The sequence below is a fragment of the Lethenteron reissneri genome, chromosome 40 (assembly GCF_015708825.2).
Source record: "Lethenteron reissneri isolate LAM-NWPU_2019-01 chromosome 40, ASM1570882v1, whole genome shotgun sequence".
Taxonomy (NCBI): Eukaryota; Metazoa; Chordata; class Hyperoartia; order Petromyzontiformes; family Petromyzontidae; genus Lethenteron; species Lethenteron reissneri.
This window is the reverse complement of record NC_083818.1, coordinates 5,692,197-6,843,652: the sequence shown is the minus strand read 5'-3', so window position 1 is coordinate 6,843,652 and position 1,151,456 is coordinate 5,692,197. Positions and strand designations below refer to the sequence as shown.

Genomic DNA, 1,151,456 nt, shown 5'->3' with positions numbered 1-1,151,456 from the left:
ACGTCGTGATGTTTATTTTATTTTTTATTTTACTTTAAAAAATTTTATTTTTCATTTTTTACCTACGTGACTTTACCGAAAAAACCTAAGAATATCTACAAAGAGCGCTGGAAGCATCGGGGAGCAGTGAATACGGCCCAGCGGTTAGCGCATTTTTGCCCCCCCCCCCACCCACCTCCCCACCCACCACCGCCCCCATTTTTTCTGCAGAGATTTACGGTTCGAATTCAGCAAGCGCTCTTGAGTTAAGACTGCGACGTTAAAGAACCCCCCGTGATGTAATTCGCAAGGGTTAGGCCTCGATGTAAAGCTTTCGTGACTGCAGGGATTCATCTTCTTGGTTCTTTCGGTAAAGTCACGTAGAAGGGAAATAATAAAATAAAAAATATAAAAACTAATAAAATAATGGCCGAAACGTCGTGAGAATTATTTTATTATGTTTTATTTTCATTACTTTATTATTTCGTGACTTTACCGAAAGAACCAAGAAGAAGGGTCAGGCCATTGCGTGATAGCGCCGGGATTTTCACATTTGAAAAATGACTCGCACGCCACTCAATTGGAATCTACACAGCAACCATCACCGCCCCCCCACCCCCGCCACCCCCGTCTCCCAAGACACCCATTCGCCACTGCGAAAACCTGGCAGGACCCTCCTGACAAAAAATCATAAGGCTCCTGGGTAAACAAGCATAATAATTCAAGAATGCAATATTTTACTCTATCAATTACACTGATCAACAAACAAACTTTTTTTTTGGCCTGGACTTTTGCAGCTGTTTTAGACTAATTTCAGGGTGCTAATTCCAAATCTGATCTCAGATTTGCTCTATCACATCTCATTTTTATGCTATCGGCATACCCCCTCTTGCCAACAAGGGTTTTGCCACAAAGTACGAAGTCATGTTTTGCAGAGGGGTCAAATACTTATTTCCCTCATTAAAATGCAAATCAATTTATAACATTTTTGACATGCGTTTTTCTGGATTGTTGTTATTCTGTCTCTCACTGTTCAAATAAACCTACCATTAAAATTATAGACTGATCATTTCTTTGTCAGTGGGCAAACGTACAAAATCAACAGGGGATCAAATACATTTTTCCCTCACTGTATATGTTTTTCATCATTTTTTTCTGTTTTCAGTCTTTGGTACTGCAAGAAAATTTGAAAAAAGTAGATTTCACACCTGATGATGATTGCTTGTGTAGCAGTCGAAACGTCGTGAGGATTTTTATTGTTTTATATTTTTATTATTTTATTATTTCCCTTCTACGTGACTTTACCGAAAGAACCAAGAAGATGAATCCCTGCAGTCACGAAAGTTTTAAATCAAAACTTAATTAGAGATTTTTCGATTTAAAGCTTTCGTGACTGCAGGGATTCATCTTCTTGGTTCTTTCGGTAAAGTCACGTAGAAGGGAAATAATAAAACATAATAAAATAATTCTCACGACGTTTCGGCTACAACGTAATTCTCATGTCGTGAGAATTTTTTTATTGTTTTATTTTTATAATTTTACTATTTCCCTTCTACGTGACTTTACCGAAAGAACCAAGAAGATTAATGAGAGATGTTTAAAAATCCAAGCGGATTATTCCTCACCGACCATCCATCCCGCGTGCGGCGTTGTTGCGATTGGGGGGGGGGGGCGACATTTAAGTGGGGTCGGAGCGTGGATGGCTGGAATTCTTGTGGTCGGCTAAATGAATGGTTCGAGTGCCACCTCTCACCACAACCGCCTCCGCCAGCCGTCGCAATCTCCCCGACTCCCAATTCCACCGTCTCTCGGTCTTTTGGCTGTCGTGCGTAACAGGGGAATGAACACGACTCGTACGTATTTATTCCAGATTTGAAGCTTTAGTGACTGCAAGGATTCATATTCTTCGGTTTTTTCGGTAAAGTCACGTAGGTGAAAAATTAAAATTAATAAAAGTAAAATAAAAATAAAATAAAAATCACGACGTTTCGGAGGCAACACAAGCTTCCGTCTTCAGGTGGAACCGTCACAGCACGATAGCTGTATCAAGTGAGAGAAATACCAAGAAAACAGTATTTGTATAAATATACTGGTTGAGGGTGGGAGGAGCCAAGGTAGGCCCTGAATATTATTTTTGTGAGGTTCGGTGCGGCTGAAGCACGCTGTTAGGAATGAGCCTTTGTTGTGGATGATGTAAAGATGCATGTACCTAAGAATACGACTCGTACGCCTTCTGAACATCGGGGTGGAGGGGGGGGCGAAGCAATAGCGGGCCGGGAAAGCGAATGGTTTGAAAATTATTCCTACTCAGACGCTCTGTCAACACCCAGCAAACATGCAAACGTTGGGGCCAACGTTGGATCGACGTTGAGCCAACGTTGGTTGACGTTGGGCCAAGATTGCTTGACGTTTTTTGCCAACGTTAGCCCAACGTTGCCCGTGTAGCCGGTCCGTCCTGTCCCTCTGCTGTAAATCGATGACAATAAAGGCAAGACAATATATTTTGTACAAATATAAAGTTCGGAGACGATGAGTTAGGGAGATCACGTGGGCTACATCTGTTGTTTTACACGCAGGTCGCTCTTGCAAGCAACCACAGCCACGCGGTCACACCGCAGCATTCGACGTTTTGTCATCGGGGGCGTCTCCAGGCGATGTCGCGCCGTCTATTCGTGAGGACAGATCCCTTGACTTGAAGCTTTCGTGACTTGAGGAATTCATATTCTTTGTGTCTTTCGGTAAAGTCACGTAGATATGTTCAAAGATAGGTTGTTGTTCTTTTCTTTGAACCTATCTACGTGACTTTACCGAAAGACCCCAAAGAATAAGACAAATCCCCTCGAATATTTTGTATTATTATTTTTCAATCTACGTGGCTTTACCTAAAGACCCAAAGATTACAAAAACCCTTTGTTATGGATACAACTACTACTGTTAGAAATAATGTTCACGATAATACAACCCCACCGAGTCTCAACATTATTCATAGCACTGGGATGTTTGGCCAAATCTATGAAGCCAGAATGGTCTGGTTTCAGAGAAACACCCACCAACATATCCAAGGAGTTCAAACCCTCAACTCTCCACCAAGATTCAACAATCCCATTGTCTTATTTGCTGTACCGCCATCTCCCGCGCGTAGCACACACGCCTCTACAACACCTTCGGTCTCCAGTCGGGGTTGCCACCTCTTGAGGTACACATAACGGGGACGTATCACAGGGAAGGAACATCGCTCACGACGTGAGTAAGAGGGGAGAACTTACTCTACTGTAGATGTATTTTGAGTTAAAGCTTTCGTGACTGCAGGGATCCATATTCTTGGTTCTTTCGGTAAAGTCACGTAGAAGGGAAACAATAAAATGAGAATAAATATTAAACAATACAATTCTCACGACGTTTCGATTGCAACACAAGCAATCATCATCAGGTGTAAAAACCACAGCCATACATTTTTATTTTGTTTCCCTTCTACGTGACCTTACTGAAAGAACCAAGAATATTGAACCCACGACCTCCTGCATACCAGGCGAGGGAGTTAACATCTCCTAGCCACCGTGGCGCCCTTGAGTGGTGAGTTGTTATCATCACTACACTACTGACAAACACAACCTGGACGTTTAGATGTCCTGGGAAGACTCACAGATTGGACAGGGCATCAGCGGCTGACTCGACAAGAGGGCACAACCGTAAGAAAACCCGTGGCAGGTGGCACACTTGGATTCTCATTGGGTGGCGGTGAAGATGACACTGGGGGAGAGGAGGGTGGTTGAGTGAAGATCGAGATAAAGTGTCGGAAGAGTTTTGAAGGAAAACAACTGTGGACGGCGAAGGAAGACGAGATGGGCTTGAGAAGGAGGAGAGACATTGAGAGGACGGCGGCGGCGGTGGGGGAGAGACAGAGAGAGAGCGAGCGAGCGAGAGCTGCTCTTGGGATGTGGGGAGATGTTGCGCGTGTTTTCAATAAACTTTGTGTGCGTGGGGGGGGGTCTCTCTCTTTTAGGAAAGGGGTGGGGGGCGATTTTACAGTTTTGTAACCTCAAGGTGAAATCTGCGGCTCGGGAATCTTAGTTGTTGTTACGGGGGTTTATTGGTGAGGACGTAAATAAATAAATAAACATTTACACCGCTTCAAAGGGTTGGAGAGAGAGAGAGAGAGAGTAAGGAGACTGCTAGACGAACATGCCCCAGGCATTTTGTTGCAATCAACCCGTTTCAGCTTGGAACGTTCCTGCGTTGTGCGGTTAAACTCCCACATAGTACGTTGTGTGCTTTGAGTGGAGGCTTTAAGCATTTTCATATTTTGACTTTTGAGTATAAACGTTTCAGCCCCCGCGTCAATGATCCACTGTTGTATGGAAGCTTCCTAATGTCGTGTCGGTCAGATCCAAATATGTTCACCCTGTCTTTGCAATTCGATAAATCCACGTTTACGGTGACTTTCAGACCGCGTTCCACTCACTGGCATGGTGCAGTGTGCAGAGTAATGTATGGTGTCGTAATTGTATAGTAAACATATAGCAGTGTGATACACATTAGGATGGGTAGAATAATACATAGTGTTATATTAAAATGGATAAGGCAGCAACTGCAGCAGCAGCAGCAAGTGCAGCAGCAGCAGTAACAGCAGTAACAGCAGCAACTGCAGCAGCAGCAGCAACTGCAGCAGCAGCAGAAACTGCAGCAGCAGCAACTGCAGCAGCAGCAGTAACTGCAGCTCCCTTTGAGGCTGTTAATCCTGCATAATGCACATGCATATGCAGTACTAATCACATTCCTGCATTTCCCATAAATATGCTAAATTCCTTTTGATATGCAAATTCCTTTGTCAATGCGCCCAGCTTATATATATGCTCCAAGCTCGTGTGCTGTTTCATTCAGACTCTGTCGCCTCGACGGACCTGGTTTTCACCTGAGGACGGCTGCTTGCGTTGTGGCCGAAACGTCGTGAGAATTGTTTTATTATGTTTTATTTTTATTATTTTATTACTTCCCTTCTACGTGACTTTACCGAAAGAACCAAGAAGATGAATTCCTGCAGTCACGAAAGCTTTAAATCGAAAAATGAAAACGTAATTTTTTTTATGTCGAGTGACGAATATTGTGAGACGTATCGTCTGTCTTTGTATATATATATTTTAAAAGGAACTGTGCTTCTTGGCACGAGTGTGACACTGAAGCCAAGAGAAGGCGAGGCTGAAGCCAGCCACCAGTTACACCGCACATTTGTGGCTTTGTAGCTCATCGGATTCCTCCAGCATCAACACTCGCATTTTGAAAGTTCGTATGTAGATCGTAAGAGCCGAGTCAAAATGTATTGCACGCGGCATGAGCTCGGTGTAAACACGGAGACGTTCTACGCAACGAGGAAGCCAGCCCTGACCAAATTCTATGATTAACATCCCAGGGAGACAGTGAGAGGGAGAGAGAGTGGGAGACAGAGAAGATGATTGATGGATTCTGTTTGGCCAGGTCACATGGGGCTGTTGGAGCAAGCAAGGACGCTGGGAGAACGAGAGGGGTGGGTGGCTGCCTGACCCCGATTCGCGATCCGTTCGGCAAGACTCACGTCGATGCGAGTTAAAGGGAACGTCTCGCCTCGGACGATGTTGTGGAGGCTCTCTCTCTCTCTCTTTAAATCCTTTATATTAAGTTCGCTTGCTTGCTTGCGTGCTTGCGTGCTTGCTTGATTACGACCGTGCAAATCTTTCGGCCGTTTTTTAACCCACTTCCCGTGATCCAATCGAGCTGACATTTTGCACACAGACTCGTTGTGCGTGACAATTAATGTTCGTGAAATTTTTTTCCCAAAATTTTACACTGTTTAGGGAAAACAAATTAAATATTTAATTACCAATTGCTTAATACTGGCAGACAATCATCTGACCCATAGGTGGCAGCCATCTCAAGCCAGAGGACGAGAGGACTCTAGCCGCCACGCATATAAAGGATTTATAGTGAAAAACTTTGTTTTTACGGGTTATACTTATTCTCTCTCTTTGTCCCATCCCGGTCCTGCGCCTCGCATAGGTCGACTCAACCTTGAATCAATTATAAAACTATTTTTCCCCCAGGTAAGGCCCACTGGGCGATACAGCTCCATTCTGAGAAGCGCTCTGGCTATCGCAAGCGAGTGCTCAACGAAATGGTTTACCACGTGGACATCTATAGCAGCCACACGATGTTGATCCTAAATGTGGAGGGAAAAACCGGAGGACCTGGAGAAAAATGCACGCGACCACGAGAAGAGAGACACCGCAAACTACACATATACAGCAGCAGGCGTCAGGGTCTGGATCGAACCCACGGCCTTCTGTATACCAGACGAGGTAGTTGACATCTCCTAGCCACAGTGGCACCCTGTGAGTGCCTGGTGCGATGTGTTTAAAGCATCAACATTGAAGAGACAATAGGCGGCCGGGCGTGGTGCTGGCCACCAACCCCCTCGTGTGCCGTGCCGGCCTTCAGAGGTGCTCGCTAACAACAGCACTTGCCCCAACAGTTGTTTTCAGGTTATACGGGGGATCTTTGTCTTTATACCTGTGTCTGTGTCAATGTATCCCTGTATCGGTGTGTCTGTGTGGCGTGTGTGTGAGCAAGTGAGTGCTTGTCTGTATGTGGAGAACGGTGGCGCAGTGGTTAAGCGCACTGCACGATTAACCCACCCACCCGAGTTCGATTCCTGAACACGACCGATAACGGTGGCGAATATGTGAACCGGCCTCCCCAAGATCGACTCAAACTGCAATGAGCACCAGTAAACATCATCAGCACTGGGGAGACAAAGGCGGGCGGGAGGGCGTGGTGCTGGCGACACCGTGACGACCTTAATAGGTGCTCGCTAACAGCACTTGCCCCAACGGTCTGTGAAAGGCTACCGGGGGATCTTTGTCTTTGCGTGTGTTTATGCCAAGAGGCACGTGCCAGATTTACCAAAATCCAGATGTTAGCACATGGCGTGCGGACACAGACACACGTGCACATGATCACACAGACACACGCACAGAGACACGTGTATGCGGTTACACAGACACGCACTGGCACAGTTATATACACAGATGGACAGACACGCTCATCGTCACGAAGACAAAGACAGTGAGCGCGAATTAACAACAAAAAAGACTTAAAGACAAAGATCACCCGTATAGCCTTTAACATGTAGGGCAAGTGCTGTGAGCAAGCACCTCTAAAGGCCGGTACGGTACACGAGGGGGTGGGTTGCCAGCACCAAGTAGCCATGTTCACACTCCGCACCAGGTACTTATTTGAGGCTGAGTGGACCTAGGGGAGGCCGGAGGCCGGTTCAGACAATTGTCACTGGTGTTGGCCGTGAACAGGAATCGAACTCTGGTTCGTAGTGCAAAGCGTCATCTGCTACGACCCCCCCCCCCCACACACACTTTCATCTTAGCAGTCCAATCATCTGCCCCCCCCCCCCACACACACACCGCCCCCCACTCCAAAACCTTGACCCAAATCTCCATCCTCTACCCCCCCCCCCCGACCCTCTCATCCCCACGTTCCTCCCACGTGGTGCCGTGCCACCCGCGTCGCCACGGTGGCGAGATGTCGACCACCTCGCCTGGTGTGCAAGGAGCACGTGGCGTTCGATCCCCGACCCTGACGCCTGCTGCTGTATATTTGATGTTTGCATCTCTGGCTCTCTCTCTCTCCATCCCCGTGGTCGCGTGGATTTCCCCCAGGGTCCTCCGGCTTTTCCCTCCACATGTAGACTCGACATCACGCGTTTAGAGTGTTTGGCTGCTTTAAACTTCGAAATGACAGGCCACTTCATCGAGCTCTCGTTTGTGACCGCAGCTCTCTTCTGAACAAGAGCTATATAGCTCAGTGGGGCCTTCCCTGGTAAAATCAACACATTCCTGCGGAGGGAGCTGGTAGGAACGTTGGGTTGCTCGGTCAATGGCCAGGGTCAACGGCGGCGTGGTGTATTCCGCAAATATGCCCGACTGTGAGGGCGGGCACAAGCCGGCGTGAGTAGGTTAAACGTTGAGTTTTATAAGGGCACCACGGGGTGACCAGCCCCTCCCCACCCTCACCTCCCAGCCCCTCCCCACCCTCCCCTCTCCACCCAGCCCCACCCCTCCCATTTTTGGATGCACGACGGACGGACAGACACAATAATCCCCTGTGGGCTGGTGTAACCAGGAAGTTCCTACCAGTAAAACAATCTTTAGTTTCAGTGGGCTCAGCGATCCTACGGTAAACAGGTAGCCCATCGTATATACGGTAACCCGGCGGCATTTGTTCTAGCACAGCTGATGAGACACAGCAAATCTAAACCGGGCACATAATGCGCCACCATCAAGATAAACCGCGTGCTGCTGGATAATATTGGTCTGAAACAGTCAATAGGCCGATGGACTAACACACATTTGTATTCAATCCGCTTACGTGCGACTTTACCCATAATGCTCACGGGAGAGATTCATGAGTTTGTATACAACTACAATATTGAGACAGCGTCTCCAAGCCACCGTGACACCCATCTCACTACATCCTCTCCTTGTCTAGCCTTAACAGACTGTTGGGGCAAGTGCTGTCACACACGAAGGGGTGGGTGGCCATCGCCACGCCCGGCCGCCTTTGTCTCCCGAGTGGCAATGTTTACACAACGCACCGGGTACTCATTTGAGGCCGAGTCGACCTGGGGGAGGCCCAGGACCGGTTCAGATCATTTTCACTGGGTGTTGGCCGTGAGCGGGAATCGAACCCTGGTCGCCGGGTTCATAGCGCAGCGTGCTAACCGCTACACCACCGCTCCCCACACCCCCACCACCACCCCCCACCACCCCCCCCCCACCACCACCACTCCCCACCACCACCACTCCCCACCACCACCACTCCCCACCACCACCACCCCCCACCACCACCCCCCACCACCACCCCCGTCTGGGCTAACAGCGGCACCACCGCTGAGAGCGAATAAGGGGTCAATGGACGGACGAGCTGTTTGGCCGGGCTATTGTGTCCCACGTACACTGTGTATGGATGAGTGGATTTCTTCTATTTTGGCAGTAAATTTTGATTTAAGAATTGTTTTCTTTTGTTTGCTTTGTTATTGTTCGCCGTAGTTCGCTGAGAAACTGTTGGACAAATTGGCCGCGGACAAATTGGGAGCCGGATTTGTTGGTGCTGGCGGCGGTGATCGCGGATTGACCAGAGAGAGAGCGGGGGGGGGGGGGGTGCGGCTGGGTGAAGACTGATCCGAGGTGAAGTGTGGAGGGGCTTGTGTTTGTGCGCGGTAGAGTGTGAAGGACGCCCAGTGAGTGTGCGTGAGTGAGCGAGTGTGTGTGAGTGAAGGGGGACCGCACAGACTGTAACAACTACAGGGGCATCTCACTCCTCAGTGTGCCGGGAAAGGTCCTGGCAAGGATTATTCAACTTCGCCTTGCTAGGCACGCTGAGGAGAGGCTTGCGGAACCCAAATGCGGTTTCAGGAAAGGGCGGTCCAACAAGACCTACATCTCTGCTTTATTGACCTGGTCAAGGCCTATGATACCATCAGTAGGCCTGGGCTCTGGGTTGTTCTTCGTGCTTTCGGAGTCCCTGACCCTCTGCTCACGATCATTAAGGACCTTCATGATGGTGAGCGGGCCCGGGTAAAATTACGTGGCCGGGAGTCGGAGCCTTTCCCTGTAAACCTTGGGGTGCGACAGGGATGTCTTCTGGCTCCCACATTATTTAACATCTATTTTGACCGTGTAGTTCGTGAAGCCGTCAATAGCTGTACTGGGGGAATTTCCATTTGGTACAGATAGAATGGGAGGTTGATCGACGCCCGGGTTCGATCAAGGGATGGCTCCCTATTGGTTAACCACGTTATGTATGCTGATGATTTGGTAATAGCTGCTCATTCAGAAGAGGAGTTGGAGACGCTGCTGCTGAGACTGGAGCGTGCCACTAAGAGGTGGGGCCTTACCATCAGCCCCACCAAAACTAAGCACCTGCCTGGGTATTTTGTACCATCGGACACTCCACCCCACAACTCCCAATCGGTGATGGGGCAGTAGTGGAGAGAGTGGAGAGTTTCCCATACCTGGGCAGTGTGCTTATGACCGGCTCCAGTTTAACAGCAGAGGTCTCACTCCGAATCAGTCGAGCGGCAATATCTTTTCATCGGTTGCGTAACGCTGTGTGGAAGCTACCTGGTCTGTCGCTCCGCATGAAGCTTCAGGTCTTCTCGGCCACGGTAATTCCTTCCCTTCTCAACGCTTGCGAAACGTGGACCCCCCTAATGGAACATCTTTGCCGGTTAGAAACATGTAGGCTGGCCTGCCTACGATCCATCCTGGGTTTAACCAGGCTGGATTGTGTGAGGAGCTCACAAGTCCTTGAAAGATCTGGACAAAGTCCCATCGGTGAGCTCCTCCGGCAGGCAAGGCTGCGTTGGCTGGGTCATGTAGCCCGCATGCCCAGCCACCGCATGCCGAAACAGCTTTTGTTCAGCCGGATCGAGGGGGCTAAACGGGCGCGGCACGGGCTAGAGAAGAGATGGAGTTATGTGGACTTGCCGATGACTGGTACCAGCGGTGTCAAGATCGGCCTCTGTGGAGGAGGCTCGTGAAGGACGCTACTGGGCAGTTGGAGGCAGTCGCCCTCCAACAACAAAGGAGTGCGGAGAAGCGACGCTCACAACAACGAGCGGAGCGCCGGGTGGCTAAAGCACAGCAAGTTGGCACAGTAGGGGGCATAGGTGGCGCATCAACCAGTCGTCTCAGTCAATCGACCCGTGGCACCTGCTGGGTCTGCCCCGTGACCTCCTGCCAGCGGGCGTTCGACAACTTCACGTGGCCTCAACGTGCACCTAGCCTGGCACAAGCGTCGTGGTGACGTCACCGCCACTTAGTGGCGAATGGCGCTTGTTGTTGTTGTGTGAGTGTGTGGGGAGCGGTAGTGTAGCGGTTCGCGCGCTGCACAACGAACCCAGCGGCCAGGTCGAACCCGGGCCGCCAGGTTTGTGACACAGCGCGCTAACCACTACACTACCGCTCCCCACACTAGCGTCCGTAAGACAAAGATAAAGACAAAGATCCCCCGTATAGCCTAACAGACTGGAGGAGCAAGTGCTGTTAGCGAGCACCTATGAAGGCCAGAACGGTACACGAGGGGGTGGGTGGCCAGCACCACGCCCGACCCCAGTGGCGATGTTTACACACCACACCAGGTACTCATTTGAGGCTGAGTCGACCTAGGGGATGCCCAGGAGCGGTTCAGATAATCGTCACTGGTGTTGGCCGTGAGCGGGAATCGAACTCGGGTCGCCGGGTTCATAGCGCAGCGCGCTAACCGCTACACTACCGCTCCCCACTTGGGTCTGCCCCGTAAGATACACACACACTGACACACACTGACACGCACACACACACACACGTACACACACACGGACACACACACACTCACACACACAGACTCACACACACACTCACACACACAGACACACACTCACACACACAGACTCACACACTCACACACACACAGACACACACTCACACACTCATACACACAGACACACACACACAGACACTCACACACACACAGACACACAGACACTCACACACACACAGACACACACACAGACAGGTGCAGACAGCAGCATCAGCAGCAGCCTCTTGGCTCGCGAGCCGAGAGCGAGATCTCTACCAGCGCCGTATGGTGTCTCTGCCTCTCCCTCCGTGTCTCTGCATCTCCCTCCGTGTCTCTGCATCTCCCTCCGTGTCTCTGCATCTCCCTCCGTGTCTCTGCATCTCCCTCCGTGTCTCTGCGTCTCCCTCCGTGTCTCTGCGTCTCCCTCCGTGTCTCTGCGTCTCCCTCCGTGTCTCTGCATCTCCCTCCGTGTCTCTGCATCTCCCTCCGTGTCTCTGCGTCTCCCTCCGTGTTTCTGCATCTCCCTCCGTGTCTCTGCATCTCCCTCCCCGTGTCTCTGCATCTCCCTCCGTGTCTCTGCATCTCCCTCCCCGTGTCTCTGCATCTCCCCCCGTGTCTCTGCATCTCCCCCCGTGTCTCTGCATCTCCCTCCGTATCTCTGCATCTCCCTCCGTGTCTCTGCATCTCCCTCCGTGTCTCTGCGTCTCCCTCCGTGTCTCTGCGTCTCCCTCCGTGTCTCTGCGTCTCCCTCCCCGTGTCTCTGCGTCTCCCTCCGTGTCTCTGCGTCTCCCTCCGTGTCTCTGCATCTCCCTCCGTGTCTCTGCGCCTCCCTCCCCGTGTCTCTGCGTCTCCCTCCGTGTCTCTGCGTCTCCCTCCGTGTCTCTGCATCTCCCTCCCCGTGTCTCTGCATCTCCCTCCGTGTCTCTGCATCTCCCTCCCCGTGTCTCTGCATCTCCCTCCGTGTCTCTGCATCTCCCTCCCCGTGTCTCTGCATCTCCCTCCGTGTCTCTGCATCTCCCTCCGTGTCTCTGCATCTCCCTCCGTGTCTCTGCATCTCCCTCCGTGTCTCTGCGTCTCCCTCCGTGTCTCTGCGTCTCCCTCCGTGTCTCTGCGTCTCCCTCCGTGTCTCTGCATCTCCCTCCGTGTCTCTGCATCTCCCTCCGTGTCTCTGCGTCTCCCTCCGTGTTTCTGCATCTCCCTCCCCGTGTCTCTGCATCTCCCTCCGTGTCTCTGCATCTCCCTCCCCGTGTCTCTGCATCTCCCCCCGTGTCTCTGCATCTCCCCCCGTGTCTCTGCATCTCCCTCCGTATCTCTGCATCTCCCTCCGTGTCTCTGCATCTCCCTCCGTGTCTCTGCGTCTCCCTCCGTGTCTCTGCGTCTCCCTCCCCGTGTCTCTGCGTCACCCTCCGTGTCTCTGCGTCTCCCTCCGTGTCTCTGCATCTCCCTCCGTGTCTCTGCGCCTCCCTCCCCGTGTCTCTGCGTCTCCCTCCGTGTCTCTGCGTCTCCCTCCGTGTCTTTGCATCTCCCTCCGTGTCTTTGCGTCTCCCTCCGTGTCTCTGCATCTCCCTCCGTGTCTCTGCATCTCCCTCCCCGTGTCTCTGCATCTCCCCCCGTGTCTCTGCATCTCCCCCCGTGTCTCTGCATCTCCCTCCGTGTCTCTGCATCTCCCTCCGTGTCTCTGCATCTCCCTCCCCGTGTCTCTGCATCTCCCTCCGTGTCTCTGCATCTCCCTCCGTGTCTCTGCATCTCCCTCCCCGTGTCTCTGCATCTCCTCCGTGTCTCTGCCTCTCCCTCCGTGTCTCTGCATCTCCCTCCGTGTCTCTGCATCTCCCTCCCCGTGTCTCTGCATCTCCCTCCGTGTCTCTGCATCTCCCTCTGTGTCTCTGCCTCTCCCTCCGTGTCTCTGCATCTCCCTCCCCGTGTCTCTGCATCTCCTCCGTGTCTCTGCATCTCCCTCCGTGTCTCTGCATCTCCCTCCGTGTCTCTGCATCTCCCTCCCCGTGTCTCTGCATCTCCCTCCGTGTCTCTGCATCTCCCTCCCCGTGTCTCTGCATCTCCCTCCGTGTCTCTGCATCTCCCTCCCCGTGTCTCTGCATCTCCCTCCGTGTCTCTGCATCTCCCTCCCCGTGTCTCTGCATCTCCCTCCGTGTCTCTGTCTCTCCCTCCCCGTGTCTCTGCATCTCCCTCCCCGTGCCTGTGGGAGGGGCCGTCACAGCTGAATTTCAGATGAGTCTCACTCATAGGGAGACTCACCACCCATAACCAACTCCTCCTCCTCCCTCCTACAGCTCCTCCGCGTTACGAGTTACATAAGGCGAGGAGCTGGCCTTTTCCTCCATATACCCAGCCGCTCTGTGCCTGCCCGAGTCTCAGAGCCGTGCGCGTGTGTGAGTGTGCGCGCGTGCCAAATCAATAGAAAGCTCACGACATACATCTGAGGACATCTCAAGAAATACATCTCAACACATCTCCACTACGAACAACTCCGGGGGTAACCATCAGCCCATCAAAAATGTAAGTTTGCACACGCCGCGTACAAAGATAATGATTCCCACCCCCCCCCCCCCCCCCGTGTAGCCTTAGCAGGCTGTTGGGGCAAGTGTTGTTGTTAGCGAGCACCTATTAAGGCCGGCAAGGCATGCTAGGGGGCGTGGCGGTGCGGGGTGACGAAACACCACGCTCGGCCACCTTTGTCTCCCCAGTGCCGATGATTTCAATACACTCCGCACCAGCTACTTGTTTAAGGCCGAGTAGACCTAAGGGCGGCCCAGGAGGGGTTTAGATAAAATCGCCGTTGACCGTGAGCGGGAATCGAACTCGGGTCACCGATGAAAGAGAGAGAGCAGGATAGTTGATCTCAGGATCGATGTTTTGTGAATAAAAGAAGTAATATTTAAAAAACACTTTAAAAAAACTCGCTTTAATGAAATGTACCGTACTAGTAATGGCAGAACTCCACGACTCCAGGAATTGGCCCCGAAGATTGCCATAATGTAAAGGGCCGTGGTGATTTACAGCCAACGTCAGTTGAGTGTGGACAATTACACCCAAGCCGAAACATAACATATTAAAAAAAAAATGTTTAAAAATACTTTTTTTTATTTTTTTTATAGAATGTAGTATTGTCATGAGTATGACATAAGTATACCAAGTTTGCAGTCAATACCACATTGCGAAGTGGGTTAAAATTGAGTTACAAGATTTGAGAATACGACAACAACAACAGACAGAGTGAGTTCAATAAAAGCGTGTAATAATAAAAGGTTTTGTTCCAGATTGTTCGCTAAATAACTGGGAGATATTGACCGGGGGGACACACAAAACTTGGGAACGCGTGATAATGTGTTTTATTTTATTTTCATTCAGTACTAGAGCCAGCAGAAGTGTATTTGCCGAGTGAAACCCGTAGAGCTAGCAAGCTCTTTAATCAAGGCGGCGACTCGGCCGGCAGACAACATCACCTCCGATTAGCACGGTGGGCCACGTACGGTGCGAAAGAAGTTCGACGTACGTACACACATCAAAGCGTTTCACAATTACAGCATGAAAACAAAAAACTGAAACTTTAGTGAGTTTAATGCGGTAACACCCCCCGATTTACGTTTGCCACTTTTACGTCGTTCCGCAAATACGTCGTGACCTCGCCAATGCCACAATTGCGACTTGCGCCAACTCAACCCCACGCACACTTCACGTCGCTGACGGCATCTTCGTCGTCACATCCTTTCTCGGTATCCGTTGCCGCTCAGCCTTCGTCTCCACCACCACCCACCACCACCACCCACCACCCACTCATCCACCACCACCCACTCACCACCACCACCCACTCACCCACCAGCACCCACCCACCACCACCACCCACCTCCACCACCCATCCACCCACCCAACACCACCACCACCCAACCCACCACCACCCACTACCACACACCCACCACCCACCACCACCCACCACCACCCACACACTCACCCACCACCACCCACCACCACCACCACCACCCACTACCACCACCCACTCACCCACCACCACCCACTCACCCACCACCACCCACCACCACCCACTCACCCACTCACCACCACCCACCCACCCACCACCACCACCCACCACCACCCACTCACCACCACCCACCACCACCCACCCACTCATCCACCACCAACCACCACCACCCACTCACCCACCACCACCACCCACTCACCCACCACCACCCACTCACCCACCACCACCCACTCACCCACTCACCCACTACCACCCACCACCACCACCACCCACCCACCACCACCCACCACCACCCACCCACCGGTTATGTCGAGGATATTCGTCGACGTCACCGGGCTGTCGCTGTGATCGAGTCAGTTCTAAAACGAGTGACAGAGTTGGCAGAATTTTGAAACAAAATTTAGACATTTAACTCATTTCTTTAGAACTGTTTTTTGTGCTTCGCTTGCTGCCCTTCCTCCGCACCTCCAATTAGCGCGGTTGGCTACGTACGCTGCGAATTAAGTTCAACACACGTAAGTACAACATACATACAACATGCATACGTACAACATACAAACAACATGCATACATACAACCACGGTACATAAAGCATGGAGATGTCCAGAGACGAAACTTTGGTGGTGGTTCCAAACACTTTGGGCGCAGCCACTTAAATCGGCGCCACGGTGGCTAGGAGATGTTAACTCCCTCGCCTGGTACACAGGAGGTCGTGGGCTCGATCCCGACCTTGATGACGCCTGCTCCTGTATATTTGGAGTTTGCGTGTCTCTCTCTCTCTCATCATCATCACGGTGGCTAGGAGATGTTAACTCCCTCGCCTGGTCTACATGAGGTCGTGGGTTCGATCCCTACCTTGATGACGCCTGCTGCTGTATATTTGGAGTTTGCGTCTCTCTCTCATCATCATCATCACGGTGGCTAGGAGATGTTAACTACATCGCCTGGTCTACAGGAGGTCGTGGGTTCCATCCCGACCCTGACGCCTGCTGCTGTATATTTTGAGTTTGCGTGTCTCTCTCATCATCATCATCACGGTGGCTAGGAGATGTTAACTACATCGCCTGGTCTACAGGAGGTCGTGGGTTCCATCCCGACCCTGACGCCTGCTGCTGTATATTTTGAGTTTGCGTGTCTCTCTCATCATCATCATCACGGTGGCTATGAGCTGTTAACTACCTCGCCTGGTTTACAGGAGGTCGTGGGTTCCATCCTGACCTTGACGCCTGCTGCTGTATATTTTGAGTTTGCGTGTCTCTCTCTCTCATCATCATCACCACCACAGTGGCTATGAGCTGTTAACTACCTCGCCTGGTTTACAGGAGGTCGTGGGTTCCATCCCGACCTTGACGCCTGCTGCTGTATATTTGAAGTTTGCGTGTCTCTCTCATCATCACCACCACGGTGGCTATGAGACGTTAACTACCCCGCCTGTTTTCCCCCAGGTGGCCGTCTCGCTCCGTCCCACGGCCTTTCATCTCCCCACCCGCGCTGCTCGTCTCCCTCCTCTCCATCGCCGTCGCGCCCTTTGGCGGCGGCGTCGGCGTCGTGCGAGCGGCGAGCGCCTCGCCGAGGGTCCCGCGGGAGGCGCGCCCCGGGGACGCCGTGGGGGGGGAGGCGGCCCCCGTCAGCAAGCTCGCACTCTTCCCCGACCGGCCCGCGTGGTGCGAGACGCGCAACATCACCCAGATCGTCAGCCACGCCGGCTGCGCCAGCCGCGAGATCGACAATCGGTGAGGGAGGCGGGGGGGGGATGGAGAGATGGAGAGGGGGGGATGGAGAAGGGGGGGGATGGAGAGGGGGAGAGGGGGGGATGGAGAGGGGGAGAGAGGGGGATGGAGAGGGGGGGGGTGGAGAGGGGGGGGATGGAGAGGGGGGGGGATGGAGAGGGGGAGAGGGGGGGATGGAGAGGGGGGGGATGGAGAGGGGGGGGATGGAGAAGGGGGGGGTGGAGAGGGGGGGGATGGAGAGGGGGGGGTGGAGAGAGGGGGGGATGGAGAGAGGGGGGGATGGAGAGGGGGGGGGGTGGAGAGGGGGGGATGGAGAGGGGGGGGGATGGAGAGGGGGAGAGGGGGGGATGGAGAGGGGGGGGGTGGAGAGGGGGGGGGATGGAGAGGGGGGGGGATGGAGAGGGGGGGGAGATGGGGAGGGGGGGGGAGATGGGGAGGGGGGGGATGGAGAGGGGGGGGAGATGGGGAGGGGGGGGAGATGGGGAGGGGGGGAGATGGAGAGGGGGGGGGGGATGGAGAGGGGGGGGGGAGATGGGGAGGGGGGGGATGGAGAGGGGGGGGGAGAAGGGGAGGGGGGGGGAGATGGGGAGGGGGGGGAGATGGGGAGGGGGGGGATGGAAAGGGGGGGGGGAGATGGGGAGGGGGGGAGATGGAGAGGGGGGGGAGATGGGGAGGGGGGGGGGAGATGGGGAGGGGGGGGGGATTGAGGGGGGGGGATGGAGAGGGGGGGGGATGGAGAGGGGGGGGGGATGGAGAGAGAGGGGGGGGGGGCTGTGGTGGCCGTTGTTGTTGTTTTGCTGCCTTGCCCGAGCTTGCATGTAGTGTTGACAAATCGGCAGGATTGGATGTGCACTGATCCGTCTACTTCGTATTCTTGTCTATTTTTAGTGAACTTGTTTACCTCCCCTGTCGTTGCACTCCTATCGATGTTTGCTGTTGCAACTTTCTGCCCCACACTTGCAAAGAAGAGCTTCATAGCTCATCGGATTCCCCCGGTACAAATACATATTCTGATTCTGAGCCGTCATCTGTCTGGCAGAGCGAGCGAGCGAGCGCCATCCGGCTATTGGCACGCTCCAAGTTGAAATGATGATGATGATCTGAATAAGAAACTTTATTTATCCTGGAGAAAATCCGATGAGCTATGAAGCTCTTGTTCGCAGACGTCCAGTGGGGCGAGTCAGAAAGTTACAACACACACAACAAAACACAATAGGCGTGCAAGAGCGTAGGACGGGTAAATAAATCACTAAAAAATAAATACGTAAAAAAGTATATAAGTTAAAATTGCATACGCACACCAATTCCCAAGCTTGGGCAAGGCAGCAAAACACAGTCCCAGACCACAGCAAGACAACAAAATTGCACGTTAAAATAATGACGCGTTATTACTGACCGTCCATCTCTCTTTCTCTCTCGATGAAACGGACGCGACCCGCTATTTCTGCAGCGGCATCTTGAGATTGCATCGAGACTCCGCATGAAGAACCCGCACTTGCCGCGTCTTCTGCTTAATTCTATCCAATTATCATTCTTGGCTCCTCCGTCGAAAGCAAAGCGACAATGACAAAACAAAACACTATGAGACATCTCCTTTACCAGTGGCAAAATATAGTAGTAGGTTTTTACCCTTTCAACTGGTACAAAAACTTCAAGGACAGTGCATATCATTATCATCATCAGAGTTGTTTCTTTTTGTTTGCATTTTGACTGCTTGTGTTGTGGTTATTGCAAACATGATGCCTTGTATAAAGGTGTCAGTTTTTGTACCAGCTGAAAGGGTAAAAACCTACTACGACAAAACAGAAGTCGCATCACGTGGCTCGTAGCGGTGGTGGACGTACGCTGGGCCGACGGGCTCCGATCCCGGGGCTCGGTGCGGTCACGGTGGTGGCAAGGCGCTGCTGCTCCCCGCTCAATCTCTGTGCGATCGCACCAGTTGAACACGTCGTGGGCTTTCGATTGTCTCGACGCGTGCGACCGTGCCGTTAGTATACTGATGATACTATGTAGTTTATACTTTAGTTTTTTACGTGGTTGTTTAGTTTCTGCAGCTACATACTATTAACATTCCTTCCCTTTATTAATGCTACCCCTATCCCCTCCCTTTGATGCTGCTAATCCTGCATAATGCACGGGCATAATATGACTTTGAAACCCCCCGCCCACCTCCTGCTCATTTCACAAGTAGTACTAATCACATATCTGCATTTCCCATAAATATGCTAAATTCCTCTTGATATACAAATTCTTTTGTCAAGGCGCCCTTCGCCCCTTCCAACTCAGCTTAAATATACGCTCCAAGCGTGGTGGTGTTTCATTCAGACGCTGTCTCCCCGACAGACCTGGTCTTCACCTGAGGACGGCTGCTTGCGTTGTGGCCGAAACGTCGTGAGAATTATTTTATGTTTTATTTTTATTATTTTATTATTTCCCTCCTACGTGACTTTACCGAAAGAACCAAGAAGATGAATCCCTGCAGTCACGAAAGCTTTAAATCGAAATTTGACCGTGCCGTTGTTTTGCTCTTCCCCGATCCCGGACTCGGTGCGACCGCGGCTCCTAATCTCTACGGAATTGCCTCGGCGCGGGCGGCCGTGCCCCTGTGTCTGCTGTCATCCCCTCCCCGCTCCCCCCCCCTCCCCGCCCCCCTCCCCGCTCCCCCCCCTCCCCCGCCCCCCTCCCCCGCTCCTCCCCCTCCCCTGCCCCCCTCCCCCGCTCCCCCCCTCCCCTGCTCCCCCCCCTCCCCTGCTCCCCCCTCCCCTGCTCCCCCCTCCCCTGCTCCCCCCCCTGCCCCCCCCCCTGTCGCGCAGCGTGTGCCTGGGCCAGTGCTACAGCTACAGCGTGCCCGACACGCTGCCCCAGACCTCCGAGTCGCTGCTGCACTGCGACTCGTGCACCCCGTCCGACACCACGTGGGACGTGGTGAGTGGCGGCCCCACAAACAACTCACAACTCCCCCCACCCACCCACCCGCTGCACGAGCACAGGCTTTTTCCAAACGTGAAACAATAAAGAAGGGGTGTTTACTCGTATGCAAAGTATGATCTGTGTTTTAATTTAGTGCGCTGATCTTAAAGGCGCATTGAAAAATGTTGATACTCCGACTGATACTCCTACTGTTGTGGAGTGACTCATGCAGCCAGCTATGGCTGCAGAGTTTGGTAGTACATGTTTTTTACGTCGTTTATTGTGAAAATTCGGTCACAGTTCCTATGACCACTGTTTCATTGCTTTTATGGCTTTATTTTGGTGCTTTTCGAAAAGTTTTTTGGTTTGGCCATGTTTTTTTTGTTGTAGTACAGAGCTAGACTGATGGCCTTAATCTAAGTTGTCTTGTGGTTGTTGTTGTTTGACTTGCATCCCACTGGGATATTTGCACAGGGTTGGTGTACGGTGATTTTTTCTGCAATATTTTGCTGTCTTTTCTTGGATTTTCTGTTTGCACTTAGTCACTTTAAGATTTTTCGATTTAAAGCTTTCGTGACTGCAGGGATTCATCTTCTTGGTTCTTTCGGTAAAGTCACGTAGAAGGGAAGTAATAAAATAATACAAATATAACATAATAAAATAATTCTCACGACGTTTCGGCCACAACGCAAGCAGCCGTCCTCAGGTGAAGAAACAGGTCTGTCGAGAAGACGGCAAATCCCCCAACCGGGTACCCGATACCCGTACCCTACCCGATACCCGGCTATCCGTACCCGGCCAGGTACGGGTACCCGTTTGCGACCCTGGTGCGGCCGGGTACGGGTACAGGTAGGCCGTGAGTCACTGGTGAGTAACCGTTTGTCACTCATTTCGGGTAGGGTACGGGTAGGGAACGGGTACCCATACCCGGCCAGGTACGGGTACGGGTACCCATTTGCGACCCTGGTGCGGCCGGGTACGGGTACGGGTAAGGAATCAAAACCCGTTTGCGACCTCTGCCCCCCCCCCCCCCCCCCCCAAGGTGACGCTGCAGTGCGGCGACGACTACAGCGACGGTGGCGTCGACGCGGACGACGACGGCGCGGAGGGATCACCAGAGGTCACGAAGCTCGTGGAGAAAATCCTGCGCTGCGAGTGCCAGGCGTGCGGAGCCCAGCAGCACCTGCTGCTCGCGGCCACCGCAGGCGGCGGGGGCGAGGCCCACGGGGCCGACACGCTCCTCGCCTCCATGGCCGGATCAGCGGCTCAGCCGGAGCCGGAGCCGGAGGAGGAGGCAGTCGCCGGCCCCCGTCGCGGTTTGCCGCATGACCCGGAGCCGGCTCACGGCGACGACTCGGAAGCCGGGCCGAGGCAGCCGGCTCCGCAGGGCGAGCGGTCCGAGCCGCCGGCTTTTCCCGCGGAGGCCGAACGACGGCACCGGGCGGCCGCGTCCGTGGGCGGTGCAGGCGGAGCGGGGGACTCCTCCGGGAGGGGGTGGGAGCATCCGCACAACAGGCGGCACGGGCAGCACCACGCGCGCGGCCACCACCACCGGCACGGTGGCGGTGGCGGTGGCGCGGAAAACCCCGATCGGCTGGCGGCCGGATTGTGGGGTGGGGAGAATTACCGCGGAGGTTTGTAAAAAAAAAACAATCAAATAAGTTAAGCAGCATTGGTAAGAACCGGGGCTTAATTTCACCTGGGTCTGTTTGGGTTTGCCGACCCGGAAAACTAAATATTTCCAACGTCCCAAACACCACATCCAGTATACCGATGGCTACGTGGCCACGGCTGGGGTCGTTACTCACGTGGGGACCACCTACTCCAGTCGAGCAGCGACCAGAAAGCACAGTTCACACTCCCGGCACATCACTGAGTAGCAGACACCTCCTGCTGTTATGGCGGTGGCTAGGAGATGTTAACTACCTCGCCTGGTATGCAGGAGGTCGTGGGCTCGATCCCGACCCTGACGCCTGCTGCTGTATATTTGCAGTTTGCATGTTCTCTCTCCCCGTAGTCGTATGGATTTTTCTCCGGGCCCCCCTGTTTACCTCCACATTTAGAATTAAAAGCACCTCTTTTAGAGTATCTGGCTGCTATACATTTCCACATGATGACAAGCCACTTCGTTGAGCTATCATCTGTGGCAGCTAGGTCGCTTCTGATAAAGAGTTACACGGGGTCAGTGGGCCTTACCTGGTAGAACAAGTTTTTAGTTGAAGCTAGAGTTGGGTGGAATGGGCTGTTTCATGAAGCGTCGATTCGGCGATCAGTTTGCGATAACGACCGCCAAAAATCAATTATCCGCGTGAGAGGGGCTCATTTGCAATTGCAATTTATTTGCAGACGATAATGTGTCTAATTTTTTTTGGGGGGGGGGGGGTGGGGGGTGGGAGCAGTGGCGCAGTGGTTAGCACACTGAACCCGGAGCTCTTGAGTTTGATTCGCAGCCCCACGGCTAACGTCAGCGGTGAGTGGGTATCCGCAACGGTCCGATGCCCTCCGCTGACTTTCCCTAGTCTCCCCCCGCCCCCACCAACCCCGTTCCACTAACTCACACTGACCAGCATGGTCAAGTATGGTCATAGGGAGGCTTTCATCCATCAGTGGATCTTAAAATAAATGTTCATCTGTACGGGAAGAGAGTGTTTCTCACGCTGCCACGCTCGTGGCTTTTCGGTTTACTCCCACGCGGAATAAACAACTCCCCATTGATTGGCCTGAAAACATCTTAAACATAAAACACCCAAATGTAGCAGCCAGGACCCTTATGGCGACAACAAAAATAATCTTTGGACTCAATGTGGCTTTGCTGGATAAGTAAGTAAGTATTCTAGTGACGTGTACTGACCAGACCCAAGTCCAATGGGACCACTGACGTGCCCCCCCAATGATCCGATCGAAATCCCTCATTTTGATCGGATCATTGGGGTTTGTTAGTAATAAATCGGCATTTTGCGACCCCCACTGCCACTGTGTAGCATTATATGACATGCCAGGGACTCTATGAGATGATAGGACAATAGTGTGAGTCTATAACTGGCAACAAGTAACGGCAAAGCGGTTATAAGTGACTCACAGAATTGTGCGCAGTTGCGTCTACAGTCCACGAGTTCCCTGAAGTCGTGCCGATCACACAACGCGGTTCGATTTCGACCCTCGATCGATGGCTGCGCCATCGCCGCACACGCGTCGAATAAAAAGCAAGGGACAAGTCCTTACTTACTAACAACTCCTCTATCATTTTTCATTGCTGGAGGGGTTGCCCCCCTACCTGAAAATCCTGGCTCCGCCATTGAATAGGACGAGGTTTTACCACACGTACATGTGTGTGTGCGTACATGTGACCTGTGACCCCGATTTTCCCGCGTGACAGTGGCGAGAACTTTGCTCAAGAGTTGTAGATTTGTGTTGATAACACGCGGATGCATATTGATCGGCTTGTGCACTTACGGTTTTAGAGATATAAAGTTTTTTTTTACGTGTTAGCTATTTTTGTTTCTGTTCACGAACTCTCGATATCTCTGTGATCGGAGAAATTGAGAATGCGTGGAGGGGAGTAGAGTGAGATGAGAGGGGAGGGGTAGGAGAGTGTGTGGAGGGGAGTAGAGTGAGATGAGAGGGGAGGGGTAGGAGAGTGTGTGGAGGGGAGTAGAGTGAGATGAGAGGGGAGAGGTAGGAGAGTGCGTGGAGGGGAGTAGAGTAAGATGAGAGGGGAGAGGTAGGAGAGTGCATGGAAGGGAGTAGAGTGAGATGAGAGGGGAGAGGTAGGAGAGTGCGTGGGGAGGAGTAGAGTGAGATGAGAGGTAGGAGAGTGTGTGGAGGGGAGTAGAGTGAGATGAGAGGGGAGAGGTAGGAGAGTGCGTGGAGGGGAGTAGAGTAAGATGAGAGGGGAGAGGTAGGAGAGTGCATGGAAGGGAGTAGAGTGAGATGAGAGGGGAGAGGTAGGAGAGTGCGTGGGGAGGAGTAGAGTGAGATGAGAGGTAGGAGAGTGTGTGGAGGGGAGTAGAGTGAGATGAGAGGGGAGAGGTAGGAGAGTGCGTGGAGGGGAGTAGAGTGAGATGAGAGGGGAGAGGTAGGAGAGTGCATGGAGGGGAGTAGAGTGAGATGAGAGGGGAGAGGTAGGAGAGTGCGTGGAGAGGAGTAGAGTGAGATGAGAGGTAGGAAAGTGTGTGGAGAGGAGTAGAGTGACATGAGAGGGGAGAGGTAGGAGAGTGCGTGGAGGGGAGTAGAGTGAGATGAGAGGTGAGAGGCAGGAGAGTGCGTGGAGGGGAGTAGAGTGAGATGAGAGGGGAGTGGTGGGAGAGTGCATGGAGGGGAGTAGAGTGGGATGAGAGGTAGGAGAGTGCGTGGAGGGGAGTAGAGTGAGATGAGAGGTAGGAGAGTGCGTGGAGGGGAGTAGAGTGAGATGGGAGGGGTAGGAGAGTGCGTGGAGGGGAGTAGAGAGATGAGAGGTGAGAGGCAGGAGAGTGAGTGGAGGAGAGTAGAGTGAGATGAGAGGGGAGAGGTAGGAGAGTGTACGCAATTGCAGTCCGAACTTCTCATATGTCTGTGTGGATTCACGCCGTATATGCAACCCCCTCTGGTAAAGATATTAAACTGATCTTTTTACCCGCTGATTGATGTACTCATGCGGCGGGCTACGTTGCGAGTAGCAGAGGAGCCGTGCAAACGCAATTGAATCAATTGTTGTACCGTACGTCTATGCTCCCACGCCGTCACCAACCGGTACTGTGCGGCGAGGCATGATCAGAGATACGGGACCCGCATGGCATGAGGGGGGGGCCCTCATCCAGCAGTGGATTGACAGAGGCTAGGGCTCAGAGGTCGCAAACGGGTTTTGATTCCTTACCCGTACCCGGCCACACCAGGGTCGCAAATGGGTACCTGTACCGGGCCGGGTACGGGTACCCGTTCCCTACCCGTACCCTACCCGAAATGAGTGACAAACGGTGACTCACCAGTGACTCACGGCCTACCCGTACCCGGCCGCACCGGGGTCGCAAACGGCTACTCGTACCCGTACCTGGCCGGGTACGGGTAGCCGGGTATCGGGTAGGGTACGGGTATCGGGTACCCGGTTGCGACCTCTGCTCGGGCTTAACGTGTCGACTTGTTACTGATCAATGGGAGAAGTGCTTACGGCAGTGGTGTATGGACTGTGTTGAACTTCTTTCGCACCGTACACAGCCAACCGTGCCGCATCATACCGGCACGTTTTCGCGTCGCCACTTTCGCGTGAAAAAGACTGTGCCGTTGATTCTGACGGAGGTGACGGTGGCAACATCGCTATTGTGGAAAATAAAATGTGTGAGTGTTTTAAAAAAAAAAAGACGAATCCTCCTCGCGAACAGGATCAACATTTCCTTGGTTCATTCGGTAAAGTCACGTAGAAGGGAAGTAATAAAATAATAAAAATAAAACATAATAAAATAATTCTCACGACGTTTCGGCCACAACGCAAGTAGCCGTCCTCAGGTGAAAACCAGGTCTGTCGTGGCGACAGCGTCTGAATGAAACAGCACACGTGCTTGGAGCATATATATAAGCTGGGTTGGAAGGGGGGAAGAAAGGGGGCGCCTTTACAAAAGAATATGCATATCAAGAAGAGTTTAGCATATTTATGGGAAATGCAGGTATGTGATTAGGATGTGATTAGGATCAACATGTCACGCACAGTGCCGTCTGCATCGTGTCGTCCACAAAACGAGCTGTTTCCAACACCAAACACACACTCCCAGTTCTTGGTTCTTTCGGTTTCAAGTTTCATGTATTAGGTATAGCCCTGTGAGCCATTCGGCTCTTGAATCGGGTGCAACCGCAACAAACAAAAAAACAAAAAACATGAACAAGAAAACATCTTAAAGTGACTATGTGCAAACAGAAAATCCAAGAAAAGACAGCAAAATATTGCAGAAAAAGCACTGTACACCAACACTGTGTGCAAAAATCCCAGTGGGATGCAAGTCAAACAACAACAACCACAAGACAACGGTAAAGTCACGGAGAAGGGAAATAATAACATACGAAAAATAAAACAATTAAATTATCACGACGTTTCAATGGCAACACAAGCAATCATCATCAGGTGTGAAAACCACCGCCACTTTTTTTTTATCTTGCTGTGGTCTTCACACCTAATGATGATTGCTTGTGTTGCAATCGAAACGTCGTGAGAATTTTATTGTTTTATTTTTATTATTTTATTATTTCCCTTCTACGTGACTTTACCGAAAGAACCAAGAATATGAATCCCTGCAGTCACGAAAGCTTTAAAACGAAATTTACACTTCCAGTTGTTCTTCACTAATTTCCACAGCGACGGCCGCGGCGGGGTGAAGGGCCTCACTTTCGCAGATCAGACATCGCCAGTGTGAGAGGCCGCCACACATTTGACACCATTGGGGCTTTGACAGCAGCATGCTGATGATGATGGGGGCGGTGTTGTCACTCGTTGTGCATTGTCGGGGTGCCGCACGTCAGGGGGCCGCACTAGAGGCCACCGGAGGCCCGCCAGTGGCCCGCTGGACCTTGCCATGAAGAACGCTGACGCAGGGCATCCAGACATGCTGTGCATGCCAAGATAGACATCACCATCCCCTCGTACACAGAGCCGCGATGGACATCAGCTGGAACAGGGCCCGAGATGGGGGCTGTTCATTGTTTTAACTGAACTATTTTATTTTAAACATAATTTGGAGCTTTCATGACTGCAGGGATTCATCTTCTTGGTTCTTTCGGTAAAGTCACGTAGAAGGGAAATGATAAAATAATAAAAATAAAACATAATAAAATAATTCTCACGACGTTTCGGCCACAACGCAAGCACCTGAGGACGGCTGCTTGCGTTGTGGCCGAAACGTCGTGAGAATTATTTTATTATGTTTTATTTTTATTACTTTATTACTTCCCTTCTACGTGAGTTTACCGAAAGAACCAAGAAGAATTTTATTTTAGTTTACGAGTTAAGGCCCACTGAGATATATAGGTCGTTTTTAAAAGCGAGCTGGCCACAAATGGTAGCTCAACAAAGTGGCTTATCACGTGCAAATTCATAGCAGCAGCAACATGCTGTAAACGCAGATTGCTGCTAAATGTGGAGGTAAAAACCGGAGGACCCGGAGAAAAATCCAAGCGACCACGGGGAGACAAGCACACTCCAAATATACAGCAGCAGGCGTCAGCATGGGGATCGAACCCACGACCTCCTGCGTACCAGGCGAGGTAATTAACATCCCCTAGCCACCGTGGCGCCCATTTCTTCGGCAACACAAGGTAGCCAAGACGGCATCTGGGCAGTACACCGGTTTTTTCTCCGCATGACTCATCAGCACCGTGTAGCCATCATTCTTCCTAGCGCTTGCTGTTGGTGTCCTGGAATTGCGGGATATTTTTGTTGTTGTCGGAGCTAGAGGTGAAACAAGAAAGTTGAGACCAGGTGAGTGGTGAGTGATGGGTTTTGGATGGCCGCACAAATACATGTGTAGAGGATGTTCGAGACATCCACGCACACAAACGCCACACAACCACGGGGTTAAGGGTCACGGGAGTGCTGCCGTGTACGACGCGGAGAAACCCTGGGAATGTGAAACAGGGCGGGAGACGGGCTACACAGGGGAGAGAAGTTGGAGGGGTTGGAGGTTGGTTTTCGATGATTAGTGGAAGTACGGTGAGTTGCCGTGGAAATAAAGATCCTGCTTAACCATCTCGAGTCTCCTCTACACTTGTAATAATATTAACTACAACAGCAATCGAATAACCGGGGCCAGATGTACATTGAATGAGGGCCCACGGCTGCCGGTTTAAAAGTGCGCAACGAAGCGTGGAGAGAGAGAGAAAAAAAAGAGAGAGGGAGAGACTTTTGACTTTTAAACAACTTTTATTGCCGCCAGCAGCAAAAGCACTGGAGGCGATTTCAATATGAAATACAGTCACCAGCAAAGGGAGAGAGCGAGGGAGGAAAGGGGGGGGGCACATAAAGCAAAGCATTGAAAAAATAAACGAAATGGCTGGGGAGGGAGTGGCTGGGTGGGGAGGGGAAGGTTGGGAGGGGCTGGGTGGGGAGAGTGGGGAGGGGCTGGGTGGGGTAGGGCTGGGTGGGGCTGGGTGGGGAGGGTGGGGCTGGGTGGGGGGGGCTGGGTGGGGGGTGGGAGGGGTGGGGCTGGGTGGGGAGGGGCTGGTCACCCCGTGGTGCCCTTATAAAACTCAATGTTTAACCTACTCACGCCGGCTTGTGCCCGCCCTCACAGTCGGCCATATTTGCGGAATACACCACGCCGCCGTTGACCCTGGCCATTGACCGAGCAATCCAACGTTCCTACCAGCTCCCTCCGCAGGAATGTGTTACGCGATCTCACCCAGAGAAACCTGCACCATGGAGATTGGTTGCGAAATACTACCTGGGTGAAAAAAAGAGTTAATGATATTATTGGGCACCAGAAAGTTGACATTTTAGTGATATTTACCAGAGAAAATAAGTACATTTATTTAGTTCAACTATGATTTCTATGATTGCTGTGGGGCCCGATTTAAAAAGCTTGGAGTTTTCCGACGGTTCCCCCCCCCCCATTACCCGCTGCGTAGACGTTTCACTTCTTTCGCACCGTACGTGACCAGCCGTGCTCATCGGAGGTGTGGGAAGTTTTGAGATCGGCCTCTGAACATCGGAGGGGCCGCCACAATCAGCAACGTTGAGAACCAACCCACCACTTACACCATTGGAACCTCATTTGCCAGTATATATTATCAGAGTTATGTTTTTGTTTGCATTATGGCTGCAGGTATTGTGGTCTATGCAAACATGACTCCTTGTTAAAAAGGTGTCAGTTTTGTTGCCAGATAGAAGGGTAAAAACCAATTATCATATTTGTTACTGGCAAATGAGGTTCCAATGGTGTAAATGCTTACCCCGAGCTCTCATACTCTGATGGTGCATTGTCTTTGAGTTGTGCGCCTTTTGGCGTCATCTGGTCCAACCCATGTGAGACTAGGCTCTAAGGAAAGCTGTCTCGGGTGTGGACCAATCAACTTCAAGGACAGTGCATATATTATCAGAGTTATGTTTTTTGTTTGCATTATGGCTGCAGGTATTGTGGTCTATGCAAACATGACTCCTTGTAAAAAAAGGTGTAAGTTTTGTTGCCAGATAGAAGGGTAAAAAAACAATTATCAACCCAACACTGCCGATAGACAGAGCCCGTCGAGGAAGATGAAAAGGACACGCGAAGGTCGCTCTGAAGGACCACGTGCCTCGGGTCACGTGGTCGATGCCGCCACCTCGTGGCAATCCGTGAGAATTAAATCTGGTTGGGAAGATCGCGTGAGTATGTGTCGTTAAACCCGCCACCACCCAACTACTACTGTGGCACACCGGTGTGCTGAAGAGTAAATACACAACATTTGCAATTTGAGTACGATGTTCCGCTGGTAATTCGATCGCCGCTCACGGCCAACAACCAGTGACGATTATATGAACCGGTCCTGGTCGTCCCCTAGGTCGACTCATCCTCAAATGAGGACCTGGTGCGGTGCGTAAAATCATCGCCACTGGGGAAACAAAGGCGGCCGGGCGTGGTGATGGCCACCCACACCCTCGTGTGCCGTACCAGCCTTCATAGGTGCTCACTAACAGCACTTGCCCCAGCAGTCTGTTAAGGCTATACAGGGGATCTTCGTCTTTGTATGTTGAACTTCTTTCGCACCGTACGTATCCAACTGTGCGAAGCGGAGGTGCGGAGGGAAGGACAACAAACCAAACACATTAAATAAATTCTAAAGAACTGCGTTTTAAATCTAGATGATTTAAAAGTGCATATAGCTTCTGTGGTATTCCTATCCAAAGAGCTTTCCAGACGGCTGCAGAAGCGCATCTGATCCTTGACGACAGATGACGTTTTTTTATTGGCGAGGATAAGTGTGTTTTCTCCCTGCAACTATCTCACGCCAGCAAGCAAGCTCTCAACAACTTGTAATAAACGTGCACCTTTTTTAAAATCCTTTATATTAAGTTCACTTGCTTGCTTGCTTGCGCGCTTACGACCGTGCAAATCTTTCGGTCGTTTTTTAACCCACTTCCCGTGATCCAATCGAGCTGACATTTTGCACACAGACTCGTTGTGCGTGACAATTTATTTTCGTGAAAACATTTTTCCAAAATTTTCCATTTTTTAGGAAAAAAGAAATTTCATATTTAATTTAAAATACTAATGTGATAAAAATGAAACTCTTACTCAAGAAAAACAGAAATGAATAATAAAATAAAACCGATGCCACGCATATAAAGGATTTATAGTGAAAAACTTTGTTTTTACGGGTTAATTTTTATTGGTAATTTTTGTTGTTGTTGCCGTTCCGCATTTGTAGCAGCGACCAGATGGCACGGCGTGCATTACTCTCTCGCTCCGTCTTTGGACGCAGGCTGACAACCGGCAAGGTGCGCGCAGACATCCAGGGAGATCGTCACGGGTGATGGGGGGTGGTCACCGATAAGTGGATTTGACGAACAAGACGACGGGTCGTGCCACGGTGGCTAGGAGATGTTAACTACCTCGCCTGGTATGCAGGAGATCGTGGATTTGATCCCGACCCCTGCTGCTGTATATTTGGAGTTTGCGTGCCTCTCTCTCTCTCATCATCATCACGGTGGCGAGATGTTAACTACCTCGCCTGGTATGCAGGAGATCGTGGATTCGATCCCGACCCCTGCTGCTGTATATTTTGAGTTTGCGTGTCTCTCTCTCATCATCATCACGGTGGCGAGATGTTAACTACCTCGCCTGGTATGCAGGAGATCGTGGATTCGATCTCGACCCTGACACCTGCTGCTGTATATTTGGAGTTTGCATGTCTCTCTCCCCGTGGTCGCATGGATTTTTTGTTTAATTCGGGTCCTCCGGGCTTTCCCTCCACTTAGAATCAACATCACGCGTTGAGAGTATTTGGCTGCAATAAATGTCCACAGTGATAAGCCCCTTCTCGTTGAGCCATCAATCCAGGGCAGGTGGCTTCCGAAAAAGAGCCACGTAGCTCAGTGGAGCCTTACCCTGGTAAAATACAAAAACATCTGCCGAGTTAAATTTCGATTTAAAGCTTTCGTTACTGCAGGGATTCATCTTCTTGGTTCTTTCGGTAAAGGCACGTAGAATGCAAATAATAAGAAAAAAATATTTTTATTATTTATTTTGTTTTATTTTAATTATTTTATTATTTCCATTCTACGTGACTTTACCGAAAGAACCAAAAACAGTTTTCTATTGTTAAGTTTAGTGCCGGCGGAGTTGCGACCGCCGACGACGAAAGCTTCGTGTCGGTGCCACGGCTGCCCGTGGCGCTCCACCCGGTTCGCAGCGCGGTGACGTCGTCGGGACGGCGATCGTCCCGGGCGTTTCGCTTCCGTCTGGACGACGCAACTCTAGGAAAAACCGACGCAGGAGGATTTACGTAAAGAGTTTTACTGGTAGGAACCTCCTGGTTACAGCAGCCCACAGGGGATTATTGTATCCGTCTGTCGTGCAGGGAGGGGCTGGGTTGGGAGGGGAGGGGCTGGGAGGGGTGGGGCTGGGTGGGGAGGGGCTGGTCACCCCGTGGTGCCCTTATAAAACTCAACGTTTAACATACTCACGCCGGCTTGTGCCCGCCCTCGCAGTCGGCCATATTTGCGGAATACACCACGCCGCCGTTGACCCTGGCCATTGACCGAGCAACCCAACGTTCCTACCAGCTCCCTCCGCAGGAGGAATGTGTTTAAATACATTCCCCTCCACCCCATTTCAAACCGCGACTTATTGCAAAACCTACACGCAGCACAAACAAGTTGGACCGCAACCCGCCCACTGTTGCTGGCTACTGAACGGTATCTATATGAAACGAACAAGCCAACCGTTTTGAAATGCGAGTGGCTTTACAAGTACAACTTTATACTTGTCTGTGTTTTTTTTAAGGACAAGGATTGCGTGGCATCACACCTCAACCGCGTTCGCATTTGTGCTCCGGCAAGTCCGGTTATCCGGGGGCACCCCCGGTGGCAACCATCCCTGCGCAGCACGAGGTTACCGCAGCCCACACCGACCCGGTGGGGCAGTCCACATCGGTACACCGAGCCGGTACAAGCCAACCCAGTAAACATGACAACGTTGGACCAGCGTTGGCCCAACGTTCCGCGTTTACTGGGCAAGCACCGTGGGTTGCAATCCAGGTTCCTATCACGGTCGGGGTGCGTTCACCCACGACACACGAGGCCTCGGCAAGGTAATGTAATTTACCATTTTTACCGGGTAAAAGGGTAAAGATAGGCTCGTTGCTTTTGACCTTTTACCTTACCTTGGTAAAGGGTACAAGGTAAGGGTAGAGTGATTGTATTGTGGTAAGGTAAAAGGTAGGGTAAAGGTAGGCTCGTTGCTTTAACCTTTTACATTACCGAGGCCTACGACACACACACACAAAACTAAAACAAATTTGGTTTTCACTGAATTTTGGCAAGAATTCCAGTTGGATCGGCACGCGACAAAATCATCTCTCCACAGCGCAGAGTCTCGTGGAGGAAAAAAAAAGTGCTCAGCATCCTGAGTGCAGCAGAGATAAAAGAGGGTCGCTTGACAAAAGATCTCAGAAGCAGTTCTGAGTAATCTTCTTCCACAGGCCTTTCTCCCAACGCACTGGGCGGTGCGTCGTTGCGCCGCGAGACACCTCGAAGGCACCGCTTGGCCTGGCGACACGACGCCAATGCGACGATCGTAATACATCTTCTTGGTTCTTTCGGTAAAGTCACGTAGAAGGGAAATATTAAATAATAAAAATAAAACATAATAAAAAGACAGCGTCTTTTCGACAGACCTGTTCTTCACCTGAGGACGGCTGCTTGCGTTGTGGCCGAAACGTCGTGAGAATCGTATTTTATTTTTATTATTTTACTTCTACGTGACTTTACCGAAAGAACCGAGAAGATGAATCGCTGCAGTCACGAAAGCTTCAAATCGAAAGATCGTAATACAATAAAAAAACACGCAAACGCATCCTCGCGAATATACCCAAGCTGTCATGCACTATATTGATACCGCTATCCCAGCAAGCACGCCAACGTTGGGCCAACGTTGGGCCAACGATGCAGCAACGACGCAATCGTCATTTGAACGGCCGTCCCCGTTGCGACCGGGCCCGGCGTCGCCGGTACGCGGGGGGGGGGCGACACAGCCGGGTTTGGATTCCTACGGTTACCACGCCGATGCAGTCGGGGCCGACGCTGGCGTGCGGTTGGAATCTCTATCATGGTTGGAATCTGTTGGCCGAACGAATGCGATGCACGTCAACTGGGCAGCGTGGTGTTTTGAACGTCGCCGGATGAAAGTCTCGCGCGGCATCGCTCTGCCACAGTTGCGTAGCCGTGGTTGGCATGGGCCCTGACGCCGCGGTTGCGAGATGTTGACTACCTCGCCTGTGATACGGGAGGTCGTGGGTTAGATCCTGACCCCGACGTCTGTATATTTGGAAGTTAGCATGTTCTCCCCGTGGTCGCGTGGATTTGATCTCCGGGTCTTTCTCACCACATTTAGAATCAACGTCACGCGTTTAGAGCATTTGGGCTGCTATAAATGTCCACGTTTGTGACAGCCAGGACCCTTCTGAAAAAGAGCCATATCGCTCAGTGGGCCTTACCTGCTAAAACACAAGGCTTCAATCTTGACTTAAAGCTTTCGTGAATGCAGGAATGAATATTCTTTGGGTCTCTCGGTAAAGCCACGTAGATAGAAAAAAATTATCAAAACAATATCACGACGTTTCGATCGCAACACAAGCAATCGTCTTCACCTGAAGATACAAGGCTCAGTTTATAGTTTTAGTTTAAATGCACCATCCTCCCCATCCTCCCCATCCTCCCCATCCTCCCCATCCTCCCCACCCTCCCCACCCCCGGGCCGATTTCCTGCCCTCTTCGTGGCCGGGGTGCCTGGGCCCCTCCTGCCTGTGCCACCGGTCCTTGCCTGTGGACACCGGTGCAGTTTAACCGCCTGCGCACTCTACACCTAAACACCACTACCTCATACTCTTAGTTCTTTCGGTAAAGTCACATAGGTAAAAAATGAAATTAAAATTAATAAAAAATAAAATAATAAAAATAACATTTTATTTTTTTATTAATTTTACCAAAAGAACTAAGAGTATGAATCCTTGCAGTCTCCAAAGCTTCAAATCTAGAACCACTACCTCGCCGAATGGCACGTGCCCTCTTCTGTCGGAGCACATTTACATTCCAACTCCCAAGAGGTGCCCACTCCCGGTTTGCCATCCCACTATTCTGCAGCATCTTCTTGGTTCTTTCGGTAAAGTCACGTAGAATGGAAATAATAAAATAATAAAAGTAAAACATAATAAAAAATATTATTTTATTATTACTATACTATATTACTTTATTTCGTTTTATTTTTATTATTTTATTACTTCCATTCTACGTGACTTTACCGAAAGAAGCAACAAGATGAATCCCCGCAGTCACGAAAGCTTTAAATCGAAATTTATTCTGCAGCTGCAATTTACGTCGGCGGTCTCGCGGTGAATGAAAGTTCCCCGCGAATCGGTGATTGCGCATTGCAACGCCGGCTGCACGCGGAAAACTTTTATTCTGCGGTCGAACAATACGGTGGGGTAGCGGTGACGCCGTGGTTAGTACACCGCACAAAGAACCTGGCGACCCGAGTTCGATTCTTGGCGATGGCTGCTCATCGGCGGCGGGCAATATCCGAACCGATTCCAGGTCACCGCCCCACCTTTCACGAACCCCCACACTCACAGTTGTGAAGTATGGTAAAAACCACCATGACTGACTTTCCCTTCTACGTGACTTTACCGAAAGAACCAAGAAGATGACTGACTTTGTCTCGGATTGACTATAGGCTGTACGTTATATTTTTATAAAAAAAATAATGCTTACAATTATGCCTTTAAAATCATGCATAATACTATAGATAAAACATGTGCTTATATCCAGTAGGCTGATCTAAAAAGTTACCCTTTGCTTTCCCCCCCCCCCCATGCCACCAGTGTAAGGTAAGGGATACATTGCTTATAAGAGGATTGTGACTACAGGTGTGCTCATGCCATCCTGCGCCTACAGCGATTATAGGTGCTAGTCCTTGAAGAATCAGCCTTGCCACAATCGAGTTCAAATCCTAGTTGGGAGCCTATAATTCCTTCAGGGTCGATAAAACGAGTACCACTTTGTGGGGGAAGTCGACAGTGATTGTTCAATGGAAATACTCACCACCGTCATAGGAATGTGGAATTACCACCCCTGGCTCAGGGCTATAAAAACAGGGCATGCGCACCGCCTTAATGCTCATTTCAGTAACAAATCACAGATTTTTGATAAATGTGACATATGATTAACATCAACAATCATATAAAATGTGTAAATCTGATAAAAGCTTGCGAAGACAACACGGATAAGTTTGAGCACCGATGACAACCATTTCTTTTTCAGTTCCGTCTTCTCTCTTGTCATCCATTTTTTTTCCCATCGCACCATGTGACGTGGCTCAGCCAATCAGCGGCTCCCGCTCGTCGTGTCGTGTGGCATGCTGTGGCTTGCTGTACTTGATGAACTGGATGGTTATCTGAGGGTCGAAGGTCAAGGATCAGAGTTCACAAGGTCATTGCGCCCATCAACCCTCCACCGGTGAGGGCTCAATGCATCTGTGGAACAATTATTATATTGATAGGGGAGTAGGGATAAGGCGGGGGGGGGGTAATGGGGAGAAAGGGAAGGTCGAGGGCAGGACGAGTGGTACTCTATTTGTTTCAACGCACGGTCGCAATTATTACAGAGATAAAATGACGCTCGATTATGCTAAATAATTATTAACGAATGGGCAGCGGGCTGGAGTACCGCTCACGGCTGTCAACACCACTCTGCAGCGTCGCACAAATCGCTCATCCAGCAGTGGCCACCGCAGCTTCACCGCCCTTGCTTCATTGGACTGGGTTGCCAAAATTAAATTTAACCGGCGGACAGAATTACAGTTCTGGCATCAAAAGTACCACAGAGAGCCTTCTGCGGAGATCGCGTCGCGTCTCCGCTCCGCGTCTATGTTCGTATGTACGATGAACTTCTTTCGCACCGTACTTAGCCAACCGTGCTAATCGGAGGTGCGAGGGAAGCACAACAAACTCAACACAAAAAGCAGTTCTAAACAAAGTGGCTTCCCACTAGCTATCGGAAGCAAGAGTGTCCCAGACGGCCGCAGAAGCGCATCTGAACGCGGTGTGACCGTCATTGTTCGATGCCCAGCCAAAAGCCGCCGCCGCCGCGAGTACGACCGAAGTTCGCGCAACGGTTTACGCTCCTCGATGAGATCGGTGAGGTAAGGGGGGTGAGGGCGGGGGCGGGTGGGGGGTGCCTGAAGAATCACAAGGCAACGGTTTTCCCCGTGCTCGATCGCAGGCGAGGATACGCAAGTGTCGAGGCTGAGCGTGCCCAGGCTGCCCACGAGCCAGGGCAGGTGGCGCAGGAAGTAGCAGCCCTGCGTGTCGCCCTCGTCCGGGTTCTTGAGCAGCACGCTGAGCCCGTACGTCAGGTTGCCCAACACGGTTAGCGCGAACAGCATGTACGACACGCCCTGCGTGGAGTGCCGCTTGTACTGCACGCACAGGGGGTGTGGGGGTGGGGCAGTGGGGGGGGGGGCAGTGGGGGGGGGTGGGGGGCATGGAGGGCGACGAACCGATCGCCGGGGATGAATTTTGCCGGGTGGCGGCGGTGGTGGTGGCTACGTAATCCAGCATGGCGGAGACAGAAACGAAGGTTGGCGGATCACGCGGATGTTGTGAAACGCCCTTCCCATGCGCATCGAGGTGGTGCTGTAACCTTAGCTTGTCAGGACAAGGTAGAATGGCAAGTGTGGACTCCATCCGTGTGTGTGTATGTTGAATTTATTTCGCACTGTGCAGAGCCACCCATGCTAATCGGAGGAAAGGGGAAAGGGCAAAAAAACTAAACACAAAAAGCAGTTTTAAAGAAATGAGTTTGTCAATCTAGATTATTTAAAAGTGCATAGCTCCAGTGGCTTTCTAATATCGGAAGGAAGAGCGCTCCAGACGGCCGCAGAAGCGCATCTGAAAGCGCGCGATGCGGTGACCGTTTCCGTTCAATGGCCAGCCAAAAGTCGCTGCTGCGAGGATGGCCGCAGTTTGCGTGGTGGTTTATCAGCAAGGTACGGGATAGGGTTAACCCCCTCGCGTGTGTGGGTTTTCTCTGGGTGCTCGGGTTTCCTCCCGCACGTATGAACGCTCGGTGAGGACCACAGAGCCTGGGGAGACATTTGGCGGCGGCGTAACCGTGTCCGGCTGTCTTTCCCGTACAATGTGTGCGGTGGCGCGTTACAAGTTGAATTTTAAAAATAAATATATATAATTTCTCACTGAAGATTTTCCTGGCCGCTGGTAGACTGGAGTAGGTGGGTACGCAACTCCGATTTGCACGGTATCGTGCGAAAGAACCTCAACACACATACACATGTAGTGTAATAGCGCCGGCTGGTGACCAGCAGCGGCAACTGCGGTGGACAAAAAGTACACACGTCGGTGAGCGTATACACGGTTGTGTCGGCAGGGCGGATGAACTGGGGCAAGGGTCATAGAGGGCCCCATCTGGAAGCCCCTGTAACCTGCTAGTGGTATTCTTAGGTTTTTTCGGTAAAGTCACGTAGGTAAAAAATACAAATTAATTAAAGTGTTGGCCGTGAATAAAAAAAATGCAAAGATTCATATTCTTAGGTTTTTTCGGTAAAGTCACGTAGGTAAAAACATTAAAAAGCAAAATAAAATAAAAATCACGACGTTTCGGAGGCAACACAAGCCTCCGTCTTCAGGTGGAACCGTCACAGCACGATAGCTGTATCAAGTATTTTATTTTAATTTTACTTTTATTGATTTTAATTTTATTACCTACGTGACTTTACCGAAAAAACCTAAGAATATGAATCCTTGCAGTCACGAAAGCTTCAAATCTACCTGCTCGTGGGTTCGAGAAAGGAGGCGCGGCCAGGGTGGAGCCAGGCCACGCTGGGAGGATAAAAGGGGCCGAAAGCGGGAGCTCGGGGCTGCCGGTTTGGGGATTGGATCGTCTCGTCGCCATCGTCGCTGCGGTCTTCGCTCGACATTGCTAGATAGCCCGTTAGCTGTCTCGGTCAGCGCCGCCGATGTTAGCCGGCTAGTGTTGTGTCATAGGCTAGCGAGTACAGAGTGTGTGCAGGCGAGATCGTGCGTGTTCAATCAAGAAGGTGCCTCTATACACCTCGTCTCCGACTCGCTGACACTACACATACATGACGAGCATAGCCACAGTCTGCCTGGCGGAGTGCGGATCAACCCCACTACCGGGTTTCTAGCCCTAGACTGCGGGTCGACTCCGGAGCCGCATGCGGCTCTTGAAAGTCGAAAGAAAAAGGCTCTTCTTGTTACTTTGGCTGCCGACCCCTGACCATGGAAGTGCAGTTCACCATGGGCAGGGGTTGGCAAACTGCGGCTCTGGAGCTGCACGTGGCTGGCTCAAATGAGGACTGTTTCGTGACGTTATTTATTAAGAACCGCGGTCTCGTATTCACGTGCATTGTGGCCCTTTAAATATTTGCGTTTTTTTTTTACAGAATTCGAAAATAAAACATTGCCCTTCTCGTTGTGTTGTTTGCCGATCCCCGCTCTAGAAAAGCGCCGTGGTGGCATGCGTGGTGTCATGCGTGGTGGTGTCACGTGGTGGTGTGCGTGGTGGCGTGCGTGGTGGCGTCGCGTGGTGGCGTGCATGGTGGTGTCGCGTGGTGCTGTCGCGTGGTGGTGTGCGTGGTGGTGGTGTGCGTGGTGGCGTGTGTGGTGGTGTGCGTGATGGTGGTGTGCGTGGTGGTGTGCGTGGTGGCGTGTGTGGTAGCGTGGGTGGTAGCGTGTGTGGTAGCGTGTGTGGTAGCGTGCGCGGAACTCCGAAGCACACAGCTCGCTTACGTTTTTGTGGATCTGTGGCAGGCGAGATCCCAGGTAGAAGAGGCAGGAGATGGAACCCGATGCGTATCCGATGGCGATCTCGGGCTGCTCACGCACGCACACAAAGACGACGATTCCCCCCCCACCGAGTAGGCTCGCACAGACAGTAGGGGGCGAGCGCCGTTTCGGCGAGTAGCAACACCTATGAAGGCCGACATGGCACACGTGGGGGGTGGGTGGCCAGCGCCACGCCCGGCCGCCTTTGTCTCGCCAGTGCCGATGTTTACACACCGCACCGGGTGCTCATTTAAGGCTACGTTCACGCACGCGCATCTGTGTGTGTGTGTAGTGTAGCGGTTAGCGCGCTGCGCTATGAACCTGGCGACCTGGGTTCGATTCCCGCTCACGGCCAACACCAGTGACGATTATCTGAACCGGTCCTGGGCCTCCCCTAGGTCGACTCAGCCTCAAATGAGTACCTGGTGCGGTGTGTAAACATCACCACTAGGGAGACAAAGGCGGTCGGGCGTGGTGCTGGCCACCCACCCCGTCGTGTACCGTTCCGGCCTTCATAGGTGCTCGCTAACAGCACTTGCCCCTACAGTCTGTTAAGGCTATACGGGGGATCTTTGTGTTAACACGCATGTGCGTGCTGGCACATGCATGCATGTTGGCACGTGCGTGCGTGCGTGGGTACGTACGTCCACGTACGACTTTGACGACAGCAGGCTTCTCCCCAAGCGGCCCGTCGCCAGCGCCTGACTGGGCGAACGTCCGAGCAGACCGACCAATCCCGTGCCTCCCAGGACGCAGGCCACGCCCATCGCATTCACGCTCAGGGAAGCTGGCGGATGACATCGACGGGGAAAAACACACCCACGACATTAATCGGACAGCCAAAAACAAATAATATCCATCTGGGCTCTTGGGCGGCTTAAAGATATGTGGGCCCCCCCAATTCCAGTGCATGTGGTACTTACTACTCGGACATCTGTGAAAAAGAGCTTTCAAGCTCATTGGATTCCTCCAGTATAAATATTCTGACTTAATGATGTTAGTTTTTATACCTAGCGTCGTCCGTTCGCGTAAATTGCACCTCGCAATCGCCGAGGAACCAACGAATGCCTGAGCTCTGCGGTCCTATGTTTATTAGAATGTATTTAGCCAATTTTATTCTTGTGCATGGCAAATACGTTCAATTAATGAGCGTTTAAACATGTGGGTGGAACCCGAAGGACCCGGAGACAACTCACGCACGCGATAGGGCAACTCTTTCCCCGAACGGAAAGGACATGACATGAGAGTCTGTACTTTACCGCCTTCTCCTGGCAATGTACGTTGCACTTCTTTTGCACCGTACGTAGCCAACCGTGCTAATCGGCAAGCCAGGGTCTGGTACCTCTCTGACGCCCACAGCAAGGGGGTTTCGCAACATTTGTGCGATCCACCAACACCCGTTTACTGTGGGTTAACATTAACCAGGGCGGCCGCTCGGGTTCCAACTGAGAACCTCTGCCACAAGCTGCAAGACGCATTACCGCTTGGGCATGTCGTCGCTTGGTATCGTCGCGCGTATATGCTGCGGCTGGATCGTTCCGCGCGTGAACTCGGCTGCATCGTCGCGTGCGCTGCGGCTGCATCGTCGAGCGAGCCGTGGCTCCATCGCCGAGCCGCGTCGCGTTCACTTACTCAGGCCTTGGTTGCGTCGCTTGTAGTAGAGGTACTGGAGGATCATCACCATGTCCATGCAGACGTAGTAGATGGCGGTGTACTTCTGTTAAACACGAAGGGAAACACCACGGGCTCGTCAGACTGGACCCACCGCTACGACAGAGGGCCTTCCCCACGCCTGCGTTGGCTTTAGTGGGCGGGGGGTTATTTGACCATACTTCGCAACGCTGGTCAGTGCGAGTTGGTGAAGGCGGGGGGGGGGGGGGGGGTGAGAGGCATGGTGTACGTCTGTAAACACAGTCCACGTTGGTCCGGACGTTGACCCAACGGTTCCAACCACACACCGACGTTGCCCCAACATTTGGATGTTTACTGGGAACTTCCTTATAACCTCGATGGTGGGAACTGGGACGCCCCAACTTTTGAATTAATTTCACATCATCATCATCACTAGCCATGGTCAATCCACTGCTGGATGACAGCCTCCCCAATCCACCGGCACATCTCAAGATCCACCGGTGGATTATGATAATCCACTTAAGCACCTGCATATGGGCTTTCGCGACCAATATCATCCATAAGAGGCTTTTTGGGTTAGATTGTGTTCAGCAGTAGCAGAACACGCGTGCCAACAAGGACACTCAATTCATTTTGATAATGTTGAAGTTCTGTGCAAAACTAGCTACGACTGGCCAAGACTAATTAGAGAATCTATCGAAATTGAAAGTAAAGAAAATTTTAACCGTTCGGATAGCTACCGCCTTAGTGCTGCATTATTTAAATGCATGCCTATAAAGGGCACCATACTTCAAAGGATTACTGTTGGTACGGCTATTTTAATACACAAAATAGACAGCAAGGACAAGATCATAGGGCTCGCATAATGCACATGCATCATGTACGTTGACTCACTAACCCCCCCCCCCTACTTTGCGCAAGAGCGCAGAAGCGTGGTCACCACATCTACGCCTCTATATAAAGAACGACACAAATCTGGCTGTCGCCTGATGAAGCTAGTTGTAATTACCGGCGAAACCTCTATTACACTGGTCAACAAAACAAAAAACATTTTTTTCTGGCCTGGACTTTTGCAGCTGTTTTAGACTAATTTCAGGGTGCTGATTCCAAATCTGATCTCATATTTGCTCTATCACATCTCATTTTATGCTATCGGCATACCCCATTTTCATTGATTTTACCCGAAATTAACTCTGTCACTTATGATTGCAAGTTGTTGCGAGTCAGTGACTGCTTTAGTGTTAAAATACGGTGCTGTATTTTTAGGATAGTGTGTTTATAATATAATGTTATGTAGATATCCACATTCATTTAATATTTTTATTCTGCAGCTTTTATTGAAAATGCAATATTTGATATCTCAAAAACCTGATGTGATAGACAAAAACTGATGCTAGATTTGGAATCAGCACCCCAAAATTACCTTGTAACCGTTGGAATACCTTATGCCAGAAAAAGTGTGTTGACCAGTGTAGTTAATGTATTGATAACTGTCACATCCTTCGTTCACACGGGAAGGACTCAAAGGAGACTCCAGATTATGTTACAGAAGCTTTGGGGGATGTGTGGCCAATTCCACGTGCTCGTGTTTGGCTTCATGTGGCGTGAACTCTGCGGACCCAGAGACAAACCCACGTAAACAAATGAAAATAAATTAATAGCCACAAATCACCACGTAGTTACGAGCCTAGATTTTAACACTTTGCAAGGCAGATATCATTAATGCATTGGTTTCTCTCCATCTGTACGTAATGAGGGCACGCGGTAATGGACAGCCATTGTAATTTATATTCTTCATTCATCCCCCCCCCCACTTCGCACGTGAAGGACTCACAAGTGACGTCATCACATCTGCCCCTCTATTTAAAGAATGAAACAGGAGGATTTCTCTACAAACCAAAACGTTGTCCTCAGATTGTAAATGTTGTGGCTTTGTTCTCCAACACACCGGTGTGCTGTACTAGTAGCGAATTGGCACGTTCTGTTTACGTGACAACCCTTACTAGTTGGCTGTGTCGGGTGGTGTCGGGTTTAACGACGCATTTATATTTACGCGATCCAACCCAAAAAACCTCTTATGGAAGCGCTAACTGGTCAAGATGATCCAATACTAATTAAATTTTTGTTTAAAATGTTGTGTTACTTTTCGCGAAAAACTGAACAAATTGATCGATGGATTGTCCAAAACTTGGCGATAAATAATGTGCTAAATTGGATTTTTAAAAAATTGCCTAAATTCCAGGCGTATGCATGCTTTTTATTCCTTACTCTACCGTAGTTATATTTTTGTGTGTTAATGCGCTGACCTGCAGCGAGAGCTGATTGGCCAGGAAGCAGCCAATGAGATTGGAGGTGTCGCCAAAGAGCCAACACAGGAGGAACCAGATGGAGAGGGCCTCGTCGGCTCGTCCCGTCCGATACGACTCGTACAGCTGCCTGTAAACACGCATTCGCACCAAACAACAACAGCAGCAGCAGCAGCCATTCGCCACTAAGCGGCGGTGACGCCACCACGGCACTTGTGCCAGGCCAGGTGCACTCCCGAGGCCGCGTGAAGTATCAAAGGCTCGCTGTTGGCAGTAGGTCACGGGACAGACCCTGCAGGTGCCATGGGTTGACTGACTGAGATGACTGGCATCACCCATGCCCCCCCTACTGTGCCGTGCGCACGCACACACACCCACGCGGACACAGTGGAACTCCGCCGGGCGGATCCTCTTATCCGTGTTCGTAGATGATACACTGGTAGGCACTTTGTTAGACGAGAGCCTACCCCACGCACATGTGGATTGAGTGAGAGTGGGTTATTTGAACAAACTATGCCACGCCGTCTCACCCCAGGGTGTGCAGATGTGGGAGCGTAGGAGTACGGCACAACAATATATTTTTTTTTTCCCGCGCCGTCTTTTGCTGCCCACACGGCACAGACGGCTACTTTTTTCTGCGTGGTAGAGCGCTGACAGGTTCAGAGGATGGGTTTGTCAACACTTCTGGGTAAATTATTTTATTTCGCCCAAAAGGCTTACGATGGGGCCACACTGGATTTTCGACTTGAGTTAAGTGGGCAGACGTGCACGCACGACAGACAGCTGGGGCAAGTGCTGTGAGCGAATACCTAATAAGGCCGGCACGGCGCACGAGCGGGGTGGGTGGCCAGCACCGCGCCCGGCCGCCTTTGTCTCCCCAGTGGCGACGTTTACACAGCCGCACCGGGTACTCAATTTGAGTCGACACGTACGTACACACGCAGCGCGCGCAACTCACGGCATGGAGGCGAAGAGGAAGCAGAGCAGGGAGAGCAGCCCGAGCACGACGCTGGCGACGTCGCGCCCGTTGCTGGCGCACTCCCCGAACACGGTGGAGATCCACGCGATGGAGCCGTTGGCGCACACCACCTTGAGCGCCTGCGCCAGGTGGCACTCGCTGGCGTTGGGCCCCGCGGTGCCCAGCGCCGCCGCCGGCGCCGCCCACCAGGAGGCCCCGGCGTCAGGGTCCCACGCTCGCCCCGGCACCTCGCCGCCACCGGCCATCGCGGTCGACGATCGCTGGGTTGGTCGGGGTTAACGAGGGCGGGCGGGCGGGCGGGCGCCGCGTAGGAGGATGTGACGCGGTGTTAGCGGCGCTACCTTGAGGGGTCAAGTGCAGCGGCGCTGGGTTTAGGGTCACGTCGGTTGTTTTTTTTTTCTTGTTTCGAGCCTCAAAGTGCACCTAGCCTGGCGTGGGCGTTGATGCGATGTTGCCGCCTCGCCTTGTTGTTTGTGGATTTTTTTGTCGTTGACGGCGCGTTGTATGAATGCCTTCCCGGGCGACTTTCAATCCCACGATTGTAAATCTACTCCCCAACAACGAACAAACCCCTCTGTTATTTAACTCCTCGCCTCTAGACGGCCGCTCTATTTGAATTGGGTTACCAGCGGTGGCTTTGGCAGCAGCGGTTGGTTGTCAATTTGAGTAAGTGGATAATTAAGGCGCCATCGACGGCACCGCGTTGACAACAGTAGCGATTAAAAATATACATATATATATTTACGTTATATATAAATAACAGAAGCCACTCTAGGACCTCCCCCTAATGAAGCACAAATTTGCTTTGCGAGCCGAACGCTTTTCAAACGATGCCTCTTAAGTTGGGTTGCAGAGAAGCGCAACGGAAATCACCGTCCTTCGGCTGTGGCGCGTGGATTCCGTACGGCGCGTACCGTCACTGCCCGCTGCGTGCGCCCAGCCTCATCAACGTCGACTTTGCTTCAACAACTGGTGTAACCTTATCGACGCTATTTAAGCGTGGAAGAGTAGGCCAAAATACCTCCTTGGAGAGTTTTTTTCTCTAGCGCTCACTCTCGCAGTGCGAGGTATTTTCTGCCGGCGGTGGCGCACCCTCCGATTAGCACGGTTGCATACGTACGGTGCGAAAGAAGTTCTACGTACGTACGTACGTAATAGACGAACAACGAATTGACCTTTGGTTTCAACATAAAGCAACGGGCCCAGTGCAGGCTGCGGTCGTGTGTTGAGCTTTGGGTCGTGGACGAGAGGAGCGCGAGCGGAGGAGGGTACGCCGACGTGCCGAACGTGACACGCGGAGGACTCTGGAAGACGAGACGGGCCGGGCGAACAGGAGGCAGCGGCGGTCGGCGGAGGACAGTGGACGGTCGCCGTGAGAGACGAGACGCCACGGAGTCGCGCTTGCCCGGTACAGGGGCCTGCAAAAGAAAATGTCAATGTTGCCACGAGGGCACAAAATTTTGTCACGCGAGCCCCAGGTTCCGTTTCGTTATCGCCGCTCGCCGTGACGCTTGAGTCGACGACTGTGGCAAGAGCAAAGTGTTGAAGAGACCAATTAGTTTCAAGGACAATGCATTTATTATCATAGTGTGTTTTTTGTTTGCATTTGACTGCAGGTATTGTGGTTAATGCAGACATGAATCCTTGTAAAAAGGTTTCAGTTTTGTTGCCAGAAAAAAGGGGAAAACACCTATTATTATATTTTGGTACTGGCAAAGGAGGTCTAATGATGATTCACGGGAGTTGTTTGACCATACTTCACCGCACTCGTCAGTGTGGGCTGGTGAAGTGGGCGGATGGTTTTTTAATGAATCGGCGGGGGGGGGGAGGGGTATGTTAATTTGTGTCGACGCAACGCACGGCTGACAAATGCTTCAACAAAGCGGAATCGTTCCAAGTGTGGTGAATACGGTGATAACGAGTGGCACTGGGTTGTACAAGTTCACACGCAGACCCGGCCATTGCTGAATCGCACAAATCGCGCACGCCAGACATTTGTCACGGGCGAGCGAATTCGCGGCCGCGAGACCGTGGCGAGACAATTTGGCGCACCGATGTGAAACGCTCTCGCGCACTCGCACTCCTCGTCCCGCTACTTTCCTCACTCTAACATTTGGCGCAGAGGCGTTTTTGCGACCAATATTATTCGTAATTATAAAGGTTTTTTTTTTGTAAATGTTGTGGGGTTATTCTCCAACACTCCGGTGTGCTCAAGTCGTAACGAATTGGCACATTTCGTTTTACGTGACAAACCTTACTAATTGGCCGTGTGGCTTAACCCATTTGTCTTTACGCGCTCCAACCAAAAAAAATCCTTTATCTACTCCATCATTTGCGAATTCCCTCTCCCATCATCTCTTTCCCACACCCCCCCCCCCCCACCGAAGTTTTCATAACCTTGCCCAATTCAAAGAGATGTTGTTGTTTTCTCAAGAGACGTGTCATTAACACTTACCTAGATTACAAGTTTGATGGTGCCGTTTGTTCGCTGGCCCGCTTAACGGTTTTGGGCCTTTCGGCCAGTATTTGGTTACGAAAGCTAGAAAGATTCCCCATGAAGCATTCACAGGCCGTTGGGGCAAGTGCTGCGAGCGAGCACCTACGAAGGCCGGCACGGCACTAGGGAGTGTGGCCAGCACCAACACGCCTTTGTCTCCCCCAGTGTCGATGGTCACACCGCCCCAGGCACCACTCATTTATGGCTGAGTCGACCTAGAGAAAGAAGCCCAGGCCCAATTCAGATAATAACCATTTAAGATGGTCATGGTCGTGGGAATTTTGACTCGGGGCGCCAGGTTCATAGTGCAGTGCGCTAACCACTACCCTACCACCACCCCAAGACAAAGATCCCCCAAATAGCCTCAACAGACTGTTGAGGCAAGTGCTGTTAGCGAGCACCTATGAAGGCCGGTAGGGCACACGAGGGGGTGGGTGGCCAGCACCACGCCCGACCGCCTTTGTCTCCCCAGTGGCGATGTTCACACATCGCACCAGGTACTCATTTGAGGCTGAGTCGACCTAGGGGAGGCCTAGGACCGTTTCAGATAATCGTTAACTGGTGTTGGTGGCCGTGAGCGGGACTCAAACTCGGGCCCCTGGGTTCGTAGTGCAGCACGCTAACCGCTACACTACCACTCCCCACACACAAAGATAAAGATCCCCTGTATAGCCTTAACAGACTGTAGGGGCAAGTGCTGTTAGCGAGCACCTATAAAGGCCGGCACGGCACACACGAGGGGGTGGGTGGCCAACCCCACGCCCGGCCGCCTTTGTCTCCCTAGCCGCGATGTTTACACATCGCACCAGGTACTTATTTGAGGCTGAGTCGACCTAGGGGAGGCCCAGGACCGGTTCAGATAATCGTCACTGGTGTTTGCCGTGAGCGGGAATCACACACACGACAACACACACATGCAGCACACAGCACACACCCAGAACCCCCGGAGAAAACACACCACACACATACACCACACACACACACACCTGCAACACACAAAGATAAATCACACGCACACACATACAGCACACCAAGGGGACAAACACAAAACACAGAGAAACGCCGACTCAGTCCAGTGGAGGGGTGGTGGGTGGTGGGGCAGGGGGGGGGCTGCAGCTGAGAACAAATGCCACCGCCGCCGCGATTATATCATCACCATCATCATCACCACCAGCATCACCACCAGCTTCGAGCAGCCGTCACGTGCTGTTTGCGCGCTCGTGTCTAACCGGCCCTGGCACTCACACGGCCAACGTCAGTGGTGTTAATCATCTAAACTTGTCTTAGGAAGATCACGCCCCCCATTCCCCATTGGTAGAATCAGACTTAAATGGGGTCCCGGTGCGGTGTAAGTAAAACAAATAAGAATCAGTGTTCATTTGAAGCTTTCGTGACTGCAGGAATCCATACTCTTTGGTTCTTTCGGTAAAGTCAAGCAGCCCCCCCCCCTCTCTCTCTCCCCTTACCCCCCCCTCTCTCCTCTTACCCCCCCCCCTCTCTCTCCCCTTGCCCCTCCCCTCTCTCTATCTCCCCTTGCCCCCCCTCTCTCTCTCCCCCCTTGCCCCTCCCCTCTTTCTGACCTATATAACCTCTTGCCACGGCAGCTCTCTCGCCTACTTCAGCATGTGTCTTGCTGTGTTTGTTCCACCTGATGAAGGTTGCTTGTGTTGCGATCGAAACGTCGCAATTTGTTTGATTTTATTTCTACCCACGTGACTTTACCGAAATAACCAAAGAGGATAAAAAAAAATCAGCTTTAGGGAGACAAAGGTGACACCCCCCCCCACCCCCTCGTGTTTAGCGTAGCTGCCCGCCTGAATGGGCGCTACTAACTACAACACTTGCCCCACCAACCTGTGTAGGCTGCATGGTAAGAGGGGGGGGGGGGGGTCTCTGTTGTTTTCTAGAATCGCATTTATTCAGCTTTATATTAATAATGAAACTATCAATGTTTCAGTTTAAGTGCTGTACAGTACATTTCAAAAGTTAAGGTTACAAAAAAAAGAATAAAATAATCAGCTCCTTTGTGAATCCCCTCCTGGATGAAGGCCCAACTCCCCCAGGCAGATGCCGGTCATGCGGGGGGGGGGGGGGGGGTGTTTTGACCATACTTCACCACGCCGGTGAGTAGAACCCCACAAACCGCATTTCAAACACCGCGCAGATAGATTCAGTAATCCGCTGCTTTGCCGCCGTATTTGGTCATGTATCGCTACTTATGCCATCAGTAGAGTACATAAACACACGCACTGTCTATGTGTGTGCGTATGAACTCGCTAACTGGACTGAAATCGCTGAAACCAGTTGTAAAACAACGCGGTCGTGGGCTGTTACGACCGTCAACCCAAATTATGTTGCCATAAAAGCCGATCGTCAAATCGCTCAAAATGTGTCCGACCTCGTCACTTCTCAGAAGCTCAAGCAGTGATCGAGGCAGCTTGGAAGGGTACCACCACCACGCACTTACTAGAGTCGTGTTGTTGTTGGTACAGTCGTAGTAGTACTAGGCTGCTGACGGACAGCAACATCATTCGTATGCTCCTACGTCCATTCAAACTATGACACTATTTTACTGGTAGGAACCTCCTGGTTACACCAGCCCACAGGGGATTATTGTGTCCGTCCGTCGTGCAGGGAGGGGCTGGGTGGGGAGTGAGGGGCTGGGTGGGGAGGGTGGGGTGGGGCTGGGTGGAGGGTGGGGCTGGGTGGAGGGTGGGAGGGGTGGGGCTGGGTGGGGAGGGGCTGGTCACCCCGTGGTGCCCTTATAAAACTCAACGTTTAACCTACTCACGCCAGCTTGTGCCCGCCCTCACAGTCGGGCATATTTGCGGAATACACCACGCCGCCGTTGACCCTGCAGGCCATTGACCGAGCAACCCAATGTTCCTACCAGCTCCCTCCGCAGGAATGTGTTGATTTACCAGGTAACGCCCCACCGAGCTATACAGCTCTTTTCTCACAAGCGACCTGGGCCGTAAATGATGGCTCAACAAAGTGGCTCATCATCACGTGGAAATGTATAGCAGCCAAATACTCTGAATGCGTGATGATGATTCTAAATATGGAAGGAAAAACCGGAAGACCCGGATAAAAATCCCCAAGACCGCGGGGAGAGAGAGAGACACGCAAACTCCAGGATTGAACCCACGAGCTCCTGTACACCAGGTAAGGTAGTTAACATCTCGTCACATCAGCGCCCTACGCTTGCTCGCACGGACCAGCGTGGTGAAGTATGGTTTGATAATTAACCCCCAAGACCTGCAACGAAGCGGGGTGGGGGGTAAGGGACCCTCATCTAGCAGGGGAACGGACACGGTGTGCCGTGCGAGGGTTGGGGAGCGGTGGTGTTGCGGTTAGCGCGCTGCACTACGAACTTGGTGACCAGAGTTCGATTCCCGCTCATGGCCAACACAAATGACGATTATCTGAATCGGTCCTGGGCCTCACCTAGGTCGACTCAGCCCCAAATGAGTACCTGGTGTGGTGTGTAAAACATCACCACTGGTGAGATAAAGGCGGCCGGGCGTGGTGTTGGCCATTCACCCCCTCGTGAGCCATACCGGCCTTCGTAGGTGCTCGCTAACAGCACTTGTCCCAATAGTCTGTTAAGGCTATACGGGAAATATTGGTCTTTGTGTGTGGGTGGGTGGAGGGGGGCAAAGGTGGGGAGGAGGTGATGACCGACAGAGTCATCATAGCTGAAGTTCTCACTCTGGTTTCGTTCCTGTACAAAGAGAAAATCTATTTCCGTTTAGTAAATGACGGAACGCATTGCTAGACGGATGAAGGAACACCATTCGTGAGTGCAGCAGCAGATAGAGCATGTACCGTTACACGTTCAGGCGCTAACTGTGGATGAGGGATGATGATGATGATCTCCATATCGACCCCGTGGTCAGTTCCACATTTAATTTTCCGAACTTCTTATTTCGTACCTCAGACGTACTGTATAAAACAAACAGCCACACCTGTTGTCGAAGTATTTGGTTGTGCTTGTGAGTTGCATTATTGGTTGTGCTTGTGGCACCACTGCTGGCTCAACAGCATCATCCACAATAGAGTTTTTTTTGGGTTAGATCGTGTAAATATAACTGTGTCGTTAAACCCGCCACCACCCGACACAGCCAATTAGTAAGGGTTGTCACGTAAACAGAACGTGGCCAATTCGTTACTAATACAGCACACCGGTTTGTTGGAGAGCCAAGCCACAATATTTACAATTTGAGTAATTGTTGTGTATTTGATCTCCAACACACCGGTGTGCTGTACTAGTGACGAATTGCCCACGTTCTGTTTACGTGACAAACTTTACTAATTGGCTGTGTCGGGTGGTGGCGGGTTTAACGACACATTCATATTTACGCGATTTAACCCAAAACAACCTCTATTATGGATAATATTGGTCACGAAAGCCTACTTACGTGTTAAACTCAACAGCATTACCAAGCAGTTTGCCTCCGAAAAAATCATGGCAAGTTAAATTCTTTCTCTGTATATTGTGGCGATTGTGCCCGCGTCGATCCAACGTCACCAGCCACGCGCTAACGTTGGCCTGACTTTGGCAAGACGTTAGCATGACGTTGGCATGATTACTGGGGGGTGAGGGGGGGGTGAGGGGGGGGGGTTGCGGGAGGTTTGAACCCTGTTTTTGTCGTCACAGGAACAAAATTTCCCACAAACCTGAACATTGTGCCAGCAACATTTTAATAATGTTATGTTTGATATAAATACGTTTGTTTCGTAACAACTTTTCATTATTGAAGGATTTGTCTGGTACGGTACCTCAATTGTAACTAAACGTTTAACGACGTTTACGGTATTCAAATGGAAATTTAAAAACAAGTGGTCATCTTACAATTAAATGATCGAGCCCCACGGTTGCTATTACGTTCAGTCAACCTACATGGGTGAGAGGGGGGGGGGCCGGGTCAACCTACATGGGTGGGTGGGGGGTGGTTTCGGGTCAACCTACATGGGTGGGTGGGGGGGGGGGTCAATATACATGGGTGGGGGTGGTTTCGGGTCAACCTACATGGGTGGGTGGGGTGGTTTCGGGTCAACCTACATGGGTGGGTGGGTGGGGGGTCAACCTACATGGGTGGGTGGGGGGGTTCGGGTCAACCTACATGGGTGGGTGGGGGGGGGTCAACCTACATGGGTGGGTGGGGGGGTTTCGGGTCAACCTAAATGGGTGGGTGGGGGGGGGTCAACCTACATGGGTGGGTGGGGGGTGGTTTCGGGTCAACCTACATGGGTGGGTGGGGGGGGTCAACCTACATGGGTGGGTGGGGGGTGGTTTCGGGTCAACCTACATGGGTGGGTGGGGGGGGGTCAACCTACATGGGTGGGTGGGGGGTGGTTTCGGGTCAACCTACATGGGTGGGTGGGGGGTGGTCAACCTACATGGGTGGGTGGGGGGGTTTCGGGTCAACCTACGTGGGTGGGTGGGGGGGTTTCGGGTCAACCTACATGGGTGGGTGGGTGGGGGGGTTTCGGGTCAACCTACATGGGTGGGTGGGGGGGGGTTTCGGGTCAACCTACATGGGTGGGTGGGGGGGGGTCAACCTACATGGGTGGGTGGGGGGTGGTTTCGGGTCAACCTACGTGGGTGGGTGGGGGGGGGTCAACCTACATGGGTGGGTGGGGGGTGGTTTCGGGTCAACCTATATGGGTGGGTGGGGGGAGGTCAACCTACATGGGTGGGTGGGGGGGTTTCGGGTCAACCTACGTGGGTGGGTGGGGGGGTTTTGGGTCAACCTACGTGGGTGGGTGGGGGGGTTTCGGGTCAACCTACATGGGTGGGTGGGGGGGTTTCGGGTCAACCTACGTGGGTGGGTGGGGGGGTTTCGGGTCAACCTACATGGGTGGGTGGGTGGGGGGGTTTCGGGTCAACCTACGTGGGTGGGTGGGTGGGGGGGTTTCGGGTCAACCTACATGGGTGGGTGGGTGGGGGGGTTTCGGGTCAACCTACATGGGTGGGTGGGGTGGTTTCGGGTCAACCTACATGGGTGGGTGGGGGGGTCAACAGCCGCTTCAGATATTCGCCACTGATGTTGGCCGTGGTAGGTGTTGTAGTGCAGTAGCCACTACATATTTACACACCGCACCAGATACTCATTTGAGGCTGAGTCAACCTAGGGTAGGCCCTGAACCGGTTCAAATAATCGTCACCGGTGTTAGCCGTGAGCGGGAATCGAACTCGGGTAGCCGGGTTCACAGCGCAGCGCGCTAACCACTACACTACCGCTCCCCACACGGACACACACGCACACACACACACCGACACACACACACGCACTGACACACACACACAACAACAACCGCCATTCGCCACTAAGTGGCGGTGACATCACCACGGCGTTCGTGGCAGGCGAGGTGAACTTTAAAGCCACGTGCTGTATCGAACGTCCGCTGTTAGGTCACGGGTCAGACCCAGGTGCCATGGGTCGATTAACTGAGATGACTGGCCGATGCACCAGCTGTGCCCCATACTTTGCCAACTTGCTTCGATTTATCGCCCGGAATTACGCTCGTTGTTGTGAGCGTCGCTCCTCTGCTCTCCGTTATTGCTGGAAAGCGACTGCCTCCAACAGCCCAGTAGCAGCGTCCTTCACGAGCCTCCTCCTCCTCCACAGAGGCCGATCTTGACACCGCTGCTACTAATTATTGGCAAGTCCACTCAGCTCCATATCCTCTCGTACCACATTCCATCTCTTCTCGAGCCCGTGCCACACACACGCACGCCTTAATGTAATTGAAGGGTAGTTGGAAAATACTAATGAACAAACTGGCAAGTCGCACGCGTGCCCCAACAGTGGTGACCCCTGCACTGCTACACACCCCACAATCAGCACGTGTTAAGTCAATCATCTAGTTAGTACATTACCACAGTACACGATTCTCGTCTTTGTATCAGCACAATGGGGAACGGTGGCGCAGTGGTTAGCGCAACTGCGCTACGAAGCCGGCGAGCTGAGTTACATTCCCGCTCAGGATCAAGGATAACTGTGACACGAGTATTTGAACTGGTCCCGGGCAACCCCTAGGTCGGCTAAGCCTAAAAAAAAGTCTGGTGCGGTGTGTAAAACATCACCACTGGTGTTACGCAAAGTCGACCAGGCGTGGTGTTGACCACCCACCCCCCTCGTGTGCCGTGCCGGCCTTCACAGGTGTTACTGCTTAACAACACTTGCCCCAACAGTCTGATAAGGCTATATTGGGGGGGGGGAGGGGGGGGGTCTTTGTTGGCCTTTCAGCAAATACATATATTCTCCCGCCTGTAGCATCAGCTTTAATCTTTTTCACACAAACTCGACGATCCTTACACACACACACCCACCCAGGCGAGTGTAGTACACACACAGGGGTGAGCGCGTGCCAGAGTTGGTACGTACCAAGAAGATTGTCGCTGTGGAAGCCAGCGGCGACGACGAAGACGACGACTTCTCACGCCGGCACGCAAGAACCCTGGCTCCTTCTGATGCGGAAATCATCGAGATCAGCTGGGGGGTGGAGTTAGGGGCGTGACCAGAGCAAGGGGGCGTGGTTAGGGGCGTGGTTAGGGGCATGGCTAGAACAAGGGGCGTGGTTAGGGGCGTGGTTAGGGGCGTGGCTAGAACAAGGGGCGTGGTTAGGGGCGTGGTTAGGGGCATGGCTAGAACAAGGGGCGTGGTTAGGGGCGTGGTTAGGGGCGTGGCTAGAACAAGGGGCGTGGTTAGGGGCGTAGCTAGAACAAGGGGCGTGCTTAGGGGCGTGGTTAGGGGCGTGGCTAGAACAAGGGGCGTGGTTAGGGGCGTGGCTAGAACAAGGGGCGTGGTTAGGGGCGTGGCTAAAGCAAGGGGGCGGCGTCAGGGCCGGGGTAGTCACACCCACAAAGCTCCAGCGACCAATCAGGAAGCCTCCCAGGAGGAGAAAAAAAAACACGCGTCATTTACAAGATGATGTGTGGGTGAGTGACATCGTTATTCACGTGATCACGATTATTATTCACACAATGACGTGCTAGATTTGAAGCTTTCGTGACTGCAAGGATTCATATTCTTAGGTTTTTTTCGGTAAAGTTACGTAGGTAAAAAATTATAATTAATAAAAGTAAAATAAAAATTAAATCACGACGTTTTGGAGGCAACACAAGCTACGTGCTGTGACTATTCCACCTGAAGACGGAAGCTTGTGTTGCCTCCGAAACGTCGTGATTTTTATTTTATTTTTATTTTACTTTTATTAATTTAAATTTTTTACCTACGTGACTTTACCGAAAAAACCTAAGAATATGAATACTTGCAGTCACGAAAGCTTCAAATCTAGAGTCACGTCGTTATTCACGTGATCACGATTATTATTCACACAAGGACGTGCTATCAAGAAGGGACATGTCGCCTACTATAATATATATTATTTATGCTAAGGCTCCACACCGGGTGTTGTCATTGACGAATGCATTGTTGTTGACGTGCACCACTGCCAACGCAGCAGCGTCAGCAATACAACTTGTTCAAGTTGCATAATGAGTCGTTTGCTGCGTGTTGTTTTGTCATGAATACATTTAAAACGATGAGTCACCTGCCAAGATGCTAAGCAGTCCTCTTGAGGCCACTTCCTCCAGCTGTGGTTTGAGCGAGCTATTGCAGGGTCTGTGCCTTTATCTCCGATGCAGTGTCCCTTCTCGGCCAGTGTTCTTTTCAGAGGAGGGGATCCCCACTTTCGCCGATAAGACATCGTCAGTGCGAGTGGCCGCCACAACATTTGAAACCGTTGAGGGTTTAACATGAGCGGCACGCTGATGATGATGATGGGGGTGGTGTTCTCACGCGTTGTGTATTAATTCTAGATTTGAAGCTTTCGTGACTGCAAGGATTCATACTCTTAGGTTTTTTCGGTAAAGTCACGTAGGTAAAAAAATAATAAAAATAAAATAATAATAAATTAGAATAATTGATTTATTTTCGTTCTCTATTGTCGGGGGCCGCACTAAAGGCCACCAGAGGACCGCTAGTGGCCCGCTGGGCCTTGCAATGAAGAAAACTGCTTCTAGATTTGAAGCTTTCGTGACTGCAAGGATTCATACTCTTAGGTTTTTTCGGTAAAGTCACGTAGGTAAAAAATTAAAATTAATAAAAGTAAAATAAAAAATAAAATAAAAATCACGACGTTTCGGAGGCAACACAAGCTTCCGTCTTCAGGTGGAAGCTTGTGTTGCCTCCGAAACGTCGTGATTTTTATTTTATTTTTTATTTTACTTTTATTAATTTTCATTTTTTACCTACGTGACTTTACCGAAAAAAACCTAAGAATAAGAACACTGCTCCAAGGTGACAACTTTGACGAGTGACAGTCGTATAGGGGAGGCGTGGAGGCGCTTCGGTTAGCGCACTGGCGCTCACTCTCTACGTGTTACCAATTTAACGGAGCTCTATTGAATGATTGTGATGATTTCGATTTAAAGCTTTCGTGACTGCAGGGATTCATCTTCTTGGTTCTTTTGGTGAAGTCACGTAGAAGGGAAATAATACAATAAAAATTTTTTTTATATTAAATAATTATTTTTTTATGCTTTGTTTTTTATTATATAAAATAATTATTTTATTATGCTTTATTTTTATTATTTTATTACTTCCCTTCTACGTGACTTTACCGAAAGAAACAAAAAGATGATTGTGATGATGTTGATGATGTGTGTTGCAAAGGAGCTGTCCTGCCAGTGGCCCATGACCTCAGCCTAAATTAAGTTTAACGCGTAACAGTAAATGAACGGTATGTTTGTCAATCCGCTGCGGGTCAAGGCGGTTATTTCGAACATACTTCATGAACCACGCTCGCCAGCGCGGTTTGGCGAAAGCAAGGAACACATTAACGTGGGAGCATCGGCGTACAGTACAACAATGGATGTAGCTGCACTGCCCTCTGTTATACCCACCACGTAGCCTCGCAGCAGCCGATCAATAGTTCCTTGTTTAACTATTGATAGTCTTGTGCTGTAGAACACGCAGTGCCAAATACATGTGTGTGATGTTGAATTAGTGACCTATCATGTGTGGGGCATGTACAGCATCAACATTGCACACCATCTATTGATAAACACGAGGTTTAAATTCGCCATGCCACCTCAGTTCGATTCCAGCTCATGGCCATCACCAGTGACAATTAACTGAACCGTTCCTGGGCCTCCCCTCGGTCAACTCAGTCTTAAATGAGTACCTGGTGCAGTGTGGTAAACATCGTCACTCAGGAAGACAAAGGCGACCGGGTGTGGTGCTCGAGACACGAACCCCTCGCTAACAACACTTGCCCCAAATTGCTGTCAAGGATACAGGGGGGATCTTTGTTACATAAGGAGTAGGTGGCAACTTAGCATGAAGGCGTTTTCAGAATGGACTCTGACCCCGGCTGGTAACATACTGATCTATCTTCTTGGTTCTTTCGGTAAAGTCACGTGGAATGGAAATAATAAAATAATATAAATAAAACATAATAAAATAATTCTCACTTTATTTTATTATGTTTTTTTTATTTCCATACGTGACTTTACCGAAAGAACCAAGAAGATGAATCCCTGCAGTCACGAAAGCTTTAAATAGAAATACTGATCTATGCCAAACATTGCCACCCAGTAAATCCTCACCGAGGCTCAAGACTCTTTTTCACGAGGGTCCTGCCAAGTCTTCGCAGCAAGGGAATGATGTTGCTACTGCGTGCGTGTAATCCCATTTGAGCAATGTGGAGGGAATTTTTGCATAATTGGGATGTTTGGCCAATCTTGATTCCATTGTATGGGTGGGGGTGTTTTTTTAAAATCCTTTATATTAAGTTCACTTGCTTGCTTGCTTGCGCGCTTACGACCGTGCAAAATTTTCGGTCGTTTTTTAACCCACTTCCCGTGATCCAATCGAGCTGACATTTTGCACACAGATTCGTTGTGCGTGACAATGTATTTTCGTGAAAAAAATTTTCCCAAAATGTTACACTTTTTAGGATTTTTTTTTATATTTAATTACCAATTGCTTAATGGTGGCAGGCAATCATCTGACCCATAGGTGGCAGCCAACTCAAGCCAGAGGACGAGAGGACTCTAGCCGCCACGCATATAAAGGATTTATAGTGAAAAACTTTGTTTTTACGGGTTAATTTTTCTCTTTTAGCTTTGGGAGGGAATCGGAGAAGCCAGATGAAACAGGGAGTTAGAATGCTGAACGGGGGGAGAGAGAGTACAAGCACCACGTACAAAGGCGCCACAGCTGGGAATCGAACCCAGGTGCTTCTTACTGTGAGCGCACAAGGAGCCGTCCATAAATGACGTCAGGCGATTTTGGACGATTTTTGACTCCCCCCCCCCCATCGTCACACGACGTCACAAAAAGTCAGACATGACGTCACAAAGCTCTGCCGCCCCCTCCAAAAAATAAAATATGCTTCAAATCGCTTTAAACTATTGTCATTGTAGTGCGTATTTAATGTGGCGCTGCACTCTGATGTTGTAGGAGAAAAATTTATCAAAAAGTCTATTTAATTAAGTAGAACGTGTTGTCTATATTTATTTAAAGTTGCGCATTTTGATGTGACGTCACATTTCTCAAACCCCCCCATCCCCTCGTCACACATCGTCACAAATGTCTGACCCCCCCCCCTAGGTGCGTGACGTCATTTATGGAGCTGAAGGAGAGAGCAAGAGCCGAAGGAGAGAGGAGCCGGAGAGGAGGAGGTGGAGGGGGGAGGAGGAGGTGGAGGAGAGAGGAGGAGCTGGAGGGGGGAGGAGGAGGTGGAGGGGAAGGGCTGGAGGGGAGAGGAGGAGCCGGAGGAGAGAGGAGGAGGTGGGGAGGAGGAGGAGGCGGGGGAGGAGGAGGTGGAGGGGAGGAGGTGGAGGGGAGAGGAGGAGCCGGAGGAGAGAGGAGGACGTGGAGGGGAGGAGAAGGTGGAGGGGGGAGGAGGAGGTGAGAGGAGGAGCTGGAGGGGAGAGGAGGAGGTGGGGAGGAGGAGGAGCTGGAGAGGAGGAGGTGGAAGGGAGGGGAGGAGGAGCCGGAGGAGGAGGAGCCGGAGAGGAGGAGGTGGAGGGGAGGAGCCGGAGGAGAGGGGAGGAGGTGGGGAGGAGGAGGAGGCGGGGGAGGAGGAGGCGCCGGAGGAGGAGCCAGAGGAGGAGGTGGAGAAGAGGGGAGGAGCTGGAGGGGAGGAGGAAGAGGAGGTGGAGCCGGAGGAGAGGAGGAGGTTGTGGAAGAACGAAACGTTGAGAGCAGACGGAGGGAGAGAGGATCTGGAGGAGAGAGGAGGAGGAGGAGGCGGATCTGGAGGAGGAGGGGGAGGCGGGGGAGTCGGTCCCCTCCGCTCGTCGCGCGGCCTCCTCCCCGGCACCTCGCCGCAGCCCGCACTCGCAGCTCGCGGCCATCAGCAGCATGTCTTCGGGCTTCTCCTCCGGTGCGTACCCCTCTCTCGATCCTCCTCCTCCAGCGTGTCTGTCTGTGTGTGAGCCGTCGTAAAGTCCCACAGAGAGAGAGAGAGGGGTGGTGAGTGGGGCTCGCCGAAGTGGGCACCGAGGCTGCTGCTGCTGCTGCTGCGTCTCTCGGGTGATCCCGGGGGTTCGACAACAACAACAACATCATCGTGGCTATCACAGGGGGAGGGAGGAAAGGGAGAGGTTTCATCCCCTCGGCTGAACCCTCGACGTGGGTCTCCTGGCTTGTCGGCTCTGGAGGCTGGAGAGGCTCCCAGACTCATCATGGCTCCCGACTCGTGGGCCCCGTGTCTGTGTGTAGGCCGCGGCTCACGGTGGTCGCCGATGGCTTCTGGCTCTTGGGGGAGGAAGGGGGTTGGTTCTCGGTGTTGTTGTTGGTGTTGTTGTTGTTGTGGGGGGTGAGGAGGAGGAGGTCGCGACTGTGAGGGGGGCATCGGCCTCACGGGGCCCCCCGCACCTCCGGGGAAGTCGCGGCCTCCTGGCGGTGCCGTGCGGATTGGGGGGGGGGTCCTGGCTCTTCTTGGCTCCTTTATCCGCCCCCATCGATCTCGACGACCAGAGCCCCCTTCCACCATGTACAGCAGCAGCAACAGCAGCAGCTATAGCAGTAGCAGCAACAGCAGCAGCTATAGCAGTAGCAGCAACAGCAGCAGCTATAGCAGCAGCAGCAGCTATAGCAGTAGCAGCAGCTATAGCAGTAGCAGCAGCTATAGCAGTAGCAGCAGCTATAGCAGTAGCAGCAGCTATAGCAACAGCAGCTATAGCAGCAGCTATAGCAGTAGCAATAGCAGTAGCAACAGCAGCTATAGCAGTAGCAGCAGCAGCTATAGCAGTAGCAGCAGCAGCTATAGCAGTAGCAGCAGCAGCTATAGCAGTAGCAGCAGCAACAGCAGCAGCTATAGCAGTAGCAGCAGCTATAGCAGTAGCAGCAACAACAGCAGCAGCTATAGCAGTAGCAATAGCAGTAGCAACAGCAGCAGCTATAGCAGTAGCAACAGCAGCAGCAGCTATAGCAGTAGCAATAGCAGTAGCAACAGCAGCAGCTATAGCAGTAGCAACAGCAGCAGCAGCTATAGCAGTAGCAATAGCAGTAGCAACAGCAGCAGCAATAGCAGTAGCAACAGCAGCAGCAGCTATAGCAGTAGCAATAGCAGTAGCAACAGCAGCAGCTATAGCAGCAACAGCAACAACAGCAGCAGCTATAGCAGTAGCAATAGCAGTAGCAATAGCAGCAGCAGCTATAGCAGTAGCAATAGCAGTAGCAGCAGCAGCAGCTATAGCAGCAACAGCAACAACAGCAGCAGCTATAGCAGTAGCAATAGCAGTAGCAACAGCAGCAGCAGCTATAGCAGCAGCAGCTACAGCAACAGCAGCAGGTTCTCAGAGCTCCACCTGGTCCATCCTAAGGTGGCTATCAAGGGTCCCGACTCCTCGAGAGGGAGACGGGGGGGGGGGGTTCAGGCCCCTACTACGCCCAGGCTACTCAGGGGACCCCGACCTCTTGATTCCGTCTCCTCAGCCGCGGCCCATCGACCGCCGTGCGTGGCGCTTCTCCGACCGCTGCTCTCCTCCCCGCGTCTCGTTCGTCGTGCCCCCCTCTCCTTCTCCTCCTCCTATCTCCTCCTACCTCCGCCGTTGCCGACAGGGCGGCTAAATGCCCGTGCGAGATAAAACAACAACAATAATCCAGAGTCGTCGTTTGCGCGACTCCATTCCGAATCGTCACCCGCGCGCGGCCTTGACGGGGAGCCGCGACCTCGGCCTCGCCTGGAACGCCCGCCCGGGGAACGTCGCCTCGGCCCCGGGGGGTGGTGGAGTCGTCGGGGGTCGGTGTCGGTGTCGGGGTGGCGAGCGTGGTTATCGAGCCCCTTGGATCTGTTTGAGGCAGGGCATGGCGATGGAGCTTAACTCGTGTCTCACCGCGTGTGTTTCTCTCTCTGTCTCTCTCTCCCCCCCCCGTCCCGTCTCCTACTCTCTCCGTGTCTCCTGCAGGATCGGACACATGTTCTGCCATGGACGGCGAGGTGAGTGTCGTGGCGTATTCTGTGTTTTGTTTGTTCTCCTCGTATTCAGTCGAGGTGGGGTGGGTTGGTAGTTAAAGGTGCGTTGGCGACTGACGCCACTGTCGTTTTGCGCATCGTAGTAGAACTGCGAGCGGTAAGGGCGGCTTTGGTGAGGCTTTCTTTATCCAGCAGTGGATTATTGATCGAGACCGACGGACGGGGTGGTTAGTGGTGGTGGTCGTGTTGGATCCAGACCTACTTCCTCACCGCCACCAACCACCACCACCACCAACATCGGCAACTCGGTTAACGCATCTCGTTTGCTGCGGTTGATTCGGATGTCGGATTGAAAACGAGTGCCTGAAAGATATCGGTGTGCGAGTTGTTTGAAACGTGCTTTGGTTGTGCGGTGGTGGTGGTGGTAGCGGTGGTGTGGCGGTGAGTGATGATGGTGGTGATAAGAGGTGCAGGAAGTCATGGCGGTGCTGATGGTGGAGGTTGGTGGTTGGTGGTGGTGGCCATGATGGTGTGAGCGGGAGACGTATCGTGGTGGTAATAATCAAGGTGGAGGAGGAGGTGGTAATGGTAGTAGTGGTGGTCATTACGGTGATGAGGTTGGTAGAGTTGGAGGTCGTGGTGGTGAAGGCAGTGATGGTAGGTTAGTGGTCGTGAGCATGGTGATGTTGCTGGTGATGGAGGTATTGGTCGTGGAAGTGATCATGGTGGCAATGACGTTGATCATGGTGATGAAGGCAGTGATGGTGGTGATGATGGAGGTAGTGGTGGTGATCGTGGTGGTGATAATGTTGACCATGGTGATGGAGAGATAGTGATGTAGATGGCGGTGGTGGTGGCAGAGGCGGTCATGGTGGTGATAATGGTGATGGAATTAATGGTGGTGATGTAACGAGTGATGGTTAATGGAGCTAAATGTTATGGTGGTGATGGAAGTGGTGGTGGTGGTGTAATTGCTGATGGAGGTGTTCATTAAGTCGTGGTTCTGATGGAGATGGTGGTCATTGAGGTGGTGGAGGTGTTGACGATGAAGGTAGTAGTCGTAAAGTTAATGATGGATGGAGTCATGTTAATGGTGGTCAAGATGGTGACGATAATAGATGGATGTGTTGGAAGTATTAGTGATGAAGGTTGTGTCTAGCAGTTAGCACGCTGCGCTACGAACCCAGCGATCCGAGTTCGATGCCCGCACACGGCCAACACCAGTGAGGATTATCTGAACCGGTCCTGGGCCTCCCTTAGGTTGACTCATCCTGAAATGAGTACATGGTGTGTAAAATATCACCACTGGGGAGACAAAGCCGGCTGGGCGTGGTGTTGACCACCCACCCCCTCGTGAGCCGTGCCGGCCTTCATAGGTGCTCACTAACAGCACTTGCCCCAACAGTCCGTTCAGGCTATACGGGGTATCTTTGTCTTTGATGATGAAGGTGGTCATCAAATTGGTGGTGTCTGTAATGCACGTGGTGGGGATGAAGGCCGTGGTGTTTGGAGGTAGTGGTAGTGGATGTGTTGGTTGTTATAATTATATGGTGGTGGTATGTGTTGTTCGTGATAATGGTGGAGATTATCATTTGTGATGATGGAAGGTATGATGTTGGTAGTGAGGATGATTGATGTAGTAATTGTGGTGATGTTGATACTGTCATGGTTATTGTAGTGGTGGTAGAGGTGATCGTGGTGGTTAAGAGTTGTGAATGTGGTGTTGATGGGAGGTGATTATGAATCTAGTGGTGATGGTGGCAATGGTGGTGATAATAAGGTGATGATGGTTAAATTGGTGGTTGGCAATTAAGATAATGAATGTGTTGGTGGTGATAAGGATGGAATAGCTATTGTGTTCGTGGAAAAGATGGAAGTGATGAAGGTGGTGGCCATGGTAGTTAAAATGGATGTGACAGCTATTTTGGTGGAGGTGTCGGATGAGTTGGGTGATATGAAGGCTACCGTTGTCATCGAGGTGGCGATGAGGGGAAAGTTGTGGGCGGTGTTTAAAGTGGTCAAGTTAGTGGTGTTGGTGACGACTGTATGTTGAACTTCTTTCGCGCAAGTATGTAACCAACCGTGCTCATCGGAGATGTGGAGGTGGCTGTGGTGTAAGTGATGGTCGTTGATCGATGAGAGTTGAAAATTGCGCTGGCTATATTGGAAGATTTTTATTTTATTCTTTGGAATGTGGGCATCGACAGTAATCCATCATTTGTTGCCCATCCCGAGTTGTCCTGAGAAGGTGGTGGTGCTGGGCCGTCCCCTTGAACTGCTGCTTTAGCCCGTGAGATAGTATCCCCCTCGCCTGGTATATAGGAGGTCGTGGGTTCCATCCTGACCCTAACGCCTGTATACTTGGAGTTTTCATGTTCTCCCCGTGGTCGCGTGGATTTCTCTCCAGGTACTCCCGTTTTTCCCTCCACATTTAGAATCAACATGTGTTTAGAGTGTTTGGCTGCTATACATTTTCACATGATAAGCCACTTCGTTGAGCTGTCATATGTGGCTAGGTTGCTTCTGAAAAAGAGCGAAACAGCTCAGTGGGCCTTACTTGGTAAAATTAAGATAGTTTAGTTTAGTTTCAGTTTCCCCTTCCCACAATGCTGCTTACTAGGGAGTTGCAGGATTATGAACCAGCGTATTTGCATTGGTGATAATGGATGTGATGGTTATTGTGGTGATATTATTTGGTGGAGGTAGTTGTGATGAAAATGGGGATAGTCATGGAGATTCTGTTGCGGAGGTAATGGAGGTAGTGGTCATGGTGGTCGTGATGATACAAATGGTCGTGGTTGGTGTTGCCTTTCATTGTGGAGGCGATGGGATATATGTCCAGGGGTCGGTGGTGGCCACATGCATTGGTGAAGGTGATGAAGGAGATGGTCACGATGTGGTAGTGGTGTTGTAGATGGGGATATAGGGTGGTGGTCTTGTGATTGTCATGGTTACAGTGGTGATGGTGCTGATGATTAAGATGGAGGTAGATCCCATGATAGTGAAGTATGTTTTGTTTGAGAGAATGATGGTGGTGCTGAATTGATCTGGTGATGGCAGTCTCAGTGGTGCTGATGCTGTAAATCAGATTCAATTGGATTTGAAATCGTATATTCATCATCATCAGCAGCCATAATCAGTCTACTGCTGAATGAAGGCCTCCCCAAGATGTTATCATCTCCTGGTTCTGCAATATAACAACACATTACATTACAGTTCTTTAAATGATCACAGCCTGGCAACGTGTTTTAATTTAATGAGCATCGCACTTTCAATTTAATAAAAAAAAAACATTTTGCTGTTTTCAACGTATGACAGAATATAGCTTTAATCATATTCTATATTAATTATAAGATGCATGAAAGGTAAATGTGCAGCCCTGCAAATGCTTGCGCACAGCACTGCCGGCAGGAGAGCCTCCACCGCAGAGAGATCTTAGATCATCAGTGTCGGGGGTATTTTTGGTCCGCTGTTCCACGTCGGCCAGACCCTTTTTGGAAGGGGGTGGGAATACCCACACTTTTCCCCACCACGCGTGACTTGCCGATCAACTAACTGCGGGTTCAACCAATGTATACTTCTGGATGGACAAAGGCGGGAAGATTTAAGAAACTTGCACCATTATTACAACCGCCACGCCTTGAGATTGAATCAATGATCTCTGGATTGCAAATCAAGGTGTGGTAACAATTTTGCCACTGCAAATTACTGCGTACGATGTATCTCAATACACTTTTGTAGAAATAGTTGTACATCATATGTAAATGAATAAAATGACTCGAATAGAATAAAAATAAATGTTAACGTGATTTTGTAAGTTATGTTGGAGGTGATGTAAGAGATTAAGGCAATCTGGAGGGTAGTGTTTGTATAGCGATACAAGGCTTCCTACTTAACCGAGCCACCCGTGTTTATTCACAGCAATGTCTCAAGGCCAAACGGATCTTCAGTCCCATTACGTGTCCATTCGATATATTTATATTTTTGATTCTGTCCATGCGGTTCATCGTACATCTCCCCCAAGGCAAAGGGCACAGTACAGTACTTGCAGCTGAGCTTCTGGTGGTAATGCGAAGCTCCTTATTACGAGGTACGAGGCAGCAGCAGTGACGGTCTCATCGTCATGTTATCGTCATCATCTTCATCATCCTCAGGAATAATAATTAATTGTCATTCCTGGTGATAATGAAGTGCCATTACGGACAGTGCAGATGTGTAGCTTTTAAACATGGGCCTTGGAAAGTCTCGCAAACTTAATATAATGACTTGGGCAATTAAAATATGAAATGGAAAATTGAGATTCGGAACTTAATTTTCATCTTGCAATCCAATTTGCATAGGAATATGTTATATCTCGCATGTAATTGGTGCAAAAGTAGAGACACTGGAATAATATTTTATATCTGGCCTCCATTCTTTAGGAAACCTGGTGATTTGCGAAAGAGTTTAATATCGTGGCCAAATCCATAGGTTTGGAGTGGGTGGAGTTCGCGGCGAAGTGGATTATCTCGCTGCACTTTAAAAACAAGCTACCCAAGTCCGATTCCCGGGCCACGGCTAACATCAGTGGCAGATGATCTCTGAAATCAGTCGTGGGAGCCCGCCCACTTGACCCAACCCACAACTGACGACTCTACCCTTTGCAGTCCCTTCCCCAACCGCGGGCCTATGCTGGCCACGTGCCAAAAATTGTATATTTGGCTTCACTTTTATTTTCAAACTTCTGTTTGGTCGAACACAAACTACAAAAAAAAGCAAGCGGCCACTATTCGGCCAAATCAGAACCCAAAGCGAATATTCTCTGCGTGTGTACTGTGGTCTTACAATAAACGACACTCGGATAAAAAAAAAACGTGGATTGGAAGCTGGAGTCATTTGCCGATTTGTGTTTACGTGTTTTGTTGTTGTTCGCAGACTTCCATTAAGACCAAGCGTCATCGCACAGTGGAGGACTTCAACCAGTTCTGCACGTTTGTGTTGGCTTACGCTGGCTACATCCCACACTCCGACGAAGTGAGCATCCGCCAGCACCTCCCAGAATGACTGCAAGCGATGCAATGATTCGGAAATTTAACATCGATTCTTGCACCAGTGATATGTCTCGTTGAATTGTGTGTGTGTGTTTAAGAATCAATTGTCTATACGTATTTCAAAGCACTGCGCATGCAAATTATATGACGTAGCTTTAGGCTGATGAATAAATGACGTGGACTATACAGAACAAATGACACGGGCTATATAGATATATATCAAACGGAAGACTATGTACTTTCCAAACAATACAGACATTACAAATGAAAAAGACGCAACGAGATGAAGAGGACAAAAATGACACCACGAGATAGGACAGAATACAAATGACAGACTTTTCTTCTGTGACGGGCATTACGAACAAGAGAGAGACTTTACAAAGGATACCGACGAAACTGAGCCATTCGTTCTCGTCGCCTGAAAAGGGGGAGGCCTTTGTGAGTGGACCGAGGGAACGAGCGGCGCGTTTTTTTGTCTCCCCAGGGCGGGAGCGTGAACGCGACCCTGAGCGTCGGCACCACGGACAGCTCTCTGGACGGGGACAGCTGGACGTCGGCCCGCTCCCCCCGCCCCCAAACCCACGAGGGCAGTGCCCCCAAGAAGCCCAAGCTGTCCGCGGGCAAAGGGCAGGGCCAGGGGCACGGCCCCGGGCCACTCGCGACGCAGCCCTCGAGCAACGGGGCCGGCAGCGGCGGAAAGGGCAGCGGTGGCATCCGTCGCGCAAAGGCGGACGGCTCGCTCGCTCACCGCAGGCACCACCATCATCACAACCGCCACCGCCACCACCGCAACCACCGCAACCACCATCACAACCACCGCAATGGAGGAGGAGGAGGAGGAGGAGGGGGTGGAGGAGCTGGTGTTGGTGGAGGAGGTGGGTTGGGAGGCGGTGGAGGCAACAACAACAACGGCAGCAACAGCAGCAGCGGCAGCAATGCCCGCCACTTCCCGGCGGTCAAGAAGCACAAGTCGCAGGCGCGACTGTCCATGTCGCCCGTCAAGCAGAAGGTGAAGAAGAGCAAGAAGAAGAAGAAGGCCGAGAAGGCCGAGAAGGCGAAGTTGTTGAAGGCGGCGGCAGCGGCGGCAGCGGCGACGCAAGCGGCGGCCGCCACCGCAACCGCCACCGCAACGACAACGACGCCGGCCAAGGACGAGAAGAAGATGGCCGCGGCCAAAGCGTTTGCGTCGGCGGCGGCCGCCGCGCTGGCTCGGGCCATCAAGACGGAGCCGGTCGCCGACGACGACGATGCCGGCGAAGACGGCGACGTCGCCGGCGGCGGAGATGGAGGCGCTGGCGCCGGATCGACCTCGGAACTCGACACGGACGAAGAGATCGAGGCCATCCTGGCGCGCGAGCGATCCTGCGGGCTCCGGCTGCCGCGAGTCGCCGGACGAGAGGACGCCGACGAAGACGGCGGCGACGAGGACTTTGACGAGAACGACGAGGACTTTGACGACGACGACGATCTCGACGACGTCGATTACGACGACGTGAGGGTGGCGCCCAAGAGGACAGAGGCGGCGGCAACGAGGACGTCGTTGGCGAGGAAAATGCCGGGGCTGAGGGCGTGCGGCAAGAAGTCGAAGGTGAAGGCTTACCGGGACCAGGACGACGAAGACATTATGGTGGACTCCGGTAAGAACCGAGGGCTCCGTGCGTGACATGTCGAGGAGGAGGGCCGTGGGGCTTCGCGATGCTCATTAATGACGGCAATCGCGTGACGGCAGCATCGAGGTGCTGGGGCTGTTTGCAGAGGTCGCAACCGGGTACCCGATACCCGTACCCTACCCGATACCCGGCTACCCGTACCCGGCCGGGTACGGGTAGCCGTTTGCGACCCTGGTGCGGCCGGGTACGGGTAGGCCGTGAGTCACTGGTGAGTCACCGTTTGTCACTCATTTCCCAACGTCTTGTCTCTTCTCACAATTCAAGTCCCTAGAATCAACCCACCCGCGCCTGCAACATGGCTTCATCCCAGAGGTCGCAATCAGGTACCCGATACCCGTACCCTACCCGTACCCGGCCGGGTACGGGTAGGGTACGGTTACGGCCGGGTACGGGTACGGGTACCAATTTGCGACCCTGGTGCGGCCGGGTACGGGTACGGGTAAGGAATCAAAACCCGTTTGCGACCTCTGGCCGTTTGTGAAAAACAAAATCCAGCAGTGGATTGGTAAACGATTGTGAGAGTTAATATTCGTTTGTGTGTGTGGGGGAGCGGTAGTGGTAGCGCAGCGGGTTAGCGCGTTGCACTACGAACCCGGCGACCTGAGTTCGATTCCCGCTCACGGCCAGCACCGGTGACAATTATCTGAACCGGCCCTGGGCTAGGTCGACTCGACCTCAAATGAGTACCTGGTACAGTGTGTAAGCATCGCCACGAGGGAGACAAAGGTGACCGGGCGGGGTGTTGGCCACCCACCCCCCTCGCGTGCCCTGCCTGCCTTCATAGGTGCTCGCTAACAGCACTTGCTCCACAGTCTGTTAAGGCTATACGGGGGGGCGGGGACCTTTGTCATTGTTGTGTGTGTGTGTGCGTGAAAGTGAGTCTGTGCGTGTGCATGCACGTGCGCGCGTGTGTGTGGTGAGCGGTAGTGCAATGGTTATCATGCTGTGCTACCAACCTGGTGTCCCGAGTTTGATTCCCGCTCACGACCTGCTCGTCATACTGCTATTGATGTATTGAGTTATATTTGTCCGTCGTTAAAATTTTTACTTGAGAACCTTGAGCAGGGTAAACATGAGCCCCCTGCGCACACGGCCAACCCTTGCCGTGCGCGTGGCGACAGAGTGACCGTGGTGGAGGTGACGGTGGCAGTGATGGCGGCGGTGATGGCGGCTGTGACGGCGGCGGTGACAGTGACTGTAGCAGTGATGGCGGCGGTGACGGCAGTGGTGACAGTGACCGTGGTGGAGGTGACGGTGGCAGTGACGGCAGTGGTGACAGAGTGACCGTGGTGGTGGTGACGGTGGCAGTGATGGCGACGGTGATGGCGGCGGTGACGGTGACCGTAGCTGTGATGGTGACGGTGATAGCGGCGGTGGCGGTGACGGTGACTAGCTGTGATGGTGATGGCGGCGGTGACTGTAGCAGTGATGGCGACGGTGACGGCGGCGGTGACGGTGACTGTAGCTGTGATGGTGACGGTGATGGCGGCGGTGATGGTGACGGTGACTGTAGCTGTGATGGTGACGGTGATGGCGGCGGTGACGGTGACTGTAGCTGTGATGGTGACGGTGATGGCGGCCACGGTGGCGACGGCCACGCTGGCGGTGACGGCCGCACTGACGCTGGCGCTGGCGGCCACGGTGTTTAAACAGCGCCGGGCTCGCCGCCGATGCTTTCCGTCAGCTGTCCGTCTGACATTTCCCCACGCTTAAGTTTCAGCCGCGTCAAATGTTGCTTTTCCTTTGTCGACCGGCGTAGTAAAGTACGGTCGTACAACCCCTTCCCCCGTGATCGACCCGGCACGGCGCGAGGCCTTTTTGTCCGCAGTGGATTCATAGACAGCCTTGCATCTGTGCATGCTGTGGCACAGTTCCCGTGTGGAGGAATTAAATCTGAATCAGAATATTTATTAATACTGGAACAATCCGATGAGCTCCAGAGCTCTTTTTCACACATCCAGTATTCCAGAGATATTCAGTAAAATGTGTTCCAGGCGCCTGTGGTGGGTGGGGGGGGGGGAACTTGCTGTGCTTGAGTGGATTAACATTAAATCCCACTTACGCAGAGGACAAGCGTCTCTACGCATAGCCACCCCCAGTCTATCGACCGCCTCAAAACAAATGTGGAAAGCGCGGCCTCTCTGAACTTGGTGGCGTATAATGGGGCATTTCTCTCAGCTGGCGGGTATGTCGGCTGGTCTGTTTGTTTTGATCGCCGTTGCTGAACGCAATGCCAAGGGTCTGTAATGTACAAGCGGGGCAGCGACTGAGAGCGCTGCTGGTACCGTCGGCTTCTCCTGTAAACGCGTGTGATTTTCTCAACGCGAGTTGGATACAGCACGATTAATGTTTTTGGGGTGGGGGTGGATACAATTTTTTATAACGCCGATGTGAATTGGATATAACATGATCGAGCGAACGGAACTACGTTGCGCTGGTAGGAATAAGCGGTCGTACGGCTGCCTCGGCATGGCATCGCACAAGGCGGGATGCTGCTGGATGCTTGTCGATAGCCACCCACGCGCGCGCCTCAGTTTTTGTTCGACCTGCGTATGCATCTCGCGTGCGATCGTGGACTGTGCTTTAGTCTGCATCGTCGTGTATTATCATAACGCGATCTTTCCTTAACGCGGCGTTCGTCAGGAACGCAACTACTTGCTGCCGCGTTGTAGGAGAACAGGCTGCAGAACTGCGTGATGGGGAATTCGCGCTCTTCTCGGACGTAGCGAGGCTGTGGGGTAAGGGACGACGACAGGGGGGGGGGGGGGGTGCTTCGTAAGGACGAGCAGTTGCGGGGGAAAGTCGGAAGTTGGGGTGGTCGTCTTGTGGCGGCGGTAGACGACTCGGTGTGGCCGTGGAGGGGTATGACGAGCTCTCGACGTTGGCGGAGTTTGGACAAGGCGCGATGCTCGTGGGAGGAACGGGTGACCGTGGAAATTGCCGATTAGAAGAGTGACGAGAAAGCGGCTGATAGGCGGTGTGGTGCTGGCACAAGCCGAAGGCAAGTCGGCGAGCCATGAACAGCACAACCGCAAAAACCTTCGCAGCTGTAATCATCGTTGGTGTGATGACTAATCTTATTTACTTTTTTTCTCTCCCACACTCCTCTCCCCAATTCTCTCCCATCGCCGCTGCCGCCACCGCTCATCTGCCGCACGACCCCTTACCGTCCACCCGCCCACGATTCATCGCCTGCCCCGCTCTCCCTCCCACCCGGTCACCCGCTCGCCGCCTCTTCAACCCCCCGGGCCGCCACTGTCAACAACGGCGCCGGCGTCGTAAAGCAGACGACGCGTCGTGGAAGCTCATCACGTGCTACTGCATGAAGCCGTTTGCCGGGCGGCCGATGATCGAGTGTGACGAGTGCGGTACTTGGGTGCACCTCTACTGCGCCAAGATCCGCAAGTCCAACGTGCCGGACGTGTTCGTGTGCCAGCCGTGCCGGGAGGCCAAGCACGACATTCGCCGCTCGAGCCGAGCCCACAGGAGCCCGCGCAAGCACCTCCCGGACTGACGTACCCCACGTGCGGCTCCACCATTGTGTCGAGCTGCGGCCAAAACTCAGCGCTTCTCCAGGACTGACGTACCACCAGCCCGCCGTGTCCCCTTGCACGCGTCAACCCCCCCCCCTCCCCATGCATCTCCACCACTATCAAAGCGTTCCCGGACTGACGTACCGCCAGTCACGGATCCTCCTGCCCCTCTTCCCCTACCTCGTTGTGTCTTCCCTGTCCTGTGCCTCCACTATCCCTGTGTCTTTTCATGCATCTTGTCTTCACTACCAGAGCTGATAGGAAAACTCACCACCTGACCGATGGTACCACTAGACTGATGGTACCACTACAATACCAGAGCTGCTATTTAAAGTTATTAAAGTACTGGACACCCCCAAGACTGACACACCACACCACCAACCCCCCCCCCCCCCCGTCTCCCCCCCTCCCCGTGTCCCCAGATTTAACGGCACACACGCAAATGTGTGCAGCATCGGACTCAGCCTTATCCAGACCACCAGGTCAAAATAACTGAATGTGTGGCCATTTTGTTGTTTAGACCACCAATTGAAAGAGTTGAGGATATGTGGCCCTTCCCATAGGCAGCATTTAAACATGAAGAAGAACGTAGACCGGCTTTTGTCACGTCAGTCATCAGTGTCTCTGGAAGCCTCGTATATGAAGAGGACTCGCCTTTACAATATGGGGGACACCCATTGGCATTTGCCCAAAGGCAACAATCATTTGAGTCTGTAAATTACGAGACAACAGAAGATAAACATTACTGCAGGAAACATTTTAAAACACGCAGGTGTGCGACAATGCACGTACAAAAAGCCGTCAGTCTTGAAAAGAAAGCAAAAAAACTGAACCTCCCAGTCACTTCCCCACCTCCCTGCCCTCCCCTGGTGTCTATCCATTGCCAGATATATGAGATAACTATAATAAAAACAATTATAATAATCATAACAAAAACATCAGAGCAGCTCCTGGACTGACGTACCACTGAACCAACTCCTCTGTTTGTCTCCATTTTCCAGAGCTGTTGAAAAAAAATAATAACAACAAAGATTCTGCACGTACCACTGGACTCTCCTTCCCTCTCGCCGTGTCTCTTCACTGCTCCCAGAGTTACGAAACATTTCATCAAGCAGAGACTTAATTCTATTTGGACGAGCCTTTTGTGTTTTAGGTGAAATTCTTTGTTAGTATTTTGAATGCGATTTTTTTTGTTGTTGAATAGATTTTTTATTTACATTCAAAAATGTACCTAAATCATATCCTGAGTACAGCAAGTAAGTATCGATTACTTGATGCTGCCAATATTACTATTGGAATCAAGTAATTGGATGAATAATTCGTTTGGAAATCTGGCAGAGTTGTCTCTAGGGCTCGGCGTATCTGAAAACGGGCTGCGGACGAGATCTGAAAAATCCTCCGAGTGGCTGATTTAACTTCTACAAAGGAGAGGGGGCTCTCTCCCATGCACTCTGATTTAAGCTTATCTGTCAAAATGATCGTCACACTTTGCATGTGATGTGTTATATTTGGCAGTTATTGGTTACCTGGCTGACCATCAATTCACGAAGCTTGTGTTTAAACCACGGTCGGTTGAAAACCCAGCTTTGAACCTCTGATTTCAGTGGCACCCTCTAGGGTTATTGTCATCTGTATGCCCTTTAGCTTTACACATTTGTCAGTTATTCGTATTTTCTCTGTTTAACTTATTAATTTGAAAACATTGTAAAAAAAAATTAGTTGAAAACTGCCCTTCATTTTTTTCAAATTTTCGTATCAAAAATGCAAGTCGTTTCCGTTACCTTTTCTGTTCTCTCTCTCGTGACATTTCATAGTTTTTTTTATCTTCAATTTGTACATTTCCCGTTGATATTGTTTATTACTTATGTTTGTATATTTTTCCTTTGCACTGACGCCTTGTATACAGTGGTTCCCTCGTTAATTGTGAATAAGCTATTAAATACTTTAGATTTATCTCATCACTTTCTCTCATGACATACTCTGTCATCACTTTATCTCACCACTTTATCTCGTTTTTTTCCCTCTCGATGCAGTGGTCGTGTAGGGTTCCAGATGTGATTCGCGGATAGCCAAAATCACGGCTAGGAAGTTCGTGAATAACGGGGAAATGCTGCACTTTTGCTGTGATTGTTGCACGCATGCGAGTGCACAGACACGGTGATACATTTCCCCCGCCCCATCCCGCTGTTCCTCTCCTCTACCCTCTGCGACTTGACGCCTCCTCTCTCTACAACGAAAACGACATGACGACGCCCCACCCACATCGACGATTGATTTCTGTAGTATCGTAAAAAAAAAAATAGTTGTCAAGACTATTTCAAGCAAGTTTGCTGCACGTCCATTGCTTTTTTTTTTATAAATCCCTGCAACACAAAAGAAAGGATTTGGAGGAAGCGTTCTGCAGGGACAAACGAAAGCCACCGCCCGTAGTTTTTTGAACAAACGAAAAAACTTGGCGAAAAGGGGTTTCGCCGTTTTTCAATCTTGTTTTGTAAGATGCCGTTACAAGCCTCGTCCGGACAAAAAATGTCACGTGGGGTAAGTGGTGGCAGCGCAGCTGAAAGAAGGTCCGCGAAGCCACCACCACCACCAACGCCGCCACCACCACCACGTGGGTTGTTCAGGCAGCCCAGAGGAGGGCCTGGGTGCCCACGACGGTGCTTGCAGGGCGGCGGGGCCCGTGCTCTCACCTGGCGAATTCCGGTTTGCGTATCACGTGGCCGGACTAGAAGAGCCCGCCGCCTTGTCCGTGCGCCGGGGTTCTCGGTGAACGTGAATGCGCCAGGGTTGCCGGTGGGCAGGAATGAGGTTGGCACGATGCGTGTTTGATCGTCGGCACTGTTTGCGCGAATTTGTTGCGCCGTGTCGCGGGGCCGAGCTAAAGATACAATTTAGCTGAGAGGACTGCTTCGGTGTACACCAGGGGTGAACAGCCTATGGCCCGTGGGCCGGAAATCATATCGGTCCACTGTTTCTTTAAAAATGTCTTTGCGTCATTTCATCCGATGCTGCTGCTGCTGCTGCTGCAAGTTGGTTCTGATTTTGTGGAATAGTTGAGCAGTATGTTTGCCCCGCAATTATTTCTCAACAACTGCACCCGTTGCCCTTGCAACGGAGTCGGCGTTCTGTTTCCTTTGTTTTTACCCGCTATCAGACGGACCCACGGCACGCAGCAACGTGTGCGTTGATTCATATATGGGATGTTAAAACCCCATTCCGATGCTTAACATTCTTGAGGCGGAAGTTTCCTCTCGCATTAAAATAAAATTGAGCGCTAAACTTTTTTGTAAAATGGTTTGGATGGAGACCATGCCACTCTGACTATTGACATTGGTCTGCTAATCGTTCAGTGGTGGGCTGGATCGTTTTCACCGCCAGCTCTTGAGTCACCATCCTTTACCCCCTGGCTCCTTGGCTCCTCAGCATCCCATAGACAAGGACTTAACAAAATCCTGGTGCTAAAAATAATGATTAAAAAGTCCCTTTGTTACCCGACGATGGGTTTGGGAGTGCAAACACCAACGTCGCTCCCACCTGCCATTTTACGCCATCCTTCATGCAGCTTCATGTTTTTTTTTCTCCCTCTTAGATGTCGTACGCTTAGAAGGGGCCCTCAAAACACGGCCTGTTGGGACCGAAGCCATGGGACTCGCGTGCCGGATTTTGTCTGTGGGTCTGGGGGGGGGCACCGTGTGGCGTCTTTCTTTGCGCCAGGATATCCGCAGTGGGAACCGAATTGACTCGGGATTCGTGAAACCTTTGGCGGCACCTTGGACGAGTGTCGTCGTCGTCGTTGTAGTTTTTACACCGACGAGTCTCGGAGGAAGGAAGTGATGCTCACGTTTGTGAACGCGGGAGGGGGGGGACCAGGCGCGCTCCACCTGGCGGCGGCGGCGGCGTCGTGGATCGTGTCGGGTGGGTTCGCGTTTTACGAATCCACCTGCCGTTGATTTTTTTGCGTGTTTTGTTTTTTAAATCGTCGTTTGTGTTTTTTTTTTTAAGCGAACCTGTAAAACGGTGCGAAAGCGAGTGCCTATTTGCATGTGTGGGGAGGGAGGCAGCGCTCCTCCTCGTCCTCCCGAAGACGAAACGGAGAGAAATGTGCGCGCAAAGGGAGGATGCGCTATCTAATGATGCTTCTGAGAAGCTGAGCACGTGTTTGTGTGTGTGTGTGTGCGCGCGCGCGATGAGACTTCAAGGCACGACTGTGGTCTGTCTCGATTTTTTTCCCGTCCCTTTTTTTTTATTGGGCCCCCCCCACCCCCACTCCCCGAAAATAACGATGAGCGCACAGTGTATTGTAGACAAAGCCAAGGATAATGATCCGTTATGTCAGCTCATCTGATGTGGTGTTTGAAGCGGCGTTACAGAAGTGCACTTTGAAGGTTTCGGGCTGTCTGTTCGGAACTAATGTCGACGACATCTGTGAAGTGCAATCGAGTTTGGTGACGGTCGATCGATCGATGGGGCGTTGGGTGGCGCACGTGGAAATTATTGGGAAGCCCCACAACTCAATCCAAAAATGTTCGAAAATCTTAGTGTCCGGCATGCCGTCGGCTGACCTCGTACAACGTTACCGTTAATCCGTCGTTCGCGACAGCTTTTCAAAATTAACGTCGGATTTTTTTGTTGTGGAAAACTGTAGAGGTCGTGGTACAGCAGACGCCATGAAACGGTGGTGTATGGTGGGATTTCCTAACGCGCACTGTGATTACACTGGAAATCGGCCGTGGTGGCGGCAGCAGCGCCGGCGAATGACATGCAAGTCTGTAACCCCGAGTTTTCCTTTTTGTCAGTTGAGTTAAACGGATGTCTGGACAACACATTGTGCGCTGACATTTGATCTTGTCCTGTTCAAATGTTAAGCCGTAATTGGGGGGTGGGGGCCAGGGTGGTTGGATTTTCAGAGGGCTTGCAGAAACGAGACTGTCACTAAGAATTCAAAAGTGAATGCGACTTGAGCTTACAGGATGGAAGACATAGGAGTGATGAGGATGATGATGATGGTAGTGATAATGTCTCGTACATGGACCTTATCTAACAGCTGAGTTTTTTACAAAAAACTTAGGACACTGGTGAAAAAAAGGAACCCTGGTTTACACTCAATGTGATGATTTCCAGTTGATTCGAGTCATCGTTAAGGCCACGATCTATTGAAAATTGTCGGGGCAATCGTTGGCGGAAACTGTCACCAGCAACGCATTAACCGCGATCGACTCTGGCAACTTGGCGAGCAAGTTACAGACCTGAAGAGTCATTCCTTAATGCAGCCCACTATTACCAGTCGTTGAGTCGGTCACTCGGGGAAAACAGTACTTTTCGATATATAACAGGTAAAGTCACGTAGAAGGGAATAATAAAATAATAAAAATAAAACATAAAATACAATTCTCACGACGTTTCGGCCACAATGCAAGCAGCCATCCTCAGGTGAAGAATAGGTCTGTCGGAAAGACAGCGTCTGAATGAACACCACCAAGCTTGGCAGCGTATATTTAAGCTGGGTTAGCGGAGGAAGGGCTGCTTGCATTGTGGCCGAAACATCGTGAGAATTGTATTATTTTATTATGTTTTATTTTTATTATTTTATTATTTCCCTTCTACTTGACTTTACCGAAAGAACCAAGAAGATGAATCCCTGCAGTCACGAAAGCTTTAAATCGAAAGCTATATAACAGTTCACTTACCGAAAAGGCAATCGGTCAGAAGGCTTTTTTTTCTCTCTCATCCGTCCACGGCTCGCTCGTGCGCTGACCCTTTGAGGTCGGTGTATTGAGTGGGATATTTGGGCATACTTGCGTGACCTCTGAAGTGGCTGCCTCCCTAGTTGACCGCTTGGGAGGAGCTGTGATCAGATTTGAGATTTTATTCGGAAATCTGCCGTTTTGTACAATCGAAAAAAATTCTGCTGCGGGGGTCTTCTGCCGGTGACTTTGCCCCTAATTTCCCCAGTGGGATCGTGGCCGTGACAGAAGCAAGAAAAGCCCATTGTTTGTGAGCTCTTGTGGCTCTGTAAGCATTTTCATTTTTTGTGAGGTTGATGAAAAATGCTTTCTCTGCAGCCCACATTGAAATTTAGTGGGTAGATCACTACCACTCTGCCACATTTCTGTAAGCAATGGCTAAAAAGCACCGTCTTACACACGCAAATGACTTAACGTTTACTTTACTGCAGCAAGATAAAAATCCATGTTTTTGCAATTTGTTTTTTTTAAGGTGACATTGTGCAATTGCAGTAATAAACACAACTAGTTGGCCTGTGGCTGCATCTCCAGCACTAAAGCCAAGCTGCTGCCTCGTGCACATATTTGATTCTATGCTTTTTATTACCTTAAAAATATACATTTGTAGCCTGTTACTTTTTTTGTATTGTTCAAACGCCAATACGAATGAAGAAAGATTACCGAAATCAACATAGGTCGTTCAACCTCTGTGGCCACCGCCCCTTCCTCGTTATGCCCCGCCCTCTTCCTCGTTATGCCCCGCCCTCTTCCTCGTTATGCCCCGCCCTCTTCCTCATTATGCCCCGCCCTCTTCCTCGTTATGCCCCGCCCTCTTCCTCGTTATGCCCCGCCCTCTTCCTCGTTATGCCCCGCCCTCTTTCTCATTATGCCCCGCCCCCTTTCTAATGCCCCGCCCCTATTGCTTAAGCCCCACCCCTTTCCATGTCGGCTCCCTCTGCCTCCTTTCGGCTCTGTGCCTTTCCTTTTAGGCTTCGCCTCTTTTTGTGTTTGTATGTTGCCCTGCCCCATCCCCCCAGACACAGGCTGGGGATGGTCTGGGTAGTGGTGGGGGTTGTGGAAGTAGTGGGGGGGGGGGGGGGCACGCACAACAGTGGTAGTGGTGGGTGGGGGGGTAGTTAGTAGTTTGGGGTTGGGACAGATTCACTAGGCTGACCAAAATCCCTCTTTATGCGTAAAAATATAATAATAGATGCCGGTTGTTTACCCAGGAAAATCCAGTCTCGTCTCACAACTGATTTGGGGCGGGGGGGGGGGGTCCTACTTAATCGGGGAAAAACATTTGACCAATTTCATTCGTGTGTAAATTATTTTGCGATGCTGCTGATGCTATGTTGGCAGTGGTGCACAAGCACAAATAACAAAAAAACCAACTCAACATATTAATCAATAACACTGTGGCCTTAAAAGAATATATAATTGACAACCTTTCGGGTAATGGCCCTTGCTAGCATGTAATAAGAGAGGCCTGAGAAAGATCGAGAGGTAAGAATTGAAGGTTGCACTATGCTAAACTTCTTTCGCACCGTACGTAGCCAACCGCGCTATTTCGAGGTGCGGGGGAAGGACATGAAGCCTGATTAAATGTGTATAAATGTTCCCTGATGAACAGTTCTAAATTGGCATGTGAATAGTTACACTCACGGTAGCTATTTGAGTCGGACAAACCATTCAACAATGAACGTTTTCATCGGGCCCCATGGTCTAAACTCCTCAACCCTTATCTTCCACTCTGTCTCCCCGGCCTCTCTATTTACGTTCTCCGGAGAAGTGCCAATGCCCGAAATGTCGCCTATGACATATCCTTTAAAGACCACAGTGGCGTTCTTGACGACTGTGTTGACTTATTCCGGAGAAAACTCAAAACTCAGTTGACCTTCCAGACAACCGCACGAGCAGAGCCAAGCCCTCCGATTGTCCAAAGAATCGATTACCCAAACGTTTGTCAGTTCGTTGAGCCGACTTACGGAAAAGAACAGGTCTCAACTCTCTTCCCACATGTGCCGCTGGACGGGAGGTGATGGGCAGGGCGTGGTGACGTCATCAGTCTCATTACACAGGGCGTGGCGTAGGCGGGCCTCTGTTATCGACCAAAAATGAGTCGATAAACAAGTATAACCCGTAAAAACAAAGTTTTTCACTATAAATCCTTGATATGCGTGGCGGCTAGAGTCCTCTCGTCCTCTGGCTTGAGATGGCTGCCACCTATGGGTCAGATGATTGCATGGCAGCATTAAGCAATTGGTAATTAAATATAATATTTTTGTCCTAAAAAGTGTAAAATTTTGGAAAAAAAATTTCACGAACATTAATTGTCACGCACAACGAGTCTGTGTGGAAAATGTCAGCTCGATTGGATCACGGGAAGTGGGTTAAAAAACGACCGAAAGATTTGCACGGTCCTAAGCAAACAAGCAAGCGAACTTAATATAAAGGATTTAAAAAACATCTAGTCAATCCAATTGGCGTCTTCCCAGTGGCCTAATTCACAAAAGCCCAATAGACTTCAAGTTTGTATGCAGAGATACAGAGAGGAGGTCGATATATTTACTTATTCTGGTAGCTCACTACGATCTATTCTGCATTGTTTGTTAATGACAGTGGCGGTCAAGTCTTTTCAGCCTGCGCTTAAACGCCCCCCCCCCTCTCCCCGCTTGCGTCAGGCACCGGAAACCTTCGTAGTTTGGCGGTTTCTGTTTGCAGGAAAACAAACAAAATTGGCTCGATCTTTGAAGTCCAAGCTGTAGCACGAGTGCATCGGGTGTGACTTCTGCCATTGATGGTGGCTTCTCTCGATGGCAATGCCCCCCCTCACCTCGAGAGCCACTGAGTTCAGGTGGGTTGGACATCTCCCGATATGTCAATCCAGGGTGGCTTTTCCATTCACAAAAGCTGCCTGCGCGCTTACAATCGTGCATAGAGTTGTAACGCGGCGCACATTATTCGCTCACTCTCGACGAGAGAGGGAACGATTCGGATGGCGCGAGGAGGAATCGCAGACGAGCGAGAAGGGCAGCAGCAGCAGCGTGGCGATTAGCCGGCACTACCAACAGTTGCCCAAGCTCTGTGCTCCTCTGTATATGAAGATGTCGGCCACGAGTGCGTGCGGGAGGAAACTCACATAAAACGCACACGTGCGAGGGGAAACGTTATCTGGGTACAGATGGAAACAGATGGCGATTAGCCAACTTGCTGTACTGTCTTAGCGGGCCAGGGTTATGGCACCTAGACGCGCACACATGAAGCGAGTTTCACAACGTCGGTGCGTTGATCCGCCATCCCTCGCCTCCACGTTGCTGGATTACAGGCCAGGTGCACAGCTATCACCCTCTGAGAGAGCAAGAGACCCGCTATGGAATAACAGTGGCTCCGTCAACTGTAACATCTGTTGGGTTTTTGCAAGAAAACCAAAACCTACTCAGCCTTGTAAGAATTCGCCTCTTGCGTATAAAGTAATTTAATATTGGATGGGTAAATTGAAAGATCTCTTTTGGGCCGGAACTATTCACCCCGTAGACACGTGATACATTTCCGTGGTTCAGTGTCACAATTTGATTCCAGAATAGATTAATTATTTTTTCCCACGATGTACGTTGGTACGTTGAATTGTAGCGCCTCTAGTGGTCGCAGAGCTGGTGTGAACCCTTTGCAAGTGAAGCGTCGATGTCACATTTGAGTTTTTGGGGGAAATTATAAAAATTCATCAAATCCCCGGGAAGTTAAATATTCACTGCTGCAGCTGTTTTGGGCATCACGGCGGTCAGACTCGCTCCTCCCCGCCTCGAGCAATCGAGGGAACCTTGTGGCATCTGCTGAGATGACTCTAAACTTGAACCTTGGTCCAATTTGTTCTACTGCTTTTAATAAACATTTGTCAGTCGGTTTATATCGGTTTAAAGCCCCATTGAGCTCTTTGTCAATGTGACACTTGCCACTGAGAAACCCAACAGTCCAATTTCTGTAATGAAACTTTTTATGAAAATAAAAAAAAGAAACTTTCATCGTAATTGCTAAAACGGCAAGAATAACCTTCTTTTCTACATGGAAGAAATGCAGGAGGAAAGACGAAGCTTTTGCGTAAGAAATGTGCGTTGGAATCATTCAAATGAGAACTTTATTAAATCTTGATTTGAAGCTTTCGTGACTGCAGGAATTACTCTGCTTCTTTCGTTAAAGCCGCGTATAAAGAAACAATCGAATAAATAATAGAACTCGACGTTTCGATTGCAACACAAGCAACCGTCATCAGGTGAGAACTGAGAGAGAGTGTGTGTGTCTCTCTCCGAACTTGCATTTACAGTTCTTGCTTGTGTTGCAATCAAAACGTCGCGTTCTATTATTTATTTTATTTATACGTGACTTTGCCGACAGAGCCAAGAGAAACTTTTTAAAAGTTTTGGTCAAGAAAAAAAATTGTGGTTTTCTTTTTAAAACCCAAAGGAAAAAAAAATGCACTCTTCACACACCACGACGTAGCGCGGTCCATCTTGGCGCGTGTCTTGGCGCGTGTCTCGACTCGCCCGGGAGACTTGAGACGCAGGCGTGCGTGTGGACATGGTCGGATAAGCGAGCGCCGATGGGGGAAAATGACCGTGAAGCCGTGCGCGAATTTATTGTTGTTGCCGTCCGTGCGGCGGGATAGGCTTGTGAACATCTGCTGGAAATGACACCACGCACAAATATTGCACTGGGGGAGGGTGTGTGTGTGTGGGATAGGTTTTGTTCTAGATTTGAAGCTTTCGTGACTGCAAGGATTCATACTCATAGTTTTTTTGGTAAAGTCACGTAGGTAAAAAAATGAAATTAAAATTAATAAAAATAAAATAATAAAAATCGCAACGTTTCGGAGGCAACACAAGTCTCCGTCATCAGGTGGGACCGTCACAGCCAGATTTGCTGTATTGATACAGCAAATCTGGCTGTGACGGTCCCACCTGATAGAGCAAATCTGGCTGTGACGGTCCCACCTGATGACGGAGACTTGTGTTGCCTCCGAAACGTCGTGATTTGTATTATTTTTTTTTATATTTTAATTTCATTTTTTACCTACGTGACTTTAACGAAAAAACTAAGAGTATAGGTTTTGTTGGTAGCCGGGGGGCAGTTGTGCGGCGGTCGGATGTGCGGCTTAGAAACGAATTGTACGACAGCGAAAAAGAGTTGCACGGCAGGGGCGAGCGAGGGAGGGAAGGACAAACACCACGTGCTCTTCTAGACGCGCCGAGAGGTGACGGCAAAAAAATACGAAATATTGTACACAGACTTCTACAGAGAGTGTATATACACACACACAGTATATATATATAAAAAAGTCTATTTTGGAAGCTTTGGTTGGGTTGCTACGAGCACGGGGATCGTTCTGCGCAACGGGTAAAAGGGGTGAAGGTTCTGGTGCCGAGTTTGCCTGTCTGTCCGTCGCGATGTCTGACTGTCGGTGTGATTGTGTGGCTTGTTTGGTTGGTCTGGCCGGCGAGGTTGATCGTATGACCGTCACATGTTGTTTGGTTGGTCTGGCCGGCGAGGTTGATGGTTTGACCGTCACATGTTGTTTGGTTGGTCTGGCCGGCGAGGTTGATGGTTTGACCGTCACATGTTGATTGTTGATCTGGCCGGCGAGGTTGATCGTATGACCATCACATGTTGTTTGGTTGGTCTGGCCGGTCGGGTTGATGGTATGACCGTCACATGTTGTTTGGTTGGTCTGGTCGGTCGGGTTGATTGTATGACCGTCACATGTTGTTTGGTTGGTCTGGCCGGTCGGGTTGATGGTATGACCGTCACATGTTGATGGTTGATCTGGCATTGTATCAGTTTTTGCTGCCTGTCAGATTGAAATTGTATATGTATAGCTGTCAAGTTGGACGTTGGCCTGTCAGTATGGATGTCAGGTTGTCTTAAGTCGGCACTGGTTGTGAGGTTGGCTGTCGTTGCCACGTCGCCTGCCCGTCAGGTTGAATGTCTGCCTGTCAAGTTGGCTGTCTGTAATATTGGCTGCCTGGCTGTGTTGTGTCCGGTTGTTTCATTGGATGCTTAGTTGTGAAGTTGGCTGTGGTTGTCCGGCTGACTGACTGACTCCGGATACATGTGGTTGTCAGCTTGCCTTTCTGATTGACAGGTTGGCCGTCTGGTTGTCATATTTGCCCTGTGCTTGCCAGGCTGGATGTCCGATTGGTTGTCAGGTAGGCTGTCTGTCTGATTGGCTCTGTCTGATTGACTGTCAGTTTGGCTGTATGTCTGTCTGACTGGCTGGATGGTGGTCTAGTTAGTTGTCTGACTGGTCAGTTTGGCTGTGGCTCTGTGCTTGTTTGAAGGAGGAGGGAGGGAGGGATGGAGGATATGTCGTGGGTTGTGAGTGATCTGGTGCCTTGTTCAGCGGGAGCTGTGGAGGAGCGTTTGTACATAGTGGAGTGTGATTGTACCATAGTGTATTTATTTTGCAATAAAACTTTGGAAATCACAATGTCACCAGTGTCATTTACGCGGCTCGTGTCAGCGGTCGTGGTGTGGGACCTTACACACTCAGCAGCTGCTGCCCCCCACCCTCGCTCAAGTTTTCTGTTCGGGATACTTGGGCCCCCTTTTAAAATGGGGGGAGAAATGTAATTGCAGTGCACAGCAGCCTCGTATTGATGCGAGTTTGGCAAGTGACTCCGTGTATGTCTCCATGTCTCCGCACATTGTCTCAGCGTTTCCTGTGTTTGTGCCTTGTGTCTCTCTGTGTATGTGCCTGTGTGATTGGTGTCGATGTCTCTCTGTGTCTCTGTGCTGTGTTCTATATCTGACACCTCTTGGAAATCGATGCATCATCTCCCTGTATCTCTCTCGGTGTCTTTTGTCTCTTCGTGTCTCTTGGCGAGTCTCTGTCCATGTCCGTGTCTTCTGTGTCCCCGTGGCTCACTCGATCAGTTCTGTCAACCCCTTGGACCAACGTTGGCCCAATGTGCCATGTTCACCGAGGAGGTACGAGAACAACGGGACATGTCATGCGGTCAAAAAGGACATCTCACAATCTTGACTTAAAGCTTTCGTGACTGCAGGAATTCATATTCTTTGGGTCTTTCGGTAAAGTCACGTAGATAGGTTTAAAGAAAATAGTTTTGTTATTTTTTGTTACTTTCTTTGAACCTATCTACGTAACTTTACCGATAGACCCAAAGAATATGACATCTCACAACGCCGGATACTGATATAGTACAATGCATTTTCCTGGGTGGTATATTACTCGTCGTCAGCCATGCTCATTCCACTGCTGGATGAAGTCTGCGCCCATGTTGATTATTTTGCAGCTGGCAACAAAAATCATGAAAACTATGGACCAGTTTCAACATTCAGTTTCTCATCAGCAGTCAGGCTTTGCTTGAACCAATGTTGGCGAACTGCCCAGATGTTTACGTATAGACAAGGACCGGCTTCGACATTCAGTTTCTCATCAGCAGTAGAGACGGGCTTTGCCTGAACGAATTCTGGTGAACTGGCCAGATGTTTAGAGGCAAGGACCAGTTTCGACGTTCAGTTTCTCATCAGCAGTAGAGACGGGCTTTGCCTGAACGAATTCTGGTGAACTCCCCAGATGTTTACATATAGACAAGGACCGGCTTCGGCATTTAGTTTCTCATCAGCAGCAGCAGTCAGACTCTGCTTTAACCAATTCTGATGAACTCCCCAGATGTTGAGGCAAAGACCGGTTTCAACATTCAGTTTCTCATCAGCAGCAGCAGCAGCAGTCAGACTCTGCTTTAACCAAATGCTTGCGTACTCCCCAGATTTAAATTTCGATTTAAAGCTTTCGTGACTGCAGGGATTCGTCTTCCTGGTTCTTTCGGTAAAGTCACGTAGAAGGGAAATAATAAAATAATAAAAAATAAAACATAATAAAATACAATTCTCACGACGTTTCGGCCACAACGCAAGCAGCCGTCCTCAGGTGAAGAACAGGTCTGTCGGAAAGACAGCGTCTGAATGAACGTTCATTCGGAAAGACAGCGTCTGAATGAACGTTCATTCGGAAAGACAGCGTCTGAATGAACGTTCATTCGGAAAGACAGCGTCTGAATGAACGTTCATTCGGAAAGACAGCGTCTGAATGAACTTTCATTCGGAAAGACAGCGTCTGAATGAACGTTCATTCGGAAAGACAGCGTCTGAATGAACGTTCATTCGGAAAGACAGCGTCTGAATGAACGTTCATTCGGAAAGACAGCGTCTGAATGAACTTTCATTCGGAAAGACAGCGTCTGAATGAACGTTCATTCGGAAAGACAGCGTCTGAATGAACGTTCATTCGGAAAGACAGCGTCTGAATGAACGTTCATTCGGAAAGACAGCGTCTGAATGAACGTTCATTCGGAAAGACAGCGTCTGAATGAACGTTCATTCGGAAAGACAGCGTCTGAATGAACGTTCATTCGGAAAGACAGCGTCTGAATGAACGTTCATTCGGAAAGACAGCGTCTGAATGAACGTTCATTCGGAAAGACAGCGTCTGAATGAACGTTCATTCAGACGCTGTCTTTCCGACAGCCCTGTTCTTCACCTGAGGACGGCTGCTTGCGTTGTGGCCGAAACGTCGTGAGAATTATATTATGTTTAAATTTTATTATTTTATTATTTCCCTTCTACGTGACTTTACCGAAAGAACCAAGAAGATAACTCCCCAGATGTTTAGAGGCAAGGATCGGCTTCGACATTCAGTTTCTCATCAGCAGCAGCAGGCAGCAGTCAGGCTCTGTATTCTTAGGTTTTTTCGGTAAAGTCACGTAGGTAAAAAATGTCAATTAATAAAAGTAAAATAAAACAAAATAAAAAATCACGACGTTTCGGAGGCAACACAAGCCTCCGTCTTCAGGTAGAACCGTCACAGCCACGACAGCTGTATCAAGTAAATGAGACTTTGTCTATTCTTAGTCTTAAGCCTCACCTTACCATATTAATAAAAAGTGTGCCGTTCCTGGCCCTTCCCCCCTCAACCATTATTTATACGGGGTGGTATTTCTTGTGATCGCTCATTTACTTGATACAGCTGTCGTGGCTGTGACGGTTCCACCTGCAGACGGAAGCTTGTGTTGCCTCCGAAACGTCGTGATTTTTTAATTTGTTTTATTTTACTTTATTAATTTACATTTTTTACCTACGTGACTTTACCGAAAAAAACCTAAGAATATGAATCCTTGCAGTCACGAAAGCTTCAAATTTAGAAATAGTCAGGCTCTGCTTTCACCAATGCTTGCGAACTCCCCAGACGCGCTCGGAGTGATCCCAGCGCAGCTATTGCGGCCTCTAGCGGCCGCCACGTGGATGTGCGCTCCAGTGACCCGCACTGTACTCCACGTACAGTAAGAGGTGGCCAGGGTGACACTGGGTGGAGGTTTTGTCTCGTTTGGGAGTCATCCTTTAGTTGGGATAGCTACACACACACGTGTGTGTGTGTGTGTGAGTGCCGGTCCTGTGTGTGAGTGCCGGTCCTGGGCTCCCCCCCCCTCCCCTAGGTCGGCTCGGCCTCAAGCGAGTACCTGTTGTAGCGGTGTGGAGAAAACATCGCAACTTGGGAGAGACAAAGGCGGTCGGGCGTGGTGCTGGCCCCCCACCCCCTTCGTGATCAACTCGGTCCCAGCAGTCTGTTAAAGGGTCGATAGCTTTGTTATTGATCTCGATTTGACGTTTTCGCTCTCCTCGTGCGAAGTCACGTCTCGTCGTGTGAGCGACAACGCCGCCACCGCCGCCGCCTCATCTCGGTGAGTGGACACCGACCCCATCACAGCCACCACCATCATTACCAACATCACCATCATCACAGCCCCCACCATCATCACCACCATCATCATCACAGCCACCACCATCATCACCATCACCACAGCCACCACCATCATCACAGCCACCACCATCATCACCATCATCATCGCCACCACCATCATCACAGCCACCACCATCATCACAGCCACCACCATCATCATCACAGCCACCATCATCATCATCATCACCACCACCATCATCATCACAGCCACCACCACCATCATCACCATCACCACCACCATCATCACAGCCATCATTATCACCACTATCATCACAGCCACCATCACCACCACCATCACCACCATCATCACCACCATCACCACCGCCATCACCACCATCATCACAGCCATCACCATCACCACCGCCATCACCACCATCATCACCACCATCATCACAGCCACCACCATCACCACCACCATCATCACAGCCACCACCATCATCATCACCATCACCACCATCATCACAGCCATCATCATCACCACTATCATCACAGCCACCATCACCACCATCATCACAGCCACCACCATCATCACAGCCACCATCACCACCGCCATCACCACCATCATCACAGCCATCACCACCACCATCATCACAGCCATCACCACCACCATCATCACCGCCACCACCATCATCATCACAGCCACCACCATCACCACCATCATCACCATCATTACCACCATCATCACAGCCGCCACCACCATCATCATCACAGCCACCACCACCATCATCACAGCCACCACCATCATCACCACCATCATCACCATCACCACTATCATCACAGCCACCACCACCATCATCACAGCCATCACCACCATCACCACAGCCACCACCACCATCACCACCACCACCATCACCACCGTCGTCAACGGCGGTGAGGGTTCCACAAGTTTCAACTAAAACAGCCGTGGTTATAATCACGGGCGGGGTGGGTGGGGATGGGGGCAAAACTGGACCATGTATTTTTTTTTAGTAGCTTACAATAAAGATTTTAAAAATATATAAGGGATGTCTTCCCCTCACAAAAGGATGGGGGCCCACAGGAGGATGAGGACCCACAATAGGATGAGGGCCCACAATAGGATGAGGTTCCACAAAAGATTTCATTGAAAGCGACATTTCGTGTGAATTTTCTCTCGTCGTTAAGTAGATGGCCTCGCTGGGGGGTTCGGTTCAATGCGGACTGTCACCTGTTTGGGATTGCGGGGAGAGATAAGGCGACATGGAGCTGCTGGCCGTGCGAGAAGACCGCCGTCTGCAGATCGATTCCAACGTGATCGAACGTCTGTCCCTGCGCCTCCGTCGTTCATGCAGGGGGCGCGTAGGTTTGCACCGCCCCCTGCATGAAAACGACGGAAAGTGCAACATTCATCACAGATAATAAAGTTGTGCGCTGAAATAAGAGTATGGATTAATACTGGTAGGAACCTCCTGGTTACACCAGCCCACAGGGGATTATTGTGTCCGTCGTGCAGGGAGGGGCTGGGTGGGGAGGGGAGGGTGGGGAGAGGCTGGGTGGGGAGGGGTGGGGCTGGGTGGGGAGGGGCTGGTCACCCCGTGGTGCCCTTATAAAACTCAACGTTTAACCTACTCACGCCTGCTTGTGCCCGCCCTCACAGTCGGGCATATTTTCGGAATACACCACGCCGCCGTTCACCCTGGCCATTGACAGAGCAACCCAACGTTCCTACCAGCTCCCTCCGCAGGAATGTGTTCGGGCCCTGTCCACCACCCACTGCCAAAATCAGACGTGTCTAAACCCTAACGTGCCTTTGAGATGTGGAGGTAAAACCTCTGATGTGGATGCACGTGCTCTGCTGTCGGCCAGACAGCTGTTGTTGTTTATCTGTGGCAGGAAGACCGAGTGTGAAACGCTCTCTTCAAAGTCTGCGAAGAAGGATACATGGGAGACGAGGTGAGATATATACAGACACTGAGAGACACACACGGAGACAAACACAGATGCAGAGGAAGACAGAGAGAGACAGGCCCAGAGAGACATGACGGGGCTGCAGAGATATATAGTACACGAAGAGAAATAGCGATGGGGTCTACACTAAAATAGACAGGCATACACACAGAGACAAAGAGAGAAATAGCCACAGAGAAACGTATTAGAGAAATCGACAGACACAGATGGAGAGACGGTGAGAGACACGGACGCACAGAGAAACAGAAAAAGATAGACACGGAGATGGAGCGGTGGAGAAACAGAATACAGTCCATGAACAGAGAGTAACACAATACTGATAGATACAGCGAGACAGAGACACAGATACAACATCAGAGAGACAGAAATTAACAGTGTACAAGACACGGGGATAACACACACATGGACAAACACACACATGCGGACGGACAGCCGAGACACACGCAGAGAAAAGACGCGGATAACACTGGTCAACAACAAAAAAACATTTTTTTCTGGCCTGGACTTTTGCAGCTGTTTTAGACTTATTTCAGGGTGCTGATTCCAAATCTGATCTCAGATTTATCACATCTCATTTTTATGCTATCGGCATACCCCATTTTCATTGATTTTACCCGAAATTAACTCCGTCACTTATGAATGCAAGTTGTTGCGAGTTAGTGACTGCTTTAGTGTTAAAATACGGTGATGTATTTTTAGGATAGTGTGTTTATAATATCATTTATGTAGATATCCACATTTATTTAATATTTTTCTTCCGCAGTTTTTATTGAAAATGCAATATTCGATATCTCAAAAACCTGATGCGATGGACAAAAACTGATGCCAGATTTGAAATCAGCACCCCAACATTACCTTAAACCCGTTGGAATACCTTATGCCAGAAAAAGCGTGTTGACCAGTGTAGTTATTGGCAGCAAGGGTGCCGTGCACCTTGGGAGCGGCACAAGTGTGTGAAGCTGGTTGGGGTGGGTTGGGGGTGATGTGGGTGAAAGGCCGGTGATGTCACTCACGCGCCACCCGATGTCATAGGGCCATGTGGCTGCTGCCACCTGTGTGCATGCCTACACGTGGTGCAAATCGCCAGTCACCTCAAGTCAACGAACGGCACCTGGGTCTGTCCCGTGACCTCCCCCGTCAGTGAGCCTTTCGTCGCATAACTGGGCATCTGTGATTTACTGGACATGTGTGGAAAAAGAGCTTCGTTGCTCTTCGGATTCCTCCAGTCTCAGTAGTGATTCCGACTTCACGTGGCCTCGGAGTGCACCTGGCCTGGCACAAGTGCCGTCGAGACGTCACCTCCACTTGGTGGCGAATGGACGCTTTTGCTTTTTGTACTCTGGCGACCAGAGTACGATTCCCGCTCACACCCAACACCAGTGACGAATATCTGAACCGGTCCTGGGCCTCCATCCCCTAGTCAAAGTGTCAGGATCAAACCCACGACCTGTATACCAGGCGAGGTCGGTAACATCTCGCCACCGTGACACCCACAATATGCGGACAGCATCTTCCCACAAATAAGTACAGAGTATGATGTGTAAACATCTCCACTTTGGTGACAAAGGCGGTGTGCGCGGTGCCTGCCACCCACCCCCTCGTGTGTCGTGCTGGCCTTCATAGGTGCTCGTTAACAGCACTTGAGTCAGCAGTTTGTTAAGGCTATAACGGGGATATTGGTACACGTACAACAGCCCTTTTGTCAATCCACTGCTGGATGAGGGCTTCCCAATGTGCTGTGGCGGTGTTTATTTGACCATACTTAAGACTTCTTCCTGGTTCTTTCGGTAAAGTCACGTAGAATGGAAACAATAAAAATAATAAAATAAAACATAATAAAATAATTCTCAGACACTGTCTCCCCGACAGACCTGGTCTTCACCTGATGAAGGCTGCTTGCGTTGTGTGCCCGAAACGTCGTGAGAATTATTTTATTATGTTTTATTTTATAATTTTTATTGTTTCCATTCTACGTGACTTTACCGAAAGAACCAAGAAGATGAATCCCTGCAGTCACGAAAGCTTTAAATCTAAACATACTTAAGACGCCACCACCTGTTTGAAAACGCCTTCTCTCTCTGGTCTATTTTAGCCTTTCTCTCCCTGGTTGCTCCTCACTCATCCCTTCCTCCTGTATATGCGTAACACTCTGATGTGCATTGTTTAAGGGGTGCCTTATAAATACAAAGTATCTTTAATGCGTTTGTTTTCTTTCATTACCAGAACCGAATCACGGGCACCTGAACGTTGCCACCTGTGCAAGAGCAACACGGGGAGATGTTCGCGCGGCCCGCGGCCCTGCGGCGCAGCCTGCGGCCTTGCCTAAGCGGTCCCGTCTTTGCCACGCCACATATTCCCCTGTCCTCCGACTGTTCGTCGCCCCGCTCTACCTCTTGGTCAGGGCCGTGGCACCGCCGTTCCCCCTTCTCGTCGCGCCCCGCACGGACGGCATTGTCGCGGGAGGATGCGGAACTCCTCGTGGCATCGTGCCTCGACGTGCCGAACCGCGAGCGGTGCCGGCGGGAGCTGGCCCGGAGGGACCGTGGGACCACGCGGATGCAGCAGCAGCAGGTGCAGCAGGTGCAGCAGGTGCCCATCCCCATGTGGACTCCGTCCCAGGGAAGCCGTGTCGACGCCGCAGTGCTGGTGTCGCTGTGCCGGCACGCCGGGGGGGAGCCCAGCGTGCTGCTGACGCTGCGCTCACGCACCATGCCCGGCCGACATAGCGGGGACGTCTGGTGAGGAGAGGGACTTGGCCTCCCTGTGCGCGCCCGTTACCGCACCGCTGCGCTTTGAGACGCACCGGATGAACCAAGGAATTGATATAAGATAAAATACGCATTTACACATCCCATAGGCCATACGGCGGCCTTCTGGGAGGGCGCGCATATTTTTGGCAGCACACGGGTTCAAAAAGTTACAAATTCGTAATGCGCACAGCTTCCTTCGATTCAGAGGCGTGGGCACAAGTCATTGCCAATATTCGTGTGATCAACCAACCCTCCTCGCCTCCGCAGTGCTGGATTACAGGCGAGCCACAGGGCTCCGTGCAAACAAAAGTCCAGACCGATTTTGATGTTCAGTTTCTCAACAGTCAGGCTTTGCAATGCTAGTGTTGATTCCAACAATCACCACGAGATGGTGACCTAACCCTGTTGGACAACGAGAAATAAGCAGACACTTAAGCTGCACGTGTCTGCCTCTCACACATAATTTCAGCGGCATTCATTCAAGACAAACTCTGGACTGGTTTCGACACACAGTGTCTCATCAGCAGTCAGACTTGCTTGAATCAATGCTGATGAACTAACGATATTACAGGCAGACCCACCTGTCTCTTCACGATATGGGTCCTAGTTTGACGCAAAATGATATATAATACACGGCATGAGCGTACTTGTGGAGAATATAAATAATAAAATAGATAAGCAGACTAATGTTTTTTTGTAATACTGCACTGCCAGCGGCCCTAAAAGAAAATGTCAGGTTCTTCAAAGGAGAGAGATTCCACAGAGATTTGAAGAATATTTCCACTACTCTCCACTAGGCAGCGCACCAACCCTGCTAAATACTACTGTTAGGTTTTTTCGGTAAAGTCACGTAGGTAAAAAATTAAATTAAAAGTTAATAAAAGTAATAATGGAAATAAAATAAAATAAAACATCACGACGTTTCGGAGGCAACACAAGTCTCCGTCATCAGGTGGGACCGTCACAGCCAGATTTACTGCTGACGGAGACTTGTGTTGCCTCCGAAACGTCGTGATTTATTATTTTATTTTATTTCCATTATTACTTTTATTAACTTTTAATTTTATTTTTTACCTACGTGACTTTACCGAAAAAACCTAAGAGTATGAATCCTTGCAGTCACGAAAGCTTCAAATCTAGAATAAATACTACTGCTTCGATTTTTATTTTACCAGGTAAGGCCCACTGAGCTATTTCGCTCTTTTTCAGCAGCGATCTGTCCACAAATGATGTCGGCCAAATAAATACTCTGAACGCATGTTAATTATTATAAATGTGGAGGAAAAAACCCACGTGACCACGGGGAGAGAGAGACACGCAAATTCCAAATATACAAGCGTCAGGGTCAGGATCAAACCCACGACCTGTATACCAGGCGAGGTCAGTAACATCTCGCCACCGTGGCACCCACAATATGCGGACAGCATCTTCCCGCGTTTATCTCTCCACGTAAAAAAAATATTTTCCTACATCCGTGTGGCTACATCGGGTATCTGTCTTTTTATCTTCAAGTTTCCCCGGCGGCAAACAGGAAGAGGGGGACCGGGACGTGGTGGAGACGGCGTTGAGGGAGGCGCGGGAGGAGCTGGGGGTGGACATCAGCGGTGACTCCGTGTGGGGGCTCCTGACCCCCGTTCCGGACGTGGTACGACACAAACGCACGCACGCACAAACGCACGCACGCACAAACGCACGCACGCATGCACAAACGCACGCACGCACAAACGCACGCACGCACGCACAAACGCACGCACGCACGCACAAACGCACGCACGCACAAACGCACGCATGCACAAACGCACGCACAAACGCACGCACAAACGCACGCACGCACAACGCACGCACAAACGCACGCACAAACGCACGCACGCACAAACGCACGCACGCACAAACGCACGCACGCACAAACGCACGCACAAACGCACGCACAAACGCACGCACGCACAAACGCACGCACGCACAAACGCACGCACGCACAAACGCACGCACGCACAAAGCTCGCCTGGGAGCAAGTGCTGTTAAGTGAGTCGCACCTATGAAGGCCGGCACGGCACACGAGGGAGTGGGTGGCCAGCACCACGCCCGGCCGCCTTTGTCTCTCAAGCAGCGATGTTTACACACCGCACCAAGTAGTCATTTGAGGCTGAGTCGATATAACTGTTCCAGATATTTGTTGCCTATGAGTGTGAATCAAATTCAGGTCGCCAGGTTCATAGCGCAATGTGCTACCACTGCACCACCGCTATTCAATGGGGCTTGGGGGGGCGCCAATTCAATCTGTGGTGCTGTGTGTACGTGTGTGAGTGTGCGAGAGTGCATGTGGGGAGCTGTAGTGTAGCGGTTAGCGCGCTGCGCTATGAACCTGGCGACCCGGGGTCGATTCCCGCTCACGGCCAACACCAGTGACGATTATCTGAACCGGTCTTGGGCCTCCCCTAGGTCGACTCAGTTTTAAATGAGTACCTGGTGCGGTGTGTAAACATCGCTACTGGGGAGATATAGGCGGTCGGGCGTGGTGCTGGCCACCCACCCCCTCGTGTACTGTTCCGGCCTTCATAGGTGCTCGCTAACAGCACTTGTCCCTACAGTCTGTTAAGGCTATACGGGGGATCTTTGTCTTTGTGTGAGAGTGCATGTGTGCGTTCGTGTGTGCGAGTGTGTGAGTGCGTGTGTGGCACCTGGGTCTGCCCCGTGACCTCCTGCCAGCGGGCGTTCGACACTTCACGTGACCTCAACCTAGGGGAGGCCCAGGACCGATTCAGATAATCGTCACTGGTGTTGGCCGTGAGCGGGAATCGAACCCGGGTCGCCAGGTTCATAGCGCAGCGCGCTAACCGCTACACTACAGCTCCCCACATGCACACTCACACACGCACACACACAGACACAGCACCGCAGATTGAATTGGCGGCCCCCCAAGCCCACAAGCGCCGTGGAGACGTCACTGCCACTTAGTGGCGAATAGCGGTTGTTGTGTGATTCATACAGTGGGGAGCACAGGTGGTGCATCTGCCAGTTATCTCTGTCAGTCAGCCCAGAGCACCTGGGTCTGTTCCGTGACCTGACAGCAGCGAGCCTTCCACATTTCACGCGATGACATCAAAGTGCACATAGCCTGGCACAAGCGCTGTAGTGACGTCACCGCCACTTAGTGCCGAATAGCGGCTGTCGCTGTCGTTGTTGTCGTTGACGATTCCAGTTTGCTTGCGCCGCTGTGTCTTGGTGTGCGTGGTTCATTAGACGGGCAAAATGATGGTGTGGCCTGTGCTCGCGGACCTGGGAGAAGTTGACCCGGGCGCCTTGAATCCCAACCCAGACGAGGTGAGGCGGCCGCCTAACCCACGCCGAAGACGCTCAACAATATGAGACAATACGGGGTTCTGTCATCCGCCACGATCTATCCAATAACAATCACGCCACCTCTTCGGCTCAATCACAAATTGCAAAATCACGGGAAACAATAACGTTTACATTTTTGCCTTGCGTGTAACAGTTGTTTGACGAGGCTGTGTTACGAAATGGTTACCCAAAAAAACAAACGGCCCCCAATATTCCTGGACAGTTTGACGTTTGCTTTGTAGACATTCTGCAGATTTCCTGGCCTCTACTTTAACAAACGTCGGTCGCATCCACAAAGTGCAAGGGACCTCCTACGCACAAGGTACCCAATTACTCCAAGCGGTGACCCGGAACTTGAACCCAGGCTCCCGTAGGGTCTGGCTCGGTGTGTCGATGTGAATTCTAACCCCCCGCCCCACCCCCTTCCCCAGGAGGAGAACCCAAGGCCTGTTGTCAAGGCGTGACCAGAGTCTGTCAAGTGTGGGATTGAAGTGCTCTCTCTCCCCCCCCGTTTGTCCGGGCCTTACCCTATTCTTTACACACGCGGAGGGATAGAACGGGAACTCTCTGAATTGGTGTCTAAATGCAATCGCATCCTAAGGCGCTTTACAAAAATAAATTAACGTAAAATTAGAGTGGATATGGGTGGTGGTGGTCAGGGCCAGTGGTGTAGCTTGGTTGGCATGGGCCCCGCTGCAAGGAATGAAATAGGGGGGCCCTGCTAAATTTCCCCCCTCGCTGCTGATTGTGACGATTTTAATGATGGCGATGGTGCCACTGGGGACGACGGTGATGATGATGGAGATGGCAGTGATAATCGTGACGACGACGGTGGCGATGACGATGATATCGACCACACACCCCCTCCTCCACCCTCACCGCCCTGCCCCCCCTCGCAGGTAGAGGAGGCATTCCTCGTCTCTCTGCGCCACCTGTGCGAGCCCGCGCACCAGGGCTACACGCGGTTCCGCGCTCACGGCGGCCGCTACGCGTACACGCTGCCGCTCTTCAGCACGGGCCGCTCGCCCCACGCTGCCTCCGCTGCGGCGACGTCGTCGGCAGCTTCGTCGGCGGCGTCGGCCTGGGGCGATCGCAGGGTGTGGGGCCTCACCGGCGTGCTGCTGGACCAGGCGCTCGCTACGCTCCTGCCGGAAGTCTACAGCTCCAAGGTTCACGGCGCCAGATTCTCGCGCCCCTCTGGGGGCAAGGGTCAAACGCGGGTCACCCGGACTGACCAGTAGCGGTGGCAGCAGCAGCAGCAGGAGGAAGAGGGCGGGTGGGTGGGCCGGTTTGGAACGAGGTTTGGCGTGACGTGCGGGGAAAGCGTCACAGTTGCCGTGGAACGATCTCTGCTCTGCACAAGGCTTGAGCGCTGCGTGCCGAGTGGGTTGAGAGGGTTAGAAATTCGTGTAGTTCCCTAGTTTCCTGGGTAATTCTCGCCACCATGGGTGGTGGGTGTCCAGGCACCCCCCCCCCCCCCCCAACTAGGTGTTCAGATGTGGCTAAGAGACACCAACGCTATATCGGGACAGCACAGACATGCACACGTACCGTCAATGCATATACGCATCGAACACATGCAGTCTACACACACATTCGGTCAATGCACAGCCACAGCAAACATACATTCACACACGTACAGTCAACACACACAGGGGACACATTCATAGAGGCAGAGCACACACATTCGCAGTCTGCACATACACATACATTCACACAGCACACACAGAGAGCCAAAGATCCCCCATATAGTCTTTACAGACTGTTAGGGCAAGTGCTGTTAGCGAGCACTTATGAAGGCTGGCACGGCACACGAGGGGGTGGGTGGCCAGCACCACGCCCGACCACCTTTGTCTCCCAACTGGTGATGTTTACACACCGCACCAGGTATTCATTTTAGGCTGAGTCACACACACACAGTTGTTCAGTCAGCACACATTCACAAAGCACACACACATTCATAGCAGCACACGCTCACACATTCAGTCAGCAGACACACACACGCATCTGTGCCCCTGCTAGCCTGAAATTTACAGCGCCATTCTTGGAACCTATTACCTTGCCGGATAGGATTGTTGCAATCGCCAGTATTTTCCGTGGAGAATTGCCATTCTTCAAATCTCCTGTTATGCACGGAGGTTACCCGTCAAAGCACAGTTGTTTTTAGTTCAACACTGCTTAGCTTTCGAGATCTGACGAGATCTGGTGGTGCATTGTGGGTGACTTTGTACCTGTGTTTTATTTCTATTGCAATGATTCAGGGAAGTGTGTTGAGAACGAGTGTAATCTATTGCGCTGTAAGCGACGCACAAGATTGTATTTTATTATTATATATTGCAGTAATGTATTAAAGTATGTATTAATATCGCAATGCAGTAACCGGTAGCGGTGTTGCGTGAGCAGCGTCAGGTGCCTACTGAGTGTTGGGAGAGGTCAACAGCGGAGGGGGCAGAGCCAACGGCGGAAATACCAGAGATCAGAGGTCGCAATCGGGTACCCGATACCCGGCTACCCGTACCCGGCCGGGTACGGGTAGCTGGGTAGGCCGTGAGTCACTGGTGAGTAACCGTTTGTCACTCATTTCCCAACGTCTTGTCTCTTCTCACAATTCAAGTTCCTAGAATCAACCCACCCGCGCCTGCAACATGGATTCATCCCAGAGGTCGCAATCAGGTACCCGATACCCATACCCTACCCGTACCCGGCCGGGTACGGGTACCCGTTTGCGACCCTGGTGCGGCCGGGTACGGGTACGGGTAAGGAATCAAAACCTGTTTGCGACCTCTGAATCACAGGCAGCTAAAACCTGGATTTGAACCCAGGATCCCAGTGGTGCCGGCTCATCGCTCTCACCTCTGGGCGACCCTGCCGCCTCCGCACTTTCAATTATTAATGGGACTTGGCAGCGAGCCTATCGTAAGTGAGTCAATCTCATCAAAACAGTACAACGTGGCATATATTCGACTCGCTGTGGAATGATGTTATAGGCGGATATGTGAAAAAGGGTCGGATTTGTGAACGTCAATTGAAAATAACCATTGCACTGCTCACAGATAGGTTAGCGGATAAAAAAAATAAAGTGTGCACCGCTGTAAACAACAGGGAATTGCTTGGCCGTGCTTTGGAGGTAAGCAAACGTACGCGAGATTCAGAAGCCGTGGCTGTGTGTGTGTGAAAACGTTGGATTCGTGAACATCTGTAGCACATGACGGTCGTACCGCTCACAAACAATACTGCACTGGGTGTGGGCCGGTTAATTGGTCGGGGCGGACGCGTGACGGTCGGATACGTGAGGTTGTGCCGTATTGCCCTTGACATGTCGGTGCAGGGAGATATGCTGTGTGAGAGCTTGGTGAGTGCTGTGCCATGGAGATCAGTGATATCACGTGAGCTGCTGTGTTCGGGGCCTCTGAATGACGTCTGTATTTTATGTCGTGTTTTTTCTCGGTATCGCTTTCAGCTTCAAACGCGTGCGTCACCGTGTGTAGAGAGCACTGGGGGGGGTGCGCGCCCCCCCCCCCCCCCCCCACCAGTGCCTACGCTGTTTCTCCATGGGCAGGCGGGTGCGAGAGAGGGCAGATGAGTGAGTAAGCAGGTGTGAGAAGAGTGTGAGTGGGTGAGCAGGTGGGTGGGTAAATGAGTGGATGGGTGGGTGAATGAGAGGACAGATGAGTGAGTGAGCAGGTGGGAGAGCGAGCGAGTGAGTGAGTGGGTGAATGGGTGAGTGGGTGGGTGAGTAAATAGATGGGAGCATGGGTGAGTGAGTGAGCAGGTGGGAGAGTGAGCGAGTGAGTGGGTGAGTGAACAGATGAGAGTGTGGGTGGGTGAGTGTGAATGAGTAAGTAGGTGGATGAGTGAGTGGGTGAGTTGAGTGGATGGGAGAGTCAGCGATTGGTTTAGTGAGCGAATGGGTCAGTAACCAGGTGGGACATAGTGAGTGAATGGGTGGGTGGGGTGAGTGTGTGAGAGATTGAGTAGGTGAGGGAGTGAGCAAGCAAAGTGGGTGTGTAAGTCGGGAGTGAGAATGAGCGGGCGTGTGGGAGAGTAAGTGGAATGCTGAGTCTAATGAACAAGAAAAGGGAGCTTTCATTTCACCCAAACATTTTCCTCTGCCGCTTCCTCTTACAATCGGCACTCCCTCTCGAAAGTCAGCGGCCACCGTAAATATGTCCTCCCCGAACACAGCGTCTCTGTGGCTCGTTCCTTCCGAAGGGACGGAAGCGCTAAATTCGGCTGATAAATCGCACGCAAGCCTGACAAGTCGGCGTGCTTGCCACTGCGCCAGGAAATCGCGGAGTCGACGGTTTGATTACCGCCAATGTCCGTCGAGTCAGCATTTGTTATTTTCGTCGGAGCCTTTAGTGTTGGCAGAAAACTGCAGAGTTCTAGTTGCGTCTGAGTCTGTTGATTTCATCTAGTCGCCCTCTAAATTGAGTTGGCTAAAGCCATCAGCTGTCAAAGTTTTCGTCGACATCTGTTGATGCCGTCTCACCATGATCGGTCGCGTGTTGAATTTTCGGTGAGCGGCAGCCGTAGTCATCGTCGCGCTTGATGGTTTTCATCTGCCCGGTCATCGTTGATTAAAATTTTAAGCACTTGGCTGACGAATATTTTCCTCAATGCGTTTTGTTCATGAAATTAACACACTGATTAACACGCTACTTCGCAGGCCGGTAACTTGCGTAATTCAAATTTACCGAAGTGCACCAACGCCATTTAAGACCCTTGTGACATCACTCGCAAGAGGAGGCTGCTGCATGCCGGTCTCGTAACTACATTCCCACATCCAAAAATGTACTCCCGTAACTACATTGGTGGTAGTTACGGGAGCGAGGTGGTTAGCGCACTGCGCTTGCATAGCAAACGCTGTGTTTATAAAACCTAATACAGTACCGTGTTGTCCATAATACAGGTTTTTTTGGGTTAGATCACGGAGATATATAAATGTGTCGTTAAACCCGCCACCACCCGTCACAGCCAATTCGTAAGGTTTGCCGCGTAAACCTGTGTGTTGGAGAGCAAAGCCACAACATTTAGAATCTTGAGTACGACGTTTCCCTAGTAATTATAGCTAGCTTCATCAAGCGACAGCCAGATTTTAATATTTACGCGATCTAACCCAAAAAAACCTGTTGCGGATGATATTGGTCACGAAACCCCACGTGTTAAGCAGTAACCGTGTTGGTTTTGTAGACATACTATCGACATTCGGAGTACTGTGAATCTCAGCAGCGGTTAAGATAGATAGATAGATCGTTTATTGTCATTGTCACCAGTACAACGAAATTTAAAATGCTCACCAGTCAGGACATCATTCATAAATTTAAATTAAATAAAACAAGAAAATAAAAATTAAATTAAATGAAAGATAATCAATTTATACTATATATAAAAACAGCCCAAGTATACCCACATACCCACATAAGGTTACATTTTGTCATTGCACATCTCTATTTCACAGTCAATTGTAAACACTATTACTTAATAATTAATTAGCATTAATTAGCAAGCCGTTACCATCTTATTGTGGACCTGCGATGCAATGATCAATACAGCGACTGATTTCATCGCTGCCATCAGCAAGGCGGTCACCCTTTCGAGCGCGTTTCCCTAGCTTGGCTGACACTCCGGCCGTGAGAGGCGGCCTGTCATCCGTTATAAGCCCGGTGCTGAAGCATAGTGTGGCTGATTCAGAATGGAATCCATTGACCACACAAAAAAAAACACACCTCATAAATCTGGCTTCAAACCAAATGCCGCCTGGCTCTGTGCGGATGACCCATGTGCGGTGATCCGATGTTCACCACGTACGAAGGATTACACTGGTCAACAATAAAAAAAATACATTGTTTTCTGGCCTGGACTTTTGCAGCTGTTCTAGACTAATTTCAGGGTGCTGATTCCAAATCTGATCTCAGATTTGCTCTATCACATCTCTTTTTATGATATCGGCATACCCCATTTTCATTGATTTTACCCGAAATTAACTCTGTCACTTATGATTGCAAGTTGTTGCGAGTCAGTGACTGCTTTAGTGTTAAAATATGGTGCTGTATTTTTAGGATAGTGTGTTTATAATATAATTTTATGTAGATATCCACCTTTATTTAATATTTTTCTTCTGCAATTTTTATTGAAAATGCAATATTTGATATCTCAAAAACCTGATGTGATAGACAAAAACTGATGCCAGATTTGGAATCAGCATCCCAAAATTGTTGACCATTGTTATTACTGCTATTAGTGTTGCCGTTTGTTTTTACGCCACCTTTGCACTCATAGCGCTCAAAGCGCCTTGCATCGGTTTAAATCATGATCAGTCCACTGCTGTTAGAAGGTCTCCCCAAGCCGTTACCATCTTATTGTGGACCTGCGATGCAATGATCAATACAGCGACTGATTTCATCGCTGCCATCAGCAAGGCGGTCACCCTTTCGAGCGCGTTTCCCTAGCTTGGCTGACACTCCGGTCGTGAGAGGCGGCCTGTCATCCGTTATAAAGCAGTACAAGGTGGGGCTTTCTTTTTTACAAGGCAAGCAGGCAAGGTCTCGTAGTGATATCTCCACGCACAAGGGTTTATCTTGCAGGTGATCGAGTCTTAAAGACCCCCACCCAGCGTTATCGTTGTGTTGGGTTTGATGGCGAGGTCACGAAGGCTCCGGTTAGTTAGTGCTGCAATACGCTTTTATTACAGCACAATTGCACTATCAACGTCATGTCACGAGACAAAGTATACATTCAGACATCGTGCAGGGGAGCGCTACCTCTGAGAGGCCTTCAAGTAACCTCTTGTCCACACAATAGGGGCAGCACTTGTCCACCCGCTTGGCTACAGAGATAATGTGTCACATGGTGGTATAATCACAGTATCTTTTTTATTTAAAGTGCTGTATTTCAGCTAAACCCTTCCTGTTGGAGAACAGGCAATGGAAGTAGGTCTCAGAGATCTACCTCAGATCCACTCAGTGACCTTTGTCGACACAACAGTGGGCAGTCTTTTTTACACATGCACGTGAGAGAGGTTTGTGGCATGACAGAATTTTTTTTAATTCTCAGAGCTGGAATTTTGCCAAGTTAAGTGCAGGACTAAATTTAATGCGATGGCTTTTTTGCGTTTGTTTTCGCGCGCAGTCATTGGTAACCAGGCTGAGCCCATCAACTCACCGCACTTTACAATCCGACTTAATGACGTCAGACTGCTTGGGTTCAAATCCAGGGTCCCTGCAGTGCCAGCACAGCGCTGTGACCTTTGAGCCACTCCGCCCGCCACTTTCCTGCAAACATATTTTTGTTATGTCCCTGCAGATAGCGATTTTCAGGAAAAACGAAATTGCTGGGAGCGAGGCGTTCCGTAGCCCGCGAGTAGAAGGTGCACGCTAGATGTACGGAGGGAACATAGAGGCAGCAGCGATGAGGTCGCCCGCTGCAGGTTACCGCTCGTATAATTTTTTCTACGGCGGTGAGCAAATCGGTTTTGTTATTACTTTCAACGCCAATAATTTCGCTTGCTTCTACCCAAAACCGCTCGCAGCCTGCAATTGTAAATGCATTGTGCTTCGGGGCAACCCATCCGGACGTGTTGGCGACAGCATTCCAACTCGAAATGCATTACAAAAATCCCTTCATTACGGGTTAGTAAAAAAAAAAAACGTCCGAATCGCGACGTCTAAATGAAACCGCCGCAAGCTTGCCGTGGCGCGGTGAGGAGCGGGTCGGCGGGCGGTGGCGGTTAGGAGCGGTGCGGTTGGGTTAAAAGGAAGCTTAGCGGTAATAACGTCTTCCCCCCCTCCCGACTTCTCCCCGCTGGTGCTGCACGACGGGCGGTCCCTTTAGATCGTCAGGTCTTTTCCGTTTGCCCGCTCAATAACCCCGAGAGCCTCGGCAGCCGTGCCCGGCCTTCCCCACCGCCCCCCCCCCCCCGCAAACCTGCTCCCTCCCTCCTCCCCCCCCATCTCAGAGACAAGGTCACCGTCGGTCAGCGCAGCGTTTAAACTGGCGTGCGTTTTACTGCCATGGAGGTTTGCGTGGTTTGCGCTGCCGTACGGCTCTCCTCCAATGCGCTCTCGGGTCGTACCGCGCATTGCTTGGCACGCTGTCTGCTGGGACCTTCCTGCTGAAGAACAACGCGCGGTACAAATTTTGGCCTTAACTGAAAGACATACCGCTTAACTCTGGTAACAGGTGACATTACTATAGCGTCAGATATGGTCTAACCAGTAAATTGCATTGCTAGCATGAGTCGCTTTTAAATAAAATTTTGATAATAAATTGTCAAGCTACATTACAATAGAGATTCAAGTAGTCGGGGAGTTAACTTTGGCACCCCAACCCTTTTAACTGTCCTTGCATTCGGACTGTGTGTAACCATGTGCTGTCAATGCCAAAGGCACATGAGCCCAAAACCTCGAAACCAAACTCATGCAACCTAACACATTCCTGCGGAGGGAGCTGGTAGGAACGTTGGGTTGCTCGGTCAATGGCCAGGATCAATGGCGGCGTGGTGTATTCCGCAAATATGGCCGACTGTGAGGCCGGGCACAAGCCGGCATGAGTAGGTTAAACGTTGAGTTTTATAAGGGCACCACGGGTTGACCAGCCCCTCTCCACCCAGTCCCACCCCACCCAGCCCCACCCTCCCCACCCAGCCCCTCCCCACCCTCCCCACCCAGCCCCACCCCTCCCATTTTTAGATGCACGACGGACAGACAGAATAATCCCCTGTGGGCTGGTGTAACCAGGAGGTTCCTCCCAGTATAAAGGAATATAAGTATCAGGAGAGAAACATCCAGAGTGAGAGGCTGCCTTGGCATCATCTGATGCGCAGGTGCTTGGTGGAATATTACAGAGCGGATTGTGGAAGATGGTAATGGTTTGCAGGCCTTAATCCAGCAGTGGATTGATCATGACTAATGGTGATTTCGGATATGGTTGCTATAGCTCCATCTTCCAGCTTGTGGAAGTGTTACACAGAGGGTGAGTTTTGGGCTGTGGTTTGTACGATGGTTAAGTGTGGTGACATCAATGGCATCGGTGATGACCACTTGACCTTAAAGATTTAGTGGATCACAATCATGGGTTACAGTTTAAATAACACACTTTATTTAAAACGTAAATACATGGGTTCCATTATCAATTTATAGGATTGCATTATTTTTAAAACCGCAACTTTGCTTCAATATTCTGGAGACAAAAAAAAGTCTACATTTACTTTAAAGCATATGTGGTATAACCAGATATAAAACAAATATACTTTTAATTATCTAGAACATCCTGAGTCTCAAGAGTAATTTTCAGGAGCGTCCTGTATTTGGATAACTGGCAGCAATGACAACTTTGTACCAAGACAACAATCCCACAGGCAGATTTCTGGTCCCACATGTGACAGCTGACGAGGCAATCAATGCCAATGTCAAGAATTCTTAGTTTCAAGACTCAATTTCAGGAGGGATTGACTTTGGACATTTAATTTAATTTAGTTCCTTTCCACTAACTGTGAGAGGAAAGAACACAACCAAAGGAAAACCCAGCGCATGTGGGGAAATAACGCTCAAAACCGTGTAGAAAATCCACTTGCGTAATGGCCAGGCAGCTCACGCATCAGGAGCACCGAGTCAGTAGAGTTTCATAGGCACCTACAAATTAAACTGGGCGTTCAAGTGTGGTGAGCTGATAAGCTAGAAACTATTAAACTCTTGTTTATTTTACCAGGTAAGGCCCACTGAGCTATACAGCTCTCCTCTTTTTTAGAAGTGCTTTGGCCATATATATTAGCTCAACAAAGCAGCTTATCACGTGGAACTTTATAGCAGCCAAATACTCTAAACGCACGTTGATTATAAATGTGGAGGGAAAAACCGGAGAACCTGGAAAAAAATCCAGGCGACCACAGGGAGAGAGACACGCAAACTCCAAATATACCGGTGTCAGGGTCAGGATCGAACCCACGACCTCCTGTGTACCAGGAGAGGTAATTAATATCTCACCACCATGACGATATGTTAAATACCTCGCTCACCTGTTAACTATCTCGCCACCCACCAATGACTGTACAAAAATACTTCCATCACATTACATTTGGTTTTCACTTAATTTGGCTTCTTACAGCTGTTAATTTTTTTTGTTCAACTAACTGAAACACAATATTTGCCTGGTATTGAAAGCTGTGCCACTAGTGTGGATAAAGAGGTCGGCTGGAAGTGACTTCAGTAGTTCTGTGACCCCATATTATTGGCATTGTTGTTCTCTAATACGGGGTGATGCACTGCTAGCTACTAGAGTTCTGGATGGAAATGTATTTCGTCCCATGACACAATGCTGATAGCATAACTAGAATTTAATTCTGAGAAAAATGCAAAATAAATACTTATTGATAAAAACATTCTGAGTTTGAATCGAGGCAGCCGCCAGTGATGAAAGCAGGTTCTCAAGTACAGTCAATTGAAGGTCATCACGTTAAATGTAGTTTTGGACTATGGCCAAATTCCAGTATCTCGAATTAAAAACATCACTTTTATAGTGACATGATGAGCATTACTATGTGTGGCATGACGAGTAGATTTTTTCCTGCCTCCCTAAACAATATGTATAGTATAAAGAATCAATTTTGCAGAACTGCCTTTTACAGTGCCCTGTAGCTTGGTGCCTCACACACTCTCCATCCACAAAACCCCGCGTCCACGTCACCAGATCTCATCCGGGTGTCCGCCACACGACCGTCTAAACCGCCTCGGCGACCTCCCCGCCGCCACTGCCGCCACCGCTCTCCCGTGCGTGAACCGGCGCGTCCCTCGTGAGCGAGAACGCCACCTGGTCGATGTGAAACGGCTCGTGCTGCAGCTCGGGCGACAGTAGTCCCAGCAGGGAGCCTCCCGCCTGGCGGCCCTGGCTCAGGATGGATCCGATCGCCATCCATCTCTCGGCCTCGTTCGGCCCGTGGCCCCATCGGTTCGGCGGGAGGTTCGCCAGGTGCAGCAGCAGCTGCGCCGTGTCGCGATGAGCCCGCCGAAAAGTTTCCTCCATGAGGCGGCGGTCTGCGCGCTCCGCCCGGCGCAGGCCCCCTCGCCGCTCGGCCCACACGCTGCGCAGCGCGTCCATGACGTCGGGCAGCCCGACGAGCTCGCCCAGCGACGCCAGCACGTCGTCTGCCACCGGCCGGGCGTCCGTCTCGTCGCCGCGACCCTCGAGCAGCGCGCTGGCCAGCAGCTGCCGGTACATCACGAGCACCGACACGTAGCAGACGCAGCTCACCAGCGTCTGCGGCAGGCGGTCCAGCGCCCGCCGCAGCGGGGCCGCCGGGGTGCGCGCCCTCACCAACAGCCGCGGCCTGGCGTTGGAGAAGATCTGCCGGAGGGCGCCGCCGGCACGGCCGGCGGCCGAGGGGTCCAGTTCGACGTCGCGCTCGTAGGGCGTGCCACCGTGCACATCGAGCTCGTAGGACTTGCTGGCGATGGCCAGGCCGGTTTCGGTGAACAGCTGCATGAAGGCCCAGCCGCAGCTGAGTTCGCCGAGCTCCAGCTCCGCCGCCGGTGACGTATCGGTGGCGGCGGCGCGCGACCGCAACACGTACGAGATGCCCAGCTCGAACAGCAGCCCGAGGTTGGGCGAGGCGTTGTCGGAGCGGGCGAAGAATTCGCCGTCCAAGAGGCTCGGCAGCAGCCCGCCGACGCGGGGAGAGAAGGTCCAGCGGCCCGGGTTGCGCGGCCGCCACGTGGCGCGCACCGCGTGCACGTTGCTCAGCACGCGGCGCCCGTCAAACAGGCACACGCGCACGTGGAGGCTCGCCACCTGCACGCCGAGCCCCGGCGGCGGGATGGCCTTGGCGCCGGCGAGGTAAAAGGTGCGGCTGACGCGGCACGTCCGCGGCCTCACGCCGCCCTGCTCCTCGCTCCACTGCAGGTCGCGGAAGGAGAGCTGCGAGGGGCCGAGGCGTGGCAGCAGGTGGCCGCGCGTACTGAACTCGTCCGCGCCCTCGCCGCGCAGCAGCAGCAGCCGGTGCAGTGTGGACGGGCGGAATCCCGAGGGGACGGCGCCCGTCGCCGTCATAGCGGCGCTGGCGCTCGTGTCGTCTAGAGCTGCTTTGAGGGCGCGCCCCGACGAGGTGTCGTGCCGCCTGCTGCCGGCCTCCTCTTCGCTCGAAGGAACTGACTCCTCGTCATCCTCGTCGTCATCGTCCTCGTCATCATCTTGGTCATCTTCTTGGTCTTCTTGGACTTTGTCCGGCTTCTGGTGCTGCAGGTACGTGCTGGGCACCATCCCGCGTGCGCCGTGCTCGTCCTGTGCCTCCCACCAGCCGTCGGGCTTCTTGCTCAGCACCAGCAGCACCGCCCCCTTCCTGAAGGATAGGTCGCCGGCCTCCTGCGACGTGAAGTCGCTGAGCGCAACAAACGTCTTCAGCTGCACCTCTCTCGTCTGCTTTCCTCCACCCTCCGCTTCCTCTGCCTGTTGCACCAACGCCCCCTTCACCTGCTTTACCTCCTCCCCATCTTCATCATCATCTTCATCATCATCTTCATCATCTTCATCATCTTCATCCTCATCATCATCCTCTCCTTCCTCTGCCTCTTCATCATCCTCTTCTTCGCTCTCGGTGCCTTCACGACTGTCGGGTGGCGCACACCGCTGCGCCAGCTGTCGCAGCTCCGCTAGGATCCGCTGCAGGCGGCGCTCCTCTTCCTGCTTCTTGCCGTCGTAGTCGGAGACGGGCGCCGGCTCGTCCGCCTTGCCGAGCGCAGAGAGCTCCCGCCGGACGCCCTCCGCGTGCGCCCGGAGTTCCTCGCAGCGCCGTCCCAGCTCCCTGTTGCCAGGGCCGCTGCTCCGCTGCCCGCCGTCTCGCTCCTCGGCGACGAGCGCGTCGAGACGTTTCTTCACGTCGTCGATGCTCCTCTGCACCTTCTGCAGGGGGCTCCTCACTTTGGATCGGGTCGTCATCAGGATGGTGATGATGGTGATGACGACGCTGCCGCCACTTAAACGTCAGTGGACCACCACAGCCTGTCAATAACAATTGAGATTGTATACGGGCAGTCCTCCGCTTACAAACCTAATTCGTTCCTGAGACCCTTTCATGGATTTTTTTTTTAAATGCCCATACGGTCAGCGTTATGAAATGTCTTACAGTTCAACAAAAAAGGGGAACCATTATTAAACTCATAATTAAGAAGAAAGATTGTACAGATGTCTTCTGACCCCCATTTAATTCTCCTAAACTTAATGTTTTAAGTAAGGGTTATGTGAAAGAAGTTAATATGCAAAGGGAAAACATGTTGGGGGGGGGGGGGGAATTAATGGGGGATCACAGGACATCTGGACCGCTCTGAACAGTACTGTACAATGGATGTTTCTGCTGCACCTCACTCCACGTAGCCACGCAGCCTCTAGCACCTGGTATGCACGGTGAGCGTGCATCCAAGAACTATCCCGGCTCAAGCCTGCTTAGCTTTCGATAATGTACGCGATCAACCGCATTTCGGAATGCCTCAGTCACAGCCAGAATGTGTTTGTTACAGACGATAAGACACGAAAACTCTGGGCCACTTGATGTTAGGCGCCGATATGAAGGGGGAGAAAAAAAGACAATGCAAATTATACAAAAACACGTACTGCCAAAACAAAATGTAGGACGACAAACATTGAAGATGTTTATCGCAGCAGTTGTTTAAGAGTTTTTTTTTATTTGTAACGGAAAGCATCGGCCTAAGAGAAGCCTGCACAAGGCCGCAAGTCTCCGACATCCCGTTCACGACTCCCGACGCAAAACGTTAAAAGCTGTCGCGTTCAATTGCGCGCTTAATCTCGCCACGTCTGCTGTCGGTGTGCTTTAGAAGTGAAAGTACCTCTGACGGGGGGGCGGGTGGCGGCAAAATGTAGTTGACGTGTTACAAAATGTGAACTTGAAAAGACCCTTGGGCCTAGGACGCCTTGGCTGGCTTCAAACGCTCGTCGCCTTAGCAACGGTCGCCACGGGAGGCGGTGACGTCACCGCGGCAGCGATTAGAAATCCGCGGCAGCGATTAGAAATCCGCGGCAGCCCCGTAAACAACTCTGAACAAAATTTAGATTTTAAGCTTTCGTGACTTGCAGGGATTCATATTCTTGCTTCTTTCGGTAAAGTGACGTAGAAGGAAAAGAATAAAATTATAAAACAAAAGAGCTTTATAGCTTATCGGATTCCTTCATGCAGGATAAGCACACATTCAGATTCTGAGATATACAAAATAATAAAACTTATATTTTTTAAAATTTACATTTAACTTTCGGCCACGAGAATTTGTTCACGGGGTTGAATTTGTTCAGAGTTATTCTTGGTTCTTTCGGTAAAGTCAGGTAAGACGGGAAATAATCAAATACGTTTTATGATTTGAATCCCTGCAGTCACGAAAGCTTTAAATCAAATTTTATTGATCAACTTTACCCAAGAAAAGCCACTGTTAGTACTGGATGGCCCCGGGAACTTTGAGCCACACCTGCTAAAGATGATCGAATAGCAACGACACATTCCTGCGGAGAGTGCTGGTAGGAACGTTGGGTTGCTCGATCAATGGCCAGGGTCAACGGCGGCGTGGTGTATTCCGCAAATATGCCCGACTGTGAGGGCGGGCACAAGCCGGCGTGAGTAGGTTAAACGTTGAGTTTTATAAGGGCACCACGGGGTGACCAGCCCCTCCCCACCCAGCCCCACCCCTCTCACCCAGCCCCTCCCCACCCTCCCCTCCCCACCCAGCCCCTCCCTCCCCACCCAGCCCCTCCCCACCCTCCCCACCCAGCCCCTCCCCACCCAGCCCCACCCAACACCACCCTCCCCACCCAGCCCCACCCTCCCCTCCCCACCCAGCCCACCCAGCCCCACCCTCCCCTCCCCACCCACCCCACCCAGCCCCACCCTCCCCTCCCCACCCAGCCCCTCCCTCCCCAACCTAGCCCTTCCCTGCACGACGGACACAATAATCCCCTGTGGGCTGGTGTAACCAGGAGGTTCCTACCAGTAAAACGTTTCTGTAACGTTGTGTTGCTATTCGTGGAAAAACGTACATGTTGAGACAGGGCTTGTATAGTCCTGCCGGGAGGCAGGTGGTGTCACGCATGTATGTTGAACTTCTTTCGCACCTTCCGTCGCCAACTGTGCTAATCCCAGGTGCTTAGACGCGTCTTACAGAATTAGTTTGTGTTACCGTGTGCAGCACATACATTCAATGGGATTCATACTCCCAACTAGCCTGTCCGCTGTGCAGTGCGTCCACACGACCAATTGTGGACATTTAGCCGATACACGTGTCGTAAATTCGTAAATAGGCGAGGGATGCCAGCCACGAGAAGTGGAGGCTTGAACTCGCACGAAATTCAATCGCAGGGCCGCCATACATAATTACACCAAAGTAGGATTCAAAGTTCAACGTGTTGTGTGTATGTGTGTGTATGTGTGTGTGTATGTGTGTATGTGTGTGTATGTGTGTATGCGGTAGTGTAGCGGTTAGCACGCTGCGCTATGAACCTGGCGACCCGGGTTCGATTCCCGCTCACGGCTAACACCCAGTGACGATTATCTGAACCGGTCCTGGGCCTCCCCTAGGTCGACTCAGCCTTAAATGAGTACCTGGTGCGGTGTGTAAACATCGCCACTGGGGAGACAAAGGCGGTCGGGCGTGGTGCTGGCCACCCACCCCCTCGTGTACCGTTCCGGCCTTCATAGGTGCTCGCTAACAGCACTTGCCCCTACACTCTGTTAAGGCTACACGGGGGATCTTTGTATCTTTGTGTGTGTGTGGAATTTAGACTCGCACACATGTGGGATCGGGACTCAAATAGCACGGAATCTGGAAAACAGTCGGGGTTAGGGTTAGGGCCGGGTCAGACCCGGCTTGTGAGTAAGGCCAGACCAGAATACTTGCGTTGCTGTTTTCCACGTTTTTTTTGTGGTTGTAATGTACCGTGGATGACACCGATTTGTAATTTGCGGCGTTTTTGTTAGCGGCAGAGTCGTCCGGACTGAAACCTTCCACAAGTCTGCACAGCGTCATCGCATCGTTGTCAGCAAGAACCAACGCGGCGCGGAACGCGTTGTACGGAGCGGGCAAAAAGTCAGGGCACGTAGGGTTATTCAATTGATTTTAACACTTGCATGAAAACATTTTTATTGTAAATGCTTACCCCATGCTCTCATACTCTGATGGTGCATTGTCTTTGAGTTGTGCGCCTTTTGGCGTCATCTGGTCCAACCCATGTGAGACTAGGCTCTAAGGAAAGCTGTCTCGGGTGTGGACCAATCAACTTCAAGGACAGTGCATACATTATCAGAGTTGTGTTTTTTGTTTGCATTATGACTGCAGGTATTGTGGTCTATGCAAACATGACTCCTCGTAAAAAAGGTGTCAGTTTTGTTGCCAGATAAAAGAGTAAAAAACCAATTATCTTAATATTTTATCTTTTATAATTATTTATATATATTTAATCTTCCTATTCAGATGACATTACAAAACCATGAATGAGTCGAGACAAAAAAAACTATTCGTGAATGTTCAAATATTACACCTGTCAAATGTTTTTAAGTCCCAAATTCATTGCAGAGGAGAAATCACGCGTGCGTTAAAGTTAAGGGAAGTCAGCTTGAACATTTAGTGAATTATCCTCGGGGACATACGATTGACAGCTGTCCCTGTACGGCACAGGGCCCGCAAAGTAGGCATTTCGTCTGCCAGTCGTGGTCAGAAGCGATGCTGCTGTTGATTGTTCCAAGCCAGTAATTTACTCGTACAAATGCTGTACAGGATATAAACTGAACTATATTTTTGTAACTTTACCAGGTAAGGCCAGCTGAGCTATATCGCTCTTTTACAGAAGCGACCTGGCAACAAGCGATAGTTCAACGAAGTGGCTTGTCGCTTGGAAATTTACAGCAGCCAAATACTCGAAACGCACGTTGAATCTAAATGTAGAGGGAAAAACCGGAGCACCCAGAGAAAAATCCACGACCACGGAGAGAAAGAGAGAGAGACACACAAACTCTAAATATACGTTAAGGTGTCAGGGTCGGGATCGAACCCACACCCTCCTACATACCAGGCAAGGTAGTTAACATCTCCACGGGGAGAGAGAGAGAGAGACACACAAACTCTAAATATACATTCAGGTGTCAGGGTCTGGATCAAACCCACGACCTCCTGTATACCAGGCGAGGTAGCAGTTAACATCTCCTAGCCACCGTGGCTTGAATTGAATCGCTACCCGCAATCGTGACGATTCATCTAATCGCCCCATGAGGATGATAACCTTCTGAGCCAGCCGGCCACAGCACCTCTTAGGGGCCGTCCATAAATGACGTCACGCACCTGGGGTGGGGGGGGGGGGTCAGACATTTGTGACGATGTGTGACGAAGGGGGGGGGGGGAAGGTTGAGAAATGTGACGTCACATCAAAATGCGCAACTTTAAATAAATATAGACAACACGTTCTACTTAATTAAATAGACTTTTTAATAAATGTTTTCTCCTACAACATCAGAGTGCAGCGGCACATTAAATACGCACTACAATGATAATAGTTTAAAGCGATTTGAAGCATGTTTTATTTTTTGGGGGGGAGGGGGGCAGAGCTTTGTGACGTCATATCTGACGTCACAAAGCTCTGACTTTTTGTGACGTCGTGTGACGAAGGAGGGGGGGGTCAAAAATCGTCCAAAATCGCGTGACGTCATTTATGGACGGCCCCTTATAGCCGTGTCTCGATTCCTAACGGGGTTTTGCAAGTGAAGTGGTCAGCACAACACCGCATAGTCAACCCGTTTCATTCACCGCGTTATTTGCTCGCGAGTTGTGATGGAGGATATTTCTATAGGATACATTTTACACGTGTAATCTGGAAATGGCCCTTCATAGCACATCCGACGTTTCAGACCATGGCCCTTCTTCACGTGCTATCTTCACTGACGAAAGACCATTGCCTGAAACGTCGCCGAGTATATATTATTGTGTTCTTGTATGTATAATGAACTTCATTCGCACCGTACGTAGCCAACCGTGCTAATGGGGAGGTGCGAAAGGCCACACACACACACAGTTGTTATTGTCGAGTGTAGTCAAGTTACATCATGGGACCTCCTTTGCCAGTACCAAAATATACTAATAGGGTTTTTCCCCTTTTTTCTGGCAACAAAACTGACACCTTTTGCAAGGAATCATGTTAACATTAACCACAACACTTGCAGTCAAATGCAAACAAAAAAGAAAGCTGTCTCTGGTGTGGACCAATCAGTTTCAAGGACAATGCATAAATGATCAGAGTTGTGTTTTTTGTTTGCATTTGACTGCAAGTATTGTGGTTAATGTAAGCATGATTCCTTGCAAAAGGTGTCAGTTTTGTTGCCAGAAAAAAGGGGAAAACCCCTATTAGTCTTCTTGGTTCTTTCGGTAAAGTCACGTAGAAAGAACCAAGAAGATGAATCCCTGCAGTCACGAAAGCTTTAAATCGAAACCCTATTAGTGTATTAAAGTTGTGTTGCCAATTGTCCACGTGCGCCACTGCTAGCACAGCAGCAGTATCACCAGATCATTTGTGATGTAGCAGGAGGCGCTTGTTTGCTTGAACGCGCTCTGGTGTCTGTGCGCACTGTGTGTGTGTGTGTGTCATAAGGAAGCAGCGACGATCGTTAATGCCCTCAGTTTACACGGAAAGGCCTCGGCGCGAGTCACATTGTTTCGTTTTCAGGAGGGCCCCTGCTAAGTTGAGACGCTTCACCCTCGTTCCACCAGTGACTCGGTTTTTGGCTTCTTGTGGGAGGATACCAGCGCAAGCACGCTTGCCTGGACGCTTTTTCTCTCTCTCGCTCTCTAAAGACCTAGGGGAGATGGGAGACCGACACTCACGTTCATAAGCAAGCTGCGTGTATATTATTCTTCTTGGTTCTTTCGGTAAAGTCACGTAGAAGGGAAATAATAAAATAAATAAAATAAAACATAATAAACTAATAATATAATATATGCGTGTATATTGTTAGATTTGTAACATGTTCCTTTACTACCCTTCTTCCCTCTCGCGTTCCCCACCCTCCCCTATCGCTGGTCTTCCCTTAGTGTGCTAGTTATCTGTTCTAGATTTGAAGCTTTCGTGACTGCAAGGATTCACCATGTTTAGTTGTCACAAACCATAACAAAGGCTCACCCTCTTAAGCCTCACCTTACCATATGAATAAAAAGTGTGCTGTACTTGGCCCTTCCCCCCTCTCCAACCATTATATATACGGAATGGTAGCTCTTGCAATCTCTCATTTACTTGATACAGCTGTCGTGGCTGTGACGGTTCCACCTGAAGACGGAAGCTTGTGTTGCCTCCGAAACGTCGTGATTTTAATTTTAATTTACTTTTATTAATTTTAATGTTTTTACCTACGTGACTTTACCGAAAAAACCTAAGAATATGCTAGTTATCTCTTTCTCCCCACCTTACCCATCCCCCGGTAGCCCCTCCCGACTCAGGGGTCTCCACTTGGTTACGGGGCAGCGATCCCAATACCGCCCCTCCTCCTGTGAATGTTCTCGACGAGCACGATCGGAAATTTCCGTGGAAATTTTTGATTGTTAATCCCTCTCCCTATTGAACACCGATCGGAAATTTTCGCGTTTTTGTCGCAATTCTTTTTTTAACTGATGGGGGTGGGGGGGGGTTCGTTGTTGTTGCACATCGCGGCCAATTTTTTTGTCATTACAATTATCAGAAATATTTATACTGAAATCTGACCCGAGCTGTATTCCGTTGCAACACGCGGGGCGAAACGGCGGACATCGTGCCAGACTCGAAAACACGCCTGAGATCTCGATTTACAGTATATCACAACCGCGAAATCGTAAGGCCTCCAGAATTGAGGACCACGTGCCTTAGAGAACGCGTGCAGGTCAAATCCAATGTTGGCTGTGTATTATAGTAAGGTAATACTGGAGGGGCTGGGTGGGGAGGGGCTGGGTGGGGAGGGGCTGGGTGGGGAGGGTGGGGCTGGGTGGGGAGGGGCTGGTCACCCCGTGGTGCCCTTATAAAACTCAACGTTTAACCTACTCACGCCGGCTTGTGCCCGCCCTCACAGTCGGGCACAAATGATATCTCCACGAAGTGACTTGTAACGTGGACGTTTTATAGCAGCCAAACACTCTAAATGCACGTGGATTCTAAATGTGCAGGTGGAAAACCGGAGCACCCGGAGAAAAATCCACACGACCACGGAGAGAGAAAGAGAACACACAAACTCCAAATATATAGCAGCAGGTGTCAGGGTCGGGATCGAACCCACGACCTCCTATGTACCAGGCGAGGTAGTTAACATCTCCTAGCCATCATGATGATGAGAGAGACACGCAAACTCCAAACATACAGCAGGCGTCAGGGTCGGGATCGAACCCACGACCTCCTGTATACCAGGCGAGGTAGTTAACATCTCCTAGCCATCATGATGATGAGAGAGAGAGACACGCAAACTCCAAACATACAGCAGGTGTCAGGGTCGGGATCGAACCCACGACCTCCTGTATACCAGGCGAGGTAGTTAACATCTCCTAGCCATCATGATGATGAGAGAGAGAGATACGCAAACTCCAAACATACAGCAGGTGTCAGGGTCGGGATCGAACCCACGACCTCCTGTATACCAGGCGAGGTAGTTAACATCTCCTAGCCATCATGATTATGAGAGAGAGAGATACGCAAACTCCAAACATACAGCAGGTGTCAGGGTCGGGATCGAACCCACGACCTCCTGTATACCAGGCGAGGTAGTTAACATCTCCTAGCCATCATGATGATGAGAGAGAGAGATACGCAAACTCCAAACATACAGCAGGTGTCAGGGTCGGGATCGAACCCACGACCTCCTGTATACCAGGCGAGGTAGTTAACATCTCCTAGCCATCATGATGATGAGAGAGAGAGATACGCAAACTCCAAACATACAGCAGGTGTCAGGGTCGGGATCGAACCCACGACCTCCTGTATACCAGGCGAGGTAGTTAACATCTCCTAGCCATCATGATGATGAGAGAGAGAGACACGCAAACTCCAAACATACCGCAGGCGTCAGGGTCGGGATCGAACCCACGACCTCCTGTATACCAGGCGAGGTAGTTAACATTTCCTAGCCATCATGATGATGAGAGAGAAAGAAACGCAAACTCCAAACATACAGCAGGCGTCAGGGTCGGGATCGAACCCACGACCTCCTGTACACCAGGCGAGGTAGTTAACATCTCCTAGCCACCATGATGATGAGAGAGAGAGATACGCAAACTCCAAACATACAGCAGGTGTCAGGGTCGGGATCGAACCCACGACCTCCTGTATACCAGGCGAGGTAGTTAACATCTCCTAGCCATCATGATGATGAGAGAGAGAGACACGCAAACTCCAAACATACCGCAGGCGTCAGGGTCAGGATCGAACCCACGACCTCCTGTATACCAGGCGAGGTAGTTAACATTTCCTAGCCATCATGATGATGAGAGAGAGAGACACGCAAACTCCAAACATACCGCAGGCGTCAGGGTCGGGATCGAACCCACGACCTCCTGTACACCAGGCGAGGTAGTTAACATCTAGCCACCGTGAACCAGGTTCAGATGTCACTCGCCACTGATTGCCTTTTACTTACCATGGTCCACCGTCACTTTAGTCAATGTTGCTCCCGTCAGCTCGTGTCCACGTGTCTTGTGAACCCGAGTGGGTTGGAGATTTGGGTTCACTTCCCCGGCCCACCACCACCACCACCACCCAGCCCAACACAGCCCAACCCAGCCAGCCAACCCGGCTTGGGATGAATCCCCTGCGTCAGAATTCTAGCAATTGAGTGACAAATACGTGACCGAATTTTTTTTTATTATTATTTTTTCAATTAAACAAATGTTGTAGGCGGGCGTTGGGAAGGCATTTTGCCATTTGAAGCTTTTACAAATGGCTCCCGTCCGTCTGAATTGGGTCAGACCTTTTTCGCGAGGCTGTTTATCCCCAAGTTCACTCGCAGGGATACCTGGGAAGGTGTCGCTACTCACGCCGAATGCGAGGTGTGAATATCGAGTGACTCGGCACGTCGTGGGGATGCTGCTAATCTACTCAACGAGAGCTTTCCAGTCCAACTGAAAAATTTTGTGAAGATAAATCGGAGGCAAAACTCTCGCTCGGCTCCATCGCGTTGCGGTTGTTTGGCCAATTCCATTAACGGCTTCGCCGGTGGCAGGAAAACAGAGAACGACGTGCAGCCGGACCGCCTTTGTCTCCCCCAAGCGATGATGTTTACACACCGCACCAGGCACTCGTTTCAAGGCTAAGTCGACGTAGGGGGAGGACCCAGAACGGTTCAGACAATTGTCACTGATGTTAGGAGTCGAACTCGGAATATCCAGGTTTTGCAGCGCACGGGAACGCTAACCACTACACCACCGCTCCCCCCATAATGCCTTCCTATACAACAAGCGCGCACACAGACACTTACACACACACACATCCCCCGTGTAGTCTTAACAGGCCGTCAGCTAGTCGCACCTATGAAGGCCGGAACGGCACGTGACGAGATCTCCTACGGTGCACGCTCTTCGTGCTAATCTGAGGCTGAGTCGCCCTAGGGGAGGCCCAGTACCGACTATTCGTATAATCGTCACCGGTGTTGGCCGTGGGCGGGAGTCGAGCTCGCAATATCCGGACTCGACCTGTCACATCACCACGCACACCACCACGCACTCCCCACCACACACACATCAACACGCACACACACACCACCACACACACCACCACGCACACACCACCACGCACACCCCACCACACACACATCAACACGCACACACACACACACCACCACACACACCACCACGCACACCACCACGCACACCCCACCACACACACATCAACACGCACACACACACCACCACACACACCACCACGCACACACCACCACGCACACCCCACCACACACACATCAACACGCACACACACACACCCACCACACACACCACCACGCACACCACCACGCACACCCCACCACACACACATCAACACGCACACACACACACACCACCACACACACCACCACGCACACCACCACGCACACCCCACCACACACACATCAACACGCACACACACACACCACACACACCACCACGCACACCACCACGCACACCCCCACCACACACACACAACACGCACACACACACCACCACCACACACCACCACACACACCACCACGCACACACCACCACCACACCACCACACACACATCACACCACACACACACACACACCACCACGCACACACCACCACGCACACACCACCACACACACATCAACACGCACACACACACACACCACACACACACCACCACACACACCACCACGCACACACCACCACGCACACACCATACACACACCACGCACACATCACCACACACATATCACCACACGCACACACCACCGCACACACCACCGCACACACCACCACACACACCACCACGCACTCATCACACACACACCACCACGCACACACCACCACGCACACATCACACACACACCACCACGCACACCACCACGCTCACATCACCACACACACATCACACACACACCACCGCACACACCACCACACACACCACCACGCACACATCACACCACCACGCACACACCACCACGCACACATCACACACACACACCACCACACATACACCACACACACACACCACCACACACACACCACCACACACACCACACACACACCACCACACACACACCACCACACACACACCACAACACACCACCACGCACACACCACGCACACACACCACGCACACACCACGCACACACCACGCACACACACCACGCACACACCACCACACACACGACCACACACATCACACACATCACCACACACACACCACCACACACACCACCACGCACACACCACGCACACACACCACGCACACACCACCACACACACGACCACACACACACATCACCACGCACACACGACCACACACACCACACACACATCATCACACACCACCACACCACGCACACACCACCACGCACACATCACACACACCACCACCACACACATCACACACACACACCACCACCACGCACACACCACGCACACACACCATGCACACACCACCACACACACGACCACACACATCACACACATCACCACACACACACCACCACGCACACACCACCACGCACACATCACACACACACACCACCACCACACACATCACACACACACACCACCACCACGCACACACCACGCACACACACCATGCACACACCACCACACACACGACCACACACATCACACACACACCACCACACACACGACCACACACATCACACACACACCACCACGCACACACCACCACGCACACATCACACACATCACACACACACCACCACGCACACACCACCACACACACCACCACGTACACACCACCACGCACACCCCACCACGGACATCGACGATTTCCCCCACCAACGTCCTCTCGGCCACCCTTTGCGGGGGTGCGGGGGGGGTGTAGGGGTTGTTTTGTCAGCGACGGGCACGTCCTTTAATAGGCGCTCGCTAACTGCACTTGCCCCCACAGCACGACGCTAAACTGGGCTCCTTTGTGTGCGAGTGAGGCGCGCGCGTGCGCGCGTGTGTGTGTCTGTGTATGCGTCTGTGTGTGTGTCTGTGCGTGTGTCTGTGTGTGTGTGTCTGTGTATGCGTCTGTGTGTGTGTCTGTGCGTGTGTCTGTGTATGCGTCTGTGTGTGTGTCTGTGCGTGTGTCTGTGTGTGTGTGTCTGTGTATGCGTCTGTGTGTGTCTGTGCGTGTGTCTGTGTATGCGTCTGTGTGTGTCTGTGCGTGTGTCTGTGTGTGTGTGTCTGTGTATGCGTCTGTGTGTGTGTCTGTGCGTGTGTCTGTGTATGCGTCTGTGTGTGTGTCTGTGTGTGTGTGCTTGTGTATGCGTCTGTGTGTGTGTCTGTGCGTGTGTGTGTGTGTGTGTCTGTGTATGCGTCTGTGTGTGTGTCTGTGCGTGTGTCTGTGTGTGTGTGTCTGTGTATGCGTCTGTGTGTGTGTCTGTGCGTGTGTCTGTGTATGCGTCTGTGTGTGTGTCTGTGTGTGTGTCTGTGCGTGTGTCTGTGTGTGTGTGTCTGTGTATGCGTCTGTGTGTGTGTCTGTGCGTGTGTCTGTGTATGCGTCTGTGTGTGTGTCTGTGTGTGTGTGCTTGTGTATGCGTCTGTGTGTGTCTGTGCGTGTGTCTGTGTGTGTGTGTCTGTGTATGTGTCTGTGTGTGTGTCTGTGCGTGTGTCTGTGTGTGTGTGTCTGTGTATGCGTCTGTGTGTGTGTCTGTGTGTCTGTGCGTGTGTGTCTGTGTGTGTGTGTCTGTGCGTGTGTGTCTGTGCGTGTGTGTCTGTGTGTGTGTGTCTGTGTGCGCGTGTGCGTGGAGGAGGCTGCCGCCCGGTTCATAACCGAGTCATGACCCCGCGCGCACCACAAACTGCGGGTGTCTGTGTGTGTGTGTGAGTGGGGGGAGCTGTGTGTGTGTGTAGCTGTGTGTGTGTGTGTGTAGCTGTGTGTGTGTGTAGCTGTGTGTGTAGCTGTGTGTGTGAGAGAGTGGGGGGAGCTGTGTGTGTGTGAGTGGGGGGAGCTGTGTGTGTGTGAGAGTGGGGGGAGCCGGGTGTGTGTGTGGGAGTGGGGGAGCTGTGTGTGTGTGTGAGTGGGGGGAGCTGTGTGTGTGTGTGTGAGAGTGGGGGAGCTGTGTGTGTGTGTGAGTGGGGGGAGCTGTGTGTGTGTGTGAGAGTGGGGGGAGCTGTGTGTGTGTGAGAGTGGGGGAGCTGTGTGTGTGTGTGAGTGGGGGGAGCTGTGTGTGTGTGAGAGTGGGGGAGCTGTGTGTGTGTGTGTGAGTGGGGGGAGCTGTGTGTGTGTGAGAGTGGGGGAGCTGTGTGTGTGTGTGTGGGGGGAGCTGTGTGTGTGTGTGAGAGTGGGGGGAGCTATGTGTGTGTGTGAGAGTGAAGGGAGCTGTGTGTATGTGTGAGCGTGGGGGAGCTGTGTGTGTGTGTGTGAGTGGGGGAGCTGTGTGTGTGTGTAGCTGTGTGTGTGTGTGCCAGGCCTGGTGCACTTGGCCTGGCACAAGCATCGTGGTGACGTCACCGCCACTTAGTGGCGAATGGCGGTTGTTGTTGTTGTGTGTGTGTAGCTGTGTGTGTGGCTGTGTGTGTGTGTGTGGAGCTATGTGTGTGTAGCTGTGTGTGTGGAGCTGTGTGTGTGTGGAGCTGTGTGTGTGTGTAGCTGTGTGTGTGTGTAGCTGTGTGTGTGTAGCTGTGTGTGTAGCTGTGTGTGTGTGTAGCTGTGTGTGTGGAGCTGTGTGTGTGTGTTGAGCGGTGTGTGTGTGTAGCTGTGTGTGTGTAGCTGTGTGTGTGTAACTGTGTGTGTGTAGCTGTGTGTGTGGAGCTGTGTGTGTGTGTTGAGCGGTGTGTGTGTGTAGCTGTGTGTGTGTAACTGTGTGTGTGTAACTGTGTGTGTAGCTGTGTGTGTGAAGCTGTGTGTGTGTGTTGAGCGGTGTGTGTGTGTAGATGTGTGTGTGTAACTGTGTGTGTGTAGCTGTGTGTGTGTAGCTGTGTGTGGAGCTGTGTGTGTGTGTTGAGCGGTGTGTGTGTGTAGCTGTGTGTGTGTAACTGTGTGTGTGTAGCTGTGTGTGTGGAGCTGTGTGTGTGTGTTGAGCGGTGTGTGTGTGTAGCTGTGTGTGTGTAACTGTGTGTGTGTAGCTGTGTGTGTGGAGCTGTGTGTGTGTGTTGAGCGGTGTGTGTGTGTAGCTGTGTGTGTGTAACTGTGTGTGTGTAGCTCTGTGTGTGGAGCTGTGTGTGTGTGTTGAGCGGTGTGTGTGTGTAGCTGTGTGTGTGTAACTGTGTGTGTGTAACTGTGTGTGTGTAGCTGTGTGTGTGTGCCCCCGCAGTAGGGGGCACAGGTGGTGCATCAGCCAGCAGTCGTCTCAGTCAGTCGACCCGTGGCACCTGCTGGGTCTGCCCCGTGACCTCCTGCCACCGGGCGTTCGACACTTCACGTGGCCTCAACGTGCCCCTAGCCTGGCACAAGCGTCGTGGCGGTTGTTGTTGTTGTGTGTGTATGTGGGGCTGTGTGTGTGTATGTGGGGCTGTGTGTGTATGTGGGGCTGTGTGTGTGTATGTGAGGTTGTGTATGTGGGGCTGTGTGTGTGTATGTGGGGCTGTGTGTGTTTGTGGGGCTGTGTGTGTTTGTGGGGCTGTGTGTGTGTATGTGTGGCTGTGTGTGTGTATGTGGGGCTGTGTATGTGGGGCTGTGTGTGTATGTGGGGCTGTGTGTGTGTTTGTGTGGCTGTGTGTGTGTATGTGGGGCTGTGTGTGTGTATGTGGGGCTGTGTGTGTGTATGTGGGGCTGTGTGTGTGTATGTGGGGCTGTGTGTGTGTATGTGGGGCTGTGTGTGTGTATGTGGGGCTGTGCGTGTGTGTGTGGGGTTGTGCGTGTGTGTGTGGGGCTGTGTGTGTGTATGTGGGGCTGTGTGTGTATGTGTGGCTGTGTGTGCGTGTGCTCACTGCGCCTGCCAAATTTGAGCTGGGGTGAAATTAGGGCCAAAGCTGCATCAGTGACATCGCGTTTCAAAACACGCACATGCGCAAGCTAGCACACACACACACCGACACGCACACGCACGCACGCGCATACTCACTCGGATAATTGCACGCAAAGATTCGCCGTGTAGACTTTTTTTAACAGACATTTGGGGGCAAGTGCTGTTAGCGAGCGCCTATGAAGGCCGGCACAAAACACACAGACACACACAGAGTGGGTGGGTGGCGACCTCCCCAAGGCTGACGTCATTCACGTGTTCGCACAAAATATGGAGGTACTAATTTGAGGCCGAGTAGACCTTAAGGAAAGCCATCCTGGGTTCCCCAACTACAAACTGGGCACGGGTCTTTTGCAAGTGGCCAGGAAAGTCGAAGGTCGCCGCATTGTCCAAACAAACCTGTGGCCACTGTGATATAAATGATTAACTGCGAGGTCACTGCAACTTTAAACCAAATATTAACGGCAGCAACAGCAATATCGGTCACGAAATACCCGCCGAGTTTCAGTTTTCTTATATATTTTTTTGTCCAGCAGTGTCCCTGCTACGTTGTGATATTTGGGCCAATTCCATTATGAACGAGAGTGGCTTCATGCGGGTCCTAGGCAAGGACACACTCCGTACGATGCACAAGAAGTTGGACATGTCCATGCATATGTTTATTTGGAGCACCTCCTCTCAAGATGCCGGGCATAGCCTAACAGAGCGGTGACACAGGATGGAATGACGGAGGTGACAGGGGCGTACGTGCACGTCAGAGGTCGCAACCGGGTACCCGATACCCGTACCCTACCCGATACCCGGCTACCCGTACCCGGCCGGGTACGGGTACCCGCTTGCGACCCTGGTGCGGCCGGGTACGGGTACGGGTAAGGAATCAAAACTCGTTTGCGACCTCTGGTGCACGTTGAACTTCTTTCGCACCGTACGTAGCCAACCGCGCCAATCGGAGGTGTGGATTTGAGGGAAGGGGGTTGAGAGCGATAGAGGAGTACTTCGGGGATCACGAAAGGGCACGTGGGGAGGGACGGGAATGAGTGGAGGGGCGACGGAAGAGGAAGAGAATGGGGTGATCTTCTTGGTTCTTTCGGTAAAGTCACGTAGAATTATTTTTTGTTATTTCCCTTCTACGTGACTTTACCGAAAGAACCAAGAAGATGAATCCCTGCAGTCACGAAAGCTCTAAATCGAAAAAGAATGCGGGTGGAGAAGAGGTTGAGGCTGTAAGGGATGAACGGAAGAAGGAGGATGATGAGGAGGAGGTGGTGGTGGTGGCGGGGGGAGGGACTGCTTCAGACTGACAGCGGAGTGGCAGCGTGAGGATTGGAACGCGTCCGAGACGTCCGCTACCGAGGAGATGGAGCGATGAAGTCAGATCGTGCGCAGGTGCTGGGTGGATTACGAGATCGCCGGATGGGTTTGGGGGGATTGAAGCCTTCACTGCAGCAGTGGATCGATGGTGGCGGACGGTTGTGCATAACGCAGCGCTGTGCGCTTTTGTTCCGCGCGTGTGGCGCAGAAGGGTAAAGGCGCCGCCGTGCAATTCCCTTGCTCGCTCCACTGCTAGAGGAAGGGCTTCCACCAGAGCAGGCGGTTCTTGACATTTACCGCAGCCCTGCACCCATTTGTTTCTCAATAGTGTAAAATGTTGTTGTAATGTTAATAAACATGTAGGGTTTGATGAAACAAAGTCGTTGTGACGTCGTATGTTGTGGCTTTGCTCTCCAACACACCCGTGAGCTGTACTAGTGACGAATTGGCCACGTTCTGTTGACGTGACAAACCTTACAAGTTGGCTGTGTCGGGTGGTGGCGGGTTACACATTCCTCCTGCTGCGGAGGGAGCTGGTTGGAACGTTGGGTTGCTCGGTCAATGGCCAGGGTCAACGGCGGCGTGGTGTATTCCGCAAATATGCCCGACTGTGAGGGCGGGCACAAGCCGGCGTGAGTAGGTTAAACGTTGAGTTTTATAAGGGCACCACGGGGTGACCAGCCCCTCCCCACCCAGCCCCACCCTCCACACCCAGCCCCACCCAGCCCCTCCCCACCCTCCCCTCCCCACCCAGCCCCTCCCTCCCCACCCTCCCCTCCCCACCCAGCCCCACCCTCCCCACCCAGCCCCACCCTCCCCACCCAGCCCCTCCCCACCCTCCCCTCCCCACCCAGCCCCTCCCCACCCAGCCCCTCCCCACCCAGCCCTTCCCCAGCCAGCCCGACCCCTCCCATTTTTGGATGCACGACGGACAGACGGACACAATAATCCCCTGTGGGCTGGTGGTAACCAGGAGGTTCCTACCAGTAACATGCACTCTGGTGGTACGTGATGCACTGTTGTTTGGGCTCTCACCTGCTTTTAAGTAACGGCGATTTGTGCCCTAAAACAGCAAACACCTTTCTACACACGCGCCAATACCGCTGTGTGGCCTTAAGGAAACAAAAAATAGATAAAAGGCGGCGTTTCGGGAAATGACCCTTCTCCATAGCGCGAATAGAGAGGTCAGAGACGACTTAGCGTGACGTCTCCATGTCTTATTGTCCACTCTGCCTCTCTTTGTGCTATGAAGGAGGGTCATTGCCCGAAACGTCGCCTATTTATATATTGATATATATTAGTCCCTTTTTGTCGGACAGACAAGTGTTGTCGATTAATATGTTAGTTGTGTGTGTGGGGGGGGGGGGGGGGTGAGCAAGTAACAGGCAGTTCCAATGCTGGATTATAATTTTTTCCGCCTGATGACGACCGCTCGTGTTGCGCCCGGAGCGTCGTGAGTGATTTGTTTTGTGTTTTATACCCACGTGACTTTACCGAAAGAGCCACTGAGTAACAGCAGGGAGTGCTTGTTCCATAAGCGGGCTTAGCTCACGAGGTCCTGGAGAATGCTGGGTGCATTTCAAGGGGGAGCGAGAGAGCGAGAGAGACGTCGCTGGAACAGAGGAACGACTTGGGCCCTAAAGAAGCCAGAGAGAGAGAAGAGAGCCTACTTATACGAGACTTAGCGATCTCCTTTAATATCGTGGGCTTTAGCGACCGAATGTTATTAATTAGAAATGTTTTACAAAAAATGCTGTTGGCGGCTTAGATTTAGGCGATCTGATTCCCACCGCCCCCCCAGTCACCCCCCGAGAAAAAACCCAAACCTTTATTAGCGAGGCTGTACCGGGCCAACACATACTTATTTAATTAAACACATCATTATTTATTATTTGGTGTGAATTCAATCAATGGGCTTCTTTCACTGGGTGATACGTTTTGGGGGGGGGGGGTGCTGTGTGTGTGTTCCGAGGGCTGACGACACATTTAGTAACTCGCTCCGGTGTTAGAAGGAGAGACAGATTGAGAGAAGAACGTTCCAATCCCGGCCCCCTTGACCATACCTCGCCAGTCTGGGCCCTGCCTCCCTCCCCTCCTCCCCATGCCCCCCACCCCACCCCGCACTACGACAAGTTCGAATCCAGCTCCACGGAAGCACGGCGCATTCACGGGCGGGGGTTTATCTTATTGGTTCTTTCGGTAAAGTCACGTAGAAGGGAAAAAATAAAATAATAATAAAACATAAAATACAATTCTCACGACGTTTCGGCCACAACGCAAGAAGAACAGATCTGTCGGAAAGACAGCGTCTGAATGAACACCGCCAAGCTTGGCAGCGTATATTTAAGCTGGGTTAGAGGGGGAAGGGCGCCTTGACAAAGTAATTTGCATATCAACAGAAATGCGATTGGTATTACCTTAGAGTCGCGGAATCTCTTCAGAAAGGTGAGAGACTCGATTAGCTGAGCCTTCTTATTCCGGAGTTTGTTGAAGGATCTCAAAGTTTTGTGGAATCCCACCCCGTAACTTGTCGTTTGTTTCGTTTTTGACTTGGGGGGTTTTGTTGTTGTTGCTGCTGCTGTTGTTGTTATTGTTGTCGTCAACACGGCGGCGATGCTTCTGATGTATAGATGAGTACAAGCTTGACTCTGCTGATAGAGACGCTGCGTGTTTGGCTTGGACTAGATCAGGAGCTGCTCAATATGCGCGCTCCCACAAGACCGTGGCGCCTATGGCCGCGTGTCAATATACAACTATTTAATGAATTCTAGATTTCAAGCTTTCGTGACTGCAAGGATTCATACTCTTAGGTTTTTTCGGTAAAGTCACGTAGGTAAAAAATAAAATTTAAAGTTAATGATGGAAATAAAATAAAATAATAAATCACGACGTTTCGGAGGCAACACAAGTCTCCGTCATCAGGTGGGACCGTCACAGCTAAAATTACTTTGATCTTATTAGAGATTCATAATCAATGCAGTAACTTTGATCGTATTAGAGATTCATAATCAATGCAGTAATTTTTGCTGTGACGGTCCCACCTGATGACGGAGACTTGTGTTGCCTCCGAAACGTCGTGATTTATTATTTTATTTTATTTCCATGATTAACTTTTAATTTTATTTTTTACCTACGTGACTTTACCGAAAAAACCTAAGAGTATTTTATGAATCTCTAATAAGATCAAAGGGCTCGCATGATGCGCATGCATAATGGACGTTGATTTATCAACCCCCCCCCCCCCCCCACTTAGCGCAAGAACACACAAGTGTGGTCAACTCATCTACGCCTCTATTTAAGGAACGAAACAGGTGACTTCTCCACAAATCTGGCTGTCGCCTGATGAAGCTGGTTGTAATTACTGGCGAAACGTCGTACTCGAATTGCGTCATCCCTAACTATGAGGATTCTATAACCTTTGACCTAGGTCAGATACAAAAAAAACCTGTTCAACATTTAGAACGCGCTGATCGTACTGCGCTTGACATTTTTTTATCGAGACTTTCTTCCCGTTCCTCAATTGTATTCAACGATTCCAAACTTCAGTTCTGGAATTACTTATGTAAAATCTAAATCAACGTGGATAACATGTGACGATTGGACACAATGGAGTCTTTGTGTCGGGGGGGCGGGGGGGGCGGGGGGGCGGGGGGGCGGGGGGGCGGGGGGCCTTTAAACCGCTTACATTTTAGAGGCATTTTTTTGTTCACGAGCAAACTTGAAATATCTTAAATATTTCGTGAATTATGAAAGCACTCTCACTCTCTGCAGCATGAGGCTCGCACATTGCATGGCAGTGTCGGTTACGGCTGGCGGTGGCAGAGGCTGGTTGGGTGGGGATAAGGGGGGGGAGGGTGGTGGTGGTGTTGTGCATTCGTTTCAGATGTGGGGCGAGAGTCATGGTGTCGTACATTGACAGCCGTGAGTTGGCTACAGATGTAGATAACAAAGACAAAGATCCCCCCGTGTAGCCTCGACAGACCGTTGGGGCAAGTGCTATCAGCGAGCAGCACCTGAGGGGGTTGGGTGGCCAGCACCACGCCCGCCTTTGTCTCCTTAGTGGCGATATTTATCCACCGCACTAGGTACTCCTTTGAGGCTGAGTCGACCTAGGGGAGGCCCAGCAGCAGTTCAAATATTCGCCACTGTTATTGAATGTAGAAGTAGATATCACACGAGTTCAGACAATATTTGACGGACACACTGACTGTGCAATAATAGTCGTAGCGATTTATTTTTAGGCAATAATTGAAGTTTGTTTGAATGAATGTGATTCTCGGATCGTTTCCTTTTGCCGGAGGGAATTTAGTTTGGCAGTCGGGGCGTGGTGGGTCGCTCCGCGTGTTATTCCCCACGGAGGTAATCCTCGAAATCGGCCAATTTTGGAACATGACGGCGGCATATGTGATCTCACTTAATATGTAGAGAGCGCCTTACGTTTAGTTTAAAAGCGGTAACCACAACAGAGTGAAATTTCGATTTAAAGCTTTCGTGACTGCAGGGATTCATCTTCTTGGTTCTTTCGGTAAAGTCACGTAGAAGGGAAATAATAAAATAAAATAAATAAAACATAATAAAATTATTCTCACGACGTTTCGGCCACAATGCAAGCAGCCGTCCTCAGGTGAAGACCAGGTCTGTCGGGGAGACATTCAGACGTTGTCTTTCCGACAGACCTGGTCTTCACCTGAGGACGGCTGCTTGCGTTGTGGCCGAAACGTCGTGAGAATTATTTTATTATGTTTTATTTTTATTATTTTATTATTTCACTTCTACGTGACTTTACCGAAAGAACCAAGAAGACACAACAGAGTGATTTAGATGACAAGGGCAGTGCAAGGGCCGTTGAATGAGTGACCTAACAGAGCTCGGTGGCAGATGACGGGGAGCTCTGCATGCTGATATGAGCTACCCGTCAGAGGCCGTTGGACTGCGAGAAGGGCTGCGTGCAGAACGAGAGAGAGCGAGAGAGAGAGCGAGAGAGTGACCGAGAGAGTGAGCGGGAGAGTGAGCAGGAGAGTGACCGAGAGAGTGAGCGGGAGAGTGAGCGGGAGAGTGACCGAGAGAGTGAGCGAGAGATTGAGCGAGAGAGTGAGCGAGAGAGTGACCGAGAGAGTGAGCGGGAGAGTGAGCGGGAGAGTGAGCGAGAGAGTGAGCTAGAGAGTGAGCGAGAGAGTGACCGAGAGAGTGACCGAGAGAGTGACCGAGAGAGTGACCAAGAGAGTGACCGAGAGAGTGACCGAGAGAGTGACCGAGAGAGTGACCGAGAGAGTGACCGAGAGAGTGACCGAGAGAGCGAGCGAGAGAGTGAGCGAGAGAGTGAGCGAGAGAGTGACCGAGAGAGTGAGCGAGAGAGTGAGCGAGAGAGTGAGCGAGAGAGAGTGACCGAGAGAGTGACCGAGAGAGTGAGCGAGAGAGTGACCGAGAGAGTGAGCAAGAGAGTGAGCGAGAGGTGTGGGTTTACATAAAGCAAAGTTATAAAAAAAAAATTACAAAATGATGAACGAAGCAAAGTGCCGAATACACCGAGCATCTTCTTGTTTCCACTGATCGTAAAAAATAAAATAACAGAGGGCACGTGGGGGAAGGGAGGGGGGGTCTCACGAAAGGGCTATAGGGGAGGGACGGGAAGGAGTGGAGGGGCGGAAGGAGGGAAGAGGAAGGGAATTTGGCGATGGAGAAGAGGTGGTGAGACTTTAAGAGAGGAACGGAAGAAGCTTAAGGAGGTGGTGGGGGGGGGCTCGTGCCTTACTCTTGCGAATTACGTCATGGGAGTCCTTTAGAAGTCCACTGTGATGCAGACGGTGCGTATCATAACACTGGTCAACACACTTTTTCTGGCATAAGGTATTCCAACGGGTTTAATGTCATTTTGGGGTGCTGATTCCAAATCTGGCATCAGTTTTTGTCTATCACATCGGGTTTTTGAGATATCAAATATTGCATTTTCAATAAAAAAACTGCGGAAGAAAAATATTAAATAAATGTGGATATCTACATAAAATGATATTATAAACACACCATCCTAAAAATACAGCACTGTATTTTAACACAAAAGCAGTCACTGACTCGCAACAACTTGCAGTCATAAGTGACAGAGTTAATTTCGCGTAAAATCAATGAAAATGGGGTATGCCGATAGCATACAAATGAGACGTGATAGAGAAAATCTGAGATCAGATTTGGAATCAGCACCCTGAAATTAGTCTAAAACAGCTGCAAAAGTCCAGGCCAGAAAAATTGTTATTTTTTTATTGACCAGTGTTATTTGTGTTGATTACGGCCGAAGTATTACCAGGGCGGCCGCTGGAAAGAAAACTCGCTGTGCCGCGTCGCCGCATATTGAGGAGCACGCACGGTACAGATGAAGTATTGGAATTGACGGCAGGAACTTCTTGACGGGTAACACACTTTTATTAAATCTTGACGTGTCACAATACAACGGGTGGTCTCTATCCTTTGGACTATACACTCCACTTAACTCGTGTAGACTCTATGCTTCTGGCTACACACAATACACTTGACTCGTGTAGACCCTATGCCTCTGGCTACACACAATACATTCGGCTCGTGTAGACTCTATGCCTATGGCTACACACACTACACTCGCCTCTGGGTTACACAGAGTCCCGGTCCCGTTAGGACAGCGGGACTAGGTACCGCAGGGCCCTATGTCTTCATCCTCGTCTTCATTCTTCGCTGGTTACATACTACTCTTACGCCTGTGTGCATCCCCTTTTATAGCCCCTGCTCACGAGAGACGGAGCTGATGCAGACGTCGACGTGAGCATCGCTCCTTAGTAAACCAATCACAACGCACTCTCTCTACGATCCGTTTTCCCCAGCGCGTGTTAACACTACTCCACCAATCACACCGCGCTGCCACCCGGTCACTCCCTCTCAGCGCGTCACCGGCCCACAGCCAATCATTACCCCGTAACCCACGACCCCGCGCTGACCCCTGATCCTCCACCGTCAGCGCGCAGTCACCACATACACAGCCAATCATTACGCGCTGGCATACGATCCCTAATCCCAGCGCGTATCACCACTACATCACCCCCTCCCACATAGCTTGCAGCCGGCCCGGCTGTTAACCAACAACACAACCTAACGTCAACGCAGTAATAAAGAAACCCCACCCCCCAGTGTGCCCCGTAACGCAACAACAACAACACAACAACACTTAAATAAGAAGCAATATACAGCCCGACAAACAACACAATAAAAGCGAACACCAGAAAACGAACGCGCCAAGTGTCTCTGTGACTAAACGCAGTGACGAGGCGCTCCGGCTGCCTCGACTCCTCACGTGGTAGGTCATAAAAAGTAGCGCGACCTAGCGCGAGTCCGTCTGGCCGGTCCGTCGTATGGGACGGAACGCTGGCGACCGTCCGGTGGCTCCGGCAGCTCTAGACGGCGCGGATCGGGCCTGGAAGGACCGGCCCCGCTGCGAAGATCCGGCCGCCGGTGGTCGGCAGCTGTCAGTTCCGAGACACCTGGGAGCGGATCAGGCGGAGACATGTGAGGATCAGGCAAAGACATTTCCCCCTTAGGGTCGTCGGTCACGTCACATGCTCGGCCCTCACGACACAAGGGGAGGCCATATGGAGGCGAGAACGGTTTCAGTCGGGAGGGGTGGACGTACCAACGGCGTTTTCCCCATTTTATCTGAACGCACTGGGGGCGTGCAACCCGCACGACCTCCACGGGTCCCCGCCATGGCCTCAACAATTTAGGCGACGTAGCCAAAGGTGCCTGAGGGCAATGCAGCCAGGCCCTGTCACCTGGTTCCCAGTTGTGCACGGACACCTTCCGTGCACGCAACCGCTCATTTGCAATTTGGCGAGCCCGCGAATTAAGCCGTGCGGCCTCCCTTGCCTCTGTCAGCTTATGAATATTAAATTTAATATGCTCTGCCAATTTCGAATTAGTTCGTGGTGCGGGCAGGCCCAGCTGCGTTTCCATGGGCGGGTCGGCTTCCCGACCGTACATCAGATAAAACGGGGAAAATCCCGTAGCTGCATGGGGGGCCATTCTATACGCGGCGAGGACCCCAGGGACCTGCAGGTCCCAATCAACATGTGCCTCACACACCTGCTGGCACAGCATAGAAGTCAATGTCCTGTGGAGCCTCTCCACCATCCCGTCCGTCTGCGGGTGGTACGGGGAGGTACGCACCTTCTTAGTACCCAACAGGTCACACACCTCTTGCAGTAATTTACTCGAAAAATGTTTCCCTTGGTCGGTCAGCAAGCGTTCGGGAGCCCCCTTGTCCAGGACGTAGCCCTGGACAAAGGCGTCCGTCACAGCCGCCGCCGACTGGTTGGCGAGTGGCCACGCCATAGGCCACCGGGTAAAATATTCGACCCCCACCAACAGGTACTTATTACCCCTAGGCGTGACTGGAAAAGGCCCCAGAATATCGAGTGCAACGAGCTCGTTAGTGCGCGAGACCTGGATAGATTGCAGCGGTGGATTAGCTGCCACGGGCGGTGGTTTCCGTCTGGCGCACTCAACACAACCCTTCAGAATATTCACCACGTCACTCCCCATTCCCGGCCAATAATAGTCACGCTGAAGCAGGGCAAGCGTTTTGTTAACTCCCAAATGCAAGAGGCGTTCGTGTGCGGCCAAGACAACCTTCCCCCTCACAGCAGAAGGCACTACAATCGCGTGCCGCCGGGACAAACTGTCCCATCTCATTAACAGGCCTTGCTTAAGTACGTAGGAGCCAGTTCGTTCATGGTCACCTTCGGAACCCCCCGTCCTGCGGCGCAATGCTAGCAGAGAGCTGTCCGCCATTTGGAGACGGCCCCACTCAATCAGCGACAGTGAGAGCAGCGAGTCCTGACCCCCTGGGGTAGCGGGAACATCCCCCATTGGTGTGCCCGCGGTCGCAACCAACGCCTCCATACCTTCCGTAACTGGCGGTTTACAGCGCGCCGATCCCGATAAGCACGCACATTTGTGACAAGGCAACAACCGCGACAGGGCATCGGCATTTGTGTGTCGCAACCCCTTACGGTATGTAGTCGTGAACTGATAGTCCTGGAGGACTTCCAACCACCGCGACAATTGGCCCGAGGGCTGGGCGACCCGCAATGAATATTGGAGCGCCGCGTGGTCCGTCCGGACCGTAAAGTGACGACCATAGAGATATGGTCTGAATTGTTGTACGAAAAAAACAATGGCAAGCAGCTCGCGACGGGTGACGCAGTAGCGCTGCTCTGCCGGCGACAACACTCTGCTACCATAGGCGACCACCCGTTCGACCCCTCCAACGACTTGGGACAGCACCCCCCCAATGCCCGTGTTGCTAGCATCCGTGTTTAGCAAGAAGGGACTCGCAAAGTCCGGATAGCGCAAGGGTGGGGCCCCTACCAAGGCGTCCCGGAGGGAGCAGAATGCAGCCTCCTCCTCCGGTCCCCATCGGAACTTCACTCCTTTCGCCGTTAGAGCGTGCAAGGGTTTTGCAATGGTGGCGAAGTGCTCAACGAATCGGCGATAATAAGAAGCAAAGCCGATGAAACTGCGCACGTCCGAAACTGACGTGGGCGTCGGCCACGAACTGACACAGTCCGTCTTCGCAGGATCGGTAGAAATCCCCGAAGAGTCGACAATGTGACCCAAGTATCTAACGGATTTACGAAAAAGGTGGCATTTGGCCGGTTTAAACTTTAATTTAGCCGATCGCATTCGCAAGAACACCCCTCTCAATCGCTGGAGGTGTTCTTCAAACGTTTTACTGAAAACAATGACATCGTCAAGGTAAATCAGGCACGTATCCCATTGCAAGCCTGACAAAACCAACTCCATAAGGCGCTGAAACGTCGCAGGAGAGGAGTGAAGTCCCATGGGTAACCGGTTAAACTGAAACAGGCCCCCTGGAGTCTGAAATGCATTCTTAGGCTTAGACTCTTCGTCGAGTGGCAACTGCCAGAATCCGGATAATAAATCAGAGTCGAAAAGTATCGCGCATCAGACAATGCGTCGAGGGACTCGTCCATCCTGGGGAGCGGATACGCGTCGGCCACAGAGATCTTATTCAGGCGACGGAAATCGACGCAAAATCGCAAGGACCCGTCCTGCTTTTTAACGAGCACAATAGGTGCTCCCCAAGGACTGGAAGAAGGCGAAATAATGTCGGCTTCTAGCATATCGTTAACGGCCGACTGAACATGTTCCTTCTCAGCAGGACTCAGTCGGAAGGGATTTAGCCTGACCGGTGCCGCATCGCCCGTTTCAATGTGGTGGCGTAGCAGGTCCGTGCACCCAATGTCATACTTATGTTTATTGAAGACATCCGAAAATTCAATCAGCAACCCGCGCAGCGCACCCAACTGTACCGCTGACAAATCGTCCGAGTCCGCGCACAGCGAATCGACCCATTCGAGGTCCTCCTTCGGTTTTACGTTTTGCTTGGGGCTCGGAGCAGCCTGCGCAACCAGCCGCTCTTCCGCAGGGACCCGCGCCGCGTGAGCTAGCACGGTGCCCTGCTGAATGACGGCCGGCCGCGACCCAGCGTTTAAAACCATTACAAACGGATCCCTGTCAGCCCCAACCAAAGTGTGAGCCACCGACAAATCGAGACCTCCAACAGCCCTATTAGAAGGACCCAAAAGCATGCCTTGTTCCGAGGCCTCCCTCACCCATGGTTTCCGCAACCGGAGGGGAATTAACATTTGTGAACCCGGGGGCACGTGCACGGTCTGTGTCGCTAACGCTTGTATCGTAGCGCACGCCATCCGAATTTCAGTAGGGCTCGTCAAAAATGAAATACGGCGACCCGATGGTAGTTCAATGCAACGCTGATCAATGAGAATTTTGATGGGCATTTTTGCCAAAAAATCAGTGCCCAATAGACAAGGAACCGCCAGGGAGGACGAAACGAAAACGGGTCCCGACAATTTGATATCTCCAATGCAAATGGACGCCCTAATCTGACCGATAATGCCCAACGATCCCCCGTTAGCGGCGTAAAATGGCACATCCACCTGGAAGAAGCGGACGACATTGTACAGGGAGAATGTTATAAATGAGGTCCGATATAATAGTCGCCGATGCCCCCGTGTCCACTAACACCCTGACCTCGACCCCATCAATAGATCCCGTAACGACGGATGAACCCGCTGAGGCAGCCACTATTCTGTGCCCCAACTCCGACCATTTAATGTCTCCCCGGTCCTGGCCGAACCCCCCTCGCCGAACCGAATCCCCGAACCCTACTCGGCTCTCCTCCGCCGCAACGCGACGGCCCATGCGTGTCGAGTATGCGGGCCGGGCATGTGAGGTGCCGCGACTTGCCGGGGTTTGCAGGGATGACTTGGGGCCTTGTTCGTCGTCCAGCCGAGGTCCCATGGCGCGCTGACGTGGGGCGCGGCAACCGGAGGCCACATGGCCCCGGAGGCCGCAGTTATAACACGTGATGACAGTCGTCGGAGATCTCGGTTGCTCCAGCTTGCGGGCCGATCGCAGGGGCGAACGACCCCCCGACCTCCAGTCCCCCGCTCGTCCCGCGATGAACGCCTCCTTTCGTGGGCTGACGACTTGGGGCACGGTGACTACCGGGCCCGGAGCTGAGGCCACGGCAGCGTTGCAGACGACCCCTTGTTTACGTTGAAGGACCTCGTGCGCTTGTATGCTCGTAGCGACCCGTAAGGAAGAAATATCGGTCTCGTCGGCCGTGTTGATGGGGACCCCCAGGTCCTGCGCCAACTTGAGCAGTTGCTCCAAAACCATCGCATCTTGGCCCTCCTCGTCCATACGAGGGAACGCGGCGTCGGCGAGAGCCAGCAACGCCGTGCGATAGGCGAGCACGGTCTCCGTGTCCGCCTTCCGTCTTGCATAAAAATGATGGCGACACGCCGAGGGAGGACCATAGACCTTGGCCATGAGAGCCAGCGCATCCTTGAGCGTGGAGCGGTCCGACCTGCGTGCGGACGTGAAGGCCGCGAGCGCGTTGTCGTCCAGCATGGCAGGCAGTGCCCGCAGTGCCGTAGCGTCGGACCAGGCGGACATCTCCTGATGCGCCAAAAACCTGCGCTGAAATTGGCCCCAGTCCCCGCCTTCCGCCTTGAAGGCTGACAACGTGGGAAGGCGCTGTTGAAAGATGAAGTCGTCCTCCTCCTCGTGCTTCCTCTCCGCCGCCCCGTTGGTGTGTAAGATGGCGGCCCCAGTGGCGGGTGTTTGATGGCAGTCCGCAGCGCGCGTTGGTGACGTAAGCGGGCGCGCTTGGAGAACCGCTGCCACGTGGTGATGGCCGTTCCCGCCAAAAGTCGGCGCAGATGAAATGGCGGGAATCGCCAAGTCATTTTGGCGGGAATCTGCGGGGCGACCCTGTAGAACGTCCGCCGCCGTCCCCGCTCCTCCCGACGAGCTGATCTCCGCCAGGATGGACGCAGCGGCGAGCAGCAGCTCCGCCAGACGGGAGTGCGCCTCGCGGAGCACGGCGTCGGTCCCCCGTCGCTCGTCCGGCGCCGTCGGCGGATCCTGCAGCGTGGGCAATTCCTCGTCCTCACCCCCCGATGCCAGCTGGCCCGAGTCGTCGAGGTTGTCCCCGCGGTCAATCCCGTGGGTCCGACGGGTCTTCCTTGTATCCATGCTTGGAAGACCGTTTCACTTCTGACGCCAGTTGAGGTATTGGAATTGACGGCAGGAACTTCTTGACGGGTAATACACTTTTATTAAATCTTGACGTGTCACAATACAACGGGTGGTCTCTATCCTTTGGACTATACACTCCACTTAACTCGTGTAGACTCTATGCTTCTGGCTACACACAATACACTTGACTCGTGTAGACCCTATGCCTCTGGCTACACACAATACATTTGGCTCGTGTAGACCCTATGCCTCTGGCTACACACAATACACTTGACTCGTGTAGACCCTATGCCTCTGGCTACACACAATACATTTGGCTCGTGTAGACTCTATGCCTATGGCTACACACACTACACTCGCCTCTGGGTTACACAGAATCCCGGTCCCGTTAGGACAGCGGGACTAGGTACCGCAGGGCCCTATGTCTTCATCCCCATCTTCATTCTTCGCTGGTTACATACTACTCTTACGCCTGTGTGCATCCCCTTTTATAGCCCCTGCTCACGAGAGACGGAGCTGATGCGGACGTCGACGTGAGCATCGCTCCTTAGTGAACCAATCACGACGCACTCTCTCTACGATCCGTTTTCTCCAGCGCGTGTTAACACTACTCCACCAATCACACCGCGCTGCCACCCGGTCACTCCCTCTCAGCGCGTCACCGGCCCACAGCCAATCATTACCCCGTAACCCACGACCCCGCGCTGACCCCTGATCCTCCACCGTCAGCGCGCGTCACCACATACACAGCCAATCATTACGCGCTGGCATACGATCCCTAATCCCAGCGCGTATCACCACTACACAGATATTCAAAACTCAGGCGCTTAGGTAGCTCACACTGATAGGCAAAACACAGCGGCAGACGACAAAACACGTTAACACTCAGACACACACAAGTACTGTGTACACACATACAAACACATACACACACACACGTATAAAGTATACACGGGATATATCGGACACTCATTGGCACACTGAGAGAAGACACGTGGTTACTCACACGCGCGTTTAAAACAAACTCGAGTCGAGACTCAATCGATATACAACGCTGACACGCTTGTCACACACAGAAGGCGCGTGCTTGCACACAAAGCGATATACGCACGCACGCACACGGAGACATCCCCCTTATCTACTGACAAAGACCCCCTCCCCCCCATTCAGCGTGAAACAGACTACTCTTTGGTTCATATTCTTAGGTTAATTTCGGTAAAGTCACGTAGGTAAAAACATTAAAATTAATAAAAGTAAAATAAAAATAAAAATTTTACTTTTATTAATTTTAATGTTTTTACCTACGTGACTTTACCGAAAAAAACCTAAGAATATGAATCCTTGCAGTCACGAAAGCTTCAAATCTAGAAATACTCTTTGGTTCTTTCGGTAAAGTCACGTATAAAGATAAAATAATAAACTAAATACTAGCATACGACGTTTCGATTGCAACACAAGCAATCATCATCAGGTATAAATGAAATAGAAACACAAATCTAGTATACTTAGAAATGTAATGTAATACAACAGAGAGTCGGATAACATAACAGTCAACGCCCTATCTGGTTGATTACGTTCTTCCTGAGAATGCTACATTTGAGAGAGAGATAAAACACAGAACCAGAGACATAGAGACAGACATATAAGCAGACAGATATCACAGAGATACATAGAGAGAGAACAAACATACGTGATCTTCTTGGTTCTTTCGGTAAAGTCACATAGAATGGAAATAATAAAATAATAAAAATAAAACATAATAAAATAATTCTCACGACGTTTCGGCCACAACGCAAGCAGTCGTCCTCAGACAGACCTGTTCTTCACCTGAGGACGGCTGCTTGCGTTGTGGCCGAAACGTCGTGAGAATTATTTTATGTTTTATTTTTATTATTTCATTATTTCCCTTCTACGTAACTTTACCGAAAGAACCAATGAGATGAATCCCTGCAGTCACGAAAGCTTTAAATCGAAACATACGTGACTTTACCGAAAGAACCAAAGAGTAATTCCTGCAGTCACGAAAGCTCCAAATTAAGTGTGAAACAGACTGTGTTGGGGAGATGTGTCGTTGGCGAGAGACGACGATTGCCCGGCACCTCACCCACGTGGCTGATGTTGGTGGACAATCTGCAGTCATCCACCCAACCACGATCCTGCAATGATTCAACGATCCATCGAGCTCCATGCACGCGAGCGAAATGATTGCTCCATCTCCTCGATGGACACCCCCCCCCCAACCTCTCTCTCTGATGCGTTCCATCCCTTGGCTGCCACTGCCATGATTAGCCTTGACCAACCCGTGATCTTCCCAATCTAGCCTTGACGTGTCCTGCCCAAACCCAGCGTATTGTTTTTGTTAACGACTGTACCGTATGAGGGTTGATAACACTGGTCAACACACTTTTTCTGGCATAAGGTATTCCAACGGTTTTAAGGTAATTCTGGGGTGCTGATTCCAAATCTGACATCAGTTTGTGTCTATCACATCAGGTTTTTGAGATATCAAATATTGAATTTTCAATAAAAATTGCAGAAGAAAAATATTAAATAAATGTTGATATCTACATAAAATGATATTAAAAACACGCTATCCTAAAATACAGCACCATATTTTAACACTAAAGCAGTCACTGACTCGCAACAACTTGCAATCATAAGTGACAGAGTTATTTTCGGGTAAAATCAATGAAAATGGGGTATGCCTATAGCATAAAATGAGATGTGATAGAGCAAATCGGAGATCAGATTTGGAATCAGCACCCTGAAATTAGTCTAAAACAGCTGGAAAAGTCCAGGCCAGAAAAAAAAGTTTTTTTTTTTTACCAGTGTAATTGGTTTACCCTTTTATCTGGCAACAAAACTGACACCTTTTTTTTTACAAGGAGTCATGTTTGCATAGACCACAATACCTGCAGTCATAATGCAAACAAAAAACATAACTCTGATAATGTATGCACTGTCCTTGAAGTTGATTGGTCCACACCCGAGACAGTTTTCCTTAGAGCCTCGTCTCACATGGAGTTGTGCGCCTTTTGGCGTCATCTGGTCCAACACCATATGAGACTAGGCTCTAAGAAAAGCTGTCTCGGGTGTGGACCAATCAACTTCAAGGACAGTGCATCATTATCAGAGTTATGTTTTTTGCTTGCATTATGACTGCAGGTTTTGTGGTCAATGCAAACATGACTCCTTGTAAAAAAAAAGGTGTCAGTTTTGTTGCCAGATAAAAGGCTAAAAAAACAATTATCATATTTTTTACTGGCAAATGAGGTTCCAATGGCGTATGAGAGTTGTTTCATGAGTCGGGCGTTATATTCTCGAAAGCCATTGCCGCTTTGAGAGGGCCTGCTGCCATTGGCCGCTGGCGGGCTTGTCTGATGCCGTCCCGCTCAGACACGTGACCAACGGAGAGGGTGGGGTGGGGGGCAGAGGTGGGGGTTGGATCGGCCACTGAACGGCACGGAGGAGAGGCCGGGGTTCGTTTGTAGCTTGCAAACGGTTCCTTATCATCCCCCACCCCCCCAAAAAAACACTGCAGCGCTACACCTGCGGGTTGGGGGGTAGATCTTGCTGCGGTACTAAACGGAATGTTCGAAAACACGGCGAGTGGCCCCCATTCGTAACAAACGATGAATTAGGGACATTGTTGAAGGCGGAGCGAATTAAATAAAGTGTAACGCGAGAAGGGTAAGGAGGGAAGGGGGCAAAGGTTGACTCGACAATGCAGCGCGCGGACACAACACACACCGGCGGAGGAGATAAACCAGACAGAATCCGATAAGATACAGAGATTAGCATTGTCCGATAACATCACAGACAAGGGCCGCTCTTGTCACGTACACGTGTCTGTGTTAACGCGTGTGTGTCAGTGTGTGTGTGTCAGTGTGTCAGTGTGTGTGTGTGTCAGTGTGTGTGTGTCAGTGTGTGTGTGTGTATGTGCGTGTGTGTATGTGCGTGTGTGTCAGTGTGTGTGTGTCAGTGTGCGTGTGTCAGTGTGTGTGTGTCAGTGTGTGTGTGTCAGTGTGTGTGTGTCAGTGTGTGTGTGTGTCCGTGTGGGGAGCGGTCGTGTAGTGGTTAGCGCTACGCTGCGCTGTGAACCCGGCGACCTGAGTTCGATTCCCGCTCACGGCTAACACCGGTGACGATTATTTGATCCGGTTCAGGGCCTCCTCTAGGTCGACTCGGCCCCAGAATGAGTACCTGGAGCGGTGTGTAAACATCTCCACTAGGGAAACAAAGGCGGTCGGGAGTGATGTCCACACACTCCCTCGTGTACCGTTCCGGCCTTCATAGGTGCTCGCTAACAACACTTGCCCCTACAGTCTGTTCAGGCTACACGGAGGATCTTTGTTTTGTATGTGTGACTGTGTGTATATGAGTATGTGTATCGGTGTGTATGTGTATATCGATATGTGTATCTGTGTGTATGAGTATGTGTATCTGTGTGTATATGAGTATGTGTATCTGTGTGTATATGAGTATGTGTATCTGTGTGTATATGAGTATGTGTATCTGTGTATATATGTGTATCGGTGTGTATATGAGTATGTGTATCTGTGTGTATCTGTGTGTATATGTGTATCGGTGTGTATATGTGTATCGGTGTGTATATGAGTATCTGTGTGTATATGTGTATTTTTTTGTTCTATGTGTATCACGTGTGTATATGGGCGTTCCAGCCTTCAAAGGTGGCCGCGAACAGCACTATATGGGTGCCTGTGTATATGAGTATGCGAGTGTATATCGGTATGTGTGTGTGTGTGTTCCATCGTGCAGGGTAGAGGAGGAGGAGTAGGGCGAGGTTTATTTATTCATTCATTTTGTTTTACACTTCTGGTTTCCAGGATCGACAACGTTACCAGACTCCCACACGCGTGCGTGTCTGGCGACACACCACGTGTCACTCCCAACGCAGCATCGCGGGCAGGAAAACATCGAAAATCATCATCATCATCGCCAGCAGCAACAGCAGCAGCAGCAACAGCAGCAGCAGCACCAGCAGCAGCAACAGCAGCAGCAGCACCAGCAGCAGCAGCAACAGCAGCAGCCAGCAACAGCAGCCAGCAAAGAGTAGAATAGCGAGTGCATCAGTAGCAGCTACCCACACCACCATCATCCTCATCAACGTAGCTGACAAGTCCACAGCAAGACGAGAAACAAATCCCCATCGACAGCAGTGGCAGGAGAGGCAGAAACAGGGACAAGCGAAGGGATCAACATTAGCTCGATTTGGGGGGGGTCCCGGGAAGTGGCGGGGGGGGGGGGCTCGGGTTATTAGGGGGAGGGGGGGGGGGCATCTGGGATAGAAACTCACGAAACAAAGACACACACAGACACAGCTGCTATATATATAGAGAGACACACACACGCAGAGACGGACACACGCACACACAACACAGCTGGAATAGAAAGTCGTACGCGGACACAGCTGGACAAGTCACACACAGATATACACACACGCATACACACACGCATACATATACACACACACGCATATACACACACATACACACATATACACACACGCATATACATATACACATGCACACGCATACACACACACACGCATACATACACACGCATATACACACACACATATACACACATACACGCATACATAAACACACACACGCGTGCACAGCTGGGATTTAATCTCTCGAACACACGCACATCTGGGATAAAAGCCGATACACACACACACGTGCAAGGCTGGGATAGAAATTGACAAACAGCATAGATACACCCAGAGACGCATTCGTACATGTTAGAAAGCGGACGCACGAGACACGCGTACTGCAGACAGAAGGTTCATTCACCATTCAGAGACACTGAGACAACATAGACCAACACACCGAGACATTGACACACACAGTGACACACACACAGTGACACACACACACAGTGACACACAACACACACAACACACACACACAGTGACACACACACACACAGTGACACACAACACACACCACACACACACAACACACACACATACCGAGACATTGACACACACACAACACACAGTGACACACACACACACAGTGACACACAACACACACACACACACAGTGACACACAACACACACACCACACACACACAGTAACACACACACAGTGACACACACAACACACACACAACACACACACACAGTGACACACACAGTGACACACACAGTGACACACAACACACACAACACACACACAACACACACACACAGTGACACACACAACACACAGTGACACACACAACACACAGTGACACACAACACACACACAGTTACACACACCACACACACAGTGACACACACACAGTGACACACACAACACACACACAGTGACACACACACCACACAACACACACACAGTGACACACACAACACACACACACAGTGACACACACACCACACACATAGTGACACACAACACACACACAGTGACACACACAGTGACACACAGTGACACACACACAACACACACACAGTGGCACACACAACACACACACAACACACGGTAGGTGAGTGGTGGGTGGTAGGTCGGTGTGTGGTAGGTAGGTGGGTGGTAGGTGGGTGGTAGGTGGGTGGTAGGTAGGTGGGTGGTGGGTGGTGAGTGGTAGGTAGGTGGGTGGTAGGTGGGTGGGTGGTAGGTAAGTGGGTGGTAGGTAGGTGGGTGGTGAGTGGGTGGGGGGTGGCAGGTGGGTGGGTGGTAGGTAGGTGGGTGGTAGGTGGGTGGGTGGTAGGTAGGTGGGTGGTGGGTGGTAGGTAGGTAGGTGGGTGGTGGGTGGGTGGTAGGTAGGTAGGTGGGTGGTGGGTGGTAGGTAGGTCGGTGGTGGGTGGTAGGTAGGTGGGTGGTGGGTGGTAGGTAGGTGGGTGGTAGGTGGGTGGGTGGTGGGTGGGTCGTAGGTAGGTGGGTGGTAGGTAGGTGGGTGGTGGTGGGTGGGTGGTGGGTGGGTCGTAGGTAGGTGGGTGGTAGGTAGGTGGGTGGTGGTGGGTGGTAGGTGGGTGGTAGGTAGGTGGGTGGTAGGTGTGTGGGTGGGTGGTGGGTGGTAGGTAGGTGGGTGGTAGGTGGGTGGTAGATGGGTGGGTGGTAGGTAGTGGGTGGTAGGTAGGTGGGTGGGTGATGGGTGGGTGGGTCGTAGGTAGGTGGGTGGTAGGTGTGTGGGTGGGTGGTAGGTGGGTGGTAGGTGGGTGGGTGGGTGGTGGGTGGTAGGTGGCGGAGGAGCACAGAGGTGACACACAGAGAGAGACAATCACGCTGAGCTACTTAGACACGTGCTGGGACAACGTCTCTAAGCCTCGGGGAGACATCACGAGGCGGAGAAGGGAGGTGACAGGGAGCTACTGGGGGTACTGGGGGTGGTGGTGGTGGCGGTGTCAGACCAGAAGGGAGCCGCGTGGGAGTAGAGGGCGCGCTTGAGGCTGCTGCTGCTGCTGAGACAGACACAGCGAGAGACACACACGGGGAGAGAGAGAGAGGGAGAGAGAGAGAGGAGGAGGGCACACGGGCGGGAGTAAGGGGAAGGGGGGGTGGGTGTGAGTCAACTTAGACAACAATCCGACAGAGGAGCGAGACGAGAAGAGAGAGGAGGAAGGAGGAGGAGGGACAGGAGGAGAGAAGAGAGAGAGATACAAAGCAGGGCGGGCAGCGAGAGGATGGCAACGTGCCGGGGCAGCTTTGCCCTGCTGGTCCTTCTCGTGCTGCTCGCCCTGGAGACGTGTCGCTGTTTGCTCCGCGCTCTCCTGTCGCCGCTGTGGAGCGCGACTCCGGCCCGCGACCTCTCGGGGGACGTGGTGCTCATCACGGGAGGAGGAAGAGGCATTGGTCGGCAGCTGGCGTTGGAGTTTGCGCGTCAAGGAGTCAGCAAGGTGCGTTTCACGTCATGATTATCATCATCAACATCGCCATCATCATCATCACCATCATCATCATTACCATCATCATCAACATCGCCATCATCATCATCACCATTATCATCACCATCTTTATCATCAACATCATCACCATCATTATCACCATCATCATCACCACCACCATCATCATCACCACCATCATCACCATCATCATCATCATCGCCATCATCATCATCATCGCCATCATCACCATCATCATCACCATCATCACCATCATCATCATCACCATCATCATCATCACCATCATTACCATCATCATCACCATCATTACCATCACCATCATCACCATCATCACCACCATCACCACCATCATCACCACCATCATCATCACCATCACCACCATCATCATCAGCAGCATCATCATCACCATCACCACCATCATCATCACCATCATCATCAGCAGCAGCGGCATGATTATCAGCATGTTCCAGTAGCCCGTCTCCCCTCCTCCTCCCTCCTTCCCTTCCTCATCCTCATCATCATCCCCTTTCCTCTACGTCCCGTCTCTTGTAATTGGTAGCACGCATAAGGTGGCGTGCTCGGGCCAGTGTTGCCAACTTGTTTTGGAGAAGTGTTGGTGGATGGTGATGATGGTGATGATGATGGTGATGATGGTGATGATGGTGATGGTGAATATGGTGATGGTGATGATGGTGATGATGATGGTGATGATGGTGATGATGATGGTGATGATGGTGATGGTGAATATGGTGATGGTGATGATGGTAATGATGGTGATGATGATGATGGTGATGATGATGATGGTGATGATGATGATGGTGATGATGATGGTGATGATGGTGATGGTGGTGATGGTGAATATGGTGATGGTGATGATGGTGATGATGGTGATGGTGATGATGGTGATGATGGTGATGATGATGGTGGTGATGATGATGATGGTGATGATGGTGATGATGATGATGGTGATGATGGTGATGATGTTGTTGGTGGTGGTGATGATGATGATGGTGATGATGGTGGTGATGATGGTGATGGTGATGATGGTGATGATGGTGATGATGATGGTGATGATGATGGTGATGATGATGGTGGTGATGATGATGGTGATGATGGCGATGGTGATGATGGTGGTGATGATGATGATGATGGTGATCATGATGATGGTGATGATGTTGTTGGTGGTGGGGAGAGAGAAAACTTCGTTGGGGGAATGCTTTGATCGGTGGAACCCGTCTGCTGTGAAGTCGGAACAAGTCACCGAGTGGAGGGATTCATTGGCGAGTGTTCGACGCAGAGCCCTTGCAAGTCGTCTGGCAAGCGCGGAGGAGGAAGAGTAGACCAAACAACCTTCGGCATTAGGGGGGGGCGTCTCTCCAGAGCCACCTCTTGGTAGCCTGGAGCACCCTTCCGACAGCAGGGCGTGAGCAAGGGAATTGCAGGACTGCGCCTGTAGATGAGCGTGTGTGTAATGCGAGTGATATCGCTCGCACTGACCAGGGCGGTGAAGTATGGTCACCCCCCCCCCATCTCACCCATGACTGACATGGCGTGGAGAAGCCCTAAACAATTGGTGGATGTGATAATGGGCTGGAATTTATCTTTTTTTATTTTAAAACTCCAACCACATTGCAAGACGTCAGGCCAACGTTGAGGAAGAGGAGGCCGAATACTTTCCTTTCTGTCAGAGACTCTCTCTAGAGCAACCTCTAAAGCAGCAGTGGCTTCTTCTGGCAGCAGCGGCGTGGGCAGGAAATTGCAGGGTTGCGCCTTTAGCCTTCTTCTACAGGAACCTGAACACCTCAAACAGCGCCTCGATCTACGTCATGTCACCCACCATGCTCATCGTAGCATGCGTCTCCAGAGATGTTGACTACCTCGCCTGGTCTACAGGAGGTCCTGGGTTCGATCCCGACCCTGACGATGCCTGCTGCTGCTGTACATTTGGAGTTTGCGTGTCTCTCTCTCTCTCATCATCATCACGGTTCGCTAGGAGATGTTAACTACCTCGCCTGGTCTACAGGAGGTCCAGGGTTCGATCCCGACCCTGACGCCTGCTGCTGTATATTTGGTGTTTGCGTGTCTCTCTCTCTAATGATCATCACGGTGGCTAAGAGATGTTAACTATCTCGCCTGGGCTACAGGACGAGGTCATGGGTTCGATCCCGACCCTGACGATGCCTGCTGTTGATTTGGAGTTTGTGTGTTTCTCTCTCATCATCACGGTGGCTAGGAGATGTTAACTACCTCGCCTGGTATACAGAAGGTCCTGGGTTCGATCCCGACCCTGACGCCTGCTGCTGTATATTTGGAGTTTGTGTGTCTCTCTCTCATCATCATCACGGTGGCTAGGAGATGTTAACTACCTCGCCTGGACTACAGGAGGTCCTGGGTTTGATCCCGACCCTGACGCCTGCTGCTGTATATTTGGAGTTTGCGTGTCTCTCTCATCATCATCACGGTGGCTAGGAGATGTTAACTACCTCGCCTGGACTACAGGAGGTCCTGGATTCGATCCCGACCCTGACGCCTTCTGCTGTATATTTGGAGTTTGCGTGTCTCTCTCTCTCATCCCGTGGTCGCGTGGATTTTCTCCGGGTCCTCCGGGTTTTCCCCTCCACATTTAAAATCAACATCACCACGCGTTTCGAGCATTTGGCTGCTATACGTTTCCATATGACGATAAGCCACTATCATTTACGGCCAGGTAGCTTCTGAAAAAAGAGCTTTATAGTTCAGTGGGCACTACTTGGCAAAATACAAAGAAGTTTAGTTTATGTTTAGAAGGGAATGGTCAACAGCTGTGTTATCGTCACCCATGTTCAGGAGTAATGCCTGCAAGGCGCGTGTTTCTCCAGTTTCCTCCCCACGCGTATGATACGAACTATTTAGCTCACATTTTGTCTCATTTTACAAGGTAAGACCCACGGAGCTATGTAGTTCTTTTTTTGTCAGAAGCAACCTGGCCACAAACAATAGCTGAACGAAGTGGCTTATCATCATGACGTGGAAATGTAGAGCAAGACAAACACTCAAAACGCGTGATATTGATTTTAAATGTGGAGGGGAAAACCGGAGGACCCGGATAAAAATCCACGCTAACACCCAAACTTCAATAATACAGCAGGTGTCAGGGTCGGGATCGAACCCATGACCTGCTGCATACCAGGCGAGGTTGTTAACATCTTAATTTTGGAGCTTTCGTGACTGCAGGAATTATTCTTTGGTTCTTTCGGTAAAGTCACGTATAAAGACAACATCCCCTAGCCACCCTGTCCGGACCTTAATAAACACGGCACTCATCATTCATTGGCTGAAAACATCTCAGAATAAAAACACAACGTAAGCAAGGCCCTCCTGAAAACGACTAAGTGTGGCTTTCCTGGATAGATAAGTAAATTATTAAAGTATACCCACTTCGCCTCTTGGAGGAAGAAATAAAAACCACAAACTGAAATAAAAAAATAACAAATCTGGTGACAAAAACCTCTGAGTTGGCAACTGTGCTGTGCCCCCCATCTCGCCCCCCTTCCCACATCCGTCGATTGTAATTCCTATCACGGATCGGCGAGCGCCGCCGCCGTCGTGTTGGGAAAGGAGCCTCGTGATTGGCCGAGGGGCGCGCGCGCGAGGATTCGCTCGAGCCAATGGGGAGCGGGCGCCGCGCGCGCGTGTCCGTTGTACGGATTTAGAGAGAGGGGGGGTCCTCTATCCCATGCTGGATTTCACTGCGGCGATGATGATGGTGGCGATTGAAGTTTTAGTAGCTTTACTAGTTCAATACTGCAGCAGGAGTCGTTAAATAAGCCAGCTTCGCGCCTGGGCAGCCGAGCTGCTTTCATCGCTTCGGCAATCCGGAGCAGCTGCGTTCAATCCTTTGCGGATGCCGCTCCGTTGTGGTCAAGTCACAACCGTCGACCCACATCACCACCACCATCATCGTCATCTTCCTTGCAGCAGCGACGTGTCTCTCGTCTAAAGTGCACTCGAGTGCAAGTATTGCCGCGAAGCCAACACGCGAGGGAGTAATGATGATCAGCGCGCGCGTCTTTTGTGATGAACATCGGGTGCGGCCTAGCGCATTTGCTGTGGAGCCGCGGTGTTTCCTAGCGGCCTGACCGGCCTAAGGGTCCGTTGAGCCCCGGTAGAGCCGACACGCCCCCCCCCCCCAACGCCCGTCACCTTCCGATATAAATACACAAACAGAAAAGAGACAATGTGAGCGGTTGCCGTGCGTTTGTCACATCATAGTGTGCGTGTGTGTATGTACATTTGTCGAGCGTGTGATAGAAAAGTCGTAGCAAAGTTAATGCTATGGTACAGCCTTGTACGGCTAATGTTGGGTCGTCACTGTGGGAGATGGAGCGAGAAATTCGGCTCGGTAAGCTCTTGTGTGGACGTAGCATTCATCCAGCAGTGGATTTACCCTGGGTGATGATAACGCAGTTGCTTCTGTTACATCATGACTACAGTACACGGCGATCCATTTATCGATACCCCTACCTATATCTGATGACCCTCTTAACATATTTGATGTTGTGACTCCATAATATTGGTTGTGATATTAAAAGGGAAACACAAAATGTATAATCGCCGACGTGTCTGGCAATCGGAGAGCTGCGAGTTCAAATCACTGGGTTCTGAGTTTGAATCAGCCCATCAGCGCTGCTTTGGGTGGGAGGGGGGTGATAAAGCGAGTAATCCCTACCACGTTATGGGGAAATAAACAGTCGAGTCACCCTGTGGAGGAACTCGCCCACCCGTCACAGGAATTTCCACCACTGCCTCAGCCGGGCCTCAACAGCTCATTTGACCACGAATTTACTACTCATCGGATTCCTCCAGTATGAATACAACGTCTGACTTATGACTTTACATAAACGCATGAACCCTGTATTGCTTCGTGTAATTGGTACTACTGTAGCAGGCTATGTAAGACAGAAAAACTGGTAATGTTCACAATTCGGCTGAGATGCAGCTGCTGATGATAATGCGTTCTTGAGTTTAGCAGTCCTCGCCACTGATGATTGCCACGCACATTTTAATGCGCCTTTAACGCTGAGGGGGTTTAAATTGCTTTTAACGTCACGTCTTTATATATTCCCTGATTATTATAATTGGTCTGCAGCTTTGTTTTTGCTTACGGACGCAGTACTGAAGGAATATTGATCCTTGAGGCTAATCAAGCAACACACACACAGGATTGTGGTGATTAGTGACTTAATTGGTGGTAAATGTTTGTCTCGCGAGTTTCGCTAATAGAGCTTAGTTAAGTTGTGTAATGATTTTTAATTAAATGTAAGTTAGGCGAAAGCGGTTGCAACAGCCATGAGTTTTAATGATTTAATATTCTTACAAGTGTTATTTATGAAATGTTTGGGAAGTTAAGCGAGAAAGGTTGTGTTAAGGCGTGTTTTGATTAATTAAGTTGTGTAATTGTAAATATTTCACAAGTCTTTTGGAACTGGTTCAGACATGACACACTACCTATTGTTAACCGTGGCCGGGAATTGAACTTAAGTTCCACGGGTTCACCAGGAGGTCTTAAGGCTATTCTTCTGCCTGAATATGGTATTGGTGATTGTCAGGTTATGCTCCAAGCAGGTTGTAAGAAGAAGGTGACCATTGGAGTTTGACTTTACAACTCCCCTCTTTACCAATGACACCGTTCAACATGTGATGGTCTCTCCCGACTCAAGCGTTGAAGTCCCCGAGGAGAATCATCTTGTCAGTTGTTGGTGTACTCTGAAGACGGAAGCTTGTGTTGCCTCCGAAACGTCGTGATTTTATTTTTATTTTACTTTTAATAATTCACATTTTTTACCTACGTGACTTTACCGAAATAACCTAAGAATATTAATCCTTGCAGTCACGAAAGCTTCAAATCTGAAGGATTTGGTTGAGTTGGCTGTAGTAGGTCTCCTTAGTGTCTTCATCAGAGTCCAGTGTTGGTGCATAGGTGCTGATGATTGTTGCATGTTGGTCTTTGTGGCGTAGGGTCATAAAACGCGCATTGATACCAATTGGGAGCCCACTTAAGCTGTTGATGAGCATGTTGTCTATTGCAAACCCTATGCCATGCAGGCGTCGTTCATGCGCTGGTTTACCCTTCCAAAAGGAGGCGTAGCCTCCACTTAGCTGAGGGCGGCAATGTGGATATCAACTCGTCTCAGCTCGCCACAATTGCTGATCGGCGCTCTGGACTTTGCGAGTTTGCGTTGTCTGTTCGGGTCCTGACATTCCACGAACCAATGTTTAGGTTGTATTTCTTTTTGTTTCGACCGCAATTATTGATGCTCCCCCTCTGGTCGCGGTAAGCCAGGCAGGATGTTGCTAGGCAGGCTATGTTTAGGGCACCTTTTCTAGCCCCCTCCCCATATGTGGGGTGAGCAGAGTGGATCATCGTGGGCTGCTCAGTCATAGCTACAGCTGCCGGGATGCACTCCCGCCTAATCCGAGTGCACGACGACCTTCTAATAGCTGCCGCCTTTGTGCTGGGTTGTGACTAGGAGCTTCTCGCTTCATAGGCCTGCCCCGAGAATCTCCACTTGCCAATCGCCCAAGGGCTTTGGATATGTCGTGTGGTGGTGCCATGGCACAGTTTCCTTGGAGGGTGCCCAGTGCGTGAATTAATGTACGTGCAGTATCTGTTGCACAACATCTACCGCACGGGGCTTAACCAGGGACCAAGCCTGGGTCCGATGGCGTGGCAGAAAACCAAGACGATTGGAAGGCTCGTCCTGAAGCACCAGACATCCAGTGACTCCTCCGCCATGTGCCGTTGGCCATCTGGACCGTAGCTCAGCCGCCCCACCGAGGTGGGCCGTTGGCCACTTGGTATCCACCTGGGATTCTATCAGGGTTTACTCCCTTAGCCTAAGTGGCCAACCAGAGCCCCCGTTGGCCAGCGCGTTTCCAGTTGAGTCCAGACAGGCCTTCATGGTTACCGAAGCGGCCCAGGTGGTCGAACCACCCACCATACTTCACCCTGTCTGACAATCCTCTACTTGACCTGTTACCACCTCCCATGACGTAGACGAGGGGTTGGTTTTTTGGAGGCTAACATGCAGTATTTGTACATGAAACATGATTTGGTGATGATGCTGCTGCTGTGTTGGCAGTAGTGCACAAGCACAATTATAAAAACATCTATCAATTAATCGATAACACTGGTATCTAAACCTGCACTAGACCACTACTAACTCGGTCGACTCAGCCGAAAACATTGTTACCTAATACCTATATATGTTTTTATTTTACCAGGTAAGGCCCACTGAGCTGTGTATAGCTCTTTTTCAGAAGCGACCTGGCTGCAACGAAGTGGCTTATCACGTGGAAATGTATAGCAGCCAAAATACTCTTAAACACATGATTCTGAATGTGGAAGGAAAAACCGGTGGAACACGGAGAAAAGTCCACGCGACCACGGGGCTCCTTCCGTGGTTGCGTGGATATCATCCTCGTGGGGAGGAAACCAGAGAGAAAACACACGCGCCTTCCTTGGGGGGGAGGTATTATACTATTCTAAACTAAAATTAAATTTTACAAAAATATTTTAGCAGGTAATGCCCACGAACTTTCAAGCTCTTTTTTCAGAAGCGACCTATCCATAAATGATAGCTCAACGAAGTGGCTTATCGTCATATGGAAATGTACAGCAGCCAAATACTCGGAACGCATGATGTTGATTCTAAATGTGGAGGGAAAAAGCGGAGGATCCGGAGAAAAATCCACGCGACCACGGGGAGAGATAGAGGCACGCACACTCTAAATATACAGCAAGTGTCGGTGTTGGGATCGAACCCACAACCTCCTGTATACCAGGCGAGGTAGTTAACATCTCCGAACCACTGTGATGATGATGACAGAGAGAGACACGCAAACTCCAAATATACAGCAGGCGTCAGTGTTGGGATCGAACCCACAACCTCCAGTATACCAGGCGAGGTAGTTAACATCTCCGAACCACTGTGATGATGATGACAGAGAGAGACACGCAAACTCCAAATATACAGCAGGCGTCAGTGTTGGGATCGAACCCACAACCTCCAGTATACCAGGCGAGGTAGTTAACATCTCCTAGCCACTGTGATGAAGATGACAGAGAGAGACACGCAAACTCCAAATATACAGCAGGCGTCAGTGTTGGGATCGAACCCACATCCTCCTGTATACCAGGCGAGGTAGTTACCATCTCCGAACCACTGTGATGATGATGACAGAGAGAGACACGCAAACTCCAAATATACAGCAGCAGGCGTCAGTGTTGGGATCGAACCCACATCCTCCTGTATACCAGGCGAGGTAGTTAACATCTCCTAGCCACTGTGATGATGATGACAGAGAGAGACACGCAAACTCCAAATATACAGCAGTTGTCAGGGTCGGGATCCAACCCACGACCTCCTTTGTGTGCCATGCGAGGTCGTTAACATTTCGCGGGTAGTAGTGATTGTGTGCACGCGATCACTCGTGAGACAACAGATGACGTGCGCGTAATCGAATCTCGCAAACAAACAACTCGCCACGAGGGGGCCCTTTGTCTCTTGAGCGGCCGCACTTTATCCAGTTGATTCGGTATAACCCTAAAAAAAAAAGCGACCTGCCTACAACGATGATGAACGCGCCGGAGAAATGCATTTGCGGGGAGCGTCGTGGGCACACACCAACAACAACAACACGGGAGAAGAATAAAGCCAACCCCCGCGTGGTGCTGGTGCTGGTGGGTGGTGGTGGTAGTGGTAGTTGGTGGGGTGGGGTGGCGTGGGCCGCTTGTTTTTAATCTGCCTTTTGGTAGGGATTATGTAGAGCCCTAAATCCCGGGGCGCGACTTGTCACTCGGGCCCGAGGTCTCCGCGGGGTTAACACAACAGCCGTGATTCACGTGGGTGAGGGCGGTAGCAGTAGCGGTGGGGTGGGGTGGTGTCCGTCCTGGGCTATCCCTAGGTCGACTCAGCCTCAACCGAGTAGCTGGCTGGCGGTGCAGTGTGTAAACATCGGATGTGGTGTTGGCCACCTCGCCCCCTCGTGTGCCTTCATAGGTGCTAGTTAACAGCATTTGCCCTAACTGTGTTAAGGATATACTGGAGGGGGGTTCTTTGTGCGTGGGATGATGGGTGGAGGTGAGTGAGGAGTGGTAGCGGCCGAAGGGTGGGTGCGTGGAGTAGTATGGGGCTGGTGGAGGTGAGGATTGTGATGGTGGAGGTGGTGTGTAGGTGAGCTTGTAAGGGGCCATCCATTTCGTCGGTACGCACAAATCTGTCAAAACTTGACCCCTCTCCCTGTACGCACACCCCCCCCCCCACCCCGAATCCTGTAGAACGGCCGATATTTAATCCACGCAGAAACGGTCAAGGATCAATAATATTCACGTGTTTAAGCAAACATAGTCCACACCGCCGGACTATCTAACTCATTTGAAGGCCAATGTAGACACATTATTATCGATGCTTCACCCCCCCCCCCCCCATTTCCTATGCGTACATTCTCAGTAGACCCCCCCAATACTCAAGCGGTACGCATTTGGGTTAACCACCCCCTCCCCCCTCCATGCGTACGGACTCAATGGATGGCCCCTAAGTGGGGTGGCGTGGAGTTGGGTGCTGCGGGTGTGGGTCACTCCGTGGCTCGTGCGATGCAGGTTTTGTGGATGGCGTGGTGGGTGATGTCGTGCGGCTGCTGGGCTTGGGGTGGTGATGGCAGTGGGCGAGGATGGAATGTCTGATTGTACGTGTCGGGTGTTGTGTGGGGTGAGTTAGGTGAGGTGGGGAGTGTTGCAAAGGTGTGTGTGTGTGTGCGGGGAGCGGTGGGGTAGCGGTTAGCGCGCTGCGCAACTAAACCTGTGACCCGAGCTCAATTCCAACTCACGCGGCGGTCCTGGGCCTCCCCTAGGTCGACTCGGCCCCAGAATGAGTACCTGGAGCGGTGTGTAAACATCTCCACTAGGGAAACAAAGGCGGTCGGGAGTGATGTCCACACACTCCCTCGTGTGCCGTGCCGGCCTTCATAGGTGCTCGCTAACAGCACTTGCCCCAACAGTCTGGTTAAGGCTATGCGGGGGATCTTTGTATCGTAGTTAGTAGGGGAGGTATGGGTGTGAGTGATGCGAGGTAAAGGTGTACTGGTGTAGTCGTGGTGTGGGTAGGAGACAGGAAGGAGGTACGTATGAGCGTGAGTGATTTTTTAGAGCGAAGGTGGAGGTGGGTCACGTTGCAAAGCTGTGGCCAGTTTGTAGGTAGTTGGGATGTGTGAGTGGTATATGGGTGAAGGTGTGGGTTCGTTGTGCGCTACGCATGTGCTCGGATAGCTGGCGGGGTAGGCTGCTTGTTGGGGGAGTGGGGAGTGGCTCTGTTGTGTAGTGGGTAGGGTTCTGGGGTCATCCATAGGACGTGCTGTCACGTGAAAGATGTTAAAACATTTTTTTTTTCACATTTTGCTTTTCCCACAACGTTCTATCATCATCTCGCCCGTCATCTTTTGAGCACTGCAATCAACGAGTAGCTCTTGTACAACAACATGCAGACCTCTTCAACTACCTAGAGAGACTGCTCTCTCTCCCTTCAGCCCATTCGGATAAACTACGGTCCAGGCTGTGTGTGTGCCTGTTTGCTGAATAAACACCCAGTGCTGGAGATGGTAAACTCTGTACAAAGTTAAGTGTATATTTTTTTGTGTGCAAGTGGTGGCGACCAGGCTTGAATGAATGGATTGCCTTGTGGTGAGTTTAACTCACGCAGTTGATGATTAGATCCTGGTTTATTGCTGCCTGATAAGTTCATTGTGAGAAAAAAAAGTCCCTCCGGTGGCCTCAAGTAACATCTGAAATTCGGCACCGTTCCGCGGTTTTGCTACGTTTTCGGGGGTTGTTACCGTACCTTGTTCGGCTTAATATTTGACTTTTTGCCTCCACAAACTGGAGCTTCCAAACGTATTGTAGAGAAAGCTCCCAGCACGTGGAGAAAAACTTTTTTTTATTTTACCAGGTAAGACCCACTGAGCTATGTAGCTCTTTTTCAAAAGCGACCTGGCTGTCAGCAACGATAGCTGAACGAAGTGGCTTATCACGTGGAAATGTTACTTTGAATACTCTGAACGCATGTTGATTCGAAATGTGGAGGGGGAAACCATGGGCACCTGGAGAAAAGTCCACGCGACCACAGAGAGAAAACGCAAACTCCAAATATACAGGCGGTGGCATCAGGGTTGGTTTCGAACCTATGACCTGTATACCGGGCGAGGAGGTAGTTAACGTCTCGCTATCCTGGCGCCCCCAAAAAAACGTCGGGAAGGTTTGCCAAACAACACGTGGTGCGACTCAAAATACACATTGGAGCGGTTGGCAATGCATCTGTGGACACAAAGGAGCCTCACCTGGTTAAACAATGGACATCTGTAAATCGGTGAACCCAAAACAAGTTTTTGCAGTACGTCTTATTAAGTCAATGTGATAATCTCACCAGAATTAAACATTACAAATGTTAAAACAAGTTCTCCTGCATGAGGCATTTCTCCTGCTACTCTTAGTTAACTGGGTTGTTTGTCTCAGTGCGACTCTGTGAGAATTGGACTTTTCCATTCAACGTCTTAAGATTCCTAAATGTGTATGTGACCGTAAAACCATGTACAGCCGGGATTTCGCATTTAGCCGAACCAGGTCATCTCAATAATTAAATAACTCCGCGCAGTCTTAGCGCCCCCCTAGAGAACGTGACCCCCCCCAACCCTTGCCTTCCACGTGTTGTGAGCTGCCTTACAACCCCGTGATAGTAATATGGTTAGAATTTCAAACTCGTGTTTTTTTTTTTCCTCCCTCCCTATAACTCCTCTGTAGCATTTCTTTGTGCGGAGTGTGTCTTGCTGTATTTAGCGCATTGTCAGAATGTCTGTCCAGCGTAGAAGATAAGGACAAAATACCCGATTGGTGTTCCTCTAGAGCTTTGTCTGGAACGTGAGGGCCATTCAGATGAAATAAAAAGCAGCCGTGTCATTAACACGGAAGGGTGCAGGATAATAAAGATTGGGTCACTCGTTACCAAGTTGAACACCATTCGATGGGTCGATCTGCTTGCCGGTTCTTCATCGTTGTTGAGGAGCTCACACACGTGCACACGCCTCCCGCTCCCCCCGTGCTGTCCCTCCTTCTGCGTTCTTACCGAGTGAAAGCTGAGTGCCTTAGACTGCAACGTGTCCTATGCAGTGTTAACCCTGCGAGCCCGTTCAGTCATCTCCCGCGGTGTTATCCCGAACGTGCTCTCGGTGTCGCGTTAAGAAGACGGCAGGATCCACTCAGAACTCTCGCAGAGAGGAGGGCATCTATTCGTGTTTAGAGAACGATCTGCGGAAAGCGGATATCACGCAGCTATCGCTGAGATTTCTTCTTCGAGTGGGGAACACTTTCCTACTCGCACAGAAACGTTCGAAGCATGGCCATCAAACCAATATTTTCATTCTAAGAGCTGGAATTTAGCCAATTTGCTCCCAAAAGCAAATTCATTCATGAGATGTTTTTGTGGAGTCGTTCGTGATCGGATGTGATAAACTTGCAGCACTCACTGATTTAATCACAGGTGGCGGCCTGGAATTGAAACCAACATTCTTAGCAGTGCCAGTTTACCTTCCTGATCTATTATCCACTTCAGCGTATGATAATGTTAAGGAATTAATAAATCGAGCAATTTGTTTAATCTGTGGCTACACACGACGGGAAAGGGAAGTAGAGTCAAGAATATAATGTGTGGGGAAGAGAACAGGAAAGGTGCGAGAGAGAGTTTAAAAAAATTACAAATAAGAGGAAAACGATGAAAAAGAAATAGAAAAACAGGAGAAAAGGGTCAAATAAGCTGAAAGTAGGAAGAACGAGGCTACAATATGGGGCTCTGCACGTAACAGAGTCTGTTTTCACAGGGGGCGGCGGCTGGGAGTAGCTCAGAACGTGGTTGGCCAGACGGAAGTCACGTGACTTATGGAGGCTTTAGCTCATTAAGATTGAAAGATGACTTGCTTACCTTTTCTCTGTTTTGTACTCCTATCGCTGTTGTTGTTGTTGTAATGTTTCCTGTTGTAACTTGCTGACCCGCTCCATACTTGAGATGTGTGAAAAAGAGCTTCATAGCTCATCGGATTCCTCCTGCAGTATAAATAAAGATTCTGAGATTGTAAGGGTGGCCAAGTGGGTGAAAGGGGTGGGGGGGCGCAGGGAGAGTGTGGGGACAGCGCATCCAGGCTTGCCCCGGGCATGCTCGTACATGTTTGGCAGGTAAAATGTAGCCGCTGTAATTCTGCACTTATCTGCAATATATTAAACTTAATTTGTCCGTCTGTGAGCCAGTCTGGCACGGCGCTTGAATAATGTTCTTCGTGCAGAGTCAAGTGACGGTCATTCTGACCAGAAGTAAACAGGAACCCATGGTGTTTGATGAAAAGCAATGTATGAACTAAAGTCTTTGTGACCTTGATGGAAAAAAACATTTCATAGTTAAAATTCTCTACCCATTCCACTGATTAAAAAACAGATTCATCTTCTTGGTTCTTTCGGTAAAGTCACGTAGAAGGGAAGTTATAAAATAATAATAAAACATAAAATAATTTTCACGACGTTTCGGCCACAACGCAAGCAGCCGTCCTTTTCACCTGAGGACGGCTGCTTGCGTTGTGGCCGAAACGTCGTGAGAATTATTTAATTATGTTTTATTTTTATTATTTTATTACTTCCCTTCTACGTGACTTTACCGAAAGAACCAAGAAGATGAATCCCTGCAGTCACGAAAGCTTTAAATCGAAAAAAACAAACAGATTGTAACACGCCAGTTTACGTCGGAGATGCGTTCCTGAGCGGTGTACAAGCGGTAGGCGGTGGAGGCGAAGGCTGAGAGGCGACGGATGACGAGGAAGGACGGACGATGTCCGTCATCGACGTTAAGTGTGCGGGGGTCGAGGCGACGCAATTCGGGCAGCGGTATCCATCATAATAAAGCGACGACGTTTTTGCGAAACGACTTAAAAGGGGGAGACTAAGTCGGGGTATTACTCGGTTAAGTTAGGAAGGAATAGAACTGTGAATTTATTTTGTTATCGATCGTACGTATGGTAGATTGGGTAAACTTGACAAGGCCGAGAGTGACCGGGTGGTGGAGACTAAAGCCGAACAGGGGTTTCAGGTTGCTTGTGCAGGGCTTTGTTTCATTTATAGGATTGCGGTATAGGAGAAGGTTCACTCTGTACCATTGGAACCTCCTTTGCCAGTAGAAAAATATGATAATTGTTTTTTTACCCTTTTATCTGGCAACAAAACTGACACCTTTTTATTTAATTTATTATTTTTATTATAAGATTCACTGTCTATAGGACGGGCAGCTACCGGCTATTATGGAAGCATTCCTGTTCACGAATGGACTCGCTCAACCACCTCAGGCAAGTTGCCGTAGTTGTATCGTGAATGCACACGCACGCCAGAATCACTGTTCAGCCAAAAGCAGTGTTGACACTGCAGTCTGTTCTCCTATAACGCGTGTTTTCATAACGCGTGTTTTCATAACGCAAATTGGATATAGTGCGATTGAGTGAACAGGACTACGTCGGCTGCCTCGGCGTAGCATCGCATGAGGCGGGATGCTGCTGGATGCTTCTAGACGCTACCCACATGCCTCGGTCTTTGTTCAGCCTGCGTACGCATCTCACGTGTTTTAATGCGGACTGTGCTTTACGCCGTATTATATCATTCATTATAAACGCGGTGTTCTTCAGGAACGCAACTACCACCGCCGTTATAGGAGAAGAGAATGCAATGCCCTTCCTTCATTTGCCCGCGTAAGCCAAGGGTCTCAAGACTATTTGTTGCCAGGAGGGGTCCCGCGATACTGTGATGATGTTTTTTTTACCCGATCGCCACTCGCGAGTGTTTGGCTTCACGTGGGAGGAAACGGGCTGGTGGCGGGCGGGCGGGCGGAGGGGGGTGACCCTGGGAGCGGAGGTTCAGACATTAACGTGCCACTGATGTTTAGCCATGGCCGGGAACGGAACTCGGGGCCGCAGAGTTCGTGGCTCACTGCGCCAACCATTGCGCAACACTTGTAAACATCGTCTGAACATTGCTACGCTGGCTGTCACTGGATTCACGCCCATGCCGAATTAGTTTAGGGCTTCCCAACTGTCTCATCACGAGGCCTCCCTGAAACAACAACAACAACATCATCGTTATCAGCCGACTTGATTAATCCACTGCTGGATAAAGGTCTCCCCTGACGGGCTGTGGGATGCAGCGCTCCAGCCACAGGCCCCATGCACGCGGACCAAATTCATCGCTCCGTCTCCCCCTCGGTGGACGCCCTCGCGGATGCGCTCCCGCCCTCCCTCGGCTGACGCTCCGTCACAAGTCTTGACCGTCGGCCGTCATCCCTTGTCCCGATGACGCGTCCTTCCCAAGCCCAACTCCATTTACAGTACTTACTGATGTTATTATAATAAACATTAAACATGTTTCAAAATTAAATCTACTATCCCATTTGTATTATTATGATGAGCGCTATGACCGATACCCCCAATTAAGCACTCGTATATTTCTCATACGAAAGAAATGACACTGTTGGGAACGCATCCCCCTCTTTTAGCGCTGATTCAATTAGCGCTCACTTCTCCAGGAACGCATCTTGAACGTTAAGCGGGGTCTGCCTCTACTGGTCTTAGCACAGTTTGAATTATTACCGTGTTCTCCAGGTTACAATATGCTCCAGGAAGTAAGATCAAGTGTTAGAATACAATCTATCTGGTCTAACACACATATACTGGATTATAAGAAGCACTCCAAACTTTTGCTTTAAAATTCAGCGCGGGGGATTGGGGGAGATTGAAGCACATATAATTCGGAACATACGGTCTGCCCATGTGTGGTCTTTCCTGTTGGGCTGCTGCTTGTTGAGAATTCGGTGTCTCAAGCTAGCTCTCACCACACACTACTGTGGGCATCTTCAGGAGTTGAATTGAGCCCTCTGAAGGAACATCTGAAACATTCAGGCTGGCCTGCCCATGATCCATCCTGGTTTTAGCCAGACTGGATTGTGTGAGGAGCTCATCAGTAAGGAGCTCATCATTGAGCTCCTACGGCAGGTGAGGGTGCGCTGGCAGGGTCATGTAACCCAGCCACCGCATGCCCCATCGGCTTCTGTTTGACCGGGTCGAGCGGGCTAAACGGGCGCGGCACGTGCTTGAGAAGAGAAGGACCGATGTGGTACAGAAGGATGTGGAGCTGATTGGACTTGCCGATGAATGGTACCAGCGGAGTCAAGATCGGCATCTGTGGAGGAGGTTTGTGAAGGACGCTGCTGGGCCGTTGGAGGCAGTCACCCTTCACCAACAATGGAGGGAAGAGGAGCGACCCTCATAACAACGAGCAGAGCCCAGGGCGGCTAAAATTCATAATGTTGCCATAGCGGGGTGCACAGTTGGTGCATCTGCCAGTCATCTGAGCCAGTCAACTCGTAGCACCCGGGTCTGTTCCGTGACCTCCTGCCAGCGGCGGAGCCTTCGACACTTCACGTGGCCTCAAAATGCACCTGGCCTGGCACAAGCGCCGTGGTGACGTCACCGCTATTTTGTGGCGAACGGCGGTCGTGGTGGTGGTGAAAGATTGAGAGAAGAAAACGCCCAACACGCAGCTACAGCAGCGGCAGCAGCCCAACCCAGAACACCAAACCGCGCTCGCATCTCAAGCGGCTGCGCAGGCGTGCGCGTTGAGCGCGCGGTATTTGTTTAACCCGAAAGTCAGTGGGAATATTAATTTGTAGCACGTCGCCCAGGCAGACAGACAGAGAGACAGTCAGGCAGCCAGACAGACAGACAGGCAGGAAGCCAGGCAGACAGACAGCCAGGCAGCTAGGCAGGCAGACAGACAGGCAGGAAGCCAGGCAGCCAGGCAGGCAGACAGACAGCCAGGCAGCTAGGCAGGCAGACAGACAGCCAGGCAGCCAGGCAGCCAGGCAGCCAGGCAGCCAGGCAGGCAGGCAGCCAGGCAGACAGACAGCCAGGCAGGCAGCCAGGCAGGCAGACAGCCAGGAAGCCAGGCAGACAGACAGACAGCCAGGCAGCCAGGCAGGCAGACAGACAGAGAGGCAGGCAGACAGACAGCCAGGCAGCCAGGTAGGCAGACAGACAGCCAGCCAGCCAGGCAGCCAGGCAGGCAGACAGACAGAGAGGCAGGCAGCCAGGCAGGAAGGACTGACAGTTCACAACTTTCGACCGAACCTTGGTAGCTTGTAAACCAGATCGCCCGGGACGGTAAACTTTTGAACCTTGAACTAATGCGAGGGTGCGCCTTGCCCTCCCGTTGCACTCAGCCCGTGGGAGGGAGTGGGGGCGGCATTGGGGGGGGGGGGGGGGAGAGAGAGGGGTGGTGGTGGTGGAGTAAAAAAAGGCATCACAAATGCTGGTGTTTATTTGCAAGGGATGATTTAAAGCCCCAGCGGCTCACAGCCATAGCCGAATCCACCCCCCCCCAACCCTCTCCGTGGGCCAAGCTACACAAATAAACGAGCCGCACAGAGTTTATGGAAACGCGTGGGGTTGCCGGAGGGTCACGGGGGGTGGGGGGGGTTGGGGAGGGAGGCCGGATTGGGGCTGCGCGGGGTGCTAGCAGCGGGGCGAGTTGATCGAGGGAGAAAGTTTGTCGCGGAAGGTGAAAGACGAGCGGGCGAGTGGGCCCACCGTGCGCTCCGTTACGCTGCTGCGGCGGTGGCGCCGTGGCCGCAAGGTTCGAGCCCGTCGCTGATGCGTCCATCCGTGCGCGGTAACCCCGTTGATGATTGTTTTTTTTACCCTTCTATCTGGCAACAAAACTGACACCTTTTTTACAAGAAGTCATGTTTGCATAGACCACAATACCTGCGGTCATAATGCAAACAAAAAACATAACTCTAATAATGTATGCACTGTCCTTGAAGTTGATTGGTCCACACCCGAGACAGCTTTCCTTAGAGCCTAGTCTCTCGCATGGGTTGGACCAGATGACGCCAAAAGGCGCACAACTCAAAGACAACGCACCATCAGAGTATGAGAGCTCCGGGTAAGTATTTACACCATTGGAACCTCATTTGCCAGTAAAAAATATGATAATTGTTTTTTTACCCTTCTATCTGGCAACAAAACTGACACCTTTTTTTACAAGGAGTCATGTTTGCATAGACCACAATACCTGCAGTCATAATGCAAACAAAAAACATAACTCTGATAATGTATGCACTGTCCTTTTTTTTGTTTGCATTATGGCTGCAGGTATTGTGGTCTATGCAAACACGACTCCTTGTAATAAAGGTGTCAGTTTTGTTGCCAGATAAAAGGGTAAAAAAACAATTATCATTTTTTACTGCCAAATGAGGTTCCAATGGGGTCACCCCGTCGTTCGCAGTCCGCTCTGCCGAGTTGCGCCATTGAAGAAGGTGTCGCGGGGAGGGAGGGGGTGGTCCTGCAGTGTGGGCGGGGGCGGTTGCCGATTTTTTAATGGTTGAGAGTCATCGAGAGCAAAGGGGCAGTGGGGCGAATGGACTTGATCGGACGGATTCGTCCCGGCTCGGGGAGAGCCCACCACCGTGCGCTGGAAATAGACGGGCTCGGAACGTGTCGGGCAGTTCTCCGTCTGTGTTGTGGATTTCCGAAATGCCATGTTTTTATGGGATCATACAGTCATGTGCATGCACCGCCACCACCGTCGTGAGCCGTGATCGTCGTCACGATCTATCCCAAACTACAGTGAAACGACGACACCCACGGTCTCCAATCCTCTTATTGTCCACGATCCCTCTTTAACTGTGTGGTCGCACCAATCTGGTCATCCCGCCCCCACCACCACCACCAGAGTCTTCAAAGAACAAAACTTTTGTGTTAACCTGTGGCCACCCAATTTAAAAACGCCACAACCGTGTTTGTTAATTGATAGGTTAGTGATGGGGCTGGGAGGGAGGCTGGTTGTCTCTTAATCATTTACGTCCATTGCACACGGCGAATTAAAGCGTCTCGAGAATTCAAACAATAATAATAATTATCTGAAAGTGTTGTTTAACCCAGGCCTCTAATTATAACCAGGCGAGAGCGCACATGTGAACAAGCGACGCGTCAGCGGCTCGGCGATTATTGTTCTCACGAGAGGCGGGCAGCGGTCGGAAATTTTGATGATCACGGTGGTTGTCGGGTCAGTGGGCCTGGTAGGCTGACGGGCTAGTGCGCTCACGGGTTGATATGCTGGTGGGCCACTCAATTGGTGCAATAGTGGGTTTATGAACTGCTCAGCCGGCAGGCTTGTGGGTTGGTGAACGGGTGGGTTAGCGGACCGCTGTGTTCGTGTGTTGGCAGGGCTGGTAGACCGACGGGCTAGTGCGCTAGCGGGTTGATACGCTGGTGGGCTGCTGGATTGTTGGAACGGTGGTGTTGGCGAACCGCTGGGTTGGCGGGCCGGTTGGCCGGTGGGCTGGTGGCGTTGATGGGCTGGCGGCGGGGCTGGTGGGCCAGCGAGCGGCTAATGTTCTCCGTTGCGTCGGTCACGCCGAGGGTAATGGCATGCTAATGGCGCTCTTAGTTGGCGGGGCCCAATTACCCGTGAACAAGGCGCCCCACCGCGCGCCGCGGGCGCGCATTGTGCGCCGCGATTGCGTGCGCCCATTGTGCGCGTACGAGACACTGTGTGCGCGCGTGTGTGTGTGCGTGCGTAATGGGGGAGCGGTGGTGTAGCGGTTAGCGCACTGCGCTATGAACCTGGCGACCCGGGTTCGATTTCCGCTCACGGCCAACAACGGTGACGATTATCTGAACTGGTCCTGGGTCTCCCCTAGGTCGACTCAGCCTGAAATGAGTACCCGGTGCGGTGTGTAAACATCGCCACTGGGGAGACAAAGACGGTCGGGCGTGGTGTTGGCCACCCACCCCCTCGTGTACCGTTCCGGCCTTCATAGGTGCTCGCTAACAGCACTTGCCCCTACAGTCTGTTAAGGCTATACGGGGGATCTTTGTCTTGTAATGGGGAGCGGCGGTGCAGCGGTTAGCGAGCGCCGCTGCTCTACGAACCCGGCGACCCGAGTTCGATTACCGCTAACGGCCAACACCGGCGCCGCATGTACTGATTCAAGGATCCATTTCTGTACTGCCATCTCCCGAGCGTCTCGCAGCCCTCGACGTGGCAACGCTTCGACTCCCAGGCAGTCTCCCGGCCACGTACTGACCAGGCTGCAGCCTGCTTAACCTCCGAGTTCGGCCGATATCGTCACGTGTCGTGTGTCGGCATCCCAGCGGCAAGATGTTAACTACCTCAATCGATATACAGGCGGTCGTAGGTTCGATCCCGACCCTGACGCCTGTTGTATATTTTGAGTTTGTGCGTCTTTCTCTCTCTCTGTCTCTCCCTGTGGTCATGTGGATTTTTCTCCGGGTCCTCCAGTTTTTCCCTCCACATGGGAAATCAACATCACGCGATCAGAGCATTTGGCTGCTGTAAATTTCCACGTGACAAGCCACTTGGTTGAGCTATCATTGGTGGCTAGGACGCTTCTGAAATAGTAGCTATATAGATCAGTGGACCTTACCTGGTTAAATGAAAATAGTGAACAAAAAATAGTTCACGCGGTCTTGGGCAGCCTGTCGACTACGTCTGTTCTTTCTGTCTCCCATCACCGCTCTCATCTCCCATGACCCCTCCTGTGTCTTCTCTCCATTACTCCTATTACCCTCTGCCTGTGTTCTCCCATCTCTCTGTGTCCCTCGTGTTCATTCCGTCTCTGTCGACGACTCTCTCCTGTCCCATCCCCTAATCCCATCTCTCCGCACCCCAACCCCCTTGTCTTTCCGGATAGCGTCGGAGCAGCGGTTAGCGCTCTGCACTACTAACCCGGTGACCTCGGTTCGATTGACCCAACATAATTTATAATATATATACGATTCCACTCCACTACCACCAACATCGGTGCCTCGTGATATCTGAACCAGGCCGTGTGGGAGGAAGCTGGTGCACCCGTAGAACACCCACGTGTGCAAGGGGGCAACGCTCTATCCCCGAACAGCTGTAACAAATAACAACGACTTACATGCATTTGAAAGGCGCCTTCCACTACACCGCCTTCTCCTGGCGAGCCAGGGTATGGCACCCCCCTTCGACAACTCTCATCCCCGTGCCCCCCCACCCTCCCTGTCCCCCCCCCCCTCGCCGTGTACAGGTGGTGCTGTGGGGCCGCACGGAGAGCTGCCTGCGGGAGGCGTGCCACGCGGTGCGCTCGCTGGGCACTGAGTGCCACTACGCCGTGTGCGACGTCGCCAACCGCGAGCAGGTCTACCGCGAGGCCCGCGCCGTGCGCGACAAGGTCGGGAGACGCGCGGGGAAGAGGGAGGGAGGAGGGAGGGAGGTCGTGGGGAGGTCGCAGGGAGATCGCGGGGAGGTCGTGGGGAGGTCGCGGGGAGGTCGCGGGGAGGTCGCGGGGAGGGAAGTGTCTGATTGTGCTTGTGTTCATCTTCTTGGTTCTTTCGGTAAAGTCACGTAGAAGGGAAATAATAAAATATTGAAATAAAATAAAACATAATGAAATACAATTCTCACGACGTTTCGGCCACAATTTCAGACGCTGTCTTTCCGACAGACCTGTTCTTCACCTGAGGACGGCTGCTTGCGTTGTGGCCGAAACGTCGTGAGAATCGTATTTTATTATGTTTTATTTTTATTATTTTATTATTTCCCTTCTACGTGACTTTACCGAAAGAACCAAGAAGACGAATCCCTGCAGTCACGAAAGCTTTAAATAAAAAAATGTGCTTGTGTTGTTGATGGTGCTGCTGGTGTTACTGCTGGGGCTGCGGATATTGATGGTGCTATTGCTGCTGTCACTTGCGATGCTGCTGGTGCTGGTGGTGCTGCTTCTGGGGCTGCTGGTACTGCTGGTGGTGCTGCTGGTACCGTACCGCTTGCGCTGCTGCTGCTGGTGCTACTGCTGATGTTGCACGTGCTGCTGGTGCTGCTGCTGGTGCTGCTGCTGGTACCGTACCGCTTGCGCTGATGTTGCTGCTGCTGCGGGTACTGCTGGTGGTGCTGCTGGTACCGTACCGCTTGCGCTGCTGCTGCTGGTGCTACTGCTGGTGCTACTGCTGATGTTGCTCGTGCTGCTGCTGGTGCTGCTGCTGGTACCGTACCGCTTGCGCTGATGTTGCTGCTGCTGCTGGTACCGTATCGCTTGCGCTGCTGCTGCTGGTGCTGCTGCTGGTGCTACTGCTGATGTTGCTCGTGCTGCTGCTGGTGCTGCTGCTGGTACCGTACCGCTTGCGCTGATGTTGCTGCTGCTGCTGGTGCCGGCCTTGCGTGCAGGTGGGAGACGTCTCGATCTTGGTGAACAACGCCGGGGTGGTGCACGGGAAGCCGCTGTTGGAGAGCGACGATGACGCCCTCCTCAAGACGCAGCACATCAACGTGCTCGCGCAGTTCTGGGTGAGGATGATCACCACCATCACCACCATCACCACCATCATCCTCATCGTCATAACGTACACATCAGTATGGGCATTTGAATGATACGCAGCGTGGAACGCATGGCTTACTAACACAACCAACACCACTACCCGCCATTCACCACGAAGTGACGGTGACGTCACCACGGTGCCTGTGCCAAGCCAGGTGCACTTTAAGAGCGCCGGGCGGCTAAAATGCAAAAAAAGCGGAGGGCCCCGGGAAAAATCCCCGCCGACCCCGGAGAGAGACGCACAGAATATACAGCAGCAGCAGGCGTCACGGTCGGGTTTGAAGCCATGACCTCCTGCATACCAGGCGAGGTAGTTAACATTCCGCCGCCCCCCCCCCCCCACCACGTGACCCGCTGCCTCGTTGCTTGCGTGCGTGCGTCCCCCCAAGACGCTGAAGGCGTTTGTGCGAGGGATGCTGGAGCGCGGGAGTGGCCACGTCGTGAGCGTCAGCTCCGTGCTGGCGCTCGCCGCCATCCCCGGCGCCAGCGACTACTGCGCCTCCAAGGCGGCGGGCTACGCGCTTGCGGAGAGCCTGGCGCTGGGGCTGAGCGGCACGCCCGGGGTGCGCGCCACCACCGTGCTGCCCTACCACACGAGCACCGACATGTTCCGCGGCATGCAGCCCAGGTGCGTGCGTGTGTGTGTGTGCGTGCGTGTGCCCACGTGTGTTTGTGTGTCTGTGTGTGCATGCGTGTGTGTGTGCGTGCGTGTGCGTGCGTGCGTGTTTGCGTGTGTGTGTGCATGTGTGTGCGTGTGCCCACGTGCGTGCGCGTGTGTGTGTGCGTGCGTGTGTGTGTGTGCGTGTGCCCACGTGCGTTTGTGTGTGTGTGTGTTCGTGTTGTCGAAGTTCTCGAGCCTTCGACGCTTCGCGTGGCCTCAAAGTGCACCTGGCCTGGCACAGGCGCCGTGGGGACGTCACCGTCACTTGGTGGCGAGTGGCGGGTAGTGGCGTTGGTATCTGTGTGTGTAGGTTCTGGCCTTCATAGGTGTTCGTTAACAGCACTTGCCCCAACAGTCTGTTAAGACTATACGGGGGGTCTTTGCCTGTGTCTTTTTGCGTGTGTCTGGATGTGGGGAGCGGCGGCGCAGGAGTTAGCTCCCTGCGCTACGAAACCAGTGACCCGAGTTCGATTCCTGCTCACGGCCAACACCAGTGACGAATATCTGAACTGGTCCTGGGCCTCCTCCCCTAGGTCGACTCAGCCTAAAATGAGTACCTGGTGCAGTGTGTAAACATTGCCATCGGGGAGACAAAGGCGGCCGGGTGTGGTGCTGGCCACCCGCCCCCCTGGTGTGTCGTGCCAGCCTTCATAGGTGCTCACTAACATTGCTTGCTCTAATAGTCCGTTGAGGCTATACGGGGGATCTTTGTCTTTGTGCATTGGGATGTGGGGAGCGGTGGCACAGTGGTTAAGCGCGCCGCGCTACGAAACCACCACCACCTCCACCAGTACCACTGACACCACCGCCACCATCTTCGTCATCATCACCACCGTCCACCAGCACTACCACCAATACCGCCACCATCTTCGCGTGTCTCCGCCTATGTCCGTGTGTCTCTGCGTGTCTCCGCATTTTTTCGCGAGTATCCGCGTGTCTCCGTGTGTCTCTGCCTGTCTCTGCAAGTCTCCGCGTGTCTCCGTGTGTCTCTGCCTGTCTCTGCGAGTCTCCGCGTTTCTTTGCGTGTATCTTCGCGAGTCTCCGTGAGTACCGTGTGTCTAACCGTGAGTCTCTGCGAGTCTCCGTGAGTACCGTGTGTCTAACCGCGAGTCTCTGCGCAGGTTCCCGTGGCTCTTCCCGCCACTGGAGCCGGAGACGGTGGCCCGGCGCACGGTGCAGGCGGTGAGGGAGGGCCGCGCCTTCCTGCTGCTGCCCTGGACCATGAACTTCCTCATCATCATGAAGAGGTGCAGATCGAACTCTCTCGCTCGCTCGATCAATCGCTCACTCAATTGGTCGCGTGGTCACTCGCTCGCTCGCGCAATCACTCACTCATAGGACTAAGCAATCGCAGCATCGCAGTGTCCCACCGTGGTCGTCATTGACGCCGCCGCCTCGTAAAGAGCAGCTAAAGGCACAGCCCCCCGCAGTTAACTGGCTCACGCCTCTGCTGACGGAAGGGCCTCCACTACTAAAGAGGGCCTCGGATAGCACCCTCGAGGGAGTTGTTTGGCCTTTCTCTTCCACGCCTTGCCCGACGTCTTGGGAGAGGTGGGAGTAACCACACTTTACCCCAAGGCAGGCAACCTGCTGTCGTGTACGCGATTGTGCTGCCGGGTGGATAGAGAGTGGTGGAGGGGTGGGGGGGGGTATAGGGGCAGGGGGGAGGTTTTGAAGAAACTTTGTAATTTATTCGACTGCTGTCGCGCCAGGAGACGGTAGAGAACCTGGCGACCTCCGGGTTTCAGGTCGAGCGTGCTAGTCCATGAGACCGGGGGGCAGCAGCAGAGACCACTTCATTTGCAAAGTCCACGGTGCAGAAATTGTCAAACAAACGCATCAAATTCTTTTTTTACGATTTTTATTTTACCACGTAAGGCCCACTGAGCTACGTAGCTCTTTTTCAGAAGCGACCTGGCCCACAAATGATAGCCCAACGAGAAGCGGCTTGCCATCATGTGGACATTTATAGTAGCCGAATTCTCAAAATGCACGTTTCTCAATGTGGAGGGAAATACCGGAGGACTCTGGAAAAATCCACGTGACCATGGGGAGAGAGAGAGAGAGACACGCAAACTCCAAATACACAGCAGCAGGCGTCAGGGTCGGGATCAAACCCACGACCTCCTGCTCACCAGGCGAGGTAGTGAACATCTCCTAGCCACCGTGGTGATGATGATGATGAGAGAGAGACACGCGAACTCCAAATACACAGCAGCAGGCGTCAGGTTCGAGATCGAACCCACGACCTCCTCCATACCAGGCGAGGGAGATAACATTTCGCCAGTATGGCGCGGTGAGAGCGTTGTCATTGACCAATTGGTTTACTGTTCACGTGCGGAGTGTAATTAGTTAGGGCGCCACGGTGGCGAGATGTTATTTCCCTCGCCCGGTATGCAGGAGGTCGTCGGTTAGACCCCGACCCTGACGCCTGCTGCTGTATATTTGGAGTTTGCGTGTCTCTTTCTCTCCCCATGGTGAGACGTTAACAACCTCGTGTGGTCTACAGGTGGTAGTGGGTTCGCTCCCGACCATGACGACCGCTGCTGTGTATTTGGAGTTGGCGTGTTCTTCCCGTGGTGATGTGGATGTTTCTCCGGGTCCTCCAGTTTTTTTTCCCTCCACATTTAGAACCAACATACATTTGGAGTATTTGTCCACGTGATGATGAGCCACTTAGCTGAGCTATCATTTGTGACCAGGTCGCTTCTGAAATATACCTTCATAGTCCAGTTGTCCTTACGCTGGTAAAATAAAAAAAAGGTTTTAATATGATAATTGTTTTTGTACCCTTCTATCTGGCAACAAAACTAACACCTTTTTTACAAGGAGTCATGTTTGCATTGACCACAATACCTGCAGTCAAAATGCAAACAAAAAACATAACTCTGATAATATATGCACTGTCCTTGAAGTTGATTGGTCCACACCCGAGACAGCTTTCCTTAGAGCCTAGTCTCACATGGTGTTGGACCAGATGACGCCAAAAGGCGCACAACTCAAAAGGTTTTAATAGTTTAAAATATTAATCTCTGTGCCATGTTGCCTCTCTGTCTCTCTGCCTCCCTCTCTCTGCCTCTCTCTCTCCACACCCGCAGCATCCTCCCACAGCCGGCGCTCGACGAAATCTACAAGTTCACGGGCAGCTACACCTGCATGCAGACCTTCAAGGGCCGGGCCTAAAGTTCAACACCGCACTACACCGCCCCCCCCCCCCCCCCCCCCCCCCCGATCGGACTGATCCAAAGGGTTCTACAGCGACCCCCCCCAGGGCCTGGGAGTCGTTAGCGGGCTCTTCTTCGGGGTGGGGGGGGGCCTGGGGGATAAAGTGGGGGGGAGAGGGGGCAGAGAGAGGGGGGTGCTGGCGGGGGTTGGAGGGTTGACGCTGGGGGTGGCTGAGCGGCGTGGTGCAATGTGTGTGTGGTGGGGACGTGCGTTTAACTTTTTCTCGCACCGCACGCAGCCAACCGCACCGGTGGGAGGTGCGTTGTCGCCGCGACTGCTGCCGGCGCGGTTTGCTGCGGGGGTGTGGCGAGCCGGCTGCTGCTGCTGCTGCGGTGTGCTTGCGTATCGTTGTGACTGGGGCTGCTGGTGGGGGGCCTATGTGGTTATTGGGGGTGGTGGCAGGGTGGGGTGTGATTGAATGTTGTTGTGATTTGGTGGTGTTGCTGGTGGTGGTGGTGGTGTGGTTACGGTTGTTGGTTGTGATGGGCGTGGAGTGGTGCTGTGTTGTTAGGGGCTGGGGTTGTGCGGCTGTGGTTGTTGAGTGTGGTGGTGGCGGCAGCGGGTTGTGTAATGTTGTTGAGTTAATGTTGTCTCGTGACTGTTACTGGAGTGGTGTTGGTGGTGGTGTGGTTCCAGGCAGTGTGAGTGGTCAGCCACGGTGGTATGGGTTGTGGTTACCGAGTGTGCTTTGTTGATGGTTTGTGATTGTGTGTGTGGGTTGGTGTGTGTGTTGGGTGTGTGTGTTAGTGTGGTGTGTGTTGGCATGTGTGTTGGTGGCATGTGTGTTGGTATGTGTGTTGATCTGTGTTCGTGGGGTTTTTGACTATTCGTGCGAGGTACCTCTCCCTACGGGATTGTGCGATGTTTAATTTTAAAGCAAAATGTAAATTTTATACGTCGACGAATGTCACCATTTCCCATCCTTCCAGACCCGCCGTCGTCAGACTTTTATGTAAAAAGAGACGCCATGGTGCGTGACACGCCACACGCGCGCCGTGTAAATGTCACACGCGTGTGCCGTGTAAGCGCGACGCGTGTGCCGTGTAAACGCGATACACGCGCCGTGTAAACAAAACAAATCAACGGGAGGACACGAACAACACGGCGCCGTACACTTTTGCCCGTGACGTGCGGTGGATTTTAGACGAAAGAATCCACGCCACGGGACTCGTGCTAATCCCTGCGTCAAGGTCTCCCCCTCTTTCTCTTTCTCTTCGCTCGCGCGCCGATTTGAAGGGGGGGCCACGCACTAAGCGGATTCATTATCCGAGATTCCGATGTTGTTGCTGTTTCTGTTCTTAAATCCATTCCCCGTGCACCTTCGCGTCAGCGTTTTTGGGACTTTGTGCGATGCGCGCGTGTGTGGAGCAGTATCATGCGCATGCGTGTGTGCATGTGTGTGTGGAGCAGTAGTGTGTGGAGCGGTGGTGCAGCGGTTAGAGCGCTGGGCTCCGACACGCCCCGGGAGATCCGAGTTCGATTCCCGCTCACGGCCACCAACGCCGGTGACGATGATCTGAACCGGTCCTGGGCCTCCGCTAGGTCGACTCAGCCTCAAATGACTACCTGGTGCGGTGTGTAAACATCGCTACTGGGAAGACAAAGGCGGCCGGGCGTGGTGCTGACCACCCACCCCCTCTCGTGTGCCGTGCCGGCCTTCACAGGTGCTGTTGCTGCTCGCTAAGTCTCCCCCTTAAGATACTGGACTCAAATATTAGCACGGTTGGCTACGTACAGTGTGAAAGAAGTTCAACATACATCGCCGCCATCATCGTCGTTGTGGTGCGTCACCCGGCACTCACGGCGCACGCGAGCGTTAGACGAGGCCCGAACGCGCCGACGGGATTCCTGAAGCCCAGACGAACGGGAGTAGCGGTCACGCAGAGGTCGCAAACGGGTTTTGATTCCTTACCCGTATCCGGCCGCACCAGGGTCGCAAATGGGTACCCGTACCCGTACCCGGCCAGGTACGCTACTCGTTCCCTACCCGTACCCTACCCGAAATGAGTGACAAACGGTGACTCACCGGTGACTCACGGCCTACCCGTACCCGGTCGCAAATGGGTACCTGTACCCGGCCGGGTACGGGTAGCCGGGTATCAGGTAGGGTACGGGTATCGGGTACCCGGTTGCGACCTCTGCGGTCACGGCAGCACGCGGGACGCTCCGCTCTGCGAGCTCTGGGCGAGGGTTCGACTCCGAGACGGGGCCACGCGCCTCGCCGGTCTGTACCGCCTGGGGCGGTGGCGGCGGTGGCGGCGGCGGCGGCGGCGGCGGCATCATCGCCGCCGCCACCGCTTCGGTGATTCCACTCTCTCGGTGTGACCAATACCGTGAATTACGGTGGGATTTTGATCTGACCCTTGTACTATCTGGGGCTCCGAGGCTGTGGGTCGTTTGTGAATCTGTGGGTTTCTGAGTCTGTGGGTCTCTTGAGTCTGTGGGTTTCTGAGTGTGTGGGTCTCTGCATCTGTGGGTTTCTGAGTATGTGGGTTTCTGGATCTGTGGGTTTCTGAGTCTGTGGGTCTCTGAATCTGTGGGTCTCCGAATATATGGGTTTCTGAGTCTGTGGGTCTCTGAACCTGTAAGTTTCTGAGTCTTTGGCACACGTGAACTTAGATTCACGAGTTTATATACAACACCGATACGATGTAATGAAAAAACCCAGTTATGAATGGGTGTATGCGAACTTCGTGTGCAGTACGTCACGCGGTCTCTTCGTCAATGCTGCAGCGCCACCTCGTGTCGCAGACGAGACTGCGGTGGTCGTACAATAACAAAACAATGGCCCAGGTGGACGTGTCGTTGAAGCACGGAGCTGTGATCAATCGCACGGTGAAGGACTCTCACACGTGGGATCCAATGCCAGGAAGTGGCAGTGAGCCCCAAACAACGAACGCACTGGGGAAGTGAATTTGGAGACATCGTATTTAATTCATAAAGTCGGATTTTACATATGAAAGGTTTTTTTTTGTTTTTACTCAAAGGGTGGCCATTGCTTGCCCTCCAGCTTAGCCGGTGGCTCGCAGCACCAGCAGCTACAGCAGAACCAGCAGTAGCAGCAGCACCACCAGCAGCTGCAGCAGCAGCTGCACAAGCAGCACCAGCAGCAGCTGCAGCGGCAACAGCAGCAGCACCAGCAGCTGCAGCAGCTGCACCAGCAGCAGCAGCAACGGGCCTCAATCCGGGGGTTACGCTCGGCCCTGGGCAAGGAGCGGCCCCCCTTTCCCGCTTCTCCCCCAACCACAGGACCGTCTGGACCAGTATTCACTCGTGTTCAGAGGGGGGCCAATTTCGCTGTTCAGAGATCCTCGGCGTGAGGGAGCTGCCACAACATTTGAAACCATTGGGGGGGTTGACAGCAGCACGACGACGATGATGATGATGGGGGGTGTTGAAACTCGTCGTGTATTGTCGGAGGGCCGCAAGTCGGGCCACCAGTGACCCGTGCACCATGCAATGAAGAACACTGCCCTGGGATATCGACAGGGCCGTCCATAGCGAGGGGGGGGGGGGGGGTCGTGGGTCCCCGAGGCAAATCACACCGTGTGGGAGTGTGACAACACCTTCAATCACCTCCGATTAGCACGGTCAGCTGCGTACGGTGCGAAAGAAGTTCTACACACACATACACACACCACACCGGAAGTATTACATCTGACGCAGCGAGGTCTAAACGCGCCCCCCAAAGCGCGGGGCCCGGGGCGCCCGCCCGCCACCCCGGTGGTGGTCACCACCCCGGGCAGGGCAGCCAGGCCCAGCGCCAGGCGCCCGAGTCGGAGCGACTGGCGAGAACGCGGCCCTGGGGCAGGCGCAGCGTGCGCACCGTGCCGTGGTGACGCACCCACGTGCGGAACACCGGCTCGCCGCACGCACGCGGCGGCGGGTCGCGGAGGTCGCGGAGACCCGGAGCCGGGAGCGTGGAGTCGTCGCCGCACGGAGCGGGAGTCGACGTGGGGCGTGGGCTCCCGGCGGCGTCGTCGGCGGCGGCGGCGGGCGGGGAGCGCCGCTGGTCCCGGTGCGGTGGTGGCGGTGGCGACGTGGTGGTGGATGTTGAGGCCGCCGAGCCCCAAATCCTGAACGTGGTGGTGACGACGCCTGCGGGGGAAGTATGGCCGTCCCTCGATAATCGATATTCACCAACTCGCACCTCTGGTCGTGCGCCACTTGCCGCCACATTGGCACGTAGACCACCGTACAACGTCCACGCACATGTACACTTGCGTACTGTAACAAAGGTGGACTCACGTTTATCATACACTCCACTGAAGTTCACACGTCTACTTTATTATGTGAACGCGAGTGTGTGTGGGAGAGGGGGGCACGCCCGTGGTGGAGGGGCACGTGTGTGTGTGGGGGGGGGGGGGGGGCACGTGTGTGGGGGGGGGGGTGGCACGTGTGTGGTGGAGGGACACGTGTGTGTGTGTGTGTGGGGGGGGGGGTGGCATGTGTGTGTGTGGGGGGGGGGGGTGGCATGTGTGTGTGTGGGGGGGCTCTCCTCTCTCACCTGGCGAGGGGAGGCTCTGTGCTGGCGGGCGCCTGACCAGGTAAACACGGTGCGCGGTGCTCCGCAGGGCCACCTCGTGCTCAGACGACGGCTCCATGACGTCACAAAGGCGCTAAGATGGCGGCGCCTTCCAACCGTCGATTAACCGCGGCGCTATCGCGCGTTGCGCCCTCTCTCTCTCTCCTCGCACCGACACTGCGCAGCAGGTGGTCTCTGAACGTCACACCAGGCGTACATGAACGTCGTGTTGTGAATCAAATGTCGGGTTTTGTCTAAAGCGCACAATTCGATTTGATGGGCTCTGTCGCCTGCGTGCCTGGAGTGGTTGGAGGTAAGAGTTTACTTACATAACACACTACACGGCGATTCAACCCCAAATAAACTACTCATGAATGAGTCGTATATTGTTTGACACCATTTACATGCCGTCAATAGGGTGACTGACTACATACGCAAGGGGGAGAGAGCACGTTGGCCGATTTGCACAAAGTTCACGGTTCGATTCCTTTCCGCGCGGAGACCCTTCGCGACCAACTTTTCTCCACAATTCTGGCTGTCGCACCGGCGAAGCGTCACGGTATGCGAATTGTTAACGCTGCTGCTGTGGGTTTAGTCTGAACTCGTGTCACTTAATCGGTACGTTTCATTGACGCGACAAAGCTCTTTTACTTCATTGGCTGTGTCGGGTGGGTGGCGGATTTAACGTCGCATTTCATCATCACGCCATCGAACCCCAAACAACGCGGCCGTCAATGCCTGGGAGGAGGCGGTGGGGGGGGGGAGCAGTGGTCAGCGCCCTGCGCAATCAACCCGGGGCAGCTGAGTTCGATTCCCGACTCACGGCGGCCGTCAGTGGCGACGGATATCTCGCTGAACGACACAGGAGAAGTGCCTCTATCCAACCCACAAGCCGCCCCCCCCCCGCGGTCAAACAACTCCCGTGGTTGACACGGTGTGGGGAGGAGACCTTCATCCAGCAGTGGAGTGACACAAGCACGGTTGGCTACGTACGGCGCGAAAGAAGTTCAGCAGACGCGTGAAGACAAAGCCGCGCTGACGTTCATTGTGCGAGCACGCCACCTGCTGTGAGCGGTGTGAGCTGAACACCCAGTGAGTGACTGTGTGAGTGACTGTGTGTGAGTGACTGTGGGTGACTGTGTGTGAGTGACTGTGAGTGAGTGACTGTGAGTGAGTGACTGTGTGACTGTGTGCGAGTGACAGTGAGTGACTGTGTGTGAGCGACTGAGTGACTGTGAGTGACTGTGAGTGACTGTGAGTGAGTGACTGTGTGTGAGTGACTGTGAGTGACTGAGTGAGTGACTGTGATTGACTGTGTGTGAGTGACTGTGAGTGAGTGACTGTAAGTGACTGTGTGAGTGACTGTGAGAGTGATTGTGAGTGACTGTGAGTGACTGTGTGAGTGACTGTGTGTGACTGAGTGTGACTGTGTGTGACTGAGTGATTGTGAGTGAGTGACTGAGTGAGTGACTGTGAGTGAGTGAGTGAGTGTGAGTGACTGTGAGTGAGTGACTGTGAGTGACTGTGAGTGTGTGACTGTGAGTGAGTGACTGTGAGTGAGTGACTGTGAGTGAGTGAGTGACTGTGAGTGAGTGACTGTGTGTGAGTGACTGTGAGCGAGTGACTGTGAGTGAGTGACTGTGAGTGAGTGACTGTGAGTGACTGTGAGTGAGTGACTGTGAGTGAGTGACTGTGTGTGAGTGACTGTGTGTGAGTGACTGTGAGTGAGTGACTGTGAGTGACTGAGTGAGTGACTGTGAGTGAGTGAGTGACTGAGTGACTGTGTGTGTGTGAGTGACTGTGAGTGTGTGACTGTGAGTGAGTGACTGTGTGTGAGTGACTGTGTGTGAGTGACTGTGAGTGAGTGACTGTGAGTGAGTGACTGTGTGACTGTGTGTGAGTGACTGTGAGTGACTGAGTGAGTGACTGTGAGTGGGTGAGTGACTGAGTGACTGTGTGTGTGTGAGTGACTGTGAGTGAGTGACTGTGAGTGAGTGACTGTGTGTGAGTGACTGTGAGTGAGTGACTGTGAGTGAGTGACTGTGTGACTGTGTGTGAGTGACTGTGAGTGACTGAGTGAGTGACTGTGAGTGGGTGAGTGACTGAGTGACTGTGTGTGTGTGAGTGACTGTGAGTGAGTGACTGTGAGTGAGTGACTGTGTGTGTGTGACTGTGTGTGACTGTGAGTGAGTGACTGTGTGACTGTGTGTGAGTGAATGTGAGTGACTGAGTGAGTGACTGTGAGTGGGTGAGTGACTGAGTGACTGTGTGTGTGTGAGTGACTGTGAGTGAGTGACTGTGTGTGAGTGACTGTGTGTGAGTGACTGTGAGTGAGTGACTGTGAGTGAGTGACTGTGTGACTGTGTGTGAGTGACTGTGAGTGACTGAGTGAGTGACTGTGAGTGGGTGAGTGACTGAGTGACTGTGTGTGTGTGAGTGACTGTGAGTGAGTGACTGTGAGTGAGTGACTGTGTGTGAGTGACTGTGTGTGAGTGACTGTGAGTGACTGAGTGAGTGACTGTGAGTGGGTGAGTGACTGAGTGACTGTGTGTGTGTGAGTGACTGTGAGTGAGTGACTGTGAGTGAGTGACTGTGTGTGAGTGACTGTGTGTGAGTGACTGTGAGTGAGTGACTGTGAGTGAGTGACTGTGTGACTGTGTGTGAGTGACTGTGAGTGACTGAGTGAGTGACTGTGAGTGGGTGAGTGACTGAGTGACTGTGTGTGTGTGAGTGACTGTGAGTGAGTGACTGTGAGTGAGTGACTGTGTGTGTGTGACTGTGTGTGACTGTGAGTGACTGTATGTGAGTGACTGACCGTGTCTCGCCACGAGGAGTGGAGTCTTCTCTGTGCGGGCAGGAGGAGCAGGAGGAGGAGGCTTGATGGGTGAGGGTCCGGCTGTCTGAACCTCGGCTCCGTCTCTCCCCGTGACGACACCGACACGCCGAGACGAGTCAACAGTCACAGACTCCGGGGGGCGGGGGTGGTGGGGAAAACGGGCGTGGAAGAGACCGGGGGGTGGGGGTCACGGAGGTCACGGAGAGACACGGGAGGGTACGGGAAGGAACGCACACGGAGAGAGACACGGGGAGAGACAGAGACACGGGGAGAGAGACACGGGGAGAGAGACACGGGGAGAGACACAGACACTGGGAGAGAGACACGGTGAGAGAGACACGGGGGGGAGAGAGACACACGGAGAGAGACACACGGGGAGAGAGACACGGTGAGAGAGACACGGTGAGAGAGACACGGGGAGAGAGACACACGGGGAGAGAGACACACGGGGAGAGAGACACGGTGAGAGAGACACACGGAGAGAGACACACGGGGAGAGAGACACACGGTGAGAGAGACACGGGGGGAAGAGAGACACACGGAGAGAGACACACGGGGAGAGAGACACACGGGGAGAGAGACACACGGGGAGAGAGACGGGGAGGGAGAGACACTGGGAGAGAGAGACACGGAGAGAGACACACGGGGACAGAGACACGGGGAGAGAGACACGGGGAGACACACGGGGAGAGAGAGACACGGGGAGAGACACAGACACGGGGAGAGAGACACGGGGGGGAGAGAGACACGGGGAGAGACACACGGGGAGAGAGACACGGGGAGAGACACACGGGGAGAGAGACACGGGGAGAGAGACACACGGGGAGAAAGACACGGGGAGAGAGACAGACACGGGGAGAGAGACACGGGGAGCGACAGACACGGGGAGAGACACAGACACGGGGAGAGAGACACACGGGGAGAGAGACACGGGGAGACACACGGGGAGAGACACAGACACGGGGAAAGAGACACGGGGAGACACACGGGGAGAGACACAGACACGGGGAGAGAGACACACGGGGAGAGACACAGACACGGGGAAAGAGACACGGGCAGAGACACGGGCAGAGCCTCAGCTCTGCCCGTGTCACCTGTGAAGGCCGGCACGGCGCACGACGAGGATGGGTGGGGAGCACCACGCCCGGCCGCCTTTGTCTCCCCATTGGCAACGTTTTGCATACCGCGCCAGGTACTCATTTGAGGCTGAGTCGACCTAGGGGAGGCACGGGACCGGCTCACTGATGTTGGCGGTGAGCGGGAATCGAACTCGGGTGGCCGGGCTCGTGGTGCAGCGCGCGAACCGACGCACGCACAGACGGCGAGACCCACGTGACCAGTCACTACCCACGTGGTGTCTCAGTGACTAGTCACGTGGTGTCTCCGTGACTAGTCACGTGGTGTCTCCGTGACTAGTCACGTGGTGTCTTCGTGACTAGTCACGTGGTGTCTCCGTGACTAGTCACGTCACTACCCACGTGGTGTCTCAGTCACTACCCACGTGGTGTCTCCGTGACTAGTCACGTGGTGTCTCCGTGACTACCCACGTGGTGTCTCCGTGACTAGTCACGTGGTGTCTCCGTGACTAGTCACGTGGTGTCTCCGTGACTAGTCACGTGGTGTCTCCGTGACTAGTCACGTGGTGTCTCCGTGACTACCCACGTCACTACCCACGTGGTGTCTCCGTGACTAGTCACGTGGTGTCTCCGTGACTACCCACGTCACTACCCACGGCCTTCAAAGGTGCTCCTCGCTAACAGCCCTTGGCTCCTCCAGTCTGTCGATGCTAAACGGGGGATCTTTGTCTTTGTGCCGCGATTACCTGAACCGGTCCTGGGCCTCCCCTAGGTCGACTCAGCCTCAAATGAACACCTGGTGCGGTGTGTAAACATCGCTACTGGGGAGACAAAGGCGGCCGGGCGCGGTGCTGGCCACCCACCCACCCCCCCCTCGTGTGCCGTGCCGGCCTTCGTAGGTGCCGCTCGCGAACAGCACTTGCCCCAACAGTCTGCAAAGGCTACACGGGGGATCTTTGTCTTTGTACGCGCGTGCGTGACGACCCACGTGACTGCCCGTGACTGCGCGCGTCACCTGGCCACCGTCACCTGCCCGTTGCCATGGAGACGTCAACCACTTGAGGATTCAAGAGGCAACCGCTTTAGCAACGGCGGTGGGGGGGGGGAATGGGGGGGGGAGTGGGGGGGAGTGGGGGGGGGCAACTCACCCTCCCCCCGCCCCCCACTCCCCCCCCCCCTCATCACCCCGCATGATAATGAACGTCAAGTTGACCCGCCCGTCAACCCGCTGCTGGGTGAAGGCGGCCTCCTGCCCACGTGTTGAGGCTGCGCGGGGCCGGCCCCGATGACGCGACTCACGCCACTGATGTTGGTAGCCGTCTGTGGGGGAACCCGTGGCGCAGTGCGCTAACCACTGCGCCACCGCTCCCACCTGCGGGAGGAGAGCGTGGGGGGGGGGGAGGAGAGCGTGGGGGGGGCGTGGAGAGGGGGGAGCGTGGGGGGGGAGGGGGGGAGGAGCGTGGGGGGGGGGAACGTGGGGGGGGGGCGTGGGGGGGAACGTGGGGGGGAGGGGTGGGGGGGAGCGTGGGGAGGGGGGGGACGTGGGGGGGAGGGGAGCGTGGGGGGGGGAGCGTGGGGAGGGGGGGGAACGTGGGGGGGGGGTGGGGGGGCGTGGGGAGGGGGGCGTGGGGAGGGGGGGGGACGTGGGGGGGAGGGGTGGGGGGGGGGGCGTGGGGAGGGGGGGGGAAGCGTGGGGGGCGTGGGGCGGGGGGAACGTGGCGGGGGGAACGTGGGGGGGGGGGGGGGAGCGTGGGGGGGGCGTGGGGAGGGGGAGTCTTGGTGGGAGTGTGTCGCAGGCCGTGCTGACGCCGCTCATTCCCCCCACCGCGCTGCTAATGTCGGTCTAGGGGTTCAATTAACCCGCGTGGCGTGCCGCTCGTTTACCACGCGTGCCCCTTGAGCCAGCACCACCACCATTAACATCATCGTCATTGCCATCATCATAGCCATCTTCGTCACCATCATCATAGCCATATTCGTCAACATCATCATAGCCATATTCGTCAACATCATCATTAACATCATCATCAACATCATCATCATAGCCATCTTCGTCAACATCATCATTAACATCATCATCATCATTAACATCATCGTCATAGCCGCCATTATAGCCAGCATCACCTCTATCAGCCATAATCATCACCATTATCATCAGTTATTATTATAATAATCATAACAACCATCTTTATAACAGTCATCCATCGTAAACAACGTCAGCCATAACCACAACCACCAGCATCACCGCCATCATGATCGTCATTCTCACTTGCAAATGTCCAGATCGAAATCCCTCATTTCGATCGGATCATTGGGGTTTATTAGTAATACATCGGCATTTTGCGACCCCCACTGACGTGCCAGGGACTCTATGAGATGATAGGACAATAGTCTGAGTCTATAATTGCCAATAAGTAACGGCAAAGCGGTTATAAGTGACTCAGAATTGTGCACAGTTGCGTATGCAGTACACGACTTCCCTGAAGGCATCGACAGCTTCAGCGAGCGCGATGCCGATCACACAACGCGGTTCGAATTCGACCCTCGATCGATGGCTGCGTCATCGCCACACACGCGTCGAATACAAAGCAAGGGACAAGTCCTCACGTACTAACAACTCCTTACTTACTAACAACTCCTTACTTACTAACAACTCATTACTCGCTAACAACTCCTTACTTACTAACAACTCCTTACTTACTAACAACTCATTACTTGCTAACAACTCCTTACTTACTAACAACTCCTTACTTACTAACAACTCCTTACTTACTAACAACTCCTTACTTACTAACAACTCCTTACTCGCTAACAACTCCTTACTTACTAACAACTCCTTACTCGCTAACAACTCCTTACTTACTAACAACTCCTTACTTGCTAACAACTCCTTACTCACTAACAACTCCTTACTTACTGACCACTCCTTACTAACAGCTCCTTACTCACTAACAAGTCCTTACTTACTCACTAACAAGTCCTCACTAACAACTCCTTACTTCATAATCAACGTTTTTGGGTTTAGATCGCGTTTATTTATAAATGTGTCGTAACCCTCCACCACCCGACACGGCCAATCAGTAAAAATGTGTCACGTTGACAAAGACAAATAGTTCACTGCTTTAGCCCACCGGTGTGTTGAAGCCACAACATTTACAATTTGAGTACGACGTTTCGCTGGTAATTGCATCCAGCATCATCGGGCAATTCGCCAGAATGGCCAGAATGGCGAATTGCCCGATGATGCTGGATGCAATTACCAGCGAAACGTCGTACTCAAATTGTAAATGTTGTGGCTTCAACACACCGGTGGGCTAAAGCAGTGAACTATTTGTCTTTGTCAACGTGACACATTTTTACTGATTGGCCGTGTCGGGTGGTGGAGGGTTACGACACATTTATAAATAAACGCGATCTAAACCCAAAAACGTTGATTATGAATAACATTGGTCGCGAAAGCCTACGTGTTAAACTCCTTACTACTAACAACTCCTTACTCACTAACAAGTCCTTACTCACTAACCACTCCTTACTAACAACTCCTTACTTACTAACAACTCCTTACTTACTAACAACTCTTTACCCTACTAACAACTCCTTACTTACTAACAACTCCTCTATCATGTTTCATTGCTGGAGGGGTTTCCCCCCCCTACCTGATAATTTTGGCTCCGCCATTGCCACCACCGCAACCATCAACATGAGCACCACCACCATCACCACCATCGCCTCTATGGCTCACGTCTCACCACAGCCGTGGGACCAAAGAACGACGCCAAAAGGCGAATAGCGTCAAAGGCAAACGCAAGTATCAAAGCATCAGCAGCTCGGGTTGAGCAGTTATATGTACAGTGAGGGAATAAGTATAACCCGTAAAAACAAAGTTTTTCACTATAAATCCTTTATATGCGTGGCGGCTAGAGTCCTCTCGTCCTCTGGCTTGAGATGGCTGCCACATATGGGTCAGATGATTGCATTGCACCATTAAGCAATTGGTAATTAAATATAATATTTTTGTCCAAAAAGTGTACAATTTTGGAAACAAATTTTCACGAACATTAATTGTCACGCACAACGAGTCTGTGTGGAAAATGTCAGCTCGATTGGATCACGGGAAGTGAGTTAAAAAACGACCGAAAGATTTGCACGGTCCTAAGCAAGCAAGCGAACTTAATATAAAGGATTTTTAAAAGTATTTGATCCCCTGCTGATTTTGTACGTTTGCCCACTGACAAATAAATGATCAGTCTATAAATTACATGGTAGGTTTTGCAAGGGGGTCAAATACTTATTTCCCTCATTAAAATGCAAATCAATTTATAACATTTTTGACATGCGTTTTTCTGGATTTTGTTGTTGTTATTCTGTCTCTCACTGTTCAAATGAACCTACCATTAAAATTATAGACTGATCATTTCTTTGTCAGTGGGCAAACGTACAAAATCAGCAGGGGATCAAATACTTGTTTACCTCACTGTACGTCAATGCAGAGGTTCTGTCCTGCTATAGGTATCCACTTGGATGTCTGAACATCTTAACACGCCGTTCTATCGCCAGAAAGGGTACAACCTATTCTTAGTTTTCACCAGTATCATACTGGCAAAAACTATCTGGTAGATTTTGATTTAAAGCTTTCGTGACTGCAGGGATTCATCTTCTTGGTTCTTTTGGTAAAGTCACGTAGAAGGGAAGTAATAAAATAATAAAAATAAAACATAATAAAATAATTCTCACGACGTTTTGGCCACAACGCAAGCAGCCGTCCTCAGGTGAAGAACAGGTCTGTCGATAAGACAGAGTCTCTGTGGCCGAAACGTCGTGAGAATTATTTTATTATGTTTTATTTTTATTATTTTATTACTTCCCTTCTACGTGACTTTACCGAAAGAACCAAGAAGATGTATCTGGTAGATTTATAACTTCTATCAACCACTTCGATCGTGCCATTGCCCTTGCGCTGGTCGTCTTTTGGCGTTCTCTGGTCTAACACTGGCGGTGAGACGATGCCATATGGAAGGCTGTCCCTGCAGCTGTAGGCCAATCAGTTCCAAAGACAATGCGGATAGAATAATTATCAGAGCATGTTTGTTGGCATGTCTTGCCACAAGTAACGTGTGATTAATGCAGACTCGATGCTTCGCGATAGGTATCCGTTTGGTGTTTGAACATCTTGACACCTCGATTTAAAGCTTTTGTGACTGCAGGAATTCATATTCTTGGTTCTTTCGGTAAAGTCACGTAGAAGGGAAATAATACAATAATAAAAATATAACATAATAAGATAGAATTCTCACGACGTTTCGGCCACAACGCAAGCAGCCGTCCTCAGGTGAATGAATCATTCAGACGCTGTTTTTCCGACAGACCTGTTCTTCACCTGTGGACGGCTGCTTGGGTTGTGGCCGAAACGTCGTGAGAATTGTATTTAATTATGTTAAATTTTTATTATTTTATTATTTCCCTTCTACGTGACTTTAGCGAAAGAACCAAGAAGATCTTAACATCTGTTTTAATGACAGAAAGGGATAAAGCCTATTCTTGCTTTTTTATGATTTTGATACTAGCAAACAGGGTCCTATAGATCATAAATATTTGTTTTCATTCAAATAAAGACACTCTTTTCGAAAGCCACGTGTTCGGTTGCACCGGTACCTTTATTAACACGACCCCAACGTCACCGGGAGAAACATCGATTCACCGTAAACAATGCGCCCCACAATGCCCGGCCAATCACAGGGCACCGATTTGCCACCGCGTGCCGGCACTGCCGACCAATCAGGCGTCAAACAAACGACGCCGCCCCCTCCCTTCCCGCACACCACGTGTCGCAAAACGACAGTACCAACCATTGGCCACAGGACAACCACGTGCTTGAGCACGCTAGCATGCGATTGGCTGTTTCGTACCGGTGGGGGGAACGGCGGGGGGTGACCAATCAGGGCGTAGTTCGTCGTTCAAGTTAAAATATAACGCGACCTGAATAACGCGATAGATTAGTGCGACACGACAACAACAACAACAAGATCGTAACATCGACATAAATAACACAGACTTACAGCTCTCGTAGCTCAATATTACACATACATCACGTTATATAAATACAGTGGTAACATGGGACCTTGCATCGATATTCAGTGTGAGAGGATGCGGTAGTGAATTCGGCTGGCCGATTGTTTATTGTGACTGGCTGATTGTTAATCGTGAATTTTCTGATTGATCATCGTGGCTGGCTCAGTGTTAATTGGCCGTGCGGTAATTGAATTGGTCGATTGTTAATCGTGACTTCACTGATTGATAATCGTGGCTGGCTCAGTGTTAATTGGACGATCGGTAATTGAATTGGCCGTAGTTAATCGTGACTTCACTGATTGATCATCGTGGCTGGCTCAGTGTTAATTGGCCGATCGGTAATTGAATTGGCCGATTGTTCATCGGTTGGCTGATTAATAATCGTGGCTGGCTGATCGTGAATTGGTTGGCTGGCTGCAATTGCTTCGGATTCGACCAAAATCTCTCTTCGGCTGACCTAACCGGACTGCATCACGGACCATTCGACGCCAGCTACATTGAGGAGGCCAATGAACACCCCATTATCTACTCGGCAAGCGACGATTCCACGGACGGTGAGTGGAATCGCTTTTTTGTGTTGAACTCCCCCGCACGTACGGCGCGAAAGAAGTTACACTAACGTACGTACTTGACCCACGACGACTTCCCACGGATTCCGTGGGCCATCGCTTCGAGTTGGTGTCGCGGTTAGATTCAAAGTGGACCACATTATGGATCTCTCTGTCTCTCTCGTTTCCACCGCGCTCGTTTTGTATCGTTTAAATAAAATTGGTCGAAACTCGTTTCACGTCTCTGCGCGTCAGATTTTGATTCACGAATCGATTTGGTTGCGTTATATTAAGCGACTATTCGCAATTTTCGTGTTTACAAGGTAAGGGGCCGTCCATAAATGACGTCACGCGATTTTGGACGATTTTTTTACCCCCCCCCCCCCTCGTCACACGGCGTCACAAAGTCAGACCCCCCCTCGGATATGACGTCACAAAACTCTGCCCCCCCCCCCCCAAAACCATATTTCCATTTTCAAAATAAAACGTGCTTCAAATCGTCACATTAAATAGTGCGTATTTAATGTGACAGGAGAAACAAGTATTAAAAAGTCTATTTAATTAAGTGGAACATGTCTATATTTATTTAAAGTTGCGCATTTTAACGTGACGTCACATCTCTCAACCCCCCCCCCCCCCTCGTCACACATAGTCACAAATGTCTGACCCCCCACACCCCCCCAGGTGCGTGACGTCATTTATGGACGGGCCCTAAGGCCCACCTGAGCTCTGTGGCTCTTCTTCAGAAGCGACCTTGCCACAAATGACAGCTCAACAAAGTGGCTCACCACGTGGACATTTCTAGCAGCAGCAGCAGCCAAATATTGTAAACGCGTGGGATTCATCTTCTTGGTTCTTTCGGTAAAGTGACTTTACCGATAATAAAATAATAACAATAAAACATAATAAATGTTTTATTTTTATTATTGTATTACTTCCCTTCTACGTGACTTTACCGAAAGAACCAAGACGATGAATCCCTGCAGTCACGAAAGCTTTAAATCGAAATTTAACGCGTGGCGATGTTGATTCTAAAATGTGAAGAGAAAAACTTGGGAGGACCCAGAGAAAAATCCACGCGACCACGAGGAGAGAGAGAGACACCGCAAACTCCAAATATACAGCAGCAGCATCAGCAGCAGGCGTCAGGGTTGGGATCGAACCCACGACCTCCTGCAACAAACCCGTCACCGGGATTGTTAAATGCCCCGCTTCCTCTTGTCAACTCTCTCATTTGTATTGTTTTGTCGGGTATCGTTTCGTAATCTCTCGCTCCTTTGTAAACGGTCCGTGTGTTTCTTTCCTGCAGGCCACGTTTTGTACGTCACCTTCGCGCGCAATTCCCTTTCAGTAAAACAAAAAAAGAAACCAAATCCACGGTCCAAATTCGAGCCATTACATTCATTGATTAATTCGACGAATTACCAATTTTTTTTTAAAAATCGATTCTTACGCTCACCCGCGAACCATCGTTCAAAGCGTTGTGTGTGCGCGCGTGTGTTGGCTACCCCCCCCCCCCCACACACTCCCCACACCTTCCCCTCGAGTTGCGATTCGGGAGTTAATTAAAGCGCGGCTGATTGCAGGAAGCCGTGAAGCCGGCCACCACCTTGACCTGTCCCACCCCCCGGGGGGGTCGGGGGGGGGAACGCGAACCCCCTAAAGTGAGCCTTTGTGCTGTGTGCGCGCGTGAGGCCGTGCACGCACGTGTGGTGTGACTGCACGTGTACTCTGCACGTGTAGTGACACTGCACGTGTGGTGTTACTGCGTGCGTTCTGCGCGAGCGTTTACTGTGTTGCGTGTTGTGTGTGTACTGTGTGTGTACTGTCAGTGTAGAGTGTGTGCACTGCGGGTGCGTGCCGTGTGCGTGAACTACACTGACAACGCGTGCTTGTGTACCCTGTCTAGCATGCGCACTGAGTTTGTGTACTGTGTGTGTACTGTGAGTATGTGTGCTGTGTGTGTGTGTACTGTGAGTGTGTGTGTGTGTACTGTGTGTGAGTGTGTGTACTGTGAGTGTGTGCTGTATGTACTGTGTGTGTACTGTGTGAGTGTGCGAGTGTACTGTGTATGTGTACTGTGAGTGTACTGTGTGTGTACTGAGGACGAGTCGCACGTGACTCGTTTAGCTGCAGCTCGTCGCCATTGCCGCGTGCAGGCGCCATCGGTCAACTCCATCAGCCTTGAGTCGCCACGCGGGGCCGGGGAGACAAGGAGAAGAGAGAGCGGTCACACCGTCAACGCTGTCCACCTCGGCCCCCAGCACACGCCTCGGTTGCAAGGCCCACGAGTGACAACATCAACCCCTCTCTTTTGTTTTTTACGATCAGTGGAAACAAGAAGATGCTCGGTGTAGTCGGCACTTTGCTTCGTTCATCATTTCGTATTTTTTTCAAATAACTTTGCTTTATGTAAACCCCCATCTCTCGCTCTCTCTGTACTTGCTCCGGCAGTACATATACTAAAATTGGAACGATACAGAGAAGATTAGCATGGCCCCTGCGCAAGGATGACACGCAATTCTCTCGCTCATTCTCTCGCTCACTCTCTCGCTCACATCACCCCATCATCATCATCGTCGTCGTCGTTCTGCTGACAAACCCCCAATGGTTTCAGATGTTGTGGCTGAAGTCGCGCACACGGACCAGGATGTCTTATCGGCGACAGTGGCTCCACATGTGAACAGTTGTGAAGAACACTGCGCCTAAGGTGTCCCTCTCCGTCTTTCCGAAACTTCATCATTATTGTAATTTATAGGAATAGGGTTTGACCCTTTCTGGCATTGCAAACGGGCAGGTGTCAAGATGTTAAAACACCAAAACGGAAACCTTTTGCAAGGAATCGTGTCACTGCATTCACCGTTTGTGATGGACATGCAAACACTCTGAATTTGGATTTAAAGCTTTCGTGACTGCAGGGATTCATAGTCTTGGTTCTTTCGGTAAAGTCACGCAGAAGGGAATTAGTAAAATAATAAAAATAAAACAATACAATTCTCACGACGTTTCGGCCACAACGCCGTCTTTCCGACAGCTCTGTTCTTCACCTGAGGACGGCTGCTTGCGTTGTGGCCGAAACGTCGTGAGAATTATTTTATTATGTTTTATTTTTATTATTTTATTACTTCCCTTCTACGTGACTTTACCGAAAGAACCAAGAAGATCGCTGATCTAGTTACGAATTACCACGTTGTGTTTACGTGACAAACCTTACCAATTGGCTGTGTCGGGTGGTGGAGGGTTTAACGACACACACACAAAAAATAACCCTCTATTATTGTACGCATGCATGTGTGTTGTTGTTGACGATGATGGTGTGGACCAATCAGTTTCAAGGACAATGCATAAATTATCAGCGTTTTTTGTTTGCATTTGACTGCAAGTATTGTGGTTAATGTAAACATGATTCCTTGCAAAAGGTGTCAGTTTTGTTGCCAGAAAAAAGTGGAAAACCCCTATTAGTAGATGTTGTTGCCGCGATAGGGAGCCAGGGAACATTCCCGCGTCTGTGCACGACTGTTCTTCCATTTAACATTTCTATATTCTACCTGCACGAGCACATGCCGGCGCTATAATAACACACGCGGGCATGATGCTTAAAGTGGCTATCTCAAAGGCTATCAGGATAACGCTTATTGCCCGGCAATTCGAATCTTTATTTTCGCCTTTTGCTGATCGGCTGTTCCTCCTCCTCCACCACCGTACGCTGTCATTACCAAGGTCCGCCCGTGTGGCGATACGGGTTGCCATAGCCCGCGGCACTCGACTTTACAGGATTCCAATCTGGTGCGAGCAGACGCATTATGCGTTGTGAGTGTTGTGTGTGTGTGTGTTTAAACTGTTATTGCGTGACCGTTAGCACCGGGGAGCGGTGGTGTAGCGGTTAGCGCGCTGCGCTATGAACCTGGCGACCCGGGTTCGATTACCGCTCACGGCTAACACCAGTGACGATTGTCTGAACCGGTCCTGGGCCTCCCCTAGGTCGACTCGGCATTAAATGAGTACCTGGTGCGGTGTGTAAACATCGCCACTGGGGAGACAAAGGCGGTCGGGCGTGGTGCTGGCCACCCACCCCCTCGTTCGTGTACCGTTCCGGCCTTCATAGGTGCTCGCTAACAGCACTTGCCCCTACAGTCTGTTAAGGCTATACGGGGGATCTTTGTGTGTGTGTGTGTGTTTAAACTGTTATTGCCGTGACCGTTTGCACCGAGACAATGGTTTGTCGCACGCTTGCACGCACGGATGCATACAGGCAAGGATTTAGCGCTCACAGCGACCAACCCAGCGACCCTTCGTTGTTGCGTTTCTCCCGAGGCATCTGGTGCGGTGGTCTGTAAAAGATCAGCACTTGGGAGACAAAGGCTCGTGTGCCGTGCGTGACTTAATAGATGCTCGCCAACATCACTTACCCCAACCTACACGGGAGATAAGTCTCATATATCGTGTATATGCAGTACTGTAACTGTATATACTAGCAATCCACACGTCCTTTGGGCGTGACTGTCTGTCGCAGTCAACCAGCCAGCCAGCAAACCTTTTTTTTAAATGATATGACGAGATGGAGCGGGGGATTTGTGGAGGCACTTCCCAGAGACACTTTTAAATCCAGATTTGAAAACTACTTTCTTTCGAACTGCATTGTGTGTGTTTTAGTGTATTGTCGTTCCCTCCACGACCTCCGATTAGCACGGTTGGCTACGTACGAACAAGGCGCATTCCCTATCCATGTTGAACTTCTTTCGCAGCGTACGGAGCCAAGCTCATCGGAGGAGCGGGGGAAGGACAGCAAACTACGACGCACACGGCAGTTCTAAGGAAATCAGCAGCAGGCCACGCTTTCCCACCTGATGACGGACGATTGTGTTGCGCCCGAAACGTCGTGATTTATTTTATTTTCTACCTACGTGACTTTACTAAAAGAACCAAAGAGCATGGATTCCTGCAGTCACGAAAGTTTCAAATCAAGATTGAAATTAGTTTTTTTCAAATACAGATGTACAAAGTGCCTAGCTCCAGTGGCTTCCCAGTATCGGGAGGAAGATGCGTTCCAGACGGCCGCGGAAAGCGCGGCTGAAAGCGCCGCGCGATGCGGTGGCCACCGTTTTTGCTCCATGGCTGAGCCAAAAGCTGCTGCCGCTGCTGCTGCCGCCGCTGCCGCCGCCGCTGCCGCTGCTGCTACTGCCGCTACGGGGATGACCGCAGTTCGCGCGATGGCTGCTTGAATTGCTCCTTCGACGAGATGCCAAAATTTGCCTGGTGCGTCGCGGCGGGCGAGGGGGCGGTGGGGGGGGGCTGTCGGAGTGTCTCACCGTGGCTCTTGCCTCGCTTGCAACCCAGTCCGGACATGGCCCCGATGCGGTCAATCTTGAGGCCGAAGCACCCATCCTTGAGATGTCCCCTGCTCCTCGTCAGAGGCGCCGCGCCGTGACGGTGGTGGTGGTGCTGCTTGTAGAAGCCGCGCTCCGAGCGGTTTTTGAAGTTCGACGGAGATTTCCCAGCGGGGCTCCCGGCGGCGGCGGCGGCGGCGACGGGGGCCGCCGAAACGGCTCCGGTTCTCGCCCATCCGGCCGGAACCCCACGGGCAGCCCGGCCTCGGGTTCCAACCCACACGTCGGAGGTGGCGGGCAGCAGCGACGTCCCGGTGAGCGGGGAGCGGAGACGGGGCGCGTGGAGCCTGCGTCCGCGTAGCGCGCGCATCTGTGGGGGGGGGGGGGGGGGGGCAAGGGGGGGGGGGGCACGTGGCGTTGTCACCTCTTGTGGTTGATGGATCGTGCGAGATGTGAATTCCCTCGCCTGGTCTGCAGGAGGTCGCGAGTTCCATCCCTATAGTCGCACATCACTATAGTGACACGTGCCAGTCGCACGTCACGTTAGTAACGGGTGACGATATCGGGCGTCACGGTGGCTAGGAGATGTTAATTCCCTCGCCTGGTGCGCAGGAGGTCGTGAGTTCGATCTCGACCCTGTGACGCCTGCTGCTGTATATTTGGAGGTTGCGTGTCTCTCTTTCTCTCTCCGTGGTCGCGTGGATTTTTCTCCAGGGGCTTTTCACCTCCACGTTTAGAATCAACATCACGTGCACGAGAGAATGTGGCTGCTCTTGTGCATTTCCACGCGATGATAAGTCACTGGATTCTTAGAGCTATCAGTTGTGGCCAGCTCGCTTCTGCAAAAGAACTATAGGGAGCTCGGTTGGCTTTACCCGCTGAGATGCAAATAGCTTGGTTTATAGTTTTACTTTAGTTTCACTTTGAAGAGGAACTCGGAAGCAGTTCGGTGACGACACGAATAGGTGCTCGCTAAAACACGCACGTGGACTTTTGGGGGGCAAGTGCTGTTTGCGAGCACTTCTCAAGGCCGGCGCGGTACACTAGGGGGCGGTGGTCAGCACAACGCCCGGCCGCCTTTGTCTCTCCCGTGGCGTTGTTTAGGAATCGATATGGGGAGGCACAGAACCGGTTCAGATATCCCTCATGGTATTTGGCCGTGAGGAGTGGGAATCGAATTCGGGTCGCTGGGTTCGTAGTGCGGGGCGCTCACCGCTGCACCACCGCTCCCCACAAAGACAAAGATACCCCGTATAGCCTTAACAGATTGTCGGGGCAAGTGCTGTTAGCGAGCAGCACCTATGAAGGCCGGCACGGCACACGAGGGGGTCGGTGGCCAGGACCACGCCCGGCCGCCTTTGTCTCCCCAGTGGCGATATTTTTACGCACCGCACCAGGTACTCATTTGAGGCTTAGTCGACCTAGGGGAGGCCCAGGAACGGTTCAGGATAATCGTCGCTGGTGTTGACCGTGAGCAGGAATCGAATACGTGTCGCCGGGTTCATAGCGCAGCGCGCTAACTACTACACTATCGCTCCCCACAACCGACACACACACACACCGACACACACACACACGCGCGCGCTCCGAGTGTAAGAACAAGGCGCCCTTAAAGGCAAAAGTTGGTGGATCACGCAGACATTACGAGCACAGTGCTTCGAAGCGCGACATTTTCGGTTGTTTATTTCTGCAGGCGCTCTCCGCCTATTATGCAAAACTACAACTCCGTTACACGAATTGGCACGTTTGACCACCAAACCTTCCTGAATATTAGATTATTTGGGGGAGAGGGGGGTGGTGGTGGTCATGAGACTAATTGGGATGATAAGACAAACTGGGAATTTTCGTCGCGTGGAATTTTTTTTCTCCGGCTCCTCCGGCCCCCTCCACACCTGGAGTCGTGCACTCGAAGATCATTTGGATGATTTTGCCGCGATAAAAGCAGCACGCACGCGACGATGAGCCACTGCGTCGAGCTGTCGTTTGTGGCCAGGTCGCTTCGGCGGGCTTCACCTGCTAAGATATCGAAAGCATTTTGAGTTTGATTTGTATATATTTTTTTAAAGGCATTTGTTTACCTTTCCTGTACTTGGCGCCTCTGTCGTGGTATTTTTTGTGTTATTGTTCTGACCTCCCGTGCCCCTGGTGGACATCTGTGGGGGGGGAAAGAGCTTTATTGCTAATCGGATTCCTCCTGCAGTAGGAACGCTTCTTACATTTAGCGTCGGGAAACGAAATGATCGTGAAGCCAGGCAGGAACTCGAATCTGGAGTCCCTCTTCGTGTAATCTTGAGCACTTATCTTGGTAAAACCATCACCATCACCACCACCATCATCACCACCACCACCATCTTCACCATCATCATCACCACCATCATCAGCATTACCATCATCACCATCACCACCACCATCTTCACCATCATCACCATCACCACCACCATCATCATCACCACCACCACCACCATCTTCACCATCATCATCACCACCATCATCAGCATTACCATCATCACCATCACCACCACCATCTTCACCATCATCATCACCACCACCAGCAATTCATAAACTCGGGGCTAAGAGTTTGGGGTCGTTGACCCCCCCCCCCCTAATCGCCGCATCGTCACGGCGAGCGGTTTGATTTGACAAGTTGCGCAATCCTCATTCAGTTTATCGGAATTTGGGGCAAACGCTGCAGGCAGACGAGGCCGAGTTATACGGAACGGTAAAAGATGTTTTTTTAAAGATATATCACATGTGTTTTATGTAACTTGTCGCTTGCATATACTTTATAACTAACTAACTAACTAGAATCGGGACTAGAAACACATTTTTCTACAAAATGAAACTAAAGTGAAACGTGAAACGTCGGCGTTACATTGAAGTGTTTCGTGTCGTAGGTTAAAAAATCCCCGTGGGTGGTGAGCGAATGCAATTTATCAAAATAAACAAATAGAATCGGTGACGTTTCAGGCAATGGTCCTGCTTCATGGCACATACGGGCCGTGCTTTTGAAGAAGGGAAATAGCCTGAAACGTCGTCGCTGATTATGTTTTTTTCGTTTAAGGCCACGCACAGAGCGCTATTGACGAGAGAGTGTTGCGTGAGTTGTTGTTGTTTGTGCGCCACTGCCATGTACGTGCGTATGTTGAACTTCTTTCGCGCCGTACGTAGCCAACCGTGTTAATCGGAGGTGCTGCAGCAGCAGCACCAAGCGATCAGCAACCAACAGCACTATGAGACAATTACGAGTGGGGGGATGGGGGTGTGATGCCACTCTGCATCGATATTGGATCCGGCTGCGATGAGTGTTGGCCGAGAATGTGTCGGGTCACCACTAGGTCGACTCAGCCTTTTAAAACTATTAAACTTTTTATTTTTTTATTTTGTCAGGTAAGGCCCCACTGAGATACGGTGGTTCTTGTTTCAGAAGCTACATGGCTTTCACAAACGATGAGCTCAACGATGTGACGTATCATTGTGTGGGAATTCATATCAGCCAAGTAACTCTAAACGCGTGATGTTGATTCTAAATGTGGAAGGAAAACCCGGAGGAGCCGGATACAAATCCACGCGACCACGGGAAGAGAGAGAGAGAGAGAGAAAGACGCAAACTACAAATATACAGCAGCAGGCGTCGTCAGGGTCGGGATCTAATCCACGACCTCCTGCATACCAGGCGAGGTAGTTAACATCTCACCACGGGGAGATAGAGAGAGAGACACACACACCGCAAACTCCAAATATACAGCAGGCATCGTCAGGGTCGGGATCGAATCCACGACCTCCTGTACACCAGGCGAGGTAGTTAACATCTCCTAGCCACCGTGATTATGATGAATGATGAGAGAGACAAGCAAACTCCAAATATACAGCAGCAGGCGTCAGGGTCAGGATCTAATCCACGACCTCCTGCATACCAGGCGAGGTAGTTAACATCTCCTAGCCACCGTGATGATGATGAATGATGAGAGAGACACACAAACTCCAAATATACAGCAGCAGGCGTCAGAGTCGGGATCTAATCCACGACCTCCTGTACACCAGGCGAGGTAGTTAACATCTAGCCACCGTGCCGCCTTTTAAATATCGATCTTTAAGTGCGTTAAAACAATCAGCGATTGCAGAGGGCGGGCGGAGGAATTAATAGGCTCCCCTATTGATGCTGACATTCCCTTAATAGGTGCTCGCTAACCAGCACTTGCCCCGAGTCACACCAATCTGTGTAGTTGTTATATGGAGGTGGGGGGGGGGGGGTGATTTTTTGTGTTGTGCGTGTGACCTGCGGTACTTGTGCGAGGTGTGAAAAGGAAGTGATATGGTTTGACGGGTGATGTCACCTGCATCTTGAGTCAGCGGTTTGTTCACACGGCAATGAATTCTTATCACGGGTAACCCCCCACCTAGCCCACCCATACGGTTCAACATTACATCATTAACAAGTGCACGTATCTCTGTCTGTGTGTGTGTGTGTGACAGCACACACGCTCACGACAGCACACACGCGATGCTCCACGCCGCTAAGTCGAGAACGCGCACGTACGCAGGGTAAAGATCCCCCCCCCCCCATGTAGCCTTCACATCATGTTGGAGGTTGGGGCAAGTGTTGTTATAGCGAGCACCCATTAAAGTTACGCACGCACAAGGTGTCTCCACACACAAGAGACACACGCGGAAGGAGCAGGCACACTGAGCGACGCGCTCCTCGTGTTGCCTTCAACAGACTGCACCCACCAAGGCCGGTACGGCTCCCTCGGGGGATGATGGACAGCATCACGTCCGTCCGCCTTTGTCTCGCGAGAGGCGATGTCTACTACGCACCGCGCCAGGTGCTCTTTTGAGGCCGAGTCGACCTAGGGGGAGGCCCGGGACCCGGTTCGGATAATCGTCACCCCGGGTGTTGGTGGCCGTGAGCGGGGATCGAACTCGTGACGCCGGGTTCGTAGCGCATGGCGTGGCGCTAACCGCTGCGCCACCGCTCCCCGCTACACGCGTACACCTACACACACCCGCATGTGTGTGTGTATATGTGTCGATGGTGGCGATGGCACGATAAGTGGAAGGTGAGCCGTGCAGAGGTCGCATTACCTGGACAAAGCTAGATGCGCCTGTGCGTGCGTGTGTGTGTGAATATTCCTGTGTGTGTATTCCTGTGTGTTTCTGTGTGTGTGTTCCTGTGTGTGTCTGTGTATTCCTGTGTGTGTGTGCGCGTGTGTCTGTGTTCCTGTGTATGTTTGTGTGTGTGTGTTCCTGTGTGTGTGCGTGCGTGTGTGTCAGTGTGCCAACGGAGCGGTCGTGTAGCGATGAACCCGTTGCGCTCTGAACCCGATCGACCCGAGTTCGATCCCCGCTCACGGCCACCAACACCGGTCACGAATTATCTGAACAGATCACGGGAGCCTCCCCCTCGGGTAGACTCGGCCTAAAGCGAGTACCTAACGCGGCGGCGCAAAAACATCAGCGCTGGGAAGACAAAGGCGGCCGGGCGTGGTGTTGACCACGCAGCCCCCTCGCGCTGCGTGCCGGCAATCATCGGCGCTGCTCGCGAACAGCAAAAAAAAGTCCGTCAAGGCTCCGCGAGTGGGAATCCCTTTGTGTCTTTGCGGGGTGCGTGAGTGTCGTCTCACCTGCACGGCGATGGGATTAGCTCGACTTCGACCCACTGCGGACACCACCGTGAAGACTGCGACCATCAGCAGCAAGCGCATCCTCTCCCAGCCCCACGCGCGCTCGTCTCTCTCGGTCTCTCGGTCTCTGTCTCTCTTCCTCTGTCTCTCTTCCTCTGTCTCTCTTCCTCTGTCTCTCTTCCTCTGTCTCTCTTCCTCTGTCTCTCTTCCTCTGTCTCTCTTCCTCTGTCTCTCTTCCTCTGTCTCTCTTCCTCTGTCTCTCTTCCTCTGTCTCTCTTCCTCTGTCTCTCTCCCTCTGTCTCTCTCCCTCTGTCTCTCTCCCTCTGTCTCTCTCCCTCTGTCTCTCTTCCTCTGTCTCTCTTCCTCTGTCTCTCTTCCTCTGTCTCTCTCCCTCTGTCTCTCTTCCTCTGTCTCTCTCCCTCTGTCTCTCTTCCTCTGTCTCTCTCCCTCTGTCTCTCTTCCTCTGTCTCTCTTCCTCTGTCTCTCTTCCTCTGTCTCTCTTCCTCTGTCTCTCTCCCTCTGTCTCTCTTCCTCTGTCTCTCTCCCTCTGTCTCTCTTCCTCTGTCTCTCTCCTCTGTCTCTTCCTCTGTCTCTCTCCCTCTGTCTCTCTCCCTCTGTCTCTCTTCCTCTGTCTCTCTTCCTCTGTCTCTCTTCCTCTGTCTCTCTCCCTCTGTCTCTCTTCCTCTGTCTCTCTTCCTCTGTCTCTCTTCCTCTGTCTCTCTCCCTCTGTCTCTCTTCCTCTGTCTCTCTCCCTCTGTCTCTCTTCCTCTGTCTCTCTTCCTCTGTCTCTCTTCCTCTGTCTCTCTTCCTCTGTCTCTCTTCCTCTGTCTCTCTTCCTCTGTCTCTCTCCCTCTGTCTCTCTCCCTCTGTCTCTCTTCCTCTGTCTCTCTTCCTCTGTCTCTCTTCCTCTGTCTCTCTCCCTCTGTCTCTCTCCCTCTGTCTCTCTTCCTCTGTCTCTCTTCCTCTGTCGCCCTGCGCTCGATTCCCGGCCGCGACGGCGTTCCCCCCGGCTCTTCTCTCCTCCTCGGCTGCCCTCTCTCCCGTCTCTCCGCTCCTCCGAGGGTCTCTCTCACCACCACCACCACCCCCCACCCCCCGCTACTCTCTCGGTTCCGCTACTGCTCGTACCTCTCTTCTCTTCACCGTCTTGGTCGTCTCGAATGCGCTCCTCCTCCTCTTCCTTGCCTCTCTTTCTCTCTCGTCTCTCTCCCCTCGCTTGCGGGTCTCTCTCCCCGCCTCTCGATCTCGCTGTGCCTCTAGCTGTGCCTCTCTCTGTGCCTCTCGCTGTGCCTCTCGCTGTGCCTATCACCTAACTCCGTGTCTCTCCGTCTCCGCTACGGTTGTTTGAACATCTTCTCCGTCTCGCTTCACCTATTTGCTTCTTAGTCTGTATCTCGATTTCCCTTATCTCCGTCCGTCCGTCTCTCGCTCGCTCTCTCTCGCTCTCTATTAATGCTTTTTTTGCGAGTCCCCGCCGCCCTGTTCCGTTGTAACAACGCTACGGCAATAATCAATCAACAATCAGTCGATGATTCTAAAATCATTATCCCCCAACACGGACTAATGACCACGCTTCTGCATCTCGAAACCGCCGCTCCGCCGTTTCCCAGTCGCCCTCCCGTATTTATAGAGACCCTGGCCGGTGCAATGGGGAGTGCATTCTTTATTTATTTACACACAGACTTGCCCTTTTTTATTATTATTTTCAAATTACTCGCTACACCACTGCGTGCACTAACGCCTTCCATAACGATAATGCAAAAAAATATATAAAAGTATATTATTATTAAAATACCCGACGCACAGGTTGACGTCACTGAAGAACGACTGACGGCGAAATCCTCCTCCTGAGTCACCAACGCCCTCGTGTGTGTGTGTGACGAGGGGGGAGGGGGGACACGGGGGGAGGGGGGGGGCTAGAGTTTGTACGAAGTAATTAAACAAACTATTGTTTTTTGTAGATGTATGAATAATAATCATCGCCTTGAACGTTTCCGCGAGTTGAGTGATTGAGCGCACACGCCTCCAACGTCATACGGATGAGTCATCGCCACCTGGAATTGGGGATACGAAGAGGTGTGGGGGGAGGGGGAACGGGAAACCAAATGACAAATAAATAATTTCGAGAAAACAATCGAGGAAGAAGAACCGTGCGCACGCACGGATTTGCGTGACGATTCCGTCCAACGCGCGGCTCCGCCTGAGCTCGTCCCGGTGTAACAGGCTAAACTAACCCCTGCCACGATCAGACCCGGGTATAGTTTGGCCCAGGCAAGAGTATTCCCGGGGGGATGAAGTGTCCTCGGCGAAACTATACCCCCCGGGGCTTTAAACTCGACTGGTCCAGGCCATACCACCCCTCCAGGCCAAAATATGCCCCATGTGAAAGTTCAAACGAACTTCAATCGATATCTAAAAAGCGTTTACATGGAAGTATGAATCTCAATTTGATCAATTGAAGCATTTTTAGGGTTAGGGATAGGGTTAGGGATAGGGTTAGGGATAGGGTTAGGGATAGGGTTAGGGATAGGGTTAGGGTTATTATTATTATTAAAGTTTTTCTGGTTGAAGCAATCAAAGTCTATGTGTTTACAGTTTTAAATAAAATGTTCGAAAAATGTAGTAATTCACGTGTATATCGCTCAACACTTACTATCATGGGGGTATGATTTGGCCTAGAGGGGTATAATCTAGCCTAGGCCGTTTTAACCCCGGGTATACGACGGCCTGGGGGTATACTACGTCCTGTTACATCGGGAAGTCCGTGACTACACTGGTGGAACACGATCACTGTGTAACACGGTTTTTGTTCCTGGGTAGTAAGTGTTACTTTCTAATTGCTTATGCCTCAAAAGTATAAAAAGTGGCTGTTATTCCCCACAAACTTTGCTTTTGTGACCAGGACTTCACGTGAAGGAATGACACAGATGCACACCACGTTGGTGGTGGTGGGGGTGGTGGTGGTGGTGGCGGTGGGGGTGGTGGCGGTGGTGGTGGTGGGGGTGGTGGTGGTGGGGGTGGCGGTGGGGGTGGCGGTGGGAGTGGTGGCGGTGGGAGTGGTGGCGGTGGGGGTGGTGGCGGTGGGGGTGGTGGCGGTGGGGGTGGTGGGGGTGGTGGTGGGGGTGGTGGTGGCTACGCTGCTGCTGCTCCACGTGACCTGCCTGTGATCCAGCGCTGTGGGAGAAACGTCAAGGGTTGGTGGACCACAAAGACAAAGATCCCCCGTGTAGCCTTAAGAGACTGTTGGGGCAAGTGCTGTTAGCGAGCACCTACGAAGGCCGACACGGCACACGGTGGGGTAGGGGTAGCCAGCACCACGCCCGGCCGCCTTTGTCTCCCTAGATGTTTACGCACCGCACCGGGTACTCATTTGAGGCCGAGCCGACCTACGGGAGGCCCTGAACCGGTTCAGAAAACCGTCACCGGTGTTGGTCGTGAGCGGGAATCCAACTCGGGTCACTGGGTTCGTAGCGCAGCGCGCTAACCGCTGCACCACCGCCCCCCACACACAGATGTTGATGCTGCGAAACTCCCTTACCCGTGCATGTGGCGTTGATAAGGCGGTGGTGCTGTATCCTGGCTCGCCAGGAGAAGGCGGTACAGCAACAACAACAGCAACAACAACAGCAACAACAATAGCAACAACAACAACAGCAACAACAACAGCAACAACAACAGCACAACAGCAACACAAAACGTGGACTCCGCCTGTTCCATCTGCGCGTGATACGAGTGTTGCCCTCTAGCACGCGTGTGGTTGCTTTGGGAGTCCTTATTAAATGACCGAAAACGCCTTGGTACACAGAGGACCGCAGAGCTTGGGAGATAATTTTTCTACGCAGGCTCACGGCCTGGCTGCTGCTGCTGCCTTCCCGCTCCTCGTTCTCGGTGGTTCCTCCTCCTTATGAGTTTGAATGATTATTATTATAATTATAATTTGCAAATAGTGCTCTGCTTCGCGTCTCCAAATGTCGGGCAAACCCTTTGACGAACGCGCGCGGATCTTCCCTCTCGGGTGAGTCCGCAGGAGTCGCGCCACGCGATTACCAAAAGTCTCGTGCCTATTGGGTGACATTGGCGAGCGTTATCGTGACCCCCACGTGGCAGACAGACGAAGAGTGTGTCCATCCCCCCCATCACCCCCAGACCCTCCCCCCCTGTAGCAGACGCAGCGTGGGCCACTGTGTGACGGCCGTCGGTGGGGCCATATTTGCGAAATAAAAAACAACAAAAAATTTCCGCACGTGACTCATTTTGGGGTCGTACAGACAGCAGCGATCACCGTCGCCACGCCCGTGCAGCGTGCAGGTCACCAGCTGCACCCTGCAGGCGACTTCCTGCAGAGTGCAGGTGGTGAGCTGCACGGCGTGTAACCCGATTTAAAGCTTTCGTGACTGCAGGGATTCATCTTCTTGGTTCCTTTGGTAAAGTCACGTAGAAGGGAAATAATGAAATAATAAAAATTAAACATAATAAGATGCAATTCTCACGACGTTTCGGCCACAACGCAAGCAGCCGTCCTCAGGTGAAGAACAGGTCTGTCGGAAAGACAGCGTCATTCGGACGTCATTCAGACGCTGTTTTCCGACAGACCTGCTCTTCACCGGAGGACGGCTGCTTGCGTTGTGGCCGAAACGTCGTTAGAATTTTATTTTATTATGTTTTATTATTTTATTATTTCCCTTCTACGTGACTTTACCGAAAGAACCAAGAAGACGTGTGTCACCTGTCTGGTTCTTAGCTTTCTTGAGCTCTCCGTTGCATAGTTAAACAATAGCAAAACTTGGCTAATGATGGAATTCACCGCGCTCACCTTTTGTGTCCGAAAACTGCACCGCCACTCCACCCAATAATTACAATAACACTATCATTGGCATCATTTTTATTCTTTCGCACCGTGCGTAGCCAACTGTGTCAACCGGAGGTGGGCAGGAAGATGTTCAGGAGGCTCGTTGCCAACGTCCTGCTGCTGCTGGTCACGACGAGAAGGTTTCAGCAGAGAGAGAAAGAGAGTTCGTGTCGCTGTTCCTCCTCCTCCGTTGAAGGGACGCAGCCTCCAGTCGGCTGCTTTGTGGGTTCGTGGTTTGGGTTGCTGCACCGCCTTTAAAGTATCTCGACGTAGCCCTGTGCACGTGTACGAGTTCTATTCATCTCGACGTATCTTTGTGGGTTTACGAGATGGGTCCATCGTTTGGGTTGCATGGCCGGAACGCAGCACTGTGGCTTGCCAGGGTCTTTAATTTTTACATTCGAAGCTGTGGCTCAGTGTCGGCCTGTTGATATTCTGACGCGGTTGTTGGTTACACAGATATGAGTGGGCGGGTGGGTGGGCGAGTGAGTGGGTGTGGGTGGGTGTGTGAGTGAGTGGTGTGTGGGTGGGTGGGTGAGTGAGTGGGTGAGTGAGTGGTGTGTGGGTGGGCGAGTGGGTGGGTGAGTGGGCGGTGTGTGGGTGGGTGGGTGGGCGAGTAAGCGGGTGGGTAAGTGGTGTGTGGGTTAGTGGTGTGTGGGTGGGTGGGTGGGCGAGTGGGTGGGTGAGTGAGTGGTGTGTGGGTGGGTGGGCGAGCGGGTGAGTGATGTGTGGGTGGGTGGGTGAGTGAGTGGTGGGTGGGCGAGTGGGTGGGCGAGTGGGTGAGTGAGTGGTGTGTGGGTGGGTGGGCGAGTGGGTGAGTGAGTGGTGGGTGGCTGGGCGAGTGGGTGAGTGAGTGGTGTGTGGGTGGGTGGGCGAGAGGGGAGTGAGTGGTGTGTGGTTGGGCGAGTGGGTGAGTGAGTGAGTGGTGTGTGGGTGGGTGAGTGGGCGAGCGGGTGAGTGAGAGGTGTGTGGGTGGGTGGGTGGGCGAGTGGCTGAGTGGGTGGTGTGTGGGTGGGTGAGTGAGTGGGTGAGTGAGTGGTGTGTGGGTGGGTAAGTTGATGGCTTCACCGGTGTCTTCGAGGAGGAGGAGGAACGTCGACGCCGGGAGGTGCAGCGACGTTTTGGGTCTCGAATGAGGAGGAGCTGATTCACCCAAGTACTTAAGCAGCCTCGAATCCAAGACCCGACGAGATGGAGACGCAATAACTAGAGTTGTGTCAACAATAAACACCTTGTTGGGTGCTTAATGCTGCGTTGGCGCTAAGAACCTGACCAACCGAGTTCGATTCCCGCTCACGGCTAACGTCAGTGGCAAAACCCAGCCTTGGGTCCTCGCCCACCCACCCAACCACCTCAAACCCCCTCCACCGACGCGCACTGACCAGCGTGGTGAAGTATGGTCAAACAACCCTCACGACACGACACAGCAGTGGATTGACAAAGCCGTGCATGTTATAATTATGCTCAAAAACGCATCGATTAGAATCGATTCTAATACTGTAGCAGATGCAATGGGTTTCTTTCACAATCGCCGTGTACTGTTCTCGTCTGCATCCTTTTCGAGGTTAATTTGTAAAGGTTGTTTAATTATATTTTGTGTCGTAGCATCGCACCCATGCGCCCAAACAAGAACGTTTCAATGAGTGCACGAATGCCTGCCAGGAACACATCCATCGTGTTGTTTTTTTTATTGATTGTTTGTCGTAACGTTGTGATCCCGTGCCCCAACTGGACATATGTGAGAAAAAAGAGCTTTATAGCTCATCGGATTCCTCCAGTATAGATAAATATTATGATTCTCTTTATAAAGCAGGTCAAGCCTCCCGTAAACCACGTGACCTGCGTGGCACGCCCTCCCCCCCACCCGCCCTCCCCCACTCTGAATCCCACCCCTCTCCCCGCCCCCTGTAAAAACACACTCTGATCCGTGCACCAGCTCGCTCCTTCCCTTCTCTCTCCACCGTCTCTTCCCTCGCCTCTCTGTTTTTTTTTACGATCAGTAGAAACAAGATGCTCGGTGTAGTCGGCACTTTGCTTCTTTCATCATTTCGTAATTTTTTTTCAATAATAACTTTGCTTTATGTAAACCCCCACCTCTCGCTCACTCTCTCGCTCACTCTCTCGCTCACTCTCTCGCTCACTCTCTCGCTCACTCTCTCGCTCACTCTCTCGCTCATTCTCTCGCTCACTCTCTCGCTCACTCTCTCGCTCACTCTCTCGCTCACTCTCTCGCTCACTCTCTCGCTCACTCTCTCGCTCACTCTCTCGCTCACTCTCTCGCTCACTCTCTCGCTCACTCTCTCGCTCACTCTCTCGCTCACTCTCTCGCTCACTCTCTCGCTCTCGATCGTTCTGCACGCAGCCCTTCTCGCAGTCCTACGGCCTCCGACGGGTAGCTCATAACTGCATGCAGAGCTCCCCGTCTATACCACCGAGCACACTCTCATCATCACCGCCCGCTCTCATCCCCACCAACATCTTGGCCTCCGTACAGCCTCGAGCGGGCAACTTCATTCACTGATGTTGTGTATGTCGTTTATTGTTAAATTAGAATCACGGTTCCTACGATCACTGCTACATTGTTTTTGTAGCTTTATTTTGGTGATTTTGGAAACGTTTTGGTTTAGCCATGTTTGTTTTCTGTAGCACAGAGTTAGCCTGATAACTTTAATCTAAATTGTCTTATGGTTGTTATTGTTTGACTTGCATCCCACTGGGATTTTTTTTCACACAGCATTGAAATGCGGTGCTTTTTTTCTGCAAGACTTTGCTGTTTTTTTTACCAGGTAAGGTCCAATGAGCTATATAGGTATTTTTTTCAGAAGCTGCCTGGCCACAAATGATAGCGCAACGAAGTGGTTCATCGTCACGTGGGAATGTAGAGCAGCCAGATACCCTAAACGTGCGATGTTGATTCTAAATGTGGAGGGGAAAAACCGGAGGACCCGGAGAAAAATCCGTAGAGCGGGCGTCAGGATCGGGATCGAACCCACAACCTCCTCCATGCAAGGCGAGGTCGTTCACATCTCACACACCCCTGCCACCGACATCATTCTATGTCTGTCACCGTTTTTGTTCAACTACGTCAAGCGCCTTAAGTTGAAGTCGCTCTATATCAATATAACATTTGATTTGTATCACTGAGAGCTTTTGCCGAATCTCGATGCTTTTTTTCAAGAGGCTGCATGAAATGTGAGTTTGGATTCACGCCAAGAGGTCAATGTCAGAAGGCGAAACAAAACTCGCAAACGCATACGAGGGTTGGCAATCGCTCAAGACATCCGCACGGATGGATACAACAATCCGTTGCGTGTGCTCTGCGTGGCCAACCCGACAAACGCCTCCTGAATGAACGCGCGGGCTTTCGCACCACCACGACTCGAGCCGTGTGAGTATAATTGTGCGTCGTCAACCCTCCTCCACCCGACAGCCGACTAAACAAAGCTGCCGGCGTGAAAACGAGACCCCGACGACAACTCGAAAACAATCAGTTGCCCTATCGGCCGGCGCATGCTTATTCAGGAATTATGTGTACCTGTGAAAGTTGTGCTTGCACACTTTATTTATAGCGATGTGTTTTAGACGATTTATTTTAGCGTACTTATTTTAACTGATCAGACAATAATTAGGCGTGTTTATTTGATTAAGATACACGTATTTTATTAAAATATTTTTAAGAATACGCGTATTTAAATCTTTCAAATATTTTATTTAAATGCGCGTATTTATTTTAGCGACTTGCTGACCTCTGCTCAATCTTGCTCCCATGTCGTTGCTCGTTTTGGTTGTTGTGAAGAAGAGCTTCATAGCTCATCAGATTTCACCCCGATAAATAATCAAATTCCGATTTGCCAGACAGTGGCCCCCCATTCAGAAGCACGACCTTGTAGCTTGACGCTCCACTCGCTGCCACGACACTGGCATGGGTTGACCCTTTCCTTGCAGCTCTTCAGCAGGATGTGGTGCCTCGCTTGGCAAGATGCCGCTCGGGGTTTTCCCCGCATTGCGTTGTTTTTATTTTATTTGTTTGCTTATTTTATTACGGCACCGACAAACGAGGAGGCGGCAATCACTGCGTTCGCGTGTTTGGTGAAGCGTCGCGCGTAACATCTCAAGGCAATTACCGGGGATATTTTGATTTAAAGCTTTTGTGACTGCAGGGATTCATCTTCTTGGTTCTTTCGGTAAAGTCACGTAGAAGGGAAGTAATAACATAATAAAAATAAAACATAATAAAATAATTCTCACGACGTTTCGGCCACAACGCAAGCAGCCGTCCTCAGGTGAAGACCAGGTCTGTCGGGGAGACAGCGTCTGAATGAAACTCCACCACGCTTGGAGCGTATATTTAAGCTGGAACGTCGTGAGAATTATTTTATTATGTTTTATTTTTATTATTTTATTACTTCCCTTCTACGTGACTTTACCGGGGATATGTCGCAAGATGGATTTGTCAAGGCACCCCCCCCATCCTCCTTGTTTGGCGAGGCCCAGGGGTCGACGGCCTTGCGGCTCTTTAAAGAAACCACCGCTTAGTGACGTTCGTTTATTCAGGACCACCATCTCGTTAATATCCACGTTGCATTGCGGACTCTTGAGATCATTGGAACCTCATTTGCCAGTAAAAAAATATGATAATTGGTTTTTTACCATTCTATCTGGCAACAAAACTGACACCTTTTTTTACAAGGAGTCATATTTGCATAGACCACAATACCTGCAGCCATAATGCAAATCAAAAACATAACTCTGATAATATATGCACTGTCCTTGAAGTTGATTGGTCTACACCCGAGACAGCTTTCCTTAGAGCTTAGTCTCACATGGTGTTGGACCAGATGACGCCAAAAGGCGCACCTTTTGGCGCAGGTATTGTGGTCTATGCAAACATGACTCCTTGTAAAAAAAGGTGTCAGTTTTGTTGCCAGATAGAAAGGTAAAAAACCAATGATCCGACTCTTGAGATATTGAGATATTTTTTTTGACCGAACCGAATTCCAAAAAAATGTCCCTTCTAGCGTAGTTTGGTTACGTGACGGAGTGCTCCTGCCGATAATTGCATCCGACGCTTGGTAACAAAAATTTGCTTAAAATCTTTTTGGACAAGACGAGCACTGTGCACTTCCTTCAGGAAATTCTGAACGTTTTTTATTTAGTGTTTTGCATAATGTACACAAACAGCTGCGCGCTGTATAACGCGTTGTTGCGTTGCCTGTCGTTGTTGGAAACGCTCGTTTATAACAACCCTCTGACCGGCGACCTTCTCCCTCCTTGACGCAGATCAACAACAGCTTCACGATTCCGCACTCAAGCCAGTCGAGGCCACATAACCGCGCGGTGAGTGGCCGAAAGGTGGCATCGCGCCTGGCGTCTCACACATTCGTACTTTGTGGATTTCCCGGGAGAGGAGCGTCACGTTCAGTTGGATGAATCCTCGTCCCTGTGCACTGCCCCCCGGCGCCTTGCTGCTTCGCCTCCGAAGAAGGGGCCTGCTGGCGTGGCCGAAGCGTCGCTGATAATCTGCAAGAGCGTGAGATCCACGGACGATGTTCGGTCGAACGGCATTGGCCGCGATTTGCCACTGAACGGAGCGGGGGTCCGCGTTGAAGGCTGCTGTCAACTTCCACTCCCGACTGCTGCTGCTGCTGATGATGATAATGATGGCCCAGTGCCGGATGAAGCTAGTGCGGGGCCTGTAGCATGATGTTATAAAGGGGCCCTAAATATAAAAAAACACGTACATTTTAAAACACGCATTTTTAACTTGCATAGTAAAGTAATTGTATGTTTCCATTTGCAAAACAGCCAGATAATACGACAAATCGCTAACCTTAAACACCCAGTCGTTCATAAAAGTTGAAGGCGGTATAGTACTGTAGTAATAGAGCAAGTGCAGAACCACTGAACCGGAATTGATAGCTTGAAAGCATTTAGCGCGGGGCCCTTGAAAGTGCGTGGCCCGTAGCTACTTATGTAGCTACTTGTGCTGCTGGGATCATCCGGCACTGTGATGACCCTGAAGAGTTTACAAATAAAACCCGCTCCTCCTGTCCGTCATCGCATCGATCCCCCGAAAGTAACTTTCACATTTTGTGTCATTTTCGATACTGCTACTGATACTCCTGCTATTATGGAGTAACTCATGCAGCTAGCTATGCCTGCAAAGTTTGGTCGTACATGTTGTGTATGTCGTTTATTGTTAAATTAGAATCACAGTTCCTACGATCACTGCTACATTGTTTTTGTAGCTTTATTTTGGTGATTTTGGAAACGTTTTGGTTTAGCCATGTTTGTTTGTTGTAGTACAGAGTTAGTCGGATAATTTAATCTAAATTGCCTTATGGTTGTTATTGTTTGACTTGCATCCCACTGGGATATTTTTGCACACAGCGTTATAAATGCGGTGTTTTTTCTCTGGAAGACTTTGCTGTTTTTCCCCTGGATTTTTCTGTTGCGTGTAGTCACTTGAAGATGTTTCTTGTTCATGTTTTTGTTTTGTTGCGGTTGCACCCGAGTCAAGAGCCGCATGGCTCACGGGTTTATACCTAATACATGAAACTGAAACTGAATGATTCTAGATTTGAAGCTTTCGTGACTGCAAGGATTCATATTCTTAGTTTTTTTCGGTAAAGTCACGTAGGTAAAAAAATAAAATTTATTAAAGTAAAATTACAATAAAGTTAAAATAAAATTCAAAATAAAAATATTTTTATTTTACTTTTATTAATTTAATTTTTTTACCTACCGAAAAAACCTAAGAATATAAAAATTGAATGATTCGCCCACCACGCGGCTGTGTTTCTGTGACATTTAAAGTCCACATCGTGGAGCGGTGCCCTCGAGTGGACGGAACCTGCCATCGCAGCTCATTTAATTGACGAACATGTGTTTGCACGATTCATTATGATGAATGCATCATGACATTATACTGGTAGGAACCTCCTGGTTACACCAGCCCACAGGGGATTATTGTGTCCGTCCGTCCGTTGTGCATCCAAAAATGGGAGGGGTAGGGCTGGGTGGAGAGGGGAGCGTGGGGAGGGGCTGGGTGGGGAGGGTGGGGAGGGGCTGGGTTGGGAGGGGCTGGGTGGGGAGGGTGGGGGGTGGGAGGAGTGGGGCTGGGTGGGGAGGGGCTGGTCACCCCGTGGTGCTCTTTTAAAACTCAACGTTTAACCTACTCACGCCGGCTTGTGCCCGCCCTCACAGTCGGCCATGTTTGCAGAATACACCACGCCGCCGTAGACCCTGGCCATTGACCGAGCAACCCGACGTTCCTACCAGCTCCCTCCGCAGGAATGTGTTTAATTGTACAATGCTAATACGGGAAGTGATGCCAATGACACCGTTTTAAAAGCGATATGCGAATAATTAACCGCAGGGGGAATGACCGCAACGCTAAACGCAAAAAAAAACACTTCTAAAGAAATTAGTTTTCAACCTAGATGATTTAAAAGTGAGTGCATAGCTCCCATGTGGCTTCCTTCTATCGGAAAGGAAGGTGCGTTCCAGACGGCCGCAGAAGCGCGATTGAGTGCAGCGGCGTGACCGCCGTCGTTGTTCGAGGGCCGCGATCAAAAGCCGACCGGAGTGTCACGTGACGATGGCTCTTCTCACTGCCCGTCGACGACATCAGCGAAGATCATTGTGGTAGGAACCTCGTGGCTACACCAGCCCACAGAAATATTGTGCCGCATCACAAACGGCATTTTCACGATGTATTTATATCAGTAATATTATCGTTATCGACGATGTGTGGGGGTGTCCGCACCAAGGTTCTCCTCTTGCCTGTCCAAGGTATGTGGACAAACATTGGCACCACGAGGGGGGGCCCTCCAGTGGCCCGCTGGGCCTTGCGATGCCGTGGAGTATTCTGACCTCGGGGGGTGGGGGGGGGGGGGGTCAGAATGCAGCGTCACGCGCCCGACTCTGGTGACACCGGGTGGGGGGGGGGGGGCCCATCGAAAAGTCGTCCATCGGGTCTGGCACGGCCCGTGCGGCACGCACCTCACGCGTTTCCTGCCCACCCCCACCACCTCCCATCACCCCCCCCCCCCATCACCCCCCCCCCTCGGCTCAGGGTAGAGGTGCCCGCGGGGCTGGGTTGGCCCCCCCCCTCCCAGAGCCGCTAATCCCCACGAGACAGCGACGGCCTTTCATCGCAGAGGCAGCGGGTCCCGATAATTACTCATCCCACACCGCCGACACACGATACATACACACACACACAATACCCACCGTACACATGCATACGACAGACGACTACATCATCATCACACACACACCGGTGTAACTAACCATCGACCGCATCAGATCATCGCCGACAGGCTGATGCTCGCATCCCCTTCATAAATGGAAAATGAAAGGCACAAGCCACAGTGGTGCGATTGTGGCCAGGCAAAGCCACACTATGGACCTACTTGGCAAACCCACAGGTACAGATAAAGACTCTTCGAGATACACAGAGATTCATAGAGGCTCATAGAGACCCACAGAGATACATGAAAGGCACAAGCCACAGTGGTGCGATTGTGGCCATGCAAGCCAAACCATGGACCTACTTGGCAAACCCACAGAGACTCTCTAGAAATGCATCGAGACCCATGCCACTCACAGTAAACCCACGGTAAACCTACAGTAAACCCACAGCAAAACTGCACGAATTCTCTCTCGCTCACTCTGCTGAAGCCCTCTCCTCCCGACATGGCCAGCAATAGACCTCGAGATTGGCATTCAGCTCATGAAGTTGCTGCTGCTGCCTTTATATATCATGCGCAATAATATAAACTACAACAACAACCGCCATTCGCCACTAAGTGGCGGTGACGTCACCACGACGCTTGTGCCAGGCCAAGTGCACCTTGAGGCCACGTGAAGTGTCGAACGCCCGCTGGCAGGAGGTCAAGGGGCAGACCCAGCAGGTGCCACGGGTCGACTGACCGAGATGACTGGCTGATGCACCACCTGTGCCCCCTACTGTACCAACTTGCTGTGCTTTAGACACCCGGCGCTCCGCTCGTTGTTGTGAGCGTCGCTCCTCCGCCCTTCGTTGTTGTTGGAGGGCGACTGCCTCCAACTGCCCAGTAGCGTCCTTCACGAGCCTTCTCCACAGAGGCCGATCTTGACACCGCTGGTACCAGTCATCGGCAAGTCCACACACACACACACACTCAGACACTACTAACACGTGACATGTGACATGTACGATAGGTGCGTTTGACGTCTCCTACTGTTCATTGCCACTTAACGTGCTGGGTTTCGGATTGACGCGATCGCCGTCGTCTTTGACGATCGTGTCAATCTCTCGCGTCTCATCCTCGTGGACCTGCAAAGACGACGACCCGTGACAGGACGCCGTCATCGGCCTCGAAACGACGGACTTGGACGCCTGGTCGAGACTAACGAAGGAGCGGCGGTCAAAGGAGGGAAACGCTGCTCCCCCCCAGCCACTCCGGGGGGGGGGGGGGACCTCTGCAGGGGCCGAGATGGAGCGACGGGACTCGGCCGCGTGCGCACTGGGGCCGCGAGGCCATGGTACAGCAGTGGATAGAGCGCGGCTGATGACGAAGGCTGTCACAGCACAGAGGTGCTCAGAGGCCCCCACCACCCCCACCACCACCACCCTCACCATCACCACCACCATCACCCCTCACCACCACCCCCAACACCACCATCACCCCCACCACCCTCCCCACCACCACCACCCCCCCCCACCACCACTTCGTCGACCCGCATTGACCAACGTGGTGAAGTATGGCCAAACAACCCCCCCACGTGACCGACAGCGGTGTGGGAATGTGTTCATGCAGCAGTGGATTGACAAAAGAGGCTGCGAAACGTTGTTGTTGTTGTGCGTGTTGTTGTGCGTGTGTGTTGTGTGTGTGTGTGTTGTAGTGTGTGTGTTGCTGTGTGTGTGTGTTGTTGTTGTAGTGTGTGTGTTGTTGTGTGTGTGTGTTGTAGTGTGTGTGTTGTTATGTGTGTTGTTGCGTGTGTTGTAGTGTGTGTGTTGTTGTGTGTGTTGTAGTGTGGCCTGGCACAAGCGTCGTCGTGGTGACATCACCGCCACTTAGTGGCGAATGGCGGTTGTTGTTGTAGTGTGTGTTGTTGTTGTTGTTATGTGTGTGTTGTTGTTGTTGCTGCTGGCTGTCGCATCTGCACGCGGGGTCTGCTGCCGCACCGTCCTCTGCGGTGTCCCTGCCGCCGCCGCAGGAGCCGCGGCGCTAATGAGTTCTGGCAGTCATCGCTTCATTAGCATCTTAGCCAATTACAGCCGGGGCTGTCCCGCTCGACCTCCTGTCAGCAGAGTCGTCACCCCCCCCCCCCCCACGTGTCAATCCATCCTGGCGCTGATGTCATCTCCATTCGGGTCTGGTGGGAGCTGCCGGAGTGACGCGGTGCTACAACACGTGGGGGTCTCGCAGGCGAGAAAGAATTGGGGGGGGGGGGGGGCTTAAAAGACTTGCATACCACTGGGATTTCTGCACACAGTGTTGGTGTACGGTGCTTTTTCTACAATATTTGCTGTCTTTTCTTGGATGTTCTGTTTGCACATAGTCACTTTAAGATGTTTTCTTGTTCATGTTTTTGTTTTTTTGTTTGTTGCGGTTGCACCCGATTCAAGAGCAGAATGGCTCACAGGGCTATACCTAATAAATGAAACTTGAAACTTGAAATCGATTCGAGCCCCATTCTCAGGCGTCTTTCTGCCAGCGGAGTCTGAATGTTTTCTCTCTCTCCTCCCTTTCTCTCTCCTCTCTCTCTCTCTGCCTTGCTCCGGCAGTACATATACTAAAATTGGAACGATACAGAGAAGATTAACACGGCCCCTGCGAAAGGATGACACGCAAATTCTCTCCCTCTCTCTCTTTTTTACGATCAGTGGAAACAACAAGATGCTCGGTGTAGTCGGTACTTTGCTTCGTTCATCATTTCGTTAAAAAAAATTAATTTACATTTTAAAACGCTGCTTTATGTAAAACCCCCACCTCTCGCTCACTCTCTCGCTCACTCTCTCGGTCACTCTCTCGCTCACTCTCTCGCTCTCTCTCGTCCTCCCTCTCTCTCTCTGTCACTCGCTGCTCTGCGTGGTCGCTCCTGCCCGAGCTAAAAGCCGGGCCGATATCATTCGCGCCGCGGTTGCGTGACGCTTGCGATCTCCCTCGCCTGGCATGCAGGCAGGTGGTCTGGGGGTTCGATCACAACCCTGACGCCTGCTGCTGGATATTTGGCGTTTGCGTGTCTCTCTCTTTTCTCTCCGTGTGTCTCCCCGTGGTCGCGTGGATTTTTCTCCGAGTCCTCCGGGGTTTCCCCTCCACACTCAGAAACACGCGTTGAGAGTGTTATGGGTGCCCCTCTAAATTGGCTCACGATAGGCCACTTTGTTGAGCTATCATTTGTGAACAGATCGATATACAGCTCAGTGGGCCTTACCTGCTCAAATTAAAAACAATGATTACCAATCTATATAATTACACTACCCCCCCTCCTTGCCTCGAATCACTGTACCAGATTGAATTGAATTAAATGATGACGTCCCCCTGAGGCTGCTCTATTTAAGACCTGAAGCAACAGGAGAGCTTCACCATTCTTGTCCGATGAAGCTGATTGTAATTATCAGCGAAACGTCGAACTACTCAAATAAAAAAATGCTGTTGATTCTCTCTTCAACACACCGGTGGGCTAAAGAAGTGAATTATTTTGTCTTTTGAAAACGTGACACATTTTTTAAATCCTTTATATTAAGTTCGCTTGCTTGCTTGCGTGCTTGCTTGCTTAGGACCGTGCAAATCTTTCGGTCGTTTTTTAACCCACTTCCCGTGATCCAATCGAGCTGACATTTTCCACACAGACTCGTTGTGCCAGACAATTATTGTTCGTGAAAAAAAATTCCCAAAATTTTACACTTTTTAGGCAAAAAAAAATTATTTTACATATATTCAAATAGAACTCATTCTTGGCTTTGGCTGAACATCACAGTATAAGAGCCCAGAGCGTAACCCCTCCACAGGCCGTGGCGGAGTAGCGCAGTTGGTAGCGCCCTCGCTTCCCATGCCAAAGGTTGCGGGATCGATCCCCGCGTCCTCCACAGGCGAATATATTTTTAAATCCTTTATATTAAGTTCGCTTGCTTGCTTAGGACCGTGCAAATCTTTCGCTCGTTTTTTAACCCACTTCCCGTGATCTAATCGAGCTGACATTTTCCACACAGACTCGTTGTGTGTGACAATTAATTTTTGTGAAAAAAAGAAAATGCCAATTTTTACACTGTTTAGGGAAAACAAATTAAATATTTAATTACCAATTGCTTAATGGTGGCAGACAATCATCTGACCCATAGGTGGCAGCCATCTCAAGCCAGAGGACGAGAGGACTCTAGCCGGGTTTACTTGTTACTGTTTGGCCGTGTCGGGTGGTGGAGGGTTACGACACATTTATAAATAACGCGATCTGACCCAAAAACCTATATTATGAATAATATTGGTCGCGAAAGCCTGCTACGTGTTAAATAAAAACAATAGTTTATAGTTTGTTGTGGGCCAAACATCTCAATGCAGGACCCTCCTGAAAGCGAGTCTTTGGAGTCAGTGAGGGGTTAACTGGGTAAACGAGTCATCATCATCATTATTATTATGTGCGGTTGTGGAGGCTCCTTCATCAAGCAGTGGATTGACAACGGACTGTGGATTACTCAGAAATGTATTCAGAGAACGTTACGTGATACTCTATGAGGTCACAGCACGCGTGACATCGCGGCTGGTACAGCGAGCTTGTCCTGCGATCTCGACTGTTGTTATCGGGGTTTGTTCATATCTGGATGCTGTATACTAAAAAAAGACAACGATCCCTCGTACTGCCTTACCAGACTGTTAGGGGCAAGTGCCGTCGGAAAGACGCTGACGCTGTCTTTCCGACAGACGCTGTCTTTCCGACAGACGCTGTCTTTCCGACAGACGCTGTCTTTCTGACAGACGCTGTCTTTCCGACAGACGCTGTCTTTCCGACAGACGCTGTCTTTCCGACAGACGCTGTCTTTCCGACAGACCTGTTCTTTGTCTTTCCGACAGACCTGTTCTTCACCTGAGGACGGCTGCTTGCGTTGTGGCCGAAACGTCATTATTTCCCTTCTACGTGCCTTTACCGAAAGAACCAAGAAGATGAATCCCTACAGTCACGAAAGCTTTAAATCGAAATTTAACGAAATAGATTTATTTAAGACGAAGGTACTTTGTAAGCCCACTGGCTATCAACAAAGATTCGTTCATGAAGCCATCCCTATATACAGACACGATTTCAACCGAGAGGATGGGTACAAACTCAGCAATCATTGGAAAGACGTCATCAACCAGTTTAAGTCATCACTGGCTGTGATGTTCCCATCCTGCCACCTTCCGATGTTATTTTTTTATTCCCCCCCCCCCCCCCCCCCTGTGGCTTCAGCTCTGATTTCACATTAACAGGTTGAATTTCTCGCGCCAACTACACCCATTTTAAACCTTTAAAACCGTCTGCAGTCATACTCTTAGGTTCGTTCGGTGAAATCACGTGGGTACAAAATAAAATAAATTAAATAAATTAAATCACGACGTTTCGGAGGCAACACAAGCTTCCGTCTTCAGGTGGAACCTTCACAGCAAAATTACTGTATCAAGATGTCGTGATTTAATTGATTTAATTGATTTAATTTATTTTAATTTTTTACCCACGTGACTTCACCGAGAATACCAAAGTGTATGAATCGTTGCAGTCACGAAAACTTCAAATATAAAAGTCTGCAGTCAGCAACTTTCCCCTCTTTTTTTCTCCCTTCTGATGACGATCGATTGTGCTGTCATCGAAACGTCGTAGTTTTTTGTTTATTTGTATTATTTTTAACCTATCTTCGTGACTTTACCGAAAGACCCAAATAATATGAATTCCCAGGACTACATTTAGAGGGCCGCGCATATTTAACGGTCTAGAACTCGATGGAATTAAAAGTTACTCAACTCGCGCACAGAATTGAAATTATATTCAAATAAATGAAGTTCTCTCTCGCTCTCTCCTACTTTTCGAAGCAAAGAAAAAAAAAACGAATCCAGCGGTTCAACAGATTTGGAGAGATTCATTAAAATTGAGCCAACAAAAATCATAATAATATACAGCGGTATTGCCCCGTTCGCGGTCTAAAGACGTGTACGATTTAATCGCTCAAAGCGCACCGCGTGCATTCTCGTATCTCTTCGTACACAAACACTCGCACGCGATTTCCATGCTCACTTTCGCGAATGAGCGGCGGTGTCGTTTTTTTTTGGAAAAGTGGTTTTTGGGTTGTTCATATTTTTTTCTCATCATCCTCCTCCACCTCCCCCCCCCTTTCCTGAAAGGCGCTAATTTTCTTGATGTCGGGCCGCAGGATTGGAGCTGTTGTTGTTGTGTTGATGGGGCCGGTTGCCGTGGCGACGCAGCGGGCTCGTGGGGGCGAGACCGCGTGGGGCGTGAAGGGGCTTCAGTGGGACAGACAAAACCACCAGCATCACCGTCACCGACAAACATCGTCATCATCATCACCATCATCAACATCCATAACAAAACCACCAACATCACCGTCACCGCCAAACATCATCATCACCATCAACATCCATACCAACATCAACAACATCACCGTCACCGCCAAACATCATCAACATCAATACCAGCATCAACAACATCACCATCAACATCACCGTCACCACCAAACATCATCACCATCATAAACATCCATACCAACATCAACAACATCACCATCACCGCCAAACATCACCATCAACATCCATACAAACATTCACAACATCACCATCAACATCACCGTCACCGCCAAACATCATCATCACCATCAACATCCATAACAAAACCACCAACATCACCGTCACCGCCAAACATCATCAACATCCATAACAAAACCACCAACATCACCGTCACCGCCAAACATTATCATCAACATCAACATCCATAACAAAACCGTCAACATCACCGTCACCGCCAAACATCATCATCATCATCAACATCAATACCAACATCAACAACATCACCGTCAACATCACCGTCACCGCCAAACATCGTCATCATCACCATCAACATCCATACCAACATCAACAACATCACCATCACCGCCAAACATCATCATCAACATCCATACTAACATCAACAACATCACCATCAGCGCCAAACATCATCAACATACATACCAACATCAACAACATCAATGCCAACATCACCATCACCGCCAAACATCATCATCAACATCAATACCAACATCAAGAACATCATCATCACCGCCAACATCATCACCACCACCAACATCACCATCAATACCAACATCAACAATATCACCATCAATACCAACAACAACATCAACCACATCATCACCATGGTTAACAACATCAACATCACCATAAAAAAAATCATGACCATCTTCAACAACATCATCATCATGGCTTGGCTTCGCGAACGAAGATCTAGGAAGGACATCCACGTCTTCTGCAGGCACGCTGGTGGCTGAAGAGGCCTATGCGGGACAAGCAGGTCCTGCCACAACAGCTGCAAGTATAGGTCTCATCTGGGATGGGTGCTGAGGGATCATGGTTCTTCCTCCTTCTCCTTTTGTCCTCCATACGGGCCCTGCGGGTATCTTCGAAGAAGGAGGTGGCCTGGTGGACTGTGTGCCGCCAGGAGTTGCGATCAGCTGCTTGTGTTGCCCACTGACGGTGATCGATGCAGCAAGCAGTGAGGGACTTCTTCAGGGAGTCTTTGTATCGCTTTCGTGGTGCCCCTATGTCGCGATGGCCAGAGGACAGTTCCCCATACAGCACAATCTTAGGCAAGCGGTGGTTCTCCATCCTGGCGATGTGCCCTGCCCAACGAAGCTGTGTCTTGAGGACCATGGCCTCGATGCTGATGACCTTCGCTGACTTGAGGACTTCAGTGTTGGCGACGAAGTCACTCCAGTGAATATTGAAGATTGTGCGGAGGCAGCGCTGATGGAAACGCTCGAGGAGACTCAGGTGACGACGGTACGTGACCCAGGACTCAGCGCCATACAGGAGAGTTGTCAGCACAACAGTTTTGTAGACGTTGACCTTTGTGGCTCTTTTAAGGTTTCTGTTGTTCCAGACACGTTTGTATAGTCTGCCAAATGCACTGTTTGCCTTGGCCAGCCTGTTGTCGACTTCGTTGTCGATCTTGGCGTCAGACGAGATGACGCACCCCAAGTAGCTGAACTGGTGGACAGCTTTCAGTTCTGTTTGTTCAATGAAGATGCTTGGTGGATGGTGCTCCTCATGGGGTGCGGACTGATGAAGAACTTCAGTCTTCCTCAGGCTGACTTCAAGGCCGAAGATCTGAGCTGTTTTCGCGAAACAGGACGTAATTCGCTGCATAGCTGCCTCTGTATGAGCAAGGAGGGCGGCATCGTCAGCAAAAAGCAGCTCCCTGATCAGTTGCTCCATGGTCTTTGTGTGGGCCTGCAAACGCCTCAGGTTGAACACGCTCCCGTCGAGACGAAAACGGATGTATACGCCATCAGCGTCGTCGAGGTCCTCTGTGACCTGCTGGAGCATCATGCTGAACAAAATGGTGAACAGCGTGGGAGCAAGAACACAGCCCTGTTTCACGCCGTTTGCAATAGGGAAGGGCTGCGAGAGATTGTTGCTATGTCTGACTTGTCCAAGCTGGTCTTCATGAAGCTGGACGATCATGGTGAGGAACTTCGGTGGGCAGCCTAGCTTGTCCAGGATTTTCCAAAGTCCCTGCCTGCTCACGGTGTCGAACGCTTTTGTCAGGTCCACAAAGGTGACGTACAGTGCTTTGTTTTGCTCCCGGCACTTTTCCTGAATCTGCCTCAGGACAAACACCATGTCTGTGGTTCCCCGGTTGGCTCTAAAGCCACACTGGGTCTCTGGGAGGTGATCTTCAGCTATTGCGGGTACCAGTCTATTCAGCAGTACTCTTGCGAGGATTTTGCTGGCGACGGACAGAAGTGTTATGCCACGATAATTGGAACAGTCTGATTTCTCCCCTTTGTTCTTGTACAGGGTGATGATGACTGCATCTTTGAGATCTTGAGGGAGTTTACCCTGCTCCCAGCAGCAGACGAAGAATTCATGGAGTTTGGTGTGCAGTGCTGGGCCTCCGTTCTTCCATACTTCAGGAGGGATGCCATCGACACCTGCAGCTTTACCACTCTTCAGCTGTTTAATGGCTTCCTCAGTCTCTTGTAATGTTGGTGCCACATCCAGTTCGGTTTTCACTGGTTGTTGTGGGATGCGGTCAATCGCTGGTTCTTGGACTGAGCGGCTAGCATTGAAGAGCGTGTAGAAGTGCTCAGACCAGCGGTTCAGGATTGCGTCCTTTTCAGTGAGCAGTTTTTTCCCGTCTGTACTCCGCAGGGGGCTCAGGATTTGGTACGAGGGGCCATATACCGCTTTTAGGGCTTCGTAGAATCCCCTGTAGTCGCCAGTATCAGCGCAAACCTGAGTTTTTACTGCGAGGTTGGTCCACCACTCGTTCTGAATCTCTCGAAGCTTGCGCTGGATGGTGCTGCATTCCAGGCGGAAGGCTGCTTTTTTGTGCGGGCAGGATGGTCGGGCCAGGTGGGCCTGGTGTGCTGATCTCTTCTTTGACAGCAGCTCCTGGACTTCTAAGTTGTTCTCATCGAACCAATCTCTGTTTTTCTTCGTGGAGAATCCGAGGGTATCTTCAGATGTTTGCAGAACAACAGTTTTGATGCGGTCCCACAGCACTTCAGGAATCGGAGGCGAGTCTCCTAGGCAGCTCGGTTCCTCTAGCCTAGATCGTAGGCTTTTCTGGAAAGCTGCTTTGACCGCGGCAGACTGAAGGCTTCAGACTTTGAGCTTCTTCCTCGGGGCGCCACCGTTTCTTGGTCTGGGTTTAAAGTGAAAGCTGAGTTTGCAGCGGACAAGACGGTGGTCTGTGTGACACTCGGCGCTGGGCATTACCCTGGTGTGAAAGACATATTTTAGGTCACGCTGGCGCACAAGGATGTAGTCTATGAGATGCCAATGTTTTGACCGAGGGTGCATCCAGGTTGTTTTCAGACTGTCTTTCTGCTGGAAGATGGTGTTGGTAATGGAAAGCTGTTGTTCCGCACAGAGTTCAAGTAACAAGCGTCCATTGTCGTTGCAGCTGCCCACGCCGTGCCTTCCAAGTACGCCTTTCCAGGTTTCCGAGTCTCTGCCCACTCTGGCGTTGAAGTCGCCAAGGATGACAATCTTGTCGTCAGCTGGGATATCCTGCAGAAGGCTGCGTAGGTCGGAGTAAAACTTGTCTTCATCAGCGGGATCTGCCTGGAGAGTTGGAGCGTACACACTGAGCAGCGTTGCGTGTTGTTGGTCACGAAGTGGTAGACGCATTGAGATGATGCGGTCAGAGTGACCGGTTGGCAGGCTTGCAAGCTTGGTAGCGATAGAGTCCCTGATCATGAAGCCGACACCTGAACGGCGTCTCTCTGTCGCTGGTTTACCTGACCAGTAGAGAGTGTAGCCTGCGCCATGCTCCCTCAGACTGCCTTCCTCTGAAAAGCGGATTTCGCTGAGGGCGGCGATGTCAACATCCAGCAGAGCGAGTTCGTGTGCAATTAGAGCAGATCGTCGCTCAGGTCGAGTGCTGTCAGCTGAGTCTAGCATGGTTCTGATGTTCCAGCATGCGAGTTTGAGTCCTTTCCCACCTTTTAAGGCGAGTGGGATGCGCCGTCGATTCTTTGATGTAATTCGACCGCATATGAAGATGCCCGTTGACCGCGGTAAGCCAACTGAGGGAGGAGGAGACGAGCTTTGTTTAGGCCACCTTTTCTAGGCCCCTCTCCGTGTGGAGCAAGCAGTGCTGTCCCTAGAAAAGGCTGCTTGGTCGCTCAGGGTGCTGCCGGGTGATGATGTCGTTTCCAGGTCATCATCAGACGACCACTTGCGCCTGAGCTGCCTGCATGCAGGATTGAGACTGCGGCTGCCAGTGTCATCTTACACCTGCCGAGTTCGCCCCTTTTCCATCGCTACAGGACTTAGTGAGACCGGGGGGGGGGGGGGGTAGACGTGAAGATTTCCTTCTTGCCTGCGCAAGGGAGCTTTCAAGTGGAGTGCAGTGTGCGCAGAACTGACCCCACCCTTTAAACCCGGGGTTCGTCTGCCATGGCCTAGCAAGCTGGGACGGTGACAGCGAGGTCCTCGGGCCGTAGGTTTTACATCAGAGTTTCCTTCTCCTAGGTAGACGGCCTTCCAAGGCTGAAGAGATCCACCTTCCCTGCTATTTCAAACCATAGCTGGTAGGCCACAGCCGCAGTCCACAGTAACGAAGTGGCGCGCCTTAGTCCCGAACACTTGGCCGTTGGGTCCTAACGAAACCCTTCCGCCCTGGCCGGTGACTCCGTCGTGGGAGTTCATTCGCCCAGTGATGCAGTGTTGACATCACCCCCTCACGTCGTTTAGCCCGCCAGCTGAAGCGGTTTACCGGGGTGTGGCACTAGGAGCCAGACGTCAGAGATTTAGGAGATGGATGAGGACCAGTGTTTCCGTCCACTCAAAAATTGAGTGCAGCTACCAGAAAACAAAGGTACTACCTCTACCCAGAGCTCCCTACACCCCTCAACATCACCACCAACAATATCACCAATATCATCAATAACATCATTAACATCACTAAAACATCACCATTAACATCGCCATCAATATCACCATCAACAACATCATCATCACTATCACTAACAACATCAATATCCCCAGCAACATCACCATCATCATTATCATCTTAAACAACATCACCATCAATACCATCACCACCTACATCATTATTACCACCACCAACAACATCACCGTCAAATACTTTCACCAGCTACAACATCATCAACACCATCACCATGACCAACCACCACTACACCATTAATACCACCAGGGATGAAAAAAATCATGGATTAAACTGGATTACTGTGATTCTCGCGATACATTCATCGGAATCGTGTGTGTCAGACTAAATCATTGACGATGCACGCAGGGTCATTCATGTACATTGGATCCGTGCGCATCTTGTGCCGCTCTCAAAACCGCCTCTCAAAGCCTCGAGCACAGAACACTTCAGAACGGCTCTATGAGCCCCAGGCAAAAAACACTGAACCATAATACTGTAATCCTAAGGGTGCTTTCGTTTGACTCTATGAGCCTCAAGCATTAACATTGCATCCTAAGAATGCTGGGGGTACCTTAATCTGACTCTAAGAGCCTCAGGCATCAACAATGAACCGTAGCTATGGTAAATAAAATGCCTCAGTCTGGCTCTACGAGCCTCAGGCATTCATGCTGAACCCGAGCAGTCTGGCTCTCAACCACACACATTAACATTAATCCAGAGGAATCCGAAAGGTGCCTTAGTCTGGCTCTACGAGCCCCAGGTATTATTACTGAACGCTGAAGCATCCTAAAATAGCAACGTTTGACGGGATATTAATTAATTTATTTATTACTCCTCGAAAGGAAATTGGCCAAACAATCTCAATGCAGACCCTTGCCTGAGAATGAGCATTGGTACTCAATGAGGTTTTCCTGGACACACAGAGAGAGAGAGGGCATTTTTACCACTGCTGTTATGTCTGCCTCTTTGTGCACAACTGTGTGACTTGGTGTGTGTGTGTGTATATAATACATGTGACTGCTGAGAGGTGCATGCAGATGGAGCAGTAAAATCAGTTGCTGTACTGATATGTATGTGTATGACGTGCGTGTGTGTGTCTTTGTATATATGTGTGTGTATATATAGTGGGGAGCGGTAGCGTAGTGGTTAGTGCACTGGGCTACAAACCTGCCGACTCGAGTGCGATACCCACTCATGGCCAACACCAGTGACGATTATCTGCACTGGTCATGGGCCTCCCCTAGGTCCACTCAGCCTCAAATGAGTACCTGGTGCGGATGCAAACATCGCCACTAGGGCGGGCGGGCGTGGTGCTGGCCACCCACCCCTTCGTGTGTCGTTCCAGCCTTCATCGGTGCTCACTAACATGTGCGAGTGTGTATATGCACGCCTATTGTTGTAGCAAACTAGCTGCTCTTCTAATGTGCAGTTGTGCAAGGGGCCTCGCCATCTTTGATCACGTGACACGTCTGCTCCCTAGTGGCAAAAATCAGCAAAACAATTACGTGCACGTGACCAGCTTCCCTGCCCATCGTGAAAGATGCAGCTATTGCTGCCACTGGGCAGTTGGAGGCAGTCGCCATCCCGCAACAACAACAACGGAGGGCAGAGGAGCGACGCTCACAACAACGAGCGGAGACGCCGGGCGGCTAAAACACAGAAAGTTGACAGAGTCGAGGGCACAGGTGTTGCATCGACCAGTTATCTCAGTCAGTCAGCCCGTGGCACCTGGGTCTGTCCCGTGACCTTAAAGTCCACGTAGCCTGGCACAAGCGCCGTGGTGAAGTCACCGCCAATGGCGGTTCTTGTTGCTGCCCATCACAAAGCGAGTTTCATCATCATATCTATATCAGCATCTCCTTGTCGTTATTGCTACAGCCACCACCATCAGCAGGATGTCACAACTCACTCCATTGTTATTATTATTCTAATCATCGTAATTATCATGATCATCATCATCACATGATCGTTTTCACTATCATTCTTGTTTTAATCATTGTCAGTGTAGTGGTGGTATTGACGTGCGCCGGCAGTGATGGATCACGGGCGCGGGGTTGGGCACGCGGTGTGGGCGTGGCATGGACGCGCGCGCCGGTGGTGAGGCGCGCTCACACAAGCTGGGAAAAGAGGATCGTAGCGAGTGCGCAGTGATTGGTCAGATAAGTGGGTACTCTCAGCGACGTCCGCAGGAGGGGTATAAAGGGGGACGCGCGAGAGCACTCGTGGTCAGTGTTAACCAGTTGAAGACCGAAGACGGGGTGGAGGAGGTAGGGGCCCGAGACCCCTAGTCCCGCCGTCCTTGTGGGGACCGGGGCCCTGTGTGGCTCGGAGCCGAGACTGGGGGGACCGTAGTCCGACGCCCGTGTGGGTCGGGACGGTGGTACCCAGAGCCGAGACGGGCACCCCGGCTGGGTGTGTCCCGGAAGGCTACGGGGCGTAAGAGCCCGTGTCAGTACAGCTGAGTGGGTGTTGGTCACCCGTGTAGCTGAGTGGGTGTTAGTCACCCGTGTAGCTGAGTGGGTGTTGGTCACCCGTGTAGCTGAGTGGGTGTTAGTCACCCGTGTAGCTGAGTGGGTGTTGGTCACCCGTGTAGCTGAGTGGGTGTTGGTCACCCGTGTAGCTAAGTGGGTGTTGGTCACCCGTGTAACGAAGTTGTAGCTGAGTGGGTGTCCGTCACCCGTGTAGCTAAGTGGGTGTTGGTCACCCGTGTAACGAAGTAGGGTGTTAGTCATCCGTGTAACTACAAGTTGGTGAAAATAAAGAGTGTGCTACCCGTGAAGTCGTCTCCTGCCAAGTTACTACTTTACATCAGCATCAACATCATCATCATCACCACCGTCATCATCGTCCGCACCATCACTTTAGGTCAATCCCAGATCTGAGAATGCAAATATCTCGTGTGCAGTGGCACCGCGCTGCCTGCGACTCCCTCGACCCCGTGAGTCCCAGGTCACGTGAAGGGGTCTCAGGCGTAGCTCTGTGGTATCCGCATCCGAATGGATTCTTCATCTCACGGCACGACACCAATCGCACAATCGAGATAACGTCCCGTGAAAGATGACGCTTATATAAAACACAAATACGCGCGTCGCTTAGTTTATATTTCAACACACACCCGCTGTAGAAACTAATCTAAACCACATTTTGTATTTTAGCAGATCAGGCCCCGCTGAGCTATGTAGCTCGTTTTCAGAAGCGACCTGGCCGCACGTGACGGCTCAACGAAGTGGCTTGTCACGTGTGGAAATGTATCACAGCCAAATACTCTCAACGCACGATTCTAAATGTGGGGTGGAAAACCGGAGGACCCGGAGACAAATCCACGCGACCACGTGGAGAGGGAGAGAGACACGCAGACTCCAAATATACAGCAGCAGCAGCAGCAGGCGTCAGGGTCGGGGTCGAACACACGACCTCCTGTACACCAGGCGAGGTTGTTCACATCTCATAGCGCCCTATGCATAGTGACCCGTTACCATAGTGACCCGTTACCATAGTGACCCGTTATCATAGTGACCTGTCGCCAGAGACAGAGATCTTGAGACTTCCCAAGGGTGGGCGGGCGGTCTCACAATATCAGCCATTTAAGATGGGGGCCCCTCACAGATTAATAATAAACAGAAAGTATTTACCCGGGTAAATATCAATAATTATACCACTTCTTTGGCGAGGGGGGGGGCGGTAGGTGTAGAATGGCACTCTTAGGTTTTTTTTGGTAAAGTCACGTAGGTAAAAATAATAATAATAAAATAATAATAATAAATTAAAATAACTAAATTCAAATAACCCGTGTAGTTATTTATTTATTATTATTTTCCCCCACGTGACTTTACTGAAAAAACCGAAGAGTATGAATCCTTGCAACCACGAAAGCTTCAAATCTAGAATAGGTGTAGAATGGGCAACATCTCCCCCCTGGATCTGCCACTGATATATTCAACCCATGAACTGCATCGCCCCCGTGACCACAGTGGCTCGTGGTGGGGTCGGGGGTGGGGGTTGGGGGTTGGGTGGGGGGAGGGGTGGGGGGTGGGGTGGGGGGTGGGTGGCTGTGAGACGCTGAGCTGAGCGATCCGCGCCTCGGACGACGGAAGAGGGAGTGGACGACATCCTGAGGACTGGGCACAATGGGACATTGGGTGGGTGGGTGAGTGTGTGAGAATGAGTGGGTGTGTGTGTGGGTGAGTGTGTGAGAATGAGTGTGTGTGTGGGTGAGTGTGGGAGAATGAGTGTGTGTGTGTGTGGGTGAGTGTGAGAATGAGTGGGTGTGTGTGTGGGTGAGTCTGCGAGGGTGTGAGCGTGTGTGTGGATGAGTGTGAGAATGAGTGGGTGAGTGTGATAATGAGTGTGTGTGTGGTTATGTGTGTGTGTGGGTGAGTGTGAGAATGAGTGGGTGTGTGTGTGAGTGTGAGAATGTGTGTGTGTGTGGGTGAGTGAGTGTGAGAATGAGTGTGTGTGTGGGTAAGTGTGCGAGGAAGTGAGTGTGTGCGTGGGTGAGTGAGTGTGAGAATGAGTGGGTGGGTGTGTGGGTGAGTGTGAGAATGAGTGAGTGTGTGTGTGGGTGAGTGTGAGAATGAGTGGGTGTGTGTGTGGGTGAGTGCGTGCGGGCATTGGTAAAACGCGTGGACACGTGCGCGTGTGTGTTCGTGAACGAGCGGGTGTGTGTGTGGGTGAGTGTGAGAATGAGTGTGTGTGTGTGGATGAGTGAGTGTGAGAATGAGTGTGTGTGTGGGTGAGTGTGCGAGGAAGTGAGTGTGTGCGTGGATGAGTGAGTGTGAGAATGAGTGGGTGGGTGTGTGGGTGAGTGTTAGAATGAGTGAGTGTGTGTGTGGGTGAGTGTGAGAATGAGTGGGTGTGTGTGTGGGTGAGTGCGTGCGGGCATTGGTAAAACGCGTGGACACGTGCGCGTGTGTGTTCGTGAACGAGCGGGTGTGTGTGTGGGTGAGTGTGAGAATGAGTGAGTGTGTGTGTGGGTGAGTGTGAGAATGAGTGGGTGTGTGTGTGGGTGAGTGCGTGCGGGCATTGGTAAAACGCGTGGACACGTGCGCGTGTGTGTTCGTGAACGAGCGGGTGTGTGTGTGGGTGAGTGTGAGAATGAGTGTGTGTGTGTGGATGAGTGAGTGTGAGAATGAGTGTGTGTGTGGGTGAGTGTGCGAGGAAGTGAGTGTGTGCGTGGGTGAGTGAGTGTGAGAATGAGTGGGTGGGTGTGTGGGTGAGTGTGAGAATGAGTGAGTGTGTGTGTGTGTGGGTGAGTGTGAGAATGAGTGGGTGTGTGTGTGGGTGAGTGCGTGCGGGCATTGGTAAAACGCGTGGACACGTGCGCGTGTGTGTTCGTGAACGAGCGGGTGTGTGTGTGGGTGAGTGTGAGAATGAGTGAGTGTGTGTGTGGGTGAGTGTGAGAATGAGTGGGTGTGTGTGTGGGTGAGTGCGTGCGGGCATTGGTAAAACGCGTGGACACGTGCGCGTGTGTGTTCGTGAACGAGCGGGTGTGTGTGTGGGTGAGTGTGAGAATGAGTGTGTGTGTGTGGATGAGTGAGTGTGAGAATGAGTGTGTGTGTGGGTGAGTGTGCGAGGAAGTGAGTGTGTGCGTGGGTGAGTGAGTGTGAGAATGAGTGGGTGGGTGTGTGGGTGAGTGTGAGAATGAGTGAGTGTGTGTGTGTGTGGGTGAGTGTGAGAATGAGTGGGTGTGTGTGTGGGTGAGTGCGTGCGGGCATTGGTAAAACGCGTGGACACGTGCGCGTGTGTGTTCGTGAACGAGCGGGTGTGTGTGTGGGTGAGTGTGAGAATGAGTGGGTGTGTGTGTGTGGGTGGATGAGTGTGAGAATGAGTGTGTGTGTGGGTGAGTGTGTGAACGAGCGGGTGTGTGTCGTTGTGTGTGCAGGGGTAGTGCTCGTGCAGGTGCACTCAGAACACGGCGGCGCTCACAGGTTCGATTCTTCGCTGCCGGCTCAAGTCGATGGCGAATATCTGAACCGGTCCTGGGCTTTTCCCTCGGGTCACGTCCAGCGCGTGGCAGTGGCATGACCCCATTAGGTTTGATGCCCCCGGGGTGGGGGGGAGAGTGGTCACTACCCCTTTACTCCCACTGCAGAGGGCCGACCGCATGCAAAGAACCATTATTCATCTTCTTGGTTCTTTCGGTAAAGTCACGTAGAATGGAAATAATAAAATAATAAAAATAAAACATAATAAGATAATTCTCACGACGTTTCGGCCACAACGCAAGCAGCCGTCCTCGGGTGAAGACCAGGTCTGTCGGGGAGACAGTGAGTGTGTGTGAGTGTCTCCCCGACAGACCTGGTCTTCACCTGAGGACGGCTGCTTGCGTTGTGGCCGAAACGTCGTGAGAATTATCTTATTATGTGTTATTTTATTATTTTATTATTTCCATTCTACGTGACTTTACCGAAAGAACCAAGAAGATGAATCCCTGCAGTCACGAAAGCTTTAAATCGAAATTTAACCATTATTCTTGTTACGGACTCACTCAATCACTGACTGACTCACGCAATGGGGACCCGACGTGAGTGATTCACTCACCGATGAACTCACTCGCTGACAGACTCCTTCACCCACGAATGAATGAGCCCCCCGTCTAATAGACTCACTCACTCACCGTTTGGACTTACTCAATTACCGTTCAACTCACTCACTGAATGATTCACTTTCGGTGAACTCACTGGGCTGACTCGCCGACTGATGTATTCACTCAATGACTGACATACTCGCTCACTGAGACAGAATAACTCACTGATAAGCTCACTCAACTGCCTGACACTCGCTCCCTCACTGACTCACTAATAGACTCACTCACTGACTGACTCACTCAGAGACTCACTCACTCACAGACTCACGCATAGAATCACTCACTCACAGACTCACTCACTCACTGATAAGCTCACTCAACTGCCTGACACTCGCTCATTCACTGACTCACTAATAGACTCACTCACTGACTCACTCATAGACTCACTCACTTACAGACTCACGCATAGAATCACTCACTCACAGACTCACTCACTCACTCACTGACAGACTCACTAATAGACTCACTCACTCACTTATAGACTCACTCACTCACTGACTCACTAATAGACTCACTCACTCACTGACAGACTCACTCACAGACGCACTCACTCACTGTTAGACTCACTAATAGACTCACTCACTCACTTATAGACTCACTCACTCACTGACTCACTAATAGACTCACTCACTCACTGACAGACTCACTCACAGACTCACTCACTCATAGACTCACTCACTGTCAGACTCACTCACTGACTCACTAATAGACTCACTCACTCACTGTTAGACTCACTAATAGACTCACTCACTCACTCACTGACTGACTAATAGACTCACTCACTGTCAGACTCACTCACTCACTGACTCACTCATAGACTCGCTCACTCACTCACTGACTCACTAATAGACTCACTCACTCACTTACTGACTCACTCACAGACTCACTCACTCATAGACTCACTCACTGTCAGACTCACTCACTGACTCACTCATAGACTCGCTCACTCACTCACTGACGCACTAATAGACTCACTCAATGTTAGACTCACTCACTCACTCACTGACTAACTCACAGACTCACTCAGTCATATACTCACTCACTGACAGACTCACTCACAGACTCACTCACTCACTCACTGTTAGACTCACTAATAGACTCACTCACTCACTCACTGACTAACTCACAGACTCACTCAGTCATATACTCACTCACTGTCAGACTCACTCACTCACTGACAGACTCACTAATAGACTCACTCACTCACTGACTCACTCACAGACTCACTCACTCATAGACTCACTCACTGACTCACTAATAGACTCACTCACTCACTCACTGACTCACTCACAGACTCACTCACTCACTGACTCACTCATAGACTCACTCACTCACTCACAGACTCACTCATAGACTCACTCACTCACTGACTCACTCACAGACTCATTCATAGACTCAGTGACGGACCAGATCACAGATACGTTCCTTCTCGAGCACTGTTGACTTTTGCGTTCGGCCCGAGTCTTCTCGCCCCGCTTGATCTCTCGTCCTTTTGTTGTTTCTTTCCTGGAACAACCTTGCAGGTTTTGTTAACGGCCTCTGGGTCATGCGCGACACATTACCCCGTTCACAATAGGCGAACCGCCACTAGAAACGAATACCCTTGCGACGTGAACGGACTTGCCCCGTACAACGCTTCGCTTGGCTCGCTCGGCGCTTTGCTTTTAGTTTTTGCGCCTTCTCCTGACTGCGATCCGGTGTCCTGACACGAGATGGGGAATCCCACTGGGGACTCTTTGCAGAGGCAGAATGAACCGGTGCGAGAGATTCCGCGGGACTTGCCCCCCACCGCCATCTCCCTCCACGTGGTAATACGTCACAACAGAGCCCGTCGACCTCTCACGTGGTTAAGTAAAGGGCAAGCAGACGACGCAAAATCCATGATCACGCACAGACGCCCTGTGGATGAGGGCGTCCCCATCCTGTACGAGGTTTATTGGGGTTACCTGAGCGTACCAGAACGTACCTGGCCGCGCTGCAACGTTGGTAGAGGAGGAAGAGAGCATAGAAGTACGGTCCAATGATAACACTGGTCAACAAAAAAAAAATTCTGGCCTGGACTTTTGCAGCTGTTTTTTAGACTAATTTCAGGGTGCTGATTCCAAATCTGATCTCAGATTTGCTTTATCACATCTCATTTATATGCTATCGGCATACCCCATTTTCATTGATTTTACCCGAAATTAACTCTGTCACTTATGATTGCAAGTTGTTGCGAGTCAGTGACTGCTTTAGTGTTAAAATACGGTGCTGTATTTTTAGGATAGTGTGTTTATAATATCATTGTATGTAGATATCCACATTTATTTAATATTTTTCTTCTGCAGTTTTTATTGAAAATGCAATATTTGATATCAAAAACTGATGCCAGATTTGGAATCAGCACCCCAAAATTACCTTAAACCCGTTGGAATACCTTACGCCAGAAAAAGTGTGTTGACCAGTGTAATAGATGTTGGCTGCACTGAGGTCTGCTGCCCACCACCCAGCCCCGCATACCAAGACAAAGATCCCCCGTGTAGCCTTCACAGACTGTTGGGGCAAGTGCTGCTAGCGAGTAGCACCTATGAAGGCCGGCACTGCGCACGAGGGAGTAGGGGAGGGCAGCACCACCCCCCGGCCGCCTTTGTCTCCCCAGTGCCAAGTACTCATTTAAGGCTGAGTCGATCCAAGGGAGGTACGGGACCGGTTCAGATATCCGTCACTGTTATTGGTAGTCAGTGGGAATCCAAGTCGGGTCACAGGGTTCGTGCGCAACCGCTCCCCACTCACACACAAACACAAACAGCACATGGACAAGACGCACTCGAATTACAAAGCACTTGAGTGAATGTCATGGAGATATAAATGACTAATTACTTTGAGGCGTGTAATTTAGATATAACGTACAAAGGTAATACAATCGAGCAATTAAGTTACGTGTGTTTGAGATACAGTACACACCCAAGCGCACACAGAGTACCCTTTCACAAGGCGATTTAGATTTTTAAAAAATGTTCGAATGCCACGCAAAATTTATCTCGAGACGTTGCAGAAATGGAGAAAACACACACACGCGCGCGCACACACACATCTAAGGTTTGAAAGAAATACATTTATTTGAGATGTTATTCCGTTATATCTCGCCCGTGCTGTCGTCAAGCGCCTCGAGACGAAGAATCCGTTCGGAAATCCCGCGACAGAGCACCGCGACCTTCCGCATTAGAGAACGGGCCGCGGAAGTCGATATCATAGAACTACCGATTCAAGTTACTTCTGGTTTACACAGGAGTGGAGGGAGAGGGGGGGAGCATTTCCTCCACCTCTGCATATCACAGCAACGTTCGCCGCATGTAATTTAGCCAAAATTAAGTGTGAAACCAAATGTAATGTACCATTTGTTAGTTTTCGATTTAAAGCTTTCGTGACTGCGGGGATTCATCTTCTTGGTTCTTTCGGTAAAGTCACGTAGAAGGGAAGTAATACAATAATAAAAATAAAACATACATCATTATTTTATTATGTTTTATTTTTATTATTTTATTATTTCCCTTCTACGTGACTTTACCGAAAGAACCAAGAAGATAAATTTGTTTGTTTGTTTGCTTGTTTTTGCAAGTCATGGGTGACCGGCCTGAGACGATCATCTCACGACACTTGAGGTCCCGGTCGAAGCAATAGCAGGCTGCCACTTGCAGTTCAAATCCACCATCTCAGAGGTGCCGGCTCAGTGCGGAGACCCGATGCGCAAATGGAAAATGTAAAAAAAAACTCGGCAGCGGCGTGCGGCTCTGATCATCCAGGACAGATCGGAACAACGCGTAATGACGACGCGATGCCCCGATCCACAAATACGAAAATCGATACTCCACGCTGCTGCTCCTAACGTGGTTGTCTTCCGGCTTGACAGCCTCGGTGTGAAATTGTAGTCGTTGCCGTGCACCTACATCGGCCTCGATTTTAAAACAAAACATTTCGCAAAACCCCGGGCGACAGAGCCAATTGACTTAAATCGTGATGGTGGAAACGCGCGCGTACGAGACGTCCCCAGTGATTCGTGATTCATTGCGGGAGGGGAGTGGGCGTGGGGAGGATGGGGTGGAGGTTATTTGAATACACAACAACAACAAAAAACCCCATACACACACGACACCCGGCCGCTCTTGCCGGTCATGTCACAGGATCCTTAACAACAACTACAACAACAATAATGATGATGCTAATGATGATGATCATCATTATAACCACGTCCGCTTCTAGCTCGGGGTATACAAATGTGACGTCGCCGCAGTAAACGCCCTTTAGATTTGACCGCCCCCCCCCCTCTCCCCCCTGGGGCGGTGGTGGTGGTGGGGGGAGGGAGGTTATCGCCCGGTTTGTAACAGTGGAGTCGTTTTCATAATTTCAACGGTGACGAAAACGCGTTGGGGAAAGGTGGTGGGTGGTGGGGGCAAGGTGAGGGCAAGGTGGGGGGAAAGGTGGTGGTGGGGGCAAGGTGGAGGGGGGAAGGTGGGGGGGAAAGGTGGGGGGGAAGGTGGGGGGGGAGGTGGGGGGGCAAGGTGGGGGGGGGGATGAAGGTGGTGGTGGGGGCAAGGTGGGGGGGAAGGTGGGGGGGAAAGGTGGGGGGGACGGTGGGGGGGGAGGTGGGGGGGCAAGGTGGGGGGGGGGGATGAAGGTGGTGGGGGCAAGGTGGGGGCGAAGGTGGGGGGGAAGGTGGGGGGCAAGGTTGTGGGGGGGGGGGCAAGGTGGGGGGTGAAGGTGGTGGTGGGGCAAGGTGGGGGGGGGATGAAGGTGGAGGGGGGTGAAGGTGGTGGTGGGGGCAAGGTGGGTTTTACGTTTCAGAATTGTATCTCGCGAACAAGCGACCACTCTGTCGCGTTGTGTGTGTTGTGTGTGTGTGTGTGGTGTTTTGTGTGGTGTGTGGTGTGTGTTGAGTCACCCACCTCGGGGCGATAGAACCCTCGCCGTGTGCGGTGTTCCTTTCAGCGGGGCCTTTGTGCAGAACGGCGGCGATGATGTGGGGGGGGGGAGGTGTGGGGCGACTCGGATTTCACTCTGGGATGGACGCCATCCAAAGTCACACGCGCGTTGTTGTACGGGCGCTGCGTTCACCGTGGACTTCCACTCACCCCCCCTCCCCCCGGGGCTCACACCCTCACCGCCCGAGAGAGTTGTGAGAACCCGAAGCCGGTGGCTCTCTCAGTCCACGGATTAATTTCTCAATGTTTTTTCTTGTTGTTCTTGTTGTTGTTGTTCCTCTAGGTCAAGATGCCACCGCGGAGTAAAGGGTTGTAAACTCAGCAGCCACCCCCCCCCTCCCCCCCCCACTCTTTAACCTCCTTCCGTTCCTCTCTTTAAACCTCACCACCTCTTTAAAATGTGTCAATTCTCTTCCCCTCCCCTCCCCTCGCCCCTCCACTCCTACACGTCCCTCCCCTATAGACCTTTCGCGGATCCCCAAAGTACACGCACCCTCGATCGCTGTCACTACATTCCTCAATCATTGTGCACCACTGCCACCTAAGTCATTCCATTCTGTGTCACCGTTTTTGTAAGCTCTGTCAAGGAGCGAAGGTGCTCCTAAGATAAATATATATTAGACCAGGGGTCCTCAAACTTTTTAAACAGGGGGCCAGTTCACTGTCCCTTAGACCGTTGGAGGGCCGGACTATAGTTAAAAAAAACTATGAACAAATTCCTATGCACACTGCATATATCTTATTTTGAAGTGAAGAAACAAAATGGGAACAAATACAATATTTAAAATGAAGAACAAGTAAAGTTAAATCAACAAACTTGCCAGTATTTCAATGGGAACTATGGGCCTGCTTTTGGATAATGAGATGGTCAATGTTCGGTTCCATATTTGTCACTGCTAATCGTAACAAGTGATGCAAGTGTGCATCCGTTAGTCTAGATCTGGTTGGATATTTCAAATGTTTCATTCTGGAAAACGTCTGTTCACAGACATAAGTGCTGCCAAAGATGGTTGCCATTTTGAGTGCATGGTTCCTGAAATGAGGATATGTCTCAGAGGGGAGAGATGCATAGAAATTATGAAGGCTGCTTGACTTGAATGCGTCTTTCAGAGAGTCACAATTCTGCAGTTCAGCCAGTTCCATTTGGTAAATTGTATCCACATTTTCAATGTCAATAGAAAATGGGTTACGGAAAAGCTGTATGTCCTGTTCATGGAGATGAAGCTCTTTAAATCCAAATTGGAACTCCTTTTGCAATTTTTCCAGTGAATCCACACATGTTTTGTTTGGGAATGCAACCAATGGTTTTTCCGCTAACAGATTTTGAGTTGTGGGGAGATGGCAGAAGTTTTCCTCCTTCACTTGTTTGATGAGGAGGCCTAATTTTACTTCAAATGCTTTGACATGTGATTGCATATCACAGATGAGCTTCCCCTTTCCTTGAAGTTGCACATTGAAACTGTTGAGTAGCTCTGTTACATCTGTCAGAAAGGCAAGGTGCCATTTCCATTCTGCATCATTGAGCTCTGGTACTTCTTTGTTTTTTTAAAGCAGAAAAGCTGTAATCTGTGGAAGTAAGTCATAGAAACGTTTCAAAACTCTCCCTCGACTCAGCCAACGGACTTCTGTGTGATACAGAACATCTTCATAGTCAACATTTAGCTCAGACAGAAATTCCTGAAATTGTCTGTGGTTTAGTGGATGAGCTCTAATGAAATTAACACAAGATACCACAAATTTCATAACAGAGTCCCACTTCAGTGATTTACTACACAGCGCTTGTTGGTGGATGAGGCAGTGTATGGCAATTGGATGAGAATGGTTATGCTTGTCCATCTCTTGGTTAATGCGAGCAATTACACCATGCTAGGAGCACCATCAGTTGTCACACTGGATAGTTTAGTCCAGTTCAGCTCCAAACCATTCACAGTTTGGCAAACCTTTTCATAGATATCCTCTCTTCTTGGTTTTTCGGTAAAGTCACGTAGAAGGGAAGTAATAAAATAATAAAAATAAAACATAATAAAATAATTCTCACGACGTTTCGGCCACAATGCAAGCAGCCGTCCTCAGGTGAAAACCAGGTCTGTCGGGGAGACAGCGTCTGAATGAAACAGCACACGAGCTTGGAGCATATATAAGCTGGGTTGGAAATGGGGGAAAGAGCGCCTTGACAAAATAATTTGCATATCAAGAGGAATTTAGCATATTTATGGGAAATGCAGGAATGTTATTAGTACTACATATGCAGCACGGGCATATGTAGTACTAATCACATTCCTGCATTTCCCATACATATGCTAAATTCCTCTTGATATGCAAATTCTTTTGTCAAGGCGCTCTTTCCCCCGCTTCCAACCCAGCTTATATATGCTCCAAGCTCGTGTGCTGTTTCATTCAGACGCTGTCTCCCCAACAGACCTGGTTTTCACCTGAGGGCGGCTGCTTGCGTTGTGGCCGAAACGTCGTGAGAATTATTTTATTATGTTTTACTTTTATTATTTTATTACTTCCTTTCTATGTGACTTTACCGAAAGAACCAAGAAGATGAATCCCTGCAGTCACGAAAGCTTTAAATCGAAATATATCCTCACCTGTAGTTGTTCCTTTGATGCTTTGCAGTGCAGCAAGCTCTTCTGTGACTTCGAAATAGTCATTCGTCCCACGAATAAAAATTAGAAGTTGTGCAGAATCACGAACATCATTGCTTTCGTCGAGTGCCAAGGAAAAATAGGAAAGTTTTTTTGTGGAGTTTTGCAAATGCTGATTCAAATTGTCCCCCATTTCTTCAATCCTCCGTGTAATTGTAGGTCCTGAAAGACTCACTGTACTAAATAAATCGGCCTTCTCTGGACACATCTCTTTGGCAACAGAAAGAAGGCATTCTTTAACAAATTCTCCCTCCACGAATGGTCTGCCAGTGCACGCTTTTAGCTTGGCAACTTGAAAACTTGCTCGCAGTGATGAAATATTTAGCTGCTTCTGCTTCACAAAAGTATTTTGCTGAGTTGTTAATGTATTTTTCAGTTTTAATATTTTATCTTTTCTCAATTCTCCGACCAAACAATCATATTTATCTTTATGTTGAGTTTCATAGTGTCGACGTAAATTGTATTCTTTGAACACAGACACTATATTCTGGCATATCAGACACACAGCTCTTTCCTTGTACTGCATGAAAAAGTAATCATAAGTCCACTGTTCTTTGAATATCCTACACTCCGAGTCAATTGTTCTCTTTCTTGACATCATTGTTTCCTAGGGAGTCAAAATTGCTATTAGTAAAATACCAATATATATACAGCGCTACAAAAACAATATACCAGCAATAACTTTGCCCACACAGAGACATACAGACTGCACTGCCCATCAATGCAGTCTGATTGGGGGGAACTCCGCCCCCTCTCCCTCTTCCACCAATGACCGTCCTTCTCATGTATAAAAAAAGTAACAGACAGGCAGTGGCGGCAAAAACACCCGGCGGGCCGGATAAATGTCCTCGGCGGGCCGCATGTGGCCCGCGGGCCGTAGTTTGAGGACCCCTGTATTAGACTATCTCACATTCGCAGCAGTCATCCTGGCACGACACATTGCGACAATAGCATTGTTTCTGAAAAGTAAAAATAATTCTGCTCACGTTTGTAAAGTTTTGTTTAGCTTTATTTGCCTAAAAAGAACAAAATATAATGTTCATGAATCACTAATAATCGGGGTATGCCGCTGCTGCTGCTGCTCCTGCCGTGGTGCGATGTTGACCGCGCAGGACTTGCAATGAAAGATGCCGCCGGTTCGATCTCCTGGCGTGGCAGTTGAAACAAACGGTGCAAGCTTCGATTTAAAGCTTTCGTGACTGCAGGGATTCCTATTCTTGGTTCTTTCGGTAAATCTTCTTGGTTCTTTCGGTAAAGTCACGTAGAATGGAAATAATAAAATAATAAAAATAAAACATAAGAACCAAGAAGATGAATCCCTGCAGTCACGAAAGCTTTAAATCGAAATCTTTTGGTAAAGTCACGTAGAAGGGAAAAAAAACAATAGAACAATACAATTCTCACGACGTTTCGATTGCAACACAAGCAATCGTCATCAGGTGTGAAAACCACAGCAAGAAATTTTGAAACAAACGGTGCAAGCTTCCTCACTACCCTCCCACCTGCCTCTGTCCACCCGCCAGTTTAATCAATAAATAAATAACTGGGTTCTAGATTTGAAGCTTTCGTGACTGCAAGGATTCATATTCTTAGGTTTTTTCGGTAAAGTCACGTAGGTAAAACATTAAAATTAATAAAAGTTAAATAAAATAAAAATCACGACGTTTCGGAGGCAACACAAGCTTCCGTCTTCAGGTGGCTGTGACGGTTCCACCTGCAGACGGAAGCTTGTGTTGCCTCCGAAACGTCGTGATTTTTATTTTATTTTACTTTTATTAATTTTAATGTTTTACCTACGTGACTTTACCGAAAAAAACCTAAGAATATAAATAACTGGGTTCACCACGGCGAAGTCGTTCGGCAATGGCGAGTGTGGTGGGGTCAAAGTGTGTGGGGCACTGCCCACCTCTTACAAGGTCTCTGGCCAGTGTGTAGAAGTTTGCCAAATAACCTCGACTGGAAGGGCGGCTCTCTCGGGCTTCCCCGAGCCGAGGTTGCGTTGTCAACTCTCCCACCCGAAATGCATTGCAGGTGCGCTGTCGGCGTCGTCGGCACGACGAGAACACGTGTTCGTTGGGATCCTGCAGCAAGCAGTGAACCACCCTGTGTCATCGCGTAACAGCCCTCCCACCCCCCCCCCGGAAGATGCCATCACAGAGTTGCTTTTGAAGTTGGTTCTTTGGACCCCCCTTTTATATCCAGACGAGGGGCACACCCTGTATGCGTCCTCTAAAGAGTGCGTATTGGGTGTCAATCACACACCGAGATGTGTTTGTCTCAGAGCTGGAATTAAGCCAAATTAATTGTTTCGCGCAAGTCATTTGTCGATGGGAGCTGAGATCATCAACTCGCTGCATTTGAGAACCCGACTTTAATGACGGGAGCAAGGAGCCACGTTCAGACTCTTGAATCTCAGCGGCGCTTGGCTCGGGTCGATCTGACCTCGTCGGTCACCTGCTTTGTTTTCTCTCTCTCTCTCTTTCTAAGCAATCGAGGACAAAAATAAAAGATTTAAAGCTTTCGTGACTGCAGGGATTCATCTTCTTGGTTCTTTCGGTAAAGTCACGTATAAGGGAAGTAAGAAAATAATAAAAATAAAACATAATAATTTTTTATTTTTATTATAAAACATAATAATGTTTTATTTTTATTATGTTATTATTTCCCTTCGACGTGACTTTACCGAAAGAACCAAGAAGGGAAATAATAAAATAATAGAAATAAAACATTGGAATGTTTTATTTTTATTTTTTTATTATTATAAAACATTATAATGGAATATTTTTATTATTTTATTATTTCCCTTCGACGTGACTTTACCGAAAGAACCAAGAAGGGAAATAATAAAATAATAGAAATAAAACATTGGAATGTTTTATTTTTATTATTTTATTATTATAAAACATTATGATGTTTAATTTTCATTATTTTATTATTTCCCTTCTACGTGACTTTACCGAAACAACCAAGCAGAAAAATAAAAGAGTGGATGTGTGTAAAGAGCGTGCGGCCGTCGTGTTCAGGAAACCCAGAATCTGGCCGGAGGGGGCCCTCGTGAATGAGGTCGGAGGGCACGACCTCAATTAGTCCTCAACGATTCACCGCCTGCCCCTGGAGTCGCCGTGGACCTGGCTGCCCGATCACGGCGCCGTGACCATCAAAAGCTGACAGGAGAACACAGAGAGAGAGTGGAAATGGGCTCCGAAAAAAAATAACCCGTAAAAACAAAGTTTGTCCACTATAAATCCTTTATATGCGTGGCATCGGTTTTATTTAATTATTCATTTCTGTTTTTCTTGAGTAAGAGTTTCATTTTTATCACATTGGTATTTTAAATTAAATATGATTTTTTTTTCCTAAAAAGTGGAAAATTTTGGAAAAAAATTTTCACGAAAATAAATTGTCACGCACAACGAGTCTGTGTGCAAAATGTCAGCTCGATTGGATCACGGGAAGTGGGTTAAAAAACGACCGAAAGATTTGCACGGTCGTAAGCACGCAAGCAAGCAAGCAAGTGAACTTAATATAAAGGATTTAAAAAGCACCTCAGGTGTGTGTGTGGCGGCAGGGGGGGGGGGGTGTTAGGGATACGGGGAGGACGAGTGGCCCAGTTGGTTAGCGAGCGAGTGTTAGTGTGAGTCGGAGTGATAGTCGGCTACCAAGTAAAACATAGAACATTGGGCCAAAGCATGACACGTGGTTCTCACTGTTGGGCCAACTTCGCCCCAACGTTTCATATTCACTGGGTATTGGCTTGTTCGATAGCGGGTTATGGTTAGAATTTGGCTGGGTAGTGAGGTTAAGGGTACGGCGAGTGCTGCTGGTTAGTAGGGAAGTTGTTTTGAGTCAGTGACCGATAGAGCACTCGTGGTTGGCTGGCAAGTGGGCTGGGGCTAGGGATAATCATACAACAACAACAACAATCATACAACAACAACACTCATACAACAACAACAATCATACAACAACAACAACAACAACAATCTTCTTGGTTCTTTCGGTAAAGTCACGTAGAAGGGAAGTAATAAAATAATAAAAATAAAACATAATAAAATAATTCTCACGACGTTTCGGCCAAGAGAATTATTTTATTATGTTTTATTTTTATTATTTTATTACTTCCCTTCTACGTGACTTTACCGAAAGAACCAAGAAGATGAATCCCTGCAGTCACGAAAGCTTTAAATCGAAAAACAACAACAATCATACAACAACAACAACCATACAACAACAATCAAGAGTCATTATTGTGTAGACCGTGCGTGGTTGTGTGTGCGCTGCGCTACGAACCCGGAGCGACCCGAGTTCGATTCCCGCTCACGGCCAACACCGGCGATGATTACACTGGTCAACAACAAAAAAACATTGTTTTCTGGCCTGGACTTTTGCAGCTGTTTTAGACTAATTTCAGGGTGCTGATTCCAAATCTGATCTCAGATTTGCTCTATCACATCTCATTTTTATGCTATCGGCATACCCCATTTTCATTGATTTTACCCGAAATTAACTCTGTCACTTATGATTGCAAGTTGTTGCGAGTCAGTGACTGCTTTAGTGTTAAAATACGGTGCTGTATTTTTAGGATAGTGTGTTTATAATATAATTTTATGTTAGATATCCACATTTATTTATAATTTTTCCTCCGCAGTTTTTATTGAAAATGCAATATTTGATATCTCGAAAACCTGATGTGATAGACAAAAACTGATGCCAGATTTGGAATCAGCACCCCAAAATTACCTTAAACCCGTTGGAATACCTTACGCCAGAAAAAGTGTGTTGACCAGTGTTATCTGTAACCGGTCCTGGGCCTCCCCTATGTCGCGACTCACCCCCCATCTGAGTACCCGGTGCGATGTGTGAACATCGCCAACTGGGGAGACAAAGGCGGCCGGGCGTGGTTGTTGTGTGCCACAGTGCTGCCCTTCATGATGCTGCTCGCTAACAGCTACTGTGAGCCCCCCCCCCCCAGTAATATTTTCAAAAGTAAAACAAAGTAAAAAAAAAAATTTGGTATTTTTACAAGGCTAACAACAGATACAATTCAGCGTTCACAAGTGAAACAACTTTATCACTGAATCTGTCGAGGCCCTCCGGCTGGCTGCAGCCCCTAGAGCCCCGTGCCTGAATCCGGCCCTGGGAGGGGGTCATTGTCCTCGCTGTCCCAAACTCACGTGCTGCGATAAGTTCAGGTGCTGGGGGGGGGGGGGGGGCACGGTCGTCACGTCGAGTTAAAGCGTTCAGGTAGGGGGTTACATCGAGATAAAACGTTCAGATGGAGGGGGTCACATCGAGTTAAAGCGTTCAGGTGCAGGGGGTCACATCGAGATAAAACGTTCAGGTGGAGGGGGTCACATCGAGATAAAACGTTCAGGTTCAGGGGGTCACATCGAGTTAAAACGTTCAGGTGGAGGGGGTCAGATCGAGATAAAACGTTCAGGTGGAGAGGGTCACGTCGAGTTAAAACGTTCAGTTGGAGGGGGTCACGTCGCGCCCTCTGGCGTCCTCCCCCGGGACACGGCACCACACGAGCCACGGTCTCTCACGACGCCCGGAATTGAGGGAATCTCCTGCGGAGTAGCCGCGGCGGCCTCCTCCAGAGGCGGACTCGCTTGAGCTGCGACGATCTACAGGCGAATCCGCGTCCACAGAGTACTGACGCAGTCTCGGCACGGAGCCCAGAGAGCCCACACAGCCTCGAAACGAACTCAAAGCCTCGACAGGAACCCACGACGGTCTCGTCACGAACCAACGGAACGGACAGCCCTCCATGTGAGCCCAGAGCATCAACACGAAGCCAGAGCCACGCTGACGGAGACAGCTCAAGTTGGTGGTGGTGGCGGCGGTCCTATTGTTGTGGCCACGGTCCCATTGTTGTGGCCACGGTCCCATTGTTGTGATCACACGGTCCCATTGTTGTGGCCACGGTCCCATTGTTGTGGCCACGGTCCCATTGTTGTGGCCACGGTCCCATTGTTGTGGCCACGGTCCCATTGTTGTGGCCACGGTCCCATTGTTGTGGCCACGGTCCTATTGTTGTGGCCACGGTCCCATTGTTGTGACCACGAATCGGCATCTGAGGTGAAAAAAAAATTGGCGGGTTTATTGTAATGTTTGAAGTTTTTATTTATTTTTGTATTTTATTTTATACCTACGTGACTTTTACCGAAAGAACCAGAGAGTATGTGTTTTGTTTTACAGAGTTCAACTGCCGCAAAGAGTCGGAGTACCTGGCGCTGTGTATAAACATCGCCACTAAGGAAGCCAAAGGCGTTCCGCCATGGTGCTGGCCATCCACCCCCCTCTCGTATGCTGTGCCGGCATGCGAAATGTCTTCGAGAACAACTTGCCCCAAAAGTCTACAGGCTATGGGGGATATTTGTCATTTGTGTGTGTGGACGTGTGTGTACCGTGTGACATTGACAGGGCTGGTTCAGTTGAAGGTGTACATCTTATGTGTACGTGCATTTCCCCCGTGGGGCTACCGATGCTTACCAATGTGAATTGGTTCATGAAAGGTATAAAGTAATTAAGCGTAAGCCTAAAAAAGTTCAGTTGCATTTCCTTGACACAGAAAGGGTTGGACCGTGAGAGATGACGTTGGCTTGGGGAGATCGTCATCCAGCAGTGGACTGACAAAAGACCGCGTGCATTGGCAATGTTTGCGAATTGTTCCCTTCGCGTAACATCACGAGTCCTTTCATCTCTCAGAAACATCACATTACCAAGGAAAACACTCGCGCCCAACGACCAAGAAAGCGTCATTATTTTGATAAAAGTATATTTCAGTTGATGAAGCGGACATGATCATGAGGGCAGCCCTGCACATTGCGCGCATGCCAATACAGTACAGACTTGGTAGACTTCTCATGTCGTGATTTACAATACGGTACAGTATTATATATAACCGAGTTTACATATATATATATAAGATATACATCATATACATATCATTGCCAGCGTGGCTCCATGCTCGATTGGGCACTGGGAGGAGGTCCTGAGCCGGTGGTGGAAATTCCACATTAGCATGGCAGGGACCAGCCTCTTTTAGAGGGATCGTTGACCAATGTTGATCTAACCTGGACCACGTGGTGGATAAGGTTATCATTGGGCCCGACGTACTCCTCATTGGCAACCACCAATTCTGCCAACCTCGCCCACGAATTATCTGGTGATGCTGCTGCTGCTGCGTTGGCAGCGATGTACAATAACAAAAAAATCGCTTTCGCCAATAACGCTACGGCCTTACAAATATATGAATAGGTGACGTTTCAGGCAATGGCCCTCGCTATGAAGAGGGGCCCATTGCCCAAACCGTCGCCTGTATTTATTTTATTTTATTGCCGAATGCTAGTTTTATCTCCCACTAATGTAGCCCCCACGCGTTCACAGGCGATCAACGTTGACAGAACCTGCAGCACGTGGTCAGTGCCGAGTTTACAGATTGGATGGATGGTGGTGATTGGAGGTGGAACGAAGCATATTAATTAATATTGATGAATAATCTTACGATGATACATGCATTAAACCGGGTGTGTATGAATTCACGGTTTTCTATTCAGGTGTGCCGTATGCAAACGGACATTCACCTGACCCCTGCAGCCACGATCTTTACCAGCGTTAAAAACAATTGATTCTTGAATCATCGCGACCCAGGAACGCCAACAGTGTGTGAACCAGTACAGGTGTCCATCTCAAATACCACGTGCTGTTTCTGCTCCACACCAATACTACCGCGGTCCATATACACAACATACGCATGTATATCTTAGATATAGATTTATGTAACATGCATAGTCATTTGAGTATTAAAAACGCATCTGTTGGTATCCGGGCTACAAGTATTAACATCAACGGCCACGTGGCCCAGGAATTTGAGTCGTCGCCCACTGCGGACAGATTCAAGTCACGTGAGCGAGTGGGGGCTGCAAATGGGGTTTGGGGACCTCGACATCGGCCTTTCGCACGTCAAGATGACGTTTACAATAGTGCACAATCTGCACAACGGCCCCTGTGATTGATACCAGCTCAAATGAGGGAAAGATTGTGGAATTGTTGTTGTAAAGTCAGCGGAACAAGAAAAAGGCAATGCATACATTTTCTCCGGCTGTTAAGATTTGCCTCTTCAGCGAAAAAAAAAATGCCTCGATTTGCGTTATGTAAGTTTGCCAACTCGATTTTCTTAACGAGCTACGCAATTAGAATCCAGCCGTTCCCGGCTTGTGTGTGTGCAGTCAACAGTGTCTCTATCTGCTGTAGGCGTGTGGTCAGTACGTGGGGAGCCCTGCATCCAACAGTGACATGATAAAGGGCCGTACATTAGTTTCATCATCATATCTACCCAGAGCACCAGCAGCCATTTGTAACTCTTTCACTGCACACGCAGCAGCAGCAGCAGCATGCAAGGACCATCCGCCTTCAACCAGCAGCTCAAAGCTCTCACACCCCGCCTGTTCATGGTTCACTTATAGTAATAGGTTTTTACCCTTTCAACTGGTACGCCTTTTGGCGTCATCTGGTCCAACACCAATAGAGACTACGCTCTAAGAAAATCTGTCTCGGGTGTGGACCAATCAACTTCAAGGACAGCGCATATCATCATCATCAGAGTTGTTTCTTTTTGTTTGCATTTTGACTGCTTGTGTTGTGGTTATTGCAAATATGATGCCTTGTTGTATAAAGGTGTCAGTTTTTGTACCAGTTGAAAGGGTAAAAACCTATTACTATATTTTGCCACTGGTAAAGGAGATGTCTCAATGTACATGGTTCACCTGCTCATGTCTCAGCCATTGAGGCCCTCGCCTGTTCAGCCTGGCCTATGAAGGACTTGAGAGCTCTGACTCCGTTTCATCGAAGTTCTCGATCAAACATCGCATCCTATTCGTGAAATATGTGCCCGCCATTAATTGATTATTGATTATGAACATAATCATCTTCATCATAAGTTCTTGATTAAGTCGGATGGCTGCGAAGGTGGGAAACAATTTGCAAAAAATTACGTTCATGTGTACCGACTTGAAAACTTAGTTCACCAACTTTACTAAACCATGTAACATTTCATCTTCTTGGTTCTTTCGGTAAAGTCACGTAGAAGGGAAATAATAAAATAATATGTTTTATTTGTATTGTTTTTTTATTATTTTTTTATTATTTCCCTTCTACGTGACTTTACCGAAAGAACCAAGAAGATGAATCCCTGCAGTCACGAAAGCTTTAAATCGACATGTAACAATTCTCGAATATAAAAAGGTGTGGAAAAAAAAGATAAACACGACAGTAAAATCAAACTCTTGCAAAAATGTTGTTGTTAAAACCATTCAAACAAAAAAGAGATGTCTTCAAGCTTGTTGTGGTAAGAACTGAATCACAAGAGCTGCCTAGAGAAAACGAAGACCATTTCGCAACCGTAGGGGTCCAGTTCAAGAGTTCAAAGCACCCGGTTAAGCCAACGGTAACTACAATATTTGTTCATCCAGAAAAATAATCCACTGAATCTCAAGCCTTTATCTCAGGAGGGCCCTGCATCATTGGGACGTTTGATCAATGTTTTGCACGAGTGTTTGGTCGTGATATCGTCACAAGCTTACCCTGGTTGATTTTTTTTTTGCAGCACTCACATGATAGACTCACGTCTGGCTGAGAGTACGAACAAAGCCATGCTCTGTTGTTCACCTGAGTAATCGATTCCTAGATTGGCCTCGTAATGACAGATCCAAGAACCGATTTGAAGGTAGAAAAAAATCGATCAGTTCCTTCGCTCTCCATGATCACACCAATCGTCGCCATTGAAACTACCCTCCACGCACCCACACACGCCCGTACAACCTCTGACCCACGTGGCATTTGTATTGCTCTTGCACATATACAGATGTAATTGTTTGATTAAGCTACGGTTACCGAGCAGGGAGGGAAGATGTAGGAGCATTGGTTAGGAGGGAGAGATGGGGTGAGGGAGGCGAGTCTGTGAAGTTAGTTTGCAAGGTGAAAATACCTTTGGCTAGATATCATTGCACGCGTGTATTAACGGACGATCCACACACTCTGCACCAGGTGGTACAAACAAGGGCCTCGCCAACATCCGTTGCCATCACTGGTTTGCCAAAAAAATAGCAGATGGACGTTTCGGGCAATGGATCTTCTGCAGATCAGAGCGAGATAGGGCAGAGAGGTTGACCGATTTTAACATCGGGAGATTTCATTTCACAATGAGAACCTGAGAAAAATGGGACGTGTTGAGAACGTGAGTGAATGAACGGTTTTTGAATTGACACGGTTAACAGTTTTCCACCGGTGGACATTACACGCATGTGAACCGTGTAAGAGCCGGTGTTTTACACCATTGGAGCCTCATTTGCCAGTAAAAAATATGATAATTGTTTTTTTACCCTTTTATCTGGCAACAAAACTGACACTTTTTTTTACGAGGAGTCATGTTTGCATAGACCACAATACGCCTTTTGGCGTCATCTGGTCCAACACCATGTGAGACTAGGCTCTAAGGAAAGCTGTCTCGGGTGTGGACCAATCAACTTCAAGGGCAGTGCACATTATCAGAGTTGTTTTTTGTTTGCATTATGACTGCAGGTATTGTGGTCTATGCAAACATGACTCCTCGTAAAAAAGGTGTCAGTTTTGTTGCCAGATAAAAGGGTAAAAAAACAATTATCAATTATCAGTCTGTGTTTTATCAAGGCCTGTGAAATCAAACAGATTTGTATTTACATTTGACGATTCATATACTGCCGACTGTGGATGTATTCAACTACGTGTTGGCTTTTTTTGATTGTTTGGAAAAGTTAAACCTTTTCAAGCAATTACAGCAAAACTCTTGGGGCTGCGGTGGCAATAACGCAGAATCAAACATCGAAAATTAACACCACATAGATGAAGGCCTTTTGAGAAAATACATAAAAATTAGTACTACACTCCTCCAACATATTGAGCCACTGGCCACGATTCAGAGCGATGAAAACTGTAAATGAGCGACTCCTGTAGGACGTGAATCACGTGTTGATAGAAACTGTTTCCCCCCCACCCACCCGACTTGATAAGAAAAGTCCATTTGGAACCAAATGGCTTGTGCCGGATGGAAAGTCATTTTCTTTTCAAATCTTGACCGCTTTCCGCCATGGTAGAAATCACAATAGTGAGTGGGGTGGGGTGGGTGGGGGTGTGACAGGGTGGAGCAGAGTCAGGATGAGGGGGAAAACGTTGTATCCGAGGTTCATCAAAGGCGGTTCTCACCGCGGTGGTGGTTTGTGCATCAAACCCACGTCCGCCAGCAGTCGACGTGGGGTTCGTGCCAAACTGTGTGGGTGCCCTGCGCCCCTGTGATGCGTCTACATCAAGCCAAGTTCGGGGAGAAAAATGTTTTTTCAACGAATGTGACTTGGAAGGAAAATTATCAAATATACTCGCGTGTTTTCCGGCAAGGAAACAAAAGCCTTGTCGGGTCTCAAAGATTATTTTGGAGCAGGGGACTTGTGTATTTAGGGAGTGTTAAGGCGGATTCCTTCAAAGTGTTTGGCATATGTGGGAGGAAACAGGAGCAACCGGGAAAAAAAAACCCCACGCATATACGAAGGGAGATAACACTAAAGTGCCCCCCCCGCGCACTGAGATTCGGTTATGTTCAATCCTCTGTGGTGAAGTACTGCCACCTTCTGTCCACCAAATTCCGTGAGCCACTCTTAAATAGGGGTGGTATGATCAATTGTGGAGTGTGTAAAAAAAAAAGTTAAGATATTTAAAAGAAAAAACCCTCGCACAATGTCAGGAATTAAAATGATTTGAAAGTCGTTTGCTGTGACGGGTCGTTAGATTTGCACAATGCCACAAACAACAGCGCCGCTTCTAGAGACGTACACAGCGAAGACTCCACAAGTAGTCCGTGCTACTCCAAGTCGTGCATCCTAAAATATCGAGTTTCTGCTCGCACGGGTCCACGGAAACAACTCCTCGACTCGTGGAGGAGGAAAAGAAGGCGAGAAAAAAAATCGCGATTTTGCGCGAAATTTTCTCGTCGCTTTCAATAGTTTTTTCTCCATACTCGTTGGTTTTTTCGGTAAAGTCACGTCGGTAAAAAAATTAAAATAAATTAAATCACGACGTTTCGGAGCTCTAAAAGCTCTCTGCACTTGATACAGTCATTTTGCTGTGACGGTTCCACCTGAAGACGGAAGCTTGTGTTGCCTCCGAAACGTCGTGATTTAATTGATTTTAATTTTTTACCTACGTGACTTTACCGTAAAAACCAAAGAGTATGAATCCTTGCAGTCACGAAAACTTCAAATCTAGAATAAAGTTTTTTTTCTTCCCATCGCAATGTATCCCCGATGAGAGTATCTAAAGATCGCAGCGCGGATTAGAGAAGTTTCACTGCATTCGCAGACCACAGCCATCATTATCCGATGTCACATTCCGTTGATCCTTAAACACAGGCAGCTATGCTTCAGCAGCGGTCGTAAACAAACTTTCACGTAAAAAAAAAGACGTACACACACACAAGATGCAGACGGGCAGCCGGGGAAGGTTAAGTTATCCGCGCACGAGTTTGTCAAGGAAACATAAAGCGGGTTACAAGAGACGATTAATTGACTGGGTCAGAAGACCTCCTTTGCCAGTACCAAAATATACTAATAGGGTTTACCCATTTTTTCCGGCAACAAAAACTGACACCTTTTGCAAGGAATCATGCTTACATTAACCACAATACTTGCAGTCAAATGCAAACAAAAAACAATACTCTGATAATTTATGCATTGTCTTTGAAACTGATTGGTCCACACCAGAGACAGCTTTCTTTAGAGCCTAGTCTCATATGGTGATCGACCAGATGACCAATCAGTTTCAAAGACAATGCATAAATTATCAGAGTATTGTTTTTTGTTTGCATTTGACTGCAGGTATTGTGGTTAATGTAAACATGATTCCTTGTAAAGGTGTCAGTTTTTGTTGCCAGAAGAAAGGGAAAAACCCTATTAGTGGGTCAGAAGAGTCAAGTGAGCCTTGGGCAGCACATGCTGAGGGAAATGATGGCCGGTGGTCCGAACGATGGAAGCCGGTAGCCAAAAAAAACCACCACGCCCCGGAGGATGTGTCCACAATAAAGCGGACAACCGAGGGCGAATGTTGATTTCTGGTGTAACTAATGAGTGTTCCTCCGGCAAACTCGCCGCCGTCTCCGCGGGGGGGTCTGCCGATGATTCTGGCCAGTCGTGCGAACTGCAACACCACTGCAAAAGTCGTACAAAATAAATAAACCACGCGTTGTTATAATTAAAATTCAACGAGAATGTACACACGGACCTTGGCAACTAACTCGACATTCACCGTCGACGACAGATTAAGTCGATTACTCCGTAAGTAGTTAGTTGCAACTTTTGTACATGTAAAAAAAAACGTTAAGCTGACAACAATTCACGACATTTGTACAAAAACATTTACATGAACCCAAGGTATGTAATTGAGAAGTGGCCCTGGGTGCCAAATTGGACAATATAATACTCTTTGGTTCTGTCGGTAAAGTCACGTAGTGTATAAAATAAAACAAAATAAATTACGTTTCGGGCGCACACACAAGCGTACGTCATCCTACCTGATGACGGGACGCTTGTGTGTTGCGCCTGAAACGCCGTTATTTATTGTTTTATTTTCTACCTACGTGACTTTACCGAAAGAACAAAACAGTATGGATTCCTGCAGCCACGAAAGCTTCAAATCAAGATTGTACACAATATATTGGTGGTGGGAGCAAAGTCAAAGCCAGGGTTGCAATGTTAGAGGTTATAGCTGCGAACCCAGAGGCTGCATCGATAGGTCACCAGTGACCTTCTGCAGCGGTATGATGATGCAGCCTCACCAGTTAAAATATTTTCTTATGCCGACGATACACAGAACATTGCGTGCATGTGAATCAATGTTTTACAATATAGGCAAATTGCACGAAATTCTTTTGCTAGGGTTACATTTGGGCTAACGGAGAAAACCAAACTGTACAAACGATAACAGAAAAAGGAAAGCAGAAACCGATACGTGCGAGATGATAAGAATAAGACAAACAGAACAGAAGTTTGGATAGAATCGCTGGGCTGGAGGTAATTGGTTGCAGGCTGATTTGTTCAGTCATGGAAGGCTTCCTCCTCTCTCTCTCTATCTCTCGAGGTTTCTGTACTCGGCTGCATTTTCAAACAAAACGCGCACGCGGTTTCGTACACCGGCGCAGAATTTAGTTTCATCCCACACCGAAAATCTGGCGAGACTGGTGAAAAACCAGAATCCCAATTCAAAAACAGGACCGCTGTTAAATAAATGCGGTAAAAATAAGGCCGGGATACACTCGGACCGGGTTCTTCAACTGGTGGCCCACGCGTCAAACGTAGCCCACAAAAGATTCTAGGAGTGGCCTCGCAGAGCTCTCAGTCCCATAGGCCAGAGCAGAAGTCGGTAACCACCCATCTTTAGCAGTCCCCATTCACTTATCACGGCCAACACGAGTGAATCACTTTTCATGACCCCTACTCGTTTGAAACCGTTATCGCACAATTCACTGTTATTGGCCACAAAGCCATTGGAACCACGAGAGTTCCACCACCTGAGGTTGGTACCGACAGGTGAATTATACGGCCCAGTTTCATGGACCACATGGCCAGCCAGAGAGAGATAAACAGGAGAGATGTCGCGACAAATGGTGCACAGCGTTCGCGTGTACAGATGCTATGTCGTCACGCGTGCTGCTAAAGCAAGCAAAGTTTATTGTGGCCTCCTCCACTTGGGCTAATATAGAGCAAGTGTCACGGTTATCATACACCGCCAATAGTCACCCAACCATTTGCTATCGTACCAGACAGATCACCGTCATGCTAAGCCATTGCTATATAAGTTGCCGTTAGAGAAGCCATTATTTCATTGAATTGCCAGCCGGAGACAAACTGACTTTAAATTGGCCTCCTCCTAGAGTTGATCGTGGCCTTATATTGCGTACCGATACAAACCGTGGTGCCAGGACGTAGATTTCAGGAGGCGTCTCTTTGTCACAGTGGAGAGCCGTGTACGTTCTCAACCGCTGCTGGGCAATGAGCGAAACGGCCGACGAATCGTCATCGCGCCGCGCGTGGCGCCTTGCCTTAGCAGCAGCGGCGGCAGAAGCTCGTTAGCGTAGGTTGCCAAGCGCATGCACAGAACAGCTGTCGACCGCTTGCCATTCCACTCGTCCGTCAATAATTTAAACGTTTCTCCTTCAAATCGGAAGTCTTTTTTTTTTTGTCCGGGCCAAAGTTCTCTCTTCTCAAAATCCCAGTTGCGTAGCGATCCTCCGGACTTGTCCGACGCGCCGTCGTCAGCTGTATTACGACCGTGCGGACGGAACTTCTGATCCGCGAGTCAACGGCCGGCAAAAAACTGTTTGCGGGATAGTTGCTTCCCCCGGCGTTCCATTGAAAGAGGCGCCTCCTCCTCTACAGTCGGTCATCCGTCCCTCCAACAACACGTGCTCTTGCTCCACCTTTGGACTGAACACGTACAGCCCTTGATGACGGGGTGCACGTGATTCAGTCAAGTGCAATTTACGTTTTTTTCATTTGATGCGATCATCGTTGATGGGAGCCCCGTGGTGATGCACCCCCCTCCTCCTCGCTCCGTGCGGAGACTCGGCGTCTCGAAGAGGCGCTGGCCCGGCGCTGCAACGTGGCGGCTTACGCTCTCCGCCGCCTCGCCCGATGGCTCTATTGACGCCGAGTATGGAAAGCGTCCGCGACAAGTGTTTTATTTTAAAGCAGATCCCAGCTTTCCCGGGCCGCCGGCGCGCACAGCGGCACCGACAGACAGTGGCTCCGGCCAGACGCCAGAACGCGGAGGAGTTTAAAAAAAACGGCAACAACAACCCCCCGACGCAGAAAAATGATGAGCGACCGGCAACTCCCGTTGTCATGCTTTCCGGGGCGACGGCATGGGAGCACCGTGCAGCAGCACCGTGCAGCAGCAGCAGCAGCAGCAGCACATGCAGTGACGGTTGGTGGGGGGGGGGGGGAAACTGGGTGGACGCCCACTGGCTCGCTATCTCACTGGCTCGCAGGCGTGCCAAGCCTGTCCGGGAAGGCCAGAGGCGGTCATCTAGCGGTCTGCATCGTGAGCGAGTGGAGTCTTTTGGTCATAGGTGAGGTCGTGGCCACGGGAGGCGAGGGGGGAGGTGTGCGGGAGGGGGGGGGGCAGGCAGAACGGTGGAACGAGCCCCTTGGGTGGTCGAGGGTGGTGCGGTTCATCCCAGATGCCGTGAGTATGCGAGAGCGGATGCGTGTGTGTGTGGTTGCGGCTGCCTCGTGTGTTTAGAGTTGGTGCGATGCTCTCAGGACACTTGCAATTGAGACTATTCTGCTCTCTTTGAGTCCTCACCTGGTTAAAAACCCCCAAAACAAACTAATATAAGTACACGCAGGTGCGCACAAAAGGTACGTATGTGCACCTTTGCACAAGCGCACACACACACGGGCGTTTGAGTGTAAGTGTTTGAGAAGGGCAACGAGTAGGAATTGAGTCCAACGAAGTACGCTTCAAAGCATGCCGACCCGTAAGTGTGTGCACGAGCGTGTGATCGCGTGCATAAGTGTGCGCGCGCACGTGTCCGGAGAGCGCCCTGCGAGCGTACACGGGTCCGAATTTGTGCCCGTGTCCACGCGTACGTGGCCCACGAGTTAACGGCACTTCGCCCCAACGTTACGTATGGCTATAGAGGGGACTCCTTGCCTCTTTGTGCGTGTATAGGCGACTTCACGAGCGCATGCACGAGCCCTCTCGCGTCTGCGCGCGCACGCGCGAGCGGCAATCGGGCCGCCATCGGCCAGTCTACACGAGCGTGGGGATGACCAGGTTTGGTAGTGGTGGTGCGGCTGGTGGGCTGGTCGGGGCAGGATGGGTTGGGGTCGGGGACCGCCGACTCCTCGGCCTAGCAGCGGTAGTCCTTCTTGTTGTACGGCTTGTTCCCCAGGATGCTGTCCAGCTCCGTCACCACCTGAGCGGTCAGCTTCGGAAGCACCTGCCGGGCACCGAACAACATGTGCGGGTCAAACCAGAGCGCGGCGGCGGCGGCGTGGGCGGCGCTCCCGAGAGCGTAGCACTTTGGAAGCGAGGCTTGGCGGATGGTAGCGAGATGACGTGCGCAGGGGTGGCGCGCCCTCACCTGGATGGCGCCCAGATTCTCAATGAGCTGCTCCGTGTTGGATGCTCCGAGCAGCACCGAGCTCACGCCCTCGTTACGCAGGCACCAGGCTGCTCCCACACGCACAATCAAGGGGGCATGCAAACGCACACAATCATCCGATATGAGGAAGCCACTGGAGCTACGGCACTTTTAAACGTGGATTTAAAACTAATTTCTGTAGAACTGCTTTTTGTGTTTAGTTTGTTGTCCTTCCCTACACACCTCCGATTAGCGCGGTTGGCTACGTACGGTGCGAAAGAAGTTCAGCATACATACATCATGGGCACGCAAACACGCACACAAACGCACAAGCGCACTCACACAGGCACCAGTGCACAAGCAAATTGGGGTGAACACCATTCCCTGCTGCCTTTTGCCTGTGCCACCAATGGGTATTCGACAGAAGGGAAGCCCTGCGGGTTACACCCTGCCCCGTGTACACTCTGGAGTAACACCCTGGAGTAACACCCTGCCCCGTGTACACCCTGCAGTAACACCCTGCCCTCTGTGCCCTGCGGGTTACACCCTGCCCCATGTACACCCTGCAGTAACACCCTGCCCTCTGCACCCTGTGGGTTACACCCTGCCCCGTGTACACCCTGCAGTAACACCCTGCCCTGTGTACACTCTGCAGTAACACCCTGCCCGGTGCCCTGCGCACACCGTGTGCCCCACACTGCGTCGCTTGCCCTCCGCCCCCCACGCTTGCACCATCTGTCCGTGCGTCCCCCGCGTCCCCCTCACCGATGGAGAGCTGGGGCAGCGTGCAGCCGAGCCTCTCCGCCACCATGAGGATCTCCTTGAGCTTGGCCTGCTGCCGGTGCCCCTCCTCGCTCGTGATGCGCTCCTTCAGCCACTGGTAGCCCTGCCGCACGGCAACGCAACGGGCCGCGGGTTAGTCGTACGTGACGCAGGTAACGTCGTGACGCAGGTAACGTCGTGACGCAGGTAACGTCGTGACGCAGGTAACGTCGTCGCGCGAGACTCCGGTGACGTCCCAGCACGCTCACATTGCGGCTGTTGCTACCGTATTTTTCACATCTTTATACTGCACACAAACAAGAGAAAGATCGCCCGTATGGGCTTTAACAGACTGTAGGGGCAAATGCTGCTAGCGAGTAGCAGCACCTACGAAGGGCGGCACAGCACAGGAGGGGGTGGGTGGCCAGCACCTCGTCCGGTTGACTTTGTCTCCCCAGCGTGATGTTTATGCATCGCACCAGGTACTCATCAGAGGTTGAGTCGAACTGAGAGAGGCCCAGGACCGGTTAAAATATTCATCACTGTTATTGTTTGCGAGCGGGAATCGAACTCGGGTCGCCGGGTTCGTAGCGCGGCATGCCGACCGCTGCGCCACCACTCCCCACTGCGCACGCACACACGCACGCAGGCCCACGCCACACGGCCGCGCGCTCACCTTGAGCGAGGCGCGCGAGTACATGGGGATCCCGTCCTCGTACTTGCCCGTGATGATCCCGCACGCGAGCGGGGACCAGGTCATGGCTCCGACGCCTACAGAGAAAACAAAGATCCCCACCCCCCCACACCGATTAGCCTTAATAGACTGTCGGGGCAAGTGCCGCACCTATGAAGGCCGGCACGGCACACGATGCCTACGCAAGCACGCAGGGGGTGGGGGCGGGAGGGAGCAGAGCAGACGGTTGCATCGAGTGACTGTGGAAAGGGGGGGGGGGGGGTTAAATTCGGATCAACTTTTATTTTACTTTTTTTATTGTATTTTTAGCAGGTAAAGTCCATTGATTTATTATCTCTTTTCCAGAGGCGACCTGACAACAGGTCGCCTTTGTTAATTTATAGTAGCCAAATCATAAGAATAGGGTTTCCCCTTTTTTCTGGCAACAAAACAGTTGTGTTAAGATGTTAAAACACCAAACTGAAACCTTTTGCAAGGAATCATGTCTGCACTCACCACAGATACTTGTGGTGAAAATACAAACAAAAAACAATACTCTGATAATTTATGCATTGTCTTTGAAACTGATTGGTCCACACCAGAGACAGCTTTCTTTAGAGCCTCGTCTCAAACATTGTCAGTTTGGTGTTTTAACATCTTAACAACCGGTTTTGTTGCCAGAAAAAAGGGGAAACCCTATTCTTATATTTTGGCAAAGGAGGTCCCATTATGTTGCCAAATCATCTTTAACACATGTTGGTTCGGAATGCAGAGGGGTAAACTGGAGGTTTCAGAGGAAAATCCACGCGAGCACCACGGGGGAAAAAGAACACGGGGACTTCCAAATACACAACAGGTGTCGTCAGGGTCTGGGATCGAACCCTCGCCCTCGTGCCTAGCAGGCGAAGGAGACGACATCTCCTCTCCGCCTGTGCGCTGGCCACACGGCGAGCACATCGAGACGATGAAAGCGAGAATCCCCCCAAAAAATACCAAACGATTCTTGAATCGGAAACCTGCAATCGTGACAATTCATCGAATCGCCGGAGAGTTGAAACTATTGACACGCTTGGTGCAGAGGAGCAGCGAGTGACGTCGCGGGAGACCTTGGGGGACGGTGATGTCACGTCCCAAGGGGGTATTTAGGGGGAAGCCCGTGACGTAAGAGGGGTCGACGTGGGAGCCGGGAACGGGAGAGGTTGTAGGTTGGGACTCCGGGGTAGTGGATCCTCGCACGAGGCTAAGGGTGGCTACTTCACCCGACCGGCCCAAGTTGGTTGAGCCCTCGGCCGGTGCAGGGAGGAGAGCCAGATAGCCGGAGGTGGTAGGATCCCCAGTACCCCGTCGCCTGGGGAGTTAGAAGCTAGGGCGTCCCTTGTTAGGCGTAAGCCCGTAGTAAACTTGGCGTGAGCCCCCTACAACTCACCTGCCTCTGCGTCGTAGTTTGCACCACAACACATGCGAGGCACAGGTGTGTGTCGTGTGTCGTGTGTGTGGGTGCTTGCGATGAGAATTTTCCCACCCCAAGTCTTGGTACCTCCTCCACCCACGATCTCTGACATCACCACAGCATGATGCTATAACACAGCTAATGGAGATCTGGCAGGACCTGGCAGAACCTGGCGGGTACTGATGGATACCTGGCAGGACCCAGCAAGGCGCGGACCGCACAGCTATTGAGAGTAAGCGAGGGCACAAGCGAGCGACCTACTCCCCCGGACACGCTTGCGCGCTGCTCACCGATCTTGTGGTAGAGCTCAGGCAGCTGCACCTCCACCTTCTCGCGCTGGAACAGGTGGTACTCGGCCTGCTCGCACACCGGCGGGATGAGGTTGAACTGCCGTGCCACCGAGTACGCCTCCTGCACACGTCAAACAAAGACCCGCGCCCATACAGCCTTGAACAGACTGTTACGGCAAGCGCTGGAAGCGAGCGCGTATGAAGGCCGACATGGCACACGAGAGGGTCGCCAACACTACATCACCACGGTCTCTCCAGTGGTGATGTTTTACACACTCCAAAAGGTACTCATTTAAGGCTGAGTCGACCCAGGGGAAATCCGGGACTGGTTCAGATAATCGTCCGTGAGCGGGAAGTGAACTCGGGTCGCCGGGTTCATAGCGCAGCGTGCTAACTGCTGCACCACCGTTCCCCACGTACACACGCACGCACGCACACGAACGTACGTGAGAGCAAGCATCACTGAGAATCGAGATTCTTACATCCGTCCACTTCCCATGACCAGGTCAAGGTTCACTGGGGCATCAGCCTCACAGTTTGCGATGTGATGAATTCAAGCCTTCGGTGGGAGTCACGTTTTTACAGTCCCTCTCAAGAATCTTAAGAATTCTGCCAAGCGTCGTCAGCGTTGGTGTACGGTGTTTTTTCTGAAATATTTTGCTGTCTTTAATTGGATTTTCTGTTTGCACTCAGTCACATTCACTTTAAGATGTTTATCTGTCCATGTTTTTGTTTTTTGTTTGTTGCGGTTGCACCCGATTCAAGAGCCGAATGGCTCACAGGGCTATATCTAATAAATGAACTTGAACGATCTAATTTAATCTCGATGTTTGTGCGGTGTGCAGTCATTGGATGACCGTCGACTCGGTACATTTGAGGGCACGGTTTCATCGCAGGCAGTTGAAACCAGGATTCAATGCACGTGCGTACACAGCACCTGCTCCAAAAGTCTGTTAAAGACTATACACTGGAACGTGTCTCTTTTATTCTTATCTGTGTGTATATGCATGCACGTGCATGCGTCTAGGCAAGTGTGTTGGCAAGTGTATAGCCACGTGTGCATATACATGGGCACGTGTGTAAGTAGACAGGTGTTGAACACGTACCATAATCTCCATGGCACTCCATCGAGATGTACCCCAGTACATGGACATACCCTGGTTGATGACGTACGTCATCGCCCGGACAATCTCTGTGCCACGCAAACGACACACGCACACGCACGCACACAGATGGTACATACGCACACATACACGGGCGTGCGTACACGCAAGCGTCGTGACGAGCAGTTGTTGTTATTAAAAAGCGCAATGTCAAACTCACAGCAAAAACCCGCGCGCGCGTGCGTTCATGCATATGCATGCATGCTGACGCACGCACCCACGTGACTCGCACGCACAGACGCACGTGCGCAAAAAGCCATCGCGAGCGAGCCGCTGCTGCGAATCCAAAGCCGAGGGGGTTCACAAGTTTCCCAACTTCCAGCGCCGCGCTCCCCTCGTGTGTTTACAGCGGCAACGCTCGGCCCTATTCACGAGAGCGGCTTGCAGCTCGCTCGGGGAGGGGGTGGGCAGGGGGGGTGGTCGTCGCATCGGCAACGGGCCGGCAGAGGAGACTCGGAGACGCTCTGTGCTCCAGCGGGGGCGGGAGGTTTCGCCGCGTCGGTGGCCACGACAATAACAACAACGACACGGCCACGCGGTCGGCTGCGTCGAGCTGGCGGCCCAGATATTGCTGAGAGCTGGGATTCTCAGCACTAGCTCCGCTGTGTCCACTTCTGTGGGCCATTCCCTTGTTGACACCGAGGGTTGCACCGCGCTGTTTGAAACGCGAATGGATTGTGCCACCTCACGACGTGATGCAGATAGCGCAGTCCGACTAAACCGTTGATTGTTGTTTTTAAGAAGTTTATTCTTAGGAGGAGACATTGAAAAGAGGGCGCACGCACGGACTTGTGCGCAGAACATTGCAGACCGTGAAAGGCTTAAAAACCACAACCGGCGGATGCATCAGAATATTTATTTAAACTGGAGGAGGAATCCGATCAGCTATAAAGCTTTTTTGCGCAGATGTCCAGTCGGGGCACGGGGCCAGAAAGTCACAACAACAACAAACAATACAAAAGCACAATAGGAGTGCAAAGTTCGCTAAAAAATAAAAAGGTGATCAAGTATAATATAAGTACAAATTGTAAAAGAAGATTGTAAAATATTTATTTTACGTAAAAAAAAAACTAAATCTGCTGCACGCTGTTGCCATTCCGCAGTTTACGCAAACTTTGGTTCCATTTGGGACGTATCAAAACATTTCGTCTGGGAGATTAAATTCGTTATAACGCCACACAATGCCATTGTTTGTCAAGCTTTGCTGGGGGGGGGGGGGGGGTGGGGGATACATCCACTTTTATTAAAACATCGACCTTGTCTGCTCTTTTGAAAACGTTGCCCGAGTCACCGCCTGCGTCGCTTCCAAAAATGTGACCCTCATAATCCTTGCGATTCCAAGTTAATCAAGTCATAGCTCTTTGCCTTGACGCGGGGACCAATTCAACACCTTTTCAAACACGGGAGTTGTTTTCTTTCACTACCGAACTTGACCGCGTCGGTCGGTGCAGCTCGTGGAAGAGGGAGGGGCCCACAGATCGGTTCGCGTGAGGTTCATCACTACTTAAAACTGAAACAGGAACAACTTCATCTTCTTGGTTCTTTCGGTAAAGTCAAGTAGAATGGAAATAATAAAATAATAAAAATAAAACATAATAAAATAATTCTCACGACTTTTTTTTATGTTTTATTTTTATTATTTTATTATTTCCCTTCTACGTGACTTTACCGAAAGAACCAAGAAGATGAATCTCTGCAGTCACGAAAGCTTTCAATCGAAAAGGAACAACTTCTTCGCAATTTTGGCCATCGTCTGATGGCGCTGGTTGTAAGCACCAGCAAAACGTCGTACAACTCGAATTGTCAATGTTGTGGGTTTACTCTCCAAACACGCCGGCGCGTGCTGAAGTAGTCACTCACTGGCGCGCTTTGTTTTACTGGTAGGAACCTCCTGGTTACACCAGCCCACAGGCGATTATTGTGTCCGTCCGTCGTGCAGGGAGGGTGGGGGTGGGGAGGGGCTGGGTGGGGAGGGTGGGTCTGGGTGGGGAGGGGCTGGTCACCCCGTGGTGCCCTTATAAAACTCAACGTTTAACCTACTCACGCCGGCTTGTGCCCGCCCTCTCAGTCGGCCATATTTGCGGAATACACCACGCCGCCGTTGACCCTGGCCATTGACCGAGCAACCCAACGTTCCTACCAGCTCCCTCCGCAGGAATGTGTTAGTGACAAACCTTACTGAATTGGCTGTGTCGGGTGGTGGCAGGGATAACAACACATTTATATTCACGCGATTTACACCCAACTTTTTTTCATTACGGAGCTCACCACCGATGTAAGCCGTTGTGGGGCGAACGAATCCAGTTCGCTGGATTAGTCGAGCAGCACGTTAATGACCGCCGCACAATTGCGCAAATTTTGCCCAAAACGTGCTACGTCACTCGCTTACGGCTCGAGAACTAAAAGCCGTGAGCAAGTTACTGACGAGCGACGAACCCCCCCCCCCCCCCCCCCCCCCCGAAACGTGTTGAAACAAAACGAACACAAAAAAAAATCCACTCTTTAAATTGCGTAGAAACAGGTGGCAACCCAAGCGGTGAAGTATGGTCAAACAACTTGCTCAACTGACACAGTGGGGGTCATGGCCATCATCCAGCAGTGGAACGACAAAGCAGGAAACACTTCCACACACACAGGGGACCTACTTGCAGTGCTGTCATTGTGCCTCTCAAACAGAGTTGCTCTATTTCCACGTACTAAATGCACGCCGACTCGGGAGTGAGCCATGGGCTATTGTTATTTTGTTGGCCAACAGGGGAGTTTAGGGAGGTTGAGGAAACTGTTCTGGTGAATATTACCGACATCCTCTCCCACCGGGAGCTGCGTGGATTTTTCTCCGGGACCTCCGGTTTTTCCCCCCTCCACATTTAGAATCAACGTCATGCGTTTAGGATATTTGGCTGCTATAGATTTCCACGTGATAAGCCCCTTCGTTGACACTATCATTTGTGACGGCCAGGTCGTTTCTGAAAGACACCGATATCGCTCAGTGGGCCCTTACCTGGTAAAAATAAAAGAAATAAGTAATATAAAAAAAAACTTTTACTTAAAGTAATAAGTCTCCGTCATCAGGTGGGACCGTCACAGCTGTGACGGTCCCACCTGATGACGGAGACTTGTGTTGCCTCCGAAACGTCGTGATTTATTATTTTATTTTATTTCTATTATCACTTTAGTAATTTTTAAGTTTATTTTTTTACCTACGTGACTTTACTGAAAAAACCTAAGAGTAATGACGGACGCTTGTGTTGCGCCCGAAACGTCGTGATTTATTTTATTTATACCTACGTGACTTTACCGAAAGAACGAAAGAGTACGTTAAGTAAATGTTTTGTAACTGGTTAACGTTTTGTCGTTGGTAAGCCGCATTATCCGCAAAACATTTGGCAGGCGAGCCGCGTGCATGTCCGTCACGGGAAGGGTACACGGCTCGCTGCGGAGGATGTGGAGTTCTGGGAGGGAGCGCGTGCCCGTGACGTCGTGGCGATGACGTGCGGGTTGGGTTCTGCCTGTCGTTACCATTACGATGACGCTATTGCGATGACGCAATGGTAACGGAGGGGGGGGGGGTTAAACTTTTAGTTTTATAAGGGCACCACGGGGTGACCAGCCCCTCCCCACCCAGCCCCACCCTCCCCACCCCACCCTCCCTACCCAGCCCCTCCCTGCACGACGGACGGACACAATAATCCCGTGGGCTGGTGTAACCAGGAGGTTCCTACCAGTAAAACAAAGCGCGAGTGGGGTCAGGAAGGGTTGGGACTAAGCCTTTGAATTTTGAATATCAGGGTACCCTTTTTGTATAAACTGTACCATGTAGTCTTCTTGGTTCTTTCGGTAAAGTCACGTAGAAGTGAAATAATAAAAGAATAAAAATAAAACATAATAAAATCATTCTTACGACACTGTCTTTCCGACAGACCTGTTCTTCACCTGAGGACGGCTGCTTGTGTTGTGGCCGAAACGTCGTGAGAATTATTTTATTATGTTTTATTATTTTATTATTTCCCTTCTACGTGACTTTACCGAAAGAACCAAGAAGATGAATCCCTGCAGTCACGAAAGCTTTACATCGAGAAATGCACCATGTAGAATATGCAAACATTTAACGAAGAAGCACCTCGTACGTTTACCCCGAGCACATCCTCCGATGAGCAACGGTGCTCAATCGGAAAGAAGATCAACGTACATACGCACATCCTGTGCATCCACCACCAACGGCTGCAGCCCAGTCGACAGTTAAAATGCGCGGCTCTGCGACAATCCACTTGTCTAATAACGGGCCCCTACCCCCACGGCTGCGTGTCAGCCTCATGGAGGTTGTTTGAACGACACTTCATCATGGCCCTGTGAGTGCGGCATGGCGAAGGAGGGAGGGCCGCTTCAGATATCGCTCGCCACTGATGTTAGCCACGGCCGGCAATCGGTAAGTCGGCCCACCTGTATGGACCTTATTGAAATTCTTTCACACCGTACGTAGCCGAACGTGGCTAATCGGAGGTGCACGAGGACGACAAGCTAAACACAAAAAAAGCAGTTCTAAAGAAATGAATGTTCAATTTAAATTCAGAACTTGTTTAACAGCACGGTGGCTTGTTCAAGCACTCCCCCCCTCCGCCGCCACCGCCCCGATCCACAAGTGAATTTCATGCAGACACGGTCCCCCCGTAGCTCCGCTTAAGTGATGAAAGAGAGGCACCGAGCGTTTGTTGACGCGTTTCATTGTGCGTTGTTTTGTTTTTCTTCCCGTGGGTGTGCGCTGGGTGTGAGAGCGGCACGGAGCTCCGGCTCCCACAAGCCCCGGCGGTTCCACGCGCCGTCCTCCCAGCCCTCTCCACGACGCATCAACCGCGAGCACTCGCCGTAGCAGAGCGATACTTGATTTTTAAAAAATGTATTTATTTTTAAATCAACGTGACGTACTTGTTTGCATCAACATCCTAAAACATTCACAAAATGTAACAGGAAAACTACCGCTGTGTTTTCTTTTCCTTAAAATAACGCCGCAAATGATATTTCCCAGGAAAGGCTTCACCGCGTGGCTAAATTTGTTCTCAGGAGGGTCTTGCCCAGGGATGTTTAGCTCATCCCAAGTTATGGCTTTGCACTGTCGCAGAGGAAACCGCAGCGTCCGGGGAAGAACCCGCACGTATCGCATGAACCTGAACACTCCAATCAGCCTTCAGCAACCTGCTTGCTGTACTACTTGCTGTAGAAATTGTTCTAATTCTTGCTGCAGGCGGATGTCTCGTGTACCCTGTGGTGGAACGATTCACTAGAGCGTGTTTCATGGACACACTTGATCAGGACTTAAAAATATTGTTTTCTGACAGACTAAGCTTTAAACTCATGTCGGACAGCCCGTCTGATGGCATGTAGCATTGCTTTGATTAAATAAATGAAAATGTATTATACTCAACGTACAACGCTTGCAATTGTGCTTATAGATTATATATACCAACAATGTGCTCCGGTTATATCTCGGCTAATGGAGCAAACATAAACGGACCAAACGATGGAGAGAATGAGGCAAAGAAGTGAAGATTCTTTCATTGAATCTTGACCTCAAAATCGAGGCAATTTGCGGAATTGCTGCAGGGCCGGTGACTCGCCGCTTCTGTGACTTGTCACGATTCAAGGAAAGGTCGCAAATTCGATTCAAGAATCAATATTGTTGTTTATCGCTACGGTTAACGTTGCAGCCTCGAGTGGCTGCGGAGGGCAGGTGAGCGCGTGGCATACAGCAAACACGAATTGCTAAACACCAATTCTTAACACGTGTAAGTAATTGCGCGTATCATGGACGTAGGAATATTAATAGGGTGCCACGGAGGCGAGATGTGAACTACCTCGCCTGGTATACAGCAGGTCGTGGGTTCGATCCCAACCCTGACACACCAATATATTTGGAGTTTGCATGTTCTCTCTCCCAGTGTTTGTGCGGATTTTTCCTCCGGGTCCTCAGGTTTTTCCCTCCACAGTTAAGAGACGTGCGTTTGGAGTATTTGGCTGCGAGAAACTTCCAAATGATGGGCCACTTCGTTGAGCTGTCATTTGTGGGCAGGTCGCTTCTGAAAAAGAGCCGTGTATAGCTCAGCGGGCCTCACCTGTCGAAATAAAAATAGTTTGACTTGAATATATTCACTCGTGCATCTCCACCTACAGCGTGTTGTAAGCCAACGGTCACGTGCCGACGGTCACGTGTCAACGTTTCTCGACGATGGCATGAGACGGAGCGCCATCTGCTGTCTCGGCAAAGGAGGTTCACTACGGAGACGAAGCAGAAGAAATCTCATCCACATCTCAGTTTCTCCACGTAAAAAAAGTTGAAGTATTTTTTTTAAACACATCCCATCAGCCGCATAACCTTCTGAAAGCTCAAAACGTCAGCTGAATTCGTTCAACACAAGCACACTCTTCGCCGGTCTCCACATTCAGTGTCTCATCATGGATCAGGCTTGCTTTGACCAATGCAGTGTGAACTGCAAACTGGCTTCCACATTCAGTGTCTCATCATGGATCAGGCTTGCTTTGACCAATGCAGTGTGAACTGCAAACCGGTTTCAACATTCAGTGTCTCATCATGGATCAGACTTGCTTTGACCAATGCAGTGTGAACTGCAAACCGGTTTCCACATTCAGTGCCCGATCAGCAGTCAGGCTTGCTTGATCTGCTAACGAGTCATCCTGAGCTGTCGTTACCATCCACTGGGGCATCACCATCATGCACCATCTCGCACGCAAAATCTTTGACATCGCAACCCGCTGACTCAAAGACTCGTAACCTTCGACCCAAAATATGTCCTCCTGTATTTCAACTCCAACCCATAACCTTTAACCGACTTCGAACATTCAACGACCCATTTCGCTGTCGATAAAACCCCGATTTCTCAACCCGTCTGGGCGTTTGCACAGGCGACCGCAGGTAAGCCAAGCAGGGACGCGCCATGCAGATCGAGCGGCTCGCATGCGGAGCGGCGCAGCCATGATGGGGTGTAGCGACGGACGTCCCTTACACTGCAAGGGGGCGGGAGAGTGGTGGCACATTGAGAAGGTGGGTGGTGGCGCATCGGGGAGCAGGGTGACGCATTGGGAAGGAGGGTGGTGCATTGGGAAGGGGGCTGGTGGCGCGTTCGGAAGGAGGGTGGTGGGTGCGTTGGGAAGGAGGGTGGCGCATTGAGAAGGAGCGTGGAAGTGCATTGGGGAGGTGGTGGTCGTGATGGAGGTCATGGCATACAGGGACTGGTGTAGAGATGTTGGAGGCAGGCAGGAGGTGATAAATGGAGAGCAGAGCACGGGAGACCAAGAGAAGAGGTGCCAATGACAGCAATCACGATGGCGGGAAATGCTGTCCAACAACTATTTTGAACTTCCGCCCGGTGTCGACTTTACCCTCGAGACGTCACTCTCTCCCCGTTCACCGTCCCTCCGAGTTGCCGACCACAAGCTGGTGTCATTGTGGGTGGGTGCCGGATCAGGCGTTAACGCCCCAGCCCTCCCCGATGCGTTTTATCGGGTCGAACCGCACGTTTCGCTTCGCTCGCTGGAGGGACGCTGTCCTTCAGGAAACCGAATTGAGTTCCCGTACCGTGGTGGCGCACAAACGTACGCACTGGTCGATAACTCCCGTCGCACCCGTGCTCCACTGCCGGAGTGTGCCCGGTTTTTACGAAACGCTGAAAAATAAGTTGATTGTGAAGCAGGTCGTGGTCAAACTAAATCAATCAATTTGCTCTTCTTGGTTCTTTCGGTAAAGTCGCGTAGAAGGGAAATAATAAAATAATACGTGACTTTACCGAAAGAACCAAGAAAATGAATCCCTGCAGTCACGAAAGCTTTAAATCGAAATCAATTTGCTGTTTGTCTTCTGAACTACAAAAAGAATCAAATATTTCCGCTCGCATCAGTGAATTAAATTTGAAGTTTAAAATAGACATAAATGCTCAATCTACCCAACTCGAGTTATGGTTTTGTTCCGTTTATTGATTATTATATTGTCCGTACTTGCTGTGTGTGTGTGTGTTTACACGCTTGCAGAGGTTGGTGCGCTGTGCCACGAACCCGACGACCCGAGCTTGAATCGCGCTCACGGCCAGCACCAGTGACGAGTGTATCTGAACCGGCGCTGGCACCTCCTCCTCCCCTTAGGTCGACTCGGCCTCAAACGAGTAACTGGCGCAGCGTGTGAACACTTATCGCCAGCATTGGGGAACATTAACGGGATGATACTTTCCAGCCGTGCAGCTTACAACGCGAATCTGACCCCCCGCGACACTTGCCTTACAACCTCTCCACAATCATTCGGTGTTGCAGTGGAAATAGAAACAGGGTGGTCTCCGGTTTACGACAATCCACATTCATGACGTTTATATAACGCCACCGCGGACCGATTTACGACGCAAAAAATAGATTTACGACGCATTCTCCGAACATACTTGAAACAGAGTCGGTCCCGTTTCCGATGCGACTTGGCGAGAAGCGTTTGTTATTCTCGGGTTTTTTTTGTGGATTTTTTTCTTGTTAGCCGTTTGAAAACCGTGTTAAATGTGGCCGATAAAAAGGGAAAAAAAAACACATCGGCGTTTCTACTGCTCCCTCCGACTGTCCATGGGAAAATAGGATCCGATTTAGGATGGGGTTTCCAGGAGCGCGTTGTGACGTCGTAATAGCGCGGACCGCCTGCAGGTACTTTTAAAATTGCAGTTGCCGGGTGCAGGCCCAAAGGCCCAAGACGTAAAGTGGACAGCAACAATCAGCACTCTTAAAACAAGGTGTCGTAGATAAGAGTAGACACGCTTCTTGAAGTGAGCAAGGTTACATGGACATTGGAAAAGACAAGATGGAAGGGAGTTTCAAAGTGTTTCGCTAAGATAGGGCAAGCAGCTCTGTTAGTTCGGGCCCCGATATTATCCGCGGTTCTCTGCTCTTGCCCATAAGACCTGGGGGGTCGGGGGGGGGGGGATTCGCCTTTTTGAGGACGCACCCTGCTGAGAAGGCTCTAGAAGTCAAAACCAATCCGAGGCATCTGCCCAAAACAATAGGGCACCCAAGTGGAGCGAGTTCTAGGGGCCACGCCTTGCTGACAGCGAGCAAACTTGGCGAAGATGAAGCCAGCCAAAGCCTCTCTCTCTCTCCTTTAATTTAAACACATTCCTGCGGAGGGAGCTGATAGGAACGTTGGGTTGCTCGGTCAATGGCCAGGGTCAACGGCGGCGTGGTGTATTCCGCAAATATGGCCGACTGTAAAGGCGGGCACAAGCAGGCGTGAGTAGGTTAAACGGCGAGTTTTATAAGGGCACCACGGGGTGACCAGCCCCTCCCCACCCAGCCCCACCCCTCCCCTCCCACCCCCCACCCAGCCCCACCCCTCCCACCCCCCACCCAGCCCCACCCCTCCCACCCCCCCTCCCACCCCCCACCCAGCCCTTCCCCACCCTCCCCTCCCCACCCAGCCCCTCCCCACCCTCCCCACCCAGCCCCTCCCTGCACGACGGACGGACGAACACAATAATCCCCTGTGGGCTGGTGTAACCAGGAGGCTCCTATCAGTAACAGAGGCCAAAGCTTGGAGAAACATGGAGGTTCCATAATGGGAACAATCAAAGTCCGCTGTACAGGAACCTACTTGATGTACTGCTACCTACAGGCTCCACAAAGCTACACTGAAAGGTCATTAATTAGCATGCACCATCGTTTCTCGTCGGGGCTACGATTCAAATTCAAGAATCAGATTTGTTTGCACTTTCACCGTCTCATTACCACCGTTTATGAGTTTCCTTTCATCTCCCGTGTACACAGGTTAGTTAAACCAATAAGCGCCCAAGTGTACCATAAGAATAGAATTCGCCTTTAATGTGTATGAATTTTAGTCGACCGATTGTGCAGGTACGCGATTCAACAGTATGGATGGATCGCAAGCGCAAGAATCAATTTTAAACCGACGGATCGACGCGCCGTTAACATGCCCAGGCAGTCGCCCGCACACGACGCCTCCATCTTTACACGATCCACCAACCCCCTCCCCCTCGAAGGTGTGTATTACTAACACCGGAAAACAAATTCAGTAAAACTCCCGCACCACCTCTCCATCCTCACCTCGCTCACTACCCCACACACACACATACACAACGACCCCACCACCCCCCTACCTCTGTCGGCCAAACCGGGAAGGAGGGGGGGCCATGCATACCCTGGGAGTTAGGATTCTGGGTAGGGACGGGATGACCTGTATGCCGCAGAGAGACGAGGGCACGGGGAAGGAAGCGATGGCCAGAGGGCAGAAGCTGGAGAGCGAACGGGCGGGAGGGCAGTCGGGCGAGCGAGCAAGACACAAAGCGAGCGGAGCAGCAATGGAAATGGAAAATGCCTTTTTCTACCTTCGATGATGAAAGCCCTGCATGAGAATGGGGCTCCTGGCAACACATACAGGACACAACGGGGGAAAGGGGGGTGGGGGGGTGAGGAGTAAAGGAGCCGGAAAGCGACAGGCGTGAGAGCTCGTCCCGTGGCGAGGAGAGGCAGGCAAACGAGGCGGCGCTGCCCGAACGTGTAACCGCTTCACGTACTAACAAAATGTTGATTTAAAGCTTTCGTGACTGCAGGGATTCATATTCTTGGTTCTTTCGGTAAAGTCACGTAGAAGGGAAATAATAAAATAATAAAAATAAAAAACAATACAATTCTCACGACGTTTCGACTGCAACACAAGCAATCATCATCAGGTGTGAAATGTTCTTGCTGTGGATTTCTCACCTGATGATGATTGCTTGCGTTGCAGTCGAAACGTCGTGAGAATTTTATTATTTTATATTTTTATCATTGTATTATTTCCCTTCGACGCGACTTTACCGAAAGAACCAGGGATACTGACGTAATGTTCAAAAACTTGGCGGCTTTTACTTCATTTTTTACTTCTTACACATGTCCGCTTGTACGGTAGACTCTCGATGAAACCTCTCCTCGGTCAACCGCAAAGCGACCGCGGTTGTTTGTGGGTGTACGGGAGGAACAAACGGAATTTGGAGACCGATGTCTGAACCTGTCACTTAACCCATTGCACCGCACCCATCATCCCCCGCCTGTCACCACCACCCTCCTCAGCTCATTCTAACGCAGGCATCCTCCTCACTCACGTGTGTCTAGCCATCCTATTTGCTCGCTCAGATCCACCCCCACCACTTCACTTGGCTCTGCCCACGCCTTCCCACCCCCACCTCGAATCTGAACCAATTATTTGGTGATTACGCAGCTGCTGTGTCGTTGGTGGCGGTGCACAAGCACAATTGACAAATAACTCGACACATTGCTCAATAACACTAGATGGCCTTAAAAGGGAAAATATATATGTAATAGGCGACGTTTCCGGCAAATGGTTCTTCTCTACCGAATTCGATATTTATGTCGCCTATAGTTAAAACTTGTTTTCCCCTCTTGACTTGAAGCTTTCGTGACTGCAGCAATCCATACTCTTTGGTCAAATAGATATGGATTCCTGTTGTCACGACAGCTTCAAATCAAGATTGGACACAGTGTTGTTGACATAATGTGTTGAGTTCGTTGTTCCAACTCCGTGCTCTCCTCCACGCACAAAACCCCCAAGGGCCTCCCCCGCTCGCTGGTGTCTGCGGAGTGTGTGGGGGGGCTACCTCCCTTCCCCCACCCCACCCCCGCGTCGGTCGGCTCGTGTCCGCCTCCACTCACTCCCTGCAACCGGCTTCGTCTGTTCGCGCGGGACGCGTGGAACGGCCGCGCATCGACTACGTGTGCGTAAGTTGAACTCCTTTCGCGCGGTACGTTACCGACCGTGCTAATCGGAGGTTAGCACGGTAGATTCACGTGCTCGCAACGCACGCCTTGAGGTCGTGCGCGAGATCGAATCCACACTCGTACGCGCCGTGCGTCGCAGTCGGCACTCGACGCCCCGCAAATATGTCCGACGCTTGAAGCGAATCGTCGTGACCCACGCCCCCGTGAAGTGGGATGATTCGTCAAGTAGATGATGGGGATGAACCGTGACAAGACTGCCCTGGCTAACCTCTCACTCCACCGGCTCGGGTACCTTCCCGGCCACCCCGTCCCATCACCACACCCACGTACCGCTCCCTCCTCCTTCCCATCCGCCACAACCGATCATATACGCACGTGCATGTGTGGGTGTGCATTTTAGTCTTTGATTAATCGTGGAAACTTCTCACTTACCCAAAGCCCCCTCTCCTCCCCCCACAATCCCCCCCCCCCCCCACTGAGAGTCTGCTGCTGTTATCGTCCTATCGACATTGTCGGGGTTCTTGGCACCTATTTTTTCCTTAAATTCGCGCTGCCTCCCCACCCCCTCTCCCTCTCTATCGCCAACGCCGCCTGCTGCAAGCGTGGGGGTTGGGGTACCGTGAGCGAGGAGCTGCGTGCGTGCGTCGCCGCCCGTACCTTCCATGGGAGTGTTGGTATCGGGGCGGTTTGCGAAGACCACGTCCACGTAGTCCAGCTGCAGCCTCTGCAGCGACGTCTTCAGCCCTGGGCGCAGGAAGGTGGAGTGGGGAGGGGGGGGTAGGGGTGAGCTTTTTTAGAAGTAACCAATCGGGCGGTGGGCAGCGCGTTCGCCGTTCGTTGCCGCGGTTCGCGGTTGGAAGCGACCAGGCCACCCTGGTTAATACTGCCGCGTGTATTTACCAAGCAACACGTGCCCGTCCGCTGCGCGGTGGACGTTACAGACCCCCTGACGTCGTTTGGAACGAGTAGGTTATCGCACGTACCCGCGTCACGGTGCAAGTATGTTCAATGTCTTTCGCACCGTACGTATCAAACCGCGCGAATCGATTTGAAACATCACACCGCATGTCACTCGATTTGGATTACACACCGCAACACCCCCCCCCCCCCCTTACCGCGAGGGTTACTGCAGACCGTCTGCAAAAGGTTGCACAATCGCGATAGCCCTTGGCGCTATGAGTATGGTGTGCATACCAAATATCCTAAACGATAGGATTATTCACATCAAGTGCCCTCCAGAGAGAGTGTGGAAATAGCGGGCGGTGAGTCTCACGTTGCTTGCATGCACGGCGCTGTACGCACACCGGCACAAGTGCATGAACAATAGAAACGAGCAACACGATAGAACTTTTGGTAACGACTTTAAAAAGTATCAGCACCGTTACAGACGATATGCCTGCAAGCGCCGCGTTGCCACAATTAGGCTAAGGATTGTATTGGAAACGCCAAACCAAAACATATTTGCAATGTGCCAAACACATGAATGAGTTGTTATATTCGTAATACTTTGATCAATAGCTACGGCCTATTTAACTGGTCATCAGAAAACAAGTGCAACCTCCACCTTTCAACATCCACGCTGTCTCTCTACTGGCCTCACTATTATTATGCGGTGAAGAAAGACATTTTTTATGTGACTGTTATTGACGAATGTGTTGAGATTTCTGTGAAATCAGTTTAATTATTGGGAAGAACTAAGACTAAACTAAAACTTGTTTTATTTTACCAGGTGAATCCTACAAAGCTATTAGCTCTTTTCAGAGGCGACTGGCCACAAATAATAACTCAACGAAGTGGCTTATCAGGTGGAAATTTATAGCAGCCAAATAATCTAAGCGCATGTTTCGAAATGTGGGGAGAAAAACCTAGAGGACCCGGAGAAAAATCCACGCGACCACAGGGAGAGAGACACCGCAACTCAAAATATACAGCAGCAGGCGTCAGGGACGGGATCAAACCCACGACCTCCTGTATACCAGGCGAGGTAGTTAACATCTCCTAGCCACCGTGATGATGATGAGAGAGAGAGACAGGCAAACTCCAAATATACAGCAGCAGGCATCGTCAGGCTTGGGATCGAACCCACGACCCTCTTGTATACCAGGTGAGGGAGTCAACATCTCCGAGCCACCGTGATGATGATGAGAGAGAGACACAAACTCCAAATAAACAGCAGCAGGCATCGTCAGGCTCGGGATCAAACCCACGACCTCCTGTATGCCAGGCGAGGTAGTCAACATCTCCTAGCCACCGAGGTGCCCCTTATCCAGCTGCCACGGCTGCCTTGTTGGCTACCTTCGATGATGTGCTTCCTCGACAGCCCTCGTTCCGTCTCGGCTCTGTGTTGTACAAAAGAGAGACGGTGTCAGCGTTTACTCTTTCACTCGGGCACAACCCGAAAGAGATGCAAACATTACACAGACAAAAATCCCCCCGTATAGCCTTCGCAGACTGTTGTGGCAAATGCTGTTAGCGCGCACCTATGAAGGCTCGAACGGCCCACGAGGGGGAGGGTGGCCAGCACAACAGAGGGTGTGCGGAGGGGTGAGGGTAGGGGAGGGACAATAGCGATGATAGCCGTAGCGGGGAATTTTACTTAGCTCGCTGGGTTCATAGCAGAGTACACAAACCAATGCACCACTATTCCGCACGCGCGCGCATATTTGAACAATTATGCTTGCGCGCACACTCAAGCACAGGAACCCACACATAAAACACCTTCCGTCGTTCCGTGCGGAAGCACACACAATACACATGTCCTGTACATGTGCGCGTGAACAGACAATCCACTGCTGGATGAGGGTTTCTCTGCCGTACGAGTTTTTGGGGATATTTTGCGATACTTATCCACGCCGGTCAGTGTGGGCTTGGTGAAGGCGGGGGGAGCAATATATGTGGGAGCAAAGAAATATAGTACGACAATCAAGGTTTCTTTGCTGCCCTCCGCTGCACGCCATCGCCCCCCTTCATTGCAACATCAACGTTTACAACGGAGACTGAACGCCGGGGTGTGCGAGAAACTGGCATGGCTCACTCACTTTCCTCCCCAGTAGATTTTCGTTGTGATGACGAGGCTGGACCTCCTGGGGAGAGAACAAAGCGACGGGGAGACAGTTTCAGCAATGTGGGGGGAGAATGGGGGGGGGGAGAGCAGAGAGAGAGAGACGGTTTTTAAGTGTGAAGTTTATTTTGTTTAACAGGGCGAGAACTCGAGAGAGACCATTGCCGTTGCTCGCCAAGTTGCCGTGGTCGCTCGCGGCCAATGCGTTGCCGGCGACGGTTGCCGGCAACGGTTGCCGGCGACGATTACCCTAAAATGTCCCGAGCGGATCGTGGCCTTTGCCCCCTCTCCCTGCGCTCAAACCCCCGACTGGAAGGACCGGACGTGGGCCTGTCTCAACTCCCCGAGTCACCCGCGCAGCAACCGCCTCAATGTTTGACCAACAAACTGCGGCTTTACGCTCCTCCTGGGAGTTTGAGGTCCTCGCGCGCCGCGACCTGCGCTCCCTCTGTCGTGCCGCGATTTCGGAAAAAAGTTTCGGAGCTTGGGGCTTTTCCCCGCTCATTTTGACAATCAGATTTGCAACGTTCTTGTGCCTGAAGAACTGCTGTGCCTGACCGCCGAGATTCTCACCAAGTAGAAAGAAACAAAAAATCCTACTTAGTTCCCACGATATGTTTTCGCACCTCCCATTAGCACGGTTGGCTACGTACGGAGCGAAAAGAAGTTCAACACACGTGCATACAACTCGAGATCATTTGTTTTATTTTCTCTCTCTGTACGGCCGCTCTGAAGCTCTTTGACAGAGACTTGCGGGCACGCCGACACACGATGGAGGAGCGCGAGCACGTCACGTGGGGCACCACCAGGGGGCGCCACGCTACCGCGCCACGCGGCGGCGAGCGTGGCGCAGTGACGGCGCGAGCCGGCTTCAACGATGGCGTGCCGATTTACCGACGGTTCTTCCGTATGTATGCACGTTGAACTTCTTTCGCACCGTACGTAGCCAGCCGCGCTCATCCCAGGAGCTCGATGAGGTTTAAATTTTTTCCGTGCGGTTATTTGGTGACTGGCCAAATGTTAAATTTAGCACATTTAATTGACGGATATTTAATTGACGAACGAACTCTAACGTCTTCTTGGTTCTTTCGGTAAAGTCACGTAGAAGGGAAATAATAAAATAAAAACATATAAAATACAATTAATTAATAAAATGTATTATGTTTATTTTTATTATTTTATTATTTCCCTTCTACGTGACTTTACCGAAAGAATCAAGAAGATGAATCCCTGCAGTCACGAAAGCTTTAAATCGAAATTGAATTCTAACGTGCTGGGGTTATTTTATTGCATGTGCAGTTATTGGTGACCGAACCGGTACCATCGACTCGCCACACAGAACCCGGTTTAGTCACAGGCGACCGAGACCCCGATTCAAACCCAGGATCTCAGCAGCGCTGCCTGGGTGATCAACGACTTGTAAATGGGGATTGCCGTCAGCCCCGACGACTACATTTTTCATTTTGCCAGGTAAGGCCCATTGAGCTGTCAGCTCGTTTTAAAAAAACGACCTGGCTACAAATGGCAGCTCAACAAAGTGGCTTAGCATCGCGTGGACATCTATAGCAGCCAAATACTCTCAACGCGTGCCGATTCTCAACGTGGAGCAGAGGTCGCAATCGGGTACCCGATACCCGTACCCTACCCGATACCCGGCTACCCGTTTGCGACCCTGGTGCGGCCGGGTACGGGTACGAGTAGGCCATGAGTCACTGGTGAGTAACCGTTTGTCACTCATTTCCCAACGTCTTGTCTCTTCTCACAATTCAAGTTCCTAGAATCAACCCACCCGCGCCTGCAACATGGCTTTATCCCAGAGGTCGCAATTGGGTTACCCGATACCCGTACCCTACCCGATACCCGGCTACCCGTACCCGGCTGGGTACGGGTACCCGTTTGCGACCCTGGTGCGGCCGGGTACGGGTAAGGAATCAAAACCCGTTTGCGACCTCTGACGTGGAGGGTAAAAACCGGAGGACCAGGAGAAAAATCCATGTGACCACTGGGAGAGAGAGACAGACAATGCAAATACACAGGCCAGCAGCAAGCAGTGATGGACGGACGATAGGATCCGACGATTACCTCCAGCCTTTCTTCTTGATGATGTTGCCCAAGATAACCTCGGCCCTATTGCGGGCGGGAGAGGAGAGATCACAGCGGAACAAAGGACAATCGTGTCAGCAGTAGCGACAGCAGACAGGCAGATCGGCAAGGCGGGCAAAACACACAAAGTCGTCCTAACGGGTAAAGGTGCAGCCCACCAATTGCTTGCCACGACGTCGCCGCTGGCGGAAGAGCCTCGACTACTTAGCCCTCTCGAGACGGTGCTTGGCCTACTCTTCCACGCTGGCTCAGGGAGGCATCTTTGACGAGATGGGAGTATCCACACTTTACGCCACCGCACACGACCTGCCGACTGGACTGCAGTTGCGCCTATTTATGCCGCTGGGGGATTTAAGAAATGTTGCACCTTCTTGGTTCTTTTGGTAAAGTCACGTAGAATGGAAATAATAAAATAAGAAAATAAATCATAATAAAATAATTCTCACGACGTTTCGGCCACAACGCAAGCAGCCGTCCTCAGGTGAAGACCAGGTCTGTCGGGGAGACAGCATCTGAATGAATGTTTCATTCAGAACCAAGAAGGTCTGTCGGGGAGACCTGTTCTTCACCTGAGGACGGCTGCTTGCGTTGTGGCCGAAACGTCGTGAGAATTATTTTATTATGTTATATTTATTTTATTTTATTATTTCCCTTCTACGTGACTTTACCGAAAGAACCAAGAAGATTAATCCCTGCAGTCACGAAAGCTTTAAATCGATATGTTGCACCGTTGCTTTACCCGCCCCGCCGGCAGAGGACGCTGCCGCGGTGTAACGGTGAGGGCCACTGGATTCCTACATGTCGCCGGCTTCCATCTCCACTTCACCCGGCATACTTCATCACTCCATCTCCTCGGTGGACGTTCACTCACTCCGTCGCTGTTCTCGACCATCGTCCCCTTCCCTTCTGGCAGAGACACGTGCTGCCCAAGCCCCACTTCACTGATTTCATCAACAGTTGGAATTGTCTTCTTGGTTCTTTCGGTAAAGTCACGTAGAAGGGAAATAATAAAATAATAAAAATAAAACATAATAAAATAATTCTCACGACGTTTCGGCCACAACGCAAGCAGCCGTCTTCAGGTGAAGACCAGGTCTGTCGGGGAGACAGCGTCTGAATGAATCATTCTTGCGTTGTGGCCGAAACGTCGTGAGAATTATTTTATTATGTTTTATTTTTATTATTTTATCATTTCCCTTCTACGTGACTTTACCGAAAGAACCAAGAAGATGAATCCCTGCAGTCACGAAAGCTTCAAATCGAAGTATGAATTGTCTTGGACCTGCACAACGTTCTCCTAAGCCAGCCACCACGTGTTGCTTCTCTTTTGTGTTCTGCCTAACTCCAGATGACGAGCCTGCGATGAGAACACACCTCAACTTCACGCGGTGCGAGACCCATGGCCGAAGACAGCCGTGTGAAAGCACGTTAAACAGTTTTTTTATTTCAATAGATTTTTTTAAACCTGAGAAGGCCTACTCTACGGGGAAATGCTGCCGAGCACTGCAATGCTACGCTACGGGCGGCCATGCGCTATCGAGGCGCGCACGACGGCGATGTCGCCATCACGGCATTTGGCGCCTGCGATGCTCCGATAGGGGAGAGATGGCGGCCCCGTTTGTCGCCGCTAATGGGACTGCCACGACGACTCAAAGCAGCGTGACTCTACCTGCCTAGAGAAAGAGCAGCCAAACGCAAGCCTCGAGTAAAAAAGGCAAACAATCGCTGCCAAAACACACGGCAATCAATTGCAGTTTTGATTTGAGTTCACAAACCGACCGCGTCTGGGGACGCCGTACAAACAGGGCCCCCCCCCCCCCCCCGGTGGTTCCAGATCCCCTGGGATTGGAGGGGCGGCAGTCGAGCGGTTGTGTGTGGGCGGAGGGAGGGGGGGGGGCACCGTGACAGCGACTGGCCGTTACGGAGAGTGAACTTTGGTGGTGGGGGGCGCGAAGGGAAAATTTGGGGATGCATGGCACAACCCCAACAGCCTTCTAGCGTTGGGCCCTGTGTACCATCGGGCGGTGGGGGGCAATCCGCACATCTGGAGAGTTTGGAGGATTCCCTTTGGGGCAGAGGTCGCAACCGGGTACCCGATACCCGTACCCTACCCGATACCCGGCTACCCGTACCCGGCCGGGTACGGGTACCCGTTTGCGACCCTGGTGCGGCCGGGTACGGGTAGGCCGTGAGTCACTGGTGAGTAACCGTTTGTCACTCATTTCCCAACGTCTTGTCTCTTCTCACAATTCAAGTTCCTTGAATCAACCCACCCGCGCCTGCAACATGGCTTCATCCCAGAGGTCGCAATCAGGTACCCGATACCCATACCCTACCCGTATCCAGCCGGGTACGGGTAGGGTACGGGTACGGCCGGGTACGGGTACCCGTTTGCGACCCTGGTGCGGCCGGGTACGGGTACGGGTAAGGAATCAAAACCCGTTTGCGACCTCTGCTTTGGGGCAGGGAACGAGAGGTAGAATTGGCACGGGGGCAGGGAAGGGAGTCGAGATGACCGCGAGGGAGAGGAGAAACCCCGCAAGGGACAGAATCCGTCGTGAGCAGCAGAGGGAGGGAACCAGAAATCAATCGCCGACGACAGATTTAGCGGCAGGGATTTTTTATTTTCTCTCCAACCGCTGACCTAGCATGTGCGGCTGCCCTACTTTTAATTTACATGCCATCTCAGGACGTGCTTCGGATTTGAAATCGCAAGGGTCGGTGTTGTTGTGGCCGAGGGGGTTTGGATTTTTTTTCGTGGACCGTGAAGCTCACGGGAAATTAACGAGTTGCTTCCCCCATTCCCGTCAATAGGACACCTATTAATCCACTGCTGGATGGAGGCCTACGCCCCCCAGCCGCGTCGTTCACGGGAACTGTTTGACCATATTTTATCGCGCTGTTCCAAACTAAAACTCAACTTTTTTTTTATTTTACGAGGTAAGTCCAAATCTTTTTCACAAGCGACCCGGCCACAAATAATAGCTCAACGAAGTGGCTTATCACGTGGAAATTGACAGCAGCCAAGTACTCGAAACGCGTGATGCCGAGACTAAATGTTGAGGGAAAAACCGGAGGACCCGGAGAAAAATCTACACGACCACGGAGAACGAGAGAGACATGCAAACCCCAAATATCCAGCAGGCATCGTCCTGGTTGAGATCGAACCCACGACTTCCTGTATACCAGGCGAGGTAGTTAACATCTCGCCACCGTGGCCAATAAGGCTGGAGGAGAGGGGTGGGGGTGGGACAGGCCCAGGTACGGTTCGGATGTCACTCGCCACTGGTGTTAGCCGTGTCCAGCAATCAGACTCGGGTAAAGCAGGTTTCATATCGCAGTACCAACCACTCTGCCACCGTTGCCCATCAAAACTAATCACAGGCCAGAAAACAAAGGTTGCGGGATTTTAAAGTCTGCTTAGGGACATCCCTAGAATGAACGAACACCCCCTTTAGAAAATACCGAAACGAACATTTATATGCTGCGGAATGTTTTCAGTCTTATTTAAAACTCAAAAAACGTTTCCACCGTGCCAAATGTTTGCGCTCTATTTGCTCTCCCATGATCCCTTGAGGCTAATTCCATGCTCTCGTGTATCGCTTGACATTTCCACATGGCCTCCACGCCCACATTGCTCTCTCCCGCTTTGTGTTGATGCAAATTCTGGAGGGGATGCGAGCTCATTACCAACTCAACTCCGATTTACATCAAGCGCGCTGTTGCTTCCCCCATTCCCGTCACGCCCCACACTCCAATTTTTTGTTCGTGGCAAATTTAAACGCACAGCTGACCTATTAAGTATGTATGGCGAAACCTATTTCGCACCGCACGTAGCCAAGCGTGCTAATTATACACATCGCGCCGGCGCCGTCATTACGACCCATGATCTATCCCACTGCTGGACGTAGGCCTCCTTCGCCCTGAGCCGCGGCGGCCGTCGTCATCGTCTGTCGGCCGGTCCACCCGCGTTGCAGCGTCGTGGCTCACGGGGCCCATCTCGAGGCTCCATCTCCGCGGCGGACGTACTCTCCTCCAGCCAAAGCGAGGATTTAAAACACTCCCGTCAGGCGGTCGGGAACGACGCGGGGGCAAAATGAATTCCCGCCACGGTCCTCGTTCTGTCTCCAGTCGGTTTCACCGCTTCGCTCGGCCTCGATCCTTTCTCCTCTACATTATTCACGGCTGCGCCCATCCCACTCCTGTTTCCGTCCAACTTTCGTGTCGTCGCATCTCGAGGTATGAAATCCCATCCCGGGTTCTTTCTCGTCGAGGCTTCAAGGACTTTGTACGAATCGAATGTCGCTCCGAAATTAAAAGACTCCTCCCCCCTCCCCCCCACTAGCCCCCGCAGAAAAAAAACAACACCGCGAAGTAAATAAACCATCTTCCATCTCAATTACGTCCGAGGTGAAGGGGGGTTAAGCGTAAGCAGCGGCGTTGACTTCTCCGAGCGCTTCTCGCTTACCGACGCCTGCCCTTTCCCTGCCGCGATCCCATAAATATTGTCCCGCTCCGCGCTCCCGTTGGCGGCGAGCCAGGGAGGGGGTGAGGAGGGAGGCAGCGAGAGAGAGAACAAGGTGGGGGGGGCGACGAGGCGGTCATTACCGCCCGAGATTAACCCGCCGCGAAAAACAAGCGAGTCATTTGGTCGCCGAAATATCACGGCGCGCGCGCGCACGCACACACGCACACACACACGCACGCGCACACACACACACACACGCACGCGCACGCACGCGCGCAACAAAAGCGAGAGCGGCACTCGACTTATTTTCCGGGGACATCATTAAAAATGTATATGGCTCCGTGTTTAAATGTAATTACTTAATTCCGTTTTGCCGCCGGTACCCCTCCCGCCGCCCTCCTCCCCCCCCCCATCACATCGTTACACCAAATGCCAAATTCAAACCGCGATTTAAAAGATGCGATCGCCGCTGCTGATGAGTTATTTTAAGCGCTCGGAGAAACGCGGGCTAGGTTTGTAAGCAATTTAATTTTAATAACGAGGCGAGGATTTTATTTCTTGTGACCCGACAGCCGATCTGACAAATGTTAATTCGCCGAACTGGAATTTAGTCACGTAAAGTGCAGAACCAAGCCCAATGTGACGCTGACCCGGCGTAGACCTTCGAAACCCGGCTTTGAACCCAAACACTCGGTGGTGCTGCTGGCTCAACGCTCCCAACTCCGTGCCACATCGGCCACATCTGTCGTCGTTTAAACTTGGCCACCAGAGGAAGCTGGTGAAAGCGAGAGAGCGTGAGCTTCTCTGGCGTGGCATTTGGCCTACTCTTCCCCGCTGGCCAAAACGGGAACAGATACAGATATTTTGCTGTGACAGTTTCACCTGAAGACGGAAGCTTGTGTTGCCTCCGAAACGTCGTAATTTTATTGTTTTTTATTTATTTCATTTTTTACCTACGTGACTTTACCGAAAGAACTAAGAGTATGAAGAATTTAGAATTTCGTGAAACGACGCGCCGTTAACGTCACGCCGTTAACGTCACGCGGTTCAACCGCCGCCGCTGCTGATGAGGTTACCGACCTGCCGGCACGAAGGGAAATCTCTCTTGGATTTGTTTACGCACGCACGGCGTCGCCGGGTTCCGCACCGTGTTGAGGGACAAACGATAAATCAGTGGCCCAGAGTTACCCGCGAGAGAGAGAGGCAGGGCCAACGGCGGCGCAATCCGATGATGCCTCCACCGACCCCCCCTCACGTCGCCATCACCATTTCCTTTCCCCCAACCCCTATTCCAGTGTCCGTGCTCATTGGCTTCACGTGACGAGCCCAAGCGAGAACGTGTCTATGTACGTTGAATGTAACCCTCTTCAGGAAATGAAAACGGTTGTCGCAACGTTATTGGGCAATAGACCAGGTTCGATCTTTTTTTTTACAGACCTTCAAGAAGCAGGCTGTTTTTTATGGGGATGTCGTGAAGTAACAAAGACGTCATCGGACATACAACCGAGTTGGACGTGTGTATGTTGTACTTTTTTCACACCGTGTGTAGCCAGCTGCGCTAATCGGAGGAGCTCGATTGAGGTTTTTTTTTTCCGCGCGACTGGCCAAAGGAGTTCATCTTCTTGGTTCTTTTGGTAAAGTCACGTGACTTTACCGAAAGAACCAAGAAGATGAATCCCTGCAGTCACGAAAGCTTTAAATCGAAATTTGGCCAAAGGAGTGTTCGTTGCGCTTAAGTTAAACTTCAAACGTTAAAATTAGCAGCACATTCAATTGACGAACGAACTAATCCGTGGTGCGGGAGTGTCCGTTCGGAATTTTTTTTTCACAGAGCAATGGAAAACCCTTCGTGTTTAAAGAATGGCCTGTGTGGAAGCGGACACCAGGGAGTTACCGCTGAGATGTCCCCCACCGCCCCCAACACCCGGTCAAGGGACCTCTGTTCTATACAGTAGGAGGGACCCAACAGTCAGTTAAGGCTATATGGGGGATCTTTGTCTTTGTACGCGTGTGCGCGGACTCACGGGTGCGACGAGTATATCAGCGAGGATTTAAACTGCAAACAAATTTCACCCGGGGGACGTGGATTTTAAGCGACGAACGGAGCGTAGCCGAGATGTCAGAAGGCATGAGCGTAACTTGACTCGTGCGGCATTAGCCAGGGAAATTCAAACGCAGCAGCGAATGCAGCAACAATAACACGCAACAGCCATACCAACAAAAACCTACGTCAGCAGCAAATGTGGCTGTTTTCCCCATCTCTGAAGATACGTTTGGCTAGGATCCGATGCGACAGCCCATTTTACACAGCCCCCTCGGCTTAACCGTCACATCTATCTATATATATAAGTCAAAATCTGTCTCCTGAGAGGGACCGGGGTCGCTGCGTTCTACAAGGCTGAAGCTCCACGTCCACCAGCTGAAGCCCTTCATCTCAAGCTGGAAGCTCAAAGTCTTCGAGGCAAACACGTGGTCGCGGACCCGAGTAGGGACCCGACCCTTCGTAGCAGTAACTCCTCTGTATAGAGTAGTTATCTGGGTTGTCACCACCCTAGGCTGTATCTGGTGAAGGGGCAGTTACCCCTTGTGTTACGTGTTACAAATAAAAGTGTTGCCTCTAAAAAGAACAACGTTTGCGACTCAGTTGAAATCACTACACATAGGCTTTCACGACCAATGTACGCGAATCGTAATTGATGTATATACAGGTTTGGTCGTTGTATAGTTTGTAATATAAATGTTGAGCTATAACTCTATATGTACGTTGAATCTCTCACACCGTACGTAGCCATCTGTGCTAATCGAAGGTGCGGGGGGGAAGGACAACAAACTAAAGATAAAAAGCAGTTCTAAAGAAAACACGTTTTCAATTTAGATGATTTAAAAGTGCAAAGCTCCCGTGGCTTCCTCATATAAAAAGGAAGAGCGCTTCTGATGGCCGCAGAAGCGTACAGTGACGATGTGGATGACGATGCCGGTGACGATGTGGACAACAAGGAGGAGGAGGCGAAGGGGAGTGGGGGGGGGCGGTGGCGGTCACTCACTTGCCTGCGGCGTACACCTCCGCTGTGTCGAACAGGTTGATGCCGTTCTCGTATGCGATGGTCATCAGCTGCTCCGCCATCTGTGGGGCGAGCAAGCGCGCGCACGGCAGGCGCGGGGAGATGAGCGCGCGCCGTCAAGATGCGAGCCCACGCGGCGGCCGTGACACTCGTCGGCTCGCGATGGCGAGGGCCCGAGTTCGATTCCAGAAGCCGGGCAACCTCTCTGCGTGGCTTCTGTGTGTTCTCTCCCTGTTCTGCAGAGTGCGAGTGTGTGCGAGCCCGTGTGAGTGTTTGAGTGAGTGTGTGTGTGAGCGAGTGGAGTTTGTAAGATCTCCCCCTGTTCTGCAGTGAGTATAGCTTGCATGTTCTCCCCCTGTTCTGCAGAGTGCGAGTGTGTGCGAGCCTGTGTGTGAGCGAGTGGAGTTTGTAAGATCTCCCCCTGTTCTGCAGTGAGTATAGCTTGCATGTTCTCCTCCTGTTCTGCAGTGTGAGTGAGTGGATCATCTAGTACTCCTCCCGCTATGGCTGTGGCTAATAAATCACGTGCTGGTCGTATCGAAGCATCAATAAAAATAAGAAATCTGTTCCCACGCGTGCAACACACACACATGCTCAAGTTCGACGACACACGCACGTGTGTGCGTGCTCCCGTCACCCACCTCCCCTCTTGTCCCCATCACACCCCTGGCCCCCCTGCACCCCCAACCCCCCCACATCCCTCCACGTGTATTTAATTTTTCAGGTGTCCCTACCTCGTCGGTGATTTGCCCTCCAAACGTCACCCACGTGCCTGTGGGGGGGGAGGCAACGTGACAACGACAACAACGAGAGTGAGATCATTGCAAGCGACGCGGCGTTGCCGTAACCGCAAGCGTGCGCCGTCAAGGCACCACCTTCAGCATCCTGACGTCCCGGGTTCTGGCCCGACGTCGTGTAGCTCATTCCCGTTAAATTTGGTTGTGGGAATTGCTCTTCCAACTTTTTTACTAAACGATTTTTTTCTTTTACCAGGTAAAGCCCGCCGAGCTGCATAGCTCTTTTTTTGAGAAGCGACCTGGCCGCAAATGATAGCGCAACGAAGTGGCTTGTCGCGAGGAAATTTATCGCAGGCAAATACTCTGAATGGGTGATGTTGATTCTAAATGTGGAGGGAAAAACCGGAAGACCCGGAGAAAAATCCACATGACCACGGGGAGAAAGACATGCAAAACTTCAAATATACAGGCGTCAGGGTCGGGGATTGAACCCACGACCTCCTGCATACCAAGCGTGGTAGTTAACAGCTCACCACCATGGCGAGTGAATTAAGAATGTCGAGTTGATTCGATTTGTTACACCGGTGATGGACCAGTTTAGCAGCCAGTTGCCCCGCTATTTTACACGGGAGATCCCTGGTGCAGCAACAAAACCAAAAGACAACAAACATCAACATTGCAAAGAACGAGCACGGATAACTGTAACAGCAGTAACTGGCGCATCCGTTAGACAGAACGCTTCCACAGGTGACAATGTCGTCCGTTTCATCGTCACGACGTGGCCCTCACCAAACGTATTTTTTCTTTTTTAAACGCTCCTCACTGCAGCTTGGGGGGGAGGGGCAAGGGGCTCGGTGTGCTCCTGGAGTTGACACCGGCACGACAGACCGACATCGTTAAACACGCCAGCAACTGCACGATGACTACGATGATGATGATGGTGGAAAGCATCTTTCAATAAATACGTCAACAGCGGTAAAACGCCGACGACTATCATCATCGCCATAATGAAAACAAACATCTTTCATGCAGGCAAAAATTGTATGGTTATGACGGTGATTTTAAAATATATCAAGCTGGAGGAACGTGAATCACGGGGCGGGTAGAACCCGGGATCGAACCCAGGCCCCTTCCCGGAGGTGCCACCACGGCTCTCGACCACCACACTCCGAAACAAAAGGCCGCCGGGGAAACACGGGCACAGAGCCCCACGAAAAGGCCGACCGGAGGACCCAAGCGTCACGCATTTTACTTCCATTCGTTGCGAAAGCAAAGCGTCGCCCGTTTAGTTATTTATCGCTCGCTATCCACGGTGTCGGCACGTGATTAAATTTTGTACAGCCCGAAGCTCCCCGCCCTTCACCCCGCCCCCCCCACGTGACCCGGGTGGCTGCGGGGGCCGAGCGCGATCGCTTCACAACAACTTCCACCTCGCCGTCCTACACCTGCGTGACCCCCCCCCCCCCCATACGCTGATATTCATTTAATTAGAAACCTTTGCGCTGCCGAGTGTCAACGCGTCTTCCAAGACTCGGTCACAGGGCTATGATAATGATGAGAACAACAATGGCTACGGCCTGTAGCCATCACAAAGCTCTGCACGTTGCAGTCCAGAAGGTCGCCTCTATCCATCCAGCAGTCAAAATTTACACGGCTGAAGACTAAAACTAGAAACAATTTCTATTTTACCTGGTAGGGCCCCACTGAGTTATATAGCTCTTTTTGTAGAAGCGACCTGGCCACAAATGATAGCTTATCACACGGAAATTTGCAGCAGCCAAATACTCTAAAACGCATTGTTGATCGTAAATGTGGGGGGGGGGGGGAACTGGAGGACCTGGAGAAAAATCCACGCAGCCACGGCGAGAGAGACGCGCAAACTCCAAATATGCAGCAGGGATCAGGGTCGGGATCGAACCCACGACCTCCTGTAGACCAGCTGAGGTAGCTAACATCTCTCCACCGTGGCACCCCGAGGTCACAGGTCACGTGAGGTGGGGTAAAGTGTGGGTACTCCCACCTCTTCTACTACGTCTGGCCAGCATGGAAGAGTAGGCCAAATACTCTCTCTAGTGGAGGCCCTTTGGCCAGCAGTGGTGCGAAGAAAGCAATTGCAGTCCTGCACCTTTACCCTACCCTAAACAATATTATGAAGACATCATCGATGCTGTCACCAATGGCATCGATGAAATTGCCGATGTCCGTAAATTTACAAGGGATACCCTCCCGATTTCTCTCTCCCACTAACCTTGTCAGCTTCAGATTTCATTCGTGGAAACGACATGAACGTTCGTCAGATGCCCTACTACTCCTCCTCCAACATGGCAATGCCAGACCGCAAAGACAAAGATCCCCCGTGTAGCCTTAACAGACTTGGGGCAAGTGCTGTTAGCGAGCACCTATGAAGGCCAGCACAGCACACGAAGGGGTGGGTGGCCAGCACCACGTTCGGGCATAACGCAACAGGTACTCATTTGAGTCTGAGTCGACCTAGGGGAGGCCCAGGACCGGTTCATATAAGCGTCACTGGTGATGGCCGTGAGCGGGAATCGCGAGGTTCATAGCGCAGCGCGCCAACTGCTGCACTACCGCTCCCCACACACACACAGACACAAAAAGACAAAGAGCCCACATATAGCTTGAACAGATTGTTGGGGCAAGTACTGTTTGCGAGCACCTACACAACAACAACCGCCATTCGCCACTAAGTGGCGGTGACGTCACCACGACGCTTGTGCCAGGCTATGTGCACCTCGAGGCCACGTGAAGTGTCAAACGCCCACTGGCAGGAGGTCACGGGGCAGACCCAGGTTCCACGGATCGACTGACTGAGATGACCGAGATGACTGGCTGATGCACCACCTGTGCCCCCTACCAGAGGTGTGGACTCGAGTCATGTGACTTGGACTCGAGTCAGACTCGAGTCATGAATTTGATGACTTCAGACTCGACTTGGACTTGCATAACAATGACTTTGTCCCACCTCTGAGGTGTGGACTCGAGTCATGTGACTTGGACTCGAGTCAGACTCGAGTCATGAATTTGATGACTTCAGACTCGACTTGGACTTGCATAACAATGACTTTGTCCCACCTCTGCCCCCTACTGTGCCAACTTGCTATGCTTTAGCCACCCGGCGCTCCGCTCGTTGTTGTGAGTGTCGCTCCTCCGCCCTCCATTGTTGTTAGAGGGCGACTGACTCCAACTGCCCAGTAGCGTCCTTCACGAGCCTCCTCCTCAAAGGCTGAACTTGACACCGCTGGTACCAATCATCGGCAAGTCCACTCAGCTCCAAGTCCTCTTTACCACATAACTCCATCTCTTCTCTAGTCCGTGCCGCGCCCGTTCAGCCCCCTCGATCCGGCCGAACAAAAGCTGTTTAGGCATGCGGTGGCTGGGCATGCGGGCTACATGGCCCAGGCAACGCAGCCTTGCCTGCCGAAGGAGCTCACCGATGGGACTTTGCCCAGATCTTTCAAGAATTTGTGAGCTCCTCACACAATCCAGCCTGGTTAAACCCAGGATGGATCGTAGGTAGGCCAGCCTAAATGTTTATAACCGGCAAAGATGCTCCATTAGGGGGGTCCACGTTTCGCAAGCGTAGAGAAGGGAGGGAATGACCGTGGCTGAGAAGACCTGAAGCTTCGTGCGGAGCGACAAACCAGGTAGCTTCCACAGCGTTACCCAACCGATGAAAAGCTATTGCCGCTCGACTGATTCGGAGTGAGACCTCTGCTGTTAAACTGGAGCCGGTTATGAGCACACTGCCCAGGTATGGGAAACTCTCCACTCTCTCCACAACTGCCCCATCACCGATTGGAGCACCTACACACACACACGTACACACAACAACAACAACCGCCATTCGCCACTAAGTGGCGGTGACGTCACCACGACGCTTGTGCCAGGCCAAGTGCACCTTGAGGCCACGTGAAGTGTCGAACGCCCGCTGGCAGGAGGTCATGGGGCAGACATACACACACGTACACACACACACACGCACGCGGAGCCTGAGACCATCAGAGGCCACGGCGCAGTCCGGCGCAGGGTGGACTCTGCCGCCACAACGTCCATCGCGCCAGGCGAGGCCTGGCACTGCCCCCACTCTCACCCGCTCGGCCCCCCACCAAGGACGGACGATCGGCGCAGGAGGCATTGCGGAGATGCCGCCGCCGTACAGAATGCTGTTTGCGGATGGCGACGAGTTTATTTTTTTTTCCCTCCCGCGGGGAAAATTCCGGCTCTGGTTCCACGGCTGGCGTGAGTGCCCGACGTGGACCCCGGCGATTTTGACGAGTGGCCAAACCGCTCGTGACGTCTCGACGACGTGCGGGTGGGGTATCGGTCGAAATCAAATAAAAAGGTTGTCGAGAAAGGCGATATAAATCGTCAGACAGACGCGTTGCTCATCTGCTGCTGTATGCCAGCCTTCTAAGCCCCACCGTCTCCCGCGCGCGGCGTGGCGTGGCACGAGCCGATCTCGTCCGCTCCGTCTCCGCGACGGTGGTCCTCCCAGGCGCGCTCCTTCCGTTGGTTGCCACTCCATCGCCAGTCTTGTCCATGGGCCGTCGTCCCCCCCCCCCCTTCCCAGTAATGGCCGCCTGCCCAAGACCATTCACTATTTTTTTTGGTTTAGTTTGTTGTTCTTCCCCCGCACCTCCGATTAGCACAGTTGGCTAGGTACGATGCCAAAAAAGTTCAACATGCATAATACCGGCTCTCAAATGTCATTTACAAATGCGTCTCTCCATGATAAAATGTAAAAATAGGAGGCATTATATTAGGCGACAAACCTTGCAATCATGCTGTCAAAATTAAATAATTCTGCGCGCGCTCGCACGTCAGCGTAACGTGGTATTTTTCGTGATGCTCTAAAAACTGAAAAATAAACATCCGTCGGGGTAAAAGGGAGTCGCAGGTCAGGGGTTCTACTCACCAAGGCCCAGGCATGACACGCGGAGGCCTGACTTTCCTAAATTCCTGCAAAGACAACGACAGGACGGGGGTTCAAGGCGAGCACAACACGAACGCTCAACGCAACACTCATGAGACCCACAACCATTTTCTGTCCGCTGCTATGCTGCGGCGCACGCCAAGGTGGTCTCGTAAACCACAGCCGTGACGACGTTACTCCGACACCGGCTGGTTTAGTGCGTTACGAGCCGCCGCCGTCACTTAATCAATCTCACCGTATAATCGTTCGTGATAATTTACATCCCTTTTTCAATACACTGCTGTGAGTAGTGCATTTGCTGGCGAAAGAGGATTCGAAAGGCCCGGGACCGGTTTAGATATCTCTCGCCACTGATACAAGCCGTGGCTGAGAATCGAACTCGGCTCGCCGGGTTCATTGCGCAGTGCGCCGCACCACTCAGCCATGGCTACCCCCCTCAACTGATTGTAAACATTAACGGCTTCGTTTGCGGAGAGATATGTTGCAACGATTAAAACTAAAAATAAATGCCCTTCGGCCACGAAATCGTCTGGGAGACCTTTGCAGAAGGGTTCTTTCATGAAATGTTTGGCCTGTGCCGTAAGTGAAGCATTTACACCCGCGGGGGCGAGGAAACCGGGGTGTACACGGAGAGAAAACCCACCATGCATACGAGGGCACAGGTCAATATCTCGAAAAGCTTTGTTGTAAGCTTGGGCTGCAAGGTGGCGGTGGGCCCACGCGTACAACAGCCAAGTCACTCGCACTCCGGTAGTCGGTCACCTCCCTTGTCACTCTTCTGTCGCTACGACCACAATTTCTGTTCCCGTGAAGTTCAACCTGACCTATTTCATCTCATCCACACTACTGCACGTCTGAACGCTACACTCACTCACCCACTCACTCACTCACTCAAAAAGACAAAGATCCCCGTATAGCCTTTATAGGCTGTTGGGGCAAGTGCTGTTAGCGAGCACCTATGAAGGCCGGAACGATACACGAGGGGGTGGGTGGCCAGCACCACGCCCGACCGCCTTTGTCTCCCCAGTGGCGATGTTTACACATCGCACCAGGTACGCATTTGAGCCCGAGTTGCCCTGGTGGAGGCAGAGGACTGATTCAGATATTCGTCACTGGTGTTGGCCGTGAGCGGGAATCGAACTCAGGTTGCTGGATTCGTAGCGTAGCGCGTTAACCCCACGCACGACCGCTCCCCACCCACCCATTCATTCACTCACCCACTCACTCACCCACTCGCCCATTCAATCACCCACCCACCCGCTCACTCATCCACTCACTCACCACACTGCAGCAGATCACAATACTTCTCGTTCCACTTCGTCCCCCGCACTGCTCCACTTTTGAATTCCCTCCCCCCATCGTCTCCTTCCCCACCCCCTCCCCAAGTTCTCAAAATAACCTGGCTCAAGTTCAAGACACGTGTTGACTATCATCATCTATTACAACTTTGAGTGCCATTTGTCGCCGACGGCTTGGCCTTTTGGGCCTTTAGCGCTCGACAACAGTGATTAATTAAATGTGCCAGACGCACGGCCTGTGAGAACAGGTTTCTGACCACTCTACCGACCATTAGAGGGCCGTTAACCCGTAACCCTGTAACCTGTTTTGAGAACTGGTTCGCGGGTTCCGATAGGCAGGAACTGGTAACCGATTCCAGTAGAACTTTAGTAGGAGAAAGCGAGCGTACCCACACTTTACCCCACCATCAGCAACCTGCTGGTCGACTGTGATGTACAGACTCGCGCGCGAGTGCTCCCTGTCATTGCCACGTTCACCTCTTACAACAATCTGGACTGCGGCGAGCGGTACCCCCACCACTTCACCCCCCAACACAAGTGACCTGCTCGTCGACCAACCGTGCCGTACCCAATTCGTCCCAGAAGATCCCTGGATTTGATCTTCCACGAAACTCATGGTCCACTCCTAAACCGCATCGACACAAACCATGGCAGATGCGGATACCTGATGCACAAATGAAAAATGTAACTCTCCAGTGCGACTGTGGTAATCCAGAACAGACCGTAGCAGCAATGACGACGCAATGGCGGGTCCACAGATACGAGTGAGAGACATCGCAGCGGTACCAACTCCGCTGCTCCTGACGCGGTTGTCTGACGCGGTTGTCTGGGCTTGACCACCTTAACGTGAAATTGTCGTCGTCGCTCTGCAATCTAACATCAGCAGCCGTACGACGAGACGAAGAAGAAGATCCCGAAACCTGCGCCGTCGTTTCGACTGCCGCGCCCCCGTGAGACGGAATCGAACCGTCAGCGAACCTCCGGATCGCAATTCCGGCGCGGATAAACAACCATGGCCGCCACGGCAAGTTCCCTGTCGTTTGTCACCGGAAAGCGAGAAAACATTGCCGCGTTTTTTTTTTTCCTGCTGTAGACATTTCCGCGTACATGTGGGAAACCCGTTTTTGCATTATTTTTTTTCCCATGAGGTTACCGGTTATGCAAACATAAAAAAGTATATATATATATAACAACACCTATACCATTCGTCCCTCAGTGTAATAGGTTTTTTTTCCAGACCAATGTCCAGCAGCGTTTACTTAACCAAGCAAAGTATTTATGAGACAGGTTTGACCTTCAGGGTCTCATCAGCAAGTCAGGCCCGAATAAACAAAACGTGGCTGCTTGCCCAGCTGGGGTCACCAAGTCGAAGCAGATTTTTAATTTTTTTTATTTAGAAATATTTCTTTTGTGCTGTTGCAGTGATTATTTCACAATCGTCGCTGGATAATTTCAACGCCGGCTCGTTTGGAGCGGACGTTTCGCCAACCCCGTTGTCCCCGGTCGTATGAGTAAGTACCGGGCGCCCCCCTCAAATGAGTAGCGTGCAACATCACACACGACGACCTTCGCACCAAAGCCCCAACCGCAATGACCGGCTTGGTGAAGTATGGTCACCCAATGTCCCGTGCAACCTGCTCGGCTCAGCTCGGCAAGGCCATCCAGCAGTGGAATGATACATCATGATTCCACCCACCGATTATTCATCATCATTATCATCATCATCATGAATAATGGGGGGTTGGGTGGCCGGGGGCCGACGGTAACTCTCTGCTGCCGTACTGCTCATGGGCAACCACTAGAGAGAGGACAGGAGCTGGTGGGCGGGGGGGGGGCTGGATGGGATACTGAACATCACGGAGAAGGAAAGTTCGTCCGTCGCAGCTTGTGAACACAGCGGAGAGTATTTCCTATCATTCAAAAATACCGCGGCGCTACGCCTGGGGCCTTTACCACAGCGGCACGCCGGTTGAGGCCACCAACTGACAGCGCTGAGAAAACGTGTCCGTCACGCGTTATTCAAGAGCTTCGGTACCGTGCGTTGCTCCGCTGCACATCTCGGCTACTGGGCCCCCAAGGTGCCCAACGACGCCCTGCGAGTTTGCCCAGCCGCCGTGGAACCGCGATTAGACGACTCGGGGTCGAGAGGAACGCCACGGGACTCTACCGCAGCGACGCGACGCCCCCGGGGGGCTCCGGGAAGCCAGCCGCGCGAAGTTTGCGCGAGCGTCGTGAATGTAGCGGGGAAGTGACCGCGGTCGTCGTAACGCTGCCTCCAGGAGACGGGCGCAACGCGGAGGCGCGCGTGGGGTCTGCGCGAGCGCGAGTCCGTTAGTTGGTGTGCGCGCACGCGTGTGTGCGTGTGTGTGCGCGTGTGTGGGGTAGGGAGACTAAGGCGGTCGGGCGTGGTGCTGGCCACCCACCCCCTCGTGTACCGTTGCGGCCTTCATAGGTGCTCGCTAACAGCACTTGCCCCTACAGTCTGTTAAGGCTATATGGGGGATCTTTGTCTTTATCTTTGTGTGGGGTAGTGTTGGGGAGCGGTAGCGTAGCGGTTAGAGCGCTGCGCTAACAACCCGGCGACCCGAGTTCGATTCCCGCTCATGGCCAACACCAGTGACGATTATTTGAATCGGTCCTAGGCCACCCCTAGGTCGAATCAGCCTTACATGAGTACCTGTTGCGGTGTGTAAACATCGCCACAAGGAAGACAAAGGCAGCCGGGCGTGATGCTGGCCACCCCACCCCCTCGTGTGCCGTGCGAGTGCGGTTAGCGGGCACCTTCATAGGTGCCCGCTAACCGCACTCGCCCCAACGGGGTGTCTTTGTTTTGTGGGGTAGTGTTGGTGTGCACGAGTTGGTTGATGCGCATGTGTGTTCCGAGTGTAGTTGCACGTTGCATGTGCGCTTGTGGCTTAGCATTCACGCGTCTATTTTGTTGCTGCCCTGCACCCTCGGTCTCATGCTCGCTCGCGCGCCGCGTGGTCGTGCGAGCGCGCCATCAGATTCATGCGAGCAATGTTCACAGCCTCCCCGCTGCCGCCGCCGGGCGTCAGTTAAAACAAAAGGCCTCGACAACAACCTCGGAGAGATCGCCGGGCTGCGTGCACGTCCCATTAATAAGTGGGGGGGGGGGGCTCAGGATCTCTCCCCCACCCCCCCCCGGCCTCGAGCGATGTCCACAGTGCAAACGCATGCCGTTAATCCGCCTCCCGCTCAAGCGCGAAACGAACTCGCCAGGGAAAAATACAGAGCCGCTTGTAATATTGGGGGATAAATCATCGGGAGACTTTCCGCCCGCACGGTCGCCCGCACACCCACGCACGGCATATCCTTTTGGGTGCCGCTCGCTACTCCTCCGCTTCTGGCTGACCAAGTGACGGAGCGATCACCACCCAATCGAGTTGCTCTCTTCACCATCGTCACCCCGGCGTGGACGAGGCGGCGCTCTTCGGCTGCTGCGTTTTTTTTTTCACGGCCGCTGGAAAACAGACCGGTGGCGTCCTGGGCTGCTCCGGTGACAGCTTCGCTGAAGCCTCGTGAAAGCGAACGGTGGGGGTGGGGAGTTTGGCGATTGTGCGGATTTTTCACCGTGGGGTACCCGCGTGGTTGAAAGGCGGTCGTTAGGAGGATGTATGGTGGAGCAGAAGGAACCGCTCAGAGAGGGCGGCCCGTGGAAAATAATTCACGGTTGCGCGTGCGCGTGGGGTGCCACGGAGGCGAGATGTTTACAACTACCTCGCCTGGTATACAAGAGGGCGTCGGTTCGATCCCGAGCCTGACACCTGTATATTTGGTGTTTTGCGTGCCTCTCTCCCCGTGGTCACTTGGATTTTATCTCCTGGTCTTCCGGTTTCTCTCTCCACATTTAAAATCAACGTGCGTTTTAAAGCATCTGGCTGCTATACATTTGCACGTGATAAGCCACTTTGTTGAGCTATCATTTGTGGCCAAGTTGCTTCTGAAAAAGTGCTACATATCTCAGTGGGCCTCATCTGTAAAAAATATATAAATATTTTAGTGTGCGCATACGTTTACTGGATGGTGTGACTTGAGACTCATCGTCAATAAACTGATATACTGCCTTAGCATTGGCAAGCTGAAAAAAGAAAAGGAAAATTCAATTATCGCGTTAACAGCCGACGCTAACGACACAAATAATGAGACCCCAGCTGTCGCAAGCCTCCCCATCATCAATACGATGAGATCATCATCGTCATCATTACCCAGAATAATGACGACAAAATAAACGATCTTCCTTCGCTGTGACACGCATGTTGTGCTATTATGAGCGACGCCTTCAAACGCAGCTGCGATGGAAAGGCGTTACGAATCCAATTGTGGCGATGCACCAGAATCAGAAAATGTATTTATACCGGAGGAATTCGATGAGCAACAAAGCTCTCTTCCCCCACAGATGTCCAGTAGGGGCACGGGGTCAAAACATTACAACAACAAACAACACAAAAACACGATAGGAGCACAAAGCATAGGATAAACAAATCACGTAATTTTTTTTTACGAAACAATTTTCTTTACCTTACCAGGTAAAGCCAACCGAGGCTATCAACTTCTTTTTTAGAAGAGACCTCGCCACAAACAATAGCTCAACAAAAAGGCGCCCAATCACGTGGAAAGTTATCGCGGGCCAAACAATCGGAGCAATCTAAATGCGATGTCGTCGCGCTGCGCTCGGCGCGTCCCCGCGGGTCGACGCGTCCGCGGAGGACGTGAAGCATTCAGGAGGTCCAAAGGGTGCGCACAGCATCGCCGTGCTCACCGAGTGGAGAGGGAGTCGACCGACGGAGAGTCGCGAGGGAGAGGGGAGCGCGCGTCAAATGGGGCGCGTTATTAACGAACCACGGAGGCGGTGTAACGAACCGGACGCGCCGCGCAGACGGCGGCAAGATATCGCGAGCGTTCATAATTAGCGGAGGCGCGCTGGACGCGGCCCAAACGCCACCCGTGTTTCAGAGGTTCGCGGTTCGACCCCGGCGGCCGCCCCGGTTAACGCCGCGGGTTGCCGGTAACCGTCATGAAAAACTTAGCGCCTTCCTTCGCGGTAACAGCCCTGGCCTGTAATAATGCGGCAAATTATATTCTTACTTAAACCATTCCAACAGTTTTTTTTTTACTACTAGGTAAGGCCCACTGAGCTGTGAGGCTCTTTTTCAGAAGCGACCGGGCCACAAATGATAGTCGCTCATCACGTGGAGATTTAAATATCACGCAGGCGTCAGGGTCGGGAATCGAAACCCACGACCTCCTGCATACCAGGCGAGGGAAATAACATCTCGCCAGCGTGGCGCGTCATTTATATTAACAACAGGTCAGAGATGGGTGAGCTCGCCTTTCCAGTGACTCGGGGAGAAAGAAAATAAACGGGAGGCACCATCGAGAGGATCGTGCGCTCACCAGCGAGGGTAAGGAACGTTGGAACGCGTCCGCACGAGTCGGAGACAGCGGCGCGTTAACGGGACGCGGAGCGGGGGCGCTAACGGGAGATCACCGTGGCGCCAGGAGCCAGCGAGGGAGCGCTCATTTCAGAGTCGGAGGCCAAGCGGGCGGAGCAGTCACAAATCAGCAAATCAGGGGCGCGACGCGGACAGACAGGCGGCGTAATAACGCGCGAGGGGGGACGTATTAAACACGCTCTGGGTGACACACAAAGACAAAGATCCCCCCCACCCCACCCCCGTAGCCTGCACAAGCTGCTTGGGGCAAGTGCTGACCGCTGTTCAGTCCAGTGCAAGGTTGGTGGAGGAGGGCATAGAAGTATGGTTCAATAATAGATGGAGCTGCACTGCTACCTGCTGCCCACCACCAGCCCCACATATGAAGACAAAGATCCCCAGTATAGCTTTAACAGACTGTTGGGGCAAGTGCTGTTAGCGAGCACCCATAGAGACCGACGTGGCGCACGAGCAGGTGGTGTGGCCAGAACCACGGGCGGCCTGCCGCCTTTGTCTCCCCAATGCCGATGTCTACACACCGCACCAGGTTCTCGTTTACAGCCGAGTCGACTTAGGGGAGTGCCCAGGACCGGTTGGAGGTATTCGTCACCGACGTCGGCCGCAGAGCGCGAATCGAACCTGGGCTCGCCGGGTTTGCAGCGTGGGTGTGCCTCGCTCCCCGCTAGCCACGACGCGGACACACGCAGGCACGAGCACGCACTCAACAAAAAAATCAAATGTAAGCATAGACGAATGGGACACACAATCTGGGGAAGGAAGAGGTGTGAGCAGTGGGGGGGGGGGAGGGGGAAGCTGGTGAGGAGGGGGTATTATTGGGGAGTGTTGCAAGGGACACGGGGTAGCAGAAGGGGCAGCTCCAGCAACGGGCACTGAACACCGCGGGGGGGGGCTCTCACATGTTGCCCACATCAATAGGTAATGCCCCCGAGGGAGTGGGGGGAGGCCTGTTGGACGCTACTCTCGATGGAAACTCTGTTACGAGTTTCCATCGAGAGTCTTAATCACGAGTTTCGCAACCCGCGCAATCACCCGTGCGACTTGGCGGGGTGCAAACAGAATCGCTCGTACCGTACGCGGTGGACGTCTCCGCGCGAGCCGGTCGCTTCACGGCGGCGACGAGGCCCGATCGACCGTGAAGCGGCGACGACGCCGCTCGGCGACTTTTGCGGCGGCGCGTTTCGTGGCCCGCGCGGACACGTTCGCCGAACCCGCGATTTTGCCGAACCCGCGATTTTGCCGAACCCGCGATTTTGCCGAACCCGCGATTTTGCCACTGCGCAATGCCCCGACCGGAACGCCGTCAACATTTCCCTCCTACGCATTTCACAAGTAGTACTAATCACATACCTGCATTTCCCATAAATATGCTAAATTCCTCTTGATATGCAAATTCATTTGTCAAGGCGCTCTTCCCCCTCCAACCCAGCTTAAATAGACGCTGTCTTCCCGACAGACCTGCTCTTCACCTGAGGACGGCAGCGTCTGAATGTCTTCCCGACAGACCTGTTCTTCACCTGAGGACGGCTACTTGCGTTGTGGCCGAAACGTCGTGATAATTATTTTATTATGTTTTATTTTTATTATTTTATTATTTCCATTCTACGTGACTTTACCGAAAGAACCAAGAAGATGAATCCCTGCAGTCGCGAAAGCTTTAAATCGAAATGTAACATTTCGCTCGTTGCGCGAACCGCTGGCTCGGACGTGGTGGCTAAGCGGTTGCGGACGACGTCCGAGTGGCGGGCGATTTTCCGAGGGCGGTTCGGTTTGCAACAGCTGGTAGGTAGCCGGCGGTGGGAGAGGACTCCGAGTGCAACTCTGCCGGCACCGGCCGAGATCCCGGGTCCCGTCCGCCCGTGGATACGCCAGGGTTCTCAAGCGGAAACTAACGCGAGTTGGTGGTCTTGGCCCGGTCACAAATGAATACGCAAAAAAAAAACGCGTTAAATGTAGTTTTTTTTTACTAAATTCCAGCTCTCAGGAGAACTACAAAAAGAAGTGTGTCCACTTCCATGCGACAAGCATATCCATCGCAGCAGCAGCAGGGCGAGTGGGAGAGAGCAGCACCCCCTAAGTGCAGATGACAAATCACTTGAAAGGGATCTCGGAAGTAGCTCTGCAATATGCACTTCCCCGAACAGTTTCTGTTAACGCACGAAGGGCGGCAACACCGCGGCGTCTCTGTGTGTGACGCGCGACGACGTCACGACCTCGCCATCAAACGCCAATTTCAGTCTGCGGCCAGGGAAATACAGCAGAGGAAGTCGACTTGTGCGCGACGGGTGACCCCCCCCCCCCCCCCCCCTTTCACCCGCGCAGCCACCGGAGGCGCTGCAAACTCAGGGCAACATAAACGTTACACGAGCCGGGAATAAAATTAGCGAGGCTGGATCGCGATAAAGTCACCGAATCGCGATGGGTGGCAAATCACTGCCCCCCACCCCACCCACTCACCCTCTCCAGGTGTCCCCCGCCCTCACCTGTACTTCATGCCCGTGTTGGCCGCCGTTGTCTCGCGCAGGGAAATCATCATCTGCTGCTGCTGCTGTTGCTGCTGCTGCAGCTGAAGCTGCAGCAGCTGCTGCTGCTGCTGCTGCTTGCGCAGGGCCATCTGGCCCACGCTCCTCGCCACAATGGCCACGGCGCGGAACCGCGAGCGCACGCGGTTGGCACCGCCGGGCCCCCCGCCGCCACCTGGGCCCCCGCCGCCCCCTCCCAGAGTCGGGCTGCCCCCGCCGCGCCCCCCACGGTCATCGCTGCCGCCGCGGGACTTGAGGCCGCTCTCCGAGCACGCGAAGGACACCTGCATGGCGAGCGCGACGACAACTCTGCGCCGTGTCGCTCTGCGCCGTGTCGCTCTGCGCCGTGTCGCGCCGCTGTGGTTTCCGGCGGCCGCGCTTCTTATCTTCTTCCTCTTGAGCCGTGGCGCTCTGTCTTGTCGGCACCGCCCGGTGTAGGGCGAGCGTTGTTTTTGAAATGTACGCGCGTGCGTGTATCGCGGAAGGACTTATCCACTGGGAGATGAAATTGAAAATCGCGCTGCTCGGTAGCCGGTCTAAGGTGGCGGTGGAAAAAAACTACAAACAGTGCCGAGCGGCACAGCTACGTGTCCATCCCATTGCGTCTCTCCGCTGCCTGAACGTTATCGGAACCCCGGCGCCAAGCGACACGCCGATGCGTTATTTATCTTTCATCAACCAAACATACGGCTACAATTGCCGAAATATCTTCTTCACAGTCATTCACGTCGATATAACGTTAACAATTTATTGCTATTAAAGCTACTCATCTAGCAAAGGTTGAAATCTGAACAAGTAAGATCTCACTGTAGTTGCGGTGGTGACGTTAAACCGCGCCAACGCCGCTGGAATGGCGGCGACAAGTTGCCAATAGTCGCAATCGTCGCAATCGTCGCAATCGTCCTCCTCCGTCGGCCTCCGCGTCGGCTGGATGATGAGCCGACCGCTTGACGATGGACGATGATCCACAGCTCAAACTCCCTTGGCAACTACAAAAACCCTCAAAAGCGCTCGGAAAAACTAAAGAGACAGCTGCACTCTTCTCATCCTCCACCCGCCACGCGACCTCCGCCGGGTGGGCGACGTTCCTCCTCCTGTTGAAGACGACGTCCCATTGGGCTCGCACCGAACTCGAGGCGAGATATCTCCCGGCGTGGTCGGGAGGGAGGGGCGGCTCTCACCGTCACGCGCCGGCTCGTCCCGTCGCCACCGGCGGTGCAAATCCCCCGGCCAAAGACCCCTGCAGCGGCGGGGGTTGGTCAACCGTAACTGCCACTCGCGCCGTGGCGTTCGGCCAAAACGGTCGTCGCCTTTGCCTGCGTCCAACCTCTCGCCCGCTCCCAGCAGGGAACGACAAAAAGTGGGAGTCGAATCCTCGAACAGCCGGGACGTCCTCCTGAACTCCGCGACTTTGATCCGAGCGCCGGTCGGAAAAGGTTGGGGGAGGGGGGGGGGCTGGTCGGTGGGGGTATTCGGTGCTGCGGTGACGCAAGTCGCGGTTGTTAAATCGCCGCTCGGGTCCACTTCACGCTCATCTCCGTGGACGTGCGATTTCTCGCTGGCTGCGCACGCGATGTCCCCCGGGGAGGCGAGCCGCGCGCTCCGCCACGATAAATTAGAAGTTTCCCCCTTGGAACGCGCACGCGCGCGGTCGATGCGGAGGGCGTGCGCGCGTTGGGCCGTGGCGAGAACGGGACGCTCCTGCCTGGCAACTCCGTGGCGATACCCGGAACGCCGGGGGTGGGTGACGGCGGGGAAAGAAAATCCTTCGCGCGCGCACCCACGCTCCTCGATTCCGTCTGAATCCTCGGGACCCTCCGAGTTAACAGGCGCCCGTCAACGCGGAGACGGGAGCAAAACAAAAATAAAGGATGGGGGTGGGGCGGAGAGAAGTAATCCGACCAAGGGGCCTCCGTGCGACGTTCCAGCCGAAGCGTTTCTTGCAGGTGCCGCTCGCTTTCCGCGCGGAGCGTGACGCCATCAAAGTTGCTCCGTCTCGTCGGTAAACAAAAGCCTCCCTTCTTCTCTGCCTCTCCTCGTCAACGTTCTGCCTCGCTATCCTTTGACGGCCGTCAATATATCCGCGACGTTACCCCCGGGAACGGCCGTCCAAGTAAGATAATTTTCCTCGAGGCTTCCCCCCGCTTCCTGCGTCGTCTTCAAAAAATGCACCCCTCGATTCCGTCGACGGGAGAGGCAATCTCCTTAAGAGACGCCGCACAGCGGGGGTACGGAGTGGCTTCCCAGAGAATCCAATTACTGTCACCTTCAGTTCATCTTTAATTCAAATTATTTCCAGATTCCTGACAACTTAAACCGCGCGCGGGGGGAGGCGGGCAAATTACGCGCGAGGGGAGCGTCTCACGGAAAAAGAAAAAAAAAACGCGACGTCAAGAACAAACTTAAACCCCTGCAGGCGGTGACGACGACGGCGACGATGATGAGAACGACCACGTGGAACAGTCAAAGCGGTCGCAGCTGCTGCTTCAGGGGAGGGTGAAGTGGGGGGTGAGGGCGGGGGAGGGGGGTGAAGGGGGGTGGGGAGGAAGAGGGTGGAATTCGGCACAAATGCAGCTCACGCTAGAAAGCGGAGTAATTCGCTAATCGGGGAATATCCGCACTCGGCGACTAATGGACGCGTCGTTCCTGCAGTTCCACGGGCTTGGCAGCGGAGCACGCACGCTAAAAGCATAAATACGTAAATAAATTCAACAAAAAAACACTATCGGAGGTAGTTTAAAAATACATGAAATTTACAGAATAAAAACGTGTGTATGTCGCGTTACCGGCTTGTTTTTTTTTTAGGCCGCCGAGTATTCCGCGCTATAACGGCGTCGGGTGCGAAATGAGCCCGGCAAATCGACGACGACGACGACAACGTAGCGGGCGAAGAAAAAGAAAAACGAGAAAAAAAGAAAAGGCGGCGGTGGGGCGCCGGCGCGCGGCCACCGAGAGGAACGCAACGCGAGTGAGCGGGCGAGTCGCTCGAGCAGGAGGGAGCGGGCAAGTGGGGGAGGAGTGGAGGGGCAATGATGGACGCAGAGACGCACGATCGCTCGCCCTGACCGCCCCCGCCCGCTCGCCCAACTGACCGCCCGCCCGAACCTCGCTGCCCCCCCCCCGCCCCCCGAACCCCCCCCCCCGAACCCCCCCCCCCCCCCCCCCCGCCACCGCCCGCCAACCGTGACCCCATCGCCCACCACAGCCGACTAAATTTAAAAGAGAATTCTCACTCGGAGGGCCTTCCTTAATCAGTCACCGCCACCCGTCACCTGACCCCACTGACAGCTGCACGCACGTACACGCAGGCACACACACACGCACACACACGCACACACACACGCACACACACACACACGCACACACACACACACGCACGCACACGCAGGCACACACACACACCCTCACATGCAGGCAGTGCATGCACATCGGGGGCAACACAAACACCGCGCAATGCCGCGCCACCCGCGCCCGCCGCTCGGCCAGCCGCGCCGTGACATTTCAAGCACACGCGGCCGCGCCGTGGGGTGCCGTGCCGCACCACGGTGGCACGCGGGGCCACAGCGCGGGTAACGCGAGCCGGTTTAACCGAGCGGCCCCGGCGTGCCGCACCGCGGAGCCAAGCCGCGACACAACACACGCGACGCCACAACACACACCACGTCACACCACCACACACACCATGTCACACCACGTCACACCACAACACACACCACGCTACAACACACACCATGTCACACCACAACACACACCACGTCACACCACAACACACGCCACGCCACAACACACACCATGTCACACCACCACACACACCATGTCACACCACGTCACACCACAACACACACCACGCTACAACACACACCATGTCACACCACAACACACACCACGTCACACCACAACACACGCCACGCCACAACACACACCATGTCACACCACCACACACACCATGTCACACCACGTCACACCACAACACACACCACGCTACAACACACACCATGTCACACCACAACACACACCACGTCACACCACAACACACGCCACGCCACAACACACACCATGTCGTACCTAGACACACGCCACAACACACACCATGTCACACCACGACACACGCCACGCCACAACACACACCATGTCACACCACCACACACACCATGTCACACCACGTCACACCACAACACACACCACGCTACAACACACACCATGTCACACCACACACACGCCACGCCACAACACACACCATGTCACACCACCACACACGCCACGTCACACCACGTCACACCACAACACACACCACGCCACAACACACACCATGTCACACCACAACACACACCACGTCACACCACAACACACACCACGCTACAACACACACCATGTCACACCACCACACACGCCACGTCACACCACGTCACACCACAACACACACCACGCCACAACACACACCACGCTACAACACACACCATGTCACACCACACACACGCCACGTCACACCACGTCACACCACAACACACGCCACGCCACAACACACACCATGTCACACCACCACACACACCATGTCACACCACGTCACACCACAACACACGCCACGCCACAACACACACCATGTCACACCACCACACACACCATGTCACACCACGTCACACCACAACACACACCACGCCACAACACACACCATGTCACACCTCCACACACACCATGTCACACCACGTCACACCTCCACACACACCATGTCACACCACGTCACACCACAACACACACCACGCTACAACACACACCATGTCACACCACACACACGCCACGTCACACCACAACACACACCACGCCACAACACACACCATGTCACACACCACGTCACACCACAACACACACCATGCCACAACACACACCATGTCACACACCACGTCACACCACAACACACACCACGCCACAACACACACCATGTCACACACCACGTCACACCACAACACACACCACGCCACAACACACACCATGTCACACATTATGTCACACCACACACACGCCACGCCACAACACACACCATGTCACACCACCACACACGCCACGTCACACCACGTCACACCACAACACACACCACGCTACAACACACACCATGTCACACCACAACACACACCATGTCACGACACGCCACGCCACAACACACACCATGTCGTACCTAGACACACGCCACAACACACACCATGTCACACCACGACACACACCACGTCACACCACAACACACGCCACGCCACAACACACACCATGTCGTACCTAGACACACGCCACAACACACACCATGTCACACCACGACACACGCCACGCCACAACACACACCACGTCACACCACAACACACGCCACGCCACAACACACACCATGTCGTACCTAGACACACGCCACACACACGCCACGCCACAACACACACCATGTCACACCACCACACACGCCACGTCACACCACGTCACACCACAACACACACCACGCTACAACACACACCATGTCACACCACAACACACACCATGTCACACCACGACACGCCACGCCACAACACACACCATGTCGTACCTAGACACACGCCACAACACACACCATGTCACACCACGACACACGCCACGCCACAACACACACCACGTCACACCACAACACACGCCACAACACACACCATGTCACACCACGACATGAGCACGCCACACCACGACATTAGGGGGCCGCACCGTGATAAAACATTTATTTTCACCTACGTGACTTTACCGAAAAAACCTAAGAGTATGAATCCTTGCAATCACGAAAGCTTCAAATCTAGAAAAAATACACAACGCCCGTGGCACAAACACCCCTCGCATGTCCTCTACAGTGAACCACTCCTTCAACAGAGGAGGAGGAACAGCGACACGACACGAACTCCCTCTCTGCCGAAGCCCTCTCGTCGTAGCCAGCAGCAGCAGCAGCATGACCTCGACATTGGCAATCGGCTCCCGAACGCATTGCTGCTTCCATCACGCAGGAGTGGAACTACGCCGTGCGGCATTAACACGACGCAACCGCGACACGGCAAGGTGCTGGTGAACTCCACGTCGTGACGAACAAAACAGACGGACAAACGCGCCGAGCTGCGGTGGCCTGGTGCGACGCCGCACAGCGACGCTCTTGGTTAGGCAACGCGGCGGATGGCGGCTCGGGACCAAAGACAAACATTCCCCGTAAAACCTTAACGGGCTGTTGGGGCAAGTGCTGTTAGCGAGCACCTATGAAGGCCGGCACGGCACACGAGGGGGTGGGTGACCAGCACCACGCCCGGCCGCCTTTGTCTCCCCAGTGGCGACGCTTTTACACACCGCACCAGGAGTCCATCTAACGGAGGCCCAGGACCGGTTCAGATAATTGTCACCGTGCGTGGGAATTTAACTCGGGTCGTCAGGTCCGTAGCGCGGCACGCTAACCGCTACTACACTACCGATCGGGACCGCACGCGGTGCCACCTTCAGCGGTGCCACCTACAGCGATGCCACCTGCAGCCGCACCGAAGAGCCGGCGCGTGACCAGGCGGGCGAGGAGGCCCCAGTCGCCGGAGCCACGCAGCAAAACATTGTCGAGGGAAATCGGTTGTCCCTGCCGCCCCCCCAAACCACCCTACCACCACCACTCCCTCTCACCCCAAATGTGAAAAGCCGAGAAATAACACTGGCAAAACGATATTTCTTTCGGCGAGAATAAAAGGATCACTTCGATTTTGTCCGCGACTGCGGAAAGCGGAACGAGGCGCCGCTCGCTTGCGGGTCTCCGGGAAGACTCCGCGGCCGGTTCCACAAGCGACCCGAGAGCTCGCGCCCGTCCAACCGCCCCAAATCAGCTCAATTTCTACACATTTAGAAAACGCGGCTCATTTAGCGAGGGCAACGCTGGTGGGGTTTTGGCACATGCGCGAAACTGGACACACCGTCGCCGCCACCCGTCCCAGCGCGGGATACGTAACCGACTAAACAATTATTTTATTTGACCAGGTAAGGCCCACTGAGCTGTACAGCTCTTCTTCAGAAGCGCCCTGGCTATCACAAATGATAGCTCAACGAAGTGGCTTATCACCACGTGGAACTGCATAGCAGCCAAATACTCTAAAAACGCGTGAAGTCGATCCTAAATGTGGAGGGAAAAACCGGAGGGTCCGGAGAAAAATCCACACGACCACGGGGAGAGAGAGAGAGACATGGAAACTCCAAATAATAATCAGGCGTCGGGGGTTGGAATCGCCCCATTGCAGCCGCTTGTTCCGGGTCCCCAAGAGAAGCACCCGAACGAGCTGGCGCACGAGACAAACCGGGGGCGGGCTGCTAGTGCCGCGCTCAAGCGTTGGAGGTGTCAAAGCGGTTGGAGATCCATCGTGTGTTGTTTAAATATAAAATGTTACTACTATTATATATATAAATACACGAAAGCCTCGGTGCATCTAAAGATATGTGCCATTAGGGATCTTGGTGTGGGATTTCGGGACAGTTCTTTGTTTTTCGAGTCTCTTTTTTTGTCTTTCATACAAGAGCAGAGCACTCAAACTCGGTCTGCGACACAACGGGGCTTGGCCCAGGAAGCCAAAATTGTTCGCCTGCTCCAACTCACACGGGCGCCTCTGACGTGCGTGGGTCTGACACGCGCGTGGGCGATAATTCACATGAGTGCGCACCAATTTACAGAACCACCTGGGCCAGACATTTATAGACACCTGGTCCGGTGGTTACATAGAAAATAGCAGCGGCGTTCGGTCAGAAGTGATGCGCTGATAACCGTGCCCTTTATTTTGCCCCGCAAAGCCTCGGCAAGTCCCAGCACTCACACAGAAGAGGTTTCTGCATTGGGAAGTTTGGTCAATTCCATGAGCGAGGTTTTTTTATGGCTTCGTATATAAGGGGAGGGAGGGGGGGGGCGACACTCAGCACTGCCATCTGCTGGGCACACCGCTCAGCCCCCACGCCTACGACACCTGGCAAGCCCCGGTGGTGGTGGTCACTCATCCGAGTACCGACCAGACTCATCCATGCTTAACCCTTCTTCCCGTTCCCAGACTGCTGCAAGTTGCAGGGTGGGGGTGTCCTGTTCACCGCTTAATCTCGGAACGCGCGAGCGGGTTCGGCGTTAATTGTATTTAGAGAGGCGTCGCGCCGCGGTTTTTCAAGACATTGCACTCACCGCAGAGAATCGTAGCGACATGGCCGCCACGCTCTACGATTGCTGGCGCCAAAACTGTGCCACACGACCTCCCACATTGCCTTCGGTACCGATAAAGTTATTTTATTTTAGGTTTTCTTCCGGTTTGATTTTGACGATGTACACTTACGTCATCGGAACGGGAAAGGGTCAAGTTTCCAACAAGTAATTGTTGGGTGCCCTCGGTGTAAAATGCACTTGTGGAGCTGTGAGATTCGGTGGGGGCCCAAATTCGGTGAGCGACATGGCGCCGGCGACGCAAGCGGCGAGAGACGATCAATTGACTATTTCTTTCACAAAACTCGCAGAGAGCGATGGGACTCCCCATCTGCATGGGCAATCAAGGCCACGGACGGGGCTTCGTCACGAATAATTTTGTTCATCTCTCATTGAAAATTGTCGCTGTGGTTTTTCTTTTCCGGTTTTCCCGAAGCGGCGAGTCGATCATTTTGTCTTTTGTCGCCAACGTCGTCCGAATTGCGCGTCACGTCATAAGACTGAGAAATCTTCGCACGCGCAGATTCTTGTCGTTTCTTTAAAAGTTTGTCGTTCCCCAGTTTCACCATCTGTGTCGTTTCGTTACGAGACGGACAATCCGTTCGGATCTCTTGCAGAGCAGTGCCGCCCTTCTCACATGACAGAACGGTTTGTGGAAGCGGACATCACAGAGCTACTTCTGAGATTCCCCACTTCAAGTGACACTCAGATTCACACTTCAGCAGGGGGCAGCACTTTCACACGCGTCCCACGTTGAGAGCAAGGTTCGTGGCACGGACAGCCAAACGGTTATTTGTTTAATTTTCAGTGCTGCAATCCAGCCTGATTAAGAACCACGTTGTATTGCGGTGTTTTTGGTGTGTGTTTGCAGTCATCGGTGACATGGGCTGAGATCGTCACCGCACTGCACTTTAGAACCCAAATTATTCCCAACTAAGTAAATGTATATCTATGGATCTCTGTGTGAGCCATTGGTGACTGGGCCTTAGACCATCAACTCAATACACCTTGACAACCTCGGTTTAATGTACGTATGATTGTATGTCAAACTTTGTTCGAGCCGCACGTAGCCAACCGTGCAAATTGGCGGTGCGGGTATCACTGTATAAGAGCACAGGATCTCAGCGACACCTGCTCACTGCTATGACCTCTGGGTGACCCCTGCAATTTCTCACCCCAAGTCCCTGCCGGTGTATACTATGCATTTTACTATTTTAATTATTTTTGTATTTTGACAGGTAAGGCCCACTGAGCTCTATAGTTATTTTTCAGAAGCAACCTGGCCACCAATGATAGCTCAACAAAGTGGCTTATCGTCATATGGAAATGTATAGCAGTCAAATACTCGAAACGCATGTCTCTAAATGTATAGGGAAAAACCGGAGGACCCAGAGAAAAAACAACAACACGGACCACGGGAAGAGACACATGCAAACTCCAAATAATCAGGTGTTGGGGGGGGGGGGGTCGGAATCGAACCCACGACCTCCTGTATACCAGGTGAGGAAGTTAAGATTTCGCCACCGCTCCGGATAGGGCATTTGGTTTACTCTTCTACGCTGGCCAGAGGGCCTTGTAAGAGGTGTGAGTACGCACACTTTACCCCACCACACGCAACCTGCTTGCTCTGTCGTCGAACCGTCTCTCGTGAGCCAAATCAAGTGGCTGCTGTGGCCCAGCTGCTTGTGACAACGTTTTAAAGGTGACATTTTGTTGTTGTTGAGAAAATTATTGAACAAAAAGATACCATGAAAAACAAGGTTATTTAGAATGCTTTAGAACAGTAGAGCTTTGTTGACGACCGATGCCTAATTCTGGATTAACGCACTCTTATGATTTTGACCGGCATTGAAATATTACATAAAAATTCAACGGGGTGGGGGGAGGGGGAGTGGTGGCACAGTGGTTAGTGAACCGTACGACAAACCTGCCAAACATGAGTTCGACTCCCGGCCACGGCTGACATCAGTGGCGAGAGATATCTGAACCGGATCTCGTCTGCCCACTAACTTCCTCAACTCGCATCGACCGGCGTAGCGAAGATTGGTCAAATAACCTGCTGCGCCGACAACGGAGGACCTCCCCTCCTCCAGAAGTAGATTCGCAAGAGGGCTGTAAATATACGCGTGCATATTTTACTTGCGTGTGTGTGTATATAGAAAATAAATGCACGCAAATTTCATAAGTGAAACAGAGTTGATGTGAAAGGATGGGAAATGTAAAAACAACACAAACTGCAACTTGTGAAGCGAGAGCGTGAGCACGGCTCACCAGTTCCCGTTCGCTCCGAGCTCCGTGCCGTTTGAGATCTGTGAAACGACTGGACATCTGTGAAAAAGAGCTTCATAGCTCATCGGATTCCTCCAGTATAAATACACATTCTGTGTCCCTACCCACCAGCGCTCGCTGGAGACCCTCGTTTACAACCAGGAACCACTCACGGACGGACGGACAGACGGTCTGTGGGACGCATAAGGGTGGGGATTGTTGTGATGAGCTCTGGGTGCTACGGGATCACAGAGTGTCTTCGCAGAGAGGAAATCATCTCGCGCAGATGCGATTTGCGGATTGGGGGCAGCGGGGGGGGCCTTAGGGGTGTGCGGGGCGTGGGGGGTGTGGGCCCAGGAGAGCGGTTAAAAGGGAGGCAAAAGTTGCCTTTCCCCCGAAAAAATGTTCAGACGGCCAATTGGAGACATTTTTTTTTTCAAAATGAATCAAACGAAGCGAGGCTGTTGTCCCCGAGGAAGGTGCCCCCCCCGTCCACGGCTCCCGGCTCACGGACCGCGGGCGGCGGTTCGGCAGCGCGGGCCGTTGTTGGACTACTGCGAGCTCAGCGTGACGACACCGGCGCCGCGGCTCGCCGCGCGAGTGGGCCCGGCTGCGATCGAGGTCGCCCGCCCGCCCGCCCGTATTCGAGCCCAGGTTCTCTCGGCGTTGCCAAGCCCAGCCCTCCGAGCTAAGGTGAACTTTACGTAGGGCGGCGCAGGGTGGGGGGCGTGGGGGCTGCTATTACCCCTGGCGGCTTCTCACAATGTTAGTCTGCCACGGCTCCAGTTAATAGCCTGCGCGTGTGTTAAATGTCACCGTCTGAATTCTCACTCGCGGTTGCCAGCATGTCACCCCCCACTCCCAACCCTCCAAACTCTCCCCGCTACCGCCCCCCCCCCCCCCCCCCCCCCCACTGCATCATCAGCAAACAAGCCCCGAGTCCTGGCGTTGACTGGGGACTGCAGTATTATAATGCCTGCGATTTAAAACATATATATGTAATAACTTATTTAGGCCCGACGGGATTTCCGTATTTTTGCTGAGAAAATGCAGAGGTTGTCAAAAGAAAAATGGGCTCGCAGCACATGGTCACGTGCAGTCGCATACACAACGCCTTTGCCGATCGACTGCTGGATGAGGACCTCTCCTCCTCATGCTGTGCAGCCCACACAGTCCCACTGCCATCATCACCACCACGTAGTTCCATCTAGTATTGGGAGGCAGGGTGGTGGCGGCAAGGTGATAACACTCGTGCTTCAGCGCGAGAAACCCCCGAGTTCGATACCCAGCTCTCTCCGCCCCCCCACCCCCCGTGCTCTGCATGGGTTTACCTCCGGCTTCTCCAGTTTCCTCCAAAAGCTAAAACATCCCAATACTGAAAAATTACTCAATTGAAATCAAGACGAGGCACAATGCCTTAACAAATTGTTGGGGCAAGTGCTGTTAGCGAGCACCCAAGAAGGCCGGCACGGCATACGAGGGGGGTAGGTGGCCAGCACCACTCCTGACCGCACAAGGTACCTATTTGAGGCTGAGTCGACTTAGGGGAAGCCCAGGACCAGTTCAGATAATCGCCACTGCTGTTGGTGGCCGTGAGCGGGAATGGAACTCGGGTGGTGGGGTTAGTAGCGTAGCGCGCTAACCACGACACTACCGCTCCCCCACTTTGTGAATTAGGTTCACACATTGCAGCGGCAGCAACATCGCTTGCCGACTGCGAAAACTTGGCAGGACCCACCTGAAAAAGAGTCTTGAGACTCAGCGAGGCTTCCCTGTGTAAACAAGCGTAATAATATTATTGACAATATTACACGCTTGTCATTGTAAATAATATTACACAAGTTTAACATGTAGGCTTTTGCGGCCAATATCATCCACAAGAGGTTTTTTGAGTTAGATCGCGCAAATAAAAATGTATTTGTCAGTACACAGAACATGCCAATTCGTTACAAGTAGAGCACACCGGTGTGTTGGAGAGCAGCACATTCACATTTACAATCTGAGTACCGAGTGCTCTCCAACACACCGGTGTGCTGTACTTGTAACGAATTGGCATGTTCTGTTTACGTGACAAACCTTACTAATTGGCTGTATCGGGTGGTGACAGGTTTAACGACACATTTATATTTACGCGATCCAACCCAAAAAAACCTATATTATTAATGTCACGCAAAAAAAAGTTCCGCTTGTTACAGACGTGTTCTCTCAGCGGGCTCTCCGCATGGCTTAGCAGACTTATCACGACCAACAACATCATCATCGGAGGAGGAGCGCGGAGAAGGGTGTTTAATAAAGCGAGGCTTCTCCAACCCACACGCTCCGTGCAGTGCGCACCAAGGTAATAAAAACACAACACCACGATTCTACAGAGGGAGAGCCTCACCCTTGTTTTCAAGAGTCGTATTTTTTTTATTCTCTCGGGAGAAGGAACCGTGCCGACGACTACCTCGTGCGTCTCGTGTTCCGCGTCTCGTGTTTCCGCCAGGCGCGGCACAAGGCAGGAGCCTCCACACGGCGCACGCGTATTTTGCACGAGCGATCGTCGTCACCGTTGCCGCCGCCGCCGTCGTCGTCAAGAAATGATCTATCCACTGTCGGATGAAGGCTTTCCACCCCCCCCGCCCCCCCGCCAAGCCGTCAGCATCCGACGCGGCAAAGGTGCATCTGGATGAGGCGTGCGAGCCGATTTCATCGCCCCCATCACATCCCAATTATTCTAAATATAACTTCGAGTGCGCGTTAATTCGCTGTTAGGGAAATAACACACCCGTTACGGATAAAGGGGGGAGCGGTGGCGCAGCGGCGAGCGCACTGTGCTATGCGTCAGGTGATCCGAGTGTAATTCTCGGCCAAAACCGAACATCAGTGGACAAGCGATTATAATCTGTACCAGTCCTGGGAACACCCTCGCTTCCACCAACTTGCATTGCCCTGTGTGGTGAAGTATGGTCAGGCAACCAACCATGACTGGGATGTCATGGGGAGGCCCTCATCCAGCAGTGGACAGAGAGGGATGCAATTAATAATAAAACACGATTTGCAAAGCGCACTGGAATCGGATGCAATGTTCGATCGATAACTCCGCACCTTCGATTAGCGCAGTTGGCTACGTACGGCGCAAAAGACGTTCGACAAAAATACAAAACAATTCCATCGTTTGGCTGCCCCTCCAATAACAAATCTCACCCATCGGCACCGTCCCCTTCCCATAACGCACTCTGTCCAAGCCCACCGACTTCTCCTTCATAGAGGAATTTCGATTTAAAGCTTTCGTGACTGCAGGGATTCATCTTCTTGGTTCTTTCGGTAAAGTCACGTAGAAGGGAAATAATAAAAATAAAACATAATAAAATAATTCTCACGACGTTTCGGCCACAACGCAAGCAGCCGTCCTCAGGTGAAGAACAAGTCTGTCGGAAAGACATTCAGACGCTGCCGTCCTCAGGTGAAGAGCAGGTCTGTCGGAAAGACATTCAGACGCTGTCTTTCCGACAGACCTGTTCTTCAACTGAGGACGGCTGCTTGCGTTGTGGCCGAAACGTTGTGAGAATTATATTATTATGTTTTATTTTTATTATTTTATTATTTCCCTTCTACGTGACTTACCGAAAGAACCAAGAAGAGAAATATCGGTCTGGAAAGCCAATAGGATAACGACCTAGAGTGCTACGGTGGCGAGATGTTCACTACCGTGCCCTTTGTACAGGAAGTCGCGGGCTCGATCGACCCTGACGCCTGCTGCATACTTGGAGTTTTTGCATGTTCTCCCCATGGTCGCGTGTATTTTTCTCCGGGTCCTCCCCCGATTTTACCTCCACATTTAGAATCAACGTGCGTTTTAGAGTGTTTGGCTGCTCCAAATTCGCACGTGGTCAGCCGCTTCGTCGAGCCATCGTTTGCGATAACCAGGTCGTTTCCGAAAAAGAGCTTCTAGCTCAGTGGGCCTGAGCTATCAAAACAAATTAATTATGACTAATTATTACGTCGAATCAGATGGGGGCGGCGGGGGGGGGGGCTGTATTTATTTTATCGACTGAACATGTCATAGGGAAGAGAAAAAAAAATATTAAGTGTTCTTGACCCTGGGCTTGAACTTCGCGAGGCAGGGAGCTGACAGCCCCTACGGCTGGGGGGGAGGGACGAGGGGGGGGGGGGAGTTCCAAGGCTACGTTGGCAGCAGAGGAGATCGAGCGACCACCCCAGAGCGAGCGAAGGTTGACTGGAGGTCGGGCGCCGTCATCCATCAGCCGTGCACCGCCACGGTTCATCGCTTTGCGCGGAGTTTGTGTTTCATTCGCCACGGCCCATTAACTCCTTGAGCGCATTGGCCGCTGCGACTTAGCCGCTGGTTACCCACCACCCGCCCCCGCACGCATCCAAGCCGAATGCATAAATCGCCAAGATTCGCATCCACCACGTCGGCCTTTGGACAAAAAAAACTACGCTTGGCACACGTTGAATTTCCTGGGAGTTTCTTCCAGTCTTAATGTTTCTGCCGTCTCTCTCTCTCTCTCCTTTCTGAAAACGGGCTCGCGCTTGAAACGTCAGCCTGTTGCGATGCAGCCCAATGGAGGGAACGCGTCTGGAAGAAAGTCCACGAAATCAAGGCGTGTGCAGGAGCTTCGGTGGACCTGTCGTACCGCGGGGCACACTCCGAGAGATGGCGACGGCTTGGGAAGAGGCCTGCATCCAGCAGCGGCAAGCGACTTCTCAACGGTTAGCGCACACCACCGCCAAGGCTGGCGGTTCCGCTAATTTGGCGTCGATTTCAAATCGTGCTGTCCCGGTCGTTAGGGCGTCGCCGCCCGGGGCAGTGGAAGGATTGAATCCGTCAAACGTGCCAAACGATTCGGAGGCAGATAAAAAAAAACACCCGCGCGGACCTGCGCTTGCGTCAGAGGTCGCAAACGGGTTTTGATTCCTTACCCGTACCCGTACCCGCACCAGGGTCGCAAACGGGTACCCGTACCCGTACCCGGCCGTACCCGTACCCTACCCGTACCCAGCCGGGTACGGGTATCGGGTACCTGATTGCGACCTCTGGGATGAAGCCATGTTGCAGGCGCGGGTGGGTTGATTCTAGGAACTTGAATTGTGAGAAGAGACAAGACGTTGGGAAATGAGTGACAAACGGTTACTCACCAGTGACTCACGGCCTACCCGGCCGCACCAGGGTCGCAAACGGGTACCCGTACCCGTAACCGGCCGGGTACGGGTAGCCCGGTATCGGGTACCCGGTTGCGACCTCTGGCTTGCGTTGACAAGTGGCGTCGAGCATTCGTGACACTGCCCGACCGCAATAACCCTGACGTGGGCCCACCCCCGTTGGCAGTCTCAGCCAAGGTCAAATTGAGAATTCTCACGATTTAAGTGGCGACACACACGCAAAAACTCAAGCGAGCCAGACGAAGGCGACTGATCTGCAACATGAGACAATACGGCCAAGAGCTTAATTTCAAGCAGAATACTTTTGCGGAGGTTCGCCGCCAGACCGTTGCATGTGTGTACGTTAAACTTCTTTTGCGCCGTACGTAGCAAACCGTGCTCATCGTAGGCGCGACTGGAGTAAGAACGCGACCAGTAGCCACAGCCGCAGTGAGTTAGACACCAGATGTGGCGTGTCAGCTGTGCGGGAACCGTCGACATTAAGGCCTGGGTTTCCGCGATAACATTTACAACGAGGCCCCCCCCCCGCCTGCCTGGACTTGACAAAGGAGCCGTGTGCACCGGAGAAGCTTCGACGGGAAAACCTTCCCCAACCAGCCAGTGTGTCTGCATTGTTGTTGTTGTGGATTGTGTCAGCGCCTCTCATTTACTTGACGGGACAGCTTTAATTTGGAGCGACTGCAGTGAAGATAAAGGCCCCCTCTTCCCACCCCCCACACAGCTGCCCCCCCCCCCCCACTAACAATAGGAGAGACAAATGATGGCCGAGCTAATTCATTATCGGGCCTCGGACATAAATAACACAGCCCCGAAACGAGCACCACGATGGCATTTTCACTTCCATCATCGCCAGGAGCAGGAAGCCACCATTGGGGAAACAAACAAACAAACACAGCGCGCCGTGAAAAATTATTACGTTCAGCATCGGGCGAGCAGATTTTTGGATGGATCATAATTTCGATGGATGTCTTGTTTTCACTAAGTACAGCAAGTCGCAGCTTATTTATTTTTAGATTAGAATTGACCATTTTAAGCACCAACAATAACAGCCTCCCCAAGGCTTGCGATTCGTTCGAGTTTGGGTTCCACCGAACGATTAGTTCGGGTCTACTTCACATAATGGGAAAACGTTGAGTGAAGACGCGACCTCAAATAAATGCCACTCGGGTATAATAACAACAACAACAACAATGGCCATTGTTTACCCAGAAATGTCCACCGGGATTGTCAAGACTCCTTTGCGGGAGGGCCCTGCGTCGTCAGGAGTGTTTGGGCACTTCTATTCATGAGAGTTTGGCTTTCGTGAGAGTTTGGCTTTCGTGAGAGTTTGGCTTTCGTGAGAGTTTGGCTTTCGTGAGAGTTTGGCATTCGTGAGAGTTTGGCTTTCGTGAGAGTTTGGCTTTCGTGAGAGTTTGGCATTCGTGAGAGTTTGGCTTTCGTGAGAGTTTGGCTTTCGTGAGAGTTTGGCATTCGTGAGAGTTTGGCTTTCGTGAGAGTTTGGCTTTCGTGAGAGTTTGGCTTTCGTGAGAGTTTGGCTTTCGTGAGAGTTTGGCTTTCGTGAGAGTTTGGCTTTCGTGAGAGTTTGGCTTTCGTGAGAGTTTGGCTTTCGTGAGAGTTTGGCTTTCGTGAGAGTTTGGCTTTCGTGAGAGTTTGGCTTTCGTGAGAGTTTGGCTTTCGTGAGAGTTTGGCTTTCGTGAGAGTTTGGCATTCGTGAGAGTTTGGCTTTCGTGAGAGTTTGGCTTTCGTGAGAGTTTGGCATTCGTGAGAGTTTGGCATTCGTGAGAGTTTGGCTTTCGTGAGAGTTTGGCTTTCGTGAGAGTTTGGCTTTCGTGAGAGTTGGCTTCGTGAGAGTTTGGCTTTCGTGAGAGTTTGGCTTTCGTGAGAGTTTGGCTTTCGTGAGAGTTTGGCTTTCGTGAGAGTTGGCTTCGTGAGAGTTTGGCTTTCGTGAGAGTTTGGCTTTCGTGAGAGTTTGGCATTCGTGAGAGTTTGGCTTTCGTGAGAGTTTGGCTTCGTGAGAGTTTGGCATTTCGTGAGAGTTTGGCATTCGTGAGAGTTTGGCTTTCGTGAGAGTTTGGCTTTCGTGAGAGTTTGGCTTTCGTGAGAGTTTGGCTTTCGTGAGAGTTTGGCTTTCGTGAGAGTTTGGCTTTCGTGAGAGTTTGGCTTTCGTGAGAGTTTGGCTTTCGTGAGAGTTTGGCTTTCGTGAGAGTTTGGCTTTCGTGAGAGTTTGGCTTTCGTGAGAGTTTGGCTTTCGTGAGAGTTTGGCTTTCGTGAGAGTTTGGCTTTCGTGAGAGTTTGGCTTTCGTGAGAGTTTGGCTTTCGTGAGAGTTTGGCTTTCGTGAGAGTTTGGCTTCGTGAGAGTTTGGCTTTCGTGAGTTTCGTGAGAGTTTGGCATTTCGTGAGAGTTTGGCTTTCGTGAGAGTTTGGCTTCGTGAGAGTTTGGCTTTCGTGAGAGTTTGGCTTTCGTGAGAGTTTGGCTTTCGTGAGAGTTTGGCTTTCGTGAGAGTTGGCTTTCGTGAGAGTTTGGCTTTCGTGAGAGTTTGGCTTTCGTGAGAGTTTGGCTTTCGTGAGAGTTTGGCTTTCGTGAGAGTTTGGCTTTCGTGAGAGTTTGGCTTTCGTGAGAGTTTGGCTTTCGTGAGAGTTTGGCTTTCGTGAGAGTTTGGCTTTCGTGAGAGTTTGGCTTTCGTGAGAGTTTGGCTTTCGTGAGAGTTTGGCTTTCGTGAGAGTTTGGCTTTCGTGAGAGTTTGGCTTTCGTGAGAGTTTGGCTTTCGTGAGAGTTTGGCTTTCGTGAGAGTTTTGGCTTCGTGAGAGTTTGGCTTTCGTGAGAGTTTGGCTTTCGTGAGAGTTTGGCTTTCGTGAGAGTTGGCTTTCGTGAGAGTTTGGCTTTCGTGAGAGTTTGGCTTTCGTGAGAGTTTGGCTTTCGTGAGAGTTTGGCTTTCGTGAGAGTTTGGCTTTCGTGAGAGTTTGGCTTTCGTGAGAGTTTGGCTTTCGTGAGAGTTTGGCTTTCGTGAGAGTTTGGCTTTCGTGAGAGTTTGGCTTTCGTGAGAGTTTGGCTTTCGTGAGAGTTTGGCTTTCGTGAGAGTTTGGCTTTCGTGAGAGTTTGGCTTTCGTGAGAGTTTGGCTTTCGTGAGAGTTTGGCTTTCGTGAGAGTTTGGCTTTCGTGAGAGTTTGGCTTTCGTGAGAGTTTGGCTTTCGTGAGAGTTTGGCTTTCGTGAGAGTTTGGCTTTCGTGAGAGTTTGGCTTTCGTGAGAGTTTGGCTTTCGTGAGAGTTTGGCTTTCGTGAGAGTTTGGCTTTCGTGAGAGTTTGGCTTTCGTGAGAGTTTGGCTTTCGTGAGAGTTTGGCTTTCGTGAGAGTTTGGCTTTCGTGAGAGTTTGGCTTTCGTGAGAGTTTGGCTTTCGTGAGAGTTTGGCTTTCGTGAGAGTTTGGCTTTCGTGAGAGTTTGGCTTTCGTGAGAGTTTGGCTTTCGTGAGAGTTTGGCTTTCGTGAGAGTTTGGCTTTCGTGAGAGTTTGGCTTTCGTGAGAGTTTGGCTTTCGTGAGAGTTTGGCTTTCGTGAGAGTTTGGCTTTCGTGAGAGTTTGGCTTTCGTGAGAGTTTGGCTTTCGTGAGAGTTTGGCTTTCGTGAGAGTTTGGCTTTCGTGAGAGTTTGGCTTTCGTGAGAGTTTGGCTTTCGTGAGAGTTTGGCTTTCGTGAGAGTTTGGCTTTCGTGAGAGTTTGGCTTTCGTGAGAGTTTGGCTTTCGTGAGAGTTTGGCTTCGTGAGAGTTTGGCTTTCGTGAGAGTTTGGCTTTCGTGAGAGTTTGGCTTTCGTGAGAGTTTGGCTTTCGTGAGAGTTTGGCTTTCGTGAGAGTTTGGCTTTCGTGAGAGTTTGGCTTTCGTGAGAGTTTGGCTTTCGTGAGAGTTTGGCTTTCGTGAGAGTTTGGCTTTCGTGAGAGTTTGGCTTTCGTGAGAGTTTGGCTTTCGTGAGAGTTTGGCTTTCGTGAGAGTTTGGCTTTCGTGAGAGTTTGGCTTTCGTGAGAGTTTGGCTTTCGTGAGAGTTTGGCTTTCGTGAGAGTTTGGCTTTCGTGAGAGTTTGGCTTTCGTGAGAGTTTGGCTTTCGTGAGAGTTTGGCTTTCGTGAGAGTTTGGCTTTCGTGAGAGTTTGGCTTTCGTGAGAGTTTGGCTTTCGTGAGAGTTTGGCTTTCGTGAGAGTTTGGCTTTCGTGAGAGTTTGGCTTTCGTGAGAGTTTGGCTTTCGTGAGAGTTTGGCTTTCGTGAGAGTTTGGCTTTCGTGAGAGTTTGGCTTTCGTGAGAGTTTGGCTTTCGTGAGAGTTTGGCTTTCGTGAGAGTTTGGCTTTCGTGAGAGTTTGGCTTTCGTGAGAGTTTGGCTTTCGTGAGAGTTTGGCTTTCGTGAGAGTTTGGCTTTCGTGAGAGTTTGGCTTTCGTGAGAGTTTGGCTTTCGTGAGAGTTTGGCTTTCGTGAGAGTTTGGCTTTCGTGAGAGTTTGGCTTTCGTGAGAGTTTGGCTTTCGTGAGAGTTTGGCTTTCGTGAGAGTTTGGCTTTCGTGAGAGTTTGGCTTTCGTGAGAGTTTGGCTTTCGTGAGAGTTTGGCTTCGTGAGAGTTTGGCTTTCGTGAGAGTTTGGCTTTCGTGAGAGTTGGCTTTCGTGAGAGTTTGGCTTTCGTGAGAGTTTGGCTTTCGTGAGAGTTTGGCTTTCGTGAGAGTTTGGCTTTCGTGAGAGTTTGGCTTTCGTGAGAGTTTGGCTTTCGTGAGAGTTGGCTTTCGTGAAGTTTGGCTTTCGTGAGAGTTTGGCTTTCGTGAGAGTTTGGCTTTCGTGAGAGTTTGGCTTTCGTGAGAGTTTGGCTTTCGTGAGAGTTTGGCTTCGTGAGAGTTTGGCTTTCGTGAGAGTTTGGCTTTCGTGAGAGTTTGGCTTTCGTGAGAGTTTGGCTTTCGTGAGAGTTTGGCTTTCGTGAGAGTTTGGCTTTCGTGAGAGTTTGGCTTTCGTGAGAGTTTGGCTTTCGTGAGAGTTTGGCTTTCGTGAGAGTTTGGCTTTCGTGAGAGTTTGGCTTTCGTGAGAGTTTGGCTTTCGTGAGAGTTTGGCTTTCGTGAGAGTTGGTTTGGGTCTTTCGTGAGAGTTTGGCTTTCGTGAGAGTTTGGCTTTCGTGAGAGTTTGGCTTTCGTGAGAGTTTGGCTTTCGTGAGAGTTTGGCTTTCGTGAGAGTTTGGCTTCGTGAGAGTTTGGCTTTCGTGAGAGTTTGGCTTTCGTGAGAGTTTGGCTTTCGTGAGAGTTTGGCTTTCGTGAGAGTTTGGCTTTCGTGAGAGTTGGCTTCGTGAGAGTTTGGCTTTCGTGAGAGTTTGGCTTTCGTGAGAGTTGGCTTTCGTGAGAGTTTGGCTTTCGTGAGAGTTTGGCTTTCGTGAGAGTTTGGCTTCGTGAGAGTTTGGCTTTCGTGAGAGTTTGGCTTTCGTGAGAGTTTGGCTTTCGTGAGAGTTTGGCTTTCGTGAGAGTTTGGCTTTCGTGAGAGTTTGGCTTTCGTGAGAGTTTGGCTTCGTGAGAGTTTGGCTTTCGTGAGAGTTTGGCTTTCGTGAGAGTTGGCTTTCGTGAGAGTTTGGCTTTCGTGAGAGTTTGGCTTTCGTGAGAGTTTGGCTTTCGTGAGAGTTTGGCTTTCGTGAGAGTTTGGCTTTCGTGAGAGTTTGGCTTTCGTGAGAGTTTGGCTTCGTGAGAGTTTTGGCTTTCGTGAGAGTTTGGCTTTCGTGAGAGTTTGGCTTTCGTGAGAGTTTGGCTTTCGTGAGAGTTTGGCTTTCGTGAGAGTTTGGCTTTCGTGAGAGTTGGCTTTCGTGAGAGTTTGGCTTTCGTGAGAGTTTGGCTTTCGTGAGAGTTTTGGCTTTCGTGAGAGTTTGGCTTTCGTGAGAGTTTGGCTTTCGTGAGAGTTTGGCTTTCGTGAGAGTTTGGCTTTCGTGAGAGTTTGGCTTTCGTGAGAGTTTGGCTTCGGAGTTGGCTTTCGTGAGAGTTTGGCTTTCGTGAGAGTTTGGCTTTCGTGAGAGTTTGGCTTTCGTGAGAGTTTGGCTTTCGTGAGAGTTTGGCTTTCGTGAGAGTTTGGCTTTCGTGAGAGTTTGGCTTTCGTGAGAGTTTGGCTTTCGTGAGAGTTTGGCTTTCGTGAGAGTTTGGCTTTCGTGAGAGTTTGGCTTTCGTGAGAGTTTGGCTTTCGTGAGAGTTTGGCTTTCGTGAGAGTTTGGCTTTCGTGAGAGTTTGGCTTTCGTGAGAGTTTGGCTTTCGTGAGAGTTTGGCTTTCGTGAGAGTTTGGCTTTCGTGAGAGTTTGGCTTTCGTGAGAGTTTGGCTTTCGTGAGAGTTTGGCTTCGTGAGAGTTTGGCTTTCGTGAGAGTTTGGCTTTCGTGAGAGTTTGGCTTTCGTGAGAGTTTGGCTTTCGTGAGAGTTTGGCTTTCGTGAGAGTTTGGCTTTCGTGAGAGTTTGGCTTTCGTGAGAGTTTGGCTTTCGTGAGAGTTTGGCTTTCGTGAGAGTTTGGCTTTCGTGAGAGTTTGGCTTTCGTGAGAGTTTGGCTTTCGTGAGAGTTTGGCTTTCGTGAGAGTTTGGCTTTCGTGAGAGTTTGGCTTTCGTGAGAGTTTGGCTTTCGTGAGAGTTTGGCTTTCGTGAGAGTTTGGCTTTCGTGAGAGTTTGGCTTTCGTGAGAGTTTGGCTTTCGTGAGAGTTGGCTTTCGTGAGAGTTTGGCTTTCGTGAGAGTTTGGCTTTCGTGAGAGTTTGGCTTTCGTGAGAGTTTGGCTTTCGTGAGAGTTTGGCATTCGTGAGAGTTTGGCTTTCGTGAGAGTTTGGCTTTCGTGAGAGTTTGGCTTCGTGAGAGTTTGGCTTTCGTGAGAGTTTGGCTTTCGTGAGAGTTTGGCATTCGTGAGAGTTTGGCTTTCGTGAGAGTTTGGCTTTCGTGAGAGTTTGGCTTTCGTGAGAGTTTGGCTTTCGTGAGAGTTTGGCTTTCGTGAGAGTTTGGCATTCGTGAGAGTTGGCTTTCGTGAGAGTTTGGCTTTCGTGAGAGTTTGGCTTTCGTGAGAGTTTGGCTTTCGTGAGAGTTTGGCTTTCGTGAGAGTTGGCTTCGTGAGAGTTTGGCTTTCGTGAGAGTTTGGCATTCGTGAGAGTTTGGCTTTCGTGAGAGTTTGGCTTTCGTGAGAGTTTGGCATTCGTGAGAGTTTGGCTTTCGTGAGAGTTTGGCTTTCGTGAGAGTTTGGCTTTCGTGAGAGTTTGGTTTTCGTGAGAGTTTGGCTTTCGTGAGAGTTTGGCTTTCGTGAGAGTTTGGCTTTCGTGAGAGTTTGGCTTTCGTGAGAGTTTGGCTTTTGCGCGCCAGGAAACCGGAGCACCCGGAGAAAAGAACCAACAACAACCAGCGCCGTTCGCCACTAAGCGGCGGCGACGTCACCATGGCGCCTGTGCCAGGCTAGGTGCACTTTGAGGCCACATGAAGTGTCGAAGGCTTGCTGGCAGGAGGTCGCAGGACAGACTCAAGTGCCATGGGGTTGACTGACTGAGATGACTGGAAGATCCACCAGCTGTGCCCCCCACTATGCCAACTTGCTCCATTCTACCAACACACACACGAGGAGGTAACGCCCAAATATCCGAACGGATGGATTTAAGGATCCATTGCTGTACCGCCATTCTCCTTGCCACCTTCACGAGCGGACATCTGCTCCGAGTGTAGGATCAATCGGAGCACTTGGTGGTGGTAAGGGGGTTCCGGGAGGGTTAGGCAGCGGCAGCAATAGTGGCAGCAACAGCGGCGCAGCAGAAGGATTCCCCAGACTCATCGCAGAGATTCCCCTCGAGCGCAATAACTCAGTGGCCCGCGAGCGAGTGCCCTTCGCCGACCACCACGTCACCCACCCCCCAATCCCGTACACTTACGTGGTCGTGGGGGGGATGACATTCAAAATCAAGACTTTTTTGAGTCTTTGGCGTGTGCGCCGCAGTGTCCTGCATTGCGGATATCTGGCCGGTTCCATTTGCGAGCACTCGGCTTAAGTGCGGGAGGAGAGGGGAAAAAAAAACCCCAGAGGGGCAGAAGAACGACCGACACCGCTTTACGGCAGGGGCGATAATCGGCACCGCCGGCTCCTCTTGTGGTCACCCGTCAAACCGACCCGACGCTTATGACCACTTGGCCCAAAGCCCCGACACGTCTCTCGTGTCGTCTTGTCGGGGCTTTTGTCCAGTCCGGCTGGCGGCCAGGACCGAGCGAGGACAAGGCGCAGCCTTTCACCTGTGGCAACCGGACCCGGCACGGGCGACAGATTTATCTTCGACCGCTAATTATCAGAATCATCGGAATATTTATTTATAGTGGAGGAAACCCAATGCGCTACAAAGCATCGTTTTCACAGATGCCCAACAAATCAAACGGCGGCGCGCGACTCCCGGGAGACCGCGGACACGCGCGGCCTGTCTCTGTGAGCGCTCCGAATGCGAGCACGGGGGGTGGGAAAGACTGGACTCCCGTTAGCCACGGAGTGTCCTCGTCGCGACCTCGCGTCACTGACCCCAATTCCACACGTGGGGCGCCCCACCATGCGGGAAGTTTTCCAGCAAGGTCACGGCGGTACCGCGATTGCGGACAGCAGGATTCCGCGGTGAGATGCGGACACAGAGGTGTCGGATTCCTCCAGAATAAAAAAACATTACAGGTAGCAACAACAGTTCCACACTGCCCACCAAGGATTATTTGTCTGTCTGTCGTGCATAGCCACGCCCTCGATTTGTATTTCATAGAGCGCTTCGGGCGGGCTCAGCACCATGTGACGCGCCGCCCCACGCAGCTTGCGCCGCGTGACACGGATCGCACGAATGCGCTGTCCAACCAAGTTTCTACCTGCCCACTCCGAAGGAACGTGTTCTGATTCTGAGCACAGCGAGCGATATTTAAAAAAAAAAATTTGGGGATGATGGGGTTCGGGGTGGGGGGGGGGTTCTCTCCAGACTTGAGAGCCCAAACGAAATAAACATTTGTCAATCTCTTCCTCAAGCCATCACACATCGCATCTGAAAAATCCTGCAGACAACTCTACTAAGAGATTGCTTGTGGCAGGGCAGTTAAAACCAACAGTTTATAAGAATGTCAGTTAGAAAATCCAAATTACGTCAAACCCAAATGTAATGCGATGGGTATTGTGTGTGCGCGTGTGCGGTAGTGTCGTGGTCAGCGCTACGCTGCGCCACCAACCTTGTGACCAGGGCTCGATTCCCGTTCACGGCCACCAACGCCAGTGACGATTCTCTGAACCGGTCCTTGACCTTTCCTAGTACATGTTGTTTGTGCCATTTATTGTGAAAATTCCGTCAGTTCCTATGATCATTGTTTAATTGCTTTCATGGCTTTATTTTGGTGATTTCGAAAAGTATATTGGTTTAAATTTCGATTTAAAGCTTGTTTTATTATGTTTTATTTTTATTATTTTATTACTTCCCTTCTACGTGACTTTACCGAAAGAAACAAGAAGATATATTGGTTTAGCCATGTTTGTTTGTTGTAGTAGAGTTAGACTGATGGCCTTAATCTAAGTTGTCTTGTCGTTGTTGTTGGTTGTTTGACTTGCATCCCACTGGGATTTTTGCACACAGCGTTGGTGTACGGTGATTTTTTTCTGCAATATTTTGCTGTCTTTTCTTGGATTTCTGTTTGCACTTAGTCACATATTCACTTTAAGATGTTTTTTGTTCATTTTTTTTTATGTTTGTTGTGGTTGCACCCGATTCAAGAGCCGAATGGCTCACAGGGCTATACCTAATAAATGAACTTGAGGTCGACGCTGCCTTAAATGAGTCCCTAGTGGTGTGCGGTGTGTAAACATCACCACTGGCGAGACAGAGGCATTCCTGGATGGTGTGGTGCTTGGCCACCCACCTACTCGTGTGTTGTACCGGCCCGGCCTTCATAGGTGCGACTCACTAACAGCACTTGCCCCCAAGTCTGTTAGAGGTTTCGTTCAACAGACTGTCGTTGGTGACGGGGGCTGCGATCATCACATAAAAAACTAAACTTAAACCGTGAACAAAAGCTATTTGATTTATTTTACCAGGTAAGGCCCATTGAGCTCTACAACAGCTTTATTAGAAGCAACCGAAGCACAAGTGATAGCTGAACGACGTGGCTTATCACGTGGAAATGTATAGCAGCCAAGTACTCTTAAACGCATGTTTCTATATGTGGACGGAAAAACCGGAAATATCCACGCGACCACGGGGAGAGAGAGAGAAAGACAAAAACTTCAAATATACAGCAGCAGGCGTCAGGGTTGGGATCGTACCCACGACCTCCTGTATATCAGGCGAGGTAGTTAACATCTCATCACGGGGAGAGAGAGAGAGAGAGAGAGACACGCAAACTCCAAATATACAGCAGCAGGCGTCAGGGTCGGGATCTAATCCACGACCTCCTGTATACCAGGCGAGGTAGTTAACATCTCATCATGGGGAGAGAGAGAGACACGGAAACTCCAAATACACAGCAGCAGGCGTCAGGGTCGGGATCTAATCCACGACCTCCTGTATACCAGGCGAGGTAGTTAACATCTCATCACGGGGAGAGAGACACGGAAACTCCAAATATACAGCAGCAGGCGTCAGGGTTGGGATCTAATCCACGACCTCCTGTATACCAGGCGAGGTAGTCAACATCTTATCACGGGGAAAGAGAGACACGAAAACTCCAAATATACAGCAGCAGGCGTCAGGGTCGGGATCTAATCCACGACCTCCTGTATACCAGGCGAGGTAGTTAACATCTTATCACGGGGAGAGAGAGACACACGGAAACTCCAAATATACAGCAGCAGGCGTCAGGGTCGGGATCGAACCCACAACCTCCTGTATACCAGACAAGGTAGTCAACATCTCAGTGTGTAAACATCACCACTGGGGAGAGAGAGACACACACACCGCAAACTCCAAATATACAGCAGGCATCGTCAGGGTCGGGATCGAACACGCGACTTCCTGTATACCAAGCGAGATCATTAGCAACTCGGCAGCGTGAGGCGAGCTTTAATGACGGGCAGCTCAAACCGGGATTGGAACCCGGCAGCATCCCAGCGGCGTCGCCGGCTTCGTGCCCACGACCCACGGAGCCACCCGGCTACCAACTCTTTGATGTTGCTGCTGCTGCTGCCGCCTTGGGTGACCTCGAGATGCCACTGTGGTGTGCCAGCGGAGGGCGGCGGGGCCTGGCAACTGTCCTGCGCTCGTGGGGACCTGAGCCAGCGACTTTCAGCAGATTTCAGGGGGGGGAGGGGGAGGGTGGTCAGGCAAGGACGGCTGAAACGCAATACGACAGAAATAAATTCTGCGCAGACACGAAGGGGGCCTTGTGAACGTGTTTTGAAGGTCGCGGTCCAATCAATCGCGACTTTTTTGGCTGCATATTGTTCGTATATTTCAGTTATATTGGAATATATAAACAGACAACAGACACTGATATTGCCCCCCATCCCCCTGCTCCCAAACTTGTGCCGTGCGTCAATAAATAAATAGAAACATGGTCACAAAGACCCCCCATATAGCCCTTAATAACAGACTGTTGGGGCAAGTGCTGTTAGCGAGCACCTATTAAGGCCGGCACGATACACGAGGGGGTAGGTGGCAAACCACGCCCGACCGCCTTTGTCTCCCCAGTGGCAATGTTTACACACTGCACCAGGTACTCATTTAAGGCTGAGTCGACCTAGGGGAGGCCAATGACCGGTTCAGATAATCGTCACTGGTGTTGGCCGTGAGCGGGAATCGAACTCGTGCCGCCGGGTTCGTAGCGCAGCGCTAACCGCTACACGACCGCACCACACACACACACAGACCTAACAGATTACAAGACGCACCCAAGACTTAGAATACGGGAGAGCGGGCGGGGAAGGGGTGTGTAAACGCTTCCTAATCTGGCGACTACGGTTGCGTGCGCTCTTCACATCGGCGGACACCGCGCGACAGTGATGGACGAGGAGCCGCGCGCCGTCGTCGTCGTCGTTTTGTCTTCAGCGTTGCCACTGGCAGCGGTGGCGCGATCGCTGGCGACGAGAGATTTTGTTGACGTCGGTGTCGACATGAGGGGGGGGCGGGTCAAGCGAGGAAAGCCTCGCCAGGAGAGTGTCAAATCCGCGTTGGACCCCCCCCCCTTTTTTTTACCGTTCGCCGAGGCGAGCCGAGAATGGCTGGGCTCAAGAGCAACAGGGCCCCCCCACCCCGCCGCCAAAACCGTGGCAAGAGGTTGGGCCGTGCCTTCTGTGACGGCGTATCGGCTCGTCGACGCTCAACGCCTCTCGACGCGATTCCAAGGGCGCATCATCTCGCCTTTGCCGCTTTTGGTTCGTTCTTTCGCGCACACGGCAGTGCGACCCGGTAAAAGCCCACGGCAGTGCGCGCATGTAGGCATAACTTTGTTCGCACCGTACGTAGCCGACCGTGAAAATCGGAGGTGCGGGGGAAGGACAACACAAAACTACAGCACAAAAATCAGCTCGAGAGAAATTCGTTTTCAACCCAGACGGTTTAAAAGTGCACAGCGCCAGTGGCTTTCCTAATATCGGAAGATCGTTCCAGACGGCCGCAGAAGTGCACCGGAAAGCGCGCGATGCGGTGCGGCCGTCTTTGCGTGACCGGTAACAGCCCGCGCTCACCGAGCGACGGGGCGGCAATGGGCGAGAGCGGCGTCTACTGAGCCGACGACGAAGGAACGCGGCGAATTTCAATCCGGGAGGAGAGCGATGCGAGGCTCCCCCCTGGTGGCTCGTTCGGACTCGGCATCTGGCACCGGCGGCCCGGACGGCTTCGATGGGACGCCGAGCGTGTAACCGCCCCCCCCCCCCCCACCTTCCATGCGATCGTGCGCGGAAACTTCCTCGGAAATTCACTTCGCGTATTCCAAAGCTGTCATTCCTCCAAATGACACGGGCGCCATTCTGCGTGGCCTTCTCTGTGCATCTCCCCCCCCCACCCCCACCACCCCCCTTCTGCATGGGTTGTCCTGCGGGTTCTCCATTGTAATTGTTGCTGGCAAAAAAAATCCCAATGGGGTAGCCTCCTAAAAAGAGTATTTGGACTCAATAAGTGTTTCCTAGGTAAACAGGTGATCATTGCTATCATCATCATCATCATGACCGTCATCATGATCAGCATCATCGCGATCATCATGCAGTATCGATTTAGTACAAATGGAGGTGGCCGGGTGGCTCCGAGGTCAGAGAAGCTGAACCAACACTCCGGAGATCCCGGATTCAAAGTCTGGTTACATCCGCCTGTGATTAAAATTTGGTTCGAGCGCCAGGGGGATTTACGATCCTCAGCCGAGTAAAAAATAAACAAACTACCCATCACATTAAATTGGGTGCTGTGCTTAATGGGGGCTAAATTCCAAATTTGAGAGTTTAAAACATCGGTTTGACCGGTCACGCTTAACCGGGCTTTACTCTCGGTGGCACGGCGTGCGTGAAAGTGCTGCCCCTCCCTCCTGCGTGTGGACCAGAGTTCACTTGCGCAGGAATTTCAGATGTGGCTCTGTGATGTCCGCTTCCACCCGAGCCATCCTTTCAGCACAAGAGATGGGTGGGCACGCTGCCCTCTCTGAGAGATCCGAACGGATTCTTCGTGACCTGGCACCCAATGGCGCAGTCGAGGGGAGGGGTGGGGTAAATTTCGCAAAAGATAAAAACTAAGTGAACGTGACGATCAATAATGCGTGCATTAGAATAGCGACAGTGGGAGTCCTGTCCCATTAGACAAAGCGCACCTCTTTGGAAATGAACCTGTAATGCCAAGCGGGAATTAATGCAGCTGAGAGCCCACATTAGTGCTTTTGTTTGAAATTTGAAATTTTGGTTTAGGGTGGGGGGGGGGGGTAGTTGGGGCAAGGTTCACGGCCTGTCTGGTGGAGATGCAGTCACATTTATGCCAAACATATGTCGTGAGGGAGCATTGGTCAAGATCAAAATCTGCCTCCGAGCCGGGTGACGATACAGCACATCTACGAGCATAGTTATTCTTCAAAAATGTAAATTCGCTAATCGTCTCGATTATTATCGATCGTCCTATTCCTTCCGTCTGGTTCCTTCCATCTCATTTGCTCCGTCTCGTTCTGTCTCGTTAGTCCCGACGGTAACGATCGTTCCGGCGGTACCGCTTGTGCGAATTGTACTCAAATCGATTCCAGCCCGCACGATTCGACGCACGCGTTGGGACGAAACAATCGATTTTTCAAAACGACGAATCAGCGCACCGTTACTTTCCTAAAAACGGACAAGCGGACTTCGTCGGTCGATCTAAAGGAAGCTCGCGGCGGAAGGCGGACCTCAACCACGACTCCAGCGTGCAACGTCGTCGCGAGCCAAAAGAAACTTCCCACCAGTGTGAAACGCGGCCAAACCGATGAACGTTCACAGGAGGCGGCGACGTTAATTATTTATACGCGAAGCAGACACAGACGCCAGAGCCGCCTGCTCGCCCGCCCCTATTAAACATTTACCGCGTCCGCGCACCGTCGATTCGGCATTCATTTTTTTTGTTATTGCGTTTTGGAACGACTTCCAGCGAAGGTCGAAAGTGGCGTTAACGCAATAGCTCCGTCTTTCTGTCAGGCAGCCAGTCCCGTCCGTCTTGTACGTCACACGGGGGTCACGATAACACTCGCGTAGAGTGGATCTGATTAATAAGATTTTAGGGTAAAGTTGTGTTAAGTGGAACTTGCGCGAGAGTAAACCGGGCAAACAGATTCAAGGGTTACGCTAAACTCGGTGATGATTAAATGGAAAAACCCAGTGATCACGAGCGAGCCTGTTTCGGCGAAGGCGATGGGAAGTGAACTTGGGCCGCCAGGTTCAGAGTAAAGGTCGCTCACCGCTGTGTCCCCGCTCGTCCGAGTCACCACAAAAAATAAATCTGCCGAGATGTGTTTTTTTTTATCTCCATGGAACAGCGAACGGAAATATCAAGTATCTTTTTGTCTAAAATATTTGATTCGCTACTCATTCTCAAACTCTACCCAGTACCTAGGCCCCACCGCCCCCCGCTGCTTGACGAATTTGTCACAGTGGAGGGTAAAGATTAAATTCGAGAATAGAATTGTTATAATTTTTTACAACGCAGACATTGTGTAGCAGGCACTCGTGGCTGCAGGGATGCAGTCCAGCTCCTGAAGAAGCTCCCCTAGTGCTTGGACAGAAACGTCGGAGATCGTGCCGAACGACGCCATCTGTAAAATGCATCGGAGAGCCGTACGGCAGCGCAACCGTGAATCCGTACGCGGTGCTGATGACGAGGTATCGCCGTCACCGTTCCGATTGGTGGATTGACGAAACCCCGTGCTCTAGTTTCCTCCCACGTGAATAAACACTCGTCAATTGGCCGAAACATCTTAATGTATCGAGGACTGCAGAGCTTGGGCAAATTTGTTGGTTAACGCCGGGCTTGCCGCCTTTGGCTGCTTCTGCTGGTGCCTTCCAGCCTTGTCTGTGGTTCCTCGGCGATCGTGAGAGGTGCCATTTGCACAAACGACGACGGGGATATAAAAAACGAAACATAATAACAATAGACTGTGATGTGCAGTCGTAAACAGCGGTGGCAAAGCACCTGTGGGATGAGTGAAGCGGGATTGTGGATCACAACGGGAGGGGGTGTTCCTTGTTTCACAGGTTAAAGCAGCATATTTCTAGTGCGTGCATTAGCAACGGCAGTGCCGCTCAAAGATGCACAAAAACTAAATGATGGGATAACATCCCGGCACGGTTTGTGGCTCTCACTATTATGAATGTGAAGTCACATTATAGAGAAGGTCAACTTGGCCCCATCACCACCACATCTACCACCACCATTACCACGTTTACCACCACACCACGTCTACCACCCCCTCTCACTGGGGAGAGTAAGCCGAGCGTGACCTTGTGATGATGATGATGATGCTGCATCAGCAGCTTCAAATACAAACCCACATCACCGTTACCACGTCACCACAAACCCTCAGATCCCTCCACTGGCTCCCAATCAATTCCCAAGCCTACCCCAAGACTGCACTCAAGACTCTCCATGGACTCGCCCCCGCCTACCCCTCCCCTCTTATCTCACTCTACTCCCCTCCACGCACTCTCCTACCTCTCATCTCACTCTACTCCCCTCCACGCACTCGCCTACCCCTCCCCCCTCATCTCACTCTACTGCCTCTCCCCTCTCAACTCACTCTACTCCCCACCACGCACTCTCCTGCCTCTCCCCCCTCATCTCACTCTACTCCCCTCCACGCACTCTCTTAATTCTCATCTCACTCTACTCCCCTCCACGCACTCTCCTACCCCTCCCCCCTCATCTCACTCTATTGCATCTCCCCTCTCAACTCACTCTACTCCCCTCCACGCACTCTCCTACTTCTCATCTCACTCTACTCCCCTCCACGCACTCTCCTGCCTCTCATCTCACTCTACTCCACCCCACGCACTCTCCTACCTCTCTCTCCCCCCTCATCTCACTCTACTCCCCTCCACGCACTCTCCTACCTCTCCCCTCTTAACTCACTCTCCTCTCCTCCATGCACTCTCCTGCCTCTCCCCACTCATCTCACTCCACTCCATGCACTCTCCTACTTCTCATCTCACTCTACTCCCCCTCCACACTCTCCTACCTCTCCCATCTCATCAGTCTAAAATTGATGTATCCACGTTTGGATTTCAATTCCAAACTCTTACCATGAGCTCACTGACTAGTGGGCGATGGTATGGGCGCAAAGAGAAATCAAAAAGCGAGATCTCCAACCATCTGCTCGTCAATCTACCTGCACTCCACCCCCCCCAACACTGGAAAGGGACAACAGCCAGAGCGCTAGCCCACAGGAGATTTTTGTTCTCTGCTGCAAATCGGTATTCATTTTTAATCGTAGGGAGTCGAGTTTTTTTTCTCATCAATGATAGTTGTGTTTATTGTGGACATATATAAAGGCCAGCCCCTATTGTCATCAGCCATGATTTATCCACTGCTGTATAAAGGCCTCCATAAGCCATCGCCATTGTGGAAATAGAGAAAGGGCAGCCCCTAACATCACTACGATAGGAGTTGTCCGAATAGCATGGTTGGCTAGGCGCGGTGCTGAAGAAGTCCAACGCACATACATGATCGTCATCAGCCGTGATCTATCCACTCACGGTTGGCCTCCACGAGCCATCACCATCCCGTGACGCCACGTGACCTGTGAGTGGAAGGCGGATCTCGGAGGACGCCGCCTCGGCTCGAGTGGAATCAGCCAAAACGCACGCACGCACGCAACAACAAGACCCAGAGCTTTCGTCGATTGACACTCAAATAATATACAATAGGCGACGTTTCGGGCAATGGCCCTTTTTTATAGCACATACATTGAGCGGGTTGGATATTATAATCAGAATATGTATTGATAGCGGAGGAGGAATCCGAAGAGTTACAAAGCTCTATTTGACCGATGCCCAGTTCGGGGTGGGTCAAGACGTTACAACACCAAACAATACAAAAACACGATAGGAGTGCAAAGTATAGGGAAGATTTAAAAAAGACTTGCACCATTGGGCCTGGTGAGGATTGCATTTAAAAAAAAATGTATTCTGATCATCAGTTTTTTTTTCATCAACACCAAGCAAACCAAGGCAAGCTGCCGGTGACCGGATAAATAACCACAAGCGACTGGGCGGGCTGCCTTTGTTTTTTAAATCCCATCTCCTCGTTGAGCCATCAACGCCCCTCCCCAAACCATCACCACCACCACCACCCACTGGTGAAACGATCCCCTCTCTCCTGGGGGGGGTGAGGGTGGGGGGAGCCCTCTCCCCCCCCCCCCCCCCCCCACTTTCCCAAGGCGCTGGAAAGGCGACTGCAATGGAGAGGGCTAGGGCACCCGATCCGTCTGGCCGGACTCGGAATCAATCGGCGGTGCACTCCGCGAGCGTCCCGGGGGGGGGGGGCTCCGCTTCCTGCCCTCTACTGCATTAGAGCGAGCCCCCCCCCCCCCCCCGAAAGAATAAAATCCTCGTTGTTTGCCGCGTCTGGTGGGGGGCGGGGGGGGGGAGGGAGAGACACGGCAAACAAGTGGAGCCTCGTCGACTCTCCACAGCGAGAGGCCGACAATCGATTCAGATGATGATGAAGATGTTCCTGCTGTTGCTGACGATACAAAAGGTGATGCCGCTGCTGCTGCGTTGGCAGTGGCGCGCGGGCGCAATGAACAAAATCTCAACGGCGTCCGTCAATAGCGCTGACCTCTAGAAGAAAACCAACACCGTGCGTGTATAAAACACGGGCAATGCCTCATTGTTATAGTGTAGGCATGACGGTAAAGTTCACCAACGACGACGACTGTTATGATGAGCAAGCGTGGATATTTCTTACGGCGCACTCTTGCGAGTCCAGTCGATTGCGCATGCGCCGCGGTGATCACACAGAGTAAGCTCTTTTGGAACAACAACAACGACGACGACAACGTGTGTGTATGTTGAACTACTTTCGCACCGTACATCGCCAACCGCGCTGCTCCTCCGAATTAGCACGGTTGGCTATGCACGCTCACATTTCCTCATCGCAAAGCCTTTCCGACTACAAGGATTCACCGCAACAGAAGCGTAACGGGCGGGCACACGTCGTCTCTCGCTCGTGCTCATGCCCTTTTTAGCGTTCACGATTATTGTTATTCTTACGCTTGTTTGTTAAGGAAATCCTCAACGAGCCCCGCAAGACTCCGAGTCAGCAGGGTCCTGCAAAGTTCTCGCAGTAGGGGGCGATGCTGCTGCTGCTGTGCGTGATCCCAATTGAGCAATGTGCGGAGAGTTGTTCAGCATTGGGATGTTATGGGCAATGCCAGTTACATCGTAAATGGGTTTTTTTTTCAGCTACGGAAAGAGAACGCAGGAGGAAAACCAACGCAGAACAAGGGGGAGAGCACACAAACTCCCAAATCGAATCCAGGCCCTTCTCGCCGTGAGGCACAAGTGTCACCACTGCGCGCTGACTCTGCCGCACAAATGTTAGAAAGTTCATACTGGTAGGAACCCACTGGTTCCACCAGCCCACAGGGGATTATTGTGTCTGTCCGTCCGTCGTGGAGGGAGGGGCTGGGTGGGGAGGGGCTGGGTAGGGAGGGTGGGGCTGGGTGGGGAGGGTGGGGCTGATTCGGGAGGGGCTGGGTGGGGAGGGGCTAGGTGGGGAGGGTGGGGCTGGGTGGGGGGTGGGAGGGGTGGGGCTGGGTGGGGAGGGGCTGGTCACCCCGTGGTGCCCTTATAAAACTCAAAGTTTAACCTACTCACGCCGGCTTGTGCCTGCCCTCACACGCCGCCGTTAACCCTGGCCATTGACCGAGCAACCCAACGTTCCTACCAGCTCCCTCCGCAGCAGGAGGAATGTGTTATGAGTGGTGGGGCACAGCGGTCCCCATGCACGGCACCGCGAACCTGGTGACCAAATTAATTTTCTGGGTCCCGGCTAACATCAGTGGCGAGTGATATCTTAAAGTCCCGTCCCTTGGCGTTCCCTTCGCCAGCCTGCCTCTCGACCACCGTCGTCAAGTATGGTTAAACGACTGCAGCAACCAACATGGCGTATGGAATTCCTTCATCAGACTGGTGGATATAATGATAACATTGATTATTCTGCTAAACATATCGTGAACGACTGCCAAATCGGATCATTCAACGGCTGATCTGAAACATCCACGCAGCTCCTCCTGAAGCGGTCGAATGGATATCAAATCCCGACATAAATTTGTACTCCGTTGCAATCCCCAAAAATACCATACAAAAGAAGAAGATTGATTTACTCTTATCATTAAAAATAATTATAGGAGTAATGCATTAGAAAAACAAGAGATACGCGTGCGCCGATACGCCAGAATTCGGATGCACGAGCGACCATCGTTTTCATCGTCGCAAGCCACCAAGTTATTTTTATGCTCACGGAGACCGTGGGCATGAGCCACGCGCACACACACACACACAGGGAGAAACGTCCCATTTCCAAACACAGGCAACTCACGACGCCCGGCTGCTATTCCTGAACTCTCGCACTGCCCCGGCGGCGACTTACGGGCGCCCACGTCGGCGAGATGTTAACTACCTCGCCCGGTATGCAGGAGGTCGTGGGTTCCATCGTGAACCATGACGCCTGCTGCTGTATATTTGGAGTCTGCGTGTTTCTCTCGTGGCCCGTGGCCGTGTGGATTTTGATCCGGTTTTTTCCCCCCTCCGCATTTAGAATCAACGTGCATTTAAGAGCATTTGGCCGTCATAAAATGCCACGTGACGACAAGACACTCGGTTGAGCTATCACTTGTGGCCGGGTCACTTCTGAAAAATAGCTAAATATCTCAGTGGGCCTTATCTCCTAAACTAAAAATAGTAAAAAAATATATGTTTTACTGGTAGGAACCTCCTGGTTACACCAGCCCACAGGGGATTATTGTGTCCGTTCGTCGTGCAGGGAGGGGCTGGGTGGGGAGGGTGGGGAGGGGGCTGGGTGGGGAGGGGCTGGTCACCCCGTGGTGCCCTTCTAAAACTCAAAGTTTAACCTACTCACGCCGGCTTGTGCCCGCCCTCACAGTCGGCCATATTTGCGGAATACACCACGCCGCCGTTGACCCTGGCCATTGACCGAGCAACCCAACGTTCCTACCAGCTCCCTCCGCAGGACAATGTGTTTAGCGGATTTCACTTCCTCATCACCACGCTGGTGAAGCCAACGGCGCCGTGTGGCTCGCCACCTCCAGGCCGGAACAACCCTGTCCCCCCCCCCCCCCCCCCTCTCTTCGCTTGCCGGAGCAAAAAAAAACTAAGGAAAGCTACGCACAACTGTCGCTTCGTGGTTTGTTAGGTAAAGGTGTAGCCCTGGAATTGTTCGTTCGCGCCACTCATGGCGCAGGGGGGGCCTCCAACGACTAAGAGGGAGCTCCTACGGAGCCCCTCCGCCTGATTAGAGGCGATTTTGGCCTACTCTTAAACACTGGCCAGAGCGGGGAGTACCCAGGTTTTACCCCACCACATGCGCGACCTGCCGATTGGCCGAAATGGCGTGTACCAGTTCACGCCGCTGGTTAACTTATGAAAATAACACATCGGAATTTGTTTTAGCTTCTTGCCAGAATCTGAACGATCCACGGATAACAACTATAAATAGATTGGGTATTCGACGACTGTGAGTAGGGAATGGCAGCGAACACCTGTGATCCAGCAGTGCTGCGGAGGCGAGGGTTGGCGAATCACAGAGATTTAAAAAAAAGTCTCAAACCCCTCCCCCCCCTCCCCCACGGTGGCCAGGAGATTGCAGCGCCGCAAGCGAACGGAATACATCCGTGCGGAGCGTTGCACGTTATCACCTCGCACACGCGTGGGTTGGCTTCTCCGGGGGTTCCTCCGGTTTCCTCCCCACACCAAGCCAAAAGACTCCCGAATGAAATCGGCCAAAACGTCCCAACGTGGCAGGATCCTCCCGACAGGAGGCGTCCCCCGAGACTCAACGAGGACTCTTTCCTCGGATAAACCAAGAACACCGTTCTTAATATTGTCACGATAATAATAACGAACCAACCGTTTAATTCGAGAGCCAACGTATAATTTTTGCGTCGCTTCAACTCGAAAGGGCCCGTCGACAACGGTGAATGTTGGGCCCAAGCCAGCCGCGGCACGATGACATTTCAACCCGAAATCGATCACGTTGTAAGTCGGCAGAGCGATGCGGTGCGTTTTAATCAACGGCGTGACTGTTGGTGGCGGCCCGAATAAGCGGTCTCAATGATGGTGGTGTCGACGACATCGATAAGAGACGAAACGCAATGCTGACAACCATGACCGCCGACGTTGATGGCAAAAGCCAATGGACGGTGGTGGTTTTAATGGCGACGGTGACAATGGATATCGGTCATGAATGACAGCGATGGTAGTGGCGATAATGGTTAGAGACAGGAGTGTTGGTGACTGTGATGACGATGATAATATTGGTGATGATGCTGGTACCAATATCCGATACTGCCAATGATGACCAACATCATTACCATCGTCATAATCATTGTCACGATTTAGTTTTTTCCCAGGTACTCTCGTTTCCTCCCACGTGAAACCAAAAACACTCACAAAATGGAATTGTCCAAAATGTGTATGCGGCCAGGACCCTCCTGGAAGGGAGTCCTGAGACTCGGTGAGGCTTTTCCAGAGCAACTAATTTGGGTGGAGCTGTGGCGCAGGGGTTAGCAGACTGCATGATGCGAACCCAGCAACCCAAGAGCTTGATATTCTTAGTCACATTTAACACCAGTGGAAGAGCGATATCTGAACGGATCCTGGGCTTCCCACCCACACAGGCCGCACCGACCAGCGTGGAGCAGTATGGTCAAATAGTCCCCCCGCTGACTGGCACGGCATGGGGTGGGGCATTCATCCATCAGGTGAATGGTAGAACGGCCTTGAATCAACCTCCACTAATGCTTTGCAACTACGGTTAGAAGCCCGCTTTGCATTAGCTCCGTCCATCCATCTAGGGCGGCGGTAAGGCCACTGTAACTCGGCAGAAGCTTGGCGGGGGAGCCTTCAACGAGCAGCGGATCGAGCAAGCCTCACAACGTTAACGTCAGGTGCGCGACAAGCCCGCCACCCGCATCTCGGTAGCGCCCCCGCTCACCCCTCACCCGCACGCACGCGACGCACGCCGCACCTACCGGTAGCTCATGCCCGTGCGCTGGCGCGCCACCAGCCCGTGCACTTTCACAAACTCCTCGAGCGTGCGGCCGCGCAGGGACGAGGCGGACGGCGCCGCCGCCGTCGCAGGCGCCGCCGCCGCCAGCGGCGGCGGCATCAACCGCGGCGGCGGCGGAGTGGGGGAGACGGAGTTGGCGGCGCCGGCGATGGCCTGCAGGGAGCCCTGCGCCGTGCCGCACCGCCGCAGGCCCAACGACGGGTCCCGGCTCGGCGGGCCCGAGGAGGCGCCGGCGGGCCCGGCGCGGCGCGCCAGCCCGTAGTGGTCTGACGGTGGGCGGTGCAGGCGCCCCCGAGCGCCGCTGTACAGGTCGCCCGACGTGCTGCGGCACGTGTACATCGCGCCGAGTTTCCCACCAGCGACGAGTCAGTCTTGTGGCTTGCTAACGAGAGCCTCCAGCGGCTCGCTAACGACAGGGTCCGTGCGAGTCTGTCTCGCGGTTCGTTAATCCCGCGAGTCCATCCTGTGGCTCACTAATGACAGCCTCCAATTAGTCCGTCTTGTGGCTCGCTAACGAGAGCCTCCAGCGGCTCGCTAACGACAGGGTCCGTGCGAGTCTGTCTTGCGGTTCGTGAATCCCGTGAGTCCGCCTTGTGGCTTTGCTCACGACAGCCTCCTGTGGCTCGCTAACGACTGCGTCCTGCGAGTCCGTCTTGCGGTTGGTCTTGAGACAAACTTATGGTTTGTGAACAACACCGTTCGCTAAGCTACAACTATTTCAAGAGCGTTCCCGAGTCCGCTGTGCAACTCGCTCCAAACACTGCTGCTCCTTAAATGTGTCTTGTAGTTTGTTAACGACAACTCTCCAAATCGGTCTGCAATTCAATAATGAATTCAACTGCGTGTGTGCGCGCTTCTTCCATAGGCTTGTTTTCAAATTGTGTCAAATGAGTTTCTCTTTGAGTTTATTTTATATTCCAGCGCGTAATCGAGATGCGAGTGCTTTTTCTATTTCATGAAGGTCCGATTGATATGTTTCACATTTAATGCCTTAAATCAAAACATTTAAACCACGCACAAATGTGATGTTCTGTCAAGTAAATATGACTTGTTAATAGTTGTAATGCAATATCGAATCACCTGACTTTGATTAGATTTTTTACGTATCCTTATTAAACCCGAATTTTTATTAATGTTAAGGAATTTATCTTCATTTTATTTTAATGCTCTTCATGTTCAACTATCTTATACGCATTTCAATTCCAGCACGGACAATTCATCTCAACAACATGCTTAATAAATCGTCAATTTAAGTTCAAATTGTATTCAAACGCTATATAATCATCTATCTAATCCATACTCTTTAGTTCTTCCGTCAAAAACGTCTTTTTCCACAAGCCGCCTGTCCACTACTAAATCACAGGAGCTTCCGTAAGGCAGTTTTCATAAACTGCCGCGTCTTGCTCGCTTCCCTTCGCCGTTGCCTTCACTCCCTCCCTCCCTCCGCGCAGCAAGACGCCGAAATACCAACGCCGGCCACGGCGTTTCACTCGGCGGAGCCGTCCCGGCGTTCCTCTCTTCCACCTTCTCGCGATCGCCGTCGCTTTTCAAAAGTTGACGTCGTCCTCACCCGCGCCGTGGCGTCCCGTCCTGGACGATGACTTAAGAGCAGTCGAAACTTCCGCGCGATCGCGTACTCTGGTGAGAACTAGAAACGGCGCGAGCCGATGCACCGTCGCCGTCATGGCGAGGCTGCCGTGCCGCTCCCGACGGGCTCCACACGCTGGCGGAGGCCGAGCCCATCAAATTAAGGGCAGGTCAAGGAGCGGGGATGAGGAGGGGGGCAAAGACTAATTCCCCTCCCCCCCCACCCCCTTCACCGGTCCGCACGGGACCCAACCGAGCCAGGCCAAGTCAGGGCGCGGCGGCCACGATTGGCGTCAAACGGCGGCACCGCGGGCAGACGCGACGGCACGGGAGCTCGACGGCAAAATTCGAGCGCCACCCGGCGCCCTTCCCCACCGCCGCTACCACCCCTGACCACCCACCCACCCACCTCGTCTTCAGCGGTTCAGTCGTTGTCCACCACCACGATGAGGGCGACAGCCGAGCAAAAAAACTCAAAAGATGAGCCTCGAAGGCGGGGTGAGAGAGACCGAGAGATCAGATTTTGTGCAGAAAGTCCCGCACCTGCATCAACCCCAAACCACGGTGCGCCGACTGGGCCCCACGATGAAAAAAAAAAGGTTAAAAAACAACAACTAACGAACGAAAATCGAACAGATGGCGCAACGAACTGAAACCGCAGAAAATATTCTGGAAAGGAATTAAAAAAACTCAAACAAAAACTGCTTCTCTGAACCGCTGCCGCCGTCCACGGGGGCTGGACACCCGGCAGAGTCTCCCACGGCGGCGCTTCCTGGACTTGACGACGAACGCGGAACGGAATCCGGACCGGTTGTTTGTTTTTTTTGTCAAGAGGGCAGAGGGGGGGCAGGCGGCCGGAGGATCGTGCGATTACGTAATCCTCCGGCAATAACGCTCACTCCATCACACGCGACAGGAATGCCGGCCCGAGCCCCCACGACTACTCCCACACCACTCAGCCAGGATCTCTCAACTACAACAACGCAACGCCGCCGTTCACTTTCCACTCGCAACTTTACTTCTCAACTTCGTTTGTTGTCGCTGCCGCCGCCGCCGCCGCCGCCACCACCACAGCTATTCCGCTCGCAGGCTTGAAACCCGCCCGTGCGGTAGGGGTGTCAAAATAAAAGAAATACCGAAACGGCGCCGCCCGTAGCGCCGCGGTCACTCTTGCCGAATCGATTTCCCCAACGCCGCAGAGTGAGTGGCAGCAGCGTTGGGCTGCCACGCAGGCCGACCCCAGCCACCCCCACCCCCCAACTACCCCCCCCTTACCCCCCATCACAGCACTCACCGTGGCCTCTTTCACCCTCACAGCCCAGACACACCACCCGCACGCAGGGCACGCCCTGCTACACCCACTGCTGCACCCACTCCAGGCCGACCAATATCGCCCCACCACCACTGCCCCATTGCCACCACCACATTGCCCGACCAACACCCCAGTACCAAAACCACCACTGCACCATCACCCCACCACCACCACCCCATCGCCCCACCACCACCACCCCATCGCCCCACCACCAACGCCCCAGCACCCCACCCCATCGCAGCCACTCCCTGATAAGAGACACACTGCTAGAGGCACTGCTGGTGCCACCACGACAAAAAAAACACACAAAACATTTGCCGCATTATTTCTGAGCGTCGTAAGGATTAGGCCAATTATTTCGCGTAGAAATCCAACTGCATCGAAAAGCTGTGCATGAAACACGACAAAAATAACAACATCAACGAGACATCGATATACTGCAGTGTTAATGTCTGGATTGTTAATGTCATATATTAGGGATTTAACAATATAAGAAATCATCGTTAGTAGTTATAGGGGAAGACGCACACATGGATTGAAATAGCAATGTGGGAGAAAGGTCATGCAATGTCAACCAAACGCATGAGCCCGTGGGCACGAACCACTGAGACAAACGACAGTGAAAATATTTTTTTTGTTATTTTACCAGGTAAGGTCCACTGAGCAATATAGCTTTTTTTTCACAAGCGATCTGGCCACAAATGACAGCTCAACGAAGTGGCTCGTCACGTGGACGTTTACAGCAGCCAAATACTCTGAACGCAGCGGATAGACACACGCAAACTCCAACTATACGGACATTAGGGTCGAACCCACGCACCCTGTATACCGGACGAGGTAGTTAACATCTCGGCACCGACGATGATTCCCAGAGGGGGATCAAAGCGGGTCCCCAGTTTCCACCATCCACAGCAACAAAGTCCCACTCCGACCACACAGCCGCCACCACCATCACCACTCGCCAGGTCCCGAAGATCCCAAACAGGGCCCAGGAAGTCGTCAGTAAAGGCACATGTGGTACTCGCGCCATTCTCATGGCACAGAGGCAAATGGTCAAGGCGCTGTGCCCTGGTCCTCACGACTGTGTGCGCGTGTCGTCAAGAGGAATCGTCAATAGGGGCCATCCATTTAGTACGTACGCATGGAGGGGGGAGGCGGGGGTAACCCAAATGCGTACGCTTGCGTATGGGGGGTCTACTGACAATGTACGTACGCATAGGAAGCAGGGGGGGGTGAAGCCTCGATAATAATGTTTCTACATTGGCCTTCAAATTAGTTAGATAGTCCGGTGGTGGACTATTTGCTTAAACACGTGAATAGTATTAATCCTTGATCGTTTCTGCGTGGATTCAATATCGGCCGTTCTATAGGATTCGGGGGGGGCGGTGCGTCAAGCGTACGTAGGCAGCTGGGGGGGGTGTGTGTAAAAAGTACGAGTGCGTACAGGGAGGGGTAAAGTTTTGATAGATTTTTCCGTACGTACTAAATGGATGGCCCCATATTTACTCAATTAACTGATGCGTCGTTACACAGTTCCTCAAGTTCTCCCACGGATAGCATAGGCCTCGGCCATAGGAATGTGGACTTTCCACTACTGGCTTGCATGTATATGAATCGATAAGAGGTTTGTTGAGTTAGATTGCATAAATGTTGTGGCTTTAATCTCCAATACACCGGTGTGCTATACCAATAACTAATTGGCATGTTCTGTTTACGTGACGAACCTTATTAATTGGCTGTGTTGGGTGGTGGCGGGTTTAAGGACGCATTTGTATTTACACGATCTAACGCAAAACAGCCTCTACGGTGGGTGTGTATGAATACAGACCCATTAGAGCATGGAGATATTGTGCGTCTCTGCACCACCTAAATACCAAAGACAATCAGATGTCAACGTGCGACATCCCAGCAGATGTGTGCTAGACGTGAAGCTACGATGACAAGGATCATCTCAGTCAAGGTCAAGTCAAGGTCAAGAGTTCGTCACGGACGAACGACAAAGACGCTGCCATTAGAGAGAAGAGAGCTGGGGGGGGGGGGCAAGGGTAGGCAGGAAACTAGAGAGGGCGTGAGAGTGGGGAGGAGGCTTGAGAGCGAGAGGGGGTGTTAGGGATTGGAGACTGACAGAGCGAGGAGAGCGAGACGGAGCGTGGAGAGTGAGAGAGTGAGGAGGAGGGAGAGCGATCCCCCCCATTGGCTCCCTAATTCACGCGGGCAATGCATCTCTGCGTTAATCGAGTCGGCCGGCACGGGTGATTTACCGCGCGTTACCGAACGTTTGACGCAACGTCGCGGATAGTGTGGCAACCCCCGTTCAAGGGTTCCACACCCTTTATTCGACGACTACGAGTCCGGGGGTGGGGGGGTGGGGGGGGGGAGAGACCTGCCCATTATACACCCCTGTGGTGTGTTGCCTGGTTGCCTGTCACTGGTTGCCGAGTGGATTCATCGCCGCAGCGCCTCCCTTGCGAGAGAGAGAGATCCTTCCGAGTTGGGGTGCAACTGACGCAAAAAACACGTCGACCCTCGGTACGCGCGCCGACTCCACGCGAACTAGCGACGCGAGAGTGCGGATCGTCCTCGCCCGGCGATCCACCGCACCGTCCCACCCCCCCCACCAACGCCAAACTGGAGGAGCGTTGCAGAAATTGCACACGTGGGCGCGCAACAGCGGTCGTCGGGGGCCGCGCGCTAAAGCTTTCCCCGCGACCAAGCCGAGGCGTCTTCCCGAGCGTGTCCCGAGCGTGTCCCGAGCGTGGCGGCTGTTTTTAGTATCCGTCCAGCGAGCTCCCCCCCCCCACTCCAACCGTGGCCTCTTGACCCCCACCGCTGACCTTAACCCCGAGCCACCATGACACCAACCCCCTCAACCCCGCATGGCACAGCGGCTCCCGCTGCCACGCTAAGCCCCCACTCGCCGGAGGCCGCTCCCTGCACGTTTGACGAGGCTAAGTGGGCTCATTACGAAGGTTTGGTGGTCAGAACACGCCACCGCATCCCTAACCTTAGCTCTAACCCAACGGCTGCCGTCAGCCGATTCACGATCCCCCCCCCCCCCTCCCGGCACCCCCCTGCAATGTCCACTACTGCCATGATACCCATTTACGTCCAAGCGTCGCCGGTTCCCCTTGGTTGCCTTTCCCAACGCCGTAACAAATCTGCTGCCGGAAACGTCATGAGATGAAAACCCCCCCGCACCTTCCCCTTCGGCGATCTCTTCTGCCGACCGAGTTTACCCCCCCCACCCCCGCTGCGAGACGTTTCGCAACGGCCTCCCGAAATCCAGTCATACGCAGCATCTTTATTCCGCACACGCAGCAACGGGGTGGGCCGCGGTTTCCTCACGACAGCCCCAGCTTGTGAAACGGCTTGCTCACACGGCACATCGCCATTATTAATTTCATTGTCGGATCCAGGCTTTGCGTGCTGCCTTTGGCGACCGTTGCCGAAAACCCGAAGGCGCCGCCTTTCCGTTACACCTCGAGACAATTCCGGTTTAATCACCACGGGGGCCCGGCTGAAACCGAGATTCCAAATCCGGGCTTCTGAAGCAGTTCCGGCTCAGTGCGCCGACCTCTCGAAAGCCACCTGGGGCCACGTCCAACGTCGAAAAAAGTCATCCGTTTAATAAAATCGACAAGCAGCTTTTCGCAAAGCCCATTTCGGGAAGTTTCTTGCCGGGGGGGAGGCCGCACAGGGAAGCCTGTGTTGAAGGCATCCACTCCAGCACCGGTCGGTCAGCCCCTGCTTACCAGCTTCAACCGTTCCAGCCGCTCCTAACCATACCCCCCCCCCACCCGAACGCAAATACCCACTCATCAGCCACACCGCAACCACTTTGGCGGGTGCATTAGCGGCGGGCCCCGACTGCGCGGGCCGCGTTCCTAAATCGCCGCGCGTGAATATTTGATGCGAGCGAGGAGCCTCGCCATCGCGAAGCACTCTGACAGACGTAGCTCCCTCACCCCCCCTCACCCCTGCCCCCCCACTCTGGATGACGGGAGGCCATTAGGCTCATTATCAGCGCAGGCCCACGGGGGCCGGGGCCCTATGGCAGCTCCCAGGCGGCGCGGCAACGTCAAAACCCTCCGCCGCTACTTTCCCAGAACCTGCGATGGCGCAGTTTCGCCGTTTTTTTTTTTTTCTGGAGGGTTGCTCCCATGGGGAAACGTTTTTTGTTGTTGTCGTGGTTTGCGTTTGGTCGGGGGACGCGGGGAAAACCAGAGAGCAACTACTTTCTCGGGCCTGTGCACGTCAACGAACGAGAGGGGCAACTTCGGTCCTGCGAACGATTTGTCCGCGACTCGCGGCGAGTGAGAGATCCTCGTGGTACGCCGCGGTGTCGGGCGTACTCGGACCACGAGGGGGTTGGACGCTTCGTCAGCCTGTCGAACCGCTGACTTATGACAAAGATGAGCCACACTTTCTCAACGGACAGTTAACTACGGCACCTCCAAACTTGACACCCGCTCTGTGCAGTACTAGCCGTCAGCCGAGCCCACGGTAATATCGTGACGCTGTTACTGCCGCTGCAGTTGGCAGTGGCGCACAGGCACAAATGCAACACATTCGTCAATAACTCCGAGCGTGTGGCCTTGAAAGAAAAAATATTTAACAGGTGACGTTTCGGGCAATGCTCCTTCTTCATAGCACATGCCATCAAGGGTAATTTGACTTGGAAGTGCCCCAGAGCAACGTAACGCACTTGCGCCAGTTTACCTGCAATCTTGTCACGTCACTTAAAACAATCTGGCGGCAGCAATACGTTCAGCCTCCCGGTGCCCATGTCGAGGTCATGCTGCTGATGCTGACTGGCCACGAGGAGAGAGCCTTAGCAGAGAGAGTTCATGTCGTGTCGCTGTTCCACCTCCGGTGAAGAAGCGTAAACTGCGGTGGTTGACTGTGTGGGTCCATAGTTTGTGGCGCCACGGTGGTGAGATGTCAACTATCTCACCTTGACAGTCCATCTCGCCCGGCTGCCGTCAGGCCGATTCAGGATTCACGATCCCCCCCCCCCCCCCCACGGCACCCCCCTGCAATGCCCACTGCCATGATACCGATTAACGTCCAAGCGTCGCCGGTTCTCCCTTGGTTGCCTTTCCCAACGCCGTGACAAATCTGCTGCCGCATCGTCGTGGAGAAAGACCCCCCCCCCCCTTCCCCTTCGGCGATCTCTTCTGCCGACCGATTCTCCCCCCCCGGCCCCCACCCACCACCACCACCTCCCCCCCACCCACACCGCGAAACGCATCGCAAGAACTCTCAAAATCCATTCGTATGCTGCGGGTTCCATCCCGACCTTGACGCCAGTATATTTGGAGTTTGCATGTTCGCCCCGTGGTCGCATGGATGATTTTTCTCCAGGTCCTCCGTTTTTTACCTCCACATTTAGAAACATGCGTTTAGATTATTTGGCTGCGATATATTTCCACATATGCCACTTCGTTGAGCTATTATTTGTGGTCACGTTGCTTTTGTAAAAAAAGCTTTATAACTCAGAGGGCCTTACCTGGTAGTTTAGTTTTGTTTTCATGGCTTTGCTGTATGGTTACATGTTTTGGTTTGCTTTGCCACAATTGCACGACTGTGCTTGTCTTTCATTTTCCATTTATGAAGGAGATGTGGGATGTGGCGGAGGGTAGAGCGCGTCGGCGAGGTGCGGTGTGGCACCGTCAACGGCGTCGGCCGTGATGACCTCTTGACCTTAGGTCTGTAACAATTCAGCACCCCCCCCCCACCCATATCTCAATTTGCTTACGAGATTTGATGAGATCAGGCGTATTCAGGGTGCTGTTGGGGCCGCTCCTGCTGCTGCTGCTGCTAATGGTGATGCTGCCGATGACAGCAGCCCTGCAGGTCGTTGTGATGGGGCTCACTCCGGTCTCGTTGCTGCTGCCGACACTGCTGATGACACCACTGGCCAAAAACGATAACGCTCCCCCCACTCACGATATTGCATATGCTGCTCCTGCTGCTGCTGTTAATGATGACGCTGACGATTGATAATGCTGGCAATGACACTGTTGCCCAAGGTACAATGCCAATTACGTGAATGCAGAGGGTGTTGATAACGATTATTATGACGATAATGTTGATGACGAGCATATCATGAGTCTTTTGATGCCGATGATAGTTTTGATGACGACCACACGAGGACAACAACCTCGCTGTGATTTACGGAAGTCCCAGATATCCATGGCCACAACACCCTCTGACCCCATGCCGAAATCCTCTCTCAGCGCCGCGACTCCCCTCTCCGTTATAATCACGCCATCAACTGCTGGGAGTATTTCGACGACTCTCGCAAACCGTTTCAACCGCACGCACCGACGGGGGCTCCTCCACCCCACTAGCCCCCCCCCCCATCCTACACCCCCCCGCACCCCGAGCGCCCGCAACAGAGTGGACACGCGGAAGGGGGCAATCTCAGTTATAACCGTGTCACGCGGCGCCATCTGTCAGCAATGCGCGCCAGGCGTCACGCGCGTTCGGAGGATCACGGAAAAACGCTGCGCAATGTGTCACCGAGGGGGGAAGGAGGAGTGGGGGGGGGGGGTGAGGCGGCCGGGTGGGGGGGGGAGGGTCAGGGCCCCGAGCTTGTAGCGCCGACACTCTGGGTTCACGTCTGGGTTGTACCAACGACTGCACAAATCAAAGCGCGTAAATATCCGCTGTCGCGAATTAGGTTTGGCTTCACTGCCGTGCGACGGACGATTATAGGCCAGCGCCCCAAGTGTGGATAAAAGGTCACTCCGAGGGGCTGTGGAATCTCTTGCAGCGGGTCACTCTGCAACAGAAGAGACCATGATGATGCACTGCTCTGTGCGAGTGTTCCAAATAGATTCTCTGTCTCTCATGACACGAGGCTGATAGCGAATGGGCGGGGGGGGGATGGAGAGGGAACTTGAACCATGAACGTGCCCTCGGGTGGACGAATGCTGGAAAAACAATTTATAATAACTTAGAATTATAACGCCGCCGCCGCCGCCGCCATCGCACGGTATTCCGCTCGCTCTTGGAGAGAGAGTCAGGGCCGGAATGGCTCGCAGGTGCGAGAAGGAACCACGGCCGACGAGCCAAGGCAGCGAGGCGGTGAGCCGGCGCTACGTGGAGGGGAGCGCCCGGCCGTGCCGACGTTGCCGACGTTGCCGCCCGTATTTATAGCGGCGCCCCGGTGGCACGCGGCAAACGCCGGCCCGGCACACTCCGTATTATTCGTGAACGTAACCCAACGCCGCCGCCGCCGCAGCAGCACGCCGCACGCTGTTGTTTGGACAGGCGGCCATCAACAACGCCGCGATTGTGCGTGTTATTACCGCTGTAGTTGTGTGCTGTTGCGGACTGTGCCGCCTGCTGGTCGGCGGGGTAGCTCGGGCGCCGGAAGCAGCCGCGCGAGTACGAGGAAGTCTTCTTGGTTCTTTCGGTAAAGTCACGTAGAATGGAAATAATAAAGTAATTAATAAGCTATCTTTTTATTATTTTATTATTTCCATTCTACGTGACTTTACCGAAAGAACCAAGAAGATGAATCCCTGCAGTCACGAAAGCTTTAAATCGAAATTTACGAGGAAGTCGCCAAAAAACAATTGCACACAGTCCCCCCCCCCCCCCCACCCCAAAACGCGAGTTTACATTTTTTGAGAGGACGGCAATCCGACCTCGGCGAGCCGACACGCGGCACATTCAAGGTCTCATATTGTAGCTGCTCAGCCCGAGCTATAAATGCCCTGATGGTGGCATTGTCTTTGTGCTTGGCGTCCTCTGGTCTCACACTGCTTGAGACGAGGCTCAAAAGAAAGCTGTCTCTGGTGTGGACCAATCAGTTTCAAAGGCAATGCATCATGTACTACCAGAGCATGTATTTTGTTTGCATGTTCACCACAAGTACGTGTAGTTAATGCAGATAGGATTCCTTGCAAAAGGTTTCTGTTTGTTGTTTTAACATCTCAACACAACGGAAAGCGTAAAAACCTATTCTTATATTCTTATACGTAGCACATTTAACTGAAGTGCAGGCCAATGTCGCTTGCTCCAGACAGCTGGGGCTGCACGGATGAATAACGGTATTTCTCAAACCAATGAACGGGGTGACGTGACGCTCACACGACACTCACCCCCGACCCTCGCCACTCAAGGCAAAGTCGTGGGAATCCCCCGTTGAGGTCCAGTGGCTCCCCCCGCCATCCGATCCGCGTCCTATCCGTTGTATCATTTTGAAACCGGGCAGCCGGAGATTATTTTGTTATTCGGAGTGATAAAGTGGATAAGCAGCACCGGCCCCCATAAGCCTAATTCATTATCCGGCCAACGAGGTGCGGTTAGCGAGCACCTATTAAGGCTGGCGTGCTACACGATGGGGTGATGTGCTCAGCACCAGGGGCTGGCCGAATTCACTCGCCCCAGTGCCGAAATGTTTAGACACCACACCGAGTGCTCCTTTACGTTTGAATCGACCTAAGGAACGGCTCGGACAATCGTCACCGATGCGGCTGGGAATCTCAGCTCCGGTCGCCAGGGGGGGGGGGTCTTCGTGCAGTGCGCTAAACATTACACGACCCCCCCCATACAGCCTTCAACATGCTGGCCGGGGAAAGTGTTGCGAGCACTGGAGCGGATGGGCGGCCAACACCACATCCCCGCCACCTTTTGTCTCACCACCAGTGCTGATATTTACACGCCACACCAGGCACTCATTTTAGGCCGAGCCGACCTTCACCTAGGAGGAGGACCAGGACCCGTTCGACATATTTGTTGGTCGTGAGGGGGGAGGGGGGGGGAATAAAACTCGGGGAGATCCGGTTCGTTGCGCAGCGTGCGAAGCGTTGTGGCCGAAACGTCGTGAGAATTATTTTATTATGTTTTATTTTTATTATTTTATTACTTCCCTTTTACGTGACTTTACCGAAATAACCAAGAAGATGAATCCCTGCAGTCACGAAAGCTTTAAATCGAAGCACTACACCGCCGTTCCCGACATACAAACCGCACGTGCGGACACGCAACCATACAAAGACATGACTGTACACAGCTGTACACACACTGCACACATACATTAGGGGGCACTGGGGGGCGGTGGGGGAGGGAGGGGGGGAGTGCACATGGGGGCAGGTTGAGAAAAGAAACCCACCACACGCCACGCGGGGCCCCCTGGAGGCTTGCAGAGCCGCGGTGTTTACAGTAACGGAGAGAGGGCCCCCCCCTGCTCCCCCCCCTGACGCTCCACCAGGCCTAACACCGACAGATTTGGGTGGCGCGAGCCCTTCCTGCTGCAGCCAGCCACCGCTGCAGATGCGCGGGGTGGTATAGCTCTGTGCTATACCGCGTTTCCGTGGATATTCTACTCGGCACGTTCTTGTGGTCGGATGTTGGGGGCGCTACGATGACCCTACGAAGCAGCTTTTGATCCCGGCTCGCTCGCTCTCCTTATCACGTGGCCGGCATGGATGACACGCGATGGCGAGGACGGGGAGACCACGGCCCGTTTGCACACCAGATTCCCCTAATCGCACACACGTGGGAAGAGGCCCATAGTGCTACACCTGGGTACACCTTGGGGATGTGTTCATGGGTGTGGCTGCACCAGTACAGCTTGGGGACACTTTATAACGGTGTTCAATGGAGTGGCAGTTATACCACATGGGTGCACTCTGTAAACGTGTTCATGGATATGACCCTTAGACCACGTGGGTACACTTTGGAAATGTACTGACGGGCGTGGCGGCACCAACGTGGCACAAGTTGGAGCTCAATTTACTACCCCCGAGAGGAGCGACGCCGATGGCAATGACGGAGGGCCAGGTCAACAGCAACCGGCTTTCAAACTTGTGACCCGGTTGGTCATGACGCTTTGCTCAAAACTCTCAGCGCTATCTTGGGCAGGCTGAGCAGAGCGCGCGAGCGTGTAAACGCCCACCGCGTACATTTCAGGACGCGCACGCACGCGGGCGGGCGGGCGCTTATTTTTCGCACGAGGACACCCACTGTGGTGTTCTTAGCGACGCCGTTCGAGGTTCGGCAACGCCGCGGACGTGGCCTGGTGCTTGCACAATGGCCGTATCGGAGCACGCGGTGTTTCAATTTGGAGGGATAGCCACTGGTGAGGAGTTGAACTCGGGGGTTAAACGGTTCGCAGCGTAGTGAGCTAACAGCTGCGTCACAAATCTATCAACTTTATCGTATATATATATATACACACACACAAATAGATGCTTCAATCAGTTGGCAAACGCGCAATATGATATGCGTATCACGAGCTTAACAATCAAGTTGAACGAATCAATCGATCGTTCTGAGAATCAATGGGTAACGGAAGTCTGTAGCAGTGACCCCAAAAGTATTGTTTAGATCGCATTCCCCGATACTCTACAACTTAATGATAAGTTCAACTTGTAACGATCACCAGGCAGTAGCCAAATTACTCCCCCCACCCCACCACAACTACCCAAGCTCGGCAGTTCTCTATATATTAAAGGTGTTATCGCCCAAATAACGATTGCTGATGCGAGTGGGAAGAAATGGGAGCACCTGGAGAAAACCGACACGTGAGAGGGAGCAACGCTCTATCCCATACGTAGGGAACAGGTGGAGTCCACATTTGCTGTACCGGCTTCCCCTGGCAACCCTCCTCCGTGACGCCCACGGGAATGGAGTTTCACAACAGAATGCGGTACAGCGAGTGGACTAATCGCTATCTGTTCCCATCCGCACGGGGATGGAGAGTTGCCCCATTGTGCACGCGGATTTTCCCCGGGTGCTCCGGTTTCCTCCCACGTGAAAAAATAAATGCTCGCCGTTAATTTAGCTGAAAACATCTTAGAATAAAAACTAAATATGGAAGGGAATCTCGTGAAAAAGAGTAAAAATAACTCGGCATGGGCTCCCCTGGATAAATAGATATGGAAAACAAGTTGTTTTTCTCCATCTATGCCCTGTACACTAGAAAGTAGTTTTCAATTCGGTTGAGCAGCCAGTAAATATCAAGGGATTGTTGATAAACTCAAAATTGGCTTCAGGTTAACAGCAAACGAATACAACCAAGGAGGGGGTGACCTTTAAAATAACAAAGTTGAATAATGAGTGGCACGATAATGATTGCTGCGATGACGAACCCTTCAAAACCAGTAGGAACTATGAACACCTGTATTGCTTGTCGTGGTAACGGTCTGACGTGCCCCTACTGGACATCTGAGAAAGAGCTTTATCGCTCATCGGATTCCTCCAGTATAAATAAATACTCATTCTACCATGGTTACCACAACTTTCAAATACGTCTTCATGGTCGTGCCATGAAGTATCCAGTTTAAAACAACTTCCAGTGCACACGCAGACTTGTTATAAAGAATACAAACTAATTGGAGAAAAGTGGACAAAATGTACAAGAGGAAAACAAAAAAGAGTGAGCACAAAGTGATAAAAGTTGGGGATTATTTAAACAACAGGCCACGACAAAACAGGTGGAGAGGACCCATCTGTCACGGTCCTTATGAGTCTGTGGAAAGAATAGATATCGGCTGTAAGAATAGAACTCACGCCAAGCATCTTCGCAATCTCGATGAAATATGTGTGCTCTGTGGTGTGTGTGTGGTGTGTGTGGTGTGCGTGCGGTGTGCGTGCGGTGTGTGTGCGGTGTGTGTGCGGTGTGCATGCGGTGTGTGTGTGCGGTGTGTGCAAAGTGTGTGTACAATGTGTGTACAGTGTGTGTTGTGTGTACAGTGTGTGTGGTGTGTGCAGTGTGTGTGCTGTGTGCACAGTGTGTGCACAGTGTGTGCACAGCAGAGGTGTGGACTCGAGTCATGTGACTTGGACTCGAGTCAGACTCGAGTCATGAATTTGATGACTTCAGACTCGACTTGGACTTGCATAACAATGACTTTGTCCCACCTCTGAGGTGTGGACTCGAGTCATGTGACTTGGACTCGAGTCAGACTCGAGTCATGAATTTGATGACTTCAGACTCGACTTGGACTTGCATAACAATGACTTTGTCCCACCTCTGGTGCACAGTGTGTGTGCACAGTGTGTGTGTGTGTGCACAGTGTGTGTGGTGTGTGTGCACAGTGTGTGCACAGTGTGTGGTGTGTGTGCACAGTGTGTGGTGTGTGTGCACAGTGTGTGGTGTGTGTGCACAGTGTGTGGTGTGTGTGCACAGTGTGAGCACAGTGTGTGCACAGTGTGTGCACAGTGTGTGCAGAGTGTGTGCACAGTGTGTGCGCTGTGTGCACGGTGTGTGTGGTGCTCTGCGTGTGTGGTGTGATCTGCGGTGTGTGTGGTGTGGCAACACACCACATTACACAAACTGGAGTGGGGCACAACGCTTCAGCAATGTGGAGTGGCGTCACGGAGGCGGTGGCGGTTAGAGCCATGTGGTCTCAACGACAGGCACTGCAAGAACCCTCCACCCCACCCCACTCGGGTAAAGCACCGCGGTGGATAGGAGATGTTGACAACCTCGCCTGGTATGCAGGAGGTCGTGGGTTCGATCCCGACCCTTGTGCCTGCATATTTTAAGTTTGCGTGTTCTCTCCGTGGTCGTGGGAATTTTCTCCGGGTCCTCCGGTTTTTCCTTCAACATTTCGAATCAACACCACGCGTTTAGAGTATTTGGCCGCTATAAATTTCCACGTGATAAGCCACTTCGTTCAGCTGTCATTTGTGGCCAGGTCACTTCTGAAAAAGAGCTAAATAGCTCAGGTGGGCCTTAACTGGTAAAATAAAAAGTTTAGTTTTAGTTTCAGCGTCCTGCGAATTACGACCAGAAGGTGGGCGAAGTGTGCAGTGACTTCCTAATGCGTACGGACAGAAAGAAGCGGTACAATCCCGAAAAGGTGGACTCATCGTGGAGGGCCAAGTCACCAGTTGGTGACTCGAAAAACATTTTCTGTCACCCGGCACACTGCATCCGGTATTACCTCTCGCGACGGATGTGGCCACCACGCGGAGTCCACGTGGTCTGCCCAATGAACATTTGGCGGCGAGGAATTAAGCCGTGTGTGGCCACAACCGCCCACCGCCCTCCCCACCACGAACGTTGGCTTCAACGTCAGCTCCAGACTCGACGACGGCGGCAGCCCCCAAGACGATGGAGCGTGCATCCGTCACCTCCAGAACTCACCGCACGCACTCACCGCACGCACTCACCACAGCAGCTGACCGCGTGCGGCGTGGCGTCGACCAGCCGTGGTCAGGGGGTCGGCAATCCAAGTAAGAAGAGGAGGCCATTTTTGTTCGAGTTCGGTAAAATAATCGCAATATTTCAATAGCCGCCAATGCACGCAAATAATGTTTCTTTAGCAGTCCTTTTAAAGAGCCACATGCGGCATCGGAATGTTGCCGACCCTTGGCCATGACGATACCATCAAAGGCGCCGGCAATGACCGTGATGTCATCGAAGTCATACGATATCCTTGCGTTCGGTCAGAATCTTTTATTATTTCTGCAAATGATGTTGGTGATGCTGCTGCTGTGTTGGCAGTCGTGCACAAGCACAATTAACAACAAGAACAACATTAACCCTGTGGCTTTAAAATATAAATATATTTTCTCTTGTGCATAGCACATATAGAGTGAGGCCAGTAGAGAGACAGAGTGGATGATTAGAGGTGGAACGTCTTTACACCGTGCGGCCCGATGAGGATTACATTTCAAATATGCCTTCTGATGAAAAATGACCACGGTTGGCTATGTACGGTGCGAAAGAAATTCAACAAACATACACGCAAATCAGCATATGAATAGTTACCTGATAGTAGCTACTGAGTAACAGACAAACCCTTAAATAATAATAATAAGTAAGACTAAATAAGTAAAGACTTATTTATGCCATCGAGATTAAAACACACGCCTGCAAGATAACGAGCCTGTAGGAGAGGCAGTGCGGGAAGTAGGTTCCCAGCAGGCAAGCTCTCATCCGCTAACAGGAGTCGTTTCTCAGCCGTGAATCAATGAATCGATGACACGTCGATATGCGTCTCGATTAAAGCCATTGTCACCCACCTCACCCCCCACGGCTTCTGCGAGAGGTGATGGTCATGGAGCAGGGGTCGGCAAACCTGCCGTTACGGAGCTGCACGCGGCCCTTGAGGGGCCCGCTTCGTGACGTTATATTTTAAGGCAAATCGTCTCGTATTCACGTGCGTTGCCGGCTCTTAGAATTCGATTTTTGTTTGATACTTGAGGTCCCCCCTCCCCGCCTGGTCACGGGCGCACGGATAAAGGGAGCCACACCGCCTCCCTGTGGCAGTTCCAGCGAATTGCAGCCTCCCCATCACAAACCCCTGAACCTTGCAGGCCAGGCACTCCCCACACCCTCGCAATAGGACCGATCATCCCGCGGTTCCGCGAGCCATACAACTCCATAGCCCCCTTACCAAGCCCCCTCCCCTGCTGCCCCCCCCATCCCCGCTACCACTCACCCCCACCCCGACCCCACACCCTCCCCACAACATTCCACATTTCCGTGTTTTGAGACAACTCAAATCGACTGACAGTTTCTAGACAGGAGTCAAAATTCTCGGGGATGATTTCGCTCTCCCCGCGGCAGGCCTGGATTCTACTCAGAATTCGGGCCGAGCAAGAAATGTACATTTCCGGACCACCTGCCCAGCCGACGATGGCGCGAGTCACTCGGAACATCATGGCAAAGCCACTTTGCTAACGCCTTGCCCTTGCAGCAGAGCATCTCAAGGTCCTTGCCTTGCCCCTACCGACATCCAGGCAACTTCCAGGAACCACCAAGGGTCCAGCATTCGCTCATCTGAAGGTGCGACTAGGAGCATAAGGTGTCGGTAGTTCCTGAGTTCCTGTAAATATAAAGACCCAAGACTCATCTTCTTGGTTCTTTCGGTAAAGTCACGTAGAAGGGAAATAATAAAATAATTAAAATAAAACATGATAAAATAATTCTCACGACGTTTCGGCCACAACGCAAGCAGCCGTCCTCAGGTGCTTGCGTTGTGGCCGAATCGTCGTGAGAATTATTTTATTATGTTTTATTTTTATTATTTCCCTTCTACGTGACTTTACCGAAAGAACCAAGAAGATGAATCCCTGCAGTCACGAAAGCTTTAAATCGAAAAAAGACCCAAGACGATAAAGGGCTACCCTCTAAGTCAGTGTTCTTCATTTCGAGGCCCACTGGTGGCCCCTGGTGGCCTTCAGTGTGGCCCCTGACGTGCGGCGCCCCGACAAAAAACAATGAGTGAAAACACCCTCCCACCATCATCGTGCTGTCAAACCCCCAATGGTTTCAAATGTTGTGGCGGACGCTCACGCACTGATGACGTCTCATCGGCGAATTTGGCCCCCCCTCTGAGAATTAGTGAAGAGCCACTGCTCTAATTCGCCAGCAGAATTTCAAAATCAATGCCCAATTTAACAGGAAGCAAAGACGGCATCGCAAACGAGGATTTACCAAAGCGCCGTCCCAAGGAAGGAAGGAACAACGACAACAACAACGACAACAACAACCACAACCACACAGACACAGCCGCCCGACGCTTTGGCGTGCGATCCCCGCGCCGATCCCGCTGGTCGTACCTGTAGAATCGCTTTTGGCTCTTGGGGCTCCCATATCTCGCGAGAGGCATGCGTCAGGAGGAGACAAAGCCACACAACAATGCGTTTCACCGACATTCAAATCAGCCATCAACTCACCTGGCGCGCCACCACGCGCGCAACCGTGGGTCGCGCGCGCGACCACCGCAGCCGTGTTCCGCCGAGATGGTGGCGGTCATTTCTGCGAGTTACGATTCGCCCCTTCCAGCCGATTCGGGAGAAACGGTCGCGATTCGGGTGTTGCAATGCAGTTCGGAGAACGCGTGAAGCATTTCACGAGCAATATTATGATTCGTTCGTAGTTGATATCGTGTTAGATCGTTGCGTAGGCGTAATATCAACGCAAGGTTTTTTGTTGTTTTTTAACGCGAACTGAGGTTTTGTTGACGATGCTGGTTGTGGTCTCCAGCAAAGCGCCGAGTATAAAATCGTCAACATTTTGCTCGCTTGCAAAATTCCTCCTACGATGTTGCCAACGAACCAAAATCAACAGGCAGTTACCCACGTGACAACTCGATTGGCACAGTGGCTGGGTGGTGGAGGTTATAGTTAGAAAATGGCATGATACTCACCTACACGACGATCTTGCCCTAAAGAAACTACTTAGGCATGCATATAATTTGCATACGTCAGAGAGATTCGATTCTTGCACGCATGACGCAACGCACGTATTGTGAGACCCCTGCAGCCACCAGAGGCACTGTCATTCCCGCAAACCTCCGATTATCACGGTTGGCTACGTACGGTGCGAAAGAAATTCAACACACATACGTGCACACATAATAAAGGATCGATTGTTAAATCCAAATCACAGCTGTGAGTCATGACAATTCATAGAATCGCCAGGAAGGTAGAATCGTTCCACCCTTCACTGTGTGCGTGTAAGTACACATCACTTGTGTGTGCGTGCGAGCTTATGTGTGTGTGTGTGTGTCAGCGGTGGACGTGCCCCAGCTAAGGGGAAAGCGGAGGTTTGATCTCCTGTCAGTGTTCGTGAGAACACGGCGAGCAAGGCAAGACGCCACGGGCTAGCGGGGCGCAAAAGCGGCGGTGTTATGACGCATCGACACAGCCGTTGTAATGTATTACTTACTGTTAGTAGCTCAACTTATTGGAGAGTATATTTAGTATACTGATGATACTACGTGGTGGTTTAGTTACTGCAGCTACATACTATTAACATTCCTTCCCTTTATTAATGCTACCCCTATCCCCTCCCTTTGATGCTGCTAATCCTGCATAATGCACGGGCATAATATGACTTTGAAAACCCCCCGCCCACCTCCTACGCATTTCACAAGTAGTACTAATCACATACCTGCATTTCCCATAAATATGCTAAATTCCTCTTGATATGCAAATTATTTTGTCAAGGCGCTCTTCCCCCTCCAACCCAGCTTAAATATACGCTCCAAGCCTGGGGTGTTTCATTCAGACGCTGTCTTCCCGACAGACCTGTTCTTCACCTGAGGACGGCTGCTTGCGTTGTGGCCGAAACGTCGTGAGAATTATTTTATTATGTTTTATTTTTATTATTTTATTATTTCCCTTCTACGTGACTTTACCGAAAAAACCAAGAAGATGATTCCCTGCAGTCACGAAAGCTTTAAATCGAAAAATACAGCCGTTGGTATATATTCTTCGAGCTCACGACGTTACGTGCGTTCATTTGTGTACGCTGCACAAGGCGATGGAGTTTGCACGATTCCCTTGAAGCCACTAAAGGTGCGGCCATTCACCAAACTAAGCAGCATGTGTTGCGGTGTGTGCACGCGCGTGCGTGTGCATGGCGTGCGCGCACGTAGCTGGGTGCGTGTGTGCATGCATATGAAGTGCATGCAAAAGTATCACGCGCGTGCGTGTGTGTGTGCCTGTGTAGAAGTGCGCGTGTTTGTAAACACAAAGCTTCGTAGCTTTGTGTTTGTGAAGTACGCATGCGCGCGTGCTTTTCGTGCGTGTACAGCAGGCGTGTAAAGATTCGCAAGTGTTCTCGGTTACTCTCCCATCCAAATCACAATTGAATGTGGCACCGCCGCTTCTCGACGATAACCTCACTTGCAATTGCATTTGAATCATCATATATAGATCCGAATCAGCCCATTGACTTACACTGCCCATAGACTATAACATTACCCATTGGCTTACACTGCTCATTTGACTTTTCTGTTCACAAATTTTGTACAATAGTCCACCCTCTTATCAGTGCCACGTTTATTTACCTTAATTTAGTAATTATGCACCGATTTGGAAATTGTGCACAGAGCCGACTTTCGGCCACAGCGGAACGTATTATTTAACACCGAATTACATTTGCATGACATTTTCGATGTCTCACCTGACCCCCAGTTCTTTTTGACCCCGATGTCTTATTCCCCTTCAATCGCCGCCCTTCGTTCTGCTTTGCTATCGTCAGCGTGGTGGCCTGGCCCAAGTCGCTCTTGCAAAATGGAACTCTAATCCTGCTCGCCCTTGACTTTTCACGCGGGTCACACGCGAATAAAAAAAAAACTCGAAACTCGGGATTTACCACCTGCCCGGGCAGCAACGCGGTGATTGGTGTCGCAATGCCGCCACTAGAGGGAGCTCTGAGCACCGGAAACGAGGAGGACGAGGAGCCGCCAACAGCTGACAGAGCAGAGGTCGCAACCGGGTACCCGATACCCGTACCCTACCCGATACCCGGCTACCCGTACCCGGCCAGGTACGGGTACCCGTTTGCGACCCTGGTGCGGCCGGGTACGGGTACGGGTAGGCCGTGAGTCACTGGTGAGTAACCGTTTGTCACTCATTTCGGGTAGGGTACGGGTACGAGTAGGGAACGGGTACCCATCTGCGACCATGGTGCGGCCGGGTACGGGTACGGGTAAGGAATCAAAACCCGTTTGCGACTTCTGTGACAGAGGCTCTCCTCTGCCACAGGGATCATGGGGCCAAGCTTCCGAAAAGCCAGGTTGCTTCTGAAAAAAGAAGCTAATAACATAACCTGTCAACCCATACGGTTTACCCCTTACTCTTGTACAGGGAAAGTTAGTTCTCAGGTCCATACGGCGTACAGCTATTTCAATACGGGTAACAACAATAAGAACATTGCCTATTTGTTTGTGTTTCTCCCTTGTGATGGGACTTTGTAGGATGAACGTTGAGATTTATAAAGGGCACGGGGTGACCAATAAGGTCTGAATTGGTCTAATAAGGTAGGGCACTGATAAGGGGTTGACAGGTATGTAATAGCTCAGTGGGCCTTCCTTGGTAAGATAGATTTTAAAAAGTCGTTTAGTTAAAAAAATTGGGATTTTCCCCTTTTTTCTGGCAACAAAACTGAAACCTTTTGCAAGGAATCATGTCTGCATTAACCTCAATACTTGCAGTCAAAATGCAAACAAAAAACAACACTGATAATTTATGCATTGTCCTTGAAACTGATTGGTCCACACCAGAGACAGCTTTCCTTAGAGCTAAGCCTCATGCGGTGTTCGACCAGATGACGCCAAAAGGCGGTGTTGTTTTTTGTTTGCATTTTGAGTGCAAGTATTGTGGTTAATGTACACATGATTCCTTGCAAAAGGTTTCAGTTTTGTCGCCAAAAAAAAGGGTAAAAACCCGATTATTATATTTTGGGACTGGCAAAGGAGGCCCCATGATGTAGATTGTTAAGTTTTGTTTGTATTTTTTAAGTGATTTGTTTACCTTTCCGATACTTTACACTCCTGCCGTGTTTGTGTTATTATTTGTTGATGTAACATTCCGACTCCGTACCCCGACTGGACATCTATGTTAAGCGCTCATCGAATTCCTCCTCGAGTTTACATAAAAAGTTTCTGATTCTGGGCGGACGAAACGAGAAAAGCAGACGCGAGTCCTGTCCATGACCAGCAAGCCCACCAAACACACTCGTAATAGATAACGACCCTAACCAACTACCGAACACAGACACAAGTACTAGCCCTATCAATAACCTGAATACCCAAACTACTAGCGAACCTGACACTTGCACTAGCCCCGTCACAAACCCTGACCAACCGGCGAGCCTGACAACGACTCTATAAACTAGTCCTCTCACCAATCCAAACTGTAACCGGCTCGACAGCGGAGCGCTGCGCACGAGTGCCAAGCTCGCGTTGCGTGTGCGTGCGTGCGTGCGTGCGTGCCGTGACCTCACCGGTAGTGCATGCTGGGGGAGCCCGTCTGCCGCACGGACAGCCGCGCCGGCGAGTCCGTCGCCGACTCGGGATACATGGCGGCGGCGGCGGCAAGAGGTCAAGGGGTCCTCACTCTGGGGTCCACCAAAGGTCGAGGGGGTCAAGCCGTCCCGTGGCACGGGGGGGAGGAGGCGGTGGAACGAAGGAGCGGGGGTCGTGCGGGCCCTGTCGCAGAGGAAGACGTTGGCCCGCGACGCGCCTCCACACGACGGCGAAGGTGGAAGACGGATTTCGAAGTTTAAACCTGTGAACGGGAAAAAAAACCGAGAAGCTAAAAGTGACATTTGAGAGACGTATTCACACACAATGTACGCGCCCGGGACACACGGCGCCGCCACGTGTGCGCACGCCCTCGAAGACCAGCAACGGCTCGGAGGCGCGAGGAGAAACCACAGACAAGAAGCGGGAAGGCAGCAGCCCAGACAGTGAGCCGGCAACTACCAACATTTACCCAAAATCTGCCACCCCCTATATATGATGGGGGTGGTGACATGTTAAATACCTCGCCTCGTATGCAGGAGATCGTGTGTTCGATCGCGACCCCGACGCCTGCCATATATTTGGAGTCTGCGTGTCTCTCTCTCTCCCCCGTGGTCGGTTGGATTTTTCTGTCCGGGTTCTACAATTTTTCCCTCCACATTTAGAATCAACGCGCGTTTAAGAGTATTTGGCTGCTGTAAATTTCAACATAAGCCGTTTTGTTGATTCCAAAGAACACAGGATGAGATGTTACTATCCTTTGTGCAAGCACTTCCAAGAGTTCATGAACAGTGAGCCTGGTGAAATTTGGGGAGCGCATCGTCAGTAGTGACCCTTTGGTTCCTAGGGTGTTTCGGCCTTTCATACTATACACCCTCCCCAAAGGCGGCCAGCGACAGGGTGATCAATCCTACGCTTGCGTCCCATTCCCAATTAGTCATAGGAGTTGCCTTGTTGTTGGTAGCCAACATCCCATGGGACTATGCATGGCAGGGGCGTCCTCCTCCCTGAGTCAAGCATTGTTGACTGCATACCTCCTGGCCCTCTCACTTTGGGGCCCAGCTGGGGTTTTTCCTCTTCATCCAGAGCCACTGACTGCTTGCCTTCTGCCGCCTCCGATACAGCTTTGATTGCCGAACGCTGGCTCTGGCCCTTAATTCCCAGGTCTCTAAGCAGTCTGGTTGTAGATGTTGCCACAAAACCTCTGCAGCCCACCTCCACTGGTCGGACTTCTGTGTTCCAGCCATGATGCCGTGCTTCGGCAGCTAGATCGGCATAGCGCAGATGTTTTCGCTCATAAGCCTCATCTACTGAGTCCTCCCAGGGTACTGTGAGCTCAATGATGAAGACCTTCTTGAGCGAACGGGACCAGAGCACTATGTCAGGTCTTAGGGTGGTGGTTGCGATCTCCGGAGGAAACACAAGTTGCCGGCCAATGTCAGCTAGCATTTTCCAGTCGCGGGCCAAGCGCAGCTGGTCTCGCTCTATTGGTGTAGAGCCGCTCTTCGGTGGTTTAGCCCCTTCGCGGACAAAGGTCGTCCGTAAGGGGTGTGATGCTGCTGGGGGTGGTAGGGAGTTGGTGGCAGCTCGCTTGTCCTCCAGGGCGGACGCAAGGTTTTTAAGGACTTGGTTGTGACGCCAAGTGTAGCGTCCTTGGGTGAGGCTTGTTTTACACCCTGTGAGAATGTGCCTGAGGTTGGCTGGCATGGAACAGAGGGCACAGTCCGGATCTTCACCATACCATTGGTGAAGATTAACTGGTGTTGGAAGGATGTCATATGTTGCTCTGATGGAAAAGCTCAACCGCCTCGCTTCCATGGCCCACAGATCCTTCCAGCTGATCTTCCTCTTCTCCACACTGTCCCATCGAGTCCACTGTCCTTGTTTGGCAAGAGAGACTGCCTTGGCCCACCTTGCAGCCTCCTCCTGATGGCGTACTTCCTGCACTACCATCTTCCGCCGCTCTGGTGCAGTGGCCTTACTCCAAGCAGCACGGCTAGTTAGCCCAAGGCCTCCTCTCCCTTGCTGAACATGACCCACAATGTCAGCATGTCTGAGGGCTGCTGTTGCCTCCTGGACTGCTTTTCCTGGTCTCCATTTGCGCCCAGTTGCCAAGGTCGGCGCGTTGTTGCTCACCACTGGGTCTCGAGATTCATTCAGTGTCATCTGTAGCCTGGTTTTTGCACACTTGAATTCCTCGGTTAGACTGGCCAGGTCGCTTCTAGGGGTCGGCACGGTTTGAACCGACTCAAACTGGTTTCAAATTGAGCAAACCAAACCAAACTAGCGACGACTGAACCAAACCAAACCAAAACCAAACCAAACTAAGCTAAACCAAACCTCTTGAGTTGGCTTGAACCGAAAAGATGCGTGGCAAACAATATTCGCATTCAATACAAATATCAAGTGTATTAATCGCTAATTTCTACGCAGGCTTTCTTCATATTGAGATTCACTAGCAAGTACTGGACGACGATGTCGTCCACAGCCATCTCCTCAAGCTTGGCACGCCCAATGTCCTTGAACGCAGTGTGGTAGTTCAATGGCAGTGAAACCCCAACACTAGGCAACATCCGCGCCCACGAGCGCACACACATCTCGGCCTTGAACGTGCACTTGTGCAGGTTTAGTCGGTCGAGAAAGGAGCGCTTGGCGGCCGAGTTTGCTCCCTCGGAGGGCACGGACGACGCCGGGATAGGCAAATAGTCGAGGGCCACGCGTCGTAGGCGCGGGTACTTGCCGCCGTACAGCTTCCACCACTCGACGACGTCCATGCTCAGGTCCTGAGTCGGCTCAAGCAGGAAGCGGTCGACCTCAAAGGCGGCGCCGTCGTGAGCGTTGGGCGCGTAGACCATGTCAAAGAGGATGTTAATGCCGCCTTCGGCGCCGCGTCCGTCGTCAACGCTGGGTAGCGCTGGTTGAGAATGTCCGTCATCATGTCCTTGATATTGCTGTACTCGGCCTTTACAACCAACCAAACTAGTTTGAGCCGGTTCCACCCTGTCCGAGCCAAACCGAGTCGGTTTTCGTAGCCCCAAACCAAACCGAACCAGTTCAAACAGAGCCAAACCAAACCGATTTGGTTCGGTTCAAACCGCGGTTTGGTGGTTTGAGCCAAACCGTGCCGACCCCTAGTCGCTTCTGAAAAACAGCTATATTGCTCAGAGGGCCTCGCCTAATACAACTTAAAAGTTCAGTTCGTGTTTAGTTTACGATGATGTTTTCAGCCAATTAATGTGTGCGGGAGGAAACTGGAGCACCCGGAGAAAATGCACACCTTGCGCGAGGGGGCAACGCTCAATCCCATACAGACGAAACAAGTGGAGTCCACATTGGTGAACTTCCTCTTCCTGGTGGACCACGGCATGGGCACCTCGACGCCCACGGGAAGGAAAGTGTCACAACTGTGCGGTGGCCTCCACAGCGCTGGATTACAGGCGGTCACGTGCAGCAGCGTAGCAGCCACCATCGCGCGGATAAATCAGTTTGTGCGCAAGCGCTCGAGATGATAACGACGCCTTGGGGGGGGGGGGGGGGGGCAGGTCTTCGTTCAGCAGTGGAGAAATAAATAATACGTAACAAAGGGCTGTAAACCACTGTAATGTTTATTATTATACATAACAAATATTCTTCTGTACGTGAACTACCAACCCCAAGCTGGGATGTTGAATCACAAGTCAAAGTCCCTTTCGCCAGAATCGGACACCGATCGTTTGTAAACATATTCTTTGGCTCTTTCGTTTGGAAACAGCTTCGCACTTTGTTCAACTGACGATGCAAAAAAGAGATAGGTGCCTTTTGAAAAATCTCGGATGTAGTAATGTTATCTGTTGTGTGTGGGTGCACATACAGGATGTAAAATTACGCGAACACACACACACGCAGACACATAAATCTCTCAGGCACTCACACACATACATCATACGTACATCACGCAAAGACACGCCTTCAACGCACACGTACATCACACTCGCTCACTCACAAGCATCACATAGACAATATCACAAAGACAACGATGCCCCCCACCCCCCTCCATATAACCTACACAGGCTTTTGGGGAAAGTGCTGTTATAGCAAGCACCTAGTAAAGCTGACATGGTATACGAGGAGGTGGATCAACCACCACCACGCTCGGCCACCTTTGTCTCCCCAGTGCTCATCTTTTTGCACCGCACCAGGAAGTCATTTAAGAGGGAGGTCCAGGCTTGGTTTAGACATCACTCGCCACGGATGTTAGCCGTGGCCGGGAATCAAAGTCAGCTGGCCGGGTTCGTTGCTCACTGCGCTAACCACAGTGCCACAACTCTCCGCACAGATGCAAAGACAAAGATCCCCCCCCTCCCCTCCCCTCCCCATATAGCCTAGGCAGAATGTTAGGTTGTTGTTGTTAGGTGCCGTCAAGTAAAAAAATGTATTTACACCGAGAAACTCGCCACACGCGTTCACAACGCACCCACGCTCGCTCTCACGCACACGGGCGCACACACCCACGCACCACGTCGCGCCGCGTACAACCATGCAGCAGCAGCGGCGGCAGCAGCAGCGGCAGCAACGGCGGCAGCAGCTACGATCGCACGGTTGGCTGTGTACAGTGCGAAAGAAGTTCAACATACATACATACAGCAGCGGCGGCGGCAGCAGCAACAGCAGCGGCGTCTATTTTTCAAGCGTTATCGTTCCAAAAACAGCACCGTCAATAAATAATGGCTGCAACAATACGATGTAGACAAGACAGCGAGCATTAGTCACAGCACAGTGACATCCTGGCTCCCGGCCTGGGAAGGTCTCATAAATCAGGCCACGTGGCCGTGCGCGCGCTCGCACGCACGCACGCACGCAACAACGCACGAACGCACACAACAACCCACGCACGCACACAACATCAACGCAAGGTGCCGCCCCCCCCCCCCCCCCCGATGACTCTCGGGGCCGTTAGAGGAGCGTACGACACTCTGAGCCGGCACCGTCGAGATCCTGGGTTCCATCTGGGTCCTGTGTGCCCGCCTGCGTGCGATGCACACAGGGGCTTCTTCAACGCTTGCTAAATGTCTCCGGAACGTCTCCCCCTTATCGGGTGCAGCACGATAAGGGGGTGCAGCACGCACGTGTCACGGATACCTCCGACTCCCCAAAAGCTCATGACTGACCACCAACATCACGGAACCAGACGCTTCTTTTAAGCCCGAATCAACCTTGAGGGTTCACACGTAAAATTGTGGCTGTTGTTGCTGCTGTCGACGCCTACGAGCACCTCGTGCTCTTTTTTAGCCCCCCCCCCCCCCTCCCGATACGTTCCATTCATTGGCAACCACATTCTGATAAGCTCTGTATTTAAGAGCTTGCATCTTGAATCCCTGCCTCACTTGATGCAGCAAATCTGGCTGTGACGGTCCCACCTGATGACGGAGACTTGTGTTGCCTCCGAAACGTCGTGATTTTATTATTTTATTTCTTCTTCTTGGTACTTTCGGTAAAGTCACGTAGAAGGGAAGTATTACTTCCCTTCTACGTGACTTTACCGAAAGAACCAAGAAGATGAATCCCTGCAGTCACGAAAGCTTTAAATCGAAATTTTATTTCTTATTAATTTAAATTTCATTTTTTTACCTACGTGACTTTACCGAAAGAACTAAGAGTATGAATCCTTGCAGTCACGAAAGCTTCAAATCTAGAATTGTTGTTGCTGCTGTTGTTTGTGCATCAAGGTCGGTGGCCACGATCGCAGGAGACGGGGCACGGGGTCACCAGGCGTGGAACCCAGACGACCGGGGCCCGATGCTAATCCCTGCCGTTACCCGAACCGACATTTCCCACATCCCAGCGTCCACCGGCCTCAACGCCGTCCCCCCTATCGCCACCCACATCACATCGCTCCGCTCATTGCCCCAAATACCCCCCCCCTACAACCACGACCCATCCCTCCCGACAACTCCACGCACCCCCCCCCCTGATCCACCCTCCACCGACCTCCGCTCTTTCCCGCCCCCCTCCCCACCTCCCTCCCGCCAGCGCCCGTGACTCGGCGTGCCGATCGACGCTCGCGACCCGCACGTGAGCGCGTATTTCCAGAGCGAGCCGCCGCTAAAAATATTCCCTAGGCCTCGGGCAACGCGAAGCCGCCGCCGCCGCACTTTGTTTATCTGAGTGGTCGTCCGATGCAGTGGCATTCCTCCTCCTGCTGCTTCTACTGCTGCTGCTGTCCGCTTCTCTTGCAGGGAGCTACTGCTGCTGCTGCTTCTCCTGCTGCCATTGCGTCTACTGCTGCTGCGGCTGTCCGCTTCTCTTGCAGGGAGCTACTGCTGCTGCTGCTTCTACTGCTGCTATTGCTTTTACTGCTGCTCCTGCTTCTGCTGCTTCTACTGCTGCTATTGCTTTTACTGCTGCTCCTGCTTCTGCTATTGCTTTTACTGCTGCTCCTGCTTCTACTGCTGCTATTGCTTTTACTGCTGCTCCTGCTGCTTCTACTGCTGCTATTGCTTTTACTGCTGCTCCTGCTGCTTCTACTGCTGCTATTGCTTTTACTGCTGCTCCTGCTGCTTCTACTGCTGCTATTGCTTTTACTGCTGCTCCTGCTGCTTCTACTGCAAATACTGCTTCTACTGCTGCTGATGTTGTTGCTCCCTGCTGCTAATACTGCTATTGCTGCTTCTACTGTTGCTAATGCTCCTGCTAATACTGCTACTGCTGTTACTGCTACTACCAGGGCTATTACTGTTGCTGCTACAACTGCCAGTGCTGCTGCTACTTTACATTATGTTGCTGCTGCTGCTTCCACTAATAATGCTGCTGCCAATGCTACTGCTGCTGCTAGAGCTGTCGCTGCTGTTACTCGTGCTTCTGCTGCTTCTACTGCTGCTACGACTGCCAGTGCTGTTGCGAATGCTACTGCTGCTGCTTTTGCGTTTTAACACCTTATTGCATTGGCTCTGTCCGTCTGTCTGTAACACGCACGGGCTCATGATAACCTTCGCAGACAACGAACGCCCAATGTAAATTCAAGTTTTAGCGTAGAGTCGAGTTGCTTTGAGGGGCTTACAGCATGGAAAAGTGGCCAAATCGATCAAGGTGGGTTGTCTACCCTAAACTGGCCGTAAAAAAAGAAAGAAACCACAGCGATAAAACGGTTCGGTCTTTTCGGCGAACGCGGTTAACTGTGTCACAAGCCACGCCACGCGTGACCTCTCTCCTCCCGATGTGACATCATGACGCGTCGCGCCGTCTCGCGACCAGCCCTCGGGCAGGAGCTTAGGAGGAGGAGGAGGTGGTGGGGGTGGGGGGAGATGCTGCACTCGGAGGCGATGGCAAATAACGGCGGCTTCGGAGGGACGTGCTCCATCCATCAGTGGATAGATCTCGGACGATGAAGAACTGGTGTCGGTCTCGACTGGCGCCTTGTTAACTCCTGCGGCCCTGCCGAGATGAATGCGGTGACGAATGCCAGCGGACGGTGTGGACCCTGTGGCTCTTGGAAACGAGGGATATGTCAGCAGTAATGGGTTCTGAGAAACATCCATTCACAATGGTCCATTTAAAAGGCGCTTTTGAAATAAAGGGGAAACAACGAGATGGTGAATAATGGATGACTCTGTACCGCCACTCATGATTACGCAACACCTGAGCGGTGGAGGTGTCACGATTCACCCCCCCCACCACCCCCCCCCATCCCCTCCTCCCTCGCCCCCCCATCCCCTCCTCCCTCGCCCCCCCCATCCCCTCCTCCCTCGCCCCCCCTATCCCCCCCTCCCTCACCCCCCCCATCCCCCCCTCCCTCACCCCCTCTCCTCCTCTCCCTCACCCCCCCATCCCCAGGGTTGGAATCGAACTGACGACCTTCTGTATACCAGGCGAGGTAGTTAACATCTCGCCACCGCACACAAAGGGATCACATTAAAACAACAACGAGGCGATGCCCCACAGCGGCATCGTGTGGTTGGCGTGGGTCCCGGCGCAAGGAATGAACGGACCTCCATCCTCCCTCGCCACCCCACCGCTCTCAGTCCAACTGGGCTCTGGTGCACTGCCTGCAGCCAACCCCGACCAAAATAAGTATAACCCGTAAAAACACAGTTTTTCACTCTAAATCCTTTATATGCGTGGCGGCTAGAGTCCTCTCGTCCTCTGGCTTGAGGTGGCTGCCACCTATGGGTCAGATGATTGTCTGCAGTATTAAACAATTGGTAATTAAATATAATATTTTTGTCCTATAAAGTGTAAAATTTTGGAAAAAAATTTTCACGAACATTAATTGTCACGCACAACGAGTCTGTGTGGAAAATGTCAACTCGATTGGATCATGGGAAGTGGGTTAAAAAACGACCGAAAGATTTACACGGTCGTAAGCAAGCAAGCAAGCACGCAAGCAAGCAAGCGAACTTAATATAAAGGATTTAAAAAGAGAAAGATCCCCCGTATAGCCTTAAAAGACTGGTAGGGCAAGTGCCGTGAGCGAGCGGCAGCAGCCCCTATTAAGGACGGCACGGCACACGCGGGGGTAGAGGCTGGGCGGCACCACGCCCGGCCGCCTTTGTCTCCCCAGTGGCGATGTTTACACATCGCGCCATGTACTCATTTGAGGCCGAGTCGACCTAGGGGAGGCACAGGACCAGCAGCAGCAACAGCACAGACACCGAAATTCACTTTACCCATTCAAGCAGAACGCATGCCAAGTTGACGCGTTGAGCTGCAGGCGGTAGTGGCGGCGGCAGCGGTGATGGTGACATGGGCACACCCCCCCCCCCAATCCGGCGTTACCGCTTCCATTCACAGCCACGCGCGTGGCTCCCCCCGCCTGGCGTCCTCGACGCACACAAGGCGAGGGGTGGGCACCACGAGGACCCGCGCAGTCATCTCCGGGTCGCTCCGGGGGTTTGTTTCTCACGCAGTATTTTTTTCCAGGTCACCGCTAGATGAACGGAGCGGCCATGGCGAGAAAACAGCCATAGTCACCGCGGGATACGACTACTGGACGCGGAAAATATGTTCTGGGTCGCCGGCCTGGTCAGAACCGGGCTTAAATAAATATCTGGCCTGCCACAATGGCGAGATGTTAACTACCTCGCCTGGTGTACAACAGGAGGTCATGGGTTCGATCTCAACCCTGACACCTGCTGTATATTTGGAGTTTGCGTGTCTCTCTCTCATCATCATCATTATCAAGGTGGCTAGGAGATGTTAACTACCTCGCTTGGTGTACAGGAGGTAGTGGGTTCAATCCCAATCAAATGTACGAAACTATCATGATTACTATTATTATCAAATCATAAACTTCTGAACTCTGCGGTCAGACAACCGTTAGTATAGCCCATTAAGCCCCCCTCAATAAACATTATACCTCCATCTTCACACAGCTGTTTAATCCCTATACGGTCATTATCATAAAACACGCACACACATGCGCCACATATAGAACGGCACATATAGCCCATCTCATTATAGCCTTTTAAGGTCTACTCTCAAAGCACTTAATAGCAGAAATTATGTGCGTGACGCAAGTGGCATTAAGCTAGTTGGATCCCCACTCACGGCCAGCAACAACAGTGACGATCATCTGAACTGGTACCGGGCATCCACGAGGTCGACTCAGCCTCAAATGAGTACCCGGTGCGGTGTGTAAACGTCGCCACTAGGGAGACGAAGGCGATCGTGCGTGGTGCTGGCCATCCAACCCCTCGTGTACCGTGCTGGCCATCACAGGTGCTATTCGCTAACAGCACTTGCCACAAACGTGTGGAGGCTACACGGGGGGATCTTTGTCTCAAGCCAATACTGGGGAATGGTGGCGCAGTGGTTTGCGCTGCACTGCGCTACGAACCCGGCGACCCGAGTTCCATACCCGTTCAGGGCCAACACCGGTGCCGATTATCTGGACCAGTCCTCGACCTCCCCTGTGGAGCCAAAGGCGGCCGGGTGTGGTGATGGCCACCCACCCCCTTGTGTGTGCTGTACCGGCCCTAATAGGCGCTCGCTAATAGGACTTGCTCTATACAGCTAGTTCAAGGCTACACGGGGTATCTCTGCTTATTAACAACTAGATTTACTACCCGGCTTTGCCCGGGACTTGGATTCACCACGCCCGGCCGCCTTTGTCCCCCCAGTGGCGATGTTCACACACCACACCAGTTACTCGTTTGAGGCTGAGTCGACCTAAGGAAGGCCCAGAACCGGTTCAAATAATCGTTACCGGTGGTGACACACACACACGCGCGCACGTCCGTAGGTACACAAACACACGCTTGCTGCAGACACGCAACTTTCAGGGTGCGTACGGCAGTAAACGACTGAAATAATAAAGCAATGCTGCGCGAAGAACGCCTTAGACCTGCAACACATTTGTATGGCACTTTACTCGCGTATTTGCATGTCGGGAAGTATGCAAAACATTTCGAAAAGACACACATTTCTAATTTCCCTTTCATCTATATAGATTGAATGTTAAGCAAAATAAGGGGGCCTGGGTAGGGCGCGTCGTGAGAGGGTGACGATCGTGGCCAGTGGTCGAGGCTAACGATGGAGTGGCAGCTAAAGGAGGGAACACGTCTGAGAGGAGATATTACCTCCCTCGCCTGGTATGCAGGAGGTCGTGGGCTCGATCCGGACCCCGACGCCTGCTGGAAATATTTATAGAGTTTGCACGTTCTCACTGTGGTCGCATGCATTTTTCTCCGGGTCCTCCGGTTTTTCCCTCCACATGTAGAATCAACGTGCATTCAGAGTATTTGGCCGCTACACATTTCCACGTGATAATCCACTTTGTTGAGCTGTCAATCGTAGCCAGGTTGCTTTTGAAAAAGAGCAAATAGCTCCGTGGGCCCAACCTTGAAAAATATAAATAGCTTAAGTTTTTGTTTTTATACGGAGTGACGAGCTCAGTACATGCACACAGGAGCCAGATGGATTGTTCCATCGCAAGGCACCAGTATTGGGGTGGCGGGGGAGGGGAGGTCTCCGTCCAGCAGCGGACGGACCATGGCTGACGACGATGATAATGATGAAGTGTGTTGGACTGACGTCACCCCTGCAGCCACGACCATTCCACCCCTCGTGTATGACGACCCCGTGCGTACATGTGTACGGAACTGGAAGCTGTTATTGGAGACCTGGCCTGGGACTCCCTTACGTCAACATGGCCTAAAACGAGCGGCGCCTGGTGTAGGCGGCGGGCGGTGGTGGTGAGCAACACATCCGCACGGGAGAGACAAAGGCGGTCGGGCAAGCACGCGTGGAAGCCAGACCCCCGACTGGCAAGCCGCCTCGTGTGTCGTGCCGACTTGCGACGGGCGCTCGCCAACAACACTTCGCCTCGAGACAACGAGACGCCGGAAGAGACCGCGGCGACCACGGTCTTGATGCACGTGTATCGAGGCCTCTCTCGCTCTCTCATCCCACTGCTGGATGAAGACCTCCTCCCACGCCGTTTGTCCCGGGCGCCGATTGACCACACCTCACCACACTGGTGCGAGTTGGAAAAAGGTGGGGGGGGGGGCGGCGGGAAGGGCATCACCGGTTCAGAGGTCACGCGCCACCGCAGCACGGGCGAGGTGGCGCACCGTGGCTATCGCACCCCGCGACAAACCTCCGGCAATCTGCATTAAATCTCTGAGCACGGCTGACTTCGGTGCAGAGCGATATACCCTAACTGGGTATGGTTGCGGGTCACCTACAACGCCGAGCCGCATTGACCGTCGTGGTGAAGTATGGTCATGCAGGCTCCCTCGCTGCCCCCCACCGTGGCTGTGCAGAGCCCTGCCAGCTAAAGAAGCTCGACTCCATTAGAGGCGTCTTTATTTTCTTCTTATTATCATTATCGTCCCAGAGTGGCAATGGGAATAGTACATCGCCGGTCGGTCCGTCATCACACGTCCCGCCGCCAAATCATTTCACGTTCGACGCAAATCGCTCTGCGGACGCGCGTTCCGCTCCCCCACGCCGCCCTCACCACGATGCGGGCGCCTGGCCAGGCGGCACGACAGCGGCCGGCCCTCGGAATCTAAACGATTCTTATTTAACGGGCAATTACGTGACCCCCCCCTTCCCTCCCCGCCCCTCCCCCCCTGTCCACACCCCCCCCCCCCTGCCCCCAAACACGACGTCGCGCCGCGCACGGCGCAAGGCACGGAAAGCCATCCTGGTTGTACTGCACTATCGGTGGCGCCGGCTCGTCTGCCACTGTCCATCCCGTGTTGACGATCATCTGGCACCCTCCACCTCATGTGCACTATTTGTGCTGCCTCATCTGCAGTCCCGTTCGCTCTGTCTCATTACAACAGCCAACCTGAACATTGTAATATACTTGACGTATTAAACATACTTTTATAAGTCAATTGTAATTGTACTATATGATCAGTCGAAAACCAATCTGTCCGCGCAGATTCTTAGGTTTTTTCGGTAAAGTCACGTAGGTAAAACATTAAAATTAATAAAAGTAAAATAAAATAAAAATCACGACGTTTCGGAGGCAACACAAGCTTCCGTCTTCAGGTGGAACCGTCACAGCCACGACAGCTGTATCAAGTAAATGAGAGATTGCAAGAGCTACCACTCCGTAAATATAATGGTTGGAGAGGGGGGAAGGGCCAAGTACGGCACACTTTTTATTCATATGGTAAGGTGAGGCTTAAGAGGGTGAGCCTTTGTTATGGAGAGGTACGGTTTGTGCCTAAACCTGGCCCACATAACAAACAGTGTGAAAAGGAGAGTTTATGACTCAATATTGATTTGTATTTTTTCGTGCAAAATTTTCAGCTTGTCACGTGACAGTTGTTTTTTTCTTTTTTTTCCATTTGCTTCCTTGCCCCTTTTGTTTGGTTTTGCTTGCGCCAATGTGGCGACCCAGGCCACACCACTCGCGAATGAGACTCCTATCCTGGTCTTCAGAGTTCTCACCACCACGGCTGAACAAAGTAAACATGAAACTGGAACAAGTAACTCGTTCCCAAAGGCACGATTCTGCACGTGAAACCTTGAACGATTTATTTATTCCCCAGCGAGTCGTTACTTGCCAATAGCTCGCACATGTTGCAGTGATGCGGTGGTCGGCACCATGCACAGATGCACTTGTCCGTCTCCTAAGTGCAGATCTGAAACATCACACCGCTCGCTAAATTTAGGCCGAGTTGACCTAGAAGAAGCCCAGGGCAAGATCAGATACCATCAATTGACCCAATGATGTCAGAAGGGAGGGACGACAAACAACACACTGATTGCTGGAATTATACCCATCACTCCTTTCGAAAAACCGGACCTCCCAAAAATGGTTTTGGTAAACAATTATGCTCCTGATTATCGGTTCGTTTTACGCGACCGATCGGATAACACGAACACAGCTGGGAAAACAAAGTCTCACCACCCCCTGTTCCCACGTGTACTACTGGACGGGAGGCGATGGGCGGGGGGCGGCTTGGTGACATCACCGGCATCATCAGCCGCGTCACGATGGGTGTGGCTCGCAGGGGGTTTCCCGCCTTCGGGGGGAAGTGTATGGGGGTGGCCACTGTTTTGATCGGGTCCCGGGTAATCGACCACAAGAAAAATTGTCGATGGCACATTTTTCATCACTTTATCGACTCAACGAATTGTCCCTGCACTACTCCTTACAAAGATCTCCTGTGTATCATATCTCTCACTTGATACAGCTATCGTGCTGTGACGGTTCCACCTGAAGATGGAAGCTTGTGTTGCCTCCGAAACGTCGTGATTTTGATTTTATTTTACTTTTAGAAATTTTAATTTTTTACCTACGTGACTTTACCGTAAAAAAACCTAAGAATATCTCCTGTGTAGCCTTAACAGACCGTTGGGACAAGTCCTGTTAGCGAGCACCTATTAAGGCCAGAACGGCACACGAGGGAGTGAGTGGCCAGCACCATGGCCCGTCCGTCTGTCTCCGGAGTAGCAAGGTTTTTTACACATCGCACTAGGTATTAATTTGAGGCGGAGTCGACCTAAGGGAGGCCCAGGTCCAGTTCGGATATTCGTCACAGACGTTGGCCGTGAGCAGAAATCGAACCCACTCCCCATACCCTAACTCCTTATGCACTCACTCGCACACACACAATGCTGAAAGCCCTCTAAGTAGCCTTACACATTGCCAGCGAGCAACTATGAAGTTGAGCACGACAAATTGAAATTCTATCTTGTTCTTGCGCATGGTTAAGACAATACGTTCAGGAGCCAAATGCCGATGTCCTGCTGCTGGCCACAGCGAGAGGGCTTCAGCAGAGAGAGGGAGTTCGTGTCGTGTCGCTGTTCCTCCTCCATTGAAGGAGCGCAGACTCCAGTTGTTTACCACGTGGCACATAGCCACGATCTATGCACTATTTATTCTACCAAGAAACAATGCATTTAGCGCCTCCGCACAATCCGATTTCATCGCTCCATATCCGTAGTGGATGTCCGCTCCTGCACGCTCCCCCGTGTGGTTGCCGCTCCGTCGATCGATCTCGTCCGCCGGCCATCGCATCCCTCCTGGCGGCGCGACCCGCCAAAGCCCCGCTGGATTTTCTTAATGCATTACTTTTTTAAATCCTTTATATTAAGTTCGCTTGCTTGCTTGCTTAGGACCGTGCAAATCTTTCTGTCGTTTTTTAACCCACTTCCCGTGATCCAATTGAGCTGACATTTTGCACACAGACTCGTTGTGCGTGACAATGAATTTTCGTGAAAATTTTTTTCCAAAATTTTACACTGTTTAGGGAAAAAATGTTAAATATTTATTTACCAATTGGTTAATGCTGGCACACAATCATCTGACCCATAGGTGACAGCCATCTCAAGCCAGAGGACGAGTGGACTCTAGCCGCCCCGATGCCACGCATATAAAGGATTTATAGTGAAAAACTTTGTTTTTACGAGTACATTTTTTACTCTTTTTATTTTACCAGGCAAGGCCCATCGAGCATCCCACAACGAACCACAACCGTCCACCAACCACACTCGTCCACCACTCCCCGCGGACCACAACCACCTCCGGCACACCCACATCTCGGACACTACTGAACGAGTAAATTATTTTTCTTTTGCAAGGTAAGGCCCACTGAGCTATTATAGGTATTTATTTCAGAAGCGACCTGGCCACAAACGATAGCTCAACGAAGTGGCTAACCACGTGGAAATTTACGAGCAGCCAAATACTCTTGACGAGTGATGTTGGTTCTCATTGTGGAGGGAAAAACCGGAGGACCCGGGGAAAAATCAGAGCGACTACTGGGCGAGAGCGAGACACGCAACCTCCAAATATACAGGTGTCAGGGTTGGGATCGAACCCACGACCTTCTGCATATCAGGCGAACATCTCGCCACCGCGGTGCCCCTACCAATGTGTAGAGAACCCCCTCGTACCTGGTTTAGCGATCGACGCCGTCGACACGTCCGTTGCGTCTGAAACGGTGCGGGCCGTTTCGCCTCAAACGACGCCAACTCCGTTCCCATGGCAGAGTTGCGGCCATAAAAGTTTTCCCACAGCCATAAAACGACACGGCAAGCCGGGCGGGTCGGCACAGGCTCCAATGATCGGTTTGTCCAATCATTGGAGCCTCTTGGACAGAGTGTCAAACAACACGCAGAGCAACGCGGCCCTCTGTGCGCGATGCAAAAAGCCGCCAGCGGTGCTTGAAGAACCCCATCGTTGTCCTCTTGCCTTAGGTCACCGTCAAAATAGTGTCGAGCAAATGTGACCGACCGACAGGCAGCGGTGGAAACGATGCAGAGAGAGAGACAGCTGTGGACGAGTCTCATCCTTCTAGATTTGAAGTTTTCGTGACTGCAAGGATCCAGTAAAGTCACATAGTAAAGTCACATAGGTAATTTTTTTTTTAAATCACGACGTTTCGGAGGCAACACAAGCTTCCGTCTTCAGGTGGAACCGTCACAGCAAAATTACTTTTTTTTTTACCTATGTGACTTTACCGAAAAAACCAAAGAGTATAGAGTCTCATCCTCATTAGGATTCACCAGCAGAGTATAGTCCCCAGTGGTCACTGCTGCAGTCAGCTCCTGGAAACCATACCTACGTGGAATCTGTGACAAAGAACCTCACATATGCTCACCGGATTCCTCCATTATAAATAAATATTTTGATTCCACACTTCCACACGACAGGGCCCACTCGCTTCGCCAATGCCAACAACGACGACAAACCCAGTAGCTATCATTCTGCTACGATGGGTTTTTTCCCCTCGCCGATTACCGATCGTCGGATTCCACCTCCGCTCGATAATGACGCGACACGACGAGAGCGGGCGGTGTCCGCGTCGCACGGCTGACAACGGCCTCCCCCGAGCGTCCGCGACTTCGGGGCCGGCTACCTATCGAGCGAAAACCATCAGCGGCGGGACCCGGGATGGGGAGACGTGCAGGGGTGAGAGGGGTCCTCCTATGACGATGCCACAAGGGGCTGTCCGGTCCAGTGCGCAAGCGCTCGTCCATAAACCGACGTAATTAGTGCTGCGATTGAGCGATGGTTGTTCAAGATAAAAACATATCCTTTGACGCGAACTACAACGGGGTCAACGGCCTGGTTTGATTGGCGAGATGTTAACTGCCTCGCCTGGTATACAGGAGGTCGTGGATTCGATCCCAACCCTGACACCTGCCGTATATTTGGAGTTTGCGTGTCTCTCTCTCCCCATGATCACTTCGATTTTTCCTCTGGGTCTTCCGGTTTTTCCCTCCACATTTAGAATCAACATCACGCGTTTAAAAGTTTTTGGCTGCGGTAAATTTCCACGTGATAAGCCACTTCGTTGAGCTATTATTTGTGGCCAGGTCACTTCTGAAAAAGAGCAACATAGCTCAGTGAGCCTTACCTGGTAAAATAAAAAATAGGTCTATTTGAAATGCAATTAATGCAGTGGTTCTCCACGTCAATCGAGACCACGCGTCTGCGCGCCGCTCTCCTCCTCCTAAGATGACGGGTTTATCAATTTGGTTCGGCTCCTCCGAGTATGGGCCACTTTAAATGTACTGCCAATGAACGCATACGAATACAGAGGCGTGTTTGGAGGGCGTTATCAGCCGGGGCGCGGTGGTGGCTATGCCCGTGGCCTGTAATCCAGCACCGTGGAGGTGAAGAGGGAGGGTTGGTGGATCGCTCGACTGTTGCGGAGGTGCCATACCCTGGCTCGCCAGGAGAAGGCGGTTGTCCCTTGTGTGGGGATAGAGCGTTTCCCCCTCGCACGCGTGGGTTTTCTCCGGGTGCTCCGGTTTCCTCCCACGCGTATGAACACACTCATCAATTGGCTTCATATACAGAGAGCATGGGCAATTGCTGGTAGCACGGACTCACCGCGTGGCTGCCTTCCAGCTAGTGTGCACTTGCTGAGCAATGTGCGAGAGATGCAATTTGCATGAAGGACGACAGTCTACGGAACTGATCACTATAATTGCGATTGCAAAATCACATGTTCGTATGATCGAATAACAAATCGACGGCCGAGCAATTGTGTCTTTCAGGACCGGTGAGGTAACAAAGCGCCATTCGAGAATTCCCACAGTCCGCAGGTGCGTGCTGCCGCCACCGCCGCCGCCGCCAGCGAAGGTCCTTGGGCGGCGAGCGACATCGCAGGATCGCTTCAAAGCCGGCGTGCGGATCAATGGGGTCCCCTCTCCTCGGCCGGGGCCGCCAAAAACGGTGAGAGAACTGGAAACGGCGTGAGCCGGCGAGACGGTTTACGGCGGACGCCGCCGTGCCGGCCCGGCGGGTTCGCTCCCAGCGAGCTCCGCACGCCAGAGGTCGCAAACGGGTTTTGATTCCTTACCCGTACCCGGCCGCACCAGGGTCGCAAATGGGTACCCGTACCCATACCCGGCCGGGTACGGGTACCCGTTCCCTACTCGTACCCATACCCTACCCGAAATGAGTGACAAACGGTTACTCACCAGTGACTCACAGCCTACCCGCTCCCGTACCCGGCCGCACCAGGGTCGCAAATGGCTACCCGTACCCGGCTATCGGGTAGGGTACGGGTATCGGGTAGGGTACGGGTATCGGGTACCCAGTTGCGACCTCTGCCGCACGCCAGCGGAGGCCGAGCCCGTCAAATTAACGGTCGGAGGCGGGGGGGTTTGCGGGGGGGATAGGGGAATCCTACAGTCTGTAGGGAGGGTTCACTACACGTCAGTCATGGCACACATGCAGATACCACAGCTCTCAAAGGCTGGCGTGGGCCCAATTCGGTCAGACACTAAACATCTGTATGTTACGCGTGTATGTACATTGAGCGTCTTTCGCACCACCGTGCTAATCGCAGGCACGGGGGAAGGACAATAGGCTGGTGCTGTGTGTTTTAGGCAGTTGCGAGTGACTGGGTTGAAATCCGTCACTTAGCTATACATTAGTAAAAAATAAATAAAGTCCATTTCAATTTCAGTCCTTTGTTCATTCACCGCTGGGAGGCTTTCCCTCCCCACGACGCGTCGTTCACGGGGGTTGCTTGACCATACTTCACCCCACGCTGGTTATGTGAAGGGAAAAGGGGGCGGGTGCCTAGTACCGTCTCACATAGCACGTCACTCGCCGCCAATGTTAGCCGTGGCCGGGCATCGAACTTAGGCCAACGGACAAACTCACGGCGTAGTGCGCAAGCCGCTGCCACCACCGCCACGATCCATTATTTAGTTTTTCCCCGACTGCGAATCAAACCCCCTGGGGCAAACCCTGGCACGAGCCGCCCAAGGAATGAGCTTTATAGAACAAAGGCATTCACTGCCGCATATCGCACATTTGTGTCTTTGAAGTGGAATGTGTGCACATGGCAAATATGATGAAGACAAAATCAGGAAATGAGGAGGTTAATGGGTGGGTAAAAATGCTCATAATGACCATGTCACATCTCTCATAACAACAATAATAATAAGCCAGCAGAGCTGGACAGCCTGGGTTGAAACCCACATCATTTAGGTGGCGGGTTGCCGTTGAATAGAATGGGATTCTCTCACGGGTATAATTGGCGTCCCAGACACAGCGGCACACCGGTGCTGACGGATGCGCGAACACCGCTCAAGGCATCGTTTATTTTAAGGCAGAGTCAAACTAGGGGAAGCCCAGAGCCAAGTTGAGATGTCGATTGAAATGAAAAAAAAACACGAGTCACGGGGGACGCAGACCAATTCACAAACCGCAGCACGGCCGCTACGCGCGTCCCATCACACACGCACATGGACACACGCACAGACACGGAGCCACACACACACGTGGCCCGTCACACGCGCGCTCGCTCACTCACTCGCTCGCTCACCAACGCTCTCACACCGCATCACATTTCGCTGTTACACTACCACTCCCCGAGCTGCCCCATAGATGCTCACAGGCTTATTCGCTTTCGTTGCTCACATGCTGCAACTCTCGTTAGAGTTCCCTACCAGCCATACGAGCTCTCCCCCATGCCCACAGACACACGTTCATACTCACACCTTCACACCTTTAATTAGCACGGTTGGCTACGTACGGTGCGAAAGAAGTTCTACACAAGTACGTAGGCTCTCCTAGCTCTCAGACAAAGCAACTCAACGGCTAAGTCACAACTGAGTCTCTAAGCGTTCCTCAGCACAAGCTATACAGAAGAAAGAAGACGCACAGCTCGCCACGCACAGTGCACACCCGCTCGCTCGCCCACTTGCTCACTCACCCGCCGCCCAACCGCAAGCTCACCCATTCATCAAAAACCCTCGCTCGCTTGCCCACCCACTCACTCGTTCGCCCGCCCACCTGCTCACTCGCTCACCCCCTCGCCGAATTGTTCAACGACGCCGCGTGAATGTAAACTGCTCGCTGGCGCTGGCACGCCGGGGCACGGGGCGTCAGCGACGCACTTCACCTGATCGGGCTGCGGCGAGCGCGGAGGGGCGGCCGCCGCTTGCGTCTCGGCCGCTGCACGCTGGCGACGACGGTGGCGGCGGAGGGAGAATGCGTGCGTTGGATCGTCGGTGGCGGCTCCGAAGGAAACAAAAAACATTTCTAAGAGGGGTAACGGCGGTGACGGGAGGAAGGGAGGAGGGAGGCAGTGTTGGCGTCGTCGCAACGAACTGTGGGTGGAGCAGACAAAGACGCGCTCTGTTGCACTCTCCTCCCTCTCTCCCCCCCCACCCGTCACCACCCCGCGGAGAGCTTGGCGCTCACGGCTGTCAATAGCGGAAGGAGAAGGAGTGTATGGAGGACATGGAATGGGGAGGAGGAGAGGATGGAGTGAAAGGAGGACGGTGAGAAGGAGGAATGAGCAGGGAAGGGCGAGGACAAGGAGCAGGATAAGGTTGAAGAGGATGATGAATTAAAGTCGAAGTGAGACGAAAATGAATGGGGAGACCCTGCTCCACGTGGCAGAGCAGCGGGGAAGAGAGAGAGAGAGTGGAGACGAGGGGGGCGAGGAGGGAGAGGAGGAGGGGGAGGAGAGGGCACGTCAAAGGGAAGAGAAAACAAGGGGAAGAATAGGAGGTTAAGGGAGGAAGAGGGTGAATAGGTTTAGTTTTAGGATGATGATGAGGAGAGGAGGAGTATGAGGAGGCTGAGATGGATGACAATGCATCTGACGATGAGAAAGACGATGATGAGTCATGATGAGAGTGATGATATTGATGTGGATGATGAGAGTGATGAGGAGAGTGATGATGATGTCGATGAGGATGATTAAAGTGATGAGAGTGATGATGCTGTTGATGAGGATTATGAGAGTAATGATTCGAGTGATGATGATGATGGTGATGAGGATGATGAGAGTAACGATTAGAGTGATGATGATGATGGTGATGAGGATGATGAGAGTGATGATGATGTTGGTGTGGAGGATGAGAGTAATGATTCGAGTGATGATGGTGATGAGGATGATGTTGGTGTGGATGAGGATGACGCGGCAGTTGGAGAGCGCGCAGGAGAAGACGGGCGACGACGTGAGAGCCTCCGTCAAACCCCTCCGGGCAAGGGCGCCGTCACGCACAGGCGCATCTCACAGATCTCCGATTTGGCACGGTTGGCTACGTATGGCGCGAAAGAAGTTCGACGTACACACGCGTGCTCTGCTTAGGAAGTCTCAACGCTCCCCCTCTCTCGCTCGCGAGTCGGGCCTGTCAAAGCGGCCAGCGGGCGAGACAGGCGAGGCACAAGGACGCGCGTGTGGTTGGCGGGCACACGCTCCCCGCGCTAGATGGCTGCTCAGCGGGACGGCGATCGCAGCAACGGGGGGGTGGAGGGTTCCGTCTGCGGTCCTCGCTTACGGCTCCTCAAAGCACGGAAGAGATAGAAACCACGCCAACGTATGGATTCTGTGCGACGCGCTCTCCGACGCGCGCGTCTTACCCCCGGGAGTGATACGTTTGCGATAATGACCGCACTTTCCGCGTCGCGCGAGACGACGTGGCACGGAGTGAGAGCCCGTCGTTGAAAATGCCACGGCGAATGCTTCTGGCGCTCGTATTCCCCCCCCCGCCACCCCCAATTCTTGGGCAAGACTTTTCTTTCTGGTCTTATATAGGATCAATGTCCCAAATAGCAGCAAAACTTTATACTATAATTGTAGCTACATTGGACCATCTTTACCAGCGTTATCAAGAGCCGACGGACAGAGCTCACGCACGAACGCCTTCAATCTTCGTTGGAACGCGTTGGTAAACATTTCGCATGCTCTCGCAGACGAGAACTTTGAAAGCGTCCCGACAAACTGGCACGCAGGCACACCAAGGAAGCCTGAAGTTGGAGGTTGATTCGATCGTTCGAAGGAAAGGAGCGCGTGGACATGCACACGTGGGTGGAACCCGCGCGTTCAGGCAGCGCCGGCAGCTGCACGCTCGTAATTCTAGTGTGTGTGTTGACCTTCCTTCGCACCGTACGTAGCCAACCGTGCTAATCGGAGGTGCGGGGGGGGGAAGGACAATAAACTAAAGACAAAAAAGCAGTTCTAAAGAAATTAGTTTCAATCCAGCGGCTTCCTTATATCGGAAGGAAGAGCGGTCGAGACGACCGCAGAAGCGCATCTGAACGCACGCGATGCGGCGACTATCTTTTTTTAAATCCTTTATATTAAGTTCACTTGCTTGCGTGCTTGCTTGCGCGCTTACGACCGTGCAAATCTTTCGGTCGTTTTAACCCACTTCCCGTGATCCAATCGAGCTGACATTTTGCACACAGACTCGTTGTGCGTGACAATTTATTTTCGTGAAAATTTTTGTTCCTAAATTTTCCACTTTTTAGGAAATTTTTTTTTTCATATTTAATTTAAAATACCAATGTGATAAAAATGAAACTCTTACTCAACCAAAACAGAAATGAATAATAAAATAAAACCGATGCCACGCATATAAAGGATTTATAGTGAAAAACTTTGTTTTTACAGGTTAATTTTTTTATGGTTAGCCATAAGCCGCTGCTGCGAGGATGACCAGAGTTCGCGTGATGGTTTCTGCTCCTTGACGAGATCAGCGAGGTACTGTGAAGAATTTTGTTGCCAATCTTACCAAACAAATAAAACGCTGCGTAGTGAATTGGTGAAGATGTGTGGTAAACTTGCACAGCGATTTGTATTTGGGGGAGGGGGGGTTTATAGTTTATTGGTGAAGACGTGAGACGGACGTGCTGAAGTACGGACGGATGGACAGACGGACACAGGGCTGTAATGTTTCCCTGCGCATCTCAGTTAAACACTCGGATTGTTGATGGATAAAGAGGGCTTCGTAACTGACGTTAAGCCCAGCTTTCGCAGGCAGTCGCCGGCATGCTCCGGCTCCGTGAACTCCGTCCCCGCGCCGGGCACGTGGCGCGAAGGACCGGTATAAACCCATTTTCAGAACCGATCTCCGCTTCCGAGACAGTCGGACACCGCTAACCGACTCCAGGGAGAAATTTGGTCACCGTCGCACAGATTTAAGGGAACTAAACGAACCGTTGTTTCAAGTGCCACGCCGGGAGGTTGAACGGAACCGGCGACCTTTGGATCTCGAGTTCCAGTCCTGCCGCGACCTTTGCACCACACTGCGATGGCAGCAATCGCGTGATGTTGATTCTAGATGTGGAGGGAGAACATGCAAACTCCAAACATACAGGCGGCAGGGTTGGGATCGAACCCACAACCTCCTGTATACTTGGTAAGGGAGTTAACATCTCGCTACCGTGACGCCCACTTTGTCACGAAGATTGTTATGGGATGCGATGAATCCGCTACCCGCTGGAAATTCGCCGAATCGGGACACGATCATCGTGGGCAACAAGGAGCCACACTTATGCAACCTTTTTATATACACACAGGCGGGTGCAGCTTGGGAGGCTGTTATCCAGCAGTGGATTGACCATTGTGATGACTTTAAAAGGGACGGTTAAAAACAGTCGGTCGCAGGCAGAGAAGAGAGAAGAGGAAGCGTTTCAGATTTGAAGAGGACGTCGGAAGTCAACAGCACACATGGGGGCGGGGGGGGCAGAAGCAGATAAAAAGGATTGCATCCCAACGAGCAAAGACTGAGCCGGATCGGGAGACTCGGACATCGCACACACGGTCGCAGTAAAAAGACGGAGAAAATGGTGATGATCTTCTTGGTTCTTTCGGTAAAGTCACATAGAAAGAAGGAAAATAATAAAATAAAAACATTAAAGAATATATTTATTTTATTTTATTATTTCCCTTCTACGTGACTTTACCGAAAAAACCAAGAAGATGAATCCCTGCAGTCACGAAAGCTTTAAATCGAAAAATGGTGATGCTTCAATTGAACTGCGGGAAGAAGAAGAAACGGGCTAACTACAACAGATACCACCATGCCACAATCTTTAGCCCGGGGAGGGCCACAGGGGTAGCCCCGCGAGCCTCTCTCATTCCCGGCAGCCCTCCGCACGTCTTCTTGGAAGAGAAGAAATTTAAAAAACCCTCAACAAAAATCGTTCCCCGTCGGTGAGCGAAGGCTGCTGCACACATCGCCTGAAGCGAGCGAGCACGTTAATGAATAAACAAGCAAGCAGGAGAGCGAGCGAGCGAAAAAAATTTACTCTGCCGATTTTTTGTGTTTTGATGGAACACTCGTCCAAGGGGTTTGAGACGCTCTTGTGCAGAGCAGATTTGACAGCGTGGGCCTTGTCGGATGTAGAGGCATTCTCTCTTTCACTCTCTCGCTTCGAACTTGGCCTCGAACTCAGGTCGGGCAGGCAGTGCATTAATGGCACCTTGCCACTTTCGAGCTCCTTAAATCGATAGCACTCCACCGGACAATATTCACGACGTACTGGGAAAATGTATTTAACAAAAAAGCAGGCAGCAGTTTCCTAGCAGGCGCATGGCGTTTCTCCCACCACTATGGGAATTCTCCAGTGCGTTTCTGGATGTTACCGCCTATCAGTCAAAATAAAAACCACACGGCAGAGTTACACAGAGCCACTGTGGTCACGTAACATTGCGCATGATTGACAGGGTGGCACAGATTATCCCCTAAAGTCCTGGGAGTTCCCACTGGATTCAACACATCCTTAAAGCATGCCTTAGTTTGGCTGAGAATCTTGGAAGCTACTGTTAAACCCCAAGTGGTGGCACAGCGGCGGCGAGATGTTAACTACCTCGTTGGGTATGCAGGAGGTCGTGGGTTCGATCCTGACCCAGACGCATGTTATATATTTAGAGTTTGCGGTTTCTCTTTCCCTGTGGTCTCAGTCGATTTTTGTCCGGGTCCTCCGGTTTTTCCCCTCCACATTAGAATCAAAATCATGCGTTTAGAGTATTTGGCTGCTATAATTTTGCAAGTGATAAGCCACTTCGTTGAGCTTGTGGCCAGGTTGCTTCTGACGAAGACTTGGGACAACTTTGTAAAATTATTGCTCTGCGAGAGGTCGTGCTTCCGAGATTGACCAGCTAAAATAAAAGTAATTTCATAGTTTTAGATTAAGCTCCCTCGGGGAGGAAACGACGGTGAGTAAGGCCTTCATCCAGCAGTTGATAGCTCAAAGCTCATGATGATGATAATAAATGATGATAGCCATCGAACAAAGACGGTCACCACTTCGCACACTTTCAGATGCACTTCTGCGGCCGCCTCAATTGAAAACTCATTTATTTAGAAATGCTTTTCGTGTTTAGTTTATTGTCTGTCCCCAGCACCACCAATTAGCACGGATGGCTACGTTATGGTGCGAAAGATATTCAAAATCCTCTCTGCATCACGTTCCGTGGCCCTAATGGGAATCGTTAATCGTTTAGATTAATTAAGTGACCAGCGGCAGATGGCACGGATGCACAGAAATGTCCACTGGGCAGCTCCACAAATTAGGCGATCTCGCAAAACTCGAGATCAATGCTCGAACCTCATCCCAATCATCCTCACAGGATGTCATTTTGAAGGTAATCAATCACGTGGCTTCTTTAAAGAAGAAGTCATTGGCTGGACACGCACACACAAAACGGAACGCCCCTCACCACCCACCATCGCGGCATGGGTGACAATGCCCAGATCGTACGTCCAACACAGCGTTTTTTTTTTCTTCCGAGCATTTCTCATTCATTAGGAAACGGTGGAAAATTTCAGTCCTAATTCGGTCAACGTTCTTCGCCCAAGCAAAAGACGCGACAACGCAATTCTACTAAAAGATTACCCACGTCTTTAACGTGTCCGAAACGTACGCCCGAAATAGTGTAACTGCCCCCCCCATGTGACGTAGCAGGGAAAAAAAATAGGTAAAAAACAAGCTTTTTAATGCACACACTTTGATTTACACTCAAAAGTAGAAAATTAATTATTTTGACCCCGGAATTAATCAAATTTGATGTGCTCAATAAAAGTGGGTGGCTTGCATAAAGAAAATTAAAAACACATCGAAAGGAAGCCACCCACTTTGATAACATTTTATTAATCCCGGGGTCAAAATAATGTAATTTCTACTTTTGAGTGAAAAATAAGCGCGTGCATTGAAAAGCTTGTTCACCACCCAATTGTTTGTGTGTACTTGTTGCTCTCGTGCTAAGGAAGAGGGAAGCACAGCGGCCGCTCCTGCGCCATGACAAGCTGCGACAGAAGCGCTCCTTTCATTGATCAGCGGCTGACGAGAAACAGCTGTTGTCATTGGATGAGACGTTTGCCGTCTCATTCAATGACGAGCATGCTGTGACGGTTTCCACCTGAAGACGGAGGCTTGTGTTGCCTCCGAAACGTCGTGATTTTTATTTTATTTTTATTTTACTTCTATTAATTTACATTTTTTACCTACGTGACTTTATCGAAAAAACCCAATAATATGTTGGTCTGGCTATTCGTGATTTCAGAACAAAGGCGGGGGGGGGGGGGGGGATAAAATCTAAGATTATTAATGAGTAAATATAAAATTTTGATTTAAAGCTTTCGTGACTGCAGAGATTCATATTCTTGGTTCTTTCGGTAAAGTCACGTAGAAGGGAAATAATAAAATAATACTAATATAAAACAATTAAATTCTCACGACGTTTCGATTGCAACACAAGCAATCATCATCAGGTGTGAAATCCACAGCAAGAAAATTTGAAAAAATATTAGTTAATTCAACACGAATAGGCCCACAATGGGCGGGACCTGGACTGTTTTTTTAAATTAAATCTTGAATTTGCACGCGAGGCGGCAAGTCTGTGTAGAAAATGTCAGCTCGCTAGGCTTCGTAGATCCAAAGATATTAAGCCTCAAAGATTCCCAAGAATGTAAACAGACAAGACGGCAAGTTGAATAAATGTGTAATAAAAAACAAACAAACCTAACACTGCGTTTAATGAGCACTCCAACGATAGCCAGGCTGTGACCATCAATCAACTCGCTACTATGGATCTCTTTAACACGTAGGCTTTCGCGACCAATATTATTCATAATCAACGTTTTTGGGTTTAGATCACGTTATTTATAAATGTGTCGTAACCCTCCACCACCCGACACGGCCAATCAGTAAAAAAGTGTCACGTTGACAAAAGACAAATAGCTCCCTGCTTTAGCCCACCGGTGTGTTGAAGCGTTGTGGTTTCACGCTTCAACACACCGGTGGGCTATAGCAGTGAACTATTTGTCTTTTGTCAACGTGACACTTTTTTACTGATTGGCCGTGTCGGGTGGTGGAGGGTTACGACACATTTATAAATAACGCGATCTAAACCCAAAAACGTTGATTATGACTATGGAGCTCATTCATTCGTTTAAATCAATTCTTAAGGAGGCTCACAATGCACGGTTTGAATCCATGTACGGAACAATCGATGTTGTTTTTCATTCGTACGTGCTGCGTGCTACGGTGTAGCGAGAAACCCTGCGGCAGCCACTACACACAGACCACGACCACAATTTAACACGCATGCTTTTGCGACCAATATTATTCATTATAAACGCTTTTGGGTTAGATCGCGTAAGTTGTTGACAATCGCAAACACAAATGCGGCGGCGGGGGGGCGTAGATCATCACTTGCACCAGAGGGAAAACAGCACGGAGAGACAGGCCGTGGCATAGCGAATCATTGAGTCATGGCGACAGCTTAGGGGGGTGTCTTCATCCAGCAGTGGATAGTTCAAAGCTGATGATGATCATGATTGACGATGATGAAAACACCCGTGAACACGATTTAACCACGGCCGGCTGCTTGGATTCAAAGCCATGTTTCTCGGGCTCTCTGGCTCAGCGCTATGACCCAGTAACAGCAATTGGTTCCATTAAGACAACCATCTCCCACAATAACACAGGTGGTGAAAAGCCTACGCATGGATATCCATCTAACGCAGTGTTCATCCCTTCCAGCCTCTCGAGTCGGCCAACGATCCTCCGAGCTCTTCCTCCCGGGCCGCCGGACGATGCCCCCCAGGAGCCGGGATCGTTATTGACCCCGCCGAGTCAGGGACGAAGTGGGAGGAGGGGTGGGTGGGGGGATGTGTTTGATCTCAGCTGCACGCTCGACAGGTGGCCAGTCGGTCAGTCCCTCCACCCACCAGCAAGGTCAAGCCCAGCACTCAATTCCTTCCGACTGCTGATACAGCCTCAGATGCCTCCCACATCCACAACTGCATCTCTACAAGTCAATCAATGCAGCCTCCCTCCCTCCCTCCCGGTTACTCTCTCCACCTCCTGCACTTCTCTATCTCCAACAACGCTTCCTCCTCCACTCCTCTTTTTCCACCTCTTCCTCCATCCCTTCTCTCTCCACGTCCTCTTCTCTCTCCACCTCTTCTTCCCCTTCTCTGCTACGTGGATCGTGCCTTGTGCTCACAAGAACACATCTTCCCACAATGCAATGCGCCTGCAACATTTTATAATTCTACTTTTAAATTAATGCGTTTATTTAGGAAGACTTTTTGATTGAGACGAGGGGTTTTCTGTTACTCAGCAGGTACTATTAGGTAGTTATTTCACTTGCCATTTTAAAAACTGGTCATCAGAAAACATGTTTTAAACATGTAATTATCATGAGGCCCTCTTAGCATCCACTCCATCTCTCTACCGGCCTCACTCTGTGTGCTTTGAAGAAGGGTCACTGCATGAAATGTCCCCTCCAGTGATTCATATTTATTTTTTTCCTTCTAAGGCCACACTCAGATGTAATGACGAATGGTGTCGAGTGTTCTTTTTACTAAATAATGGTGAAACATAACATCGCTGCCCAATGTGGCTTACCCAAAATGTGAAATACAATACAAAGGTGAAACACAATTACAAAGTCATTGGGAACTGATATCGTGATAATGTCCCATATTGTGTAATGTAATATCAAAAAAGTATTGTGAAATCGATATTGTGACAGCCCTATTAGTTTGTATTACTGACTCACCCACCAGCTCACCTCGCCAGCCCCCTCGCCTGCCCACCCTCTCGCTAGCCCTCTCATCTGTCCACCCACTCGCCAGCCCCCTCGCCTGCCCACCCGCTCACTCGGAAGCCCCCTCACCTGCCCACCCTCTCGCTAGCCCTCTCATCTGTCCACCAGAGATGGCAACCGGGTACCCGATACCCGTACCATACCCGATACCCGGCTACCCGTACCCGGCCAGGTACGGTTACGGGTACCCGTTTGCGACCCTGGTGCGGCCGGGTACGGGTACGGGTAGGCCGTGAGTCACTGGTGAGTCACCGTTTGTCACTCGTTTCGGGTAGGGTACCGATTGCGACCCTGGTGCGGCCGGGTACGGGTAAGGAATCAAAACCCGTTTGCGACCTCTGCTGTCCACCCACTCGCCAGCCCCCTCGCCTGCCCACTCACTCCCTCGCCTGCCCAACCACTCGCTAGCCCCCGTGCCTGTCAAACCCGCTCGCTCGCCACCTCCTCTCCTGCCCACCAACCCGCTCGCTCGCTCTCGCCAGCCCGTTCCCGCCAGCCCGTTATCGCCAGCCCCCTCGCCAGCCCGTTCTCCAGCTCCCTTTGCCAGCCCACGTGCCCACTCGCTCGGCCACTCACCCACTCACCAGCCAGGAAGCCTTGCCCACCACCGTCTGCCCACTCACCAACCTGGCCCTCACAACGGTTGGCTGTTAGCGAGTCCAAGCTCAGTGTTATTTGATCATTTGGTAAAGACCTTTCAATAAAAGGGAGATCAATGAAAAAAACGTAAGGAGCAGAAAAAAATATATTCCAGGCCAGTGCCAACTATAAAGGGCGATGTGGGTTGGGTTTCTTTATTTTTTTTAAAGGAATCAAAGGACATCAGAGAGGTGTTTGAATCTGGCGAGCAGACTCGGGCCAAAGCTTATGAATTATTTTTTGGCTATAAATGTCAGACGCTAATTACGTTGCTGAATTAAAAACGCAGCTTCGGTGGGATTCTAAAGAGGCAGCATGGAACATGTTGTCCCTCCGGCCCGCTTCGCAACGCAATCACACAGATTGGTCACGATTCCAGGTTCTGATTATTTATATTATTTTGGCTGCGATAGATTTCCACCTGACAAGTCGCTTCGTTGAGCTATCATTTCTGGCCAGGTCGCTGCTGATAAAGAAACCAATCGCTCAGTGGGCTTTACCTGGTAAAATAAAATAGTTGACTTTTATTTGTATAGTTTTTCAGTGCTCTTCTCACCTTTCCTATACTTTGCACTCCTATCGTGTTTATGTATTGTTTAATTTTGTAACGTTCTGACCCTGCCCAACTGGAAATCTGTTTGAAAAACAGCTTCATAGCTCATCGGATTCCGCTAAATAAATATTCCGACTCAGATTCAAGATTTTTTTACAATTGAGTCGCGTGACGAATCTGTAGTTACCGTCAGGTTTGTGACCAAATATGTTATCGTCATCAGCCGTGATCGATCCACTGCTGGATGAAGGCCTCTCCCAAGCTGTCGCCGTCCCTCGAGATTAGGTGAACTCTCGCTATTCCGGGTTCGCGATTCGAATCATGAGCACGTTATTTTTAACCGTTGATGGTGCGTGAAGAATCTGTGGCGAGATCGCAGCGCCAACGTGACCCAGTCACGCATCAACACGCATCATCAGCGGGAGACACGAGCTATCCACTGCTGGATAAAGTGGCAATGTATACACATTGTACCAGGTACTCATTTGAGACCGAGTCGACCTAAGGGAAGCCCAGGAGCAGTTGAGATAATCATCACTGTTGTTGGTAGTCGTGAGCAGGAATCGAACTTGGGTTGCGAGATTTGTAGTGCAGCGCGCTAACCACCGTGCTACCACTCCCCAGACGTATAAAGTCTCAATATACAGACATAAAACACAAGCAACAAGGTGTCGGAGCAGCGGCTGATGAAAACGGCGAATGAAAGGCAACCCACGAAAGGTCATCTCTGCACGAGTGGCTCTCTATCCACAGCAGGCGTGACCTCCGTCCATCGAAGGACTCCCCGACGCCTCGTTTTCCACGGACAGTGAGTGGGGGGGGACAACCGACCTCGGCGCACGCGCACATTGCTGCCCCCCCCCCCCACCCCCGTGTACCCACGGAAATATGGCCAGGCCAGACCAATGCCACGTACGCCCTTTCCCACCTGAACATTCGAGGCGGGCCAGCCACCGATCCCCAAAACCCACACTGCATGGGAGGAGAGGCCTTCATCCAGCAGTGGACTGAGATTTTGTTTTTGCTATCAAAGTCATTGAGCACAGGCTCAAAGTGCCAAACAGCCAGCAATAAACAGCGCCAATGTAAGGTAAAATAGGTAATAATGAATACGATATTTCAACGGAGCAAACCATTTTTTTTTTATTTTACCAGGTAAGGGCCACTGAGCTATTACAGCTGTTTTTCAGAAGTGACCAAGCCACAAATAACATCTCAACGAAGTGGCTCATCACGCGGCAATACACAGCGGCCAAGTAATCGAAACGCGCGACGATTCTAAATGTCGAACCCACAACCTGCGGTGTACCAGGCGAGGTAGTCAACAACGCGCCACCGGGGTTTCTAAGAGCTTGTGGACAAGAGACGACAAGGTGGAGCACAGTGCGATGGAACCCACGGAAAGAGAAGCGTTGTGACCTGCAGAACGGAGTGCGGACAGAGGAGATGGAACGGTCAGACTCGGTAGCCCGAGGACTCGGCATGGGTGGAGGAATTCAATGGGCGAAGTTCACGGGAACTCTAACCGTCTGTGGTGACGACGGAAGAATGGCATGGAGCCGACTCGATCGCCAGCGAGCGAGTGACTGGGAAGAATCAATTGGGGGTCTGGATCACCAATCATGTGTATTACGACGACGGCAAAGGCGGCGATGACGCTGATGTAAATGAGCACCTTTGACGGCGTTGGACAAAAGTGAAGAAAGTTTTGGGGAGGGAGGGAGAGAGAGGGATCATTGGGGAGGGGCCACGCGTGCATTGCGGTAATATGCACGTGTATTTTCCGTACATACGCGGCAGATTGCCCACATCATTATTTTAAGAATGTGCTCATTAAAAATTAAGCGCGATCCACGCGCATGCATTAATAATGTAATCTCGCATTGTGCAGCAGTGGTGGCGGCTACGTCTACAGAGTGGGGCGTGAGAGGGGGGGGGGGGACACAAACGACAAGGAGCCATTAGAGAATAAGTGCGAGGCTGCGCCACGACAGGAAAAAAAGGGAAAAAACTAAACAAAAAAACACAGCCGGCACGTGACGCCAATTTGCGGGTTTGCCTTTGGGGAGAGCCATTGTGTTGGGAAACGCATCGCATGAGCGGAGGGACGTGAAGTGGCGTGCAGTGGCGTGTGCCGACACAAAAGAGGGAGAGACGCGGGGCGGTGGGGGGGGGGGTAGAGACGGACGGAGACAGGCAGAGAAAGCGCAGGAGGTCACGCCAATTAAATACACTTTAATTACCGCGACCTCAAATGACGGCTCGTGGGAGTGGTGGCTCAAGCCTGCCATCACGACGTGCTTACAACCGTGGACTTGAAGCGCGATTCCTAGCCACCTCACTCACGCAACCCCTTCACCGACCTGCACGGAGCAATGTGGTGAAGTATGGTCAATCAAACAAACCCCCCCCCCCATTACAGACATGGCATTGGGAGGTCTCCATCCAGCAGTGGATTGACAAAGGGCTGTAACATTATTGCAGGAAAGCAAATCATTGGGAGTAAAAAAATAAACGAGCTATGCTAGAGTGGAATCAGTGGGGTCAGGGCCTAGGGGTCAGAAGGGGCCCAGCGACTAAACTTTGAATAGAAGGGGGGGAGGCAGTGGGAAGGGTGAAAATTGGACAAGGGCACCCATTTCATTCTTTACACCAGAGCCCAAGCCAACCATGCGACTACAGAGATCAACGGAAGGCTACGTACGGTGCGATAAAAGTTAAACATAATACGTACATGTAGACTGACTTCGAGAGAGCCACAGACTAACAACACAGACACATTCACGCATACACAGACCCACATACTCACGCAGAGGCCTGTACGGTGGCGCACCTATCGAGCGCGCAGGCGGTGGTGCAATTGCACCGAAGCACCGAGGGATGGAGGGGGCCCAGGCCGCTGGGTTATGAACAACAGAAGCCGTACCAACCACACGATGCCAGTAATCATTGGAAAGATGTTATTAACCACGCAAAAAAGACTTAATTACACTTTTTTGGACCATCTTATCTGACAGGCACTAATTTACTTTACTTTACCGAGTGTTAACATCCCCAGTGTTTAACAGTACTCTCTTCATTGTTCAGCCAGCATTGGTATAAACATGGGCATTTTCGTTCTTTTCTATCATGTGTATCAGGCCTCCCCCTCCCCCCTCTCTGTCCAATGCGTTGGCGTGTGCAGCAGTTAGTCGCTTGCGCACAATCGCTTCCACGCCGTCGCCCACCCTTTTGGCCCCGCCACCCTCCCTCCCGATACGTTCCATTCATTGGCTACCACATTCGGATGAGCCCCCCCCTCTCCTCCCCCCTCAACTCGCTTTTAAGGGATTACATCTTGAATCATTGCCTCACTTGATGCAGCTAATCTGGCTGTGATGGTCCCACCTGATGACGGAGACTTGTGTGGCCTCCGAAACGTCGTGATCTTTATTTTATTTTATTTTTGATTAATTTTGATGTTTTACCTACGTGACTTTACCGAAAAAACCTAAGAACACGATGCCAGTGGTTCTCAACCTTTTCCGGCTCGTGAACGCCACCCCCCCCCTCCTTGTTGAATTTAGTTTCAACCGAGTGTAGCCCTGCTCTTCCTTGATCCAACATGATTCTGAGAAAAAAATGTACAAAAAATGAACATAAATATTTTTTTTGTTCATTCAGACGCTGTCTTTCCGAATGACCTGGTCTTCACCTGAGGACGGCTGCTTGCGTTGTGGCCGAAACGTCGTGAGAATTATTGTATCATGTTTTATTTTAATTATTTTATTATTTCCCTTCTACGTGACTTTACCGAAAGAACCAAGAAGAAGATCAATATTTTTACCCATTTGTCTACTTCGGAAGGTATCCTAACGAGCTAGTAACTTCAAGCACGGCGTAATCTGTTCGTGCTCGCTGGCTACTTTTAGAAACCCACATTGTTTACAAGAGAGTTTATAGAAGGTATTTTATATAATTCTAGGTTACAACATGGATTAAACTTTATCGTAGTTATCTTATACTTTTTTTTTAAATAGCTCAGCTTATTGGAGAGTATATTGAGGACATTGATTATATTTATGGAGTTTATATTTAGTTTCTTCACATAGGTGTATTATAGGGTAGTAGGGCATTTGCAGTTCTTTAGAAACTCCTCCGTTTTTGTTGCCCACATAATGCACGAGCTTGATACGTGGTGGTTTGGCTGCTGCAGCTTCTTACGATAAAAATTTCCCTCCCTTTATCACTGCTGATCCTACATAATACACTAGCATAATAGGACTTTGAGACCCCCCCCACCACCGACACATTCCACAAGGAGTGACTAATCCGATATCTGCATTTGCCATCAATATGCTTAATTCCGCTGTTGATATGTAAACTCCTTTGTCAAAGCGCTCTCCTCCCCCCGACCCAGCTTAAATATACGCTGCCAAGCTTGGCGGTGTTCATTGGGACGCTGTCTTTCCGACAGCTCTGTTTCTTCACCTGAGGACGGCTGCTTGCGTTGTGGCCGAAAAGTCGTGAGAATTTTTATTTTATTATGCTTTATTTTTATTATGCTTTATTTTTATTATTTCCCTTCCACGTCACTTTACCGAAAGAACCAAGAAGATTATCTTATACTGACAGATTCATACGTGATTATTTAGCAATGACTCTCATGTACGATATTATTTACACATTTAAATAAAATCACCTCACATCAGAGGTCGCAACCGGGTACCCGATACCCGTACCCTACCCGATACCCGGCTACCCGTACCCGGTCGGGTACGGGTAGCCGTTTGCGACCCTGGTGCGGCCGGGTACGGGTACGGGTAGGCCGTGAGTCACAGGTGAGTAACCGTTTGTCACTCATTTCGGGTAGGGTACGGGTAGGGAATGGGTACCCGTACCCAGCCGGGTACGGGTACGGGTAAGGAATCAAAACCCGTTAGCGACCTCTGCCTCACATACCCCCCTGGGACGTTGCACGTACCACCCGGTCGAGAACCACTGTGCTAGAACCACTGTGCTAGGCCACTGTGCTAGGCCACTGTGCTAGGCCACTGTGCTAGGCCACTGGACTGGAGGGAACGCGGTCCACTTCCCTCGAGAGAAACTGCTCTCGACCGCTCTGAAGGAAAAGTCTTCAACAATTCATGAATGGCCGAAACAAATTGATGAATGCACTTCACTCTTTTAAGAGCGTGAGGTTTCTCGTGTAGGCAGTTGCGTGGAATATTCGTAAATAAGCATTGCCACCTGCGCACCATCCCTGTTATGGCGGTAATTCGATTGGCAACAAAATCTCTGATGTGCCCTTGAGACAAAAGATGGTGGTGGCTAAACTTCAGCTTCCCTGGTAGTTCAGTTGGAGATATTTTTGTTTTACTTTTCAATACAACTTAACTTGGAACAGGAAAAATCTGCGGAAGCGGCAACGGCACCGCACAGTGAGACACGAGTGCTCCCGGAGCGCTCCCGCTGATTTCTAAATTCAAAAACTCCACACCAAACCAGCGTGAACGTGCCCTACCGCATGACCACCCCATGTGACCACCCCACGTGACCCCCCCCCAACATGACCACCCCAGGTCACCCGCTCAGTGCCTGTCGTGTCGAGAGAAGACGTTGGAATGCAACTCGCACGTAGGGCGATGACATTTGGCCACCCCTGCCATAGACCGATTTGGGTTCTATGCATGTTTTAGAATTTTTATCTCACCATATATAGCCAACCGTGCTCATTGGAGGGGTCTCTGAAGACAATAGGTGTGCAGACTGCTGTGAATTTGGTCTTCGGTCAACGTGAGAGAGACTGGTTTACGATCGGGTCGTTACACAAATGAGAGGCCAGTCAATCAAACTGTCTTCCGGGAAGTATACTGACAAATCCGTCTCTGATGGGGGCCTTTTAGCACTATGCTGCCAACTGGTCTCTCATGGGGGTTCAAGGCTATAGACTGACAGATTGTAAGACCTATCTCTCAATGGGGTTTTTTTTAAACAGTACAAAGAGAGACCAAGCCATTAGATAAGCAAATTGTACAATTAACGTAATGAACAGAAAGTAGGCCCACAGCGATCCTCTTTCGTATGGATTAAAAGCAGCAGTATAAAGATGCATTTTAGATTTGTTACCCACTGAATTGTCTGTTCAGACGCAGAGTGGACCTCGTCCATTTCTCCTTTAAAGGAGTGAAGATAGCAGCAGCGGAGTGTTTAGGATGTGGGTCAATGGTTTGGGATTCGTGGCCGCACTCGCAGGCCGCCGAATCTTCCACGTGCCATTTTGTGCATCAGGTGGCCGCATCGGCCATGTCCGGTCCCGATTCGGTTGATGGTTGACCATTGGCGGAGTGGAAGGTTCAAACCGGGAGGTTCGATGTTCGATGGTAGGATCCTGCATGAGATGTTTACTTTTGACGTCGGCCACAGTCCAAACTTGTTTCAATCTCTCGCCTTCGTTTGTATTCGTGGCGTGGAGCGAGGCTGCTGTGATCCAGAAGGGGTGGCGTGATTTTAGGCGAACAGGCGGCACCGAGTTTACGTCCAGACGTATCGGAAGTTGCGGGTTGAAGAGTTGAATTTTTTTTTGTTACTCCCAGTCAGTTGCTGTTTCACGATGGATTTGTAGCGGACCGATGTGGGCGAGCGCTGGGAACCACTGGGTCGGCGTCGACGTCAGCGTATCTGAGATGGCGTGCGTTGCGATTGTTCAGTTGTGTCGATAACTCGAGTCTGAACGCTGCGTTCCCACACAGATGAGCAATGCTCTCCCGTCAAATACACAAGGTCGAGCGTGGCAGTCCGTAGCATCCCAGCCCCAACTGGTTCCCGCCAGTTTATGGAAAATGTTCGTGCGGGTTTTTATCTTGTTGCTCAGCTGCTTAATGTGTTGCCTGAAAGTGAGACTTCGATCGAGCAGCACTCAAAGGTAATTCGGGAGTGGACAATGGGTGATGTTTTAACCACAAAACTCGCGTTGTTGAGATGGGACGCCGAGGACACCATCTTGGTTGGGTTTTGGCTGAAGTTTCCCAGGAGTAGAAATAATCTTAGAATTTCTTTAGGTCGGTGCTCAAGATGTCCTGAGCTGAGCGTCGTCGCTTGGCTGGCCAGTGCGAGATCGTCTACGTAAATGAACTTGCGGCTCAATGTGGCCGGCATTTCGCTGGTGTAAGGATTAAACAGGGCTGGTGCTAATACCAACCGCTGCGAGTAGGCCATTTTGTAGAGTTTGTGGGCGGCTGACCTGGTTTCCGAGATGGACGCGAAATTGTCGGTCGATGACATCACATTACTCAATTTATAAGCGAAAGAGGGTAACTTCTTCACAATTCTGGCTATCGCCCGATGAAGCTGGTTGTAAATCACCAGAGAAGCATCATCATCGAATTGTAAATGTTGTGGGTTTACTCTCCAACACACCGGTGTGCTGAAGTAGCGTCTAACTAGCACGTTTTGTTAACGTGATAAACCTTACTAATCGGCTGTGTCTGGTGGTGGCGGGTTTAACGACACATTTATACTTGTGCGCTCAAGCACAATTTTTTTTTACGAATCATATTGGTCGTGAAAGTCTACGACTACTACTACGTGTTAAACTGACAAAGTAGGGAGCTCATTGAGATTGTGGCATCACATTTGAGGGCTCGCCATGGGTATCTCGTCACGAAGCCCCCTCACCCTGCCCCCCCCCCCCCACATGCCCCGGAATTACGTCCACCGAGGAGATGGAGCGAAGGGGTTCAGCTCGCCCGACCGCGCCAGTCGATTGTTGCATCTGCGAGACGTTGAGAGATGGTGGCGGCTTGGGGAGGGCCCTTCATCCAGCAGTGGATAGATAATGACGTATTGATGATGGTGATGTAACTTCCCTCAATCGTTCTGGTCTTCCTTTCAGATATGACAGAGGTCGCAAACGGGTTTTGATTCCTTACCCGTACCCGTACCCGTACCCGGCCGCACCAGGGTCGCAAACGGGTACCCGGCCGTACCCGTATCCTACCCGTACCCGGCCGGGTACGGGAAGGGTACGGGTATCGGGTACCTGATTGCGACCTCTGGGATGAAGCCATGTTGCAGGCGCGGGTGGGTTGATTCTAGGAACTTGAATTGTGAGAAGAGACAAGACGTTGGGAAAAGAGTGACAAACGGTTACTCACCAGTGACTCACGGTCTACCCGTACCCGTACCCGGCCGCACCAGGGTCGCAAACGGCTACCCGTACCCATACCCGGCCGGGTACGGGTAGCCGGGTATCGGGTAGGGTACGGGTATCGGGTACCCGGTTGCGACCTCTGAGATATGACAATGACTCTCAAGAGGCTCCTTAGCAGTTAAATATCGGACATCAATAAGTTTGGACTATCAGGACACTTGAACCTTTATGGATTATTTTGGATGAACCAAAGGAATGAATGTAAAAACATGAATTACCTTTGCACGAGAGTTCATCCCATTCACCTTTGAATCGCCACTCGAGGTAAAACGGGCAAGAGTTCTTTAAAACACACAAATATTTTCCAAGCGGCAGGATGCGATGATTTGCATGCAGCACTTTGAACTTGGCAAGCTGCTTTCGATTCCTGGCCACGGCTAACGATTGAAAATCACAATCAGGCCTGCGAGCCATCATCATCATTAACCCACACTGGCCAGCATGGTGAAGTATGGTCAAACAATTCCCCTCCCCACCGACCGACCCCAGCATGCGCAGACTTTCATCCAGCAGTGGAATGACAAAAGGGCTGTAAATTATTACGAACCAATTAAGTTACCCTACAAGAATAACACTGCGGATTTTTTCTACGGATGGCCATGGTCTCACCATGGTAATGTGGAACGTTCATTGAGGTGACGTGCAGCTTATTTGGGATTGGAAAGCCACATCATCTCTACATAACAAAAAGGCTCAGTCCCTTTTACACGCACCTTTACATCATCCGCACCTAGTTTACACAACAAAGGCTCATTCCTAACAGCGTGCTTCAGCTGCACCGAACCTCACTAATATTCAGGGCCTACCTTGGCTCCTCCCACCCTCAACCAGTATATATACAAATACTGTGTTCTTGGAATTTCTCTCACTTGATACAGCTATCGTGCTGTGACGGTTCCACCTGAAGACGGAAGCTTGTGTTGCCTCCAAAACGTCATGATTTTTATTTTATTTTTATTTAACTTTTATTAATTTACATTTTTTACCTACGTGACTTTACCGAAAAACCCTAAGAATATGAAGCCATGTAAACCTTTATTTATTTTCCCTGGAGATAGTGGCTTGGGGAAGCCTTCATCCAGCAGTGGATGGACCATAGCTGACGATGATTTACAAACGGGACATTGGGGCGAGCTAAAAGGTTGGCACAAGATTAGGTTTGCTTGTAAAATGATGCAAACGTTTAAAGTGACAAGAGTACACGATAAATTATGAAGGAACCGGCAATAAAAATACACTCGTAAATTGAAATTAAAGCACTTTATCACACGTGAAATAAGACCTGCGCAGCGATAGATAAAGCATTCGGAACGTGGCTCAGGGTGGCGAGGAGGTGTTCACGACGGCCGTGTCGCCACACCGAGCTGGCTCAGCTGAGATCCTACGAACAAATTCCACGTTTCAGTTGCCCGCGATTGCACCAAGACCTCAAAAATGTGGCGAGTTTGATGCCGGCATCCTCATCACGGCGACTGAGTAAAAAAAAAAAACTGTAATAAATATTAATTTCAGAATATTAATATTTATTCATACTGGAGGAATCCGATGAGCTATAAACCACTTTCTCACAGATGTCCAGTAGACATATATTTGCATAGCCTAGCTCTGAAAACTAAGATTCACCAAAACATATCAGCTGGCTGAACAAAATTATCAGATGTTAGAAGCTAAGCAGATTTTCGCCTGGAAATGCTTGGATTGGAAGATCACAACTGTGCATTAAAACGAAGGCAACTGGTCGCTGCAGAGCAGAAGTCGCAACCGGGTACCCGATACCCGTACCCTACCCGATACCCGACTACCCGTACCCGGCCGGGTACCTGTTTGCAACCCTGGTGCGGCCGGGTACGGGTATGGGTAGGCCGTGAGTCACTGGTGAGTCACCGTTTGTCACTCATTTCCCAACGTCTTGTCTCTTCTCACAATTCAAGTTCCTAGAATCAACCCACCCGCGCCTGCAACGTGGCTTCATCCCAGAGGTCGCAATCGGGTACTCGTACCCGTACCCTACCCGATACCCGGCCGGGTACGGGTAGCCGGGTATCGGGTAGGGTACGGGTACCCGTTTGCGACCCTGGTGCGGCCGGGTACGGGTAAGGAATCAAAACCCGTTCGCGACCTCTGCTGCAGAGCTAAGTTGTCGGCAGAAGGCAGTGCGGCAAAGTCTAGTGTTGTACTGTACCATGCTCCAACATCTATGCTCTCCAACCCTTTACCAACCCACAGTGATGAGCGTGGTACAGTACAATAAAATAATCCCCATGATCCCACACGGTGTGGGGGAGAGGCCTTCATCATCCAGCAGTGAATTATACAAAAGGGCTGTGCATCTTACATGTTCTATAAGTGGTTTGCCTGTTGTGTTTTCCTCTGAATGACTCTCCAAATCCATTAATCTCCTCTGCCTCCCCGCCCTTTCCTCATCTCCACAACCCCCACAGGCAAATCCTGTTTTATGCAGTTACATGTAGATAACTTTATAATCCCAAACTGCGGTATACCAACTGCTCTGGGTTGAGTTGCCAAAGGTTCGAAGGTTCAAATATAGGCAATGTTCACAAGGTCAGACCTTGCCGATCAGTTCCAATCAAGGCAAAACAAGTCACACCCCCCCCCCCCTAACATCCGTATGAAGCACCAATGGTTTGGGCAATATATCTCAGGCGGATAAATGTCTTGTGATACTGCGATACACACTTCATTGCGCAGCATTCATCTGTGCAGCTTGAACAAGTTATTCTAAACATAAATTCGAGTGCGCGTTAATTCTCTGTTAAGGAACTAACACACCCATTACGGATAAAGGGGGGAGCGGTGGCGCAGCGGCGAGCGCACTGTGCTATGCGTCAGGTGATCCGAGTGTAACACTGGTCAACACGCTTTTTCTGGCACAAGGTATTCCAACGGTTTTAAGGTAATTTTGGGGTGCCGATTCCAAATCTGGCATCAGTTTTTGTCTATCACATCAGGTTTTTTTAGATATCAAATATTGCATTTTCAATAAAAACTGCAGAAGAAAAATATTAAATAAATGTGGATATCTACATAAAATGATATTATAAACACACTATCCTAAAAATACATCACCATGCTTTAACACTAAAGCAGTCACTGACTCGCAACAACTTGCAATCATAAGTGACAGAGTTAATTTTGGGTAAAATCAATGAAAATGGGGTATGCCGATAGCATAAAATGAGATGTGATAGAGCAAATCTGAGATCAGATTTGGAATCAGCACCCTGAAATTAGTCTAAAACAGCTGCAAAAGTCCAGGCCAGAAAAAAATGGCAAGCGATTATAATCTGTACCAGTCCTGGGAACACCCTCGCTTCCACCAACTTGCATTGCCCTGTGTGGTGAAGTATGGTCAGGCAAACAACCATGACTGGGATGTCATGGGGAGGCCCTCATCCAGCAGTGGACAGAGAGGGATGCATTTAATAATAAAACACGATTTGCAAAGCGCACTGGAATCGGATGCAATGTTCGATCGATAACTCCGCACCTTCGATTAGCGCGGTTGACTACGTACGGTGCACAAGAAGTTCAACATACAAAGGGGCGGAAATTTTGAATTTTGGTGCACAGAATGAATTAAACGTGTACTTCAAAAAATATATGGAAAAAAAATCAGATACATTTCCGGAATAAAGTCACACCGAACTGTAATTTTAACAGCAGATACCGCAAAGCAATAAACAGACTGAATATAAAATGCTTAAATCATGAAAACGAGAACAGTAAACGTGTACATGTTATCAATAAAACACACCACACCAAATAAAACACCGTTCATGGACAATTGCACACAAATGCAATGCAATTCATGGAATAAAAAAAAGCACAATCGTAAAAAAAGCATCCACAGATAAATACTCGAATACATTTTACACCGGTCTGAAATGTTGCTGTGGTACCGCAATAACATCCTTAGACACCGCACCGTCTGGCGCCAGTGGAGAGTCTCATGTCGGCCTTGCCAGATGAGAGGTTTCTTTTAATTACACGCTTTTTATTAACTCACTCTGTCTGTTGTTGTCGTTGTCTCCTCAAATCTTGCAACTCAATTTTATCCCACTTTCCAATGTTGTATCGACTGCAAACTTGGTATACTTATGTCATACTGGTGACAATACTATATTCTATCATAAAAAAAATAAAAAACATTTTAAAACATTCTTTTTTTATATGTTATGTTTCGGCTTGCCTCTAATTGTCCACGGTAAACTGACGTTGGCTGTAAATCACCACGGTCCCTTACGTTGTGGAAAGCTTCGGGACCACTTCCTGGAGTCGTGGAGTTCTGCCTTTGCCGGCACATATATCCTGTCCATGAAAATCACAAACATGAGTGGAGACAAGACGCACCCCTTGGCAGAGTCCAACATCCACAGCGAACGACTTTGATTTAACACCAAGAATACGGACACAGCTCTCACTCCGGGATTAGAGGGACCGGATAGCACGCAAAAGTGGCACCGTTACATCATACTCCCGCAGCACCTCCCGCAAGACATTGCGGGGAACATGGTCACATTTCTTCTCCACATCTACAAAGCAGAGGTAGACTGAATAAGCATCCTCCCATGACCCCTAAAAATATCTGCGAGAGGGAAAGAGCTGGACCATTTTCTTGGTTCTTTCGGTAAAGTCATGTAGAATGGAAATAATACAATAATAAAATAAAACATAATAAAATAATTCTCACGACCATTGTCCCACGACTCTGACGGAATCTGCATTGTTCTTCCTGAATCCGAAGCTCGACCACCAGAGGTTGCAAACGGGTTTTGATTCCTTACCCGTACCCGTACCCGGCCGCACCAGGGTCGCAAATGGGTACCTGTACCCGGCCGGGTACGGGTACTGGTTCCCTACCCGTACCCGTACCCTACCCGAAATGAGTGACAAATGGTTACTCACCAGTGACTCACGGCCTACCCGTACCCATACCCGGCCGCACCAGGGTCGCAAACGGGTACCCGTACCCATACCCGGCCGGGTACGGGTAGCCGGGTATCGGGTAGGGTACGGGTATCGGGTACCCGGTTGCGACCTCTGTCGACCACCAGGCGTAGCATCCTCTCCAGCACGCTGCATAGGCTTTACCCGAGACGCTGAGAAGTGTAATTCCTCTGTGGTTGGAGCACATCCTCTGGTACCCTTTCTTAAAAATGGGGACTACAACCCCAGTTTGCCAATCCAGAGGTACTGTAGCCGCCTTCCATGCAACACTGAAGAGGCGTGTTAACCGCGACACTCCGCGACACTATCCAGCACTTTCACTTTCAACAACTCTGGGCAGATAATTGTTTTTTTACCCTTCTATCTGGCAACAAAACTGACACCTTTTTTACAAGGAGTCATGTTTACATAGACCACAATACCTGCGATCATAATGCAAACAAAAAACATAACTCTGATAATGTGCACTGTCCTTGAAGTTGATTGGTCCACACCCGAGACAGCTTTCCTTAGAGCCTAGTCTCACATGGGTTGGACCAGATGACGCCAAAAGGCGCACAACTCAAAGACAATGCACCATCAGAGTATGAGAGTTCGGGGTAAGCATTTACACCATTGGAACCTCATTTGGCAGTAAAAAATATGATAATAAACCCGTAAAAAAGGTGTCAGTTTTGTTGCCAGATAGAAGGGTAAAAAAACAATTATCATATTTTTTACTGGAAAATGAGGTTCCAATGGTGTCAACTCTGGGCAGCTTTGACGCCATGCAGGCCCTCGATCGCCGCAGCGACTTCAGTAGTCGTAATGGATCCGACTCCCCCAGCTGTTTCCAGGGCTGCCTCCTGAGAAGAGGGCATATCAACGGGATTTATAGGTTTTGCATAATTGTTCATGCATTTTGTCTATTGCTTAAAGAGGTTGTGTCTGTCGTTAGACACGTGGTTGTTAAATCCATTCTTCGAGACTCTGGAGGCCGTGACTGTGATGTAAGTGGTTTTTTTTTATAATCTGATGCTCCCAGAGGTTTGTTCTCATTGATTAATAAGGGTTTGTCCTTCGCCCTAGAGGTGCATGTCTATCGATGTTAGGGGGTCGGTTTTTTTGTTATCATCGATTGCTCTAGAATGACTCTCGAGATGTGTGCGTCTTCGTGAATGAGGGTTTATAATTATCCGTCGGTCTAGACCAGCGGTCAGCAACCTGCGGCTTTCGGGAGCCGCATGCAGCTCTTTAAAGGACCGCTTCACGACTCCCGACGCTATAATTGCAAAGTAATTAAAAAAAAACCTTATTATTTTCGATAAAGGGTGAAACGTCTAAAAGGCCAACAATTTTTTGTAATGCGGCATTACAAATTCATTGCGTGCGTGTGCAGTTTTTTTTTACCGAATTCTAAGAATTTGGCTCTTCCCGTCTTGTTATTTGTTTTTTTGTTGCTAGACACCAGATAGAGAGTTTTTTTTTCTCCCACTGATCTGGCAATCCGGGCACAGCGCCAGTCTCGCGTTTCCAAGTTTTTTTTATTTGCTGCAGTGCCGAACCCAGGGCCCGCTTTGCGGAATGCGCATTGCCTCGGAATAAATAAATAAATTCCACACAAAGTACGTGCACGCTTACGATGGTAACATCACGATGAAAATCCCCTCGTGTTTGACACACTCACATTGCACAACGCAGCAGCCAACCTCACTCGGCTCGCTTCCAATTAGCATCACCAAAATGACTGTTGGGAACAAGTGCTGTTAGCCAGTCGCAACCTATGAAGGCCGGCACGGCACACGAGGGGGTGGCTGGCCAGCACCACGCGTGGGCCTCCTTTATGTAACCCCCCCAGTGCTGATGTTTACACACCACGCCGGGTACTGATTTTTAAGGCTGAGTCGACCTAGGAGAGGTTACCCGAAACGGTAAAAAAATTCGTTGCTGGTCGTGAGCGGGGGAATCGAACTCGGGTCGCTGGGCTCGTAGCGGCGGTGCACTAACCATCGCCCCACCCCTCCCAATTGGCGTGAGCACACGTACCCGTGCAGTTGCCAAACCATTCCAGCGATTGCAATGAACGCATTGGGCGAACGCCCATAGGAGTACTCGGGGAGGGTTGTGGCGGAGCGGTGGTGTCGTGGCTGGCGCACTGCGCGACGAAACGGACCCGGTGTTTTCCACGGTTCGATTCCCGACCACGGATAACATCAGTGGCGAGTGAAAGCTTAACCAGTGCCCTGCCCTTACGCCATCCACCGCCATACATCCTTCCACAGCCCCCCCGCCCCGCAACCTTCAGCCCACACGCAGATCCACTAAAGCAGAAGCATGGTGAAGTATGGTCAAACAATCAAGCGCCATGGTCGAACAATACATGGGGTGGGGTGACGTTCATCCAGCAGTGGAGTGACAAGGGACTCGTTACAACCCGCACCCCTATCCCACCTCCCACATCATCAGCTACGCAAATCACAAGGGCGGTGAAGTATGGTCAAGCAACACCCCCCCCCCCCTAGACAAACCAACACGGCGTCGGGATGCATTCATCCAGCAGTAGATTGACTAAGAGCAGCAAAGACAAACGCACGCTACGAGTTTGCCGTCCTGCCCCAGCACCTCCGATTGGCATGCATGGCTACGCACGGTGCGAGTAGCCCAGTTCACATCCATCGAGGCCTTCACCCCACTCCAGGACGCGCCGGCTGTGCACGCAAACAACCCGTGGTCAGCCAAACACTTCCACTTGCGCATTACGTGTTGGCAAACGCTGACGACAACAACATCAGCAGCAGGAGGATCAGCTAATGAACGTTACGTGGACAAAGCTGAGAAGTGCGCAGAGAAGCCACGGGAGGTGGTTTTGGTGGTGGTGGTGGTTTTGAGACGGCATGCTTGGGGAACGAATGACGTCCAGGACGGGGAGAGAGAGAGAGAAAGTTGGGGGGGAGGGCAGCAAATTACACCAACCAGCGAATGCAAATCAACACATTCCTGCGGAGGGAGCTGGTAGGAACGTTGGGTTGCTCGGTCAATGGCCAGGGTCAACGGCGGCGTGGTGTATTCCGCAAATATGCCCGACTGTGAGGGCGGGCACAAGCCGGCGTGAGTAGGTTAAACGTTGAGTTTTATAAGGGCACCACGGGGTGACCAGCCCCTCCCCACCCAGCCCCTTCCCACCCAGCCCCTTCCCACCCTCCCCGCCCAGCCCCACCCTCCCCACCCAGCCCCTCCCTGCACGACGGACGGACACAATAATCCCCTGTGGGCTGGTGTAACCAGGAGGTTCCTCCCAGTATAAACATCGTCGTTATTGCCCGTTCATGTCAATCGAGTGTGTGTGTCCACACGAAATGTTGCGTGTGCGGGGGAGCGGTGGTGTAGCGGTTAGCGCGCTGCTCTACGAACCCAGCGACCCGGGTTCGATTCCCGCTCACGACCAACACCAGCGACGATTATCTGAACCGGGACTGGGCCTCCCCTAGGTCGACTCAGCCTCAAATGAGTACCCGGTGCGACAAAGGCGGCCGGGCGTGGTGTTTGGCCACCCACCACCTCGTGTGCCGTGCCGGCCTTCATAGGTGTTCGCTAATAGCACTTGCCCCCACAGCCTGTCAAGGCTATACGGGGGATCTTTGTCTTTGTGTGGGGGGGGGGGTAGCGCATTGCGCTTCGTGCTCAACAACACCGCCAATGTAAATAGATCACATTAATGTAACGCCTCCGAACTCACGTTGTGCGTTTCACGTCATGTACGTGTGCGTGTGCCTGGCGGATATTTGAAGCGTTCCTCGGTCTGCCCCTAGGTCGACTGAGCCTTAAATGAGTACCCGGCGCGGTGTATAAACGTCAGTACTGGGGAGACAAAGGCGGCCGGGCGAGGTGTTGGCCAACAAACCCCTGGTGTGCCGTTCTGGTCTTTTATTAAATACGTAGCTGTCAACCCACACGGTGTATTCCCCGTATTCTTGTGCAGGGACATTGAGTTTGCAGGTCCACACCAAAATCTGTAATAAGGTAGGGCACTGATAAGGGGTTGACAGGTATGATTAATTATAGACAGAGACCCATAGAGATGGATAGAGACCTATAGATACATAGAGACCCACAGAGACCCACGTAGGTACAGAGACCCACAAGATAGAGCAAAGCTGTCAACCCATACGATTTACACCGTATTCTTGTACAAGAAAATATCGTTTTCAGGTCCATACTGCGTACAGCCGTTTCAATACGGGTAACAACAACAACATTGTCTATTTGTGTTTCTCCCTTGTGATGGGACTTTGCAGGAATGAACATTGAGAATTATAAGGGCACGGGATGTCCAATAATGTCTGAATTGGTCTGTAATAAGGGGTTGACAGGCATGTAGTGGTGAGTGTACTAGTGGTGAGTGTAGTAGTGGTGAGTGTACTAGTGGTGAGTGTACTAGTGGTGAGTGTACTGGTGAGTGTAGTGTACTGGTGGTGAGTGTACTAGTGGTGAGTGTACTAGTGGTGAGTGTACTAGTGGTAAGTGTAGTGGTGAGTGTAGTGGTGGTGAGTGTACTAGTGGTGAGTGTAGTAGTGGTGAGTGTAGTAGTGGTGAGTGTACTAGTGGTGAGTGTACTAGTGGTGAGTGTACTAGTGGTGAGTGTACTGGTGGTGAGTGTACTAGTGGTGAGTGTACTAGTGGTGAGTGTACTGGTGGTGTACTGGTGGTGAGTGTACTAGTGGTGAGTGTAGTGGTGAGTGTAGTGGTGAGTGTACTAGCGGTGAGTGTACTAGCGGTGAGTGTACTAGCGGTGAGTGTACTAGCGGTGAGTGTAGTGGTGAGTGTACAAGTGGTGAGTGTACTAGCGGTGAGTGTACTAGTGGTGAGTGTAGTGGTGAGTGTAGTGGTGAGTGTACTAGCGGTGAGTGTAGTAGTGGTGAGTGTAGTGGTGAGTGTACAAGTGGTGAGTGTACTAGTAGTGTCTATTTGTTTGTGTTTCTCCCTTGTGATGTGACTTTGTAGGATGCACGTTGAGATGTATAAGGGACACGGGATGACCAACAAGATCTGAATTAGTCTGTAATAAGAGAGGCAGCACTGACAAGGGCTTGACAGCTATGGTGTAGCAGGCAGGGAGAGGTGGCGTAGACATTGGCGCACTGCGCTACCGCAGCTAATGCATGGAACGGTCCTAGGCCCACCCCCTCCTAGGTCGACTCAGCCTTAACTTGTGGACGCACGTGCAGACGGGCGAATTTGCGACATCGCGTGACAGTGAACGATTGCAACAACGTACGAAGAAGGTCTTCATCCAGCGATGGATAGAGCACGAACACGATCAACATCAGTGCGCGCGTGTGTGTGTGTGTGTATAGTAATTACCATGCTTGTGTATGTGTGCACAAGTGCACGTGTGTATGTTACGTAATGTGTATAGGTTGGCGTGTCCGCAGATGTATGTATATACTGTATATTACTGCATGCACGTGAACGTGTATGAATGTACGTGCAATGCGAATGCAAATGAGTATGTGTGTGTGTATATACGCATGAGTATTGATTGTGTGGTGTGTGTGATTGTGTGTTCATGTGCAGAGCAACTGGCAGTACCGGCTCCTCGGGCAGCGGCTGCGCCGGGTGACGCGCGTGCGAGGCGGGCAGGGCCGTCTAGGCAAGCGGCGTCTCCCGGCAGGCTTCTCGACGAGGTTGGGCCTTCGCCGACAACAACGCGACACGGAGAGCAGGAGCCTCCGACAATTACGCCGCAAGCAGGCAAGCTGGCGACAACCCTCCTCCTCCTCCTCGCGTCCGGTTTTCTCGTTTAAACAACCGGTGGCGAGTGCTTTTATTTATAATGCTGCTGCTGTTCACCTCGCTACCGCCTCTCTCTCTCTCCTCTCACTCGCCGGCCCCCCTCCTCCTCCAACCCGTTCGTGTTTTGCCGCCCTCGGACCCCCCCCTCACCGCCCTACTGCGCACGCGCACCACTGGCGCGATCCGATTGGTCGAATGAACATCCCGCCAAGAGCCCCCCCCCTTTACCACCCCCCCCCCTTTACCACCCCCCCCCCCCCTTTACCACCCCCCCCCCCTTTACCACCCCCCCCCCCCTTTACCACCCCCCCCCCTTTACCACCCCCCCCCCTTTACCACCCCCCCCCCCTTAACCACCCCCCCCCTTTACCACCCCCCCTTTACCACCCTCCCCCACTTTACCCCCCCCCCTTACTACCCCTTTACTCCCCCCCCTTTACCTCCCCCCCTTTACCTCCCCCCCTTTACCACCCTCCCCCACTTTACCCCCCTTTACCACCCCCCACCACCCTCCCCGCCTTTACCACACCTTTACTCCCCCCTTTACCCCCCCCCCTTTACCCCGCGCTCCTACGCGGTCTTGGTCCAATCGCGCACCACCTCGACGGCGCGAGCGGCCACGTCTTGATGTGATTGGTCAAGCCAGGCAAGCCAGGGGGGGTAAGGGGGGATTAAACGCGGAGCGCGTTACGTGATTGGTCCAAACTTGCCGGGGGGTGCGGGGGGGGGCTTATGGCCGAACAACTCCAGCACGTGCGCGCGCGGCACGTGCTTTTGTCGACGCCGTCGATTAGTCTGTTCGCTTCTAGATTGGTAATACCGATAACAAAGACTATTCTGGGGGTTACATTGCGTAAATATGTAGTGGAGCAACGCGCGTGGGGTTTTGCAAACAGTGTACATGCACGTGTGAGCCGCGTACAGTGAGGTCACATCAGGGCGAACAGGTGCTGCGAGAGAAAGCAACGCGAGAGAGAGACGACCAATTAAGATGCATAGCCGTGATTGGTTGGCTGCAAATGCAGGCGCGGAGTAGGCGCATCGTAGTCTGCAGATTGAGGCGATAGCAGCGGACGCCACGTGCCGGAGGCAACGGGAGGACGCCAGCTTACAGTTAAGAGAGTGAGAGAGAGAGCAGGCTAGCAGTGGAGAGAGCAGAGCGAGCGAAGCAAGCGAGCAGCGCAAGCGGGAGAGTTGCAACAGAGTCACGTGGTGTTGAACGCGAGGAGTTCTGTTAAAAAAAGTGACGGGAGAAAAATAAGTTGTCCGCATGTAATAAAAAGTTTACAAATATAATAATGTGTCGTTACCCGCCACCACCCGACACAGCCAATTAGTAAGGTTTGTCACGTAAACAAAACGTGCCAATTAGGTACTACTTAAGCACACAAGTGTGTTCCAGATTCATATCCACATTAAGATAACAATACACGATGCATCGATTCGGCCATAACGCGATTGATGTTTGCAATCCGTATGTTTCATGGTCTATATGCAATTAGTTCATGGGCCACAGAAATTAGTACCTGTACCAGATTATTTCACTCGTCGGTGACATCTGAGATGGCATAACTATGTGGCTAATAAGAGTGAATTATATGATAAACATACAAAATAAGTTGGGCTATCAAGTGATTCAGTCTTTTCAGCCATGTAAATTAACCCTGCTGGTACCAATTTCTGCTTTGGGTCATAGACTACCTGATTTATTTAGGCTTCTTCAATTGGCTAGGGGTTGGTATGAGGTTTAGGGCTTGTTCAGAGCAGGACTATTGCCGACAAAGTTATCTCCTTTTTAATATATGAAGACGCGGTGTCCAAGACTGTGAATTTCAAAGAGAAGTGTCTACAAGGGCACTAAGCTATTGTTTTTGAGTTTCAGAGCAGAGATTGACAGAGATTGTTGTATCCTGTATTCAACTAGGAGGTGAAACACCCATATAGAACGATGCAACAGTAATGATTATTTCTCAAGAAAACTTTAAGAGCACTTAGTTTTAATCATTTCAATGCATGTGTAGTGTCAACGATTCAGAGACAGAGTTTATAGGAGGCACCTTCTTTATTAACAACTTCCATGGTCTGTCCACACACTCTCCACAATAGCTTAGCCTAGCCTGTAGACAACACAAGCCATTTAACGCTGATGGCTCTGACTGAGATAGCCAACTACAGTGATCCCTCGTTTATCGCGGTTAATGGGGACCGGAACCCCTCGCGATAGGTGAAAATCCGCGAAGTAGGATTGGCCCCCTAGAAATTTCCGTATATGTGTGTGTGGGTACCAGAATGTTTAAAATATGTATATTTATACTTTATATATATATTACTTACATCTATTTAATTATAAAACCTTAATATTATACATTCACTCTCTCTCTCTCTCATACGATACGTATTATGGTGTTCTACACTCACCAATGACAGTAGTATCTTGTGACTTGACTCCAGTAATGACGACGACGACGATGACAATGACGATGACAATGACGACGATGACAGACCTGTGCAGTTCGATGAACGTGATGATGAATGATGATGATGATGGTGTTACTGCACAGGTATAATGAGGCCTTTAAATCAGTTAGAAAAATCCGCGATGCACTGAGGCCGCGAAACTTGAACCGCGAAGTGGTGAGGGATTACTGTACTATCCTTCATTGCGCGATATCGAGCGGAGACGTTAGCGACGCCGGCGATGACGAGACGAGTCCACTCCCAGAACCGGCAGCCTTGAGCTCCCACTCTCAGCTCCTTTTATGCTCCCAGCGCGCCCTGGCTCCGCCCTGACCACGCCTCCCTTCTCGAACCCTCGAGCAGGTTCCAGGGGCCTCCAGATGGGGTCTTTCGTGACCCTTGCCCTAGTTCCTCCGCCCTGCCAACACACCGTGCTCACCCTCACCGGCGTGTGGACTGTCTGTCCACCACAGTTGCCGCTGCTGTCCACCAGCTGCCGCTATTACACTACACATGTATACTAAAAGCCGACAATACATTAATAAATAGGCTGTTGGCTTACAGTAGGTGGAACTTTACACTTGTGGTGGTTTCAAATTTGCGAAGCTGCCAAACAGGTTTGAAGCGGCAAACAGTTTTCAGTCGGCGACGGGGATTTTCAGCGGACATGTAATTATTTTTTAAGTATATACAGGGTGACTCAAAAAATAGTAACACTTATAACGGGACGATCGTTTTTAATGGAAAGAGAACGGATAATACATTGTAACATGATAACAAATGTAATGTTAATAGCTTCAAAAAGTCAGAGTCTACACTTAATGGGACCTCCTTTGCCAGTACCAAAATATGAGAATAGGTTTTCCCCTTTTTTCTGGCAACAAAAAGGTGTTAAGATGTTAAAACACCGAACTGAAACCTTTTACAAGGAATCATGTCTGCATTAACCACGATACTTGTGGTCAGAATGCAAACAAAAAACGTACTCTGATAATATATGCATTGTCTTTGAAACTGATTGGTCCACACCAAAGACAGCTTTCTTTTGAGCCTCGTCTCAAAACGGTGATAGACCAGAGGATGTCATCATTTCTAGATTTGAAGCTTTCGTGACTGCAAGGATTCATATTCTTAGAGTTTTTTCGGTAAAGTCATAAAAGTAAATTAAGAATAAAATAAAAAAAATCACGACGTTTCGGAGGCAACACAAGCTTCCGTCTTCAGGTGGAACCGTCACAGCACGATAGCTGTATCAGGCTGTATCACTTGATACAGCTATCGTGCTGTGGCGGTTCACTTGATACAGCTATCGTGATGTGACGGTTCACTTGATACAGCTATCGTGATGTGACGGTTCACTTGATACAGCTATCGTGCTGTGGCGGTTCACTTGATACAGCTATCGTGATGTGACGGTTCCACCTGAAGACGGAAGCTTGTGTTGCCTCCGAAACGTCGTGATTTAAATTTTTTTATTTTATTCTTATTTTACTTTTATTAATTTTCATTTTTTACCTACGTGACTTTACCGAAAAAAACCTAAGAATAAAGATGCCATCATTGTCAACTCATGCCTGCAATTTTCTCCAGGTGGTCGGTCTCCAGAGCCCCGGAGGCATATTTCTTGTGGCATTGTTGCAAATTCTCAGAAGTGTTAAAAACATTTTTGACGCACCCTGTATTATTTCCCCCCCAATTAGTACAATCGTCGTCACCTCGTGAGACGAATAATCCGGTCGAGTATCGCTGAGCATCTCACAGAGCCGTGCAAAACCTTCGCCGTTCACGTTAAGAGGAGCGGTCCCCCGCTACTTCTGAGAGCCTTTCAAAATGACCTTTCAGTGGCCGCTGCTGCTCACATCTCGGGTTAGCACTTTCTCGCCCACTCAGCCGCGGAGGGTAATGTTCATCGCATGACGTTCGACCTGATATTATTTCTCAGACGTGGAATTTCGTCAAAATTAAGCGCAAGACGGAGGGAAGTAGAAACAAATGACGAAATGCGCAGTAGACACCCATGGGCTATCTGCCCATGGATTGTGATCATTATGATGAAGCGCCAAACCAAATTGAATGTGTTTTTTGTTGTTGTTGTTGTGTGTGCAGTCCATTGGTGTCTGGGTTGAGACCATCAGCGCACGTCACCTTGAGAACATGGTTTGATCACAATTGGCCGTCTGGATTGGAACGCAGGAAATTTCACCTCTTCCATTCACAGACATTGAGAAACAAAGAAACCTCAAAGTGCAGCCAGATCCATTCCCTCGATGCCGTTCTGCAACTCCATATGAACATACGTTAAAGTCAATTTACGTAAACGTTTCAATCCCCCGCCATAGTTTAGTCCATCAGCAGGGTCACGTGTGGTGGTGTAAAGTGTGGGTACTCGCATCTCTTCCAAGACGTCTGGCTTGGGTGGAAGAGTAACGCAGAGGGGCTCTCTACAGCTCCCTCCAGTGGAGATTTGTCTACCAGAAGTGGTGTGAGCGAGCAATTGCAGGGCTGCACCTTTACCAGTTTGTGTGATCCTTCTCCGTGGGAGGTGATGTGTTTGCCCACGCAGTAGCCGTTACTGGGAATTGTTTTTTTTATCATTTAAAGTTGTCACACGTGAACGCAAACAAATTACGGCTCTTTATATGAGCAGTGCGAGGCCTTCTGTGAGTGCAGTGTTGGGTCCGTGGCTCGGTGATGAGCACCAAGAGTGCGGCATCAATCGAACATCCGTCGTGCTCTGCAAGTTTCTAACGGATAACATGTTCTTCTTGGTCCTTTCGGTAAAGTCACGTAGAATGGAAATAATAAAATAATAAAAATAAAACATAATAAAATAATTCTCACGACGTTTCGGCCACAACGCAAGCAGCCGTCCTCAGGTGAAGAACAGGTCGTCTCGACAACATTTACAATCGTCTCGACAGACCTGTTCTTCACCTGAGGACGGCTGCTTGCGTTGTGGCCGAAACGTCGTGAGAATTATTTTATTATGTTTTCTTTTTATTATTTCGATTCTACGTGACTTTACCGAAAGAACCAAGAAGATGAATTCCAGCAGTCACGAAAGCTTTAAATCGAAGGAGAACATGTTGCCTTGAACAATTCCAGATCGCCCCTCCTCCGTTCCATGGGCACGCACGCGTCGCAAACGCGTTTCCAGTCTCATTTTCGTAATGCACTCGCGCTCCTGGCTGAGGCTGCAGCTTGTGCTAATGACTCTCGATACGAGGTCAAGTAGTTGTAAATAATACACGAGGCTGTGGTGCACTCAACACACAAATGGGTGCTCTTTATTTGCTCCGGACAGCATTGTTCATGTCGTTGCTTACATAAAAAGGGAAAGGTGTATTGACCATAGCCAGTATAAATAATGATAATAAATCATGATCATAAATAATCATGGAATACGCCTCACGGAGTCTCAAGATTATTTTTCAAGACGGTCCTTTTAGGAGTGTGTTTAAACGTTGGCTTAACACGTATGCTTTCGCGACCAATATAATCCATGAGGTTTTTGGGTTAGATCGCGTAAATATATAAATGCGTCGTTAAACCCGCCACCACCCGACACAGTCAACTGGCAAGGTTTGTCACGTAAACAGAACGTGGCCAATTCGTCACTAGTACAGCACACCGGTGTGTTGGAGAGCCAAGCCACAACATTTACAATCCGAGTAAGACGTTTCGCCAGTAATTACAACTAGCTTCATCAGGCGACAGCCAGATTTGTGGAGAAGTCTGTTTCTTTCCATATATAGAGGCGTAGATGTGGTGACCATGCTTCTGCGCTCTTTATTTAACCAGGAGATTTTGCAACGGCTGCACTGCAGATGCCTCCCCGCTCCTACTGGACATCTGTACGAAAGCGCTTCATAGCTCATCGGATTTCTCGAGTATAGAGAATTACTCTGAGATGGTCCGCACCCTGGGCTTGCAATCCAGAGGTCGCCGGCTCCATTCAATCTCCAGGCGCAGCAGTTAAAACGGTGGCAGCATTCAAGAAAGAACGGTGGTCGAGACAATGGATGGAGTGGCAGCCAAGGATCAGTGAAATTAGCTCGCGTGTAGATGCTAGATGGATTTGATTTTTTTGCAATGCAAGACCATGCGTGATGGTGACGGCTTGGGGAGGAGGCCTTTATCATTTTGTGAACGAAATTGGTTTTGCATCCCAATGCTGATCATTCACGAATATGAGTCGTGAGACACACGTAGGATTATCTGAGTAGATAAGGAATTACTTTTTTTAAATGAAAAAAAAAATCAGGTCGGCACGCGCCGAAGCATTGGCTTACAAAATTGCAAAATAAAATGACCTGTCAATGATATTACGTGAAAATTAATTTAAGCAAAACGATTAATTTCTTAGGCACCCAGGCCTCACTTGCAAGACGCACACGCGGATGGGAATAATTCACTTGCCTATAAATACAGGAATTCATTAGCGCCTACGGGGTGAGTGCCAAACACAGAGGCACACCGAGATCCTGACGTGTCATTGTCGTGGAACACTGCCGTTGATTAGGGCACCTTCTGCACACACTGTACTTGTATAAATAGCATATACACAAATACGCGATGCTGCCATGGTAATGGTTATCACACCGGACTTACAATGCAGCCGTCACCGGTTCGATTTGATTTGTCCCGACACTTCGCTCCACGTGCTCGTAGCTTCTTCAGGAATTGAAGCTCCCAGCTGCCAAGCAGCAACGCGGTAAAACCCGAAGCAAGCATCGCAGGAACTGGGGACGGATCTCGTTGAAGGCAGTGGAAGCAGAGGACGTCCGTGCGAACGGTGAAACCGATGGTGTCATTCTGGAGGCAGCGGAAATAAGAGTGACACGGCCGCAAAGCCAAGAGTTTAGACGGAGGACTTTACGGCCTGTAGCCACGTGGAACCCAGCGGCCTCCGTGGAGGCCAGAAGGGAGAGCGGAAAGACGTGGAAAAATGTGGCCGCACCTCTAAGACGCTGCACAAATGAGGTGGGGCTTAGGGGCAGAAGAAATGTTTTTTGAGCGATTTGTGGAGGCAGTTAATGGGCTTCAAGACAGACCAAAGAGAAGGTGGTACCAGTGGTAAAAGCATGGTTGTGACATCGTCCTCGGGCGAGGAAAGGAATGAGGGACCCCCTTTGTCAAATGTTCACCTCTCAGCATAGCCCGGAGCCTGAACCCCTGTGGCATGAGGGTTGCTCACAACGATGTCCAACAATTTTCCTCCACGCACGAGGGGCTTCTTCCTATGAAGCTAAACATTTTTTTCTTTTGCCAGGTAAGGCCCCACCGAGTTACGTAGCTCTTTTTCGGAAGCAACCTGGCCGTTAATGATAGCTTAACGAAGTGGTTTATCACGTGTACATTTCTAGCAGCCAAATACTCTAAACGCGTGTGTTGATTCTAATTGTGGAGGGAAAACCTGGAGGACCTGGACCAAAAATCCACGCGACCACGGGGGGAGAGACATGCAAACTCCAAATACAGGCGTTAGGGTTGGGATCGAACCCACGACCTCCTGTATACCAGGCGAGGTAGTTAACATCACGTCACCACGGCGACCCAATTCCAATCAGTTGCTAAAGAAGCTACCAGCGCGCCAAGCGAAACGTCGGACATCGTGCCGAACAACACGCGGAGACGAACTGAAAATGCAGCGGTGAGCTACGCGGCACAACCGCAGCAAGCCAGACAATGCGGCCGCCCTGACGGGAGAAAACGGTGCAAGCACTCTCCGTCTACAAACCCCAGTTCTCTCTGCTGCAATGCAGCAACATAAACAGCGTGCGCCGTGCATTACGATGGGCGCAGCAGAGGCACCCTCCCCCCCTACTCCCACCACGTTGACAACACGCGAGTGAGTTTACGCTTCGAGTGGATGCCGCAAGATGAACGTGGCTCTATGCGGCATCACCAGGATTTACGAGCGAGACATCCTAGGACCCCCCCCCCCCCCCACGTGTCTGCCTTGAGATCCACGGCTGAGAGAATTTGCACGTCACAAACGAGCCCATCCCCTCGTGAAAAGGGAACTCTCTCAACTATCCGCGGACGGATTATCCAGGTCGCGGATATAACCGTGACTCGCAAACGAATAATTGAGATGTCTTTACGAGCACTCCGGTTCAGCTGTTCGCGGCTCCTCACTCGTCGAGGGTCGGAAATATTCTGTGCCCATGGCCATGACAACACGTCGGCAAGTAACGTTTTTAAAAGACGCAGCAATGAAAACAGTCGGCACAATCGAATGTCCCCGTTCCACGCAGCCAAATACGTTCGTACCAAAATTCACGTGAATTTGGCAATTATCTGTTATTGTTTTATCCAACCTCTTCCCTCATTACCCCAGATTATGGAGAGTTGACTGTCATCAAACGTTCTGCAGCAGGACCCTCCTGAGGGAGTCTTAAGGGCCCGGTAAGATTCTGCTGGGTAAAGACTTGAATTATATTATTTATTGATGCAATAACTGGGAGCTTGGGGTGCACTCTGAGCAAGTGGATGCATGTTTGCATCTCGACTGCCATTGATTTTTATAGATTTCCATACGGGGTTTATGCCAAAGCCAGGATAGCAGTTAAGGATGTAAAAAAACAAAAAGCGCTGATGTTGCCTAACAAATATAATTGAACTGTTCACTATGCTAGCGATTCCTCTAAATGTTTTTAAAAGGTTCGCACGTATGAATGTAGGTAGAACGTCTTTCGCACCGTACATAGCCAACCGTGCTAACACGCCCCTGCAGGACATCTGGTCACAGTTGGCACACAGTTTATTCTAATGCAAGAAAATAAAAGGCAAGTAGTTTGTGTTGTTGTTTTTGCACTCTTTAATTCGGCTCAGTTTTGCTCAGCCAGGAAGACTTCCGGACTCGTCAAACAACGGTTGCTGTGGGCTTTCATGAACATCTCCGTGTGATTTATTTTTATTTTTATTAAATACGTATACGGGTGTACAGTGGGTTTTTTCAATACATTTATTTCTAAACTTGTTTGTCATTGTCACACAGAACCAGGATCACATCGTGAAGCCAAAATCCAAATAAAAACCTTTTGGCTATTTTCCCCATTCTCGATGATAGGCACAAAAGCAAGGACCTTAACCAAAAATAAGCACGACGTTTCGGGACCTTTCACCGACGCGCAAATCTGGCGCTCGATGTCACTCTGAAAGCCAAAGGGGATGGCTTTCCATGATCATTAACAGTTCACTAAATATTTGTGTCGGTTATCCAACATTTTTTATAACCACACATCTCTTTTGAAAGCCATTACCTTAGGGTGGGGGGGGGGGCGAGGTGGTGGGGGGGGCAAAACCCTAGCGTATATATATTTATATCACATTCATTGTTCATTTTAGTGCAATTTGAGGAACTTTCACGACAGTACCTGTGGGTATCGATCGTATCATGTACGACAGTGGAATTGCTGGTGAACGCATCGGGATTTCAGAGGCGCTCATAATGCATTCATAACAACTGAACTGGAATATCGCTGATAACAGTGCTTCACGATTTACGATGTCAAAACATTTCTTTGGATTGCCTTTATCAGAGAGCGATTTGTAAAATAAAAGACACCATCACGTTCGCACATAACGATCCAATATCTTGCTCAAGTAGTGAATCAGTGGAATCACAATGTGGTTATCTTCATGGTTAAATCAACAGTACGACCAATCTTGGATTATTTATTGATGTGCTACTACTACGGGTGATACAGCCGCGATAGCTGTGAGATGTGCATACAGCCACTGGATAAACATGCCTGTGAGTACTAAACGTGTCTGTGTCACGCACAGTTGTATATTTTTTAACTCCCTCTGGCTAATGAACCTTGTGACTCGTCAATGCGCCATAGCACGCGCAGGCCATACCCCACTCATGCGGAATGGGGGAAAAAAAAATGACCGTTCACGAAAGGTACTCCCGATGTTTTATGTTTACTTGGTACTCCAGTAAAGCGTTTTGAGAAGCGATATATTTTTTAATTATTTATTACATGATTGTGTCAATCAGCTGCTGGATGAAGGCCCAGGACCGGTTCAGATATCGCTCGCCACTGATGTTAACGTCGGCCAGCAATCGAACTCGGGTGATTGGGCGTAGGGCGCACAATGGCAACGTACGGTGCGAAAGAAGTTGAACGTATATACAAGCATACAATGCGTTTACCACTGTATTTATATTGCAGAATTTATACCCCAGGTAAGTTGCATTTATTGTTGGAAAATCGGCAGGAATAATTTTTTTAGCAATTTAGTACTCATAAAAACAAATGTCTGAGTATTAATGATTTATTATAAGTGTCATGTTTACCTTTCCCATAAGTACGTTGAACTTCTTTACACTCCTACCACCCCCTACTGGAAATCTCCAAACAAAGAGCTTCATGGCTCATCGGATTCCTCCTAACAGTCTAAATAAAGATTCTGATTGCGATTCTGAAGTTAAAATGCTATTGCTACTGCTGCTGCTGCGGTTGATATCTACTTTCTACCGACACACTGTGATCCCGATCACCACCAGCCTCGGTAAAACTGAAGTCGCCGCCGCCGCTGTTGTTGTGGTCGTTGTTGTTACCGACATCACAGCTGCTCGTCACCACCAGGCAACGGCATCGCCCCGTACCGCCAGCCCGCCAGCCCGCCAGCCCCGGCTCTCTCCTCTCGCCCGCCCGATGACGCTCGGCCCGGCGCCGCCGCGAGCCTCCGGCTCTAATCCTTGAGGACGAGCGGCGCCTTCACGGCGCTGGCGGCGTCGGCGCCCAGCAGCGCCTCGACGATGAAGAGCGCAAACTCGAAGCTGGTGCCGGGCCCGCGGCTCGTGATCACGTTGCCGTCGCGCTCCACGCGCGCCTCCGAGTACACGTAGTGGCCTGCGGGGCGAGAGGCACCCACCCCCCACCACCACCATTCAGGTCTTTGATTCTATTGTGTCTACTATCGGACCATTTCTTTTTTTCTCCAGTATCCCAAGATTGTGCGTGAGAACCGATTAGTTATATGAATACGTTTAACACGGAGGCTTTCGCGTCCAATATCATCCATAATGTTTTTTTTGGTTCGATCGTGTAAATATAAATGCGTAGTTAAACCCGCCACCACCCGACACAGCCAATTAGTAAGGGTTGTCACGGAAACAGAACGTGGTCAATTCGTCACTAGTACAGCACACCGGTGTGTTGGAGAGCAAAGCCACAACATTTTCAATCTGAGTACGATGTTTCGCCAGTAATTACAACTAGCCCCATCAGGTGACAGCTAGTTGTAATAACTGGTGAAATGTCAAACTCAGATTATAAATGTTGTGGACTAATCTCCAACACACCGGTGTGCTGTACTCGTAACGAATTGGCACGTTCTGTTTACGTGACAAACCTTACTAATTGGCTGTGTGGGGTGGTGGTGGGTTTAATGACACATTTATATTGACGCGATTTAACAAAAAAACTATATTATATATAAATTAGATTAGAATTTTTGTAAATTATGTGCAACTGATATGCAATGCTACTTTCAGGCTGATGGCACAGACAAAAACGGTTCGGAGACAAACCAAAAACAAGATACAAATATGATAACGAAAACCAATACAAATGGGAATTCTGAAATCAAATCATGAGCCCGAATCATAACAATTCATCCAATATCTGCGGGGAGTGGCTCATTACACGCACACAAGTAATAACCATTATTATACACATTGGGTTTTCACTTTAACCAGCGCAGCCCAGCTCTAAATGCTACAACGTGTACACGTGTGGCCACTCTTGCGGGGGCATTGCGGGTCTCCGTATCGTGCCGAGCGATACATTACTCACGCACTGGGCTGACTCCACAAGTAACTACACACGGTGCATAATCATCTCATTCACAGCCCCTTTGCGAAATCACTGATAAGCGAGGGTTCCTCTACACCACTTTGGCCGTCAGGGTTGTTTGACCGTACTTCACCGTGCTGGTCAAAGGGGGGGGGAGGGGCGGGGAACGAGGGGCAGAGCCAGTACAGCAGGACAGATATCACTCGGCCGCTAGGTTCATAATGCAGTGCGCGCCACCCATCCTCACGGGCACACAGTGCAGGTATGATGTCTATTCACTTCTGGCTGAGAGTTCAAGGAGACAATACTGAATAATTGTACAACCCTTTCGATTTAAAGCTTTCGTGACTGCAGGGATTCATATTCTTGGTTCTTTCGGTAAAGTCACGTAGAATGGAAATAATAAAATAAAATAATAAAAGAATATAATATTTTTTTCTTTTATTATGTTTTCTTTTTATCATTTTATTATTTCTATTCTACGTGACTTTACCGAAAGAACCAAGAAGATGTACAACCCTTGTCTATGCACTGCTGGATGAAGACCTCCCCAATGCGGTGTACGTTTTAAGCGCTGTTTGACCATATTTCACCACACAAAATTGGGACTCACGATTCATTACCCCCCACCCCCCTCGTTATTAATATAAATATTATGATGCAGGATTGCGACGATTCAGTGGAGTATTTTACGTGTGCGTTTTTGCTGTGCAGAATGTAGCGGTCTATAGTGGTTTCACGCGAGCCCATTCTACGCAAGGTGAAATGATCGTTAAAAAAATCGACTTTTACACAGGCGGTTTGACATATCTATCGTGAGAATCCATTTGAAAGCAATAAAATAAAATAACAATTTCGACAGATATTTTTACTCCTGGACCCCATTATACATTGCAAAATAATCCTGTGCTCCGAACTTCTAGGGGCCATTCCCCGAACTGCGAGTCGATGTCTCACAGACGCAGGAAATTCCCTTCAAGCACCTCCTCAACACGACGTGAATCTCACGGCAGTTCAATTGCGACGCAATCGGCGACAGAAATCAAATTGTACCTCCATGTATATTTACATATTCTTGGCCGCCTTTGTCTCCCTAGTGACGATGTTTACACACCGCAGCCAGGTACTCATTTGAGGTCGAGGTGATCTAGAGGAGGCCCAAGACCGGTTCGGATAATCGTCGCTGGCGTTGGCCGTGAGCGGTAAACGAACTCGGGACGCTAGCTTCGCAGCGCAGCGCGCTTACCGATGTCTCACAGAGGCAGGAAATTCCCTTCAAGCACCTTCTGCTCTCGACATAAATCTCACGACAGTTCAATCGCCACGTAATCGGCGATAGAAATCAAATTGTACCTCGATGTATATTTGCACGTAAAAAAATGTTTGGGGGGGGCGGGGAGGGTAACAAAATCAAACTCACTGTACGAGCATATTATAAGTGAAAAGACGTAAGAGACTGTGTCAATTTTTATCAGCTTGGCTGCTTCGGAGACAAACGATCAAATCTGTAGGAAGTGGAGCGTGAAGTACGCACACGTGCACACACGCTCACGTCGCCCCCACACTCACCACCCTCCATCATCTTGTCCTTGGCGAGCGGGTGAGTGGTCACCTTGCTTCCAAACGCGATGCCGTGTGCTTTTAGTGCTGTGGGGCCTGCGGAGACACACAGGAGGAGCACCCCCCCCCCCCCACCAAGGCAAAAACACTTCACTCGCACACAAAGACAAACAAAGATTCCCCGCGTAGCATTTAACAGACGGTTGGGGCAAGTGCTGTTAGTGAGCACCTAGGAAGGCTGGCACAGCACACGAGGGAGACTGGTGAGTGGCAAACACCCCACGCCCGGGCCGCCTTTGTCTCCCTAGTGGCGATGTTTACATACCGCACCCAGGTACTCATTTGAGGCTGAGTCGACCTAGGGGAGGCCCAGGACTGGTTCAGACATTCATCACTGGTGTTGGCCGTGAGCGGGAATCGAACCCGGGTCGCCAGGTTCATAGCGCAGTGCGCTAACCGCTACACTACCGCTCCCCACACGAACACACACACACGATCACACACGCACCTCGCCAGCTATGTGAACCAAGCCATCGGGTAGCACACACACACTCACACGCAATTTGTGGCTGTTTCTAATGGCTATACTGTCAAGTTACCATGTTCTCAGGGTTATAATAATAATTTCATTCGTGCAATACTTACAATTCCTCAGCAACTCAAAGCATCTTACATCAGGTCTCATTTCAAACATTCAAAGGGCAGCAACCTCATTGGCAACTGTCCCGATGCAGCACGAGGCGACCCAGCACCGGCCTGCAAGTGAGCCTTCGCGTTTGCTAGGAGGGTGCAACGACTGCTACCTCTAATCCCAATCGAGATTTTGCGGGGAATTTTTTCTCATGATATAATCATTGAATTTTAGATAGCGTCACTCATGCTAACTGCATCCACGCAACAATTGCGTCCCCACAACGGATTTGGCAAAAATGTGGACCATGACACCAGCACACGATGGCCAACTCATTTCGAATGGCGTCACGGGATCTTTAAGGGTCACCGTGAAGCAGTACCCTAACTGTTAATACACACCGCAGTATTAACCAGGGTGACCTGCCGGATTCAAACGTCCGCATAAAGCGGTGAATGCGCTGCTGCCGGGGCCACGTCGCCGCAAATCTCCGCAAGCGGTCTCTCTCTCCCAACACCGGCCCGCACTCCATCACGGCCTTTGTAAAGAGTGGTCTACTGGACGTCAGTCATGCGAAATGGGGCTCGACACATTTATAAATGTTAGCCCTCTGGGAAGGTGGCTTAGAGGTCAGAGCACCGAGATGCAGGGCGGCCGCCTGTGATTTGACGCTCAGCCCGATCGGCAAAATTACCGGACACCCAAGAAGAATCGCATTAAATTTTGTTCTTAAATTTATCGAAATTCCAGCTCTGCTAATTAAAAATGTTTTTTCTGTCATGCGGCGAACATTATTCTCAAATGCAGAGCCGGTGGGAAAGTACTGCCGAGTGCTGTGTAATGGGGTCTCACAAGCAGCCCCATGGCACCTGCTTCCGTGGGCCAATCTCTTAACATGGAGGGGTTTCGTCGCGGCTATGCGGGAAATCTGAGCGGACACTTTGTCCCGTGACGCGACACCAATCGCACAAATCAGAAAAAAATTGAAAACAGGAAAAGTAGAAATGTAGCCCCCCCCCCCCCCCTGTGCTGGACAAGGTCGATTTAGGGAAAAGTTGAAATGTGTGATTTATGTGAGTGGTCAGTCAAGACCGACTAAGACCCTTCTCTGGAGAACCCGGTTTAATCATGGGTGACTGCTCATTTGGGCGACTGCCAAATTCAATCCCAGGATCTTAATGTGCTGATTCGGTGCTCCTACAAGGCCACGGTCAGCCCCTGGAGCCACACAGTCGCTTGCATCCAATTACTTTAAAAACCACTACAGGACGCACAATTTGAAAGTGGTTTAGTTAATCACAGCGTTGCTCTGTGTTGTGTGGCTGCAGCTGAGATAGGGATAGAGCGATGAGACGTAAAAAGAGAGGCAGGTGTCAAACTCATCAGCTATGTACTTGCTGTTAGGGCAATTGATTATCTTGTGATCAACAACTGTCAATCGGTGGAGAGTAGCACTCAACCCGAGTGCTAAACATCAACAGGAAAAATATGGAACATAAAGACATCTATTCATCTTTCTGCATTAATAAATATATATTAGTTATGTCCATCAGCCCATGCGCCTTCCAAACCAACATTAAGCAGCGGCATGTGTTTAAACAAGCGAACTGTGAATGGAATTATCTCACAAACTATTTTGCCCAAACATCATACAGATCTTAGAATTTGGTATCAGTAAGCCATGCGCTCAGGATTGTAGAGGTTTATATCAGCATTTTATAGTAAGACATCTTCGGATGGATGGACACAAGAACAAGAGATATTTCCCAAACAAATTAATAAGTAGTCCTAAACATATACTCCAGAGTGTAACACTCAAGTCACTGCTGGATGAAGGCCTCCCCACACACCATGTCAGTCATGGGGGGCTGATTGACCATAGTTCCCCACGCCGGCCGGTGCGGGCTGGTCAATGGACACACGGGACTTTTTCAGATATTGCTCGCCACTGTAGGTTAGCCGTGGCCTGGAGTTGAACCCAGGTCACCGAGTTCAAAGCCCAACGAGCTCACCGCCGGTCCACCGGGTTTATATTATGTGATGAAATACCCAGTGGCTTTAAACTAAAAAACTAAACTATTTTTTATTTGAACAGGTAAGGCCCACTGAGCTATGTAGCTCTTTTTCAGTAGTGACCTGGCCACAAATGACAGCTCAACGAAGTGGCTCATCACGTATAAATTTATAGCAGCAAAGTACTCTGAAACACGCATTGTTGAATCTAAATATGGAGGGAAAAACCAAAGAAAAACACGCAAACTTCAAACATACAGCAGCAGGCATCTGGGTCGGGATGAAACCACGACCTCCTGTATACCAGGCGAGGTAGTTAACATATCCTAGCCACCACGGCACCCCTTTAAAAATCATGTCACCATGAGACACTGAAGCCAAACTTAAGTCCAAGCCATTGAGAACCGTGGACATCCGGCCTGCATGACTATCTCGCCAAGCTTTATAATTATTTTGGCTCCAACAAACATTTCCATTACAAGCTGCCTTGGTAATTCCCAGCTTGGCAGGTACCTTGGCGCATTCAGCCAGCTGCCGAAAATATTTTTTCGTAATGCTTTCACTGCAATATTTTTTACATTCTGCTGCGTATACTTAGCCAAAATTAATTCTTGTGCGTTCCAGATGGTGTAATGGCTAGCGCAACAAAAACTTGCATTCCAAAGGTCACCGGTTCGATCTCCCAGTGAGGCAGCTGAAACAACGGGCAGATTATTTACATCCCCACCACCACCCCCCCGCCTCTGTCCACCCAGAGGTCGCACGTAGGCGGGGTAAAGTTTGGGTAATGCCACGTCTTCCGAGAAGTCTCGCTTGCTAATGGAAGAGTAGGCCAAGATACTGTCTGGAGGGGCTCTCGAAGAGCTGTCCCTAGCGGAGGTGCCTCCACCAGCAGTGGCGTGGGAAAGAAATTGCAGGGCTGCGCCTTTATATTTAATCGAGTGTGCACACGACAAAAGCCATGCTGCTAGCATGCAAGCATCTAGATAATATTTATTTCGTTTATTTATATAAAAATTTTTATTGGCAACAAACACAAGATGGTGTAGCCCACACCATGCATGCTTGTTTGCCCGATTGTTGATTTTGGCTACACGGTTACCAGCTACTCATTTGAAGTTGAGTTGACGGATGAGAAGCCCACGCCAGGTTTGACACAAAATTTGTGACAGAATTGTGCTTCGTGGCACATGGTGCCAACCCAGGATCTTGGCAGAATACGCAGGACCACAATGTGGCCCACTTCAGTTTAATTACGTTCATACACAAAGATAAAGATCACCAGTGTAGCTTTTAACAGTCTGGGTGCCGCGGTGGGAGATGTTAACTACCTCGCTTGATATACAGGAGGGCGTGCGTTCGATCCCGACCCCTGACGCCTGTATATTTGGAGTTTGCGTGTTCTCTCCGTGGTCGCGTGGATTTTTCTCCAGGTCCTCCGGTTTTTCCCTCCACATTGAGCGCTTAGAGTATTTGGCTGCTATAAATGTCCACATGGTGATAAGCCACTTCGTTGGGCTATCAATTGTGGCTAGGTTGCTTCTGACAAAAAAAAAGCTCTATATAGCTCAGTGGGCTTTACCTGGTAAAATTATTTTTGTTTTTGTTTAATAGTTTAGACTGTTGGAGTAGTACCATTAGCGAGCAGCCATCAAGGCCGGCGCGGCACACAAGGGGGTTGTGGTGTGTGGCTGGACCCACACCCAACAGCCCGCCTCCCGAGTCGTGATGCTTACACACCGCAGCAGGTACTTGATAAAATGCCGAGTCGACCTACGGAAGGCTCGGGATGACTTCAGGTTTCATTTGCCACTGAAATGTTAAGCAAATCATTTGGTGACACTTCATTGGCCGTGGTGCATAAGCAGAGGGATAAGAGACAAAAATAATCGACGCATTTTCTTCGCAACTTTGGCTTTAACAGGAAAAAAATATATTATATGAGACGTTTCCATCCATGGCCCTTCTTCAAAGCACATAGAGGGCTGAGGTTGGCATCTTTGAGCTTATTGCAATGTTATTTGTGGCTGACAATTAATTACACCAAGGTCGCCGGTTTTCGTAGTACAGCACGCTAACCGTTGCTCCACTGGTTCCCACACATTCATACTTGCACACGAGCAGACACTCAGCACATGCATGGCGTGCGTGTGTGTGTGCGAGACGTCATTACCTGCACAGATGGCAGCGATAAGTCCCTTCCTGTCCATCTGGGCTTGCAGAACCGATTTAACCGCCGCCGACTGCACACCACAAACTTAGTTTGCATCAACTCTCATCACCACCACCGCCGCCATCATCATCATCAATGTCACCGTCATGATTGTCACCATCATTGCCCAATCACATAAGACGCGCGTGTGTGTATTGTTAATTTATTTCAATGAGGCCTGTTACTGGTAGGAACCTCCTGGTTACACCAGCCCACAGGGGATTATTGTGTCCGTCCGTTCGTCGTGCTGGGTGGGGAGGGAGGGGCTGGATGGGGAGGGGAGGGTGGGGAGGGGCTGGGTGGGGAGGGGCTGGGTGGGGGATGAGAGGGGTGGGGCTGGGTGGGGAGGGGCTGGTCACCCCGTGGTCCCCTTATAAAACTCAACGTTTAACCGACTCATGCCGGCTTGTGCCCGCCCTCACAGTCGGGCATATTTGCGGAATACACCACGCCGCCGTTGACCCTGGCCATTCACCGAGCAACCCAACGTTCCTACCAGCTCCCTCCGCAGGAATGTGTTATTAAACGTGTAAGCGATTGCTTCGTAACATTGCATCTGTGTTGGGCATCAACCCTCCATTATGAGGATGACACGAGATGGAAAAAATTGGTTCATGTGACCTCGCCCCCCCTGCCCCCGTAGCAACTATAATTGCTCCCATTTACTACAATTAATATAAAGAATACATTTTGGAATAAAATCGTGCACTCTAATTGGGATAATGAATCAAACCGTGGCGGGCGGGGGGGAAATCGTTACATGGCTCGTGCGGTGTGCAAAGATTTTGCAACGGGAGAGACAAAAAGCGAAAATGAGGCGCATGCAAGCGGTTGTTTGACTCCCGTCGCTCCCTCTCACCTCGGCGAGATTCTGAGCGCCCAGGTTTCCCCCTGGCAGCACCACGACGTCATAGGGACCCTGCGGCAGCACAGCGACACAGAATCAACGGGCGGGTGACGACAGTCCATCGGGACGTCTGTGCAACAACATCTCATTCGAGCGAGACGCACTCACACCAATGATCAAAATCAGAAGTTTATTTCCCGAGTGAAGCCCATTTGAGCTGAGAAGTTATTTTTCAAGGGCGACTTGGCCGTAGAGACATCAAAGCATGAAAAAACCTAATTGTGTTGTGAAATGACATTCGCACATACAATTTTTGTGATTTTAAATTAAGACAGAGATGGCAGTATGGAGATGCCAAGAGACGAAACTAGGCGGGGTTCCAAAACTTTGGGCAAGCCACATTATATTCCTGTGGTTCCACCAGCATGATGAGATGAAGACATTTTCATTTTTGACTTTCATAAAAATTAAGGTACACCACCCTGTGTAAAAAAGAAAAACGGCCATGGAAGATGCCTTCACAGAACTACTTCTGAAGGCACTTCCAATGAATCTCTTTATCCACACGAGGGGGCACGCATTATACATGCCCAACAAAGAGTGTTTGTATTCTTGGTTCTTTCGGTAAAGTCACGTAGAAGGGAAATAATAAAATAATAAAAATAAAACATCATAAAATTCTCACGACGTTTCGGCCACAACGCAAGCAGCCGTCCTCAGGTGAAGAACAGAGCTGTCGGAAAGACAGTATCCTAATGAACACTGCTAAGCTTGGCAGCGTATTTTAAGTTGGGTGGGAGGAGGAGAGCGCCTTGACAAAGGAATTTACATATCAACAGGTGAATTTAGCATGTTGATGACAAATGCAAAAAATGCAGAAAAAAAAGAGTGTTTGCCGCGTGATTTTGAGGGTGTTCCAGACTACAGGGACAGTAGAGTAGTAGGCGCTACCTTCCATTGAGCACGTATGAAAATATGTGTACAGTCGAGTAAAATGGAAAAGGGAGAGGTAGGAAGGGGCGGTTCCAATGGAGGAATCGCAACGAATCTGGCCAGATTCAGGCTATCCCAGTCGTTAGCAACCAAAATAAGAGCGTTTTTTTTTTATTTGGTAATATTTCAAGAGCCGCCAATGCATGTGAATGAGACGGTCCTTATAAAATAAATTCCCCTGCACCGCCAATTAACACGTTTGGCTTCGTACGGTGCGAAAGAAGTTCAACATATGTTACGAAGCGGTCCTTGGAGAGCTGCGTGCAGCTCTGGAGCTGCAGGTTGCTGACCCCTGGGCAATCCGATTCTTTAAATAATCGAATATTCTCCAATGATTACTCAACGAAATTGGATAAAATTAAACGTTGGAAAATAAACGTTTCACCTCTGTTCCAACATGTGCTGCTGGATGGGAGGTGACGGACGGGGCTTGGTGACATCGCCGGCATCAATAGCCGCGTCACGCTGGGCGGAACTTATGAGGGGGTTTCCCACCTTCAGCGGGGCAGGATGTGGGGGCGGCCATCATTTGTGAAGGGGCCCAATTAACGGACCACAACCTTTGTATTGATAAAGCATCGCAAATCGACTCATCGTTCCAGCTCGACAGCTAGCGCACCGGCCGACACGGCCCGGGCTTGCGTGGCGCTCCCAACGGAAGGCCACGGGTGACGATGGAAATCAAGTGAAGAACATGGTGGGAACAGAGAGAAAGCACCTCGGCCGTTGCCTTCTCCAGGCTGGTGTCCGGACAGATGACGACATCACGGCTGCACTGCACCGGCTCGGGCCCCGTCAGCCCGGCCAGCGTTACCTTAATCTGACACAAAGGGGAGGGGGGGGAGAGGAAAGTGTTACGGTCGATCATCGATTATCCGGCGAGCAATTATCCGGTTTCCAACATTATCCGGCGGTCCCGGGTCGATCTGGCGAAACCGGCAAAAACGCTCCGAAGGCTGTACCAGTGCGGCGATCGCCAGAACAAATGTTGTTGAAACAAGAGCGTAGCACGTACATCACCCCATGTAGAGTCTTTGATATTGCAGTGATAAGTACGGTACAGTAAATACAGTTACTTTTTACAGTAGGATACGTTTTCGTCTATTTGTATCTTTATTTATATCAATTTCACACAGCAAACAAATTAAAAACACAAAAAAAACCATATACACGTCTAAAAACATAATGCTACGCAAGAATGTGCAAACATTTTCTATTTTAAATAATTACGTGATTATCTGCCGTTTTTAAAAATCTGGCGCCCCCGAAACCGCCGGATAATATAATCGATGATCTACTGTAATTTGATCATTTTTCGTTTCAGTCGTAGTCTTAAGTCTCGTTGACGACATCCTGTGGAATTTCACTCACGTCTTAAAGTCTGCGTGTTTCATTTTAAAGGGATCAAAAAAGTTTGTTAAACAACCTTGATTATTAAACGTTGGCGTTAATTGCCAAGGAATATCTTCCCCACACCTTCGATTAGCACGATTGGCTACGTATGGATGCGAAACAAGTTCAACACACATACATACAACAATGTTACCAGGTCAACCAATGGGTGAGCTCAGTGAAGCATGTCATATGCATATGTAGCCAATTACCAGGTTTGGTTTCCTGCAGCCTCCAATAGCCCGTTACTCATTTATCTTAAGACTGCATTTTCATTGGCGGCACGTAGTCGTAGTCATCGTCGCACTCGATGATTTTTATTCACTCAAATTCACCGTTGAAAAAAATGCAGAACGCTTAGTTAACAAATATTTCCCTCATCAAATTGGTTTACGTAATTAACAGTGGCGAGGGGAGGGAGGAGGGTCAAGGGGGGAGAAGAGCGGAAAAGGGCACGTGAGGGCAGTGGCATTCCGCTAGCGCTCAGAATAACACACGTCAGTGCTGAGCTGGCTCCACCGACCTCATGACAGCGTGCTGCTTGGAGAATGAATTCCTACTTTGAGGGCGGCGCTAGTGGTGGCGATGGAACCTAATTTTAGTCAGCGGGGTGTGAGCGAGGTCTTGTAAGAGGCGGATGCATAGAGCAAGGAAGAGCGTAGCAAGTGGATTTTTTTCAGGAAGCAATGCATTTCAGGAGAAATGTTGAGCTTTTTTTAAATTGTCACTTTTCCCACAATTTTATCCAGACTGCATGAGACAAAGTCTCGATGCGGATCTCTCGCAAAGCTGGGCAACCCTTCATGTCAGAGAACGGCCCGCGGAAGCGGATATCACAGAGCTACCTCCGAAATCCCTTCAGGTGCCCTCTGGTCCGCACAGTCGAGAGCGGGAAAACTTTTCCACCCGCTCTGCATATGCGAGTGAGGTTCGCCACATGTCAAATGGATATTTAATTCCCTGAGAAGGAATTTAGTCAATTTAAGTGGCGATGTAAATGCTATGTGTTGGTTTTTGGGGCAGGCATGAGTGACTTCAGAGTCGTAGGTTCCAGACCCTGACGCCTCTATATTTGGAGCTTGCATGTCTCTCCCCATGGTCGCGTACATTTTTTCCCGGGTCCTCCAGTTTTTAGAAACATGCGTTTACATCATTTAAATGATTTTGCTGCTATACATTTCCACTTGATAAGCCACTTCTTTGAGCTATCATTTGTGGCCAGGTAGCTTATGAAAAAGAAGCCAATAGCTCAGTGGGCTTTACCTCGTAAGTTTAGTTTTATTTAACTCACCCATACTGGACATCTGTGAAAAAGAGCTTCATAGCTCATCGGATTCCTCCAGTTTAAATAAGGATTTTGATTTGTCCTATACTTTGCACTCTCATCGTGTTTTTGCACTGTTTGTCATTGTAACGTTCTGACCTGTCCCAACTGGACATCTGTGAAAAAGAGCTTTATAGCTCATCGGATTTATCCAGGGTAAATAAATATTCGGATCCCGATTTTGAGATGATTGACCCAGCCCACGTCTCTCGAATCTCTCTCCCTCCTTCCCTACACCGCCTCTCTCGTCGCCACTCGGCTATCTCACGCCACCCACTGGCCACCCTCACGCAACTCCCGAACAGAGATCCGCGAAGGATTTCAAAATGTTTTTGGGGGGGGGGGGGGGGGCGAGAGCATTGGACCGGCTAAATGTCACAGCCATATCGTCTCGGGGTTTTTTTTTGTACGTGTATATAAAAATAGCACTTACATCGCTCTAAAAATATAGCGTGGGGTTGGCTGCGCAGTGTGGGCGAGAAGTCCTTGAACCCCTTGACCAACTATCCTATCCTATATGCAAGTATATATACAAGGTCGGGTCTCTTGGAATTTCTCTTCACTTGATACAGCAATCGTGCTGTGACGGTTCCACCTGAAGACGGAAGCTTGTGTTGCCTCCGAAACGTCGTGATTTTTATTTTACTTTTATTAATTTTCATTTTATTTTTTACCTACGTGACTTTACCGAAAAAACCTAAGAGTATGAATTCTTGCAGTCACGAAAGCCTCAAATCTAGAACTATCCTAAACTAAAATCCTGCTTTTTATTTTACCAGGCACTGCCCCATTGGGTAACACTGTAATAGCTCTTTTTCAGAAGCGCCCTGGCTCTCACAAATGATAGCTCAACGAAATTGCTTATCATAACGTGGAAATGTATAGCAGCCAAAACACTCTTAAAAACGCGTGATGTTGCTGATAAATGTGGAGGGGAAAAAACCGGAGGACCTGGAGAAAAATCCACACGACCACGGGGAGAGACAGAGAGACACGCAAACTCCAAATATATCCGTAGGTAAAAAATGAAATTAAAAATTAATAAAAATAAAATAAAAATCACGACGTTTCGGAGGCAACACAAGTCTCCGTCATCAGGTGGGACCGTCACAGCCAGATTTGCTGCATCAAGTGATTTGCTTCATCAAGTGAAATGCAACAAATCTGGCTGTGACGGTCCCACCTGATGACGGAGACTTGTGTTGCCTCCGAAACGTCGTGATTTTTATTTTATTTGTATAAATTTTTATTTCATTTTTTACCTACGTGACTTTACCGAAAGAACTAAGAGTATGAATCCTTGCAGTCACGAAAGCTTCAAATCTAGAATCCAAATATAGCCTTAGACCGGGCGAGGCAGTGAACGTCTCGCCACCGTGCAGTAACAATGAACACATTTTAAGACGAGGTTATTGACGCTTCTCGTCAGTTCCTGCTGCGATTCTCAATAACCCATCGGCCGTCATCAACCCACTGCTGGACGAAGGGCTGCCCAATTCCGCCGTCAGCTGATTTATTTTGTTGCAAAAAAGTCAGTCCTGGACGAAATGCGCTCAAACGGCAGCCTCTCTTAAAACGCACGCCGCTTAAGCGTCGCGCTGCATTGCAACGTTTCGTTAATGCAAGTTTTTTTTTTGTTAAACTTACAAAAATTGTTTTAAAAAAAATCGTGGGCCGATCTACCCGCGAGGCAACAATCGCCCGCCGGCGTCCCCCGCGCCTCGCCCCGCGGAGTTTCTAGGCGACCCCGAGGCCTCCCCATAGGCCGTAGATTGGCAATTCGCAAGCGGGTACAATCGCGTCGTTGCCCGCCGCGCTTTGTAACATGTCAACAGCGCAACAATGCAACAAACACAACGGTGAGAGAGGGAGGGTGTTTACCCCGGCTCGCCGCAGCACGTCTGTCGGAATGACGGTCTCCATCTCCTCAGCTCCCTTCGCCAGTATCACGAGCGCTCGCTTCGTCGCCATTGCTGAGGCGTGCAGTGCAGCCGACCGATCGATTCGATTCGAGTTGCACACGAATCGGTGTCAAAGTCTTTGTGTGACAGTGAATATCAAAGTCTCTGTGTGACAGTGAATATCAAAGTCTTTGTGTGACAGTGAATATCAAAGTCTCTGTGTGACAGTGAATGTCAAAGTCTCTGTGTGACAGTGAATATCAAAGTCTTTGTGTGACAGTGAATATCAAAGTCTCTGTGTGACAGTGAATGTCAAAGTCTCTGTGTGACAGTGAATATCAAAGTCTCTGTGTGACACTGAATATCAAAGTCTCTGTGTGACAGTGAATATCAAAGTCTATGTGTGACAGTGAATGTCAAAGTCTCTGTGTGACAGTGAATATCAAAGTCTCTGTGTGACAGTGAATATCAAAGTCTCTGTGTGACAGTGAATATCAAAGTCTCTGTGTGACACTGAATATCAAAGTCTCTGTGTGACAGTGAATATCAAAGTCTCTGTGTGACACTGAATATCAAAGTCTCTGTGTGACACTGAATATCAAAGTCTCTGTGTGACACTGAATATCAAAGTCTCTGTGTGACAGTGAATATCAAAGTCTCTGTGTGTCAGTGAATATCAAAGTCTCTGTGTGACAGTGAATATCAAAGTCTCTGTGTGACACTGAATATCAAAGTCTCTGTGTGACAGTGAATGTCAAAGTCTCTGTGTGTCAGTAAATTTCAAAGTCTCTGTGTGTCAGTGAATATCAAAGTCTCTGTGTGTCAGTGAATATCAAAGTCTCTGTGTGCCAGTGAATATCAAAGTCTCTGTGTGCCAGTGAATATCAAAGTCTCTGTGTGTCAGTGAAAATCAAAGTCTTTGTGTGTCAGTGAATATCAGTCTCTGTGTGTCACTGAATATCAAAGTCTCTGTGTGTCAGTGAATATCAAAGTCTCTGCGTGTCACTGAATATCAAAGTCTCTGTGTCAGTGAATATCAAAGTCTCTGTGTGTCAGTGAATATCAAAGTCTCTGTGTCACTGAATATCAAAGTCTCTGTGTCACTGAATATCAAAGTCTCTGTGTGTCAGTGAATATCAAAGTCTCTGCGTGTCACTGAATATCAAAGTCTCTGTGTCAGTGAATATCAAAGTATCTGTGTGTCAGTGAATATCAAAGTCTCTGTGTGTCAGTGAATATCAAAGTCTCTGTGTGTCAGTAAATATCAAAGTCTCTGTGTGTCAGTGAATATCAAAGTTTCTGCGTGTCAGTGAATATCAAAGTCTCTGCGTGTCAGTGAATATCAAAGTATATGTGTGTCAGTGAATATCAAAGTCTCTGTGTGTCAGTGAATATCAAAGTCTCTGCGTGTCAGTGAATATCAAAGTCTCTGTGTGTCAGTGAATATCAAAGTCTCTGCGTGTCAGTGAATATCAAAGTCTCTGTGTAACAGTGAATATCAAAGTATCTGTGTGTCAGTGAATATCAAAGTCTCTGCGTGTCAGTGAATATCAAAGTCTCTGTGTAACAGTGAATATCAAAGTCTCTGTGTAACAGTGAATATCAAAGTCTCTGCGTGTCAGTGAATATCAAAGTCTCTGCGTGTCAGTGAATATCAAAGTCTCTGTGTAACAGTGAATATCAAAGTATCTGCGTGTCAGTGAATATCAAAGTCTCTGTGTAACAGTGAATATCAAAGTATCTGCGTATCAGTGAATATCAAAGTCTCTGCGTGTCAGTGAATATCAAAGTCTCTGTGTAACAGTGAATATCAAAGTCTCTGCGTGTCAGTGAATATCAAAGTCTCTGTGTGTCAGTGAATATCAAAGTCTCTGCGTGTCAGTGAATATCAAAGTCTCTGTGTGTCAGTGAATATCAAAGTCTCTGCGTGTCAGTGAATATCAAAGTCTCTGTGTCAGTGGATATCAAAGTCTCTGTGTGTCAGTGAATATCAAAGTCTCTGTGTCACTGAATATCAAAGTCTTTGTGTGACAGTGAATATCAAAGTCTCTGTGTGACAGTGAATATCAAAGTCTTTGTGTGACAGTGAATATCAAAGTCTCTGTGTGACAGTGAATGTCAAAGTCTCTGTGTGACAGTGAATATCAAAGTCTTTGTGTGACAGTGAATATCAAAGTCTCTGTGTGACAGTGAATGTCAAAGTCTCTGTGTGACAGTGAATATCAAAGTCTCTGTGTGACACTGAATATCAAAGTCTCTGTGTGACAGTGAATATCAAAGTCTCTGTGTGACAGTGAATGTCAAAGTCTCTGTGTGACAGTGAATATCAAAGTCTCTGTGTGACAGTGAATATCAAAGTCTCTGTGTGACAGTGAATATCAAAGTCTCTGTGTGACACTGAATATCAAAGTCTCTGTGTGACAGTGAATATCAAAGTCTCTGTGTGACACTGAATATCAAAGTCTCTGTGTGACACTGAATATCAAAGTCTCTGTGTGACACTGAATATCAAAGTCTCTGTGTGACAGTGAATATCAAAGTCTCTGTGTGTCAGTGAATATCAAAGTCTCTGTGTGACAGTGAATATCAAAGTCTCTGTGTGACACTGAATATCAAAGTCTCTGTGTGACAGTGAATGTCAAAGTCTCTGTGTGTCAGTAAATTTCAAAGTCTCTGTGTGTCAGTGAATATCAAAGTCTCTGTGTGTCAGTGAATATCAAAGTCTCTGTGTGCCAGTGAATATCAAAGTCTCTGTGTGCCAGTGAATATCAAAGTCTCTGTGTGTCAGTGAAAATCAAAGTCTTTGTGTGTCAGTGAATATCAAAGGGGGGCTGGGTGAGGAGGGAAGGGTGGGGAGGGGCTGGGTAGGGAGGGGCTGGGTGGGGAGGGTGGGACTGGGTGGGGGGTGGGGCTGGGTGGGGAGAGGCTGGTCACCCCGTGGTGCCCTTATAAAACTCAACGTTTAACCTACTCACGCCGGCTTGTGCCCGCCCTCACAGTCGGGCATATTTGCGGAATACACCACGCCGCCGTTGACCCTGGCCATTGACCGAGCAACCCAACGTTCCTACCAGCTCCCTCCGCAGGAATGTGTTTAAAATGTCAAAGTCTCTCTATGTCAGTGAAGTGTTTAAAATGTCAAAGTCTCTGTGTCAGTTAAGTGTTTAAGTGTCAACGTCTCTGTGTCAATGAAACGTGTAAAATGTGAAAGTCTCTGCTTAAAATGTTAAAGTCTCTGTGTCAATAAAACGTTTAAGTGTCAAACTCTCCGTTTCAAATGTCAAAATCTCCATGTCAATCTTGATTTGAAGTTTTCGTGACTGCAGGAATCCATACTCTTTGGTTCTTCATACTCTTTAGAAGGGAAATAATAAAATAATAAAAATACAACATAATAAAATAATTCTCACGACGTTTCGGCCACAACGCAAGCAGCCGTCCTCAGGTGAAGACCAGGTCTGTCGTTGTGGCCGAAACGTCGTGAGAATTATTTTATTATGTTTAATTTTTATTATTTTATTATTTCCCTTCTACGTGACTTTACCGAAAGAACCAAGAAGATATTCGCCACCGTTTTAGACCCGCGCGCGCGCGCGACATTAAACACACGTGAGTTTGGAACACTCAAATTGGCTTAGTTTTAATTTAATCTCGCAAACGCAAAACGAGCTTATTACATTGATAAATTGTCCCGCATAGCAACACTGCTACAGAAGCACCAGGGGTCACACGGGAAGCACCTCTGGCATAACGCGAGCACCTGGATTAGTACAGCAACAACAACAACTACCAAAATAGAGGGGTTATTTTGGATTAGATCGCGTAAATATAAATGTGTCCTTCAAACCCGCCACCACCCGACACAGCCAATTCGTAAGGTTTGTCACGTAAAAACTAAATGTGCCAATTCGTTACCAGTTCAGCACACCGATGTGTTGGAGAGTAAACCCACTTCAACGTTTACCATTCGAGAACGGTGACGTTTCGCCGATAATTACAACAACCAGCATCATCAGGAGACATCCATAATTAGCGGGTTCTAGATTTGAAGCTTTAGTGACTGCAAGGATTCATATTCTTAGGTTTTTACCGAAAAAACCTAAGAATACATAATTAGCGGCTTCAATTATACATTTATTTTTACGTGATCCCACCCCCCAAAAAACCTCTATTGTGGATAATATTGGTCGCGAAACCCTACATGTTAAGCAACAACAACAACAAAACTCCCCAAGCCGGACTCGAGCAAGCCAAATTTTGGGCGACGTCGGAAAACCCAGTAAGCATGAAAAGTTGGGGACAATGTTGAGCCGATGTTGAGCCACCGTTTGACCAACAGATCCCACCACATGCCCAACCGCTGGCCACCACGTTGCAATATTCGCATTTAAATAAAAGAAAACGCTCGGTAGTATTTTTGTAGCTCAACGCTAATCACTTGTAGGACATTCAAAATGAGTTTTTTTCATCTCAAAAGAAATTTCAGAGAGCTATCCCCGCCCGTTGTGAATAACTTAACAGTTGACGTGCACGTTTTGATCCCGAGCTATAAATGAATGTTGCTAGAAAAATCAAATAAAAATCCTCGCCAACACCCCCCCCCCACACCCACCCCAATTTAGTCCGGCTTGGAGATCTGCCACAGGACCTGGCTTATAACATCACACAGGCATCTCAGCCGGGTGATAACACACACACACCTGGATTGCGACACACGAACGCGGCTCATGACTTTGGGCACGCGGATTACAGCATTAACATTTGGATTACAAGAGGCACGTTCACCTGAGTTATGACACAAACGATTTCATCATTTCCAATCGAAGAGGTATGACGATCACAATTATTCGCTCACAGCACAGGGCAATCAACGAATCACTTCGAAGTACTCCGAGGTCAAGAGTCATTTCCCCGGGGGTGATTGGGATTTTTGCCAGTGCAGCCCCCACGCTTTGGAACTTTTGCCTTTGCTATGAAGACATTCAGAATCGTTGGATATATTTAAGTCTGTCTTTGAAAACTCACCTCTTTAAACCTGGCCTTTAACCCCCCTAGTTCTGGCCATTAACCATGGTTCTGTTTTCCTACTTTCCAATCTTGAACGCATTGGGTTCTACGGATGAAATGCATCTTAAAAATGAAGATAATAATGATAATTATTATTACGTAAATATCCACTATTAATCCAGGCAAAGGCGCAGCTCTGCAATTGCTTGCTCACGTCACTGCTAGCGGAAGGGGCCACCACTCAAGAGGGAGCTCTAGAGAGTCCTCCTTTGGCCTACTCTTCCACACAGGTCAGACTTCTCGGAATAGGTGGAGAGTATCCACACTTTGACCCCACCACCCTCGACATTGCCGAACGACTTCGCCGTGGTGCACGAATTATTTATTTATTTAATTGCCGGGTGGGCAGAGGCAGGTGGGAGGGTAGTGAGGAAGCTTGCACCTGATGATGATTGCTTGTGTTGCAGTCGAAACGTCGTGATATTTGTTTTATTTTTTTATTTTTATTTTTTTATTTCCCTACGTGACTTTACCGAAATAAACAAGAATATGAATCCCTGCAGTCACGAAAGCTTTAAATCGAAACTTGCACCGTTTGTTTCAACTGCCACGCCAGGAGATAGAACCGGCGGCCTCTTTCATTTCAAGTCCAGCACGGTCACCATCGCACCACGGCAACAGCAGCAGCAGCGGCACACTCCAGGTTTATGAACGATTCGTGCAACATTATATTCTGTTACATTTTGGCTAACGGAGCAAACACAATTTTATAAACGTGACAGAACAACAACACAAAAACCCCACAAGAAACAATACAAACGAGACGGTAAAAACATTTTAAAGCAAGAATCAATCCTTCATGTGAAATCACGTGTGCCGAATAGCGACAATCCGTAGACTCGCTGGGGAGCGTAAATTGTTAGGAGCCTCACTCCATCATGGAACGTGTTTAAATCTGGCTTCTTATCCGACCTTCATTGCATCTTCAACTTGATTACTGCAACTCTCTCTCCTGCGGCATCCTAAAACCCCTCATCTCAAAACTCCGGATGATCTCAATTGCTGCCTCCGAGTGACCGCTCATGGAGGAGATGAAATCAACGGCGATGCGAGTGCTCGGAGTTTGCTGTATTTCGAACTTTGGCTCGTTATGATGAAACATGAGGACGCAAAGACGAGCCCGGCCAGGCCGGCGGTCCACCCGTGGCTTCAGGACGAGGAGGGTCACCATGCCAGCCACGGGGTCTTCAAGTCTCGGTGTGCGTGACGTGTGCAGGGTGGACTCGCTGAGGAAAGTGAAATGCGCTGGCAGTGGCATCGTCAGTTCTTTATCACCCAGAGACCCACAGACTCACATCGAGACCCACAGACTCACATCGAGACCCACAGACTCACATCGAGACCTACAGACTCACATCGAGACCCAGAGACTCATAATGAGACCCACAGACTCACATAAAGACGGAATATACTTGCACAGAGACCCATAGACTCACAGAAACCGAAGGACTCACATAGGGACACATAGACTCATAGAGACCCATAGACTCACATAGAAACCCATAGACTCACACAGAGACTCATAGACACCCATAGAATCACAGAGAGACCGAAGCTAAAACCGAAACCCATGTACTCACACAAAGACCCACAGATCCATAGCCACACGGAGACTAACATAGAGACCCAATGCTGGTGCACCACCAAAGACAAAGACCCCCCGTATAGCCTTAACAGACTGTTGGGGCAAGTGCTGTTAGCGAGCACTGGTGCACCACCACCACCACCATTTGCGTTTCCATTATCAGCGAATCCACCTGCATGCGTCAGCACCCGACGCTGTAACAACGCGAGGCGGAGTGAGTTGCCTGCTGCTCAGGCTGCAGTCCCCAGGGGCCACCGATGTCAGACGCGGGCGAGCAACCCCCGTGCCGTCTGGCAACGCCCGTGCATCGCACCCTGCGCATCGTAACACCGCCTCCGACAAATTGAAACCCATTCCTCCTACGGAGGGAGCTGGTATGAACGTCGGGTTGCTCGGTCAATGGCCAGGGTCAACGGCGGCGTGGTGTATTCCGCAAATATGCCCGACTGTGAGGGCGGGCACAAGCCGGCGTGAGTAGGTTAAACGTTGAGTTTTATAAGGGCACCACGGGGTGACCAGCCCCTCCCCACCCAGCTGCCCACTCCTCCTACCCCCCACCCAGCCCCTTCCCACCCAGCCCCTCCCCACCCTCCCCACCCAGCCCCTTCCCACCCTCCCCTCCCCTCCCCTCCCCACCCAGCCCCTCCCTCCCCACCCAGCCCCTCCCTGCACGACGGACGGACACAATAATCCCCTGTGAGCTGGTGTAACCAGGAGGTTCCTACCAGTAACAGGCCTCATTGAAATAAATTAACAATACACACACACGCGCGCGCTAAATTAAGCACTATTGCCGTTATAATTATATCAATTGGCGATTAGCCCATTCACTTTCGACCAGGACCACACTTTTTGGTCAATTACTCCGTTAATGTAATTAGTTGCAACTCGAGCGGATATACAAAGACAAACGATCTCCCGTAGAGTCAACTTTAGCCGTTGGGACAAGTGCTGTTAGCGAGCACCTGCGAATGTAACACCCACACATCCACACACACCCACACCAACAAACACACCACGCTCCCACGTGTAACCAACATAGACTGTTGGGGAAAGTGCTGTTAGCGAGCACCTATTTAGGCTGGCACGGTGCACGAGACGGTGGTGTAGATAGCACCATACCCATCCGCCTTTGTTTACACGAAGCACCAGGTACTCATTTGAGGCTGAGTCGCCCTAGGTGAGGCCCAGGATAGGTTCAGGTATCAACCGCCACGTTAGCCATGGCCGCGAATCGAACTCCGGTCACCGGGTTTGTAGTGCAGATTGGAAACCACTGCACCACCACATCAACACATCAATACACCTTCACAAAGATCCCCATAATAACCTAAATAGACTGTTGGGGCATGTGCTGTTAAGGAGCACCTATGAAGGCCTGGACAGCACAAAAGGGTGGCTAGCACCATTCCCGGTTACATTTGTCTCCCCAATGCTATTTTTACACATCACACCAGGTACTCATTAAGGCTGAGTTGACCTAGGGGAGGCTCAAGACAGGTTCAGATATTCATCACTGATGGCTGTAAGCGGGAATCGAAAGTGGGTCGCCGGGTTCGTAGCGCAGTGCACAAACCACTGCACCGCCGCTCCCCCACCTAAACACAAAGCTCCCCTGAATAGCTTTCAACAGACTATTGGGGCAAGTGCTGTTAGCGAGCACCCTAACCCCGACACATAAAGACTCCCCGTATAGGCTTAAAAGACTGTTGGGCAAAGTGCTGCTTTGAAAAGCCCTAACAAAGACACCAACACACACATGCACCTACGATCTTGATATGGCTACTGTAATAATAATCATGGCTTATATATAAAAGGAAAATATTTGCAGGACACAGAAATTCGTAGACTTTTTCTTTTTAAATCGAGTTGCAGCTTCTCGGGAAGGCTCACGGCAGAGACCGTGCGGCTGCGATGATCCAGGGTGGTTCGGAAGCCGCCAAGGTGACCGTTCGCACTTCCCCGATCGTCGCGAAGTCCCGAGGTCAAGCCCCTCGCTCTGACAGCTGCTTCTTCGCGGTGGTGCCCGGCGAGGCATCGTCGGGCGATGGCAGCGGAGGGAGCTTCTGCGAGTCGACCTCCTCCTCCTGCTCCTCCTCTTCCTCCTCCGCCTCCTCCTCCGCCTTCCGCACGGGGAGGCTCAACGCCGTCTTCCAAGTGGCGGAGGCCTCGTGCGGGAACGACGTCGTCAGGACAGAGATGGTGGCGGCGAGGGCAGCCACTGACCGGACGCCGCCGCGCGCGCTCAACGACGAGAGCGAGGCCGCCGGCGCCCTGGACCTCAGCGTGAGCGCCCAGCGATGGTGCCGGGGGTCGGGCGGTGTGGGTCGCGGCGCAGCGGCGCTCTTGAGCGGCCGACGTGCCGACTTCGAGCACCCCACGCGTCTCGTAATGGCTCCCAAGGTGCCGCCCCCTCTCTCCTCCGCTTCGTCTTCGTCGTCCTCCTCCCTGTCTTCATCATCGTCATCCTCCACTCCCTGAGGTCTCAGACTCAGCTTCTGCAGCGGAGGTGCCGCCACCTTTGCGATGGAGATGTTGTAGCGAATTCTCGGCTTCGGTGTGCGCGGTTCGGGAAGCGCAAAGTTTCGTGCCGCTGATTTTGTCGCACGACGCTGCTGCTGCTGCTGTTGATGCTGCTGCTGCTGATGATTTTGCTGATGCTGCTGTTTTTGGCGAGGCACCAGCAGGCCGAGGTTTAGGTAGGGCCTTGACGACGGCCAGCTCGGGCGTGAGTGTGGGTCGCTGGGGTCCCCGTTGTAGAGCAGCGTGAAGTCTCGGCGAGTCTGCAGCGGCATGACCCGCTGGCCTCGGCGCACCTTCTCAAACGTCTCCAGTGCCAGGTCTAGGGGCACGCGACAAGAGCGAGTCCGCACACGTCGACAATGTTCACATTTTAAACATCACCCATAAATTGCTAATTTTGGGAACTACTTCAGATTGTATCTGTGAAACACAGCAGCGTCTTCATTCGTGGTGATAGCCTGCGCTACAAGAATGGTGGAATGAAATACTACACAAACTAAATAATTAACCATTATTAATTAAAAGTCCACAATAACCGTATCGTCCGTTTTGCAATCACAAAGGCATGGGAATCTGACATCGTGATAATCGCCATATCGTGAACACGTACACAATATCGTATCATGAAAAAAATCACATCATGGCAATTCGGGGTGGAATTATTCATCAGCGTTTGTAACGATGCATGAACCCAATCCGGCTCGCGATTCAAATCAAGCACCGATTCCTCTTTGCCCGTCGCGGCGATCGTCGCGGCCACCAGCGGCAACAAGAATCACGCCCGGGGGGCATCAAGCGCGACAGACGATGAAAACGCCATCGGATTCTCGTCGCGCGCGGTCAGCTGACGCTCGCCTAAGTCGGCTGGCACACCGACGCCGAACGGCAACGCATCGACGCGCCGTTTCCGCCTCTGCAGGTGCACGTACCCAGGGTCTCGTTGACCACCTGCGGGATGACCTCCTTGAGCACCATGCAGTTGGTCTGCAGCGCGGGGTTGCAGTTCATCTCCAGCAGCCACACCTGCCGGTCGGGAGGGGGGGGGGTATGATGGGAAAAAAATTGGGGGTGGAGGGGTAGCGGGGGGCAGCAGTGTCGAGGTGGAAGGAATGAAAGTCGAGCAGAGGTCTGCGTTAGAGCACCGTGTTGCAATGGACAGCAGTACATATGTTTAACTTCTTTCGCACCTTATGCAGCCAACCGTGGAAATCGGAGGTGCGGTTGGTGTGCTGCCAAGGCTAACCAGAGAGCCTGGGACCGGTTCAAACTCCACCTGTTCTCGTCAATAGTAATGTTTTGCCGTTCGACCCTATGGTACAGGGCAGGCAGCCCCGTGTCCGTTCGCTGATGGCTCTACCCCTTGGCAGTGATGCTCCTATGTGGCATTGTGTACGGAGGAGCGGGGGCTTAGGCAGAATGCACCGCTAGAAGGGATGATGGCCGGTGGTTGAGACTAACGGTGTAGCAGCAGCCAAAGGAGAGAACACACCCACGGAGATGGAGCGATGAAATCAGCTCGTTGTGCAGACAAGTGGCGGATCCCCGGAGCATATGCGATCCACCAACCCCACCGCCACCCTGCCCGGCCACAATACCTTGAAGTCCTCGTCGATGAGGAAGTCGCAGCCGATGAGGTCGAAGAGGCCGAGTTTTCCCTCCAGCTTGGACTTGGTGGCCAGGAAGCAGTGGGTCATCACCTGCTGCATGCGCTTCTGTTGTGGCACGGGGTTGGACGGGGGGTTGGAGTGAGATTAACCATACCAGGCCTAGTTCAGGGCTAGTGTCAAGCCTAGTGTTAGGCCTAGTGTTCAGGCCTAGTGTCAAGCTTAGTGTCAGGGCTAGTGTCAGGCCTAGTGTCAAGCTTAGTGTTAGGCATAGTGTTAGGCCTAGTGTCAGGCGTAGTGTCAGGGCTAGTGTCAAGCCTAGTGTCAGGCCTAGTGTTAGGCCTAACGTCAGGGCTATTGGTAGGCCTAGTGTTAGGCCTAGTGTCAGGCCTAGTGTCAGGGCTAGTGTCAGGGCTAGTGTCAGAGCTAGTGTCAAGCTTAGTGTTAGGCCTAGTGTCAGGCCTAGTGCCAGGGCTAGTGTCAGGCCTAGTGTCAGGGCTAGTGTCAGAGCTAGTGCCAGGGCTAGTGTCAGGCCTAGTGTCAGGCCTAGTGCCAGGCCTAGTGCCAGGCCTAGTGTCAGGCCTAGTGCCAGGCCTAGTGCCAGGGCTAGTGTTAGGCCTAGCATCAGGTCGAGTGTCAGGGTGAGTGGTGGGGCGATTGTCACCGGGCCCTCACAGTGAAGGTGGTGAGGACCCAGTCCTTGGGCAGCCCCTTGTGTGGGGCGCAGTGCTCGTTGACATGGTCGTTGAAGCGGCTCATGGTCCACACAGTCTCCTCCTTCACCTCCTGGTACACGGGGCTCTTCTTCTGCATGTACTGCCAGGGGCCGGGGGTCAGGGGTCACGCTTTACAAATGAGAGGCCAAGCCAACCGAGCAAGAGTGGAGGTCTACTCGCCGAGTCTAATCCCAAAAACAAATTATATATTGCTGGCCACCCACCCCCGGCATAGATGCGCCGTGCTGCCCTTCATTGGCGCTTGCTAACAGCACTCCCCCCAACAGCCTTGTGAAGGTCATGCGGGGAAAATCGTTGTCTCTCTGTGTGTGCGTGCATACGCGTGTCGTGTGTGCATGAGCTCACCTGGTTGGTGAGGTGTGCCGTGAGGTCGTTGGACTCGGGGCTGTAGCTCTGGCAGCTGAGCCGCGCGTACCCGTGGCGGAACAGGACGATGGGCGGTGCCTGCGCTGGCGATGAGCATGTAGGAGCGCACGTCGAACTTGCGCCCGTCCAGCAGCAGCGGGTTCGTCACGTACCTGCGGGCGGCAAACCGACCCCCAACCCCCAACCACCACGCACGTTCGACAAAATAATATAATGCATCGTTAATAATTAATCTGCTTTAATACTGTTTTTTTGTGTTTTGTTTGTTGTCCTTCCCCCGCACCTACGATTAGCACGGTTGGCTACGTACGATGGGAAAGAAATTCAACGTGCATACGTAATCGTTTAGTACGTTTGGTTTTCGAGCCATTGTCATAGCGCGAGTCTGTCGATTGTGGATGGGCCTCATCGCCCATCTTCGGACCCTGGTGGAAGATGGTCATCATCCGCGACTGCGAGGGATTGCCAAAGGAGGAGATCATGGAGCAAGGCGCTGCTGTGTTTCATAGACACAGTCTGCAGTAGTTCGACAGTCGAGGCCGATGCTCCTCTGTGTATGTGTGTGTGGTGTGAGATCCCAATTGAGTGGCTTGCGGTGTAATCACTCGACTTTGGCAACTTTTAACCGTTTCAAATGATTTACACCATTGGTACCTCATTTGCCAGTAAAGAATATGATAATTGTTTTTTTACCCTTTTATCTGGCAACAAAACTGACACTTTTTTTACGAGGAGTCATGTTTGCATAGACCACAATACCTGCAGTCATAATGCAAACAAAAAACATAACTCTGATAATGAGGACAGTGCATACATTGATGTCGTGGGACTGTTAACGACCACCGCGAAGCAGGCGCGGTATTTTATGTCTTAAAGAAAAACCAACGGTATTAAGCAGGGGGGCCTGCCGGATTCAAACCGCGAACAACACTGAGGTGCCGGGTTAGGGTTAGATGTCAGAGACATTGAGTTGACTCTGCTGAGGCTGTCACTTGAAGTGTGAATGAAGAATGACTTCCAAAGTAGTTCTGAGACATCATATTCCGGTTGTCGGTGCGCTGACAACTCTCAAGTCGACCGAGCTGCGCGTTTGACCGACTCCTCTCATGTCTTTGTGGTGTGTGAGCTCGCAATGGGTGTGAGTGGTGAGGCGAGCGAGCGAGCGCTCACCTCTGCACGATGCGGGCCTGCGGCACGTGGGCGCGCGGCGTGCGGGGCCCCACGTCGGCGTCGAGGAGCAGCCGCTCGCGGAGCGCCGCCACGTCGCCTGCCGAGCGCAACAGGAAGATCCCGCGGCCCTGGTTGAGGCCCGTCGGCTTGCAGATCCACTTCTCCCCCTCTGCTCGCCCCGCATACCGGTGGAGGGGTAGATGAGAGCGGGCGGTTTGTACGAGCCGCGCGAGCCCCGCCGGGAGATGCGGCTCCCCGTGGGTCGACCTCTACCTGCTGGCGGTGCCGCACCTGGCTTTCGTTCCCACGGGGGCGAGGAGCGGACGACGTCGACCGCACGTCGACCGCCTCCGGCATGGCACGGCACCATCCGTTTCGGCCGGCCGCTTCGTCGGACCGGTTGCGATGCACCGGCCTGACCACGTCGGGACAGAAATCTCCCCGACTTTACCGGGCCCCGCTGCCCTAGGTTCCAACTGAGCTCTGTGCTGCACGATTCAAATCACTCCCCTAAATTCACAAAGCACTCTTTCAGCAAATGCCTCTCCTGCTAAGCGTTTGAGGTCCTCATGCGCCGTGACCTGCGCTCCTCTGTCAGACACGATTTTGACATCTGGACATTTGTGAAAAAGAGCTTCATAGATCATCAGATTTTTGACGAGCAGCTCGGGCTTCGAAACGCGACGCAGCGCTGCGCTCACCCTGGTAGGAGTCGAAAAACTCGTCCCTCTCCCCACGCACGTCGAGGCGCAGCGTGTGCGGGAAGAAGTCCTCCATCTTGAGCATCCTGCCAATCGCCAGACCAGTCGCCAGACCAATCAGCAACCAACCAGTCAACTAATTGAGCAACCAATTAATCAATCACAAAACAATCGACCAAGTCATCAATAAACTAATAAACCAAGCAAACAGTCAATCAACCAATCACCAATCAATTAATAAACCAACCAATCACATGGATCTCGCATTGCCTCATATGGACCTCACATGGACTTCACACGGACTCACAAAATTTTCCTGTGGCCTCACACGGACCTCACAAAGACCCACGCGAGTGGGCTCACCTGGGCTGGGAGGTGACTCGCAGCTTGCTGATGATGCGCTCGTAGTCGCGCAGGCTGCACAGGAGGCCGATCTTGCTGGTGAGCACCTTGTTGTTCTGGATTTGGTAGAGCAGCTGCTGCCCTGTGGGCGCAACGATACAGCGTGATGATACAGCGCGACGCCACGCGGCTTCACGTCACGCACACACCTTGCAGAGGGCAGTGCAGCACAGTCCGTCGTTCTACTGCATGGAGAGTCCTCGCTTAACGTGCGGTGTTCGCACGTTAACTCGTTTTCGCTACAACGCGGTTCTTCCATGAGGGAACACTTTTTCACACAACGTGGAACGCGCGCCGTTATAACGCGAAATGCACACCCCGTTATAACGCGGTTTCTGAGCGGTCGACGACGAACTATTTTCTTGAGCTGCGTGGCTGAACGGTTCAATACAGTAGGCGGAATGATACAGTAATGCGGCGGTGTAACCTCAGTTATTTGTTTCGCCGTCTGTGGTGTGCGTACGTCGTGTTTCGCCACACGTTATCGTTACATTGTGGGGGAAACTTTTTCGCTTCACGCTTTTTCCCCCCTTAACGCGGCACTTTTCAGGAACGAACCTATCAGGTTAAACGAGGACTTACCGTATACTGGTCCGGAGTTGTGCGGAGTTTTGTGGCATGGTACGGGGTGGTGTGACGCGGTGTGGAGTATTGTGACACAGAGTGGTGTTTCGCGGTATGGCGTGGTGTGACGTGGTACGGAGTGCTGTGACGCAGAGTAGTGTGACGTGGTACGGAGTGCTGTGACGCGGTGAAGAGTATTGTGACGCAGAGTAATGTGACGCGGTGGGGCGTGGTGTGACGTGGCGTGGAGTGAGCGTGGCATCGCACCTTCGCGGAAGGCCGTGTATGCGGAGCGGGACTTGAGCTCGCACCACTTGAGGCGGTAGTCCTCCCTCGTGCGGTCCGACGTCCTCTCCCAGCCTCGCCTCAAGCAGTACTCGTTCACCCTGCCCCACCCACACAAAGACAAAGGCTCTTCCGTGTGGCCTTTACCAGCCTATTGCGGCAAGTGCTGTTAGCGAGCGGCACCCACGAAGGCTGGTGGCGCATGAGGGGACGGGTGGCCAGCACCACGCTTATGTTTACACACCGCACCAGGTATTCATTTAAGGGCCAGGTTCAAATATTTTCCACTGTTATTGGCCGTGAGCGGGTATTCAAATTCAGGTCGCCGGGTTTGTAGTGCAACCAGTGCCGAATTAAGCTAGTGCGGGACCTGTAGCTAATGTTATAAAGGGGCCCTAAATATAAAAAAAAACATAAATATTAAAACTCTAATGTTTAACTTGCATAATAAGTAATTGTATTTTTTCATTTGCAATACAGCCAGATAATACGACAAATCGCTAACCTTAAATAGCCAGTCGTTCATAAAAGTTGAAGGCAGTATAGTACTGTAGTAATAGAGCAAGTGCAGAATCACTGAACCGGAATTGATAGCTTGAACGCATTTAGCACGGGCCCCTTGAACGTGCGAGGCCCGTAACATATGTAGCAACTTTTGCTACTAGGAGAATCCGGCACTGAATGCAACGCGCTAACCACTGAAACACCGTTCCCCACACTCCCCCACGCACACACACCCTCACCACTTCAGGCTGAGTCTACCTAGGGGAGGTTCTCACTGGGTGCTCATCACGTCAGGCTTAGCTCTCCTAGGCGAGTGGCTCGCTCGATTCATGCTATAGACTTAAGTTCGAATTAGGGGACAGCGTGAGGTTAGGACTCGGGTGAAGGTGAGGATTGCGTTGCCAACTGTTCAGGTTTGACCTGCTACAGTCCAGTAATCGGCAATTACGTTCGGGTGGCAGCAGGGATAGACTTGTACCGAGAGCTGACACCGGTGCTGCTGTGTTGAACTTTGTTACATTTTACTGCACAGTAATCGCAGACCTAGTGCTGACTGAGAGATGTATGTATTTTGAGCTTCTTTCGCACCGTACGTAGCCGACCGTGTTAATCGGAGGTGCGACATATGCCCGGATTGGTGTTAGCAGTGGAAAAGTTGGCAACTCTAGGTCGGGGCAGCAGGCGTTAGGGGTTCACTCATGGTCAGGGTTAAGAGTGTTAGGGCCAGATTAGAAAGAGCATCGGGGTTAGGCTTAGAGTTATCAGCATGACTAATACGAGTGCTCAGGTCAGGGCCAGTATCCGTGGTAACGGAAGTGCCACGTGCTCACAAGGCCGCTCCGTTGTTCCCTCCAATGTAGAAGAAGGGTCCGGAGCTCCGCGTCTCTCCCAGGCGACCAGGGCGGCCCCCCTCGCCTCCCTGACGCCCCCCCTTTCCTCCTCCCTGACTCCCTCCCTTCCCCCCCTGACCTCCTCCTTCGCCACCCTGGCGGGTCCCCTTCCCTCCTTGAGCCCCTTCGTTGTCTCCCTGTTTCTCCCCCTCTCCTGCTTGATCAGTCCCATGTTCTCCAGGAGTGCCCTCTCCTCCAAGAGTCCCCTCTCCCCCACGGCCTCCTCCTCCTGCAAGAAGAATTCCGTCCCCCGCTGCTCGCCGAAGCCTCTTCTCTCCTCCCCGCGGGCCCCCCCGTGCCCCAGGGTGTACCGGCCCCCCCGTAGGCCCCTCCCCACAAGGGCCGCCTCCCAGCGAGCCCCCGTCGTGGGCGCCGACCTCCGCCACGCGACGAGCGTCGACCACGGCGCCACCTGATCCCGTGCGACGCACAGACACACGCGGGCGGCCTTACAATACGGATGCACAACTGCACAGGCGTCGAAGATCTCTTTTTTTCCATTTAACAACCGAGCTGCGCCAGGGCAGGCAACGCCGCGGCAGCCTTCCGAGGCAGCCTGGCGCGGCTCAGGAGGTGTCGGTTTGTTTTTTCCACTGCAGAAGCCGCTCGCAATTGAACGAGTCGGGACGCGGCGATGCCGTGTCCTCACGGCGTACTGACTGATGACAAACAAAGCGAACAAGTCATTAGGCCCGCTGCTGGCCCTGCTTGGCCCCCGAGCCAGATTAAGTCGTCTTGTTAGGCGAGAGTATCATGGTTTGGTTCTGGCTCAGTATGACAAATAGCAAGTGGAAAATCGCCCGGACCTTGAGGGTCCCCGTGCTGGCTCTGTTGTGGTCATGCCAGTGGAGGAGCGTAAAAGCGACCGCTTCTGAAGATGTCGTTTCGCACTCCTTAACGGCCACAAACCAAGCGTCGTCATCGCACTAATCGGCTCCCCGAGGGGAACATTTTCAACCTGACAACAAAACACTGCGCGCGCACTCTTATTTCTTTTGCGCGCTCCGTCACTTCGCATGCTCACGTGCGCACGCCACCAGACAGCTTACACAGGAAGCAGCCTATGAGGCCTCGGTCTGCTCGGACGATTCCAGGTGCAATCAATGCCGGCAATCATCACCGGCAATGCATCGACCACGAGCGCCGATGGTGACTTGGGTGGGTTAACGGAATGGAGAGACAGAATTCTCTCTGGGCAATCAAAGTAAACATGGATGAAAAGTGTGTATGTATGCTGACCAACGATTGGTCTACAGGTTGTATATGAACCAAGTAATTCGGGATAGGATAGGCCTAGTACTAGTTGCTAAGCGATTAGGGATGGAGTAAGCCTAGTACTAGTTGCTAGGTGATTAGGGATGGGTAGGCCTAGTACTAGTTGCTAGGTGATTAGGAGTGGGGCAGGCCTAGTACCAGTTGCTAGGTGATTAGGGGTGGGGAAGGCCTAGTTGCTAGGTGATTAGGGATGGGTAGGCCTAGTACTAGTTGCTAAGTGATTAGGGGTGGGTAGGCCTAGTACTAGTTGCTAGGAGATTAGGGGTGGGGTAGGTCTAGTACAAGTGACTAGGTAACAGCCATTCCTTTATGCAGGCCATTATTACCAGCCAGTTAGCCAGTCACCACTCAATACAATACAACATATTAATTATTAGAAAATCAATCAGAATGTCTTCTGTTGCGTTTGTCCAGATCCCACTCATGAATGGATTTTGAAGCAGCCATTTTTTTCAGGTGCAGAAAGGAGTGACGTCGTCAGGCAGCGCAGTCACGTGCGCTCCATCTCCGACCTGATTGGAAGTTACCTCCCCCGTTGTCCACTAGGGGGCAGCACTAGAGGGCAGCTTGAATGAGGATTCTTCAGATTTGGGTGAACAAGGAAGATTGTCGGCGACGATTGCCATCAAATTGCCCTCGTGCATCATGGCCTGAGCTACTCACCTGCCACCAACTCTTATGCCCTGATCATGTCCAAACACTTACCAGACATACAACAAAGACAAAGGCCCGTGGCTCCGGAGAGCTTATGAACCTCCAATTAGCATGGTTGGCTATGTCCGATGCGAAATAAGTTCAGCATAAATGCAGTAGCAGACTCTTGGGGCAAGTGCTGTTAGCGAGCACCTATTAAGGCCGGCATTGGCACACGAGGGGGTGGGTGGACAGCACCACGCCTGGCTGCCTTTGTCTCCTTAGAGGCGATGTTTACACCCCTCACCAGACATTCATTTGAGGCTGAGTCGACCCAGGAAAGGCGCAGGATCAGTTCAGATAATCATCACTGGTGCTGGCCGTGAACGGGAATCGAACTCGGGTCGACGGGCTCGTAACGTGGCGCAGCGCTAACCGCTACACTACCGCTCTCCACCAGACATACAAACACATACAAACACGTGCACACGCTAATCCAGGGGTTCTGAACTCCTGGGCCGCAAAATCTTTTCACGGATGGCACAGACTGCGGTATGGATACCGTGCAGGAGAAATGTTAACTGCACGCGTGGAATGTAAGTGCCACGCGAAACTAAAAAAACCTTACTAACACAAAACACCATTACACTAGAAAAATATCTTTTTTATTTTACCAGATAAGGCCCACTGAGATATGTCGCTCTTTTTCAGAAGCGACCTGGCCATCACAAACGATAGCTCAGTGCTCTTCGTGTGGAATTTTATAGCAGCCAAAATTCTCGACAACGTGGAACAACGTGGGAAGCGAATGCCATTACAGGAAAACTTTGGATTGGGAGTAACTTAGTCTGCGAGTGTTTTGCAAGACCAGCAATTTTTTAAAATAAATATTAATTTGATAAACGAGCGAGGTCTTGCAATACAAGTAGTACATGTATACGCTTTGTCTGCAGAGCATCACGTGATCACAACTGATATACGAGTGCTTTGATATACGAGTGCTTTGGATTACAAACACGTTTCTGGAACGAATTATGCTCGCAATCCAAGGTTTTACTGTACTAACGCCACGTTGGCTAGAGGCATGGCTAGAGGTGATCCTTGTCTCTGGCCATGGCTTTAGTAACCTGGAGAGGGGGTGGGTGGTGGGGGGCACGAGGGGCTTGGGGGGGACTCGTCGCTGGGAGGGATGATGACCGATGGTCAATAATATAAAATGGAGTGGGCAGCCGAGAGATAACGTCCACCGAAGAGATGGAGCGATGAAATCAGTTCGTGTCCAGGTGCTCAGTTGGATTAAAACATCGCAGGATCGTGATAGGAGGCGGTGTCTTAGGGGAGGCCTTCATCCAGCAGCGGTTTGACCATGGCTGATGGTGAGGCTTTACCTTTCTGGCATAAATACGGGAGGTGTTAAGATGTTCAAACATCCAAATTGACACATATTACAATGTATCAAAGTCTGCATGAACCACAGATAATTATGGTAAAAAACAATTATGCTTTGATAATTTCCGCATTGTCCGTGAAACCGATTGGCTCTGTCTCACCGGCACTAGAAAGCAAAGGCCGCCAAACGGCGAACAGTACAAGGACAATGCCATCGCCATAGGATTAATGGCTAGGGTTAAGCGGTTACATCTATGGGACCTTTTTGTCATTGTCAATATAGTGACTGATAAAAAGCACGACTGTTGTTATGTTGTGTACGAGGAAATAAGTCTGAAACAAATACAAAAATAAGAATTTTTTTCACAATTTAACTATTTACACATGAACGAATATCATTGTAGATCCAAACGTGAAAAGCACTGCGAATTAAAAACAGGAGCCAGCGTGGGTTTCTTTACGTTTATTGAAATTTTACAAACGTACTACGGACGTCAGCACGTAGCGCGTGTAATAGCGAGATTCCGCTCGTCGTCGAGCGGATGACATTGTTATTATGATTATTTTAGCGTTTGACTCTTTTCAACTTTTGGATCTACAATGGGTCGCTTAAATGTTACTCAGACAGCTCGCACACTCGGCCTCCGGTGGTAACCTCGCCGCACACGTGCCCACAACTGCCGGTGAATTCTCACAAACAGTACGGCCTCACGAGTTGACGCTGGACGGATGACGATTGATGGTGATGATTACGATGGTCATGATGATGATGGTGATGGTTATGATAGTGATGATTACGATGGTGATGGTTATGATAGTGATGATTACGATGGTCATGATGGTTATGATTCTTATGATAATTATGATAATTACGATGTTGACGGTGAAGATGGCGCTGTGTGGTGGATGCTGGCCAGGCTAAGAACTCTCAGTATAACCAACCGGTAGCCGTGCTGCTGTGCAACATCGACCGAACCCGCCGACTCGCCTAAAAGGGCGCTTAGATTCATCGACGCGAGTTCCACGTGGCGCGCCATTGTTGTCTGTGACGTCAGGATCTCACCAACGAGAACAATGCATCTCTCTCTCTCGCCCTCTTTATCAAGCCGAGCCACATCACGCAGCTCAAATAACCAAGAAACTATCGATTCTGAATAATTTTTCTGTAAAATTGATTGGAAGCTCATCAGACAGAAAAGTGCATGTAGGCTGGATACGAACACGAGTAATATAACAATAATACAACGATGCAAAAACTGACTCATAGGTAGGTTGCCACCCTTCTGGGTTTTTACCTGGGTATGGCGTGGGTTTGTATGTATGTTGAATTTCTTTCCCACCGTACGTAGCCAACCATGTGGACAGCCCAGGAATAGGCGTCCGTATTTTTGTGGCGGCAGGGATTCATTTGGTGCCGGTACTGCATTGAACTTGATTGCAGTTTCATTGCAGAGTGCCGATATATAATATACCAGATTCTGGCTGGGAAACATGTCCACGTTTTGGCCTACGTACATATAAGTACGTTCAACTTCTTTCGCACCGTACATCGCCAACCGTGCTAATCGGAGGTGCGGGGGGGGGATAGGGGAGAAAAGGTGGTGACTGTGCAGCAAGAGGCGCGGTGTGTGTGGCCGCGGGACCGGTCCTCCCATCCCGCCTTGCGCCGCCACGTGATGTCGCGCACGTGGCGTCGCTCACACCGCCGACTCAATAAAGAAAGCCACGGTCGCGTTAGGCGGTGACGTCACAACGCCGCGCGGATGCGAGGACCGAACCGATGGCCGTCGCGCACCGCTCGACGGCCCGTCTCGAAACCGCCGCTCCTGCGCGTCGCGACCACGATCGACCCTCAGGCCACGCGGCCCGTGGTCACAAAACGACGAAGAGCAGAACGACGATCGCCTCGAGCGTCAACGCCATAGCCAGCGTGACCGTGGCCAATCCGAACTCGTCACCTGGGAGCCCCGTGCGGCCGCCCCCTGGGGCCTTCGCGGCCCTCTGCGGCCACCCCGGCGTCTCAGCCCTCCTCCTCTGCCGCCCGCGACCCTCCGCCCACCGCCGCCACGGCCGCCACCACCTCCCACGTTCGCCGGCCCGCGCGGACCCCCCGCGCGTCCCGCCGGCTCCGCGTCGACGATTCTCTGCCGCTGCCGCCACCGTCGACGTCGTTGCCGCCGCCGCCTTCACCGGCAGCGGCACGCCGAACGGGCGCCGGTGCCGCGGACGACTCGCAGGTTGATGCCCGCCGATGCCGCCGCCGTCTCTCCCGCGAGGACCCCACCAACGTCTGCTGCTTCTCCGCGGAGATTTCCTGGAGCGGCAGCAGAGCGGAGGAAGAATGCTGGAAGCTGGAGGAGGATTCCTTCTCCTCGTCGTTGTCGTTGTCGTCGTTGTCGTTGTTGTTGTTGTTGTCGTTGTCGTTGTTGTTGTTGCCGTGCGGCGGAGAGTCCGCTGGTTTCGTCGTGACGAGCCACTGGTCATGCGACGGTGGTGGCGGTGGTGAATTCTCGACCCCGCGATGTTGTTGTTGATGTTGTTTTTGTTGTGGCCCTGTCTGGGCCACGTGGTCCACGTCCTCGTGCTCCGCGCCGTCGTCTGGACAGAAGATCGACTTGGGGCCGGGAAAGTCTCGGCGGCAGCGACCCCACGCGTGCTCGCTGCAGTGGCTGCAAGACCAACGGCACAAACAAACAACAACGACGACACTGGTTTGTCATTTATATGCATTCATGAATCGCCCCCCACTTCGCGCAAAAAGGGCACACAAGTGACGTCATCATATCTATCTATTTAAGGAACGAAACGGGAGGATTTCTCCATACATCTGGCTGCTGCCTGATGAAGCTAGTTGTAATTACCGGCGAAACGTCGTACTCAGATGGTAAATGTCGTGGCTTGGCTCTCCAACACACCGGTGTGCTGTCCTAGTGTAACGGGTGTACGTGACGTAGGATAAGTTGATGGAGGCAACACGTATTTATTACAATTAAATTCAGTACAACAGAGTAACGACTCTAACACTTGAAGAAGTATCGGCCTCTTCACCCGGTCTATTACAGGAAGTGTTCCCCAGCTAACGCTCCCCGTTAACTCCCTACTTCCCTCTATCCCAGACCTTCCCCAAATGTAGGCTAGCTAACCTGGCCCAGCTTCGGCGCAGATTCCGACCCTCAGCCACACGAGTCTGGCCCTTACAAGGACATCGGACCTCACTGCTCTGAGGTCGCCCACTGGCTTGCCCTGCTCGGCTCTTACAAGAACAGCGAGTCAGAGGAGTTCCAGGTCTAGCTAGCTGTGGCCTTCAGTCTTCACTGGCTCTTCATCTTGATCTGTACCCAACGACTGCCACGAGCTCTCTGTGTGGGATCGAGCCTCTCCTCCACACAGCCCCCCAGGGTGGTAACCGTTGCGGACGTGGATGTAGACACCCCAGTGTAACTGCCCGTTTCTCCCCGTTATGTAACACCTCTACACTAGTGACGAATTGGCACGTTCTGTTCACGTGACAAACCTTACTAATTCTCCGGGTCCCACGGTGTGTCCGGTGCAAGTCTCCGACTACGAGTAGTGAGTGTACTAGTGGTGAGTGTAGTGGTGAGTGTACTAGTGGTGAGTGTACTAGTGGTGAGTGTGCTAGTGGTGAGTGTACTAGTGGTGAGTGTACTAGTGGTGAGTGTAGTGGTGAGTGTATTAGTAGTGAGTGTAGTGGTGAGTGTAGTGGTGAGTGTACTAGTAGTGAGTGTAGCAGTGAGTGTAGTGGTGAGTGTACTAGTGAGTGTACTAGTGGTGGGTGTAGTAGTGAGTGTACTAGTTGTGAGTGTAGTGGTGAGTGTACTAGTGGTGAGTGTACTAGTGGTGAGTGTACTAGTGAGTGTACTAGTTGTGAGTGTAGTGGTGAGTGTACTAGTGGTGAGTGTAGTGGTGAGTGTAGTGGTGAGTGTACTAGTGGTGAGTGTACTAGTGGCGATTGCCCATTTGTTTGTGTTTCTCCCTTGTGATGGGACGTTGTATGATGCACGTCGAGATGTATAAGGGCACGGGATGTGCGTGTGTGTGTAATCAGGTCGGCAGCACAGATAAGTGGTCGACAGCGAACACATTAGCCCACCCCCACCAACACAAACAATTCGGTGGGGATGGCTGGTAGGGGAGGGGGTAGCCGCCTCCCCCCCCCCCTTGTGACGCGCACCTGACGCACACTCCCTGCAGCCACGTGCTGATGGAGCGGAAGTGATAGCGCGCATCGCCGTACGCCGCCGAGTCGAAGCGGTAGGAGGGGAACTCCTGCACGCGGCCGCGGCGCCAGCGGGCAGCCACCGTCCGCTCGCCGTCGCCCGCCCACACCTCCACGTGCACCACGCCGTGCGGGTGCCGCTTGGCTGCACACGCACAAAGACAAAGATCCCCCGTGTAGCCTCAACAGACTGTTGGGGGCAAGTGCTGTTAGCGAGCACCTGTGAAGGCCGGCACGGCGCGCGCGAGGGGGTGGGTGCGCCAGCAGCCACGTCCGGCCGCCTTTGTCTCCCCAGTAGCGTAGTTTACACACCGCACCCAGGTACTCATTCGAGGCTGAGTCGACTTAGGGGAGGCCCAGGACCAGTTCGGATAATCGTCACCGGTGTTGGCCTCGAGCGGGAATCGAACTCGGGTCGCCGGGTTCGTTTCGCGCAGCGCAGCGCTGACCGCCAAACAAACATCCGCACACGCTGATCCAGTGAATTTCAACACGCGCGCGCGCACAAAGGTCAAAGATCCCCCCCCCCCATGGAGCCTCAGCAGACTGTCCCCCCTAGTCCCGGGTCCGCTAGACCCGCCACCCCCGTACCCTTGGGGTCGAAGTAGGTGGCGGTGGTGAAGACGAGGTCCCCGGGCTGCATGTCGGCGGCGCCGCTCACGTCGAGGGGCAGCGTGTCGTACAGGTACGACTGGTTCCACGGCCCCACCGAGAAGCCCAGCTCGGCGCGAAGGTCCATCAGCGCCCTCCGCACCAGCCCGCAGCAGTCGAGGAAGAGCGGCGACTCGAACTCGGGACCTGGAGTGGTACGGAGGGGCGCGGGGGCAGCGAGCGGCACTCGAGGAGGGCTTTTCGGCGGGTCGGGCCAGTTTAAGTGAGGACAGAGAGACGTGGCAAAAATGGAGATGCCGAGAGACGCGAAACTTCGAGAGGGAAGGTCCCAAACACTCCGGGACGGCGGCTTACGTCGAATGCTTTCGAGCCAAATTGTGCGCGAGAATCTTGGGAGAGCTGTTTCTTTTAGCACGGACGCGTGCGTGAAATTACACTGGCACTATACTGGTAGGAACCTCCTGCTTACACAAGCCCACAGGGGATTATTGTGTCCGTCGTGCAGATGAGGGGCTGGGTGGGGAGGGAGGGGCTAGGTGGGGAGGGGAGGGTGGAGAGGGGAGGGGCTGGGTGGGGAGGGGAGGGGAGGGGCTGGGTGGGGAGGGTGGGGCTGGGTGGGGAGGGGCTGGTCACCCCATGGTGCCCTTATAAAACTCAACGTTTAACCTACTCACGCCGGCTTGTGCCCGCCCTCACAGTCGGCCATATTTGCGGAATACACCACGCCACCGTTGACCCTGGCCATTGACCGAGCAACCCAACGTTCCTACCAGCTCCCTCCGCAGGAATGTGTTATATATATACACACATATATACACAGTATGTATAATTCTATATACACACCAATACGTGCAGAATCAGTGAGTGCACGTTTGACTCGAGACCCTTCCCAGCCACGCGGCTCACAACATCTAGCAGGGTGTGGCGCTATAAATTGAAATAGATTATACACTTGCTCCATTAGAGGCTTTTTGGGTTAGATCGCATACAATATACCCCGGCCAGCACCACGACCGACCGCCTTTGTCTCCCTAGTGGCGATGTTTACATACTGCACCAGGTACCAGGTTTGTAGCGGAGCGCGCTCACCGCTACACTACCGCTCACACACACATACACAAACACACACAAACATACATATAACAACACAACAACAACCGCCGCCATTCGCCACTAAGTGGCGGTGACGTCACCACGACGCTTGTGCCAGGCCAAGTGCACCTTGAGGCCACGTGACGTGTCGAACGCCCGCTGGCAGGAGGTCACGGGGCAGACCCAGCAGGTGCCACGGGTCGACTGACCGAGATGACAACACACACATAAATTTCGATTTAAAGCTTTCGTGACTGCAGGGATTCATCTTCTTGGTTCTTTCGGTAAAGTCACGTAGAATGGAAATAATAAAATAATAAAAATAAAACTTAATAAAATAATTTAATACAATAAAATAATCTTATAATATAATAAAATAATTCTCGCTTATTTTATTGTTTTATTTTATAATGTTGTATTTTTATTATTTTATTATTTCCATTCTACGTGACTTTACCGAAAGAACCAAGAAGATGAACACACACATACATACACACACACATACACACACGCGCGCGTGCGGGTTGGCCTGAGCGGGTACCCACTGCCGGGCGGGTGGTGCCTCTGCGCGTAGGGGGTGCCCGTGTAGGAACGCACGCGCTGCACGAAGAGCGACCGCAGCCACGATTCGCGCTCGGGGTCCACGCACGATCCCGGGACCCCCTTGGGCATCGGCGCTCCCAGCAGACGCAGCTCTGCCTGCGTGGGGTGAAGGGGAGGTGCAAGGGATGGAGGTGACAATGAGAGGGGGGTGGGGGTGGCAGGGAGACAAGGTCACCGGTCAGCTCCAGGCACCGTTCGTTGTGAGTTCGCCGTTGCACAAACGCCGGATTCGAATGTTCTCCTTTCGCGCGTTCGTAAGTCGATTTGTTCGTAAGTGAAAGTCTCCTCGTGACGATTCCAAACACGTTGCGCACGGCGTGTACACTAAGCGCGGGGAACGGCTTTAAAAAAGTTGTATCATCTGTCGAAGTAGACGCCACTGGTCCTTCGTGTTCTGCAAATGTAGACGCCACTGGTCCTTCGTGTTCTGCAGATGTAGACGCCACTGGTTCTTCACGTGGCGTCGACATGACATGCGGGCAGGTTTGTTCGTGTCTCTGAAAGTTCGTACGTCGAATGTTCGTAAGTAGAGGGTAGGCCCCGTTATGCCCAACTTCTTTCGCACCGTACGTCGCAAACCGTCACGGTATCTTGGTGTCCGGACGAGGTCATCTCCCGAGCAGGGGATGTTCAACGCTCGCATTTGAATTGCACGGGTTCCCTCCCTTCGCGAATGGCTTTTGAATTCGTAATCTTTCATCTATTTTATAAATAAAAAAAATGTGATTTGCTCACCTTGCCCCCCCCACCATCACCGCCCCCACCACCACCGGCGTGGCTCCATTAGAGGTGCAGGGTGTGGGGGGCCATGCCAGCTTCTCACGGGGGGCGGGGCGGGGGGTGACTCCGCCACGCGCGGTGATCACAGAACCCCCTCTACCTCCCTCCACCCCCTCCCTCCCTCCACCCCCCCGCCCTCCCTCCACCCCCTCCCTCCACTCCTCCTCCCCGCCCTCCCTCCACCCCTCCCTCCACCCCCTCCCTCCCTCCACCCCCCCGCCCTCCCTCCACCCCTCCTTCCCTCCACCCCCCCTCCCTCCCTCCACCCCCCTCCCTCCACCCACCCTCTCTCCCTCCACCCCTCCCTCCACCCCCCTCCCTCCCTCCCCCCTCCGTCAAACAAACCGCAACTCGAGATCTCGCGAGATTCATTTATTTATTATCCTGCCCCGCCCCCCAAAGACAAAGATCCCCCGTGTAGCCTTGACAGAGTCTTGGGGCAAGTGCTGTTAGCAAGATCCAAAGACAAAGATCCACCGTATAGCCTCAACAGACTGTTGGGGCAAGTGTGTTAGCGAGTAGCAGCACCCATGAACGTACGACAGACGAAAAGGTGGGGCTGGCCAGCACCACGCCCGGCCGCCTTTGTCTCCCGAGTGACGACGCTTACGCCACACCGCGCACCAGGTAGTGATGTTGAGGCCGAGTCGACCTAGGGGAGGTCCATCACCGGCTCAAATATTCGCCTCCTGTTATTGATCGTGAGCGCGAATCGAACTCGGGTCACCGGGTTCGTAGCGCAGCGCGTCAACCACCACCACCAATCAGAGGTCGCAATCGGGTACCCGATACCTGTACCCGGCCGGGTACGGGTACCCGTTTGCGACCCTGGTGCGGCCGGGTACGGGTACGGGTAGGCCGTGAGTCACTGGTGAGTAACCGTTTGTCACTCATTTCCCAACGTCTTGTCTCTTCTCACAATTCAAGTTCCTAGAATCAACCCACCCGCGCCTGCAACATGGCTTCATCCCAGAGGTCGCAATCGGGTACCCGTACCCTACCCGATACCCGGCCGGGTACGGGTAGCCGTGTATCGGGTAGGGTACGGGTACCCGTTTGCGACCCTGGTGCGGCCGGGTACGGGTAAGGAATAAAACCCGTTTGCGACCTCTGCCACCAATCCTACCATCATGATTTTCCTTTCCTTTCTCTCTCTCTACCCCGATGGGCTCCCTCCACCCGGCAAACAAACGCAGCAGACAACTGCGTTTGTTTGTCGTAGCAGCAGCAGCTGCCGCGGCTGCTGCTGCTACGACGGCTGATTTCGCATGGTGGCGACACTCGCGCGCACGCTCTCGCGGTCCCGACACAAAGGACAAAGATCCCCCGTATAGCCTGGGTAGACTGTGGGGGCAAGTGCTGTTAGCGAGGTCCAAAGACAAAGATTCCCCGCATAGCCTGGGCAGACTGTGGGGGCAAGTGCTGTTAGCGAGGTCCAAAGGACAAAGATCCCCCATATAGCCTGGGCCGACTGTGGGGGCAAGTGCTGTTAGCGAGGTCCAAAGACAAAGATCCCCCGCATAGCCTGGGCAGACTGTGGGGGAAAGTGCTGTTAGCGAGGTCCAAAGGACAAAGATCCCCCATATAGCCTGGGCAGACTGTGGGGGCAAGTGCTGTTAGCGAGGTCCAAAGACAAAGATCCCCCGTATAGCCTGGGCCGACTGTGGGGGCAAGTGCTGTTAGCGAGGTCCAAAGACAAAGATCCCCCGCATAGCCTGGGCAGACTGTGGGGGCAAGTGCTGTTAGCGAGGTCCAAAGGACAAAGATCCCCCGCATAGCCTGGGCAGACTGTGGGGGCAAGTGCTGTTAGCGAGGTCCAAAGACAAAGATCCCCCGCATAGCCTGGGCAGACTGTGGGGGAAAGTGCTGTTAGCGAGGTCCAAAGGACAAAGATCCCCCATATAGCCTGGGCAGACTGTGGGGGCAAGTGCTGTTAGCGAGGTCCAAAGACAAAGATCCCCCGTATAGCCTGGGCCGACTGTGGGGGCAAGTGCTGTTAGCGAGGTCCAAAGACAAAGATCCCCCGCATAGCCTGGGCAGACTGTGGGGGCAAGTGCTGTTAGCGAGGTCCAAAGGACAAAGATCCCCCGCATAGCCTGGGCAGACTGTGGGGGCAAGTGCTGTTAGCGAGGTCCAAAGACAAAGATCCCCCGTATAGCCTGGGCAGATTGTGGGGGCAAGTGCTGTTAGCGAGGTCCAAAGGACAAAGATCCCCCGCATAGCCTGGGCAGACTGTGGGGGCAAGTGCTGTTAGCGAGGTCCAAAGGACAAAGATCCCCCGTATAGCCTGGGCAGACTGTGGGGGCAAGTGCTGTTAGCGAGGTCCAAAGACAAAGATCCCCCGTATAGCCTGGGCAGACTGTGGGGGCAAGTGCTGTTAGCGAGAACCTATGAAGGCCGGAACGGTACACGAGGGGGTGGGTGACCAGCACCACGCCCGGCCGCCTTTGTCTCCCCAGTGGCGATGTTTACACATCGCACCAGGTACTCATTTAAGGCTGAGTCGACCTAGGGGAGGCCCAGGATCGGTTCAGATAATCATCACTGGTGTTAGCCGTGAGCGGAAATCGAACCCGGGTCGCCAGGTTCATAGCGCAGCGCGCTAACCGCTACACTACCGCTCCCCAGACACACACAGGGACACGCACCCACCAGGGTGTCAGGTTCAATGCTTGGGGTGGTGTTGGTTCTAAGGGTGTTGGTGTGTTAGGTCTGTTAGGGCCCGTGTCAGGTATCATAGCAACAGTGTGAGGGTGCCTGTAGGTATAATGGCTGGGGTCAGTGTGACTGTAGGTATAATGGTTGGGGCTATGGTCAGTCTGAATGTAGGTACAGTATAATATTTAGTTAGGGTGACTGTAGGTATATAACATGTCGTGTGCGAGAGAGAGAGGGAGCGGTGATCGCCACGAGCCACACTCACCAGTGACAGCTCCATATCACCGGCTCACCAGCCGGCATCGCCAGCAGTCGCTACACAACATGTTGCCTGTAAGAAAATAATAAATAAATAAAGTCTCCATCCGTAGCGGTGACCAGAGGATGGGTGCCACTCAAAGCAAAGAGCAAAACTCTCGCGTCCCTATAGAAACAGAAGAGAGACAGAGGAGAGACAGACAGACAGAGACACAGAAGAGAAACAGAGGAGAGACAGACAGACAGAGACACAGAAGAGAGACAGAGGAGAGACAGAAGAGAGACGGACAGACAGAGACACAGAAGAGAGACAGAGGAGAGACAGAGGAGAGACGGAGGAGAGACAGACAGACAGAGACACAGAAGAGAGACAGAGGAGAGACAGACAGACAGAGACACAGAAGAGAGACAGAGGAGAGAGAGAAGAGAGATAGAGGAGAGACAGACAGAGAGACAGAGGAGAGACAGAGGAGAGACAGAGGAGAGACAGACAGAGACACATAAGAGACACAGAGGAGAGAGAGAAGAGATACAGAGGAGAGACAGAGGAGAGACAGAGGAGAGACAGACAGAGACACAGAAGAGAGACAGAGGAGAGACAGAGGAGAGACAGAGGAGAGACAGACAGAGACACAGAAGAGAGACAGAGGAGAGACAGAGGAGAGACAGAGGAGAGACAGACAGACAGAGACACAGAAGAGAGACAGAGGAGAGACAGACAGACAGAGACACAGAGGAGACACAGAAGAGAGACAGAGGAGAGACAGAGGAGAGATGCGACAAGGGGTAGAAGAGCCTTGAGCACCTCCAGGCCCCGACCAACCCGTGACTCTGCCCCCTCCGTCTCGTCACGAACGTCGCCTGTGCCACGACCCCCCTGGAGTGGCTGAGTTTGGTTCTCTCTCTGGCCGATCCTGCCTGCTGCAACCAGTTCACAATCCCGGGCCCACCGCCGAGCGAGACAGAAAATGTTCAAGGGGCCGCACCGACGCTGGCGAAACCCGTGGCCCTCTCGCTTACGGAGGACCTCTGGAGCGAGCCCGTCCCGTGCAAAGTTTGACTTTTGTGTGGGAAGGGGGGGGGGGGGAGTGCGTGGCACTGTTAAGCTCTGCACAGATGGATTCAAGAAATCGCACACTAACGTGCTGCCACGTACTGGCCACTGGCAGCTCGCCGTCCGTGCGTAGAAAACGCGGCGCGTTCCCGGAGCAGTCTGCGATCCAAGCTCGCATCTCCGCGTTATTGTATGTACGCACCGAACTTCTTTCGCACCGTACGTAGCCAACCCGCGGGCGGGGGGGCGGGGGACGACAAACTGCACACGAAAAAAATCAGTTCTTAAGAAATTAGCTTGTCAATCCAAATGACTTAAGAGTGCACAGCGCCCAGTGGCTTCCTAGTATCGGATACGGAAGAGCGTTCCAGACGGCCGCAGAAGCGCGCCCGAAAGCGCCGCGATGACGCGGTCGAACGTCGTCTTTGCTCGACGTTTGTGCCCATTTTGGCTGCCGAAAACTCGCAAGCGGAAGGGGCCGTGGTGTGTTTTTTTAAATAAAAAATATTAAAACGTCCGCGCGAGTCGTGAATATGTAAAAAAAAAATCCCTCCGACGTGAGGTCTACAGAGCGTTGAGTGAATGTTGTGTCTGTGTGTGTCTCTTTGAGACCAAGTCGACTTTCGCGACCAATATCATCCATGACACAGATTTTTAGTTCTGGTGAGATCACGTGTCGCTATGTTGGGAACGGTGGTGTCGCGGTTAGCGCGCTGCGCTACGAAACCCAACGACCCGAGTTCGATAACCCGCTCACAGCCAACACCCAGTGACGATTATCTGAACCGGTCCTGGCTCTCTTCTAGGTCGACTCAGCCTCAAATGAGGACCCGGTGCGGTGTGTCAACATCGCCACTTGGAGAGACGAAGGCGGTCGGGCGTAGTGCTGGCCACCCACCAACCTCGTGTACCGTTCCGGCCTTCATAGGTGCTGCTCGCTAACAGCACTTGCCCCAACAGTCTGTTAAGGCTACACGGGGGATCTTTGTCTTGTTTGTGTGCGTGGGCAAAATGTTCACCTCCTCGGCGACGCAGCCGTCAAGCGCAGCGGGGGGGGGGGGTTGGGGGAAGTGGGCCGAGGGTGGCGATTACCTCCCACACAGAGGCAGGTAAGCCACGTTGCCAGGTATGCAGAGTACAAAGACAAAGATCCCTCCCCCCCGTATAGTCTAGGGGGCAAGTGCTGTTAGCGAGGACATCCCATCGGCAGCACAGCCGTCTATGATCGCATAAACTAAACTAACTCAACGTTTCGATTTAAAGCTTTCGTGACTGCAGGGATTCATCTTCTTGGTTCTTTCGGTAAAGTCACGTAGAATGGAAATAATAAAATAATGAAAATAAAACATCATAAAATAATTCTCACGACGTTTCGGCCACAACGCAAGCAGCCGTCCTCAGGTGGAGAACAGAGTCTGAACTGTCTCCTCGACAGACCTGTTCTCCACCTGAGGACGGCTACTTGCGTTGTGGCCGAAACGTCGTGAGAATGATTTTATTATGTTTTATTGTTATTATTTTATTATTTCAATTTTCGTGACTTTACCGAAAGAACCAAGAAGATAACTCAACGTTCTATCTCACCAGGTAAGGCCCCACTGAGGCACTGTACATATGAATCACGTTTTCTTTTTCAGAAGCGACCTGACCACAAATGATAGCTCAGCGAAAGTGGCCTGTCGTCGTGTGGACATTTATAGCAGCAGCAGCAGCCAAAAGCTCGAAACGCGTGGTGATGTTGATTCTAAAATGTGGAAGGGAAACACCGGTGGATGACCCGGGGAAAAATCCACGCGACCACGGTGAGAGAGAGAAGAAAAGAGAGAGAGAGAGGGAGCAGAGAGAGGGGGTAAGAAGGAGGAGAGCAGAGCGTGAAATATTTCATTTAAAAAGGTGGGGGGGGGGGTCACATAAAGCAAAGCATTGAAAAAAAATAATAATAAAACATTATTAACGAAGCAAAGTGCCGACTACACCGAGCATCTTCTTGTTTCCTCTGATCGTAAAAAAAAGAGAGAGAGGGGGAGGGAGAGAGGGAGTTAAAAAAATATATCAAAATATTACATCGAGAACAGGGGGGACATAGAGTAGGGAGAGAGGGGGTAGAGAGAGGGGGTAGCATTGAACAAAAAAACCGAAATGATGAACGAAGCAAAGTGCCGACTACACCGAGCATCTTCTTGTTTCCACTGATCGTAAAAAGAGAGACGCAAATTCCAAATATAAAGCAGCAGCAGCAGGCGTCAGAGTCGGGATGGAACCCACGACCTCCCTGTGCACCACTCATCATTACACACAAAACTCTCGCCACAAATGAACCACAAAGCCTCGCTCATCTCGTCAAGGAGCATAAACCATCGGGCCAGCTCCGGTCATCCTCATAACAGCAGCAGGAGCAGCATCAGCGGCGGCGGCTCTTGGCTTGGAACATCCAACAAAGACGGCGGCCACCGCATCGCGGGGCGCTTTCGGGTGCGCTTCTGCGGGCCGTCTGGAACGCATCTTCCAATATTCGGAAGCCACTGGAGCTTTCAACTGATCTTCTTGGTTCTTTCGGTAAAGTCACGTAGAATGGAAATAATAAAATAATGAAAATAAAACATCATAAAATAATTCTCACGACGTTTCGGCCACAACGCAAGCAGCCGTCCTCAGGTGGAGAACAGGTCTGTCTCCTCGACAGACCTGTTCTCCACATGAGGACGACGTTTCGGCCACAACGCAAGTGGCCGTCCTCAGGTGGCTGCTTGCGTTGTGGCCGAAACGTCGTGAGAATTATTTTATTATTTCCATTCTACGTGACTTTACCGAAAGAACCAAGAAGATGAATCCCTGCAGTCACGAAAGCTTTAAATCGAAACAGCTGCTTTTTGTGCTTCTTGTGTCTTGTCCCCCCCGCCCCGCACCTCCGATTGGCACGGATTTGGTGCGAAAGAAGTTGAACATACAGTAGTGCAATACATGAACACAAGAACCGGTTTCGACGTGAGGCGTCTCGTCGACAGAGTCAGGGCTCTGCTCTGCTCAACGTTTAACGAAGTCAAAAGGGGTGATCACCCTCCCTTCCCTGTTACGGATAAACCTCAGCTGGTTTCAGCCGAGCCAAGGCACACACTCGCTCGTTCGCGCACGAACTATGACAGTACGCGCGCACGCACAGGCGAAAGCACGCCGGTGACGTGCGGTGAGGTCAATGGCTGGGGAGGCACTGGCTCGTGTCAGAGCCAGATTCACACACTGAGGGGGGCGTGGCCTCACTGAGGGGGCGTGGCTTCACGGAGGGGGGCGTGTTAGACACGTCCCCCTCAGTGAGGCAGATGTGATAGCTGCCTCCCCTGGTGCTTTTTCATTGCAGTTTCGTGACGATACCAGCGAGCCTAAATATCTTTATACACGTACGTGAAATAAGTTACCTGGAGTATGGAAGGCGAGGACATGAAATTAAGGGGTCTACAAAACATTACGTTGGTGACATACTGGGATAGTAACAGGCACGCGCTGATTGCCCGCGATCAATCCAGTTACTGAGGGGTTGCGCAATCAGAGGGGAGGCTGAGCTCGTCGCTGCCTCACCTCTCGTCTCTTCCTGTATTTGCAGCGGAACTTCGCAAATTTGGCGATTTTGACTATAAAAATGATTAGAATCGTACAAAAATGACATTAATAACACAGATCAGTGGAAAAATCTTAATATTTATTTTATTTGATTACACTGGTCAACACACATTTTCTGGCAAAGTGATTCACTCTCACACAACACACACACACAAAGTGATTCACTCTCACACAACACACACACACAAAGTGATTCACTCTCACACAACTCACACTCCCCTGCCCAATCACACGTTCACATACAGTAACTCACACTCTCACAAAGTGATTCACTCTCACACAACACACACACACACCTGCCCACTCACACGTTCACACACAGCAACTCACACAAAGTGATTCACTCTCACACAACACAACACACACACCTGCCCACTCACACGTTCACACACAGCAACTCACACAAAGTGATTCACTCTCACACAACACAACACACACACCTGCCCACTCACACGTTCACACACAGTAACTCACACTCTCACAAAGTGATTCACTCTCACACAACACAACACCTGCCCACTCACACGTTCACACACAGCAACTCACACAAAGTGATTCACTCTCACACAACACAACACACACACCTGCCCACTCACACGTTCACACACAGCAACTCACACAAAGTGATTCACTCTCACACAACACAACACACACACCTGCCCACTCACACGTTCACACACAGCAACTCACACAAAGTGATTCACTCTCACACAACACAACACACACACCTGCCCACTCACACGTTCACACACAGTAACTCACACTCTCACAAAGTGATTCACTCTCAGACAACACAACACCTGCCCACTCACACGTTCACACACAGCAACTCACACAAAGTGATTCACTCTCACACAACACAACACACACACCTGCCCACTCACACGTTCACACACAGCAACTCACACAAAGTGATTCACTCTCACACAACACAACACACACACCTGCCCACTCACACGTTCACACACAGCAACTCACACAAAGTGATTCACTCTCACACAACACAACACACACACCTGCCCACTCACACGTTCACACACAGTAACTCACACTCTCACAAAGTGATTCACTCTCACACAACACAACACCTGCCCACTCACACGTTCACACACAGCAACTCACACAAAGTGATTCACTCTCACACAACACAACACACACACCTGCCCACTCACACGTTCACACACAGCAACTCACACAAAGTGATTCACTCTCACACAACACAACACACACACCTGCCCACTCACACGTTCACACACAGCAACTCACACAAAGTGATTCACTCTCACACAACACAACACACACACCTGCCCACTCACACGTTCACACACAGCAACTCACACAAAGTGATTCACTCTCACACAACACAACACACACACCTGCCCACTCACACGTTCACACACAGTAACTCACACTCTCACAAAGTGATTCACTCTCACACAACACAACACCTGCCCACTCACACGTTCACACACAGCAACTCACACAAATTGATTCACTCTCACACAACACAACACACACACCTGCCCACTCACACGTTCACACACAGCAACTCACACAAAGTGATTCACTCTCACACAACACAACACACACACCTGCCCACTCATACGTTCACACACAGCAACTCACACAAAGTGATTCACTCTCACACAACACAACACACACACCTGCCCACTCACACGTTCACACACAGCAACTCACACAAAGTGATTCACTCTCACACAACACAACACACACACCTGCCCACTCACACGTTCACACACAGTAACTCACACTCTCACAAAGTGATTCACTCTCACACAACACAACACCTGCCCACTCACACGTTCACACACAGCAACTCACACAAAGTGATTCACTCTCACACAACACAACACACACACCTGCCCACTCACACGTTCACACACAGCAACTCACACAAAGTGATTCACTCTCACACAACACAACACACACACCTGCCCACTCACACGTTCACACACAGCAACTCACACAAAGTGATTCACTCTCACACAACACAACACACACACCTGCCCACTCACACGTTCACACACAGTAACTCACACTCTCACAAAGTGATTCACTCTCAGACAACACAACACCTGCCCACTCACACGTTCACACACAGCAACTCACACAAAGTGATTCACTCTCACACAACACAACACACACACCTGCCCACTCACACGTTCACACACAGCAACTCACACAAAGTGATTCACTCTCACACAACACAACACACACACCTGCCCACTCACACGTTCACACACAGCAACTCACACAAAGTGATTCACTCTCACACAACACAACACACACACCTGCCCACTCACACGTTCACACACAGTAACTCACACTCTCACAAAGTGATTCACTCTCACACAACACAACACCTGCCCACTCACACGTTCACACACAGCAACTCACACAAAGTGATTCACTCTCACACAACACAACACACACACCTGCCCACTCACACGTTCACACACAGCAACTCACACAAAGTGATTCACTCTCACACAACACAACACACACACCTGCCCACTCACACGTTCACACACAGCAACTCACACAAAGTGATTCACTCTCACACAACACAACACACACACCTGCCCACTCACACGTTCACACACAGCAACTCACACAAAGTGATTCACTCTCACACAACACAACACACACACCTGCCCACTCACACGTTCACACACAGTAACTCACACTCTCACAAAGTGATTCACTCTCACACAACACAACACCTGCCCACTCACACGTTCACACACAGCAACTCACACAAATTGATTCACTCTCACACAACACAACACACACACCTGCCCACTCACACGTTCACACACAGCAACTCACACAAAGTGATTCACTCTCACACAACACAACACACACACCTGCCCACTCATACGTTCACACACAGCAACTCACACAAAGTGATTCACTCTCACACAACACAACACACACACCTGCCCACTCACACGTTCACACACAGTAACTCACACTCTCACAAAGTGATTCACTCTCACACAACACAACACCTGCCCACTCACACGTTCACACACAGCAACTCACACAAAGTGATTCACTCTCACACAACGCAACACACACACCTGCCCACTCACACGTTCACACACAGCAACTCACACAAAGTGATTCACTCTCACACAACACAACACACACACCTGCCCACTCACACGTTCACACACAGCAACTCACACAAAGTGATTCACTCTCACACAACAACACACACACCTGCCCACTCACACGTTCACACACAGTAACTCACACTCTCACAAAGTGATTCACTCTCACACAACACAACACCTGCCCACTCACACGTTCACACACAGCAACTCACACAAAGTGATTCACTCTCACACAACACAACACACACACCTGCCCACTCACACGTTCACACACAGCAACTCACACAAAGTGATTCACTCTCACACAACACAACACACACACCTGCCCACTCACACGTTCACACACAGTAACTCACACTCTCACAAAGTGATTCACTCTCACACAACACAACACCTGCCCACTCACACGTTCACACACAGCAACTCACACAAAGTGATTCACTCTCACACAACACAACACACACACCTGCCCACTCACACGTTCACACACAGCAACTCACACAAAGTGATTCACTCTCACACAACACAACACACACACCTGCCCACTCATACGTTCACACACAGCAACTCACACAAAGTGATTCACTCTCACACAACACAACACACACACCTGCCCACTCACACGTTCACACACAGTAACTCACACTCTCACAAAGTGATTCACTCTCACACAACACAACACCTGCCCACTCACACGTTCACACACAGCAACTCACACAAAGTGATTCACTCTCACACAACACAACACACACACCTGCCCACTCACACGTTCACACACAGCAACTCACACAAAGTGATTCACTCTCACACAACACAACACACACACCTGCCCACTCACACGTTCACACACAGTAACTCACACTCTCACAAAGTGATTCACTCTCACACAACACAACACCTGCCCACTCACACGTTCACACACAGCAACTCACACAAAGTGATTCACTCTCACACAACACAACACACACACCTGCCCACTCACACGTTCACACACAGCAACTCACACAAAGTGATTCACTCTCACACAACACAACACACACACCTGCCCACTCACACGTTCACACACAGTAACTCACACTCTCACCACCCCCTACGAAGGCCCCCCCCCTCACCTCCTCTACCCCCCAGAGCGTGCTAGGGGACACGCGATACGCGGGCTGCGAGCGAGCGGGCGTGCTCGCAGCAGGGAGAGCGGCACCAGGGCACCGCAATCAGCGTCACTCGCCACGCGGCCTCCACTTACAGCCCCCACCCCCCACCCCCCACCGCGTGGAGGCTGAAGGGGAGTGGGGGGGCACGAGGCGGGGAGGCCGCAAACAAAGAGCGGAGGAGGTCCCCCCTCCCCTCGACCCCTCCCCCCGTCCCCCTTCCCTTTTCCCCCTCCCCTCGACCCCTCCCCTCTCCCTCCCCTCAACCCCTCCCCTCGACCCCTCCCCTCGACCCCTCCCCCACCCCCTCCCCTCGACCTCTCCCCCTCCCCTCCTCCCCCCCCTCCCCTCGACCCCTCCCCTCTCCCTCCCCTCCCCTCGACCCCTCTCCCTCCCCTCAACCCCTCCCCTCTCCCCCACCCCCTCCCCTCGACCTCTCCCCCTCCCCTCCTCCCACCCTCCCCTCGACCCCTCCCCTCTCCCTCCCCTCAACCCCTCCCCTCGACCCCTCCCCCTCCCCTCGACCCCTCCCCTCCTTCCCCTCCCCTCTCTCTCCCCTCAACCCCTCCCCTCGACCCCTCCTCCTCCCCCTCCCCCTTCCCTCCTCCCCCTCCCCTCGACCCCTCCCCTCCCCCTCCCCTTAACCTCCCCTCCCCTCGACCCCTCCCCCGTACTCCCCCTCCCCTCCTCCCCCTCCCCTCGATCCCTCCCCTCCTCCCCCAGCAGCAATTAACATCTTAGCTCCCCATACTTTACACCCCACCCCCCTCTCTCTCTACAATAGCGCGTTAATTGACCCCCCACCCCACCCCCGCCAGCTCTCTCCGCCCGAGCCTGTCATTAGTGAAGCTCACCGACTCGCGTGCAGACAGCAGCGAACATCGATGACTCTACACACAATACACACATAGCACACACAGTACACACACATAGTACACACACACACAGTACACACACAGTACACACACACAGTACACACACACACAGTACACACACTGTACACACACACACAGTACACACACACAGTACACACACACAGTACACACACACACAGTACACACACACAGTGTACACACACACACAGTACACACACTGCACACACACACAGTACACACACACAGTACACACGCACTTATATGGGACTCTCGTTTTGAACACGCTAACAAATGTAACGTTAACAGCTTCAAAAAGTCAAAGAGCCTCCCACTCGTTCGCCATCGTTGTCAACGCGTGCCTGGAATATTCTCCACGTGGACTCCAGAACTCGGAGGCGGCGCGTTTCTCTTGGCGTCATTGCAAAATCTCAGAAGAGTCCACGTGTGTTTTTTTGCAGCGCCCATTGTACACCGCGAAAACCCGCGAAGAGCGAGGGAGCAACCGCATATCCCCGTCTTGCGCACCGTGGCAGCGGGCAATACGTTCATGCCGAGCTCGATGCGAAACGTCGAGGTCCTGCTGCTGCTGTTGCCGGTGGCCACGACGACAGGGCTTGATCACAGAGATTTTGACTTTTAAACAACTTTTATTGCCGCCAGCAGCAATTGCACTGGAGGCGATTTCGATATGAAATACACAGTCACCAACAAACAAATCAAAATAAACGCTACAAATCGACGCGCTGCGGCGCTAAAAGCACCGCGCACAATACAAAAAAAGTCACGTGGTTGTGATGTCATCGCGCACGCCACGGTGACGAACGAGCGAGCGCTTCAGAAGGTGAACACCACGAGGATGCCGTCCACGCTGGTACAGAGAGGGGCTTGTCCGGCCCCCCAGCGTTCGAAGACGACGTGCACATCACCAACATGTGTGTGGTATGCGTGCTCCAGCCGGAGCCGCGTCTTAAGTAGGCCTCTGAACACTGGAAGCACAGAGCAGCCGTCAGTGTCACAGGGTTTCCTCTGTGGGTCCATAGCCCCGGGTTGCATGGCCCACAGTCTCTCAGCTGTGGATTGTCTTGAATGCATCTCTACGGGTCTCTGTGAATCTCTATGAATCTCGATGAGTCTCTGCGAATTTTCCACGTGTCTCAATGAGTCGATGCATCTCAACGTGTTTCTATATATATGTGTGTGTCTTTCTCCGGGTCTCTATGAGTCTATGTATCTCTATGTGTTTCTATATATGTGTGTGTGTGTCTTTCTCCGGGTCTCTATGAGTCTTATGTATCTCAACGTGTTTCTATATATGTGTGTGTGTCTTTCTCCGTATCTCTATGGGTCTCTACGTATCTCGATGCGTCTCTATGAGTCTATGTATCTCTATGTGTTTCTATACATGCGTGTGTCTATCTCCGTGTCTCTATGGGTCTCTACGTATCTCGATGTGTCTCTATGGGTTTACTGTGTGTGGTTCCATAGCTCGGGTTGCATGCCCCACAGTCTCGCAGCTGTGGCTTGTCTTTAATGCATATCTCTATGCGTCTCGTTGAGTCTCTATATGTCTCTGGGTCTCTATGCATCTCTATGGATCTCAATGGGTCTCTATGCATCTTTATCTTCTTGCGGATGGCGATACGTTCATGAGCCGAATGTCAATGTTGAGGTCTGCTGCTGCTGCTGGCCACAACGAGAGGGCTTCACGGAGCGCACACTCAGGCGGTTTAGTATATCGGTCAGGACGAAACCCGCTCGATAGTTGCGTCTGTTTAACCGCTGCCTGTTGGTGATGGCCGCATATTTTTAAATCCTTTATATTAAGTTCACTTGCTTGCTTGCTTGCGCGCTTACGACCGTGCAAATATTTCGGTCGTTTTTTAACCCACTTCCCGTGATCCAATCGAGCTGACATTTTGCACACAGACTCGTTGTGCGTGACAATTTATTTTCGTGACATTTTTTCCCCCAAATTTTCAACATTTTAGGAATTTTTTTTTATATTTAATTACCAATTGCTTAATGGTGGCAGGCAATCATCTGACCCATATAGGTGGCAGCCATCTCAAGCCAGAGGACGAGAGGACTCTAGCCGCCACGCATATAAAGGATTTATAGTGAAAAACTTTTTTTTTACGGGTTAATTTTTCCAACTCTTCTCTCTCCCGAGTTGGTGGCCTGAACAATAAACAAGAACAACAACTGTGGTCGACACGGCCATGAGCGTTCGGCTCCTGGGCTCGTCGCCTGGCCAAGGCTGGAGGGAGGGCATTGTCCGCGCAATGTGGCGTGCACGCGGGCATGCGGGCAGGCGACGCGTAAGGATGGGGGGAGTTGGTGGTCTGGTGGTTGGTGCGATACCGAGGATAACCAGACAGCCCGGGACCGGTTCAAACTCCACCTGTTGTCGTCGGTGGCAATGTTCTGCCGTTCGACCCAATGGTACAGGGCAGACAACCCCGAAGTCCGTACACTGATGGGATCTACCCCGTGGCAGTGGCACAAACCTGTCTTACCTTATTAGAGACCAATTCAGACCTTATTGATCACCCCGTGCCCCTTATATGTGTCAACGTTCATCCTACAAAGTCCCATCACAAGGGAGAAACACAAACACATAGACAATAGTACTGGTAGGAACCTCCTGGTTACACCAGCCCACAGGGGATTATTGTGTCAGTTCGTCGTGCAGGGAGGGGCTGGGTGGAGAGGGAGGGGTTGGGTGGGGAGGGGAGGGTGGGAAGGGGTTGTGTGGGGAGCGTGGGGCTGGGTGGGGAGGGTGGGGAGGGGCTGGGTGGGGAGGGTGGGGCTGGGCGGGGGGTGGGTGGGAGGGGTGGGGCTGGGTGGGGGGTGGGAGGGGTGGGGCTATGTGAGGAGAGGCTGGTCACCCCGTGGTGCCCTTATAAAACTCAACGTTTAACCTACTCACGCCGGCTTGTGCCCGCCCTCACAGTCGGGCATGTTTGCGGAATACACCATGCCGCCGTAGACCCTGGAAATTGACCGAGCAACCCAACGTTCCTACCAGCACCCTCCGCAGGAATGTGTTTTTGGTCATTGCCCGTAGTGAAACGGCCGTACCGCCGTATGGACTTGAAAACTCGATCTCCCTGCACAAGAACACGGGGTATGGACCGGATGGGTGGACAGGGTGTCGTGGCGCTCCACGTGCTAAGCCACTTTTGTCGCGCGATCATTTGCGGCCAGATCGCGCGTGGAAAAGAAGTCAATAGCTCAGTGGGGTTTACCTGGAGAGATAAAGCGTAGCTGAGTTTTATGTGTATACATGTTTCGATTTAAAGCTTTCGTAACTGCAGGGATTCATCTTCTTGGTTCTTTCGGTAAAGTCACGTAGAAGGGAAGTAATTAAATAATAAAAATAAACCAATTAAATAATTCTCACGACGTTTCGGTCAGGGTTGCGATTTCCGCACCAATTTCCGCAAACATGCTGTTTTCGACCGCATTTTGCGGTAGTTTCTGTGACCCTCTTCCGCACAAATTTCCGCAATTTGCGGTGATTCCTGTGAAGACTTCCGCAAATCGTGACTTCGATTCCCGCCTTTCTCGGTGCCGTACTCGCGCGGTTGGCGCACATATCTTGCGTATGCCCATTTGGCTCTGCTGACTTCTGGAAAAAAACGATATGTATATATGAACTATGGATTCCTGCATTCAGACAGCGTTGTTGGTGCGCACGAACTGTGAAAAAATCAATTATTTTAATTATTTTATTATTTCCCTTCTACGTGACTTTACCGAAAGAACCAAGAAGATGTATACATGTTGTTAGTGATTTGGTTACCTTTCCTATACTTTGCACTTGTGTCGTGTGTTTTTGTACTGTTTGTCGTTTTGTACTGTTTATGGTTTTGTACTGTTTTGTACTGTACTGTTTGTACTGTACTGTTTGTACTGTACTGTTTGTACTGTACTGTTTTGTACTGTACTGTTTGTACTGTTTATGGGTTTGTACTGTTTGGTACTGTATTGTTTGCACTTTTTTATACTGTATTTTTGTACTGATTTGTACTGTACTGTTTGTACTGTTTTGTACTGTTTATGGTTTTGTAATGTTTTGTACTGTACTGTTTTGTACTGTCTGGTACTGTACTGTTTGCACTGTTTTATACTGTATTTTTGTACTGATTTGTACTGTACTGTTTGTACTGTACTGTTTGCACTGTTTTTCGTTGTCACGTTATGACCCCGTGCCCCTGCTGGACATCTGTGAAAAAGAGCTTTATAGCTCATCGGATTCCTCCACGATAAATAAATATTCCGGTGACATGGTGCAGTCGAAACCAGTTAAAATCCTGGTCGGAGGGGTTAATGCGGCCCATCACCATCACCATCATCACCATCATCATCCCTCTGGACACGGATATCCTGGCTCCCGCCACAGGAACGTGGCATCTCCACTTACTTGGTGCGTATAATAAACGAGCACCGCCCTCAATCTTGGGAATTTTTTTTAGTCACTGCTGACCGGGCTGAGCCCAGCGGCGCGCTTAGGGACCGTCCATAAATGACGTCACGCGATTTTGGACGATTTTTCACCCCCCCCCCTCCCTTCGTCACACGACGTCACAAAAGTCAGACCCCCCCCCCCTCAAATATGACGTCACAAAGCTCTGCCCCCCCCCCCAAAAAAAACATGCTTCAAATCGCTTTAAACTATTGTCATTGTAGTGCGTATTTAATGTGGCGCTGCGCTCGAATGTTGTAGGAGAAAACATGTATTAAAAAGTCTATTTAATTAAGTAGAACGTGTTGTCTATATTTATTTAAAGTTGCGCATTTTGATGTGACGTCACATTTCTCAACCCCCCCCCTCCCCCGCTCGTCACAAATGTCTGACCCCCCCCGCCCCCCTAGGTGCGTGACGTCACTTATGGACGACTCCCTTAGATCGTTGGCCGGGCTTCATCACAGACCCGGAGTCAAACCCAGTATCCCAAGCGAGCTGGCCGGGCGATCTCTCTGCCCTGTGAGATGCTCGGGGCACCAACCCAAACCTCTTTCACCTTCTAGAGGTTTCTAAACGCGAGGATGTTCGCCACGTGATTGTGTTCCACCACCCCCGCCACCCCTCCGCCACCCCGGGGTAATGTTTGCGTATCATGTCTGGATATTTACCGACAAGCAATAGCCCTGATAAAGCAGTGGCGGGCCAATGGTTATGACACGTGGAGTCATCCAACTCCCAGATAGATAGCAGCGGTATCATCTCAGCTGACTGGTATCATCTCAGCTGACTGTGGTATCATCTCAGCTGACTGGTATCATCTCAGCTGACTGTGGTATCATCTCAGCTGACTGGTATCATCTCAGCTGGCCGCGGTATCATCTCAGCTGACTGCGGTATCATCTCAGCTGGCTGGTATCATCTCAGCTGACTGAGGTATCATCTCAGCTGGCTTGTGGTACCACAGTCGGCTATGGTATCTCAAGAGAGGCTCTCATACCCCCCCCCCTCCACCGCCCCACCCTGTTATTATTAAGGCAGTATAAAACATCTATATATAGAGTACAGTACTCAAGTGCAGTGAGCCGGGTCACCAACGACTGGCATAGAGACCCATACGCCTTCTATGGAGACCCCTAATCTTACAGATGGACTAAGAGACTCGAATAAAGATCCAAAGACTTGCAAAGAGACCCGCGGACTCATGTAGAAACCCAATCGACTTACAACGAGACCCATCGGTCCACAGAGACCCAGGGACTCATTCATTAAAGAGACCCGCGTACTCATATAGAAACCCAATCGACTTACAACGAGACCCATCGGTCCACAGAGACCCAGGGACTCATTTATTAAAGAGACCCGCGGACTCATAGAAACCCAATCGACTTACAACGAGACCCGTAGGCCCACAGAGATCCATGGACTCATTCATTAAAGAGACCCGCGGACTCATAGAGACTCAATCGACTTACAACGAGACCCTTTGGCCCACAGAGACCCAGGGACTCATTCATTAAAGTGACCCGCAGACTCATAGAAACCCAATCGACTTACAACGAGACCCTTTGGCCCACAGAGACCCAGGGACTCATTCATTAAAGTGACCCGCGGACTCATATAGAAACCCAATCGACTTACAACGAGACCCGTAGGCCCACAGAGACCCATGGACTCATTCATTAAAGAGACCCGCGGACTTCGACCGAGAAGTGTCATCTTACACAGGGACCACAACAGAACCCTGGCAGCCAGCCCGTGCCACCACCACAGCAAGTGCTGCCTCCTTGCCGTCGTTCACAACTCCTCCAGCAAAACCTGCCAGACCAGCCAGCCCACACCACCACGCCACTCACTCGCTGTGTGTGGGTGTCTCATTCAGAGGGAGCGGTGGCGCAGTGGTTAGCGCACTGGCGCCACGAAACCGGCCCGCGCGCGTCCGATTCTCAGCTCGCGACCAATAATAACAGTGGCATCCCCTAGGTCGACTCAGCCTTAAATGAGTATGTACTTGGTGCCATTAAGAAGAGCATTGGGGAGACAAAGGTGGCCGGGCGTGTACTGTGTAATTCATAGGTGCTCGCCAACAACAGCATTTACCCCAACAGATGGTAGCGCCACGTTGGCTAGGAGATGTTAACTACCTCGCCGGGCTTACAGGAGGTCGTGGATTTCATTCCAACGCTGACGCCCGCTGTATATTTGGAGCTCTCGCCGTGGTCGCGTGGATTGTTTTTTTTCTCTCCGGATCCTCCGATTTTTCCCCTCCACATTTTGGAATCAACATCACGAGTCGAGAGTATTTCGCTCCCGCTATCAATGTCCACGTTGACGACGACGAGCCACTTGGTAGTACTGCGCTCTACGAGCCCGGCGACATGAGTTCGATACCCCGGCCACACAGCTAACATCAGTGACATTCGCCGTCGCATATAGATCGACTCAGCCGTAAATAACACCCAGTGCCTGGCTCGTTTGTTCAGACATCAGATCCGCGGGGAGACAAAGGCGGGCAAGCGTGGTGGCAAAAAAAAAAACGCGATCATTTGCGGCCAGGTCGCTTCTGAAACAGAGCTGTATGGCTCGGCGGGCCTTGCCTGGTAAAGTAAACCAAAAAGAATCCTTTATAGTTTCAAAAGTTAGCAACAAAAATTGTTGAGGCCATACGGGGGGGGGGGGGGGGGGGGGGGCAATCCCCAACCATCTAACTTCGTCAACCGGCGTTTGACCAGCGTGGGTGAAGTATGTACAAACAACAAGCTACCCACTGCTTCACCTGCAGGGCCGGCTAAGTGAGCGATGGGACTGCACGTGGCAGTGGTGTTGCTCACCACGACGGCACGCGGGGCGGGGGGCGGGGGCGGGGCGCAAGCCAACCAGAATCTTTGTTTATCCCGGAGAAATCCGATGAGATGCGAAGCTCATTTTCACAGACGTCCAGCAGGGCCGGATCAGACGGTAACAACAACAACAACAACAAACACAATAGCAACGACGGGAGTGACCTGGCCGCAAATGAAGTTTAGGGAAGGTGAGAAAATCACTAAATAGATGGAGGTGCAGTGCATAAGTTAACATTTCACAAGTACACCAATGCCCAAGCCTGCGATGAAAATAATCGGATCGCTGCGGAGATTTGCAGGCGTCGTGAGCGACCGAGACTCCGGAGGAAACAAAAATACGGGCGGGGGAAATCGTCAATGTATGAACTTCTTTCGCACCGTACGTAGCCAACCGTGCTCATCGGATGTGCGGGTGGGAAGGACAGCAAACTGGACAATTTTAAAAAAGCTATTTCTTAAATGAGTTTTTTCAACCTATGAGTCAAGCTGCTGGAATGGCTACGAGAGAGAGACACGTCACGTGGGTGAGACCCAGAGGCGATGGTTTTCAATTGACACGGCCGCTTTTTGGTGCTTTCATCTTCTGCTGCTCGGGTTGGGTCTCTCTGCGTCTCCCTCCCTCCCTGAGCCTCTGGCTTCTCCGTCATCCACGACGAGGTGGAGGAGGTGGAGGAGGAGGATGGATGGAGGTGGAACCCCGTGGAAGCGGCTCCACGGTGGGGGGGGGGGGGGGGGCCCGAGACGCAAAAAAACGTCGCGCGTCTCCTCCGCACGCAGCGACAGGACGACAACAACAACAGCGATGATGATGATACTACACCACCAACAACTGCCCAAGCTCTGCAGTCCTCTGTATATATGTTAAGATGTTTTTTTTTTTAAATCCTACCTTCCTTCATCTTTACCCGAAGCCCAGGCACAACGCCATGCCTCCCACTCTGTATAGCTCTGTAAGAAACCGCTGTTGGTGGAGCTGTGGATGATAGATTCGTATCGATGAACACGCTGGTCCTGCCCAGCACCCTATACGTGATGGAATCGCGTGCAATGGGTCGGCTGCTCCCTCCAGCCGCTAGAGGCCGCTAGACCCACCATAAAATACACACAAAAAATAGATTATTTAATCGATAATTTTCTTTGATCGCAAGAGGGCGAAACGCTAATAATGACACCCAACCTCGTAAACCCGAACAATAGACCGATGCCTTCGTAGTCAACCGGCTCCGTGCGGGTTGGCAAAATCTAAAATATTTGCACGCCCGGCACACCACGTCCAGTTTTGGCTGTGGCTACTTCCAGACACGTGCCACCCGCCCCAGTGTCCCGTGCCAGGCACACACCACACGAAGTGTCCATGCGACGGGACGTGTGCCGTTCCGGCCTTCGTAGGTGCTCGCTAACAGCACTTGCCCCAACAGTCTGTTACAGGCTACACGGGGGATCTTTGTCTTTGTGCTTGCAAGGTTCAGTCAACCAACGGCACCCGGGTCTGTCCCGCGAGCCTGCCGCGAGCCTCCCACACTCCACGTGGCCTTGACGTGCACCTAGCCTGGTACAAGCGCCGTGGTGACGTCGCCGCAACTTAGTGGCGAGACGGGCGCCTCGTGTCAATCGTCGTTGTTGTTGCGATGTTGTCGTGACAGCCGACGACGCACGAGGTCACGTGCATCGATCATCGATTGCGAAAACACGAATTCGCGAACAGGGTTTGAAATAACAATATTTTAATCATATCCAGCGAGTGTAAACGACATTTTTTTTACTGCCGTACGAAGTTAATGTCTTTAAACTTGATTTGAAACTTTCGTGACTGCAGGAATTACTCTTCGGTTCTATCGGTAAAGTCACGTAGAATAAAAATAAATTCATTACGACGTAGATATAATGCCTCGTCACAGAGGCGTTGTTTCTCTATGTGTCTCTGTGTGTGTCTCTCTCTGCGTATGTGTCTCTCTATGTGTGTCTCTCTCTATCTCCGTGTCTGTGTCTTTCTCTCTCTGTGTGTCTCTCTCTTTGTGTCTCTCCGTCTCTCTCTGTGGGCCTCTCTTTCTGTGTATGCGTCTCTCTCCGTGTCTGTGTTTGTCTCTCTCTCTGTGTCTCTCTCTCTGTGTTTCCCTCCGTGTCTGTGTTTGTCTCTCTCTCTGTATGTCTCTCCGATCTTGCATTCATTCGCACCTGATGACGGTTGCTTGTGTTGCAATACAAACGTCGTATTCTATTATTTCTTTCAATTTGTATTCTATTATTTAGTTTATATTCTTTCTACGTGACTTCGCCGAAAGAACCAAAGAGTAATCACATTAAGGCGTTTGTCTGGTTTACACTTGTGAGACTGTACTATGCTCCCCGCATGTAACATGAATGGGCCACTTTGCTTGCGTTCAGTGGAGGGGCTATGGATGGGCCACTGATAGCGTTCAGTGGATGGGGGCCATGGGCGAGGCTGGCAGGGGAGGTGGGGGGCAGGCGTAGAGATCTGGGCAGGTGATGGGGCCCAGTCTCGAGTTTTGTATAGTGGTGAGTGCGGTCTAATAGGAGGAGTTATGTGACGGCACCACGACCACAGTTACTACCACCACACGACGTTTATACCACCAATAAACGGGGTCAATTCCACGCCGACCCCACGAGCCTCAAGGTTTACCACCCACTCTCACAGAGGGCCCCAAGAAAGACTGCGGGCAATAAAACCCAAAGTCCACGGCAACCAACCACCTGTTACACACCTATGGGGGTTTGAAAACAATAATTATGATATACGCATTAAACGCATTCGTTAACAAAGACTGGCCGAAAAGTAAAAACAACAAATAGGAGACGTTTTGGGTAAGTCCCCTTCTTCATAGCAGAGAATGGTCATTGTCCGAAACGTTACGTGTTTATATTTTTGTATTTGTATATAGGGGCAGGGTTATTGACGAAAAGCGTTGAGCGGCAGGAGCGTCACAAAACACTTTAGATTAATGTTTTTTTACAAAAATATCATATTCGCTGGATTGTAAGGCGCACTTTGCCCTGGGTATTGAAATAAAATTGTTAAAAGTTAGGGGGGAGGGGGGGGGGGGAGGAGGGCGGGGTGCGTCTTAAAATCCGGTGTTCGTGCGTGCAGTTGCTGCCAAGAATCTGCTCGGGGGGGAGGGGGGGGGATGGATCTTTGTCGCTCGTGACCAGATCTGTATCACCGGGGCGCACAAGTTTGAGCGCGTCTTACTCTCCGGTACGCCTTGTAGTCGAGGTAATACTAACAATATGAAGAGCACGGTGGATACTTTCCATCCATTCAAAAAAGGGCTTCCAAACGATGTTCGTGACCTTTTTTTTGTTCACCATACTTCACCACGCTGGTCGTTGGAGGGGGGGGGGGCCAGGACAAAATCTTTTGGCTCCAGGACCGGTTAATCCGGTGAGGCTCAGGGGCCGGCAAATTTGCGGCTCTTCAAGGACCGATTCGTGACCGTTATTGAGTTCAGGACCACCGCTTCGTCTTCACCGGCATTGCTATTGCCGATCTTGAAAACAAAATGAAGAGTTTCATTTTTTTTTCAATTTACCGAATTCGAAAAAAAATGTTTTTGCTCTTCTCGTTATTTTGTTTGCCGACTCCCGATGGGTGGAGCATCACTCGCCACTGATGTCAGCCGTGAATCGAACTTTGCGTAATGGGGTGGGCGGGGGGGATACGCGGTCGTGACTTAAAAGCTTGACCAAATCAAATAAGGGGCCAGAGTCAATGCGCTTGCTTGTGCAGATGGATGACGGGCTGCGTGCTGTTAGCGAACGCACACACACAGTACACACACACAAAGGGCGATGATTGATTGAGCCGACTTTATTTCACCAGGTGAGAAAGCATTGCGACATCAGTCACGTCTCTGTTTTTGTCAAGCGGGGGGGGGGGGGGGACTCGGGTCAACACGAGATTCTCGCTCACTCTCATTTTCTCTGTACCAGCCACGTTCTTTCTCAAAGACGTTCGATAATCTTTGGTCTTTTCGTCCATTCAGCTCTCTTGTCCGTGATATTTTTAATCAAGAAAACTGCATTGGACACTTCTCCCAGTTGCAGCATTTTAAAATTGTTTCAACTGCTTACCGTGCAACGTTTTAATTCGCCGTCTTACCGATGGCAGGCCGTCTCGCGTGGACCGCCGGATCAACAACGCGACGTACATGACCGCCTGCGTTTCTCATCATATCTGGGACGTATACACGTACCAGGCGTGTGGACAAAGCTGTGGCTCAAATCACCCGTAAAAAGAATACTGGTAGGAACCTCCTGGTTACACCAGCCCACAGGGGATTATTGTGTCCGTCCGTCGTGCAGGGAGGGGCTGGTCACCCCGTGGTGCCCTTATAAAACTCAACGTTTAACCTACTCACGCCGGCTTGTGCCCAACCCTCAGTCGGCCATATTTGCGGAATACACCACGTCGCCGTTGACCCTGGCCATTGACAGAGCAACCCAACGTTCCTACCAGCTCCCTCCGCAGGAATGTGTTAATAACCACAGGTCTTCCGTGAACAAGCCCAACTCGTGCACGTTCCGTCGTGTATCTTGCTGCTGTGTAACGTTGCTCAGTCGTCTCTGGTGGACTCGGCACACCGCCGGCGACATTACCAGACAGTATTAGAGAGGATCAGCAAAGGAATCTAAGCTTGCCTGGTAAGGATCGCCGGCAGCAAGCAAACTCATTTCGCATTCTCACAGCGCGACTGCCACAATTGTACAGCAGCGGTTGGTCGAGACCGATTCTTGTTCTGGTCTTGGGGGAAAAGAGTCTGTGTGTCGGTATGTGCACTGGGGAGACAAAGGCGGCCGGGCGTGGTGCCGACCACCCACCCCCTCGTGTGCCGTTCTGGCCCTTCATTAGGTGCTGCTCACCAACAGCACTTTCCCCAACAGTCTGTGAAGGCTACACGGGGGATATTTGTATTTTTGTAGATGCTGCTGTATCTGCCAGTCATCTCAGTCAGTCAAACCCATAGCGCCTGGGTCTGTCCCGTGACCTGTAGCCAGCAAGCCCCCGACAACTCGCGGCTTCAAATGTGCAGCAGCAGCAACAGGCGCGCGTGTCGCCTTTAACAGGAGAAAACATTATATAAGGAGGCGACGTTTTTGGCAGATTACCTCCACACAGGGCAGAAGATGCGAGTCTTCAGCGAGGGGCTAGAACGGGGAGAGAGACCCAGCAAATGTACGGATGTCGACGAGAACATTCGTGACCCCCTGAGCACAGCAACACAGAAGCAGCGACCAACCAAACCACCCCCCACCCACCAGTTTCTTAAGTTTTAATCGGGCGGAATTACGTCTTGGCTATGAGATAATAGGACACGAGGAGGAAAGAGCGTATAGAGCGAGATGAGTGAGGAGGGGGGTGACAGCAGCACGATGATGATGATGGGGGTGGGGGAGTTGTCACTGGTCAGAAGGTCGCACAAGAGGCCACCAGGGGCCGTTGCCTGTGGCCCGCTGGGGGCCTTGCAATGAAGAAGAACCCTGCTCACGATACGGGGCGGGGGACTCGGTCACCCAACGAGTCATCGGTCAGAGAGGGCCCGGGCTGACGCGCTTGGCTGCCTTCGTTTCTATAAAAGCGGAGAGGCAATCTCGAGTCGATGATGCACTGTGCACAAGTCTGCGTATGCTGTGTAGAAGTTTGTGTTAAAGCGCCAGTCACGCTTACTTCGCTAAAGGCCCCGGCAGTCAGAGCAACAGATAGGGATACTGCTGCTGCTGTGTCACACGCCTATATGTACACGCTAAAAAGCACTTGCCCCAACAGTCTGTAAAGGCTATACGGGGGGGGGGGGTTCTTTGTATTTGTAGCACATGCCGAGACGACGCCACGCCACACGCGGTGGCCACAGTTGAGTGGAACCATCGATTACAAGTCGATTGCTTACCTATCGCCCAAACAACGACAGAGGCGAGGCTGGCCTGGGGGGGAGGGTTGGGGGTTAAACCAAACAGAGCGAGGGAGCGGTGGGGGAAGGTCCAATATTGAGAGAGAGTCAACAAAGACAGCAGATTAATTAGGCGGAAAAGCGGCTAAAGACACACATTAGGACAAGGACACAGCCTTTAAAAACACACACACACACAAGCAACGTGCAAAAAAAGATACAACTTAAAAAAAGCGATCAGGGTTTGTTGTAGTTTGGATGCTAATTTGGGGAGTTTGGCGAGATGTTAAGAAGGCGGCCAACGAGTTGAACGGCTACGAAGACAAAGAGCCCCACCACCCAGCCGCCCGTCACCTCGCCGCAGCCGCATCCAGGAGAGTGTTGGGGGCAAAGCGCAGCTGGCGAAGAGCGCCTGTGACGGCAGACGCGGCGCACGAGAAGATCGGGGCGGTCAGCATTGTGCCCGTATTAAAAAAAAACTGAAATAGACGCATTGCTCGCGGGAACCTAATACATTGCGAAACGTTCAATCAAGGCCCTCGAGATCTTCCGATCCTCAGCTGCTCGGCATTCCCAGGTCTTTCGGTGATCGGTGCTTTTGTGAGCGTGGCACCACTTGAAATCAGGGCAATCGGAGTCGGTAAGATAGATGTTTAAGTCTGCTTTGAAACCCCATCTCTTTAAAGTGGCCTTCCCCCCCTTTAGTTTGGTCGGTTGCCCCGGGTTCTGTTTTGGTTTCATGCTTTTCGTGCGTTGCGCAGAGATCCTAGGATGGAATGCCGCATTTACACATTTGAATTAATATTACTACGACTACACAAAGACAAAGACCTCCCCCCGTACGGCCCCGTTTGGTCAAATCCACTGCTTGGATGAGCCCTCCCCCCACCCCCCTACAGCGTACGAGGGTTGTTTGACCATACTTCACCACGCTCGTCGGCGGTGATGTCATTGGTTAAGTTGTGGAGTAACATAGACGTGGGGAAAGGGGGGGGGGCATACGGATAGATCGTTTAATGTTCCACCACAAGTAGAAATGTAACGCGACACAAAATGCAACGTGCGATAATGTAACGTGAACGCAGCGCGACTTCCGGTAATGCAACGCAGCTTGGGGGGGGGCGGTGGCGATTTTTTGACAAACCCGAGAAACATCATTACCAGACAGTGTTAGAGCGCACGGAAGCAACATCTACCACTGTCAGGTAAGACGAGTCTCAGGCGTCACATTCAAAACCATCTCCCCCCTCCTCTCTCTCTTCTCTCTCCCCGTTCGGCGTGCAGATCCTCCGGCAGAGTCTGGAGCAGATCGGGGGTTGGTCCTCGTCAATGCGTCTTCGTTCATCTTAAATGCACCACGGAGCCGGCTACACTCGGGATTTTTCCGGGTATAAACAAACGAGCATGGAATTGCATCTTCATCAACATAATTATTATTTTCATCATCTCAAATCTTCATCATCATCATCTCACTACATTTCAATCCCGACCACAGGAATCTCACGCGAGATAATTGCCGTTGTTGTTGTTGTTTGTTGTTGTTTGTTGATGTTCAATTCTCACCCCGGTGTTGTCGAGTTTCTCGTCAAACGTGCACGCACCGCGTTCAATAATTGCGCAGATTGTACGTTATGAGCTTGGTAACTGCGCTACAATTGCACACGCCGATAGTTTTCACAAGTACAGGTGGACGAGCATGCGTGCACATTACATACCGCGTTGGACACGCGCACGCACACACACAGGCGCCTCTGTGTGTGTGCGCGGCTGTGTCAGTGCCAGAAGCGTTGACAGTGGACGGACAATATCGTGGTCGAGGGACCTGCTGATAAGAAGAACGCACGCGCTATTGGACGGAGCGACGGACCGATAAAGAGACACAGACGAACGAACGAAACCCAGCGACCGGTCTCATTACGGATCCCAAAAACAAGCTCACGTTCGTCGATAGCTCGAGATTGACAACCAATTTCTTGAGAACTACTTTTTGTGTTTAGGTTGTCGTCCTTCCCCCGTAACTCTGACGGGCGACGTTTCAGTCAACGACCCATCTTTATAGCACAGGCCATGCTTCTTCGTAGCACGTGGTACGAAGGGCCAATGCCTGAAACGTATGTAGTATATATATTGTATCCGTAGCATATATTTATGTTTCAAAGTCCACAACGTGTTGTTATTGACTTGGAGTTTGTTGTTGTTGTTTGTGCCCCACTGCCAACGCAGCAGTAGCTGCATCGACAAATTAACAGCTTAAATTGCAGACAATCAAAGATAAAGAACCCCCATATAGCTCTCACTAGACTGTGGGGGCAAGTGCTGTTCGCGAGCACCTATGAAGGCCGGTACGGCACACGAGCGGGTCCAGTGCCAAACACCACGCCCGGCCGCCTTTGTCTCCCCAGAGGTGGTGTTTGCACACCGGGTACTCATTTGAGGCCGAGTCGAGCTAGCGGAGGCCCAATGACCGGTTCAGATTAAGTGTCACTGGCGTTGGTGTTGGCCGTGAGCGGGTCGCCGGGTTCGTAGCGCAGCACGCTAACCGCTGCACCACCGCTCCCCACGAAAGTCGCATACTTACTTACCAGCAAGCACGTGTGTACGTGTTAATGGTCTCTTTTAAACAATTATTTAAAAACTCAAAAAATAAATACATAACTCACCACACCCAACCGCTTAAAGATAAACATCTGGTGAAGGGGGCCATGAGCGCTTGGGATAAAACTGGCCACTGACGTTAGCCGTGAAGTCTGCAACGAGGTCGCCAGGTTCACTGGAGTGGAACAAACAAAGACAACGATCCCCCGTGTAGCCTTAACAGACGGTGGGGGCAAGTGCCGTCAGCGAGTAGCACCCCATGAAGGCCGGCACGGCACACGAGGGGGTGGGGGGTTGGCCAGCACCACGCCCGGCCGCCTTTGTCTCCCAAGTGGCGATGTTCACCAGGATACTCATTTGAGGCTGAGTCGATCTGAACTGGACCACCGCTCCCATCACACACATCCATTATTATACCGAGGACGAGTGTTAGCAGACGTGGGATTGTTACGACAAAATAACAACCACAATACAACTCCATAACCACGTAAACGGTGGGGGTTAGTCCTAACCCTCCCTACACTGCCTGCCGTCAAAGGAACGGTGAATTCCCACCCAGACATTTGAACCGAGGATACAAACGGACGGACTTCTGACATTTGTTATCAGGGTCAGCAGGATATCTCTCTCTCGCCGTGCCCTTCACCTTATCTGCTTGCGTATCTTAGCCGATCTGCTGTTATGTGCCGGGCCGGCCTTCATTTCGGTGCCAACAGCACTTGTCCCAACAGCCTGCGTGGGCTACACGGGGAGGGGGGAACTTTGTCTTTGTTATCTATCAGTGCGCGCGATTAAATAATTTATACATGCACGCCTTTATCCAAATTCGCGTCGCTTAATACAATTAAACGTTGTTTGGGGAAAATATAAAAAAGTTACATTTTAACAAATAATCGCGTGTTTACAAGCCGGTTATAATTTACCGCACAAAACGCAATTAGGATATTGTAGGGGAAAGGCGATTTTCACGTGCGGTGTTTGACAAGACGGTAAATAGAATAGGTAATTAAATAACGACATTAAACATCACGGCGCACGAAGTCCACCACTAGTGGCCGCTTCAGTAAAACCCATCGTCTTATGTGAAACGAACCGTGAATCCGCATATTCGATTCGTTTTTCGTAACGATTAGAATAATTATTCGAATACTCCAAGGTTACTTATAAGCAATTAAATCGTAAATAAATAAATAACTCCGACGAGGGCATTCCACCTATGAAGGCGCGGTCACCCACTCGCGCACCATCTGGCTCCGACTCGCTGGCCGAAACGTCTAACCCGGTTGTAGTACGAGCGAGGAACAACGCAAGACACAGAGCTCAGCTCGATCTCACCTGTCCAGCCAGCCGGGAGACGCCTCATCCTCCAGGACACACAGACAGAGTAGACATGGAGAAGGAACACACAGAGACGGGCCTCATCCAGGTGATAGACGCACAGGCAAAGCCACAGAGAGACAGACAGACGCGGAGACGGGCAAACACAGATACTGTGCAGTCGCACAGACGACGAGAGACAGAGAGAGCGAGAGACGTGGAGGCAGACACGGAAAGAGAGCGAGAGACTGAGACAGAGAGACGCGTGGAGACGGAGAGACGCGCGTAAAGACAGACACGCATGGAGACAAGACACACGTGGAGACAGAGAGACACGAGCAGACGGAGAGAGACGGGGCGAGGAGAGGGCGCGCCACTGAGTGTGCCCTGGCCAGGTGAGCGCCGCCCGTTCACCTGCGAATTCCGCGACGCGGCGGCGAGTGTCGGCAACGCCCCGCGCAAATATGCCCCGTAGCCTCCTCCTCCTCGCTCTCCTCTCTCCCTCGCCTTCACCTACACCCATCTCAAGCCTATCCCCTCCTCTACTCCTCCTCCTCTCTCTCTCGCCGTGTCCCAAACTACTCCCCCCCCACACCCATCTCTCTTTTTTCACTCACCTGAAGTACCCGACCTTAAAATGTAAGTGCCGTCATAGCTGAACCGTCACCCGAACCCCCCCCCCCCCCACGGTCACGAAATGTCAACCGACATCTTTTCAATTTCTCGGCTTTTGTTTAATTGTCTCGCCCACTCCCCTCCCCGTGCGTCTATTTATTTATTTATGGTCACTCGGCTCGCCCCCCCTCTCTCTCTAGAGTTTGTCGGAGTGTTTCGCAACACGCAACACCGCGCCACGCCTTGACGGATTGTGCAAGCGTGGGCATAGGTGTGGTGACACACGTACACAGACAAAGACACCCACACCCCCAGTATAGCCTCAACGTACTTGAGGGGCAAGTGCTATTAGGGAGTTAGAACAGCGTGCATCTATGAAGGCCGGCATGGCACACGAGGGGGTGGATGGCCAGCAGCATGCCCGCACACGCAGATTGCGCACCACGTACACGCAATGGCAGGCACACACGACGCGCCACGCAATGCCACGTACTCACTCTGTGCATACAATGGACACACCCCGCAGGAAACAACCACACAAGCCTTAACAGACTGTTGGGCCAAATACTGCGAGCGAGACACCTATGAAGGCCGGCACGGTACACCAAGGGGTGTGTGTGCCAGCACCACGCCCGACCGCCTTTGTCTCCCCAGTGGCGATGCTCACTGCACACCGCACCGGGTACTCATTTGAGGCCGAGTCGACACAAACGTATAAACACTACGACACACAACCAAGCTCAGGCAGTCGTGTGCCGTGCCCTTGTGGTTGACGGTCACGTCACTCTCGCAGTGACGTCTCACCATGGCAGTCACGCGAACGCGTTTCGCTCGAACTGCTTCTCCGACCGACCACGCTCTCCGCAACGTCAACCATTTTCTCCCACGTTGCCATTCATTTTTTTTTACAATTTCAAGAAAAGTTTAGTTCACTTTCAAACTGAGCCGTGGAAAGGTGGAGGTAGCCACAGCCCCCTCCCCACGCCCCCCCCAGTCTGTCCCCTTTCTCCGTGACCACAAACACAGGCAACTACAAAGCTCAAAACGCGGCGTTTGTACTTTCAGATCGGCTCGGGCTGCGAGTTCGGGGCTGAGGTGCGACTTTTGAAAGCTTCGGCCAATGAGAAGCGGGGAAAAAGTCGCGGCGTCGCCCTCCCATTCGTAGTTTTCATTGGCCGCGCGAATGATAGGGGTGGGGACGTTTGTTCGACCGGCACTGCGTGCCCCTCACCTCGTAAGCGCTTAATAGATTACGGGATTTAATTTTTGTTGAGTTACATTTTTTGTATCCAGGACAAAGAGCACTTTAACGAATCAGCATTCTACGGGGTCACGCTCAGCGACGTCTGCCCTCGACTTTATAATGGAAGGGTCGACGCAGCGACGTCACCCGTAGTGGCAACTCGGCACGATGGGGTCGCAATTCAATGCACGAGTGGATTATTACGTTTTTATTATTGTCCTTTCTCAAAATATCACGGATACAAAAAAATGTAGCGGCCTCTAGTGGCTGCAGGAGGTCACGCGAAACCCAACGCGGACGAGAAGAATCAAAAGAGTAATCGATCAGTCGAGTGATATTTCTATCGCAGGGATAAAAAAAAACATTCTGCCACTCATCTCGAAACTTTGCGAGTAAAATCTTGTGACCGTTCATGAACGTTTATCGAGATAAAATTAACCTTGCCAACTGTGCTCAAGTTTAGCGTCATGTTTCCCTCACCCCTTACACAAAAATGGAATGTTCCACGCCTTTCCACGTGGCACTGTTAACCAACCACCCCCCCTCCCCAGACGTTTCCATCTGAAACTTTCAACTCTCCCACACCCCCCGAACTCCCACCTCCATTGTCTCCCTTTAATCTCTTCCCACATCTCCTCCCATCGCACGCGGCTTTCCCTCCACGTGTCTTCGCCCGTCTGCCATTTTCTCTCTCTCTCTCTCGCGTCTTGTCCCACGTCCCGTAACTTGTAAACCACCTCGCCCACATGGCTCCCATGGCCTCAATCTCTCAATTTCCATAGAAAGAAATGTCAAATCAAACAGGTTCTGTGTGCGTGTCTCCGCAGACGGCTTGCCGAGAACTTGCACCATACAACTGCTGGCAGTTCGTCGTTCGCTGACAGTTTATTTGTTTATTCCCTCCCCCTCCTCTCCTTTTACTCAAACATTAATAAACTTTACGGCCGCTCGTTGACCCGCTCCAAATGCGTTACCAAAGGTTGCCGAACCACCACCACCACCGGCAGTTCCACACGTCAGAAAAACCTGACAGCGATGTCAGTTTTTTTGAAAGTAGATAAGCAGATATAATGTCATTCACATATAAATCTCATCTCTCCACATACTTACAAAATGGCACGTGTAAAAATTCTTACACAACCCCATTACGACATTCTTTTCCAGGAGTGCACAACATCAGCAGCATTGATTTCTTTACAAGCAAAACTCTGGATGCTCGGTTTTGACATACTGTGTCTTCATCAGAAGAGTCAGGCTTTGTTCAATACATTGCTGGTGGACTGCCAGATGCTTATAATAGGCAAACAGTTTTGGAAATTCACCGTCTCATCCGCAGTCAAGTTTTCTGGAAGCAATTGCTAGTCAACTGCCACGTGGTTATAGGCACATGGGATCCCATTTCGACGCAAAGTCCCTTAAATACACAAAGTATGTAAAAAAAACCCACTACAGTATACATCGCACAGTAGTAGCCATAGAAACGTGCGATACACAAATGTTCCACGCAAACGTCGCGTGGAAGCTGTGAAAGGCCCCGACATGAGGCTCCTTTTGCAAATGGCGGAAACCCTTTGTTCTCGCGCCCACACAAAAGCAGCACGAGGCTCCCATGGCAACCGCCGGCCAATCACAGAGCTCCCCCTTCGCCATCGCGGAAAACGGGCTCCAGCCAATCGCGTGGCGGGGACAAAGGTTCGCGCGAGCCGTTCAAATCGTTCTGCCGTGTTGAGGCTCAACAAAAAAAAAGTGTGACAAAGGCACAGCCACTGCAATTTGCTTGCTCATGCCAACGGCTCTTTCAAAAATGGAGGAAACTCCGAGAGCCTCCCCTCTCGGCGGACATTCGCCTCGAATCTTCTACGACGAGGAAGCCCTCTCTCGTTTCTCTATCCCTTCCCTGCGTACCGAATGGCCCGGGGGACGTTCAGCAGCCCTGCGCGCCATTGTCGCGAGGGTTCTGCTGGCCACGAGAGGGCTTCACGAGAGACTCGGGGGGAAAAAAGGTGGCAGCTTGAGAATTTAAAATCAAAATGACGAAGAACGCCACCCACCACTCCCCCGTCGCCATCTTTCTCTCTCCCCGTGACCATCCCTCCCCCCTCCTCGGAGGCTCCCGACTAAAAATGGGACAGCGGGCTCCCTTTTACCTATAGGCTACTCCCCCACCACCACCACCACCTGTCAGATGGTACCACTGCATTGGGGAGTATCCGGCGCAAATGGCGAGGTCGGATCGTACGAGTCTCGTGGCAGCGCGCTCTGTAAAAAAAAACAGACCTGCGGCTGAGTTTCATTTTTTAAAATAAAATAATCAAAGCAATTAAATGTACGCAGAGGGGAAAATAAAAAGCATCTTAACCCCCCCTACACCCCCAGACTCCCTCCCGCCATTGCCGTTGGACATTTTCCCCAAGTGATTGTTGTAATCTCAGATTCACGTCGGTTCAGACATGCGGATCGCCTTTTTGTTTTACACCCACTGCGCACCTCTATGTCGTCGGCAAGGCCCGCGGGCCTGTCAATCTAACGCCACTTGAGGAGGGCCTCGTCGCCCAAACTCTGGCGACGAGGCTTAATTATTGCGATTCGATTCAAGAACGGTCTGTTCCAGCGTGTCTCATTTTAACCGTCTCGTTTGTAATTGTCTTTAAAAAAAGAAAAAAGTCCAGTCTCGTTTTGTATACAGACATTGGCATCTATGTAAAGTTAGAATAGCATTGGCGTACCGTTAGCACGTATCGCCAAAAACACACACACGTCGGTTCTTTCACACGTGATTCCATGCGTGTACCGCGAGCATTAAACATCGATTTTAACCCACGAACGATTGATCGATAAGAGCTCTACCACCAAACAATTTACCTGGGAAACCCTTCTGCAGATTAAATCGCCTGTGTTATAGAAGTGCTCAAACCAAAGTTGTTGCTTATTTGACTGGGACTATTATACATCAGAATATTTAACCCTGGCAGACAAAAAGCCCGTGAAGGAGACAAACTAAGGCATTGAATGCAATTCGACCTCTACCAGGTGAAAAAACTTTTTGAAACCAGACTTGACAAAATCTGGCACAAAAGCCAGGCAGGGCTTGCTAAAATAGCTGGTGGGGCTTTTGGCTCGCTCGGTGTGGAATAGTGTTCCAAAACTAAACCAAACCTCGGCTACCGTGAGCCACGATCGATCCCGTTGCCGAAACCCAGGCCCCATCACGTGAGCCGTCACCATTCATCGGTTGTCACGCACACGCCACAATCCACGGAGCCCCCCATGAAGCGCTGGCAGACCAGATCCCTCCATTGCTGCATCTTTACAGTTGACGTGCGCTCTCGGGCGTGTTCTTCCCCTCCTAGGACTGCCACTCCCCATCCTTAGTCTCAACCACCGTACCAGGATTCCCTGCTAGGTGATGTCCTACTTAAAGCTCACCGAATTCTCGAGTCAATAGAATGTTTCTCCAACATATAGAGCTGTACTCTGATCAAAATCCCACAATGCAAGAGCAAATATGAATTTCACAAAACAGCGATCGCCTATCCCTGTTGTGTTGTTGTTGAAACTGATATTCTATTGGAGGAATCGATTCAGGGCTCTAATCCCAGGTGGTCCCGCGCACTGCGCTAAGAAGCCGGCAACCTGAGTTCAGTTCGGTGACGAGCGACATCCGAACAAGTTCTGGGCCTCCATCCCCTACCGCGTTCGCCAACCCGCCATTGACCGGCGTGGTGAAAAGTGTACTCTCTAAAGACCACCACGACTAGACAAAGCTTGCGGTGTAAAGTCGCTCATCCAGCAGCGGATAGATTACAGGGCTGTATATCCCACAGCGAGCAGTGTTTACGACTTATGGGTTGCCATCTCTGGGAGGTATAAAAAAAACAACCCTGGACGTTTGACAGCAATAACATGATGACCTCACGAACGCGAAAGATTGGGAGATCTACTTTTAAAGCCTTGGAGTGGTGCGTTCATCATAATAATTATCAGTACATACCTGACAAAGCACCGGGAATTTTAAATGTTCCGGAAAAAGACTTCAGAATTCCCAGAACAACCTCGACAAGAAATACCATTTCAGGAAAACCAGGGACGGGTGTTAAACCGTTGTTCTGACCAAATGAAGTCCGTTCCCCCATCGCCGTACCACCTTGCAGCTACCCCCCCCCCCTCCTTCTCCCATCCTCCCTACCTGCCATGACAAGGTGAGCCCATCACCCCTAACGAGCCAAGCGAGGGTTCGTGTCCCGGGAGTCGCGCTCGTGACCTTTAACGGAGCGTAACTGCATTGCGAAAGAATGCGGCCGGGCAGAGTCGGCACAGTGGGCGAGGGTGGGGGCGGGAAGGGCAGGGGTGGGGGGCCGGATGGGGGTTGGTGCTGGGTAGGGGGGGGGGGTCACCAGTGCAGGTATAGACACAGCAACCACCTTTGTGCGGCAAACCCCTAAAAATCTGGAGCCAGGAACCGCCCCATTCAGCTCAGGTGACGGCTTAAAATTGAGCGTTTTGTCTTACAGAGGACCTCACCAAACCCAGACCCCCACCACCACCAACCCTTTTCTCCACGTCCCTTTCTGCCTCATTCATCAGTCCTCTGCACCCACAAAGCTGGCATTGCGGTGGTTTAAAAAGTAAAAAAAAGACGCATTTCTCTCTCGTGTCACACGGCCGCCGAGGTTTTGTGTACGAAACAATTAGCTTTGGCAGAGGCTCGCTATTTGTAGTTCACCCACACCACGTGTTGTGCTGCACCGTGCAAATGCGTACCGCACGTTACACATTACGTAATTAAATACGATTCGTGAATAATTAACTTACACTCCCTCCCCACCGCTCCTTATAAATCCACTGCTGGATGAAGGCCTCCCCCCAGTGACTGCCGTGACGGCCAGAATCGAACGCAGATCGCCAGATGCATAATGCCGAATGCGCCAACCACTGCCCCACCGTTCCCTCCACCCAGGTGCGAGCAAACGTCAAAATATGAAGCTCCCCCGTATAGCCTCAACGGACTGACGGGGCAAGTGCTGTTAGCGAGCACCTATTAAGGCCGGTACGGCACACGAGGCGGGGGGGGGGGCAGCACCACGCCAGGCCGTTTGTCATCAAAGCGACGACGCTTACACACCGCACCAGGTACTCATTTGAGGCCGAGTCGACCTAGGGGAGGCCCAAAACCGGTGCAGATTATCGTCACTGAGCGTTGGTTGTGAGCGGGAATCGAACTCGGGTGGCCGTGTTCGTAGCGCAGCACGCCAACCGCTACACTACCGCTCCCCACAGCCAGCACACACACACACACACCTATATATATATATTTTCTCGTTGCTTCCACCTGCCCGCTCACCCCCACCACCCCACAATCAAACAGCCCCCAACCCAACTGCCCCCAACCCATAAAAGGTGATTGCACAAGAGTCTGAAATGGCAGCGGCAGTCAATAAGTTGTGATTTAGGGTCCCCGGCTTTTATGGTGTCCCGACCGCGCAAAGTCCGAGGGCGATAATGCAGGCGGAGAGTGGAAAGGTGGAGAGAGAGAGAGAGAAAAGGGCATCGCACACCTCGGTGATAAGACGGGGGGGTGAGGAGGGGGGCGAGGGTCAGCTGACAGACACCCACCGGGACCCAACGGTTTTCCAAGCCGCACACACAAACAAACAAAAACCCCCTGCGATTACTTTGCGGTTTGTCCTCGAGAAAGCTAACATCCATTTTCATCGATTTAAATGGAGGACGCATGAAAGCCTGCCCCTCTCTCTGCCTGGTCCCGTCCAATGAGGATGAACAAATCACGACGAGACCGAGAACTACGGCGGGGCGATGTGCACGATGATGTGCATTGCTCGATCGAAGCGACACACACGTTTGCACGGGTCTCGTCCCGATTCGCGTTTCTCTCATTTTGTTGCTGTTGCATCACTTGCACATTAAAAACGGAGCCCAACACGTCCTTTTGTTCCCCACGTGTCGCCTCTTGCTCTCAAATTAAATGTTCAATTTCAAATTTTTTTTAAATTATTATTTCGCGTGTTTCATTGACGACAGTCAATCAACCACATTAAGTTGCACAATATACCTGAAATGTTTGCGTCTTTGTTTTTTTGTTCCGCTGCTGGCGCTGCCATGCTCGGGCGGCACGGATTCTCCTCCCGTTGTAAAATAGCCGCGGCTGCAAGTCGCGACACCGCGGGGAACCCGTCCCCGTCGTCCGCCTAACAAAATAAATATAAAAAACCTCGAAACTCAAAAAAACCGGGTGGCGACAAGAATGGACGACGAATTAATGTGGCGGTCTTTCGGCGCAGAGAGAAAAAATCCGACGTTACATCTCAAAGTGCAAACTTCCTTTTCATTTCACCTCTCTGGCCGGCTAATCACTATTCTGGGTCTCGAGTTCGTACGTAACGCGAGCTTTGCTGAATAACGATTATTTAACGTCAACATTCATTCAACCTCCCCTCCCATATAAATGTGTTTAAACCGTTTCGAAGCACGCTGCTGCTGCTGGTGGTGGTGGGGGGGTGCTGGAGTGTGACCGAGCGAGAGAACATCCACGCGTACCCAACAGGCGTCCGTCGCCAGCGTCTTTGCACCAACGCGGCCACGAAGGAAATCGCGGCCACCGTGTGCGGCATCGAGGGTGCCACCTCCTCTCGGCTGCGGGTTGTGGCCATTTGCCCAAAACCCCACCGCCACACGGCTCCCGGTGCAGAACGTCGGACACCGGGCCGAACAATGCACGGCGCGGGAGGTCGCTGCGCAGTAAAACCGCGACAACCTACGCATCATCATCATCATCGTCGATTAGCCATGGCCAATGCACTGCTAGATGAAGACCTCCCAAACATAATCAAAGATCCCCACCGAATAGCCTCAACGGACTGACGGGGCAAGTGCTGTTCGAGAGTTGTGCCCACGATGGCCGGCACGGCACACGAGGGGGTGGGCGGCCAGCCACCGCCTTCGCCTCGCCAGAGGCGATGTTTTACACCGCCGCACCGGGTACTCATTGAAGGCTGAGTCAATGGAGCGGAGGGGCCCAGGACTCGTTCGAAATATTCTCCACGCCATCGCCACCTCCTCACACAGGCAGCGGACGTGGAGTTGTGGTTTCTGTTGGTGTTGCGGCTACCGCAAAGCAGATTCGGCAAAGAATAACAACATCTTCGTGGAGAAAAAACGCAGGACTGAGCGAATGAGGTGCTGTGGCACGTGCATGCGAGGCGCGCTGGGCTGGTCGTTGTTGTTGTTGTCGATTGTTGTTGATGGGTGGGCGGCCACCATCATTACCAGGCAGTATTAGAATTCAGTTTGACCCAATACCACCAGGTAAGATGGCAGCAGCTCCCCTGGTTGCCCCCCCCCCCACCCCCAGGCCGACGGCGAGCCACCCCACTCCTCACTCATGTCGGAGGTGGTGAGAGCGCATAACCCCCCCCCCCCACACACACACCGAGGTAAAGGTGCAGCCCTGCAACAGCCACAAGGCAGCGCGCTCCCCCAACTCGGAAGAGACATGAAATGTACGCACGCACATATCTATATATACACACACGTACACATCGACTGTCACCGCTCCGTCGCACGTATATGCTCATGTGCGCGCACACTTGGGCACGTATACGCACGCGCGCACACACTGGAGGTGGGAGCCCCCCCACGATAGACCCCACCACACGCGAGCTGGCCGGATGAATAACCGTGGTCCAACCCATTTATCCGGCTGGGTAGACACAGGCGAGGTGGAGGGGTAGGAGGGTGGGAGGAGGAGGAGGAGGGGTAGGAGGGATAACAAACTTGCCCCATTGTTTCGTCAACCGCCAAGAGCCAGGAGGTGGTGGTGGGGGGACTCAGACTCCCAAAGCTCACGGATACGTGGACACCTGGTTTCATCACAGGTCACAGCCACTTTTGACATTAACCCCCACGAGCCACCGGGCATCGACCTATCGACCTCAACCACCTTGCACACGGGCTGACATCGGCTCGCGCCAAGTACGACAGACAGACACGAGGGGTGGTGGTGGTGGTGTGGGGGGGAGATGGAGGCGTCTCCGTCAGTCCCCCGGGGTTTTGTAACTGGGCTTCGTTAGGGGGGGTCCGGGGTCAGATGTGCACCGGTGATGGAACGGTCATCTTGGGAAGAAGCGTTTCCCCCACCCCTCTTTCTTTTTTTAACCGGAAAAATTAAATCTGGTTTATCAGCGACTCCTGGTTGTGCAAGGCACCACTCGGGCAGTCAACGTCCCCCGTTTCACCGGGCGAGGGCCCACAGATGCCGTAGATACACGACTCGTTACGAACTTGGATACGATTTGGTTCAGGGTGCTTGGCTGTGTACATAAAGACATTTTAGATTGCGTTTAATAACCCCACCGTGTCCTAACGTCCACCTGAAAAGCTAACGCTGGAATGAACGTTGCCATTCAAAGCGTGGGATTTTCTTTTTTTTTTATTCACAACCTTCCAAACCGCAATTCTCCTGCCGCCCTCCGCCTCCCATAAAACTTAAAAACGGAGGCAAATACGGTAAAAGCGGTAAAAGCTTTTTGTGTTCCGTTTCTTGTCCTTTTCCTCGCACCTCCGCAAAAGAAGTTCAACATACAAATGTCATGCACGTTAACTTGCACGAGATTTGTTTGTTGAATCCAGACAGAGAGGGAGGGCGCGCAACTTCCCCCACACCTCAAAGACGAAATGTTCACACCGTGGGGCACCCAAAGGAAATTTCTAATTCTCAGATGGAAATTTGGCCAGGTTACTTGACAAACCCACATTTAACGCGATGGAGTTTTTGTTTTGATTTGCATAGCCTAGTCATTTTGCGATTGGGCGCCTGAGACCATGAACTCACGAGAGAACCCGGCTTCAATTCATCCGACACCTGGTTTAAAACATGACGATTTAGGCGGTGCCATCTGAAGCCACCGCAGAACCAACTGGAGGCGGCAGTGGCCACCATCTCACGTCTACTCCTCTCACTCCGTAGCTACTCGCAGGACCCGCAGGGATCATGGGACACACGCAAGGGGTGGGAGGTGGGGGGGGGGGTTGGAAAGGGGGGGGGGTGGTTCGGCGAGTAGGGGGCGGCTGGAGCCAGACACGGTCGCACTGTCGCTGGAATTTTGTTTAGTCGCCGACAGCGACTGCCTTGAGGTGGCCTTTACCAGATGCCAATCTCCAGCCTCACACCCTCCCCACACCTCACACCCTACCCAGCCACACCACACCTCACACCCTCCCCACATCTCACACCCTACCCAGCCACACCACACTCACACCCTCCCCAATCTCACACCCTACCCAGCCACACCACACCTCACACCCTCCCCACATCTCACACCCTACCCAGCCACACCACACCTCACACCCTCCCCACACCTCACACCCTACCCAGCCACACCACACCTCACACCCTCCCCACATCTCACACCCTACCCAGCCACACCACACACCCTTCCACACCTCACACCCACCCCACACCACACACCCTCCCCCAGCTTCACACCCTCCCCAGTCTCACACCCTCCCAAACCTCACACCCTCCCCAGTCTCACACCCTCCCAAACCTCACACCCTCCCCAGTCTCACACCCTCCCAAACCTCACACCCTCCCCACCACACCTCACACCTTCCCCCCCATTGGCGTCCCAGATGCGTGGGCTGTTAAAAGGGGGGGGGGGGGCAGTGTCCCCATGCAATTTTAATGACCGACAAAATACAAGCACGCGCACATGGGCGCACGCGTGTGGCTTTTCTTGTTCACAGGGTGGCCAAGTACAGGGCCCGAAGGACCAAACTGCCAAGGGACCAGCAATAAAACAGCACTGCTCATGGTGTAGTTGACCAAGTGGTGTGGTGGGTGGGGGGGGGATTAAAGTTTCATGAATTCAGCGAGGTGATAAGAACTTGAGAAAATGAGAGCACTGGCAGGCAGGAATGTCTGTGACCAACGTACGAAGCGCCGCCCGCGTCAGCTCGCCCGCATCCGTCGAGGCTATAAGGGGGGGGGAGGGGGGGGAATGGGAAGTCCAAAGAAGGCAACTCGCCCGAGAGGACGTCGGCTTCGCGAAGGGTGCGGGGGGGCCCAGGGAATGAGGTGGACTAGTTACGTCGCGAGACTGACGGACGCCAATGGCTTGCGGGAAGGAGCCTTCATCATCCAGCAGTGGAGAGACAACGGCTGGCGGTGACGATCTGACCTGTTAGTGTTAACTTGGAGATATTGTTTTTTTAAGCGGTGGTGTTCGGAGTTTGTTATTTTACAACGCTTTGTGGCACAACTTCTGGCTTTGTCGTGAGCATTTCTCGATGACGATGGCAACCATAAAAAAAAGTCCAAAAATTTTACCCGCCAATTTTGTCGCCCCCAATAGTCACTCATCGGCCACACAACCACACACACACAACCACACACAACTTTGCAAATGCGATGCAAAAATCTCGAAGACCTTGCCATCCCCGACCAATGGAGAATCGCCCGCATTAAAGTTGCATTTGAAACGTCAGTTGAGGCGGTAACACCTTGCCCTTCCTACACCTCCCCACCCACCCTCCCTCCTCCTCAACTCACCCCCCTCTCTGTCGCCCCCCCCACCCTTCCCACAAGCAAGTGCGCGACTTGAGACGAGCCCAACCAAATTACGTGGGCAGGGAGACGTGGCCAATGGCGAGGCTGCACGTGCAGGAGACGTGAGCCCGGAATGTTCCATTGTTCAAAGACGTGGAGAAGGGGGGGGGGGGCAAGGTAAGAAGGGGGGGATTTAGAGGTTGCGCTTACAAATATCTGGGGGGGCTATCTAACGATGCATCGATTAAAATAGATTCTTACGCTGACGAAACTATAAAACATTTTTTTAATGTTTTAGCAGGTAAGGCCCACGGAGCTGTGTAGCCGTTTTTTTATAAGCGACTTGGCCACAAAGTATGGCTTAACGAAGTGGCTCATCAAGTGGAAATTTTGAGCAGGAGCCAAATACCCTAAACGCACGTTTCGAAAATGTGGAGGGAAAACGGAGGACGCGGAGATAAAACAATCCATGTGACCACGGAGAGAGAGAGAGAGACACGCAAAGTACAAATACACAGCAAGCATCGTCAGGGTCGGGATCGAACCCACGACCTCCTGTAGACGAGGCGAGGTTGTTAACATTTCGCGACATATATTATTCGATTCGTATACGTGTATATGTAAATGTGTCCACGTAACACCCTCTGTAGCCACGTGACACCCAACTGCTTGCCACCGAACTAAGCGCGGTGTGGACTCGTGAGATACGGGTTTTCGTTGAGTATCGAATCGGTATTTCACGAAGTTTAACATTGGATTGTAATCCATTCAGGTTATTGTGCCAAAAAATATTGTAATAAAGTATGCACACACACATGCACAATTGTTCTGACGCTGATATAGAAAAAAAAATGGGACGTCATTTTCACTCCCTCTGGGGGGGGCGGGGGGGGGTCTAAAATCGGTACCACTCGGGAGAGGCCGCCACGACAGATCATTCACAACACGCGTACAGGAATAATCGACTTCTTAATCGAATCGCATGCCGATCAAGATAACTGGTGGGTGGTGTGGAATCGTTAATCATTAACCCACACAGCAGCAGACGTTCAGTACAGCAGTGGATAACGCCGATACGGCGTATTTCCATATAATTCGATCAATATTGGAGTGACATTCATATACATCTATAAAATATGGTGGTAATGTCTAGTTAAAACACGCAAAATTATGTCACACAAAGACAAAGATCTCCCGTGTAGCCTTCACAGACTTTGGCGGCAAGTGCGATTAGCGAGTAGCTCCTACGACAGCCGGCAACGGCACACGAGGAGGCCGAGTCAACCTAGGAGAGACCCAGGACCGGTTTAGACGAGCGTCACCGCCGGTGTTGGTGACCGTGAGCGAGAATCGAACTCGGGGGGGGGGGGGGGTCTCCGCCGGGTTCGTGGTGCAGCGCTGCGCTAACCGCTGCGCCACCGCTCCCCCCACGTGTTCCACCACGCACCAAGACAGAGGGGCTCCCGCTGGGCGCGATGGCTCCGGCGATTTCACGGCACAATCTTGGCGTGGCTTTTTTGTGTGTTTGTCGGTTAAAAGTTTCGCGAGCAATCGCCTCCATCAAAAAAAGACACAAAACTAACGGTTGTTTCTTAAAAAAACCTAAAAAAATTATATATTCGTTTTAAACTCTTTCGCATCTTACGAAGAAATCCTTCCCCGTCATGATTTTTTTTGTTGAAAAATCACGACGGCACCCACCCCACTCGCCCCTTCCGGGAGGTGAGCGCCACGAATCCCCGCGCCCCGCACGGGGGACCCTCAAGGACATTGTGCAACTGGTTTTTTCGAGAAGAACAGAAAAAAAAACCTCGCAAGATTAAATTTCCCACGACCCTGCCCCCTCCTCCTCCATCTACTTACATCGGCCGAGCCCTCCCCTTCATCACCTCCTCCACCCATCCATTGGCTGTGCCCTCCCCACCATCTCCCCTTCCAACCATCCATCGGCTGAGCCCTCCCTCAATCTCCTCCACCCATCCATCACCTGAGCCCTCAATCTCCTCCTTCTCCACCCATCCATCGGCTGTGCCCTCCTCTTCATCCCCTGCACCCATCCATCGTCTGGGACCTCCCTCTTCCTCCTCCTCCTCCCCCCTTCACCCACCCACCCACGCAAAACGTACCTCTGTGTGTCGGGCCCCCTAATGCAACAAACTGAGAAAAAAAATCGAGTCATTCCCGCTCAGGGATTGGTCCGAATCCGTGGCCAACCGGGAACGCCGCGCCCATCACCTGCGCCGCAGGGACGCGTGCGCGCGCACTCTCGCGCGCATTGGCTCCATTTTCTGAGCAGTGCAGGAAAAAAAAGTAGCTACCTTTGTGTTGCGTGTGGAGCCGAATTCTTGTAACCGATATGCTGCACAGACAGGACCCGCCACCCCCACCGCCCGCTCTCCCGTGTGCCCCCCCACCACCACCACCACGACCATTAACGGACAAACCTCTGAGCTCAGACACAGTGGCACGGGGACACATTGATACGACTGCACGGGCTGCACCTTTTACCCAGAAAATGCCTCACCAGGGAGGGGTATCTGCTGTGACAGTTGGGATGTTTGAGTCCCATTTTTGAGAAATGCTCCTAAAAGCTGCTCTTGGGGAAGACATCCCCAAATACTCCCATATTTAGGCAAAAAAATACTAAACAAATTCGTCAAAAGTCCAGATCACTGGATGGGTGATGGCCTTGCCTCGACTTTACCCAACAATTCAAAGACTCTCCCCTCTCCCGTGCGAGACTTGCAGGTTACACACACTCCAAACCGTGAACCGCAAATCTACAATTCACCAAACTCTCAGAGTGAGCGAATGGCTAAACCACAACAAGCGACTCTCTCCCAAACGGTTGCGCTGGCTGAGCCATTGAATTTGAAAAGACTCACACGGCACCTCGAAAAGACACGCGTGGTCCATGCAGGTAACTGGGTGGACTGGCCTTGCCCCTCACCCCAAGGAAGGCATCACGGTGTCACAAGGCACCTTTTACCCAGAAAATGCCTCACCAGGGAGGGGTATTTGCTGTGACAGTTGGGACGTTTGGCCAATCCCATTTTTATTAAGCAACCAAAAAAACTGAACGCATTCGTATTTTAAAAATATATATTGTGCTTGTGTATACATATATATTTTATTAAAAAATACATTCTAAAGAATATATATTGGCCTTGTGCACCGCTGCCAATGCAGCAGCATCGCCAAACATTTTTTTTATAGAGAGTGCCGATTAGCGCTTGATGAGTTGCAGAAAAGTACACGAAAGTGGAGGATAGTGGGGACGAATACCGCGCACGACTCTGTGCGTCCACCGATCGACCCATCGATGGCGCTCACGCGAGTTCGCTACTCACTGCAACGCGAACTCATTTTCGAGGGGGAGTTGACCCGCAGGAAAGTCCTTTGCCAGGGTCAGGATCCAAAGTGCGTCGCGATCCGACAGTTCGTCACAATTTGGCATCGCGGTTCGGATTGAGGATTTTTAAATGGAGGATGATGATGAACAGCAAAACGACACGAACTCTCTCTCTCTCTCTCCCGAAGTCCCCTCGTCTTGGCCAGCAGCCCTCGACTATGGCATTCAGCTCCTCCTGAACGCATTGCCACCCATGGTGGGCAACAATAAAACGTTGCGGTGAAAGTGGCGCCACCAGCAGCTGCAGGGGTCACGTGGGAACCCCGTTTAGGGTGCAAGAGGAATCGGTTCGCAATGCACATCGATTAGCTCAGTCATACCGTGAGCGTAAGAATGGACTCCACTAACCGATCAATTGATCGCGATATATGGATACAATTTCGCATCTGATGCGAGTCTAAATCTTGACATAGAACACACACATTACATACAGACAAAGATCCACCCCCACCCCCCATAGCTTTAACAAACTGTTGGGACAAGCGCTTGTTAGCGACCACCTAGGAAGATCTGCATGGTACGCGAGGGGGTGGGTGGCCAGCACCACACCCGACCACCGCCTTTTGCGCTTTAAACACCACACCAGGTTATCATTTGAGGCCGAGTCGACCTAGGGACAGCACACAGTCGAATCAATGATTGGCCCACTCCAGGGAACTGGTCCGTTCGTCCATTTGTCTAAACTGTAGTCTGAAGTAACAGACTCCTTGATAGCAAGGTACGAGTGAACGAATGACCTCTGACTCTCAAGGTCAAATACAAACCACGACTGGAAATGGTTGGGCTTTTCAGACATTTATGAATCATTCGATTGAAATGTATCTAAAAAAAATGTTTCGGTCTAAAACTTTAGGAGTCGTTAGTTTCGTAAAAAAAAAAGGTAAAATACGAAGCGAACCCCAGGTAACTCCCCATTGAACGTGTCCGGGCAACTAACTCGAGTCTCTGTTGGAAATTAAAACTGGGAAAAGTTGCACGGGCCATGTTCTGCTCAAGTTATACACGTGGTAAGATGCTATAAATATGCATTAAACTTTTATTTCTAGTTTAGCAGGTAAGGCCCACTGAGCTACAGGAGCTCTTTTACAGAAGCAACCTGGCCACAATTGATAGCTCACCAAAGTGGATTACCGTGCGGGACTTGAAAGCAGCCAAAAACTCTAAACGCACGTTCCTGCATATTTATACGCGGTATCGGACGTGTTAATATTGTACAAGGTTTAATTAATGCACCGTATCCTCCGTATCTGTTGTTATTACCAACAGGTAAGGTTTACCAGCAACAAAAAAAAACCGCGCTAACCCACGCGATAGCCAAAGCGATTTGCTTTACCAAAACTTTCAAAGAAAATCTACCCACCTCCCCCACCACCCCACCCCAACCAACTCTCCTCCCCCCCCACCAGCCAATCGTCATATGCAAATTAGGCAGCAGCAGCAGTGTTAGTCATAAAAGAAGTCGTCATAAAATGACGGAAATCAACCGAACCACCACCCCCACCCCGAAGAAAACCGTTAGTGAGACAACCCGAGGTCACCGGTTGACACCTGCGTGTGTGCGTGATACACACACACACAGGTGTGCGGGGTCCAAACTCCAAGCCCCTCCCAAAGCACCCCTTAATTAACCCTGCTACGTCCAATCCCTCGCTGCCTCTATCACAGCCCTCTCCCCCACCCCCTGGCTTATCTGCACCCATTGACCACCCAATCAGTGTGGGCGACGTGGTTGGTACCCGACCCGGGGCTAGGAGGGAGAGGGAGGGCATGGTGAGAAAATGGGTTACATTCCAGGACGGGTCACATCGATGGAACTGTCATGCTGTGAAGAAGGGTCATTTGCCCGAAACGTGGTGAGCGGTAGTGTAGCGGTTAGCGCTGCGAACCCGGCGACCCGAGTTAGATTCCCGTTCACGGGCCAACACCAGTGACGATTATCTGAACAGGTCATGGGCCTCCGCCCCTCTAGGTCGACTCGGCCTCAAATGAGTACCTGGTGCAATGTGTAAACATCGCCACTATAGAGACAAAGGCGGTCGGACGTGGTGCTGGCCATCCACCCCTTGGTGTGGTGTTCTGGCCTTCATAGGGCCTACTCGATAACAGCACTTGCCCCTACAGTCTGTTAAAGGCTATACGGGAAATCTTTGTCTTGTCACGTATTATAAATACGTGTGTATTTATTTCAAATCCACAGTGGTGTTGCCAAGTGCGTTAGGTCGCGTGTTCACGTTATATTATTACAGGCGGGTGGCGAATCGCCGGTTGTAATTGGTTCTTACGTTCACGATAAACGACTGACACTATTCGTATTGCTTATGGTGAACCATGCAAATTAGAATTCTCTTGCGATGGCATCTCCGGTGGGGGGGGGGGGGGGGATGGTAACACAACGAACGATGCAGAATAATAAAAAGAGACCAAATGAACCCGGCGGTAAGCAAACCCCAGGCATGCGAAATGCGAGTCGGAGAAAAAAAAGTTTTTTAACGAGCAAAAAAAATTCCAATTGTCGATTTACGGCATCAAACCACTGCGCGCCAGACTCAAATTAATCTACGGCCGTCGCTCACCGTATGCAAATGGTTTCGTAGAATGGTAATGGAGCTGCAATGAGACAGAACCAACGGAACGGTGACGACGAGCCAGAGCCACCGAGATCGTACAAACCGAGGCCAAGCACCAACAGCAAAGTTCTCGAGTAACACCGCAGGCTTTCGCGACAAAATATCATCCATAATCTAGACTTGAAGTTTGCGTGACTGCAGGGATCCATACTCTTTGGTTCTTTAGGTAAAGTCACGTAGGTAAAAAATAAATATACCTACGTGACTTTACCGAAAGAACCAAAGAGTATCATCCACGATATATAGTTTCGTTGGGGTTAGATCGAGTAAATATGAATGCGAAACGAATCGGCACGTTCCGTTAACGTGACAAACCTTACTAATTCGCTGTGTCGGGTGGTGGCGGGTTTAACGACACATTTATATTTAGGCGATCTAACCCCCCCCCCCCAAAAAAAACCCCATACATTATAGATATATGCATTCCGCCTGGCGAACACATCTATGACTGAAAACAAACCAAAAAAACTCAACGACATGCGTCCGATAAACAACCGTGGGCGTTACAAACAACATATATAAATACATATACGCACGCGACGTTTCGGGCGGATGCCCATTCTTCGACAACTCGTTCAGTCACGCACGCAAGCAAGCACGTGGCCGAAGCACGCCACGGAGTCGTCGTGACGGCGGCCTGACGCAGGCGGGCGTGACCAACCACCACCGCCCCCCGCCGACACGTGGCAGCCTCCGAGACGAGCGATTGACGTTTAATTTAGCGAGTGAGCGAGCTGCGACTCGCGTTGCCAACTTTGTACTTTTCCCCCTCCTTAAATCGCAACCGTGGCGCAGCAGCAGCAGCATCATCATCATGATGTCGTCAATCGTGTTAACGCCGCGCCCAAGCAAGCGGAGATCCTCTCTCGCACTCTCCCAGGGCTCCCTCGCAAAGAGCCAGCGCTGGCCTCCATCAATGGGATGGATTATTGTTCACGTAGGGGGGGGGGGGGGGATACAAGAATTGATAAATGAATGCATGCACGCATGAGCCTTATGATTAATTCACTCAGAAATGCGCCCCCGATATCCGAACACATCTCGGAAGCTAAGCAGTGTTCAGAGTCAGTGCGTGGGTGGGTGATCGCCACCACCACCACGCAAAATGCAAGTGCTGTAGGATGCTGCTCCAACCTCTACAGTGTACTCACTCCCTGCCTTCGATCCACACCGACCAGAGTGATGTTTGATCAAATGACCTCCAACGAACGGCACATGCCATGGTGGAAGGCCTGCCTGCCTGCACCAGTGGGTTAACAAAAGAGCTGTACATGTACACACACACACAGAGCTACAAATGAATGAAATGATTGAATGGAGGGGATGTACCCACTCGCTGATCCCGCATTGGTCTACTGACAACCACCTAAAGGAGAACATAAAAACCGCCCGACACAAAACAAAAAGATTCCCAACGGTCGCCTCCAACTCAAAGGTGGGCCCCGGTTTAAATTCCTAGCAAATGGGTAGGTGGGTGGGTGGAGGAAGAATGGTGGGGGGGGGGGGGGGGGTGCGCGCGCTTCTGAACACAACTATCTCCGCCCCCCACCTCAACTCCTACCCATCCACCCGACCCTCCCCCCACCATTAACGGAGTAGGAGGCTGCTCTCCTCAATCTAGGCTACAGGTGTGCGCCAAATCGACATACGTGGCGCACAGGAGGCAGTAAAACCGCAATGTCACGCCACCAAAAATACGTACGCAGAGCGAGCGAAACGGAGAGATCAGTAAAACTTTAGAGGCCAGTAAAAAAAAAAAGGTGGGGAGTGCTTAACCAACCACACTACGAACCCACGATGGTCAGAGTTTGATTCTCTTTGCCCAGCCAGGGCTAACATCAGTGGCGAGTGAGATCTGCACCGGTCCCGGATTCCTCCAACGCCACAAAAACTACATTCAACGAGGCAATCGGCACTGACCGCGGCGTGGTGAAGTATGGTCAAAAAAGAAAAAACCCCCATCGCCGATGGGGAGGCCTTAATCCAGCAGTGCATTGACAACAGCTGTAGATTAGTGGTATTGCTATAATTATGCGATTTAAATTCTACACAAGTCGTTCACAGATGGGAACCCTCCCCCCCCTGCCCTGCCCCCACCACCAACCCGACAGCAAATTGGCAGAAAAAAATGCTGATGAGCAAGTTTTGCCTCCTTTGCTGCGAAAAACGCAGCCTCGCCCCGACTATCACGACGCTCGCTTCCCGCCCCTGAAGCAGTCAGAATGTTTAATTATACTGGAGGAATCCGATGAGCTAGAAAGCTCTTTCACAGACGTCCAGTAGTGGTAGGTCGCGACCAATATTAATCCATAGGAGGTTTTTGGGTTAGATCGCGTGAATATATAAGTGTCGTTTAAACCCGCCACCACCCGACACGGCCAACTAGTAAGGTTTGTCACGTAAACAGAACGTGGCCAATTCGTCACTAGTACAGCACATCCGTTGTGTGTTGGAGAGCCAAGCCACAACATTTACCATCCGAGTACGACGTTTCGCCAGTAATTACAACTAGCTTAATCAGGCGACAGATTTTGGCTTGTAAGACACCAGATTTTGGCCGTCGCCTGATGAAGCTAGTTGTAGTTACTGGCGAAACGTCGTACTCTGATGGTAAATGTTGTGGCTTGGCTCTCCAACACACCGGTGTGCTGTACCAATTACGAATTGGCACGTTCTGTTTACGTGACAACCCTTACTAGTTGGCCGTGTCGGGTGGTGGCAGGGTTTTAACGACACATTTATATATTTACGCGATCGAACCCAAAAACCTCTATTATAGGAAAGGTAAAAAAAAAACTTGAAAATATATTTAAAATAAAAACAAATGTTTTTTCGTATGCCCAATGAGATATTAACTTCTTTTTAAGAAGCGACTTGGCCACAAATGACAGCTCAACGGAGTGTCTTACCAAGTGGAAATTTAATCGCAGCGAAATAATCGAGACGATCAGACCGGGTTCTCAATCCCAATCCCGTAATCATCATCATCAGCATCATCACCGTCGGTGCGCGCAACACCAAATTGCACAATTCATCACAGAGTCCGAATTTTGAGACCAGAAATCCCGCTCGGGTCACGGTGGGAAGAAGTCCTCCTCCACCGCTCCCGGCCCAAAACAGCCCCCCCATCTAAAAGGGGAGGAGGCGGTCATACAACAACTCAACGTTCATCATCACCACCACCACCACGATCTATGGGCAGCTAGCCCGTAGGTGTCCCACTGCACATTTCGCAAATTGTCCCGTGCCAATATGCTCAAGTAGTGAGCCACATCTTTTGGGCACCAATCTCTCACGATGTCGCTGTCGTGGTGGTGGTCGTGGTAGGTGGTCAAGCCATGCGCTCTTGCGAGGTCTTCCTCTGTTCCCGGTTCCTTACATCTTTTTTCTTCCAAACAACAAACACTCTTAACAGTAATGTTGTTGTCCATCCTTACACGTGTGCCAGTTTCCTTCTCATCGCTGCCTGCAATCAGGTCTTCTACAACTCACCGTTAAAGAATCCAAATCCTTGACTTCACTATTATAACTTAGAAAAGTGGAGGGAGGGAGGGAGGATAAGCCCCCTGCAGCTACAGGGCCGAGCCCAAATCTTATTGACGCAAGGGTTTTACTCGCTGGCTGGCTTTTGACGAGATTTTCCAGCCTCTTGTGCGTATCGAATGTTGCGCTCTAGTTGCTCTGCCTACTTGTGTAGCTATTTGCTTTCGTTAAATCCAGAGTCTACGTCGACCAAAAAAAAATACGACGAGTGAAATAACCGAGTTAAAAATAAAAGAGCCGTGTCAGTCCGATCTTATATCTGGGTAAGAAAAAAACGACAAGATATTTAAAATAAAATCACCTTACGGAACCCACACCCCCTCTCCTCCATTTCCTACATCCAAGCAGCAATATCCACGAGAGATGGTGGGCGGATTGGGGAAAGAGGGTTTCATCCAGCAGTGGACCGATCATGGCTGATGATGATGATGGCGGTGATTTCCACCAAGTAACATGGTCGAGGTCGTGCAGTCTAGAAAGACGATGGATGGCAGATTTTATTTTTTTGCACAATAAAATAAACGGGAGTTGCAAGAAAAATGAGAAGCCATATTCGAATGAAAGCCCTGCGCAGTGACTCGGCAACACGCGCGCACAAGTTCGACTCCCATAACCAGTCGACCTCTTTTTGTGTTTGATTTAAAGCCGTCAGCAATATTTTTCCGTTTTCTTTTTTCTCTCTCTCCTGATCGAGTTTAATTTAAGCGGCCAACCCCTAAAACAAATAATAGCTCTGTAGCGTGCGACCGAGCCGCCGCCTCTCCTCGTGGCCCCAAGGGAACTGTGATGTCACAGGGGCTGGGCGCAGGCAGGTAAAGGTTGCGAGAGGAGGAGGGGGAGAGGGGGCTGGAGGGGGGGAGGGGGATGGAGGGAGGGGGCAGAGAAACTCGTACGTTTTAAACTTAAAACTTTCGTGAGTACAGGAATTCATATTCTTTGGTTCTTTCCGCAAAGTCGCGTAGATAGAAATAAAAAAAGTGAATAAAATAAATAAAATGAATAAAAAATATCCCTGCAGTCACTATAGCTTCAAATCAAGAATAAAAGATAAAACATTTTATTATAATTTTTCTATCTACGTGACTTCACCGAAAGAACCACATAATATAAACGCATACGTGGCGTTCATGCACACCCACCTCATACCAGTCTACAACATACCTACTCACACACACAGTCGACAAAGACCCCCCACCCCGTATAGCCCTTTAAGACTATTAGGGCAAGTGCTGTTCGCGTGCAGCGCCTATGAAGGCCGGCACCGGCACACGAGAGGGTGGGTGGCCAGAACCACGGCCGGCCGCCTTTGTCTCCCCGGTGGCGATGTTTAACTACACACCGCAACAGGCCAAACATCCATCCGCAGGTGACGATGTGAGTCACATACGGGGGGGGCGGGGTGAGGCAGGCGCTTTCGTCTAATAGTAGATTGATGAAGGGTTTCGCCGTCGATCGATTGTGCGACGCCGATTGATTGTGACGCTGCTGCTGCTGCAACGTTGCAGCGTCGCGACACGAGGCGGGGGAGGGGGCGTTCATCACGTGGGGAGGGCCAAACTGCCGCGAGTAAACACTCGCCTGGGGGGGGGGGGACTTCAGAATATGTATTTATACTGGCGATGAGCTATAACGCGCTTTTTCACAGGCGTCCCTCGGCAGTGGCCACACACGGTAAGAACGTCACAACGACAAACAAGACACACAAAAAAGCATCACGACGGTAGTGCAAAGCACAAGAAATCCTAACAAATCATCAAAGCGCCAAACCATCCTCATCCTAGCAGGCAAAATCCAACTTGGCCTATTAATCTTCTTGGTTCTTTCGGTAAAGGCACGTAGAACGGAAATAATAAAATAATAGACTGTCTTCTCGACAGACCTGTTCTCCACCTGAGGACGGCTGCTTGCGTTGTGGCCGAAACGTGTAATAGCTATTCATATTAAACACACACACACACACATTTACAGTTCTCATCTACGAATAACAATGTTAATAGTTACAATGTCTTAACCGTGGTGTCATGTGTGCGTGTGCATTGGCACGTTTAACAAACGTATGTGTACATTACAAACATAATTAGCAATATTCGGCTTGAAAAAAATCTGCAATAATTTGCATACACTACACATATAATTTGTTCCTATTGATACTTTATATTATATTATACGCATTAACGAATAATATCGTTTCATATTGTGTATACACAGTACGTGTAAACAAATGTAATATATTAATATAACATATTCGTAAATTATTCATATACTACATCTATACTGTATACGTTGTTCCAATGAACGATACTGCATACACAATATAAACCAATTTAATTATCTCATGCAAACACTATATAATAATCGTGCATGAATGTAGTATGAACCAATGTAGTCTATTCGATATAGAAAAAAATGATTTAGAGAAAATAACATTAATTGTATTGTAAACATATTGCACGCTATGCGGTACGCAGAAAGTTGCATTATTATTGAATAATATAATCATCATTATCACCGTATAATTACAATTTATGCTGCATGGATATGTCATAGCAGTTGTTACACACATTCGTTAAAATAATGTAGTTAGAAACTTGACAATGCTATTGACATCATATCGGTAGGGTTTCAGGCAGCTCATAAATATCCCCAACAAACGCAGAGTTTCAAACTAAATCTTAACAATCGCTTGAGCAAGAGCGATTTTGCTCAACACCGGACGTGCAGAGCAGGTAACCTACCTCGGCATTGACAAAAGTGGACCCCAAGTGGCACTGCATCCGCGACTCCAGTATCTGTGTGCGGCCTAAATAACAGCGACTTGTGCGTGATTTAAATAACCCAATCAGTGGGGTTATTATTGAGCAATGTACTCGTAACGGCCATGGAAATACGTGTACTGGAACTGATTAAAGTTTCGCTCGACCCGACGTGGGAGGATTCCCATGGCCGAGTGAGTGTCACACCATTATCAGTCTCCCGGAGGACGGTCAAACACCCGGATATCATTGTTCGCTATTTAACAATCGTGCCCGAATCTCTGTTTGTTATTGCTGCTGCTGTTGTTGTTGTTGTTACCGAGTGAAGTTAATGCACGGGGTGGGGTGGAGGCGGCGAGTGATCGGGACACGCACAGAGGTCGCCGGGTTGCAGCTACCTTGGGGGCAAAATGAAAACAAAACTAAAATAAATCCGAGCCCCATCTCCCATCCCCCTCCGCACAGACAAAGATCCCCCGCATAGCCCTTGGGGCAAGTGCTGTCAAGCGAGTCGCACCCATATAAAAAAGTTCGGGACAGTACACGTGAGGGTGGGCGTGGCCAGAACCACGTCCGGCCGCCTTTGTCTCCCCGGTGCTGGTTTTTACATCGCGACAGGCTCAGCGGTGGGTTGCCGTTGGCCCCCGCAAACATTGCATCTGACACAGAGGCCGAAGCGCGCGCCCCCCCCCCCAAAGCACGGGGCCCGGGGCAATCGCCCCGAATCACCGTATATACCCGAGGGACGGACGGCTCTGCGCCAGGTCCTGATTTTACGGCTGAGTCGAACTCGGGGAGACGACCCTGGGATGGTTCAAACAGTCGCTGCCACCTGTTAATATTGCCCGCGAGCGGTAATCGAACTCGTGTCGCCAGGGTTCGTAGCGCAGTGCGCCCACCGCTGCGCCGCCGCTCCCAAAAAACAAATGTACGAAACAAGACCTCCCCAAAAAAGTTTGCAGCGTCAGAACAACAACAACTACAACACCGACCAAACAACGACAATGATTTGCCTAAAACTCCACGAGGATCTGCGAGGGCACGGTGGGCCCCAATTGTGAGCGGTCCACCTCCAACCCTCTCTCTCTCCGGCTTCAAAGCACTCGACAAACCAGCCCCTGAAATCAATGCCCGAGACTCTTGAGTGTCAACACAAAGACCCTTCTCCCTCCTCCTCCTCCACTCGCTCCCTACTCCCAAATGGTTCGTGGAGACCCCTGCGGGCCTGTGTTCACACACAGCGCAAGAAATACCGCCGTAGTCGGTCGGTATTTGGGGGTAAATCGATAGCAGAAGTCAGCGAGTGGGGTTATAGGGTCAGAGGAGCGGTTCGTTTCGACGTACAGTGACATATCCGTGCGAGGGGGTAAAGCGGGTACTGGCACGTTCGATGCACGGGGATATTGAGAGCATAAGACTGGGTCTCGGCTAAGCTGAACAAGTTTTTATTTTTACCAGGTAAAGGCCCAGCGAGCCATTAGCTTCCTTTTCAGAAGCGAGCTGCCCACAAACGAAAAGCTCAACCAAGTGGCTTAGAGCCACATCATTTGGGCGGTTCCGCAGAACTAAACGACCCCGAACACATTCCACGTCGTCACACCCCTGAAGCGAAGCAAGGCTCGCGCCAGGCCAGTGGTGTGGATGTACCGGGGAATAACAGGTGGTATAGGTTTCGCCGTACGTGCTGCAATGGTTCTTGAGCGTGACCATATTACCACTCGCGCCTTAACCCAAACACCTGTGTCTCACACATCCTCTCGAACCCCCTTGCACGGCCTTCTCGCTTCACCCCTAAACCCTGACACTTTACCACCCAAAACCTTACAACAACAAAAAGCCCACCCTCAGCTAGACGTCGTCCCCCCACGTTAACCCGCCAACCCTCCCAATGCAACATCTGCACGAACCTCGCCCCCATCACAACCCAAGTCGAAATCGGCGACGTCGATATCGCCCCTGGAGGACGGCCATCGGTTTTGGTTTTTGGGGGCGACGTGGCAGGCGAGGGGCCCATCGCGAGAGCGGGCTACCTCTAAAACTATGGACCGTGGAGTCAACCCATAGGAGATACACAGAGACTCGTAGCGACGCATAGAGATCCATGCAGATGCACGGAGACACATTGTGACGACAAGCCCACGGCTGTGGGATTGTGGCCACGGCAACACATTCTACGGGCCAGAGAGGCAAGCAGAGATACAGAAAAACAGAGACACAAATATTCATAGACATCCATGGGGACACATTCAAGACGAACATTAGTGCGATTTTGCCCATGCAACCCACACAACGGACCGCATTGTAAGCCCACTTAAGTATGCGTCTCCTTCAGCGGAGGAGGAACAGCGGAACACGACACGAACTCTCTCCCCGTCTCTGCGTGGCCAGCAGCAGCAGCAGGACCTCTGCATTGGACACGGGGATCCTGAACGTGTCGCTTCGGGTGCCATCGCGCGCAACAACGGAACAGACACAGGGCAACTAAACCTCACCCGCAACGCACTCAAGTTGACGAAACCAAACTCGGCATCACCAATTGACCGCAATGTTATCCCTTAACAGTAATCCCTACTCGACGGCTGCGTTAGCGGCAACCCTACAGAACCACTAACCCCAAGCTCACTCCGCAATAATGACCACAACATAGCCCCCCAACGCCCCCCATTAATCCTATACCCCCTTGACACTGCTCACCCGGTCCCTACGCAAACACAAACCCCGATTTATAGTCACGTAATCCTCATCCAGTGGAGTTTGTATTTCCATCAAGCGACCTCGCACACCATGGTCACGTGAATTACGCCGACAGCAGCACAAAGATCGCCCCGAGAACCTTGACCACGCTGTTGGGGGGGGGGGAGGGGGGGGCAAGCTGCTGTCAAGAGTCGCACGCGTGAATGCCGGGACGGCAACCACGCCCGGCCGCCTTTGTCTCCCCAGGGGTCATGATTAATAACACACCGCACCAGCCCTCATGCTGGGTGTAGTGATGTAGGTGTAGTGATGTGGGTGTAGTGAGTGATGTAGGTGTCGTGAGTGATGTAGGTGTCGTGAGTGATGTAGGTGTCGTGAGTGATGTAGGTGAGTGACGTGGTGAGTGACGTGGTGAGTGACGTGGTGAGTGACGTGGTGAGTGACGTGGTGAGTGACGTGGTGAGTGACGTGGTGAGTGACGTGGTGAGTGACGTGGTGAGTGAGTGACGTGATGAGTGAGTGACGTGATGAGTGAGTGACGTGATGAGTGAGTGACGTGATGAGTGAGTGACGTAGATAGTGACGTAGATAGTGACGTGATGAGTGAGTGACGTGATGAGTGAGTGACGTGATGAGTGAGTGACGTGATGAGTGAGTGACGTGATGAGTGAGTGACGTGATGAGTGAGTGACGTGATGAGTGAGTGACGTGATGAGTGAGTGACGTGGTGTGTGAGTGACGTGGTGTGTGAGTGACGTGGTGTGTGAGTGACGTGGTGTGTGAGTGACGTGGTGTGTGAGTGACGTGGTGTGTGAGTGACGTGGTGTGTGAGTGACGTGGTGTGTGAGTGACGTGGTGTGTGACGTGGTGTGTGACGTGGTGTGTGACGTGGTGTGTGACGTGGTGTGTGACGTGGTGTGTGACGTGGTGTGTGACGTGGTGTGTGACGTGGTGTGTGACGTGGTGTGTGACGTGGTGTGTGACGTGGTGTGTGACGTGGTGTGTGACGTGGTGTGTGACGTGGTGTGTGACGTGGTGTGTGACGTGGTGTGTGACGTGGTGTGTGACGTGGTGTGTGACGTGGTGTGTGACGTGGTGTGTGACGTGGTGTGTGACGTGGTGTGTGACGTGGTGTGTGACGTGGTGTGTGACGTGGTGTGTGACGTGGTGTGTGACGTGGTGTGTGACGTGGTGTGTGACGTGGTGTGTGACGTGGTGTGTGACGTAGGTTGTGGAGAGACGAGAGAGGAGGAGGAGGGGGGACGGTGAGAGGGGGGGGGGCAGGGACGGTGAGAGGGGGGTGGGGCACACCTGGGCGCCGCACACATTCCTGAGGGTGAAGGAGGTGAAGGAGGAGGAGATGGAGGGAGGGGGGGGCCCTGCACCCCACCGCCGAGTCGACGCGACCCCAGCAGCCCGTGCCTGGGGTCCCCCCCCCCGCGACCCCAGCGCCTCGCCCCCCCCCCCCCCACCGCGTGGAGCCGCCAGGCCACGGGCTCGGTGGGGGTCGCACGAGCCACAATCCTCGACAACGCTGCCCCCCCGCCCCCCACTACGAGACACTAAAACTCCAGTCGACGTGTCGAGCAATGGCCCCCTTCTCTATATTTAACGGACGCGATGCAACTAGTTTTAACTCGTTGCCAGGTAAGGGCCCGCGCCGAGCTCATTTCGTTATTTTTCAGAAGCGACCTGGCCACAATCGATCAGCTCAACCAAGTGGAGTGTCACGTGGACATTGATAGCAGAAGGCGAAATATACTCTGAACGCGTGTAGATTCCAATTGTGGAGAGAAACAACGGATGACCCAGAGAAAACCCACGCGAACACTGGGAAATGCGAGAGAGACACGCAAACTCCAAATTTTGGGTTGGGATCGAATCCACAACCTCCTGTAAACCAGGCGAGGTAGTTAACATCTCACCACCGTGGCGCCTTTGCCCAAAAACGGAGAGATTGGATGTTGGTGGAGCGGTTAAGCGAACTGCGCTACGAACCCGGCCACCCGGGTTTGATTCCCGCTCACGGACAACGCCAGTGACGATTATCTGAACCGGTCCTGGGCTTCCCCTAGGTCGACTCAGCCTTAAACTAGTACCTGGGTGCCGTGTGTCAAAGATCGCCAATGGAGAGTCTGGGGTGGTGCAGGCCAGGTGGCCTTCATAGGAGCTGCTCGCTAACAGCCCTCGACCCCAACAGTCCGCTAGGGGTTATACGGGAGATCTTTGTCTTTGCCGCTTTGTGCAACCCACTGCCAAAGCGACACCGTACCCAAAAAGCTTTCGCTTCGTGGATTCCAACACCGCGCTCGCTCGCTCCCTCCTGCCGACGAGATCCAGAATAGTCAAAACCCAGTCCGGATTTGCCCCCCGCCCCACACACACACACCCTGCTTTTAAATCAAATTCTGATAAAGTATATGACTAACGAGCACTATCCAGCAGTTGACAAAGTATGACAATTGCGATTATTAATGTACTGTATATGGTACAGTGTTGCATGTAATCGGTTTGACTGATCCCTTCCCCGCCACCCCCAAACCCCCTGCCTGCATTCACGAGAAGAGGTGGAGGGAGGGGGGGGGGCGAGGAGAAGGGCTTCAGAATGGGGGAGGGGCTGTGGTGGAGGAGGGGAGGGGACCTCGAGGGTACACCTGAAGGTGAAGTATGGTCCCTGGCACACACACACGCGCGCGTGCGCGCCACGGGGGCTTCAAAGACTTGACCAACCATCCCCATTGTTAACGATCAATAACCTCCACCACAATGCCAATGAGTTCGCCGTACTGTGAGGAAGGGCTATTTAACGAAACGTCGTATAGATTTCATATATATGAAATGTCCAGGTTGACGAATGTGAGTTCGGCGAGTGGTTTACGGTCAGTGTGTTCTCTGGTATCGGACACGCGGAGCAACAACGAACTCGTGCCGGATAAGTCGCACGTGGTGCATGTAACAAAATAAATTTACTCTGCACGGCGAGACATCGTTAAGAGCACACGTGTCTCTCTACACAGGAGGGGTCTCTTCGCGTCTACACGGTCCACGGTTCGAGTTGCACGGGCCACAAATCCCCCACTCCACTCACCATCCGTGGGATTGGATTTAAAGTGTCCACCGCGAGTAACGATAGAATAACTGTGTCGTTATTTCTCGTAGATAGGGTTGGAAAGAAAATAATTTTCTTTGAGCCTATCTACGTGACTTTACCGAAAGAGCCAAAGAATATGAATTCCTGCAGTCACGAAAGCTTTAAGTCGAGACGGCACGTCGATCTATCAAGACGGGGATTGCGCCGTCTAGAAAGTGGCAAACAGAAACGGAGGTACGATTTGTAGCAAGTTAAAATCCACCCACGCGTGCGTGACAATCCACGAAAGCAGGATGTAATTAGTTATTCATAACAGGTTTTTTGGTGGGGGTGAGATCGCGTAAATATAAAAGGTGTCGTTAAACCCGCCACCAGCCATAAACACGGGCACACATTTATTTGTACGCGATCTAACCCAAATAAATAAATCTCCCTGTAGAACGGATGATATTGGTCGCGAAAAGCTCCCACGTGTTAAAACTATTAAATTCATTCTTGGCACCCAATAATTCACGGGAAAGCGGTGGTGCATCTGGGTCAGCGCGTGAGCCACCGATGTTCGGCGTGCGAAATATATACATAAAATATAGAAAAAATATATATTATATATAAAAAATTTTCTTTTAAAAATACAAAAAATGTAAAAAAATATTTATAAAAAATATATAAATATATTTGATAAAAAAAGATATATTAAAAAGATATTTATAAAAAAAGATATATAAAAAAATATATTGAAAAATATATATTAAAAAATATCTATTTATATTATAAATATCTATTCAAATATATATTAAAATATATATTTTTTAAAAAAATCACTCCCCTGGGGGGCTCACTCGCGGCATCCAACAATACCAAGGAGAAGCGCCATTTTTGTTCGAATTGGGTCAAAAAATAAAACGTCTCAATAGTGAAAGAGCCGCACAAATGCACCGTGAGGGCGAGTCGAAGAGACGATGGCTCCTTAATAAGTAAGCGCCACGAAGCTGCGCTTTGAAGAGCCGCACAGAAGTTGCCGAACCCCCCTTTGCGCAAACCACTGCGCAAAGGGGGGTTCGAAGTATGGTCAAACCCCCGCCCCCCCGCCCCCCCCCGCCCCCCCGGGACCCACACATTTATCCACGAGTGATACTAAAAATAAACCCCTCTGTTAATTCGTGACTTAAAGCTTTCGTGACTGCATGAATACATAGTCGATGGGTCTTTCGGTAAAGCCACGTAGATAGAAAAATAATAAAAACACATTACGACGTTACGATCGCAACACAAGCAATCGTCTCCAGGGTAATTATTTACGTGTTGAAAAATGATTTCTACATACGAATAGCATTCTAACATCGTGATAATTAATTCCTAATTATATTTTACCAACCTAATACAATTACTGCATAAACCATCACCCGATATTGTTAGCTACCATTGCAAGCACCGCAAGTCAATAACGGGAAGAGGGTTTTATACTAAAACCACATTGCGTTCGTCGTGTTAATTTAGTCAATACAAATTTGCTGTGTTCAATGATCAAGTTCAACGGCTAACACGTGTCACACAAGCGCGCACTCGCACGCGATTATGTAATGGAGCAATCCTTCTGTGACGTTCATATAAACGATGTCACTATACATAATACATCCAATTCTCCCCCCGGGTTAATATAAAGGAACCCGTTCGATACAACGAACAACCTTTGTGCAAATCACAACGTTAATCGAAACCCCCGCCGCACACAATAAACGCGTGGGCACAGTGACAATATATTACTTTAAAATATTCGCCTTGCAGAAACATTTTTTTGGTGCCTGTTATTATACAGTTCTAATGAATATACAGTTATACAATAATCATTAGCATGCTTTTAATTTAAATTGTTAGCAAGTGCATGCCATTACATCTTTCCCGCGTGCGTGTATGAATACATGTATATATGTGTATTTGTGTGTATGTGTATATGTGTATGTATATATGTATATGTATTTATGCGTGTGCAGCACCGTCACTTAGTGGCGAATGGCTGGTATTGGCAGCACCTGCTACATTGCTAACCGCACTCGCCCCAAGCATGCTAAGATGCTATACGGGTGATCTTTGCCTTAAATATGTACGGCAGGTGTCAAGTTTTTCTGTGCGTGCGGTTCCGGAATTACAGGCGCTCCATTAACATTCATCATTAAATACAGTTTTTAAAAATATATATCTATAAAACACACGTACAATAAGTATTATCGTTACTACACAGTGGGATTGTAGAGAGCAGTAGATATTTAATCGTAAAACAGAGGCTATTGAAACGCTGCAGTCTTTGATCGGTGCAATTCAGGTTGCCGAGGAAACTGCAACCATCGCCATCTTTAACGCAAACACTCCACACTGGCAGGGCCTGCACATTGGGAGCACCCCGCTCAGCAGGACGATAATAGCAACAACAAGAATAATTATTATATAATAAATAAGGACTTACAGACCTTGCTCAATCCACTGCTGCGTGATGAAGGCAGGCCTCCGCCCCCCCCCCGCCCCCCCCCCCAATTCTGCCGTGTTGCTCAACACTTCACCAGTAGCGTCTAACCAGAATAGGTTCGTGGATAATCAACGCGCCACTGATGCGAGCCACCACGGGGGGGGTCATTTGTCGCAGCGACGGTGCCCAACCACTGCGCCACCGCTCCCACCACTCCGCACGTAGACTGCGATGAAGTAACAAAGACAAAGGCTCAACCCGTATAGCCTCCAACAGGCTTGTCGGGGCAAGTGCTGCTTGCGAGTGGGCACGGCACCCCGGGGGCCGCACCACGCCCGGCCGCCTTTGTCTCCCCACAATGCTCACGTGCCGCATGACGCAACGCAGCAGCTACTCGTGTAAAGTTGAGTCATCCCGTATACACACCCCGATTTACACACACACACGGTTAAGATTGTGAATAAAAGGCGCTTGAGATGTGTGCCCGAGTGAGCGTAAATGTTCCGTAAACCATACGTGGTAATGTGTGTGTGTGTGTATGTGTGTGAGGAGCGGTGGTGGAGCGGTGGTGTAGCGGTTAGCGCGCTGCGCTACGAACCCGGCGACCCGGGTTAGATTCCCACTCACGGCCAACACCCAGTGACGATTATCTGAACCGGACCTGGGCCTCCCCGAGGTCGAATCAGCCTCAAATGAGTATAACGCCCGGTCGCCTTTGGGGAGACAAAGGCAGCCACGCGTGGTGCTGGCCACCCACCCCCTCGTGTACCGTGCCGGCCTTCATTAGGTGCTCGCTAACAGCACTTGCCCCCACAGTCTGTTAAGGCTACACGGGGAATCTGCGTCTGTCTTATGAATGTATGTACGCGTATTTGTATATATATACATATGAACATACGATGGAGGTGGATCATATTTAACAAGAATATTCAGTAAAATATATAAATTGTATCTATGTATGGCCACGTGTAAACAATGTGAAATGTAATCTATAGACCAAGTTTTAAAACATAAAAAAATGTTACGGGGAATACAGAGCTCTTCTGCAGTCAATACATATGTACGTATGGAGTTAAACACACACACACGCATGTGCGTACGTATTAAGGTACAAAAAATACATTGTACGTATAGACAACGCACGGCTATCAAAATAATTTAAAATAATATTACAATTATTTACGTATATACACACACACGAGTAAGTCATATAATGGGATAAATAACATTTGATAAATTACTGTAACATAATGTATCATATGTAACATAATTAATCATCATAACTTTAAACGTAAAATTGTTAAAGTAATTTAACATTTTAAAATAAAACTATTATTTAATAGCATAGACGGATATTATTGAGCGATGTCAATTCTCAACCAATGTTCCCCAAGTCTCCTCTACCACAATTTAACGACGGGACATTTAAAATATTGCATTCAATACGAATATTCGCGATGACCAAAATCGATATTCTATAATTTCTATTGAAATTTCGATTTTATTTAGAGACGTGAAAAATTGACAAGACGTTGTATTTACAATCGGTCTAACTGCGTTGTTAATTGTTTCGAGTTAATTGTCCGACGGTTGAGAGGGGGGTGGCGTCCGCGTTCGTTTGAGCGCACGGCACGAGGAGGGGGGGGGGGGGACTCGTTCGCATTGCACTCCATAGAGTGCAGCGTGCGAACGTCTACAGCGAGTGGAGGAGACTTCGCCTCCCACCTCTAGAGCAGGCAACACTGCTGACGCATCGTGAGTCACTTCTGTATGGACAGAGAAACACCGGGGCTCAGAGGGAACGCGTCTCGAGTGGACCAACGTGTCCAATGCGCACCCGTCCAAATGGCTACGTGCGAGTCTAGAGTCGGGAGGACCATCTACATCGGACGAATTGATTCATATCGCTAGTCTGCAACGAGTAAGGTCTACAGCACAGCGGAGGAAACGAGACTACAAGCACACGAGCCGTTTTCTATAGCGCAATGATCGAAACTACTAGCTAGGAGTACACAAGTCCTCATATATATATATACCACGTAGTGCATAGGTTTAGACCGCGAGTCCATGATAAATATTGCTATTGGAATCAAGTTGCGCGCATGCGCCTATAGTACACGGGCAGAGAGTAGCTGCGCCATGAGTATACGTGGCGAACGTAAGCACACAAGCACACAGGTCTGCATTACGTAAGCATTCGGGCAGGCCTTCATCCAGCAGTGGATTGGCCATGTCCGGCGATTCTGACACTATACCAAGGACATCGGGATAACGTCTGCATGCAGATTGGTCGACATTCACACCGGCATGGACATCTAGTGCACGACTACAGCACATACGACGGCATCTATACGCGAATACTTTACACAGGTCGAGAGTAAATTCGTCTAAAGTCTACATCCGTAGTACCTACAACTCGTACAGACGCATGCATTCAACGAACAGGTCTATAGAACTGGACTACACGAGCATCCACGTCTATTGCGCACAGGTCTAGACCACACAAGTATCACGTACACATGTCTAGATCATACAAGTCGAATGTAAAGAGGTCTAGGTAATATAGGTACGCAAGCTTTCACACGCCTATAGAGTGCGGGAAAGCATTCACACGGTGCACAGGTCTACAGTGCACAGGTGGAAATTGTTGATAGCGCATCGCTGTAGGTGATGTAAGCACACGGGTAGCTAATGCACAGGTGTATAGTGTGAGTCTAGAGCAACGGTGCTCGACCTCGCATCATCACGCAGGTGTGCGATGGTGCCTGCTGTGTGCGTCGTGGTGTGTGTGTGTGGCGAGTGTTGTGGTGAGTGCTGTGCGCGTGTCTGTGTGTGTCGTGGTGAGTGCCGGGCGAGAGACGGCACGGACTCGAGCCGAGAGAGATGGAGAGGCAGAGAGGTTTACCTGTGGCGATCGCTCACCTGCGAGTCCGCTTCAGTCGCAGCACCGCGAGCTGATCATTAACCGCGACATGAAACGACAACAACAACCGCTCTCGCCCGCAAGCCCGTGGGGCTGCAGCCGTTTACGAACCCCCCTTTCCAACAACTTAAAAAAAATACATCTAGCCAAAGGAAAAAAAACCGGACAAACCTCACCGCGGTAACGTTACCTTTGTTACCAACTTTTGTTGCTTACAAACAAACAAGAAAAATCAAGCAACAAAAAATTATCTCTGCGTAAAAGTAACTATTTATTCTCTCTATCTTCCTCTTCGCTCGGTCGTGTTTCTTTGTTCAGTCGATGCCACACCGAACATCTTCTTCCAGCCGCACGCCCCCTGAGCAAGCGCCCGCCATTTCACACACGCACCACACCACCCAATCCGCCCTTCACATCTAACGCTATAGATATTTAACAAACAAAAAATCTAAAAATGCTACTGCGAACGGACACCATACCCGGAGGCGGGCATCTCGGTTCGAGTCCGGGTTTACGTGTCAGCCAGCCAAAGCCGAGCCAACCCGGCCCAGTCAAGGTGGGCCCTCTACCGATGTGGTCGGGGCCTTGAAACGGTCCGGTGCGGTCCGGTTCGGCTCTCAGCCCGGCCCGGTTCGGTTCGACCACGCAACCCAGGCCAAGAGCGAGAGAGAGAGCGCGAGAAAGCTATGAACATTGCGGACAGGCGGACCCCAGTGTTTCACGCAGAAAGCCCAGCTCTTTGTAAGCTTTTATCCGCTCCTCGAGGTGCACCGGGCGGGGCCAGACCGCCCGTCATTGGCTGGCCTCACCTGTCAACGTCTACAGCGCTCATTGGGCGCGCGCCTCTAACGACGATGACGGTGGGAGCCGCCGCCGCCGCTGCTGTAGGTGCGGGGCAGGTAAGGCAGGTGAGGAAGGGGTAGCGACGGTGGAGTGGCGAGGGGAGGGGGGCAGTGGTGGTGGGTGTGGTAGTCAGATTGGCCCGCCCGCCTACTCGCCCGCCTACTCGCACGTCTGCCCGGCTTAGAGAGTGTCTCTGTGTGTGTGTGCGATGGTGGGGAGCGGTAGTGTAGCGGTTAGCGCGCTGCGCTATGAACCTGGCGGCCCGGGTTCGATTCCCGCTCACGGCTAACACCAGTGACGATTATCTGAACCGGTCCTAGGCTTCCCCTAGGTCGACTCAGCCTTAAATGAGTATCTGGTGCGGTGTGTAAACATCGCCACTGGGGAGACAAAGGCGGTCGGGCGTGGTGCTTGTCACCCACCCCCTCGTGTACCGTTCCGGCCTTCATAGGTGCTCGCTAACAGCACTTGCCCCTACAGTCTTAAGGCTATACGGGGGATCTTTATCTTTGTGTGCGATGCACAATGCGAGCGGTGGTGCAGTGGTTAGCGCGCTTGCGCTGCGAACCTGGCGAGAAGAGTTCGATTCCCGCTCGCGGCCACCAACACAAGCGTGGCGGTTTATCTGGAGCGGTCCCGGGTGCTTGGGGCCCTTCCCTAGGTCGACTCAGCCTTAAACGAGTGCCCGGTGCGCCGTGTATAAACATCGTCACGAGGGAGACAAAGGCGGCCGGGCGCGGTGCTGGCTACCCACCTCCTCGTGTTCCGGCCTTCGTAGATGCTACTCGCTAACAACACTCGCCCCTCCAGTCTAAGGCTAGCACGGGGGATCATTGTCTTTGTGTTTAATGGGTTCGCGTGTGAGAGGTGTGGCGTGGGACATTCAAAAGGACAACGTTGGGTTTGCAATGATACTCCAGGGTTTCGTAGGGTCATGAGGCCTAAATGGGGTTTTTTATGGGGGGGGGGGGGGGGGACACATCTGTCGTGGTGCTTGTCATCGTTGTTTGTAAGAAGGAGACATTTTAAAATAACATCAAAATGCGTTTATATAGCGCGACCACGAGAAGCCGGGGGAACACAGCGAAATGAAGCAACGCCGTGGGCAATTGAAACAATGAGGATGCCGCGACTGGGAGGAGTTGTCTCCAATGCAACGTTCTCGAGTTTAAAGACCGCGGACAGAGAGACACGTGGAACGGAAGGCCGCACCCCGACAGCAAATGTCTCGCGTCTACCTCGAAGCGATGTCACCACAACGACGACACCGTGAGGCCGATACGAGCGCGGGCGAATAAATATGCCGCTCACATCTCGCCTCGGAATCTCAAGAGCGTCAACTTCGCGACGGGCGATGTTGTGACCCTGCTGCTCGTTAGCGTGATTTCGGGTTTCGCCGGGGGCCGCGTGTATGTAGGTGGAACTTCTTTCGCACCGTACGTAGTCGACCGTGCTAACTGGAGGTGCCGGGGCGGGGGGGGGAAGGACAACAAACTAGACACACAAAAGCAGTTCTAAAGAAGTGCATTCGTCAATCTAGATGTTTAAAAGTGCATGGTTTCCGTGGCGTCCTAATATTGGAAGGAAGAGCGTTCCAGACGGCCGCAGAAGCGCATCTGAAAGCGCGCGATGCGGTGGCCACCGTCTTTGTTCGACGGCTGAGACAAAATCCGCTGCTGCTGCGAGGATGACCGGAGTGTCACGTGACGGTCAATGCTCCTTGACGAGATCAGCAAGGTATTGTTGTTCATTTGATGTCCGACGTTTCGCTCCACGTGCCGGAAGCAACCGCTTCTTTAGGGACTGAGACCGAGCGGCGAAACCTACTCCCTTGAATTATATAGCGTTGCTGGCTGCTTCTGTTACTGCTGATGGTGGTGCTGTCTGTCTGCTGAAACGTCGAACATCAACAACGACCAGCACGCGGTGTACAACACTCCAGGCAGTCTGTGCGTACTGCACAACCGCGACAACCCACCAGGTACTGTAGCAAGCATTTGCTTCGAGGTGTTGCGCAGAACGTGAACATACGGAAATAAAATCAACATTTTCCTACCGCAGACAAAATTCTGTTCAATCCTATACAAGGCAGGTGAGCACATTTCATTAATTTGGTAACGTAAATTAACATTAACAACTCGTCGCTCTGTAGGCCCTATTCCGAATGAGTGCTTCCACATGGCAATTGTTATTCAAGGGCAAACCCTGGCACCAGTTTCGACTCCGTTGAGTCTCATCAGCACGGCGTGGCCACGTAAATCAACCACCAACCACCTAGTATCCCACGCACGTGTTACGTTCTTGCGAGCCTTCGAGTGGGTATTGACTTCACGGCGTCTCATCAGCATTGCTGTGGCGTCTAACTAAAGGGCACCAATGTTCGCGCAATGCCCGGTTTCGCTTCAACCGAGTGTCATCAGCGAGGCGCGTAGTCTCCCACGAGCATGCCCCCACAAAAACGCCAATCGGCACGCGCCTCTTGTGCACTGGCTTTCACTTGACCGCGGCTCGTCAGCAAGGTGTGGCTCACAACCAACAATCCTGATGTGTGTTTTGTTGTTGTATTGGTCGTGTTGGGACACGTGCAAAAATCCGCGTGAGCAAATGTTCCTATCGAGACTTTCTATGCCATTAAAAAGGGTCATAATATTAATAACAATACAATTCTTATACATCATAATAATGATTTAATCAATGTCATCATAAGACTTATCATACTGTCATTTGTAAGCGTAAGCTATCGTGCACCGATGTGAGATTAAGATTTTCTGTAATTTTCCAAATACACCGGCTACCAATTGTAATACAACACGTATATATACAAAGTAAAGTGGTGGTGCACATGAAAAATCCTGCACGTGAATATTTATGGCCTGCACACTGCTGAAGGGAAAATATCGATAATCGAAATAAGGCGATGGTGAATATCAATGGTTCTCACGTGGTTAAATAAAGGTGAAATCATTTGAATAATTGGTGGGCGGGGTGGAGGGATAGGGGGTGGGGGGGGACAGTGGCCAAGTATTTAGCGCAGTGCTGCTACAAACGCGGGCACCTGAGTTGGACTCTGGGTCACGGCTAACATCAGTGGCAAGAAAGCAATGTGTGACCCTGGTGTGCGATCCCACCTGGCCACCCACCCACCCCCATTCTCTCCGCCATGAATCATCGACGAGGTCTGCACGTGGTTGACTAAAGGACACGGACACGACGTTGAATCACGAAATAACGGGCCCTACACGGCACCGCACGCGCGGTCACGATGCAAAAAATAAAATAAAAACACAATGGATTTGAAACGCACGCGATGGCAAATGCGTTCTTTGTGAGCTACAGTGACGATGTCCGTTCCGAGTCACGATTCGTCAAGTCGAAGCCAGTGCACAAGAGGCGCGTGCTGATTTGCATTTTTGTTGTTATTGGGGGCACGCTCGTGGGAGGCTACGCGCCTTGCTGATGACACTCGGTTTCAGCGAAACCGGGCAGAGGGTATTTCTGTGAACGTTGGTGCCCTTTAGTTGATCTCCCGAGCCGTGGCGCGGTGTGGCGCAGGGGTGGCGAGCGCCAATTTCGCTTACGGGCACAAATTGGACCTCCGATCTTCGATTTTTCCCAGACGCGGCGAACATCAGTAGCGAAGCGCCGCCCGATTCGGTGCAGGCCCACCCAGCCCCCCATCCACCCACCCATCCACCCAGCCCCCCAGCCCCCCACCGATCCCAACCGCCCCCCTCCCAAATCCCATTCCACCCACCGCCCAATTTCTTCATCCGTGAAAAAAGGGCTTCAAAGCTCATCGGATTCCTCCAGTCTAAATAAACATTCTGATTCTGAAACCGAACTGACCAGCGTGGTGAAGTATGCTCAAACAATGCACCATACGACCAAGGCAGCGTGGGTGAAGGATTTCATCTCGCAGTTGATCGATAAAGGATTATCCACGAACATTACTGAAACACGCGGGATGTCTCAGTTAACATGACAAAACACACCTCTATATTTCACCGTATTCTCTCTGCCGCTCATTCGAATTAAATATAGTTTTTATCCACATTACGAATAGGCAAATGCATACTTAAAGAGAACAAACAAAGTATTGCCGCTCGGGGCGAACACAAACAATGATTTACACGCGCGGAATTATTTTTCTAATTGAACAAAGTTAATGGTGCGGCGAGTGAAGCGAACACGGATTCATCGACGAGGATAGAAACGGTTTTTTTGTCCCCTTTCTGGCAACGATTTGTTAAGATGTTCAAATACCAAATGGACACACCTATTACAAGGCGTCGAGTCCGCATTAACCGCACATCACAGTTGTGGTCAAATATGCAAACAGACGTGCTTCGATAAATGTGCTCACCGTCATTGAAATTGATTGGCCTACACACCAGAGACAGCCACCTGGAATGGCTTTGTCTCGCCGGTGCTTGCGAGCAAAGGGTTTTTAAAGGCGAATGATGAAATGACGATGCAAACGCCGAAGCATCAATATATCGGGTTAAGTAGCTATATCTATGGGAACCATTTTATTGGCAGGAACCACCTGGTTCCACCAGCCCACAGAGGATTATTGTGCCCGTCGTCCGTCGTGCATCCAAAAATGGGAGGGGGGAGGGTGGGGAGGGGCTGGGTGGGGAGGGGTGGGGAGGGGAGGGTGGGGAGGGGCTGGGTGGGGGGTGGGAGGGGTAGGGCTGGGTGGGGAGGAGCTGGTCACCCCGTGGTGCCCTTATAAAACTCAACGTTTAACCTACTCACGCCGGCTTGTACCCGTCCTCACAGTCGGCCATATTTGCGGAATACACCACAACGCCGTTGACCCTGGCCATTGACCGAGCAACCCAACGTTCCTACCAGCTCCCTCCGCAGGAATGTGTTTTTTCCCCCAGTATCAAGATGATGGAAAAAGAAAAGGCAGGAATAATAATAACAACAACAAAACAGGAGATGTGAATATGTTCAAACATGCATAATGGCAAAAACAGGGCCCCGTATATAAGAGTCTAATGGTTGTCTTCGTGTGATTCCTGACGTTTCCTTACCCGGAGAAAGCCCTCACCGGCGAGGAGACTCAATACCATTTTGCAGGAGGGTGATGGGGGGGGGGTCAATTCCATTCATGAGTTCTCTGGCTTCCTTGTCGTAGGAAACCCGTACAGGATAGCCACCCACCCACCCACCTACCCACCCACCCACCCACCTACCCACCCACCCACCTACCGACCTACCCAAACACCCACCGACCTACCCAAACACCCACCGACCTACCCAAACACCCACCGACCTACCCACCCACCCACCTACCCACCCACCCACCTACCCACCCACCCACCCACCTACCGACCCACCCACCTACCGACCCACCCACCCACCCACCCACCTACCCACCCACCCACCTATCCACCCACCCACCGACCCATCCACCCACCGACCCACCCAGCCACCCACCGACCCACCCAGCCACCCACCCACCCAGAAGGCAAAATCCACGCGGCCACGGAGAGAGAGACACCGCAAACTCCAAATATACATCCATAATAGAGGTTTTGGGTTCATTATCCATAATAAAGGTTTTTTGGGTGAGATCGTGTAAATATATAAATGTGTCGTTAAAACCCGCCACCACCCGACACAGCCAACTAGTAAGGGTTGTCACGTCAACAAAACGTGGCCAATTCGTCACCAGTACAGCACACCGGTGTGTTGGAGAACCCAACCACGACATTTACAATCTGAGTACGGCGTTTCGCCAGTAATTACGGCTAGCTTCATCAGGCCGACAGCCAGATTTGTGGAGAAGTCCTCCCGTTTCGCTCCTCATAGAGCAGGCGCATTTCAATCTGGTCGTCAAAGAGTCATCGTCCACGCTCTGCGCAGTGTGTTTGTGTCACGCGTGTGAAGGTAACGGCGGTGTGGGGGTGCAATGTTCAATGTTACACCTCTTCGAATAATCATCATCATCTTCGTCGTCATCATCATCAGCTCTTGGGCCAGGGTTGAGCTCAAGACGAAACGCACTGATGTCATCACTGATATATATATTTAAAAAAAAATCTTTGTAAGTCTACGAAGATACATAAAATTGTAAAAATTATCAGACTGTCGGGGCAAATTCTACGAGCGAGCACCGATAAAGGCGGCTGACACGACACGCGAGGAGCTGGGTAGCTAATACCACACCCGGCTGCCTTTGTCTTCCGCAGTGCTGATTTGTACACACAGCACCGGGTACTCATTTAATGCTGAGTCGATCTAGGGGAGGCCCAGGATCGGTTCGGAGACAAAGGCGGCTGACCACCTATCAAGGCCGCAACGGTGCAACACCTTGACCCAAAATCCTGTTAAGACTATACGGGGGATCTTTGCCTTTGTATGTGTGGAGCGGTGGCGCTGTGGTTAGCGCACCGCGCTACCAACCCGGCTACCTGGGTTCGATCCGGGCCACGGCGAGTGATATCGCACGAATCTCTGATGCGGTCGTTGTAAACGTCGTCACTGGGGAGACAAAGGCGGACACGTATTAAGGGCGGCACGGCACACGAGGGGATGGGTGGCCAGCAACCACGCCCAACCGCCTTTGTCTTCCTCGTTTGGCGATGCATATGCATACACGCCTTCACACACGTATACGTAACGTACACACATACAGACACACACGTATATGTACCTATGTGCACACACGCCTTCACACACGTATGCATAACGTACACACACACACACGTATATGTGCCTATGCACACACGCCTTCACACACGTATACATAACGTACACACAGACACACACGTATATGTTCCTATGCACACACACGCGCACATGCAGAGACCCACCGTCTAGACCTTGCTGGCTGTTGGGGGCCCAAGTGCTTTTGCAGTGTTAGCGAACACCTATTACTACTCCAATTAATGGTCGGCGCACGAGAGGGTGATGTTGACAGCGTCACACATGCGCACACGTGTATATATACACGCACACACAACACACACACACACATATATAATACGTGACAAGACAAAGATCCCCCGTATAGCTTAACAGACTGTTGGGGCAAGTGCTGTTTACGAACACCTATGAAGGCCGGAAAGGCACACGAGGGGTGGGTGGATAGCACCACGCCCGGCCGCCTTTGTCTCCCCAGTGGCGATTTTTTTTACGCACCGGAACCAGGTACTCATTTGAGGCTGAGTCGACCTAGGGGAGGCCCAGGACCGGTTCAGATAATCGTCACTGATATTGCCCGTGAGCGAGAATCGAATTCGGGTCGCCAGGTTCGTAACGCAGTGCGCTAACCGCTACACTGCCGCTCCCCACACACACAGGTCAAGCGCTGTTGGCGAGAACCTATTAAGGTTGCAATGTTCCACTCAGGGGTGGAGCTTGTAGCCACAAAGGCAAAGATCCCCCGTATAGCCTTCACAGACTGCTGGGGCAAGTGCTGTTAGCGAGTAGTAGCACCTATAAAGGTCGACACGGCACACGATGAGAGCGGGTGGGTGGCCGGAACCACGCCAGGACCGCCTTTGTCTCCCCAGTGGCGATGTCTACACACCGCACCAGGTATACTCATTTGAGGCTGCGTCGACAAATGAGAGGCTCAGGATCGGTTCAGATAATCGCCACTGGTTTTGGTGGCCGCGAGCGGGAATCGAACTCGCACAAAGATCCTCCACTTAGTCTCGGGACATGGAGACTGTTGGGGTTAGGGCTGAACGATTTGGGGAAAATATCAAATAGCGATATTTTTTTGACAGATATTGCGATCGCGATTTGATTTGCGATTACATTTTTTTAAAGTCAAGCTTCAGTTCAATATTCACTGTGTAATAGATTTAAAACATGCGATGGAGCATTACCACATGATACCATCAACATTTGAACTGCTCCATATATTCTAATGCAAGGGTGAGAATTTAAAATATATGAATTGCTTCCAACCTGTATGTATTAAAATGTTTTCATTGAACAATTGTTACGTTAAATAAATAAAGTTATAATAATTAAAGATTTAAAATTCCAATAAGAAAGCAACAAACAACTTTTCAAATCGCAAAAAAATGGCAGCCTTTGCGATTTGCTAATTGCATTGTTTTAAATTGCGATTTCGATTTGAAATCGATTAATCGTTCAGCCCTAGTTGGGATCGTGTGCTGTGAGCGAGCACCCATCACACGATCGACATTTGAGTAAGAAGAGAAGCTCTTTGGCGCAGCATTCCAGCCCCAAGCCGGGGTGAGCAATCGTGGATCACTCAAAGGGCAGTTAATTGTACTGCGTATATCTTTTAAACAGCCACACGTGAACCCGATCATATATAAACGCGAACAAATCAACAAAACAATACCGTACAGGGACAAAAATAGAACGGCACTCATATTCTTGGTTCTTTCGGTAAAGTCACGTAGAAGGGAAATAATAAAATAATAAAAATATTAAACAATAACAATTCTCACGACGTTTCGACTGCAACACAAGCAATCATCATCAGATTTCACACCTGATTTCACACCTGATGATGATTGCTTGTGTTGCAGTCGAAACATCGTGAGAATTTTTATTGTTTTATATTTTTATTTTGTATTTTTATTTCCCTTCTACGTGACTTTACCAAAAGAACCAAGAATATGAATCCCTGCAGTCAAAACAGAGTCGCTGGTGACAATTGCAGGCCACAATTGCCAATGCGGCTGTAGTTGACGCTGGGCATGGAGTTGATAATAACACTGTGTAACACGATTTTTGTCCCTGGGTAGTAAGTGTTATTTTCTAATTGCTTATGCCTCAAAAGTATAGAAAATGGCTGTTATTCCCCACAAACTTTGCTTTTGTGACCAGGACTTTATGTGAACGAAAAGACACAAATTCGCCCGTTTTCTCATTGAAAATAGGTACATTTCAAAATATCACTGCCCTGGTCACAAAAGCGAATTTGTGTCATTCTTTCACGTTAAGTCCTGGTCACACAAGCAAAGTTTGTGGGGAATAATATCAATTTTCTGTACTTTTGATGCATAAGAAATTAGGAAATAACACTTACTACCCATGGGCAAACATTTTAGTTTGTTACACAGTGTTATCATTGTGTTTATTTGTCACTGAGTCTCGAAACTCACTTTCACGAGGATCCCCGCATGGGCATCGTTTGGCCCAATCCCCATGTGCTGAGAACACATGTGGTAAGGGAGAACTCGCACGGAAGGTAGACACCTGCAATGTCCGCACAGCCGGGTTCACGAACCCACGTGCGCAGTAGCGCCGTCTCACGGACATTTATTTACGAATTGAAAGCAAAACTGCCTCGCCGAGTCTCAAGACAGCCCTGCGTTGGAATGTTTGGCCAACTGATTGTCATTGACATTAGCGGTGTTTTGTGAACGGTGTGTCTAGTACGAGGCGCGCGCAGATGGGTCAGGGGACCCATTGGCTACATCTGCCGTGTGTCATGGCGACGGCTTCGTAGGCCCAGATAGGTTTGTGTTTTTGGAGCTTCACAAATCTCGGTGTGGTCCACCAACCCTTACCTCGAGTCACTGGGTCATGTGGTTTAGCTCGTAGCCGACTCGTTGACCATGTGGTGTAGTTAGTAGTCGACTCGTTAACCACGTGGTCTAGCTAGTAGCTGACTCGTTAACCATGTGGTGTAGCTCGTAGCCGACTCGTTGACCACGTGGTGTAGCTAGTAGTCGACTCGTTGACCACGTGGTGTAGCTAGTAGTCGACTCGTTAACCACGTGGTGTAGCCAATAGCCGGCTGGCTGCCGGGCGTGCCCGCTGTGTGCGTCTCCGTGGTGATGCTGCGATCTCGGGGAATAGCTCGGCCATAGCCCCCCCCCCGCCCAAACACCCCCCCCCCCCTACGACGTGAGGGGCACGAATCCAGTCAGACCGGATCCCCCCCCGCCGCCGGTGTCCCTCCCTCTCCCCCCTCCCTCTCCCCCCTCCCTCTCCCCCCTCCCTCTCCCCCCTCCCTCTCCCCCCTCCTTCCTCTCCCCCCTCCCTCTCCCCCCTCCCTCTCCCCCCTCCCTCTCCCCCCTCCCTCTCCCCCCTCCCTCTCCCCCCTCCCTCTCCCCCCTTCTCCCTCAACCTCCCTCCCATCACGGTGGTCGACATCGTGAATGGTCGCGGTGGCGAGCGAGATGTTAACTATTTCGCCTGGTCGACAGGAGGTCGTGGGTTCGATCCCGATATTTGATGCCTGCTGTATATTCGGAGTTTGCGTGTCTCTATCTCATCATCATCACGGTGGCTAGCGAGATGTTAACTACCACGCCTGGTCTACAGGAGGTCATGGGTTCGATCCCGACCTTGACGCCTACTGTATATTCGGAGTTTGCGTGTCTCTATCTCATCATCATCACGGTGGCTAGCGAGATGTTAACTACCTCGCCTGGTCTACAGGAGATCGTGGGTTCTATCCCGACCCTGGACGTTTGCTGTATATTCGGAGTTTGCGTGTTTCTCATCGTCATCACGGTGGCTAGCGAGATGTTAACTACCTCGCCTTGTATATAGGAGATCGTGGGTTCGATCCTGACCTTGACGCCTGCTGTATATTTGGAGTTTGCGTGTCTCTCTCATCATCATCACGGTGGCTTGGAGATGTATAACTACCTCGCCTGGTATACAGGAGATCGTGGGTTCGATCCTGACCTTGACGCCTGCTGCTGTATATTTGGAGTTTGCGTGTGTGCGTGGATTTTTGTCCGGGTCCTCCTGGTTTTCCCCTCCACATTTAGAATCAACATCATGCGTTCAGAGTATTTGGCTGCTATAAATGTCCACTTCGCTGAGCAATGATTCGTGATAGCCGGGTCGTTTCTGACAAAGAGCTATCTAGCTAAGGCGGCCTTCCCCGGTGAAATAAAAAGAGTTCATCGTTTCTTTAAAGTTATCATCTTCATCATATAACGTCATCAATACGACCACCATCATTATTACAGTCATCGCGATCGACATGAATAACCATCATCGTCCTGATAATTGTTATCAGAATGATGATTGTTATCCTCATCATCATCATCATTCTTTAACGTCATCCACACGATCGTCGTCACAATCATTGCCATGATCGTGAACGACGTAACACCCAAGATCATCGTCATCACCATCGTGATGATCAAGGTCACCATACGGTTCGCGTCATCAACATCCATGACAATGATCATAATCATGATCATCAATATCAACGTACAAAACGGTTATTATGATGATCGTATTTATAAACATAATCTTCATCGTGATCGTGATTATGGCCATCGTGATCAACATGATTGGCCAACATTATCATGATGACGATCATGATTACGATCATTATCGTGATTACGAGAGACACCCTCATGAACATTCTGATAATCATCATAATCACCATCATACGTAATAATAATATTGTTTTCATTATCACCATCACCATCACAATCAACCATCATCATAATCATTACGATAATCATTCTGCTCTTACACATGCCAGTTTAATAACAACCTTAATAATCACAATACCAATAGATTAATGCGTTATTAAAACACATTCCTGCGGAGGGAGCTGGTAGGAACGTTGGGTTGCTCGGTCAATGGCGTGGTGTATTCCGCAAATATGCCCGACTGTGAGGGCGGGCACAAGCCGGCGTGAGTAGGTTAAATGTTGAGTTTTATAAGGGCACCACGGGGTGACCAGCCCCTCCCCACCCAGCCCCACCCCTCCCACCCCCCACCCAGCCCCACCCTCCTCACCCAGCCCCTCACCACCCTCCCCTACCCACGCAGCCCCTCCCCACCCAGCCCCTCCCCACCCTCCCCTCCCCACCCAGCCCCACCCTCCCCACCCAGCCCCTCCCCACCCAGCCCCTCCCCACCCAGCCCCTCCCCACTCAGCCCCACCCTCCCATTTTTGGATGCACGATGGACGGACGGACACAATAATCCCCTGTGGGCTGGTGGAACCAGATGGTTCCTACCAGTAAAATTAGAAATATAATTGGCATTAATAAGTAGAATAAGCATACAAGCATCACAATGATAATCATAACAAATATTACAATAAATGTATTTTATTATACGTAAATACCATAATAAGTATGACTGTAATGAGAATAATAATGTATAATTATTGTTATTGAAGTCGGGCGTAGCGCAACCCAACGCGAACTCGTCCTCAGGCAGAGCCCCTGGGAGCGGCACAGTGCAAACCGGATGGCAATGATGGTGATGATGGTGATGATGGTGACAGTGATGATGATGGTGACAGTGATGGTGATGACACTGATGATGATGACTGTTATGGTGATGATGGTGACAGTGATGATGATGACAGTGATGGTGATGATGACACTGATGGTGACAGTGATGATGATGACAGTGATGATGATGATGACAGTGATGATGATGATGATGACAGTGATGATGATGATGACAGTGATGATGACACTGATGGTGACAGTGATGATGACACCGATGATGACAGTGATGGTGATGATGGCACTGATGATAAGAGTGATGAAGGTAATGTAGCCACGGTTGATGCGAGTCAGTTCAACAATGTTTTGTTTTCAACCTTAAAGTCTTCAACTTTTACAGTATTCAACCCATTATTAAACGGGTCTTTTTGTTGACACATTGTTTCGAATTAACTTCAATATATAAATGCATTATTATCATCATCGTCAAGTTACAGGTCAACCCTAACACTAACCCTGACTAGAACTGCAAGTAAGATGCGATTTATCAACATTAATTGGAAGTCAATTACATGCAATGCAATTCCATCAAATCAGAGGCAGTCGCAATCAGGCAATTGATGTGAAATGATCCACACGTGACGGATTCCATCCAATCAGAGGCAGTCGCAATCAGGCAGTTGATGTGAAATGATCCACACGTGACGGATTCCATCCAATCAGAGGCAGTCGCAATCAGGCAGTTGATGTGAAATGATCCACACGTGACGGATTCCATCCAATCAGAGGCAGTCGCAATCAGGCAGTTGATGTGAAATGATCCACACGTGACGGATTCCATCCAATCAGAGGCAGTCGCAATCAGGCAGTTGATGTGAAATGATCCACACGTGACGGATTCCATCCAATCAGAGGCAGTCGCAATCAGGCAGTTGATGTGCATCACAGCGCATGTCAGTAGCAGTCGCGATGGAGAAATCGATAAGGGGTGACTCAATGTGTCGTAGTAAACTTTGATTTCAATCAGCTGAGATATTTTTACCTTCTTGTTATTGGAACCTCAGTGGCTCAACTGACCTTTATGTAAATTATAATTTTACGTAATTACGTGTTTTTTTCGTAATGGGGATCATATGACGCCTGTGTTTGCCGTGACAGTGTGTCATGATATAATTTAATACCGCAGCACTGACATAATTACGTAACAAACACCTTTTTTTGGCCCGACGTGCATCAATTCACGTTGGTGTAGCTACTAATGTATAGGGCAACATTTCCAACATCAGCGACTCGATAATACAATGACATAATCTGCATATCCGGGGACTAGAACAATGCACATTACATCGACGATATTTATTCGCATGCTGACATCGCCCGTGTCTAAGCTTTGCACGTACATGAGACCAACTTCTTTCGCGCCGTACGTAGCCGACCGTGGTCCATGGGTTCAACGTGGTCTGTCCTGCCACGAGAGGCCGCTACAATCTAAGCACGAATGCCGAAATAGAATCTACGAGAATAAAATCCATTCGCGACCCCTGGATCGTGACGAATGGGGGAGGATCATTGCACATCCTTACTGTATTACATTGGGCTCACCCATCATCACCTGCTCCAGCAACCCCGCTACGACGATGCAAGCCTGACAACGAGACGACATCACTGCGGAAACATGTTGAGGGCAAGGCTCGTTAGCGAGCGCCTCTTGAGGCCGGAAGGACAAACAGTCGGGGGGTGGTGTGGCTATTAAAGGCGCGCCACGGTGGCTAGGAGATGTTAACTACTTCGCCTGGTATACAGGAGGTCGTGGGTTCGATCCCGACCCTGACGCCTGCTGCTGTATATTTGGAGTTGCAAATCTCACTCATCATCATCACGGTGGCTAGGAGATGTTAACTACCTCGCCTGGTCTACAGGAGGTCGTGGGTTCGATCCCGACCCTGACGCCTGCTGCTGTATATTTGGAGTTTGCAAGTCTCACTAATCATCATCACGGTGGCTAGGAGATGTTAACTACCTCGCCTGGTCTACAGGAGGTCGTGAGTTCGATCCAGACCCTGACGCCTGCTGTATATTTGGAGTTTGCGTGTCTCTCTCTCATCATCATCATCACGATGGCGAGGAGATGTTAACTACCTCGCCTGGTCTACAGGAGGTCGTGGGTTCGATCCCGACCCTGACACCTGCTGTATATTTGGAGTTTGCGTGTCTCTCTCTCTCATCATCATCACGGTGGCGAGATGTTAACTACCTCGCGTGGTCTACAGGAGGTCGTGGGTTCGATCCCGACCCTGACGCCTGCTGTATTTTTGGAGGTTGCAAGTCTCACTCATCATCATCACGGTGGCTAGGAGATGTTAACTACCTCGCTTGGTCTACAGGAGGTCGTGGGTTCGATCCCGACCCTGATGCCTGCTGTATATTTGGAGTTTGCGTGTCTCTCTCCCATCATCATCATCACGATGGCGAGGAGATGTTAACTACCTCGCCTGGTCTACAGGAGGTCGTGGGTTCGATCCCGACCCTGACGCCTGCTGCTGTATATTTGGAGTTGCAAATCTCACTCATCATCATCACGGTGGCTAGGAGATGTTAACTACCTCGCCTGGTCTACAGGAGGTCGTGGGTTCGATCCCGACCCTGATGCCTGCTGTATATTTGGAGTTTGCGTGTCTCTCTCTCATCATCATCATCACGATGGCGAGGAGATGTTAACTACCTCGCCTGGTCTACAGGAGGTCGTGGGTTCGATCCCGACCCTGACGCCTGCTGTATATTTGGAGTTTGCAAGTCTCACTCATCATCATCATCACGGTGGCTAGGAGATGTTAACTACCTCGCTTGGTCTACTTTCACCAGCACTTTACTAAAAATATAGAGCTTACTTTGCACATTACTAAAAATTAAAAAAACTTACTTCCACCAGCACCTTACTAAAAACATAGAGCTTAATTTGCACCTTACAAAAAAATATAAAACTTGCTTTCACCAGCACCGTGCAAAACGTAGAGCTTATTTGCACATTACAACAACAATATAGAGCTCATTTTGCACATTCACATTACAAAAAAAAACAATAGCTTATTTGCATCTTAAAATAGAACTTACTTGCACCTTACAAAACAATATAGAGCTTACTCTGCACCTTACTAAAAAAAATATCACTTACTTGCATTTTACTAAAAAAAAAATATATATCACTTACTTGCATCTTACTAAAAAATATATATCACTTACTTGCATCTTACTAACAAAAATATATATATATCACTTACTTGCATCTTACAAAAAATATATATATCACTTACTTGCATCTTACTAAAAAAATATATATATATCACTTACTTGAATCTTACTAAAAATAAATATATCACTTACTTGAATCTTACTAAAAATATATATATCACTTACTTGCAACTTACTAAAAATATATATATCACTTACTTGAATCTTACTAAAAATAAATATATCACTTACTTGCATCTTACTAAAAATATATATATCACTTACTTGAATCTTACTAAAAATATATATATCACTTACTTGCATCTTACAAAAAAAATATATATCACTTACTTGCATCTTACTAACAAAAAATATATATATCACTTACTTGCATCTTACAAAAAAAAATATCACTTACTGGCATCTTACTAAAAAAATATATATATCACTTACTTGAATCTTACTAAAAATAAATACATCACTTACTTGAATCTTACTAAAAAAATATATATCACTTACTTGCATCTTACTAAAAAAAAATATATCACTTACTTGCATCTTACTAAAAAAAAATATATATCACTTACTTGAATCTTACTAAAAATAAATATATCACTTACTTGAATCTTACTAAAAATATATATATCACTTACTTGAATCTTACTAAAAATATATATATCACTTACTTGCATCTTACAAAAAAAAATATATCACTTACTTGCATCTTACTAAAAATATATATTTATCACTTAATTGTATCTTACAAAAAAAATTATATCACTTACTTGTATCTTACTAAAAATATATATATATATCACTTACTTGTATCTTACTAACAAAAAATATATATCACTTACTTGCATCTTACAAAAAAAAATTATATCACTTACTTGTATCTTACTAAAAAATATATATATCACTTACTTGCATCTTACTAAAAATATATATATATCACTTACTTGCATCTTACTAAAAAAAGTATATATATCACTTACTTGCATCTTACTAATAATAAATATATCACTTACTTGCATCTTACTAAAAATATATATATATCACTTACTTGCATCTTACTAAAAAATATATATATCACTTACTCTGCACCTTACTAAAAATAAATATATCACTTACTTGCATCTTACTAAAAAATATATATATCACTTACTTGCATCTTACTAAAATATATATATCACTTACTTGCATCTTACTAAAAAAAATATATCACTTACTTGCATCTTACAAAAAAAATTATATCACTTACTTGCATCTTACTAAAAAAATATCACTTACTTGCATCTTACTAAAAAATATATATATCACTTACTTGCATCTTACTAAAAAGTACAGCGCTTGCACCTGCAGCAAACTCTGCCACCTCTTGCTCTCATATTTTATTTGCAGTTTTTTTTTAATATTTCCACGTGCTGCGTTTATGACTGTCACTCCCTCGTTTGTTAGTTGTGCAATGTTGCTCAACGGCACCAGAACTCGTTCTCTGCAATGACGCTGGTTTGTTGTTGTTGTTGTTGTTTCAGTTTTTTCAGTTTTCAGTTTCATTTATTAGCTAGCGCCCCGTGAGCAATTCGGCAACAAACAAAAAAAACTAAAACATGATCAAGAACCGCCACGGATCTCTTCCTCTCGCGCGCTCTCTCTCTCCCCTTGCTAAATATCCGTGCAACAACCGGCTAAACGGGATTCACCCGGTGTCACGAATGCACTGAAACCTCAGAAGAGGCGTTTACCCTCTCTGGCAATAAAACACGAGTTGTCTTCGGACGTTCAAACACCGAATAGAAACATTTTGCAAGGATGCTGCTCTGGTCTGACACTGTTGGCGAGACTAGGCCATGAAGAAGGCTGCTCTCTCTCTGCTGTAGGCCATCAGTTTCAAAGACAATGCCCATTTATTATGAGAGCATGCTAGTTTGCATGTTCACCGCAGGTACCGTGTGCGGTTAATGCAGTAACTCGATTCCTTGCACGAGGTTTTCTATCTGCCGTTTGAACATCTGTCACACCTGTTGTATTGCCAGAAAGGGTAAACCCTCTTCTTATTGTTCACACGTTGATATTGGCAAGAAAAAAGGGTGCCACCGTAAAAATTGAAACCCACGTTGTTTAGGCTGAGTCCACCTAGGCGAGGCACCTGCAGGAGGTGAACTACTCCCACGTGGGTGAAATGCGCGCGTGAAACAGGCGACGCGAGTCACGAACTTCAACCCCAGTTGACATTTTCTTGCTTCTTTCGGTAAAGTCACGTAGAAGGGAAATAATAAAATAATTAAAATAAAATAAAATAATTCCATTCAGACGCTGTCTTTCCGACAGACCTGTTCTTCACCTGAGGACGGCTGCTTGCGTTGTGGCCGATACGTCGTGAGAATTATTTTATTATGTTTTATTTTTATTCTTTTATTATTTCCCTTCTACGTGACTTTACCGAAAGAACCAAGAAGATGAATCCCTGCAGTCACGAAAGCTTTAAGTCGAAATCAGTTGACATTTTTTTTTATGTGGCAAAAATGGGAGCGGCTCGGGCAGGAAGTTCCAGTTTTTTCTTCTTTTTCTTGATGACGATGATGATCATGAGAATGTCAACCCGTGTCTCTGCAATCCACCCACGCTCACCCCACCCAAACACCCACCAGCTTCACCCACTCGATCATCGGATTTACCTCCCACCAGCTTACCGGCCCACCTCACTCACTGGCTTCACTCACCTGCTCACCCACCGACTCACTCACCGGCTCACCCACCTACTCACTCACCGGCTCACCCACCTACTCACTCACTCACTTGCTCACCCACCGATTCACTCACCGGCTCACCCACCCACCGACCCACTCACCTGCTCACCCACCTACTCACTCACTCACCGGCTCACCCACCTACTCACTCACTCACTTGCTCACCCACCGATTCACTCACCGGCTCACCCACCCACCGACCCACTCACCTGCTCACCCACCTACTCACTTACTCACCGGCTCACCCATCTACTCACTCACTCACTCACCTACTCACCCACCGATTCACTCACCGGCTCACCCATCTACTCACTCACTCACCTACTCACCCACCGATTCACCCACCTACTCACTCACTCACCGGCTCACCCATCTACTCACTCACCTACTCACTGGCTCACCCACCGATTTACTCACCGGCTCACCCACCTACTCACCCACCGACTCACTCAACGGCTCACCCACCTACTCACTCACTCACCGGCTCACCCACCTACTCACTCACTTACCTGCTCACCCACTTACTCACTCACTCACTCACCAGCTCACTCACCGATTCACTCACCGGCCCACCCACCTACTCACTCGCTGGCTCACCCACCTACTCACTCACTCGCTGGCTCACCCACCTACTCACTCACCTGCTCACCCACCTACTCACTCACCTGCTCACCTATCGACTCACTCACCTACTCACTCACTCACCTGCTCACCCACCGATTCACTAACTCACTCACCTACTCACTCACTCACCTGCTCGCCCACTTGCTCACCCACCAATTCATTCATCGGCTCACCCACCTACTCAGTCACTCACTGGCTCACCCACCTACTCACTCACTCACTGGCTCGCCCATCTACTCACTCACTGGCTCATCCACCTACTAACTCAATGGCTCACCCACCTACTAACTCAATGGCTCACTCACCTACTCACTCACTCACTGGCTCACCCACCTACTCACTCACTGGCTCACCCACCTACTCACTCAATGGCTCACCCACCTACTAACTCAATGGCTCACCCACCGACTCACTCACTCACTGGCTCACCCACCTACTCACTCACTGGCTCACCCACCGACTCACTCACTCACCGACTCACCCACCGACTCACTCACTCACCTGCGCACTCACCGACTCACTCACCTGCTCACCCACCTACTCACTCACTGGCTCATCCACCTACTCACTCACTGGCTAACCCACCTACTCACTCACCTGCGCACCCACCGACTCACCCACCGGCTCATCCACCGGCTCATCCACCTACTGATTCACTCACCCGCTCACCCACCTATGCGCCTCCCCGTTCACACGCCAGCTAACTTGCTTATTCGACTCGCGCATCCAGCTCACCACCTCACCCCAAACACTCCACTCACCCGAGACTTAGCAGCGGCAGTAGCAGCAGCAGTAGCAGCAGCAGTAGCAGCAGCAGTAGCAGCAGCAGTAGCAGCAGCAGTAGCAGCAGCAGTAGCAGCAGTGGCTGTAGCAGCAGCAGTAGCAGCAGTGGCTGTAGCAGCAGCAGTAGCGGCAGTGGCTGTAGCAGCAGCAGTAGCGGCAGTGGCTGTTACAGCAGCGGCTGTACTCAGGGGCACCTTTAAGTGGTGACATCTTAATGAACCAACCCGGACATACAATTCACTAACAAATGATGGATTACTTTGAAGTTCACGCGTTCTGCTTGTATTCATTTGCTGTTAAACTGCAGCGCAGCAGGTTCAGAGACAGGTCCCCGAGTGTTTACCGGTTGCTCACAGTGTAGGGGCATGGACGCAGAGAAGAACAGGAGGGAGGGGATCCTTCGTGAGTAGGTGAGTGAGTGGGTGAGTAGGTGAGTGAGTGGGTGAGTAGGTGAGTGAGTGGGTGAGTAGGTGAGTGAGTGGGTGGGTATGTGAGTGAGTGGGTGAGTGGGTAGGTGAGTGAGTAGGTGAGTGAGTGGGTGAGTAGGTGAGTGAGTGAGTTGGTGAGTGGGTGAGTAGGTGAGTGAGTGAGTTGGTGAGCGGGTGGGTAGGTGAGTGACTGAGTGGGTATTTGAGTGAGTGGGTAGATGAGTGGGTGAGTGAGTGAGTTGGTGAGTGGGTGGGTAGGTGAGTGACTGAGTGAGTATGTGAGTGAGTGGGTAGGTGAGTGAGTAGGTGAGTGAGCCAGTGAGTGAGTTGGTGAGTGGGTGGGTAGGTGAGTGACTGAGTGGGTATGTGAGTGAGTTAGTAGGTGAGTGAGTTGGTGAGTAGGTGAGTTGGTGAGTAGGTCAGTGAGTGCGTAGGTGAGTGACTGGTGGGTATGTGAGTGAGTGAGTTGGTAGGTGAGTGAGTGGGTGAGTAGTTGAGTGAGTGGGTGAGTGAGTCGGTGAGTGAGTTGGTGAGTGAGTAGGTGAGTGAGTGGGTGAGTGAGTAGGTGAGTGGGTGAGTGAGTAGGTGAGTGAGTAGGTGAGTAAGTAGGTGAGTAAGTAGGTGTGTGAGTAGGTGAGTGAGTGGGTGAGTGAGTACGTGAGTGGATGAGTGAGTAGGTGAGTGGGTAGGTGAGTAAGTAGGTGAGTGAGTAGGTGAGTGAGTAGGTGAGTGAGTGGGTGAGTGAGTGGCTGAGTGAGTGGGTGAGTGAGTAGGTGAGTGGATGAGTGAGTGGATGAGTGAGTGGATGAGTGAGTGGATGAGTGAGTAGGTGAGTGGGTGAGTGACTAGGTGAGTGAGTAGGTGAGTAGGTGAGTGAGTAGGTGAGTAGGTGAGTGAGTGAATGAGTGAGTGGGTGAGTGAGTAGGTGAGTGGATGAGTGAGTGGATGAGTGAGTAGGTGAGTGGTGGGTGTCACTCAATACAACAGCACCGAGTCACTTCACTTGAGAACGGTTTAACCCCAGGTGGCTTAAAACCCGGCTTGGAACCCAGGAATATCAGCGGCACCAACTCACCGCTCTGACCTCTGGGCCCCCCACCCACCACGGGCCCCCCACCACCGCTTGTTCGCATGGCAACACGGCGGCGACAGCACTCTGTGTGCTGGGGGGCGTTCGACACGCACGGGTTTAATCGCTTGTGTTTGTTAAAACGTGTGCAATGACTCGCACTCTTACAGAGCGACGAGAACAAGTGTTTCCTTGGTGATAAATGTACGCGTAATTTAAGACGTGCAACTCCCCTTCCCCTCCCCGCACCCTCAATCACACGGGTGTTCAACGCTGCTCGTACGTTGCGGTGCTTTGGAAATTCCACGTTCCTATGGAATGGGCACAGTCTGCCCACGTTTTCAGATATTCGCCACTGACCATTGATAATGCTGGGAATCGAACTCAGGTGGCCGGGGTTTGAAGTGCAGTCCGCTAACTACATTCCTGTCAACCCGTTATCAGCGCCCTACCTTATTACAGACCAATTTAGACATCGTTGGTCAAAAACTCGTGTCCCTTATAAATCTCAACGTTCATCCTACAAAGTCCCATCACAAGGGAGAAACACAAACAGATAGACAATGTTGTTGTTTTGATTTAAAGCTTTCGTGACTGCAGGGATTCATATTCTTGGTTCTTTCGGTAAAGTCACGTAGCAGGGAATAATAAAATAATAAAAATATAAAACAATAAAATAAACAATAAACACAAGCAATCATCATCAGGTGTGAAAACCACAGCAAGGATTTTTTTTTAAAAGTGGCGTTTAAAAATTATTTTATTGGTTCCCTTCTACGTGACTTTACCGAAAGAACCAAGAATAGGAATGTTGTTGTTGCCGTTTGGACCTAAACAACCCAATGTCCCTGTACAAGAACACGTGGTATAAACCGCGTGGGTCGTTGGCGCGTTATGTGACTACGACGCACAATCCCGCGCTCCAACCGACGTACGCACACGCAACACGCGGCACGCATCTCGACGATGACATCTCCATCTGTCAATCCACTGCTGGATGAAGGCCTTCCCCACTGCCGCCTCGCTTTGCCGGGGGCTCGTTTGCTTGGCCATAGCTCGCCACGATGGGCGTCGTCACGTATCGGTGCGGCGTGGCGTGCTGGCAACGCCAAACACAAAGACCCCCCCCCCCCCCAAATCGCCCCCCCAAACCCTCGAGATAACCATAGCATACTTTATGGGGCAAGTGCTGTTCGCGAGTAGTACCTATGAAGGCCGGCAAGGCACACGAATGGGGAGAGGGGGGGGGGTGTGCCAGCGCCACGCCCGGCCGCCTTTGTCTTCCCAGTCGCGATGTTTTACACATCGCACCAGGCACTCATTTGAGGCTGAGTCGACCGAGGGGAGGCCCAGGAGCGGTTCAGGTGATCGCGACACGGGTGTTGGGTGGCCGTGTACGGGAATCGAACTTCGGGCCGCCGGCTTCATAGCGCAATGGGCTAACCACTGCACCACCACTGCCACTACGCACAGTGCACACGCGTGTACACAACGCACACGCGTGTACACGCACGTGTACACACGTGCACACAGTGCACACACGTGCACACGCGTGTACACACGTGCACACGCGTGTACACAACGCACACGCGTGTACACAACGCACACGCGTGTACACGCGTGTACACAACGCACACGCGTGTACACAACGCACACACGTGTACAAACGTGTACACAGTGCACACACGTGTACAGTGTACACAGCGCACACACAGTGTACACAGCGCACACACGTGTACACAGCGCACACACGTGTACACAGCGCACACACGTGTACACACGTGTACACAGTGCACACACGAGTACACAGTGCACACACGTGTACAAACGTGTACACAGTGCACACGCGTGTACACAGTGCACACGCGTGTACACAACGTACACGCGTGTACACAACGCACACGCGTGTACACAACGCACACGCGTGTACACAACGCACACGCGTGTACACAACGCACACGCGTGTACACAATGCACACACATGCACAGCCTTCAATAAATCAACCACTCCAGCTAACGAAAGAACCCTGTTGGCTTTACACGGCGTAATGTACACACAAAATAACCCTGCCCTACACAAACCTTTAATAAGTGTCGATTTGTGTGTGTTTGAGTCCATATGTGTGTACGCGTAGGTCGATGTGTGTGTGGGTCGATGTCTGTGTGTATCTAAGTCAATGTGTGTCTCTTTTTCGCCGGGTACTATCCGCTAGTAACTGAATAAAACCTTCAGCAAATAGAACCCTCACCAAATATAACTGACTACATAAAACTAAAAAGGGTAACATCATTGTAAAATTTCGATGTAAAGCTTTCGTGACTGCAGGGATTCATCTTCTTGGTTCTTTCGGTAAAGTCTGACAGACATGTTCTTCACCTGAGGACGGCTGCTTGCGTTGTGGCCGAAACGTCGTGAGAATTATTTAATGTTTTATTTTTATTATTTTATTATTTCCATTCTACGTGACTTTACCGAAAGAACCAAGAAGATCATTGTAAAAGGCACGTGTCCTGCACAGACGTTTTAATACTAAACACAAAATACTCAACCGGCTGAGAATCAATGATGTCCATTCATAATGTGTATATCATTATCATCGCCGTGGTGGTTCAATGTTGCATTCGACAAGCGGAATGTCAATTAATCCTGAACCGCAGCATATGTAGTACAGCATAGGTCCCACTTGCTGCGCTGTTATATTCTAAACGAACACGACGTACAGCAGCACAGAGACACCTGGATGTTATAGACAACGTGAATATCCACACCACCACCACCACCACGCCCGCAAGCTGATGTATAACGTCACGTACAACATTGAAATATCGGCGCTCACGACTACGCCACAATGAGCACGTTTAAACATCGGCCACACGCCACTCCTCCCAACACAAACTGCCAGCGCTTGCTATCCATTTTTTTTATTAAAGTGGGCGTTAAAACAACAACACGTTAACACATACATAATGACGTTTTTTTCCGTCATCCCCTTTTAACCCCCCCCCCCCGCACTCCCCATCCTCCTCCTCCTCCCATTCAATTGTGGCAGCGGGGACGTCAAGGTGTGCCGTGACAGACGCTGACAAGCCAGATGCTTTGTAATTAAAAGGCAATTGCTGATCGGGTTTCAGTCGCTCCACCAACACCTGCCACCGCACCTCGCCCAACGCAACACCCCGCCCGGACAGCACCCACGTGGGCACGCATCGGCGTCGCCAGGGTCCCACGTGCTCCAATTCTGTCCCTTGTCCGCACCTTTCCTCGCCCCTGTCTCTTTCTCTCTCTCTCTGCCGGGCTTCCCGGCTGCATCACGATGCAGCGACGATTCATCAATTGACATTTACTTTTGTAAACAAAATATAAACATAATGTGGATGTACAGGATCCTTCCCACCCCCCCCCCCCCCGTCAATTGTCATCGTACTATCGGCGTCGCATCACGAGACGCTAAGCAAGTGCCCGGGCCTTCGTCTTAAGAGGGGTGGGTGCGCGGAAGCGGACCTCACAGAGCTACATCTGAGATCCCTTCAAGTGACCTCTGTTCCACACAGGAGCGGGCAGCTCTCTCCCACGTGCTCTAGCATTAATAGCAACGTTCGTCACACGACAAAGCAACTCATGTGTTTGGCCTTAATGCTGGGATGTATATGAATTAAGTGCAAAACACAATTTAATGCGATGCGGTTCTTTTTTTTTCCTTCCTCCAAATAGTCATTTGTAGCCGTGCTGAGATCACCGATCCCGAAACTTGAGTGTGTGGTTATATTCACAGGAGGCTTTGACTTGGTCTCAAACCCAGGTGGCCAGCGGTGCCGACTCAGCACTCTGACCTCCTGAGCCACCAGGTCACCTGAGTGTCCGTTCTGAGGGCGAACGATAGATGCGTGGAACAACGCGTGCGGGCCAATCGGTGTCTTTGAGCTTTGTCCGAACGGCATGAAAATTGCATGCAAATAGCATGGTGATATCACACACAGAAGGTTGATGGAGTAAACGCATCAAAGAATCGGACATTACTATAACAAGGCATCTGGGCAGGATGGTATGAGAATCAACAGAATGTGTATTTATACTGGAGGAATCCGATGAGCTATAAAGCTCTTTTTTGTTACAGATGTCCAGTATTGGCGAGTCCGAACGTTACAGCAACAAACAGTACAAAAAACGATATGAGAGAAAAGTATAGGAAAGGTAAACAAATCACTTAAAAAATACAAATAAACGAAATAATTCGTTTTACCTTATCAGGTAAAGGCCACTGAAGCATTCACTTATTTTTCACAAGCGACCTAATAGCTTAACAGAGTGGCTTACCACGTGGAAATGTCAAGCAGCAACATCATCCAAATAATCTTAATGCATATTCTTGATTCTTTCGGTAAAGTCACGTAGAAGGGAAATAATAAAATAATAAATATATTAAACAATATAATTATTTTATTGTTGAATATTTTAAAAGAATTGTATTGTTATATATTTTTATTATTGTATTATTTCCCTTCGACGTGACTTTACCGAAAGAACCAAGAATATGAATCCCTGCAGTCACGAAAGCTTTAAATCAAAATGTATATATATAATACTCTTTTTAAGGCCATAGTGTTATTCACGAATGTTTTAGTTTTTTTATTGTTAATTGTGCACCAATGTGAACGCAGCAGCATCGCCAAAGAATTCATATACAGTATATACAGTGTATATACAGTATACATGTTAAACACTATCAGTATATAAAGTATACAGTGGAAACATTTAACACGCAGGCTTTCGCGACCAATATCATCCATAAGAGGTTTTTTTGGGGGGGGTTAGATCGCGTAAATATATAAATGTGTCGTTAAACCCGCCACCACCCGACACAGCCAACTAGTGAGGGTTGTCACGTAAACAGAACGTGACCAATTCGTCACTAGTACAGCACTAGAGTATAGTAGTGAAGTGTATAGTATAGTAGTGTAGTGTATAGTAGTGTAGTGTATAGTGTAGTGTATAGTAGTGTAGTGTATAGTGTAGTGTACTAGTACAGCACTAACCCGTTGTGTGTTGGGAGAGCCAAGCCACAACATTTACAATCCAAGTACGACGTTTCGCCAGAAATTACAATAAGCTTCATCAAACCTCTTCCTACAAATAATCCAGTCGAACTGCGCAAGTCCCGGGCACTCATTAACGAGTTACCAATACATACAAATAATGACATCTAATTGTACCGTGAACCAACGCGCGCTGCGTGCCCGCTTCTGCGGCCGTCTGGAACGCTCTTCTTTCCGATATCAGGAAGCCAATCGAGCTATGCACTTCTACATCGTCTTCATTGAAAACTAATTTCTTTAGAACAGTTTTTTGTGTTTAGTTTGTTGTCCTCCCCCCCCCCCATGCACATCCGATTAGCACGGTTGGCTAGGTACAGTGCGAAAGAAGTTCAACAACCTTACAAAAATCCCCCGTGTAGCCTTAACCAGACTGTTGGGGCAAGTGCTGTTAGCGAGTAGCACCTATGAAGGCCGGAACGGCAGACGAGGGGGTGAGTGGCCAGCACCACGCCCGGCCGCATTTGTCTCCCCAGTGGCGATGTTTACACACCGCGCTAGGTACTCATTTGAGTCTGAGTCGACCCAAGAGAGGCCCACCACCACCGGTTTAGACAATCGTCACTGGTGTTGGCCGTGAGCGGGTTCGTAGTGCGCAGCGTAGCGCTGACCGCTGCACTGCCGCTCACGTACACGTGAGCGCGAACGTGAGAATCGAATCATCGCTTCAGGGCTGAAATCCTCGACACCCCACGCCTCTCCCGAGCGCACCCTCCTGCTCCTCCTGCTCGGCCCTTGCAGTCCCACGCCATTCTCTTGCCTGCGCTGGGCTGCCTCGCAGCAACAGTCGGAATGTGTGACAGCGATTGAGATTTGCTTCGGGATCACGAAGGGGCGATTGTGGGGAGGGACGGGAAGGAGTGGAGGGACGAGGGAAGAGGACGTTTGTAAGAGCACGTCACGAGTGCGGCCCGGTGAGAAGAAGACGCAGGGACTTGGAGGCTTGGGCCAGGTGAAGACTAATCCATCATGGACCAGGCGATGACATTCGTGAATCCCGGCAGGCAGTTCGCCAAGGATTCCATCCGGCTCGTGAAACGCTGCACAAAGCCCGACCGCAAGGAGTTTCAGAAGATCGCAATAGCGACGGCAATTGGCTTTGCCATAATGGGCTTCATCGGTTTCTTCTTCGTGAAACTCATCCATATTCCCATCAACGACATCATTGTTGGCAGTTAAGATCAACTGGAGTTCTACTTTGAAAGAAATGCTGTCACTTCTCGAGTTAATACCATAATGTTGCAAAATGTGTCCAATGTTTACCAGCAGTTTTTGACATTCAGTTTTGTCTTGACTTATGAATAAAGCCCATGTGAGTGATACAAAAAGGAAGGGAGATACAACAGGGTACGCAACACACAAACCGGGCAACACACACGCGCAGGGCTCAATTGCAGCCGGATCTGCAAAATATTTACGGACTCGAGACACCACATCCAGTAGACCTCTCGCCGCTATCGCTGTGTGCGCTGTATCGGGCACACCGATACAGCGCACACAGCCACTCGTAAGATCTTGAGTGAGAAAGTAATGCAGATAACCCACCACCACCACCACCCCTCGAACGACACCAACTCAGCCTGCGTCGGAGACTTGCACGCGACGTGCAAACCGTTGAGTCCAGGGGCCGGCAATCAGCACAACAAGAAGAGCCATTTTTTTGGTCGAATTCGGATTTTTTTTTGTTTCTCCCAGAGCCACCACGCACGCAGAATACGAGACGGTCGACCTGAACAGCTAAATGTGTATCGCCACGAGGCAGGCCCTTCAAGAGAGCCGCGTGCGGCTCAGAATCCGCAGGTTGCCGACGCCTGGTTTAGGCGGAGCGAATGAAAGACGACGATTCATCGATGATTGTTGATGTTGAACTTCGTTCGCGCCGTACGTAGCCAAACCGCGCTATTTGGAGTGTGCGGGGGAAGGACAACAAAGCGAACACAAAAAACAGTTTTAAAGAAATTAGTTTTCAATCTAGATTAAGAAAATGTTTCTGCTGTTATTGTTCGATATCTTTGTTTTAATTGAAAGGGTAGTGCCCTCCCTCCATCCCTCCTTCCATCCCTCCCCTCCCCTCCCTCCCTCGCTCCCTCCCTCCCTCCCCTCCATCCCTCCCTTCCTCCCTCCCCTCCCTCCCTCCCTCTCCTCCTCTTCCACCACCTCCACCATAATTCTCTCGGCTCATTCTGTGCGATTAAACGTCCGTGCAATCTGATCTCCTGCCAGGGCCCTGCGTCAACACGGTACTGAACCATGAATACAGTTGGTCGTCTGAAGTTGTATCTGAAAAAAAAAATCGATATGATGCATATGTGCGTGTATTATATATACAATATAAACATGTACATTCAGCTGTGTCTGCAAAATACACAAAAGGTATTGTATACGAATGCCGGCCTTACGAGTTCAATTTCGGACGAATATCTGAACTGTTCCTGGGCACCCCGTAGACCTACTTGACTTTAAACTGGTGTGGAGTGTAATCATCGGCACTGGGGAGACAAACACGGCCGGCCGAACGTACCAGACCTTAATAGGTGCTCTCTAACTGCACTTGCCCCAACAGCCTGTGTAGGTTACAGAGGGATTTTTGTCTTTGCTTGCAGTGAGTGGTGAGTTGTCGCGGTTTGTGTGAACGTGAGGCTTTGTTGACTTGAGTGACATTTAAAGAGCCGTTGCGTGTGGTGTCGTTGTCTGTGTGCATTGAGTGGGGAGCGGTAGTGCAGTGGTGAGCGTGCTGCGTTACCAACCCCGCGACCCAAGAGAGAGAGGTAGGAGAGTGCGTGGAGGGGAGTAGAGTAAGTGGAAGGGAGTAGAGTGAGATGAGAGGGGGGAGGTAGGAGAGTGCGTTGAGGGGAGTAGAGTGAGATGAGAGGGGAGAGGTATGAGAGTGCATGGAGGGGAGTAGAGTAAGTGGAGGGGAGTAGAGTGAGATGAGAGGTAGGAGAGTGCGTGGAGGGGAGTAGAGTGAGATGAGAGGCAGGAGAGTGCGTGGAGGGGAGTAGAGTGAGATGAGAGGTAGGAGAGTGCGTGAAGGGGAGTAGAGTGAGATGAGAGGTAGGAGAGTGTGTGGAGGGGAGTAGAGTGAGATGAGAGGGGAGAGGCAGGAGAGTGCGTGGAGGGGAGTAGAGTGAGATGAGAGGGGAGAGGCAGGAGAGTGCGTGGAGGGGAGTAGAGTGAGATGAAAGGTAGGAGAGTGCGTGGAGGGGAGTAGAGTGAGATGAGAGGGGAGAGGTAGGAGAGTGCATGGAGGGGAGTAGAGTAAGTGGAGGGGAGTAGAGTGAGATGAGAGGTAGGAGAGTGCGTGGAGGGGAGTAGAGTGAGATGAGAGGCAGGAGAGTGCGTGGAGGGGAGTAGAGTGAGATGAGAGGTAGGAGAGTGCGTGGAGGGGAGTAGAGTGAGATGAGAGGTAGGAGAGTGTGTGGAGGGGAGTAGAGTGAGATGAGAGGGGAGAGGCAGGAGAGTGCGTGGAGGGGAGTAGAGTGAGATGAGAGTGGAGAGGTGGGAGAGTGCGTGGAGAGGAGTAGAGTGAGATGAGAGGGGAGAGGTAGGAGAGTGCGTGGAGGGGAGTAGAGTGAGATGAGAGTGGAGAGGTGGGAGAGTGCGTGGAGGGGAGTAGAGTGAGATGAGAGGGGAGAGGCAGGAGAGTGCGTGGAGGGGAGTAGAGTGAGATGAAAGGTAGGAGAGTGCGTGGAGGGGAGTAGAGTGAGATGAGAGGGGAGAGGTAGGAGAGTGCATGGAGGGGAGGGGAGTAGAGTGAGATGAGAGGGGAGAGGTAGGCAGGAGCGAGACCGTGGAGGATCTTGGAGACGGTGTGATCTTGGAATTGATCAATTCATCATCGTGCTTGTTATTATTATGATTATTGGACGGCAGCTGCACATGAATGTGGTCAAAATAAACAGGCGGCCGTTTCACCTGCGATCAAACCAAGCACAGGTGCCTCTCTATTTGCCGAATGAAAGCGCTCTCTGCCAACATCAACAGCGTAAACATCAGCCCGGCAGATGAACACATGAGCTCATCTCTAGTCCAGCAACTCATTTGACAAGTTATTCCAGTCGGCGTTATTAATTTATTTTGTTTAACTTAAGAGATATCGGGATAGATGGTTCGACTGCTGTGGAGCAAAAATTACCTTGATTGGCAGTGTGAGTGGGAGAGTGTCGCCCCATTAAGTGTATTGTATGGATACCAGAGGTCACTTGAATAAGAAGGAGGGGGAGGAGCAGAATGAGCAGGAGGGGGGAGATTTGGGGCAGGAGGGGGGGGGGGAGGAGGAGGAGGGGGGGATGGGAGGAGGAGGCAGAGGGAGGGAGGAGGAGGGGGGAGGAGGAGGGGGAGAGGAGGAGGGGGAGGGAGGGAGGAGAAGGGAGGAGGAGGAGGGGGGAGGAGGAGGGGGGTGGGAAGGGGGGAGGAGGAGGGAGGAGGAGGGGGGAGAAGAAGGAATCTCAGGGGTAGTTCCGTGATATCCACTTCCGCGGCCCATTCTCTAACACGGAGGAGGATTGCTCCACCGCTCTGCGAGAGATCTGAATGCATAAAATAAATAAATAAAATGCTTCAAGTCTATAAGAACAAATTGCATACGTATATAAACATCTGCTTTTACTTATTCGCTGCAATGTGTTTGGTAGATATCAATACTTCCTACCGATGTATGCAGGCAAAAATTTAAATGAAGACAAAGATCTCCCCACCCCGCGTGTAGCCTTTACGGACTGTTGGGGCAAGCGCTGCGAGCGAGTAGCACCTGTGAAGGCCGGCACGGCACACGAGAGGGGCGGGGTGGGGTGGGGTGGCCAGCACCAACCACACCGGTCAGCGTGCGCGCCGAAGCTGGACCTACTGTGCGTTCAACTTCTTTCGCACCGTACGTAGCCAACCGTGCCGATCCAACGCGCCGAGCTCGAAGCGAAGCGACGGAATCAGCTGGCAGATGGATCCTGAACGTCGTAGAATCACGACAGTCGGTGGCGGCTTAGTGGGGGGGGCGGTGGTGGGGGGGGGGGGGTCGGCGTTGATCCAGCAGTGGATTGACCAAACTAAAAAAAAAGTGGGGGGGAGGGGGGGGCTGTAGCGTGGCGTCACAAACCCCGCACGGCTGCGACAACCGGCGCGTTCCGTGCATAGAACATCGAAGCCCCCCCCCCCTCCACGCCCGCCCGCCCGTCCGTCACGAGAGGAGAATTCATCGCGGGTCGTCGACCCGACGCTGCGCTCGTAACGCGACACTTGCTTGCGCTGGGGTTTTTTTTTCGTGGTTTCTATTCTCTTTACGTTCTGGTTTTTTTTCTGTAACCGGCCCCCCCTCCTCCTTCCTCCCTCCCCCCAGTTGCACAACCACGCGGCCACGCGGCCAAGCGGCCACGCGGCCCCGCAGGGCGCACAGGGCGCGCGCGGTTTCGCCCTACGCCCGTTTGTGGGTCACAGCCGCTCGCTCAGCGCGGCCGTGGAGTCCGGAGAGCGACGCCGCCGCCGCTGCCGCTTGCTTCGCTCGCTGCCCGCTGCTGGAACTAAATAAATAAGTCGCGATTAAAGAGAGGGGGGGGGGCAGGGGGGCCAGGGGGGAGGCAAGATGACCACCGCACAGCCGCTGGCACGGCTGCTGTCGATGCCAATCAGAACCACGTCGACACAAGCGGCGTGATGGAGAAGCCGCGTGCTGTCGGTGGCGCCGCGATGCGTGCAGGGTGGCCCGAGTGAGATCGCCACACAGGGTCAGCGCATTCATTTGAACGCGTCTCGAAGCGTTGGTTTCGTTGCATTATAGCGCAACGTTCGAAACGACTTTCCACGAAGATGATGGAAAAATTATTATAATAATAATACGGGATGTGTTAAGATGTTCAAACAACGAGTAGACACAGATTGCAAGCCATCAATCCTAAATTAACCACACATCATGCTTGTGGTAGCACGTGCAAACACACAGAGCTCAGGTGAGGTTCACGGGGCTTTCTAGCTCTTTTTCAGAAGCGGCTTGTCCACAAATTACATCTCAACGAAGCGGCTTATCACGTGGAGATTTATAGCAGCCAAATGTGGAGGAAAAACCCGGAGGACCCGGAGAAAAATCCACGCGACCACGGGGAGAGAGAGAGAGACACCGCAAACTCCAAATATACAGCAGGAGGCGTTATGGTCGGGATCGAACGCACGACCTCCTGTAGACCAGGCGAGGTAGTTAACATCTCCTAGCCACCGTGATGATGATGAGAGAGAGAGAGACGCAAACTCCAAATATACAGCAGCAGGCGTCAGGGTCGGGATCGAACCCACGACCTCCTGTAGACCAGGCGAGGCAGTTAACATCTCCTAGCCACCGTGATGATGATGAGAGAGAGACGCAAACTCCAAATATACAGCAGCAGGCGTCAGGGTCGGGATCGAACCCACGACCTCCTGTAGACCGGGCGAGGCAGTTAACATCTCGCCGACTTGTAACTCTGCGCCGCTGCACAGGACTCGCTGGCTCTCGTAGAGAGAGAGAGGGAGGACAACTCGGAGTCGCCAGGAGCAGGAACCACAGACGATGAGCCGCTGCTGTGCGTCACGGTGTCGCGCCGCAACTCGCAACGCGGTGCCAAGAGCACAATTGCAATAAAGCCGGGAAACTGAAAAGAAAGAAAAAGAATCACAAAACGTGCCGAGGACTGACGGCGTCGATAAGCCAGAGCGCCCATCCTGTGCAGGGCGACTGTGCGCGGTGTTTTTAGGCCGACTCGGGTATAAAACATTCAACGCACGCCTGTAATCCGGCACTGCGGCAGGCAGGCAGGTCGGGTAAATCATTCAGACATCATTTGGCGTGAGAAGCCATCCCTCCACCTCCAGAACTACGGGATCACCGTAGACCAGCAGGTCCCAACCTTTTTGGCACCAGGGATCGGTTTCGTGGAAGACATTTTTTTCACGGACCGGGGGGGGGGGGGGGTCATCATTGGGTCTTTCCCCCTTTTCAAAGAAGCTCTCTGGCGACGTTTGTTTTTTACTCATGTTGGCTAGAGGTTAGAGCTTGTGGGCTTACTAACACTGTGACCGAGACGAGCGCGTAGTGCGGGGAAGAGGCGCGGATGGAAGTGGTGAATAATAAAACAATGGGGGCGGGCCACGCGCGGACTCACCGCTCTCACCTCCTGTTGCTGTGCGGCCCGGTTCCTAACAGGCCACGGACCGGTACTGGTCCGCGGCCCGGGGGGTTGTTTGACTTGCATCCCACTGGGATTTTTGCACACAGCGTTGGTGTACGGTGTTTTTTCTGCAATATTTTGCTGTCTTTTCTTGGATTTTCTGTTTGCACTCAGTCACATATTCACTTCTAAGATGTTTTTTTGTTCATGTTTTTGTTTTTTGTTTGTTGCGGTTGCACCCGATTCAAGAGCCGAATGGCTCACAGGGCTCTACCTAATAAATGAACTTGAACTTGAACCCCTGCCGTAGACGACACAAAATGTTAACCGGATCCCCCCTCCCCCCGTTGTTTGGATGTTTGAGTTGATATTTGTTATATCTCTACCGCGGCGGCGGTGGAGGTAAAGTGTGAGTACTCCCAGCTCGTCTCAGACGCCTGACCAGCTTCTGAAGAGTAGGCCAAATTACCCCCGAGTACAGGCAGGCCCTTCCGCGAGCAGTGGCGTGCTCCTCTCGCTTAAAGGTCACCATCAAAACGTGTTTATTACTATTTTTGTGAGCCAACGTGAGCGACTGGCAGGTTGCAAAAGGACAGAGTTCGGAATCTTGATTTAGACTGGAGAAGGAATCCGATGAGCTATGAAGCTCTTTTTCACAAATGTCCAGTCGGGTGCGGGTCAGAAAGTTGCAAGAACGAACAATGCAACAACAACAACACCGATCGGAGTGCAAAGTGTCGGAGAAGGTGAGCGGCTCACACAAAAAAAAGTATAAATTGCTAAAGCATATAAATTCCTGCCGATCTTTCAACAATAAAAGCAAGCTTGGGCAAGCCAGCTAAACAACAACAACAGTCCCAGAACCACAGCAAGACAACAACACACAGTCTCTCAATAGACCGGGAAGCAGCTCTATTCTTAGTTGCGACTCATCGGTTCAGTGCAGCCGCCACAATGCTCACCGCTGCCCTCGCCTACGGTCAAGTTAAATTTCGATTTAAAGCTTTCGTGACTGCAGGAATTCATCTTCTTGGTTCTTTCGGTAAAGTCACGTAGAATGGAAATAATAAAAATAAAATATAATAAAATAATTCTCACGACGTTTCGGCCACAACGCAAGCAGCCGTCCTCAGGTGAAGACCAGGTCTGTCGGGGAGACAGAGTCTGAATGATTCAGTAGAAGGGAAAATGATTCAGACGCTGTCTTCCCGACAGACCTGTTCTTCACCTGAGGACGGCTGTTTGCGTTGTGGCCGAAACGTCGTGAGAATTTTTTTATTATGTTTTATTTTTATTATTTCATTATTTCCATTCTACGTGACTTTACCAAAAGAACCAAGAAGATACGGTCAAGTTGTTGACGTTTCTCCTCCCTTCGAAATGGTCCCTGCAAGCGACTCGCGTAGAATCTCGTCGTGAAATTCAACCGAACCAAAGCGTCCCGAGCGGGGCACATTCGCGAGACAAAGTCCGGAGGCTCCCGCCGAAGCTTTCCCACGTAACAATCTCGATTTGAAGCTTTCGTGACTCTTTGATTTTTTTTCGATAAAGTCACCTCGATAGAAAATGTATAGATCACGACGTTTCGATCGCAACACAAGCAAGGTGAGACAAACACAACAGGAGAATTGCTGTGTTTGTCTCAACTGATGACGATTGCTCGTGTTGCGATCGAAACGTCGTGATCCGTTCATTGTCTATCGACGTTCCCCACGTAAGATAAAGGCCACGGGTCGTCACCGTCGACTGCATGTCGGCGGCCGTTTCTGCGACGTTAGCATTGGCTGCGGAGTGCCGGACGCGAAGGCGAGGAGCGATCGGGTGCGGCGTAGTCAACCGTGCTGATCGGAGGCTGCGGGGCGGGGGAAGGACAAGCCACACACACGACAAAGCAGCTCTAGAGAAATGAGTGTTCAATCGGGGTAATTTAAAAGTGTATATCTCGAGTGACTTCCTCGTATCAGAAGGAAGATCGTTCCAGACGGCCGCAGAAGCGCACCTGAAAGCGCGCGATCCGGCTACCGTCTTTGTGTGGCAGATGCGACTTCCTTTATTTTCCCGCTGTCTGCTATATGTATTCGATGTGAAATTAAAGGCCCTGGTTTGTTCATAATGTAGTTTTTGTTGTTGTTGTTGTTGGGTAAGATTGCGTTAAATGTGTCGTAAACCCACCTCCACCCGACACTAGGCAATCAGTAAGATTTGTCACGTGAACAAAATAAAACCTTCAGCACAGCGGTCGTGTGTCGGAGAGCAAACCCACAACGTTTAAAATTGTGAGTCACACGTTCTCGCTGGTGATTACAACCAGCTCCAAACAACTTTACGTGTCCCGAAATACACTAAGAATGTATTCATATTTCTTGAATCACGACGAATAATATTGGTCGCGAAAGCCGACGCGTTGAAATCGCCCCGGTTTGTACCGCCGCACAATGTCGCATCGACGAGAACGCGACGCGGAAAAGTTCTCATCGCCGTGACGTCAAACCTATTAAAACAAAAAAAATCGAGGCGAGGTTTTAAAAATAAAAGTACAATCGTTTCAGGTGAAACACGTAAACTCGCCGCGTAATACCTTCGCTCAGGTGACATCATCGTCATCTTTGTCGTCGTAGTCGTCGCTGGGTTACGCCATCTCCCCCTCTCCTCCTCCCCCCTCCTTCCAACCCCCCCTGCCCTTGCTCCCCGCGACTGCACCCACTTCGGAGTCGGAAAAAATAATGAAACTTCACATGGGAAGCGCGAAAGCTGCGCACGCACGCACGCGCCGGTGAACGAATCCCCGAAGCCTCCCCTAGGTCGACTCGGCCTTAAACGTGTCCGTGATCGCGGTGCGTAAAACATGTTCATGCCGAGCTTCTTTCGCACCGTACGCAGCCGCCAACCGTACTGATCGAATGGCAATAAACTAAACGCGAAAAGCAGTTCCAACGAAGGTGAGTTTGAAATCGACATCAGTTCGTGGCGGAGACAAAGGCTCGATGGGGCGTGGTGCTGGAGGCCCCCACCGCCTCCTCCTCGTCGTGTGCCGCCGTGCGCGGCCTTCATCGGTGCTGCGACTCGCTAACAACAGCACTTGCCCCAACAGTCGCTTACTGGGTGATCTTTGTCCTTGACACAAAGATCCCCCTCATCTTCTTGGTTCTTTCGGTAAAGTCACGTAGGATGGAAATAATAAAATAATACAAATAAAACATAATAAATGTTATGTTTTATTATATTATGTTTTATTTTTATTATTTCCATCCTACGTGACTTTACCGAAAGAACCAAGAAGATGAATCCCTGCAGTCACGAAAGCTTTAAATCGAAAGATCCCCTGTTAGCGAGCACCTACGAAGGCCGGTACGGCACACGAGGAGGTTGGGTGGCCAACAGCACTCCCGGCCGCCTTTGTCTCCCTCGTGGCGATGTTTGCACACCGCACCAGGTACTCATTTGAGGCCGAGTCGACCTAGGCAAGGCCCAGGAACCGGTTCAAATAATCGTCACCGGTATTGGCCGTGAGCGGGAATCGAACTCCCGGTCGCCGGGTTCGTAGACCAGCGTAGCGCTAACCACTACACTACTTCTCTCCCCCCCCACACACACAGACGCGCACACACACAGACACGCGTGTTATTCCGCACACGTTCTAGAGAACAGGATCGGCCCGTCTGCCCGCCTGCCCGCCCGCATGTCCGTCACACACGCGCGCTCACACACAATGATGGGCGCGGTGGCGTCGCGTCGATTGTTCAGATTTTGGTGACCTCTGCTGCAGCCCGCATTCGCGTTGCTTGCTGGGAGACAAAAGAGGACACCCCCCCCCCCCCAAAACAGACGCGCGCGGGCTTCCGCCAACGACGATTTATGACAGAGACACAGAAGTTATGGGTGGGGAGAACACACAGGCAGAGAGAGGGAGACGGAAGACAAGAATCATCTAAAAAAACGATGATGATCTTCTTGGTTCTTTCGGTAAAGTCACGTAGAAGGGAAGTAATAAAATAATAAAAATAAAACATAATAAAATAATATAATATGTATTATTATTTTATTACTTCCCTTCTACGTGACTTTACCGAAAGAACCAAGAAGATGAACCCCTGCAGTCACGAAAGCTTTAAATCGAAACGATGATGATGATGACACCAGCCCCAGCATGTGTGTCTACGTGGAACGTCTCTCCCACCATAGGTGGCCAACCGTGCTAATGGGGGGCGCGAGGGAAGGACAACAAACCACGGGTGTCTGTGTGATGAGTCTACGGGTCTCTGTGTGAGTCTGTGGGTCTCTGTGTGAGTCTATGGGTCTCTGTGTGATGAGTCTATGGGTCTCTGTGTGAGTCTGTGGGTCTCTGTGTGATGAGTCTATGGGTCTCTGTGTGAGTTTATGGGTCTCTGTGTGATGAGTCTACGGGTGTCTGTGTGATGAGTCTACGGGTCTCTGTGTGATGAGTCTACGGGTGTCTGTGTGATGAGTCTACGGGTCTCTGTGTGATGAGTCTATGGGTCTATGTGTAAGTCGATGGGTTTGTGTGGGTCTCTGTGTGATGAGTCTATGGGTCTCTGTGTGATGAGTCTATGGGTCTCTGTGTGATGAGTCTACTGGTCTCTGTGCGATGAGTCTATGGGTCTCTGTGTGATGAGTCTATGGGTCTCTGTGTGAATCTATGGGTCTCTGTGCGAGTCTATGGGTCTCTGTGTGAATCTATATATGTACGTTAAATTTCTTTCGCACCGTACGTAGCCAAACTTGCCAATCGGAGGGCATTACCGGCACGTCATGATTAAACACCGCGTAACGATGCAGCAGCAGCAGCGGGGGAATGTAAATCTTATTTTCGTAGTGGCGAGGGATACACTGAAGACACAGCAGTTGGCAGGCTGTAGACACGAATGTCTATGCCGTGGAGAAACAGCAGCGGTGCTGTTGTTCACAAACCGCGCAATTAACCCGGCGACCCGAGGACGATTCCCGGCAACCATGACCAACGCCACCACCAGCCCGTGCTGACCGGAGTGGTGAAATATGTATGCAAAATTTTAAATTAAAAGTTAATAAAAAGTTATAATATTTTATTTCCATTATTACTTTTATTAACTTTTAATTTTAATTTTTACCTACGTGACTTTACCGAAAGAACCTAAGAGTATGAATCCTTGCAGTCACGAAAGCTTCAAATCTAGAATTGGTGAAGTATGGTCAAACAACCCCCGTAACTGGACGCGTTGTGGCGAGGTCTTCATTCGGCAGCGGATACACTATTCACGGGATTTTATTCCTTTGCTACACGGATGATGGTACCGTTTCAGTCGCCGGCTTCCCGGCTGCTTGACACGGGAGATCCGTGTCGCGTGAGCACAGCAGCAGCAGCAGCAAAAACAAAGACAACAGACATCGACATTGTAGAGTACAAGTACTGGGTCCGCCATGAATTCCGCACAATTAACAAACGAGGTGTTTCATGGTTGTCAACGAAGCACACGAGAATCGACAAAACGGCGAACACGATGAGCCAGAGTTGCCGAAGAGAAGTCAGGCACATGTGCATGCAGTCTCTCTATTTTAGTCTAACAGTGGCAAAATAAGTAAATACACGGCAATGACAGAGACATCGTCCATGAGCCCAGACGAGATATGTCACTGTGTAAGCACCGCCTTAGGTGGCATAGCTTTAGTTTCTTGCAGTTTGTCTACGTGGCCAACAGCAGCTACCTTCGCGATTACCACTTGATCCGAGTAGGCCCTATATATAAGCTAATTCACTCGCCAAAAGGCCGTACAAATACATCGGTGACTGCTCGTGCTTTTCGGTACCAATTTTAGGCTGTGGCCACATCGACCGGTGAAACAGACCGAAGAGCCAGGTGAGTTTTACAAAACTAAGAGATCGTGTATGTATGTACACGTACGCTGAACTTCCTTCACATCGTACGTAGCCCAACCCGTGCTAATGGGAGAGAATTGCATAGGCAGCACCTTTCAAAGGCGCACAGATCCAGGTGATGTTGAGTCGAGCACACACCTGAGCCCCCCCACCTCTCGGTCCCTCGCGAGCGGCAACGTCGCCACGGCAACGCAGCGAGGCGCTAATCCCGCGGGACCCCCCCCCCCCTGCACGCGCGCCCTTCCTCGCACCCCCGCCAATTAGCGGCCGGTCGCTCGCTAACGACGCGCGCCTCACTAACGAGACCCCCACGTGGCCCTCTCGCCCTCACCACCACCACCGCACCGCCGCACCGGCGAGACCCCCACGGCCCCCCCTGCCCCCCCTGCCCCCCCCCCGCCCTGCCTGGCTGAGTCGGCGTGGGAGGTGCCTCCCCATTCCCTCCCTCCCTCCCCGTGTGGTCCCACGCTGCTCACTCATGCCCCTGCTTGCCTGCCCACTGAACGCTAAAACGAGCAGCGGTGATGGTGGTGGTGCCGGGGGGGGGTGGGGAGACAAAGGCGGCCGGGCGTGGTGCTGTGGCCGCCCAAGCCTCTTCCTCGTGTGCCCTTCCGGCCTTCATAGCCGCCGCAGCTGCTTACTCGCTAACAGCACTTGCCCCAACAGTATGTTAGGACTACACGGGGGATCTTTGTCTTTGGTGGGGGAGGTAGGCACGTTGAGTGAGAGGTGATGCGCTGGTTTCAAACATCAGCATCGTCATCATCCAGGTCAATCCACTGCTGGATGAAGGTCACCCCAAGGTGCCACCACCTGAGTCAAACAATACAAATGTAGAGGTGATACGCGCTGGGATGAGGGATCGTATGCCAGCGAGTAATGATTGGCTGTGTATGTGGTGACGCGCGCTGACGGTGGAGGATCAGGGGTCAGCGCGGGGTCGTGGGTTACGGGGTAATGATTGGCTGTGGGCCGGTGACGCGCTGAGAGGGAGTGACCGGGTGGCAGCGCGGTGTGATTGGCGGAGTAGCGTTAACACGCGCTGGGGAAAACGGATCGTAGAGAGAGTGCGTCGTGATTGGTTCACTAAGGAGCGATGCTCACGTCGACGTACGCATCAGCTCCGTCTCTCGTGAGCAGGGGCTATAAAAGGGGATGCACACAGGCGTGAGAGCAGTGTGTAACCAGCGAAGAATGAAGACGGGGATGAAGACCTAGGGCCCTGCGGTACCTAGTCCCGCTGTCCTAACGGGACCGGGACTCTGTGTAACCCAGAGGCGAGTGTAGTGTGTGTAGCCATAGGCATAAGGTCTACACGAGCCGAATGCATTGTGTGTAGCCAGGGACATAGGGTCTACACGAGTCGAGTGTATTGTGTAGCCAGAGGCATAGGGTCTACACGAGTGAAGGGTATCGTGTGTAGCCAGAGGCCTAGAGTTTACACGAGATTAGTGGAGTGTGAAGTCGGAAGAAAGGAGACCACACGTTGTATTTTGACACGTAAAGATTTAATAAAAAGTGTGTTCCCGTCAAGAAGTTCCTGCCGTCAATTCCCATACTTCAACTGGCGTCAGAAGTGAAACGGTCTTCCAAGCATGGATACAAGGAGGAGCCGTCGGACCCACGGGATTGACCACGGGGACAACCTCGACGACGCGGGCCAGCTGGCATCGGGGGGTGAGGAAGAGGAGTTGCCCACGGGGCAGGATCCGCCGACGGCGCCGGACGAGCGACGGGGGACTAACGCCGTGCTTCGCGAAGCGCACTCCCGTCTGGCGGAGCTGCTGCTCGCCGCCGCGTCCATCCTGGCGGAGATCAGCTCGTCGGGAGGAGCGGGGACGGCGGCCGACGTTCTACAGGGTCGCCCTGCAGATTCCCGCCAAAACGATTTGGCGATTCCCGCCATTTCATCTGCACCGACTTTTGGCGGGAACGGCCATCACCACGTGGCAGCGGTTCTCCATGCGCGCCCGCTGACGTCACCAACGCGCGCGGCGGACCGCCATCACACACCCGCCGATGGGGCCGCCATCTTACACACCGACGGGGCGGCAGAGAGGAAGCACGAGGAGGAGGACGACTTCATCTTTCAGTAGCGCCTTCCCACGTTGTCAGCCTTCAAGGCGGAAGGCGGGGATTGGAGCCAATTTCAGCGCAGATTTTTGGCGCATCAGGAGATGTCCGCCTGGTCCGACGCTATGGCACTGCGGGCACTGCCTGCCATGCTGGACGACAACGCGCTCGCGGCCTTCACGTCCGCACGCAGGTCGGACCGCTCCACGCTCAAGGATGCGCTGGCTCTCATGGCCAAGGTCTATGGTCCTCCCTCGGCGTGCCGCCATCATTTTTATGCAAGACGGAAGGCGGACACGGAGACCGTGCTCGCCTACCGCACGGCGTTGCTTGCTCTCGCCGACGCCGCGTTCCCTCGTATGGACGAGGAGGGCCAAGATGCCATGGTTTTGGAGCAGCTGCTCAAGTTGGCGCAGGACCTGGGGGTCCCCATCAACACGGCCGATGAGACCGATATTTCATCCTTACGGGTCGCCACAAGCATACAAGCGCACGAGGTCCTTCAACGTAAACAGGGAGTCGTCTGCAACGCTGCCGTGGCCTCAACTCCGGGCCCAGTTGTCACCGTGCCCCAAGTCGTCAGCCCACGAGAGGAGGCGTTCATCGCGGGACGACCGGGGTAGTGGAAATCGGGGGGTCGTTCGCCTCTGCGAGCGGCCCGCAAGCTGGAGCAACCGAGATCTCCGACGACTGTCATCACCTGCTATAACTGCGGCCTCCGGGGCCACGTGGCCTCCGGTTGCCGCGCCCCACGTCAGCGCGCCATGGGACCTCGGCTGGACGACGACCAAGGCCCCAAGTCGTCCCTGCAAACCCCGGCAAGTCGCGGCACCTCACATGCTTGGCCCGCATACTCGACACATATGGGTCGTCGCGTTGCGGCGGGGGAGAGCCGAGTAGAGTTCGGGGATTCGGTTCGGAGAGGGGGATTCGGCCGGGACCGGGGAGACATTAAATGGTCGGAGTTGGGGCACAGAATAGTGGCTGCCTCAGCGGGTTCATCCGTTGTTACCGGATCTATTGATGGGGTCGAGGTCAGGGTGTTAGTGGACACGGGGGCATCGGCGACTATTATATCGGATCTCATTTATAATATTCTCCCTGTACAATGTCGTCCGCTTCTTCCGGTGGATGTGCCATTTTACGCCGCTAACGGGGGATCGTTGGGCATCATCGGTCAGATTAGGGCGTCCATTTGCATTGGTGATATCAAATTGTCGGGACCCGTTTTCGTTTCGTCCTCCCTGGCGGTCCCTTGTCTGTTGGGCACTGATTTTTTGGCAAAAATGCCCATCAAAATTCTCATTGATCAGCGTTGCATTGAACTACCATCGGGTCGCCGTATTTCATTTTTGACGAGCCCTAATGAAATTCGGACGGCATGCGCTACCATACAGGCGTTAGCGACACAGACCGTGCACGTGCCCCCGGGTTCACAAATGTTAATTCCCCTCCGGTTGCGGAAGCCATGGGTGAAGGAGGCCTCGGAACAGGGCATGCTTTTGGGTCCTTCTAATAGGGCTGTTGGAGGTCTCGATTTGTCGGTGGCTCACACTTTGGTGGGGGCTGACAGGGATCCGTTTGTGATGGTTTTAAACGCTGGGGCGCGGCCGGCCGTCATTCAGCAGGGCACCGTGCTAGCTCACGCGGCGCGGGTCCCTGCGGAGGAGAGGCTGGTTGCGCAGGCTGATCCGAGTCCCACGAAAAACGTTACATTGAAGGAGGACCTCGATTGGGTTGATTCGCTGTGCGCGGACTCTGACGATTTGTCAGCGGTACAGTTGGGTGCGCTGCGTGGGTTGCTGATTGAATTTTCGGATGTCTTCAGTAAACATAAGTATGACATTGGGTGCACGGACCTGCTACACCACCACATTGAAACGGGCGATGCGGCACCGGTCAGGCAAAATCCCTTCCGACTGAGTCCTGCTGAGAAGGAACATGTTCAGTCGGCAGTTAACGATATGCTAGAAGCCGACATTATTTCGCCTTCCTCCAGTCCTTGGGGAGCACCTATTGTGCTCGTTAAAAAGCAGGACGGGTCCCTGCGATTTTGCGTCGATTTCCGTCGCCTGAATAAGATCTCTGTGGCCGACGCGTATCCGCTCCCCAGGATGGACGAGTCTCTCGACGCATTGTCTGGTGCGCGATACTTTTCGACTCTTGATTTATTATCCGGATTCTGGCAGTTGCCACTCGACGAAGAGTCTAAGCCTAAGACTGCATTTCGGACTCCAGGGGGCCTGTTTCAGTTTAACCGGTTACCCATGGGACTTCACTCCTCTCCGGCGACGTTTCAGCGTCTTATGGAATTGGTTTTGTCGGGCTTGCAGTGGGATACGTGCCTCATTTACCTTGACAATGTCATTGTTTTCGGCAAAACGTTCGAAGAACACCTCCAGCGATTGAGAGGGGTGTTCTTGCGAATGCGATCGGCTAAATTAAAGTTTAAACCGGCCAAATGCCACCTTTTTCGTAAATCCGTGAGGTACTTGGGTCACATTGTCAACTCTTCGGGGATTTCTACCGATCCTGCGAAGACGGACTGTGTCAGTACGTGGCCGACGCCCACGTCAGTGTCAGACGTACGCAGTTTCATCGGTTTTGCTTCGTATTATCGCCGATTCGTTGAGCACTTCGCCACCATTGCAAAACCCTTGCACGCTCTAACGGCGAAAGGAGTGAAGTTCCGATGGGGACCGGAGGAGGAGGCTGCATTCTGCTCCCTCCGGGACACCTTGGTTAGGGCCCCACCCTTGCGCTATCCGGACTTCGCGAGTCCCTTCTTGCTAGACACGGACGCTAGCAACACGGGCATTGGGGGAGTGCTGTCCCAAGTCGTTGGAGGGGTCGAACGAGTGGTCGCCTATGGTAGCAGGGTGTTGTCGCCGGCAGAGCAGCGCTACTGCGTCACCCGTCGCGAACTGATTGCCATTGTTTTTTTTGTACAACAATTCAGGCCATATCTCTATGGTCGTCATTTCACGGTCCGGACGGACCACGCGGCGCTCCAGTATTCATTGCGGGTCGCCCAGCCCTCGGGCCAATTGTCGCGGTGGTTGGAAGTCCTCCAGGACTATCAGTTCACGACTACGTACCGTAAAGGGTTGCGACACACAAATGCCGATGCCCTGTCGCGGTTGTTGCCTTGTCACAAATGTGCGTGCTTATCGGGATCGGCGCGCTGTAAACCGCCGGTTACGGAAGGTAGGGAGGCGTTGGTTGCGACCGCGAGCACACCAATTGGGGATGGTCCCGCTACCCCTGGGGGTCAGGACTCGCTGCTCTCACTGTCATTGATTGAGTGGGGCCGTCTCCAAATGGCGGACAGCTCCCTGCTGGCATTGCGCCGCAAGACGGGGGGTTCCGAAGGTAACCACGACCGAACTGGCTCCTACGAGCTTAAGCAAGGCCTATTGATGAGATGGGACAGTTTGTCCCGGCGGCATGCGATTGTGGTGCCTTCTGCTGTGAGGGGGAAGGTTGTCTTGGCCGCACACGAACGCCTCTTGCATTTGGGAGTTAACAAAACGCTTGCCCTGCTTCAGCGTGACTATTATTGGCCGGGAATGGGGGGTGACGTGGTGAATATTCTGAAGGGTTGTGTTGAGTGCGCCAGACGGAAACCACCGCCTGTGGCAGCTAATCCACCGCTGCAATCCATCCAGGTCTCGCGCACTAACGAGCTCGTTGCACTCGATATTCTGGGGCCTTTTCCAGTCACGCCTAGGGGTAATAAGTACCTGTTGGTGGGGGTCGAATATTTTACCCGGTGGCCTATGGCGTGGCCACTCGCCAACCAGTCGGCGGCGGCTGTGACGGACGCCTTTGTCCAGGGCTACGTCCTGGACAAGGGGGCTCCCGAACGCTTGCTGACTGACCAAGGGAAAAATTTTTCGAGTAAATTACTGCAAGAGGTGTGCGACCTGTTGGGTACCAAGAAGGTGCGTACCTCCCGTACCACCCGCAGACGGACGGGATGGTGGAGAGGCTTAACAGGACATTGACTTCTATGTTGTGCCAGCAGGTGTGTGAGGCACATGTTGATTGGGACCTGCAGGTCCCTGGGGTCCTCGCCGCGTATAGAATGGCCCCCCATGCAGCTACGGGATTTTCCCCGTTTTATCTGATGTACGGTCGGGAAGCCGACCCGCCCATGGAAACGCAGCTGGGTCTGCCCGCACCACGAACTAATTCGAAATTGGCAGAGCATATTAAATTTAATATTCATAAGCTGACAGAGGCAAGGGAGGCCGCACGGCTTAATTTGCGGGCTCGCCAAATTGCAAACGAGCGGTTGCGGGCACGGAAGGTGTCCGTGCACAATTGGGAACCAGGTGACAGGGCCTGGCTGCATTGCCCTCAGGCACCTTTGGCTACGTCGCCTAAATTGTTGAAGCCGTGGCGGGGACCCGTGGAGGTCGTGCGGGTTGCACGCCCCCAGTGCGTTCAGATAAAATGGGGAAAACGCCGTTGGTACGTCCACCCCTCCCGACTGAAACCGTTCTCGCCTCCGTATGGCCTCCCCTTGTGTCATGAGGGCCGAGCATGTGACGTGACCAGCGACCCTGAGGGGGAATTGTCTTTGCCTGCTCCTCACATGTCTCCGCCTGATCCGCTCCCAGGTGTCTCGGAACTGACAGCTGCCGACCACCGGCGGCCGGATCTTGAGCGGCCGGAGCCACCGGACGGTCGCCAACGTCCCGTCCCATACGACGGACCGGCCAGACGGACTCGCGCTAGGTCGCGCTACTTTGTGTGACCTACCACGTGAGGAGTCGAGGCAGCCGGAGCGCCTCGGCACTGCGTTTAGTCGGAGTGACACTTGGCGTGTTCGTTTTACGGTGTTCGCTTTTACTGTATTGTTCGTCGGGCTGTATATTGCTTCTTATTTAAGTGTTGTTGTTGTGTTGTTGTTGTTGCGTTGGGGGGGTGGGGTTTCTTTATTACTGCGTTGACGTTAGGTTGTGTTGTTGGTTAACAGCCGGGCCGGCTGCAAGCTATGTGGGAGGGGGTGATGTAGAGGTGATACGCGCTGGGATGAGGGATCGTATGCCAGCGAGTAATGATTGGCTGTGTATGTGGTGACGCGCGCTGACGGTGGAGGATCAGGGGTCAGCGCGGGGTCGTGGGTTACGGGGTAATGATTGGCTGTGGGCCGGTGACGCGCTGAGAGGGAGTGACCGGGTGGCAGCGCGGTGTGATTGGCGGAGTAGCGTTAACACGCGCTGGGGAAAACGGATCGTAGAGAGAGTGCGTCGTGATTGGTTCACTAAGGAGCGATGCTCACGTCGACGTACGCATCAGCTCCGTCTCTCGTGAGCAGGGGCTATAAAAGGGGATGCACACAGGCGTGAGAGCAGTGTGTAACCAGCGAAGAATGAAGACGGGGATGAAGACCTAGGGCCCTGCGGTACCTAGTCCCGCTGTCCTAACGGGACCGGGACTCTGTGTAACCCAGAGGCGAGTGTAGTGTGTGTAGCCATAGGCATAAGGTCTACACGAGCCGAATGCATTGTGTGTAGCCAGGGACATAGGGTCTACACGAGTCGAGTGTATTGTGTAGCCAGAGGCATAGGGTCTACACGAGTGAAGGGTATCGTGTGTAGCCAGAGGCCTAGAGTTTACACGAGATTAGTGGAGTGTGAAGTCGGAAGAAAGGAGACCACACGTTGTATTTTGACACGTAAAGATTTAATAAAAAGTGTGTTCCCGTCAAGAAGTTCCTGCCGTCAATTCCCATACTTCACAAAGAATCATGGGACCTCCTTTGCCAGTACCAAAATATGATAATATGTTTTCCCCTTTTTTCTGGCAACAAAACAGTTGTGTTGAGATGTTAAAACACCAAACTGAAACCTTTTACAAGGAGTCATGTCTGCATCCACCACAATACTTGTGGTCAGAATGCCAACAAAAAACATACTCTGATAGTATATGCACTTTCCTTGACACTGATTGGTCCACACCAGAGACAGCTTTCTCTTGAGCCTCGTCTCAAAACGGTGTTAGACCAGAGGACGCCAACAGGCGAACAGCACAAAGACAAGGCACTACAAAGACAAGGTTTCAGTTTTGGTGTTTTAACATCTCAACAACTGTTTTGTTGCCAGACAAAAAAGGAGAAAACCGATTCTCAATACAAAGAATTACTCTTTGGTTCTTTCGGTAAAGTCACATAGAAACAAACAAAATAAAATAATAATATAATTTAATTTCTAAATAATAATAGATTTTAAATAATAATAGAATTTAATTTATTTCTACGTGACTTTACCGAAAGAACCAAAGAGTAATTCCTGCAATCACGAAAACATCGAATCTAATACAAAGAATATCAATAGTAATGCTCTTCGATTTGACCAGTTTAATCTGTTTACATTTAAACCCGAGCAGAGTTCTTTTCTTCAGGGGAAAAACTATTTAAATACGTGTTGTTGTTATTGTTGTGGAAGACTGGTCTTCAGTCTGTCTGTTGTCTGTTGTTGTCTTGGGCCACCATCGGAGATCAGGCTGACAGCCCGCAACAAAATGACTGACATGTTCAATCTCGTCGTCTAAAAATCTGCCATCATCCTTGGGCTGACCTGTCAATGTATCGATCGTCTTCAAGCCCAACTCACAGACTGGCCTGCCAGTCTCTCGTCGAAACTCTCCATCACAGTGCGGTCCCGTCAACCAATCTATTGCTCAAGGACTTCATGAACAAAAACAACTTCGGAAGCAAGCAATATTTTGCAACGATCGGACATCTGATCTGTCAATCTGTTCTCTTCGTGATGTCATCCAAGATTGGTCTCTCAGTCAACTAGAAGACCTCCCACACACCCTCGTGCTCATAAACAAACCCACGGTAATGAACCTGAATAGAGTTTGCGTGTCTCTCTCTCCGTGGTTGCGTGGATTTTTCTCCAGGTCGTCCGGTTTTCCCTCCACATTCAGAATCAAAGTCACGCGGCTGCTGTACATTTCCACGCGATAAGCAACTTCGTTGAGCTATCATTTGTGGCCAGGTCGCTTCTGAAAAAGAGCCAGAGACCTCAGTGGGGCCTTTACCTGGTAAAATAAAACAAAACAGAATCTGTTTGGACGGTACAGTAGAATGCGCAAGTGTCTGTCAGTCGCGCTCTGCACCTCACTCACAGTGCGCGTCGCATGGACAACCAACTTCGAGGACGTTCCCGCAAAAAGTGTCGCCCTTTCCCAATGAACAACATTTTATACTTTTCGGTAAAGTCACGTAGGTAGAGAAATTAAATAAAATAAAACAAAAAATAATATTTTGTCAAGATCAACTTATTTTATTTTTCTACCTACGCGACTGTACCGAAAGAACCAAAGAGTATGGATTCCTGCAGTCACGAAAGCTTCAAATCAAGATTGAACAATATTTTGCTCCCGAAACGCTTAAAAAACGTAACGTCCAGTACAAACCAAGGGGTGGGGGGGGGAATGTCACCATCGACCGGAAGAGTGACTCGCGTCTTATTGGAATAATCGTCCGCAAGCGAGTGCGGATCCACGTTGAATTTACGCAAAAAAAAAACGTTCCGCAAGACGCCATCGTCCTGTTGCACTGACAACGCCTTGCGGCTTGACCGCGGTGACGTCACCCCACAGGGGGCAAATAACGCACCGTTGTCGTCGTTTCTATAATGCAGAATGCTCGGGGGGGGGGGGGGGCGGGGGGGGCACAAAGGCTGTGTCCCGTGCAAATGCGCGGGCAGTGCTCGCTTGTTCCAATTCTGGTCAGGATCAACTTGGCGGCATCATCATCATCACACACACTCTGGGCTTTGTCCGATGAGCCCCCCAATTTGTCAGGTGCCAACTACTTGATGTCTACAATTAGCCGTTTGAATTGTGATAATTCCCTTGATATATTTATAAACCGAGAATGTTTGCGAAATATTCCAACACACGTTTGTGTATCTGCACAGGAATTCCTCGCCGAGTCTCCGAGAGAAAAAAAAACGGAAGCCTTTATTTTTATTTTACCAGGTAAGGCCCAATGAGCTCTATAGTTATTTTTCAGAAGCGACCCGGCCATCCAGAGATTTTCTTAAACATCAGGATTTGTTCTAGATTTTAAGTTTTCGTGACTGCAAGGATCCATACTCTTCGGTTCTTTCGGTAAAGTCACGTATGTGGAAAAATAAAATTAGAATACAAATAATTTAATGTAATTGAGAATGGATATGTTTTTTATATCCCATTTGTACCACCCCGTATATGCATTTCCTTGTTTTCTCGCCCGTCTCGTTTGCACCGTGTGTTTTGCTCCACGAGCCCCATGCCGTGAGCGCATCGTTCCCAAATGTTCATGCAAATTTTACTTTGATGTCACATTGGCCCAAGAGCAACGTGGACATACTATTTGCATGGAATTTGCACAACGTAAATCATCACGTCTTGCACGCACGATTCAATGTAAGTGGTGATTATATTTTTTTTAACCAGACCCCCAAGCGATGCGAATTTTTACTCACGTCCTAACTGTGCTCAATCCGCTGCTGAATGAAGGACTAACTCCCAAATACGCAGCTCCATCTCTTGTGACACTACAACGTAATGATCAACCTAGCACCTACACACAAGCTGACATTTGCCTTACATGTATATGCAATGTGTGGTGCAAGCAGATACGGACGAATATATACATGGGGTTGACCCTATATGCTTATATAGTTATCTCCATGAAGAAACAATTACAGGCGACTTCCAGGTTAATTGCAAACGTGGACTGCTTGGAAAATATCGATACTTGCACAAGCGATTTAATGCACGTATTGTGAGCCAGAGGATCGATATCTAATCATAGCCCTATTTCTACGTACAGTATTCTAAAATGAGGGCTCAGTTCGATATAAACCTTATAGAGTATTTACAGAAATTAGTTGGCATTGGCAGTGGCGCACAAGCATAAATAACCAGGACACAAAATCCACACGTTCGTCAAAAATAGTGGCCTTAAAAGGGAAAATATACAATAGGCAACGTTTCGGTGAATGGCCCCATCGTCATATTGATGTGCTATGAAAAAGTGCCATTGCCCCAAAGCGTCGCTTATTGTGTTTTATGTTTCCTGTTAAAGGCCACAGCGTTATTGACAAAATGTGTCTGCGTTCTTTGTTATTTGTGCTTGAGCAACCCCTGCCAATGCACTTCTTCACAGCACGTAACAACATAACGCATGTTGCCCCAGACGTCACCAAATATAGAAACGTGTCTTCCTTTTAAAGATCACAGTGTTAACGGCGAACGTATTTGAGCCTTTTGTTATATTTAGAGATGATGTGAGTACCAGGAAGAAGAAGAAGATGCGGATGCGGACGCACACGTGACCGCATCGTACACAGGTTCCTCTCGCTTTACGCGCTCGTAGTAGATGCGTTCCAAAACAAACCAAAATAAACAGGCGCGCAAAGCAAAACGTGGTGGCGTGGGCCGCGCAGTCACCACACACGCACCGCACGAGGAGACAGCTACACAATGTTGTCCCCGCCTCCGACCCCATAGCCGATGATACGCGAGATTTGCACGAAGCGAACCCGCGTAACGCGAGGGGAACGTGCACGAGTGTGAGAGAAAGCAAAGACGGTTCAGTTTGCAAGTGCGCGTTTGAAGTCAATGTTCTTTTTTTTATTCATAAAAGCTGGCTCGTAAGTACGGGTGTTCGTAAGTACGGGTGTTCCTAAGTCGATCACTGTCTGTACAAAGAATTGACCTGGATCCTACATAACGGCATTTGGGGGCCATGTCTTCTTTTGCGGTGGAGGGAATGTTTTTGCAATGGGGACTCCCAGCTGGACAGTAAAACGGCACTGCAACTGAAACTGGCTATGTATGGCAAGGGCTGGAGTTTTACGGTAAAAAAAACACACAAACACAGACATACAGCCAAGTGAGGATTCGTGAAAATGCCAAGGGAGTAATCTAAGACCACCATCTTCAACTCAACTGTGACGTACACGTAAAAGAAAATAATTAAGTGTGAAATCTTCACACTTCTTCACTTTTACCACTGCTAATGTCTGGACTCATCACATTTTAATTCGGCACAAATTAGTGGTGGAAGCATTCACGCCGCCCCTCCCCCGCCACCACCTTCCCCCCACCTCCCACCTCCCTCCACTCCTACTCCACCCTTCACGGCGATTTGATGAGTCGTCATTATCCAACGGAATCACGTTTTGGTTTTAACACTGCACTGAAGTGCTTCCCGTGGCTGGCGGGTGACTGACCAAAAACCACCACGTGTGTGTACGTCTGTTTCGCACCGTACGTAGCCGACCTCGATAATCGGAGGTGCGGGGGAAGGACGAACAAACTAAACACAAAAAAAATAAGTTCCTAAAAAATGAGCTTTCAATCAAGATGATTTCAAAGTGCATAGCTCCGGTGGCTTCCTAATATCGGGAGGAAGATGCGTTCCAGACGGCTGCAGGAGCGCGTCTGAAAGTGCTGCGCGACGTGGTGGCCACCGTCTTTTGGCTCAGCCGTCAAACAAAGACGGTGGCCACCGCGTCGCGCAGCACTTTCAGACGCGCTTCTGCAGCCGTCTAGAACGCATCTTCCTCCCGATATTAGGAAGCCATCGGAGCTATGCACTTTGAAATCATCTTGATTGAAAGCTCATTTCTGCTGCTGCTGCGAGGATGACCGGAGTGTCGCGTGATGATGGTTTACGCTCCTTGACGAGATCAGCGAGGTAACTGTGATTTTCATTTGTGGCAAGCACTTTGCGTATAATGAGTGCGACCGTATATTGTATTCTATATGAAATATATCGTGAGCCACAATCCTTTATCCACTGCTGGTCAGTGGCCTTATGCGGAGAGACAGGCACATGAAGGCGACGTGTTGTCTGCTTATTTATTTTGGATAATGGTAGGTGGTGACTCAACTGACGTTGAATATATGTATTACGGTGCACATAAGGCCAGGTTCTACTGCTTAATGTGAAGCACAGTGGAAGTGGAGAGCCCCACACACGGGCTTCACGGCCGTGAGAATCGGTGCGCGTTACACTGGAAGCGAGAGAGTCACTCACTCACTAACCCACTTCTCTCAAGCTACCCACCCCAAGCAATCTCCCTCCCTTCACCCAATGCTCGCTGTCGCACGATGTTACCCCCCCCATCTCCCACATTGTGGAGGTGTATACGACTGTAAAGACGACTTCGATGCACTTGTTCTGGGAAGGTGTTCTTTATTAAGGTGCCACGTGCTCACACTCCGGCAGGCAGAGACCCTACTGCAACAGCCCGAGTGTCCCGCGCATCTCCATTATATACGGTCCGAGGCCACGCCCCCATTCCCGAACCTTCTCGCTGGTCCTAGACCACTCGTTCTACCAGCTGACTCCACTGTCCTCTTACGTCACCTGGCAACGCTCCAAGTCCATTCGCACTGCAGGCTGACTCCCCGGTCATTACCTCCCGTGGCCACTAGTCCATTCGCACTGCAGGCTGACTCCCCTGGAATTACCTCACATGGCCACTAGTCCATTTGCACTGCAGGCTGACTCCCCTGGAATTACCTCCCGTGACCACTAGTCCATTCGCACTGCAGGCTGACTCCCCTGGAATTACCTCACATGGCCACTAGTCCATTTGCACTGCAGGCTGACTCCCCTGGAATTACCTCCCGTGGCCACTAGTCCATTCGCACTGCAGGCTGATTCCCCTGGCATTACCTCCCTGGTCACTAGTCCATTCGCACTGCAGCCTGAATCCCCTGTCATTACCTCCCGTGGCCACTAGTCCATTCGCACTGCAGCCTGACTCCCTGGTCATTATCTCCCGTGGCCACTAGTCCATTCGCACTGCAGGCTGACTCCTCTGGAATTACCTCCCGTGGCCACTAGTACATTCGCACTGCAGGCTGACTCCCCTGTTATTACCTCCCGTGGCCACTAGTCCACTCACAGCGTAGGTTGACTCTACTGTCATAATGTCATTACACTACGAAGATGCGTTCAGGATCACGATTTGATTCCACGAATATATTTCAGATACGTTTATGTGTTAACAATTTGGTGAATGGTAGCGGCCGCTAGCGACTTGCAAGGGAGTGGTACGTACCCACGACATGCACTGTACATTTGCTAACGTATAAAATATAACAAAGAAACACGCCGATTATTTTACACGTGATTAGACGCCGTTCATCGGGAACCTAATAATTGATACGAATCGATATTCATCTATGGAGTGTTACACCTCTGTTAGAAAGTACAGTATCCAGGTGACCAGCACAGCTGCAGTATAACAAACACCACGCTGCATGTTTGTACAGAGACAATGCGGTCTCTATAGGTGCAGCTCATTGTTTGTAAGCTATGTCAATAGCGTGCGCGCGTGTGTGGTTGCATTGCGTGATGTGCTACAACCCGTCAATCATAACAGCCTGTGACCAAACAAACCACGCGAAAAGTGCCCAATCTACTCGAATCTATTAACTAACTATTAACTTTTTTTTACCAGGTAAGGCCCACTGAGCTGCATAGCTCTTTTTAAAAAGCGACCTGGCCACAGACAGCATCAGACCTCGACATTGGTATTCGGCTCTTCGCCTTGTATGTTGAACTTCTTTCGCACCGTACGTAGCCAGCCGTGCTAGTCTGCACGTCCAATATCACCAGGAACGCACCCTGATCTGGCCGAAATATGTAAGCTAGCCAAGCAGGTTAGAACCTGGATAGTAACTTCGATGGGCGACTAACAACGTAGAATCACGGTGTTACAGTTGGTGGGCAGTAACAACAATCCCCGTTGTTGTACCGTACTTGTACGCTCCCATGTCTATGCCCCGTGCCGTCTTGACCACCCCCCCCCTTAAGTGACCAGCGCGGTGAAGTATACAAAATAACCCCCACGACCGACAGGGCTATGGGGAGGCCATCATTTAGCAGTGGACTGACAACCAGGGCTGTACGGGGTACAAAAACAAAAACCCCCCGAAAAAACCTTTAACGGACTGTCGGAGTAAGTGTTCTGATCGAACGCCTATCAAGCGCATCAAGGGGTGAGCCCGGCCGTCTTTGTCTCCCCAGTTGATGTTTGGTTGTTTATACTCCGGAGCAGCTGAGTCGACCTAAACGAATCCCGGCACTGGTTCTGATATCACTCGCCACTGAAGTTTGTCAAATCCGGGAATTGAATTCGGGGCCAGCATCGCAGTGCCACCCATCTACCCATATGTACACACAAAACACATGTACAAAGACAAAGTTCCCCCGTATAGCCTTAATGGCCTGCTGGGGCAAGTTCTGTTAGTCTGCACCTATGAAGGCCGGAAAGGCACGCGAAGGGATGGTGTGGCCAGAACCACTCCCGGCCGCCTTTGTCTCCCCAGCGGCGATGTTTACACATCGCATCTGGTGCTCATTTGAGTCTCTGTACACACACACACGCGTATCCTGCAAGCGTGTGACACAAGGGGGAAGATAAAGCGGTCGGTCAGACTGAGATCTCATTCAAAGCCATTGGGGGCATCAACGCCCCCACCACCACCACCCTCCTCCTTCTCGTCTCAATCACATGTCCCCTTTTCAACCGAGACCTGTGTACGCACGAGGGTTGTCTCCAATTCAAGTAGCCCAACGGTGTGACCTTGTTTAAAGAACGGGGACGGCCAGGGGGGGGAGGGCAGCATACAAGACCTCACTGGGGGCGGGGGGGGGGGGTCCACGGGATGTTGAACAAACTTTAGACCAGAGGTCGACAACCAGTTATCATTTATGGCCAGGTCACTTCTGAAACAAAACAATATAGCTCAGTGGGCCTTACCTGGTAAAATACAAAGAACAACTTCAGTTTATAATTTAGTTTAACTGCGGTACTGCAGGCGCTCCCGGATACCAAACGCTGCTGGAAGATTACAAGCGATTGTTCCATAGAGAGACCGCGGCGGAGGCTTGGTTACGTCTTCATCCAGCCGTGGGTTGACCATGGCTGGTGATTTCAGCCGCATCATCTCTACACCTTTACATCATCCGCACTTAGTTTACACAACAAAGGCTCATTCCTAACAGCTGCTTCAACCGCACCGAACCTCACAAAAATAATATTCAGGGCCTACCTTGGCTCCTCCCACGCTCAACCAGTATATATAAAAATACGGTTTTCTTGGAATCTCTCTCACTTGATACAGCTATCTTGCTGTGACTGTTCCACCTGAAGACGGAAGCTTATGTTGCTTCCGAAACGTCATGATTTTAATTTTATTTTAATTTTACTTTTATTAATTTTAATTTTTTACCTACGTGACTTTACCGAAAAAAACCTACGAATATGAATCCTTGCAGTCACGAAAGCTTCAAATCTAGAAAGAATATGATGATGATGATTCTATTCTTGCGCACGACGGCAGTACTCTCACGGGCGGCGATGCCATTGTCGCCAAGTCTTCGCAGGAGAACGAGTTCGCATTGTTTTGCGACACCCCTTGTTGAAGGAGGTTTACATTTCGATGTAAAGCTTTCGTGACTGCAGGGATTCATCTTCTTGGTTCTTTCGGTAAAGTCACGTAGAAGGGAAATATTAAAATAATAAAAATTAAACATTATAAAATACAATTCTCACGACGTTTCGGCCACAACGCAAGCAGCCGTCCTCAGGTGAAGAACAGGTCAGTCGGGAAGACAGCGTCTGACTGAAACACCCCAGGCTTGGAGCGTCTATTTAAGCTGGGATGGAGGGGGAAGAGCGCCTTGACAAAATAATTTGCATATCAAGAGGAATTTAGCATATTTATAGGAAATGCAGATATGGGATTAGTCACTACTTGTGAAATGCGTAGGAGGTGGGCGGGGGGTTTCAAAGTCATATTATGCCCGTGCATTATTCAGGATTAGCAGCATCAAAGGGAGGGGATAGGGTTAGCATTAATAAAGGGAAGGAATGTTTTTATTATTTCCCTTCTACGTGACTTTACCGAAAGAACCAAGAAGAAAAAAAAAGAGGTTTACATTATGGCCCTATAAGGTCCACGATGATGATGATGATGATGAACTTTCGGTGGGGGGGAGGAGGCTCAGTCCACGCTAGCCCCCCTCCCCCCTGGCCCGATATTACGAGGCCGAAGTTCGCTGTGCTGACCTCTGCCATCCGTGGCTGTCCACGCCGTCTGGACAACTGGCCGCTGCCCAGACTCGACTGACCTGTTTTCCGAGCCGAGTTGGTCACGTTTAACTCGCACTTACTTCTTCGTTTCATACTGCACGCACACTTTGCGTTGCCCCAGGTAATGCCTCACTGAGTCTCGGGACTCTTTTTCAGCAGGGTCCTGCCAAGTATTTGGTTTGCAGTAGGCGGTGATGCTGCTGCTGCTGCTGCTGTGTAATAACAATTGAATAGCGGTGGGTGTGTTTTATTGGGGCACGATGATGTGTTCGCCAATACCGGGTTTTTTTTTTGCTATGGGATGGAAACCGCAGAATCTGGAGGAAAACGCAAGCACAACAGGGGGAGAGAGAATAGAAACTCCACGCAGAAAAAAGGTGCCCGAGTCGGGAGTCGAACCCAGGTCTCCTTCTTCGAGTGGTGTTACCACTGCGCTTGACCCTAATTTGACGGTGACCCAAGACGAGAGGACCGCAATGATGTGTTTTCTTGTTGCATAATGCAAACAGGCTGCGTGTGTTTACACGGTTTTGTCTGTGCTGGTGATGCTGTTGTTGTTGTTTGAAATTCATGGTTGTTGTCATTCTGCCTATGACCTACAATGAAGAGTAGTTCACCAAAACTGATTGCAGCAAGCCTGACTCCGGCCGATGAGACACTGGATGTTGACACCGGCCCAGAGTTTTGCTTGCAATTAATCAATGCTGCTGACATTATAAATAAAACGCACTCCCAGAAGGCCGTGCGGCTGATAGGTTGTGTAGCAAAAAAAAATACTTCGATTCGTGTTTGATGTGGAGAGACGTCGGATAAGTGAAGGTGACGCATTGTCTGCCTACTATTCCTGTTATTTCTCTTCTCCATAATGGCGATAGTGATTATTTTCAGTCATGATATTCCAACATTGGCCGCCTAAACATCATTGGGGCGGTGGGGGGTTAGTGGACAACTGCTTCGTATGGCCCCTTACCTCCACCTCTCCACCCGGGGGGGGGGGGGCTCTGTGTGTGTTGCAAGGCCGTAGCCATGGAGTCTACATTGGGGGGGACCAAATCTTCCAGGGGGTCTGGGTCCCCCCCCCAGAAAAATATCTAAATTTGAAAACTCATTTCTTGCCATTTCCTGCCTAAAATAAAAAAAAATTCACTAACGCATGGGATGGACTTTTTATTATTTTTTTTACAATAATAGTGTATTGTATTACATTGCTTTGTTCTTAATTTTTACCTATTTTCTTGTTTCATTGTATATAATGGCAGAGATTATAGATTCATAAAGTACAACCATAACCACAATCATATTAACAGAAATCTATGCATTGTTATATGAAGACAAGTCCAGATATTGGGGCCAAGGTTTAGCAAATTGTTCTTATTTACAAACTATCGCCATTATTACGATTTAAAAAATATTTTATACCAATATATTGTGGGGGGACATTTTGAGCAATATATATTATAATTACGGCCTTGGTGTGTTGTAAAAACTTAAGTGGACTGGCATCTGATAAACAGCTGGCGAGCAGGCGTGATGGCAGCGCCCAGTGCTCTTCGAATGCACCAACCATGAGATGTTAGGTGGTGGTGGACCACTCACGGCATGCATGCAGTGGCGTGGGTGATGGGGTCTCTGATTTCAGCAAGAGCTGAAGATGTTGATAATGATTGGGGCTGTAATTGTTTAGCTCCTCCGCAGCAGTAACAGCGCGAAATGCCATGAATCAGCATCCCGTGCGTTGATTATTACGTGTTGATGATGTTGATGATGATGGTGATGGAGTTGAAAGCGGTTGTGCTGATGGTGCTGATTGTGGTGCTGTGAGTATGCCATAGATGCTGCGCTGATAGTCCGAGAAGTAATATTTCGTGGTTGACAGTTGTTGTGCTGGTGGTGATGGTGTTGACAGTGTGGTTGCGCGAATGGTGCTGGTGGTGCTGTTGCAAGCGGTTGGGCTCATTGTGCTGGTGGTGGTATTGAGTGGTGGTGGCAATGGTGCTGTTGTTTAGAATGGTTGAGCTGGTGATTGTGTTGAGAGTGGTTGTAGTGCTGATGGTGTTCAGAGTGGTTGTGCTGGTGGCTGTGTTCAGAGTGGTTGCACTGCTGATGGTGTTTGAGAGTGGTTGTGCTGCTGGTGGAGGTTGTGCTAATGCTGGCGGTCGATTCGACATTCGTCGTGTTGATGACGCCGAGTGATATCAACCGCACCGAGTGGCCGACGAAAGTTTCGTGGCGGCGACGGCGCCGATTGCGGTGGTGCTGGCGGCAGCGGCGCTAACGGTGCTGCTGGCGGGCGGTGGAGCTGACGGGAGTTGCGGTGACTGGGGAGGGTCGCTTTGCTGCTCTGGTGCCCCACGGGGCCACCCTCCTACACCCCCCACTAAGAGGGGCCCTGCCCAGGGAGCGGAGATGACGCAGGTGAATGGGCCCTCGAGACCCCCCCCCCCCCCCACAAAGCCACAGGGCCCTGGCCGCTAATGCCTGGATCATGACGGTCACCGTGGCAACAAATTGCACGACCCCCCTCTCCCCCCCTCTCCCCCACTGAGAAGGTGCCCAGGAGGACCTGCAAGGGGCACAAGGCGGTGCCTCTAGAAATCCTCGGAAGTTCCCTCATTATCCACGCCGCGGTGGCAAAGATGTTAACTACCTCGCCTGGTATGCAGGAGGTCGTTTGTTCGATCCCGACCCTGACGCCTGCTGTATATTTGGAATTTGCGTGTCTCTCTCTCCCTGTGGTGAGATGTTAACTACCTCGCCTGGTATGCAGGAGGTCGTGGGTTCGATCCCGACCCTGACGCCTGCTGCTGTATATTTGGAGTTTGCGGTCTTTCTCTCTCCCTATGGTGAGATGTTAACTACCTCGCCTGGTATACAGGAGGTCGTTTGTTCGATCCCGACCCTGACGCCTGCTGTATATTTGGAATTTGCGTGTCTCTCTCTCCCTGTGGTGAGATGTTAACTACCTCGCCTGGTATGCAGGAGGTCGTGGGTTCGATCCCGACCCTGACGCCTGCTGTATATTTGGAATTTGCGTGTCTCTCTCTCCCTGTGGTGAGATGTTAACTACCTCGCCTGGTATGCAGGAGGGCGTGGGTTCGATCCCGACCCTGACGCCTGCTCTATATTTGGAATGTGCGTGTTCTCCCCGTGGTCACGTGGCTTTTTAATGCGGGTCCTCCGGTTAGAATCGACATCGCGCGCTCCGTGTATTTTGCTGCTATACGTTTCCACGCGATGATAAGCCGCTTCGTTGAGCTATCGGTTGTGATCGCGAGGTCACTTCTTTAAAAGGAGCTACACAGCTCAGTGGGGCCTTACCTGGTAAAATAAACTAATAAAATTAATATTTTAATTATATCCAGCAGTACTTTACTCTTCTTGGTTCTTTCGGTAAAGTCACGTAGAAGGGAAATAATAAAAATAAAACATAAAACAATTCAATTCTCACGACGTTTCGGCCACAACGCAAGCAGCCGTCCTCAGGTAAAGAACAGGTCTGTCGGAAAGACAGCGTCTGAATGTCTTCAGGTGAAGAACAGGTCTGTCGGAAAGACAGCGTCTGAATGTCTTCAGGTGAAGAACAGGTCTGTCGGAAAGACAGCGTCTGAATGTCTTTCCGACAGACCTGTTCTTCACCTGAGGACGGCTGCTTGCGTTGTGGCCGAAACGTCGTGACAATTGTATTTTATTATGTTTTATTTTCTATTATTTTATTATTTCCCTTATACGTGACTTTACCGAAAGAACCAAGGAGATGAATCCCTGCAGTCACGAAAGCAGCTTTAAATCGAAATTTACAGATTACTTACACAAGTTTTGGGAATTTCTTTTAAATTCCACGGTTGTTGGGCCACAGGCCTAAAGGGCCACAATGCCAAGCAGCCAGCAACAAACGTGCCGTATAAAAACGATCATCTACCCGATTAAGGTGTGCATTTTTCAAAAAGGCACATACACACACGGCAATATTAGACGGCTCGCGTTCGTCCGATTTATGTTGTTTGGTTGAAACGGGTGAGAACTCAAAAAATCCCAGGATGAGTCTCATGTTTTTGCCAAGAGTGGCCCCGTGTCACCAAATACAAAATGCAGTAAACAAACGAACAAAACCGCGTGGCATAGATATCACGGTGCCGTGAAATCCGTGCCTTACGGTGAGCGACGGTCGTTGTTGTTGTTGTCGGAGTGGCGGTTATCTCTCGAATTCAACCTGAAAGAGCAAAGGAGGTTTAGCCGTGTGGATTAAAGTGCGCGTGCGGAATTTCGGCATGTCCTGTCCTCCCCAGCCCGTCATTCGTACAAAATAAAGAAAGCCAGGTCGGCCTGTCATTCGAATCCTGGAAAAACATCTTCTATGAATTCACCTGAAAATTCTCATGTTTCTCATTCGACCTCGTAGTGCCATTATTCCGTAGTCGCGCCGAACCGCTGCCTCCACTATGACCCATTCTGAGAGGTTCCGTTTTAAATGTGCCAGTGAATCACCTTAAATCAGCGCTCTTCAGTGCAAGGCCATCGCGGGCCACTGGCGGCCCCCCGGTGGCCTCTAGTGCGGCCCCCCTGACGTGCGGCACCCCGACAATGCCCAACGAGTGACAACACCGCCCATCGTCATCATCATCAGCGTGCTGCTGTCAAACCCCCCAATGATTTCAAATGTGTGGCGGCCCTCACACCGATGGTGTCTTCTCGGAAACAAGTGCCCCCCCCCCCCCCCCTCTGAAAATGAGTGAAGAACGCTAGGCCAATACTATAGACACGATTGGCCATTGGTTTCCTTTTGGGATAAACCGTCGTGCGGGTATAGTGTACATTTTAAACGAAAAACCCGCCACAACCCAGCGACAGTGCCAATCAAGTTGTCACGTGATTGGCGAATGTGCCAACTGGTTCGGCTGATGAGCACGTCCGGACGAGGAGAATGAGGAATGTTGCAGGCAACGTTTTTGACAATTGGCTCTGGTGGGTGGTGGAGGGTGTCATAGTTATACACTGACATCATAACCTACACGAACCAACTCCAAAGGAAACCGGTTGTGTATCGTAATATTTGGTCGTGCAAACCTACGCATGAAGTTGAAACAAGGAAAGTTTCGCTGGTGATTACAACTGGCATCATCAGGCGTTTGCCAGAAGTGGGGTTTGCCAGAAGTGGGGTTTGCTCTCCAACACACAACCGGTGGTACTCAAGCACCGTGGCAAAACACGTGCACGTTCTGTTCATGTGACGCACATCTAACCCAACAAAAACATGATCATAAGTAATATACGTATGTGCGTACATTGAATTTCTTTCGCAGCAGCCAGCGTACGTAGCCAACCGTGCCTATCAGAGGTGCGTTGGAAGGACAACAAACTAAACACAAAAAAGCAGTTATGAAGAAAGAGTCTTCAATCGAGATGATTTCTAAGTGCATAGCTCCACTGGCTTCCTCGCATTGGAAGGAAGAGTGTTCCAGACGCCCGCACAAGCGCATCTGAAAGCGCACGATCCAGTGACGACTCAGAGAGAGAAAGGACGAGGGGATGACTCTTTTCTCTCTCTGAGTCGTCCCCTCTCTCTGTCTCTCTCTCTGAGTCGTCCTCTCTCTCTCTTTCTGAGTCGTCCCCTCTCTTTCTCTCTCTCTGAGTCGTCCCCTCTCTCTGTCTCTCTCACTCTCTCTGAGTCGCCCTCTCTCTCTCTCTCTGAGTCGTCCCCTCTCTTTCTCTTTCTCTGAGTCGTCCCCTCTCTCTGTCTCTCTCCGAGTCGTCCCCTCTTTTTCTCTCTCTCTGAATCGCCCCCCTCTGTCTCTCTCTGAGTCGTCCATTATTTGTCTCTCTCTCTGAGTCGTCGTCCCCCCCCCCTCTCTGAGTCATCCCCCCTCTCTCTCTCTGAGTCGGAGTGCATTTGCGTACGTAACGATGAATCCCATAACTTTTACCGGCCCCTTTCAGCTCCCTTGCTGCCGTGCTTCGGTGGGGGGGGGGGGGTGTCATTAATTTTACTCTTCAGCAAAAAAAGAAAAATAAACCGCTCGGCAAAGAGCTCGCGCGTGAGGCCAGCAGGGAGTGTTAGCAGCGATGCGAATTGGAACACCCCCCCCCCACCGCCCGGGGGGAATAAGTGAACGAACGACTCTCGTGAACACGCCGCCAAGGACAAGGGGCCGCGAAGAGTCTGGCTCTTACAACAAGTCAAAGGTCAAATAATAATAATAACGACGATAGTTTAGTAGGGATTTTTTTAATCCACTGCTGGGTGAAAGTCACCCAAAGTCAGATCGTTCATGCGGGAGGGGGGGGGGGGTTGATTACACGTCACCACCAGTGCAAGTTGGTGAAAGGGGGGGGGGGCAGGCGAGGGGGGGGGGCAGCCCAGGTCTGGTTTAGACTTCACTCTCCACTGATGTTAGCCATGGCCGAGACTCAACCTCAGGCCGCCGGTTGTTGTAACAAAGAGTTTATCTTCCCATTGTTGAGCTGGCGAAAGGATCGCCGAGTCCCAAATATATATATATATATATCTCTCTCTCTGTCTCGTTCCGGCAGAGAGCTGTTGTTGCGACAATTCTTCATCCTCTTCTTCTCGAGGCGGAGGCGCCTCGAGAATGAAGAGGAGAGAACGCACGTACTCCATAGTGACATCAACTTAAAACTAAACGACAATTTTTTTTTCTGGCCCGCAAATGATAGCCCAATGAAGTGTGGCTGATCGTGTGGAAATGTATAGCAGCCAGATACTCGAAACGCGTGCTGCTGATTCTAAATGTGGAGGAAAAACCGGAGGACCCGGATAAAAATCCACGCGATCACGGGGTGAACAAGAAAACTCCCAATTTTACAGGTGTGAGGGTCGGGACCGAACCCACGACCTCCTGTAGACCAGGCGAGGTAGTTAACATCTCCGAGCCACCGTGATGATGATGAGTGAGACTTGCAAACTCCAAATATACAGCAGCAGGCGTCAGGGTTGGGATCGAACCCACGACCTCCTGTATACCAGGCGAGGTAGTTAACATCTCCGAGCCACCGTGATGATGATGAGTGAGACTTGCAAACTCCAAATATACAGCAGCAGGCGTCAGGGTCGGGACCGAACCCACGACCTCCTGTATACCAGGCGAGGTAGTTAACATCTCCAAGCCACCATGATGATGATGAGTGAGACTTGCAAACTCCAAATATACAGCAGCAGGCGTCAGGGTCGGGACCGAACCCACGACCTCCTGTATACCAGGCGAGGTAGTTAACATCTCCAAGCCACCGTGATGATGATGAGTGAGACTTGCAAACTCCAAATATACAGCAGCAGGCGTCAGGGTTGGGATCGAACCCACGACCTCCTGTATACCAGGCGAGGTAGTTAACATCTCCGAGCCACCGTGATGATGATGAGTGAGACTTGCAAACTCCAAATATACAGCAGCAGGCGTCAGGGTTGGGATCGAACCCACGACCTCCTGTATACCAGGCGAGGTAGTTAACATCTCCGAGCCACCGTGATGATGATGAGTGAGACTTGCAAACTCCAAATATACAGCAGCAGGCGTCAGGGTTGGGATCGAACCCACGACCTCCTGTATACCAGGCGAGGTAGTGAACATCTCCAAGCCACCGTGATGATGATGAGTGAGACTTGCAAACTCCAAATATACAGCAGCAGGCGTCAGGGTCGGGACCGAACCCACGACCTCCTGTATACCAGGCGAGGTAGTTAACATCTCCAAGCCACCGTGATGATGATGAGTGAGACTTGCAAACTCCAAATATACAGCAGCAGGCGTCAGGGTCGGGATCGAACCCACGACCTCCTGTATACCAGGCGAGGTAGTTAACATCTCCAAGCCACCGTGATGATGATGAGTGAGACTTGCAAACTCCAAATATACAGCAGCAGGCGTCAGGGTCGGGACCGAACCCACGACCTCCTGTATACCAGGCGAGGTAGTTAACATATCCAAGCCACCGTGATGATGATGAGTGAGACTTGCAAACTCCAAATATACAGCAGCAGGCGTCAGGGTTGGGATCGAACCCACGACCTCCTGTATACCAGGCGAGGTAGTTAACATCTCCAAGCCACCGTGATGATGATGAGTGAGACTTGCAAACTCCAAATATACAGCAGCAGGCGTCAGGGTCGGGACCGAACCCACGACCTCCTGTATACCAGGCGAGGTAGTTAACATCTCCAAGCCACCGTGATGATGATGAGTGAGACTTGCAAACTCCAAATATACAAGAGCAGGCGTCAGGGTCGGGATCGAACCCACGACCTCCTGTATACCAGGCGAGGTAGTTAACATATCCAAGCCACCGTGATGATGATGAGTGAGACTTGCAAACTCCAAATATACAGCAGCAGGCGTCAGGGTTGGGATCGAACCCACGACCTCCTGTATACCAGGCGAGGTAGTTAACATATCGCCAACGTGGAGTCCCCTTCTCCCGCACCTCCGATATACACACACAAAGATCCCCCGTATAGCCTTAACAGACTGTAGGGGCAAGTGCTGTTAGCGAGCACCAATGACCAGAACGGTACACGAGGGGGTGGGTGGCCAGCACCACGTCCGACCGCCTTTGTCTCCCCAGTGGCGATGTTTACACACCGCACCAGGTACTCATTTGAGGCTGAGTCGACCTAGGGGAGGCCCAGGACCGCTTCAGATAATCGTCACTGGTGTTGGCCGTGAGCGGGAATCGAACCTGAGTTGCCGGGTTCATAGCGCAGCGCGCTAACCACTACACTACCGCTCCCCACACACATATATACACACACACTCATATATACACACACACAATGACAGGCCGGCCTCCTGCCGGTTTCCCCTGCTGTTCTGGACAGAGGTCGACGTCTCACACGGGGTGACACGTGACCCACCGCACGAGCGTGCGGCAACACAACCCTGCACGAGGAGCATGCAACGCGTACGACCAACAATAGGGGGGGGGGCGGGGCGGGTGGAAGGAGCGGGTTCAGTGACCATACTTTACCATGCCCGACATTGCAGACTGGCGAACGGTGGGGAGGGGAGGGGGGGCACGCTGGACCGGTTTGATTATCACCCGCGCCAATTCTGTGTTAGAAATCCGATTCAGGATCGTCAGCGGTCGCCGCCTCCACCGCCGTTGCCCCGCGTCGCGTTCTCGTCGCGTGAACGTCGTGTGAACGTCGCGTCCTCGTCGCGTGAACGTCGCGTGAACGTCGCTGCGTGTCCGAAAGGGCGGACACAGCGCCACGCGGGCAGGGGGCGACGACGAGCGGCAGGGGACGGATGCGGTTCCATTTCCCCCCCGGGAACGTTCCGTTCGCAAGGCAGATTGGTCGCCCTGTCAACGTCGTTCGGGGTACTCGCTACGTTCCGCGCAACGTCATAGAGTGACTCATGCAGCCAGCTATGGCTGCAAAGTTTGGTTAGTACATGTTATGTATATCGTTTATTATAAAATTTCAATCACAGCTCCTATGATCACTGTTACATTGCTTTTATAGCTTTATTTTTTTATTTCAAAAACGTTTTGGTTTAGCCATATTTGTGTGTTGTAGTATAGAGTTACTGATAACTGTAATCTAAATTGTCTTATGGTTGTTATTGTCTGACTTACATCCCACTGGGATTTTTGCACACAGCATTGATATACGGTTCTTTTTCTGGAAGACTTTGCTGTTTTTTCCTGGATTTTTCTGTTTGTGCGTAGTCACTAATATGTTTCTTGTTCATGTTTTGTTTGTTGCGATTGCACCCGATTCAAGAGCCGAATGGCTCACAGTGCTATACCAAATAAATGAAACCGAAACCGAGCTTACGCGGCTGTCGCTTTCGTTTTGATAAACTGACTCATCACGATCATGATGATCATGATGATGCTGGGGACGGAGGCGTTGGCGCAGCGGTTAGCTGCCACTGCGTTAATTAGCCAGCGAGTCGAGAGTTCGACTCTGGGCCACGGCTCAACAATCACCGCCACGGGCAAACGCGTTGCTCAACCGTCACTGACCGGCGCGGTGAAGTATGCTCAATCAACTCATCGTGGGCACCACAGGCGACGTGGCGGAGGACTTCGTCCAGCAGTGGAGTAACAACGGCTAATTATAATCAGCGTTACATTATCACAAGCCGACGATGATCGCCAACCTGTCCATTCATTGTTGCATCTGTCCATTCATTGGCGCGCCGTGGCCACGGAATCGCCTCGCAACTCCGCGATGCGACGCTGCTGCCACCGACTCGGCTGGCAATCTCGGGCACGAGGAGGGGGCACATGAACGGGGGCAATGTCCACGCGGCAGTGGGGGGCATTGAGTCACGGTGGTTGGCACGAGACCTGGCGCCACCAATTAAACAACCACCCCCCCTCCAACCCCGGTACAATTCCCCATCGCCCCCCCCCCCCCCTTCTCTCACGTTGGAGCACTTGGATCCATCCGGTCCACATGCCCCCCGGCGCAGTTGCATCGCCTGCGCACTCCTCGATCGCGACGCTCCAAGCCAACTCAGCCTCACGGTGCACGCCGCCCCGTGCCCGATATATATTTTTTGTGTGCCTGATGTTTCTGCGACGGAAAAGGGTCATTGCCCGAAACGTCAACTGTATTATATAAGCATCTCCATAATTAAGATTATATAAGCGTATTATGTACTTTTGTCTCCACTCGTGGCGATATACAGGATTACACATCGCACAAGGCACTCATTTGAGGCTGAACAGACCTGGGGGTGGCCCAGGACCGGTTCAGATAATCGTCACTGGTGTTGTCCGTGAGCGGGATTCCAACTCGGGAAGCTCGGAGCGCAGCGCGATCACATAAACAAAGATCCCCCGCATAGCCTTAACTGGCTGTCGGGGCAAGTGCTGTTAGTTACCACCTATAAAGGCCGGCACGGCACACGAGGAGGTGGGTGGCCAACACCACGCCCGGCCGCCTTTGTCTCCCCAGTAGCGATGTTTACACACATCGTACCCGGTAGTATTTTTTTAGGCTGAGTCGACCTAGGGGAGGCCCAGGACTGGTTCAGACAATTGGTGTTGGCCGTGAGCGGGAATTGAACCCGGATCGCCGGGTTCGTAGCGCAGCGTACCGCTAACCTTAACGCTACCATCGACACACACACACGTACACACACACAGGTACACACACACAGGTACACACGCACGTACACACACGCACGTACACACACGCACGTACACAGCAAATACCACGTGCGGTGCTGGTGGCCTCAGCAGTTAATCGCGATGTCATTAGGCGTAGACTTCACGTGGGCTTTTTTGCGCGCGCGCGTGTTTTTGTGTGTTTCGCCTTGTGTCAACAACGACGGTGCTCGCTCGCTCGGGCTGACTTCGTGCAGCGAGTGAGGCTCCTCGTTCAGTGAGTGGAACGGTTGCGTTGTTGGACGGCTTCGGGGGGTGTCTTTGCAGGGGCACCTGTGGAGGGCTGGGGAGCGGTGGTGTAGCGGTTAGCGCGCTGCGCTACTGAAACCCGGGGACCTGGGTTCGATTCCCTTGCTCACGAAGAGCACCCGGCGACGATTAATCTGAGCCGGTCCAGGGCCTCGCCTAGGTCCACTCGGCCTCGAACGACTACCTGGTGCGGTGTGTAAACATCGCCACTGGGGAGACAAAGGCGACTGGGCGTGGTGTTGGTCACCCACCCCCTCGTGTGCCGTGCCGGCCTTCATAGGTGATGTTCGCTAACAGCACTTGCCCCAACAGTCTGTTCAGGCTATACGGGGAGAGGGGGGGTCTTTGTCTTTATCTTTGGGGGTATCCGTGCAGCCCTGCGGGCACCTGTGGGAGGAGTGGTGGGGGGGGAGTGGTGGGGGGGTGTGGAGGAGTGGTGGGGGGGGGGGAAAGTGGTGGGTGGGGGTGTAGGAAGCAGAGCCAGGCGGCGTCGGTGGGGGGGCATCAATAAACAAGGCGGCAATGGCAGCAAGTAAAGACCACACCCTGCAATTATGCTTATTTTTACAGACTGATAACCTGAGCGCCACACCTGTTCTTACCGCCTGCCCCCCCCACCACCCCCAGCACCTCCCTCGCCGCCACCACCACCAACAACCACAAAGACAAAGATCCCCCGTGGAGCCTCAACAGACCGATGGGACAAGTGTGGTTGTTGGCGAGTCGCAGCACCTGTTCACAGTCCGAAAGGTGGCTCACGAGCAGCTTGGATGGGTGACTACGGCATCGATCCCGGCCAAAATGTTGTCTTCCGAGCGGCGATGTCTACACATCGCGCCAGCACCTCGTTTGAGGCCGAAGCGACCTAGGGGAGGCCCAGGATCGGTTCAGATGATCGTCACCGGTGTTGCCCCGTGAGCGGGAATCGAACTTACCTGCTTCGTAGCGCAGTGTGTTCACCACGACACTCCAACCGACAGTCACAATGACAACCCCCTGTTCGTCACGAAGTGGCTGTGAGGTCATCGCGTCACCACGGCGAGTTGCGTGAGGATAGGTGCACAAGAAGTGTCGAAGACTCGCTGGGAGGTCAAGGAACAGACCCAGGTGGTGCCATGGGGTCGACTGACTGAGATGAATCGGCAGATTGCACCACATGTGCCCCCACTGTGCCAACTTGCTGCGTTTTAGACGCCCGGCGCTCCTCCGCTCGTCGTTGTGAGCAACGCTCCTCCAGCCTGTGTTGTTGTTGGAGGGCGACTGCCTCTAACTAACGACCCATTCGCGTCCTTCACGAGTCTTCTCTACAGAGGCCGATCTTAATATCGCCGGTACCGTGTTTCAGCTCCACATCCTTCTGCACCACATCATCTCTTCTCCAACCTGTGCCGCGCCCGTTTAGCCCCATTTATCTGGCCAAACAAAAGCTGATTGTGCATGCGGTAGCTGGGCATGCGGGCTACATGACACAGACAACGCAGCTTCGCCTGCCGGAGAAGCTCACTGATGTGACTGTGTCCAGATCTTTTAAAGGATATGTGAGCTTCTCACATAATACAGTGCGGTTCAGCCCAGGATTGATCGTAGGCAGGCCAGCCTGAATGTGTCAAACCGATGCAGATGTTCCTTCAAAGGGGTCCAAGTTTCGCAAGCATAGAGAAGGGATGGCATAGCTGTGGCCGAGAAGAACCAGAGCTCCGTACGGAGCGACGGGTCAGGCAGCTTCCACAGAGCAGCGTTACGCAGCTGATGAAACGATAATTCCGCTCGAGTGATTCGGAGTGAGACCTCTGCTGCCAAACCGGAGCTGGTCATAAGCTCACTGCCCAGTGCATACAAGACAAAGTCACCCCTTGTTAGCGAGCGCCTATGAAGGCGGATGAGTAGCCAGCACACGAGGGGGTGGGTAGCCAGCATCACACCCGGCCGCCTTTATCAACGTAGTGGCGATGTTTACACATCACACCAGGAACACATTTGAGGTTGAGTCGACCGAGGGGAGACCCAGGACCGGGTTCAGATAATTGATCCTGGTGTTGGTGGCCGTGCGTGGGAGTCGAACTCGGGCGGCCGGGTTTCATAGCTCGGCGTGCTCACACCGCTGCCCTGCCGCTTCCCCAACGTAAGTATGTTGTATGTTGAACTTCTTTTCCATCGTACGTAGCCAACCGTGTTAACCGCAGGTGCGGGGAAGGACAACAATATAAACAACAAAAGGTTGTTCTAAAGAAATGAGTTTTCAATCTCGATGATTATTTAAAAGTGCATAGCTCCAGTGGCTTCCTAATATCGGAAGGTAAGGCGCTTTCAGACGGCCGCAGAAGCGCGTCTGAAAGCGCGCGATGCAGTGGCCGTCTTTGTTCGATGGCCAGCCAAAACGATGCAAGACACACTGGGACATACGCAGCAGCAGCAGCAGCAGCAGCCACCAGACAAGACCCCCCCCCCCCACTACCGAGGGCGTGAGCTGCTGCTGCTGCTTCTACTGCTGCCCGACAGTGGCGCATGCCCGAGTTGCTGTCCGACGCCTGACTCGGGTATTGAACTCCGCTTCCCCGACGTCGCCTACGCGCACCTTCACGGAACCGCGTGCCCGCACGCTCCCGTGGCCTCTGAGAGATTTATATCGCGACCTCCCCCCCCCATCACCCAACACCACCCAACCCCCCACCATCACCCAACACCCCCTATCACCCCCCCCCATCACCCCCCCCCATCATCCCCCCCCCATCACCCCCCACCACCCAACCCCCCACCATCACCCAACACCCCCTATCACCCCACCACCCCCGCCATCACCCCCCCCATCATCCCCCCCCATCACCCCCCACCACCCAACCCCCCACCATCACCCAACACCCCCTATCACCCCACCACCCCCGCCATCACCCCCCCCCCATCACCCCCCACCACCCAACCCCCCACCATCACCCAACACCCCCTATCACCCCACCACCCCCGCCATCACCCCCCCCCCCATCATCCCCCCCCCATCACCCCCCACCACCCAACCCCCCACCATCACCCAACACCCCCTATCACCCCACCACCCCCGCCATCACCCCCCCCCATCATCCTCCCCCATCACCCCCCACCACCCAACCCCCCACCATCACCCAACACCCCCTATCACCCCACCACCCCCGCCATCACCCCCCATCATCCCCCCCATCACCCCCACCACCCAACCCCCCACCATCACCCAACACCCCCTATCACCCCACCACCCCCGCCATCACCCCCCCATCACCCCCCCACCACCCAACCCCCCACCATCACCCAACACCCCCTATCACCCCCCCCCCATCACCCCCCCCCATCATCACCCCCCCACCACCCAACCCCCCAACCATCACCCAACACCCCCTATCACCCCCTCCCCCATCACCCCCCACCACCCAACCCCCCACCATCACCCAACACCCCCTATCACCCCACCACCCCCGCCATCACCCCCCCCATCATCCCCCCCCCCATCACCCCCCACCACCCAACCCCCCACCATCACCCAACACCCCCTATCACCCCACCACCCCCGCCATCACCCCCCCCCCCATCATCCCCCCCCATCACCCCCCACCACCCAACCCCCCCACCACTCCCCCATCACCCCCCACCACCCATCCTCCCCAATTACCCCCCACTCCCCTATACCCGACGTGTAACGGGCCCCCATGCTTTGTTTACTGGCGAAACACTGGCTCAAAGATTTGTACTTTTTTCCTTGCAGGCGATTGGCTACGCTCTTCTTTTTCATTTTGTTTAACTCATATATACTCTGTAGAAGGGGCTACTGCCCGAAACGTCACCTATGCGGTACTTTGTTTTCATTTATTTTAAGGCCACACAGAGCTATCGGCGAATGTGTTGAGTTTTGTTGTTGTTGTTGTTGTTGTTTGTCCTTGTGTACCACTGCCAACGCGGCAGCAGCATCACCACCACTACCACCACCAAATCACGTTTCTTCTTTTGGATGAAGGCAGCGGCACAGCGTTTAACGATGTAAATCCCATTCCCCGCAGCGCCCCGTCCACGAACACAACGACTCCCGCGTGAAGGCTCGGACAGCAAGGACGAATCTATATTCTACGGGTCTTTCGGTAAAGCCACGTAAAAAGTAAAATAAAAAGAAAAAAAATATCGCGACGTTTTGATCACAACACAAGCAATCGTCTTCAGGTGAGAGACGATAGCTTGTGTCGCGATCGAAACGTCGCGATGTTTTGTATTATTATTTTTCCATCTACATGGCTTTACCGAAAAACCCATAGAATGTGTATTCCTGCAGTCACGAAAGCTTTAAGTTAAGAATCTCTCTGTCTCCCTCGTCCTTCCGGGGTGACTCGTCGCCCCTTCCCCATTCTTCTCCCCCCCCCTACTCAATACATGCGGGAAAAATTAAATGAATTAGATTAATTATCCGACGTCGCTCGTGTCGTTTGCGAAAAACACGTGGCTCGCGTCGGTTTCATTTGAGCGATTCCAGGCAGACCGCCACTCGGCTAAACTCCTCTCGTCCGCGGATCATTGCGGATGATAGGACGCATGTGCCAGCCCCGTAGTTTTATCCGTAGAAACATCGGGGGGAGGGAGGGGGGCATAGATACGTGGATAACAATAGGAGTTTTTTTTTCACCCCTCGCAGATGTATTATTATCCGTGCAGATAATAGGGACAGCAGGTATTTAAGGACTGCGATGAGAAGGATTTCAGCGGCCTCTGTCAAGACGTGACAGACACAATGGCAGTCCTTGGGGGGGGGGGGGTCAACAAAGTGAGCGCGATAACTAAGACCGTCTGCAAGACACAAATGAAAGCTGCACAGCCCTTGACCCACCGGTCGACATTGGTAACACGGGGCGATCACGCGCTGTAGAATAAACGCAAAGATCCCCCCCCCCCTCACCGCGTATCCTTCGACAGACGCCTCGGGCAAGCGTTGTTAGCGAGCACCTATGGGAGGGGTTGTTGCGACCAACGCCAAAACCCAACCGCATTTGTCTCCCCAGTGCCGTTTTAACGCATCTGCGGCAGGTTGCGCACTTGAGGCTGAGTCGACCTAGGGGAAGACCCAGAACCGGTTCAAATTACTCGCCGCCACTGTCATCGGCCGTGAGCGGGAATCGAACTCGGGGTTTGCCGGGTCCGCATGCGCAGTGCGCTCGCCACCGCTCCCCACTATATTTACTAAATACACGCAGACAAAACACACACACAACGACAACAACGACACACACAACAACACAGGCATAAGCCAGTTCTCTGCGGCTCGGGATTACGATGACTAACATCTCATCAATGGCGCAACTCCCCTTTTGGCTCCACGAAGGATCACAGGCCGGGCTGACGCTCACGCGGAGCGCAAGCGACTATGGCCACCGCGACTTAGTCCCCGGCACTGGCCAGAGGGGCAGCAGTCCATAGGGCAAATGCCCAGTGGGCCGGGCCATTCTGGGGGCAGGTGGGCCGGTCTGCGTGGGCAAATTGCACATTTGATCAGAGTAATTTTTTTTAATTAAAATATGTTATTACTTTTAATGCGTCACGCCTCTTGGCTTATTTACGCTCACAGTTGGCATTGAGTCCAAAGATATTCGGCAGCCCCAAAGATTCTTCCTCACCGGCCCATTTGTGTTTCGTTTTTTCTTTGGACCCAGCCACCAAAATGGGCCCAAATGAGGATCGCGTGGAAATGTGGGGCCCGATGCGATCACAAATGCCTGGGCCGATTTGTCGTCCCAGTCCCCTTCACTGCGGCCTGCACTCACGACCACACCGGCCAGAGGAGGCCCCCCGTGCATCCCCTCCCCCCACTCTCCACAGCCGCCTGCCCCCCACCCCTGCCCAGCACAGAGGCTGCATTCACCTTGGCGGTGTCAGTGCAGTGGCTCAGGAATGTTAATCGGGTAGAAATGTCGGTCACTTCACTTTGCTCATAAACGCAAGGACAGGCGCTCTTCTCCCCCCCCCTACATTCCCCCCACCACCACGTCTCCCCCCACCTTACCCCCCCCCCCCCACGTTACCCTCACCTTCCCCCCCCACCACACCCCCCTACCACTCCCCCAACCTTCCGCATCTACCACGTCCCCCCCACCTTTCCACCCACCCCCCACCACGTCCCCCCACCTTTCCTCCCACCCCCCACCACGTCCCACCCACCTTTCCCCCCACCTCCCACCACGTCCCACCCACCTTTCCCCCCACCCCCCACCTTTCCCCCCACCCCCCACCCACGTCCCCCCCCACCTTTCCCCCCACTCCCTACCACCCCCCCACCTTTCCCCCCACCCCCGACCACGCCCCCCCACCTTTCCCCCCACCACGTCCCCCCCATTTTTCCCCCCACCCACGTCCCCCCCCCCACCTTTCCCTCCACTCTCCACCACGTCCCCCCCACCTTTCCCCCCACCCCCCACCACGTCCCCCCCACCTTCCTCCCCACCCACGTCCCCCCCACACCATCCCCCCCCCCACCTTCCTCCCCACCACCATTTCCCTTCAAGGCAACGATGCACCGCCTTGCCATTGACGCCACACACTCGGCACCGACTCGATTGTTGTTTGCGATGGGCAACATTTCGTTCGATTGCGATGTGGCCCTGTACTCACAATGGGATATCCGAATACCCCGAGCGAGCAGTGGCTACGCGGCCGCGACTATGCGGTTTGACATTCCAGAATGTGCGTTTATCCTGGAGAAATCCGATGAGTGGTGAAGCTCTTTGTTTTCCACCGACGTCCAGATCTGCCACTCACGAGGTGTGCGCGAGTTAAACTCGACGTCGTGGAACGAGTGGCCTACATTGGGACTATGTACACTCCATCTGAAGCTCCTGCAAAAAAAAACTCCCACAGCCAGCACGTGGTGCGAAACGTCGGACCATCGTGCCGAACGACACGCGGCACAGCCTGAAAAGCCCCTCCGAGAGCTGTAAAGCCAAGAATCGATTCGTTTTCATAATCGATTTAATCATTCGTTTTCATAATCGCGCTCTCGATAGATGAAGCTGCATCGTTTGCATGAGAACAGGTTGTTCAGGAATTATGGGAATGACATGCAAATGACGTGCCCATATTCCATACATGTACGGGCTAATGCAGTGAACAACAACATTTGACAACATTAAACAACATTGAGAAACAATCCTAACGATACGGTCAGAATGACACCAAATTGTTGCAATCCATCGAATCGCTGAAGAGTGCATCTGAGTCATGTCTTCGCAACGCATTAACACAATGAACAAACACTCTTGATATGGCACACGAAGACTGAGCATATATACACACACAACGCGTACTCGTTTACTAAATAATGGCTTAATAATATACAGCCCACTGTCATTCCACTCGTACATGAAGGCCTACCCATGCCACGATGGGGTTATTGTACCGCCCTTTCTCCATGCTGGTCACGGCGGTGGAGAGTGGGGGAAGTGGGGAAGTGGGGGGAGGGTGGTTCAGGTAACAACGCCCGTCACTTCTGTTAGCCCTGGCCGGGAATTGAACTCAGGTGGGGCCACGACTTCATAGCACCGCGCGCTAACCACCGTGCCACCACTCCGCCCGATACGTACACATACCATGTGAGCAGCGTTTCGGGTGCCATTTATTGTGCTGGAGTTCAAATGCCAGACTGACAACAAAAAAATCAACACGTTGACATTTTAGGTCATGTCATGCCTGTCCTTTGCAATATGCTGTCTGTGACCTACAGGGGAGCGGTGGCGCAGTGGTTAGCGCGCTGCGCTACGAACCCGGCGACCCGAGTTCGATTTCCAGCTCACGGCCAACGCCGGTGACGATTATCTGAATCGGTCCTGGGCACCCGCTAGGCCGACTCGGCCTCAAATGTTACCTGGTGCGGTGTGTATAAATCGCCAAATAGGGAGACAAAGGCGGCCGGGCGTGGTGTTGGCCACCCACCACCCTCGTGTGCCGTGCCGGCCTTCGTAGGTGCCCGCTGACAGCACTTGCCCCGCCGGTCTGTTAAAGGCTACACGGGGGACCTTTGTTGTCTAGAACCAAACTACCCTGAACGCGTCCGATCTCGTGAGAAATTGGAAGCTGAGCAAAACTTGAGCCTGGACAGTACTTTGATGGGTGTTATAGGCTGCTGCAGGGAAACGTTGTAACGGGTGTTATAGGCTGCTGCTGATGCTGTGGCGAATCGTTGTGACCAGTTGTACTGTACTGTCACGCACTTCACTGTGCTCCCACGTCGACGCTCCCGACATCATTCACCAACCCGCGCGCACGGGCGTGGGGAAGTATGGTCAAGCGGAACGGAGAGAGGCTTGAAATCCAGCAGTGGAGTGACACAAGCGATGCACTCGCCTGCACATTGTGCATTCAAGCTCAACAGGGTAATGGTTGTAATCTCACGGAACGGGGCAAACACCCACGCACAGTCACCATAATTATTTTCCTAAATACACACACATATTGGCAGCTGAACAAACAGACGACATTCGTCATCCGTGCCTCGGGGCATGGGGCGCCACGGTAGAGAGATGTCAACTCCCTCGCTGAGATGTGTGTGGGTTGAGCATGCGGTCCATGCTATGCCGTTTCGCTTTGTGAGCCTTTTTCTTTTTGGAACGTATCTACTACCGCATAAAGCGAGAGAAGCCTGTGCTCGAATGGGTGACCCACCAGTGATTAGCCAGGTTGCTGCAGAGGTTGCGAGGTGCGTCGGGAAATGGCAGTGCGGCAGTGGATTGATTGATGATCAACTCTGTGAACATTCTGTTGTCATCTCTCCTCGTGTGAGGGCGGGTTTCTTACAAGGGGCGCCACGGTGGCTAGGAGATGTTAACTACCTCGCCTGGTATGAAGGAGGTCGTGGGTTCAACCCCGAGCCTGACGCCTGCTGCGGTATATTTGGAGTTTGCGTGTCTCTCTCCTCGTGGTCGGGTTGATTTTTGTCCGGGTTCTCTGGGTGTTCCCTGCACATGTAGAATCGACACGCGTTTCAAGTATATGGCTGCCATAAATGTCCACGTGATGATACGCCGCTTCGTTGAGTTATCATTTGTGGCCAGGTCGCTTCTACAAAAGACCTATAAAGCTTAGTGGGCCTTACCTGGTTAAATAAAATGAAATGTTTTAAAAGTCAGACATCTGCCAAACACACCCTAACAACGCCGAATCAAAATGTCAGTGTCCCCACACTCACGTGAGCCCTTTGGACGATGTTCATTCCCGCAGGCTGTCTCACCGAGCCAAACGTACGCACATTCCACATTACTGTAGGTTACTTGAAAGAAACCCTTCTGGCACGCAGCCTCTCAAGGTGGCACTTATATTTGGTGTTCCTCTCTCTGCCGGGTGACCCGCGAGAAGTTAGAGATCGAATTGGTGATTTGCGCAGTGATTACAAGGGTTACACAGCACGTGTCAAGCCATCAGCATTTATTTAACACGTCTGACTCCGCTGACGAGGCCCGAGGTGATCGAAGCCAACCCAGCTTGTGCTCGATAAACAAGTCCTGCTGGATAATATTGTTCTGGAAAAGCCAATAGTCCCATTGGAGTTCTGCTTCATAATAGATTGGAGTTCTGTTTTACAATAGATTGGAGTCTTGATTAATAATATATTGAAGTTTTCCTTTATAACAGATTGGAGTTTTTGCTTTATAATAGATTGTAGTTCTGCTCTATAATAGATTGTAATTCTGCTCTATAACAGCGGCTTGTACTACTAGGGTTACGGTTAGAAGTAGGATTAGAGTTTGGGATTTGGACTGCAAAAAGGTTGGAAAGATCGGTGCCATCCGTCGGTATCGGCAAGACGATGATGTCAGCACCGAGGACATCCGTTGACCACCAGTCGAATGGGAGTAGTGCGTCAGGAGTGACTACCCAGTAAACACGGAACGTTAGCCCGACGTTGGGCTAACGTCGGGCTAACGTTGGCCCAACGTCGGGCTAACGTTGGCCCAACGTCGGGCTAACGTTGGCCCAACGTCGGGCTAACGTTGGCCCAACGTCGGGCTAACGTTGGGCCATCGTCGGCCCAACATTGGGCCCAACGTTGGGTAAAGAAACTAATTCCAGAGCCACGGTTTGCTGCCACGCAAACAGTCAACCAGCGGAGGAAGCCAGTTTTTTTTCTTTCCGCTCAACGTTTGTGAAACGTTTATTCCTCATTCCCTGCAGCCTCGTTGTCACTCAACAACAACAACAACAACTTACTTCTTCCTCGGCCATGGATTTCCTCACCTAAATATCCATCGTCTAAACTCGAACGACACTCGCCAATTGTTATGGCAGAGCAACCATGAGAAGACTCCTATTTTATCCACCCTAAAAGAGATCATGGCGATGACGATGAAAATAAATAAGGCTGTGCTTGACCCTGTGTCTGGAATCAAACTCACGTGGCTTAAGGTTTAGGAGACTTAAACAAAAACCACCTCCCAGTAGCGTGCTTTAAAGAGTAGGCGGTACTTTATAAAAGCCCGCGACTCAAAAACATAATCCGGAGGGGTGTCGGATTTCTGCGCTATCGGATGAAACGCACAAAAAAGGAGGAGGGGAAAAATTTAAGTAATAATTTAAAGGAGAAGCCGCCTTGACGGAAGTTCGACGACGGGAAGAACAGGTTTGTCGCACGCGTGAAGCGAGTACAGTCATATCTCATGTCGACAACCCCCCCCCCACTCACCAGCACGGACAACCTCCCCCTACGCCCTCGCCCGCCCGCCCATTCAGCCTCTCACGCCACCACAAAGCCCCCCTCTCGTATAGCCTAAGCAGACCTCTGGGGCAAGTGCTGTTAGCGAGTAGCATCTACGAAGACCAAGTCCCACCCCCCCCGATCAAGCTCTGCGGTCCTCTATAAGAACTCACCGTGAAAAATCGAGCTTTATAACTCATCGGATTCCTACGGTATAGAGAAAGATTCTGATTCTATACAGTCAGGTGTTTACGGCCAATTAATGATAATTTTACACGTGCGAGGAAACCGGAGCACCCGGAGAAAACATACGCGTGCAGGCGAGGGGGCAACGCTAGATCCCCCATGCAGACGGAACAGATGGAGGGTACACATTTGTTTCGCTCTACCGCCGCCTCCTGGACAGCCAAGGGCATGGCACCTCCTCGAGTCTCGCAACAACATTCGTGCGCGGTGATCCGCCAACCCTCGCTGGCGCTTCCACCGTGCTGGATTACGTCGATGCAACCACGTGCTGCGTAGCAGCCACCACCGCCCGGACAAATCCAACTCAACCGGATGATGCTGTTGGACTGTGCAGAAGCGTGGCTCGCGTTGAGCCTCGTCAGTATTCCTCCCGAGTCTTCCGCTGAGAGATGGTCTTGGCACTTTTTAAAAAATGCAGTCTATGCAACCCCCCCCCCCCCAACGTTTATATATTCATTGGTGTTCGTTTGCGTTCGCTGTTATCACCCAACAGGCTCAAGCAACGAGAGACTCGGGAGGGGGCATTATCGTCCGAGACAGAGATTACATCTCGGTCGCGTGAGCCCGGCTCGGGAGTCGAACCCACATGTTTCGTCAGACGGTGGGCGGCTCGGCGCTTTGACAAGGACCCCCACCCCGTCCCCCCACCCCCTGGAGCCATCCGGCCACCTTAGCTCCACGTTTTTGTTCGAGAACAATTCGGCTGGGCGTGGCTGTAATCGAGTCCGAGGAGAAAGAGAGAGAGAGAGAAAAGAACACACCCGGCAGATTTTTTGTTGTTGTGCTTTAACAACAACCACCACCACAAAAAAGCAGCCCAACCGGAGCTACATTGAGGGTCTTCACTCGCCACTCAATTAGTCGCCGTGCGCGTACACCTGCCGCAGCGGCGAGCCGGCCACGTGCTGCTGAGACCCAGTCAGTGGTGCTGGCGGTGGTGCTGCTGGTGGTGCTGGTGGTAGTGGTGCTTCTAGTGGTGCTGCTGGTGGTGCTTGTGGTGGTGATGCTGCTGGTGGTGATGCTGCTGCTGGTGGTGGTGATTCTGCTGGTGGTGCTGCTGGTGGTGGTGCTGGTGGTGCTTCTCGTGGTGATGGTGGTGGTGATGCTGCGGGTGGTGCTGCTGGTGGTAGTGGTGCTTCTAGTGGTGCTGGTGGTGGTGATTCTGTTGCTGCTGGTTGTGGTGCTAGTGGTGGTGATGCTGCTGGTGGTAGTGGTGCTTCTAGTGGTGCTGGTGGTGGTGATTCTGCTGCTGCTGGTGGTGATGCTGCTGGTGGTGGTGGTGCTGCTGGTGGTGGTGGTAGTGCTGGTGGTGCTGCTGCTGGTGGTGGTAGTGCTGGTGGCGGTACTGGTGGTGGTGCTGCTGGCAGATTTTTGAGCCCCAAGCAGAAATTATGTTTCCACTTTTAAATGAGATGACATGCGAGATGTTGACAAAACATCGAGATGTATTCGTGACAAGAGGAGATGTGGATGAGACACCGTATCGAGTAAAATGAGAGAGACAGACAAGAGATAAAGATTGAGTTAGACGACAGAGAGAGAGGAGAGATACAGACACCCTCGAGATGGGAGATTAGGATTTAAATATGAGCTTGATATTTGATTCACCCATATTTGACCAACCATCCTTGGGGAACTCCTTGAACTACCTAGAGCCTTCAGTTGTTACATTGCTTATGGCTTTCATTTAGTGATTTCGAAAAGTTTTTTGGTTTGGCCATGTTTGTTTGTTGTAGTACGGCGTTAGAATGATGGCTTTAATCTAAGTTGTCTTGTGGTTGTTGTTGTTGTTGTTTGACTTGCATCCCACTGTGATTTTTGCACAGCGTTGGTGTACGGTGCTTTTTTTCTGGAAGACTTTGCAGTTTTTGCCTGGATTTTTCTGTTTGCGCAAAGTCACTTTAAGATGTTTTCTTGTTCATGTTTTTGTTTTTTTTGTTTGTTGCGGTTGCACCCGATTCAAGATCCGAATGGCTCACAGGGCTATACCAAATAAATGAAAACTGAAAAAAACTGAAATTTGCTCAGCTACCCCCCCCCCGCTCCCACCTCCCCCGATTTCGAGTGTGAACATGACGCCAGTGACATCTGTGAAGGCGAAGACGGCGATTGCGGCAATAAGGGCAGTCGCGGCAGCCCGTGGGCAAGGTGGGTGGGTTTTATTTCACCGGGCGAGAACGCGTTGAGACATCGTTGCCTTACCTTTGCTGCAAGGTGGCCCGGGTTAATTAGTTCAACGGCAGCAACGGCTCTGAATGTAGATCGCACTGGGAGTAGCGTGTAGTCGTATACGGATGAGGTGGCGGTGGTGGCGGTGGTGGCCGGGACCGGCACGAGAATGCTAATTCGCGATGCACAAACAAATGCGGTTTATCGCACGTGACGGGTTTATTCGTACGAATACAACAAAAACCCCACATCGTTCCGTGTTCACGTGCGTGTTGTTGTTGTTGATTTAATGTGCGCATTGTGCTCGAAACTGATTGGCCGATACCGCTGCTACAGCCTCCCTTGTCGTGGCCTCGTCTCTCGCGGGTGCTGTCGACCAAAGAACGCCAAAAAGGCGACCGGTACAAGGACGATGCAAACTCCGAAGCATTCGTAGCTCGCGTTGTTAAGCAGTCACATTCCCGGGGCCCCTTTTCGTTTCCGGCATCGAGATGGTAGAACAACACCGGGTGTTCGGGTGTTGCAAGACGCCTCTGTTGCACATCACGGAGCATTGCAGCCATCTACGACAACCGGTTTATACTGGTAGGAACCTCCTGGTTACACCAGCCCACAGGGGATTATTGTGTCCGTCCGTCCGTCGTGCACGGAGAGGCTGGGTAAGGAGGGAGGGACTGGGTGGGGGAGGGAGGGGCTGGGTGGGGAGGGGAGGGGCTGGGTGGGGAGGGTGGGGAGGGTAGGGAGGGGCTGGGTGGGGAGGTTGTGGAGGGGCTGGGTGGGGAGGGGCTGGTCACCCCGTGGTCCCCTTATAAAACTCAACGTTTAACCTACTCACGCCGGCTTGTGCCCGCCCTCACAGTCGGGCATATTTGCGGAATACACCACGCCGCCGTTGACCCTGGCCATTGACCGAGCAACCCAACGTTCCTACCAGCTCCCTCCGCAGGAATGTGTTGCACGGCATTTGATTGCCCGTCCAAGCACTAATCCAGGCTCAAGCCTTGCTTAACGTCGGAGACGTGACGAAAATCGGGTGCGTTGCGGGCGATTTGCTCGTAGGCAAAGTGAACTTAAAAAAACGTGTAACCCATTTGCGACCCTGGTGCGGCCGGGTACGGGTAAGGAATCAAAACCCGTTTGCGACCTCTGAGCCGTACTGAACACGCTTAAGATGTTCAGTTTGGTGGTAAGGAGGTAGGAGGACTTCAATTTCACATCCTCCTCCTCTGCTGCTGCCCCCACACCACCTCGTCGCGCCCCCCTCCCCCCCGCAGAATGAAAATTGAACTCCCTTCCCCCTGCAACCCGTGCTGTTGACTCCCTGCCCCGAGTCAAGTCCAGACTCGAAGCCTTTGCTGACTCTGCGCTATGGCTGACCGTTCTCTCTTTGTCTTTACAAAATAAAACATTGCCATGTGGTTGTTGACAAATGCGATCTCAGCCGAACGGGAGGATGACGATTGATGGTTGCTGAGATCATAAGACAATAGACATGCCATTTGTGTAAGGCGCCACTGAACTACTAAATTATCGACATGAAGCTTGTGAGGATACAATATATTTAAAAGAGAGAAACTAATTTCCGGAGCAAAACGCAACTTCGACTATTATGACAATGCCCTTTCGCACGCCCTGGCAATCGTGACTTAAAGTTATATTTAGCATGTTGTATTAAAGTGAAGAAATGCGTAGGAAAGGTGACTCATTCATTGTAACAAGCACTCTTACCTCCTCTCCTGCTGACGTGTGCTCGCCACGTTTAGAACCGAGATGTTAGGCGAAATATTCCAACACACGTGTATGTATCTGCACGTCTTACATCTCCAGAGGAAAGTCTCGCCGAGTGTCCGAGGATAAAAGTAAACCAAACAAATGTTTTTATTTTACCGAGGAAGGCCCCACTGAACTACGTAGCTCTTTTTTTCAGAAGCGACCTGGCCACAAATGATAGCTCAACGAAGTGGCTTATCATCACGTGGAAATGTACAGCAGTTAAATACTCTAATCGCGTGTTTATACATTTGGAGGGATACAGCAGAGGACCCGGAGTAAAATCCACGCGAGCACGCGAGAGAGACACGCGCAAACTCCAAATACGCAGCAGGGAGCAGGGTCGGGATCGAACCCACGACCTCTTGCATATAAGGCGAGGTAGTTAACATCTCGCCAGCGTAGCACGCCTAAAAAGAACCCCCCCCCCCCCCCCCCCACAGACGAGGAGGTATGACAATAGAAAGTTTGCAGAGTTAAACATCAATCAATCCACTGCTGCAATGCCATCTCCCACGCACATTCGCAGCCTCTACATCACCTGGCAAAGCACTGGTGGGTCACCGTTTCGAGCACAGGTTGTCCACGCTTCGTGCGGTAGTAGATGCGTTCCAAAAAAGAAAGAAAAAAAGACGCGCAAAGCGAGACGGCGTAGCATGGACCACACCATACACACACAGACAAAATGTTGTCCCACGTGCAACCGCATAGCCGCATGCGGAGTGAATTCAACCCGCATGTTGCGAATTTTTAGTCGAATTATGCGCGAAATCGCACAATCCGAAATCGCATAAAGCGAGGGGAAACCTGTACTTGACAGGCTGACGATTCGCTAACAGATTTTTCGCTTTCGCATCAGTGTCCGTAGCGTGTGACACGCTGCGTCAGTGCGGAGGCCGGATTGTCCCCGGGGTGAATTGCGGCTGGTCGTTTGCAAAATCGCCCTCGCCTTCAATCGAGAACTCCCCCCACCCCGCCCGCTGTCATCCCGCCAATCTCGCGCCCGTCTCTCTTTCTCACCTCGTTTTACCTGCTCACCTTGATGCTCTCCCCTCCTCCACTCCCCCTTCCTTCCCCCCCCATAATTGAAAGGGTCTGTACTGTGGGGCGACTCTCTCACAGCGTGACAAGAGTCGCAATCGGCCCACGTGATGACATCACCACGCGTTCCTCTTCCGAGTCTCTGGGTGCGATTTCAAGCGTGCGGCTCTCCTCGGCTTTCGTTGTTGCAATGACCGTGCCTCTCCGATCCACGCGTGGTATGTGTGGGTGTGAACGAGAGCTTTATGCCCAAAGCACCGTTAGTACTTTTATTTTTAAAATATACGTGGGCTCTCGCGATCGATATGATTCCGAATATTGGAATTTATTTTTGGGCGCACATTGATGAGATCACACCGACTTAATGGTCGCGGCGCAAGGCTTGAGGACGTTTTCACAACTCTGCCAACTGCCTGATGACGCTGGTTGCAACTACCAGCAAAAAGACGACATATGGTGAACTTCTTTTGCACCCTACAGATCGCTCTCCAACACACCAGCGGAGTGCTGCCCGAAGCGGTCTGTTCACGTGACAACTTTCGTGAATCAGCTGCCGGGTGGAGGGAGGGTGTTACGACACCTGACCCAGCAAATCAATGATGAATCGTGTCGCTATGTTGATTCTATTATCACACCCAGTTCACATCGACTCTTAAGAAAAGGAAAAAAAATTCGTGAGTGGTGACCGGGCAGAACCACGTCACCAGAAGTGATGACGGAGGGCAGCGGCAGCTGAAGGAGGGGAACCGCGTCCACAGAAAAGGACAAAGGGGGGCGAGATGAACTCGTGTCCAGGCGCTCGGTGGCTTGTCACACCGCGTGGTGGCCCGCAAGGTTACCGCAACGGCTTGCTGGGCAACAAAACAACAACTCATGCTGCTGCTGAAGATGGTGATGATGGTGGTGATGATGATGATGGTGGTGACATCACGACCCGCACGGCAGCTCGCGTGCTCGCGTGAACCTTTGCGAGTTCACCCGCTGGGACGTCGCGTCCCTCGGAGCGCGCTTTGCGAGGGCCCTGGCAGCAGTTGGCCCGGCAACAACGCAGCCCTTTGTGAATGGCACGACTCGGAGCAGAGGTGTGAATCACCTCGGGGACGCGGTCATTTCTCTTGCAGCGACCCCTAGCGTGAGGTTAACCTCAGGTCAGGTTAACAGTGCTCCTCACCCCCCCCCCCCCCCAGTGATAGGGCGGCGTGGGGGGGGGGAGATTCGCTGGCAGACTTCTCAAGTTCATGATCCCCCAGGGCAATATTCGAGCAACGGTCACTGGCAATCTTCACCGGCGACACATTTGCTACGAACAACTAAAGGCCACTCATGCAGCACATCGCGTAGACCACGGATCTTCAATTAAATTTTCCGTCGGCGCCGCGTGACAAAACTCGGGTGGGCTGCTGGCCACGTGTTGCCACGTGTCATGTGACGTCTTAACCCTACAGCAAGTTCCTCAACTATGGTCGTTGTGACGTCACGCTGCGTTGTGACGTCATAATGCCCGTGCACGTGGCCGCGAATCTGCGGGTCGCTCTCTTGTTTATCTCTCATTCGCCTCAACTCATCTGTACCTCTCTCTCTACGGCTTGACCAAACCACGTCTTAATTCTTGATTTGAAGCTTTCTCGGCGGGCCACTCGATGAGCCCAAGGCTCACCAGCCAGTGGACTCATTGCCATCTCTTTCTAGGAGCCGTCCATAAATGACGTCACGCGGGGGTCAGACATTTGTGACGAGGGGGGGGGGTTGAGAAATGTGACGTTACATCAATAAATATAGACAACACGTTCTACTTAATTAAATTTACTTTTAAAATAAATGTTTTCTCCTACAACATCAGAGTGCAGCGGCACATTGAAATACGCACTACAATGACAATAGTTTAAAGCGATTTGAGGCGTGTTTTATTTTGGGGGGGGGGCAGAGCTTTGTGACGCTGTGTGACGAAGGGGGGGGGTCAAAAATCGTCCAAAATCGCGTGACGTCATTTATGGACGGTCCCCTATCTGTACGGGGGGGGGGGGGGATAGAGCGTTGCCCCCTCGTGCACCCGTGGGTTTTCTTCAGTTTCCTCCCGCTTGCATAGTAGGCAACCCACCGTTACCTTCTTGGTTCTTTCGGTAAAGTCACGTAGAAGGGAAATAATAAAATAATAAAAATAAAACATAATAAAATAATTCTCACGACGTTTCGGCCACAACGCAAGCAGCCGTCTTCAGGTGAAGAACAGGTCTGTCGGAAAGACAATGAAAGACTTCATTCAGACGCTGACTTTACCGAAAGAACCAAGAAGATGAATCCCTGCAGTCACGAAAGCTTTAAATCGAAACCCACCGTTACCTTGGCTGACAACGTCGTTCAGGACCCTGGTGAAAAGGAGTCCTGCAACTCAGTGCGGCTCTTCTGGGTAAGTGTGGAAGAAGAAGAAGAGCTAAAAGTCAGGTCGTCACGAGCAAACTACCGGCAATCTGATAATTGTTTTTTTACCCTTCTATCTGGCAACAAAACTGACACCTTTTTACAAGGAGTCATGTTTGCATAGACCACAATACCTGCAGTCATAATGCAAACAAAAAACACAACTCTGATAATGTATGCACTGTCCTTGAAGTTGATTGGTCCACACCCGAGACAGCTTTCCTTAGAGCCTAGTCTTTTGGCGTCATCTGGTCCAACACCATGTGAGACTAGGCTCTAAAGAAAGCTGTCTCGGGTGTGGACCAATCAACTTCAAGGACAGTGCACATTATCAGAGTTGTGTTTTTTGTTTGCATTATGACTGCAGGTATTGTGGTCTATGCAAACATGACTCCTTGTAAAAGGGTGTCAGTTTTGTTGCCAGATAGAAGGGTAAAAAAACAATTATCATATTTTTACTGGCAAATGAGGTTCCAATGGTGTAAATACCGGCAATCTGTGATAAAACAACCTCATACAAAGCTCATCGGATTCCTCCGGCATCAATAAAGATTCCGACTCTGAAACGAGGTGACAGAAACCCTCATTAAGTGATCGCGAAGGGGCCGAAGGGGCCGAAGGGTCCCCCCCCCCCCCCCCCCGTTCACCGCCCACACTCGTGCCCCACGCATCCATCGCCAGGGTTACCCGAGTCAAGCACTACTCACCTGCCCTCAATATCCCCCCCCCACAACCACCCCCGCGCTGACAAAGCCGTTCGGGAAGGTGATCACGTTTGTCTGGCGAGACACGCGGGCGTCTCCACCTGGGGGCGAGGGAAAACGATATCCCTCGGCGCGGCATTGTTTGACGCTGTCATGACCACACTTTTGTCGAGCAACAAAAAAAATAAACTCGATCGCCCGCTGCCCCTGTGTGTGTGTGTACACGTGTGTGTGTGTACACACACGTGTGTGTGTGTGTTTAATTTCGTGGGAGCGGTAGTGCAGCGGTTAGCGCACTGGTCTACGAACTCGGCGACCCGCTTTCGATTCCCGCTCACAGCCACCAACACCGGTGACGATTATCTGAACCGGTCCTGGGCCTCCCCTAGGTCGACTCAGCCTCAAATTAGTAACTGGTGCGATGTGTAAATATCGCCACTGGGAAGATAAAGGCGGCCGGGGGTGGTGCTGGCCACCCACCACATTGTGTGCCGTGCCGGCCTTGAGAGATGCTCGCTCACAGCACTTGCCCCAACAAGCCTGTTATAGCTACACGGGGGATCTTTATCTTTGTGTTTCATTTCCCAGCTCAGGCAGTTGTTTTGCGTGTGCGTGCAAATGGGGAGCGGTGGCGCAGCGGTTAGGGTGCCGCGCCACAAACCCGGCGACACGAGTTCGATTGGCGGTAAATATCTGAACCGGTCCTGAGGCCTCCCCTAGGTAGACTCAGCCTTAAACGAGTACCAAGCGCATGGTGTTTAAGCATCAGCACTGGGGAGACCAAGGCGACTGGGCATTGTGCTGGCCATCTATTGTCTCGTTTACCATTCCAGCCTTCATAAGTGTTCGCTAACAGCATTTACCCCAACAAGCCTGTTAAAGCTATACAGGGGATATTTATCTTTGTGTTTAAATTTCCCAGCTCAGGCTACAGGAAACACTGAACTCGGTTTGCCTGCGTTGCTGTATCCGCACGCCAAATAGCAAACAAAACAATAGCTTGCCGCAGTGCAAATATCGTTAATTGTATTTTTGAATAGAAGCTTCGAGCACGTTGAACGCAGGTGCGCGCTGAGGATGCTGGAAAAAAAAACATCGTGGACGGGTGGGGGGGAGGTAAGAAATATATTCGCGTAACGATTCACACCGCCGGCGATTCGATGACATTTCTCAAAATTGCGGGCCGTGATTTTGATTCCAGAATCCAGTCTTGAATTGGCCGTGCAGCTCAGAGGTCACAGCCATGACCCCAGCACCATTGAAATCCTGGACATGAAACCAGGCAGCACATCCGTCATTTAAATCCAGTTCTCAAACGTAGCGAGGTGATGATCTCAGCCCAGGCAACTGCTCCTCTGTGAATATCTATCTTATATCTATATATATAAAATCGTGCATGTCTGTCTGTGTGTGTGTGTGTGTGGATTTCGGACCATACGCACTTTCATTGGACGGCGATTGCCCCTGGCAACGGCTAGCGACGCCTTCGCCGGTTTCATTGGACCTGGCAACGGCTAGCGACGCCTTCGCCAAGGGCTGCAGTTTCATTGGACGGCGGTTGCCCCTGCCAATGGCTAGCCACGCCTTCGCCACTTTCATAGGCTCCGTAAATAATTAAATAATAGCCATTACACAGTATTGTTCGAGCGCTGAGGGGGGGGGGTGGGGGGAAGGCACGCCACCCGTACCCTGCCTCTGCCGGGTGGACAATTTTGGCGAGGCCGCAGGCTCTGCACGCTACTAGGCCTCGACACCCACCACACCACTCTGAGGTAAATTCATCAAAGTTTTTCCTACTGTTCACTCCACCCCCACCACAATGTGTGCAATTAATATTACTTTTAAACCCAACGCGCCAACAATCGATTACTTAAATGTTCACTGTACAAATAGTCATTAAGCTGGGTCAGCGTACTGCCAGTCTAGCATGTACACTGTAGCCTGCTTATTAAGCTCGGTGAGCGTACTGCCACTCTATCATGTACACTCTAGCCTGCTTATGAAGCTGACTGCGTGTACTGGCAGTCTATAATGTCGACTGTAGCCTGCTTATTCTAATCCATTCTTTATATGTTCTTTGTACAAATAGTCATTAAGCTGGTTGAGCGACCCCAGTTCCATTCCAACTCACGCCCACCACCGCTGACGATTATTTGAAACGGACCTGGCCCTCCCCTAGGTCCACTCAGCCTCAAACGCGTAACTGCTGTCGTGTGTGAACATCGTCACTGGGGAGACAAAGGCGGCCGGGCATCGTGGATCCAAGTCCCGGGCGAAGCCGGGTCATGTGTATGTGTGTATGTGTTTATGTGTATGTCTGTGTGTATGTGTGTATGTGTTTATGTGTATGTCTGTGTGTCTGTATGTATGTGTGTATGTATGTGTGTATGTATTTGTGTGTATGTGTTTGTGTGTGTGTATGTATGTGGGTTTTTTTGTATGTGTTTATGTGTATGTCTGCGTGTCTGTATGTATGTGTGTATGTACGTGTGTGTATGTGTTTGTGTATATGTATGTGTGTGTGTATGTATGTGTGTGTTTGTGTGTATGTCTGTGTGTATGTATGTGTGTGTATGTGTTTGTGTGTGTGTGTATGTATGTGGGTTTTTTTCTATGTCTTTATGTGTATGTCTGCGTGTCTGTATGTATGTGTGTATGTACGTGTGTGTATGTGTATGTGTGTGTGTATGTATGTGTGTGTTTGTGTGTGTCTGTGTGTATGTATGTGTGTGTATGTGTTTGTGTGTGTGTGTATGTGGGTTTTTTTCTATGTCTTTATGTGTATGTCTGCGTGTCTGTATGTATGTGTGTATGTACGTGTGTGCATGTGTTTGTGTGTATGTATGTGTGTGTCTATGTATGTGTGTGTATGTGTTTCTGTGTATGTATGTGTGTGTATGTATGTGTGTTATGTGTCTGTCTGTGTGTCTGCATGTATGTGTGTGTGTATTGTGTATGTGTTTGTGTGTATGTATGTGTGTGTTTGTGTGTGTCTGTGTGTATGTATGTGTGTGTATGTGTTTGTGTGTATGTGTGTGTATGTGTTTGTATGTGTTTGTCCGTTTACGCTCGCATTACACAAATGTCTTGCAGGTCTAAGGCGTTCCTCGCGCAGCATTGCCGCTTTATTATTTCAGTCGGTTACTGCCGTACGCACCCTGAAAGTCGTGTGTGTCTGCAGCAAGCGCGTGTATGTGTACCTATGGACGCGCGCGCGTGTGTTGTGTAGGGGGAACGGTAGTGTAGTGCTTAGCGTGCTGTCTGTGTCTGTGTGTGTGTGTCTGTGTGTGTGTCTGTGTGTGTGTCTGTGTGTGTGCGTGTGCGGTGTGTGGGGAGCGGTAGTGTAGTGGTTAGCGTGCTGTCTGTGTGTCTGTGTGTGTGTGTCTGTGTGTGTGTGTCTGCGTGTGTTTGTGTGTGTGTCTGTGTGTGTGTCTGTGCGTGTGTGGTGTGTGAGGAGTGGTGGGTGTAGTGCTTAACGCTACGCTGCGCTACAAACCCGGCGAACCGAGTTCGATTCCCGCTCACGGCCACCACCGGTGACGATTATTTGAACCTCCCCTAGGTCGACTCAACCTCAAACGAGTAACTGGTGTGGCGTATTAACATCGCCACTGGGGAGACAAAGGCGGCCGGCCGTGGTGGATACAAGTCCCGGGCGAAGCCGGGTAGTACAGCTAGTCGTATATAAGATGTCGTTGTGCACTTAATTTGACTACATTTCAGTTCTGAAGTGTATAATGTCAGTTTGTTACTTGGCAAACTTTACAACAAAAACTAAAAGTTTAAGAGTTATTTATTTTGCCATGTCGGGTGGCGGAAGGCATACGACACACATTGGCATTGTACTCACGTGGCGATGCGATCTCAAAAACGAATTATGAATCATTCACACCGCGAATGAAAAGCAAGCAGGCTTGGGCAGATATCCGTTGCTGGTAGGAGGCCAATGGCCAACGGTTGTGACTGGTGATAGAGCGGAAAGTCAAGGAGTTAAAACCAACACGACGAGCCTGTCCGCTCGTGGGGGTGGTCGCGACGTGTCAGACCTTGCACCAGCCCGGCACTCCTCCGAGCGGGCCAACGAGGGCGGGGGCAGTCACGGGCACGGGGTCTGGTGAGATGACGGCTAATCAAGTGCAGACACTCCAGTCCGGTGGAGCCTCCATGGTCCTTTCGGACGCTCGTGGGCACACGAGTGTAAACACGGATGAAGTGGCCGTGGAAATGCGACCATCGGGGCACACGGAAAGTTCAGATAAGCCAGCTCGCCAACAGGCGATGTACATTGCGCGGCAAGAATCGAACCGGTTTAAGTGGCATTGCACCGCGGCGTACAAACCACTTGTACACTGCTTTCTCCTGCGCCGTAAAAAAAAGAAGAGATTCTGAGAAAGCGCACGAATGAAACGGTAAAAAAACGGAAGAAAAATCTGGCTTATTCGTGGATTCTCAAACGCTTTCCAACGTGCGTCCGCTCTCGCAAGTGTTTCATCGGCAGTGACGGCCGCGAACCCTCCAAGTCGCTCAAGGACGCGAAGCCGCACGGCGCACGACGTGAGATTGCCGCGGGATAACGCCGCCACGCGTCGTGGCATCAAGTAGAGGCGACGGCAGAATCACCTTGGCCGAAAGGGCTGATCCCGTTTTTCGCTGCGATTTTGTCACCAAGTTTTGGGCAACACTTTGATCGAATTAGCCAAATTTTCTGTTCCTGTCGGGTTATTCCTTCAGAGTTACATTTTAAAGATTCTATAACGCTCACAGTTTCCCGTAAATTCAAAGATGCGCAAAGGGAGCCAGAACAATTATCCAAGCTCTGCGGGCCCTACATTGCAATGTTTGGCCAAACTGAATTAATGTGTTGAGCAAAACCGGAGCGCCCGGAGAAAACCCACGCGAGTGAGTGGGCAACGCTATACACCATGGAGATGGAACAGATGGAAAGTAGTCCACACTTTGCTGCACCGCCTTCTCCTGGCGAGCAAGGGTATGGGCTGTCTAATTTATTTCTCATGCACCAGTGATCTTGAGAAACAGCACATTTTTAAGTATCAATGCAGACTATACATTAACACTATGGGGACCTCATTTGACTATACATTAGTCCATGGGCCAGAGCAGAAATCGGTACCACATGTTGAATATTACCCACTTATTTACACGGCCAATAGGCGGTAATGGCTTGATAACCAAACTCATTTCAAACGTTTATCACACAATTCACCGTTATTGACCACAATGAGAAATTTAAAATGCTAAACTGAGTCCACCTGAAGTGGTACCGACGAGTGAGAGACGTCTGGTCTGGGGCACGTGGACGACGACCATCTTTCACCAAATCAGTCTTCCTCGAAAACACTTAACATCAGAAGGCACACACCACAGAAATGCACCATAAACAGTATATATATATTTTAAAACCATATATAACGTTCACCGACAACGAACGAACACACGCACCTTGCGATTGACGGCTTTTCCCAGCTCTCAGACTCGGGCACACAATGGTGAAGAAGTCTGAGCCCTTTGGGATCGACGGATGACCTCACTCGCTCCTTAATATCTGCCAGACATCAGACACTGGTGCATCTTGTTTCACGATTGTTTTGCGTGTGGCGGAGTGGTGAGGGTGCCGCGCCACGAACCCAGCGACACGAGTTCGATTGCCGTCCCGCGGCCAACATCGGCGGCAAATATCTGAACCGGTCCTGATGCCTCCCCTAGATAGACTCAGCCTTAACGAGTACCTTGTGCATGGTGTTTAAGCATCAGCGCTGTGCTGGCCACATATTGTCTCGTTAACCGTTCGGGCCTTCATAAGTGTTCGCTCACGGCACTTTCTCCAACAGCCTATTCACGCTACACAGGGGATCTTTGTGTGAGTCAGCGAGCGAAAGCATGATCGCGAACACGTTAGAAGCGGAAACAAGAACTAGATGTGGAATATCCGATTACCGCCTCCGAGCAATCGATTATTGTACTTCACCGATTATCGGTTTGATTGCGTGACCAATCGGATAAAACGAACATAATCCGGGGTTGAAATAAGCGTCTCGCCTCGGCGTTTTGTACTGTGTATGTTTGAACTTCTTTCGCACCGTACGTAGCTAACCGTGCGAATCGGAGGTGCCTTCGTGCGCCACTGGACAGGTGGTGATGGAGGGTGGGGCTCGGTGGGGGTGGGTTTGCCACTTTCAGGAGGCACGATGTTGGGGCAGCCGATCATTTGTGAATCCATTACGTAGACTGTCACATGGAAAGTCTTTCACGCGCAATGGGATGGAACAATGTATTGTGAGCTTGATGATCGATGTCAATCGATGAACGTGTATACCTACTGCGCGTTGTTACACCCCTTACATTGAATTACCCTCACCAACAATCATCACATCTTCTTCGGTTAGGACTGTAATTCAGATAGCAACAATACATCTGCCTTTCTCGATAAGGGAGAAATGCTCATAAAATACAAAAGTGTCAGATGTACTTGAACTAACTATCATCCACGCTCGGGTGGTGGTGGTTATATTTGATGTGTGTGCCGTGGTGGCGAGATGTTAACTACCTCGCCTGGTATACAGGAGTTCGTGGGTTCGATCTTGACCTTGACACCTGCTACGTGTTAAACCTGCTGTATATTTGGAGTTTGCATGTCCTTCTACATGTGGTCGCGTGGATTTTTCTCCGGGCCCTCCGGTTTTCCCCTCCACGTTTAGAATCAACATCACGCGCTTAAGAGTATTTGGCCGCTATAGATGTCCACGTGATGATAAGCCACTTCGTTGGGCTATCATTTGTAATGGCCAGGTCGCTTATGAAAAAGAGCTACGTAGCTCAGTGGGCCTTACCTGGTAAATTAAAGACAGTCGAACCATGGATTTATTAAAAAAAAAGGTAAAAGTTAAAGGTGCAGCCAAGCAATGTCTTGCTACCGCCCCTGCTGGGGGGGGGGGGGGCTCAAGCGGGGCATTTTGGGCCAAGTCTTCCACGCTGACCAGATATCGTTTTATCCCACCACACGCGACCTGACGTTTGACATAACTATGGTTTTGTGTACGTATTCATACTGTTGGGTGGACAGCAATGGGAGTGGGGGGCTCGAGGGGGGAGGGGTTGTGGGTGGGAGGCTTGTCCCTTTGTTTCAACTGCCCCTCCCGGAGATAGAACAGGCGACCCCTCGAATGCAAGCCCAGTGTCGAAGTTACACATTTATTTCTGAAAGTCAATCTTCTTTCCCTTTCATAGGGACATCAAAGCCACCACAATTTCACTTTCCAGGTGATCTCTTACGGTGGCCGCAACTCACTTTGATAGATCAGATCCCATAGGCTAGGGATATGCCATAGAACAATAGCCAAGTTTCAGTGTGCGTACGATAGCACGCAACTTGACACTCCCTTTGAAAAGTAATCAAGGTAGCCCATATGAAACAACTTACATGTTAAATAGTCGGGCAATGAACAATATATATGCCACGTGTTTTCAACGCATGCAATGACTTGCATGGCAAAAGCCAAAGTGATTTTCTGGCTCAAACGAGCATTTGGAGTGTTCGGTGAAGCGACCAAGATATTGCAAAAGGACAGACATGCTGACCAGATTATAAGTCACCACCACCACCACCACAAGATAATCTTTAATAGTCAAAAATGAGAACTGTTGTCAAACGTTAACCGGGCTGAAAGTGACGCAATTAAATAGGAAAACTTTGCTCTGCCTTAAAAACTAAACTACAAACTTCTTACTCCAACAGATGGTCGTAATAATAGTTGATGTATGTTGAACTTCATTCGCACCGTACGTAGACAAACCTGTAACACGTGCAGCATTCGTTCACTCTCAGAGAGAGACAGAGAGAGGATGACGACTCAAGGGCCGCGGGACGGAGCTACGGACAAGGCAGCAACCAGCCAGGCGGTGAACCGGTGCCAACAATTGCCCAAGCTCTGCGCTCCTCTACACCTTAAGGTGTTATTAGCCAACTGAACCACGCGTGCGAGGGGGAAACGCGTTATTTAGTGCAGACGGAACAGGTGGCGTCAGCATTTTTACCGTAATGTCTTGTGTGTGTGTCTTTGTATTTATGTCTGTCTCCGTGTGTGCTTATGTATACGTTTTATGTTTACATGTATTTATGTATGTGCACGTGCGTTCATGTATTTGCATGTGTTTGTCCATGTGAATGTATGCCTATGGGTTTGTTTGTTTATGTATATGTTTATGGCTATGTTTATGTGTATGTATGTGTTTATGTCCGTGTACATGCATGTTTATGTGCGTATTTATGTATATGCCTTTATATGTGTGTAACGTGTGTGCGTGCATGTATGTCTATGTATGTGTGTGTTTATGTCTATGTGAGTGTTTATGTCTGTCTTTGGTCATGTCTTTGTGTTTATGTATGTCAGTGTATATGTGAGTATTTATGTCTAAGTGTGCGTTTACGTCTATGCATGTGTCTATGTTAGTATTTATGTCTAAGTATAGATTTATGTCCGTGTGTGCATGTATGTCTGTGTGTTTATGCATACGTGTTTATGTCTTTGTATGCGTCTGTGTCTATGCCCGTGTGTGTACATGTATGTTTGTGTTTATGTATACGTGTTATGTCTTTTTATGTGTAAATGTGTATGTTTATGTCCGTGTGTACATGTGTGTGTGTGGATGTCTATGTGAGTGTTTATGTTTGTTTATGTGAGTGTGTTTGTGTCTATGTGAGTGTGCATGTACGAGTGTCTATGTGTCTGTGTGTGCCCGCCCTACCTTTCTCTTCTCCCTGAACTGGCGGAACGCGCTCTGCAGATCCACGTTCTCTTTATTCTGACCACCGCAGCAGGGCTCCGCATGTTCATCACCATCACCACCACGGTCGCTATGGCCTCGGTAACTCGATGACTTCTCCGTGGACGCCGTGGACGCCGACCCATGCTGCCCACACCTCCCGACCCCGCTCACCTCCAGTGCCATGCCCCCCGGGGCCAAAGTAGGGAAACAGCCCAACCCGATTTACTTCATCCACCCACCCACACAACCCCAGGCGGACGTCGCAACCACCCTGCGGCCTAGCGCAGGCTCCCGGGGCTAATTTCTAGGCAACGCGTAAACAAGCGCCGCGAGCCGGTGTGGGGGGGGGAGGCGTTCGTGAACGAAGGATTCCGCGTCGCGTGGTTGCGTCGTGGCTGCCCTCTCGGGTTAACGAGTAACCGGGGGGGGGGCTGCCGCGACTTTCTTGCCCGCGACTCTCCAACGCCGCTTGGAAAAGCTCCGAAAGTTGCTATCTGGTTGGAAAAAAAATGTTTTTAAAAGTGGCTTCCCTGGCAACGGCGCACCAACAATTGCCGTTGCTATGCGCGGGTGACACCGCGCGCGCGTCCAATTGGCTCGCGGGGGCGGCGGGTCCTCTGGCCAATGGGGATGCAGGGATGAGGTGTGGGGGGGGGGCAACGCGGAAGCGGGAAGGGGCCCGGCGTGAGACGCACGTGGGTGGCAGTGGCACCGTGGGTTTGACAGGTGGGTGCAGTTCAGTTACAGGGGAAATACTACACACACAAAAAGGCAATAACGCTTTTTAATCACAGAGCAACGTGCTCAATTTGTACACCGTTGTTCCTGGTACACGACTCATCGAAGGTCCATTGCATGTATTTTTTTTAAATATTGTATGGATCCCGTTTTCCTAAACTTTGTAACAAGTTTGCTAACACTTGCTCAGTGTTATTGGTTCGCGGTCTGGATGCAGTCTGTTAAATTCAACAGCGACCTACCTCCCTCTGTCTCCGATTTGCTACGAGTAGAATTATCTGGACAGAAACATTTTGGGCCTGCAGAAACAAAAAAAAAATATGAATTGAGTATTTTTTTTCCTATGATCCCAGACTTATATGGGACACCCTGTATAATCGTTAAACCCCACCGCCACCCCACACAGCCGACAACCGCACTCAACAGGAGGAGGATTTCTCCACAACTCTGGCTGTCGCTTGATGACGCTCGGGTTGTAATCAGTGCCGGATGATCCTAGTAGATACATATGTAGCTACGGGCGCCGCACTTTCAAGGGCCCCGCGCTAAATGCTTTCAAGCTATCAATTCCGTCTAGATTTGAATCTAGATTTGAAGCTTTCGTGACTGAAATTCCGGTTCAGTGAATCTGCGCTTGCTCTATTACTATAGTACTATACCGCCTTCAACTTTTATGAACGACTGGGTGTTTGAGGTGAGAGATGTGTCGTATTATCTGGCTGTATAGCAAATAAAAAAATATAATTTACTATGCAAGTTAAAAATGTGAGTTTTAATATTCATGTTTTTTATATTTAGGGCCCCTTCATAACATATGCTACAGGCCTCGCACTAGCTGAATCCGGCACTGGTTGTAATCGCTGGCGATTCGTCGGACTGGAATTGTTAAATGAACCTTATGGCGATACCCCGGCTCTCGCATAATGTCCGTGACGCAGTCACTTTTAGTCTGCTGATGGTCGGCGATGCGGCAATCGACTCATCTCGACGAGCTGTACACCATGCACTATTCAGAGTTGAATTTTTCCATAGCGGATTTTTGTATGCTGATGTTTGGCGTTTCGACATCGCGTAGTAGCACTGATTTCGAATTGATTGGTACCCCAGTCGCGGAGTTAAGTACACTCCTGGAAAAAATTGTGTCCCAATTTGTATTAGGGGGCGTCCATAAATGACGTCACCCGATTTTGGACGATTTTTTACCCCCCTCGTCACACGGCGTCACAAAGTCAGACCCCCCCCCCCTCAAATGACATCACAAAGCCCTGCCCCCCCCCCAAATAAAACATGCTTCAAATCGCTTTAAACTATTGTCATTGTAGTGCGTATTTAATGTGGCGCTGCACTCTGATGTTGTAGGAGAAAACATTTATTAAAAAGTCTTTAATTAAGTGGAACGTGTTGTCTATATATATTTAAAGTTGCGCATTTTGATGTGACGTCACATTTCTCACCCCCCCCCCCCTCGTCACAAATGTCTGACCCCCCCCCCCCAGGTGCGTGACGTAATTTATGGACGGCCCCTTATTTGGTACCCCGGGGTACCGCCATAAGGATCAAATGTTGTGGTGTGCTGTACCAGCAACGAATCTGCGTCTTCTGTTTACGTAACACAACCTTACTAATTGGCTGTGGCGGGTTTAACGACACATTAATATTTACTCGATCTCACACAAAAAAAAGTCTTATTATGAACTGCACGCTTAGAACCTTTATCATAGAGAAATCCGATGAGCTATGAAGTTATTTTTTTCTATAGATGTCCAATTGCTTATATATAGTTTATATATAGTTTATATATGAACTGTATAATTTATATAGTTATAGGCTTTCTAGATTTGAAGCTTTCGTGACTGCAAGGATTCATATTCTTAGGTTTTTTCGGTAAAGTCACGTAGGTAAAAAAAATCAAATAATAAAAGTAAAATAAAAATAAAATAAAAATCACGACGTTTCGGAGGCAACACAAGCTTCCGTCTTCAGGTTGAACCGTCACAGCACCTACGTGACTTTACCGAAAAAAAATCTAAGAATATAGTTATAGGCTTGTCATCAGAGTTACACTGCAGCAGCAGCAGCAACAACCCAGTTTTGCGCTCGACGAACCGCGTGTTATTATATTTCAGGAGCCCAGGACAGACCACAAATGCGCTGTCGTCGAGTTGTTACATATAAATATTGTAACCGACGAATCGATGCCTAGGAACGAGCATAACCCCGTAGTTACGTCGCGACGCTTGTTTGCCACGAGGTCGAGTGCTTTAAATTTGAGACGAGTTGTGAAACTCCACTCGAAGCAGCAGCAGCAGCTCTGCTTCATGTTCCTAGTCAGCTCCACAGTCGGTGACGGGCGTTGCCTTTCACACCCGTGAAAGGATATAGGAACCCTGGAAGTTATTTATTCATCCCCCTTTTGTTTTCAGGCGAGAAGGCGTACTCGAGACACGTCTTTTGCAAACGGATACCTTGCGATGAACACACGACCCCGGCCGGTGATTTGTGAAGGAGCAAAAAGGGGTTGCAAAGATAAGGGTCGCTTGGGATACGCGATCTTGAGAGTGCGGCCCGAAAGCTTTTTTTTTAATGGTTACGCGGAGATACGGAACGGGTCATTCATAAGAAGAGTACGCAAGTCGCAGACGTATTAAATGGCACGCCCGTTCCTCTCACTGTTGTGCTTAGGGTTTGTTTTGGATTTCTAGTTAAGACGTCCATGGTACATAGTTCTGGTTGCCTATGAACAAAAAATGTCTGTTTTTATCCCATGTAGCCCCTGTAACCCTCGCCATGTAACGTTTTCATGAACGTCGTATCAACCCTTGCCATGTAATGTACTCGTTACCGATGGGACTGTGGCCGATGGAAGATGGGGAAACCACGTGAGAGAAGCTCGTTAGAAGCGACCTGGCCACAAATGGTAGCGCAACGAAGTTGCACATCGTGTGGAAATTTATAGCAGTAACCAAATACTCTAAACACACGCTGCTGAATGTGAAGGGAAAACCGGAGGACCCGGAGAAAAATCCACGTGACCACGGGGAGAACATGCAAACTCCAAATATACAGCAGGCGTCAGGGTTGGGATCGAACCCACGATCTCCTGCATACCAGGCGAGGTCGTTAACATCTCCTCGCCACCGAGACCTTGAGAGATGGCGACGGCGTGGGAAGACCATCATCCAGCGGTTATAATGGCTGGTTTACTTTTGATCTTTGTCTATTTACGTGTATTGGCTGCTGTTTTCTCTGTTGACTGCCACATGATACCTTTAAAAATGAGACGTTTCTCCTCCTGGTTAATTATTTCCCCCAAAATAAACTGGTTTAATTGCAGCTGCCATCTGGATTTATAACCTTGGAGCTTGGCAGTGCTCGCCCAATTGCTCTGACATGGGTAATATTATTAGTTCCGAAACCACCTTGTTCTGCTTAAAAAAAAGTCATTAAAAAAAGTGAACATAACACAGCGTTCGCTCGAGTACGCCCAATTACAAAATAATATTTCCATGATGCAAACCGCCGTGTGGAAACCCAAGACAATGTGAAAATACAAGTCAAACTGCATGTTTGCATAGCTGACTTTCCTAATCTTCTGAGGTCTGAAATTCTGTGGAGGGCAAATACACGCAGCTTTTCACTCGATGCGCTGTAGCGTGTCGCAGGGTCTGGAGTACACAGTTTAGATTGTTTGGCCGCTATAAATTTCCACATGGCAAGCCACTTTGTTGAGCTTTCATTTGTGGCCAGGTTGCTTCGGAAAAAGCTCATTGCTCAGTGGGCTCTATTTGGCAAAATAAAAAAAGTAAAGGATTTTAAGTGACTTGCTTACCTGTCCTATACTTTGTGAAAGAGAGATGTATAGCACATCAGGTTCCTCCTCCAGTATAAATGAAGATTCTGATTATGAAAAATCTGACGATATGTTTGACCAAAGGCAGCCCCGGACTGCAATGCTTTCTACCCAATGTGGATCTGGTCCTCATCCACAGCGTGGATGCACCTACCTGTTCAATAGCCAAACTTCAGCTTAGTTCAGAGCTGCAGCAGACAGTACGGCCAGCGTGATGGGATCACTTGAGCATCCCATCAGCATCGTGTCACGCGCCTCCATTCAAATCTCCCAAAGAGCAGTGCATCCAGTCGTGTTAGAGAATGCCAAACGGAATCGGATGTCCAAGAGCTGCCTCCGAGATCACTTCAAGTGACCTCTCGTCTACGCAGTCGGGGGTAGCACCTTCACGCCTGCTCTGTACATGATCAGTAATGTTCGTCACACAGCAGTCGTACCAATATTCCACATTTAGAGTTGGGATTCATCCACATTGAATGTGACGGTTTATTTGCGTGGGAACATTGTTGGCCATTCAGAGATCATGAATTTGCTACACTCGGGAACCCAGTTGAATTACAAGTGGCTGGATTCGAACGCACGATTTCATCGGTGCCAGCTCGGTGTGATTACTCGAGCCATCTCTCGGGATCCCCTTTGTCGAGTGGTTGGCAGTGCCACTTTTTTTCTCTCTTTAAGGAGTGGTCGGCAGCAGTGGTGAATTGGACAGGACTTCTCGACACCAGAAAGTGTGATGGGAAGATGCAACTCGATCCTTTTGGGCGTCTCCACCAGCTTAATGATCTGGTACCTGGATATCTGGCTTATCGGGTTCACTATTCGGATGTCCCCCACGGGACGGTGTTGGCGTGAAGGTGGAAGTCATCGGGACCACCTTGTACAATAAGCTTTAGGCTCAAGCAGCTGTCCCGAGATTGAGATCCAGGTCAGCAACGCTTGGCCTCCCCTGGCGAGTGTGGAGACTGGTGCCCCAGTTTTAAAACCGATGTGTCGTTTTCATGGGGCACATAACGCAAATTTTAACTCGAGTTACCGTGTATATGCATATATTTTAAAAACTCAAGTTGGTGGTCACAAATTCAAACTGAACCCGTTGATTTTCTGGGCTGATCGTCTGTCACAGTGCTGGTCTGATCTCCCCGTCAGAGAGGAATACGTGGGATGGTGCAGGTGATGGGCAACATTTAATTTAACATTCACAAGTTCAAAACATTTTTTGCCAGCAACCCTGTTCTTGTGACCTTTGATGAGGAAGCATTTCTGAGAAAGTCTCACTTGGACATACTTTGAGGAAAGACCTGCCCATCTCACTTGCAAGCCTGGAGTAACTCGAAAATTCATGGAAACGCCACTTTTTTATTTGGCAACCAACTTGAGTTGTCTTCTAACTCTGGTATCTGGTAGGAATCAAGTCAATTCAGGACAACGACAAGTTGGCTCGGCTTGTGTTCCATAACGAAAAAAAGTGCTTACGAAGGCAGTGAGATGAAGACCGAGGACACCATCATAAGGACAAGGGATTGCATCAGTCACAGATAAAGAAACAATCCGTACGCTCAACAAGTTATTAGTTTATTTAGCTATTTATGCAACACCTTTGTACATGGTATACCTCCGTTAGGGCTGAACACAGCCCTTTCACAAGAACATTTTTTTTCTCTTACAGACTTTCCGGGGAAAAAAAAATAACTACTTGGACACTGTGAAAACTCATGGCAAAAATTGGGCCATTCCATTACAAAAAGGTTCCACACGTTAGAACACTGCGCTTGCGCGTACGTACGTGGGTGCAGGAGGCCACAATAGCCCCACTAAAGTCCAAGCCGTACACGCGCGCACACCAATGTCTTTTCTGACCGCGCCAACAAAAAAAAACATCGCACGAAATCAGACGCACAGTTGCACTCGCGCCGCTTATTCATAACGTCCCAATCTTCCCACTTTTTGCCAACACCTAAGAGTCTTAACTCAGTGCAATATCACGGGAGGAAAAGGGGGACAATAGCGATGGGAACATGCCAGGATTGTTTGGTCTTCAAAAGTGCAAACGTTTTTGGCACAGTTTTTTTTCTCACGCAGATATTTCTGCTACCGCGCGACCGGATGATTTCAGTGGTTGACCGATATTGCATGCTTTGTCCAAGGATAAACTCGCGCCGGTGGTCAGAGTTGTCAGAACCAGATGGCAAACACAGACCACCCTCCCACCTCCCCCCCCTATTTCAGGTCAACTTCATCCGCATCAGACACTGCCTTTTAAAACAAGTGGGCCAACTCGGGGCATTAAAAAAACAACAACTTTTCCACGCACACGGCAGGTGCAGCCTAAGTAGGCCAAACAACTCCATTCTGCATCTTAACACAAACAACATTGTTAGTCCATCAGCCTACTTACTGGCTTCCAGACCAATCAAGATTATTTATCATGGAGCATGTGTCGAAGTGAGCAAATGGGGACCCGTTTTGATATTTACGGGTCTCAAAAGCAGTCAAGACTTGTCGAACAAATGCTGCTGGGTTACAAGATGTCATTGTCAAAAGCACCCAAAATAAAATGTGGGAACCCTGATCAACTTCAATCACCCAAGAGTCAAACCCGATCTGGATCGCCGTACTGGGTCACTTTGGTATGGCAGGGAACTCGGGATACTGCGGAGACATTCCATTAAAATAAAAAAAGGTCCTTATTTGCACAATGGGGTACCGTGCGTGTGTGCCTTTGCGGCCACAAACACGAGCGTGTTTTCACATGCCTAAGGGCATCAAGGAAGAAAACCCACAAGCCCCGTGGACGCTGGTGTGTGTACACATGCACAGCAGAGTGATTCTTGGCCAGCAGAATGGTTTTAAAAGGGGGTCACCAAAGGACACAGACGGATGAGGTCCTCTGTTACAGCCGAAATGGCAACCTATTATTAGTATTAAGGATACTCATTTAAAAATTTGAACGCGTCGCTGAACACTTATTTCGCTCGCTCTCGAAAAGAGAGAACGATTCGGAGGCACGGGGAGGAACTATGGACGAGTGGGGAATTAAACAGCCAGGCAGTGACCCGGAACCAAATTCCCCCCCTCCAGCTCTGCGGTTCTCTGTATATTAGGGTGTTATCAGCCAATTAACAAGCGTTTATACACGTCTTAAGAGTTGCAGGGACCATGCTGTACAACCGAATCCGAACTTGTATGCAGCTGCCAGGGATGGTAGCATGGCCACACTGCTCCGATGAGCCCTAATAATGGCAAAAACAACGCAAACCGTATAAAACCCGACACGAAAATTGTAACCATCAGCGGGGGCTTGATTCACGTGCGTGGAAACCGCCCTCCACTGTATCATAACAGCGGAAGGCTGAAATGAAAATTTGGGCGGAAATGTAGCCGATTTTCACTCCAAATATTGGTGGACAGTGGTTTCTCCACCAACGCGTGAATAGACCCTTGAATGTTTGCCGAATAGAAAATAAAATGAAAAACTCGGAGGTCAAAGCTAACACGTCTGTGCACGTGCGTTAACATGCCAACAACGCCATGTGTGGGTATTGCATGTTCCTCCCATGATGATCTTGTGGCTCATGATGCTGGTAAATCCTCGTAAGTGTTACTTGACAATTCTGTATTTGCCTTGCACAGATTCCCTCCGCTCGCCCGCCCACCCCCTCAACAGATGAGGATCATCAACCGCGGAAGGAAATGCGTTTGCGTGAAATACCATTTGGGTAGATCGGAGACAAGCAGCGTCATTCACCTGTCCCGTGACAGAAGCAGGGACGAACACACCTCACAAAGCTCGCTCGATTTCGATGTGGCTTTTGACCGACGGTCCTTTCACGTGTTCATAGAGATCCATTACAAACGCAGTGACGGGATTGTATTATTGTTGTTGCTGCGTTATCTCCAGCTCTGCGAGCCGGGGGTCACCGAACACAACGCTAAGGCGGTAACGTCATCGCACTAGAATGTTGCGGAAGTCGCGTGCGTGTGCGGCTTGATACGTGCGTTTATATAGTGGTCAGGGTTGGTGGATCACGGAAAGATTTATGTTCGAACTCCCTCGACCGATGTGGTGGCCAGGGGATGACAGTTAAGTAAATAAATTGGACAGCCGGTGAATTAATTTAATGATTGCCTGTAAAAAAGAATGGCTCTCAAATTTGACGTGAATTGCAGTTTTACTTTGAATGTCTTGGGAAAAACGATAATTGTTGATCGTTTGTCAGCGGCAACACATTTAGAATGAGCAACTATGACAGAGCAACGCAGTTCTGCCCAGCCAATGAAGATAACGTGTCCATCAACAATGCATGAACAAAATAGATTCGTTTACAGAGTAAACAACCTCTGGTAGTCATGTGACCTCTTGTTTTTCATCTGATTAGAAGGCGCCATCCCAGTGGCCCACGAGGGACAGCAGCGGTCAGATTAGTCCATGTTTGGTAAAAATAAGAAAAATAGTTTTTTTACATCGTTCATGTAAAAAAAAACTGCTAGTGTGACAACTGTCGTTGATGATCGCCCTGAAATACCCACAGAGAATTCTGGCCTGAACAGATCTCTACGAAGGCGAGTGCAGAACATTCGGAACATTTCACAGTATTATGCTGTACACAACTTTCTCGGGTCTCCACAACACCGGTGGTATCTTTCACAAACTGGAACAGCAGCGCGGGGTGACTAAAGGCGCGTGCATACACACACACACAGCGCTGCACCGTGAACGTGCGCGAATAATGACGACACGAGAAACCATCGCATCACCATCACCAGAAGCCCAATGCCATCGGACAATACATCATGGATCCTGCCCGGAGAACAGCGGTGAAATCCGCTCCGTGTTTTGTTTTCTTTTTATCATCACAGGCGTATAAAAAAGTATATATAATGTAAACCAAATAAAAATATATAGAATCACGCCCTAATTAACTATATGCAGTGGGTGCAGAGCAGTGGTGGCTTTCGTGCTGCTCTATAGGGTCGTGATTCGCAGCCGCGGATAAAGTCAGTGGCCGAGTCAGATCCGGACCGGTTTTTGGGCATCGAACCCCTTCCGTCCAACCCCGCACTGACCAGCGAGGTGAAGTACGGTCAGGTAACACCCCCCCCCCCCCCCCACCACGACCGACACAATGCGGGGAAAGCCTTCATTCAGCAGTGGATTGACAAGACGGGGCTGCAGTGTACATTCATGCGGGAGATTCACGATTTAAAACACGGCGAAGAGGGATCCTTTTGCGGGCTGGCAAATTTAGCGATCAATTGAACCCCATGAAAATCAAACAGCGACTGTGGAGGACTGGGGGAGGAGGACGCTACGTTGATGGTGGCGTCGTCGAGGTGTAGGTGCAAGTAAGGGTGCACGTGGAATCCGGGGGCTGGGGCGGGGTGGGGTGATGGCGCAGAGAGGGTGTGGGAAAGCAAGCAGGGAATGGGGGTCCCAGAGTGAGTGGAAGATAATGTGGGGGATTGCACAGGAGTGACAGGACATCTGTGAAAAAGAGCTTTATATCTTCCCTGAGCAGTCTGAGGCAAAGGTCTAAGCCGGTGTCTTCATTGGACCACAGATAAAGAAGATCCTGGAGTGCAATAATTCCCCAAGAAGCTCACGAGTAAGGAGAAAGCGGCTTGGAACAGCTTTGTCGCAGTGGTTCGTGGCTTCCTCGGCAATCACAAGGTCGAAAACTTTGTGGAACTGGTTGAGACTGGTGAAGAACCACGGCACAATAGGCTGTAGGATGTCCCTAAAAGTCCATATCCTTGATGCTCATCTTGATAAATTCAAGAAGAACATGGGAGCTCACTCGGAGGAGCAAGGCGAGCGCTTCCACCAGGATATACTGGACTTTGAACGCCGCTACCAAGGACAGTATAACGAGAACATGATGGGAGACTACATTTGGGGGCTGATTCGTGAAAGTGATTTACAGTACAAGCGTAAATCTCGAAAAACTACTCACTTCTAAATCTTTTGTAGTCATTTTTGTATTACTTTAGTATAAATACATAGACATTTTGATTCATGTTTTTTTTTTTACTTTATGTGAACGAAAATACACAAATTTGCCTGTTTTCTCATTAAAAATAGGTACATTTCAAAATATCACTGTCCTGGTCACAAAAGCAAAGTTTGTGGGGAATAATAGCCATTTTATATATTTTTTAGGCATAAGCAATTAGGAAATAATACTTACTACCGAGGAACAAAAATTGTGTTATTAGTCTTAGATTAACACTTTATAGTGAAATATCAATGGGTTATTCCATTCAATGACAACAAATAAGTCATAATTCTAGGATACGGTTGTGAGCTTTCCTTCCGTTAGATTTTAAATTGGACAGAATTCACCAAACAAAGTAGCTGCTGTCACATGGTGTATTTACACTCGGGAGACTTTTACTCATTACAACAACCCAGCTTGGTCACAACAAAAACAAGAAACACTGAGATAATATAACGCAATTCACACTCGGTTGTCAACATGTGTTCTCACCAAAGTATGTTCCAGTGGGAATTAATGGTGCCGGAACTGGAGACCACTGATTAACTGGAACACACACACACGTGGTCAAGCCCTTTGTCAATCCACTGCTGTACGACACGCCGCTCGATGCGGTCACCATCCTGCACCGTGATGCGGCGATTCCGATTCCGGTATTTAAATGTCATAACTACTTGTGACAGAAATGTGGGTAATGGATTTGACCAAGTTTATTTGGTTGTGCACTCATTTCTTTTGCACCGATTTTTGTTTTTCGTTTGTTGCACTTTTCCCAGCACTTCCGATTAGTGCGGTTGGATACGTACGGTGCGAAATAATTTCAACATACATGTGTCATTAACTAAAGGACAGCTCCATTAAGTGCCGTTTCTTTTAGGGACGTACGTGCCACCCCCCTGACGGTTGTCGCCTGGGAAACAGATCATGGGTTCGATCCTGACCCTGATGCCTGTCTACTTGGGAGTCTGCATGTTCTCCCCGTGGTCGCGTGGATTTTTCTCCGGGTCCTCCGCTTCTTCCCTCCACATTTTGAATCAACATCACGCGTTTTAGAGTATTTGGCTGCTATAAATTTCCACATGACAAGCCACTTCGTTGAGCTACCATTTGTGATAGCCAGGTCACTTCTGAAAAAGAGCTACATAGCTCAGTGGGGCCTTACCTGGTAAAATTAAAATTATAGTTTTAATTTAAAGCTTTCGTGACTGCAGGGATTCATATTCTTGGTTCGTTCGGTAAAGTTATTATTATTTCCCTTCTACGTGACTTTACCAAAAGAACCAAGAATATTATAGTTTTAGTTTGAACGTGCCAATTTAATTACACTTCGCCCCCCAAAATATTATGCTGTCACTGCGGGCAATGTCACGGGAACGGTGCGGCCACTGGGCACGCCCAAAGGACTTGCCTTTTTGTTCCGCACAAGATTGCATTACATACATTTACGTGCGTTTTCTCATTTGGTTTAGCTTCAATCGGTAAAAAAAAAATCTCCCAAATGTATTCCAACGTCACAAGACAAAGACTCTGGATCTCTCCCAGAGCGGTGCAATCACCGTTTTTTTTGTTTGCAGAACGGCCCACCACGGAAGAGGATGCTACAGAACTAATTCCGAGATTCCTTCCGGTGACCTCGTGCGAACAAAGTAGTGGGGAGGGGCCAGCCTAGAAATAATCATCACCGTGGCAGTTAAAACCAAATTGGTTTCTCATCGGTGGTGTGTTCAATTGGGCAATTGTTAACGATCTGTCAACCGCGTCTCTCATGCAAACACTGCTGCCGCCAGTCTGTTGGCTACAGCAGTGACAATCTGTCGTTCAACGTAGGTTTCCGTTGAACAAAAAATAACACTACCGCGCACGTGTACAAACACGAAGTACGAAAGAAAATCAACAACGGCGAACAGCAGTAACATCCAACTCGCGTGTCTGATAATCAAACATGTTGGGGGAAAGACAAAATCAATGGCAGTTTCTCTTTCTCTCTCCCCAGTTTCGTTGTCACGCCACAAATCAAGAGCTTGCGATTACCGTAGTAACATTTCTCTGTATGTTTTAGATTACAATATATAACCTGTAATAAGTAATATAATTAATCTAGCGCTTACGATATACTGCTACGACATCTACAAAGTACATTTTTTTTAAATTCAAAGTTAATTCATAAAGTCAAGTTTATATCATGGTGGGCTTTGAGGTGGATTATGGGGGACCGAGGGACACTGGGGGGTGTGGGGATTGCAAGGGGGGTAGGGGGGTGGTGAGAATGCGGAAAAGGGTAGACAGACAGGATCAATAGTTACAGCCCAGGCATATAGAACGATCGTCATGCTAAACTCTCTTAAGATTTTCTTTTTAAACATCGTCCAACAATGATTTTTTTTTTACATTAAATCGTCAAGTCTCTTCTATTTCCACGGCCGTGTAAGCTGTAAAATATCTTTCTTTTCAAGTTTAGGATTTTTTGAAAGTTTTTTGTTTGTTTATACCCAGTCCTGTATAGCGTTATTTTTCAGTCGATTCGTTATTTCAGCAAAAAAAAAAGTGGTGTTAATGCAAATATCGAAGGCGGGGATCGATTCCGGCGTCGGTGAAAGGTGTTCGCTAGTGGTGTTCACGATACATCGAATGTATTGGTTCATTAGGATTCCTAAGCTCACGATAACAAATGTCCAATCACGTGTGTAAGAATTTATTTTTTGTTGTTGTTGCCGATTCGTGTTAAGAATGCTCCAGGTAACGGGTTCACGCCATTAGAGGCGCTGCCATCCACCGCGATGTAAAACAAAAAATGCATTCGTGAATCGAATCAGGACGAGCAGGTTTGGAAGCACGGGGTCGTAAAAATGACTTACACGACCTCGGCATTGTTCTATCAGAACCGATTTGTCATTTTCAAATAGTTTAGTAAAATATTAACAGAACAGTAGCAGGCTGAGAATGATTAACTTTCACCAAAAACCTTCATGAGCATTACCATCATGATTTTAAAAATACCGCCACAACCATGAAGGTTAGGTTTTTTGTTTGTTCCAGAACAGAGAGCAAAATAAGTGGAGAATTCATCATTGATTTGTTTTGTGTTGGGTCAGATCACACGAATAAACTACCAATGTGTGTCATGCACCCTCATCCACCCAACGCGGGCTGTAACAACGCTACGCTGCGGTGTGCAAGCAACAATAGCTGGGTGGGTAATCGATCGGTTTTCATCAGTAGACGAACCCAACACACGACCATATGCTCTCAAGCCTGGGCTTCTCCAACTGCTTACCAGTGGAAGGGGGGGGGGGGGTCCCTGAAACATATTAATAGTGCAGTTGTTTATTGACAGGACGAATAAATAAAAGAGCACTTCATTCACCAACGCTGGAACGGAGCCCCCCATAATCGATTCCAGCTTTTGCGCACCGCACAGTCATACGTATTAAACCGCAATCTTGAATACATCGTTTTAAAAAAAATGTTTACACGCGCAATATAAATGTTTTGTTTTGTAATTTAGCATGAGATCGCACTACTTCAAGTGACCCTCCAATCGGCGTGCAAAGAGTGGTCTGTAAACGATTGTTTTTGTTGTTGTCAAAATTCATTTCAAGTCAAAGATGGCATTTAAAAACACAGATGGGAAAACTTTTCTTTTTACACCCACACAGACCTAGACACGTCCCGGTACGGTGGAGCCACCTCCCCCGATTTAGGCATCTCTCTCAGCGCGAGCGAAAGCCCCACAACCCGCCCCCCACGCGCTCATTAAAGTGACAAAGCATTAAAAAAAATACCCAACATTCATTAGCGCCAGTCACCCCCGAGGCTCCGAATCACTTTTCGACGATGTAAATGCAATTGTGTTTGTGGTCACGTGGAATTGTGTGTGTGTGTGTATTATACACACACACACAAATAACCTTGTCATTGTGCGCGTGTCTCTATATCAACAACAACTATCACAGCCACTGCGATGACATATCCTACAATTAAGTGGCAGATTACTTCTACTATTTCTTATCTATTAGCGCCATCACAAACAAGTTTGAGACCTACGCCACAGATCAACGAACGCACATTTATAATCCAGCCGATGGAGAGAGCAATGTGGCTCCTACACATCTGTTGCAGAACTGCACCGTCTTACGGTGACCGTGTTACCCAACCGCACACGGCGCAAGGTTTGTGACGGCGGAGACACGGGAGACAGGAATGAGGCAAGGGTGGAAGAAGGGGGCCGAGCCGGGTTTAAAAATGCATCGCTCGTCACAACGGCTGGGATGTTGGAACTCGTCGCCCGTGATTGGTGGGGGACGAGCAAGCTGCAAGTTCCGTCGATCGATCGGAAACAAAATTCACGTGAATCGGGAAACGATTCGAGCGACAAACGGGATTAATTGTGAGAGCCCTAACACTAGCCTTTATGCACGCACACACAGTTGTCTGCTGTATTGCAGGCACGCACAGCGTTCGATAAACAAAACCGCACAACGGGAAGGTGACGCTTGCTTTGCTGATGAAGATCAAATTGAAGGCATGGAAAATAAAAACAAGATTCGACAATTCAAAGAGTTGGTCAAAATGTTTTGAGAACACGAATTTGAATGTTCGAATATACTTGAATCCAATTTAATGAAAATAATTATATCTGGCCCTCTCGTCGTACCACTGCTGGATGATGGCCTCCCCAAGCCGTGGTCGGTCGTGGGGGTTGTGCGACCATACTTCACCGCGCTGCTCAGTGCGAGTTGGTGAAGGAAGGGGGGCAGGTAGGTGGTACCTAGGATCGGTTTCAGATATCGCTCTTCACCGATGTTAGCCACGGCTGGGGAAATCCGAACTCGGGGTGCCGGATCCATCGCGCAGTGCCACGATCCACTTCGTCACCGCTCCACCCAAACTCCAACGAATTCACTTGTTTTGGCGCCACGGTGGCGAGATGTTAACTACCTTGCCTGGTATACAGGAGGTCGTGGGTTCGATTCTAACCCAGACACCTTGCTGTATGTTTGGAGTTTGCGGTTGCGTTGATTTTTCTCCGGGTCCTAAGATTTTTCCTTCCACATTTAGAATCAACTTCACGTGTTCAGAGTATTTGGCTCCTGCTATAAATGCCCACACGATAAGCCACTTCGATCAGCTATCATTTGTGGTCAAGGTCGCTTCTCAAAAAGAGGTAGCTAGCTCAATGGGCATTACCTGCTAAAATAAAAATACTCTTAGGTTTTTTTTTCCGGTAAAGTCACGTAGGTAAAAATTAAAATTAATAAAAAATAATAATAGAAATAAGTAAAATATATTTTTTTTATTAATAAAAGTAATAATAGGAATTATTATTAATAAAATAATTATTTTATTTTTACTTACAAATTTTTTTTTACCTATGTGACTTTACCGGAAAAAAAAACCTAAGAGTATGAATCCTTGCAGTCACGAAAGCTTCAAATCTAAAAATAGCTTCAAAAATAGCTTCAATAGTTTAGTTAAATGATCGATTCATTCGAGTTGGGGGTCAAGCCCGGCGTGGCCGGGTGACTCGAGAAGGCTGGGGGGGGGGGGGTTATACCAATCATCGCTGAAACAGCAGCAGTGCTGAGCCAACACTGAAGTAACCCAGCCCCATGTTCCATTTCCTAGCAGCTGCTCGTGGGCTTGGCCACGTCCTCACCAGGAGTCGTCGAGTTGGGTGGGTGGCATCAGCACGGTCGCCATGACGACACAACTCCTCCCCCGCCTCCTATCCAATCGCATGATAAATAAATAAGCCAAGTTTTCCACCTTCATTTGGTCTAAGCAGTCTCCGACGGCATTAATTGGTTGACGAGAGCCTGGGTGGAAAAATTGCCCCCCCTTGAAATATGGCACGAATATCAAATACGGTCTGGTCTGGTGCCCCCCCGGGCGGCCACGGAGGTCCCTCCCGGGGACACCGAGCCGTCTGTGGTGGAGTCATCACCGTAGTCGTCCCATGGGGTCGCCCCCGGGTGCAGATGTTCTCCGCCGTCAGTGATGGGGGGGAGGGTTCAAGAGCGGGGACCACCTTGTGGCTATGCAATCCGAATCACAATGTAAAATTTGAACTGGCATCTGCTGTTAATTCTCTTCTCGCGCTATGATGGCTTGAAAACTCACTCGAGATTAAAGACTCCGAATTCCCTTTAGAACTGCTTTTTGAGTTGAAGCTTGTTGTCCCCCTTCCCCAGCACCTAAGATTAGCACGGTTGGCTACGTACGGTGCGAAAGAAGTTCAACATACATGGCGGCAATACGTCGAGGAGCCGAATACCAATATCGAGGTCTGCTGCTAGCGACAACGAGAGGGCTTCAGCAGAGAGAGTTGGTGTCGTTTTGCTGTTCCTCCTTTTCCATCGAAGGAGCACAGGGACTGCAGTGTTTAGCAGTATGGGTCCACAGTTTGTGTTGCATGGCCACAATCGCACTACTGTGGCTTCTGTCTTATTAGGCTGAAAATATAATTGCTCTTCAAAACGCTTTGTTCTTAAAACATTCCAACTGCCTCTTTTGCACGTCCACAATGTTGCTGTTACTGACACCGTCGTCACAATGAAGTTTAAATCGCGAGCAGAGTTTAGGAGGGGATTACGGCGATGTTACACCAACACACAGGGGGTTGTATTCGATATTTCTCACTCGCAAGACGCATCTGTTATAATCTTTTTAAAAGAAGATTTTGATTTCCTTGGGCGTAAAGTGGAAACAAACATCACCCACGAACTACTCGCAAGTGAAATGCGGTCAACGCACATGATCTGTGCACATTCATCACCAAGGTGACCTGACATTCGCCAAAGCGGAGTTTCTCAAAATCACCATCAACGTGCCCACAACCACCGCTACCAACCCCAACTCCTGCAGTAACAGCTTTCGGCCATCACCAACCATCAGGAGCGTTCAGCGTGCAATGGCTTACTTTGCATATGAATTAAAATAAATTTGGTAATTGCGAAGAGGCAGAGGCGTGGTGGGGTGTGCGTATTGTTGAGAGGACTGGAGTTGAGAAACGCTGCGCTGAGACAACCTAAAAGTGAGCCGCACGGAGCGGCACGGAGGATGGGATGTGCCAGCTCACCGAGCGTGAAACGTTCCACCCGTCATCCCGCGACCAACATCGCCGGCCGCGCGCACGCGTTACGCTCTGCAGCCGCAGAGTGCGTTCATTAGCGGCACGGTTGCCATTCGGATATCCGACAAAGAAGTGAAACCCCATCAGAGAACCGCCCCCAGAAGCGGATGTCACAGAGCTACCCACGCGTTCTGGCTACCGAGAGTAATGTTCGTTACGTGCCGGTCAAACTGGCGTTTTTAATTCTCCGAGGCGAGCTGTGGCACAATTAAGCGCAGAATCACATTTAACGCGATGTGCAAGTTGCGTGTCATCATTGGTGAACGGGCTGAGACCACCAACTCGCCGCACTTGAGAACCCAGTTTTAGTCGCAGGCAACCTCGCCTGGATTCAAATTCATAAGTTCAGGGGTGCCAGCTCAGTGGCCTTGACCTCTGAGCCACCAGGGGCCACCTTGCATTGGTGGACTTTTAAGCAACGGGGGCCACGATTATGACGACGACGTGTTTGAAATGCCAAACTACTGGAAAAATAACACGTGTAGTACTTTATGATGCGGTTACAGCCCTACAAGGTTTGAAAGTTTTGTTCTCAATCTCATCTTGAGGGTTCATTCCCTTCACAAGAATGGGCCCTCTCCGGCTAGGGCACTCTACGCTCTGCCCACTGGCAGACAATAATTTTCTTTAAAAAATTATTCGGCCATCGCATTTCTCTCAAGCAAAACCTGAGCGCCAGTGATCATTTCTCGCAGAGACTCGGTGGTGGAGGCTTTCCTGGCAGACTTCTGGGCGATCCATCAGCAGATTACCCCCGTTAAAACAATAATTACGGAGAAAACAACCGCATTTTTTCAAAGCATGTACACATTCCTCGCACCAATCTGTCAATGCTCTCCCGCTATTAAGATACGGAGTTGTTGCTTTCACGATATGCGGTCAAGCTGTTGAGAAGCAGGCGAGACGGTCAATTACAAACCAGTAGGGTATATACAAATGAATCGCCCTGTATTTAAAACTGAACGCGACTACTGTGACAGACGAGACGGGTTTAGGCGACATTAATTATCACCAACAGTGGCACCACCATCGGGGTGGGTGGGCGGAGAAAAGTGGGGGTGGGTTATGGTTGAGGCTACAGCGGTCGTTACGTGTAAAGCGTACAATATTCACCATGGGATTTTGGTAAAATGTTTCGCCGAGCCGGCTTCGGGCTGTTAAGAGGACACGCGAGCGTGGATGCTAGCGTGCTCACTCTCGCTACCTGCATTGCACACATTGGCAAGGTCAGACATTCTGCGTGTTGTCAGTGAAAACTTACATTTATGTTCAACATTTTTTTATAAACTGGCCTCTTGTCTTTTTACCTCCATTTTATTTTTGCAAAACAGCCACTGCCCTATCTTCACCACACCCTAGAAAAATGCGAACGGGTAAATTACCAAAATAAAATCAGTTTACAATCAGGGGTTCAAAAAACTTCTCAAATGCCCTTTTCTGTCCAATGCAAAACGCATTTCCAGAACTTCCCTTCAATCAGGATGTGGGGGAGGGGGGGTGGGGGTACCTCCTGAATTCATTACCAAGAGCCAACAAAAGGTTTTGGCAACTCGTGGGCCAGGCACACACCAAAAGTGTATTCGCCATCCAGACATTTCTGAGTCTGAAACGGCCTAAAGAACGTACGTTTCTCCATAAGAGCGCCTGCTGGAATTCCCTTGCGAGGTTCGTTAAAGTAACCAGGAGCCAGCCAGTTTGGTCGTGGCATTCTCTCCGGGTGTACGATTTTGGCAATGCCGCAACAACCAAAAAAAACAACCTGCCCTCGCGTGTTGGCATTGTGGATACACGAGAGCGGCGGCGGCTACGATTTTGGCACAATAATTTAGAGTCGAATTAAACGGCGGAGGTGCGGGAGAAAACAAAGCTGATCAACGCTGCAGGTAATCAAATAGAGTAGTTATTTATCACCATGGCACCAGCACCACCCACCAAGCCGCCACTGCAAACACTGTTGGCCAACCTGCGATGAATGCCGTACGTCCTCCGTACAGAAAATATTTTCAGCGTGTAACGTACGGCAGTCTCGAAAGGAAATAAAGTAAGCACCTGATTGCAATGTGTTTTCCTATGGCCATTTATAATCGTTCTGGGACTTCATTCAAACTCACGATTTCTGTGACCTCCGTGCCAATCGTAGCCATCCCCACCGGTGATGGCAGAGCTGCCGAGATCGTTAATTAAAAGCGGTATATGCTACGAAATCCAAGCCACCTAACGACCAATGGGCCACGTGTTTCCAAACAGCTCCTAGTTAGTGCCGATTGGCTGTGAAACACCCGAGGCTCCCGCATTAGCGGTGTGTACCTGCCCGCCGTGGGTTTTCGTCCACATCTCCGATGGGTGTTTGGGTTTTTAGCGCCGAGTGTTGTCTGGCGCGACGTTCGAAGTTTTGCTCCACGTGCAAGGGAGCTTCTTCTGCTATAAAGGGCCATTGCCCTACAAGTTATTACATTTATCTTTTTCCGTTGAGGGCAGCGTTACTGACGAACGAACGTGTTCTGTTTTTTTTTCTTCTATGCTTGTGTGCTCACTTGGCAATGCAGTATGACGAAAAAAAAATTTGCTGCTTAATTCAAGAACCGTATCTCACGGCACGCGGAACGAAACGTCGGACGTCGTGCCCAACGACACGAGGTACAAACCGAAGATACAATCGGAGAGCTGTACGGGGTGGGGGCGGGGAAGACGCTTAACGTCCAAAGGGATGAAATGTTAGGCATGGTGGCAGAAAAAAACTACTTTCAATTCTAACTTGAAATGTATCGCATAGCTTGTTATCTCAACACTGGAACATTGAGTATTTCAGTTCAAATACTAATAACACCTCTGGACATGTATGCTGCTTTCAGTCTTTTTTTAGTGCTTAACAATTGTAATAACAATAAGAGCAATATCATAATAGTAGTATAACAGTCTGAATAAAATAAACACAAGGGATATCCGACAATAGAAAATATATATTACCAAAAGCCGTCCTATTAAACTGTACTGTACTTAGCGTCGCATCGAGGAAGGTTTCAGCTTTAAGTTTACAAAACATTGGTACGTAGATATTGTTTTCAATTTTCCAGGAGAAGGTCCTCCAGCAGTCCTGGAAATCAGCCCACCACACCGGACGGAAGTGGTGGCCACATCTCAGCGTAAACCACAGGGCAGTGTGCTCGCATCGTTACATTTTAATGGCCAAGGTATCAAAACTCCACTCAATGGGAGGGCGGTCACTCCTCTGCGACTGACCTCTCCGTCAGCAACTATCTCCGCTTGAGCGTCCGCATTTCAGATTCCCTTCCCCTGTTGCTTACGTCCAAGCTTAACATTTTATCCTTCTGCACTGACCATTGACCAATGGATCTAGTCCCTCCAACGGGTGTCTACTAAGTCTCACACTTGCCACGTCACCACCTGCTGTTCCTCACTGCTCCGCATGTGACCCATCAACCTGCTGCCTGCCCAGCAGGACGACGGGTCCAGAACGGACACTCCCTTCGTCGCGTATCCCCCACCCCCCAACGCGCCCAAGTCCAATAAACACAAAACATTTGTAACCAATGAGAATAGTTATAAAAATAATTTTAAAAAGCTGGAACCTTTCTCGACGGCTACGGAAAGTCGAGTTTCTAACACTGTCTGAAGACGGACGATGACGCATTTGCTCCGAACTAGGCAGGTGCTTTTTACACACGCAAGCACTTGTTTGAAGCAAAAAAAACGAACAAACTAAAACTAAAATAAACTTTTAAAAAAACCGACGATATTTTTACGACTTAAATGCGAGATTCGAAATTAGGCCAAGGCCCCTAGGACAACAAAAAATTTGAATAAAACAATGCGAACTCCTTGAAAGCGTTCATGTCCACACACATGTTTTTAAGTAGCGCATTCATAAAATGATATACCTTTAGTCAACTTGAAGATGTGCAATGTTTTTTTTTGCTGCCTCGTGCTGGAATATGAAGCAGACCATTACATACCAATATAAAATAATATAATAATCAAGCATCGTGTCAATTATACAACCCAAATTACCCAAACACCACACATTGTGCAAACACATTTAAGCGGATAAATGTATATTTTCATGTTCTTTTTTTGTTTTCTATATATATGTAAAAACACTTTTATGTTTTCCTGTCCTCCCATAAATCTGTTTGCAAATAGCGTTGTCAACGATCCGCGTGGGCGAGTGGGTGGATGGAAGTTTTTTTTCGCATTAAAATACCCATTATTTTTGTGTATATATATAGCGACTGCTAAAATAGTAACGCGCTATTAATAAAGTAACGTTTCCGTGTACTGCCGCAGTGTCGACTCATCCGTGTGACACATGGAGGAACGTCTCGCGTGTAAATTAACGACAGAAACAACACGGGAGCCGGAGGGAGGGGTTGGTTTTGTTCACGGTGGAATCTGTTGACAACGGCGGACAAGGGAGGGGGAGGCACTTCAGAAAAAAAATATCCCAACTTTTTTTTCGTGATATTTTTTCGCGACGGCTTCCATATTTTTATTTTCCCCGTGCTTTTTTTTCTTCTGTGATTCAGTCGAAAATAGCAAAACCACGCCCGCCCCCCCCGCACAAAAAAAGCAGAAGTTTCCTACCATCAGTCTGTGCTGTGCCATGCGATGAGAGTCAATCTCGCTTCTGCGGGCACACGCGCTTATCGGCTCATGTCAGAATAAAAACTGTTCCTTTACAAAGAAAAAATGTTTTCTCTCCTCCTTGAACCGGCACCCATCTTTAGAAACACACGCGCACGCAAAAAACACAAATGATGCGTGTTTAGTTAACGACGTACCACAATCTTAAAATTAGCTGGAACAGGAAAAAGCCACCAATTTCTTTATATGCCAGCATTATTTATATATGTTTCTATATTTTGATCAGATGTGTAAAAGTCCGCACAACAAATAATCTTGATGTGTTTTTACTACAACTCTGAGAATGACAGATTTCCATCGTTTTTATCTTTTGAGTTTTGGAAAACTTCATATATGACCCTTAAAAATGGTAAGCCTGCCCTGGTTTGTCTTTAGGTTCAATGCGAGGGCAATCATTGATAGTAATGACCGCAGACAACTTTGTATTACCATGACAAAGGATCACAGAGTTCTATTTAGCCAATGAAAATGTCGTTTTTGTTTTAAACAGTATATTTCATAAAGGTATAAGTGGTCTGTAGAATACACAACGTTTGGCAGTTACGTGACCTCTGTCTGCGACCCGATTGGAAGTTTTCATTCCTGTTGCCAAATCATATTTGACAATATTTGGGTAATAGGATCCTCCAATAGCACCCTTCACATCACCCTTTTGTCGTTCCACTGGTGGATGAGGGCCTCCCCATGCGGTGTGGGTTATCTAACCATATTTCCTGGGTGGTTTCAGTGTGGTATGGTGAAGGCGGGAGAGCATAAACATGGCAGCATAGAAGTACAATACAACAATGGATGTTGCAGGACTGACCACGTGTACATTTACCACGTAACATTGTGTGGCCTTAAAAAGAAAACAATATGTAAATAGGTGACTTTCCTAATAATAATAATGCAATTTGTAACGTGCGCAAATTTGCGGACGGAATGGCCGCAACTCAGAGGTGCGGAGCCAAGCTCAGAGTCACTCGAAAGTCAGGTTGTAGAGGTGAGTCTTTTAAGTGTCTCTTGAAGGCGACGATGGAGGTGGATGCTGCTAATGTTCAGAGGGGATTGCGTTCCAGACTGTGGGGGCAGCTACAGAGAAGCAGCCCATAGCCGTGACAGTCCTGGATCTTCATATGTTACCAAAACGATTGAGACAACCGAAACACTTTGAATAATATTTTGGTGATCATCACAAATGGCAACGCAAAGTTGTTGGTACACGTTCTGAATGTGGAAAGGTTGCGCTGTAGACACAACGTGCGTATGCCATGATCTTCAACCCCCCAAAAAAACCTTGGGTTTGACATTAGTTTCGGTTTGATGCATGTTTCCACTGCACCAGAATAATATGTAAACTGCAGAATTCTTTTGGACGATGGTGAGTCACTGATTAGTAGCTGGCATCGCATGCACAGATGGTATGTAACAAACTGTGTAGCATTAGCATACATATGATCATTGATTATAACTGCCAAACAAGATAAGATTATTGCTGGCGGAACAAGTAGGCAGCATAGTTCGACGTAAATATCAGTCCCTTGTGCCACCTGGCCACTTCTGATGAGATGAGAGCGTCAAATCAATAGGTCACCGAAACTATAAGCTTCACCAGAAAGAGAATTCTCAGGTAGCGGAAGTGATCCAACCAATGCCCACGAGTCTGTCATCTTGTTTGCGATGTCGACTCTGAGCGACGGCTCATCACCCGGCACCCACCTGCACCGAGACGCTCCGCCATCACAGCTTGCCGGAGGCCTTGCTAAGCGGCAGATTCGAGACGTTTTCATAGAGGCCAAGTCGCGCAGAGTCTTGGCTCCTGCGGCCGTTGCAAACGCAATGGGCGGGGAGGGGGGAAATCAGATTACAACACGGTGCGGCAGGACATGTATGAAATGAAGCGTCTTGGAAGGAAAAGCGTTGGGAGAGCGCGTACATTTGTGAAGCTCCACAAAAATCTCGCCAAACTGCCGGGTCCGTCAGGAGATGGCAGTTTGTAGACCTCGCTGCATAGCCATTTTTGAGTTGTCCTCTCCCACTTATGGGGTTTTCTCTGGCTACATTAGCTTTAACATGTAAGAACACTACATTTAAACACGTAGGCTTTCACAATTAATATTTTGGTTGTAACTACCAGCGAAACGTCGTAACGAACTGATAAACATCGTGCGTTTCTCTCCAACAACACTACCAGTGCTTCATCATTAGACCTCCTTTGCCAGTACCAAAATATAATAATAGGGTTTTTTCCCTTTTTTGGCAAGAAAACTGAAACCTTTTTACAAGGATTCATGTCTGCATTAACCACAATATTTGCAGTCAAACAAAAAACACACTGATAATATATGCATTGTCCTTGAAACTGATTGGTCCACACCAAGGGACGGCTTTCTTTTGAGCCTCGTCTCAATTGGTGCTCGACCAGGTGACGCCAAAAGGCGTACAGCTCAAAGAAAATGCACTACCAAAGTAATGAGGGCTCGGGGTAAGCATCTACATCATTAGACCTCCTTTGCATATATTATCAGTGTGTTTTATGTTTGCATTTTGACTGCAAGTATTGTGGTTAATGCAGACAGGAATCCTCGTAAAAAGGTTTCAGTTTTGTTGCCAGAAAAAAGGGGAAAAACCCCTATTATTATTACTACCAGTGCTGAAGCAGTAACAAAATGGCACGCTTGTTCACATGACGACTTCATGAATTGGCCGTGTCTGGTGGAGGAGGCTATACGACACGCATTTTACTTCCGTGATTTTACCCAAAGAAAAAAAATCTATTACGAATCAAGAAAAAACACCATTTAAAAAAAGGATTTGTCCAAACACCCCAATGCAGGACCCTCCTGATGAGAGTGCGGAGCGTTCCCTATGTAGAGGTGTAGTGGGTGACATCACGTCACGAGCGCCCTCGGAGAGAGTGGCGTCACGGGACATGACGTCAGGCGGGCCATGGGGAACGGTGACGTCATGCCCCCAGGGGGGTATTTAAAGGGGGACCCGGGATGTAACCGGGGGTCGTCAGGGGTGTAGGAGTGGGGACTCGGGTAGTTGGTCCTCACAAGAGGGGCAGGGTGGAGAGCCGGGTTAGCCGGGGTGTAGGGATCCCAGTACCCTGTCCCCTGGGGAGTTATTGGCTAGGGGGTGTTGGTTCGGCGTAAGCCCTTAACAAACCTGGCGTGAGCCCCTAACAGCAACCTGCCTCGGAGTCGTGAATTGCGCCACAACACCTGCATTGTCGTATTGCACCACGTCCCGCGAAAACAAATCCTCCACACCAGTGAATCGGACAATGTACCCACTAATAGCCACGATGTAAATACACGTGGCGCTCCATCAGCGTGCGGCGTCGTTACTCTGTAGGGTTTTCGCGGATGTGGCTGCATTGCTCTGTCGTGAGTTTTTGGGTTGTTGTAATTATCATGATTCTGCTTGTTAAACCTGGTACGGTCTCACCGAGTCTCCAGATTATTTTTCGCAGTACCAACCGATTTCGCTGTGTGTAACCTCAAATGAGTAATTTTGCAGGTAATTGTTTAGCATAATGGATGTTAGGAGAATACCAGATGGAGTGTATGGAATATATATTTTTATCGCTATGGCAGTTTACTGGAAAACCCAGAGAATACCCATGCAGAACAGGGGGAGGGAGATATAAACATTCAACGCAGTAGAGCGTCTGAGTCAGGAATCAAATCCAGGTCCTTTTGGTTGTGATGGACGAGTCTTACCCACTGGAGGGCCACCCTGCCACGTGTTCCTTTGATGGCCCCCAGACATTTTGGGAACCAAACTATCCTTGCACACAACCCCCCAAATGAAGTTTGCAGTAAATCTTGGAATTTGCAATGAGAATATGTGGGGCCCAGCGGGGACGAGGGGGGGGGGGTTGGTGATTTGGGCCTTGATTAATCCAGCAGTGAATCGATCATGGCGACAACGACGACGGACTTACGAGAGGGACACTCGGCCCGGTGTGAGGGGCGTCATGTTCCCCTCGCCGCCCCCGAAGTCGGCGGCGGAGTACTGGATGTTGGTGTACTCCACTCCCTTCTTCTTGATCTTCTGCTGAGAAAGGTCGGCACGGTTACCAGGCAGCATAGAATCAATCATCGCGCGTGTAATGACGGTTTGGAGCTGCCTTCCTCGAGCCGTCTGTGCTGTCGGCTCCCTGGCCCCCCCCACTGCCCCGGCTCAAGATCTTCCTTTCCCCCCCCCTCCGCCTTTGACTGCCGCTTTCTCTCTATAACAAACACGTTCCTTCGGAGTGGGCAGGTAGGAACTTGGTTGGACAGCGCGGCGTTCGGGGGGGGGGGGCAGTTGGATGAGTGGGCATGTTGACCCTTCCCCCCCACCCTCCCCGACATCGTCAAACAATCGGTGGGGAATTCCAGATATGCACGACAGACAGACAGACACATAATCCCTGGTGGGCAGTGTGGAACCTGTTGTTCCTACCTGTATAAGTGTAGTGTATCATGTCGTGTATAGTGTAGTGTGTAGGTTAAACGTTGAGCTTTATAAGGGCACCACGGGGTGACCAGCCCCTCCCCACCCAGCTCCACCCCTCCCACCCCCCATCCAGCCCCACTGTTGTTCCTACCTGTATAAACACGCCAACTTATTATTCTGTACAGCCTCCTGAGATGCAGTCGCACGTTGCGACGTCATATAAAAAATTCACTTTTTTTTATTGTCTTGGATAAAAGTGATCCACTCGTCGAGCCGCGCGCACAAGAGTCAATTGTTTTAGAGCTCGTCCAAATTACACCCGCGATTTATTCAAATCGTACATACGGGCGGGCGGACGGAGGGCGTACGCCTACAAGAGAGACGGAACAAAACGAGAAAAGATCCCACTGAAGCCTGCGCAAGAAATAAAAAAAAAAGCCTGACGAGAAAAACCCCGGAGAGATTCTCAATTAAAATCCGGATCAACCCCCTGCGCCTCCCCCCCGCCCTCCGAGTCGTGGCAAGTTACAGCAATGACAGCGCGGATTATTTCGCTGCACGAGCTACTTGCCTGCTCCTCGGCTAGCCTCTTCTGCACCGTCTCGATGTACTGCTGCACCGCCATGTAGACAAACTTGTACTGCGCCTCCGTCTGCACCATGCCCGACCGCTGCGCCCGCACCATCTGGATGGTTTTGGGAATGTCGATGTCGCAATCGAGCCCTGGGCAGGGAAGGGAAATCGAGCAAAGAGACGTCGTTGAGAGGCCATGCACGTGTGGCAAAATCGCATCAGTGTTGTACTGCTTAGCACGGCTGGCTACGTACGGTGCGAAAAAAGTTCAACCTCATTTTCTTGGTTCTTTCGGTAAAGCCACGTAGAAGGCAAATAATTAAATAATAAGAATTTGACATAATAAAATAATTCTCACGACGTTTCGGCCACAACGCAAGCAGCCGCTGTCTTTCCGACAGACCTGTTCTTCACCTGAGGACGGCTGCTTGTGTTGTGGCCGAAACGTCGTGAGAATTATTTTATTATGTTTTATTTTTATTATTTTATTATTTCCCTTCTACGTGACCTTACGAAAGAACCAAGAAGATGAATCCCTGCAGTCACGAAAGCTTTAAATCGAAAAGTTCAACCTCCATATATTACATACATGCGTACCTTTGCCAGTCTCCACTACAACTCAGAGCCTTCTAAACGGGACTGCAATTAACACATCAACGTCTAGCACAGCGAATGCGTTTCACTGTTATAGAGATCTATTAAAGGGGCAGAAATTTACTTAACCCCAGAAGTTGACGCCACAAAAACAATCCTGATGTGTCGTGAACAGACCTCTTTATTCACACAAGGCACACAACTTGATCATCCTTCAAACATTGTTCGTCACATGCCACTTAGAAATGTGTTTTTTTTAGTGTGATAGCTAAAATAAGCCAAAGTTGTGCAAACAAAAATATTTACTTTGCAGTAGTTACTGATTTGGCTGAGGCAATCAACACACTACATACTTGAAAACCAGATTTTTTTTATTCATTATAAAAACGGTATTCATCAGGTAAAGCCCACCGAGCATATTAGCTCTTTTTCACAGGTGAGCTGGCCACATGTCGTAGTGGATCATATCGCCATCACACGTGGGGCTTTACAGTGGCGGCCAAACAATCTCAACACATCACGTTTATAAATGCGGAGGCCGAATTGGAGGAACCCGGAGAACAATCCACTTGACCACCACGGGGAGAGAAAGAACACACAGACTCCAAATATCTAACCTATATAATTCATTTTTTGTCTGTCTGTCTGTCTATCTGTCTGTCTGTCTGTCTGTTTGTCCGTCTGCGTACGCTCTCTTCCGGGGGATTTAGCTCTCGGACCGTGGGGTTCGCCGAGATTAAATTTTGCAGGTGGGCACGTCCCCGGCCCGCGGTAAACTTAGGCATTTTCGATTTTTCGTCTCTAAACTTTAAATCGGACCGATTATCGATTTAGTGCGATTGCTCTTTATTTAGTTATATAATTATTTATTTATTTAATATTGCCGGCCGGCGCGGACCACGGCGGTTGCCCCTGGCAACGGGTAGCAACAACTTCGCTGCGGGGTGGACGCCATTTTGAATTCCCGTTACAAATATGCGCACGCATTAATACGCGATTCTGAGGTAAATTCATCAAAGTTTCACGTCCTCTTCACTCCCCTTCCAACCCAATGTGTGCAATTACTATTATAGGGTCGGTAGATAATAAAATTATAGCGATTAGACAGTATTATTGTACATACACTCCACTCTCACACTCTCAGACTCACCCACATACACTCACTCTCACACACACACATACACTCACACTCACACACAAACTCACTCTCACACTCACACACACAGACTCACTCTAACACTCAGACTCACACACACAGACTCACTCTAACACTCAGACTCACACATACACTCGCTCTCACACTTTCAGACTCGCACACACTCGCGGCGTTGCTCCGTGTTCGGTGGGGCGGGGGATGTCACGAGTGGGCGTGTTTACCTTCCCCCCACCCTCCCCGATATCTTCAAACAATCGCGGAGATTCTTATTCCCGTCGAAAAGCTACGAGGTTAGTCACGCAACTTCACAGCTCAGTTAAAACATTTAAATATTTATGTTTACTATTTTGTATCACTCTTATATATTAAAAGATGTTAGGGATTAAGTTATGTTTGATGATAGTAAATATACACTATGCACCACGATTTTTCCCTGGGTAAAAAGTGTTATTTTTATATTGCTTAAGCCTCCTAAGTATATAAGATGGCTATTATTCCCCATACATGTTGCTTTTGTGACCAGAACTTTATATAAAGGAAAGAATTACACAAATGCACAGGTTTTTCCTAGCAAAATAGCTCCATTTGTAAATATCACTGTCCGTGTCAAAAAAAATTAAGTTTGAGGGGAATTTTCTCCCATTTGTAACTTTTGAGATGTCAGCGTATAGAAAATAACACTTACTACCCAGGGACTAACACATGTGTCGTTTTTGGTAAAAAAATGTTCTTTGAATCGCGCAAAGGAATCATCGAAGGTTGTAGATTCCTTTAGGATCGCCCTTAACATTTCCGACACACATTCACACATTTAGCTTTTACATTTAACATACAAAACGTCAGCATGTACTGCTGTCATCATAGGCAAAAAATGTATACACCCTCAACCCTCTCCCTCACCACTCTCCCTCACTCATCATCACCACTCACCCTCTCCACTCACTATCACTCACTATCACTCACCACTCACTATCACTGACCACTCACCATTCACCCTCACCACTTACCCTCACAATTCACCCTCACCACTATTCCTCACTACTTACCCTCACCACTCTCCCTCACCAATCACCAATCACCCTCAAGCATACTTGGCGACACGTAAGTAAGTTTGTAAAACGGGAATAGGGTGAGTGGTGGTGGTGAGGGTGAGTGTTGAGGGTGAGTGGTTAGGGTGAGTAGTGAGGGTGAGTGGTGAGCGTGAGTGGTGAGGGATAGTGGTGAGGGAGAGTGGTGAGGGAGAGTGGTGAGGGAGAGTAGTGAGTGGTGAGGGTGAGTGGTAAGTGGTGAGGGTGAGTGGTAATTGGTGAGGGTGAGTGGTGAGGGTGAGTGTTGAGGGTGAGTGGCGGTTGTTAGTGGTGATTAGTGAGGGGTGAGTGGTGAGGGTGAGCGTGAGTGGTGAGGGTGAGGTTGAGTGGTGAGCAGTGAGGGTGAGTGGTGATTGGTGAGGGTGTGATTGGTGAGGATGAGTGGTGAGGGTGAGTAGTGAGGGTGAGTGGTTGTTGTGAGGGTGAGTGGTTGTTGTGAGGGTGAGTGGTGAGGGTGAGTGGTAAGAGTGAGTGGTGAGGGTGAGTGACGGTTGTGAGAGGTGATTAGTAAGTGGTGAGGGTGAGTGGTGAGGGTTAGTGGTGAGCATGAGTGGTGAGGGTGAGTGTTGAGCGTGAGTGGTGAGGGTGAGTGGTGATTGTTGAGGGTGTGATTGGTGAGGATGAGTGGTGAGTAGTGAGGGTGAGTGGTGAGGGTGAGTGGTGAGTGGTGAGGGTGAGTGGTGGTTGTGAGTGGTGATTAGTGAGGGGTGAGTGGTGAGGGTGAGCGTGAGTGGTGAGGGTGAGTGGTGAGGGTGAGCGGTGAGGGTGAGCAGTGAGGGTGAGTGGTGATTGGTGAGGGTGTGATTGGTGAGGATGAGTGGTGAGTGGTCAGGGTGAGTGGTGAGGGTGAGTGGTGAGGGTGAGTGGTGAGTGGTTAGGGTGAGTAGTGAAGGTGAGTGGTGAGCGTGAGTGGTGAGTGGTGAGCGTGACTGGTGAGGGTGAGTGGTGAGGGAGAGTGGTGAGGGAGAGTGGTGAGGGAGAGTGGTGAGGGAGAGTGGTGAGGGTGAGTAGTGAGTGGTGAGGGTGAGTGGTAAGTGGTGAGGGTGAGTGGTGATTGGTGAGGGTGAGTGGTGAGGGTGAGTGGGGAGGGTGAGTGGCGGTTGTTAGTGGTGATAAGTGAGGGGTGAGTGGTGAGGGTGAGCGTGAGTGGTGAGCAGTGAGGGTGACTGGTGATTGGTGAGGGTGTGATTGGTGAGGATGAGTGGTGAGTGGTCAGGGTGAGTGGTGAGGGTGAGCGGTGAGGGTGAGTGTTGAGGGTGAGTGGTGAGCGGTGAGGGTGAGCGTTGAGGGTGAGTAGTGAGGGTGAGTGGTGAGCGTGACTGGTGAGTGGTGAGGGTGAGTGGTGTGGGAGAGTGGTGAGGGAGAGTGGTGAGGGAAAGTGGTGATGGTGAATGGTGAGGGTGAGTGGTGAGGGTGAATGGTGAGGGTGAGTGGGGAGGGTGAGTGGTGAGGGTGAGTGGGGAGGGTGAGTGGCAGTTGTGAGTGGTGATTAGTGAGGGGTGAGTGGTGAGGATGAGCGTGAGTGGTGAGGGTGAGGTTGAGTGGTGATTGGTGAGGGTGCGATTGGTGAGGATGAGTAGTGAGGGTGAGTGGTTGTTGTGAGGGTGAGTGGTGAGGGTGAGTGATGAGGGTGAGAGGTAAGAGTGAGTGGTGAGGGTGAGTGACGGTTGTGAGAGGTGATTAGTGAGTGGTGAGGGTTAGTGGTGAGCATGAGTGGTGAGGGTGAGTGTTGAGCGTGAGTGGTGAGGGTGAGTGGTGATTGTTGAGGGTGTGATTGGTGAGGATGAGTGGTGAGTAGTGAGGGTGAGTGGTGAGGGTGAGTGGCGGTTGTGAGTGGTGATTAGTGAGGGGTGAGTGGTGAGGGTGAGCGTGAGTGGTGAGTGGTGAGGGTGAGTGGTGAGGGTGAGCAATGAGGGTGAGCAGTGAGGGTGAGTGGTGATTGGTGAGGGTGTGATTGGTGAGGATGAGTGGTGAGTGGTCAGGGTGAGTGGTGAGGGTGAGTGGTGAGGGTGAGTGGTGAGAGGTGAGGGTGAGTGTTGAGGGTGAGTGGTGAGTAGTGAGGGTGAGTGGTGATTGGTGAGGGTGTGATTGGTGAGGATGAGTGGTGAGTGGTGAGGGTGAGTAGTGAGTGCCGAGCGGTGAGGGTGAGTGGTTGTTGTGAGGGTGAGTGGTGAGAGTGAGTGGTGAGGGTGAGTGGTGAGGGTGAGTGGTGATTGTTGAGGGTGTGATTGGTGAGGATGAGTGGTGAGTAATGAGGGTGAGTGGTGAGGGTGAGTGGTGAGGGTGAGTGTTGAGGGTGAGTGGTGAGGGTGAGTGGCGGTTATGAGTGGTGATTAGTGAGGGGTGAGTGGTGAGGGTGAGCGTGAGTGGTGAGGGTGAGCAGTGCGGGTGAGTGGTGAGGGTGAGTGGCGGATGTGAGTGGTGATGGGTGAGTGGTGAGCGGTGAGGGGTGAGTGGTGAGGGTGAGTGGTGAGGGTGAGTGGTGAGGGTGAGTGCTGAGTGGTGAGGGTGAGTGGTGAGAGAGTGGTTAGTTTTGAGGGTGAGTGGTGAGGTTGAGTGGTGAGGGTTAGTGGAGAGTGGTGAGTGATGATTGGTCAGTGGTGATTGGTGAGGATGAATGGTGAGTAGTGAGGGTGAAGTTGAGTGGTGCGGGTGAGTGGTGGTTGTGACGGTGAGTCGTGAGGGTGAGTGGTGAGGGTGAGTGGTGAGGCTGAATGGTGAGGGTGAATGGTGAGAGTGAGTGGTGAGTGGTGAGGGAGAGTGGTGAGTGAGAGTGGTGAGGGTTAGTGGTGAGAGTGAGTGGTGAGGGTGAGTGGTGATTGGTGAGTGGTGAGGGTGAGTGGTGAGGGTGAGTGGTGAGGGAGATTGGTGAGGGAGGTTGGTGAGTGGTGAGTTGTGAGGGTGAATGGTGAACAGTGAGTGGGAGTGGTGAGTGGTGAGGATGAGTGGTAAGGGTGAGTTGTGAGTGGTGAATGGTGAGGGTGAATGATGAGTACAGTCAATATGCACTGCTGTTATCATACCAGGTACCACCACCACAATATGTACTCCTCTCATCATCGCAGATACCACCACAGCAGTATGCACTGCTGTAATCATAGCAGGTACCAACACAGCAGTATGCACTGCTGTAATCATAGCAGGTACCAACACAGCAGTACACTGCTGTAGTGATAGCAGGTACGACCTCAGTCGGTATACACTGCTGTAGTGATAGTAGATACTGCTATCGAGTTGGTAGATACCGCTATAGTAAATACTAAAACAGTCAGTATATACCACTACAGTCAGTCAATACTGCTACAGTCAGTATATACTACTATACAGTCAGTACATACTGCTACGGTGAGTTGCTACTAGAGTCAGTAGATACTATTATAGAGTGAGTAGATACTGCTATAGATTTTGTAGTCACTACTATAGTCAGTGGATACAACTATAGAGTCAGCAGATACTATACAGTTAGTCGTTACGAGTATATAGTCGGTAGATACTACTGTAGGCCCAGTAAATACTACTATGGTCAGTAGTTATTACAGTCACTAAATACTACTACACAGTCAGTAGCTACTACTGGCTCAGTAGATACTACGGTACAGTCAGTAGATACTACTACAGAGTCAATAGATACCACTTCCTCTGTTGTATGTAAGGTGTTGTTAGTATATATACCTACGAGGGGTAAAGATATTTTTTGAGGGGGGGGGGGAGACCACAATTTTCAGAAACATTTTGACATCAACTATTTACCCCACACTTTCTACAACTTTTTGGACTTGTGAAAGCCTCTTATATATTTGTTGGTGGAGAAATGTACAAACAGCCCACCGGGCTTTGACAATACCTTAGTATCTGTGTATATATATGTAAGGTTTTTAAGAAATATATTTTTCACCCGGGCAAAGCCGGGTACTTCCGCTAGTACATAATAAAAGTTTCGATTTAAAGCTTTTGTGGCTGCAGGGATTCATCTTCTTGGTTCTTTCGGTAAAGTCACGTAGAATGGAAATAATAAAATAATAAAAATAAAACATTATAAAATATAAAATAATAACAAATAAAATAAAAAACACAATTAAATATTTTATTATATTACATTTTTATTATTTCCATTCTACGTGACTTTACCGAAAGAACCAAGAAGATAATAAAAGTTGTTTTAGGTTAGATCGCGCAAGTATAAATGTGTCGTAATCCTCCACCACCTGACACAGCCAGTAAGGTTTGTCACGTAAACAGCCCACCAGTGTGTTAGAGAGTAAATCCACAACATTTACAATACGATATTTCGCTGGCAATTACATCCAGCATCATCGTGCAATTTGCCAGAATAGTGAAGCCATCCACCTGCTTCCGGTCTTAAATAGAGCAGGACAACGTCATAACTGAACCCCATCAGAGATCAGAGGCGGGGTGGGGGTTATTGTAATTATATGATAGATTAGTAATCAGTTAATCAGCATGTGTTTCCTCTGCAAGGAATTATAGTTGTAAGATGTATTACTTAAATATACAACAGGCATCTGCGGGGTCTGGGACCGAACCCAGGATCTTAGCAGTGCCGGCCTAGCGCGACTGACCCCTTTTATAAGCCACTCGAGCCAAGCTCAGGTAAACTAACGAGATATTTTTGTTCAGTGGTGCTGGTTTAAATGCAATAGATCACACGGCTCTCTCGTGAGAAGGCACGATGTCGAATGGGGTGCCGGCAGAGCAGGCCACGACGTCGCGGCGTGCGCACCTTTCTGGCGGATGATGTCGATGAGGATGTCGATGACGATGAAAGTGCCCGTTCTGCCAATCCCGGCGCTACAATACAAGTGCAGAAGTTAAACGGCGAACACCGTGAATTTGAACGTTTACTCGAAGATGTGTTTTGCGCGTGCGTCACACGCGGAAACAAATCAAAAAGGGCTTTGCCCATTTCTGGCGATGAAACAGGAAGTGTTAAGATGTTCAAACACCAAATACAGAATTGTGGCAAAACATGTAAACAAATATGCTCCCTGGGTTACGAAAGGGTTAGGGGTTCTAGAGAACAATCCATAACCAGAATTTTCTGTACGTCGGAAACTGAACAATTTTTCCCCAAAATCGATGATAAAATCCCTTAGCGGGAAATAGTTGTACCTCCCCTACCCTTTTCTCTCAGTGCTGTATCGTGCTGACGTACATTTTTCTATCACTACCCGTATCGTATCGCTGTACATACGCTCTGCACTTCCGATGATTCTTTCATTTCATTGAATATCCACCCTAACACTACCCATTATGAAACTAATGGAACATACTGTATCCAATTGTTTGATTTAATATTTATTTTAACAGAAAGCAGTCACTTCAAATGTTTACCGTGCATTCGGCTAGGCCTAGACTTTACGTACACACATACACACGAACAAAGGTGGACTAGGCTCGTGGACACACATAGACACGCACACACACACACAGATACACACAGTACATACAGTAAACAACTCATGAAACAAACTTAAAATGAAGAAAACTAGCGATAGAAACATGGGTAAAATAGATAGTTCTAAGCATAGAAAAGAAACAATTAAGTAATGCTACAAAAGGAAAATAATTATGTAACGCAAAAAAAATCCATTTCCCTTAATCCTAGTGAAGCTCGGGCTCAGTGAAGGCGGCGCTCTGTGGTATTCATCCGCGATGCATGATTTACGCTTGCGTAACTAACGCAAGCATTTCCGCATGCAGATTTTTTAATATATGATTTATGGGACAATATCCCTTAAGTCGGATTTCCCTAAGTAGGGTCCTTCCATAACCCGGGGACTGCCTGTATATGCATTGTCTTATGAACGCAAAATACTGAGACTCGGTCAGCCCTTTGTCAATTCACTGCTGTCAATCTGACCATTGCTTCATGATGCTGGTCAGTGTGTCGGTTAGAGGTAGGCCCAGGATGAGTTCAGATATCATACTCGTCACCGACGTTAGCCATGGCTGAGATTCAATCTCAAGCTACCCGATTCACAGTGCAGTGTGCTAACCACTGCTCCATTTCTACATCCATGAATAACTTAACATTATCTTTTATTTATGATGAAACTTCTTTTGAAAATGTTAAGCTTCATAATGACGATTATTAGAATTTACATCATAAACATACATTGACTCTCCAAACCGGCCGAACTGTCACCAGGCCTGCTACAGAAGTCACACACGCACACGCGCGTGTGCGCAGGCACCTGCAGTGGACGACTATGGGCCCCTCCTCGGAGATGCCCTCCTGGCGGCGGTTGACCTCGTCGAGGAAGCTGAGGACCCCTCCTGGCTCGTTGGGGACCCCGTGGTCGGGCCACGCCTTGAAGTGGTACTGCCACACGACGCGCGTGTCATCCAGCTGCGGAGTGGAGTGGCCCAGACACACGTGCGGCGGAAAGAGACTGTGAGGACCAAATCTCAGCAAACGAGCGGAATGGACGGACACGTGTCAGCGCAAGATACAGAGGCCCTGCAACACCTCAGACAAATTATCGCGATCACTCAAGTACGGCTGCTGCTGCAACTTATCACTTGTATGCATGTATGTTGAACTTCGTTCGCACCATACGTAGCCAACCGTGCTAATCGGAGGTGCGGGGAAGGACAAACTAAACACAAAAAGCAGTTATAAAGAAATGAGTTTTCAATCTAGATCATTTATTGCGAGGCGTATGAGACACGAATAGAATTGGCTGCGTGAAATACGTTATTTTCGATTCTGAGTATGTTGTATCAGAGAGGTACAACGCAGCAAATAGGGCATTGAAAGTAATTGATAGTCATTGAAAGAAACAAAGAGTAATTCCTGCGGTCATGAAAGCTTCAAATCTAGTTTATACCACCTCTATGGGGAGGATTTGCCTGCTTGTTTGTTTCACACTTAACTTCGAATTTAGCAATCTTTGGAAGGACGTAATCAACCAGGTGGGGTGTTGACTGTTGTGTTGGCTGACTCTGTGTTGTATTGCATTATATTTCTAAGTTTACTATGTTTATTTTCTCATTCATTTGTACCTGATGATGGTTGCTTGTGTTGCAATCGAAACAGCGTATTGTATTATTATTTAATTTCTTTCTATGCGACTTTACCGAAAGAACCAAAGAGTAATTGATACGCGATGGACAATCTCACGGAATTAGCGATTACAGTCGTAACATCAGTACGGGTGAAACCCGAAGATTGAAACCTTCAAAAAGTACAATCGCGAAGAAGCCGTAAGAAGGGGAACAATAACATAAAAAAACGATGAAACCTGAAAATGAATTCCAGAACGTAAAACCTTGGAGTGGCCAAAACACAGTCGAGTGCAGAATGCTGAAATCAGCGAGGCGACGTGCCGGTGACCCGACCGCTCGCCCACCCACCCCCAACGCCACCCCGGCCCCCTCCCACTCACGTGCTCGACGTGTGTGAGCTCCAGCTGGCGCAGCACGTGGTCGTGCAGCGAGAGCTCGCGCACGTTGTACACGCGCAGGTAGCCGTAGTCCTTGGTGCAGCTCTCCTCCGGCCAGTAGCGCACGCACTTGTTCTGCAACCACGCGAGTGTTCATGTCAGAGACATGGTGAGAGGAGACTGGTGGGGAGGGGGGGGAGACTGGCCGGGAGGGGGGGAGAGACTGGCCGAGAGGCGGGGGGAGACTGGTGGGGAGGGGGGGGAGACTGGCCGGGAGGGGGGGGAGACTGGTGGGGAGGGGGAGGAAGACTGGCTGGGAGGGGGGGGAGACTGGTGGGAGGGGGAGGGAGACTGGCTGGGAGGGGGGGAGACTGGTGGGGAGGGGGGGGGAGACTGGTGGGGAGGGGGGAGACTGGTGGGGAGGGGGGGAGAGACTGGCCGGGAGGGGGGGAGAGACTGGCCGGGAGGGGGGGGGCGACTGGTGGGGAGGGGGGGGGAGACTGGTGGGGAGGGGGGGGGAGACTGGTGGGGAGGGGGGGAGAGACTGGTGGGGAGGGGGGGGGAGACTGGCTGGGAGGGGGGGAGAAGACTGGTGGGGAGGGGGGGAGAGACTGGGCCGGGAGGGAGGGGGAGACTGGTGGGGAGTGGGGAGAGACTGGGGGGGAGGGGGGGAGAGACTGGTGGGGAGGGGGGGGGAGACTGGCCGGGAGGGGGGGGGAGACTGGTGGGGGAGGGGGGAGAGACTGGCCGGGAGGGAGGGGGAGACTGGTGGGGAGGGGGGAGAGACTGTTGGGGAGGGGGGGGGGGACTGGTGGGAGGGGGGGGAGACTGGCCGGGAGGGAGGGGGAGGACTGGTGGGGAGGGGGGAGAGGACTGGTGGGGGAGAGGGGGAGAGACTGGCCGGGGGAGGGGGGGAGACTGGTGGGGAGGGGGGGGAGAGACTGGTGGGAAGGGGGGGGAGAGATGGCCGGGAGGGAGGGGGAGACTGGGTGGGGAGGGGGGGGAGACTGGTGGGGAGGGGGGGGAGGACTGGTGGGGAGGGGGGGAGAGACTGGCCGGGAGGGAGGGGAGACTGGTGGGGAGGGGGGGGAGACTGGTGGGGAGGGGGGGGGGAGACTGGTGGGGAGGGGGGAGACTGGTGGGAGGGGGGGGGGAGACTGGTGGGGAGGGGGGGGGAGACTGGTGGGGAGGGGGGGAGACTGGTGGGGAGAGGGGGGAGAGACTGGTGGGGAGGGGGGGGGAGGACTGGTGGGGAGGGGGGGAGAGACTGGTGGGGAGGGGGGGGGAGACTGGTGGGGAGGGGGGGAGACTGGTGGGGAGGGGGGGGAGAGACTGGTGGGGAGGGGGGGGAGAATGGTGGGAGGGGGGGAGACTGGTGGGGAGGGGGGGAGGGACTGGTGGGGAGGGGGGGGGAGACTGGTGGGGAGGGGGGGAGAGACTGGTGGGGAGGGGGGGGGGAGAGCTGGTGGGGAAGGGGGGAGAGACTGGTGGGGAGGGGGGGGAGACTGGTGGGAGGGGGGGAGAGACTGGTGGGGAGGGGGGGGGGGGGAGGGGAGACTGGTGGGGAGGGAGGGGGAGACTGGTGGGGAGGGGGGGAGAGACTGGCCGGGAGGGGGGGGGAGACTGGTGGGGAGGGGGGAGGACTGGTGGGGAGGGGGGGAGGAGACTGGTGGGAGGGGGGGGAGACTGGTGGGGAGGGGGGGAGAGACTGGTGGGGAGGGGGGGAGAGACTGGTGGGGAGGGGGGGAGAGACTGGCCGAGAGGGGGGGGGGAGACTGGTGGGGAGGGGGGGGGAGAAACTGGTGGGGAGGGGGGAGAGACTGGTGGGGAGGGGGGGAGAGGACTGGCCGGGAGGGGGGGGGAGACTGGTGGGGAGGGGGGGAGAGCACTGGTGGGGAGGGATGGGGGGAGACTGGCCGGGAGGTGCGGGGGAGACCTGGCCGGGAGGGGGGGAAGGGAGGGAGACTGGTGGGGAGGGGGGGAGGACTGGTGGGAAGGGGGGGGGAGAGACTTGGTGGGAGGGGGGGAGACTGGCCGGGAGGGGGGAGGAGACTGGTGGGGAGGGGGGGGAGACTGGTGGGGAGGTGGGGGGACGATGAGACTGGTGGGAGGGGGGGGAGACTGGTGGGGACGGGGGGAGGCGAGACTGGTGGGGACGGGGGGAGAGACTGGTGGGGAGGTGGGGGGGGAGAAAGGGGGGGTAGAGACTGTGGGGAGGGGGGGAGAGACTGTGGGGAGGGGGGGAAGAGACTGGTGGGAGGGGGGGGAAGGATATGGTGGGGGATTGGGTGGAGGAGGACCTGGTGGGGAGGGGGGGTTTTTCATGACTGGTGGGGGAGGGGGGGAGGATGACTGGTGGGGAGGGGGGGAGAGACTGGTGGGAGAAGAGAAGGGGAGACCTGGTGGGGACGAGGGGGGAGAGCAGGGAGGACTGGCAGGGGGGGGGGGGGAGGACTGGTTGGGAGGGGGGGAGACTGGTGGGGAGGGGGGGGGAGAATGGTGGGGAGGGGGGGGAGACTGGTGGGGGAAGGGGGGGAGACTGGTGGGTGAGGGGGGGAGAGACTGGTGGGGAGGGGGGGAGAGACTGGTGGGGAGGGGGGGGAGAGACTGGTGGGGAGGGGGGGAGAGACTGGTGGGGAGGGGGGGGGAGACTGGTGGGGAGGGGGGGGAGACTGGTGGGAGGGGGGGGAGACTGGTGGGGAGGGGGGGGAGACTGTGGGGGGGGGGGGAGAGACTGGTGGGGAGAAGGGGGAGACTGGTGGGGAGGGGGGGAGAGACTGGCCGGGAGGGCGGGGGGAGACTGGTGGGGAGGGGGGGGGGGGAGCCTGGTGGGAGGGGGGGGAGAGACTGGTGGGGAGGGAGGGGGAGGACTGGTGGGGAGGGGGGTGGAGACTGGTGGGGAGGGGGGGAGAGACTGGCCGGGAGGAGGGGGAGACTGGTGGGGAGAAGGGGAGACTGGTGGGGAAGGGGGGAGAGGACTGGTGGGGAGGGAGGGGGAGACTGGTGGGGAGGGGGGGGGAGACTGGTGGGGAAGGGGGGGAGACTGGTGGGGAGGGGGGAGAGACTGGTGGGGAGGGGGGGAGACTGGTGGGGAGGGGGGGGGAGACTGGTGGGGAGGGGGGGAGAGACTGGTGGGGAGGGGAGGGAGACTGGTGGGGAGGGGGGGAGGAGACTGGTGGGGAGGGGGGGAGAGACTGGTGGGGAGGGGGGGAGAGACTGGCCGGGAGGGGGGGGGGAGACTGGTGGGGAGGGGGGGAGAGGACTGGTGGGGAGGGAGGGGGAGACTGGTGGGGAGGGGGGGAGAGACTGGTGGGGAGGGAGGGGGAGACTGGTGGGGAGGGGGGGAGAGACTGGTGGGGAGGGGGGGGGAGACTGGTGGGGAGGGGGGGGAGACTGGTGGGGAGGGGGGAGGGAGACTGGTGGGGAGGAGGGGAGAGACTGGCCGGGAGCGGGGGGGGGGAGGAATGGTGGGGAGGGGGGGGAGACTGGTGGGGAGGGGGGGGGGAAGAGACTGGCTGGGAGGGGGGGGGGAGACTGGTGGGGAGGGGGGGAGAGACTGGTGGGGAGGGGGGGGAGAGACTGGCTGGGAGGGGGGGGAGACTGGTGGGGAGGGGGGAGAGAGACTGGTGGGGAGGGGGGGAGGGAGAGACTGGCCGGGAGGGGAAGGAGACTGGTGGGGAGGGGGAGGGAGACTGGTGGGGAGGGGGGGAGAGACTGGCCGGGAGGGGGGGGGGGGGGAGAATGGTGGGGAGGGGGGGGAGACTGGTGGGGAGGGGGGGAGGAGACTGGCCGGGAGGGGAGGGAGAGACTGGTGGGGAGGGGGGGGAGACTGGTGGGGAGGGGGGAGGGGAGGACTGGTGGGGAGGGGGGGAGAGACTGGTGGGGAGGGGGAGGGAGACTGGTGGGGAGGGGGGGGAGACTGGTGGGGAGGGGGGGGAGACTGGTGGGGAGGGGGGGAGAGACTGGTGGGGAGGGGGGGGAGACTGGCCGGGAGGGGGGGGGAGACTGGCCGGGGAGGGGGGGGGGGAGACTGGTGGGGAGGGGGGAGAGAGAGACTGGTGGGGAGGGGGGGGAGAATGGTGGGGAGGGGGGGGAGAGACTGGTGGGGAGGGGGGGAGAGACTGGTGGGGAGGGGGGGGGGAGACTGTTGGGGAGGGGGGGGGAGACTGGTGGGGAGGGGGGGGAGACTGGTGGGGAGGGGGGGAGAGGACTGGTGGGGAGGGGGGGGGAGAGACTGGTGGGGAGGGGGGGTAGAGACTGGTGGGGAGGGGGGGGGAGACTGGTGGGGAGGGGGGGGAGACTGGTGGGGTGGGGGGGAGGAGACTGGCCGGGAGGGGGGGGGGGAGACTGGCCGGGAGGGGGGAGAGACTGGCCGGGAGGGGGGGGGGAGGACTGGTGGGGAGGGGGAGGGAGACTGGTGGGGAGGGGGAGGGAGAGACTGGCTGGGAGGGGGGGAGAGACTGGTGGGGAGGGGGAGGGAGACTGGCCGGGAGGGGGGGGGAGACTGGTGGGGAGGGGGGGGGAGACTGGTGGGGAGGGGGGGGAGACTGGTGGGGAGGGGGGGAGAGACTGGTGGGGAGGGGGGGAGAGACTGGCCGGGACGGGGGGGGAGACTGGTGGGGAGGGGGGGGAGACTGGTGGGGAGGGGGGGGAGAGACTGGTGGGGAGGGGGGGGAGACTGGCCGGGAGGGGGGGGGGAGACTGGTGGGGAGGGGGGGGAGGACTGGTGGGGAGGGGGGGGAGAGAGACTGGTGGGGAGGGGGGGGGGAGACTGGCCGGGAGGGGGGGGGAGACTGGTGGGGAGGGGGGGGGGAGACTGGTGGGGAGGGGGGGGGAGACTGGTGGGGAGGGGGGGAGAGACTGGTGGGGAGGGGGGGGGAGACTGGCCGGGAGGGGGGGGAGACTGGTGGGGAGGGGGGGAGACTGGTGGGGAGGGGGGGATGAGACTGGTGGGGAGGGGGGGGAGACTGGCCGGGAGGGGGGGGGAGACTGGTGGGAGGGGGGGGGAGACTGGTGGGGAGGGGGGGAGAGACTGGTGGGGAGGGGGGGGGAGACTGGTGGGGAGGGGGGGGGGAGACTGGTGGGGAGGGGGGGGGAGACTGGCCGGGAGGGGGGGAGAGACTGGTGGGGAGGGGGGGGAGAGACTGGCCGGGAGGGGGGGGGAGACTGGTGGGGAGGGGGGGGAGGACTGGTGGGGAGGGGGGAGAGGACTGGTGGGGAGGGGGGGGAAACTGGCCGGGAGGGGGGGGGAGACTGGTGGGGAGGGGGGGGAGACTGGTGGGGAGGGGGGGAGAGACTGGTGGGGAGGGGGGGGGAGACTGGCCGGGAGGGGGGGGGGAGACTGGTGGGGAGGGGGGGGGAGGAGACTGGTGGGGAGGGGGGGGAGACTGGTGGGGAGGGGGGGAGAGACTGGTGGGGAGGGGGGGGAGACTGGCCGGGAGGGGGGGGGGAGGACTGGTGGGGAGGGGGGGGGGGGAGACTGGTGGGGAGGGGGGGAGAGACTGGTGGGGAGGGGGGGGGAGATGGTGGGGAGGGGGGGGGGAGACTGGTGGGGGAGGGGGGGGAGGACTGGCCGGGAGGGGGGGAGAGACTGGCCGGGAGGGGGGGGGGAGAGACTGGTGGGAGGGGGGGAGAGACTGGCCGGGAGGGGGGGGGGGGAGACTGGTGGGGGAGGGGGGAGAGACTGGCTGGGAGGGGGGGGGGAGGAGACTGGTGGGGAGGGGGGGGAGACTGGCTGGGAGGGGGGGGGGAGATGGTGGGGAGGGGGGGAGAGACTGGTGGGGAGGGGGGGGGAGACTGGCCGGGAGGGGGGGGGGAGACTGGTGGGGAGGGGGGGGGAGACTGGTGGGGAGGGGGGGGAGACTGGTGGGGAGGGGGGGAGGACTGGTGGGGAGGGGGGAGAGACTGGCCGGGAGGGGGGGGGGAGACTGGTGGGGAGGGGGGGGAGATGGTGGGGAGGGGGGGAGAGACTGGTGGGGAGGGGGGGGGAGACTGGTGGGGAGGGGGGGGGAGACTGGTGGGGAGGGGGGGGAGACTGGCCGGGAGGGGGGGGAGAGACTGGCCGGGAGGGGGGGGGGGAGACTGGTGGGGAGGGGGGGAGAGGACTGGCCGGGAGGGGGGGGGGAGACTGGTGGGGAGGGGGGGGAGAGACTGGCTGGGAGGGGGGGGGGAGAGACTGGTGGGGAGGGGGGGGGAGACTGGCTGGGAGGGGGGGGGAGACTGGTGGGGAGGGGGGGGAGAGACTGGCTGGGAGGGGGGGGGAGACTGGTGGGGAGGGGGGGAGAGACTGGCTGGGAGGGGGGGGAGAGACTGGTGGGGAGGGGGGGGAGACTGGCTGGGAGGGGGGGGGGAGACTGGTGGGGAGGGGGGGGAGGACTGGCTGGGAGGGGGGGGAGAGACTGGTGGGGAGGGGGGGGGAGACTGGTGGGGAGGGGGGGGGGAGACTGGTGGGGAGGGGGGGGAGACTGGCCGGGAGGGTGGGAGAGACTGGCCGGGAGGGGGGGGGGGAGACTGGTGGGGAGGGGGGGAGAGACTGGCCGGGAGGGGGGGGGGGAGACTGGTGGGGAGGGGGGGAGAGACTGGCTGGGAGGGGGGGGGGAGACTGGTGGGGAGGGGGGGAGAGACTGGCTGGGAGGGGGGGGGGAGACTGGTGGGGAGGGGGGGGAGAGACTGGCTGGGAGGGGGGGGGGGAGACTGGTGGGGAGGGGGGGGAGACTGGTGGGGAGGGGGGGGGGAGACTGGCGGGGAGGGGGGGGGGGAGACTGGTGGGGAGGGGGGGGAGACTGGCTGGGAGGGGGGGGAGACTGGTGGGGAGGGGGGGGAGACTGGTGGGGAGGGGGGGAGAGACTGGCTGGGAGGGGGGGGGAGACTGGTGGGGAGGGGGGGGAGACTGGTGGGGAGGGGGGGGAGACTAGCTGGGAGGGGGGGGGGAGATGGTGGGGAGGGGGGGGGAGACTGGCTGGGAGGGGGGGGAGAATGGCCGGGAGGGGGGGGAGACTGGTGGGGAGGGGGGGGAGACTGGTGGGGAGGGGGGGGAGACTGGCCAGGAGGGGGGGGGGGAGACTGGTGGGGAGGGGGGGGAGACTGGTGGGGAGGGGGGGGAGACTGGCCAGGAGGGGGGGGGAGACTGGTGGGGAGGGGGGGGAGAGACTGGTGGGGAGGGGGGGGGAGGACTGGCCAGGAGGGGGGGGAGACTGGTGGGGAGGGGGGGGAGACTGGTGGGGAGGGGGGGGAGACTGGCCAGGAGGGGGGGGGGGAGACTGGTGGGGAGGGGGGGGGAGACTGGTGGGGAGGGGGGGAGACTGGCCAGGAGGGGGGGGGGGAGACTGGTGGGGAGGGGGGGGAGACTGGTGGGGAGGGGGGGAGAGACTGGCCGGGAGGGGGGGAGGAGACTGGCCAGGAGGGGGGGGGGGAGACTGGTGGGGAGGGGGGGGAGACTGGTGGGAAGGGGGGGGAGACTGGTGGGGAGGGGGGGAGACTGGCCGGGAGGGGGGGAGGAGACTGGTGGGGAGGAGGGGAGACTGGTGGGGAGGGGGGGGAGACTGGTGGGGAGGGGGGGGAGACTGGTGGGGAGGGGGGGAGAGACTGGTGGGGAGGGGGGGGAGACTGGTGGGGAGGGGGGGAGAGACTGGTGGGGAGGGGGGGAGAGACTGGTGGGAAGGGGGGGGGGAGACTGGTGGGGAGGGGGGGGAGACTGGTGGGGAGGGGGGGAGAGACTGGTGGGGAGGGGGGGGGAGACTGGTGGGGAGGGGGGGAGAGACTGGTGGGGAGGGGGGGGGGGAGACTGGTGGGGAGGGGGGGAGAGACTGGTGGGGAGGGGGGGGAGAGACTGGTGGGGAGGGGGGGGGGAGACTGGTGGGGAGGGGGGGGAGACTGGCCGGGAGGGGGGGAGGAGACTGGTGGGGAGAAGGGGGAGACTGGCTGGGAGGGGGGGGGGAGACTGGTGGGGAGGGGGGGGGAGACTGGCCGGGAGGGGGGGGAGACTGGTGGGGAGGGGGGGGGAGACTGGTGGGGAGGGGGGGGGGAGACTGGCCAGGAGGGGGGGGGAGAATGGTGGGGAGGGGGAGACTGGTGGGGAGGGGGGGAGAGACTGGCCGGGAGGGAGGGGGAGAGAATGGTGGGGAGGGGGAGACTGGTGGGGAGGGGGAGGACTGGTGGGGAGGGGGGGGGAGACTGGCCAGGAGGGGGGGGGGGAGAGACTGGTGGGGAGGGGGGGGGGAGACTGGCCAGGAGGGGGGGGGGGGAGACTGGTGGGGAGGGGGAGACTGGTGGGGAGGGGGGGGGGAGACTGGCCAGGAGGGGGGGGGGGGAGACTGGTGGGGAGGGGGAGACTGGTGGGGAGGGGGGGAGAGACTGGCCGGGAGGGGGGGGGAGAGAGACTGGCCGGGAGGGGGGAAGAGACTGGCCGGGAGGGGGGGGAGACTGGCCGGGAGGGGTGGGAGACTGGTGGGGAGGGGAGGGAGACTGGTGGGGAGGGGGAGGGAGACTGGCCGGGAGGGGGGGGGAGACTGGTGGGGAGGGGGGGGAGACTGGTGGGGAGGGGGAGGGAGACTGGCTGGGAGGGGGGGAGAGACTGGTGGGGAGGGGGGGGAGAGACTGGCCGGGAGGGGGAGGGAGACTGGTGGGGAGGGGGGGGAGACTGGTGGGGAGGGGGGGAGAGACTGGTGGGGAGGGGGGGGAGACTGGCCGGGAGGGGGGGGGAGACTGGTGGGGAGGGGGGGAGAGAGACTGGTGGGGAGGGGGGGGGAGACTGGTGGGGAGGGGGGGGAGACTGGCCGGGAGGGGGGGGGAGACTGGTGGGGAGGGGGGGGGAGACTGGTGGGGAGGGGGGGGGGAGGACTGGTGGGGAGGGGGGGGGAGACTGGCCGGGAGGGGGGGGGGAGACTGGTGGGAGGGGGGGAGAGACTGGTGGGGAGGGGGGGAGAGAGACTGGCCGGGAGGGGGGGGGAGACTGGTGGGGAGGGGGGGGAGACTGGTGGGGAGGGGGAGGGAGACTGGTGGGGAGGGGGGGAGAGACTGGTGGGGAGGGGGGGGGAGAGACTGGCGGGAGGGGGGGGGAGACTGGTGGGGAGGGGGGGGAGACTGGTGGGGAGGGGGGGAGAGACTGGTGGGGAGGGGGGGGAGACTGGCCGGGAGGGGGGGGGGAGACTGGTGGGGAGGGGGGGGAGACTGGTGGGGAGGGGGGGGGAGACTGGTGGGGAGGGGGGGGAGACTGGTGGGGAGGGGGGGGGAGAGACTGGTGGGGAGGGGGGGGGAGACTGGTGGGGAGGGGGGGGGAGGACTGGTGGGGAGGGGGGGGAGACTGGCCGGGAGGGGGGGGGAGACTGGTGGGGAGGGGGGGGGAGACTGGTGGGGAGGGGGGGGAGACTGGCGGGAGGGGGGGGGGAGAGACTGGTGGGGAGGGGGGGGGAGACTGGTGGGGAGGGGGGGGAGACTGGCCGGGAGGGGGGGGGGGAGACTGGTGGGGAGGGGGGGGAGGACTGGCCGGGAGGGGGGGGGGGGGAGACTGGTGGGGAGGGGGGGAGAGACTGGCTGGGAGGGGGGGGAGTCTGGTGGGGAGGGGGGGGAGACTAGCTGGGAGGGGGGGGGAGAGACTGGTGGGGAGGGGGGGGGAGACTGGCTGGGAGGGGGGGGGGAGACTGGTGGGGAGGGGGGGGAGACTGGCTGGGAGGGGGGGGGAGACTGGTGGGGAGGGGGGGGGAGACTGGCTGGGAGGGGGGGGGGAGGACTGATGGGGAGGGGGGAGAGACTGGTGGGGAGGGGGGGGGGAGACTGGTGGGGAGGGGGGGAGAGACTGGCCGGGAGGGGGGGGGGGGACTGGTGGGGAGGGGGGGGGAGACTGGCTGGGAGGGGGGGGGGGAGACTGGTGGGGAGGGGGGGGAGACTGGTGGGGAGGGGGGGGAGACTGGTGGGGAGGGGGGGGAGAGACTGGCTGGGAGGGGGGGGGGAGACTGGTGGGGAGGGGGGGGAGGACTGGTGGGGAGGGGGGGGAGAGACTGGCCAGGAGGGGGGGGAGACTGGTGGGGAGGGGGGGGAGACTGGTGGGGAGGGGGGGGAGAGACTGGCAGGAGGGGGGGGGAGACTGGTGGGGAGGGGGGGGAGACTGGTGGGGAGGGGGGAGAGAGACTGGTGGGGAGGGGGGGGAGACTGGCCAGGAGGGGGGGGGGGAGACTGGTGGGGAGGGGGGGGGAGACTGGTGGGGAGGGGGGGAGACTGGCCAGGAGGGGGGGGGGGGGAGATGGTGGGGAGGGGGGGGAGACTGGTGGGGAGGGGGGGAGACTGGCCGGGAGGGGGGGAGGAGACTGGCCAGGAGGGGGGGGGGAGACTGGTGGGGAGGGGGGGGAGACTGGTGGGAAGGGGGGGGAGACTGGTGGGGAGGGGGGGAGACTGGCCGGGAGGGGGGGAGGAGACTGGTGGGGAGGGGGGGAGACTGGTGGGGAGGGGGGGGAGACTGGTGGGGAGGGGGGGGAGACTGGTGGGGAGGGGGGGAGAGACTGGTGGGGAGGGGGGGGCGACTGGTGGGGAGGGGGGGAGAGACTGGTGGGGAGGGGGGGAGAGACTGGTGGGGAAGGGGGGGGGGAGACTGGTGGGGAGGGGGGGGAGACTGGTGGGGAGGGGGGGAGAGACTGGTGGGGAGGGGGGGAGAGACTGGTGGGGAGGGGGGGAGAGACTGGTGGGGAGGGGGGGGGAGACTGGTGGGGAGGGGGGGGGGAGACTGGTGGGGAGGGGGGGGGGAGACTGGTGGGGAGGGGGGGAGAGACTGGTGGGGAGGGGGGGAGAGACTGGTGGGGAGGGGGGGGGAGACTGGTGGGGAGGGGGGGGAGACTGGCCGGGAGGGGGGGGAGACTGGTGGGGAGAAGGGGGAGACTGGCTGGGAGGAAGGGGGAGGACTGGTGGGGAGGGGGGGGAGACTGGCCGGGAGGGGGGGGAGAGACTGGTGGGGAGGGGGGGGAGACTGGTGGGGAGGGGGGGGAGACTGGCCAGGAGGGGGGGGGAGAATGGTGGGGAGGGGGAGACTGGTGGGGAGGGGGGGAGAGAATGGCCGGGAGGGAGGGGGAGAGAATGGTGGGGAGGGGGAGACTGGTGGGGAGGGGGGGGGGAGACTGGCCAGGAGGGGGGGGGGGGAGACTGGTGGGGAGGGGGAGATTGGTGGGGAGGGGGGTAGAGATGGCCGGGAGGGGGGGGGAGAATGGTGGGGAGGGGGGAGGAGACTGGTGGGGAGGGGGGGGAGAGACTGGTGGGGAGGGGGGGGAGACTGGCCAGGAGGGGGGGGGGAGAATGGTGGGAGGGGGCGAGACTGGTGGGGAGGGGGGGGAGAGGACTGGCGGGAGGGGGGGGGGGGGGAGAATGGTGGGGAGGGGGGAGGACTGGTGGGGAGGGGGGGGGAGGGACTGGCCAGGAGGGGGGGGGGGAGACTGGTGGGGAGGGGGAGACTGGTGGGGAGGGGGGGGAGAGGACTGGCCGGGAGGGGGGGAGAGACTGGCCGGGAGGGGGGAGAGACTGGCCGGGAGGGGGGGGAGACTGGCCGGGAGGGGGGGGAGACTGGTGGGGAGGGGGAGGGAGACTGGTGGGGAGGGGGAGGGAGACTGGCCGGGAGGGGGGGGGGACTGGTGGGGAGGGGGGGGAGACTGGTGGGGAGGGGGAGGGAGACTGGCTGGGAGGGGGGGAGAGGACTGGTGGGGAGGGGGGGGAGAGACTGGCCGGGAGGGGGAGGGAGCTGGTGGGGAGGGGGGGGAGACTGGTGGGGAGGGGGGAGAGACTGGTGGGGAGGGGGGGGAGGACTGGCCGGGAGGGGGGGGGGAGCTGGTGGGGGAGGGGGGGAGGAGACTGGTGGGGAGGGGGGGGGAGACTGGTGGGGAGGGGGGGGAGACTGGCGGGAGGGGGGGGGAGACTGGTGGGGAGGGGGGGGGAGACTGGTGGGGAGGGGGGGGGGAGACTGGTGGGGAGGGGGGGGAGACTGGCCGGGAGGGGGGGGGAGGACTGGTGGGGAGGGGGGGAGAGGACTGGTGGGGAGGGGGGGAGAGACTGGCGGGAGGGGGAGGGAGACTGGTGGGGAGGGGGGGGGAGACTGGTGGGGAGGGGGAGGGAGACTGGTGGGGAGGGGGGGGAGAGACTGGTCGGGGAGGGGGGGGAGAGGACTGGCCGGGAGGGGGGGGGCGACTGGTGGGGAGGGGGGGGAGACTGGTGGGGAGGGGGGGAGGACTGGTGGGGAGGGGGGGAGACTGGCCGGAGGGGGGGGGGAGACTGGTGGGGAGGGGGGGGAGACTGGTGGGGAGGGGGGGGGGAGACTGGTGGGGAGGGGGGGGAGAGACTGGTGGGGAGGGGGGGAGAGATGGTGGGGAGGGGGGGGGGAGACTGGTGGGGAGGGGGGGGGAGACTGGTGGGGAGGGGGGGGGGAGACTGGCGGGAGGGGGGGGGAGATGGTGGGGAGGGGGGGGGAGACTGGTGGGGAGGGGGGGGAGACTGGCGGGAGGGGGGGGGGAGACTGGTGGGGAGGGGGGGGAGACTGGTGGGAGGGGGGGGGAGACTGGCCGGGAGGGGGGGGGAGGACTGGTGGGGAGGGGGGGGAGACTGGCGGGAGGGGGGGGGGAGAGACTGTGGGGAGGGGGGAGAGACTGGCTGGGAGGGGGGGGGAGTCTGGTGGGGAGGGGGGGGGGAGACTAGCTGGGAGGGGGGGGAGAGGACTGGTGGGGAGGGGGGGGAGACTGGCTGGGAGGGGGGGGGAGACTGGTGGGGAGGGGGGGGAGACTGGCTGGGAGGGGGGGGGGAGACTGGTGGGGAGGGGGGGGAGACTGGCTGGGAGGGGGGGGGGGGAGACTGATGGGGAGGGGGGAGAGACTGGTGGGGAGGGGGGGGAGACTGGTGGGGAGGGGGGGAGAGACTGGCCGGGAGGGGGGGGGGGGACTGGTGGGGAGGGGGGGGAGACTGGCTGGGAGGGGGGGGGAGACTGGTGGGAGGGGGGGGAGACTGGTGGGGAGGGGGGGGAGACTGGTGGGGAGGGGGGGGAGAGGACTGGCTGGGAGGGGGGGGGGAGACTGGTGGGGAGGGGGGGGAGACTGGTGGGGGAGGGGGGGGAGACTGGCCAGGAGGGGGGGGAGACTGGTGGGGAGGGGGGGAGGAGACTGGTGGGGAGGGGGGGGGAGACTGGCCAGGAGGGGGGGGGAGACTGGTGGGGAGGGGGGGGAGACTGGTGGGGAGGGGGGAGAGACTGGCCGGGAGGGGGGGGGGGAGACTGGTGGGGAGGGGGGGGAGACTGGCCGGGAGGGGGGGGGGGAGACTGGTGGGGAGGGGGGGGAGACTGGTGGGGAGGGGGGGGAGACTGGTGGGAAGGGGGGGGAGACTGGCTGGGAGGGGGGGGAGAATGGCCGGGAGGGGGGGGAGACTGGTGGGGAGGGGGGGGAGACTGGTGGGGAGGGGGGGAGACTGGCCAGGAGGGGGGGGGGGAGACTGGTGGGGAGGGGGGGGAGACTGGTGGGGAGGGGGGGGAGACTGGCCAGGAGGGGGGGGGGGAGACTGGTGGGGAGGGGGGGGAGACTGGTGGGGAGGGGGGGAGACTGGCCGGGAGGGGGGGAGGAGACTGGCCAGGAGGGGGGGGGGAGACTGGTGGGGAGGGGGGGGAGACTGGTGGGAAGGGGGGGGAGACTGGTGGGGAGGGGGGGAGACTGGTGGGGAGGGGGGGGGAGACTGGTGGGGAGGGGGGGAGAGACTGGTGGGGAGGGGGGAGACTGGTGGGGAGGGGGGGGGAGACTGGTGGGGAGGGGGGGGAGACTGGTGGGGAGGGGGGGGAGACTGGTGGGGAGGGGGGGGAGACTGGTGGGGAGGGGGGGGGAGACTGGTGGGGAGGGGGGGGAGACTGGTGGGGAGGGGGAGGAGACTGGCCGGGAGGGGGGGGGAGACTGGTGGGGAGGGGGGGGAGAGGACTGGCCGGGAGGGGGGGGGAGACTGGTGGGGAGGGGGGGGAGACTGGTGGGGAGGGGGGGGAGAGACTGGTGGGGAAGGGGGGGGGAGACTGGTGGGGAGGGGGGGGAGACTGGTGGGGAGGGGGGGAGAGACTGGTGGGGAGGGGGGGGAGAGACTGGTGGGGAGGGGGAGGGAGACTGGTGGGGAGGGGGGGGAGACTGGTGGGGAGGGGGGGAGAGACTGGTGGGGAGGGGGAGGGAGACTGGTGGGGAGGGGGGGAGAGACTGGTGGGGAGGGGGGGGAGACTGGTGGGGAGGGGGGGAGAGACTGGTGGGGAGGGGGGGAGAGACTGGTGGGGAAGGGGGGGGGAGACTGGTGGGGAGGGGGGGAGACTGGTGGGGAGGGGGGGAGAGACTGGTGGGGAGGGGGAGGGAGACTGGTGGGGAGGGGGGGGAGAGACTGGCGGGAGGGGGGGGGAGACTGGTGGGGAGGGGGGGAGAGACTGGTGGGGAGGGGGGGGAGACTGGTGGGGAGGGGGGGAGGGAGGACTGGTGGGGAGGGGGGGAGAGACTGGTGGGGAGGGGGGGAGAGACTGGTGGGGAGGGGGGGAGAGACTGGTGGGGAGGGGGGGGGAGACTGGTGGGGAGGGGGGGGAGGAGACTGGTGGGGAAGGGGGGGAGAGACTGGTGGGGAGGGGGGGAGAGACTGTGGGAGGGGGGAGAGACTGGTGGGGAGGGGGGGGGAGACTGGTGGGGAGGGGGGGGAGACTGGTGGGGAGGGGTGGGAGACTGGTGGGGAGGGGGGGGAGACTGGTGGGGAGGGGGGGGGAAACTGGTGGGGAGGGGGGGGAGGCTGGCTGGGAGGGGGGGGGGAGACTGGTGGGGAGGGGGGGGAGACTGGTGGGGAGGGGGGGGAGACTGGTGGGGAGAAGGGGGAGACTGGCTGGGAGGGGGGGGAGACTGGTGGGGAGAAGGGGGAGAATGGCCGGGAGGGGGGGGAGACTGGTGGGGAGGGGGGGGAGACTGGTGGGGAGGGGGAGACTGGTGGGGAGGGGGGGAGACTGGTGGGGAGGGGGGGGGAGACTGGTGGGGAGGGAGACTGGTGGGGAGGGGGGGGAGACTGGTGGGGAGGGGGGGGGGGAGACTGGTGGGGAGGGAGGGGAGACTGGTGGGGAGGGGGGGGGAGAATGGCCGGGAGGGGGGGGGAGACTGGTGGGGAGGGGGAGGGAGACTGGCTGGGAGGGGGGGGAGACTGGTGGGGAGGGGGGGGGAGACTGGTGGGGAGGGGGGGGGAGACTGGTGGGGAGGGGGGGGAGACTGGTGGGGAGGGGGGGGAGACTGGTGGGGAGGGGGGGGGGGACTGGTGGGGAGGGGGAGGGAGACTGGCTGGGAGGGGGGGGGAGACTGGTGGGGAGGGGGGGGAGACTGGCTGGGAGGGGGGGGAGACTGGTGGGGAGGGGGGGGAGACTGGTGGGGAGGGGGGGAGAGAATGGCCGGGAGGGGGGGGGGAGACTGGTGGGGAGGGGGGGGAGACTGGTGGGGAGGGGGAGGGAGACTGGTGGGGAGGGGGGGGAGACTGGCTGGGAGGGGGGGGGAGACTGGTGGGGAGGGGGGGGAGACTGGCTGGGAGGGGGGGGGAGACTGGTGGGGAGGGGGGGGAGACTGGCTGGGAGGGGGGGGGGAGACTGGCTGGGAGGGGGGGGGGGAGAGACTGGCCAGGAGGGGGGGGAGACTGGTGGGGAGGGGGGGGAGACTGGTGGGGAGGGGGGGGAGACTGGTGGGGAGGGGGGGGGGGGGAGACTGGCCAGGAGGGGGGGGGAGACTGGTGGGGAGGGGGGGAGACTGGTGGGGAGGGGGGGGAGACTGGCTGGGAGGGGGGGGGAGGGGGGGAGACTGGTGGGGAGGGGGGGAGACTGGTGGGGAGGGGGGGGAGACTGGACAGGAGGGGGGGGGAGACTGGTGGGGAGGGGGGGGAGACTGGTGGGGAGGGGGGGAGACTGGTGGGGAGGGGGGGGGAGAATGGCCGGGAGGGGGGGGGAGACTGGTGGGGAGGGGGGGGGAGACTGGGTGGGGAGGGGGGGGGGGGAAATTGGCCGGGAGGGGGGGAGACTGGCGGGGAGGGGGGGGGGGGACTGGGTGGGGAGGGGGGGAGATTGGCCGGGAGGGAGACTGGTGGGGAGGGGGGGGGACTGGCTGGGTGGGTGGAAATGGGATAACGGTGAGGAGGGAAGGGACATACCCGGCTGCGCTCCACCTCCTTGGTCGTCATGACGATGACACGCGAGTTCTCCTGGTACACCATCCTCCAGAAGTCCACGATGGTGTTCTGTAGGCAGCCCTGCGTTGCTATGTACCGTTTCGGCGCTTTGCTGCCCACTCGCCCATTGTCGATGTCTGCCTGCTTACACAAATACAATGATCCCCCGTGTAGCCTTAACAGACTGTAGGGACAAGTGCTGTTAGTGAGTGCCTATTAAGGCCAGAAAGACACACGAGGGGGTGGCTGGCCAGCACCACGCCCGATCGCCTTTGTCTCCCTATTGGCGATTTTTACACACCACGCCAGGTACTCATTTGAGGCCGAGTCGACGGGTTCAAATAATCGTCACTGGTGTTGGCCATCATTGGGAATCAAACTCGGGTCGCGGGTTTGTAGTACAGCGCGTGTGCTGCACTACCGCTCCCCGCAAACGCAGACACACACGCACACTCGTGAGCACATACCCACGCACAGGGATGCGTGCGCTGACACAAGACAAAGATACCACGTGGCCCCCACACGGGCTGTTGTTGGTGAGCTCCTACGAAGGTTGACGCTGCGCACAAAAGGGGGTGGTGGGGGTGTCGCGATTGTCTTCTCAGTGCTCATAATTACATACCGCATTAGGGACTCATTTAAGGCGGATTGGGCCTAGAGGAGGCACCACGACAGGTCCAGAGACTCACCGCTTATATTAGTCCTGGCCATAAATTGAATGTTTTGGGGGGATTTGTTTGCCTTCCTTGCAGCTTGCACTGCTATCGTGTCTTTATATTGTTTGTTGTTCCATCGTTCTGAACCGCCCCTACTGGACATCTGTGAACGAGAGTTTTAAAGCGCATCGGAGGATTCCTCCAGCAAAATTAAATACTCCGATTCTGAACTCAAGGACCACGGAATTTAACAAAGATCTTCGCGATCGGAACGACATGCCCAAAACTCCAGCATCCATGCAAATGAAAAAAAAGGTCATCCCACAAATGAGAATTCTAATAGTGCTGGAATACACGTGGGGGCAGGCTGGCCGACGTGCCTGCGCCGCGTGGTTTGTGTTATTTATAGAGACTTGTTTTTGCTGGACCTTTTCCCAGGAGACTCACTGTGATCACGTTGGCGTTGATGTAGTCGGAGCCAGGAATGGACTGATCACCATCCTTCAGAATCACCCTGTTGTGATCGACTGAAAAACAACACGGCAACGACAACAATGACGAGACTCTCCGTGGCACCCACCTAAAAAATAAAACACTCGTTGCGTGGCACAAAGGCAGGTTGCTAAATGTTAAGGATATTGCAGTCCAGTGGATGGCGATGAGATTTAAAAACCTACAATGCCCTTTGAACCTATGTTGCACTTAACCCTTTCCCATTACAATGATGTACGTGTCCGTTGTAAGTTTTTCTTCCGATTCCGTTCCGATGATGTACGTGTACGTCATGGGAAAGGATCGTACGTCATCGGAATGGAATCAGAAGAAAAAATGAAATAACTTTATCGGTACCGAGGCTCCCACGAGGCCATGCGGGAGGGCGTGTGGCACAGTTTGGCGCCAGCTATCGTAGAGTGTGGTCGTGTCCCGACAGTTCTCTGCCGTGAGTACAATGTCTTCAAAAAAACAGCGGTGCCATGCCTCTCTAGATACAATTAACGCGTTCCGGGATTCAGCGATGAACTGGACCCACTCTGCATTTTGCAGACATCTTGTCATGGGAAAGGGTTAATTGAATATTGCTGTTTTGGTACGAGGGCATTCGGGGCCACATAGTGGGCCAGTAAAATGCTTGAGCAATAACCAATGTTGTACCGGATGTCTACACTTCCACATGTCTGCTTCCAGCCTTCTCCAAACCTCACACTGATCAACATGGTGAAGTATGGTCAAATAACCCCCACAACCTGCACAGGAGTGGATTATACAAAAGGGCCGTGCGTAGCAGTTACTAGCATTTTGCGTGATTTTACATTGTTTTATTTTGAGTTGGAGGTGGCTAAATTTTCCACGATAACCAGAAAATTACACGTAGGCTACGCTTCCTATTACAGATTAGCAGCACACGCAATGATATTTGCTACCATGGGTAAACATTACTCCCATGATAAAACACATTCCATATTATTGTTTCGCGCCTTACGAAAAAAAAACGATATTTCCTACAACGGATAAGCACACACCGAGGAGAACAGAGTGCACAGAATTACCGCAGCAAACGTTGTAAAAGATTGCTTATCTAAACCTTAAGATTAAACAGATTGCATTCATGCCCAACATGTTGTCATCTCGGTCACACATGCCGTGTTAGCTTATGAGATAGCACTATTGGTGTCGACAGAATGATGGAATAACATTGACAGGTTGGTCTATGTCTACGTTAACAGATGGAAATTGAAAGATTTACAGACAGATGGAGATACGCAGACTGGTAGCCCGATGGACAAGCATAAATCCATACAATTAACATACCTACAGATGTAAATACATATTTACACAAATACATACACTCAATTACAGAATGGCAGATGGATAAAGAAGACAAATAAAACAACAGACATGTGTCCTCACCCAGCCCAGGGTAAAATTGACAAGTTCGAATACTACAAGGCTCCTCACTTTATTAAAGAAAACCAGAGGAACATTCACAATCAACTGGCATTAGTTGTTGACTTGACAAATACACGGGTTGCTAATGGGTGGAGCTGCATCAGTGGTTCACCCACAAAGCCATGCACCCGGAAAACCTGAGTTTGATTCCTGGCTACGGCTACCTCGGGTGGCGAGCGACATCTGAACGGGTTCCTGGGTTACCACCCCCACCCCATTCGCAAACTCGCACTGAGCAGCGCGGTGAAGTACGGTCAAACAAAGGCTAAGACCAACACAACTCGGCGGCGGTGGGGGGGGGGGAGTTTCCCTTCCATCCAGCAGTGGATTGACAAAAAACTGGAGGTTTACACAGCATCGGCGCGGTGTCACGAGCCACCCTTTGCCCAGCGAAGGAGTCTCACTCCCAAGAAAAACACGACTTTCCAGAAAAACACAACAGCAAGACTGGGCATGAGTGGAGATCTGGTGACCTCAGCGCCATTTCCCCATGCTGCGTTATCAGCATTTCACCGCACTAGTTCACTGCTTTATCCTGTGTGTGTGCTTGTGTATATATTTACGTGGGAGTGGTAGTGTAGCGGTTAGCTATGCTGTGTTACGAACCAGGCGACCCGAGTTCGATTCCCGCTCACGGCCAACACCAGTGACGATTATCTGAACCGGTCATGGGCCTCCGCTAGGTCGCCTCAGCCCCAAATGAGTACCTGGTGTGGTGTGTAAACTTCGCAACTGGGGAGACAAAGGCGGTCGGGCGTGGTGCTGGCCACCCACCCCCTCGTGTACCGTTCTAGCCTTCATAGGTGCTCGCTAACAGCACTTGTCGCAACAATCTGTTATGGCTATACTGGGTGTCTTTGTCTTTTCGGTATATGTATATCTATATAAAATTAAACCAATGCTAAGTGGCACATGACTTGTGCTTGCCAGCGATGCCACGAATGACTTCACTCGCCCGAGACAAAATTACCCCGCATTCACCAAGTCTCAGAACACGCGAAGCAGGGTTTTGCCCGATTAGTCCTTTGGACGGGAAGACCACCAGGGCTTGTAAGGTGTCCTAGGGTAAGGATGTTAAGTGGCCAGGAGATAGCAGTGTCGGGTGTAAAACACTCATGTGCATGGGTATTCTCTGGGCTCTCTGGTTGCCTCCTAACTCCACAAACAATACGGCATAAGCAATGCATACGGAGATGTAACAGCTCGGGCTAATGTGCAGCTGTCTCAGCACTAAGAGGCCCTCTGTGCGTACAGGGTGTGGAGGGGTCTTGGAGACAGAGGGTTACACAGGCACATCGGACAAAAACTGACAAGTGTGGAGAGGTGCCTGGTGAGAATATCAGAAAATCTAACTCGTGACTCGGTAACACAAAATAGAGCCTTCATATTGGCTGTAAAAAAAAAAGTGCGCTTGGGTTAGTGAGAGTGATACCAGTGGGCATAGAAGTTTAAAACGGGGATCTTGACTGTGAAGACGGGCAGCCAATATCAAACTTCAAAAGATTAGTGGCCAGGAGGGGGGGGGGGTCTTTCTGTGGGCCAACATCATGTGACTGCGACGAGTCATCAACACCGCGCTCCTGGGCTTCAATCGCAGGCTTCAGCCCCCTGCGAATCAACCGGGTTCTCAAGTGCAGCGAGTGAGTTGATGTGAAATATCCGACGACTGAATAAAAAAACGCCCCGTTAAATGTTCCAACGTACTTTGGCGCATTTCTTTCCGAGGACTAAAACATTCAGTTTGATTACCAAGTGAAAAAATAACATTATTTGCAGAGGATATAAAATACGTACAGATAATTTCACGAGCTATGAAGAAGGGCGATTGCATACCTGTCAACCCATACGGTTTACCCTGTATTCTTGTGCAGGGAAATAGAGTTTTCAGGTCCATATTAGTGTACAGTCGTGTCAATACAGGCGACAAAAATAAATTTTTGTCTATTTGTTTGTGTTTCTCCCTTGTGATGAGACTTTGTAAGATGAACATTGAGATTTATAAGGGCACGGGGTGACCAATAAGATCTGAAATGGTCTGTAATAAGGTAGACACTGAGAAGGGGCTTCCAGGTGGGCGATTGCCCGAAACGTCACCTATTCTCATTTTTTTCCTTTTAATGCCAGTGTTATTGATGAATGCGTAGATTTTTATATATATAAAAACAAGACGTACCTTATAAGAGTGTGGCCAGAGACAAAAATACAAAAAATATATAGTCTTGAATCGATTGGCAACCGCCAATCGTGACAATTCATCAACTCGCAATCGATGGAGCCGGCGATATTCGCAAAGTGCGCCAAGGGTGAACTTTGTCCCGAGTGCACGGATGTGCAGAGACGGCACCCCCGCGGATCTCAGTCACGGGGAAGACCTGCAGATTTGCTGCTGCTGACGACATTACTTGCCGCTGGAGGAATCGCCACCAGCATTGACGCAGCGACAAACGTGTGCCAACGCGACGCCAATCAAGCCGATTGCTCAGCAGCTCGAGCGTGCCTCTGGGACGCGGTGGACACGAGAGAGGGTTGGGGGCGGGGGGGGCGGGGGGGGGGGCATTCCGCCCACGCTTACACGGCAGGATGTTCTTGTAGCGGTTCTTGGCTTTGCTCTCCGGCCTCTGCCCCTCTTTGCGGCTGTAGAGAAGTTTGCATTCCTGCTGCTGCAGAGCCTGGGGGAGAGGGGGGCGGCAAAGACAAGCGATGATAAGGAGACCTCACGTTGGTTTGCACTGGTGTGGCGTGATGAGCATGAACTCTGGTGCAAGGGTTGAAATGGGGGCACCCAGTCTAGTTGCTGTTGCGACGGCGTTTTGTTGTCGTTTACACCTTTTGTTTTCATGGCATTCCTTGTTCCGTTTATTCAAAAAAATGTCCTTAGGGTTTTCATTTACTCAAGAATTGTTATAAATAGGACGTATCCCTTATATATACAACTAGCGGAAGTACCCGGCTTTGCCCGGGTGAAAAATATATTTCTTAAAAACCTTACATATATATACACAGATACTAAGGTATTGTCAAAGCCCGGTGGGCTGTTTGTACATTTCTCCACCAACAAATATATAAGAGGCTTTCACAAGTCCAAAAAGTTGTAGAAAGTGTAGGGTAAATAGTTGATGTCAAAATGTTTCCGAAAATTGTGGTCTCCCCCCCCCCCCCTCAAAAAATATCTTTACCCCTCGTAGGTATATATACTAACAACACCTTACATACAACAGAGGAAGTGGTATCTATTGACTCTGTAGTAGTATCTACTGACTGTACCGTAGTATCTACTGAGCGAGTAGTAGCTACTGACTGTGTAGTAGTATTTAGTGACTGTAATAACTACTTACTGGGCCTACAGTAGTATCTACCGACTATATACTCGTAACGACTAACTGTATAGTATCTGCTGACTCTAAAGTAGTATCCACTGACTATAGTAGTAACTACAAAATCTATAGCAGTATCTACTCACTCTATAATAGAATCTACTGACTCTAGTAGCTACTCACCGTGGTAGTATGTACTGACTGTATAGTAGTATATACTGACTGTAGCAGTATTGACTGACTGTAGTGGTATATACTGATTGTTTTAGTATTTACTATAGCGGTATCTACCAACTCGATAGCAGTATCTACTATCACTACAGCAGTGTATACCGACTGAGGTTGTACCTGCTATCACTACAGCAGTGCATACTGCTGTGTTGGTACCTGCTATGATTACAGCAGTGCATACTGCTGTGTTGGTACCTGCTATGATTACAGCAGTGCATACTGCTGTGGTGGTATCTGCTATGATGAGAGGAGTACATATTGTGGTGGTGGTACCTGGTATGATAACAGCAGTGCATATTGACTGTACTCATCATTCACCCTCACCATTCACCACTCACAACTCACCCTTACCACTCATCCTCACCACTCACCACTCCCACTCACTATTCACCCTCACAACTCACCACTCACCAACCTCCCTCACCAATCTCCCTCACCACTCACCCTCACCACTCACCCGCACCACTCACCCTCACCACTCACCAATCACCACTCACCAATCACTCTCACCACTAACCCTCACCACTAACCCTCACCACTCTCACTCTCCCTCACCACTCACCACTCACTCTCACCATTCACCCTCACCACTCACCCTCACCACTCACCGTCACAACCACCACTCACCCTCACCACTCAACTTCACCCTCACTACTCACCATTCATCCTCACCAATCACCACTGACCAATCACCACTCACCACTCTCCACTAACCCTCACCACTCAACCTCACCACTCACCCTCAAAACTAACCACTCTCTCACCACTCATTCTCACCACTCACCCTCACAACAACCACTCACCCTCACCACTCATCCTTACCAATCACACCCTCACCAATCACCACTCACCCGCACTGCTCACCCTCACCACTCACCCCTCACTAATCACCACTCATAACCGCCACTCACCCTCAACACTCACCGTCACCACTCACCCTCACTACTCACCCTCACTACTCACCACTCATCCTCACCAATCACACCCTCAACAATCACCACTCACCCCTCACCCTCACCACTCACTCCTCACCCTCACAACAACCACTCACCCTCACCGCTCAGCACTCACCCTCACTACTCACCCTCACCACTCACCACTAATCCTCACCAATCACACCCTCACCAATCACGACTCACCCTCACCACTTGCCACTCACCCTCACCACTCACCCTCACCATTCACCCTCACCACTCTCCCTCACCACTCTCCCTCACCACTCTCCCTCACCACTCACCAGTCACGCTCACCACTCACCACTCACCCTCAACACTCACCCTCACCACTCACCCTGACCACTCACCACTCATCCTCACCAATCACACCCTCAACAATCACCACTCACCCTCACCACTCACGCTCAACACTCACCCTCACCACTCACTAATCACCTCTCACAACCGTCACTCACCCTCACCACTCACCCTCACCACTCACCCTCACAACAACCACTCACCCTCACTACTCATCCTCACCAATCGCACCCTCACCAATCACCACTCACTGCTCACCCTCACCGCTCACCACTCAACCTCACCCTCACCACTCACGCTCACCCTCACCACTCACCTCTCACTAATCACCACTCACAACTGCCACTCACCCTCCCCACTCACCCTCACCACTCACCCTCACCATTCACCCTCACCATTCACCCTCACCACTCACCCTCACCATTCACCCTCACCATTCACCCTCACCACTTTCCCTCACCACTCTCCCTCACCACTCTCCCTCACCACTCACCAGTCACGCTCACCACTCACCCTCACTACTCACCACTCACCCTCAACACTCACCCTCACCGCTCACCACTCACCCTCACTCACCCTCACCGCTCACCACTCACCCTGACTACTCACCACTCATCCTCACCAATCACATCCTCACCAATCACCACTCACCCTCACTGCTCACCCTCACCGCTCACCCTCACCACTCACGCTCACCCTCACCCCTCACTAATCACCACTAACAACCGCCACTCACCCTCCCCACTCACCCTCACCAATCACCACTCAACCTCACCACTCAACCTCACCCTCACCACTCACCCTCACCCTCACCACTTACCCTCACCCTCACCACTCACCACTCAACCTCACCCTCACCACTCAACCTCACCCTCACCACTCACCCTCACCCTCACCACTCACCCTCACCACTCTCCCTCACCACTCTCCCTCACCACTCTCCCTCACTACTCTCCCTCACCACTCTCCCTCACCACTCTCCCTCACCACTCTCCCTCACCACTCTCCCTCACCACATGTAAAGGGCGATCCTAAAGGAATCTACAACCTTCGATGATTCCTTTGCGCGATTCAAAGAATCGATTCCTGGCGCATAGGAGGTTTCCATTTTTAATTACAGAGTTAAATTTTCATTCGTATGTTATGTTTTAAAGTTTTCAGGAGTTTTTAATTATATTTTAGCCCCGGTCAACGCCGGATATTTCCCATTCGTAGCAGTTTATATCAACTCTATAACCAACTTATATTAAACGGAAATAAGGCGATTCTAAATGAATCTACAACCGTCCATTCCTTTTCACGATTCAGAGAATCGATTCTTGGCGCGGTCGGGTTTAGAATTTTAATTACACAGTTGTATTTTCATTGGTATGTTATGTTTTAAAGTTTTCAGAAGATTTTAAATGTATTTTTCCCCCGGGCAACGCTGGGTATATCGAGTTTATACCACAAAGTCGTCGCCTGACAGAGTTGCGTGTCGAGGCCTAGTACCGTGCAGAGCCTCTGGCCTCGCCTAGATTGCCCACCCGGCTGAGGCTGGGTGCTGGGGCCGTTACCCCCCCCCCCCCGCGCTACAATAATACTGTCTAATCGCTATAATTTTATTATCTACCGACCCTATAATAGTAATTGCACACATTGGGGTGGAAGGGGAGTGAAGAGGACGTGAAACTTTGATGAATTTACCTCAGAGTCGCGTGTTATTGCGTGCGCATATTTTTAACGGGAATTAAAAATGGCGTCCACCCCGCAGCGAAGTTGTTGCTACCCGTTGCCAGGGGCAACCGCCGTGCTCCTGCGCCGGACCGGCAATATTAAATAAATAAATAAAGGTTTAAATAAATAACTGAAGAGAAATCAGCACTAAATCGATAATCGGGCCGATTTAAAGTTTAGAGACGAAAAATCGGAAAAGCCTAAGTTTACCGCGGGCCGGGGGCGTTCCCACCTGCAAAATTTAATCTCGGCGAACCCCACGGTCCGAGAGCTAAATCCCCCGGAAGGGAGCGTACGCAGACGTATGGACAGACAGACAGACAAAAAATGAATTATATAGGTTAGATTATTGTACGGCACTGCGAGATGCAATTGGCATGAATGATGCCGTATAAAATGAAATGATCATCATTAACTGGTACAATTTTCACCCTTTATTTGTAGCACAACACCTGGGCCCCCTCCAGTGCAGTTGCACCACCTGTACGCGCTCAAGAGATATGCCACAGAGCTCGCCGTTGGCATGGTCAGATGACAGGCTGTGTAGATACTAAGAGCGGTTTTTCCCTCCGCATTTAGAAACGTGCGTTCAGAGTAACTGGCTGCTGTAAATTTCCACGTAACAAGCCACTTTGTTGGGTTATCATTTGTGGCAAGGTTGCTTCTAAAAAAAGAACTATATAGCTCAGTGGGCCTTACCTGATAAAATAAAAATAGTTTTTCATTGTTTAGTTTATATAACAATCCGTTATCAATCCACTGCTGGATAAAGGCCTCCACAACCCTTTGCGGGTCTTGTGGGATTGTTTGGCTATGCTGGTCAGTGTGGATTGAAGGTAGGTAGCACACACCCGAGCACACAGAAGTACAGTACAACAATTTATTTTTTTACACTGCTCTCTGCTGCCAACAGCGTAGTAACCCCACTTAGGAGGCCTCGCAATCCGAAATCACACCACATTGTGAATTAAATTTTTGGAAGACCAAAAGACAAATTGTGAATGAATGCGAGCACTATGTCTCAATATAGGGAACGCCCTTACAGCTCCCCATGGGAAACACGGAGTGTGACCGGCGGATATCAATCGCACGTTAATTCACAGCGGTTTAGTTTTTTTCGTCGCTCATTAATGATTCACGACGGCAAGAGGAGAGAGAAGAGCTCGCAAAGTCGCGGGGGATGGAGGGTGGTGGAATAAACATCGGTGGTGGGTGGCTATAGCCAAGGGTTCTCAGTGCCCTCCATTGTCTGTCTTGTCTCTTTAAAAGCCGTGTGCTCTTCAAGAGATGGGAACGACTGCAGTGGATGCCGAACCGTTCCGTACGCGACCGACGGCGAGGCGCTCTACCCCGACCACCCCACACCCGTGCCAAGGATTCTAATAAAAGGCAGCTGATGGCAGCATGTGATGCCTTCGCTGCCCTCCCATGCCCCCATTGTTTGCCTTAACACGAAGTGGCATTCATCGTTGTCGGCCATTATAAATCCACTGCTCGATTGGGTGGGGGCCTCTCCAAGGCATCACAATCTTTTACGGTCTCACGGCAGAACAATCCATCGAGCGCCTGCACACTAGCCAAATTCATCGTTCCGTCTCTGCGGTAGATGTCCTGTCAGGCGTGTTCGTTCCTGCAGCTGCCACTCCGTCGTTAATCCCGACCACCGAGCCACCAACCCTTCTAGCGACACATCCCGCCATAGATCACTTACTTTTCTTAACACCTTTCACCTCAATGTCGTCTAATTAATGTGTTACTCTCTATCTCTCTCTACGGCATTCCAAGCGTGCGTCTAGCCGTGCTTCTCTGTACTTTTTGGCAGCCGCAGTTGCCTCTGTGTAGCCAGGTAAGCACATGTCGGGGACAACGAGTGAGTCACATGCTGTTGCTGCTTATCGCTGAAAAGCGGTGGGAAACCTGCTTAAATGGGCAGGAAATTGTGGGGAAGAGAGAAAAAAAATCCGCTGTTTCCCCCCCCCCCCAGTTACTGATTGGAATAAACTGCCTTTCATTTAACGGGTGAATTGGATCGTGACTCATTGCAAAGGAGGAAAGGAGCAAACACAAAGGCCCACAGAAAACAGGTGCAACATTAGAGAGCAGCACACAAAACGTGGAAGCCAGGAAGGAATATGAAAACAAAAACAAGTGAGGACGCGCAAAAACTAACTGTGCAAACTAACGTAGAAGAAATCCGAGTTTCATCCCAACCGTTCAATTCGAGATGTTGAATTTAAAACCAAAAGTAGACACGAGAAGCATTCAATGATGCCACTTAAGTTAAAATAATTTAATCAGTAAATAACAAACCTAAATACCGTTTTTCTGATTGGCAAACATCACCAGTAGAAACTTCCTGAGCAAATATTCAAGGTTCGGCGAGGCTATCCAGGAAAAGTTGTAAAGTCAACGCTTTCCAACGAAGTTAAAAGCATTTAACGACTGGACATCTGTGAAAAAGAACGTTATAGCTCATGGGATTCCTCCAGAATAAATAATTATTCTGATTCATGGCTTTGCTCTGTCCATCGGAGGTGGGGGAGAACAAAAACTGCCACAGGGATCATCCAATATGCACCAAACTGCAGTATATGGTTCTGTTGCTTTTCGGGATTAACCATTTAAAAAACACAGCCAAATTCGCTAAAGTTTCGTCCAAAACTTGGGAGACACGAACCAAATCTAACACGCATAGTTTTTTCCCCAAATTATTATTTATTAAAAGCTACCTCATATTCTAGGGTCTTTCGGTAAAGTCACGTAGATAGGTTCAAAGAAAATAACAACAAAATTACCAAAAACTACGACGTTTTGATAGCAACACAAGCGTCCATTTCTTTTCCTGATGACGACCGCTTATGTTGCGATCGAAACGTCGTAGTATTTTGTAATTTTTTGTTATTTTCTTTGAACCTATCTACGTGAATTTACCGAAAGACCCAAGAATATTCATTCCTGCAGTCACGAAAGCTTTAAGTCAAAAGCTACCTCGTTGTACGTTTGCCTACGCCCCCCACCCCCCACCCATCGTTGACTGCTGCAAACGCCCACGGGGTCGCTGTCGGTAAAGCTTGAGAGCACCCTCGCGATCCGGCGACTGCCAGCCTGGGCTTGCGGTGCCGTACTTATCGCCGATCTTATCCACTCTTCCCGCAGGCGCCCGGGGACTACGCGTGCATTGGCAGAGGGGTGACCGACGGGGGAAAAGCGCACGCAAACGCTCGGCTCCCTCTCTCTCTCTCTACCCAGCTACTGCTGAGACAGCTCGATGGCTAGCCGCCCACACTCAGGGCTTGTTGTTGTTGTTGTCGTCGTCCGATAAACACGGTTGGCTACGTACGGTGCGAAAGACGTGCAGTGTACCAAACGTACATACGTTGCTGTTTCCATATTGTAAAGGCACAAGTCAATTTTGCCTTTTACAATAGCAGGTTGAAGGAGCTTGTCGGTCACCCTGTTTCTCGCCGTCAAGCGTGGCGGCTGTGCGCACGCGAAAGGCCCCTTTGTCAATTCACTCCTGGACGAGAGCTTCCCCAAGCCGTGAAGTTTCGCAGAGGTTATTTTATCGTACTTCATGACACGTTGGCCGGCAGAGACGAGCACATAGACGAGTGTTCTTCACTAATTTTCAGAGGAGTGGGGGGGGGGGGGCACTTTTGGCGATAAGACATCATAAGTGTGTGAGGGCCGCCACACATTTGAAACCATTGCCATTTGACAGCACGATGATGGACGGGTGTTTTCACATTTGTGTGTTGTCGGCGGCCGCACGTCATCAGGGGCCGCACTCAAAGCCATGTGGGGCCACCAGTGGCCCACGGGCCTTGCAATGAAGAACACGGACATAAGACATTGTACAGTTGGAATGATGGATTTTACTACTGACAAATTAAACCCCCAACCCCCACCCCCCCATGCCAGTCCACAACAATCTGGTCACCCATTGAAGCAATATCCAGGTGCAAATCTTGCTTAGCTTGCCGGGATCTGATGAGATTGGGTGCAGTCCAGGCGATTTTGAGCCGCTTCATATTTTGGCCAAAAAATACAAATGGTACAGTAATGTATGTATATTGAACTTCTTTTTGCACCGTACGTAGCCAACCGTGTTAATCAAAGGTGCAGAGGAAGGACCAACTAAACATAAAAAGCAGTTAGAAAAAAACGAGTTTTCAATCTAGACTTAAAAGTGCATAGGCTCCAGTGGCTTCCTAATAACAGAAAGGAAGAGCGTTCCAGACGGTTGCAGAAGCACATCCGAAAGCGCGCGATGCAGTGACCATCTTTGTCCGATGGTTAGCCAAAAGCGGCTGCGAGGATGACCGGAGTTCGTGTGATAATTTATACTCCTTGACGAGATCAGCAAGGTATCATAACACGGCACGGGGGTTTTCCCACGGACTGCGGACTCTCACCTCAAATTCTTCCCAGAAGCCCTGCTTTGACTTGTCCATGCTGTCAGCGGTCTTGCTCAGCTCCTTGACACGGTGCTCGATACTCGAAGCGCTAATTCGAGTGGCGTTGAACGGCTGCCTCGGCGCAGAGGGTGAGAAATATACCATCGGAATAATCGTCAACCAAGTACGGCAAGTCCTCGTTGAACGCACCAGGACATGCATCTTTGAAAAGTGCCACACGAAGCAAAAAACCTATTCAGCAGAAACGATTTCCCCATAGACAATGTAAAGTTCGGTGAGATACAATGTGCACACACCACACTAAGACCAGTCTGTCTATTACCCAGTGATCTCATCAGAGCCCGATTTATAAGTTTATAGTCAGACACTACTTTTGCCGCACCTCCGAATAGCACGGTTAGCTATGTACAGTGTGAAAGAAGTTCAACATATATATATACAGACACCGGTCTATGAGGCTATAATCTACATACCCCAAAGACCAGTTTGTCTACTGCCCAGAGATCTCAACATACACTGGTTAACTAACTCCTGATTATATTTCTTTTATCAAATAAGGCCCACACAGAGCTGTATAGCTCTTTTTCAGGACTGACCTCGCCACAAATGATAGCTCAACGAAGTGGCTTGTCACGTGGAAATTTATAGCAGGCAAATACTCTACACGATTGTTTCTAAATGTGGAGGGAAAAACTGGAGAAGCCGGAGAAAAATCCACGTGACCACGGGGAGCGAGACACGCAAACTCCAAACATACGGCCATCATCACGGTCGGGATTGAACCCACGACCTCATGCATACCAGGGGAGGTCTATTTACCTATTATCTAAAGATCTTATATCAGAGACTGGGCCCATCAGCCTCCTGTATGAACAGAACCACATATCGTGGGATAGAGCAGGCCTTCCGGGCCTGGATGCGAGCCGCACGAGCACGGAGAGCGGGATGACGATTCTAGATTTGAATCTTTCGTCACTGCAAGGATCCATACTCTTTGTTTTTTTGGGTAAAGTCACGTAGGCTAAAAAAAGAAAAGCAAATAAATTATATCACGACGTTTCGGAGGCAACACGAAGCTTCCGTCTTCAGGTAAAACTGTCATAGCAAAATTACTGTATCACAGTATCACAGTAATTTTGCTGTGACGGTCACACCTGAAGACGGAAGCTTGTATTGCCTCCAAAACGTCGTAATTTAATTGATTTGTTTTTCTGTTTATAACCAGCGGGATGACGCTTCAGCACCGACCTGCTTGAGATGCACCACCGTCCCAGAGGTCTCCACCATGGGGTTCTTCTTGTAATGCTCCACCAGGTCGGTGAGGGAGTCGAACTTGTCACCACCACCCACGTCGTACTTGCCGTCCTAAGCGTAGGGGGGGGGGGGTGGAGAAAAGGTCAAGATAGAGGTTAGGTGACACATTTACTTAGGAAATAAATGAATAAATAGAGGACGGTTTTGTATTGGCAAAATTTCATTTTATTACTCTTGTTATTATTTCGCTTGTTTAACCAAGAGGGCCTCACCGAGTCTCAATACTTCTTTTAGGAGGGCCCTGCCAGGTTGTTATATGTAATTTGAGTAATTTGAGATGTTTGGCCAAAACAAGTTACACTGAGTGCACCTCCTTATTCGCACGGTTGGCTACGTATGGTGCGAAAGGAGTTCAAAATACAAACACATATATTGTTTTATTTAAGCCATGGGAGGAAACAGGAGTACAAGGAGGAAACTCCACGCAAAACATGGGGAGAGAACGGACAACTTCACACAGAAAGGCGCCAGTCGGGAATCGAACCCAGGCGCTTCTTGCTGTGAGACACGAGTGTTACTCCTGTGCCACCCGGCCACCCACCCTCAACGTTTCATCACTAATTTTCACGTGCTCAACAGAGCCACGTCGAGTCCTCTCCCCTCGGCTACAGCTCCTCCACACATTTCCGACGAAGCCTCCTTGTATCCTGTCCCATCAGGTACAGCTCCTCCACACATTCAGAGGCTGCTCCATTCCTACTTGCCATCTGCCAACTGGCACCCCCTTCCCACTTTCCGTGACCGCCGCAACATTGTTTATCGCCGCGCCTCCGAATTCAGCAAGACGCCGTCCTCCGCCCACGTCGCACCTGGAATCGGATCATGATGTGCGTGATCTTGGGCCGGATCTCGTTGTTGTCGAGGCGGTCCTCGCTCGTGCGCACCGACAGCACGAAGTCTCCGGGCTTGCTTTGACTCTCGCGCACCAGGAAGCTGCCCGCACGCCCCTTCTCCGTCAGCAGCTTCTCGGCATCGCGCCCACTGATATGACCGTGGAACCAACTGCTCACGCGGAGTGCGAAGGTGAGGGGGGCAGCACGAAGATGGATGAGGCCACGGTTAGAATCAATCATCATCGTCGTCGTCGTTAGCATCTTCAGTATCATCAGCTGTTGTCTATGCGCTGTGGGATGAAGGCCTCTACAAATCTGTATCTTCTTATCATCGTCATCATCAGCTGTGGTAAATCCATTGCTTGATGAAGGCCTCCTCAAGCCCATCTCTAGCACCCTTACCCAAGCTTCACCATAACCCAATGTCCAGCTCGTCTCATCGTCATCGATGGTCTACGCACTTTCGGATGAAGGCCTCCTCACGCCATCGCCGATACAATCCATTTCACTCCTGAAAATGTATCGATCTCATCGCACCATCTCCATGGTGATTGGGCCCCTCTCCTTTGGCTACCATTCCTTTGCCAGTCTCGTCTATTGGCCATCGTCCAATACAGCGATACAGGAGTTTCATGCGTTAATGCAGGGGACACAATGTAAATGTACAGTTTTGTATAAAGTTGCATCACTCTGGGGATTAACCCCATTCAAAACCGGCCACATTGATCAAAGGATTTGTCCATGCACTCCCCGGCAGAACCGCTATCCAAGCCCCATCGCGGCCTACAGACGTACCGCTTGGAGCGATCACTACCATTATGAACAAAGCAGGAAGAAAAACTAAAATAAAATAACTATCGGTACCGAGGTTTCCACTTGGCCATGCGGGAGGGCATGTGGTACAGTTTGGCGCCAGGTATAATAGAGTGCGGTCGTATCGCTACACTTCTCTGCGGTGAGTACAATGTCTTTAAAATCAACGGCGCTGTGCATCTCTAAATAAGATTAATGCCGAGCCGCTTGCACGCTCCAAGATTCAGCGGTGAATGGGACCCACCCTGCAACTTGCAGACGTCTCAGAACGGGAAAGGGTTAATCGCTCATGAATCACTCCCGAGGACAAACGGCATTTTTGGAGAGCATTACAGAAGCTATGCTTAAGCATGGTTTTTCTTTGTTGTTATTGATCCAAGAGGGATGATGGCCATTGACCCTTACGACCTTAGGATGATAGAGCCACTCAGCTGGATTGCATTAAGGTAGAGAATAAATTCTATTACCTCTGGGCTAGCTGACTTCAACAAAAGCGAAGCCTCTTGAACCAATGCTACTGGGTATCAACATTTGACATTACGGTCAGGAGCCGCATGCAAACTATTACGTTGTTCGTATACATAAGACGTGCACCGAAATTCCAACGAGCGATATTTTACAAAAAATTGTAATATATATTACATCGGTAAAGTTACGGTGCGCGGGCAAGAGCAAAATCAATTGGAAGCAAATAAACTTTACTGCCGTAGAATTCCGCAAAGCTCATTTTCAGTCGGACTGATTTACGGGTCAATATGAGCGGCAGTACGTTTTTTACAGCGCGGCACTCGAGACGAACAGTGTAGGGAAGGAGCAGATAGGGCCAGGCCATGAAGCAAGCGCACACGAACAGAGCCCATGGGTTCTTGTGATGACCACATACGTTGCATGAAAATCGATTAAAAACGTTCTCAAGTGTAACAAGTTTCATTGTCTCGTCCCAGTCACTGATGACTGAACAACAAAAAAGCAGTTGTGTGAGATTCACTGGGATCAGCTCAGAATTTTAAAATGTATAAATACTGGTTGATAGGCATGCGTAGAGACTGCACGTTAAGGGAGGCGTGAATCGCCACCATCCAGCGTTGAAGAAGAGGTCTATAGAAGTTGACTCCATAAGTAGTTCTGTGGTATCACAAATTCTGAAGCCATCTCATGACATAACAATGCAAAGGTCTGTTGGGAAAAACGGCTGCAAGGAACGTTTCTTAACCCGACGACGTGAAATTACTCCAGCAAATTATAATTGGCGATAACATTTGGCAAACCTAAAGGAAAAAACTGTTTGGCCATACCCAGCTCTGAAATGATAAGCGTGAATGTGGGAGAACATTTAATAGGCAGTGTGTGTGTGTGTAACGATACACTTAATAATCATGGGCTTAATAAATAGCTACATGTACTCTTTGCATGTTTAATACCACTAATAAACTGTGTTTAGATTAAATAAATTCACGTCAAACGAGGACCTGCATCGTAAAGTGACGGTCATTGCCGGTAAGAAATTGATTCAAGCAAGCCTGACCCTGCTAATGAGACACTGAATCTCGAAACTGGTCCAGAGTTTGCTCGTCTTGAATCAATGCTGCCGAAATTATGCATTCCCACAAAGCCGTGCAGTCGATGCGTTCTGCCAATTTATTTTTTAATGTGGAGAGATGGATGCATGAAGGAGACATTTTATGCTCATGTATTTTGCATTAATATGGCTCTTAAATGCCTTGGCGGCTCAACGCGCCTTATATCCCATCCCATCTCAAACATTTGTAGGGGACCAAAGCAGATATGACAATCTACCCATCTGTAAATTAAGTCGTCCACACGGTCATACACATTTGGCAGGTAGTTAGAAACCAGCTCTACATTTTATGCACAGCAGAGATTGTCTCGCTCTGTGTAGAGGAGTATTGTGAGTAACCATGAGGGGGCGAACAGAAGGAGGTGTGAGCGGGTTGACAGTTAAGGATGACATAACGTCACGGGTGGTGTAAGAGGCACCTTCGGAAACAAAGGCGGGTCTGAGCTAGGGGGAGGAGCCACCCTAGGGGTTCTTAAGGGGGACCCCGTGACGGAGGCGGGGTCGTTGTGGGAAGCCAGGGTAAGGATCGGCTGCAGGGAGTCTCTCCCTCCTCGTCGCGGAAGCGGTGTTGGCTGAACCCCCGCTCCGGGCAGACGAGTGGGAGAGCCAAGGGGATAGTCGAGGATAGGGTCCCGAGAATTCAGTAAGGGTCGGCTCGGAGAGGGTTTCTCTCTCCTCGTCGCGGAAGCGGTGTTGGCTGAACTCCCGCTCCGGCAGACGAGTGAGAGAGGGCCCCAAAGGACAGCCGAGGGCAGGACCCAAATAGTATTCAGTGTCCGGGATAAAGGACCGAGAGAGAGCGCACCTACACTAGTGTGAGCGTAGAGTGTCGAGTGTGACAGTGGTTTAATAAATGGCAACAGGCCTTCGAGTATTCCTCGTTTCCGCGTGGTTCTACTGCACATGTATGGATGAATTTGCCAAGACAAGTTCAAAACACATTTGGCACGTAGGTCTGCATTCAATAATGTGTAGTAAGTATGTAGGAGGCTTGACGACAGGATCGGAGGCACACTTGTTTATTATATTAACACAGTAATTACGGGTCACTTGGCTACAGGGATGCACAACAGCTAACCCCGCTAACCTATGCCAATCCCTCCACTACGGGGCTAGGGGAGGCTATCTATCCCAGCCTGGTTAAGCTGGGATCCCGGCACCCTGAGTCTCCAGACCAGCTTAGTCTGGGCTCTCGGGGCCACGCCACCGGCTTGCCCTGGTCGGCCCTTATAAGGACAGCGAGCCAGGGGAGCTCTGGGGCCTATTCTAGCAGGTCTTCCTTCTTCTCTGGTTAAAGCTGAGCCCCCGACCCCGAGCCCTCGAGCTCATCACCTTTTATAGGACTCGCCCCCGAGGGGGGGCCCGTGGGGGATGCACATGCGGACGTCGGTGCGAGCGCCACCCTTGTGTACGGCCGTAACCCCGCCCCTTGTGTTTGTTGGCCATCCGTGGCCATGCATAATTACACCTCAACATCCGTAGCCATGCGCGATTACACCTCTACATCACCCCCCCCTGTACAGCTCGCAGCCGTCCCCGGCTGCAAAAAAAAATCAGAATAAAGGTGCATCCCTCACGAAAACCGTGTGTGTGTGCCTCGCGTAATTATTAACAAGAACAAAGAGAACCTTAACAAGAACAACAACAGGAAGAGAGAGAGAGAGAGAGAAAAAATAACCCGACGCACCCCCCCCGAATAAAACACCCCAAAACCAACATATATACACACACTCCGGACGCCACCCCTCACACTGTCCGCCAGGCCCCCCAACGGCCGACCTCACAATAGTCTGCGCGTTTTAGCGCGCGTCCTCGCGGCGGGCCCATCACAAGGGCCCGTCCCGGCACGTTCAGTGGCGATTGTTGACGGTCCGGGTGCAAGAGAGTCAGGCGTCGCTGCCGAGTGACCCCCGACCCCTCCGGGAGGGGTTGGCGGGTGTGGACCCGTCACTCCTGTTGCACCTGGGGACGGAACAGTTGATGTCAGGTTAGGCGAGCGCAGCGACGTCGGGGAGTCGGCGGAACCCTCACACGTTTGGCCATGCGTGTGTGTGTGTGAACCACGGGGCGGCGCGATGAACGGTTTCAACCTTGAGGGGTGCACATACCACCAACGCCTCCCCCATTTGACGCGAACACATTGCGGCCGCAAGACCTGTACGACCTCCACTGGCCCCCGCCACGGCCGTACCAATTTTGACGAGGTTGCCAGCGGCACCTGGGGACAGTGCAACCATGCCCTGTCCCCTGGTTTCCATTTGACCACATGTACCCGCCCCAACCGAAGCCTCTCGTTCGCCCTCTGGCGGAGTTCAGAATTTTGCACGGCCGCTTCCCGCGCCTCAGACAATTTGCTGATGTTAAATTTAACGTGTTCGGACAAGTTAGACTTCGCCTGGGGCGCCGAGAGCTTCAGCTGGGTTGACACAGGGGGGTTAGCCTCGCGCCCATACATTAAAAAGAAAGGGGAAAATCCGGTGGCCGCATGGGGAGCCATTCTGTAGGCCTGCAACACACCGGCTATACGAAGGTCCCAATCTGTCTGGGATACTGACACCTGCTGGGACAGCATAGACGTGATGGTCCGATGTAGCCGTTCCACCATCCCGTCAGTTTGTGGGTGATACGGAGAGGTCCGAATCTTCTCCGTACCCAAGAGGTCGCACACCTCACGGAGGAGTTTACCAGAAAAATTCCTACCCTGGTCCGTAAGCAGCCGTTCCGGCGCACCCTTGTCGAGGACATAGCCCTGGACAAAGGCCTCCGCGATGGCTGCTGCCGACTGGTTGGCCAGGGGCCAGGCCATAGGCCATCTCGTGAAGTACTCGACCCCCGTTAATAAATACCTATTTCCCCTGGGTGTAGCGGGAAATGGGCCGAGTATGTCTAGAGCAACGAGCTCGTTAACCCGGGAAACCTTTATGGACTGCAGCGGAGGGTTGGACCCCCTAGCAGGTGGCTTCCTCTGCGCGCATTGCGTGCACGACCCCAGGAGATCCCCCACGTCCTTTGCCATGCCCGGCCAGAAGAAATCGAGCTGGAGCGTGGCAAAGGTCTTGTGAACCCCCAAGTGCAGAAGCGCTCATGAACAGCCCATACCACCTTACCCCTTAATGCTGCAGGCACCACGAGCCGCTGGCGGCGGGTATTTCCGTCCCAGTGCATTAAAAGACCCTGGAACAACCCCCACGAGTCAACGTTCGCCACCTCCTGACCAACCCCCCCGGCGCGGCGGCGCAGAGCGAGGAGGGAGGTGTCCTCCATTTGGAGGCGTCCCCATTCCGCGACCGACAAACCCAGCAACGAATCCCTCCCTTCTTGCTCGATAGGACCCGAAGCCGAAGGCGCATCGGCGGCGGCCACGAGGACCGAATCGGTGGTGACGTTCGGGGGCCTACAACGCCCCGAACCCAAGAGGCAAGCGCACTCCGAAGCGGGTGGCAATCGCGACAGGGCGTCAGCGTTCGTGTGGCGGACGCCCTTACGATATGTGGTGACAAAGTCATAGTCTTGGAGAATCTCCAACCATCGAGACAACTGGCCCGATGGTTGTTGAACCCGCAGGGCGTACTGTAGGGCCGCATGATCTGTACGGACGGTGAACCGCCGACCGTACAGATACGGGCGGTACTGCTGAATGAAATAAACAATTGCCAATAATTCCCGACGGGTAACGCAGTACCGCTGTTCGGCTGGAGACAGTACCCGACTACCGTAAGCCACCACATGCTCTACGCCCCCAATGAGTTGGGACAGCACGCCCCCGATGCCCGTGTTACTTGCATCTGTATCGAGCAAGAAGGGTTGTGAAAAATCGGGGTAATTCAACGGCAGAGCCCCCACCAGGGCATTCCGGAGGGCGCGAAAAGCAGCCTCCTCCTCCGGCCCCCAATGAAACCTGACTCCCTTGGACGTCAAGGCATGCAATGGTTTCGCGATCGTAGCGAAGTCAGCCACAAACCGTCGATAATACGACGCGAACCCAATGAAACTCCTGACCTCTCCCACCGAGGTGGGAGTCGGCCAGGAGCTGACGCATTCCGTTTTGGCGGGATCAGTGGATATCCCCGAGCGCCCAACAATGTGACGCAAATACCGCACCGATTCGCGGAGTAAATGGCACTTCTGCGGTTTAAATTTTAAATTGGCAGCCCGCATTTTGAGAAAAACAGCACGCAACCTCTGGAGGTGTTCCTCGAAGGATTTGCTAAAGACGATGACATCGTCCAAGTAAATTAAACACGAATCCCATTGCAAGCCTGCCAAGACCAATTCCATTAACCGCTGAAAAGTTGCCGGCGCAGAATGTAAACCCATCGGCAAGCGGTTAAATTGGAAGAGACCTTGCGGTGTACGAAAAGCAGTCTTAGGTTTTGATTCGTCATCCAGAGGAAGCTGCCAGAATCCAGATAGCAAATCGAGGGTGGAAAAGAATCGCGCCCCCGCCAAGGCATCGAGCGACTCATCCATTCGAGGAAGCGGGTACGCATCTGCCACAGAAATTTTGTTCAAACGCCGAAAGTCGACACAAAACCGCAGTGAGCCGTCGTGTTTTTTCACCAAAACGATCGGCGCGCCCCACGGGCTGTTGGAAGGGGAAATGATATCGGCGGCTAGCATGTCATCAACAGCCGATTTGACATGATCCTTTTCGGCGGGACTCAACCGAAAGGGATTTTGGCGGATTGGCGCGCTGTCACCCGTGTCAATATGGTGTCGCAGCAATTTAGTACAACCAATATCAAATTTGTGTTGACTAAAAAAGTCAGCAAATTCGCTCAGGAGAACTCGCAGCTGCGCGCGCTGCGAGTCGGACAGGTCCACTGAACCCGCGCAAAGCGCATCCAGCCATCCGTCATCACAGTCCGAATGCGGTCGCGACGGAGGATCGGTGGTTACCTGACCCACGAGTGGTTCCTCATAGGGTACCGGCGTTGCGTGTGCAAGCACGGTCCCTTGAGGAACCACGGCCGTTCGCGATCCTACATTAAGGACTGCAATGAAGGGGTCCCCATCCCCTCTCACCATGGTCTGAGCCGCTAGCAAATCGGGTCCATTGACCCCGGCTCGAGATGGTCCCAACAAGACCCCCCGATCCGCAACCCCTTCATTAAACGGCCGACGCAACCTAAGAGGGACGAGCATCTGAGCCCCCGGAGGTACGCGCACAGTTTTTGTCACGAGCGCCTGCACGGTGGCAAACGCCCGACGCTCCGTGGTGGGGGAAGACAAAAATGTAACACGTCGGCCCGATGGGAGCTCGATGCACCCCTGGTCAATCAGGATACGGATGGGCATTTTGGCCAAGAAATCCGTCCCCAACAGGCACGGAACCGCGAGTGAGGAGGAAACCAAAACAGGCCCGGATAATTTAATGTCTCCAATGCAAATAGTGGCGCGGATTTGCCCAATAATGCCCAGCGAGCCCCCGTTAGCAGCATAGCATGGCACGTCAACAGGGAGCAAGGGACGACTTTGAACGGGAAGGATGTTATAAATCAAATCAGATATAATGGTCGCCGATGCCCCTGTGTCAATTAAAATCCGCACCTCCACCCCATCAATGTGACCGACCACAACCGATGATCCCGCCGACGCAGCAACGACACGATGGGCGAGCTCCGACCACTGACCCGGTTGGAGCGCTCGCCGCATTACAGAACAATCGCGCGCGACGGACGGCGATTTTCGAGCCCTGTTCAGTTGAGCGCGCGAGTGTAGTGTCGGATGTGTGCATGGGCCAAACGTGTGAGGTGCCACGACTCGCCGTATTTCTCTGCTGGAGCTTGGGAGGAGACGGCGTGGCGTCCTGACGAGGTGTCGCCCCGCGCTGACGGGGAGCCCGGCATCCTGACGCGACGTGGCCTTGCAGGCCACAGTTGTAGCAGCGTGTGAGCGCCCCAGATGTCCTGGGCTGCTCCTGGCGGCTCGGTCCATTCCGAGCCTGTGGTGCCGCCGATCTCCATTCCCCTCGCCGCTCCACCCCGCAGACCTCCTCCGATGGGGGGGCGGTGGCCGCCATGGCATGGCCGGCCGCCCCCTTGGCCGCCTTTCGACGTAGGGACCGCAGGCCCCCGTGGATGTGGCGCGCGACCAACAGGGACGACATTTCTGCGTCGTCTTGAGCCAGGACGTTGACGTCCAGCTCATCAGCGAGTATCAGCAGCTTCTCAGTCACCATGGCATCCACTCCTTCCTCGTCCATCCGTGGAAAAGCAGCCTTCGCTAGGGCCAGGAGAGCCGTCCGGAAGGCCAGGGGCGATTCGTTGGCGCCCCGGTGCCGATCGTGGAACAGCTGCCTGCAGTCCGAAGGCGGCCCATAGACGGCTGACAGCAGCTGCAGCGCCAGGTGCAGAGTGGCGCGCTTTTCTTTAGGCGCCGAGGTGAGGGTAGCCAGGGCGTCGTTGTCCAGCATCGCCGGCAGCGCGCGTAGAGCCTCGGCGTCCGACCAGTTCGCCATCTCTTGATGAGCGATGAACCGCCTCTTGAAGCCGCCCCAGTCTCCGTCCGCGCCGATGAATTCTTTTAGAGGCGGCAGACGCTGCTGTAACGCGACGTCCGTGGCTGCAGATCGCTCTCCGTCGCTCCCAGCAGATGATACAGTGTGGGCGGGCTGCGAGCATGGCATCGCCGGTCGCTCTGATGTTGACGCGCCGGCCGGTGTTGATGATGTCACGGCTTGTGCTTGGCGCTCAGCAGTCACCTGACGCGGGGCGGCCCCGCCCTCTGCTCGTACTGTAGTGATGGCGGGAAATTTAACCGCGAGCCGCGTCGGGGTGGCGGGAAACGTCGCCGCGCGTCGGCTGCTGTCGTCGACCCGCGCTGCCCCTCCAGCTCCCAGCCGCGTGATCTCCTCCAATGTGGCGGCCGCGGCATAGAGCAGTTCCGCCAGGCGGGAGTGAGCCAGCCGGAGTCCTTCGGCCGACGCATCCCTCCCCTCTTGTTGTAGCGGCGCGGGCGTACTCGGCCCCGGCTGCTCCGATCCAACCCCGGCCATCTCTGGTGGTGATTCGGCCCCGGCGTCTTCCATCTCCGACTCCTTGGTACGTGTCGTCCCTCGTGTGTCCATCGTTGAACGTTTTTACTTCTGGCACCAGATGTAGTAAGTATGTAGGAGGCTTGACGACAGGATCGGAGGCACACTTGTTTATTATATTAACACAGTAATTACGGGTCACTTGGCTACAGGGATGCACAACAGCTAACCCCGCTAACCTATGCCAATCCCTCCATTACGGGGCTAGGGGAGGCTATCTATCCCAGCCTGGTTAAGCTGGGATCCCGGCACCCTGAGTCTCCAGACCAGCTTAGTCTGGGCTCTCGGTGCCACGCCACCGGCTTGCCCTGGTCGGCCCTTATAAGGACAGCGAGCCAGGGGAGCTCTGGGGCCTATTCTAGCAGGTCTTCCTTCTTCTCTGGTTAAAGCTGAGCCCCCGACCCCGAGCCCTCGAGCTCATCACCTTTTATAGGACTCGCCCCCGAGGGGGGGCCCGTGGGGGATGCACATGCGGACGTCGGTGCGAGCGCCACCCTTGTGTACGGCCGTAACCCCGCCCCTTGTGTTTGTTGGCCATCCGTGGCCATGCATAATTACACCTCAACATCCGTAGCCATGCGCGATTACACCTCTACAAATGTACAAAAATTAATAGTTTCAGCCAGTGTAAATTACTTGGTGTCACCGGCTACCACATAGCTGCCTTCCAGGCTGTGTGTGGTTCCTCAAGCCTGCGAGTCGTTCTCGCTCTTTGAGAGCGAGTGAATACTGTGTGCGCGTTAAAAGTTTAAATTATTATAATTGTAAAGTTATACGAAAATGCCGTAATCAACAAACAATTGTTTTAACTTTCTGACCATCCCCCCCCCCCTAACTGGACATCTGTGAAAAAAGCTTCAGAGCTCATCGGATTTCTCCAGGATAAATAAAGATTCTGATTCAGACATACCTATTGGATTACTATACAGCTTTGCTCTAAAATTCAGGGAATAAATTGCACCTTATAGTCTGGGCAACAGGCTAATTTTATATGTGTGTATATATATACACAATGAAAGCCTCGTCAAATTCCAAGGGGGAATAAAATATTTAAAAATACTTTTTTTTAAAACACGCTTTAATGAAATGTACTGTCCGAGCTGCCCCTACCCCTGCCCCCGTCCCCCATCGCCCCTCCCCTCCTTCCACATCCCCCGCCCCTCGGCGTGGCTCCCCCCAAGGCTTGCCGTGACGTCAGGGACCATGGTGATTTACGGCGTGGACAATTAGAGCCGTAAAAAATATTGTTTAAAAATATTTATTTTTAATTTTCAATTATAGAATATAGTATTGTCATCAGTATGACATACCTATACCAAGTTTGCAGTCGATACGACATTAGGAATACGGTTGAAATTGAGTTACAAGATTTTTGGATACGACAACACATACAGTAAGTTAAATAAAAGCGTGTAAAAAGTTTGAAAATATGTTTTCGATTTCTTATGATAGAATACCGAAGGAACCAAGAAGATGAATCCCTGCAGTCACGAAAGCTTTAAATTGAAATTTGACATGCCGTGGGTTGACTTGGTAGGTTAACCTTGCACATATTGACCGATAACATTCCCATTTCATTATCGAACACGAGCGGTATTGAATGTTTTGAAGCGTCACGCTGTGCGGCAATGTTTAACGTTACGAAGTCAGGCATGCGAAATTTAATTTAAATATGTTTAATTGTTACGTTATACCGTTTTCAAAAATCACTCCCCGCCATCCTCTCGCTTGCGTCCGTTTTATTATTTGGATGCTCGTGTGCCTTCAAAAATCTCCCGAGGTACGCACACGCACACATCATCATCTGTTGCATTTACCAACAGGAAGCGCTTCCATTTGAGATCCGAGCTCCCGTTAACAACCTGATGATGCTGGGTGTAGTCTCCAGTGAAACGTCGGTAACTGTTTATGAATGTTCTGAGATTCCTCTCCAACGACATCACCAGTGGCGCTGCTGAAGCAAGCAATATATCTGGCCACGTTCGGTTCACGTGACAATTTAATTCCTGGGCTGTGTCAGGTGGAGGAGGGTTTTACGACACATGCTTTTTACACGACCTAACCCATAAGCAAACAATTAATCTATCGACATTTTTTATTTGTTCCAAAAGCTTGTCGTCAGACTTTTCGTCAGTTCATATTTATCTTTGGGAACAAACTCTCCAAGCTTATTTTTGTTCGTTCCTCAATAATTTCCCGCGCATTTTTCAAGCCGAATTCGACTACGGAAACCATTGCACGCCTAGTTTATAACATTATAAAATTCTGACGAAAAATAACGCATTCGCTTTCACAAGCGAACAATCGATGATTCAATTTCGACTCCAGCCAAGCTTATACATGGTCTTGCGACACGGCATCAGGTGCGGCTCTTGCATATTAAAAAAATATATATAAAAATCCATGCAGCTACAGCATCACAAAAAACGCAGGCGTGCAGGACAGGACTACTGCAGTTCATCGTGTAATTTCCCTTCAGGTTTTTACGGCTTATTTCGGTGGATTAATGACCCGGCGCAGCCATCAGCAAAAGACGGACAGTCTAATTCTGCTCTTTATTCCACCGTATATCATCGCCCGCCTGCGTTATAAAGTGCACCGTGGGGGGGGGGGGGTACACAAGCCCGTGCCTTGCTAGGCACTCGCATGCATGCACGCAATGAACCCATCGCCCTCGCACGTCGAAGAGTGCTGAAGAAAACAACAAAAACCCCACACCCAATACCCAGCAGCTGTCCAACCCTTGATACGGATTCCAAACAGCAGAAACTCCTGCCACTGGGAATTAACCATTGGAATTCCTGCTTGCTCCCCCCCCCCCCCCCCCCCTGTGCTGTGATGCAGGGGTCACGACCCCAGGGAGAGGGGCCGAGGACCGATTGTCATGTCAGTCGGTCAATCACAACGTCAAACAGAAGAGGTCTACAGGGAATTTCCGCAGCCCGACGCGTGCGGTCCCATGCTATGAAGTGGACGTTAAAGACAACTGCAACCCTACTGCAGCTGTTGTCCGAAAAGCATTTAAGTAGTCATGTTTATTAATTACTCCGATGTAATAACAAGGCAGCTGTGCGGACTGGCTCGGGATGTTTCACCCATCACCACCCCGGCTCCCCACTCATTACTTTGATCGTTTATTGACAGGCCGCACTGCGAATACTATTGGTTTGTCGTAGCTTGGCTAACGCAGCTCATGGCAACACACAGATCAAAACACATGGGACAGGCGTATTTCTCCTTAGTTGTTTTAACATAACGAGACACAAACCAATGGACCTGTTCTTGCCTGCCCAGCGCACGCACGAGCTCTCCTCTTGCGAGTTTGGCTGCATGACCGTGTGTTGTTCTCAACTGTCATACTGCACCTGGGAATCCTTTTATAGAATAAAAAAGATGTAACTAACATTTTGCATTTTATCCATCCACTTCTAAATTAGGGCCTCCCCACTCCTTTTGGTCATCGTTTTTTTACCATACTTCACTACCCTGGACAGTGCAGGTTCGTTAAAAGGGTTTACAGGACTGGTTAGGATAATCACTCGCGGCTGGTATTAGCCGTGGCCCAGAATCAAATGGAGGTCACTGGGTCCAAAGCATAATGCGCTAACCACTGCGACACCGCTCCATCTCCTATTCTTTGAAAATACAACTAAACAATAACAGCTGGTGTTTGGCACCACACCTCGTACAGTTTTTGGCTTTATAACAAAAAGTGCATTACCAACACAAGAAATCAACAACCGGTAGCGTCTCTGTGGGAAAAAAAAACTACAATCGTGCCCGTGTCGACGCAACGCAGGAAAACAAATAGCTCTTATTGTGCAGATAAATCCCCCGGCAACACACGCAGATTAAAAACGTCACATTGAATGTTCGCAAAAAGCAAGTGGGCTTGTGTAGGGCACGTCGCTAGAAGGGATGACGTCCAGTGGTTGAGACTAAAAACAGAGTGGCAGGCCAAAGGCAGAAAAAATCCAGAGAGAGAGAATGTCCTTCGCACAGATGGAGCGATGAGATCGACTCGCGTGTAGGTGCTAGAAAGATCGTTACATTTTAGGAGCATGAGAGAGAGAGTGGCAGCATGGGGAGGCTTTCATTCAGGAGAGGATCGATCACGGTGAATGATGATGATGATGATGACATTAAATAACTTGGATTACGTGTCCTGGAGTGTTGAAAATTGGTTAGACACTTCATGACTGCCGTTTCTCGCAGATGAATGAAATTTCCATCAAGATCATCAATAGAAACAAGAACTGGCTAATACGTTGTTTTGAGCCACCAACTACTTTAAATTACAACTCTTTATTGGGCGACCCAAAACCACCACTGTTGAGATACAGGTTTAAATCTGAATAGCCAACCATAATTAAATTGGGTTCTCAGGTATAGCGAGTTCGTGGCCTCAGCCTGGTCAACAATGACTGCGTAAAATTACCTTTACATTTAAGGTTGGTTTTCACTTAATTTGACTAAAGCATATCTACGCAAGCAGGGGCATGAGAAAACGTGTCAACTCCTAGTTTGTGGATATAAAAAAGGGTCACTTTAAGGCAGGGGTCGGGAACCGTTTTGACTGGGAGAGCCATAAAAGCCAAATATTTCTAAATATATTGCATTGAGAGCCTTATAGTATTTTTAACGTATAATAAATTAAATATGTCTTACTTTTAATGCGACTTCTGGTGCTGCATGGTTTTGCTGATGGCCTTGTAGTCTGGTTCGTACGTGGTGAGGTTGAGCTTCATGCAGGCGTTGAGGCCCCGTGACGCGTGAAATTTATCTTCAAAACTAATTTCTGTTTACTTTAAAATGACACAGTATTATTAAGCAATATCACAAGTATTTTAAAATCAGTTCCAAACTGATTTTTTATTTAATTTTTTTCCACTCAAAATTGTCTGGGAGCCATATGCCGTCACCGGAAGAGCCATATATGGCTCGCGAGCCATAGGTTCCCGACCACTGCTTTAAGGGGAATCTCACAAACACTTTGTACACCCCCCTTCCACGGCGCCATCCTCTTAACAGATGTGGCGATACTCTGGTTTGGCAAGAGATGCGAACAGACGCTTAGCCTCATGACTGCAAAGTCGGCAGCAAGATCAGAATTTAAAAATAACGTCCCCCCTCCGCCTGCCCCGACTTTCGTCGGCATTGTGTGGGCCTCCGCCGTACCGCTCGGACGTGGGGTCGGCGCAGTTGAGCGGGAATCGCAGCTCGATGATGTCTCCGTTCTTCTCGCGCAGCTGGCCCTGGTAATCCGTGTAGTACTGCACGAGCTCGGCGAGTGTTGCGAACTTCTCACCGCCGTACAGGTCGTAGTAGTCGCCCGTGTTCTGGATCTTGATGTGCGTCACCTCGCCGTTCCGCCTGCAATCCGTCCGTCAAAGAGATGAGGATTTTTTTTAGCTTAAGCTTAGTTGGTGCCCGAATGCGGCGGCAGTAGCGGCCCCGAGACGCTTTACGAATGCGCGAAAATACGAATCACATTGAGGAAAATACGGGGGGGGGGGGAAGGAGAGGGGGAAAAAAAGGAAATACGACAAATACAGCAATGGTAGATAAGAGACGAGCAATAGAGACAAACAGTGGACTTGTGCACAAACAGTAGGGTAAGAGAGCCACCACCAACTACAACCCACCGCCATCATCTAAATACCTCACCCCTACCAGTACCATCACCCACTACCACCAGCCAAAACCCACCAAATGACCACTGCCTACCATCGCCAACCACCCAATCACCGCTACCATCCCATCACCACTACTACCCACCGCCACCGACCACAAACCACCCGCCCGCCATCCCAAAACCTCCCCCGACATATTATCACCCAGCACTCGCAACCTCACACAGCTGCACTGCAGAAGTAGAAAGCATAGGGATGCCGCAGTGGCGAGATGTTAACTGCCTCACCTGGTATACAGGAGGTCGTCGGTTCGATCACAACCCTGATGCATGTTGTATGTCTGGAGTTCTCCCCGTGTTTGCATGCATTTTTCTCTGGGTCCTCCGGATTTTCCCTCTACAGTTTTTTTTTATTTCCACGTGATAAACCACCGTGTTGGGCTATCATTTGTGGCCATGCCGCTTCTGAAAAAGAGCGATATGGGCTCAGTGGTGACTTACCGGGTAAAATAAAAAGTAAAGTTTAGAAATGTTCATTATTTATTTAATAAAAATTACAAGTATACTGGAACACCGAAACGTGTCCCAACATCTCAAACATGGAGTGCCCTGCTTCGAGATGAGTGACCAATTATTTAGTTTGTGCTTCAGTGCTGGGCCAAGTAACACCAAGTTAGAGAAGGAATACGCAATGCAAAAAAAATCGTCGGTAAGTCTAGATCTGTCCATAGGCTCTGTGCTCCAGGCTGTCAGGCGCATTTTTAAGTTTAGTTAAAAAGAAACCAAACTTTAGAAACGACGTAAATGCATTGACGCTGTATTAAAACATACGAGGATGACGTCGCAGCAACATTGAGAGTGCCATAATAGTGCATTTGACGGTTTGAGTTGATCCTGTTTGTTACACGCATGGTCTCGTTTAGGCAGTTTCCCGGCCATTTAACAAGGGAGATCCGTGGTGCTTCGTGGACACATCAGCAACAACAAGAAAACAAAGACTAAAACCATCAATATTGCAGAGAAGTACAGAGGTTCTTACAGTAACCCTTACAGTCTTGTTCTTTCTCACCAACAATGATTCAAAGTTAAGTAGTTGGACAGCCTGGGATACGCACCTTAACTCTTTTCCGTTCCGAGACGTCTGCAAGTTGCAGGATAGGCCCCATTCGCTGCTGATTCTCGGAATGTGCAAGAGGCTGAGCGTTAATTTTATTTAGAGGCGGAATGCCATTGTTTTTAAAGACACTGTACTCACGGTAGAGAACTGTAGCGACAAGACCGTACTCCATGTTAGCTGGCGCCAAACTGTGCCACATGCCCTGCCACGCGGCCTTGTGGGAGCCTCGGCACCGATAAAGTTATTTTATTTTTTCTTCCGGTTCTGAATCGGAAGAAAAACCTACGACGTATATGTACATCATCGAAATGGCAAAGGGTTAAGTAGTTATCGGGACGATGGGAGCTCATCAATCGTTATCTTGAATCTACCTTTAAGAACAACATTTATTTATAAATTCGATGATGGTTCCTTGGGATTGTAGTGTTTAGCGATTGGGCTAAGGCGACCTCAATGTTTTCGTAAAGTACATAAAAGCACAGCTGTATTACACTGCAATAATACAAAGACAATTAATGAGCAATTCACAATTTACAAGAGAGCCAGGATACTCATAATAATCATCATCATCATCATTTAAATAGATCGCTCATTATTGTCATTGGCTGCTTGATGTTTTGGGCCCTTTGGGCTTGTACTCAGTAACTGTGGAGAAAAAAAAAAGCTCTTCAGGGTCATAAGAACAAAACCCTACAAGGTAAAACCACACCACATGGAGTAGAGACATCAAAAGTGTTGTTGTTGTGTGTTTATTATGAACAGTTTGGGAATCACAATCAGGCCAACTGGAAATGTTTGCTTGCAAAGCTAGAGCATTGACAGTGCTACTTAAACATAGACATACAAATACACGGGAAATGGCTTATTGACAATAAAAAACAAATGTTATATACTCCGAGCTACCAACTTGATCGACGCTGCTATTTAACCAATTGTATCGCAATTGAGCTCTTGGCATCATCTTACGAGACCAATCCATTCAGAACTCTTGCAGGGCACTGTGTCCCCCGCGCATGGTAGATTTTGGCCAACGGAAGGTGATATCACCGAACCATTCTGAAATTCCTTCAAGCGACCTTTTCTTATCTACACGCTATGGAGGAGATCACTTTCCCACACATGCCCTTCAACACAGAAATGTTCATCGCAGGGCGATCTAGGAGATCAGCTAAATTTCGTTAAAACCAAAAAGTTCATGCTTTTTTCCCTCACGAGGCAAGCATTCATTGGTGACTGGGCTGAGAGCATCACCCCACTCCACTTGAGAACCTAGTTAAATTGCAGGAGGCCGAAACCCAGATTTGAACCCAAGATTTCAGCCGTGCCAGCTCAGTCCTCTGACCCACTGAGCCACCCAGCCGCCACCCCAATAGACACAGTACAGGCGGTCCCCCCCACTTTTGTGACACAACACATTCCTGTAAATCCCCGTCATAAATTGGATAGTCGGAAATCGGACCCTATTTTACCATAGACAGTAGAATCAGTAGAAACATCCCTTGCCACACCAAGTCACAGCAGAAACCAGATTGACTCTGTTCAAATGTGTTGTGTTGGAAGATGCGCTGTCAAACAAGTTTCCGCGTCGCAAATCGATTCGTGGTGGCGTTATATAAACAACGTAAATGTGGATCGTGTATATCAGACTGTCCCACGTAAACTGGAGACCGCTTGTATTTGAAAGCGAAGCAGCAAATTCATTTTCAGGCCATGTGTGCAACATTGACCCTTGCACAAAAACTCCACTTGCCAATATCGTGAAAGTGATTTATACGGTGCGAGACATATGAAACAGGTTAATGACGGCTTCCAAGAAATTCTGTGTGCTTGCCATGGACAGCTGGCAAACACAGCACTTGGCAATCCCAAATTCTCATTTTCCAAAAACACTACACAATATCCACTGTAAGCAGATTAAAAGCTTGAAGCGAATTCATGAGTGCTTTTCAGGAACTGTACACGACCAAATACACACACACTCACACCCCCACACTGAGACAAAGATCACAATTTAGCCCGCGGAAAGCCTGCATTGAACACTAGGCTAAAAGTGTACACGAGGGGGTGGTGCAGTCGGCACCACGCATGCCTTGCCACCTTCGTCTCCCCAACGCTGGCGTTAAAGACCACACCAGCAACCACGGTGGCGAGATGTTAACTACCTCGCCTAATATACAGGAGGTAGTGGGTTCAATCCCGACACCGACGCCTGTGTATTTAGAGTTTGTATATTCTCCCCGTGCCTAGATGGATTTTTCTCCGGGTCCTCCAGTTTTCCCCTCCACATTTAGAATCAACTTATCGTTAAGAGTATTTGGCTGCTATAAATGTACTCGTGATGATAAGCCACTTCTTTGGGCTACCATTTGTGATAGCCAGGTCGCTTCTGGAAAAGAGCTACAGTATAGAGCTCAGTGGGCCTTAGCTGGTAAAATACAAATACTTTAAAATAGTCTACGACCGTACGCCGAGCTGACCGAGAGAATCTGGGCCAAGAACAAATAAAAAATCGCCACTGACGTTGCACACCACGGGGAGGAAGTGATCGCAAATCACCGGAATCGTGGAGCCAAGTGCTCACTTATTCAGCCAACGCCGATCATTTATACGAGTAGTGGTCGAAATTTACTACATTCCGTCATGAACCCAAGGAGCCTGGGTTTGATTCCCACCCGTACCCTGTACTGTACATGTGTAGGGGTGTTAGAGAGAGAGCCCGTTATGCATGGCAGCTTATGGCAAACAAACACAGTGGGCGGGGCTACGTGAGTGCACGGGGAGGTGCTCTCTACGACGTCCGCGCCAGGCACCCTGGGGGGGCTGATTCGGAGTTATGATCCCCCGGGGCCCCACCCCTCAGCGGGGGGTTGGGTATAAAAGGGGATGTGTCGGAGGGCTCGGGGGGAATGTTAAGCTAACCAGTGAAGACTGAAGACGTCTTAGCTAGAGCCCTGGACTCCCCTGGTTCGCCGTCCTTATCAGGGCCGAACAGGACCGAGCCAGCGGCGTGGTCCCGAGAGCCAGAGCCGGTGCTCTTGTCAGAGCTGGTCTGGGACTCAGGGTACCGGGCCCGACTTACCAGTGTCGGGCCAGATAGCCTCCCCTAGCCCGTTAGTGGAGGACTAGGAGGCAGGCTAGGAGTAGCTAGCGCGTGTATCCCCAGCTAGCCGGGTGAGGGGGCCGATACCCCCTCTAGTGTTGTATGCCACAACCGTGCTGTGTGAAATAAACCCGTGTGCCTCCAACTCCGGCGTCCAAGAGTCGTGAACTGTACTACACATGCATGCGACTCGCTCAAGTTTACTTGATTCAGCCTAAACAGAGTACCTGGTGCTGTGTGATAAATATTATCAGCGATGGGTGAACAATGAGAACACAGAGATGGTGAGCCATGCATTGTAGTTAAATCTTGACTTAAAGCTTTCGTGACTGCAGGAATTCATATTCTCTGGGTCTTTCGGTAAAGCCACGTAGATAGAAAAGTAAAAATAAAAAATAATAAAATATTACGTTTCCATCGCAACACAAGCAATCGTCATCAGGTGAAAAAATAGAGCGGGAGAGCTACTGAGGCAGGAAAAAAAGATATAGAGCGCTGATGAGGCAGGATGTTATAAAGGTTTGAGATGGGTGTAGCCTAAGGGTCATAAGCGAAGTGGGTGGGGCTAGAGATGAAATTTGCATGTCAATGTAAGATCGGAGAGCTGAGCTACCTCCACGACGACGAAGCTGTGGAGGTGGCCATTGTATTGTGAGAGATTAGCATGTCAATGTAGGAAAACTGAAAACTGAGATGGGCTACACCCATCTCAAACCTTTATAACATCCTGCCTCAGCAGCTCTCCCACTATATTTTTAACCCGATAACGATTGCTTGTGCTGCGATCGAAACCTCGTGATATTTTATTATTTTGTATGATTATTTTTGTATCTACGTGGCTTTACCGAAAGACCCAGAGAATATGCATAGTAGTTGCCATACCATCTACTTGGTCGTGCAACACCACTAACTATTTCTTGAGAACAACATTTGCCGTGAGAGTCGTGGTGAATATAAAATACGTAAAAACTCAAATGCCCACTTGCAGTCTCAAGAGACCGTAGAGAAAAGCTGTTTCAGCAAGTACCTATGGCCAGCAAGGGACATGAAGGGTTGGTATGGCATGTGTCAAGTCCAACATATGATGTTTCACTCGCACCAACATTATTTGAACACGCCAGTCACTCTTTATGAAGCTGGGTAAGAACCTAGGAGGAGAGACCCAGGTGAGGTTTAGATATCACATGCCACTAATATTGTTACCACATAATACATGATACCGGATACCCAAAAATGTAACATGTCACTCAAATCATTGTGAGGTGAGTGAAACCAGTTCCACTGTTCACAGTTTTATGCAAGTGTAAAGGAGTAACTCGGCGGGAGACGACTTCACGGGTAGCACACTCTTTTATTTCACCAACTTATAGTTACACGGGTGACTAACACCCACTCAGTTACACGGGTGACTAACACCCACTTAGCTACTCAGGTGACTAGCACCCACTCAGCTACACGGGTGACTAACACCCACTTAGCTACTCGGGTGACTAACACCCACTCAGTTACACGGGTGACTAACACCCACTTAGCTACTCGGGTGACTAACACCCACTCAGCTACACTGACACGGGCTCTTACGCCCCGTAGCCTTCCGGAACACACCCGGCCGGGGTGTCCGTCTCGGCTCTGGGTACCACCGTCCCGACCCACACGGGCGTCGGACTACGGGTCCCACAGTCTCGGCTCCGAGCCACACAGGGCCCCGGTCCTGACAAGGACGGCGGGACTAGGGGTCTCGGGCCACTACCTCCTCCACTCCGTCTTCGGTCTTCAACTGGTTAACAACGACCTCGAGTGCTCTCGCGCGTCCCCCTTTATGCACCTCCTGCGGACGTCGCTGAGAGCACCCATCCTATTTGACCAATCACTGCGCGCTGGCTACGATCCTCTTTTCCCACCTCGTGTCAGCGCGCCTCACCACCGGCGCGCGCGTCCATACCACGCCCACATCGCGTGCCCAACCCCGCGCCCCGTGATCCATCACTGTCGGCGCACGTCAACACCACCACTACATCACCCCCTACCACATAGCTCGCAGCCGACCCGGCTGCTATAAAATTATACAACACCCCCTCCCCCCCATGTGTGCCCCGTAACACAACAACAACAACATAACAACACAACACAACACGAACACCCCCATCCGCAAAAATCAGCAAATGCCACTACAACAGCAAGAACAATATGTACAATCCGGTGAGTGGCAACAATAAATGTGTATGCAGAAAAAAAAAAGAAGTTTTTTCTTTTTTTTTCTTCTTTCCGACTCGTGCAGCGTCCCAATCTTTCCGAGCGTCCCTTGAACGGGACATTACCCCGGCAGAGGGGGAACACGGCGGCGAGGTCGGGTTTGAGAAAAAAAAAAAAAATTTCATGAAAAGTGTTGTGTCCTAGCCCGAGTCCGCCTTGCCGGTCCGTCGTACGGCACCAGACACGGTTGACCGTCCGGTGGTGCCGGCAGTTCAGGAAGGCATGGGCCAGGCATCGGGGCTCCGCGCGTGCCGCGGGGTTCCGGTTCCCGACGGTCAACAGCCGTCAGGTCCGAGACACCTGGGGGTGGGTCAGGTGGAGACACGTGAGGATCAGCCTGCGACACATCCCTCCCCGAGTCAACGGTCACATCACACGCTCGGTCGTTACGGCACAAAACGGGGTCACGCGGCGCCGCGTAGGGTTTCAGTCGGGAGGGGTGCACGTACCAACGGCGTTTTCCCCATTTAATCTGTATACTCTGGGGTCGTGCAACCCGCACAATTTCCACTGGTCCCCTCCATGGTCTCAACAATTTGGGGGACGTAGCCAACGGTGCATGTGGACAATGCAGCCAGGCCTTATCGCCTGGTTCCCAATCGTGCGTATGCACCCTCCGTCCATGCAATCGCTCATTCGCGATCTGCCGAGACCGCGAATTCAATCTCGCAGCCTCTCGCGCTTCAGCCAATTTGGCGATATTAAACTTGATGTGGTCTGCCAATTTAGATTTGGCCCGTGGCTGGGAAATCCCCAGTTGGACGTCCATGGCCGGATCGGCCTCCCGCCCATACATAAGAAAAAATGGAGAAAACCCCGTCGCCGCATGAGGGGCCATTCGATAGGCCGCTAGTACCCCCGGTACCTGTAAGTCCCAATCCACCTGGTCGTCGCAGACCTGTTGGCACAGCATAGACGTAATCGTCCTGTTCAGACGTTCAACCATACCGTCAGTCTGCGGGTGGTACGGGGAGGTACGTACTTTCTTTGTACCCAACAGGTCGCACACCTCGCGCAACAAAACGCTCGAAAAATTCTTCCGTTGGTCCGTCAGCAAGCGTTCGGGGGCGCCTTTGTCCAAAACATAACCTTGGACAAAGGCGTCCGCCACTGCCGCAGCCGACTGGTTGGCGAGTGGCCATGCCATGGGCCAGCGGGTGAAGTACTCTACGCCAACCAGCAGGAACTTATTTCCCCGAGGTGTAGCGGGAAAGGGCCCCAAGATGTCTAACGCAACCAATTCGTTTGTGCGCGAAACCTGAATGGATTGCAGCGGTGGGTTAGCCGCTATTGGTGGCGGTTTTCTTTGGGCGCACCCTACACATCCCTTAAGAATGTTCGCCACGTCGTTGCCCATCCCCAGCCAATAGTAGTCTCGCTGAATGAGGGCGAGCGTTTTGTGAAAACCCAGATGCATGAGTCGTTCATGAGCAGCCAGGACGACCCTACCCCGCATAGCAAACGGCACCACGAGCGCGTGACGCCGGGACATATTGTCCCACTTCATCAAGAGGTCCTGTCTGCACACCCAGGAACCGACCTGCGTTTCCCCTCCCTCGGGAGCGTCAACCTTCCGACCTAGCGTGAGTAGGGAGCTGTCGGCCATTTGCAGACGGCCCCACTCGATGAGAGGCAGCGCTAACAGCGAGTCCCTCCCCGTGGGAGCGTCGACCCCCGTAGTATCCGTGGCGGCGAGCACAACTTCCGCGGGGACAGCGACAGATGGTTTACACCACGCCGATCCCAACAGACATGCGCATTCCGTACGCGGCGGCAACCGCGACAAGGCATCCGCATTCGAGCGGCGCAATCCCTTGCGGTAAATCGGTGTGAATTGGTAGTCCTGAAGGACCTCCAACCATCGGGACAATTGGCCGGATGGCTGCGCCACCCGCATAGCGTATTGGAGAGCCGCATGGTCCGTGCGAACCGTAAAATGACGGCCGTAAAGATACGGCCTGAATTGCTGTATAAAAAACACAATCGCCAGCAATTCACGACGTGTCACGCAGTAGCGTTGTTCCGCGGGGGACAGAACCCTGCTACCGTAGGCGACCACCCGTTCGACCCCCCCGACCACCTGTGAGAGCACTCCCCCGATACCCGTGTTACTGGCATCCGTGTCGAGCACAAACGGTTGCGTGAAATCGGGGTAACACAAGGGGGGAGCCTGCACCAAGGCGTCACGAAGGGAGCAGAACGCAGCCTCCTCTTCCGGCCCCCAGTCAAACCGCACACCTTTAGCCGTCAAAGCGTGCAGGGGCCTGGCTATGGTGGCAAACTGCTTGACAAAACGACGGTAATAGGAGGCGAAACCTATGAAGCTGCGGACTTCAGTGACAGAGGTTGGCGTTGGCCATGAGCTGACACAGTGCGTCTTAGCAGGGTCTGTCGAGATCCCTGAACGACTAACGATATGGCCCAAATACCTGACCGATTCCCGAAGCAGATAACATTTAGCCGGTTTAAATTTAAGCTTAGCGGAACGCATCCTGAGGAACACCGCTCTCAGTCGCTGGAGGTGCTCCTCAAAAGTCCGGCTGAAAACGATGATATCATCGAGGTAAATCAAACAGGTGTCCCATTGGAGGCCTGACAAAACCAATTCCATGAGCCTCTGGAACGTGGCGGGAGCGGAATGTAAGCCCATGGGCAATCGGTTGAATTCAAATAGGCCTCCCGGTGTCCGGAAAGCGGTTTTTGGCCTCGATTCGTCATCGAGGGGCAATTGCCAAAATCCCGAAAGCAGATCGAGCGTCGAAAAAAACTGTGCTCCCGCCAAGGCATCCAGCGACTCATCCATCCTGGGGAGCGGATACGCATCGGCCATTGAGATTTTGTTCAGGCGGCGGAAATCGACACAGAACCGCAAGGACCCGTCCTGTTTTTTAACCAAGACGATAGGAGCACCCCACGGACTGGAAGAGGGCGAAATGATGTCGGCCGCCAACATGTCATTAACCGCCGACTGCACGTGCTCCTTCTCGGCTGGGCTGAGCCGGAAGGGATTCTGTCGAATAGGGGCCGCGTCCCCTGTAGCTATGTGGTGGCGCAACAGGTCTGTGCAGCCAATATCGTACTTGTGCCTGCTAAACACGTCAGCGAACTCGAGTAGCAAGCCCCTCAATGCTCCCAACTGCACACTGGACAAGTTACTAGATCCGGCACACAACGAGTCCAACCACTCTGTCCCCTCCTCACTTTGAAGATGCGTATCGGCACGCGAATCCGCGTGAGCAACGAGCTGTTCCTCGACGGGTAGCGGCGCGGCGTGAGCCAGCACCGTTCCCTGTGTAATCACGGCCGGCCGCGACCCCGTATTCAGGACCATAACGAACGGCTCGCTGTCCCCCCTCACCATGGTCTGAGCTACCGCCAAGTCGAGGCCCCCTTTTGCTCTGTTAGACGGCCCCAACAGAACTCCCTGTGCCCCCGCATCCACCCCGAGGGGTTTTCTCAACCGAAGGGGTACCAACATTTGCGATCCCGGGGGCACCCGTACAGTCTGAGTTGCCAGCGCCTGCACCGTCACACAAACCGTGCGTATTTTAGTAGGACTCGTCAAAAACGCAACCCGCCGTCCCGATGGAAACTCAATGCAGGCCTGATCAATGAGAATTTTGATGGGCATTTTAGACAGAAAGTCCGTACCTAGTAAACAAGGAACGGCCAGCGATGATGATACAAAAATAGGACCCGCCAATTTGATATCGCCAATACAAATAGTCGCCCAAATCTGGCCGATGATTCCCAAGGATCCCCCGTTCGCCGCGTAAAATGGTACGTCCACCGGCAGAAGGGGTCGACATTGGACGGGCAGAATGTTATAAATAAGGTCCGAAATGATAGTGGCCGACGCACCCGTGTCCACAAGCACCCGAACCTCAACCCCGTCAATAAACCCCGTTACCACGGACGACCCGGCCGACGCAGCCACTATCCTGTGGGCCAATTCGGACCATTCGACTGCTTTCGGGCCGTGTACGAACCCCCCTCGCCGAACCGAACCCTCGGTACCCATACGCGGTCCCCCCACCACCAAGCGGCGACCCGAACGTGCCGTGTATGAGGACCGAGCGTGTGAGGTGCCGCGACTTGCCGGGTTTAGCTGGGATGACTTGTGGCCCTGGTCGTCGTCCGGACGTGGTCCCGTGGCGCGCTGACGCGGAGCCCGGCACCCGGACGCGACGTGGCCCCGAAGGCCGCAGTTGTAGCAGACGACGAGGGACGTCGTAGGTTTCGGTTGCTCCAGCTTGCGGGATGAACGTGTGGGCGAACGACCTCCCGTTCTCCACTCCCCCGGTCTCGAAACGGCGAAGGCCTCCTCCCGAGCCGCAGCAGGCTGAGGTCCGGCGACCGTGGCGGCCGGTGCCCCGTTCCCCGCCGATGCGCAGACGACCGTCGGCTTGCGCTTGAGGACTTCGTAAGCGTGAATACTTGTGGCAATCCCCAGGGAGCAGATGTCCATTTCGTCCGCCGTATTGATGGGAACTCCCAAGTCGTGAGCCAACGCCAGCAGCTGCTCCGTCACCATGGCGTCCTTCCCTTCCTTGTCCATGCGGGGAAAAGCTGAGTCCGCCAGGGCGAGCAGCGCCGTGCGATAGGCGAGCGTTGTTTCTCCAACCACCTTTCGCCGATCGTAGAAATGGTGGCGACAGGTCGAGGGTGGCCCGAACACCTTAGCCATCAGGTGTAGCGCGGCCTGGAGTGTTGAGCGGGACGACCTCGGGGCAGATGTGAAGGCTTCAAGCGCGTCGTCGTCGAGCATCGCTGGCAGCGCGCGCAGGGCAGTGGTGTCGGACCACCCCGACATTTCTTGATGTGCGAGGAACCTTCATTGGAAGGCTCCCCAGTCGCCCCCGTCTGCCTTGAACGCCGACAGCGCGGGCAATCGTTGCTGGAGGACTCGGTCGTCGTCGTCGTCGGAACGATTTTCCCGCGCGCCGCTGTGGTTGCAGAAAATGTCGGCTCCGTCTGCAGGCGCATAATGGAGAGCTCCGGCGCGCGCCGATGACGCGGGCTGCGCTGTGTGGAGATCTCCGGCCACGTGGTGTCCGCGCTTCCCGCCAATTGGTGGCGGACCCTCAAAAATGGCGCCAACTTCAAAACTTTTGGCGCGAAGCGCCTTCCGGCGGGATCCCTCCAGCCGCGCTCCCTCCTCCAACCCCGCAGCCGTCCCTCCGCCCGCTGGAACGGAGATTTCCGCCAAAATTGCAGCGGCGGCGAGCAGCAACTCCGCCAGGCGGGAGTGTGCGTCCTGTAGGCTGGTGTCGGAGGCAAGCGGAGCATCGGCCATCGCCGCGAAGTGCTGCATCGGCGGCAACTCCTCGTCCTCTCCTCCCGAGGTTGGTGTCTCCGGTACGCCGTCGTCTCCCCGATCTTGCTCGTGGGTACGGGTAGTCTTCCTTGTGTCCATTCTTCTTGAAGACAGGTTTACTTCTGACGCCAGTTGTAAAGTAGTAATTCGGCGGGAAACGACTTCACGGGTAGCACACTCTTTTATTTCACCAACTTATAGTTACACGGGTGACTAACACCCACTCAGTTACACGGGTGACTAACACCCACTTAGCTACTCGGGTGACTAGCACCCACTCAGCTACTCGGGTGACTAGCACCCACTCAGCTACACGGGTGACTAACACCCACTTAGCTACTCGGGTGACTAACACCCACTCAGTTACACGGGTGACTAACACCCACTTAGCTACTCGGGTGACTAACACCCACTCAGCTACACTGACACGGGCTCTTACGCCCCGTAGCCTTCCGGAACACACCCGGCCGGGGTGTCCGTCTCGGCTCTGGGTACCACCGTCCCGACCCACACGGGCGTCGGACTACGGGTCCCACAGTCTCGGCTCCGAGCCACACAGGGCCCCGGTCCTGACAAGGACGGCGGGACTAGGGGTCTCGGGCCACTACCTCCTCCACTCCGTCTTCGGTCTTCAACTGGTTAACAACGACCTCGAGTGCTCTCGCGCATCCCCCTTTATGCACCTCCTGCGGACGTCGCTGAGAGCACCCATCCTATTTGACCAATCACTGCGCGCTGGCTACGATCCTCTTTTCCCACCTCGTGTCAGCGCGCCTCACCACCGGCGCGCGCGTCCATACCACGCCCACATCGCGTGCCCAACCCCGCGCCCCGTGATCCATCACTGTCGGCGCACGTCAACACCACCACTACACAAGCAAAGAAAAGATCCCCCGTATAGCCTTAACAGACTGTTTGGGGAAAGTGCTGTTAGTGAGCAGCACCTATGAAGGCCGGCACGGCACACGAGGGGGGTGGGTGGCCAGCACCACGCCCGGCCGCATTTGTCTCCCCAATGGCGATGCTTACACATGACAGCAGGTACTCATTTGAGACCAAGCTGACCTAGGTGAGGCCCAAGACCAGTTGACATAATCGTTACTGGTATCGGTCATGAGCAGAAATTGAACTAGTGTCAATGAGTTCTAGTGCGGATCGGTAACCGCAACACTCTGCTCCACACCATGCAAACAAATGCGCACACACATACACACAGGCACATCCTTACACGCAACTTAAATGGGAGAGATTTAAATGGGAGAGATAGAAATAGCGCAACATAGCCTGTACGATGAATGGTATAGGTTCTGATTAACGCCACAAACAGAGCCAACGTTCGCCGCCACATGCCTTCTTTACGGTGGCCTCGCGCTTAACACAGACCGTCACATGCCGACACCGTGCGTAAAAATCCACGTGCGGGATTTTACGAACCTGGTATTAAGAGACGCCGAGATCAATATCGGCGCAGAGCCGCGCGCGCCCCCCCCCCCCCCACTTCCCCAGCGTGCTTGTGAATTCACGGCGCTGCCAATCCATGGATTAAAGTCGCCCATTCAAATACCCGGCTTGCGCGAGCGCTGCTCCGGTGTGTCACAGATTAGCGGGAGTCGACCCGAATTGCTCTGGCGCAAGAGGGCTTGGGCACGTCATGACAGCGCGCGTGCGTCAATAGACAAAGTTGACAGTCGGACTGTGTAATGGATAGAGTGTTACATTTTAGGACCGTGGGGCGTGTGTGGATCCAGGACTTTTTTTTCCACCGTGAGCGGGAGGGGGAAGCACCATCTGTTTGGGACGATGAGAGTCTCGGAGAAGGGAGTGAGAGAACAAGAGAGTGAGAGGTCAGAGAGAACTACAGGCAGGATGGAGAGATGGAAAGATCGGAGAGTGGAAGCAGATTAAGAGATGAGATACAAGTGGAGTGTTGAGCATAATAAGGACGGAGAGATTGCAGGAAAGGAGAGGAAATGAGTGCGAGTGTGCGAAGGGAGGGGAGGAGCGGGTGGGATAGAGGGACGGAGAGAGGGAACGGGAGAGGTGGCAGGAGGAGGGAGAGGAGAGAGGCGAGAAGAGAGGGGGAAGGGCAGAGAGATGCGGGAGGGGAGGAACCCACGTGATGTACACATGTCGAACCCTTGTCCATCCGCTGCTGGATTAAGGCCTCCCCCACTCCGTCCAATGGGGCCGGGGGGAATAATCGAGCATACTTCACCACCCGAACCCACCTCACGGAGAGCGTGAAATCCCCGGGGTTGCTCTTGCTGGGTCGGGCAAGGAAGCTGCCATCCACGCCACGCGTCATTAGCAGATGTTCCGCCTCGATCCCTGAAATGTTGGGGTGGAACCATCTGTGGTGGCAGCACAGAGCACACGGGGAGGAAGAAAGTGGAACAGGTCAGTACTCTGCAGACAGCGCATTTGGAGCGGGGGAAAAAAATACAAGAACGGAAAATATCTAACTGAACTCTCTCCACATGTTTATTACGATCAAGGTACCTGTGGAACCTCTAACCAAGTCACCTCAGCGGGGTTGATCTAGTCACTGCTGGATCAATGCCTCCCCCCCCCAAGCCATCACTATTCTCTCCTGATCCCGCGATGTAATAACCAAACTGCATAGTGCATCTGGACGTGGCCGAATCCACTTTCGTGGAGTAAAAATACCTCTCGGGAGTATCCACTCCCTTTGGGCTGCCACTCTGTCATTTAGTCTCGACCACGAACCTGACTGGCACAGTTGAAGTATCAGTGGGCGATGAAAAAAAAAAGCCACTGCAGGATACAAATATGGCTTTTCACTTAAATCAGGCTCGCCAAGTTGCGAGCGTTTAAGTTTACAAATACCAGGAAATTGACATGTGGTGAAACACTCCGTACGGGACAACCATCTCAACTTGCCAACAACGTTCTGACTCAGGTGAGCCGGCGCTTATGCGGGGTAGGTTTCTTGCGACATGCACGTTTGTAGTTTTATGCTCAAAATGTGTTGCAGCGAGTTTGCCGAGATGGCTCGGGGGGGGGAGGGCTGTCCAGAGCACACGGAGCTGGCACCATTCAGATCTTGGGTCGAGATCCTGGTTTTCAAATCCGGGTTTTAGCCACCGGTAATTAAACTGGGTTCTCAAGTGATGCGGGGTGATGATGGTCACGACCCAATCTTGATTTGAAGCTTTCGTGACTGCAGGAATCCATACTCTTTGGTTCTTTCGGTAAAGTCACGTGGGTATAAAATAAAATAAATCACGACGTTTCGGGCGCAACACAAGCGTCCGTCATCAGGTGGGAAAGCTTTTCCACCTTTCCCACCTGATGTGACTTTACCGAAAGAACCAAAGAGTATGGTCACGACCCAGTTTCTAATGACTGCGTAAAACAATCAAAAACAATTTGTCGTAGACCAGCCCCGAGGATTTAGTTTGTTGTTCTTCTCCCGCACCTCCAATTAGCATGGTTGGCTACGTGCGGTGCGAAAGAAGTTCAAAGTAATTCTAGATTTGAAGTTTTCGTGACTGCAGGAATCCATACTCTTTGGTTCTTTCGGTGAAGTCACGTAGGTGAAAATAAATAAAAATGAAAACAACTAAATTAAATCACGACGTTTCGGAGGCAACACAAGCTTCCGTCATCAGGTGGGACAACCACAGCAAAAAGAAGTTCCAAGTAGATACATACATGTTAAATATATTTTAGAATGACGTGTGATAACCAATCGTGGCAAGGGATATAAAAGGTAGCTTGGATATAAAGATACCGAGAGGGCACAGACTCAAATAAAGAGCAGTCTTGAAATCATGTGGATCACACACGTACACAAAAGATGTACCACCTTCTTTTGCATTAGCACATTCTGCATTACCAATCATCTGGTGTGTGCAGTATGCATTGGAGAGCATCAATATCTGAAATCAGAAGACAGGTAAAACATGGAAAGGTGGGCCATGGAGGGCCACACAGGCAGTCGAGTTTGGGAAACTTTCCTGAAACTAAACCAAACTACGGGCACATTGTAAATGTGACCACAAAAGCTATCGTCTAATCACTACAACAGATGATAAAAGTACAGCAGCTTCGGCTATGTCAAGAATGTATTATACAAGTGTCATCATCCCTCTAAACCTCCGAATGTGCGCCATAGTCATGGGGGGTGCACGCAACATTGGGATTTCATTCCAGACCTTCTTGGTTACCCCGTGCCCTTATAAATCTCAACGTTCATCCCACAAAGTCCCATCACAAATAGACGCATTTTCTTTGGTGCACAAATTTAAACGGCTGTACGCAGTATGGACCTAAAAACTCAATTTCCCTGTACAAGAATGTGGGTAAACCGTGTTTGGTCGACAGGTATGGGATTTTGGAATCCCAGGTATCCTAGGACTTGAGAGTCCCAGGTGTTCACCAACACGGAGGCTGTGATCGTTTAGAATGTTTCTCTCATGAATGCGTTGAAGATCACTCAAGTTTTTTGGTTTAAAAAACACAAGTATTTAAGGAACTTGTTAGCAAAATGTGAACCTTGCCATTCAAATTGCTGTTCAATTATAATTCATTATGGATATTACCTTTATGTACAAGTCCGTACAATTGAAGGCCATAAACAAACATGCTTTCGCACTTACAAACAGGTTTAATTGCCAAATCTGCCCAAAAAAACAAGGCATTTCTTTATAAACAATGCATTCAACATGACGGAGCTGCCCTGCCTGAAAAATATCGAACGCATTTTTTCTTTTACAAATTGTTATCGAACAATGTGCGATTGCAGCAATTCAGCTCGTAACACAAACAGAACCTGATATTTCTTTTTTTTTCCCTCTTCATTGAACCCCGGATAAATGTTTTGACAAGTGTATCCTGAACTCACTCCGTTCTACTCGCACTACCGAGAGGTTAAAATTACACGTTCGCTCGCCCGCCAGCCCGCTTGCTCGCCGTTTATGGGGGGTTTACGATTCAGCTCATTGCACAACGCGGCACCCGACGCCCGCGCAGAACAAACGTGTGATAAATTGTACGGGCCGAAGAGAAAAAAAAATAAGGCTTGGCTTTGTCCCGCCGAGGGCAGGATATGATTAAGCCGATGTGCGTTGGACAAAAAAAAACCCAAACTCAATGGCGGTGTTTGTGTCGGAGACATAACCGGGCGCTCAACCCGGCTCGCTTTGTGTTGTGCAACGTGCTTCCTTCCTCGACATTGTCGGCCCCTCCTGCCCCCCACCCACCCAAACGGCAGGCCCCCGCTGAGCGGCGAGCTGTGTGCGCGCGCTCACACTCCCCTCGCTCACAAAGGAGCCTCACCTTATCCTGGCACGGGGGGGCCCCCTATCCGACGCGTCACGGTTATTGTTCGGCGAGCTTGTTGCCGCCGTCGCGGATGCCACTGGGCGCTGAATACCCGAGCGAGAAAATATATACGAAAAACGAAGCGCGATTCCCGATTAACGGAGGACCCCTGTAGCGGTTAAATGGATATTGCTTTACATTTTTTATTTTAATTTATCCTGGGTATGACTTTACCCTGCAAAAACTAAGAATTCATCAGAATAATATTTTTTGTAGAAATTGTATTTTTTTTAATGTATACAGCATTTGGAGAGAATTTATGATGCTAATCATTCAAGGGAGATTTTCAAACCAACCCAGTCAGTAAGGGTATCCCATAAACAGTGTCAAGGATGCCAAAGAAACACCAACCTTGACTGTCCTTCCCGAGTAAGGGAGGTGAAGGAGGAGAAGTGGGATCGGACGGGATGGAGGGAGATTAAGTGATGACCCTGCCACTGGGCAGAAAGCTTGCGATTGTTCATTAATAAGATCAGCCACCAAGGACAAGGAATGGCGAGATGGAAAGTGTAGGGGTGGCTTTACAAAAATGCGCGTTAACCTTCGACCTAGAAACGAAGCTCAATTAGCTATCACTTGCGTGCAGTAAATTGCGTGCAGACAGTTGACTGAACTGCGATTCACCAGTCTACACAGCTCAGTACTCAACAACTTGGCTTCCTATTACAAAACAAAATCTGACAGCTTCTACGCGATGCCCCTTTCATATTAAAGAAAGTTTTAAAAAATTTATATTTTGTTCATGTTTTTTTTTGTTTTCACATTATCTGCAAAAGCAGGGTTGGGCGTGGAATGCATCTGCGTCCGCTGTGGTCCGACGAGCGGAGATGCTAGGAAGGTGACGACGGATGCTTTTGTGGAGCCCACGCTGCTGTGAATGTGCGTGTTGCGTTGGTACGTGCATCCTGTTGGAGATGGCTGAGTCTCTCTCAGGCACCCCCCCCCCCGCTCCAGCCAGTGGTCACTATCATCGACAAAAAATGTAAAGTTCAAATGCAAACAGGCCTCTTAAGATTCGCAAGGGCACGATAATAATTTGCGTCTGATCAGCAGTGGCTCAGGGTGGAACGATGCATGAGTTATAAATCGATTCATACGCATTTAAATCAGCGGTGTGAGAAATTGATCATTTCCAATTGGAACATCTTGTATACAATAGGTTTGTGTAACCTACACTGCCACTACGTTCATCACAACACGAAATAATCCGTTCTGTTATTTAATTAATATGTGACACCTAAACAAGGGGGAAGGGGAATTAATTACAGGGATACTGTTGACTACAAAAAACACCCAACCACCATGTGCAGCGAATGGTGGTTTATCACTTAATTTGCCTATTGCGAATCTAAAGTTCACAGTTCCTTAAAACACCCATTAGAAATTCTGGACATGGTCCACACGTCGCTCTGCCATGCACGATGGGGAGCACCGACTGGCATTGGGTTAGCGAGTGGCTATTCAACCGACATGGGAGGTAGTGGTTGCGGTGTCATTTTACAGGGCTGTTCACGGGCACGGTGACTTCACGCCGCAAGGACAGCAGGAGCCTCACTTCTTATCCTCGCACTTTGACACCAAGGGGGCACCAACTGACGCCGTTCGGAGCAAACACGCGCAACGCAGTTTCGCTCGATAAGCGATAGCCACGCGAGTGAAGACGTCTTCGGCCACTCGGTGGGTTCTGACATTCCCCCCCCTTCCCCTCCTTCTCCCGATGTCGAGTCCAAGCAATGCCAAGTGCTCGCATGCTACGGCTGGGCCAAGAATCTTTGGAAGCCGGCATGTTTTCGCTTGCCGATTGCTCCAACAGACGTGAATGCACCTCTGCAAGCTTGATGAGCCAGTGCTTTTTTGGATCCTGGTTTAGAGCCCTCGGGGCAAAGAGTGAAATCTGACTGGCGCTTCCCTGGTCTGGACAGGTTCTCGTGCACAGCTGGTTTTTGAAGGTCTCCACCCAGTCATTTGTGACTGTACATTCGTGATGCAACGACCATACGCACATTGCTTGAACTACCACATATATACAGTAGAGACCAGGTACAAGCACAACCCTTTTGGGAGAAAGTCCAGCTGTGCTTATATTTGGAGTGTGCTTCTATCAGAAGTTGCCCTTCGTCTTCCCCCTCCCAGTGTAGTGTAAACGTGTGTTGCTTATATAAGAACAGTGCTAATCCAAGAACTGTGCTTATTGCCAGCTTTAACTGTACACAACCACTCTCATCTGCGTTGAAATTAAGCGTGTTTTCCAATGCCCATGCACGCTAAAAAATTAATTCTAATTTTACTATCAGCACTCTTGCATTTTTCCTATTATCAGAGTCACTGTGCTAGAAAAAGTGGCATTTAATAATTTAATAATACAAATCTAGATTTCATAATTGATTTATTTTTCCATCAATGAAGTTTCAAACTCCTTTAGTGGTGAATTAATCAGATCTGATCATAATGATGATGACTCTACACCTTCGCCATCCCTACGCCAGGTCTCCTTCTTCGTAAGCCAAGGCGGGTTTGGTGGCTATTTGCACATTTGCTTGTAATCCACCGGGTGTGGAGGGGCCAAGGGCTCGCAGATCACGCAAAAATGTTGCGATACTCCTTTCCCGTGGGCGTCGAGCACCGGCTCGCCCACGAGAAGGCAGAGCAGCAAGTGGACTCATTGTTGCCATCTGTTTCCATCTGTACGGGGATGGTGGTGCCCTCCCCTCCCCCACTTGCACATGTGTGGATTTTCTCCATGGGCTCCGGTTTAATAAACACCCGGCATTTAATTGGCTGAAAACATATTCAAATTAAAAACCAATGCAGGACCCTCCTGAAAAAAAGAGTCCTTTGGACGCAGTGTGATTTTCCAGGATAAGTAAATTATTATTATTGATAAGTAAGAGAGACACTGCTTTTCTCATTATGGTTCCAGCTGGTTTAAATGAAGCTTACACCAAAGGCCATGTGGCCAGATCGCTGAAACGACCCCGTAAGCTTTTGGAAAAGACAGGAAGGCGCAGCTATAAGATGATGGATGATGCCTTCGTGGAGCAAATTGAAAGGAGGACATGGTTTTCAGGTCTCCTAAGTTCCCCTTTCCTGCGATGACTTGTTATTTAAACGTTTTTACTCGTGTACACGAGTTGTTCTCACTTAAGTTGCAGTAATTTTCTCAATGTTTCTGAATGTTAATGTCATGTTTTTTTATGGTTAAGTTACTGATAATGCCACACATTAATAGGAAGCCATTCTGGACCTGTGCACTTTTAAATCTAAATTGAAAACTAATTTCTTTAGAGCTGTTTTGTATTTAGTTTATTGTACTTTCCCCCATACATCCAATAAGCACGGTTGGCTATGTACAGTGCAAAAAAAGTTCGACATACATTCAGTAAATACATTAATTCACCTCGTCATAAAAAAACTAAACATTCCTTTAAAACATAAACGGCCCTGGACATGTGAGAAAAAGAGCTTCATAGCTCATCAGATTCCTCCAATATAAATAAAGATTCTGAATTCGTATTTGTTTTAGCATTACCATTCACTTACAATGTTAAGTGAAGAATCAGTGTAATCTTCATTCTGGTTTGTGACAATTTGTCAAAATGCTGCGTGGTGAACCCTTCCACCCTTCGTAAAGAAAATAAACAAATAAAATATTATTTAAAAAACATCAAGTGCAAATACTTTTTTTTACTCCAGAAACGAAAATTATTTAAAAACATTGTTTGGTGATACTGCGGTGTTGGCAGTGGTGCGCAGAAAACAACAACAAAAAACCTTGCATTAGTCAATAACAACACTGCATTAAAATTAAAAAGATATAATAGGCGACGTTTCGGGCAGGCACCCTTCTCCATAGCACATAATAACTTCATATCACACGAATAATTTATGTGCTCTGAAGGAGGGTCGTTGCCTGAAACGTCAACCACTCTAACACATTCCTGCGGACGGAGCTGGTAGGAACGTTGGGTTGTTCGGTCAATGGCCAGGGTCAACGGCGGCGTGGTGTATTCCGCAAATATTCCCGACTGTGGGGGAGGGCACAAGGCACCACGGGGTGACCAGCCTCCCCACCCAGCCCCACCCCTCCCACCCAGCCCCACCCCTCCCACCCAGCCCCACCTCTCCCACCCAGCCCCACCCCTCCCCACCCAGCCCCTGCCTGCACGACGGACACAATAATCCCCTGTGGGCTGGTGTAACCAGGAAGTTCCTACCAGTATATTGCAGTTTAAGGCCACAGCAGTGTTACAGACCGGTGTGTGTCGAGTTTTCTACACGCGTAAGATCACTGCAAAGCGTTGCGGCTAGTAACGCATGCGGTACGTTACACGGGAGCTATTTTAATGGCACAATTCAACCTATTTTTATGCAGCTTCGAAAAGGCTCAGAACAATCTCTTGATGCAGCGGAGCACGTTGCGGACATCAGTAACAGATCACCGACAGAAGCGAGGGCGAAACTGCAAATGCTGCGACATAAGTGGCGCGCGGCCCGTCGAGTACCGAACGGCCGAGATCGACTCGGCAAAAATGGGCCGACGACTCCGAATGTTTAGTTGTCGTGAGCGAAGCTCACAGTGAAAGCAGCATTAAACGTAGCATCCACCACATGGACCCCATGCACACCACACAGAATCCCTCCGTTTTTTCCGATAGATGTCTCAGCTTGGGCCAACATATTGTCGGTATTTTCCAGTGAATCACAGGATGCACGATAATGCAACAATTCTCACTGAAGCACACTCCAGTAAAAAAAACCAATGAAAGCGTGTGTCATTGGTCATGACGAATCAGAAATGTTGGATTGAAAACAAATTTCTTTAGAACTGCTTTTTGTGTTTCGTCCTTACTTCTTCCCCACACCGCAGTTTAACACGGTTGGCTCTGTACGGTGCGAAAATAATTTTAACATGCTTAACGTACGTTCCTGTTGACTGAAAAGTAAGAGTTATACGTAATGTCAAATTAAGAGACTTGACAATACGTGATCAACTGCAGCACCAGTCACCGTGGGGTTTCCACACTCCGATGTTTGGGAAACAACTCTGCTTTATTCGAAACAGAATGTATTTGTACGGGTTGAGTAACTTACCGCTTTACAGCATTAAGTACTTTCTCTTGAATGGCTATTGCTCACGTCACGTGCTGAAAATTACACGTTATTTTTACAGGAGCGTTCCCAATTATAACTGTGTGATGGGATGGAATCCGTCACGTGTAGCCGATTTGACTCAAAACCTATTCAACGTCTCCATAATGCATTAATGCTAATAAATATAAGGGACGTATATTATTTTGACCATGTTCGCGAATGAGAATATTTTTGTTGCAAGAACACTTTTAACCGTGGTACCGATTTACCCGAAGCTCTTTTATTCTGATGGGCACTTATTAAAAAAAAAAGGTGAATTGGAAAACCCGATCAGTGTAGAGCACTTGCTTCCTCATTCGCGTCAAAGAATATGGGCCTAGCATTCACACAACGACATTCCTGCAGAAAATTACAAACCTAACGCATTAAAATGCTACCTTTTCCGTTAAAAGCAGAGGTCGCAACCGGGTACCCGATACCTGTACCCTACCCGATGCCCGGCTACCCGTACCCGGCCAGGTATGGGTACGGGTACCCGTTTGCGACCCTGTTGCGGCCGGGTACGGGTAGGCCGTGAGTCACTGGTGAGTAACTATTTGTCACTCATTTCGGGTAGAGTATGGGTAGGGAACGGGTACCCGTACCCTGGTGCGGCCGGGTACGGGTAAGGAATCAAAACCCGTTTGTGACCTCTGGTTAAAAGGCAGCGCTAGTTATAAATGTGTTGGAATTTCCCAGCCCCCCTCGCCCAAGAAAACACTTTTTAAGCCGTTTCTCATTTAAACATAATTTTTTTAAGTACAGTGTGTGCACGTTAAGTACAGCTTGCGATCGCCTAATTCAGACGCGGAATAAAATAAATGGCAAGCAACTAAACATAGCTCGTGATGTCAGCGGCTGGTGGGAAGTTGTTCCATCGAGGTATCATAGTCCCCGAATTAGGATTTTCCAGAGGGTTGCGCAAAAGCTTGAGAGATCGGGGGAGATACGAATGCAACTCTCGCCCGGCGATCCGTTATTAACCTTTTCACCCGCAAAATTGTTTTAGCTACACTGTGTCTGCCCGTGTGAATGAAAAAAAGCTTTCCTATCTAAACATTCTGAAAAAAACATAGTTAAGTCCAGCTTTAATTCATATTGAAACATTAATTTTAGGGGTCGATTTTTTTTTAAGGCTAAAAAGTAGTTGACAGAAACTCAGTGGCTAACAATCGCAAGCAAAATATAAAAGGTATTAAACATGTCTTGTTGAAGGCATTATAGCCAGCATTCAATGAGCCACAAATACTTTTACGACATGAGGGTTCTACAACAGATACATTGAGTAACACAAAAGACAAACTTAAAGATCCTAACGAGACGAGGTTTCCATATCGGAAGGAAGTACCAGACCCTCTGTGATCGTCACGCACCCTCTATTGAGCCAAGAGTTCTAGATAGCATGGAGTTGGCCAACTCTCTATGATCCTAATGCTTTCTAAAGAGACATGAATGAATTCACTGAATAACGTAACTATGTATGATGTGGCCGATGGTTTCCGAAAAGATTATAACCACCAACTGTATCCTTGACTAGAAAAAGAAGAAAGAAAGAAAGAAATTTTCAGAGGACTTCACTTGATTGCTATCACGATCGAAGTGGCCCTGCACCAGTTCAGATATCACTCGTCACTGTTGGCCATGGCCAGTAATTGAAATTATGTCGCCAGGTCCATAATGCGCAGTGCGTAAACAACTGTGCCACCGCAACCTTAACTCGGCACCGACCGGTGTGGTGAAGTATGGTCAAAACCCCATGACTGCAGCGGTGTGGGGGGGAGGCTTCAGCAGTCGATTGATGAAGGGCTGCAACTTAGCATTCAATTAATAACCAATCGAGATCTTAACAATTTCTCCCAGCTTTATATTCTTGCTCATCATTATTAAATTCCCCACTGGTATAAAAAAGTTGCCGAAAAATGTTTGAATGCAATTTGCAAGATCCACGAATCAATTAAATTGTATATGGCGTGTTCTATGCATACACATGCCTCTCACGCGATCGACAGGGTCTGCTTTTCGCTAAACATTTCGCTAAACATGCGACAGCAGCTCAAGAACAGAATTGGGATTTTTCACGCGGAAAGAGGTCTTGCGGAATCACTACGACCCATACAATACCGATGACAAGGTTTGGGCCGTTTCATGTCACAAGAAAATACACGCTTAAAAAAAAAAGCAAGGATTGTTAAGCGTTTAATCAATTTTGTAAACAAACAGCTTCAACTACGCCCATTGCTAAAGGCTCGAGTTAATAAATTTGGTCAATTACTGTAATGGTCAACTTAAAAAAAAGGGGAATTTTCTTTTTTGGTGACGATTGGAGTTTAATGGACTCATTTCGTCAGTTGGCAGAAAGGGCAGTGTGCTAATACTTTACAGCACTACCCTATCTTCAAGGCTGCCTGCCAATGCTGCAGTGCTTTGGTGGAAATGGGGTATTCTGTCAACTTTATCATGGCATGCCCGAGCGATGACAAAGACGTCAACAGAGGGGCCGGTTGCCAAAGAGGAACGTAGCGATTAAATGAGACATTCATTAAAATCGTTTCTTACATATCTGGTAAATGAAGTGTGCATGCAAGAATCGATTGTGCAGGGTATCCATGAAAACGTATCATCCATCATTAAATAATTATAAAATAGAAACCAGTTTAGAGCTTGATCGATAAAACTATACACACTAACATACTTGCAAACATGGTCGAGTGAAGTTTTTTTTTCGTATTAGGATCATCCTTCTAAAGCTTTAGATGCCTGCGATGGCATTGGTGACGCACACACACACCATATCAATATTTAACAGCCGCGCAGGTGTTTGGTAACATCCTGTGTATGCATGTCTTGAATGTTTCTGTTACTTGGCATTGAAGCTGACTTAGAGCTTTTTGGGGTTTTTTTTCCAGCACAGACTACTTTACTTCACAACCCCATCCCTGACATTCATAACAATGACAATTCATTGAATTACAGGAGCAGGTGAGATTGTTACATCTCCATGACTGAAACGACCATCAAACCCTATGTTTGTCAAACATGCCATCTTGATGCAGCAAATCTGGCTGTAACGGTCCCACCTGATGACGGAGACTTGTGTTGCCTCCGAAACGTCGTGATTTTATTGTTTTATTTTTTATTAATTTTTTTATTAATTTTTATTTCATTTTTTACCTACGTGACTTTACCGGAAGAACTAAGAGTATGAATCCTTGCAGTCACGAAAGCTTCAAATCTAGAATGCCATTTTAACTTTTGATCCGAGTGTGATAGCCCATTAACAGAACGCTCAAAATTGGCTGCAAAATCCATTATCCTATTAAGGTATGGAACATACAATCCTGTCACTAAGAATGGTGCAAAACCCACTATCCTATCACTAATACTGGATATAAAAATAATTTTTATCCAACTGGGTTTTGGACTCCACCATTCTATGTTTGTGGAGCCAGCAACACTTTTTATGTGGCGACTTTGCTATTTTCTTAGCTATTTAATAACTGCCAAATAATATAATTCTTCGTCAAGTTAATTAATCAGACTCATCAGATGTACTCTTGTCTCGAAACTACATCAAAGTAATCTAGTTTTTTGGGTTACATTGCGTTAATATAAATATGTCGTTAAACCCGCCACCACCCAACACAGCCAACTAGTAAGGTTTGTCACGTATACAGAACATGCCATTCGTTACTAGTACAACACACCGGTTGTGTGTTGGAGAGCAAATCCACAACATTTACAATCTGAGTATGACGTTACGCCAGTAATTACAACTAGCATCATCAGCGGACAGCCAGATTTGTGGATAAACCTTCCTATTTAATTCTTTAAATAGAGAGATAGGTATTCAATCACAGTAGTTAGATTTGTATTAAATCTTAGATTACAATGTTGTACAATAATGTAATGTATTCTTCAGCAGACATGGAAATCTATTGCCCTAAATAATACCCCACTTGGCCATAGGGTTTGTTTGACCTAACCCAAGCATACTGGCCACAGCAGGTAGATGGAGAGCTCAAGGCAAATTCAGAACATCATTCAAGTCACCGACATTAGTCATAGCCGGGAACTGGACTCGGGTCCATCGCATTCGGAGCACAATGCACGCAGCAATGCGCCCGCCACTCTGCCAAATTAAGTTCTTATTTAAAAATTGTCATATTCTTGAGAGCAGAATGCTGCGCATTGAAAAACGAAAAACCTAGGCAGCCGAAGGGGGCTGGCTTGAGTCGTTGAACGTGTAACTGATGGCAATCACAACATGTTGAGCTTATCCACCTTTGACTGCTTGAGGGATTGGTTGCCACTCATGAAGCATACAGGGAACACTGTCCATCAGAGTGAATACAAACATTTTTCTACACTACTACAAACTACAGGTAATAATCAGTTAAAATTCACTGACAATATTTGCATCACATTATCGATGTTTTTACATTAGTATATGTTGTACTTAATGGGTTTTTGCGACTCCTTCCAGCGGCAATAGGCCACGACATCCACGACAATTGTAAAAAGTCAATAAATCGCTATTTAAATCAAATCGATAACCGAGATCATTACAATTGCTCAAATTTAAAGCAGACTAATGTTTACACCACTCCTGCCAACAACGACTACCAGCAAATATGGAACATTGGGCCAACTTTGATCAAAACGTTCAAACCACATGCCAAAGCAAGTCGAACGCTGCATGTTTACTGCTTAAAAAAAAAACAGAACTATGCGATTAAGATTAGTGGTTGTATGTTTCCTTGAAACTAGTACCAATACCTTGGAAAAAGCAGCACAACAGTTTATAAATACAGTGATACATCGATATACGAAGTAGATGCGTTCCTGGAGCCTCGTTAGTATGTTGAGACTTCGTATATTGAATAACTTATAACATTAGTACTCGGAGGATGCGTTCCCAGCCTTCGTAACTCACGCTATAAACACTTCATAACTTGCTATTCATATTGTAAACAAACACAATTCATGTTGAAAATATGATATTTTATACTGTACAGTATTAGAATAAAAAAAACTGACGAATAAAAGAAACGGTAAAGAAACGTTATTTTATTCTTATGTATATAGCACTGTAGAGCAATTAATTTGTTTATAAATGGCGGTGCATTTATTCATTATTTTACTAAATTTTAGTTTTCTGCGTAAAATAATGATGACAAATCCAAAGTTCGTTATATACCAAATATTTTGATTATCGAATATATGCATATCGAGGTATTACAATTGCGCAGTGCAATGTATTTTCATCATGACGTTTACACAACCACCATCTCTCCCAGGAACTCATTTCTGAAGAGTCCTCTGGCTCAAAAATATACAGAAGCATGTGGCTGCGCAAGTAGATCAGCCCACAGAATGTGTGCAATGCCGAAGCTTCACTTAAAGACAGGTAAAGCTCACAGCAGTCAAGCTACTTGCAGAGCTAAAATCTCAGCTTAATTCAAGGGTTTTCATCATCGTAGTCGTCGTCAATACATAAATGGCCTGTATCACCAAGGAAAGCCTGACCTTTGTCTCAATCCTTTTTCAGGAGGGTCCTGCATCGGGTGTTTGGCCAATACCATTGAACAGAATTAAAATCTGAATATTTATACTGGAGGAATCCGATGAGCTATAAAGCTCTTTTGCCACAGATGTCCAGTAGGGGTACAGGGTAATAACGTTACAACAACAAACAGTACAAAAACACGACAGCAGTGCAAAGTACAAGAAAGGTAAACAACTCACCCAAAAAACATAAAACTAAACCTTCCCCATCCTACCAGGAAAATCCCACTGAGGTATTAACTTATTATACAGACGCGAGCTGGCCACAAATGACAACTCAACCAAGTGGCTTGTCACGTGGAAATTGATAGCAGATAAATAATCATCTAAATGCGTGTTTCTAAATGTGGAGGGAAACCCCGTTGGGTTTGTGGGAGTAAACCTGAATACCTGGACAAACCCCACCAAGCATAAAAGGGGGATGCACACACACCTCCACACAGATAGATTCAGGAATGCATTGCTGGACTGCAAGCTTGGGTAGCTCACATCGACGGCAACCTGGCGCAGCGAAAAAGTCTACAAAGTGCTGAATTATACTCAAAGATAAAAAAAATATGGTATGCAATTATATTTACAACTCAACAAAGGTCACTACAATGGTCTTGATAACGGATGTACGGTATTGCAAGAGCAAAACAGCGTGTGATCACGTGCTCAAACTGTGGAAATGTTTTCGAGTTTATATTGCGCGGTCACGCGGCCAATTCCGTCAGTGTTGTCTTTTACAACGCGTGGTGATAAGGGGGGAAATAAAATCTACGTAAATAAACACGTGGGTCTGTGGGGTAATACCAGGCCAGAGCACCGAGCTGTCATCACCACCGAGCTCGTTGAATTCAAAACCAGGCAGCCACCCGTGAATAAACCGGGTTTTCAAGAGCAGTAAGTCTATGGTCTCGGTCCGGTGACAATTGATTGAACTAAAAAAAAATTGGTTCCCCCCCCCCCCCCACTTAATCTGGATTTTTGAGCAAAATATTTTTTTCTCGCAAATGTTTTAACTTTCATTGACATGCAGTAAAACACTATTTGCGGGGCATTTAAACGATACGCCACGAGTGTGTCCAGAGAGAGCTATTGAAGTGACATCATCTCTTCAGGGGCCATTCTCTTGACACAGGGTGGTGCACTGTTAGCTGTGGCAATTCAAAGTGAGAATTGGGACTGTCTAATGTTGATGACAACACAATCGGAATTGATATATCTTAATAGATACAGAAAACACAAGGGCAAGTTGATGATGCAACACACTTTCATTGCTACACGAATTCATACTCTTTGGTTTTTTCGGTAAAGTCGTGTAGGTAAAAAAGAGAAAATAAATAAAATCATGACGTTTCGGAAGCAACACAAGCAACCGTCATCAGGTGTTGACTGCTCCAGCAAAGTTACTGAGGCGTGTGAAGAATTCATGTTGAAAGTTTTATTATAAATGGTTGACATAGCCGCAGGTGTCAATTATGTACCCACACATACATATTGTCCTATGGACGATTTAAATGCTTTGGTTTAGGTCATCAGTGTACATTATCTATCTACTGCTGTATGAAGCCACCCTCTCACCAAACATTGTAGTCATCCCTCGTGGTCCTGCGTTGCCCAAATCCATCTCCGCTCCTGCGTGCGAGCTGATACAGCTGCTCCATCTTTGCGTTTCCCCTTCCATTCCATGACCAGTCTCGTCCATTAGTGATCGTCCTAGCCATGCCCACCACTTCACTTTTTTTTTTAAACAGTCAAAAACGATGTCTCGAAATTGCATTTGTTCTCCGACGAATGTATTCCTCTTTCTCTCTCAGGGTCATTTCCAAAATGCATACTTCACACATCTTTGTGTACGTCTCAGCTTTTGTTCCATGTTCCTTATCAGTCCATGTTTCCGATCTGTATGGACCCCCCCCCCCCCTTTAAAACCAATTTGCTGTGTAACTCAGGAGGGTTGTAAAACAAGCTACATAAAGGACAATTGTCCTTATAATACAGTACTTTCAAATATTTACCCAGAAAAGCCTGACTGAATTTAAAGAATATATTTCAAAGGGTCTGGTTTGTAGTTATGTTTGGCCAAATACTATTAAATAATTTTTGTTTTTCGCATGTGGGAGGAAACTAGAGCGCCCTGATAAAACCCACACATGGGGAAACAACTTCATCTCCACTGTACAGAAAGTCTGTTAGAATCTACTTTCTGTACTGCCTCTCGAAGACGCACATTCACTGCATTTCAAACGTTAAGCATCTCATATTAAGAACAGGACTCGCATCACTATGTGGTCCATTCATCCTGGCCCTTCAGATGTTTTCATATTTCATACTCTTATGGCTTTCTTACCCGTGAAAGTCTCACCGAGCCTCGTGACTTTTTCGGCAGGCCAATTGTAACCCCCTGCCAGTACGGAGCGATGGTGGGATTATAAATTCAAATTCAACAATTTGCGGTGTAATTTTTACAATTTGACAACTTTGCACAATGACGCCGGCACACAATGGCCTACCCTTGCAAATCACGTCACGGGATCTTTAACGGTCCAATGTGAAGCAGACGGCGTGTATTTTGTGGTTAATAACACCCACGGTATGAACCAGGACGGCCAATGGGAATCCGACGCAAGAACCTATACAAAAAGTAGTGAACGTGCTGCGATGAGGCAACGTAACCACCCAAATTAAGCGACTTTCGCCACTTGTACCATGTCCAAGTGTGTCGAAAATCACTACAGTTTTAATTTAAAAATTTACAATTTATATATATAAAATCGCGAATCTGTCCGTCTGTCTGTGGGTCGCCGGACCATACGCAGTTTCATTGGACGGCGATTGCCCCTGGCAACGGGTAGCGACGCCTTCGCCGCGGGGTGGACGCCATTTTTAATTCCCGTTAAAAATAGGCGCACGCATTAACACGCGACTCTGAGGTAAATTCGTCAAAGTTTCACGTCCTCTTCACTCCCCCCCCCCCCCACCACAATGTGTGCAATTACTATTATAGGGTCGGTAGATTATAAAATTATAGCGATTAGACAGTATTATTGTAGCGCGGGGGGGGGGGGGGGGGAACGGCACCCGTACCCAGCCTCTGCCGGGTGGGCAATTTAGGCGAGGCCGGAGGCTCTGCACGCTGCTAGGCCTCGACACCCACCACGCGACTCTGAGGTAAATTCATCAAAGTTTCACGTCCTCTACAGAGCGGTGAGGGAGGGAGAGCGGTGAGGGAGGGAGAGCGGTGAGGGAGGGAGAGCGGTGAGGGAGGGAGAGCGGTGAGGGAGGGAGAGCGGTGAGGGAGGGAGAGCGGTGAGGGAGGGAGAGCGGTGAGGGAGGGAGAGCGGTGAGGGAGGGAGAGCGGTGAGGGAGGGAGAGCGGTGAGGGAGGGAGAGCGGTGAGGGAGGGAGAGCGGTGAGGGAGGGAGAGCGGTGAGGGAGGGAGAGCGGTGAGGGAGGGAGAGCGGTGAGGGAGGGAGAGCGGTGAGGGAGGGAGAGCGGTGAGGGAGGGAGAGCGGTGAGGGAGGGAGAGCGGTGAGGGGGGGAGAGCGGTGAGGGAGGGAGAGCGGTGAGGGGGGGAGAGCGGTGAGGGGGGGAGAGCGGTGAGGGAGGGAGAGCGGTGAGGGAGGGAGAGCGGTGAGGGAGGGAGAGCGGTGAGGGAGGGAGAGCGGTGAGGGAGGGAGAGCGGTGAGGGAGGGAGAGCGGTGAGGGAGGGAGAGCGGTGAGGGAGGGAGAGCGGTGAGGGAGGGAGAGCGGTGAGGGAGGGAGAGCGGTGAGGGAGGGAGAGCGGTGAGGGAGGGAGAGCGGTGAGGGAGGGAGAGCGGTGAGGGAGGGAGAGCGGTGAGGGAGGGAGAGCGGTGAGGGAGGGAGAGCGGTGAGGGAGGGAGAGTGGTGAGGGAGGGACTCAGCCTCAAAACGAGTAACTGGTGTGGCGTATTAACATCGCCACTGGGGAGACAAAGGCGGCCGGGCGTGGTGGATCCAAGTCCCGGGCGAAGTCGGGTACTTATGCTAGTTGTGGATAAAACATCCGTACACAATTGCATACTGTTGGTTGGGAAATACTTCATAGGATCTCTTTAATGTCTGCTTTAAAAAAAAATCCATAAATGGCCATTTAACACCACCCTGAATCATGAGAATTAATAAAATACTGAGTAACAATACCGTAAACAAGTAAGTTATCTTTCGAACGAGGGACTAACTCATCAACCGATGCAACGTGCTTCAGAAGTGCTATGTGGTCAATGCTGAATTGCAAAATACTGCATTGTAATAATTGTCCCAACCCAATCGTGGCTTTTAAGGTCAAACATTGCACATCTGGATCTTTCCGAGCCAGTGCTGTACAGACCACATTCCTATGTTGGATATCAGTATAGCATTAATCATACTCTTGAATGTAGAAAAATGCTTCCTGCCAAACATCCCAAGGAGGACCCTCCTGGCAATGAACCTTGAGATTCAGTGAACTGCTCTAAATACGATACGGTGGTGTTACTACTCTATTAGACAAGTAAAACTGTAGTAAAATACATACCCCCAATAAAAAATTGGACACTTTTGTTTGTATGTATGTTGAACTTCTTTCACACCGTATGTAGCCAACCGTGCTAATCACAGGTGTGGGGGAAGGACAATAAATTAACACAAAAAAGCAGTACTAAAGAATAGAGTTTTCGATCTAAATTTAAAAGTGCGTAGCTCCAGTGGCTTCCTAATATCGGGAGGAGCGTTCCAGACGGCCGCAGAAGCGCATCTGAAATCGTGAGATGCAGTGGCCATCTTAGACTTAACACAAAAATGCAATGAAGGATATTTGCTTTCCATATTAAATGTTGTATGTACATCGCCAATTAGCAATATTGTACCACACTTTATCGACTGTATAATTTGTATAGCTCAGTACCGAAACACCGCACGTGTTCTATACTCTCGTGCGTAGCATGTCAAGTGTGTGATCACGACGGCAGCGTGAAATCACGGTCTTAACCACCACATTGTTTCACGCTGTTTTCAAAGTGAAGTAATGGACAACTCCAAATGACGATTTTCTTCACGAGCTGTGAGCACCAGTGATCGACATTTTTGGGAGGCACCGCGAGATGTTATTGCGTGTCATTTCGAACCACATTTTTCTAGTGGTGGATACCCAGATTTGTCTTTCGTACATGACTACAGTAGACCTGGAAAAACAATGTACATGTAGCGTGCCTTTCTGGTCATGGTGATTATTTGATTATGTGTGGGTTGCTGAAGGCGAGAAGAATAAAATGTGGGAACATAGAAGTATAGTGCAACAATGGAAATTGCTGAAATGCCCTCTGCTGCTCACCACGTAGCCTCGCAGCAGCCTATGACAATCCGTTCTACCTGGGGGTGGCCCATCCAAGCATCATTCGGGCTCATACCTTTCCAGCTTTTTGTTTTGCGTGAACCATAACGACATATGACAAAAGTTATCTACATTTTTTGTCAATTTATAACCACCATGTTCTAATGCGCCCAATGTCATCAGACTGCAAAATCTAAGCAGAGTTAGTGTAAGACAAAGCACTTAGTTTGTAGTCTACTACAACAGGTATTGATTGTCTCATGTAAAACCTTGACTTTAAAAAAACACTGACCAAAAATGTTCACCATTCTAATCTCATCTCATGTTTTATAAATGTCGAAACCTGTCCCATTACTCTGTTTTAAATTAACTTAAATTATAAAAAAGTAAAGATAGAAATTTGAAGTCATTTACACTTAAATATACAATTACAGTGCATTACTGTGTAGCCTTTACACCACGCCCTACAGGAAAACTTAGAATGCACAGGAATTTCTGAAAGCCCTTTTCCGCATATTGTGAACACTTTGTCAATCATGCCCTTTGCTGGATGAAGGCCTCCCCATGCTGCGTTTGTCACGTCGACTGTTTGACCACAGTTGACCACACTGGTCAGTGTGAGTTTGTGAAGATGTGTGGCACCAAGACTGGTTTGGTTATTAGTTACCAGCGATGTCAGTAAAAGGGGAACCAAATTGAGGTCCCAAGGGGTTCACTAAGAAACGCACTAACCACTGCACCACCTTCTTGGTTCTTTCGGTAAAGTCACGTAGAAGGAAAATAATAAAAATAAAACATAATAAAATAATTCTCACGACGTTTCGGCCACAACGCAAGCAGCCGTCTTCAGGTGGAGAACAGGTCTGTCAAGTAGACAAAGTCATTTGAATTGATCCATTTTAACGGCTTCATTATTTTCCTTGAGTAAAACCAAGCGAGGGTCCAGTGACATCTTGCTCGCAAAAGGGATCCGAGATGAATGCAGAAGTCAGAGTACTTCGTATAATCGCAACAAATACAACTGGCATTCATGCAAAATAGTGCACCGCATTTGAAATAAAGTGTAATACTATTTTATTTAAATGTCATCATTTAGTTGTAAGTGCAACATAACTGACCAAAACAGCATTAAGCAGTCTAACGTTTCCAGATAAAACATCAAGCGTGCAAAAAATTGCATGTTTCAATGCAGTGTAAAGCACAACTCCATAAATCCGCGCATTCCTGAAATTCGCGGATTACCCTCGGTTCGCTAATCCTCCGGAGCTCAGCTAATTCCTCCTGTTTACCGCGAAATACGGCGTCGACTAAACATTAAAACATATATATAGAGGACAGACCTACAGTACACGGTGTCGCAGATGACAGCATCCGAGAAATGCCACTCTCCCCCCCATATCCAGGCAGATGAATGGAGTTCTGAAGCATGTAAATGTGTGCTGTCAACCCACTTCTGGATGAATGCCTTACTACCACCGTGCGGTTCGCGGAGCTTATTATACCATACTTCACCACGCTAGTCGGCGCGGGTTTGTCAAGGCAATGACGTGAGAGCTAACAAGTACGGTACAACAATGGATTTTGTGGCACGGGCCTCTGCTGTTAACCGCGTTGCCACGCATTCTATCACGAGCAGCTGTGCATGTTGGTCACCCAGCCACGAAACATCGGGGTTAAAGCATGTTTTAGTACATGCAATTCAACTTAACTAAACTCGAGTATGTACTTAGGGAGGAAGTGCAAAGGTTGCCCATCTTACCATTTTCAAAAACATTGCTTGTGAATATCCCATGCGTGCTAGCCAGTGATACATTTGTGAAGGCAAATGCCATTATGGTGGGATAGATTTAAAACAAAAACCCAAAACACACGTATACAAATGAAAACCAATTTTTTTTTCTCTAATGTCGTGTTGTATACGCTGTCCAGGGAAACGGAGGATGACGTTAATTATAATAACAGTAAAAAGCAGCATTTGGATTTGAAAATGGTCCTTGTTGCATAGATTGCGTAATTGTAAATGGTGCTAAGTCCAAATATCTTTTACCAAATCACACTACACTTTTAAACACGTACATCAGCTGAAAAAAACACGACTAATTCCACCACAGAACACATCTGCTGTCTATAACGGGACCCAACGGGCTAACATTTAGTGAAATTGTATCGTGTTAATTTGCTAACCGCTCTAAAATATAAAATGTTGTTTAAAACCCAAAAACTTGACGTCACATTTTAAGTGACTTTAATCCCAACCAAAGGGCACACTCTGTCGCATAACTTCGGACACCTAACGGTACGTCTATTGTACGAGATATTAAAGGTTTAGACACTGCAGCATATTGTTGCAACAAACACAAGATGTACAAATGGCATGTTTTTTTGTTTGTGAGAGACTAAAGTTGTTCGCATAGCGCGACCACCCTTCGCCGCCCGCCTCTCGACGGGGCGAGGAAGCCCTCAGCCCCGTGCCAAAATCTAGGCAAGACCGAGGCGCCCCAACAGCAACTAGGCCCAACCTCGGGCATTCATTAACGACGCAAACGGAGTTTTTTGTTGTTGTAATATATCACATCACACAGCCCATTCCATCTCGATCGTTTACGTTGCATATGCATTAAAACGCGTAGTGTTACAGCGATGTTATCGTGAGACACGAGAATGGGGGGGGGGGGGGGGATAAGGCCTTCATCCAGCAGTGGATCGAACATGACCGACGATGAAAATGATGGCTTTGAGAGAGACCGATTGGTCCGACCCCCCCCCCCCCCCCCCCCATTACAGCAGTGGACTTGAACCACCACGACCCCGATGAGGGAACATTTCGATGAGACACGGGCGTGGGGACAATGCTTCATCCAGCAGTGGATTGGCGATGGCTGATGATGATGATAATGACGATGATGACGGAGCACGCACTAGGCTTGGATGGATGTTAAGAGTTTCAACTCCATCCCTCTCCTCCTCCTCACCTTCTCGAAGTCATGTCTCGGGGCAGAGATGTCTCCTTCTCTCCTCTCCGTCCGTGTATTTGTTTTATTAACGTCCCCTCAGCTCGTTCAGCCCTGGCCCCTTCACCGCCGCCGCCACCACCACCGGCTTGCCGCTTCTGCCGCTGCTGATAAATGTGCGTGGCCGCCGTTGGGTGGCGAGGCGCGAGGAGTGGTGGAAAAGTGGTGGCGGTGGTTGGTGCTGGTTGTGGTCACTGCCACTTGCACCGCTGCTCTACTTCTCTCTCGACTCGCACCCCCCCTCCACCACAACCACCCCCACCATCACCCCCACCCCCCACCATCACCCCCACCCCCCTCCACCACAACCACCACCACCACCCCCCACCACCCCCCTCCACCCCCCACCACCCCCCACCAAGCTTGAATAATGACCGCGGTGAACACCACCACCCGACGCTTACCATGTTAGAGGGGTGTTTTTGGGGACCTGCACGTTGAGAGCTACTGCGAGGTTGTTGCCCGATCAGATGGGGGGTTTTTTTTATTGTGTTTTTTTCAAACTTAATTTGGAGCTTTCGTGACTGCAGGAATTATTCTTTGGTTCTTTCGGTACATATCAACAGAGGAATTTAGCATGTTTATGGAAAATGCAGATATGGGATTAGTCACTACTTGTGGAATGTGTAGGTAGTGGGGGGGGGGGTCTCAAAGTCATATTATGCTCGTTTATTATGTAGGATTAGCAGTCATATAGGGAGGAAGTAGGATTATCAGTAATAAAGGGAGGGAATCTTTTTTAATAGTAAGGAGCTGCAGCAGCCAAACCACCACGTAAAAAAAAACTAATATATATACTACATCTGCGGTACTAAACTCTACTCACCTGGTATCGACAATCAAGGGTATTTCCCTGTCCCAAGACGACCTACTTGTCAGTTTTGATGTGGTTTCCTTATTCACCAAAGTTTTTGTACCTGACACCATCGCAATCATTGAAGACTTGGTTCATCAAGGACTGAATACTGAGGAACCCTCCCTGGTGAGACACTGCTTAACCAATACATGCTTCACCTGGAATGGAACTTTCTACAAACAAATTGAGGGCACCCCAATGGGCTCCCTCCTATCTCCGGTTGTAGCCAATGTTTTCATGGATAAATTTTAGACTTACGCCATCCAGACTGCCACTCTACGCCCGACCTTATGGAAGAGGTACGTGGATGACACTTTTGTCATTTGGCCACATGGCTGGCCTGCTCTAGACCAATTCCTCGACCACATCAATTCCATACACCCAGCCATCAGATTCACCATGGAAGTCGAAAAAGATGGCAAGCTACCCTTTTTGGATGTCCTAATTGAAAGAAGACCTGATGGTTCAATGAGCCACTCTGGCTACAGGAAAGCTACCCATACGGATGCTTACCTAAAACCAGATTCCCACCACCATCCATCCCAGAAGAATTCCCTCATCAAGACTATACACCATAGTGCCCAATGCATCTCCAACCAGGAACACATTGCCAGTGAACTCAAGCATGTACGCCAAGCTCTCAAGGCTAATGGTTACTCCGACTACACAATTCGCAAAGCCATCACTCCAACCATTAAGAAGGATCCTCATGAGGAGCCATTCAAAACCATCACCTTACCCTACATTGCGGAGGTCACAAAAAAGATATCCAAAATCCTGAATAAACACAAGAACCAGGTCCGATTCAACACAGTACATAAAATCCGTGATCTGGTCCCGTCTGTAAAAGACGTGGTTCCAGACATACAGTACCCTGGCGTCTACAAACTAAGTTTCCTCTGTGGTAGCAGTTACATTGGAGAAACCAAACGACATGTCTCAGACCGCATCCGTGAACATAAAGCAGACCTGAAACATGGTAGGATGAACACCTCAGCCGTGGCAGATCACTGTTATAATTCAGTAGGCTCACATGACATTGACCACTCCAAGACAGAGGGTCTCTGCAAGCCATCTGGCTACCATGAGAGATTCGTTCATGAGGCGATCCACATATACAAACACAGAGACAATTTCAACCGAGAAGATGGATTCTGGCTCAGCAATCATTGGAAGGACGTGATAAACCATTTCGGGACTTAACTGATTGTGTTCACGTTTACGGTGACTTTCAGACCGCAGTCCACTCGCTGGAATTGACTTTTGTATTCTCCTCAGGGAATGGATTCTTTACTCTGCTGCAAGTCTCCTGCCACCACTCTCCCATTGACATATTTATCTTTGCTTCCTCTTAGTACCTTTCACGCGACAGTCAATGGTATAGTGTATAGCAGATTGTATAATAATAAATAGTATAAAAGTGTAATGTTTAATATAATGTACAAGGTAATATATAGTATAGTAATTGTATAGTGAATATACAGCAGTGTGGTATACAGTAGGGTGTGTTGAATAATACATAGTGTAATATTACAATGTATAGTCGAAGGTATAGGGTGGTGTATAGTAACGCAGTGTATAATTTAATGCTGGGTTTGTCTATGGTAGTGTATAGTACGGGGTATATCCATGTGATGTAAGAAAAAAGTTTATCAGGAGGCATATATTTTTTGCGACATAGAAGTGTAATGTATGACTTACTATTAGTAGCTCAGCTTTTTGGAGAGTATATTGAGTATATTGATGATATTGATGTAGTCTATATTTTAGTTTTTTTACGTGGTGGTTTGGCTGCTGCAGCTCCTTACTATTACAAAAATTCCCTCCCTTTATTACTGATAATCCTACTTCCTCCCTTTATGACTGCTAATCCTACATGTTCATTCAGACAGCGTCTGAATAAACATCACCAAGCTTGGCAGCGTATATTTAAGCTGGGTTAGGGGCGTATTGAAACGGCTGTACGCCGCATGGACCTAAAAGGGGCCGACCATAAATGACGTCACGCACCTGGGGGGGGGGGGGTGGGTCAGACATTTGTGACGATGTGTGACGAGGGGGGGGGGGGTTGAGAAATGTGACGTCACATCAAAATGCGCAACTTTAAATAAATATAGACAACACGTTCTACTTAATTAAATAGACTTTTTAATAAATGTTTTCTCCTACAACATTAGAGTGCAGCGCCACATTAAATACGCACTACAATGACAATAGTTGAAAGCGATTTGAAGCATGTTTTACTTGGGAGGGGGGGGGGGGCAGAGCTTTGTGACGTCATATTTGAGGGGGGGGTCTGACTTTTTGTGACGCCGTGTGACGAGGGGAGGTCAAAATTCGTCCAAAATCACGTGACGTCATTTTTGGACGGCCCCAAACTCAATTTCCATGTACAGGAATACGGGGTAAATCGTGTGGGCTGACACGGTATGGGATCGAACCCACGATCTCCTGTATACCATGCGAGGGAGTTAACATCTCAGCAGCGCGGTTCTTCAACGGGAGCGTGAAGCTCCCTCTTCCTCTCTGGTAGCTTAAGAATGTAGATAAGTATCTTTGTAAACGTGACAATCTTGTCAAGTGGTTTGGTGGGGGGGGGGGTTAATGACAACAACATTTGCGCTAAAAAGGTGATTCATGACCGGAAATCAAATTCAGGTTGCTTAAGTTCACAGCGCCGTGTGATAATATAACCACTGCGCGAACCACTCCCTTCCCTGACCTAACACACAATGCCATGAAATGCACAAGCTCAGGGAAATTTCCACTGTGGTGTGCGTGTGTGGGTGGGTTGGCATATATAATAACTAGGAGGAAGCGGTGGCGGTGTGATTAGCGCGCAATCCGCTACAAATCTGGCTACCCGAGTCCGATTGCCGGCTGTGGCCAAGGCTAAGATCGGTTGCGAGTGATATAATTGAACCAAACATTTTTGGGGGCCCTCTTCTTCGCGAACCCGTGGATCGACAGAGGCCCGTAAATTATTATGCAATTACGTACAAAGAATGGTACGGGCATTTCTGCGATGGGGAAAAAGAAACGGTGCAAACGAGACAGGAAAAAAAAACGATAACACGAATAATGAGGCAGGTAGTGGGGGAGCGGTGGCAGAACGGTTAGCACGCTGTGGTACGAACTCGGCCACTCGAGTTTGAGTCCCACTCACGGCCAACACCCAGTGACGATGATCCGAACTGGTTCTGGACCTCCTCGAGGTCGACTCGGCCTCAAACGAGTACCCGGTGTGGCGCGTAAACATCGCCACTGTTAAGACAAGGACGGCCGGGCGTGGTTGCTGGCACACACCCACCCCGGGTGTCCCTTCATGAGTGTAACTCGCTCAAAGCACTCGCCCCAAACAGTTTGTTAAGGCTGCAGAATAAGCGACGCAACCGCTGCCACTGCCGAGGATTCAGTGGTTCGCATCCGGACAGCCGCCTGTGGACTGAACCGTGATACGCAGGCGCTGGTCAACGAATCAAGGATTCCAGCCCGTTATGCGGATTCAAACGCAGGAAATAAACAGGGTTAAGCCGGGATAATGTTTGGATGGGTGACCACTACGCATAAAACAGGTTTATCAGGCTGCTGTTGGCATATCATGTATTTGCCGTGCTGCCATTCAAGATGCGCTTCTGCGGCCGTCTGAAACGCTCTTCATTCCGATATTAGGAAGCCATTTGGAGCTGTGCACGTTTAAATCTAAATTGAAAACGAGAACGGTGTTTGTGTGTTCAGATTGTTGTCCTTCCCCCCTGCCTCCGATTTACAACGGTTGGCCACGTACGGTGCGAAAAAAGTCCAACACACGTACATATACCTCTACGCCTTCCACAAGCCGTCCCATCGGTGTTGCCCGTTGTCACCACGAGGCCACTCGTCGTGCCAACGCGCAAGGGTCGTCGATTAAAAGGCGCTTTATAAGTGAAATTAAGGGGCCATCCATAAATGACGTCACGCGATTTTGGACGATTTTTTACCCCCCCCCCCCTCATCACACGGCGTCACAAAAAGTCAGACCCCCCCCCCTCTCAAATATGACGTCACAAAGATCTGCCCCCTCCCCTCAAAACCATATTTCCATTTTGAAAATAAAACATGCTTCAAATCGCTTTAAACTATTGCCATCGTAGTGCGTATTTAATGTGGCGCTGCACTCTGATGTTGTAGGAGTGTTGTTATAACAATTAGTGTTGTTATAACAATTCTATATTTATTTAAAGTTGCGCATTTTTACGTGAACCCTCGTCACACATCGTCACAGGTGCGTGACGTCATTTATGGACGGCCCCGAATATGAAATGCGTATCATGTTCCTGCAGTTACTTATTAATGATTCCTTCAGAGTTCAGACCCGTTCGGCCTGCAAGTTGCACGTGCACATGATGTTGTGGTTCAGCAGAAAATCGCGTGAAAGTCACGGAGGTTGCGTTAGAAGGCGAGATTTAATAACGTACTCGAAAAAATAAATGAAATCGACCAACAAAATGATGGATGAAAAAAGCCCTCCATTTACGCGTCGAGGATGAGTCCGAGAAAAACGTCGTGAGAATTATTTTATTCTGTTGTATTTTTATTATTATATTATTTCCCTTCTATGTGACTTTACCGAAAGAACCAAGAATATTATCTTATACCCTAACGTGAATGGATCCATCCAGTCACGTTGGGAAATCTTGTCACTTATCAATCAATCCACTTTGACTGGATTGGCGTTACACCACTGCCAACAACACATCGGCACCATCAGATAAGCGTGCGTTCCCCCCCTGCCACGAAATCAGACGCCCCCTTGTGGGCATATTAATGTCGTACGGCATACAAACCTGCCTCTCATAAACTAAAAACTATTTTTTATTTTACCAGGTAAGGCCCACTGAGCTATAGAGCTTTTTTTCTGAAGCGACCTGACCACAAATGATCGCTCAACGAAGTGGCTTATCATCATTATGTGGAAATTCATAGCTGCCAATTACTCTAAACGCGTGACGTTGATTCTAAACGTGGAGGGAAAAACCGGAGCGCCCGGAAAAAAAATCCTCGCGACCACAGGGAGAACATGCAAACTCCAAATATACAGCAGGCGTCAAAGTCGAGATCGAACCCACAACCTCCTGTATACCAGGCGAGGTAGTTAACATCTCGCCAGGTCACCTGTAGTTCTGGGATATCTCCTTCCACGAGCTGTTTTCTAACACGTGGTGGATGCACCGGTTTGAAATAATTCCGATAGGATTCTTCATCACCATGACTTGATGTGTGGAGCAAGAAATAACGCTCAGTTTACTGCACATAAACCTTGCTGTACGTACTGCCCTCAACATAAATCAAGTTATCCAACTCGTGCCGAATATGATAAGTAAATTTTTTCCCCCCTAAACCAAGCTGAAAACCTTTTCCAGCTGAAATCTACAAGATAAGCGTTTTCTTGTTTTAGGGTGTCATATTCCTTTAGGCAACGGTCATTTTTCATTTCTTCGCTCGTTTCTCAGTCCGCTTGTCCTGGTGAGGGTCATAGCTACAGACTCTAGATCTTTCTGGGGTATTCCCAGGCGTTCGTATGAATGACAAACGTTAATTATTTAAGACGAAACATAATTTTCATTCGCTGAGAATTTAAGTTACTCAGACACAATGGACTGCGCCAGCTCCCTCTATGGAGGAGGCACTTAACCTTTGCCCTTTCAGTCTGACGCGACAAGTTTAGCTTGGCAGTAGCTGGTGCAGCCTTTCAATCGTGGCCTTGAGATCGATTGCAAGGGCGCTCTTTAAATTAAATGCCTCTTACGGTGATCCCAGCCATCCCCACCGACCCGATCGGCCCCAGGAGACCCGGTCACGTGTTTTGTAACCCTGTGTGGTGCACACATTTAATTTACGACTCAAAGGGACCGCTTAATAATTCAAAAAGGGCACGCGTACATCACGACTACAAAGTCAAATTGCCGTCCTTGGTGCTCGCGTGAAAATATGGGGCGATGCACGTCGGGGTTCGTCGACTCGAACCAGTGGCAGAAATTCCAGATTCCTGTAGAGGGGTGCAGGGGGTTGTTATTGTGTTGGGGGCCCCTCTTGTGTATTTAATTCCTTCCCTTGACTCTTTTACCACGACCACCACCACCACCACCCATAATGGATGCCGAACACTGTGTTGTAATTAGCCTTGGAAATTGAAGTTCTAGTTTTGTATGTATCTTCTTGGTTCTTTCGGTAAAGTCACGTAGAATGGAAATAATAAAATAATAACAATAAACCATAATAAATAAAATAATATTATTTTATTATGGTTTATTTTTATTATTTTATTAATAACAATAAACCATAATAAATAAAATAATATTATTTTATTATGGTTTATTTTTATTATTTTATTATTGTAATAATAAAAATAAACCATAATAAAATGATATTATTTTATTATGGTTTATTTTTATTATTTTATTATTTCCATTCTACATGACTTTTCCGAAAGAACCAAGAAGATGAATCCCTGCAGTCACGAAAGCTTTAAATCGAAATTTTGTATGTATGTTGAACTTCTTGCACACCGTACGTAGTCAACCGTGCTAGTCGGATGCGCTACATACGGAAGATTTTTTTATTTTATTTCTCGCACATAACTCCGAGGGATATATAATCGCATGTTGTATTACAAAAAAAACAGAGACGTTTGACACAACAAAAACCACAGGTAGACCGGACACAATAGAGGGCCGATATGTTATGGAAAGGTCCTTCTGTATTCACGAAGGCCTCCTCCACATACACGCGCACACAGCGAGCCCAATGGGCTCGCTCGTACAGCGGAACATTTACACATTCATTAATCATGCACGGAGGAGGTGTGTACACAATTTCACCAAGCGGAAAGAACCCCCACTCCTAAGGGTTAGTTACTAATCCAAGCCTAAATGTCGCACCGTGTCCTCAAATGACAACAACAACAACAAACGAATACCAACAAAAATATCATCGCCGTGTATTAAATTAATTCTTACACACTGGCATCGGTAAAGTTAATTCTTTTATAATCCGCGTGCATCGCATTTTCCACGATGGGTGATCCATTATTCACTCAGCAAGCTTGAAGTCTATTTTTTAAAAGTCAAGTTTAACCAATTCCTTTTTCCGAGTTCTAGACTGGGAAGATCATAGTAACTCTACTCGACAAAAGTAGCCTGTTGGCAACCTACTTGCTGTTACAACCCGTATATTTTCTTCCCTGCGGGTTAGCATCCCACGAGAGTCACGGTTACAATTTCTGTGCGATCCCACGAACCTCGGATTCAAGTTGCTGGTTTACAGCGGTGCAAGACAGCACCGTCGGCACCCATCCCAACAAAAAGTGTTGCCTACAAAATTATGCTTGTTACTTGGGCCAAAATTCCAATCTCCTACACCACCAACATTCGTGGCGTTTACTCTCTCTGTTGGTCACATCGACCTGCAGTCTGACCCGTCAACGTGCTCCATGCAAGTTACATTGGTATACGAACGCTTGCAACGAGTCGCATTAGTTTAATTATTTTGTTGTTGTTGTTGTTTTAAAACAAGGTCTCAACAGTCCGAACAGTCCATGCCACTTTGCCCATCACAGGAAGCAACTTCTCCGTATTCAAACCGCGAACCATTCTGTACCACGGCGTTACTCATGAGACAGGGCACTCTACCAATCCATGGTGCCAAACGCAAACCTTTCACACCACAGATACAGTGCGGGCGTTGACCTATGACGTTAATGTGATATTTATATCTGCGTACATAAATTAATACATCGATGTATTTCTTTTAAAAAAAGTATCTTGTTATACCCGCACACCAGCGTCTAAATTATTGACCTGTGACCTTTGAAGGTCATCCTTGAGGCTGGCCAAAGCCCCCCAAAGGTGAGTTGTCTGGTCCCTTTAAAGTTGATTTAAAGCATCAATAATAAAAACAAATCATATAAAAAAACGTTAAAAAAATAAATATACTGTAATGCAAGCATGAAAAATGGCATTTATACTCAATCAAAATTAAACCACATTCAATATAAGATGGAAATAATTCATTTTCATTGTTCGCTTTTCACGAGAAACAACGATTCACTCTTTTCGAGTTGCAACTCACGTCGGACACTGCTCGTTATTTTGATTTGCTCTCCTTTGCAGTTGGCTGAGCACAGACCCAGAGGCCTAACAACACGGCAACAGACAAGGCAACTAAAACTAAGAAGGATAATCATGCAGATAAAAATGAAGCAAGTTTGTTGCAACGAGCAAGGCTATACAACATTCGGAAATGAGATGATGGGAGGGAGTTTGATCAAAGTTGAGCAGGGCAAGGAGGGAATAAGATAAATGTTGCGTAACACATGTTTGTGTCTGAATAAAGTATGGGTGAGATGAAACAATCTGCCAGCACGATGTTGATGCCTACTATAATCGAACGTTTTTGTTTTTATCTTACACATGAATGAGCCTCAAAGATTATTGTCTGGAAATATTATTGCCACGTCCATTTGAAGTAGTTTTTTTTGCACTTGGGAGGAAATTCGTGTTCATGGGTAAAACGCTACACACGGAGACACTTAAACTATGCTGTCAGGAACCCGCTTGCTCCACTGCCCAGATTAGTTCGGAAATGGCTTAAGATTGCTTGCATGCCTCCGCTGAATGTCACGTTGGTTTAACGTGTGGTCGACGGTCTTAGGCGGTGTTTCCACATTTGTATGCCGAGCGTTCTTTGAATTTTCACTTGTACAAGCTAAATCTTGCCTTAAAGCTTTCGTGACTGCAGGAATTAATATTATTTGGGTCTTTTGGTAAAGTCACGTAGATAGGTTCAAAGAAAATAACAAAAAACAACGAACTTATCTACATTACTTTACCGAAAGACTTTGAGCGACCAATATCATCCATAATATCGTTTTTTTGGGTTAGATCATGTAAAATGTGTCGTTAAACCCGCCACCACCAATTAGTAAGATTTGTCACGTAAACACAACATGCCAATTCGTTACTCGTGCAGCACACTGGCGTGGAGAGCAAATCCACAACATTTACAATCTCGTTCGTTCCCGTTATTTAAGACGCCTTAAGAAACGTCACATGACCTTTTTTTCAGGCGATTACACGAAACAATACTTAAATATTTTGGAATACTTTCTCTTTTTGATTTCACGGTTTATAATAGAGGATGTATTATTTGTGACTTTTCATTACATGCAAGTTTGGTATCCATGAAGGTTTGTTTCCCCAACAAAGGCAGTGAATGTTTAGGTGACAAACACACCCGCCGAGTGGTTTATGGGTAACAAAAGCGCATGGAACAGAAAAAGCACAGTGAGTTTGGTCCAGTTCTTTTTTTCCCAGCATTGATCAGTTTCCACAAATCTCCCCATTTTTGGTAGCGTTTAATGTAACCCCGCAAATTCGTCAGGTCACGTCTCTCTTAAATGTCTTTCTCAAAGCACTAGTATCAAACCCCCTCCTGGATTCCAAGTCACAAAGAACATCTTACTGCAATTTAGATTTGATGCATTTCCACCTGCGGCCACATAGGATCATGAACAGAGGTCCAGCAAGTCTTGGCAAATGTAAGTGGCCAAACATACATCGAAGACACACGGAAGCGGCCTATTTGGCCGAGGAAAACAGAGCACTATACTTGGAGAACAGAGAATGTGGATAACTCAAGCGGTGATGGTTTAGCTGGTATTGGATTGATCAAGGGGCACTGCGGTGGCGAGATGTTAACTACCTTGCCTGGTATACAGGAGATTGTAGCTTCGATACCGACCATGATGCCTGTATAGTTGGAGTTTGCATGTTCTCCCCGTGGTCATGTGGATTTTTCTCCGCCTTCTCCGGTATTTCCCTCCACATTCAAGATACATGCGTTTCGAGTATTTGGCTGATATAATTTTCCACGTAGCCAGGTCGCTGCTGAAAAACAGCTATATAGCTCAGTGGGCCTTACCTGATCAAATAAAAAAAAGTTTTAGTTTATACTTTAGTTGAGGTAAAGGACCTCGCACAATGAGATCTTTAGTCGATATGAGCAGCACCGATTCTCCTCTCAAATGTGAACGATAGACCTCCAAAGTGAAGCTGCACAATGGAAATAGCGCCACCATCACTGATACTGTACAATACAATTTACAATAAAATTTTGGATTGGCCTGGCGTCAAAATGCGACCGCATCTCAGGAACACTTTTGAGCATTATAAGTAAGAGGTTGACGATGGATAATGTGTAAAAAAAACAATAAAATTAAGTCACCACATTATTCCACAATGAAAAACTAATTTGAAGACATTTCGTATTTCAAGAGTGCAAATAAAGCACAACATTCCGAGGCGACCTGCACAAGTTAAAATTGACATACAGCGTCAATGACAAAGTTGACAGTTATTTTAAACGAATGTTTTCTCTTTAAAGTGCCAAATTACATTTCTAAACGTCACAAAATGGTACGATAGCCTTTGGAAAAGATCGATGACTTTACGCAGTAGAATTTTTAAAATCACAATAATGATAAAAAAAAATGTTGACTACGATGTTAAACATTAAAACTTTGATAACACTTATATCATTTGCCGATTACACAATACTGTAATTATGAGTCATTATTTTTTATGTATTAATATAATAACCTGTCTGAACATGACCAAACCTTGCAGACGCATTTCATAAAATACCATATATTCACTTGTTTCGGTTCAAGCATAACTTTGCCGCAAGCCTTGAAGCCAAGAGGCTCCCTTAAAGCTGCATATACATCTTTTATATCCTCCCTCCTATTTCCGCACGAATAAAACATTAACCAATAGCAGAGGTCACGGCGCGTCGCAAAAACCACGGCTCACGTGTTGGCGAACCCCAAAAAGCCACCTTGCAAACGGCCACAACAACCGCAAGGGCTGCGCAAATCGCCTTGGTGGCCGCTCTGACGCGACGTGACGACGCTTTCAAACAACGCACGACAAAAGCAAGCTCTTTCACGGCCGTGCCGCCTCCCCCGTCCTCTCCCTTGCCCGTCAACCGATGAAACCGTCGCGTCAAGCTCGGCATCGGTTCGAGCGAGAGTCGCATCGGAAGGGACGGCGGGGCACAAAGCTTCGCGAGGTCGAGGCGGCGAGGAACGACGTGGCGCCCTGGTGACCGCGGTGGCAATGGCGGTGGTAGCGGCGGAGGTGGCAGTCCGTGGCCGGCGGTTGCTCACTTCCCCGTGCAGTGCGAGATCTTGGGCTTGTTGACGGCGTCCTCCTCAATGCGCAGCTCCTTGAGGTCGACCACCATGTCGCGGATGCAGCCCACGAAGCCTGTGCTGTAGGCCTTGGGCAGACGCAGGTTGTAGGGAGGCTTCCCCATGCCGCCTGCGTCGGTGGGTCGTGGAATTAATAATTATTATCAATGAACTACTTTATTATTATTATTAAATAATCATCAGTACGTTAGTAATCTTTTATAGCCGTTTGTTTTAATCCATTGCTGGATGAGGGCCCATGCCATGCAGGTTATTTTGACCATATTTCACGCTGGTTCGTGTGGGTTGGTGAAACGGTGAGCGCCCAGGACCCAATCAGATACCACTCGCCTGCTGATTTTGGCCATGGGTCGGAAATCACCACTCGCCCACTCCACCAAATATTCTTAGTTCTAGTAAAGCATTACGAATAATTTGAAGCCCTATGTCAAGATACCCGCTTGATCTAGGCATGCTCACTTCTCGTGGGGGTGCACGTGGGGTGGGGGTTGTTATTTTTTCCGCCACGCCAGTCACAGCGAGTGTCGGCGTCTGCTACAATGCCCACGAAAAAAATCAGCTCGATTTTCGAATCAGATCGCGACTGTGAATCACAGACAGATCCTCGAACGTCAAAAGGGAGGTACATTCGTCACACGCCGAAACCAAACGTTCACGACGTTATATCCGCTTGTAATTTCAATAAGTTCGACATGAAGTTAAGGCGGCCATAGAACCAGGAGGCGAGATGTTAACTACCTCGACTGGTATGCAACAGATCGTGGGTTAGATCCCTACCATGATGCCTGCTGTATATTTGGAGTTTGTGTGCCTCTCTCCCCCGTGGCGGCATGGATTTTTCACCGGGTTCTCCGGTGTTTCATTCCACATTTCGAATCAACGTGCGTTTTGAGTATTTGGCTGCTATACATTTCCACGTGATAAGCCACTGTATTAAGCTATCGTTTGTGGCCAGGTCGCGTCTAAAAAAGAACTACATAGCTCAAAGGGTTTTACCTCGTAAAATAAAAAATAGTTTTGTTTTAGTTTAGCTTCGGAGGCATCACCCTCCTTAGGCTATTCGTGGCGCATGCTGCGCACTCACCCAGCCAAAGGGTGCCGTCCGTGTCGAGCAGCGTGGCTTTGAACGGTGACGTGGCCATCACCGCCGCCTCGTTGCCCACCTGCAGGGAACCTTCACGCTGGTTCCTGCCCCGCGTACGCACAGGACACTCATCAGAAAAGATCACCAATAATAATAATTCATAATTATGATAATAGCCTCTTGATTAATTTTATGCAGCCTTGTCATCATCGTTCGCGCAAATTGCATCTCTCACAAAATCACGTCTCTTCTATCGTAGGGCTTCTGATGTCGATGCAGAGCAACAACTCCAATTTCACATTCAGGTGGTCAAGCCAGACAACCCCGTCAGGAGCAGCGGAGTGAATCGCCGCGATGTCCCTTTCGTATTTGTGGATCGGGGGATTGCGTGGTTATACGTTTGTAATGTGAGGTTATATCCGGGTCGTTGATGGATTACAACTCGTCACGACGATTGGCTCTGCCGGTCCTGGTTCATAGCCAATGGGGGGAAGCCTAGGGGCGTGGCCCTGGCGTAATGGAAAGGTGACAGCTGGTTGTAGAGGATTGGTTCTGCTGGCTTTAGCCACAGCCAATGGGGAGACAAGTCAGGGGCGTGGTCCCGGGAGACTCTGGAATATTCCATAGAGGCTAACCAGGATTGGTGGAAACGTACCACGTGACCCGGGTATTAAACACGACACGTGGTCAGAACGGGAATGAACAGAGGAAGGGGGCCACGCGGGAGCGGGGCTCCGGGTTGCCACATGGCAGTGTGTCTCTCTCTCTATCTGTCCCTCTCACGCTGCCGGTCAGCAGCGTGAAGGAAAGCTGTAATGCAAAGTTGAATAAAAGACCGGACTCCAGAAGTCGCCTCAACGACCATTATTACACGTTGTACGGTCTGTTCCGGATGACCACAGTCGCACACTACCGGAGAGTTTTTATTTTTCCATTTGTGCATCACAATCGGCGAGCGGTAACCACAGACACGAGCTGGAGGGCTGCCGGTCGGCGAGCCGGCGCCACCGACGATTGCTGGTCTCGTGATGTCGGCGCCGGCAGCGCGATCGGAATGCGCCCGAGAAAGGAACACAAAACGATAAAGAAGCCCCGGATCAAATCACAATACCTGACAGCCTTGATCCGCACCCATTTGCTGGTGTTCACCATGACGGTGGAGGTGAGGGTCACGGGTCGCGAGCCCAGGTCGTAGGTCATCTGGATGTAGCCATTCACGATGGCGATGGCCAGGTAGTCGGCACGCTCCGTCCCCTTCCCCGCCCACAGGATGAGGCCTTGCGTCGCGTCCGTACGCACGCTCATCTCGAAGTAGTTCGTTTTCTGGGCCTTGTCACTGGAGGAAGGGGGTTATGCATGGGGAGGGGGTGGGCGGAATTGAATTTTTCTATTGAATCGCGTTCACGAATTTATTCGTGAAAAGGAGTTCGTAAAATCTGTGGCTGTTTTGTGGAGGTTTCCGTTGGTACGGAAATGGCCAAACATGAACGCATTTCGACCTACAGCAATCAGGGTTGACTGATGACCCAGCACTCACTGATTTACTTCAGTCACTCACTGGTGGTCAGTCACTTCCTGATAACTCTTCTGTGGCTATTACCATGGTTACCATCAACATGTTCAGGGAGCTCAGTCCACCAGATTGACATTTTCGTAGTGGAGGGAGACGTCTGGAACCAGCCTGACTGGCTGCCTTGTTACCAGTCACTTTCGGAGGAAAAGTCCAACTATAAACGACACAAACCGCATGCAGCCATCGCATGCGGTGCTTTTTGTTTGTTGCAATCAAAGTAGATGATGGCGATGATGATGGCGGATGATGATTATGACGACAGCGGTGGAGACAGGAAATGACATGGTCATGCGAATGGGACGGGCGTCAAGGTGGGGAGCTAACTCACCTCTGGTCTGCTGCATAGTCCGCGAAATCGGGACTTAAGAGGAAAGAGAGAAATGATTTATACGAAGTTTTCGTGACGCATCAGAGAGACGGACAAGCCTCGCTTGTCCGGCTCTCTGATGCATCTGCCGGTCGTGCCACGTGCCGCCCGCTGTATTGTCCCGACGTTTCGCTCCGCGTGCTGGGAGCTTCTTCAAGAACTGAATTCCGATGAAGCCGAAGAAAACTAAACTTATTAAACTAAAACTAGTTTTTATTTTACCAGGTAAGGCCCACTGAGCTATATAACGCTCTTTTTCAGAAGCGACGTGGCCACATATTATAGCCTCAACAAAATGGCTTATCGTGTGGAAATTTAGAGCAGCCAAATACTCTGAACGCGTGACGTTGATTCTAAATATGGAGGGGAAAACCGGAGGACCCGGAGAAAAAATCTGCGCGACCACGGAGAGAGCACGCAAACTCTACATATCACAGGCGTCAGGGTCGAGAGAGAGAGAGAGATAACGTCTCGCCACCCGGCGCCCATTTGGTAGCTCAACACGTGTTGCTGTGATGTGAATGTTGTTACGTGCGCGCCCAGCTTACGCACGTTCATCGCTCCGGAATCATTTCTCTACTCTTTAGTTCTTTCGGTAAAGTCACGTAGGTAGAAAAAAATAATAGATCACGACGTTTCGATCGCAACACAAGCAATCGTCATCAGGTGAGGCAACCACAGTAAGAAAACTGCTAACGAATTGCCTGTGCTTGCGATCGAAACGTCGTGATCTATTATTTTCTTCTACCTACGTGACTTTACCGAGTTGTTTTGAGCCACGGAGCTGGGAATTCCACGACGAGCAAAACCGTGCTTTGTCGTGCGTGCGTGCAAGCGTGCGAGCGCGCGGGCAGGCATGCGTTGGCGTGAGTCGGCGACGGTGAAGGAGTACTCACTCGGGGACCTCGTTCATCACGTGGCTTGCGTGCGGAGAGAGAGACAACGGGGCAATATCGTTACCGGTCAGGCGATAGGCCCGACCGTTTATCCTCCGCAGGAAGAATGGAAAGAACCCTGGGTGGGCTGAGTGCTCCTGATATTAAAATCAGAATCTTTCTTTGTCGATCGGAAAAGGAATCCGACGAGCTACGGAAGCTCTTTTTCGCAGATGTCCAGTCGGGGGCGACTTAGAAAGTTACAACAAAACCAACGACGCAAAAACACGATAGCAGTGCAAAGTATAGGAAATGTAAGCAAATCGCTAAAAATAAATGCGTAAAGTGGAGGAAGTACATAAATCAAAATTGCATGAGTACACCAGTTTACAAGCTCGGGCAAGGCAGCAAAACAATAGCGAGGACGGTCCCAGACCACACCAAGACAATGTCACAGACGGAGTGGCACCAAATTTAGAATTGCCCTCCCGTGTAGGCTGTAGCACATCTAGCGACACACGCTTTTGCTGGGTGTATGAGTGTAAATAATCATTATAGCTATACTAGCCTTTTGCCCGTCCTAGGACGGAAGCTGTAATATTTACGAAAAAATTGAGCAGAGTATAACAGTATCTTGTGTAAATTTAATGGCGATAAATCTTGCACTAAAGAATCTTAATTTACACTGTAGCACTGTATTAATGGCAGTAATGCTTGCACAAACTATGTCCTAAAACACCTCACTTCATGTCACTATCGCACTGTATTTCACTGATGCTAAATGAGCCTTTTGCCCATCCTAGGACGGAAGCTGTAATATTAAAGATGTACACAGCATCTTGATGTCATATCGTGGCGTGTACAAAACATTATGACGTCACCATGTCACAACGTTCTGGACACGTACCCACAAATCTATACTATCTTGTCTCCAGCTCTCTCAACTCTAGCTCTGGTTTGTACGTACGTGGAACTTCTTTCGTACCGTACGTAACCAACCATGCTCATCGGAGGTGCGGGGGAAGGACAACAAACTAAACACAAAAAGCTGTTCTAAAGAAATGAGTTTTCAATCTAGATTTTAAAGTGGCTTCCTAATATCGGAAGGAAAAGCGTTCTAGATGGCCGCAGAAGCAGCGCATCTGAAAGTGTGCGATGCGGTGCCCGTCTTCGTTCGATGGCGAGTCATAAGCCGCTGTGAAAATGACCGGAGTTCGCGTGATGGTTTATGCCCCTTGACGAGATCAGCGAGGTACTGTGGTTCACTTGTGGCAAGCACTTTGTGTGCGATGAGTGCAACCTTACATTTATTTATTTATTTATTTTTATCTCATCTTAACACATTCTCTTTGGTTTTTTCGGTAAAGTCACGTAGGTAAAAAAATAAAATAAAACAACTAAATTAAATCGCGACTTTTCGGAGGCAACACAAGCTTCCGTCTTCAGGTGGAACCGTTACAGCCAAAGTCACCGTAGTAACTTACTACAGCTTGTGTTGCCTCCGAAACGTCGTGATTTAATTTAGTTGTTTTCTTTTCTTTTATATTTTACCTATGTGGATTTACCGAATAAAACAAAGAGTATGAATCATCGCAGTCACGAAAGCTTCAAATCTATCTTAACACATCTTTCTCATATCTATATCGTTGTACTTATTATTATTCTCATCTCCATATTGTCGCACTAATCTGTATCTCTTTAAGTGCCACCCGGGCCACTGCTCGGTGGCTATCTCCAAGAGCTTTCGTGGCCCAAACTGGTGGCCCCCCACGGTGCCACCAGTTTGACAATCCTGCGCCGATGACGACCCCAGGAACACGTGTCGCATCAGTCGAGTCAAAAACACATGCCGAAAGATCGCTGTCCTTTTTTACGTGGATAAAAAAAACGATGCCCTGTGCAGATATGAGTGCATAAATGTAGTTTGCAGGAAACATAAACACCACGAACACGTTGCACGTGACATAACACGTTGCATGTAACATGTTAGCGGGATGACGCGGTGTGTGTGTGTGTGTACGAGAGTGGCCTTAACGTGCACATAACCTGGCACAAGGGCCGTGGTGATGTCACCGCCGCTTAGTGGCGAATGGCGGTTGTTGTTGTTGTTGCACTAGAGTGCACATATTTATATTCAGTCGCAAGTAAAACTGTCCGTAAACTTAAACTGTAGTTTGGTGGTACTCACGGCTGTAAATTAAGATTCAACATTCCCCATGACAGGGACATGTACACCCTTAATTGGCAAGTGTTAATATTAAAGTGCTGTATAACAATTAGCACGTAGATGCTACCATGGCAGTAAGTTCCTCGTGATTTTTAACCAGCGTAAATCCCTCTCAAGCCGCTGTAGAATTTGTAACAGGGGCTCGGCAAACCACAGTGGGAAGGCAGCCAGAGCCGGTGGCGACAATAGCCCAAGCTCTGCAGTCCGATACTGGGATGTTTAGCCAATTCTATTCACGAGTGTTTATTGGTAGTGTGGGACGCGTGGAGACGGTTCTACCTTTTGGCGTTGTTGCTTTGATATTCGATGAAGGTTTTCCCATTGAAGGCCACGGGCTCGTCCAAAGCTACTGCAGCGCGATCAGTGGGTGCTGCAACAAAGATGTAGAGAAGCTCCGACGGACGTACTCGGAGGTAAGTTAAGGGCTTTCGCCAGGGTTTATTAAAGCTGTTGCAATATTACACAGCAGGGTACACAACTCCCAGAGGCTAGGGGTCCTACTCTGAGTCCGGGTCCCTGCCGGCTAGCTCCGGTCTCTCTCTCTCTCGTGTCGGATCGTGGACTCTGCCAACTCCACCGAGCGGAGAGAGAAACACCTCTACGGCTACCACCGGCTTCTCCCCAGACTCACCATTCGATCCCTCTCTCTACCCACTGGTTCCCTCTTCACCCTTCTTACTTTACCCGTTCCCACAGTGACCCCGCTTACATCACGGGGTATCCCTTAAGTACCCTAGGAGACGTGACGTCATCGCACTGAACGGCACACCTGACGTCACGTCCCCATTTTACTCCTCTACAAAGATCCCCCGTATAGCCTTTAACAGACCGTTGGGGCAAGTGCAGTTAGCGAGTGCCTGAAGGCCAGGCACGGCACATGTTGGGGTGGGTGGCCAGCACCACACGCGGCTGTCTTTGGATGTCTACCCAATGGTGATGTTCACACATTGCGCCAGATAATTAATAGATAGGAAGGCAAAATTGACAGACATTCAGACATATTAACAGATCAACAGACAAACGTATAGACAGACAGACAAAACCAGAAGAGAGACAGATAGTACACTAACACACAGAGAGGAAGGCAAATAGATGGACAGTTCCGGAGAGACAGAGGGCTTCACCTGTCTGGCATGTCTTGCCGGAGAAGCCGCGGGGGCAGCTGCACTCGTAGCCGGAGAGGTTGGGCACACACGTCCCGCCGTTCCGGCAATATTTATTGCCGGAGGTACACGGGTGTTCCCTGAACGTGGTGACGTCCCGCAAGAAGCGCGAGCTCACCACGTCCAGCAGCACGTTAAAACCACTCACCGAGAACTGCGTGGTCAGGGGAGGCGGGGAGAAACATTCAGAGCCGCGCGAGCGTTCGTGGTTTCAAACAAGCCCATCCTCGGGCTTTCGCGGAACGCGCTGCGATGCCGCGCGCATGCCCGCCGTGAGAAAACGATCGTTTACGACGACGAATGCAAACTGCGCGTGGAAAACGGAGCTGCCAACGTGACGCTTAAGGTAACGGGAGCAAACGGAACTCGCGTAAATGAAGCGGGCGGAATTGACGAGTCGGCGCCGAGTGAGACGGAGAACAATCGACGGCAAGTTCCACAATTTTTGGACGCGCATTTCGGACGCTTAAAAAGTGACGCGCGGTCATTAGCATGGTTAGCGTGACCACGTTCGGAGCACGAAGCGCCGGTGGCTTCGGTTGCACGTGGCCTGTAATCCAGCGCTGTAGAGGTGGTGAGGGAGGGTTGGCGGATCGCACGCACATTTGTAAAACCCCCAAACCCGCTGGGCTGCGAGGTAACAGTCTCCTGGCTTGGCACGGTATGATAGCAGTACAGCAAGTGGATTGATATCCATCTGTATTCCATCTGTACGGGGAGGGAGTGTTGGCCCCTCGCAATTGGGTTTTCGCGTGGGTTTTTTTTTTCCCCCCCGGGTAATCCACTTTCCTCCCACGTCTATAAACGGTCATGAATGGAGTTGGCGGAACATTCCAACGTAGGGCCACAGAGCTTGGGCGATTGTTTGCCGCCGGTACTGGCCGCCTTCCCACTGGACTGCGGTTTCTCCATGACGAAGACAGCGCGCGTGACGAAATTGCGTATCTGTCAGTTGATTTCTTTATCGTCATATTTATTTATTCTTGAGCCCCAGCAGGTGCACGCATGGGCCCTGAAATAGAAGGGGCAGGGCCAAGAAGGACACCTTCTGGATGGCCCCGTCCAGGCCGGAGGTGACGGCGGCGGCTCGTGCGGTGCGGGTGTAGTCCGGGACGCCGCCCAGGAACAGCGCCTCCCGCAGGTCCAGGCTCAGGTGGTTCCCCTGGAGAGGCAAAGCACGAGCGGTCAGGCGAGTGAGTGAGCGAGTGAATGGGTGAGTCAATGAGTGAGTGAGCGAGTGAATGGGTGAGTTAATGAGTGAGTGAGCGAATGCGTGAGTCAATGAGTGAGTGAGCGAACGAATGGGTGAGTCAATCAGTAAGTGAGCAAGTGAATGGGTGAGTGAATGGGTGAGTCAGTGAGTGAGCGAGTGAACGAATGGGTGAGTCAATAAGTGAGCGAGTGAATGGGTGAGTCAATGAGTGGGCGAGTGAATGGGTGAGTCAATGAGTGAGTGAGCTAGTGAGCGAGCACATGGGTGAGCCAATGAGTGAGCGATTGAATGGGTAAGTCAATGAGTGAGTGAACTAGTGAATGGGTGAGTCAATGAGTGAGCGAGTGAATGGGTGAGTCAATGAGTGAGTGAGCAAGTGAATGGGTGAGTCACTGAGTGAGTGAGCAAGTGAATGGGTGAGTCAATGAGTGAGTGAGCGAGTGAATAGGTGAGTCAATGAGTGAGCGAGTGAAGGAGCGAATGGGTGAGCCAATGAGTGAGCGAATGTGTGAGTCAGTGAGTGAGTGAGTGAGCGAGCGAATGGGTGAGTCAATGAGTGAGTGGGTGGGTAAATAAGCGAGCGAATGGGTAAGTGGTTGGGTGAGTGAGCGAACGAGTGGGTGATTCAGTGAGTGGGTGGGTGAGCGAGCGGGTGAGTGAATGTGTGAGTGGGCAAGCAAGTGGGTGAGTGAGCGAGTGAACGAGTTGGTGAGTGACCAGACGAGGGTTTGAGTGAGCGAGCTCAATAAAATCAGTTTCACTTTATGGCAAGTCAGCCGTGCTTATCAATAGCGAGACTCAACCCCACCATAGGAAAATCGAATTTCCACCACTGGCTCTGCAGGGTTGCAAACAGGAGATGGGCACCACTTCCCACAATACTCATTTGAGTAGGAAATTACCGATTTATTTTTACAAATATACACAATACACGATGAATACTGTATGTATTTTGACTGTACGATTATGAATATCAGCCATTAAACACAATGTTGTGTATCCCGGACTCTTGTAAAATAAACTCCACAAAGCATCTCGAGACAACTTCACAGCGCAGCGGCACGTCAAGCAAGTTACCTTTCGCGATTTCTCAAATCCAAAGCGGGCGTTGGAACGAGACAATCGGTACGGCAACGTTAAGTGAACATTCGTTTCTGCCCCAGTGTGTAGCGTCAAGACCGTTCGTCGTGTCAATTAGTGGAGGCTTCAACGCCACCCCCCGGCGAAGATAGCCACAGCGAGAACTCAATATTTTCAAGTAAAATGTAGTTTTGTTTACATGCGTGTCGGAACCTTTCTGGCACCACCTGACACTCAAAGTGCCATCGTCGGATTAATACTCGACGTAAAGTAGTTTTTTTTTTATATATAGTGAGAAAATATTAAAAATAAAAGCATGTTTTGGCTGTGACTTAGTTGGGCAATTCTTATTTTTTTTTGCATGCTGTAGGGTACTGTACCAACCCTTAACACTGAAGTTCATACACATGTGCTGTAGTAGGCGGGGAAGACTCACAGGTATGGGCTCGGGGTGATCCACCAATCCTGCACGCTGCATTATTTTTTATTCATTCGAATTTTTGCATCACCAAAGCGCCCAATGAGTGTTCAGACCCCGCAGCAATGATTTTCACAAAAAGCAAAGTCAAATAGATTTTTCAAATATATTCTTTCATTAGCATTTTCCGAATGTGAGGGTCTACCAGACTCGTCTTATCCACATCGCGTTCATCCACCACACTGCAGGTCAGAACAAACTCACTCGCCCTCTCACCTGGTCACTCGTCCACTCACTCACTCGCGCGCGTGTGTGACGAGTGGTAGCGTCGTGGTTACCGCACTCCAGGTACAAACCCCCGGAAGACCGAGTTCGATTCCCACTCGTGGCCAAAACCAGTAACGATTATCTAAACCGCTCCTGGGCCTCCCGAAGGATGACTCGGCCTCAAATGAGTACCTTAGCGGCACTGGGGAGACAAAGGCGGTCGGACGTGTGGCCCGGCCACCCACCCTCTTGGTGTGCTGTGGCGGCCTTCATTAGGTGCTGCTCGCGAACAGCACTTGCCCCGACATTCTGTTGAAGGCCACACGGGGGATCTTTGCCTTTGTGCAAGCGTGTGTGCGCCTGTGTGCGCCTGTGTGCATGTGCGTGCGTCAACATCGGACGACAGGTGTCCTTACGGGAGCCTCCCCCAGGACCTTGGAGCCACTGTTGATCTTCATGAAGCCTTTCCGCCCGGTCCGCGACACCGTCACCGTGTGCCAGACGCTCAGCATCAGGGGCGTCGTGGACCTGGCCCCGCCGCGGACAACGGCAGCGGCGGTCGCATTACACGTCAACAACTCTCCCGCCCGATGGGTTGACCCTAGCGGTGCCATCATCATGGGTTGCCCCTCACAGTCGAGGATGATTGTCAACTGTAGAAAAGTAGGACCTTCTGTGGGTCTGAAGATGGCTGAAGAGATCGATCTGGGATTGACAGCTCGGGCACGTGTCCAGAAAGAGTGGGTTGAGAAATATCTGTACTAGCCTCCAAGGACGGGTGTATTTCAGTAAATCTGAAACTTGCAAGCGTAAAGCAGACCGCGACGTGATATTCATTGCATTAATTCGTGTGCAATTTGTAAGGCCGCAGTGACAGAGACTTATTAAATTTTAAGGTTATAATCCCTTGTTCATCATGACGTCCTTTTTACTTTGATGTCTCAACAACGTTATGGAGATCGCGTGACGTGAGGGTTCTGCCTTTGTAGTGAGGGTTGTGAGTTGACGATGAGGAGGGGGGAGGAGGCGCCTCGCCCCCCCCCCCCCTGGGGAGTGACGTCAGCCGCTAATTATTATTAATGGGGGGGGCTGTTCGATGTGGAGTGACGTCACCTGCTCATGATTATTAATGGATGGGGGGGGGGGGGTGCTACATGTTTAGTGACGTCACCCGCTCACGATTATTAATGAGGGGGTGTCCATGTGGAGGACGTAGCTTGTTCATGATTATTAACGAGGGGGGCTGGCCAACGTGGCTCATTATAGTCGTAAATTGTTTACATTGTAGGAGCATGAGAGATGGTGGCGGCAGCAGCGGCGGGGATTGCACAGGGAGGCCCTCATCCAGCAGTGGATTGATCATGGCTGATGACAACAACAATGACGACGCCGAATGATAAGAAATTGCACGTTTTTTTGTCGCACGTGCAGATTTTTTCGGGCGAGATGGCTTAGCGGACAACACCGGAGTCTAATTACAACATCGCGTTGCTCGTGCGGCTATCGCGACGCGAGTTGTTCACTTGAGGCTCAGTGGGGGCGGAGACGAGGGCTCGGCGGATATTGGGACCGCGAGTAATTTCTGTGTCAAACTTTCCAGCAACTAGACGGGGGCATGGTGTGACTCATCCAACCGGTACACTGAGCATCGTCGTCGTCATCATCGACATCATCCATTTCTATTCATCAAGCACAATCATCATGAACACTGCACAAGCAGCAATGGGTTTGTGTGCATGTTGTTTTTTTACTACGCTTGTGTACCCAGGAAAGCCTCATTGACGACTCTTTTTCATGAGGTTCCTGCCAAGTGTTCGAAGTCGTGGGGCGACGATTGCTCCGGTGAATCCCAACTGAGTACTTCACCGGAACAATTATTTTCCAAATCTGGCAAATTTGGACTGTAACGCCGGCGCACGATGGCTTGCTCTTTCGTCCGACGCCAAGCGACCTTTCAACGTCCACCGTGAAATGGACGGCACGTGGTACGTTTACGGTAAAAGCACATGGACAATAAATAACCAGGGCGGCCGCTGAGAATTGAACCGCGAACCTCCGCAATGAGCGGGTAACACGCCATGGGCCACCGCTTGGCCACTATTGGGCCATGGCTGGGCCACCACTGGGCTAGCACCGGGCCACAGTTGGGCCACTACTGGGCCACGGTTGGGTCACAGCTGGGCTACAGCTGGGCCACAGCTGGGCCACTACTGAGCCACACCTGGGCCACGGCTGGGCCACCGCTGGGTCACCGCTGGGTGAACGCTAGCCTACCGCTGCCCTCCTCACCTTATGATTGCAGCACCCTTGCCCAGGTCATAGCGGAACTCCAAAGACCCCTTGGTTATCGCCAAGGAGATGAAATCCCCTCGGCCGTCTGGCTTCTGCCCGTTGTAGAAAATCATCCCGTCGGGCTTCCGCATCAGGAACACGACCTCCACTGTGATCTGGTTTCTAAAATGTCAACAAAATCGCAGCCAAATATAAATTAACAGCGTTTAAATAACTAAGACCGACACAACCTACTCTCGCAGGTGCATTGCATATATTTTGTGCACTTTCCGAAGCTAATTATTAAAATGTGAGATGAAAAATATAGGCTGTTTATATTAGCCGATTTGGCTCTACCCGAGAAAACATCTTAAATATCACTTGGTTTGATTGACATTCTTTTGGAAGGGCATATACAAGATGTAGGTAAAAGAGACTCAAAAGAAGGAACTTCAGAAGTAGTTCTGCAATGTCTCCTTCCACCACGACTGTAGTCCAACATGGAGGGATTTGCGCTGCTCTTCGAGAGCCAAGAAAGTATTCATCTCGACGGCGATTGAGATAACAAAAATTTCCAACAACAATTAAATTCACTTCACTATGGTACAGTAGGAGGGGGTGCGTTTAGTGTCCACGACGAGGGGTGGGGAGTGGGCGATGAGGGGGGAGGGGGGGCGAGGGGGGGGGGGTCTCACTTGGCGTTGGGCGCGAGCAGGTCCAGGCTCTTTGTCTCAATGTATGACGTGAGGCCGTTGAAGGAAGGGATGAACGAGGCTCCGCTCAGGATCATCTCTGAGCCACCGGACCGCCACGCGGGTCAGGACAGCCATAACGTAGGACGGACGCAGACGTACACCACCGGCCGTCAGCGTTATTTTGCTCATTCACCCTTCCGTCCATTCATGCATTCATTATCGCGCGTACTTAAGTCTGTGTGGTGGGTCGCGTTCGCTCGTTTGTTACGTACGTCCCTTGTCGTTCAATCGCGGATACTGTTTCTGTCGTATTATTCCAGTTCTGAGATCTCTATTGTTTTGACTACTCAAGATAATTTTACGACAGAGTGGCAGCCAAAGTCATGAGATCAGCTCGTGTGCAGGAGCCAAACGAATTGCTACATCGCGAGACCGTGACCGGTGGCAGTCCTCCATACGTTAAGATGTTATTGGCCAATAATTTGAGTGTTCACATGCGGGAGGAAACCGAAGCGCCTGAATAAAACTCATGCATGCTGAGGGGGCAACACTCTATCCCATATGGACTGAACAGGCGGGGTCCACATTTGCTGCGCCGGCTTCTGCTGGCGAGCCGGGGCACGTACGGGCTTGCTCCCAACGCCCACCGGGGAAGCGATGTCCTCAACGGCTGCGCACGCGCGCAATCCGCCAACCCTCGCTGCTGGATTAAGGGCTGGCCATGTGCGGTGTACGCCACCGCCGCCCGGCAGATGCGCGACGCAAATTTGAAATCGTATCGGGTGGCAGCGCCCGCGCGACTTACTTGTCTCGCACTTGGCACCCACGCGGTTGAACGGGCACTCGCACTTGTAGTCGCCATCGGGCAGCACCAGGCACTTGGAGCCCCCCTTGCAGGGGCTGGACTTGCACGGCTGCGGCCGGTCAGCGCACGTGGCTCCTGAGAAAGAGAAATGAGCGAGCGGTGCCATCGAACCAAGAGAGAGTCGATTAATAAACAGGAACAACAACAAAAACGGACGCGGGCCTACGCAGGGACTCCCTGCGCTCAAACGAGTGGAGGAAGGTGCCGGAGCTGGCGGTGGAAATTTCCGTGTTCCCATTGCGATGGTCGGTCGAGCGTTTATAGTTTCACTCTTGTTTCGTATTTGTTATACAAATCGTCGTCATGGTCGTTATCGTTCGTGCAAATTGAATCTTTCACAATCGCTGAGGAACCACGAACAAAGCGGGAAGTCAGCAGCAACAGCCACGTGGTTGAGCCGGCACTAACAATTGCCCAAGCTCTGCGGTCCTCTATATATCAAGATGTTTTCTTCCACTTAATTGGTGTTTATGTGTGTGGTTCATCCGGATGTGGTTCATCCCCACATCTCACCAGTGAGTCCTGGAAGGCGAGTTGGGGTTCAGGGTTAAGGAGTAAGAGGTTAAGGAGTAAGGGGTTAAGGAGTAAGGGGTTAAGGGTTGGGGTTTACGGCCCCCCATCTCACCGTTGAACTCTGGGAGGCGTGCTGGGGTCAAGGGGTAAGGGGGTGAAGGCAGGGGTCGGCAACCTGCAGCTCCGGAGCCGGATGCGACTCTTTAAGGACTGCTTCGTGACGTCATTTATTAAGGACCACCATCTCGTATTCACATGCAAATATTTTTTTATTGTTATTTTGGTTGCCGACCTCCTGGTTTAAGGGGTCTGGGTTCACGCCCCCCCCAAACGTCTCACCGGTGAAGCCCGGTTCGCAGGTGCATTGGAAGGGCTCGGACTCGTGCGATGCGCAGATGCCCGAGTTGTAGCAGGGGTTCGGGCGGCACGGGTTGGCGCTGCACCCCGCGACGCAGGTGCCGTGCAGGACGCCGGGGCTTGCGAGGCCGCTGGCCACCAAGCGGCCCGGTGGCCACGCCAGCGAGAACTTGACGTCGTTGAGGCTCAGGTGGTTGATGCAGCCGATGAAGCCCTTCATAGCGGTTGTCTGATCGACGATCCTGCAGGGTTGGGGGGGGGGGGTGGTGGTGCAGGGCGGGAACATTGTTGTTAACCGCCCCCCGCCCGCGCATGATGTTGATCGGTTCTGATTATGCCGATTGGCATAGTGGGTTTGGGAGCGGCGGTGTGTTTACTTAATCCATAAGAGGATTTTGGGTTGGATCGCATAAATATAAATGCGTCAATAGACCCTGCACCATACGACACAGACAATTAGTAAGGTTTACAGTACGAATTTGTTACTCGTACTGTAAACTGGTGTGCAGAACGTGGCTGCCTGTAGTCCAGCCCTGTGGAGGCAGCAGCAGCGAGGGTTGGTGGGTCACCGCCACACACAGCTGCTGATGTTGTTGTGAAACTTTCGTGGGCGTCCATGAGGTTCCATACCGTGGACTCGCCAGCAGAAGGCAGTACAACAAATATGGACTCTACCTGTTCCATCTGTATGTATGTTGTACGTTGAACTTCTTTCGCACCGTACGTAGCCAACTGTGCTAATTGGAGGTGCGGGGAAAGGACAACAATCTAAACACAAAAAGCAGTTTTAAAGAAATTATTTTTCAATCTAGATTTAAAAGTGCGTAGCTCTAGTGGCTATCCATACTTTTTTTGGGAGGGGTTAGATCGCATAAATATAAATGTGTCATTAAACACGTCACCACCCGACACAGCCAATTAGTAAGGTTTGTCACGTAAACAGAACGTGCAAATTAGTTTGTTCACCTGATAGACCTCAATAATTGGCTGTCGGGTGGCAGCGGTTTTAACGACACATATTTACGCGATATAACCCCAAAAAAAATCTTTCTATTATGGAGAGTTCAAAACGTTGGTTCAGCTGCCGCCATGGGTGGGAAGAAGCTCAAATGTTGTTCTACAATATCCGCTTATGTGCGGGCCCGTCTTCCAACACGGACGGATCGCGCCAGAGATCCGGAATTAATCTTCGTCCCGTGACGTATTACACCAAAAGCACAGTCGAGATTAAGATTGGAGAATTAAAGATAACCGATTTTTTTTGTTTTACTGCGGAAGAGGTGGCATGGTGAGATCCTGGGAATCAAATATGGGTTTCAACCGCAGCCTGTGATTCAAACGGGTTTTCAATTGTTGCGAGTTGATGGTCCCATTTCGGGCACTAATTGCTGTACAAAATGTGTATATTTTGGTTCTGTGCTGATTTACCAAACATTACCGGTCTGAGAATTAAGGATGAGTCGACCTAGGGAAGGCCGAGGACGGGTTCAGGAAATCGTCACTTGGCGTTGGCCGTGAGCGGCAATCAAAATCTGGTCGCCGGGCTTGTAGCATGGGGCACGAACCGCTGCGCCACCGCACCCCACCACCACCGCCGCCGCCACCACCACGTCATCGTCTTCAAGCAAAACAACCCAGAAACTGTTCTTGGCCTGTCGACCCCACGATCTCGCGACATCACGACCCGCAAGAACCGCTCGCTCTGCACGCTCACCTGGGCATGAGGTCGCGGGGCGCCCCTCCCAGGTAGAATTCGGAGTCGAGATTGAGGCTGTCTAGCGAGCCAGGGCTCGTGCCCATCACCGGCGGCTCCTTGTCCACCGAGAGCACCGCGGTCCGATGCGTCCGCTCCACCCACACCTGGTGCCACTCGTCAGCCATCACCTCCTTCCGGCTCGTCAGCACTGCCGACCCCGAGCCTGCGTTGAACCTAGCGGGCGGTAGCGGTGGCGGCGGCAGCGAGATATATACATGTACTAGCGGGAAGTACCCGGCGTTGCCCGGGGGAAAAATATATTTCAAAACTTCTCAAAACTTAAAAACATAACATATATGTAATAAAGCTCGTTGAGGCGACTTCTGGAATCCGTCTTTTATTCAACTTATGTTACAGTTTACTTCATGCTGCTGATAGGCAGCGTGAGAGGGACAGATAGAGAGAGAGAGACGCACTGCCACGTGGCAACTCGGAGCCCCGCTTCCGCGTGGCCCCCTTCCTCTGTTCGTTCCCGTTCTGACCACGTGTTGTTCGTCTCCACCCCTATTTAATACCCGGGTCACGTGGTACGTTTCCACCAATCCTCGTTAGCCTGCATGGAATCTTCCAGGCTCCCTCGTCAGCTCCCGGGACCACGCCCCTGACTCATCTCCCCATTGGCTGTGGCCAAAGCCAGCAGAACCAATCCTTATAGCTGTCACCTTTCCATCACGTCAGGGCCATGCCCCCAGGCTTCCCCCCATTGGCTGTAAACCAGGACCGGCAGAGCCAATCACCATGACGAGTTGTGATACGTCAGTGAGCCGGATATATCCTCATATTACATATACATATTCTTAGGTGTTTTCGGTAAAGTCACGTAGGTAAAACATCAAAATTAATAAAAATAATAAAATAAAATAAAGATCACGACGTTTCGGAGGCAACACAAGTCTCCGTCATCAGGTGGGACAGTCACAGCCAGATCAGCTGCATCAAGTGAGGCAATGATTCAAGATGTAATCCCTTAAAAGCGAGTTGAGGGGGGGAGGAGAGGGGGGGGAGGGGCTCATCAGAATGTGGTAGCCAATGAATGGAAAGTATCGGGAGAGAAGGGCCAACAAAAAGGTGGGCCCTTCTCTCCCGATACTTTCCATTCATTGGCTACCACATTCTGATGAGCCCCTCCCCCCCCCCTCCTCCCCCCCTCAACTCGCTTTTAAGGGATTACATCTTGAATCATTGCCTCACTTGATGCAGCTGATCTGGCTGTGACTGTCCCACCTGATGACGGAGACTTGTGTTGCCTCCGAAACGTCGTGATCTTTATTTTATTTTATTATTTTTATTAATTTTGATGTTTTACCTACGTGACTTTACCGAAAACACCTAAGAATATGATTCCTTGCAGTCACGAAAGCTTCAAGTCTAGAATACATATACATACACAAATACTAAGCTATTGTGAAAGCCTGGCATGCGGCTTGTCTGTCCATTTGTCCGTCAACAAAATTATAAGTCAAAAAAGTTACGTAAAGTGGGGGGTAAATAGTTGATCTAAAAGGTATCCGAAAATTGTCGACCCCCCCTCGCCACCCCCAAAATATTTTTACCCCCACGTAGGCATATATACCTAAACACCCTACATACAATAGAGTGAGTAGCATCTAGTGACTCTATAGTAGTATCTGACTCTACAGTAATAATTACTGACTGCAGTAGTATCTAATGACTATAGTAGTACCTACTGAATCTATAGTGGTATCTATTGACTCAATAGAAGTATCTACTGACTATAGTAGTAACTACTAACTCCATAGTAGTATCTGCAGACACTATAGCAGTGTCTACTGACTCTATAGTCGTATCTACCGACTGTAGCAGTATAAACTGACTATACTATAGTAGTAACTACTAACTCTATAGTATTATCTGCAGACTCTATAGTAGTATCTGCAGACTGTAGCAGTATAGACTGACTATACCATAGTAGTAACTGCACACATTGGGGTGGGAGGGGGAGAAGAGGACATGTACACAATAACCCTATTCTTTATAATTCATATAATTATAGATTTTTAAAGCAATTTAACGATAAATGAAAATAAAACTTTGATCATTACCTCATTAATTAGAATTAAAATAACACAAAACGTGCGGTGGGAAAAAAAAAACTTACGCTCGCGCACCAAGAATCGATTCTTTAAATCGAACAAATGAATCAAAGGTTGTAGATTTCTTTAGAATTGGCCTATTCCCGTTTAATCGAAACCGCAAACGCTCCCTAGATATCGATTCTCACCAGTCCTGTATGCTGGTTGACGCCACACACTTCATGGTCATTCCCCCACCCCCCCCCCCCAATACAAAAGTATGTTTTATACTTTTTATATTGTGTACAGTATGGGAGCTACTCACATGCCAAATTTCAAGTTTGTAGAATGTTGGGAAGTATGCGAAACATTTCGAACAGACACACATATCCACAAATTTCCATTCCATATTTGTAGTGGGTTGAATAACTAGAAGAAGGCTTCTCTGAGGCAACACAGTTTTTATTTAACAATTAGCACTTAACACAGAGAGATAACGGCCCCTCACACCCGATACACGATGGAGGTTACTCTCCAGACTACTACACCTCTCCCTGGCTAATCTACAAGTCCTCCGCCAGTGAAGCTTGAATCTTCACTGGTAAATAAGCTGGAGCCGACCCTTGCTAGGGGTACGGCCCTGCCCTCGGGGCTCTTCAGTCTTCAGGAGGCTTCTTGTCATTCGACCTCCATTGCCAGTACCAAAATATAATAATAGGGGTTTTCCCCCTTTTTCTGGCAACAAAACTGAAATCGTTTTACAAGGATTCATGTCTGCATTAACCACAATACTTGCAGTCAAAATGCAAACAAAAAACACACTGATAATATATGCAAAGGAGGTCTAATGATGTAGATGCTTACCCCGAGCCCTCATTACTTTGATAGTGCATTGTCTTTGAGCTGTACGCCTTTTGGCGTCATCTGGTCGAGCACCAATTGAGACGAGGCTCAAAAGAAAGCTCTCTCTGGTGTGGACCAATCAGTTTCAAGGACAATGCATAAATTATCAGTGTTTGTTTTTTGTTTGCATTTTGACTGCAAGTATTGTGGTTAATGCACACATGATTCCTTGCAAAAAGGTTTCAGTTTTGTTGCCAGAAAAAAGGGGGAAACCCCTATTATTATTACGAGCCTTCTAGTCTTCAGCTGGGCAAAGACTGCCGGGACCGTCCAGAGGTCCGGCTTTTATACAGAGCCGTGGCTCGCTCCGCCCCGGCCACGCCTTCCTTCTCGAACCTTCGAGAAGGATCGGGGTATGATGTCATCCCCCAGCCCCTCTCCTGGGGTCTGCCCCTTTTACATACAGTATTGGTCCATCGGGTAACCGTTGGACCCTGGGGCGCGCAGACTCTCAGCACTGGGCTCAGCCCTTCTGTTGCCCCGTTTGGCATGAGGCCGGTATTGCTGGTGACCGCATGAGAACGGTGCATCTTGGCCCAATAACACCGTTACATATATATAGATAACAAAGACAAAGGTCCCGCCGTATAGCCTGTACAGACAGTTGTAGCAAGTGCTGCAAACGAGCACCGATGAAGGCTGGCACGGCACACGAGGGGGTGGGTGGCAGCACTACGCTCGGGCGCCTTTGTCTCCCCAGTGGCGATATTCACACATTGCATCAGATACATAGTTAAGACTGAGTCGACCTAGGGGAGGCCCATGACCGGTTCACACAATCATCACTGGTGTTACCCATGAGCGGGAATCGAACTTGGGTCTCTGCCGGTTCGCGCTACCCGCTACACTACCGCTTCCCACATGTATATATATACATATACACACGCGAGCCAGGGCCTAACCTCTCGCAGGAAAAATAGAAGAAAGTTATTGAACCTGGACTTGAACAGAACGGTTGCAGGGAGTCAACAGCACAGGCGACTGGGTGAAGGGCCAACATTGTGGCATGTAGGCGGTAGGGGGGGATGGGGCTTGAGAAGGGGGGGAAAGGGGGGGCCGCGGTATCCCCACCGGAACTCGACGTGGTGATCGACGAGCGCGAGCGAGATGAAGTCTCGCCCGGACGCTTCTCCTGCGTAGAGGAGCAGGCCGTTTCCTTGGGAGGCGGTGAAGCCCAGCCTGAGGTGCGTCTTGTGGGACAGACGTATGCTGCCCAGGCCAAGCACCATGTACGACATGCCATTGAACAACGGGTCGAAGAAGCTGATCTCTGTGAACATCGCGAGCGAGCGGGATGGGACAGCAAGGGTTTGTTACGTTTACTACACAACTTGGAATAAATGATAGCAGCGTCACCACCCCGCCCACCCCTCCCCAGGCAGTAACCTCCTCGAGCCAGGATGCGGGCACCTCACTCGACGCACACGGTGATCCACTGACCCTCACCTCCACCATGCCGGATTACAGACGTGTACAGCCACCACAGTGCGCTCGCATCGTGAGCCTTAGAATCTATTTCAATCGACGAACAGAGGCGTCATTCAAACTTGATTTGGCGCTTTCGTGACCGCAGGAATTACTCTTTGGTTCTTTCGGTAAAGTCACGTAGAGAGAGAAAATAATAAATTAAATAATAGCATGCGACGTTTCGATTGCAACACAAGCAATCATCATCAGGTGCAAATGAAAGAGAAAACAAAAAGCTCTCTGCTCTTGGTTTCCTGCTGTAGCGCCATGTCTCTCATTGACATGCTAATTTCTCAACCCCCCCCCACCTTCTCTGCCCCCCTCTCTCTCTATTTAAGGCCTCGACACAGAGGCGTCGTTTCTCTGTGTGCCTGTGTGTGTCTCTCTCTGTGTGTCTCTGTGTTATCTCTCTCTGCTTACATGTCTGTCTATGTGTCTCCTGTTCTGTGTTTAATCTCTCTCTTAAATTTAGCAATCTTTGGAAGAATGTAATCAACCAGGTAGGGTGTTGACTGTTATGTCAGCCGACTATCTGTGTTGTATTACATTATGTTTCTAAGTTTACTAGGTTTTGTTTTCTCTTTCATTTGGTACCTGATGATGATTGCTTGTGTTGCAATCGAAACGTCGTATGCTATTATTTAATTGTTTATTTCTCTATCCACGTGACTCTACCAAAAGAACCAAAGAGGCGCCATTGTGCGCCTGGCACGCACGTTAAATCACCGCTGCGAGAAAATATCTGTCCAACCAGGAATTAACATTCGTTTGCCCCTTATAAATATTGGGACCCCCATCTAAAAATGTGCACCCCCTTATTTTTGTTATTGTGACGTAGTAACCCGAACCCGGGGGTACAAATATTCACCAAATATATGTTCCTGTGGAGGGACCGATCAGAACCGGCCCTAGACCTTTGGGGGCCCTAAGCAAAATTTGGTTGGAGGTCCCTTTGATGTTTGATTTTTTTCACCCACTCGCTAGCAGTGACTCTAGAGGGCCCTCTGCTGGCCACGGGGCCCTTTGCAATTGCAAGGGTCGCTTAGTGGCTGGGCCGGCTCTGGTACCGATACTTGGTGGAGGGGGGGCGGGGCAGGGATCGATATTAGTCGACGCTGGCGCTCGTGTGGGTGCGGGGACCGTACCGCTCTCGCACACCTTCCCCCATCTCCCCAGCGGGCAGCAGCAGAAGAACTCGCTCTTGTTGGGCACGCAACTGCCGCCATGGAGGCAGGGGTTCTGGTCGCAGGGCCCCAGGGCGGCAGTTGCCGTGACGCTCTTCGAACCGTCCTTGTGGCTGCCTGATGAAAAAAGAAAAGATTTAAAGCTGCTTTCGTGACTGCAGGGATTCATCTTCTTGGTTCTTTCGGTAAAGTCACGTAGAAGGGAAATAATAAAACAATAAAAATAAAACAATAAAATATTTCTCACGACGTTTCGGCCACAACGCAAGCAGCCATCCTCAGGTGAAGAACAGGGCTGTCGGGGAGACAGCATCTAAAGGGTTAGGGTTGATAATTATTTTATTATGTTTTATTTGTATTATTTATTATTTCCCTTCTACGTGTGAAAAAAACATGTATATGCATTTGAACACACGCAGTTTTGACATTTACATCATTTGTGCTTCACTTCTGTGCTCACAAATGAGGAGTTAAATCTGTAATTGTCTGATTCATTTCAGCCCGCGTGTGTTTATGTCACTCTTCGATCAACATTTCGAGCTTACTTGCACACGTACCCAATGTTTTACGCCGCCTCTTGCCCTCATATATATTTGCACCGTCTTTTGAAACAAATTCACGTGCGTTTCATCTGCGACCATTCAACACCGGCCCCTGTTAACTGCGCGTTCTCTGCAACGTCGACGTTTTTATTTTTATTACACGATTTTATTTAACTCACTTCGTCTGTTGTATCCTCAAAAAAGAAATCTTGTAACTCAAGGTTGTAGACACTTCCCAATGTGCTATCGACTGAAAACTTCGTATAGGTATGTCATATTGATGACAACACGATATTCTATCATTAAAAATCCAAAAATATTTTTAAACTTTTTACACGCTTTTATTTAACTTACTGTATGTGTTGTCGTATCCAAAAATCTTGTAACTCTATTTCAACCGTATTCCCAATGTCGTATCGACTACAAATTTCGTATAGCTATGTCATACTGATGACAATACTATATTATATCATTAAAAATAAATATTTTTAACAATATTTTTAACGGCTCTAATTGTCAACGCTCAACTGACGTTGCCTGTAAATCACCACGTGGTCCCTTACGTCACGGCAAGCCTCGGGGAGCCACGCCCAGGGGCGGGAGAAGTGGAAGGAGGGGAGGGGCGATGGGGGAAGGGGGCAGGGGAAGGGGCAGCTCGGACAGTACATTTCATGAAAGCGTTTAAAAAAAAAAGCTTTTTTATATTTTATTTTGCCTTCGTTTTGTCGTTGCTCCTGTGCCTCAGCGCAGTACTACGGATCTCTCGTTCAATGTAGTTGGGGCGACGACTGGCTTGCCACGATGAAAAATAAGAATAGGTTTTACCGTTTCTGGCAATACCTTTAGCAAGGAATCAAGTGCTGAATTAACCAAACACAATAATGACTCTTTGGTTCTTTCGGTAAAGTCACGTAGAAAGAAATTAAAATTAAATAATAATAGGATACGACGTTTCGATTGCAACACAAGCAACCATCATCAGGTTCAAATGAATGAGAAAACAAACATAGTCAACTGGGAAATATAATGCAATACAACACAGAGAGTGGGCCAACAAAACAGTCAACACCCCACCTGGTTGATTACAAAGAATAATTCCTGCAGTCACGAAAGCTTTGAATCTAGTTTGAACCACCTCTACGGGGAGGGTTTGCCTTGCTTGTTTGTTTCACACTAATTTCGGAAGAACGTAATCAACCAGGTTATGTGTTAACTGTGTGCTAACCGATTCTCTGTTTTGCATTGCGTTACACTTCTAATTTTACTAAATTTTCTTTATACCGTGCTTCTCTCCTCCGGCCGCTATGGGCAGTAATTCCACACAACGCTCCGTACTTGTTTGTGTAAAAGTCCAGTGTCTCTCTGTTTGTCTCCGTGTGAGTCTCTCTCTACTTGTGTATCTGTCTGTGTGTCTCCGTGTCTATGTTTTGTCTCTCTCTCAAATTTAGCAATCTTTGGAAGAACGTAATCAACCAGGTGGGGTGTTGACTGTTTTGTTGGCCGACTCTCTGTGTTGTATTGCGTTATATTTCCAAGTTTACTAGGTTTGTTTTCTCATTCATTTGTACCTGATGATGGTTGCTTGTGTTGCAATCGAAACGTCGTATCCTATTATTTAATTTAATTTCTTTCTACGTTACTTTACCGAAAGAACCAAAGAGTAATTCCTGCAGTCACGAAAGCTTTAAACACAATACTTGTGGTGAACATGCAAAAAAACATGGCTCTGATAATGTATGCATTGTCTTTGAAACTGATTGGCCTACACCAGAGACAACCTTCTTTATGGCCTAGTCTCACAAGTGTCAGACCGGAGAACGCCGAAAGGCGAACTGCACAAAGACAATGCCACACGTATCAGAGCATTAAAAGCTTAGGGTGAGCAGTTATATCATGGGATTTTTTTTGCCAGGATCAAAGAATGAAAAAGATTAACAGGTTTGAAGTTTTCATGACTGCAAGGTGAAAATAAAATTAAAATAAAAAATGTTGTGATTTAGTTATTTTTATTTTATTTTCACCAACGTGACTTTACCGAAAGAACCAAAATGTAAGAAGAACAGGGTTTACCCTTTCTGGCAATAAAACAGGTGTTAAGATGTTCAAACTACCACTACGAAACGGGACCCACCATCCGCTGCTACACATTAAACAAAACCCCCCCAATCTCAAAACCCTTTCCTCTCTACCTCCACGTACCGTAATCCACAATCTTGATGTTTTTTTCCTCTGGCCGCTTCACGTTGATCGGCCTTCTCCTCGACGATATCAGCTGCTTGACGAGCGCTCTCTCGACGTCCCGCGGGGAGAACCGAGTTTCTAGAGAGACGGGAGCGGCAGAGCGAGGGTCATCAAAAAAACGGCGAGGGCGACTGGCACGGCTCGTGCGGGAGGAGCGCCCTCGCCGCTTTAGAGCCGGAGCTTGTGCACCAGGTGGAAGGGGGGTGAGATGGACTACGGCGGTGTTCTTCATCATCGCAAGGCCGGGCGGGCCCACTGGCAAAGCTACTGGTGGCCTTTAATAGCCCACCGTCATCATCGTCGTTGTCGTGCTGTCAAACTCCCAATGGTTTCAAATGCGTGGCGGCCCTCACTCACATTGATGTCTTATCGGTGAAAGTGCCCCCCCCCCCCCCCCCGCCTCTCAAAATTTGTTAAGAACACTGGATTACGGGATCGCAGGACACTTGAACTATTTTGGAAGCAATTTTTTTTATTTTACCAGGTAAGGCCCACTGAGCTATGTAGCTATTTTTCTGTAGCGACCCCAACCGTAAAGGATAGCTCAATGAAGTGGCTTATCACACGGAAATGTATTGCAGCCAAATACTCTAAACATGTGTTGATTCTAAATGTGGAGGGAATAAACCAGACAAAAATCCACGCGACCACGGGGAGAGAGACATGCAAAATCAAAATATACAGGCAAGGGCGACTGGCACGGCCCGTTAACTACCTCGCCTGGTATACACGAGTTCATGGGATCGAACCCACGAACTCCTGTATACCAGGCAAGGTAGTTAACATCTCGCCACTACGGTGCCCCACTGTGGTGAGATGAGGGGATGGTCACTTGAGGGGATGATCACGGCGATCACGGTGTCGGGAGGCCGTCGTGCAGGAGTGGAGAGACAATGGCCGATGACAACGGATCAAACCCACGACCTCCTGTATACCAAGCGAGGTAGTTAACAACTCGCCACTGCGGGGCACTGCAGTGGAATGATGAGAAGATGGTCATGGCGTGGGGAGGCCATCCAATGGCAGCAGAGAGACAACGGCCGACGACAGTGACTCGGGTCGAGGTCAGTGGCATACTCACGAGGGTCAAAGTGCATCTCCAAAGTGATGTGGCTGTCTTCAATGAGCTTCACCTGCATGGTCTTGAAATCGTCCTTGACATCGGATGATGCTAAGAGGTTGTACAGCTGTGTGGTCGGGAGTGATGGGAAGGGCAATACATCAGATTGGTTTAAAGGTAGCAGGGCAAAGGTTAAATGTCCAAAACATATACGACTTTCGCTCCGTGTCCCTGAAGCCGGTTCTACTAATTACCGCAAAATTACCTCAAAATACCGCAGATTTACTGTGAATACAGCAAACTAACCGCAAATCCGCTGCAATGTTCCGCACTCTTCCGCAAATGGACCACAAGTTACCAAAAGTATAACGCGTGGGTTGCAGCCAATCAGAAGGCACGCTGGTGAGCACGTGGCAGGGGATGGCGGGACGGGGCACGCAAAAACCCAGTCTGAGGGTGGGGATTGCACGGGGGAAGGGCGCAAGGCGGGGCGGGGAGGGGGTGCATGGGGTGGGGAAGTGGTGCATGGGGCAGGAAGGGGGTGCATGGGGCGGGGAGGTGGCGCATGGGGCAGGAAGGGGGTGCATGGGGCGGGGAGGTGGCGCATGGGGCAGGAAGAGGGTGCATGGGGCGAGGAGGTGGTGCATGGGGCGGGGAGGTGGCGCATGGGGCGGAGAGGGGGTGCATGGGGCGGCTGTGGACGGTGGCCTAAAACAAGAGGGCCACAATACACTTGTTCAAGAACTGCCGACAGTTTTGGCATGATGCACGCCGTGTGCCACCGCATGCCCCTTTGTGCCCCCACGTGTGCCCCCGTGTGTGCCCCCCCTGCGTGCGAGCCCCCCCCAAACGCACGGTGGTCTCGGTGGAGGCGCGCAGCTCAGCAAGCTGCTCGCTCGTCTCCTGCGTGAAGGCCGGCATGTTGGCGGCGAGCGGAGCGTCCAGGATCATAACCCCGGCGAAGACTCGCGTGGCTGCTCGTGGCGTACCCGGAGGGGGGGATGGGGGAGGGGACGAGGCAACATGGGACGAGATGAGATACGGGGGGAGACAGCAACCCACGCAGACGTGTGGGTTTATTGTATTTCGTTATTGTTAGAATCGCTGAAATTTCTTTGCTGTTTTTGCTGTACGAGATATATATTTTCTTTGAAACGGAGTGTTATTTTTATCACACTCAATCTGCCTCGTAACGCGAGCAATTGGCAGTTGAGCATCGTTCAAGTGAGTGTTTATATCTGTCTTATCAAAACGCAAGGCATGTAAGGGTACATTGTGCTGCAGAAGGAAAGGAAAAAAGGACATTTGTTATTCGTTTGAACACAAAAAGCACTTCGTTCTGACAAATTGCTTCATACGCATCTTGCTAAATAAACCCGAACTAAGACAAGACTGCGCTTCGCATATGCTATGGCTAAACCTGCTGCGTGGCTCATTAACAATGCTCGTTCTGGACCCGACACTTATCTTACCTGCGCATAAATACGGTGGGCCTGTAACGATTGTAACCGATCCATCGATTATCACGCTCGCAACACACGCATCAAGTTGCACGCATATGAATCGACAATTTTGTTGGGGGGAGTGGATGGACGTTCATGGTGTCACCCTTAGGATAGACGTGTGGTAATCACCGCTCTGCGGGATTCATTTCGATGATAGGTTCACTTGGCGAGTTTAGGTTACTTTATTTGGGAGACCTTGTGTTTGTACCCTCCACCCACCCTTTTCCCCCTCACCTTTGCTCCTTTTCCCTCGCCTTCCATTCCCCTCATAAAAAGTCCATGCTACCGCTTGCAGTCCCTACGTGAGTGGGATGGCGAGCCCATTTCTCTCCATTTCCTCCATCCCCCCGTGAGCACTGCGTTTCGAGCTTCAGCCCACGGAATGTTTCTGTGCCCCTTCCATTTTTATTTTTCGCGCTCTGTACCGGGCTCTTGTAAAGTAAAAAAAATCTATATTTATTCGAGCAGCCATTGATTCGAGCAACCATTGATTCGAGTGCCCATTTATTCGTGCGGCCATTTATTCGAGCGGCCATTATTAGTCATTCGAAAAACCGGGCCTGGAACAATAGAATTGAGCGATTTTGATTGCCCCGCGTCCCATCGGCAAGCGTTCGGCCCAACTGACGACCGCCGTCGGGGTTTGCCGAATGCGGTACGCAAAGAGCCAGTGGTCAAGTCCGTGGGGTGGGGTGGGTGCCTTTACAGTCAAAAAACAGCCATTCTCAGATTTGCACATGAAGTTGAGTTCAAAAGCGCGACGACTGAGAAACGAGATTCCTAGGTGGCAAACTGGCACGGTTGTGACCGCCTCAGGCTTGCTCCTTCCATCATGCCTCGCAGGTGACACGACATCGCCGGACCGCGTTGTATTCATGCACACGACCTTGTCTTTGGCCACCAACTCAAGAGAGTCAACATTGTGGCCACATTATGTTTGACAGCAGCAGGACAATGAGACAATTAACTCTGGTCGTTACATTGCCTAGCCTACCTTGTGCTTTCCATGTATACATGGAACGTTGGGCCATTGTTGGCCCGACGGTTCCAACCACATGTGAAAGTTGGCCCAACGTTGGTCCATCGATTCCAACCACATGCCAACATTGGCCAAACTTTGGCCCCATGGTTCTAAACACATGGCAACGATGGCCCAACGTTGGTCCAACGGTTCCAACCACATGCTGATGTTGGCCCCACGTTGGTCGAACGGTTCCAACCACACCAAACATTGCATGTCTACTGGGTTAGGGGTTGCATGTGGACCAACTTTCCCTGGTCACTGTGGGGACGACTTGGCCATGCCTAAGAGCAATAATAAACCAACTCTGGACTCGGTTTAGGGTTTTTGTTTTGATAAATGTCGAGAGAAATTAAAGGATTCTGCTGTAAGAAAAGACAGACACTTAGAGTATTGTGGTTGTTATTGGTTAGTAGCGGGAAAAGATGTTGATTTGAAGCGTATGGTCAGAAAACACTGATGATGGTGGTAGTGGTATACAAACAAGGTGTATTATGGGAAAATGGCGATAAATGGATGGAAAATGCCACGGTACCCGATGAGAAGATGAATGGATATGTATACGATATGGAATTTGAAACACTTATGGCAACTTGAAACAAATAAAGACCTTTACCTTTTGCCATCTGTATGCTTAGTTTGTGGGAAAGACTTAATAGAGTGTGTTAAAAGTGTAATATAAAAAAAAACATATATTTTTTTAATTGTTAAAAAGATGTACATCTATTTTTTCTTCCCCCCCACCCAAATTTATTCCAGTGACTTGGACACAAAATGAAGGAGGGTTGACTTTAATACATTTGTAGGGGACTGTATATCGGAGATATGGTCGGTGCACATGTTGACGCGTAGGTGTAGGAAACTGCAAGGGGAAATATCGGGGAACGTACACGTTGACTTAATTAAGAGCATGTGGTCGGTCTACATGGGGACGGTCTGATTGGGGACGGGGCCCAAGGAGGGTATATAAGAGGGAGCACAAACTCAGTTTGGGGCAGGAGGCTGGGACAAGACTGAAAGAAGGTGACCAAGGCGGATTGCAACTCGGCTGGGTTCAACGGAGCTGTACCGACTCTCTGAAAATAAAGACTTACCTTTGTTGAAATGGATGCCTCCCAGGGACTCCTTTACACATTTATAGCAGGGTTAAATAGATGAGCTTATCGCTAAATCACCTGGAATGTGCCTGATTTGTACAATCAATGCAGCGTCTCTGCCGTGTCCCCGTCCAACCACAAGAAAATAAGTCATTCGTCACTGAAACCATCTCCCCACTCAAACGCAACCCAGTAAACACGGAACGTTGGCCCAAAGTTGGCGTGTTCACTGGTAGACTGTTCGGCAGAGTGGGAGTGTAAGAGGCTTCAGTTGGGCCCAGTCCATGTTTTGCACCATCGTGTGGTGGGGTCACCGGGGCAATACGCACGTGGGCAGCCGGTTTTGTTGGCATAGACGGCCAGGGTCCTTCCATCCGGGCAGCAGCCATGTTTGGTGTTCTCACAGCTGGACTTAAGCTCAGGGGCTATCTGCTCTTCTGCCTGCATGCCTGAAAAAAACAATGGCAAATCCACGGTAATTTAATAAAGTAAGAAATTAAATTAACCTGTAATACATTTACGAGATATGGAGGGACAAGCATGCAGCAACAACGACGACGACGACAACCTATACCGTTGTCATCGTAGAACGCATTTACATAAACACGCATCATAGAACGTATTTACACAGACACGCACCGTGAAAGTCGCCGCTGCCCTCGTTGTCTGAGCCGTCTCCGCTCTGCTCCTCGTCAGTGAGGCCCGCGAAGGGCGGCAGTGGCAGCGGAATGCCCATGACCCCCGAACCGGCCTCCACCTGCCACGGGTCAAAAAACCAGTCCTCCGTGGTCGTCGTCAGTTTTGCCTTCGTCACCGCCGCCTTCGCTGTCGGTGTAGCCACGGCGACGCCGACGGCGGCCGTGGTTTTCCTCGTTGTCGCCTCGACGGTCCCCTTTCGCAGCACCACCCCGGGTGGCGGTTTCACCGCGGCGGGCGGCGGGACCGGCGGGGGTCTCGCCGGCGGCATCACCGCCGGCGCGGGTTTCGCTGGAAACCACGGCAGTTTCTCGAGGAGGCCCGTGGGCGGAGGGACTGCCACCGTGGGTGGTCTCGCACGCGGCATGATGGGCTGCAGCGAGGACAGCTTGATCTTGAACGGAGGGGGCGGCACTGAACAATAACGATGACGACAACGATTACAAACTTTTCTTACGCGAGATTTTTCGGCAACATCTAACCGATAGTCAATTTCAGTCGACGTTCACTGCAACGTGTAAGTATATATATATTTTTTGTCATTCATTTGCATTTTCAAATTTTACATCGAGTGTTTATGTGTTAATTGTGCGTTTAGTGGCAGATTTGTGGCAGAAAGGCGCTGCATGCATAAACTAAACAATACACTCTTCATTTTATTTTACCAGATAAGGCCCACTGAGCTATATAGCTCTTTTCCAGCAGCGTGTTGTTTGTTGGTATGTTTGTTTTTGTTTTGATATGTTTGTGTTGTAGTTGTTGTGTTGATATGTGTGTGTTGTTGTTTGTTCATATGTTTGTGTTCCAGTTGTTGTGTTGCTATGTTTGTTCATATGTTTGTGTTGTTGTGCATTGATGTGTTTGTGTTGCAGTTCTTGTTGTTTGTTATGTTTGTTGTTGTTGTGCAAAGGCTTCACCGGCACACGGCCCGTCGTGCTCAACCGAGACGTCCTTGCCGAGCCGGCACGCGATCAGGCGCAGCTGACACCGGTTGGCGTAGGTCACCGCGTCCGATCCGCACACCTGCCCACCGAAAAACCCACCGCAACATTCGGTGCCCGACGGTCGATTTGGCCACCCCATCTTCTGGCTCAACCCCACGCGAGGGTTGAGTTTGTCCCCAGACTCAGATGCCATTAACTTTGCCCGTTAACTGTTCACTCACCAATCCATGCCCCTTGTAACCGGGGCTTCAACCCCTCACTTCAACCTCCACACTCCATCCACAAACTCAACCGTCAGATTCGGGCCCTACAACCTCGAACCTACAGCCTATAGTTGCCTCTCCGCTGCCGGAGGGAGCTCTGGAATGGTATTTGGGGCCTACTAGTCCGCGCTCGTCAGGCGCCTCGGAAGAGATTGGAGTGTCCACACTTTACGCCACCGCGTGTGACCCGCCGGCCGGCTGTGGTGAACTCGTTTTTCTGCCGCTGGGTGGACGTGAGGGTTTAAGAGACTTGAAGCGTTGTTTGAACTGTCGCGCCGGGAGATCGAACCGGCAGCCTCTGCACTGCAAGTGCGGTGCGCTGACCACCGAACCGCCGTGGCACACCCCCTCCCCCCTTCACCGAACCGTCACGTTGTTACTTTAGTTAGTGAGGCGTCATCGAGCTACGCGGCTCTGTTACGAGGACAACCACAGCCCAGGACCGTCGGCAGCAGCGGCAGTTACTGGACATCGCAGGAGGAAAATGTGTAAACTGAAGAGAGCAACAAACTTAAAAAAGAAAAATCTAGATTGAAAACTCATTTCTTTGGATCTGTTTTATTTTGCCATCCTTCCCCCTCACCTCCGATTGGCACGGTTGGCTACGTATGGTGTAAAAGAAGTTCCACGCCAGAACTTACCACAAACTGGGTAAGCAATGTAACAGAGACTCAACTCCCAGCACCGTAGAATCGTTCTCCACAAGCCGACATCGCGAGGTGCTCCCGCGGAATGAACTTTGTCGGCACAGTCACACGGACTCAACCCTCGTGGCTTAGCTCCCCAGACTCACCTCTCCCATGACCCTCCCCCCCGGACCACCCCCGCACCCCTCCCCCCCCCACCAAACTCATACTTGGCCGTCTCGTACCTGGCGCGCGGTGAGGAAGAGGTTGCAGTCGGTGGGACATTGGCACGTTGGCGTCCGTCCCCCGTCGACGCAGATGGCGCCATAGCGGCACGTCACGCCGCTGCACGACCACGGCGCCGCGTCTGTCAGAGGAAGGGGGGCACGCGACGCCGCACGCACTGCGTTGTGGGCCGACTGGTTTACGCACGTACATATGTTGAACTTCCTTTGCACCGTACGTAGCCAACCGTGCTATTTGATGTGATTCACCGTTGTTGTATTTTGTCAACGGCAGCGACAAATGGAAGCACGACCTGTAAGAGCGACCCGCCACATATGGTCAGCATCGGTAGCCTGCGGCCGTGGTCAAGGAGTGACAGAGAAACAAGAAGGAAGGAAAAGAGATGGATGAATAGAATGTAATAATTATTATTGTGTTGTTATCACGATTGTTTACCCAGGAAAGCATCACTGAGTCTCAAGACTCTCTTTAAGGAGGGCTCTGCCAAGTTTTTGCAACAGGGGGTGACGTTGCCGTTGTGTGCGATCCCAAGCGAGTAATTCACGGCGTTATTTTTCAGCATTGCCATGTTTGGCCGATATCCAGTTACACTGTGTGGTGTTTTTAGCTGTGGAAGGATACCGTAGAAGTCAGAGGAAACTTAAACAGAGCAGGGAGAGAACATACAAACCATACACAGTGAGGCGCTCGAGTGCCGAATCGAACCCGGTAACTTATTGCTGTGAGGCAAGCGTGTCGCCCGAATGCCCAAAATAAGGCAGGCCGGCTCTTGATTAATTCCACGCTCTAGCACGCAGATTTCAGGCATACTTGGCGAATTTAAAACCTCATTCTTACGCGCGAGATACATGCAAAGGCATCGTGCGTGTAAGGATCGATCATTTATGGCGTGTGCCAGAGAGATGTAAACGACGTGCCAACGTTATGTTCAAGCGACTGGCATGAACTACAACCAAACCCACGCGAGAGAGATAGAAACGGAGAGCAATACAAACGAGGAAGTACAAGCAAGGCGAAAAAATTACCAGCTGGGATAATTTGGCACGTCCACAGTTTCGGACGCACGATTCCGACACTCTCAAGCAGTTTAACACGTAGGCTTTCGCGACCAATATCATCCATAATGTCAACATCCATACACACAAAGAAGTGCAACATACATACACACACAAAGAAGTGCAACATACATACACACACAAAGAAGTGCAACATACATACACACACAAAGAAGTGCAACATACATACACACACGTAAAGACATTAAACATACATACACACACAAAGAAGTGCAACATACATACACACACGTAAAGACATTAAACATACATACACACACAAAGAAGTTCAACGTACATACACACACAAAGAAGTTCAACACACACAAAGAAGTTCAACATTCATATACACAAAGAAGTTCAACATACATACACACACAAAGAAGTTGAACACACACAAAGAAGTTCAACATTCATATACACAAAGAAGTTCAACATACATACACACACAAAGAAGTTCAACGTACGTACAGACATTTGGTCCCCCGTGCCGCGCCCCGGTATTACCTTGCGAGCAGCCGGAGGGCCCCAGCGTCCGTCCCTTTGGGCACACGTCGCACTTGACGCCGAAGACTCCATCCCGGCACGAGCACTGCCCCGTGGTCTGATGGCAAGCGTCCTCAACCGAGCCGGCCGCACTGCAGCCGCACGCTGCTCACGAGCAGGTTAGGGTCACATGGTTATTGTCGTAGGGTGTAGGGTTATCGCACGGATTTGGGTTGTTGTTCGGGTTGTTGTATGTATGTGCAGTCTGCTCGCCTATAACGCCGCGTGTGGTTTTCACAACGCGTTGAATGTATTAAGGGGTGGGGGGAATGCACTTTTGATAATGCGAATGCGAATTGCATACAACGTGAACAGAACTATATTGCGCGAGTAGGAATAAGCGGTTTCACGGCTGCCCTGGCGTAGCATCGCACAAGGCGGGATGCTGCTGGATGCTTCGAGATGCTACCCACGCGCCTCAGTCTTTGTTCGGCCTGCATATGCATCTCACGTGCTATCGCGGACTGTACTTTGCCCTATATTATATGATCCTTAAAGCGGTACCCCATGGTACCAAATAATACTAAATGGCCGAGGCAATTTAATATTTGATTTCTGGGACACTATTTTTTCGGGGAGTGGAGGGTGGGGGAGTAGAGTGAATCGTTATACCCCTGAGGATAGCGATTTTGTTCGGGTGTACTGTGGGCTACCGTGTTGCAAGAGTGTCGCTAAATGCCCTATGAAAGATGAGTGAGGCTCGCTGCCTGTTTGCCATAAACTGTGCGTGTGAAACGGAAAAACAATGGATCTTTTCTTCCGTCCAATTTATTTCAAGGTTGTAGTGCCAAATGATGAGACGAAGAAGTCATTTGGAAGTCTCAAAGTAGAATTGTTATTATTGTTTTATGCAGGATGTCTCACAAACTCGTGGTCGAACTCTCCCATGCACCCTGCAATGAGTTTTTTTCCATGAAAGTCAAACCACTGTTTAAGCTTTCAATGCTGGAATATAGCCAAAGTAAGTGAAAACCAAATTAATGTGTTTTGTGTACGGGTGTGTGTGCAGCCATGAGATTTTTCCCATGACAGATCAGCTAATCAGCCAAATGAAATTGAACATTTTACCTGCAATTTTTAATACATATGCAGTGACTTCACAGATGTCACCATGCTGTGGGTGCAGTACCGGCCCTGGCGGGCAGGGTGTGTGCCGACCCGAAGGGAAGGTCGTATAAGGCCATGAAAGTCTAGTTGACCCGGATGAACACGTGACCATTTAAGGCAACAGAGGGGCCTCCGAGGAGGGGGCTGTGAGGGGCACGTGATGGAACCGAGGTTCTTCGTGAAGGTTTTGGAAGGGAGGTGTGGCCAGTGGTGGAGCCGGCCACGCTGGAGAGAATTTAAGCCGAATCCCGAGTGGGATCTTGGCTGTCCATCCCAGGGAAGAAACCCTTCGTCTACATTCTACGGTTCGCGAGTCTTCAAGCACGTGGTACGGGCAGGATGCTGTTAGCCCCGGCCCGCGTTAGCAGTTGTTACGGAGATAGCCAGGGGTGGTCACCACCCTAGGTCGTTGTGTTAAGTTGTCCTGCTGTGTTTAAGAATAAAATACGCTGCCTCCGAGTTGAAGATTACGTCTCAGTTGAACCCACTACACATATATTAATTGGTGACTGGGCTTAGACCATAAAATGCACTTGAGAACCCAGTTAAATTACAAGTGGCTGTAACCTAGATTAAAACCTATATCCCAGTGGTTCTGGCTTAGCTCCCTGGCCGATGAAGCACCCATCATTTAACAGTTGTACAGGAGAATTTCAACTTTGAATAGTGCATCGTGGAAGCTCGTCGAGATGAGTCGATTGCCACATCGCCGACCATCAACAGACTCAAAATGACTGCATCACGGACATTATGCGAGAGCTGGGGTACTATGGTACCCCGGGGTACCGCCATAAGGTTCATATATTACGTGATTTTTCCATAACGCGGCGTTCTTCAGGGACGCAACTACCGCGTTATAAGAGAACAGACTTATATTGAACTTCTTTCGCACCATACGTGGTCGATCGTGCTAGTCGGAGGTGCGGGGGAAGGACAACAAACTAAACACGAAAAAGCAGTTCTATAGAAACATTGCTCGGGTTTAGGCTTTCGGTTGCTATAGGTTTTAGAGCAGGGGGGATTAGGGATATGTTCGGGCCCGGGCTAGGCTCTGCGTGACTCACGCGTGCATCCGGCATGCTGCTCCGACACCATCCCCCGGAAATTCCAGAAACCGGGGAGGCAGCGGTCACACTTGACCCCGCCGACCCCAGGCCGGCACACGCACTGACCACTTCCGGGGTCGCAGGTCGCGCCCAGGGAGCCAATCCTGTTGCAGCCACATATCCCTTACGAGGGGCGGCACACAACGATCAAGCAGTGAACAGAGAATGGTTCACGGTGACCTTCATTCACATTAACATACGTATTTCCATCGTTGCGTCTGTCTTCATTATGGTACAGCAATCACTTGTGTAGGAATTAACGTAACAATGGCAGTGAGATTTGGCGTTTGCTGTTGTTGTTTTTGCCGACGCGGTTGGGAGGGAACGCTAGGTGTTACCGGGACAGCCGCCGTAACCAATGCCCAGGGCGGCAGTGGAGTTGTCGGGGCAGCATCCGTGCAGCGTCTCCTTGCAAGGCCTCGGCCTTTCTGCAAGACAAAACAACGAACACGCAAGCGAGTTCACAGCCCGCTCGTTAATCCACGTGCAACCGGTCCATGGTTTTGGGTGTCCGTTTTTCGAGCATTTGTTGAGTTTTTTTTCTCACCAAGCTTTAGCCACGCACTTCTGTGGGCATCTTCAGGAGTGCAGCGTACGTAAATGTGCAAACTGAACACGCGTGTAAAATAGACAAACGTCTAAGCTTTACATCACGCAATGCTGAAAAATTACCTGAAAATTGGGATCACGTTTAGTAATATTGCCCATCTACTGCGGAAACGTGGCAGGACCCTCCCTGAGACTCGGTGAGCCTTTCCTGGGTAAAGGAGCGTAATTGTTATATTTAACTCGCCTTTTGCCGTCCAAGGACAGGTGTATTGTAGTAAATCCGAAAGTTGCAAGCGAAAAGCAGACCGCGACGTGATATTCATTGCATCCATTGGTGTGCAATTTGTGAGGCCGCGGTGACACAGACCTATTTCATTTACAGGTTATAAGCCCTTGTTCATCATGACGTCCATTTACTTTGATGTCTCAATAACGCTACGGAGGGTTCTGCCTTTGTAGTGAGGGTTGTAAGTTGATGCTGAGGAGTGGGGAGGAGGCGCCTCGCCCGCCCATGTGGAGTGACATCACCCACTAATTATTATTAATGTGGGGGAGGTGTCCATTTGGAGGACGTCACCTGTTCATGATTATTGATGAGGGGGGCTGGTCGACGTGGAGTGACGTCACACGCGTTGATTATGATATAACTTTCTATTCCCTTCTCCGTTTACCTCCCTCCGTCGCTACTGGGGTAATACACGAGCGCAGTAGGAGTGTCAGAATAATCACAATCCTGCGTGCGTGTAAAGTACACACGTGTGTCAAACCGCACGTGCGCATAAACTCAACCGCACGCGGCCGGCACGAGCCGCCATGCAGCGGAGTGATCGCTTCCTCACAATCTCCCTCGCACCCTCCCCTCGTTCGCTGCCTCCCTCGCCTTGCTCCCTCGCTCCCCTCACTCCCTCTCCTCTCTCCCTCTCTCCCCTTGCTGCCTCCCTCCGATCCCCCCCTCCCCCCCGGTGTAAGCTCAAGAGGCCTCACTCACGCGTCCCACACGGGCCGCTCTTGGCCACGTGAATGTCGCGCATCAGCTCGCACGCCGCCTTCTTTCTCTCGCAGTCGTTGCGGTACGTCCGCCCGTTGGAGCCGCACAGCTGTTGACGAGCGGGGGTTTGGGGGGTGGTGGCGGCAGGGAGAGGGGGTTCACAAAAGTCTTTGTGTCTGTATCTAGGTGTGTCTGTGCGTAGATGTCCGTCTGTCGGTGTAAATCAATAGGTGCTTCTAGAGTGGTACCTCGGCATACAACCGCTTTGGAATACGTCGAATTCGGTATACGTCGTGTTTTGACGAGAAAAAAATGTCTTGGGATACGACGTCTTGCTTGGGATACGACGCGCTTGCTAGAACTTGTATGGGTCGGGATGAGTCACCGCATAGCCCGTGTATGCCCGTTCACGACTCCTCCCATTCCTCACCACCATCCTCGTAGGCTATCAACTCCTCTCAGCAAGGTAAAGTGACGTTACATTTATTTTCATTTCAATTTATGTATGCATTTCTTTAATTTATGTATGCATTTTAGTAATAAGTAGTGTCTAAATTATTTTATACAACCCCATTAATGTATAATATGCCAGATAAAATATACATTTCTTATACTCTGGAACGGATTATTTCCTTTCCCTTTATGTGTTATGGGAAAATTCGTTTGGTAGACGTTATTTTCGGTTTAAGTCATACCTTCTGGAACGAATTAACGACGTATATTTCGATTTAAAGCTTTCGTGACTGCAGGGATTAATCTTCTTGGTTCTTTCGGTAAAGTCCCGTAGAAGGGAAATAATAAAATAATAAAAATAAAACATAATAAATAAAAATTCTCACGACGTTTCGGCCACAACACAAACAGCCGTCCTCAGGTGAAGAAACAGAGCTGTGATTGGGACGTTTCCGACAGCTCTGTTTCTTCACCTGAAGACGGCTGCTTGTGTTGTGGCCGAAACGTCGTGAGAATTTGTATTGTATTATGTTCATTTAATTTTATTATTTCCCTTCTACGTGACTTTACCGAAAGAACCAAGAAGAATAACGACGTATACCGAGGTACCACTGTACTCGCTAACGGCACTTGCGCCAAACGGCCCGTTGAAGGCTACGTGGGTGAGATCGTGCCCATCTTGCCCGCTCACCGGCCGGTCGGGCACGAGGCCACAGAAGAGGGAGCAGACGCAGACGCCGTCCTCATCGTCGCTGCTCCACTGCCCACCGAACTTCTGGCACCGCACCTCCTGGCAGTCGTCGCCGGAGCCGTCGCCCGAGCCCGACATGGCGCACACCTCGTCTGCCGGCGGCGGTGACGGCCGTGCAGAGGGACACGCGGAGAAAGACAGATGGACACTTCGTGCGTAAATAAGGAGCAAGGGGCAGACTAGCCGCGAATTCCAAACGAGACGGCGCGGGAAACATCATTCGTAGACTTTATACGGAAATAATAAAAGTGTAAAAAAGTAATATTCAGGGGTTAGTTACAACCCAAAGCCACGGGACGTTAATGCCACGTGATGTTCGGAATCACGGGAATAACCCTCCCCAACGAACACGCCGGCGACGTCGCAGCGACCGCGTCTGCCGTAGCAGCGGCCCGACCACAAAGGGCCCCGAAACCGACGGACGCTACTTACACGGGAAAAAAAAAAAACGCAGCTGGGACATTTTCTGCCCGTGGTTTCACGTCACGCAGGGGTCGATGACGGTTCGGGGGGTACGCGGTGGGCGGAGAAAGGTTCGGGGTCTGGTGTTGGTGGAGGGGCGAACAGCGGAGTAGCGCGCGGGGCGGTGTTACCGTCGCACGGCCCGTATTTGGCGACGGAGATGGAGACGGCGGTGGCGCAGGCGACGGCGCGCAGCTCGCAGGGGTTGCCGTAGGAGACGCCGTCGCTGCCGCACACCGGGGAGTAGCCCTGAGGGCCGCACTCGGGGCACGCGCACGCCCCGTTCACGCACACCCGGCCCAGCTTGCACACCTCGCCCGCGGCGCCGCAGGGCTCTGGTGACACACGCACGCGCACACACAAAGAACCGCCGGCTGTACGATAGCCGTCAACGGACTGTCGGGCGAGTGCTGTCAGCGAGTGGCGGGCCGCCTGTGAAGGCCGGCACACCTGCGAGGTGGTGGGTCGGCAAGCACCGGGCGCCCTTTGTCTGCGCAGCGGCGATGTTTGCACATCGCACTAGGTGCTCGTTTGAGGAGCAGCCGAACAGGGGAGGCCCATGACCGATTGAGATAATCGTCACTGTTGTAGGTGATGAGGGGGAAATGAAATAATGTCGGGTCGCTGGGTTCGTAGCGTATTGCGCTGACCACTGCACTACCACTCTGATAACAAAGATAAATATCTCCCGTATAGCCTCATCAGACTGTTGGGGCAAGTGCTGTCAGCGAGCACCTGTAACACACACCTGTAATATACACACGGAATACACGCTCACACACACACACGTGTACACACACACACACGTGTGGCACATATCCACGAACGACTGATCGAACGAACAAGCCACGACTTAAAAGATGGAACGCGCTCGTCAACGAGCAAAACAATCGCGCGAACGATGGTGGTCGCCCGCACGAGTGGCCGGCCGGGGACTCACTGCAAGTGCCGGCGCTGGCCACGGAGATGTCGACCTGCTGCTCGCACGCGCGCACTCGCAGCTCGCACTCGCTGCCGTACGTGTTGCCATCCGTGCCGCACACGGGCGCCGGCACGGGCGTGCAGGCGCGGGCGCAGGTGCAGCGCGGTCCCGACGGGCCCTCCTGGCACACGGAGCCCAACCGGCATGCCGGCACACACCGGCCTGCGCACACGCACAAAGATAGCCTCAACAGACGGTTGGGGCAAGCGCTGTTAGCGAGTAGCACCTATGACGTACGAGGGGGTGGGTGGCTGGCACCACGCCGGGCCGCCTTTGTCTCCCCAGTGGCAATGTTTACACATAGGTACTCATTTGAGGCAACCTCGGGGTGGCCCAGGATCGGTTCAAATATTCGTAACTCTTGTTAGTGGCCGTGAGTGGCAATCGGATTCGTAGTGCTAACCGCTGCACTACCGCTCGCCACACACAGACGCACGTGGATTTACCGTCCAGTGCGCCCGATACACCACACACTAGGGGGGGGGGGAACGGATGAACCTGCAATTCTAGCAGTAGTTGTATTTACTTAAGTTGCTTATTTACCCGGGAGAGCCTCAACGAGACTCTTGTTCAGGAGGGTCCCGCCCAGCTATGTTCACAGTTGGGGTTTGGGCGTGTTGCTTCTGCTGCGTGTTGTCCCAAGCGACAGGGGGGGGGGGGGGGTGCCGCAGTGGTCAGATGTTAACTCCCTCGCCTGGTATATAGAAGGTCGTGGGTTTGAACCCGACCCTGACGCCTGTATATTTGGAGTTTGCGTGTGCTTCCCCGTGGTCGCGTGGATTTTTCTCCGGGTCCTCCGGTTTTTCCCTCCACATTTAGAATAAACGTCACGCGTTTAGAGTGTTTGGCTGCTATACATTTCCACGTGACGATAAGCAACTTCGTTGAGCTATAATCCGTGGCCAGGTCCCTTCTGAAAACGAGCTACATAGCTCAGTGGGCATTACCTGGCAATATAAAAAATAGTTTGCTTTCGTTTATTTTTCAGCACGCTTGGCCAATGCCAGTTACGTTGGCTTGTCGGAGGAAACTGTAGAACCGTGGAATCTACCCAGTGGAGAGCATACAAAGACACATTTCCCCAGTTGAGTCTCTAACAAACTGTTGGGGCAAGTGCTGTTAGCGAGCACCTATGAAGGCCGGCATGGTACACGAGGGGGTGGGTGGCCAGCACCACGCCCGGCCGCCTTTGTCTCCGAAGTGGTGTTATTTACACATCTCACCAGGTACAGTACTCATTTGAGGCTGAGTCTACATAGAGGGGAGACTCAGGTACCCAGTGCAGATATCCGTCACAGTAAGCGAGAATTGTGTGACTTGCATCCCACTGGGATTTTTGTACGCGGCGTTGAAATGCGGTGTTTTTTCTGGAAGACTTTGCTGTTTTTTCCAGGATTTTTCTGTTGCGTGTAGTCACTTTAAGATGTTTCTTGTTCATGTTTTTGTTTCGTTGCGGTTGCACCCGAGTCAAGAGCCGCATGGCTCACAGGGTTATACCTAATACATGAAACTGGAAAAAAAACGAATCTTACTCGGGTCCCCGGGTTCGTAGCTAACCGCCGCACTCCCGGTCCACGCAGACAGGCACTTGGGCAGCTTTCGATTGGGCAGCTTTCGTTCAGACGTCAGCGTTTGAACGAATGCTGCCCAATCGATTTGGCCGGGAGGAGGGGGGGGGGTCAAGCCTCGCCATCCCCGCCATCCCCGCGCCGCCTGCACCCTCGAGCTCTGTGCCCTCATTGTAGCCAGGGTGAGCAGGGCAGACCGGACGGGGAATGCGGTAAGGCTGAACGATTAATTGATTTTAAATCGAAATCGCAATTGGAAACAATGCGATTAGCAAATCGGAAAGGCTGCGATTTTTTTGCGATTTGAAAAATCCAATTACTTTCTTATCAAATTTTTTTCTTTTTTCTTACTTTAACATTATATATGTAACTTAACAATTGTTCTGTTTGATTGTTCTATTTCAATTAAAAGTTTTAATAAATACATGTTGGAAGCAGTTCACATATTTAAAGTTTTCATCCTTGCATTAGAATTTCTAGAGCAGTTAAAATTTTGATGGTATCATGTGCTAATGCTCCATCACACATTTTAAATCTATTACGCAGCGAATATTGAACTGAAGCTTGACTTTAAAAAAATGTCTTCGCAAATCGCAATCGCAACATCCGTCAAGAAAAAATCGCAATTGGATATTTCCCCCCCAAACCGTTCAGCCTGCTAGCCATACGGCGTGCGCGTGACGAGGTGTGACGGCTGCTGGTGGCCAGTGGTGGGCCCTCTCACCGCAGGGTCCACGTCTCGCAACCCTCACGTCACCGCCGCGCAGCTCGCAGGCGGCCGAGTGGAGCGCGCAGGCGCTGGGGTAGGTGCGCCCGTCCGTGCCGCACACGGGGTCGTAGGGCACCTCGGGGCACGGCGCAGGGCACTCGCACAGCGCCGTGCCCTCACGCACCGTGCACGAGCTGCCGAAGCTGCACACGGCGCCCGCGCAAGGACTCGGTGTGGACGCGTCTACGGGAAGGAGAGGCGGAGGGGACACGTGCGTGTGTGTGTGTGTACACACGGGTTTGATTGTACGTATGTGTTTAAGTGTATTCATGGGTGTGCGTGCATAAGTGTACGTGAGTTTGTGTACGTACAGGTTTGAGTGTGTGTGTGCATGCTTGAATGTGCGTATGTGTTTAAGTGTGTTCATGGGTGTGTGCATAAGTGCGTGTGTTGCGTAGATGTATTCAAACAAGTGTGTGTGCACGTGTATATATGTGTGCATGTGTGTGTACATACACACGTGTACAGTATATGAATATGTGGGTGAGTGCATTCGAACAAAAAGTTAGTCAAATCATTGATATATCTTCAAGTATACAGTTGTGCCTTCCATTCAATCTCTTCTCCCCAGAAAATTCAGATAATCAGTACGATTCAGGGTTGCAATTGAACGCAAACAATGCAATAATCGATCATATAAAAAAAACATTACAGTAAAATGTAGCGGCATCTAGTGGCTGCAGGAACCACGAAAACTCATTAAAATAGAGTTTAAAGGAATTAAAAAAGTCGAAATTTAGAGACACAGTTTGACGCGCCGTATCACGTCGCTTAAGAACCGGCATCAATCGATTACCCTGCACGAACCGCTATACCCCCGGGTTCTACGTGGAAGAGGATGACCGAAACCTGGCCTCGGCATAGGAATGTGGAACTTCCACCAATGGCTCAAGACCACCGAGGCTCAGGATATATAACGTGGCAAGATCGACTTTCACTCTGCACATGAACAGCCCCATTCTGTCCATCCAGTGCAGGATGATGGCCTTCTCACACTGTGCAGGCTTTGGAGGGCTGTCTGACCATACTTCACCACGACGGTCAATGCAGGGAACATAGGTGCTGGGGGAAACTCTGCATGTTTCTGCACTGCCCTTTGCTGACACTGTTTTGACCATGTATTTCTTTTCTTTTTTGGATAAAATATTTGTAAAAGTTTCAATAATTATAGTTTTTACCTGTCGGGCACAGAACTCTCCAAGACGGCAAGGGTTAGAAGGGAAAACCAGAAGGAAAGAGACAAACCTCAAGGAAAAAAAACAGTTAGTTTTTTTTAAATCAGTAAAAGGGTTAATAACGTTTGCAAGCAACACGAACGGACCATGTGACGAAGGGACATGGCAAGCGAGGGTTGCTGTGGTTACGGCATGCATCGGTCGCCATGACAACAACACAAAGATGGTGGCATCACGTGATGGATGAGGTGCGATTGGTTGATGAGGTGACGATGATGACAAAGGGTCAAGAACGGAGGTGGTTAGTTTTCAAGCAGCAAAATGTTATCCAAAAAAAAATCTGTAGTCTACTTTGGAAATTTCAACATTTACGCCACAACTTTTCGCGACTGTGATAAATGTTAATCAAATAAAAATCTTCATTGAGGCTGACATTTTCTGCCCAACTACCTCAGGCATCTTTTTGAAGCAGACACTTGACAGCCTGGCTTAATGGGAACCGTTGGGCTAACATTGGTTCAACGTTAGACCAACGTTGGCATGTGGTTGGAACCGTTGGTTCAACGTTGGAACAACCTTGGCATGTGGTTGTAACCGTTGGTTCAACGTTGGAACAACCTTGGCATGTGGTTGTAACCGTTGGTTTAACGTTGGAACAACCTTGGCATGTGGTTGTAACCGTTGGTTCAACGTTGGAACAACCTTGGCATGTGATTGGAACCGTTGGTTCGACGTTGGACCAACGTAGGCATGTGGTTGGAACCGTTGGAAGAACGTTTGACCAACGTTGGCATGTGGTTGGAACTGGTGGTTCAACGTTGGACCAACGTTGGTCAAACGTTGGTCCAACGTTGGCATGTGGTTGGAACCGTTGGGCCAACGTTTTGTGTTTACTGGGAAGCTCGGCGCTCTGACCTCTGAGCAACGAGGCCTCATCTGAAATTCTGGAAACCCTAAGTCGTGTCTTCTCCAAATCCTCTGGCAGCCCTGCCTTTGCAGTGTGACCCCGTTGAAAAGGGCAGTCCATCTTAACCTTGAATCTACCGACAAAGACATAACGTTCTAGGAACGAGGCCATTATGCGGATTGAAGAGGAGTGATTTGAGACAATGATGCATTAATGGTTCTGTATTTGGTTTAAAAATAATTGAAATTGCAGCCTTTGCCAAAACTCAATGGAGCTAAGACAGTCAATATTGAACAAACTTTAAACAAATGCCAAACGCCAAACGGAATGAGTAACGATCATTGCACCATTTCCTCTCCTACAGGAATTTCCTCCATGCACTCCGGTTTCCACCCACGTGTGCAGTATAAATTTATAGCATCAACAGCCAAACCTCCCAATATGGGACCAAAGAGCTTGGGCGATTGTTGTCGCCGGCTCAGGCTGCCTTCCTGCTTGCCTGTGTTTTCCCACGCCGTCTAAATCACTTTCCCCCACCCACCCGACCCCTCAGACAAGACTGCTGCCCCTCGCGCCCTCGTCCCACCCCCTGCGTACCGCAAGGCCCCTTGGCGATGGTCGGGAGATTCTGCCGCTCGAGGCACTCAGCCTTCTTCCTCTCGCAGTCGTTGGCGAAGGTTCGCTGCTCGCCGGCGCACACCGGGGCCCAGCGGCCCTCGCACACGAGGCGCTCGCATGAGCAGCGCGCCACACCGTTCCTCACTGAGCACTCCGCGTTGAACTGGCACTTCTCCTTGCACTGGATCTGTGTGCGGCGGGGCACGGCGGGGGGCGGCGGGAGGCAAGGGGTGTGGTATGGGGGGGGGGGCAACAAATGCACTGTTTAGTCCATGGGCCAGAACAGAAATTAGTCCATGGACCAGAGCAGAAATTGATTTTTGTCAATCGAAGCCACAGCACATCGAGTGGCAGGGGACGTCACGTGTTGAAGGCTCACTGCTGGCAGTTCTCGGGATAGGCCCAGGTGCCGTGGGTTGACTGATGTGCCATCCTAGGTGCAGGAAGTCATGGGACAGACCCAGGTGCCGCGAGTTGACCGACCGGCAGATGCACCACCTGTGTTCCCCACCGCGGTCACCTCGCTGCGTTCTATACTGGGCATCAGTGAAAAAGAGCTTCATAGCTCAGACGGATTCCTCCAGTCCAGGGGCGGTTTCTTCATTAGGGCGATTGGGCGACGCACCACCAACGTCATTCAACCACAGAGTCACGCTAGCCGTCACTGTGCCTCTGGATATAGTCCAATCAGCGTCATGTCACGTTCTGTGGAGTACCGCCTCTTTTTGGGCGATTTCACTCCGGCTGAGAATCGCCCCGAGTGGCCCCATAGACTTACATTCAAAGATGTTTTTTTTCGAACGGGGGGCGCTGCAATGCATTCTCTATGGCTTCCGGGAGGGCTCGCCCTAACGTGCTTACGTCATGATACGTAAGCACGTTTCATCCAACAATATAATTTGTCGCCACCTAGTGGAATCTTTAATAAAAGAAACTTGAGTGGATTGTATATTAATAGTGAGTATAGAAACAAACAAGATGTATTGTAAGAGTCACTTTATTTTTCATTAATATTAAAGAAGTGAAGTTGCCTTTACATGCTTAAGCTGTTAATTTATCCATTGCATGGGTGGACCTTATCCTTATCAATCATCCAGACATTTGCCCCCCCTGAGAGATTTTGCAGGAGCCGCCACTGCTCCAGTCTAAATAAAATTTCTGATTCTGATCCGCCCGGGGCTCCGCTCGTCGTTGCGAGCGTCGCCCCTCCTCGGCCCCTCCGCTATTATTTTTATCACTGCTGCCAGAGGGCGAATTGCCTCCAAATCGCCCAACAGCATCCCAGGGAACCTCGCCACTCGCCGTGGCCACGAGCGCGCCCCTTTACCGGCGGGCGTGCAGGCCCCGTCGTGGAGTTTGGCGAGCGCCACCCCGCGCAGGGCAGCGGTGCGCACGACCGCACACTCGCTGGGGTAGGTGGCGCCATCGTCGCCGCACACGGGCCCTCGCCCCGGCGGGCACAGCGCCGGGTCCGGGCTCACCACCGCCCTCAGCGTGCCGGCCTCCATGCGGCACAGCCGCCCGGAATCCGAGAGGCGCCGCGTCGCCTTGCAAGCGTCTGGGGGGACGGGGGGGGGGGGAGACAGGGCAGGCGGAAGATGCATGGGAGGGGAGAGGCGGTCGGTGGGCAGGGCAGGACGATGCCGACATTGGATCGTGATGGCAGATCGGAATGGCAAACAAACAACCTGGATTCGCACCACGCGCCGTTGACGTAGCGAACGTCTCGGAGCCGACCTGATGGTAGCTGTCTCTGTGTGGCGTACGGTGCAGTAGAAAGACGAAACAAAGATCCCCCCCCCCGTGTATCCTTAATAGACTGTTGAGGCGAGTGCTGTTAGCGAGTAGCACCTATGAAGGCCGGCATGGCACACGATGGGGTAGGTGACCAGCACCACGCCCGGCCGCCTTTGTCTCCCCAGTGAACCAGATACTCATTTGAGGCTGATTCGACCTAGGCAATGCCCAGGACCGGTTCAGATAATCGTCACCGATTTTGGCCGTGAGTGGGAATCGAACTCGCGATCGCCGGCTTCGTAGCGCAGCGCTACCCGCTGTACTGCACGTGCGCGTCTTTGCTGGCTCCCAACATTTACTGGCGTCCGCTGCCACTGCCCGGATCACGTGCACATGTGAATTTACTGTGTAAAACCATATTTTCCGCAGGGTTGCGCTTGCGGTGGGTTTAATTCCCGAATCCGGCGCTCTTTACGCGTGTGGAGTTTGTGCGTTCTCTCTCCTCTCCCCCTTGCTCTGCATGAGTTTCCTCCGGGTTCTTCGGTTTCTTCCCAAAGCTAACAAAACACGTGCACATAATTTAATTGGTGTTGTCCAAAACACCCCCAATGCTGAAAATGTCCTGCAAATCAGGGTTGCACTATCGCAGCAACATCGGCACCCACTGCTAAAACTTGATGCTCAGTGATGCTTTAATGGGTAAAACAAGCAGAATAATAATACATCTTGCAGTATGCTGGAACACCCCAATCACCAGCAAAGCTTTCCGTGACTTAAACTATAATCATGATGCAAGGCCCACTGAGCTATCTGGCTCTCTTTCATTGACCTGGCCAACAAATGATAGCCCAATTAAGTGGCTTAAATCTATAGCAGTAGCCAAGTACTCTAAACGCACAATTCAACATGTGGATAGCAAAACCAGAGAAAAATCCACGCTACCACGGGGAGAACATGCAAACTCCAAATACACAGGTGTCAGGATCGGGATCGAAACCACGCCCTTCTGTAGACCAGGCGAGGTAGTTAACATCTCGCCACCGCGGTATGGCCCAATTCTTCTGGCTTTTACGCGATTTCACCCCGCACCACGATCGCTTCCCGCCTTCAAACAAAGCCTGGCGCAGGCCTCGGCGGCGGTCGCTCACCGCAGGGCCCGTCGAACACCTTGTAGATGACTTTGCCGGCGCCGCAGGCCTGGCGGTTGAGCTCGCACTCGGACGGATAGTCCCGCCCGTCGCTGCCGCACACGGTGCCGGACGAGGACGACGACGAGGAGGAGGAGGAGGGGGGGCACTCCGTCGGGCAGACGCAGCGTGCCCGCTGCAGACCGGCGGACGCCACGCACACGCTCCCGAAGCCACAGCGCACGCCCTCGCATGGGTCCTTGGCACCTGCGGACCGGACGGCGGTTGGCACGGTTGGCTACGTAGTGGTGCGAAAGACGTCCAACCGTACGTACAGCGTGTTTCAACCGTCCGAGAGAGTTTACCTATTCATCTAAATCAGCTCAAGCCTCCTGTAAATCACGTGACTTTTGCGTGGCTACATCTGCTGCTACCCATGGTTTGTGTGGTGGATGCGGTTTAGGGTTGCGGCCCATGAGGTTCGCGGATAATCAAATCCAGGGACCTTCTGCATTGGGTTCAGCACATCTGTATGAGTATTTTCAAACAGCCGAGCGTAAAGGGTGGACAGAGTGTGTGAAAGGGTGGGTTCCCACCGCATTGCTCACAGCAATTAACCAAACGCAAGTGCGGGGAACAAGGCATAAACACCGGCCAGTTTCCACAATTAAAACTTTACGAACACCGCACACTGCGTATCTACAGGCCGGCAGGCAATCAGAGGGAGGGGGGGGGGGGGGAGTGCAGAGCCCGGGGCAAGAGTTTTGAAAGGATTCTTCATCTCTTGACTCGATGCCGACAGCACGACTACAACTGTGAAGGGGCGACTGCGTGGCTGTGAGGTCAGCTCGTTGAGCTGGCACTGCCGAGATCCAAGTTCAAGCCGGGTTCTCAAAGGGTAGTGAGTCCGATAGTCTCAGCCGGTCACCAATTACTCATACCGTGTCAACCCACATGGTTTCCCCCTGATTCTTGTACAGGGAAATTGAGTTTTCAGGTCCACACGGCGTACAGCCGTTTCAATACGGTCAAACATTTTTTTGTCTACTTATTTATCTCTCTCCCTTGTGATGGGACTTTGTTGGATGCATGTTGAGATTTATAAGGGCACGGGGTGACCAATAAGGTCTGAATTGGTCTGTAATAAGGTATGGACTGATAAAAGGTTGACAGGTATGAATTACTAGACCAAAAAAACCCATCACATTAAATTTGGTTCCGCATTCAATTTTACGGCCGAATTCCAGCTGTGAGAATGAAATATACCGGTTTGACCATCGGGTGACGAACAATTGCTCGCGTATATGCAGAACGGGTGGGAAAGTGCCACCCCCTACTTGTGCAGACCAGCCATCACTTGAAGAGGGACTCAGAGGCAAGCTCTGTGATATCCACATCCGAGGGCCGTTGTCTAAGACCGAGGGTTTCCCTGCTTTGCGAGTGCTCCGAACGGGTTCTACGCCTCGTGACACGACGGCACGATAGCACGATCGAAATAAAAAAAAAAACTTGGGAGAGAGAAAGAGAAAAAAAACACCCAAACAAAACTGATTGGCAGAGAATCCATCGACGCCAGCAGTGGCGGCGGAGGAGGACGACGAGCGGCGCGAGTCGTACCGCAAGGCCCGCGACCCATGACCTTGATGCGCCGCTGCATGGAGCACATGGCGTTCTCGAGCTCGCACTCGCTGCCGTAGGTGACGTGGTCCGAGCCGCACACGGGCGCCACTAGGCCCGCGCAGTTGCGCGCCGTGCAGCGGCACACCCCGCGGCTCGCGTTGCGACCGTTGGCCTCGCACGTCGCCCCGAAGCCGCACAGCATGTCGCGGCAGCCTGCAGTGGGGGGGGGGGGGGGGGGCGGCAGGGTCAACATTATTCGGAGAGACCGTTGGTTTCATAGCACAGCAAAACGTTGCGTACTTGAACGTCACACATTGACCACCCCGAAGCTGCAGAGCATGTCGGAGTAGCCTGCGTCCGTGGGGGGCAGGGGTGGAGACGGGCTGTGGGGGGGGGGGGCACGCTCGACAAATATTTCGGAGAGACCATTGGTTTTATAGCACAGCCCAAAGTTGGATACCCGAATGTCACGCATTTACCACCCTGGACCAATGAACCTATGCCACCCCCAGTGTCGCAGGGTCGCGCGCGGTGTGAATGCACGTTTCTACTCGTGTTCACGAATCCCGAAACCCGCGCACGTACGGCACTCAAGCGCGTTCCAAACCTCGCGTACGTTTACCGACATCCAACGCCCAGCAGAGTGCGCGTCCCCCACGCTCAAGGCGGTTTGCGCCTTATTTCTTGTTGAAGTCCAGTCACCTGTTGTTTACGCATGCGACGGTGTAAGCCGTCACCTGCTCTCGGTGTTCACAAATCGGGACCTTCTCCCACGTCCGCCTGTGCCCAAGCCTCCAGCGAGTGGGGATACGGGGCCTCCGGGGTTGATCGTGGAGTCGACGGCGATTGCCGGTACGTTAAAAGCGTGCACTGTGTATCTATTCTCGGCGCCGACGGTTTCGGAGGCTTCGTTGCATCACTCACCGTGCATGGGCGCTGAGAACGGTTTGTCATCCAGGGTCGACTCATCTGCAAGAAACAAACAACAATAAGTATTGTGACGGGCAACTTTTTTTTCTTCGAAGGGGAACAGTCAAAGTTGTAACGGAGTAATGGGAGCACAAGATGAGGATAAATGGGGAGAGGAAGGAAGAGGCTGGATCAGGGACTCGACGCTGCTGCTGCTGCTGCTGAGTCTGTTTCCACAGGGGGCGGCAGCTGGGAGATGGGAGAGGTTCAGAGTGGGGGTGGCCACACAGAAGTCACGTGATCTCGGGGAGGCTTAAGCTGATTTAGATATATAGGTAATAATCACAACCTTAGGTCAATGCACTGTGAATTAATTCCGTGTTGGTCTGGGGGGTTGTTTGATCATACTTCACCACCCTGGTCAGTGTGCGTTGGTTAAGGCGGGAGGTGTAGATGCGGGGGACGTGGCACATTACAACAATGGATTTTGCTGTAGTGCCCTCTGCTGCCAACGACACAGTCCTGCGTGGGTTATTATGTGCCGATTACTCTACGAATGGGTTGGGAGTGGTGGCGCAGTGGTTAAGCATCGTGCGCTAAGAAACCGCCCGAGACCTGCTTTTGATTCCCGGCCACGGGCTATCGTCGATGGCAGGTAGCACCTGAACCTGGTCCTGAGTCACCAACCCGCCACCAAGCATCCGTGATGATGTGTGGCCAAACAACTCTCACAACTCCGTGTAGAGGCCCTCGTACATCCAGCAGCGGATTGATGAACGCCTATAAGTGATTATTTACGATTTGTATCACAACACTTTATATAAAAAACACACACACACACTGTCCTTCTGTCCGTGCACAGGCGCATGCACGGACACGTCACCTTGCCAACTCTTTGTCTCGTCCGTTTAAATTTTAAAACAAGACTACATCATTTGGTGAAATTGCATTGGTGCACAAGCACAAATAACAAAACTGAACATGTTCGTCAATGACACTGTGGCCTTAAAAGGAAAAAAAAAAACCTACATTATTGGCGACGTTTCGGGCAGTGACCATTTATTTGATATAAAGAAGAAGAGCCATCATAATATGTCATCACGTCGTGGACGCCTGCGATCAAATCACCCCGGATGTCGGAAGCTAAGCACGCTTTAGCCTGGTTGGTTCCTTGCAGAGGTGACGACTGTACTTGGGCTTGCCAGGTGTTGTAGGCGATTAGCACGGTTGGCTATGTACGGCGCAAAACAAGTTCAACATACACATATACACACACACACACACAACCAATACTAGAGAGATACAAACTCAAATGTGAAAACAGCGGTGTGGTTATCGAGTGTGCAGGCTGTGCAACTGCACCAGGGGCCCAAAGGGCCGGAAGGGCCCAGAAGTTCAACAACAACATTGAAGTGTGGGCCAGGAGGTAGCAGTGGTGTCTCCCCCCCCCCAACCCCCTCGTATACAGCACAATGCTGGGTTTTCTCCCGGTTTCTCCTCCCACACGAATGCCAAACCACTCACGGATGCAATTAGCCAAAAGCCTCAATGTAACAGGAGCATGCCGTCTTGAGACGTAGTGAGTTATCGTTTTTTCCCTTTCCCCGGTGGTAAATAATCGGCAGTAATTGGCAGTGGCGTGCAAAGCTTTTCGAGAAAACGTCAATTCCTGTGCCGCAAGGGAAAAAGCCCTGGCCTAGGAGTTTTTACTTCGGCGGCGGGGGATGCCTCATCTTGAGGAATGAATTTAACGACGGTGATGGGGATCGGGACAATGAAATTTCGTGCGCAAAGTCCAGCCGTAGAGAGGAGGGAAAAGGGTTCACTTTGTGGGAGGTGACATCTTGGGGGGGGGGGGGCGCGGGGGGGGGGGCGATAAGATGCCAAGATCGTGAAGTCATGGGCGAAGTCGAGCGTGAAGGCACTGTACCGTGTATGCGCGGGGAGTGGTCGGACATGGGAGAAAATGTAGAAAATTTCACAAGCGAAAATCGTGCTACGCCACGCTCACGGTGCCCGTGGGAGTGGTACGGAGTAAATGGCTCACAACCCGGAGGTCATGAGGTCAAATACCACGGCCGGGGGGGGGGGGGGGCACGAAGCAACCGCCGCCTGTTTTGCCGTCCACATAAACGGCCGCCGCCAAAGTCGGTGCATTACACGGGGGGGGGGGGGGGGGGGCATACGTCTGGACACAGAGGGTTACTTCCAGTAGCGGCGTAGCGAGTGTGGGGCAAGCAGGGGGAGCCTTGAAATATCCCTGTCATTTCTTCAAAAAAAAATATTGACTCTATGCGTAAAAAAATATATATAATACAGGTGTTGAGATGTTCAACCACCATATTGACAACGATTGCAAGGCATCAAGTGGGCATCAACCGCACATGCTTGTGGTAAAGCATGGAAACAAACATGCTTTGCTCATAATGTATGCATTGCCCTTGACATTGATTGGCCCACACCGAAGACAGCCTCCTCTATGGCCTTGTCTCTGCACCAGTATTAGACCACCAACATTCCAAAATGCGAACAGCACTAAGGCAATGCAAACGCCTATTTTTTCATGAACAAAAAATACAAACGTAACTATTTTTTTTATTTTATTTGTCAAAAAGCGACCTGGCTATCACATATAATAGCTCAAAGAAGTAGCTTATCATCACGTGGAAATGTACACTGTATAGCAGCCAAATACTCTGAAAGCACGTTTCTAAATGTGGAGGGAAAAACCGGAGGACCCGGAGAAAAATCCACGCGACCACGGAGAGAGAGAGATACGCACATTACAATTATGTAGACGTCAGGGTCGGGATGTGTCCTGACTTTTGGGCCACCCTGCGTATTGCTCCTTTCGGGGTCGTGGTGCTCTTGACGAAGGTGCTGTGTTTTTTTTCTTTCCCTCTGCCTCTTCAAATATGTTTTTTTTTACAAAGCACGTAATTACGGAGCCCTCGTCATCACTGGGGCAGAGTGGCAAATTGTGGGGAAACTTTGCGGTTGGCAAACGTAACAAAAATGAGAACCGCTACATGGAGGTGCTTATTATCACTACTTTACGTAATTCGCCAACGCCACCTGAATGCACGCAACATACCATAGCGTACACACAGACAACGTGTATTACTGTGGTGTATACTATAGGAGTTTATGTATACTACGATTCTCTTTCATCTTAATAATATTGTCCATTACGGGGCAAAGTCATACTTCACTATGCTGGTCGGGGCTAGGGCCGGTTCAGATATCGCTCGCCACTGACCCCCCCCCCCCCCGTATAGCCTTAACAAGACTCACAAATACTGTTAGCGAGTAGCAGCCGCACCGATAGAGGATGGTATGTGGCCTCCTCATCCACGCTGGGCTAGACGTGTCGGAGTACCCACACTTTACCCCACCACCGCACGCCAAATCCTAGCCTCTGACCCATTAATACTGCTGGGTGGACAGAAGCATGGAGGGGGCGGTGGGGTGGGGGTGGAGATTTTTTTAATTGCCCCCCCCCCCGTGCCCCAACCCCCCCCCCCCCCGGGAGATCGAAGGTCAAGCGGTGGCCTCTGCATCGCGAGTCGAGCGCGGTGACCATCTGCGCGCACGGCAGCGTGCCCTGCGATGGAGTAATACTAATAAAGAATCATAAATAAATAAAGATCGCGGAACCGCGCGCAATTTTCAGACGCCCGCGAAAATGCAACTGAGCAGGTTTGCCAAGGTCGGGAGACTTCGAGAGAGAGAGGGCGAGAGACAGGGGGGACGTAGAGAGAGAGAAGGGAGAGAGGGGTAGAGAGAGTACAGATACTAAAATTGGAACGATACAGAGAAGATTAGCATGGCCCCTGCGCAAGGATGACACGCGAATTCGTGAAGCGTTCCATATTTTTTTAAAGATAGAGGTGGTAGAGAGAAGGGGTAGAGAGAGAGGGGGTAGAGAGAGAAGGGGTAGAGAGAGAGGGGGTAGAGAGAGAGGGGGTAGAGAGAGAGAAGGGGTAAGAAGAAGGAGTAGAGCTTGAAATCTTTCGTGAAATCTTTCATTCAAATAGGGGGGGGGGGGGCACATAAAGCAAAGCGTTGAACAAAAACACCGAAATGATGAACGAAGCAAAGTGCCGACTACACCGAGCATCTTCTAATTTTCTCTGATCGTCAAGAAAGAGAGAGAGTGGGGTAGGGAGAGGGTCAGAGGGAGAAGACGGGAGATATCGTGGCACTGGCACAAGCCCGCCTCCTCCTCCTCATCCCACCTCACAGCCGTCGCATCTCTCCGTGTCGAGTCCAAACAAAGACTCTGCTGGAAGACCGCGGTGGCATCAGTTGAGTGTCCAATTGCGTACGTTGAACTTCTTTCGCGCCGTACGTAGCCAACCGCGCTAATCGGAGGTGCGGGGGAAGGACAACAACCTGAATCGAGTGCATAGCTCCAGTGGCTTCCTGATATTGGAAGGAAGAGCGTTCCAGACGGCCGCAGAAGCGCCATCTGAGAGGGCGCTACGCGGCGACCTACATCTTTGTTCGACGGCTGAGTCGAAAGCCGCTGCCGCTGCTGCTGCTGCGAGAATGACCACCGGAGTGTCGCGTGATGATGGTTTATACTCCTTGAGATCGGCGAAGTATGGTGGTTCATTTGTGGCCAGCGCTTCGTGTGTGTAACGAGTGCGACACTAATTGTAGATTTGAAGCTTTCGTGACTGCAAGGATTCATACTCTTAGGTTTTTTCGGTAAAGTCACGTAGGTAAAAAATAATACAAATAAAATAATAATAAATGAAAAGAAATCAATTAATAGATTTCTTTTCATTTGTTATTATTTTATTTTAATGAAAATAAATCAATTAATTGAAAAATTAATTGATTTATTTTCATTTAATTTGGTATTATTTTTTACCTACTTGACTTTACCGAAAAAACCTAAGAGTAAGAGTGCGACACTGACTGCCCAATACACGCTTTGATCAATCGTCTGCGAAAAATACCTTAAATTACCTTAAGCGCAAGCCCCCCCCCCCAACTGCAACTGCGATGCCCTGGCCTGCCGCGAGCACGCAGTGACCTGGGAACGTCAGATTGAGACGCGGGCTCGACATCTTTCCCCTAGAGCGTGATATGGCATGGAAGCGCTCATTAATTTAGTTTGTTTGCTTGAATTTACACGTGGAGATACAGAACGGAGGTCTGTTTCCCACAATGGAGGTTTTTGGGTTAGGTCGCGTGAGTATTAATGACACAGCCAATGAGCAAGGTTCGTCACGTAAACAAAATATGCCAATAAATATTCGAATTTGTATTTAGGGAGAGAGATACAGAAAGCAGTTCTGTCACTCTGATGTGCAATTGCTAATACTGGCGTAGAGTGTTACACTAAATTAATCACATTTTGAATTCCTCTTTGGCAGAAGGGGGCGGTGGGGGAGGGGGGTCCCGTTTCTGAAATATCGGTCTCGTTCTTTTTTGTATGCCGTTTAACATTCGGCTCGCGCTATCGGTGCCACGCCACGAGATGAACGACCCATTGCTCTGGAACATTCCGCGCAAGACGGTGCGGGGTCTCGCACGGTGAACGGCGGCTCTCTCTCTCTTTTTGCCCGGGCAGCCGTCGACAAAGACGATCGGCGCACGTGACGGACGAGGTACTTGTGTTTTTTTTTTCTTTCTCGGAGATGGGCGAAGACCCCGGGGCGGGCGCAGGACGACAGGCTGGTGGCGGGACGACGTCGCTCGGCTGGCCTGGGAACGCCTGGGAATTCCCCCAGAAAGAGCTAGAGTCTGTGTATAGTGTAGTGTATAGTGTAGTGTATAGTGGTGTAGTGTATAGTGTAGTGTAGTAGTGGAGCAGTGTATAGTGTAGTGTATAGTGGTGTAGTGTATAGTGTAGTGTATAATGGTGTAGTGTATAGTGTAGTAGTGTAGTAGTGTAGAGTGTAGCAGTGTATAGTAGTGTATAGTGTAGTAGTGTATAGTGTAGTAGTGTATAGTAGTGTATAGTGTAGTGTATAGTGGTGCAGTGTATAGTGTAGTAGTGTATAGTGTAGTAGTGTATAGTTAAGTAGTGTATAGTAGTGTATAGTGGTGTAGTGTATATTGTAGTAGTGTATATTGTAGTAGTGTGTAGTAGTGTACAGTGTAGTAGTGTATAGTAGTGTATAGTGTAGTGCATAGTGTAGTAGTGTATAGTGTAGTAGTGTATAGTAGTATAGTAGTGTATAGTGGTGTAGTGTATAGTGTTGTAGTGTATAGTGTAGTAGTGTATAGTGTAGTAGTATATAGTAGTGTATAGTGTAGTAGTGTATAGTGTAGTAGTGTAGAGTGTAGTGTATAGTAGTGTATAGTGTACTGCATAGTAGTGTATAGTGTAGTAGTGTAGAGTGTAATAGTGTGTAGTAGTGTATAGCGTAGTGTAGCAGTGCTTTAGTCTGTCACCGGGGAAAGGGGAGGTGTGGACCACCACTACTCAACACGCTACTGCTGCCGCCGCGAGCCTCACCAGGACAAGCGAACTGAGAAACGAAGGAGGAAGAGAACTGTGCAGTTATCGGTGACCGAGTTGAAACCTTCAACCCGGTTTAATCGCGGGAAGCTGCCCGGATTTGAACTCAGCGGTGCCAGCGCAGCAATTTAACATCTGACCTATAAGCTTGCTGGCCATCTCTGGTCACATCATTTTGAGAAATATATATTTTTCCCTCCCCACCTCCCACGTATTTTACAGACAGCATGCGAATCATTAATAAGAGCTTCATTCTTCTTCTAAGTATTTTCATTTTTATTGTGCATTCTTAAATATAGGTAATTGTCGTTCGAGCGATAAGTCAAGAAATATCGATAGCCTGAGCTCTCTGGATGCCAGGGTGGAAAGTGGTGGTGCTGAATCCTGGCCTAGCCTGGCGCAACAACTCAACAAACGATAAAAGCCGGAGTCAGGCTAACGCTCATCCAGCAGTTGATTAACACCACGAACGGACTGTGCACATCCACGCTCTGTTTGCGAGTGTAATCACAGTAATGGGTAAAAAGGAATCTGTAAACACGCACGCACGCACACGCGAGTAGAATAGATTCAAGATTTACGTTCCAAATTCAATCAGCTGTCAACTTCAATCACGGCGCTTTCCCACGTTGCCAAAAAAAATAAAATACGGTGAAATATTGCAGCGTCGGCGCACGGAGGTAACGTATGGCGCAGCGACTGGGAAAACCAACATACTTCGCTTGATGATGCCTTTCATTCACACAGGAGACGCTCAGTCTCAGGACTCTTTGTGCAGGAATCGCCCCGTCATCCGCAGAGATGGAGCGATTAAATCAGTTCGCGTGCGGAAGCCAGATGGATTGTTGAATCGCAAGACTGCGAGAAAGTTTGCGATGGCTCGGGGAGTCCTTCGTCCGGCAGTGCGTACGTAGACCACGACCTGCAGATGCGTTGCATTGTTTTAACCTGGGTGTCGTAGCAGTGCGTGCTTGTAATCATCCAGCAGTGGACAGATTACGGCTGATGATGTCGCAGCAGTGCATGCTTGTAGTCATCCAGCAGTGGATGATGATGATGATGCTGATGATGATGCTGAAGCGAGAGAGAGGCTGGCGAAATCTGAAATCCCACCGTCCACGTGGGAACAGCGGGCGGGTTTCTATCGCCGCATTCGAAGAAAAGAACCGAATTCACAGACACGAACGTTGGGCCGCGGATCAATTGAACGCACGCCGTATAATAATGTCTGCTGTGTGTATTTTACGTCTTTTTGAAAATATTCTTTTTTGTAAATTCCCTCCGACGTGCACTTTGTCACACTGGCGCGTGCGGGCGGACTTGCAAGGGGGTTGTTCGCTCATCGCATCGATCACGGCGCCCCGGCGACACGGGCACCCCGAGCGCGCAATTCATCTCGGCGAGAGAAAAAAAGGCACAGCCTGGTTCCCCATCCGGAGCACTCTGCGATATTAGAAAGAACAAAAAAAAAACTTTAACGTAATTATGTTTCGGGCTTGCCGCTGGCGACTGGAGCAGGCGGGTAGAAGGGGGGTGGGGGGGGGAGAGTTGGCAAAGAGAGCGGGTGGGGGGGGCATCTTTAAGACTCTTCACCCATTCCCGGCAAAAGCAACAACAAAAATATTCCGGCTCAATGATGACCGATTATTATTATTGTTGTTGTTACGTTTATTTGGTTACCCTAACCCCGGGGTCGGCAAAGCAAAAAAAAAACCCTTTTTTTGTCCTAATTCCGTAAAAACAAAAGAAAATCTCAAATTTTACAAGAGCCGCAATGCAATGTGGGTAAATACGAGACGGCGGGTCCGTAATAAACAACGGCCACGAGGATGTTGTTTAAAGAACTGGACTTCCATGGTGAGCCTAGACTTCCATGGTGAACTAGACTTCCATGGTGAACTCAACTTCCATGGTGAGCCTAGACTTCCATGGTGAACTGGACTTCCATGGTGAACTGGACTTCCGTGGTGAACTGGACTTCCATAGTGAACTGAACTTTCATGGTGAGCCTAGACTCCCATGGTGAACTGGACTTCCATGGTGAACTGGACTTCCGTTGTGAACTGGACTTCCATAGTGAACTGAACTTTCATGGTGAACTGGACTTCCATGGTGAACTGGATTTCCATAGTGAACTGGACTTCCATGGTGAACTGGACTTCCATGGTGAACTGGATTTCCATAGTGAACTGGACTCCCATGGTGAACTGGACTCACATAGTGAACTGGACTTCCATGGTAAACTTGACTTCCATGGAGAACTGGACTTCCATGGTGAACTCGACTTCCATGGTGAACTAGACTTCGATGGTGGACTGGACTCCTATGGTGAACTCGACTCCCATGATAAACTAGACTTTCATGGTGAACTTGACTTCCATAGTGAACTGGACTTCCATGGTGAACTCAACTTCCATGGTGAACTAGACATCCATGGTGAACTGGACTCCCATGGTGAACTGGACTTCCATTGTGAACTGGACTCCCATGGTGAACTGGACTTTCATGGTGAACTCGACTTCCACGGTGAACTGGACTTCCATGGTGAACTGGACTTCCATGGTGAACCTGGACTTCCATGGTGAACTTGACTGCCATGGTAAACTTGACTTCCATGGTGAACTGGACTTCCATGGTGAACTGGACTTCCGTTGTGAACTGGACTTCCATAGTGAACTGAACTTTCATGGTGAACTGGACTTCCATGGTGAACTGGATTTCCATAGTGAACTGGACTTCCATGGTGAACTGGACTTCCATGGTGAACTGGATTTCCATAGTGAACTGGACTCCCATGGTGAACTGGACTCACATAGTGAACTGGACTTCCATGGTAAACTTGACTTCCATGGAGAACTGGACTTCCATGGTGAACTCGACTTCCATGGTGAACTAGACTTCGATGGTGAACTGGACTCCTATGGTGAACTCGACTCCCATGATAAACTAGACTTTCATGGTGAACTTGACTTCCATAGTGAACTGGACTTCCATGGTGAACTCAACTTCCATGGTGAACTAGACATCCATGGTGAACTGGACTCCCATGGTGAACTGGACTTCCATGGTGAACTGGACTCCCATGGTGAACTGGACTTTCATGGTGAATTCGACTTCCACGGTGAACTGGACTTCCATGGTGAACTGGACTTCCATGGTGAACCTGGACTTCCATGGTGAACTTGACTGCCATGGTGAACTGGACTTCCATGGTGAACCTGACTTCCATGGTGAACCTGAACTTCCATGGTGAACTGGACTTCCATGATGAACTGGACTCCCATGGTGAACAGGACTTCCATGGTGAACTGGACTTCCATAATGAACTGGACTTCCATGGTAAACTGGACTTCCATAATGAACTGGACTTCCATGGTAAACTCGACTTCCATAGTGAACTGAACTTTCATGGTAAACTAGACTTCCACGGTGAGCTGGACTTCCACGGTCAGGGGTCCTCAAGCAAAGTAACAAGAGCAGCCGTGTTTTTTCCCCTTCTTCTAACTTCAAGAGCCGCACTGCAGCCCTTAAAGAGCCGCCGCACGCGGCTGCCGGAACCGCGTGCTGCCGACCGTTGCCCTCTAACCCCCTTGTTTCAGGAGAGGGTCCAAATGCAGCAATCGGCGCCTTTTGCGGGCGGCAATGGCTCTTCCTTCATCGTGCAAACCCAATCGCCACCATGGCCCGCAGAGATGTGTTGCTTTTGATTTTGCGGATGGCGACGACTGATACGCTGCGAATGGAACGTAACTAAAGACAAGCCACAGTGAGTGCCATTGTGGTCATGCAAGCCACAGACCCTGGAGCAGACAGCAAAGCCACAGAGACACACAGATATTCGTGGAGATTCGTAGAGTTGCATAGACACGTAGAAATACATAGAGACTCATAGAGATACGGACACAAACAGATACATCCGAGACAAGCCACAGTGAGTGCCATTGTGGTCATGCAAGCCACAGATCCTGGAGCATATAGCAAAGCCACAGAGACACACAGATATACGTGGAGATTCGTAGAGATACATAAAAACTCAGAGACTCATAGAGATTTGTAGAGACACAACAGGATTATCAAAGACAATCCACAGGTGATTATGACCATTCAACCCAACTATGGACCGTATAGTGAACCAATAGAGACAAATAAAGATTAATATAAACTCATAGAGACGTGTGTATGTTGAACTTCTTTTGCACCGTACGTAGCCAACCGCGTTAATCGGAGTTACGAGGGGAAGGACAACAAACCAAACGCATGAAAAATCAGTTCTAAAGAGACACATAGAGACACATTAAAGAAGAGACACATTAAAGAAAAGGCACAGGAGTGCGATTGTGGCCATGTTACCCACACTACGGACACACAGGAAAGCCACTGGAGTCCGCGTTCCTTCAACGGAGGAAGAGGAGAAACAGCGGACACAAACTCTCTCTCTCTCTATGCTGAAGCCCTCTCGTCGTGGCCAGCATCAGCAGAGGCAGCCTGACCTCGACATTGGCAACGAAGCCTCCTGAACGTAGCGCTTGCTGCCATCATGCGCAAGAAGAGACTCGTGTGCACGTGTGTTATTCGTGTCACGTTCCAGTGTGCAGGTGTGCCCTATGTTTTCGACGAGAAAATAGCCGTGATATTTCGCAGTCGAAAAGTCCGCCAGCAAAAGGCTCCATTTGCAGCTTGCACGTGACCCCGATATGAACCCAATTCAAGACTTACAATGGCGAACGCAGATTGATCAACGCGGAAAGCAAGGTGTACATACATCATCACGTGCACAAAAGAGCTCTCAGCTTTATCCAGACCATCGGCTCAAGAGGAACCGCTGGACGCTGTTGTTTAGAATTACCATCGCAACCGGCAGACGCGTGTCTGAAAACCGGCGCAACAATCCCTGCGTACGGATGACGTTCATAAAACTTGCTCGAGCAGATATGACCGTGGCGCTCTGTCTGCCAGGGCGTTGGCGGCTACGGAACACGTGGCCGCCTGCAATCCAGCGCTGTGGGGAGGCAGCAGCAGCAGCAGGGGTTGGTGGATTGCAAACACAGATGATAGTAGAAGGCAGGATAGCAAATTGTGGAACTCCACCTGTTCTCTCTGTATGGGATTGAGTGTTGCCCCCTCGCACGCGTGGGTTTTCTCTGAGTGCTCCGGTATCCTCCAATATGCAAACACTCATTAATTTGACAATAACACCTTGCTATAGACAGAGGACTGCAGAGCTTGGGAGGATATTTGGCATCGGCTCACCGCTTGGCTGCCTTTTCCCACTTGTCTGCCGGTCCTCTACGTGCCTCCGAGTCATTCTCTCTCTCTCTCTTCTTGAGTGAGCGAATACTGTGCAGTGGCGGTGCATTACAAGTTTGAAATAATAATAATAATATTCTTATAAGAACTCCACTGCCATGTGGCACCGGTGCCTCCTTGCCGGGCAACACGAACGCACCGGCCCGCAGTGAACTCCACCGCTCCCAAAAACGACGCAATGAGATTAAACACGCGAATAAGATAACAAACAAAAAATAATTCCGGCGAAACCAAAAAACAAATTCAATTTTCCACGGCCTTCCTTATTGATTTGCAATAAAAACACGACGCTCTTCCATTAGCCTAATGATTGTTATTAATATTAATGTATTTTTTTCTTTCACAATTTAAGATACGGAGGAGCGAGTGTCAAAGCCCTCCCTTAGTTTCTAAGACACTTTCTCCCCAGCTTTGTTCCCATTAGAACTTCTAATGCCATACACTGGACGAGGAATCCACAATTCTGCCAAAATCGCAAGATGATGCTGGATGTAATTACCAGCGAAACGTCGTACTCTAATTTTTGATGTTGTAAATTTACTCTCCAGCACACTGGTAGACTGAAGTAGGAAATCAATTGGCACGTTTTGTTTTCGTTGACAAACCTAACTAATTGGTTGTGTCAGGTGGTGGCCTGTTCACGGCACATTGCCACTCACGCGACCTAACCCAGAAACCTCTATTATGGAAAAAAGACCTCCGTTCTCTATCTCCACGTGTAAATTCAAGCAAACAAACAAAATTAATGAGCACTTCCATGCCATATCAGGCTCTTGGGTAAAGATTTCAAGCTGCGCCTCAATCTCACGTTCCCAGGTCATTGTGTGCTCGCGGCAGGCCAGGGCATATCGCAGTTGCAGTTGGGGGGGGCTTGCGCTTAAGGTAATTTAAGATATTTCTCGCAGACGATTGATCAAAGCGTGTATGGGGCAGTCAGTGTCGCACTCGTTACACACACAAAGCGCTCGCCACAAATGAACCACGATAGTTCGCTGATCTTGTCAAGGAGAATAAACCATCATCACGCGACACTCCGGTCGTCCTCGCAGCAGCAGCGGCAGCGGCTTTTGGCTCGGCCGTCGAACAAAGACGGAGGTCACCGCGGCAGGTCAGGGCATCGCAGTTGCAGTGGGCGGCGCGAAATTCGGAAAACTTTCAAACAGCGCGGTGCCTCGCCGCCGTGTGTGTTCGAGAACGGCCCGCAGAAGGCGATATTACAGAGCTGCCTCTGAAATCTCTTCGAGTCACTAGACTCTTATGAAAACGTAACGTTTGACGTCACGACGGCCTAACCGATATTCGTCATTGTCAGTGCGGGAGTTTAGCCAACAATGTAATTGCAAAAAACAACTTTAAAATGACGGACTTTTTTGTTGTTGTCGTCGTCATTGGGGACTGGGCTGAGACCATGAACTCACGACAATGGAGAATCCGGTTTCGTCGTGGGCAGCTGCCTGGTCATGAACATAAGCTCTCAACGGTGCCAGCTCAGCGATCTGACCTCTGACCCACCTTCGTTAGTTATGATCGTATTGGTTTCTCCCGCAAGGTCACGTTCCGCATGCTGGACGTGTTTTTAAATACGAGTACAATACTAACGAACGGTGTCCGTATCTAAAAAGGAACACTTATTTACAGCAACCGCTGCCGTAAAACTGGGAATTAAACAGATTGCCGTCCGCGGATTGATGTGTGCGCGTGTGAGAATCAATCATTCACGATTTATGCAAATAATTCGATCGCGCGATACGATTGGCAGGGATGGAATCGAACGCAACTGCGCAGACGACACGGAACAAGGAAGATCAAATTCAAATGAGAAGGTTTCAAAAAAAAAACGAGATAATATTAGAATTGATTCTAAAATCGAACCATGACCCTGGGTCTAAATTTATCCACACAAAGAAGACCCTTTCCCCTTACAAGAATGTGTGACATCACGCAGCTCCAACGTGCTGTGCGCAACTAAGCCCCGGCAAAGCCGCCAAAAAGCCAAACTGACATACTCTTTGGTCTTTTCGGTAAAGTCACGTCGGTAAAGATAAAATAAAATAAATTGAAAAGAAAAAAAAACTAGATTTTTCTTTTATTTCCTTTCTTTTCAATTTATTTTATTTTATCTTTTACCTACGTGACTTTACCGAAAAAAACAAAGAGAATGGATTCTTGCAGTCACGAAAACTTCAAATCTAGAATCCAAACTGACATATTTACGATTCTCAGAATGCAGTGGTTAACGCCAAACTAGGACGACCTCGGAGTGTTATCTCCCTCGAATTGGAAGTTAGGGGGCCAAGTCGATTGACGCGTCTCCCTAGTATCCGTGGGCCTCGCGCGGAAACAGATTAAAACACACGGGGGTGTCTCATTCACTCGCTAGCAAACGATCACGCCAGTCGTCCTCTTTCAGCGACAACAAACTCCTCCGATGTTCCCGCCGCCAATCCGGTAATGGGCGCTAAATGCACCCGCCAGACGAATATTTGGGACATTCGGTCAAGATGTCAGCCTGCCATGGCTTCTCAGTCTCGTTTAATTGAAGCGTCGGATCGATCGATCCAGAAATTTTTTTTGTAACGAAGCAAATCTACCGACTGTATTTATATCCGTCGAGGTCAAGACGTCACCCGAGGTCACCGTTACCTCGCCGTCGCTTCCTTCCTTCTGCCAGGCCCGGGCAACCGTTGCAGTCGCCAACTGACCTCCGAGGTGCGTTACGTCGGGTTTCAATCATCATCATCGCCGTCGCCGCCGCCACAACCGTCGTCTCGTGTGGCTCGAATCTTCGCCTCGGCTCGCCGATCCCCTGGGTGCCCCCTCCGATGCCCATCTCGGTGACCTCCCCCACCCTGCAGACGACCCCCATCCCACCCATCGAAACCCTCCATTCCCCAATGACGTCCTCACCGATTTTCCGCCATGTTCTATTAAAGAACGTCCACGTTTGTTAATCCTTGTGCGCCGTGCAGGTTGCCACCGCTCTCCGCGTCCGCCTGAGTTCAACGGTTCGGAATCTCACATTTCTACACCAGTTTAATTCCACACGCTTTGATTTAACCTGGAGCTATGCCTGCGGTTCTATCTCGAGATTCAGAAATGTGTGGATCCATAGGCCAGTGGTACATGAGCTGAAACCTAAATTCTTTCTCTACTCTTTGGTTCTTTCGGTAAAGTCACGTAGGTAGAAAAATAAAATAAAAAGTAATATATCACGACATTTTGATCGCAACACAAGCGGTCATCCTCAGGCGGAAAAAATAATCCAGCAGTGGAACTGCTGAACCAGCGAGAGTGCTGTTACAACAAGATGGTATATATGTTGGCGAAGGGCAAGCAGGCGGGGTCTGAGCTGGAAAGGAATTCCATCCCCGCACGCAAGCACGTCAGTTGTGTTAATGGGGGAGATTAGGGAGAGAGAGATTAGGGAGAGAGATTAGCAAGAGTATCGTCCCCACATATGCGCACAACAGCAGTGTTCATGGGAGATTAGCACCATGTGGATGGGAGAGATTAGGCAGAAAGATTCGGGAGATTAGCAAGTTAATGTCATGTCTATGTGTAACACAAGCTGCGGCGCTGCCAACTGCGCTGTGAGAGGCAAGCGCGTCCATGCAAGAGAACCACCGCAACGGTGGTCGCGCCAGTGAGACACACAGCTCATCACACAGCCAGAACCATCGATACATCGAGGCGAAGGGAGCAGAGGTGACCATATTAGTGAGACCCCAGCCCGTTAATGCAGAGGCACCTAACAGGGCAATGCAACTCAGAGAGTCGGAGATAACAGCCAAATGGCAGGAAGAATGGAAGCACCACAGCAAGTTACGACTTTGCTTGGTCAATAAAGTCCTTCCAGTGATTGCTCAGCGTATACCCATCTTCTCGGTTGAAATTGTCTCTGTGTTTATATATCTGGATGGCTTCATGGACAAATCTTTGATGGTAGCCCGAAGGTTTGCCGAGTACCTTGGTCTGGGAAAAAACAATATCGTGCGAGCCCACTGCGTTATAACAATGATCAGCCGCGGCAATGGGATTGGTTCTGCCGTGTTTCTCGCTCTCTCTGTGTGTGTGCGTGCCGCATCCTTTCTCAGCGACGTTCGACGATCATGATCATGGGCATTCCTTACAATTTTCCTCCGTCCGTGGAAATCTTTGCTCGAGGAATGGAGCCCGGCGTGGAATCAACCCCCAGAGCGAGGAGCTCGCGTCTGGCTCCACTTCCACACGGCTCACACGTGGCTTAGCCTTAACGGACTGAAGAGAGTGGGTCTCGCCAGTTGCAACTCTCTCTCTCTCTCGTGAAATCATGGTGGGGTGGCAGGGGGTGGATTCTACACAACACCGACCAATGGTGCTTGGTCAGGAAAAGCAAAGCACGTGGGCCCACATTCAGAGATGCCTTGCAAGCACCACACTGCAACTCTTAAGGATGCGCCAATGCCAACATCAGAAGCGGTGGCCTGTGCAGAATATTGGAAGAAACACCTGTACAGAAGTTGGACAGGAGACACGGCGAAGAAGGAGAGTCGAGGAACGTTGCAATTTGACCGAAGGGAGAGGGGGTGGGGCCAGACACCAGTATTTGGGCTGACGTCGTTTTTTCGCGAAGAACTCGCCTCTGGACGACATCTGTGGGTGGGTGGGGGGGGGGGGCTTCATAAAGCTCGTTGGAGAGCGCGACGATTCATCCGCTACAAAGCGCTCGTCTTGTTATATCAGGTGAACAGCCCCCATGACAACCGACACCGAGCTCTCTCCTCATCTGATACAGACGCGCCGCCGCGCTCCTTTTCAGAGACACCCGCCTAACCCACTGCGGTGATCCTTGACCTCATCACGCGGAGGACCTTCTCGGCTCGTCTCGTGCAGAACAACCCTCGACCCTCATCCCGATCCACAGCCCCTGGGACTCAATTCCCACTCGAGCTGTGGCCCAATGGATGCAATGAAGCGAGCTCAAAACGGCCGACGTACGTCGGGATGGGTCGACGCTGTCACAGGGCACGAATAATTGGCAAGGGATTATACGATGGATGGTGGAGGGTGGGGGGTCCACCTGTAATGGGGAAAGCGGGTGACTGGAAATTAGAAAAACCTGCAGCAAACAAGGTGTCAATCACCATTGGTGTGGCCGGCTTCCTACAAATAGGGATCCCCCGCCAGGCGAAACTTCAGGGTGCTTCAAAAGAATGTTAACACTTACATGGGACTATCGTTTTTAAGGGAAAAATTACTTATAATATAACACCGTGACATGATAACAAATGTATGTTCATAGCTTCAAAGAGTCTCCACTTGTCCGCCATCGTTATCAACGCATTGCCTGGAGTCTTCTCCAGGTGGTCTCTAGAGTTCTACATTTGAAGCTTTCGTGACTGCAAGGATTCATATTCTTAGGTTTTTTCGGTAAAGTCACGTAGGTAAAACATTAAAATTAATAAAAGTAAAATAAAATAAAAATTACGACGTTTCGAAGGCAACACAAGCTTTCGTCTTCAGGTGGAACCGTCACAGCCCGACAGCTGTATCAAGTAAAAAAAAAAGACGGAAGCTTGTGTTGCCTCCGAAACGTCGTGATTTTTATTTTATTTTACTTTTATTAATTTTAATGTTTTACCTACGTGACTTTACCGAAAAAACCTAAGAATATGGTCTCTAGCGCCCAGAGGCGGCGCGTTTCTTGTGGCGTTGTATAATAGTGGCGGCGATAAAGGTGAGCCTCGAGAAGTTGGCTCGAACGAAATTGTCACCACAAACGTGTCCCTCTTTCTTCCCCACACCCCCCGGGCAGGAGCGCTTCACCGATCCCTCAAGGCACGATCCCACGAGAAGCCTCGCATCGCGACGCGTGGCAACCGTTTGGCTTCGTGTGGCGGCCGTGAAAATAAACGAATGAGTCGGAATACCCGGAGAAAAAACCCACCAACACCACCACCACCACCCACTCGCCTGACGCGTACGAGAGGAAGTGATGGTGAATCGCCACTGTCATCTGTCGGGCTCGCCTCGGCAGACGCACGCCCTACAAACACCTGGCCAAGGTCAGTCGGAGAGCCCACCCACAACTACTCCCTGCGCGCAACCCCTCTGCTCGAAGCTCTGTGAGGTTCCACGTGACATTGGGTGCATTTTTAGGGTGACTTTTTTAATCTAAATTTTGCCAACGTCAAAAGCCGATGACGTATGCATTCATTTTCCGAATGCGTCTTGCCAACATTTTGCGATTCTTGCCCGGCGCTTTGGCGGGCGTTTGCAAAGCGATCCGTCTCACGGGCACGCAGAGAAGCAATCCGGCAAATGCGCTGAAATGCTCCCGCAGGCGCGTGGGGTGTGTGTGTGTGTTTTTTTTGTTAAACTCGGCATGCACGCAAGTTTTTTGCACATTAAATAATAATGGTGATAATTATCGTAATAATGTTCAGCCTTCGGTCATTGGAGTTGTTGGCACCGTGCTTAAAAGTCGGTGATTTTGTGTGGCCTCCAGATGAAATTTCGTGACTGCAAGGATTCATACTCTTAGGTTTTTTCGGTAAAGTCACGTAGGTAAAAATAATAATAAAATAAAAGAATAATAAATGAAAATAACTACATAAGATCACTGATTTAATTTAGTTATTTTCATTTTTTTTTTACCTACGTGACTTTACCGAAAAAACCTAAGAGCATAAATATCCCTGCGCGCACCCGATTCTCGGGCCACACTGTATCCATCATCCTCTGTTCCGCCGCGTTTAAAAAATAAAAAAAAGTTTGCTTCTCGCATTTGTACGATTGGGTAACGTCGAAGGATGCCAGGAATTCGCTGGAAAGTGGAGACGCGACCGGGCGGCGATCCTATCCGTCACATTCCTGGCCCGCCCTATCGTCTGCCGAGCGGAGGGCGGTGCATTCTGGACACGAGAGCCCCACGCCACGCTCCCGTCGAGTCCACCACATCTCTGCAGTCACGAACACGCGGCAGGATAGCTAAGTAAAGAACATTTAAAGTAAAGTCACCAATAAAATCTCTGCCAGGTGGCCCCAGAGATTTTACCGGAGCCAGTTGCAATCCTCACGCCTGGCGTTCACACTTTGCGGTCCGGTAACTCCGTGTTTTTTTTTTTGGGTTGACCTCCGCCCCAGGGTCCCAACGCCCCCGCCACAGCAATGTGGAACTTTCGCACCGCTGGCTCTGCAGGGTTGCGATCGCGACATGAGCACGAATGCCACCGCAATTCTCGATTTGAGCAGGCGAGCGTGTCGACTCTTTTTGTTTCTTTTAAACTAAATCTCTTCGGGTGTAACCACTGGACGACGACGGCAGCAGTGAGTGTATTTAAGCAGAAGTCCACAGTAGAGCTGTCGCGTGCGCGGTGGCGGTGGCGCAGCCGGTTAGCGAACCCCGGCTACCCGGGGGTTCGATGCCCGATCACGGCCAATAACGGTGGCGAATATCCAAACCGGTCTTGGGCCTCCCCCTAGGTCGACTAATCCTCGAATTGGTCACTGGTGCAGAAGGTAAACATTGCCACTTGGGAAGAAGGGCGGGCCGGGCGTGGTGCTGGGAACCCACCAAGTCGTGTGCCACAGTACGAGCCAACATTGGTGCTACTCGCTAACAGCGCTTGCCCCAACAGTCTGTTAAGGCTATAGGGAGATCTTTGTCTTTAGTGGGGGGCACCATGGCAGTGGTGTCTCGCAGCGGGCGGTGAACATGGTTTGGCCAAAGGGATCATTCGGTCGTGGGGATGGTGGTGGAAGGCCCAAACCAAAGTGTACTACGCGTGTTGAACTTCTTTCGCGCCGTACGTAGCCAACCGTGTTAGTCGGAGGTGCGGGTAGAAGGACAACAAACTGAACACAATAACAACAAGCGCTTGTTATTGGAATTCTAACAAAAAATGTCTCTTCTTGATATTTTGATTTCCAACGATGCAATGGCACTGTATTGCGTTTTTTTAAGGGGGGGGGGGGGGGAGGGGGTGGTGGCCCCGATTTCCACGCGGCCGTCTCGGTGTCAAGCCCGAACCTGCCCCGTGCCTTCGCGTTGCCTCTCCAGCATGGTGGTTGGGTGGTGGGGGCCGTGCCGTAGTCGGCTCCGCGCGCATAGCGAAGCCCGTGAGGTCATTCGCAAGAGGAGGAGGCCGTCGCGTGCCGTCGCAGTGCGCGGCCCTCTATTTATCTAAATTTTTGTTCAAACTCAGCCTGCTGCTGGATGAAGGGCTCCCCATGCCGTATGCGGGTCACGGGTGTATGCTTGGGCATGCGTCACCGCACTGGTCGGTGCGGGGTTGGCGAAGGGTGGAACCGTAGATGTTGGGAGCAGAGTACAGCACAACGGTGGGTTTCGCTGGACCGACAACGACGCTACGCAGCAGCCTATACGAGCTGCGTCACGGTGGTCGCCCATGCAAGCACTCCGGCCAGGCGCAAACGCCCGCTTAGCTTGGGAATTACACCACAGACTCCACACTCGACAACACAGAGAAGCTGACGGATTGAGGCGCAGTCCCGCGGCCACGCAGTACAAACAAACTCGCGGTTCCATCTCCACGTGAGCCACCAGCCCTGCCTCAAAACTCTGGTTGAGGTCTCCCTGTCCCAGGGGTTGCATCGCCTGGCTTAGGGGCCTGGCTGCCCGAGAGCTTTGGGTCATCGTCGTCAGACTGCAACTCCCCTCCTCGCTCTCTCCGCTCCTCTGGCAGCCAAGGCTTTCTCTCAGTACCTCTGATCGACCTTCGCTCAGCTAGAGGTCCCTCTTGCTCTCGTTCTCATCTGCCGCCGTCATAATCTGAAACTCCCCACCAGACATCCGTGCTGTAGACTCCCTGCCACCCCAATTCAAGTCCAGGCTCAGGGTTTTCCTTTTGACTTTCTAGATTTTAAGCTTTCGTGACTGCAAGGATTCATGCTCTTAGGTTTTTTCGGTAAAGTCACGTAGGTAAAAAATCAATAATACAAATACATATTAAATAATAATAGAAAAAAATAATAGAAATCAAATAATAAATTACGACGTTTCGGAGGCAACACAAGCTTCCGTCTTCAGGTTTAACCGTTACAGCACAATTGCTGTATCAAGTGAAGAGAAGTCCCAAGAGACCCGACCTTTAATATACTGGTTAAGGGAGGAGGAGCCAAGATGGGCCGCGGGAGATGAGTTGTTGTGAGATGGTCAGTACGGCTGCTAGGACTGAGCCTTTTGTCATGTAGATGTCAGAAGCAGACAAGCAAGTCAGGACCATGCCGCCCCTTGCTATGCTGCTGGGTGGGTAAAACTCAAAGCAGGCCCTATGGCTGACCGCCTCTACGCATACAAGACTTTTTCATACTGCAGTATGTTAGAAGAAAAAAAGTTTTGCTGGCTGGCTGGCTGCCTGACGCGTGGGCTGGCAAGTACTCGGTGGTGACGTCACCGCGCATATCTGTGTGCTGACGTCAGGTACCCCGCCCTCGACCGTGCCGCGTATCTCACTCAAAAGCGCGGACGGCGCTCGGATTAGCACGGTTGGCGACGTACAGTGCCAACAAAGTGCAACATACATACAGAGTGCAAGTAAAAACAAACTGAATTGTACCATATATGTCTGGATTAAAGTGTGCCCCGGAAAGTATGGCGCTCCACAAACTGGTGGTCAGCGTCTTATAATCTAGAGAATTTGGTATTTCTCGCCACCCCTTTCTGCTAAAACCCACACACACACACACCACGTACCCGCTTATCGGCCAAAACATCTCAACGCTGCGAAAATCACCTGCGAATTACTCGATTGGGATCACACACATGGCAGCGACAGCAACGACAACATCGCCTGCCTACTGCGAAAACTAAAACACCCCCCCCCCCCCCTTTTTCGATTTAAAGCTTTCGTGACTGCAGGGATTCATCTTCTTGGTTCTTTCGGTAAAGTCACGTAGAAGGGAAGTAATAAAATAATAAAAATTAAACATAATAAAATAATTCTCACGACGTTTCGGCCACACCGACAGACCTGGTCTTCACCTGTGGCCGAAACGTCGTGAGAATTATTTTATTATGTTTTATTTTTATTATTTTATTATTTCCCTTCATCAAGAAGATGAATCCCTGCAGTCACGAAAGCTTTAAATCGAAATTTGACTGCTGTCTCGTTACGCTTTCGCGACGCACAATTCGATTATTGCTCGATCCACTCGGGGTTCCGCCGAAACGCTCGCTGGCACGAACGCTCCCAAGCGCACGTGCTTTTTTTTAGACGCGCATTTTTAATCGACGCTCCGTATCGCAGTATGCCGCACGCGCGCGCACACACACACACACACGCATGCGTTGCTTACACAAAGGAAACGAGCGATATAAAATGAAAGGATCATTATTATTTACAGGAGGCGGGGGTTGGGAGGGAGTGATGGGGGGCGGGGGAGTTGATAGGACGGGCTCGCGTAACCACCACTTCGCCACCGACCCTTAGCCGTGGACGGGAGTCCAACTTAGGTGCCCAGGCAAAAACCGCGGTGCGCTAACCGCTTTGCCGCTGATCCACCCCCTCGTAGCATTCCGTGTTTATTACACGTGCATTGTTCTTGGAGATTCACTCGTGGTTTTAGCTACTTGGCTTGCTACTTTCCAAGAGATTCAAAGGCGTTATTGTCACAGCACTTTTATTGATCATTACCGGTTGAATTGGCATTGGTAATCATCACAAACACACCCAGTGAGTGTGATTATTGCTATCCCATGAGTGATGGATATGCTCGATCATGTATGACGACGCCGTAATGTCACAGCGACACGATTACAATCGCCGCCTACCGTTATCAGTGAGTAACATTTTTTCAATAATAATAAAACTAATTCAACCGAAATAATCAAACTAATTCTAACATTTTAAAAAAAATTCACTTTATAATTATTTTTCTATCTACGTGACTTCACCGAAAGAAGCAAAGAATATGAATTCCTGCAGTCACGAAAGTTTTAGGTCAAAATAAAAAAAGTCCTCAAAGTCAACGCTCCTCCGGGCTTCAGAGGAGGGAGAAAACAATCGGGCAGATTGTCTGGACTCTGGGCTGTTTCGTGCCCAGCGACTGCTGAAAGCCACCGGAGCGAACAGAGGGGGGGGGGGGCTTCTTGACGGGGGCATCACTGTTTGGTCGCCTCGGATATCAACCCCTTCCGTAGAGAAAACACATTAGCAGACAATCAGAGGATTTCAATTCATTGTGAGACTCAAGGAACAGGTGAAGCACCTGCAACTAATCGCTTGAAGTAAATATTTGATCGTCCAGAATAAATAAATACTCTTTGGTTCTTTCGGTAAAGTCTGGTAGTTAGAAATAAAATAAAACTAATCACGACGTTTCGATCGCAACACAAGCGGTCGTCAGCATTGCCTGATTGCCTGATGACAACCACTTGTGTTGCGATCGAAACGTCGCGATTTATTTTATTTTCTACCCACGTGACTTTACCGAAAGAACCAAAGAGTATGGATTCCTGCAGTCACGAAAGCTTCAAATCAATCAATAAATATTCTTGATTCTGATCGCTCGTGCCACTGCTGGTAGAAGGGCCCGGCACTTGAGGTAGCCCTAGACAGCGAACTCCGGGAGAGAACTTGGCCTACTCTTTCACGCCAGCCACACGTCTTGGAAGAGGCGTAGCCGCACCTTGCCTCACCAAACGCAATTGTTGTGGTAACCCGTTTATTTTGCTGGGTGGACAGAGGTGGGTGGATGGAAACGTTGACACTTCCACCGTTGTTTTAACTGCAACACCCCCCCTCCCCCTCCAATTTAGTTTTTTTTTTATCATTGTCATATCTGCAACTAATAGCTGACATACGTATGGACAACAGCAAGGCCGATCTATGCATTTCAACATGATAATCCACACTTCGTTGGGCTATCTTTTGTGGCCAGGTCGCTTTCTCAGAAAGAGCCACGTAGCTCAGTGGGCCTTAGCTGGCAAAAATACAAATAGTTCATCATTAGTGTGGTCGGTACAGCTTGTCGGGTTATTCTGAGTGGCAGATTTCAACATGATAAGCCACACTTCGTTGGGCTATCATTTGTGGCCAGGTCGCTTTCTCAAAAGGAGCCACGTAGCTCAGTGGGCCATTGGCTGTCAAACAATTTAATAAAAAGTCAACAGTTCATATTTAGCGTGGTCGGTACAGCCTCTCGAGTTATTCTGAGTGGCAGATGAGAGAAGGTTGTTCACAGCCCGACGCGTGCTGGATTGGAGCCCCGACGAGCGGCGAGCCTGCACCGTCACGCGGGGCCCTGCCGCCAGGGAAGGGGTTGCCAACGCAAAGCGATGAAGTCTGACCGCCTGGCCCTGTTCTTCACAACAAATGCACGTGAAGGATGGTGACCCGATTTGACGCGCGCGCCTACACACCAACACGCACACGGGGCTCTTAAACACAGGAGCCTGTGGAGCGGTGGTGTAGCGGTTAGCGCGCTGCGCTATGAACCCGACCACCCGGGTTTGATTCCCGCTCATGGCCAACACCCAGTGACGATTATCTGAGACTGAGTCGACCCCTAGGTCCCCTAGGTCGAATAAGCCTCAAATGAGTACCTGGTGCGGTGTGTAAACATCGCCACTGGGGAGACAAAGGCGGTCGGGCGTGGTGCTGGTCACCCACCCCCTCGTGTACCGTTCTGGCCTTCATAAGTGCTTTCCAACAGCACTTGCCCCTACAGTCTGGTAAGGCTATACGGGGGATCTTTATCTTTGTATAGGAGTGGTGGTCCGGTGGTTAGCGCACTGCATGACAAACCCGGTGACCCGGGTTCAATTCCCGCTCACAACCGAAAACAACAGTGGCGAATATTTGAACCGGTCCTGACCTTCCCCTAGGTCAACGTAGCCTCAAATGAGTACCTGGTGCAATGTGTAACCATCGCCACTGGGGAGACAAAGGCGGTCGGGCGTGGTGCTGGCCACCCCGTGTACCCGTTCCGGCCTTCATAGGTGCTACTCGCTAACAGCACTTGCCCCTACAGTCTGTTAAGGCTACACGGAGGATCTTTATCTTTGTGCGTGTTTATCAGACGAGCACATGTTACGGGAATCCTCCGATCGTTTCGGAGATAACGTCAAGCGGGCCAAATGTCACTCGCGAAGGTACGCGCTGGAAAATAGCGAGGGCGAGAGAGCGAGAGAGAAAGCGCGCACGTGTAAACGCCGTGCTTTGTCCACCATATTAGTGAGCTTCACTTTCGACGTGTCGCTCAAACTCACCGCTCTCCTGCGCTCTCTGCCCCCGGAGATCCGTGGCTCAAGTTCCATCTGTCCCCCGCGATGCCCCCCACCCCTCCACACCCCCTCCCACCCCGTCACATCGCAACGCCGCACTCCACGCTCGGCTGCTCGAGTCGAGCCGCGACTCGAAGGGGAATCGAGGTGGCGCCCCTTCGCCTTCCTCGCCATAGCCCGAAAGGGGGTGGAGGGAGGAGGCGATGTTGCTATTATGTTGTTTCTGTAAATTACGCAATTCACAGGGTTGACAAACAAAAATTTATCTTTACAAATCTGTCGAATTTCAGACCGTGACGTCGGCCCGCATGGCCTACTTTTTTTTTATTATTTTCCTCCGATCAACTTCACAGGATGCCATGGACGTCCACAGTGAAGCAGACGGCGCGTAGCGGTAACTTTACGGCTAACACAGCGCGCAGTATTAACCGGGACTGCCGCCGGGACTCGTAAGTTCTGCAACGAGCGGCGTACTGCGCTACCCGCTCGGCCACGACGCCTCCCCCCCCATCACCCCCACCACCACCAATTAAAAAAAATATCGGGAGGAGTAGGAGGTTCACGTGTCCCCTTGTCGATATTCGCACGGTGCCAATGCGCCAGGCGTGTGTCATCGCCGTGCTAAGCGCGGTCGCGTGCAGGCGCACACACACGAGGGAGGCAGACATCGTCGCCGCTTCTCTTCCCACGTGCAAACTAAAGCTGAAACTATTTCACTAGACCTCCTTTGCCAGTACCAAAATATAATAATAGGGTTTTTCTCCTTTTTTCTGGCAACAAAACTGAAACCTTTTTTTACGAGGATTCATGTCTGCATTAACCGCAATACTTTGGCGTTCTCTGGTCGAGCACCAATTGGGTCGAGGCTCAAAAGAAAGCCGTCCTTTGGTGTGGACCAATCAGTTTCAAGGATAATGCATATATTATCACTAGCTGTACTACCCGGCTTCGCCCGGGACTTGTATCCACCACGGCCGGGCGCCTTTGTCTCCCCAGTGGCGATGTTAATAAGCCACACCAGTTACTCGTTTGAGGCAGAGTCGACCTAGGGGAGGTTCAAATAATCGTCACCGGTGGTGGCCGTGAGCGGGAATCGAACTGGGTTCGCCGGGTTGGTAGCGCAGCGTAGCGTTAACCACTACACCCACCGCTCCTCACACACCACACACGCACAGACACACACACAGACACACGCACAGACACACACACAGACACACACACACAGACACACGCAGACACACACAGACAGAGACACACACAGACACACAGACAGCACGCTAACCACTACACTACCGTTCCCCCTACACAACACACGCGCGCGCGTCCATAGGTACACATACACGCGCTTGCTGCAGACACACACATACACACACATACATACACGCAGACACACACATACACACAAACACACATACATACACACAAACACATACACAGTGACATGCCTATTCCCATCGCGGGGCACGGGACGTGCCTCCCGGCAAATCCCTCGCAAGCGATCGTACACAGATGGACAGACAACTGAACAGTACGACGTTTGGCTGGTAATTGCATCCAGCATCAGCGAAAGGACGTACTCTGAAATGGGAATTGTTGTGGTTTTACGCTTGTACACACCGGTGGGCCAAAGCAGAGACTTATGAGTGTTTTATCAACGGGACACTTTTTGACTGATTGGCCGTGTGGGGTGGTGGAGGGTTACAACACATTAATAATTAAGGCGAGCGAAAGGCAATAAAGTTATTTGTGAAGAATGGTTGCGAAAGCGTACGTGTTACAAAAAGACTCACTTTACTTAAGAAGCAGGCTAATGTGTACATGATAGACTGTCAGTGCAGCCACCCAGAAATATAACCAGGCTACACTGTACATTCTAGAGTGGCAGTACGCTCAGCCAGCTTAATGAGTATTTGTTGAGTGAACATTTAAACAAATCCATTATTGGCGCGTGGGGTTTAAACATAATTATACAGTAGTTTTTTCATGAGAAATGGTAATTGTTGTGGTTTTCCGCTTGAACACACCGGTGGGCTAAAGCAGTCAAGTCTTAGTCTTTTATGAACGTGACAATTTTGTGCAGATTGGGCGTGTCGGGTGGTGGATAAGGGTGACAACACCTTAATAAATAAGGCGATCTAAACGCAATAACGTTGTTTATGAATAATGTTTGCGAAAGCGTACGTGTTACAAATTGACTAACTTTACTTCCTAACCAGGCTAATGTGTACATGATAGACTGGCAGTACACCCAGCCAGCTGAATAAGCAGGCAGCAGTCTACATAATAGACGGGCAGTACGCTAAAGCAGCTTAATGACTATTTGTACAAAGAACATTTAAAGAATCGATTATAATAACCAGGCTACAGTCTACATTATAGACTGCCAGTACAGCCACTCAGCTTCATAAGCAGGCTAGAGTCTACATGATAGAGTGGCAGTACGCTGACAGAGCTTAATTAGCAGGCTACAGTGTACATAATAGACTGTCAGTACGCTCACCCAGCTTAATGAGTATTTGTACAGTGAACATTAAAGTAATCGATTGTTGGCGCGTTGGGTTTAAAAGTAATATTAATAGCACACATTGTGGTGGGGGTGTAGTGAAGAGTATGAAAAACTTTGATGAATTTACCTCAGAGTGGCGTGGTGGGTGTCGAGGCCTAGTAGCGTGCAAAGCCTGCGGCCTCGCCTAAAATTGTCGACTTCGAAGAGGCAGGGTACGGGTGGCGTTCCTCCCCCCCCCTAGCGCGCCAACAATACTGTGTAATGGCTAATATTTAATTATTTACGGAGCTTATGAAAGTGGCGAAGGCGTGGCTAGCGGTTGGCAGGGGCAACCGCCGTCCAATGAAACTGCAGCCCTTGGCGAAGGCGTCGCTAGCCGTTGCCAGGTCCAATGAAAGCGGCGAAGGCGTCGCTAGCCGTTGCCAGGGGCAACCGCCGTCCAATGAAAGTGCGTATGGTCCGGAGACACACAGACACACAGACAGACAGATTCACAATTGTATATATATAGATAGCATGTTTTTTGTTTGCATTTGACTGCAAGTATTGTGGTTAATGAATCCTTGTAAAAAAGGTTTCAGTTTTGTTGCCAGAAAAAAGGGGAAACCCCCTATTATTATTATCTGAAACTATTTCTTTTTTTTTTACTTCACAAGGGAAAAGCCCCACTGAGCTCGATAGCGCTTTTTTTTTCTTTGTAAGAATCGACCTGGCCACGTATGAAACCTCAGCGAAGTGGCTCATCGTCTTGACATTTCTTGCAGCCAAATGCTCTAAACGCGTGATGTTAATTCCAAATGATCACTGTTACATTGCTTATGGCTTTATTTTGGTGATTTCGAAAAGTTTTTTGGTTTGGCCATGTTTGTTTGTTGTAGTACGGAGTTAGAATGATGGCTTTAATCGAAGTTGTCTTGGGGTTGTTGTTGTTTGACTTGCATCCCACTGGGATTTTTGCACAGCGTTGGTGTACGGTGCTTTTTTTCTGGAAGACTTTGCCGTTTTTTCCTGGTTTTTCTGTTTGCGCATAGTCACTTTAAGATGTTTTCTTGTTCATGTTTTAGTTTTTTGTTTGTTGCGGTTGCACCCGATTCAAGAGCCGAATGGCTCACAGGGCTATACCAAATAAATGAAACTGAAATTGAAATGTGGAGGGAAAAACCAGAGGGCCCAGAGAAAAATCCACGCGACCACGGGGTAGAGAGAGACACGCAAACTCCAAATATACAGCAGGCGTCAGGGTCGGCATCAAACCCACGACCTCCTGTAGACCAGGCGAGGTAGTTGACACGGTGGCGGCAGCAAGATATTCAGGAGCTGAATGGCAACATCGAGATCCTGCTGCTGCTGCTGCTGGACTTGACGAGAAGGCTTCAGCGGAGAGATTTCGTGTCGTGTCGCTGTTCCCCCTCCTCCACTGAAGGCGCGAATACCTACGTGACTTTACCGAAAAAACCTAAGAGTATGAATCCTTGCAGTCACGAAAGCTTCAAATCTAGAATTAACACAGCAGTGGTTTACTTTGATGGGTCCACGATGTGAGCTGCATGGCCACAGTCCCGCGAATGTGGCTCGTATTTCATGTTTTTCTATGGGTCTCTATGTACCGCTGCATATCAATGTCGAGGTCTGCTGGCCACCTAGGAGAGGGCTTCAGGAGAGAGGGTTCGTGCGATTCTGCTGCTCCTCTGATGGAGCGCTGACTGCAGTGGTCTACGATGTGGTCAACAGTGTGGGTTTCATGGCCACAATCGCACTGCTCTGGCTGTTTCTTTGATTTTCCGTTCATGAAGGGGGATGCGGTACAGCATCGGCCTGCCGCTGATGCGCTGATGCCGTTGATGGTCACACCGGTGTCTCTGAGGAGGAATATTAAAGTCAGGAGGCGCGACGATGTTTTGGGTCCCGGATGAGAAGATGTTTATTCTCGACGCCCGCGCTGTGCCTCTCTATGGGTCTCTGTTCGCACAGCATCGACGCTCTTCCGTACCTTGACGAGATTCTAGGATGACCACGGCGACAGCAGCAGCAGCAGCGATAAGAAAGGCGATCGGGACTTGAGTCTGCGGCGAGGTGACATTGTGGAGGTCTTGGTTGATGACGGGTAGGTGCTTGTCGTTGGAAAGAGAACGCGTAAACTCCCTCGCGGTTCGCATGTCTCTGCGGCTATTACAGCCATGCTGAGTGTTGGGCAAAATTCTGTCAGCGAGCACCTGCGAAAACCGGCTTGGTGCTCAGATGGCAGCACCGAACACTTTACTCAAGCGCCACGTGACCTGTCAATGAACTGCGCAGATTGATGCGGTGATTTGGGGTAGGGGGGCGAGGTGGGTGATTTTGGGAGGGATTTCAGAAAATCTTTGTTTCCACTGCCGCGTGCCACGACCGTTACACAAGGGCAGGGCCCACTAAGTGGTTACAACACCGCGAGCACTCCGACCATTCATTATTATTATAGATTCACGTTCTTCCCTTGGGCCCATTCTTCTTGTTACTTTTGTCCACGTGCAGAGGTATACACCGTGTTTCCCGTCAGCCCCTTGGGGGGGGGGGGGAGCTGGCAGGGAGCAGGGGGGGCTATGGCAGTAACTAACAGCACGGGACCCATTTGCGAAATTGATCTGCGTCTAATTGAGCCCCCTTCTGGGACAAGAAAAATGCCACCATTCAAGTCGCAAGCACTGAATTAAATTAGATGCTCAACTGACCCCCCGCGGGAGGCAAATACATTGATGATGCTCACGTGTCTGTGTGTGTGTCTGTGTGTGTGTCTGTGTGTGTATTTGTGTGTGTGTAGGGCAGCGGTTAGTGCGCTGCGCTATGAACCTGGTGACCCTGGTTCGATTCCCGCTCACGGCCAACACCAGTGACAGCGATTATATTATCTGAACCGGTCCTGGGCCTCCCCTAGGTCGACTCAGCTTCAAATGAGTACCTGGTGCAGTGTGTAAAAAAATCATCGCCACTTGGGAGACAAAGGCGGCCGGGAGTGGTGCTGGCCACCCCCCCCCTCGTGTGCCGGGCTAGCCTTCGTAGGTGTTCGCTAGCAGCACTTGCCCCCACAGTCTGTTACAGGCTATACGGGGGAGCTTTTTGTGCAAAGACAAAGATCCCCCGTGTAGCCTGCACAGGCTGCTGGGACTGTTTCACAAAAGTGAATATTGTGAGCACCTATGAAGGGGGTGGGTGGCCAGCACCACGCCCGGCCGTCTTTGTATCTCTCTCCAGTGCTGATACTCACACCGCACCAGGTGTCGAACTAGGGGAGGGCCAAGGCCAGTTCAAATGTTCGCCACCATCGTCGGTCGCGAGCGGGAATCGAACTCGGGTCGCCGGGTTCGTAGCGCGGCGTGCTCACTACTACACTACCACTCCCCACGCAACCAGACGCACGCGCTCGATTACCCCATCGTACAAATGCCGAAGACCCGCGCGGTGACAAGCCCCCGGCGGCCGTCACTAGGACTGCCCCCCTCTTCCCAGGATTCCCCTGGACACGACGATCGTGGTGTCTTGTGGGATGGCGGGATTCGTCGTGCAGGAACGTGTGATGTCATTCCACGGGGGGGGGGGGGGGGGGTCCCCGCAGGGGTTCGACGACATCTCGCCCACCTCGGGTTGCCAAAAGATGTTTTTCTACCCCCCCCAATGTGGATATGGGGGTGGAGGGGGGGGGGTCACCACTTGCCAGCTTAAGTAAAATGTAAAATAACCTGACCCTCGGGCGCATCGGGCGCATTACCATAGCACGTTGATAACACTGGTCAACACACTTTTTCTGGCATAAGGTATTCTAACGGGTTTAAGGTCATTTTGGGGTGCTGATTCCAAATCTGGCATCAAATTTTTTCTATCACATCAGGTTTTTGAGATATCAAATATTGAATTTTCAATAAAAACTGCAGAAGAAAAATATTAAATAAATGTGGATTTATACATAAAATTATATTATAAACACACTATCCTAAAAATACATCACCGTATTTGAACACTAAAGCAGTCACTGACTCGCAAAAACTTGCAATCATAAGTGACAGAGTTAATTGCGGGTAAAATCAATGAAAATTGGGTATGCCGATAGCATAAAAATGAGATGTGATAGAGCAAATCTGAGATCAGATTTGGAATCAGCACCCTGAAATTAATCTAAAACAGCTGCAAAAGTCCAGGCCAGAATTATTTTTTGTTGACCAGTGTAATAATTATTACCCACGATATGTTTTTTTTAATGCTCAAACACCTTTGCCACATGAGGTATGGCTGCCATTGATTGATCATCAAAAAGGAATCATAGTATTCGTTTATAGTGGAGGAATCCGATAAGCTATACAGATATTTTTCACACATGTCCAGAAGGGGCACATCAGAACGTTACAACCAATATGACAAAACACGATAGGAGTGCAAAGTACAGGAAAGGTAAATATACCACTTAAAAAAATATACGAAAAAAACTAAACGAATTTTTATCTTACCAGGCAAAGCCCACTGAGCTATTAGCTTAGTTTTCAGAAGCAACCTGGCCGCAAGCGACGGCTCAACGAAGAGGCTCATCGCGTGCAAATTTGTAAGGCAGCAAAAATAAAGTAAACATTTATCTCGACGCACGTTCACGTTACTACGGGAAATGGAAACATAACCGGCGGAACCGACGGTCTCCTTCAACGCCGCCGCCGTCGCAGCCACGGCGTCGTGCAACCTACCCAGGGTGTTCTCCAGGGCCTCCAGGTTGGCCTATGCTGACGCGGATGACGCTGGACGCCAGCGAGAGGGCCCCGCCGGGCCCCAGCGCTAGCAGGAAGACGCGCGTGTCGCCGGGAGACACGCGTGCGTCGCACACGGGAGCGCCGTCGCCGAATCCCTCGACGCTGACGCGCGGACGCTCGGCCCCCGTCACGGAGGCCGGCAGCAGCTCGCGGCCCTTGATGAAGCGCCATACGCGGATCTGGGGGGCGGGGGGGGGGTCACATGGTCAAGGGTCAAAAGGTTGCTAGCGGTCGTCGTATTTGCCTTTTTCCCACTGGCACATCTGACCCGAGCTGGCGCAGGGGCGCCGCGGTGGCGAGATGTTGACTACCTCGCCTGGTACGCAGGAGTTTGTGGGTTCGATTCCGACCCTGACGCCTGTTGTATATTTGCGGTTTGCGTGTCTCTCTCCCCGTGGTTGCGTTGATTTTTCTCCGGGTCCTCCGGTTTTTCCCTCCACTTTTAGATTTAGCATGCGTTTAGAGCATTTGGCTGCTATACATTTCCCACTTGATAAGCCACTTTGTTGAGCTATCATTTGTGGCTAGGTCGCTTCTGAAAAAGAGCTATAAAATAGTTGAGTGGGCCTTACCTGATAAAATACAAAGAGTTTAGTTTTAGTCTATTCCGTGTGATTTTGGCTCAATGTGAGGTCGCTCCTTCTCATCTGCCCCCTGACAGCCTCTAACTCCTTTCAACCCATACTCTTTGGTTCTTTCGGTTCTTTTTTTTCATTCTTCACCTGAGGACGGCTGCTTGCGTTGTGGCCAAAACGTCGTGAGAATTATTTTATTATGTTTTATTTTTATTATTGTATTACTTCCCTTCTACGTGACTTTACCGAAAGAACCAATAGGATGAATCCCTGCAGTAACGAAAGCTTTAAATCAAAATTTAACTCTGACAAATTGTTTCACAAGGCCCAATTTGATGTGCAGTGGTGGCATCAGCACCTTCCGGGGGTCCACCAGTGGCTCCCACTTGACGTTGTTCCTCCCCACAGAGAATTCGGTCCGCTGTGGCCAGTCCCGCCTGTGGTAGTGCATCTTGGTGTCTAAATCTTTTGTAGTCTTTTTGGTATTACTTTATAATAAATACATGTTAATTTGTATTAATATTTAGTTTTTTTCTGACTTTATGTGAACAAAAAGACACAATTTTGTCCGTTTTCTCTTTGAAAAGTGGTACATTTTCAAAATATCACTGTCCTCATCACAAAAGCAAAGTTTGTGGGGAATAATAGCCATTTTCTGTACTTTTGAGGCATAAACAATTAGGAAATAACACTTACTACCCAGGAACAAAAGGAATGTTACACGGTGTAATAATCTAGAGTCTGCTGTAAATATGAAAGTTTCAGGGTTTTCCACTCGAACGGTTTTATTCTTTCCGGCTACACCACCCCACCCGAACATTCCCACTCTTTAACCGTGTGTCTCACACCCCCACCACTCACCCACACACCCACCACTCACCCACACACCCACCACTCACCCACACACCCACCACTCACCCACACACCCACCACTCACCCACACCCCGACCACTCACCCACACACCCACCACTCACCCACACACCCACCACTCACCCACACACCCACCACCCACCCACCCACACCCCCACCACTCACCCACACACCCACCACTCACCCACACCCCCACCACTCACCCACACACCCACCACTCACCCACACATCCACCACTCACCCACACACCCACCACCCACCCACACACCCACCACCCACCCACACACCCACCACCCACCCACACACCCACCACTCACCCACACCCCCACCACTCACCCACACACCCACCACTCACCCACACACCCACCACTCACCCACACACCCACCACTCACCCACACACCCACCACTCACCCACACACCCACCACTCACCCACACCCCCACCACTCACCCACACACCCACCACCCACCCACACACCCACCACCCACCCACACACCCACCACCCACCCACACACCCACCACTCACCCACACCCCCACCACTCACCCACACCCCCACCACTCACCCACACACCCACCCCACCCACGACTTTGGTTTGCCCACCCAAGCACGCACAAAAAAAACTATCGCTTTGAAAGCAAGTAAATAAATATACAACTACCTACTGTTGCAACAAGAAGAATGAAAGCACTGCTACCATTGTACAGTTGAGTTTGCCAGAGGGAGCGAACACGACGCTAGTGAATCTGGCAGGAATGTGTTTTGTACGTGGCTTGCTGTGGAAAGAATCAGGGGCCCCTAAAGAAGTTCGCCAAAGAAAGAAATACTCGCGAGCGAAATAAAGTAAGTGCCTCGCGAAATCACACGTTCAGTCACGGAGTAAACGTGACCGCGGTGATTTCCAAACCAACATTTGGCTCTTAAAAACGTCGCGAGCGAAATAAAGTGCCTCGCGAAATCACACGTTCAAGTCACGAAGTAAACGTGACCGCGGTGATTTCCAAACCAACATTTGGCTCTTAAAAACGTCGCGTGGCAAAGGTCGTGAACGTGGAGGGAGCTGGTAAGTGCGCTGTGAAGATATTTTTTTCCCGTGTTCGACTCCTGCCCACGGCTAACATCGGTGGCGAGTGACCTTGTGATATTTAAACACTGATACCGGTACCGCTCGCCCAGAACTCCACCAACCCGCAATGACCGGTGCGGTGAAGTATGGTCAAACAAATCCCCGTGAGTGCCTTTGCGTGGGGTGGCCTTCATCTATCGGTCGATAAACAAAGAACTGAACATTACGATTATGTTCTTATAATTCTTATGAAAGAATCAGCAAACTTTCGCTGCGATGTGGATACCGTAGCACAAGCCCGTTGCACACAGTACTGATCGCAATTCGAATAATAATAACTCGCCTACAGCCCGTCCAAGGACAGGTATAATGCGGTAAATCTGAAATATTAAATCGAAAATGTTTCGCTCACTATTATTATTGAGGGGTGGGGGGGCTCCATGCGGAGAGACGTCACATGCTCATGATTATCAACGAGGGGTGCTCCATATTACGTGACGTCACCCGCTCATGATTATTAATGAGTGGGGTGCTCCACGTGGAGTGACGTCACACGCTCATGATTATTAATGATAGCGTCACGGAGTTAAGCGCGACATCAGGGTTTCTGGATTTTTATAGTAGTAAGGATTCATATTAAGATTGAGAAAGAAGAAAAATGTATAATACAGTACGTCCTTCCACGGATGCGCTGATTGTGGAAACATTAACGCTGTCATTTCACTCCAAGGAAGCCCTAAAAACAAAATCTCCCGTCTAGAAATCCAACGGGTGACAACCTTCACGCACTGTACGAATACATTCCTGAGCGTGAGTTATTAAGAGTCTTTGTGGCACATTAGGAATGGATCACTCTTTTAATCATATCCTTGTGCAGCAAGGGAGTAAAGTGTGGTTCTGTGAAGGTCCTGATGTGCTGTGCAGTGCATCAATGCATGTGTGTACAGCAGCATGTGATGACCGAGTCTGGCCTGTAGGTGGCTGGCAGAGTTAATGAATAAATAACCGCACGTGTAAACCAGCCACGTGGTTAATGGCGTCTCGGAAGAATTGCTGCGTGTAACTCGCGCTGTTGCATTTTACAGAGTGACGGTGCTGTTCTTCACAAGATTGATATTAACCACAATAAATAAATGTGCTTGCCCTCGATTTGGAGCACCTGCCCACGTCCTTCATTTGGAGTGTGCAACATCTTCATCATAATAACAATGCACACAGCCTATTGTCCGTCCACTTCTGGACGATGAAGGTCTTTGCCACACTGTGTGGGTCGTGGACGTTGATTGGGGGCTAAGGGTGGCTGCAGGGCCGGATCATGGTCCCGTGAGGCCCCTGTGCAGATGTCAATTGGAGCCCCCTCCCCCCCTGCTTTTTTATTTTGGTGCCTTTCTTGCCTTCCTCCTCGCAAACTCATCCACTAGATCGTCAACATCTAGCTGTCTGACAAGGTCTGACTCTATTGACATAAGTGACAATGAGCTGAGACGCGTTTGGCAACATGCTACTCCGCAGCTCATTTGTTATTCTGCCTACAAGGGGAAATGTCCGCTCACCCTGGCAGTTTGTCACTGGCAAAGTTAAACAAATCCGAAGTGCCACGAAAACATTGGGGAACACTGACTGCAGATTAAGTGCCTGCAACGTCTAAAGCAATTTAGTTCTCACCCTCAGAGTCAGACATGAAATACTTGAATTGGATGAGTTCATCTTCTTGGTTCTTTCGGTAAAGTCACGTAGAAGGGAAATAATAAAATAATAAAAATAAAACAAAAAATAATTCTCACGACGTTTCGGCCACAACACAAGCAGCCGTCCTCAGGTGAAGAACAGGTCTGTCGGAAAGACAGCGTCTGAATTCAGACGCTGTCTTTCCGACAGACCTGTTATTTTATTATTTCCCTTCTACGTGACTTTACCGAAAGAACCAAGAAGATGAATCCCTGCAGTCACGAAAGCTTTCAATCGAAATTGGATGAGTTCGTTGGCAAAGTTCATGTCCAGGTCTGATGGATATGCAGCGGAGAGTGCATTTACCTTTGCCACTTTGACATCACTGTTAGACACCTGATCTGACATAAACAGAACTCCAAAGAGGCTGGTCAGACGCTTGTAAGCGTCCAAGCGATGTTCAAGGCGTGTCACGAGCTTATCAATGATCACATAAAATGTTTCTATTTTGGACTTCTCCCTCTCCTCTGAGCTCTCATCTGCAAATGTTTTGCGTTTCCTCTTTCGCTGAAGATCGTGCTCATATTACTGAGAGACACCTGTCACATTGAAGGCTGCCCTTTCAAAAGCCTCAAACTGGTCTCGATGTCCCACCGCAAAATCCCTCAATGAAGACAAAAGCTATGCTGCTACAGAGATGTCAATGTCACTTTTCTGTAGGTGCATGTTTGTAGTGTGGAACCGGTCAAGTATAACGTCCCAGAAATGTGCCATGAACACCATCTTTAAGGTGTCCTATTATTTAGCACATAGTCCAGCGGCCTCAATTCGAGTATCACTTTTCTCATTATCATCATTGCACATACCACCGAAGGCCTCTCTAATGTGGGTGTAATTTCTCCGCAGTGCATTGGTTGACTCTGCCTGAGCACTCCACTGAGTACTGGACAGTGATTTTAATGTCAGTCTGACATCTGTGTTCCGAAAGACTTTCCCCCATCTGTGTGTGGATGAAGAGCAAAATGTGTCCAGTGACTGCAACATGTTAAAAAAACTCGTCAGCCTCTGGGCTTCTGCCGTCTAAGGTGTTAACACTGACTAAGTTAAGTGAATGCGCTGCGTAAGGCACATACTCTATCAAAGGGTTTTGTTTTGTTCTAGGTGGGCATGTAGCCCATTGTATTTTCCTGGCATGTTGCTTGCATTGTCATATGACTGACCTCTACAGTGTGAGAGGTCCAACCCAAGGCCCTCCACCAATTCGTCACTAGTACAGCACACCGGTGTGTTGGAGAGCAAAGCCACAACATTTACAATCTGAGTAATTACAACTGGCATCATCAGGCAGCAGCCAGATTCGTGTTTTTTTAACGACACATTTATATATTTAGGCGATCTAACCCAAAATTAAACCTGTATTACCTATAAACTAAACTATAAAGTATTTTTATTTTACCAGGTAATGCCCACTGAGCTGTAAAACTCTTTTATCAGAAGCGACCTGGCCACAAATGATAGCCTCAACAAAGTGGCTTATCACTTGAAAAAAAGTGTATAGCGGCCAAATGCTTCTAAAAGCATGTTGTTGATTCTAAATGTGGAGGGAAAAAACCGGAGCACCCGGAGTAAAATTCACGCGACCACAGGGAGAGAGAGAGACACGCGAACTCTAAATATACAACAGGCGTCAGGGTCGGGATCAAACCCACGACCTCCTACATACCAGGCGAGGTAGTTAACATCTGGCCACCGTTGTGCCTACGGCGTGCGGGGTACCCATGTTTGTTGCATGTTGGGAAGTATGCTAAACATTTCGAACAGACACAAATATTCACAAATTTCACTTTTTTCGATATAGATGTCCAGTAGGTGCAAGGGGGAAGAACGGTACAACAACACACAATACCAAAACACGATAGAAGGCCAAAGTATAAGAAACGTAAACAAATCACTTAAAAATACTAAACACAAATAAAACTACGGTTGTTATTTAATCTTACCAAGTATATGGGGAGCGCCAGTCTAGCCGCGTGGTTAGCGCACTGCGCTACGAACCCAGCGAGTTACCTGAGTTCGATCCCCGCTCAAGGCCACCATCGAAAAGATTTTTGGTTTAACCATGTTTGTTTGTTGTAGTACAGAGTTAGACTGATGGCCTTAATCTAAGTTGTCTTGTGGTTGTTGCTGTTGTTTGACTTGCATCCCACTGGGATATTTGCACAGGGTTGGTGTACGGTGATTTTTCTGCAATATTTTTCTGTCTTTTCTTGGATTTTCTGTTTGCACATAGTCACTTTAAGATGTTTTCTTGTTTATGTTTTTGTTTTTTGTTTGTTGCGGTTGCACCCGATTCAAGAGCCGAATGGCTCACAGGGCTATACCTAATAAATGAACTTTGAACTTTGAACACCGCTGGCGATTAACCGAACCGATTCTGCGGACCTCCCATCGTGTCGACTTTGCCTCAAATGAGTCGCTGGTGCGATATATAACATACAAAAAAACCATCGCCACTGGGTAAGACAAAGGCGGCCGTGCCGGCGTTCATGGGTGCCGCTACTCGCGAACAGTGCTTGCCTCCAAAAGATCTGTCAAGGCTGCAACGGGGGATCTTACGTCTTCGTTGAGTAGTAGTTGTAATTCATCGCGGAGGTGAGTGCACATTTAATGCGCGTGTGGTTGGGGTTCTGCAACTCCGAACACGGAGCGTGGGGAGGCACACGTTGGGATGGGACTGCGATTTAAACAACAACAACAACGGAAAAAAAACGCGACATCAAAAAAAGGTGGCGTGTTTGACCAAACCGAAGTTCACGAACACAGAACCCACGACGTTTTACTTGATCGACAAAACAACAACTACAAGAAGCAAAACCAGACCAGTTTGTGCAATAAGATTAACGGTTGAACCAACAACGGCAAACGCCAAACGTAAATCGCATGGCAACTCAGCTAGCCTGGCTCAAGTGATGGGTGTGAAAGGCGTCAAGTTTAACTTGACATATATCCAACCCCTCCCGCCCTCCAGAAAGAAATGTTTAGGATGTTTGCCGTGCTCTGCCACTTTGGCGCTCACCTGTGCACACAAAACCACAGAGAATGCGCGCTAGCACCACGCGTGCAAAGACAAAGATCCCCCGTATAGCCTGAACAGACTGTCAGGGGCAAGTACACTTATGAAGGCCGGCACGGCACACGCGGGCGTGGGTTGCCAGCAGTACACCACACCGGGCTGGCTTAATCTTTCCTCGTGGCGATGTTGACACACCACAACCAGATACTCATTTGAGTCTGAGTCGACCTATGGGAGGCCCAGGACCGGTTGAGATAACCGCTACCGGTGTTGGCCGTGAGATGGAATTGAACTCGGGTCAGAGAGGCCGGCTTCAGCGCGCAGCGCACTAACCACTGCGGCACAGCGCACACACACGCACACACACACGCACACACACACACGCACACACACGCACACACACGCGCACACACACGCGCACACACACGCGCACACACGCACACACACACACGCACACGCGCACACACACGCACACACACACGCACACACACGCACACACACACGCACACACGCACACGCACACACACGCGCACACACACACACGCGCACACACGCGCACACACACGCACACACGCACACACACGAACACACATGCACGCGCACACGGTGCACCCGTGTACGCAAGCGAGTACCCCTGCCTGTAGCTGGTGCCTGGTAAATGCCACGGCGCACTTTAGCGTACACGCGATGCCCTTGCCACGGTGTGGGGGGCAAAGAAAAACCTTCGCTGGCGACGTGCGCGTGAAGACGCATCGAGTGTCGCACGCGCCACGCACAGCTGAGACGACCAACTGGACGCGAAGAGAACGAAACTAAAAGCATAAGCTATTTTTTATGTTGCCAGGTAAGACCTCATTGAGATACAGATATATATTTTTATTTTGCCAGGTAAGGCCCCACAACGAGGCCAAGCGCTGGCTCAGATAACTGTCACCGGTGGTGGCTGTGAGCATGATGACAAAGCTCTTTGCAGATACATCAACAACGCAAGGTCTCGCCCCTCGCCTACAGTAACGTGGAATTTCCACCACTGCCTCAGGGCTGTTAGCGGGTCACGGGCGTCTCCCTGTGCTCTTTTGGCTGGGCCATCGAACAAAGACGGTGGCCACCGCATCACACGGCACTTTTAGACGCGCTTCTGCGGCCGTCTGGAACGCTCTTCTTCCGATATAAGGAAGCCACTGGAGATATGCACTTTGAAATAATCTCGATTGAAAATGCATTTTCTTTAGAACTACCCATTAGCACGGTTGGCTACGTACGGTGCAAAAGAAGTTCAACATACATACATATCTACACACACACATACAACCAATACTAGAGAGATAACTAAAACAACTCAAATGTGAAAACAGCGGTGTGGTTATCGAGTGTGCAGGCTGTGCAACTCCACCAGGGGCACAAGGCCCAGGAGAGACCCAACGGGCATGGAAGGGCCGGGAGTTGAACTTTGACCTCCGTGTTTGGGAGGTGCGCTGCGTCGCGGGCAACGCGGCAGGGCGCGCCGTGAGAAATTCAAGCGGAAGAGTTTGTTGTAGAGGAGCAGATAGGCACGGATCTGGTACTCGGGGGAGGTGTGGGGAGGGGTGTGGTGGGTGGAATGTGTACGTGCAACGAGACTGCAAGGGGCAGGGGCGAGATTCCACGTGAGGGATTGTCCTCGTGGCCAGGGGCCAAGTGCGAGTGCCTGCACTCATCCGAAGCAATTACACTGAGCGTCCTCTCATGCTAGTCGAGCGAGATACGCGTGGAGATACATCTCGACTTGAAGCTTTCGCGACTGCGGGAATTCATCTTCTTTGGGTCTTTTGGTAAAGTCACGTAGATAGGTTAAAAATGATTTTTAAAAAATTAACGAAAAACCATTGACGTTTCGATCACAACACAAAACGATCGCTTGTGTTGTGATCGAAACGTCGTGGCTTTTTGTTTATTTTTAAAAATTAATTTTGAACCTATCGACGTGACTTTACCGAAAGACTCACAGAATATGAGATCCATCATCTCCTGTGACCGACGGTGCCTTATTTAAACCGGGGCGAGGTGCCGTAGAGCTGAATTATGTTAAACGTACAGCCCTTGATCGATCAGCTGCTGGATGACGGCGTTCCCGATTCTGCTCAGTCACGGCGGCCGTCTGGAATGCCCTAGCTTCCGATATTAGCAAGCACTTTTTAAACGAGATTGAAAAGTCGTTTCTTTAGAACTGCTTGTTGTCCCCCGCACCTCCGGTTAGCACGGTTGGCTACTGACGGTGCAAGAGAAGTTCAACATACATACAACATACATACAACATACATACAACATACATATAACATACATACAACATACATACAACATACATGCAACATACATACAACATACATACAACATACATACAACATACATATAACATACATACAACATACATACAACATACATACAACATACATACAACATACATGCATGCATTGGGGTTGTCTGTCCGTGCTTGACCGCGCTAGTCAATGCCAGGATTGCAATCGGGGCACCCGGGACTGAATTTGATGTCGGTCACCGATGTTTAGCCGGGGCTGGGAATTGTCTCCCGGGGTTCAAAGCGCAATGTGTCGACCACTGGCGCCACCACTCCACCCCGAAGCTGATGATAGCAATGACAGCGGTGCAGCTTGGACTAAAGTTCGACGTTTCCATGCGCACACAACGTGACGCTTCTATCCGTCGGCGACTGCTAACGGTGATGGCGCTCAACTGTTCTCTGCTGGAGAACAAAAAACAAGATGAATGATCTGCACCATGTCTGATGGATTTGGAAGTATGCGGCAGCGGGCTAATTAAAGGTAGTGCTTTACAGTAGCCCGTATACAAGGGGACGAGGGGACAAGCAAAGGCAAAGATCCCCCGTTAAGCCTTTAACAGGCTACTGGGGCAAGTGCTGTTGGTGAGCAGCTATTCAGGCTGGCACAGCGCGCAAGGGGGTGTGTGGCCAGAATCACGCCCTCAGCTGCCTTTGTCTCTAGATTTCTGATGTGTTTTTTTGACACAATTTCACCAGGTACAGTTACTCATCTAAGACTGAATCGACCTAGTGGGGGGGGGGGGGGGGGGGGAGGAGACCCAAGACCTGTGTAGACATAATTGTCACTGACGTTGGCCGTGAGCGGGAATCAAACTCGGGAGGCCAGGTTCGTAGCGCGGTGCAGTCCTAACCACGACACGACCGCTCCCCAATGAAGGGAAAACACACGCACACACGTCCCTTGCCTTGCGGCCCATGTAATCACGGTGATGTATGCCCGCCACTGGCGCTGTGAGTGATCCCACAGGGACAGCTTAAAGCAAACGTCAATTTTATATCCACGTCGTAACGAGTCGACCGATTGGACTCTCCCCCCCCCCCTCTCCACCCCTTCCCACCCCGCGCGATTCCACAATCGAGGGTCGTGATTCTACTTGGCGATGGATGCGGGTTTCATTTTCAACGGTGCGGTGCAGAACGGTGCCGGTTCGATCACCGGTTCCAGGGGAATCGTTGCGCCGTTCCACCTCCTACCAGACTTAGCAACTTGCCGTGAACGCATCCAAATAATACTTATTTTTTAAACTACATTTTCACTTATTTATCATAAAAACAAACCTTGTTTCAAAAGTATTTCTAATTATTTTTGTACTTGTGGCAAATGCCGTGGGTTAGCACCGATTCAGCCTGGCACAGCGCAAGAAGGGGTGGATGGCCAGCACCTACGATTCGCACGGTTGGTTACGTACGGTGCGAATGAAGTTCAACATACATACACACTTGATTAGGCAGGAAAAAAGTCTCACTGAATTGTGAGTCTCATGACCGTTTTTTTTTCAGGAGGGTCCTGCCCGTGGTTTCCACGGTAGCGGGCGACGGTTGCCGCGCAAATGACTCAATCCCGATTGAGTCATTTGCGGTGTCATTTTTTTGTCACAAATTTGACAACTTTGAACCGCCACACCGGCACGGGACATCTCGCCAAGGTAGCTAGGAGATGTTGACTACCTCGCCTGGTATACAGGAGGTCGTGGGTTTGATCCCGACCCTGACGACGCCCGCTGTATATTTGGAGTTTGTGTGTCTCTCTCATCATCATCATCACGGTGGCTAGGAGATGTTGACTACCTCGCCTGGTATCCAGGAGGTCGTGGGTTCGATCCCAACCCTGACGATGCCTGCTGTATATTTAGAGTTTCTTTCTCCACGTGGTCGCGTGGATTTTTCTCTGTGTCTTCCGGTTTTCCCCTCCACATTTAGAAACGTGCGTTTAGAGCAGTGGTTCTGAACACGTGCTCGTGCTTAATTTGTGCTTCGATGACGTACCTCCAAAAAAAATCTGTCCGTGTCTCGCACCCCTGTGGATGTATTCGATTGATTATCGGGGGGCAAGGGGGGGTGCGTCTGTGTGAGCATATATCCCCACGCTGGTTAGTGAGGGTTGAACTGGAAGGGGGGGGGGGCGCGGTGTGGGTGCAACAGAATCGGTTCAGATATCAAATCGCCATCGACGACTGTCAGCCGTGACTGGGAATTGAACTCGGGCAGCAAGGTTCAAGGGTCAGCTGGGTCACCGGGACACAACCCCCAGCGCGTTCCTTCGACCGGACGCAAACCCTTAGCCCCGGTGAGCGGCAAAAAACAATCGCGACCCTTATCCTGGGCCTAATAAAAGTGGCCCAAACTCCGACCAACACGGCCGAGGCCCTGTTGCTGTTGTCGAGCAAGAACCCTGACGCACGCACGGCGGCGGCGCGTGGCATACGCGGGCCAAGACAACGCTTGAGGGCCCCAAGTGGTTCAAGGGGGGCCTTAGATTCGTGAGGCCACGGACGCCACAGATCCAAATAGAAGCCACAGCTGGGCCCGCTCACCCTGGAGCCAAAAGCGGCGGTGGACGTGTGTGTGTGGAGACGCGTGCCCAGGTGTGTGTTTCTCGGTCGACTTGGCCTCAACTGAGTACGTGGCGTGGTGTGTAAACATCGCCACTGGGGAGACAAAGGCGGCCGGGCGTGGTGCTGGCCACCCACTACCTTGTGTGCTGTGCCGGCCTTCATAGGTACTGCTGCTCGCTAACAGTACTTGCCCCAACAGTCTGTTAAGGCTTTAAGGGGGATTTTGTCTTTGTTTATAGGTACACATCCGTGTGTTTGTGTATTTTTTTTGTTTACAGTATATGAGCGACAGGCCCAAAGGGCGTCAACGTTATACGTTCAGCAATGAGCAGCACTCTCAAAGTGAACATATGCCTTGACTTGAGCAGGGTTATAGGAGTTTGCGGGGAAGAAGCGGGGGGAGGGGGAATTGCAAAGTGGAGCGGTGAGAGTGAAGCAGCAGAGAGAGAGAGAAACGCTGTGACCTGCAGTGTGGTGGTTGGACACAGTGTGGTGAGCTGGTGAGTGAGTGGGTAAGAGAGTGGGTGAATGAGTGAGTGGGTCAGTGAACGAGTGAGTGAACGGGTGAACGAGCGAGTGGGTGGGTGGGTGAGTGAGCGAGCGAGTGAGTCCGTGACTGAGTTGTGAGTGAGTTTTTCCTGCGATGTGGTGAGTCGATGAGTGAGTGAACGGTTGAGTGAGCGAACGAGTGAGTGGGTGAGTGAGCGAGAGAATGAGTGGGTGAGTGAGTGAGAGAATGAGTGGGCGAATGATCTGGTTAGTGAGTTGTAAGTTGTACTGCGGTGTGCTGAGTGAATGAGTGAATGAGCGAGTGAACGGTTGAGTGAGCGAAAGAGTGAGTGGGTGAGTGAGTGAGAGAATGAGTGGGCGAATGATCTGGTTAGTGAGTTGTAAGTTGTACTGCGGTGTGCTGAGTGGATGAGTGAATGAGCGAGTGAGTCGGTGACTGAGTTGTGAGTTGTCCTGCGGTTTGCTGAGTGGATGAGTGAATGAGCGAGTGAGTCGGTGACTGAGTTGTGAGTTGTCCTGCGGTGTGGTGAGTGGATGAGTGAATGAGCGAGTGAGTCGGTGACTGAGTTGTGAGTTGTACTGCGGTGTGCTGAGTGGATGAGTGAGTGAGCGAGTGAGTCCGTGACTGAGTTGTGAGTTGTCCTGCGGTTTGCTGAGTGGATGAGTGAATGAGCGAGTGAGTCGGTGACTGAGTTGTGAGTTGTCCTGCGGTGTGGTGAGTGGATGAGTGAGTGAGCTGTTGTGGCCAGCGGTGTGGTGGTTGAACCCGGTGGGCGAGATGAGACAGTCGGTCTGGTGGACACAGTCATCAACGCGGGTGAATCGAGGGATCAAAGTGTGAAGTTCACGGGAACGGTAAATCGCGGAAGCAGCGACGGAAGAGTGACAGGGAGGTGGCCGATTGCCAGTGAGCGAGAGAGTGACTGGAGTGAGATTATGGTGTCTGGGTGTGTGTACACAACAGAGGGTTTACCCCATGCGGACGTTCACGGTAAACACCTCATTTGAGACCCCAAACATCGCAACCCTCCCAGCTTGAACGTTCCTCATCCATCTCCTCGAAGGCACCGGTGGTGTGAACATAAACCGCATGACAACATCAACAGCAGGCCGACGCTGCGCCCCATCTCCTTCGTGAATGGAAAATTAAAGACTCAATATTCATGACACTTGAATTTTAGGTAGCGCCATTCGCGCTAATGGCACCCTTACGTAAATTTCACGTGAGGACCAAAATCCCATGTACAGCCACGACCAAGCAAATTAAAACCCTGCTACGAACACACAGCAGCGCGATTCTGGGCCATGCAACTCAACCTATGGACCCGTATATTAAACCCACAGAGACAACATAGAGACACATAGAGATACATAGAGATACATAGAGACCTTATAGTAAACCCACTGTGGCCTGCAGTCCTTCCGTGGAAGAGAAGCAACTGCGACATGACGCGAACTTTCTCTCTCTCTTCTAGATTTGAAGCTTTCGTGACTGCAAGGATTCATATTCTTAGGGTTTTTCGGTAAAGTTATGTAGGTAAAAATTTAAAATTAATAAAAGTTAAGAATGCGTGCTTCAGCCGCACCGAACCTCACAAAAATAATATTAAGGGCCTACCTTGGCTCCTCCCACCCTCAACCAGTATATATACAAGGACTGTTTTCTTGGAATTTCTCTCACTTGATACAGCAATCGTGCTGTGACGGTTCCACCTGAAGACGGAAGCTTGTGTTGCCTCCGAAACGTCGTGATTTTTATTTAAGTTTTATTTAACTTTTATTAATTTAATTTTTTTACCTACGTGACTTTACCGAAAAAACCTAAGAATATTTCTCTCTCTCTCTGCTGAAGCCCTCTCGTCGTGACCAGAAGCAGCACCTCGACATTGGCATTCGGCCCCTGAACGTATCGCCATCCGCAAGAAGATAAAGATACACAGAGATACACAGAGACCCATAGATATAAATAGAGACCCAGTGAGATATATAGAGAACCGTAGAGAATTTTGACTTAAAACTTTCGTGACTGCAGGAATTCATATTCTTTGGTTCTTTCGGCAAAGTCACATAGATAGAAAAAAATAAAAAAACCACGACGTTTCGATCGCAACGTCATCCTGATGACGACCGCTTGTGTTGCGATCGAAACGTCGTGTCTTTTATTTTCATCATTCTTTTTTTCTATCTACGTGACTTTACCGAAAGAACCAAAGAAGATGAAGTCCCATAGATACTCAACGAGACGCATAGAGAGATGCATTAAAGACGAGCCACATCAGTGTGATTGTGGGCCATGCAATCCGAGCTATGGACCCACACAGTAAGCCCATAGAGACACATCGAGATGCATAGACTCATAGAGACGCGGAGAAAGATACACACATATATAGAAACACATAGAGATACAGAGACTCACAGAGACCCATAGAGATACATTAAAGACAAGCCACATCAGTGTGATTGCGGGCCATGCAATCCGAGCTATGGACCCGATCAGTAAACCGACTGTGGTCTGCGTTCCTTCAACGGAGGAGGAACAGCGACACGACACGAACTCTCTCTCTCTCTCTGCTGAAGCCTTCTCGTCGTGGCCATCAGCAGGTCTTGGACGTTGACATCTAGCCGCTGAACGTATCGCCACTGCCATCATGCGCAAGAACTAAGGTCCCACTGAGCTGCTATGTAACTCTTTTTCAGAAGCGACCTGGTTTATCATTGTCGCGTGGAAATGTTTCAGTCAAGTACTCTGAAACACACGTTGATTCCAAGTGTGGAGGGAAAAACCCGCAGGATCCGGAGAAAAAGCCACGCGACCACGGGGAGAGGGATAGACATGAAAACTCCAAATGTACAGCAGCAGGCGTCAGGGTCGGGATAAAAACTCCTGTATACCAGGCGAGGTAGTTAACATCTCGCCACCGTGGCATCTCATCCTACAGGCATGCCAATGAATGGAACGCCTCCAAGAGGATGCCTACTGAGGAGATGGAGCGATGAGATCGGTTCACGTGTAAGGAGCAAGATCGTGAGAAGTAGCCGCAGGCTTTGGGGGGAGGCCTTCATCCACAAATGGATTTAACAAGGCTGATGATGATTACGCCGATGAAGTAACAAATGGGTGGGGATGGGCATGGAGATTTAAAAAAACGAAATCTTTTACGCGATGGCTCATCTGCTGTTAACGTGTAGCTTTTTTTGTCACATCTCCCAGGAATGCGTCAGGGTCGGGATCAAAACTCCTGTACACCAGGCGAGGTAGTTAACATCTGGCCACCGTGGCACCCCCTGATGAGACCGGACTCCACGACAACCACCACCAACCACCACCACTACCAGAACTGACACCACGACGCACAGACCCTCCTCCTCCTCGCCTCTCTCTTTTTTTACGATCAGAGGAAACAAGAAGATGCTCGGTGTAGTCGTTTCGTTCATCATTTCGATTTTTTTGTTTTTTTTATGCTTTGCTTTATGTAAAACCCCCCCCACCCCCCTTTTTAAATGAAATATTTCACGAGAGATTTCACGCTCCCCCCCGCCCTCTCGCGCGCGCGACCGAGATCCGCTCGCTCACCCTGCAGCCAAAGGTTCGCTGCGTCGGCCTCTCGTTGAAGAAGTCCTCCACCGTGCCCGTGAGCACAACGGTGGCCGTGCGCTGTCTCCGCTGCAGGGTGCCCTCATAGCACGGCTGCTGCTGCTGCTGCTCAGCCGAGGACATCGTCAGCAGGAGCAACGGGAGCAGCAACAACGGCAGTTGCAGCGCACGCGGTGACGCCGCGGGCATGGTCGAGCGGTCGTTTTGCAGGAGATGGGAGACTCGGCGACCCCTGATAAAGACACAGACAAAGGTCACCCGTATAGCCTTGAGCAGGATTGTTGTTGGTGGGGTAAGTGCTGTTCGCGAGTGGCACCATAATGAAGATTAAAATTTATAAAAGTAATAATAGAAATAAAAATAAATCACGACGTTTCGGAGGCAACACAAGTCTCCGTCATCAGGTGGGACCGTCACAGCTAGATTTACTGTCACTTGATACAGTAAATTTAGCTGTGACGGTCCCACCTGATGACGGAGACTTGTGTTGCCTCCGAAACGTCGTGATTTATTATTTTATTTTTATTTATTACTTTTATTAATTTTTATTTTTAGCTACGTGACTTTACCGAAAAAACCTAAGAGTATGAATCCTTGCAGTCACGAAAGCTTCAAATCTAGAACCATAATGAAGGCTGGAATGGCACACGAGGGGGTGGAGGGTGGGTGGTCAACACCACGTCCGGCCGCCTTTGCCTCCCCAGTGGCGATGTTTACACATCGTCACCAGGTACTCATTTGAGGCTGAGTCGACCTAGGGGAGACCCAGGAGCGGTTCAAACAATCATTGCTGGTGTTGGCCGTGAGTGAGAATCGAACTCGCGTGGCCGGGTTCGTAGCGCAGCGCGCTAACCGCTACGCCACCGCTCCCCATACACACATACATACTTACACAACATACACACCGATATTCAATCATCCCCTGCAAAGCCACCGTTGACTGCTGGGGCAAGTGCATTCAGAGAACACACGCCGAGACACATGCCGATACAAAAAGACAAAGATACCCCGCGTAGCCTTCACAGACTGTTGGGGTAAGTGCATTCAGAGAACACACGCCTAGACACATGCCGATACACAAAGGCAAAGATACCCCACGTAGCCTTAACAGACTGTTGGGGCAAGTGCATTCAGAGAACACACGCCTAGACACATGCCGATACACAAAGACAAAGATACCCCATGTAGCCCTCACAGACTGTTGGGGCAAGTGCATTCAGAGAACACACGCCTAGAAACATACCGAGACACAAAGACAAAGACACCCCGTGTAGCCTTCACAGACAGTTGGGGCCAGTGCATTCAGAGAACACACGCCTAGACACATACCGAGACACAAAGACAAAGGTACCCCGTGTAGCCTTAACAGACTGTTGGGGCAAGTGCTGTTAGCGAGCAGCACCTATGAAGGCCACCCCAACGAGGGGGCGAGGGGCCAACACTCCGTACGCCCGGCCGCCTTTGTCTCCCCCGGTGGAGACGTTTACACGCCATGCCATTTACTCATTTGCGGCCGAGTCAACCTAGGCGAGGGGCCAAGGATAAGAGCAAGAAATTCGTCACCGATGTTGGCCGTGAGAGGGGAATCACACCCAGGCGACCGGGAGGTTCGTCACGCGGTGCGCTAACCACTGCACCACCGCTCCCCACACACACAAGTCCCTGTTAAAGGCAACGACCCCCCGTTTAGCCTTAACAGACTGCAGGGGCAAGTGCTGTTAGCGAGCACCTATACAGGCCGGCACGGCACACGAGGGGGTTGGGTGGCCAACACCACGCACGGCCGCCTTTGTCTCCCCAGTGGCGATGTTTACAGATAATAATCGTCACTGGTGTTTGCCGTGAGCGGGAATCGAAACCCGGGTCGCCAGGTTCGTAGCGCAGCGCGCTAACCGCTACACTACCGCTCCCCACAGATAATAGTAGCAGATAATAGTACACACACACACACACACCTACATACCTGTGCGCGCACGTTGCATTGAGCAGTTCCGCCCGTTCCTCCTCCCTCGCTTCTCTCCGCTTCGCCTCTCTTGCCCCTCTCGCGCTCACCTGTGCACGCGCGCCTGGTCTACCTGTCCGCGTCTGATCTACCTGTCCGCCTGGTCTACCCTGCGTACCTGCAGCTTTGTGGCACCACCCCCATCCGAGACACGCGTCACTGTCGCCCCCCCCCCCCCACACACCGCTCACACCTTGCCTCGCTAGCCACTACTCCGAGCGGCAGGCGTCTGGCTCCCCACCAACCCTCACCCACTCAGCTACTCGCCAGCAAACCAACTCCCCCCCTCCCCTGTCTGTCAATCAACCCGCTGGCGGAGTGAAAGTCTTCCTCCCTCTCCAAAGACGTGCCACCCCTCCGCGGAGGTTGTTTGACCGTCACCCTCACCGCCCTGGGTCACTGCGGCTTGGCGAGGGTTCGGTGGTGAGGGTTGGGTGGGTGAGAGAAATCCCAGGGACCTTACCCGCTGCAGATCTCGACGATGTTGGAGGCGCGCCCGGGCAAAATCGAACAGACTCAGCAGATCGGCAGCGTCACTGTCCAGGGCACCATCACAACGCCAACTGCGCTCCCCACAAAACGAATCGCGATCCACGCTCCGCTTGTGACCGGGTCGAACGTTGTCCGTGCGTCCGTTGCGCTCTGTTACGCGATGACGCTCGCGTAATGTCAACAAATTAAAGCGTTGTATCTGAGCCCCGGTGTTAAAAATAAAACAAAACCACCCTTCGTCCGTGCACCGCGAACACTGCGCTCTGGAGCCAGCCGCCTCAGCCCCCTCGCTTATATATGCAGCTGCCATCTCGTATCGCGGGCTGGATTGCAAATGACAGAGGGGGGGGGGGTGGTGGGGACCCTCCAATTTAATCAGCTGAGCGGTTCAGTCTCCCTGCGACTGTGTGTTTGTCTACCCGTGTGTCCGGCTGGCTGGCTGGTTTGCCTCGCCCAACTCCATCCCAACCCTAACTTACTTAAGTCAACTATGCCCAGTGTGGTTTGTTAACTTTCTCCGGGTTTTTGTTCTTATTCTTCTTCCCATCATTATCATAATGCTTCAAAGCAAAATGTGAACACTTTTGAGAATTTGCAATAACTGCTGCCTCCGGGCTCTGGAGACCACCTGGAGAAGATTCCAGGCACGCGTTGACAACGATGGCGAACAAGTGGGAGACTCTTTGACTTTTTGAAGCTGTTAACGTTACATTTGTCATCATGTCAGAGTGAATTATCCGTTATTTTTCCATTAAAAACGATAGTCCCAAAAAGTGTTAACATTTCTTTGAAGCACCCCTGTAGTTTAGCACGTGGACTTTCGCGATCAATGTTACCCGCGATCCAACCCAAACACCTCCTTTATGGATAATCACAATATACGCCACCCTTGTCTGGAACACCGCTGTCATCAACGTGCAAAAAAAAGTGGAGGGAAAACAAATAAAGGCATAGCGGTCACATTCTAGAGCTTACACAGTTGAGGTTGGGGAGCTAGGCACGTGGGGCCTCCGGATCCGAGGGGCCCCCTACAAAGTGTTGACGGAGCCTGGCCCCTCAAGGCGAGGTCTCACCGGACATTTTTTGCCCCAGGCCTCCAAAAACCTTTTGGGACGAGTCTGCTCAAGTGACAGTCGTCTGCTCAGGCCTCGCGCATGCGAGTGCGTGTCACGACGCGCCCTCTTACTTCCGGTACTTCCTGTATAACCATCATGATCATGATCGTCATCATCATCAGCCATGGTCAATCCACTGCTGGATGAAGGGCCTCCCAAAGCCGTCGCCATTCCACTCACGACCCCGCCGTGTGATAACATCCACACGGCACCCACCGTCACCGTCGCTCCATCTCCTCCAAACGTCTGTGAAAAAGAGCCTTGTAAGCTCATCGGATTCCTCCAGCAATAAATAAGGATTCTGATTCTCATCTCCTCGGCGGGCGATCTTCTCGTGCGCAATTCCATCCCATGGCCGAACCCACGATCTTTACTGATGGTCACCTTCCATCATCCCTCACACAAGCGACGTCCCCACCCAAGCCCACATTCCTTGGCTGTCCGAACGATATCACGAACCTGAAAGGGTTCTCAAATTCACGGCTTCATCTCCGTCTCGTCTCGTGTCTCGCACAGACACAAAGCCGTCCTAAATTCTTCCCGGCATGGCCCTGAACCCCCACCTGGTGGTCTCGCGCCGCCACAAGTTAATCTCGCGATTTGTGTCCGGCTGAGCCCGCCACTTTGAGGGCCCTGAATGACCATTGTGTGTGTGCGCGTGTGCGGTCTTTAGAAGCCTTGCGATACTTGCGTAGTGGGTTCACTTGAGAGACACACTGATTCAGGAGGCAACACAATTTATTCTACAACCAACACGGGGTAACTACACAAACGGGTCAGGTCAGTCGGCACACTGCCTGAGCCACGATGCCGAGCACGAAGACCGAAGAGAAGATGTAGCACGGCGAGTTCCATTCCAGCAGACAGCCTCGATGCAGCTCCGGGACCTCCCTTTTATGCCCCTCAGCGTGGCCCCGCTCCGCCCTCGGACACGCCCCCATCCAGAACCTACTAGAAGGTTCTGGATCGCCTTCCACGTGTCCCCTGCCTGGCTCCGCCCTCTGGCCACGCCCCCTTCTGTAACTCACTAGAAGGTTCTGGACCCTACAATGCGTGTCCCCTCTGTCACCTTTGGCCTACATCCCATCACGTGCCCCTGCCGGCCAATCGGGCTACTGCGTCCTCAATTGCCCCCTACTCTGCCAGCCCCAGAGACCTCTTCCATGACATCATATACTCTGCTGGCAGAGAGGGCTACTATACCCACTGGTCCTCTCTCTGTCCGTAGATGGCGCTAGGCACCGCAGTGACCCATTATATGTCACTACACATGCTTAAAGTGTCACGGAGTGCGCGGTCATGGGAGTCGTTTGACCATACTTCATCACGCTGGTTGGTGAACAGGGGTGGTGGGGGGTATGGGAGTGGGCGGGAGTGGGGGCTTCCAGGATCGGTTCAGATATTACTCGCCACTGATGTTAGCCGTGATCGGGAACCAACCTCAGGCCACCGGGCTCGCAGCGCACTGCACTAACCATTGTCCCACCGCTCCACACCGTTTCATATAGGCACAGCTATTGGTCGTTTCTATTTAAAAAAATACAAATACTGGTCTATAAAACAGAGGAGGGTTGGAGGAGTCTCGTGGGAGCTGTAGTATAGGAGGCGTGCGAGTGGATTTATAAAGACGGACACCGGAAGAGAGGAAGCCCGGCCGCGAAAGACAGAATTCGAACTCGCAAATGCACGCAAAAAAAAAAGAGCCATAGGGCTCACAAGGGGATGGGCCCATTTTCAAAGCCAATTAGCCAGAGTGCCGCAAAGCAGCCTTGCAATGTCAATTAGCTTATGGCATCTGGCACAGGCTGTGTCGGGCGTTTCCGTACTGCGGCGGTGCTGCACACGGAGATTCTTTTGAAAACCAGCCAAGCCCAGCCTCGACTATGGCACTGTAACATCCCGTCACTGAACAGCATCCCGCCGTGCCAGCACGCACCGTGGATATTGCAAACTCACCGCCGCGCTGTGCCGATGAGCCCGAAGGAGGGGGACGCTCGCGTGAGAAGCGATCGGGCGGCCTTAAGCGTTCGGGAGACGCAGGGGGCTGCAAGGGCTGAGGGCCTGGGTTTGAATTCAAGTTTCAGGTGCCCCGTGATTAAGCTGGGTTCTGAATGGGAGCGAGTTGACGATCTCAGTCCGGTCACCGATGAATGCACAAAATAACAATCATATTAAATTTGGTTCCGTGCGGTACTCGGTTTGGATAAATGATGGTGCACAAAATAAAATAAAAAATCGGTTCGACTGCCATTTGGTGAACTGTACTCTCAGTGGCATTTTTGAAGGGGTCTCAGACGCAGCTCAGTGATATCCGCTTCTGCGGGGCCGTTGCTCAAATCGCGAAAAAAAGGGGTTGCAATGCCCCGTGAGAGATCCGAATTTAATTCCTCGTCTCACGACGCGACGCCGACAAGCACAGCGAGGATAAACGTGTGGGGAAGGAGTTGAACAATGAGCACGAGGACGAAAGCCTAGTACCAGACATTGGCGAGCGTCACCGTGCCGATGTAAATATATATATATATAGCCACGCTCCCAGATGTGGAACGCCACTTGACTTTGCTTTTAACCAGGCCCCTTGCTGTGGGTTTAGCCGTGTCAATGTTCATAGGAGGAGAGCTTCCTTCATTGAATGCCGATGGGAAAAAGCGGAAAATAACGACTACAGATACGCGAATACGATCGGTTCCAGATAAGGAAATTTAATTAATGTTATTATAATTAATATATATTTTAATCAGTATGCCTGCTCAACCAGGGAAGCCCTATTATTTTTCCGCATTGGGATCCTTTTGACAATACCACTTCCATCGTATGCGGGGTTTTATTTTTAGCTGTGGGAGGAAATTTGGAGAACGCGGAGGAAAGTCATGCGAAACAAGTAGAGAATAAATTTTGATTTAAAGCTTTCGTGACTGCAGGGATTCATATTCTTGGTTCTTTCGGTAAAGTCACGTAGAAGGGAAATAATAAAATAATACAAATATAAAACAATACAAATTCTCACGACGTTTCGACTGCAATACAAGCAATCATCATCGGATGTGAAATCCACAGCAAGAAAATGTTCTTGCTGTGCAACGGTGGATAGATCATGAAAATGTTCTTGCTGTGGATTTCACACCTGATGACGATTGCGTGTGTTGCAGTCGAAACGTCGTGAGAATTTTTATTGTTTTATATTTGTATTATTTTATTATTTCCCTTCTACGTGACTTTACAGAATAGGTAGAGAATAGACAAATTTTACACAGAAAGGTGCCTCAGTTGGGAATCGAACACAGGTCCCTTCCTACTGCGAGGCACAAGTGTCACCACTGCGCGTGCGAGTCGTGGTAAAAAAAAAGCGTTCACTGCTCTAAACGTACGGCGCGAATGAAGTTCAACAAAGATACAAATTGTAAGCGCACGTATTGCTTCTGCATTTCAGCACAAGTCGAGACTGCATTGCATCCTCCTCCTCCTCCAGCTGCTGCCCGTGCTCGTGGTCAGGGTAGTGTTTGTGTCGGGGCTGAACCACAAAGACGATAACGCAATGAACAGGCGAGCTACAACGCCATCTGTCAACAGGTGGTGGCCACATCACAGACGCACATCAGCTCCACAACACCGCGCACGTGACCGTATGTGAACAGCATTGGCGTGCGATTTTAAATGCCATCATCAGCCATGATCTATCCACCGTTGCATGAAAGCCTCTCCAAGCTTTCGCCATCTTTGTGCATCTGCGGCCGTCTGGAACGCTCTTCCTTCCGATATTAGGAAGCCACTGGAGCTATGCACGTTGAAATATAGATTGTAAACTCATTTCTTGAGAACTGCTATTTGTGTTTAGTGTGTTGTCTACGTACTGTGACAAAGAAGTTCAAGGTACGCACATCTCTCACGGGCTTGTGATTCAACGATACACGGAGTGACGGCACATGAGCCGATTTCATCGCTCCATCTGCCTCTCGTCGAAAGTGTTCACTCCTTTAGCTGTCACTCCGTCGGTAGTCTCGACCACCAGGCATCATTTAATCATGTACAGCCCTTTGTCTATGAATTGCCGAGTGGATGCTTCCCCGTGCCTTGTCACCATGGGGGTTTGTCTGACCATACTTCACCATGCTGTTGAAGAGTATTTGGATTCTAGATTTGAAGCTTTTGTGACTGCAATGATTCATACTCTTAGTTCTTTCGGTAAAGTCACGTAGGTAAAAAAATGAAATTAAAATTAATTAAAATAAAATAATAAACTCACGTTTCGGAGGCAACACAAGTCTCTGTCATCAGGAGGGACCGTCACAGCCAGATTTGGATGCCATAAATTTCCACGTGATAAGCCACTTCATTGGGATATCATTTGTGGCCAGGTTACTTGTGAAAAAGAGCTATATAGCTCAGTGGGCCTTTCCTGCTAAAATAAAAAAAAATGGTTTCGTTTAGATAAAAATTAAGAAAATGCTCAGTTTTGTTGGTGTGTGTGGGTTCGTGAAGGAACAGATTCCGATTTTACGCCACACTGAATGTTGGGACGGGGGGCGAAGAGAACGGTGGGGGCGGGGGGACGGGGCGGCGGGGGGGGGGGCGAAGAGAAGGGGGGGGGACGGGGGGTGTGGCTTTGCATTTGACAAAGCAACGCGACCACTCCCAGAAGCCTCCCATCCTCGCGATGAATGCGGAGCAATTTGTAAGATAAAAAAAGCAAAATTCAGCACAAAAAAGGAAGCCAGCTCAGCAGATTCCTCCCACCCCACCATCTCCCCCCCCACCACCACATCGTTGTCTCTGTCCGGCCCCCACAGTGCAATTGTAGCAGAGAGATTCGTCGGAAAAGCACGAGTACGATGATTTAAGTCATTTACCGGGGAAGAAGAGAGGGAGAGAAAAACCGATGCGCGTTTTACGCAGCGGCGCAACCGCTTGGCGACTGAAACGTGGAGAGACGACGTCGAGAGGAAGGGAGAAAAAAACAACCACAAGGTCGCACAACGGAAGGCGAAACATGTCACCGTGTTTTGTGTCCGCAGCACGTGTGGAGAAGAGGTTATTATACTGGTAGGAACCTCCTGGTTACACCAGCCCACAGGGTATTATTGTGTCCGTCGTGCAGGGAGGGGCTGGGTGGAGAGGGGCTGGGTGGGGAGGGGCTGTGTGGGGAGGGTGGGGCTGGGTGGGGGTAGGAGGGGTGGGGCTGGGTGGGGAGGGGCTGGTCACCCCGTGGTGCCCTTATAAAACTCAACGTTTAACCTACTCACGCCCTCAGTCGGCCATATTTGCGGAATACACCACGCCACCGTTGACCCTGGCCATTGACCGAGCAACCCAACGTTCCTACCAGCTCCCTCCGCAGGAATGTGTTTATAGCGCCGTAAGCTTCCATAGTCAGCTTGCGAGTATTAACTTGGATTTGCGATGTCACTGCATTCCATCCATCACCAGCGAGGGTTGTTAAATATCTTTATAAAACCATTAAGTAGATTAATGGCAGAATGGAAATGTAATAGTTTGCCTTTTAGCTTAATTGCCTAATGCCCGAGGAAATTGACGATGGCAAAGACTTGCGCACACGTGGTGGGAGGGGAGGTCGCTTGTGAGTGGTGGGGCGGTGATTAGCGAACCGTGCGAGCAACTCGGCCACCCGAGTTCGACTCCTGAGCATGGCCAACATCAGTCGCCACTGATATCGGATCGTGGTCCCGGACAATCCACGACTTTTCTAACCCACGCCGCTGTTCCAGATTGGTTGAAGTATGGGGGGGGAGGGGGGGCTGTATCCAGTAATAGACTGGCAAAGAGGATTTTAATTATAAAAAAAACATTTCTCATATAACTGGAATTGTGAGAATATTAACGGCAAGGAGCTGCAAAGGGTTGTTGTCATGCACACCCTTCAATAGAGCAGGTGTCGTCTGATTTCTAGTGGAGCTTTACTGCCCTCTGCTGACCTCATGAACATTCCCAGAATTTGGAACTCCCAGAGCCAGAGGTGTCCAGCAGAGTGCGGCGTTCTTCATCGCAAGGTCCCCGCGGGTTACTGGCGACCCCTGGTGGCCCTTCGTGCGGCCCCCGACAATACATAGCGAGTGACACCACCACCCCATCATACACTCTTTGGTTCTTTCGGTAAAGGCACGTAAAAAAAATTACCTACGTGACTTTCATACTCTTTGGTTCTATCGGTAAAGTCACGTAGGTATAAATAAAATAAATGTTTGATTTCTACCGACGTGACTTTACAGAAAGAACCAAAGAGTATGGATTCCTGCAGTCACGAAAGCTTAAAATCAAGATATTACCACCCCATCATCATCATCGAGCTGTCAAACCCCCAATGGTTTTCAAATGTGTGGCAGCCCTGAAAATCAGCGAACAATGACTTAGTGAGTTTACTACCATGCAGCCACGTGACCCCAAGCATTTGTCCGAAAACAGTGTTTTCAATAATCATTCGTAACGGCAATATTATAAACGCCAATTATTTCCACAAAACTACTACGCACCGAGTCTGAAAACTCTTCGTGAGGAGGGCAACGGGCCACACATTTGGGATGTTTGGTTCATGACCACTCACCCTCCTTCGTGTGCCGCGCAGGCCTTCATAGGTGCTCGCTAACAGCACTTGCCCCAACAGCCTGTTACAGGACATATGCGGGATCTTTGTCTTTCTTTGTGATAGGTTTAAGGGTGAACCGGTGGCACCGCTAGTATCAGTGGCGAATGATATCAAAACTGACACTGCCCTCTCCTCGATTTGAAGCTTTCGTGACTGCAAGGATTAATACTCTTAGGTTTTTTCGGTAAAGTCACGTAGGAAAAAAAATAAAAAAAATAATAAATAGAAATAAAATAATCATCACGGAGACTTGTGTTGCCTCCGAAACGTCGTGATTTATTATTTCATCTCTATTATTTATTTAAATTTTTACCTACGTGACTTTACCAGAAAAAACCTAAGAGTATACTGCCCTCTGCTCTTTCAGCAACTCGCACTCAACAGTGTGGTGAAGAATGGTAAAACAAAACAACACCCCCTTGAACAATCGAGATGATGAGGGGGAAAACCTTCATCCATTGGTGGGCGGATTGAGAATATCGAGAGGTGGCTTCATGTGTGAATCTGGAGAGAACTCAGCACCGCGCTGCTGTATACAAGCGGGTGGCACTCTGCCGTATTAGACTAGATTTTTTTAAAAGTTTAACACGTAGGCTTTCGCGACCAATATTATTCATAATCAACGTTTTTGGGTTTAGATCGCGTTATTTATAAATTTGTTGTAACCCTCCACCACCCGACACGGCCAATCAGCAAAAAAGTGTCACGTTGACAAAAGACAAATAGTTCACTGCTTTAGCCCACCGGTGTGTTGAAGCGTGAAACCACGACATTTACAATTTTTCAATACGACGTTCCGCTGGTAATTGCATCCAGCATCATCGGGCAATTCGCCACCATTCTGGCGAATTGCCCGATAACGCTAACGCGATCTAACCCAAAAACGTTGATTATGAATAGATTTTTTAAGTTTTCTTATTTACCAAGGAGTCTCACGACTCTTTTTAAGAAAGGTCCTGCCAAATCACAAGTATATTTTTTGGTATTCGCGCCGATATTGTAGTGCAATGATCTAGGTGCGCATGTACTCATCATCAATAGGCTCCCTGTGTTCGTGGATGCGAGACATTTGATCGGTGCCCCTCGTAATCGATTCTTTTAAAGCATCACGTTGGCACCAAACGAGTGAGATGAGAGGGGGAGAGGTAGGAGAGTGTGTGGAGGGGAGTAGAGTGAGATGAGGGTGGATAGGTAGGCAACGATTAGTCATTAAAGCTTCATTTGAAATCTCTGTTCTGCATACGTGTAACTCAACAGAGAGTTTGTTCTTGTTCACGACGTCCACGCAGCATCACACACGTGCCTACATTGCGTGAACCAAAAGCTCACCGACGAGTTACGGAGAGCACAAAATCAGGCCGAGGCTGTCGTCGAAATTGATTACGATAACTTCCTTTAACGTACACTCCTCTGTCGTATTGTTCGATCGCACGCACACAAATGTGTGCACGTGAGAGTGAATTTGTCGATGCCAGAAGTAAATCAAAGCTCACGCAAGTGGATTACGATCAATATATTTGTAATCAGACCAGAGAGGCTATTGCGACAAATCTCTTTTGGGCAACGGAGACATTTTTAAAAATCTAAAAACACAAAAAAATATAAAACTTGCACACACAAGCAAAAAAAACCCCATAATCATTTGTATGCTCAAAAACGATTTAAAACATCTAATATATGTCATATCTTGCAACAGGCACAATTGGCATTTGTAGCATTGCGGTGGTCATAATGCAGGCCTGTGCTGCTGGATATTGGAGCCCAGGGTTGGTGGATCAGGTGAAGATGGAACCATGCTGTATGTGATATACCCAACCTGTTGGCGTTATATAAAGCAGTACATCAAGTAGCTTTAGAACAGATACACTATTCCTTCATTCTCTTCTATTTAATTTTTATCTTTCAGTTGTGCGTTCCCTCCGGTCACTCCCACACACAAAGAGAGAGAGAGAAAAAACATTACGCTATGTAACACGATATTTGTTCCTGGGTAGTAAGTGTTATTTTCTAATTGCTTATGCCTCAAGTATAAAAAATGGATATTATTCCCCTCAAACTTTGCTTTAGTGACCACGACTTCACGTGAAGGAATGACACAAACGCACACGTTTTCTCATTGAAAATAGGTAGATTTCTAAATATCACTGTCCTTTTGAGGCATAAGCATATTCACATCTTTTACGAAAAGTTAAACTCACGATTGGATTACGATCAGTTCCCTAAGGACACTGAACACCATAATGAGCGAGTTAATAGGCGCACCATAACCACGGATGTGGACGATGGGAATGAATAGGGTTTGGAGCTGAGGATAAGGCAGAGGTCGCAATCGGGTACCCGATACCCGTACCCTACCCGATACCCGGGTACCCGTTTGCGACCCTGGTGCGGCCGGGTACGGGTAGGCCGTGAGTCACTGGTGAGTAACCGTTTGTTACTCATTTCCCAACGTCTTTTCTCTTCTCACAATTCAAGTTCCTAGAATCAACCCACCCGCGCCTGCAACATGGCTTCATCCCAGAGGTCGCAATCGGGTACCCGTACCCTACCCGATACCCGGCCGGGTACGGGTAGCCGGGTATCGGGTAGGGTACGGGTACGGTGCGGCCAGGTACGAGTACGGGTAAGGAATCAAAACCCGTTTGCGACCTCTGGGATAAGGCTACGGCTAACGATTGACCGTCACACTGCTTCTCATCCAGACAGTATTGTGCACTCCAGTGCAGTGGTAGGCTCACCGAGTGGCCCTCATTTACCCAGCATCGGACTATGTTGATGCTGAAAGCACCACGGCTGGGATGTGAACTTATGAACCCTTAAACATGGGAACCCTGTTGCTCTTCAAATGAGCCACATTACATCACGTTTGTCAAAAGTAACTGAATCGAGTTACATTTCACGCAACACTGTTACACACATTTGTGGGTAGCAATATAAATAAAAATCCTTCCAGCCATTCTGAATCCACCGACGGACGGAAGCCTTCCTGTTGTTCTATGTCATGAGTTTGTTGTTGTTTGTTTAATCATACTTCACCACGCTGGTCAGTTGCATGCTGAAGGGGGCTGTTCCAGGACCGCGTCTGATATCGCTCATGAGTGATGTTAGCCGTAGACAAATGAATCAAACTCGGGTGGCCGGGTTCGCAGCACAGCGCGATAACCACCGCACCACTGCTCCACCACAACCGTAGGTCGGAAGGGGCTCCCGCTCCTTCTCTTGCGCTGCTTTCTCGAGTTTGTCGAGTTTCGTCGTTCTTCTCCCCCCCGCACCGCCGCTTGGCACGGTTGGAAACGCCCGGTGTGAAAGAAGTTCGACGGACGTACATCTCCCACGGCCTCGTGACTCAACGATCCACCGAGTGACGGCACACGAGCCGATTTCATCGCTCCATCTGCCTCTCGTCGAAAGTGTTCACTCCTTTAGCTGTCACTCCGTCGTTAGTCTCGACCACCGGCCATCATTTAATCATGGACAGCCCCTTGTCTATGCATTGCCGAGTGGAGGCTTCCCCGTGCCTTGTCACCATGGGGGTTTGTCTGACCAAACTTCACCATGCTGTTGAATAGTATTTGGCTGCTATACATTTCCACATGATAAGCCACTTCATTGGGCTATCATTTGTGTCAGCCAGGTCACTTCTGAAAAAGAGCTAAATACATAGCTCAGTGGGCCTTACCCGCTAACATAAAACACAAACTGTTCAACACGTGCACACGTACACACAAGACGGAGGTGTCAATAATGAGAAGGCTGCGAAGTCACCACGAACCGGGCTCTGGGCTGTGCCCAAGGCCACGCTGCCTCACTGGGATAATCTCGTGACCGCTGCACAGACATCAAATAAAACGTCGCGGCCGCTCCACCACCACCACCACGCGCACGTTCGCTCTTCGCAATGTTTCCGCCAAACTCTTGTTTGAAATTTCTGGACATTAAGTTCGGCAAAAATACAAACAAGGCACCATGTGTGTTTATCTACAATAACGTAAAAATGCAATTTGCTCAAAATAATTACGCGTTTGTAAAATTCCAATAATTTATCGAGTGCAACGGCACGCTCGCGATTTAATGTGCGCTTCGTGGCACTTTTAAAGGTTGTTTTCTCACGTTTAAATGAAATTGGATGTTTTAAATGACCGTGGCAAATTGGAGTGTTGGCTGAGAGCGTGAGCACAACGACAAATACTCCCCGTATAGCCTTAACAGATTGTCAGGGCGATGCTGTTAGCGAGCACCTATTAAGGGCGGGACAGTACAAGAGGGGGTGTTGGCTGACCAGCACCATGCCGGACCGCCTTTGTCTCCCCAGTGGCGATGTTTACACACCACACCAGGTACTCATTTAAGGCTGAGTCGACCTACGGGAGGCCCAGGACCAGTTCAGATATTCATCACTGGTGTTGGCCGTGAGCGGGAATCGAACTCGCACCACCACTTCCCACAAACATCCCCCCTACAGCCGTAACAGACTCTTGGGGCAAGTGCTGTTTGCGAGCACCTCTGGAGGCAGGCACGGCACACGAGTGGGTGACGGTTACAAACTGAGTAATCATTCCAATGACGGTTACAAACTGAGTAATCATTCCAATGACGGTTACAAACTGAGTAATCATTGGAAAGATGTGATTAACCATGCAAAAAAGATTTAACTACACTTATTTGCCAATCTTATTTGACAGACAACCATTACAGTTTTACCATGTTTAGTGGTGGTCTCCCTGTCACAGGTTGAGTCACAAACCGCACCTCTCCATAACAAAGGCTCAGCCTTTGTTATGCAGTCTATTCTTAGTCTTAAGCCTCACCTTTCCATATTAATAAGTATGCGGCCCTTGCCCCACCACCTTCTCCAACCATTATATAAACGGAGTGGTAGCTCCTGAAATCTCTCATTTACTTGATACAGCTGTCGTGGCTGTGACGGTACCACCTGAAGACGGAAGCTTGTGTTGCCTCCGAAACGACGTGATTTTTATTTTATTTTACTTTTTAATGTTTTTACCTACGTGACTTTACCGAAAAAACCTAAGAATATATGGGGGATCTTTGTTTTGTGTATGTGTGTGTATATGTGTCTATGTATACATTTGTGTTCATGCCGGTTGTGGGAAGCGGTGGCTTAGTGGTTAGCGCACTGTACTACGAAACCGGCGACCTGAGCGATTTGCACCCATGGCTAATATCGGCTGAGTAATATGCAGGCCAGTCCCGGGTCTCCCCTGAGGTTGCCTTAAATTATTACCTGGCATGGTGTGTAAACATCAGCACTGGGGGGGGAGGGAGACAAAGGCGACCGGGCGTGGGCATGGTGACACCACCTTGTCGCGCGCCACGGCGGCCTTCCAACAGGTGCTCGCTAACTCCTCCTGGCCCAGGATTCTGCTAAAGGGGCGGGCGAGTTGGGATCTTCGTCTTTTTTGTGCTCAATGTTTGCGCCGCGATTGTCGCTTCTCTCCACCCAATTAAAAGCACATTTTTAATGGGCATTTTAATTGGCTAGCATACCCGGGGAGGGCATGCCGCGGGTCAAATAAGCGTGGTTACAGAAGAGAGAAAACAGACAAATTAAATGACAGCAGCAGCAGGTGTGACTCGCTCCTGCGCATTTCGTGCCACTCATTGCGAGCCTCCCACACGAAAAAAAGAATATTACACAGCGGGCAAACGTTGCGATGACATGACAGGACCTTAGCGGTTTGCCTGCTGCCTAACGGAGAGTTTGGGCGCGGAACGACGAAATCGAAAGAGCGTCGGCGTTGGGGTTTCCCCTTGCAGTCGCTCTCCATCACGGACGTGACCTCGGGATGTGCGTGGCGGTGTTGGGGGCGCGTGCGTCCCTTTAAGCGGTGCGGCACTGCGCACAAGAGGACCGAGGGCGGAGGTCGCGACGGCTTTCGTGACATCGAAAGGCACGACCCGCAAACACACGCAAGCGACCCACGTTACTCGTGCCCCTGGCCGTTTAATCTTGGTCCATCCGATACGAGTTCGACCTCTGATCCCCTCCATCACAGGCAGAGGTCGGCGACCTGCGGCTCCGGGAGCCGCATGCGGCTCTTTAAGGTAGTTTAACACGTGGCAGGAGGCTTTCGTGACCAATATCATCCGTAATATCGGGGGTTTTTCGGGTTAGACCGCATAAATGTGTGTCGTTAAACCCGCCACCAGCCGACACAGCCAATTTGGTTTGCCACGTAAAGAGAACGTGGCCAATTCGTTACTAGTACAGCACACCGGTGTGTTGGAGAGCAAATCCACAACATTTACAATCTGAGAACGGCGTTTCGCCAGTTATTACAACTTGCATCATCAGGCGGACAGGCTGTCCGCGACCGTTATTTATTCAGGACCGTTTCGTATTCACAGTGCATTGTCGCTCTTGAAAACGAAAAAAAAATTGTCTCTTGTTATTTTGATTGCCCGACCCCTGACCATCGGTTTGCAATGATCAGAAAGACAAACAGCATTAATAGTTTCATTATACTTACTACTACGCTTGTTTACCCAGGAAATGCACATTGAGTCTCAAAGACTTTTCAAAGTCGGGGGCGATGTCGCTGCTGCTGCTGCATGTAATCCAAATTGAGTAGTTTGCAGGTAATTTTTCATCATTGGGATGTTTGGCCAATACCAGTTATATATACACTTCGTGTTATTTAACTATGGGAGGGAAACCGGAGAACCCAGAGTAAACTGTTGCAGAATAGGGAGAGAAAATACAAACTCCACACGGAAGTCAGGTGCTTGAGTCAGGAATCGAACACCCAGGCCCTTCTTGCTGTGAGGCACAAGTGTGGCCCGCAAAGGCGAGACGTTAACTACCTCGCCCGGATCTACAGGCGGTCGTGGGTGTGATCCGAACCCTGAGACAATGCCTGCTGTATGTTTGGAGTTTGCGTGTCTCTCTCTCTCTCCCCGTGGTGAGATGTTAACAACCTCACCTGGTATACAGGAGGTTGTGAATTTGATCCCAACCCTGACGATGGCTGCAGTATATTTGGAGTTTGCGTGTCTCTCTCTCTCACCATGGTGAGACGTTAACTACCTCGCCTGGTATACAGGAGGTCGTGGGTTTGCTCCTGAACCTGACAATGCCTGCTGTATATTTGGAGTTTGCGTGTCTCTCTCTCTCCCCGTGATGAGATGTTAACTACCTCGCCTGGTATACAGGAGGTCGTGGGTTTGATCCCAACCCTGACGCCCGTATATATTTGCAATTTGCATGTCTCTCGACCCATTTGTGGCCAGGTCACTTCTGAAAAAGAGCTATATAGCTCAGTGGGCCCTACCTGGTCAAATTAAAATAGTTTTATAGAGTCGCAATGAAAAAAAGTGTCAGTCAACGCATCGATGCGTCGTTGCATGCCCATCCGGGAGAGCTCGGGATGGAGCCGTCCATCAGTCGTAGGTGACTCGCACGCACAGCGTCTCCTCGTTGTCCCCCTCCGCGTTGTTGATGAAGATGAGGATGGACTCCGTTCCCCGCGCCGCGCCCAGCACAAAGCGCAGGCCGATGCTGTACTCCCCTCGCGCGGCAACCTGAGGCCAACCGCACCACCAGCAGCAGCAAGCATCAGCAACATCAGCAACATCAGCAGTAACAGCAGCATATACAGCAGCAGCGTCGTCAGCAGTAACAACAGCAGTAACAGCAGCAGATACAGCAACATCAGCAGTAGCAACAGCAGCACTACCAACATAAGCAGCAACAGCACCACCATCACCAACAGCAGCAACAGTTTCGCCATCAACAGCAACAGGATGACAGACAACAGCGTAAACTAGCATCACCATCAACGACGGTGACATCACCTACATCCGTCACGGATCTCCACAACAATGTGGGTTGCCAACTCCGAGGTGCAACGCAACCCCGGGACATATCGTGGGGAAGAGAATATCGCAGAGCGGAAGCGAGAGGGGCTCACGTACACGTGACCGCATTGTCCTGAGTGGTGCATTATTACGCAAATGGGCAAAAAAATATATAAAAGACCCTTGATGTCCCTTCCTGGGAGAAAACAGATTTCCTAGGACAGCAGCTATACCTCCTGGGGACAACCCAGCCAGGTGGCCAACCTAATAATGAGACAGGCTACCTTCGGCTGTCAGAGCGGAGGGATGTGCACCAATCTAAGCCTGTGCTTTTGCCACGAAATTACCACTCGGTTTATGAATTGCACACATGTACGTATGGTGTGTTGAACTTCTTTCGCACCGTACGTAGCCAACCGCGCTAATTGGGGGGGTGGGGGGCGCGGGGGAAGGACAACAAACTGAACGCAAAAAGCAGTTCTAAAATAAATGAGCTTGTAAATCTATGCGATTGAAAAGTGCATAGCTCCAGTGGCTTCCTAATGACGGAAGAGCGTTCCAGATGGCCGCAGAAGCGCATCTGAAAGCGCGCGATGCGGTTCCCGTCTTTGTTCGATGCCCTTTAAATATACCACAGGCCTCAACACACCTATGCTACGTCCCAAGAGTTGGAAACCGTGCTTTTTTACCACGATATTCTCCGTGGATGGGATAACGCTTCGTCTCCGTTACATGTAACGACTAGCCCTTCTCAACATGTCTCAATTGGAAAGTGGGCTCGCCGCTTGGCCAAAGCATCTTTGCCGAAATGTTGATTCCCATTAAACCCTTTGCCATTCCGATGACACACGTGCACATCATCGGAAGGGAAAGACCTCACGGGAGGGTGCGTGGCCCAGTTTGGCGCCAGCTGTAATAGAGTGCAGGTCGTGTGGCGACTCTTCTCTGCGGCGAATACTGCCCCCCCCCCCCTGTGTCCTAAAAGGATGTTATTAATCAGCTTAACTCAGCTTAACTCCCCCCCCCTGCATCCCTCCTCCCTGGCTCCTCCCCCCCTCTTACCCATATAATCGCTTGTCACAAATATCTCTCTCTACTTTACTCACTACAGTAATTTTGCTGTGGCTATTCCACCCGATGACGGAAGCTTGTGTTGCCTCCGAAACGTCGTGATTTAATTTAGTTATTTTCATTTTTATAAAAAAATTATTTTCTTATTTTTCATCTACATGACTTTACCGAAAGAACCAAAGAGTATGAGTACAATGTCTTTAAATAAAAAGCGGCGCTACGCCTTTCCAAATAAAATTTACGCTGAACCAATATGGGAACTTTCTTGCCAGTATCATAAACACGAGAATAGGTTTTACCCTTTCTGGCAATAAAACAGTTGTGTTAAGATGTTAAAACACAAACCTTTTGCAAGGAATCCTGTCTGCATTAGCCACACATACTTGCGGTGAACATGCAAACAAAAGACACGCTCTGGTAATGTATGCATTGTCTTTGAAACTGATTGGTCCACACCAGAGACTGTCTTTTTTATGGCCTAGACTCAAACAGTGTTAGACCAGAGAACGCGAAAGGGTGAACAGCACAAAGACAATGCCACTATCAGGGCATTCATAGCTCGGGCCAAGCAGCTACAATATGGGACCTTGTGCTGTGATTAATGCAGACAGGATTCCTGGCAAAAGGTTTCTGTTTCGTGTTTCAACATCTTAACACAACTGTTTTATTGCCAGAAAGGGTAAAAAAACCTATGCTTATACAACGCTGAGCCGCTCGCACGGTCCGAGATTCAGCGGTGAACGGGGCCCGCCCACCCTGCAACTTGCAGGAGTCTCGGAACGGAAGGGAAAGGGTTAATTGCACAGACCGACACAGCGCGCGCGTAGGCACTGCAAAACAAGGTGCGCTTGTGTGACGCGCCTCGAAGATGTCCTCCTTGAAGACCACGAGGTCGGGCCGGCTGGCCTGCAGCTCTAGCTTGCGGGCCTCCAAGTAGGGATTGGTGTACTTGATGCGCTTGCTGGATCCCTTGACACCGTCTGCCGGCAAGCGGAACTCAAACTCCTGTCGGGGGGAGGGGGAAAGAGAAATGAAATATACTTTTTTTGTTTTAATACCAAGTTTTTTTTTTTTTTCATCAAAGCGACCTGGCTATCACAAATAATATGTTAACGAAGTGGCTTATCGTCGTATGGGAAAATTTATAGCAGCGGCCAAATATTCTGAACGCGTGATGTTGATTCTAAATGTGGGGGGGTGGGAAACCCGGAGGAACCGGTGAAAAATCCTCCTCAACCACGGGGAGAGAGAGAGACCACCCGCAAACTCCCAAATATACAGCAGCAGGCGTCAGGAGTCGGGATCGAACTCGCGACCTCCTGTATACCAGGCGAGGTAGTTAACATCTCCTATCCACCGTGGCGCCCTGTGTCACGATGTAGCCGCCGCTGAGCAGCGTTGGCCGGGTCGCCGAAAGCTGGGGGACTCTTCACCTGCCTGCCTGCTCACCACTCTCTTTTTCAAATTGGTTTTTCTTTTCAAAGTTGATTGCATTTTGTTTAGCGAGCGAATACTGTCCTGCGGAACGTTATGTAACCTGGAATTATTATTATTATTAAAGGGGCCTGAGTGATTAACCTACAAAAGGTGCCGTCGATGGTAGTTTTCTCTGTTAATGGACTTAATTGGCGAATCGTCTTCGCCCAAATTGACTGTTAACCTGTCCTATTGAGTGATTAAATAGCAGCGTAAACGTTGTGACCCACTCCAACTGGACATCTGCAAAAAATACCTCAATAGCTAATGGGATTCCTCCAGTATAAACATTATACTGATGTAAATGTTCTCCCCCCGCAAAGAATACGTGCTTAGAAAACTTAGTAGGGGATTTGTGTAAAATCGTATTATCATTTAAAACGCTTCTGATTGACTGCTCATGAGCATCATTAAATACTAATATAATCCGTGCAATTTGAAAACGAAAAAAGTTTCCTCAACTGAATGGAAATACAATTGCACATCGTTAAGTCAATGTTATCAATTTAATTGAACCAAATCAACTGATGTTATTGACTGAAAAACGGTGCCCTTGACTTGTTTGTGGCTTAAAACTTTCGTGACTGCAGGATTCATCTTCTTGGTTCTTTCGGTAAAGTCACGTGACTTTACCGAAAGAACCAAGAAGTTGTTTGTGGCTCTGTTTGTTTACAATAATCAATGATTCATAATTAAACAAAGATCAAAGACTTTCACGTCCCCCCCCCCACCACCGCTTCGTGGCTTTTGGGGTAGAAGTTGTGGCGTAAGCACACTCCAAGCGCAGGTTGCGGTATGCTCACGTGCTTTCATTCAGGTCAGAATCAGAATATTCTTAGGTTTTTTCGGTAAAGTCACGTAGGTAAAAAATTAAAATTAATAAAATGAAAATAAACATAAAATAAAAATCACGACGTTTCGGAGGCAACACAAGCTTCCGTCTTCAGGTGGAACCGTCACAGCATGATAGCTGTACTTGATACAGCACGATAGCTGTACTTGATACAGCACGATATCTGTACTTGATACAGCAATCGTGCTGTGACGGTTCCAGCTGAAGACGGAAGCTTGTGTTGCCTCCGAAACGTCGTGATTTTTATTTAATTTTTATTTTACTTTTATTAATTTAAAATTTTTACCTACGTGACTTTACCGAAAAAAACCTAAGAATATGAATCCTTGCAGTCACGAAAGCTTCAAATCTAGAACAGAATCAGAATATTTAATTTATACTGGAGGAATCCGATGAGCTATTAATCTCTTGTCCAATAGGGGCACGTGCTACGAAGGTTACAACAACAACAATTACACAAACATGACAGTAGTGCAACGTACAAGAAGGCTAAAAAAATCACCCAAACACATGAAAATAAAACTAAACATCCCCATCCTACCAGGCAAAGCTCACGGAGTGTGCTTATATCAGACGATGCCCCCCACCCGCCACCACCAACGTAATGTAAGGGCGTGTCGCTTATATATCGGAGCCATGTTTATCCAAGGCGTGCTTATATCCAACGAATTACACCGCCACTGTCTTGTGTGGGCCCGACAGGACCCCAATCACTGAACGTAATGCCAGCAGATGGCGACACGACACCTGCCTTGTGTGGTCTGGGCGATTCGGTGGTAACAGCCACGGAAGGGGGTGGGGGCTTGTGTTCTCACGCCCCATGTGCCTCGCTCTTATTGACGTGCTTACGATAAAGCCGGACGTAAAACATTGCATCAGAAAGAACGCCCATTACTTCCAGCCCATCTCCATCCATTTCAATAAAAAAAAACACAAACGAAATGTCTTTTTTTTTCATCTCGTTGCAAAATTATCAGAAAGAAACAGCGGCATAATTGGCACTAATCATCATCAACCGCACAATCCTGCAAAAGTGGAAACAGCGGAAGCAGAAACAATAATAATTGGTCGTAACCGGGCAACCGCGAATTGAAAGCATCCCACATTTTGTTGCGTCTGCTTCACGGCTCGTACGTCGTCTGCGGTGATAGTGTCACCCCGTTGAAGACGCGCAAACGGGGCAGGGATAACGTCTGTTGGTGGGCAGTGAGTTGGTGGCTCGTGAGCTGGTCGGAGAAATTCCATTTTCCCATGGCTGCGGCTACTCTCTGCATGAGACAGCTGCTGCTGCTGACCTCTATCTAAATGGTAGGCATTGTTATAAACCCCTGCGATGATTGGCTGACGTGACACCCCCCCCCCCCCCGATCAAAATCTGAATTCTCAACAGTGCCACCCAGCCACATTCGATGGGACTCCACAACGGTTGAAACGAAAGGCTACGGGCAACCATGCATATTTCAGCTGAAAATAAGTTGCGTTTGAAAACGATTACCCTGCAATTGAAAATATACAATAGGATCATTTTCTGGGCAACTCCTTTTCTTTAAAATCTGAGAGAGAGATAAGGGGATCCACTGCTGCTAATGTTCGCTTTTAATATATTTGTCAGCTACTTAGCAGCGCTGCAAATGACAGTGATGGCGAGGTCTACGCCCGTGCTTGTGCACCGCGATTGAGTCCTCTTTGTTTCTGACATCCGCGTACCGCGATGATATAAATACGCAGACAAACACATTCCTGCGGAGGGAGCTGGTAGGAACGTTGGGTTGCTCGGTCAATGGCCAGGGTCAACGGCGGCGTGGTGTATTCCGCAAATATGCCCGAGTGTAAGGGCGGGCACAAGCCGGCGTGAGTAGGTTAAACGTTGAGTTTTATAAGAGCACCACGGGGTGACCAGCCCCTCCCTACCCAGCCCCACCCCTCCCACCCCCCACCCAGCCCCACCCTCCCCACCCAGCCCCTCCCCACCCTCCCCACCCAGCCCCTCCCCACCCTCCCCTCCCCACCCAGCCCCTCCCTGCAACGGACACAATAATCCCCTGTGGGCTGGTGTAACCTGGAGGTTCCTACCAGTATAAATCTCCTTTACGTAGCCGTTTCTCATAATGAGGGCTCGTGATGCCCATGTGTGAGCACTGAGCCGAATACTTTATATCCTCAAAGAGTAAAAAGATGATATGCCTCCTGCACATATCTACCGCTCCAGATAAGAACAAATAAAAAGTATTTCTAACACAACCCAGCAGAGGTCGTGCGACCTTCTGGGAAGTGTAAAATTTCAGCAGCATTGTTTCAAGATAAGGAAATTCTCTGGACCGGCTTCGATTACACAGTGTCTCATCAGCAGAGCCAGACTCGCTAGATTCATTGCTGTTAAACTTCCGATTTGACAGGCAAGAATTCTCTCTTTACGACATGGACTGTAACGGATCAGACACACACAGCGATTCAGATGTTCATATTTGCGGTTACGATTCGATTCAAAGGCAATTTATTTTCGCTCTCCTCGTTGCCACATCATTTGTTCTCTTTTCATGCTTTTTGCTTTCCCATTCGTAGACTTGTCCTTGCTCCATTAGTCCAAATCAGAGGTCGCAATCGAGTACCCGATACCCGTACTCTACCCGATACCCGACTACCAGTACCCGGCCGGGTACGGGTACGGGTGCCCGTTTGCGACCCTGGTGCGGCCGGGTACGGGTAGGCCGTGAGTCACTGGTGAGTAACCGTTTGTCACTCATTTCCCAACGTCTTGTCTCTTCTCACAATTCAAGTTCCTAGAATCAACCCACCCGCGCCTGCAACATGGCGTCATCCCAGAGGTCGCAATCGGGTACCCGATACCCGGCTACCCGTACCCGGCCGGGTATCGGGTAGGGTACGGCCGGGTACGGGTACCCGTTTGCGACCCTGGTGCGGCCGGGTACGGGTACGGGTAAAGAATCAAAACCCGTTTGCGACCTCTGGTCCAAATCAAGAAAATTCTGCATATATAATTTGCACATCATGTGCATGAATTGTGAATCGTTCAATGCACGGTTCTTTGCATGGAAGTAAACACAATTGTTATTTTTAGTTTCAATCAATGAATCGATGCACGGTGATATTGCCACTCCCTTACACTATTATACCTTACGACCCATCTACTTTCTGCACTCGAAACAAACACTGCCAAAACATTTTACCACAGCGCTCAGGTGCCCTTTCGGGTTGCAGCGCATGTTGCTGTTGTAAATTGTTGTTTGGCGCGACGTCCCGACGTTTTGCTACACGAAATAAGCAGACAAATAGGAACTGAAGAAGCTCCCAGCACGCGGAGAGAAACGTCGGACATCGTGCCGAACGACCACGCGGTACGACCCACCAATACGACCAGCGACAACCCACGCAGCGGTATTTTGCAACAGTGACGCCAAAATGAAAACCATTTCCTGTCGGCGGCACAGTGGTGGCGAATGCATTAATGTAACAAGATGGTAATTATTTAAATCCTGTAATCAGTCATTTGCTGGGACATAAGGAAGCTCAATTCCCAGGAGGGTTGGTGGGAAGCAGGGCTTAGGGAGGCAGCTTGAATGAGTAGATGCCCTCTCCAACCCCAGTGTGATGGTGGTGGTGCTGGTGCTGGTGCCGGTGCTGGTGGTGGTGGGGGTGCAGCAGCAACGGCAGCACAAATACTTGACCCAGTGATAAATTGTTGCAGCAGCAGCAACACGATTTGAATGAACTGCAGCAGCAATAGCAGTTGCAGGTAAGGCGACAGAAGCAGCGACAGCAACGTTTCCAGCAGCAGAGATAACGGGAGTAATATTGGCACAGTGGCGGATCCAATGGGGGAGGGTGGGGGTGGGGAAAGCAGGGGTAAGGGTGATGGCCCCCCGGCTCCTCGTGATATCGTGAAAATGTATATTTAATTGCTATTTATCAAATAAAATATATTGACTGTTTGTATTTGAAACTAATGTTGGGCCCTATTGAAAAAGCTTTCAATTTCAGGCTTGACTACCCCCTCGGGGAAGCAACACTTGCGGCAACCGTCACGGCAAACAACAGCAGCTGAACGAAAATAGCAGTGACAACAGCATCAAAAGAAGCTTCAGACACATCGCTTCCGGCGGCTGTCCGCAACGATGGCAGCAAATGGGAGGGTGGCAAGTGCCGTGTCATGCTAGCACCGGGGCCGCACCCTGGAGATGACGGGCGGCGAGCAGGAGACGCACACGAGCCAGCAGTTGAGCATGGCGAGCGACTCCGTGTCGACGGCGCTCAGCAGGTGGCTCCGGGTACCGGCGGAGAGCGGGCGCACGCGGAGAGAGACCTCGTGCACCGAGTCGGGCTGCAGCGTGAACTCGTCCCGCGGAGATACCTAGAGGGGGCGTGGGGGGGGCGCGGAGAGGGGGAAGGCAGTGGCCGGACGGTCGAAGTCAGACTCAACGATTTAAACTGAACTAAACTTCTTGGTTCTTTCGGTAAAGTCACGTAGAAGGGAAATAATAAAAATAAAACATGATTAAATAATTCTCACGACGTTTCGGCCACAACGCAAGCAGCCGTCCTCAGGTGAAGACGCTGTCTTTCCGACAGACCTGTTCTTCACCTGAGGACGGCTGCTTGCGCTGTGGCCGAAACGTCGTGAGAATTATTTTATTATGTTTATTTTTATTATTTTATTATTTCCCTTCTACGTGACTTTACCGAAAGAACCAAGAAGATGAATCCCTGCAGTCACGAAAGCTTTAAATCGAAACTGAACTAAACTTCTTATTTTTCATCGGGTAAGGCCCCACTGAGCTATACAGCTGTTTATTTTTCAGAAACGGCCTGGCCACAAATGACAGCTCAACGAAGTGGCTTGTGATCACATGCAAATTTATAGCGGCAGCCAAGTACTCTGAACGCGTGACGTTGATTCTAAATGTGGAGGGGAAAACCGGAGGACCCGGAGAAAAATGTACACGACCACGGGGGGAACATGCAAACTCCAAATATAAAGGCGTCAGGGTTGGGATCGCACCCACGACCTCCTGTATATCAGGTGAGGTAATTAACATCTCGCCATAGGGAGAGAGAGAGAGAGAGACGCAAACTCCAAATATACAGCAGGCATCGTCAGGGTTGGGATCAAACCCACGACCTCCTTTATATCAGGCGAGGTAGTTAACATCGCATAGCCACAGTGATGATGATGAGAGAGAGAGAGACACGCAAACTCCAAATATACAGCAGGCATCGTCAGGCTCGGGACCGAACCCACGACCTCCTGCACACCAGGCGAGTTAGTTAACATCTCCTAGCCACCGTGATGATGATGAGAGAGAGACACGCAAACTCCAAATATACAGCAGGCATCATCAGGCTCGGGATCGAACCCACGATCTCCTGTATACCAGGCGAGGTAGTTAACATCTCATAGCCACAGTGATGATGAGAGAGAGAGACACGCAAACTCCAAATATACAGCAGGCATCGTCAGGCTCGGGATCGAACCCACGACCTCCTGTATATCAGGCGAGGTAGTTAACATCGCACCTTATTTATCTGGGCAGTGCTGGCTATTCACGTGACGTGTAATCCAGCACTGTGGAGGTAACGAGGGTTGGTGGTTCACCAGATGTGATTCGCGGACAGCCAAAATCGCGGATAGCAAGTTCGTAAATAACGAGGGGATCCTGTAATGACAGAGGGATGTAAATGATCACAATTATTAATTAATGTCAAAACAGCGGTGTGTCGATGTTGACATTTTCGCTTCCCCCCCCACGCGTTATGTGACTTACATTGAGCATAAGAATATAAGAATAGGTTTTACCCTTTCTGGCAATAAAACAGGAGGTGTTAAGATGTAAAAACACCAAACAGAAACCTTTTGTATTGAGGCCAGCCAAGTGATGTCACGGGCTCAATCTGATTGGCTCCCCCGAGTCACGTGACAGGGAGTGTTTGTCTGTTAACGTGACGCTTGTGACTTGCTGCGATGGGCCACATGAAGAGGGGTTGAAGCGGCGCCGCAGTTTCTGGCTCGTCTCGTGTGTCTATTAATTTACGCGTTACGAGGGAGGCCAAGTTGTCGCAATGTCGCCTGTTATATACTCGTTTTCCCTTTAAGGCCACAGCGTTAAGTCGAGTGTGTTGAATTTCGATTTAAAGCTTTCGTGACTGCAGGGATTCATCTTCTTGGCTCTTTCGGTAAAGTCACGTAGAAGGGAAATAAAAAAATACAAATAAAACATAATAAAATAATTCTCACGACGTTTTGGCCACAACGCAAGCAGCCATCCTTCACCTGAGAACGGCTGCTCGCGTTCTGGCTGAAACGTCGTGAGAATTATTTTATTATGTTTTATTTTTGTTATTTTATTATTTTCCTTCTACGTGACTTTACCGAAAGAACCAAGAAGACCGAGTGTGTTGAGTTTTGTCGTTAATTGTGCTGCTGCTGCTGCCACCAGCGGAGCCATCAATGCGGCAGCAGCCGCAGCAATCACCAAAAAGGTCGTCGGTGCGCTGGGTAGGTTCCTGAGAAATCCTGAATCAAGGCTGTACGGCAATGGACACGTGATGGGAGAAACCCGTTAATGCCTGCGGTGTTACCTGTTGCTTCTGTTTAAACTCGGCGGCAGCTGCTTTTTAATGTGAATTTAAAGCCACGTCTGAAACTATTGTAATGACAACATTTGTTGCATCTCAGCCGCTGAGCTTCAGTAACTTTCCCGTAGATCTATTATTATTATGATGCAAATGCAATCTATTTTCCTAGAAACCCACTGAAGCGATTGCCATATGCCTCGATAGTTGCCTATTCAATCACTGCCAGTCACTTTTACAGAGATCTCTCAGCAGGCCACGATTCGCTTCCACTGAAGTATATTTGCGGGGGGGGGGGAACGGCGGGGGGGGGGGCGCAGAACCGGTTTCAGATATCGCTCACCACCGGCGTTAGCCACGACTGGGGATCGAACTCTGTTCCGACAACTGCGGTGCCGTCCCTTCACACCCTGGCCGGGACTTGATTTTAGGAAAGCAGTCAATACAGGTGATGGCCGTGACATGCTGCGGGTATTATAAGCCTTGCTTGGTGTATAGGTCATCCTCATTAGGGCTCATCGGGCCATGCCTTACCGCCCGCTACACTGCGCCCGAGGCCGTATTATAGCAGACAACAACCCGTTCCACCAGACTGCGCAAATTTAGAAAGGCTGGCGGCGGCCGTGCTAGCTGGTTATGGTGAGAGACAGAGAGATAGCGCGCGGCTAAGTGGTTTATTTTATATTTAAAGATGTAATAGTGACGAGCATAAGGGCAGCACGTGTTAAACAAAGCTAAATCATCTTGTGTGTTGTGTTCCGATGTGTACGTACGGGGGGCGTGGGGTTATCGAATGCGGAGGGATAAACACGTGATAATTTCTGCAACAAATGCACGGACGATACGATCGTCAACAATATACCCCAACAAGAAAAAAAGCCCCAAACAAGCTTACTCAAAACAAACCCGCTCAGCTTACGTTGGCACACGAACACAAGTGAACCATCATTACCGCTCCGAAACCCATCCTCATAAGGGAGCTGCGTGGCCCTTTACGATCTTTCCAACTCGGTAAAAGCAAGTTGAAAGTTTCTAACATCGCTTGCGCGCTTTTCGAAGGGAAAAAAAAGTCCACTTACGAACAAAACACTCGGGGGCGATCTCCGCTTGGAAGCCGGTCACGGAGAGAAACGGCTCACACCGTCCCCCCCTGCTGCCCCCCCACCCACACTTCTCCACCCACGCACCATCGTAGCCTAAACCTGCCGTGTAATGCTCGCCACAAGCCCACTTGCTAGAGGACTGCTGCGGGCTACTCGCGATACGAGCGGGGGGGGGGGGTCAATTTAAGCCGTGCAATGTGGCTGCGACGATACAGCCTCGGTTCCCCCTCTCACCCCCCCCCCCGCGCTCAGAAAGGCCACGTCAAACCGAGGCCAATTGATTTAATGTGAATTGCGTGGGAAACTATCAATCGTTCAACTGAACCACCCTCCCCCCGCCACGCCACCGGCTCCCAGCGCGGATAGCGCAATCTGAGCGCCGGCCACGCGCTTTGGGGCGAATGTCCGTGGGCGACTCGCTCCACATTCATTTGTTTCTTCTGCAAATCGAGGGTCAATAACGCTATTTCTGGGGCCCCTTTTGAGGGCTTTGCTTTTTTGTTGGCGTGCGCGGGGGCCTGTTTTGTGAGTTCAAAGTCGGCTCGATTTCTGGCCGATTGCGGAAAGATAATTTTTGTTCGTTTACCTGGGAAAGCCTCAATGAGTCTCGAGGGTCTCGTTCAGGAGGTTTCCTGCGTTGCAATGTTGGGCTGATTTCCTTAACAAGTGTTTGGGTAAATAGGCTCAAACCGGAGTACTCAGAAGAGAAAATCTTCACTCAACGACGTGCGGTAATACTCAACAAGGCGAGGTTCAAGACTCAAGTGCCCTCTCGTCATCTTCGCAGCTCAAGGCTACAACACCTGGTACTCCGAATCAGTCTCCAATCTAAGTACAAACCAGGTTAAAGCCAGCTTAGCTTCCAAGATACGAAAGCAGAATGCATGTGTTCAGGGCGATGTTTGTAAAACTGTAAACTATTTTTTTTATTTTACCAGGTAAGGCCCACTGAGCTGTATAGCTCTTTTTGAGAAACGACCCGACCACAAATGATAGCTCAACAAAGTGGCTTTTCACGTGGAAATGTATAGCAGTCAAACACTCTAAACGGGAGTTGATTCTAAATGTGGAGGGAAAAACCGGAGGACTCGAAGAAAAATCAACGCGACCAGGGAAGAACATGCAAGCTCCAAATATACAACAGGCGTCAGGGTTGGGATGGAACCTACAACCTCCTGTATCCCAAGAGAGGGAGTTAACATCTCGCCACTGCGGTGCCCTGCTTGTATTGGGGTTTGGGTCTCCACGACCTAATTTCAGCCTTAAACTGACCATGTGATGGCACTTCATCAGCAGTGGCTTTGAACTAAGGCAGCCACTGATATCAGCCGTGCCAGGAACCCATCCCGAGTTGCAAGGCTAGTAACGCAGCATGCCAGACACTGCCCTATCGCTCCAGCCCAGGTGAGCTTATATTGCGTACTTAGTTTAATTACAATTGCTATTATTATTAATTCATCACCGGCCAGGATTCGGGTTAATAATCAGAAGTTTGCGAGCTCAAATTCTGGTGCGGTGACGGAGGCTCTGGGGGGGGGGGGGGGGGTCAATAAAGTTTCACGCAATTCTGTGGCCGAGTCAGATGGAATCGCCCCCCCCCCCTCCCCGGCAATAGGGGAGCGAAATTTCTACCACTGGCTCTGGGCCGTAAAAGGGAGACAGAGAGAGACTTTGTCCGTCATCGTCAACCGAGGCACCGTGCGCCGCTTCTCTCTCGCAAAGTCGTCTCTCGAAACACGAGGAAGCGCGGGCGGGCGTGGTTGTCCCAGCTGCCTCGCCTCAACTTCCCTCTTTTTAGCGGGCCGCACGTCGGGCACGTGATTGAACCCCCCCCCCGCCGACCCCGGCGCGTGTCACGTCTGCGCAAAATGCCACGCTGCCATTTCCCAATCGCTTAATGAGCACCCGCGTCAGGCGCTCATTGCGGACGCGGGTCTTGACCCCGCCGGGGGTCGGCCTCCGCTGGCTTGCGGCGTGCCGAGGCGGGGGAAGGGCGGCGAAAACCAATTAACGGGCGTCTTGATTGCTTCCCCCTCCCAAGAAGTTGGGGCACAATGCCGCGGCTTCGTCGCGAGCCGCTCGCCGTGGCCGCAAAAAAATATAACGACGACGGTGATAATGATGAGTGTGGTGGTGGGGGTGGGGGCTCTGCGGGGAGCGGTGAGAGAGGGGGGGGGGGGAGAAACAAAACCATTGGGCCCGCACACGCGGGAAATCGGGGCAAACCGATCTGCATTTGTGATTTAAATTGAACTATATTAAATAAAATGCACAGTCACTTTGTTAACCCCGCTGCAGTGTCAGTCACAATACGTACTTCACGACGTTGGTCTATGCGGGTTTGTGAAGCCGGGGGGAGTAGAGCCGTGCAAGCGCAGGAGTAGAGTACAACAATTTAAAACTCTTGCACCACCGACCATCGAGTGCCCTCCACGTAGCTTTGCTTGTGTGGAGGCAGTCACTCATCCAAGCACCATCCGGGCTCAACCGCGCGTATGACATTCATAACAGCGTAGAAAAATTTGAATACAAATACTGCACCACTCACCGTGTACGTGAGCCAAGTGTCTCTACGCTCAAACAAGTGCAGGGCAAATTTCGATGTAAAGCTTTCGTGACTGCAGGGATTCATATTCTTGGTTCTTTCGGTAAAGTCACGTAGAAGGGAAATAATAAAATAATAAAAATAAAACAATACAATTCTGACGACGTTTCGATTGCAATCCGTGACTTTACCGAAAGAACCAAGAATAAGTGCAGGGCAGGCGTTCATTTCCACGAAGCCAGCGGCAGAACTGATACATTAGAGGGCAATGGTCCGTTCCCTTCCAAGGACAAACCACTGGCTGTGGACTCTCTGCAAAGTGGTACTTAATTTGTTGACATCCAGTGGGATGAGTTCGCCTACAACCCAGCTAAGAGCGATTTCGAACTGCGGCACACAAAACGCATCTTCGTCGCGACGCTCGGCATCGCGAGCTATTATGTGCGCATAACAACTTAAAAACAAATAATAATCCCTTGAAGCGCTTACGAAATTGGATGGCAGGTCCGATCAAAATAACTTTCGTAATAAACTAGTATTGTCTGGCAGCGCTGACTGCAACAGTCAATTATTATAAATAATGGATACCCAAAAAGCCTTCATTGTGAAGAATATAATTTGCCGGTTTGTTGTTGGCATGAAATTTGTGCCCTGTAAATTACTCCCTAACACAATATTACACTCGCATCTCTTGCAAAACAAGACTTGCTGTCTTGGTAGTTTTTTTGTTGTTGCATGATTATCGACAAGAACGCTACCTTACTTGCCTGCCTACTCGTTTTCTTTCGATTTGTTACACAGATGATCCCGTTTGTCCACTTGCCCGGCTACATTACAAGGGTTTGTTGTTGGCATGCAACCATGCATCGATTCGTCAAACGTTCACGGTCACGTGCATCAAATTGCGAGCCTGATAATTTGTCGATCACATTCGTGAAACATTTCCGTGAATAAAAAAGAAATGTATAAATGAGTGCGATTATGAGGCTGTAAGAACGAGAAACAAAAAATACACGGTAAGAAGAGGACGAAAAAGAGGAACTCATTATATAATTATTCAATTAATTCACGACCCTGTATTGCGATAATGAAATCATTCCCTGCGGGGTAGGAGGGGGTGGTTGGTTATAAGCCTCCTACCTGCGGTACGCTGCGGAACGTACAGTATCTGCTCAGAAATGTATGATCTACAACAACCAGCTGGGCATAAAGCACTTGGGGAACAATTCGTGACGATGAAAAATTAATGTTAAGTCCAGATTTAAATACGGTCGCACGTGTCCGCTGCCTTCAAATCCAACGGTAAACCCCCGCTCGCAAACGCTCGCAGACGCAATCGGCTTTCAAGAAGAGCTGACCGTGGTGGCAGCATCACCGTCGAGATCCCGGGCTCTAAATCGGGGTCTCAGCCACCCCCGTAGGGTTTTTTTTTCTCCAGGGCGCTACCGGTTTCATCCCACACGCACAAATGCGCACGGATTGAATGATTGGCCGAAAACGTTTTGATAAGTAGAGGGACTGCGTTTAGAGTATTCGTGGCTGCTATCATTTTCCACGTGATAAGCCACTTCGTTGGGCTATCAATTATGGGCAGGTCGCTTCTGAAAAAGAAGCTATATGGCTCAGTGGGCCTTACCTGACAAAATTAAAAGTTTAGTTTTAGTTTATTCCATTTGATTTGGTCACAGGCAACGGGCTCTCATTCGGCCTTAAGTCATCCACATGACTGTTGGAGCATGCGGGAGGCCCGTCTAACTATAGTTACTATAGCTATTTTAATTTTACCAGGTAAGGCCCAATGAGCTGTATGGCTCTTTTTCAGAAGTGACCTGGCCACAAATGACAGCTCAACGAAGTGGCTTATCACGTGGAAATGTATAGCAGCCAAATACTCTAAACGCACGTTTCTAAACGTGGAGGGAAAAACCGGAGGACCCGAAGAAAAATCCACGCGACCACGGGGAGAGAGAGAGAGAACACGCAAACTCCAAATATGCAGCAGGTGTCAGGGTGGGGATTGAACCCACGATCTCCTGTAGACCAGGCGATGTAGTTAACATCTCCTAGCCACCGTGATGATGACGATGATAAGAGACACGCAAACTCCAAATATACAGCAGGCGTCAGGGTCAGGATTGAACCCATGCCCTCCTGTATAACAGGCGAGGTAATTAACATCTCACCACGGAGAGAGAGAGACACGCAAACTCCAAATATACAGCAAGCGTCAGGGTGGGGATTGAACCCACGATCTCCTGTAGACCAGGCGAGGTAGTTAACATCTCCTAGCCACCGTGATGATGACGACGATAAGAGACACGCAAACTCCAAATATACAGCAGGCGTCAGGGTGGGGATTGAACCCACGATCTCCTGTAGACCAGGCGAGGTAGTTAACATCTCCTAGCCACCATGATGATGACGATGATAAGAGACACGCAAACTCCAAATATACAGCAGGCGTCAGGGTCAGGATTGAACCCATGACCTCCTGTATAACAGGCAAGGTAATTAACATCTCACCACGGGGAGAGAGAGAGAGAGACACGCAAACTCCAAATATACAGCAGGCGTCAGGGTGGGGATGGAACCCATGAACCTCCTGCAGACCAGGCGAGGTAGTCAACGTCTCGCCAGCGGCCCACCGCACGCTCGTACCTCAACGACGGCGTCGGGCTGGGCCACGTGGCACTGGACCCGGCGCAGGGCGCGAGTCCCCCGCAGAGGCAAAGACGCGCGCGCCGACTGCCCGAGCTGGCAGGAGACGTCGACACGCTGCACCCAGTGCACCATCATGCGCCACAGTTGTACGGGTACCGCGTGGTACGGGTCCCTGTGCGCGGGGCGGGTGGCGGAGGGAGAATGTATGTCTGTATGTACGTTGAACTTCTTTTGCGCCGTACGTTCTAGCCAACCGTGGTAATCGGAGGTGCGGGGAATGGTCGGTGTGGTGGGTGTGGTGGGTGGGTGCAGGAGGTGGTGGTGGTGAATAAGGAATGGTCGAGGTGGGTGGTTGTTGCGGTGGGTGGGTGTGTGAGTTGGTGGGTGTGGTGGGTGGGTGTGGTGTGGTGTGGTGGGTGGATGGTTGTGGTGTGGTGGGTGGGTGTGTGGGTTGGTGGGTGTGGTGGGGTGGGTGTGGTGGGTGGTTGGGTGGGTGCAGGAGGTGTGTGATGGTGATTGTGAGAGACAAACATCGCTATACAGGCAGACCATTGTAAAATGCTGGCAGGCCAGAAGATAAGCAGGCAAGCAGAGACACACGGACAAAGTGGAAGAAATAATGAGATGTATAAAGACAGGCAGTGATAGATGCGGTGGATAGAATCAGAGGGTAAACAAAAGGCGTAGATGCAGGGAGCGAAAGGCGCAGCGGAAGAGGGCCTAATAACACAAGTACGAATGACAGGAGGGAAGATGATGATCGACGACACAGTGGGAAGTGTGGGTTAAGAGGTGGGCAGTTTGTAAAATACTAAAGACGCAGAATTGGCGACACACACCCATTGTAGACAATCTCAACAACAGCACTTGACAAAAAGAACATTGGACAAGAAGATTACAGAACGCAAAACATCCCCAAAGTAATAATATACATATATGGGAGGGGGGGGGGGTGGAGATTCAAATAAAAAGTTTAAACAGATCGGGATAGCTGTTATTTTAAATGCCATGTTAAAATTACGAAGCGGCACAAAAGGATGCCACACCAGGGAACACTACGTGCAATAATCAAGCGAGCATGTCACTTTGGCTTGTGGGAATTTAATTTTCAAAGCTGGCAACGCCCAACGTAGATGGTGCATGCAGTCATTGGTTTTTCCTTTGGTTGCGGAACAAACGCTGCAGAGTGACATTCACTGCAGGACTGACGCTGCGCATTATGAAACATGTACCCTTCGCTGCAGAGCGTGGGCGTCGAAGGTTAACACCACCGTTGCCTTTGCATCTGTACAAGACGATCCATGGCTTGATGATGATGATGATGGAGTTCAATCAGCTGGACAATGCCCTAGATCTGCTGCTTGTGGTTTTGATGGTGGTGGTGGTGGTGGGGAGGGGTGGTAGTAGTGGAGTGGTTAGCGCGCTGCGCTATGAACCCAGCGAACCCATGTTCAATTCCCACTCGCGGCCAAGTGATGATTATAAGAACCGGTCCTGGACCTTCCCTAGGTCGACTCGGCCTCAGTTGAGTACCTGGTGTGATTTGTAAACATCGTCACGAGGGAGACAAAGGTGGTTGGGCGTGGTGCTGGACACCCACCCCTCGTGCGCCTTGCTGGCCTTTATAGGTGCTCGCTAACAGCATTTGTGCCGACAGTCTGTTAAAGGCTATACGGGGGATATTTGTCGTTAGTGCTTGTGATGCCGATCGAGGCGGTGACGATTTCGTAGTTCCATGATGCCGACTCAAAATGTACGATGTCCACGCTTATTTAATGAACACGGAGCGATGAGACGGCAAAGAGATACGTTCAGAATGATTTAGCGTTTCATAAATTACTATTTATATGACCATTGTATATGGGTTCCAGGAGTGACTGTTACCACACGCAGCCAGCAACACACAGCACGACTGAAGGTAGTTAATACCTTTCTTGAATTTAGATCTGGTCAGCCTTTAAAATATTTGTTCTCGCACCTGCTCTGATTGGCTGGATGGGGTCACGTGGACATAATGGCAGCCTGACAACTGGCTGAATAATCATTCATGCGCTTCAATAAATCGGCCTTGATCGTGGCAAATGACACACTGAGATTCGTAATTTCTTCTCATGTTTCATTATTTAAGAATTACTTGCTTACATGAAATGTCTTCAATAGTTTTTTTGTTAATAGGCTTGGCAGGCACTTTTCTTTGCCTTGATTCCCCACCGCACTTACTGAGCTGGGCGATCCAGACCAGAGGGGAGGGTTGGATGTCAGGCTTGCTCGCAAATACTTTATTACGCACGGACAGGCGCTCCCCCCCACCCCCCACATATATGTTTAATGGCTAAGTAGCGTGCAACTGTGTTGCAAAACTAAATCAATCGAAGCAGCTGAGACTGGAGTGGCCGACAACACACAGCCTGCCGTGCATACGAGCGGGCAACGACTCCAACCTTCGCACGAGCCCAATTCAAGAATCCCTCACTGTCGCACTGCCATTCGTTCGCCAACGGAGAATGCGCAAACATTTGAACGTTTCCATTCGGATCCCCGCCCGCACGCACGAGCGAAGAAGCACGGGACGAGGCTGGCAAGGGCACGTGTCAGCTGGCACGCCGCAGTGTTGCCCGATCTCCGCCCGCGGGGGGTTGCGCCGCGTGTCTGCCGCCGAGACTCACGTGTAGATCATGATGAAAAACGTGGTGACGTGCGGCGACGGGCTGCCCGAGACTTTCACGGATATGTCGCACGGCTCCGACGCGCCCTGGCGGGCAAGGGTGAGACACGGCAGGCTGAGTTAGTCCTTCCAACGGGGCACTAGCGACGTCGAACAAAGACGGTCCTCCGCATCGCGCGCGCTCTCAGAAGCGTTTCTGTGGCCGTCTAGAACGGTCATATAGATTGACAAACTCAATTCCTTAGAACTGCTTTTTGTGTTTAGCTCGTTCTCCTTGCACCGCACTTCAGATTAGCATGGTTGGCTACGTACGGTGTGGAAGAAATTCAACATACGTACAGCACGTGGCTCTGGATGAAAACTAACAACGACGACGACAACAACACGTAATAATAATGACACAACTTTAAATGGCACAAACTGTTATGGTCATCGTCATTGTCGTCGTCATCCTCTTTTTTTAAAACCCATTTTGCAATTCAGCTTTACCGTAAGATTTATCGTCGCCGTGCAAGATTCATCCCGACCACTCCCGCTTGGCCCTTGCTCCCGCCCGCCCACCCGCCCACCGACCCTCCACCTACCGAGTTCGACGTCTTACACAAGATGTTGGCATCGCTGCATCTCACGTGCAGCTGCTGCTCGGCTCGGCCTTCTGCTCTACCTGTGGATGGCGAACAGAACGAGGTTAAAACAACAACGACGAGGATCCCATCAACCGCCCCCCCCCCCGCCCTCCACAGCTCCTCCGCAATTGTTCTTAAAGACGACTGGGGGCAGCCGCAGTTAGCGAGCAGGTAGGCGACGAGCGTGGCTATGAATCAAACTCAGGTTCTTGTAACTGAATGCGCACACGAAACAGACAAAGATCCTCCGCCCCCCCCCCGTTATAGCTGCTATAAGCAGTTGTGGCAAGCGCTGTTAGCGAGCACCTATTGAGACCTGCGCAACGAATGCAGGAGCAGTGTGCGGGCCAGCACCACACCGAGCTACCTTTGTTTACTCAGCGCTGATGCTTTGACACCACGTGGTAGACATTCATTTGAAAGCTGAGTCGACCTCTTCGTCGTGAAATTAAGAATCGATATGAATCTATTTAATCTGCACAACATTTCACGCCACAGTGGCTGGTGCCCTGTGCAACAATCCCAGTGGCATCCGCTAGATCACAAAACTATGGAGCTACGATACGCAGATCCTGCATAAAGTCGTCCGATCAACCTGGTCTGGTTCCCCCTGCGGTAGACCCAACCTAAAATAAAAAATGTGCGCCCATGGCGGTGTCGTTAACTTCACGATCACTATCACCGGGGAGACGAAGGCGGGCAGGCACGTGGTGGTACTATATGCCACACACAACCACCATCTCGTTGTCTTGTGTTCCGAAGGAGCTTTCAATGGATCTACATCATTAGACATCCTTTGCCAGTACCAAAAAGGTGTCTCTGGTGTGGACCAATCGAGGACAATGCATATATTATCAGTGTGTTTTTTGTTTGCATTTTGACTGCAAGTCTTGTGGTTAATGCAGACATGAATCCTTGTAAAAAGGTTTCAGTTTTGTTGCCAGAAAAAAGGGTGAAAAACTCTATTATTATAGCTTTTAATGGGTTTTCACTCAACACACGTGTTAACGTGACTCCTACTTTGGATTTAGTCAACTGTGTTCCACCCGGGCACACACTGTCATGAGCAGCACGCGTTTGTTATTGCACAAGAACGCTTCATCCCAGCTGTGGCAGCGCGGCACTTGTCCTTCTGTGTGGCTGTCTGAAACGACGGGAGAGTTGACAGGGTCGTTTAAGGATGGGTGCACAGCACATGTGGGATTTCTGTGCCAGGGACTCAGATTTGGCATTCCTGGGTTGACACAAGTGATGCGCTGGCAAACCTCGTCCAGCCAGATGGTTTGATGGGCACAATGGTGACATAATGGAAAACAAAACAAGGATTCGTATTTTCACTGATTTACACTTCAACGATCTAGCTTACTTACTCCTCTTCGCTCCCTGTGGAGCATAAGGCCACAACAAGCCCACGCCATGCCAGACGGTCTTTAGCAGCTTTCTCTGCTTCGCCCCAAGACAGGCCCATGGTTTTTAGTTGGTCGACACTCGCCTACTCCTAAGATGTTAATTTGGTAGCGTATCATCTCGTGGACAACTTGGGCCATCTTGGACGTCGTTTGGTACATGGAACCTACGTTACAGGCTCCAACCTTGATGATGTGCTTTGGGTCCAGGAGGCCCCTTTTCACCTTTCCAACGTCCCTCCGAGGGCTTTGATTGGATAGGGTCATCCTGCCAGTTCCGTGGCTAGGTGCCTCCTGGTGGTCCGGTATTAAATGTGTACTTGTTGCGGTTTCCATAACAATTCAGTTTTATCCCCACACCCAACCCCCAACCTGGAGGACCAGAGATTGTACATTTTTTCTTTGACCAGTCCGGCATGGTTGGGCCTGCTGGGAACCTGAGTGTCCCGCCGGCATTTCTCTCCGGGTTATGGAGGTACACAAGCTTCTCTACCACGACAAGGACGACAACCCACGATAGAACGATCTAACAGCCCAATGTTATAATGGAACATTCCACACCGATTTCGTCAGGCTACTTCTGGACGACGGCCTCCCCACGCCACGTGGGTCGCGGGGCTTATTTGACCATACTTCACCACGCTGGTCAGTTCGGGTAGACCAAGGCAGAAGGCATAGATAATGGGAGCATGCAAATCCAGTACAACACTGGATTTTGATACATTGCACTCTGCTCAATTTAACACGTAGGCTTTGGCGACCAACCCCCCAAAAAACCTCTTATGGATTGGACTCTGCTGCCCACCTACAGCCCTGCGGCAGTAGCAGCCTATAACAACCTGGAATGCATGGGTGGGTCTCCCATCTCTGAGCACTATCCAGACTCAACCCTGCTTAGCTTCCGAGGTGGGAAAGTGCTGCCCCACCCCGATGTGTGTATATACTCCCGAGCCGTAACGAGATTTGCCACACAACACAAATTGCCGGATTGCGGGCGTGAGTCGTGTAGGCCAGCGGAGTCGGCAAAACTCTGAACCCGCCTTCCCCTTCTCGCTGGCCGTCCAGCATTTCGACTCTGGGTGTCCGCGGCGTTAGTCCACACGGCGCGTCGCGTGGTCGGCCGCTGACGCACGGCATGCGATAGGGAGCCGGCGGTGTCGCAAATCAATGCCAGTGGGCTGCACGCTAAACTTAGACTCCGCGATAGCAATCGAGCTTGTTACCCTAATTAACAAATCAGTCGTTAATTGCAGCCCCGCTTTTAATTGGCAAAAAGTGCCTATTTTTAGAGTGCCCGCAAAAAAAAAGTAATGCGTTTTCTAAAAATACGCGAACGCTGTATTTTTTTAACTCGAGCTCTTGCGCGGGACAGCCTGCAGCTTATAACAACAGCCTGCAGCTTACCAAACGGCACAGGGTGGCTACCGGTGGCGACGATCATGACTCGGCACCGGTGGGAGGCTATCATCAACGTTGCCCTGGCAAACAAGAGCCGTTAAGCGGCGCCGTCTGAAGGAGAAGCAGCTTTGCTGATTATACATCTAACTCAATTTCTACCAAAACACACTTATGCGTCGCTTTCAAAATCAGAACAATTATTTTATTTACACTGGAGGAATCCGATGAGCTAGACGTTGGCTCAACGCATTGGGGGAGATATGACAAGCAGCGCTTGTCATATCCGATGGTACGTAGCGCTAAATAATCATTCACGTCGTCATGGAGGTCAATGTTACGCATGGTATACCATCAGCCCCACGGCCAGAAGGTCGTCCAATTTTGATTGTTAAATTCATGTTGACAGACAGATATATACCTGGAGACGCATTGCCTGCTTCGCAAACTTCTTTTAGGTGTTTGATACGGCGCCCTTCATGCCGTGGCGTCTTGGAGGGCTTGCCCGCCACTAAAGTGACTTTGACACCTGGGGGCTTTCTCGACCAATAATATTCACAATAAAGGTTTTTGGGTTAGATTGCGTAAGCATGAATGTTTCGATTTAAAGCTTTCATGACTGCAGGGATTCATCTTCTTGGTTCTTTCGGTAAAGTCACGTAGAAGGGAAGTAATAAAATAATAAAAATAAAACATAATTATTTTACCGAAAGAACCAAGAAGAAGCATGAATGTGTCGGAACCCTCCACCACCCGACACAGCCAATTGGCATTTTGTTTACGTGACAAATCCCTTACTAATTGGCTGTGTCGGGTGGTGGAGGGTTACGACACATTTATACTTACATTCGCACTTGAGAGACCGACGCGCGACATTTAAAACCCCGCTTCAACGCGCATTTGTTTTCTCTTGTTTACGGTTCTCTGAAATGGCTTCTCTCTGTCTTCTTGGCTTTTCCTCACCTCAGCCTACAATATATTCCTTGTGATGTACGGCGCCTCGAGCACTGAGTAGAAAAGTGCTTTATAATGCAACTCATTATTATTATTATTGAACAAGTTCGAGATTTCACATTGACTGTCAGTCTTGACGGTCTTGGGCTGTGACGGTCTTGGGCCGATTTACTCCATGGGCCTTACCGCCCGAAATAATAAATGTCCGAGTCTTTTTCTGACTTACGAAATTAAGTGGACTCGGGATTGACTGTGTCGTTGGAAAGGGACGATGGCCGGTGGGCGAGGATGACAACGGAATGGCAGTCAAAGGCTGGAACGTGCCTAAGACGACTCGAGCGTGGGAGCGATATTGAAGGCTGCATGGTGAGACCCCGCGCGTTTCAAAACGAGGTGTTCGCGGCGACGAGGAGTCGGCCGAGGCTCCCCCGGGTAATGTTTTCAAGTAGAACTATTTATTATTTTGCCAGGTAATGTTTTCACATTGATATCCAAATAAACCCCGGAGCTTCAAGCGCAACCTGTAATAGGATTGTAGCGACTGAGCAATTAAAATGGGGTATTAAGTGAGGATGGACAACAGGAACATTAAAAGTGTGCTGTTTGGAAAAATGGAAGGAACCGGAAAGAGAGGAAGACCTAACAGAGAATGGCTTCACGATGACGACGACGACATCGTGAGAGATTGGTGCCAAAAAGATCTGGCCACTCCTTCAGCAAATTGGCACAAGACAGAGGAAAGTGGAAAACAAATGACGAAAAGTGTAGTGGACACCTATGGGCTGTCTGCCCATGAATCGTGATGATGATGAAAAAGCGAGCAATGCAAGTGTCAGATTGCACGTGTGAGAATTGTGTATTTTACAATGCAATGCAAACTATACGTACGTATGTTCAACTTCTCTTGCACCGTACGTAGCCAACCGTGCTAATCGGAGGTGCAAATGTGGACATTTTATGCGAACGTACCTTTAGGTTAATGGAACGAATGAGGCAGACTATACGAGACAGAATAAATCAGCCAGCCAAGTGAGGCAGGACAAACAGGACAGAATGCGCGAAACGAACTGCAGAAACTGTACGGTACAACCGCGCCGATTCATCGGGGTTAACAGATTCAACTACCTTATGTACGTATGTATGTTGAAGGTCTTTCGCACCGCGCTAATCAGAGGCGCGGGTGAAGGACAACGAACTAAACATAAAAAAGCAGCGAACGCGGTTACCCTCCAACCGCTCACGTTAACCCCTAGCCCTTTAACCCTTAACTCTCATTACGAAAGCAAGAAGTGTTTTTTTTGTATGGCTCATCATGCCTGCCAGGTTACAGCGCCCTGCTCTAGTTAAAAGTTGTTTTTGTAATGTGTGTGCTTTGTGAGATGCCTATTTTTGGCTCTTGTTTTACGAATGCGATTAATTCCCATTAGGTCATCATCATCACGACAACGATGAAGCATTGTCGCATTGAGGTGGTGTGGGTGTGTGTGGAGGGGGGGGGGGGCAACGCGTGGCTGTGCGCAGCGGAACAGAGTTAGGAAGCATGGTAGTGTGGCGCCTCAATCATGTCGGAGGGCGCTCTGGTGACTTTTTTTCACAATTAAGGTCATCGTCATTGATGCAAAATGAACCGAAAGTAATGGATCCGGGTCCGTTATTAAACCTGCCCCATGACAGCTGAAAAAAAAGGTTGTATATAAGAAAGAATTCTACGTACATAAACAATTAGCCTATCATACAATTTAATTGATAATTGTTATAGGCCTTTATGTATCCACCGCTGGATGAAGACTGCCCCATGCCATGTTGGTTGAGCGCATATTACCATGCTCGTCCGTACACGTTGGTGAATGGTGAGCTTTGGGCTGGTTCAGCTCGCAATCGTCACCTCACGTTAGCCGTGGGTAGCAATCGAACTCAGGCCACTGGGCTCAGGGCACAGGGTGTTAGCCATTGTTCCACTGCTCCTCCAAGGTGATACATATTATACACAAACATTAGAGGCATATCGCTGTTCTCAAGCTGAGGGTACATATGTAGAATCGCGTGCCGAAGGATCAATGTTCTTCTTCTCATTTATACACATGTGTAATGGATCCATGTGACCTCTCCAGCCACGAGAAGGCTGCTACATTCACAACTAGGAAGTAAAATGAATCAATTCTTCATCAAATGACGAACTTGAATTGCAAACATATTGAACTGCAAGCGTGTCAATTGTTTTCCCTCGAATACATTTGGAGAAATGTCCCTTTTGAATAGAAAGGCTGTGAGATTCGAGGGCCATCGTCAATCCGTGTTTAAATATTGTATATGTAAATGTATTGCATACTAGGCGATATGTTTTTTCTGTCATAAGGCAGTGTTTGCTGGTCATTTATTTTACGTGCTATTTCGCCGCTGCCTAACATTTATCGCAGTTCATATTTTCGCACTTCTGCAAAAAAAGCGGGAGGGTGTATTCGTTCAAATGAACAAACACTCACAGACAGATCATCCATGTAGCACGTCTGCCTATCAATTACTCTGTATGCAGTGGGCTGCTGCGAGTGGCCAGCTGGGACGGCACTGCAGGAATCGGTTGATCGATCCTTGAATCTACCCGTGCACAACATTTGGGTGATATCCCCCCTCGTAGGTGTGGTGGGTTTTCTCCAGACACTCTTCGATTCCTCCCGCACGCAAACCACACACTCAATAAATATAACTGGGGACGACATCAATCCTTGAGCCTCAGCGAGCCATTCCTACACAAACCAAGGGGCACGATAATATAATGATTGCTGTTGTTATTATCATTATGAGTTTGATGATGAGGAGGGAGAGTTGGGGGAGGAGGAGCAGGGGCACTGGCACCTGAGAAGCTGTGCCACGCGGGCAAGCGGATCGTCTTTTTGAGGATGGTGAGCTCCGGCTGGCAGAAGCGGAACATCTCGTTGACGAGGGGAGGTTGGGGCTCCACGTCCACCTGCAGGATGGCGATGGGAAGGTCGTCCGGTGTGCGGAAGAACACCTGCTCGCCGGGCGGTCATCACGAGCAACCACAACCAAACAAACGGAGACAAAGATCCCCCGGTGCACGCTTTATTATTCATAATAAGGATCACATTTCGATTTAAAGCTTTCGTGACTGCAGGGATTCATCTTCTTGGTTCTTTCGGTAAAGTCACGTAGAATTGAAATAATAAAATAATAAAAATAAAACATTATAAAATAATTCTCACGACGTTGTGGCCGAAACGTCGTGAGAATTATTTTATTATGTTTTATTTTTATTATTTTATTATTTCAATTCTACGTGACTTTACCGAAAGAACCAAGAAGAATAACGATCACGTCAACTTGTAATGTTCCGCGGCCGCCCGCACGGTGTTCGTTCGCTCTCGAAGAAAGGGAGCGACTCGGAGGTGCGAGGAGAGACCACGGACGAGCGGGGTAGCGGCAACAGCCAGGCAAGTGAGCCGCCGCTACTGAAAATTGCCCAAGCTTGGTGGTCCTCTACTTATTAAGGTGATATCGGGCAATTAATGAGAATTTACAAGTGCCAGCAAGCCAGAGCGCCCGGTGAAAACCAATACGTACGAGGGCGCAACACTCTATCCCATACAGATGGAACAGATGCTGTAAGCCTGCACGTTCCTGCACTGCCTTCTCCAGGCAAGCCAGGGTATGGTACCTTAACGCCCACGGGGAAGGGAGTTCAACAAGATTTGTGCGATCCACCAACCCTTGCCTCCAGTGTTGCATTACACGTGTTGCATGAACCACCACCGCCCGGCTTGAACAGACTGTCGGGGCAAGTTCCGTTAGCGTGCTCCTGTTAAGGCCGGCACGACACACGAGGAGTGGGGGTAGTCAGCACCACGTCCGGCTACCTCTGTGTCTCCAAAGCTGATGTGCACACACACCGCAGGATACTCATTTTAGGCTAAGCAGATCTAGAGGAGGCCCAAGTTCGTTTGAAATATTCGTCACCGATGTTTAGCACACAGTGTAGTGCACTGCAGCGCTAACCACGGCACTAACGCTCCCCACACCAAGCCAAACAAACACACACACGCAAGCTTATCTTCGCATGAAAAACCGGCTTAATCACTGAGCTGGCCTTAATAGGTGCTCGCTAACAGCACCCGCCACCAACGACGCATCTCTAATCTTGATTTGAAGCTTTCGTGGCTGCAGGAATCCATACTCTTTGGTTCTTTCGGCGAAGTCACGTAGTGTAGAAAATAACAGATCACGACGTGTCGATAGCAACACAAGCCATCGTCTTGTGGCAGTCCGCCTGCTGCATTGTTTCACCTGTGTTACTATCGAAACGTCGTGATCTATTATTTTTCTACCTACGTGACTTTACCGAAAGAACCAAAGAGTATTGATGCATCTCTCTGGAGCAGCACGAGGAGAGGATGGGACTAAAATAACCGTGCGTCCTGTTCACGTGCGTAAACCAAAGACTCACCTGGCAGACAACAACGAATGAAAACAAAGCGTGCAAACATAAAATAAATCACCAACACTAAGCCCGCCGGGCCAATATAACACATCCCCACCCAGACCGCTTAGCTCTGTTACCAGCTGCTTGAAAGGCAGCCCCTGCTTGTGAAAACGTACAGTCCGATCCCTCATTGTGACTCATCGCGAGCGAGCACAGCATCTGTCCGTCCGTCCGTCCGCCCGCCCCGTTAATCTGCCGTTTACATCCCAAATCCGTTATGCTGGAGACCACGACGATCCCCCACGCCCTCCCCCCCCCCCCCTTAGGCTGATAAACAAAACCAAAAAAAAAGCCCGAAGACAAAGTGTTATTTATAAGTTGATCGTGCCCGGCTGATTTTCTGGCAAATGCAGCGTGTGCCGCGCGGCTAAATTGTCCATTTATAAGCGAGCCCTCCATGCGAGACGCGCCGTTGATAGCGACTTATTTAAAAACCCGCGCAGCACGCTATTCACAAGTCGCCGCCAACGCCGCACACGCATCCGCCTGTGCGCGGGCGCGAGGCGGCAGCGTAGCGGTCAGCGCGCTGCGCTACAAACCCCAGCGGCGTAAATTCGATTCCCGCTCACGACCAACACCAGTAACCGTTATCTAAACCGCTGCTGGAGCTCCTTTAGGTCGACTCGGCCTCAAACGAGTGCTTGGTGCGATGTGAATACATTGCCACCAGGGAGACAAAGGCGGGCCGGGCGTTGCGGAGGCAACCCACCCCCATCGTGTGCCGTGCTGACCTTCATAGGTGCTACTCTTAGTACAGCACTTGCCCCACAAGTCTGTTAAGGCTATACGGGGGATCCTTGTTTTGTTTGTGAGGCGGTGTCGCAGCGGTTATGGCGAGCGCGCTGCACAACACGATCCTCGGCGAACCGGGTTCAACTCTTGAACACGACGCGCCCGCACGGATGGAGAATTGGTCGCGCGATGCTTCGTATTCCTCCGGGATCACATGTGCTATGGACAACAACAACAACAGCGTGGCCAAAGATGCGTGTGACGACGATAGCCATGCAGGCACCGCCGGTGCTCCTGCAAGATTAAATACATGCCACTGAGTGCCAGGCAGTGGCAGTGCACGGTTAGATTGCTTCACAAGCAGATTGAGAATCACAATGAGTTCCAAGCCTAATGTGTATGTATGTCGTGGGGACAGTTAGGTCTAGGCGAGATGTAAAAACAAAATATAATATGCCCCCTATTGCCTTAACAGACTGTAAGGCAAGTGCTGTTAACGAGCACCTATGAAGGTCAGCATGGCACACGATGTTTACACATTGCACCAGGTACTCATTTGAGGCTGAGTCGAGCAAGGAGAGGTCCAGGACCGGTTCAGATAGTCGCCACTGGTGTTGGTGGCTCGTGAGTGGGAATCGAACTCGAGTTGCCGGGTTTATAGCGCAGCACGCTAACCACCGCTCTCCTCTAGACTAGACGCACACACACACACATAGAGACGCACGCACAAAGAACCCCCTACACAGCCTTGCAGTTTGTTGGTTGGAAGTGCTGTTAGCGAACACCTGTTAAGGCCGTCTCGGCACACGAGCGAGTGATGCCGGTCAAAGCCACACGCGGCCTCTAAGCGGCGATGTTTACTTACCGCACTAGTTACTCCTTTAAGGTCAAGTGGAAGTCCTTTAAAGTTCAGACATCACTCACCACTGGTTTTAGGCCGGGAAATGAACTCGGGTCACTTGGGTTCGTAACGCAGCGCTCTGCCCACCTGCCCCCCTCCGCAGCGCCGCTCCCACCCCCAGCAGCGGTTTACCGACGGCAAAAAGAGGGTGATCAATATTTATTTCTTCCCATATCATGACAACGAAGATGAGATCCCGATCCTGAGCCGAAGGACACTGCGAGAGACGCGGATTCAATTCCCTTCGTTTTGAGGAGAAGCAGATACCGGGCAGACTGCCCGTCTGACCGCCCACCCATTCGCCTGTCCTTTGGACGCCACCCAGATCCAGTGACCCGCTTAATCCATCTTCCCCAGCTGGCTCTGCCACCTGCCGCCTTCGCTGCCCGCTCGCGGCAACGGGACGCTGCACCTAACGCGCGGATTTCCGATAGACGGGCGGAATCCCGGCAGAAGCGACGAGAACTCCCTGGCAGTTGGCGGGCGCTGCTGATAAAACGCCGATTGCGTGCGAGAAATATTAATAATACAAGTGACTTCACTACTTGTAACGTGCCGTGCAGTCGTCGCTCAACTCTTGAAGAGAGAACGGACCCAGAGGCGCGAGGGAACCAGGCCAGCGGGCAAGGCAGACACGCGGCGAGCCAGCGACAAATTCTCCCCCAAGCTCTGCGGTCCTCTGTGTACTAAGGTATTCATCTTCTTAGTTCTTTTGGTAAAGTCACGTAAAAGGGAAATAATAAAATAAGAAAAATTAAACATAATAAAATAAAATAATTCTCACGACGTTTCGGCAGACCTGTTCTTCACCTGAGGACGGCTGCTTGCGTTGTGGCCGAAACGTCGTGAGAATTATTTTATTTTGTTTTATTTTTAATATTTTATTATTTGCCTTCTACGTGACTTTACCGAAAGAACCAAGAAGATGAATCCCTGCAGTCACGAAAGCTTTAAGTCGAAATTTAACCGCTACTAAGGTATTGTCGGCCAATTAATGAGTGTGTTCTTTCCATGTGGGAGAAAAACCGACACTCGCGAGGGGAGGTGGGGACACTCTAACTCACACAGATGGAACAGGTGGAGTCCACATTTGCTGTACCCCCCCTCTCTCCTGACGAGCCAGGGTATGGCACCTCATCGATGTGACCCATCAACCCTACCTGCCTTCACAGTGCTGGATTACAGGCCACGTGCATAGCCGCCACCACTTGGCGAAAGTGGCAATGAATGTAGCCTCAACGTGCACATAGCCTGGCACAAGCGCCGTGGTGACTTCACCGCCACTTAGTGGCGAATGGCGGTTGTTGGTGTTGTTGTGGGGAACGGTGACGCAGTGTTTAGCGCACTGCGCTGTGAACACGGCGCCCCGAGTTCGATTCCCGCTCATGGCCAACACCAGTGACGATTATATGAACCAGTACTGGGCCTGCCCTAGGTCAACTCAGCCTCAAATGAGTACCTGCTGCAGTGTGTAAACATTGGCACGAGGGAAACAAAGGCGACCGGACGTGGTGCTGACCACCCACCCCCTCGTGTGCTCGCTAACAGCACTTGCCCCAACATTTTGTTAAGGCTATACGGGGGGAATCTTTGTCTTTGTATATTGCAGGCAGGGTAAGAAAACCATGCAAAGTATTCGGGAATGATGTATGCCTCGACATTCACTTAAAGAGATGAAAGTGGAATACATGACTCAGAGAACCAATGTAAATTAGAGACATCATGTGGACCGTTTCAAAGAGTAAGTAGAATTGGGCAGGACACATTGCCATAAGGGATGATGGCCAAGGGATGAGGCTGGTTATGGAACGTGCCTAAAACGTAAGCCCACCATGGAGATGGAGCGACGAGATAAGTTTAAGCACAGGAGCGAGATGGATCGTGCCACCGCCGGGCCCTGAGGAATAGCAACGGTACAGAGTGGACTTCATCCAGCAGTGGATATACAATGGGCGTTGGCGGTCATAATAATTGAGAAACGGCAACATCATTACGTCGTCGGGGAAAGCTTTACAAGGACAATTGCAAGATCAATTGTGAGGTCTTGTTGACACCTATGTCGTGAGCAAACTCTACAGATGGCCGTTCAGTCGGGGAACTCCTAATATTCCTGATGTGTAACCTAACCAGCGCCTCAAAGCGTTATCTTTTATAAACCACCCATGTACCCACCACCGTATACTCTGAAGGAATGAGTTCACCGTCACCAGGATATTAACTCAAGATCTCCATGGCTGTGGGTGACCCACTCTATTCGTGTTGCAGTGGGCTTGTCATTTTTGTTATTGTTTTCGTTTCCGAGTTTGCCGCTGCACCCTGTGTGCTCACCAAAGGCAAGTGCTGTTAGCGAGCACCTATGAAGGCTGGTACGGCACACGATGGGGTGGCTGGCCAACACCACGCCCGGCCGCCTTTGTCTCCCCAGTCGAAATGTTTACACACTATACCAGGTAATCATTGGAGGCTGAGTCGACCTAGGGAAGGCCCAGAACCGGTTCAGATAATCGTCACTGGTGGTGGCCATGAGCGGGAATCGAACTCAGGTCTCCAGGTTCGTGGCGCAGCGCACCAACTGCTGCAATAGCTCTCCCCACCCCGCACACACACACCTAGCCACATGGCACTGCCCAGGGATGACCTATCACTGCTGCTACTGCCATTAATGATGATTAATGATATTGTTTATGGAGGTGACATCGTTGTTTCTGCTTCTGCTGACAGTGATAATAATTGTGATTCTCTCGATGAAAATGGTGATGTTCTGGCTGCAGCTGCTTGATGATGATGATATTATTGCTGCTGCTGCTGATGATTATGATGCTGATGATGCTGATAAAAGTGACAATGATGACATTGCTTTCGACAAGGATTTTGCTCTTACTGCTGATTAAGATGATCATGGCAAGCATGTTTTTTTTTTCTCCTGGGCCACAAGTTTCTTTCCACTGAATAAAATACTCAATTAAGAAACTAGCCAAAACATCCCAATGCATGACCCTCCTACAAACAGGGTCTTGATACTCGGTGAGACTTCCTTAACAAAGGACATTATTAATTATCAAGTGTTGTGCTATCCAGTCGCAACCCCGCTTAAGATTCCGGCGTCTGATGAGATTGAGCACAATCCAGCCGACTGAGTGGTTTGAAGTGAAAATAGTCGAGGTTTCATGCCCGTGCAACAGAAATGTCCAGCCGAGGGGAAAACTTTTGTTGGAAGCCGCGAGAGCTCATCAGGCCACGTCTCGGCATGTTTACGCCGTAGCATGCGAAGGGGCCGATCTCAGGTCATTTCGGAGCGAGCGATCCGGCAAAAAAAAACGCCCGGATGCTAAAACTTTCGCCAGAGTAAAAAGTGTGCATCTTTAAAGCTAACTGCTGCAAAATAACTACTAAGAATAAACAAAAATTACCCAAACGGCAATAAAAACCCATCACACAATGTCCTCTAGTGGGGGTTGAACTGATATATATTAAAAAAAACCCTGACACGACTTTACCCATGGCAACGGTTGCATCTTGTCGAAGGCTATTATCTCTGCCATTAGACTCTACTCCTGCCTCCCGACTCTCTGCGTTATAATTGCGTGCAGTGAACTGTGCGAGGATGAGGCGCTCCGTTTATTGCCTTGGATGGGCAATGTCAGGGCAATGACGGGAGGGGGAAGGACGAGGGGAGAAACTCCCTCTCCGTCACCGGCTGACCGCTGGCTCCGCCACCTCCGCCGCCCGTCAGCCGTGAAGGGGATTCGGTTCGATTTGGTCAAGTTAAAAAAGAGAATAAGAGCGCTTGTGAACCTCTGTGGCAAAACACACAAGGCTGCTTTAGCTTCTCGTGGGAAAAAAAACAACAATCATAATCAAGGATTCTTTATGAGCCTTCTTGGTTCTTTCAGTAAAGTCACGTAGAAGGGAAGTAATACAATAATAAAAATAAAACATAATAAAATAATTCCCTTCTACGTGACTTTACCGAAAGAACCAAGAAGATGAATCCCTGCAGTCACGAAAGCTTTAAATCGAAATTTAAATCTTTACGAGCCGTGTATTATAATACTCGCGTAGCTACATTTGCCATTCGCGCCAATTCTCGTCGAGCAAGGCGAGAGCGAATCTGCCGTCGTTCGCAGACGAGCATGCGGGTGGTGGATGCTGTGATTTGGCTTCACCCAATTAAGAAATCCGAGTGACTGTTCAAAGTTGGGAGATTCTGACCGTGATGCCGGCACACACGGCCTAACTCCTGGCACCTCCGATTAGCGCGGCTCGCTACATACCGTGCCAAGGAGTAATACTCTTAGGTTTTTTCGATAAAAAATTAAAGGAAAAAAATATATATAAAATTATAAAAATACAATAAAAAAATAAAGGAGGTTTGACGTGCATACTCTTCAAACTCGACTGCGTCTACTGTGAAGCAGATGGTGCGTACGTACAGTTAACACTGCCGCATTATTGAGCAGGGTGACCTCTGGGCTCGAACCACGAACCTCTGCGCTACTGCTGGCCCATGTCCACCGCTACCGCCCCCATTCCCATGGTGGAGGCCAGTCTCTATTGAGGCCCACATGTGCTGCTGACTCCACAGAGTGGTGCCGGTGGCTCAGAAGGTACGAGAGAGGGCGAGGCGACAGGGCAAAGGTGATTCAAATAAGCGAGGAGTTATTCTCTCCTATTCATGACTGTAAACCCAGTGAATGGACAGCAATTCAGCTGGTGGAAAACGAAGCTAGTGTGCGTGCAGGAATACTGCCAGGATGCGGTGCCAATGTACAGCTGTGCACGGGAACCCAATCATGCACTGCAACAGGGAGTCTAAAGGGTATGGTACAGAAAGATGAACTGTCCGTATATGATGGGAGTGTTCTTCCCTTGTGTGCGTGGTATTTACTTTGGCAATCCATCCCGCCCCCCTCCCTCCCGATACGTTCCATTCATTGGCTACCACATTCGGATGAGCTCCCCCCCCCTCTCCTCCCCCCTCAACTCGCTTTTAAGGGATTACATCTTGAATCATTGCCTCACTTGATGCAGCTAATCTGGCTGTGACGGTCCCACCTGATGACGGAGACTTGTGTTGCCTCCGAAACGTCGTGATCTTTATTTTATTTTATTTTTTATTAATTTTGATGTTTTACCTACGTGACTTTACCGAAAAAACCTAAGATTATGAATCCTTGCAGTCACGAAAGCTTCAAATCTAGAATATTATCATCAACGCTATACAAATCAGATTGGGACCAGACGTCTATTTTGCAAGGGAGACCTCGGTCACCAAACGATAACCATGCGCACACGTAAATCTAACAGTCATGACGTGGAAAAAACTTCAACCATTCAACAATTCATACTCAAGTATAACTTACATTGAATATACTAAATGACACATTTTAGATGTATAAAGGAAAGTTGTAAGTAACATAAAATCAACAACAGGACCACTCTGCAAAAGTGCTGACAATCAGTGAGGTTTTATAAGGGAATAAAAGATTACGTGACTTGTAAATGAATACAAATATACGCTCTTTGAAGAGTTCAACGAATGCATTTCAACTGGGGAATCTGGCAGAGGCACCTCTAGACTTTTAAGCTCAGCGCGCAAGTTATTACGACCGTATATTCTCGCGACGTTGCGGCTACTACGAGCCAATCGACGGCAGCCGTGACTCTCACCGCTCACGTCCCTTCTCATTCGGGCCGAGCCTCCGCACGGGGGACAATTGGGGTGAAAATGTCTCGGCGGCTAAGATTGAGGCGAAAGAGTGAAGGGTCCCTCGTACGATGGGGAAAAAAAGGTGGCATATACTTCACGTCGAAGCTGCCGATCTCGTCCAGGGGCATAAATCATCGCGCGAAGAACTCCGGTCATCCTCGCAGCAACGGCTTATGGCTAGCCAACGAACAAAGATGGTTAAAACATCATTGCGTGCTCTCAGATGTGCTTCTGCGGCCGTCTGGAACGCTCTTCCTTCCGATTTTAGGAAGCCACTGGAGCTATGCACGTTTAATATCTTGATTGAAATTATTTTTCTTTATAACTGCTTTTTGCATTTAGTTTGTTGTCCTTCCACCCGCACATTCGACTAGCACTGTTGGCTTACGTACGGTGTGAAAGAAGTTCAACATACATACATGCACACGAATGAATAAAGAATAGCATATATGGGCCGATTGGTCGAGACCATTCGTCCGTTATGCGACATGGCAGCCGCAAGGAGGACGAGGGTAAGGGATGTGTGTGGCCGGCACTTGTCGATTCGTGTGTCGCGACTGCCACCAGTGGGACCTCATGCTGGGTGGTACTTGCAGCAGATAACCCACATCCAGCCGGGGTGGAATGCTTCACACCTCACCCCCTCCACTTAACCCCCCCCCACCAAACCTCCACCACAGGTGATTTGACGAATTGCCACGATTCGATTTGCGGATCAACTCTATTTTGTAACGCTGTGGGGGATATTGCAGCGTTCCGAGTGGCTGCGGTGGTGATGTGGATAAGCGAATCGTAAAAACATCGATTCTCATGCACCAGATTTCTCGGCATGCACCCAGACCTTAGAAATCACTACGAATCGATGCATCGACCCCCCAGTATCCAGTGCACGCCAATAAAATTATAGTCGAGGCCTGTAGGTGCGATACCAGCTTTGTGATTGTGGACGTGCCCTAAATGACGAGATGTGAATAAATGCAGGCGAGCATCATCTATCACCTCACCTCTTCTTCAACCTACTGCATGCATTACCGATGTTTCAGAGTTGTGGTGAACATGCAAACAGACGTGCGCTGATAGGAAACGCATTGTCTTTGAAACCGATTGACCTACACCAGAGACGGCCTTCTGTGAGGCCTCGTCTCACCAGTGTCAGACCAGAGAATGCCAAAAGGCGGACAGTACAAAGACAATGCCACACGTTTCAGAGCATGTATAGTTTGGGGTGAGCAGCTATAACTGCGTGAGCTATACATGCTCAAACATGCTCTGATATCAATGATCAGAACATGTTTGTTTGCATGTTCACCACAAGTACGTGTGGTTAATGCCGACTGGATTCCTTGCCAAAGGTTTCTATTTGGTGTTTATATTATTTTATTATTTCCCTTCTACGTGACTTTACCGAAAGAACCAAGAATATCTTAACAACTGCTTTATTCTACACTATGGGGACCTCATTTGCCAGTAAAAATATGATAATTGTTTTTTACCCTTCTATCTGGCAACAAAACTGACACCTTTTTGCAAGGAGTCATGTTTGCATAGACCGCAATACCTGCAGTCATAATACAAACAAAAGAACATAACTCTGATAATGTGCACTGTCCCTGAAGTTGATTGGTCCACACCCGAGACAGCTTTCCTTCGAGCCTAGTCTCATATGGGTTGGACCAGATGACGCCAAAAGGCGCACAACTCAAGGACAATGCACCATCAGAGTATGAGAGCTCGGGGCAAGCATCTACACTATGGGGACCTCATTTGCCAGTAAAAATATGATAATTGGTTTTTTACCCTTCTATCTGGCAACAAAACTGACACCTTTTTGCAAGGAGTCATGTTTGCATAGACCGCAATACCTGCAGTCATAATACAAACAAAAGAACATAACTCTGATAATGTGCACTGTCCCTGAAGTTGATTGGTCCACACCCGAGACAGCTTTCCTTCGAGCCTAGTCTCATATGGGTTGGACCAGATGACGCCAAAAGGCGTTGCCAGAAAGGTGTAAAACCTATTCTTATCTTTCATACATTGATACCGGCAAAAAAAGGTCCCATGATAATTACTATCTTGATATGAAGCTTTCGTGACTGAAGGAATCCATAAATAAAACAAAAATAACAATATATCACTACGTATGTGACTTTACCAAAAGAACCAAAGAGTATAATGACAACTTGTAATCGACATGACCTCCACTAACCCTTGACCTTTCCTGACCTCCCCTCTCCCGCCGGACCCTTCTCATCGCCACCACTGCCACCTTTCCCTGCGTTGAAAGCCCTCTCAGCACTCCATCGGCCTGGTCCCAAGACAATTGACACGCCACCTGTTCCGTGCAATATTCCGTCAACCTTCTAACCATTCGCTGCAGGCGCCAAGATATCATGAGCATAGATTGTATTGCCCCGTAATGTACAATACTAATAATGCCTGTTGTTTATTCAGGAAAGCCTCACTTAGTCTTAAGACTCCTTCTTTATGTCAGGTATGCCCTGCTGTGTTGTGATGTTTGGCCAATTTCACGAATGAGTGTGCTGGCGTCACCCTTCATTGATCCCCTTATAATGGATAGCAACACTTATCCAATGTGATGTATTTATTTGTATATATACACATGTTTAGCAAATTCGTTTAAATTAAGCGCAAGATCAATGCTGGTGACGTAATACATATTCTCATTGCGTGAGAACAGTTTTCGCATTGCGATCACAATTTGTGTTGCACTGTGGTCTCCAGACTCGCTGCACGGTACTGTAAATGTATATCGTGTCAACCCATACTATACACTACACCATACACTACATTACTATACACTACACTATACACTACTATACACTACACTATACACTACATTACTATACACTACACTATACACTACATTACTATACACTACATTATACACTACATTATACACTACACTATACACTACACTACGACACTAAGCACTACACTATACACTACATTACTATACACTACACCAAACAATACCTGTCAACCCATACGGTTTACCCACATTCTTGTACAGGTCAATTGAGTTTTCAGGTCCATACGGCATATCGCCGTTTCAATACAGGCAAAAAAACACATTTTGGATGAACGTTGAGATTTATAAGGGCACGGGCTGACCAATACGGGCTAAATTGGTCTGTAATAAGGTAGGCACTGGTAAGGGGTTGACAGGTACGTAGTAGTGTAATGTATAGTGTAGTGTATAGTGTAGTGTATATTAGTGTAGTGTATAGTAGTGTAGTGTATAGTGTAATGTATAGTGTAGTGTATAGTGTATATTCGTGTAGTGTATAGTAGTGTAGTGTATAGTGCAGTGTATAGTGTAACGTATAGTGTAGTGTATAGTGTAGTGTATAGTAGTGTAGTGTATAGCGTAATGTATAGTGTAGTGTTTAGTGTAGTGTATAGTAGTGTAGTGTATAGTAGTGTAGTGTATAGTAGTGTAATGTATAGTGTAGTGTACAGTAGTGTAATGTATAGTGTATAGTAGTGTAATGTATAGTGTAGTGTATAGTAGTGGCGTATAGTAGTGTATAGTGTAATGTATAGTGTAGTGTATAGTAGTGTAATGTGCAGTCGTGTAGTGTATAGTGTAGTGTATAGTGCAGTGTATAGTGTATATTATTGTAGTGTATAGTAGTGTAGTGTATAGTGTAGTGTATATTATTGTAGTGTAATGTATAGTGTAGTGTATATTATTGTAGTGTAGTGTATAGTGTAATGTATAGTGTAGTGTATAGTGTAGTGTATAGTAGTATAGTGTATAGTAGTGTAATGTATAGTGTAGTGTACAGTAGTGTAATGTATAGTGTAGTGTATAGTGTAGTGTATAATAGTGGTGTATAGTAGTGTAGTGTATAGTAGTGTAGTGTATAGTGTAATGTATAGTGTAGTGTATAGTAGTGTCATGTGCAGTCGTCTAGTGTACAGATAGTAGTGCGGTGTATAGTAGCATACTTGTCAACCCATATGGTCTACCCCGTATTCTTGGACAGGTAAATAGTTTTCAGGTCCATACGGCGTACAGCCGTTTCCATACGGGCCAAAAAATTGCCTATTTGTTTGTGTTTCTCCCTTGTGATGGGACTTTGTAGGATAAACGTTGAGATGTATAAGGTCACGGCGTGACCAACAAGGTCTGAATTGGTCTGTAATAAGGTAGGGCACTGATAAGGAGTTGACGTGTATGCAAATAACTTATTGCAATTGTAGTGGTGATACGCGCTGGGGTAGGGATCGTGTGCCAGCGCGTAGTGATTGGCTGTGTGTGTTGGTGACGCGCGCTGACGGTGAAGGATCAGGGGTCAGCGCGGGGTCGGGGGTTATGAGGCAGTGATTGGCTGGGTATCGGTGACGCGCGCTGACAGCGATGGGATCCTGGGGCAAGCGCGCGGGGATTGGTCAGCTAAGGGGGATGCTCACGTCGAGGTTCGCATACGCTCCGTCTCCCGAGAGCGGGGGCTATATAAGGTAGTGCGCAGAGGCGCACAGGGAGTTGGTGACCAGCGAAGACTGAAGACGGAGAAGGAAGAGATAGGGCCCTGCGGCACCTAGTCCCGCTGTCCTTGTAAGGGCCGGGGCTCTGTGTGACCCAGAGGCGGGACCCTGGGACCCGGGGCCGAACGTCCGTGTGAGGGCCGGCCCTCGGGACCCAGAGGTTGTGACCCACGCCCAAGCTGGGGTGGGCCGGGAGGCTCCACGGACGTTACGGGGCTGGAGTGCAGTGTGAGCATGCAGTGTGAGCATGCAGCGTGAGCCATAGTAACTACACGTGTCAAGTGGAGTGTGTAGTGGGAAAGGTAGTGACCACACGTGTCAAGTGAAGTGTGTGTTGAGAGGAATAGTGACCACACGTGTCAAGTGAAGTGTGTGTAGTGTGAGGAATAGTGACCACACGTTGTATCGCGACAAGTCAAGGTTTAATAAAAAGTGTGCTACCCGTCAAGTGGTTTCCTGCCGTCATTCCGAATACTTCACAATGATTAATTTGACAAACAAAACCCTTGTTTTTGCACATGGGGTTAAATAACATAGTGAGTGCCATGGGTGTGGTGGCTTTGACACCCACACGCCATCGTCACCAGCCATAATCTGTCCACAGCTGGATGAACGAATGCCTCCCGATACACACACACCAGTGATTAACAACCAGAGGTGGAGTGGGTACATTAACTTAGTATATGGATGATACCCACCCGTTTAAACCTTGCATGCATGTAAATTACGGGATATAAGAATGGTTCGTGTGGAACAAAAAAAATTGTTGCATTTCCAGGATAACCTATTCAGCATCAGAATCTTGATTTAGACTGCAGGAGGAATCCGATGAGCTATGAAGCTCTTCTTCACCGATGCCCAGTGTGGGTGGGTCACCAAGTCGCAACAGAAAAAAAAAATCAATAGGACTGCTAAATAGAGATAATGCTCAGCAAGTTACTAAATATAAACACATTGATTAATTACATAAGCATTATTTATCAATATTTTGGCAAGGCAGCAAAAACAACAACAACAAAATAGTCCCAGACCACACCAAGATAACAACACAGTAGTCCCTGAATAAAATGGCACATTAACATTGGAAGCGACCGCCCCGGCACCATCAGGACAACGTCGGTGACTATCCACCCACCGCTAAATTAGGGTCCCTTTCACTTGAGAACCCTGGCCGGCTCGTTTGAGCGTCAACAAAAACAACCCAGACCTGGCTCACGAAATCTCCAGCGACGCTGGCGGAGGCGCGGAAAATTAATCGCCGCTGCAAACGCCAGCCTCCGTGTCCCGCTGGCAGAACCAAAAGTACTGCAGTTGTGAAGGCACTTCTGTAGTGATATAATGGTGAGCACCCTATCACATATTGATGAGCACTCTGTCGTATTTTATTGAGAGAAAAACTAAACTGAGAACCAAAGTGAACTATTTTTTATTTTACCAGGTCAGGCCCACTGAGCAATGTAGCTCTTTTTCAGAAGCAAACTCGCCACAAATGAGAGCTCATCAGATGGAAATTCACAGCAGACAAATACTCCAAACGGGTGTTGATTCTAAATGTGGGGTGGGGGGATGGGGGGAAACTGGAGGACCCGGAGAAAAATACGCGCGACCACGGGGAGAACATGCAAACCAGAGGTCGCAAACGGGTTTTGATTCCTTACCCGTACCCGGCCGCACCAAGGTCGCAAATGGGTACCCGTACTCGTACCCGGCAGGGTACGGGTACCCGTTCCCTACCCGTACCCTACCCGAAATGAGTGACAAACGGTTACTCACCAGTGACTCACGGCCTACCCGTACCCGGCCGCACCAGGGTCGCAAACGGGTACCCGTACCCGTACCTGGCCGAGTACGGGTAGCCGGGTATCGGGTAGGGTACGGGTATCGGGTACCCGGTTGCGACCTCTGATGCAAACTCCTCCAAATATACAGGTCGGGATCAAAGCATGTTAACTGGCTTCCCCCAGGAGATGCGCGGTATGTGTCGGGTGACCTGCGCGCGACGAGCACGCAGTGAGTATGCGCGGCTGATGTTTGCACCCGGCGAAGGAAATCGACGGACTCAATGTCAGACCGGCCGACGGTGTCGCCAAACCACCTGCACTCGCGTGACCATTCTGCGTTTCGAAACGATGCTCGCGGGACTGACCGCGTCCGAAGCCTTGCGCGGTGTAATAATTACACCGCGCAAGGCTTCGGGGCGGGTTCACAAATGAGTTTGCGGTGGAAGCCAAATGAAAAAAAAATGTATTAGAATTGCGGCTTCAATTCAAATTTGCAGCCCTCGTTGGGAAATAATAAACACACAGGCGGCTCTCATTGGTCACGCAATGTGCAAACTCGTTTTCGCCGATGCCGTTTCACCACAGCGCTCCCTGCTCCTCCCAGCGCTAAACGAACACACACGCACTCGCATGCGCGCCAGCAATCATCTTAATCTTTAAGAAGTCGCCTGCAGGCTCGTCGAAGGCAGATGCTCGAGCCAGTTAAAACGTTATCGCTCGGTGGCGGCGGGAGAGGTGGACGGCGGAGACATCTCCGATGGGATCGCGGGGGAGCGAGGAAGGCCGCTCAGCAAGGTCATGCCACGGGACACGGAGAGCCGGACATCTCGCCAGGGACGCTACCGCCGGCCTCACCGCCCCCGCCACCCCTGCCGCCCCCGCCGCCCCCGTCGCCCCTCGCGTTCTCTCTCTCATCTTCACTTCTTTTTGTGGCAACGTCGATTTGCGCGGATTTTTTTTTTATAGATCCGAGTCCGAGTAGATTGAGCGCTGCTCAAAGGTGTCCTTTTCAACCCCCGCTCGGCTCTAGACACGGCAAACAGGAGATCTCACGCACGTTCGGATTTCTGCGACGCGTCCGTCGCGTGCCATGCCGGCAGAGTGGCTCGGTGTTGTCGATCTCTGAGAAAGTTTAACAGGCAAAGTGGCAGGATCAGGCCCTGGTATTGGAATTCCCAACCCTGCACAACTGCGATACACGTACTCTATCGTTGACCAACGTGAGGTCTGTTGGAGAAGACAATACATTCATTGAATAGTGCTGGTCTCTTTTACTACAAAGTAGAAATTATATTACATTCAAGTTCGCCAACCAGTGGGCCTTTTCGACTCAATGTTTTCCCAGCAGCAACGGTTCAAAGTAAGCAAACTCTGCCGCAGATGTCAACTTCTCCAAGTCTTATCAGTAGGGGCTTGATCCAGTTTTAAACAAATGTTGCTGGGCCGCTTGCTGTTACAGGCAAGAGCCCGTGGGCAGTTCAGTCCAGTAAGGAAACATTGCACAAAACCGCTGTTTACTATCGTAATGGACTGCAGGTAATAATATAATAAACAAACAGATCACTCCGTGCAGTGTGTGTGTGTGTTTACTTATTTACTCGTTGGTTGCTTGCAATCTGGCAAAGGAGCAGAGTAATGTGCTTTTGTACCAAATAACTTAGATCTGCAATGTCCCTCCTTGACATCATGCCCCACTGATTGGTGAAGTTTAATAAGAAAGTTTGCGTGGCCCCCGTGGACGTAACTTCCTCTGCAATAACAATTGACACATGACGGACGTGATTTTTTCTTTTTCTAAAGACAAATCCGAAAGAAAATAGGTCGACGCGCGCATGAATTTCAGCGATGGGTTACGGTCTCCGTTGTCAGTCGGTCATGGTCTTACCCTTTCAAAGTCCCTTAAAAGGCTTAAAGCATAAATAGCTCAGAGCTAGAAAGGACACGAAAAGTTTTTTTTTTTTTTTACGGAGCGCAGAACGTATATCCCTCTCCTTTTAAAGGACAAAAATAAAAATCAATGTTACGACAGCAGAACGTGCATGTACAACAAGCACAATGGCGCCACAATGCGAGCGGCTGGGCAGTTTTTGGGCCACCGTGAGCACGCGTGTCGGAGTGTTATTGCACGGGTTGAGTAGATCTTTCGATTTAAAGCTTTCGTGACTGCAGGGATTCATATTCTTGGTTCTTTCTACGTGACTTTACCGAAAGAACCAAGAATATGAGTGCATCTTGTTTGGTGGAACCCAGGACCAGTGGGTGTGATAGCAGCGATGCATGCTTGTAATCCAGAAACATTAGAGATGGGGTTGGTGGACCATGCAGGGTTGAGAATCAGATGTATGTGGCGAAAACACAGCAAGTTGACACAGCAGGGGCCACAGGTGGTGCATCTGCCAGTCATCTCATTCAGTCAACCCACAGCACCTGGTCTGTCCCGTGATCTCCTGTCACTGGGCGTTCGACACTTCGCATGGCCTTAAAGTGCACATAGCCTGGCACAAGCGCCGTGGTAACGTCACTGCCACTTATTGACGAATGGCAGTTGTTGTAGCAACGCATCGATTCGTTGATTTAAACATATTCTCGTGCGCCAAGGTGACCGCTTGTGTTGCGATCAAAACGTCGTGGTTTTTTGGTTTAATTTGTAAAAAAAAATTCTATCTACGTGATTTTACCGAAAAAACCAAGAATATGAATTCCTGCAGTCACGAAAGATCTAAGTCAAAACTGTACCTTTTGTTATTATATCAAATGGTGTACGTACCGTGTTTTTGTGACCCATGCAACCCTAAGTCAGCTGCAGCTACATTCTCCAGAATGTAAAAAACCCCCCACAAATTTTTGAATCGAACCACATCCCCATGAATCGTTGCACTTTATGAAATCTACAAAGAGGCTGTAGGATATTGTGACACCTCAACTATGTTCGTAGTCTATTCATCATTGCCCCTAACTCTGGCAATACACTACAAGCTTGCTGCATTAAAACATATCTTTGAACATAACACAGGCCGACTTGCGTGTGTTATATATTTTACGGCTTATTGCTTAGCGTGCTGCGTTACACATCCGGTCGCCCGAGTTCAATTCCCGCTCACGGCCACCAACACCGGTGACGATTATCTGAACCGTTCCTGGGCCTCCTTTTAGGTCGACTCAGCCTCAAATGATAACCTGTCGCGATGTGTAAACATCGCCACTGGGGAAACAAAGGCGGTCGGGCGTGGTGTTGGCCACCCATCCCCTCGTGTGCCGTACAGTCCTCGAAAGATGCTTGCTAAAAGCACTTGCCCCAACAGTCTGTTCAGGCTATACGGGGGATCTTTGTCTTGTGTGTGTATCCTATTGGGGACAGTTAGTGTAGTTGGTTAGTTCACTACGCTACGACACCCAGCGATCCGAGTTCGATTCCTGCTCATGACCAACATCAATGACGAATATATACACCATATCCAGGGCCTCCCCTAGGTTGACTCGGCCTTAAATTAACATCTGGCGCAGTGTGTAAACATCAGCAGTGGTGAGACAAAGGCGGCCACCCACCCCCACGTGCGCAGTGCCGGGGCTTCGTAGGTTCTCTCTCACGGCACTTGTCCCAAAAGTCTCTTTAAGGCTTCGTGGGGAATCTTTCTCTTTGTCTGTGTACCTCTAGGGTGTTACCATGAGAAAACTCGTACGGTTATTGCACCCGAATGGTGAGAGGTAATAGTTTGGGCCGAATTAAATCGAAACTTTTATGAAACTTTTATTGCCGTGTTTTTGGAGCTCCACAACGGGCGGTCGGGGAAAATACTCAGCGAGTGCTGATCGACGGCCGTGCGGGGCTTAGCGCCGTGCCCACGCGCCGGCGTTAATGTCAAACCAAATCAAATTACTCCTGTTGCTTTAGCACACATCGGAGAAAAAAAATAATGTAATCAGGTTCTACTGCTCACTTTCACCGGTGACGTGGTGGAAATGTCACAGCTGCTCCGGGAACAAATTAAACATAGCAGAGACCTTTTGCCATCCAAAAATGATTGAGCCATCGTCAAAAAAATGAGTTTCTAATGGAAACAGTAGATTTAATTTGGTGTAAAGTATTTTACGGCTTATTGCTTTCATGAAAAAAAGTATATATATCTCCCATTGCTTCCCTGTTCAAACATGCATTGGGCAGGGCTCACGTTCCATATTCTCATTCCGAAGGCCAGTCTGTGCATAGGGTAAATAATTATTGATGTCCCACGGAGTGGTAGCAATTTTATTCCCTCCTCGAAAGACAATGGACTGAGTCGACAGCCAATGCATACATACACTCTTGAGAATGCTTGTGTTACTTCATAAAAAAAACTGAAATTGCAATAACAGGACGAGAGATGAAGAATCCATTCAGAACTCTCTGTGAGCAGTACACCACCCTGTGTTGGACGATGTCTGGCAGAAGAAGATATCACATAGCTACTTCTGAGATCCCTTTACGTGACCTCTTTTATCCATACTAGGGGCACCGGGTTATCTAACAGGCACTGCTACAGAGAAATATCCATTGCACGGCAACGAAAACAACATTTAGAATTCTCAGAAAAAGCCGATGAGCCAAAATAAGAGGAACAAAAATTTAATCACGTGCTAATTTGTCGTTGCAGTCTATTGACGACTCGGCTGAGGCCACCAACTCACTGCACTTGAGAACCCAGTTTAATACATAGGCAGTTGAAACCCCCGGATTCGAACTCGGCGTCTCAAACGTGCCGGCTCAGTGTTCGGACAATTAAGCCGCCTGGGTCAACAGTAAGACCTTTCCTGGCTAAATAAATGACAAGTCCGAAAAAGATAATTATTTCATTGAGATCCACAGCAGGCCCTTGCAACGTAAGGAGTGGTGCGTGTCCGCGGGAGACACGAACGCCGCCGACGACGCCCGCGAGCATTCGCGTAGCGATTCCTCGCCCGCGTGCCAAGTTCTGACCTTGACAGCGCACGTGTAAAATATAATCCTCATGTCCACACACCCCCCCTCCCACCTTCCTCCACTGCTCCCTGCACTCCCACCAGCCTCGCTCCACTGTTCTCATCTCCTATGAACCCCCCACACCACCCTCCCCACACCGCCCAGCCCTTTCCAACCCACCGCCAAAACCAGCCGCCCTGGTCTCCGTCCCAACCCCCCGCTCATCCAATCTCCAGCCGCTTTGCACAGCCGTCCATCATTTAAATTGAGATCATGTATGCTTATAATCTGTTACGGCTGGTGGCCAGGCGCAATGAATCTTGTGTAAACAATAGTTTGAGATTACACTTCAAGATGGTCCGGGAGGCGAGCTCGCGGTAGCCCGAACGGGAGAAATATTGATCTCCCGCTTTCGTGATGGAGCGAGTTGAGCGGAGAGCGCCGGCGAGCGGCCTGGGTGGGTGGACAAGTGGGCGAGCAGTCCGCGCTCCCCATTATGTAGGAAAAAGAAACAAGGTTTGATTCTGTGTTTATTTTAGCAGACTAAAACAGACAAACAAAATCGATAGAAAGAGACGCGCGGGTCTTAGCGCAGCAGGCAAGTCGGCGGTCGGTCGGTGACCTTGCCAAAACGCCCGCAGGATTTAACGCCTGCGGAACGCGGCTTCTTCCAGCCTCTCTCGGCGGCGAGGGGAGACGGTACCGCGTTCGATGCCAGGTTTAGCCGGAGCGGTGACACGGCACGGCGCGCCGCTGGTTTCCGAGGCTCGCTGCTCTAGCTCAGCGGCTGCGCCCTGGTAATTATTGACCCGCCCCATACTGGACACCTGTGAAAAAAGATCGCCAGAGCTCATCGGATTCCTCCAGTCTGAATAAAGATTCTGATTCTACTACTTCCCAGCAGTGGGCATCCGGGTGCGTTAGCCGCATAGTACACGCCGTCCGCTTAACAGTGGACGTTAACAATTCCTTGACGTCATTCGGAACGAGTAAGCCATCGTGTGACAGTGTAACGCTCCAAATTTGCCAAAAAAAGAAGTACCCACACGATATATTCTTGGGTCTTTCGGTAAAGTCACGTAGATAGGTTCAAAGAAAATAAAAATAAAATAACATAAAAAAAACTACGACGTTTCGATCGCAACGCAAGCAATCGTCATCAGGCGGTGGCTCTGCGATCTTCCATTGACATGCTAATCTCTCACAATACACTGGTCACCTCCGCAGCTTCGTCGTCGTGGAGGTAGCTCCCCGATGTTACACTGACATGCAAATTTCTCACTTAAACATCACTAGCCCCGCTCAATTCGCTTATGACCCTTGGGCTACACCAATTTCATACATTTAAAACAGCCTGCCTCAACAGCCTTTCCCCTCTTTTTTTCTCCTGATGACGATTGCTTGCGTTGCGATTGAAACGTCGTAGTTTTTTCTTGTTCTTTTGTTATTTTCTTTAAACCTATCTACGTGACTTTACCGAAAGACCCAAGAATATGAATTCCTGCAGTCACGAAAGCTTCAAGTCAAGGTTTACCCACAAGTTATTTGTTAAGGATTGCTCATGTCCGCTTGCAGGCCAGGAGCCAAGGTGCCTTTGTGCTGCGCAGGGACAGCTGCCACTGGGGGTGCCCATTTTAAATGTATTGAGATGAGATGCGATTTAAGTCGCTTATCGCGCAGGAAGCGCTCTGAGACAGCCCGACGTAAACGAGAACAGCTCTTCTTCTTGGTTCTTTCGGTAAAGTCACGTAGAAGGAAAGTAATAAAATAATAAAAATAAAAGATAATAAAATAAATCTCACGACGTTTCGGCCACAACGCAAGCAGCTGTCCTCAGGTGAAGAACAGGTCTGTCATAAAGACAGCGTCTGAATGAACACCACAAGGCTTGGCAGCGTATATTTAAGCTGGGTTGGAAGGGGAAGAGCGCCCCGACAAAGGAATTCGAGGGCAGCTCTGTGGCAAACAAATCGTTATGCTTATTCTTGTAACCGACGTCACGAGTCGGCATCGCAGGCGAGGCTGTCTTGAGTGGCGATAGAAAATAGAAAAAAAGAACAAAAACAAGGAAGAAAAGTCATGCACACGCAATGGATTCCGCAACGCTGCTTTCCAACGTGCGCATGTCCTCGGAGGTGATTCATTGGTGGAAATAAAGACGTCGCACACTAACCGTGTGATTGGGAGAGGAGGCGACCACGTGACGCGCGATCAATTTGCCCGTTTGTTTCTCGAGTAATTGTCTAACAACAACACGACTTTGCACGAACATTAGATTACTTTCATGGGCGTTAGCGCGAGCTCATATTACAAACAAGACAGGCAGAGAGACAACAAGGGCCCCTAAAAGCCCCCATTGACACAATCACTGTGATCCAAGATTTAGTATTTTCCCGCATTTAACATTCATTATGGTGAGTTCCCTGAAAAAGTAATCGAAATGTCGGTTATATTGAAATGTCGCTGGCTTTACAACAATTGAAACCGTGAAAAACAAATCAGGTTGTGAGCTAAATGCTGGGAACTGGTTCGTGGCACCAAGACAGAGGTGGTGGGGGCATCATTTGAGAAAGGCAAAGAAAGGAGCTCTAAGGTGGTCACAGAGGAGCGTAAGCCAAAGAAGACCACCAATAAAGATTGAGTGACGAGACTCACGATAAACTGAAGAGAGAGATCACTCTGGATCGAGCCAAGTGGCCGGTCTGATTGGCAGTTGTAAAGAAGTTGTAAACGGCCGACCCCTTGGGAAAGTTTGTACGACACTCAGCGTCAGTATTGGTGCTTTTGGATGGGAGAGAAATATAATGTGAAAAGCTCGGGCACATGTGAGTATCGCGCTCGGTCCGCCTGCCAAATTATTGGGCATTCTCCATCGAGGAGCTTCGCTCGGGAGTTCGCGAATCACTCAACGCCCATATGGCCACCGCCGTACCTTGATTTCCTTTCCCCGCCGTGCGGACGCCTGCTGCTGGGAAGTCATCGCGGCAACCCACGGTCTGCTGGGGTCCTCGGGACCCTGTCAACAAAAGAGCAATCATCTGTTGTTTGTATTCCAATCAGAGAATGGTTTGTTAGTCTATTGTATGGTCATCTCATCAGAGACCGGTCTGTTAGTCTATTTTATAGCCACTCCATCAGAGATCAGCTGTCTAGATGAAGGTGCTCTGACAAAAGCTCCAATGAAAGAGTGACAACTTAAAGCAGTACTTAAAAGTGGCATGATGACTAAATCACAAACCGGGGTCACGATTCAATTGAAGAATGAAATATTTTTTTAAATCATTGCGCATAACGGATGTACCTCTGGTGGCAATTGTGAAGACATGGTCTGATTACATACAACACATATGAATAAAACAAGCCATATACACGAGTAAACATGAAACTCGATGTATGTATTTCGAGTTCACGAATCAACATTAAACAACAAATCCCTGATCTACTTTCCCCCTAAGTGTTAGATGAAACGTGAAAAAATAAGTTAATACATTTAAAAAATGTGGGTAATGCTGCATTGGTGACACTCATGTCTCGCAGCAAGAAGCGCCTTGGGTTCAATTCCCGACTCAGGTGCCTTTCTGCATGGAGTTTGTGTTGTGCCTGGGTTCCCTCTGGGTTCTTCGGTTTCCTCCCATCGCTTAAAAATAAACTCCCACACAATATAACTCGGAACGGGCCAAAAAAACAGACGTAGAGATGCTGAAAAGATTTCCTGCAAACTATTCAATTGGGAGTACACATTGTAACAACATCACCCCCCCCGACTGAGAAAACTTTAAAAAAATAAAGTCTTGAGGCTTTCCCGAGTGAATAAGCACAATAAGATGTGTTTCTAGTTAATTATTTTTCTCGTGACAATGAAACGACACGCACTGTGAACGAGTGATTTAAAGCTTTCATGACTGCACGGATTCATCTTCTTGGTTCTTTCGGTAAATTCACGTAGAAGGGAAATAATAAATGCTTGCGTTGTGGCCGAAACGTCGTGAGAATTATTTTAGTATGTTAATTTTTATTATTTTATTATTTCCCTTCTACGTGACTTTACCGAAAGAACCAAGAAGATGTGAACGAGTGGTTAGCAAGGCGAGACAAAAAGTTATTCAGTGTTGTGGGGAATTAAAGCCGTGGAACACTGATAGACGTTAACACTTCAAGGGGACCACGTGGGGAAACATCAGAGATTCATCAAGGTCACTCATTGCTTCGTGTGTCAGGCCTTGGGACCTTTCAATCACTCATCGTGGTTCTTTGCGAAGAAACATCCCGTTCCTTTTGGGGACGAACATTTTTGGAGAGTGCTCCTGCTCGAGCTAAGCGATAGAGGGGGGCAGTGCTCATGCCTTTTCGGTTGCCGGAGTCGGCAGTGTAAATTCCGCATTCTCATGGCAGGGGTCAGTCTATTCATAGTGTGACCCTGATGGATTTCACACAAGAAGGTATCTTTAGTATTGACTCTGAAGAATTGTGTTTGGTTGAGTCCTCCACGTGACCAAAGTATGTAAACGTGGCTCTTAGGTCTGGCTTTCTGGTCAATAGCCACGATTAGCCAGGGTGCAATTACAGCAGCGGCAGATTTCGTCAAATGGAGCAAACCCGGCCGTAATGGACAACCTACATCTGCGTGTCCGATGCATTTAATTGCAACATTAGGAGGATTGGTGGCTCGAGGGCAGCGTAATGGCGATGTCAGGACACTCAGCCCACATTGGCGCGATCCTGGGATGAAAACCAGCCAGCCACCCGTGATTATATCGGGGCTTCTAGTGCGGCTTATTTCACGGTCTCCGCCTCACCACGAATGGCCAGTGAATAAAACAAGCACGTTCGATTCGATTTCACGTGAGAAAAATCTTAGAAAATGTTTCGCTGAGCGACATTTTACTTGGGTTTGTAAGAATGCACACGAGGGAATAAAATGACTTAACATTTTTAATTCATAACATATTTGTCCAGGTGGCACTAATGTTGGAGGTCAAATCCTGGTCATCGGTTAACCAACTTACTATCTCCCCATGTGTATGTACATCCCTCTGTCAATCCACTGCCGGATGAGGGCCTATCCACATCGTGCAGTTCATGGGGATTATTTGACCACACTTCCTCATGCTGACCAGTGGGGGTTTAAAGTGGGAAGGATTAATGTGAAAAAATAGAACTACAGTAAGCCGATGTATTTTACAATGCCCTCTGATGCCTGCCACGTAGCCCCCACAACCTAATTATCCAGGCTTAACTCTTCTAAGCACTGGAGATTTTACAAGATCCAGGTGATTTGGTGTAACAGCTACCACGATGGACTTGCAAATCCAGGTCACCGGTTCCTTGAGTTTTTTTGATGTGGCAGTTGAAACAATGGGCAAAGTTCCTTAAATTCACCTGTCTCTGTGGCACCAAGAATTATAAATGCCACCACAGTTCTTTGATCGGTAGGCCACGTGTGGTGGGGTAAAGTATGGGTATGCCCACCGCATTTGGCCACTGCAGAAGAGGAGGCCAAGTGTCGTAGCAGGAGGCGCATTCTGCCAGCAGGGGCATGAGGGAGACTTTTCAGTGTGGCACCTTTACCTTTAAAAAATCTTGAGATGTGAGAGGCAGTCGGTTGGTTCTTAATAATCACAACTCATTATTAAGCCTACCATTGATTGAGAGTCTCTCTAAACTTTTTCCGTGATAATTAGGCCCAGGAATGCATCACTAAGTGGATTATGTGAATTATGCAAATGTTGGGTTTGTTCACTGAAACAGGGCCAGCCACAATGCAATGTACCAGCAACATTTTTATCATTTTACTTTATAATATTTTTAATACACATGAGTTCATGCAGTAATACACAATTGATTATTGCAGAGTCTTGTCTGTTACTCAATCGCTGCTAATTGTGTAACTTTTCATATGCCAATATAAAAACTGGTCATGATGAAATACCTTAAAATATCATTATTATTATTCAGATCCCATGGTGTAAAGTGCAGTCTCCAACTCTTACCGTCCACTCCATCTCTCTGGACTCTCTATTGACGTGCTATCAAGAAGAGCCGTTGCCCAAAAAGTCTCCTCTTATACATGTTCCCTTTCAAAGCCGCCGCATTATTGACGAACGTGTTGATCGCTCCCGGCAGCGGCCAAACAATTTTTGTGACCGGGAAGCGAATTGTAAGCTGCGCGCGGGTGCGGGCGATGACCGAACCCGCTCGCCCGAGAGTCCGGGCGAGCGCACGCGCCCGGCGTGTCTGCGTCGGGAGAACCTGCGGTGCGTCGCCGCCACGCTCCGCCTCGAAGCTCTGGTACTTGAAGGGCACGAGCACCGTCTCACGAGGCCTCAGGAAGAGCTGCGGGCTCAGCTCGTCGCCGCCGGCCACGTCGAACAGCCCCTCCTCCAGCGGCGTGGTCTTGCGCGTCAGCCGCTTGAAGTGGCGCCACTCCTCGACGTCCACGATCACCCTGCGACGGCAAACAGGGGTCGGGCACGGTCGCCGTTGTGGGTCGTGCACAGTTGGGGGTAACTGTGCGAGCATGCGCGTGTGTGTGTCGGGGGGGGTGGGGGAGCGGTAGTGTAGCGGCTAGCGTGCTTCGCTACAAACCCGGCGACACGAATTCGACTCCCGCTCATGGCCAACGCCGGTGGCGATTATCTGAACTGGTCCCGGGCCTCCCCTAGGTTGACTCAGCCTCAAATGTGTGCCTGTACGGTGTGTAAGCATTGCCTCCAGGGAGACAAAGGCAGCCGAACCTGGTGCTGACCACTCCCCCAGGCGAGGTAGTTAACGTTTCACCGGGTAAACTTGACTGCCATTCATAAAAATGATAAAGCTGCATTGGCCTGCAGCACTGACGTTGGAGTGGGGAAAAGGTATGTGAAGGCCAGTAAGGAAATGACAACTCTACTGAAGGGGTTACGTTTGATGCAACGATTATTAAGCCATGCGACGTGCGGGCACCAGGGGGCCCTCGTGTCATATCGGAGAGCTACTTTTAAGGGTGTGCGGTTTATAACAAGGCAGCCAGGCAGGCTGGCTGCATGCATGCACTTCTCCCACTAGTTTTTAGTATTCCCGTATAGGCCGTCTTGCTTTGCCTCTTCGAGTCGTTGAGTTTCCACTGTATCTCAGGAAGCGTCATGTGCTTTATCTTTGGCTTAAAAAGCTCGTGACAACCCCACAGCGCAAACACAGTGGCCGTGAAGGTATTTTACTCCGCATAAAAAAGGCAGTGGACACTATTTGTTTTCATTAATATCATCCATTGTGAAAGGATAATCATGAGGCGGAAGTTTGAGCTAGGTCGATGAAACAACGAACACTTATAAAAATCCTTTTAATGAAATTCATCCCTCTAAATCGCCACAAGTCCGCCATGACGTTGCCGACGGTGCATATGCCGAGCCATAGCTTACTTGGCACCTTTGAGATGGTTACTTGAAAGAAAAAAAACAGTTGGAGATCAAGAGGTCATCATTAGCCATTGCTGCTGAGGCCTGCCACACTTTGGCCATGGCACCCTTTGGTTGCAGTCACAACCCATCATCCAAGCACCGCTGTTACGATATCCCAGAAATCGGCATCAGGTTTTCCCCTCTGTCACCAACCTCTGTGTGCCACTCCAATGGATTTAGCAGCACGCAAAGGTGTGCAAGCATTGTCTGAACAAAAGCTCTCAGCCTTATCCAGACCACCAGCTCAAACGGAACTGAAAGTGTGGCCCTTTAATCGTTGAGACAACCTGCCCTCTACCATCCTAAACCAAAACTAAACAATATTTAATATAACCAGGTAACCTATATAACTCTTATTCAGAAGTGACCTGGCCACAAATGAAAGCTCAACAACAAAGTGGCTTATCATGTGGAAATGTATATCAGGCAAATACACTAAATGCATGTTGATTCTAAATGTGGAGGGTAAAACTGGAGGACCCAGAGAAAAATCTACACGACCACGGGCAGAACACGCAAGCTCCAAATATACAAGAGGAGTTAGGGTCAAGTTTGAACTCACAACCTCCTGTATACTAGGCGAGGTAGTTAACATCTCGCCACCGTGGCAGCCCATCCTGCAGGCAAGTCAAGGAATGGAACGCATCCAAGAGGATGCCTACTGAGGAGATGGAGCGATGAGATCGGTTCACGTGCAGGAGCTGGATGGATTGTTAGATCGCAAGATTGTGAGAAGTGGCAGCAGGCTTTCGGGAGGCCTTCATCCACAAATGGATTTAACAAGGCTGATGATGACGATGATTATGCCAATGAAGTTACAATTGGGTGGGGATGGGGATGGAAATACAAAAAAAGATTTTACAAATTAAAATCAGGTGTACGATACGGATATTTTTTTAAAAAGGAAAACTGTCACGTGCTTGGCTTATCTGCTGTTAGCTTGCAGCTTTTCTTTGTCCCATCTCACAGGAGTGAAAAAAAAACAAAGGAAAGCAGGAAGTGTTGGGATAAATTGGCAATGTGCATACGAACAAAAAAGCAAGATCAAGAAAAACGATACCACGAGAATGACATGAAAATCGGAGGCAATACTGCGGCGGGCCTCTGTTTTGGCGTGACCTTGAGTGGAAGCGTTTGAATAAAATATATATTTTTTTCGAAAACAGATAAGCCTCAAATGGATTTGTTCGTCATAAATAGGAAATTCTGCTTCTGCTGATGATGAGCTTGTACAGTATTTAATTTGCGAATACCAACGTGCTGATTAATTTAACAATGTTAACGGATCCATATTTTGCACGTGTCAAAATAAGGAATCAACGGCACGTTTCTGAAACCTCACCACCTCTGTACGCCCAGCAGAAAAATATGTACATACCACAAATGTGGTGGGATAAAGTGCGGGTAACTCCCCACCTCTTCCAAGGCACCTGGCCCGCGTTCGATTCCACACCCGCGGCTAACAATCAATGGCCCGTAATATCTGAATGGGTCATGGAGTTCAACCCCTTCACCAATCAGCACTGTCCAGCTCGGCAAAGTACAGTCAAACATCCCTCTGATATGGCGAGCAGAGGCCTCGACCCAGCTGCTGATTGACAAAGGACTTTCCCGCAGATCTTTAACATCCTCAGTCCACTCGTTGGAAATGTTGTACCTTCACACCTCTCCCACCATCACCCCGCACCCCCCGCCCGCCCCCTTGCTTCTCCTCCCTGGCTCCTCCCCACCCCCCTCTTCCGTGTATAATATCTTGCTATGAACGGCTCTTGTCCACTATTTCTTGCTGTGGTTTTCCCACCTGCTGACGGAAGCTTGTGTTGCTTCCGAAACGTCGTGGTTTAATTTTTTTTTTTATTATAAAAAAAGTTTATTTTATTTTATACCTACCTGACTTAACCGAAAGAACCAAAGAGTATGTCTTTAACATCCCATTGAGACTTGGTCTCTTCGCAAGGGAGAGCCGGGCCAAACAAAGCGAGGCAGTAAACGCTCCACGAGTGCCGCAAACGGTACCGTCAGTTCGCACGGCTTGATTCCCGGGAACTCACCCGGCTCTCCTCATCCACCCTGCCGACAACAACTTCTCCCTGCCGACAACAACTTTTCATTCGCAGTGGGCTAAATCAGACGACCGCACGTCTCGGGACTGCCGCACAGTTGGGAGCGTTCGCATTGCACACCGAGCACGGGGGAACGGGATAACTAAGGAGGTCAGCAGGCACGGCCATCAAATAGATGAGTTCCAAGAAGTGATGTGATGAGGGGAAGTGAGGAGGAGGGAGGAGGGGAAAGAAGAGAGAAGAGGTGGGGGGGGGGAGAGGTGGGGGGGGGGGGAGAGGTGGGGGGGGGAGGAGGTGCGCCGAAGAGAAGAGTGAATTCCAGAGGGCGGAGGTGCAGTGACTGAACGAGTGGCCACAAATTTGCACGGTCAAAGTCACTCAGGTAGGCGCGGGAGTGGGGCGGGAGCTGGGTGGGGCGGGGGATGGTGATGATGCAAGACGACGAAGGGACCTGTAAGCCCTCTGTGGCAGGCATCAACTCACCTGAGCTCAGGGTCGGTGCTCTGCACGTCGACCGTCTGGGGGGTGGAGTGGGGGTTGCGCAGCGGGAACTCGAAGAACTCGGCGGTGCCGGGCGCGGCGTGCAGCGCGTGCCGCGTGGTCAGCGCCCGCACGAGCGCGTTGGCAATGCTCTCGGGCCTGAGCCGCTCGCGGTAGGCCTCCACCACGCGCAGGTCGCGCAGACGCCGGGCGCGCTCCTCCCGCTGGCTCTGACGGGCGGGCGGGCACGTGCGTGAAGGGGGGGGACGACACAACACACAAGGGCGGGGAGCTTGGACTGTGTGTGGATTTGTAGGACGGGTGAAGCACGCCGGTCGGGTCGAACCTGGCCACAAATGACAGCCATAGCGGAGTGACTTATCGCGTGGAAATTTATAGCAGCCAAATACTCCACACGCGCATGTTGGAGGGAAAAACCTGTGGACCCGGAGAAAGATCCATGCGACCACAGGGAGAACATGCAAACTCCGAATATACAACAAGGCTTAGGGTCGGGATCGTACCCACAACCTCGTGTATACCAGGCGAGGTAGTAGACACCCCCATCCACAACTCCAGGATACCCTTTATCCACACGAAAGTGCAGATATGTATGTACGTTAAAATTTGTTTTCACACCGTACCGAACCAACCATGCTCATGGGAGGTGCGGAGGGAGAGACAGCAAACTAAGCACAGAATAACAAGATGAACATTCCACAACTTCAGAGACACAGTTTTTGCGACGCCCGGCTTCGTCCGTTTGACCTCGTACGAATGCGGACGAGAGGAAAGAACGGACGCGCGGACAATATGACAACCTGCAGGTCGGCACAGCGGCACAAACGGGAAGACGAGTTTAACACGGGTTGGGCTTTCGCGACCAATATCATCCATAATAGAGGTTGCTGGGGGTTAGATCGTGTAAATATGTGTCGTTAAACTCGCCACCACCCGACACAGCCAATTAGTAAGGTTTGTCACGTAAACAGAACGTGGCCAATTTGTGACTAGTACAGCACACCGGTGTGTTGGAGAGTAAATACACAACATTTACTCAAATTGTAAATGTTGTGGGTTTACTCTCCAACACACCGGTGTGCTGAACTAGTAACGGATTGGCCACGTTCTCTTTATGTGACAACCTCACTATTTCGATTTAAAGCTTTCGTGACTGCAGGGATTCATCTTCTTGGTTCTTTCGGTAAAGTCACGTAGAAGGGAAATAATAAAATAATAAAAATAAAACATAATAAAAATAAAACATAATAAAATAATTCTCACGACGTTTCGGCCACAATGCAAGCAGCCGTCCTCAGGTGAAGAACAGGTCTGTCGGAAAAACAGCGTCTGAATGAGAGAAACGTCGTGAGAATTATTGTATTATGTTTTATTTTTATTATTTTATTATTTCCCTTCTACGTGACTTTACCGAAAGAACCAAGAAGACAACCTCACTAATTGGCTGTGTGTCGGGCGGTGGGCGGGTTTTTCCCAACACATTCATATTCACGCGGTCTAACCCCAAACAAACCTCTAGAGTGAGAGGACGAGTGGGTAATAGGTCGGATAACGGTGTGTTTTTACTGTTGCACGCAAGGCGGAGGAAGGGGAAAGAGGGTAATGAGGTGGAGCAGGCTGCTCTAAGACTGGCGGGCATCCTCTCTGTGCAGTCGTAAACAGCTCGGGTTTAGCAAGAGAGGCAATGTCAAGGCATTTTTCAAGAAGGCCAAGATTTCGGCTCTCGTGATAAACCGCAGAGCAATTCGGATGCATTTCCTGCGGAGCCTGCTACCGATTAGTCTGTTTTCCCACAAAACCATCAGCGTTAAGCTGGTTGTCTGCCAATACACAAAATTAGACCTCCTTATCTACGAGCAAACAGGTGTTGCGTGTGTTGTGCGCGTGTTCGCAAGTCGCGTGAAAAAAAAACACACACTGAGTTTCACACACCCCGAATCTCACCATTTAGGAACAATCAGAGGGTGGGGGAAAGACCCCCCCCCCCCCACGCATGGAGTAATACAGAGGAACATCAAGCGAGCATTGGGCACAGGAGTGACGGCGATAAGATGTACGTACGAATGCGGCAACATGCACCAGACGCACCGATGCCAAAAAAAAATAAAAGTCGCCGCATCAACAAAAAAAACCCAGGAAGCCAAAGGGCGGCAGAGATTTGGCATCGGGCGCATGGGACCGTAACAGCGGCGGCGCAAGGGAGCGCGTTATCAACAGCAACACAAAGCTCATTCATTTAGCGTAAATCACTCCGGGATCCATCACTTGCTCGTGTGCCACGCTGACAAACTTGTTCCCCTCGACGAAACGTTTACCGTTGAACGCGAAAACAACCTGTTCTGTACCGAGCCGAACAAAGTCTGTGCCAGTGGTTTTTTCTTTTCAAAAACCCACGAACATTGGAGGCGTAGGGACATCGTCGTGTGCGCCGGTGAATTGAACGTTGCTCGAATCGCATCTTTGTTATTTCACGAACAAGTCCAAGGTCTCACGGACCCTGGGACGCTGTGCAATTTGGTTGCGCTCGGCAGGGGTTGTTGGGTGGGTGGCAGAGGTCGCAACCGGGTACCCGATACCCGTACCCTACCCGATACCCTGCTACCCGTACCCGGCCGAGTACGGGTACGGGTACCCGTTTGCGACCCTGGTGCGGCCGAGTACGGGTACGGGTAGACCGTGAGTCACTGGTGAGTAACCGTTTGTCACTCATTTCCCAACGTCTTGTCTCTTCTCACAATTCAAGTTCCTAGAATCAACCCACCCGCGCCTGCAACATGGCTTCATCCCAGAGGTCGCAATCAGGTACCCTTACCCGTACCCTACCCGTACCCGGCCGGGTACGGGTAGGGTACGGGTACAGCCGGGTACGGGTACGGGTACCCGTTTGCGACCCTGGTGCGGCCGGGTACGGGTAAGGAATCAAAACCCGTTTGCGACCTCTGGTGGGTGGGTGGGGGGGACGTGCCCCCACCCACGAGGCATTGTGAGCTCAAATCCCAATCGGGGCCAACCCGGCATCGGCTTCTCACCACCGCCGCCGTCGTCGCTGCCGTCGGCATCGCCGTCATACCCTCTTGGGGCCGGGTGGGACAGGCACCACGTGTGACGGGAATGCACTCCTCGAGACGGGACTGACCGACCTGGCGATCTATCAGAAATGCGTGGAATGTCCACCGCCGACGTGGGATTAACATGCAGAGTTCAGCGCTGCATGTCACTCGTTTTGAGCATGAGGACGTTTTTCTGGAATCTATAACGAGGTCACCCATTCGTGTGTTATTGCCGGTAATGTATTGTGCTTTACCTTCGCATCTGCACGAGCAGGTCACCTCACTATAAAACTGCACTTTAACAAATCACATGCCAATTCCATATCCCGCCGCTCCAGTGCCCATATTTAAAATACTGCCACGATTCGTTACGTTAAATTGACACATCCGGGCCCTACCAAAGGGGCTAATAATCTCCAGCCGACACGCACGTGCACACACAGGCACACAAAGACAAAGATCCCCCAGACAGCCTACACAGGCTGTTGGGGCAAGTGCTGTTTGCGAGTACCTATGAACGGTGGCACGGTACACGAGGGGGTGGGTGGCCAGCACCAGGCCCGGCCACCTTTGTTTCCCTCGTGGCGATGTTTTACACATCGCACATGGTACGCATTTGAGGCTGAGTCGACCTAGGGGAAGCCCTGGACCAGTTCAGATAAATAGTCACTGATATTGGCCGTGAGCGGGAATCGAACTCGGGTTTGCCGAGCTCATAACCGCAATGCCCGAACCGCTATTATAACTCTTGCCAAACAGACACACGCGCAGCGCACAACAACGCTGGCGCTCACCCTCCCGATGGGAATTAATAAGCGAGCTTCACGTTACGAAGGCACGCGCCCACTCGCAAGCGGTTTATGGGAGCGGAAGCCAATGAACGCCCTAAACAGAGCGCATTACCGTGATTCATCGCGCTGCACCGCAACGCTTTCTTAAGAGCAGTCACCTGCCTCTCAAGGGGGGATTTGACGGATTCTTATTTAATCCCAACAAAAGCTTCGGCGCGATCCTAACCGTGTCGCTTTTGACCCCGACTCCTAATTATGACTCATACAGATGGTAATGGCCTTGTGGGCTCATTGGGAGCGGGGGGGGGGCGAGTAGAAGTGGTGGGGGAGGGTAGGAGGATGGAAAAAAACACAGCCGTCACATTGACGATACAGGAGGAGAGGCCCTCGCTGCTGCCCCAGCCTTTTCTGCCGCCAAGAATGGCATTGCTGATGAGGTGGCTCTGAGGTCGGAGCAGCGCTGAGGAGCTGGCGCCACTGAGATCGCGCGTTTGAATCCAGGGGTTCTGCCGCGCGACATTAAATCGGGTTCTCGAGTGTCGTGAGATGATTGTCTTCAGCCCCGTTAGCAATTGACTGCGCAGAAAAAAAACTAAAATTCCATTACATTTGGGTCTGCACCTGATTTGGTTAAATGTACAGCTCTGATACGTAAAATATCAGTTTGACTGTCATATAAAGCAGGGGTCCCCAACCCCCGGGCCGCGGACCGGTACCGGTCCATGGCCTGTTAGGAACCGGGCCGCACAGCAGGAGTTGAGCGGTGAGTCTGCGCGTGGCCCGCCCATTATTTTATTTGCCACTTCCGTCCGCGCCTCTTTCCCGCACTGCGCACTTGTCACAGTCACAGTGTTGATAAGGACCACAAGCTCTAACCCCTAGTAGCCAAAATGAGTAAAAAAAAAACGTCGCTGGAGAGCTTCTTTGAAAAGGGGCAAAGACCCAATGATGAAACCCCCCACCCTCCCCGGTCCGTGAAAAAATCGTCTTCCACGAAACCGGTCCCTGGTGCCAAAAAGTTTGGGGACCGCTGATATAAAGGACATTTACTCCCGGTGGCAGGGCGGGTGGGAAAGCGCTGCCCCCTCCTTGCGTGGACGACAAGAAGTCACTTGAAGGGATCTCGCAGGTAGCTCTGTGGTACCAACTTCTGCGGGCCGTTCTCAAACAGGGAGGGTGGGAGCTGCTCCCCCGCGGGTGCTACGAATGGGCTCTTCGTCTCACGTGACGTGACTCCAACACAGCAAAATCGGGACAAAAATCGGTGGTAAAGAGAATGGCTTGGCTTGGGCTGGATGGAATGGGTGGGAGATGACAACAAAACAACCAGAGAGATGGTGGCATCTGGCAGTGTGAAGTGCATGCAGGCGGTATCTAATTTGTGTGTGCGGAGGGTCTGGTGTGTGTACACGAGGGTGTAACCACTCCACTCATCCTCCTCTGCTACTCCTACCATGGTCTGAACTCCCTTCCTTAGCCATCTGTGCTGTTGACTGCCTGCTCCCATTTGACTGTAGGCTCAAGACCCTCCTTGTCCTCTGGCCCTCTCGCTACAAATTAAAACCTGCCCACTATTTATGTAGACTGTCTGTGTACAGTGAGATGCAGTCACAATTAAGATGATATGCAAATCCAAATTGTGTTGTACTGAATTGTACATCAGTCCCCACGGCCAGCGATCCAAGGAATTACCGTGATCCAGAATTTGATTCGTGTTTAAATAATTTATTTTTACATTGGCCACTCGTCACTGCAGGGGTCATGTGAACCCATTAATTGTAACACGTGTACAGCCCTTTGTCAATCGAGACATGGGGAACATGGGGATAGGGAGGATGCCGCGGAGAAACGACGCCTGGCAATGACGATCCTGGTCCATGGTGCAGACAGCAGCGAGAGGCTGTGAATTCATGCTGGGAAAAGCTATTCGCGGAGCTGTAGTGCAGCAGGGGGACAGGAGCGGAGAGAGATACAGAGGATGCCGCGGAGAAACGACGCCTGGCAGTGACGGTCCGGGTCCTTGGTGCAGAGAGGAACGGGAGGCTGTGATTCATGCTGGGGTCCGTTCTTCGGTGAGATGTAGTGCAGCAGGAGGACAGGAGCGGAGAGAGATCTGGAGGATGCGGTGGATAAATGACTCCTGCCAGTGACGATCCCGGCCCTTGCTTTGGTACAGAGAGGAGAGGGAGGTCGTGAGTCGCACTGCTGGGGGGGGGGGGGGTTCTACAGCGAGCCGTAGTGCAGGGGGGACAGAAGCGGAGACGATCCCATCGCTGTCCTTGCATTACGGCTATTGTAATGGGCAGTGCGGTTAATTCAGGGCTCGCGAGCTCAGCGTGCCCGCTCTGCTTCGGCGTTCCGGCCGTAATGCGTGATTCGTTGTGCATGAAGAACAGCTCACCATGTAGATTACTTCTCCCCCTCCACCGCCCCCACTCTTATAAACAAGAAAACTCATCGCCGTTGCCGTCTTTCGCCTGACATTTATATCCTGCAGCGACTGAAACAAAAACGTGCAAACTACGGCTGTAATGGGTGTTTTTTAGTGTTTGCTGTTGCCGTCACGATGATACTCATGAAGCTTTTGTAAAAAATACTGACATAACTGCCCGGATTTTGCCTGTAAATATCTGTTAGTTTCACCAACTTGGTTCAAGCAAGCCTGATGCTTCTGATGAGACACTCAATGTCGAAACGGTTTCAGTGTTTTCTTGTGTTGAAGCAATGCTGCTGAAATGATGCACTCCCAGAAGGCCGTGTCTCTGATGGGATGTGTATAACATACTTTCATTGTTTTACACGGAAAGACAGATCAGTGAAGGAGGCGTAATCATCCGAGTGCTTATTTTGTCACATTCCCCACACCTGATGTGGTCTTGAATTAATGCACAGAGTCCAATCATCTGATGACATCTTTAGACAACGGACCAGTATTAGTTAAGGCCCTTGATGCCAATAGACTAATGTCTCTTAAGGGCTCTTTAGTCAAGAAAGTGACACACAAGCCTCGATGTTGGTCTTTAAGACAACAGTGAAAGCAAGGTTTCTCATGAGAACATTAGACAGTAGACTAAAGAATAATCAGCCTCTGATGGGGGTCTTTAGTTCTGCAGGCAGAACAATCGGTACTTTGCGTTAAGAACGCGTAATGAATGGATGCGTGAGGTCGGATAACGTCAGCTTCCTTCAATGTTCATTAATGAACTGCAGTCGGTCAGGAGGAGGTTCATCCGACAATGAGCAGGCGTGCAATGAAGCATCGCAACGGAGTGTGTATATCTAGGCCAGTCATCGAAGGTGGACGGGGGATTAAAATTACGAAAGAGTCGAGCAAGAGCAGGTTGGAGCGATATTTGAAATGCGAATTTGATCACGGAAAATAACAGCACGTCGAAATGCCCAAAGAGTGAAGTTTCCAATCGGTGCATATCGCCTGCCTGAAAAAGAATATGGGACGGACAAAAAAAGTAACGGGAAAGAACACAAATGGGGGATTGAGAGACTGTGTGTTGGGGAATTATACTGTGACAAAACAGGAAAATATGGAAAAGAGACGAAACACGACTTAGAGACAAAGTATCGATTTGCTAGCAAGGTGGGCCCGGGAAGGACCTGTCCCTTAGAAATGGGTAGTTGGCCAACGGACAAGGCTGGCGATGGAATGACAGCCCAAAGGAGGGAGCACGACGAAAACAACAACTGCCATGGAGGCATGGCTTTCCGATGTGCAGCTTGTCTTGGGAAGTATTTAATCAGCATCAACAACGGTCGCGTTCGCTCCAGGCGCCGCGGCAAAGCGGTGCGTCTGTCCGTGTGCCACGATGAGACAACGGGGGTCTGCTAGGGGAAGGCTGTGGGGCAAACCGTTCGATCAACGTGGTCGGTTCTCTACAGGACAAGTTCGTAATAACAGCACAACTTCACGGTAACGTTTCGTTCATATTTGATAATCTTTTCTGGGGTTAACGTGCCCCCGCCACCCCCCTCCCCCCCCCCCTTTACAGACAGATACACAGAGAGACAGATAAAACTAATGCTTAAACGCTTTCAACCATGGTTGAAAAACATCGGGTAAGAATGGAGATAAAAAGAAAATCTATTCTGGGAATAAAAATGCAGTCCCCAAAGCATTTCATTTCATAGAAATGCTAATAGGGGGTAAGATCGTCCCACGTAGCCAACGATGAGCCGCTGTTTCGCTTCGTAAGCCACGCCAACCGGAACGGACTGGGCAGGGAGGGGGGGGGGGGTGCCGGAAAAACTAACCAGGACTCCGAACGCGCTGGCGCCGCTGGCGAGGCCGCCCTCGGCACGGCGGACGGCCTCCAGGCGCTGGAGCTTTCGGGCGCGAGCCGGGTCCACGACGGTGCCCTCCGCGAGCAGCAGGGGCGACGGCGCACGTGACAGCAGCATGGTGGCCAGCTCCGGGTAGGTGTCGGCGAGACGCGGCACCGTGGCGACACGGTGGGAAAAGCCCAGATCTGAGCGCGCGTACGCACACAAAGACCCCACCCCCCGGCATAGCCTGAACAGACTGTTGGGGCAAGTGGCGTGAGCAAGTAGCATGCATGAAGGCCGGCACGGCACACGAGGGAGTGGGTGGCCAGCACCACGCCCGGCCGCCTTTGTCTCCCAAGTGGCGATGATTGAGGCTGAGTCGATTTCGGGGGCCCACGACCGGTTCATGTGAATCGTCACCGGTGTTGGCCGTGAGCGGGACTCGAACTTGGGTCGCCGGGTTCGTGGCGTGGTGCGCTAACCACTACACTACTACTGCCCACAAGACAAAGATCCCCGTACAGCCTTAACAGACTGTAGGGGCAAGTGCTGTTAGCGAGCACCTATGAAGGCCGGCACGGCACACGAGGGGGTGGGTGGCCAGCACCACGCCCGACCGCCTTTGTCTCCTCAGTGGCGATGTTTACACACCGCACCAGGTACTCATTTAAGGCTGAGTCGACCTAGGGGAGCCCCAGGACCGGTTCAAATAATAGTCACTGGTGTTTGGCCATTAGCGGGAATCGAACCCGGGTCGCCAGGTTCATAGCGCAGCGCGCTAACCGCTACACTACCGCTCCCCCCACACACACACGTACTCACGCATGGACAGCCCTTTCATCAAATGTGGCCGGTTTTTAATAGGGCCAGTCCCGAATAGCTCCGCAACTTTATACTAAAGATTAATTCATATTGGATTATATTTTCAAGAGTTATTGTGAAACCCCCCACCACCACCGCCCCCCCCCCCCCCCACGTTAGAGGAGATGGACAGAGCTAAAACGCATGAGCATTTTCAAAATCAGTTGTAAAGTGTTGAAAAGAATCAATTACAGAACCGAATTGAGATCCCATTTGTGACAATTCATTGAAGCGTGGGAGAGTTAATCATTTCGAGCCCAATTACTACCGTTCTTTTGTGTATGGAGATAATGATCCCAGATCCATGGTGCCGGGTAGTGCTGTCATTGGAGGGCGAGATTTAAAATCGTGTTAAGAGTATTCCTTCAGCGGTATGAGTTTGGCTTGGAGGAGAATTCTCGTACCCAGGGGAGTCTAGTTCAGATCAAGGAATGTGTTTATTAGTCTGTGAAGTGTTTAGAACAGATGATGTTAGTCACCGGTTGTTTAAAATGCAATTATAAGTAAAATAATTATGCAACGGCTTGGCGAGTCTTTCATCCGTAAATGGACCGATCGTGGCTGATGATTACGGAGAGCTTGACTCACAACTGAAAAGTTGTGATTTTGAAATGAAGAGGTAGACGACTTAGCCCATCATCACCCCCTGGAGTTGATAAAAGTGCATACCGCTTTGCGGGATGTAAACATCTGTCCGATTGAGCGATAGGCAGGGTTGGCCCACTCCTTAATTACAATTATACACTATTAACACCCTAAATTTACCCAGAAAAGCTTCACCGAGTCTCAGGGTATTTTTTTTCAGGAGGGTCCTGCATTGGAATGTTTGGCCAAATCCGTTGATGAGCGTTTGGCTTCGCATGGCGAGATGTTAACTACCTCGCCTGGTATGCAGGTTATGGGTTCCCTTCCGACCCTGACGTCTGTATATTAGGAGTTTAAGAGTTTTAACTAGAGTACCCCGAGAAAACCTGGTACGTGTGAGGAGTGACACTCAAAGGTCTGCACATACGGATTCAAGAACCCATTTCTGTACTAATATTTAAATCGGAATAGATCTTTGGGGCAGCACGGTACATGTGGTTTTTAGAAGCCCACACACATCTCTTATATATTTTTTACTTACCAGGTGAGGCCCACTGAGCTATATAGCGCTTTTTCAGAACCGACCTGGCCAAACATGATAGCCCAACGAAGGAGTTCATCAATGTGGACATTTACAGCAGCCCAATGCTATAAATGCATGCTTCTAAAAGCAGAAGCAAAACCGGATGACCCGGAGAAAAATCCACATGACCACGGGTAGAACATGCAAACTCCAAATATATAGGTGTCAGGCTTGGGATCGAACCAACGACCTCTTGTATACCAAGCGAGGTGGTCAACATCTCTTCACCGTGGCACCCCTATCCACATCTGTGTCTCTAATGTGGATATCGGAGCTGCAGCTTGCACATGTTTTAGAGGCACGTGACAATTACGCTCCTCTAAGGTTATACGAATTGCCGCAAGTTTGGGTCATGATTGAATACTTATTGGTTTTTGTCACTGTAGTGTATGCAGAGAGGGTTGGAATGGTGGCGCAGTGGTTAGTTCACTACACTATGCACCTGATTCCTGCAACAGCATTAGTGGTGAGCAATATCCGAACTGGTCCCAGGTTGCTTCCTGTACCAACCTGCACCAATCAGCATAATGGTGAAGTATGGTCAAATAAACCTCATTACCCACACAGCATGGCCAGCAATCTCAACCAGGTCATCAGTAGTGTAACAGCAGTGCACTAACTACTACGCTCCTCTGCAGAAATAAGTAAATAACAAAAATAATATAAGGATGTTATAAGCTGCTTCTGCTGCTGCCCCTGTAACGCTACAAGCATCATCACACACGCGCTCCGCAAAGCACAGGGACACAAACGCAGAGAGAGGCCTACTTAAAAACCAGGACATGTGACCTGACCTTACGCAACGCTCTTTGGCGTATGTGCAACCATCCTTAATGGGGTCCGCCATATGACAATCTACCCGCTGTAAACAATGCATTTAATGAGCCGACGTCGGTGACTTAAAGCCGTAAATGTACAGCAGGCCCATGAAATGGAGCGTACACATCAGGGGGGTTACGTAACACAGGACGCACGCCTACTGGAGCCGGCCGCGTAACAGAAACAACAAGTGCGCGGCGCACCACATTGTTGTTGCGGGGCCCGCTCGCATGAAGGCAGCGGAGAAATGCGAGAACCACGTCGCTTTATTGCGCTGCAATGTGTTTGCTTGGACGCCGATTTCCAATGGTGCTCACTTTGAAGTGGATTCGAATTTTCCTCCTCTGCTCAAAATGTCGGTGGGGGGGCGCTGGGGGCGCGGCATCCCGTATATCGCACGGCGGGGGCAACGGTGTTTGCAAACGGGGACAAATATTGTATTCCTCCACAGCAGCGGAGTGCTCACTTTATGAACCCCCCTGGATAAATTGTTGGCTGAGGTGACCCCCCTTGCTGGGATGTGAACTCACCGACCGGATGACTTCTATCCCAAGTTAAACTTTGGGGGTAAAAATAGCTTCAACAGATCTTGGCAGCTGAGTGGGGGTGAGACTCGTTAGTACTCGTAGCCTATCAGGTGTTGATTGTAGGCTTCGGCTGTGGGAATAAGGTGTTACGTGTCTGTGTATGTTCAACTTATTTTGCGCCGTACATAGCCAACCGTGCTTTGGCGTTCCTGGGGTAAAGTGAGCATACACTCTCCTACTTTGCTGCACAGACCACGGTCGGGCCATGAGCATCCGTTGCTGTGCTGCCAGGAGACGTCAGTACAGCAACGGATTCCTACATCTAACCGTGCAGAGTTTTGAGTATTACTTCCTCGTGTGCGTAAGTTTCCTCCGGGTACCAGAGTTCTCTACCACGAGGTAAAAACACTCGTTAACTTGAAAGCGGCACAAACATCCCAAGGCAGGACCCTCCTCAAAAAGGTGTCATGAGACTCGGTAAGGTTACCCTGAGCAAAAAAAAAACATTATTACGATCACTGCGCTTAGAGCCAACTTACAATCACTGCAATAAACGCGAAACTAAACTGCATCATTTTGCCATCTGCAAAACATTTATGTGCATACCTCGAGTGAGAAAGAAAAAAAGAAATAACTTTCGACCGACATGTGTTTACTAAATATCTACGCATACACACACACATACAGAGTGCCCGAAAAAGAAGAGGGAGAAAAAAGCATCCCCGGCAGGGAAACAAGCACGAGTTACGCGATGAATTATGGATCGTCGAGGCACGCCGTAAGTGGCCTGGACAGCCGTGCCCAACATATGTCCTGTAACGCTTTTTTTTTCCTCCCGGAATTCATCGACGCCGAGGCCCTAATAAATATCACGCCGAGGCGCCGCGTTGAGATACGGCCAGTGTTCTCCGAGCAAAACAGCTGGTGCAAGTCGCGCCGCTGTGCCGCTAAGTGATTTAACGTTCGCCCGGTTAAAAGAGAGACCTGAATTTAGGGCAGGCCTGGGTGGGCTCAGGCAGGATCGTAATAGGCGTGTTAGCCGCCCATCGTCGATCCAAGTTCGACGATCACGCTCACGACACGCGCATCGTATGTATGCAGGTATGTTGAACTTCTTACTCGCCGTATGTATAGCCAGCCGTGCTAATTGGAGGTGCACCAAAGGGTGTTTTGCGCGAATCGATTATTTATTAAGTGTGCGATTACACACGCGCACGTTACATTGGGGCTAAGGTGCCAACAAAACTGCGTGTAAAAGAGACCTTAAAAAAAGTAGAAATAAAAGTGAGACAATACAAACATGACGGTTAAAATGAAGCAAGATATAATTCTTGGATCGAATTATGAGCCGGAATCCAACAGATCCCTGTGGGGTGAGGTGAAGCAGAACCTCCTGGTACACAGGAGGTCGTGGGTTTAATCCCGACTCTGATGCCTGCTGTATATTTGGAATTTGGTGACGTGGATTTATCTCCGGGTCCTCCGGTTTTTCCCTCCACATTTAGAATTTGGCTGCTATAAACTTCCACGTGATAAGCCACTTCGTTGAGCTATTATTTGTGGCCAGGTAGCTTCTGAATAAAAAAACATGTAGCTTAGTGGGCCTTACCTGGTAATATAAAATTTAAAAAATTCAGACTCAGGCTCCGACTTCATTATTCCAGCTGGTAAGTCCCCATTTGAGCTGAGTAGCTCCGATATGAAAACCACAGGACAAATGGTTGGAAGGTAGAGAAAAAAACCACAAATGTATTTACGTAAAACAAATGGCAGACTCCACTGCAAACAGAAAAAAACAACACAGAGTGCTCAATTATTCATCATTTGATCGATTAAAATCCATTCTTGTGCTAATTATACACGCATCGCATCACATGCGTAGGAATCGGTTATTTAGAATGTGTTACAAGTTAGGCTAACGGCGCAAAGAAATTTGTACAAACGATTGCCAAATATCGAGAAAATTAATTCTCAAATCGTGAGGATTCATTAAATTACTCGTGGGGGGGGGGGGGGGCGAGGGGGTGAGGGGGGCGGGGGGCAGGAATCGTTACACGCCTAGCTAATAGCTCGTCACATCACTGAGCCGGCACCATTGACATCCGTCAGGGGTTCAAATGCACATTTCAGCAAGTCTCGCTGACACTGGAAAAAGATGGTTATCAGCCCCGGTCACAAACAAGGGCACGAAAACCACCACTTTGAACGTCTACCTGCAGCTCTGAGAATTAGACGTCTTGCTCAGATTGCCGCCATAAGATGATCACGCTGTACACACACACAGAGGCAAGGAGACTTGAGAGGTCGCTTCTTGACATCATCTCTTTGGTATGAGAGAGTTCAGAATGAAAGTTATACTGGTAGGAACCTCCTGGTTACACCAGCCCACAGGAGATTATTGTGTCCGTCCGTCCGTCCAGGGAGGGGCTGGGTGGGGAGGGAGGGGCTGGGTGGGGAGGGGAGGGTGGGGAGGGGCTGGGTGGGGAGGGTGGGACTGGGTGGGCAGGGGAGGGTGGGGAGGGGCTGGGTGGGGAGGGGCTTGGTGGGGAGGGTAGGGCTGGGTGAGGGGTGGGAGGGGTGGGGCTGGGTGGGGAGGGGCTGGTCACCCCGTGGTGCCCTTATAAAACTCAACGTTTAACCTACTCACGCCGGCTTGTACCTGCCCTCACAGTCGGCCATATTTGCGGAATACACCACGCCGCCGTTGACCCTGCAGGCCATTGACCGAGCAAACCAACTTTCCTACCAGCTTCCTCCGCAAGAATGTGTTTTGCGTCATGACACGATAACACGACACCACCGATACTAAAATTGTAATTTAATTGGGAGATTTTTTCATTTATTTTTAAACACGTTAAAATTATTTTAGCTTCTCGAGCGTGCTTTTAACTCCCAATATATATTTTTGTACAAGTTAGTTGGTGTTTTGTTTTACTTATAACAACGCTAAGTTGAACCTTCAAACCAGGAAAGCCTTTCCAAGTCTCAAGAGACTGGCGTTTCCAGTAGGAGGATGCTCGCAGGAATATTTTTTTTTCAAAGCCGATCTCACAAACCCAACCGCAAAGGGAAAGGGGATAACCGTCTCCGACTTCACCGCGTAGAGCGAAATGATAAAACTTGGTGGTTGTAAGCGGGTAATCGGGAACGGCAGAAATAACCCGTTAAGTTAAAGGCTCGCTGGCTTAACTACCGTGAATACACGGCAATTTCTTGAGACACCCTGTTCAAGTTCAAGTTAATTTATTAGGTATAGACCTGTGAGCCATTCGGCTCTTGAACCGGGTGCAACCGCAACAAACAAAAAACAAAGACATGAACAAGAAAACATCTTGAAGTGACTATGTGACTAAGTGCAAACATCGACGCCGTGGAGAGTGCATTCGCCAGAATGGCACCGAACTTACAGAATGGCCTGCTTTGGGCATGTCGCTGTGTCGACGGAGCTTGGATCAGATCCGTGTTCGTATAAGCCACAAACAATAACTCACATGCATCAGGGTGCCATTCAGTTTGCACGTGGGAAAAGTGACGAATCAGTTGTCTGGGATCAATCCCTCTTCCCATTGTGTTACTTTTGGTGTTAAACTTAAATTATTACAGGCTGCTCAAGATTCCTTCTTTCCTCCTGTTCTTCTCTGCATCTATGCCTCTACAACGTGACTCTGCGTACTGAGTGGCACTCTACCACTCACCTACTCATTCACCCACTCACCTATTCACTCACCTACTCACTCAGGATCCTCTGCTCCCTCCTGTTCTTCTCTGCGTCTATGCCCCTTACACCGTGACTCTGCATGTATTGACCATAACGCACTTTCAATGCAGTTGAGCAACTGGTAAATATTGTAAATTCGCAATGGCTTTCATTTACCAGATACTTCGTTGAGCTATCATTTGTGATAGCAAGGTCGCTTCTGAAAAATAGCTCAGTGGGCCTTACCTGGTAAAATAAACATAGTTTACAGTAGTTTTTAGTTTATATGGAAATAAACTGTACTTCACTGCACTGGCAATTTAGCATTTCGCCCAACAAGGCTACACGTTGCCAGGAGTGAAGTAGAAACCCTACCACGGTTGCCATGCTCAAACAGACATTAATAATAAACACTGACACGGAAAATCCCAACGTTCGCACACTTAAGCCCAAACGAATACTGTGCCGGTGGAGTGGTGGCAGAGTGGTGAGTGCACGGTGGAGTTGATTCCTGGCCATGGGCTAACATCCGTGGTGGTGAGTCTTATCGTGAGCAGTTCTGGGCCTCCCCTTTCACCAACCCCGCGCTCTGGCCAGCGTGGTGAAGTATGGTCAAATAACCCCCATGGTCGACAGACACTTTGTGTGGGGAGGCCTTCATCCGGCAGTGGATTTGCAAGGGCGAGCTGTAAATTGTGAACATTAGATTTAAACGACTGTGCATACAAAAAGCCATCTTTATTTTCAGCTCTGTCATTGACTAATATGAGATTACCTGGGCACGATCATTGATAAGGCTCCCTATTTATAATGGAAACATCCACCTAGGTGCCAAAAACAATAGCGATGACCTCTGCAAATATGCTTAGCAAGGGATTTAATAATGGAAACGGACTTATCTTTGTCAGCGTAAAACATGCAATTGCCTTGCTTTAAATGGTTTCTCGCTGATGGATGCTGGATAGGGGCTTTGTCACAGCAGAGGTGGGGTCTTCGTGGTGATGATGTGTTTTTGGGTTTGATTTTCATAGCATTGTTGATAATAATAATAATGGAATAAGTTGTTTTGTTGGGGCTGGTAAAAGGTGGCATACAGTGGGTGGGTGGGGGGGGGGGGCACTAAATCATGAATAATAATGTCTATACTCTACAGCCTTCCTTTGAAACATTTACACAAACTTTTTGTTTGTTTCTTGTCTGTCTCCAAAAAACACTACCTCTGAAGTCACTGTAATAGGGTCTCCCTCCTATCCACACGAGGCCACAGTCCATATGCTCCAGAAATGTTTTCCCTTGCATGGGCAATCGGTCATAAATATATAAAAAATATCCCACAAAACTGGACTATGCTAAAATAAGCGAAAAAAGGAATTTAATATGGTGGGGATATATTTTTAAGTGAATGGTAACTATACACTTGCAATCCTTGAGAGCCCTGGAATTGAACCTAGGCTTTTGAGAGTTGCTGGTTCAGTGCCGGGACATGGGTCACTTGATTCGGCATGCAGTCATTGATGCCACCACAATTTAAACTATCGTGATTTTGGGTCCACAATTTGATTTAGGAATCGACTTTGGTTTTTGTTTGGTCTTGATTTTGCCCCATCTCATTCATGCCGTCTCTCTTTCCTCTATGGGCATCGTCTTACCTCAATGTACCATCTCATTTGTTTTGTGTGTGTGCTGTTTGTCTCTTTCATATTGGCTATGCAATGCGTTATTGCTGCACTACCTGTCATGATTGTACTGCTTATACTGACTGTCTGCGTTGTCTGCATAGTTAAATGTGCACTATCTTGTTCTGTTTGCCAAGCCTTGTTCATTCTCACCATTAGCCCGTGGGAAAAAAAATATATATTACCACACATTTGTATGAACTGAAAAAAATAATTCAAATGTATAATCCTAGAAAAGCAGAAAACCAAAACAGAACCAGGGGCAATCGACCAAACTAAGGAGGGAAGGCCACTTTAAAGAGATGGGTTTTCAAAGCAGACTTAAATCTATCTACCGACTCCGATTGCCCTGATTTCAAGTGGCGAGGCGTTCCATAGCGTGGGTGTCATGCTAACAAAAGCACCGATCACCAAAAGAGCGGAACCTAGACCTGGGAGTGCTGAACAGTTGGAGATCATAGGATCTTAAAGGCCTTGATGGAATATATAGATGTACTAGCTGTACTACCCGGCTTCGCCCGGGACTTGTATCCACCACGGCCGGCCGCCTTTGTCTCCCCAGTGGCGATGTTAATACGCCACACCAGTTACTCGTTTTGAGGCTGAGTCGACCTAGGGGAGGTTAAAATAATCGTCACCGGTGGTGGCCGTGAGCGGGAATCGAACTCGGTTCGCCGGGTTGGTAGCGCAGCGTAGCGTTAACCACTACACCCACCGCTCCTCACACACCACACACGCACAGACACACACACAGACACACACACAGACACACGCAGACACACACAGACAGACACAGACAGACACACACACACACACACAGACACACAGACAGCACGCTAAGCACTACACTACCGCTCCCCACACACCACACACGCACACACACAGACACACACACAGACACACACACACAGACACACACACACAGACACAGACAGCACGCTAAGCACTACACTACCGTTCCCTCTACACAACACACGCGCGCGCGTCCATAGGTACACATACACGCGCTTGCTGCAGACACACACGACTTTCAGGGTGCGTACGGCAGTAAACGACTGCAATAATAAAGCGGCAATGCTGCGCGAGGAACGCCTTAGACCTGCAACACATTTGTGTAATGCGAGCGTAAACACACAAACACATACAAACACATACACACACATACATACACACACCTACACACAAACACATACACACACATACACACACATACATACACACACACATACACACAAACACACACATACATACACACAAACACATACACAATACACATACATGCAGACACACAGACACACACATAACACACATACATACACAAAAACACATACACACACATACATACACAGAAACACATACACACACGTACATAGACACATACATACAGACACACAGACATACACATAAACACGTACAAAAAAACCCACATACATACACACACATACATACACACAAACACATACACACACATACATACACACATACATACAGACACACAGACATACACATAAACACATACACACGACCCGGCTTTGCCCGGGACTTGGATCCACCACGCCCGGCCGCCTTTGTCTCCCCAGTGGCGATATTAATACGCCACACCAGTTACTCGTTTTGAGGCTGAGTCCCTCCCTCGCCACTCTCCCTCCCACGCCACTCTGCCTCCCTCACCACTCTGTAGAGGACGTGAAATTTGTATGAATTTACCTCAGAGTGGCGTGGTGGGTGTCGAGGCCTAGCACCGTGCAGAGCCTCCCGCCTCGCCTGATTTTCCCACCCGGCGAACGCTGGGTACGGGTGCCGGTCCCCCCCCCCCCCCGCGCTATTAAAAATGGCGTCCACCCCGCGGCGAAAAGTTGCTACTCGTTGCCAGGGGCAACCGCCGTCCAATGAAAGCGGCGAAGGCGTCGCTAGCCGTTGGCAGGGGCAACCGGCGTCCAATGAAAGTGCGTATGGTCCGGCGACACACACACAGACAGACAGACATTCACGATTTTATATATATAGATTAGCTCCTGCTAGAAATGTGGGGTAAGCCCTTTTAAAGCCTTCTAGGTTAATAGCAGTATCTTAAAATATTATAACTTATCGTTACACGAGTGATTCGATGCATGTAAACATCAGCATAAGAATGGATATTAATCAATGAATTATTACAAGATTGGTAATATCCCTTCGAGTCAGAGTCAGTCTCTCTAACATTCAGATATAATGTGGTTGTTTTTTTTATTTTCTAAACAAATTTATTGAGGCACGGCAACAAATGTACACTTCGCACGATGGTTGAGTTTCATTTTCTTTAGCTGCGTGCATCTCATGATGAAGGACATGAATAAGTGTAAGATTATCATTTGCGCGACAATTCCAACTTGAAAGGCAGAAAAGTAACCACAGCAGTGCCAGTTTGGAAAATTTGGTTTGCAGACCAAACCGCAGGTACAAATGTTTCGAGTGTTATTCACTGCTTTGCGTGGGTTAGTTTCTTCAGGACATCTGGATTCGATCCCACGCACCGAGACGCTCACTAATTGGCCAAACAGTTCAATGCAGCACCCTCCTGCAAAAAAACAAAAGAAACTGGAGACTCAGTGTGCCTTTCCTGAATACATAGAGGACGTTCTTTCGAGTTATCAAAGTGGAATGCAAGTCGCCCTGCAAGCGAACAAGCGAGGCGACACATCAGTGATTCCTTAGATGGAACAGGGCCAACCTCAATTAAGTGACGAAGCACTCGCATATCCCCCACCGATTTGGCATTTGTAATGCTAATGGGTAAAAATTACATGCCATAAGGGCTAGTTATTTTCAGAAAGCATTTCTCGCAGAGTGCTATCGACTCCGCGATGTTTAATTAAACGGCAGCTCTCTGTTAAACAGTGAATTAAAGTGTGAAACGTGTATTTATTTCGCTCTCCTTCTCTCAAAACCGAACTGCCAAATGTAGCACGCAACAATGAGTCCAGGGCGATTATAAGAGCAAAAATTCATATTACGTATGAACAAAAAAAACCCCTATTATTATTAGTTTTGTAATGTTTTATTGCGTGCACAGTGCGAGAATTATGTCAAACATAAATTATGGCTTGAGCATCCTGGCACGGCTCAGGCTTAATTATCATTCCATTTAAATTACACGAAATGCCCTTTTTTACCGCCCGACAATATGCATCACGTTTAGCTGCCCGAGCATTATCAGTCTCGCACAGCGGGAGGCGTTTACAGCTAAGAGGTGCCATTAAAAACGCACAATATGTTGCCAATTACCACAGCGTCTTCGAAGCCCTGCGCGCGACGCGCCACACACGCGCGCGCCTGGGCTGCACTCGTTTGTATTGGCGGAACGCACAAACGCCGGGCGGGAAATTAATCGCTTAAGATTTTGTTTTCGTTTAATTAAAACCACGGAACCGCCTTCTGCGGCGTACGTGACTGGCGCACGCGAACCCTTCAAATGTAAGGGGTTGTAGGGGGGGGTTGTCGGTCTCGGGCCGCTACGAATGCGTGACATTGACAGAAATGCGTGACATTGACACGTTGACGTGTGCACGAAAAACCGACATTGGCCCCAGCCAGGCGTCCCACGGGCAAGGGGGACGTGTCCCGGGCGAGCTCTCGGCTGCTTACGTGAGGTAAACCTCAATGCTGGTTTGCCATAAAGAAGGGTCACAGCGCAAAACATTGGCAGTTGTATTATATATTTATCATATTATTTATTTGCCTTCATTTTAGGGCAGTGTTATTGATGACGTTTTTAGGCCTTTTTTGTCATTTGTGTCCTTGAACAACTGCCAAAGCAGTATCACAATATTTGTTTCTAACTGAAAGACCGACTCGCCTACTGATTTAGAAAATGAGACCACAAGGCGTGCAAAAGCAAGATGTAAGCGAGCATCACTTATGGTTTTCCAATTCACTTTTTAAAATCAAATTACAAACGCCGTTTATTCGAATTTTTTCGTTTGAAAAATCAATAAGATAGATGCAACATGTACTAGGTCCTAGCAAAACAAAGTCTTCCAACACGCGCACAGGACAAAATAAACTGTACATCTTTAATAGTTTGTTGAACAAATATATTTAGGATGCAGTGAATACAACTTCAGTCGAAACGAGCTCTGCTCATAATGAGTACCCTACTGCTCATAAAACAATGCGTAAATCAAAGCACACAGCTGGGAAACAGAAATAATTCCGTTTGGAAAACGGAAAGTTACTGAACTTCTTCAGGTAAATAAAGAATGCGGACATTTTCACTTAAATGAGATTATTTATTTCCTCTTAACCTCTGAATGTAACGGAGTGCCTGATAAAACATTTTAAAAGCGATGACAGAGTTTTGAGAAGAATGCGCTTCTGGCAGCAGTGAAGCTTTGAAAAACGCAGCGAATCGAAGTTTATCTCGTCCACATGGACACACTTGTTTCTTAATTCGATCGAAATAGCCGTGTCTGTGCGTAACTTGGTGATGTCCACATACGCAAACATTTTAACAGGTTTAAAAAAAACACAGTGCCAATGAACCAAAAAGGTGGTCCTGCTGGGAATATCAGCTTTGGTTGGAGATGGAGTTTCATGAAGCTGAATCATGTGGATTGTGTGTATGTGTGCACGCCTCTGTGTGTGCTTTCGTGTTGCAGAGCTGTAGCATAGGGGGGTTAAGCGCGCTGCGCTACAAACCTGCCGACCCAAGTTAAATTCCCACTCAAGGCGAACAATGGCAAGCATCTGAACCGGTCCTGGGCCTCCCCGTAGGTCGACTCAGCCTTAATTGAGAACCTGGTGTGGTGTATAAGCATCACTACTGGGGAGACCAACATAGCCGAGCGTGGCGTTGGCCACCCACCCCCTCATGTCCTGTGCTGGCCTTCATAGGACGCTTGCTCACGGTCTGTTAAAGGCTATAAGGGAGATCATCTTTGTCAGCAGCATATGTTGTGCCGTTGGTATCTTCACCAAGGCAGAGAACAGACAATGTAGTCAACAAGCACTCACATGGCACTACTGCTAAAGCCATCTTTGACAAGCTGGAAAATTGACCTTTAAAAATGTATAACCTTTGGCATCTTCAAAACAATTACCACCAGATTCAACAGCAACACACACAAAGGTATGTAGCATCGTATGCACAAAAGCTCTAGAATTTCTTCAGACCACCAGCACATAAGAATTGAATGTGTGGCCATTGTGTTATATATAGACCAACTCAAACAGTTGAAAGATGTGGCCAGCCTAACAGGCGGAAATTTTAAACCACGACGGATATCTCTTCTTGGTTCTTTCGGTAAAGTCACGTAGAAGGGAAATAATAAAATAATAAAAATAAAACATAATAAAATAATTCTCACGACGTTTCGGCCACAACGCAAGCAGCCGTCCTCAGGTGAAGAACAGGTCTGTCGGAAAGACAGCGTCTGAATGAACACCACCAAGCTTGGCAGCGTATATTTAAGCTGGGTTGGAGGGGGAAGAGGACGGCTGCTTGCGTTGTGGCCGAAACGTCGTGAGAATTATTTTATTATGTTTTATTTTATTATTTTATTATTTCCCTTCTACGTGACTTTACCGAAAGAACCAAGAAGATGAATCCCTGCAGTCACGAAAGCTTTAAATCGAAATTTACACGACGGATATGTTATACGTTTCTAAATCTCAGTGATGAATAGCCTGTTAACTTCCTTAAAAATGGGATTTTCCAATGTGATATTCAAAATTTGACTTTTTAAAGTAATATACTATACAACCCCCCCCCCCCGCCCCACATGCATTGCTCACGTTTCATAGACGCACGCTTTGGCTGTCTGTCTGGGTCGCCATGAATGAGATTAAAACGTCACTGATGAGAGAAAAGACACCAACGTTAAGCTCCATTACGTCATGCCATTCGTGAGATCACCCTGTCGTCAACCCCATTCGTTTAAATTATGTCAGTGCAATGGTGCCAGTCGAGCGCTGTCAGAGAGTTACCTAACCGGGACTTCAAAGTTTTTCCTTGGTTAACGACACACCGGTAACAGCCGGGATGAGCAGCTACGGGGTACATTCATTTTTCTTTGTTGGGCTGCGTCTTCCTTCACAACAGAATTTACGTATCGTAAGGCACGTTGCGGGATCGGAGCGATGGTGCGAGGTGGTCAGCGCACCGCACGATGAACTCCGCCGCCCGCGTTCCATTCGTGAACACAGCGAACATCGGGTCGTGATGTCTGCACAGACCCCCAGCTGTGCAGCTCAACCACAGCACCAGGTCTCCGCTTGATGGCCCTAAACTGTAAGCCGCCACTCAAATTAATCGCCATGGAGAGAAAGAGACAGAGAGAGAGAAGCAGCTGCACCAAGGTCATCGTTTCCACCGAGACCGGGCGAGGGACCGCCACTGTCACAGTTCCTATGATCACTGTTGCATTGCTTTAATGGCTATATTTTGGTGATTTCGAAAACGTTTTTTGGTTTGTCCATGTTTGTTTGTTGTAGTACGGAGTTAGACTGATGGCCTTAATCTAAGTTGTTTTGTGGTTGTTGTTGTTTGACTTGCATCCCACTGGGATTTTTGCACACAGCGTTGGTGTACGGTGATTTTTCTGGAATATTTTGCTGTTTTTTCCTGGATTTTCTGTTTGCACGTAGTCACTTTAAGATGTTTTCTTGTTCATGTTTTCGTCTTTTGTTTGTTGCGGTTGCACCCGATTCAAGAGCCGAATGGCTCACAGGGCTATACCAAATAAATGAAACTGAAAACTGTGCTATATCTCACTCCCGCCACTTGGTGTCAGGCCTGCAACGTCACTCGAGCAGAAGCGAACGCAAATTCAGGAGGGGAAAAACCTGTGGCTACTATTGTTGGCTGTTTGCGTTCTTGGTGGTGGTGGGGAAGGGGGAGGGGAAATAGGGCATATACATTTATCTTAATGGCTGGAGAAAAATGAAAACGTGGTGTAAATGTCATGTCTGGTAAATAAAGGATGATCGGGAACATCGTCAATCATTGTACTTCTGCGCTTGGCCCCCAAAATGCGGGAAGCCTTTAGTGGTCATCTACTGATTCCTCACTCGTGGGGTTCTGGACACCGACAACAGAAATTGCGAGCAAAAGCCTCGATGTCCAAGTGGGAAAACGAGCTGACAACCCCGGCGTTTTAGGGCAGCCTCAATTTGCGTTTGGGGATTAAGACTGTTCAACGTAATGTGCGCACAGAGATATGAAAACGCGCGCACACACACAGACAATTCTCCTACACTGCAGTGGCTTATTTTACAAAGGGCAAATCATTAAAAACCAAAACAAGCAGAGGTGCGGTAAACTAGTGACACGTACACAGACACACACATCTGGCCCGGTTTAACCACTTCTGCGCCTAACCAATGTGTTAAACCATTTCAAAGACAAGAGCAAACAACCAAATCTGGCCCTGCTTGGTATTAGCAGGGCCAGATGTTAGTTGTACACGCGGCTAAGGGAACTGAAGAGTATGTGTTGTCGGTGCGTGTGCGTCTGCGTCTGCGCGGGGAGCGGTGGCGCAGCGGTTAGCGCTCGGCACCGCGAACCCGGCGACTCGAGTTCGATTCCCGCTCACGGCCACCAACACCGGTGACGAATGATCCGAACCGGTTCCTCGGCCTCCCCCTAGGTCGACTCAGCCTCGAATGAGTAGCTGTTGCGGTTGTGTAAACATTTCCACTCGGGAGACAAAGGCGGCCGGGCGTGGTGGTGACCACCCTCCCCCTCGCAGTCTGTCAAAGGCTTGTCTGCTTGTGTCTGCTTGTGTCCGCGTGGACGGAACACGTTTCTCAAACGGCGAAAAATGCCGCGTGTTTTTTTTGCCAACGGCGTGTGAATGCATTGCACCGCCCAGGCCAGAGTACGGCGAGGACAAAGACAACGGCGGTGAAAACAACACGCGGCCAATGACCCACGGGCATGGTACCACAACTTCCGATATCCTGCGGCAACCTCTAACACGCGACACGAGCCTGCTGCGTACGACAACAACTTACATTCAGATCGCGCCCGTAATTTAGCACGTGTCTTTGAGCGCAGTTTTTTTTTTAGACTAAGGGCCACCCCACCGATGACAGCTGGCCCTGTGGCAAGGTACAACCTGTAACATGCTACAACGGTAAACATTGCTGCAACCTCATGGACCATGGTGCAACCTTCTGTACCATGGTGCAACCTTCTGTAAGATGTTGTGACTTCCTGTAACATGATGTGACCTCCTGTAACATGATGTGACCTCCTGTAACATGCTGTGACCTCCTGTACTATGCTGTAACCTCCTGTAACATGCTGTGACCTGTACAATGCTACAATCTCTTGCAACATGCTACAACATTGGACACGCTTCGCCAATCTGTGCAACACGACAGCATCCGCTGGCATCGCACATCGACGCCGAGCAGAGCTTCACGGGTGACGCTTTACGAGCAACACTCAACAAACTCCGCAACAACTCGAGCTTAAATACTATGCCACCGTTTATCTTTGAGCAGACGCACGACATTTTGCAATTTGACACTTACGTCATAATGGTAGTGGCATTCAAAGTATTTTTCAGCCTGTGTGTCTACAATATTGCCAATAGGCAATTTCTATGCTTTTAACTTACGTCGAAATGATGCATCCATTCATTATGTTTTTAGCAGCGTGGGTGACGCTGCTGTATTTGGGATCGCACACTACATGGTAGCAACATCGCGAAAAACTTGGCAGGATCCTTCTCAAGAAAGAGTCTTGAGACTCAGGCTTTCCCCGGGGAAACAAGCGTAAAAATACAAAGTCATAATAAAAAAAACACAGAGCATCTAAATGTTAACGAATAAAAAAACACTTCATGAGTACTTGTTCCGGCAGTACACGTGCTAAAATTTGGAATGATAAAAGAGAACATTAGCATGACCCCGTGTGCATGGATGACACGCAAATTCGTGGAGCGTTACATATATTGGAAAAAAAATTCAGGTAAAAAGGAAAAAAATAAAAAGTGTGCTAAAAAATGAGGACGTTCATCACACCCAAGATTTTTCTTTTCAGGGAAGCAGCTGTGGGTCGGGGCCCAGAGGAAAGAAAATGCCGACGACGATGATCCGGCAATGTAATGACTGAAAACGTGTCCTCAAAGACACAAGGCTGTCACAGCCATTTGTCCACGCGGCAAATGGTGCTCACGATCCTGCTGTTTCGTTCCTTAAATAGAGAGATAGATGCGATGTCACTTGTGAGCCCTTCTTGTGCGAAGTGGGGGGGGGATTAATGAATGCATATAAATTACAATGGATATCCACTGCCTGTTGGGCTATTAATATCATAATCAACGTACAAGAAGGGCTCACAAGTGACATCACATCGAAACAGGAGGATTTCTCCACAAATCTGGCTTCTGCCTGATGATGCCGGTTGTAATTACTGGCGAAACGTCATTCTCAGATTGTAAATGTTGTTGTGGCATTGCTCTCCAACACACCGGTGTGCTGTACTAGTAACGAAATGCCATGTTCTGTTTACGTGAAAAACCTTACTAATTGGCTGTGTCGGGTGGTGGCGGGTTTAACGACACATTTATATTTACGCGATCTAACCCAAAAAAACCTGCATTGTGGATGATATTTGTCGTGAAAGCCGACGTGTTAAACTGTATCCCAGTGAGCGCGTGAATTCGTCGTACCCGATTCGAAAGTCGGCTACACAAAACGAGCCTCCCATCGTGGCCTTAAGAGACGCGTGCCCGCGTGGAACGCTATCGCACGGCACCGACCTGTTGACCCTGCTGACCCGAGAGCGCCAGAAGCGATTCGGTTCGTGTGGCCCGTGCGAGAAAACCGGCGACGCCGAGAGGAACCTGCGGCACCGACGCCGCTCCAACCGGCAAAAAACAAAAACCCACCGGGGGGCTCCCGCGCTAGCAAATGGGACACGGTCGCGACGGCCCCGTGGGACCAAGGGCAGAATTGAGGTTTGCAGAGCGTGCAGAGCGTACAGTGCTTGCGAGGTGCACACGCACCATCAGGAGGTGATACGGGCCCAGCTGGCCGGAGGAGGTCTCGTCACGCCGGAACACAATTGCTCATTCTAGATTTGAAGCTTTCGTGACTGCAAGGATTCATACTCTTAGGTCTTTCGGTAAAGTCACGTAGGTAAAAAATGAAATTAAAATTTATAAAAATAAAACAATAAAATCACGACGTACCTGATGACGGAGACTTGTGTTGCCTCCGAAACGTCGTGATTTTATTGTTTTATTTTTATTAATTTTAATTTCATTTTTTACCTACGTGACTTTACCGAAAGAACCAAGAGTACACAATTGCTCACTTTCCAGACGGTTTCAATTCTGCGCGGAGGATTTGTGGCCGGCGCTGATCGCGCGCCCGTGCACGCCCACAGAAAAGGCAAAAGGTCCCCTCTCCCATATAGCCTTCAACAGGCCGTTGGGGCAAGTGCTGTTAAGCGAGCAGCTGTAAAGGCCCGCATGGTACACGAGGAGGCGGGTGGCCAACACCACGCCCAGCCGCTTTTGTTTCCCCAGTGCTGATGTTTGCACACCGCACCCGGGTACTCATTAAGACTGAGTTAACCTAAGGGAGGCCCAAGACTGGGTCAATCGATTTGCCAATGTTATGATTGGTAATGAGCGGGAATCGAACTCTGATCGCCGGGTTCGTAGCGCACTGCACTAGCCAACGCGCAATCAATTCCGCAAACATAGCACGCGTGTGAACACACATAAAGACACACACGTTCAACAGATCCATGTCCCCGTGTGAACCATGGCAGGTAATTCAACACACGCTATTTAACAAAGGTCATTCATGTCATCAAGTGGAATGGCCGTTGGAATTAATTATCCGTTTTTAAAATGGGAACTCGAAAAACTGGACCTGTGAAAGACAGAAAGACATTTTCAAGTAGCTCATAATTTTAGCTGTTAAGCTCTGGTTTTACAACACAAAGGCCCAACTTGTGTGAACTACACTGCGACGTCTTGAACATCTGCTTCATACTGTAACAGACGATGCTATTTGGTAATGAATCCTTAACGCGGAAACTCTCAATTCGTGCGTACGGGGCCTTCGGATCAGATTGACAATATGCGCATGAGAGGATTGTACAGCTGACTGTAGCATATGTTCATTGTGCCTTAAGAAAAGAAACCCTAAACAGTATTGTGGGCTAGTTCCCTTGCTATGCTGCAAAGAGTACAGGACAACGATGGTTTTAGCTGAGATGATTGGTCGATAAAGTCACTCCATGAATTAAAAATTCAAAACCAACACATTTTTTTTTATGGTCAATTACTCGGGACCCTTTGAGACTGGGTGCACTCTTGCAGTGCATCACGGTTTGGTGATGCCGATGATGTTATTAAGCCCTGCCCATTACCTCCCGTCCAGCATCACATTTTGTCAACAGAGGTGAGACTATCTTTTGCCAACGATTTTTGTGCTTACTCTTTGGTTCTTTCGGTAAAGTCACATAAGTGAAAACATAGAAATAAATAAACGAATGTATTTATTTTTATTTTAAAAAAAATTTTCACCTACGTGACTTTACCGAAAGAACCAAAGAGTATATGGATCCTTGCAGTCACGGAAACTTCAAATCTGGAATATTTTTGTGCTGTACAATTGGTTGAGTAATCGAGCAATCGAACCGATGATCGGTGTAGTAATCAATTAATTGATTAATCAGATAGCCCAGTTTAGCATGTCAATACCAAGACACACTTCTCTACGACTCCCGTCTCTCCGATTATGCCTCGTGAGAGTGCAGACAATTTCCACTAACACGTCACACCTATCCTGAAATCTGGCTGAACATCTGTTCACCACACAATACGGCGTGTGAACAAGAATGAAATAAAAAAATCACAAGGCCCTTTGTCAATCCACTTGCTGGATGACTTCAGCCCCCCATTCCCTGCTCGTCATGGCCGTTACTTGAACCACACTTCACCGCGTGGGTGAAGGGGGAGGATAAAGAGGAATTGGGGGATTCTAGATTTGAAGCTTTCGTGACTGCAAGGATTCATATTCTTAGGTTTTTTTCGGTAAAGTCACGTAGGTAAAAAATTAAAATTAATAAAAGTAAAATAAAAATAAAATAAAAAATAAAAATCACGACGTTTCGGAGGCAACACAAGCCTCCGTCTTCAGGTGGAACCGTCACAGCACGATAGCTGTATCAAGTGAGAGAAATTCCAAGAAAACAGTCCTTGTATATATACTGGTTGAGGGTGGGAGGAGCCAAAGTAGGCCCTGAATTTTTTTTTTATATGAAAAAAATAATATTCAGGGCCTATATGCTGGTTGAGGGTGGGAGGAGCCAAGGTAGGCCATGAATTTTTTTTTATATAAAAAATAAAAATTCAGGGCTTACCTTGGCTCCTCCCACCCTCAACCAGTATATATACAAGGACTGTTTTCTTGGAATTGGGTGAGCCCAAGAACAACTCAGAGTTCAATTCCCGAGACCTGTTCAAATCAAGCGGCTGGACAGAATCAAACTCAGGTCGCCCGAGCTCATAGTGCAATGAAGCTAACCAAAGCACCACCGCTCTTCCCCAGTGTAAGTTATTCTTGTGAAAAAATTAAAATGTGAAATGTTAAATAATTTAACAGAACGTGTGTATTCACCGTGTGCCCTCTTGCTTGGCAAATTATCCAAATGGCAAATGACATAATGTCAAAGTTGGTTATGAATATGTATGTAAAGGCACACACATTGTGAGCTTTTATCAGTCTCAGAATGCCTGCACGCCTGCGTGCATGTCAATGTCGTTTCCTAACGTTGCACCCACCATTCACCAGAGGGCCCCCCCCCCCCTACGACCTTTGTGAGAACAGATGAGGCCTTCTATGTTTGCGCGCGCACTACGTTCATAGTCAAGGTCAAGAACACAGCATGTACTCATCCCTCATTTGCTTTATAACCACGTTAATTAAGCGCACGTAATGTGCTCCTCACCGAGCTCTTTGGTAAAACACGAAAAAAAAGAGATGCACTGCCATTGGTAACATTTAACGATTGCTCTCCCCACACGCCGGGTGTGCTGTAGCAGAAATAAATTGGCCGCGTTTGTTAAACTCGTGACTGGCTTTGTCGGGTGGAGGAGGGGGGTTGCACGACACACATTACACTTACACGATCTGACCCAAAAATCTATTACGAATTATAATGGTCGCGAAAGTCGACGTGTTACATTTTGTGATTATATTATTCACTTGTGGAGCAGTGGCGCAGTGGGTCCTTGCCACGCACTATGAACACGGAAACCTGAGTTCGACTCCTGGCCATGGCTAACATTGGTGGCAAGCGAACACATTCCTGCGGAGGGAGCTGGTAGGAACGTTGGGTTGCTCGGTCAATGGCCTGCAGGGTCAACGGCAGGCGTGGTGTATTCCGCAAATATGGCCGACTGTGAGGGCGGGCACAAGCCGGCGTGTGTAGGTTAAACGTTGAGTTTTATAAGGGCACCACGGGGTGACCAGCCCCTCCCCACCCAGCCCCACCCCACCCTCCCCATCCAGCCCCTCCCCACCCTCCCCTCCCCACCCAGCTCCACCCTCCCCAACCAGCCCCTCCCCACCCAGCCCCTCCCTCCCCACCCAGCCCCTCCCTGCACGACGGACGGACGGACACAATAATCCCCTGTGGGCTGGTGTAACCAGGAGGTTCCTATCAGTATAACAGAAGGTCCTGGGCCCCTACCTTCACCAACACGCAATGACCGGCATGAAGTAATGCTAAACAACTCCCCATGATCAACCAGCATCAGACTAACAAAGAGCTGCACATTATTACACATTATTATTCATCAAAAACATTGCGCAAATTTCAATCGAAGTTAAATAATATATTCCCTGTAGCATAAGTCTGCTTGGGAATGTGATTACTCAACCGTACTACAAGAATGAGACTCCAATGTTTTGACCATCGTTAATGACAACCTCACTGAAAGATATGTAAGTGGGGAAAAAAAGGACAACGGACAGATACCGTCACGCAATGGACACACACTTTCCTCTTCACCGAGCAGATGACGATCGAATGAAGCGGAGTAAACCGTCTCTTGATATCTCCGCGGTCTGACTGCCCCGCAGGGAGGGTCACACGTTCACCGACGCGAACTTCCTCCGAGCCGAGAGTTGACCGAATTGGTTTTTCTCCTTACAGCAGAGAGCCCCTTTTCAAGCGCTCCGTGAACACACAGAGGTGCAGCGCCCCGGCGCACGAGCACTCACCGTTGGGCCTCTGAAGGGCGCCGCCGCTCGTGAAGCTGGCGCTCTTCTCCGCGGACGGCATCGCGTCAACCCCCGTCCTCCTCCTCCTCCTCTTCAGATCTGCCACGCGGCCTGTGCGCCCGCAACGCACGCACGCACGGGTTTTTCCTGGGGGGGAGAATTATCTTGCGTGCGGTTGGGCGCTTACCCCCCCCCCCCCACCAACTCAGCGCAAAGGAGGAATTTCTTAAACGTGTAAAGTGTTCGGAACAGGTCGCGTAACGTCACTGGACGAATTATACGTGAGCATATTGGGCCACGTGGTGACGTGGCACCGAGTTTGATTCTCACAACTGGAAGGTTGTGAGTTCAAACCCCCCCCCACACCACCGTGTTAGGGTTGGACTGAGCCCACCATTATCCCAGGGGTGGAAACATTTTATTGTCTGTCTTGGTGCCCATATTATTTGCCAGGGTCGTGATTCAATTGAAGAATCAATTATTTATTTACGCTGTTGGGGAAATTAGCAGACTGCAGTGGTTGCATAGAGCGTACACAAATAAAAAAAACACGTCGCTACTTACACACGTGATTAAACATGTTTATATTGTGCTGAAGAATCAATATCGGTCAATGAATCCAAGCATCGGTGACATCTACGCACACCACCACCACCACCACGATGCGCGGTCCTTTGACAGACGATTCTTCGAGACATCTGGAAGTTGCAGGGTGGGTCCCATTCACTGCTGAATCTGACAACGTGTAGCGACACGACCGCACTGTATGATAGCTGGCGCCAAACTGTGCCACACGCCCTCCCGCATGGCACTTTTGCTTCCGATTCCGTTCAGAATTGATTCTCTTCCCGATGACGTACGGAACGGGAAAGGGTTAACATCCCGGCACGATGCTCGCTGGGACGTCAAGGTCCGTGCGAGAGCGATGTCGCACCGAGACCTCGTCTTTTGTCCAGGTCAATGAGCAGATGTGGCTTCGCTCATTCAATAATGCTGCAGCGTCGTATTGTCAGGGGGGGCCCCCCGAGGTTATATTTGAAGCAGCGAACGCAGAACGCAGACAAGAGCCCAGTTACCAGCGGGGTCATCCTCTCGACGCAACGCGTTAAAAATAAAGCTGGCGCCAAGCTGCTCGGTTGGGGCGTTTCTATTTGCATTTCGAATCGAAAATTGCATTAATGCGTTCTCATTATGACTTTAATGGATATATTTTAACATCGATCCCTGTGTAGCGCGTGCAAATTAAAGTCGGTGCCAAATTGTATTATGGCACGATCATAAGCTAAATTGGAAGCAGATAAAAAATGAATATGTGGGGGAAATAAAATTGAGAAGAAAATTACACATTCCTGATGTGTTTCCCTAGCAACGAATTCTGCGCTTTGTTTTTCAAGATAACTCTCGGAATAAAAAACTCCTCAGTATTTTATGTTCATCGCTTCTGTCTTGGCCTGAAATCGGCTGCCAACGCCACTGCCGGCAGCTTCAGAGAGCTCCTCTCGAGGGTGTTGTGGGTCGACGCTTCTACGCTGGCCGGAAGTCTTGGAGGAGGTGGCAGTAACCAACGCTTTATCCCACCACACGCCACATGCCAATCAACCAACTGTGGTGAAACCATTGACACTGCTGGGAAGGATCTGGAGTAGCCGGAGGAAACCAATGCAGAAAAACGAGAGGGGGGGGGGGATGGGGGCGGAGAACATACAAAGTCCAGACAGGCGAATATACAACGTCGAGACAAAACGATGGCTCAAAGTCTGGAATCGAACCCAGGCCGCTGCTGCTCGCGAGTCGCGAGTGCTACCGCTTGCAGCGCCAACCTGCCGCCCGCATACAGAGGCGAGGGCGTTTGGGTCGAGCAGGGTACCGATGTTTCCCAGGCGCAGGTGTAGCTGCCCCACGACGACGACGGCTGTGCTGAGGGCCTGCGGGCCGCTCGGGTGCAGCTGCTCGTAGTCCGTCGTGACGACGTCCGCGTGGTGCCACGCCTGCACCGCTCCGCGCCCGCACCGCAGCAGGTGCTGCTCGTCACGCCGACACAGGGGGGGGGGGGGGGGATACGACGCGATCAGCACCAACGTCCGTCGTCGACTCCGGACGCGTGAACCGTGATGAGAGTCCGCAGAGGCGTGCAAACGGCAAGGTTTTTTTTCTCGCCAACGACAACCACCTGCCCATCATCGACCAAGACCTCAATAATGTCACCTCGCCCACAGACTCAAGGCCTGATCCCCCTTTTGGCATCGCGCTCTCATCATCCTAGAATCTGACCAAGATCAGGAAGGACGCTGGCCAAACAGAGTACAACAACGTGGGCGTCCAGAACATACACCTCATTCGAAAACCCAAACATCACAAGGCAGATGTGCACATCTCCTTCATGAATGGAATATTAAAGAAAATCCACAGTTCTACGACTGTGAGCATGTGACCCCAACTATGGACCATGTCGTAAACCACTGTAGTCTGCGCTCCGTCAACGTAGGAACAGCAAAACTACACAAAACTCTCTCATGAAGCCCTTGGCATTGCCATTTGACTGCACGTATTGCCATCATACGCAACAATAGAATAGAATAAAAACCAGGACGAATACCGACAGGGGCCCTGTGATGAACACCAAGAGCGGTCACCAATGAATGTGAAGCGGTAACCAACACAGACACTGCCAGGGACACAAATGCAGACATTGACATAAACACCAATGGCAGTCATCAAGGAAGAAGTCGACACAGTAACCAGAACAGACACTGCCATGGTAGTCATCAACATAGACACTCACACAGTCATCTACGTAAACACTCACACAGTCATCTACATAGACACTGACACACTCATCTACGTAGACACTGACACAGCCATCAATATAAACACCAACATAGCCATCAACTCCCAGTTATAAAAACGACAGCTTTAAAAAGAAATCGACACAGACACCAATAAACATACTGCATCTGACAGCCACAAGCACACAGTCTAAACGCCTGCGGAACGATTTCCCTACAATTGAAGGGATAGCTGAAATCAAGTGCGCTGTGTACTACGAACACTGACAAAAAAATCCTTCTTCTATGCTCTCCATAATTTCGCGTGGCTGCAAGTCACCCAGCCCAGCAGCGCAATCACACAAGCAAGGTTCCCGTCAGTGTGCGTTTGCCACAACAATGCAGCATCAAGTCCGGCGTTAAATTGGGGGAAGTCACACTCCATAACTCCCTCCGAGTTACAATTGCCTCCGATGAAAATCCGACGTTTTGATTACAGTTAGCACGTTAGAGCAAATGCGACGAGGCCAAGTGAAAGACGTTGCTGCTGAAGACTTGCAATCACTCCCAGCAACATATCGGTGATGAAAGGGGACCCACAAGTATAAATCTTACAGCGGCACCACTCATGACACTTAAACCACAAACACCAACGGCCATAAATGACTCCGGCAGCAAACAACAACAACAACAACAACCGCCATTCGCCACACTAAGTGCCAGTGATGTCACCAAGGCATCTGTGAAAAACTGACTCAAACACCACCCACACAAACACCACCACTGTAGGTGGTCGCTCAGAATAGAAAGCAGTCGTGGGTAATTTCCCCGAGTCCGGTATATAAATGAGTGCGAACTAAGGAAGCATTTCACGGAAGAAATTGGATGCAACTAGCCGCACGACATTAATGGTCTGGGTTTAGCGTCGAGACCCAAAGTTCGCAACGCGGAACCGTGTTCACGGTAGCACTCTGCGGTGAGACAATTACAAAGGAAATCAATCGGAATATTTATTCATGCTGGAGGAATCCGATGAGCTATGAGGCTCTTTTCCGAATATGTCTAGTCAGGGCATGTCAGAACGTTACAACAACAAACAATACAAACACACGACAGGAGTGAAAAGTATACAAAAGGTATAGACAATAAATAATAAAAATGCAAATAGAACTTCACTATGCATTTTTTATCAGGTAAAACCCTCTGAGCTATTAGCTTATTTTTCAGAAGCGACCTGGTCACAAATGATAGCTGAACGAAGTGGCTTACCACGTGGAAATTAAAACAGCCAAATACTCTAAGGAATCTAAAAGCATGCTTCTAAATGGGGGCTTATACGAATAAAACACAAATTCCACATCGTACAATGACCTCCATGCACAGCACTTCACGCACGGCGCAAACCAGTGGAGTAGAAGCGGTGGTGGTAGTGGTGGGGAGCGGTTGAATAATGGTTAGCGCACTGCGCTACGAACCCGGCGACCCGAATTTGATTCCCTCCGCTCATGGCCAGCACCAGTGGCGATGATTTGAACCGGTCCTGGGCCTCCCCTAGGTCGACTCAGCCTCAAATGTCTAGCTAGTGCGGTGTGTAAACGTCGCCACGAGGGAGACAAAGGCGGCCGTGAGTGGCCCACGCTTGCCACCGAACCCCGTCGTGTGCCGTGCCGGCCTTCATGGTTGCTCGCTAACAGAACTTGCCCCATAAAATCTGTTACAGGCGATACGGGGAGGGATCTTTGTCTTTTGGGGGGCGGTGGGCACCTTGAGAGGGACGGAGCAGGTCCCGATGGGCAGCAGCGATCGGGCATCCCACACGTCGATGTGCAGCCTGTGCATGGCGAGGTAGTCGTAAAAGTAGCGCAGCTCCCCGGCCTTCATGATGCCCGGATCCACCAAGTACCTGAGATGCAGTCCCGGAGAGCCTGCATTGCGACGTCAATATCACAACGGAAGGATACGGGTGTGCCTGTTCACCTCTGTTGCTCGGATTTGTCATCACTCTCTTGGGTTTTCTGCGCAAGGGCTAGGGCACGACTCGCAGCTTGATCCATCCCATCTGATCCCACTCCCCCACCCACCCCCCTCCCCTCTCCAGCTCAACAAGCCTGGCATTCTGCACCAGGGTTGTTGAGCCATAACTAAGGACATGAGGATGAGGTGTTTTTCCTTCTGACCTTCATAGCTGTTTTTTTTCTTTCGGTGACACCATCACCATATGATGCAGTTTAACATCATAACCCAGGAGGGGGCTGGTCAACAATCTTACGAATCGTTCTATCAATTCCGAGTCAAAGGGGCCCGGCCGACAACCTGTGCGAAAGTTCGTTCCGGGAAGATTTTCTTTGGTGAAAATTTGCGACGGTGAATCACCACGGCAATGCGTTTCACCCGCTCCGGCCTCAAGATGTAAATCTGGCCTGATGCGTGTTTTTTTCTTTCACTCAAATAATCACGTGCCGGCACTCGTCTCCACTTGTAGTCTTACGCCAGCGGAGGAAACGCCAAGTTCGTACAGCAGGGACAACTACTGCTCATTTGCCCTGATAATATAATTGGTTTCAACGACCATGATCCTGAATCTGATGAATCACATGCTCTCATCACAGGCACATGTGACCGACTTGGAATAACAAAACGCAGGAATACTGTATCTGTGATCTTTTTTTTTATTTCACAGAATATTTATAATGGCATGCCCAGTTGGACTGGGCATGAGTCTAGTTTTTTTTTTTTACGGTGACTCATTTTTCAAATCATGGTTGAACGAAAATCTATCGTGTGCTATTCGTTCCGTAATGAAACTTAAGTCCAAAACCAAATCACACTGGCATTTGTGTGTCCTGGAATACTTGAAAGTGTGCAGCTTTGACTTAAGACGTTCATACCGACTGTGTTCATTCATACCAATTAAAGAGTCAATACCAATTAAGTCCAACAAGGCCTATTCCCCATGACCCTAGCCTGAACTCCATCCAATGGGAATGTCCATCACAAGCCTGTATCTGATGGCTATGCTTATAGGAAAGCGCAGGTTTCAGGTCGATATCACCCACTCAAATCATGTGGCTAATCTGAGGCACGCTTCATCTCTGAAACGGAAGGAGAAACCTAAATATACATAAGCCTATGTCCGTGTGCATGTGTGGGTCTGTTGTTTCTGAATAGGTGCTCGCTAACAGCACTTGCCCCAACAGTCTGTTAAGGCTATACAGGGATCTTTGTCTTGTGGGTAGCGGTGGTATAGCGGTTAGCGCGCTGCGCTACGAACCCAGCGACCCGAGTTCGATTCCCGCTCACGGCCAACACCACCAGTGACGATTATTTGAACCGGCCCTGGGCATCACCGAGGTCGACTCAGCCTCAAATGAGTACCTGGTGTGCTGTGTAAACGTCGCTACTGGAGAGACAAAGGCAGCCAGGCGTGGAGCTGGCCACCCACCTCCTGATGTGCCATTCCGGCGTTCATAGGTACTCGCTAACAGCACTTGCCCCTGTATAGCCATACAGGGGATCTTTGTCTTTGTCTGCATGCAACCTTCAGCGCCCACAGAAATTACCTTAGACCTTATACGTACATTTATTTTATTGCAGAATACGTTGAGTTAATCAGCTTCGAGTTTATATTCCGAGTTTGCGTACGATTGCCCCGACTTATCCACCTATGTAACGTCCACCGTAATATTTCACCATTGCCGACCCCGGCTTGGGCCAGAGCTTCATAGGCTCATCGGTTGTTCCGGCTTAAGTCAAGTGTCTACGTCCATGACTTCAAACGGTTTGGCAACGTTAAATAAATCACTCCCATTGAGCAGCTATTCTTCATCCACTGCCAACTACTGGTTTTCCAGTACAGGTGATGCTTGACTTTCCTGGATAGGACTTAAATTTGTTCCTGACTCTGGCATTAGACGTTCCCCTTGAACACTGATACCTGGGTACCATCTCTTGGTAACCAGCCGTCCTGCAACCCGCACATGTGCTCCAATCAGTTGCTTTCAAATGTAACATATAGTACGGCCCTTTGTTAGGCCACTGCTGGATAAAGGCTAACCCGTGCCGTGTTGGTTGTTTGACCGTACTTCACCACGCCGGTCAGTGCGAGTCGGTGACGGGATGGGGCTGCGGCGAGCTCCACGACCAATTCAAATATCGCTTGTCTCCGACACTGGTGGGGAATCGAACTCGGGTCGTAGGTTCCATGGCGCGGCGTGCAGATTCACCATGCCACCGTTTCACCACAATTGTTGCTTTGCTAGTGCGTAAATAAACTAAATAAATACAACTTGGGCCCATTTAACCAGTGCTAGGGCACGGGGCATACATACCTGCATCGTACGTCTTTTTGCCTCCCCATTTGGCACTCCCCCCCGCTGAATTGAGAACGTTGTTAATATTGAATGTCAAATCCCGCGCGCCGTTAAGCGAGAGAGACAAATTTGCCGCCGTTCGTTGCAAGGGGTACCGCGGGCCGCCGCAAACATGGCTGCCGTCGGCCATTGCTCCTCTCCGTGCTGCCCCCCTAAGCTGCCCCACCAACTAAAGGCTGTTGCTTGGCCGCGACGAATGTCATGGCCAAGCGACGTCGCGTGACGCCGTGAGCCACCGCTGACAATGTCCGTTGAACAAAGTGGGGGCGGGGGTTAAAAAAGTTAAATAAAATGTAAGCATCACAGGGCCCGTGCCTGCTCGCTGCTGATAAGCTGGGCGAGGAGGGTGAATGCCGTCCTGTGTAATGATCCTATCTCGAAAGGAAGAAGTTCTCTCCGTTCCATTATTAACGATGATTTATTCTTCAAATAATGTATCTCTTGTGCGTGAACCAGGTGCTGGGGGGGGGGGGAGGGAAACACCCACCGTGTTTCCTGCCAACGAAATGATGTTCGGCAGACGAGCAGATGCGCGTGATGGGGTGGGATTGGATTTTAACTCATTTGTGAGAAAGAAAAGAGATCCATCCTGAGTTTTCTGGATTACTCGTGTCAAGGCCTCTCTGGTGGTTTTGAAATGCCAAGCGCACTGAAAAACCACCACTCATACAATTAACCGCACTGGACGTGCCTGACCTCCGCAAACCTGGAAATCACGAGCGGATTCGCTGCGTGCCAAGAAATGAACTCCGACGCAAGTATGGCACTTAATCAATGCAGCAATGATTCCCTACAATGTGTATGATTGCATACAGAAAGACTCTTTTTACATCGAGTGAAATCTTAACGCAAGGAAATGCACCTCAACTAACATCGGTATACATTTTGTCAATCATATCCTTTAATCATTATGAATCATTTGAAGCCCTATTGTCGGTGATGTGGCCCAGCGGTTGCACGTTCGCCGCTTGTTGTAGAGGTTCACAGTTCGAATCCAGTGGGCCTCACTGATTAACACTACGGGTGTAATAACTGTGATAACACTACGGGTGTAATCAACACTACCGGTGTAATCAACACTACCGGTGTAATCAACACTACGGGTGTGATCAACACTACCGGTGTAATAACTGTGATAATACTAGGTACTCCTTTTTTCTTCACGGTGGACGTTAATCAGAATCTTTATTTATCGTGGAGAAATCTGATGAGCTATGACGCTCTTTTTCCACAGATCTCCAGTAGGATCTAGCAGTCCAGCAGTTAAAGATCCCCCTGACGTCACTGGCAAGAGTAGACCAATGTGTTTTTCTCTGGTGATGGTGCAAATTTGGCCAGATTCGAAAATGTACTGCAATTTACACAATTGGGACTATACACAGCAATCTCCAATTAGCATGGTAGCACCTCCGATTCGCATGGTTGGCTACGTACGCTGCGAAAGAAGTTCCACATACATACATGAGAGGTTTTTTGGGTTAGATCGCGGAGAAAAAAACACGTCATTAAAACCACCACCACCTGACACAGCCAATTAGGAAGGTTTGTCACGTAAACAGAACGTTCCAATTCGTTACTAGCACAGCACACCGACCGAAACAGGAGGAATATTTCTCCACAACCCTGACTATCGCCTAATGATGCTGGTTGTAATTACTGACGAAACGTTGTACTCGAATTGTAAACGTTGTGAGTTTACACTCCAACACACCGGTGAGCTGTACTAGTGTAGAGGATGCTCGGGACATCCTCGCACACAAACACCAGGGGTTAAGGGTCACGGGAGCGCATGCCGTGTACTACACGCAATCCGATTATTATTGAGTGGAGGACCCTTTGATCGGATTGGCCCCAGAAGGATTAACAGAGTTGGGAAAACCTGAGAAGGATTGTCAAAGGGGTAGAAAACCCCGGCAGTGTGACACAGGGCGGGGGACGGGCTACATAAGGGAGAGAAGTTGGAGGGTTTCGAGGTTGGTTTTCGATGATTAGCGGAAGTACGGTGTGAGTTGCTTTGTAAATAAAGATCCTGCTTAACCATCTCAAGTCTCCTCGTCACTAGTAAGGATTTGGCGTGTTCTGTTAACGTGACAAAGCTTACTAATTGGCTGTGTCGGGTTGTGGCAGGTTTAACGACACATTCATATTTACGCGATCTAACCTAAAAAACCTATATTATGGCTATTGGTCGTGTTAAACATAGGTACGTACAATCATCCCCCCCCCCACTTTTGGCAGACTAATGCCCCCGATCACCCTTGCAAGAGACACTCATCTTGGTCTCTTGAGTTCTCACCTTGTTCAACATAATCAACTTTAACTTTGTAAATCCACAAACAGATGAAGGCATGCATGTCGGTCATGGGGGTTATCTAACCATAACCCATCAAGGTGGCCAGCATTAGATGGAAAACGGTGTTGGGGGGTGGAGTTGGGGGTCCATGACCGATTATAATGCTGGATACAACCACATTTTTGCCATTGTGATTTGTGACTTTGATCCTTATCCGTATGTCGATAGTTCAAGTTTAACGTGCAATTTTTATTGAGGGCCTGTGCATTGTCTTGGTGTGGGGTCTGGGACTGTTTTTGTTCAGGTTTTCCTGCAGTGCCAAAGATTCCATTTGGTGTTGAAAATCGACGTGAATTGATGCACTTATACACTTTTATGTATTTACATTTAGTGACTTGTTTCACTTTCCTATACTTTGCACTCCTATTGTGTTTTTGTACTGCTTGTCTTTGCAACTTTCTGACCTGCCCGTCCTGGACGTTTGTGAAAAAAAATTGCTTCGGATCTCATCGGACTCTTCCAGCAAAAAAATATATATATATTCTGAATCCGCTATCACTTGCCATTTACTTTAGCCACGGCTGGGAATCGAACTCAGGTCACCATGTTCATTGCCCAGTGCTTTACCCGATCCCCCTACCTCATATCCGTTATTCACAGATATCCGTTATTTACGGATATGAGGGAGGGGATGGATATTTAGGTGAAAAACAAAGGGGAGAGACGAACACAGGCGCAGGAGAGACAGTTGAGAGTTCGGCAGAAAGAAAGCAACTGAGGTGCAAACATAGTTCAACTCAATAGCGCAACAATGCGACTTTCGTGGAAAACTTCTGTGTAGATATTAACTTACACAACAATAGCTTACAAAATAATTTAACTTGCTAAAAAACTGTTACGTGCACTGTTCGTATTTGTGATGATCCTGAGAAGCAGGGGGGGGGGGGGGAGGTGCAAAGACAGAACCGACATGAATATTTTCACGTTTCACACTCGGTGATTCAATTTGAGAATTTAAACCCGGGGTAGGGGTTGTTAAATGAGGTGCGGATGCAATGTCATTCCGTACAAAGCAGAGGCATCTCGCCCCGATTGCACGTAATATTGGGGCAGGCAATTAGGTCAAGGGAGGTGGGGGAGCAACAATGAGTCATTGGTTGAGCATCACGTTTTTGAAAGTGTGACTTTGGATCTGAAAAGACTCCCAGAGGCAAACGCAAAAAAAAAACCCCACCCAATTACGCGTGCCTTCAACATTTGCCACGTGATTTTTCGGTACTGCTGTCTGTGCGGCACGCTTAATGGAGAACGGTGAACGAACGCACGCATCATCGCCACGCGTCGAAGTAACAGACGTTAAATGGTAATTGTGATAGGCACGTTTTGAGACACTGCAACTTTTTTTTTCCAGCCGTCACCTTACAAGGGTCTTTTAATTTTCTACTCCGACCTTTCCACGGATCTTTTAATCTGCCACTGTGACCTTCAAAGGCCTTTTCAAACAAGAGATGGGCTCTCGAAAGAAATCAGGCTATTTAATGTAATTTTTTGTAAAGTTGACCTCTCGCACAACGAGGAAGCGTAGGAGGGCTACTGAATTGGCCGTTTCGGTCAGAGGGATACATAGACCGCAAAGAAAACTGGTAGGATATGGGGAGGTCAAGTTGGTCATCTCGGCAATATTTGGTCCAATGGGGGTGGGGGTGTAGGGCACAAGAGGGTCGGGAGGCAATGGGAAGAGTTGGTCTTTCTTTGCGAAGGTTTCTGGGTCGCAAGTACATTCATTCGGACACATGGGCAAAGCTTGAACCACAGGAGTGGTATTGGGCCATGTAGGTGGTAAATGGACCACAAGGGTGGTAAATGGGCCACGGAGTGGAGTCGTGTCACCGTGATGATGGACGGATAACAAGTGTCGTAGCTGGACCACAGACAGGGGCGGTAGTTGAACCAAATGGACGTAAATTGTGCCACGGGGGAGTATTTGGCCCTCCATGGCAGTAGTTGAGCCATTTAGTTGGTAGCGAGGGCTTAGGGAGTGGCAATTGCGTGAAAGAGGTGGCCGTTGTGCGAGCCACAGTAATAGTCAGGAGGTCAGGAGGTATTATTTGCGCCGCATGTGCTAAGCGAGGCAGTGGTGAGCCCACAGGGCCAGTAATACAATCGCACGGTCACAGGGGGCAGCCAGCGATCTGCTGGGGGGCAATAAGCCACCGCCGCCTGCCGCTGTTTACCTTTGAGCGGAACCCCGTCGGGGCCCAGAGGCAGCAGGAGGGTGGGCTCGTCCGATCGGGCGTGAGCAGGCACCTCCGAGAGGGCCAGAGCTCGCGTGGCGACCGGCGGGAAGCGGTAGAAGTGCAGCGTGAAGTAGACGGACGTGGGCGCACGGGTGACACTGCCGTCCCGTCTCCCGCCACCGCCTCCTGACGCTCTGTTGGGAGTCGAGTCAGCGGGACACCGAAAATGAAAGCACCAGATGGTTAGGAAATATGGCACGGGGTTGCGTTTTTTTTTTTGTTAACACGTTCATTTTAATTATTTATGTTCTCGGTTAAAAACAGCCACCTACGTACATCAAACTCGGTGCAAGGAAGCTGTATCGATCACACATTGAAGTTTTTTTTTTTTTAACACTAGTCATCAATACATCACTGTGAGCTTGCTCTCTGATGAGATAAGGAGGATATGTATAGGTCCCTTATTATAGACCTCCCGGATGTAATGATGCAATTTATAATTGAGTCAGTCACACGATCGGTGGTTGTTAGTGATCGTTATCACGGCACGGTGAAAGTTGAGTGTGCTATTGATGCGTTCCTGACCATCAGCTTTATCACTTTTATTTTCTGTGTCTGCATCTGTTATCGCGTTCACAGTTATCATGATAATGACCAGCATCGTCATGGTTTTAATTAGCGTCACAATCATCATCATCATTTGCATTCTTAATCATCAGCGTTGTCATCGTAATAATCAATAGAATTATCTGCACCATCCTTATCTTTAGATAAAAAATAGCACCATATGCATTATTGTAAACAGATTCACCGTGGTCATCAGCATAATCAAAATCATGAATCACATACAATCATTTCCATCGCGAACTGTAATTGTCATAATGCCAGTGACATATGCTAAAGTGTGAGTCATTTGGGAAACCAAATTCAGCACTAAGGTTAAAAGACAATTTGATCTCACCCAATTGATTGGATTGACAGATGCCCTTTATTAAACACGGTGAGAGACCGATGAGATTCAATATCTCCCTTAACAAAGATGACTTGGGTGACCCGGGGTTATGTAGGGACAGTGGTTAACGTCACACAAATCATGCGGACAAACGTTTACAAAAATAGGACTTTTGGTTGTAATGCCAGCACGCTTGCAAACAATGCCGCCTGGCCTGCAATGTCCACTTAACCAGACACGGTGCACTCTGGTAATTTTCTAGAAAATAACTGGGTAAGTATCGTGAGAATGGAGTGGGGGTTGGGGTGGGGGGGGCGATCGCACAGTGGTTAGAACAATGCGCTACAAACCCAGTGACCTGCATTACGATTCCCGGCGACGTACAATATTGAATAGCAAAGGGGTATTTGAAATGTTCTGGAGGCGTCAACACCGCCACCACCATCACAGAGAGTCTTGTGATGTCAATTTCCTTGAAAGGACTTGATGATAATCTTCTTGACCAGTTGGGTGTTGCTTCATCTCGTGGCACAAATGGTAAATATATAAAAGAGGGGACAGTGGTTCATGCACTGATAAAACATTCGTAAAAATCGGAATGAATTTTCTAAGCGCACGCATGTGAGCCCAGTGAGAGATGAAAGGAATACATGTAAATTGCATGTGATTTTTCAACAACCCCTACCACACTGACCAGCGTGGTGAAGTATGGCTCAACAAACCCCCATGACATATAAAGTAAGAAGTTGAGCAAAGGTTCTTTTCAAACTGGCCCAGTGGTGAATGTCCCGACTGCCAGGTGCCCCCAACAGCAGGGTAATTGCAGGTTCAAGGATGAATAAATTAATATCACTTATTAACAATCACGGTAATCGCCATCGAATTACACGTGGTAAGAATATTTGGTAAATGCAATGGGTTCGACGTGTGACGCTGTATTGAAATAGTTGTCGCATACCTTCACTGAACGTTAAGATTTGTTCTTAATGCTTGGATTAAATTGTGTGACCCAATTCATGAAATCGCCTTCGGAGGGCAGCACAGGCAGGGGGAGAAAGGGTGAATTGTTACATCAAGAGTGGATACACTGGGCCGCTGAGTTTCTGTGTTCAAAATGGGTTGTGTGATGACTGCCAGATGCCCCAGCTGCAGGGACATTTCAGCCTACTTTTGCTTCACTGAACACACAGGCTGTGGCATGGCATGCATACATACGATCATATTCGTGTGTATAGTACAATTATTATTATTACTGCTCCTACGACTACACTTATTTACCCATGAAAGCCTTACTGAGGTTTCAAGAATCTTTTTTCAGGACGGTCCTGACAATTTTTTGCAATACAGGGCGCAATGTTGCTGTTACGTGTCACCCCAATTGAGTAATTTGGTCAATTTTCAGCATTGTGACGTTTGGCCAATGCCAGTTACGTTGTTTTTAAATCCTTTATATTAAGTTCGCTTGCTTGCTTGCTTGCATGCTTGCTTGCTTACGACCGTGCAAATCTTTCGGTCGTTTTTTAACCCACTTCCCGTGATCCCATCGAGCTGACATTTTCCACACAGACTCGTTGTGCGAGACAATTAATGTTCGTGAAAAAAAATTCCCAAAATGTTACACTGTTTAGGGAAAACAAATTAAATATTTAATTACCAATTGCTTAATACTGGCAGACAATCATCTGACCCATAGGTGGCAGCCATCTCAAGCCAGAGGACGAGAAGACTCTAGCTGCCACGCATATAAAGGATTTATAGTGAAAAACTTTGTTTTTACGGGTTTACTTGTTTTTTGCTCTGGGAAAAATAAAAAAACTGAGAACCCGGAGGAACAGGATTATAGCTTTCGTGACTGCAAGGATTCATATTCTTAGGTTGTTTCGGTAAAGTAAGCTCTTACTTGATACAGCAATCGTGCTGTGACGGTTCCACATGAAGACGGAAGCTTGTGTTGCCTCCGAAACGTCGTGATTTTTTATTTTATTTTTATTTTACTTTTTATTAATTTAAATTTTTTTTACCTACGTGACTTTACCGAAAAAACCTAAGAATAGGATTAAAACTCCACGGAGGAAGGTTCCTGTGTCGGCAATCAGACCCAAGTCCTACTTGCTGCAAGGGACAAGCGTTACCACTTGCAAACCGACTTTCTCTACTGCCATCTCTTGGCTACCTAGTAGCCCAGCAGGCCAGAACTTTCACGACAATTAAGACAACATTGGGGACATCCTAAAATACGCGTTAAAAATATTTAAAAGTACGGTACTATGTTCCGGAGCTAAATGCCAATGTCGAGGTCTGCTAGCTACTACATCGCTTCAGGAGTTCACGTAGTTTTACGATTTCTCTACTGAAGAAACAGTGGAGATTGGCTTGCAATATAATGCTTTCCAACATGCGTTTGTCTCTGACGGGTAGCTGGGCAAACACGCTTCCATATTTTGCTCTGGTTTACCTTTTCAAGTTCTGGGCAACCATTTGTTCAATTTCGCCAGGTTCCAAATTGATGAGTTCTGAATATTCTTAGGTTTTTTCGGTAAAGACACGTAGGTAAAAAATTCAAATTAATAAAAAGTAAAATAAAACATTAAATAAAAATCACGACGTTTCGGAGGCAACACAAGCCTCCGTCTTCAGGTGGAACCGTCACAGCACGATAGCTGTATCAAGTAAGTATAGCTGTATCAAGTAAGTATCTTACTTGATACAGCTATCGTGCTGTGACGGTTCCACCTTAAGACGGAAGCTTGTGTTGCCTCCGAAACGTCGTAATTTTTATTTTATTTTATATTTTACTTTTATTAATTTGAATTTGAATTTTTGACCTACATGACTTTACAGAAAAAACCTAAGAATATGAATCCTTGCAGTCACGAAAGCTTCAAATCTAGAAATGAGTTCTGAATAGCATTGCAAACTTTGTATTGAAATTTGGAGAGGAAGATGAAAAGACTTCACGCAGTCCACACTCGTAAGTTAGAAATCACGACAAATGCTTTCAACACGGCGACCGAACATCAATCATCGATCTCCCGTTCTTCAGAGCAACAACACAAGCCACGCCAATGGTCCTCTTCAGGGACAAACAACGAGCCAGATTGCCCCTGGGACAAGGATCCTTTAACTGAACATTGAGGGGATACACCCAAGCAAAGTGTGAGTATCTCACAATCGTAACTAAACATCAAAGCGATACACTCTGCCACTCCTCCTGCGGTTATCTGGCTTGACCACCTGAGGTATGCAGTCAACAATGCTTGACTCAGGGAGGAGGACGCCCCTGCCATGCATAGTCCCATGGGATGTTGGCTACCAACAACAAGGCAACTCCTATGACTAATTGGGAATGGGACGCAAGCGTAGGATTGATCACCCTGTCGCTGGCCGCCTTTGGGGAGGGTGTATAGTATGAAAGGCCGAAACACCCTAGGAACCAAAGGTTCACTACTGACGATGCGCTCCCCAAATTTCACCAGGCTCACTGTTCATGAACTCTTGGAAGTGCTTGCACAAAGGATAGTAACATCTCATCCAGTGTTCTTTGGAATCTGAATATCTGGTCTTGTCCAGTGACTGCTGAGAAAGATCAGCTGACAACAGGGGAAAGTCCTTGTGGCGGCACAGAGAGACGGCTGACAGGAGGGAATAGACCCCACTGGGACCGTCATGGGTTAGCTTCCCATTTCTGTAGTTTCCCATGCTTCGCATTATGTTGGAAACACCCGCTTTAGCTACAGAAAGTCAACATACGAGAATACCCCTAGAGTCTGGGAGAGCGGGGGTGGAAGATGACTCATCGACTGACAACATGGTAACGACTGGACCGGAAACGACTACGAGTAATGAGAGCACAGCACAAGAGAACACCACAGCAACTGTCACAAGTTCCGCTGCAACAGCAGGCCACAAACAGATGCAGGTATGTGTCTGTGGTTGGAGGAAAGTTACATCACACCATGGGTTGAGGATCCACCAGGGGAAGAAGGGGTGTTTGGGTAAAGAGAGACAGAGGCCTCGCATTGATTACTTTCTGCGAAAGCGATCAAATCAGTCGAATGAAGCACAGCAACTGGATGCAAACCATAGTTTGCAGTGCATCAGTACCACTGTCATGGAGGACGTAAACTCAAGCACCGAAGTAACAACTGAGGTGGAACCAACAACAGGAGTGGAACTCACCCAGCCTCCCAGACCTGCAGTCGAGAGGAGACTACCAGGGCACAGACCGTATGTGAAGTGGCCTGGCGCCAGTGACAAGAAGTTGTGGGAAACAGTGAATACTGACCTCACCTTGACCCTCGAGAAACTTCGAGGCACAGTGGAGAAGAAGTTGGAGAGGATGGGGGACATCATCTATGAGTACGGGGCAGAAAGCTTTGGAGTGCAAGAGGCAAAAGGCAGGAGACGGAGGTGGCAGAAGACAGCAGTCAGTGGCTCTGGATGAAGAGAAAAGACCCCAGCTGGGCCCCAAAGTGAGAGGGCCAGGAGGTATGCAGTCAACGCCCCTGCCATGCATAGTCCCATGGGATGTTGGCTATCAACAACAAGGCAACTCCTATGACTAATTGGGAATGGGACGCAAGCGTAGGATTGATCACCCTGTCGCTGGCCGCCTTTGGGGAGGGTGTATAGTATGAAAGGCCGAAACACCCTAGGAACCAAAGGGTCACTACTGACGATGCGCTCCCCAAATTTCACCAGGCTCACTGTTCATGAACTCTTGGAAGTGCTTGCACAAAGGATAGTAACATCTCATCCTGTGTTCTTTGGAATCCTGTGTCGGCAATCAGACCCAAGTCCTACTTGCTGCAAGGGACAAGCGCTACCACTTGCAAACCGACTTTCTCTACTGCCATCTCTTGGCTACCTAGTAGCCCAGCAGGCCAGAACTTTCACGACAATTAAGACAACATTGGGGACATCCTAAAATACGCATTAAAAATATTTAAAAGTACGGTACTATGTTCCGGAGCTAAATGCCAATGTCGAGGTCTGCTAGCTACTACATCGCTTCAGGAGAGAGTTCACGTAGTTTTACGATTTCTCTACTGAAGAAACAGTGGAGATTGGCTTGCAATATAATGCTTTCCAACATGCGTTTGTCTCTGACGGGTAGCTGGGCAAACACGCTTCCATATTTTGCTCTGGTTTACCTTTTCAAGTTCTGGGCAACCATTTGTTCAATTTCGCCAGGTTTCAAATTGATGAGTTCTGAATATTCTTAGGTTTTTTCGGTAAAGACACGTAGGTAAAAAATTCAAATTAATAAAAAGTAAAATAAAAAATTAATAAAAATCACGACGTTTCGGAGGCAACACAAGCCTCCGTCTTCAGGTGGAACCGTCACAGCACGATAGCTGTATCAAGTAAGTATAGCTGTATCAAGTAAGTATCTTACTTGATACAGCTATCGTGCTGTGACGGTTCCACCTTAAGACGGAAGCTTGTGTTGCCTCCGAAACGTCGTAATTTTTATTTTATTTTATATTTTACTTTTATTAATTTGAATTTGAATTTTTGACCTACATGACTTTACAGAAAAAACCTAAGAATATGAATCCTTGCAGTCACGAAAGCTTCAAATCTAGAAATGAGTTCTGAATAGCATTGCAAACTTTGTATTGAAATTTGGAGAGGAAGATGAAAAGACTTCACGCAGTCCACACTCGTAAGTTAGAAATCACGACAAATGCTTTCAACACGGCGACCGAACATCAATCATCGATCTCCCGTTCTTCAGAGCAACAACACAAGCCACGCCAATGGTCCTCTTCAGGGACAAACAACGAGCCAGATTGCCCCTGGGACAAGGATCCTTTAACTGAACATTGAGGGGATACACCCAAGCAAAGTGTGAGTATCTCACAATCGTAACTAAACATCAAAGCGATACACTCTGCTACTCCTCCTGCGGTTATCTGGCTTGACCACCTGAACTGGATCCTTATTACTTGAGTTAATGTGACCCCACGTTATGGTCAGGCGAAGAGACAGACACAGACGGGCGGAGCGCCAGCACCTGCTGAAGGCCACGAACTGCAGCACGATCTCGTTGCCCTTCAGAGGGTCGGCCTCCTCCCGCATGAGGTCAAAGGCAACGGGGTCGCCGGGGTCCACCATGTCAGCGAGGCGGCCGTGGATGTCGCGGATTTCCAGGAAGCTGGCAGCAGTGTGGAGGCGTGCGAAGGCCGCGCGTGACAGTGTCGACGAGAAGCTACAGCGGCAGCAGCAGCAGCAGAGCGGACAGCGATTTAGCACGCGTGTATACGTTGAGCTTCTTTTGCACCTTAGGTAGCCAACCGTGTTAATAGGGGGTGTGTGTGGGAAGGACAACAAACTAAACACAAAAAGCAGTTCTAAAGAAATTAGCTTTTCATCGAGATTTAAAAGAGCATAGCTCCATATTCTTGGTTCTTTTGGTAAAGTCGCGTAGATAGATTTTTTACTATAGAAATAAATAAAACATTCACTTATCTTTTTTATAAAAGCAAAAAACCACAATAAAAATAAAAAGAGTAAAATAAAATTTAAAATTAATTGAAAATACGTGACTTTACCGAAAGAACCAAGAATATGAATTCTTGCAGTCACGACAGTCAGCATAGCTCCAGTGCCCATAATCGGGGCGCCGGGTCTCTTCCGTGGTTAGGACAGCGTGTTGAGAGTATCTTCTCTCTCAAGCTTTTGTCACGCACCTTCGCTGTGGGGGGGGGGGGGGGGGGGGGCGAAGGGGGCGCCGGGGGGGCGGCTCACCTGGTGGGGAGTCCACCGCTGGGCGCCAGGATGAGGGCGTCGACCGGAGTCACGGTTCTGCCGTGGAGCTGCTCGGGCGACGCCTCGTCCGTGTCCACGATGGTCCTTCTCACGACGCTGCCCTGCAGAGGATTTACAGGAACCCAGAGTTAGCTGTAGGATACGACACGTCCCGCACCTCCAGTTAGCACGGTTAGCTGGGTACGGTGTGAAAGAAGTTCAACATACGGACACACATTTCAACGTCGACTGCGTTTACTGCGAAGCAGATGGTGCGTACGAACGGTTAATACTCCCGCATTATTAACCAGGGTGACCTCGGGGCTCGAACCGCGAACCTCTGCGCTACCGCTGGCCCGCGTCACCGCCACCGTATATAATACGTACATACATAAATGTCGCAAGCAGAGAGGAAGCACTGTCGTGGAGGCAATCCTGGAGCGTGGTATTGTTTAAAACAGGAGAGGGTGGGGGGTAGGGGAGGGGGTGGAGTTCTATAAACCCCCAGCTGGTGCCCCCACGATGGTACACGGGCGCAGGGAGGAGACAGAGAGACAGGCCAGGAAGGAGGTGGTTCTAAGTGGTCAACCACCGGGGTACGGATGACCATGGAGTGAATGTGGAGAAGGCCGAGTACAGGAATGAGTGGAGAAAAAGGTGATGGACCAGGAAGGCAGACACTGCAGGAATGGGGACATTTCTGCAAGGAAGATATTTAGGTCGTGGCATTGACTGCAACAGTTGAGCAGAGGAGTCAATTCGGTGACCCTGCTTCGGTGACCGCTCAGTGCGACGATTTGACTTGACAGACCTCAGTCAGTGGTAGTAATTTATGATCCTATAACAGGCGCATAGTCTTTAATCAATTAACGCAGCGACCATTTCTGACCTCCAACCGAACAGCGTAGCCTCGCCAGTTGGTATTAGTTTGAGAAACCCGGTGCTCATGATTCCGACGATGATAACATTGATGATACCAAAGCCGACCCTGCCCTGAATTAGAACTGCTGGCTACCAAATGAGCTGTAACCATTTCTAATAGGCGTTACTCATTTAAGTCAAGAGTGCACTCAGACATGAATTTTTAATAGGGACAAATGGATAAAAATACAGAGTTGTAACGAAATGAAGTGTAAAGGGTAATTATATTCGAGGGGGGAAAATATCATGAAAAAATTATGGCAAATTAAAATTGCATTTAAAAATGAATTAAAGCGTGTGGTGCCTGGGTAGCCGAGAGGTCACAGAGATGTCTTGGGGTTCAAATTCGGACAGCCACCTGTGGATTAACCCCGGTTCTTAACTACAAATCCGATTTGAAGGCCTAAGCCCAGTAACCAATGGCCACACAAGAGCCCCAATCGCACTAAAAGCGGGATTTTCAATGAATTTGGATAAATTCCACATCTGAAAAATTGGTTTGACCGCCAAGCGACGAACATCTTTACACCAGATTATTTGGTGGTCATGCCGGCCGCCATCGCTGCTGCTGCTGCGTTGGCACTGATACAACAAGCAAAATCATAATCATAAATAATAAAAACTCAAACCAGTGGTCAAATAAATACTGTGGCCCTGAAAGGAAAATATACAGAAGAGGTGACGTTTTGAGCAACGGCCTTTCTTCATAGCACATGAACAAAGAAGGATCATTGCCTGGCACGTTGGCTATTATATATTTTTCCTTTTAAAGGCCACGGTGTTTTATTGACAAATATGTTGAGTTGAGTTTGTTTTTAATCTTTACAGCAGCCTGTATGAGAAAGTGCAGATGGACAAAACGTGACCTGAAGTGATTCCTCAGGAGTAGTTCTGTGAAATCACCTTCCACAGGCTGTGGTCTAACATGGGGTGATGTACTTCTCTGTGAGAGTTCCAAATGGGCGTTTTTCTCCGTCTCATGATATCATGCCGATAGCACAATTGGAACGATACAACACAAGCAAAAACACATTAAAAGTCATGACCCATGAATTCAAAATCACATGAACAATTTCAATATTTTCGAATTGCCAACAGCACACGTGAATTAAAAACCAGCAATGCAATAGTTAGTGGGTCACCTGCATTAATAGTCTGCATGTACACCCACCAATCAATCAATCAGATTGTTAATAGCCAATAGACTAAGCTCAGAAATTTGGACAACATCCACTCGCTATTTCCTTCCAAAATCCACACTAACTAGCTTATTTTTGTTCAATAAACCAGCAAGCCCACATGTATGCGTTGTACACCAGTCATTCCATAGTATGAGACTTTAAATCACTTCATTTTCATTATTATAACAATAAAAAATCAAGTCCTTTATCAATCCACTGCTGAATGAAGGCCTCCTTGACCATACTTCACTGCACTGCCCAGTGCGGGTCGGTGAAGGAGCGACCCTATACTGGTTCAGGAATGGTTCACACCCACGGCTAATGCCACCAACAATTATAATTAGCCATGGCCGAGAATCAAAATCAGGCGAGCCGGTTCATAGTCCAGTGAACTAACTACTGCATTACCGCTGAACCCCCTAGATGATCACTGTTCCACTGAAACCCTGGCAGTGCGCTGTGCGACACTTCGTCGATGAAATGCGTGCGAAAATAACAAGAACACGTCTCTGACATTATCCACAAGGGAAGGCAGCTTTGTGCTGGAAGTCACGGCTGAATATTAACATTTTATGAAAGCGCTCATATGCCATGTTATAACGTGTGCGGGTCCTGTGAGCACACAACTGATAAAAGGAGACACTTGACATGGCGAAGAGGACAATTACACGATTCTCTGTGTGTATATACATATGTATGTAAAATACCATTTTAAATCCGTTTTTCTGCTAGTACAAACTAAATGCCAGTCAGGGCTTATAAAACCAATCTCCGTTATATAAATATATAAAAATAACCCGAATGCGTACACATGCTTATTTTTCTTTACATACGAGTAAAGTAAACACAATTGGAATTGACACGGTGTTGTGTCTATGTTGTGCTCGTTTAATCCCCCCCGTGTAAACCACTGAATAGCGACTGCTGCTGCTGCTGCCACCATTCCTCATCTCAGTCACTCACTAACAAATGTTCATACCCACGAACAAAGACTCCCGTACTGCCCTTGGCAGACCGTTGGGGCAAGTGCGGTGAGCAAGCGCCTAATAATGCTGGCACGGCACACGAGTGAGTGGTGTGGCCAGAGCCGCACCCCATCACCTTTGTCTCCCCAGTGCTATTGTTTACACAACACACCAGGCACAGTACTCAATTAAGGTGAGTCGATTTCGGGGAGGCCCAGTTCAAGTATTCGCCACTGATGTTGGCTATGAGCGGGCATTGAACTCTGGTCGTCGTGTCAAAAGCATAGGCCGCTACCAGCTCCACTACTGCTCCAAATAAAAAGACAAAGATGCCCCGTATAGCTGAAACAGACTATTGGGGTAAGTGTTGTGAGTGAGCACCCATGAAGGCCGACACGGCAAACGAGGGGGTGGGTGACCAGCATCACGCCAGGCCTCCTTTGTCTCCCTAGTGACGATGATTACAAACCACGCCAGGCACTCATTTGAGGCTGAGTCGACTTAGAGTAAGCCCAGGACCTGTTCAGATAATCGTCACTGGTGTTAACCCGGTCGCCGGGTTAAAAGCGCAGGGCGCTAACTGCTACACTATCTCTCCCCATACTCTCACACACACATACATACAGAGAGAACATGCAACTAGAAATACCCCGCATCCCAAACTGCTGCCCTCCACTGGCTCCGGTTCTAGCCCTGGATCAAGTTCAAGACGTTGTGGAGTGAATCATGCAGCCAGCTATGGCTGCAGAGTTTGGTAATACATGTTGTTTACGTCGTTATTGTGAAAATTCGGTCACAGTTCCTATGATCACTGTTTCATTGCTTTAATGGCTTTATTTTGGTGATTTTTGAAAAGTTTTCGGTTTGGCCATGTTTGTTTGTTGTAGTACAGAGTTAGACTGATGGCCTTAAGCTAAGTTGTCTTGTGGTTGTTGTTGTTTGACTTGCATCCCACTGGGATTTATGCACACAGTGTTGGTGTACGGTGCTTTTTCTGCAATATTTTGCTGTCTTTGCTTGGATTTTCTGTTAGCACATATTCACTTTAAAATGTTTTCTTGTTCATGTTTTTTTTTGTTTGTTGCGGTTGCACCCGATTCAAGAGCCGAATGGCTCACAGGGCTATACCTAATAAATGAAACTTGAAACTTCTTGCCTCTCCCATCTCATCGCTCTTTAATTCCTCTGATTTTGCTCTCCAATTCAAATGCTCAGTCAACCCTAGCTCAGTGTGACGTCGCTCCTTCTCCTCTGCTGCTCTGATTGTGTGGAACATACTCTCCCCGGTCCATGTTCCAGTCCTTGCTCAAACGTTCCTCTTCTCAGTTTAACAAGCAGTAGAAGGAGGCCTTTTCGACCAATATTACCCACAATATAGGTTTTTGGGTTAGGTCGCGTAAATATAAATGTGCCATTAAACCCGCCACCACCTAACACAACCAATTGGTAAGGTTTTTTTTTTACGTAAACAAAACATGCCAAATTCGTTACTAGCTCAGCACGCCGGTGTGTCGGAGAGATGACCCACGAATTGGCATGTCTTGTTCGTGACAAACCGTACTAGTTCCTACTCTCATTTGCTAATGACCGTCTCTTCCCCGTACATTTATATTACACGCTTACTTTTTCTCCATGATGCTCATGTCCCACTACTTTGCATAGAATCTTGAGATTCCCACTACTCTGATGCCCACCTTCGGCGGGGTGAAATACGGTCAAATAATTGCCACGAGCCGCGTGGCATGAAGAGGCCCCCATCCACAAAAAGGAATGAGATGCCCTCGTTGCCTTTCGTGTTCCGTTTTTCGTCCCGCTCACGCACCTCCCATTGACACGGTTGGCTGTGCGCTAAAGAAGTTCAACATACATCCATTGAACAAAACACGTCTGTGTATCATCATCGTCATTAATCATCCCCTGTGAGACTCCGTGGCATCTGCGATAAACACCTTAAATTTGCTCCGGTCTGTTGTGCTTTCTTCCTTCTGCTACCACCACGTCCAACTTCCGTATTTTATTTGATGACGGTTTCCGATTGCGTTGATGTCCTCCCTCTACATATTTTACCACTACGCCTCTCTTTCGTCGGTGTCTAGGCTACTGCTGCTTCTTCACAATAATGCCGAGAGTATCTACATAAATTCTCTACCATTCCCCAGCCCTTGTTTAAAAAAATATTTCTCGTATTATTACAATTCTGGAATCAATTGATTCTTGAATTTAAATTGCAATCTTAAATCAAGACAATTCAATTAGAGGGGGGGGGGGGAGATATTTGGGCAGATTGAAACACTGTGAATAGGCACGTAATTATGCATCTATTCATCGATTAAAAGCAAATCTGGCGCTAATGACACATGCATTGAATTACGTGAGATGGAAAATCAATAATTACAATGTGTGCGAGTGTTATAGTTAAGTTAATGAACCTAATGGGATGTGGGGGAGGGATAATGAATAATCACACCAGCTATATCTATAACTGGAATTACATTATATAAAGGGAGTGAATGAATCTGGAAGACGAGGGATCTCTGCGCAAAATACGGGCAGGGGACCAGAGAGAAGCAGGAGTAGCAGCAGCAGCAGCAGCAGCGGCGGTGGCGGCCGGGCACGAAATCCCGGCAGACGGATTCACTGCTGACGGGAGCTCAGGGACTGATGTCACGGTGGAGGAGGGGGGGGAGTCAGAGAGGACCGCGGTTGCCAGGGGCAACTGCATCGAGAAGGCTGAGTGAGTATCGCTTGGCCGGCTAGAAGTGAGAGAACGGTGAGAGCAAGAGGAGCTCCAGTCAAGAGGGGCATAGTGAAGTGAACTGCGTACACACGTCGAGAAGGCGATCGAGTGCTTGGCTCAGGTGGGCGGGGGGGGCCTTCATCGTTTCCACGTCACAGCAGTGAGCCGGCACGGGTGGAACGCGGACCCATGTCGGGAATTGCTCGATGGTGGTGCTGACAAAGAAACAACGAGTTCTCACCTGAGCCAGTGACCCGTGTGATTCAACAGTGGTTGTGAGCGGTCGTAGTCCAGCGCCTCGGAGGTTGGGTCCGTCTATGTATGTACGTTGAACTTCTTTCGCACCGTACATAGCCGACTGTGCTAATCGGAGATCATATGATCATCATCGCATGCATGGGATGCCTATGCTTCATGCCAATGAGCTGGAAAATATATGACAGTCCAGCAAGTAGGTCAGCTTTTAAAAATGCAAGATTTTTTTTTTTGAAGAGTGCAGGACCTCACCAGACTAGGAGACACGAACATTTAAATAAATTTCTTGTTGGTGATACCTATCAATGGATGGCTGAATTACAATATTATAATGTTAATGATTCATAACATTTACTACTGGAGATGTATTGGAAATAAAATGTTTGTCCAGGATCCCACTTTTAACACAAGAACCAAAAGTGGAAGCATCAGGATGAGTCCCTGCGTACCACAGCCTTCCTGTGTACACGGCTCAAGCTGCTGGCATAAACGTGCGATAAATAAATTAAATCTCACCACCTGGGCATCAACAATGAAATAGATCATAACAAAGAATAAAAGGCCATCATATACCAAGTTGTAATATTTCCCACAATTTTATTTGTTTACGTATGACTGAGTAATTTTGGTTACCTAGCTTACTAATATTCGTGTCTCGCATGCAAAATAGGATCAATCAGGTGTCCCAAGTACTAACCGGACTCGATTAAATTTGGTATATTCTGGGCGATGTGGTCATATAACGAAGCTCATCACCGAGCGGTTGAATAAGGGACATTAACCAAAAGAGGTGGCAAATCTCAACAAACTCTCATCCGGTTGACTAAGGGTCACCAATGCACAAATCAATCGATCAAAAGTATCCCATGATTCTCCTTTCAAGCGCTACGCCTAATCAACGCTCGGGCACCATTATTTAACTTGTTTCACGCGGTGCATCCAGCCAAAGTTGCCTTTCCTTCATTGGCGCGCCGTGCCGCAACGCAACCTGCGAGCGTTCATCAACGTGAAATTACAGGCGCTCACGGGCAGCCCTGAGCGCGAGCGGTGGAGGGCAGATAACGGCGCAATTATCAGACGCGTCGACGCGGCACGAGCTCGCCGACAGCCTGGACGTTATAATCCGCCGCCAGGGGAGTGACGCACAGGGGGAGAGAGCTGCCGCCGGCCGACAGGCCCTCATTTGGATGCCAACGTCAGCCCCCGTGGCCCCAAGGGCGCTTCGGTTTGGTGCCCTCTGCGTCACCTTTCCCCTTGCGTCCGCTCCGCCGTGGGGGAAAGCGACTTGGCGAGGGAGGTGACCGCGTGACAAAGTTTCACGTCTATTTTTGTATTAATTTTATCAGTGTTTCCACGATTCAAATGGGACATCTGCGTGTGCCAATTGGGTCTTTCAACTGGGTTTTTCAACTGGCCAGCCTGTGGGCCGCATCTGGCTGGCGAAGGTCTGCCGAGCCATGGCCCACCAAGACGTTAAGAGCAACACGTTGCCGAGATGAAAGAGTGATGTTGAAGTGGGACGATGAGAGACCTGGCGACTAGGGATGAGAGCGCAGCAGTCACACGTCCAGACGTCGTGACATCATGAGATGCCGTAATGTTCGGACGTGACTTACGATGTCACAACGTTCACCAGCACACTCTAGTTTATTACGTGGCTCGCCAGATAATACAACTCAAGGGCCCCGTTCCTACTGTTAAAGATTTTTTACAGCTCATCACGTTGTTTGAAGTGTTTTCCCTGCATCTTTCTAAGGGTTGCTTAAAAAAGAAACGCGTGGCTTTTGTTCGGGTTCTCACCCGGTTATGTAGAGCCTTTGATTAAATCGTTAACTTGTAAGCTATCAAGTGTCCACACGTGGAAGAAAAAAAACGAGGCCATCGCTTGCCAAGATCGTCAGGAGCCAAATCTCGACGAGACAGCAAAGACAAAAGCACCTTTGACGCGTGCGGCGTTTTGATAGTCTCAGCCTGGTAACTAATGCTGCAAGAAAAATAGTCCATGATTCAAGAGGTTCAGCTCTCATGGCTGTGATTTGTAAAACACGTGTAAGATGATTGACGCGTGTCCAACGAATTCTTATGCCGATTTCAGCTGGGGTAAGGGTGGCTTAGGAAAGGACGACCATTGATTGGTATACTTTTTAATCCAGGTTATGGGCAACTTCAAAAGAAGAGTCGTAACTATATTGTTTGTGGAGTCAAATTCCCAGTCTGTTCTCTTGCATGGTGACTTGCGGCTTTGCCTAAAGGTTTTCACCTGTCTCATTGCTTTGCTTGCAATAGCACAATCGCAATAGTAAGTTCGTAAAAATATTTATTTAAAAGGCATGAGCAAATTCCAGGAAACACAACTACTTTCTGCACTTTTACAAACGTCAGAGGCTCAGCTGTTGCACTCTCTCTGTATTTTTCACTCGCAAAAACCCCAAAAAATACTAAAATAAGTGCATAAATTATGCGGGCACGGTGCCGTTGGACGGCTTTAAATTTGAGATACGACGGATTTCAATTACTTTCTTTTTTCATCTTTAAGAGGAAGGGATTTTTTTTCTCGTGGTTGTTGGAAAAAGTCTTAAAGGGGAGGGGACAAAAATGTTAAATAAAAAAACATCAACTCGCTCCCGGCAAACGTTTTTCTCACCGCGTGATCTGGAGTGGACACCGGGTTGACCACGTGCCGTGACTCCGCGTGACCTGGACAACGCGCACAGAAAAGATGAACGCAAACGCTGTTTAAATGTGCATCCTTTTCGTCCAACAACGGAACCGCGGCGACGAGCGGTCTTCAATATCTCACACCGCGGGACACACTGTGCACGCATAGCCATACACAGCGACGCGGCCGAATAATAATTACTGTCTGGGAGGTGGAACGGGAAGTGAACTCATTTGCAGAATTTCCAGGAAGGAGCCCTTTGGGTATGCGTCGGAAGGCGGGGCGCTGTTACGTGCCGTCTGGACATGTGCTCCCACACTAGACTCGTGTCTATGCATACGCCCATCCACCTATCATCCATCACGCCACTTCGTACCGCTGTTGGCGGTGGCAGTGTGCAAGCACTAATAACAAAAACTACTCGACACAATTGTCAATAACACTGCGGCCTTAAAAGAAAATGTGTACAATGGATGAAGTTTCGGGTAATGACCCTTCTTCAAGTGCGATGAAGTAGCCCGTTGCCCGAAACGCCGCTTACTATATACACCGAACAAATACTCTTTACCGATTCTCTGTTTGCTTACATACCGGCGGTGTCAGGACTGCATCGATTTGTCGATTCAAATAATTTCTTACATTCATGATCCACGCGTGAAAGTGTGCAAGCAAGAATCATTATTTCCAGTTTTGTATTTCTTATATGCAATGGGTCAGCAAGACACTTGCTGTCACGCCACTAAATTAGATCCTTGCATCAAATCAGGACCACAAATTGCTACGAATCACCTTGCAGGCTTATATTAAATCCTTACAGGAGTATATTCAATATGACTCTGAAAAAGATGCTGATGATGATAATCGTGAATTATAATATAATTCGCAACGTGCAGAGTATTTGCTCAATCTCAGAGACGAAGGATGATTCAGAGGCGCGTGGAGATGACAGACAAGCGGGAAGGCAGCCAGAACCAGCGCCAACAATTGCCCAAGCACTGTGGCCCTATATTGGGGTGCTTATGCACGTTGGTGGAAACTGGAGCAGCCTGCGAAAAACACAAGCGTGCGAGGGGGTTAACATTCAATCCCCATTCAAACTAAAAACTGAACAATTTATTTTATTTTACAAGGTAGGGGCCCACTTAGCTATATAACTCTTTTTAGAGGTGACCTGGCCACAAGTGACAGCTCAACCAAGTGGCTTGTCGGCATGTGGAAATTTATAGCAGCCAAATACTCTAAAACGCACGTGTCTAAATGTGAAGGGAAAAACCCGAAGGACCTGGAGAAAAATCCATGCGACCACAAGGAGAACACACAACTTCCACATATGCAGGGATCAGGGTTGAGATCGAACCCACAACCTCCTATATACCAGGCGAGGTAGTTAACAGCTCGCCACCGTGGCACCCATTTCACGCTCACGGGTAGGGAGTGTCACGAATGTGTACGTGATCTACCAACCCTAGCTACCTCCACAGTGCCGGGTTACAGGCCACGGTGCAGTGTCACGACCAGCATGGGCAACAGGCTGGCTGTGAACACTGTAGTTAAATTTACACCAAATACAAAAAATATATAAACGCCCGCAAGGCCCAGAAGGGATCATGCGAATCCAACACGAGCCATGTGCCGCCATATAACAAGCGGCGGGCCTTATAAGGCGCAAGAGCTGGCGCACAATGTGTGAGGGTTCATACGGTCACCACAAACACATGGCCCGCAATCTTGAGCTGTAAAAGGCCGAGTCACTGACACCAAGCTGCGAATAACTTTGAAATCCTCACGATCCCTTGCGGGGGCCCTTATACATTGAGAGTATTATGACTCTGACTTTTTTTTATTGATTACTTTCCTAAGCTCTGCCCCGACACCGTGAACGATTCTCTGACGGGGATGTATGCCTCTCAGAAGATATTTTTCCTTGAGGACCTCTCTGATGAAGTTAACTGCTTACCACACACAGCATTTCAGCCCTTCAAGGTTTTCAAGGCAATGGATTTGTTGCCAGGATTGAGAAATCCCACCTGCTATTCTTATCTGCTTGCTGGCAAGTGCATGTGATGGATGGCAAGCGGTAGCGTAGCGGTTAGCGCACTGTGCTACTGCTACTACACCCGGAGACCCGAGTTCCATTCCTGGCCATGAAGTAACATCAGTGGCGATTATTTGTACCAGTCTTGGGCCTCCGCTATGTTGACTCAGCCTTAAATGCGTGCCTTGTACAGTGTATAAATTATCACCACATGGGACACAAAAGACAGGCCGTCACGTGCCGTACCGGCAAGAATGGTGCTTGCTAACAGCATTTGCCCAAAAAGTGTGTTAAGGCGATATGGCAGGGGAGGAGGGGGGGGAATATTTGTTTGTGTGATAGATATAAGCAACAAATTAAAAATTTACATATCCTATGAAAACATATTTCAGTTTCCCATTCATGGACGTTTAAAAAAAATCAACGTAGATGTGTTTTTTTTTTGTACGTCTATTTTTTTTTCAGCACAAATGACGTGTGGACGAACTGGCTAAGGGGCCACACGCAGAGACGAGCACTGCCCAATTCTCACTTGATCACCGTGACATTGTTTCTTATTTTCCACTTCATTCGCATCGGTTAAAAGGCCGTACCGATTGTATTAATCAAAACTTGCATCTCGCTACGTATTGCTAGTTAACGTGGTCAAGTCCTGTAAAATATATTTCCTAATGCTAAGAATTGCAATTCCAAAAAACCATCACTCTGTGCTTCTTTTCGCACGTCAGATTTAATTTAATTTTTCTTTGCCATGGATTAGAGATCATACACAAGTTGAGGACACACATTGCTTGTTCGTATAAATAAGCGGCCTTCGGCAGTAGGTATGAATGTATGTTGAACTTCTTTCGCACCGGTACATAGCCAACCGTGCTAATTGAAGGTGCAGTGGACAAGTGATTAGAAGGACAGGCGGCTAAAAGGGACGATGGCCGGTGGTCGAGTCTGATGATGGAGTGGCAGCTGAAGGAGGGAACACGCCCGAGAGAGCATCCGTCACGGAGATTGAGCAACGAAATCAGCTCATGTGTGGAAGCTCAATGGATTGTTGCGTCCCAGGGCGATGAGAGTTGGCAACAACTTCGAAATACTTCCATGCAGCAGTGGATAAATGAAGGAGAATGGCAAGCGAGCTTTGATGTTGGCACACAGGATTCTAACATTCACCCATTGCAAGACGGAAAGCCTTCCTCTAGACGACGTTGTCAGCTTTCCAGATTAAAGACCACTAAAATTGGATTGCGTTTACACCAAAAAAAAAAGATTAAAGGAGCTAAACTCCAGTGGCAAAGTCACTTTCAAATGTTCATGTTTACCCATCTTCTCTGCTCGAGTATGCACACAATGGACGGCGGATCAAATGCTTCTGCCAGACTTCACCCCCGTGGCCCGTAAATCACGCCACCATCACAATACTTCACCATTCTTCCAAAATCCAATCCCGGGGATCAACTCCAAGATTGTACTCCTCATCTTCAAGGTCCTCCATTCACTCGCCCATGCAATACCTTTCTAAAAACGTAACAATTTTTTGTAATTTTCCAGGTAAGGCCCACTGAGCTATGTAGCTCTTTTTCAGACGCGACTTGGCCACAAATGATAGCTCAACAAAGTGGCTTCTCAAGTGAGAATTTATAGCAGCAAAAAAAAAGTCTAAACGCGTGATGCTGTGTCTAAATGTGGAGAGACAAACCGGAGGACCCAGAGAAAAATCCACGCAACCACGAGGGGGAGGGACATGCAAACTCCAATTCAGGGTCGGGATCGAACCTACGACCTCCTGTACACCGGGCGAGGTAGTTAATATACCCCCTCTCATCGCACTATTCTCCCCTCCATGGAATCTCCTACTTCTCCCCTCTCATCTGACTCGACTCTCTCCCACACACTAGAGAAAATGTCTATTATTTCCCACAAACTTTGCTTTTGTGAGATAGTTTTCGACCTTGTGATTTCTCAGAAAGCCACGAACCACTGCGACAAAGCTGTTCCAAGCCGCTTTCTCCTTACTCGTGAGCTACTTGGGGAATTAATTGCACTCCAGGTTCTTCTTTATCTGTGGTCCGACGAAGACACCGGCTTTGACCTTTGCTTCAGACAGCTTAGGGAAGAAGTCTTGAAGGTACTTGAAGGCTGCCGACTCCATATCTACAGCTCTGGCAAATGGTTTCATAAAGCCCAATTTGAGGTGCAGTGGTGGCATCAGCACCTTCCGTGGGTCCACCAGTGGCTCCCACTTGACGTTGTTACTTCCCACAGAGAACACGGTCCGCTGTGGCCAGTCCCGCCTGTGGTAGTGCATCTTGGTGTCTAAATCTTTTGTAGTAATTTTCGTATTACATTAGTATACATATATGTTAACTTTGATTCCATATGTTGTTTTTTTTCCTGACTTTATGTGAACGAAAAGACACAAATTCGCCCGTTTTGAGGCATAAGCAATTAAGAAATAACACTTATTACCCAGGAACAAAAATTAAATAAAAACGTGTTATACCGTAGTCAGTGCAGCGGTGAGAGATGGAAACTGATGGGTTGGAGATGGTGATGGAGGCAGGAGGGAGGGTGTGGGGGATAGGGTCTCAATTTTGCTGCTTTGTGCAAATAAGAGCCTCAAAGGACATTGGGCCCACTTGGTTTCCATCAAGGCACAAATTGCCCAGAGGCCCCGGCTGCATCGCAGGAAGTGACATCCACAGTGAGAGGAAGGTGCTTCCACCGTTTGAAGAAAAAGTGCAAGATTGGGGGGGGGGGGAATCACATGCTATTTACATTTATTCCTACCATCTCTCACTGGGCTCACATGTGTGCACTTAGAAAATCCATTACGATTTTTACGAATGCGTAGGTTTTATAAGTGCGTAGGATGTGCCGATGTAGCTCTCCGATGTCTTTCAGTACATCATGCCCTGCCCAACACAACCAGCCAATTGCAAATCCACTGCTGGTGGCATCCCCACAGTATATGGACGTTGATTGACCTTACTTCACCGTGTTGGTCAGCGTGGGCTGGTGAAGCAGCAAGGGACAGGGCAGGTTTAGATATTGCTCGCCGGTGATATAACATCAGCTACGGGTGGAAATCAAACTCAGGTCACCAAGTAAATAGTGCAATGCATGAATCACTGAACCCTCCTTGAATTCTTTACCAGTTGTGCCACGAGATGAAGCAACATCCAGCTGGTGTTCCTTCAGTCAAGAAGAGCATCATCACATCCCATCAGCGAAATTTACATCACGGGACTATTTATGCGTGCAGTCTCTGCAACAGACCCCTTTTGTCCGACAGTGTACGAAGAGCCTTCATGCTGTCAACAGTGGATTGCAGCATGTCAATAATCTAATATATTTACACATTACAGCTTTTCAGAGCTGCACCCCGCCAAATCGAATTTATTACACGGCGGCGTTTTTTGCACCGGCCGCCGTGTTGAGACCGTCATAGTCGCCGCGGTTCAATTTAAAACGCAGGCGGCAAAGACCGGTTTTCAGACCCAGGATCTCACCGGCGCTGGCTCGCTTCCACGAAAGCCCCCCCACCGCCCCCAGCGCCTCGTTGGCCCGTGTATTAATAAACCCACGCACGCACAACTCCAGCACAACCCGCTGGGCGCGCTCTCGCCCGTTTGCAGGGTTCGTGACTCTCCTCGAGAAATATCTCTACGGAGCATCGCGCCGCCGACTTTCATTGAAATTCGTCGTGCATTTTTAAATCCGCGCAACCTTCAAAACCCGCCTCCAGATGCCGGCGGGCGACGGCATGAAACGTGCGCGTCACGTGGGCCACGGGAAAATGTCTTTTGGGGAAGCGACGTTAGCTGCGGCGGTAAAGTCGCGAGCGGAAACACCGCGTGGCGAGCGAGTTGGTGGGGGTCGCTCTTATCTGTGCCTGAAACAATTGCGCGTGTTTTTTTTGGGGGGGGGACAGCTTTATTTGTACCGGTGTTTTTCCCCAAAGGTCGGGTAATCAAAATGTCAATGTGTCCCCCACTTTGATTTCTCAACAGGCAAAGGACCACTACTGATGACGGCGGTAATCGTTATACTGACCCAGAAGTTTAAATGCTTGCTTTAACTCCTACACATTACTCAACGTTGATCAGAGCGTGGCATCCCGAATGATTGCTGGGTTTGAATGAACACAGCACAGAAGAAAGGCATGTCTCCTAGCCAAACCTAATGTGTGATAATACATAACATACGGATGACAAAATAAAACAGTTTTTATCTATAATGTACGAATGTACATAATTATGATATGAACACAATAACGATCAGAGCAGACACACGTGATGCACTTCTCACTCGCACTCTTAACCATGATGATATGATATTCGAGGCCCCTCGAGTGTTTTGCAATCCTATTACATATTGATTACAGGACTAATCACTCACTTCAAGGGTCTTCATGCATGGATCTGCCTCCGCCCACCTATCTGATCTCATTTCACTGTCATGCCCTCCAGCAAAACAGGGTCTTCTATCCACACCTCCCATGAACATCCCCTGAGTGGGAGGCCATTCCATCTTCTGCCCATAATATCTGGAGCTGCCTCCTTCCTACCGGACACCTGTGCAAAATAGTTTTTTTTATAGCTCATCGGATTCCTCCCATATAAAATAAATATTCCGATTCTTATTCTGTGTTTACTGACAATTCCCTCTGGCCACCTCGTGGCGATAAAGAGTAAATATCGACCCCATTACCTGCAACACATTGGAATCGAAAAGAACGAATTCTTACGCACAGGATTCCACTCATGCCATCGTTAAGGATTCAAATACATTTGAATCCATGCACTTGATGCATTGTTACAGGCTTCACCGTTAAATGACCAATCGATCATAGTTAGGGGGCAAATTATGAGATATTAAATGACAGCAGGGAGGTGGGGCAATGTGCAGGAACAGAGGGAAGTGGGACTCAATTAAGACTTCCCCACTACCCCTCCTCCTCCATCTCCTCCCACGAGTGCGGATTGGCTCAACGCTATTCATCACGGCTACGCGCGCCACGGAGCTCTTTCATGAAGAGGCACATTCATCAGCAGCGGCTCCTGCAGGGAAATCCATTGCAGGCATGGGGGTCGCAACGGAGCCGTCCTTTCGTCCCCCGTGGGAGCCGACCCGACTCAACGGGGGGGGGGAAGTTCCTCCGTTAGAATCATCACGTGTCTGTGTGTGCGTGGATGCTACTCTGAGAAACGATAGTGTAGCGCTTAACGAACAGCGCTAGGAACCCGGAGGCCCACCTTCGATTCCCGCTCACGACCAATAGCAGTGGCGAACAAACGAACAGGTCATGGGCCTCCCCGGGGGTTGACGAATCCTCAAATGAGATCCCGGTGTGGTGTGCAAACATTTGCACAGGGTAGACCAAGGTGGCCAGGTATGGTGCATTCCACCCATCCCCACGTGCACTGTGCCAGCCTTAATAGGTGCTCACTAACAGCACTTGCCACAACAGTATGTTAACGGCTACACACGGGGATGTCCTTGTTTTTGGGCACTTCTGTGCTTATTAAAAAAACTACTGGTAATGTCGTATGAAGGAATTCATTGTTTTTACAGTACGACGGTTAGCTTTTATGATACGGTCCAGAGCTAAGGGGAAATTTCGGAGGTGATTCCGGATAATGAGTGCAGTAAACGGTATGTTCAACAAAATATGTTTTAAAGAATGTACATATTTAATGGGAGTGACCCATTCTTTGCCGGTTGGTGATGTCACGAAGGGTACTCAACGCTGACAGTCAGCTGATGAGGAGGCAGCTCACTGGATTTCCGAGCTCACTCCCCGACGAAGCTCAAAGGAAGTTTGGGGGGTTGAAACGTCCGCTGTACGTTGATGTTGAAATTACGTCGTGAGGTCTTCAGCCACCGGTAAGAAGAGGAGTTTAATCTGGAATTAGATCGATACCTTGGCGTGTACAAATAAACGTGACGGTCCTGTCGGGTAGTGGAGGATCGATGACAACAATTGCAATTAAATAACGCAATGACCATCATAACCGGAACTCTGAAACCGACACCAATCCCCTGGGCTCCCTGTTCTGGTGAACATTCTGCCCCCAAACATCCGCAGTGACGTGCCAACTGCAAAGGAGGTTACACGTTTTCTTGCCAAAGACAACCACCTACCTAACTACCCACCTACCTACCCATCAACCAAGACCTCGACACTGTCCCTCGCCGCTGACTCGAGTCCCGATGCCCCTTCTGCCATCGTGCCGTCACCATCCTGGAATTTTACCAAAATCCGGAAGAACACCGGCGGACAGAGTAGAACAACGTGGAAGTCCAGAAACCTCGTTCGAGACATCTCCTGGCTTTTACATCCCTGAAGAAAACCGGTGTAACCATCAGAACTTCAACAGGCTGATGTGCACATTTCCTTAATTAATGGAAGATTAAAGACGCTCGCCACAGCAGGGCGATTATTTCCATGCAACCAAAACTATGGACCATATAACACATTCCTGCGGAGGGAGCTGGTAGGAACATTGGGTTGCTCGGTCAATGCCCAGGGTCAACGGCGGTGTGGTGTATTCCGCAAATATGCCCGACTGTGAGGGCGGGCACAAGCCGGCGTGAGTAGGTTAAACGTTGAGTTTTATAAGGGCACCACGGGGTGACCAGCCCCTCCTCACCCAGCCCCTCCCCATCCAGCCCCACCCTCCCCACCCAGCCCCTCCCCCCACCCTCCCCACCCAGCCCCTCCCCTCTCCACCCAGCCCCACCCCTCCCATTTTTGGATGCACGACGGATGGACACAACAATCCCCTGTGGGCTGGTGGAACCAGGTGGTTCCTACCAGTAAAACCACTGTAGTCTGTGCTCCTTCAACGTGGGAGGAATAGCAAAACCACACAGACTCTCTCCTGATGCCCACACCTCCGATTAGCATAGTTGGCTACGTACGGTGTGAAAGAAGTTCAACATACACGGCCAGCGAAGCTCAACATTGGCATTTAGTTCCTGAACCTATGAACCTTATGGCGATACCCCGGCTCTCGTATAACGTCCGTGATGCAGTCATTTTTAGTCTGTTGATGGTCGGCGATGCGGCGATCGACTCATCTCGACGAGCTGTACACTACGATGCACCGCTACGGTGCGTACCGCGAGCGTTCAGGGTTTCAGCGCAAACGTCCTCGCTGCGTTTCGACATCGCGGAGGAGCACTGATTTCGGATTGATTGGTACCCCAGTCGCGGAGTTAAGTTACACCCCTGGGAAAAAGTCTCCCAGAAATAAAATATTTAATTGCCTCGGTCATTTTGTATTATTTGGTACCCCGGGGTACTGCCATAAGGATCATATTGCCATTCTCTGGAAGAGAATGACAAGAATTTTTGAATAAAACTACTATCTGGCCTAACCCAAAATTAAATATGGATTTCCGCTCACTAAATGTTCCATTGCCCCCCGGTGTGTTTTCACGTCGTTCCGCGTGCCGATAGGCACGATGTCCGACGTTTCGCTCCACGCGCTGGGGAGCTTCTTCAGGAACAGATAGCTATATAGACGCGATGGCAAACACGTACGCAGTGGATGTTCCACAGTCTGAAGTGGATACTACTTAAACTCACGGGAATAATGGCACCTCTTGCCAGGTGCGATGGTTACGCTACAAGCCTGTGATGCGCCGATCTGGAGGCTGGGTCGGTGGGTCGTGAAGAGAAGACGGCTATTGAGACCACGTGCGTGGAGGGCCCACCTGCTGGGCTGCAAGGTGGTGTCTTCGGAGGAAGCAGTCAAATTGATCACGCTGCAGAAGGCACACCCGCCTAGAGTTTGGGTGCCCTAACCTTTCACGAGTAGAGTTTCTTTGCCTTTTTTGCTGTTCGTATATATTTCCGGAAGAATACCACTTTAACGCGTAACATGCAAGCAGCCACAGCTGTCTGTTCTGTACAACAACACAGGCATTGCACCTACTACACACACTCATCTGAAACACTTAAGTTTACCTCTATTCTTCCATCAAAACCCAGCCATGCTAATGCCATAAACCTCTTGACCCCCCACCTTACTCACACACCCGCGCGTTATGCTGCACGCTTCCAAACGAAAGCGTGGACGTTCCTTTACCACCTCCGCAAGTCTCACTTCGCCCGGACGCCCGAGACAAAGGTGGCACAGGCGTCTGGGTGCTTATGAAGCTTAACCTGAGGTCTCATTTGCGCAGCCTCAGCGATAGCTACCAAGCCCAGGCCAAAGTCCTCGCAAGCAGATTCAATACACGGGGGAGGGCAAGAAGCTGTTATAATAATTCACTCATTTTTGAAATGCTCAGGTCCCTGGTAAGAATACATTTTTGGTTGGGATTTTAAAAAAATATAAATATAGCGTAAAATATGCAACTGTGTCTGAAAACGCTGCTGGGGAAAACATTAAGTGTAAACATCGCACGGATGGAAGGGAGGTCTCTATGGGTTGTTGCTTTTTTAAGTAGCGAGCGACTGAAATCACGCAGTACGTACGGTTACATAAGTTGCAAACTGGTCAGAAACAGTCCTGTCTGCACCCCCCCACCCCACTTTCCCACCTCATCTCAGATGACCAATGTGGTGAAGTGTGGTCAAAAAACCCCAATGACCGGCATGGCGCAAGGTGAGGCCTTTGTCCATTGGTGTACAGTGGATTTGGGCAAATGTATTATTTATTTTATTAATGAAACAGGTAAGACTTTTATTGGTTCTTTCGGTAAAGTCACGTAGAATGGAAATAATAAAATAATAAAAATAAAACATAATAAAATATTCGCGTGAGAATTATTTTATTATGTTTAATTTGTATTATTTTATTATTTCCATTCTACGCGACTTTACCAAAAGAACCAAGAAGATGAATCCCTGCAGTCACGAAAGCTTTAAATCGAAAAGGTAAGACGTTCAGAAATTTGGCGTTACTCCGTCAAAACATTATCACTTTTTTATATATAAATGACGGCTGCCACACGGCAACACGCACACGTCTACCAAATTCATGGTTAAACCTCTACGACTCCCTCCCACTCCCCCACCCCGGCAGAGCGGAAAGTGCCAGCCAGTTTCCCGGCATGCTCTTGTGAGACATGGCCAACGGAGCTAATTGAATGAATGGCTAAATCAAAGCGAAGGGAATAAATTGACATGCCAAGCGGGCCAAATGATAGCGGCAGAGAGCGGTGGATACATGGGGAAGAAAAATAACACCTGGGCCAAATTTATCGTCCTGCGAATGCTAGGTTCTAAATGAAGCTTTCAGGTTCACAGACTGAGTGGAGGATTAATGAAACTGCGATATACTATTACTGCTGCTGCTGCATATACGGATTGCAACAAAATATCACATTTCCCTTCATGTTTAATAATTGATGTTTCGTTTTATACAGAGTTGCCGTTCATGCAGATTGCATCTCGCAATTGCCGAGGAACCACAGACGAGCTGGTAGGCAGCCAGGCTCTGCACCGGTGCCGACAATTGTCCAAGCTCTGCATTCCCGCATATATAAAGATGCTTTCGGCCAGCTAATGCCTGTTACTAACAGTGTGTGCAAGGTGCTGAATTATGGGTGTGTACTGCCACCACACTCATTCCAAATGCGCATGTTTTTGTTACCGAGGAGCAGTGGTTGTGCAGAGGGGCTAACAACGCTATGCTACGAACCCGGCAACTAGAGTTTGATTCCCGCTCACACAGCCAATATCCGTGATGATTACACTGGTCAACAAAAAAAAAACATTTTTTTCTGGCCTGGACTTTTGCAGCTGTTTTAGACTAATTTCAGGGTGCTGATTCCAAATCTGATCTCAGATTTGCTCTATCACATCTTATTTTTATGCTACCGACATACCCCATTTTCATTGATTTTACCCGAAATTAACTCCGTCACTTATGATTGCAAGTTGTTGCGAGTCAGTGACTGCTTTAGTGTTAAAATATGGTGCTGTATTTTTAGGATAGTGTGTGTTATAATATCATTTTATGTAGATATCCACATTTATTTAATATTTTTCTTCTGCAGTTTTTATTGAAAATGCAATATTTGATATCTCAAAAACCTGATGTGATAGACAAAAACTGATGCCAGATTTGGAATCAGCACCCCAAAATTACCTTAAAACCGCTGGAATACGTTATGCCAGAAAAAGTGTGTTGACCAGTGTTATCTGAACCGGTCATGGGCCTCCCCTAGCTCAACTCAGCCTCACATGAGTACCTGGTGTGGCGTGTAGACTTTGCCGCACGGGAGGCAAAGGCGGCTGGGCATGGTGCTGGTCACCCTCGTGTGGCATTACGGCCTTCATTGGTCACTCGCAACAGCACTTTCTCCCAAACTTAAGTTTATTGGATTGACCTGGTGATGTTCCCGCTTAGCCAGTCACCCAGCGATTTTATAACAGAGTTCTCCGGGGCAGTCTGAGCACAGCCACAAAAGCCAACAAACGGGGTGTTTAAATGTCACACAAACGTAACGCGTGCAAATAAAAAAACGGTGCAAGTGTAATATGAGGGCAAGAGGTGCCAGAAAAAAGTTAGGTACAGCTGCAAAAGGTCTATTGAGGCAATACGCAGGATCTTTGTCTTTGATTCTGCTCATTCCAGAAATAAACAGATGCAGGGGAATGCCACTTGAGACTAAAATATATTTTTTTCTAGAAGACCTAATCAGAAGCAATATTTAGCCAGTATTTATGCGATGGGGGCAAGTGCGATTGAGCAGTTGGTTTTGCGCACTCAACCTTGAACCCAGGTCTTTCCCCCTTTTTTGTCTGACGTTTGAAAAAAAAGCAACACGGCTACAATCGCACGTTTAATTTAGTTAAATTGCTCCACAGCTAGTCGCGGTGCGCTTGTTCCACCAGGATATGCATGTCCGAACCCGGTGACCCGAGTATGATTCTCGGTCAAGTTTAACATCAATCAATCTTAATTTTACGCCCCAATACCGTCCTCAATCAAGTGGGTATCGGTGCAATGTTACAGCAGAACGGGGATGATGCAGGAGGAGGGGGGCGGGGTCAACAGAGCCAAAGGAATGAGAAAAGAAATCCGTCACGCCCTCAGCGGCTTACACCGATTGAGCGGAGTAAATTGCAACCGCGCACAGAATAAAGTGCGACCGTGCGTAACGAATAGCGTAAGAAAGTTAAGTGGCGAATAAAAAATATATATGGCAAGTAAAGACAAAGTTTTTATTTGAAATTTTGGCTTTTATACGTCGATGGGGAGTGATGCCTGATCTCGTCCTGGGTCCCCACTTCCCCAACCTGCAATAAAAAAGAAAGTTTACTTTCATTTTAATTGTTTGAGCGATTTGTTTATCTTTCCTATACTTTGCACTCCTATCGTGTTTTTGTACCGTTTGCTGTTGTAAGTTTCTGACCCGCCCCTACTGGAGATCTGTGAACAAAGAGCTTTACAGCTCATCGGATTCCTCCACTGTAAATACGGATTCTGATTAATCATACGGTCGACACGTCATGTGGGAGACGTGGGAGACGCGGGGGATGCTTCACGCAGCAGTGGAATGACACATGGCTGGACATTAAGCAAGACAGATATACATATATTTATAAAACAACAACAACCCCTGTGCAATACAAATGGAAAAAAAGTAAAGTGGGATACATTTCACATTGGGTACGGTGCACAGTTCGAAAGTGCTTACGTTAAAGTCGTGCGAGTGGTGAACTCAACTGCCCAATTAAAATGAACTGCCAGTGGGAATGGTTGAACCCCAATGAGATTTGCGAACCGAGGTGTGGCTCCCAGTGTCTTGCGCACTCGTCCGCTGATGTATCGATTGATTACTCTACACCGGCTGAGAGCCCGCCAATATACAGCACCTTCGTGGGCTTCCACTTGGCTTTTTTGAAGACTTGGAAAACGAACGTTACGGGGGGGGGGGGGGGGGGGGGAAATTGACTTCCAAGGTTTTATATTGGGGGTTACATCAAAGAGAGAAATGGTGTTAAAAATGAGGTCGTAATTTCGTCATTAATGTCTGCTTTGCAGCAGAAGTCCTACTTAAAGTGCTGGGTAGTATAATTGTGTAATATACCCGGTTGAGACAGCACTCAGCATTAAACTATTCAACAGCACAATACATTTATAATATATATACTAGCGGGAAGTACCCAGCATTGCCCGGGCAAAAAAAATATTTCAAAACTTCTCTAAAAATCTTACATATACATACACAGATACTAAGCTATTGTGAAAGCCCAGTGGGCCATTTGTCCATTTCTCCACCAACAAAATTATAAGAGGCTTGCAGAAGTCAAAAAAGTTATAGTAAGTGGGGGGTAAAAGTTGATATAAAAGGTTTTCCCTATAATTGTGCCCCCCCTTAAAATGTTTGTACCCCCGCGTACGTGTATATACGTACACACTCTACAGACGACAGAGTAAGTAGTATTTATTGACTCTGTAGTTGTATCTACTGACTGTACAGTAGTATGTAGTGAGGCAGTAGTAGCTACTGACTGTTTCGTAGTAAATATAAATGTATAAGTTGGTGATCCTGTGGATATACGCTTGACTCACCATAAAAAAAAACTCGTCCGAGGTGCAAGCACCTAAATATCTCTCCCGGGACATTAAAATGGGCGCCAATTAGCGGCACACCAACAGTGGGATGGCCTATTAAGACATTTACCTCCACCACCATGAAACTAAAAAGTGGAATTTTAACCCCAAGCTCAGAGCTCCCAATGGTTATAGCAGTGCCCTGTTGGTAATGGAAACGTTCTGACTTATCTTCTGCAGTCTATCGATGGTTTCCCACGAGAATTGCGACTCTTTAAGTGGTCTCGATGAACATCGGGCATGCACACTCAACCCTCTGATTAGCGCGGTTTGCCATGTACGCTGCGAAAGAAGTTCAACATATGTACAACCCTAACAATGCCCTCTGAAGTCGAACATGAGCATGGAACACTCAGGATCTTACCGGTGTTTTGGCCTGACTCTCTGAAACCTTGGACACTCACTCAACCGAATTCAATAAAAAGGTGTCTTGGTCTGGCTTTCGTCCAATTTGAAAAATAAAAGTGAATCTCAAATCGTGGCTTGGCCAGTTTACCGATTTTATACCACGTTGCTTGATTGGTACCCCCTGTCAATCGTACTGCACCATGACTATTGCAGTGTCTGTTACGTAACTCAACTTATTGTCTACGTTTGTGTTTTTTTATGTTAAACAAAGAGATTCTGGTCGAGTTGTCTCACCTTCATCAGCCCAGAAAACGAGGCTATTGCCAAAATGGAACGTGAATGGTTTAATAAATACAATTGTGTAAAAACCGTGAATCTCAACACGGCCGTTGGGTCCTGGGATCACCCAGCTTCAGGTGGGCAGCGTGTCACGTTTGGTGTTGTTCCCCTCCACAGGGCCGCGTGTACCCCTCTGAAGGTCTCTCACCGTGCGGCGTGACGGTGGGCGGCCCGTGGCTCGCTCGCTGTGCCTGCAGCTGCTCGCCCCGCTGGCGAGCCTCCTCCTCCGTCCACCCGAATCGGAAACGGATGGAGCCGCAGCCTCCCTTGGCACACGCAGCATCGGGGTGGAAGCAAAAGCGGGTGGGCGGGGGGGGGGGAATTGGGAGAAAGAGAGACAGCAGAGGTAGAACGGCGTTTATTAGCGAGGGCATCGACACGAACGCCCAAACTTTCCAGAGAAGAACGCAACGCGCGAGCGCTCTGTGAACCTCGCTTTTTGAAGTCTCCGAGACCCCTTTTCACCTCGCTCGCTTTCACCGCTCGCAGCTTCACGTCGTTAGGGACTCTGCTCTGCTGCGAAGAAACCTGTAGCGAACGGTAAAGTGGTGCCTGCCGTGCGGTTTAATGGCACCGCTGTGTCTCGCTGATGAGACCAAAGTGGAAAAATCCAAATATACAATGGCTTCTTCGAGCCGTGCGAAGAAGCTATTGTATATGAGCTGTGTAAAGAAGATTTTTTTTTAAAAGCACACCTAAGATATCGGTCAGAAAAATTGACGGTGACGAATAGAATGGAACAAAGAATGACAGTTTGCTCATAGGCATGGGGGAGATGTGTATGCGCTGGATTTGCACTGAGAGAGAGAAAGAGGAAGACATGGATCAGAGATATCATATAGACTGCTAAGAAAATTGATTGGCATTTGGCGCAATACGTCACTCGAGGCGATGCCGGCCTCTGGTCGATACTAATGTAACCGGCCCGCCCCATCCCTCTCCTCCCATGTTCGTTATGAGGGGACAGGCCGGTTAATGAGTACAAAAACAACAATAATAATAGTAGTAGATGAGTTCGGAGGCAATGAGTGGATACTCTGCGTTGTGTTCTGCCCTCCTTCTAAGTGACACCAGAAGATTACGTGACTGCAACTCTTTATTTCGAAGTGTTCTTCTGAGGAGCATTCGTGCATCTGTAATTATGACCAGATGCACAGAAATCAACCCCAATTCACACCAATTCACAGCGTTCACCCGAATCTGAACAGGTGCCCTGTACCCTGAATTGATACCTCTACTGGTGGGCGTGGCCTACTGTGCATTCATGTGACCCTATGGGCCCAATCCATGGTCAATAATACTTTCATTCACAATTATACTTGTGGTTCATTTACATTAAGCCCATACCAGCTACACTAACAACAGTGGCAGCCAGAGTAGAGTTGGAGCGATGAGGTCAGCCCATGTGATAGGCGTCAGATGAACTGCTGAAATGCGTGGCGATGGTACAGGGTGACTTTCATCCAGCAGTGGATATATCACGCCAGCTGCTGATGACATGTGTGTACCCTCTCGGCAGTTGTAAAGCACAGCTCCGCCTATAGCACCTGGCTCCGTCTCGTAATCTCCTGCTAACAATACCCCCCCCCAACCTCACAGCTCCATCACACATCGCCTAACCGCGTCCCTTCACCTCCCGCCAAGGTGCGTTCACCAAATGCCAAACACAGGAACGTGCGTCTGCCCCGACGGCCTCCTGCCAGTGAGCCTTCGCTGCCGTACAAGCACAGCACCTGCAAGCGCACACAGGCATTGCTGCTGTGCAGTGAGTCCACGTACGCGTACAATCAATGCTTAGTCCATCCGCCTACCCGCTTGCCATACCTTTACTATCTAGGAGAAATTTAGATTTAAAGCTTTCGTGACTGCAGGGATTCATCTTCTTGGTTCTTTCGGTAAAGTCACGTACAGACCTGTTCTTCACCTGAGGACGGCTGCTTGCGTTGTGGCCGAAACGTCGTGAGAATTATTTTATTATGTTTTATTTTTAATTTTATTATTTCCCTTCGACGTGACTTTACCGAAAGAACCAAGAAGATATCTAGGAGAATTTGTTTAAGCAAGCAAATTCTCGACCGGGGTTTCGATCGTCTGGGTCTCATCAGTAGGCAGGCCTGTTAGATCAATGAGTCTGCACTATATGATTGAACAGACTCCGCACCTGAGTCTGTTCAGTGGTCATATATTAGCCTTTGCAACTCCTGAGAGGAAACTAGTCTTTGTAATTTAGCTGCAGTTGTAATGCCATCAGTTCCTTCAACTGAGTGCATGGGAATGGGGTGTTAGGCCAAGCTGTGCCGTGTGAGAGTGGACAATTAATATTCCAACTGCCCTTTTGGGATATCCATCTGTGCCATCTGTCCACTCGACCGTCAATAAATCCTTCAATCCACTTATCCATTGAGAATCCATACACACATTTATTCGGTTATCAATTCATTTAAGCGGTGATGCAATCTTCCCAACCACACACACTGCGTAACAAACCCCTCGATTCACTGACCCAACAAGAATCCATACGCCCGTTAATTGATATACATTTGTTTAGGTCACTGTTAGACTAAAACATAGAGCTTGCTTGGACCCGTGCCTACCTTTTTCTGACGCCGATTGCGCTCGCATTACATTTGCACTGGTTTTTTTTATTCGAGCGCGCTTCGATTTTGACCGTCAAATATCCCGTTTGAAAACTGAGTTAACACCTCAGTTCTGATATAAACATAAGTGTACGCATACACCCAACTCGGTGTAGTTGAGTGGACATTTAGTGCAGAAGTTAATTAGCACACTTCAAGCAGAATGTGCTGAAATAAATGAAGTGGGTTGACAGGCAAAGTGAAGAAGGTGTAGCAAAAGAAGCCGATAGAAATGTTAACAATTATTTTATTTATCCAGGAAAGCCCCTCTGGCTGCATTTGCATGTGGTCGGAAACCAAAGTAGCCAGAGAAAACCTACTTAATTCATGTAAATATTACGCAAAAATTATTACAGAAAGCTCAGAAAACTACTCTGTGAACTGCAACCTGCGGACCCTCTCATAGTGCTGATGGTTGGTGATCTAACGAAGAATGAGGTCTTCATTTGAGATCCAACAACTCAAATCACTCCAAAACTAAGGTTCCCCATCTTAAAGAAAGGTACATCAGCTGTTTGTATTGGGCTGCTTGACAGAAGTGGAAAGGTCCTTTCATAAGAGAAACATACTTTGTCTTATGCCCTATTTTAGTAAAAATTGTGCTATTGGCATTGTATCACGAAACAAGAAATCCATTTGGAACTCTGGCAGAGCAGTGATGGAGAGTAGCCCACAGAAGAGGATACTGCAGAACCACTTCTAATGTTACTCAAGTGACCTCCTTTATCCACACGCTCGGGTGTATTTCCCACATGCCCTGCCATGAAACACGGCGGTTTGTTTCAGGCCACTAAAACCAACGTATTATATTCTCATTGCTGGATTTAGCTCAATCTAGTGAAAATCCAAATTTTACGTTTTTTTGACCGCGCCGACACCGTCCATTCGCCACGCTTGAGAAGCCGGCCTAATCACGTGTGGGTTTCTGGATCTCGGCGGTGCTGGCTCGATGCTCTGGCTCAAAAAGCCATCTCGAAAAAATTCTGAAAATAATTCATAATAAAAATATTGTAAAGTTACATTCAAAGCGGGCTTGGGAGACACCATTTCATCCACGTCGCATAAAAACATACGGCAATGACATGATGTAAGTGCTTTAATAATAACGTGCTTCGTTCGTAACATTAATTACTTTAAGTCTCATTAACGAGTCTTCTAAATCTTGTCAGACTGCGTATTAACACCCCCAACGTCCAATAATCTACAAGAAATGCACGGCTTATTTTTTTTATCTTACTGATTCATCCCTTTAAAATTCAGCCCTTAGTGTGGCACAGCGCGGAACCGAAACAGACAGAAGGGTTAATGCACAAAGGACTAAATCGCAAATGTCGGAAGGCCGTGCGAGACACGGGAGTGACGGAGATAGCTGGTTTTTTATATCCTTAATTTTTTTTTTATATTCCTCCCTTCGCACCTTGGGCAAGTGAAGAATCGCGGCAGCAATTGGTGTTAGCAGAGGTCGGCGCGACATGCCGTCTCGCACGTCGACTCCACCAGAGAGAGAGAGAGAGAAGCTGCAATAACCGGGACGTCACGGCTACTCCAGACAGAAGCTAAGCATCTGATCTCCACCGCTGTGCATCGCGTGTCAAAGGGACCATTTGGCTCGGCGATATGCAGGCAGCCACAGGTGCCAAAGTTTGACTCCACTGGCACCCATTAGGAAGCAATAATGAGAAATGGATAAACACAAACCGCGGGTTTTGCGACGAGGAAATGGAACAGAGGGACAAGCTGAAATTGAGATTGGTCGGAAAAGCCATGGTGCCAAGAAGAGACACAAATCTGTAATGCTCTTACCTACTTTCACGCACACCTATTGCAGTGACTGCCATTAGCATTGACTGAGGCCTTGTTTAAGCAACCTATTGCAATGAAGAAACTTGAATAAGGTCGATGCATTTTTCTGTCTTTCACCAACGATACATCTTTGCTGCAATCTTAAATATGGGATTAGCGTTTAGTGACATGTGAAAAAAATGCAATGCTACATTAAAATAAGTGACATGTATACTATGCACTTTCTGGATTGTGTGCAATAACTCAATAGTCAAGAGTCTGTGTCCAAATATGAAAATATTATAACAATTTCGTCGATGAGCCGATAGGTTGTTTTTACTGGTCCCACGTTTTCCGGCTACATTTCTAGAAGTAGCCATCATCTGGACCAGTATTCACTTTCTGAAACTCACCAAGAAGCTCAAGCCTGTTAAACAAATTACACTTTTCTTAAAAGCCCGTATGTTTATGGATTAAAAGGGAACTCTATGATTTAAATGTATTTATTTACTTACTTATTGTGGTTAAACAGCGACGATTATTCCAAAATCACCCAGAATGCAGTCGATCTTATCAAGATTCTCAGACTCTAATCAGGTTTCAACCTGGATAGTGCTTTGGCGGGTGACCACAATGCATAACACAAAAAAAAACTCAGTACGTTCATCAATAATGCCATGGCCTTAATGGAAAACATATATATATAATATATGATGTTTTGGGCAATAGCCCTTCTTCATAGCACATGGCCAGAGAGGCCAAAGAGACACAGTGGGTAATAGGAGTTGCAGACTGCACTTTACACCGTGTGGTGGCCTAAAGGGAGCTACATTTCAGAATGTATCCTGATGAACGGCTTCTAAATAGACGCAAGAATAGTCGCCCATTAGCAGCAGCTACCGAGTAACAGACAAACCCTTCAATAATAATAGTAATTTAAAAAGTACGACGAAACACACTCATGTGCATTCAAAGTAGAATTGTAAAAGGTTGCCTGCAAATTGCAGAATGCATAACCGGTTGTCACAGACCCGAGAGAGCCACGTTGTTAACGGCAGCAGTGGAAAGTGCGGAAAAAATTATTGCTCTCTTGTACCTTCTCTACTTCCATGGCTATACTGCCTGCCTTCGCAAACACGCACTCAGCGGTGTGATTATTCTACCGTACTCTACTCTTGCTGCATGCTGGCAGTACTTTGTTCAGGAGCTAAATAGCAATGTTTAGGCCTGGCAGCCGCGACGAGAGAGATTTACAGTAGTTGTACTCCTCCTTCGTTGAACGAGTGCAGACAACAGTGGGTTAACTGGTTTAACACGCATGCTTTAGCGACCAATATTATGAATAAAAGGAGGTTTTTTTGGGGGGGGGGTTAGATCGTACAAAAACAAATGATGGCTGTCGCCTCATGAGGTTGGTTGTAATTACCAGGCGTAACGTCGTACTCGAATTGTAAATGCTGTAGGTTTGATCCCCAACACACCAGTGTGCTGAATTAATAACGAATTGGCAATGTTCTGTTAACGTGACAAAACCTTGCTGACTGGCTGCGTCGGGAGGTGGCGGGTTTAACGACACATGTATATTTACGCGATCTAACCCAAAAAAACCTCTATTATGGATAGAGGTTTAACTCATAATCAGCGTTTTTGGGTTTAGGTCGCGTTATTTATAAATGTGCCGTAACCCTCCACCACCCGACAAGGCAAATCAGTAAAAAAGTGTCACGTTGACAAAAGACAAATAGTTCACTGCTATAGCCCACCGGTGTGTTGAAGCGTGAAACCACAACATTTATAACTATATGATCCATCGTTTGGGTTGCATGGCCACAGTCGCCCTACCGTGGGCCGTGTCTTTAAATTTTCCATTTGTGAAGGAGACGTTGCGCATTGGCCGGCTTATGTCCCGATGCGGTCGATGGTTACACACCGATGAATCGACGATCAAATCACCCCAAGCAATCCGCAAGGCCCTCATGCAGCGGTGGGCTGACGAGACGGCTGCACGTGTACGACAGAGTCACGGGGGCTGTTATTTTGCAAATTCGATGTAAACTTCGATAGACACCGGTGAAAGGTGAATGGAGGACGCTTTAACAGACTGTGCAATTAGAGTGACCGGAGAGATCACTTCAAGTTTTTTGAGAGCTCCAACGAAAGCGAACGCAGATCGATCGAGACGCGACGGGATTTAGCGCCGCCGTAGCCGTCGTGGCCCTGCGCTCGTTGCCCACGAGCTCCGCTCCCCGTCGGGACCAGATGACACCGCTTGGTCCAGCCCGTTTGCGCACCCCCCGCCCCCCCCCGACAACACCTCCTCCATATCGCCGAACCCCACGACCCGCGCGCTTGTCGGGATTCGCAGCGAGCTCCAACGCGTTTATTAATTTCGCCGCGTGGATTTGGCAAAAAATGCGACCACGACGCCCCCCGCCCAGGAAGCAAGTTTTCGTAATAACACGCGCACTCAAAGACCCCGGGGGGGAGACTCGGAACGCCGGGTTTCTTACGCGGCACTCGGTTTTTTGGTTTCTTTCTACGGAGAAACGGCAGCTGGAATGGGATGCTTGTGTGGCACTACGCATCTTATATAATTTACTTTTAATTTCACATTTAATTACGTCTCAATTAGTCTATCGGCATGTCGCTTTCAGCGGGGTAAAGCGTGCGTACTCCCATCTCTTCGGAGATGATTATTGAGCGTGGAAGAGTAGGCCAAAAAGCCCTCAAGAGGGGTCTCTAGAGATACCTCGAGCAGAGGCGCTTCTGCCAGCGGTGACGCGAGTAAGCAATTGCAGGGCTGCACCTTAACCTTGTTGTATATCTCAATTGTGTAATACAGTAGAACCCTTCTTAACGACGGTAATTGGTTCCACGAAACCGGCCGTTAAGTGATTTGTTCCTTAAGCAATTATAGGAAATACACGTTAAAGGCTTAATTCGCTGCGATAATGTAGTGGGTTCAATTCAGGCGCACACTGGAACTTTGGGAGGCAGCACTATTTATTATTAAACACAACGGGTAACTCTTAATAATACGCATAGGGTTACTAATAGGGTTTTTCCCCTTTTTTCTGGCAACAAAACTGACACCTTTTGCAAGGAATCATGCTTACATTAACCACAATACCTGCAGTCAAATGCAAACAAAAAACAATACTCTGATAATTTATGCATTGTCTTTGAAACTGATTGGTCCGCACCAGAGACAGCTTTCTTTGGAGCCTAGTCTCATATGGTGTTCGACCAGATGACGCCAAAAGGCGCACAGTTCAAAGACAACGCAATACCAGAGTAATGAGAGCTCGGGGTGAGCAGCTACATCATGGGATCTCCTTTGCCAGTACCAAAATATACTAATAGGGTTTTTCCCCTTTTTTCTGGCAACAAAACTGACACCTTTTGCAAGGAATCATGCTTACATTAACCACAATACCTGCAGTCAAATGCAAACAAAAAACAATACTCTGATAATTTATGCATTGTCTTTGAAACTGATTGGTCCGCACCAGAGACAGCTTTCTTTGGAGCCTAGTCTCATATGGTGTCCGACCAGATGACGCCAAAAGGCGCACAGTTCAAAGACAACGCAATACCAGAGTAATGAGAGCTCGGGGTGAGCAGCTACATCATGGGATCTCCTTTGCCAGTACCAAAATATACTAATAGGGTTTTTCCCCTTTTTTCTGGCAACAAAACTGACACCTTTTGCAAGGAATCATGCTTACATTAACCACAATACCTGCAGTCAAATGCAAACAAAAAACAATACTCTGATAATTCTCTGATAAAAGTTTCAAAGACAATGCATAAATTATCAGAGTATTGTTTTTTGTTTGCATTTGACTGCAGGTATTGTGGTTAATGTAAGCATGATTCCTTGCAAAAGGTGTCAGTTTTGTTGCCAGAAAAAAGGGGAAAAACCCTATTAGTATATTTTGGTACTGGCAAAGGAGATCCCATGATGACGCATAGGGTTGTGACCACCGACCTATCCTCGCTAACACACACTATCACTCGCTACACTGACACTCTGATACGACTGGCGTGGCCAAGCCAGGAGGGCTACTGGGTGGCCACGCTGACTTGAGGCTTGACTCTTCTTCTTCACGAGGCATCTTCATCCCGGACCCGAGCTGCCCCGCACCAGGTGCGGAGGCCGCTTATATCCGCCTCGGCGTGCCCGGGCCACGCCCAGGCGCCACGCCCACCTTCTCCTCGAGAAGGCTCAGCCCCTGGCGACACACCACCCCCCAAGGTCCCCGGCCCCCACCTTTATCCGGTCACGTGTCCGGCCGGGTTCATACAGAGTGCCATGGCCTGACACAACCCCAGTGGCACTGACGACAGCCTCCCGGCTCCCTGACCCGGCCGTGACGTCATTCCAATACGCCCGACGTAGTGACGTCATGTGTGTACAGGCTGACACAGTAGTGACGTCATGTGTGTACAGGCTGACACAGTAGTGACGTCATGTGTGTACAGGCTGACAGTAGTGACGCTACAAGTCACTGCAATAGCATTGAACGTTACCCCCTTTTTCACCCATAAAGATACTTCCTAATATTTAAACAATGGAAAGTAATACATAAACATACTAACATTATAACCACATAATATTAAAATAAACATGATTAATGGACGCATTAATTAACATTTACTGTACCAACAACAGCCCCTCATTAACAGGGGTATGGTCGGAAAGCGAACAACATTGGGCTCTATGGAGGCACTACACTACTATATACTATACACTACACTATACACTACACATTGGGCTCTATGGAGGCCTGTCGATAAGCGATTAGTCGTTAACAGGGGTGGTCGTTAAGAGGGGTTCTATTATACACTACTATACACGACATTATACATTACACTATACACTTTGAGTTCTATGGAGGCCCATCGTTAAGCGATTAGTCGTTAACAGCGGTGGTCGTTAAGAGGGGTTCTAATATATGAGTTACATCATAAAACTAAAAACATGATTTAGGAACTTAGTCAATCAAGAGATCACCACGTTGCCGAACGAAATCACCCTGGTTTTGCCTGAACTCATCAGATCTCGGAAGCCAAACAGAATTGAGCCTGGTCAGGTCTCGGGATGGGTGACCCCCAGGGCTCATCACGTGTTTTAGGCCTCAGGCTGCGAGGTGGTCAGGATTTTTCTCTGGGTTCTCTGGTTCCCTCCCACAAACCCATTACTCGTTGCTGAAATAGATCAATAATCCCAATTCAGGGGCTCTCCCTCTCTGAAAACGAGTCTTCAAACTGAACAGGGGCCTCTTTTTAGATCCACTGCTGAATGAAACGCTCCACACTCACCATGCGACCATGGGGAATTGTTCATCATATCTAAACAATGCCGGTCAGTGTGGGTTGGGTAAACCAGGCGGGGGTGGGGGGATGGAAGGGGGGCACACAGATGCCACTCCACTCGCCACTGGCCAACAATCAAACTCAGGCCACTGGGCTTATAGCACCGTGCGCTAACCGCTACATCGCCACTCCGGCCCTGCTAGCCAACTCTAGGTGGCACTATATCACGCTCTGTGCAGATTGGCTTCCCCATGATAATCATACGAAGATATATTCATAAAAAATACAACCCTCAAGAGCCTGCCTCGGCTGCATTGACTGAAAATCTAATAAATGTACATGATTTGTCCTCTTGTGTGGTCACCGGTGACTGGGACGAGACCACCGACTCTATACCGGTGAGAACATTGTCAAAACCTCTGGTGGCTGCTTTGAATTGAAGTCACGATCTCAGCAGTGCTGGCTCAGTGCTTTGAGTAATTTATAGCTTTGAGTAATGTATTGCTTTATGAATCCTACGTGATAAATGATGTTGCGCCTGCAGTAGGCAGTCTAACAAGTAGGTTTCCAAAGGCAACCAGCGCTGCAGAAGGTTGATTGCTGCTTCTCGTACGAGTGGGTTTCCTGCAAGCAGACCAATTCACATCCCAAACACACATTAAAACCATTCCATCAACGGAACCATTTTATTTTACCAGCGCAAGGCCCATCGTGTGGAAATTTAAAGCAGCAGCCAAATACTCTCAACGCGTGTTTCTACACGTGGAGGCAAAACCCGGTGGAACCGGAGAAAAATCCACGTGGACCACAGGGAGAACACGCAAACTCCAAATATACAGGTGTCAGCGTTGGGAGTGAACCAACAACCTCCTGCATAGCAGGTGGGGTAGGTAACATCTCGCCACTGTGGTGCCCCTTAAAAGGCATTCATCAGGACCATTATAAAAAAAAAAAATCAAGACACAGCAAAATAGATTTTTTTTCTTCCGATAAAGACTCCACTAATGCTATGACATAACTGGCTTAACAGGTCACCACAAGTAACCAAGGCAAACAGTTTTCCTTCATATCCACATCTCCAATCTCTTACACCCAGCCCTGCTCATTTCCATCAATCAGAAATTTGACGTCCATGTTCGTCTTATAGCGCAGTTTCATTTACCGCTCCCTACTCTTAATGTCATATTTGCTCCCTCCTTCCACCCCCACCCTCCCTATCCTTGGCACCGCCCCCCCTCCCACAACTACATAATCCCCTGCAGCTCTTTTACCTATTTCAGCAACTGCTTTTTGCTGTGGTTGTCCAACCTGATGATGGACGCTTGTGTTGTGTCCAAAACGTCGTGATTTAATTTATTCTCTTTTCTTTACCTACGTGACTTTACCGAAAGAACCAAAGACTATGGATCCTTGCAGTCACGAAAACTTCAAATCTAGAATAACCAATTGCCTCTCAAGTTCATCAAGAGAACGCATTACATAGCCGGGGCCTTAGCGGTCGTGGGAAGTTAGAACTGAGCTCATTTACCACAGCAGTGCATACACCAGCTCAAAGGTATCTCACCTTATGCAGCTCACACTCTCGATTGGTGACACAGGGCACGAATTTTGACAGTGGCCTCCACTCTATTAACGCTATCGTAGCGCAAGCCTCGTCACGCCTGCTCGATCCAACTGTAGCTCTCTCCGGCTCCCTTCCGTTTGAATTCCCACACTTGAGATGGCATGTGTGAGTCCGCGGTTCCAGGCGTGATGGCTCGAAAGGTGGATTGGTGGGGCTAATGTCTTTCTCAGGTCAAGTATCTGGGTGCAAAGCACAAACACCCCGGGACCATTCTCAACTCAGAGACAAGCGGAGAAAGTATGAAAAAAGAAAACCCGAATTCCTCCTTTAAGGCGACAGGGCGGATTAAGAGGTCAATACTTGTGTCACAGTACTGAGCAGGCACCACCAAACATCCTGGGTTCATAGCAGGGGTTAAATAATATAATGATAATTATATAATTATTCTTTATCGATACTTCATCACTCACTACAAAGATGCACATTGGTCAGTGAAAAATTGCGGACTGTATGCTTCTGTTAGTCAGTTTGAAATATATACAAAATCATGATTAAAAACATATATAAAAAATACAAATCGCATTAAATAATGATGATCATGAATAATTTAATTATAAATATTATTACGTGGTCGAAATCAAGCGAGCTGACACTCCGAGCCATTATTGACTGCCCAAAGGTCAATGTTTTAACATTAGTTTCCACTCCCCCCACCACCCCCCCTATTAATTTGGCAGATCCCAGCCGTGCAAACTAAACAAATACAATTTTTTATTTAAAGCTTCCGTGACTGCAGGGATTCATATTCTTGGTTCTTTCGGTAAAGTCACGTAGAAGAGAAAAAAAATGTTTTCTATTTTTATTTTTTCCCTTCTACGTGACTTTACCGAAAGAACCAAGAATATGAACAAATTTAGTTCTATTACTTTCTACAAAACATTCTTTACAGGGCATGAAGGGGTGCAACCACCCGGCGTTGGATAAGGGGCATCGTTGCGTAACTCCGAGCTAGTCACGTGACATCATATTCTGTGGGCCTACTGGCTGTCAGCGTGCGATTCTTTGATCACTGCGAGGGTTTGGAATCGATACTTCTTAGTCTCATGGCACGACAATGACAGGAGGATTGAAATGTAATCGGGAGCATAAAAATATATAGAAAAATTGAAGCTATGATCTCGATGCAAAAAAAGATGTCTTAAAGACGATGCATCTTGGGTGTTATGTGTATGGGACTGGAAGCAAAGCCCAAACCAATGCTCAGTGGGTGAGCCAAAATTGGGCAAACGTCGAACTAAGAGTGTCCATGTGCAGTCTACGATTTGAATTGTAATGGCTCGCAAGGACAGCACATGGACCATTTACATTCCTAATAATTTGACGCGCCGGAGAGAGCGCACGCCCTCGTTTGCACCAAAAAAAAAAGAACCCCCCAACCCCTGACCGTGAATAATAATTATTATATTATTCATAGTCTTTATCTACAAAGGCCACCACTAAGTACAGAGGGCCATTAGAAATTAGACGGAGCCATCTCTTCCCTTCCGCCTTGACTCGGCGACATCGCAGCGGCTTGCGAGAATGCGCCGGAGCTTAGCGTGCAGCCGCCCTTGTTAAAAGTGGAGACCGTGCAGATCACTAAAAATAGCTTCCCCCGGCCCAGACCCCGCTGCCGCCTTTGCATGGCAAGACTGCCGTGGTGAATCTAGGTCGAACACACTCGCCCGGTTTGCGTGAACAAGGAGTCTGGTTCTAAGTGGTCATGGGCTTGCGGCACGAGGGATACCTCTAGTGGGGTGCCGCATTGTGATGTTTGGTAAATTTGCGCAGAAATAATTCAGGAGCAAAACAAGTGGTACAATTTAGTTGCACTCTGATTGTGTGCGATGAACTCAATGTGGGTGGAGTCAGAGGCTGAATGATGGACAGGTGAAAGGGATGAGGGTGTTAGGAATTGAGTCACAAGGGGACAGTGGAGCTAATTTAGACAATTGGTTAAGACGGCGGGGTCAGTCAGCACGAAGGGGTCAGCCAGGACGGCGGGGTCAGCGAGCACGGCGGGGTCAGTCAGCACGGCGAGTTCAGCGAGCACGGCGGGGTCAGTCAGCACGGCGGGGTCAGTCAGCACGGCGGGGTCAGTCAGCACGGCGGGGTCAGTCAGCACGGCGGGGTCAGCCAGCACGACGGGGTCAGCCAGCACGACGGAGTCAGTCAGCACGACGGGGTCAGTCAGCACGGCGGGGTCAGTCAGCACGGCGGGGTCAGTCAGCACAGCGGGGTCAGTCAGCACGACGGGGTCAGTCAGCACGGCGGGGTCAGTCAGCACGGCGGGGTCAGTCAGCACGGCGGGGTCAGTCAGGGCGGCGGGGTCAGTCAGCATGACGAGGTCAGTCAGTACGATGGGGTCAGTCAGCACGACGGGGTCAGTCAGCACGGCGGGGTCAGGTCAGCACGGCGGGGTCAGTCAGGGCGGCGGGGTCAGTCAGCATGACGAGGTCAGTCAGTACGATGGGGTCAATCAGCACGACGGGGTCAGTCAGCACGGCGGGGTCAGTCAGGACGGCGGGGTCAGTCAGCACGGCGGGGTCAGTCAGCATGGCGGGGTGAGTTGAGGCAGTGAAGGCAAGTGGAAGGAGGGATGGAGGATGAGGAAGCAAAGTGCACGGAGCAGTGAGCAAATAGTGTTATATACGCATGAGGACGTATGCACAAGTTATTAATGGCATTATATTGTTTGCAAAATATCGTGACAGTTTTTGGATATTTTAAATATTTGTTTTACTGACACGCACATATCATTAACAAATATTACAGTTAGCAGTTCGAATCCAGCCGTTACATATGAACGTGACTGGGTGTCTCAAATCGTTTGTGGACGACTCTTGACTTTCACATCCGGCATGCCCTCATGGTGGAGGGGGGGGGGGGCCCTTCTGACGCGAATCAAAAGAGGTTGAATTCAACCCACAGTGGACCTCGCGCAAGCAAAGTCCACCAGAAAACAACGGTGCAGAAGTCCTCATTGGTTCACGTCAGTAAAGCGACACGTTCCGATGAGAAACACTGCCCCCGAGTGTTGTATTTATTGCTCGCAATGGGCTGAGACAGCACATGACAATTTCGTCCTAATTGGATGTTTATGCATGTACGTGGCAATAAAGCAGAGCACGAAGAGAAAATCCAATGTCAGCAGCCTACTTGCTGTGCACTACATTCCATCTTGATGATCACCGCTCTGCCGCCCCTCCGCCCTCATCTCCCTTCCTCGGGCCACGTGTCTTATTTGCATAACGTCGTTTCGTACGATCCACCAATCACGTCGGACGTAAGTACTAAGGATAACGGACGCTGACGTGGTCGACTCCAGATCGGCAAGAAAAGGTTTAACACACGCCATCTCTTGTCCCCCGACGGCGATACACAGGCTCCGTTTTCCGCCCTCCAACAGATTTACATTTCACCGATGTTACTATCAGTTCGGAAAGTGCACGGCAGTAATGGAGAGACTTTTTTTTTATTTCAGCAGATGAAGGAAGTTCCCTGTGTGAAAAATAAGAGGCTATCCACGGAGGTCAGCGCGGCCGTTAAAGCTTGTGTTCCAGCAAAAAAAAAAAAACAGGCCTGGAGCGATTTTGATGAGAAAAAATAGTTTTGGCAAAAAAAAAAGTGGTTTTGTGGAAAGCTATTACTCTGCGCAAAATGGAATACGTTAAGGCGGCCGCTGTCTGATAGACAACTTTATGAACCGGGTCAAAAACTATCTAAATTTTTCACAAAATCACCAAAAAGGTTAGAGGCGATGTCGGTTGTAAAATGATGGGGTTATTTTACGACAAGTGTATATATATATCCACATTCGCTCTCCTTTGTTGTTGCTAAAACAAAGCCTATTTAGCAAGCGTTCAAAACTGCCAGAATTATAGTAAAAATACTCAACTTAAAAATGATTAAATTGGGAAATTATTAACAATACCAGCTGTGCTTTTATGTAGCGATCAAGCAGGGTAGTGCAGGGCTCTGGAATAGGAAGTTTTCAAGTTCAAACCTCGGTGGTAATCCAATCAACCCTCCATGATGCCTCTGGGGTGCATACAATTAATACCACATTGAGAGATGCCAACAACTAATACCTTATGAAGTGACTTGGCCTCACCATAACAATGTGGACTTTCCACCCGATGCCCCATGGCTGTAAACACAAGATACAGAGGGTGTAGACTGACAAAGGGCTGGTACATTATATTTATTACGGATGTAGTGACATCGGCACCACACAGTGACATCTCAGATGTCACTGTGTGGTGCCGGCCCTAGAGAGGCACGGCGTGCGATGTACTCACATCGCAGACATCACACATGTAGCGACATCGTAAATAACGCCGGCTCTAGCGAGGCACGGCGTGCGATGCATTGTCATCGCGGACACCCCGTAGGTGGGTGTAGTACCAGCCCTAGAGGGGGCTCGGTGAGCACTGGGTCATAGCGCTCAGTGGCACCACGCGTGGCGTGCAGTGCCGACTCCTACAGGAGGGAGTGTGAGAGTGTCAGCCATGGGATGAGGTTACTCGAGGCCATGGCACTCTGGTTGACCCTAGAAGGCACGTGACCAGTAAGATCTACACAGGGGCCCCAGGTGGGAGCTAGGGGATGGTCACAGGGTGAGATCCTACGGGAAGGGTCGAGAAACGACGAGAGGTTTCTCGAAGGTGGTCGTGGCCAAGGGCGGGCCAGCCACGACCCGGGAGCATATAAACCGGGTCTCCACAGGGACCGGGGTTCCAGCGTTGCTGTTGTCATCTGAAGATCTACGATCTACGTCCAAGAAGAAGTAACCAACATGTGGACAAGGACCCAAGCCAGGGTCCTGTCCGTTGTAGCTACTCCCAGTAGCTAGCGTAGTTAGCCAGGTGGTCCACCACCTTAGGTTATCTGGTAAAGGGGCAGTAACCCCTTTGTGTTAATGTGTTGGTGTTAATAAATATGTGTTGCCTCCAAAGAGTATGTCTGCGACTCAGTTGAATCCACTACGCGTATAATACAGTTGAGGATTCCACTGCTGCGGTGTAACGGTTAGCACACTGGACTATCTAGAGGTCGTAGGTTTGTTCTCCTGGCACGGTAACAGAAACATCGGTCCAAGTCTCTGAAATTCTCCTGCCTCTGTCCGCCCAACAATATAAATGGGTTCACCACAACTGATTGGCAGGTTACGTGTGTTGGGGTACAGTGTGGGTACCCCGACCCCTTCAATAAGTCTGGCTAATCTGGAACAGTATGCCAATTACCCTCTACTGGAGGGGCTCCTTCTAGTTGAGGCCCTTCTGCTCGGAGTGGCATGAGCAAGCAAATTGCAAGGCTGCACCTTGACCTGTACCCTTACCCACCTACCTACTGAGCTCAAACAAAGGTCGGACGAAGGCAAGGTGAGGCCAGTTCAACAATCAGTGTCGGGCAGTCACACAGGCTCGCTGCTGGCTGGATGAGCCACATCACACAAATATAATCTCTGCGTGATCCACCTGCCTGGCTTCCTAGTCACTGGACCACGGCCATGCATCACAGCCGCCATCGCCACCGCCACCACGACCGCCAAAGACAAAAATCCCCCCGTATAGCCTTAACAGCCTGTTGGGGCAAGTGTTGTTAGCGAGCACCTACGAAGGCCGGCACGGCACACGAGGGGCTGGGTGGCCAAAACCACGCCATTGTCCCCCTAGTGGTGATGTTTACACACCTTACCAGGTACTCATTTAGGGCTGAGTCGACCTAGGGCAGGCCAAGAACCGGTTCAAATAATCGTCACCGGTGTTAACCGTGATGCGGGAATCAAACTCCAGGTCGCTGGGTTTCGTAGCGCAGCGCGCTAGCCGCTACACTACCACCACCACCACCACCACTGCCGCCGACGGGCTCACCTCCGCCGAGTCCGCGTACACCAGCACGTGCGCCGGGTTGTCTCGCGGTCCCCCGAGCAGCGCCGCCGTGACGTCGCGCCCGCGGCCAAACGTGGGATCGGAACGCCCCCCGCTGGGGTCTGCGGCCTGGGCGGAGGGATCCCACGCCGACCAGCGCACGGTGCGCATGAAGACGGACGAACGCACCAACGCGGTCGAGGACGTCGTCTGGGGACGGAGACAAAACACGTGGGGAGGGGAGGGGGGGTTATTTCACCATACTTCACCATGCGCACTTCAGTTGGCGGTTGACGTTCAAAGTGGACTGCGACCCTCAAAGGAATGGCGCCGACCCCCTTGGTCTGTGCCCCCCACCCCATCCGCCCCCCCCGTGAAACAAATTACTCGAGAGCCGCCGGTGTATGGCAGCAAGAGCAGTTGACGCGAATGCTGTCGCAAGAGGTCCCACCGTTTTTGGCGCAACGGTCCTTTGCCGACTGTGCGTGATCCATGAATCACCATGCCGGTCAGTGGGGATTTGGGAAGGCGCGGGGGAGCGCAGACATGGGAGCACGGTGCAGTACAACAATGGATGTTGCTACGCCGCCCTCTGCCGCCCACAGCGGAGCTCTGGGGGGGCAGGCTGTGACACGCGTTCTGCGCATGTTCGCCGATGACAAAATCGCCGGCAATGCGCTCGACATGGTTAGGTCTCGGAGGCCGAACAGATTTGAACCCGGCTAGTAGTGCTTGGAGGACTAAAACATAAGTCGCACTGTTTGTCACGGGGGTGGCAGGGCTAGGATTCTTAAAACGGTGAATCTAGACGGGAGCTTTCCGATTACATTCTAAGTGCCATAGGTTTATAACCCTTATCGGCTTAAAGCTTTCGTGACTGCAGGGATTCATCTTTTTGGTTCTTTCGGTAAAGTCACGTAGAAGGGAAGTAATAAAATAATAAAAATAAAACATTATAAAATAATACAATAATATAATAAAATAATATAATTATTTTATTATGTTTTATTTTTATTATTTGATTACTTCCCTTCTACGTGACTTTACCGAAAGAACCAAGAAGATGAACCCTTATCGGCATCCAGCAAAAGGCTGTGTAATGGAAGGGCTGGCTTTGGCCACAAAGGCATGGTCAGTTTTAAGAGCATTTTAAAAAAAGCCACGGGTGTTTGGTCGTGGCTGTTATGCATCTGTAGACTTCATTATTTAAAACATTGATTGTACTCCGCCCGGGAAATGTTATAGTCTTGTCCACACCCACCCACGCAACCCAATTAAGACATTACCTCTCACTTCTCACCGTGACCAAAGTTTGCTCCAACATTAAGACCTTACCTTGGCCCGCAGTGAAACCATTTAAGCCCCCGTGACTTTCACTTAAGGCACAAATTGCAACAACAAAAAAATCCACACCACACAGTGACCATGCGCACACACATACACACGACAAAGCATTTTTTGTTGAAATGGAAATGTTAAACTCTTCAAATTAAATTTCAGGAAGCGCGCGTCCAATCACGCCACGTCCGCACATGGTTAAGGGGCAGATGAATGGAAGATTTGCACTTCCGTAAGTACACAGATATTAAAGTCTTTGCAACTGCTCGTAGTATCTCTTTGATCGACAGTGCTGGCATCAAGGACACAACCACGCATTTCGGATTCCGAGGACAGCTACGCATGATGAATAATAACAATGATTACAGCTCCCCACCCTCCCCTCCCCATATAAGCTTTCTTGTTCTCTGTCTTGCGGTCCCCACGTGGGTGGAGCAGAGAGCCCGATTCTCCCCCTTCATTAAGCCCTGGCGCAGAGTTTCTGTTCACCCCCTGTACTGCGATCGGTGCTTTGTACTGGGCTTGCCTTGCAATGAAAACACCATAAAAAATAATTGACAGCCCTTTGTTCACTGCTGATTGAAGTCTTCCCCACGTGTCTCCACCACGAGGGTTGTTTGACCATACTTCACAACGAATTGGTGCACAGTGGTTCGCACGCCATGCTATGCACCCGGCAATCTAAATCCATCAAGGAAGGCCTTCTTTGAATAGCAGTGGATTGACAAACGGGTGCAGGTTCACATGTATATATATGAAATCAATGTACAGCCTTTTTGTCAATCCACTGCTGAATGAGTGCCTCCCTACGACACGTCAGTCAGGGTTTGTTACTTGACCATACTTCACCACGCTGCTTGGAGCAGGTTGGCAAAAGGGGGGCCCAGGAGCGATTCAGACATCAACTTGCCACTGACCGAACTCGGAATCACACTCAGGACATCAGGCTCATGGCACCTACGCTCCCCCCTCCCATCAAGCCTATGTAAAGCAACCTAAAAATAAGTGCGAAAAAACATTTCTACGAATATATTAACAAAACAATATAAAACCTGAAGTCACCGAACAGGCTAAGGGCACACGTGATCACTCTGTGGCCTTACCTTTAACGGCTGACGTCATCAAACAAACGCCGCGATTTAAATCGCACTCAAAAAACACAGCACTGCGAGAAACGGGCAGTCGTGGTGGCTGGCCAGTGACCACAAGTAAACCCCAAAATCCTTGAGTTGATGATCCACCTACCCCCAATCAACCCAAAATGCTGCGGACCTTGTGCCAGACCACTAAAATATATTTGAGTCGTACAGTGGAGAAGTGGAAAGCACTTACTGGACAGCCGGCCGTTCAATAATCTGCAACTTAACAGAATCCATATTTGATTACAAACCTGTCCATGTGCAAAGCAGGACTGTGTGCGATTGCACTATGAATCCCATCCAACTGAGATGCAAAGTTTTATTAATGACATTATTATTGATTTGTAAAATCAATTCAGGGCAATCCTTCTTTCAGAGTAAATTAAATTTTTTTAGTATGGAAATCAAACTGGGAATAAAATTATTCGTGTTCAATCGATGCGGTGTAATGTTGCACGAGGTTCCATTAAAACTTATTTAACAACGACGGATATCAATCACCAACCCTCACACCCCCTTTAAAAACCTCACTTATTCACTCATCGTATATTTGTAATCTGATCACATGAGATATCTTCGTTTTATGTTGTTCTTGTCCAAATATATCAATATGAAATGCCATATATTATAGCTTAAAGCTTTCGTGACTGCAGGAATTCATATTATTTGGGTCTTTCGGTAAAGTCACGTAGATAGGCTCAAAATGAATAAAAATAAACAAAAAGCCACGACGTTTCGATCGCAACACAAGCGACCTTTCTTCCACCTGATGATGGTCGCTTCTGTTGCGATCGAAACGTCGTGGTTTTTTGTTTATTTTGTTTGTTTATTATTAATTTTGAACCTATTTACGTGACTTTACCGAAAGACCCAAAGAATAAGCGTGCAATAGTTAAGTAGCCATTGCAATTCAATGAGCATGGTTGTAAATGTGTGTAGCATTGTTGGTGGCTGGGGGAGTCATGTGAACCCATCGCATGTAAACAATATATAAACACCTCGCCGCATTCGGAACAGTGTGGGTCGGTGAAAAGAGTGGGGAAAGGTGCAGCACTGATGCCAATATCTCTCACCACTCAAGTTAGCCTTGTCCGGGACTTGGTTTGTCACGTTCCAAGCATGGTGCATGAACTAGTACACCACTGTTTGCCCTCTGACATTTATTTTCCTTATTCATCAAGGAGAGCAACACTGAGTCGTATGAATTTTCAGCAGGGTCCTGCATTGGGGTTTAATTTAATTTTAAGATGTTTTCTGCCAATCAATTGAGCGTTTATATACGGAGAAACCCCACTCAAGCCGGCACCGATAATTATCCGAGCTCTGCAGTCCTCCATATATTAATGTTTTCATCCAATAAATTATTGTATTTACATATGGGAGGAAACCGGAGCTCCCGGAGAAAACCCACACATGCGAGGGGGCAACACTCGATCCCCGTAGAGCTGGAAACAGATGGCGAGTAGTCTCCTCGCTGTGCTTACTTCTCCTGGTGAGCCAGGCTATGGCACCTCCTCCATGCTGATGAGAAGGGAGTTTCACAACATTTGCATGATCCACCTTATCCTTGCTCTTCTGTAGTGCTGAATTACAGGCCACGCATGACATCATCACACCACTCGTGAATTTATTTAAACGCCACCGCAACTATGCCTACGATCAACAAATGATTTCTAATTCATAATTAGTCTGAGGAAGTTCCAGTTCCCAAAACACTAGCTTGCTTATTTTTTCAGCTGCAGTGCAGTGGTGACGTCAATGAAGGTGACATTTTTTGAGCCTGTGCTGCTAAACAACTGCTGTAACAGTACCTTAAAATGTTATTGAAGCCATAGGAATGCAATTACACATCACACCGAGATGCAATGGTGGCAGGCTGTGAGGGTGTTGCAGACACACAGGAATGCGGCAATGAGTCTCGCAAAAGGCGTTGCCTTTTTTTGTTTAACAATATTTCTCCCTGGCTGGAACAGCGAGGAGTTTTGTTTCGCAGATGACGGGGACATTTCAATAGTGGTGGGACAAGCCGGTGACCTCCGAAGGTTCTGCGAGACAGCCCGGCTCACACAACCGCCCACCACTCGACTGAACTGTGTGTGTGTGTGGGGCTACTTGAGAAATAATTACAGGCCAGCTTGCCACTCTCACGGGGTGTGTTGTAACCAAGCCTCTATGCACTTATATTATTGGTTCTTTCGGTAAAGTCACGTAGAAGGGAAATAATAAAATAATAAAAATGTAAAACAATTACATTCTCACGACGTTTCGACTGCAACACAAGCAATCATTATCAGGTGTGAAATCCACAGCAAGAAAATTTGAAAAAAAAGTGGCGTTTTTTTCTTAACAGATGGCGAGTAGACTACTGTGGATTTCAAACCTGATGATGATTGTTTGTGTTGCAGTCGAAACGTCGTGAGCATTTTATTGTTTAATATTTTTATTATTTTATTATTTCCCTTCTACGTGACTTTACCGAAAGAACCAAGAATATGAATCCCTGCAGTCACGAAAGCTTTACATTTCTATGCACTTGTTATGTAGTATTATTGCTACTACTATTGCACTTGTTAACCCAGGAAGGCCTCACTGGAGTCTCAAGATGTTTCTCCTGGCCGATCCTGCCAAACTGAGCAGGAGGGGGGGGGGGGGCTATGTCACTACGCGTAATCCCAACCGAGTAATTTTCGGGTGCATATTTCAGCATTGGGATGTTTGGCTGACACCAGTGACATTTTAATGCATAGATTTTCACGACCAATATTATCCTAAAAAATGTTTTTTGGTTATATTGCGTAAATATAAATGTGTCGTTAAACTCGCCACCACCCGACACGGCCAATTAGTATGGTTTATCACGTAAAACAAAACATGCGGTGTTGGAGAACTGTAAATGTTGCGGGTTTACTCTCCAACACACCGGTGTGCTGAACAAACCTTACTAATTGGCTGTATCGGATGGTGGCGGGTTTAACGACACATTTATATTTACGCGATCCAAGCCATAAAAAAATCCCCTCGACTATGGACCGGGGTGGTTTGTGCTATTAAAGGAAACCGGATAACTTGAAGGAGGAAACCCATTGCAGAACAGACAGGGGGAGAGAAAATTCAAACTCCACACAGAGGAAGGGTGCCCGAGTCTGAGTCTGGACTCGAACCCAGGTCCCCTCGTCGACGCCAGTCGCGCTCGCACATTGTGGATGACGTGCGGCGTTAAGGCTGCTCCGAGTGTTTGCACACACCTCCATTTAGCACGGTTGGCTGTGTATGGTACAAACGAAGTTCAACATACAAAAGATGAAGATCCGCCGTACAGCTTGAGCAGACCGTTGGGGCAAATGCTGTTAGCGAGTAGCACTTATGGAAGAGCCGGCCACGTCACACGAGGGGGTGGCCAACATCACATCCGGCCACCTTTGCCTCCCCAGTGGGGATGTTTCGGGGCCGTCCATAAATGACGTCACGCGATTTTGGCGGATTTTTGACCCCCTCGTCACACGGCGTCACAAAAAGTCAGACCCCACCCCCCTCAAATATGACGTCACAAAGCTCGGCCCCCCCCCCCCAAAAAAAATATTTCCATTTTGAAAGTAAAACATGCTTCAAATCGCTTTAAATTATTGTCATTGTTGTGCATATTTAATGTGGCGCTGCACTATGATGTTGTAGGAGAAAACACGTATTAAAAAGGAGGCGTTGGAAAGCTTAAATTTAGCATAAAATTCACTTGAAAATATTCAACGTCTAACTAAAACTGCAGATGTTCAGAATATTATATTGAAATTATCTTATAATTATAAAATATTAAAAGTCATTATAACTATAAAAAAATACTTGAAACTTTGTAGGAGAACGAAGCAAAATGGAGAGTACAATTATAACAATCATATATGTATTCCACAGAATGAAAAGCCCTGGTAGAATCATTAGAATCAAATTGTTTAATAACAATCATTAAAAAAATGTAAAAAATGTATGCTTCTCCATTCTCCCATGGAGAAGCAAAATGCTCCTTCATAGACCTTAGTAAATAAAAAAAATCAAATAGTTACTAATGAAAATTAATCAAAATTAGTGTTGTTATAACAATTCTATATTTATTTTAAGTTGCGCATTTTGATGTGACGTCACATTTCTCAAACTCCCCCCCCTCGTAACACATCGTCACAAATGTCTGACCCCCTCCCCCCCATAGGTTCGTGATGTCATTTATGGACGGCCCCTTACACACCGCACCAGATACAGATTGAAGGCTGAGTTGACCTAGGGGTGGCACCAGGACCGGTTCAGATAATCGTCACTGGGTGTTGGCCGTGAGAGGGAATCGAACTCAGGTCGACGAGTATGTATATTTACATATATGTATCTCCATATACATACGTGTCATGATCATTAGTGATAGGGAACGCAGGCTCATCGAAATGATGCAACACTATTATCTATTCATATTGGAGGCATGGCCCTTTACCAGGTACTGAGATTAAAGCAAGATGTAAGCCGAAAATCAAAGTGCTCTTATCTTGCAGATACACATCTAGGCTGTGTCCCGTGGGCTGTGCAACACGAGCTTGAATCTATGTTAATGACAAAACAACCGTGTAATGTCATAGGAGTGTGCTCTTATTGAAATTATTACTGAAGGAATCACCCACACTTGCACTCTGTGAAGTGATGTCACAGACGTGCTCCTGATGGCAACAGTGTCAGACAGCTCAGGACATGCAGCCCGAGTCGGTATTTTGGTTGTTTTTACCATTTAGGTACTGCACAGCACAAACAGCACCTTGTGTTGCGCCAAAGACATTTCCTATGTTGAGCTAAACATTGCAATATCGGTAGTCGCATGGATATAATCTCAGAATCACGATATGGAGTGACTGGGCCCGATAACAGAAATTTGTAATTTCCGCCGATGCAGAAGAGTTAACACCCAAAGCTCAGTTGAGTCCGGAACCATTTACATTTTTGCCATTATCAAAAACAGCAGTGCCGAGATTAGAATTCAGATTTCTCTATGCCTGCTAGTGCTGCCGATGTTTCCACGGTCGGTATAGAACACGACACGCGACACTTTAGTGTTCAGACAATCACAGATCCTGCAGGTGAAGCATTTCAAACTCGCTTCAAAGCAACACTGCTATGTGCGCGTCAAACCACAAGCCCAGCTCACCCGCCGATGAATTAGCGCAGAATTCAAGCAAAGGCACACGACTGGGGGAAGGTGTGAAATTTTACGAAGCGCCCCGAAACACGCCCCGCTGCGTCGTGACGGGAAAAGCGGCGAAAATGTTTGCACGTTTTGTGCGCACAATGCCCGCGGTGTCACGCCTCCGTTTCATTGTGCCAGCAGGACAAAGATCCCCCGTATAGCCTGAAAAACTGTTGGGGCAAGTGCTGGTAAGCGAGCACCTTTGAAGGCCGGCACGGCACACGAAGGGATCGGGTGCTCAGCACCAAGCCCGGCCGCCTTTGTCTCCCCAGTGGCAATGTTTACACACTGCACCAGGTACTCATTTGAGGCTGAGTCGGCCTAGGGGAGGGCCAGGATCAGTTCGGATAATCGTCACTGGTGTTGGCTGTGAGCGGTAATAGGTGGGTGGGTTCGTAGTGCAGCGTGCTAACTGCTACACTACTGCTTCCGGCAGGACGCACACACACGCCACACACACAAACACAGAAATCGGATTAACTTCCCGTTTGAAATTATTCTCCCAAAATGCTGCAGCATTTTAATTTGCTCCGGAGTGCCCTGCTCACTCTGGCTGACGATGGTAGACACACGGCTCAGAAATGTTCTGCCACATCCCCAAAAAGACTGTGCATTTACGTGGTCAAAAAGCATATCAAGTGTATGCCGCCCAATTTCACTGCAATGATGCTGCGTCTGGCTCTACATTTATCACCAAGACCATATCAATTAGAAGTTTTATTCTGCGGGACTGTTATCAGCCGAATCAGAATATTTATTTCGACTGGAAGAATCCGATGAGCCATGCAGCTCTTTGTCACAAATGCCACTCGATCATCCACGGATATATTTTGGGAGATGATGGCGCTTGCGACTGTACTTTGACCTTCCAATTGCCACGACAATTAAAATAGACGCTGAATATTGTCTCAACACTTTTTTTTTATGGATAAATTTACATTTTACAATGTATTCTTGGATTATGTTAGTTAATCATCATCATCATCACCCAATCATGTTAGCTGCTGCCCTTTATATAATATGGCACATTATTAAGTGATTTCACACCTGTAATTATATTCCCAGGCCACCCTTGCCAAAGACGTGTAACTCAATTAACTCAGTTTAACACGCGTGAGCTTTCACGACCAATATTATCCATAAGAGGTTTTTTGGTTTATATCGCGTGAATATGTGTCATTAAACCCGCCACCACCCGACACGGCCAATTAGTATGGTTTGTCACGTAAAACAAAATATGCCGTGTTGGAGAATTGTAAATGTTGTGGGCTTACTCTCCAACACACTGGTGTGCTGTACTAGTGTAGAGGTGTTACGGAGGGGGTGTTATAGAGTTGATACGGATGGGAAACAAACACACTGGGCGTGGCTATGTCTGTGGGCGTGGCTATGTCTGTACGCGAGCAGGTGCTTACATCGACGTCCGCACGTTTAGCCTGGGGGGCTAACACGGCGCTGGGATCCCCCACGGCCCCACCCCTCAGTGGGGTAGTTGCTATATAAGGCGGTGAGCCAGAGGGCTCGGGGTTCAGTGTTCAGCCTTAACCAGCGAAGCAAGAAGACCTGCTAGATAGGCCCTGGGACTCCCCTGGATCGCTGTCCTTCTTAGGACCGACCAAGGCCAGCCAGTGGCGTGGCCCCAAGAGCCCAGAGCCGATGCTCTTGTAAGAGCTGGTCTGGGAACTCAGGGTGCCGTAATCCCAGCTTAACCAGGGCTGGATTAGCTAGCCTCCCCTAGCCCGATAGTGGAGGACCTAGGAATAGGCTAGCTGTGACATAGGTTGTCGATCTCCCAGTTAGACGGGTGGAGGGGCCGATACCCCTCCGAGTGTTGTATATCTCGGCCTGTAGATACAACTGTGTTGAATAAATAAGTGTGCCTCCGACTACGTCGTCCAAGCCTCCTTGAACCACACTACACTAGTAACGAATTGCCACGTTTCGTTTACATGACAAACCTTACTAATTGGCTGGGTCGAGTGGTGGCGGGTTGAATAACACATTCATATTTACGCGATCTATCCCCCCCAAAAAACCCTCTTTTATGGATAACTTAATTAACTCTTAGTAAGGTGATTTAAAGGCTTCTAGACATTCATCTTCGATTGCTCATCATTTACTCGTTTGTGTATTTTAGTTTTAAGAAACGTGTTAGTCTCTGCCCAACTTAATTAACACGAGGTGCAATGATATTTGATTCGCTGGAGCGTATGCAAATACAGTTCTTGCATTCAAAATAAAGTGGATTCATTAATATGAAACAGATTTGGGATTATGTGCCTAATATTAGTGTATTGTAATAACGTCCCCATTTCAAAATCCCTCAAAGCGTGAAATCTCTTTACTGAATTTTTTTTATTTTGGTCTCAAAAGGATGTTGGTATGGGCACGTTTTAAATAAGAAATTCAAATGTCCGTTACAAACAGAATGTCTGAGAAAATCATCGTGCCGAGAGAGAAATTTTGTGCCGAACAATGGCATTGTAAATAGAGAAGACATGGAGCTCAGGATTTGAAAAATATTTCGATTAACTTGGAATTTTCAAGCCTGTGAAATACGATTGCAAATTTAAGTCGTAAAACAAGAAATCTCCTCTTGAAATTACGGAAATAACAGTGATGACCATTATAAGTATAATAATAAAACCTATTCTTATATTTTGGTACTGGCAAAGTAGGTCTCATGATGTAGATGATGACCCCGAGCCCTCATTACTTTAATAGTGCATTGTCTAGATTTGAAGTTTTCGTGACTGCAGAGATCCATACTCTTTGGTTCTTTCGGTAAAGTCACGTAGGTAGAAAATAAATTAAATCACGACGTTTCGGGCGCAACACAAGCGTCCGTCATCAGGATGGGACAACTACAGCAAGAAAAAATTGCTGAAGTGGGCAAAGGGGGCTGCTGCAACAAGAGGCCCTATTGGCAAGAAAAGGGGGGGAGGAGCCAGAGAGGAGAGACAGGGAGGGTGGGGGTGTGGGGTAGGGGGGGCAGAAACTACAAGACGCAAACACAGCAGAAAATGCGCCCGAAACGTCGTGATTTAATTTATTTTATACCTACATGATTTTACCGAAAGAACCAAAGAGTATAGTGGATTGTCTTTGAGCTGTATGCCTTTTGGCGTCCTCTGGTCTAGCACCGTTTGAGACGAGGCTCAAAGGAAAGCTGTCTCTGGTGTGAAACAATCGGTTTCAAGGACAATGCATATATTATCAGAGTGTGTTTTTTGTTTGCATTCTGATCACAAGTATAGTGGTTAATGCAGACTTGATTCCTTGTAAAAAGGTTTCAGTTGTGTTGCCAGAAAAAAGGGGAGAGACCTATTCTTATATTTTAGTACTGGCAAAGGAGGTATCATGATGAAGTGATAACAATCGTTTATAGGGTTTTTTTTCCAAACAAGCTCCCAAAGCCTTTCAAGACTATTTTGACAAGGATTTCTCTCTCGACTACATATTCGACCGGCTGCAGGGTGACACAGTGATAACACTCGTGGCACCACCAGCAAGAAGGGCCTAAATCTTGACTTAAAGCTTTCGTGACTGCGGAATTCTCACTCTTTGGGTCTTTCGGTAAAGTCACATAGATAGGAAAATAATAAAAGAATTAAAATAACAAAAATCACGACGTTTCGATCGCAACACAAGCAATCGTCTTCAGGTGAAAAAATTCAGCAGGCGTCACTTTACCGAAAGACCCAAAGAGTAAGAAGGGCCTGGGTTCCATTTCAGACTCGGGTGCCTCTCTCTCTGTTGCGTTGGTATGTTACACCCACTTTCCTGCATGGGTTTCCTCCACATTTTTCGGTTTCCTCCCATGGATAAAAATAAATACATCAAGAAAGAATAGAAATGGTACTGGCCAACACATCCCAATGCTGAAAATTTACACCATTGCAACATTTTCCCTAGCATGGCACTCTTGAAAAAGAGTCATTAACTCAGTGAGGTGTTGCTTGGTAAACGTTTTTTTAAAATAATAATACAATCACAATAGTACATGTGCTAGGAAACTAGAGTGCTTGGATAAATAAAAATAACATAACGGTCATGAATCCCCACCACCTCCTCCTAAAACCCAGCAAACTTGATGAATTACCAAAATTCACAGCAAAGATACCATAATACTGGTAGGAACCTCCTGGTTACACCAGCCCATAGGAGATTATTGTGTCCGTCGTGCAGGGAGGGGCTGGGTGGGGAGGGAGGGGCTGGGTTGGGAGGGGCTGGTCACCCTCGTGGTGCCCTTATAAAACTCAACGTTTAACCGACTCACGCCGGCTTGTGCCCGCCCTCACAGTCGGGCATATTTGCGGAATACACCACGCCGCCGTTGACCCTGGCCATTGACCGAGCAACCCATCGTTCCTACCAGCTCCCTCCGCAGGAATGTGTTTGATTATTTGTATACATTCAAGTGAATGTAGCAGCCACTAGTATTACAAAAAACATGCTACATGTTTGCACGTACGATTTGAGACGTGTATTGTTAGCTTAATGGTCGATATTAATCGATCAATCGTGACATCTCCTGTTAAATGCCACACAGACGGGTAAAACTCATATTTGCTGTGCTCCCTTCTGCAGGCATAACCTTGTTGCTCTGCCCATGAGCTTCCGCAACATTTGACGGCTCCATCTCCCGTGCAATCCGTACAAAACCCACCAACGAGACGCCGAGCTACAGCAGTGAATCTCACCGCAGGTGGCTACTTGTCTGTGCTCGTTTTTGAGAAATCGTGCACGCTGCGCAACGCTTGCAAGCGATTGGCCGCGTGTAATTATCAAGGGAACTAGCTGTACTACCCGGCTTTGCCCGGGACTTGTATCCACCACGGCCGGCCGGCTTTGTCTCCCCAGTGGCGATGTTTTAACGCCACACCAGTTACTCGTTTTGAGGCTGAGTCCCTCCCTCACCGCTCTCCCTCTCTGACCGCCCTCCCTCCCTCACCGCTCTCCCTCCCTCACCGCTGTCCCTCCCTGACCGCTCTCCCTCCCTCACCGCTCTCCCTCCCTCACCGCTGTCCCTCTCTGACCGCTCTCCCTCCCTCACCGCTCTCCCTCCCTCACCGCTCTCCCTCTCTGACCGCTCTCCCTCCCTCACCGCTCTCCCTCCCTCACCGCTCTCCCTCCCTCACCGCTCTCCCTGGTTATGAATAATGTTCGCGAAAGCGTATGGGTTACAAAATGGACTCACGTGACTTAATAAGCAGGTTACAGTCTACATTATAGATTGGCAGTACAGGCACCAGATAAATAAGCAGGCTACACTGTACATTATAGACTGCCAGTACGCTCAGGCAGCTTAATGAGTATTTGTTGAGTGTAAATGTAAACAATCGATTCTTTGCGCGTCGTGTTTAAAAGTAATGAGACAGTTGTTTTGGCATAAAAAATGTTAATAGTTGTGGTTTGACGTTTGAACACAGCGGTGGGCAAAAGCAGTGAACTATTAGTCTTTTATGAACGTGACACTTTTTTACTGAATGGCCGTGTTGTGTGGTGGAGGGTTAGAACACATTAATAAAGAAGGCGATCTAAAGGCAATAACGATGTTTATGATTAATGGTCGCGAAAGGCCACGTGTTACAAATTGACTAACTTTACTTAAGAATCAGGCTACAGTGTACATGATAGACTGCCAGTACACCCAGCCAGCTGCAATGAGCAGGCTACAGTGTAGATGATAGACTGGCAGTACGCTCACCCAGCTTAATGACTATTGGTACAATGAACATTGAAAGGATCGATAATTGGCACGTGCGGTTGAAACAGAATTATACAGTTGTTTTTGCATGCGAAATGGTAATGGTAGTGGTTTTAAGCTTGAACACACCGGTGGGCAAAAGCAGTCAAGTATTAGTGTTTTCTGAACGTGACAATTTTGTTGGTGATTGGGCGTGTCGGGTGATGGATAAGGGTTACAACACATTAATAAATAAGGCGATCAAAACCCAATAACGTTGTTTTATAATAATGGTGGCAAAAGCGTATGTGTTACAAATTGACTAACTTTACTTAATAAGCAGGCTACAGTGTACATGATAGACTGTCCGTACACGCAGGCAGCTGAATAAGCAGGCTACAGTGTACATTATAGGCGGGCAGTACGCTCTGCCAGCTTAATGGCAATTTGTATAAAGAACATTTAAAGAATGGATAATAATAACCAGGATACAGTGTACATGATAGACTGGCAGTACACCCACTCAGCTTCATAAGCAGGCTAGAGTGTACATTTTAGAGTGGCAGTACGCTCCCCGAGCTTAATAAGCAGGCTACAGTCTACATTATAGACTGCCAGTACACTGACCCAATTTAATAAGCAGGCTACAGTCTACATTATAGACTGCCAGTACGCTGACGCAGCTTAATGGCTATTTGTACAGTAAACATCAAAATAAAAGATTCTTGGCGCGTGTGGTTTAAAAGTTATAGTAAATGCACACATAGTGGTGGGGGGGGAGTGAAGAGGACGTGAAACTTAGAAGAAATTACCTCAGAGTCGCGTGGTGGGTGTGGAGGCCTAGTAGCGTGCAGAGCCTCCGGCCTCGCCTAAATTGGGCACCCGGCAGAGGCAGGGAACGGGTGGCATTCCACCCCCCCCCCCCCCCGCGCTACAATAATACTGTCTAATCGCTAGAAATGTATTATCTACCGACCCTATAATAGTAATTGCACACATTTGGGTGGGAGGGGAGTGAAGAGGATGTGAAACTTTGAAGAATTTACCTCAGAGTTGCGTTTTAATGCGTGCGCCTATTTTTAACGCTAATTCAAAATGGCTGACAGCCCTTGGCGAAGGCGTCGCTACGCGTTGCCAGGGGCAACCGGCGTCCAATGAAAGCGGCGAAGGCGTGACCACCCGTTGCCAGGGGCAACCGCCGTCCAATGAAACAGCAGCCCGCGGCGAAGGCGTCGCTAGCCGTTGCCAGGGGCAACCAGCGTCCAATGAAAGCGGCGAAGGCGTCGCTAGCCGTTGCCAGGGGCAACCGGCGTCCAATGAAAGTGCGTATGGTCCGGCGACACACACACACACACAGACAGACAGATAGACAGACAGATTCGCGATTTTATATATATAGATGCACGAGCCCCTCCTGACAGACACAAGGCAGAGGCCCTAGCATTATAGTTTTGGGAACATGGCAGTAGGGAGTTTAGCACTTACCGCTGCAAGTGAAATGTGTGATCCCGCATCAGTAGGTTCCCACATTTTTCTGCAATTTTTATTTGTATATGAAAAAAAAAATCCATGATACGTTTTCACAACAGCTGGCAGAACCCATCCAAAGGTAAACATTGCATACACTTTCCACATTGTTTTACCTGATATTTAATTAATAATATATTTGCAACTCATGACAAGCCTTCGTTATCTTTAAGGTGCAACCATTATCATATATCTGCCGTAACCGAACAACCTTTCTTCCAAGGTCATGACCTCGGGGTCATGGGACCGCTAACAAGTTCAAAAATGCAATATATCATGGTTAATTAAAGGAAAAGTGACCCCGTGATTACAAAACCAATTATCGCTAATGAATGTGACAAGTACATAACAATCAGTTAATTATACTCTTTGGTTTATTCGGTAAAGTAACGTAGGTATAAAATAAAATATACCTACGTGACTTTACCAAAGAAAGAACCAAAGAGTATGGATTCCTGCAGTCACAAAAGCTTCAAATCAATCAGTTAATTACCAAGCTGCTAAATTATAATTAATAGTACAAAACATTTACAATTAATGTTTCAACTGGCTGCATGCTTTCCAAAATGATTAATAACTCAACCTTCACACCGACGCAGTCCACGCAAGCCTAGTGGCCACATCTCTTAGCATGCGCGCAATGTACGTTGTACAATAATGAGCAGTGATTACCGGCACCACGAACACCAGCAACCGTATACTTATACGGCAATGAATAATGAACGCAGGGCTAAGGGTTGGAGCTACACAATTACGCAGCCATTACCTGTGAGGCTCCCACACGCCCGCCAAGCTAACACGTGGCCGCAACAACGTTCGCAGGCAGTTACCTCCCGCCCCCCCACCAGACCCGCAAAACACGCGAGTGATAATTAGCAGGCAGCCACAACCGCGACGAGTGGCCCTCGCGTTTTACCAATTACAGTGGCAATCGCGAGCCCGTTAGCGAGGCATTAGAGGGACGCACCGCTAACCCGCCAATCCGTTGTACGTTGATCTGGCGAGGCTACTTGCCGAGCCGGTGTCCCACCGCCCTACTCGCGTTCGAACAAATGAACCGACGCACCATTTGTTTCCAAGACGCACCGGCGAAGCGTTCACGCGGCCCGACGTCCTTACAGCGCTCCGGCTGCCGTGCCGAGCTCAGCCCTGGTGGCGGGCACCCACGCACTTTGGGAGTTAGCGTCACCTCCCGGCACGGGCTCTGTGCCATTAGAACGCCGCACGGCTTCCAGAGATGTCGTCTCGGAGGAGGCACCAACTTTTGAAAATGTTGGGTCATTGTGGCCGCCAGTGTCCATGGGTGTCCCCTCTAACCAAGATGCCCCTGTGTCACGGTTAGGGTCTTGCGTACCCGTACCCGGCCGCACCAGGGTCGCAAATGGGTACCCCGTACCCGGCCGGGTACGGGTACTGTTCCCTACCCGTACCCTACCCGAAATGAGTGACAAACGGTTACTTACCAGTGACTCACGGCCTACCCATACCCGGCCGCACCAGGGTTGCAAACGGCTACCCGTACCCGGCCAGGTACGGGTAGCCGGGTATCGAGTAGGGTACGGGTATCGGGTACCCGGTTGCGACCTCTGGTGCATGGGGGGGGGGGGGGGGGCGGCTGCAGAACTACCTTTCTGTTCTGGCATTCCTGCTGCTCGCTGCCCGCATCTTTGCCATGGTGGCAAGATGTTGTCATCCTCGCCAAGTCTGCAAGAGGTCGTGGGTTTGATCCCCCCCCTTATGCCTGTATGTTTGTAGTTTGCGTGTCTCTCTTCCTGTGGTCGCGTGGATTTTTTTTTCTTCTCCGGGTCCTCTGGTTTTCCCTCCACACTTACAATTCATGCATTTAGATTATTTGGCTGATATAGATTTCCACATTGTAAGCCACTTGGTCGAGCTAATATTTGTGGCCAGGTCGCTTCTGAAAAAGAGCCATATAGCCACAGTGGGCCTTACCTAGTAAAATAAAAATTGTAAAAAAGAAAATTGTATTTACTTACCTTTCCTATGCTTGTCAATCCTATCGTTTTTTTTTTAATATTCTTTGTTGTTGTAACTTTCTGACCCGGCCCTTCTGGAAATCTGCGAAAAAGAGCTCCTTGGCTCATCGGATTTCACCAACATAATTGAAGATTCCAATGAATGCAGCTGCCGTGCAATGCACTGCAACAGGACCACGACAGGAGAGCTGGTGAATGATGCCGAAAATGAGCATCGCCACTGCCAATCGTTATCAGCCGCAGCGTGTGGGAGTAACGTCATCCGACAACATCCACATGCTTGTGCAGAGCTACGAGGCAACTTGGCCGAGGGCCAGAGTATCCCTCGAGTTCGGTTGGCCACAGACGTTTAAATCCGTGCCAAGCAGTCGGGAGGGGACGGTAAAAAAAAATCATCTAGAAATGTAGAAATGGTATGCGAGCATTTATCCGCATTTGACTTAGGTTTCTGGCAAAGGACTGTTCTAAAAAGCGAAGCACTTTTCCAACATGTGCACATGCATGTCTGTATGTTGCACTTCTTTTGCACCATACATACTCTATCAGCGGTAGCTGTTACGAACCACATGTCGCATGCACTGAAGTAATTTTTCAATTTCTTTGTGGTGTGCCATGGTTTCAAATTGGTATATTTTGGAACTAAATGCAAGCAAACCTGATGCCAACTGGCTTGCACACCCATAGGGCATGTGACATGCCCAGTATTAGAAGTCACCAGAGGGGTCTGCTTAAGGGTGAACATAATGGCTGTCAGGGCACTTAACGACTGACATGCCAAAAGTTAATAAAGCAGCTTCTTGTGAGCGGCAAGACGGTTATATCTTTGTTACCAACAATGGCACAACACAAAACACCACACATGTATTTTCACTTTGGAAAAATATTTTTGTTACTTGGACCAACGAAGCCGTGTACAGATGCACCGAGTGACTGACAAAGAGTGAACTACTTTGTGCAGAACATGAGAGAGAGAGAGCCGTGGTGTTGGCTAAGAAATGGTGAAACTGGTACGAACCTCCATGGTTACACCAACCCACAGGGGATTATTGTGTCCGTCCGTCCGGCGTGCATCCAAAAATTGGAGGGGTGGGGCTGGGTGGAGAGGGGAGGGTGGGGAGGGGCTGGGTGGGGCTGGGAGGGGTGGGGCTGGGTGGGGCTGGGTGGGGAGGGGCTGGTCACCCCGTGGTGCCCTTACCAACGTTTAAACTACTCACGCCGGCTTGTGCCCGCCCTCACAGTCGGCTATATTTGCGGAATACACCACGCCGCCGTTGACCCTGGCCATTGACCGAGCAACCCAACGTTCCTACCAGCTCCCTCCGCAGGAATGTGTTTGGAAGAAGATCAGAAGCAGCTCTCCGATGTGACCCTCGGGGGCAGTGGTGCAATCTCGACGCTATCTCAGTGCGGTGCCATCTCCTGACACGACGTGTGATCATCATAATAATAATCATTTACATTTATTTGTAAGGCGCCTTCCACTAATGTCTCAAGGCGCGTGTGAGTTTCCAAAATGGGGCCACACGAATTCCTTCACGAAGCACCACACAACTCGGACCGACCGCGCCATTGGAACACAACCGGCGGTGAAAAAACAACGACCCCACACACAAAAAGACAAACTGCCCAAGGCATCGCAGCACAATGCACAATTCGCACAATGCCGGACGCGCTCAGCGTGTTCGTCGCGGCCTTTAGAGAGCGGAGTTTGACACGGTCGCAAAGACGAACGCACAATGGCCTCCCACCCGAGAGCAATGTGCAAGGGCCCTCATCAGGGCATCCAAAGGCCAGCCTTTATTGCCGAATGTTTGCGAGTTATAAAATTGATACGTAGCTGTGCAGGGTGCAGGTGTCCGTTCCCTTGTGGAAACTTTATTGTTTAAAAAAAAAAATACAAGATGTGCGTTCTCACCCCCCCCGCCGCTCCCCTCCCCTCTTTGGCTGCATGACCTTCACTATCAACCTGTGGGGAGATTTTTATTTTTCTGTTTTCGAATTGTTTTAGGATTGTTACTGAAGGGCGCCCCCCCCCCCCCCTCTTGTCGCACACAGCAGCTGCGTTAAGGTCGGTATCATTCTGGCCGCATCGCAGAGCTTTAAACAAACCGGTAAATGTTCTAATAAATGCAATTAAAAGTTAACAATTGCACTCAACACATCCGATTGAATGTGGCCAGCCTCCAAGAAGCTTTTTACAAGTAATTATACACCTAATAACATGCACTAAAATACAGTAATTTAACATCAAATATTAACAATAGGTAATTTATTTATGATGGCACCTTTTTTTAAAACAATGCCTTTTTCTAAAAGTTAAGCCGTACAACGTGCAGGAGATGGTAAAAAGTAATTTTCAAAGCACTTTAACTTGTTTTTTTTTAGTTAATAGTCCCGATGACAGCTTTCATCGGGAACAATCACTCGGGATGCTCAATAATAAATTGAATGAGAGTGGAGGTGATGGGGGGGGTGGGGGGAAGCTTTCATCCAACAAAAATAAATATATATTCTGCAATAAAGAAAGGGCCTTTCGTTAATCTTCCTTCGAGGCAGACTTCTCGATCATAGACTTTTGTTGCTCATGTGCATTGGCGAGCGATGACGTAGGGAACACGCAAAAAAAAAACGATTTTGAATGTAAGAGGTACCTCTGCGCCAGACAGGCATTGCTAAAATGAAACGGCGTAAGGAAGCAGAGTCGCGCCGATGGCGGCAGGGACAAAGGAACGGGGAGGGAGGAAAGGCAAGAAAAACAAGAATAAGAATTTATTCGCCTCTTCGGTAGAGGTCGCAACCGGGTACCCGATACCCGTACCCTACCCGATACCCGGCTACCCGTACCCGGCCAGGTACGGGTACCCGTTTGCGACCCTGGTGCGGCCCGGTACGGGTACGGGTAGGCCGTGAGTCACTGGTGAGTAACCGTTTGTCACTCATTTCGGGTAGGGTACGGGTAGGGAATCAAAACCCGTTTGCGACCTCTACTCTTCGGGTCACACCTGTTCGACAAAAAGTCCGACGTTTCGTCTCGCGTGCCGGGAGCTTGTTCAGGGAACTGAAACGAGCAGCTCACTTCCTCCTACGACCAGCAGGTTGTTGCCATTTCATGATGGTGTTCGGCTCAGCTCTCTCTAAAGATGAGCTCCAGCACCCGTAGCTCATCACTCGTGCATACGAGGAGGAGACTGGGGAACTTGGAAGACAGAGAGAGCTTACGAAACGGAGGGGGGTTTCAAACGGTCCAGCCACGCTCGATGAACCCAATTGCTTCTCTCCACGGCGGCAACATCGAGCAAGCGGTCTCTCGCCCCTAACGTCGTCCCGTCGCAGCGACGCGGTGGCGGGCAGTCATTCGTGAATCGCTGAAAAATAGCCTTCCAAAAAAGTCAAAGCAGCGCAGAGGAGCGACAAATAAACAACCGATCAGTCACTCGTAAAAAAAAACCGCCATAGCCAGAGGGCCATGCGCTCGGATCGTTTTGCCCATTCTCCCGCGGTTTCTTTTTCGCTCGGGAGCCCTCCAAGCAGGGTTGGGGGTTGCCGACTCGAGCAGCTGCGCACCGATTTCGGACTGAGTTGACCTCGCAGCTTCGGCTCGTGCGCGCTCGTGTGGTACAAAGACAAGGATCCTGCATTACCCCAACAGAGGAGTCGGGCAAAGTGCCCCCGAGCAATCTCATTTTATACGTGCATATTGGTATCTGCGACATTCTTGCAGCACACAAAGGAGATGTGTTAACGCGTTATAAGTTTTACAGAACATGCCTGTCTGCTGCTCTATATAAGAACGGGAGACACAGCAAAGCCTCACCATTCTGGCGAATTGCCCGATGATGCTGGTTGCAATTACCAGCGAAACGTCGTACTCAAATTGTAAATGTTGTGGCTTCAACACACCGGTGGGCTAAAGCAGTGAACTATTTGTCTTTGTCAACGTGACACATTTTTTACTGATTGGCCGTGTCGGGTGGTGGAGGGTTACGACACATTTATAAATAACGCGATCTAAACCCAAAAACGTTGATTATGAATGCCTGTCTTGCGTGTACTGCGGAGACTCGCTTTGGGGGAGGCGGGGCGCAAAGCGATCAAGTGCACTGGTGAGCGCGCACTACGCTACAAACCGGGGTTCGATTCCCGGTCAATGACGAGTGATAGCTCAACCAGTCTTGTGCTCCACCTTCATGAACCAGCATTGACCAGTGGTAGCGGCGACTCTCATTGGAAGTTGCCATCCCAGTTTCCCATTGGAGGGAAAAGGCGATCACATTTTTCCAGATTTTAGCAACCACGTGTGTGTTTTTTACGAAATAATTGCCCTACTATTTCCGTCGCATCTTGCGTGGCCTTTCGAAGTGCTGTAACAGTCGTTGCGTTGTATTCCTTCAGGTGATGCCCTGTTGAAGCCATAACTTTTGAAGTCCAGCCCCTGCAACCTTGACCACATCACGGTGACTCTGCCTCCCTTTCTGGAGCGATTTGAAGAAACCTTGCTGAGCCTTGTCAACCAAGACCGACTCAACATGATAAGCATACACCCTATATAAACTAAACTAAGTAACTTTCATTTTACCAGGTAAGGCCCACTGAGCTGTATAGCTCTTGTTGAGACGCGACCTGGCAATAAATTATAGCTGAGCAAAGTGGCTTATCACGTGGAAACTTATCGCAGCCAAATACTCTAAATGCATGTTTCTAAATGTGGAGGGAAAAACTGGAGGACCCAGAAAAAAATCCACACGACCACGGGGAAAACATGCAAACTCCTAACATACAGGCGTCAGGGGTTGGGATCGAACCCATGACCTCCGGTATACCATGCGAGGCAGATGACGTCTCGCCACTGTGGCGCCCGTATTGTCAAATCACCCCATTTCGTGACCGACATGGCTTGAGAAAACCATCATCCAGCAGTGGATTGACAATTCGCTCCATATTCTTCTCCTCAATATTAATTTAATACACGTACAGATTTGTGTACACAAAAAGCCAGCCGTAGGACTGCAAGCCAAAGTGGGACTTGAACAAATGTATTGAAAGATCCCCAATGCCACGTTGTTTCCAGGATATGTCATCAATTATAATTCACAATTAAGCGTGCTGCAAGGCAACACGAGGCATTGCTTGTAATGGTGATGTTGATAGAATTCTTACGATGTAGAGGTGTTACGGAGGGCAAACAAACACACTGGGCGTGGTTATGCCCGTACGCAAAGAGGTGCTTACATCCACGTCCGCACCGTTTAGCCTGGGGGGCTAACACGGCGCTGGGATCCCCTACGGCCCCACCCCTCAGTGGGGGAGTTGCTATATAAGGCGGTGAGCCGGAGGGCTCGGGGTTCAGTGTTCAGCCTTAACCAGCGAAGCAAGAAGACCTGCTAGATAGGCCCTGGGACTCCCCTGGATCGCTGTCCTTCTCAGGACCGACCAGGGCAAGCCAGTGGCGTGGCCCCAAGAGCCCAGAGCCGATGCTCTTGTAAGAGCCGGTCTGGGGACTCAGGGTGCCGTAATCCCAGCCAGCTTAACCAGAGCTGGGTTAGCTAGCCTCCCCTAGCCCTGTAGTGGAGGACCTAGGAGTAGGCTAGCCGTGACATAGATTGTATGATCTCCCTGTTAGACGAGTGAAGGGGCCGATACCCCTTCGAGTGTTGTACATCTCGGCCTGTTATGTACTTTGTGGTTAATAAATAAGTGTGCCTCCAACTACGTCGTCCAAGTCTCCTGGAACCTACTACACAATTATCATCCAACAACATAACATTGTCTTCATCATCCCAAGGCCACCTTCGCTGCCACCTCTCATGACCCAGCGATGAAATAATAACACACCTATCAGTGGCCACACGAGCAGATTGCATCGCTCCATCTCCTTGGACGTGAGCTCTCGCCGTCCCGACTACATCCATGATTACGTTGCCACGTTACCTATATTCATCTGTGCGGGGGTACAGTTTGCAATCAGTATAAATTATGAATATTCTTTCTCTGCACAAAGGTGCCTTAATGAGGACGTGATTAGCTAGGCCATGGGGGTATGGGTGGGAGTGCTGGCCACAGAGCTGCCCATCTGTTGAGGTCGTTACCAGCGCTGCCGCGGCTGCTGCAACCTCCATTCTCTCACCCACCCACCCCCTCCCTCTCTCCACCGCTCATTTTGTTCCATCCCCGTGCATTCCCACGCGAGCGGGCAGCGCGGACGAACAGGGGCTGCGCGCATTAATTCGAAAAGTGCACGCCAAGCTCATACGCTCATTTATTCATTCACTTGCTCATCGCCAGGTAGTGGTTGTTGTGGACGGCCCCGGGGCCTAGTGGTTTGAGCCTCCGAAACTCGGTCGGGGGTTGGCTCAGCCTATTAAACCTCCAGGGTCAGCGAAGACCAATATGTGGGAAGTCGAAAGGATGAAACCCGGTGCACAGTTGTCTCATTGTGCCGCCGCTGCTTTCTACAATATGGCCACCATTTTCCAGTCGCTTCGAGTCGGTGATCTTAAAGCAAGGCTGTGTGCATTTTACTCCACGTGTGATTCTAACTGCACGTACAATGCACGCAGCCTTGTCTGTACAATGTAAGGAATGATGATGACGATGGGAGGACCGATTCTTTGGTCGCAATCGAGCCTTTTGTCGTCTTATTTTGTTTGCAGCCTGCACTCAACTCTTCCTGTCCGACGACCTTCTCATCGTTTAGGAAAAAAAACGTGAACATTTGATTAAAGTCAACGACGGTATTTTTGCAAAAAAAATTGCATTATGGTGGCTATAGCTAACGCTGCACCCGTCCGCACGCGATGCAGAGATGAAAGTGAGGTATCATGGGTAGGGCGGCGGGGGTTCGTCAGGTGGCAGGGCCAGTCTCAAAGGGACCGTCTCTCACACAGCCTTTTCTGCGCACGTTCATGACCCGTGCCGGGAATTTATAATGCTACAAGATGCAAAGTCGAGTTCTGTGGACGGTGGGCCGTTGATGGAGCAAACAATCGGAATGAAGTCAACGACGATCCACTTTGTAGAAATAAAACTATCGCTATGACGATGTCGATTTTCCAGGGTGGAGATGGACGCCACCCGGGTACCTTTTTCGAGCATTGCGATGCGCTCACTTTATTGCCGTCTGGAAATGTGTAATAACGAACCTATAATGGTAACCTGAGGGGGGGGGGGGTGGAGGGGGTATTGTATCATGGCAGGGAGTGGCTTCGGAAGATGGCACCGCAGAACTACTTGCGGGGTTCTCGTCAAAAAAATAAGCGTCTTGTTTTATTTACCCAATATTAGCCAGGACGTTGTAAATGCTTCTAAAATAGTACATTTCAATGGGCATTGTAATATTGGCATTGTAGAATTGTTGTTGACAAAGGTTAAACCTGGAGGTACATTTTTAAGAAATTTTCTCGGCAGAATGTGGAGAACAGCAAAATACCGTATTTGATAATGTTTTCCTGAAATAATTTGTGACTGGCCTATCAATCTCGCTAAAATAAAGTCAACTGTTTTATTTACCAGGTAAAGCCCACTGAGCACATAACTCTTTATCAAAGGTGACTCGGCCACACATCAAAGTTGCTCATCACATGTGGGAATGTTTAGAAGCCAAATCATCTAAATGTGGAGGGTAATACCGGAAGACTGAGAGAAAAATACAAGCGACCACAAGTAGAGAGAACACGCTAAACTCCATATATACAGGCGTTCAGAGTCTGGATCGAACCCACGCGCTCCTGCGTACTGGGCGAGGGTGATAACCATCTCAAAACATGTGAGACCCAAAGGTCTGCCTGGATTCAAACTCAGGATCTCTCAGCAGTGGCTCAGCGCTCCGACATGCCCATCAAGAGCCCCTCGAGCCACCTCTCTTCATTTATTGAGGGGGGACAAGAAAAAAAACAAGCGCCGCGCCAATTTTCTCTCTGCCCAAGCGCTTCTCAAATGGCAGACGCAAACACAAGCCCGGACATTTATCCCAAAAGCCGCCTGCCACAATTACCCTCGGTGAGGGATCAAAGCGCGGCACATGGGCGGCTCCCGTGAAGCCGAAACCCAACGGCGGGAACGCGACGAAAGGATGACACGGACCAGTCTTTGGCGCCAGGATTCTGGATCGTAATGGGTGACAACAAAAAGCTCCCTCTCGACAAAAAAAAAAATTCATATTGCGACGGCAGATTTATTTGTTTTGTTGATGGACGCTATCAGTCTGGCACCACCAGAACATTGGCCCTGGCATATCTTTGCAAGCAGCCTCAGGAGGGGGCCCATGGCAATTATGAGCCGTGGTAAAAAGGGAAAAAATTGCGGCTTGCCGTGGCGTCGGCAGATTGCATGGCAATAACCACGGTGCTTCCTCCTCACAAATTAGTTTTCTGCTTTGTTCTTCCATTCCTTTTCGGCTTTGTGTCACTGCAAGTTTCCTTCCCTCAAAAGATTTTTTTTTTTTTACATTAAATAGTTTTATCGACTGTTTGTATTTTCGTGTTTTTGAATGCATTTCAGTTATAGTTGTTGCTGGGGTAACGCTTTATATATTTTGTAAGTTATGAACATAGCCTTCCAAACGTACAGTGAGGGAAAAAAGTATTTGATCCCCTGCTGATTTTGTACGTTTGCCCACTGACAAAGAAATGATCAGTCTATAATTTTAATGGTAGGTTCATTTGAACAGTGAGAGACAGAATAACAACAAAAAAATCCAGAAAAAAGCATGTCAAAAATGTTATAAATTGATTTGCATTTTTTAATGAGGGAAATAAGTATTTGACCCCTCTGCAAAACATGACTTAGTACTTGGTGGCAAAACCCTTGTTGGCAATCACAGAGGTCAGACGTTTCTTGTAGTTGGCCACCAAGTTTGCACACATCTCAGGAGGGATTTTGTCCTACTCCTCTTTTGCAGATCTTCTCCAAGTCATTAAGGTTTCGAGGCTGACATTTGGCAACTCGAACCTTCAGCTCCCTCCACAGATTTTCTATGGGATTAAGGTCTGGAGACTGGCTAGGCCACTCCAGAACCTTAATGTGCTTCTTCTTGAGCCACTCCTTTGTTGCCTTGGCCGTGTGTGTTGGGTCATTGTCATGCTGGAATACCCATCCACGACCCATTTTCAATGCCCTGGCTGAGGGAAGGAGGTTCTCACCCAAGAGTTGACGGTACATGGTCCCGTCCATCGTCCCTTTGATGCGGTGAAGTTGTTCTGTCCCCTTAGCAGAAAAACACCCGCCAAAGCATAATGTTTGATGGTGGGGATGGTGTTCTTGGGGTCATAGGCAGCATTCCTCCTCCTCCAAACACAGCGAGTTGAGTTGATGCCAAAGAGCTCCATTTTGGTCGCATCTGACTACAACACTTTCACCCAGTTGTCCTTTGAATCATTCAGATGTTCATTGGCAAACTTCAGACGGGCATGTATATGTGCTTTCTTGAGCAGGGGGACCTTGCGGGCGCTGCAGGATTTCAGTCTTTCACAGCGTAGTGTGATACCAACTGTTTTCTTGGTGACTATGGTCCCAGCAGCCTTGAGATCATTGACAAGATCCTCCCGTGTAGTTCTGGGCTGATTCCTCACCGTTCTCATGATCATTGCAACTCCACGAGGTGAGATCGTGCATGGAGCCCCAGGCCGAGGGAGAATGACAGTTCTTTTGTGTTTCTTCCATTTGCGAATAATCGCACCAACTGTTGTCACCTTCTCACCAAGTTGCTTGGCGATGGTCTTATATCCCATTCCGACCTTGTGTAGGTCTACAATCTTGTCCCTGACATCCTTGGAGAGCTCTTTGGTCTTGGCCATGGTGGAGAGTTTGTAATGTGATTGATTGATTGCTTCTGTGAACAGGTTTCTTTAATACAGGTAACAAGCTGAGATTAGGAGCACTCCCTTTAAGAGTGTGCTCCTAATATCAGCTCGTTACCTGCATAAAAGACACCTGGGAGCCAGAAATCTTTCTGATTGAGAGGGGGTCAAATACTTATTTCCCTAATTAAAATGCCAATCAATTTATAACATTTTTGACCTGCGTTTTTCTGGATTTTGTTGTTGTTATTCTGTCTCTCACTGTTAAAACAAACCTACCATTAAAATTATAGACAGATCATATCTTTGTCAGTGGGCAAACGTACAAAATCAGCAGGGGATCAAATACTTTTTTCCCTCACTGTACTTTCAAACAATTAATTGCAGTATCCAGTTTTGTAACGTGCCCTTTTCTTAGAAACAAATCAACCGCCTGAATCACGCATTACAACGGTTACGTAACTACATTTTAAATGAGGGGAATTACTTTCAGGTCCGGGAGCCGAACGAGCGCTCTCATCGCACAACTCCCACGCGAACAAGTCGTCAGCGGGAATAATGGAAAAGCTCATGAACAAACGTTAACTCACTTGCTTCTCGTTTTTCACTGTTACACGTGACAGCCTAGGTTTAATGTTTGTATGTTGAACTTCTTTCGCACCGTACATAGCCAACCGTGCTAATCGGAGGTGCGGGGGAAGGACAAAAAACGAAACAGAAAAAGCAGTTATAAAGAAATGAGTTTTCAATCTAGATGATTTAGAAGTGCATAGCTCCAGTGGCTTCCTATTATCCGAAGGAAGTGCGTTCCAAATGGTCGCAGAAGCACATTTGAAAGTGCGTGATGCGGTGACTGCGGATGACCGGAGTTTGAGACAAATGAAGTAAAAAAATAATCACACACCGACACAGACACCAACCTGTAAAAAAGACACGAACACATGTACCGTATCTATCCATGTGTAATGCGGGCGTAAACGGCCTCGCGGATATGACGTCACGGGGGGAGGGGTTAGGTCACGTGAGAGAGAGGGGTGAGGTCTTAAGGGAGAGATACCGGAAGAGACGGGGGAGAGTTGGGAATAGAGACAGAGAGAGGCCACGCAGGGCGGAGGTTGGAGGGTGGCGAGATCGCCACACACACAGTAAGACTCGGCACCGTCGGCCAGCGGTGACCGAGCACGGAGGAACGGTGAGCAGCGGTGGAGCTGCAGTGAGAGCAGCCGGAGGACTGCACAAGGGGAACCTGCAGCGGAGCTGCATCGGAGTGGAGAAAAGCTACGGGAGAGACGGCAGCTGTCGAGCTGCCAAGTGGGGAGGCTCTGAGCGAGGGCCGTGTGGGACAAGTGTAAACAACCCAAATAAAGGACAACGGATACAGACCCAGTGAACGAGTCCTTTATTACACATGCACACATGCACACACACACATAAAGGAGAAAAATACCATCTCCTATTTGGCTGACCACCTTTGTTCTCACAATGCTGATGTTGAACTTTTTTTTGTATGTTGAACTTTTTTCGCACCATATGTAGCCAACCGTGCTAATCAGAGGTGCGGGGGAAGGACATATTCGAGGAAAGGCCATGCCAAGTTCAGTTAACACTTCCCACTCTATGTGCAGGTCCAGGAATTACACCCAGATTGTCAAAGCCGGCGAACCACTACCCCACTTTTTCTTCTTGGTTCATTCGGTAAAGTCACGTAGAAGGGAAGTAAAAAATAAAAAATAAAAAACATAATAAAATACAATTCTCACGACGTTTCGGCCACAACGCAAGCAGCTGTCCTCAGGTGAAGAACAGGTCTGTCAGAAAGACAGCGTCCCTTCTACATGACTTTACCGAAAGAACCAAGAAGATGAATCCCTGCAGTCATGAAAGCTTTAAATCGAAATTTACGCTACCCCACTGTTTCTACTCTGGGCTGTATAATCAAAAAGTCAGGCTCACCCATTCTCAAATAAACTTTGGGCTGTCCTCAGCCCATGTTGGTGGCCAGTCGCGGAAAAACCATATTCCTGTGACAGGGACCAGTCTCTCCAAAAGACAAGCACCATATTGCACGGTTCCCCAGGAGGTTGTTCATTCTACAGACCTCGGCAGTGATGATGATTATATGAATCAGACCAAGGGCTTTAGGTCACAGCTGCGTTGAGAATCCAAGGGGGACAAGTAAAGAATGAAAAACGTAGTAAGTCGCTAAAGGGATTTTACTTAAATATCGTTTCTAAATGCAGAGCGATATGGTGAGAGTAGTCACTGGGCACAGAGAAACAAACGTGAAACCTCATCCTGCCAGCAGTACAATTGGGCAACATCCAATGCACGAAATGCATTTAATACTGCAGCATACAGACTGCGTGCATTGGAATGCAGTGGCTTGCACAACAATACGAGTGCACACTAGCTGAAATAAATAACACGTTGAACCTCCAATTATAACATCAAGAATGAGTTTGCGTATTTTTCTAACAATGCTTGAAAATTTAACACGTAGGCTTTCGCGACCAATATTATTCATAATATAAGTTTTTGGGTCAGATCGCGTTATTTATAAATGTGTCGTAACCCTCCACCACCCGACACGGCCAAATAGTAAAAAATGTGTCCCGTTTTTCAAAGGACAGTGATTGATTGAATTGAATTAAATGATGACGTCACCCTGATGCTGCTCTATTTAAGACCTGAAGCAACAGGAGAGCTTCACCATTCTTGCCCGGTGAAGCTGATTGTAATTATCAGCAAAACGTCGTACTCCAATTTTAAAATGCTGTTGATTCTCTCTTCAACACACCGGTGGGCTAAAGAAGTTAATACTTTTGTCCTTTGAAAAACGTGACACATTTTTTACTGTTTGGCCGTGTCGGGTGGTGGAGGGTTACGACACATTTATAAATAACGCGATCTGACCCAAAAACCTATATTATAAATATGCTTGAAAAGTCGATGCGTACCCATAAACTCAAGGGAGCGTGTTAGATGACGTTCATGTCCTTTGGCAGCTCTGACCCAGGAGTAGATATTGCACGTTAATTTATCTGACAGGGAGCAGACTTCTCTGCAAGACGAACGTAGTTGAAACGTTAAATAAAACTCCGATCGTCCGATGTAATGAAGAGAGCGATGTCGGACTAGGTTGTCTCCCCAACGGGGATTTTAACTCGAAACTCTCCGAGTGCTCTGCCACAACATGATCTCCATGGGCTCGCTGTAATTGACGTATCGTACACTTATTCGGCAAGGAAGTAAGTGTTGGGAGGGATACAACTGGAAAAACACAAGGCAGCATTATATCGAGGGAGATTAATAAACGTTGGGCTGGTTGTCCTTTGTAAACTTGCTACTTAGCTGAAATCATGTCTGAGTGTGTATACGGACCAGAATCAAATTTGTGGAATAAAGAGGCTAGCAAGAGCACGTTGTTGGCAAACTGAACTTAACAATGAAATTAAATAAACCATTGTGGCTGAAAACGAGCATTTTCACCTACTACGACATAAGCATCATGGACACCGACGCAGAAATTGGAATTCCAAAGCGGAAACGTATACAAAGAGCCACAGAGAGAAGCTTTCTGGGAATTACACCGAGAGACGGAGGGAGAAAAGAACACAAAGAATAAACACAAGTGGGGGACATCGCATTGACTTAAGAGAAGGAAGTGGGCTCAGGCAGTGCACTTAACAAGAAGGGATGGCAGCCGACAGATGAGACCGGTGGTCGCTTCTGCAGAGATCGAGCGATGAGGTTAGCTCATGGAGCAGAGATGAGGTGCGTCATGGCATTCATTTAGCAATGTCTAGAGCGTGGTCGATGCTGCCGATGATGATAATCAAGGGAGAGTTGCCCAGCCTATTACACTAAGGATCTCAAAACCCCATATGTTAGAGATAATTTAGGTGTTATCAAATGACAATTATACACGCATTCATATTGTATTTTTTTGGTGAAATTACCTGCATGGTTATTGAATGAAAGTACTTTGGTATATCGTTGCTAATTCGACTTACTGTGGAATATGATTATTATTATTATTATTATTTTATTCTATGCCTACGTGACTTTACCGAAAGAACCAAAAAGTACGGATTCCTGCAGTCACGAAAGCTTCAAATCAAGACTGAACCACCTCTATGGGGAGGGATTTCACATTTCTGTTAGAACGTTTAACAGACTGCGAGACAAGAAAGCTAACACAATCGAGTTGCTAACCTTTCTCAAGAGATGCCGCGATAACAAGGTAATACCGATTGCATTTAAACTCACATCTGCTGCTGTCACTTCTTCTAACGCTAAATGGATCTTGTTCAAAGCTAGCCTATCACTAATCTCAGAGAGAATAAGATTGCTCTGATTTGAACTTGATTATTTAGACAAGACTCTCTTACAATCACACTTAAAATTAGCGGATAAAATGTCCACTTCTGATTGGGACCATGTCGATAACATGACAGTCTCTTCTGCTACTTCAATGTCAACCAAATGTAAAGTAAACTTGATCGCTAAATTCAACCTCGTGTCAAAAAAGAAGCCAGAGCCACACATTCAAAAAGTTAGATGTTAACAAGATTGTTATCAATCAGAGTAACATTCCACATTCCGAAAGCCTAAAAGCGGTACTAACTAAAGGGTTGAATTTCGTAGTCACCCCTAAACATATCCCAGTGGATGATATAATCGCCCAGGTCGATGTAGCCCTCAAAGGCTTGGGACACATCCCTGCAGACGTTGCTAGATCTGAAATTGCTGCTATCCTCAAACACGCTAAGAAACCCATTAACAGCATCAGCAAGGACGAGAATTTTGAACTCTCTAAATAAAAAAACAGAGATGACATTGTCATCCTCTCAGCCGACAAGGGCAATACCCCTGTCATCATGGATAAAACCACTTACAACAACAAAATGCAGGATCTTCTTAATGATGGCAGCTATACTAAAATCAACAGAGATCCCACCAACTGCCTAGCCACAAAAAACAACAATATCATCACTAAATCGACTTCTCTAATCGATCAGACCAAGCAGCGCTCTCCAAAACCTTCGGCTGCTAGACCACCCAGATTTATGGCCTTCCAAAAATCCACAAAATAGGTACCCCGCTCCGTCCTATCGTCTCCACCATTAACTCACCCACCTACAAACTGGCCCGATTTCTGTATGAGACCCTGCTTCCTTTCACGGGCAAGTCCACCTCAGCTGTACTTAACTCAGCTCACTTGGTTACTCTAATCAAGGACATCTCACTGTCTCCGGATGATTTGCTTCGATGTAGTCTCTCTGTTCACCAAGGTACCTGTACTTGACACCATTGCAGTCATTGAAGACTTGGTCCAACAAGGACTGAATCCAGATGTACCAACTCTGGCAAGGCACTGTCTTACCAACACATACTTCACCTGGAATGGTACATTTTACAAACAAAATGAGGGTACCCCAATGGGTTCTCCCTTATCACCAATGGTAGCGAATGTTTTCATGGAAAAATTTGAAACAGATGCAATCCAGACATCCACCCTACATCCTTCCTTGTGGAAGAGATACGTAGATGACACGTTTGTCATCTGGCCACATAGCCTGCCAGCACTGAACCAATTTCTCAACCACATCAATTCCGTACACCCGTTTATCAAATTCACGATGGAAGTGGAAAAGGATGGCAAGCTATCATTCCTGGATGTTTTGATCGAGAAGAGACCTGATGGCTCGTTGGGACATTCGGTCTACAGGAAAGCCACCCACACGGATGCCTATCTAAAGCCTGACTCCCACCACCATCCAGCCCAGAAGAATTCCCTCATTAAAACACTACACCATGCATCTCCGACCAGCACCACCTAGCAAGTGAGTTGGAGCACGAACGCCAAGCCCTCAGGATGAACGGATACTCGGACCGTACAATCCAGCCATGGGGAGACAACCTTCTGAGGAGCCAACTAAAACCATCACTTTGCCATACATAGCAAGCGTTACCAAAAAGATTTCCAAAATCTTGAACAAACACAGGATCCAGGTTCGTTTCAACACAGTACACAAAATCCGTGATCTAATCCCATCTGTAAAGGATGTGATTCCTATTCTTAGGTTTTTTCGGTAAAGTCACGTAGGTAAAAAATTATAATTAATAAAAGTAAAATTTAAAAAAATCAAGTGAGATACAGCTATCGTGCTGTGACTGTTCCACCTGAAGACGGAAGCTTGTGTTGCTTCTGAAGCGTCGTGATTTTTATTTTACTTTTATTAATTTTAATTTTTTACCTACGTGACTTTACCGAAAAAACCTAAGAATATGAATCCTTGCAGTCACGAAAGCTTCAAATCTAGGATGTGATTCCTGCCATGCAGTACCCTGGTGTCTACAAACTGAATTGTGGTTGCGGCAACAGTTACATTGGGGAAACGAAACGACATGTCTCGGACCGTGTTCGTGAAAACAAGGCAGATCTGAAACACGGTAGGACCAATACATCGGCCATTGCCGATCATTGTTTTAACGCTGTGGGCTCACACGAAATTGATTTTTCCAAGACGGAGGTACTCTGCAAACCTACCGGCTACCTTCAGAGATTTGTTCATGAAGCCATCCAGATATATAAACACAGACACAACTTCAACCGAGATGATGGGTACAATCTGAGCAATCATTGGAAGGACATTATTAATTAGGTAAAGTCTTAACTGACTGATGTTTCCATCCTACCTGCCTATGTCAGCTGTTATTTCATGCTAATCTCTCACAATAACATAGCCACTTCCGTGCCCAGTTACATGCTAATTTCTTACTTTAACATCATGTTAATCTCTCACATTAACATAGCAACTTCCGTACCCATTTACATGCTAATTTCTCACTTTAACATCATGCTAATCTCTCACGTTAACATAGCCACTTCCGTACCTAGTTACATGCTAATTTCTCACATTAACATCAGAAGATCCAGCCACTTCTTCATGACCCTTGGGCTACACCGATTTCAAACCTTTTAAAACAGTCTGCATCAGCAGCAGATCATGCTTTCCCACCTGATGATGGACGCTTGTATTGTGCCCGAAACGTCGTGATCTATTTTATACCTCCGTGACTTTACCGAAAGAACCAAAGAGTATTATAATTATTATTACCATATTTGGTAATAAATTACAAATAATATATTTTCGTGATTCGTAAAATCATTTGAATTACTATATTATTATTTATGCAGAGTATTGCAATTATTTTACTTCTATTTATAATTACTGAATAAAAAATTATCACTGTAGTTTGCGAGTGCTCGTTGGATTTATCACAATATTATTTTGGATGACCTTGGAATGTCCCGGCGCTTTGCGATTCCAGCAGCAATAATAAAAAAATACAACGGTAAAGAATAAAACTTGAATGATGACTGCAATTAATCCATAAATATGCAAACAGTAGCCGTACACCGACGACAGAAAAAATGCCGTCAACTTCCGTTTTATGTCGACGTTAATGATGTACGCTGCCACTTTTCATCTTTGAAGCCGGTGTTTGACCAATTAACCTCCCTGCATTCGGCTCGGCTCGTGTTTTATAAACGGTGCTCTTTTTTGGGGTTTATTTGCCACAGCCGAATGGATTGTCAGTGGCTTCTTGCTCCGTGCCAACAAAGGCCGCTGAGGCTTTCGGTTGCCAACGGTGGCCAGCAGACCGCTGGGAGCAATCCCTCTCTCCCCAAGAAGGCTCCCCTTATCGCCGCGGTCACTGAGACGCGAGGTCTAATGCTCGGGCCGCACGGCATCTCGGAAACCGTCGTTTTTCACCGCAGCCTGATTTATATATATAAAAAAAAAGCTAATTTGTGAAAGATGAGAGGCATTCCTTCCAAATTTGTGCCAGGGCTTAATAGAAAAAAGTAATTAAGTGACCTCCAAATAACCCACCACCTTTTGTCGCTAATTGTTCATTCAGGGCCAATTTAATGGCATGCGGTTATCGTAAACCAATAAGTAAAAACATGGGTCGTGTTTTTTTTTACAATCTCTTGCTAGTGAATGATTTTTGATCATTAATTCAGCTGGTGGAAAGTAATAAAGGACAAGACATCCACGTGAAACTCGGGACGCTTCGGAATTATTATTTTCTCCCTTTGCTGGCAACAAAACACGCGAAAAAATGCAGGGCTATTCATTCACGCAATTATTTACGTCAGAAATTAAGCAAACGCAAACCCTAAGAAGGACAAATCATTATTAATGATCTTACGTTGATTTTTTCCTGTGACTAACATATTCGTGTGCTGTTTATTCCACTCTCCCACTTCACATAAAACATGTGTTGAGACGCAAAAAAAGCCCCACACATTAAAAAGAACAAAGTGTGCACTGTAACGCGTAACAGTGAAAACAATAATCCCACAAAGATCGCGCGTGTGTCTGCTAGCAAGCGCATAATTAAGGCTGCTATCGGGAACTTTCCGTGATCATTAGTCAGAACTGTTAAAGAAAATTGTACTTGTTTTTTGTTTTGGTAAATCAATCGAGGGGAAGCTCAGAGCATGTTTCAGATACCAAATCGCACACTACTGTTGCGCAATGTTACACAATCAACGCACGTTGTTGAGATCGTACCGTAGTGCACGTGCACAGTGACGGGCGTTCGTTTACATTCACGCCCACGCACTATTCACCGGTAATTTAATGAATATTGTTAAAGCAGTTAACCCACCTGTCGATCCAATAAATTATCGTGGTTCACGGTCATTATTCGATTAAAGCATCTTTTTTTTTTAAGATCCGGTGATTGGTAGCGCATCTTGTGAACCAGCTACACACAACGTATATAATTTTACGAATATTGATTCAAACGCACTGGATCCTATGTACTTATTGTGATCGTCATCAATCAATCAATCAATGTCCTGTTGCTGCGGGCGAATATACATTATTTAAGCAATTAATTTGGACTCTTACGCTCACGATACATGCATAAAATAATGTTAAGGGGAGTATTGTATTTACAATTTATGCAAATGATATGACAGTTATTTGGTAGATTAATTCAAAGTAGCACGGTGGTAACAGTGGCAAAATTCGTGCCTCGTAGCAAGAAGACCCTGGGTTCGATTCCTCACACCGGCACCTTTCGTTGGGGAATGTCCATGTTCTCCCCCCTATAACAATAGCTTTTACCCTTTCTGGCAATAAAACAGTTGCGCTAATATGTTAAAACACCAAACTGAAACCTTTTGCAAAGGAATCATGTCTGCATTAACCACACATACTTGTGGTCAACATGCAAACAACAAAACATTACCTGGTAGTATTGTGGTGATACATTGTCTTTGAAACTCTGGCCAGTATCAACATATCCTGGCGAGAGATCATTTGATGTAGCTGCTAAACCCCGAGCTCTCAATATCCTGGCAGTGGGATTGTCCTTGTGCTGTTCGCTATTTAGCGTCCTCTGGCCTAACACTGTTTGAGACTAGGCTCTAAGGAAAGCTGTCTCTGGTGTGGAGCAATCAGTTTCAAAGGCAATGCATCGTATACTACCAGAGCATAGTTGTTGTGTTTACATGTTCACCACAAGCATATGTGGTTAATGCAGACATATGATTCTTTGCAAAAGGTTTCAGTTTGGTGTTTCGACATCTTAGCGCAACTGTTTAATTGCCAGAAAGGGTAAAAGCTATTCTTATTTCGATTTAAAGCTTTCGTGACTGCAGGGATTCATCTTCTTGGTTCTTTCGGTAAAGTCACGTAGAAGGGAATTAATACAATAATATAAAACAATATTATTTTATTATTTCTCTTCTACGTTACTTTACCGAAAAAACCAAGAATATAATATATGCTGTCTTTCCGACAGACCTGTTCTTCACCTGAGGACGGCTGCTTGCGTTGTGGCCAAAACGTCGTGAGAATTATTTTATTATGTTTCATTTTTATTATTTTATTGACTTTACCGAAAGAACCAAGAAGCTATTCTTATATTTTGATTCAGGCATGAGAGGTCCCATGATGTTCTCCCCCCTGTTTTGCATTGGTTTCCCCTCTGGGTTCTCTCGTTTCTTCCCACAGCTAAAAACAAACGAAAAAATCATGACATACAATGCAACTGGTATTGGGGCCAAACACCTACCAATTACTCAATTTGCGATTACGTGTAGCAACATCGCCCCATAATGAGAAAACTTTGCAAGATCCTCCCCGCTAAAGAAAAATGAGGCTTTCAAGGGTAAACAAGTGCCGTCGGAATAATAATACCAACACAGTCGTAGAGTTGTAAGTACCTGAAGATCGAGTCTCAGGCTGCACGGACAGAAAACATGAAGAACAATACAAAACAAGGCGGGGGGGCGGGGGGTAAGAGAACAAAACGAAGAGTCGCCGAGGCTGGTGAGCGGCTGAGAATCAAGCAGCTGTAAATGTGCAAGGTATTGTGAGTTTTCTCATGATGCTTATGGGCTTACATTGAGACATCTCGGCTTCAGTGTGTGTATTAACTGATAAAAAACACGCAAGGCACACAACGGGATCCCCCACTGTGAACAACCCGGCACGATGAGCACCTCTTCGTCTCGACCCTTCGCCGCGAGCGTTCTTATCGCACAGTTGCACTTAACGTGGCCCCTCCACCGCTAATAATGTGCCTTGAGAAGGTTCTGTTACCTTGCCGCGAAATGGTACAACTTACGCATTTCCATGTAAAACGCTAATAAGAGCTGGTAAATCGCACAGCGCTCCGTCGCTGTATACGAGGCTCGTTAAACCGTGGCGTCGGGCTACGATGGGCGAGAGTGTGTTACAAAACGCGCGCGCGCGCGTGCGTTTACTCACACGCGATCGAAGCACCGATCAGCGAGCGCGGTGGCATTGTGGTTAGCACGTATGGCTACGCTCTCCGCTCACCCACGTTGTATTTCCAAACACAATGCGATCGTACAATAACATTTACATTTAAGTTGGCATCCAAATGCAAACCACATCTCCAGAAACTTCGCGGGGAAACGCTGAATACAAATGAGTCTTCAGCCTCTGGTGTGGGCCTCCATCGTGTTAACGTAACTTTAAATGAGCAACCGGTGTGCTTGTCAATATAAGGAATGGGGGGAAACAAAGGTGGCGGGTGTGAATGGTGGTGAAGGACACATTGCTCCCTCGTGCGTTGCGCAGGTCAGATCTGGTGCTCAATGTTAGTCACTGCTCCCTTTAGTATTTGCAGAGTTAATGAGACATCTTTTGTCTTTGCTTTCCAAGAGTGGATCGGTAGCATTGTGGTGAACACACTGCACCACAAATCAAGGAGAGCCAGGGCTCTATCCCGTCTCCCAAACTGCATCGGTGATTAATTTCTTCTTAAACAACCAGTGTAGTAGCAGACCAAGCGTCAACGGAGTCTTAAAACATTTTCAGGAGGACTGTTTGGGATGTTTGGTCAATTCTTTAGATTTAACGTTTATTGCATGCGGAAGAATAGAAGGTTATCGGAGGATAAAGACACGCACACAAGGGGACAGCACTCAAAACTCCACAATAAAGGATTTTGGGTTAGATCGCATAAATATAAACGTGTCATTAAACCCGCAACCACCCGACAGCCAATTAATTGAGGTTTGTCACGTCAACAAGACGTGCCAATTAGTTACTAGTTCAGCACATCGGTGTGTTGGACAGTAAACCCACAATATTTGAGGACGACGTTTTGCTGGTAATTATAAGCAGCCTCAGCAGGCGACAGCCAGAATTGTGGAGAAATCCTCCCGTCGTGAAAGCGTATGTGTTAAACTCAAAACTCCGCAAGTCAGGTCAGACACTCTCTGTACTGTTCCAACACACACGGATGTCCCACGAGTATGATGTCATCTGCAAGAGACACCAACCTTGCCTTCAAAGAATAATCGTTAGCGTCGTTTTGGATGATATGAGTAACAACGTAAATCAGCAGACAAAAACATCCCCTTCATTCATCTGTAACTTTCAATAAAAAAAACATTATTCGCGAGTGTATCAATTCAGCAGCTTTGATTCAACACAAGCAAACCGCGCACCGGTTTCAACACACATCGTCTCATCAGCAGTGTCAGGCTTCTAGATTTGAAGCTTTCGTGACTGCAAGGATTCATACTCTTTGGTTTTTTCGGTAAAGTCACGTAGGTAAAAGGTAGTGTCAGGCTTGCTTGAAGCGATGCCGGTGATCTGCCAGATGCTATCGGCAAAGACCCTCATGTGCCACCTATACATCAAGCAAACCTGGCCTGGTGATCTTGTAGGTCAAGTCAGGTCAGGTCACCCTATGAAGAGCGCTTAGCGCAGTGCGTCAACATCACAACCTGGGCGATTGCAGTGCTAGCACCGGGACTGTCCTCTTGCGTCCCAGCGAACGCACTCGAGGGATGTTTTTGGCTCCTTGTGCAAAAGCATTGATTTGCAGTGAAGCCATGAGACAAAAATCACGTAGTAATATTATTATTATTACTACGAATACAAAGAACCATTATTGTAAACGTGGTTATAATCTGTCTATTTAGGCTACGTTTATATTTCGGAAAGAAAATTGGAAAAATTGGAGGGCTTTAGCGATCAACACCATTTCGCTGAAGAGATCATTAAAATTTCCCCACTTTGCCATCAGTGGTCACAACAAAGGGGGATGGCTCCAGAGTGTTGTAAAAAGAGTTAATGGGGGGGGGGGGGGCCTTTGACAACACCACCACTTTACAAGAGTACTAACTCCCAGCCCATGAGAGGCTTTACAAATCCAAGCACGCCATTTCCCCTAACCCAAGCTTTTTAACCTTGACAAATCGCGTTTAAGAAAAATATGACAATGAGCTCCACGGTTAATTGCGAGCGCACCGCCGGCGCACGCGCCAACGCCAACGGCCAGCGTTGGCGTTGCGTCGTTCAATTAATGTGCAGGTTCCCCACCCGCCCCTACCCCCCCACCCCACAATCCCCCCAAACCCCTCCCACCACCACCACCAGCGTGCAGCACAAACGGACTGCTCGCCGTGCTGCGATCGATACGCCCTCGGGTAAAGTGACGCACGCGCGCCACGCGGCGCCGTGCACGACGAGCATCATCACATCGCTCTCGATTCCGAAACGCCGTACGCCAACGGGCAATTTTGTTGTTGTCGATGCACTGCATGCTGGATGAGCGTCTCCCCGCGCAACGCGGGCTACTTGACCATACTTCGCCACACTGGGCAGTGCGGGTTGGCGAAGGCGGGGAAGCATAAATGTGGGAGCGGAATACGATGCAGCGATGGATTTTGCTGCATCGCCTTCTACTGTTTGCATAATAACTTTGCACTGCACGACTAGCGTGCAGCATTAAATGGAACAACTGAATGCTATGCCGAGATCAATAACCATCCCCAACACGGTGATACTCAACAGGACGAGGAACAATCACCAAAGAGTCTACGCATCAGAAGTAACTCCACGAACTTCCCTCCCCTCCGGTGAGCTGGAAGATTCTCGGTCAAATCTCCATGTCACGGAGGCATCAATTATATTATTGTGTATTTTTCCATCAGGTAGTGTCTTTAGTTCACCGTGATGTACGGATCATAAATCTGGACAGTGCCATGGAAAATGGAACAAGAGGCTGAAACGAAGTTCGCAGAAGCGGCGGGAGAACTGCTCGGAATTACGTGGGGCATAAATGTGACCACAGGGACCAGGGAACATGTGAGACTTACAGAAACTCGTGGGCGGAGGTTGGGGTGGGGGGGGCAATGCCCACCAAACTGGACACCTTTATGAATTTATTTTCAGGAGTTTACAATTAAGATGAAAAATAAGTAAATAAATTATATGCACTCGCGATTCCTAATGTGAGGGACAGAGCCAACACCCTTTCCCCAAAAATATAGAGGTCAAACTCCGCCTATGCAGAAACCATATCGACTCATGAAGAGTGGGATTGTAGCAGGGCACGCGTCAGTGCTACCCAGCTGATCTGGACATCTGTGAAAAATAGCTCTACAGCTCATCGGATTCCTCCGTTATGAATAAATATTCTGATTATGATTCTATAGCTCTGGAAAGGGGGTGATGGCGAAGGGCAAGACTGCTGATGGAATATTAGCCAAAGGAGAAAACTTGCCCAAGAGGATGGCCAACGTGGAGATGGTGCGATGAGGTCCATGCATGGTACAGTTTTGAGATGGATTGTGCCATCCCAGGACCTACAGGGATGGTGACAGCATGCAGAGGACTTCATCCAGTAGTCTATAGAAAATGGCTGCTGATGGTGCACTCTACCACATCGTGAAATACGACATACAACGTAAGAGATGTGAAGACATTATTTGTCTTCGTCGTCACGTACACATTCACACGTGGCAATGAACGGCACGGATTGGGGCAAGGCGGCTCCTCACCTTGCCATCGGCGTAGTTGAAGGGCGCAGACAGGACGTACTCCAGCCGGAAGACGATGGCAAAACCCGGAGTGTTCACCATCTCCGGCAGCCTCACTTGGCTGCGCAGTGTCAAGCCGGACGCGCCTGCGATTCTGCGCACACGCACACGTTGGTGTTACCCAGCCGTTCCGTCTCAATGAAAACCACCATGCCGTCACAATCTTTTGAAGAGTCATTAAAGCATTTAGTGTTTGAGAGAGGGATGGATGCACCCCACGGTGCAACGGTTAGCACGCTGGACTTGCAATCAAGGAGGTTTGCGGTTCGGTTTTATCTCATGGCTCTGGCAGTTGAAACAATGGCGCAACGATTATTAAATGCCCCCCAACCGCCTCTGTCCACCCATAAACATTAAACTATTAAACTATTTAATTCGAAACTATTTTTAAAATCCTTTATATTAAGTTCACTTGCTTGCTTGCTTGGGCGCTTACGACCGTGCTAATCTTTCGGTCGTTTTTTAACCCACTTCCCGTGATCCAATCGAGCTGAAATTTTGCACACAGACTCGTTGTGCGTGACAATTTATTTTCGTGAAAATTTTTTTAAAAAATTTTCCACTTTTTAGGAAAATTTTTTTTCATATTTAATTTAAAATACCAATGTGATAAAAATGAAACTCTCACTCAAGAAAAACAGAAATGAATAATAAAATAAAACCGATGCCACGCATATAAAACATTTATAGTGAAAAACTTTGTTTTTACGGGTTAATTTTTATGTCACCAGGTAAGGCCCACTGAGCTGTATAGCTCTTTTTCAGAAGCGACCTGGCCACAAATTATAACCCAACGAAGTGGCTTATCACGTGGAAATGTCTACTCTAAAAGCCTGTTGATTCTAAATGTGGACGGAAAAATCGGAGGAACAGGATAAAAATCCAAACGACCACAGGAAGAACATGCAAACTACTCCAATATTTCATAATCAACGTTTTTGCGTTTAGATCGCGTTATTTATAAATGTGTCGTAACCCTCCACCACCCGAAACGGCCAATCAGTAAAAAGTGTCACGTTGACAAAAGACAAATAGTTCATTGCTCTAGCCCACCGGTGTGTTGAAGCGTGAAACAACATTTACAATTTTTGAGTACGACATGTCGCTGGTAATTGCATCCAGCATCATCGGGCAATTCGCCAGAATGGTGAGGCTCTGCTCTGGCTCCCGGTCTTATATAATAATACAGGCGTCAGGGTCAGGATCGAATCCACGTCCTCCTGCATACCAGCCGAGGGAGGTAACATCTCGCTACCGTGGCGCCCCTATAACAAACGGGTCCAGCAAAGTTAGTCTGTGATCGGCAGGTGACGTGTGGTGGGGTAAATCGTCGGTTCTCCCACCTCTTTCAAGATGCATGTCCAGTGTGGAAAGAGAATAGACCACCTACCCTCCAGAGAAGCTCTCTGGCTCAGAGCTTGGAACAGCTACATACTTAAGAATTTTTTCTAAGATTTTTGTAAGGAAACCGGGGTTAATCGCACATATGGAAAAAAAAACTAAATCAAAATAATTTCGCTGCCCTGATAAATAATCTACCAACCCTACCCCATCTAAAGTATTGGTGGGCATGTACTTTGTTTGAGACACAGCGAGGAGACCTGTTGTATATCAACCCTGTGGCTGTTCTCAGCCAAGGCATGCTGCACGTTCTGCTGTGTTCTAATCAAGGGGTAGTGTTTATCTTCGTATCTGTCACCAGTGGCTAAATACAGCAGCGTCTTTCGAATTCCACACGAAAAGTTCACAAAGCTACGGCTATGTACTTCCACCTACACACTTCAGCTCATCGCACTGGAAGGTATGCATATCATGCAGCTCATGATTCTCATTCATACATGATCCACCAATTAAGCGTTCGATCGTCTCTATTGCGGGAATATTCCACTAAGTCGATTATTTGGGACCCTTTAGGAATGCCAGCAACCCTACATCCTCCCTCTCGAAGGCAGGAAGCCCCCACATGAGCAACGCCCGGCGAGATGCAGCTGATGATGCTGGCGATGGCGTCACCGAGCCCCCGGCCAATCTCTTACCGGGCAGTGGCACACCTGGGTGCAGAGGTGAGACTCTGAGGCTTCTTCTTGGTTCTTTCGGTAAAGTCACGTAGAAGGGAAGTAATAAAATAATAAAACATAATAAAATAATTCTCCCGACAGACCTGGTCTTCACCTGAGGACGGCTGCTTGCGTTGTGGCCGAAACGTCGTGAGAATTATTTTATGTTTTATTTTTATTATTTTATTACTTCCCTTCTATGTGACTTTACCGAAAGAACCAAGAAGATGAATCCCTGCAGTCACGAAAGCTTTAAATCGAAACTCTGAAGTTTGTCAAGGCTCGATTAACCCAGCAAAGCCTCACCGAGTCTCATGAATCTTTTTCAGGAGGGTCCTGTCAATTTTTCGCAGTAGAGGGGCAATGTTGCTGTTGTGTGTAATCCCAAATGAGCAACATGCTAATCATTGTTCAGTACCGAGATGTTTTGGCCAATGCCAGTTACACTAAATACAACAATAGGTGTTACCCTCTCTGGCAATAAAGCAGTTGTGTTAAGATGTTAAAACACCAAACAGAATCGTTTTTCAAGGAATCCTGTCTGAACTAACCACACGTACTTGTGGTGAACATGCGAACAAAAAACACGCTCTGATAATAGATGCATTGCCTTTCACACTAATTGGTCCACACCAGAGACAGCTTTCTTTAGAGCCTAGTATCAAAGTGTTAGACCAGAGGACGCCAAAAGGCGAACAGCACAGAGACAACGCCACTATCAGGGCATTCATAGCTCGGGGTGAGCAGCTACAATATGGGACCTGCCAGTTACACTGTGTGTGTGTATGTTTTAAGCTATGGAAGGAAACCAGAGAACCCGGAAGAAATCTTGCAGAACAGGAGGAGAACATACAAAAGTCTACGATAGAAAGGTGCCCGAGGCCAGAATCGAACCCAGGGTCTTCTTGCTCCGAGGCACTGCGCACAACCCTGCCGCCTTTCATTCCAACCGTTCTCTCGAGTGAACCGATGTTTAGTCGAGCGACCCAACTGCTAATCATGAGAGTAATCAGCTGTTAATTCTAGATTTGAAGCTTTCGTGACTGCAAGGATTCATACTCTTAGGTTATTTCGGTAAAGTCATGTAGGTAAAAATAAAAATAAATAATAAAATAATAGAAGTAATAATAGAAATAAAATTATAAATCACGACGTTTCGGAGGCAACACAAGCTTCCGTCTTCAGGTGGAACCGTCACAGCACAATTGCTGTATCAAGTAAAGTCTCTTTACGTTGCCTCCGAAACGTCGTGATTTATTATTTTATTTCTATAATTACTTCTATTATTTTATTCTTTATTTCTATTTTTACCTACGTGACTTTACCGATAAAACCTAAGAGTAGTAACCAGCTGCTTAAATAATCGGACGTCCCACCTCCACAGGAGTGCATTGCCGCTGCACCAGATCGGCTTGCTGTGGCTCACCGTGCCAACCCTCGCCCGGACAACTTAGCCTCCCCGTGCGGGTGAAATGCGTAGAGGGCGCAGGGTTTGGCATCGTCCCAGGGACAATCAAGAGTTGCGATTTGGAGAACAGCGGGGAACAAATATGAATCTTAAAAAAACGCACTCAAATGCCTTTGTACAAAGGGCTCCTTTTTTTGCACAGGTGCATCTGGTGAAGCAGAACGTAACCGGTAACGTCTGCCCTCTGTAACGCTGCACAATAAAGGCTTTCCACACACGTGGTGTCCTCATTACACTGCTGGTAACAGTGGCACTTGTAGCACGATGTACGAATATCCGGGGCAGCAGGGGGAGGGGGTGGTGGGGATGAAAGCACATAACTCAATCTATGTTATCACGAACGAGGACTTGTATTATGAGCTTGCTTGTGCAATCGTTATCACTGGCGAAATGTCTACCGCATCTTCTACATCCACCGCATCTTCTACATCCACCGCATCTTTTACATCCACCGCATCTTTTACATCCACCGCATCTTCTACATCCACCGCATCTTCTACATCCAACGCATCTTCGACATCCACCGCATCTTCTACATCCACCGCATCTTCTACATCCACTGTCTATGGACGATGGCCTCCCCACATCGCCGACCTGCGATGCCACAACCCATTTTGCTTTGGCACATGGCCTGATCGTTGCTTTTTATTAACAGTTTGAATGGTGCCAATTGCCTGCGTGTGTTCTCTAATCCCTATCATCTTCTTCTACGTCGTCTCCTTCTGGCCTCTGGCCAGATTATGTGTGAAAAGTTAAGGCGAGCAACGAGTTTTGACAGCCACGTAATCCGCGTGTTCCTCCGACTCTCAATGTTATTCCCAGCATGCATCTCCCCCATTGCTTTTGTGCGCACTTTTCAGTTATCGTTCCTTTTTTTACTTTTCACGAATGATCGTTGATCAAAAAATGTCGCGACATTACGTATCGAAATGATCACGTGATAATCGTATCATTATTGTTGTGCCATGAAGATTGTGTGTGCCGGCCTCAACAGACCCCAATGGATGTATGTATCTACGCTGAACTTCTTTCGCACCGTAGGCTGCTTGAACCAATGATGGTGAACTGACAAATGTTTTTGACGAAGACCCTTGCTTTAGTTTATGGGTCGCAATGTGCCACCTACATATTAAGTAAACCTACGCCTCATTATCTTGCAGGTCAACTTAGGCTGGCCTGGTAAATTCTCCAAGTCATCCTATGATGAGTGCTTAGCGCAGTGCGTCAACATGAGAACTGGGCGACTGTGGTGCTGGCACCGGTTTATCCTCTTGTGTGGCTGCTGCAATCGATAGGTACCAACCGTGATAATCGGAGGCGCGACGCCGTCTACGATACGCAGCCCACGGTGATCTGCTGCTGTACCCGCGCGCAAACCTTGTGTAGCGATACGGCCGTAGATATTTTTGGGATTCTCCGGCTCGAAGACCTGGAACCGGTTCCGAGCGGTTGTTCGCGATCAATCCCTGAGGCTGAGGCAGTTTTGCAACAGACTTAAAACTTCATGTTACAAGAAGCTTACTACGTGCGATCAGTGTGCATTCATGATGGACTTAGAATCATGAGAGAGAGCACGCGAACAAATGTTCAGACTTACTAAGAAGAGACGTCATTGGCTGAAACGTTGCCTATTTTCTACTTCTTATTTTAAGGCCACCGTGTTGTTGCCTTTTTAATCATTATGATCTTTCAAAATCCAGTTGGGTGCCACTGGCACAACCCTAAACTGACAATGCAAACGCGTGGTCACTTTAAGATGTGTTCTTGTTCATGTTTTTGTTTTTTGTTGCAGTTGCACCCGATTCAAGAGGCGAAACGCTCACAGAGCGATACCAAATAAATGAAACTGAAAAACTGAAAAACCAGTCAGGGATTAACTCGGCCAATTACCGCTCTCGGGTAGATAAATAAATACGACAATGTGGGGTGTGCTGAACTCACTTTTGACTTGGATTTGTGGGGTTTTTCACCACTGGCTCAGGACCACCGATATAAATGAAGACCACCCAACACTCAGTTGAGTCGACTGACTCACTCTGACTGAGGCTTTAATTATCTTAAAAGGTTGGATATTATGGCAAACAAATTATTGAATCCATTTATCTCGGGAAACCGCACGAATAGCAAGATATTTTCACACTTGTCAAACGCTGCACTCAACTCACACCCCACCGCACACTGCCAAGACCGCTTGGCTTCCAATGTGAGTTGCGTGGGAGCATTGGAAGGAATAAAATCTGGCAGCTTTGTGGAGTCAGGAAGCAATAAAAGCATGCATAAGATATAATGAATTGCATTTAAATCCATCCGCCCCTTTGGAGAATGTTCTTAAACCTACACAACTTTCCTGTTAGATCCCTCAATAATGCATGGGTGGGCTAATCCTGCCCATGGAATCACGATAACCACTGGCATAGGTTAATTATACCGCAATCATGCTAATGAGCCTCAGTGATGTTGAAACCAGTCGAAGGTTGCCAATAATATTTGGCTACATCGTGGTGTTTACATCATGGGGCCTCCTTTGTCAGATCCAAAATATGAGAATAGGTTTTCCCCTTTTTCTGGCAACAAAACAGGTGGTAAGATGTTAAAACAACAAACTGAAACCTTTTACAAGGAATCATGTCTGCATTAACCAAAATACTTGTGGTCAGAATGCAAACACTGATAATATATGCATTAAATTTCGATTTAAAGCTTTCGTGACTGCAGGGATTCATATTCTTGGTTCTTTCGGTAAAGTCACGTAGAAGGGAAATAATAAAATAATAAAAAACAATATTACGTTAATATTTCCCTTCTACGTGACTTTACCGAAAGAACCAAGAATATAATATATGCATTGTCTTTGAAACTGATTGGCCCACACCAGAGACAGCTTTCTTTTGAGCCTAGTCTCAAAACGGTGTTAGACCAGAGGACGCCAAAAGGCGAACAGCACAAAGACAACGCACTATCAGAGTAATGAGGGCTCGGAGGAGAGCATCTACATCATGGGGCCTCCTTTGCCAGTACCAAAATATGAGAATAGCTTTTCCCCCTTTTTTATGGTAACAAAACAGGTGTAAAAGGTTTCAGTTTGGTGTTTTAACATCTCAACACCTGTTTTGTTTGCCAGAAAAAAGGGGAAAACCTATTCTCATATCGTTGTGTTTGTTTAACGGGCCACGCTTTACTGGTGAGCTTCACTGGGGTTGAAGCTGGTTCACGGTTGCTCATGACGTAACGGCACCGGGTGGCATTTTATTTACCAGCCACGATTTGAGACCGTCGCCCACGCTCGGCGGTGTATCTTTTGTGGGGGGGGGGGGGGGGGTGAGACTTCAGTGCAGATGAAACCAGTGCGGCGTTGCCAAAATCACAAGGGGATAAGCCAGGCGCATTGCTTTGTGAGATCACACCTTGGTGAGGCATGGACACCAGGGCATGATTGACTGGTTTAAAAAAAATATATAGGGAAATCTGTAAGAATGCCTGTAGGCCAATGAGTCAAATTTGTAAGAATGCCTGTAGGCCAATGAGTCAAATTTGTAAGAACACCTATAGGCCAATGAGGGAAATCTATAAGAACACCCATAGGCCAATGAGGGGAATCTGTAAGAATGCCCAGAGGCCAATGAGGTGAATTTGTAAGAGCACCCATAGGCCAGCCAGTGAGGGAAATGTGTAAGAATGACAGAAATCAAGAATGCCCATAGGCCAATTAGGTTAAATCGTATTTTCTTTCGGAAATCTAACAACATTTCTTGCCTATTATTCACACTTCATACTGTGGCAATTTGCAACGGATGAGGTGCAATGCGCTCACACAATAGCGCCAGTTTGTGAGCATCATTTCTGACAATACAAGCTGCCTCTTTTTAAGATGTCGACCTTTTGCCAACCGAAACAAACACTTGCGGCAATTTATGTGGGGGTGTGGGAGTGGAATAAATTGCAGGCCAGCTTGAACTTTGCGAAACTCACAAGTGGTTAACGAGCGCTCGACGACTCCCAACTGTGGACGGCGGAGCCCAGAATTTTGCACGAGACGCCCTTAATAGGACGGGGAAACATTGCGCGAGGTAATTGACATTTTTCGAAAATATTTTTCCAATCCCATCTTAGTTTCATTTGATTTTCCTTCCACACGGCCCCACTTGAAATGTCATTTTTTGTTTCGAAAAAAAATAAAATTCTCTTCAAATCATCTGATTTACCTGCCTCATCAAATCATCCTCATGCTGCAGGAGATTGCATTGGTATATGAAGCCCTTGTTAAGATAAGAGGTCTGTCGAGTGGGGGGGGGGGGGGTTAGGGTGTGCCTAAATAAATCACTCACTTGGCATTTTCGTCCACTCCCAAGAAATAAAAGAAATCATCATGAGCAACTTTGTCTCATGCACTTGCCGTGGAGTGCACCTCCAATTAAGCTAAATACAATGATCCCTGGTTGAGCAAGTGATATACTTTGCATTTTCCAGACAGTCCTATTTATTTACAAGTCTCCGAAATGAACTGTGAAAGGGCTTGGTTAATGAAAATGCCAAGCCTGATTTATTGGGCAATTTTATAACCGGGTGGTTTAGGAGGGGGTTTGTCTGCAGATCGGATTTAGTTTGCCGTGGACAAAGGAAAATTGAAAAAAACGCCAACAACAATGCCAGGCCCCATTGCTCGGTGCCTTGGGGAAGACGAAACCTCTCAGTGGACGCTAAATTCAGTTGCCAACAAGGACAACGCCAGGCGCACCGCAGCAAAAAATTAAACGTAACGTGCCCACCGTTAAACTTGTATACCAGCGGTGGGAGCTGCAAATTAGCACAAGCACACGCACACACAAGCGCTTGGGAGGGAGGCCGAGTGTGCTTATATCCGAAGTGGCGTGCTCATATCCGAGCTTGACGTTCTCTGTCCCTCCCGCCAGCGTGATGTAAGAAATGTGTTGCTCATATCAGAACTGTACATACATCAGATGTGCTTATGACCAGCTCCATATTTTTTACGGCACGCTCCGCTCCTGGAAACCCTCGCCGTTGTAAATAGGGACCCCTATTTTCCCCATAGACGGTAGAAACAGTGGAAATGTGACTTGCCGATGTTGTGTTTCCTTCTATCGGCCACATTTAACGGGGTTTAATAGGTGTAATGTAATAACGCCGGCTGGTGGACGGCAGCGGCAACTGTGGTGGACAGACAGTACACACGCCGGTGAGGGTGTGTTGGCAAAGCGGAGGAACTCGGGCAAGGGTCACGGAGAACCCCATCTGGAGGCCCCTGGAACCTGCTCGAGGGTTCGAGAAGGGAGGCGCTGTCAGGGCGGAGCCAGGCCGCGCTGGTAGGATAAAAGGAGCCGAGAACGGGAGCTCGAGGCTGCCGGTTCTGGGAGTGGACTCGTCTCGTCGTTGCTGTCGTCTTGTCGCCGTCGTCACTGCCGTCTTCACTAGATTTTGCGCTGCTAGAAGTTGTTTGCTATCTCAGTCGGCACCGTCAGTGTCTGATGGTTAGTGTTATGTACAGGCTAGGCTAAGCGACTGTGGAGAGTGTGTGGACGAGACCGTGGAAGTTGTGTTAATAAAGAAGGTGCCTCCTATAAACTGTCTCTGAATCGTTGACACGACATAGGTAACAAAAATCCACGCGAAAAAAACATTAGAGAATTACAGAATCTCCACGGCAAGTCACATCGGTGCCTGGATCAACTCGGTTTCAAATGTGTTTCGGAGTTACGTCAGAAGATGCATCGTAAATCAAGTTTCTGCATCGTAAATCGATCCGCAGTGGCGTTATATAAAAGTCGTAAATGTGGTTCGTCGTAAAGGAGAGACCGCCTGTAACTGCATAATAATAATACCTCCTGAACCTGAAATCTTAAAAAAATCAGCTAGGAAAATAGCGGACAGAGGGACACAACAAAAAGGCCATTAGCTTCGTGTTTATGACACTGCTCACCTTTATTTGTTCCATCAGTAGCCCATCGCAGTACTCCATACAAGGCTGCTGCTGTCAGCTAACAGTCCAGCGATCCCAAAAAGCTATACAAATTGTTTATATGTCCGTACACCTCCATAGGGTTTTGGCAATGGCAGAGAGAAAGTGAAAGATGCAGGGTGGTGAGTGGTGGCAGCAGAGGATTGGGCAAGTGCGTGTGTGTGTGCATCGTGGGGGGCGGTGGTGCAGTGGTTAGCGTGCTGTGCTACAAAGCCAGCGACTCGAGTTCGGTTCCCGCTCACGGCCAACACCAGTTATGCTTATAATCTGAACCGGTCCTGGGCCTCCCCTAGGTCGATTCGGCCTCAAACGCTGCCACTAGAGAGACAAAGGCGGCCGGGCATGGTGCTGGCCACCCAGTCCCTCGTGTACCGGGCCGGCTTTCATAGGTGCTCGGTAACAGCACTTACCCCAACAGTCTGTTAAGGCTATACAGGTGATCTTTGTCTTTGCATTGCTGCACAGTGGTAAAAGCAAGCTTAGCCAATGAAACTGTTTTGCATTTTAATCTGTTGAGAGCGTGGAACAATTTGCGCCCCATCACGATTCAAGGAAATTTCGCGATTCGGCCGCGATTGCGGTGAGCGCAGTGAAACTTCAGTGGCTGCGTGGGCGACGACGTGGACCCACTGCATGCAATTCATGCAAATGGAAACATGGCGATTCTTAAATTCAATGCGGGAATCGATAGTTATCGATGCATGAACGCACCAATATGCCACTAATGCATCTGCCGTAAAGCCATTTTAAGGCACTACTAATAATGAACGTGACCACAGCGGTGGGTGGTCCGCGACCTCCATCACAACTGATCACCCGCAATGTCCTGCGATTCCACAAACAGTGTGTGCTCTGGACAACCACGGGTACATCCTCTGCAGTGTGCGTACCAAGGGTGCATCTATTACGGTGTGCATACCAAGGGTAAATTTACTGCGGTGTGCGTAACACGGGTACATCTTCGGCAGTGTGCGTACCACGGGGACATCGAAAACAGTATGTGTATTAACCATTAAATACCACATGCCTTTTGCTTTACAGCGGCCGTTAAAGATCCCACGACGTCATTGGCAAGGGTAGGTAGCTGTGTGCCAAGATCACGGTCCAAATGTGCCAAAAAAATAATGCAAATTTGGAATCTATATAAGAATGATCGCCACCTGCTGCTCAAAAGCTTGACAGGGCCCTCCTCAACGAGGGTTATGAGACACTGCTTGATAAGCAAGTCTAAAAATAATAATTTCAATATTCCAGGCTCATTCCAGTCTCACTCTTTGGTACATTGCAAGAGCGAGCCAAAGCACTAGGCTTGACCGTATCAAGTTGTAACCACAGTACAACGTCGCAGGTGTAACTCGCTGGGGACTAAGGTATAGGCGGATGTGCGCGACATGAAGAATATGTCACTGCAGCGGTACCCGACTGACAGCGCACCTCCTTCTGGGACACACACTGAGGCATGAGTAAGATATGCGCACACACACACACATCCTTCTTTCCAAAATCCACTGCAAAATCGGGAGGGTTGTTTTTCAACTGCAAAAGCCGACCCCGTCCCATGCTGCTAAACGCCACCGCGATGAACGCGTCAAGACGCCCCCAGATGACGGGGGTGACACGTGTGCACACACTCACACATGAATGAGGCATGGTGGGGGTGGATAGGGGGACCCGGAGACAAGTTGGATTAATTGTGGGGTTCATTGGTCAGGGCTGGTTGTCTGACGGTCGATTTATGACGTATGTAGGCTTTCACAAGCAATGGCAAAATTGACAACATTTAGTCTTGCTTTTCAACATTCCGTTTTTTTTGAAAAAGCAAATCAAGTGGGAAAGATGCCCACGCGACAACTTTATTTAATTGACTCTGTTGGGTGGTGGAGGGTTATAGTAATACAATGTGCATTACTAACTACACGATGAACTAACCCGCGAGAAACTAAATATGGATCGTTGTAACGGATTGTCCAATTCTAGTAAATGAAAACAGAGGGCTATATCCCTTAGAGTACGGATGGAGAGGGTCCTATACCTGGGAAGACTAGTCTACCCCCCCCCCCCCCATAGTCTCCATATGTGACAACAAAACAAGGGATTGCTGTGTCGTTGGATGACAACTCAGGGTTGCGTTGACAAACACGCTGTGAACAAACAATGCAGCGCAAGCCTCGCCAAAAAGAACGGCGCGCATGCGTGCCCAAGCGTTGAAGGACGCCGATGCCCGTCAAGTTCGCTTTTATCAATCTCCAAGGCCTCGCAGTGTCCACATTATTCTTGCCGACCAAATAAGTTTCGTACGCATGATGCACATCCACCGTATGTATCTTTAAAAAATATTATTTATTTACTTTGTCGCCACCCACCCAGCCCTGCCCCCCTTACAGGCTGATGTATGCAACGGCTGTTTCGATTTAATTTCAAACGTGGATATTAACAAAGCTGTCATGTGTTTACGGTGAAAATGTCTGCAACGCATGGGAATCAATCTAGATTCCTTTTTAGGGTGATGTTGCTGAAAGCATCATGTTAAAGATATTGTCTGGAGACCCCATCAAAAGGTGATCTGTCAGTCCACTCTATAAAGGCCCCCCCCATAACAATCTAGGTGACAGTTTGTTGTCAAAAGCTCCCATCAGAGATGGTCTGTCAGTCTATTATGTGTCGAACGTGGCCCCATCAGAGACCAGTCTGTTGGTCTCTTGTCTTAAAAGGCTCCCAGCAATGAAGTCCTAACAGCAGCAAAGAGGATATCAATTATTAATTTATAATGGTGTGTAAACATCGTGCATTTTTGTTCATTTCTGCAGAGAGTATGTTTAAAAAAACACATAAGCCGGCAGTTTAAATCCTTAGTTTAGAGGTGCGAGCAATGGCCCTGGCGTGCGTGGTTATTAATAACAAGGCAAAAGCAAAGTGCCCTGCTGAACATGGAATATCACAGAATCTGAATATTTATTGACACTCGAGAAATCCGATGAGCTATGAAGCACTTTCTCACAGATGTCCAGTGGGGGCATGGGGTAAGAACGTTACAACAGCAAAGAATACAGTCGCTCAGACCTGATTTGGGCAATATAAAAAGACATGGAGATTTTCGAATTTGTGACTGTGGATAAATAATGTGATTCAAACATTTGGGCATATCAACTGGTAAATAGGGATTGTCACCCCCCACCACCACCCGCTCAAGCCCATTGGGTTGAAACAGCCATTATATAATTGATGATGAGCAGACAAAAAAACACATGTAATTTAAAAAAAATATCGCAGTCGTTTTTTTTCTTTTTTAAAGCTTCACAAGTCACTGACAAACAACAGTTCTTGAAATCCAGAAAAACAAAAGATGAGACAACATAAAAAAGTAACAAAAACTCCACCAACCAAACACACAGACACACAAAACCCAACACTCCAATTCTGGTCTACGAAAACACAAGTGACATGCACTTACGTCCCAGCCCTGCCACTGTGACAATAAAAGCCGACTGCATATAGACACGGACGTAATTGGCTGCGGATGCCTCACACTCTGGCTAAAGCACCAACGCATGAACCAACCCACACTTGGGCACCCTCCAAGATGGGAGGAAAGATGTTTTTTTACTTCATCTCATGGGGGGTTACGCCAGGTCGTTTCCAGGCCTACCATCTCCCGTGGCTGCCGCCCCCCCCCTACCCCCACTATGCACGCCTGGGCACTTTGTTAACAGTCGCTGCTGCTAATGAAACGCAAGAGGGGCCCCTGTTTTTACCGAGATCTAATTGGACTCATTAGCCCAAAAAGTCGCCCATTAAGAGCCGCAGCAAGGCAAAACGGCACCGGGATACAGCTCGGGCACGGTAGGAGAGGTGTGAGGTTGGGGGGTAAATGATATCCGCGTATAAATGTACAGAAACGATATTTCCGACACCCACCGGAACCACTTGCCGCTGGTTTCTGTTGACAATCTTCCGTCAGAACCGACGGGAACATATTTGCGGCGTGCCGGTGAAAAATGCGAGCCATTCAGTTAAGAGGACGTTCCGCGGACGCGGGAAAAAGAAATCGGCCGTTGGAAAACGAAAGGGAGGTGTTTTTTTTGGCCTGCGGCACGAAAGGTCTGAAGGACGAGATGCGGCAAAGCGCCCAGCCGTGAGACCGGCCGCATTCCAGGCGATTTGGTGAAGGGCAGCACCGCGCGGTGTAACTGGTGAGGAAAGCGCTGAAAGATCCAACGCCGGGGACTGATGGCGCTGACATTTTGCGCGTGACGGAGCCCGCCGGGGCGGTGTGTTTGTATGGTTTCAGAATCAGAATAAAATGTTTTTCATACCGGAAGAATCCGATGAGCTGTAAAGCTCTTTTTCACTGATGTCGAGTAGGGGGCGGGTCAGAATGTCATAACACCAAACGATAAAAAAAAAATAGGATAAGAGCACAAAGTTTAGGAAAGGTAAGAAAATCCATACAAAAAATACAAATACAACTAAACTTTTATTAATTTTACCAGGTAAAGCACACCGAGCTATTATCTTCTTTTTCAGAAGCGACCTGGTCGTCACAAATGCTAGCTCAACAAAGTGGTTTATCGTCACGTGGAAAATTGATAGCAGCCAAATACTACGAACACACATTGATTTTAAATGCACGGTTTAACCTCGCACGTGGGACTCCACGGGACATGGACCTCCCAGGAGAGAGAAAACACGGAGCAGCCCGACACAATTCCACCATCACCCTTCCCCCCGCTCCCCTCGGCCTACAAATTCGAGACAACGGTGCGCTGGCTGCCTCGTGGGAACTGCGCCCTTTACGCGGTGCATCGGGGTTGAAACCGTCTCCCCATTTTGGATCTCAAAAAGAATACGTACGTCTCTAGAATCATAATATTTATTTATATTGGAGGAATCCGATGAGCTATAAAGCTCTTTTTCACGGATGTCCAGTTCCAAAATCACTCCAACATGCTCTTGCCTGCCTCTTGATTTCACTATGCTGATCCTAGCCTTACTTACGAAATTGTCCCAGACACTCATACTCTTGACGTGTTTTCTAGTTGACTCCTTCTAACAAATACCTTCATTTGTTAAGCGACCTTCAAGATATTGGGAGAGAGCCCAGAGAAAATCCATGCAAACGAGGGGACTACAGCCACCAAGCTTGCTGCCTCGTGCCTCGAACCATCTGGGCAAGCCTTGGTGGTCACCGATCCAAGTACTAAACCAGTGCCAACCACCACGCTTGGCTTCCAAAGATCTGATGAGGTTGGGTGTGTAGTGGTGGTATTGACGTGCGCCGACAGTGATGGATCACGGGGCGCGGGGTTGGGCACGCGATGTGGGCGTGGTATGGACGCGCGCGCCGGTGGTAAGGCGCGCTGACACAAGCTGGGAAAAGAGGATCGTAGCGAGTGCGCAGTGATTGGTCAGATAAGTGGGTGCTCTCAGCGACGTCCGCAGGAGGGGTATAAAGGGAGACGCGCGAGAGCACTCGTGGTCAGTGTTAACCAGTTGAAGACCGAAGACGGGGTGGAGGAGGTAGTGGCCCGAGACCCCTAGTCCCGCCGTCCTTGTGAGGACCGGGGCCCTGTGTGGCTCGGAGCCGAGACTGGGGGACCCGTAGTCCGACGCCCGTGTGGGTCGGGACGGTGGTACCCAGAGCCGAGACGGGCACCCCCGGCTGGGTGTGTCCCGGAAGGCTACGGGGCGTAAGAGCCCGTGTCAGTATAGCTGAGTGGGTGTTTGTCACCCGTGTAGCTGAGTGGGTGTTAGTCACCCGTGTAGCTGAGTGGGTGTGAGTCACCCGAGTAGCTAAGTGGGTGTCAGTCACCCGTGCAACGAAGTGGGTGTTAGTCACCCGTGTAGCTGAGTGGGTGTGAGTCACCCGAGTAGCTAAGTGGGTGTTAGTCACCCGTGTAACGAAGTGGGTGTGAGTCACCCGAGTAGCTAAGTGGGTGTTAGTCACCCGTGTGACGAAGTGGGTGTTAGTCATCCGTGTAACTACAAGTTGGTGAAAATAAAGAGTGTGCTACCCGTGAAGTCGTCTCCTGCCGAGTTACTACTTTACAACTGGCGTCAGAAGTAAACCTGTCTTCAAGGAGAATGGACACAAGGAAGACTTCTCGTTCCCACGTGCAAGACCGGGGAGACGACGGCGTACCGGAGACACCACCCTCGGGAGGAGAGGACGAGGAGTTGCCGCCGATGCAGCACTTCGCGGAAATGGCCGATGCTCCGCTTGCCTCCGACACCAGCCTGCAGGATGCACACTCCCGCCTGGCGGAGTTGCTGCTCGCCGCCGCTGCGATCTTGGCGGAGATCTCCGTTCCAGCGGGCGGTGGTACGGCTGCGGGGTTGGAGGAGGCGGCGCGGCTGGAGGGATCCCGCCAGACGGCGTTTCGCGCCAAAAGTTTTGGAGTTGGCGCCATTTTTGAGGGCCCGCCGCCACCGCTTGGCGGGAAGCGCGGACACCACGTGGCCAGAGATCTCCACACAGCGCAGCCCGCGTCATCGGCGCGCGCCGGAGATCTCCATTATGCGCCTGCAGACGGAGCCGACATCTTCTACAACCACAGCGGCGCGCGGGAAAATCGTTCCAACGGCGACGACGGCGATCGAGTCCTCCAGCAACGATTGCCCGCGCTGTCGGTGTTCAAGGCGGACGGGGGCGACTGGGGAGCCTTCCAGCAACGGTTCGTCGCGCATCAAGAAATGTCGGGGTGGTCCGACACCACTGCCCTGCGCGCGCTGCCAGCGATGCTCGACGACGACGCGCTTGCAGCCTTCACATCGGCCCCGAGGTCGTCCCGCTCAACGCTCCAGGCCGCGCTACACCTGATGGCCAAGGTGTTCGGGCCACCCTCGACCTGTCGCCACCAGTTCTACGATCGGCGGAAGGTGGTTGGAGAAACAACGCTCGCCTATCGCACGGCGCTGCTCGCCCTGGCAGACTCAGCTTTTCCCCGCATGGACAAGGAGGGGAAGGACGCCATGGTGACGGAGCAGCTGCTGGCGTTGGCTCACGGATTGGGAGTTCCCATTAATACGGCGGACGAGATGGACATTTGCTCTCTGGGGATTGCCACAAGTATTCACGCTTACGAAGTCCTAAAGCGAAAGCCGACGGTCGTCTGCGCATCGGTGGGGAACGGGGCACCGGCCGCCACGATCATCGGCCCTCAGCCTGCTGTGCCGTGGGAGGAGGCCTTCGCCGCTTCAAGACCGGGGGAGTGGAGAACGGGAGGTCGTTCGCCCACACGTTCACACCGCAAGCTGGAGCAACCGAAACCTACGACGTCCCTCGTCGTCTGCTACAACTGCGGCCTTCGGGGCCACGTCGCGTCCGGGTGCCGGGCCCCACGTCAGCGTACCGCGGGACCACGTCCGGACGACGACCAGGGCCTAAAGACATCCCAGCTGAACCCGGCAAGTCGCGGCACCTCACACGTTCGGTCCACATGCACGGCACGTTCGGGTCGCCGCTTAGCGGTGGGGGGACCGCGTATGGGCACCGGGGGTTCGGTTCGGCGAGAGGGGTCTGTACACGGCCCGAAAGCAGTCGAATGGTCCGAATTGGCCCACAGGATAGTGGCTGCGTCGGCCGGGTCGTCCGTGGTAACGGGGTACATTGACGGGGTTGAGGTCCGGGTGCTTGTGGACACGGGTGCGTCGGCCACTATCATTTCGGACCTTATTTATAACATTCTTCCCGTCCAATGTCGACCCCTTCTGCCGGTGGACGTACCGTATTACGCGGCAAACGGGGGATCTTTGGGAATCATCGGCCAGATTCGGGCGACTATTTGTATTGGCGATATAAAATTGGCGGGTCCTATTTTTGTATCATCTTCGTTGGCCGTTCCTTGTTTACTAGGCATGGACTTTCTGTCTAAAATGCCCATCAAAATTCTCATAGACCAGGCCTACATTGAGCTTCCGTCGGGACGGCGGGTTGAGTTTTTGAAGAGTCCTACTAAGATACGCACGGTTTGTGCGACGGTGCAGGCGCTGGCAACCCAGACTGTACGGGTGCCCCCGGGTTCGCAAATGTTGGTACCCCTTCGGTTGAGGAAACCCCTCGGGGCAGATGCGGGGGCACAGGGAGTTCTGTTGGGGCCGTCTAACAGAGCTAAAGGGGGCCTCGACTTAGCGGTGGCCCAGACCATGGTGAGGGGGGACAGTGAGCCGTTCGTTATGGTCCTGAATACGGGGTCGCGGCCGGCCGTGATTACGCAGGGAACGGTGCTGGCTCACGCCGCGCCGCTACCCGTCGAGGAACAGCTCGTTGCTCACGCCGATTCGAGTGCCGATACGCATTCTCATAGTGAGGAGGGGACGGAGTGGTTGGACTCGTTGTGTGCCGGGTCCAGTAACTTGTCCAGTGTGCAGTCGGGTGCATTGAGGGGCTTGCTACTCGAGTTTGCTGACGTGTTTAGCAGGCACAAGTATGATATTGGCTGCACAGACCTGTTGCGCCACCACATAGCTACTGGGGACGCGGCCCCTATTCGACAGAATCCCTTTCGGCTCAGTCCAGCCGAGAAGGAGCATGTGCAGTCGGCAGTTAATGACATGTTGGCGGCCGACATCATTGCGCCCTCTTCCAGTCTGTGGGGTGCTCCTATCGTCTTGGTTAAAAAACAGGATGGGTCCTTGCGGTTCTGTGTCGATTTCCGCCGCCTAAACAAAATCTCAATGGCCGATGCGTATCCGCTCCCCAGGATGGATGAGTCTCTGGATGCCTTGGCGGGAGCACAGTTTTTTTCGACGCTCGATTTGCTTTCGGGATTTTGGCAATTACCCCTCGATGACGAATCTAAACCAAAAACCGCTTTCCGGACACCTTGAGGCCTATTTGAATTCAACCGATTACCCATGGGTTTACATTCCGCTCCTGCCACATTCCAGAGACTCATGGAATTGGTTTTGTCAGGCCTCCAATGGGACACCTGTTTGATTTACCTCGATGATATCATCGTTTTCAGCCGGACTTTTGAGGAGCACCTCCAGCGACTGAGAGCGGTGTTTCTCAGGATGCGTTCCGCTAAGCTTAAATTTAAACCGGCTAAATGTTTTCTGCTTCGGGAATCGGTCAGGTATTTGGGCCATATCGTTAGCCGTTCAGGGATCTCGACAGACCCTGCTAAGACGAAATGCGTCAGCTCATGGCCAACGCCGACCTCTGTCACTGAAGTCCGCAGTTTCATAGGATTCGCCTCCTATTACCGTCGTTTTGTCAAGCAGTTTGCCACCATAGCCAGGCCCCTGCACGCTTTGACGGCTAAAGGGGTGCGGTTTCGCTGGGGGTCGGAAGAGGAGGTCGCGTTCTGCTCCCTTCGTGACGCCTTGGTGCAGGCTCCCCCCTTGTGTTACCCCGATTTCACGCAACCGTTTGTGCTCGACACGGATGCCAGTAACACTGGTATCGGGGGAGTGCTCTCACAGGTGGTCGGGGGGGTCGAACGGGTGGTCGCCTACGGTAGCAGGGTTCTGTCCCCCGCGGAACAACGCTACTGCGTGACGCGTCGTGAATTGCTGGCGATTGTGTTTTTTATACAGCAATTCAGGCCGTATCTTTATGGCCGTCATTTTACGGTTCGCACGGACCATGCGGCTCTCCAATACGCTATGCGGGTGGCGCAGCCATCCGGCCAATTGTCCCGATGGTTGGAGGTCCTTCAGGACTACCAATTCACGACGATTTACCGCAAGGGGTTGCGCCACTCGAATGCGGATGCATTGTCGCGGTTGCCGCCGCGTACGGAATGCGCATGTCTGTTAGGATCGGCGCGGTGTAAACCCTCTTTCGCTGTCCCCGCGGAAGTTGTGCTCGCCGCCACGGATACTACGGGGGTCGACGCTCCCATGGGGAGGGACTCGCTGTTAGCGTTGCCTCTCATCGAGTGGGGCCGTCTGCAAATGTCCGACAGCTCCCTACTCACGCTACGTCGGAAGGTTGACGATCCCGAGGGAGGGGAAACGCGGGTCGGTTCCTGGGTGTGCAGACAGGGCCTTTTGATGAGGTGGGACAACATGTCCCGGCGTCACGTGCTCGTGGTGCCGTTTGCTATGCGGGGTAGGGTCGTCCTGGCTGCCCATGAACGACTCATGCACCTGGGGTTTCACAAAACGCTCGCCCTCATTCAGCGAGACTACTATTGGCCGGGGATGGGCAACGACGTGGCGAACATTCTTAAGGGATGTGTAGGGTGCGCCCAAAGAAAACCACCACCAATAGCGGCTAATCCACCGCTGCAATCCATTCAGGTTTCGCGCACGAACGAATTGGTCGCGCTGGACATCTTGGGGCCCTTTCCCGCTACGCCTCGGGGAAATAAGTTCCTGCTGGTTGGCGTAGAGTACTTCACTCGCTGGCCCATGGCATGGCCACTCGCCAACCAGTCGGCTGCGGCAGTGGCGGACGCCTTTGTCCAAGGTTATGTTTTGGACAAAGGCGCCCCCGAACGCTTGCTGACGGATCAAGGGAAACATTTTTCGAGTGTTTTGTTGCGCGAGGTGTGCGACCTGTTGGGTACAAAGAAAGTACGTACCTCCCCGTACCACCCGCAGACTGACGGTATGGTTGAACGTCTGAACAGGACGATTACGTCTATGCTGTGCCAACAGGTATGCGATGACCAGGTGGATTGGGACTTACAGGTACCGGGGGTACTAGCGGCCTATCGGATGGCACCTCATGCGGCGACGGGGTTTTCTCCATTTTTTCTGATGTATGGGCGGGAGGCCGATCCGGCCATGGACGTCCAACTGGGGATTTCCCAGCCACGTGCAAAATCTAAATTGGCAGACCATATCAAGTTTAACATCGCCAAATTGGCTGAAGCGCGAGAGGCTGCGAGATTGAATTCGCGGTCTCGGCAGATCGCGAACGAGCGATTGCATGGACGGAAGGTGCATACGCACAATTGGGAACCGGGCGATAAGGCCTGGCTGCATTGTCCACACGCACCGTTGGCTACGTCCCCCAAACTGTTGAGACCATGGAGGGGACCGGTGGAAATTGTGCGGGTTGCACGACCCCAGAGTATACAGATTAAATGGGGAAAACGCCGTTGGTACGTGCACCCCTCCCGACTGAAACCCTACGCGGCGCCGCGTGACCCCGGGTTGTGCCGTGACGACCGAGCGTGTGATGTGACCGTCGACTCGGGGAGGGATGTGTCGCAGGCTGATCCTCACGTGTCTCCACCTGACCCACCCCCAGGTGTCTCGGACCTGACGGCTGTTGACCGTCGGGAACCGGAACCCCGCGGCTCGCGCGGAGCCCCGATGCCTGGCCCATGCCTTCCTGAACTGCCGGCGCCACCGGATGGCCAACTGCGTCTGGTGCCGTACGACGGACCGGCAAGGCGGACTCGGGCTAGGACGCAACACTTTTCATGAAAAAAAAAAGATAATTTTCCTTTTTTGTTTAAAGCCCGACCTCGCTGCCGGGGTCCCCCTCTGCCGGGGTAATGTCCCGTTCAAGGGACGCTCGGACACATTGGGACGCTGCACAAGTCGGAGAGAAAAGAAGAGAAAATGAAAAATATTTTTTTTATTTTTTTTTATTGTTACTCTTTCCGCATACACATTATCGTTGCCACTCGCCGGATTGCGCATATTGTTCTTGTTGTGGGCGTGGCGGTTGCTGGGTTTTGCGGATTGCGGTGTTCATGTTGTGTTGTTAGGGTTTTGTTGTTATGTTACGGGGCACACATAGGGGTGAAGGGGTGTTGTATATTTTATTAGCAGCCGGGTCGGCTGCGAGCTATGTGGTAGGGGGTGATGTAGTGGTGGTATTGACGTGCGCCGACAGTGATGGATCACGGGGCGCGGGGTTGGGCACGCGATGTGGGCGTGGTATGGACGCGCGCGCCGGTGGTAAGGCGCGCTGACACAAGCTGGGAAAAGAGGATCGTAGCGAGTGCGCAGTGATTGGTCAGATAAGTGGGTGCTCTCAGCGACGTCCGCAGGAGGGGTATAAAGGGAGACGCGCGAGAGCACTCGTGGTCAGTGTTAACCAGTTGAAGACCGAAGACGGGGTGGAGGAGGTAGTGGCCCGAGACCCCTAGTCCCGCCGTCCTTGTGAGGACCGGGGCCCTGTGTGGCTCGGAGCCGAGACTGGGGGACCCGTAGTCCGACGCCCGTGTGGGTCGGGACGGTGGTACCCAGAGCCGAGACGGGCACCCCCGGCTGGGTGTGTCCCGGAAGGCTACGGGGCGTAAGAGCCCGTGTCAGTATAGCTGAGTGGGTGTTTGTCACCCGTGTAGCTGAGTGGGTGTTAGTCACCCGTGTAGCTGAGTGGGTGTGAGTCACCCGAGTAGCTAAGTGGGTGTCAGTCACCCGTGCAACGAAGTGGGTGTTAGTCACCCGTGTAGCTGAGTGGGTGTGAGTCACCCGAGTAGCTAAGTGGGTGTTAGTCACCCGTGTAACGAAGTGGGTGTGAGTCACCCGAGTAGCTAAGTGGGTGTTAGTCACCCGTGTGACGAAGTGGGTGTTAGTCATCCGTGTAACTACAAGTTGGTGAAAATAAAGAGTGTGCTACCCGTGAAGTCGTCTCCTGCCGAGTTACTACTTTACAGGTGCATTCAGAGTCATTTGGTTGAAGGAAAATTGTGTTAAAACCTATGGACACAAGAAGCATCATCACCACCATCGTCGTTGTTGTTTGCCGGTATACTCTGCCGCACGTACCGAATGCATTTGAAAGTCATGAAAAGGACAAATGACATACTTATGCTACATAATGAGCACGGAGGGGGGGGCATAGGTTCTTAAAAGTAAAGAAAATAATTGAAAAACATTGCCAGTTCAGAAACGCACGCTCAGAGGTGGCAAGATAACAAGGCGGGCAGCGCGGCTATGGGGGTGATTACCAGTCAACAGCGACGGCACGCGGGATTGGCGGACAACACTGCACGGCATCATTTTCTTCCTGCGATGAAACCGCATCATCCAGCAGGCAAGGCATCGTTATGCCCTAACCTTGTGTCTATGCAATGATCTCGGCTTCGGCCGCCACCTGGGGGGATTTATTGTTTCATTAGTAGATTGCTGTCCAGATGCATTACGAGCCCACGGCTTAAGCCCGTTCGGGAATAAAATTATGTAATGTGGCCTTATTGTCACAAAATGCGCAGAGTTGAACGGAAGATGAATAGAAGAGCTCCGAATGATTTAAAATGCGCTTGAGCACAATGGGTCGGTGAGTGAGTGAGCTCGCACGCCATTATCATTGCGCAGTGCAAAGTAAGAGACAAAGTAAGAACCTTTGCACTCTGGATTGACCAGAAAATTGTAAATGAGATTTGCTTAAAACATCCTCCTCCACGTGGAATCACATGAGCCCAATTACCCAACCGAGAATAGCAAATCCAAGATATAAAAATAACTGTAACAAAATATGACGGTCATTTGATGTGATTTATTTTTTTCCCCTGCTACAGCTACTGCTGACACAAGACGAAAGGTGTTGGAATGCTTCATTAGAACCCTCAATATCTTTCGCAAAAATTTTAGATTTTGTGAACATTTCAGCCTCACAATTGAAAGTGCACTAGATTCTGCCCGTAAAATATCCATCCATCAAAAACCAAAATCCTGCATCCACTTACATTCCTTATCATATCTGTATGTAATAATTGTACACATTTCATAATTAAGCCACTCTTCCACCCCATAGGTATGTCTACCGCCTGCAGCACAAACCCTAAGTCCAAGTTGTCCCCTGATAGCTGCAACATTCATGTCACAGTGGCCACGCATGAGTATGTATGTTGAACTTCTTTCGCACCGCACATAGCCAACCGTGCTACATGTGGCTATTTCACATTCCCCATGAGAGGGATCAATCTCTCAAAAAGAGGACACCACTATTAACTTCCCGCAAAATGGTACTGCGTTGTGCATCTCCAAAGGGGCTGATAGGATGATTTTACACGTAGGCTTTGACGACCAATATTATGATTCATAATTGGTTTATTTTTAGGTTCGATTGTGTGTAGGTGTGGTGTCAATCACAGTGATAACCCTCCACCACCCGACAAAGCCAAACAAATCAAGTTGTTACCTGGGCAAATGTGCCAATAACTCAAGATCTGAGCTTTTGCAAACACCTGATGATGCTGGTTGCAATGTCGAGCGAAACTTCGTACAAAATAGAACACATTTTTACTCGCTTTTTAACATTACCGGTTTGCTAAAAAGCTAAATCAATCGGCACATCCACCCACGAGACAACTTGATTGGCTTGGCTGTGCCGGCCGCATGATTCACAATTGGATGAGTTAGCCCCCCAAACAATATCATAAACTCGTGCCACCTTCGGATTCCGAGTCAAGAGCTTGAACTTCAGGCACCACCCGTGGCTCATAAACAAAACATATGATTTGTACGACGCAATATTACACTTTTTTTTTACATATAAAAAAGTGTCCAATCACAACTTCGTGTCCGAGAAGGCCGCACGTACCCTGTGCGGGTTAGCGATGCCGAGCGCTTGTGGACACTGCCCGCGCCGCCCTTGCCCGGGTCCCACTCGGGCACCAGCACGGCCACCTGCGGGTCCTGCACGAAGGTCCAGCCGTTGTGGACCCCGATGTGCAGCCTTCGCTCCTGCACGGTGACCGTGTGTCCGTCCGGCATGCGGTCGTCCTGCCACGCGCACCGGCCGTCAAGTCACGCACCGAAGCGTTATGAACGTGGATGGCAAAGCATGACGTGAACCCCTTCCCGTCCCGAGATGTCTTTACGTTGCAGGGTGGGGGTTCCGTTCACCGCTGAATCTCGGAACGCGCAAGCGGTTCGCGGTAATTTTATTTAGAGAGGCGTAGCGCTGCTGTTTTCAAAGACATTGAACTTTACTCACCGCAGAGAACTGTAGCGACACGACCGCACTCCACGATAGCCGGCGTCAAACTGTGCCACACGCCCTTAACGTATATGGCCTTTTACTTTTTTTTTCTACTTCTGATTTGGAATCGATTCGATTCCGTTCGGGATTGACTCCGGAAGAAAAGCTAATGATGCATACGCACGTCATCGGAACAGGAAGGCGTGAATAACATTAACATAAATGACAACATTTGGTATTAGCAGCATTCTTAAAGGACACAGCTATCATGGAAGATATCCCTTCGCTTGCGCGTGTGATTTGGTGAACCTCATGCCAGTCGTTATAATTCCGTGTTACCTGCCATTGTTACTTGAGCGGCGCGTGATTTGAATTGTGTTCTCCTTGAATGTGTTTGCCACTCAGTGTTCTGCACCGTTTTGATTGTTTTTATGCTGTAACTTCCCGGTGTTCACCAAGCTCCTTCACGGGGTCATTTTTGGAAATCAGCTTAAGGCTGAAGGTTTCTTCCCCGCGTAAAATGCAATCAATTGAACAATCCAAGGCACTATTATGATTACAATTGTTGACACAGGCAAAGCCTCACCGACTCTTATTCAGGATGGTGGTCGCCAAGAACTCGTTGAGATGTCACTCGTCACTGATGTTAACCGTGGCTGAGCATCTAACTCAGACAGCCAGATGCATAGCACAATGCGCTAACCACTGCACCACGGCTCCCTACGTCATTGTTGGGTAGTGTGGCTATACAATGATCACCTACACAGGTGCCCATGGAGGATAGCAAAGCTGAACTTCCACCTTTGTCACCCCGGGCTTAAAATGTGTGAACAATAATAGGAATCTGACTGTTGAACTGCTTGGAGATAAATTAAATCAACGATTTTAAATGGCAAGGCTGTATTTACCGGTACACGTGGCTTAATTAACATAAATCATTCTGTACAATTAAGTTAAATAATAACTATCCTTCATTAAGTCACTTTAAAGTAACACGATCATGTGCTTGCACTGCTTGAGTGAGTTGCTGTTGACAATGGACTTGTGAGAAGCGTATGTTGGCATTTCTGCGCACATCAAAGCTAGTTAAAGTTTTCATACAATAAAACAACCCCAAACACTACCGCAATGTAAATTCGTTTTTTTTAAAGATAGCGTCGGGTTTATGGCAATCGATCAGTTTGTTGTATGTACAATTTGAACGATGAATTGGTGATGTCTGGGCAATAGGTGCACGGCCCAGGCCATAGTGATCAATGGTCCTTATCCGATTCACACGTCCCTTTCTACTCTCGACAAAAAAAAGGCCACAATTAACGGAGCTCTTACATTCAACAAACTCTGTGCGCAGGCAACGAACACGCATCGTGTCAAACTCAATTGGTTCAGTTCCAGTTTATTCTGCGGTACCCTGTGAACTAAGGAGCTCTTAAGTGGGCTTTCATCAAGTAAAAAACACACCGTTTCCATGACAGACATAACACATCAGAGAAAAATGATTGAATATATTTATGAATACTCAAAAAAGGCAAGAAATCATATCATTTCAAATAGAAAATGTTTATATTTTAAAAGCTTTCGCCGATTAGGGAATAAAAAAAGTGCAATATTAGAACAGTAAATGGGAAAGAAAATGGCTATAACTTGACGGGTGGTTTCTAAAAAATGTTTTTGTATGAAACGTGGACATCTTTTCAAATACTCTTAGTTCTTTTGGTAAAGTCACGTAGGTAAAAAATGAAATTAATAATAATAAAACAATAAAAATCACGACGTTTCGGAGGCAACACAAGTCTCCGTCATCAGGTGGGACCGTCACAGCCAGATTTCATCACTTGATGCAGCAAATCTGGCTGTGTTGCCTCCGAAACGTCGTGATTTTTATTGTTTTATTTTTATTAATTTAATTTTTTACCTACGTGACTTTACCGAAAGATCTAAAAGTATGAATCCTTGCAGTCACGAAAGCTTCAAATCTTTTAAAGTAATTAATAGTAACAATTTACGTATATTGTCAATCCATTGCCGGAGGAAGGCCTCCCCACTCCGTGTCCATAATGGGGGGGGGGGGGATTTCATTAATATAGTTCACCGCAATGGCCACTGAGGGTTGCTGAAGTAAAGCCAGAACCAGAATATACAGTGGCACCTCGGTATACGTCATTAATTCGTTCCAGAAGGCAGAACTTATACCGAAAATGACGTCTACCAAACGAATTTTTCCCATAAGAAATAAAGGGAAAGGAAATAATACATTCCAGAGTATGAGAAATTTTATTTTGTTTGGCATAATATACATTAATTGGGTTGTATAAAATAATTTAGACACTACTTATTACTAAAATGCATACATAATTAAAATAGGTGCATAAATAAATTAAAATAAATTGAAATAAAAATATTATTTAACATCACTTTACCTTCTTCTTGGTTCTTTCGGTAAAGTCATGTAGAATGGAAATAATAAAATAATACAAATAAAACATAATAAAATAATTCTCACGACGTTTCGGCCACAACGCAAGCAGCCGTTCTACGTGACTTTACCGAAAGAACCAAAAAGATGAATCCCTGCAGTCACGAAAGCTTTAAATCGAAATTCTCTTTACCTTGCTGAGAGGAGTTGATAGCCTACGAGGATGGTGGTGAGGAAGGGGAGGAGTCGTGAATGGGGCATACGTGGGTACGCGGTGACTCATCCCGACCCATACAAGTTCTAGCAAGCGCGTCGTATCCCAAGCAAGACGTCGTATCCCAAGACATTTTTTTCTCTTCAAAACACGACGTATACCAAATTCGACGTATTACAAAGCGGTCGTATACCGAGGTACCACTGTATATTGCTCGTGACCGATGTCAGCCGTGGGTGGAAATCGAACTAATGTCACCGGGGTTCATAAAAGCACCTCCGATTAACACGGTTGGCTACGTATGGTGCGAAAGAAGTTCAATATTATATGTACATACAGCCATGGCTGGGAATCAAACTCATGTGGCTGGGTTCATGATAGTACGGTGCGTAATCCCGCAAAGCCACCGCTCCACCTGGCCACTTTTGAACCCTGAATGAAATCATACACTTTAACACGTAGGCTTTCGCGACCTCTATTTAAGACCAAAACAGGAGGATTTCTCCACAAGTCTAGCTGTCGCCTGATGATGCTAATTGTTGTAATTACTGGCGAAACTTCACGGTTCTCGAATTGTAAATGCTGCGGGTTTACTCTCCAACACACCGGTGTGCTGAACTAGTAACCAATTGGCACATTTTGTTCACGTGACAATCCTTAAAAATTGTCTGTATCGGGTGGTGGCGGGTTTAACGACATGTTTATATTCATGCGATCTAACTCGAAAGGCCTCTATTATGGAAATCACACAAATATGAATGTCTGTCTTACTCAAACAAGTGAGACAGTCAGTGCTCACCCCCCTTTTGCCAATTCTGAAACGCTGGTGCAAATTCCACATTCCTGTTGGTGAAAACGAGTTTATAGGAAAGATGACAAACGTTCAAAACCCAAATTGAGCCCCGCCGAGGGAAGATGTGCCGAGTTGATCCCAGACTTCGCAATTTGCGATTTGTGGCCACGCCTGCCACAATGTCACGGAGCAAAAATAAAGAATGTACCTATTAAAAAATAATGATGACCCAAAGAGTGACCTCATAACCGATGACCTGATTTTATCCCAGCATGTTACCAATGGAATGTTGAACTTACATTTCTCTATTTGTACAGCATGCCATTGTTAGGTAATTTTAAACGTATATATTATAACCAGGGTGCATGCATTGAATATTTATATATAAAGACCTAAATCTGTATGTATGTCTCTGAAACCTCTAGGGTACTTCCCGAAAAGGTATAAAGCTTAAATTTGGTACATATGTAGCTTTCAGGACAAACAACAGGGAAAAATATACAAATCTGAGATTTGTCATTTTAAGGCCACCAAATGTCGATTTTAAGTGCCCTATAAAAATGTTTGTGCGTGTCATTCAGAAACAGTTCAAAATATAAGATTGCAGGGTTTTTTCATTTGATAGAGCGTTAAACGGAAAATAAAATTCAAGCGAGAACCATTGGTTGTATCTTTTATTGTTGTTGAGATATTTTGAATGAAAGTGGGTTTGAACTAAAATATTGGCATTTTATATTTCGAAAACGGTAAAAGATAGGAGCTTCCCCTCAGAGTATTAAGTAAAACATTTTTGTGTTCTTTCTCATAAAAAAATTACGAAATCTTTAAATTGAACGGTTTCCGAAGAAGTTGAATCAAGTCATCAACAATTTTTGTAGAAAATTAGTTCGTGTATAATCGTAGATAAACAAAAATCATATCAGGTTAATCATCATATTTACTGAAAACTTTTGCATGGCGAAGACAGGCTTTATGAACTAGACTTTCTTTACAAAGTACATCAAAATCAAGATGTTATCGTGGGCAAAATTGTTGATACCACAAGACCCTGGCATTACTTCTTTCTGCCAGAAACCACAGGTGTCACACCGTTAATTCATGACCACCTACATCTGCCGTTATAGTATCCCACCATCTGGCTTTAGGTCTTCCTCCTTTGATTGCAGGACCCATATTGCGTTCAAATCACGAGTTCTCCTTTATTTTTCCCCATCTCATAAACATACAGTGTAATGTGTTAATCCCCGTTCACTCCTGAGATCCTATCTTCCCAGCAGTGAATCTTTTGGCTCATCACCACGGACACATTTTGCCCAAGACATTTCTACTGCGGTCGAATTCAGACCATCAACGAGCTGTTCTGAGAACCCAGTTAATGTACAGGTGACCGATTTGATTGTAAAAGCAGTGCATGTCAGTGTAACCGCCCAACTAATCCTGCCTGCATGTAAACTGCACACAGAACACATCACTCTCCCGCTATGATTCCGTTGACTTTCACGGATTCAGGGTCGCCTTTCGATTCGAGAATATGTTCTCTGTGTCTTGTTTGAACCGTCTTATTTGTCCATTCAGTATCTGTTTTGTCGGCCCATTTTGTTTATTATGATTTTCTCGATTCCCATTTCTGACACATGGTAATTTCAAACAATAAACATACTGCTCAACATCCACAGGTCGTGTGTCCCCTTGTAATTGTCCTGTTGTTGTTTGTTTACTTCGCCTAAAGTTAACATTTACGTACAATTAAGTTAATTACTTCTTACACGCACGATTCAACGCATGCATTGTGAGTATCAGTTTCCTTGGATGAATCAATGGACTGGTACCTCGCCTATGATAAACAGTTGGCTGGATGAATTCAGCTTCCTGCTTCAATAGGTTCCTGATGAACTTCAATCAACATACACAATTTCGCAAACGTCAATCAGTGGATACCGTATATTTATTTAAAGCGTTGTTTCATCTTGTAAGCAGACGAAGAACGTTATGATCGAGGCGGTGATGCCATTTCAATAAGATATTCAAAAATTATTATGTCTTTGCTGTAAATATCAAGCTTCATTGATGTATATACATGAAAGGATTTGTATATTTTCCAAAAGGTTAGCATGCTTGTTGAAACACACCGGGGTGTAGAAGTATTTGGAAGAAGAAAGTTTTTTTTTCTGTTGAACAATTTCGACCGCACGATCAAACTGCGCGCGATTGCTTAAATAAATAACAGCATGTGTAAAAAGTTTTTAAAATATATATATTTGTCATGGAGAGAAAAGAAAAAAAGGCACACGGAGAAGAGATATTAATGGACTCCTGCTCGCTTCCCTTGCCAGATTTGCGCGACAGCTGGCGTCATTGGTCTGGCCGTTCTTTCGATTTTGGCCTTTAGATTTAATGAGCGGGGAGCGTGCGTGCGCGTACGTGCGTGCGTGCGTGTGCGCGTTCCCCCCCCGACACACGGAAGTGTGGGCTCAAAATCGCACTCCTTTAGCACACGTGCGGCCGAGTCTCGCAAGGAGGGCCCCGTGATCCATCAAAGCTGACGCATATATTTCAAAAATAAAAAAAACCGTTGGAAATATACACGCACACACACATTTATATGATATCGTTGTCCTATTCATCCATCCAGCCTGTCCTGTAACTGTGTGCACAAGGTCACCAGAAGCAACGCTGCGCGTTATGCATTTTTCAACAAAGGCGGGGTGTCGTTGTTGACGGATATAATATAATCTCGTGACGTTGTATGGTCGATGGACACACGTAAATACGTCTATTTTATAATCGTGAGGGGCTGGGGGCTTGAGGTTCACCGCATGGTATGGTGGTCAGGAAAAGTATTTTGTTTTCAACGAAACAATGTTCGGCCCAGCTCTGAGGGCTCGCGCGTAAGAATGATTCCTGCACCTCCGAATAGCCCGGTTGGCTACGTACGGTGCGAAAGAATTTCAACGTACATGCACGTGATTCGCGAGCAGAATCCACATTGTTGTAAGAGCCCGAATAAAGCAACGACGTGTGTTGGGGAAAGAGAGGCCTATTGACATTGGACGTGCACGTCGACGGCTCTTTTGCCAAATCCACTGCTGGATTGAGGCTTCCTGATGCTGCGCCGATCGTGGGGGGGGGGGTCATTATTTAACCTTACTTCACCACACTGGTCAGTGCGGATTGAAGGTGGGGAGTATAGATGCTGGAGCATAGAAGTACAGTACGATTGATTTTGTTGTGCTATTCTCTGCTGCTCAAACTATAGATATGCTATGGTGGCGAGATGTGAACTACCTTGCCTGGTATACAAGAGACTGTGGGTTCGATCCTGACCCTGACGCCTATATATTTGGTGTTTCAATGTTCTCTCCCTGTGGTCATGCAGAATGTCCTCCTGGTCCTCCTGTTTTTCCCTCGACATTTAGAAACAAGCGTTTAGAGTATGTTGCTGCTATAAACTTCCACGTGACTAGCCACTTCGTTGGGCTATCATTTGTGGCCAGGTTGCTTCTGAAAAAGAGCTATATAGCTCAGTGGGCCTTACCTGGTAAAATAAAAGTAGCTTAGTTTAGTTTATACAGGGTGTATGCTGGCGAGTGCCCATTCTTACCGTGTTGAGTCGGTCTTGATTGAGAAGGCTCAGCAAGGTTTCTTCAAATCGCTCCAGCGACGGAGGCAGAGTCACCGTGATGTGGTCAAGAAAGCAGGGACTGGACTTCAAAAGTCTTGGCTTCAACAGGGCATCACCTGAAGGAATTTAATGCAACGACTGTTACAGCACTTCTAAAGGCCACGCAAGACGCGGCGGAAATATTATGGCAATTGCTGCCAACAATCGTCGCTGGCAATAGTTGCCGCGATATTTTTTTTGTATAATAAAACACGTGGTTGCCGAAATCTGGAAAAATGTGATCGCCCCTTCACTCCTGTGTGAAACCGGGAAAGCAACTTCCAATGAGGTCACATGCATTCCCAAGGTTGTGTGCTCTGTAGACCAATCATCGTTCATTCAAACATATTTTTCAACTCTGTGACACTGCCATCCAAGTTGGCAAAGTTATTCATGGTGAATGCCCTGCCAATGAATGTTGGCAGCAAAAATTTCCCCCAATACCGCCCTGGTGTACATGGCCGTCATAGGATAATCAATTCTTCTTTTGCACGGGCAGGGCAAATAACAAATGTATATATTGATGTCGCACGGATTTAAGCAATGCTCGGGTGGGACAGACAATATTGTAAAAAGGGACGGATGGACCCATGGTCGAGCGCCTTGATGGAATGGCAATGAGAGAATAGAACGGGCATCCGAAGAGGACGTCCGCCGAAAATTTTGGAACGGGAGTTTCGGCTCGTTGTGCCGGCGTTCGGTGGATCTTTGCATCACGGGGATCGTGGTGGATGGCAGCGGCTCGGGGAAGTTCTCATCCAGCAGTCCATCAACCACGGCCGATTAATAATGCATTTTTAAACAAAGTTAATATCAAAAGCAAGCGGGACGCATTATAACAACAAAAATGTTATTCAGACCTTCTGAAAGTGAGCGTTCAGAAGGCACGGGTGGGCTCGTCTCTGTCTGTCTGTGTGGTATGATTTTCCTCTTTCTAAACGAAGGAACGTGTGACTTTTGAAACAACATGTCCAGGAGTGGGGGTTGGCGAAAGCCGGTTCGAAAAATACATTTTCGTGCAATCAACGGAGATTGCACACAAATAATATTGAACAAAATTGGTGCGGTGTTTGAACTTGATTTAGGAAACACCCCCCCCGCCCGCCCTCCGTCCGCTCCCCCCACCCCCCCAATCTGATGTTACAGAAAAACAGAGATGTCAAACCACAGAACAAAACGCTTACCAGCACAGGAATATTGCACAGAATAAGTGAAAACATCATCAGTAATCACGGGGTGAGAATACCTTCTGAGGATAAATACAGTCAGATCTATATTTACCTTCTAAGTAATTGAACAAGACATTAGGGGGATGTTCATTGCTGAGTGATTTAAGATTGTGATGCTTGGGAACTTTGTTGTGATCTCAGAAATGGGTTCATTCCACATGTTCTCTTTTGTATTAATCTATGTTCAATTGGCTCACGTTATCCTCTGCCACTTAACATGCTACACTTATTCGAGAAGCAGCATTTGGCAATATCTTTGTTTTTGTGGTGCAGGGTTTCGATTGACACATAGTTCATTATTAATATTATGCATTGCTTAACCAGAAATGCTTCATCGAGTCTCGGGACTCTTTTTCAGGAGGGTCCTGTTAAGTTTCCACAGTAGGCGGCGATGATTTCCTACTTATCAATTCAATTTCATTAAATTAGCAAATTTAGACCCGTGACGCCGGCACACAAACGGCCTACTCTTGCGAATGACACCACGGGATCTTTAAAGTCCAAGGTGAAGCAGACGGTGCGTAGTTATGTTTTGGTTACGCCCGCGGTATTAGCCAGGGCAGCCACTGAATCCGAACCGTGAACCTCCACAACAAGCAGCGAACACGCGACCGCTGGGCCGTGTCGCCGCCCAAAGATAGCAAACAAATTTCTGAAGGAAAAAAAAACACAACGCAGATATCTTAATATATTCATGACACAGCAAAGACAACTTTTCATGTGTGAAGGAGCTGTTTTTTTACGTGCGTTGGCATGTATCCATTTATCTCCGTAGCGTTTCCGTGATGAATGCAGAGCAGATTAGGGTGTACTGGCACTTGATCTGGCTCTTGTGCTATCTCAGTCCCTCTATGTAAGCCCTCACCCCTCTTGTGTTATAATTATAATTTTAAATGTTCTATCTTTACAGGTGACGAATTAAAGGGGTATCAAACTAGATTCGAAGTCACGTAGAAAGAAATTTAATTAAATAATAGGTGGTATCATCATGACATTTTGTTCAATATAGCGTCGTCATTCGTGCAAATTGCACCTCAAAATCGCTGAGGGACCAAAGACTGGAAAGGCAGCCAGTTGGTGAGCCGGCACCAATAACAGTCCGAGCTCTGCAGCCCTCTATATACAAAGATGTTTTCAGCCAATTAATGAGAGCCCCCTCGCACGCGCGGAGAAAAGCCACGCTGTGGGATGGGACAACACTTCATCTTCATGTGAGCTGGAAACAGATGGAGATTAGTCCACACCCGCAACACTGCCTCTTCTGAGCAAACCAGGGTATGGCACATCGACGCACACGAGGAGGGAGTCTTGCAGCAACATTTGTGCGAGCCACCAACCCTCACCTAGACAGTGTTCTATTACAGGCCACGTACCACCGCCCAGCACCTGCAACCTGCATTATTGACATGCAAAAACACACTCTTAGTTCTTTCGGTAAAGTCACGTAGGTAAAAAATGAAATTTAAAATTAATAAAAAAATAAAATAACAAATTTTAAATTGTATTTTTTACCTACGTGACTTTACCGAAAGAACTAAGAGTGTGAATCCTTGCAGTCACGAAAGCTTTAAATCTAGAATGCAAAAACATATGGGTGAAATGCCCGTAAGGATGTGAAATTATCTCTAACAGTGTTTAGGAATACTTAATTACACTAAGATATAATTAGTCATTTCACAGTATCCACATATTCGGATTTGAGTGTCCGTTGTGGGTAGAATGGATGGGCGTAAAGTTTGAGTCTCAATGCCCATTGTAAAAATGAAATCCTACAAAAGTACGAAATAATCCTCTTTCACGTAATGCGCTGGCGCTTTCGAGTACATTTAGGTCCCATTATGCTATTGCCATTTTAGAAGCCGAACATTTTAAAGCCACAGCACTCGGTAATCTAGAGACGATTTCATGGCTACCCACTGGTGTGATATGTAAGCGGTGCCCCACACTCAAATAAATTTGGCGATCTCCCAGCAAAACTTCTCCGTCAGGCAATGTGTAGCATGTGGCTAGAACTCCACAAGATGTCTGGAGGTGTATCTCTAACTTTAATGCGCTACAATGGAATAATTTCCAACATGTTTCGTACACGCAAATGGTTAATTCTTTTCTCGAATGCAATAACATGTTCCGGGCCATCTTGCGAGCGACCGAGTGTGGTAAATTTTTATCCTTTTAATTAACAAGCTGTCAGCTTAACCAGTGCTGGGGTCCGTTGGGTAAGGGTATCTGAACAGAGGTGCAGTCACCACAATTGGGCCGTGCGCAATTGTACTAAATCGGAGAACCGTGATCTCCCGGGGCTACCAATGTTACTTCGAGCAACACCCTCATCCTCGTTCCCCACTTTATTTTGTAGGCGACCATACTCCGGGGATTATGCAGAATAGTGGGAAAGCATGAGGGTCACAGGACGTGAAATCTGGGCCGGTACGCTTTCGCATTACGTCCCGGCGCAAATGAGATTACAGCGACTGGCTGCTGCTCATCCGATGGAATATCTGCAGATGTAGAAAACATTTGCCTGGGATAAGCCGGCTTTTGCTTAGACTATCGGCTACCGCAGCATTAACAGCTGCGGGCCATTCGTCTCTGACGTGTTCCCTACTTCGGATGCCACTCTGTCATTAGTCTCCATCAACTGGCCATCATCCCTTCTCGCGACATGTCCTGCAAAGCCCACTCACTTTTCGCGATGGTGACTGTCACACCGTTGACTTGCGAATGTCCTCTAATCGACATCTATTCCTCCCTCCTATCTCAGTGTAACTCCCGGAATGCACCTCCTTACACGCTTTTACGGGGAAAAAAATTCAGCTCTTTGTTCCAAAGGACACAATTATCATGATTAGCAAAATGAAAAGTCACTCAAGCATCATGAAACTATTTCATTTCATAAGCAAACTACATGACAGTGTGTACTTCAGACATCAATGGTTGACAATCGGTAAAAGCATCCTTATAGCCTGTGCTCGAGTCGCCCATTTGTAGAACGGGTGGCGCTACGGATACTTAAAAAGATAGCAGTGTCTCTTAGTGACATTGACACCAGCAAAATCACAGGGACAATTATTCAGCATCAGTGGGTGAGAGACAGTGCTAGTGCCCAAGCCCCCACCCTTCAGCCTGCCCTTGCAGCCCCTAATCCTTTATTACATTATTACTATTAAGAAACGTAATGTCATCAGGATAAATTGCTAAGGGGGTCTGATCTTGAGAGCGTGACACCACACAAAGCTTCTGCTCGTTTCAGGACAATTTGTGGCATTCGGGCCGAGCGTTCGGATCAGGCAAAGGAAACCACACGGCTCTCTCTCTCTCGCCTCTTAGGAGTTATTTACAGATCCCCTTAGTTTGGTTATCTTGAGTTGTAAATGTCGCCATTGATTACTAAATAAACGAGTCCGAAAGTCTGAGACTTATGCATTCCCATTGAATCTTTAAGATTCATAAATATGGCTCAGTTAGGCTTAGGGCATTGTATGGTAAAAGAGCTGCCGAAACAAAGTGTTTCTCTTTTTCAAATTATTCTGCAATAATGAACAATATTATTATATCAGTGTACTAACACAGTGCCACGCATGCTCTTCAGCACTCGCCGTTGTGTTTTGATCAGGATCGTGATCTCGATGTGGCCTATGGAACTTGTAAATGCACAACCGAGCGCTCTGCTCCTCCGAGGATGTAAGCGTATCACTTCTGCACACATACAACCATTCTGCCAATCCACTGCTGGATGAGGGCCTTGCGGTTCACGGCGGTTTATTTGGCAAAGCTTTACCATGCTGGTCAGTGCGAGTCGGTGAAGGTGGAGAGCATAGCTGTGGAAGCAGAAAATAGTACAACAGTGCATTTTGCAACACTGCCCTTTGCCGACCGCCACTTAGCCACGTATTACAACCTGGCATGGACAACCAGCCCATTCCCTCCCTGCCATCTCCGGTAACTGCCACCACTGCGGACGGTCTTGGGCCGTAGTTGTCCTTGTAAGAGTTTCTTGGCTTAAATGGAGCTTTACCGGCTGAAATAATACAGCTTGAGTCTTCATGCATTATGGTCAGCAAACCCGATCCAGGCTCGAACCTGCTTAGCTTCCGATATCTCAATGCGGGACGATTCAAGCATATTACTAGAGATGACGAATATGCCTTTCTGGACATTGTTCATAAAAAGGCAACAGATTTTTTTGGTTTCTAGACACAACGTGTTTAACGACACCAACACTGGTACAATGTGCCTGAAGAGCACTGCAGACCGCCAATCGAAAAAGAAAAAAAAGGACTGCACTCCCTGGATGATTAATCTTGATGCATTCAACGGAGGTAACGTGTTCGAGCAGGGAATTAATGAGTCGCACCGTGTCTTGGCTCATAACTGTGAAGAATCCAAATGTTAAGGATCTTGTAAGTGTTATATCTTCTTTCGGAGAAGAGTTGTGTGTGGGGGGGTGGGGGTTATAACAAGGACAACAACTGCACGGCCGGAAAATAGATAACAACAACACAGGTGGCCTTACCAACGGCGGCACGGGGCTATAAAGATTAGCAAGAACACACTGGGGGGGTCACGTGCTCTGCTTTAATGGGCCGTAACGGTAAATTTATACGGCACTTTGCGGCATTCAGACACATCCACTTGATCGACTGTAATGATCCCGTCGCACAACAACGTGGATCGTCCTTTGCATGTGCTGCAATAAGCAGTCTGATTTATCCCTCTGCGAACGTTATTTACCACGATGCATCATTTTTAGCGCCAAGCAGCATCAACGAACGGAAGAAAACAAAGTTTGTTCCGTCCGCTGTGTTCCACCGTGAGTAACCGGCCGGAGTTTTGCACGTTCCGTTACGCTTTTGTTGTTGCGCTTTGCAACGAAACCACGGGGATGGATTTTTTTTTGAGATTCCATTAAGGGGGGGGGAGGGGGGGGGAAGTGTTGTTTCCGAGGCAGCTCCTAAGTAGTGGAATATCTTGCCGTGGTTATTTAAGCACATCTGCAAGCGCCATCGTTTTTTAAAATAAAATCAGAAGCTTACCTTGTTTCAGACTGCTTGCTCCGATTGGTGTTTCATAACACACCAAGTTTTGCAATTTGCTCGCTTCACGAAGGATGCTTGGTCCGTTTCACATTTAGTTTCTGAATTTTGTTTTCCCCTGCCAAGTCAGCACTTAAGGATTTATTTCATCTATACAAATTAGCTGTAGAAGAATTAAATGTTTTTTTCTTTCTTTCTTTCAAATACACGCAGAGTGCAAGCATGACGGGGCTTCACGAAAGTCAAGAGAGAATGAATTAAACATCATCAGCAAAAGTAGCAGCCGCAGCGGCCATTATCGCCGTCAAAGTAAAACACAACGGCGAGGAGGCATAACGAAGCGGGCCCATTCGGACAACGTCGGATTGTCGTCGTGGCAAACGACAAGTGCGTAACTAAGCCGCCCGCGTGTGTCATGTACGTGCGAACGCAGATTGTGCGCCTTTCGCACGAACTTACCGGAGTTAGCCGGAGCCGATGCCAGGCCGGGGACTATCGCGGAGCCGGGGAGAGGGCAGTTTTCGGGCAGCAGATGCTGTGCCTTTGCGAGCGGCTCGTGCGGCTGCAGCGTGTAGACCAAGTGGGCACCGGCGATGGGCAGCACCAGCTTGTTGGCTACAAACAAGTGCAGTTTGGCAGACGGAGTTTCAAGTCAAATCCCAATGCTGCGAATTGAACAAGCCACTGTCTGGCGGCACCTGCCAGCAATCAACCACTGCAAGGATAGGATTACATGAATTTATTTTGTTACTGGATTCATGGCACACGGGCGAAGAAGCGTCTTTCTGGAATTCTCAAAGCAAACAAAAACCTCGTATAGTATCGTGGCTGACATTTACCCAGACGATCACTCCACACAACAACTTAACACTCCGGAAAAGAAGCGGTGTGCCACTAATGATTTCTCTCAAAAGCAGGCGAGGTGAAAAGAAAGTTTTAAAAAATTTACACGGCTCCTGTTGTATGTGTTGTGATTATGAAATTTTGATGAAAATAATAAAAATTAATAATTTTCCGAAAAATGCGCAAATCGCATTAATTATGATAGTGTGTGTATTAATATGCATAAATTATGATAATGCGTGTGATTATATGCATAAATTATGATAATCGTAGTAATTTATGCGGAGGCTTGCGATTATGTTAATGTGTGCAGTTATGATAATTTGCTTTCGTTTATCCAGAGTTATCAATCAGGATAACACGATTATCATAGATTCATTTACCGATTATCCTAGTGTGTGTTATAATATTTTAGGTCTCCATTTTCATATCTCATCACAGGATACAGTTGTCAAGAATAAGACAGTTTTGCATGGACTTGGAAGGAACACTCGATATGCTTCTGTGATAACAATTTTATTCTAACAAGCACGTGACATTCTATCATGCAGGTCAAACATGCGTCAATAATTCATGGGCAAGATTATGCAATTAACTAATATGAACGACAAAAACTTATGCAGTTGCGAAATTATGCAATTATGCAATATGAATAACGAAAACTCTTATGCATTTATGTAACTCGACGGCAGCAACTGCTTTGCACGATCAGTTGATATTGAACGCACCACCTCGAAATGGCAACCCTTTTTGAAACGAAAAGACAGTTTTCTTTTAAAGTCTTATTCGTGTGCGTGCTGTGTGTGCGTTGTCCCCTCGTAATATTAATTGTGTCGTTAGCTTGTGTGGTGTGGGAGGATACGAACAGCTCCTGCTGCTCCCTCGCTCGGCGTGTCGCTCGGCTTTGCTCTCCCTCTCTCTCTCCACTGCTGGATTGAGCGGCGTTGGCACGATGTTCCTTGAAGAAACTTGCTTGCTTGGCGCTTGATGGTTCCGGGGGCTTGGTGCTGCTCGTGCGCTCTCTCTTTCTACTGCTAGATGACGAGTTGGCACGATGCTGTCCTTGAAGATGCTCGGTCGCTCGTGTCGCTCGGTGTCGCTCGGTGGCGCAAGGTGTCGCTCGTTGTCGCTCGATGGCGCGCGGTGGCGCACGGAGGCGCAAGGTGGCGCACGGTGGCGCAAGGTGGCGCACGGTCAGCGCTCGTTCAGCGATCTCCGCCTTTCCTGCGGGTTGTTCGCTGGTCGTCACTCTGACGAGGAGCGATGCTTCGTTCGTGGCAGGGTGGACGTTGGCGTCTTTGTTGGCTTCACTCGCAGCTCTGCGACTCAGGGTAGCGATTCCTCTCAGGTGGTGCAGACCTCGGCTTGTAGCTACGCGTCGCTACTCCGCAAACCTCGTCATTCTGAATGACAGGAGCTTCTTCGTTGGCGGCGACGAGGAGAGATGGTTGTCGCCCTGGAGAACTCTGGTGGGGCCTTAGCCCGGAGACGAGATGAGATGTAGGCCGGAGCTCGTGAAGATCTGTGGTGGAGCCGAAGATGGGCTCGTAGCCCGGATGATATCTTGTGTTGGAGCCGAAGCCCGGACGATATGTGATGGGGGCCAGAGCCCCTGTCGATCTGCGTTGGAGCCAAAGCCCGGATGATATGCTTTGTATGGATTTTCCTTCGGTTTATATCGGAAACTTCCACTCGGCTTCCCGAGTTGTTCAAAGGCTGTGTCATAAAACCTTCCTGTGGGCTGAACCATCTGCGTCCGTGTGTGTGTCCGTCCGTGTGTTTCGCGTGCGTGTTTGTCCGTGTTGTGGGGAGACAAAGGCGGTTGTTTCCACGGTGGGAGCACCCGGCGCATGCGCTTATTTATTCGAAGACGTGTTTATTTCCTTTGAGCCATTGCCCCTTTTATGGGTGTCATTTCCTAGCTTGGTGCCTGTGTGTGGAGATCCTCTCGGAAAGACAAAGGCGGCCGTGTTGCTCGCTTCCCATGGGTGTTGTGTTTGGTTAATTTTGAGAGCCTTCTCCGCCCTTGATTCCTCTTCTACTTTAATTCCGTACTTATTATTTGACTTCTTGTGATTATTTAATCTGATATCCCGGCTTATCTTTGTTCAGAATATAATTATCTCTTCCTCCGTGTCTCCTGGTTCTGCAACCCCCCGCCTGCAATTCCCCCCCTCCCTTGTTCCTCTTGTGTGAATTTAGGGGAGTTTTTTTTTTTATTACCTTATTGCCCCCCCTGTCATGTCCTCTTTCCTTTGAAATGAGGTATGCGCGCATCTGTGGAAGTGTGGGGGCCTCTGTGGAAGTGTGGGGGCGTGTTCGTTCCCACGTGGCCCCGTGTCTATTAAAAAAACAATATTATATATGATGGCAGAATAAGCCTTAAAAAAAAATAATATTAAAAAAAAAATAAAAAGGGGGTACATACACAACAGTCCGCCCGTTTGAAAATTATCAGGGGTCGATTTGGCCACTGGCGAATTTTCAAACAAAGTAATGCCCCCTTTTTATGTCATGAATCCCATCAGCCGCCCTTACTCTCGGCGGTTATTTCTTACGACGCGCGTGCACGTATTGCCATCTTAACCTGGTTACATCTGAAATAAGCAAAGAAAATAAACAACACGTTAACATCGATATTGCGTTACATCGGTTCTCATACATCATAACTCTGACGAACATTCATTTTTGTTTTGTTAAATCCTGGGAAACGCTAGGTAGCGGTTTCGAACGCATTTATGCGTTACCTTCCTCATGTTGCCTGGTTTACCACTTATCACTTTGATAATTTGATCACGGTTTTCGGGTTCGTTTTTGTAGTTTCCTCTCTCACTCTCTCGCGTCGTGGGAGTGTGTGGTGAAAAATTGTGCTGCACGTAACCAGAATTTGCGCACACGACCCATTTTGACACTTGGTTCGTGGCATTCGCTCTCTCTGCGATTACATGCACATTTGCCGAGTCAGTGTGTCGACTTAATTCCGTGCCTCGTAATGTTGCCCTCTTTGTTTTTACGAGTGTGTTAGATTCCAACACCATTCCTGATATGTCATGAACATTCGTCTCCATTTTAGCACTCCGATCCACATACATTTTGGTTTCCCTTGGATATTTTCCATTCAAAGGCTCACGCCTGCGCTCCTCAGGGCGTGTCTCTGTGTTCTCTCTTTGTCTCTGCTGTCTGCTATCCACCGTCCGATCACACTTCAATTCAGCCCTGTCACTTGCAGCCTGCTCAGGGTTTAACACCTCGGCGGGTGGGGCGCGTGTTGGCCGCTCGCTCGCACTCACTGTGGATGGTTCATCACGTATTTGGACCGCATTCTGTGTTATTCCTCTATTCCCTCTTGGTATAGCCGGTGGAGGAATTGGTCGGAATTGGATCGATTGTGTTTGACCTCCCATCCTGCGATTCTCCTGAATGTTCGCATCCATACCTCCGCGGTCTGTGTAACACCTTCCCGCTAGGTGGTTATCTTGCCATCTCTGTGCGTAATTTGAACCTTGCGTGTGTCGTGGGATGGGGTGTTGATATGGTTCTGCTCTGAACCTCTCCCTCCTGCGATTCTCGTACATTTTTGGCCAAGTATTTCTCCCATTTGGGTGCCACATTTTTCCTGGATTGTTACCTCGCCATCTTTGTGGGTAATTTTGATCTTGTGTGTGTCGTGGCATGGGGTGTTGATATGGTTCTGTTCTGAACCTCTCCCTCCTGCGATTCTCCTGAATGTTCGGCTTTGTGCCGCTCTCATTCTCGTGCCAACCTCTCTCTGGGTTATTTTGCCATGTGTGCGTGCGTTTCTGCTCCGTCCTGCATGGTGGGACTGCTCGGTGATTTTTATTCCTCTCTGAGAGGCTGGGTTCCTCATCCCTCTCCCTGTGTTCTGGATCCGAATTATGATTCTTAGCTCTGTATAACCATGCCATGTACGCCTTGCTCTCTATGCGGCGTAAGGATGCGGTTTCTGGATTCAAAACCATTCTCACCCTTTCTGTAATCTCTGGGCTCAAGGATTCAAAAAACATAATTTTGAACATTTTATCTCCTTCGTGGTATTGATTCACATCGCCTGCGTAATACGCTCTTTTAAATTGGACGAGGTAGTCACGTGGATCTTGGTCCATGCCCTGGGTCATCGATTTTACAGCATAAAACCCCTCAGTGAGTGTCGAATATTCTCCAAACTTCCGAATCACTGCCAGGCTCAGTTGTTTAAAATCATTTCTAACCTTGTGTGGTAGTGACTTTACCCATGGAATAGATTCTTTATGTAAGGTCCGTTTCAACAAACTCGCTTTTTCATCCCGTCTCCTCAGCCCTCTAATCATTGCCTCCTCTTCTACGGTTGCGATATGTGTGTGGATATCCATAGTCTTATTGTGGGGGTCAAAATCGGGAATTCTGACTAGAGCCTTGTCCATCAATTTAAGGGTTTTACTGGTGAATAGGTATTCCGAAAGTTGATTGCCGACAGCGTCATCATCAAACAAGTTATCATCAGGCAATCTGTCACTTTGGTCTGTGCTGTGTCGCTTGTGTTTAAGTGGTGTGCATTTTCTGTGTGCGCGCCCAGTGCCGTGTCGCTCGTGTTGCCATTTCCCTTCAGTTTTTGCCTCTGCCCTTAGTGTACCATGTCCTGGCGATTTTACTTTAACATTTTTCCTCCCTCTATCTGTGAAGTTGTCAGTCTCACATGTTTTTGTTTGCATATGTATCTCTCCATTCCTTCTCTCGAATTGTGAGGGTTTCCCTTTGTCAATGATTTTTTGTTCGATATCCATAATTTTTGTGCGATTAGTCCCTGGACTCTGTCCACGTACCCAAGAGTGTGATTTAATGTTACTTCCATATTTATTCTGTGGATCAACGTCTGTGAGTTTCGCTGGTGTCGCGAGCACTGATTTCTCTCCCGTTTCCTTTCCAAATTTTCCCTCATTCCACAATCCCTGTCTGTATGCCTGTGTGAGAAGGCATGAGTCCTGTCCTGCCTTTCCTGCAGTTTTTACATCGTGTTCGCCTTCGTTACCTTTTATCCAGTCAATTAGTTTCCCCCGAGGTGTGTTCGTGTTATCGATACAGCTCCCTTCCCATATGTCTCTCTGACTGTACTGCTTTGTAACAGATTGGTCGGTACGTTTAAATACGAGCTCCCCGTTTCCCGTAACCCATTCAAAAATTATTCTTAATCCTAGCATCTTAGGTATGGCGGAAGTTACTTTGACATTTCTTTTCAGAGTGCATATAAACAATTATCTCACAGAGTGTAGTCAATTCGACTCGAGCTATCTGTTATTTTCCGATTCAGAGTGCGTACCTCTAACACCATTTATCACAGGATGCAATTGGTTTGATACGATATTATCTTAATTCCACTGTCTCTGTTTTAACCTGCTATTCTGGGTTTTAACCTTAGAGGGCGTTTTTTTGTTTTCCGCCCGTTCACAATTACCATGCAATGTTCGATCCTGATATTCTGGTTAACACGAAGTGATTCATTCCATCATCCATGCAAAACACTGTCTGCGAGAGATCCCGGACGACGCCACCCATTATGTTGTATGTGTTGTGATTATGAAATTTTGATGAAAATAATAAAAATTAATAATTTTCCGAAAAATGCGCAAATCGCATTAATTATGATAGTGTGTGTATTAATATGCATAAATTATGATAATGCGTGTGATTATATGCATAAATTATGATAATCGTAGTAATTTATGCGGAGGCTTGCGATTATGTTAATGTGTGCAGTTATGATAATTTGCTTTCGTTTATCCAGAGTTATCAATCAGGATAACACGATTATCATAGATTCATTTACCGATTATCCTAGTGTGTGTTATAATATTTTAGGTCTCCATTTTCATATCTCATCACAGGATACAGTTGTCAAGAATAAGACAGTTTTGCATGGACTTGGAAGGAACACTCGATATGCTTCTGTGATAACAATTTTATTCTAACAAGCACGTGACATTCTATCATGCAGGTCAAACATGCGTCAATAATTCATGGGCAAGATTATGCAATTAACTAATATGAACGACAAAAACTTATGCAGTTGCGAAATTATGCAATTATGCAATATGAATAACGAAAACTCTTATGCATTTATGTAACTCGACGGCAGCAACTGCTTTGCACGATCAGTTGATATTGAACGCACCACCTCGAAATGGCAACCCTTTTTGAAACGAAAAGACAGTTTTCTTTTAAAGTCTTATTCGTGTGCGTGCTGTGTGTGCGTTGTCCCCTCGTAATATTAATTGTGTCGTTAGCTTGTGTGGTGTGGGAGGATACGAACAGCTCCTGCTGCTCCCTCGCTCGGCGTGTCGCTCGGCTTTGCTCTCCCTCTCTCTCTCCACTGCTGGATTGAGCGGCGTTGGCACGATGTTCCTTGAAGAAACTTGCTTGCTTGGCGCTTGATGGTTCCGGGGGCTTGGTGCTGCTCGTGCGCTCTCTCTTTCTACTGCTAGATGACGAGTTGGCACGATGCTGTCCTTAAAGATGCTCGGTCGCTCGTGTCGCTCGGTGTCGCTCGGTGGCGCAAGGTGTCGCTCGTTGTCGCTCGATGGCGCGCGGTGGCGCACGGAGGCGCAAGGTGGCGCACGGTGGCGCAAGGTGGCGCACGGTCAGCGCTCGTTCAGCGATCTCCGCCTTTCCTGCGGGTTGTTCGCTGGTCGTCACTCTGACGAGGAGCGATGCTTCGTTCGTGGCAGGGTGGACGTTGGCGTCTTTGTTGGCTTCACTCGCAGCTCTGCGACTCAGGGTAGCGATTCCTCTCAGGTGGTGCAGACCTCGGCTTGTAGCTACGCGTCGCTACTCCGCAAACCTCGTCATTCTGAATGACAGGAGCTTCTTCGTTGGCGGCGACGAGGAGAGATGGTTGTCGCCCTGGAGAACTCTGGTGGGGCCTTAGCCCGGAGACGAGATGAGATGTAGGCCGGAGCTCGTGAAGATCTGTGGTGGAGCCGAAGATGGGCTCGTAGCCCGGATGATATCTTGTGTTGGAGCCGAAGCCCGGACGATATGTGATGGGGGCCAGAGCCCCTGTCGATCTGCGTTGGAGCCAAAGCCCGGATGATATGCTTTGTATGGATTTTCCTTCGGTTTATATCGGAAACTTCCACTCGGCTTCCCGAGTTGTTCAAAGGCTGTGTCATAAAACCTTCCTGTGGGCTGAACCATCTGCGTCCGTGTGTGTGTCCGTCCGTGTGTTTCGCGTGCGTGTTTGTCCGTGTTGTGGGGAGACAAAGGCGGTTGTTTCCACGGTGGGAGCACCCGGCGCATGCGCTTATTTATTCGAAGACGTGTTTATTTCCTTTGAGCCATTGCCCCTTTTATGGGTGTCATTTCCTAGCTTGGTGCCTGTGTGTGGAGATCCTCTCGGAAAGACAAAGGCGGCCGTGTTGCTCGCTTCCCATGGGTGTTGTGTTTGGTTAATTTTGAGAGCCTTCTCCGCCCTTGATTCCTCTTCTACTTTAATTCCGTACTTATTATTTGACTTCTTGTGATTATTTAATCTGATATCCCGGCTTATCTTTGTTCAGAATATAATTATCTCTTCCTCCGTGTCTCCTGGTTCTGCAACCCCCCGCCTGCAATTCCCCCCCTCCCTTGTTCCTCTTGTGTGAATTTAGGGGAGTTTTTTTTTTTATTACCTTATTGCCCCCCCTGTCATGTCCTCTTTCCTTTGAAATGAGGTATGCGCGCATCTGTGGAAGTGTGGGGGCCTCTGTGGAAGTGTGGGGGCGTGTTCGTTCCCACGTGGCCCCGTGTCTATTAAAAAAACAATATTATATATGATGGCAGAATAAGCCTTAAAAAAAAATAATATTAAAAAAAAAATAAAAAGGGGGTACATACACAACACTCCCCCACCCCCCTCCACCCGGAGCCCCAGCCCGGCAATAAAGTAAAATTCATAACAAATTGACGAGTTTCTTGAGTGCCCGCAACAGGACGGAGTTAAATTTAATATAACCAGGCACTAAGTACCTCCAGGGCCAAGAGGCACCTCATCAATTTATCAACTGCTAGCTCATGCCAACTCCTCGTATGAACTCCGCATCTCCAATCAGTGCGGTTGGCTACATTCGATGCGAAAGAAGTTCAACATAAATGCATACAACTCAAAGACTGTGTCTGTGTTCATAGTATTGTGTCATTAGGTGTTAGCATCATGAAAATTAAACTTCAGTTTGTACTTTACACGATAACATCGCCTCCTGCCTGAATCACTGTTATAGAATGAGATGGCTTTCTACTGAGTGAAGGGCACGGTACAAATTCCTCTGGACAGAGCAGTGGCAACGAAATTCTACATTCTGGGTTATGTAAGATAACAACAATGGCACCTTTGCCTATAAATTGTTGCAACGTAAGTTACATGGCAAGAATCAACGAGCTCCTCCCAAACCGCTTCCACTTGGGCGTTTAACGCTGTGCGCAAGCCACACCCTTTACACGTTCGACTGCTCATTAACGACGCCGCAGATGCAAATGAAGGGATCCCACGGGAATGTGTGAGCACGTTTCCTTGATCGTCACGGCTAGGCAAGGGGGGGGGGGGGGGGGGGGGAGGACCCGTGCTAGCCTTTATCCCGATTAAAAAAAGTCAGCAATGCTGATAAGCCAATTATTTTTGGTGACGCTGCAATGTTTGGCAGTTGCGCACAAGCGCCCACTAGACACGTTCGTTAATGACACTGCCTTAAAAGAGAAAAGCACATTGGGAAAAGTATACGAGAGGTGACGTTTCAGGAAACGGCCCTTCTTAATCACGCGAATGGGGATGTCAATGGGGTAGAAAATTAGAATAAGCCAATTACTTCCATAATTAGAACAAAATATATCAGGCTGCAGGATTAAAATTATTTTATTTACCGGGGCGAACGGCAGTTATTTAAATGTCTTTCTAAACAAACATTTACAGCCGCTGTCAAATTCACAACATCAATTAATGGGTTGTGGATTCACATTTGGATATTTAAATGCGTGTTAATTCATATTCTACTGCACTCAGGTGCCAAAGAACATGAAGACACTCTCGTTTTGTTGGGTTTCATTTGGGCTTCATTTCCCATTCCAATTTAATCAAATTGCCCTATTGGCAAAACGGATCAGCCTTTTTCGGCCAAGGACGTCACATTCCATAGGCACTATGCACCTCTCACCTATCCATGAAATCATTATCTAGTTGTGCCAGCTCACAAGGTACAATTACTACTGCTGATTAAATAAGTCTGAAGTCTGATGAAAGTATTACCGAATATCCACGCACGTGCACGATTTCTCATCCTCGCTTTGTTATTCTCGCGGGGGGAGAACAATTGTTATATTTTATGTTCTTTTATGCATCCCATACAGCATCTCGAAATGCGTTCGCGTTTTACACGTCACATCAATCCAAACTGTATTCGTAATTGGGCGTAATTTCGCCAAATTTCCTTATTAAATCATCCGAGCCGAACATGACCGGAGCCGCCCGGGGTCGCGCTGTTCGGTGTGCGTTGCTCTCCGTGCGCGCGCTAGCAGACACGTGTAGGACGGCGGGTTTATCCCGGTTAAATGTCATCTCCGCCCGCTGATATTCACGTGCCGTCGTCACGGGCCTCCAATTTGACACCCCGACAGCCATGTGTCATGGCCGAATTAGCAAGCGGCAATGCATTCCATGGCACACAAAAAGGAGCGATAGGCATGGAGGGAGGGCCCTTGTAAACAAGCCGCACGAGTGTGGCATTTAAAAATAAAACGCCTTTCAAACAACAGTAGTAAACAATGTTTACAAAACACAACCGTATATTTTGTGCGTCTTTAAATGAATTAAATTTTTGTCACCAATTACATAATTGCCGTCGCATTGAGACTAACGAGGGAGTGGGAGCCTAAGGAGGGTAACACGCCAGAGAGGGCTTTCACTGCGGATATGGAGAGATTAAATCAGCTCGTGCACACGTGCTAAGTGGATGGATACATCGCTGGACCATGAGGGATGGCGGCGGCTAGTGAAAGGCCTTCATCCAGCAGTTGAGCGATCACACCTGATCATGACATTTTCCAAACGTGTTGCTAGTGTGGAAGGAGCATTCTCGATTGATAACTCAATTCTTTAGAACTGCTTTTTGTGTTAAGTTGGCCTTCCCCCGAAACCTCCGATTAAGCACGGTTGGCTACGTATGGTGCGAAAGAAGTTCAAAATACATACAAACAGGGATGCTTGGCTCGCTGTGTAAGGGTTAAACCGATTTCACAAGCAAAGCAACAGCGGTTTGTAACACCCACTGTTGTGAGTGAGGTTCAGGGCTTTGGGCTGGAGGGCAATTATGCCGTTAAATTAACTCCAAAGTCAGACCAGCCCGCCTGCAAGGAGCGCAACAACAACGAGCCGCATTTAAACAGCAGCGCACGCCGCAGCTCAGTGGGTCTCCATTTAACACGGGAGGTCGTTTCACGCTGTTCCAGCCAACGCAAGAGGCATCATGCACAAGATGTACGATCGCATTGTTAAGCGCAGGTAAGGCGTCTCTCTGCTGTCAAGGCCTTGCTGGAGAAGTCATCCATACTGGAGGTTTCTCAGTGTTCTAAATCTAAATACAATTGCCGGCCATGACCTTGGGCATAGTACTCCATGCCGTGCACGGAATACAAGACGGATGTTAATTGTGGAATCTTGGTTCTTTCCTGCGCAAGACCTGCGTTGATGATCGAGGGAGCAATGTTACTAGTTACGGGGGCGAGGGGGGGGAGGTTTGAAACGTAAACACAATTTGCATGCCGCAAATAGCACCGTACTAACGATTTTCTTAACCACTGCTGTTGCCAGAGAAATATAGCGGGTCTAGTGTTGGTACATCACCGACAGTCCGAGACCTCAGTGCTTCACTGCTTTACCCACTGGCCACCAAAAAAGTCCCCAAACATTCCTTAATTATTATCCGCACTCCCTCCTTGACCCTCTGCACTCGCATGACCTCACCGAAAGCAATCACACTACATAGTGTATCGAATGGATAAACGACTGATAATTTTAAGTATCGCATTTAAAAATATATATATAGGGAAGCTAATCTGCATTGAGTCTGGTTAGCGCTTAGATGGGCAACCACCATGTACAACTTGTTAATTATAGGCTGCTGCAGGCCCACGTGGTGGTCAGCTGAGGGCAATGCCGTTGCCCCCAGACCTCCTGTACCAGTATTAAATTATGATAATAGGGTTTTCCCCTTTTTGGCAATAAAACAGTTGTGGTTAAGATGTTAAAACACCAAACTGAAACCTTTGCGAGGAATCATGTCTGCATTAGCCACATATACTTGTGGTGAACATGCAAACAAAAAAAACTATGCTCTGGTAGTATACGATTGGTCCACACCACAGACAGCTTTCTTTAGAGCCTAGTCTCAAACAGTGTTAGACCAGTGGACGCCAAAACGCGAACAGCACGAAGGTAAGACAATGCACATAGTGGTCAGAGCATGTTTTTGTGTTTGTATGTTCACAAGTATATGTGGTTAATGTAGACATGATTCCTTGCAAAAGTTTCAGTTTGGTGTTTGAACATCTTAACACAACTGTTTCATTGCCATAAATGGGAAAACCCTATTATCAGTTGACCCCTGGTTAACATTTTTTAATCCGTTCCACCAAAAACTAGTGTTCACCGAAAGAACTGTTAAATGGGAAATCACTGAGTCTGCAAGAGAGCTGTTTCCACTGCCAAAACAGAAAACGCAATGTAAACAACGCCAGTCGAGGTCTAAACGCTCATAAATGGGCATCGCCGATTGGCTGAGGGCATGGCTCAGCCCCACTTAGGAGCACTAGGATTGGCCTATATTGGCGCCCGAGTGAAAAAACGTGAACATGTCGTTCGTCAAAATGTTAACTTTAGTAGAAACCATAGAGGGTCCTATGGGAGGCGAAACATTAACCAAAAAAACATGAAATCGATATCACTCTTAACCGAGGGACTCCTGTATAGCAAAATACATTATTGTACTGAACTTATTATATTCACGAACGACTATGCTCCCCGCCCTTCACCAACCAGCACTGAGCAGCGCAGTAAAGGCACGGTCAATGAACCTCGACGTCCTGCAAAGCATGGAGATGCCCTCATCCTGCGGTGGACTGACAACAGGGCTGTACACAGGAGGTCATGGGGTCGATCTCAATCCTGATGCCGCCAGCTGTATATTTGGAGGATGTTCTCCCCGTGGTCGCGTGGATTTTTCTCCGGGTCCTCCGGTTTTTCCCTCCACATTTAGTAACGCGCTTTCATAGTATTTGGCTACTGCTATACAATTCCTAATGATAAGCCGCCTCATTGGGCTGTAATTTGTGGCCAGGTCGCTTCTGAAAAAGAGCTATGTAGCTCAGTGGGGCCTTACCTTGTAAAATAAAGGTAGTTCACTTTAGTTTAACATATGCGAGTATACACACACACACACATCTCGTATTTTAGAAGGTAGGGCGGAGTCCGGGAATGAAGTGTTTGTGACTCCGCTGCGATGCCCTCTCCCCACGTGGCGTGCCTCTGCTCATGGCAGGACGGACACTTCAATGGACTGCGATGACGGACTCGATCCCATTTAACTGAAATTTAATTTCTGGGTGTGAGCCCAGCCCACCACCACAGTATTTCTGCACAGAGGTACAAGCCGGCCAAGTGTGGCCAATATATATTCGGAGTAGTCTAAAGCCGGCCCCTGCTTTGTGGTGCAAACATTAAACTCCATCCGCAGGAAATGCATTTCCGTTATCAATTCCTGCATGGAGGTGGTTTGATTCAATAATTGGAAGGTGATAGCCGTTGTTTCAGCTGTTCGTCCTCCACCATATGTTATGATGATAATGTGAAATCCTTGCAGCTTCCCACGAGAGAACGGTTATGGTGATCGCCTTGCACTTGTGCATCGTCGTACATTATTTATGTACTGCCGTTTTTCAACTGAAGACCTGCTTATAACACCTAACACTGGCAAATCCAAGGCTGCTTATGTGAAGCCTTCCAACTATGGGCAGACGTCATAATTTTACGCCCGTCTCGCATGGGGGCTCCAAACCCCCGATAGAAGAAGTGCTCGCTCAGTACTTTGATTCGGAGGATTAGGTCCCCAAAGCCACCCAAAAGTCTCTCTCTGTCCCATCTCGTTTTCGATCTTTCTCCCCCCCCCCCCTTGCACCCACCCATCCTACTAAAATAATCTTCCCCTTCACGTGAAGCAGTCCCCTTCATTAACCACTGATGGTCCCTCTCTGAAAGCCGCATCACCTCTTCTCCATTGCCAATTATTTTCCTCTTTACTCCCCTCGCCCCTCCACTCTGTTCCGTCCCTCCCCTATAGCCCCTTCGTGAACCCCACCTGTTCCTCTTTCATGGTCACTCATTCCTCAGCCCTGGCCCGGCCTTGCCATCTAAATAGTTAGATTTTTGTTGCCGCTTTTAACTGTGCAAAAAAGCGCCTTTACTTAGGTGCTTATAAATATTAAATGAGATAACAAGTCACCACGCACACACACTGAAACCGATATGCAAAGTGCAACATCATACAGAACGTAAACAATAATATATTTTAGTACTTATGGTTTTCGTAGGTGGTCGCCGATGCGCTCTGTATCCTTCCCGCCAACCCACTCCGAAATATCGCGTAGTACAGCATTTATGGGATTGTTTTTAATGGCAATGTACAGCCCCTTCCTCAATCCACTGCTGAATGATGGCCTCCACAGGCTGACAGCCTTGGGGGTTGTTTGGGCTAACAGCACCATGCTGCTCGGCGCAGGTTGGTGAAGCGGCAGGGAGCCCAGTATTGGTTTTCGATATCAGCCATCGCTGATGTTAGCGATGCCTGAGGAACGAACTCAAAATCCACAGGCCCACATCGCAGTGCGCTAACGACTGTGCCACCGATCCACCCTCCAATGGTTTTCCATCAACAAATAAAAGTAGTTACACACACACACGTGCAGTATATGCACGCGAGCTTCAATTACGTACGGGTACTCTTACTACTGCAACCGTGTCCGTAGTTGTCATCTGTTCACCAGTGGACGGATGATGAATGGCACGCGATCGCCCACCCTTTCCCTTGGCCAAACGCACACCGTTGCGCACACGCTCTTGGTATACACTCAGTCTGTTGCTTTTGCGAATTGCGGATGGCAGTGAAATGCTGCGCACTCGACTGTTGGCTCCCTCCATTCAACTTGCGCCCACTCAGATGATGCCCTCTCAAACAAACGTGACTAGTTTTTTGGAAATTGGATATTTTTTCTGCGATGATCTTCGGTTCATTGCGCATGCTCGTGCTACTATTTTTTTTTGCTCTCCAGATTTCATAAGCAGGATTACGGCTGAACATCTTTCAACAAATCGATAGTAATATGATCATGATGATGATGATGGACAAACATCTTTCAACAAATCAATAGTAATATGATGATGATGACGACGGACAAATCTCTTCCAACAAATCAATAGCAGTATGATGATTCTGATATTGCTATATGGTTGGGATCCACGGATTTAAAGGCAAAGTTCAAAGTTAACGAGGTGGTGCATTTAGGTGGGGGGGGGGGGGGGGCAGCAGCGCAAAAATAGGTAGCTGATGCCATCCGTTTGTAGTTTTTGTTTCAACATCTCCAGTCGTAGGTGTGGGTTTTCTCTGGGCACTCAAAATGCCCTCAATCGTTGCCCCTTATAAAAGTCCGAAAGACCCTTGCACACATAAGGAGAACACACTGAAACACCACAGGGACTGGTTGGACACCAACCTACTTCTCGCTACGGTAGTGACATGCGAAATGCCTCGCCTGGTATGCAGGAGGGTCGTGGGTTAAATCCCGACCCTGACGCCTGCTATATATTTTGAGTTTGCATGTTCTCTCTATCTCGCTGTTGTCATGTGGATTCTTCTCCGGGTCGTCCGGTTTTTCCCTCCACATTTAGAATCAACATGCGTTGAGAGTATTTGGCTGCGATACATTTCCACACGATAATCCACTAAGTTAAGCTACCATTTGTGATGGTCAGGTCGCTTCTGAAGAAGACCTGTATGGAGCTCAGTGGGCCTTACCTGGTAAAAGAAAAATAATAGTAAAGTAGCTTCTCCACTGTTTCCTACAGACACCTCGTTGCAATGCAGGGTTTCTAAGTGTTTTTTTTGTGCTTGTTTACCCAGGAAAGCCTCACCGATTTGAATGATCCTTTTTCAGGAGGGTCCTGCCAGGTTTTTTTGATAGAGGGGGGTGATGATTTGCTTTGTATAATTGCACTTGAGTAATGTGCGGGTAATTTGTCAAATTGAGAAAATTTGAACCATGACACGTACTCCATCTCTCCATGATTCGCTAACCTCACCTCTGAGTAATTGAATCACAAGAATGTGGCAGCACACAGCAATCCTACATTTACTACAAAAATACAATTATGCTCAATTCATGAGATTTTGTTGAGCAATATTTTTGACACAACAAAGATGTCAAAAGCAAAATGAAACAGATATTATTTCAATTCACAAATCTACCTCTTGGTTGATACAGTTAATGCAACTATATATCTCATATCCAAGCAATGTTTTTTCTGTACAGTGTTTTTTCTGCAATATTCTGCTGTCTTTTCTTGGATTTTCTATTTGCCCTTAGTCACATATTCACTTTAAGATGTTTTCTTGTTCATGTTTTTGTTTTTTGTTTGTTGCGGTTGCACCCGATTCAAGAGCCGAATGGCTCACAGGGCTATACCTAATACATGAACTTGAACTTGAATAAATCTAAAAAAAAACATTGTTTGAATGACAAATATAACGGCTTCAAGACAGGAACGGTAGAAATGATTCCTACAAGCTGAATCTAATTGACACGGATAAAAAAAATTAAATTGGATCATTTAATGAGTTAAACCTCTTGACCGTCATCCTCCTTTCGGCAAGACCTATCCGTCGCAAGCAGTGGATCCAAAAACGATTCCCATTATCCGCAAATCCCCAAAGAGTAATGGGAAAAAATATATGCTGAATAAAAAAAATAATCAATCATTTTCCCACGGCAGTTAATGCTTCTGCTGTTTATTATGAATGAACGTTAATTTCCGTGACAAAGTGAATTTTACCACGGTATAAAAGTCACAGAGCAATTTTCATATTAAAAGGCTGAGAAGCTGGTTAAACAACGAGCGGCTACTCACACATACCTGTTAACCCCTTATCAGTGCCTACCTTATTACAGACCAATTCAGACCTATATGGCCACACCGTGCCCTTATGAATCTCAACGTTCATCCTAAAAAGTCCCATCACAAGGGAGAAACACAAATAGACAAAAAAAATGTTTGCCCGTATTGAAACGGCTGTACCCTGTATGGACCTGAAACTAAATTTCCCTGCACAAGAATACGGGTAAACCATATGGGTTGCCAGATATGCTCAGATGTAAATCAGGGACCCACTGTGGCGTTGACTTGCTCCTCTGACATTGGACATCAGGCCTCAGAGACAACCGATTCACATCATTTTTTTCAGACTCTTCTCCCTAACAAGGCCATCAAAGTGAATGCTAAGGAGGCAGTCAATTTATACGGTAAAGGTTTCATACATCACAAGAGAAAAAAGATTACTCACGTGGCCTTCACCAGCGCGACGAGACTAGCAGAATTATCCCGGGTCTCCTCCCATTGCAGTTCTTCTTTTGTTTCCAAATTGACTTCACTTTGAAAACAAAAGCACGCTCCTACACTGATCAATGATGTCCTGCAATGCAAACCTTGCCCGAGCCTCCCTCAACTGGCCGGCGATGGATTGATCGGAGCATTAGCTTTTATAAGGTCTTAAATTGAAAAGTCAATGCAAAAAAAAACAACAGAAAAGCCAAGAGATGAGAGAGAGAGAGGCAGGGATTGGAGGGCCTGGAGTTTTTTTTTTACTTCACCATTTGGATGATAAAGAAGAAGAGCTCTGTGTGTCGTGTTAAAAATACTACGGCTCCCCATTAAGAATGACAAATAAATATATATTTTTGCAGGTTGAGGTGGCCAAGAGGCTCAGGAGGACCCCTAAAGTCAGGGGGCAATGAGCCTGGCACCCCTGAGATTTTGGCTTCAAATCTGGACAGCCACCTGTGAGCAAAAACCGCGTTCTCAAGTGCAATGAGTTGGTGGTCTCAGCACGGTCACCAATGTCATCTTCTGAGGGTGTTTTCTCTGACACCAGATGGTGCACTGCATGTGTAAAGAGTTCCGAATGGAAACGTCCAAGTCTCATGACGTGACGATGCCGATAGCATGCTTTGAATATAATTGAGAGGGGTAAAAAAAAAGAAAATAAATTTGCCAATATAAAATCATCCTTTACAGGTTTACTTGAGCAGTGTAACAAGGACAGAGCTTTCGATTTAAAGCTTTCGTGACCGCAGGGATTCATCTTCTTGGTTCTTTCGGTAAAGTCACGTAGAAGGGAAATAATAAATAATAGACTTTACCGAAAGAACCAAGAAGAAAAAAGGTCAGAGCTATTAGAATTCTCAATGGGTTGCCAGAGTTTGGCTGTTCTGATGTTCTCACATAAAGCTTCTCATCTGCATGAAGCACATATGCCGGCAGCACGATTACAGACGCAACAAAAGACGACACTTCATTAACAGCTTCTTACAATATATTTTTGTAAAGTCCTTTATGTTCAGAATTTTAAATGCCTCTTATTAGCATGACATATTTTGAAGACTCGCAAAGGCAATGTCCTTCGGGTTATACTCCTATTTCCTGTGAAATACCTCGTTTATCCAAATGCTTGCTGCCACTACTTGACACCCGTGACCCCAATTCACCACTCACCAGGGAGGGAATGCATCCGACTCGGATTCTGAAGTACACATGCAAAGGCATGCAGAAGAAGCCAAGTGACATGAACGGTGAAGGCTTTACAGGTGCGGATGAAAGTAAACACCAATACAAAGTGGCTACAGTTCAAGTGCCGAGAGAATGAAGAAAACATAATCGATCCCAGGGCTGGAAACGGGAAGAATTACTGGGGGGGGGGGGGGGAAACTCATAAATTATTCCCCCCACTAAATCTGAGGAGTACGAGCTTCGCTCCATTTGTGGGTATCTGTGTGTGTCTGTGGGTCTCTATGGATGTCTGTACATCTACATCCATGGTGGATGTCATATTTGGCTCATTCCCTCCTTTGGCTGCCCACTCCATCATTAGTCTCGACCGCTGGCCATCATCTCTTCTGGTAATGCCCAAGCCCACTCACTTTTATTAACGGTCAATATTACGTCTCTAACCTGCGTACGTTCTCTTACTTCACTTGCTTTTCATCTTCATTGTCTCACAGAGCAATTCCAAACATGCACCTCTCCGTGTCTCTTTGCGAACTTCTCAGCTTTTCCTCCCATTGCCTTTGCCAATGCTCGTGTTTCCGATGATTACGTCACAGTAGGCGATGTGTATGGAATCTTCTTGGGAGGCACACTGATTATGTTGCATTTTCAAGGTCAAGTTCAGTTTTTTAAGCGGCACTCAAACCTACTCTCGTTCCCAACTTGAACAAAACAAAGGAACCATCATCATTATCTTGACCATCCGGCGGTAATTTCGGTCAAACGTTGTCCATCTGTCGCCAACCGCGCCGGTCATCGTCGTCGTGCGTTTACCATTTAGCGGTGAGTGAAGGAATAATCAATTTCCAAAAATAACTTTGCAACACTCCTCTGCGCGTGTGTTAGACTTGAATCTCAATTGAAAATGATAACTTTTGTTTAAAACGCCACAACTGTGTGTCTAAAAACGTGCCGAATTAAATGAATACAGTAATACCCCAATGTACGCCCTCCCGTTGTACGTACTTTCGCTATAAGGTACGCAACTTATTGATACGCGATCCCGTTTTACGTACTGCGGTGCCTTACCATGACGTACTAGAGATTTACGAACATTCAGACCCAAATGTTTCACCACTACAGTAGTCTCTATCATGTGGACAAGTACCCTATTCATATTCCCCCCCCCTCATATACCGTATTTATGGCGACTATTGTTTATACAAGTGTAAAGTATTTTTAATATGATAAAAACACCTAATAATACGTAGAGTATAACTGCCAAGGTAATATATCTCAATATGTTAATAATATACACTTACTTTTCACACTGATGGTTGTACAGTAGAGATGCGCAAAGGGTTACTGAGCATCCTCTGTGTAGGTCCTGTACCACGTTACAATCCACCGTCCCATCTCTAGCAGTCGTACCTACTACTACTAGTACTACTAGTAGTAGTACTAGTACTACTAGTACTACTAGTACTACTAGTAGTAGTAGGGAGACTGCCAAAACAAGTCTTCTTTGGCGAGCTGAAAAATGGCAAGCGAGCGCAAGGTGGCCCCAAAAAGCGCTACAAGGACACCCTTAAAGCTTCCTTGAAGAGCTTTGAATTCGCCCTGAAAAGCTAGAAACCCCTAGCTCAGGGCGACCTGCCTGGAGAAGAAAAGTACAGGACGGTGCAGTCCTCTGTGAGAGTAGGAAAAGCTCCGGTGCTATTTTGAAGAGGCAGCAGCGCAAATCTACCAAGGAAGGACTTGTGGCTGCACCTCAGAGCTCTACATCCTCCCTGACCTATCCAGTGTGCCACAGAGAATCCTGGGCTCGGATTGGCCTGCTCAGCCATCTGCGCACTCATCAAAACCCAACAAAATGACAAACGTGACATGGTCATCATCAACTTTGATGGACGAACGAGAGAGAGACTACTAGTAGGTACTCCCTACTAGTAGTAGAAGTATGTTCTGTAACACGTTAAAATCCACAATCCCATCTCTTTGCTTCGATTTAAGTGATTCAGTTTACGTTCTGGTTTTCAGGAACGCATCCTGGGTGTAAACCGGGGTATTGTCTGTATCAGGCAGATATCTGATACGAATCGGCCGCACGGTGTCACAGCGATGATGCACGAAGGCACACGGGAAGGACCTAGCACGAGAAGAAACCCATATGGCAGGAGAAATGTGAGGAAGACTTTGAGCAATAGTGCAAAGGATGACTGGAGGGAGAGATGAAAGAAAGTTCGGTTGGAATAGCTGGGAGAGAGCCAGAAGGACAAGATAGGAACAAATAGATAAAGTACACATTGGCCTAATTTGCCAACGGGCAAGAAGATAAACGATGAAGGAGGTTGTTTTAAAGCTGTTATTCTTAACAAATTGATTCCATGGTAGGCGCAACCATATGGTGGTAAATTTATAGTGGCTAGTCTTGTACAGTACTTACCATCTCTTTAGAGAGCTTATTTTTTTCCCAGTGTTTATTTTCGCAGCGTTTTGATAGCATTATAATCATCATCATCATCTGAATTTTTATTCTAACAGTTCTAACAGAGTAAAATTTTAATTAAGATTTAAAAACACACATTCAATTGGCATAAATCAAAAATGCAACGTGAAAAAACGCATAAACACATCTTTTATACAAGCTGTTTTCAAATTAAAGAAAATTATACGAGGCAGTCTCTTTCACACACGTTTGGCTTTCGTAATGTAAAACACCTGCACCGTCAAATTTGATGACAAATTCTGATCTCTTCGCACGATGCTCGCTAACACAACGCGAACCACTTCCTCCCCCACGCAGAACATTATAATATTTAAGGCTTTCCACGGCGAGACCGCAAATACACAAGTCATTTGCGGTAATTACGCGACATTCAAACTTGCGCGCAACCTACAGCAGTTAACAAGTAAAGGAAAAGTATAGGAATGCCTCATCACGTCCGAACAGCCGGTGCGGTAACAACAAATTATGAACATTCTAGATTTGAAGCCTTCGTGACTGCAAGGATTCAATACTCTTTGGTTTTTTCGGTAAAGTCAAGTAGGTTAAAAAGGAAAACAAATAAACTAAATCACGACGTTTCGGAGGCAACACAAGCCTCCGTCTTCAGGTGGAACCGTCACAGCAAAAATTACTGTAACAGGTGGCTTGTGAAATTCCTCCCCGTAGAGGGTATTAATTCTAGATTTGAAACTTTCGTGACTGCAAGGATCCATACTCTTTGGTTACAGTCATTTTTGCTGTGAAGGTTCCACCTGAAGACGGAGGCTTGTGTTGCCTCCGAAACGTCGTGATTTAATTTATTTGTTTTCCTTTTTAACCTACGTGACTTTACCGAAAAAATTATAAACATTCAATGTGCAGCACAGCTGCCAGGGGTCTGTTTGGTGGGAAAAAAAAAAGTTTCTCAATTCCACAACTAAGAGACTTGACACCACTGCGCGAGTAAACAGGGCGTAGCTTATTTTGTACACTTTGCCGTTGACTAATTTAACAATACCCATTTTTTATTAACATGTTTCCGATTGCACTCGAATGATATTGTGCAAACCAACGTTATGTCGGGAGAGAAAATAATCCATGAATGTCGATTTTTTTTTTTAAAAGCTATTGATTGGTGACGCGTTGTAAATGCAATTAAATAACTTGAAATTCCACCAGATTTTGAACTTCCACTCGCAATTCTACATTGCCGCGGCCTCCACGTCACAATGTAAAGAAGAAAAACTTTGGCGTACATAAAGACGATTGATTATTTATTTCCTCTGCCTCGTGAGACTGGGCAGGCGTGTCAAATAGCCCAACGAGCATTAATATCAAGGACGCCCTGAAAGAGCTCATTACAGCCTGAATTAGATTAGAAATCAAATAATGAAAATGCAACTGCATGAGCATATATATTCTATTTTTTTTATTCCCTGAAACTTAAGATTTTTCTTCCACAGTGTCACTTTTATTCCCCTATATTTTGCTTTCACTAATCAATGTTTCACACCATTTCCTAATTAGAGAAAAGCTAAATGGATTTTTTTTAAAGCCAATATAAATGGCTGAGCCCCACAGTGAGGTCTGCTAGGATGGCACACATTAAAATCCGCCTGAGTGGTTTCAATCAGTGTTTTCGTTTTTCCAGGGCAGCCGTAAATCCCTGCGCTTCCTCCGTCACCCCTTAGCACCTTTCCACCCACACTGGCATGGCAACCCACACAACACACAGGGCCACGCCAATACACGACAAAGATCCCCCCCCCCCCACCGTATAGCCTCAAGCGACTGTCAGGGCAAGTGCTGTTAGGGAGTACTAGTGAAGGCTGGCACGGCGCACAAGGGGGGTGGGGTGGCCAGCACCACGCCCGACCGCCTTTGTCTCCCCAGTGGCGATGTTTACACACAGCACCAGGTACTCATTTGAGGCCGAGTCGACCTCTGGGAGGCACAGGACCGGTTTAGTTAATCATTACTGGTGTTCATACTCTTAGTTTTTTCGGTAAAGTCACGTATGTAAAAAAAATGAACTTAAAATTAATAAAAATAATAAAATAATAAAAATCACGACGTTTCGGAGGCAACACAAGTCTCCGTGTGACGGAGAAAATTTAGCTGTGACGGTCCCACCTGATGACGGAGACTTGTGTTGCCTCCAAAACGTCGTGATTTTTATTATTTTATTATTTGTATTAATTTTAATTTCATTTTTTACCTACGTGACTTTACCGAAAAAACTAAGAGCATGAATTCTTGCAGTCACGAAAGCTTCAAATCTAGAATTACTGGTGTTGGCCGTGAGCGGAAATTGAACTCGGGTCGCTGGGTTCGTAGCGAAGCGCGCTACACACTACCGCTCCCCACACACACTCACACGTGCAGAAACCGCCCCCCACTGTCCTCGCCCCACCGAGACGAGTGCAGCACAAACACCCACATAGTGCCATTCTCACCCAACACGCTGCAAACTACCCCGCTCGCTCTTTCAAGCCGTAAATTAATCGCCGCACACCGCTTGTAAACAGTGCAGCTTGGAGACAGATTAATGTGGCTTACATGGATCACATTAACCAAAGCTTGCGATTGTTGCATAGTACGATTGTTCCCATGCAGGAGCTTGCGTAACGCGGGTCACTTCGCATCCTAAAACGCAAAAGGCGTGCGGCTAAATAGCTATTATGTTAACGAGGAGCGCAGTTATCACACGCTATGATTGTATCGCCCTCTTGCCTTTGAGCGGAGGGATGCGCTGCTCGTGCCGTGTGAAACGTGAAAGCCTGTCTGAACGTTTACACGCGAACCGATGAATGTGTGAATGCATTTCAGTCACTCAGTGACAGACTAAAGTTTAAATAATTTTTGCAGTCACACCACAAAAATGTGGTGGTGTCTTGGCCACCCAGAGGGTCTAATTATGAAGCCCATATTAAACCAAATCTTTGACCATGTATATCCACCAACGATCTCACGTGGAGTGAAACGACGGAACTCGCCCAGATAATTAAACAGAAAAGATTTATATTCTGGGTTCTTTCGGTAAAGTCATGTAGAAGGGAAATAATAAAATAAAAAATATATAAAACAATAAAATTCTCACGACGTTTCGACAGCAACACAAGCAATCATCATCAGGTGTGAAATCCACAGCAAGAAAATTTGAAAATTTTCTTGCTGTGGATTTCACACCTGATGATGATTGCTTGTGTTGCAGTCAAAACGTCGTGAGAATTTTATTGTTTGATATTTTTATTATTTTATTATTTCCCTTCTACGTGACTTTACCGAAAGAACCAAGAATATGAATCCCTGCAGTCACGAAAGCTTTAAATACAAATTTTAAAGGAAAAGATTTAGTTTTTCACTTGTCAGCGTAAACAAGTGTTCTCTACGGATTATGAAGACGCAGTCTCGTGTTCAGTAAGAGAAGTTACTCTTACTAAAGCTTATAATGCTAACAGAAGTCTTGTAATTGTTATGATATTCTTAGGTTTTTTCGGTTAAGTCACGTAAGTAAAACATCAAAATAAAAATAATAAAATAAAAATAAAAATCACGACATTTCGGAGGCAACACAAGTCTCCGTCATCAGGTGGGACCGTCACAGCCGAATTAGCTGCATCAAGTGAAGCAATGATTCAAGATGTAATCCCTTATAAGCAAGTTGAAGGGAGGTGGAGAGGGGGGGTTGGAGAGCTTATCAGACTGTGGTAGCCAATGAATGGAAACGTATCGGGGGGGAGGAGGAGCGGTGATCAAAGACATCTTGAATCATTGCTTCACTTGACGCAGCTAATTCGGCTGTGACGGTCCCACCTGATGACGGAGACTTGTGTTGCTTCCGAAACGTCGTGAATTTTATTTTTATTTTATTATTTTTATTTTGATGTTTTACTTACGTGACTTAACCGAAAAAACCTAAGAATATGAATCTTTGCAGTCACGAAAGCTTCAAATCTAGAATTGTTATAATTACTATGCTTGTTTGCCCAGGAAAGTCTCATCAATTGCCATGACTCTGAGTCCTGCCAGATTTACGCAGCAGGGGGTGATGATTGCCTAAGTATAAATTGAGTAATTTGCAGGTAAATGTTTCATTTTTGGCAAATTTGGACTGCAACGTCGGCACACAATGCCCTATCTTTGCGAATTATGTCACGGGATCTTTAATAGCCACTGTGAAGCAGCCCACGAAATAGTTCATGGCAAATACCCACCTCAGCATTAAAATCGGGTTTCCTTCTCATCATAGCATTACTCCGTTGCAGAGGTCGCAACCGGGTACCCGATACCCGTACCCTACCCGATACCCGGCTACCCGTACCCGGCCGGGTACGGGTACGGGTAGACCGTGAGTCACTGGTGAGTAACTGTTTGTCACTCATTTCCCAACGTCTTGTCTCTTCTCACAATTCAAGTTCCTAGAATCAACCCACCCGCGCCTGCAACATGGTTTCATCCCAGAGGTCGCAATCAGGTACCCGATACCCGTACCATACCCATACCCGGCTGGGTACGGGTAGGGTACGGGTACGGGTACGGGTACCCGTTTGCGACCCTGGTGCGGCCAGGTACGGGTAAGGAATCAAAACCCGTTTGCGACCTCTGCTCCATTGGCAAAAGCTGTGATACAAATTGTTTGTATACCCTGTTCATCTGAAGCATACGAATAGGAAACTCTTACATTCAATGGGGTCTGCAAATTCCGGTATCAAGAGGGCCCGTGGGGTTCCATGGTACAGAGTCAACCTGCCGAGACAAAACAGCGACAGAACTCCGCGTCAGGGCACGTGCACCAACAACAATGCAGGGGACAAACCGACTGCGACAATGCCACACCACAAAGTATCGCCAGAGCATCTCTTCCTCCGGTGTGCCTATTTACCGAGCGGGCGATTATTCGGACGGCCAACACACCACTCACGCATGCAGGAAGACACTGCACGGCAACACGCCGGTTTGGCATTGTTCAACAATCGGATTAACGTGTGTTCCCATACGTCGTTGGCTGATATCCTCTTCGGTCAATAATTACTGTCAAACGGTGGCCATTAAAAAACATGTGACATGATCATGTGCTGAGGTGTAGGCCACCTTGTGCTGGTATCATCATCCACGATCACACTTTTTTTTCTTCGTATTACATGTCAAACAGATGAGCTTCACGCTTACATTGAGACTTGTGTTTTTTCTATCGACGTATCGCTGCCACTGTTGCCATCCCAAAACACTCGCAATGGACCCAATTTCATAAAATCCCAGAAGCTAAGCAGTATTAAGCCTGGATAGCGCATGGATTGGGTGACCACAATGCATAACAGCTTCTTATAGCTTCCAGGCTTATGGGGTTGTGCTACATTGGGCAGCAGTGGAGCCGTGCAGAAAAAATACATTGTTGAACTGCATTTCTACACTCCCATATTCATGCTCCCCGCCTTCAGAAACATGCACCGAACAAGCACGTGCGATCACTTATGACAAGAAAATAACCCACGTAAGCACGTGCGTCAGATGTTCTATGTTGGACCATATCTGCACTGCATACACCGTTTTGATTAGCCCCATGCAGACGCAAACTTTGACCAAATGACTTGTTCTCCTTCAAGGCAGTCAATGTCGACTCAACGTGACAGCCAAGAGAGAGATAACTGTGTTAAGGTTATTGGGTGTCCTAATTTTCATTATTTATATATGTTTTAAGTTAAAAGTTCCTGTCACATAAATAAGATCTGGTTTGTAATGTGCCTGGGTTCATTCATTCTCGAAGCGTTCTGTCCATAGGCCGGTCCGAAGTGCAATTTTATATTCAAAGTTGTTCTCACGTTTTCATTATTTTTCTTCCTCTTGGTGTTATCCCAAAGAATCTTTCCTTAATTAACCTCCTTCGGTGTCTCAAGAATCTCTCTCTCTATGATCCATATCCTTTCTCAAAGATGTCAGCGATCATGGCCTTCCTTTGATTTAGCTCTATCCGCAATATTACTCGCAAACTTTGCATTCAATACTCCCAGTTACATCCAATTGTTCAAATTGCCTAAGTAACTTAAAATGCTGTGTAATGTGCCTAGAATTGTCCCAGACAGGACATTAAATTCAGGATCTTGTTTTCTCATTACATGTCCAATAACAATTATTATTATTAATTTTCTTTTTGTACCTGCAATCCATGACACATTTGTTACTCATCGAGATGGTATCGCGCAAATTAAATCTGGCAAGGTGTCTCGAGAGACAGGTAGAATTCATCTGGGATGTCGTGGGTGGAGGTGACGCTTGAAGAAGTGTGAACATTAAACCAGTTTTCCTACGCAACTACCACGTCATGGGTACTGTGACTTACACTGTGTTGTAGGTTTTCTCGGGAAGTATGCTAATACTCAGAATAATTATTACTGGTAGAAACCTCCTGGTTCCACCAGCCCACAGGGGATTATTCTGTCCGTCCGTCGTGCATTCAAAAATGGGAGGGGTGGGGCTGGGTGGAGAGGGGAAGGTGGGGAGGGGCTGGGTGGGGAGGGTGGGGAGGGGCTGGGTGGGGAGGGGAGGGTGGGGCTGGGTGGGGGGTGGGAGGGGTGGCGCTGGGTGGGGAGGGGCTGGTCACCCCGTGGTGCCCTTATAAAACGCAACGTTTAACCTACTCACGCCGGCCTGTGCCCGCCCTCACAGTCGGCCATATTTACGGAATACACCACGCTGCCGTTGAGTTGACCCTGGCCATTGACCGAGCAACCCAACATTCCTACCAGCTCTCTCCGCAGGAATGTGTTTACTCAAAAAAAAAAGGTCTCGCCGGGTCTTGTGAAGTTTTCAGGAGGGTCAGACTGGAGATGATGAGCTAATTTCCTTTTGGGATAATTGTTTTCACGTGGTCGCTGGTGTGCTTGGAGAAAATTCATGCGCGCGATGATAACACTGAAAGCTGCCGCGCAGTTCACGTTAATGAAATATAAACCTCTTCTTGGTTATTTCGGTAAAGTCACGTAGAAGGGAAATAATAAAATAATAAAACATAATAAAATACAATTCTCACGACGTTTCGGCCACAACGCAAGCAGCCGTCCTCAGGTGAAGAACAGGTCTGTCGGAAAGACCTACTTGCTGAACTGCCTCCTACAGCCAGCACTGTGTTACGTCTCAGGAGGTGTGATGGACACACTACGGGCCAAAACTTGATGATCGACCAGGCCTGCCTTAAAGTTTGCATCCCTCCGCACAAGTGACACTCGTGGTGACTGAATCGTCCTCAGTTTGGCTTTCGCTTTCCTAAGCAAAAAACCAATAAAGATGCTCATAATAAAGAGAGTTCCAACCTATGTATGTTGAACTTCTTTCGCACCGTACATAGCCAACCGTGCTAATCGGAGGTACGGGGGAAGGACAACAATTCGTTTTCAATCTAGATGTAAAAGTGCATAGCTCCCCAGTTGGCTTCCTAATAGTATAGGAGGGGTAGTGGCATTGGTAGTGGCATTGGCAGGTGCGAACCTGACATGCACTCTATAGGAAGCACCGCATGGCAGATCAGACTTGTGGTGGGGGTGCAGTGAAGGAGCTGGGGTGAAGATCCAGCTGTCAACTTGGAGGGCACTCTTAATGGCACACACGCTGCGTCGATGTCACTTTGTGGAGCCGTTTGCTGTTATTTTGCTTTAAAAGTTAAAGCTGCATCTATCAAATGAGTGTTTGAATTTAATAGTGTGTTAACGTAGCTTCCACAATCTGTTCCGTACCGATTTTGCCGTCTGCCGTGCTCCCAATGGTTGCGAGTTTGCTCTCAAAGTTCTGGATTCCAGTGAGCCGAGAAAGTTGGGATGTTTATAATGTGTTGGCAAAAATCTTTTCTGGGAGCCCTGGTTTGCAGAATTTAAAGTTTTAATCACCCTATGTGCTTCACATCCAGCCAGCCTCTGCGTTAATGTGGCCATGCTTTTAAAGAATGTGCCAGTTTTACACACTTTGCAGTAATTAACGTTCTTTCCTCTGTAATTCCACATTTGTACATTTTCCTTGCTGTGCAACCTTGGCATCACTTCAGTTTATTTTGATAATTGCATTTTATGTACCTCTGTTTAACCAAGGCTAAGAGAACATGGCTTCCATATCAATTTTGCAAAGCACATATGGATATTTATCATATTTTTGTTGTAATTGAAAGCATTTTTTATTGTGTATCTACTATTGATGAGATAACTTTGAATGGTTCAATGACCAAATTCCCTATTCTTATAAATTATATATCTGGGTCTGTAAACACGACCCTAAATCGATGCAGTACTTTAGTAAATAATAACGTATATATATTCTTGGTTCTTTCGGTAAAGTCACATATTATTTGATTATTTCCCTTCTACGTGACTTTACCAAAAGAACCAAGAATATGAATCCCTGCAGTCACGAAAGCTTTAAATCAAAATTTAATACCGTATATATTTATAATACAATTGATTATTGTACTCGTGACTTTGCATACAATCATTCGTATTACACATTATTTTATGATCGTATGTGTTATGTTCATTTGGTTCACATATTCCCACATAAAGACGGTCACTGCATCGCGTGCTTTTAGATGCGGCTCTGCGGCCGTCTGGAACGCTCTTCCTTCCAATATTAAGAATCCACTGGAGCTCTGCACTTTTAAACCTAGACTGAAAACGAATTTCTTTGGAACTACATTTTTGTGTTTAGTTTGTTGTCCTTCCCCCGCAACTCTGATGAGCGCGGTTGGCCATGTACGGTGCGAAATACATTCAACATACATACATACAGAAACAATCGGATGGGGAAAAAAAGATCCTCAGCACTGGATCAGAAACATTTTTACCCGAATGAAATTTCGGCAGAGGAATCACACGGCCGGGGGGCTACCCACCTCCCCCTGCCATCCCTGCGAGAAGATGGGAGGGGCGGCATTATCAAATTATGATATATTTCTGGGTACCCAGCATAGGGACGCAGCTCACATGCACCTCAACTGGAGGTATCAACAAGCACCGCATTGACCATAATCGACGCTGGAACCGAATCACGCCACTTAAACCGTGCCAATTAATTGAATCACAAGGGTGATGAATCATTTACCTGCCTACTATCTAAAAAGTAAAAAAAAAAGAAACGATCATTGCGATATACTGGGGGCTACCACTACCACACGCACCGTCTTTATGGGGGTGGTGCTTCGTTTAGGATGACCACCGATTCTGTGTTAAGCGGCACAGTGGACATCTGAGCGACTGCTGGGTTGCCAGGCAGAAGCCATCCTCCCTTAGGGTACACGTCAGATGTAAAAGTTCCGGTTTAGTTTGAAGGTGTGGGGGGGGGGGGGGGTCCACACGGTGGGAATTGCTCCAAGGCCCCTGCACCTCCCAGCGATGTACTGTCCTGAACTTCGAACTGAACTTCTTTCACACCGTACATAGCCAACCGGGCTGCTTACCAGATCACCTAAACAAAAAAAAAGCTGATATCATCATCATCGAATAAAAACCAAAAATCTGAAACGTCCGGAGAATACGGGGGGAGGGAACAAACCGTTTTGGCTGCTTGGCAGCGGAGGAGGCATGTGTCTTGCTGCCCCGGGGGTCCTGTTCGCCCGTGAAGATCCGCAGGATGCCCCACCCGCACGACACGTTGGGATTGGCGCGGTCGCTCCTCTGCTGCGGTGACAGGCACACCACCTCCAACACCAGCACAATGGCCGGGTGGCACAGCGATGTGTTGAAGTACACCGGCTGCGACACGCAAGTGGGTGTTGTCGGGGCAATGGAGACAGGAAGGAGGTGAGGGGCAGCGGGACACGGTGGGAGGTTGTGCGGAACGATCGTTACGGAGAGATTGCCAGGGTAAAAAAACAATCGCTTATTTTATTTGTTATTGTAAAGCAAGTTGAATGAGCATTTAAGAAAACAATGTTTAAAGAGTTAGCCTCACAGCGTCCATTTTGACATGGAATAGTGTAAATCAATGTAATGGCAAACATTTTCGTCATGTTCTTAAAATGGGTTGAAGAATCTGGTTTTACATTGAGGGTTTAGTGATATTGTTTGCATTAAACTGGTTGATTTCCCGTCAAGTAATGAGAGCTACTGTTAAATTTAGCATCTACTACCACAAGCAATGATAACAAATGTATTCTCTTTAAAAGCACGAAAGACAAGCCCCACTGCATAAACATACACTCAACTCGCCTTTTGCCCGTCCAAGGATGGGTGTATTTCAGTAAATCTGAAACTTGCAAGCGTAAAGCAGACCGTGACATGATATTCATTGCATCAATGCATGTGCAATTTGTAAGGGCGCGGTGACACAGACCTATTTCATTTAAAGGTTATAATCCCTTGTTCATCACGACGTCCTTTTTACTTTTATGTCTCAACAGCGTTACGGAGATCACGTGACGTGAGGGTTCTGCCTTTGTAGTGAGGGTTGTGAGTTGACGCTGAAGAGGGGAGAGGAGGTGCCTCACCCCCCCATGTGGAGTGACGTCACCCACTAATTTATATTAATCGGGGGGGGGGGGGGTCCATTTGGAAGACGTCATCTCTTCATGATTATTAATGAGGGGGGCTGTTCGATGGTGGAGTGATGTCACCTGCTCATGATTATTAATGAGGGGGGGGGTGCTACACGTGGAGTAATGTCACCCACTCATGATTATTAATGAGGGGGGGATCCATGTGGAGGACGTCACCTGTTCATGATTATTAATCAGGGGGGCTGGCCGACGTGGAGTGAGGTCATGCATGGGACACAGATATTCTTGGCTCATTATAGTAGTAAATGATCATCGTACGCAGTTTATATTCAGTTAACGCAACCTACCGTCTTAACATTACAACCTTAGGCATGTTAAGAAGGCTAGGCAAGTTAAACAGGTTTAACAAAGTTTTAATCACTAAAACTAAAATTACCACATACTCCTGGCCTTCTAAATTGTATTGTAAACAAGTTCAGATAAAGGGCCCAAGCAATATGCTCGGAATTTATTACACATCTTCAGAGGCGTCGGAGGCGTCGCGAACCGCTTTCAAGTGTTGTTGTGTTGCCATCGGAGCAATGTTTGAACAAAAATCTAACGCAATGTCAACCGAACGAAGTGCCCCGGGGCCCTTAGTAAGGCACACACTGCAATCTGTGGAAAAAAAATAGGTGCCCGAAGTACTTATTGTATGGAGCACTCTAAAGGAGACAGTCACTGGCCGGAGACAGTGTAAGACAACAACAATGTACAGGACAGCACTTTAGATGACCTGTTTAGGACTCAAGGGACCCAACACACTCCAGCTGGCAGGCTGGCAGACAACAAAACACAGTGAAACTGCTCTTAAGAGCTTCTTGAGGTCAATGGACCTTACCCAAAATAAACTGACTGACCGACTTATCTGCAGTCTTATTATCTAGAACTATCATTTGTGCCCCTCCGTTGTTTCACAGGAACGCCTGTTGCCTTGCAGATGCATCATCCTATTACCTGCATGAGCGTGTGGATAAGAAGAAACACCCATAAGAGGATTCCCATTACGGGGAAAACGCTATCCTTTTAATCGGCTTTTTTTCTTCTGAATAAGGCAAATTTATGAATTTATCACCATGATCTGACTTTCTACACGGATAACAGCCACCCAGAAGCAGTCTCACAGAAGCGCTGTATTTGTCCTATTATCCATGTATTTTCAGACAGAAGATGAGTCATCTGGAAGTGGCGACACAATCATCCTATTATCTGCGTTTATCTCTGGGTAACCAATGAGACAGATGTCACGAGTTATTTTTGCGGAAGGAGCGGATAATAGGATCCGCCAATAGCATTGCCCACGAATATCAACATGGATGGGGGTTCACTGTATCTGCAAGGGCGAAAATGGTTTGTATATGTCTGCAGAAATGGCAGAGTGTATGTCTGATCCCAGGCAGGTGCTTCCTCTCCCTAAAGATTTTGAGCAAACGCATTGCCACAACTTTAAAAAAAGAGTCCTCCTTTAAATGGTTCCATGTCCATGCGTTTCTCGGTAGCCTAGCGAATACCATAAATGCATTTATTGCTTACAAATGTACAGAGATATCAGAAACGAGCAGCTGGCCGACAAACTAGGGAGTCATGAAGTCAGTCGTGTCAATGCCACCCTCCCAGTCTCACACAGCAACGATGCAATACTTTGTGCACTGCACATCCGCCCCTCGACATATCACTCTCCACCACTGCTCGGTTTAAGAAAGGCTGTGTGTAGAAGGTGAGTTTTAAATAGTCCTCCCATAATGCATGAAGTTGTGTGTTTTGTGAACACGTGCAACATACTGATGAATTTAAAAGGATGAAACCACCCAAAAATATATATTTTTTTCTGGGAGTGGACTCGTCTCATCGTTGCTGTCGTCTCATCGCCGTCGTCGCTAACGTCTCCGCTAGATGTTGCACTACGAAGGAGAGTAGTTGGCTATCTCAGTCAGCGCCGTCAGTGTTCGACGGCTAGTGTTGTGTACAGGCTAGGTTGAGCTACTGTGGAGAGTGTGCAGACGAGACCGTGAAAGTTATTAATAAAGAAAGTGCCTCCTAGAAACTCTGTCTCTGAATCGTTGACACTACACATGTAAGAAGGCCGTTCAATGAAGTGAAAAAAATATTTCTCAAACCTGTTCATTGACAGAGCAATGTGATGCTCTGCCAGAGTTCCCAGAGGAAGTTTCTTCATCGCTTTACATCACTCTCATAGCACAACTATCGGTTAATTGGTAACAGATTCATCCAAAGGACAAAAATTGGGATTTGCTACCAAAACTTTTGCTGTTGCAGCCCCCACTGTTAGGAATCCCCCCGTGTCCTCCTCACTCAATTTGAAGAATTTACTGCTTGATGCCAACTACAGCCACATTTGCAACACCCTGCGAGTATGATTTGCCAACTGTGAATTTGACGGTATTTTTCCTTTTTACTGCCGCTGTTATTCGTATATATAATGCACAATTGCTTCAATTATCCATATATTTAACTTTCCCCTGCAAGTTCCACCATTGACTAACCCAAAAGTCGAGTCGGAGCGTCATAGCTCATTGGGTAATTTCCGGCTTAAATCAAAAGTGAAGGTCGATGTCTCATCTAAACAGTGAATGGGAGATAATGGAAGGTGACATCTCGAACGATGAATGGTGGAGGTGAAGATTTAAGAGTGTGCCATGAAACTGCTCCATCAGACGCAAGGGTGTTTCATTTCAGAGGTGCTATCAAAATCGCCGCTCTAGAGCATCTAAGTGCCAAAATTAAGGGGCAGAGAGGAGGCTTACCACCGAACATGGAATCCTTTCACTACCTCTCCTCCAGTGGGCATTGCCTCCTAAGAGCATTCATGAGGTCATTTAGGCACTTCCCCCCCCTCCCTTTTTTCCTTCTCCTACAGGGGTATCAGAGCTTAGGGAGCCACTCAGGGTTGTAGAGTTTATTGAAACATGCGGTTTAAGACAGGTTTCCATTGCACGGTAATCCGTAATGTGTGTTTGCGCTGGTGGTCAAACCCCTTTCATACCCTGTGTGTTGTGTACTGGATATCGTCTTGTTGCTAAAATTACACGACCGACTGTACTTTGAGTTGTTACATCGGGGAGACGAAACGACATATTTCTGATCACATTCGCAAGCACAAGTTGCATCTGAAACATGGCAGGACGGATTATTCGGCTGTTGCCAACCACTGCTATAATGCTGCTGGTTCTCATGACATTGTGTTCTCCGATACCAAGGTGCTCTGCAAGCCTCCTGGGTACTACCAAAGATTTGTCCATGAAGCCATCCAGATATACAAACGTAGACATAACTTCAACCGAGATGATGGATTAAAATTGAGCAATCATTGGAAAGATGTAATTAACCGGGCAGTTTACTGCTAGACAGCCGGTTTAAATGTATTTTCATAAACATACCCATATTCCCAGTCTTTTACCCCCAGTTTTACACACGACCATCGCCATGGTAGTGTGTACCACAAGTTATTTTTTATCTTGCACATTTCAGTTTGAACTCCATACGTTGTTAGCCTGCGCGTTTCTAACTTACCCACCTGGCAGCATAACAAAATGCAGCTTAATCCTAGCTTGCTTATCTACTTCCGCCATCTACATCACAAAGCCCCAGTTCCGGCCCAAGTCGTTGCCTCCCAGCGCTCCCTCGGCTTCCCAACTTTACCTCCCAGCACACAGCCATCTCTGAGACACACTTAAGCGTTTGTGTTCTCGCTACGTTGTCCCCACTTGAAGAAGGACGCTTGTGTTGCGCCCGAAACGTCGTGTTTCAATTTAGTTTAATTTATTTTATTTATTTTTTACCTCGTGACTTTACCGAAAAAAACAAAGAGTATGAATCCTTGCAGTCACGAAAGCTTCAAATCTAGAATTTGTGATATTTCCACACTCGGCCATGGCAACGTGACACTGCACAGTGACTACAATGCAAAAATTACAACAAAAATACCTAACCATACCCAATTAATGTAATCGTGTATTGTGTGTGTATCATTATTTTTTTCCCCTTCATTAGCATCATTTTCAAATTCTAATCGGAAACTTTCAATGACCTTGCCATTTGTCTCCCGTGGGCAACAGTTAACGTACTTGGTTGGTAAATCGAAAAAAAAGCCATCACCACCAACGGTCAGACACTTTAGAATTCGTGACACCTTCGATTACAATTCTTGCATTTAGATGTGCAAGATACAGGCATATATGTTGCAGATGCAGCATACAAGGGCTTTTTTTTAAAGACCTAATTAAACACTTCGATGCGCATGCAAAGATGCAATTAGAGCCCGCAGCGGAGCCTATAAACATGGCGAAAATAACATATTGATTAAACCATTACATTAAACCGCGTTAGGCACGGGGGTAGGCTTTGAATGCAAAAGCAAGAGTGTTTGGATATTACTCTCGGTATTGAACGAGCATGGCTCCGTTGAGGCCTTCTGACGCTTTCACAAAAGAAAGCAAAACACCGCAGAGCACAATGAAACTCTTCGTCAGCGACGGCCGACGTTCGCATTGTTCCGACGTTCATCCGCTGCCGTACGACCGACAACGCTCGCGAGGACGATCGTTGAGAGTGACGCGGCGGGCAAGGTGAGGTTACGGCGAGCGCACTTAATGGTGCCCCAGGCACGTCGATGCGCTGGTTAAGGAAAGCGAGCGTTGACTGCTGGCAAAAGCATCAAATGACCCAGGCGGGGGGTAAGGCACAGGCACGGTTAATAATAACAACAACCAAAAAAGACTGCATCCAATGATAAGAAACATGATGGTGTGATTACGTTCAAATTACCTCAATTCGATAAGGGTTGGAATGCGCCACTTTAAATAGTACCAGGTAAGGCCCTTTAAATTGTACGAAAGGTACTCGACATAAATTCCGAAAATGTTTCTCTATCTCACCAAGCTCTTGTATCAACGAGTAGAAATTACACAGTACCGAAGGTAATCGTTTTTTGTAGGGCAGCGTGGAATATTTCTCCCACTATTGAACAGTTTTAAATGAGCCACGTTATTTTAGCTTATTACATTCTGGAGTGCTTTCACTGGAAATCTAAGAATCGCAAATGTTTCATCTTATAAAGTTTGGCTATTTAAAATACAGACCTCATTAAATAAAGGCGATGTATAATAAGTTTCTAGTTTCATGCAACTACACGGCACCACGTAAGCAAATAAAATAATGAATACATCGGTTTCCATAAAATAACCACTGCATTGTGCGTATTCCTTCTGAATACTATTTAGCTCACATTGTAAGCCACCTGTTACAGGTGATTGGGTGATTCTGTGTTGGCAGTGGCTTTAAAACAAAGGCTATTGCCTGGAAACGTCGCCTTTGAAATGTTTATGTTTTTCTTTTATGGCCACAGTGTAATTGACGCATGTGTTAAGGCTTTCTGTTGCAGGTGGCTCGCACACGACATCACCATGCAAGACATCCTTGGCTCTTACACGGGAGCAAATGGCAACCGCCAAGTTCATTAAATGTTTATGAGCGTAGGCTGACAAATTATTTATTTCGTTATTTAAACAGATGTACCGTCAATGTTGAATTGCAAGGAATATTAGTATAATTTTTCCTCATCGAATTTTTCTCATTCTAAATCGGATCAGCTAGCGATTTAATATTTTGGCAGTTCTAAGAAGAAGTCTGGAGCATTGAATAGACATTAAAGATGATAGCAACAAGGCTTTCGAGCAGCAAAACACACTCGTGGTACAATAAAATGTATTTGCCGAAGATGAACCCTCAAGACTGAATCTCAATGGATCTCAGTCCCACATTAACGAATAATAACATGAAGATAAAATTGCGGGTACGGAACGAATATGTACGCCTTCGCAATATGCCTTTAACCTTGGAAGTTATTTAATTTGACACTTCATCATCATCCCCCAACTAACGATAGAGGCCATGGCGAACAACAAATGGCGAGGCAGTCCTTTTAGCACTGTTTTTGTCTCCAAGTTGCGTGAAAAATGTGCTTACCTGCCCCTACTGGACATCTGTAAAAAAAAAAACCTTCATAGCTCATGGGATTTCTCCAGGAAAAATATTCCGATTCATTTTTCTGGTTTCATATAGTATGAGTCCCGAATAGCAAACCAACTTGATACTAACGTTTGTTTCATTTTATAATAAAAAGGGGTTCAGATTTGGTGCGGTTTTTTCTGCACTGCGCAAGTGATATGTGATCCAGTTCTGAGCCACCCTTCACCAACCCACACTAACCAGCGTGGTGAAGTATGGTCAAACACGTCCCATAACTGGCCTGGCCTGGCGAGACCTTCATCCATTGGTTAATTGACAAAAGGCTGTAAAAAAAAAATGATGATAACTAGTAAGAGCCATGCATTGGCACTAGCTGCGTAAGTCAAACCAAAACACATTATTGTGACACACGCATTTCATACGGCCAATGCTGCATGGTATCCCGTAAAACCACAACAAAGCCTAAATATTCAAAGCATGCTATGTCACCGAAGGCAGGCTTTCTGCAGCGAGTACAAACATATTATTAATTCACATCCAGAGGATGCGTTTACGAATTTTCTATCAAGTAAAAATCAATTAAGCTTCAATCAGATCTTTGCTGCCGCCCGCTTGGGGGCCTTGACGTGAGCCGACGTACCACGTTGAAGGACACGGAGTGTGACTTGCCGGGGCTGCCGCCGTCGGTGGCCGCTGCCTTCGGCTGGCTCATCCACGTGCACCCAAAGAATTTACGGAACACCAGGTCAAAGAAGGTGAGGCGCAGCTGGTACCGCAGGTCCGGCGACGCCTGCGCAAAGGGAACAAAGCAAAAGCAGCAAGTCACGCGGAATCTCAAACGACCTAATTTTGCATCAATTCATTACATCACACTCCCATTTGAAAATTGCCAAGCGGAACCCTGTGAACTCAGTGTGTTTCCAGGCCATGGGTTGGAATGAGTGGCGAGTGATAACCAAACTGTTCCCAGGCATCTCGCCACTGGGCTGGAATAGTGGCGAGATGTTAACTGCCTCCCCTGGTATAAAGGATCTCATGGGTTTGATCCAGACCCTGATTCCTGTAAATTTGGAGTTTGCACATTCTCCCCGTGGTCACATGGATTTTTTTTCTCCGGGTCCTCCGGTTTTTCCCTCCACATTTATAAGCATGTGTTTAGAATATTTGACTGGTATAAATTTCCACATGGTAAACCACTTCGTTGACCTTTCATTTGTGCCCAGGTCACTTCTGCAAAATAACTATATAGCTCAGTGGGCCTTACCTGGTAAAATAAAAAATAGTTGATAGTTTATTCATAGTTCTACATATCCGCATCTACCAGCATAATTGCCACAGGCATGAGGAAGGCTTCATCCAGTGGTGGATTGACAAGGGCTGTAATTTATTATTTATAAATCAATATTATTATTTTGTAAATGCCAATAACAGCAGGTCTAACGGGTCATAAGGTCTGTAAAAGTGATTCAAAATGTGTCCACACGCTTCAGTTTCTCTTCTTGGGTCATTGAAAAATCAATAGGCCAATGTTACATTGGAAATATCCACAACTCTTCCAAGCTGTGTTATACTAGGGAAGGCTGTCTGGAATTGATGACCTCCAAAAAGAAAAAAATGCAGGATATTGAGTGAATGATTTGGATATCCATGTGTGTTACACCAAGGAGAACGGAATGGATAAAAAAATCAGACCTTATTAATCCCGACGTACAAGTTGTAGTCGTTCCAGCTTATCAGGAATGTAGTGAGTTGGAAAAGATCACATGGTAATTTGCATTTGACGCTCCAACATTTAAATTTCTAAAATAATCAGCAATCACAGGAATACCCAGAAGACATTTTCTGTGCTCAAATGCATAAATATAGAGCTTTACATGGTTTGGTCCATATGTATTTGACACCAAATATTAGGTCCGCTTTGAAGCCAAAATAGTTTTTGGACTAAACGCAATCTCCCGAGCGTGAAGTTTCCTAGAGCTTGCACATGGTTAACATGGATAGACTTAACCACACTCACTCAATCAGCTCTGGTAGATAGCTGAAAATTAAGTTTCCCATAGAGTATCTCTATCAATCAACATTCCTTCACTTGACATGAACGATTATTTTAAATATGTATTATTACTCTCATTTAATTGCTGTTGATAAATGTTGCCTTCATATTTAAAGCGGAGTGTCACACGTCTTTTGAACTTTTATAATGGTTACATATTCTTGGGTTTTTTCGGTAAAGTCACGTAGGTAAAAAATTTAAATTAATAAAAGCAAAATGAAAATGAAATAAAAATCACGACGTTTCGGAGGCAACACAAGCCTCCGTCTTCAGGTGGAACCGTCACAGCACGCTCGCTGTTTTAAGTAAATGAAAAATTCCAAGAGATCCGACCCCGTATATATACTGGTTTAGGGGGGGAGGAGCCAGGGCAGGCCCCTGGATAGGAGTTTTTTTATTATTATGGTAAAGTTATGTAGACTAGCCGTAGCTTCAGCCGCACCAACCTTACCATAATAATAAAAAACTCCTATCCAGGGGCCTGCCCTGGCTCCTCCCCCCCTAAACCAGTATATATACGGGGTCGGATCTCTTGGAATTTCTCATTTACTTGATACAGCGAGCGTGCTGTGACGGTTCCACCTGAAGACGGAGGCTTGTGTTGCCACCGAAACGTCGTGATTTTTATTTTATTTTTGTTTGACTTTTATTAATTTTTATTTTATCTACGTGACTTTACCGGAAAAACCCAAGAATATGAATCCTTGCAGTTACGAAAGCTTCAAATCTAGAATTTTATAATGGTTGTTTAGAACTGCTCTTTGTGTTAAGTTTGTTGTCCTTCACCCGCACCTCCAATTAGCAAAGCTGGCTACGTACATGTGGTGCAAAAGAAGTTCAACATGCACATACACATCTGGCATTTAATTTCACACTTTAGAGTATATTTTACAGAACTGACCGTACATACGTTTAGAGTTTGTGCGGTCACGTAAGGATTGAGTGGTGTGTGGGGGGGGGCAAAAAAGGCGGAAGAGGGAAAACAACACTGGCACGAAAGAGGAGAGGGTATGCGGAGGGCGTGGTGCTCTGGAGAAGAGGCTGGTCATCATCAACCGTGTACATGCGCGACAGGTTGGAGTTGCTGGAACAATATAGTCCCCTTGGCAGGATGATCGTGTGGACTCCCTTTCACACACATGCACGTGGGCCTGAATAGCCAGCCTAGTTACAACCAGCTTCAGAGAAACAGATGCAAGTGATATGGTCATTTGAGCTTGTGATTTCTGAACAGGTTCATTGGGGCCTGGGGAGTGCTGGCTAAATGCGAGTCGCACTTATGCTCTCTAAAGTCGAACACCATCTGATATTGAACACTCAAAGAGTAGAGGTGTTCACTTGTTAGACAGTAACTTGAATGTACTCAAGAGCAAAGAGTTCAAAGTTGAAACTTGGATAATGTTAATTATAAATTGCATTCTCATAGCTTCAGCAATTGGAGACTATTATCAAGTCATAATACAATCGGAATATAGTTGTCACTGAAGGCAAATGAAAACCTTGACATTTCAATTGGTTAGTTTGTTCGAAAAACTATTCAGAATCTGAATTTGTATTCATCCTGGAGAAATCTGATGAGCTATGAAGCTCTTTTTCACAGATGTCTACAGATAGCTGTTGCCAATGCGATGACAACAATTGCAATGGAAAAGCATCTAAATACACTTTCAAGATGCTTTAGAAAAAAAAAACGACATTCTTTAGAACGGGATTGCAGTGGTGGGGAAGGGGGGAGAGAGGAGAGGACAACACTGTAGCACAGCCTGTGAACAAAGCAACAAGGACCCACTCAGCACCAACTACACCAACGAGCCACAGCCAGTGCAGCCAGGGCATTCCGGGCAGCCAGGGCAGCACAACAAGATAATGGGAAATTTAACACGTAGGAATTCGCACCTATATTAGAACTCGCGATTGATTTTTGGGTCAGATCGTGCGAGTAAAAACCCTCCACCACCCGACACAACCGATTAAATAAACAGTAACTGCAAGCAGAACATCGAAGGAAACTGTGAGAGGTTCACGTTGTTGCTCACAACAATTATGAACTTCTCACAATTATCGTAAACTTCTCACAATTATCGTGAACTTCTCCCCAACACGCCAGTGGCACGTTTGTTTACGTGACGACGTGATTGATCGGCTGTATCGGGTAAAGAAAGGTTTACGACGCACATTTTTACTTAAACTATCCGACCCCCAAAAATATATATTACAAAACAATGGTAAGTTTCAATAGTATGAGATGAGGGGCAACAGAGTTTCACTGGCATTCCTTGCAAGTGAGAGACGAATACTGGAAGCGAGACACCGCTATTAACCACAATCGCGAGGTATTGGTGTTCAAATTTGCAGACGAGCCGATAGCATCTCCCACGTGTTAAACGGTCTGACCATATCACCGATGCGCGCGCCCGCGTACAAAACGTCCCAGGTGTACCTGCTGCATCCCATGCGGTAGCCTAATTCCCTGCAGCTCGCCGAAAGCGAGGCGACACACCGAACACCTGCCGCCAAACATGAGCTGGCTCCTGGACGTCGGCGGGGGCACCAGCCTCCTCTGCGAGTTCGTCCGTACAAACCTCCTCAGCCACGGTCCTTGCGTGGCCCCTGTCGCCAAAGTGCCCTCCTCATCCTCATCGGAGGCCTGCGCGAGGCGCAAGCGGGCGAACGAGCGGCCGCTGGCGCCCGCCGAGAACGCCGTGAACAACGTCTCGTCCATGGCCGCCTGGGCTCTGTTGCGGCCGCCGCGAAGGGGCCAAGGCTTTCGAAGAGAACCGCTCGCGCCGGCGCGGTTGCTTCCGAATGCGTAGGGGTCAAGTCCAAGGTTCTTCTGCTTAAACAACACGATAGAGTTTGGATCTATTTGGCGTCTAAATACAACCGCGACCTCGCAACGCCGATTGTCTCCGTCGATCCCCTGGACTCCGGTGTCTGATGCCTCACTTCATCGCTAGCTCCGTGTTCTTTTCTGTTAAGTCCACAGTTGCTTTCGATAAGATAACGCAGCAAAACATTTGGCTGTTACCGTAAAGGCGTGTGCAAGTTCTTGCAAGACAATTCACATTACCTGTCACGTATGGCCAGAGACGCTAGCAACATCAAGCTTACTCGTAAAGTAGTTACACACACGCACGACAGTAACAGCGGCCGGCTCACAAAGTCAACAAAACTTGCTCCACTTCACACATTCATTGTAAAACCGCAGCGGGTCACTTGAAAGGAGACACTTCCCGACAAGCCAGAGAAAGAAACGGCGATACTGGCAGCGGCTAAAGTTTCCTTGGCTGCAAAGTGCCCTAACAGCTGCAAGCAACAACAGGATTTTAAATCGCCAAGAATGTAGGACAGTAATTCCGTGCTAAATCCTTGTAGGTATTAGCGAGATTCTGGACAGGCTCCACCCCATAAACCACTCCACGCATGGTGACTTGTCTGGGCAGACACCCTCCCCCCACTTGCTCCAAGCAAAGCTCCCCGGTAGCCCGACAGGGCAAACATAAACAAGACGCCACTGCCAGCGTCAAGCACAGACGCGCATGCTTAGGCCCATTCAAATGCGGCTCAGTGGCCCAATGTCATCTATTTGAAATGTCAGGGTGGAGAAAAGGGATCTCTGGTGTTATATGACCTGACGAAGCCTTAAGGAGGAAGGTGGAGTTACATCCACAGGCTTTAAATGCGCTCGACGATTGCGGAAGTTTGCAGCACTTTTTCGGCTGGTGATAATGGTTAAAAAAATGATGTTAAAATTAATCAAATGAGGGAAACTGCGTGTTAAGATGTGCAAGTAAATGCGAATGCATTAGTATCGGCTATCAAGTTTAAAATTACCCATACAATTGAAATTACATTCTTGTTTTTTTGAGTAAGTAAAACTCAGTTTTCTACAGCCCAAATTATACAAGGCCTCACAGCGTTTGATAACATAATCTCAGTAAAAAAAACACCTTAATATTAAAACCAAAAGTAAAACAAACGTACACAGACGGATATGCAAAGAAAATAAATGTGTTTTCAGACGAGCCTTAAGAAGTTGAGTGTCCCTCACGGACTGGGGCAAGGCATTCCAGAAATTAGAAACTGGAACTGTGAAGTTAACGTTATACACAATGCTAGCTAATGAGCATTACTTCAGGTGAAAGCAGGCCATGATAAATAAAAACGCGTCAACATTTCAGAAACGTAATATACAGTAAAGATGAGAAATGCTGCGGGGAAAGGATTTCTTTTAAACATGCTGATGATCAACAAAGTGACATTACGCAAATGATTGCGAGTAAGACACGATTGAAAAAATATACTTAAAAAAACGAGGTAAACACACACGACCGTGTTACAAAAGGCTTTGAAACCCTGTGTACACCACACTGCATTATGCGTGCACTTTTCCAATTTTTAAAAATTACGCTTTTATATATTTAAATAAAAACCCTAGAGGTTATATCAAGGCGTACAGAACTGCACCTGAATATCGCATCTTTTTTTTACCGTATTCATGAATTATTCACTCTGGAAGCTAGGGCTTACAAAATAAATATATATTAAACAAAAAGAGCATCGCCACTTAAAATCCACACCCGCCGCTTTTTTTTATTATAACGTCCTGCGCTGGCAGCGGTACACTTAAAGTGGTCACCATGACTACGCAACAACTCAAATATGATTTATTGTGCACGCGAGAGGCCTCCACCCTTTTATGTTATGTGAACTGTTTATTTTGGCCATTAACGGGGGGGGGACGGGGGGAAAGAGGTCGTTGAGAAACAGAAGCTCAATGCATCGAGAGCTTTGGCCGAATCTGGCGCTTGCAAGCGAGAAGGCGGTAGTGGTGGGGGCGCCTTTGATGTCAAAATATAAACACATTGATGCCGACAAACGTAACTAGGGGCCGTCCATAAATGACGTCACGCACCTAGGAGGGGGGGGGGCGTCAGACAATTGTGACGATGTGACGAGGGTGGGGGGGGGGTGAGAAATGTGACGTCACATCAAAATGCGCAACTTTAAATATATATAGCCAACACGTTCTACTTAATTCAATAGACTTTTTAATAAATGTGTTCTCCTACAACATCAGAGTGCAGCGCCACATTTAATACGCTCTATAATGACAACAGTTTAAAGCGATTTGAAGCATGTTTTATTTTGGGGGGGGGGGGGGGGCAGAGCTTTGTGACGTCATATTTGAGGGGGGGGGTCTGACTTTTTGTGACGCCGTGTGACGATGGGGGAGGGTAAAAAATGGTCCAAAATCGCGTGACGTCATTTATGGACGGCCCCTTACGGCGTTTGATTGACTAATTAAACTGATCAAATGTTTGTTTCTCTGCGGGGGGGAGGGGGGGGCGAGAAGTTAATTAATGTTATCAAGCACCGCTTCTCACCACTAAATGACAGTGTCACATAAAATGTACATTATGCATGCTACCTGTGGCATCTATTTCGCGGCGTCGTAGAACAGCTTCGGGAAAGACACGAAATAGAATGTACAAATTTCGATTTAAAGCTTTCGTGACTGCAGGGATTCATCTTCTTGGTTCTTTCGGTACCAGAAGAAGAATGTACAAACTTAAAATCAATCGAATTTTGAATCCTTGTCAATACATCACCGATACAGTTGAAACAAATAGTTGGTATAAGTTAATGAGCATTTATTCACCAGAGTACATTTAAGTTTCTGTGCACATGAACTGTTCTGCCCCACGGCAGATATGGGGTGTGTTTCCACACCAGGCGGGGGTGTCAGCCATTACAGAGTACAAGATGGAGGCACAATTAGCATCTGTGAAGACGGGTGCATCTGTTTATTTCGGGACTTTAAGAAGCATTGTCTGTAAGTTAATGTTCTTATAATACTGGGAATGCCGCTATAATGCTGTAAAATGCCTTTATAATGCTGTTAAATTGTTATGATGAATATGGGGCCTAGTTAACAACGAAGCCTGCCACTTGCATTATTGTGAATGTTATTTGTAGTTGGATAAGTCGAGCCAGACGCGTGCCCATGTAACTTTGATGAGTTCTTGAGAGCAAGGATGGAGAGGTATCTCATCCAGTTCGGTGTTATATGCAGCAGTGTACATTGAGGCTGCAGTATGGTGATTACACAAAGTGACCTTATTTAACACAGTATCTTATTCTCTTGTTGTACAGCTATTCAGTGCTAATGTAGGTGCCTGGTCCATCCAGGACCTATTGTTGAGTTTCATATTATGATGCTGCAGCATTCATTCATTGTATTGATATTGCAAGTATTAACACATGTTTTTCCATCAGTTTTACCTCGTTTCATTCATTAAATATGTTGGAGTCGGATGTTCACCCTGACTCTGAAGGTTTATTGAATGCGAGGTTAACTAATCGGATAGTGGTGCAACGCAGCGCACAGCGAGGCCGAGACATGAACCATCCTAGACACGGAACTTTCTGACCCCCTCTCTCTACAACAGCAGCTTCGTATATGGGGTGGTGCCTTACCTAGCTAACAAGCGCCATGACCTCGCCAACTTCGCCTGTGCTCAGACGAAGATGGCGGTGTACAGAACGAGAAAAAAGATGCTGGAAGGTGATACTGACGGCTGCTCTGTGCTTCCAGTGTTCAGAGGCCTGCTCAAGGCGCGGCTCCGGCTGGAGCACGCATACCACACACGTCGGTGATCTGCACGTCTTCTTCGAACGCTGGGGAGCCGGAAAAGCCCTCTGTATCAGCGTGGATGGCACCCTCGTGTTCACCTTCTGAAGCGCTCGCTCGTCACCTTGGCGTGCGTGATGATCACCACAACCACGTAACTTTTCTTTCGTGTTGTGCGCGGTGCTTTTAGCGCTACAGCGCGTGGATTTGTAGCGTTTCTTTTAATTTGTTTGCTGGTGACTGCATATTTCATATCGAAATCGCCTCCATTGCTGTTGCTGCTGGCGGAAATAAAGGTTGTTTAAAAGTCTCGTATGTACCATGATGGTAGATTAATATCCTCTATTAAAGCAGTAGGTAAACTGTGGTCACTTATTTAATTAACATCGTTGCAGGACCGCTCGAGATGGTGACGGCCCTTGGGAAGGCCTTTATCCAGCAGTGGGCTGACCATGGCTGCTGCTGCTGCTGGTTCATTAAAGTCCACAAAACACCAGGGTTGATTAGCACGGTTGGGCTACGTAATGGCACGCAAAAGCTCAGTTCAACCGTTAAAATTACCAGGAAATAACTGCGAAATGGGCTTGCAAATGCAACGCTGCACTGAACATGCCCAGCCTTGGCTGTTGGGAATGTATGGCGTCGTAACATCCGCTAACACTCACGGGGACAGCGATATCCTCGGTAGGCAAGATCTCCAGCAAAACCATTTGTCCACTCCACTCCGCCCGCTAAAAATTCATCCACCGCTTTTTACCGATGGAATTGACAAAGGATATATCCCCCACCACCCTCAGCGATACAAGACGATCCATCGGGCTGGGCAAGTAGGGCGTCAGCAGACATGCACCAGCGGGGTTTCAGGGAGAACGGCCTCATTAAACAAGGAAGATGAAATCAGAAGAGGTTGTTTGAAGATAAATGAAGGCATACACGCGGGATTGCCACAACCCGATGGTGTATGTCCCTCACCTTCGCGGCCGTGAGACTGTGTGACCGGATGGCTTTGTGCGCGATGTCCCACGGCCACCATCGGATGATTCCAAAAGGCACAAAGCCAATTTTATCGTCCCCAGCGGAATCAACCGTTCAGCGCTTGTTGACGAAAATTTAGTTGTTTTTTGCTTACGATTGTATTACTTAGCTGCTGCCAGAAACAACATGTCCGTTCAAAAATAACAAAAAAATTGGTCTCAAAGAGATTCAAATGAAATGCATTCCAGTTTCCATCTCTTTCTAGCTTTCTCTCGCTGCAGAAAATAACTGAGCCCGTTTGCCCAATCCCCATCAACGAAAGCTGCTCTTCTTCAACTCGTTTTTTTGCGAATTCACCGCCCAACCCATGTAAAAAAAACCGTTAAATTGGCTAATTAAGTCATCAACGAACAATCAAATAGCGATTCAGGCAACGGCACGTGATCGCCATTCAGTTTTGCGGCCACGGAAATTACTAAGCAGGGCAGGCGCACGAGGGGGTCCCTTTGTATCTCAGTGTGGAGGGGGGGGGGTGAGTACGGCGTGCGTGTCGAGGGATTAATTACAAGAGCGCGGCTTCATTTGGCAGAGCAGTCTGGAGGAGTATCCGAGAGATCGTTAAACACGGCGGAAAAGAGCAAGGCACAAGACATCAGCGTGCAGCGCCTCTTTGGGGGGCGGGCCGGGAGGGCGGGCGAGAGGGGGAGGGTGGGAGTGGGCGAGGGTGGGAGTGGGCGGGGGGGAGAGTGGGGGCTGGGGTGGGCGGGGGGGAGGGTGGGGGGTGGGCGGGGGGGAGGGTGGGGGGGGGCGGGGGGGAGGGTGGGGGGTGGGCGGGGGGGGAGGGTGGGGGGTGGGCGGGGGGGAGGGTGGGGGGTGGGCGGGGGGGAGGGTGGGGGGTGGGCGGGGGGGAGGGTGGGGGGTGGGCGGGGGGGAGGGTGGGGGGTGGGCGGGGGGGGAGGGTGGGGGGGTGGGGGGGGGGGAGGGTGGGGGGTGGGCGGGGGGGAGGGTGGGGGGTGGGCGGGGGGGGAGGGTGGGGGGTGGGGGGGGGGAGGGTGGGGGGTGGGGGGGGGGAGGGGGGGGGGTGGGGGGGGGGGAGGGGGGGAGGGGGGGGGGGGGGGGGAGGGGGGGGGGGGGGGGGGACAGGGGGGGGGGGGGGGGGGGGGGGGGGGGGGGGGGGGGGGGGGGGGGGGGGGGGGGGGGGGGGGGGGGGGGGGGGGGGGGGGGGGGGGGGGGGGGGGGGGGGGGGGGGGGGGGGGGGGGGGGGGGGGGGGGGGGGGGGGGGGGGGGGGGGGGGGGGGGGGGGGGGGGGGGGGGGGGGGGGGGGGGGGGGGGGGGGGGGGGGGGGGGGGGGGGGGGGGGGGGGGGGGGGGGGGGGGGGGGGGGGGGGGGGGGGGGGGGGGGGGGGGGGGGGGGGGGGGGGGGGGGGGGGGGGGGGGGGGGGGGGGGGGGGGGGGGGGGGGGGGGGGGGGGGGGGGGGGGGGGGGGGGGGGGGGGGGGGGGGGGGGGGGGGGGGTGGGGGGGGGGGGCAGGGCGGGGGAGGAGAGGGGGGGGGGGGGGTGGTGTGGGCGGGCGGGGGGGGGGGGGGGGGCTGGGGGTGGGGGGGAGGGTGGGGGCGGGGGTGGGGGGGGAGGGTGGGGGGCGGGGGTGGGGGGGAGGGTGGGGGGCGGGGGTGGGGGGGAGGGTGGGGGGCGGGGGTGGGGGGGAGGGTGGGGGGCGGGGGTGGGGGGGAGGGTGGGGGGCGGGGGTGGGGGGGAGGGTGGGGGGCGGGGGTGGGGGGGAGGGTGGGGGGCGGGGGTGGGGGGGAGGGTGGGGGGCGGGGGTGGGGGGGGGAGGGTGGGGGGGAGGGTGGGGGGAGGGTGGGGGGGAGGGTGGGGGCGGGGGTGGGGGGGAGGGTGGGGGCGGGGGTGGGGAGGAAGGTGGGGGTGGGGGTGGGGGGGAGGGTGGGGGCTGGGGTGGGGGGGAGGGTGGGGGCTGGGGTGGGCGGGGGGGAGGGTGGGGGCTGGGGTGGGCGGGGGGGAGGGTCGGGGCTGGGCGGGGGGCAGGGTGGGGTGGAGGGTGAGCGGGGGGAGGGTGGGGAGGGTATATTTGCAGAGAGAGGGGAAGCGAGTCAAACGCTGGCCCCCTTAATGCTGTCTAAATGTCCGAACAAGAAGGGGTTATTCGTGTGGGACGATAGCGTACCACGTGGGTGCCCCACAGAGACGGAATATAACCATCGCCGTGTGTTGCTGCTATTAAGACGGCCACTGCGCTTAAATTCAGAGGCAGCAAATATCATTACCCCCCCGCCCCACAGAGCAAGAGAGCTGCGCGAACCCGCTCTGCCACTCGACATCAGAATCACAATATGTATTTATACTGGAGATTCGAATCCGATGAGCTATAAAGCTCTTTTTCGCATATGTCCAGAGTACAGAGCACACCACTGCGCATCTATGGCAATGAGCCTCCATAGCCATAGGTTATCGGATTTCTCTGCGATAAAGATTCTGATGTGGATCTGCTCGCCACTATGGAACTCACACCCTGCCCTGCGTGTTATTTTTTATATACATGAACCTTATGGCGATACCCCGGCTCTCGCATAATGTCCGTGATGCAGTCATTGTTGGTCTGTCAATGGTCGGCGATGGGGCAATCGACTCATCTCGACGAGCTGTAAAACGATTCACTATTCAGATTTTTAGTTGTTTTTCGGTAGTCACGTAGGTAAAAAAATAAAATTAATAAAAATAAGATAAAATATTTTCTTTTTATTTTACTTTTAATAATTTTAATTGTTTTACCTACGTGACTTTACCGAAAAAACCTAAGAATATGAATCCTTGGAGTCACGAAAGCTTCAAATCTAGAATCACGTATTCAGAGTTGAATTTTTCGATAACAGATTTTTTTGTATGTTAATGTTTGGCGTTTCGACATCACGGAGTGGCACTGATTTCGGATTGATTGGTTGCCCCAGTCGCGGAGTTAAGTAACACCCCTGGGAAAAAACAGTGTCCCAGAAATAAAATATTTAATTGCCTCGGCCAGTTTGTATAATCTGGTACCCCGGGGTACCGCCATAAGGATCATTTATTAAAAACATACAATCGGAAGAACCTTCACAATACAGCTGCGGAGTTGCTGTTGTTTTTTTAACTGCTGGGGGGGGGGGGGGGGCAGTGGTTAACGCACTGCACGATAAACAACCATCGACTTACATTCGATTCGCGGCCGAGGCAAACATGAGTGGTGGGCGGAAAGCTGATCAGTTGCAAATTGTCCCACTTTACCAACTCGCACTGACCACAGCGTGGTTGCAGTTAAGGTGAAGGGAAATTTAAAACACGTTGTTTTTTTTACCACAGCAGTCTCCCCATACACAGAGGCTTTATACTGGTAGGAACCTCCTGGTTACACCAGCCCACAGGGAATTATTGGGTCCGTCCGTCGTGCATCCAAAAATTGGAGGGGTGGGGCTGGGTGGGGAGGGGAGGGTGGGGAGGGGCTGGGTGGGGAGGGGCTGGGTGGGGAGGGTGGGGAGGGGCTGGGCGGGGAGGGTCTTGAGGGGCTGGGTGGGGAGGGTGAGGAGGGTGGGGCTAGGTGGGGGGAGGGGTGGGGCTGGGTGGGGAGGGGCTGGTCACCCCGTGGTGCCCTTATAAAACTCAACGTTAAACCGACTCACGCCGGCTTGTGCCCGCCCTCACAGTCGGCCATATTTGCGGAATACACCACGCCGCCGTTGACCCTGGCCATTGACCGAGCAACCCAACGTTCCTACCAGCTCCCTCCGCAGGAATGTGTTATCCCGGCTCATGGCAACACATCTGAAAGGGCCATCACCCCGTCCACCGATTGTAGCAGCTGTCCTTGTGGGCACAAGGTGGAATAAGCACCAGGGCCTGCAAACGTGACATTAACTGATTTATTTACAACTGCATTTTGTGTTTCGTTTGTTGCTGCCCCCCCCCCCCCCACAGCTCAGATGAACACGGTTGGCTACGTAGAGTGCGAAAGAAGTTCAACATACAGTACATACATTATTATGTCAGTCGGGGGCGGCAATTGCTACGTGTAATTCCAATTGAGTAGTTTGATTAAATCCGGTTAAGTTCAAGGTAAAAAAAAGACATGGCATGGGGATGTCTTCAGCAGTGTATTGATAAAAAGATAATAACAAATATTTATTGGTTTATTTTGTACTAGATCGTGTAGGTATGAGTGCGATTTTTTTTTAAATTAACCCTCTATCACACAGCAGAGCAAACAATATGAAGTTGTCAGGTGGGCTAAACACTATCTATTGTTGTTTTCCAGGACATTATCTGATGGGAGTTTTTAGACCGTTCACTGATACATCGGTCTCTGCTTAACATTGCCTTGAATAAAAATTGTCCACCGATATATCGCGCATAGCCTTGCCTGTGCAAATGACACAATCACTCTTTCCCATCGGAAAACAAGTAACTTAATTACTCACTCCTTTCAGTTTTCCCCTCCCAATGACCCTTAGCAATAAACATTGCACGTCTGATTCTGAACCCACTTTCATAACGCACCACACGCAGAGGGAAAGGGGGGGGCAGAGGCACTTTGCTTTAATGAATAAATCCATAAAGGTTTTTTTTTACGTCTCGCAAAATGACTTGTGTGTGATTTAGAAAAATATGACGTGATTCATCACCGGTTTGTAAACCCGTATCGACCGCACACAACCATTTAAAGTCTTAAACACACACACAATAAACACTGAACACTCTGCATTACTGAAGGACACCTAAAAGTTCTAAGGCTCAAACTTGGTTTATTGTAACCTGCACTCATGATGCTCACAATGCAGTCGATGTAAGCATCACAGAGCGGGTGCACAACCTCAACGGCATCAAAGCCGGATTTGCATGTGCGTATGTTGAACTTCTTTTGCACCGTACGTAGCCAACTATGCTGATCGGGAGGTGCGGATTCTCCCGTCACGCCGACGGACGAGTGTTCAGCGATTGTTGGCCCTCAATTCCGGGGGTTATTTTTATTTCTTTTTTACGGCTTCCCACACAGAGAGACGAGGAGTCCAATCCTAGACTTACAAATGCGGTTACAGACCTTGCAAGCGTAGTCATTTCGATTTAAAGCTTTCGTGACTGCAGGGATTCATCTTCTTGGTTCTTTTGGTAAAGTCACGTAGAAGGGAAGTAATAAAATAATAAAAATAAAACATAATAAAATAATTCTCACGACGTTTCGGCCACAACGCAAGCAGCCGTCCTCAGGTGAAGAAACAGGTCTGTCGAGAAGACACTTCCCTTCTACGTGACTTTACCGAAAGAACCAAGAAGAAGCGTAGTCATTGTTTGGGGGTGGGTTAAAGCACCATGCTTACGACACGCACTCTTCTCCCGCAGAGACCTCTCACGCCACTCCTCAACAGTGGCCCACAGTCGTAATACACGGATCTCACCACCTGGGTCATATCCAGTGCAACGAGTTCCCTGGTTTGAATGCCTCTCTTGCATGCTTCGCGGTTTATAACATTCAATGTGTGGTTGTGTATCCGAGGTTGGGTCCACTCTTAACAGTGGGTTCCTGTGCTCAGTCGGCTTTTGGGACATGGCAGTCTTCAATATGGGACCACAAGTCCGGCCGAGCAAAGGTTTGTCCCCCTTAATGAGCATGCTGCTCTCGATGGCAGAGATGCGGCCACCTCTGAAATAACTTCAATGTTTGGGGATCTTGTCCTGCCACTTAAATATCGCAGATGGATTTCAGGCAGCAAAAGGTGGAAGCTCACCAGCTGTTTGAGGTGGCGTCGGTAGAGCATCATCCATGCCTCGCAGGCATAGCGGAGTGCGGGGACTACAACTTCGTGAAGGATTGTAGACCTTGGTTCCGAGTCAGACTTCACGCTCCCGCTCCAGAGCCCGTGGCTGAGCATTCCAATGCCATGCTGACCTCTCTGCCACAAGATGAGTGATCTCATCATCCGTCACACTGCTGGATCGTATGCCACGCAAAATAGCAGAATCCCTCACCCAGGTCGAGGGGTACATTGTCAATTGTGATCATGGGAACATGGTGCCTTACACTTTTCATGACCCGGTATTGAATACAGCAAGACAGATAAAAGCATTCCTGTACAACCTCTTAATTCTGCAAAGATACTTTCCATCTGCAAGAGCTGATATATTTAAACATTAAATTGCATTTCAAATTAATTTCGTGGGGATACAGCGGGTCAAGTTATGCGAGCGGCTCGCGATCGGAAGGTTGCGGAGTTCAAAGCCTGCTTTGGAGGTTGACTTTCGCCCATAATCCCTGCGGAGCCGAAAACTGGTTAACACTTGGTTGGCAACCGTGGTTGTCCTATGGATGAACTCACCCCCGTCATAGGAATGTGCAATTACCACCACTGGCTCTGGGCTGCAAGCGTGCGATGAGCAACCACCCTCATAGCTCATCTGAGCAACAACACAAAAAGAATCACCTTTGACTCAAATGTCATAGCTCACTCGATAGGATAGTAATGATCCCATTTGTGAGATTGCGAGTCGAGATCGCAGCTAGGGGCCCTTTTATCTTTGTCGGTAAAAGGAGCACTCCCTGATGTGGTGGGATCAGGCAGTGAGCAGTCGAGAGAGAGAACAAACCGTGCTAGAGGACTGTGGTATTTCTGTCAGTTACAGGACCACCAATGGAGCACCTCCCAATAATGCTCCTTTGAACGAGGAGGCTGGAATTTAAATAGATATTTTTTTT

The 1,151,456-nt window shown here is 50.1% G+C and overlaps 15 protein-coding genes, 2 non-coding genes and 2 pseudogenes across 31 annotated transcripts; 10 read left to right on the top strand and 9 right to left on the bottom strand.

The window, feature by feature from the left end:
- Positions 1 to 13,606: 13,606 nt before the first annotated feature.
- Positions 13,607 to 23,596, top strand: NBL1 (NBL1, DAN family BMP antagonist). The gene is made up of 4 exons (XM_061567923.1): positions 13,607 to 13,878; positions 16,804 to 17,091; positions 19,902 to 20,013; positions 21,041 to 23,596. Coding segments are annotated over exons 1-4 (1,002 nt in total). The 5' UTR covers positions 13,607 to 13,876; the 3' UTR covers positions 21,641 to 23,596.
- An 11,308-nt stretch (positions 23,597 to 34,904) lies between these two features.
- Positions 34,905 to 53,920, bottom strand: SLC66A1 (solute carrier family 66 member 1). Its single transcript, XM_061568030.1, has 8 exons — positions 53,821 to 53,920; positions 43,909 to 45,347; positions 42,951 to 43,080; positions 40,645 to 40,729; positions 39,657 to 39,799; positions 38,977 to 39,060; positions 36,441 to 36,626; positions 34,905 to 35,603 (listed from the first exon to the last, which is right to left on the bottom strand). Exons 2-8 carry the CDS (start codon positions 44,172 to 44,174, stop codon positions 35,526 to 35,528), a joined length of 972 nt encoding a protein of 323 aa, XP_061424014.1. The 5' UTR covers positions 44,175 to 45,347; positions 53,821 to 53,920; the 3' UTR covers positions 34,905 to 35,525.
- A 4,741-nt stretch (positions 53,921 to 58,661) lies between these two features.
- PHF13 (PHD finger protein 13) lies at positions 58,662 to 73,059 on the top strand. 2 transcript variants are annotated; one of them, XM_061568002.1, is made up of 5 exons: positions 58,662 to 58,831; positions 60,861 to 60,892; positions 65,783 to 65,881; positions 66,383 to 67,535; positions 70,856 to 73,059. In XM_061568002.1, the coding sequence occupies exons 1-5, from the start codon at positions 58,810 to 58,812 to the stop codon at positions 71,080 to 71,082; spliced, it is 1,533 nt and encodes a 510-aa protein (XP_061423986.1). In that variant the 5' UTR covers positions 58,662 to 58,809; the 3' UTR covers positions 71,083 to 73,059. The 2 variants fall into 2 exon arrangements, with proteins under 2 accessions (XP_061423986.1, XP_061423987.1); XM_061568003.1 differs by lacking the exon at positions 58,662 to 58,831 and adding an exon at positions 60,163 to 60,275 and having other exon boundaries at positions 70,853 to 73,059.
- A 13,116-nt stretch (positions 73,060 to 86,175) lies between these two features.
- LOC133352463 (mitochondrial coenzyme A diphosphatase NUDT8-like) lies at positions 86,176 to 95,923 on the top strand. 3 transcript variants are annotated; one of them, XM_061568118.1, is made up of 6 exons: positions 86,176 to 86,573; positions 88,484 to 88,543; positions 90,782 to 91,296; positions 92,821 to 92,953; positions 94,549 to 94,629; positions 95,547 to 95,923. In XM_061568118.1, exons 3-6 carry the CDS (start codon positions 90,836 to 90,838, stop codon positions 95,886 to 95,888), a joined length of 1,017 nt encoding a protein of 338 aa, XP_061424102.1. In that variant the 5' UTR covers positions 86,176 to 86,573; positions 88,484 to 88,543; positions 90,782 to 90,835; the 3' UTR covers positions 95,889 to 95,923. The 3 variants fall into 3 exon arrangements, with proteins under 3 accessions (XP_061424102.1, XP_061424101.1, XP_061424100.1); XM_061568117.1 differs by having other exon boundaries at positions 88,461 to 88,543; XM_061568116.1 differs by having other exon boundaries at positions 88,457 to 88,543.
- Positions 95,924 to 103,344: 7,421 nt separating this feature from the next.
- On the bottom strand, positions 103,345 to 108,717 carry NPHP1 (nephrocystin 1). Its single transcript, XM_061568123.1, has 2 exons — positions 108,480 to 108,717; positions 103,345 to 107,637 (listed from the first exon to the last, which is right to left on the bottom strand). The coding sequence occupies exon 2, from the start codon at positions 107,572 to 107,574 to the stop codon at positions 105,364 to 105,366; it is 2,211 nt and encodes a 736-aa protein (XP_061424107.1). The 5' UTR covers positions 107,575 to 107,637; positions 108,480 to 108,717; the 3' UTR covers positions 103,345 to 105,363.
- A 35,001-nt stretch (positions 108,718 to 143,718) lies between these two features.
- On the top strand, positions 143,719 to 170,490 carry DHRS3 (dehydrogenase/reductase 3). The gene is made up of 6 exons (XM_061568020.1): positions 143,719 to 144,019; positions 165,211 to 165,354; positions 166,347 to 166,466; positions 166,887 to 167,125; positions 168,280 to 168,405; positions 170,257 to 170,490. Exons 1-6 carry the CDS (start codon positions 143,807 to 143,809, stop codon positions 170,339 to 170,341), a joined length of 927 nt encoding a protein of 308 aa, XP_061424004.1. The 5' UTR covers positions 143,719 to 143,806; the 3' UTR covers positions 170,342 to 170,490.
- Positions 170,491 to 186,130: 15,640 nt separating this feature from the next.
- LOC133352388 (bradykinin-potentiating and C-type natriuretic peptides-like) lies at positions 186,131 to 196,566 on the bottom strand. The gene is made up of 3 exons (XM_061567998.1): positions 196,386 to 196,566; positions 190,747 to 191,134; positions 186,131 to 187,620 (listed from the first exon to the last, which is right to left on the bottom strand). Exons 1-3 carry the CDS (start codon positions 196,464 to 196,466, stop codon positions 187,616 to 187,618), a joined length of 474 nt encoding a protein of 157 aa, XP_061423982.1. The 5' UTR covers positions 196,467 to 196,566; the 3' UTR covers positions 186,131 to 187,615.
- On the top strand, positions 187,876 to 187,976 carry LOC133352528 (U6 spliceosomal RNA; annotated as a pseudogene).
- Positions 196,567 to 211,999: 15,433 nt separating the features above from the next.
- LOC133352529 (U6 spliceosomal RNA) lies at positions 212,000 to 212,102 on the top strand. Its single transcript, XR_009756275.1, has one exon. It is a non-coding gene; the product is annotated as a U6 spliceosomal RNA (small nuclear RNA).
- Positions 212,103 to 247,960: 35,858 nt separating this feature from the next.
- KCNAB2 (potassium voltage-gated channel subfamily A regulatory beta subunit 2) lies at positions 247,961 to 405,979 on the bottom strand. Of its 10 annotated transcripts, none has more exons than XM_061567981.1 (17): positions 405,647 to 405,979; positions 356,943 to 357,226; positions 352,766 to 352,801; positions 286,721 to 286,764; positions 281,782 to 281,819; positions 281,030 to 281,109; positions 273,497 to 273,541; positions 271,392 to 271,436; positions 270,649 to 270,692; positions 269,011 to 269,097; positions 266,964 to 266,999; positions 256,531 to 256,616; positions 255,425 to 255,545; positions 253,688 to 253,782; positions 253,015 to 253,135; positions 252,250 to 252,338; positions 247,961 to 252,105 (listed from the first exon to the last, which is right to left on the bottom strand). In XM_061567981.1, the coding sequence occupies exons 2-17, from the start codon at positions 357,017 to 357,019 to the stop codon at positions 252,016 to 252,018; spliced, it is 1,134 nt and encodes a 377-aa protein (XP_061423965.1). In that variant the 5' UTR covers positions 357,020 to 357,226; positions 405,647 to 405,979; the 3' UTR covers positions 247,961 to 252,015. The 10 variants fall into 10 exon arrangements, with proteins under 10 accessions (XP_061423965.1, XP_061423966.1, XP_061423967.1 ...); XM_061567982.1 differs by lacking the exon at positions 405,647 to 405,979 and adding an exon at positions 376,773 to 376,906; XM_061567983.1 differs by lacking the exon at positions 266,964 to 266,999.
- Positions 405,980 to 415,254: 9,275 nt separating this feature from the next.
- Positions 415,255 to 431,120, bottom strand: PARK7 (Parkinsonism associated deglycase). Its single transcript, XM_061567920.1, has 6 exons — positions 430,976 to 431,120; positions 427,097 to 427,198; positions 425,398 to 425,457; positions 424,500 to 424,569; positions 419,692 to 419,778; positions 415,255 to 417,177 (listed from the first exon to the last, which is right to left on the bottom strand). The coding sequence occupies exons 1-6, from the start codon at positions 431,063 to 431,065 to the stop codon at positions 417,017 to 417,019; spliced, it is 570 nt and encodes a 189-aa protein (XP_061423904.1). The 5' UTR covers positions 431,066 to 431,120; the 3' UTR covers positions 415,255 to 417,016.
- A 7,208-nt stretch (positions 431,121 to 438,328) lies between these two features.
- Positions 438,329 to 455,688, bottom strand: TTLL10 (tubulin tyrosine ligase like 10). The gene is given in 14 exon segments (XM_061568021.1): positions 438,329 to 440,489; positions 441,100 to 441,193; positions 441,766 to 441,882; positions 442,450 to 442,590; positions 442,857 to 442,961; positions 442,963 to 443,029; positions 444,048 to 444,216; positions 444,749 to 444,834; positions 445,112 to 445,232; positions 445,982 to 446,100; positions 447,334 to 447,805; positions 452,649 to 453,359; positions 454,883 to 455,072; positions 455,519 to 455,688. Coding segments are annotated over 13 exon segments (3,114 nt in total). The 5' UTR covers positions 454,938 to 455,072; positions 455,519 to 455,688; the 3' UTR covers positions 438,329 to 439,632.
- Positions 455,689 to 551,726: 96,038 nt separating this feature from the next.
- Positions 551,727 to 552,040, top strand: LOC133352383 (protein transport protein Sec61 subunit gamma-like). Its single transcript, XM_061567991.1, has one exon. It carries the CDS (start codon positions 551,767 to 551,769, stop codon positions 551,974 to 551,976), a length of 210 nt encoding a protein of 69 aa, XP_061423975.1. The 5' UTR covers positions 551,727 to 551,766; the 3' UTR covers positions 551,977 to 552,040.
- Positions 552,041 to 636,177: 84,137 nt separating this feature from the next.
- On the bottom strand, positions 636,178 to 741,045 carry LOC133352296 (tyrosine-protein phosphatase non-receptor type 11-like). 2 transcript variants are annotated; one of them, XM_061567857.1, is made up of 16 exons: positions 740,835 to 741,045; positions 718,734 to 718,856; positions 704,265 to 704,459; positions 689,635 to 689,827; positions 688,760 to 688,876; positions 687,509 to 687,622; positions 679,152 to 679,248; positions 675,080 to 675,159; positions 673,959 to 674,120; positions 657,825 to 657,956; positions 656,631 to 656,785; positions 655,157 to 655,224; positions 647,576 to 647,727; positions 646,508 to 646,617; positions 644,275 to 644,374; positions 636,178 to 642,653 (listed from the first exon to the last, which is right to left on the bottom strand). In XM_061567857.1, exons 1-15 carry the CDS (start codon positions 740,846 to 740,848, stop codon positions 644,296 to 644,298), a joined length of 1,791 nt encoding a protein of 596 aa, XP_061423841.1. In that variant the 5' UTR covers positions 740,849 to 741,045; the 3' UTR covers positions 636,178 to 642,653; positions 644,275 to 644,295. The 2 variants fall into 2 exon arrangements, with proteins under 2 accessions (XP_061423841.1, XP_061423842.1); XM_061567858.1 differs by having other exon boundaries at positions 673,959 to 674,117.
- Positions 741,046 to 749,225: 8,180 nt separating this feature from the next.
- Positions 749,226 to 854,633, bottom strand: LOC133352504 (agrin-like). Its single transcript, XM_061568186.1, is given in 39 exon segments — positions 749,226 to 753,089; positions 754,065 to 754,168; positions 755,176 to 755,400; positions 756,901 to 756,924; positions 759,386 to 759,476; positions 760,231 to 760,423; positions 761,315 to 761,431; positions 763,664 to 763,775; positions 765,537 to 765,701; positions 766,214 to 766,310; positions 767,019 to 767,153; positions 767,931 to 768,190; positions 769,663 to 769,878; positions 773,712 to 773,910; positions 775,253 to 775,408; positions 778,033 to 778,152; positions 779,156 to 779,261; positions 779,990 to 780,108; positions 783,087 to 783,206; positions 783,397 to 783,867; positions 784,371 to 784,476; positions 785,532 to 785,653; positions 787,095 to 787,238; positions 789,305 to 789,469; positions 789,685 to 789,774; positions 790,884 to 790,992; positions 792,028 to 792,179; positions 792,681 to 792,884; positions 793,490 to 793,693; positions 795,824 to 796,051; positions 798,548 to 798,755; positions 799,888 to 800,126; positions 801,454 to 801,699; positions 803,050 to 803,265; positions 803,977 to 804,021; positions 836,184 to 836,214; positions 836,216 to 836,425; positions 852,476 to 852,728; positions 854,460 to 854,633. Coding segments are annotated over 38 exon segments (6,117 nt in total). The 5' UTR covers positions 852,686 to 852,728; positions 854,460 to 854,633; the 3' UTR covers positions 749,226 to 752,931.
- LOC133352527 (U6 spliceosomal RNA) lies at positions 807,739 to 807,839 on the top strand (annotated as a pseudogene).
- Positions 854,634 to 863,097: 8,464 nt separating the features above from the next.
- NPHP4 (nephrocystin 4) lies at positions 863,098 to 1,140,312 on the bottom strand. 2 transcript variants are annotated; one of them, XM_061567973.1, is made up of 28 exons: positions 1,139,556 to 1,140,312; positions 1,135,703 to 1,135,852; positions 1,128,093 to 1,128,292; positions 1,123,246 to 1,123,310; positions 1,097,866 to 1,098,021; positions 1,091,085 to 1,091,221; positions 1,083,680 to 1,083,861; positions 1,059,690 to 1,059,822; positions 1,018,641 to 1,018,847; positions 1,001,573 to 1,001,690; positions 986,110 to 986,162; positions 977,407 to 977,528; positions 976,673 to 976,867; positions 969,699 to 969,895; positions 962,566 to 962,726; positions 959,904 to 960,057; positions 958,037 to 958,147; positions 935,042 to 935,256; positions 926,917 to 927,143; positions 923,184 to 923,379; positions 919,867 to 919,950; positions 896,718 to 896,874; positions 890,068 to 890,147; positions 889,485 to 889,570; positions 886,816 to 886,990; positions 878,111 to 878,290; positions 872,454 to 872,597; positions 863,098 to 870,245 (listed from the first exon to the last, which is right to left on the bottom strand). In XM_061567973.1, exons 1-28 carry the CDS (start codon positions 1,139,835 to 1,139,837, stop codon positions 870,105 to 870,107), a joined length of 4,308 nt encoding a protein of 1,435 aa, XP_061423957.1. In that variant the 5' UTR covers positions 1,139,838 to 1,140,312; the 3' UTR covers positions 863,098 to 870,104. The 2 variants fall into 2 exon arrangements, with proteins under 2 accessions (XP_061423957.1, XP_061423958.1); XM_061567974.1 differs by lacking the exons at positions 1,123,246 to 1,123,310; positions 1,135,703 to 1,135,852; positions 1,139,556 to 1,140,312 and having other exon boundaries at positions 1,128,093 to 1,128,287.
- On the top strand, positions 952,634 to 952,743 carry LOC133352530 (U6 spliceosomal RNA). The gene has a single exon (XR_009756276.1). It is a non-coding gene; the product is annotated as a U6 spliceosomal RNA (small nuclear RNA).
- Positions 1,140,313 to 1,145,786: 5,474 nt separating the features above from the next.
- Positions 1,145,787 to 1,150,674, top strand: LOC133352370 (uncharacterized; the record flags this gene model as incomplete). Its single annotated transcript, XM_061567965.1, has 2 exons — positions 1,145,787 to 1,146,353; positions 1,150,459 to 1,150,674. Coding segments are annotated over 2 exons (783 nt in total), but the record flags the coding sequence as incomplete, so codon positions are not given.
- Positions 1,150,675 to 1,151,456: the final 782 nt, after the last annotated feature.

Bases quoted from the DNA above. Each gene is read 5' to 3' on its own strand.
- LOC133352463 (XM_061568118.1), top strand. From the start codon at position 90,836: ATGTTCGCGCGGCCCGCGGCCCTGCGGCGCAGCCTGCGGCCTTGCCTA. The intron at 91,297-92,820 runs GTGAGGAGAGGG...TTTATCTTCAAG, and splicing joins CGACATAGCGGGGACGTCTG to TTTCCCCGGCGGCAAACAGG. The intron at 92,954-94,548 runs GTACGACACAAA...GTGGTTCATTAG, and splicing joins TGACCCCCGTTCCGGACGTG to ACGGGCAAAATGATGGTGTG.
- LOC133352388 (XM_061567998.1), bottom strand. From the start codon at position 196,466: ATGCGCTTGCTGCTGATGGTCGCAGTCTTCACGGTGGTGTCCGCAGTG. The intron at 191,135-196,385 runs GTGAGACGACAC...CCCCCCCCACAG, and splicing joins CTAATCCCATCGCCGTGCAG to ATGCGCGCGCTACGCGGACG.
- SLC66A1 (XM_061568030.1), bottom strand. From the start codon at position 44,174: ATGGCCGGTGGCGGCGAGGTGCCGGGGCGAGCGTGGGACCCTGACGCC. The intron at 39,800-40,644 runs GTAAGTGAACGC...GTCATCCGCCAG, and splicing joins GCGACGCAACCAAGGCCTGA to CTTCCCTGAGCGTGAATGCG. The intron at 39,061-39,656 runs GTACGTACCCAC...GTGCGTGAGCAG, and splicing joins CGTCAAAGTCGTACGTGGAC to CCCGAGATCGCCATCGGATA.
- PARK7 (XM_061567920.1), bottom strand. From the start codon at position 431,065: ATGGCGACGAAGCGAGCGCTCGTGATACTGGCGAAGGGAGCTGAGGAG. The intron at 427,199-430,975 runs GTAAACACCCTC...CCTTTGTGTCAG, and splicing joins ACGTGCTGCGGCGAGCCGGG to ATTAAGGTAACGCTGGCCGG. The intron at 425,458-427,096 runs GTGCTTTCTCTC...GTGCTGCCGCAG, and splicing joins TGGAGAAGGCAACGGCCGAG to GGTCCCTATGACGTCGTGGT.
- NPHP4 (XM_061567973.1), bottom strand. From the start codon at position 1,139,837: ATGGACGAGACGTTGTTCACGGCGTTCTCGGCGGGCGCCAGCGGCCGC. The intron at 896,875-919,866 runs GTACGGCGGTGG...CCCGGCGAGCAG, and splicing joins GGCGGGGAAAGGAAATCAAG to GTGTTCTTCCGCACACCGGA. The intron at 872,598-878,110 runs GTGCGGCCCCGG...TCCCCCCGACAG, and splicing joins CGCCGCCCGTCATCTCCAGG to GAGTTTGAGTTCCGCTTGCC.
- NBL1 (XM_061567923.1), top strand. The intron at 17,092-19,901 runs GTGAGGGAGGCG...CCTGTCGCGCAG, and splicing joins AGCCGCGAGATCGACAATCG to CGTGTGCCTGGGCCAGTGCT. The intron at 20,014-21,040 runs GTGAGTGGCGGC...CCCCCCCCCAAG, and splicing joins CCGACACCACGTGGGACGTG to GTGACGCTGCAGTGCGGCGA.
- PHF13 (XM_061568002.1), top strand. From the start codon at position 58,810: ATGTCTTCGGGCTTCTCCTCCG. The intron at 58,832-60,860 runs GTGCGTACCCCT...TGTCTCCTGCAG, and splicing joins GTCTTCGGGCTTCTCCTCCG to GATCGGACACATGTTCTGCC. The intron at 67,536-70,855 runs GTAAGAACCGAG...GTCGTAAAGCAG, and splicing joins AGACATTATGGTGGACTCCG to ACGACGCGTCGTGGAAGCTC.
- DHRS3 (XM_061568020.1), top strand. From the start codon at position 143,807: ATGGCAACGTGCCGGGGCAGCTTTGCCCTGCTGGTCCTTCTCGTGCTG. The intron at 166,467-166,886 runs GTGAGGATGATC...CGTCCCCCCAAG, and splicing joins ACGTGCTCGCGCAGTTCTGG to ACGCTGAAGGCGTTTGTGCG. The intron at 168,406-170,256 runs GTGCAGATCGAA...CCACACCCGCAG, and splicing joins TTCCTCATCATCATGAAGAG to CATCCTCCCACAGCCGGCGC.
- LOC133352296 (XM_061567857.1), bottom strand. The intron at 675,160-679,151 runs GTAAGCGTGGGC...GTTGTTTTTCAG, and splicing joins CTACAAGAACATCCTGCCGT to TCGATCACAACAGGGTGATT. The intron at 656,786-657,824 runs GTGAGTGGGAGG...TCCACTCCGCAG, and splicing joins AGCTCACACACGTCGAGCAC to CTGGATGACACGCGCGTCGT.
- NPHP1 (XM_061568123.1), bottom strand. From the start codon at position 107,574: ATGACGACCCGATCCAAAGTGAGGAGCCCCCTGCAGAAGGTGCAGAGG.
- LOC133352383 (XM_061567991.1), top strand. From the start codon at position 551,767: ATGGACCAGGCGATGACATTCGTGAATCCCGGCAGGCAGTTCGCCAAG.
- KCNAB2 (XM_061567979.1), bottom strand. From the start codon at position 296,319: ATGCAGGTGTCCTTCGCGTGCTCGGAGAGCGGCCTCAAGTCCCGCGGC. The intron at 273,542-281,029 runs GTGAGTGACCGC...CGCCCGCAATAG, and splicing joins GAGGTGTACGCCGCAGGCAA to GGCCGAGGTTATCTTGGGCA. The intron at 252,106-252,249 runs GTGAGGGCGCGC...GGTGCCCGGCAG, and splicing joins AGAATCTGGGCGCCATCCAG to GTGCTTCCGAAGCTGACCGC.